A 1,153,433-nucleotide genomic window follows, 5' to 3' on the forward strand; every position below is an offset into this window, starting at 1 on the left:
TCCCAGGCTGCGGCTCCGCAGCAGGCACAGCCCCCTCCCCCGGAGCCCCCGCCTGCCCCCGGCTTCTCCCCGAGGCCCCGCCGGGCGCTCCAGCCCGTTACCGAGATGGGCCCGGGTGTGTGGGGCGCTCTCCACCGGGCGCCCCTCCTGTTAGTGACCCCGGGAGCCTGGAGGCCCCACTGCCGCTCCTGCTCCTGCCCGGGTCCCAGCTGAGTGCCTCTCCCTCCGGGAAGAATCCCAGGTGGAGTTTTAAAGCTCCCGCTTCTCCGGGGCTGGGCCTTCCTGACCTGGAGCGCCCCCCGCCCCCCTGCACCTTAGCCTGGCCTTAGCCTGGCTCCTCGCAGAAACCCTCCCCCACTGGATTCTTTTTTAGTTTTTTCTGCCTTCCTACCTAGTTAGAAGTGAAAACCCTTCTCTCTGCAGTGTTCCAGCTGTTCTCTCTTTAAATCTCAGGTCGAATTCGTAGGTTTTCAGGATGATTTGCAAGTTATCTAGGTAAGTTGGTGGGGACAGGTGACTTGGGGACCCTACTCCTCCGCCATCCTGCCCCGCCCCCCCTTAAGAAATGTATTGAGTATATGCAGAGAGAAGAAAGTCATGTGTGTATATAAGTATGACTTCATATTGTATAGATGATTTTTTAAATATAAAAGTATTAATTTTTCATCAACAGATGAATGGATAAAAAATTTGGTATATATACACAATGGAATATTGCTGAGCCATCAAAAAGGATGAAGTTGTATCATTTGCAATGACATGGATGGAGCTAAAGGGTATTATGCTAAGCAAAATAACTCAATCAGAGAAAGACAATTATCATACGTTTTCACTCATGAGGAATTTAAGGGAAAAAACAGGATTATAGGGGAAGGGAGAGAAAATAAAATAAGATTAAATCAGAGAGGGAGACAAACTATAAGAGGCTCTTAACTCTAGGAAACAAACAGGGTTGCTTGAGGGAAGGAGAGTGGGGGATGGGGTAACTGGGTGATGGGCATTAGGAGGGTATATGATATAATGAGCACTGGGTGTTATATGCAATTGATGAATAACTGAACTCTGCATCTAAAACTAAAGATATGCTATATGTTAATTAATTGAATTTAAATAAAATAAGATAAAAGAGAAAATAAAGTACTAATTTAAATTTTATTTAAATTAACAAAGGATAGTAAACTAAAGTCATTCTTAAATTTAAAACATGTGAAGCATTACCATAGAGATAGTTCCAAATTTATAGCTTAAAGCTAAGGAATAAAAGACAAAGGGGAGAAAAAGAGGTAAAAGCATAACGTGTCTCTTTAACATTCTGTTTCAATTTAATGTGTTATCATTTCGCTCCCCGGTGGAGGATGAGGGTAGCGGACTGCTCACCCATGCCTTACCTTTCCCTTTTCATGTTTTAAGTTACGTTATTATTTTCCACCCTCAGTTTTCTTCAGAAGGCTGTTTTGTGTGTCATTTGATATAGTTTCTGTATAAAACTTATTAACTGCCCACCATAAGTCATTTTCACAGTTTATCTGCTCCTAAGAGAGTTTTTACAATACCTTAAATCACAGGATTTGAACATTAGAATGTTTGAATTCAAGAAGGATTCATGGGTACTTTGTTCTCTGAGATATTTCATTTTTGAGACTACCTGCTTGTTGCCTTTGTATTTGGATATTCTTGGATCATTTCTTTTTGTCTTCAGAACATTGTTTCTGTAGAGAAATCTGAAGTGCACCTGATTTTTTTTTTTTTTTTTTTTTTTTACGTTTTTGATGTCAGACATATCTTTAGGGTTATTCCTGATGCTCAGGAGCCTAACTAGCAGCTTGTATGTTTTACAATCAGATTTCATAACACATTTTTTATAATCTTTCAATATTTAGATATAGTTCTCATTTTTTAAATTCATGATATATTTTATTTCAGGCACCCATGTTCTCTTTTTTATGTATATTACTGTTGCAATTAGTTTAAACCTACCCTTTCTTCCAATAATTTTCTATTTTTTACTTTTTGTTTCCATTCATTTTTTTAAGATTTATTTATTTATTTATTCATGAGAGACACAGAGAAACAGAGAGGCAGAGACACAGGCAGAGGGAGAAGCAGGCTCCACACAGGATCATGCCCTGGGCTGAAGGCAGATGCTAAACTGCTGAGCCACCAGGGATCCCTCCATTCATTTTCTTTTTTTTTTAATAATAAATTTGTTTTTATTGGTGTTCAATTTGCCAACATACAGAATAACAGCCAGTGCTCATCCTGTCAAGTGTCCCCCTCAGTGCCCATCACCCATTCACCCCCACCCCCAGCCCTTCTCCCCTTCCATCACCCCAGTCCATTCATGTTTTTATTTTGGCTATTATCATTCTGATTTCTACTCAGATCTGAAGCTTCTGTTCTATCTCCTTCTGTCTTCCTTTTCTCTGGTCTTTCAATCTTCACTTCACTGAATCAAAATTATGTTTATGTAGTGACATAAAATGAAGAAATTATAAATAGTTTCCCTATTTTCCTTGAAATATGTTTGTCATTTAGGTCTAGTTGTTTTTATTTTTTGTGATGTCTTTCGCTTCCTTTTTTCTTTTCCTTTCTTCATTAGTTTACTTTGATGAGGGAATCCTTGGACATGTATCAGATCTGCAGGCCAGTGTGTTGTATCACCCTGAAATATCAACATTTGTCATAGGCAGTCTGTTCCCTTTTTATCAGTTTGCAGTTCTCTTAAGTCAAAAGAGGTGAGAAACATAAATTTAAGGGTGCTTCTTTCCCAGTTAGATACATTAATAATAATTCTCAGAATTTTGTCATGACAAAGACTGTTTGGGGTGGTGGGTATCCATTTAAGAATCAGTGTCACTGTAGCTCCCTGATTCCTTCCAGAATCTTCTGTTTCTCTCCTGTACACCTGTTTTTGAAGACTATCAATTTCAGTTCTAAGTCCTAGATGCATATCAAACTCATTTGGGAATTGTTTTGAATGCAAATACCTAGTTCCTATCTCTTAAAAAATCTGCTTTAATGGGTCCAGGGTAGGATCAGGGCATCCTTATTTTTTTTAATTACCTACAAAATTCTAATAGGCAGACAAGTTTGAGAGCCACTGAATTTTATTTTGCCTCTCCCTTTGTTTGGTTGCTATTAATAATTTATTTCTCGGGGGTAAGGTTAAATTTTGTCCAGTTAATGAAGGGTGAGAGTCTGATATACAGCATCAATTTATATTCTCAACCTTGGAATAACAAAATAGACTATCTCTGTAGCAAATGATCCCCAAATAGGTCTCCAAGTCCTAGCACAATAAAGGTTTCTTTCTCTTATACTCTATGTGAAAAATCTAACATAGATGTTCCTGACTGTGAAATTCCCCTGAGTGGCTCAGAGATCACAGCTTTCTGGGTTATGGCCCCACCATGTTCAACACATGCTTTGGAAATTTCACTACGATCACACAACTGGAGAATGAGGGAACAGAGAGAAGATGGAGAAGCCACAGCCTAGAATTCACCCTGCATGATGTGAATCCCATGCCAGGACATTAGCCATAAAGATGAACTAGGTTTGATGAGCATCTAGCCAGTCTCTTTCATGTAGACTTGCTAAAGTTTTTATAGCTTTCTTCCAGAAATATCCATGTATTATTTGTTGTAACTATTAAGATAAAGGAGAAATTTAAAAATATACATTTGACAAAGAAATCTGGCAATGAAGAAATGAGGCTGCCCAGAGGAACGTATCCTAAACTGGATAGAATTGGCAACAAGAGCTATAAGTTTCTTGAGCAGGGACAGAAACATCACACATTGAGCCAATTTGAGTTTCACTGCAGAAAATTAGATGAGATCTTTGCCAAATTCCCCAAAGATATCAGAAAATGGTCCTATATATTTAGAAGCCATAGCTCTTCTTGTCCCAATTTGTTCTTGACTTTCTGACAGAACAGGTATAATAGAACTCTGTTTTCTGTGCTCCCAAATCTTTTCTTTGACCTTCAGGGACAAAATTAGGGAGGCAGGGATGTTTACAGGAACATGAAAAAGCATCCAGAAAGCAAACACCATATCCCAACAAAGAACATTTTTTAAAAGCTCTAATAAAACTAGAAAAATAAGGATCCATGTAATCTGAGGAAGGAAGAATGGCTTTGTTTTCTGCATGTGTTTGGAGCAGAACTGCCACTTGAAACAAAGTGCCCCTGACTTCTCTCCCAGACACATTGCCAGAGCCTCCTTAAGAAGAAGCTGGTGAAGCTTCTGCAGCAGAATAACCTCATAATCTCTGTTTCCATCCTTCCCTGCTCTATATTAATCTCACAGAAACTGTAAGTGGGATGGTCTGAAAAAGAGTGCTGTGTCCCATAGGCTGGGCCCACTAGGTGGTCCCTGTTCTGAGCAGAATTAGAACACTGCACAAAGCCTCCCTGGACACAGAGAACAGGGCTAAAATTTAGACAATGATTACTCTTCTTGCCAGGCCATCAGCCACTGTCCCTTACTTCCCAAGGTGGACACCGTGGGGATTTCTTCACACTAACGGGGCAATTGCTTTCCTACAAATGTGACCTTTTCTAATTTGCACCAAAGACTCCATTCAGGTGAGGTGTAAACCCTCCCAAATAGGAGCCGTTTCTGCCGATACTTCATCAGAGGGGACTCTGGTCTTCGAGATGCATGATAGACTTTTGCCAAAACTTTAACCTTTCACTGCTGAGGGGCTATCTCTCTTTGTGTGTGTAACTGAATACACTGTTTTCCCTACACAGTAAAAATCACCACCAACAACAAACCTGCTCAATTCAGAAAATGAGAAGTTACCTTTGACTCCTCCCTTTATTCATCCCCATTGCCAAGTTAGGCCTTGGCAAATTAGGGCCTCACTTTCCTAAATATTTCCCAAACATTTTCCATCTCCGATGTGGTAACTCTTCATCTTTTGCCATTTTCTCTGACAGCACTCTTGTCCATCTACACAGTTCTCCACCCTGAAGCCAGCAAGAGCCTTCTATCATGCAATTCTGACCCTGTCAAACTTTTGCTTTAGACCTTTCAATAGACTCTGATTATATTTATAATATAAATAATACATTATTTATAATAATGTTCAATATCTTAATGTCTTGCCTGTTATATCATGGACAGGGATTGTGTCTATCTTGCTCACAATTGTGTCCCCAAGGCCAAAGCACACTTCTAGGCACACAGTAGGGGTTAGCACCATGAATAAATGCATGTTTATCTACTTTGCCTTTCAGGAAGTATTCCAAAAAGAACTGCAAGATAGAAATACCTTGTAGCCCAGAGAACTGAGTCCTAATTTCTATTCTGCTGCCAATTTAAATTGCAACCTTGGATCACTGAGGATTTTTTAAGCTACAGAACCAGCTAGTCTCCCAGGTTCCTTAACATCTAACATTCTGTGCTTCTTTGTTTGTTAATCCTTTTATAGTCCGTGTCAGGGTTCACAGATAAACAAAAGAAGAAAATTAGGCAGAAAAAAGTCAAAGTTCACTTATAAACAATGTTTATAAAAATAAAATGGCTTTACCTAGTGCCTTTTTATTACATGAGCTTCTAGTGGTCATGTATTGAGAAAACAAAAATAATTTCCCACCCCACCTTCTCTACAAAATTGTGCAGATAGAGCACATACTCCCCTCCCCATTAACTGGGATGCCAAGTGTGAAATTAATTCACATCTTCCACATAAATCAAGGAAAAGAGAAAGAAAAGCTAATGTTTCAATATTTGTTAGCTTGCAAACATCAGAATACACTATTATAATTTCATGGAGTGGCCACGTTAACCCATCTGAAATTATCAGCCCTGCCAAAATAGTTCATCAAGATGGTAATACTAATGTTTTTTGTGTGACAACGTTAATCTAGAAAAAAAAGTGCTAATTGTCCTTAATCCATGCATAATCTCAAGATAATGCATATCAATTTCTAAAAGAAAAAAATCTCTGAGCAATGCTTGATAGTCAAATGATTCACCACTTGAGATTATAAAATCTTCTCTGAAAAGGAAAGCTCAATATGTTTTCAATGAAGCAAATTGGCTCTCCTACATTCATAATAGCTTTCTTTTCCTATCTGAGTAATGTTTAATGGCAAACTATGGAGTGTTTGCAGTGAAGTGGGAAGTTATATCTTAGTTATCACAATGAAAAACAACTTAGAAGAAAGTTTATCATTGATAGATCAATGTGAAAGATATTTGAGGCTGGGAGACTTCTTCAATGCATCATAAACATAGGAAAACTATTATGTCTTCATCGCTCTATTCCAAAGAAACATGCTGAAGATGGATCATGTCATCATATTTTCTATCATTTTGTTTATACACCCTGGATTCAGTGCATTTGGTTTCTGATCCCTTCTCACATTTCTAATAGATAAATGACCCAGAGCAAGTTACTTAAATTTCCTATGCTCTACGACCCAGCAATTGCACTGCTGGGGATTTACCCCAAAGATACAGATGCAGTCAAACCCCGGGACACCTGCACCCCGATGTTTATAGCAGCAATGTCCACAATAGCCAAACTGTGGAAGGAGCCTCGGTGTCCATCGAAAGATGAATGGATAAAGAAGATGTGGTTTATGTATACACTGGATACACAGCCATAAATGAGTGAAATCCTCCCACTTGTGAAACGTAGACCTGGAGGGTATTATGCCAAGTGTAATCAGTCAGAGAAAGACAGATGCTTATATGACTTCACTTACATGTGAAATCTAAAAAACAAAGCAAACAAACAAACAAAACAGAAATATATTCATAGATACAGGAAATAAAATGCTAGTTACCAGAGTGAAGAGGGTTTCGAGGGTGGTCAAAATAGTTGAAGGGGATTAAGAGGTACAAAGTTCTAGTTACAAAATAAGTAAGTGATGGGGATGTATTGTGCAGCTTAGGGAATATCGTCAATAATGTAATAACTTTGTATGGTGACAGATGAGTAATAGACTCATTGTGGGGATAATCTAGTAATGTATAAAAATACAGCATCATTAGAAGGCACAACTGAAACTAATAGGATATTGTATGTCAATTACACTTAAGTAATAATAATAATAATAAAATCCTCTGCTAAAATGATAACAGAGGGAAATATGGCTGCTGATTGAAGTTGCTGACCCTGCCCAAAGTCTTCCCCGCTATGGCTTTAGCAAGTAAAAATTTGAATTTGAAGAAAGGGTCACCTCAACAAAGGGTAGTCTTGTATTTCTCTGTGACTTAAATGATGCCATTACTGCCCAGAGAATGTAGAAAGAGAGGGGATTTACTGCTTGAAAGACTTCTTAATAAGTCATTGGCCTCAGCAAAGGTGCTTTTCCTTAATTTATAGAGGAAGTGATCAATCACTAGAAAATATGTCCTGCTCATTAAAGTGAGCTGTTGGCCTCCTGCCAGCTCATCCCACTGAACTGGAGGGTCTAGGTCAAGTTAACAGGGACAGCCACTGCCGTTGGTTTTCAGGAGATGGTTATGAATTTTGTCATTGCAATCAGAGCTCCCAAAACCTATAAAGGATCAGGGATTTGTAGAGAAGTTATACTGGATGAGCTATGAGGGAAAACAAGATTTATGCTTCATGAGGCTAAATGAAAAAGTTACCCTCTGAAAATATAAATGACCCTAATCCCATGGACAGTGATCATCTTTAAGATTTAGAAGCCTGAGGCTGATGGTCAAACCAGGGGATTGTGAGACGTACAATGAGCATTGAGTTATCAAACACCTAAGCTTCTCCTTTTTCAGAATACAGGAAAAGGGCAGGATGAAGATTGGAGGAAACAGGAAAGTAAGATTAAGGATAGCAGGAATGAATGAAAAAAATACACTTTGAGAAACACAAAGAGACAGAGGAAACTCAAATGTGGAGTCATAATGTGTCTCAATTGCTCAGCTTTCTGGAAAACTGGGCCCATATCTAATGTCACTCTTATTATCAAACAATGCTCAATATCTCTAAGAGATACCTGCTCCCTTTTCCTGTAATTTATGGAAATGAATAACCAGATGCCAGGAGGTTCAGCTCAGCAGACATTCCATGTCATACTGGCCTGGCCTCACTGGTTCTCCTGACCACAGAGCAGGAGCTTTGGGACTGCTGCTCCCTGACTCACAGGAACTATCCGTGAGCTCCTTGCCCTTCAAAGAAGAGAAAGGGTTTGGCCAAGAGAGAGAATTTTCTCCTGCTTTTACCATGGCATTTCCAAAAGGGCCATCACAGGCCAAATTATGAAGCAGCCTCCAAATATTTCTCTTTTCTTCAGTTAAAGCTCTCATGGGAGAATTCATCCACCTCTCTCCTCATACAATCTGTTCTCAGAAACACCATTTACACCAAGATGTCGTGAACATTCGTTCCATCTGTGTTTAAATTCCAGTCTAAAAGAATCAATTACTGAGTGGAATTTGGTTACTTTCTAGCCCTACAAGCAGGTTGTAATCTGTGGAGCCCACTGAAATCACCCTTGAGACCATATCTCTAAGATCCTAACCAATCTGGCCTCTTCCCAGGTCTCTGGCTTATATTTTATTACCTATGATTTTCCCCTTCCCTCTCATATCACCATTTCACCAGCCACAGAGACTTTGCACATGTTCTTCTCTCATCTGGAACTCTCTTCTACTCTTCATATAGTTAAATCCAGCCTACCGTCCATTTTTCAGCTCAAATGTTACTCCTTCATGGAAGTCTTCCCTGCCTCCCCAGACTGGGTCAGGCTTCCCACCTATTAGTGCTCATAGCACCATGTGCCACTCTCCTATAGCACATATGGTTTGTTTCTTATTGGTATCATTTCTTCAATGGCCATCACTTCCCCTGCACTGTAAATGACACGAGTCTGGAAGTTTGCATATTTTAATTTTTTTAATTCTTTAAAGATTTTATCTATTCATTTTAGAGAGAGAGAGAGAGAGTGCAAACACAGGTAGAGAGAGAGAGAAGGACAAGTAGATCCTATGCTGAGTGTGGAGCCCAACTTGGGACTCAATCTCACAACCCTGAGATTGTGATCTGAGCCAAAATCAAGAGTCAGACATTCAACCAATTGAGCCACCCGTACCTCACATGCTTTTTAAACATGGTTTTCCCAGTACTAAATGAAAATCTAAGAGGAAAAAATTCCAGACTGCAAGGGATAGCTCTCCTAAAGGCTACACAATAAAAACACACAATAAAAACAAGCTTGACATATTCCAGGTAACAAAGTAGGCTCAATATGATGAGCAGTGGGCAAGAGGGAGGAAGAGCAGATGAGATCAAGAAAGAAAACAGGTTCAGAACCTGTAGGAGCCTCAAGATTTACTTCCAGATTTACTGTGAGAAGATAAATCATTGGAAAGGAACTCTTATATGGATATTTATTTTAGTTGTTAGTTTACAATAACAGTATAGATTTCCCGTATACTTCTCAAGCAGCTTTCCACAATGAAAACACCTTTACAAGTACATTCTCGAAATTGACAATGATACAGTACTGCTAACTACAGAGTGGATTTCATCAATTTACATGCACTGTGTGTGTGGGTATGTGTGTCTTACTATGAAATCATATCACACATATAGATTCGGATAACTAGCACCACAATCAGGATATAGAATGATTGAATCACCACAAAGAAACTACCTCATGTTACCCTTTGATCGTCACAACTACTGATCTATTAGCTATCATTATAATTTTGTCATTTCTAGAGTGTCATATAAATGGAGTCATATACTAGGTAACTTTTATAGTTAGCTATTCTCACTCAACATAATGCCCTTCTTAGTGGTCATCTTGCAGAGATGAAAAGGACACTTGATCCAAAATATGGTCTGGAGTCATAATTTAGTTTAGATGCCACATACTTACCAACAGGGTATAAAATGTTTTTCTTTCATATAGAAGCATATATACAAATACATATTAGAATGTATTTCTTTTTTTCTTTAAGATTTATTTATTTGAGAGAGACAGAACACAAGCACCAGGGACAAAAGGAGAAGGAGAGAGCAACTCAAATAGACTCCCACATTCAGTGTGGAGCCTGACTCAGGACTTGATCTCAGGACCTGAGCCGAAATTAAGAGTCAGATGCTTAACCCATTGTGCCCCAGGCATCTCAAAAGTGTTAATTTCTAATATAACAAAGCTTTGTGGAGAAATCACAGTATCTCCACGAAGCAGGTTTAAAAGTATCTTGAGAGAGCAAGGAGGGGAAAGTACCTTTGTCTTTCACTGTGGTCAGGAAGTGGGACTGTGGTGAATGTTCCCAAAAAATCACCAGGGCTTGTGTGGTTTGAACTTTTCACCAGCACCGAAGGAAAGAGAATCCAAGCTTTCTTATCAGCTTGCCCACATATGAGACAAAAGGGGAAAAGGAAGTGTGGGTTGCAAAGAGGCAAATGTCAAACATCTAAAATGGTGTCAGACATTTTAATATACCTTGAGATCCATCTAATTGTCGCCTGTATCAATAGTTTATTTTTATTGCTGGGTAGTTTTCATTGTATGGTTATATCACTGTGCATTCATCCATTCAACCATTAAAGGATTTGTGAGGGACACCTGAGTGCCTCAGGGGTTGAGCATCTGCCTTCAGCTCAGGGTGTGATCTTGGAGTCCCAGAATCGAGTCCCACATCAGGCATCCGGCAGGGAGCCTGCTTCTCTCTCTGCCTATGTCTCTGCCTCTCTCTGTGTGTGTCTCTCATGAATAAATAAATAAAATCTTTTAAAAAATAAAAAAGGATTTCTCAATTGTTTCTAGCTATTAGCTATTGCAAATACAGCTCCTATGAACATTTGTATATAGGTATTTATGTGACTATATGTTTTCATTTCTCTATAATAAGTACTCAGGAGGGTCATTGCTCAGTCCTGTGGTAAGCATGTTTAACTACATAAGAAGCTGCCAAACCATATTCCAAAGTGGCTATGCCATTTTATATTCACTAACAATGCATGGGAAATTGCATTAGAGAGGCTAAGTATGAGAATGACATAAACTCATCTACACTTTTAAAATGATCACTTTAGCTGCCAAGTGAAAAATGGATAAGGAAGAAATGAAGGCAATGGTAGGATCAGAAGGACTAGTTAGGAGACTATTGTTAACACTCCACGTGGGAGATAATTATTTTATGTAGAATATTATAGTAGCAGAAGTAGAAGAAGAGTAGGTAAAGTCAGCATGGTAATTGAAAAAAAATCAATGAATTTGGTAATGTGTCTGTGGTGGTATTTGAGGGGGAAAAGAAATTCAAGAATCAAGATTTTTGGCTTGAGCAATTGCATAAAAAAGGTTAGCTTTTCTTATTGGCACAAGCACTGTAGGAGAAGAGTAGTTTATGGAAGGAACCACTTGTTACAGTTTGGTCATCTTAAACTTGTAGTGCCCTTCACTTAAATGGACATGCTAAGGAGGCAGGTGCTGTTGCTAGGGAAGGTCAGAACTGGAAATGGAGACTTTTACAGTAATTGACAAGAAGGTTTAACCAGACTTGAGTTTTTCCATTTGAGTACAATGGAGGTGAAAGGATTGAATAATTTGTTGTATTTGTAGGACAGAATAATCAAACGGATCATAGAACCTAGCAAGGTAAAAGTGGTGAGAAGGACAAGAAACAGTAAGAATAACAAAAAAATAAATCAAAGGATTAAATATTGCAGTGAGTTCTATATTGGTAAAACAGAAGTAGCAGGTAAATTATCTAGAAGGACAAAAGTCTAATTTTGTCTAGGCCATGGTACCAATGTTATATTATTATAGATGTTTCTGTTAAGGAAATTTTTAAATAAGATTAAAACTTAAGTCAGTTTATTTTTATTAAACTAGATTACCCTCTATAATTTGAGAGAGATTCATTCAATCTGTTGAGACCCTAATTTAATAAATAAATAAATAAATAAATAAATAAATAAACCCCTGACTACCTCCAAGAAAGAAAGAAATATGATAGCCAACTGTGTTTGAACTCAACTTACAACTTGGGGCCTCAAGATTACCAGCCCTCTTTCCAGATTTGGCACTTGCCAGCCTTCTTCATCACATGAGTCAATTCCTTAAAAGCAGACCACACACACACACACACACACACAATCACTTTTATTTCTCTAGAAAACAAAAACTGATGAATATACCTTTCTTTCTTTTAGGTATAATTTAATCCACATTTTTGAAGCTAAGTGTGAAACTGTAAACAACTTTATATTCTTGTGGGCTATGCACGTATTCACAAATTAAGGGAACTTGGGAAGACCCCAAAAATGTTTATGAAAATGTTGACAAAATAATTCCTGTTTGCTGCTGTCTTGCTTGGTTCCTGAACTGTATCCTCCAGATTCTTGGTTTCACCAAGAATTGGCTCCCTGCCTCCAATTTTGGATTCCCACCACAGTTAGCCCCTTAGACCTCAACTGCTGGCCAAGAGGAGAGGGCAGGTTAGCTGGAGCACAACGGCTGCCTTTACAAACTCAACACAGGAAGGCTTCTCTTCTTCCACATCTCTACCCTGTCTTCTCCCAATGCTTGCAAATATGTTCCACTATGACTACTCTGGTAATTGTATCTGTTTTATTTCATTTTAATATTTTGAAGAAATGCTGAAATATTTTGAAATATTTTGGTGAAACAATGAAATACTATTCAATCATTAACAAATGAAAATAAGTAAATCCTGCCATTTGTAACAGCATGGATGAAACTGGAACACATTACGCTAAGTGAAATAAGCCAGACACGGAATCACAAACACAGCATGTTCTCACTTTTTTTAAAAAGATACATTTTATTTATTTATTCATGAGAGACACAGATAGAAAGGTGGAGACATACACAGAGGGAGAAGCCAGTTCCCTTGTGGGGAGCCCAATGCGGGACTGGATCCCAGGATCCTGAGCTGAAGGTAGACACTCAACCATCAAGCTACCCAAGTGCCCGTGTTCTCTCACTTTTGTATGAAATCTAAAAAATGCCAAACACATAAAGACAGAGTATAGAATGATGTTACCAGGGGCTGGAGGGTGGGGGAAACAGGGAGATGTTGGTCATGAGGTACAAACTTACAGTCATAAGATGAATATGTTCTGAAGACCTAATGTACACCAGGGTGGCTACCAGTGAAGCATATATATTGTGTACTGGAAATTTGCTGGGAAAGTATCATGCTTTCTCCCCACAAAAGAAAGAAGTTGGTACATTTGTAACTTGATGGATGTGTTAATTAGTTTGATTTTGGTAATTATTTCATAATGTATACATTTATCACAACACTGCATACACCTTAAATAAGCAAAATATGTGTCTATTTATCTCAATAAATATGGAAAAAGCACAGTTACACATAAAAATGACATAGTGTTAGTTGATAAAAAATGACCAATATTTTTTCCTTTTCCATTCTCATGCCTTTATATTAATGTCTCTTGAGATATTTGTTTTTGATGGTCTGAAGCTTGTTTTTTAGTAGAATTCTGAAGAAGAACTCATGGGAACAATATTCTCTGAGTTAACGGTTGTTAGTGACAATTTATCCTTCCATCTTTATACTTGGAAATTTATTTGACTGGATATAACATCCTTGGATTCTATTTTCTTTCTTCACAAATATTTAAAGTGTCACTACATTTCCTTGTAAAATTAGTGTTGCGCTATACAATACTGATGATAAACTGACTTTCTTTCACTTATAGGTGTTATAATTTTGCTAGGGTACCCAGACTTCTTGTTGTTGTTGTTTTAAGTGAAGAAATTTTACTAAATACATCTCAAATTTGGATATTATGGATCAATGTTTTAAGGATGTAATGGACCTTTTTAAGATGTAATTTTAATTCTGTTTTTTTTTTTTTACTTTCAGAAAACTTACTTAGAATTTTTTGTATTCATTCTATTTCTACATTTTGTTATTCTTTGGAGATATCTTTTATATCATGCTATATCTTCTTACGTATATTTAGGTTTACCACCTCCTCTCAAGTCATTTGTTTCCTTTCTTTAAGATTGAATCTTCTGTTCATTCATAGTTAATTTTGATTTCTGAGCTAATTATAGTTAAATTTTATTTACAAATCTTTATTAAGAACTAATACATATGCAACTGTTTCTAGTTATGGTTTATATTATATTTCATATCTTGTGCCATTATATTTCTGTACTCATCTTTCTTTGAAGTATTTACAATTCTTATCTCTCTTGTAGTCATATTTTCTGGCATGTTTTCCTTGATGTGGGACTATCATTCCCCTCCTTATTCTATTTTTCTTATAAGACTGTATAAAATTTCATCTTAATCTTCTTGTTATTTGTAGCATAAGAAATTAAGGTTTTCTCCCCTCACTTCATGGCTCTTGAGTACCCTCTTCTGTTGTTTTGGTGTGATGTTAGAAATATATTTTCTTTTTGAAAGCTCCTTCCCCTGCTCCTCTCCTCCATTTGGATGTGGATTGTCTTCTGCCTATCTAGTACATCTCTTCAGGGTAAGGATTTTCCTGAAAGAGAGCTTCTCCTGACTGACTTAAGAGTTCATGAGATTCAAACTGCTCAGGCCTGTTAGAGCTCCTATCAACACCCTGTGTTCCCTCCCTTTTGGAGTTGGCAAAGCCTCTCCAGTTGGAGCAGCTGTTTTCAAGTTAGCTGTCTGAAGTTTCCAGTGAATGCACGTCGATTCATGCACTTTTTTTTGTTTGTTTGTGTTTTAGGGACTGTCAAGCCCACTAGGTGCCTAGTTATTCCCCTTTGCTTTACCCTGCAAAGTTTTTAGTAATATAATTACTGTGACTGATGGCAGTTTATCCACACATTCTATGTAATTCATGTTGAAGAAACATCTTAACTGGTGTTAACGGAGACAGACATTTTCCAATTTGGTTATGTTGTTTGCTTGCATATTTGTTGCTACATAGATAGTGTCTGTCTCTCAGGGCATCAGAAAGTGTTTTAAATTGTGCTATGATTTCTATTTTAGGAGTTTCCTTAGATTATCTTATTATTTTTCACAATCCCTGAAGCTATTTAACATTACTATTTTCATGTTATGGAAAAAGAGACAAAGCTTTAAATATTAAACAAGTTTTCCAAGGCCAAGCTTCTAGAAAAAGAAAGCACTGAGATATGAATCTGTCACTATTTCACAGAGTACCAACTATCAAACACCCTTATAGACTGCTTCTAAGTGTAAGTGAAGCTGACAATTGAAGCCTAAGTCAGAAATGAACAAGTGAAGAAAAGAGAGCAACTTGTGGCATGGGGAGGGGATGGAATTGTCAAAAGCCCCAATGCTCAGGTTTTGGGAGATTGAAAGGTCAATGTAGCCAGAGCCTTGTGGGCTAGGAGCAAATCATGAACTGACAGATAAGGAGTGAAGAGGGTGTATATGATTCAGAACAGTATAGAACAGAGCCAAGACTTTGGATTTTATGGGAGTCCATCAAGTATTTTAACATGTGTGCAAAATTGCATGAATGTTCAGAGGAATAAATTAGACATCAGGTGTCTTGGACTTTGAATCATTCAGAGAATACAGGTCTAAGAGCAAGGAGGATGGGACATGTATAGAGCATTCATGGATTGGTGGGATGTTAACCAAATCTGAAATTAAAGTGGTGTGAGGAGAAGTGTGAGGAGAAGCCACAGGAAGTGAACTAGAGGGTTGAAGTAGGTGAGGCTAGTCCTTGCCCAGGAGATCATGGGAATATGGCTTCACCATTAGTCATCACTGCTATCAGTTGTCAGGGAGACCATGAAGCCATGTTGCATAATCAGAACCTGAAGCAAACAACAGCTTTAGTCTGAAATAGGAAAACACATTAAAAAAACACATACACATTATCTTATCCACGTTATAGTATTCAGAACCCTGCAACAGAAGGTCCATGATACATACATGTGAAAATGTGGCAATAATCACTTCACTTCCTTGCTTTGTGTATCAGTTAGCTTCTATTACTGCCCCCAAGACTTTGTGAGTTGGTTTGTGATGTCTCTTAGTACACTGTAACATTCTGTACTTTGTCCATTCTTACTCAACAAATAAATGCATTAGGGAAAACAGTGGAAAGGAAAATGCCTGTGACTCAGGTATTATTTTTATATGCATCCAAATGACTAAGGATGTTGAAATGCTTATACTTCTGTTTAAATCAGACTTAATATCCAGTGTTACTGAAATATAAATTAAAATCATATGTAAATTAAAGCCACAGTTTCACATTCCATTATTACATTCCAATATCCCTTTAGTGTTAATAAAAGTCTTATACTTCTGTTTAAGCTTTGGCTTCTTCTATGTTTGAGGTATGTGGGAAGTGTTTGTGTAAAAACCACTGAATAATGTGATGTAGATAGGGGAATGTTATTACCTTCAAAGAGGTAGTTAGCAATATTTTTTAAGGAACTATTTTTAAAAATTCTTACATTGTTCCAAATTATGAGTCATCTTACCACTTCCAGTGAGTTGAATGATTGATTGTGTCTTATGTATCTTTACATGCCCAACTTTCTGAATACGGAATTATAAGACAGTTTCAAAAAAACACAAACATAACTGGACACCTACTCTGTACAAAGAACTGTACTTGATATTGGAGATTACAGAGTTGATGAAGATGTTATACTTGCCCTTAGTGAGAAGACAAATTTGTATGCTCAAATGTGGGCATTAGAAATAGCTTTTGATGGAACAAACAATGAATAAGCTAAGTGCCTGAAACTTAATGTATTTTTGTTAAAATATTCCTTGTGTTGGGAAGAAAAAGCAAAAATACCTGAAAAGTTTTTAACAATGTTACAAAAATACAATTAAAACAAAATAATTCAGGGATCCCTGGGTGGCGCAGCGGTTTAGCGCCTGCCTTTGACCCAGGGCACCATCCTAGAGACCCAGGATTGAATCCCACGTCGGGCTCCCGGTGCATGGGGCCTGCTTCTCCCTCTGCCTATGTCTCTGCCTCTCTCTCTTTCACTGTGTGCCTATCATAAAAAAATAATAATAATAATAATAATAATTCAGAAATGATAACAAATATTTATTTACCCGAATTCTATTGTTAAAGGCAATATAAGAAATACAATTGCTATTTCCCTTTTTTTTTCCTTCATGGACCTTGCAACTTTATGGGAAAGTAGCAAAAACAAGCACTGAAAAAGTTCTAGAATTTTTAGAAGGAAACATACAAATACATGGGAATACAAAATGCATGTGATAAGAAGCAAAGGAAATGCAGACCGTTCTTTCTTAAGGTATTTTGCAGTAGTTTAACTCATTCTTTGGGAAGCAAGCACCTCTGTATTATGGGTAAAAGAGGGAAAAGATGTGGTTGAGATTAGGCAACAGTGACATCCAAAAAGCAACAGGTGTTTGCATTGAATTTGTCATAAAATAGCCACAATATCTGGCCTAGTGGAGCATTTTTGAAAAGGTTCTACTCCTATCATTAAGAATCATAAAATCTTACTGGTCATCATAAAGCCATTCCTCTCTTACTTCATCCCTTCAGTTAAAATTGATAGTTTTTGCCTTCAGATTTCTCTCTTGTAGTACTTAGTGGTTTTAAACGCTGTTAGCTGTTCTCTTTGAAATGCATATTTCTTTTAAACAAAAAAGAAAAATATTTTCGCTCATGGCAACTGCTAGAGAGACAAGTCATTTAGATAGTGTGTTCTGCTCTATTGCCCATCTCAAATGTCTTCAGTGCCCCTACAATAGTAAATTGTCAGTTTTCTCTTCCATGGATTTTTAGCTTTTCTCCATCAAGTACTTTTACTGCTAACTCCCACCACGTGTTTAGGGTGTAATGGCCCTATTTTATTTCCTGCTAGTTCTAACATAATCCCTTTTTCCCAGAATTCTATCTTCTGTGCCTCTAACCATCTTTCATATCCAATGCGCAAAACAGTAATCCACCTGTGAGGCCCTGGGACCCTAGCAATAGCCATCTAGAGCAGTTTTCTTTTTCTATGATACTGCCCAAATAACCTCGGGGAAAATCTGGGTAGCCTGGCAGTAGAGAGGAAAACAGAGGGACATCCTCACTGAATTTTCAGAAAGGTTGAATTTAGGTTTAATGGAGCCTGAGCCAACAAAATATTGTGAACTCTTTTACAAAAAGTATCAATAATAATCGGATACAAAAGTCACTCTTTATTAAAAGAAGAAACTAGGGAGCTTCGTCTTAATGTGGTCCAGGAAGGTCTTCAGTTCTGCATTTCTTATAGGCACAAGTCCTAGGATGAAGAATCTTAGGGATGAGAATACTATTATTTACAAAATTTTTCTTAGGGGTATGATGTCTGGGTAGGAGGTAAAACCCCCAAGAGCAAACTCAAGTCACTGACAACTATAGTCACTGGAGTGTTGTGTTATATCAAGGAAGAAAACGTGTAGCTACGGACAGATATGGTAGAAGAGGGTAAATAGAGAAGAAGTAAAGACGCATGCTACAATATTTCAGGGTGTCCCATGGTGAGGCAGGGGTCAAAAATATCTTTGGGAGAATATAATTTCCAACAGGTGGGTTTTGGATCATCTTGCTGAAAAAAGACAATATAAAAACCACCACTGCTCTCAGCCCATCCTTATATCTGTGTGAGGTCTTCAGTATAGGCCTTTTTGCTCAATAGTAACTAAAATGGAACATTTTACATTCAGAAAGTCAACATCAATAGACACAAGCCAAGCATAGCTGCATCTGATGCTTTACAACCAGCATAAATGAGAAAGTGATGATGGAAATGAAGCAACTAAAGGGGAGAGATCCCTTTTTGTGTTAGCTTGATGCAGGAGCATTTTTGTTTTAGCTCTCATTATTCTCCATTTTACAGCTGACGGAACAAAACAAAAACCTAAGAGCCATGTGTTTTGTATAGGCAAGATTCTGTTTTTCCCGGAGCATCAACTCCCTTGATTCCAAGTCCAGCTGTCTATGTGTTGACCAAACCACACTTACTTGGACTGGCTTAGCGAGTCCCTTTTCTTTCCTCTTGAAGATAAAAGGGATGTCTTTAACCTGCACAAAGATCTGAGCATTGACATCTGCTGGGTTTCTGTAAACAGAGCCAGCAGAAGCCCCAGAGTATCACATTCTCAAAGTCTGCACATCAAATCAGTGAAGTGTTGGTGTGCAGACATGAGAGCCCCTTGTTGCCTGTTCTTTATACTCAAATTCCCTGTGGTCCTCAAGGCAGGCTTTTTAGTGGGGAATCTACTTGAAACATTAAGCATTTATAAGACCCTTCTTAATAACACAGTAAGTTTTAAATGTAATGATGATATAGGATAAAAAAGGCCATATTTGTTTTGCATTTTGTGGGCCAGAACTCATTATTTTATTTTTTTAATATAAATTTATTTTTTATTGGTGTTCAATTTGCCTACATATAGAATAACACCCAGTGCTCATCCCATCAAGTGCCCCCCTCAGTGCCTGTCACCCAGTCACCCCCACACCCCACCTACCTCCCCTTCCACCCCCCCAGTTCGTTTCCCAGAGTTATGCAGAACTCATTATTTTAAAGGTCTCCCTAGATATTCTGATAATTTTCATGAACACAATAAAATTCTGAGATTTTTAGTCTCCTGTGACCTAGAGCCATCTCCTTCTTGGCAGATTGTAGGTAACTCACCCCAGCTGCTCTCCACCTCACTGTGTTACCCTCTACTCAAGTCTAAGAGAGACGTGTCAGGCAAGGTGTGGGCTCTGACTGGGCAGTGTGGCCTCACACAATATACCCAGCCGTGTCTGTTAGTTCCCAGGATCAAGTCAAACATGAGACAGACACAGGGATGGGGAAAATTGGTTAAAGAACCAATAGATCTCACCTGAAATCCTTTGTTCAATTGCAATTTGAAGATGCTCTTTTTCTATCTTCAGGTAAGAAATGTAAGTCTGAGATTACTCTAAATATATACTTTTGAGTTCCAGAAAACATGAATGCCAAGAAGCCACATTCACAATTCTTTTCTGACATGTCTCACCCTGTCTCTAGAATCCAGAGTTAATTAAGGAAACTTATAGTTTATCAAGCTTCTATCAGATCATGCCTTTAATACTTCTAAGAATTCTTTTGTTCTGCTGAAAAGTTCCACTTAGATCACCTTAATCCTTCCAGAAATTCTTAACAAAGAATGTGACAACCACATCCTAGACTTCCTTTGCCTTTAGATTGCCTCCTAATGGCAGTGTCCAGTTTGGGACTTTGTCCTAAAGCTTTGTTTGAATACCCAAAACTTTGAAATAATTTAAAAGTTTTATTTTTTAACCTTTTTTAACCTTGTGAATCTTGGAATATGTGCGCCATATATATTTCCTCTCAATTACATTTACAAATCTTTTTTCCTGTTTCTCTTTTTGTGCTCATTTATTTTGTAATTAGAGCTTATCAAATTCACCTAGTAGTCACCAGCTCACATTTTCAATATTATGACTCACAACCACCTAGCTGAAGGCTTATTTATTAAGAATATCTCCTGTTTTCCACGTTGCCACAGGTGATTGATTTACCAAATATTTTGCCACTACATAAGATGAGTTACCACTTTTCCAGCATCCTCTAAATGTTTCCTTACTACTCATTCCCAGTACCAAAGCCTTCTGTTTTAGACTTCTGTTATGGTAACACATCATTTTCAAAGCCAATTTCTTTCTCAGTCAGCAATTGCACAGTAATATTGTAAAATATGCCATGCCAAATGTCAACAGCTTGCAACACCGGTATGATCTTATTATACGCGTCTGTACATTGGCTGTGGTTTGACTTACCTAGACTGGCTCTGTTCTAGGCTACATGTTTGATTTATGCCTGCACCACATACATTTATTCTGAAGTCTGTACTGAAGGAACAGCAGCTACCCAGAGCATGTTCTTCTAATGGCAGATCACTGGAGTGTAAAAAGACAACTTTCCGAACACAGTTAAAGCTTCTGCTTCCATTATATCAATTTAAATCCCATCAGCCAAAGCACATCACACACTGAAGCCCAAAGAGTAGTCTCTCCCCACTGTGAAGCCATGACAAGCGTAAGAATGTTATTTTTCTTCTACAGGGAAATAATGAATTAGGACCAATGATTTAATCTAGCACAGCACCTAACACATGAAAGTCAGGAAACTTTCTTTGACATGGAACAGTTATTTTTTTTTTATCATGAGTCAAATAACAGCCCTTTGTACCACGTAATTGAATGTGGGGGTAAGGGCAAAGCCAGTTTACAGAGAAGGAGAAGAATGAAGCAGAATGACTGCATAAAGCAGAAATGTGAGAGGCACAGAGGGCTCTATTGATTCTTGACATCTTTCCCTATCCTGCTTCTAGTTCCTTCTTGAGCCTCAAGAGCTTTTTTCTGTTTCTTTGAGACCCTTCCCTTATTCTTAAAATACATTTCAATTTTATTTTTACACTAAATCAAAAGTTTTCCCTGTAATTTGAAACTAGACATTACCAGAAAATACAGGAGGAAGTTAATGAGGGCAAAGTTCTATATTGTGTCCCTCACTGCACTCAACATCCCAGCCCTGGTGAATAGGAAGCTAGACTAGATCAGGTCACCTGTAGCTTAGAAATGATAGAGGAGACTCCTTTGAGGGATCTGGCTGTCAGGAGAGGTCCATGCTTTCATCACACTTGCAGATGTTACCAATGTCAGTGAAAAACACCCAAAAGTAGGTCAATAACTCATGTTATACAAACAACTCATGTATATATAGTCTCCTGGGAGAACATAACAATTATGTACACATTCACTGCACACCCTCTTTTGGAGTATAGAATAAGCACATTAACTCCAGGATTATTATTTTTCTTAATGTAAGAGTAGGGGGGGAAAGCAATAAGCCAAAAATGAACAGCGAGTGACAGAGGTTTACTTTATAGATGATTATCTTTGCAAATAGCAATGACCTGTACAAACAACACTGCTTAAGGATAGAAGAGTTTTGGGGTCTTTTGGGGTTTGTTTTTGTTTGTTTGTTTGTTTGTTTGTTTGTTTCAGGGCACAAGACTATTTATCAAATTTTTGTATATTTTTTATTGGGGTTTGATTTGCCAACGTGTAGTATACACCCAGTGCTCATCCTGTCCAGTGGCCCCCTCAGTGCCCGTCACCCAGTCACCATGTAATCTAATTAATCTACTTTCCATTTTCTCAGAAAACTGGTTTGCAAGTTGGAAGATCATGTCTTTGGGAATATTGTTGGTGAACATGGCAGAGATGCTGTCGCCTGAAAAAGGACAAGGAGAATTCCATCTTGCATCTGCCTGACATGAAGGAGACCTCTTAATTAGTCAAATCACACTGTTGACCGAACCACATAAACTCCAGATTTCTTCATATACCCTGGAATAAAATCTTCTATGATCTTCCCGTACACTGTTGAGGACTCTGGTGGAGTGCATCCAAGTATTAAATCCAGAAACTTGCTAAAGAATATGGCCCTGGTCTCCATCCTTCTCGGGTTGGCAGTGTTACTTACTTAAAGATTTGGGTTGGAATGTGATGCACACAATTTGTTAGTGATCTGACACAAAGCAAATTATTTGACCTCTTTAAGGATCATGTGTAATATGGAGACAATAATGCCTACCTATAGAGCTGTTGTATTATAAAAGCAGAGGGGATCCCTGGGTGGCTCAGCAGTTTAGTGCCTGCCTTTGGCCCAGGGCGTGATCCTGGAGTCCTGGGGTTGAGTCCCACATCAGGTTCCCTAAATGGGGCCTGCTTCTCCCTTTGCCTGTGCCTCTGCCTCTCTCTGTGTCTCTCATGAATAAATAAATAAATAAATAAATAAATAAATAAATAAATAAATAAGATACATGCAAATTGATCAGCACAATGGCTAGCAATTTGCATGTATCATCTTGTAAGATCTGTTTTTTATCACCCTGTATTTTTTCTTATCTTGCCTTACTGCATTAATGTTATAAATGGACACACTATGGATAATATACCATTTTTAGGAGAAAATAAAGGCATTGCCTCTTGACTTTTTAATATCCACTGATCTCTACTTCAGTCTTTAACCAAGTATCCAGTGGATTAAAGCAGTTGTGTCCCTCTCCACGGCTTTCTGGCTTCTGGGCTGTCTCTCCATAGTATATTAAAACCGAGACAGCATTGGAGTTATTCATTGTGCAAATGGGGAAGCAGACAACTGAAAAGATGAGGTGACTTGCTCGAGATCATTCAGTCAGGTAGTAACAAGGCTGAAATTACACTCTGTTCTTAGCCACCTTTCATTTCACCATCCAAACTAATAAAAGAAAATAAAGTAACGTACACATTTCTTTGGTTAGTTTCTTAGCTAAAACCACAACAAAAATTAAAAACAAGGATCATAAGGACAGAATGGAAAAAAGAATATATTCCTAACTTCTTAGTGTCAGATAATGTGCTTATATATTAAATCTGAAGTTTCACAAGCAGGAGACATAAACATAAATGACTGTGGGTGTATTTCAGAAATCAGTGTGAACTAAATAAGTCTGTAGAGCCCAAGTATCTCTAAAAACCAATAATCACCCACTACAGGATCCAACAAGAGAACAGAAGGGCCTTCCCAGAACCCCCACCAAGCTCTGGATCTGGGAACACTCAGCAGGGAGCCAAAAGTCTGATCCAGAAGCAAGCTTAATTAAAGCACATAGCAGTGTACAAAGTTGGACCACCTGTATCACTGACACCTGGAATTTGTTCAAAACAGATAGAATAAAAGAGAGAAAAGAAAAAAAAAATTCCAAAGCTTTAGTTAGCTCCAAGAGAGATATGTACTGGTTGCCATACATGGATGATGTAGAGGATGTCTACATGGAGTAGCCAGGACTGAACATTTACAGCTGTGTGGTTGGGGGTTCAGCATTCAGGACAAAATATGTAAAAAGAGTTGGCCTTGGTGGCTCAGCAGTTGAGCATCTGCCTTTGACTCAGGGCGTGATCCTGGGGTCTGGGAGCGAGTCCCACATCTGGCTACTGTAGGGAGCCTGCTTCTCCCTCTCTGTCTCTGCCTCTCTCTGTGTCTCTCATGATTAAATAAATAAAATCTTTAAAAAAAAGAGTTGGTAGAATGTTCCTGGTGATTGCTGGCACCATAGGTGAAATGATGCATGTGACTTAGATATAAAGAATGACTATTTTCAAACTTGAAGCATCTTCAGGCATCATGTTTTGTGCCAGGCACCGGGTAGCAAAGAGAATGACTAAAGGTGCTACATTTGAAGAGAATGACCACCACAAGCATCAAAATCTTATTGCCTTGTGAGCAAAACAGGCAATAAGTGCAGTAGAGACTAAGTGAAAAGAGACTACTAGGATGGGTTAATGGGTGAAGGAAGACCACACATAGGAAAGGAGCCTGGGCTCAGTTTCCCTCAGCCCCACAGATCCAGGCTCAGCTTGGTTCTCCCTTTCTGGTCACCCATCTTTGTGTCTTTGGATGCTGACCTTGGCAACTCAACTTAAGTGTGGTACAAATTTGTTGGAGTATCACCCTTTGCTAAATATCCAATTACAATTTAGAGATTTTCTAAACGTGATAACCATGAGACCCTGCTTATAAGATTGCCTCATGATGTTTTCAACTCTCAGTACCAATTTCTGTGGAATGCTCTTTACCAACCTATACTTGGTGCACTGATTGTTTTTATGCTTCTTTTTATATAATTTCTAAGCTTCTGTGTCGTCCTAGCAGAGGGCATCAAACACTGTTTATTCACTCTTATTCCTAAAAATATCCCTGCCCTTTCACCCCAGTAATAACTCTGGAATAGATTTCTTCTCCACATAACCAGCATTGTTTTGTGGGTTTTTTTTTTTAACCTTGACACCTGCTAATGCTGGATTTTAAATTTGCCAGTTTCCTTTTATTTGTATCTTGAATCGCTCAGCTTCTGAATAATTGAGGAATTGTTCCCACCAATTATAGGACCCTCCAGTCTTCTACGACAGTCCTTACCTGTACAGGAATTTGATTATCACAATTAGCTATTCACTGTTAGTGATCCACTAACTGTAGACTTCTCTGAGAACCTCTGAATTTTCTCAAAATACAGGCAATTATTATCTTTAACTGGTATTATAACCATTGTTTTTTATCTGGTAAATATTTAACAACCAATCCTCCATAGAAGACAGCCCTGATTTCTAGTGTTTGCTGATTTTCCTGGTGTAAATATTCCCACCATGTCTGGCTTCAAGCTACGTATTTGACATGATCAAATACAGAATTGGGAAGAGAAGTTCACAATCAGCTCTCACAAGCCAACATAAGCTGGCTCCAGCACACTACTAAATAAGTTATTACTTAACAATTCACTTTATGCCGTAACAAAATAAGATGTCATCACATTTTAGTAGATTTACAGTTTGAATCAGAAAAAAGTACACAAACACATAAACACACACACACACACACACACACACACATATATATATATATATTACATATATATATACATGTACAAACCATAAGGAAGATTTTTCAGAATCCCTAATGGAAATGTAACTATTAGTGAGGATGTTTCAAGTATTTAGTGAAGTAGTGTCTGTGCTATATTGTGTAAAACACTAGGCATCTATTATAAGGTGGTTGTACATGTTTAGGGATTGATTTGAGGACTCAAAAAGGCACCAAACAAGTTTCCACATGGAAAACGCTTTGCTTATTCAGTGCAGTTATTTTGAGCAGCCACCCAAAGGTCTCTGAAGTTGGGCAGTTGCTGTATGGTTATTCTCTGGATATTCTCAGTTAGGATTGTAACATACAAAGTTATTTACCCAACAGAAAGCTGTGTAATGTACACTGTACCAGGAAATAGACAAGGCCCCTCCCTGTCCTCATAGGGGTCCCTCATGCTAATGGGGGAGGATAGAGGGGAAAGACATACTTGCATATTTACCTATACAACAGTGTGATTTTACCTGCTGTAATAGATAATATGCAGGGCATTGTGAGAGCTCATGACAGGGAAATTGACTTAGTATGGGTGCTCAGAGAACTTTATTCTGAAGGTGTGACAATTAAATAATAATAGGAAAAGTGAGTAAACTTTGATGAGGGAAAGAGGCGAGTACTGGAGGATGCAGTAAAAGCCAAGGGAACTGTAGCATGTTGAAACCTCTGAGGCATGAAGGGCTGTGACTCATTTTAGAAAGTTAATCAATGGAGATAAAATGCAGGGTAGACGTGAGACTGAAAACACAAACTTCAGATCAGGCTGAGTCTAATGGATAGTGTTCAGGATTTTAAATTTTATTCCAAAAACTAGGTTAACCATTGGGCTGGAGGAAGAGGAGAGATAAACAGGACAGTGATATAATTAGAGGCATCCTGAGGGCTTGAAACTCTGACATTAAATGTATATAATGTAGAGCAGGTCTTGATTCCATTTAAAGAATTTCTATTTTGGAGTGACACTAAAGAAATACTTCTTTTAATATCATTCCCATTTCTGCAAATCTTTTTACAAAACAACTTGAAGAATATCATTAGATGCCTTTATCTTTGTGGCACTCATCTGGAAGGACTACCTTGGCAGGTGAGTGGGGAGAAACTAGTGCTTTTTTGTCTCTGGAGACAATAGAGACCCGCCAGCTTCTTGTTGTTAGTTGCAAGAATTGCATCCATGGAGAACGGAGTTCCAAGACCCATGGACAGGAGGATATCTTCTGGGATGGGAAAGGGGAGTAGAGGTTGTCTGTGGGAAAGGTAACAGGTAGGTGACAATATTAGAATCTGTAAGAGAGTTAATCTCTTCACCAGGATTTCCCAACTCCTCCAACACAAATGTTCAAACTATTGTTGTGCTGCTTTTTTAAATGGTTAAATATCAATCTGAAGTTAACAACCCAGAGACTCCAGCAAATCCACAGACATTACCAAAATCAGTACCTTGAGGTTCATTTCACACAGAGTGGGAAGAATCAGACAGGGGGCTTGCCATTGACTCTGGGCTGGGCTGTCTCCTCAGAGCCATTCTGAAGGGCCCGTTTTATTTTTGTGTCTCATCAACTTGTCTTTTCTTTTAGTGTGTCCTGGTACAGCCTGCTTCCTACCTCCTTCTATCCCTCTCCCACCCCATCAAAACAAAACAATACAAAACAGAACAAACATTCTCTTGCTCCAGTTCATCTCACTACCACTTTCTTCTCTTGCTTTTCTATGTGTATTCTTATTGATTTTCTTTACGGAGGTAAAATTGAGTAAAGGAAAATTCTTCCAGAATTCAGCAAAAGAATATCATATCAAGAACAGTCAGCTCCATTTGATGGTGGAATTGGATTCCAGGAGGAATAGTAAGAGGACAATCTTCTGAGTTATTTAAAACTCAACTGGACAAAGTCATGGAATATGTGCTACCAGGAATGTCACAGCTTGAGCCAAATGGGAATGAAGAAAATGAACATAAAAGATTTATTTCCATCCTTAGCCCAATTTTTCTCAAGGGTGAATTATGATGCTGCTGCTAAGATCAACTGTATCTGCAGACAAAAAGATTCCCTGTTTCCCTGTTTCCACATTCCTTAAACAAGGGAGGGGAAGATGATTCTCCCTTTGTTTATCAAGGAGTAGCATAGACTCATAAGCTAACAGGTAAAAAAATCTAGGACACAAGTTCTAATTTCAGATTTCTTTCAGATTCAATAGCAATTCTATGGAAATTATATGGGAAAAGGTCAGTATGTAACATTTCAGCAAATGTGCCTACTTATACATCACTTCCTACAATTTTTAAGTGTCATTTTTAATTACAGATGAGTAATACTTTCTTGTCACCAAAAAAGCACCTATTTTCTGACAGTAAGTTATTATAGCAATTCATCTGAAGTTTGTTTATTTATTTATTTATTTGTTTGTTTATTTATTTATTTATTTTTGTGGGTGGGGGTTGTTTGTTTTTTAAAACATATAGCACCTGAGAAGTCTGGCTCAAGGTCCAAATCCTATGTGATCTTCCAGGCCTGCCCAGGGGCTTTTTCTTTCCTTTTTTTTTTTTTTTTCTTTTCTTTTTTTTTTTTTTTTTTTCCCCAGGGGCTTTTTCAAGGGTTGCCAAGAAGGCTTCATGATCCACACTCTGGGCACTGCAGTTTTCTGGAGGAAGCTGCAGTTGAGGTCTCATGCTCAGGCAGCTGTATCCAGAAGCACTTCTGCCAAGACCTCCTGATCAGGGGCCATTGGCGATACCCAATATTTCACTATGACTCCATTTTCTCCACTCCTACCCCTCCTTCTCTCTTCCTCTGGTCCCTGGGTCCATGAAAAGGAATGAGCCTTTTCTGCAGGGCTTCTCAGCAGTGAGATGATTCCCCCACTTAGGCTACATGTCATCTGTCTACATATACTCCTTACAGCCAGGTACTGTTGTGAGGGGAAAAATAGATCACTGGGGAGTTGGCCCTTTTTCCTTTTGTCTCTTGCTTGTGCTGTCTCCTAAGAGAATAAAAGTTTCATTGCTTTCCAGAGTAGATGCACCAGCTTGCATTCCCAACAATGCAGGAGAGTTCCCCTTTTCCCACATCCTTGTCAACATTTGTTGTTTCCTGTCTTAATTTTCATCATTGTCAACAGTGTAAGGTGATATCTCATTGTGGTTTTGATTTGTATTTCCCTGATGGCCAGTGATGCGGAGCATTTTTTCATGTGCATCTTGGTCATGTGTAGGTCTTTGTAGAAATGTCTGTCCAGGGCAGCTGGGTTGTTCAGTGGTTTAAGCACTGCCTTCAGCCCAGGGCCTGATCCTGGAGACACGGGATTGAGTCCCACGTCAGGCTCCCTGCATGGAACCTGCTTGTCTCTCTGCCTGTGTTGTGTCTCTGCCTTTCTCTCTCATATGAATAAATAAATAAAATCTTTAAAAAAAAGAAATGTCTTCTGCCCATTTCATGACTGGATTGTTTGTTTCTTGGGTGTTGAGTTTGATAAGTTTTTTTATAAATCTTGTATACTAGCTGTCTACCAGGTATGTCATTTACAAATGTCTTCTCCCATTCTGTAGGTTGCCTTTTAGTTTTGTTGTTGACTGTTTCCTTTGCTCTGCAGATGCTTTTTATCTTGATCAAGTCCCAATAGTTCATGTTTGCTTTTGTCTCCTTGCCTTTGTGGAAGGGGAGGTGGATGGGGAGATGGGGTAACTTGGTGACGGGCATTAAGGAGGGCACGTGATGTCATGAGCACTGGATGTTATATTCTATGTTGGCAAACTGAATTTAAATAAATAAAAAAGCTTGATTGCTAACTTTGAATTTGACTCATTATCTCTTCACCTGGCAGCTTGACCACCAGTGTTATGTAGTATTACAATTTTTCTGATCCTATATATGTGACATAAATGCATCGAAGCATTGAGGTAAGTCAACACCCCTATCATCGAGCCCTCTAGGCCCAAGGAAAGGTGAAATGACTTTCCATGACAGTGGCGAAAGTGAGATAAATATAATCCCCACCCCTCCCCAGAATTTCAGTTACAAACCACAATGTTCTGATATGCCAATAATGTCATGAGCATAGATCTGCAGTTTATAAAGCTCTGTGGTAGACAGAATATTTCTCCCCAGAACTGTCCACAGCCTAATCCCTGGATCCTATGGATATGTTGTATTACACATCATAAAGGACTCTGTGAATGTGATTAAGTTAGGGATTTTTTATAAATATTTTATTTAGTCATGAGAGACAGAGAGAGAGAGAGGCAGAGACATAGTCATAGGGAAAAGCAGGTTCTATGCAGGGAGCCCCATGTGGGACTCGATCCTGGGATCCAGGATCATGCCCTGAACTGAAGGCAGATGCTTAACCGCTGAGCCACCCAGGAGTCCCTAAATTAGGGATTTTAAAATGGGGGAGATTATCTTGGATTATCAGGTGGGCCCAATGTAATCACTAGGGTTCTTAAAATGGGAGAGGGGCCAAGAAGAGGAAGTCAAAATGATGCAGTAGAGAAGGACTTGGCCCACCACTTGACTTTGAAGATGAAGAAGGGGACATGAACCAGGAAATATTGAGGGCCTCCAGTTGCCAGAAAGGGCAAGGAAATGGATTTTTCCCTAGAACCTCAGAAAGTAATGCCACTTTGCTACCTTGACTTTAGCTCACTGAGACCTGTGTTGGACATCTATCCTATAGAAGTGTAAGATAATAAATGTTTGTTCTTTTAAGCTTCCCCAAGTATATTGTCATTTTTTGTAGAAGCAATGATAAACTAATACAGGGTCTTCCACCAGTATTCTTTCACTTAATCCTGAAAAGTGCTTTGTTAAAGTAGGTGTAGGTATTGTTATTGCTATTAACTCTATTTGAAGTTATTTCCTATTTCTAAGTGTTAGGTTGTTCATTTTACCTAAAGCTCAGATGGGGGAAATAATTTTCTCAGTATTGCATGACCAATAAGAGGTAGAGCTGGAACTCAAACATAGATATGTATGAACCCAAGCTATGTGTCCTTTCTAGTATATCCCCGATCCCTCTAAAAGTGCTTTTGGGACCTTAACTCCAGAAAAACTCAGATGAGTTTCATTGCTAAATACTCACTGCCTCTTAACCCAGTCCTCTATATATGCCTGGCCAAATAACCACACACATAGATGCAATGTTTAAATCAGTATCCTAGAAGAAATTCCTGTTGGCTATTTGCAATCAGAAAAATTCTCATGAAAATTCCCTTGGATTTTATGTTACTAGGATGAGGAAATAAACATTATACCTTATCTCTGTGATGACTTTGCAAGGCTCTCTGTTCCCTGACTCCCTTATTAACTCAACCTCTACTACCATCAGGCCACAACACTTAAAGGCTTTTCCTTTGTGTGGATAGTAATAGCTTACTATTGACTAGAGTTAACAGAAGGGCCAAGCAATGCTTGACTACCCTACTGTTATAAGCAACAGTTTGTTGTCTCCTGAAGCTGATTGGTGCCTTTGGTAAGTCATGGATAACCACCAAAAGCCTCAAAGCCCTGGCCTAATGGATGACAGGTGTAAAAGTGGCAAAGTGGTGGACGTAGGATTGAATAGTTGGAATATTGGAAATATTGCTCAGGAGGAAATGTGCCTCAGTAAAAAAAAAAAAAAAAAAAATTAAGCAGATCTCCACTCAGTTGTCATTCAAGGATGAACTCTTCAGGTCTGCCTAACAGAGGATTATGTCATCGTCTCCTGTCCATAGGACCTATCGACAAAGTGTTGTTTATCTACTGTATATATCTTTTTTCCACTAAATAATAGCTGTAATATTGGGCTTTCTGGTTTTTAGTAAAGATTCATCTCAGAAAAAATAATAATTAAAATAATTACTTCTCTAGATTTTTGCCTTGTGGGTCCTTGCTCTCATGGTTGCCTCAGAAAAGACTTGCCTTTGTAAGAAACAGCTGCCTACACAGACAGCCAACAGAGCTGAGAGCCAGATGCCAGGGCAGGGTGAGTCAGCAGACAACACTCTTTGGATTCTCTAGAAGTTGCCAAGAAATGGAGTATTTGGAATTGATCCAGCTACTAAGGCCCATTGTAAATAGTGGTAGTGGTATACTTAATAAGCATAATAATAGCATTAAAATAATGATATAAACTTTTATTGAGTTTTTCCTATGCTAGAAGTAGTAAGGACATTAATTCTTATTTTCATTTAGCCCCTACAGCCCCTACATTAAATTCACTTTATCTTTTTAGATTTAAAAGGAAAAATTGAGGGCAGCCTGGGTGGCTCAGCGGTTTAGCGCCACCTTCAGCCCAGAGCCTGATCCTGGAGGTCCGGGATCGAGTCCCGAGTCGGGCTCCCTGCATGGAGCCTGCTTGTGTCTCTGCCCCAATCTCTCTCTTCTCTCTCTCTCTCTCTCTCTCTCTCTCATAATAAATAAAATCTTTTTAAAAATTGAGCTTAAAAAATTAAGTGTACTTTTGAAGATCACATGCACGCAGACCTGGGTTTGATTTATAACCAAATATTCTTTCTACTGCTGCTAGGCAGGGTGAAAATGCATAACTGGCTTTCTTAATGGTGACTCTTTTGAGCCATACGTCTCTGATTCTGTCTCATATTCTCTGCATGATGAACAAGGACTGGGCTCAGGAAAAGTGGATGAAGATCTATAGTCGAAGTGCTAAGGAGCCCATCAAAAAGGCCAGGCAGACTGCTAAACAGAGTGATGAGTCTAAAAGGTTTAAACAGAAGAAAGAATCTGGATTCAAAACTAATGGTAAATTAAGGAAGGCACTTGTGAAGAACAGTGGGTGTTACACGCAAGTGATGAATCACTAAATTCTACTCCTGAAACCAATATCACACTATATGTTAACTAACTTAAATTTATATAAAAACTTGGAAGAAAAAAAAACTGATGGTATAGAAATCAGCTCAATGAGGCAAGGCAAGGGCAGAAAGTAAATGGTAGAGCCTGGATTGATTCCCCAAGCTGAATGGTATCAGGATGGTATCTAATTATAGTGAAAACATGTCCCTAGGGCTTAGGGAGAAGGACAAAAATACATAAAATATTATTTAAAAAATAAAAAAGCTAGCTTATCTTCCATATGGACAAACCAGCTCTGGTAACTTGCAGGAAAAGTTGGGTGGTACAGAGATTTTTTTAAAATTATTTTCATTGTTAACAAGAAAAAATAAAGCTTAAGTAATATATTCAACTCATGCTTTCATGTTTTGTATGAGGCTAAGTAGATTCTATAGGTGATTTATAGGTAGGTAGGTAGGTAGGTAAGTAGATAGATAGATAGATAGATACATAGATAGGAGAAAGAATTTAAAGCCAATTTAAGGAAATACCACTAAGCAAATGATATAGGTGGTAAAGTTATGGCAAATTGGATAAGGTAGAAGCTATTAAGCTCTTATGAGTATATTGTTTAATTTTTTTTATTCTTTATTAATCAATATAATTGTACCATTCCCAACCAAAAGAGTCAGATGACTACACATTTTATTGACCAATATTTCTTGTGATTACCCTATAAGTTCACCAGTGTGTTTGTTTCTTTAGTGTTTGACAAAACAGGGGTAAGATAAAATATCTACTGTCTATTCTCAAGAAACACATAGTCTATCATGAGGAGATGTAAAACCCAGAGGAAATTTGCCAAAACCAAATTGAGTGTGAATCAGAGAAGACCTGATGATATATCAAAGGAGGAAATAAAGAGACATGAGTGTCCACAGAGGTTTCATGGAATGGAGGAGTATAGTCTGGTGCGTGAAGGATATATTGTATGTGCCAAGTACGGAAAAGGAACAATATAGGAGACTAAATGGTGTTATTCCAGTGGAATAAGTACATTGCATATTGATAGCAATGTGACATTTTGATAGGTGGATAGAAGTGGGCATTACAGAGGTAACTTGATATTTGATCCAGTAATCTTACCAAAATTAGTATGTCCAAGTACTTCAACCAACATAAAGACCTGGGATTAGTACCTACTTCCTCCTGGGCGGTCTTCTGGTAGTGACAAAGATTTTCCGTCTTGCAAACTTTTCCCTTTATGAATCATAGGGCTCAAAAGTTCATCTCTTTCAGTCTAGTATGAAGTTTATAGTGATGGAGGCAAAAATATTCATGAGTAAACCCACTAAAAAGTGACATAGCACATGCTAACATGTCAGGCACTATACTAGCAGATACCAGTGATACTGAAATGTACAAAACAGAATCCCTCTCAATCAAAAAACCTGATAATCTAGGGAGAGAAACAGACAAATGAACATCTGATTAATAATGTATTATGAAAATGGTATGGGAATAGTTAAGGACATATTTCCAAGTTTCATATAAAGTACTAACAATTCATCCTGGTGTGGGAAAAGAGGCCATTAAGAATGGTTAAGTCAGTAGTAACTTGAAAGATAAGTAGTGATTTACAAAGTCAATGAGACAGGAAAAGGTATCAAGGAAAGAGGGAATGCTATATGTAAAATCAGGGAAGTAAGACCAATATTCAGAGAATACTAAATATTTCAGTATACTAAATGCATTGAAGCAGCAGTTTTTAAAAAAATGAAGTTAGCAAGAGAAGCAGAGATTACAGTTTATGAATGTGTGGATTAATCTTCTCCTAGAAAAGAATTATAAATGCATGTACATAAATATATATGCATGTTTATGGTTATGGTTAGATGTTTGTATCTAAGAGTACCTGAGGGGCCTCAGTCTTTGGAGATAGGATAATACACAAAGTGAGGGATATATTATTCTTGATTTTTCTTGGGATATTTTCTGGTTGGCAGTGCAGGGAATAGAATCCCAAGGAATAAGTGTCAATTTTAGTGGACTGGGGAGTCTGAATAGTCAGAGACCAAGCTCCAGGCTATCAGATAGCATCAATATGAGGGACAAAGTTTGGGAGCAGAGAGAACCACAGAGTAACAATTCTCAAAACCTACAAACACATATTCTCAAGTCATGGAATAACATCCAACGTCTTTCTGGAAAACTCCATGAAATCTAGCTACAAAACAACCTTACTACAAAATATTAGGTAGTAAATGAAAGACCAGAGAAGAGGTGTCTGCTGTCACCCAGAGCAGGGGTGATGCAAGTTGGAGTTCAAACTTAAGGGGATTTCTGCTGAAACTCGAGAAGGATTTGGCCTTGGGAATTATGACCATTCCCTAGGATTAAACACAGAAACTAAACAAATCAATCAATAAAGCCTAAAACCATTCTTGAAGGATAAGCTTATTTGTTGCACAGCTACCTGCCTGATAAAATATAAATATCTTTGCAGAAAGAAAACATCATAATTCCTTTATTTTTTAATGTATAAGTCTAGCATCCAGTTAATTGATACATGGAAAAAAAGGAAGACCGAGTGGCATCAAATCAATAGTAAAATAGGAAAAATAACAAAGAAGAGACTAAATAAATTGGACTTTTCAGAAAATACTTTTAATTATTTTTTTAAGATTTTATTTATTTATTCATGAGAGACACAGAGAGAGAGAGGCAGAGATATAGCCAGAGGGAGAAGCAGGCTCCTCGCAGGGAGCCTGATCTAAGACTTGATCCTGGATCCTGGGATTGTGCCCTAAGCAGAAGGCAGATGCTCAATGGCTGAGCCACCCAGGCATCCCCAGAAAAATAATTCTGATTATAATGAATGCATTCAAAAAAATAGAAGAAATTTTGAGAAAAGACTTAAAACATGAAAATGCTCAAATCAAAAATTATAAAAATGAAAAATTCACTAAAATTAAGTATTGGGTATAATATCATATAAGAAATAGCAAAGGGGGGCCTGGGTGGCTCAGTCAGTTAAGCATCTGACTCTTGTTTTCGGCTCATGTCGTGATTTCAGGGTCATGAGTTGGAGCTGCTCCTCAGGCTCCACACTGGGCATTGAGCCTGCTTAAAATTGTCTCTCCTTCTCCTCTTCTGACCCACCCCCTATCTCTCTCCTCTCAAAAGAAAGAAAAAAAAGAGAGAAGAAAGAAAGAGAAAGAAAGAAAGAAAGAAAGAAAGAAAGAAAGAAAGAAAGAAAGAAGAAAGAAAGAAAGAAAGAAAGAGCAGAAAGCCCTAAATAAATGTAAAATATCCAAGTTGAAGGAGGAGACCAAAACTGATAGGAAATAGAAAAAAGGAAACTATAAAAAAACATATAATATATTTTTTAAAAATATACAAAGCATGAAATTAGTTTTAGGTGAAAAACAAAGTGGAGAAATACTAGCCTTTTTTTAAATCATAATAAATTTAACCATAATTTCAAACATAATTCAAGAAACTCCAGGAATCCTAAGAGGAAAAAGAATCTTAGAAAACTTCATCTAGACAAATCATACACAAACAATTAAAAACCAAAGACAATAACTTCACAGCATCCAGAGAGGAGAAAAAAAGATGAGTTACCTTCAAGAAAGCAATACGCTGATGGCTGTTTTAATTATGTGAATGATTAAAAACAGAAGTTAATTAAATGATGTATCTAAAGTACTGAAAGGGGATAAAGAATGTGCCATCTTAGAATTTTGTCCCAAGGAGAACATGTTCCACAGTTGAGAGCAATTTACAGACATTTTCAGATGAACAGAACTAGAAGAATCTGTTGCCCATATACTTGCTGTAAAATATACTAAAACCTGAAAAATAATGAACCCAGATAGAAATATGAAACTGCAAAGAAAATGAAAGACATAGGAAAGAGGAAAATGTGGGGATGCCACAAGTCAGGTTTTTGAGGAAGTACACACTATGTTCACTGGAGAGTCCTCTCAGAATCAACACCTTGGGGAAATAAAGATGTAGAATCGAGCAGAGGAATTTGGCTGCCATATAGGACCCAAAACGGCCTCAGCCAATCCTTCAGGCCCTACTAACCTTTTATCTTTCGTTCTCTGCATGAAGCCTTCTCCAGGAAGTGAGGAGTGATTCTTGGACAAGATGGCTCTGTTTAAAGTCAGGGGCAAATGCTGTGAAGGAAAACCAAGTTTCGTGCTGTTGGTTATTAACACTACCAGCAGCTGAGTGAATGAGTATCTCAGTCCCAGAGAAGTTAAATCTGGTCAGCACACACCGTGTCTATTGCAGAACACCTCTTGGGCGCTTGGATCTATTTATATCCTGTACCTTCTAGAAGCAACTTCTTCAGGATTCTAGTAGGCTCCCTGACCTCTTCCACTATGTGAGTTGCTGAGAATATTTGTGGTATTTCTTAGAGAAAACAGATACTTACCATCTTTTTAATCTACCTTGGATTTCAGATTCTTCCCATCCTACCCTCTTTGCTGGTAGAGGTTAGGTGACAGATCCTCAGTCCTGGCTGAATTGCCAAGGACTTTCTCTGGATGAGGTTGCTATGTTTATTCATTTACCATCAAAACCAAGAGATTCCCATGTGGGCCACTTAGGTGCCAAACATGTTTCCCTGCCCCATTTTATGACAGTAATCTTAGCTCCGTCCAATGATCAGAACCAATGACATATGCCATAATAGTGACTCCTTTCCTTGCCTGATGGTTTGAGGAGCTCAAAACATTTGGGTAATAGTTACTGTGTGCAAGTTAGTAGCATTACTGCTGTATGGAAGTCAAGACATCTAAACTTACAGAGTCCAGGACTGGGTTTTCTCAGCAGGTGCTAGACCATGTGGGGCTGAGGTCATGGCAAGAACTTGAGGATTCAGGACTGTCCAAAATCACTCACCCTCTATCTGCCACATGATAATGGAAGTACCAATTCTATCCTCCTCCCTGGAAGGTCTCCTCCCAGGAAACCAAGCTTTCTCATTCTTGTTTACCCATAAATGTTAAAGAAAACTATAGAACTACAGGCAGGAAGCTGTGGTACTTTGCAGTACTTGGAAGAATGCTGGAATCAGTTACCTTCTCTGACCTGAAGAACGGCCATAAGGGACTTGTGGACGTGACACATTTGCCACAACAGTCAGCCTCCCATTCCAGGCTTTATTTCTCCCCAGCGTTGCCAGGTTCCAGTGTGGCTCCCATGACACGATGTGCTATTTACTGATGTGCATCGTGACTAAAGTGAAAAGAAAATCAATAATCTGTCCATCCAACATCCGATGCTAATGATATTTGCCTTCTGGTCCACCCACCTCCTCCATACTGCAGGCTCCTGCTGTCTTGCTGCCAATGTCTATTATACGCTCACTGTCCTTCAGTATGTGGTAAAGAAAGTCAGGAATGCCACTAGAATGGTTTATTTTCTTCTGATTCACTATGCATTCTCACCCACCCACCCCCATCACCTAGAATTTGTATCTAAACTATCACTGGAAATAGTCAGAATAAGCAAGAGGGCAGAATTTGGTAACTAACGCTATGATCTTCCAACATCACTTTGGGCAATGTATTGTATACTCCAGGACATCAAGTTCCTCAGCTCCAAAAGGAAAGAATTTAATAGAAATATTATCAATTCCTGTTTCAACCAAATAATTCTGTGCCTCTATAACCAAAAGATGTTTCAGGGATTTTGAGTTTTCCAAAGACTTACCAAAGGGAATTGAAATCTTACATAATCTTAAAACTTTCTAAGGATGAGATAGGCCTGATTCATTGCTACTATTTCTGCCACGTGGCATCTATTTGACCAAGTCTGAGTTAATTATTCATGAATGGAATTGAGTTATTTAGCCAGCAAATTTCATGAATACGGTATAATGAAAAAGCATTTCATGAGGGTAACATAGGACCAAATATAAAGTCATTTAACAGGTGAATTGGTTCTAGTTAATAACTTCCTATCTATGAATTAGGGACCTAACCTCACAAGGTTTCCAGAAGATGACATAATTTAATATTTATAAATTGCATAGCACAGTGTCTATGTAAATATTAACTGTTTAACATACATTGCTGCTTTCCTTAGGTTTTGAACATAACCATGATTTCAGAGTCAGTAATCATATAAATAACAAGTAAAATCCATGTTGACAAAGATTAGAAAGAATGTCTCTCTTTCTCTTCTTCCTTTGACTAATAAACTGCATAAGCAGAGCCATGAAAATCCTGAGTTCCAAACCTCCATCTCTCCTACATATATGGTACCATATAAGCAAAGCGAAAGATGGGAAAATGGAATCCAAAATGTGTTCATCCCTATGGAAATATATAGTCACAGAAAGCATTAATAGCCTTGCAGAAGCCCCTACCTCCTGCTCCCTTACAGTCACAACACCCTACTAGGTAGCTACTCCCTCACTTCTAAGAGGATAGACTATGCTAATTTTTAAACTTTTTATAAAATACAAGTTCTTAAGGTTTGGGGCACCTGGATGGTTCAATCAGTTAAGCGTTTGCCTTCTGCTCAGGTCTTGATCTCAGGGACCTGGGATCCAGCCTCCACTGGGCTTTCTGCTCAGCAGAGAGGCTACTTCTTCCTCTCCCTCTGCTCTTCCTGCTCATTCTCTCTCTCTCTCTCTCTCTCTCTCTACCTCTCTCTCTCTCTCTCATGCTCATGCTCTCTTTCTCAAATGAGTAAATAAAATCTTTTTTTAAAAAGTCTTAATTTTCATGAAGCCCCATTTAATCAATTTTTTTTCTTTACAGTTCTTCCTTACTATAAGGTCCTCTCTAAGAAAATTGTGATTTCCCCACAGCCATAAAGATGACATTGTATGTTCTCATTCATTTGGGGACTATAAATAATAGTGAAAGGGAATATAAGGGAAGGGAGAAGAAATGTGTGGGAAATATCAGAAAGGGAGACAGAACATAAAGACTCCTAATTCTGGGAAACAAACTAGGGGTGGTGGAAGGGGAGGAGGGCGGGGGGTGGGGGTGAATGCGTGATGGGCACTGAGGGGGGCACTTGATGGGATGAGCACTGGGTGCTATTCTGTATGTTGGTAAATTGAACACCAATAAAAAATAAATTTATTATAAAGAAAAAGATTAAGTAATAATAACACAGGTTAAAAAAAAAAAAAAGGATGAGCTCCTGTAGGGGCTCAGTTGGTTGAGTGTCTGCATTTCAGGTTCTGGTCATTATGCGGAGTCCTCAAATACATTCCTACATCCAGCCCTCCTGCTCAGCAGGGAACCTACTTCTCTTCCACTATCCCTGCTTGTGCTCTCCCAAAGGAAAATTTTGAAAAAAAAAATTTGCTCCTGTATTTATTTCATATTGTGTGATTTTAGTTATATGATCCATTTTGAGTAAATTTTTGCATTTGGTGTGAGGTAAGGATCAAAGTATTTTGTTATAGTGTTTTGTTTTACTTTGTTTTCCAAATAGATACCCAGTTGTTCCAGCTTCATTTCATGAAGAGATTATTCTTTGACATCTGACATCTTTACTGAAAATCAAACTGAGTAAACAAACAAACTGCTTCTGGTCTCACTGATGTATTCAATTGATATGTATATATATTTTTAATGTAAATATGACAGTGTCTCAACTGCTGAAGTTCAGTGTGATTCCTGTGTTGTTTTCTTTTTCAAGATTATCTTCAGAGTGCCGGTGGCTTAGATGGTTAAGTGTCTGCCTTAGGCTCTGATCATGATCTCCAGGTCCTGGAATTAAGCCCTCACATCAGGTTCCCAGTGCAGCAGGGAGTCTGCTTCTCCCTCTCCCCTCCCTGCTTGTGCTCAGTCTCTCTCTCTCTCAAATGAATAAATAAAATCTTTTTTAAAAAGAATATTTTATATATTATAAAATTTTTGCAGTATCATAAAAAATTAGTATCAGATTATATTTGTTTTTTCTCTTTTTTTAATGCTGCTCATATTTTGACAGGTCTTGTGTTGAATCTACAGATAAATTTTGACAGAACTGACATTTTAACAATACTAAATATTCCAATCTACGACTATGGCACATTTCTCCATTTATTTAGGTATTTATTTATTTATTCATGAGATACACACGGAGAGAGAGAGGCAGAGACCCCGGCAGAGGGAGAAGCAGGCTCCATGCAGAGAACCCGATGTGGGATTCGATTCCGGGTCTCCAGGATCATGCTCTGGGCTGAAGGTGACGCTAAACCACTGAGCCACCCAGGTTGCCCAAGATTTTCTTTTTTGTAGTCTGTGGTTCAAGCACATATTTTACTGTACTCACATCTTAAGTATTTCATGTTTCGATGTTATTATAAATCCTATTATTTTTAATTTTTATTTTCAAGTATTTATTTTCAAGTATTTAATTTTTATTTTCAAGTATTTTTTACTATATATATATATATATATATACACGCACGCAATTCATTAGTAATTACAAAACTTGTATCAGGTTACTTTGCTATTTTATTTTACTCTAGTAGGGGTTTTTTTTTGGGGGGGGGGAGTTGGAGGGTTTTTTGTAAATTCCTTATCAGATAATCTATGAATTAAGGCAAATGAGAGTTAGGCAGATTCTTCCTCTCTAATGGTGTGCTTTTAGTTTATTCTTCTGAATCATTGATCACTAGGACCTCTAATATAATATACTGAGGAAAAGTGATGAGAGTATATAACCTTGTGTTATTCTCAATATTAAGGAGATTATATTCATTCTTTCATCTTTAAGTATGATTTTAGCTATTAAATTTTAATAATAAATGCCTTTTATCAATTTTATGAAGTCCTTTTCTATTCTTTGTTTATGTAATGAATTTGTGTTAATTTGTGTCAAAGGCTTTTTCAGCGTATATTGATATAATCCTATCATATCTCCTTTCATTTTGTGTAATATGGTCAATAGAATTAATTGTTACTCTGTTGTGAAAACAACCTTGCTTCTTGGTATAATTCTCCTCAGATGTTGTATATCATAAATTATATAATTATATTTGTTATAAATTTATCTTTAAATTTTTTTGTCTAAATTCATGAGAAAAATGGTTGTAATCATTTTTGTAATGTCTTTATCTGGTTTTGCTATCAGGATAACTTAGCCTTGCAAAATGTATTGGGGAAGTTTTCTTTGTATTCCATGTTCTGAAAGAATTAACGTAGAACTCAGAATTAACTTGAGAAGCCATCTTTACCAAAAGTTTGTTTTTTTGAAAGTTAATGTATTACTGATTTAGTTCATTTACTACCTTCTATATTGACTCTTTGGATTTCTTCTTCATCTAGTTTCAGTCATTTGTGTCTTTTATGAAATTTTTATCTTTAAACTAAGTTATCAAATTAATTGGTATACATTTCTTCATAATATTCCTGTATTCTCCCATTTAAACAACAGCTTTAATCAGGTATGCTTCATGTACCATACAATTCATCCCTGTGTAACATGCAATTTAATGTGGGTTTATGGGGAGGAGGTTTTTTTTTTTCTTTTTTTTCTTTTTTTTTTCATATCTGCAGAGTTCATCCACAAGGATTATAACTAGTTCTAGAACATTTCCTCAGCTTAGAAAGAAACCCACTACCCATTAGCAGTCATTGCTGATTTCTCCCCACCAACCCCAACCCTATACAACCACTAACATAAGTACTGTCTATGTATTTCCCTATTCAGGATGTGTCTATAAATGAAATCATGCAATATGTGATATTTTGTGACTGACTTATTTTACTTAATCATAATATTTATAAGGATTATTCGTGTGGTAGTATTGTGTTTGAGTCTTTTATGAATTTTGAATTTTTTTGTTTATGATGTAAGATAAGGGTCCAATTTCATTTTTTTGCATGTGGATATCCGGTTTTCCCAATGCCATTTGTTGAAGACACTCTCCTATCGCCATTATGTATTCTTGACATTTTTGTGAAAGATTAGTAGACCACATATACATAGGGTTATTCCTGAGTTCTCCATTTTGTTCCATTGGTCAGTATGTCTCTCTTTACGCCAGTACCATACTGTTTTAATTACTGCAGCTTTCCAATATATTTTGAAATCAGTTATACTTCTACCTTTGTCCTTTTTCAAGATTGTTTTGACTTTTAGCGTTGTTTTTCTTTTGTTGTTGTTGTTGTTAAATATGAATTTTAGAATTGTTTTTTCAACTTCTATAAAAAGTCCCCTGGGATTTTCATAGGGATTGTATTGAATCAGTAGATTGCTTTGAGTAGTATAGACATTTTGACAATATGAAGTCTCATATTACATGAACTGGGATTTCTTTCCTTTTTTAAAATCTAATTTCTTTCATCAATGTTTGGTGCTTTCAGTATACAAGTATTTCACTTTCTTAGGTTCATACCTTAGTATTTGATTCTTTTTGAGACTGTTATAAATTGAAATGTTTTTCCAATTCCTTTTTCAGATATTTCATTATCAGTGTATAGAAACATAAATGGCTTTAGTATTTGATTCTGTATCCTGCTACTTTACTATAGTAGATCTATTAGTTCTAACAGTTTGTTGGTAGAATCTGTAATGCTTTCTATATGAGATCAAGTCATCTACAAGCAAGGACAATTTTACTTCTCTCTTTCAGATTTTCTTTTTACTTCTCCTTCTTGGCTAATTTGCTCTACTTAGGAATTGACAGTATTATGTTGAAGAGACATGGCAAGAGTGGGCATTTTTGCCTTGTTCCTGATCGTAATAGAAAAACTTTTAGTTTTTCATTGTTAAAATGATGTTAGCTCTCATCAATATGTCCTCTCATATTCAGCTTTTATTATATTGAGGTAGTTTCCCACTATTCCTAATTTGATGAGAGTGTTTATGTTTAAAGGGTGTTGGGTTTTGTCAAATGTTTCTTCTGCATTTACTGAGATAATCATATGATTATTTTTATCCTTATTATTTTAATGTGGTGCATCACATTGATTGATTTTTCATTTGTTGATCCTCTTTGCATCCAAGGAATAAATCCCAATTAGTCATGGCATATGATCCTTTTAATGTGCTATTGAATTTGGTTTGCTAATACTTTGTTTAGTATTTTTGCATTTATATTCATCTGGGAAGTTGGCCCACAATTTCCTTGTCTTGTACTGTCTTTGGCTTTGGTTTTGGGGTAATGCTTGCCTCATAAAATGAGTTTTGAAGTGCTCCCTCTTTCTAAATTTTTTGGAAGACTGTCAGAAGGATTGCTTTTAATCTTCTTTAATTGTACAGTAGAATTTGCCAGTGAAGCCATCTGGTACTGGGCTTTACTTTGCTGGGAGATTTTGATTACTGATTCAATATTCTTACCAGTTATATATCTGTATATTTCTAGGAATGTATTCAACTCTTAGTTATCAAGTTCATTGTTGTATAATTTTTCATATATATTTTTGTGGCATCATTGGAATGTCTCCTCTTTCAATTGTTTATTTTTTAAAATTTGGATTCTAAAGTTTTCTTAGTTATTCTAATGGCTTGTTAATCTTATCTTCAAAAGAAGCCCAGTTTCATTGATATTTTTCTGTTTTTCTATTCTCTATTTCTGATATTATCCATTATTATTCTCTTCATTCTGATAACTTTTGGCTTAGTTCTTCTTTTTCTAATTCCTTCAGGTGTAAATTCTATGTTTTTTGGATCTTTCTTTAAGCATTTACCATTTAAACTTCTCTCTTAGTATGATTTTGCTTCATCCCATATATTTTACTATGTGTGTTTTCATTTTCATTCGCTTCAAGATATTGTCTAATTTCCTTTTTTCTATTTTTATTTTTATTTATTTTTTACTGGAGTTCAATTTGCCAACATATAGCATAACACGCAGTGTTCATCCCTTCAAGTGCCCCCCTCAGTGCCCATCACCCAGTCACCCCATCCCCCCGCCCACCTCTCTTTCCACTACCCCTTGTTCATTTCCCAGAGTTAGGAGTGTCTCACTTTCTGATATTTCCTACTCATTTTTTCTCCTTTCCTCTTTATTCCCTTTCACTATTTTTTATATTCCCGAAATTAATGAGACCATATAATGTTTGTCCTTCTCCGATTGACTTATTTCACTCAGCATAATACCCTCCAGTTCCAACCATGTGGAAGCAAATGGTGGGTATTTATCGTTTCTAATGGCTGGGTAATATTCCATTGTATCTATATCTATATCTATATCTATATCTATATCTATATCTATATATCTCACATCTTCTTTATCCATTCATCTTTCAATGGATATCAAATAAATCATCTTAAGATTTATGTGGAATCAGAAAAGACCCTGAATAGCCAGGGGAATTTTAAAATAGAAAATCATAGCTGGGGGCATCACAATGCCAGATTTCAGGTCATACTACAAAGCTGTGTTCATCAAGACAGTGTGGTACTGGCACAAAAACAGACACATAGATCAATGGAACAGAATAGAGAATCCAGAAGTGGACCCTCAACTTTATGGTCAACGAATATTCAACAAAGCAGGAAAGACTATCCATTGGAAAAAATACAGTCTCTTCAATAAATGGTGCTGGGATAATTGGACATCCACAGGCAGGAGAATGAAACTAGACCATTCTTTTACACCATACACAAAGATAAACTCAAAATGGATGAAAGATCTAAATGTGAGACAAGATTCCATCAAAATCCTAGAGGAGAACGCAGGCAACACCCTTTTTGAACTTGGCCACAGTAACTTCTTGCAAGATACATCCATGAAGGCAACAGAAACAAAAGCAAAAATGAACTACTGGGACTTCATCAAGATAAGAAGCTTTTGCACAGCAAAGGATACAGTCAACAAAACTAAAAGACAACCTACAGAATGGGAGAAGATATTTGCAAATGACATATCAGATAAAGGACTAGTATCCAAGATCTATAAAGAACTTATTAAACTCAACACCAAAGAAACAAACAATCCAATCATGAAATGGGCAAAAGACATGAACAGAAATCTCACAAAGGAAGACCTAGACATGACCAACAAACACATGAGAAAATGCTCCGCATCACTGGCCATCAGGGAAATACAAATTAAAACCACAATGAGAAAAAAAAAAAAAAACACAATGAGATACCACCTCACACCAGTGAGAAGGGGGAAAATTAACAAGGCAGGAAACCACAAATGTTGGAGAGGATGTGGAGAAAGGGGAACCCTCTTGCACTGTTGGTGGGAATGTGAAATGGTGCAGCCACTCTGGAAAACTGTGTGGAGGTTCCTCAAAGAGTTAAAAGTAGATCTGCCCTACGACCCAGCAATTGCACTGCTCGGTATTTACCCCAAAGATATAGATGCAGTGAAATGCCGGGACACCTGCACCCCGATGTTTATAGTAGCAATGTCCACAATAGCCAAACTGTGGAAGGAGCCTCGGTGTCCATCGAAAGATGAATGGATAAAGAAGATGTGGTTTATGTATACAATGGAATATTACTCTAATTTCCTTTTTTATTTTTTCCTTTAACCTATTAGTTGTTCAAAAGTGTGCTAATTTCCACTTATTTGTTTAGTTTCCAGTTTTCCTTCTTCTATTGATGTTAAAATTCCTTACATTGTGGTCAAAAAATAGTCTCGGTTGGATTTCAGTCTTTAAATTTGTTAATACTTGTTCTGTGACCTAACATGTGGTCTATCATGGAGAATGTTCCATATGCACTTGAGAAGAATGGCTTATTCTACTGTAGTTGGCTTAAATATTCTGTATATTTCTGTAAAGTCTATTTGCTCTATAGTGGTGTTATAATTTTTGCCTTCTTAAATTTTCTTTCTTGTTATTTAACTCATAATTGAAAGTGGGGGTATTATATTCTCCTACTATCAGTGTATCTTTGTCTATTTCTCCCTTTAGTTCTGTCAACATTTGATTTATATATTTAGGAATCCTGATATTAAGTTTATATATATTTATAATTGTTATATCTTCCTGGTAGATTGACTCCACTATCATTATGTACTGCCCTTTTTTTCTTGTAACAGTATTTAATTTAACATTTATTTTGTCTGATATATATATAACTATCTTGATCTCTTTTGGTTACTATTTATGGGGAATATTTTCCCCATCCCTTTTTTTCAGCACATATGTGTCATTAAATCTTTTTTTGACAGAATATAATCGGATCTTTTTTAATATCCATTGAGCTACCCTATGTCTTTTGGGGAGGTTAATCCATCTATAAGTAATTATTGGTTGGGAGGTATTTGCTCTATAGCATGTGTTAACTGTTTTCTGTTTGTCTTGTAGTTCATTTGTCCCTCTTTCCCTCTCTTTTTATCTTCCTTTGTGTTTCATGTTTTGTATTCATATGATATGACTTCTTCTTTTTCTTTTGTGTAACTTCTATAAGTTATAGAATATAGAATATAAGAATATCCCTTGTGGTTACCATGGGCTTACATATCATATGTTGTAAGTCTATTTTAAGCTGATAAGAACCTATTTCAAGCTCATACAAAAACCCTACACTTTTATTTCTCCTCACTTTGTTATTGATATCAGAACTTATGCACTTGATATTAATTGATATCACAATTTGTATCTATTTATACTATGCATCTGTAAAAAAAAATTTTTGTTATATTTATTTTACTAACTGTTTTTTTTTTTATTTTTTATTGGAGTTCGATTTGCCAACATATAGCATAACACCCAGTGTTCATCCCTTCAAGTGCCCCCTTCAGTGCCCATCACTCAGTCACCCCCACCCTCCACCCTCCCTTTCCACTTCTCCTTGTTCATTTCCCAGAGTTAGGAGTCTCTCACGTTCTGTCACCCTCTCTGATATTTCTCACTCATTTTCTCTCCTTTCCCCTTTATTTCCTTTCACTACTTTTTGTATTCCCCAAATGAATGAGACCATATAATGTTTGTCCTTCTCCAATTGACTTACTTCACTCAGCATAATACCCTCCAGTTCCATCCACATTGAAGCAAATGGTGGGTATTTGTCATTTCTAATGGCTGAGTAATATTCCATTGTATAGATAGATAAGTAGATAGATAGATAGATCTATCTATCTATCTATCTATCTATGTATCTCACATATTCTTTATCCATTCATCTTTCAATGGATACCAAATAAATCATCTTAAGATTTGTGTGGAATCAGAAAAGGCCCCAAATAGCCAGGGGAATTTTAAAAAAGAAAACCAGAGCTCGAGGCATCACAATGCTGGATTTCAAGTTGTACTAAAAAGCTGTGATCATCAAGACAGCATGGTACTGGCACAAAAACAGACACATAGATAAATGGAACAGAATAGAGAATCCAGAAGTGGACTCTCAACTTTATGGTCAACGAATATTCGATTAAGGAGGAAAGACTATCTACTGGAAGAAAGACAGTCTCTTCAATAAATGGTGCTGGGAAAATTGGACATTCACAGGCAGGAGAATGAAACTAGACCATTCTTTTACACCATACACAAAGATAAACTCAAAATGGATGAAAGATATAAATGTGAGACAAGATTCCATCAAAATCCTAGAGGAGGACACAAGCAACACCCTTTTTGAACTTGGCCACAGTAACTTCTTGCAAAATACATCTATCAAGGCAAGGGAAACAAAATAAAAAATGAACTATTGGGACTTCATCAAGATGAGAAGCTTTTGCACAGCAAAAGAAACAGTCAACAAAACTAAAGGACAAGCTACAGAATGGGAGAAGATATTTGCAAATGACGTATCAGATAAAGGGCTATTATCCAAGATCTATAAAGAACTTATTGAATTCAACAGCAAAGAAACAAATAATCCAATCATGAAATGGGCAAAAAACATGAACAGAAACTTCACCAAAGAAAACATAGACATGGCTAACAAGCACATGAGAAAATGCTCCGCATCACTTGCCATCAGGGAAATATTTTACTAACTTTGTCTTTTAACTTTTATGGTACAATTCAAGTCATTTAGCTACCACTGTTACACTAATAAAGCATTCATTTGTCTATATATTTAACTTTACCAAGTTTTATATATATATTGCTATCATATTACTATTCTATCATGTTTGCGTCCTTCATTTCAATTTGAAGAAATCCCTTTAACCTTCCTTTTGAAGTCAGATCTAGTGATGAACTCTTCCATTTATTTGTCTAGAAAGGCGTTTATCTCTGCTTCATCTTTGATGACAGTTTTGCTGGGTATAGTATTCTTGACTGGTTCTTGTTCTTCTTTCAGCACTTTGTATATATCACTCCACTCCTTTCTAGACTGCAAAAGTTTTGGCTAAAAACTTCACTGATAATCTGGGTATTCCCTCAAGTGTGGCACTTCTCAAGCTGCTTCAAAATTATTTTTATTTTTTACAATTGGATAATAGTAAGTCTCAGTGTTGACTTCTTTGTGTTCATCTAATTTGAGATGTCTAACTCATTCCCTCCCCAGAGACACATTGAGATCTAAGTTTTTCTACCTGTTTGCCTTTAATAAAGTTGGGAGAAACTATAACAACTACTTGCATGCTAGATCACATTATCATCTTTGTTCTCACTAGCTACCAGGAAGCAAGAGTATACTGATCATGTTAATTCTCTGAGATAGGCAAGATGGAATCCAGTATTTTGACAAGGCCACAGAAATTTTGGGGCTTTGGAAGCAGGACTGAACACCTTCCTTCCCCAGGGAGAAGCTGGGTCCTGAGGAATATTGCCATTCAGAGATTACAACTGTTGTGGAATGGATCTACGTGTCTCACACAAATACTCCAGAAGTGGAATAAGTCCACTTATCCTACAAATCTATATAGGATCTGTAATATCACACTTTTTTCAGCTTTTCATTTTAATATTGTGATTTGTGTGTTCTTTCTTTTTACTTCATTGGCCTACACAGGATTACTAATATTACTCTTTTCAAAAATCCAGATATTGATTTTATTGAATTTTCTCTAGTTCTTAAATCTATCCTATGTCATTGTTTTCTAGATTTCCATTATTCCCTTTTACTATTTCTTGTGGGTTTAATTTATTTTTTATCTTCACAAGTGATAGTCTCAATTACAGATTTTTTAGTTTTTTCTTATTTTCTAAAGCAAGCATTTAAAGCTATACATTTTTCCTATAAGCACTGATTTAGCAATGGGGCCAAAGCAGAGTCAGAAGGTAAAAACTGGAAAGGAAGAGGTAGTTACACATATTTTTTTTGTTACTCTCTTGGCCTGAGAGTAAGTAAAAGGAGATGATTTGGTGCCCCTAACCTACCAAGAGGAATATGGATACATCTAACTCTTTGAAGAGAGCAGAGAATTGATTAATGAGCTATAATATTTGAGTATGAGTTAAGATAGTAGGAAAGTGAACATATTTCCACAGCAAAAATATCCTCACCATCTGCCTGCCTAGCTTTTTCATTCAACCATTGTTTAATGTGCTTCTAGTCTGTGTCGAGTACTGGACTAGGTTCAGGGCACTGCACAATGAACAAGGCACTACTCTGAAAAAAAATTTCAAAACCTTAGACACTAACTAACTTTTTTTTTAAGTTAGTCAATGTCTTTTAACTTTTGTGGAAATTATTGAATTTCTTGGTAGGCAAACACTTAAGACTTGGTATAATAAAAAGTCTCAAGTTCCAAACCTAACTTTTCAGCTTACTGGCTGTGTAAAATTGAAACCAATTATTTACTTTCACTGTGTCTAGTTTCTTTATCTTTGGAAACAGATTAGAATGCTATATACCTCATATGGCTGTAGTGAAATTGCTAACTCTAAATCCTTAGTATAGTGTGTGCCATAACATGGGGTTTAGTTTATTTTCTCTTTCTGTTGTTATATCTTTGAAGATCTCTGTAAAGGATATTATAAAGGAGATGGACCTCTGTCAAGGAATTTTAGAGAAGCTGGAGGTAAAAGTGCATAGAAACCAGACCCAGGTGTGACTTCAAGTATGAAACATTGAATTTTCCAGACTGTGAAGGGATTTATTTTGCATATGAGAAATCTGCTATAGCATTGAAAGAATGACAAAGTAGTTCCTCAGAACTGGGGGCATTTGAAATTTCTAAGACCCTTGAGCATGGGGCTCATTTAGAGTACATATTTCCTGAAAGAAGCACTCAGGTGTCTGGGTGTTATTTCAAAGCTCATATTGTTTTATTATTATTATTAGTATTAGTATAGTATTAGTATTAGTATTATTAGTCTTATATTGCTCTGCGACGCTATACTGCCTGAGAGTATGTTCAGCCTGTGAAACTTGGAACTAAAATCATAATTTACATTTTCAGTAACCAGGGATGCATTTTTCTTCAGGAGTACATGTCAGTTATTTGTAAGAAATAAACCTCATGAAACATAGGAATGATGTGAATATTGTGGATGAAAGTCATAAACAGATAAATCCACAGAGAGGGCAATGTTTTAAGGAGTCTTTTTAGAGAAAGGCCTTTGTGTCCACCCATGACCGGTGTCAACAAAATGACTTCTTGAAAGAGAGATCTGACTATCCATATGTTCTCAGATTTTAACTCTCAACCTTCAAGTTGCCATATGTCTGTAGGAACTCATAGTACTTTTATTGCTTAGTTCATGCTCACATAGGAAAGGATAAGGAGATATAATGGGAAAAAGGGGGAGGCCAAAATTTTTTCGTTGAAAATAGTGGAGCCCAACATTTATCTAAGTCTGGCACCCATCAAGTAATTTCTGATAAGGAGTTGCTTAAAGTTTGAGAAATTATCTTTTACCAATTATCAGCTTATGTGTTTTGAAATGAGTTAGCATTAGTCAGATCTCCAGGGTTGGGTCGTATGAACTGGAATTTGCCAAATCAGGATTTATAGTGGAATTAGTAGGATACTTTCAAAAATAAATTCTTGGATCTCACTCCCAGATATTCTGACCTAATTTCTCTAGAGTAGTAAACCTACCAAAGTAATTAAATCTCCTAAGAGTTTCTAAAGTGTGTCCATCTAGATCTTAAAGCTTCTGGTATAAGATTATCAATAGATATAATCTCACTGGCCAGAATGATTGGTTCACAAATAGGAATGCAACCTAACAAAAGCCAGTGAGATACTAGCCTTACACAACTGTCAAGACCTACAGAAGGAGTTCTCTCTTTTAAGCTGGACCTCATGATAAAATGATGTAATCTGTGGAGCTTCTGTAGCTATCTTGCAACCCTCTTCAGAGGGTGTCATTTGAGAATAAAGCCAGAACACAAGAGTAACACTGTGTTGAGAGAGAGAGAAAAAGGGATCCTTGGTATGTTGTTCAAGCCACACCTGAAATCAGCCCTGTCTCTGGACTTGACAATTCTGGGAGTTATCACATTCCTTTTTGGCTTAAGATACGATGAGTTGGATTTCCTAGTATTTGGAACATAAAGTGTCCTAAGTGATACAATGGCATGGAACTTGGGCCAAAGTTAATTTTCAAGCTTGATTTCCAAATAATGATAAAAAAATAGAGTCACTGAAAGTGAGAGTTTCTTTTAGATTTTATTTATTTATTCATAAGAGACAGAGACAGAAAGAGAGTCAGAGACATAGGCAGAGGGAGAAGCAGGCTTCCCACAAGAAGCCCCATGGGGAACTCAATCCCAGACCCCAAGATGATGCCCTGAGCCAAGACAGACGCTCAACCCCTGAGCCACCCAGGCATCCCAAGTGAGAATTTTTAATCCAATGTTTTTAATTTAGAAATGAAAAGACTAAGGAGCACAGTGCCTAGTTTTATATTTCAAGATATATTTCAAATGTAAAGTTACTGACCAGAACACTAGTTCATTGACCTCCATCTTACTCTACTTTCATATTTGATTTCTTGAGATCCAATAATACACTTATCTCTATATGTTTTTAACAAAGTAGAAGAAGAAGAAATAAGCTTATTCCCTAGCACCAAGGCTTTGAATCAACATTTGGTAAAAGTCTTCTATATGAAAGGGAATTGCAAGATGTGGGGGGGCGGGGAATAATATATGAGGCATGGTTCCCACCCTCAATAAGTTGCATCCCACCTCAGAACAAGAGACATTAATTGGACATAAGCAAAATATTGTCTGGCTTACAGCAATATATAGCATTAATGATCAGACATCCAGATTTAACGTGAAGCACAGCCCCAATCATGCCACTTCCACCTACTAATTTTTGACTTTATACAAGCTGCTTACCCTATTTTAAAGCTTCCATTTTGTGGCCTTAAAATCAGAACCATGTATAACTTCTTAAAGATTAAATGAAATATTACAAATTCAGTGTTTAGCACAGTGCTTGATAAGTAATGCTCAGTAAAATACTATTTCGTTACATAAAAATAAAAAAATGTGTGGCTCAAATATCATTCTAACATGGCATGCAAAATAGATCAAAAAATAACAAATGCATGTTATTCAGAGACTATAATAGGTGGTTGGTTGAATGTGGTCAGCACATCATTTTGTTTGGTTTATATGGTATTTTTAAAGCTTTGTAATTATTTGTCAATATTTAAAAATAAGAATATTTCACATAAATATCTGGATTATTAATTCTCTTGGAAAATCAAAAGATCAGAGTATACTATGCCTCATATTCTCCACATACAGAATATGCCTCATATTCTGCTCAGCAGGAGCAGAGCAGTAACTGCCCATTTTTATGAATATAATCTTTCCTATTTGTCAAATCCCTACCTTGTCTCCTTACTCATTTACAGTATCTACGTGGTATTCACAGGCATTTAAATTAGGGGACACTGATAAATGTATACCAAAATATCATCAGTTCTATGATATATTAAATAGACATATGCATAGAATATATACACACACAAAGAATTACTCAAGTAAAATGATTGGAATTGGAAATGCTTTAAAATGTAACCTCTCCTTCCTGCAGTATCTCAATGACTTAAGTCTCCAAGAAATGCTTAAAGAAACCTGTCTTTAAATTAAACCAGTTTTTCCAACTGTTTTTCGCCAAAGAAGGTTTGCTAATAGTGCTTAGAAAAGGTGTTAGTGCAACACAATTGCAGTCCACTGGCACAGATGTAAATGTACCTGTGGATTTATAAGAAGAAAAAGTTCATAAAAGGTTTATGTCCTATATTTCTAATACTCAGGTACATTCTCTAAAACAGAGCCTCAGAATACAATTAATAAATAAAATTGAAAAAAATCACAAAAATTTTAAAGTAGATTTTAAAAAGTAATCTAAGAATAAGAAAATGTTGGGTATCGAGCAGGTGTATATAATTATGTGAGATGCATGTTGAACTCTCAGGAAAAGTGAGAACTGTGGGAAATTAACCCACCTAAATTACTGACACCATTCCTTGAGTTGAAGGGTCTCCATGGTAATAACGCAGCATTATAATGTCATCTTAATTTTGAACAAGTGTCAGCTTTGTGTGTTGCCCCTTCTTCCCCATATTTTACATGATGATCACCGTCTTAAAGAACAGCCTATTTTCTTCTTTATAATCAAAAGGATTGGAGGATGTGAGGGCTAACGATTTGCTTTCCTTCTCTGGCTTGAACCTAGGATGATCAGTAAACTTTCGCTTTACATCTTTTGTCAATTTGGTCTTAGTAGTCTCTCTTCCCTTTGTGGGATGTTACTCAGAGAAGCATGGTTTTGCTCTACACCATTGGCTTTACTTGGTAAGATTTGAACTATTAATAAATGTCAATAATCAATAAACTAAGAAGAAAACTAAGATATTCATTACAAATAGTATGCAATTTGCAATATGCAGATTAGGATAAAGACAATGAAAATTAAATGAACCAGCAGTGGTACTGGGTAATATTTTAACATGTTTTCTATGACCAACATGACCTTAATGTTCATTTCCCTAATGTTCATTCAGACAGGTTTTTTCCTGACTATAAACCCCTGCCCTCCATTTTCCTAGTACATTTACTTGAGAAAACTTGCAATTGTAAATTATTTCTATCCCCCTCTGAGATGTAAATCTTTTCCCAGGTCCTCCCTAGTTTTATATAGCCCAGGAATGTCTTCTCAAAGACCAGGAAACCAACCTTTTAAGTGTAATGATTAGGGGAAAATAGGGTAGGTGCCTACCTTCCAGTTCCACTGGGAGTAATAAGAGCCATACACAAACCTTTTCCATAATCTCTTCCAGTACTTTCTACTCCCCAGGGTTAAAAACTGTCCTGCCTCTGTTTTGTTTTCCTTATGAATCAACCAGGTTGAGTTCAATCTCTCTCACCTGTGGTGACAGTTTTAATTGAAGTCTTCCTCTGCCTACTTAATCCTGTATGATTTTTTGAAAGCCCTTTATTTGCTGCCATCACCCAAAGTACAGTTTTCTGTATACCATATAATATGTATTTTAACTGTAGGTTTATAAGAAGTTCATTCAAACACCATTTAAAATTAATCAAAGAAAACTACTCAAATGTACATCAACAATGGAAAATTGCACTGTCATGTATTTATAACATAGTATAATATACATGAAAAGAGTAAACCTCAACTGCATGCAGAAGTATGGATGAATCCCATAAACATAATGCTGAACAAACTAAAAAATACATAAAAGACATGAAAGGGTATATATTCTAAGATGTCATCTATATAAACTCAAAAAAAGTCAAAACTAGTTTATGTGAACATAACTAAAGTTAGACATTACCTTGAGGGTGATAAAGAATGGGAGAGGTCATATGGTGGGATTATAGAGTGGGGGTAATGAACTGAGTTTTGATCTGTAGTGCTTAACCTTACCCTTTGGTAATATGCAAGTTTTCCTAAACAATTGTTTAAAAAACTATGCATGTCACACATCATAAAATGTATAATACTATGATTCTATACCATACAAACTCCATCATTCATTTATATCAGAGCCGTTTGAGGACAACCACCTACAGATGAAGGAGACACTGCTTTCTCTTTTTGTAAATTTCAGAGTGTCTATTATTGTACTTGATAACATGATAGTAAGTTTTTTATAAGATCAGATATCACAGAATCTAAAACTTTTTAAAAGTCACTAAAAAGATTCCTTAGGTAAACAACAAGATGGGCATAAAAAAATCCCATGGGTAATATGTTATAGACAAAGAGCTGGTAATTTTAATAAATGTAAAAAGCTTTTACAGATCAGAATAAAGAATAAAATATCAACAAAATGTCAGAATAGGCAAGTTACAAAAGAAGAAATATAAATGGGCAAAAAATAAGAAAATGTTACCTAATGAGTAAACAAGCAACAAATTAAAATACCATTTTTCACCTACCAAATTGATAAAGATTTAAAAATTTGTTAATATTTGCTCTTGACAAGATACAGTAAAAAAAGGTACTCTCAGCTACTATTGACTGGAGTATAAACTAGTCCAACTTTTTTATGTATTTGTATTATTATGACCTATGATATTGACAATTTTTATTTTTTAATTATACCTCAATAAAGCTGAAAAGGTGGAGGAGACATTTGAGAGAAAGAAAGACATGCAGTACACTAACAGGTTTTTTTCTTCCAAAGCAAGTGAATTGTTCATTGATTTCTTCTCTTGCTCCTGTCTTCCTACCCTCTCTATTCAGTGTCCATCATCACATTTATCAAGTAATACTGAACACTGCTTCCTTCTGTTGGTTGTTTGTTCACTGGTAACATTTAATTGAGAAGTCCTTAGGTATATGTATATATACACACATTTACATATACTATGTATGTGTGTGAATACATATATAGCTATAGTTATTTTAAATAGAATCTCAGCCTGCGAGTGGAAGCAATTAGCTTCCACTTGAATGATCATCTCTGCATTTCTTTGCCATAAGAGAATTAATTTCTGATTCAAATTCATAAATAAAATTAAAAGTTCTATTTTCAAATATAACCAAGCAGCTATCACCCTACCTCAATCTAATTTAAACCTAGTGTTCTAGATTTATTGAAGTCCAGGGATAATTGATGCCCATTTCATGTTTTTACTTTCAATCGGCTCAAGGAAAAATATATTGTGTCTATTCTAAGAAGTCATTCCATTCAGTAAGGAAGATTCTATCTATATAGTTAGAAGTACTAGGTTAACAGCGACTCATAAATATGGGTTGCTCTTTGCTGTAGACTGAATGTTTGTGTTCCCCCAAATTTGTACTTTGAAACTTAACCCCAAAGTGATGGCATGTGGATATGGGGCATCTGGAGGTGATTAATGATGAGCGTGGAGCCCCCCTTCATGGGATCAGTGGCCCTATAAAGGGACCCTATCTGCCATGTGAGGACATAGCAAGAAGACAAGTGTCTGTGAATCAGAAATCAAGACCTCACTGGACACCAAATCTGCTGGCACTTTGTCCTTAAATTTCCCAACCTTCAGGATTGTGAAAAGTAAATTTCTATTGTTTATAAGTCCCACCCAGTCTGTGCTATTTTATTATGGCATCCTGAGTGGACTAAGACACTATTAGATGAGAAACAAGTGGACTTTGGAGATCTGTTTCAATATGTGTAATTATGACATGCTTTGTCAAATGTAAATTCAAGGATAACAATACTTTTTCCCCTTGAGATTTATTCCGATTTCTCATGTGAAATTGTTTATCTTAAAAGACAACATACTGATGGGGCATATGGGTGGCTCAGTTGGTTAAGCTCTTGGTTTTGGCTCAGGTCATGAAATCAGGGTTGTGAGGTCAAGCCCTGAGCTGGGCTCGGTCTGCTTAGTAGGGAGTCTCCTTGAAATTTTCTCTGTCTCCCTGCGGCCTCTACAGGGTAAACAACCCCCACTAAGCCCTGCACCAGGCAGGGGGAAGAGCAGCTCCCCCAAGTGCTAACACCTGAAAATCAGCACAACAGGCCCCTCCCCCAGAAGACCAGCTAGACGGACATGTTCCAGGGGAAGTCAAGGGACTTAAAGTACACAGAATCAGAAGATACTCCCCCATGTTTTTTTTTTTTTTTTTTTTGCTTTTTGCTTTTTGATTTCTGTTCGCTTCTCCCACCCTTTTCTTTTTCCTTTCTTTTTCTTTCTCTTTTCTCTTTTTATTTTTTCTTCCTTTTTTCTTTTTTCTTTTTCTCTTTTCTTTCCTTCTTTCTCTCCTCACTTTTTCTCCTTTCCCCAATACAACTTGTTTTTGGCCACTCTGCACTGAGCAAAATGACTAGAAGGAAAACCTCACCTCAAAAGAAAGAATCAGAAACAGTCCTCTCTCCCACAGAGTTACAAAATTTGGATTACAATTCAATGTCAGAAGCCAATTCAGAAGCACTATTATACAGCTACTGGTGGCTCTAGAAAAAAGCATAAAGGACTCAGGAGACTTCATGACTGCAGAATTTAGATCTAATCAGGCAGAAATTAAAAATCAATTGAATGAGATGTAATCCAAGCTAGAAGTCCTAACGACGAGGGTTAATGAGGTGGAAGAACGAGTCAGTGACATAGAAGACAAGTTGATGGCAAACAGGGAAACTGAGGAAAAAAGAGACAAAAAATGAAAAGACCGTGAGGAAAGGTTAAGGGAAATAAATGACAGCCTGAGGAAGAAAAACCTACATTTAATTGGGGTTCCCGAGGGCACCGAAAGGGACAGAGGGCCAGAATATGTATTTGAACAAATCATAACTGAAAACTTTCCTAATCTGGGAAGGGAAACAGGCATTCAGATCCAGGAAATAGAGAGATCCCCCCCCTAAAATCAATAAAAACCATTCAACACCTCGACATTTAATAGTGAAGCTTGCAAATTCCAAAGATAAAGAGAAGATCCTTAAAGCAGCAAGAGACAAGAAATCCCTGACTTTTAAGGGGAGGAATATTAGGGTAACAGCAGACCTCTCCACAGAGACCTGGCAGGCCAGAAAAGGGCTGGCAGGATATATTCAGGGTCCTAAATGAGAAAAACATGCAACCAAGAATACTTTATCCAGCAAGGCTCTCATTCAAAATGGAAGGAGAGATAAAGAGCTTCCAAGACAGGCAGGAACTGAAAGAATATGTGACCTCCAAACCAGCTCTGCAAGAAATTTTAAGGGGGACTCTTAAAAGTCCCCTTTGAGAAGAAGTCCAGTGGAACAATCCACAAGAACAAGGACTGAATAGATATCATGATGACACTAAACTCGCAGCTTTCAATAGTAACTCTGAATGTGAACGGCTTAATGACCCCATCAAAAGGTGCAGGGTGTCAGACTGGATAAAAAAGCAGGATCCATCTATTTGCTGTCTACAAGAGACCCATTTTAGACAGAAGGACACCTACAGCCTGAAAATAAAAGGTTGGAGAACCATTCACCATTCAAATGGTCCTCAAAAGAAAGCAGGGGTGGCCATCCTTATATCAGATAAACTAAAATTTACCCTGAAGACTGTAGTGAGAGATGAAGAGGAGGGACACCATATCATACTTAAAGGATCTATCCAACAAGAGGACTTAACAATCCTCAATATATATGCCCCAAATGTGGGAGCTCCCAAATGCATCAATCAATTAATAACCAAAGTTAAGACATACTTAGATAATAATACACTTATACTTGGTAGTGCTTTCTACACTCGATAGTATTCTAAGCACAACATCTCCAAAGAAATGAGAGCTTTAAATGATACACTGGACCAGATGGATTTCACAGATATCTACAGAACTTTACATCCAAACTCAACTGAATACACATTCTTCTCAAGTGCACATGGAACTTTCTCCAGAATAGACCACATACTGGGTCACAAATCAGGTCTGAACTGATACCAAAAGATTGGGATCGTCCCCTGCATATTCTCAGACCATAATGCCTTGAAATTAGAACTAAATCACAACAAGAAGTTTGGAAGGACTTCAAACACGTGGAGGTTAAGGACCATCCTACTAAAAGATGAAAGGGTCAACCAGGAAATTAAGGAAGAATTAAAAAGATTCAGGGAAACTAATGAGAATGAAGATACAACCATTCAAAATCTTTGGGATGCAGCAAAAGCAGTACTGAGGAGGAAATACATTGCAATACAAGCATCCATTCAAAAACTGGAAAGGACTCAAACACAAAAGCTAACCTTACACCTAAAGGAGCTAGAGAAAAAACAGCAAATAGATCCTACACCCAGCAGAAGAAGAGAGTTAATAAAGATTCGAGCAGAACTCAACGAAATCGAGACCAGAAGATCTGTGGAACAGATCAACAAAACCAGGAGTTGGTTCTTTGAAAGAATTAATAAGATAGATAAACCATTAGCCAGCCTTATTAAAAAGAAGAGAGAGAAGACTCAAATTAATAAAATCATGAATGAGAAAGGAGAGATCACTACCAACACCGAGGAAATACAAACTATTTTAAAAACATATTATGAACAGCTATACACCAATAAATTAGGCAATCTAGAAGAAATAGACGTATTTCTGGAAAGCAACAAACTACCAAAACTGGAACAGGAAGAAATAGAAAACCTGAACAGGCCAATAACCAGGGAGGAAATTGAAGCAGTCATCCAAGACCTCCCAAGACACAAAAGTCCAGGGCCAGATGGCTTCCCAGGGGAATTGTATCAAACGTTTAAAGAAGAAACCATACCTATTCTACTAAAGCTGTTTGGAAAGGTAGAAAGAGATGGAGTACTTCCAAATTCATTCTATGAGGCCAGCACCACCTTAACTCCAAAACCATAGAAAGACCCCACCAAAAAGGAGAATTATAGACCAATATCCCTGATGAACATGGATGCAAAAATTCTCAACAAGATACTAGCCAATAGGATCCAACAGTACATTAAGAAGATTATTCACCATAACCAAGTAGGATTTATTCCCAGGATGCAATGCTGGTTCAACACTTGTAAAATAATCAATGTGATTCATCATATGAGCAAGAGAAAAACCAAGAACCATATGATCCTCTCATGAGATGCAGAGAAAGCATTTGACAAAATACAGCATCCATTCCTGATCAAAACTCTTCAGAGTGTAGGGATAGAGGGAACATTCTTCAACATCTTAAAAGCCATCTATGAAAAGCCCACAGCAAATATCATTCTCAATGGGGAAGCACTGGGAGCCTTTCCCCTAAGATCAGGAACAAGACAGGGATGTCCACTCTCACCACTGCTATTCAACATAGTACTGGAAGTGCTCGCCTCAGCAATCAGACAACAAAAAGTCATAAAAGGCATTCAAACTGGCAAAGAAGTCAAACTCTCCCTCTTCGCCAATGACATGTTACTCTACATAGAAAACCCAAAAGACTCCACCCCAAGATGGCTAGAACTCATACAGCAATTTGGCAGTGTGGCAGGATACAAAATCAATGCCCAGAAGTCAGTGGCATTTCTATACACTAACAATGAGACTGAAGATAGAAAAATTAAGGAGTCAATCCCATTTACAACTGCACCCAAAAGCATAAGATACCTGGGAATAAACCTAACCAAAGAGGTAAAGGATCTATACCCTAAAAACTATAGAACACTTCTGAAAGAAATTGAGGAAGACACAAAGAGATGGAAAAATATTCCATGCTCATGGATTGGCAGAATTAATATTGTGAAAATGTCAATGTTACCCAGGGCAATTTACACGTTTAATGCAATCCCTATCAAAATACCATGGACTTTCTTCAGAGAGTTAGAACAAATTATTTTAATATTTGTGTGGAGTCAGAAAAGACCCCGAATAGCCAGGGGAATTTTAAAAAAGAAAACCATAGCTGGGGGCATCACAATGCCAGATTTCAGGTTGTCCTACAAAGCTGTGGTCATCAAGACAGTGTGGTACTGGCACAAAAACAGACACATAGATCAATGGAACAGAATAGAGAACCTAGAAGTGGACCCTCAACTATATGGTCAACGAATATTCGATTAAGGAGGAAAGACTATCCACTGGAAGAAAGACAGTCTCTTCAATAAATGGTTCTGGGAAAATTGGACATCCACATGCAGAAGAATGAAACTAGACCACTCTCTTTCACCATACACAAAGATAAACTCAAAATGGGTGAAAGATCTCAGTGTGAGACAAATTTCCATCAAAATCCTAGAGTAGAACACAGGCAACACCCTTTCTGGACTCGACCACAGTAACTTCTTGCGAGAAACATCCACGAAGGCAAAAGAAACAAAAGCAAAAATGAACTATTGGGACTTCATCAAGATAAGAGGCTTTTGCACAGCAAAGGATACAGTCAACAAAACTCAAAGACAACCTACAGAATGGGAGAAGATATTTGCAAGAGACGTATCAGATAAAGTGCTAGTTTCCAAGATCTATAAAGAACTTATTAAACTCAGCAGCAAAGAAACAAACAATCCAATCATGAAAAGGGCAAAAGACAGGAACAGAAATCTCACAGAGGAAGACCTAGACATGGCCAACAAGCACATTAGAAAATGCTCTGCATCACTTGCCATCAGGGAAATACAAATCAAAACCACAATGAGATCCCACCTCACACCAGTGAGAAGGAGGAAAATTAACAAAGCAGGAATCCACAAATGTTGGAGAGGATGCGGAGAAAAGGGAACCCTCCTGCACTGTTGGTGGGAATGTGAACTGGTGCAGCCACTCTGGAAAACTGTGTGGAGGTTCCTCAGAGTTAAAAATAGACCTGCCCTACGACCCAGCAATTGCACTGTTGGGGATTTACCCCAAAGATTCAGATGCAATGAAACGCCGGGACACCTGCACCCCGATGTTTATAGCAGCAATGTCCACAACAGCCAAACTGTGGAAGGAGCCTCGGTGTCCATCGAAAGATGAATGGATAAAGAAGATGTGGTCTATGTATACAATGGAATATTACTCAGCCATTAGAAACGACAAATACCCACCATTTGCTTCGATGTGGATGGAACTGGAGGGTATTATGCTGAGTGAAGTAAGTCAATCGGAGAAGGACAAATATTGTATGTTCTCATTCATTTGGGGACTATAAATAATAATGAAAGGGAATAGAAGGGAAGGGAGAAGAAATGGGTAGGAAATATCAGAAAGGGAGACAGAACATAAAGACTCCTAACTCTGGGAAACGAACAAGGGTTGGTGGAAGGGGAGGAGGGCGGGAGGGTGGGGGTGAATGGGTGACGGGCACTGAGGGGGGCACTTGACGGGATGAGCACTGGGTGTTATTCTGTATGTTGGCAAATTGAACACCAATAAAAAATAAAATTATTATTTAAAAAAAGACTTTTCTCTGTCTCTCTCTCTTTCCCCTTCCCCCATGCTCTCTCTCTCTCTCTCTCTCTCAAATAAAAAATAAATGAATATTTTTTAAAAAGACAACTTACTGATGATTAGTTGCTCTGGAACTGAAAAATTATTTTCTGCAGCATGCAGTTGTCACTTCTGATGACCAGGGGATGTGTCCTTGAGATGTCCTTCAAACTGAGGATTGTGTTCTTACTTTTAATAATTTTCAAGTAAATCCACCCACCTGGAGAGGGGGGCTCCTCCCTCCCTGTCCCAAGGGATTAAGATAGAGTTCTGATTTAAGATAACACTTAAGACAGCACTTTGACTTAAGCCCTCTGTAATTTTTTTTTTTCTCATTATGGAAGTATTCTCCCAAAGGCCACAACTTAGGGTGAATTTTATTTTGCCCCTGGTAGGATTAAATGGGCATGAGAGGGCAGAAGGAGGAAAGTTGACAAAGCATTTCCAGCAACTGTACGAATTGAATGTATTAAGTTTCTCTGTAATCTTGGTTCTTGTTGTCATTTCTTAATCCTCAGAAACTCAGGCATTCTTAAATAGAAAATAGAGTTGTTTACCACTGTTGAAGCAAATCTTGCCATTATACATCTAATTACTAAGAAAAATAAAACATGAAAATAATGAATAAAATGTCTAAATGAAGCTTTTCAATAGCTTGTCAGCAAGCAAGTGACCTCTCATAATGGCAAGAAATGACCGTGGCATGATTTTTTTAAAACTAGAGAAACAGGGATCCCTTGATGGCTCAGCGGTTTGGCATCTGCCTTCGGCTTAGGGTGTGATCCTGGAGTCCCGGGATCGAGTCCACATCTAGCTCCCTGTGTGGAGCCTGCCTGTGTGTCTGCCTCTCTCTCTCTCTCTCTCTCTATCTCTCTCTCTGTATCTCTCATGAATAAATAAAATATTTAAAAAAAATAAAACTAGAGAAACTTTTCAATGACTGATGTCAACCTAACTCAATCACACATTTTTGTGATGCTGGCTGACCAGAAAGGCATGAATTTCATCCATCAATAAATAAACTTATGAATTTTTTTAAACTTATGAATTTAAGATCTATTGAAGAAATACATATAAGTTTGCTGGCCCATAAGTTTCTAATCAAAGAACAATTTTCAGACTAGAATATATCATGGGATAGAAGAGAACTAATTGCCAATCTGTTATGGGGGTGAGGTAAGGAGGAGCTGCAGCAGGAAGAATTTTCTCCTTCAATTTAATGCCTTTGAGGATAATCTAACTCTGAGCTCACCAAATTTCAGGCTATGTGATGATAATGCAGAAGATATTGGAATTTAAATGTTGTGGCTGAGCTTTCCAGGGTGATTTCTGTGCACTTAAGTACCTTTGTAAACAAACATTATTTCATGTTAAAACAGAGATGTGCAATAAATTCAAATAAGCAATTTGAATAAATTTGAAAAATAAAAGTTAATATTGTAAGGATTTTTACTGACTTTTGTAAGTTTGGTAAGGATAAGTTAGATTTTTTTTATGTTCTTGATAAGTTGGTGAAGTAATAGCCTGAATGCTCACTACACCCAGATACCAGTGGTATTAATGAACATCGTTGTGATTCCCATACAGATCATGGTCACCTAGTTCAGAGATCACTATAACTTCTGGTATCTGTAGAGTGTTTTCATACACATCATTTTATATGATTCTTATAACAACTCTGTAAGATGGAAATACAAATACCATTATTCTCGTTGTTCAGAAGTAAAAACATATGCAATTAATATTTATTAAATTTCTACTCTGTCGTCAGTGCCATGAATGCTACAAACATAAAGTTGAGCAAAGAACCTTTCCTCCCCTCAAGAAATGAATAGTGTATTGCAGAAGAGGGATAGAAAAACAGAAACTTGAAGTACAAAATGATATAGGAACCCTAATAACATCATACCATTGTGTATGCATGAAAATAATAAAGGTCATGTCATTGTTATTATTATTATTCAATGATTGTTGGTAATCAACTCTACAGAGGAAAATCAGAGGGAATATCTATTATAGGTGAAACTTGAAGAAAGAAGAGGAATTCTCCAAGACCTTGGAGAAAGAAGGGAGGCATTTCCAACAGAGGTAACACCTTTTGCAGAGTCCAGGGGGGTTAATTATGTGATTTGCAGCATCACACCATGGTCATGCAACTATTTGAAAACAGAGCTTAAGTTCAAATTCATGCTTTTTCTATGTGATCTTTCTCCTCAATTACAAGTATTCAAAAACTGACCAACATACTACTTTGATCTCCCTAAGTCAAATACTACCTGACCAATTACCTCTAAAATGGGTGCTCAGAGAAAACCATCATTGACAGTCTTGATTTCAAGCCATGTTATTTTGGGGAAGAAATCACTCTGCACTGACAAATCATAACAGTTATGAACATAGTAATAACATAACAAGAATAATCAAATGCAATTGAAATGAAAATGCATCAATTCAAGCTGAGTTTCAGTTCTCGTAATGTTCATTCAAGTTTAATGTCCTTTATGATTTTCTGGAAGTTCAGATAAACTGGCTTCTGCAGTTTGGGCTTATTTGGCAATTTATGTGCACATCCACATTCTCAAACTTTTAAGAGCCGAAAACCAACCCCAGTACTGTCTTTAGGTCATATACAAGCTATTACAGCTAAGGTAAGAAGGGTTGGGTAATTTATTTTCATGTTCAATCTATTATCATAAGACTCAGATTGAACTAATATACATTTATGTGTAAGCAACATTTAAAAATCAATTTGCTCAAAACAGTTCTTATATTCTCAGAGACTGGTCAGAGATTATGGAATCTTGCCCAGTGTTGATGGTCTCATTCTGATTGCTCTAGTCATATTCATATTCTTGGTTGGTGACAGTTTTTGCCATTGATTTTCTATTTCAAAAAAAGGAAGGGGACTTCTGGTTGGAAGTGGGAGCTAGCAGATTTATTTTAAAGCCTTTGTTTTTTAAAAAGTGGAATTGAAAAGCAGGAGGAAAGATGAGGGAGTTTGGTGGCATAGCTGGAGGTCTCCCAGGTCACTCTTCAGTGCCATCAATGATTGGAGTTCAGGTTTCCCATTTCCCTCTCTTCCATTGTAATGGGGCAAGTTTTTTCCAATGGCTGATTGTATGTTGTAGTTAAGTCTGCTGTACACATATTCTGTAAATAACCCAGTGAAAGAAGACACCCCAGCTGTGGGACAACTCACATTGATAAAGAGTTAACGTTTCCTTTCCTGGCTTCTCTCTCATTATTTGCCTGTATAACAAAACCCAGTAAAACTCTCTATTCTAAAATTGGACTAAAATTGGAAGCTTGCCACAGTAACTGATTTCCTAACCAGCTATTTTCCCCACAAAGAAATACAAACTTAAAACACTAGATTGACAAGTTGCTAACATTAGTTATTGAATTGATTCACCTTGGCTACATGTTCTTCGATGGTCTTGCGATGTATGTCTTAGTAGCCTCTGTGCAAAGTGTTTTCCCTGGTATAACTAGGTTATCTCTGTGTGGGGAGAGAATGGCCTTCTTGAGAGTTTCGCCTGTCAGTTCTTGATGAAAACAATAGTGAATTCACTCATTCACCTACTCTATTGTAACCTTTAATGTTCTCTACAAACTATAGCCTGGGGATCAAATCCAGCCAACTGCTTCTTCTATTTATATGTGTGTGGTGTGTGTATGTTATTTTTCTGGCCTTTTAAAGCACATGAATAGAGTTTATTATAAGGATACCACGGTGTCTCATGGATGCTAGATGGAAAACACTTGAATGAGGCATCACTCAATGTTGAATTTCACTACCTCAATGTTTTCCTCTGGTTTTACTTTCTTCAGGTCTTTGCCTATTTCTGTAAATAAAGTTTTATTGGAACACAGTCAAGCCCATCCATTTATGGGTCCATGGCAGAGTTGGATAGTTACAACAGAGGTCATATGCTTCCTGCAAAATCCAAAATATTTACTATCGAGTCCTATCCAGGAAAAATTTGCTGATCCCTGCTCTATTCTAAACAGTTTTGAGTATAATCATCTCACTCCCTTTTATTTTCACAGAAATAAAACAATAACTAAATAAAACAATAATGAGAATTTAAGTATTAAAAGTTTATTTGGGCAGCCCAGGTGGCTCAGTGGTTTAGCGCCGCCTTCAGCCCAAGGCCTGATCCTGGGAGACCCAGGATGGAGTCCCACATTGGCTCTCTGCGTGAAGCCTGCTTCTTCCTCTGCCTGTGTCTCTGCCTCTGTGTGTGTGTGTGTGTGTGTGTGTGTGTGTGTCATGAATAAATAAATAAAATCTTTAAAACAAAAGTTTATTTTTCTTGCAGTTCAAATAGATCAAAGAAATAGTTGAGAATTACTATACTAAATTAACCCTGAGTCTGCAGTCATGAGAAATAGAATCCACTTATTTACATTAGCATTACTATTATTATTATTATTATTATTATTATTATTATTATCAACATGCATTACCTATGTGAATGTCACTATGAAGAGCACCTTCCAAATTTCTGTAATCTGTACACCAACACTGTGAGACAGGTAATGTTCTTATGTCCATTTTATAGATGAGGAGACTGGAATTCATCAGTACTGAATAACTTGCCCACAAAACGTATTTCAAGTATATGATAGCCAGAAACTAGCCTATGCCTTTCTGACCCAAAAGCTTACAATTTGAGGGCACCTGGGTGGCTCAGTTGGTTAAGCATCTGCCTTCAGCTCAGATCATGACCCCAGGGTCCTAGGATGAAGTCCCACATTGGGCTTCCTGCTCAGTGGAGGGAGAGTCTGCTTCTCCTTCTGCCTCTGCCTCTGCCACCCTCACTAGTGCACAAGTGCTCTCTCTCTCTCTCTCTCGCTCATTTGCTCTCTCTCTCTCTCTCAAATAAATAAATAAAATCTTTTTTAAAAAAACCAAAAGCTTATGAATTTAAGTACAGAAGGAGTATATTCCATAGAGTTCCATTTAGTGACTTTAATTCATTTGATTGCAGTAACAATTTGTGGCAAATACTAAGGGATACAGAAACATGAATGAGATACATATATGTCTTTAGGGAACTCAGTTTTGGTTAGAATGTGCTGTTCTTTAAAAAATAGATACTCCATAAATGATAAAACTTTATTTTTACCTTGCACTGAATCTCTGTTATGTATTTCCTTCTTCCAACCCTTAACTAAATAAACTGGTCTCAATGGAAGTGTAACTGATTAGCAACTGTAGCATTTTCTGATATAATTAGAGAATGTAAAATTGGATATTAGGAGAGTGAAGGGATGTGGTTTTGAGTCAGGGAATATCACAATATTTCACAAGAACTGAGTATGGGTCAGGCTGGGCTTACAGAAAACCCTGGGTATCTGTGTAAATGAGAAGATGAGAGGTGAGAAAAAAACAAGAAATTGGACCAGAAGGCCTTTAATAGTAAACATGCCTATTGAACAATTTCACCAAAGTCATGCTGAACAGGAGATTTGGTGAGAAGGTGACTGTGTACAATTCCAGTTTTATTTTCTTTTATTTTTGTTTTAAGATTTTATTTATTTATTCATGAGAGACACAGAGAGAGAGACATAGGCAGAGGGAGAAGCAGGCTCCTCACAGGGAGCCCGATGTGGGACTCAGTCTGGAACTCCACAATCACACCCTGAGCCAAAGGCAGACGCTCAACTACTGAGCCACCCAGGTGTCCCCAATTCCAGTTTTAAGTACATCTAGTCTATGTTGCTATATTTGGAGGATCCAGTTGATCAGAGTGCGGGGTCAGTTCCTGAATCCAGGTGGCACACTCTGTGATGTAACTTGGGCTGCTGAAACCATAAGAAGGATGAGCTATATGCCTGTAGGGATGCCCGTGGTAAAGAGTTGGGGAGGTGGCCACTTCTGTGAGTGATCTCATTCTGCTTGCTCCTTTGCCTCTCTGGTGGGAAGGGCCCTCCTCATCTATAGTCTATTTGATTTTATCTCAGGGCACAGTGACAGGCCTTGCATACCCCATCCCAGCAACAAAGAGGCCATTTCTGGGCCTGGATCTCTCCCAAGTTTCCAAATTAGAGAATGTCAAGTCAACAAAAGGGAAAATGCTTTCTTCTGCTTTTATGCTGCCAACCTTCATTTTTCTTGATGTCTTTGTCTCAGTATCCTGGATCTCATCTGAAGATGTCAATATGAAAATAAAGGCTTTGAATCCACCAAGACTCTCTTTAAAATTAATATTTTAAAAATCTTCTTAGTCAGAAATGGGTACAGTCCTAAGCCATCAGGAGAAATGAAGACTGACAGTTTAATTTTACTAAATACTGGAAGAGAAAGGATGTCAGCCACAATGACTGGTGGGCCTGCCCTGAGTGACAGCAATAGACTATGTTGAAGAGAATTAATAGTTATTTTTTTAATCTTTTCATGATTTTACATAGAAAAACCTGGAAGTAAATCCGCTGGGTGGGGACTTCAGATGATATTTTGCCTCACTTCCTTATTTCAATCTACTACATTGGTTGAATTGGGCTTATTTGTTTATGGATGCATAAAACAAAATCCAAAAATGCCTCTTCACGTTCATCTTGCTCACGCAGTGTGCCCTCTGTGCATCCCCAGCTGATGTAGTCTTTGAGGATGACATCTCAGTGGTGACAAGTACATTTACAAGGCTCAGGTCTTCTCCATTCAGATGCTTCTCAATTTAGAATCCGTCAGACACATCAGGTGCAAGAAGTTTGACATTATTGAAATAGGCAAATACATACCATGTTCTCACTTTCCCTTGGAGACAGAGATAGTAACCTTGGAATTAATTGCAGAGGGCAAGTTTACTCAAATGAAAAAGCAGAATTGGTACCACATAAAGAAAACAAGATTCCATGCAGTGGGGAGAATGAGAAAAATAGGAATCTCAGACAATTTAACCTGTATATAAATAAATAAGAGGATAAATAGGAGAGTGAGTTTTAAGGTAGGGATGGTGTGCCAATAGGACCTGCCAAAGATCAGGGCATCTAGGAAGCTGACTCTGCAAGAAATGTTTGAAGGAGCAAAGTCAGGTGAAAGAAGGAAATCAAGTGTGGAAGAAGTGAAGGGAGAGAATTTTCAGGAGAAACTGGATTACAATGAAATCATAATAAAGGACTCAGTTGATCTTATGGGGGAACCCGGATACTGAGAGGACCCTGCAGAGTTGTTACAATTTGTGGTAAGGGAGTGCTGGCCCTTTATACCTCCATTATACTCCAAGAAAAGAAGGTATTTATATTCAGCTTATGGCAGGATCTTGTAGATACTAAGTTACAGAACCTTAAGTCTCCAAAACCATTGGCAGCTGGAAGAATTAGGGTTTCAGTCTGAAGCAGGGGAATTGGAGGAGACCATGTGGCATCATGACAGCTCTCTTCATGAGACACTCCAATTTATTTCTTTCATTTGAGCTCTAGAAGCCATTTTTTCATGATTCTGGTGGCCTCTTTCCTTAGCGTAAACTTGCAAGAGGAAGGATGAGTTCAGTGACTCCCACTGCCGCAACTTGTCTTAAGGCCACAACACTTATCGCTTCCCTCTATGTTCCCTTTTGCTTGTCTAGGTGACTTACACTTGCACTTGTCAGGATGTGGCTATTGTACTTGTCTAATAATTACCAACATTGGTATCAAGAGACCCCTCTGTGGATCAATAGGGTGAAAATCATATTTCTCCCCACCTCCAAGAACATTCTCTCTACTTCCTCTCAATGGATAGGATCATGACCGCTATCATGATAGTGACTCTTTTCCTGCTGGTTTCTCAGTTCAAAGTGACCCAAAGTGACTGGCTATAAGCCAAAGGCTATTGTAAAATGATTAATAAATATACTGTGAATTACATGGTCTTGCTCAAAACCCCAGGGCAAAACATTGTGGAATCTACCACTGAATGCTTGCCAGAATTTACTGAGCATCTTTTTCTGCCAGTCACCTCAGATGGCCGATCCTATATACCGAGCAGCAGGGCTGCTTTCACCAGAGCTTGGTCCTGCTACAGGATCCTTTCCTGATGCCTTTTCTGTGACCTAATATGAGGGTCAGTACAGTACTCTTATTTTTTTAAAGATTTTATTTATTTATTCATGAGAGACAGAGAGAGAAAGACAGAGGCAGAGACACAGAAAGAGGGAGAAGCGGGCTCCATGCAGGGAGCCTGATGTGGGACTCGATCCCAGGTCTCCAGGATCAGGCCCTGGGCCACCTTGAAGGTGGAATGTACTGCCTCCAAAAGGTCAGTGGTCTACTAGGCATTGTGCTTCTTTCTTCATGGTAAGTATTGTGAGATGCAATATTTTGTCCTCTGGAGGTGATGGCCTGGCATGCCTCATTGGATCCTAAATAACTAATATAGCTAGATCCTGAATATTCATGGGCTTTATCTCCCATTCTTTGAAGTGCATGCCTTTTACCAAGTCCTCCAGTGAACTTGTCACTTCTTTCTTATCTGGCCAGATCAGCTAATGTCATAAATAAGTTCATCACTGTGATGCTCTGCAGGGTGTCCAGATGGCCTCGGTCTCTTCAGACTCTATAATAACACAGGATAAGAGAGGGTAATAGTCTCTGAGCTTCTCAGTGGAGCTGATTTCCTTCTTCCCAGCACATTCTTTACTGCTTTGGTAAGTGGATGGTCTTTCAAGTCTTCCTAAGGAAAAATACTCATCTTGTGGATTTTTAAGACTTACATGGTATATAATTCTAACAAATTCACTTTTCTGAGCCTTTTGAATCCTTCATCGTCCTTCTTCCACAAAAATACTGGCATTTCTATTTGATAAGGCAAGGACCATTGCTTTCTCTGACTCCTGAGAGAGTATACCCATATCAATAAACTCCAAAATCCCACTCCCCATTTTGTAACCCTTGATCCAACACCTTCAGAATCTTGTTCCATATGTACTGTCCCAATTCCTGCCTATATATGGTTAGTAGGTCTTACAGCTCTTTAAGAATATAGTTCATTCCTTCCTTTAACAATCATAGCATTTACTAACTGGCTTATGTTGTGTACTAACCCGATTTATCCACCTCGTAGGCAAAAGTGGAGGTTCTATCTAGCAAGGCAAAGGAGTCTACATAGTCTTCAAGTAAGGGGGTGGGGTCAGGGTTGCACTTCTATAGAAAGTGGGAAAAATGGCATACTTCCATCAGCATATATAATTTGAGGGAATCTAAGGAATCAACACTTTTTTAGTTCATCAACCCAATCCCATTTTCCAGGATTCTATTCCTTCCCAAATAAGACCCTGATCTTGGCTCGGGAAACCCAGCCCTCTTTAAAGTTCTGGAGGTCTAAGTTCTGAGAACTCTGCTCATCTTTGTCAGCAATCCAGCTTTAGGAGATATGAATCTCTTTATATGCCATCAGCAAGGTCCTCTGGCTTTCATTCTTTGCTTTTAATTGTTGGTTAATTGGTCTTCAGCCTTTTATAATTTTTCTTCAAAGCATCTACTGCTTCCAGGAACAGCATCCCTTTGTTTCCAGTTCCCAATGTTACTCAAATCCTGGATATCGTCCTCCTGCTAGTACATTTCCTTTTCCAGTATTATCTCAGTTTTTTGTCAAAATTTTAAAATTGTACTGCAGTCTTGCACCGGGTCTATCCATGTTCCACATAAACACCAGTAATGGGTTCTCATTGTCAGCCTCCAATTGATGCTTCAGCTCCCAAATCTGATTGTGAGACCTGATTTCTCAGATCACTCCTGGACCCAACTGTGACAGGTTTTATTCTTGGGAGCCAGATTCTGAGATGGAGATTGGGGGTAAAGGAAACGTATTAGGGAATGCTCTCAGAATCAACTCCTATGGAGGAAGTAAAGGAAGTAAAATTGGGGAAAGGGAGAAATTGGGCTATGAGACAGTCAAGCAAAAGGCCTGAGCCAGTCCAGCAAGAAACTCTGATGGTCCTTTAGAGTTATCTCTAAAGGACCATCTAATCCTCTAATCAGGGCAAGGATCTTTATATCTCACATTCTCCAGTCATTATTGCTGTATGTCCCCCAGGAAGAGCCACATGATCTGGACAAGAGAGCTGCCATTCATGAAGGGTAATTTCTGGAAGGGATGGAGCAAAAATCTGCCAGTAGTTCTCAGCCTCTGAGGAAAGGATTGCTCCAGGGCTTAACCAGGAGAATATAGACACAGCACAATATTCAACGTAAGAACAGAAACATCAATTATGCTGAGTGAAATAAGTCAATCGGAGAGGGACAAACAGTGTATGTTCTCATTCATTTGGGGAATATGAATAATGGTGAAAGGGAATATAAAGGAAGGGAAAAGAAATGTTGGGAAATATCAGGAAGGGAGACAGAACATAAAGACTCCTAACTCGGGGAAACGAACTAGGGGTGGTGGAAGGGGAGGAGGGCGGGTGTTGGAGGGGAAGGGGTGACGGGCACTGAGGTGGACACTTGACGGGATGAGCACTGGGTGTTTTTCTGTATGTTGGTAAATTGAACACCAATAAAAACTAATTAAAAAAAAAAAAGAACAGAAACATCAAAACATCAATACAATAATGAGAATATGGTCAGCACTGGGACGAGGCCAATGAGGCCTCCCAAGCAAAATTTAAGGGGGCACCAAAAAGTCAATAGTCAAAATAGATACTTTAACTCAATATTTTATAGCAAAAGGCAATGCAAAAACAGTGATGACAAGATAACAACATTTTAAATGAAGACAAAATCAGTATGACTTTTTTTTTTCCTTTGCCTCAGATTCTAATTTGGCTTGGCATGGCATGGATGTACTTGATTGGTTTTACTTGTTAAAAATAAATAATTCTTCAATACCCCTGGAAATAGCGCAAATAATAATAATAATAATAGTAATAGTAATAATAGCAAAAAAAATAACTAAGGGTCTTTCATGCAAGAGATTGAGCTAGGGACTTCAGTAAAGCACAAGTTCCACAGTCTGCAAGACAGGTCTTGTGTATCCTGTTTTACAGTGGAAGTGAGGATGAGTCAAGAGATTAACAAGTTTTATGCACGGAAATATTTACATGAATTAAGGTCTATGTTTTATTTATTTTTTAAATTTTTATTCAGTTTTTTAAATGAAACAAAAAAACCTAGTTTACCCATTTTTCTCCTCCTGGCCAACTCCTTGCCTCTTGCAACCAACCAATCTTCTGTCTATATCTACGAACTTGGTTTCTATTTCTGTTTCAGTTTATTTTTTTGTATTCCATGTATAAGTGAGATCATATGGTACTTACCTTTCTCTGATTTATTTCACTTAGCATAATGCCTTTGAGATCCACCCATGTTGTTGCAAATGACAAGATTTAATCTTTTTATTGATGGATGAATAATATTCATATATATACACACACACATATATATATACCACCATTTATCCATTTATTCATCAAAGGACACTTTTAGATTATTTCCATATATTGGCTATTATAAATAATGCTGCAATGAACATGGAGGTGCATATACCTATTTGAGATAGTGTTTTTATTTTCTTTAGAAAAATACCCACAAGTGGAATTGACGGATAGTATGATATTTCTATTTTTGTTTTTGGGGGAACCTCCATAGTGGCTGCACCACTTTGCATTCCCACCAGGGGTGCACAATGGTTCCTATTCTCCTCATCCTCACCAGAATTTCTTTCTTTTTTTTTTTTTCCTATGGGGTTTTTTGGTACTAGCCACTCTGACAGATATGAAGTGGTATCTCATTATGGTTTTGATTTGCATTTCTCTGATGATTAGTGATGTTGAGTGTAGTTTCATGTGTCTGTTTTATTTCCATTTTTCACACTTCTTCAATTAGTGCTGTCAATGAGATATGTTCAATATCTTTCAAATTTCAAAAAGAAGTTTAGCAAGATAAGCTACAGCACCTATTGTTGCAGTTAATCTCCAGGATATAACTGATATTCATACTCTCTGTCCCCCCAAATTAGCAGATCCATTTCACATTCCACTTAACCTTTCCTTGTACTTCTGTTGGTCTGGATGACTTATCATGTAGCATCATACCTACCTAATTACTGAGGCATCCACCCTCAGTAGTTAGTGTTCATATTTTTAGCTGTATCTACTGTACTTGCTTATTCAGGGGGAAACCTGGCTAAGGAAGCATCAAGAGACAGCAAATGGTGCCTGGGCGGCTCAGTGAGTTAAGCACCCCACTCTTGATTACAGCTCAGGTCATGATCTCAGGGTAGTGAGATAGAGTCCCATGTCAGGCTCCATACTGAGTGTGGAGCCTACTTGAGATTCTCTTTCTCTCTCTCCCTCTGCCCCTCCTCCCTGCTTACACTCTCCCTCTATCTCTTTCTCTTTCTGAAAAAAAAAAAGAGATACCAATGGCTCACTTGTGAAGCATATTCCCACTACCACCTTCTTGTAGCATAAAATACTCCTGTCTCCTCAAGAAGATGTTTATCAAAAAGTACCTCCCTTCTTTGTCTTCTGGTATACTGTCATGAGGAAACCAAACTTATCAGACAGTAGTAACAGTTTTAAGTTTAGTGAAACCCATGATGTGTCTACTAGGGTAAGTGTCCTCTTCATGGAATCAGGCCCTCTCCTACAACCATCCAATATGGTAGCGCCTAGTTACACATGTCTTCTGAGCACAGGAAATATGGTTAGTGCAACCTAGAAACAGCATTTTAAATTTTGCTTCAGTTTAGTGAACTTAAATTGGAAGTTAAATTTTAAAACTGATACAGCATGAATTTTGTAAGTGTGTGAAGCACCATCTTATCATTCTTTCTGGGACAGTAGCATTTTGCTTTAAGAGTGAAGCACATGGGGGGGAGGGGCGGAAGAGCAGGGTCCCCAAGTCACCTGTCCTCAACAAATTACCTAGAAAACCATCCAATCATCCTGAAAACCTACGAATTCGGCCTGAGATTTAAAGAGAGACCAGCTGGAACGCTACAGTGAGAAGAGTTTGCGCTTCTATCAAGGTAGGAAGACGGGGAAAAAGAAATAAAGACACAAAAGGCCTCCGAGGGGGAGGGGCCCCACGAGGAGCCGGGCCGAGGCCGGGGCGAGTGTCCCCAGGACAGGAGAGCCCCGTCCCGTAGGGGCAGGAGCTGCACCGACCTTCCCGGGGGAAAGGCCTCCCGGGGAATTGGAGCAGGATCCCCAGAAAGGCGGGGACGCCCTCGGGCTCCCTGGGGCAGTAACAGAGGAACTGCGCCCCGGGAGATGCCCCGAGCTTCCTAAGGGCTGCAGCGCGCACGGCGGGACCCGGAGCAGCTCGGAGGGGCTCGGGCGGCGGCTCCGCGGAGGGGGCTGCGGGGCGGGAGCGTGAATCCAACAGCGCAGGCCCCGGAGCACAGGGCCCGGGACACAGCCCAGGATCCGGCCTCCCCCGGGACAGGCAGAGGCCGGGAGGGCCCAGGACAGCAAGGACGCTCCTGCCTGGAACTGAGCAGATCAGCGGCCCCGCCCAGAGCCTCCAGGCCCTGCAGACCGAGAGCCCCGGAGCTACTGCGGGAGCTGACTCCAGGGTCACAGAGCTGCCCCCGCCACTGTGGCTTCCTCCCGGGGCCTCACGGGGTGAACAACCCCCACCGAGCCCTGCACCAGGCAGGGGCAGAGCAGCTCCCCCAAGTGCTAACACCTGAGATTCAGCACAGCAGGCCCCTCCCCCAGAAGACCAGCGACACGGACCAGTTCCAGGGGAAGTCAAGGGACTTAAAGTATACAGAATCGGAAGATACTCCCCGTGTTTTGTTGTTGTTGTTGTTGTTGTTTTGTTTTTGTTTTTGTTTGGTTTTGTGCTTTTTTTTCTTTCTTTCTTCTTGATTTCTGATTGCTTCCCCCACCCCACTCCCCTTTTTTTTTCTTTTTTCTCCTTTCTTTTTCTTTCTTTTTCTTCTCTTTTTCCCCTTTTTTTCTTCTTTCTCTTTTTTCTTTTTCTCTTTTCTTTCCTTCTCTCTCTTTTTCTCCTTTTCCCAATACAACTTGTTTTTGGCCACTCTGCACTGAGCAAAATGACTAGAAGGAAAACCTCACCTCAAAAAAAAGAATCAGAAACAGCCCTCTCTCCCACAGAGTTACAAAATATGGATTACAATTCAATGTCAGAAAGCCAATTCAGAAGCACTATTTTACAGCTACTGGTGGCTCTAGAAAAAACCATAAAGGACTCAAGAGACTTCATGACTGCAGAATTTAGATCCAATCAGGCAGAAATTAAAAATCAATTAAATGAGATGCAATCCAAGCTAGAAGTCCTAATGACAAGGGTTAACGAGGTGGAAGAACGAGTGAGTGACATAGAAGACAAGTTGATGGCAAAGAGGGAAACTGAGGAAAAAAGAGACAAGCAATGAAAAGATCATGAAGATAGATTAAGGGAAATAAATGACAGCCTAAGGAAGAAAAACCTACGTTTAATTGGGATTCCTGAGGGCGCGGAAAAGGACAGAGGGCCAGAATATGTATTTGAACAAATCATAGCTGAAAACTTTCCGAATCTGGGAAGGGAAACAGGCATTCAGATCCGGGAAATAGAGAGACCCCCCCTTAAAATCAACAAAAACCGTTCAACACCTCAACATTTAATAGTGAAGCTTGCAAATTCCAAAGATAAGGAGAAGATCCTTAAAGCAGCAAGAGAAAAAAAGTCCCTGACTTTTATGGGGAGGAATATTAGGGTAACAGCAGACCTCTCCACAGAGACCTGGCAGGCCAGAAAGGGCTGGCAGGATATATTCAGGGTCATAAATGAAAAGAACATGCAACCAAGAATACTTTATCCAGCAAGGCTTTCATTCAAAATGGAAGGAGAGAAAAAGAGCTTCCAAGACAGGCAGGAACTGAAAGAATATGTAACCTCCAAACCAGCTCTGCAAGAAATTTTAAGGGGGACTCTTAAAATCCCCCTTTAAGAAGAAGTTCAGTGGAACCATCCACAAAAACAAGGACTGAATAGATATGATGACACTAAACTCATATCTATCAATAGTAACTCTGAACGTGAACGGGCTTAATGACCCCATCAAAAGGCGCAGGGTTTCAGACTGGATAAAAAAGCAGGACCCATATATTTGCTGTCTACAAGAGACTCATTTTAGACAGAAGGACACCTACAGCCTGAAAATAAAAGGTTGGAGAACCATTTACCATTCAAATGGTCCTCAAAAGAAAGCAGGGGTTGCCATCCTTATATCAGATAAATTAAAATTTACCCTGAAGACTATAGTGAGAGATGAAGAGGGACACTATATCATACTTAAAGGATCTATCCAACAAGAGGACTTAACAATCCTCAATATATATGCCCCGAATGTGGGAGCTGCCAAATATATCAACCAATTAATAACCAAACTGAAGAAATACTTAGATAACAATACACTTATACTTGGTGACTTCAATCTAGCTCTTTCTATACTAGATAGGTCTTCTAAGCACAACATATCCAAAGAAACGAGAGCTTTAAATGATACACTGGACCAGATGGATTTCACAGATATCTACAGAACTTTACATCCAAACTCAACTGAATACACATTCTTCTCAAGTGCACATGGAACTTTCTCCAGAATAGACCACATACTGGGTCACAAATCGGGTCTGAACCGATACCAAAAGATCGGGATAGTGCCCTGTATATTCTCAGACCATAATGCCTTGAAATTAGAACTAAATCACAACAAGAAGTTTGGAAGGACCACAAACACGTGGAGGTTAAGGACCATCCTGCTAAAAGACGAAAAGGTCAACCAGGAAATTAAGGAAGAATTAAAAAGATTCATGGAAACTAATGAGAATGAAGATACAACTGTTCAAAATCTTTGGGATGCAGCAAAAGCAGTCCTGAGGGGGAAATACATCGCAATACAAGGATCCATTCAAAAACTGGAAAGAACTCAAATTCAAAAGCTCACCTTACACATAAAGGAACTAGAGAAAAAGCAACAAATAGACCCCACCCCCAGCAGAAGAAGAGAGTTAATTAAAATTCGAGCAGAACTAAATGATATCGAGACCAAAAGAACTGTGGAACAGATCAACAGAACCAGGAGTTGGTTCTTTGAAAGAATTTTTTTTTTTTTGAAAGAATTAATAAGATAGATAAACCATTAGCCAGCCTTATTAAAAAGAAGAGAGAGAAGACTCAAATTAATAAAATCATGAATGAGAGAGGAGAGATCACTACCAACACCAAGGAAATACAAACGATTTTAAAAACATATTATGAACAGCTGTACGCCAATAAATTAGGAAATCTAGAAGAAATGGACGCATTCCTGGAAAGCCACAAACTACCAAAACTGGAACAGGAAGAAATAGAAAACCTGAACAGGCCAATAACCAGGGAGGAAATTGAAGCAGTCATCAAAAACCTCCCAAGACACAAGAGTCCAGGGCCAGATGGCTTCCCAGGGGAATTCTATCAAACGTTTAAAGAAGAAATCATACCTATTCTACTAAAGCTGTTTGGAAAGATAGAAAGAGATGGAGTACTTCCAAATTCGTTCTATGAGGCCAGCATCACCTTAATTCCGAAACCAGACAAAGACCCCACCAAAAAGGAGAATTACAGGCCAATATCCCTGATGAACATGTATGCAAAAATTCTCAACATGATACTAGCCAATAGGATCCAACAACACATTAAGAAAATTATTCACCATGACCAAGTAGGATTTATCCCTGGGACACAAGGCTGGTTCAACACTCGTAAAACCATCAATGTGATTCATCATATCAGCAAGAGAAAAACCAAGAACCATATGATCCTCTCATGAGATGCAGATAAAGCATTTGACAAAATACAGCATCCATTCCTGATCAAAACCCTTCAGAGTGTTGGGATAGAGGGAACTTTCCTCGCCATCTTAAAAGCCATTTACGAAAAGCCCACAGCAAATATCATTCTCAATGGGGAAGCACTGGGAGCCTTTCCCCTAAGATCAGGAACAAGACAGAGATGTCCACTCTCACCAGTGCTGTTCAACATAGTTCTGGAAGTCCTCGCCTCAGCAATCAGACAACAAAAAGACATTAAAGGCATTCAAATTGGCAAAGAAGAAGTCAAACTCTCCCTCTTCGCTGATGACATGATACTCTACATAGAAAACCCAAAAGCCTCCACCCCAAGATTGCTAGAACTCATACAGCAATTTGGTAGCGTGGCAGGATACAAAATCAATGCCCAGAAACCAGTGGCATTTCTATACACTAACAATGAGACTGAAGAAAGAGAAATTAAGGAGTCAATCCCATTTACAATTGCACCCAAAAGCATAAGATACCTAGGAATAAACCTAACCAAAGAGGTAAAAGATCTATACCCTAAAAACTATAGAACACTTCTGAAAGAAATTGAGGAAGACACAAAGAGATGGAAAAATATTCCATGCTCATGGATTGGCAGAATTAATATTGTAAAAATGTCAATGTTACCCAGGGCAATTTACACCTTTAATGCTATCCCTATCAAAATACCATGGACTTTCTTCAGAGAGTTAGAACAAATTATTTTAAGATTTGTGTGGAATCAGAAAAGACCCCGAATAGCCAGGGGAATTTTAAAAAAGAAAACCATAGCTGGGGGCATCACAATGCCAGATTTCAGGTTGTACTACAAAGCTGTGCTCATCAAGACAGTGTGGTACTGGCACAAAAACAGACACATAGATCAATGGAACAGAATAGAGAACCCAGAAGTGGACCCTGAAATGTACGGTCATCTAATATTCGATAAAGGAGGAAAGACTATCCATTGGAAGAAAGACAGTCTCTTCAATAAATGGTGCTGGGAAAATTGGACATCCACATGCAGAAGAATGAAACTGGACCACTCTCTTTCACCCTACACAAAGATAAACTCAAAATGGATGAGAGATCTAAATGTTAACCAAGAGTCCATCAAAATCCTAGAAGAGAACACAGGCAACACCCTTTTTGAACTCGGCCACAGTAACTTCTTGCAAGATACATCCACAAAGGCAAAAGAAAGTAAAGCAAAAATGAACTATTGGGACTTCATCAAGATAAGAAGCTTTTGCACAGCAAAGGATACAGTCAACAAAACTCAAAGACAACCTACAGAATGGGAGAAGATATTTGCAAACGACATATCAGATAAAGGGCTAGTTTCCAAAATCTATAAAGAACTTATTAAACTCAACACCAAAGAAACAAACAATCCAATCATGAAATGGGCAAAAAACATGAAGAGAAATCTCACAGAGGAAGACATGGACATGGCCAACATGCACATGAGAAAATGCTCTGCATCACTTGCCATCAGGGAAATACAAATCAAAACCACAATGAGATACCACCTCACACCAGTGAGAATGGGGAAAATTAACAAGGCAGGAAACAACAAATGTTGGAGAGGATGCGGAGAAAAGGGAACCCTCTTACACTGTTCGTGGGAATGTGAACTGGTGCAGCCACTCTGGAAAACTGTGTGGAGGTTCCTCAAAGAGTTAAAAATAGACCTGCCCTACGACCCAGCAATTGCACTGTTGGGAATTTACCCCAAAGAATCAGATGCAATGAAACGTCGGGACACCTGCACCCCGATGTTTCTATCAGCAATGGCCACAATAGCCAAACTGCGGAAGGAGCCTCGGTGTCCATCGAAATATGAATGGATAAAGAAGATGTGGTTTATGTATACAATGGAATATTACTCAGCCATTAGAAACGACAAATACCCACCATTTGCTTCAACGTGGATGGAACTGGAGGGTATTATGCCGAGTGAAATAAGTCAATCGGAGAAGGACAAACATTGTATGTTCTCATTCATTTGGGCAATATGAATAATATTGAAAGGGAATATAAAGGAAGGGAAAAGAAATGTTGGGAAATATCAGGAAGGGAGACAGAACATAAAGACTCCTAACTCGGGGAAACGAACTAGGGGTGGTGGAAGGGGAGGAGGGCGGGTGTTGGAGGGGAATGGGTGACGGGCACTGAGGTGGACACTTGACGGGATGAGCACTGGGTGTTTTTCTGTATGTTGGTAAATTGAACACCAATAAAAATTAATTAAAAAAAAGAGTGAAGCACATAGATATTATTATTTTGTTATAGTGCTCATTTAATGTTTGTGTGTAATTTCCATTATTCCATAAACATACCACTAAGCAGTATCAGCAGTTTGATTTAATTAGAAGGATTTTTTTTCTATCCATCGATGTAACATAATATGCTTCTTTGAATGTTTTACAGATAGCACAAATTAAGAGATACCTATGTGAATTATAGTAGATGATTCAAGCACATGTTATATTTATTACACTGTAATTATTTTTCATGTTTAAAAATAAATATGAACAAAATTTAGTATTTAATTTGTAGATGTGGCACTAATGCAGAATATAGTGGGGGCAGAACGACACCAGCAGTTTTCTTTAAAAAAAAAAAAACTGGAAGAAAGTATGTCATAAATTTCATATTGAATGGCAGTTGTAATTTTCTGAAATGGAGTAAAATAAAAAGTCCATCTGTTCCTTGTATTAAAAAATTAAGGTAATAAAGTGAACAGTGTTAAGACACATTCTCAGAAAATAAATGGTGAATTTGGTAAGAAGTTTCTTCTCAAGTCATAAAAAAGTCAATCAAAATTAGTCAACTGAAATCAGAGTTAAACATCCAACAACAAATTTTTTAAATTACTTTTAAAGGAACTGAAATTGTAACTTCTACCTACTATAGAAAGGTATGGATGCTTGCAAGTGTGCACACACGCACACACACACACACACACACACATATTAGATGGAAAGGTTATCACTTCAATTACAAAATTTTGCTGATATTCTGTGAGAAACAGACTAGAAAAGATTTTTCACAAAAATTAAAGTTCTCCAATTGAATCACCAAGTAATAATTATAATATACCAGATCTTTCTAGCAATGTGAAAGATCAATTGATTCAAATTTGAAAAATTGCAAATACTTTCCTTTAGCTTTAGATGGTTAGTTTGATACAAGAAACATGGCCCAATTTATGTGTTAGATATATTTTACCTCAAAGGACTCCCAAATTTTCAAGTAAATATCAATTTAAGGCCTAAGAGAATAAACTCAGAGCACAGATATATCTTAATCTTTCACATCTGTCCAAGGAGAATTTTAGATTGATATTAAAAATTTTGTTTCTATCACAATAAGTAGTACTCCAGTTATGCTAGGTCAAAAGTCCAGATGTATTAGATTTTAAAATAAGACACTATTTTCCCTAAAAGAGAGACTGTTATTCCACTGAATAACAGATATTGAAATAATTTGTGCACAGTCTTGTTAAGCAGACAATATGAAAAATATCATGGATGTAGTTGTTAAAATGTTCCCACTGTATTAGTACAAAAGCCATAAATCATAACCAGTTTATAGGACCTTTCTAAGAATTAAAGAATAATTAATTTATTAATTTTATGTTGTATGTCAATATTAACTGGTTGAGTCATGAAGTAGTATTTCCAAGATGTACAATATTAATTCCAATCAAAGATTTTTTTAAAATAAAAATAATTGGGATCCCTGGGTGGCGCAGCGGTTTGGTGCCTGCCTTTGGCCCAGGGCGCGATCCTGGAGACCCAGGATCGAATCCCACATCGGGCTCCCGGTGCATGGAGCCTGCTTCTCCCTCTGCCTATGTCTCTGCCTCTCTCCCTCTCTCTCTGTGACTATCATAAATTAAAATAAATAAATAAATAAATAAATAAAATAAAATAAAATAAAAATAATTGTCTAGTTTGGGCTGCTATAATTCATACTATGGACTGGGTGATTTAAACAACAAACATGTCTTTCCTAAAATTCTGGAGACTAGAAGTTCAAGGTCAAGGGACCAGCACTGGGATACCCAGTAGAAACTATTTCCTGGCTTTTAAACAACTGACTCCTGGTATATGTATCCTCATATGGCAGGAAGAGATAGGAGAGAAAGAAAAAAAGGGGTGGGGCAGTGACCAAGAGCTATCTCTTTCTATACGAATATTAATTCCATCATGAGAGTCATACTCTTATGATCTAATCTCACCCTTATCATTTCACAAAGGTCCCACCTCCAAATACCATTACAATGTGGTTTAGTGTTTCAACATCTGAATTTGGATATATAAACATTTAGTCTATAGCAATAATATTTGCCAAATATTCTGTAATCAAAAACAAAAATGGCAATGCAGTATATGTTTTTCTCATTGATATTACACCACATATGAAAAAGTTAAATTTGAAGATCCAAGGGAGAGAAAAGCTTATTGGTGAACTACTTAGACAAATGTGATCATTTTTATTGAAATTAAAACTTTCATATAAACCAAAAAGCATTTTACACATTTTTCTTTTTTTTTTAATTTTTATTTATTTATGATAGTCACAGAGAGAGACAGAGAGACAGAGAGAGAGAGGCAGAGACACAGGCAGAGGGAGAAGCAGGCTCCATGCACCGGGAGCCCGACGTGGGATTCGATCCCGGGTCTCCAGGATCGCGCCCTGGACCAAAGGCAGGCGCCAAACCGCTATGCCACCCAGGGATCCCTTACACATTTTTCTAACTTGAATCCAGTGTACCACTTTAACTCTATAAATGGACTTCAAAAATTCCAAAATTATTAAGAATTATTTGTGGATAAGTTTGGAGTTGCTTTTCTTTTCTTTTTTTCTTTTTTGTTTTGTTTTTAATAATAAATTTATTTTTTATTGGTGTTCAATTTGCCAACATACAGAATAACACCCAGTGCTCATCCCGTCAAGTGCCCACCTCAGTGCCCACCACCCAGTCTCTCCCACCCCCCGCCCTCCTCCCCTTCCACCACCCCTAGTTCATTTCCCAGAGTTAGGAGTCTTCCATGTTCTGTCTCCCTTTCTGATATTTCTCACTTATTTTTTCTCCTTTCCCCTTTATTCCCTTTCACTATTATTTATATTCCCCAAGTGAATGAGACCATATAATTTTTGTCCTTCTCTGATTGACTTATTTCACTCAGCATAATACCCTCCAGTTACATCCATGTCAGAGCAAATAGTAGGTATTTGTCGTTTCTAATGGCTGAGTAATATTCCATTGTATACATAGACCACATCTTCTTTGTCCATTCATCTTTCAATGGACAACGAGGCTCCTTCCACAGTTTGGCTATTGTGGACATTGCTGCTATAAATATCGGGGTGCAGGTGTCCCGGCATTTCACTGCATCTATATCTTTGGGGTAAATCCCCAACAGTGCAATTGCTGGGTCGTAGGGCAGGTCTATTTTTAACTCTTTGAGGAACCTCCACACAGTTTTCCAGAGTGGCTGCACCAGTTCACATTCCCACCAACAGTGCAGGAGGGATCCCCTTTCTCCACATCCTCTCCAACATTTGTTGTTTCCTGCCTTGTTCATTTTCCCCATTCTCACTGGTGTGAGGTGGTACCTCATTGTGGTTTTGATTTGCATTTCCCTGATGGCAAGTGATGCAGAGCATTTTCTCATGTGCATGTTGGCCATATCTATGTCTTCCTCTGTGAGATTTATGTTCGTGTCTTTTGCCCATTTCATGATTGGATTGTTTGTTTCTTTGGTGTTGAGTTTAATAAGTTCTTTATAGATCTTGGAAACTAGCCCTTTATCTGATACGTCATTTGCAAATATCTTCTCCCATTCTGTAGCTTGTCTTTTAGTTTTGTTGACTGTATCCTTTCCTGTGCAAAAGCTTCTTATCCTGGTGAAGTCCCAATAGTTCATTTTTGCTTTTGTTTCTTTTGCCTTCATGGATGTATCTTGCAAGAAGTTACTGTGGCCAAGTTCAGAAAGGGTGTTGCCTGTGTTCTCCTCTAGGATTTTGAGGGAATCTTGTCTCACATTTAGATCTTTCATCCATTTTGAGTTTATCTTTGTGTATGGTGAAAGAGAGTGGTCTAGTTTCATTCTTCTGCACGTCATCTGTGAAGAGCGAGAGTTTAACTTCTTCTTTGCCAATTTGAATGCCTTTTATGTCTTTTTGTTGTCTGATTGCTGAGGCTAGGACTTCCAGTACTATGTTGAATAGCAGTGGTGAGAGTGGACATCCCTGTCTTGTTCCTGATCTTAGGGGAAAGGCTCCCAGTGCTTCCCCATTGAGAATGATATTTGCTGTGGGCTTTTCGTAGATGGTTTTTAAGATGTTGGGGAATGTTCCCTTTATCCCTACACTCTGAAGAGTTTTGATGAGGAATGGATGCTGTATTTTGTCAAATGCTTTCTCTGCATCTATTGAAGGATCATATGGTTCTTGTTTTTTCTCTTGCTGAAACCATACCTATTCTACTAAAGCTGTTTGGAAAGATAGAAAGAGATGGAGTACTTCCAAATTCGTTCTATGAGGCCAGCATCACCTTAATTCCAAAACCATACAAAGACCCCAACAAAAAGGAGAATTATAGACCAATATCCCTGATGAACATGGATGCAAAAATTCTCAACAAGATACTAGCAATAGGATCCAACAGTACATTAAGAAGATTATTCACCATAAGCATATTCCCGGGATGCAAGGCTGGTTCAACACTCATAAAACAATCAATGTGATTCATCATATCAGCAAGAAAAAAAACAGGAACCATATGATCCTCTCAATAGATGCACAGAAAGCATTTGACAAAATACAGCATCCATTCCTGATCAAAACTCTTCAGAGTGTAGGGATAGAGGGAACATTCCCCAACATCTTAAAAACCATCTACGAAAAGTCCACAGCAAATATCATTCTCAATGGGGAAGCACTGGGAGCCTTTCCCCTAAGATCAGGAACAAGACAGGGATGTCCACTCTCACCACTGCTATTCAGCATAGTACTGGAAGTCCTCGCCTCAGCGATCAGACAACAAAAAGACATAAAAGGCATTCAAATTGGCAAAGAAGAAGTCAAACCCTCCCTCTTCACCGATGACATGATACTCTACATAGAAAACCCAAAAGACTCCACCCCAAGATGGCTAGAACTCATACAGCAATTTGGCAGTGTGGCAGGATACAAAATCAATGCCCAGAAGTCAGCAGCATTTCTATACACTAACAATGAGACTGAAGAAAGAGAAATTAAGGAGTCAATCCCATTTACAATTGCACCCAAAAGCATAAGATACCTTGGAATTGCTTTTCAATGTTTATATCACACCCCTTTGAATTTTATGTTGTAAGGATACCCTGACACAAGAATTAGTAAATGTGTATAACACAGACAGATGTAGTATTGAAATGGATGCACTTTTGCCTCCAAGTCAAATCAATTTTTCTAAAAGAAGATGAATTAGTGTCATCAATGTGGATGCATACACTGAAGGATTTTTATTTTTACTTAATTCAGTTATTGGAAACTTTTAAAATATGTTTGGAATAACTTGAGTATGTGAATCTACTTTTCAGTTATAAATTGGATCAGGCAAGAAGCACCCATGGATGCAAAATCTAAGAGGAAATTTTGATGAGAACCAGAATATTTGCATTATCTTAAATCACCAAATGTTGATTACTTGCAATTGATAAAAAAAATTATACAGTGCAAATATCAGACAATACTATGGCTGACTGATCTAAATTTACACTCTTAACAAGGGAAATATGGCCATCATGTGCCTCAGCTGTGATACCTGGAGGAAAACATGGCTTCTCCATCCTGTATTGTAGCCTAGAATTTGTATCCGAATCGAATCTTGAGCGAACATCAGGCAAACACAAAATGAGTAATAGTTTATTAATAATGGGACAAGGTGACTCTATTATTTCAAAATGTTAATGTTATTTAAAAAAAAAAAACATGCTGTGTAAGTGTTGCAGATTAAAAGAAGCTAAAAATGTGACAACTGGGACACCTGGGTGGTGCAGTTTGTTGAGGATCAGACTTGGTTTCTGCTCAGGTCATGATCTGTGTCATGAGATCAAGCCCCACGTCAGCCTCCACACTTAATGCTAAAGACTCTCCCTTTGGCCTCCTCCCCCACTCTTTCTCTCTCTCTCTCTAAAATAAATAAATCTTTTTAAAAAGCGACAACTAAATGTGACACCTGACTGTAGACTAAATTCTGGTTTGGGGGTAAATAATGCTTTAAAGGATATATTGGGTCACCTGGTGAAACTGGAACACAGCGTTAGATCAAAGTATGGTACTAATGTGAAATTTACTGAGGCTTATAACTGTGTTGTGCTCATGTTAAAAATTATAATCATCATTAGTAGTAGTACAATTATTCTTATCATCATGGCCATTTGTTGAACACACTCTGCTAAAAGCTTTATTTGTGTTGTTTCCTTCAATCCTCACAAAATCCAGAGACAGTGACAATCCAGTGAAGCTTTGTCCTTGTAAACGTTTTCCAATATGGACATCTCTGGGATTACAGCCAGCTGATTAGCAAATCCAGACAAGTGAAAGCATCTCTGTTGTGAAATGTAGTTTAATTCTGCTTGAAAACAAATTCTGTCCCTCAAAGCTGAGCACATAAGAATAGACTTAGTGCAACCAAGGGGAAAGGCTGAGAAGGGAATACTTGCTCTCCTGTGAAGTGGGGGGGGGGGGTTGGAAGAGGGTTCAGAAAGCATTATGTGAGGTGTCTTGATAACGTGAAAAAAAAGGCAATTCAGGGTGGTCGTGATCAAAAGTACAATATTAACCATTAGATGCACGTGTGGTTCCAGAGCCTGTTGTGGCTTTAATCAGATTATTTTATGTCCCCTTGGGTAAGTTACCTGACTCTCAGAGCTGACTTTCTTATAATTTGAAGCATGAGAAAGTATCATCAGATCTGTGGTTCTTAACATGGGCTGCAGATTAGAATCACCAGGGGTGCTTGCTGAAGTTCAATAGCACTCAGGCCCATGACAAGGATGACCAAGTAAATCAGTCTCTGGAGGGTGGGGAGTCTGGAGCTACATATATAACCCCAGGTGCTTTTTGTTATTGTTGAGGTATCACTTATATGCAATGTAGTGAACTAATCTTAAGTGTACAGTTCAATGTATTTTTACTGTATATACACCTATGTAATTCCATTCTGCATCAAAAATACAATAGAACAATTCCACCACTAAAGAAGATTCCTTCAGGTTTTCTCTCAATCAATACCCTCCATACACATACCCTAAAAGTAACCATGTTGATTTCCAGCACCATAGATCATTTATCATTAATATAACTGGAATCAAGCAATATGTCTTATTCTGAATTGGTTTTTTACTTAGTATTAAATAGGTACAATTTATCCATAAATTTTTTGTACAGCTCATTCATTTATTACTGTTTCAAAGTAGTCCATTATTGGAATACATCACAAGTTTTAGCCCATGTTATGGTGGATGGATATTTGAGTTGTTTCCAAAATCATGCATATAATAAATGGTTCTACTATGAAAATATGTGTACAAATCATTTGGAAAATACACTGTTCTCAGGTGTATATCTAGCAGAGGAATTGTTGGCGTATAGGGTGGTAGCTCTGCATTTCCCTTTAATAGAAAGGACCGAAATATTTTTCAAAGTAGTTCAGCCAGTCTAACTCACACCAGCAATATATGGGTTGTCCAGCTATTCCCCATCCTTATAAATATTTTCCATTGTCAGTCATGGTGATCTTAGGGCTTCTAGAGCGTGTGTAGCATATGACTTTGCTTCGCAGTTTGTTTTTGCAGTCTATTTGTCTGTTTCAGTCTCACTTGTGGTAAGAATAGAATACCTTCATCTATGTTTACAGGCCCTATGGGTATTCTATTTGTAAAGTGTGTTTTTGAGTTTTCTCAGTTTTAATGCAATTGTCATCCTCTTATGAATTTGTAGAAGTTCTTCATTTACCCTAATGTGTGACAGTTTTTAGATGTATCCTTAGATGTATGTGTTGCGAATATCTTCTTGCAGTTAGTGACTCTTAACAATGTCTTTCGATGAATAGAATTTCTTAGTTTGAATGACTTCTAACAGTTTGAGTTCTCTAGACAGCAAGTTCTGAGAGAGCTGGTGTTCAGGATGTTTACAGACTGTCCTTTGGACCAACACCGATGGGAAAGAGAAAAGGAAATGTCTGTTGATGGTGTGCATGCCCAACAGTCTCAGCTGACCACAGCAGCTCTAGAACATATATAATTTCTTTGAGTTGTCTTGTGTTAGCGAAAATGGCAGAACTTTTGTGCCTCTGACTAGATCAGTTCACTGATCTGACCCTGGAAGAGCATGAACTTGGGCAAGGTAGTTCTCTGCACCTGAGGAAGTCCCTAAAGCTGATTGGTAGCTGAACACAGTCCACTGACAGCCCTCCCTGCAGTTGGGACAAGTCCTTCCTCATAGGGGGATCAAGTGTAACATCTCTGCGTCACCCCAACAACCAAATCATACATTTTTCATTTTATGGTTTATGCTTTTTGTGTTATTTGTAAGACATTTATGCTACCTTCAATATTATGAAGGTTTTCTCCAATATTTTCTTCTTGAAGCTTTTAAATTTTTCTTTCAGGGCAACTGGGTGGCTCAGTGGTTGAGCATCTGCCTTTGGCTCAGGTTGTGATCCTGGGGTCCTGGGATTGAATTCTGCATCAGGCTCCCTGCAGGGAGCCTGCTTCTCCCTCTGCCTATGTCTCTGCCTCTCTGTGTGTCTCTCATGAATAACTAAATAAAATATTTTAAAATAAATAAATACATACATACATACATAAATTTATCTTTCATATATAGCCCTTATATATAATTTTTGTGTATGTTATGAAGAGTCAAAGCTACTTTTTTTTTCAAATATGGATAGCTAACTGAAATCAGTTCTGCTTATATAAAAGACCACTGTTTGTCTGCTGTATTTCAATGGTACCTGTTGTATTTTAATGTGCAGTTGGAGTTGTAAATTATGCTAGAGATGAATTTTAAGATCTCTCAGGTCTGAGATGCTAGGTACTAGAGTATAATAAAGGGACGTTGACCATTGGTTAAACTGAAAGTGGTCAATGATAATGGGGTGTTACAAGTAGTAGTTATGAACACCTAATAAATTTAGTAAACCAAACCTTATGAAGTGATATTTGAGTTCAGATATATAAATTTGAAGTGGCAGTGGAAGATTTGTTGGCTATATGCAAGCTATGAAACATAGTGAAACATTTATAAGATAGGTATGGATACTTGCAAAGTCTTTTCAGTCTAGAGACAATTAGACACACAATAGAGACACCTATACATTTTTCCTGTAGGCATCAGAAAAGTTTCTTTGAATAAGCAGTATTTTTTAACTTTATTTATTTATTCATGAGACAGAAAGAGGCACAGACACAGGCAGAGAGAGAAGCAGGCTCCATGCAGGGAACCTGACATGGGACTCTATCCCGGGTCTCCAAGATCACGCCCTGGGCTGAAGGTGGCGCTAAACCGCTGAGCCACTGGGGCTGCTCAAATAAGTAGTATTTTAATCAAGAGTGGAGAGTAAAGAAGATGTACATGGGAGCTCAAGATTGAAAGTGGAAAAAAATTTGAGGCAGGAGAAACTACATAAACAAAGCTTAGCTTCCACACAGCAACATTGAACTCCCCATGTCATTAAAAATTTTTCCCAAGTCTTTTCATTCTTTAAGAGCTATTTAAGGATTATCTCCCCTAGGAAATCCTTCTCTTGTTCATCTGACTCCCTACCCATCACTTCTTTTTTTTTAAGATTTTATTTATTTATTTGAGAGAGAGAAAGAGAGGGAGAGAGAGAGCATGAGCAGGGTGAGGGGCAGAGGGAGAAGACTCTCTTCTCCCTGATGACTTCCTGATGTGAGGCTCGATCCCCGGACTCTGAGATGATGACCTGACCCAAAAGAAGATGCTTAACTGACTGAGCCACCCAGACACCCCCAAACTGATCAATTCTGGACACCATCATATTTATCATGTCAAATCCTCAACTAGGTTGTCAGCTCATCAAAGGCAAGGGCCATGAATGGTAAATTCCTTGATTGTCTTGCTCCCAGGACTTGTCCTATGGCCTAAATTACAATAGGCTATCAACAAATTTTTGTTAATCTGAACTTAAATTAACAAAGATAAATCAAATGGTATCATTTCCCTGCTCAAAATCCTGAAATGGAACTTGACACATAGTAAGTTCTCAGTATTTCTCTACTTAAGAGAAATGAATCCTCCTCAGTGTTCTAATTTTAATGTTTTGATGGTAATCATCTTACAATACATATCAAATAAACCATTGTACACCTCAATCTTGCACAATATGTCAGTTACATCTCAAAGCTGAAAAAATGAATTAATTTAATTTTTATTTTAAAAGACCTACCGCTAAAGAAAACTGAAGGTAAGAGTATAGGTGACTTACTTATGATGACTTTTTCCACTTGATTTACATGCTTGTTAATTAGAGAAGATAAAAAAACAACTTTTAGTGGTACTGAATCATAGGAGTTATTTGCTACTTGTCTCTATGAGCAAAAAATAATAACCTGATACATGAAGTGAGATAAACTCCTAGAAAGTTATGTGACTGACTTAATTTCTGGAAGTTGGCTTTTACAAAAATGATGTCTTTTTCACAAAATCACTCCTGGCTTGAAGAATAGGTTAGCTGTGGCTATGCATCTTGGCATTCCATGTTTCCAGTGCATAAGTCAGGTAGGTATTTTTTAAACAACACATTGACATTTAAGCCATATACTCAGAAGCTTTCGGTTTCTTTTAAACAGAGAAAATACACTTATAACCTGGAGAAAGTAGTAAGTATACCTTTCCTTGTCACCAAATCAATAAAGAGAGAACATTAACAAAAATGGTGGCTTTAGGAAGACATTTCTAATTGTTGTTTTCATTCTTCCCCTTATTATTTCTAATTATATCATTTTTCAATAGGCCCAAGTATAGAGGTTCCTAGAATTAAAGGCATAACAAGATGTAGAAAAGATATTGCATTTGCCTGAGTTTTATGAAGCTGGTATCAATCTTTTGTTTCATAAACTTCAGATGGGCTATTACCCTAAACACCAGCTTGGTGCATTAAAAGTGGTATTGACAGAATGAGAGAATTCCCAAGGATACAAGCTGGGCAGAGGATGCAGGGAGGAGAGGTGGGGGGGGGGGGGGGGGGATGGGCTTCCCTCCTACTCCCAGAGAATGGAATTCAGGAAAGGTCACACAGTGGCCAGACTGGAGATAAATTCGAGTGAAGTAGCTCAATAAATGACTCAGAGGCACAGTTTTCGCTCCTGTTTGTTTCCCAGAAAGAGGAGAAAGGACAAAGGATTGATTGAGCCTTAGGACTGAAGCAGAGGGCGGTGCATTTAAAAGTGCCCAGCCTCAAAGTCAGGAAGCTGGAGGGGTTTTTTTGATGCAGCTTCTTAGGGTCATGTGACCTTGGACAACTCATTAAACCTGCCTGGCCTCAGAGTATTTTTGGTTGGATGTTGGTCAGTTCCTTTTTTTTAATGTGAAATGACAGTATTTCTTTTATATGTGAAAGGAAAATTTTTAATATGTGAAATGACAATATTGAATACATAATTTCTAAAAGGTGTTTCTAGCTTGATATTTTTGTGGACCTACAGCTGCAATGCATGATGCTTGTGAAATACCTGGCCATACCAGCTGACCAGTCACAAATGAGAAGAATTTAAAGTAGATACTGTTATCCCAGTTTTACAACTGAGTAACTTGAAGCTATCCTAGGCAAATGGTTCACACCTGGCTACAAGTGGATGAATCTGGTTCTAGATGGCATGACTTCTAATCATGCTCCTTTTTGTACTCTTCCACACTGCTATTCAACAAAGAAAATACAAGTTCTGTCTTAATTGAGCATTCAGATAAAACTGGGAAATAGTTCATTTAGTCTCCTGGTGATATCCAAGTACAAGGAAGGCAGGAAAATGGTTTCATGCTGAACTAAACCTCTAATTTTATCTAAGAAGAGGAGATTGAATAATTAGGATATGACCCAAAAATCAGTGGAGAATGGCTAATTAGAGGTCAGCAAAAAATCAGCCAGAGAGACCATCAAAGGCTTCTAAGCAAATAGTGATGTAATTAAATTGTAGGAGAAAGGAATGTATATTATGTATATTTATAGAATCACCAAAGATATTTCAAAATACATTATATAACTACTTAAACTTTACTTTTTTTTCAAAAGAAGCCAGAGCCTGAAATAGTATATATAAAAAGTAAATGTTGCTACGTAAAATATATAATTCAGGCAATAAATGCTTTGAGTAATCAGGAAGCAGTGAGATTTGTATGAAGAAAGGCTATCACTGAAGGCTTCATAAAGGAGGTGGGACTAGAATATGATAGGTAGGATTGGGCTGGTGGATCAGAATGGCGAGAGCTCTTTAAGAAAGACACATGATGTTTTCCTTTACCAAAGGTAACCTTAGAAGGAACCAAGTAGCAGATTTCAAGTATAAGGTCATCTGGGTCAGTCTTAAGAAAGAGTAATTAGTTATAAGATGCAAATGACAAATGGATATACGACCACCAGGGGTTCCTCAACACAAGGGAGTCTTTCGGAGCATTGGAGTAAATATTTGCTACATATAAGAGATCATGCTATACCACTTCATATTGAATTTGCTTTTCACAATTTCATTCTGTTGAGTTTAATATCAGCCCTCCTGTGTAAATGAGGATATACTAGTTGATAAATGTGAAAGTAATTTTATTAGAGCCCTCACTTCTCATGATTCAATCCCTGGCACCTGAAACCTCAACCCCACCCACCCCCACCTCCACTGAGCAGAAGATCCAAGGAAGTTCTGGTGAGAAATGATAACTGTTACCTATTCCCTCTGTTACAGGCTACCGAATGATTGCCAAATACAAGTTCACATCTCCTTCTGAGATGCAGAGTACGTGGAGGCTCCGCCATATTCATTAACATTAACTCCGCCAATGTTACCTTCCAGGTCATTGTGGTAGTTTTGTGAATCCCACCCTGCCAGAGGGGGAACAACAGAGTAAGCATGAGAGTTCCTTATAAGGGTCATTTCTGGAAATGGTTTGATCCCACTGTTTACACTCCATGACTAAAACTCAGTCCTGGGCTACACCTAATGGCAGAGTATGGGTCACACTTCTTCTTTGCTATGATCTCCTATTTCCTGTCAAGATGGAGGGAGACACAAAGTACTGAAGAATTTCCTGAGAAATATATTTTTCACAGCCCAAGCATGCATGTAAATCCCTACTCTCACCGAACAGATAATTCTGCTCTGCTTTAGGAGGTTCATCCAGAAGTGAGATATTGGAAAGAGAAGTTGGAACCTGGTAGGTTTTCTCTCCTTAACAGCACCCTCAAGGAAATCAGAAGTGCTTGTTTTGACAGCAGTACAAGGGGATAAGAAAAGCAATTTATGTTACATGACTTGCAGTAATTTCTACTTTGCCCACAGAATAAAAAAACAAAATCCTGAATTTGGCTTTCAGGGTCTTCAATTGGCTTTTCTTGCTTGTTTTCCAATCTTACTCTCACAGCTGCATGTTTTCCTCTGTTCCTTCCCCATGATTTCCTAAAATCACATTTTTACTCATCTTATTTCCTTTTTCTGTAATGGTTTCACCCTTACCTCACATGCCATGTTTCTAAAAACCAGCCTCTAGTTCTTCCAACGGGGCATTCATATTCATTCTCTCTCTTGTTCCTTCTTTTTCTCCCTCCTTCTGTCCTTCCCTCCCTCCCCCACCCAAACCTTTGTAGCCACATTACTTCTTTCCTATATTATAATCTTTTCTGAACTTGCTTTATCACCTCTATTGAATGCTAAATTCCTTTAGAGGAATTTAGACTTCTACAGGACATGGAACTAGGAGTACAATGCAAACATCTATATCTCCAAGGGCCTGGGAAACCAAGCTACATGCTAAGAAGATATGCTTGACTAATGGGGGCACCTGGGTGGTTCAGTCAGTTAAGCCCCAATCTTGGTTTCAGCTCAGGTCTGATCTCAGAGTCATGAGAGTTTGTCACTCCATCCTTCTCTCTTTCTACCCCTCCCCCCTAAAATAAATAAATATTTTTTTAAAATAGGTATACGTGACTAATAAAAAAACCCTTGAGATAATAAGTATTCAAAAACATTTGTTGAGTTTTAATTGTTTGCTTGCTTGATTTTTGTAACAAAATTCTTTCATTTATTATTCATCCATTATTAATGTATTAATTAAAACTGATACCAAATAGATATCATTTGTTACTGTTTTAGTATCCTAGTTAGTGTCCTGTTTTAGTTATCTCTAAGTATCACAGACTTAATGGTTAAACAAAAAAAAATAATATCCTATATAGTTCTGCTGATCAGAAGTCTGAAAAGAGTCTCAGTGAACTAAAATCAAGGTTCTGGCAAGACTGCATTCTTCCTAGGGGCTCTAAAGTATCTTTTTCATTGCCTTTCCCAGCTTCTAGAGGTTGCCTGCATTCATTAGCTTGTGACTACTTCCTCCATTCTCAAGGAAGCAGCAGAGCATCTTCTAACTTGTCTCTCTAATTATGATCCCTGTTTCTGCCTCAAAGGCCACCTCAAGATTTTTAATCACATCTCCAAAATCTCCTTTGCCATATAAGGTAACATAACCACAACTCCAGGGTTTTGGATGTGGACATCTTTTCCATTATTTTGTAGACAGTAGTTATTGAAACAAATGTATGGCCTAGCTGAGGATTTGTAATTAGATTTTTTACATTTCCTCCTAGAATAGGAAAGCATTGCAAATCACAACTCACGACTCTCACTCTTGGTATCACCAGGAGAACGTTGGGCTGGGTCCTCATATGTAAGAAGTAAAATGAACATTGTGATGTATTCTCAAATAAAGACAAAAAAAAAAGCTTTTTCATTTTGATGCTGTAAAACGTTATTCAGTTGACTACTAAAACACACTTAATCATGATACATTTATAAAGCCATGAAATATTTACAATCCAATGCCTAAGGCGGATGTCATATACTATATTCCTTCCACAGTTGAGCAAATCATGGATACAAACACTCAAATTGATGCTTTCAAGCATGTGAGTGAAAACAAATCTTTCTTTAAAAGTTGAGATTTTTATTTGGACATTTTTTTTCATTCTGAAATAAACTGTTTTCTGGATACTTCTGAAATGACATAAATAAGCCTAGTTTGTAAAATTCTTTTTCAGCTATCATTCAGTCTTTTGGCTCTACTATTTCCATACAGATAAGATGATCTAACAGGTCTTTACCAGATATAGTGTGGTTATGCCATGCAATGACACATAATTTAAGTAGATACCTTTAGATGTATTTCCAAGCATGTATATTTATAGCTTTATATATCTATAAATATTTATAGTTATAATTATTTTCCCCAAGCTGAATTTTCTAGACCTCTAAAACACTCTTCACACTACTGTTTCAGTGCTTCTAGTTCTTGCTACACAAATGCACATGTAGTCCCTCTGAAGCCATAAGTTTATGACAACTGGCGCATGTGCACACACACACACGTCATACAAAAAACTTTCCTTTGTAGAATATTGAAATTGTTTTACTAACTTTTACTTTATAAAAAAGTTTATAGGGATCCCTGGGTAGTGCAGCGGTTTGGCTCCTGCCTTTGGCCCAGAGCGTGATCCTGGAGACCCGGGATCGAATCCCACGTCGGGCTCCCGGTGCATGGAGCCTGCTTCTCCCTCTGCCTATGTCTCTGCCTCTCTCTCTCTCTCTCTGTGTGTGACTATCATAAATAAATAAAATTTTTTTTAAAAATAAAAAAGTTTATATTTACTTTTTTATATTATAATGATATATTGCTTGATATATTCTACTTTACAGCCTATAATCATTACTCTTTCTTTACTTTTTTTCATTTTCAGCAGTTGTCACATGTATAGTTATATGGTATTTGATCAGCACTTATAAGATAAATAGAACGTTATTTATAAAAGCAAATAGAATGTGCTAAGTATTGTGCCGGTTTCTGTGATACAATATGAAGGAAAACAACATTGCCCCTACCCTCATTAGCTTATAGGAATCTAATAGAGAATACAGATATTAGGCAAATTATCACAGAAATGGAAACTCACAGCTGTGATGAGTGATAAGAAAGAGCAGCATGTGAAGATATGAGGGTTTATGAAAGCTCATCAGGAAGGTCAGGGAGAGCTCCCCTGAAAAAAAGTATTTAAACTGACACCCGAATAGCAAATGGGGCATGACCAGGTGAAGAAGAGAGGAGCTAAGCATTCCAAGCATGGGGAACAGCATGTGCAAATGCCCATGTGGAAAGCTACCAGCTGCTGAAAAGAAGGATTGTGAAACTGGAACAAATATATGTGGAGTCAATGTGATGAGAGGTAAGTCCATAGCAGAAGGATGACATCAGATGATGCAGCCCCTAACTGTACTATAGGGCCTTTATTCTAAGAGCTTTCAGAAGATATGGAAAGCATACAAGCAGAAGGGCAATATGGTCCAAAAATATTGGTTTGGATTTCAGAGCCAATATTGGGAAATTTAGAACTAATGTGGACATTTTTAGGACCATTTTTAGGTACAAAGGAAGGAAGACAGTAGAAATTCACAGAAGAGGAAAATATTAAGTAAAAGAGCAGAATAATATTCATAAAGCCTCACTGATTTCCCTTTTAACTGTTTGCCAGTCATTTTGTTAAATTGTCATATCTGATTCTAAAAGAAAAGTCCATTTCAAATCAATCCAAATATATTCTTGGCAGCCTAATCCCTCACTTGACTTTTACCCTGCAGAGGTATTATCTTTTTAGTGAAAATAACAAAGAAAAAATAATGTAGAAAAGGTCAGCATTATGTGACCAGTTATTTGAAAGCATGGTGCTTATGTCACTGGCCATTAGTTATTTCATTCAGCATGAACTGGAGACTAGAGCTCAGAGGCAATCTGGTAGGCAGAGTCCCATGGCTTCATGGGCTAACCAGTTTCATTCACATTGTTGCTAAATCCCAGACTCTTAGTATGATGGTCATTTTGTGAATATGGGTCTTTGTTATAGAGAACCAGTTGGCAGAGTGGCACCATCCCTGCAGAATCTCAGAGCATATGACTTATTGAGCATAAGATAATGGCATTATTTTTATAAAGAATAAAAAGTGCACTTGCTTATCATTTAGAGTATGATACCCAATACAGTTATGAACTTCTAGTTCTTGCTACAGACCTATCTGTTTTGATATGTAGCTTAATCGATAAAGATCTTATCCAATCATGATTTTAATAACCTTTACATGGTCCATGAGACGATGTTTGGATTATAACTTAACTATGAGTATTCTTTATGTGCCAAAGACATTATAATTAAATATTTGAGTCTATTAATCCTAAGTTCTATCCTCCCAATTAAATCAAACATACCATCTCTTGACAGTCTTATTATTTGCTGATTCTACCATGTTTGTGTACCAAACACAAATTATTAGGTTTTTCTTGTCCTTTTCTTCAGTTGAAACCCCTCCCAAACTTTGGGGTCATACTATTAACACCCACTGAGTTTTTGCCATACTGCTCTTTAGGTGGTTCTAAGTTGTCTCCTCTAAATCCTCAAATCTTTCTGCCTTTCAGATTAATCATGTCACATGATGCCTGATATAACACACTTTAGACATTAAGTTAGGCAGAGATTTCCTCCTAGAAGTACTTAGAGCAGGTTGTAGATGCTTAATATATTGAATTTAACTTTGACAGAATTAAGAATAGTCTCTGAGACCCCTAACTTGAGGCACATCTTCCCACATTGCCTTGATTCTACAGGAAAACATGCTTCTTAAAAGCTGGGCCAGGTCTCCTTGCTGCCAAGCTAATAATAAACATAAATCCAGGATTCTTAACTGAGAGCTTTTCCGCTGAAACGATTTCAATCCCAAGTGTTAAAATGTGTGAAAATAGCCAAAAATAACAATGAATGTCAATTACTGTATATAAGGGGCTTCTTTTCCATTTCTGTTTTTTTAGCAGTTAGTTTTGTGTTCTTCTCATAGAAACATACTACGAGAGGAGCAAGGCTAGCTTTATTTGTTGGTTTGTTATTTGTTTGTTTCATTACCTGCATAAGAAAATCTTTGACTCTCTAATATAATTATTCTAAAGAGCTAATATAAATATTGTGATATGGACTTTAAAAGTCCATAGTGTGAAGAAAAAATAAAGTACCTAAATCAATCAACCTATTAATAAGGAAGTAATGAACATCTATTTCCTATACCAGGCCCTGTGCCTCATTAAAAAAAATGTGAATATTTCCATAGCATTTACCATATGAAGAGCAATGTTCTAAGTACTTTACATCCATCACCCTCTTTGATTTTCCAACATTATGAATATGGTTCTGTCATTACTCCCATAACTCCCATTTTATAGACTGAACTGGCTTACGGAGAGGTTAGGCATCTTCCACAAGTCGCACAGGTAATAAATTGTGCAGCCAAGCTATGAGATCAAATAGATCTAAGGATTCTGCTACAGTTATGTGGTGGAGCATAAGAGCTTCCAAAATAAAGGTGATAAAAGCACTTCAGATACATTAGGACTATTGTTCCAAGGTATAAAATAGAGAATGTAATAAAATTGGATAGAAGACCGATTAGTGTGTTTTAAGCTGGGGAGTTGGGAAGGCACTTTAAGTGATGTCAATAATATGGACTTGAATTTGGCTTTGAAAATAAAAATTATTATTAGCCTTTGTGCCATCTTTTTGGAAACCTCTCCAAAAAGTCAAGTGGAATAAGAAGCAAATATACAGGCAGAAGTAGAAAAGAAGAAAGATGATGCAGAGGTCCAAATGAACTGTTAGCTTGGGCATCCATGGAAGCCACAGGAGCAGAAATAAGGAAAGCTAGAGGCCAGAGATGCTGGTATAAATTATTGGACCGCATGCTTACTTTCTACAACTTGAATCAATGGATCTAGACCATCCATTGCTGACTGATCATAATGACCACCTTTGAGAGACCTGCCTCGCTCATATGAAACAGTTCTTGTTGATCCTTCGCTCTGGACTTGTGACTTTTGGGACTTATTCCATTTTAATTTGTGGCTGAATGTAACACGTGTACAATAAATCATCTCTTCTGCTGTCTTAGCTGAAGGAAAAAATCATTTAAAAAATAGAAAAGAAACAAAATGAAAGAAAATGGAGTTAGCTCATCAGAGGGAAGAAAAAATCTATTGCAGGTAGAAAAAGAGAGAAATACAGAGGGAATTAGGAAAGGTAGGAGCAGGGCCAAGCCTAGTGTCTAGTGAAAATAATCCTGGGTCTGGAAACAGAGTGTATAGGACATCCTCCAGGAAGGCAGTGAAAGAAGGTTGGTTCAGGACTTATATCAGGCCAAACCCTGAGCTTACTTATTTTTTTAAATTTTCACTTTTAGTGTGCCAGAGGCTGCAGGGCCAGCCGAGGCTACAAAAACTAACCCCAGATTCTGCCTTGTTATTAAAAAGATTTTGAATGCTAAAAAAATAAAATAAAATAAAGAATAAGAAAAAAATAAATTTTCACTTTTATATAATTTCAAACTTAGCAAAGTTAAAAAAATATATTGCATGAAAAATATACCTTGAATCCAAAATCTCCAACCTGTAGACATATTGTCACATTTGATCTGTGTTATATATATGCATATATGCACACACACACACACACACACACACACACACACACTTTTCTCCTGAACTACTTGAGAGCAGATTGGAAACATTGTATTCTTTTATCTCAAATTCTGTGATGTATAATTCCTAAAAAGTTTATTCTCTGACATTACCATGGCACAATTTTTTAAAATCATGAGATCTACAATACAATATTATTAACTAATTCTCAGGCCATAATCAAATTATGTCAAATGCCCAAATAATATCTTTCATAGATATTTTTTCATCAGGTCCAGGATCTAATGAAGGATCAAGCATTGTATACATGTCATGTCTCTTTGGTCCTTTTTAATCTGAAAACCTTTTTCAGTATTTCTTTCTTTCTTTTTTGACCTTGACATTTTTTGAAGGTCAATTATTTGTTAGATTGCCCCATAATTTAGGATTATCTAGTGTTTCCTTATGATTAAGTGCAATTATATAATTTTGGCAGAAAATGGCAGGAAAAAAATTCTGTGTCTCTACCAGTACATCATATTAAGGGTTACAATATGTCATTTAGTTCCAATATTGATGGTGTTAGTTTTGATCACGTAGAAGTATCAGAAGACCATAAAATACTAGAAAGTTAAATAGGAGAAGTTTGACATAAAGAGTTATTAGCTGTGATAAAAGAGTAAATACTAGACTATAACTACAAAGAAAATCTATGTGGTATTTTAGGCAGAGGGAGAGTACCTATGAAAGTACAAACTTAGAAGAAGTTCAGACCTCTTTGAAGAAGGTGTGGTTCATCCCACAAGAAAGTAGATAAGTGTCCTGGTTTGGCCAGGTTGGAGCTGGTTTGGACTTACTGGGTAAACAATAAACCATTCTCCAGAGAGCAAGCAGAGACAGAAGGTCATCAAAGCATGCAGGCCATATGGAGGCTTACATATCTGTGGGGCCACTCAGGACACAGGTAGGTAGCTTCCAAACAGTTCCATAGGTGGCTTGGCTTGCACTTCTAGCTAGCCATTTAGTAATTGTCATAAAACTGAAGCTGCAGTGTCGTGGAAGGACTACATTCTGGCATTCTAGGCTCATGCAGGAGCACATTCTACTAAATATCTGTGTGGTCTATCTGTAGATATGTTTCTCGATACTGGTATTTTTCATTTCAATCTAACACAACATGGTATTAAAGTATTCTCCTCTTCCACATTGGTAACTACCTTTTCTAACAATGAAAATCCTTCCTCCCACTACTATCTATAAAGTTACTCAAATGCTCAATCTTAGAATACATGGAAGTAGTCACATAACAGCAAACATACCATCAACAAAAATAAACCTGATACAGTTATCTATTTATGATTCTTTTTGCCCACATTTTTTGTAGAATGTTTATGCTTATACAATGAGATTCACAAACATTAAGTGTGAAATTCAAGAATTTTTTAAATGCATAAATGTTTATCACCCCCAGAAAATTCATCTGTGCCCCTTATCACTCACTCAGTCATGCCTCTACCCAAATAAAATATTTCTTTGGATGTTAAGTTTGCCTGTTTTAGGATGTCATATGAATAAAATGATACTGCATGTGCTTTCTTGTGTCTGGCTTCCTTCACTTAATATAATGCTATAAGATTTATCATGTTGCTGTATATACCAGTAATATATGCTTTTTATTGCTGAGTATCATTCTATTATTTGAACACATGACAACCTGTTTATATAGTCTTCTGTTTATGTGTTTCTAGGTTGTTCCCATGTTTCCAGTTGTTAACTTTTATAAATAAGATCACTATATATATTCTTACACTTTTGTTTGGACACTTATTTTCATTTATCTTAGCCAAGTACCTAGGAGTATATTCATGTTTACCTTTATAAGGAACCTTTCTAACAATTTTCCATTGTCAGTACTACCATCAATGATTGAGAATGCCAGTTGCACCAGGTCAGTGCCAACATCTGGTGTTTTTTTGTTTTTGCCCTTTTGGTATATGTGACATACTGCATCTTTGAGGACTTGGTTTGCGATTACTGGCAAAAATTGTGTTCAGTATTATTTCATGAGATTATTTGTCTATTGAAACATTGTTACAGACTAAATGTTTATATCCTTATGAAATGTTTATGTTGAAGACCCAACCCCCATGTGACTATATTTGGAAATAAAGTCTCTAAGGAAGTGATTAACCAACTACCTAACTGCAACCCAAGAGGAGAGTCCTCACCAGATACTAACAACCCTGCTAGCACCTTGATTTAGAACCTCCAGTCTCCAGAATTGTGTGAGAAGGAATTTTTATTGTTACAGTCACCTAACCTGTGCTTTTTTTTTGTTATGGCAGCCCAAGGTGACTAATACAGTTATCTTTTTTTGTGGATTATCTGTTTGATTTGTTTGTCCATGTGTTTTATTTGGGTTGCTTGCCTTCTTATTGTTGGTTTATAAGAATTTCATCATAATTCTATCTCAGGGAAGTGGTATGGGATCATAGTGGCTGCCATACCAGATTCTTTAACATATGCTGAGTACTGAACTATGTGCTTTCTGTATTTTATTTCATTTAAACCTCAAAACAACACTTTGAGGGAAATTGCTGTTATATTTCCTTAAGGTCTGGCACAAGGTTCTATGTTACCCAAGTGGGCTAATCCCATTCCTGACTTCTACTAACCGAAGTTATGTTGGTTAATAAAAAGATGCTTTTGTATTTTTATATACCTTTTCATTTTTTTAGAATTTTTCATAATTTGTCTCCTATTGCATATTAATTGGTTATTATGTAGAAAAATTGTGTGTGTTGGTATGAATGTATATAGAAGGCACTTACTAACCCATACAATTTCATCACAAGTTGCTTTTGTGTTTCTCTTCTCTATTGCTATATAACAAACCACCTATAATTTAGTTAATTAAAACAATGATTTACTGTTATTCCCTACACTGTGGGTTTCCTGGGCAGTTCTTATGTTGACGTCACTTGTAGATCACTGGGCTCACTTATGCAGTTGAAATCAGATATGGCATGAAAGGCAGATGGTCTCACAGGACCTCACTCACTTGTCTGTCACTGTGTTGCCTATGGGCTGGCTTGCCTCAGTTCTCTATGATGTGTGTCATTTGCCAGTAGGAGACATCAGCTTCCATGTGGCATGAAGATCTCGGGACAACCTCACAACAGGGAACATGCTAATGCGCACTTGTCAAGACTGACTTTGCTGATAGCCCATTGCCCAAGGCAAGCCATATGATCAAGTTTGAGTAAATGTCTGAGGGGACTTGAGCACACCTCTTGATGAAAAATGTGGGTATTTCAAAGTGTACTTGTGGGGTTTTAATTTAAAGAAATGACCAAGTAGGAGTGCCTGGGTGGCTCAGTCACTTAAGCATCTGACTCTTGATTTTGGTTCAAGTCATGATCTCAGGGTTTTGAGATGGAACCCTGTATCTGGCTCTGTGCTGGATATGGAACCTGCTTAAGTTTCTCTTTTTCCCTCTGTCCTTTCCTCCCCCCACCCCCAGCTTATGTGCACTCTCTTTCTCTCTCTAAAAAATATTGAAAATAAAAACAAAAATGAAGTGACCAAGTGATGACATGGAGAGTCCAGTGTCATTGAAAGACAAATTTAATGTCACTTGTAGTTTCCCTAGAAATGAGGGGCAAGGCACACCACACAGGTCACAGAAGCAAAAACCAGTGTCAATCAGAGGCAGAAAAGAGCAAGGTAAATACATACATCACTGCCTTTATTGGGGTTTCTGCAAGAAAGACAAGGCAGGACAAGGTAAACATCTAAGGATTGGCCAGTTTGAATAATTCCTCTGGACTCTGGTGCGTGGAAGCTGTCCCTAATTATCTGGTATCTGCCCCTGCTTTGATTTAGGGCTGGAGAAATATCGGCTTAGTGTACAGAAGTCAGATAAAAAAGATGACTGAGGGTATGGACTTGGGGTTGGTTGGTTTCTATATGAGAGGCAGGCCACTGACAAGCTGTTTACTATCTTGAGGAAGTAGTTAGCTCTGGAAGGGACAATTTCTCCTTAGCCAGCAAGGCTCCCCCAAAATACCAAAATGCCATAAGATATAGAAAATTGAGAATATGATTAATACACTAGAGAAGATTTTGTGCCCGCTATTAATCTACTTTTAGTCGAAGAACTCCAAGCAGTGTTCTGCATGACCTGTGTCAGAAAAGTGTTAGGTAAAACTCCTTCTCTACAAATAATAATAGTGATAGCTAATGTTTATTGAGAGAGTTCTATGTACCAGGCATGACACATAGTACATCATGATTTAAAGGAATGATCACCATTAATTCTCACATAAATCTTATAATATAGGCACTATTATAATCTCTACTTTCCAGGTAAGTAAACCAGAGTTATAACAATAGATTATTTTTTTCTTTTGGATATCAGAAGAAGAAAGTTGAGTTAACCATTCTCTTTAGTGCAGAACACATTATAATGTTGACCCGTGCAGTAAAAACAAGTTTTTCAATGAGGGGACCTGCCTGGCATTGTTCCAGGGTAGGGCTTCTTCCTCTAACATCTTTTTATCAACATCTAAAGAGTTATCCTAACAAAATATAACCTTTAAAAAATGTTGAGGGGTGCCTGGGTAGCTCAATGGTTGAGCATCTACCTTGGGCTGAGGTCATGACCCTGGGGTCCTGGGATTAAGTCCTCCATCAGGCTTCCCATGGGGAGCCTGCTTCTCCCTTTACCTATGTCTCTGTCTCTCTCTCTCTCTCTCTGTCTCATGAATAAATAAATAAAATCTTTCTTCAAATGTTGAACAGGGAACATTTTTTGGAGAATTTGTACTGAATTTCTGATCTTTGTGTGACTCAAAACTTAAACATTTAATCCCAATCTCGACTATCCTAAATAATAAACTGTGGTGAACATTTCTTATCATTTCTCACTCTGTGTATTCTCTGGTTCAGAGAAGGTACACACTTCCATAGTTTAAGTCATTCCAATTCAACTTCAAACTTAACTCCCTTTGATTTTCTTTATTGTGCTGCATCAGTCAAACCTTCTCAGTCATAGACACATTTCCAACAAATTGAATGAAAAAATAAGTGTGTGTGAAAAGTGTATAAAATGATTCTTCTAGACTGCTTAGTTATCTGTTTCCATCTGGATTCCCCCATAACTCTCTCATCTCTCCTTGTTTTGTTTTTTTGTTTTGTTTTGTTTTGTTTTTTGTTTTGTTTTGTTTGTTTGGAAAGTAACATTTGTACACTTTACAAAATTATTTATTTTCTTTACTCCTTTAAGTGCCAATCTAGGGGCAATTCTGAATATCTGAAATTCTTTTCTTCAGATCATTTCACACTTTTTAAAATGGTAACTCCATGAAGCAGGTGGTCCCTATTGTCATAATTACATTCCATGAATTTTCTGAGCGCAGTTCTAAGAATTACTGCCAGAGCCTTTAGCGCTGGAGACAAGAGAAATGAATACAATTGCCTCCTCATCATGGAGGCTCAGGTCTGCAAGAAAGACCTGGGGAAATGCTATACCCCTACTGCTTTCATGGCTTTCAGTAGACAGCACCATCTCCACATTAGAAACAGGAAAGAGAATCTTGAGGGGAAAAAAGAGAAGTTGAAAGCCAGGAAACCAGGTATATCCTCATATTTTATGGATTATAGTACTGAAAGCACTAAACAAACAATAATACTAGCAATATTATACCACACGGATATGCCAAAATACCACCTGGAATTAATTTAAAAAAAATTTAACAGCAAGCAACTACTATCATCAACCCACAAAAATTGAAACATATTGAGGTTGTATAAAAATTAAGACCCTCTGAGAGGTATCTAAGACATAAAAAACAAATGCATTCATGATTACATTTTATTTTTCTAGCCTAAAAGCTATAAGGGGACAATTCAGATGATGAAAATATTATTATATTATTGTTTATTGGCTGAAAGAATTTGAAGTCACAGATACAAGAGAGAAAGGAGACCCAGTTGTGTCAAAATTCTAGAGAACAACTATTGAGATTTTTAAATTTAGGAATAGTTTAAAGGGACTTTATAGCAAAATATAGGATCAAATAAAAATGTAAATGAGCAAGCTGAGCCATTGTGGGATCATGAAATTATATATACAATACTGAAGATGTTAGATGAGAGAAATTGGTACATTCAATATCATTATTAGGTTTTTTTTTATTTTAACACTATGAATAGTGAATTGTCTCCTCTTGTTCTTTAGAAACATTTTTCTACTATGGTTTCTGAATGAGAAAGTTCAGTTCACAAACATATTTCCATTGAACTATCAGTCAAGTTCCAGTAAGGGGTTGGAACCAAGACCTTCTATTTTAACAGCAAGAATTTACATAATATATTGTTAACCAGGTATTAGAAAACTGAATAATTTTTTTTTAAAAAAGAGGAATCTGAGGTATGGCAGAGGCAGTGATTGAGGAAAGAGCTTCTGCCTTTGGAGGGCAGTGAAGAGATGAAGTTGGGATTATTAAACATACAGGTTTGGGGAAGTGACCAGAAGGAGCTAGATCTCAGGTCTGTTTTGTTTTGTTTTAAAGATTTTATTTATTTATTCATGAGAGACACAGAGAGAGGGGCAGAGACACAGGCAGAGGGAGAAGCAGGCTCCCCGCAAGGAGCCCGATGCAAGACTCAATCCTAGGACCCAAGGTCATACCCTGAGCCAAAGGTAGACACTCAACCACTGAGCCACCCAGTCCCAGATCTCAGGTCTTTGAGGAGGACCTACTACTGATTGATTACCACACGTACCTCAAAAGCTCAGAGTGTGTTCCTGCAGAGCTGGGACCAAGACCACTGATCCATGGCTGCTTCTAGACCAGTGGTCATAACATAAGAAGCTTGGAGGTCAACCCCAGTGGCTCTGCAACTCACAGTACTAAGGGGAAGGGGCTGGACAGCTGACATGTCTCTATCTTTGTGCATTTCTCAGAGTGGCATATGAAAATATGAATGATTGGCCAATAAGATATGAAAAGTTCTGCTAAGCACCATGCCTTCTATGTATTTGTATCAATGCATGATGAAGCAAGTTGTCTTTCACTTCAGAGGGCATAACTCAGCAGACTTCACTGGACCTGCAGATATTTCATAAAGATCATGTGAGGGCAGCCCAAGTGGCTCAGTGGTTTAGCGCTGCCTTCAACCCAGGGTGTGATCCTGGGCACCTGGGATGGAGTCCCGCGTCGGGCTCCCTGCATAGAGCCTGCTTCTCCCTCTGTCTGTGTCTCTGCCTCTGTGTGTGTGTGTGTGTGTGTGTGTGTGTGTGTCTCATGAATAAATAAATAAAATATTTTTAAAAAAGATCACATGATCCTTCATAAAGTTCATCTCCATCTGGATTGCATGCAATTTTCCAAAACAGCAGAAATAATTGCTATTATTTTTTCTGGTCTTATTGGCACAACATCATCAGTTAGTGGGCATTGTTAAGACCTTCGGGATTTCTGCGGACTAAAATATGAGTGATAGATAGTATGAGATTTAATGTTGCCATGAGGCAACCTTTTGAAGATTAATTGTGAGATAGAATAGAACTGCTTCCAATGGATGGATCTCTTACAAATGGGTATAGACTTATTTCACTCAGCATAATACCCTCCAGTTCCATCCACGTTGAAGCAAATGGTGGGTATTTGTCGTTTCTAATTGCTGAGTAATATTCCATTGTATACATAAACCACATATGTTCTCATTCATTTGGGGAATATAAATAATAGTGAAAGGGAATATAAAGGAAGGGAAAAGAAATGTTGGGAAATATCAGGAAGGGAGACAGAAAATAAAGACTCCTAACTCGGGGAAACGAACTAGGGGTGGTGGAAGGGGAGGAGGTTGGGTGTTGGAGGGGAATGGGTGACGGGCACTGAGGTGGACACTTGACGGGATGAGCACTGGGTGTTTTTCTGTATGTTGGTAAATTGAACACCAATAAAAATTAATTTAAAAAATAAAAAAATAAAAAAATAAAATAAATAAAAAAAAACAAATGGGTATAGAGGGGGAAGAAAAGTTTTGCTGGCTGCATTTTAGGTACCAGGAAATGTGTTCATTTGTTTCGAAAGTTACTTTACCTTATCTGGAAAGGCAGCTCTATTTGGAGTTGCCACTTAATGAAGTTTAAGATAATGACATTGGAGATCCTTATTCCTTTATCATGGGTTGAATAGGACTAATGAGGTATGGTTGGTATTAGGATTCATGAATATTTCAAGTATTTGATGGAAGCACTAAATTTGCAGTCTTCATAGGGGAATGGTATGATTCTTACTCTGGTAAGGGACGGGAAACTCTTGGGGCTCCCACTTAGTTTTCACTTTCACAATGGCCTTTAGTCAATGGTCAAAGAAATGCATAAATTCTTACATTTGCTGTGTCTGTCTATTACAGTTACTCAAGCAGTGGGAAAATATATTAGAGTGTATCAACAAAAATGCTGGGCCTATTTTAATTCAAATTTGACTTAAAATTTCATTTATTGCCTAAACTCCATTGTCCTCTAATTAACTTGTAGATCATAATCACATTTAGGATTCCCAGAAATTACTGTCAGATCAAATACAGTGTCTACTGATCTTGGTGAGTGCTAAGTAGTCCCATTTCCCTTTGTTGAAGGGCCTCATGCCCCTTTGAAGAAGGGTTGGAGGAATATTTACATATATATTTGTGGCAGTGTGGCAAGCCCTTTTCCTAAGAAGCAATGATGCCACTAGTCAAACAGCTCCGGGTTTGTGAGCTGGCTATGATCTAAAAATTGGGTGACTGGCCATGATGCTCCATGATGGAGGTTATTATTTTTATAAGATTTTATTTATTCATGACAGAGAGAGAGAGAGAAAGAGAGAGAGCACAAACAGTGGGAGGAGCAGAGAGAGAGGGAGAAGGAGGCTCCTTGCTGAACATAGAGCCCAAATCAGGGCTCAATCCCAGGACCCTGGGATCATGACCCAAGCTGAAGGCAGACGGTTAACCAACTGAGCCACCCAGGTGCCTCTCCATGATGGTAATTAAAAACCACCAGAACTAGAGTGTTTTTTTTCTTTTTAATGTGTATTAAGTAATATTTATTAGATCAACTATCTATTTTTCCTAAAGGCGTAATAATTAGTGAACTCAAAATTTCCCTATATGTAAAAATAGTCTGATTTCTACCATATCCTTACAGTTGATTATGGTAAATATTCTGAACTTGTCTGTGGTGATTATGTACTCCCAATTGTCCTTTGTTCCTCTGATCCTAGGATCTCCTTTGAAATCAGGGAGTTATTTCCTATTCTCATACCAATACTAATGCTTTCATCATTAAGGTATTCCTCAATGCGTAGGTCAATCTTTTACCTTCTGGGCACTCCTGGAGGAGGTAGTGGGGATGTGATGAAATGCATGCCTCCAATGTTAATTCTTGTCCACATTTCTACCTCTCTAAACTTCTGGATTCCTTCATTTACATTATTCCTTCATTTACATTATTTACATTATTCATGGAAGTTCTGGCATCTCAATCCCCTTAAATGAGAGAAACCATTAAGTTCAAAATTTAGTCTACCATCGAAATTGTTCTAAACTCTTCTAGATTGGTGAATAGTAAATCCAGAATTTCTGGTAAATACATCTATATAAACATATTTAATGTAATCAAGAGTTATACTAGGGCCTCCTTTATCTTGAAGGGGCTACCATAGAAGCTGTTAGAATCCATTCTCACATATAGCCCCTGATTTCTGCTGGTATAAATTAGCATGATCTTGATAATTTTTAGGAGTACAGCTATTTTCTGCAAAGCAAATTTTGAGCTTTTGTCTTAGAGGATTCTAAAATATTATCCTAGAATTCTAAGTTATGATTCTAGTGGTAATAATAGGTGGGCATATAGTAGAACTTAGGGATAATAGACAGTCCCCTGTAAGGCAACACCCCAGATGAAATTATAAGGTATTTAAGACAAAGATAACTAGACTCCTCAGACACAAGAAGGTAGGCTGTATCAGTTGGCAAAAGGGACTCAAAATAACTTGAGAATCAAGATTTTAGCTCCATCTGAATTCACCTATATAATCCTATTCCAAATGATGATCCCAATAGTTTCTGGTAAATGTCCTAACTTTCATGTGAGATATTTGGCAAAGCTCTGAATCCAGCGAAAGCTGTAATTCTGTGACTTGCACAATTAATGTTTGTGTCTGGATTTATTGAGCTTAACTCTGTGGCTATAAGAATAAGATTTACTCTTAGGGGCCACCAGAGAAGTTGTTGGTTGCTTAGTTGTGACCTTGTGACAGCACTCAACCAGTCTTTAAAGTTAACTTGCTTCAAGCTTATGCCCTCCTTGTTCACTGACCTCAGTCCCTTGATCTGTAGGAAAACTAATCTACTTTCCTTGAGATTTCTAAACCACTGGCCTCAAGTAATGAATAATCAAACCTTCCCAAAAAATAAGGCCTGACTACATTTGAAAACATCTACCACCCATGCCAGCAGGTCTTTTCAGGATCATGTCCACATATGACTAACTGCCAAAGCACCTGTTCAAATGCTGCACATATCCTCCCTTCCTTCCTCCATGCCTTCCCCCTTTAAAGCCCTCTGACTTCACCTAGATGGGGAAGATGGTCTTTGGGATGTTAGTCCACCATCTTCCCAGGTTGCCAGCTTCATGATTAAGGCAACCTTTCCTTTCCCGGCATAGCTTCTCTCAAGTATTGATTTTTAAGTGGTGAGCAGCTGAACATGAGTTCAGAACTGGTTCTCTGTCTGGTAGCTACCTCAATCTGTCATTTCTTTCTTTAAGCACTCCAAGACATTCAAAAGAAGTTACCCCACACCAAAGTTCATGCCATCATCTCTGTCATTATAGTCAGCATGCAGCAAGCATGCAGCAAGCATATGGGAGTAAGACATCTCCCATATGTCTTACTTCAGAGAGTACTTTATCAGAACCATAGGTGATAATTTAATTGCTTTATATTATACCACTAAATGCCGCAGATTACCAGCACTCCATTACTATCTCAAGGAGTACAGCACTGCATTCAAACCCAAAGACATAGCCAAGCCAATCCCAAAATGCCATCTTCAAGGGTTTGTTTCCTGGGACCACAAATCTCTGCATTATTTGGGTTCCAATGAGGATACAGAGCCGCCCACCAAACAGTAATGGAACAAATTTAACGTATCATGTTTGAGCAGATATTAGATAACCAAAAGGCAAAAGAGATCGCTGATGTACAGCTACCACCCCTAGGACCTGGGAGAACAAAAGGAAGAGGATGGAAGAGGAGAAGTCCCAACAAGCAGACACTCAGCTCTCTGAGGAGAAGGCACCAGGAGACTGGAAGCCATGTTTCAGAATCTTAGAGAAGCACACTCATCAAGATGGGACTCAGACCTCCAAGGAAGATGTGCTGATATTTCTGAAGGAGCTCTAGGGAGCAAATCAGAACTCACCACTGAGACAGAAATGACAGTCAGGATTGAACAGTTTCTGTGGTGGTTCATTTGTCATTCTTAACAGACTCCATCTACCTCCCCCTGCTGGTAGGGCCAATCAAGAAGCTGGCAGACAGAAGAGAAATGCAATTTGCATGCAGTGCCAGGTGCAGCATCCCCTAGAATAAAAGGGTGAGATTTAAAAGAAGAGACACTACTATGATAATCACCACATACCAAATGATTTGAATAATTCCAAAATCAAAACAAATTGCAGGCGTTACTTAAAAATGGGAATAAAAGATATTTGGCATTAGCTCAAAGCTTACTTAACGTGGGAATAGTTGCCCATATTAATGTGTTAGAAAAGATTGTTTCTCTTCATGGTAGCATAACTAAGAATAAAATAATTACGCGCTTTAAAAAATCTGTCCTAATTAAAATGAAATGATTTTTGCAGTAATAAAAATGGTGAGTTTCTGGAATTGGTGACTAAGAGTATTTGCTGAATCTCTGTGCATGAGATTTTTAAGAAAAGAATATACCATCTGGATAAGAAGGAGAATGAGTGGTGGAGGAAGAAGCAGGTTCTCTGGATAACCTTTAGAATTTCCTCCCCACTCTTAGTAGCATTTTTTAAAACCAATGTTCATTTCATATCCTTTTAGAATATCTATCTTTATCACCACCAGAGCCTGTAGTTGCACAGGGTTTTGAACTTTTAAAAATATTTACCTTATTATTAGCTTTCTGTGGCTGCCATAACAAATTACCACAAGTGTAGTGGCTTACCAATACAAATTTATTATCTGGAGGTGAAAAGTCTGGGTCCTGCTGGACTAAAATCAGGACATCACAGGATGGTGCTTCTTTCTGAAGGCTACGGGGAAAAAGCAGTTTCCTTGCCATCTTTAGCTCTAGAGACCTCCCACATTCCTTGGCTTGCAGCTCCGTTTATCTTTAAAGCCAGCAGCTTTGCATCTTTTTGATCATTCTTCTATGGTCATTGTCCCATCTAACTACAGCTGGGAATGGTTATCTGATTTTAAGGACCTGTGTTATTGCATTAGGCAGACCTGGATAATGTACTAATTTCTAGGTCTTTTCGTTAATCACATACACAAAATTCCTTTTCCCATGTAAATTGATAGAGTCATAGTTTCCAGGGATTAGGACATGGACATCTTTGGAGGGTGTCCAAATACTCTAAATACCAACATCTTTTGAATTTCTTGGCCACGTGTAGGAATGCAAGGCAGGCATTTTACAGGTAAAGGAATTACAGAGAAATCAAGAGACTTGCTAAAGATCTCATTTTGAGCTAATAGAAAAAGCTTAAACTAAATGTATATTTCACACCTTAATTTGTTTTCATGATGTCATGGAATCATAACTGCCAATATTTAAAATTATCTAACCAAGTCTTCTAGAACACCAATGAAGAACCTGAGACCTACAGAATTAGTGGTTTACTCTGTATCACATGCTAGGGAATGGCAGACTTAATATTTCAAGAAAGTACTGAAAACAGAAGCAGGAAATCTATATTTATTACACCACTTTGGCCCTACAAAATCACTCCATATCTTTATAAACTATTTTAAACATAAAACTCACAGTCAACATTTCTGTGGGCATCTGGGCACTTGCCCACATGTGGACTTGCTGTAGACGAGGCTTCACGTGCACAGAGCTGGCTCAGCTCTGGTTTTTTAGAATTTTTGGATATGAACCAAATTGTTTAAGGCTCAGTCTGTGTGTAACCAGTGTGTTGAGCAAGCACGACTCCTGACATAATCAAAACAAAACTTTATTTTTGTCTTTCACCATCTTTCCAAAATGTGTTCAGTTGTGATAATGTTTTTCTGCCCCTGGATGAAAACTTCAAGTCAATGATATTTTTGCTCACTTCTTTTAGTTAAAATATCCTGGAGTCACTTTAAGTAACAAACCAGCCCTAATTCAGGAAGTCAAATGTCCAGTTCAAGATATTAATGCAAACTTTGGACTTGATTTAGTATTAAAAAGCTCTCACCTTCTCAAACAGGCTTCTGCACCTTCTGGAAGATGAAACATGGTTGGAAAAGAAACCATGGTTGACTTCTTTTGTATTTCCTTACCTGTGCTTTCACTGCCCTCACCTCACTTTGCCAGGTTGTTTCAGACTTCTAGCAGTTGGACCAGAGGGAGAATAGAATGGAAAAGAGTAATCTTTTGTTTAAATGGTAATTTCAGGAGCTAGGTTTCTGCTCTCTGGGAAAATGTTTAGACCCGATTTTTCTCTTTGGAGGCTATCAGAGACTCAAGTTTCTTTATTCGTCCCCCTGTCTATAGATCTCATACTTTGGACATCATATTGTCGTTAATGGCTTGCCCTAACTTCAGCAATCCCTAGTATCCAGGGTGAGCCCTTAGTTTTTTGCTGCTAAGACCTGAAATTCATTCCTAAACTCTCTTGGTGGCACTACCAGATGACCTAAGGTGACTCTAGGCTGGACAATATTCTCCCACATGACCTGCCACTGGCCCAAGAGAAAGACTGCCTATCCTTTGTACTGACCAATTCTTAGAGTAATGCAGGTTTATTGCAAAGTAATCACAAAGCCAACCCTGTAACACCACCAAGATTTCATTAAAAAGAGTTAGACTATAATCTTTGACCACAGAAATCATATATTAGGTTTCCTATATTCCCAGGAATACACACAAACATGTACACACACACACTGTATATATTATCCAGCTGAAAGTTCCCAAAGTTGTAGAAGTAGTCTAAAGACTTTCCTTTGAATATTTGCATATATTAAATTGAAAAGTTACTTTGGAATTTTCCATCTCTTGTACCTTGGTGCTTAGTTGAAATATCACCTGTAATTAACTTTTCCATGTGATTCATTGCCAGCTTATTAAAATCCATATCGTAGAGCAGTGGTTCTTAAAGTTTTGTGTGCATTGAGATCCGCTGGAAAGTCTGTGAACTTTCTTTTTCTGATTCAGTGAGTTTCTATATTTCTAGCAAGTTCTCAAGTAATACTAATACTAATACTAATACTAATACTAATACTAATACTAATACTCCAGGGACCACAAACTGAGAACTACTACTGTAGGACACCAGAATGCCAGTGTATCCCTGCTCTGGAACGGAACTGTCTTGGAGTTAACATTTGGGAGATATACAAAATTCATACATGTGAACTTCTCATATAAAATTTTCAAATGAGGTGCCTGAGTGGCTCAGTCAGTTGGGTGTTTGCCTTTGACTCAGGTCATGATCCTGGTGGCCTGGGATGGAACCTTCATCAGACTCCATGCTCAGTGGGGACTCTGCTTCTCCCTCTACCCTTATCCCTTGATTGTGATCTTTCCCCTCTCAAATAAATAAAATCTTTTAAAAATAATTAATTAATTAACTAATTAAATAAAATGTAATAAATGTAATCCTTCCTCCCATCATCTCTGAGCCTAGTGTCATAAGGTTAGGACCTTTGTTTCCAAATTACAAGTGATTCTATCTAGCACTATGATTGATTTTATTTATCAATCCATCTATTTACTCAATTACTCAATAAGCATCTATATATGACAGATATTGTATTCTAGGACAGTGTTTCTCAAAATGTGGCCTCTGGTCCACCAGCATGAGTTATGTGTTTTTTGTTTTTTGTTTTTTGCATGAATCAGAATCACCTGGAGGGCTTGTTAAATACAGATGGCTGGGCTCCACCCCCAGGGTTTCTAATCTAGGAAGTCCAGAGTGGGGCATGAGAATTTACATCTCTAACAAGTTCCCAGTTGTTACTGCACAAGTGTCAGTAGACATTTCGAAACTGTCTTGAGGTGTTAGGCATTTCTGTTGCTCTTTCCAGTTTTTAGAAGTAAGGAAAAAACAATGCCTTTCTTTAAAAATTAAAGTCTCTAATAATTTTGGAATTATTTGCCAACCAAAGAAAAAAGCTTATTTTAAGCAGTACAAAACATACCATCTTTAATGATAAAAAACTACAACTACAGTTCATAGGTCATTTTATTTACAATCTTCTCATTTTTCTCATTATTCTCTTTTTCCAATTAGCTCTTTCAAAACCAAGGGCTGTTGGTGACAGCAACAGCCAAGAATTTTTATAATCTTGTCTATCAAAAAAAAAAAATCCCAGCATAAAAATGTCATAATCTTTTTGGCAATGACTAAAATCCAGTGATGTATTTTAAAGGGTCCAGTGGACACACAAAAACAAAAGAGCACTACAATATTTTAAAATTCTGATTATAACCAAGGTATAAGAACTTGAATCAGAATAATCCCCCTGTTGAAAACAACTGTAAAATTTAGGTGATAACATAAAATGACTATTTTAAAGGCCTTGGAAATAAACTATGCACAGAGGACTCAAGAGGCTACAACTCATACAATGAGCTTAGCACCATATTCCAAGGTTTTTACTCTGGAGTCCATTTATCAGTTCATGCTTGGGGGAATATTTTCCTTAACAAAGTAGCAGTCACATTGGGCCAAGGAGACAGAAGCTTAAATTTAGGATGGACAAAGGATTTAAGACTTAAAGGAAAGATACTACAGATATAGGAAACGAAGTAAAATAAAATGTATGTAATCTTCCCTTGGAAATTCATGATTTGCACATTTCAAGATAAAACATCAAGGAAAGCAGCAGAAAGTAGTAGCTGCTTTAAGATTAAAGAGCTGAGCTGCACAGTGATTTCAGTCATCACACAGTTCTGGGGAAACAAAAGTGGAAGTTCAAGACCCATCAAGGTGAGACATATGGGTGGCTCAGTGGTTAAGTATCTGCCTTTGGCTCAAGGCCTGATCCCAGGATCTGGGATCAAGTCCCACATTGGGCTCCTTACAGGGAGCCTGGTTCTCCCTCTGCCTAGTCTCTGCCTCTCTCTGTGTGTCTCTCATGAATAAATAAATAAAATCTTTTTTTAAAGAGCCATCAAGGTACAGTGGTCCTTTCCCTAGTTTTGTTTGAGGACCTAGAGCTGTCATATCATAGTAACAAGGACAAAACTGGCATAGAGCAGTTCTAACAAACTCTAAAAACAAATCTGACCCAGATAAAGTTTGTGTATTCTATCCATCATCAAAAAGAAATGTTTATACAGTATGATAAAGATAATTCACCCTGAGTATCTAAATAATTATATTGTGTCTGAGATGCAAATAAAGGTACACAGTATGCAACAAAATAGGACTAAAATACTGAGAGAAAGGCAGAGAAAGAGAGAATAGAAACAGACCCACAGATGAGTCACATAAACTGGCATGTCAAAATAATTATAATGAATATGTTCTAAAAAATAGAGGAAAAATGAATAATGTTCAAAAAATCCTGTAGGCTATAAAAAATACTCTACAACTGAAAAAAAAAGTTAATTTTGAACTAAGAATTCAATAAGGGGGTGTAATAAAAGAACAGACTATGCTTCACAGGGAATGATGTCAGAATAATATGGTCAGATTGATGCTTAGGGGGAAAAAAAGATAGGAACACAGAAAAGGGCACAGCAGTTTCAACACACTTCTAATTGCATTCTATAAAGAGGGAAGACTCACAGGCAATATTTGAAGAGATACTGGCCAATATAACTCTCCAAAACTGGCAAGAAAAAAAAAAAGAGTGAAATATAGCATCAAGAACAAAAGAATATCATGGGATACCATTACTTAATTAGAGCTTTGGGAGTCTTGGATTGGTTGCATGCCTTGCATTGATGACATGGAAGATAGCATGAGCATCTTTGATTTTTTTACTTTGGGCCCAGTCATGAAACTTGCTGACACTAATTAGATGATAGCATACAATACACAGAAGAGACTTGGCAAATACTTCCACACTTGGGCTTCTTCTCTCATTCTTCTGTTTTCATAATGGAAGAATATATCTCAGACAGCCTACTGACCCAAGGGGGATGGCAAACAATAAAGCCCTTATGCAGATGCCTCCTTTACATAGGCCCAGCCAAACTATCAAAGATCACCTTATCACAGCCAACCTGCAGATGCACGACTAAGAATTAAAGACTGTTGTTTATAATTCTTGCTTTAAGTTAATGATTTGAAGGATTTTTTTTATGCAGGACTATGTGGCAATAGCAAAAAATATAAAATATAAATGTACTAAATTCTCTATACATTAAAGAAAGTTGCTGAGAAGATGGGGTAGAAATACTTTTCCCTCTTCCTCTCAGTGATCCGTGTAAGGACACTGGGAATTAGATATTACACAAAGAAAATGATTTTCAAAAGTGGAAACAAGAAGGCAGATCAGCTGGGTACCTTGAGGCCCAGAGAACAATACGGTGGCAAGTTTCCTGGGTTTTCTTTTTGCCTTATGTATCACAGATTTCAAGTTGGAAAAGCTGGCAACCTAAAAATACCATTAGTCACAGAAAAAAAAAAAATCCTAACAAAAGACTGTTCTCTCTAGGCAAAGGACAAGGAAAGGTACAGACAAGCAAGACACAAACTTAGTCAATAACTGCACTACTTAAGCCAAACTTGACAGAAAAAAACCACATACAAAAACATCCCTACCTGTGGTCTCTCCCTCAACCATGTCAACAGAGGCCCAGTGGGGATCTTAGGCTTCCATTCTTTTTTTTTTAAAGAATTTAATTATTTATTTGACAGGGAGAAAGAGAGAGAGAGAGAGCAAGAAAAGAGAAAAGACTCCCCACTGAACAGGGCTCAGATGCTGGGCTTGATCCCAGGACTCTGGGATCACGACCTGACCCAAAGGCAGATGCTTAACTAACTGAGCCACCCAGGTGCCCCTTAGACTTCCATCCTTGCCAGGCTGTGACAAGGTATGTGAAATCCCACCCATCTGGGTGGTGTAGAGAAGACAAAATAGGGAGCAAAGATTTTCATCCCTGCCAGGCAATAATAAGGCACTCCTTCCCCACAGTGAAGACCACAGAAGCTTAGACTTCCACGTGTACTGAAGGTAATGAGGAGTCCCTCTCTTTGCCTTCTGAGGCAGTGTGTAGGAGGTCTAGTGGAGAAACAGAACATTCACAACTGTCCAGTGGTAACAAGGCAACTGTCACTGGGTATTGTTGAGGCTATGCAGCCAGCAGCCCTAAGAATTTACGTCTACTAGCCAGCAAGGTATTAGTGCTAACCCAGTGGAGAGCCAGAACTCTAACCCGGTCTGCTATTCATAAGGAAGAAGACACTCTTGTGACTTTCAAAGAGACTAAGGGTCAATGTGGAATTTTTCCTCTGCCCGGCAGTAATGAGGCAGCAGTCCCTTTTCTATGTTGGGAAGAAGCAACTAAGCCAGAAGTTTAATTAACATAATATCAGGCAGCCCGGTGGCTTAACGGTTTAGTGCCGCCTTTGGCTCACGGTGTGATCCTGGAGACCTGGGATCAAGTCCCCCGTAGTGCTCCTTGTGTGGAGCCTGCTTCTCCCTCTGCCTGTGTCTCTGCCTCTCTCCCTCTGTGTGTGTGTGTGTGTGTGTGTGTCTCATGAATAAATAAATAAGATCTTTTAAAAAAATTAACATAATATCATTAATGCCCAATTTTCAATTAAAAATTTCCTATCATATCTAGAACCAGGAAAATCACAATCTAAATGAAAAAAAGACAAGCAATAGGAGCAAAGACAGAAATATTAGAAGCAAAGATGGCAGAAATATTAGAATTACCTGACAGTTTTAAAGTACTCCTCAAAAAATGCCTCAAAATGGGGCAGCCCAGGGGGCTCAGCGGTTTAGTGCTGCCTTCGGCCCAGGGCCTGATCCTGGACACCTGGGATCGAGTCCCACGTCAGGGTCCCTGCATAGAGCCTACTTCTCCTTCTGCCTCTCTCTCTCTCTCTCTCTCTCTCTCTCTCTCTGTGTGTGTCTCTCATGAATAAATAAATAAAAATCTTTTTTAAAAATGCCTCAATGAACAATTATGAACACACTTGAAATAAATGTAAACATAGAAAATATCAATAAATAAATAGAAAACAAAGCAAATGGAAGATACAGAAGAACCAAATGAAAATTTTATAACTAAAAAATTTAATAACTAAAATGTAAAACTCAATAGATGGGTTTAGAAGAAGAATGGAGGAGACAGGAGAAAAATATAAATGCAGAAATTATCAACAAAATATTAAGAAGTCAAATCCCAAAAAAGCATAATAAGAATTATATGCCACAACCAATTGGGAATTATCTGAGTTGTACATAGCTCACTTACCATTTGAAAATCAATTAATGTAATCTATCATATCAACAGGGTATCAACGAAGATCACATGATCATATTAATAGATGTAGAAAGAGCATTTGACAAAATCCACCCATGACAAATATTTTGAGTAAACTGGGAATAGAGGGAAATTTTCTCAATGGGAAATTTTCTCAACTTTATAAAGCCTATCTACAAAAAAATCTCCAACTAACATCATACTTGATGAGAAATTCAATGTTTTGCCACTACAATTAGGTACAAGGCAAGGATGTCAACTCTCACTACTCCTTTTCAACATCACATGGAAGTCTCTACTAATTCAATAAAGCAAGAAAATGAAACAAAAGTTATACAGATCAAGAAAGAGGACATAAAACTGTCTTTGTTCACAGATGATATAATTATGTAGAAACTCTGAAAGAATTGACCATAACAAACAAACAAAGAAACAAACCTGGAACTAATAAGCAACTGTGGCAAGTTGCAAGAATCAAGGTTAATACACAGAAGGCAATTGCTTTCCTATATATTAACAATTAATAAGTGGAATTTGAAATATAAAACAATACCATTTGCATTTGCATCCCATCAAAATGAAATACTCAGATATAATTCTAAAATATGCAGAAGATCTGTATGAGAAAAAAGGAAAACTCAGATGAATGAAATAAACAACTAAAAAATGGAGAGATAAAAATAAATAAATAAATAAATAAATAAATAAAAAATACATAAATACATGGAGAGATATTTCATGTTCATGGACAGAAAGATTCATTATTGTCAAGATGTCAGTTCTTCCCAATTTGATATGTAGATTCAATGTAATCTCAATTGAACAGCTAGCACCTTCTTTTGTGGATATCAACAAATTGATGATAAAGTTTATATAGAGGGGCAAAACACCCAGAATAGCCAACACAATATTGAAGGAAAAGACCACAATTGGGAGATTAATGCTACCAAACCTCAAGACTTACTATAGTGCTACACTAATCAAGATAGTATGGGGGTGCCTGGTGGCTCAGTTAGTGCATCTGCCTTCAGCTCAGGTGGTAATCTCAGGGTCTTGAGACCAAGTCCCACATCAGGCTCTTTGCTCAGCAGGGAGTCTAATTCTCCCACACCACCTCCCATACATAACCCCACTCATACACTCTCTCTCTTAAATAGAAAAATACAATCTTAAAAAAAAAAAAAAGAAATGAAAAAGACAGGGATGCCTGGGTGGCTCAGCGGTTTAGCTCCTGCTTTTGACCCAGAGCGTGATCCTGGAGTCCTGGGATCGTGTCCTACATCAGGCTCCCTGCATGGAGCCTGCTTCTTTCTCCCTCTGCCTGTGTCTCTGCCTCTCTCTCTCTCTCTCTCTCTTTCATTGTGTGTTTCCTCATCAATATATTATCTTTTAGTGTTATATACATCTATAGTAATCAAGACTGTATGGAGGGTAGGCACACAAATCAATGGAACAGAACAGAGCTCAGAAATGAAAAATCAATATGCCCAACTAATTTTTGACAAAGGTGCAAAGTCTTATGGGGGAAAGATAGCCTTGTCAACTTAAGACTCACATCTTATGCAAAAAGTGCCTCAAAATATATCATAGACTTAAACATAAAGTGTAAACTATAATGCTTAAAAAATAGAAGAAACCTTAAGAATCTAGGGATAAGAAAGAATTCTTAAACTTGACACCAAAAGCATAACTCATAAAAGGAAAAATTGGTAAATTGGATATTCACAAAATTAAAATCTTTTATTTTTTTTTAAAGATCTTTACTCATTCATTTGAGAAAGAGAGAGACAGAGAGCACAAGCAGGGAGGAAAGGCAGAAGGAAATACACAGGGAGAATGAGAATCAGATTTCCCGCTAAACCAGGAAGCTGGTGACCTAGGGCTGGATCCCAGGACTCAGAGACCATGACCCAAGGCGAAAGCAGATGCTCAACCTTCTGAGCCACCCAGGTGCCCCCCAAAACTTTTATTCAGTGAAGGCTGCTATTAATAATGCAAGCTCTGTAGTGGGAGAAAATGGATGCAAACTATACATCTGTAAAAGGATGAGTATCTGAAATATATATATATACATATATATGAAATATATATATGTATATATATTTTAACTCTCAAATCTCAACCACAGAAGAAGAAAATCAAAGAACCCAAGTAGAATATAAGCAACAAACATTTCATCAACAAAGGTGCAAGAGCAATTCAATGGAAGGAGGATAGGCTTTCAATTGATGATGCTGGGGCAACTGAACATTCACAAAATAAAAAACTAAAGAACCTCCATCTAAGTCTCACACCTTATGCAAAAATTAACTTGAATATTTCATGGAATTAAATGTAAAGTTTAAAACTATAAGAAAAAAATAGGAGAAATCTTAAGGATGTTTCTTTTAAAAAAGCAAAGACAAGCAGAAAAAAAAAACCTATGTTGTTTTAAAAGACTTTAACTATCAGGAAGATTGAAAGTGAAAGGATGGAAAATGAATGCAATGCAACACTTTGTAAAAAAAAAAAAAAAAGCAAGCATGGTTGTATTAACAGCATACAAAGTCAATTGTAAGGCAAGATATAATACTAGAGACAGAGGAGCATTTCAAAATGATAAAAGGATGAATTTTAAAGGAAGATACGACATTTCAAAATTTATTTAATCCTAATAAAATACCTTCAAAGTATAACAACAAGTTTTTAAAAATCAAGAAGACATAAATGGAATTGGAAATTTTGGTATATCTCTCTTAGTAAGTAAAAACTAAGCAAAAAATTAAGATCATGGAATATTTGAAAACATGATTAGGAATCTTAATCTAAGTAACATATACAGAACACCAAATATAAATATTGCAGAACACATTCCTTCCTTCAAGTGTTCTTGGAACATTTATCATTATTGATTGCAGAGTAGACCATTAAGCAAATTTTAACAAATTTCAAATAATTGAAATCATATACAGTATTTTTTTCTGATCATAATGGAAGAAACGTAGCCATTTAAAACAAAACAGTGATTAGAGAAACACAAACATTTGAAAATTAAAGATGATACATGTTAATAGCTAATTTAAAAAATAAATTATAATGGAAATTGAGACATATTTTAAGGTGAATGATCATGAATAGGGTGTACCAAAACTTATCAGATGCTGTTAAAGCAGTGATTAGAAGGGAAGTGTAAAGTTTTAAGTTTACGAGTGTGTGTGAAAAAGGTTGGAAAAAATAATACAGGCTCCTACATCATGAGAACAAAAAAGTAATAGTATTAAGTCCAAAGTGAAAAAAGGAAAGAAAAATATAGAAAATGGGTATAGCCAGTTGTTTTTAACAATTAGTAAAATTGATAAGCTTCTTGAAAGACTGATGTATAAAAATGAAAGAAAACAAATATTACAGATATCAAGAATCAAAAGGGGAACATTAATATAAGTCTAATAGTAAAATAATAATAGTAGCATAAGAGGTAATAGAAACTAATTTATGAAACAGATTTGAAAGTTCAGATTCAATGTATAAGTTAGTTGAAAAAATACAATGTACCAAAATAAATGCAAAAAGAAATATATATTTTTTTATTTTAGATTATATTGTTTTAGATTGAAAATGTATAACTATTTATATTTTAATTTATTTTTATTTCTAAAATATGCATATTTATATATACAAAAGAAATTGTGTACATAAATAAAATTTTCCCCTACAGTAAACTCCAAGCCTTGGCCACTTTCAAGGTTATTTTCCCCAAACACATAAGAAAGAAAATACATCAATCTTACACAGATTATCCCAGAAAAAGTGAGAAAATTTATTTTGTTTTATGAAGCTAACATAACCTTGATTCCAAAATCTGGCAAAAATACTATATGAAATGAAAATTAAAAGACAAGATACCTTATTAATATACTTGCAAAGACCTTCAACAAAATATAAGCAAATCAGATTCACACTGTAATGGAATAATAGATTTTTTTCAAGTGGTTTGTTCCAGGAATGCAAGATTATTTTAACATTTGGTAATCAATTTATAACAACAGATCAAAGGAGGGAAATATATGACTATTTCAAAAGATTCAGAAAAAGCATGTAATAAAATTCAAAAACCTATTCATGGCTTTTAAAAAGGCAGTGAACTATGAATTAAGAAAATACTGTGATATTGTCATTTGCAAAAGAATCCCCGCCAAACATACTTAATACTGAAATAAGGAAATCTTCCCCCTGATTTTCTGAGCCCAATACCATCATATAAAATAGCCCATTGCCACCATTTCTATTCAACATATTTGGCTTCCTATCTGAAGCAATAAGCAATACATAAATAAATAAGTATGTGACAGAAATATTTGAAGGAAAAAAAGACATTCAATTTGCACATGATATCATTAGACACATAGAAATTCTAAAAGATTCTCAAAATTATTAGAATTAATAAGTAAAATTAATAAGGTAACTAGGTGCAAAATTAATATAAGAATCCCATTTATATAGACTAATAAATATCAATTGAAAATTAATATAAATATAATATTTATCAGTGTCACAAAACACCTCCAATACCTGGGAATAAATTTATTGAAAGGTGTGCAGGACTTCTATACTCAAAACTAATAAATATTGCTGAGACAATTGAAAGAACGTCTACATAAAGAGAGAAAAATAATATATTCACAGATTGGAGGCCTCACTATTCTTAAAATGTTAATTTATCCCTAATTGATCCATACATGCAATGTAATCCCATGAAATGTCTAGACTTTTCAAAATCGACAAGGTAGTTCTCAAATGATCTAGAAGAATGAAGCAGGGGACTTCACACTAGATATCAAGATTTATTATAAAACTACAGTAATTAATAAGTATTTTATCAGCACAAAATTTGACAAACTGATCAATTAACAGAAAACTCTGAAACAGACACATACACATACAGTTATCTGATTTATAGTAATTATGTCACAGCAGTGTAGTGAGAAAAGGATGGTCTTTTTAATTAATGGAATTGGGTTCATTGGTATCCATATGAATCAATGTGAAATGTCATCCTTACCTCATACCACACACAAAAATTAATTGTAGATGGATTATAGACAGAAATTGGTAAGTAAAACAGCACAGTTTATTGGAAAAATTAGATAGGAAAAATAAGATAATATATCCATGGATATGGGGGAAGAAAGGATTTCTTAAACTAAAAATAAAAAGCCTTACCATAAAGAAAAGTTTTGAAGTAGTTGATGAATTATATTGCATAAATATTAAGAATTTTTATTTATCAGAAAATAGAATATAGAAAAAGCAAACCACAGATTGGGACATTATATATGAATTATCACTACTGTCTGTAAATCATATGAGGAAAAGAGTTATATAAAAACTTCTACAAATCAATAAGAGAAACTGACCACCTAATATTTTTAAAAATTACTAACGTCTGGGAGCACTAGGGTGGCTCAATCGAGCATCTGCCTTCAGCTCAGGTCATGATCCTGGGGTCCTGGGATCAAGCTCCATGTCAGGCTCCCTGTTCAGTGGGGAGTCTACTTCTACCTCTGCCCCTTACTCTGCTCATTCACTCTCTCTCTCTCTCTCTCTCTACTGTCTCTGTCTGAAATAAATAAATAAAAATTTTAAAAAGTGACTAAAGCCTAAAAACAAGCACTCCTTTAGATAATAGGATATTCAAATGGCCAATAAATACTTTTAAAATATTCAGCATCATTATTCTTTAGGAAAATATAAAGTAAATGACCATGGAATACCTCTAAACTTTCACCAGAAGCGCTAAAAATTTTTTTAAATTAGGTGTTGGTGAGGTTGTAAAATTACTGGAACTTTCATTAATTGCTATTTGGAACAAACACTATGAAAAACCAGTACTATGTAGTACAGTAAACACATCTTCCTAGGACTTCTTGATTCTAGGCCCAAAAATGTATCCTAGAGAGTGAGTGCTTATGTCTACTTAATAACATAAACAGTGATGTACATAGCTACTGTATTCATAATAGCCAAAAAGGGGAAGGTACTTAAAGACCTGTCACCAGCAGAATGAAAAAATAAATGGTTGTATATTCGTACTGTTGGAATACTACACCACAATGGAATGGACCAATCACTAGTACACACTATATGGATGACAAGTCTCACAAATATAACATTGAATTATAACACCCAGATACAAGAATATATATTGTTTGGTTCTATTAAATATGTTCAAGAAGAGCAAAATTAATATTTGGTGACAGAAGTCAGAAAAGGCATTTCTTTGTCAAGTGGATGCACATTGGTGTTATTGACTGGTAACATTCAAGAAGCCTTTGTGATTCTGGAAAAGAATCCTATTTTTGTTTGTGTGTGTGCACATGCATGTGTGTCTGTAAGAGTAAAATCACTGAACAATATTGTTAAGATTTGGACATTCTTGTGGATGTAGGTTAAACTTTAAAATAATTTATTAAAATATATGTTAAATGCTAAAAAGCGTTGTCATTTTTAGGGGCCCGATTCCCTTCAAACAAGTTGTAGCTAATAGAGATAGGTTGGAAGACATTAACATTTCAGCTAATGATTTTTTAATTGCTTATTTATTGATTTAACTTTTGCCTTGGGTATAAATTTAGCTTTATGTGACATTTGTAGGTGGGTGGCTGTGATTCATCCTAGTGATGATTATCTGACAATATTAAGAAAAGCTATTGGGAGAAAAAAAAAAGAACGCCTATCAAAGGTAGGAGAACATCAGCTTTGTCATTCATTTATTCATTCAACAAACTTACTGAATGTCTACTCTGTGCCTGAATTGGGTGGGATACTAAGGCTAGGAGATAAATATAAGACATTCAGGACCCCTGGTCCACAGGAGTTTGCAGCCTGATGAAGAAGATGGATGGGAAAGACAGATGATTATAATAACAACAATATAATGTCAGAATAGATGCAGGATGACAGAAAATACAAAATAGATACTGGTTACCTATTTAGCACTAAAACAATAGCACCAAAATATGTATTTTAAGATAATCTCCATAATAAGAACCCTTAAAAGTGAATGGGTAAATTCCAAACATTTCCTAATGAAATGCTAGGGTTTTCGGGTAATGGCAGAGGCCATGATATACAAGGACCAAGGGTTAGGTTATAAAAAAAGATGACTGGTAGGTACCATGAGGCTATTGATTCAGAGTTGAGTCCATGGTCAGCGGATACCAAGGAAACAGAAGTAGATAACGTGAATCTAAGTAGGTAAGGTAAGGTAATTTCAAAACCTAGAAATACCAGGGAGTTAGACTAGGAGATGGAAAAATGGAATGAAAGACTTTGGTGCAGGACCTCTGAAAAAAAAAAAAGTCCAGCATCTAGATAGCAGACGCGTAGCACCAGATTAAACCAGTCGCCTTCTTAGATAGGAGTTCTTCACAGCACCATATCTAGGACCACATCCGATTTTAGAAAATGAATCAGCCTCTACCCACAATGTGACTCCAAGCCATACCTGGTAATAATAACTGATCAGATAAAGGTAGTTGGCTGAGTACTTCCTAGTAACATTGTGCAAGGCAAACAATTATGGACCTATGTCTAAGTGTTGATCTAAGCTTACTTACATCTTCAGACTCTAGGATATCTCTACATGATAAATTGCATGTATTTACTCCATGATGTATTAAATAAGGGATTCCCTCTGACCTTTCTTAAGTAAATTTTCCACATTGCAAAGAATAATTCAAGTACATAGTCAAACTTTCAGACTACCAATCTACTGTTTACATCCTAGAAGCTTGAGAAGTTCGAGGGCAGATTCCTTGTACAATGATTCATAGACAAGACAGGTCTGACAAGATGTAGGAAGGCAGTAGTTCATTTCATCTTTTTAATTTAATTACAACACAAAACGTCTGAGTTTCAACCCCTGTTTTCTACTTCTCTTATTATATTTTATCAGTATTGTGGCCTTTACATTTTATTTTATTTCTCACAGGAAATGAATTTATTTTTGTCTGTATTTTAACTTCTTATCTTTCATCTAGGGAGGCATGCTGGAGAACAGTGTCAAATGGAAGGTGACATTTGAACTATGAAATAACTCTAACAACAGCTAACATGTTTTGCTCTGATTTGTGTATTTCCTACATGCCATATAGAGCAGCCTTACCTGTAGAAGGTAATGGAATGTCCACTTTACAGATTAGGTAACAGAGATTCAGAAAGTCATATGATCTTGTACAGTTAGTAAGTGGCATATACTTGATTGAAAACTAGGATCTTGACTTCAAAATTTAGGAATTTAAGCCCCACACTGCACTACTTCCAAGCAGCAGAGGCTGATAGGCACAATAAACTCTGGGCTTTGATCATTTCTCTTCCCTTCCATTCCGTGCTCCGATTAGATATTAACATAGCGTTGGGGATATCTGAACTCTAGGGGGCTGGACTACTCTTTGTCCAGATCAAATAGAGAAATGGGAAGCAGCGTAAAGTGTTAATGTCTACCCAACCGTACTACTTATCCTTTGATTTGTTTCCTTCTTTTCTTTGCAAGCTACTCTTGTGCTCTGAGAGAGAAGTCCCAAAGATCTTATTTTTCAATGGCTACTGTACATTTTATGGAGTTGTATTTCTACTAGAATATTATGCTCTAGAAATCTACTGAATTTGGTTTCAATGTTAACCTCATTCATCCTTGGATCAGTTCTATGGAAAAGAGGCAGAAATAATCCAAGACTTCTTGTGATATGAGAGCTTTTGGTTGTCATCTCAGTGGCCCTTAATGACTTGGGGAGTCACTTTCTGCTTCTCTCTCTTCATTCCTCTACCTAGTACTCCCAAAGAAAAAAGAAACAAAATGTAGGTCCAACACAGTTCATTTCTTACTATTTGTACTCTCAAGGAGACTAGAATTAAAAAAAAAAAGTGTTATGAAGCTGGTTTTGTTATTTAATATGATAAAGCCTTTTTATGTCGGACTAACAGACAATTGGAGGACAGGGGAGAGATGATAGAAGTTATTTTTTATAGTTTCTAGATCATTTTAAGACTACAATAACTTTTAAATACATTCTCTAAGACTTTTTGGTAAAATTATATTTTTAAAATTCTAATAATACCACTCTAAATAAACTTACTTAGTCATAGTGCACACTTTATTTATTTCACATTAAGTAGGACTATTTAAATGGGAAAAATATATATGCACATATAAGTTCACACAATGACAATGATATTATTTCATGCTTTTTTCTTCTTATTTAATTATACAAACTCTTTTGAAATCTGAAATGATTGCATAGGTAATGTACTGTAGCTAAACAAAAACAATGTGGAATTTTAATTCATGTATATACAAACTGATTGCAAATTTTGACTAAATGGTACAGGTGAAATATAACAAAATTCAGTTTTAAGTTTTTTCTCAAATGACCTTGGATAAATTTCTTTTTGTTCTGTATGATGCAGGCAAAAACTGCCCCCTACCTACCTTTTGAAGCTGTTGCAAGATTTATTAAACTAGGGGGAAAAAACCCAAAAACTCTTTAGAGGTCTGATGACATAGGAGTTACATAAATACAAAGCTGTATTTTTATCTCCAAGAGGTATATGAAGTTGAATTAACTTTTACAACATCCTTATGAGTAAAGTAGATAATCTTAGACCTATTTTTACAGATAAGAGAGTTTAAGCCCTTCTTTAAAATGACTTAAATTGAATATGAGAAGAGATACAATTTCTGAATTCAGTCCCAGGCCAGTATTTGTTGACACCTGAAAGTATTTTAAAGGGCAGTTTTTTTTTTTTAAAGTCCCATCATCCCCTTGGTACATAATCAGAAGAGTCTGCATATTATTCTCCCTCACTTTCTTTCTATGGTTCCTCATGTAATTGATCTGAAGTGCAAGACACCTTGTCTCAATGGTATCCAAGGGGAGCCAAGTATTTTGAGAGCTATTAAAAGACATTGTTCTAATGACAAAGCATATAATGTGATTTAGTGCAGCTGAAGCCAAGTTATCCACTAGATATGGAAAGATCTAGGGAAAGGAGAAGACAGGAAACCAATGTGACAGCTCCTATAACTCATGCAGGAAGGTTATGTGTATAGTGAATACACCACTGTCTTTAACGTTAATCCCCACCCCCACCAAATAAAAGCAATATATAAATTGGAGAATACAAACTTTACCTTCAACCTGAACAACTGATTTTCAAAAGCGTTTCTTCAACATTACTAGAAATTATTCAAAGTGCTAATTGTAGTGCCTGACACAAAATAAATCACCAATAAACATCATCTGTTATTAGTTGGACTTGGAGAAAGAGTAGTATTGCATAAAATTGAGACCATATTAAGAGTAAGATCATTGAAGTTTTCCTCTTGCACCAAATTGCTATGTGACTGCATAGTTGTGTAGAGGGATCTGTGAAGCGGGAACAATGATAGGACTTAGCTGAGATGAGTTTTGTAGGAAAATAATCAATCAATTAATTAATGAGCTGATGATACATGTAAAATCCTTAGCAAGTTTTCTGGCACAGGTACACATCTATTGACCAAGGGTTAATACTGGAAGTTGTACAGATAAGGCTGCTACACCCATTGTGGTTCAGCCAGCCAAATACTATTTATCCAGTGCTCCCAATGCGTCAGGCACTGAAGGACGCTTTGGAGAAAGAACAGATGAATACGGGAGATGTGTTCCATGTCTACATATGGTCTTCTGGGGAGTTTTAGCAGAAAGTACTCAAATAGAAATGAAATGAAGACTATCCTGTATGCTAGGGAGAAAGTAATAGGGGACTGACACAGAAAATGTGGAAGGAATTTCCTCTTGGATAGGGAGTCAGGGAAAGTCTCTCCAAGGAAGTACATTTAAACGGAAGATGTCAAAGAAGAGGAGTCAGCCATGCGAAGTCGATGTGGTCATTGGAATTCCAGGCAGCATATGCAAAATTGAATGAGTTGAAAAAAACTTGGCACATAGGAGGAAGGGATGCCCAGAACGGCTGGAGCATATGGGTGAGGGGGGAGAGAGGTGCCAAATGTGGTAGCATTCACCTCTTGCAGGCCTAATTGGCCGTGCAAGGATCCCACCTGGATTTTATTCTGTTTGCAATGGTAAGTCGATAAAGATTTTCAAATAGTGGCAAGGAATAATATTTTCATATACATTTCAAAGATCACTTTTACGGTTTTGCAGGGCAAGTCATCTGAACTTTTCTGATCATGCCACACCAACTCGCATGTGAACTAGCTCCAAAATGTTCATATTCTTTCTGTGCATAGATAAAACATACATTTATATATGTTAATTGGTAATTAAATATTAACAAGGCTGTTTTCTTCCTACACACAATGAATTATCTTGTGGTACTATTTGGGTACTTGTGCCCCACTTTGGAGATGATAATTGCAGAGATGAGGTAGAGTAGAGCAGTTGCAGAATGGGGAGAGCAGTTAGGCTGTTGTGCTAGTCCAGGTGAGAAATGATGGCCACAGACGAGATGATGGCATCATATCTTTCATATGGACAGTGAAAAGACTCCTTATTGAAATTACAGATCTATGCTCTCTACTGGCATTTGATAGCAACTATTTTCCTAATAACCCATTTTTCATGCAGTACATTAATGAAATCTATTGGGTTCCTCGGTGAGTTGTTGCATTGGAAATACTTTGAAATAGGCTAGCCCACTTTCGCCCATGATTAGTCCATTTCTTGAAGTCTTTTGGAAAAAGAAAATAGGTTAGGGAATTACTGGTACCTTTCTTTTCTGCTTGTTGACAAGGGATCAGGGACATAAGAAATAAAATGAATTTATTAAAAAAAATTCTTGGAGCCAATTTCACCCACATCTGTGTAATATTTTTCTCAAATGAGTAATTAGAATCAGGCATTTAAAAAGCGCCTGCCCTCTATGAATTCTCAGCAAATGGATTGCAAATGATTTCATTTTAAACAGATTATTGTAATGGGTCTGTTTTAGAAGATGAGAGTTGTAAATGATTTGGGAAAGAAAAATCAGCTTTTTACCAATTCTTCAGGTGGAACTTCATTTTAAAATCAAACCAATCTAAATTTGGTAAGACAGTAATAGACTAAGCCCAGAAAATTTGAATTCACTATTTTTTTTTCCATTTTGCATTTTCCAGTCCTATATTTGGATGGGAATTTATTCAGGTTCTGACTCTTTCATCTGTCTTTTCCACTCTTGGAGGAATTCTCACACACTCATCCAGACTGGAAAGGAGGTTAGCAGGGCATAGAAAGAAGGCATTAAGCAAACAATCCTGTAAAGCTCTGAAAACCTTTCTTAGGAGAGGAAAACAGCTGCCCTGGGTTTTAACAAAGAGCACTTGCAGTTTTGGGAGGAGGGGGGCCTCTGGCTCTCCTCTCCACCTTGAAGCCTGCCAGACAGCGTTCCTTTTTTAGGAGGATCCAGGCTTGGGTGGTTAAGGTGCTTTTGGAAGAACAATCTGTGTTTCCCTTAAAAGCAAATAGGTCATCTTTGTCTTTACTCACATTTAATGACTAAGTAGTCTGCCCCCTTGTATTGCATATTTCTTGGATTGGGTGTAAGAACAAGAATTTAAGTTCTTGTTTGTGTAACACAGCTCTGGGTGAATTGATATAAGGGAAATTCCTCTTGAACAGTATCAGAAAGGGTATCATTAATTGAAGAATAATTATCACTGCTACTTTTAAGTTGGTCCCATCACGAACTCAGAATTCAGATTTTTCAGGGTGGTTACCTCTGCAAGTGTGAAAATGGAAAAAAAAAAGTAATTATAAACTGAAGATTGTACTATTCTGCGTGGCATTCATTTATCTAATCAGTAAACATGCACTGAATAATTTAATAGCTACCATGCCATAGGGAAGTGCTATTAGGCACATGAAGACTACAAAGAAATATGAAGGCATTTCAACCCTTAGAAGCAAACTTTCCATTTGAAAAAGGCTTGGATTTTGAGAAATTCTTTGTAATTTTCAAAGCCCATTCACCTACTATAAATCTTCATCTGAACTTTTGAACAGTAGCAGGGGAGCTGGGCTGGGCAGACATTATAATCATACAATTATAGAATTTTAGGAGTGGAAGGGATTTTTAAAGGTCATCTAATGCAACCGTTTAATTTTAAAGCGTAGGAAGCTGAGAGATTGCCACTTTGTCTGAGGGCCCACAGCAGACTAGCCGCGAGCATCCAGCACAGACTTGAAGTTTGCGGATGGGAATCCTCAGGCACGTGCTCACAGCTCTGGGCCAGGCACAAAAGACGCAAACTAAATGCAGCACCTTGCCTCTCCTCCTGTATCTACTTGCACACAGACCTATAACAGACTCCCAATATGTATTTATTGAATTAGCGACCGACAGATATTCCTACCGCATAGGACAGTGTGTCGAGCGGGGGATAAAAAAAAAAAAAAAAAAAAAAAAGGCAAACAAAATAAACCGGCCACTTGCTCCAAGTTGCTCCCAATTCCTGGCCTCCGCGAGTTAGTGGCCTCTTAGGGAAGCGGAGATAGACGCCCACCAAGACGCGGGAAGGTTGGGTTCAGGCACAGCGGGCGCTTCAGGAGGTCCGGGAAGGAGTCTAAGGGTAGTAATTGATGGGGGGATCCCCCAAACACCACACACACGCGCACACACGCGCACACACGCGCACACACGCACGGTCATTCAGTTGCATCATTCCCGGCCTTCCCTGCCCTTGCATTCCCGGGACCTCCCGGGCCGGGACCGCAGGCTCCGCTTCAGCTGAGGTCGCGCTGCCAACTCGCGGAGACTGAGCGGGGGAAGCCCCGGAGGCCGCCAGCCTCCTCGTCTAAACTGCTGGAAGAGACGGGGACGGAGGGGGCGAGGGCAGGCAGCGGCGGCGCGAGGAGGAAGCCCCCGCGCGGCGAGCGCCCCGGGCCCGGCCGCCCCCACGGGAGGGGCGCAGGGTGCAGGGCGCAGGGCGCAGGGCGGGGCGCGGAGCGGGCGGCGGCGAGCCCGGCGAGCCCGGGGGGGGGGTCGGCGGCGCCTCCAGTCCCCGCGGCCGCCCGCGCCGCGCAGCTCGGCAGCGGGACCGGCGCCCGGAGCCCCGGCAGCCCCCGCCTCCCGCCTCCCGCCTCCCGCCTCCCGCCTCCCGCCTCCCGCGCCCGCGCCGCCCGCGACTTCAGTTCGGCTCCACCCCCGCGCGGCGGCGGCTCGCTCGGTGCGAAGCGCGCTCGGCACCAGCCCGGCCCGGCGAGCGGCCGCCCCTGCCCCGCGCCGCCTGCGCCCCCGCGCCCGCGCCCGCGCCCCTGGATGGAGCTGGGGTCCTGAGCGCCCGCCGCCGCCGCCCGGCCCGCTCTCCGCCGCTCTCCGCTCCCGCCATGGGAAAAGTTGGCGCCGGCGGCGGCTCCCCAGCCCGGCTGAGCGCGCTCCTCGCGGGCGCGGGGCTCCTGGTCCTCTGCGCCCCGGGCGCCTGCGGCGGCGCCCCCCGCTGCCCCGACCCGCCCTCCGGCCCGGCCCCGGCCCCGGCCCCCGGGGACGCCCCTGGCCGGGGGCCGCGGGGCAGAGCGGCCGCCACGCCCCTGCCCCTCCTCGGGCGCCCCCTCTTCGCCGTGGCCCCCGGGGACCGAGCGCTGCCCCTGGCGCGGGCCCCCGGCTCCCGCGCGCCCGCCGAGGTCCCCCCGCGCCCGGGCCGGCGGAGGCGCAGGGAAGCGGCCCCGGGCAAGGCCGGCGGCGGGGAGCGCGCGAGCCGAGGCCCCCGGGGAGCGCTGCGGGACGGAGCGCGGCCCGAGCCCGAGCCCCAGCCCCAGCCCCAGCCCGGGACTCCGCGGCGGGACCCGGACAGAGCCACGCGCTTCCGGATGGAGGAGCTGAGGCTGAGCAGCACCACGTTCGCGCTGACGGGCGACTCCGCGCACAACCAAGCCATGGTCCACTGGTCGGGCCACAACAGCAGCGTGAGTTCCTGGGGCGGCAGATGCGAAGGGTTAACGCGGGCTGTGTGACCCGATGGGGAAATGGGGGGGGGGGATGGGGTTTCTGGGCTTGAGAGATGCTGCAAACTAAAGTCTTCCCTGCCCACCTCCCCTAGGAGCTACTGTCACCCATCAGGAGACCCGTGGCACCATCAGAGCCCTCTCCAACCCCCCTCCCTGAAAGCTTCCAACAGGACACGCAGATCCCCATTTCCAGGTCTCCCAGGCTGTAAAGAGCTGAAAACCAGGCAAACCTGGGGGGAGGTGGGGTGGGAAAGTGTTCTGAATGTGGAGGTGAATGGGTTAAATTTCCAGGCAGGATGACATTCCTTTAAGTGACTTTGCCTTTACTTGCTAGACTTAAGGGTGAGCACAGGCGAGATGGAGAGGACTTTATTTGTAAGCTTTTAATTTTTCTGCTGAGCTCTTCACCCCATCTTCCCCATAAGGAGGAGATATGCAGTGGACACTAAGGTGCCCTTAATGTATCCTCTGTTTCTGGGGCCCAAGTGGATGCAAGTTTCAGGAAGGGAACTCTCTAGCATCTTCTAACAGCACCAGCCAGTGTGTTTTGAGAGCTGGGGCTTTCCAGCCTGTGAATGAGTGGTTGTTCTCCGGCATGATCAGTCCCAGGAAGATCAGATATATCCCAGTGACAACAACCCCCTGTTCTTCCCCATTGCCTGACCTCCTCTAGAGAAGAGGAGTACAAAGAAAGACTTAGATGCCCCTTTTATGCGGGGACCAGAGGGATTGCTGGATCCCAGGAGGGTGACACTGGGGAGAGTGGCTGCAGGTCGGTGAGCTTTGGCCACGTCGCGGGAGGTTTTAGATTTTTAGAAAAGCCTGCGTGTCTGGAATCTGGGGTAGCTATTCCAGCTAAAAGCGCACCTGGGAAACTTGAATGAGCTGAAATAGTAAAGATCTAGCTTTGATGGTAATAACCGAAGATGATTTAAAAGTGTGGAAAGTTCTCTGAGCTGCCTTTAAGCAGACGAGAAGAACATGCAAACCAAGGATGGGTAAAATGGGGAGAAAAAAAAAATCAGAGTTTTCAGCTTCCGTCAGGTTATTGAGATTGTAGTATTTGTAATATGCACAGCCTGGTCATATTATGGTCATATTATGGGCAGCCTGGTCCCTTTCAAAATGTTTTTAGTTGTGATGTCATTGCCAGAAACCTTCCCCGGGAAGCGCCGCTTGAGTGAGTTGTGCTCATTGTCAGCTTTTTAATGAAAGTTGTGAACGTTTTAAAATCATAGTCTGTCATTATAGGTTCCTCGGGTCTATAGATATAAACTGCATTAAGGCAAACCATGATAAATAGTATTTTTGCATTGATGTCTCTGTCCTGAGAGCATCAGCAAGGTTTTCCCTACAATTCAGATCTCGGACGGAGGCTGTGGTTTTCTCTGGTTCTCAGGAATGGTTTAGTCAAATAATTGAAGCTGAAATTCTTTCCATTCACGTTCTGGAGACCCTTGCCCTCATTTCTTACCTTAACCATCATATCTCTCATATCATAACCACTAAAATTAATCCCCCAATTTGAACTTGAATCTTCTTAAACCGATTGAATAACTTTCACACTGCTTTATGTGATTAACTCAAAGCTTCTGGCTTTAAGGGAGATTTTAGACACATCAAACATATTATATCTTGTTGTATCAAGAAGTAAAGGACATTGGACTCAAAATATTTCTGGCTTTTAATGTAATTTGAACTGTAAAATATCACTCATCCATTAGACCTTTACTTTAGTTCTCATCTCTTGAAAGATCTTGGAAAGAGCTGGAAAAGGAGAGTACATCTTTGGCAAATTTTAAACTCCATTTAAGAAATGGCGCCAAGCACTGCCAGCCTTTTTTTTTTTTTAATGATGCTTATAAGCTCAGTTGGACTTATTAGGGTCAGGGCTTGGACCGGCAGTATGCAGGGAGGTCTGAGATAATGTAGCAGATAATCAAGGTAGTGCATGTTCAAGGTTTGAGCGCTCAAATCATGTCGCTAGTGAGTGAGATTTCTACCCTTTGAAGTATTTAATTCTTTAAAGAACCCCCCTGCTCCCCATCCCTGCCTGTTTACACACAAATTGCAGGGGTTTTAGTATATATATGCAGCTGCTAGAGGGAGAGCAATAGTCTTTATCCAGGTCCCACGAAACAAAGCTGGCTCAGATTCACAGGAGAGACAAAGTTTAACCGTTGTTTTTGAAGGAAGGAAGGCAGAAAAAGTTTTCTGGGCAACTTTGTGATGTGAAAAGCAGTGTGGGGACTTGAGTTCTAGTTCTGCTTGTTGTGTGGTGTGATCTAGGCAAGTTGATTGCACTCTGAGTCTGAATTTCCTCATCCCCAAGATAGGGCCCATGCCAGTTCATCACCTGCCAGGTTACACATGAGTGCGTCAGGACCGTCAAGTACTGGACACCTGTTTGGATCTCTCAACAGCACTTGGCTTCTCCCCAGGGCAAGAAATCCACTAACTTAAACCTGAGGAGAACATCTTGGGGCTCTCATTTTCTTCACATTTAGATGTCAGACCCCAGTCACTCCATCCGCCCCCAGCCCACTCAGGGCCACAGACAATACACATCCTCTGAACCTCTCTCACCTTTAGCTAAAAGCCTTGCTAAGTAGGGTTTCTGATTACAATAACACCTGCATTAAAGGTGTAAATGTATGGTAATTATAGGCTGCCTGTCAAACTTGTGAGGAATTCTGGATATTTCTCTCGCCTCCTTCCCTTCTCCTTCCTGCCCCCTCCGCTGTTGGACTTGTGCAGTTGTGTAAAGACATGACTGTTTTGCCTCATCCGTGGGAGTGATGTGATTCCTCTATACTGCAGTCTAGCTTGATGGAAAGTGTTGCTGGAGTTGGTGGAACACCTGGGGGGATCTTTTGGCATGAAAGGTGCTGGGTATGAATCATTTGTCATGAGCTTGGTGTCGTAAGCAAGAACATATTGTTCCTACCCTACTCATCCTAGGCATGCTGTGCCCTGATCTAAATTTATACCGTAATCCTCAGTTTGTTAAAATACATATTTGTCTATATATGCATGTGTGATGGGGCATGTGTTTATTCTTTATTTCCAAGAAATTTCAGAGTGCTACACTTATTAACCCTTATAGCATCCTTGGTAGTTTAATAAGTAAGTGGCAAGTGTTAACATCTATTTTTCATATTTTTATGCTGGAGTCAATTTGAATATTTAAGTTCATTTCTTTGTCCTTTTCTCACTGACAGTGGTGTTACAAGGTTTGTTAACAGAGGCTTTTACTTGTATTTTGCCATTATGATACTTGAATGCTGGATTTGCATGGACCGTGATGATGGCCTGGTTGATTTCCACCTACCTCTCTGCTTCCAGTTGTTCTGGCACTTGACGTTTACCATCCAACCTTAGTGAATAAACTGAGTCCCAACTTGAGTCAGGTTTGGGGTAGTTGCCCTACGTTTTATCATCTCACTTAATTTTCAAAAAAAAAATTGTCCTGAGTTGATATTTTTATTCTCATTACATAGAGAAGAAAGATGAGACTCTGGAAGCTAACTTAGATGTAACAAAGGTCAGTGGCAATTTGGGGCTGGCACCCTGAGTGATATGGCTTCTAAACATCACAGAGTGGCTGGCCCGTCTTTAAGGTTTTCAGGTAGGACAGAAAAACTCAAACCTCTTGGGAGTCGGTATTTTAAATAATCCTCTCTTGGGTGGATTTCAGATGATGGTGGAGGAGGGCACTTTCTTAGCTGGGAGCCCCATCTCCTTGTAGAAAGGCAAGGACTTTAACATGAGCCTGTCACATTGCACTCTTTACCTTAAGTAGTGATTTGGTTGTTCTCTTATCCGCCTACCTCTTCATCTTTAGTGAGACATGGAATCTGCACCTGGTGATTCATTGAGCACGAGGTAACCTGCCATCATTCAGCTCTCGGATCTGGTGTTCTTCAGGAATAGATTCCTTTTCTAAGTTACTTACAAATCTGATTTTATAAAGAGGTTGTATATAAACACTTGCTTTGTACATTTAAACATTTTTTTTTACCTTTTTTATGAAGTAAAATGATAAATGATTTTAGCTTTCTCTCACAAGCCCACATAATTCCTTCTGATCAGTGCTTTATGCTATTAATGAACGTTAATATGGTGTGACATGGAAGGCAGTGGGTTTGGAAGCAGACAAATTTGAGTTTGAATGTTAGCTCTCCTGCTTGCCACACTCTACCTTGAACAAGGCAATTAAATTCTTTGAGCTTCACTTTCTAGGATGTCTTTTGCAGACTTTTCCCGAAGATTTGACATCACATATATGAAGTGGCTGATATATAGTAAATGCTCAATAAATGCTACTTTTTCTTTTTGTTGCAGAAACAACTCTTTTGGCAGAGAAGAATACCGAGTTACAGTCTTGACTGTGTAAAAAAAAATAGATATGTAGTCATAATGTATCCTGTTAAAATTGTGTGGCCTCAGTTTCATCCTCTCTAAAAGGATGCAGACAGACCAGAGCACCACAGAAATCCCTTACAGATTAAAATTCATTTATTAGTTTGTTCAGCCTGCGGATATTTTTATCTACTACATTTAAGTAAAGTGCACTCGGAGTGTTGGGGATGCACAAATGACACAATGACCCATACCCATGACCTACAGAGAACAAGCCTTTCATCTCACATGATTCCTCCTTTTTCTAAGGTTTATGTGTATATCTATTTATAGGAAATCAAAACATTGGAGATCTAAGCAGGCATTCATTTCAATGCAGATTTGCAGCAAAACCTAAAAACATAATTTATTATGTTTACTGTATCACATCTTCCTGTTAAGGAACTTTCTATCTTTGAACAAAAAAAAAACAAAAAACAAAAAACAAAAAAAGCTTTGAATGAGACTGTGAAGTTAGCTTCTCTTAAGATAGCTAGTGGGGTTTTCTAGAGGAAATAATCTGAATGTTGACTCTGGGAACTCTAGCCACATTTCTTTTATAGAGAACTCCCCCCTCCCCCCAAAACTCATAGACTAAGGCACAAAAGCTGATGGAATTATTTATTTAATAATTCTTTGGTAATTTATTTAAAAGAAGAACAATTGCTCACCTCCAAGGAGAGATGGCCCTGTGGCAGCATTGTGCTAAGAAGCTTACACAAATTACCATATTTACTTTTAATTCTACAAATATGTATTGAGTCCTAATATTTGTTAGACACTGAGAATAGAGGTATGTGTGGAGTGGTGCACATAGATGTGCCCTCGGGCCCTTTCTATCTTGTACCCAAAGAGTCCCCTGAAGAGACAGAAGCTTGGTGTCCCTGAGGGCACAGCAAGCTATAGGAGTTCAGAAGAGGATCAGACATCAATAAACTGGGGTGGTCTTCAAACCTCACTGCAGAGCAGGTGCCTCAAGTGGACCTTGAGACAGTATATTTTGGTGAAGAGATGGAGATTATTACAAGGATATTTGGAGCTGAATGGATAGTGTAACTGAAGGGCAAGCATAGAGATGTCTAAACTATGTATTCCAAGAAATGAGCCTACATTAAATGTAAACTAGGTTTAACTGAAGTTTTAATATTAGTAATAGTTTTTAAAAATATTCCTTAAGCAAAAATATACACATTCATCTTCCAGTGACTCTGGGTAAAATCCAAGCCCCAAAAGAAAATAAAACCAGTATGTCCACTTCAAGATATGATTGCCTTTATTTGAACGTTAAATCTCAGCTGGAGACATTGTTGTTTCATTTTTACCTAAACATTTGCCACACACAGTTTTCCCCAAAGGGTCTTCCTTTGCTTATGCCCTTGGTCAGAAACATCAGTGGACAGGCTGCCCATAGGGCAGGTTAATCTGGCTCCCAGCCAGCTGATGCTAAGTCACTGAACATATGTAAAATATTTGTCCCTGTCTTTGTGGATGTCTCCATTACTGTTTTGTATCTCTGGCTAGAAAGGGTGGAGAATGCATCCATGTGTCCTAGAGAGGAAACTAGCCAAAATGGTGTGGCTGCAGCAGCCAACAGGGATGGCAGGGTATAGGCATGGTCAGTGTGAGGTGGAGCCGGACAGCATGCTGGTGGGATGGTTACTCTGGAGGGGCAGGGCTCTGCTCAGGTGGGATGAATGGAATTGTCAAATGGTTGGCAAGAAACAGAGGTGGGCTCATACTGAGCAATAAGACAAGAACAGAGCCTTTGTAAGTAGAGAGTAAAAGGACGTGAATGTTCTTAGGAAATCCCAAGTGAAATTTTCCATGTGTATAAAAGATACTGTGTCTGTTTCTATAGCACTCCTGGATGTTGTTATACCGCTTTAGACCACTTATAGCCATCTCCTTTGCAAAATGCCTCAGCTTTCAGAGATTGGAATATTATTTCCCCTACCTCAGTTTTTCTTTTTTCCCCCTCACCACAGGCCTATGAGATAGGAAAGACAAATATCATCTACATTTCTCAGGTAGGGAAGTCAAGGCACTGCTATTAAGCAGGTCAGTTAGTGGAAGAAGATTGCCAACAGCATTTTATCACACTATGACTGATTCTTGGTTCGGCCCACCGTTGGCTTTCCACAGGCAAGAGTTAGACCACAGCTGCATCCTAGCCTCTCTGTTTGCCTGAAGCTTGTGCACCTGTGTCTATAATGTTTGCCGATGTGGGAAGAAGTGTGGATATTTGCCATGGAGCTCCTGAGTTCTAGGCTCAGCTATTCAAATTATTTATGCTGGGCTTCAGAGCAAGTGGTCTCATAAGAAGTCATGCTCCTTGGCAGTGTTTAAACCTTTCAAAGGGGACCCCAAAGAGAGATGATGGGACTTTCTGCAAGCAAGGTGTCTGGCAAACACCCATTCTCCACATTCCACTGCTAATGGACTTCAGAGGTCATATTACTTATAACTGAGCTAGTTGTAGGGGTGGATTGGGGGATGAGAGGGGCATAGACACCTCTTCCCTTCCTTAAGTGTTGGATGTAGAGAACATGTAGTTTAAAATAATAGTAAGTGCGGTCTCAGGCAAGGGAACCTAGCATGTCAACATTTGTGAGCAGGAGTAGTCAAAATGAAAGATGCCTATTGAAACTCATGGATTTTATTTGCTCAAGGATTATAACTGAGTTACCAGCTATTGCCTTTTCTACTTCTTCTGACTTTGAGAGTGGGGATGGGGATGTGAGCAAAGGATAATTGATTGAACACCACGATAGCTCTCTAGAGCCAGATAAGGTATATTGATTATAATAGAAGCCCCTCTTCATAATAATATAAATAACCAACAATTTAGTGGGCAGCTTCCCTGTAAGTACATTCTAGAGTATCACATTATTTCAATCCATCCTCCCACTACCATAATACAAGCGAGGTATTATTGTCCTCTTTCTAAAGTTGTGGGAGTTGTGGTTTAAGGAACTTGCCCAAGGTCACCCAGCCAGAGGGTGGCACAGCTGAAATTTGATTTTTGCCCTTTCTGGCTCCAAAGCTTTTTCTTTGATCACATTGACCCTCTGTAAGGGTTCAGTTCTGAGTTTCTTTAGAGAAAACTTCACATGTCAGTGAAGAGGGGTGGTAGGGGAACTCCTGGCATAAGCACCCCACCTCGGGGTTTTCCCTGCCCTATCCTGATTTCAGAGCAGTAACCTGATACTTTTTACTTGGCAATAAACTGTTTCGTGATGCAGCTTGATCAAAGCCTTAAGGGCCATCCGTCCCCATGAGTGGCTCTCCTGGGGTTATTAATACATGTCTTCTGTTATTCTGGGAGGATGCGTGGGATGTGCTATTTGGTGTCTCCCTTCTGGCTAATGAACCTAGAGTGACAGTATGGACAACTTGAACACTTTCTAAAGAAAGTGCTGATAAGAATCATGTTATCAGACCACCAACTAATCATGTTGTGTCCTGAAGCCAATGGATTGAGCCTCTAGTCATCTTCCCTAACCTGAGTAGAAGAGACTATTGAGACACAAAATTATGGGCCATAGATCCTTTTGCTTTGGGGTCTTTGGGGGGGAGAGTTGAGGGGTTAAAAGCAAAAGGTCTTCCCCTTCCCAAAATGTGCTCATTTAAAAAATATTTTATTTGTCTATTTGAGAGAGAGAGTGCACACATGTGCCCTAGTTGGAGGAGGGACGGGGAGGAGAAGGAGAAGCAGACTCCCTGCTGAGTAGGGAGCCTGATGTGGGTCTCCATCTAAGGACCCAGGGATCATGACCTGAGCTGAAGGTAGATGCTTAATTAAATGAGCCACCCAGGCGCCCTCCAAAATACTCTTTTTAAAAAGATTTTACATATTTACTCATGAGAGACAGAGAGAGAGAGAGGCAGAGACATGGGCAGAGGGAGAAGCAGGCTTCCTACAGGGATCCCCGATGTGGGACTTGATCCTAGGATCTGGGATCATACCCTGAGCCGACCAGGTGTCCCTTGATATTGTTTCTGTTTCTGCAGTTACATTCATTCTTCCATTCCAGTTTTGTTTTCTTGTAATAAGTCCAGGACTCTTTATCACTCTTTTGTCATCCCTCTCAATGTCTCTGGCTGTTTGCACAGAATAGTTGTAATAAGGCTTTCCAGTGTGTTGGGGTGGGGGAGATTCCACACCAAGCAATTCTCTGACACCAGCAGGATGTGCTATAACCAGTTTTGGCACCATCTACTCAAATGGCATCAGATTTCACCAATTAAGAGCTCAGTCCCTCAGGACTGCCACCCTCCACCTCCCAAATTCAGGTGCCAGGGTGTCTGTCTCCCGTTGCTTTTGACCAGGCAGCTATAGTTCAGAAGTTCTGATGATTCTGTCCTTGGGTTTGATTAATTTGCTAGAGAAGTTTACAGAACTTAAGAGAAACATTTTATTTACTAAATTGCCAGTTTATTACAAAGGATATAACTCAGAAATAGCCAGGTGGAAGAGATACTTTGAGCAAGGTGTGGAGAAAGGGCCTGGAGTTTTTGTGCTCTCTCTGAGCATGCTGTTCTCCCTGAATCTCCACATGTTCACCAACCTAGGATCTTTTGGAACCCTGTCCTTTTGGTTTTTATGAAGGTTTTATTACATAGGCGTGGTTGATTACATCATCGGCCATGGGCCATCAGTTCAGCCTTCAGCCCCTCTCCTATTTCCAGAGGTTAGAGAGTAGGACTGAGAATTCCAGCCCTCCAATCAGGGGGTTGGTTGTTCTTTCAACCGGGCCCCATCCTTAGGTGTGGTCCCATAGTCCTCTCATTAACACATCTCTCTCACAACTTAGGAAATTTCAAGGGTCTTGGTGTCAGAGGTGAAATGAAGATAAAATATACATTTCTTATTAAAAGTCACAGTATCACAACTTGCTTACTAGATATTTGTTGTGGTGGTGGTGGGAAAATTTCCTCTGTCCTTCAAAGTTCTTCTAGTTAGGGACACCTGGGTGGCTCAATTGGTGAAGCATCTGCCTTTGGCTCAGGTCATCATCCCTGGATCCTGGGATCAAGCTCCGCCCCTGGGATCCCTGCTCAGAGAGGAATCTGATTCCTTTCCTTCTCGCCCTCCTCCTGTTCATACACATACGTGTGTAAATGCTCTAATAAGTAAATAAAATCTTTAAAAAAAAAAGTTCTTCTAGCTGATCCAAGGATTACATTGACATGAGACACAGCAACAGAAAATAAAATTTAATTCTTACATGTAGGGAATCCACATAAACATGAGATTCCAAAGATGGTGTATAAATAAATATGTCATTTCAACTAAGGAGAAAGGGGTATGAGACTTGAGGGCGGAGGACAATTCACAGGAAGATGAAAAAGAATAAATGTATGGTAAATAAAATGCTTTCTGCTCTATATGGAAACAAGAGGGCACAGAGAGCAATTTTAACAAAGACCTTGCTAGTTTCCTCCCTGTCTCCCACACCTAGTTCATATTATACTATGTTGTCTATGGTGATAGCTCCCTTCCTGGAGCAGGTCCTCCATCTCAATTTTTTTGGGCAGTTGGAAGAAGGTCAGAAATTCTTCCCTAAGTCTTTTGGGCTTTATTTTCAGCTTGAAATAATCTTTGCACCAAAGTGGCACATTTTAGGGACCAGACCTTAGCAACTATGGTGTTTTATTTGCTATTTCCATGGGGAAGATGGCTTTTCACTTAGAACTAACAACCCATGATGTTGTTCATGTATGTTGTAGAATATTCAGCCACCAAAAGATTGCTTGTGTAAATATATACATTGAATTGGGAAACCCCCACAAAATACTGGGAAGGGAAACATATAGGTTACAAAATAGTACAAATATAAACCATATGAAGTAGGGGTTTTTTGGTATGTGTTGTTCCGTCAAATATCTCAAGCCCCTAGAAATATACCTGCACATGGAAGGGGCTCAGTACTTTAAAAAATTTATTATATACTGTAAAATACCACTTCTGGTAAAAAAAAAATAAGAGGAAGGGTGTGATTCAAAATGTTCTGTGATTATAATGAATGTTGGGTTTATAGGTAATGTTTTTCACTTGTCCATAGTTTTGCTTTTGTTGTTTCTCAATAAACATGCATTGCTTGAGTTATTTTTTTAAAGTTATTTGAAAAATGGAAAAAAACAAAACAAAACAAGAGTGAGCAAGCGAGATTTTGAACTTGGCCTCATTAGAACTGAATTCCCAGCAACTGAACGAAACAAAGAGCCCACGTTCAAGTTTCCTGATTTGCTTCCAATCACTGATGTTGGGAGAGAGCGATTGCCCAGGGTTTTTGAAAAGCAGCAAGATCACTCTGTGTCTCTCTTCAGAGTGAGCAGCAGCAGGGGCTACCAGGCCTTTTGTTTACCCCCTTGCTGCTTCCAGAACGAGAGATCTGGAGGTAATTTCACCAACCTGACTGCCAACCCCTGCCAGAAATTCTAGTAGCCTCTCGTCTCCAATAAAAGAGCATGGATTTTATTTTATTTTTTTATGGATTTCATTTTAAATCTCAGTCTCCGTCTTGAGCTCAGTCTCCGTCTCTAAATCATATATGTACATACGAGCACAGATATAATAGATGTGTACATCCCCGTCTCCATATGTTCACTGAGGCTGAAGCACTGAACATGTACAACACTTACATCTCTGCTCTCAAAAGTGGAATATTAGACATTGCTGTAAAGATGTTCACTGATTGTGAGAGCTGAGTGGAAGAACATCCAGAGCACAAGGAGAAAGAGAAAGAAACCCAGGAAAGAGACAGACAGTAGAAGCAGAGAACTGGAGAGAATGAGAGAATAAGAGGGAGAGGGAGAGACATATGAGATCCTTACAAAAGCAGAGAGAAAGACAAAGAGCAAAACAGAGACATCAGAGATAGACCAAGAGGGAACAGGGTAAGGAGAAGATGAAGCAAGACACAGACAGACCAGAGACAGAAAGGCAGATAGACAAAGACAGAATTATAAGCAGAGGAACGGAAGCACTGGAATAAATCACAGAAAGAGAGAAAGAGATGAAATAGAGAGGAAAGTGTGTCAGTGGGTGGAGTGAATTCACTATCAACCCAAAGAGTGCGGAGTAGAACTGAGTCCTAGTCTGATGGCACCCTTGTCCTGTAGAGACGGCACTTCTCTGGCCTTCGCCCTGGGTGGGGGTTCCTACCCAGCCCTGTCATGTTGCCAGTGAAGCCAGCCACTCTTGCATATGTGGCAGCTCTGAGAGTCATGCATGTTGGTCAGCTGGGTGTGGGCTGGAAGGGGTGCATGTAGTATTTATCCATTTTTAAGCATGTCTTCAGAGTGATTTCCTGTAGGAAATGGAACTGATGGTCTAGATGCTGGGAAGGCAACTTTTAACCATTCCTTTTATACCAGTCTGTGCTGTTTTGAATTTTTAACATGGGCATGCATTTCTTTAATAATAAAAATACTAAAACATGCTTTAAGTGGCTGTTGTGTCAGCACTGTGCTGAGTGCTGAGAATACAAAGATGAATAAGACCTGACCTTTACCCTTGAGGGTGAATATTCTGGTGGAAATAGACAGACACATAAACAGATAGATTGCAATTTAGTATGATAAGTACATAATAGCTGTAATAGAGTTTTGTTCAAAGTGCTATGGGAGCAAAGATGAGCAGGGAACAACTAATTTTTCCTGAGAGTGGGAGGCAAGACTTTAAAGGGAGGTGACATTTAGGCTGGTCTTTATACAAGATGAGGAGTTTCGCAGACAGAATAGGACCAGGCAGGGGGAAAGACTAGTCCTGCCTATTTTAAACTCCCCAGATCTTAGGTCTTGGATTCATTTTAGGTTGTTAGCACAGTCGACATGCTGTGACAAGGATGGCACTCTCTTTCTTCGTCATCTCTGTGCCCAAGATATTTCAAACTAAGGCTTACAATATGTTTAAATATCAGATTAGAGTCCCTAGTTTAAAAAGTCCTATTAAGTTCTTGAACTCACACTAACAAAAGGAACCTGATTTTCCCAAGGGGTAAATTTTCCCCCCGAATCTTTGTGTACCCATGTATGCTAGTACATTCATGTGCACAGATGCACACACTCTCACACACAAACACAAACACAATCTTATGGCTATCTTCTCTATACACAGGAGAATTTGATTAGGCAGTGATGGGATTTTTTTCTGGCCTATTCTATATGTTTCTGCCTTTAAAGGGTTAAAAGTGGGTGTTTCTGTCATTTTATTGGGGATGCTTCCCAAATCTGTATGGGGAACTGGATGCATTAGGGTGAGTTGGATGATCAGCCCTTAGGATGGCACTATTATTCCAGGCAGTAAGAGAATGCATATCCGCGTTATCCATACTGAACTAGTATAACTTACAAATAGGAGGAAGAATATATATATAAATATATAGGAATAAGTTTAGCCTTTAATTGGTTGATCCCTTTTCTTCATTCTTGTACACAAAGAAGAAAAATGAAAAAAAGAACAGAAAAGGGTAGCAGGTAAGGAAAGGCATGGTCAGAGATAAAGGGCGATGTGCTCTCAGCATTGGCTCACCAGCCTATGAGTGGTTGAAGGGACATTTCTGTGGTCTTTGAGTTTTCCGTGCACATGACTCTAAATCAGACTGTGGTTTAAGATGATGTTACAAGGTCCAGATCTGGCTTTCGGACTTGTGACTTAGGAATTTTTGTCTAAAAAAAAAAAAAGGAATTTTTGCCTAGGCTTTTGAAGCTGCTGTAGTCAATTCAGTGACTCAGGAATTTCGCCATATTCAGACAGAAATGACTTGAAAATGTGCTTTTCAGCTAATAATAAATATGTCTTGAGACGTATAAATGACTATCCCCAAAGTGTAAGATGAACTCTACTGTGCTCTGAATGTGCCCCCCCACCACCACCCGGCAATTCATGTGTTGAAACCTAACCCTCAGTGAGGTAGGGCTTTTGGGAGGTGATTTGGTCGTGAAGATGGAACCCTCATGAATGGGATTAGTGCCTTTATAAAAGTGACCTAAGAAACTCCCTTGCCCTTTCTACCATGTGAGGACACAGCAAGAAGTTGCCAATTATGGAACAAGGAAGTGGGCCTTCACCAGACACTGGATTTTATTATGTCTTGATCTTAAACTCCCTGGGCTCCAGAACTGTGAGAAAGAAATGTCTGCTGTTAATAAGCCACCCAGTCAGTGGTATTTTGTTATAGCAGCCTAAATGGACAGAACAAGTTCTGTGAGTCACCTAAGCCTCATTTCCTGTAAGTGTCTCCTTGATACTTATTTAATTTAGATTAAAATCTTAGGAAAAGGAGAAGGAAAAATTGTATTTGCCTTAAAAGCTCATCAACTAAGGAAATACCAAAGTATCTCTTGCTCAACCTAAATGTAGGTCTTGTCATGAACAGACATTTCTCCAATGAAGGCATACAAATGGCTAACAGACACATGAAAAAATGCTCAGTATCACTCATCATCGGAGAAATACAAATCAAAATCACGGTGAGATGCCGTATCATGCATGTCAAAATTGGCTAAAATTAACAATTCAGGAAATAGCAGATGTTAGTAAGGATGCAGAGAAAGGAGAACTTTCTTACACTATTGGTAGGAATGAAAATTGGTGCAGCTGCCCTGGAAAACAGTATGGAGGTTTCTCAAAAAGTTAAAAATAGAACTACTCTATGACCCAGCAATTATTGCACTACTAGATATTTACCTAAAGAATACAAAAATAGTAATTTGAAGGGACACATACACCCCAATGTTTATAGCAGCACTATCAGCAATAGCCAAATTATGAAAAGAGCCCAAATGTCCATTGACTAATGAGTAGATAAAGATGTGTATAATGGAATATTACTCAGCCATCAAAAAGAATGAAATCTGGCAATGACGTGGATGGAAATAGAGCATATAATGCTAAGTGAAATTAGTCAGAGAAAGATAAATACCACATAATTTCACTCAGATGTAGAATTTTAGAAACAAAACAGATGAACATAGGGGAAGGGAAGGAAAGATAAGATTAAAACAGAGAGGAAGGCAAACCTTAAGAGACTCTCAATTATAGGGAACAAATTGAAGTTTGCTGGAGGGGAAGTGGGCAGTGAGATGCATTAAATGAGTGATAGGCATTAAGGAGAGCACTTGTTATGAGCATAGGGTGTTACATGTAAGTGAGGAATCACTAAATTTTACACCTGTAACCAATACTACACTATATGTTAACTAACTTGAATTTAAATAATATATTGGAAGAAAAAATGAATGAATGAATATAGGTCTTGAAAATATCTGTAAAGAAGCAACACTTATATTACCATTTGAGGGAGAGACATTAATTTATCTTCTTTTACATGTAAGATTTGAGGTAGTTTGTTTAAGGCAGGGTAAACAAACTGTGACCCATGGGCCAAATCTGGCCTGAACTTGTGTTTGCATGGCCCACGAGATAAGAATGGTTTTTACATTTGTAAATGGCTGAGAAAAATAAAAAGCAGATGAATAACTTGTGATACCTGAAAATTATTTGATATAACATTTTCTTGGACACAACCCTATGTATTTACTTACATATTGTGTATTGGGTGATTTTGTGCAAAAGTGAACAAAGTTGAAACATAAAATGACACAGTTGAATAGTTGTGACAGAGATCACATAGCTCATAACATCTAAAATATTTATGCTCTTTGCCTTTTTGGAAAAGGTTTGCCATCCCCTGTTTGAGGAGATTTGAGAGTATGTGAGTAGCAGAGCACAATGACGATACCAGAATTGTTACTGCATGTTACTTGAGGGTGGTCGCTTGACCCTGGTTCTCTTGCCTTACAGGCATACACACTATTAGCCACTGCAAATTCTCAATTCCAGCGTGGACCTTTGGTTTTCTGTTTCTTTCCCTAGGAAGAGAGGAAGTCACGCGATTTCCTCTGCTTAGAAACTTAATTAGTCATGCTTTTGCCCAGTTAAATCCATTTCGTTCTTTAAGTCTTTGCTTGGATATCAACTCCTTGGTGAGAGTTTCTTCAACACTTCCCAGAAGAGACACCTAAATCTTATGAGAAGAGATCTTATGTGCCAAGTTACTCTCTTCATGTCTCTCTCTAAGCACTGGCTTGTATTCCAATCAATGGACAAGGCTCTGTACCATTCATTTTTATGTACCAGTATTTGGCACATAGGAGGTGCTTGATAAATGTACTTTAAAATATCAGAACACTGGAGGCTCAGTCGGTTAAGAGTCTGACTCTTGATCTCCACTCAGGTTGTGATCTCAGGGTCTTGAGATTGAGTATTTTGTTGGCCTTTGCACTCAGTGGGCAGTCTGCTAGAGATTGTCTCTCTCCGTCTTCTACTCTCTCTCTCTCTCTCTCAAACAAATCTTTTGAAACTAAAATATCAGAACACTAAAGCAGTATAGGATCATTTTATTGGCCTTTTTTGGTAGGGAAGGTTACTGGTCAACATTGAGACACCTAATGATGGGCTACCTGGATATTTTTACTGTCTTTATTCATGAAGTGTAAATTATCTGAATTGGCTCATCCACAGAATTCAAGTAAAATGACCCAAAATTAGACAGACAGACAGACAGACACAGAGAGAGAGATCAAGAAAGAGAGCATAGATTCAAACCAAATAAATCAAATTGTGTTGGAGTCACAGCATCCTCATAGCAGGTGGGGTAGGGCTGTGTATTAATGAAGTCTGATGTTCTTGCTGCCAGGATGTGCTGATGGCTGGTAGGGGCTAGCATTGCCTCAGGCCTGAGGGAGAAAATAACTTCATGCTCCTAATTTAAGGAGCTGGATTGAGAACCAGCCCCCATGATACAGAAGTCTCAGCAAGGCCAGAGCATTTGAGAAATGGTGAGGGCATATTGCATTGTGAGAAATAAAATTGCATTGTAATAATAGACTGAACTGAGAGCACTGTGACAATGAGAAAAGAATTGTGGATTAACGGACATGTTTTCTCAGGCACAGTGACCCGAAGGTGTTAGTAGATTTCCCAAGTGAGTCTGGACATAGTGGGAATTCAATTAAAGGTAGGTAAGGACGGCTATGTATCGAGAACTTAGGCAAAAGTTGATAAAATAATAACCAACACGTACTGTTTACAGTGTGCCGGGCACTATTCCTGGTAAGACACATATCAACAAAAGGAAGTAGGCAATGTCATTACCCCATTTTAGAAATAAGAAACTGAAAAATGGGAGGTTAAATAACAACCCACTCAAGGTCATTAGGATAGCAAAAGGTAGAATTGGGATTTCAATCTAGACAGCTAATGGTTTAAAAAACTCAGCTCTTTGCCATTATATTCTACTGCATTGGGGACACTATGATATTTCATCTTCAAGTAGCTTCAACTTCTTCAAGTTGTAAATCATTTATCATGTGCCTAATGCATGTTAGGTGTATGCCAGGTTCTGGGAATTTGTTCATGATTAAATCAGTAATTGTCTTGACCCTTCATGTACTTAGAGCTTGGTGGTTCATCCATAGACTCTCTGTAGGATTTAAAAGATTATGACCCAGGACTCCTTTTGAGAGGTAGACTTTTCAGAACTCCTAAGGCTTACTCATTCCTTGGTAGTTAATTGAAAAGAAATGTGGGAGAAACGTTTTTTAATGATATGAACATTATTAGGCAACAGGTGGAGTTTTGGTTGTCATGGCTAAAATGTATTCACAGAAATCTTTGTCTAGAGAAATATAAACACTTAGGGGTTCTCTTTGTCATGGACTTTGGCATATTAGTGTTTGGGTGTGGGTGTGGGTATGAAGGACATTTATAAATACATACACATCTCTGCTTCTGCCTTCATATCTAAATCATCAGCCATACTTATACCAATAGCTGGACAATCTTGTTCAGTGTCTCTGCTTTGTTTTCTGAGTTTGAGGCAAATTCTATTATATAAGCATATAATAAACTATAGGGCTGCTTCTCAATGAAAACAAAACTACTTGCCTGAGTTATGTGATTAAGCAAACATTTTCTCTATAGATGGGAAAAAAATGATAAAACTGCTTCAAATGCAGCAGTAGCTATAGCACTGAATTAAAAGTAGAGCTGAGCCTGGGTGCCTCATTCAGTTAAGCATCTGCCTTCAGCTCAGGTCATGATCTCAGGGTCCTGGCATTGAGCCCCTGTCAGGCTCCCTGTTCAGTGGAGAACCTGATTCTCCCTCTTCCTCTGCTGCTCCCCCTGCTTGTGTGCTCACTATCTCTCAAATAAATAAATGTAATCTTTTTTTAAAGGTAGACCTAAAGTGACAGTTATTTAGCAAAAATTTTAAGGTTGTTTCTTCTTGAAGTAGTTTTCCTTGTTTTACTTGAAGAACGTTACTTTCTATTTAAGAAGGAGTCCTTAATTTCTTTCTCTAAATCAGGGACTGTTTAAACTAGATAGTGTTGTATGCAACTTCTGTATTTCATCCTAACAGCTAAGTGGCCCTAATTCAATCAGAACACATTTGAATTGTCTGACCTTGATCTATTATTAAAACTACCCTATAGCCAACTTTTTTGTGTCTTTAATGGACTTCCTTATTTTTAGGTCTGCTTACATTTTACTTATGCTAAATTGCTTGCAAAATCATGGGTTTCTAGTTAAGACCTATTCTTTTTCTTTGTTAAAACACTTGGTGCGTGCTACTTAATTTTCCTGCACAGTGATTTTTTGTTGGACAGAGTTTCTTAAAATGCAATATTTGGACTGCAGTCCAGACAGAAAACCAGGATAGTAAATGAGTTTCACATCCTTTAGACGAGACGATTTCTGCAATATGCCTGTCTGGGATGACTGACAAAATGTTTCCTTCCCATAAGTTGCTGGTTTCTGGCCTTTCTCCAGTCTCATTTTCTTGTAGGTGATTTAATTCAGCAACTTTCACTTCGCTATCCCTAGTAGTTCAAATATCTTGTACCAGCCAGAAATGCCTAATGTGTTTGCCCAAGATTTTCCTACCAAACAATCTGCTTTACTCATTGCTTGCCCGTGTTTTAACACCACCTCCCACTCACATCGGTATTTATCACATTGTTTGGTGATGGATATGAGTAGAGAAATCAGAATGCTTTCATACCTCCCCCTTTATCCATGGGAAGATAGAGATTATCACTACCTTGCTGAAGAGGGAGGTAGATTAAATAGCACCATGCACCCTGATAGCTTAATTCTTTAAAGGAGGCACTACAGAAAGTCTTGGCATATTGACGTAACCATTTATTTTTTTTCTCTTTTTCAAGAAGTGGTGTGATTATTTGTCACACATATATCCTTATAATCCTCCAGCTGAATGCAAAATGCCTTTCTCCCCTCTCTGAAGCTACTGTTTCTCAAAAAATGTGAACACAGCTAAGCAGGTTAGAGGAACGCTGTGCTGAATGGGGAGAGAAATAGGGAGGGATTCAGCAGGTGGAGCTGTTCCCTGTGAGGCAGTGCTGAACCTAGCTCTTGCTGTGGGCTTCAGCCACTCAATTGCTACATGCCCACCTGGGCAAGACCAAGGGCTCTTATTTGTTTGGGGGAGACAAGTTAACTGCTGCAGGATTATGTTCTCTTTAAACTCAGGCAATACTCCATGTGAGTATATCCCTTTATATGAAGAGATGGGGCCAACGTGTGTGCCTAGCTCTGTAGCTGACTATTCTGATACTCAGGAACATCATCTGTGGTTAATAAAAGCTTATAAGAGGAAGGAGAGAGTGATAGTTGAAAATATGGACTGGGTTACCTCCCGGTTTTGTTTTATATTTTCTAACTTTTTGCCTTTTGTTGTAGCATCACACAAACCTTACACGTGCTTAACTTTCTATTATGGCTGAGAATACAGAAGTAGTCCTCTTCTCAAGTGGCTCACAGTCTAAGGGGGGGGAAATACATAGTTAAAATACTTTTGGTAAGTGCCATATACAGGTATTTACAGGGGAGAAGAATCTAGCCAGAAAGGCGATGGGTGAGGTGATGACATCAGCAAAAACTTCCAAAAAGAGGTAACACATCATGTCCCTGGTAAATAAAAAGGATAAATGGGAATTTTCAGGTGAAGCAGCAAGAGTTGGTGCATGTGGCAGCTCAGAGGTCCCAGAGGGGACAGACCATGAAGGGTAGGGAGAGCCACTGGCATCGTGTAGGAGATGCAGGAAGGAGATGAGGCCAGAGAAGCAAGCTAGCATCATATCCTGAAGGGTCTTGCAAAGCAAACCATCATATCCTTAAGGGTCTTTCAAACAAAACCTAATATGTTCTTTTTTTTAATAATAAATTTATTTTTATTGGTGTTCAATTTGCCAACATACAGAATAACACCCAGTGCTCATCCCGTCAAGTGCGCCCCCCAGTGTCCGTCACCCATTCACCCCCACCCCCCGCCCTCCTCCCCTTCCACCACCCCTAGTTCGTTTCCCAGAGTTAGGAGTCTCTATGTTCTGTGTCCCTTTCTGATATTTCCCACACATTTCTTTTCCCTTCCCTTATATTCCCTTTCACTAACCTAATATGTTCTGAATGGGTACCACTCTGAACATATTAGGCAGTGCTATGATCAGCATTTCAGTTTGGAAGAAGAAACATGGTGATAATGAATTGGATGGAAGAAACATTGGAGAAAGTGGGCCTGGTTAGAAAGCTCCTTACAGAACTCACTAGTCCATTGAGCACATTTGTGAGGCACTGTGTGAACGGCTGAGTACCTGACTGTGGGTGCTAATATGTGCCTTATGACTTTTACACATACTTTTCAAGATAACACTACAGAGGGCAGGGCCAACACACACAGTGTGTCACAAAATGTGTGTGATCAATAGTGATACCTTTTGTCTGTTATTACTTCAGCCTTCATCTTTGGAAACATAACATGTATGACCTCAGCAATGCAAGAAGCCAGAAGCCAGCTAGAGAGAGACCTGTGGAGGACTTCAGGAAGCCCAGGTGTGACCCTACTTCCATCATAAATTTCTGGATACCTGATGTGACTCATTTTAGTTCTTTGGGCTTACTTTCTCCCTTCTGAAATGGAAATGTCAGACAGGGCAATAGCCAAGATCTTGTCCAATCTATAGACCTATAAATGTGATCCTACCTGTGATCTAATGGTAAGAAGGATTTGAAATGGTATTTAGGAAGACCTGGGAGAGGAGCCACAGGTGAAACTGGAATTTACTCTCAAGTACTAATGATTGAGAGGACTTTGTAGGGATAGAGAGTATGGATTTGAACCATGCTAAAACATTTTAATATAGCTCACTAAACAGGTAGTATATAAATATAGGCTATGGATAAATCTGCTGAGCATACAAGTGGTGTTTAGTAAATATTCAAGTTAATTTTAGGCAGCTCTAACAAACAGATGACATCTATATTCCTCTAGTCCCTGTGCCTAATGTAGTGCCCTTGTCACGGTAATGCTTGAGAAATGTCAGCTAATGAGATGATTTAAAATGCCTTCTTCTGAGCATGATTGGAAATTTTTGTAAGAATAGCACTAATGGCCTTAGCTGCTTCTTGCAGTGCAGGTTCTCTATGCCACAAAATTCAAGCTTCCCACACAACCTCCAGTAGGATTCATGATAGCAGTCCTCGGTGGGAGCTCTCCTAGAATCCTTATCTCCTGGGCTCACATTTTAATATCTTTCCTTCTCCCAAACTTCTGCTACATCAGAACACCACAAAACAATGGTGAACGTCCCTGGGAGGCAGCAAATGAGAGGGCTACCCCAGGATCCATTTTCCCAAAGTTGAATGGGAAAGCTTTGGAAGACTAAAGCAGGGGAGGATAATGCAAGGTGCCCGATCTCTCTTCCTCCTCCACCATCCTTTTTCTGTCTCCTTAGAATCAAGCTTTATTTAAGTGTGTTAAGTTGTCAAGGACTGTGTTGCAAGTCAGGGGGAAAGAATGGGGCTATTTTTCAGAAAGGTGAACACTGGAGTTTTTTATAGTGCTGTGTTCAGTGAAGCCAATGGGAGATTGTATTGAAGACAGAAAGTGACACTGCTGCCTCAGCATAGCTCCCTAAGTGCAGGACCTGCCACAGGGACTGTACTGGGGAAGCTCCTGTATTCAGCATGAAGCCAGGCATCTGGGGAGTTGTGATCAAAGGCAAAAACTCCTCTTTGCTACAGCCAGCCTCTAAAATAGACCCAATTAAGCCCGTAACTAGGAACCCAAGGGATTCCTCTGCCCTATACTCGTCACCACTTCATGCTACCTAGGACTTTTGCATGCACACAGACAAGAAACAGTAATAATAACCTCTTTGTGTGACATGATAAAGAGCCAGGAACAATTTTGAGTTAATGATCTGAGCCCTGCCCCAAAGCAAGTCTGCATTACATAACTACCACCTTCTTGAAAAAATAGTCCAATAATCCCTATTGGGCACACTGCATACCTTCTCAGCTTGTTCTGGCTTGGAGAATTGTAACAGTGTGAACAGCTGTCTCAAAGAGGAAATGTTGAAGTTTATGTTTTTACCTAAAGGTGACAGTAATAATTTTAATTTGTTCTAATGTTAAATAATATGGTTGAGCCTCTCCCCTCTATGATGTCCGTCTCTGGAAAAGTGGTCAAGATAAAAGTTTGCCCAAAGGGTTATCTGTACAGGTTCTTGGGAACTCAATTTGAGTGCCTGTGGATATTTTGCTAGATACTTCTATTCCTTCCTTTTCTACCAGTCTGATTTTGGTAATTGAGCGTTGTTAAGTGTTGGGTCCCTTATGAAGCAGAAAGATCTCTGAGGTCATTCCATCTGATGCCCTCATTTTACAGATGAGAAATCTGACGACTGTAGAAACTAAACTAAATTTTGCAGTGAAGGACTTCAGAGTGGATGCTTTTGATTTTTACAAAGAGTTCAAAATACTGATGATGTAATTTGGACTTGGTTTGGATTCTTGCTTCTGCCATTCTTTGGATTCTTGGTTCTGCCATTTCCTAGTTGGGCAACATTGGATAGGTCACTTACTCTCTCCAAGAGATTCTCTTCTTCACCATAAAATGAAACATCCACCTAGATTTCCCTGAGTCTTACCAGAGATAATACATGCAAAGCATTTTGAGCAATACTAGTCCAAACTAAGTACCGCACATGTTAGCTGTTGGGACATTGAAAGACCTTTGAGAGAATGTATCTATAGATGTCTTGATAATTTGTTACAGGAATATATAAACATATGTGCATATATATATATATATATTTATTTATTTATTTCCATATCACAAAGGTCGATGAGATAACAGACCTTTATAACAGAAGAGTTTCTACTTAAAGCAATTGTAGAATGCATTTTCCTTAAAAAGTAACATTATAAGCATTCACTGAGAACATTCAGAGCTTTAACTCAGTCTGTGACAACATGGTCTAAGAAAAATGAATATATGTTCATTTATTTGAAAACTCAACACTTAAAAGTCAGCCACAAAGAAGCAAACCACAAAAATGATAGTATGGAATTATTGATTAATTATTTAGTTTTACTAAACTGCATGTCATGAAATTAGAAGTTTGAATTTTAACAACTTTTAACATAGCACATTTTTTTATTTTCATTATTATTTATTGAGGTAAAAATGGTATATAACATTATAGTAGTTTTAGGGTACAACAAAATTCAATATTGCATAGCACCACATACAAAGTGTCACCACAGTAAGTCTGGTTAATTATATTCCATTGTGTGTGTGTGTGTGTGTGTGTGTATACTGGATGAATGAATCTTCTTTATTCATTCATCCAGGAACCTTCATACAATTTTCCAAAGTAGCTCTACCCATTTATGTTTCCACTAATAGTGTAAAAGGGTTCCTTTTCTCCACAATTTCTCCAATAATACATGTTATTTCTTGACTTTTTAATGATAAGCCATTATGACAGGTGTAGATGATACCTCATTGGGTTTTGATTTGTATTTCCCTAATGATGAGTGATATTGAACATCTTTTCATGTATCTGTTGGTCATTTCTGTGTCTTCTTTGGAAAAATATCTATTCAGACTCTCTGAATACTTTTTGATTGCATAGGTTTTGTACTTGTTATTGAGTTGTCTGAGTTCTTTATATATTTTATATATTTTGGATATTTGCTTCTTGGCAAATAACGTACTTGCAAATATCTTCTATTCAGAAAATTGCCTTTTTAATTTTGTTGATGGTTTCTTTCACTGTGCAGAAGGTTTTTAGTTTAATATGGTCCCATGTGTTTATTTTGCTTTCATTGCCATTGCCTTTGAAGTCGGATCCAAAAAAAATATATTACCCCTCAGTTTCTTCACATTCAAAATGGGGTTGATAATGGTGACCTCACAGAAGTGTTGTGAGAGATGAATGGGAGAATGCATATGAAGTACTTTGTGCTGGCTTAGGTGGGTGGAGATTCCAAATACCTGCCAGTTATAATTTTTAGCTTTATGTCTGGGCTATTATTATCATGTCTTGGTGACTCCAGATTTTTCAGAAAGGACTGTGCAATCACTAGAAATAGTTCAAAAAAATATCCTGCCAAAAGATTAGTCCATAAGGATTGATTACATTTTATGTTCTGGATGGCGATGGAAGAGCCTCATGCATACAGACTTTGCTAATTCTGAAGTCTTGGTGTATATGTGTGAAGGCCTCACTATGCCTTTAAAGGTATGCTTTCCATTTTTCCCTCTATCTTTCCTTTACTCTTTCTCTCTCTCTCCTCCTTGCCCTCTCATTTGTGTCTGCTAGGATTTACTGGGAGTTCACTGCTAAGTCACCAACTGATTTCAAGGGCAGACCACGGGGTCTAGGAGGGAGTGTCCTTATTTTATTTGGAAAGATTTTAGAAGGATAAACAACAATAATGGAAATTGTATTTTGTTTTGGTTCCCCCACCCCCAGGCTTTCCAGATAAGCTCATCTTACATCAGCAAGGCTAAGACTAAGTGTATACCTCTGCCTATTATCAGCTTGGAGTCTAATTTTAAAAATTATGTATGTATTTTTCTAAAACCAGCAACTTAAATGTCCTCCTTTCTACCTGCAATTTCTTTTCAAGAAAGAATATCCAGATGATTTAAGCAAATGAGAATTTAATTCATAAGATTTAATCTTATTTCTGTGCTTAGATTCATAGCTTTAATCTGTAAACAAGCACATCATTAGGGAGATAGGTAATTACACAAATTAGATTGGAGAAACTTTGCCAGGGGAGATGGATTTTGTTTACCCTCATGTGTTTGGCACCAAAGGAATTTCTCTCTCATGCAAAGCTATGTCTTGTGTGGCTTGAGAAAAGGAAAAGAGTGGGAAGTGTAGGGAAGGGACACTTTTGGCCCTAGGACTGAGTCTTGTAGCAATGAATGCTTGTCTGGCCTCTTCATGGGAGTTAGTCTTTTCAAAGACAGCACAGAGCATGGAGCAAATAGAGGCATTAAGGTTTCCACGTCTCAGGAGCCTGGCACGTTTGTTGCTTAAACTGTGGTCTTTGTTTTAAATGCAGAATCTGAAATTAAAGGATGTGTTTTTGCACATGCTGAAAGGTACCCATGAACCATCAATCAAATTTTCCTGGTAATCTTTAATGTTAAAAGTAATGTCTAAGATTTCAAAAAAGATACATGATTCTCAGAATGTGCCTGGTCTACTTGAGAAGTAAAATGTAATTATGAATTGATGTTTCTGTTTGCTCATCTTAAAAGGAGGGACTGGCAAAACTTGGTGAGTAGTGTAGACCATCAACCTTGGAAGGAGTTTATAGGCAGACATGGTGACTGAGGGGTGAGGCAGTCAGGGCAGGTTGGGAAGGAGAAAAGACATTCTCTGTGGAAAGATGGATCCTCATGAGGAATAATGAACAATAGATTTGCAAACCTAGTTTGGATCCTGGACACTAAGTGTTTTATCTTTCTCTCATGGGCATTAAAGATAAGTTAATACTTTAAATAAAAAGTGACCTAGAGACGCCTGGCTGGCTCAGTGGTTGAGCATCTGCCTTCAGCTCAGGGCCTGATCCTGGAGTTCCAGGATCGAGTCCCGCATTGGGCTTCCTGCATGGAGCCTGCTTCTCCCTCTGCCCATGTCTCTGCCTCTCTTAATAAATAAATAAAATATTTAAAAGTAAATAGATAAAAATGACCTAAAGACAGTTGCATTAAAATAAGAGTGATCAGGCATGAAGTTCAGAAAGAATTACTGAGGTGGAAAGATCGTTTAGGAGGTCAACCGTTCATTCTTTTATTTTAAAGAATATTGATTGGGTACCTACTATGCACTGGGGACCATACCAGGAACAGGAGATTCAACAGTAACAAAGCAAATAGGAATTTTGCCCTGAAACATTTCAAATATCAAGACCTTGGAGAGATGATTATAGCTTTGATTATTTTGTGATAATGAGAATTGAAAAGAAACTGTTTATCCATCTATTCCATATCTCATTCAACAGGCATATGAGAGAGCTCATTATATTCTAGGAACATAATAATAGGAGACAGAGGTCCTGTAATGAAATTGATGCTCATGGCCCCTGCCCTCATGGAAATCAGAGTTTAGTAGGTAGAGAAAGATATCAAATACAGAACAGTATTAATTTTTTTCTTGGTAAGAAATTATTGAAGTATGACACACGCAACTCATAAATGGTACATTCTCATAGAGTTAGCACATTTGTGTAACTAGCACTTAGATCGAGAAATGGAATATTATTAGTACCGTAAAATGCCCTGTGCTCTCTCTCAGTCACTGCCCGCCAGGGGTAATCACTATATTACTCTTAAAGGCAAAATAATAATAATAATAATAATAATAATAATAATAATAATGTTACCTGTTTTTGAACTTGATATAAATGGAACCAAACCATATACACTCTTTGTAACTGGCTGCTTTTATGACATTCATCCACATTACTCCATATTGTAGTAGTTTGTTCACTATTGTTGCTTTGTAGTATTCCACAGTGTGAATAAACCCCCATTTATCTATCCATTCTCCCCATAATATGTGCTCGAGTAGTTTCAACTTTGGGGCCAAATACTGCTGCCATGAACATTCTTGTAAAGAGCAATATTGCAACAAGTGTGATGCATTCTGTGAAAGCACATATAGAGGAGGTTTAACTTCATTTAGTGGGGCAGAAGAAACTTAGGAAGAAGTGAAATTCAGCTTAGGGGAATGCAGTCAGGCAGAATGAATGTAACTTCTAACATCCAGGGCAGGAAACAATTTCCAGAGCTCCTCCAGGGCAAGAATGACTAGGGATTGAGGGGAATCAGTGCAGTGGGCTTCACACCTCCTTCAGAACCTGCGTCATCTGCTACCCATGCAACAACCCAGGTCCACTCTGTCCTTTCTGCCAGTCCCACTTCCCAGCCCTCTCCTTTTGTACTTGGCTCCCAGGCTGGAGGAATGATGACTGAAGGGCCAGGCTGGTAACCACAGAATGCAAGGCTTCCCTGGCAGGAGACAACAGGAGCCCTGAGAACACAAAGCCCTAGATTCTTCCTTTGATTAACACTTACTTTTCAAAATGGAACACTGGACATGGTTTTGCATTAAGAGAGATGGCTAGACCATGGTCTTAGACCTGTCTAGTGGAGTGATTTGAAGGGAATTTGTTCTCAAATAGAATTAGATGGAACTGACTGGTTCTCCCAGATTTGTTCTGCAAATGGGAAGAAAGGAACGGGGAGGCTCAGTGGAGTATAGAGATAGGGAAGCAGCCAGGGTGCACTGGGCAAGTGGAAGTATGGAAAGGCCAAGAGAATATTACTGTTTTATTAGAAACTTGACCTCCTATCTATTTCTGTTTGGGTGCAGGGCAAGGACAAATGGAATGGCTGAGTGGCTTACTCAGCAAATAGCAGTTCCTGAGGAGAGGAAATGTTGCAAAGGGGCTAAGAGAAATGAACCCTGAGATCAGATGGCATGGACTTGAATCTCGACATGTCTGTTTAGTAGCTGGGTTGTCTTGAGCATGACACTTAATCGCCATGTCTGTTTGTTCATATATTACATGGACATCATAATAAAGGCAGACACAATGACTAAATGATTATAAGGCGTGTAGAACACTGTCTGCTATATCTCAGCATCTTGTGTTAGCATTAATTGAGCTCTAGCACGTACCAGTTATGACCTTGGACAAGTCACATTCCCTCTCTGAGACTCAGTTCTTTCACCTACACCCCAAGCTCTGAGACCTCTGTGTCTCCCTCTGATGGTAACACTTGTGATTTTTCTAGAACTAAAATGGTATGATCACATAGCCTGGTGCTGAAGTATATTTTTTATGCTTCCAAGGTTGACAGTCACAGCCCTAAATTTGTCTAATGAAACCCATGGCTTTCAAGCTTTGACTCAGTATGGACTTGATGCATTCTGTTTTCATTGAAAGCTGTCTGGAACTCTAAATTTGATCAGAAGAAATAAAGATTTGCTGTTTGTATTCTATTCTCTCATCCCCTTTTGATTTTTAAGATTCTAACAGATTATTTGCATGAAGACAAGGCAGGATTCTTTGCACTGTCCTTGCATATGGGTTTGCCGGCCACTCCTATGAAAAGGCGAATGAAAAATACTCCAGGAAGTTTTGCATAAACAAATTTCTGGCTTCCACTTTCTTGATCTCAAGTTGTTTGTTCCTTTCAGCCTTTCTGTATCTTTTTCTCTTTTCCCTTATGATTTCAGAATCCTTCCTACTAAACAGAGGCCACAGTTTACTTTTTTTTCCCTTTTGTCCTGATGAGCAGTTTAAAAGAAAAACCAGAGGTTATTTATCTGCAAACAGGATTGTGGCAAAGGGTGGGGGCCAATGAGGAGATCAGATATGCTTTCGGTTGCTATAACAACCATATGTAATATCTGTATTCTCTCTCTTTTTTGCTTTTAGTAGCGTATCTAACCTATCTTTTGGTTTCTGATTCTAAAACTCACCTGGGATCATTTTACAAAAGGACATGTGGTTTTTAACAATACTTGAAAAAGAAACACAAATGCAACAATGACTGTGGAGTGTCATGGATCCCCTACCTGCCAGGTACTTTACTGGATATGTTAATATATGTCGTCTCATGGTAATTTTCTGTTTATTCTAGAACAGCAGGAGATATATTGCTTTCTGGAGAATACAGTATTAATCTGATACACTTATAGCTGGAGCCATTAGGAAACTCCTAATGCATGTTCTGAGCTTCTTAGAAGGAGCACTTATGGATTGGCAGGTGTTGGATGGGGAGGCTAGTTTGATCAGTACTATTGCATGACTTCTGTTCATTTTATACAATTAAAGTTCTGTTTGGCCACGTAATCATCTGGATGTCTTTCTCCTTTGTTGAAGGGAATCCTGGTCGGGTGTATGACACTATTACTTCTTCAATGCTTAATTAGAAAAGATTAAACTACAGCTATGCTTCAGTGCATTCAATTTTTTACCTACTGTGCGCAAAGCACTGCAGTCAGTGCCAAGTTGGGTGAGTAGATATAGTCTGCAGCCCTCTGCAATTTGTATTCCAGTAGGAGAGAGTAGCATACACAAATAATATGGAAAATCTTATAATTGTGCTAAGTCCTAGGAGAGGCACGCCATGATTAAAGGAAGCAGAAGACCTCTCTTCAGAATAAATTTACTGTAACAAAGACTTACCTGTCACTGTATAATAGTTCTTTCTCATGGCCCCCCTTTTCACTCTTTGAAATCAACTTACAAATAGTCAAGGAGCACCCACAGTGTATTGGTCTCTCTGCTCAGTTCAGGGTTTACAGTGGTAAACAAGACAGGACCCTCAATCAAAGATACATTGTATCTTAAATATGTAAATTGTACATATTTACATGTGGGGGAACATGAGTGTGATTTCCAAAGCAACTCCATCTCCTTTCCAAATTTTCCACCATGAGCCAAAGTTCAGTTTTCAAAGATTTTATTTTGTCACTCCTCTTAAAATCCTTCACAGCTCCCCACAGGGAACAATCATGGAAACAATCATGGAAGCCCCTGCTGAGCTTCCCATAGCCCACTCCACCCTACCCCTCACATTGTTGTCCACCAGCGTGAAACTATTGTAGACTGATGGCATGTCATCTTCAATGATCCGCTCTAGTCAGAGATGGAGGGAGGGAAGACTGGGTGGTAAGAATTAATAGTATATCAGCGTGGATGAACTGGACGGTATTATGCTGAGTGAAGTAAGTCAATCAGAGAACAAACATTATATGGTTTCATTCATTTGGGGAATATAAAAAATAGTGAATGGGATTAAAGGGGTAGGGAGAGAAAATGAGTGGGAAATATCAGTGAGGGCAACAGAACATGAGAGACACCATAACTCTGGGAAACAAACAAGGGGTAGTGGAAGGGGTGGTGGGTGGGGGGATGGGGTGACTGGGCACTGAGGAGGGCACTTGATGGGATGAACACTGGATGATATGCTATATGTTGGCAAATTGAACTCCAATAAAAAATATACAAAAAAAATTAATAGTATAAAGTCTAAAAGTGATAAAACGTTGTAGTGAGATGATAGCTGTACTTCTTTGGGATGAATCATACACACACCATTTCCTCTCTTCCTTCCTCACATCTCGGCCCCACCACACACATCTCTCCTGTTAGGGTGAAAGGAGACCAGTTACTTTGCCCAGAAGCCACATGCCTCTGACCTCTTTATTATTTTTAGGAGTAGCAGCAGCAGCAGCAGCGCACAGGAACAGTAATCTCAATGACTCACACAGAAACTGTAGCGACCTGTGGCGAAGGTTGTGGAACTCCTTAGTTATCCCTTTCAGCAGCTCTCCCTCATGTAATGGAAGGATGTGGAGTAAGCTGCTCATGTTTGCTGCAGAGATAACAACAGACAGGGAATGGCAGTTATTCAACTGGAGCTGAAATCTGGGGATCCAGTAAGGATTTCCATTCTGTTCTCGACCCTTTCCTGGCTTTCAAATTCCTGGAGTTGGGATATTGGAGATTTTCAAAAGTTGTGGTCATGTTCAGATGCCAAGGGTAGCCAAAGAGGTGCAGAAAGAAGGATGTGAAGAAAGCAGCAGGGCTATGTTGAAGGACTCTTCCCACAAAGTCTGTCCTGCTGTCTAAATGTCTGGCCCCTTTAAAAACATCTTATATTCTTGACAAGGGAAAAACAAAACAAAACTGCTCTAAGGCTCTTCCAAAAGTGTGACTATTTTTTCAAAGCCAAGAAAAAGCTGGCATGTGTATGTGGAAGTAAGCTGTGCAAGGACTCATTTTCCTAGATTTTATTCTTAAAATATATGACAGAGAAGAAATAATAGCTGAAACGTGTTTGGATGCTTAGGGGAACAGCATGGGCTGTTGAAGATCGTAATCTTAGTGAATCTTGTTAATGCTTTAACCAACAGACAATAATCACAATCAGCACATTGATTCTTTGAATGGAAGCAGCCACGGAAGTGCTGCTTAAAATAGTGTGTTGATTTTCACATTAAAGTAGGCCAAACTCTCTCTGTTTACAGTATTAATTTGCTTAGCAAGCCCTTTATTTCATTGACAGTAAGGAGATAAGCTTCAGCCCAGCTGTGACTGAATTATCAATCAAGCAACAAGTATTTGTTGTCTACTGTCTGTGTGCTAAGGATTGCTAGGAACCATGGTGGATATGTAACATAAATAATATATAATGACTCCAGGTTTGAAGGAGATTGAGTCTACAACTAAGGACTTATGTTAACAAATTTAAAAGTTAAAAGCTACCTTGTGGAAATGAACATATAGCATGGGAAATGAGAACTGAGAGAGTGGGATAGTGCTTTGTAGAACACAGCAGATTCTCACTGGATGTTTTAGAATAGGTATGTTTGGGTCCAAAAAATTGGAAAGTTTCCCGTAAATGGGGAAAGGCCTGGTTATAGGAAGATGTAATGGGGGTTTCCTGGAGTTTACAGAAACTTGACCCTGGTAAGGTGATATGGAGGAGGGTTGGGGATGATGAAGGGGAGAAAGGGGGAGTATAAGAGGAGGAGAGAAGGTGGAGGAGCAGGAGATCAACATTGGAAGCCTTTCAATGTGAGGAAAAAGAGAATTACCATACATTCCAGCTCAGTTGAGTCTGAGAGAATTTCTGAGGTTTTATTTTACCACATTATTCTTCTTCAATAAAGAAACACAGATAGAAAACAAATTTTCTATTTTGGCTCAATGGCAGACCCATTGGAAAGAGGCTGGGGACAGGGGACAGGAAGGAGTGGACAAGGAAGATGAGGATTTTCTCATCTAGGATTGTGCCTCAACTGCCCAGTTTGTATAATGGATGGGAGATAACTCAGTCATAAAGTATCGTCATGGTGGTGTCCTTTGCATAGTATAGACTCTGCCTAGAAATATTCTAAATGATAAAAGCGTGAGGTGCCCTTTATAAGATACCACAACATCCCTGAGAGGGGTTGAAGCCAGACCATGGGGATCAGCAGTGTTTGAAAGAAGCTTTGCAGTGAGTAAATTAGTTATAGGAGAGGGAGGTGTAGGGGTCAGGGGAGCTGGAATTGGGAGAGGACCTAAGACAGAAAAGTGATCTTAAGATCTCAGTAATAGGCCTAAGGGAGGGGACGTGCCAGTCATGATGGCCATGCCAATGCCAGTGGACAGGCATGCATAAAGAGCTCAAGTGCAAGATAGCTCAGAGTTGGAATAAGTAGGGTAGGGAGCAGGAGAGAGTACCCAGGATCTGGCAACTTATGTGTGGTGTTTGCAACAAGGAGGCCTTGAAAAGTGATTTCAGCTTCTAGCCCTTTATACTTGTATGAAATACCGAGAATAGACCAATTCGTAGAGACAGAGAGTAAAACGGAGGTCACTGGGGTTAGGGGAGGGAAAAAAATGGGGAGTCACTGCTTTATTGGTCCAGGTTTCTGTTTGGGAGGATGATACCCTTTTGGAAGTAGTTAGTGGTGATGATTATAAGACATTGAGAATGCATTTAATGCCACTGAATTTCACCCCTAAAAATGCTAAAATGATAAATATTATGTATATTTTGGAATAATAATAATAAAAACTAGCCCTTTCGGGTTGACAGAAACAACCTTGAAAAAAATCTCTAGGCTCAAAGTCTGTAAGGAAATCTTTTCAACTTCATGTTGTACAAGGGCCAAATTAGAAGTAGAAAATGATATCAGACAGGTCCTAAATCTTAAGATCTTGGTATTTTTATGGTCATGTCAATGTTTCTGTATTGCACAAAAGGAATTCTCAGCCATGAGAGGCCACCACTATGATGTTGATTTACTCTTGCAACTCTATATTAATTATTTCCAGTCTTTGTTCTTCTGGGTAGACTTTGGAGGGTTTATGGTTAATTATTTAATAGTTTACCTTGAGGCACCTGGATGGCTCAGTCAGTTAAATATCTGCCTTCAGCTCAGGTCGTGATCCCAGGGTCCTGGGATTGAGCCCACATTGGGCTCCTTGCTCAGTGGGAGGTCTGCTTCTCCCTCTCCCCCTCCCCCTCCTCCCCACCCATGCTTTCTCTCTCACTCACTCTCAAATAAATAAATCTTAAAAAAATAAAATAAAATAAAATAAAAGGAAATACATTTTACCTTGGGGCACCTGGGTGGCTCAGTTGGTTGAATGGCCAACTTTTAATTTGGCTCAGGTCATGATTTCAGGGTTGTGAGATCAAACCTCCTTTTGAGTTCTGCGCTGAGATTCTTTCTTTCCCTTTCCCTCTGTCCCTCTACCTCCTCTCCCTTTCTCAAAAATTTAAATTAATTAATTTACCTCTTCAAGTTATTTAACTTTGTCAGTGCTTGAAGAGTTTTTTGCATTTTTCTTTTTTAAAAAATTTTTTAACGATTTGTTTTTGTTTATTTATGATAGAGAGAGAGGCAGAGACACAGGCGGAGGGAGAAGCAGGCTCCATGCAAGGAGCCTGACGCGGGACTCGATCCCGGGACTCCAGGATCACGCCATGGGCCAAAGGCAGGTGCGAAACCGCTGGCCACCCAGGGATCCCCTTGCATTTTTCATTTTAAAGATATTTGAAGTATCAAGCTTGATTTCAGGAAGTGCTGATTATTGGTTGCCATGTAGTCTAACTCTGTAGCAGTCAACTTGTTCCTTCTGCAAATAAAAGCAGCCATAAAATAAAGCATCCAACTTTTTTTGAAAAATTTACTCTGCCCCTAAGGGCTGTCAAATGACTAAGTTTCCCAGATTTCCTCACTGTTGGTAGTTCTGGTGAGAGAGTTTGCATTCTCTTGACTCACCATGTGAAGTCTCAGTTTCAGGATCATAAAACAGGGATTCCTTCTAATCAGTCCTATTTTGTGTGTGAAACTCATCGCTTCTTCCCTGATAGTTTGGTCTTTTCTTTTTAGAATACACAGAAATCTTGGCTATACCTGAAGATATTATTGTCTGCTATAGTTACAGGATATGGGATCATTGTAATGCAAAACAAGATAATTCCATCTCCAATAAATAAACTGACATTGACACCCACAGAAACTCCCACTTGAGCAGGCCAGAGCTTTTGTGAACTTCAGGAAATGATCAATGGTCTCTCATGTAGAACCCAACAATAGCAGTAGTGCTAGTGACCAGAAAACTAAAATCAATAAAGAAGAAAAATTACAGCCAAAGCATCAAAGAGGTTATTAGGGACTCTGAGAAAGGAGAATCAGAAGAGCAGTTGGAAAGGAGATCTCTCTTGGAGGGCTTATTCAGAGGAGCCTCTTGAATATAAGATGACAAATCTGCCCTCCCATTTTCAAATGAAATGGGAAAAGTGGATAAAATAGAAAAATGTGAATCATGTTTATGTGAAACATTTTCCTAATTAATAAGTTAATCCATCTCTACCTGGTTTCTCCCTAGTGAACAAGGGCAATTGTGTTATCATTCAGGATCGTGCGGAGCCTTCGATAACAGGGGTTGTTTGTACATTCTTTTTCCTCCCTCCTTTTAATGCCAGTGTCCAGTGGAGCCCAATCACTGTATTTCTCTTACCGTTGAAGGAAATGGCAGCTCTTGCTTGAGCCTGACTGATTTATTCCATGTTCTTTCATCCCACGGCAACTAAATTCTAGTTAAATTTATTTTTGAACAAAGGTAGTCGGCCGCCAAGAGATTCTCTTTTAAATGAATGACAGCAGACAGTTCCAAGACCATTCATTTGCTTATATCTATTTGCTGTATCTAGACAGCTATTATCATGCATGTGGTACTTCAGAACGATCTCACCCAGGCTGCTGTCAGTAGCAACCAGCCCAAGAGCCTGCTCAGCCGGACTTGTGCTTGGCATCTTGAATCAGAAAGAAAACTTTCACTCTCGCCTTGCTGTTTTACAAGTTCATGTTTGGAGACAGGTGATGGGAAGGAGCATCCTTACTTGCAAATAATTTATTGGCTTAAAGGGGCTTTAGAAAGTATGATCTGTTTTCAGCAACCATCTTCAGAACAAGTTTGTACAAATGAAATGAAACGTGTTCTGTCTGGGAGCGTGGTTACTAGAAATTGTAGCACCCCCTGAGAATAAAACTCAGGAAACTTTATCAACTACTGAGATGATAGCTAAAGGGCAGTATGGAGAAATGCCAGAGAACTAATGTTAATCCCCATTACGAAGCAAGGAGAAAACTATGAGAAATGCTCCATCTCCAAGTTAAAGGGATGTTAGAATTCATGAAATCTCAGCCAGGAAAATGTGTCCTAGAAAAATAATATTGGCAACTATTTACTAATCTCCTATGTTGTGGTTAAAATTTTTATGTGTCTGCTTCTTTTTGTTTGTTTGTTTTTGCTAAGCACATTATATGGATTTTTTGTTAGATTTAATCCTCACAAAGCACCCTTTTTACTTCCATTTTGCAGGAGAGATCACTGAGGTTCAACAAGCTTGAGATACTTGTCCAAAGCCAAACAACTGGTAGATGGCAGAGATAGAGTCAACCACTTACAAGCCCGGTGATTCCAAAATCTTAACTACCCTGTGCATATACCTTGTCCATGCAAGTAGAAGTTCATTCTTGCTTTTGGAAGGCTTTCCTAACTTTGAAAGGAGTATGGTACATATTCTCAGCCCTGTATCCTGTTTTCCCAGAGGACGCTTGAGGCTCTTGTTGCTTTTGTAGAAGTTCTTCCTTACATAGGGCATGATTTAACCTAGTTTATATTCATCTGAAAGAAGAAACTAATACCTCTGAGCAGAAATGCAAGTGTTGTGGAATTTTTCTGCTGCCTATGAAGATTTGTAAGACTATCCACTTACCCCGAAGAGCTTATAGTCTAGTAGAAATGATAGGAAGTAAAGTAGCATTGTTGAGAACTTCCCGAGTTCCACTCACTTTCCTAGCTCTTTTGCAGAACTATTTTTATTCAGTCTTTGAAACAGCTGAAGACATTCTTAGTGTCTCCATTTTACAGTGGGAAAAGGTGCCAAGATGACACCTTTTTGGCCCAAAGTCACACAGTTAGTAAATGAAAGAGGCAAAATTTAATCCCAGGTGTACCTACGTCCAAAACCAGTCTTTCTGGCCATATTTGCCCGCCTCCCTATCGTATAAGACAGTGTGCCATCAGACCCAGAGGAGGACCCACTCCAACCTACCAGTTGGAAGAAATCAAGCAATGTGTCAGGCTTTGAACCAAGCCATATTGGAAAGGCAGAGTTTGAGCATGAGGGCAGAGGGGAGATCACTTACACAGGAAGGTAGCATACGTGAAGTGAGAGAGAATCAGAAAGGCATGAGGTGCATACAGAAGACATGATCAGAGGTTGTTGTTGAATTGCCTCTGCCTCTACTGCCTTTGGGAAAATGATTCCATCTTCTCGCCACCTTGATACTTAATCAGATGGTAGGCAAAGCTATGCCATGTGGGAAAGTAAAATAAAGAAGATACCCAGAAATGACTTGTGGGCACTTAAGAAAATGAAAGGAAAGACATACTAGTTACAAAGAAATGCCTACAAATAACATGTTTTCTTAAAAAACCAAAGTAGTGATGGGGTTAGAACCTCTGCAGGGTCAAGCAGATACATCCTCAGGAATTTGAATTTGAATCATGGCACTAAAAGCAGAAGCTCTATCCAATGAAAGTACATTCATTGGTCCAAGAAATGTAAGGAAAAGAAATGCCCTAAATGGCAACATAGAATCGTGAACCAGGTAATTTTTCTTACCTGGCAAGATCTGGCTCATTATCAGCAAGCTTTCTTGAAGAGCCAATGTACCATGGGCAGTTTTTGCAATTACACATCTCCTCTGAATAATCGGCCTGTCATGAACAGGATTGAGGTTGGCATCTCATTTGCTGCCGAAGCCACCAAAGATCTGTAAATCATGTTAACCACTGTTGGGCTCAAATGAGAGGGTTGGGGAAGGAAAGGCTACTTGCCCATGGTGCTAAGTTGTATGCTGTTCCCTTGCTGTTGCTATTTATGGCAAGCAGAGTGCTTATAAATATTCTCCCATTTGCTCATTAGTTCCTAACAAATCTTTTAGACTTTTTTTCTGTCATGGACAAACTGTGTCCCTTCTGCTCGGAATTGATTCATTAATACAATTATCTTGAGGTCACAGATCCTCCCTCATAACTAGGATGCAGGGAAATGCCCACAATTAGAGGAGATTAAATTCCCATCCATCAAAAGAAGTACCCTGGTGATGAGCAGAAGAACTGTTGTGTCACTTCTCATTGGTGTTTCATAATGAGGCTCAAGACATGGACGCAGGCACTCCACACACATGCAGGGAAAAGGTCCTAAGGAAGATTTCTGATTTCATCCCAGAGGCTGAAAATGGTTTAGATCAAATTAGTGGAATGCAAAAGATCACAGGGGTCTTCTCTCTTAAACATCACAGGAGGTCAGATTATTTTTGTTTCTCATTAAAATTTTATTATAATCTAGAGTCTAAGAAATTTGATAAAGTAGAAACCTGTCTAAGATATTTCTTGTTTATGAACCATAGTATTCTGAGTGGTACAGGGAAATTTTTAAAGATGCTGACCACGAGTCCTAGAAGTCCTAGGATGTCAGCTTCTTCTAGGCTGATGACCTAAGTGTTTTATTTATTGCATTTTTTAAATTTAGAAGCAGGCATTGGAGCATTTGTTTGTTTTGTTTTAGACAGGGTCAAGTGATCATTGGTTTCCTTGGAGGAGGTCAGGCTTAAAGTGAGCTTAAAATGAAGAGGAATGTGGTGTGACTCAAGAGACTCTTCCAAAGCAATGGCATAGACCAGAAGGAAAGAAAAGGGACATGTAGGTCAAAGAGGAGATAATAAAGTCAAGCAGAGATAAATGTGACCTTAAATAGGTATTTAATCAGATTGGATCATGTTTAATCATGTGTTATAGACATTTGCTGACATGTTAGTTTATTGGCAAATCACCTTAGGGATGAAAGAAGGAAGAACATTCCAATTTAGAAGCATTGGTAGCCTTTCTTCTGGGACCTGAAGCATTTCCCATAATGATGGTTTAATACAATCTTGGTCAATTACCTTTCTGCGAGAGCTCGGGATGTATGCCACCTTGCTGGAAATGTTAAAATCCCATTAAACTTCGGTTATTAGCACAGAGGAGGAAAAAAAAAAAAAAAAAAAGAAACACACAACTGAGTGATTCAATTAAGACACAAGCAACCAGATGTCTGTGGCACTGAATTAGTTTTCCTGTTATGACCAAGAAATACTGATTTCCAAGGTAGCTTGAAGCCTATTTCCCCCCTTATTCACCATTATTATTAGCTTCCCAGCCTTCCCATGCTGTCCTAATTGCCAGATTTTCAGAGATTGAGCCCATTTCAAAACACATTAAGTCACTTCTTCTGAATAGAAAGACTATATAAGCCACCACCGGGAAGATAGGTGAGCAGTGACCAAGTGTCTACATCTCCTTCTTTGCTTTGTTTCCAGAGTGTAGCTGGGAAGATATTGCCAGGGTTTGACATACTGCTTCTTGGGACTAAGGGACTGAATGAAACTTCCTGATGCTTGTGTAGGGCACATTTGTATATATCTCACTAGCAATTTCTAAGAAACAAATTGCAGTATTTGTTGGGAAAAGGAAAAAAAAAAACACCTCCAAAGAATGTTGAATTTTAGGTCCAGCTTTGTTAATGTTCAGTGATATGTAAACTGCTTAGTACTTGAGAACACCTGTGTTTTGTTTTGTTTTGTTTTTCTTCCATAAACTGGAGAATGTTCTGTGATTTCCATGGATCCTTCTAGCAGCTCTGTTACATAATTTTGTGAAATGGTTCTACAAACACCAGGAAAGACCAAAGCAAACACATAAGTTAAACACACAAAAATCTTTGAATCTACATGTTAGATACCAGCAGATTTTCCTATAATGATAATTTCTATATTGAATTTCTTGTCATTGAATTTGTCTGTAGGTCCCTTAACTCTTAATTTTGGAGGAATTATAGCTTGATTTTAATTGTATTGTGATACTCAGGGCTTTGGGTGAATGGATTTATTTTGATTAGTCATTAGTTCATAATTGATTGATTTTACGTTGGTAACAAAATCAGACTGATCTAGGGAGTTTGAATGAAGCACAATATCAGTTGTCTGTGCCATTGATTAAGAGGGAGATCCAGAGAGGCAGGCTCTTCTGCTCTAATATTTCTAAGGAAGCCCTTCTATTGAGAGCATCCACAGCCAGGTGGATGCTGTAAGTCGGTCCCAACTTCCAGGGGCACAAAGCAATTTTCATGTTGAAATGGCCTAATATCACTATAATCCATGCAAATTTCTGGCTGAGAAAAATTGGCAAAGCTTCTGGACCTTTCTGGAAATAAAGAAAATGGGCATCTTTGTTTTGGGAAAACTGGGAACAGTGGGCAGTAAGAGAGAATTCAGCTCTCAACAGTTGCATTTAGCCGACCAAAAGGCGACAGTTTCCGTGATCAGGTCAGAGAACTGCTGTCTGCCCTGTGAGCTTCGTAAAGAGAAAATCACACTTTTTATACACTCTTTACCAGGTTTGCGTGTTTTCCTTTTTCCAGTTTTGTCCTAATGTAACTTTTCGAGTTGATGGATCACGGACTCTTAGTTTGGATTACCTTGTTGTCTTGTACTTCCCACTACCGGTAACTACACACACCAGTGCTCAGGTCAGACCAGCTACCAGTTGCCAAAACAAAGTAGACAGGGAGGAGTGGACACTATTAATGATACGCTTTCTTTCTTTGCAGTTTTCTGTACTCAGTTATGAACACTTTAGAGCTAGCTGAAGAAGTCCCCAGTTTGGGATAAAAATGTACATTTCAAAACTGGCCATCCTGGATTCTGTTTCATGTCAGCTGTTAGGCAGGTTTCCCACTGCATGCATGATCCTAACATTGGAATCAGACTTGCAGAGGGAGTAGGACTTAGGTGCATTTAATAGAGGCTCGTTTCCAGGGCAGACAGCGTTCAGACCTGGGAGCTGCAGCTTGGAGCATGCCATGCTTATTGAGACCACTGCACACATCTCCTCTCTTCGGAGTTTCAATGCTTGACAAAAAACAATGACACGTGTTTCATAAGCACACCGACACTAAAAGGCCTGGTTTAAAGCAATTTTCACACATTATATTATTGAATCCTCACTCCGTGGGTTTCAGTGCTGGGTCCACTTTGCAGAAGAGGAAACTAAATCTTTGAAAGGGTAAAGTGTTCAAGTCACCCAGCTCATAAAATGGTAAATCACAGACTTTAACATTTAAACATTAAGCTATATCTTATAGGTAGAAGGAGGTTGTCGCATTTTGAGTTACACATTCTAAAAATTATCCAGCAATAACATCATCTTTAACTCTGGACAAACCCCAGTCTTGTTTATAATCTTGGCATTAATTTGTGACCCATTGTATTTATTGGGTGTGCCTCCTGGGCTGGGTTCTGGGCTAATTGCTGGGGTATAAAATGAGTTTAGAACATGTTTTATATTGCTTGCTCTCAAAGTTCTGCCTGTGGCTTTTCATTTATTCATTTCAAGATTCTCTAGTTGGACCTACTTTCAAGAATCAACATTCACATAGTTCCAGCCCATTTATATTTCTTTTTTCCTGGTTGTTGAGCAGTATGGTTGCCTGCCATATTGCTTCGTGACCATATGTGCATTATTTCATCTGTTCTAAGCACTCCGCATCATTTGTGGGAAAACTGTGAATGTAAGGACCAATTATTTCACTTTTTAGTGGGGAGCTGCAACTTTTTTTAGAATCTTTCACCATGTACCCACTTCTAAGTTGGAAATTGCTTTGGCTCTTTAATTAAACATTCCGTTTGTTTGCTTGTTTTCTTTCTTATTTTATTTTATTTTATTTTATTTATTTATTTTATTTTTATTTTTATTTTTTTGCCAGTTTGTTTCTGCCCCATAATTTTTAGAAGTTAAAAAAAAAAGTGAAAAAGAGAGTGGGGAAATTGTGGATGTAAAGCACTATATTTTTCTCATCTTGGATATGAGGGAAAGCAGTAACAATGACCAGAAAGGGGCATGTCAAAATGACTAATACTGTCTGTGCATCTCTAACAATGTCTCAAATGACATCAACAACATTGAGGATTTACTTAGCATTATTCCAACTTGAATTTTCTCTCCTGTTTCTCTTCATGCCCAATTCAGAGCTTATCTCCAGCTGCAAATTCAGGCTGTAAGACAAGTGCTAAATCGGTTCCTCACTTTGGACCATGGAGACAGGATTTTTTCTCTCTTTGTTTTTAACCTGTAAAGAGATGATAGACATTTAGACTCTGAGGTTTTCCTGAAGCTGTATCATGCTATTGTGTCATCAATGTCAGTATCAATACTTTTGTTCAGTAAAAAAACCAGAATCTATAGCTATTCCTTTATGAATCATTTAATAGGGCTTTGTGTTCTTTCCTTCTTCAGTCTGTCTGTCTCTCTCTCTCTCTCTCTCTCTCTCCCCCTTTCTCCCTCCCTCCCCCTCTCTCTGGTACTCTCCCTCTCCCTCTCTCTCACACACACAGAGTCAAATGTCCTATTTTTATCTATAATTAATTTGAGTAGCTGCTTCTTCACCTTTCCTGGTTTAGTGATCAGAGAAGCAGAACCCTGACATTAGAGCAGAACTCCTGCTACTTTGTGCTCAGCAGTTCTCATTCTGAATAGTGAAAAAAAGGGAAGAAAATGAAAAACAGACTTCTGATGGTTTTACTTGAAGGGAAAAAAAAAAAAAAAAAACAACACATGGAAGAAATATCAGGATTGACCAAGGTCAGGAAAAGCAGGCACTTTGTTGTACTGGGCTTAGGGACCAGAACAGAGAGATGGAAACAAGGATGTAATTTGAAAGGATATTTTCCCTGATGAGATGACCTCTTTGTGCCCTCTGGAGCAGATGAGGCCAGAACCAGGCTCTGCAGCACTTGTCGAGCCTGGCACTTAGTGCAGCCCGGCACATCTGCATTCACGGAGGCATCCAGTTGTTGCTCTCTCCCCTCGGCACAGGCCTCATACACCAGCCAATGTCTGCATGTAGATGTGCTTGCCTTTAGTTCCTTATCTCCTTTTTTCTTTATAAAAATAATACATGAGCAAATTTTTGCTGTATAAGATTAAAAAACAATTGGATAAAAATATTGGTTTTCTCTGGTCTGTGCCCAAACTATGGTTCATTTGCCAAAGGGAACCGTCACGTATTATTTTCAGATAGTGTTTGTGTTGTGTATGGAAATGCACATAAAGGGAAATAAAATGCATTTTTTGTTGATTTTTAAATAACTAGTTTCATCCTGTATATGCCACTATACAGTTTTGTCTTTTCTTTAAATGATATTTCATTGGCATTTGCCATGGTGTTACTTAAAAAATATCATGAGGGGCAGCCCAGGTGGCTCAGCGGTTTAGTGCCGCCTTCGGCCCAGGAGGGCTTGATCCTGGAGACCCGGGATCGAGTCCCACGTTGGGCTCCCTGTATGGAGCCTGCTTCTCCCTCTGCCTGTGTCTGTTCCTCTCTGTGTGTGTCTTTCATGAATAAATAAATAAAATCTTTAAAAAAAAAAGAATAGCATGCGACTTTTACTATAGGATGGTGTTTTAGAATGTGGTTGAATCACAGCCATTTTACTATTAATATGTTAAACGATATAGTGATTACAGCCACCATCTAGTCTTTTCTGTTGTATTTTTCTTGAAACACCTGAAAAGCCAGATAGCATCAGCCCAAACGCATCATTGTATGGATCTTGCACTGTGAAAGCCTAATTCATGGAAAGCAGGGAGAATGCTTATGTTCTTGTGGTCAGCTCAGCTCTGAACTCCTGCTGCACTGAAATCTGGGCATTTTGTGGATCATCTCAACATGCCACACATGTTTGTTGAATCAAGAATGTCTGAGGAGAGCCAGAAAGGAGTTATATTTTACTTGCTCCTACTATATGCCAGACACACTTATGATTGACCTCATGTCATCCCATGGCAATTCTGAGAAACAGCCTCCAGTTTATAAGGGAAAATGAAGCTCAGGAAAATGAAGTAACCTGTCTGAGACTACACACACACACACACGTTCAGCAAGTGGCACATTATAAATTTAAATACTCTGGCTCCGAAGACATTTGTGATTTGCACTGTGCCATATTACCTTCTAATTTGAACTTCATTGTCAAAGTGCTGGTTATTTTGCTCTTCGTCCTGTTCATTTCTTCATATAGACCCTTAAACAAAGCTATCATATGCCAGGTTTCCTCCACCCCTCCACATAGATCAGTGCTTGCTGCTTTTTGCTCTGGAGCCTCACTGTGGTCTTCCCTACAAGGAGCATGTTACAGGAAGGGGTGTTCTATGGAAATTAAATGGGTTTTCTTGAATGTGGTTAGCCTGCTTTTCGTATTTTCAGTTGTAGCAATTTGGTGCCAGTGATGCATGGCTGGTTTAAGCAGTCGTGCTTTGCCTCTCAAGTTAGTCATCTCTGGTCTCATGGAAAGAATCCTCCCTTAGAGAAATAACAGGTGGGAAAGATCTATTAGGTTATCCTTTGCATTATGAGACTGCTTACTGCTGTGAATTTGCTGGGTCCTTGCTTTATCCCTATTTCAAGTGACCCATGTTATAAGTCTTTGGTCTCTTTCTATAAACTAATAAGGATCACTATTGTGATTTGCTTAGTCTGAATGGTCTCTTACTTACTTTGAATCTTCCAGTCTAAATCAGACTCTTACCATCAGAGAATAGAATAATATAGCACTATACAATCATCTCTCCCAGGCACTTGGCTATAAGCAGGAGAGTTTCTTTTATTTATTTATTTTTTATTTTTTTTGTTTTTTTTTTTTTGAGAGTTTCTTTTACTACTTTTTTCTTTATTCATGCATTTATTTATTCATTCAGCAAATACAAATTAAGTGCCTTCTATGTGTATAACACTATAAGAAATACCTAATGACCTACCAGTATGTGATGTGTTTTATTAGATATACCAGGATGCAAGGTAGTCAACATCCAACACCTACCCTCAAAGAGTTTGGCTGATTATTTGTTTCTGATACAAAATATATTCACTTGCAAAGGTAATGCCAATATGAAGCAGAATTAATAACAATGATAACAAGGAGATAGGTTATAAAGTAGGCCATGATTAAAAGCCTGGTATTTATCCTAGATGACATATGCTTTGTGCTCTGAAAAGTTAGGTAGAATGAACTGGAAGAGACCATAAAGAGCTCTGCTGAGTGGCAGGTTTTGGGGTAGCTGTGATCAGTCTTGGATCTCAATGGATAACTCCATACACAGATACTCTCCAGATTCCTTCATTTTCCCCAGCTACATTGTCTTGATGATCAATACATGTATTATGTTACCTGTCTAAAATTAATTTGGCTTAATTTGTTACAGATCTGCTTGTTTGGTCTCTAGGAAATATAAAAAGTACCCAGCACCTATAAGTAATTGTAAGACTTTTTTCTTAGCTATACTGACCAGTTCTGGGACATGGGCTACTAGGTTAATCTCTCTGCACATATGATTTTTCATATGTAGAGTAAAAAGTTTGAAGAGGCTTCTAACAATTCTTGAAGTTTTGTTTTGTTTTGTATTCTGGCCAAGGATTTATTTGGACTATTTTATTGTCCTAATAATGCTGTAAGACAGGCACAATGCTCTCTCCATTTTACTAATGAAACAAAAATCAAGGCCAAGCAAGGCTGGTAACGTTCTCAAGGCCTGATACATAGTAAGGTCTTCCTGCTGTATAATTCTCTGAATGGGTTTAATTGGATTTCTGCTAGTGACCATTCAAATACAAACCTTATATAAACCATATCCTTTCTCTAAAGCCAGATGTATATCTCAGCTGAGTATATGAGATGTACAAAGCCACACAAATCTACAGGTGGACAATAATAGCACCTCTCATGTTTGTTTGTATCTGTGTCCATCCTAGTAACTTTGGTCATACATCTCTGAACTCTTCCTAGTTCTTTTGCACAATTTCAAAAGCCACAATAAACTTTTGCTATTTTACCTTATTCTTTCACTTCCTATACTAGCAGATTCAGCTCCTTTGGAAGATTGTCTCCTGCTTTCATTTTACTGGCTGTATGCTACATTTCATTAAGGTATATAGCAGGACAGATTAGCTGATGCTGCAATAACAAGCAACTCTGAATTATCAGAAGCTTTGAACAGGCCATGTGTGTATCTTATTTATATTATGTGACAAGTGTAAGTCATTTGGGGACTCTCTTCTGCATAAGGGACCCAGACATTGAGAGGAGTTCACCACCTGTAACTTTGCTCATTTTGAGGCTAGGGAAGAAAACCACAGAGGATCTCACATTATAATTAAGTGTTCTGATCTGGAAACCATATATGTCACTTCTTATCACTACACATTGCCCACGTCTAGTCACATGTCTTTAGATGCCTAGAAACAATCAGTATGCTGATATGTGCTTACTATATGGTTATTATTACAAGAGAAGAATGTTGTTAGTATTGCAGATATCCTGAAAAACTAAAAGAAAGTGGACAAAGTCATAAAGATCTTACTTAATAAGGTCTTAATAACCTTATTTAAGGTAATTAATTAATAAGCATTGTGTACATACTTATCAGTTCACTTGTGTAGTCACCCATTGATCTGTTTATCCTTTTATATTATATACATTTTTATCAAGTCCCTTACAACCTTATGGAATAAGGGGTAATTTTTAAATCAAAGGACGGACCTTGGATATTAAGTAAGTCAGTGGAAGAAAATGATCAAGTCCTAGAACAAATCTGTCATGAGCATTTGTATACAGTATAGTTCTGTTCAACTCATGGATTATGCCCCTACATTCACTATAAACTTTCTAGTAGCTAAAACAAAACTATACACATGCATTTATAAGATTAACAATGTTCATTTGGTTAAAGAATTGTGGTTAAGGAGAACAGTCTTATTCCTTTATTTTAGATTTATTTAATTATTTTAGAGAGTGGGAAGAGGCAAAAGGAGAGGGAGAGAGAGAATCTCAAACAGACTCCCTGCTCAGTGTGGAACCCAATGCAGGCTGGATCTCAGGATCCCGAGATCATTACCTGAGCCCAAATCAAGAGTCAGATGCTTAACTGCCTGAACCACTCAGGTGCCTCAGAGTCTTTCTTATTCCTGATACTGTGAGCTGAGTGTGATTTTTCTTCAGAACTCTGCAGGAGCCATTTCCTTCAAGAGCTATAACAGCTTTGTCTTATAATGCATTCAATATTTAGATGGATGGCTGGTGGAAGAGTGGCTAAGTAAGTACAGAGTAAATAGGTAGTTCTCAGGTCTGGATTGATTCCAGTAAAATACCTTTTGTACTCATCTGCCCATAGTATCCATTCAATATATACTTACTGAGCTTGTAATATGCTGGGCAATGTGCCTGATTTGGGAAATACCAAGATTAGGGGCTCATTGTGTATCTGGATTGACCGATTGCATGCTCACTGTTGGGGAAAAGCATCTTGCTCTTGTCAAATGTGGAGTGATGTTTGAATTTGTCCAGCATAAAGCTGTCCTAGGAGTGAGTCTCATTTATATCATCTGAATGTACATGGTAACAGGAGAATGCATTTGGTGAGGAGATCCTAATCCTAACTTCTCATTATCTGCATCCAACAGCAGAGGCATAACCATTTTTTGATTTGATCTGACCCGGGGGTCAGAAGAATCCAAATTAAGCACAGCTTGTTTTTTTTTTTTTGTTGTTGTTGTTGTTTTTTTACCCTTCTATCCTTCTGAATACCTTATACTCTTTTCTCCCCTCTTTCTGCCCTTTTCATGTGGTGCTTTAGCCATGAAGAAGGACTCTTTCTTTCCTGATCTCTGCATTCTCTGGCTATCACAGGAGCTTTATATACTGTGTTAACTTTCTAGATCAATCTCCCTCTCACTCAGCCTTTTACAGTGTCCTTCACATCTTAACTGAGATATCACCTTCTGTCCTTACACTTCCTTGAGTCTCCAAATAGTTCATTGGGGCCACTCTTATGTTTATCTCCACAATTGGTTTCCTCATTAGGCTAGGTATGCTAAGCCTAGTGATTGATCCATAGTATTCACTCAATACACATTAATAGTTTGCTAGTATTAGTATTATTATACTTTGAAGATATATGTTGATTATTGAGAAATAAAATTGGGCTTTCTGTCCAGCATTTCTTTCCCTGGTTGGTTCTTTTGGATACACCGCTGATATTCGGGTCATCCTTGGCTTTTCTGGTTCTGCCCCTGATGAGTCTATCTCCCACATAACTAAGGTTGTTTCATGCTTGCCAGCTCCCTATTTCTTAGGTCTGGCCACTAACTCCTGACCTGTCCTTTCTTGAAACCTACACTCAAATATGACTTTTTAAAAGGTAACTAATACCTGTAAAAGGTAATTGATATCCCAAGGGAATTTCTCTGCATTCTTTAGAGGATTTTGTAAAGGGGTGGGATGGGAGGGAGTAAGCAAAAGAAAGGACTCTGCAGTCCTGTGATGAGATGAGGTTAAATCATTTTCCAAAATGCCAAGTGTTAGAATGTCTTTTAGGCTTTCCTTTCTGGAGTAGACACCTTTACTTTTGCTCTGTCTAAACATGCCTTCTACTGGAAATGTCACACTGGTGTTCCTTTCCCTACTCTCAGGCCATATGGTTCTAATAGAGTAGATCCCACACTCCAGATCCTGAGGGACACATGACTGAGTTCTGTCAATGTGGGCATAGCATCCTTCTTGGCTGGAAACACTGGCTCAAAAGAGAGAAGGTGACCAAAGCCAGAACTTTCAAGCCAAAGAAACTCAATTTCTATATTTTTGCTGGAACTAATGAATAATATGGCTGTGAAACAGGTCAGATATTAACCCAGGACAAAAGGACGGAAGCCTGATGAGAATTTGTTTGAGTATAATGTGACAGCAAGGAAAATTGAGCTAATAGATGGGAAAAGGCTATTTCCAGAACATTTGGGCACCAGGAGCAGTTAGACCTGAAGATTCTCTCCTTAAACTTCTCAGATTCATGGGCAATAATATAGCTTCTTTGTTGTTGAAGCTTAATAGAGTTAGATTTCTGTCATTTGTGTCTAAAGGGGTTCTAAGCTGCCACCCATTAAGGCAGAGGAAAAAACTCTGTGATTTTTTTTTCCAAACAAAGGAGTGGACTGTGAGTCAGCTCAGAATGAAATGATGGCATGTTTAGAACTTGAGTTTGTCCTGCTTTAAAATGGTGTGCATGGCAGTGGTCACAGGTGGTCAGGAGCATTTGGTCTTTGAATCATGCATGAAGGAGCACAAAGGGGGCATTATATGGCTAATGGATTACTCTTTGGGATTCCCCTCTTTGCTTCCTACTGAAATGTAGAAGCCTACACAATGCAGATGGCATATTTCATTAATACAAACAGAAGTCCAGGCAACAGATGCTTTGGGGACTGAGGGGAAAGGAGATTTCTATATTTCTCCAACAGCAACAACTCCGATGACAAATTTCTCCCACTGAGCATATTGAACCAAGAGCAAAGAAACATGTAGTTTTGAAGCCTTAGGCACTCTATGGTATTTAAAAGGAGGAAGATCAAAACCAGCATTTTTGGACAAAGAATGTTTATGTAGGGGAAGCTGTAGGGAAAAGGAAGGAACAGAAAAGTGAGGCATGCTCTGTGAATTTCCCAGGGCTTCAGGATGGGCAGGACTTACAGTGTTGTGTGTCTTTCTAGAAAGTATATATTAATTAACCTTAGGGCCACTGTCCTCTACAATGACAAAAGCCAAGCCAGGCCAATTATTTGCACATCAGGGTCTGGGTTAGAATGGTCTTTGTTTCTTGTATTGTTTTGTGGAAAACGTAATGCAGAAATGATTAATTACAGAGCAGACCCAATTCTCTTTCTGCTTATAATCAGGTTAAATCAAAATACCCGAGTTTAAATAATGCAACTCTGTCAAGGTATAGGGATTAAGGAATTATAATAATCATACAGTACCTTCTGATCATATTCTCCTGAGCTCATTGTGACATTGAACAACTGCCCAGTCAAGAGTATGGAAAGAGAGAGGTATGGGGACATACAATAGGCAGAGAGTGCTTCTACACCATTTTGATGCTGTTTCACCAAAGAGGGAAGATTGATAGCAAAAATTTGGAAGCAATGTTATGGCACTATGTGACTCTTCAGTAGGGTGGGCGTTATAATGACCATGACCACAGAACATCTTTATGTTCAGAAAATGTAAAGATTTGCACTACTCTTTAGTGTGTATGTATTCTTTCTTTGACCCTCTAATTGTGTATGCATTTTTAGCTTTTTCAGTTGTCAGAGTAGAAAAGGCAGAGTTAGGTAAAAGAACTCCAATCCCTAGCTTTGCATCTAATAGGTAGATGCTCAGACTCCTCTGGTTTTTCAAGACTTTTTCTTTCTTTCTTCTTTCTTTTTAGAACAGAAGTAAAACCCTAATGAAATGCCTGGTGAGATATAGGAAGCAAAATAAAAAAACCTTTAACAAATCCCAGTTAGATTCCCTTTTTATGTGTAATTCAAAAGAGGTGATACCATTAAAAGTATGAACAATTTGACACCATGCTGCTGCTGGAAACCAGGCTTCACTTGATACAACTTGCTTATTCTTGCTCTCCTGGCCCACATCCCTAATACCTTACTCATTCCCCTGACTTTTCAGAATTCATAGGTCTCTTCACGTCCAGCTCCAGAGAAGTAAGATATACAGGGTGGTTTGCAGGAGAAAGGCCACAAGTTTTTCCCTCTGAACTTTAAATTCTCTCATATCCACAGTGTTTGAAAAAATAATAAAATAATGAAGTGACATGTGTCTAAAATGCAGTGATTATTGTTAACCATTCATGTATTCATTGATTCTATACTTACTGATGTAACAAATACTTATTTGTGATGCATTCTCTAGTCATCAGGGCAAAATGGTGAGCAAGATATATGTGGTCTCTTAAGATCTATAAAGGAAAGCTTCCTGTCTGTTTTTATCCAATCCAGTTGAAGACATTGAATATTCCATATCAAGGAAAAAAGATAACAAATAGATCATGGTCAACTAAGACTTGCATATTCAAAAGTCTAAAAAGACTGAGTAGGTTACGTCTCTGTACAAAATGGGTCATCTTAAAGTTTATAGGGTGTAATGAGACTCGTAATTAACTGGACAATGTCATGCTTAGCGACATTCAGGTTATTTTTATTTTAAAGAAAATTGAATCAACTTTTCCCAAACATAAGCACACACACATTTAGTCCACAGAAGACTTGCTTCTAGAAATATTTTAACATTCTTAAATTTGAAGTTACTGCTTTCATTCAAGAATATATGTGCATTGTTTCTCAACAGAAAAAAAGTATTTTCTTAAGGAGGGATAATTTTAAAATAACATTAAGAATCTTGTCAGATAAACTTTTACTCTTATATGAGTATTTTCTTGATCTTACTCTTAAATCCTCTGTAGGAGTTAGATCTTAAAACAATGCCAAGAGGGAGTGATCAAGATTCAGCCCACAAACACCAAAGTCGTGGGTTAGAACTAATACTTGCTCCTCTGAGTAATATTTAGTTTGAATAGAAGAAATGTTCTTCTACTAAATAGGATGACTTAAGCCAACCTAATCAAAGGCCGATTTTCAGGCTTTTTTTTTTTTTTTTTTTTTTTTGAGATTCTCAATGCTCTCTTCTCTTGTATCTCTAGACACATCACTTTGATGCTATCATAAAGCCTGCCTAAGAGATCTTTTAGTTCCCTATTATTACAGATTATAAAATGTACCCATGTCCGAAAGACTCATATTTTAATCTATATGAGGTAAATAGACGTAAATGCTTCTTATTAAGGTCAAACCTCAATAACCTACAGAAATGTCTAGAAGAAGACTTCCCTTTAGTTAGTAGAGGGTTCTTTGTGGTTCAGAAAGATTGTAACCTCTCAAGAGACAAAAGAGTTTGTTCCCCTTTATACATGTAAACGTAATAGAGTTGTCATTTGTTGTGATTGCAACAAAGTTAGAGGGGCAGTAAGTAATCACGTTCTATTGAAAGTACATATTTTATTGTCTGTAAGATGAATGAGGTCAGGAATTAAATCTATTTTGCTAAATATATCTTCTACTACAAGTACAATGCCTGGCATATAGTAGGCACTTAATACTTAATTGTTAAATCCATACAGAACAAACGAATGAATGAATTTAGAACACTTTCATCTATAATGTCCTTATGGCTTTTTATTATGTGATTCTGTGGTTCTTTGGTTCAGTAGTTTCAAGGAAAATGTATTTCAAACATAGACTAGCACTGTTCAGTAGAATTTTCCACAATGACAGAAATGTTCCAAGCCTCCTCTGTTCAATATGGTATTAGCCACATGTAGTTGCAAAGACTTTAAGTGTAACTAGTGTGACTGAGAAACAACTTTTATCTTAAATTTACTTGTACTTAATTTAAACTTAAGCAGCCATATGTGGCAAGTGGTTGTAATAACTGTATGGCACATAGACCCTTTCTTAACTTTAGGGAATAATGTTTAACTATTGAGTAGGAGCTCAGTGGACCGGCTTATAGAAAGGGTCATGTTTTATTTTTTATTTTTTTATTTTTATTTCTTTAAATATTTTATTTATTTATTCATGAGAGACACACACAGAGAGAGAGGGAGAGACATAGGCAGAGGGAGAAGCAAACTCCATGCAGGGAGCCCGACATGGGACTCGATTCCGGATCTCCAGGATCAGGCCTTGGGCCAAAGACAGTGCTAAACTGCTGAGCCCCCCGGGCTGCCCTAGAAAGGGTCATGTTTTTGGATGTGGATACCTCTTGTATTTCCTAGTAGTTCCTCCCTCAAGAGGAGATGGAATTTGAGTCTAAATTAAAATACAGAGGATATATTATGTACCCTCTAAATGTTTTAAGAAAACATTTTGTATCAAACTTCCTTAATGGAATGGACATCATATCTTACTTATTTTTGTGCAAAAGCTATCCTGGGCCTAACTTAATATCTCACACATGGTTGGTCTTTCATGAATAGTTAGTGAAAAAGAATGAAATTTCGTGGCAGGAGATCTGACTTCTAGTCCTGTCTCTACCATGTTCTTAGGAATCTTGGGTCTAACAATACTTTTCAGTTTTCTTAATTGGAAAACAAAAATATTAATAAGTGCTTCCCAAGGGTAATGTGTGAGGATCTCATGGAAGAAAGTTTACATGTGTAAATGTTATCAATAAAAAAAATACATAAAAAATAAAATAACTGCGGAAAAAAAAAGAGTAGATCTAACTTTGGAGCTTCAGGTTGATATCTCAAAGGAACTAACTTCAATTCCAGGAAAAAGGCATTCAAAAGTGGGGAGTTATGCCATAAGGAATTAGTTAAACTCCCTCATTCCTTTTAAAATGATGTCATCTGCAAACAAGATGTTGGGTGAGCACAAGCAGAAAACAATACATTTTCTAAGTGGACATACTGTATGACATATGATACCCACTCATATGCCAGGTCCTTTATTCTTATAACTGATGAAGTTAGCCTAGAAACTTTATGGGGGGAAAAAAACAAAACATACGATTATTGATCTAGACCATAGGAAGAGCTAACCACACTACATTCAGAAAAAGGACTAGTTCTTTAGGGTGGCAAACAGATCCTGAGAAATGGTGGTTGTTTCTGAGCCCTCAGTATCTGCTAAGTGACACTCTAGATGTTCCAAGAAGAGCCATAGGATTGCCTAGGGGTGGAATGGATTGACTTGGGAGGAAAGATGGAAAGAAATATAGACAAGCTGGCAAAGAAAGGCCTAAGGAGATATATCATAACTGCCTGCCTAAAGTTGTCTAACTTGATGTGAAGAACAACTTGAGAAGTAGCCAGAAAATGCAGTTGTTACAAAAGCTGTTTGCTCTGCAGCTTACCTAATGATCATCTACATATGCCACAGGACCTGATCTGCACAGACAAAAGTCCTATCATGATACTGCTTGGCAGAAAATGTTTTCATACTTGGGACACCTGGGTGGCTCAGTCAGTTAAGTGTCTGCCTTCAGCTCAGGTCAGGATCCAGGGGTCCTGGGATCAAGCCCCTCATCGGGCTCCCTGGTCAGTGAGGAGTCTGCTTCTCCTTCTCCCTCATCTTCTCCCTCTCCCTTTCCCTTCTGTGTGCTCAGTTATGCTCTCTCTCTCTCTCTCTCTCTCTCTCTCTCTCTAATAAATAAATCTTAAGAAAAGAAGAGAAAATGCTTTCACAGTAGGATGTAACAGATATTCATTGATCACCTAACTGCAGCAGGCTCAGAATGGGGCGTTTTCCCTTGTTTCATGTCATTTTTACAGTGTCTCAATGATGTAGACTTTTTTATGTGTCAGTTGTGGCAGCAAAGAGATGGCACACTCAAATGCAAATAGAGGAACATTTAATGAAGGGACCATTCAAGACTTATTGTCAGGGTTAAAGAAAACTAATAAGCAATGAGGAAGCACATAGACACTAACAAGAGCGTGCAAATGTCACCTCTAGTCCTAAAGAGGCAAGGAGAGAATACAGTGGTCAGAATAGAGAGGGAGCCGGAGCAGTGGCAGAGGCAGAGAACAGGAGAGTTTTAAGCACAGAGGAACATGGCCACTGCTTATCAATGGCCTGAGAGAGAGGCAGATGGGAAGGAGAGAGGAACAAAAACTTTGGTCTCTCTCTCCAGCCTTGAGATTCCTGCCACTTCCTCCCCTTGGCCCAGCCAGAATCCACAGGACAAAGGAGCCCAGTTGATGCAGCCCCAATATCAGCATCTTTTGGCAGACAGCTTGAAGAGGGAAGGTAGCAAAGAATCTAGAGAAGCAAATGGAAATTATCCAGCCATTTTTTTGCCTTCATTTTGCAAATAGGGAACTTGAGGCCCAGAGTGAATAGATGATTTGCTTAATAGCATGCAATAAAGGGATACAATCAAACATCTCTGATTCCGGAAATTCTAAGTTCTCCATTTCTGGTTCACTTGTATAATATAAAGTGCTAGGTTAGACTTTATCAGCCTAGGTTCATGAAATCTATCCTCTGAGCACAGAGGGTTTTTAATTTAGTTCCTTGATTGAAGACTACATCCTAGCACTGACCAGTCATTTCCTAGAACTTTACATTCATCACAAGTGGATATGGTGAGAGTGGTGCATGCTTCTTTGTCTTTGGGCACAGATCTCAAAACCAAGAAAATGTTATTTCCTTTTAAAGTACATGAGTTGTTTAATAAAGTATGAGAGTTGGGGAAAATTAGTGTTGAGATAGCATGGAAAAGTGAATGGGGGAAAATCAGAGGGAAGATCAAAATGGGAATCGTGTGTGTGGGGGGGTGGGGAGTTCATGGAAAGAATCTTGGGTTAGGAGTGAATTTCTGATTGTAATTTGTTCTTTAAGGATATTGATGATTTTAGTAAATCTTCAGAGAGTATAACATGGTAAGCTGTGTTCTTTACATATATAAGCTGTGTATTCCCTAGCTATTTGAGCACTTATCCAGAGAAAATGAAGGCATTAAAGTAGCTGAAAATCATAGCAGTAATATGTGGCAGACCCGAATTGAATTGAATCTAGTAATCTGGTTTACCTCATGGCCAGTTCCTGCTACCTTGAAACATTTATTAAAGCAATGCACAAAGCCTTCAGGTTGTTATTCCTCCTTTCTTAAGTGGGGGTACAACATTAACTTAGCTATATATTATCCACATAGAAGGTGACCGCAAATACTGGGTAAGATGTAACTCATCTATTAGCAAACATAAGTAACTGTGTCAATTTAGTTTATTTTATAATGGTGATGGTTGTTTCTAGCCTGAGGGAAATAGAATCCACAGTGAGGGTTTCATAAATACAAGAGGGAAATTCCTGGGCAAGTTGTAAAGTGTGTTTTTTGGGTTTTTATGCATATTGAATCCCACACACCATTTGGAAATAACTATGTTGGGGTTATATGGTTTATTGTAAATAGGACACATAACTGTTTTTTTTCATATTTGTCTTTAAAATATTTTAGCTGAATCACTTTTATCATGCCTCCTTGTATGAGAAGTTTTTTTTTTTTAACTTTTATATTCCCCATTATTTCTGCCATTTGGTAACTTTCTAAAATTTTATTTTACTGTAAAACTCAGCACTGATAAATCACTAGCCCTTACATATAGAGTGGATTTAAAATTTATACACTGTGACTTAGGTGGGTAGAAATAGAACTTTATTTTTCCATAACTGAATATTGCTTGCTCACCAGCACCCATTTCTGCCTCAGGAAGGAATACTCATATGCCACTTGAATTTATCTCCCTTACTTTCAGTTTCAGTCTGCATCTTTTAGGTTAAATCCAATCCTCCAACGCTCTGGGGGAGATACTGTTTCAGAGTTTTTTTTTTTTTTTAATTTTTATTTATTTATGATAGTCACACAGAGAGAGAGAGAGAAGCAGAGACACAGGCAGAGGGAGAAGCAGGCTCCATGCGCTGGGAGCCCGATGTGGGATTCGATCCCGGGTCTCCAGGATCGCGCCCTGGGCCAAAGGCAGGCGCCAAACCGCTGCGCCACCCAGGGATCCCTGTTTCAGAGTTTTTAACTCATCCCCTCTCTTGCTCTTTCACCTGGGTTCAGGGAAACCAACCACTAGTTCAGGGGCCAAATGAGGCACCCTGACATGGGGAAGAGGTATCCTTCAGCCTTTGGTGGTTACACACTTCCATTGAAGAACATCACCCCTTGTCTTTAGTGTTGACTTTGACTCTGATGTAGTTTTAAATGAGAGCAATTGTTTTCTCTTTCCTTTCAGGGTGTTTTTTTTTTTTAAGTTATTTGAATCTTTTATTTATATATTTTTCTTTTCTTCAAAATAGCATAATTATAAATAAATAAAAAATCTTAAAAAAAAAGAGGGGGATCCCTGGGTGGCTCAGCGGTTTAGCGCCTGCCTTTGGCCCAGGGTGCAATCCTGGAGTCCCGGGATCGAGTCCCACATCAGGCTCCCGGCATGGAGCCTGCTTCTTCCTCTGCCTGTGTCTCTGCCTCTCTTTCTCTCTCTCTCTCTCTCTCTATCACAAATAAATAAATAAGTAAATAAAAAATCTTTACAAAATAACATAATTGAATGGCTTAGGTACTTGCAAATGTGTCATTGAGTTAATCAATGGCTAGGAATAACCTGCATTAGAAATGAATCCGAATATGGCCTAAAACAAGTGTTCCAAAATGTGGCAAAGTATCATAACCTCCAGGAAAATGTTTTCCTTTCTTTCTTTTTTTTTTTTTTTGGTATATTTCTTTACTGGAGTTTGATTTGCCAACATATAGTTTAACACCCAGTGCTCATCCTGTCAAGTGCCCCCCTCAGTGCCCGTCACCCAGTCTCCCCACCCCCTGCCCACCTCCCTTTCCACTACCCCTTGTTCATTTCCCAGAGTTAGGTCACCCTCTCTGATGTTTCCCACTCATTTTCTTTCCTTTTCCCTTTATTTCTTTTCACTGTTTTTTATATTCCCCAAATGAATGAGACCATATAATATTTGTCCTTCTCCAATTGACTTACTTCACTCAGCATAATACCCTCCAGTTCCATCCACATTGAAGCACATGGTGGGTATTTGTCGTTTCTAATAGCTGAGGAATATTCCATTGTATACATAGGCCACTGCTTCTTTATCCATTCATCTTTCGATGGACACTGAGGCTCCTTCCACAGGTTGGCTATTGTGGACATTGCTGCTATAAACATCGGGGTGCGGGTGTTCTGGGGTTTCACTGCATCTGTATCTTTGGGGTAAATCCCCAGCAGTGCAGTTGCTGGGTCCCAGGGTAGCTCTATTTTTAACTCTTTGAGGAACCTCTACACAGTTTTCCAGAGTGGCTGCACCAGTTCACATTCCCACCAACAGTGCAAGAGAGTTCCCCTTTCTCCACATCCTCTCCAACATTTGTTGTTTCCTGTGTTGTTAATTTTCCCCATTCTCACTGGTGTGAGGTGGTATCTCATTGTGGTTTTGATTTGTATTTCCCTGATGGCAAGTGATGCAGAGCATTTCCTCATGTGCTTGTTGGCCATGTCTATGTCTTCCTCTGTGAGATTTCTGTTCATGTCTTTTACGCATTTCATGATTGGATTGTTTGTTTCTTTGGTGTTGAGTTTAATAAGTTCTTTATAGATCTTGGAAACTAGCCCTTTATCTGATACGTCATTTGCAAATATCTTCTCCCATTCTGTGGGTTGTCTTTTGGTTTTGTTGACTGTTTCTTTTGCTGTGCAGAAGCTTTTTATCTTGATGAAGTCCCAGTAGTTCACTTTTGCTTTTGTTTCCCTTGCCTTCCTAGATGTATCTTGCAGGAAGTTGCTGTGGCCAAATTGAAAAAGGGTGTTGCCTGTGTTCTCCTCTAGGATTTTGATGGAATCTTGTCTCACATTTAGATCTTTCATCCATTTTGAGTTTATCTTGTGCATGGTGAAAGAGAGTGGTCCAGTTTCATTCTTCTGCACGTGGCTGTCCAATTTTCCCAGCACCATTTATTGAAGAGACTGTCCTTTTTCCAGTGGACTTTTTGTGTATTACATGTTGAGATCACTACTCTGGTGGAGGAGGCCTCCATCTCCATGCTTACTTATGTGATATTTTTCTTTTTCTTTTTTTTAAAGATTTTATTTTATTTATTAATGAGAGACATGCAGAGAGAGAGAGAGAGGCAGAGACACAGGCAGAGGAAGAAGCACGCTCCATGCAGGGAGCCCGACGTGGGACTCGATCCTGTGTCTCCAGGATCAGGCCCTGGGCTGAAGGCGGCGCTAAACTGCTGAGCCACCTGGGCTGCCCCTTATATGATATTTTTTCCCTAAGAGTGACTTTCGCTGCCATTTAATCCCTACTTTGGACTGTCTACCCTAATTCTTCTCCATGTTCACCTCTTGCCTGATGACCAGCCGGTGCCCTTAGGAAACATCTGTTTCCTACATGAGGCCAGGGGGTAAGTTTCCACATCCCTTCATGCAGGCACCCCACCTTGATGTGAGATACCCTTAAAGGCTGCCTTCTCCCATTCCCAGAAAGAAATGAATTTCCTACTACCCACAGATCACCAAACCTGTCTATGAGACTCCTGCTGTTTTCCTAACTGAAGATTTTCTCTCCAAGGGGGCAGGGCTGTGTCAGGGGACCATACCTAAATCTAACTGTGTTGCTTCTTTGATTCTCAGTATTCTTCCATCTGGGCCAAATGCTTCTCTCTCTCTCTCTCTTTAGCTGGCAAACTGCTCCTGCATTTTTTTTATGCTGAAAGCTTACCCTACTCTCTCATTCTACCAACCATTGATACATGGAGACTTATTTTTTAAAAGAAATAAAAACGGGGTGCCTAGGTGTCTCAGTGGTTGAGCATCTGCCTGCAGTTCAGGTCGTGATCCCAGGGTCCTGGGATGGAGTCCTGCTTCAGGCTCCCCACAGGGAGCCTACTTCTCCTTCTTGCTATTTCTCTGCCTCTGTGTGTGTGTGTGTTTCACAGATCTAAAAAATAAATCTTCTTAAAAAATTAAAAACAAAAACAACCTCTTTATTTTTTTGTATCTAAATATTGCCAATGAAATGCCTTGGGCTCTAAAACACTAGTATAGGCTATGGCTTTGGAAAAAAATAATTCTTTGGAATTTATGTTGAATAATGAAATTCTCTAGTCTGTTACTGGTGCCCTCTCTTGAGTTATATACCTTAACCTCCTGGTCAATTATTAAGGAAGAAGGACTGCTTAAGGGAAAAAAATTGCTAAAAAGAAATATAATTTAGGTAATATTTAAGAATATTAGCCAACTTTAGTAATAGATGGGAGCAAATGTCAATTTGGGAGAATACTTAATAGAAAAGATTTTCCAGTCACTAAAGATTCTCTATATGATTGACAGAAACCCCTTATGGTAAGCCTATGCGTTATGCATTCTACAACAAATATTTGACATGTGTCACTGTTTAGGGGCTAGGAATATAGCACCAAATAAAAGAAAAAAACCCTTCCCTCATAGAGTTGATATTCTAGAGAGGAAATAGAAAAGATATACTATATCAGCAATATATGAAGGACATTATATGGTCATCAGTATTATGGAGAAAAATAAAGCCAGAGGAATGGCAGGAAATCTGGCAAAAGCAGGGCTTTCTGTAATTTTAAATACAGTGATGAAAGTTGGCACATCTTGAGGAGGTTAGGAATGAGCCATGTCTCCATCTGGAGCAACACTGGTCTAGGCAAGGGCATGGCAATCGGACAGTTTCTGAGGCAGGAATCACCCTGGTGTGTTCAATACAGAGCAAGGAGACACAGTGGCTGGAACAGAACAAGTGAAGGGGAGAGTAGAAAGGGATGAGGAAGTGGTAGTGGTAGGCAAACAGTGTGAGGCCCTGAAGGCCATAGTAGGGAAAGTGGCTTTTATTCTGAGGGAGGTGGGGATCCTAGGGAAGATCTTTAACAAGGAGTGACACAAAAGGCTCACCTTTCAACAGAATTGTTCTAGTTGAGAGTAGACTGGAGTGAAAGGTAGAAGGAAGAGATTCCATTCAGGAATTTATTTCAGAAACTGAAGTAAGTGACAGCTGGTTCAGACCAGGTATGCAGCATGTAAATGAGGAAGGTGCTCACAGTGTTGGATATGTATATGGAAATCACTCATACATTTTGGGAGCCAGTACTGCATTATGGTTCAAAACAAAGGGGGAAAAATCAGAAGAAAGCACACAACACACACACACACACACACACACACACACACACACACAGGCTCTGCGGTCAGGCTGCTTGGGTCCAAGCTGTAGTTTAAGTACTTACTAACTATGGAATCCTAGAGAATTCCGCTAAAGCCTAAGCCACATGGGGATTTTAAAAGGTTTATATGAGAAATGACATGAAAAGCAACAAAAACAGTGCCTAGCTCATAAAAACTCAAACTGTCACCTGACATCATTATTGTCATGGTTACTTTTATCATTGAACTTGAGAAAAGCAAAGTTGGAATCACAGAGCATTTAGGGTTTTTTTTTTCTTCTTTCTTTTTCATGGTTTGTTTTCAGCCCATGCATCTGGGGTTATTTTCCAAAAAGCTTTCACTGCTTTCAGGATTTGTCTAGCGTAGGTGCTTAGAAGTAAAATACAGAGCCTCCTGTTTTTTGAGTCCTACACTCAGTTCTTAAGTTGAAAGGCACAAAGACACACGTTTGGCATCTTATGGTTACTGCAAAAACAGAGTGTAAAAAGAAAATTGCGATAGGTCTCTCACATCACCTAATTTAGTTCTCAAGCCAGTTCTTTGCTATTATGTAGTACGAATTTGGTTCCCAAGTGGTGATTCAGTAGGAAGAATGAGAGATCTGAGGAGCCATTTGCCTGGCAGACGTATTGGACTGCAGCCCTCTCCTATCCAAGGCAGGGAGGATGATACCATCATGAGTCAACATGAGTAGCTGTCCTGCATTCAATGCTTAGTGTGTACCAAGCCCCATGCTGCATCCATAACTCTCATCCTGCAATAGGGAGGATATTGTTCCTGCTTCCTAGATAAGTGAAGCCCAACACTACTCATTTCTATGGACATAAACAGCCATCTGCTGAAGGATCTTAGTCTAATATCCTGGCTTTTCACTGCAAAGTTAGCTTACCTCCATTTTGGACAACATCAACTCTTGAAGTGTTCTTGGCATCTTACAGTCTATCAGAGGATATGTCTAACAGTCAGTGAGTCTCTTTTATCTTGAGCTCACATTTTTTTTTTTAGTTACATTTAGCACGGCTTCCAATTCTTCTATGTAGGAGCATATCTGTACTTCAGATATGTGCATGTGCTTTACTACATTCCCACAGTTGGCTTAAGTGGGATAGTTTTTCATCTTCCTTCATAAATCAACTCTCAATACTTTAAATCATCCTTGCTGCTCTTTTCCTAATTCCCTTGGATTGACCAGCATCTTTGGGCCTTGTAGGTGCTCCCATGGGCAGTGAGGCTCAGAGAGTTGTGCATCATGATGGCATTACTGAGGGCTCACTTGAACACAAAGGCAGAATAATAAGAAAGTGAGTGATGGGTCATGAAACCATATGGCAGCTACTTGGCTATTGGGGGGATCCTTGGGTTTTTCCATTTCACCATCCGAAAAAGTAAAACGAATTGAAGAAAATATTTAGCCGTATGGACCATTTATGCTTTGAGGCAGCTGTTAGAAGCAGGTGGGGGTCTCCAGTGTTTACTAGATCTTTAACATTCAGATGCTTTTAGGCAGGGGTCTCTGAAGTGAGCATTATTGCTAAAGGTGTTTGAATCTCAGTGACTTATTCTCCACCTGGCACTTTAGCAGCAAATAAACTCAGTCAGTCTCTGGAATTTCAAGCCCATGCCCTTGCTTAAACTGTTAAAGATGACTTTAAAAGGACAATTCATTCATCTTCCTGAGTTTGCAGGATTGTCAGAAGACCAGAGGCACAGATTTAGAAACTTCAGAAGAATTATCTTGCCGGAAATGGAAATTGATGTTTCATCTTAACTTCTGACATCCCCCTCCTGTTTATAGAACCCCACTGAGTGATAAAACAATGGATTGTCATCATCACAAGGCTGATCCCATAAAAAAGGGAGTGTTCACTTGGAATTCTAAGACATCGGTATTATTAATGCCGGAGACTCATAAATAAGTGGTGAGGATTATGGAATTTATCAGAGAAAGCTCAGATGGGGCCACTCCCCAGCTCCACTGCACAGGCAGGGAAGGGATTAGTAGTGCAGTTAGGTAGGCAGCTACGGGACAAGATTTGTGACAACTGTGGTAAAGGATGGCTGTGTTAACTGCTTTGGTTGGTGTTTTCCCAAGCTGCACTATACGAGAAGGCTTGGGTCTCCCTTACTTTAACCTCTAGAAAAGGTTAAAAGGTTAAAAAAATGGAGGGAATACATTTTTCCCTTATGATCGCTCTCTTTTAGGTGTTGGCTATCTGTCCTTTTGTTCCACTCATCAGATTAGGGTGTGCATGTGAGTGTGCACATGCATGCTTGCAGGCTCGCATGCTCACTTATGTGTTTACCTTAGAATAAATTTCTGGCCATGTTGTTTTGGCCCATCAGTCCTATATTTAGGATTTCTCCTGACAGTGTTTCTTCATATAATTTCAGCTGTGAAATCTGGGTGTAGCAAAGGGCAGGAGAACATAGAATGAAAAGCTTGGCTTGTGTGTCTGACACACATGGGTTCTGTATCGCTGCTCAGAATGTCACTGGCCAACCTTTCCAGAACCTTGCTTCATCAGAATAAAGGCTTTGGTCCAAATTAAGTGTGTAGTCAATGAGGCTACTAATATTTATGATTTTACCTTCTCTCCCATGCCCAGAATTTCCCAACCCCACTAAGCATCCAGGTTTAGTGTTGGTTCTGCACAGTTGGAAAAGAATAACTAGCAGTCACCCACAGCTTTAAATTTTGTAAAGTAATTGCATAGTTTCTCTTAATATCATTAAAAGTATTGGAAGGTAGAAAGTATTTATATTGTTGTTAGTCCTCATCGTCACCTTCATCATCATTACTACTACTACCATGATTTTACACAGGAGAAAGGGAAGGTCAGCAAAGCACTGACCCAGCCCAAATTAAAAATCTACTCTGCTTTTACTCTTTCTATGGAGACAACACTAAAAACAACAACCAACAACAACAACAGAAGATTAGTCACGCCAGGGAAACCCATCATTTCTCTCCAACTTACATGGTCACTGGAAGCTGATGCTTTTCATTCCATTTTCTCTCTTCTCTACTTCCTCCCTCATAGTACCTGATTAGGCTTCCACAGGGTTCTCTCTAGAGGTGGATAGACTGTGACAGGTGGTTGATGAGAGAATGCCTTTGATGCTCTTCCTCCTCCCCTTAACAGGAATTGTGAGTGAGAGGGATGGAGATCAAGAAGACTTCTTCACCCCAGAGGCTCACTTGCTGAGCCTCTCTCCATGGAATGCATCAGGGCTCTTTACCTCTTTTCGATCTGTCATTGTTGGCTGAGTTAGGAAGTGAAGTAAACACAGACTTAAGGGATCTGGTGGTTCTATGGATGATTCATTTTTCCTAGTTTTCTGTTGAGGATTTTAAGTCTGAAAAAAGCCTTAGCAATCATAGAGCCCTTTTAAAGATCGTAAAGATGGATAGAATAAGTATTGCTAGATTTTGGTGGGTTTATTTTAAGGCTATAAGAACTTATAGTAACTTGAATTTAGTTTTGTGCCATTTTTCTGCATTCTGTGCCTTAGATGGATAAGAGATGGGTTTGGGAAGGTGTAGAGGTGACAGCACTGCATCCATTTTATACTTGGGAGAACTGGTTTGCTTTTTCCTGACAGCATCAGACTTGAATCCTGTTGTAATTTTGTTAGATTATTTTACCTCTTTACTTCATGCATTTATTCTCTCTTTAACTTAATTATATAATAACCAGTTTGAGCCCTTGCTCAAGGTTTGACTCTGCACTTAGTGATGGGAACAAGGCAGTAAGAAGGACACACAGTGAGTCCTCAGAGTAGGCAGGTTGTGTTAAAACAAGAGAGATTTTCATGTGCATGGATTAGTTTAGACTACTCTTTCCTGAAGCTCAGAGTACTAGACCATGTACAGTATTAATATTATTTGGGTAGAAATCACACAAAAACTAAGACATCTATGCCATTTTTTGAGAACTTCAATAAATATTCTGAGTTCACATCAAGTAACATCGGCCTATTTGTTCATTTATTCTGTGAAAACTTTGGCTTTATTCCTTATTTTACTCTTAACAAAGATGCCAATAAAATGAAATTAATGAGTAAAATGCTCAAAAAATGGCAAAGTTTGCCATATACTCACATGAAAAACATAGGGATGTGATTTTTAGGCGATCATACCTATTGATGCTTTAAAGATTAGCCATTGATTATTACAGACTACTTTTCATGAATGACTTTTGCACATCATGAGATTCTGAGTCTGCCTCCTATTGCAATTTGAGTGTGGTTAATAGCAGCAATTAATGTTAGTTGACAATAATAAATTGTAGTAACATTAATAGTAATTTTCTCCAATTAGTTAGATAAAGGGGGAACTAGTTAAAAGAGACACACATCTCCTTCCAGTAAACCAGGAAGAGCTGAACCAGAAAGTTCCAGGAAAAGCGGGAACCCTGGAAATTCCAGAGGCTATAGTAGAAGTTGTCCTGGAACTTTATTCTAAGACCTACCACTGGTGTGATGGCAACTCTGCATCTGCATTATACATGACTATGTCCAGAAGGTTAGAGGCAGAAGGCCACTGATCACCCAGGCCTGGCTGTAAGGGATGACTTTCTGAGAAAAGGAGACACATGACCTGCTTCATTACATCTCTGTGTCTGCCATATCCAGGTATACTATTTTCCCTATAGATCAAAGATAATGCAGCCTAGGACTATCCAGCTGTTATACAGACAACCAGAGTGCCATTCATGCCCTACCCAACCAGGAAAAAACCAAAGTCTCAAGCAGAGGCTGCCTCCAAATGCAGTGAGTGCAATAACCACTATAAAAAGCAGCTTGTCCATCACTGAGTTTCCTAGGTGATGTGCTTGCCTCTAATGTTTATCTTGATCTTGTCTCACAGTTCTGAGACTCATGGATAAAAAGGTGAATTTTACTATCACCAGTGCAATCTATGTATGGTATTTGGTGAAAAGATTAGGGAACTAAACAAGAACCCAGCCATTAAAAAAATAATAAGAAGAAATTCAATGGGCAAGTCAGTTACCTAAACTGTAGCCAACTGAGAAACTCTAGGAAGTAAAGAAAGAGATGGAGACTATAAGGGGCTGCTAATAAGATTTTTGGAGACAGGAATCTCTAATATTTATCTTTCCCCTCCTCCACTCTTCATTTTATTGTTGCCATGACTTCATGATGAATGAAATGTTTATTCTTCAAACATTTGACTCCTTGGTGGCCCTGCCTGTATAAGGTTCTAGTAATCTTACACTTCATATTTTTAACTTGTCATCATCTTCATCATCCCTACTACTATGTATTGAGCTCCCACCAGGCTCCAGGAATTAGGCTTGAATATATAGTTATATGTATAGTTATAGTTTTGTATATATGTCTATGAAAAATTCAGTTTTTACAATTTAAAAGATTATTATTTGGAGAAAATGTAGGGGCTATTCAGATATATTAAACATTTGCCCAATTTTACAGCTGGGAAGTAATAGAACCAATATACATGTCTTTCAGGTTATTTGCATTATACTATGTTATCTTTTTATTTATGAAATAAAAACATCTTTTTCTCCAAGAAAACTGAGTGTATGGAACAAGGATGAAGCTGCTTGATAAAATCAGCCTGGCTAGTGTCACTATGGAGTGCCATGTTTTATAGGGGGAAAAAAAAACTTGGTGGGAAAGGCTGTTCTAAATCCACTGATAATGCTCCAAATTTGAAGAACCAGCCAGCCAGCCACATGGTGGCAGATTAAGTGCACTGGGCTTCTTAAATTTTATAGAGGATAATTATTTGTCATTATCAAGAACAAGACCAAGCCTTAAAGTATAAGAGAAGCAGCCACAGAGGAATAAAAATGAAATCCAAATTTTGTGATTCTCAGTTACTGCTCTTCTGATTAAGGGAATTATTTTCTAGGTGGACTTAAATAGCATGACATGCTAGTAGTGCTCTATTTCCAAACCATGCTGGTAGGTCACTTAATCGACCCAAGAACAGTGATATACATGTTACTTCAATAATTTTGTTTCATTATGTTTTATTTTTTTTACAGTGTGAAACAAAAAACCCAAGAGATTGATTACTGCCTAAAGTCACACAGTTAGAAGAGACCAAGTCAAAATATTGAATCTAGACCTATCTGATTCCTAATTCATGGTCTTTCCACTCTGACATGTTATTTTTAATTTGATAAATTTATCTGAAGGGATAAATTTCAGAATACCTCAACATTTTAAACTACTTCATGTTAACTTCTCTTAGCTATTAAAACCTTTAGTCTCTTAATGAGTTTAGACACCCCTGACTCCCCCCAAATAATCCATCTGTGTTATTAAACACATCATTTACTCAGATTGGAGTTTTGAGGGTGGATTAATTTTGCATCTGTATATTCACATCTTGGACTTTTTGTGGTATTGGCTGGGTTTTACTACAAGACACAATGGATTAGGACTTCTTTATGAATAGTGAAGCTATTAAATGATTATATGTGTCTAGAAAGCAATGAGCCCTCAAGGTATTGTGCTTATATGAGATTACTCAGATGCTTCTCTGGTGCCTGAATTCTCTTCACTCTGAAAGCAAGCTTTGAAAATTCTTATTTTGACAGCATCTGTGGAAGTGGTTTAAACCCCAAGTCACTTCCAGGCTTTGAACTTCTTTATTCAATCACATTATTCTTTTGAACAATGCAGCTTAGAAATTTGTTTGGTAATGGGGAAAAGGCCTTGGTTTGTTTTATTGTCAAATTCCAATTGCTTTGTGAGTGATTGTAAAATGTAGAGCTAGTGTCTGTAATGCAATTGCCTCGGCATAAATACAAAATGCTTATTGTCAACTCCTCCTGAGAAAAACATTGTATAGCTGTTACAAAGGATTCTGCCCTTATTTCTACAATGTGCAGCCAAGTAGGATCTTTAAGATCCCTCTTCAGCACGTGACATACATTTGGGTGTCACCAAACTTGTGTATTTTCGGGGTTGGGAAATGGAGCAAATGCACTAGGGAACTTGATTTACTTGCCCTATTTCCCTTCAAAATAGCCCCTGGCATTTTTTTCACCCTCATTTCCCCATGGTCACATTATGTTGTCCTTACTGTAGTCTCTAATTAGGATGCTATTTGATAGTAAATAAATTATTTAAGAGTTTAATAAAATAAAACACGGCACGAATTATCCATAAAGGACAAACTATAAAATGAGCTTTAATCATGTTTCTGTGTTTTGGAATTAAATTTCACATTTATTCGCGGAAGACTAACAATTAAACTGCATGGTAAGTCACTCCAACTTGGGGAGGCCCATGTTGGGGAGCTCAGATATGGCATGTTGATATTCTGGCCAGCTTTTGTTTGTTGTTGTGTTTAAATGTGATTACCTATGGACAAATGGGACTTTCCTAAAATTCAGACAATGTGATTTTCAGAGTTATATAAGATATGATGATTTAGAAAAGCCCAGAGTCAGAGTGACCTTGAGTGGTATTTCTGTCTCTATCTCTCTCTCTCCCTGTTCTGTTCAAATGTGAATGGGTTAGAGGACTTGCCTCTTGTGTTTCTAAGATTTTATGTATCTGGAACCTGAGGTCTCTGCAATAAAACAGAAGCGTTGAGGGCTTCATGCTTCTCTAACCCCTCATTAAGACCCGATGCCGGTATTGAGAGATGAGCACACAGTTTCAGATGGAAAGATTTTGAAAATCTATATGCCCTTGAGTTTATATGAGGTGGATCATTAATGTTGTAATAAGCTTGTAATAAGCATCTCATGAACCATAGACCCAGTATTTTTTCAGGAAATGGCATAGATTAGAGCCCCCAAATAATTTTGGAAGCTGTGTTCTTTTTAGATGAAGTCACAATATCTTTTGAATAATTCGGCTTTGTGGTTTCATAGCATTTACTTGGTCTCATTATGGGGCAGGAAGTTCGTTGAGAAATCCATCAAAGAATGCATTATTGTACTTCTATTTATTTTTTAGATTAAGAAGCCAAAGAGTACATTTGATTAGCTTGCATTTGTAACTCTGCTGTAGACTATTACTGACCATTAATAGATGAAAATATATTTCAAATCTCCAAGTCTTCTTTTTCACACCAGAAAATTCAGTGTTATATTTTTATTCCCCCTTCCTCCCTTTCCTTCTATTCCCCTCTTTGCACCCCTTCTCTGTCCATACCTACACACACACACACACACACACACACTGATATCTGTGCTTATGCAAACTATGGCTTACAGGAAGATTTGGCTTCTGATAATAAAAAAATAGTATAGTTCTTGTTCATTTACAACTTTTTATTCCATTACTATAGAAATTTACATTAGCATTAGGAATACCAAATAGTTTTAGATGTATATACTTTTAAAAGTATCCTTAGCTAGAATGTGGGAGGATATATCATATTCATCCAGAGTATCCAACACCTCTCTTTCCAGTGGGCCCTGAATGGCAGGACAAAAGGCCAGGTGCTGGTGCTAGTGTCACCTCCAAACCCTTAATAGAATCCTTTTGCAGTCAGAATCTAAATGAATGCCAGGGTTGCCCAATTCCTATCAGTGTTCCCAGAAGGAGGCCTATTCAGCCTCTTTCTCATAAAGATGTAGATCCCTTGTCTAGACAAGAAAAGCTTTCACTGAAAGAGGTTGTGACTCATTTGGAAGCCTAAGGATAGGTTAGGAATCTTCTAAGAATGTGTCCCGTTTCCTAGAATTGGGGAAGTAATTGATTTGAAGGATTACTCAAATTTGCAAAAACAGTTATGGATACTGCTAAGCTTTCTGAGAGTAAGGATTTAAAAAATTTAAAAAAGTATGACCCATGACACTCTTGTCTTTAAATGGCTGGGTCTTAGGCAAGAAGAAGGGTGTTAATGAAAAAGCATGTGACAAGGGATTGGAATAAAAATAAGAGAAAAAATAAAACTGGCAAATGAAATAAAATCATTTGAAAGTCTAATGAAAAAAAAAAAAAAGAAACAAAACCAGAAGTCTGTTTTGAAATATATGTTATAAGATTAACAGTAGTCTGAGATTTTATGTCATAGGATGTTGCTTTAGATTTAAATATTCTTCTCTTCAAATATGCTCACCAAAATTCCAAGACCCCTTGGTGGGAATGAGCATCTCCTTTAAATTTTTTCTTTTAAATACTTAAGCATCTCACTCCCATTGTCATATCACCTTGTCATATCAGAAAATCCAGCTCTTGGATGATTTTTAAGGACCTTATTTATTTAAAAAATCTAGTTCCCTGTGTAGTAAAAAACAAAACAAAACAAAACAAAACAAAACAAAAACAAAAAACCAACCTCTTCATCTTTGAACAGAACTGTATCTAAAATGAAAAAGGGAAAAAATGTATACCTAAGAAATGTTTATAAAGTAAAAAAAATAATAATAATAAGTTAATTAGAATAAGCTTTTCTTAAAGAGTAGTGAAAGTAAAGTTTCAAACATTTGAGGCCATTTTAATTCTACCTCAGAGCCCCTGGGGGCAGATGAGGCTCTGTTCAGACAGCTGGGAAACTGGGCTTTGACAACAGGAAAATCTTTGCTCTGAGAGTTTCTGGGAGTGCAGGTGTGATTAAAAAACAAAGCCTGAAATTAAAATGAAGGATAATTGTGCAATTTCACAACAAATTTGACAATTTAGAAATTGCACTGTTACTTCAAACATGCCAAATGGGAAAGTGCTGCTGTCTCTTTGTGGGATCTCCTCTTATCAGTTTTAAAGGGAGTTTTTTTCTTCACTGACATAGAAACATAACCATGTATATTTGTTGTGAGTTGAAAGACTGAGAGGATCTTTTTCTAGTGCTTTCCTGTTGGTCCAGGTCGTTTATAGCAGTGTTTTGCTTTGGGAAGTCTTCTCAGTGGTTTTCTGGGTCATGTTTATCATCATGAGTTGGATAGCAACAGAAGGGGCCAATGATAGTTGCATAGCTCTTGATTTTTGTTTGTTGATGTCCTTCATATTGTTTCTTCTTAATCTGTTTTTCTTCCCATCATATATTGTCTTTTTTTTTTCTCTTTGTGTCATTATGTATTCACTAGGTCTGCTAATCTAGAAATGGACTAAGGGTAGCCATGGGCAGGCAATGTATAACATGTGATTAACTTGTTCTGAATGCAGCTGGAATCAATTGTTATAGAAGGCAAAGGGAGAAAGCAGCGTTGAAGGAAGTATCTTGTTGAGTCTTTCACCCACATAAGGCAGACATGGGGATGGGGTAGCTGAGAACAGCTCTCAAAATGGCAAACCTCGTGGGTCAATGCTACAGTGGTTTCATACAGTGGTAGCCATGTCTCCGAATTCACATTCTGTTCACATGATAGATGAGAAGCAATCAAATTGACTTTCTATTCTGATGACTTACTTAAGATTCCTGGTGAAGAAACATAAGCTACTTTCAACTTAGATAATTTTATTTGGGGTCAGACTGTGACTCAGTGACCTGGGACTTATTTCAGGAATTTCAGGGATTATTTCATAATCCTTTAAGTTGTAAAGTTATGGTAAGATGGGAGTCATGTAGAAGAGAGAGGGAATGATTAATGAGGTAGCTTGGCAAAGTGCTTTGGGGTACAGGCTCTGGAGTCAGAAGGACTTTGAACTGTGTCTGGAATACTTCCTAGCTTTGTGATCAGGTTGACTGACCTCTCCAAATGGCCCTGTGGATTCATTTATTGAATGGGAATATTGATAATACTTCATGAGGTTATAAGACTAAAATGAGATGAAAAAAGTAATGTGTTTAACATACTGTCTCCTAAGGAGAATATTAGCTGTAATGATGAAAGATGGATGGAGGGAATGAAGATAAGGCTCTAGGTGCATAATAGTACACTGGGGACTAACCATGCCTTTGAATTTTCTAAATAGGGTATTTTGTAAGCCATTGAGATCAGTCAGTATCTTCAGGTTACAGTTGATCTAGGATATTGTGTATTATTTTTACTGTTTTAATAATCAGGTTTTAAGGATGAATAAAGAGGAGAATTTGTTAGAATTTGCTTTTCTAATTGCTACATGGGGCAACTTTTAGCCCTTACATGCAAAAAGCACTTCTGATGGCAGTGTAGTAATTTCTTAACTCTTTGGTTACAGAACTGCCAAAAATTCTTCATGTGCAAAGCTCTTTATAAAATGATGTACGTTTGATTAAAGACAGTCTTCTATAAGTAAGTATCTTGTTACTTAGACACAGGGACGTGGAGAAAGGATTGTGGGTAGTTGCTCAGAGTATGTTTTTTTCAATCCATGGAAGCAAGTTGTCTTTAAATTGGAAGCATTATTGGTGTTCAGAATCCCTTCTGGCTAATGCTGAAATGACATGGGTTTAAGGGAGATCATCTCATTTTATGAGTTGCCTGTGGATTGCAAAAGGTATCTTGGAGGGAGAGATTTAGTACTGGGGAACCTGAGAGAAAATTCTTACTTGGCAGTGGGAAGACTGCGCACTGAAAAATAACATTATTGTTTAGTGTCAGCCACTCAAAAACACTACTGGGGGTTTTGTCATTCATTGGAAGACTTTGAGGGTGCTAATAAAATACATTAGAAGCAGGTTGTTCAAAATGGTTCTAAAAATGGAAAGGAACCCAAATGTTTATTGCAGCAATTTTATTGCTGGGAAACATGGTCTTTACGACCAGAGTGTTTGTAATATATTCAGTTGGGTCTCTGAGGAGTTTCAGGCTGGTGAGAATTATTTGGATTGCATGAGCATAATTATGTTACAATTTGAAAACTAAATCTCTCTTTGTTTTCATCATACATTTTATTTTATTAATCTTTTAGATGGGAGCAGCTCATGAGGAAAATTGTTAGCCAGCCAAAGGCAGGCACTGGGGTCCATCCAAGATACCTTCATTATTGGCCAGTAAATCCAGGTTTTATGACAACTCAGAGTTCTCCCCTTGGCAATGTTTGTGTGGCATCTGTGCTGACTTCTACTCAGCACTTAGTGGAATTGTCACTCCACCAAGGATGACAGTAGGATGGAATGAGTTTCTCACACAGGACCTTCCTGGTTTGTGTCTAGAAAATCTTCGCCTCAATTTTTTTCATTATCTGTTTTCCAGAATCAGGGGGAAAATTTTTGTTGGAGGGTTAATTAGTTGGTATCTTAGCACCTAGCAACCTTTCTCTTTCTTTGCTCTTTGCTTTACACTGAAAGATGGAGCAAAGAATCTTTAGTAATGGTGGCTGTTGGAACAAGTGACGATTTTTCACTTCCTTGATATTTCCTTCAGGATTAAGTGCTAAGAACACATAAAGCATCAAAGCCAACCCTCCATTCTAGCCAATGTTATAGAACATGGCTACTTTAATTATGTGTAGTTCTTAGCGACTCAACACCAGTGACCCAATTCCAGGTAGAATCTGTGTTGACACACCTGTGGAACTCTTCCAGAGAAGGGTGAAAACTCCGTATATAATGAAAGGTATTATCTCCTTCAGAGTAGTCCTTTAGGATTTCACCACCATTTATAACCAATTAACTCCCGAGAGGCTTTTATATATTTCACGGGGAATACTGTATAGTCAAATGTGGCAATTGGGCTCAATGAATTTAAGTCTTGTGGTCAATACTTTACATAAGTACCACCACTGTGAAACAGTGAATGATCTTACTGCTGTTTGGTGCTAAATTATGAGATAAGGGATGTTACAGCCCTGGAAGCTCAGAAGAGAAGGATCTTGGATAGTCAAAATCAGTGGTGGTCCTGGAAGAATGACCAAGTACAAAGGTTTAGGTAATTCAACTGGGAAGAAGTTTCCTAAACACAGTTGGAGAAAAATGCGGAGAGCAGCTTGTGTGAGAAGATCAGGTACTGGGGGAATCCTTGGGGACTGGGTTGAATGGAAGAGGTGTGTCCAGACCAAAGGCATTCATTATGTTTGTAATTGTTTTCACTGCCAGAGAACACTGTAGTCTGGGATCTGGACAAGACTGTTACACATAAGGAGTTCACATGCAAAGTCCCTGCCCCACGATTCGCTGTCAGATACAGGTTCCCCTCCCTTGGGTAATAAATTACACTCTTGTTTCTAATCTAATTTTGAATTCTCTGCAAGCTGAGCTAGAACTAGTTTGAATTGAATGAGTATTTTTTTTTATCCTAAACACTTCTACTACTCCAGGGTGGAACCCCATTTTCTGGCTGTAAGTTATCTAGCAGTGTGGCCTTCTAAGAAAAGTTAAAATTGTTACACTGGAAGACTCCATTGATAGGATTAATCAACTTGAACCACTGTCCTAAAACATTTTACAAGAGTATTTAATGCGCATCACATAGGAAGGAAAAACATTTCAAAACTAACATTGGGCTTCCTCTAAGTTTTTCTACTTCACTTTTACTCACATAACACTTTATATCGATTGTATGTGATCTAGGAATAGCCAGTTACATTGAACAGATGGGAGCCATAAGTTTCCCAGGCATTAAATGGTGTTTTGGAATTGCAAAATCATTGAAAATGAGTTTCCTGATGTCCCAAATTCTCACCCTCCTTCTCTTCCTAAATGTTTCCTTCTCCCCTAATTGCCATATTCTCATCTAAACCTCTCCCTTTCTTCTTGCTATAGGTAGAATAGAGAGGGCAGTTGTCATTTTCTAGAGGCATCAACGCATCATGGGAAAAAAGGAAGGCTCTGAAGTCAGAGATCTGAGTTTGAGATCTAGCTCTATGGTACACAACGATGTGGCCTTGACCTACTTATTCAACTCTTCTTCATTTCAGTTCTCTCAAGTGTAAAATGTATATAATAATGGTAGCTAAAAATAGATTATTGTGAGAATTAAGATGTGGCACTTACAATGCTTAATACAGTGCTTATATTTTAACAAATTCAACTTCAGTTATTAGTAAATGAATACATAAAGATCTCTATGTATGTTTCCCTTTTTCTTTTAGAGATTTTATTTATTTATTCGAGAGAGAGAGAGAGAGAGAGAGAGAGGCAGAGACATAGGCAGAGGGAGAAGGGAGCTCCCAAAGGGAGCCTAATGTGGGACTTGATCACCAGGACCCCAGGATCACACCCAGAGCTAAAGGTAAATGCCCAACCCCTGAGCCACTCAGGCATCCCTGTTTTCCTAAGTTTTATCCTATACTTCTTTTCATATAAGCACCCAGAAGCTACCACAGTAAAATTATGCCCATTGTTTGACAATAACTAGTGGTAGATAAATAGGAACAGTTTATAAGAATGGTATGATTTTAAAGTATGTATTTTTTAAATATTTGAGACTGAATTTAGAATTTATGCAGCAGGTAACATTCATTATGCCATCTGATTTGAGCTAAAAGTGTTTATAAGAATGGTATTCAGTTTTATGAATTTGATTACCTAATTAAATGTTTAAGTATTTTAAAAACTGGAAACACGGCTAAACCACATGCAAGACCACAGCGACCGTAGGGGAAAAAGTAATAAATCATCAGAGGAGAAAAATGAAACAGGAACACATGAAACTGTAGGTCATCAGAGACTGAAAGTCTGAGGGAAGAAAAGCATGATTAGAAATAAAAAAAAAATAGGGCAAATCCCTCTGAGGTAGAGTTATTAGAAGTAACAGATGTACATAATCAACATGCTGCTTTCATCTTGAAGAAGCACAACAGATAAAGGATGCATGTCAAATGAGAGTGCTCCAATAGAAGAATTTTCACAAAGGAGTTAAATATATTGGATAAACACACTAACTTCTCTCATGACGCAAATCTTTCATTTATACCAATGTCCCAGATACCTACAGTATTATGAGAAATGGCTCCAGACATATGAGTGGAATAACAACCTACCACAGTCAGAGCAATCAGAAAAATAAACTCTAGGGAACACCTAGCAGGAACACCTCCTTATCATGGTCTTCACCTCAGCAGGAACCAAAATAAAATACCGACCTTTTATTTCCTTTACAAATAACTCTATGGTGCTTTCTCAAAAGTCCTGTCACTGGGCTCATTAAGTGTTGACTCTGAAAAGGAAAGTGAATTATGCTCAGACTGAACCAGGGGAATAAACAACTTGCCTTTATATATTATTCATTATTGGCAAATGATTGTTGGATGAATGAATTAGACCTTGTTCAAACATGGACAGTATGCTGGGCACCAATAGTTTTGAACTCACTGGGGGTCCTGTGCTAATTGTTTAGAGGAGATTGCTACGAGGAATGTCAATGCTATAGGATATTAATATGTGTTAACAAAACTGTTAAAAAGGCTTCCATAGTCAAATATGTTTGGGATATGCTGGTTCATGCAATATTAAGTAGATGTCTTGACTGTAGGACTTCAGAGACTTCAATACGCTGGTGTGCACTGTGAATCACCAAGAAGGCTGTCTTACTTATTTCACTATGGCCTAAGTTTTTCAGAGTATCTCACCATCCTGGTGTTCTGCTAAACACAGTGCCAGAAACCCAACAACAGACTTAGATATTACAATATCACCAACTTGCAGCCACCCTTAGAAGCCTGTGGTATGAGATAGTTGTTAATTTTGTCCAAGTGAGTATTTGAGTTTCAGGCACTGTACAAGAAAATCATTTTAGTTAATCAGGAAGCCCAGCTGTTTTCTATATACTTAATTTCTTTTCTTGGTGGTGTGCCCCTTTTGAAGTAATAGAGCTTTGTTTCTTTTTGGGAAAAAAAAAAGTGAGAGGGCGGGCATCAGAAGAAAGTCAGCCAATATGGCTAGGAACAATGATAAAGTGAATGTGAAGCTAAGAAATGTTAGCCAGAAAACAGAAACTGTAGAGACGACTGAGGAGTAAAAAACTGAATTCAGCTGTGGTTGTTCTAGATAGAAACACATCTAACATGTGATTTGTATGGGAGCAAGAATGGTTCAAGAATAGATATTACTAAGTTCTCTAGCTAGGGCAAAAGGTGTCCTCTGTATAACAAAAAGAACTTTACTAAAAGGTAAAAAGCTAGATTATTTGCGTATAAAGCTATACATGGGAAGGGTGTGAATTTTAGAGACATGAATGGAGGAATTCAGGGGCCCAAAGAAGTATTCTGTATTTGTGAATTTAGGGATTTCTGGTCATCTTCATGGTTTATCATGTGAGAATTTTAACAGTCTCTCTTCTGTGTAGGTGGTAATGTTTATTGAGTTCTGTGTACCAAGAACATTTACTATAAAGAAGGCATTGACTCTACTTTGCAGATGTGTAAACTGAGGTCCAGAGGGATCAAGGCACCCCATCATGTAAGATTGGAGGTTCAAAGCAAAACCTGCCTACTTCCATACCATGTTGTTAACATACTGCTTTCTAAAACGGAAGTGGCTTCTTGAGTTGGGATTAATTGAGGAGTCACCATTATTGGTTTGTGGTATCAGAATGTCAAGCCCTCTATCTTAACATATAAAATTTATTATATTCTATTAGTTATAAAGATAAACTGTCCAGTTGATAAAATCTCTAATGATTATTTTGAAGATTTATTCAATAAGGCTGATTTTTTACAGATACATACTACCCCTTTTTGAATATTTATGCCTTGACTACTGCCTAACATTCAGCACACAAGAAATGTGAGTTATCACTATCAATGAAAACCATTATAGAATGTATGTTATTGAAGAGCCCCCCCAATCCCGATTAAATGTTATCCTCTCCATGCCATCTGACCTGGTCCTCAACTTCGAAGATATTTCTCCAGCCCCTAAGTGTCCAAAATGTTATATGACATTTTGCATTTCCTTGTTGTCATTGTAAGAGGCAGTATGGCCCAGGAAAGCACAGAGGATTTGGAGTCAGAATTCCTGGAATTAAATGCTGCTTCGAGCAATAATTGGCAGTTTGACTTGGGCAAAATGCTTCACCTTTCTGTGTTTCAGTTTCCTTATCTGTAAAATGGAAATACTAAGAATATCTGCCTTCTAAGGTGTGGTGAGTATTTCAGTGTATGTTCAGCACTTTCAACAGAGACTGGCAAGTATTAGTACTTAAAAAATGGGGTAGCCCAGGGGGCTCAGTGGTTTAGCGCCGCCTTTGGCCCAGGGCATGATCCTGGTAACCTGGGATCAAGTCCCACGTCGGGCTCCCTGCATGGAGCCTGCTTCTCCCTCTGCCTGTGTCTCTGCTTCTCTCTCTCTCTCGTCTCTCATGAATGAATAAATAAAATCTTTTTAAAAAATGGTGATTGCTGTTGAATTCATGTCCCTAGTCTCCATTGGATTGTAAGCTCCTTGAAGATAGTGGTCATACCTCATTCATCCCTGTATGGCAAATTATAGACACTGGATAAATATTTTTTATTGAATAGACGTGCTGAATGAATGCCTATGGAGTTTTTTTCCTCACGGTTTTGCTACAGTTTTCATGTATTTATAAAGAACTGTAAACGTCAGGTGAATGCTCCTTAGAAAATTAGTTGCATCTCTTTACCCTGTTATTCATGGCCTTTCCACCTTGGCTGATCCCATCTCTCCAAATCTTTTCCTCTGTTTAAAGTGGTATCCTTAGGGAAGAATTATATAAGAATATCTGTGCTACATGTAATTGAAGCAGTAGCACATTGTAATTAAAAGTAATTGAGACCATACAGTGAATGGGCCTTAGAAGGAGCACAGCAGGCATCAAGTAGACAGAGTGTCCCGGTGCTCTCCTAGCCCACTGAACTCTAGTAACCCTGCAGCACTGGGGCACAACGGGCCTTTGTGTCAATGCCACTGAATATCGCCGAGAGCCCTACTAGGGAAGTGGCCTTTTAAAGACAGAGATCTGGTGTGTCTCTTACTGGCTTTGAATAGTATTGTAGATGGAGCAGTTAAGAGCCTAGGGTTGAGGGTCAGGTCTGCCTGTGGCTTCTGGGGCAATTACTCAAACTTCCCTGGTCTTGCTAATTCCTTTTTGTTGTTATGTTTGATTCAGAAATGAGTATTATCTCTCTAGAATTGATCTGAATAATGCATGTGCTCTCATTTTCTTTCTCTCTCTTTTTTTTTTAAGATTTCATTATTTATGTGTGTATGTGTGAGGGAGAGGTGGAGGAAGAGGTGGGGCATGGAGCAGAAGGAGAAAGACAAACCCACTTCACACTGAGCGTGTGGAACCTGATGCCGGCACCATCTCACAACCCCAGGATTCATGACCTGAGCAGAAATTAAGAGTGAGAGGGCTGACTGAGCCACCCAGGCGGCCCCTCATTTCCTTTCTCTTTCTTTATGCAAGACTAAGTGCTCACTCTTTTTTTTTTTTCTGGTTTTGTCTATCTATATATGTGTGTCTATATTATATGTACTCAATATACATATATAAAGAGAGAAAGAAATTCAAGTTATAGAGATGAATGAAATAGTACGGATTAACTAAATTACACTCTGGCATCTGCAGGTGCTCAGTGCATGCTGTAGTGTGATTGGCATTCTAAGGCATCTGTATGGGTTAGGAAGATAGAAACTTATTTGCTGATTTGAAAATGAAAAAAAATCCTGAAGGCTCTCATTGGCAGAATGTGGCTTACCTGGTATTATTGGTTCCAAAGCTATCCCTCGGTGCTCCGTGGTTTGTGGGAAGAAGTGGGGCCTCCTCTAACTGCCCCTCTGCTTTCCCTGGGACTCCGTGTTCGGCTCTGCCCATAGAGGGCGCTAGAGCAACCGGGCAGGTGGGAAGGGAGGCCAACCCACTCCTTTGCTGCCTTTGGTTCCCCTGTCTTTGGGTTACCAGGAGCAATGCTGCTCACTTGAGGAGCCAGAGTGCTTGCCTTCCTGTAGTTGCAGCCGAACCCAGCTGCGATTTTTCCAGCACTTCAAGAGCCAACCTCATGGTGCCCCTTAGAGATGCCCCACAAGCTAAGCTTGTGCTTCTTGAGGGTATGAGTTTCTGAGCCTCTTCCCATCTTCCTCTCAGCTTGCTGCAGTTACTCACCTCATGATAGCTTTAAGTTCTCTTTAGCCATAGTCATTGTTACCTAGTTCACAGTTTTATACGTAGCTCACAGATCTTCGCTTGAAATTCTGCCTGTGGAGATAAGTGATGTGGCTTCCACCTGGTACACGGGCTGCCAGTGGGTCCATGCACCTGTGTTGGCAGTGCTGGAGTGAGGCCAGTTGGTAAATGCTAGTTGGGTGGTGGCTTGCTAAGTACCTGTATACTTCTTAGAGCCAAGGAAGCGTACCAATCTGGTTCTCCAGGGATGTGGTGCCTGCAGTGCTACTTAAATGAAAGAGGTCTCACTTTTCCATGGGAACCTTAGTCTCTGCCCATAGCCAGTACCATAGAGGTAAAATGACTCCCTCTAAGGCAGATGTCTCTGTGAAGGTTCATAGGTTGCAGGGGATTCACCTAATGTCTTGCAGTGGTGTGCAAAAATTGAGTGCAAGCTTTTTTTTTCAGTAGATTTTTCATGGAGCCCTGACCCATAAAAATTTAAGAAACACAGTTGCAATGGGGTTGTTTGGAAGCAAAATATAGGTGGATTTTTTTAAAGCCTTTAGAATTATTTTGGGAATGAACATAAATAAAAATAACCACATAAAAAGTCTAGCAGTATATTTCCTGCCCTTGAGGCTGATGTTGGGAAGAGCAACTCCTCTTCCCTGCCAAGGTCCGTGCTCCATCTTTTGGCAGCATGATTCTGAGCCAGATGGGCTGTGTTTCTGACTTGTGCTGGTCATTCTAGCATGCCTGACCTCAGACTGGATAGAGCCAAAGTAAATGTTTACATTTTGCATCTTTTGCATTATTCACTGTTAACACTTAGTAGATGCCAAGAAGGGGAAAAAGAAAAAAAACTTTCTGATAACTTAACTCAGGTCAATAGCAAAGCCTCGTTTATGACACTATCTTTTTTTAAAAATAATCATTGGAAGATTTATATTACTCTCCTTATGTAGCCTATATTCACAGGATAAATGCATTTATTTATAAATATATACCTTTATATATGTATATATATTCATATATAAATGTATATATGAATTAGATTATCCAAAATATTTATATCATCATTAAGTAATAATGATTAGAGGGTGTTTTTTTTAGAATTTTCCAACAATATGCAATCATGACAAACCATGTATTATTTTTCTGTATTACTCATGCCTTCTGAGAGTTGGTAGACTGGATTTAAAAAGAGAGATTTAAAAAAAAAAACGATGAGAGGAAAGTAAATTGTCTTTCTTGAGGCTGATTTTGTATCCATCATATCTGAGCACAGTAGGAAGCCTAGGAAAAGATGCTTTAAATGGAGAATAAGTACTCACAACTGAGTTTTCAATTCTGCAATTCTGCTCTCTTATTTTTCATTAATTCTTATTCTCTCAAAGTGAAGAAAGAGGCATTTAAGTGGGTGTGTAAAATGGTGCAGCTGCTGTAGAGAATAATCTGTCAGTTCCTCAAAAAGTTAAGTGTAGACTTTCCATATAACCCAGCAATTCCACTCCTAGGTAAATACACAAGAGAATAGTCATAGGCAAATGTATGTGAGTGTTCATAACAGCATTATTCCTACTAGCCAAAATGTAGAAATAACACAGTGTCAGTCAACTAATGAATGGATCAAGAAAAGGTAGCCAACCCATTATTTTGGAATATTATTCAGCCATAAAAAGGCATAAAGTACTGATAATGCTACAACATGGATGAACACAAAACATGCTAAGTGATAAAACCCAGACACAAAAAGTTGTACACTATATAATTTTATTTATATGAAATATCCAGATTAGGTAATTCTATAGAGAATAGAAACAAAATAAATTAGTGGCTTGGGGGAGGGGAGAAAAAGGAGTGACTCACCAGGGGCTTGGGATTTCTTTTGGAATAGTGGAAGTGGTCTAGAATTAGGTAGTGGTGACGACTGCACAACTTTGTGAATATACTGAAACTCGCTGAATTGTATGATTTAAAATGATGAATTTCAGGGTATGTGAATTACGTCTCATTAAACAAATTAAAAAGAATTTATAAAAATGAATGCTTTGCATAGAGAGAATCATTGCATAAGACATTAAATTGTGTACTCCTGCCTCTTTCAAATACGGACTGCTTATTTGAACTTATTTGTATAGGACTTGCCTAATACAAAAGAGATTTTTAGGGACAGACTATGATTTTTAAAATGTAATCTGCAATGGAATTCTGGAAACATCAACATGTCAGAGATACAGATGGAGTCAGCCTGGATATCTTGCAGTTTTTTGGTTGCATTCCCTTTCCCTGGTAAGATCCCTCCATGCTCACACTGGAGGATTTCCTCAGCTGGACCACGTTAGCTTCTCAGGAGGTGCTTATTCATCAGTAGCTATATCTACAGTGTCAAACTGAAGTCATGGACACTCTTTAAGAAATCAGTTTATAATCAGAAAGATGAGATAAACAGCAACAACAACAAAATATAAGCATGTGCCTTAGGCACTATTGGGAATCTGCTAGCAGTATGTTCTCTCACCAGCTAGGTCTCATACGTAATTAATTATTGTTGTATTTGGATAATGCCCACTCACTCTTCCCCACCACCAAAGATCATAGTAAGCTAAGAAGAAAAACAAAACATGAAACCTCAAGCTTTAGAGTCAGGCTGATTTGTGCCTAAAGTAATGATTGTTCAAATATTTACTAGTTACTTAACCTAAAAACAAAAAACACTAACCACTTAAGTAACCAGTTCTTCGTGGTTTATCATAAGATTTGGAAACTATAATGCATATATGACTCAATCATATTTTGAGGAATTAAACTATTGCTTCTTCTTATTACCTTGTACTGTTTCACCAAATTCAGACAGGTAGTGTGCTTGCTGCTCAATTGCCTCAGTGATGAAATTGGTAAGAAACATGATGAATGTGCTTTACAAATCTTCCAGGCCTTTCTTTACAAAAGCCCAAGCCCAGAGTAGACTCAGGATTTGTGGTAACAGGGTTCTCCAGAGTAGATAAGAAAAAGATTCCTCCACGCTAGAGAGGAGAGGGGAATTATAGTCACTAAAAAGCAAGGCAGCCCTTGTTTTGTTTCTCAGTAATACCGTTATGATGGAAGCAAGACCTTGGGGAGGAAATGAGAGATGGGGTCTTAAGAAAGCTAACAAAATCATTCTATATCTTGGCTTGCAATGGAGGCAGAAAAAAGCTGGATTTTTCTCTTTTTTCTTTCTTTTTTTTTTTTTCTCTTGACAGGTTTGTGTGATAGGGGCTTAGACTCACCATTGTCATCATTATCTTCATTGTCATCATAGCCAACACTCAAAGTAGTGCTCTAAATGTGCCAGATATTTTCTAAGCAATTTACACATATTGCTTTATTTAATCCTTATAACAACTTTATGAAGTAGGTGGTCTTTATTTTCTTCCTGTTACTAATCAGGAAACTGAGTGAGGACCACAGAGGTAGAGTGAGTTGTCCAGGGTAACACAGTTAATAATGGAAAGAACAGGCCTTTGAACTCAGTCAGTCTGATTCCAGTGGCTCTTAGGCACCATGTAATATGCCTCTCACAATGATGAATTAAATCTTGTATACAATAAGGGAACTAATAGTTCCTTAAAAGGTGTTATTTATGGACCAGATTTCACACCTCCTCTGCCTGAAAAGCACACAACATTGCATACATCTTGCTAATATAGTTATATAAATATCAAAAAATATACTAAGATGCTTTGGAGTGCTAGACTAATTGATACCCCATTTCAGAGGAAATGTTCTTGACTGTCACCTGGAAGAAAGGACAAGTGTAGGAGGCCAATGTGACCTTCTCTCAGACCATCAGAAGATGGTCACCCAGATGGGCAGCCAGGTAGCTGCTTTTCTCCCCAGGATTTGGACTTGGATCCAGGGAAACTGTGTCAGTCAGTGGTAGGAGAGAAAGCAGGCTACGTTTACAGAGCAGATGAATCCATGATTGGCAGAGCCCAGGGGGAATGGCCTCAAAATCCCACAGCTAAAATTCCTGTAACTGCCTCATCCCAAGAATGATCTTGAGTTTCAGCCCAGTTCCCATGAAGCCATGCTACCCTATCAATTCTTTAGAGTTTTACCAATGTAGTAGGTGTTAGAAATTTTCTGTATTAACCCCACATTTCTAATATTAGAGTTGGCTAATTAGGTAAGCAAGGTTATGTTACAGAGGGCCCAGCTGTGGCCAGAAACAGATTTTTTCATATCCCAGTGGCAACAAGTCAACAATCTGTCATTTTTTCTTTCCTCCACTTATATGGTTGGGGACACACTATTCTTCTTCCTTTTATCTCTCTTAATCTTATTAAAGGATCCAATCCTGTTTTGTGTTTTCCCCCTAGAAAAATTTCACTAGTGTTCAGAGAGTAGTGATAGAAATGATTAAATTATTATAACGAAGTAGGCATCTTGAATCTTATAAGAGTCAAAGCCTAATCAGCCTTAACAGAATGACTTTTGATCACTGAACTTCATTTCTCTCTAGCTGTGGGTGGGTCTCCAGTGTCTGGGCAATAGATTGATTTGTGGAGCCTGGTAGCAGATGGCTGGCTCTTCACTTTCAGATAACTATTATCTTTGAAAAGGAGGACTAAAGATACTGAGTAATATTTCCAGATTTCCTTGTGGTTTGCATAATACACTCTCATTTCACTCTAAAACATTTTTATTTGGTAAAGCGATTGATGGATAATGAACGTGGTAGCAACTCATAGTTTTCTGCCTGAAGGGATTTGAGGCTCTCAGAATACAGGGTATGGAGAAAACTCTAGAGTGAAATGTAGCAGGTATTTCATCCCTAAATGGTAATAGAAAGTGCTCGTGATGCTTGGAACTCTAGGGTGGACTCCAAGCTGCAGATGCCCTCTCAGTTTCATACAGAATGAGAAAATCAGCCATCTAGATTGATTTGAGATAACCTTAGGACTTGGGGGGAAAAGTCATAAAAATATTAATGACCATGAACATTTCTACTTCTCTTCAAAGGTACAGTCTCCCCTAGGAGTGAGAACTGGCTTTAAGAAGGCTGAGCGAAACTGTTTTCTTTATAAGGATGAGGTGTTGGTTAAGTTTTGGGTCCTAAAATCAACAGGTTGGATTTGAATCCTGTCTCTGCAACATTTTAAATTTGAGTTTGAGCCTCAGATTTTCTTATCTGTAAAATGAGGGAAATAATAGTACCTATTCTTAGAGTTTCTGACAAGACTAAATGAGATTATGTTATTAGAAACTTGAAGCACTCACTAAATGTTAACCATTGGTCTTTTTATTATTGTTTTTTTGGTATATTCTTATGGCCTAAAGTCAGAACATGCTAGTTAGGAATACTGAATGTATGCAGAGCTTCTTGTGATTCATGGTATTGGTAGGGAAAGAGAATACTCATTCAAATTACAGACAGTTCTAGGATTTCAAAACCAAGTGGTGCTGCCTTTATTTGGGTTCACTACTCTGCTTTGCCACCATTTAGATGTTGTCCTTAGGCAAGAACTCTGAGACTCGATTTCATCTTCTGTTAAATGGGAATCACAGTAAATGACAATTCATGATTGTCTGGAAGATGGTTGGAAGCTATTTGCAAAAATAGCACTATAGAATTACTACTTCCTTTTAATCTGTATCAAGACCACTGAGGGTGTATAGTGAAGTCTTGTGAACAGAGCTTACAGAGATGGTATGATTACACAGAAATATAACACAAAAGTGGCACAAAGAGAATCCTGGAGCAAAAAGTTGCACAGCGAAGTACAAAAAGATATCTAATTTGGAGACTCTTAAAATTTTTGCTATAGTCATAACGATGGCTTTTACATTGAAAGACTAATAGGAATTCTGCCATGTTCATTCTTTTATAAAATGTGACTCAAATCAGCGTACCTCCATTTTATTGCCTTACTTGAATCAGTCTGGTTTAGGTTGGTGATAGATTTTTTTAATCTACCCAAGTTTGACTTAAAAGCAAATTCTAGTTATTAAGCACTTTTAAAATGAAATCCAGAAGCACATTTTTCTGCACAAACATGTTACAAAATTCAAAAGTGTTTCTTACACAGTTGCTCTAAGTTTCGATTCTTAACTTTGTAGACCACATCAGAGAAACTTGGCACTTCTGCGTTACTGTGTGTGTGTGTGACTTGTTTTTGCTCTATTTTGGTTAAGAGAACAGTAGAAAAATATTTTCTGGCATTTTTGTGTACTTGGGTTACATTTGTATAAAGTTCTGATTGCCAGTTGCTGAGATAATAAGTGACCAGCCAGGATTCTTTAAAAGCATTAAAGTTCCTTAAACCTAAGGCTAAATCTCGAATACACTGAATTCTTTAATATCCTGATGGCTAGCAGATCGACAGCTGCACACTTGGCATGCTTTGTTTTTTGGGGGTTTTATTTTTCATTGCAGATTTATTTGGCAATGTACAGTAAATTTTGTAAACTTGCATCAAGTTTATGAATAAAAATTAAAAAAAAAAAAAAAAAGAAATATAACACATAACACAGTGCATCAACAATAAAAGATTGCTGTCAGTAAGAGAAGAGGGAGGAATCATGTCTGCCAAGGGATGGGTAGAATCAGGAAGGCAGATTCCACTTCTGGATAGATTTTCAATAAACACACCTTCAAAGAGATTAAGTATTAATAAAATTCCAGCATATAAAGTGCAGGCCAGTGTACGGCAGACTGTGTACATTACCTGGAGCTCAATGCGAGGCAGCCTGGAGGGAAGTCACTTTAGCGGTTATCCCTTCTTGCCCTATACCCTGTTTCCTTGGGAACAGCTGTTAACCATGAGCCAGAGTGGGGCTGCTTCTTCTATATGTCTCCCTCAGGTGCAAAAAAGTATAGCATTGAGCAACAGGCTGGTGAAGGCCTAAAATCAATCAAGACAAATATGTCAATTGATTGTGGTGGTTAGGGGAGGCAAGGGTAGGACAGATATGTCTAAATAATTTTTGGGCAGCCTGGGTGGCTCAGCGGTTTAACACTACCTTCAGCCCAGGGCGTGACCCCGGGGTCCCGGGATCGAGTACCACGTCGGGCTCCCTGCATGGAGCCTGCTTCTCCCTCTGCCTGTGTCTCTGCCTCTCTCTCTGTCTCTCTCTCTCTCTCTCTCACACACACACATAAATAAATAAATCTTTAAACGTAATAATAATAATAATTTTTAATGTCCTTTCCAGTTCCCAGTTTAGGAGTCTAAGATGGAAGCCCCAGCTGCTGGTGCCTTATTTAATCTCTTCCTTTATTAGCCAAGACAATTGTTTAAATGGTAGAAATGAGTAAACTACTCAGAAGGGGGGGATAGTTTAAAGCCACGGGTAGCTGCCTATAAGAATTTTAAACTTCTGTGAACAAGCACTATTAGTGAATGGAGTGAGAGTGAAGGGAGGATGTGATGAAGACTGTTAAATGTCTTTCAACTTGAGGTTTAGCAACTATTGAACTCTACTGAATATGTTAAGCTTGGTATATTTTCTTTTACTTTTTTACTTCAAGTGTTTTAAAATTCACTCAAATTTCATTGCAGCCAAAGAGTTACTGTTATGAACTTTTGCACATTTCCAGTGAGTTTCCATTTTTAAATGGGAATGTGGAGAACTGAGGAAGAAGTTGCAAGTTCATTTAGGTACTGGACTATGGACTATGATATGAGAAAAGTTAGTAAGGATTGATATCAAAATCTTGCCATCTACATTCGTATGTTTATAATATGGGGGCAATAAACATAAAACCAAATTCCTTTTATTAAGAATGCAAAACTGAGGGAGTGCCTGAGTGGCTCAGTGGGTTGAGCATCTGACTCTTGGTATCAGCTCAGGTCCTGAGATTGAGCCTCAGGGCAGCTCTGCAATCAGTGCAGTCTGCTTTCCTTCTTCCTTTGCTTCTCTCCCTCACCTCTCCACTCGCACTTGTATGCTGTCCCTCTCTCTCAGATAAATAAAGAAAATCTTTTAAAAAAATGCAAAATGAAAACTCATAGCCAGGCTTACTTTAGAGTCATGGTCAGTGAGGATTGGCTTGCTTTAGACTCACAGTCAATGAGGATTTATTTTTATTGTTATGACCATGAGGCACCATGAGATTTTGATTGCCTTTCAAATTATCACATGGATAGTAAATCATGTTAAAAATCTATGAGTCTCACACATCCTAGTGTTTGTGAATTGATTTTCTACATATGGTACACATGGTTACTTTTTATTAACCAGAATTGAAAAAGCCACCAGCTTTTAAATGGTCTTTTAAAAAAGATTTTATTTATTTATTTGAGAGAGGCGGGAGAGAAAGAGAGTGTCCACATGAATTAGAGGGTCCGGAGAAGACTCCCCACTGAGCAGGAGCCTGATGTGGGGCTCCATCCCAGGACCCTGAGATCATGACCTGAACCAAAGGCAGATACTTAACCAACTGAGCCACCCAGGCACCCCTAGGTTTTAGATGATCTTACATGGTTGGTTCTGGAGAACTTTCTCAGCTGCTGGTCACATTGGAATGTTCTCCTCTCCTCTCATAGAAATAATAATAGTGTTTAAGTATCTTGATTTTCTTTAAAAGTTTAATATGGCTTTATTTTAAAACCACTGTCTACTCATTTTAGAAAGTATGAAAATGGAGAATCATATAAAGAAGAACACAAAAGCTCCCATTTTTCTACTGATAAGAAATAACCCCTAATGTGTTGGTGCATTTCATTATATACACACACATTTACATAGATATATATAACAATATATGTATCCACACATAGGGATTTACATACACATACATACACAAACGTGAGAATGATTATGTACACATAGCGCTTCTAGCCATTTTCCTAGTGTCTAGCAGTCATTCAGGGAAAGGTCATTCACTTCTATTGTCTGATTGATTTTATGAAAGGATGTTCATTCCTTAATAATTTGAAACGGGCACTATGGAATTTTTCCCTTGGCCAGAATGAATTATTCGAAATAACAAAAGCAAACACCACTGAACTGCAGTAAGACTCTTAGGTCTCCAGACATTTCTTACCACTGACCTCACATTTCAGGGTGTGTTATCGCTGACCTTGTGAAATTCTTGGGAACTGGAGAAAGAAGAGGTACTAAGAAAAAATCCAAATGATTTGGAAATCAGTCCCCCTGCACTCCTAAGTGTGGCCACATTTCCTTTTGTGGTAGTCTCTGTGAAGTGTTTGAACAACTAACTTCTCTTCTCTTGACCCTGAAATCCAGACCTCATGTCTCTGCTGGGCTGTATTAATTATTCTGAGCTATTGCAGGCCGGTGATGAATAGTTTTAGCTTCCTGTGGTGTTTTAACATTACATCTCCTGTTTCTATGAGTATTTTAATGAAGACAGTGTTTTAAGTTAATTCTAATTATAACCCAAAGCGCCCCCTCCTCAAATTAATTTCACCTACCTCACTCATCTGTACTAGAAAACGATATCATGGAAGTATTAATCCATTTTAAAATGTTAATATTGATAAAACTATGGTGAGTATTTGAAGTGATATATGTGTGTCCTGCAGGGTGTGTGGTTTTGGACAGATTACTTTTCTGTGTCTCAATTAATTTTAAGGTGTTTTACACTATATGATAGGTAAAATGAAATAATAAGTTATATGAATAAAATAAGACAGCCACATTACTAAAAGGGTGAAAAAACAGTTACATCAGAACCCAGGTTAAGAAAGCTGTTATATTCAAGGCCTGGAGTTTGCTCTGCACTGCCCACAAAAAAAGGCAAAAAGGAAAACTGAATTATGGAGCTTTTACTGTCTTATAAGGAAACCATGTTGGTTTTTCAAAGTTTTTTTCTTGTACTGCAATCTAAATGAAATGTATTGCATCGGCCTTTACGTGAGGGATATTGAAAAACAGTGTGGATGGTGTCTTTATTAGCAGTTTTATTATAACAAAAATCATGAAAAATCTTAAAGTTTTATTCTTTGCCTTTTATTTTATTTTTTTAAAGACTTTATTCATGAGAGACAAACAGAGAGATAAAGAGAGAGAGGCAGAGACACAGGCAGAGGGAGAAGCAGGCTCCATGCAGGGAGCCTGACGTGGGACTCGATCCAGGATCTCCGGGATCAGGTCCTGGGCTGAAGGCGGCGCTAAACCACTGAGCCACCGGGGCTGCCCTATTCTCTGCCTTTTATAAGTTGGAAGTAAGCATTTTAATTAAATATGTAGTCTTTTGCTATGATGTTATAATGATATTTGCTTGGGAATTTACTTTTATTAAATTTATTTTCCATGTGATAAGCTCCATTATGGGTGTTTTTGAACAAGTTATTTTTCTTTTACCCTTTGGTTATTAAGTTGTATACCTAGCTCCCTGAAATAGATTAGGAAATATTTGGTGAAAATTTGGGCTGAGTATCATTAGATTACTTGGTAAAGAGTCTGAACTGGTTCATTTTTACATCTAATTTTCCTTAAAGTTGCCTTTTTCTTGATGGAATACATCACTAGCATAGCTCTTATACTTGTCAGGGAAGATTACTGTTATTTTTTACTCTCAGATGTATCTAGGTGGAATGGAGACAGAGGATACATTTTCTTGAGTTAACTTGGGAAGAAAAAGAAGGTATATTTGAAATGTGAGTACTTGATTCAGTAAACATTTTTAAGGCATTGATTTGGGTCTAGTGGTTATATAAAATTAAAATATGGTTTTTGAGAAGACTTTATTTATTTGACAGAGAGAGAAAAAAACACAAGCAGTGGGAGAGGGAGAAACAGGCTCCCCACTGAGCAGGGAGCCCAGAACCTCGGGATCATGACCTGAGCCCCACTGAGCAGGGAGCCCAGAACCCCGGGATCATGACCTGAGCCTAAGGCTTAACCAACTGAGCCACCCAGGCACCCCTAAAATATGATTTTAAGCCCCTTAAAAATCTAGTAAAAAAGGGAAGACAAACATGAGGCAATAAGAGAGGAATGAGATAAGTTACATTCAGTAATTTTTTTTTCATCTAAAAATGTATTGTCTAAGAGTAAACATAGTTGGAAGTGTCAGAGAGGGGAGAATTGTGAGCTGGGGCTTGAGGCCACAATTATGACAAAGTAAAGGAAAAGAGTTGTTGGCACAGATACTGAATTGGGCAGCTCCTTTCATGATACACAGGGATGCTTTTGATCAAAAGGGGATGCTCAAGGGCTGAGAGCCTGCTGGGGACTATAAGGCAGGAACAACCCTGTATGAACAGAGGACAGAGTAAGCCTAGCAGCCTGCATTTGCAGGTTGGAGCTTCTGAGACCTCACCAAGTACAGGACAATAAAAACTAGAGCAATGAAACCTGGTTCAGTGGACACTTTGTTATCTTTGAAGGCATTTCCCATGCGTTAATGAATTTTAACCTCACAGGAACCCTCCTCAGTACTATTATCCCAGTTTTACAGATGAGAAAAAAAAAATAAGGTGAATGGGTTAGAAATTACTGAGAGTCCTATAGATAAAAGCATGGAAGACAGGGGGTAGAACTTAGACTTTTTTGGTTTGTTTGTTTGTTTGTTTGCTTTTGACCTCAGACTTTCTAAATCCTTGTTGCCATTTCTATCCTACTCTCTACACTTTAATACTGCAGTGACCATGTGTACAAGTATAGTTGTGTGTGTGTATGCACGTGCATGGCAGGGTCTGGCAGGGCATTTTGAGTTACAGTAGAGCTGTGTTCCATCACTGGTAAGGATTCTGTGTATGAGGACAAATAATAAATTAAAGATCACTATGTTTGTCGGAAGCATTCTTTGACCCGCATGATAATCAAATCTCTGGTATTCTGATATACTTCATAATTGAATTTTATTTCATTTGATAGAACATCTACTCTGGAGTCTGAGTAGATTACTGAGGGTTTTTTTTTTGTTTGTTTGTTTGTTTTAATTTACTTTTTTTTTTTGACATCCAAAAACATTAAATAAAGTATTATCTCCATTGTCTGTGCTTTTGGAGCATAAGCCTGCTTGATAGCCGGAGGATGGGCCAGATGGACTTCTGAGGTCCCTTTCATTTTACAGAACTCATTATCGACTCATCCGACTGGTCCGAAGGTCCTTTCACAATAAAGCTCATAGTCAAAGCACTAAACAGGCCCATCTTTTATACAGAATCCCCTGGATTCTTTACAACAGCAGGACTGCAGGTCCTTGAATCTGACATCCACAGTGTTTCTGAGACTTTCGCTTCCATTGTCATTTATGACCTCGTGGGAAATCTGAGCTTCTTGTTTCACTGGGATTTTGAACATCTCTCCTACCATCTGAGCAGTTATCAGGCTGCATAGAGGCTGTGTCTCAACCAGAGATAATGCCTTTAAACAGTGTAAAACATAGCAAAGTAATTGCTTTTGTTTTAAGGTCCTTATCTTGGAAGAGAAAACACTGAAAAATAAGATTGTGTGGGAAACTATAGCCATATCATGTCACAGTTTCAGCAAAACTAGACTGTTTGCATTTGTCACTTTTGCTGAAAGAGTGTCTTTTTAATGTGTGCGTGGGATTTGCTTTCGCCCTCACGTTGTAGGAGCTAGCTCTGTGGAGTGCAGTCCCTTGTTTTGAGCTTATTGGCTGGCCTGCCTGTAACCCTAGGCTCCAATGAGAAAACCACAAAGACAGGTTTTATGTTCTGTGTTAGAGATGATTTAGATTATGCTAAGAAATTTTTATACAGGCATTAGTCATAGGAAATAAATTCAGATCAATGAAAATATAAAAATGGCATATTGGTTTTCTGTCATAAGACACGTGACAAGGAAGAGTTTCGACATGTGAAGGAAAAAAAACAGGTACCACTGTTAGCAGTGTGCTTTTACAGTTGGTGAGTTCCCTAGTTTTCACTGAAAAGTTGAAAAATTGTGCTTACTTCAATGCCATTTTGATATCAAACAGATTCAGATTTTTAGTGCTTTAACCTGTCCTACTTGAAAATCTTAGGCAACTGGAATTATAAACCAAAATTCTGTGTCATCCCACACTTGAATGTAACAATACTTAACATTTACAATTGCTAACATGTGATTGCTAACACTTGTTTTCTGGTTTCTCGTGTGTCATGCTTGGTTCTTTCTATACAAATTTATCACCCTACGAGGTATTATTATCTCCATTTAGCCATAAGAAAACTGAAGCATAGAGATGGTGAGCTGCTGATGCAAAAACCCCACTGGTAAGTCGCAGGGCTGGGATTCCAACTCAATCATTCTGAATTGGGAGCCCTTGTTCCCTGAGAAAGGACAGCAAACAACCTGAAGCCCTTTCTGAATCAGTGAAGAAAATTGCAGCCAAGATAATTTTATTGTTTCTTAATCTAACACATTCTATATTTTTGAATGACAATCCGTGTTGAATATTTAAATAAAAATCCATGTTGAATATTTAAATAGAAATGAAAATTAGCTAGAATATTTATTAACCGGCAATCTCTGTTTTTCTGTCTCATTGAATAAAAGTTGACTTTAGATGTCTCACTTTTGAATTAGGTCCAACCGACACATTCCACTATGGGAAGGTTGTTATTCCTGGGTCATAATAGCTGCATTGTAATGGATTCTGTGTCCTTTTTATCCATCAACAAGCAACAAAAATGTTCTGCAAATCAACTGTTTTTTTTTTTTCATTTGAAGTGCCATAGCCTGAATATTTTTATCCCCTCAAACTTCATACATTGAAACATAATGTATATGGAGGTGAAGCTTTTGGGAGGTGATTAGGTCATGAGGGTGGAGCCATCCTGGATGGGATTAGTGCCCTTATGAAAGAGGCTCCATGGAGTTCCCTTGCCTCTTCTGCCCTGTGAGGGTATAGCAGTCTATGGACAAGGGAGCTGGTGGAAGCATTGGTATTAATGTGTCAAGTGTAGTATACTTCTATTTTCATGTAACATTTAAGTGTGTAACTTAAAATTGGACTATGTGGAATGTGGAATTTCTAAACTGAGAACAAATCTCATCTAAAATGTAATATATTTTTCTCTTATTGCCCTTGTTAAATGCTAGAATCTATGAGCTAAATAAGATTCTGAAGCTTATTCTATCACACATTGTCAGAACCTGGATTTCGAGAGTGAGAGGGAGGGAGGAAGAGGTAGGGATAAAGAAAAGGAGAGACATCTACAGCTCATGGACAGAAATTCTATACCTAACTCTAGTTAAACCTGAGAACAAGATTACTTTGTTCAGGTTTAGGAGTTGAGAGCAGCTGGGCTCTCATTGCAGGAGGTGTGGATTGAGAAGGTGAGCCATGACTGGAGACATAGCCCAAGAGGCAGAGAAGTTTAATATTTTGTAATGCCTGTTATATAAAAGATAGCCCATTATCTTAATGGATTCCTTTTTCTAATTAAACTTACTTACCTAATTGTGTTTATGTGTGTGTAAGAAAGAATATGTTGACTGCCTTTATAATGATCACTTTAAGTTGAGACTTGTGTTCAAGAAACTCATGGGCAATTTTTTTATATCTGGAAGGATACATCTGTTTCACAAAATGATTCTACACACTTATTATTTGAGAATGGATGATTGGGATTTCAGCCTTTTTGTGTCCCTTGTGCTCTAGTGGTGTGCTTTTCTCTTTTCTTTTGTCTCAGTCATATTATTTGGAGTCTTAATGATGACATTTAGAACAGAGAGGTCAGTGGTCAAACATGAGGATTTAGGAAGTGAAGACTGGGTGCTGGAGCTGATAATTAAAGTTTTTGAGCATGGGGTGACAAGGAAGCCACCCAGCACACAGAGAAAGAGAAATAAATGGAAAAGGTATAAATAGAAAATAACAATAAACTGAACATATAATATATTCCTTTATGGGTCTATCAGTTAATTGTGGTTCTTAGTGACATGAACCTACCCTACATGATTGGGCCATAGATAGTCATTATAAGGAAACAGTAAGATTAGAAATACAGCCCCAGCTTTCTCTCTCTGGCCTGGAAAAAGTTTGGGTAAGGAGACAGTAAATTTCACCAGCGCATTAGCCAATGGAATCAATTTATTTCCCTTATTTCTTGCCCTCTTGCCCTTGGTCACTTACAAATGAGTTGAATGAAAAAGAGCAATTTATTCTGCTTTCTGTACATCTTTGAATTAGCTCTCAGAGGTTACGTGTTGAGTATATGATTGGAGATTGTTTTCTCCTGCCCTCATGAGCCATTTCCTTCTACAAACTCAAGTTTCTGTGCCACTGGAGTATATGGAACATCGTTCTATTTCCCACTAATAGGCAGAGAACAATTAAAATGAAAAGCTCAGTGGCAGAGGCAGGATATTTTATCTACGTCACCCAGACTGATGGTCCATAGCCCTTCTCCCGTGCACCCTGCAAGGTGGGGTGGTGGTCGTGCCCTGTGCTTTCCCAATGAGGCAAAAGAGTAGAGTATGGTAAATGCCTTGTTTTTCCAGGACATGGTGGTGGTTTGGAATCTCTTGAGTCCTAACCCACTGCTCAGCTCACTGAACCATACGAGTACATCACTTCATCTGGGCTCCTTTATGAGGTTCTTTCCCATTCCTGAGCACATTTTTTATAATGGTAGATGGGCTGTTTATCGTGATTAAAGTCCCCCAGACATCTGTACTCTGTAACAACCAGTGCCTATAAGGAGCTAGTTCTACAACTTCTGACATTCTTTTCTGCCAAATGTCATAAAGAAACTACTGGTTTCTGAAATTAAATAGCTTTGTTTCTCCATGGCTGGAGCACAAATTGTCGAAAGGGGGTGTGTAAAGTAGAGTAATCTCTCAAAGTAATCCCTCATGGATGACTTCAGCCTTCAGAAGAGAAAAGGGAGTTACGGATCGGCTCTGATAGCAGCTCCCTTGAAGGGAGTATTTCTCCTCGTTTCTGTCCTGATACAGCCCATGCTGAAGCAGGCTGGTGCCAGGCCTGTCTTGCTATCTTCTCTATTTCTGAAGCAACCACGAGGCAACTCCAGATGTTAATTAGATAATGTCTCGCTGTGTTATTTTCTCAGTCTCCTGTCACCCCTATGGATTTCTCTTCCCTTTGAGGCAAACTGTCATTGCTTCTGTCCAGTACGAAAATAAGCACAGAACTTTGTGTAGTAATGGACAAGTTTGTCACCAAGTCAGATGGAGCAGAGTGCACTTACAATAGCGCCAATAGGCTCATAGCAATATTCCCGGCCCACTGGTGGAGTGCAAAAAATGTAGGCAGATACTACTTTTAAAAAGTATTTTTTAAATGATTTTTGTATAGTTATAAAATTGATGTCAAAGTCATCTTCATTGTAAGTAACAGGAAATTTTTGGACATGTAACAAGTGCCCTCCTTTATTAAATCCTTCCTGTATACATTGAACTTACCAACTCTTCTTTTATGCCCATCTCTCTTTCCCCTGGGCCAGATCTCTGCTTCTCTCCTGCATCCTGGCTTAACATGAAAGGATACTACTGCTTTGCTCTTGTTTAGAACACAGAAGGTAACAGGGATGAAAGAGCTGGTGGTACAGGTGAAATAAACCAGAGGGGGTCAAGAAGATGATGCTCTTTGTTCTTCAAGGTTTCTCTCAGACATCTTCTCTCCCCATGAAGTCTTCTCTAGTCCCACAATTCAGAATCAGTGCCCTTTTCCTCTGTGCATTTTATTTCAGCTCCTCCGTGGTCCACAGTGCGTTCTCTGTTGGAGCCAAGGCGGCTGTGTTCACATCTGGTCTCCAACTACATGGCAGGCTTTTGTGAGTCTTAGTAAACATTGCTAACACTTATTGGGCTTGCCCTAGTGACGGGGGCTCAACAGGCGTGATCTCACTTGATCTTTCCTTAGTAGGCACTAGGAGGAGGCTCCACACTTTATGGTATTTTATGGATAAAACAAAGAGATGGTAAATTATTTGCTCATGTAAGATAGTATTTCCTAAGTGTTGGGATTGAGTTTGGCAACCCCAAACCCACCTTGGTCAATGCAGAGCTCCTGCCCAGCTGTTACCACTGGGACATTGATTAATAAACATCCGAAGGAGTAGAATTCTCGACACTTACCCAAACCATTTCACCCCCTGCCCTGAGTTATCATGTTATTCTTTTAGCAGAGTTGTGAATGTGACATTTCCCTGGTTATCCTTGACTCTCAATTCAAGTCTTTCTCTTACACTGAGTTCCAGCCAGACTTTCTTTCATTCTGTCCCTGGAATGGGCCTCCCTCTGTTTCTGTCACACAGGTAACATGTGACATGCTGGTCTCTCTGTCTAGAACCCTCCCCTCTTCACCTGACACATTTCTTCTTCTTTAGACCTCAGTCGACACTTCCTCAGGATATCCTCTAGCCAGAGCCCCCAAATGCACGCTCTCATAGTACCATGCATCTTTTCTTTTTCAAAATTTATTGCAGTTAGAGTTCTATGTGTCTCAGGGCCCTTGACTATATTTGCTCATCACTGTATCATCACCTCTATCACCCTGAAGATATAAAAATAAAAAAATATTCAAGTTGTTCACTTTTTTATTTTTTTATTTTTTTATGATAGTCACACACACAGAGAGAGAGAGAGAGAGAGAGAGGCAGAGACACAGGCAGAGGGAGAAGCAGGCTCCATGCACTGGGAGCCTGACGTGGGATTCGATCCTGGGTCTCGATCCTCGGTCTCCCTGGGCCAAAGGCAGGCGCCAAACCGCTGTGCCACCCAGGGATCCCAAGTTGTTCACTTTTCTACTTGCATCTTACCTGTTATGAAGGTTTCCACTTTCTGCTTTCTCTTTCTGCACCATAGTGCGTATTCTTCTGGGACCATTTTTTGAGGCATTTCAGAATATCACCTAAGTGAAAGGTCTTCAACATGTGATGGATATCAAGGTCACCTAGGGAGCTTTTAAGGATTCTGGTAGCCTCCTCTTGACCAATTATATTGGCATCTGTTTGGAGTAGGTTCCAGGTATCGACATTTGTATTCCCTTAAGGGCTTCTAAAGTGCAACGGGGATTGAGAACTACTCATCTGAATGGTGATTGTGCACCGTAGGGACTCTGTATAGACATGCTCTTTGACAAACAGGTGTGTGCATTTCATAAATGCAGACAAGTTATGTGCAGCAGGAGGTGAACTTGTGTGATTGAAGGGACTCTTGCAAACTCCTACAAGTGATGGTAAGACACCAAAATCTTTATAAGACACCAGGATTTCTGCTCAGTTTCACTTTTAATGAAACCTATTCAACTTCTGAATCATTTGATTTGCCTCCTCTTTTGCCCCAGGCAGATTTTTGCAAGCATTTTCAGTGAACTCTGTAGGAGGACTATCCATGTGTGCGTTTCAAATATTGTAGCTCTTCGAAGTTGCAAGTCAACCTTCTTTTCCATTTGGAGTCACTTGACTAAAAGTGCTTTTCTGATTCAAAAAGAAAATACACAAATGGTAAAGTATAAATATTCATATCTGGCTCACTCTGCAGTTCATATTCAACTACCAGCTTAACCTTTCCCTGTCCAACTTCATTTACCTGTAGTAAAATGTGTTCTGCAATTTTTTTAAGATGTTTAAAGGCTTCCAGTAATGGAAAAAAGACCACTAAAAGCTGTTCTTATTTTAATATAATAAATCATAAATGTGTAAAGTGGATTTCCCTAGAAGTATGCATTTTAAAATTTAAGTGAGGGTGGGGTACATATTTGAAGAGACTAATGCATCAGTACTCTGCTAGTGGAAATCACAATTAAGGAGTTTAAATAGGAGAATTTGGCTTGGGACAGGGTTTCTTAAGCATTTGAATGAATGATTGAATGGCTTTAAGTGGGAAAAAGTGATGGGTTTTGCGGGTAGGCTTTTAATGGACACAGAAAATGTACTCCCAAGTTAGGTGTGTCATTGCCTCAAGATTTCACCACACCTAGAAAATAGTTGATTCCTGCTTTGTACTGATTATGTCCTTAAAATAAAGTGAGCTGTATGGGTTGCAGTAAAAATGCTGAGAAGGGAGAGGCAAGAGTTCCTTTGTTTGCAATGAGTTTCCTATAGAGTTCAATGGGGAAGAAAATCATGTTCTGCAGATACGGATTTCAGACATTTTTCTATCACTGATGTTCTAAAAAGGCCTGTTCTACTACAATATGATCCACAAAATCAGATTTTAAAAAATTCTCATTGTAGGGTAGAAGTTTACAAATAGCTGAAAAATAATTCATGGGTGCAAGTGAAGGCAAATGAATCCATGGGATGCTAGAAGCAGATTTAGGATTTCTGTAATACTGTTGTTTTGAAAAGTGCTTCTGTGATTGCAGAGGCTGGAATTCAGTGTATGCCTTTGCATTATTAAGGAGGCGTTATTATCTATCTATATCTATACATGTGTTTATACATGCCAGTAGTGGGTGCTCAGTAAATGGTACTTGAATCTGAAGATACAGAGAACTAAGGTGAACATACATCTAGGAAAGTTGTCCTGGAGGATTACAGTTTACATCTGTTCTGGATGGTTTTTCATGGTGCCCCTTTCAAAAATATCATGGTTAATAGCTCATTTATATGGTCACTTTCCTAAGATGTAGTAAGTCCTACCTGGTGGACTTGATTAACTAAGATGCAGCTGACTGGACCGATCTTGAAATCTGAAAATGATCCTTGATTTGGACTAAAATATCATCCTCATGTCTGAGGTGGTCTGTAGATTCCCAACTGCTGCGAAATGAAAAATTAATCTGTCCTGTAACCAGCAGGTGTCTGCAGGGGTGGGTCAGGACCAGAGGTATTTAACAGCTCCATTAATGACCTGGAAGAGCTGTGATAAGCAGCTTGCTAATGAAACCTGCAGATGATACTAAATTTGTAGGTGTTAGGAGCAACAATTGAAGCATGAATAAAAAAGGATCCAAGCCAGGCAGAGGCTAGCACATAAAAGTCCATTTAGAGTGACTTTGCAAAGCAATTTTATGCAATATCAGTAGTCCATAAGACCAAAGTGAGGCAGAGCACAGAGGTGATTTATGTCTTTGAAAAGTCTGTGGCCACAGTTTCCTTCATCTCTAGGTCAGAGAAAGAATACTGGCAAGACATAGGATTAGTGTCAGAATAATTTGGTTCAAATTCCAGCCCTTTGATGGATTAACTAGTTTTTTTTATTATTATTATTTATTTATGATAGTCATACAGAGAGAGAGAGAGAGAGAGGCAGAGACACAGGCAGAGAGAGAAGCAGGCTCCATGCACCGGGAGCCTGACGTGGGATTCGATCCCGGGTCTCCAGGATCGCGCCCTGGGCCAAAGGCAGGCGCCAAACCACTGCGCCACCCAGGGATCCCCGATTAACTAGTTTTGAATGACTTTCTGCATCTCTGGGATTCTTAGTTCCTTTAGTAAATGTTAAAAATAATTATGTATCTGAAAATGTTTGTTGCACACATGTCGCTCAATACGGATTGGTTGAATCAAATTTTAAGAGCAGCGTCATAGCACTGAAAATGGTTCTTTCTTCTATATCAAGAGCCCATGAGCCCATGAGTCTCTAGTAAACATGTAGGTGGGCTTCAAACCCTCTGAGATAATATACTAAATACTTGGTGTGTGCCTGTGAGCTTGGCTGGGTGTTTTTCTGGGGAAAGTGTCTACAGGTCTCATCATGTATTTGATGGTGTTGACAAGTAAAGACACATTAGAACCTCGGCACGGGACTGTGAGCTTCTTGTAAGTTCCTTTTCAGTACTCTGGCCACACACTGCTCTTTCTCTACATTCAACATGCCAGAATGGCTTGCAGCTCAGAGCTTGGGCAATTGCTATTACTCTTGCCATCCCCTAGATATTTTCATGGATGAAAAAATGCCAGCTCCTTGGAAAGGTCTAAAGTACTATTCCATCTTCAGGTACTCTCTATCGCTGTGCCTTGTTTTGTTTTCCTCCTAACACAAGGCCAGCCCAAGTGTGAAAAGTTCTTGTTTATTATTTCATTCACTTTGTGCTGCCAGCCATCAAACTACCAGCTCTTTGAGAACAGTGTCTTTGATTTTCTCACTCACTGCCATATGCCTGATACCTAAAACTGATCCGTAATAGGTGCTCAGTGGCTATTTGTGGCAGGGAGAAATGAAAAAAACCTATCTTTATTTCACATGTGACCTGGCACATAGTATATGTTAAATGATGTAGTGACTACAGGACTGAAAGGATATATGAATAAATAAATACTACTCATTGAGGGCTGCCTGGGTGGCTCAGTCAGGTTAAGTGTCTGACTTTGGCTCAGATCATGTTCTCAGGGTGTTGGGATCAAGCCCGGTGTTGGGCTCCTGCTTAGCACAGAGCCTGCTTGACCCTCTCACTCTGCCCCTCTGCTTGCTCATGTGCTCTCGCTCTGTCTCTCTTTCTCTCTCTTAAATAAATAAAATCTTAAAAAAAAAAAAAGTACTACTCACTAAGATTCTAAAAATGCGGAGGGAAAGATGATGCCTGAGCAATGGCAAAATTCACCCTACTTTTCTTTGGCATAGTAGAGTTTTTGCTCTCTAGCCTTCAAAGCCTTTTATATTATCTAGTCCTTAGTGGATCTAGGTGGTACTTTTGGTTCTAAAAAGAAGATTCCTAGTCCCAATGGACTGAGCTATCCATTGATCCACTTCTTGGATATACACAGGATCTTTGGTTCAACTGCTGACAAGATGAACTCTTAGCATATTGAATTCTATCCAGAACTCAGTTTTGAGGAGAGGTTCCAATAAAAGCATTTTGTGCCTCCTTTTATTCAGCTGGACTAGAAGGTTCGAGAAATAAAGCCTAAATGGAGTGGCATTTTTATCACTGAGATTTCTGTTGAACTGCTCTGCAATCAAAATACATCCTTCAAAATCAGAAAGCAATGCCTTAGATTCTTCTCCTCACAGGAATCAACCTCTTCTGATTGTGGAAAAGGAATTTTTCTTATGGCCGAAGCCTATATTCCTGTTCTTATTTGATTGATTCATACCTCACATTGGATTTGCTCTGTCAAGTGTTTAAAAGTGACCATTTTCTCTGAAAGCCTGTCAGCCCTGGCTAGCAAGTTGCAGAATAAAAGGAAATATATGACCCTTAGATGTAAGCATCTGCGATTGAGCCAAATCTACCAATATCTAAGATTCAGAAAGATTAATTAACAAACATATTTGTTTTGACGAAATCTCTCCTTTAGGCTAGCTTTTAAAACTTACAGATTCTGGTTGCTTAGACCTCTTCCCACAGCAGCATGTGTTAACGGGCCAGGTTTCCTGAAACTCTTGGGATATATATGTGTACTTTGTGAACAACAAACCCGATTTCATACACTAATATCCCTTATTAAATGGGCTTCAAGCCAAAATCCTAAACTGGGGCATATTGCATTTGCATTTGTTTACTGATTAGTCTCTCATCATAGAAGCCATTAGTCAGAACTGGAACTTCAGTAATATCCTCTATAGGCCAGAAGTACTGGAAAAATCTTTTCCCTAAAAATCTAGATTCATTTCTAGACTCTTGTAATTTTTACTGCATAATTAACAATAATGTCTGACACTGTCATCCTCTTGACAGAATCTAACTTGGAGCATCTGGTGTTATTTAGCCAAGAGCCTATTCTATTCTCCCAGTACAAAAGGGTTCTGATTAATTAATCATTGCCCAACCTGAATAATACATTAAAGATATACTTCAATGCTTGGTAAAAAAAACAAAGGGGAAAGTTTTCTTATGTTATAGATGATGGAGTTTCCTATTAATAGAAATGTAAAAATGAGTATGGTTTTGAATTTATTCACCGCGGGTTTTTTTGTTTTTTGTTTTTGTTTTTTTTTTTTTTAAACCAGAGACACAGGCAGAAGGAGAAGCATGCTCCATGCAGGGAGCCTGACGTGGGACTCGATCCCGGGACTCCAGGATCACACCCTGGGCCGAAGGTGGCACTAAACCACTGAGCCACCCGGGCTGCCCACACTGCAGGTTTTCAGCCAGAAGTGAAATAGGTGTCTCCTTAGGTGATTGTAGTTTTGGGTTCAACCAGCTGACCACCTGCCCTAGCGTGTTTATCCCTGACTCTGCTCCCAGCCACCCTGCCTTGCCTGTAATGCCCCTGCCTCACGCCTAATATATCCTGTTGTCTCTGTGCCAGGAAGGACTCAAGGAGACAGTTTACTGGGAGGCTAGATTGTGAATTCTGTGTGAACTTTATGCCCAGTGGAGTCCCTGACACTGACAGACGCTCACCAGGTGTTTGTTCAGTTCGCGGATGGGGGTCCCTTGGCTGGACCAACTAGTGGTGTCATAGGTTCCCAACCTACTGGTGCCTTCCTCTTATCAAAGACTCGAAGCTGCTATAGTTTATCATTCCATCTATTTTTATCTGTATGAAGGCAGCTCTCTGACCTTCAGGTCATATCTGCAGACTTCTGAAATGCCTAAAGTGTGTGATCTTCTTGGGTTGGATAAGATTATAATGTGTTTATGATTTGTGTTGCCTTTTCACCTATTTTAAGAGTCCTTAATATAGGTTTTCAAACACAGAGTCTCTGTTACTGTTATAAAATGTGGCCTTGTGTGGCTTTGTCAAAATACCTCCTCCATAAAACCTGTCCTTCGTTTTGCTCATTACATCCCTTCCATGGCTTTTCATTCAAACCTAGTACAGATTACTTTTCTACTCTATCCAAAACATTGTCTCCCCTACATTTTGAATGGATGTGAAGTTGCACTTAAGTAAACTTACATAGAAGATATAGCTCAATTCCAGAGGTCATAAGACATTTTTCTACCTTCACATACCCCATAAAATATTTATTTTGAGCCTATTAGTTATAAGTTCATTCAAAAAACATTTACTTTGCAAACAGTATACCCCAGGCAGGGTCCCAGGCATTGGAGGTACAACAGTGAACAAAACACCAGGCTCCTTCTTTCATGGAGCTTACACCTCATTGAAAGACAATAAATAAATGCAGGCTGTACTATTTCAGATGGTGTTAAGTGCTATGAAGAAAAATAAGATAGAAAAAGCAGAAAGACAGTGAAATGGTAGGCAAAGGGTATTTGTGTTAGTAAGTGAAGAGCTTCTTGGGATGACTGAGCACCAATTAGATGCACTGCTTTGTATTAATAGCTCATTTCTTATCATGCACTTTCAGTGTGATGGTAGAGATAGGGAATCCTAAAAATAGTTAAAACAATATTGGAAATAAGCAAGCCAATAAGAGATGCAGGGTACAGTGTCAAAGGGCTTTGAAAAAGAGAAAGACCCAGAGCAAAGGGTAGGAAATGGGGCTCCATTTACAGGGAGCAACATGAGCAAGGACACGACGTTGGGAAAGTATAGGCAATGCACTACAGTAACGCATGACCCATTTCAGCTAGAGTGACGCAAAAGAGATGGGCAACTGTTGAAAGAGAGATGTCGAGTTTCCTTGTGGCCGAATTTTGAAGGGCTTTGTATGCCAAGTGAGAAATTTGAATATAAGAGCAACTTTAAAATCTGTATATTTAAAACATTTTTTTCTGATTATAAAAATAACACATTTTCATGACAAAATGCAGGCAGTTCTTAATGATGAAGTTTCAAACAGAAAGGTGGCTTAATCAGAGCCGTGGTAATAAAATAATCACCTGTCAGTGATATATAGACAAGCTTAGAGCAGAAGAATTGCAAAGTACCATGTACATTTACTGACGTCACCTACAATAGTTTTGATTTTTGGTTTTTAATTACTTGTTCTGGTGACATATGGGTTTTGTCTAAAATAACATTGAATGGGCCTTTTCCAGAAACCCTATGAAATTCAAATATGCAGCCACCATAATGGTTTATGGACTGTTTGACAGATGACCAAGCCAACTTTGCTGAATGCTCTTTCTTGCACTTTATACTATAAATGGTTGTCCAAAGTGTTATGAGGCGTCAAGGGAGACTGATCCTAATAAAAGATTGCATTTTTCTGCAAGGATTTTTAAATCCCAATAACTAATATAGGAATTTAGTAGAAAGGCAGATGATTGCTTCCCAAGAATCAAAGCTCTTCCACTTTTCAGATGTTTTGTTAAGACTTTTTCAACCTGTTGCATTTTCTCTCTCTCTCTCTTTCTGAGCTGCATATGGACTTTTATGGGCTCTAGTCACTTTGTCTATGGAGTCTGTTTCTCTTTAAAAATATATTAAAATTATACTTTATGACTGAAATAAAGACAAATCTATTTTACTTACTTAAAAATTTTATTTGAGCTAAAACTTGCTTTTTTCTTCTGATTTTAAAATAAGTTAAAACCTTGCCCTGGCCCTCTAAAACTAATGTGAGCCTTAGGAACTCTTGCTACTGTGCCTCTAGAGTTGGTTGATGTTTCTTCCTTTCTGTGGAGAATTGATGATAAGCCGAATTAAAAACCTGTGTGCACTGCTAGACCCAAAGTTGTTCATGCCCCATAAGACTACAAATATGGACTTCAAGTCAGATATTGCAGACTTTGAAAATACCTCCCACTTCTCCAGTAGGAACATGGGGAAAGGTCAGATGCATTTCACTGACCTTTTCATTCTGGTCAGTAGTGGCAGCTGTAGTCTCTTATTTGCAGCGGATTTGGGAAAAAAAAACAGAGCCCTTGCATGAGAACCACCAGCTTCCGAATATTTACACGAGAACCACCAGGGGCAGTTAACTAGGGCCCCTTTTAATGGACTTTCAGCTTCTTGGGCCCAGTTTAATGGCCTCGGGCATTTTGGATCCAAGTCACAGTGTGTGAGGCATAGAAATCTCATGTACACACATGGGCTTGTATCCACTGTCCTAACAAAAGGGTTCCTTTCCTTTAGTATTCAATCGTCCATTATAGGATAAAGCTGAACTCTTAACCTGACACCGACTGTCCTTCATAATATGGTCTGACACCTCTCAAAGCCTGGCATCTCATTCTGCAACCATGCTGAAGTACCTGATGTTACTCAAGTGCTCAGCCTTCTCTTTGGACCAAAATCTCCTTCTTTCAGAGACTTGTGCGTTTCCTTTGTCTCTCAAAGGCTCCTACCAAATGCCAGATGCTCTCCTGAGCTTGTGTTGACCCCTGGGTATAAAATCCTCTCCTTTCCCTGTGCCCTGCCCACATGACTGATATACCACCTGTGACACATTATTGCATTTGTTTAGTTGCGACTTTACCTTTAGGAGTAGAACATTTGTTTCTTTAGAGCAGTGCCTATTTCGTATCGTGTTATAACTTGCAATGCTCTTTCTCAAAAGTAGAGTACATTTCTTATTTATTTATGTTTGTTTGTGTGTGTGTACACAAGATTTGTTTATTTATTTATTTAAATCCTTAAGACTAAACACAGAATCTAGCTAGTGTTAGGCCAGCACTTTGATTTCTTCCTCTTCTCCTCCTCCTCCTTCTCCTCCTCCTCCTTCTCATGTACACACATGATATAAAATGCAGGCAGTTCTTAATGACAAAGTTTCAGACAGAAAGGTGGCTTAATCAGAGCTGTGGTAATAAAATAATCACCTGTCAGTGATATATAGACAAGTTTAGAGCAGAAGAGTTGCAAAATACCATGTACTTTTACCCCTGTTCCTCCTTCCTCCTCCCTCCCCCTCCCTTCCTCCTCCTCCTTCTTCCCTCCTCCTTCCCCTCCAACTCCTCCTCCTTCCCCTTCCTCTAATTCCTCCTCCCTCCTCCTCCTCCTCCTCCTCCCTTTTCCTCCTCCCTCCTCCTCCTTCTCCTCCTCTCTTCTCCTCCCCCTTCTTCCCTCCTCCTTCCCCTCCAACTCCTCCTCCTTCCCCTTCCTCTAATTCCTCCTCCCTCCTCCTCCTCCTCCCTTTTCCTCCTCCCTCCTCCTCCTTCTCCTCCTCCCTTCTCCTCCCTTCTTTTTTTTTTTAATAAATTAATTTTTATTGGTGTTCAATTTACCAACATACAGAAAAACACCCAGTGCTCATCCCATCAAGTGTCCCCCTCAGTGCCCGTCACCCATTCCCCCCCACCCCCCGCCCTCCTCCCCTTCCACCACCCCTAGTTCGTTTCCCAGAGTTAGGAGTCTTTATGTTCTGTCTCCCTTCCTGATATTTCCCACACATTTCTTCTCCCTTCCCTTATATTCCCTTTCACTATTATTTATATTCCCCAAATGAATGAGAACATACACTGTCCTTTTCCGATTGACTTACTTCACTCAGCATAATACCCTCCAGTTCCATCCACGTTGAAGCAAATGGTGGGTATTTGTCGTTTCTAATGGCTGAGGAATATTCCATTGTATACATAAACCACATCTTCCTTCCTTCTTTCTTCTTCTTTTTAAATGAGAAAATAGCTAGGCGTGTATTGGGTTAGATAAGTTTGAGATTAGGAAGCAAGGTAAAAATTATCGGAAAAATATTTAAAGAAAACAGTTAAAAATGAAGGCTCTTCTGACTTCATTTATAAACAATTCTCCATCATCAGGTTTTTTGTTTGTTTGTTTGTTTGTTTTTATTCATTTTCTCCAACAAGGGGGAGAAGAGAAAAACTAGAAAGGAACCAATGCTGTGAGATCTGCTGTTAGAGTGGGCAAAGGTTGGGAAGCCGATGTGGCAAAGTGTGAGTGCCTATCTGGGAGAATATAAAAAGGGACAAGCTGTGCACTCCTTACTTGTGGAACTTAAAATTGAATACAAATAGCACTATCAAAGCCCAGAGACAGGAACTAGCAAGGCTTTTGGAGAGATAGTTCAGCTCAATTCATTGAATATTTACTGAACCAAAGACACATATCATGGAGCTTTTTACACTAGTAGGTGGAAAGACATGAAACATCAAATCCTACAACTAAAAATATAATTGTCAATTCTTGTAAATGTCACAGACAGTTTGTTGTGGAAGGACAGGGGCAAAGGGGGCTCTGTATGAAACATGAGGCTGGAGGGATTAGATAGGGCCAGATCTTGGCAGTGAGGAGTGTGGCTTGATAGCAGTGAGAACTTAGAGCATTTTAAGGCAATAGAGAAAATATATATTTAGAAAGTTTTGGGGCCATGGAAGGAAGGGAAGAAGAGTGATAAGAAATACTCATTACCTTGTTAATGACTTTAAAGAAAGAAAGATACGATGCTTCATGTGTTTGGAGAGCTGTTCTTCCTGTAACCTCGATACACCTATTTCCTATTTCCCTTATGTCTTCACGGAAAGAGCATCATTTTGATGCAGGCTGGCTGAGTCTGAGGACCCAGACCAGGTCCCGCAGGACTAGCCAGGAGGGTCCTTGGCGTCAAGCAGGATAGAAATCAAACATAAGCTGAGAGGAAGTGAGAACAGTTTTTGAAGACAGTACAGATACAAACAGAGTGTCAGGGAGACTCAGAAAGGAAAGAAAAGTGAGTCTCAGCTTAGGGGCTATAGTTTCAATCAAGGATTGGCATCCAGTGCATGTGTCTTCTAAGGTAGCTGGGAACGAAGAGTGAGTGTTTAGGTGTCCTCTGTAAGTCACTTCCACCCTGGTGCAAGAAGTCTTGGAAAACATCGTGACAAGTGCACCCAGTCACTCTTAGATGTTGTCTACGTGCTAGAAGACACCAAAGAAATTATTAACTCCTTGCTGTTTACAAGGAAAACATGCATTATCTGTTCTACAAGGCATGTGTAAGGTGGAAGTGTCAGTCCTAGTGAGAATAGGAACAGCAAAAGGAGCAAAACCAGCATCCTTCATGGGGTCCTTTCAGTTTCTCTATCTCCTTTTCATCTAGCAAGAGAGAACAGAAACCTTTCAAATGCAAAGGCAATGTTGTAAGACATTTTCCAACATGAAACCCGCGGGTTGAATAGAAACTGTGATAGAAAGGACCTATGACACAAGTCCTCCTCCCTGGGTACATGCTAAAATGTTTTTTTTTTTTTTTCGTCTCCTTATATGCTTTCCAGATCTTTGCCTGGACCAGATTTTCATCATTAAGAATCCACAGGTCCCAATATTTCCCTGGAAAAAGATTTTCTTATCAAATCGGATTGTCTTGTAGATTCTTCTTCCTTTTTTTTTCTCCCTCTTCGCTTCCTTTGATTCTTGATTTGAAGGGTGACAGATGATGCAGAGGAACAAATTAGAAGCCGGGGGTTTGAGAAAATACTTGGGAAATCTAGCTCAAATATTTTAGCACATTGAATTTGGGATAGCCATAGCATCTGCAATGTGGAGCTCTTGCCCTCCCGCCACTGCATCACTGCGTAATGGTCAGTCCTCACTGTCCTACTAGTTTATTAAATTTTTTTTAAATTTATTTATGATAGTCACAGAGAGAGAAAGAGAGAGAGGCAGAGACATAGGCAGAGGGAGAAGCAGGCTCCATGCACCGGGAGCCCGATGTGGGATTCGATCCCGGTCTCCAGGATCGCGCCCTGGGCCAAAGGCAGGCGCCAAACCGCTGCGCCACCCAGGGATCCCATCACTGTCCTACTAGTACATGGACATCTGAGCTGGGTCAGAGCTTTCCCACACACAGCAGCATTCAGGGCTTGCTGAGGGCAGAGATTCCACAGCCCTAGGATGGCCTTGTTAAAATACTACCAAGAAAGTTGAGTTAGCACCAGAGAGAACACTTATTTGCCAGCATAGCTCTCGATGATTTACAAAGTTCTTTGGAAGTCTAGATTATGTGAATCTCCTGGAGGTGTGTGTCTTAGAATTCAGTATCAGGAGCTCTGTATTGTTATTATTCTGGTTCATCATTCTTGTTTTTGTTGAGTTACTGGGTAATTTTTCCCAGTAGAATGCCAGAAATGATTACACCAGACACAAAGACAGAGTGAAATTTATATGTAGAAGTTCTAAACCACACCGAGAGATCTGTGGCTATCTGGTTTGTCAGCACCTTCTTATTTAGTGTGGTTGTTACAGGCATAATTACAGAGGGTGTGCTCAAGAGTCTGCTGTACTTCAGAGTTGACAGTATTGGAAAGTTTTGGAAGCTATCATCCCTTTGCTGGAGAAGATGCATTTGAAGGTTAATGAATCTTTGTTATGGACTCAGATTTGAAACCTGAACAAGGATTTTAATTTTAAAAAGCTTTACAGTTTTCCAGAATGCCTTAAGAGCTGGTCTTTTCTTTTTTATCAAAACCTGAAAGGTAGATAGGAAACATATTACTATTCCCATTTGTGATAAAGAAATCGAGGCATTGGAAGGTTAATTGGCTTGTCAGGGGAAACACAGATATGTACTCTGAAAGTGCTGTTTGAAACACAGTCCCCCAGCCCTGCTGGCTAAGGCTTCTGAGGTCTGTGATCTCATTCCTCCTCACTTTTCACTGCATAGCTGGATTTACTGGGCTTTTATGTAAAATTCTATTTGAATGTAGAGCTAAAAATGTTTAAAAACCATGGGTGTGAAGGAAGGAAAATGAGCTCGAAGTCTAAGTGTATTTCATTTGCAAATGAATAACACAACTGGGACTCCCCTGACTCCAGAGCAGAGTGGGTTACCACACCTGTAACTACATCAGCTTTGGGCACCCTTGGAGCCTGGTGCTTTAGTCATCAGAAATCTCCCTTCCCAGCTTTCGTCTGGACATTTCTCCAAGTAGGTTTCATTCTTAGCCAGGATCTTTCAAAAGGTGGCCAAGATAGCCTACAGTCACGAAGGGCTTAAGCCACAGCAGAGGGAGAGAGGGTCTCTCCCAATGGCATTAACCACGGGTCTGTGGCTGCCTCTCATTGCATTAGACGGGACCACGTGCTCCTGGATGAATCATCAGATAGGAATATTTATAGTAAAATATGCTGCATTTTAGTAGAGTTTTTTCCTTTCCCTAAATACAAATTATGCCATACTACACACTTGTTCTGAACTTGCATTTTCCCTCCCACTTAGCAATACTTTATAGATGTTTGTGTGTATGTGAATACATGTAGATCTATCTTATTCTTTTCAACTGTTGCATGGTATTACATTGTACAAATAGAATATTGATTATTTAAGAATTTTACCAATAGTGGACATTTACGTTATGTGAGTTGTTTTTGTCTTTGCAAATAATATATCATATTAACAGCATTGGACTACATATGAGATTATTTCTCTAGATGTCAGGAGGTAGATCTGCTGGGTTAAAAGCTATGGGCTTTTCCACCTTTGATGAATGCCACTTGACCTCTAAAATTTTCATCAGTCTCATTAGTTTTTCACATTAAAATAATGTTGCTGCTGCTGCTGCTCATAACAATTCCGTATTAAATACATACTCTTTGTCAGGTACTCCTGTCAAGTGTTCTCACTTAATCCTTGTAACAGCTCAAGAAGGGTTACCCATATATGTGAGATACATGCTTATACTAGCATGATTGATTACAGAAGAGTCTGTTGGGGCTCAGAGAGTTCTAGTCACTTGGCTAAGTTTAGAAAGATGTTTGTATTGTCTTAATAAACAAAGGTGAACTTTATGTTCTAAAGGCAGAGGGTATATTTCTTGGACTAACCCAGCTGGTCAGGGAAGAAATTTGACCCCGAGCCTTGGGCCGTATATGCTAAAGAGCACATCCCCAAATGTTCTATCCCGGTGTACCACAGTACAGTATTTCTGCAGTTATTATCTGGCATAATGAAATGTGGAGTGAAACACAAAGTCAATACAAGAAAATTGCTACTGAGGTTCTTACTGATGTGAGAGCAACCCAGAGAGCATTAAGATGGCATGGAGAAAAGTGGGGGAAAAAAAGGGCCATTGGTTAAAGCAGCACACATTCCATAGAGTGGGTCATGTAGACAACAGTGCAATCATTGGCTGTTGTGCAACATGCTTAATGCAGGGATGATAGTGACCTAGGAATTCTTGAAAAGATGTAAGCCTTGTCACTTTGTTGCTGGCTTCCTGGACGTTCAAGCTCAACAATTAATCCTGGCCAGATGTCCTTAATCTTGTGAAGAAATGTGTTTATTTAACCCTCAGTTATTGTGGTCATATGTTTAGCTTATTTAACATAAATTGCAGTGGTGGAAGATTGTCTGGTCTCTTTAAAAGGTAGATCAGCTGCTGAGCTCTTAGGAGGTGGTAAATTGGAAGCTGCTGAGTCAAAAAAGCACCCCATGCCTCCCAGCTGAACCCAGAGGAGATCCAGAGAGGAGGGAAGGCTGCTTCCAACTCTTCCAGCAAGAATGAGCTGAGCTCAGTTATTCTGAGAACCAAGAAATAATCAGACCAGATAAATTTAAGATACTTTGGCTCATGCTAGAGAATATTAAAATATTCTTGATACATTGAAATTTTAGAAATTTCTATAGAACAAATAAGAAGGGCCAGAATTTTCAGTCCATTGATAAAGAGGCCTGGGATACTTTTTATTTTACACTTTTTGGATTACCTTCATACTGTTTAGCTTAAGTGTGTTTGGTAGTTTATCTCTGTTTTGATCTTGTAAATGATTCCTCTTTGTTTTGACATAAACCCTGGTGGCTTGTCTTCAGCATTTTTTTTTTTAAACATCTAGACGTATCATGTTTTAATATTGGTCTTTCTTTCTGTGGTCCTCAAGGTCCTCAAAAGAAGAACCCATTGGCGCTGACCTCTTGGCAGGGATTGGAAAGTAGAGCATTCTATCAAATACTATAAGTAGCTGACTGAGCCAGTGGGAGGCTGACTCTCCTCCCATAGATGGTAGATATTTATTTGGAGCATAAGAGTCTGTCATGCAAGTTTATGTTCCATTTCTAACAGAAGTACTAACAATTATGACCTTTATTGCCCTTGAAATGTGTGTCATGCACCTGGGAATGTTAAAAATTGCATTGTCATTTAATCCACACCACTGGCCCACCCTTCTCAGGGACATTATACTCTCACTCTCACCCTCATTTTACCAGTTAGAAACAAAAAGAATTTCAGCAGGCTCCATAGGGACCATAGTTATTGAGCCGCTAACTCGGAGGTGGAACTCACTCCTGTCTGAGTCCAGGATTCATTACCCTACCTTGCTAAATGCTCGCTTTCCTTTCCTTGCCTTTTCTCCCCTTTATGCATTTTCCACAGCTTTAGGAGAAACTTGTTTGTTTTCTGTTTTGTTTTTCCATTTAGAGAAGCATCTGAAGTCTCAACATGGTACTTTTTAACAAATTTCCTTTTTCCTCTATAGCTTTATTTGGTGACACCTGGCCATAAATAGCTAAGTAGAAGAATGAACCCATGAATAAAGTGTCCTCAAAACCAAGTGCAAAGTTCCTTCTTTTAAAATTTTATTTGGGACCTGATGAGCAAGCTTCTCCCATTAGCTTCTCCAGCTGAAGCAATTAGGACTAATGATCCTTTTCTGGTGTTTACCTCAAAGGGACGTTATAAGAATTAGAGGACTCATTTGCTGGAATAACAATATAATATTCAATATTTTGAGAATTGTACCAAGTTTCCCCATGGTTTGGCCTGGAAATGATTTTTATATGAGAAAGACACTGGATTTCCCTACTCCTGAAACTCATTTATAAAATATGCCAATATTTATTCAAGCTTCTTTGGGTCCAGAAGCCAGAGAGAAAATGCAAATGTATTATGGTCATTTAATCCTTGTTGAGCTACCACCTGGGCTGAATAGAGTCCCAAAATTAGCACAAAAACTCCTTCCTCCTTTCTAGGAGGTTGTGTACTAGTGTATCCTCATGCACTAAGGTTGGTTACATGACTTGTGTCACCATGGGAGCATAATTATAATCATCGAACCCATTGAATGACTGGCTTCATTTCTTTGGTTCCTAATTTTAAAAACATAAGTGACCAGATAGAAAACTAGCAAAAGTGGAGCCTTTTTTTTTAAATGGAACTCTGAACAATAAGGGAGGGTGAATATAACACCCAATTAAGGGATCCCTGGGTGGCGCAGCGGTTTGGCGCCTGCCTTTGACCCCGGGTGCGATCCTGGAGACCCTGGATTGAATCCCACATCGGGCTCCCGGTGCATGGAGCCTGCTTCTCTCTCTGCCTCTCTCTCTCTCTCTCTCTCTCTCTCTCTCTCTCTCTCTGTGTGACTATCATAAATAAATAAAAATTAAAAAAAAATAACACCCAATTAAATATTTTAGAACTTGAAGTTTTCCTAACCAAGAGATTTCCTTCACCTGAATGACAGTTGGGTGGTGCAGGTCTAGGTATTTTAGCAGGGAGTATTCAGGAGATGTAGAAAAGGAGGAAATGCTCCCTAAGGAGGTCTCCAATCACAGGTCTGAAGCTGTGGTTCACTAACATATAGTTCTCACTTGTGTTGAAATCACCATTATGAACAGTCATGTGGAACCAGCTCAGAGAGAAACAGTGAATCTCTAGGCCAAACAACCTAAATAACTTGATGAGGTCACCTACAGGTTTGATGGGCTAGAGAATGTAAGTTCATTTATGTATCAGTAACACCCTCCTCAACATAATTGTATGTGTGTGTGTACATGTGTGAATATGAAGTATCCTGGCTCTGGTTCAAGTTTCCCCATATGTACTTCCAAAGTACTCCAAGTGCTGTCTAAAATGAGGGAACCTGACTACGGCCATACTACTCTGAATGCTCCTGAACTTGTCTAAAATGAAGGAACCTAAAACCCAGACTTTCTTACTACCAAAACAGTAAACACTTTCACTTTATGCTGGCTACATTAAACAAAAATGCTTTCAGGGCAGGCTTTTAAAGTCACTCTATCCCTAGCAGGTACAGCATTTTGGCACAATATAAACATGTACTCTCAGGAATCACACTGTCTGGGTTCAAATCCTGATTGTGCCATTTACAGTAAGTATGACTTTGAGATATAAAGTATAAGATGGGAATAGTAATTATAATGTCAGTTTCATAGGAAATTTGTGAGGATAAAGTCAAGCCATCCACATAAAGCACTAAGAGTTCCAGAATTCTAGAAGGGTTATTCCTTTAACTGTCAGTCTGTTCAGTCACACATTAGAGATTTAATGATGCTCAAATGTGAAATAACTTTGACTTGAGATACCAATGACAGGCAAAAGCAAATTAAATGAGGAAAACCCCAAATTATGGGTGGTATTTGAAATCATTCAGTGAGCCCTGTGTGTAATCTGTGGAAAACCTCATTGGCAATGATAAAGCATCATACATAGTATCCTGATTGACTTTTAATCTGTTAATAATAATAAATATGAGGGGTTTACTTCATTCTTCTACCAAAGCATGGTTTTGCTATGGAGTTGCCCAAAAGATGGGGCTTTTAGTCACTGGGTTCACTTTGAAGGGGTTTTTTTGGGGGATTTTTTGGTATGTTTTTCTGGGGTTTTTTTGTTTTGTTTTGTTTTGTTTTGTTTTTATTACTGGGAAGAGACATTTTTGGTGGGAAGCAAAGCACCTCATTCCCTGTTCTTTTCCCTCAAAATGTTATATGTCAAGATTATTTTCTTCTGGAAGAATTCACCAAAACAAGATGTTCTAAGATGGCTTATAGGAACGTTGGAGCAGACTCTCAGCTTTGACATCTGTAAAGTTTCAGGGAACCCAGTGATTATGAATAGCAAAATCTTCCATTTATTGTAGAGAGTTGTTGGGGTCATAAAAGTGATAATAAATAGCCTAAGCTGCTTCTTTTTTTATATATTATAGATGCCCAATTGAAAGTCTATGTATATTTGTGGTCTTAATTACACACAATAGCTAAATCATTCAGCTTTTGGCAGGTATTCCTTTAATATGCTGAGGGTTACACTGAGTTTATAAAAATGATTCAGAAGTCAGGTTAACATTTTTATATATTTGATACAAATAGATAACTCACAATATGTTTATTTTTAAAATGGTAAAACTTGGTGTTTATGGGAGAACACCATGAATGGTGTTCTGGTAGGGAAAAAAAAAGATAGGAGTCAACATCCTGGTAATCCAACCCCCTCAGAGAGACAGGTATTTCTTCCATCCTTCAGGTTCTGAATGGATCTTGGAGAAAGGTTCCATTTTCTTCATTAGAATCATTATCGTTGTTTTACATCGAAGTACAAAGGAAGGAAAGGTAGTAGGCTCCTAAGTGTGGCTTCTCAGCCACACTTCCTCAAGCAGCCTCTGGGCTCCCCACTCTCCACTCTCCTCTGATCCTTGGAGGGAGGCCAACTGGACACATTGATTCAACCATCTCAAGCTCCTGTCTTGTCCCTTCTCACTGGTTCTGTTTATGAGACCTTCTTTACTACACAGACTAATTAAGACTTAGCCACGGTGCTTCCAGATGTGACAAATAAAGAGATTTTCCTGTTGAATTGATCTGCCTATCTCTCTTCTCTCCAAGCTGTCCCGTGGAACTCTCTTTCCAAATGTGTTTATGATGCTGATTATCAGTTTCCCCAACCCACTACCAATGAGCTGGGGGATTAACGGACTTATAATTGTATCTCACTTCTCCCAGAGCATCAGGAGTGATTAATGTGCCACATGCAGCTGGCTTTCCTAACTCTATTTCATTATCTGGGAGGCTTACCAGCTCCAGGCTTCTTCACTCCACATAGCTGAAAAGTTCTCCTGGAAGCAGAAAATCCACTTGTACTATAGACAGCAGAACTTAGAAAATAAGGAAGTGGGGGTAAAGATTTAAGAAAAGCAGCCAAAACTTCATATACCTCAAAGAGGGGAAGAAGCAACTGCTAAACCTAGAGGCTGTCTTTAGACTGTGAATAGGAGTATTTAATCTTGTTCACCTGTAGTTCTTCTGTTTGTAAAATGAGAGCTTTCCTACTATACTGAATTATTGCATGGTCATTTATTAATTAATTGAAGAGCTTAGCATAGCTCTTGGCACATAGACATTAGTGTTTACTTGTAGATAAGTTACTTTTTGTTTAAGGCCTTCACCATCACCTGTTGGCTACAGCAACCAAACACTTTGCACAGCCCATGCTGTGCCCTGGACAGGAGTCAAACCATTGCCATTTGTAGCAGTGAGACCGATCCTTGGTGGGAAACAAGAGAAGGGCATGTCATATTATATTGGTTCTTGGACTCAGGCCTCCCTTTAACAAGAAGACAATGAGCTTGTTGTGTTGGCAGGTTTTGTGACGGACAGGTTTGGTAGTGATTGTGACAAAAATCCTTCCAGTGGTTGATTTTTGTTTCCTTATTAATGGCTGCAGCAGTGAGTTAGAAGAAGTGATGTGGTGTAAAGTGTCCTGAGCGAGGGTGAGGGTCAGCAAGAGGCTTAAGTGTCGATTGCCTCTAACAGAACAATTTCAAGTAACAATAGTCCTGTTGCCATTTTACTTTGACATTGGAAATTGTGAAGAACCACCGAACTCATAAGACCTCTTTTTTCTGGAGACATCTCCACATGCCTGCAGGGCAACAAGAGGAGGTTCCTAGCAGGCTTGTTTATGGTAAGTGACTTACCTCTCATCATTTAAGGCTGGTTGAAATCAGTGTGATTTCCCACTCTAGGAAACTGGAATAGGGACTGAGGGAGACCAGCCATTTGTACAACTGATTTGTACAGCTAACAGAAAGTCTGATTGTTCTGGGGAGACCATTTTCCACACAGCATGTGGACTGAGAAGAAAGAGAGGGGAAAGCATTCACATAAGAAGAGAAATCAAGAAAAGATATGGACGAGGAGTCCTCATTGGATCTTTATGGTTTTCATGCCTGATTGCAGCCCCAAGGCTTTCAATACATGCTATGCCCCTTTGTGCATGTAATAACTTTTCCTTTATTTTCTCTTTTTTGCTTAATCTAGTTCCATCTGGTGTCTGTTAATTGTTGCAACCACAAGAGTCCTTACTAATAGATGTATGTCTTTGTGTCTTGAGTGTATTTATATGTCTGGAATGCAGCTCTGAGTAACAGATCCAATTCAGAATGCAATCCTTCAGAGGCTCGGTCCCACAGAGAAGCAATGAGGCTCTGCTCTTGGGTCTATCAAGACATTGCAAATGCTGCTGCCACTGATTCGGATGGGCTCTCCTTTCTCTCTGTTGGCACCACTGAATTGTGCCTAGGTCTGAGATTCTGAATGTGATCGAATAACATATGAGGAAGAATGACATATCAGAGTTAGTCCAGATTTCTGGCTTTGGAAAGCAGAGCTACATAGGATCCTGGTGCAGAAAAGTTGCGCAAGAGAACCAGAGGAAAGGAGAAGAGAGGCTGAGGCTAGTATGGAACACAAATATGCTTTCAGGTGTCAGAGAGAAGCCCCGAGAATGGTCTCTAAGCAGTTAAACATAATTACCTGAAAGCCGGGACTAAATGGAGATAGGGTGTCATTCACGTTTTGAGGCTGTTACTGCAGAGTTCTTCTTTCTGACCAGCATCACAGAAACCTTCCAAAAAAGTCAATCAGTTTCAATAAGAATGGAAATAAAGTCATTCAAGGCAGTTTGCCAAATTATATTACTCTGTGCCTCCAGGCCATAGGCATTGATTCCTAAAATGACTCTGGACATGATCAATTGCTTTCGGATTGCTAATTTGATGAGTATTATAGGCCATGGCTAGGAAAAAATGTGTTAAAAATGGGGGAAAAAATCTGGCAGGGGTTGGGAAGGATCACTAGAAAGTTACTTTTTAATGAAACCAAATGAGGTAGCTTAGCAATGAAAGAAAAGAGAAACTGTTGACATGCCGATCGTTCTCATGATCTCTCATGATCTCCTACCTCAAGGGTTAGGGAAAGCAGAGATTGTTATATCAATATTTTCAGCCAGAGGTGGAACACTTGTCACTTATGCTGTAATGCTGTAATTTTGTGTGTTCAGACATGTGCCTCAGCCTAGGTGATAATGCCCCCCCCCCCAGGTAGGCTTAGCTTTCCCAATAAGAAGCCACTTTCTGAGAAAAGAGGAGTTTGAAAACTGTGAGCAGTAGTTACCCTTCTAATTTTTTCTCTGAGGACAGCAATGAGTCAAGATTCTGGGATTCAGGTGAATTATATAGAGGATACTTATAAGACTCAGTGCCCCCTGTGTGTCTCCATGTTGTGGCCCTTCTCTTACTGGCATTTCTCTTGCGCCCTTTCCATGTTCATGATTCTCTCTGCCTTTCCCTTAGTTTTTTATCACTTTTTCTTTTCTCTTGTATTATCTTTCTCCCTTATGTTCATTTCTCTTTTTTATGTTTTTTTTAAAGATCTTTTTGGTATAATGTAAAAATGAATTTTGCCCTTAAAGTGATTATTGTATTAATTGAGCAAAGTTGTTTTTTCTTTTTTTTTTTTTTTTTTTTTTCTGCTCAAAATTGAGTTTGGCCATGAATATGCTTTTACTGCAAACTTTCACTATCCCTCCAAACAAAGAAAAATAGTGAGTAATGAAAGTTGCCATTTCACTTCTGTGAATTTGGACTTAAAAGAGTCTTATTGGGGCAGGTGGGTGGCTCAATTGGTTAGGCATCTGACTCTTGATTTTGGCTCAGGTCATGATCTCAGTGTCATGGGCTTGAGCCCCATGTCATGAGCCACTGCTCAGTGTAGAGTCTGCTTGTCCCTATCCCTCTGTTTCTCTCCCTACTCACACTCTCTCTCCCTCTCAACTAAATAAATAAAATCTTTAAAAAGTCTTATTAATATATGTCAATACCTTTATACTTGTGATTTCTCTTTGTTTGCGTAGCAGAGCTATAAGTATGGAGAGCCGAGACACAGAGAAGACATAGATAAAAGCACAGTGGACTTTGGAATGTACAGATTTTGGATTTAGATGTGGTTCAACTACTTAGTAATAGTTGTTGTATGTCTTCAAACAAGATATTTAATCCTTTTTTCTTATCAGTGACCTTTGGGATCAAAATATCACTTACCTCATGGTGTAGAGAGGAGGATAAAGTATCAGATGATGTAGGTAGAGGACTTCACCCAGGTTTATAGGCATTCACAATAAATGATCACCATTATTATTAATAATACTGTTATTAGACTTGTCTGAGTTCATCTGTAGTAATAAATGTGGGAACAGGCATTTGACCAATAAAGAGAAATTCTTATGACTAAAATCAGCATAGAGTTGATGTTCTTGATGTTCTTCATTTTTTCAAGTGGCAAAATGGTTCAGATAGTTTTAGAACTGTAAATTCTTACATGCCATGGTAATCCTCTCTGGACCTGTATACCTCTCCAAAGCTTATCTTCCATGACTCTATTTTTCACTAGCTGCACTCCAAACACACCTTCCTTCTATCAGCTCTTCCTTTGCTGTGATGTTCCTTCCTGCCTCAGAGACGTCACACAAGCTGTTCATCGTGCCTAGGATGTCACTTACGTTTTCAACACTAGTAATTCTCTGATACAAGAATAAAAAGCCCACCTACCAGCATAGAACTTGGATAAGAGTGAGAAAGAGACAGAATGAGTTTGTTTGTATATGTATACATGCAACTGTATGTGCTTCTATTTGACTGCTGTCTGTTTCCCACCCTTAATTGTATTATATCTGTCAAATCAAAGGCATACTTTCTTTACCTCATCCCATATCTCAAATACCTAGTTCTGGTCTGACAGAAAATAATAGTTCAGTGTGTATATTTATTGGATTAATTCAATGAACTGTTGAGCATTTAGGAAACAAGCTTAAAATGGAGACACTCTCCCCTCAATTGTGCGGTTCTGCTGGGAGTGAGTGAGCTAACATTCAGTGTCCATGTCTACCACATACTGTGGTTTGGGGGAATTGCAGGGAAAAGGAGATGCAGACTGATTTTTGCAGTTGAATGCCTGAGTAGTGTATGGTAAAGAGGCTGCGGGTGCCCAGGTGAATAGGTAGATTTAGTGTGACTTTTCCTGACTAAGGTGCTCCCAAACCAATCAACCCATCTCCCTGACTGTCGGAAGGGAATATTGACCAGAATGCACGTCTTTATGGCACTCTTCCAGTATTACACAAAGATGCCAATTTGTGTGAATGACCCAAACATTCTCTTATAAAAACAAAATTAAATTTCAAGCTTGCCTTAGGGAATCTGCTTTAATGAATAACAATTGATTGAAATCCCTTATGAGAATATCTAGCAGAATGTCTGTTCATCCTATGGGCTTAATATACATTAATCTTCTTCCCATTAGAGCAAAGTTAAGAAAATTATAGGACTTCATTTGGCTTAATATCTTTAACTGGGCTGACTTCTTGATTTGTTATCTAGCAACTATGAGTGTTCATTTCCTAGAATCACAGACCATTGAGCCGGAATGACTTTAGAGATTCTCTGGTCCAACTGATTCATTTTAACAAAGAGTAAAAAGAAGCCAAGGGAGGTTAAGTGACTTGGCAAAGGTCATACATGTGCTTCTTTGATTTAGAAGTAAGCGTATGTAATCTGTTATGTCCCTGCAGTGAAGAGAAGTGGAGAGAGACAGAAAAAGAATTGCTTGGAGATGAGAACCTTGGGGCTACACCAGTAGATGTAGCACGTGGTTAAGAGAGTTCTAGGGATGCCTGGGAGGCTCAGTGATTGAGTGTCTGCCTTCGGCTCCGATTGTGATCCCAGGGTGTCAGGATCGAGTCCTGCATGGGGCTTCCTGTAGGGAGCCTGCTTCTCCCTCTGCCTATGACTCTGGCTCTCTGTGTCTCCCAAGAATAAATAATTAAAATCTTAAAGAAAAAAAAAAGAAAGAAAAAAGAGAGAGACAGTTCACAGTGCTGTTCCCCACAGTTGGTTGGTTGGTTGGTTGGCTGGTTGCTATAACAATGGTTAGTTGAGTTGTAAAGGATTTCCTGAGGTTTTAGTCAATATAGCCAATCCTTCACACAAATCAGGTATTGTTAATCCCTCTCAAGAACACAGATTAACAGTGCTTTCTTAGACCCCAGGCAATATGTTCAAACCCTTACACTCAGCATGGTATTTCACTTAAAGTCAAGTAGGCACTACAATCACATGTGGTCTAGACAGATAAGGAAATTGAGGCTCCAGGACAATCAACACATTGTCATAATTACAGAGATAGGAAGTGGTGCAGATGGGAGCCTGCCTGAAATATGCCCCACTTTTTTTTTTTTCTGTTCCGTCTGCTGTTTCACCTGAGGAAAAGATGGGAAATTCAACATTAAGGATAGTCAGAAGACATTAATGCCACACCATCTAATATATGTTAGCCTAAACCTTGAAATTCCTTTTGAACTGAATAGTTTTACAAGGTAAAGGTATAGAGGCCCCCAGTCTACTTCGCAGGGGTCAGTTGATCTAGCAAACCCCTTGCCATCAAAACTTTCCAATTAGTTCAATTTGTGAGGGATAATTTTTTTTAAAGAGAGGAGTAAATTCAACTCCCAATTTTATATTTCCTTTGGTAAAATAACCTTAGCCTCCTTCGCCAACACTCATTTATTCATTATTTTATTTGCTCACTAAACATAGTTTAAGAACTTCCTTTACAAGACACCAGGTAGAGAACTGAGAATACAAAGAAGTCTCTGTTCTTTCCACCAGCGTTCACATTCTCACTGAGGGATGACGGACAGGCCAACAAATAATCGTGATGCAGTGGTTTTGGTACCTTGATAGAAATCCATTTGCCATGGAGCCGGTGGCTTGTGTTTGGGTCTCAGGTAATTCTGTACATAAGGACCTGCCAGAGGAGTTGAGGATGGAGCCTTTCCCTGCAGCAGTGGGTGATTGAAACTTCTGCAGTGCCCTTGCCGATCCTGCTAATAAATCAGGGAGGATCCACTGTGTGGCTTTCGTGGCCGTCCTTGAGGAAAGGTGTCATACGGCTGCTCGGGGATGAGCGTAATGGTTTATGACTTCAGCACCTGACGTCCTATCACACAGCAAGTTCCCTGGAGATGGTGATCATACAGAACGAATATTGCTTAGCTGGTGATAATGTCACGCTGCCATGCTGAGTTACACAGATTGCCTGATTCCTGCAGCTAAAAAACTCCTGGCTGATTAATCCCGATGCCATGTAAATAGAGTCAGTGTCAAGGAGATCGTCAATGAGAAAATGGATGCTCAGGTGGGGATATTAGTGAGGAATGGAGAGACACCATCACCCCGTTCATTCCTCAGTCAGCCCTTGACAACATCATTATCCAGGTGAGAGGAGGCACATCACTCAGCCAGGTCCTGGAAGGCTTCCAGATCTTCCTCCCCTACCCCATGCCCAGCCCTATTTTAAACAGTAAATATTTTACAAATCATGCAACCCAGCTTTCTCTTGCTTGCCATGTCTTCTGGGAGGAGTTACATGACCACCACAGTATGAGAGAACCTGATAGTCAAGCACCTTAATTGTCAACTAGACAAGCAGGGGCATGAGTTATTCCTATTGTTCAAGGACTCATTCGAGATTCCTCTAAGACATGCACTCACAGATGACTTATAGACATTTAATTGTGCATATAAGCTAGATTTCTGGTTTGCTGACATTCAGCTTTTTAATTCATTTCTACATCTTTCTGCCCAGAGATGTATGTGTCCAGCCATATCATTTGTCTTGTGTGTTGGTGACTTTACTACCAATGTGATGGGTCCTGGGGAAGTGACACTTCATACTGGGTACTGTCTCACCACCATGCTTGAGCTTCTCTTTTCTCTCTTTTCCTAATCTTTCCCTTTCCTCCCCTCCTCACTTCTTCTTTTCTCTTTCTCTGTGTCCCTTTTCCCATCTGGAAAAAAATATGTTTTAGGGGTAGCTAGCCTCTGTTTCAAATTTTATCAGGGTACTCCCTACAAACAAACCTGTTGCTCTTCCAAAGAAACCCATTGCTCTAGTCATCTGAAGAAATACTGTAAAAGAAATTTCATTGAATAACATTTTTCTCTATCGTGCGAAACTTTTCAGAAACATTTCAGTGTATAAATGAAGTTTAGCTCAGACTCATTTGAAAGTCTGTAGAGATTTGGAGTCATTTATTCTTCACCACAGTGCTCAAGATTTCCTTTTAATGTGGGTGGTCACATTCCTGCAGCAGATGGTAGATTTTTAGGTTGGCAACCATGGGGTCCTGGGTGGGAGAGAGGAAGGCTGTTAAGTTGTCTGAAGAGAGGCTGACGTAACTCTCAAGGCTGACATTCAGTTGACCTTCAGCCCTTCCAGGGCTTATCTCTTCATGCCTGGGTTATTTCAGCAATCCTTCCACTGGCCCTCCTACTTCTAGGATTTCCCTCTTGCTTACTGCTATTGTCAGATGCACCTCCCTCAGGGGCTCTCTTTATCCCATCAAAGACTCCCATGGCTTCCTACTGCCTGTGGCACTAAGTTCCACTTCTTACTCTTACCCATATCTAGGGTACTCCAGAAATTAACCTTCTTCTCCCAGAGTTTACCTTCCTGAAACATGCCATGCTTTTGAGATTCCCCCTGGGGTATTCCTTGAAACATAGAAATTAACCATTCTGGGGGCACCTAGGTCGCTCAGTCAGCTAAATGGCCATCTCATGATTTCAGCCCAGGTCATGATTTCGGGGGTTCTGGGGATCAAGCCTGGCATTAGGCTCTGTGCTCAGCAGGGAGTCTGCTTGAGATTCTTTTTTCCTCTCCCTTTATGCCTTCCCCCCCTCTGTTTCAAATAAATAAATTTTCTTAAAAGAAATTAACCATTTTGTTATACTCTATAATCAACTGGGTTTTGGAAGGTCTTGTTTATAATATACCTGATTTTCTTCATATTCTCTGTATTAAGATATACTGAGCATTGTGAAACTTATTACTGCCACACCTCTGTCTCACCTAAACCCCCCAAATAGTTCATGATCATTCATTTCATGGTTAGGCTTACATTGTAATTTCAGTTACCTGGTTCAATTGAGGGGAATGACTCTTGGAAGCTCCCTAAGTTTACAAGTCGTCCTACGAGAGACGCCTGGGTGGCCTAGTGGTTGGACATCTGTCTTCAGCTCAGGGCATGATCCTCCAGACCTGGGATCAAGTTCCACATCGGACTCCCCATGGGGAGCCTGCTTCTCCCTCTGCCTGTGTCTCTGCCTCTGTGTGTGTGTCTTTCATGAATAAATACAATTTAAAAATAGGGATCCCTGGGTGGCTCAGCAGTTTAGTGCATGCCTTCGGCCCAGGCCATGATCCTGGAGACCCGGGATCAAGTCCCATATCGGGCTTCCCCCTGGAGCCTGCTTCTCCCTCTGCCTGTGTCTCTGCTTCCTCTCTCTCTCTCTCTCTCTCTGTCTCTCTCTCTGTCTCTCATGATTAAATGAATAAAATCTTTAAAAAAAATTTAAAAATAGAAACAAAAACAAAACAAAAAAAAACAAGCCTTCCTACAACTCTTAGCCACATATCTGGGGTCTGCTTGAGCCTTCAAGAGTTATTTATACCCAAGCTGGCATTTCTTGGGTTTGATCCCTTCTTTTAGACAGACTACCATGACAGTGGTTCTAAATCTTTGTGTTTTATCTAGAATTTTTCACTGTGTTATTATAATATTAGTTTTAGTTTTTGATTTTTTGATTGTTTAGTTTTGTTTTTTTGTTTTGTTTTGTTTATTAGTTTTAACATTTTCAGTCCCTTCTGCTCCCTTGGTAAGCCATTATAACAATGTACCCCTCCTGACTTTTTAGATTCTGGTTTTGTTACCCTTTTCCTTACATAACACTTGGCAAAAAAGTCATTTGCCATAACTCGATACTAGTAGTGACATACTGTGCTTTGCATCAGGTAATTTTGTGGGCATTTTTCAGCTTCACAAGCTCTCCACTACAGAGAAGACTATCCCTCGGCTCCGAGCAGGCTAGGTTAATCTCTGCAGAATCTTCCAAAATAGAGTATCCTTTCTCTTCCTAACCCATTCAGATGCTTCCAGAATATTTAATGATATTCAGGAATTACTATATTTTTAGATGTGGCAAATGTCTTACAGTTATAAATGTCTTACAGTTATTATTCTTTGTAAGAGACCATGCCTTTTAAAAAATGTACCCTGTGAAATAATTACCAATGAAATGATAGGGCATACTGGGTTTCCTTTAAAATAATTCAGGAAGAAGGTGAGAAAGTAAGTCAAGGTACACATACAACAAGACAGCCTATGGGTGACTCTTGAACCTAGATGGTGGGTACTTGGGTGCTTTTTATACTCCAAACTCTCAAAACTGAATGCACAGAAGTCACTTGATGGTCTTGTTAAAATGCAGATTCTGACTTGAGAAATCCGGGGTTGGCATGGAATCCTGTATTCCTAGCAAACCTCCAGGTGACACTGATGTGCTGATCCTCTGACCGCTCTTTTGAAAGCTTTGAGAAGTAAGGTGTTATAATATTTTCTTCTCATTTGTAAATGTTTTGAATTTTCCCTACAACAACAAATTCCTGTCCGTCTTGGCTTAACTCAAGTTCCGTGACTTCCTTGAGGTTTTACTCCTCGTTTTATTTATTTTTTAGAAATATTTTATTTATTTATTCATGAGAGACACAGAGAGAAAGAGAGAGGCATAGACACAGACAGAGGGAAAAGCAGGCTTCCTGCAAGGAGCCGAATGTGGGACTCGATCCCAAACCCAGGGATCATGTCGTGAGCCAAAGGCAGATGCTCAACCAGTGAGCTACCCAGGCGTCCCTACTTCTTGTTTTAGAACAGATTTCTTTCTCCATGTTTTAAGCTTCACTAGACCTTCTAGTTTCTTGTATGCATTATCTATACTCTTACAGTATCCTGGCTTGTTAAATTTGTGTGTTACTGTTTTTCTGAGACTGCAAAAATTCTCATGTCCCAACTATGCTTTATGTTTTTTGTACCCTTATTCCTTCCTAACACGTGTTTCTAGAGTTAGGTTGTCCTCGGGGTGGAGGAGGAAAAGGTAGATAATTGCCTAGATTCTGAAATGCTATAATGCATCCAATTTAAACCCTGGAAAGGTCTTCTGGGGACAGAGTGTGGCGTAAAATGATGGAAAAGTTCATCTTAGAGCGAACAAGGGCCCTTGATCATCTCTCTTTGTAGCAGGAAGGCCAGAGTTTCTTGGGAAACTCTGGGTGTGTGGGTGAAAGAGTGTGCTATGGACACCAGAAGACCTGGATGGTGCCCTGACTCAGAGTGAGCGAGGTGCCTGGCCTGTAGCTCTCAGTGGAGCTCAGGAGATGGTAGCCACGAGTGCGCCGTGCTCTGGATACAGTGATTTACATAAATCATCCACTCACTATAACTCTCACAGTACCACTGCAGGTGGTTACTACTGCATTCCTTCTCCTGAAGACACAGCTCACGTGAACTTGGATAGGCCACTGGACCTCTCTGAGTCTGTGCCGTATCAGGGTTCAAACACAGACCTCAGGTTTTGGAGGCCATACCCTTCCTTATTAGGTTCTCACTTTGAAGAGAAGTGTCTCAAGTGTGGTCTCCTGAACCTGAGGGGAGCTTCCTGGGGTGTTTGTGCTCCTCTCTCCCCACTCCCTGAATCAGAATGCTGAGGGTGGGGCTTAGGAATCTGTATTTTTACCAAGTGGGTTTGGGCCCCCTGGAGTCTGATCCACTGCTGTGTTGTTCTGACTGGGTTGAATTACACACACATGTGCCCATGTGCATGCACAAACCCAGCCCTCAGCTTTAATCTAGACTGGTATTCTGCTACCTTACACATGCAACACATGCTCTCTGGGTCTGTTACCCATCTACTTCGTTTAATTGTGAGGTTTCCTTGAGATGTTGTATGTAAGACATTGGGCACACAGTAGACACTCGATAAATATAAGGATATTCTTCCCTTTTTTAATTTTAATGGAGAAGAGGGATCCCTGGATGGCTCAGCAGTTCAGCGCCTGCCTTTGGCCTAGGGCATGATCCTGGAGTCCCGGGATCGAGTCCCGCATCTGGCTCCCGCTGTGGAGCCTGCTTCTTCCTCTGCTGGTGTCTCTGCCCCTCTCTCTCTCTCCCTCTCTCTGTTTATCATCAATAAATAATAAATAAAATCTTTAAAAAAATTTTAATGGAGAAAAGAAAAAGCTTAGTTACCCAAATGAAAGTTCTATATCTTACAGTGTGTATTGTATGTATGCAGAGAGGGTCAAGTGGGGAGGGATAAAGTCCATTTAGTTGAGTTTAGTTCCCCAGGGGAAGGTAAAAAAAAAAGTCTTCTGCCTACCTAGGAAGTTTAGAGATGACTGCCCTCTGTTGTTCAGAATTCCTTAGAATTGCTTTCTCTGAATCAACCACCCCATCGAAAGTCTGAAATTTTGCACAGCTTCCGAATTCCATTAGAGAGGTTTGTCTCTAAATGTGCAGGGAAAAGACATGACACAGAGATTCAGTGCATTTGTTCTCTACACTGTCTGAGGGCTTAGGTACAAAAAAGAAGCCCTGGAACAGAATTTCCCTAAAGTGCCTTTTGAGGAACATTGATTCCATCAGTGTTAATTAATGGTGTTAATCACAAAAAGATGTAGGAATGCTAAGTCTAAACAGGTTTCCTCATAAAGAATTGTTTTGGGTCTTGGATATGCCACCATCTATAGGAACAAAAGTCAAAGGTCTCAACATCAGACATTTCCCACACCATCCTCCTTTTTCCCTCCACTCTCAGCATTGCCGAAGATAGATAATTTAGGCAACACATCAGGGCATCCGTTTTGAACAAAATCTTATAGGCCAGGTCATTTGGGGATTATTTTAATTCCATACTGCAGTCCATTTACTACATGTAATTCTAACCAAAAGAGTTTTTTTTTTTTTTTAAGCCCATTAGTGAAATTCTGAGATTTAGAGGCTGCACATTTGTTAGCTTAAAGGTAAAGGCATTTGTCCTATTCATGGCTCTTTTTAGTCATTCTTGTCTGGGCAGAGTGACTTAGATAATTTGAGATAAAAGCACTCATCCCAAATTGACTTCAACTCAGGGGTTATCACCATGGGGGACATGGGGTGACTCTCCATAGGAAGAGGGAACAGAATGGCCTTGGCTTATTGAATTTTGGGTCCATATCCTCAATGACTGCATGGCTTATAAAAAGCCTTCTTGGATTTTTTTTTCTTTTTCTGTAGTTTACAGTGATTGCTCCTTCTTGGAACCCCAGAGCACTCACTCTGTTTGTAGCTCTTGCTCTGGCATTTACTTTCCTTGTCAGTCCAACAGATTCCTGTGTTGGAGCTGCCTCCCTAAGTAGATCCTAAGTTCCAAAAGGGCAGAGTCACACCCCAGCGGGCTTGGTACAACATACCACACGTGGTGCATGGCTGACAGATCCTGCTGTTGGAACAGAAAGCACAGCCCATCTGTACTTGCCGTTGGCATTTGAGAAATGCTAGGGATACGTTTTGATTGAATGGCACTCCCCCCACTTGGGCTGTTAAGACTTTAAAAGGGATGACTTCTAGAAGGAGCCTGCAGAGACTGAAGTATATAGCACAGGAGAAGGGATTGGCAGAGTGAATGAGCAAGCTCCCCTTCAGCAGACCCTGACCAAACCCTAATTCAGTCTGGAATTCTGCAAACCGATTGCCTTTTCTGTTTTAGATGAGTTAAAACACAATCTTTATAATAATGGGTTTTGTGGTTCACAGACTCCTATTCCTATAATGACCAGTTTTGCAATAAAAATGAATGGTGGAGACTGTGGTGAGCCTGAGAATATATGGTCCATTGAAAGTGGAGCAGGTATTTCTCACGTACACTCTTTCCCTCAGGGATTTGAGCCCAGGGTTGCAAGTTATTCAGATTTTAAAACAACAACAATAGCAAACCAGTAGTCATAATGACAAATCTGAATGTTAAAAAGTCTGTTTATTAAAAGTTTCTATTTATAATCTAGATCTGTATTCTTAATCTACAATTTACCTGTTAGTCTATGTTGTATATTTATGTGCTGCTTCAGAGTTTATAGAACAGTTCACAGTGATCTCATTTAGTATTTACAACTACCCTGTGAGATGGGTAAGGATCCCCTTCACAGGTGCAGAAACCGAAGTTGAGATTGGTGAAGTGAGTTACCCAAATTTATACAGCTATTAAATAACAGAGCTGGGGCTAAAACTTGCAACTCCGGTTTTTTGTTTTTGTTTTTTTGGTTGGTGTTCTTTCTGCCAAACTGCTTTGTCCTAACCTGTGTTTTATTTCTTTCAGTTTTGAAAATCTATTTTCTTGTTCAAATATCACATATACACATAAAAAAGTACAAATCGTGAATTCAGTGCTCGATGAATATATCACGAAGGGAATGTGCCTATAAAACTATCTCCCCTGTAAACAGATGGAGCATTCCCAGCATGCCAGGAACCCGGGTCTGTCCCCGCCTTAATCTTCAAAGCAACTACTCTCTCGACTTCTGACTCAGTAGATTATTTTAGAATTTGCCTATTCTTGTTCTTTTTGTAAATTGAATTAGACACCTTGTATTATGTTCCATGTCTGGTTTCTTTGGATCAGAGTTGTGATTCTAAGATTTATTGCCATTTGTTTCATGTAGTGGGGGGTTTGCTCATCTCACTGATTGTAATATTCTATTGTATAAATATTCCACCATTAATTTATCAGTTTCACCGTTCATAGACATATGAATTGTTTCTAGTTTTTGGTTTCTACAAATAATGCTGAAATGAACATTCTTGTATCTGTCTTTTAGTATCCAAATATATGAATTTTTGTTGGATATGTGTAGCCGTGGGATTTCTGAGTTATAGAGTAAGCACTGTTAACTTTTATTTTTTTTAATTTATTTATTTATTTTAAAGAGAGACAGAGTGTACTCGAGAGAGAGCAGGAGAGAGTGTGAGTGGAGGAGAGGCAGAGAAAGTGAATCTCAGGCAGATTCCCTAGGGAGCAAGGGGCTCTGTGTGACGCTCCGTCTCACAGCCCATGAGATCATGCCTAAGCTGGAACCAAGAGTTGGATGCTTAGCCTATTGAGCTACCCAGGCACTCTAAACTCTTCACTTTTAGTATAAACACCGCCAGAGAGTTTTGCAAACTAATGAAATCAATAGTCATATTTGCACTGGTGGTGTAGGAGGGTTCCAGTGGCTCCACATTTCACCAACACTATATATTTTTATGTCTTTCTGCTCTTAACTGTTCTCAGGGGTATGTTTAGGTCTGTCATGATAGCCTTTATTTGCATTTCCCTGAAGAATAATAAAGTTAAGAATTTTTTTTAAACCTTTATTTTATTTATTTATTTATTTATTTATTTATTTTTTTTTTATTTATTTATGATAGTCATACAGAGAGAGAGAGAGAGAGGCAGAGACACAGGCAGAGGGAGAAGCAGGCTCCATACACCGGGAGCCTGACGTGGGATTCGATCCCGGGTCTCCAGGATCGCGCCCTGGGCCAAAGGCAGGCACCAAACTGCTGCGCCACCCAGGGATCCCAAGTTAAGAATTTTTTAAATGATTATTAGCCACCTAGCTCTCCTGTTTTGTAAACTCCTGATTCATGCCCTCTTTTTATTGTTAGGCAGTCTTTCCTTTTGACTGAGGGATTCTTTATATATTCTAGATATAAGTCCCTTATCAGTTACATATATTGCAACTGTCTTCTCCCACTTGACACCTTGTTTTCCTTTTCACTCTGTTCATGGTTTCTTTTGATAAGAGGAAGTTTCTCATTTTAAAGTAGTTTACCATTTATTGACTTTCTGGTTAGTGCTTTATGTGTCCTGTCTAAGAAATTGCTTGTCTACCCCAAGGTCAGATAGATACTCTCTTAAATTACTTTCTAGAAATTTTATTGTGTTGCCTTTCACATTTAGATCTACAGTCCACCTTGAATTGATTTCTGTGTATGATCCACGTTAAGGGTCAGGATTTATTTTTTTTTCCATATGGATATATCCAGTTGACCCAGCATCGTTTATTGAAAAGACCATCTCTTCCCCGCTACAGTGCACCGTTGCTACAAATCACATTTCTATCACTATGAGCCTCTTTCTGAATCCTCTGTTCTTTCCTGTTGATTTAGCCTTTCACTCTGTTTAATTTTTACAGATTTACAGAAAATCCTAATATCTGGTAGTGTAAGTCCTCTAAATTTTCCTTGCTATTTATGATATTCTTGGATCTTCTTGGGGCACTTGGGTGGCTTAGTTGATTGAGCATCTGACTCATGATTTTACTTCAGGTCATAATCACAGTGTTATGAGATGGAGTCCCTTGCCAGCCTTTGTGCTGGGTGTGGGCCCTGCTTAAGATTCTCTCTCTCCCTACCCTCTGCCCTTCCTCCCTCTCTCCCTCTCTCTCTAAAAAAAAGAAAAAAAAGAAAATAAAAAAAAGAAAAAATATATACACATATATACATATGTGTGTGTATATTATTATTTTATAATCATCTGTTATGACTTAGATATTTTCCAGTCAGGGTTATTTCTTTGAGACCTTCATCAATTTGTCACCTACAATCAGAAACAATAAGAATGAAATTCTTAACTCCTGCACATTTGCCTGATGATAGGGAAGATCCCATGCCAAGTATCTGTCCTCATTGTTTAAGACCATAGTTCATTCAGAGACCAGGGAGCCATGTATTATATGGTATTGTATTATTATGGTTATTATTTTAATATTATTTCAAAGTCTATATATTATTTTCAAATATAGCACGTCAGTTCTCTGTATTTTGATTCCAAGAGAACTATCCTTGTTCAAGTCAGGGGTGCTTCTGCCTCTCTCTGAGCCTTTGCACTGGTTGTACCTTAGGCCTAGAATGTTTTTCCCCCATTCCTGGCATGTCTAACTCCCTTACCTTTTTCCAAACCTTGCTTAAACACCACTTTCTCAATGAAACCTGATTGTAGCTCAATTTAGAACTACTAACTTCTTGCCCTGTCCTGTTTGTGTGTGGGTGTGTGTATGTGTGAGGATGGTGACACTTGTCACTTTCTGACCTAATCTAACATATTTCTGATTAAGGGTCATCTATATTGTCATTTTGTCCACCTCAGCAGAGGTGTTGGCTGTATTAACTATAATATTCCAAGAGAAGAGTAGTACCTTGCACATAGTAGATGCTCAGCAAGTATTAGTAGAATGAAGTGAATGAATGAAAAGTTTCTTTCTTAAGCCCAATCCATGTCTACCTGTGATTATATATATAACAGTCTAGCAAAAGAGTGTGGGAGTCTAGCAAAAGAGTGTGGCAACTCTAGAAAATCAGTTGGTGTGCATGAGATTCTGAGGACTTCCTGGAAAGAACCCATCCTAATCTTAAACATGGCATTTTAATCCAGCAATATATTGCTTCAGTGTTTGTAGGAAAGGATGATTCTGACCAAACTGGCAGTTTCTTTCCCTAGGAATTCACTGCTGTGTCCTAGAGGCAAGGAAGATGCAAGATAGAAGGAAAATGAAACTTTTATTCTTCTTTCTTTTTTTTTTTTTTTTGAAGATTTTATTTATTCGTGAGAGACTGAGAGAGAGAGAGAGAGAGGCAGAGACATAGGCAGAGAGAGAAGCAGGCTCCCCTTGGGGAGCCTGATGCAGGACTCAATCCCAGGACCCCAAGACACTCAACCACTGAGCCACTCAGGCATCCCAAAACTTTTTTTCTATATAGAAATTCTGTACAACACAGACTGCAGGGCTCCAACCCTCCTGTTCTGTTTTGTTGTCGACACTGGCCTAGGGCCAGACCATTTGTATTTCTAACAAGTTTCCAGATTGTGCAGGTGCTGCTGGTCCAGGCCCCACTCTTTGAGAACTAGTGTTACAGCGTATCAGAAAGCAAGTGCTCTGTGATGTGGGAAACAAAGGCAGAAGTAAATTTATTAAATTTCCTTACTACTCACAGCCCATGGACAAGTCCTCGAAACAGGTGGAGTGACATTTCTCTAGGGACTCAACTGCCTTGGTGTTAATACTTTGCCTAGGGCAAAAAGCAAACTTGGCCCAACCCTCAGAACCCTGTAAGTCTATTTTAACATGTAAAAATTCCTTTAGAAATTTCCTTTACCTCTAAATGCCCCAAGGTACATGTAGCACACAGCCCACCGATATACATCTATCATGACTCAGGTTTTAACAATAATTAGCCCCCCCAAGGTCCTGGAGACCTTACTTTCAGAATTCCTCAGAGACTTATATTCACTCTCTCTAACCCTCTCCCAACTTGAAAATGTGTAATGGGCCCCTCCTTGTGACCTCGATGCAGCTCCTTCTGCCCACGAATCCTGTCCCCATGCTTTAATAAAAATCACCTTTTGCACCAAAAACATCTCAAGAATTCTTTCTTGGCCATTGGCTTCAAACCCTAACATCTTTTCCTACATCATGCTGGACTTCAGCACCCCTTTGAATGTGACCCTAAGACAGAAAGAAGCATTTTGGCATTCCCTAGTCTCACAGTTTGCCACAGGAAAAACTTTCCAAACTTTGACACTTTGAAGCATTTTAACAGCTACGGAATATTTATTGAAATCAATGGTGGGACCCAATGCCCTGCAGCACTAAGCAAAAGCCAGAGAAAGGGTGGAAGAAAGTGGATGCTTCGGTGATGGAAATGTTTCCTTTTTCCTCCGCTCACCTGCCTTTTTTCTCTTTATGCTCTTCCTCCTCACCTCCTTCCCTTCTCCCCCTCCTCCCCTCCTTCCCTTCTTTTAATGAGCACATTCGAGTTGCCCCCCCGAGAACGAAGGGAAATAACCAAGTGGGCCTTCTTTGTGGGAATCTAGAGGTTCTGAATTAGCAAGAGCGGGAGTCAAGACTTACATGGGTTACACATTTTCCCAGACCTTTTCGCCCTGGTAAGCCGGTTGGAAACAAAATCTTCAACTTGGACCTACATCCTTGTAGCACCAGGAGGTCAGGAACATTGGCAGCAGGAGGCCGGGAGGAAATGTACTGTGTCATCATGGAGTCCATGTTTTAGTTAATGCTGTCTTCTTGACCACAAGCCAAGGGAGCCTACAGGCTGAGGTGGTTCTGCATTCTCATAAATAATCCTCAAGAGCCCTTCGGATTCCACCTAGGCTTAATTACAATGTGTAAATACCCAGACAGCCCATTATTGGTGTCAATCCCAGTGCTGGTGCCAGCTGAGGAGGCCAGCAGTGAAAGGAAGCCTGGATAAGGGCCTCTTCTTAGCCCCTTCAAAGTTAGAGTGAGTCAGTCTCCTGCTGGCTACTTGTGATTTCCAGTTACCTCAGAACTAATTGCCTTCCTCCTGGTGGCAGGTTTCATTTCAGTGCTCTGTGGAGTTCCTACCTAGTTTCATGCCATGTACTGTAACTTGTGCGAGGCTTCTGACTGAATTTCAGCAAGGCTTGGGCTCTGGCTTAAAAGCCACGTGAGTTACACAAGTTTTCTTACAGGTTCCACTCCTTGCCCTCCTCCAAACCTACTGGAGGCAGTCAGAGTTTAACATTTGTGAAGGGAGCCTCCCGAGTACCAGGGGACAGTACCTAGACTTCTTGTTCGTTGATTCAACATTAATGAGCTGCCTACTTTGTATCAGGTACTCTGCAAGCCCCTGGGATATGGAATGCTCCTTCCTTGCTCTTTAGGGGCCTGATAAAGGCACAGAATTAGATACATTGACAGATAATGGCAGAGACATGAACAAGTATTAAGAAATTATAGAGGAGGAATAAGCAACCCTGCTGGAAGGAGCAGGTGCAGGCTTCTTACTGCACATGGTGACTTGACATGCAACCTTACTGTTTTACAGGAGTTAGGCAGGGAAATGGGGAGAGAGAGGAGCTTGGGGAATAGATGTTATAAAATGTTCTAAGTAAAAACATAAACATGATGAGTCATAGAGTATCTTTGGAGAAGTGTAACATTAAGACAGGGATGGAGGAGAAAGGATCATGGGGAGTTAACAATCATTCCATTAATGGTCATTCAGTTTTCATGTTTAAAAGAGTGGTAGAGTACATGCACTTTGGAAATAGATTGTCTCGGTTCAAATTTTGATTCTTCCACAATGAACTGTGTGGCCCTAGGCAGGTAACTTTGTCTCTCTGTGCAGGGTGTTCAGTTAACTTCTTCAGGTCTTAGTTATCACGTGTAAAATAAGGATAACGATACTGTCTTTCTCACAAAGTTCTTGTGAAAAACAAGTTAATATGTGGAAAGTGCTTAGCATAGTAAGAACTAAATAAAAATTAGTGATTATTGTTCTTTATTATTAAACACCTCGTGTGTTTAATACTGTCATCATCTCCACTATTTCTCCTATGAGCTGTGAGTGTCCCTGCTTGGATTTTTTCCCCCAAACCTGTCCAACGTCAAGACTTTGGCTTTGGCATAATACTACACTGTAGTTTCACTATTGGTATGCCACACATATCCAGCCAAAAAGTCAGCAAGGGAGTGTGAGAAATGAAACTGGATCAATACTGCAGGTTATTCCCTGCAGCTAAACAATGATATGGGGTAAAGAAGGCAGGTGCACAAATGAAGCCAAGCAGGTATCCCCATTTAACTTTTAGGCAGGTTTGTGTAAGAATTCACAAAGTCCAAACCCCCTGCAGTAACAGCTCACTCACTCACTCTCTGTGGCCTGGCCGGATCCATGTGGGTGGGGCTCGCGTGGTCCTCAGACAACTGCCTCTGATGTTAAACATTGCCAAGAAAGCAGGTGAAACAATACACATATTTTGTGATTATTCTCCCTTTTAGAAATGAGTGTCCCCTTATCCTACTGGTCATCATAAAGTTGAAATAGTGAAATCAGTGAACACATTCGCCTTTTCAATCCAGTGTCTTCTGATCCAGAATACTCCAAGTATGGTAACTCAACTGGTTCTCTGTGTCATACATTGAAGAAGACTGGGGATTGAGAACCCCTCATGCAGACAATGATTTTTGGTGTTGAGGGAAGTCAGAAATAACTAGGTGGGAGCTATGCAGGGAAAAGATAGAACATTCTGTTATGTTCTCTGTTGTATTATGTTGCATCATCTGATCAATCTTTAAACACCTCCGTGGACCAGGTTTCTAAGAGGTGGAGAGTTGTCAGGATCTCCACAGAACTGGAATTCTGCAGGAGGTTGTGGCTAGCTGCAAGATAAACCTTGTGTCCATAGAGATTGGATGGGAGTCCACATAGCATTGAAAGGAGTGATCATCAGGTGGCTCGCAGGGCAAAAGCCCGGATACAGCATTTACAGAAGGGAAGGAGAATGATTGTTTGAGGCTTACAAGGATTTCTATTAAGAAAATATGAAGTTTCTTTTCTCTTTCATGGGGAAGGTCTTGTTTCTTATCATCTGTTCTTGGGGAATTTGATTCCTTATTCGCAGACTTCCAATGAGCACGTTCTTCCTGCAGGAGGTGGCATTTGAATAAGTGAAAAGTGGCTTGAGAAATAAGAATTGGAAGTTTCCGCCCCTGTGGACGATGATCTGTGAAAGGGAGAGTAGAACCAAAACCAACCCTAAAAAAGGAGACTTTGTTTTATCCACGGCCAAGAAGGTGGAGCCCTGAATATAAGGAGCTGCTATTTGTGTGGTACCTATCTGGATTACTTGATAATTGGGGCAGAATTATTTTTTTCTCCTCCCCTGCCTCCTTTCCTCTGTCCAGACCAGCGTGTAGGACTGGACTTTGTCATGTTGGGCAGATCTCACAGGGTGTCACAGAATAACAAGCCTCAGCTCCACATGGTTCGGTTGACTTACACATTTTCTGGTGGGGTATGTGCAACGTCATTGTGTGTCTGTCTCTGGTGAGAATATCTGATTTGAAAGCTCTGATGTGAAAAAAAGCTAAAACATTATCTGCAAGATGTGTTCCATACATTAGGAAAACTAAGATGCAAGACAACTGTGCCAATAGAAGCTTCCATGGCCCATTGTGGCAACCGGAACTTCAAGGTCTGCTTTAGAAAAGCAACATCTGACTTATTCAGAGATATGAGCCCTCCCTCAATGACCACAGCCCTGAGGTTAACTTTATTATTCCATCTGTTCCTACTAAATTCTCTAAGCTGGGCTGATTTTCCAAGCTTTGTGCTTGGCAGTAAGGGAAGAGCCTGATAGAAACTGACGCCACAGTACTTGACATCCAGAACTGTGGATAAACACATCTGCTGGAGAGATGAGTTGAGTGATGAATGTTCACCAACGCAGGATGAGTAGCTGAATGGCATTTTCTTTTCAAGAGTCATTCAGAGAAAACTGGGGGGAAAATGCTCAGCCTTGTGAGCAGGTAACTAGGCCTCAGATCAATGGAGCATGACCAAGTATGGCTAGAGTTTTCTTTTATATCCTGTTCTGCGGAGTAGCTGTTTGAAATGATTCTGGCTCGGTGGATTTTCAAACTTCTTTAGCTAGGAGCCCATTGTAATAATGAGACTTTTTGTGAAATCTTCCTTACTCTATCCTATAAAGAAATTTAAATAGTATTTCACGCAACTAATTTTTAAGTTCAGATTTACATGTACTTATAAAATCTGCAACTTAAACATTAAGGGTATTTTGATGAACAAAGATTTGAAGACAGATGTTATGGATGATTATTACTGCTTTTAGAAATATGTTCCATGCTGTAGTTGTTTATGCTAGTGCAGTTTTCCGGAAATGGGAATACACTAGCCCACACAGTTAAGTAGTTACATGACGTAACAATATTTTAACAGTGCAATCTCAATTTCAAAATGTACTTCTGCTTTCCTCCTGTTTTCTTTCTAGTTGAATCCACTGAATGCCAGGAATCACTGCGATCATTTAATAATTGTTTACGTCTCCAAAAAGATAAAATCCAATTGAAAGAAGTTAAAAAAAAAAAGGTTCCTCAGTGAATTTAAAGTCTTTTTGTTGCAAAATACTTGTGTGTATATTATGAGATTGTGATATTTTCAATCACTTTTTAATTGTGCATATTTTGGTAAGTTTCTCAGTGACTCAGCACTTCAAAACAGAAAATTTTATTTTGCTTTGCATGCTGACTACAAACTAAATTTCCATTTCATTCCAGTCCCTTTGTCCATAGTTTGTAAGCTCAAAAACATTATAGCCTGCATTGCCAAATTGAGCGTGTTCTACTTACTAAAAACTTCAACAAGATTCACAAGATTCTGTATTTGAGAGAAACAAAATAAAAAAACATTGTCTCATTTGAAGTATTCATACTTGAACCTTGCATCAGTCAGAAGAGCTGTAGAACTCCAATGAAAAAGTAAAAATTGGAACTCACTGCCCAAATAGTTTTAAAATGTCTGTAATTTAGTGAACAGTATACAATGCATCATCCAACAGAATTTTGATAGAAGATGGCATCGTAAAAGGTGGTGCTACTCCATGCAAGATACAAAGGCTACTTGAACATATTACGGGACTAGCTTTTACAAGGGTCATCATGTTTTACAGATTTTCCTATTGTTTTCTCAGCAACCCTACAGATGTGATTACATTTTTGCCATACCGCATTGTATGTTTAAAAATCTGACCCCGGGGCGCCTGCGTGGCTCAGTTGGCTAAGTATCCGAGTCTTGATTTCAGCTCAGGTCATGATTTCAGGTTCATGAGATTAAACTCCATTGTTCTCTATACGGAGTATGGAGTCTGCTTAAGGTTCTCTCTCTCTCTGTCTCTCTCTCTTTCTTAAGAAAACAAAACTGATCCAGACCCTTAAGAGTTCCAGTTGTATAACAGAATAATCAAAAAACAAATCCTTCTGATATCTCTTTGCCTGCTCACAACTTACCTAAATATGCAAAATGGAGAGAGGTCTATGATAACCATTTTCATTTACAGTTGGATTCTCACATTCCTAAATAACCTGAATTTGGACAGATTTATCTCTCTTTCTCAGCTCCATCTCTGCCCTGTTATCAAATAATGTTTCTGATTGTTTTTTAACATGATCTGTTTTCTCAGACTACATACTGCAAAGTCATGGTCAGGTATGAATACACTTTTTGTCTGTTGTGGGCACACCTTCTTTATATTTGATGAAGCAGTTCATATTGGACAATGCCACAACTGTGTTTTCATCAACATATTTGATTTTTTTTTGCATTCATCTCTTTAATTACATTTACACATTTAATGGGCTCTGAGAGAATCTAGGATGCACATTTGTATTTTGTGTAAAAATGACCTGTGACTTAGCTGAAATACTGAAATGCAAAATTGCACTGCATAAATTACAGTGAGGGTTGGGACTTTTGTCACCTTAAAAAGTGAAATTAATGATAAATGCTTATTGTACTATCATTTTATGAGTAACTTTATGAAATATTGGGGGCACTGTTATCTTATGTACTATTGAAGTTGTCATTGGCACTAGTCAAAGAATCATGTTAGTATAAATTGCTATCACATTTTGAAACTGATCAATGCTATTGCAGTCTATTCTAATTTTTAAAAATCCGTAAATGTAATGAAACATTTCTAATATAAGAAATTAACATGCAGTAACTAAAGAAAATATTCTTGGGGGTCCCTGGGTGGCGCAGTGGTTTGGCGCCTGCCTTTGGCCCAGGGTGCGGTCCTGGAGACCCGGGATCGAATCCCACGTCGGGCTCCCAGTGCATGGAGCCTGCTTCTCCCTCTGCCTGTGTCTCTGCCTCTCTCTGTCTCTCTCTGTGACTATCACAAATAAATTAAAAAAATAAATAAATCCTTTAAAAAAAAAGAAAATATTCTTGAAATTTATACAACGTACAAAAAATTTATAATAGTTATAGTAAGGCCTAAAACTTAAATAAGCACTGAAATTCTATAAGAATATTTTGTACAGTTGACCCTTGAGTACCATGGGTTCAAACTCCATGGGTCCAGTTATATGTGGAATTTTTACTATACAGTATTGTACGTGTATTTTCTGTTTCTTATGATTTTCTTAATAACATCTTTTTCTCTAGTTTTCTTCATTATAAAATGATAGTATTTAATACATGTAACATACAAAATGTGCTAATCAACTGTTTATGTTATTGGTAAGGCTTCTGGTCAGTAGTAGGCTGTTAGTAGTTAAGTTTTGGGGAGTCACAAATTGTACATGGATTTTCGACTACTTGGAGATCAGTGCCCCTAATCCTATGTTCAAGGGTCAACTGTGCATTCATTCACTTGTTATTGCTCACTTATCAGTTATGACAAGGGCCTGAGCCTTGAATGGTACTCAATTAGACACGGTACAGATGTGCTGAAGTGGGTCATTCACTTTATTATACTCCTGTGTAACGAACCAGCAAAGGTCTGATTTTTTAAATCTTTTTTAAAGAGTTATATAGAATATTCCACTTAGCTATTTCTGAGTTACTAACCACTATAAAACATTATGGCCTAAAACCCCAATATTACCTGTTTTGGCTATGGATCTTCATTTTGGGCATGGGTTGGCAATGGCATTGCCATGTAGTATCAACTGGTGACGCTCATCTGGGGCTGGAGAATCTGTCTTCAAATGGCTTACATGCATGACATGGCAAGACGGTGATGGCTATTGCCTGGGAACTCAGCCAGGGGCCTTCCTTCTTCATTGGTGCCTCTCTGCAGGGTTTCTTGGGCTTCCTCTTAGCATGCAGACTGGGTTTCAAAACAGAGTATTTCCAGAGACAGGAAATGGAAGCTGACAGGTTGTTAAGGCCTAGTTTGGAAGATGGCACAGCATCACTTCTGCTGCATTGTATTCTATTCAAAGCTGACAAAGACCTACATAGATTCACAGGGATGAGCCAAATACTCTCCTTCTTTTTGGAAGCAGTGTCAAAGAATTTGTGACCCATCTCTAATCAACAGAGTTACCGCCTTGAAAGTAAATGAATCTGTACAAGAAATTCCAAATAATTACACACGGAATACAGGAGATGTTTAGACTGAGGTTAACACAGGTAAATGGCTTAACCTGGAAGAAAAATGAACAACTTTGATTGCTTGTGGAATATTAGTATTTGCTGTAGAATACATTTGAGTACAGAAGTTTGTTTTTTAATTATAATCTGTAAAAATACTGAAAATATTTTAAAAGGAATGAGAGTAACAGAATAGTCTGGGGTTCCATGGAACATAATTTGAAACATATTTTCATGTATTCTTCTTTCAAAGTCGAATTCTTTGTCTTTCTGCAAAGATATTCTTCTGAGTTCTGCTTCTTACCCTCCTGGGCTTCTTAGTTTCTTCATTGTTTATATAGTGTGTCACTGTGTTGTCTCTTCTTTTGTTGCTCTAATTTAATATATTTTAATTAATTCATTCATTTAAGAAATGTCTGTTGAATATCTATTAAGTGTTAAGGACAGAGTGAGCTGGGATGCAAAGAAAAATAACATAAGTTAGACATTTCTGTCTCTTTTCCACCCACTGGTCTATCACCAGGACCGAGAACAGGGTCTGTGAGATAAGTTGTCAATAAGTGTTGAGTCCATGAATGAAAGTTCACAGTGTTCAGTGAACTGAAAACCTAATACGAGATACAAAAGTAAGTAATTAAAACTCATTGTAATATATATTCTAACAGGTATGCAATGTATAATGGACATATGAAGGGGGGACCCAGATCCAGGCTGAGATTACACACCCCAGCCAAAAACAAATTGCCACAAAATCAAGAATGGACAATTGATATAATTTTCAATCATAATGGTATACAAGTTGGAATATTTATTAATTCTAACTAATTCAAATCTTTACTGAGATAATTAGCATTAAGTATTAACAGATAGATAAAAGGGGACATAGCTTCAGTTTCAGTGTCAGAAGATACCCCGAGATCATATGCCTATTTTGCCATTCTCTTTCTTTTTATGATCTCATTAACATTTTTTCTCTGATTACCACAGCAAAACATTCTTATTGTAGAAAATACATAAGGTACAGAAAAGCACAAAAAGGAAAAAAATACTAAAAATTTACCTAGAATTCTAGCAAGAAATAACTATGTTAATACATATTATATGGAGTCATATATATTAGTCATATAAAAACAAAGCAAGGGTAAATACAATTTGGGGGTCATAATGCTTATGCAGTTTTAAAAATTCATATATATTTCAGTTAAAATTCTCTACTCAGCCTTTATTCATGAAGTACCTTTCAAAAAATCATAATTTCTGACATGAATTGTTATAACATTATATGAAATTTCTGCAATGTAATCATCCTCTATTTTCAAAGGTTGTATGGTGTTCAGCTTTTTCTCTTTTCTTTTTTTTAAGATTTTATTTATTTATTTGACAGAGCACAAGTGGGGGGAGCTGTAGGCAGAGGGAGAGGAAGAAGCAGGCTCCACCCTGAGCAGGGAGCCCAACTCGGGCTTGATCTCAGGACCTTAAGATCATGACCCGAGCAGAGGCAGATGCTTAACCACCCAGGCCCCCCTAGCTTTTTTTTCTATTATAAATAATACTGTGGTGAACTTTAACATGCCTATATTTGACCATATTTCAAATATTTGCTTAGAATTGTTTGCTGTATCTGTGATTTTTTTGGAATAGCTATGAATATTCTAGGATTTTTTTTTGTATGTGTAGACACATTCTTTTCTTGAAGTTTGCATGAAAGTATCACTCTCTCTCATACGTGTGTGGCACACACACACACACACACCAGCATACTTGGGATTTTATTGATTTCATCCTTTACAAATGCCTTGATTACAATGGGGGTGATATATTCTGCATTTTTACCTGCCCTGCCTGTAACCTGATGTATGGACCTGTAAAGGAGGAGTCTGAGGGGGACTTCCCAAAAAATCAGACACTTGAATTGAATTATGAAGAATAATTAGGAATTAACCAAAGAAGGAAACTGGAGAATGATTGTAGTGGCCTGTTTAAAATTCCATGTTTGTATATGGGAGTTTATTACACACAGAAGTAGTAGATTCTTAGCTTTAAAAAGGAATATGCCATGGATGTATTTTTTATTTATTTTGGAGGGAAGTTTTAAGAACCTCTTTATTAACTTTTGCTTTTAATGCAGAGTTATATAAAATACACTTAATGGTATTGAAAGTATCACCAGGTAAATCATTTACTAACACTTTTTTTGTTTGTTTACTAAGGAAAGACATTAAGGTTTATTGGTTTATTTATACAATGAAACATTATGGGGATTATGGTGTAAAGCTTGTGTATGTATTTATAATGGAAACTTACTGGTAAATTATACATTTAAAATAGATTAGGGAATAGAAAGTATAATTGAATCATAGGCCTTTTTGACAAATATAATTGTGTATATTAAAGCATACAATGTGATGATTTGATATACATAAATACTATGGAATGATTGCCAAGATCGATAATTAACATATCTATGACCTCAAATAGTTAATTCTTTTTGTGCATGTGGTAAGAATGCTTGAGATCTGCTCTTAGAAACTTTATACAATACAGAATTATTGATTACAGTTAGATGGGTTGCCTTTTAATTGTGAGTTTCTGTAGTTGTATTTTTCTTCCTACCTCTTTCCCTGTTCCTACTTCTTCCTTCCTCCCCCTCTCTTACTTTCCTTCCTCCAAAATTTTTAGGGCCATATTAATTACATACTGAGAGGCACAGTGGTCCTGGGTGAGAGGTGGGATCTTCTCTGTGATATGGCCTTCATCCTACACAGCCTCCCTCCTAGTCGGCCATCCTCCTTAGCTGGCCAGAAGCTCCACCCAGCATTTCACAGATACTGCAGATAATGTTCTTGACCCTGAGGAGTACAGGGTAGTGTGATGGCACCCTTTTATTAGCTAGGATTTTATATGTGGAAATGACACCAAGAAAACATCTAATATTCCCCCTTGGATATTTACTTAAATGATTAATAGATTAAGGAAACAAATTTATCAATATGTAGGTAGGTAATTGATAGATCTCTACTTGTACACCTGCTTTAGGTTTGCAAAGATATATGTGTTCTTCTATTGCTACTCCATTGAAAGAAAGCAAAGGGTAGATATTTTATTTATGCATGTAGGTAGCTTTTATAGAACAACTTTTTGTAGAAGTGGGTGGGCTGAGCAATACAACCCTATGCTGATTTCTGTTAGAATGCCAGTCTCCTAATGGACTCTCAGTGACAGCCGCCAACTGAATGATGCATGTCAGCAAATAGTGGGGCAGAAGCCAGATGGAACCTTTACACTTTAGTTTAAAAATAACCCATGTTATTTCTCCTAGGATTTAAAATCAGGTGTATTAAGTTATGAAGAGAGTATATTGGAACCTACTTGTTGAGCTCTTGATAGATATAGATGAGTTTCTCTGTACAGAATGTGGCCTGGATTTACTAAACATAATTGTCTTAGTTCATGTATAGGCAATGCCAGCATACATGCAATTCATGTGACCCAGCATATTCAGGAAAGTTGCACTGTGCCTTCTTAAATTCTCCCAGGTTTTTGTAGCTATGGAAATGAGGATTCATTAGCTACAGTTTCTGCTTCAGCCTGTGCTCTGTGGGCTGGAAGAAGGGGCAACTAGGGAGGGAGGCAGGGCATCCAGGGGTGCCAAAGAGTGCCTGTTCCTCATGGCTTCCTAAATTAGTCTTAGGTTAGAGCTTCCCAGGGCCTGGGTCTGACAGAGTAATTAAAGGAGATTGGGAAGGTTCACTCGGTCCATAATTATTTTTTTAGTTCCAATATAGTCTGACTTTACTAATTCAGAATTATTGAGAGAGATATTAGTTTGACTTAATGAGAAGCATGAAAAATGTAACATTTTAAATTGAATCACGTCTTTATTACTTGGGGCTGTATTCAAAACCACAAACTAGGAGCCTAACACCATTTGTGGTGATGCTCCTGGGCCTGCTTTAATGATGAGATGAAGATGATTTTTAGGGCAGCCGGGGTAGCTCAGCAGTTTAGCGCCCCCTTCAGCCCAGGGTGTGATCCTGGAGATTCGGGATCAAGTCCCATGTCAGGCTCCCTGCATGGAGCCTGCTTCTCCCTCTGCCCCCCACCCCCCTCTCTCCTTCTCTCTCTCTCTCTCTCTCATGAATAAATAAATAAAATTAAAAAAAAAAAGATGATTCTTAGTTTGCTCAGGGCCATTCTTTTTTCTGATTTGGCATACAAATCCAGTAGTCATTGCTGTGTTCATTTGCTATGTAACTCCCTTTTAAAAATTGGTATATTCTTGGAATTTTTTCCTTCAGAATCATAAAAGTGACACATTTACCACTGTCACAAGTCAAAGGAAAATAAATTATATGAGGAACAAGGTTAATAAATACCTTCTCTTTCAAGTCAAACCTCAAATATAACCACTAATAACAGTTTGACATGAATTCTTTTAGATCCAAATTTAACTGTTTCAGCCAGGGCACACAATAGATGCTTAATTAAAAGTTGTAAAGCTTACTTGAAGCCAGCCTGAGCTTATAAACAGCCAAATTCTGTGTCTATCTTGTTATCCCAACCCTAGTGTGACCCTCCATGGCTTGGCTTTTTTGTAGACTACTGAATTGGCTTTTCCTGGCCTGAAATGTGTTGGGAGGCTTCTGGGTGAAGGAAATATAGAGCACACTTCCCATTGCCTCAGAAAACAATGAAATTCTATTTAGACACCTCCAAATTTGGTCCTTGTCCACATAACCTCAGTTTTCTTGCACTTTTCCCCCTTACACATCTTAAATTCCAGACAAATTAGACTTCTGAAATGTCTTGTCTACACCTTGCTCTTTTTTGCATGTCTGCCTGTGTTTATGATCACCTTCATCCTGGGCTTCAATTCAACATTGATTTTAAGGAATTCCTATGTTTAAGACATGAGCTGGTCACTCCAGAGTGATCTACCTTATAGGGGTGAGACTTTTCTACTACTTTTAAATGTAATGTGAGAGATATTGAGATAATTAAGGAAGAAACTCAAATCAAATAACTTCTCCCTTACTTCCCACTAATTTTGTGCATACAAATAAAATCCTCTTTTCTGGGCAGCCCCGGTGGCTCAGCGGTTTAGCGCCACATTTGGCCCAGGGTGTGATCCTGGTGACCCTGGATCAAGTCCCACATCGGGCTCTCTGCATGGAGCCTACTTCTCCCTCTGCCTGTGTCTCTCATGAATATATAAATAAAATCTTTAAAAGAAAAAAAAATGCTCTTTTCTTATCTCTGACATCCTCCTTTCCTACCCTTCTCTTGGCGTAGTGTTCCCACTGGACTTCTTATTCTGCCTCAGATTATAGATTGTCCCACATTTATGATTTTTCAACTTTATGATGCATGCAAGTGATACACATTTAGTAGAAACTATACTTGGAATTATGATTTGGATCTCTCCCAGGGCCAGCAATGCATGGTGGGATCCTTGTGATGATGCTGGGTGAGGCGGCCACAGCTCTGTCAGCCACATGATCAGCAGGGTAAACAACTGATACACCTGCCACCATTTTATATCTGTACAGACGTTCTGTCCTTCTCTCTCAGTACAGAATTCAGTAAGTTATATGAGGTGTTCAATACTTTATTATAAAATAGGCTTGTGTTGGATGATTTTGTCCAAACAGAGGCTGTCAGTATTCTGAGCATATTTGAGGTAGGTAAGGCTAAGCTATGATGCTATGATGTTTTGTAAGTTAAATGTATCAGATGGATTGTTGACAGGATATTTTCAACTTACAATGGATTTATTGGGACATAATCCCATCTTAAGTTGAGAAAGATCTGTATAATTACTTAGGTCCATATCTTATCCCCCCACTAGGTAGTAACCCCCTCAAGCACAGGAACCAAATCATGTCATTCATTCCATGGGCAAATCATGTCATTCATTCCATGGGTCCTCTAAAGCAAACAAAGTACTGAGAAAAGGTCTTAAAAATAGGAGTATCATTTCTTAATTGATATGTATTTGTTCCATATTACCTGTAAAATCTAAACGCTCATAATGGGTAAGATAGGTATTAGCTTTAGGCTTACTAAAATTCAAGGTTTTAAAGATTTATTTTCTTTTTAGAGAAGAGGATAGTGGCAAAGGGAGAGGGAGAATCTTAAGCAGACTCCATGCCCAGCATGGAGCCTGATGCAGGACTTGATCTCACAACCCTGAGATCACAACCTGATGGGAAACCAAACATTGGATGCTTAACCAATTTTGCCACCCAGGTATCCCCTGAAATTTGAATTTTGAGGTGAAATTGACTCCTATAGTTAATGACGTCCCCAAGGTTTAAGCCAGTTAAGGGAGAAAGGTAGAAGTGTGTTCTCAGGACCACTTTGGCAGCCAGTTCCTGGGTGTGCACCACACACAGTAAAATACAAATCTTTCTACAGTAGAAATCTTTTTAAAAAAAAATCGGCAATTTCAAATTGTTGTGAGTTTTGTGGACTTATGTGAAGATTTGGGGGCGGGGAGTGGAAAGGGGGTACCCAGGAATATAGGTCTTCACCAAGACCTGGATTTTATTTCTTTCTTCCTTCTCCACGCCTCTCTCCTCCCTCCCTGCCCCTTTCTAGATTGCTCCCATAACTCCCAAGTGTCCCCACCAGCCATCATCTGCCGAGATCTTTTTCCAGAATAAACAAATAGAATAAAAGAAGACAGAAAACAAAACAAAAACCCAGGATCTGAATCCAAGAGGAATTCTGGCGTCAACAGTTAAGATAATACAACTTTCCCTATTGTTGCACCTGAGAAATTCTATTTTCATCATACATAAGTAAGATTTAGGCTGAGCCCTTGGCTGAATTTGTAAGGCCTGAATTAAGGAGGTGTATTCTTGAGGCTACTGCCCCATCTGGAAATAAGAATGGCTTAGAAGTCCCTGAAGCTGTTATCGTCTGAAAGAGCTGAGCTTCTGCTGGTACAAATAGAAACAGTTTGTCTCACAAGTCAAGTCTAAGTGATTCCTCTTCTGACAAAGTGAAGAGATGGGAGAATAAATATGTGCCCTGAACTCTAGAATCCCGTTTCTGCTGTGTAATTTAAGGCCAGGGACTAAGCACATTTTCTTAAATGAAACAAATGGTGCCATAAATGGTAATAGAAACAATGCATCTTCACTTTTTGATGTGGCTCTGATGAGCTCCTGTTAATGAAACAGGACACAGCAGATGCAAAATGATCAGAGTAGAAGACCAGGGATGGGATTCCATATGAAATATAGACCCTAGTGCCTGAAGATCTGATGTTAGAGAGGAAATACGATGTTTATCTGTTTATGTGTGCATGTATCAGTGTGTGTGTTTGGTAGTGGTGGTGGTGTGCGTGTGTTTGCACGTGTGTGTGCACATGTGTGGCTGCATGTGTGTTTGATGGTGTGTCTGTGAGGGTGGTTGTGTGTTTATGTATGTGTGATGGGATGTGTGTGGGGAGGCGTGATTCAGTGTGGAGGTGATGGTGGTGTGCATGTGTATGTTCAGCAGCATATGTGTGTATGATGTGGTGTGTGTGTGATGGGATGTGTGTGGGGATGTGTGTACCATCATGTGTGTTTGGCAGCATGTGTGTATGATGGATGTGTGTATCAGGGTTTGTGTTTGACAGTTTGTGTGTTTGATGGAATGTATGTATATATAAGTACATATTTAGTGGTCTAGAGGTGCTGGGCATTCTTCGTGTGTTTCTATTAAACCTGGAGAGCGTTAAATCTAAAGCTGTTGTTTGACACAGGCTTTTGGGAAGGCATTGGAAGACCTGCCTTTGTTTTACTAAATGAAGTTTTTTTTTTAATTTTATTTATTTATTCATGAGAGACAGAGAGAGAGAGAGGGAGAGAGAGAGAGAGAGAGAGAGAGAGAGAAGGCAGAGACACAAGCAGAGGGAGAAAGCAGGCTCCATGCAGAGAGCCCGACGTGGGACTCGATCCTGGGACCCCAGGATCACGCCCTGGGCTGAAGGCAGACTCTTAACCGCTGAGCCACCCAGGCATCCCCTGTTTTACCAAATGCAGTTTTATTACGAGTTATTTCTTAAGATTTTACTTAGAGTCATTCCTTGCCAACCTCAGCTCCCAGGAATTATTCAGCATCGAAGTTGTATAGTCAGTGACGAATGGAAGAACCAAGAAACAGTTTACAAGGAGCTACTCTTAATTGCTTGTTTATTGTCTTTACCGTCTGATTCTACTCAAGAGACATTTAGCTTTCCTAACCACAAAAATTAATTTTTGCAGAGTCCAAAACTTTAGGAGCTCAATGTATCAGAGAGGTCATTTTTAAAAGAGATGAAACCACTCCTTGTTCAAAATGAGGTAATGGTATGTGTGTAGAGGGAGGGAATTTGGAAACATTTAGTGCTAATGAATAATTCAATTTGATTTACTGGAGAAATGAAAGAGGATGGCATTCTGCCCTTCTTTTAATGTAAAAAAGATAATGGCCATTCCACTTTAACATTGTATCTGAAAGTATCTAATACAGCTTATTTTTATTCCAGGTCAAGTTATCAGCCTTTAAAAGTAGTTTAAGACTGGCTGTCATATTAAAGCACACTTTTAAAAAGAAAAGGAGTCTGAGATGAAATTGTGCTCAATTGCTCCTTTACCCCACCCCTACCCAGCTCTCCTTGCAAAAACAAAATGTGTTTCTTAATTGAACATTAAAGACATGAAAGAAGCCAGAGGTTGGGAATCCTGATGACAAGAAAGGCCAACGCGAGTGACTCCAGTAGTTCAGATAACCAGGCCAGCCTGCTGTTAAGCTAATGCTACAGAGGCATGGGTTTTCACAACCTCGGCTGCTTCTTGTTGCTGCTATTTTGCATCAAAAGCCCTAGGCCCCGTGGCTCAGGCACATCCTAATAAAAGGCAGAAAGTCCTGTGAAGGCAGTGACTATGAACATGCGTGAATGCGTGTGTTAGGATGTACTTATGGAATTGTGGGGGTTGACATTATCAGTACAAGGAGGTTTTGCACATTAGGCTTCTGTTCTTACTTACATTTGCCAGGCTGCTCATAGGTTCCATGCAGGGGAAGTCTTCTCCTAAATTAAAAGCAGACAGTGTAAGTATCTGCTGAATCTCTGAGAAGTGACCAGAATAAATGGTCTCTCTCCTTTCCTCACCCACGCAGCTAATGAACAAGGGAAGTGGGCAGCTAAGAGGTAGTGAGAAGGGGCACTGTTCAGTGTGGGGGAGACAGGTAGTTCACCAAGTAGAAGCGCATTTTCAAATTCACTTATGGTTTTTTACTGCAAAAATGGCCAAATCATATTCTTGAGCTTTTATGTAGACATTCAGGAAAAACCTTCAGTAGAAGTAGCACACATTCCCCTGACTTTTGATGCCCTATGGAAGGTTTCCTGAATAAGGGAAATCTCTCCGTGCTGGTTATAATTTCTCTTTAGAGGGCTTGGAACATGCCCCTCTTTGCATGAGTGTAAAGTGCTGGGACATGAGATGAATAGGGATAGTTATGTTACTGGGGGCTGGGGATTGCTCTGTGTCAGCATATCTATGAGAGTGTAGTCTAGCTATAGTCAAAGAGCAAAGCACTGGGTCAGATTCAGAGAATTTGTGCCAGCAGGGAAGTTCTAAGAACATGGCAAAGCTGTAAGTGTGGGAAAATGAGTCAGAAATTCAGAAGCAGTGACAATCAGGAACAGGACTGAGGAACAGAGGTGAGGATGGACCCACAGTGAGAGCTCAGGATGAAGGCTGAGTTCACCAATGATTTATAACACACCTACTGTGTGCCAGGCATTGTGCTGAGTATAAAGACAAATCATTCATAGCTCCTGCCCCCAGGTAGTTAAAATTACTGTGAACGAGAGTATCAGAGGATCATTTTATGTGGCACCAGCTCTGCAGCCATGACACTGTATCCCACACCTTAAAGGCACCAGGCTATTCTGGTGAAGCTTTCTTTATAAGGAAAAAAGGATGTGAAAAGGATTTTATGCATTCCTCCTACTCTTTCCTTTTTCCTAAATGAAAAACTCCAAGAAAAAAATAGCAATGGAAATGGAGTCCCATATGCTTCTCTTGTGATTTTAAATATATTTTTTTTTCATTTTTAGAAAATATCATAGATATTCCTTTATAACTGTCATATAGACACTGGGCAAGTTTCCCTGAGTGCTAGAGACATTGAATTTAAGTTCCTTACAAATTGGGTCTTATCATCTCTCCAGAGTGTCAGCACTAGTCATATTATGTAGGTGACACGCTCCGGTCAAATCATCCAGAATGATCACCACTTTGTCAGTCTGCTATTATACCATTGGGATGCCTCATTTGCAAATAGGAAAATTGTAGCTCTGAAAACAATAAGCTTTTGATTCCTTGATACCAAAAAAAGGCAGGTGGTAGTTGGGGTAATGCCTGAGATAAGTTATGCCTGTGATTTTAATGTGGAATTTACACTGATTTCTGAGGATCTTGCATTTCCAGTTTTAGCTCAGATAATTCAGTTTTGTTTTTTTGTGTGAAAAATTTGTGCTTCAGTGGAAAATTTTACATTGCCTATAGCACACCCTTCTGGTAGTTATCTGGTAGGTATTACTAATAGCCATTCTATTGACAAGGTTTCTATTTGAGTTTTAGGAGATGGACTGGTAGGTTTACTTTGCTTTCTGTGCTCAAAGGATGGAAAGGTGGCAAAACACATTTTGGTGCCTGCCTGTCTAGAATATTTGTCAACTCTTAGTCAGATTGCTATCAATGAGTTATGGCCTCGGGCACCTGGGTGACTTGGTTAAGCGTCCTTGGCCTTTGGCTCAGGTCATGATCCTGGGGTCTCAAGATTGAGTCCCACATCAGCCTCCTCCTCCTGCTTCTCCCTCTGCCTATGTTTCTGCCTCTTTCTGTGTGTCTCATGAATATAAATAAATAAAATCTTTTTTAAAAAATGAGTTATGGCCTCTTCATCTTACCCTTCTCCTCAGAAATACTCAGGACCATTACAAAATGTTATATACCGAGTTGTTCAAACTTTACTAGTATTTTCACATTTAAATAATGCTAAATAGCACGTTCGCCAGCAAAATTTAAATTGAATCTAAACTATTACTTTTACTTCAAGGCAAAAAGAGCTCACTGGCATATACTTCTGTCTAAAATAGTTTTAATCAACTGCTAAAGTCAAAATTGCCATTTAAATTGATAGCATTTTCATTAAAAAATGGTTTCAGAATCCTTTCCCAAAATATCTGTTGGCTTAAATAGAGTCAATTGCTGTAACTATATCTCTGTGATCTTTATTTGCTATTTATATGATATAATCCTATTTTTTTTAATTCTCTGATTACTTAGAATGGAATTACATACTGAATAGTAACATACTGGTAGAGAAATGGATACCTGATTATATATTTTTTTTGAGTTCTATTTTTTAAGACATTCAGCATATTTTCTAAGGATTGTTGTCATGCTGTGGTCATTTTCCATAAAGAGCTGACCTCAAAAAAACATCAATTCTGTAGGTAGAAGAATTTCAGTATCATGCAGTTCCCTGAAACTCCTTGGGACTATATTTAATTAGCGTTTTAATAGCCCCATATTATAGCAAAGTATATTTATTTTTCATATCAGAAACATGAATTAAGAATGTGTTTGTTTCTCATTTCCCCTTTTATATATCTTATTTCTCCTTCTTCATATCATATCCTTGGATGAATAAAATTTACTTGGTTGATTATTAATTTTGAAAAGAACATTTCCCCCCTCATCTATAGCACATTCAAGTAAAGTGCAGATAGCTTCAACTCTGAGTGCTGGGGCATGATACCATGCCAGCCTGATACTCATATTTGCTATAGAATAAACAAAATATTATCTAGTTTTTAGCTTTAAGAAATTATTTGTTTAAAAAGGGAAATCTTGTACACTCATCTAGGCGTCAAGCATTATAATCCAAAGTTCAGCCTCTGTCATTTCCCTTATGTCATTGACAGATCTTTTATTTCTTTGAGCCTCAATTTTTCTCATCTGTGAAATGGATGTGATAAATAGTAAGACAGATGCTTTGAGATTATATTAATCAAAAATACCATGTGAAGTTGGTGTCACAAATCAAAGCAAGTGCATAGTCTGCTTTTAGCACCCAGGCATGGGAAGAGTTGCCAGCTCCAAGGGGAACTGAGTATGTGCTTAGAACCTTGGCCCAGGGAGTAGCATCTTGACCCAACATGAAAACCCTGTGAGAAACCAGCAAGTTCTTAGTGTTGACAGGAAAGCATAGTAAAAGAATCTGGGATACAAATCATTAGAAACTGCTTTTTAGTTCTCCCATCTTGGAAATACTGTGATAAATGTATTATACTTTTCACTCTATTATAATCTGTTGCTAGTGAGTCCATAATCAGCCTCTGTTTTCCTGGTTTGAGCCTATACAGAAGACCACTCCAGCTCCTCATTATCATGACAATGAGAGGAGGAACACCGTGAATGTTGAGGGAGTCTATACAGAGCAGGGGCTCCTTTGTCAATGCCTGTGCTTCTTAAAGCCCACACAGACTATAGTTCTTTAGAGATGTACCAAGAACCAAATTACAAGCAGGCATCCTACAAGCTATCCATTGTGATCCTGTGTTGATTGCTCAGTCTTCACCTTTTTATTCTCTGTACCTTTCTTCACACTAAGTTATTGAGAGAGTATTCACACTGAGTCACATCATAACATATGATGTTTAATTGCATAAAATATTTCGTCTTTTTCAGATCTGTCACTGGTAGAAGTGGAGATAAAAAGACCCAAAAGACTAATTTACTTTTACCATCAGAATCAGATTCTAAATGTAGAAATTAATGAGACATTTTCATACTTTTAAAATGAAGTTACAAATAGAAAATGCAAAAGTGACTTTATACAACCTCAGTTTTGCTTTTTCCCTTCTCATCTCTCTCTTGTTCTTTCTCTCCTTCTTCCATTCTCCTTCTCTCTGTGTATTCTGTTTTCTTTCCCCCTTCTAGCATTTTCTATAGACTGCTTGGGATTTAAAATCCAGCTCTGCTGGAGTAATGATTTTTTAATCAAAGATAGATAATTATTAGTGATGTTCAAGGCTGAAAATCATGGATTCACCTTTCCTTGATTCTGTTGACTCTGTTCCAAAAGGCATAAGTACTTTTGTCAGTAAAGCTGGCAGGCATACGTTGAGGACTCACACAGAGATATGTTCTGAGAAAATCAATTTTCAAGTTTGAATTGCCCACTACAATTAAGATCTGTGCACTTTCAACCATTTCAGCCTAGCTCACCTGTTAAATCCAACTAAACATGTTCTCGTTGTTTCACGTTTTGATTTCATATACTTGAGGAATGAAAAGGACAGAATGAGGGTACCATCTCCCTATCCAGCTTGTCAAACACATCACTGTGGGGAGAATTACTGAGCCATTTGAGTCCTGTAACCAGGAAACGAGAAATCTGAAATAACACTCTTGCTTCTAGAACACATGCTGAGTAGGCATTGGTTTGGGTGGAAAGCTCTCTTGTATCCCAAGGGCCTTACATGTCAAATATAAAACGTAAGTCAAAGGCAATGGAACATAAAGTTCTATGCTGTACCTGGTATTTGACAAATGCCTAAACATAAGTCATATTAGTTAGGCTCATGGAATACTGAACAGGTGAAAAAGTGACAGCTTTCTTTTCACCATGATGTAGAACAACTGAGCTCCAGTAATCATTGGCTATGGATGAGACTTTCTTAAAGCAAACTTATTTTGTCAACAATTATACTATGAAAAGCACAAATTAAGAAGCCATTATTCATTTTGCAGAAGGGTAATTTGCCTCAATTAAAAGAGGTGTCCATAAATCTCTTTATTTTTTTAAAGATTTTATTCATTTATTCATGAGAGACGAGAGAGAGAGAGAGAGAGAGAGAGAGAGAGAGAGAAAGAGAGGCAAGGACACAGGCAGAGGGAGAAGCAGGCTCCATGCAGGGAGCCCAATGTGGGACTTGATCCAGGACTCCAGGATCATGCCCTGCGCCGAAGGCAAGCACCAAACTGCTGAGCCAACCAGGGATCCCCCATAAATCTCCTTAAATTACAAACTTTTGATAGAATTACAATCGTTTTTGCATTTTTAATTTCCTTTCTAAGGAATTAATTTACTCATACTCTTTTAGAAGTCAACCTATTGCGTTAACAATGTGCATGCATGCAAAATGGATAGGATATAGGTAGAAATGGAAAGTAGCAAATAAAGACTTAGGTTCTTGGGGGATCCCTGGGTGGCGCAGCGGTTTGGCGCCTGCCTTTGGCCCAGGGCGCGATCCTGGAGACCCGGGATCGAATCCCACGTCGGGCTCCCGGTGCATGGGGCCTGCTTCTCCTCCCTCTGCCTGTGTCTCTGCCTCTCTCTCTCTCTGTGTGTGACTATCATAAATAAAAATTAAAAAAAAAAAAGACTTAGGTTCTTTTCAATCTCCTGAAATCCTGTTATTCTTAATTGCAACTATTTGGTCTCCATTTACCCTTGTGATCTGTGCTACCATACACTAGACATTGGTAGCAAGCAGCATTCATTCTGAAGAAAGAGCAATTTGAAACATGTAGTAGACATCCTAAGCTGTGAGAAGGATTTCGATTTTCAGAGTAGTATGAATGTTTGCATCAGTCAGGCCTTGACTGGATAAGATGTGTTAGGTTTGAAGAGACCTAAGAAGACTGTCTCCTCCTAACTGCTGGCTTCTCAGCTAATGATCTTAAAAAGGAAACTATGTGCCATTTCAGAGCTGTCTTCATCACAAGAGGATTTTTTACAAGGTGACCCTTTCTGTACCTATTCAATAAATGATCCTTAATAGTAAGAGCAATTTAGATGAAGCTGAATTAAGGAAGGATGTGCACATAAAGAGAAGTTCTGACTTCGAATGGATTATGTCAGTGAAGGCCTACCCAGAGCCCATTGTTCAACTTGAGACATCCTCTGACATAAGAGAGAGAGGATTGTGATGGTGGATAATGGGGAGGGGCTCTGCTAGGGAAACTGCATTATGGTTGAGTTTTAAAATATCAGCAGTGTCCTGCTTCATAGAGACAAGAAACAGATGAGGCTTGGAGATGGGCAGTAGAGAAAAGAAGTGAGAAAGAGTTAACTCTCCATACATCAAGGTTATTGCTTACTATTAGTGAGCTTGACAGAATGAGGGTACTGCCAAGGGAGAAAGACAGCCTGAAGGGGAGTTTTAGGGAAGGCACTTGCAATATTCTAACATCATTTAAATCAGAAGGGGAAAAAGCCCCTCCTAGGGACATTTGATCCTTGTCTCATCAGTACAAGATTGTGCTTTATAGAATAGTCTCCTCCACTTTGCTCAGTATACTACAGTTTTACGTGATGGGACTTCTGGCTGTTTCCCCTGGGAGGTTATTACAAACTCTGAAGATATTTTTGTGTTACAATTGTGTTAAAAAGGCACATTTTGAGACCTGGTTTTATTTATTATAGAGCATTGCAAGCATTTATACTGCTATATGAGTGTTAAATATTAATGCATTTTTCCTGCTCTACTGATACCTAGGCATCACGCTAATGTATGATTCTGGAAAAGCAGTCAAAAGCTTCCTAGGAGCTGTCCTATTTTACACTTAAAAGGATGCCCTTTTGCAAAGGAGTCTTTTAAAAAAATTAAAATGATTACCCACTTTTTAACCCAAGTGGTTCCCTAGAAATGAGATTCTCTCCAGAAGTAGACAGATTTTCTTGGATACACGGAACTTGAGCTGAAGGCCTGGCACAGTTATCAACCCTCTAACTCTGTGTTAGGACTAAGTAGCCTTACCCTAATCAGCGGTAAACAGAGGTATTTCCCATCCACCACCCTTCCTGTCAGCTGAGACATGGATACTGCCCTTCCTGGGGCACCTCTCTGAATGAACAAGAACTTTGAACCCGCCACTACTTTAGACCATCAGTGCCTTTGTCCCACATGAATGTGGGGATGGCATGACTCACATTTTATAGAATAAAGGTACTTTCCAAAGTTGATGTGTGAGAAAGAAGTCCACGTCTGCCTTTCCCATTGCTTCCTTTGATGACTTAATTTGACATGATGCTGCAAACTCACCGAGCATGGAAAGAAATGGCAGATTGACGGCTTCCCATGTTCCTCTGTGATCCAGCAAGAGGAAAGGAGGATGAGTCTGCCAAAATGGCCTTGCTCTAACCATTTAGTGTGTTTTTGTTTCTATCACTTTTTTGTTAAAGGGGGCCCTGAAAACCACCTTGAACAAAATCAGAAAAGAATAAAAAGCTTTCTTGAACCTAAGCAAGGAACTGTTGTCAGCTTCCAAACGTTGTTTGAAATTGAGTTAAAAAAGGGAATGGCAGGGCACCTGGGTGGCTCAGGGGTTGAGCGTCTGCCTTCGGGTCAGGTCATGATCCTGGGGTCCTGGGATTGAGTCCTACGTCGGGCTCCCTACAGGAAGTGTGTTTCTCCCTCTGCCTGTGTCTCTGCCTTTCTGTCTGTGTTTCTCGTGAATAAATAAATAAAATCTTAAAAAAAAAAAAAATAAACTGCTTCATGCTGATAAAGTGTAAAGCTAAGCTTTCACAAGCTTCAGGTGACCGGTTAGTAATTTTTTAATAGCCTATTGAGGAAAAAAAAAAAAAAACCTTCATAAGAAGGTAACAATGTAATTCCCTGCAACATAGCATCTGGCATCAATGATGTTGTCTAAGCTCTTAAAAAGTTACTAGTCATACAAAAGTGGGAAATGTCACTTATGGTCAAGGGAAAAAGTTGTCAAGAGAAACCCACCTGAAGATGTCCTAGTTGTTAGGATTAACAACAAAGACTTTAAAGTAGCTTTTATAAATATGTTCAAGGACTTAAGCGAAAAGGTGGTCGTACTGAGAGAATAGATGGAGGTCTGAGAAGAAGAAAAATGGCAACTATCAAAAAAAGAGCCAAATGGAAAAAATATTATATAAAATGAAAACACATATTGGACAAGATTGGACAGAGTGTAAGGAAAGATTAATAAACTTCAAGACAGGTCTTTAGACATATATATATGACATGTATTATACATATAATATATATATATATATATATAATTTAAATCCCCAAATTTGACTAAAATATTTAAATATCTAAGAAGTTCAGCACACCCCAAGTATGATAGATACAAAGGAAACCACTTAGCCACATCATAGCCAAGTTGCTAAAAAACATTATTTGTGTTTCAAAACTCATTTTAGACAAAGCTGCTATCTAATATGGAGCTGATCCTTAAGAAACTTTTCATTGTTTTGTTATGATTGCCGTTAGAATACAAGGATGTGGAAGGAACATGCTAGATCTGTGAACAAAGACCCAGAATTTGAATTCTGGCTCTGATCCTTAATGACTGAACCCTTGGGGAAAGGGACACCCTGTGTCACGTTTCTTCATCGGTAAGATTGTCAGTAACCATAGAAACCCCAAAAGACTGTATGAAGCTTGAATGAAATAATAGGAGATGCAGACTTAACATAAGGCCCCGTGAGAGGCACTCTTTAAATGCTCACTTCTTTTCTTCTTTCCAGGCATTTAGAGTGCTTTTGAGTATACATGATTCTGGGTATTCTATGGAATGAATATACATAAGGGTATATTTTATGAGAGAGAAAAATCCACTTTCTAATTCTAAATCAAAGGCCTTTGATAATTTCACGTGGAATTTTAAACTATTTCATACAATGTTTCCACTTGCAAGACATGTTTCCACTTCTAAGGCTTTGGAAGACATGCATGGAAAACATAAAAGTCTGAAAATTTGCTCATCCATGTTTTTAAACAACTTTTTGTAAGAAGGTAGTTCACATTTGCTAATGTTTTCATTGTTTTCATGTGTCCATGAAGCTTCAGTATTGAAAGCATCTCTGAAATAAATTTTAAGTGTGTGCCCATGAAGATGAAATTCACTTCCATGTCTTTCTAGTACAACATGAACGATGGCAAGAATAGTAATTCTTATAATGAGGAATGCTGATCACTTTGTCATTTCTGTAAAGTCAAATTGGTTTAGCTATGCCTAAAGCTTTGCAAGGAAATCTGACAAATACTTGAGACATTGATTAGACAATTTACTTGTTAATAAATAAGCTTGTGTCATTGGAAGTATTTCTCAATTGATTAAAAACATAATCACTCTCAGATATAACTTATTCCATCCTCTGAAAATCTCACCTTTTGATTTTTGAAAAAATGCTTTAGTGGGAATTGTTTTAGGATTCTCTTATAATTGATTGCAATGCATCATCCTGGGGGCACCTGGGTGGCTCAGTCAGTTAAGTGTCTGGCTCTTGGGTTTCGGGTCAGGTTATGATCTCACTGTTGGGCTCTGCACTCAGCAGGGATCTACTTGAGGATTCTCTCTCTCTCTCTCTCTCTCTCTCTCTCTCTCTCTCCTTCTCCCTCCCTGTCTGTCCCCCTGCTCTGTCTCTCTGTGTCTCCCAAATAAATAAATCTTTAAAAACTGTATCATCCTGTTTAAATATGTAGTCCCTTATTCTACTCCAGTTTCATAAAATGCATTGGTAATTTCCATTAACCCAGACATTGGCAGAAATCATTAACTCTTGCATTTAAAATTTTTTAACAGCTGGTCTTTAACAAATCATCATCTTTCTTAGTAATTATCACCCTGCATATGAACACAAAGTTAGATGTAACCTTTGCAAGTTGTTATTAGGGCCTTGGACAACTCAGAGGTAACAGGTATCTTTCCGTTGGTTCCCCTACTGGGGTATTCCTCACAATTGCTGGTGTTTAGGTGACTTGTGCTTCTGTCTTGCTGTTGATGCTGTTTTGTATTGAGTTCTTCAATCAGAAAGTTTGTGGTGAAGTCAAGCACAGAGATGGCAAAGCACTGGACGAACCTGAATAAATGCCCACCAGTGGTTACTATTCGTAAGAATGGCTGCGAAAGTGGTCACAGTCTGGTTTCAAAGATGATGGGCAGTGTTGCTCATGGAACTCTAGAGGTGACAAAAAGGCAGTAGGAAATCCTTGGGAAGCAGGAAGCACTTTTTACTTGAATAGATAACCATATCCACCTCTTACATGACAGGAAAAAAAAAAAAAAAAGGAGTGCTGTTTTTGGCAGGTCCCCATCGACTTATGGAAAGAGAAAACACTGTCTCTGATTTCCAAGACTCTGCCCACTGCCTCAAGGATGGATTATATGAGAAAATAATATCAGACTTTAGCTAGATATATAATCATTCTGAGTTAGGCAATAAGCTGTATACTGTTGAATAAAAGTTAGCACAAGTTTGAATGTTCTTTTTTAGTAGCACCTTTGGTATTTCATTCATTTGACCAACAGTTATAATGATCCTGTTCCAGGAAGCTAGGCACTCATCGTGTAAAATAAACATAATAAGGCCTCTCCTATTAAAAAAAAATCTCCATAGACTGTCTTCAGGAATAATCAAATGTTCTTCATTTGGTTATTTTATGTCATTAAAAAAATTAAAACTGGGAGATCAACATATAGTGGGGAAATTTTAGGCAAACTCTGATAATGTTCCAATAATATTAAAATGCAGTTCTGGTAAGCTACAACCAGAACTTTGTCTTTTCTAGAATATTTGATTGTTGTCTTATGTCTATTTTACCTGTGGTACTGATCTCTTTAAGGGACTGGGAGCAAAATTACACCCATAAGAAACATACAACTGAGTGCCTTGAAAAGACATTTTTCTTAACTGTGAGTTCAGATAGATTTCTGAAATGGTAATAGTTTGATGAAAGAAAAGTTCCCCCCACTCCTCTTAAAATCTAAATTAGTTTTCTCATCCTTGAAACTGGGCACAGTTCTCTGTTTACATTTCCACATTCCATGGACTAACATACTGTGAAATTTCAAGCCTAGCTGTCTTGGCTAATGAATATACAGTATGTTGAAAAAGCATGATCCTTAGCTTGGAAGACAGAAGCACAATTTTGCCAGCAATGCCTCTATATCAATATTTATTTAGCTTTATGTTTATTTGGCACATATATATAAATATATATTTCCCCTAGTGTTTTATATATATTAATGTTCCTCTTACAAGTCAGCACTGTGAGAGTCTTAGGCATTAAGTCATGGTTGAATCTAAAGATTGCATTTTCCTTGATCAAATTTCAATAATGGCCTTTCTTGTAGTTAAGGAATCCAGTTTAGCCTCTTACACATAATCTAATCCAAGACTATGCTCTATCTCTTTTAATTATACCTGACCATTTACAGGTACAAAAATCCTTAGATAAATAATTACCATGTTTTGGCGAATGTATTGATGTCTGACTCTTGCCAACTTGGGATTTGAAGTCTACAAACATGATGAAAGCCAGTGGGCTTATATGGGTCTTGAGGTCAGAAGCTCAGTAACCCTCCATGAATGTTTGGTACTCATAGTGTTTCCTGAGCTTCTCAGAGGATATCCATGAGAGTTTCAAACCCTAATGGACACTGAAGAATCGAGCAATTGAGAATACATTTACAGAAAAGGAGATGACAGGAAAAATCAAACAGCAAAACAAGCAGGCTGCTAAATGCCCCTTTGAACTGTAATGAGGAGCCTTGTTCTACCTGTCTTCTCTTTGGATAACTGGTTATTTTTCCGAGCACTGCTTTTTTCGTATGCCCAGTCTAAAGTTAGAGATAGGAATAGAATTCTCAAAGATGAAAAATCAATTATTCCTTTGAATCCTCTGAGGTTATAAGTGTCCTAGGGAGGTGATTACATTGTCTGCCTCTATCTTCTGTTTTGAAGGTACATTGGTTGTATGAGAATATCTGCATTTCTAAAACCAATGACATTCTTTACCCAGAATTAAATAAATGAGCTTCAAAAAGTTGCCCCAGAATTTTGTTTATAGCCATTGTTCGTTGGAAGTGGTGTAACTAGTGTCCATAGCTTTTATGAGATACTCAAAGAAAATTTTACCCATCCACCCACCCACCCCCCCAAAAAAAACAGGTGCAATAACAGAACTCACAATCTCACTAGAATTCAGATTTATTTACTCTTCCTCATGAAGCATTTGGACATATTCCTGGCAGCCCACAGTTAGAGCAAATGCATTCTTGCAAACATTTTGAAACTCCTTTAGCTGCTAGTATTGGGTGCATTTCGGCAACATTTGTCTCCTAATTTATTTTATTTTTTGTTGTGGGGGAAAGGCCAGTGTTAAGCCTCTCATATATTGACAACATAAAGACATCTTCTGGATCACTGCATTCCCAGAAAAAAAAAAAGACTTTATGAATATCCTAGCCTAACCATGGTCTTTTGATTTGTTCAAATCCCTTGAAACTTAAGGAATTATTTACCATGAACCTCCCTGTTTTGTTTTTTTTTCCCCTCATAAACAAATGAAACCTTTAGTTCAAAGTTCAAGGAATCATGTTTTAATGAAACAAATTAAATCTCTCAAGAGAATGAACATTGAAGGAGAAGAATGAAGAATTGATGACCTATTAACAGTTGTAATTCTCCACCTTGAATTATTGACAGCATGTGACATTATAACCTTACAAATTGCAATCTATAAACAGCTTAGAAAATATGACCTTTGCATTACAATTGGTCTCACAAAGCCTTCAGCTTATTACAAACAGCTGTGACCAGCATATTTTCTTGTGGGCTGCAGAAAAGAGGGAATGCATATAACCAGAAAACTGGATGCCATTTAGAAAGAGCTCAGCAAGGCCACTTACAGGCAGAAGTGATGGATGGTGAGTGGCAGCAAACTTCTTGGCCAGGGCGAAAGTATTAGAAGTTTGCTTGTCATTGATTTACAGTCACCAAATAGAAAGAACTAATTAGCTGAAGTTGGTTGACTTAGCACTTTTTCTCCTCCACTTTTGAAACAGACAGGGACTTAGAATTTATAAGCAGGACAAAGTAGCTCCAGGGTATTTTTGCTCATCTTTCTACCGACAGTTGTTCTTTAGGATAGAACGCAGCTAAAAGTCACCAAACTTTGATTTGAGCTGTGGGTTGGTTTTTACTCTGCCACAAATGGTAGAATAAATGTTTAGAAATCCTTTATGTGGCTTTGGGGGGAGAAAAAGTAAGTTACAGACACACGTGTATTGTATGTTTGTTCCAGTATACTACATTTGTTGGATATTACCCGTGAAAATGGTTCATCATACTGGCCATCATCATATCTGACTTGTTCCTTTTACTTTTGCTTCTTGCTAGAGGGCGGGCATACCTTTGTTAGGTTTTTCAAACGTCCCAGTGGCACTTGTAGTGATACTTTTAGAGTATTGGAAATAGCCTTGAAGTCATGAGAATGAATTTTATTACTGGTTTTGTCACAAACTGAATGCAGACTTGGGCAATTCATGTGACCTCTCTGGGCTTCTATTTCCCCTCATCATAATAATCAGAATATCTAACATTTGAGGGACTGCTAGGTACCAGTGCTTTATATATAATATCTCACTTAATCCTCACAATAATTCTGAGAGCCTCTAAGGAGCTGAAATTACTCCACATTTCCTGATGAAGAAACTGGAGCTTACGGAAGTCAGGTTACCTCCCATAAGAAATTGGCCGAGCCAGAACACCACCTTGGCAGTTTGCCTCCAAAACCCAGACTTTGAAATCAGGACTCACTAGCGCCACATGAGTGGTGTCTGTGAGTAATGGCATTGATTTTGCTCTAGTGAGAGAAGAACTCATGTTTTATAAGGAGGAGCAACTGCTATATCCTGCTGGCTAATTTTGCTGTGTAGGAATGTGAACCTAGTATTGCTAGATTGTTCTGATTTTTTTTCAAGAGAAGTAAGAATTCCAGTTAAGCATATAAATTCCTGATATTTAAGTGCTGGCAGTTGGATCCACGTCATTTTTAGGACTTGGTAAGAGCCAGTATTGTGTAGGACAAATAAACCATGGTTTGGGGCTGCAATGGTTTTACTTTCCTCTGCTTAATGATCTCGAATTTAAATGCTTCCTCCCCTGCTATCCTATCAAATGGCATATTTGGACTAATTTAACAATTTTAGTAATCTTTAAGTACCCCCAGCACCAGAATTCTGTAGAATTTTTTGATGATCTCACATTTCTAGTTTCCATATATGCATCTTTTCACATTGCTTTCTTCCAAACTTTTGAGGATAGTTTTTCCCCAATGCTTAACACAGAAGACCCTGTTCTGTCAAAGATGCCTCTAGTCCTTTGGTCCTCTTTTCTCAAAACCTTAAAGAATTACTACCTTAGATTCTTGCTCATTTTTCCCTATAGCATCAGTTAGTCCCTTTATCCCCCCCAACCCACTATAATCTCTCTTCCTTTTGTTCTCTTCTTTCCATTCCTACTCCTACCACTCTGGCATAAGCCTCCAAAATTTTACGCATTTAAATAGACCCTTAAATGTCTCCTTGACTTTCAGCCACTTATTGCTCTAATCCAGGGGTTGGTGAACTATAGTCTGAGCCAAATTTGGCCCATCGGCTGATTTTTTAAATAAAGAGTTTTGGAACAGCCATTTGTAGACATACTGTCTATGGCTGCTTTCATGACACAACTGTGGACTTGAGTAGTTGTATCAAACATTTTGTGGTTCATAAGCCTAATACACTTATTCTTTAAGAAAAAGTTTGATGATACCTGCTAATACATTTCTTACATAGGTTTCAGCCTTAAAATACATAGCTTTGTAACTTCAGTATTATGTGTGTCATCTCTGTGCTCAAAATCTTAAATTGCTCTCCATATTTTACCATGTAGACACACACAGAGTTCTAGAGATTTCTCAACCTGGCATTAGAGACCATCGAAAAATTAGTTTATCTTTACAAACCGTATTTTTCTTTTTTTATATAAATTTATTTTTTATTGGTGTTCAATTTGCCAACATATAGAATAACACCCAGTGCTCATCCCGTCAAGTGCCCCCCTCAGTACCCATCACCCAGTCACCCCCCCCCCCCGCCCACCTCCCCTTCCACCACCCCTAGTTCATTTCCCAGAGTTAGGAGTCTTTCATGTTCTATCTCCCTTTCTGATATTTCCCACACATTTTTTCTCCTTTCCCCTTTATTCCCTTTCACTACTTTTTATATTCCCCAAATGAATGAGACCATAAAATGTTTGTCCTTCTCTGATTGACTTATTTCACTCAGCATAATACCCTCCAGTTCCATCCACATCGAAGCAAATGGTGGGTATTTGTCATTTCTAATGGCTGAGGAATATTCCATTGTATGCATAAACCACATCTTCTTTATCCCTTCATCTTTCGATGGACACCGAGGCTCCTTCCACAGTGTGGCTATTGTGGCCATTGCTGCTATAAACATCGGGGTGCAGGTGTCCCAGTGTTTCACTGCATCTGTATCTCTGTGGTAAATCCCCAGCAGTGCAATTGCTAGGTTGTAGGGCAGGTCTATTTTTAACTCTTTGAGGAGCCTCCACACAGTTTTCCAGAGTGGCTGCACCAGTTCACATTCCCACCAACAGTGCAGGAGGGTTCCCCTCTCTCCACATCCTCTCCAACATTTGTGGTTTCCTGCCTTGTTAATTTTCCCCATTCTCACTGGTGTGAGGTGGTATCTCATTGTGGTTTTGATTTGTATTTCCCTGATGGCAAGTGATGTGGAGCATTTTCTCATGTGCTTGTTGGCCATATTTTTCAACATCATTGTCATCTCTGGTCAGATTGGTTTAATTGATGAACCACAAATATACCATGCTCACCCCAAGTCTGAACTTTTGAGAATGTGCTGCCAGCAATATAATTTATAGTCCATCATTCTTCAAACTATGATATTCAGTGGGTGTTTGGTTCTCACCAAGCTAATTTTTATTGAGAATCTACTTTGTATCAAGGATGGCAGTGGGCTTCCACATGTAAATAATTTCATTTGTTCCAAATTGACTCACATTTTTAAGCATGTATGTCTGTACATTGTATAATTATTCATTGACCATGTACTGGGAGTTCTTTTATGTCATATTCCATCATAGCACAAGATATTATATTTTTATTAAAACTTTTAAAAATATTTTATTTATTTGAGAGAGAGAGAACAAGAGAGAGCACAAATGGTGTGAGAGAGGGATATGGAGAGGGGCAGAAGGAGAAGGAGAAGCACTGAGCAGGGAGCCGGGCCACGGGGCTTGATCCTAGAACTGGAGATCATGACCTGAGCCAAAGGCAGATGCTTAACTGACTGAGCCACCCAGGTGCCCCAAACACAAGAAATTATATTTAAAAATTCGACAACTAAATGATAACCTAATGGAAGAGACAGATAAACAAGTAATGAAAATGGTGTGCTCAGGCCGTAATTGAAACACATACACTAAAGAGGCACAGATGGAGTCACAGACTCTGCTCAGAGAGGCTGGGATGGCTTCATGGAGGAGATGGCATTTGAGCTGGGTATTGGAAATTGAGAAAGCCCCAGAAGCCTGAAAGTTCATGGTGGTTCAAAGAATAGCAGGGAGGTCAGGAAGGCAAGATTGCAAGGAGAAGTAGCAACAGATAAAAATAGAAAGAGGAAAAGAGTTACATAGAATGGACCTTCCACGTCCCGTGAAAGAAGAGAGAATTAATTTAGTCCTATTGAGGCAAGGGAACCTTGAATGTTTCTGAACAAGAGAGCGATAATCAGATTCTGCCTAGATCGTAAACTCCTGGGTGGCAGAAATTATGTTTTATATCCTTTTGTCTCCCATAGGGCCTACCAGTTCTGTCTTGAACATAGTGAACACTCAGTAGATGGTTGTTCATTGATTAGTTTCTTCCTGAGGGTGAAGCATTTCTGGTTGGCTAGTAGCCAACAACATTTTGAGTTTTGTCTGAGCTTGATAAAATGCTGACACCAAGATAGTTAAAAAAAAAAAAAAAAGCAGCAAATATCATTAAGGTGACAAGAAGCTTCAAATTCGTGACATTTCTCAGTTCCTGTCACCTTCACTCCAGTGGCCAGAAGTGTTGTTTTCAGCTTTCAGCAAATTTTTGGCAAAGTTGAAACTATCTAAAAGAGGCCGAAATTTTATTCTTTCTTAAACCACTTAAAGTAGGGCAGGGGAATACTGGTTTTCTAAATTCCCTGAGGGTGACATGCTATTAATTATTACTATTTAAGCCAGAGGGAAATGAGATGAAGGTTTTTGCCACAGAAGCCTTTGATGCAGTTGATAGAATGGAAGGCTTTTGCTCTTGCTTCAGATGTGTAAACATCAAGCTGTCAGCTTTCTGCACTAAAAGTGACAGGAATTACCAGCCTGTACTAATTGTCACAAGTTGCCAGAAGTCATGGAAGGCTATGGGCATCTCAGCTTTAAGCATCTGACCTCAGGTTATGTTTGTGACACTGTTTTGTTTTGTTTTTGTTTTTTTTCAAGAAAGACATTTCAAAATTTGTAATCTCGGTTTAGCCCTTTGGGAACTGCTTTGTTTCTGTCCTCAACAAAAACTAAGATTATTACTTCATTCTGAGAACTGCATAAAGCTGGGGCAGTAGAGCAGTTACACTTCCTGATTTGACTGGAAGGAGAGCCCCAGGATCATTCTTTTGGCCTGAACCAGTCGGCCTTGCTGTGGTTCCCGTACAGATAGATTTGGTAATTAATTAGCAAGACCAGTAAAGCGCAGCATTCACAGCCTTGCCTTGCAGGCTGACCCTGGTTTTTGATTGTGGTCTCCCAAGCCAATTTATCGAGAAGGCACAGTGTCTGCACAGGGTCTGTGAAGGTCATCCTGCATCCCTGCTGATCTCCTTCTCTCATTTCCTTCTCCAACCTCACCAAGTTGCACCACCTCAAGCACACCTTCTCCACCCAGATACCATGTGCATTTCATGCTTGCATGCCTCTCCTCCCACCTAACTCTCATAGTGTATTATTTTCCTTTTTTTCTAGCTCCCTTAGCTAGACCAAGTTCTGGATACAACGTTATAGCCCCTTCTTGGTGAAATCTTTTCAGATTCCCATCCCCCTACTGCAAATCCATTTTCTGTGCACCACTATCTTCACCACTGTCTTCATACTTACCATGTTGTTTGTGTAAAGTGGTCTGAAACCCCTCAGAGTAGATCAGCTCAAGGGCGTGGAACTCACTGTTTTTTTCAACAGTGTATCCCAGACAGTTAGGTTCTGTGCTTGGTCCATGGCATTAATAAAATAACAATAGCTCTGAAGTAATAATAAATTCTGCCCTGCTAATCATAATATCAGATTCATTAGCAGAAGTAGGTGCTCATTTAAACCTTGCGAATAAAGGGAAGGGTCTCCTTACTTAATCTCACTCACACCCAACCTCCTTCGAAGTCCCAAACAAAGTACAAGGACATCACCTTTATCTTTATGGTGCCTGCCTCCCGCCAGGCACTATCATTCAATAATTCTGCCAAGTGGTATCTTTTCCTCACGACAGAGTGCTAAACAGTGATTTATTGCTTGAATACACATTGCTTTCATGGAAGTGATTTGTTTAAAACAACAGTAAAGCACTAAATAAATTATTCATTCCATGCTAATTCCTCACTTTTATGTGCTGTAGTAAGCGTCAAAATAAGCAGCCTGTGGGGCATTTTATTTTTGCCACATTAATCTTGGACAGTTTAAAGAAAAAAAAAAAAGGAGGAAATCTAAAGAAGAGGTTTCCATTTTCAAGAAAATAGATTTCTTTTTTTTTTTTACTTCTAGCCTCCTACAGCAGCCAGGCGGTGAGGTCTTGCAGGTGCACTTCTTCCCCCAGAGCCTCTGAATCACCTCCTGAAGCCCACTGACAGGGCCGGAGAGCCCCTCACACTCCTAGTCAGCCTTGTGAACAACACACCCCCTTTGGGCCATTCACAGTGGCCCACTCTGCCACGGGGTGGGGGTGGGGGTACTGGGTTCTTTCCTGGGAGATTTGCATTTCTGAGGCAGACAGAGTATTGGGTTTCTAAATTTCACTAGTGTCTTGATTTAGGATTAAGGGATTAAAAAGAGAGAAGCAGCAGTGACATACTAATCCATTTTTGCAACTGAGCTCCCATGTGGGACAGAGATAAAATTCTTTTCTAGTCTTTTTTACCTTTTTTTACTGAAGCCTTGTTGCCCGTGATTGAACTGGGGACTTTTGAGTGACTCAGTTTCCTTCCTTAGCAGAGGGGGCAGAGAAATGATCTTGTATATTCTTGGGAAGTTTCTCTCCTCTTTTCTGACCATGACCCCTCCATGTTTTATACCTGCTGGTGGGTGAGGAGAGATGTGGGTCACTGGCCTGTGGAGTCCACTGAGGTCTCAGCAGGAGAGACGCAGAGATGACCCCTCAGCACAGGATGGTGGAAATGCTAACTCGGCCAGCCCCGTAAGCAAGCTCCAGATCAGAAGCCAAGATGATCTAAGTTTTCATGTGTGTGACCCATGCCCCAGGCCATCCCATTTCCTGTGTGGGAGTCGCAAATACTATCACCCACCATTGTGAAATGAATTAAATGACATACTGTGTTCGTTAAGCAGCTGGCTTATTGTAAGAACTTGAAAAGATAGCATTTATATCCAGCTAGGGATTGCTCCCTTCTCTTTATTCCCACAGTACTACCTTTCTAAAGCATTCAGCTCCATGAGTGCCTTCTCAGCTACAGTGCAAGGAGGGCAGGTTATCTGTTTTTTCTTTTTGCATTCCCAGTAGCATTTAGAAAAACAAATATGGATTGTGGACAGTGCCTGAGAAACAACCAAATAGATGATAGAGATAGATAGATAGATAGATAGATAGATAGATAGATAGATACATAGATACATAGAGCTTGGCAGCAGGCTGATTGAAAGCAAGAAGTATACTCTGAAACTCTATAAAGCTCTGTTTTTTTATTTTCCTAAGAGGCCATGTAGCATGGTGGTTAAGCACCTAAACTCTGGTGTAAGTTTATTTGGATTCAAATACCAACCTCACACTTATGTGCTAGCTGATGATATCGGACAAATTCCTTAAACTCTCTTTTGCCATCTGAAATGGCCAAAAAAAAAAAAAAAAGGCATTGCCTTCAGGCCTCATAGGATAGTTAAGAATGTACATAGACTGGGGTGCCTGAGTGGCTCAGTTGGTTAAGCAGCAGACTCTCAATTTTGACTCAGATCATGATCTCATTGTCCCTACGTCAGGCTCTGTGCTCAGAATCTGCTTGAAGACTCTCCCCACCCCGGCACCTCCCCCACTCAAGTGCATTCGTGCTTGCTCTTTCTCTCTAAAATAAATAAATCTGGGGCAGCCCAGGTGGTTCAGCGGTTTAGTGCCACCTTTGACCCAGCGCCTGATTCTGGAGACCGGGGATCGAGTCCCGGAGACGTCAGTCTCCCTGCATGGAGCCTGCTTCTCCCTCTGCCTGTGTCTCTGCCTCTCTCTCTCTCTCTCTCTGTGTGTGTGTGTGTGTGTCATGAATAAATAAATAGAATCAAAAAAAAAAAAGATTAACTTTAAAAAAATAAATAAAATAAAATAAATCTTTTTAAAAAGGATATACATAGGATTATATTATTCAAAATGCTTAGCAGAGTGACAAAAACATTTTTTAGGAGTATCCCATAAAGTAGACTGCTGTTGATAATCCAGTTAGAAATGGAATTCTAATGTTATCAATCGTATTCAATAGGAAAAGGGAGCAAAAGTGGTAGCCTGACTAAGCATACAAGTAATTAAAATTGGCTCTGTAACCAGAATCTAGCCCTCTCAATTTCTAACTTTAGGTCCCCATCCATACAGACTCGATTTGGCTTTGTCCCATGGTACGGAGGAAGCGATTTTAAGTGTCCTGTAGGAAATAGTTGAAAGATCTGGAATTTAGACTTTGATCCCAGATGTCCACCCTGATATATTTGTATTTATCCAGAGCTGTCCATTTCTGAATAGAAAAAACTCAGAATGGGAAGTAGGCCTCTATAGTTCCTGGCCAACTTTTAGGTATCGTGCACATCTGTGCATGAAAGCTAACACTTTTGAATGAAAGGAAAGAAAAATCAGTAAATCTTTGGATTGGTGCATAGGCACATTTTACAACTACCAAGCCCTCCCAAAAGACAGACGGCAGCGTTGAATTGTCTGTAGCCTTTAATCCCTTAATCAGCCTAAATTTCCAAGAGGAAATCCAAAGTGTTTGAAATATCATTCCTAAGACTAGAATTTCATAAAATAGCAATGCTCTTGTGTTACAATTACTCATATTTTTTTAAATATTTTTTTATTTATTCATGAGAGACAGAGAGAGGCAGAGACACAGGCAGAGGGAGAAGCAGGCTCCATGCAGGGAGTCCGACGTGGGACTCGATCCCGGGCCTCCAGGATCAGGCCCTGGGCTGAAGGCGGTGCTAAACCGCTGAGCCACCGGGGCTGCCCAGTTACTCAGATTTTTGATCCCACTCTATTCTACACACTTGCTACAATAATTGCTCATGTAACTGGAACATGTTGTTTATGCCTGGAAAAGTCCATCATCAATATAACTACAGTCAGTTAGACCATTAACAAGTATTGAAGATCTTTAGGTCAGCAAGAGAATGTTATGTCTGGGTTTACACGCAGTTGTGAGAATAAAGGAGTATTGGAAGGAGAGTGATTTGAATGTGCATGTAGGAGCCATGTCGCATGTGGCCTTATAGGTCAGATTATGAAATTTAAACTTAAAATCAATGGGAGGACATATAGATGTTTGTTTTGAAGAGTGGGGAAAAATAATATTGCTTTTTAAAAAGTATAGTGGTAGCTGTACAGAGCGTAGCTTGAGGGAAGCAAAACAAGAGGCTGGTGGCAATGTCAGAGGTAGTGCAGTAGGCCAGAACAGTTGGGATGAGATTAATGAAAAAGGTTTGTAAAGCTTAATGACTGATTAGGTTTGGGGAGAAAACCTGGGGGATAGAGTCAAGGAAGACTCAGAGCTCTAGCTTGAGCAATGACAATAGCATTTACTAAGCTTGTCAATACTGAAGATAGAGTAGATTGAAGTATTTGGCATTGGATGGTATCATAATGGGATGAGGCCTTACAAATGTGTAGTGTAACCACGGAGGAGACTGAGGCCCGAAGAGGTGCGTTGGCTTTCTCGGTGTCACAGAGTTCGGGTGTAGGTCTGTCTCTGAATTTATAGCCCAGGACTGCTGAAATGGATAGTTCCATTGAAAAGGGCTTAATGAGCATATAATTTAGAATCTCATTCAAAGGTGGCTTTATAGTGAAGCTGATGAAGCTCAGGATTGAGAGCTTGTCCAGGCATGGGCTGCAGCGCATGCTGGACATTTGGGGGAATCATAGATTGTTCCAGGTGCAGAGGAAAATCTAGGTTGCAATTAGAAAACATTTCTATCTTCTCATTTTTGCCACACTGCCTAAAGGTATCTTAGAAGAAAAGTATGAGAGTTTTTAAGGCACTAGTAACTTGTTGTGAGCTAATTTGTCATTCTCATAAATGTTCACTGTTAAGCCTCATTTTATTCATGATTTTTTTATTCTGTATCTTGAAGAGAGGCCCTAAAATTGTATGACTCTCATCCTCAAAAAACTGTAGTCTAGGCCTGATGCTACTGGTTGTAGTCCTCAGTTGACTTCTTGCAACTCTCACCCCCAGCCCCCACCGCAGTCCTTCCTTCTGTACATAGGAACTCCTGCTTCATGCTCCGAGTCAGCATATGGTATGTTAAGATTATTCCTTACTCTCAGTAGCTCCTTATTCAAGAACAGATTCTTCCAAAAGTATAACCTCTACCATTTGTCAGATGAAGTGGTTAGAGTTACATGATCTTTGCAGTCCTTTCCAATTTTGTCTTAAGGTTCCTTTAAAAGAGTGAAAAAATGCTAAATATTTTTATAAACCACCCACCAGTCATCTAGATGCCACTGTAGAGAATTAGAACTAGAGTCATATAGAAGCATTTGGGTTCTGTGATTAAATGACAAGAAATGCATAAGAATCATTTAACTTCTATAGGATTCTTTCCTCAGACAGAAACCTTTATTATTTATTAATAGATTTTACTTGGGATTTCAAGATGTTATTTAAATTTCACTTTCAAGCCAGCTTTTTTAAGCTTTGAATTTCCTCTTGGGCAAATTGTGTCCCATCACACCTTAACACTCAGACAAGGCGAACAAAAGATCTGTTAATAGAGGTCAGTTGTTATTGCTAATTTATTTATCATTTTAAAAGAGAGTAAAATGTTTCTCTTCCTCCCTGATTCATCTTATGATTTTCCCAAGGTAAAGGAAAATACTTGAACTTACCGTATTAACTGTCCCTGATTTTATATTCTTGTTTTTGTTAGTTTCACTATATGGCAAATGAGAAGAAAAAATGAAAAAAAAAAACCCTAAAGCCTGTATTATCATTTTTTAAATTCCATTTTTATTGAGGTTCATCTTCTGACACTTGGATCACCATAAGATGCATATCTTTATTTATTAGCTTCCTGTTGGTACGTTGTGTTAACCTTAGAAAAGAATATTTTTAAAAATTGAGTTAACCAAAAAAAAAAAAATTGAGTTAACCTCTTCAGATATACTAATAACAACATAAAAACCAATATGCAAAGGTAAAAAAGGAATGACTTGGTTCATTTCTTTGTATTGAAGCTTAATAGAAGAAAGCGTAAGAACAGAAGGGCCCCTCATCATTAACACACAGTTTGCTGCTTAATGGTGTGTTCATTTCGTGCATGGGTTCTCACATCAGGAGAGTTTAATATTTAGATAGTGTCTATAATTCAGACAGAGAATGATTTGAAAGCCTTGAGGTCTCTATTCCTCAGGTGAGTGTATCAGGGAAGTTGAAAGGGAACTTCTCCATTTCTTCTCCCTCTGTGGCCAACCTCAGGTTGTTCCCCTTTCACTTAGACATAGGAGTTTCCTCTCTTTGTTTTCTAGATTTCCAGAGAGAAGACAATGCAAGAAATATTTTCCTACTGTTTTACAACTCCTTATTTGTGTTTCTATAACTAAGTACCAAGTGACCTAATTCAAATTGGGATTAAGTCAGAGGGAGATGGTCCATCTGGTGCCTTCTAAGTAATATGGAGAGGAATGAGGAGAACATGTACGTGGTTTGTTTCTTTATGAAACAGTGGAATTGCACTGGGTATTCTATGTGGTTTCCTTGAACTATGTCTCTCCAAACAACTCACGGAGTTGTCTGATTCTCTCCCCATCCTCCCTAGCCTCATTTGCTTTCATATCTTGAAGCTCTACCATTAGGTCTCTCCAGGTCTGTTTATTTTATTTTTTTAAGATTTTATTTATTCATGAGAAAGAGAGAGAGAAAGAGTCAGAGACACAGGCAGAGGGAGAAGCAGGCTCCCTGCAGGGAGCCTGATGGAGGACTCAATCCCAGATCCTGGGATCACGCCCTGAGCTAAAGGCAGATGGTCAACTGCTGAGCCATCCAGGCATCCCTCCAGGTCTGTTTGATTTTTCTATCTTACTTTCCCTCTATAGAGAGGTTTTGTCTTAAATATGCATTTTCCTCAGATATCATTTTATCTTGGTTCTCTTTGGGGGTTATATTGATACTGGTATCAGGCTTTTTCTAGGAAAAAAAAAAAAGATCATTTAATTTAGCATCTTGCCAGCTGGTATAATGCACACGGTTAAAACAGAGTATAATTTAGGGCAAAGTAACTTAAATGGAGGAAGGAGGATATGAAATGGTTAACATCCACTAGATATGGATATATGCTTTGGGAATTATCTTCCTTTTTATTCAAAAAAAAAAAAGAAGAGGGGGAGGAGAAAGAAGGATCTGTAGGACTAAAGTGTTGAACATTGTGAAGTTAACAGATTTTGGGGAGAAGACTTTTTTTTTTTTTTGAAGTTAATACTGGCCCTCACCTTGAAGAATAGAAAAACAAGTTCTCTTTTCAAGACTTGCATCAAAGAACAACTTAGGTCCATTGGATTTTTTTTCTAAATATAATGACATGGCTCTAGAAAGAGAGTATAATAGGCTTTTATTACATGCATTTCTTTGCTAGTCACCACCAGGTAAGAACTTGACTTTCAGCAGACAAAGGGGAGAGAGATGTGAGTTGCCTTGAGAGGACAGTGCTCAACAGCTCATGTGCCATCAGTCACCACACATCTTAGCTGCAAATGACCTCTAGGGGGAAACAGAGTCAGGGGAGAATATAGCAAATCTTACTTAAAAACATTCTACTCTCCAAAAGGGCTGTTCCATATTCTACAGTTTGTGCCTCATATTGAGTCAGCCACCTATACCCCTGTGTCTGCATCACTGTTAGCTATCTGGTTTTTTAAGTTCCCAGTAGGTCCAGTAGGGGAGGTCCCGTAGCCATGTAACTCACACCATTTCAGTGTCATCCAGAGGATATTACATAAATAAACATTATATTAAATGATGTGTGGGCTCCTAGAAAACATGGAGGCCATTTGGGAATAAGGACTCTCCAGAGGCAAAAATCTGCTTATTGCTTTCTGGCTGGCATCACACCCCAAATTCATTCCACCTTTTCTTTTGGTTTTTCTTTTTCAGATTGTGTTTGTGTGTGCTAGATTACCTCTGCCTGATGACTTCAGATGCCCATGTGTGGTTGTTATACACACCATTATACCAACCTTTCAGCTCCCCTCTGGGGGTCTCTTAATCCGATTTAGCTATTATTGATTTTTCAGCCCTTTGATGACTCAGATGGAATGCAATTACACATTCACTTACATCTTCAGAAAATGAAGATTCTATATGCTATTCTGTTGAAATCTGCAGTTCGATGTGCATACATTCATTGTCTCTGATCTGTAAGCCACCTACTTCTGTGATTGAAATGGAAGGATCCAGAGGCCTGAGTGGCTCAGTGGTTGAGCATCTGCCTTTGGCTCAGGGTGTGATCCTGGAATCCCGGGTTGGGATCAAGTTACGGATGAGGCTCCTTCTCCTTCCGGGAGCCTGCTTCTCCCTCTGCCAGAGACATACTGCCTCTCTCTCTCTGTCTGTCATGAATCAATCAATAAATAAATCTTTAAAAAAAAAATAGAAGGATCATCTCCTAATGATGGATTTCACCAAGGTTCAAAAGTTTTTTTTTAAATGAATTAAAAATGACAAGTGAAAATGCCATTGACCTAAGGTCAATAAAAAATTAAAACTCAAAAAAAATTAAAACTCAAGTTTATCTCCTATAAGGAAGACATTTTCAAGGAATGTCTGAAACAAGGCAGAGTAAAGGAGGAGTCTGTGGCCAGTACCATGTCTGATGGATACAGGTCTACAGTACTTTTGAATTGGACGGAAAATAAGGATCCTTCACTAGTTCTGACTGGCCTTTGGTAGCAGAAATACTCAATTGGGACAACATATCTTGGGGATAATGAAGCACAGTGAGTTAAGAGTCTATGTATAATGTGAGTTAAACTTGTCCACCTCTTGCCAGCTGAATAATTTCAATTAGCCTCTGTGTGCCTCAATTTCCTCATTAGAAAGAGAGAGAGAGAGAGAGAGAGAGAGAGAGAATTACTTGAAATACCCTTAATAATGAAATTTGCCTGGCTCACAGGGTAGGCCTCCAGTAAATGCTAAATGTTATTAGTAATAACAACTACTTACATTTACAGAGTACTTTAACATTTCACAGAGTTTTTCAACTTTCTATTGTTTGCTTTTCGCATTTCTAAAAGACTAAGGAGAGAGATAACATTGTCTCCTTTTCTATGTTTATTTTTAATAAGTCTTTTCAGTATTTAAGTGACTTGAGGTCAGACAGTGGCAGATACTACAAGTTGTTGCTCAGCAGCCACTACCCACTTTTTCTTTACTGGCAGAGCCCATCTCTTACCATAGAAAACAGCAAGTCCATCTCTAGACTTCTGTCCTCCTTGTTTTTCCAACTTTCACTGAAGCCATGATGTGGGCATGTGCCTGAATAGTGGCCATTGAAGCCATAGAGATATTGGAAGGGCTTTGGGGCAAGTTTCCTTTCTAATTTAAAAACACAAAGCAGATGTACACTAAGGGTCCTTCTTTTTTGTGCTGAGTGTAGCTGTGTCTGCACATGCTACAGAGAAGTGCTATGGCCACCTTGCAAACATGAGGGTATGCAGAGCTAAGTATTAAACTCTCAGAGAGGAGATATGTACATCATGTGGATGCGTGATAGTGTTGTTAGGCTCTATTAGTCCTGGAACTGCATAGACTGTGGACCTTTTGTTATATGAGGCAATATGTCCCTTATTACTTGAGTTATCTTTAGTGTCCTGTTTCTTGCTGCCAAAGACATTCTAAAAGATAAGGTGGCTAAACCAAGACTCAAAGTCTGGTCTTCTTCTGATTTCAAAGCCTTTGTTTGTTTGCTTGTTTGTTTTGGCAGAGCATGCCACCATCCTATCATTAAGGCCTCCACAAATGTATTAGAGCCAAATGTATTTCTCTATCCTGATACTCTGTGTGTCCTTACCCATATTTTAAGCCGTAGCTAAACTCAGAGACTTTGTCTCTTCTGACTGCTCTGTGAGCTTTCACACCTCTGCACTATGATCCTCATGTTCCCTTCTCTTAGGAAACCAGCTCTATAGCTTTTTGTCACCATCAGAATCAGACATGTCTTCTGGGATTTGTCTCGATGGTCTTCTTTTGTAAGAATCTCTACCTGATTATACTTTTCTTTCATGCTCCCTAAGAGATTTAAACACTTTTCTCCGGCTTAAACCTTTGTCTTCCTTAGCGTAACCATCTGTGTACAGTGCTGCCTCTCTACTTGACTGTGAGCTTCCAGGGCCCAGTACCAAGTCTCATTCTCCCTTTGTGTCCTCACAGCACAGATTTTTTTTAAATCCCTGCCTCTTAAGAAGGCTTAATAAATGTTTATTGAATTAAATGTGTAGAATTTTATAGCTGCATGTTCTTTCTTCTGAAGAAAGCTCTCATTTTCTGGGAATTATAGGAGATTCTTATTCTTAGATTCATGACCCCCCTAGGATTCAGGAGATCAGTGATATCATTAAAGTTCTATTTATTGTTTTATGCTCATAGATTTTATTAGATCAAAATCTTAAAGAATTCATGGCTACTCTAAAGAATGAGAACTTCTATTTAAGTTAGAAAGTTGAATAAATGCTTTCTGAGCCAAAGACACAATCTGGAGTGTGTATATTTTTAGGAAAACCACTGTTGTAAGTTTGCTTCTTTTCCCTAAAACTGGAGTGCAAAGAAAACAACTCAAAACAAAACAAAAAAAATTGCTGGCTATTGAACACTCCTCTTACATTGTATCCAATTCTTCAGTCCCCTGAAAGATTGTTCCAGATCTCGTCAGACCTTATAATTTTTTGTGCCTTATCACTTCTATCCACATCTTTAAAAATATCTAACCAACTGGTCTCTTGCAAGCAACTATAGTAAGCAGAGAAGAGGCCATTTGAGATAGGGCAATGAGGAAACACCAGGGCATGCTGGAAGTTGGTGAGAAAAGATGGAGGTAGCCAAATTTAGCCCCTGAACCAACCTACTGGCATCATCATTGGGGCTTTGCCATTGCTCATTCAAGCTAGACTGTGGCCCACCCCAGGTAGGTAGAATTTATGAATGTTAGTATGGATGAGTTCAGTATTACAATGACAAAAACACCTGCCCAGGCCAGCCCTGAATCAATAATAACTGAGAGAAATACAGAAAAGAATGCCTTGTTTTATAGACTAGGGCCTGTGTCATCATCTGCATTGTTCAGGATTTGGAACTATAGACCTTCAGGAATAGAAGAGACTTTAGGATTTTATAGTCCAAACTGCTCAGTGTCGAAGAGCCCAAGGCCACACTTCTGTTTTCCTTGGGATTAGAATCTACTTCTACAATAGGACACAAAGAAAAAAATGAGGCAAATCATTAATAATTTAAAAATGAAAGGACAGGTCTTGTTTTTCTAAGATTTCTCAGAGAAGATGAGATGAGGTGAAGGGCAGTGGCCAGGCCAAGGGTTCTGGTAGAACTCAGGTCTCCCTAAATGTCCACAAGTTCTGCCACAGTTACCCTAACCTAAATTCATCATTTAAGAAGAATAGTAAGATTATTAGACAAGTTTCTCCTTTAAGAAAGATCCTCAGTAGCCCTCTACCAAGTTGCTACTAAAGAATTAGGAGAGACTACTCATGGGGGAGGGGGGATATGTGTATCCTCTTCAGGGAGTGGGTGAGGGGTGGGATGGGAGATATATTGCTGTCCATCAACCTTCCATCCCCCTTCCTCTGGGATACATTTTTTTAAATTAGCAAAGGAAAAGTCAGTATACTATGTTCTTTCCTTACGAAAAGGAAAGGAGAATTCCTATCCTTCTACTTGGGAAGTGTGGAATAAATGTTGGTCCAGTAATTAATACACGTTTTCAAAAATATATTGTGTCAAATCAGGTTTTAGGGGTTCCTTAAATGTTCAGGATTTGGTTTCTAAATCATATATATACATATATGTATATTATATATATGAAGGTTTTATTTATTTATTCATGAGAGACACAGAGAGGCAGAGACACAGGCAGAGGGAGAAGCAGGGAGCCCGATGTGGGACTCAATCCAGGGACTCCAGGATCACACCCTGAGCCAAAGGCAGACGCTCAACCACTGAGCCACCCACATGCCCCTCTAAATTATATTTTTATATTAATTAAGGAAAACATGCTGGCACCTTCAAAGGTGTCATATGTACAAATACTGGCCATAATGAAGATTGCCCACACGTAAACTTAGGTTGCTGTCATGTTAAGACCATCAAATGCACACTTGGAAATAAGGCTTGTCCTGATGTTTTGCTACAACAAAATATTTTTGGCTGGCTTTTTCTGTTTCGCAAGAGAGCACTGTTAATAGCCACTTGCATACTGGTGTCTCTGTTTACATCTATGAATGCTTTTGTTTGGTAACCCAGTGCAGAGGGAAGTTGGAGTTAGATGAGGGGAAAGATCGATCGACATTTTCCTTGCCTAGCGTCCATTGTGATACTTGCTTCCTGCCCTCCAACTTTACTGAGGAGTAATTGACAAATATAATTGTATATATTTAAAGTAGACAATATAGTGCTTTGAGATTATCTATCTATCCATCTATCTATCTAGATATCATGTGATGCTTGTAAAGATCGAGATAATTAACACATCCATCACCTTACATAGTTCTCTCTCTCTGTCTCTCTTGGGTTTTTTGTTTTTGTGGGTTTTTTTTGGGGGGGGGTTATTTACTTTTTTGGTGAGAATGCTTAATATCTTTTAGTGACTTTCAAGTGGACATTATTGTATTATTATAGTCACCTTGATGTATATCAGAGCCTCAGAACTTCTTATAACTGAAAGTTTTTACTTCAGATCCTTTGATCTGCATCTCCCCATAATCCCCTCCCAGTCCCTAACAACCACCATTACATTCTGTCTCTGTGAAATCAGTTTTTATTTGTTTTATATTCCGCATATAAGTGATACAAAATAGTACAAATTTTTTTCTATCTGGCTTATTTCACCTGGAAAAATGCCCTCCAGCTTCATCCATATTGACACAAATTGCAGGATTTTCTTTTTAGTGCCTAAATAACATCCCATTGTGCATATATATATATATATATATATATATATATATACACCACATTTTTCTAATGTGATGGCTTCTTAGCTCCTATGTATAGAGGGGTGGGTGAGAGGCTGGAGTTGGTGGAAATATTCAGTAGGAGCTTTGGAAGAATCTGGGAAAAGGGGTAATAGTTTTGTGAATCCAGATAGTGTAAATTTAGCTCAGTCCTAGGGAGGAAGCCTGTGATCACTTCCCTGAAGAACCTCATTCATCCCTGCACAGACCCTGGCACTGTTTCTGGCACACTCTTGCCATCTAAAGAATGGATGATTTGAAAATAACAACTTGGTGGGTTAGCTTCACCATGTTCTTTACACATATGGACAAAGCGGCATTCCCCCCAGTAGTTTTGTAAGCTGTGGATATGTCAGGAAGGAGCCACAACAAAAGAAGAGGACACATGGCATGTGGTGACAGTGGCTCCCAGACTAGTTGAGGAATCTGCAGACATGCCATGTGGAAAGTCTTAGAAATAATGGTGCTGAGGTCCTGGCACAGTGTAGGTAGAGGTTGTTAAGCCATTGATATTTGGATTACAGAAATTTAAAGAAAGTACCTAAGATCTAAAAGGGAATGTAAAAAAGCTATTACCGAGTGGTCATCAGTTACTGTTTGGAATCAGGGATATTTTGGTACTATGTAATGAAAATGAGGCATAGAAAGAAACAAGATGCTGATGAGTATTCCATTTTGTGTGTGTATGCATCAAAACAGCCTTGCTCTCATTGATTGGATTTATAATTAAATTCTATGCAGTTGGGCTCATAGAATTAAATCTATACATGGAAATTATTTACTGAATGAATAAAAATAAATTACTATTTATGTATTTTAAGTACATATAACATTTCACTCGATGAAAAAGTTTCACTTATATTTTAAATTTGAAAAATGCACAAAAATAGTAGACAGTGAGACCTGAATAGGGAGGCAATTGCATTCTCCCCTTTCTCTCATCTGATACTGGTAGTTTGGGTCATGGGCCTTTAACAGGTACTAATTCTATTATATAGTATTGCTAATTAACCAGGACAGAAAAGCCAAGAGATGACAACAAACCAGCTGTAATACGATGAGGCATCACTATCCAGGAGTGGGGGTAAATAATGCACATAGACAATGAAGGGAAAAAAGAGGGGGAGAGAGATTGCAAGGAATCGATTGGAGACATAACTAAAGGTTAGCGGTCCTCCCTTCTTTCTTGCTCTCATTCTGAAAACAGAAGATGAGATTGATTCAAGCAGATATACTTTGGAATGCCAGAAAGGACACCTCTTCTGGTGCAGTATTGATAAACTGCCTGAGTGTATCAGTGGCATTTTCGTTTTACTAGCCCCTGGAGAAGAGTCAGGGAGTGGATTTTTACCTCCCTGCCCACCTGCCTGAGAATTGCTTAAACAATGTGTGTGTGTGTGTGTGTGTGTGTGTGTGTGTGTGTGTGTGTACGCGCACGCGACGGGCTCCAAACCATTACCTACTGGGTTAATGGGTTCCTTCTCCTGGGCTCTTCTGAATTCCCTCATCAGATGGATGGGAGATGCCGCCTATGCCCAGCTGAACTTCATTATTGAGTTTACTGCTGTATTGTATCAAGAGAGCTACTACCGAGAAATGCTTTCTGCCCACACCCCCATTTTCTTGGTGGGGGATTTATAGGTCCATTTGGCAAAATCATACCAAGGTAGAGTGGCAACGTCACTTTGTGTCTTCCAACAAACAGCCACCCCGCTGTCACTGATCAGCGATCCTGGGATGGCGGTGATTGAAATTTAGCACTTAGAGTGACTTAATTGGCACGCAGACCTGTTAAGCATATGCGCCCACCACAGGTGCACCATCTGATGCACCTGTAGGGTGCCCAGTACCTCACACATGCTCACATTTTGCTAAAGAAGCAAGTTTTGAACAGGTCCTTGAGGAAGGCCTGCACGGTGTTTCAGGAGAGGGTTGGCCTTAGAACACAGGTCCTCAGATCTCTGCCTGTCTTTGGGTTACCTTAGCTCTTAATTCCTTTGAACTTTGGACAAACCTGAGGTTGTGCAGTTCCAGTTTGCTTGCTGTGAAAGAAGTGTTTGGAATTGGCTCATTGATGCTTGTGCCTTCAGTAAATCTAGCCCTGTGCTAGCAGAGTGGAACTTGGAAGGGCTCCGTACTCCTTGGCAGCTTGCTGCCTTGGAATTCAAGGTTACAATGTTCTGTGCTCACTGTGACTAGAACTGATCCCTTGGCTTTCAGGGAAAATCCTGGAAGTCGATGTCAACATTTTTCTGCTGAGTTGGAAACAGCAAGACTGGGCCTAATGTCCTCGGTTATGTGAGGCAGGAGAGAAATAGAAATCTCAACGGAAAACAGAGCAGACCCATTAAGTTCTTGTCCTTACATAAGAAGAGTGAGTGAGGGATGAGAACTCACTGGGTAGGAACATACTCCTCTGTGGAATCTTCCCAAGTGTCCTGGTGCTCATGCACTCCAGGGAACGGGGACCCTGGTCATCACTGCAATTGCTGGAGGAAGCAGCCTTTTCAAGCTGCCATGGTGGGCATGAGTGTCCGCGGGACTGAAGAGAGCTAGATCAGCTGTGCATCAGCCTAGATTTTCTTTGATGAGCTTGTCCTGTCCTAACTGGATCATAGACTACCAGGCCTCATCTGTAGTTATGTTCTCCTCGGGCATCAGGCGAAATCCTGGGTTCCCAGTAAATGTTCAAGGAGTGTTGAATGCTGAGAGAAGGAACTACATAGTTGGAGTTCCTCTGAGTGATCTTGAGAATAGCAATGGGGTCAAATCAGAAAAGGGTTTGCTGTGAAGCTAATGAAGCTGAAGTGTCAGTGTCCTGGGACCTGTCTTAAACATTTGAATTGGTGTGTTTATATTCTGTCCTTTACAGAGGGTTCCCCAAACTGTAAGCTTCAGGAACCCGTAAAACACAAATATGTTCCTGTTGAAATGTTCTTGCTGGGCCCTCCTGGAAGCCTCTGGATTCCATCCAGTGGCCTTCCCAGAAATTGGAGAATCAAAAGAAACTGATAAAGCCTACAAAGGAGAAGAAAGGGAAGGGACTGACATGTAAGAACCCCATGCAAAGAGCATTTATTACCTATTTTAACTACTTACAGCAAGACTTTCTGGGTGATAGCATTTACTGCCCCCGCCCTCTTAATAGGTGGGGATATTGAGGTTCAGGGAAGGTAAGCAACCTGCCCAGTGTGTCACAGCTACTAGGGCTGGGACCTACATCACTGACCTTCCTCTCTCCTGACCATCTGCTCAGGGGTTCCTTTACAGGGTGCATATTTGACAGCTCTGCTAGCCTTTGCCAAAAGCCGTAAACCTGCCAGGGTTAGGAATGCCTGGATAGGCAGGTAACTCTTCCTGGAGGACAGAGGGAGAAAGTTGGGGAGAGGATCAGGCCTGAGCATGCAGAGGAAGGCACTAGCAAACCCGTCTCCAGTCAGTGTAAGTGATGCCCTAACAATTCATTCAGTTGCGTTAAGCACCCATTAAAGGAGTCCTAAATCCTCCCTTGGGCCATTTCAGTTCTATGAGATTGTAATTGTTTGAGACTAACCATGATTTCTTCTTTTGCCTTCAGGTGATTCTCATTTTGACAAAGCTCTATGACTATAACCTGGGGAGCATCACTGAGAGCTCGCTTTGGAGGTATGTAGATAAAGTGAGCTAACGATTCCTGTGTTACTTAAACATGACACCCATGACTGCTGGTCCACACTCCCTTTTTCCTGAGGGCAAGGATTTTTGGGTCTGTGTTGCCATCACCTCATCTGTTTGCTGTTCCCCTTAGTCATGGGTTGGGGTTTATCTCCAGGCAGGCCAGATCCTTACTTCTCTTACAGACTCCTTGTTTGGGTCACAGGTCTTTTTGCTAAACTGTTCAAGTTGTCTTTATGCATTTTGGTACCTGCAGTTCTCACTGATCTGTGAACTTATTGGAGCAGAAGCAAAAGAATGAAGGTGTCTTTGCAGAAAGGATATCTACACCACCTCTGGGTTTATGGTGCCCAAGCAACCTACCCCTGTAGCTTTTCCACGGCTTCCCTTCCTGGCCCTCAGCTCACTAGCACACAGGTGTACAAACACACTTGCATACATGCCCTTGTCTCTGGGATTCACACTGTATTACCTCATACATTTAGGCTTTGCAATAAATTCTTTTTCAGATGAATGCTATAGATCCTTTAGGATCAGGCTAACTCATTGAACACCAGCACAAATGTGCAGTTGGGCTGAAACTAGGGACAGGAAGGTCCTCAGAAAACCAGGCAGCTATTCTCTCCTTTTGTTCTTGGGGACTATATGTTCCATTGTTTCTATTTCTGAACATCTGCTTATTGGTCTCATCCTGATGGGATCTTTGCCACCCTACATCATGTGTCCACACCCAAACCAACCTCAAGCACAGAAGGGGCTTGGTTGATGAGGCCAGGATCTTGTGACAATCCCTGAGCCAGGGAGAGGATGGAGATGACCCAATGGGTAATATTCAGTGATCACTGAGTTGGTATCCAGTCCAGAGTCTGATCGGTCAGTGCCCTGGTAATAGCAGTGGTTTAAATATGTTGAATATTGCTTCTGATCAATCACCCCACACTTGTGTGTGCAGACTAAGTGGGAGAGGTTATACTAATAACAGAGAAGCTGGGAGTAGTGTCTGGGCAGACACAAGCCAGCTGCTGTCCTCCTCATGAGATCAGGGGATCTTCCTCACCTGTCAGTTAATATGACCGGGAGAGATTAGCTGTGGGCCCTCAGGCTGATGTCTAGAGAGAAAGACCCCAGTCTGCCCTTTGTGTCAGAGGTATATCCCTGCTACAGAGAACAGTGACTGGTGGTAGGGGTGGGGGTGGAGGAGTAACTGCACTGGCTTTAGATAAGAGCAATTTGGTTGCAAAATAGTAGCAATTTGGTTGCAAGGCCATGTCCCCCTAGGGCCATGCACTTGTCACCCAGAGGAGGATCATGGACTCCACGCCCTAAAGGAATCTACCCTGCAAAAGGATTGTGCATTAAATTTTGTTTAACCTGATGGCACTTTTCCATTAGGCTTCCCACTGTGTATAAGAAGCCCCAAATAAATTGTTAATGTGCTTTAGGAAAACCCCAGCAGAACAAAGAAAAGGATGGAACCCTGTTCTGTGCCTGTTGGGAAGGTGTTTAGATTATTGAACTCCTCCCCCTACCAGAAGGTTAATTATGCAGAGTTTCTACCCCAAGGAAATGATGTAACTAAATTAAAGTGTGGGAAGTTTGGTAGGAGCCTCACAAAGTGCGATTCTTTAATGCATGAAGGGCTTGCCACTTGCTCTGTTTAAACTCAGGACCCCTTCATCAGATTCTCTGTGACTCTGAGTAAGCTTATGCTTTTTTGATAGATTTCTTTAATGTATGTACATACATGAAAGTCAAAGCCAGCTTTTATTCCGCAGCGCATCTGCTGTATAAAGTGTAGTCGGCATATTAGAAAATTAAAAGATAGGCAATTCTGTCTCAATGGGACAGAGGCTATTAGCAGCCCTAAGTCTCAGCCTGAGCAGCGGGAAGGGCGTGCCCCGGGGACCGAGGCGCAGCATGCCCTAGACTGCTCCTGTACCTCTCGTGGGACACTGTGATGGTGCCGCAGCCTAGGGAGAATGTTCTTTTCTCATCTTAAGGGGGAGAGTTAATAAACTAAAAATAGCATCACACTCCAGTAATACCAGGACTTTCTTCTGAAGGAGCAACATCCCTCGGCTATTAGGTTGAGGAGACTGTGGCAGGAATGATCTGAGGACCCTTCAGTCTTCAGATGGATTTCGATGGAGGATATATACACATATATATGCACACACACACACACACACACATACATGTATACACATATAATATACCTACATGTATTTAGTTCTTTGATATATCCACAATAGTGCTGTATATGTCCTATGTTACACATGTCATTTGTGGCAAATAACTACTGTGGGTGCTTTATATCATTAGAACTATCATTTTAATGCTTTGATAGAGGAACCCATGGCTTAATGAAAATATAATTTAGAAAAGAAAAGAGGGAAGGAGAAAGAGAAATATTCAGAATGCTTCATAAATGCTTTGATAGGGCTTGCATTTTACGGTGGCTCATGATGCCATGTTTGGTCTTTAGGGGATCTCTTTGGGGGGTGTTAATACAGAAGAGGAAAGGGAGAGGTCTGGGTTAGTCCTGCTTCGAGAAAACTAGTGCCAAGGGTAGACTCATTTTCTCCTGTATCAGCTCTTATTTTCTTCTCAGAAACCCTGCTAAAAATTGGGGACTAGCCAGGTTTCAGGTATTCTCATTACATCCCCAGCACAGAGCACTAGACTTAGCCCACAGAAGATGTTCGGTAAGCATCTGTTTTTGAACAGACCAGTGAATACTATAATGTCCTATTCTTTCTTACTCATTTCTTCAGCAAAGATGTATTGATGAACTCCTTTAGGTCTTAGATTGTTCTGGTCCAGGGAGGAGGATGTGGGGTGTACATAGATCAAGAGTGCATAAGCCCTAACTGTCCCTCGAGTGTTCATTGTCTAGAGAGGGCGAAGACCTGTGGACAGTTCAGGTGAGAGATAAGTGTACTTGTATGTAACATGCCTTCTATAATTGTTTGGGAGCGGGAGCTTTGCAGCCACCTGGAGCTGCTAGATCCCAGAAGAAGATAAATCCTACATAAACAGACAAACTGTCATACAGCCATAAGTGTAATAAAGACGCGAGATAAGTGTTGCTTCTTTACTTTGCTCATGTGTGTATTTTCTCTCCTCAACTAGACTTTTTAAATCCTTAAACCCGGCACCTTTCTGGTTTAATGATAACGGCGATGATTCTGCTGATAATGATGATGATGACAACATTAATAAAAACTAACTTTTATTGAGTGGTCACTATGTGCCAGGCACACAGTTAAGTGCCGCACGTATAGTAATGCATCCTCTTACTTCATTTTTATGGTGTGCTCAAGGTCATACAATTAGTAAATAATAGTCCGCACACTTATGGGGCTGTTAGTTAATAAACTTCAGCCATTTCACCACTTACCTGTCTTCTGGAGTCCCATCTGCCTTCCAGTGACTCTTTTTGGACCTGAGCAAATAAGCAAACAAAAAATTTTAAGACATTTTTTTAAAGATTTTCATTTATTTATTCAGAGAGACACAGAAAGAGGGGCAGAGAGATAGGCAGAGGGAGAAGCAGGCTGCATGCGGGGAGCCTGATGAGAGACTCTTGATCCCTGGACTCTGGAATCATGACCTGAGCTGAAGGCAGATGCTCAACCACTGAACCACCCAGGCGTCCCTAAGCAAACAAAACTTTAATCATAATTATACAAAATGAATAGAGTTTTCAAAGCACTGTGACATTCTGAGCAGCTTCTTACTATCCCAGAAAAATACTGGGTAACAGAGAAATGGCTTCTTGTCCAACAAATAGATGCAAACACTTTTTAAACGAGTCCTTATTCTTTCCAAGTTTTTCCCACTGAACAGTGAGAAGGGGTCAAGTGGCAAATGCCTCAGAGTGTCAGGATAGGAACCAGGCCAAGAGGCAGCTGACCTTGCAGTGATGTCCTAGGGCTTTACACCTTGCTGGATCAACAAGCCTTGGATGACAGGGTGAGATGCTGCTGCACTAAATTAATGAGCTTTTGCTCCCAGTTGGTCTTGTCATTGATTATACCTTTAATCTTGGAGCAAGTTGTTGATTTTGTTTTGTTTTGTGTGGTTGTTCACTCAGGAACTCAAACTGAGAGGAAAGGGGAATGGTCTGACACAGAACAATTAACTACAGCTCCGAGAATCTTCTCCACTTTACGGTGGATTAAGCTTTGAGGGTTGGGATTGCTGGTGGTTTTACCATATTGGAGCAAGATAAGCTTAAAGGTTGAGATAAATAAAATGTCAAAATCTAGATACAGTATCTCTGAGAAGAAATATATTCATTTTTTTTTCCCCTCTAGTTCTGGGGTAATCAGCACTTTGCTGAGGGAGGCTTAGCTGGTGAGAAAGCCCTAGGCAATTCTGGAAGGAACAGAAAGGATACTCTTAAAGGGACAGGCAGCCTGAAGTGCCTCGTCCTCTGAGAGCTTGGCTGATAGGGCTTTCTTCCCTTCAGATCCAGCATACCACCGTTTCAGATTGAGGTGAAACACAAGCAAGTGTCTGAGCACATCTCCAAATTACGAGCTTTTCAAACAGTAGTACCTGCTTTCTGGGGACAAGGAGCATGTGTAAGGTAGTGAGAATGGTTAGGCTTTCTGTTTGAGTCCACTCTGGGACCCAGCCTTGTCTCCTTGTCACAGGAGCAGCTTTATTTCTTCTTGGGTGTGACACATAGCAATTATCAAGAGAGGCTTTCCCGTGGAGTCTCTGTGGAGAGAATGTTCTTAGAGTGAGTGCCTAGAGGCAGTGTCTGTGTGGGGTTGGCAGCAGACAGTGCTCCCTGGAGAGCCTCCTGGGGTTCAGGCTGATAGAAGCTGACCTGAAGTCTGTGACCGCGCCAGCCCTGTGGTGGATACACCTTCGCTGGTCCCCTCTTGCCTTCCCCCTCTTCATCCAGGGGAATAGCAAAGAGCAGCTTGGGACAGGTTGTTAGTCCCTGCTTTGAAGGATGCATTGCTACAAAATTTAGCATTCAGTCACCTACAAAACTAAAGATATAAACAGGGATACCCACCCTACAAAAAAGAAAAAGAATCAAGCTAGAGTATGATAATTTCCCCACATAGGGACTCTTCATGTCACACAGCTCTGATGATGTTACTCATCCCTGTGCATGCAAATGTTTAGCGCCTTTCCAGGGGCCCCAAGGAGAGAGCCAAGCTCCCCAGCAGGATCAGGATGTGCTTGGGATTCTGGAGTCTGGATTCTTTTTAGCTTTCTAAGTCTCACGCCCTTCCCCATATTTGTGTCGCATGAAGTTGCTTGTCGCTCCTGGAGTTATGAGACTATTGTATTAAACCTTCTTGGTATTTTTTTTTAATTAGAAAAAAATGTAATATATGCTTATTATAATGAGCCAAACAATGCGGGGACAAATAAGAACGTTAATAGTCTCTTCCCACACAGATTTAGCTTTCTTGAGGTCAGTGATGCTAAAGAGTTTTCGGTGCTTCTGTCCATATTATTATGTCCCAACTCAAAAAGGTCAACAGAGATGTGTATATATATATGTATGTCGGGATCAGTTTTTTGTTCATTTAAGAAACTAGGAGAAACTATTTACAGAATCCGATAACCTGTTTCACTTAACAATGAGTCATGGATGTCTGTCCAGTTGAATATATTAAGAAGACAAAGTCAGGTTTATAAGAATCAGATTGTATGGATGTTGTATGCATCCTAACTTAAGTAGTGCTTTGTGTGTGCCCAGAAATGTTCTCAGTGCTTTTTACCCTCCTATCAACACTATAAACCAGGTACTATTAGTATCCCAAGTTTACAGATGAGAGGAGTGAGGCTTGGAAAGTTAAGTAATGTGCCCAGCATCGTGCAGCTGGGACATGGACCCTGGAAGGATCCTATTAATGCCTGTGCCGCACTGCCTCCCCATTACCCAGTGGATCTTTAGCTCATGTCCACTATATTTGCTATTACATGTAGCACTTCAATAAACATAGTTGTAATCATGTCCTTACATGGTGGTAATTTTCTTGCTATAATATACTCTAGAGTCCTAACGGTGATACTGTGGTATCAAAAATGTATGCATATACAATGGTAATAGATACCTGAGATGACTTTTTTTTAAAAAAAAATTGGAACAATTCACACACCTACAAGCAGTAATAGATTATATATTTCCCAGTGATTTCACCAACATTGGAGATTTTCTATTTAAAAATTGAATTTAAGATTTTAATTTTATTCACTTGAAAATTTTACTAGTCTTTTCAGTGAAAATGCTGTGTTGATCTTCATGTGGTTTACTGGGTATTTCTGTGACCACTAGTGTTGTTGAACATTTTTTCATGTTTATTGCTCTGTGGCTCTGTAGAACTCCTGTTGCCACTTGCCCCGCCCCCCCCCCGCCCCCCGCCCCAGGAAAGGTAAATTGTTCCTTCCTCATTAATCCTGCAGCTCATTATATGTCTTTGTCTTAGGATGGTTATCAGATAAATATTTATTTGGTTCAGTTTAAAAATATTGACTAGCCCCCTATTCTGTGCCAGGCCAGGCACTGTTCTAGGCAGACACTGGGGAAAAAAAAAGTCCAAGTAAGAAATTGTTTCTTCCCTACAAAGACTGCAAATCTAGTGAAGGGCAAGCACTCAGCGGGTGATTATAGAAGTGTGGTCAATGCAGCACACAAGTTATGCACGAGCTCTTATCAACATTCATCTATTTCCATACTGGCCTGGAAACTCAAAGACTGTGACTGTGTCTTAGTTATTTTTGTTTCCTTGACACCTAAAATAGAAATTGGCACATATTAAATATCATTACATGTTTTTTTGCTTAGAAGGAGTATATTAAGAAATGGTTTAGGGTTTCTGAAAACTGGGTCTGTGTCTTATGCTTGTTTATATCCTAAATAGTTAACCTCATGTCATCCACATGGGAGATACTGTTTTGAATAATGTGGTGCATGATCTTGTGAAATGCCATCACACTCGATCAAGGAGTAAGAACAGCCAGTGCCAAGTGGGAAAAGCCCAGATTCAACTTTGGAAACCTGGTTATGTCCATAAAGGACCATGAATGCTTGTTGGCCTCCTCAATTCTGACAAAATCTTCTGGAATACCCACATGGAGGCCGTTTCTGCAAGGATCAGGCTACATTCTGCCTATAGACTCTAGACCTCCCTGAGATCTCTGTGAGGGTCGGGCCTCGGGCTGGACCTCTGCACTCATCATTTGTCTCAATGGTTGGTTCTGTACTGAGTCCTTCATTTTTCTTTTTAGCAAGTAATGGATTGGATACACTGAAAGGCAATCATTGCCCCGATGTTCTCGTAACTTTCTCATTATGAGCCCAGGAAACAAGAAATTTTTACTAGAGAAAGCAGAGTAACTAACATTCCAATATCAAAGCTAGTTATAGACACAGTAAGTACTTAGAATGTTAATTCTCATTTTAGTCCAGTGTTTGAGTACGGAACTCTATTCTGGACACAAATAAGTTCAGAAGATGCACAGTTTAATTATCATATGTAGCAACCTATAGTCTCACTCAGGCAACACAACTCATATTTCAGATCTCAGCCTAAATACCACCTTATTTCTAATAAGCTATTTATATCCATCTTATTTAAAAAGAAGGCCCTTGTTTTTGTCTACCACACATCTTTGTGTATTTCTTTCAGTACACGTAGTGCCCTATAATGATTTTATTACTTGTCTATTATCTAATGCCCATTGCCAGAATATAAGCTCCCTGAGGGCAGAGACTTTATCTTTTCCACATTCTGTTTTATCTCAAGTGCTCAGGAAAGTGCCTGGCAAACTGCCATTTAAGAGAGATTTGTCAAATTAACTGAATGTATAAATAAGTACAAACCTGGAATCCTGCTAAATAGTGTGAATCCAGATATGAATGAGATCTGATTGTCACCCGTAAGCAACTCACAGTCTGGTGGACGAGACAGATAAATAAACGAGAGATTAATGTGTCAAGGACCATAATAGAGGCACCGCATACTCTGGGCTGGGGAAGGGAAAACTTCAGAAAGGGTACCTGATCTGACTCTCGATGAATAAGTAGTAATCGGGCTAGTAAAAGAGGCTAATTATTTATTTTTTGAGTGTGTACCATATCCCAGGCATCTTTACATGCTGGTGACAAGGCATCTTAAGTAGACTACACAAGATCACAGTATAGTCTGTGTATGGATGGAGTATTTGGAGATGATATTGGAAAAATAGAAATGGGTCATTTCAAATTCATCTGTGCTAGGTATTCTAACATTTATCCCAGAGGAAGTAATGCATCATTGAAAGTTTAAAGCAAGGGAAAGACTCGATGAAATGTGGCTTTTAGGAAAAAAAATTATCATAGTATCATATTAAGGATTCAGTTGGAAAGAGCAAGACTGGTGACCAATGAGGCTAGTAGTCAGTAAAGTAAGACACAAAAAGGACCTGTCTTTTGGCAGAAGGCATGAAGAAATAAGAGTATGGGATGTCGTGGGGGTGGTGATTCTAAGAAATCTTATAAAATGAAAATGAACAGGACCAGTTGGATGAGTGAGAAGGTGAAAGGAAGAGACATTTCTACAATGACTTTCCAGCTGTTGTCTTGGATAGATAGTAGATGATGAGGTCACGTACTGCATCCACCTGTTCTATTGATGTTTATTGAGCACTTATAACTGGTGAATGAGAAAAGGTTATGGAAACAACTCTTCCAAGGAAGAAGCTGTGAAGAGAAATAAAGAAGAAACATAATTTTCCATAAAGGAGGTCATAGACTAAAGAAATATCTTCCTTTCTTAGAGAGAGGGCACCTCTGGCTATGTTTTATGGGAGAATAAATCAGTGGAAAGATGTTGAAAACGTAAAAAAAAAAATCTCAGAATGAATCAAATTGGTAGAAGGTTGAGTGGCAGAAAAGATATGTGTTGGGAGCTTATAAGGGGGGATTATCTAGCTATGGTAGATCAGGATGGGCTGAGGGGTGAGCGCAGGGGGAGCATTTCTTTTCCTAAGCAAGGAGGCCAGAGTGGGACACACATAGATCAGTTTTCCTGGGAGACCAGGTTAACTCCTGGTTCCTGACATTTGGGTTTATGGCGAGTGAGAAACAGACTTGAGAAGAGGACCGAGACTTTGGAAGAGGTGCTGAGGAGGCATGAGGCAGGATGGCTCAGGGGCCTGCACATGCAATGCTGGGCGTGCTTAGATCCCCACTGTGGCTATAGGCTGTGCTTTCTCTGCAGTGAGCCCTGTGTAATACTCAAGAAGGCAGTTGGTTATGTAGTTCCTGAGAGATGCTGAAGAAAGACAACAGGGTGAGGGAGCTGAGGAGGTTACAGAGGTAGATGAAGCTGGGGGCTGGGAGGAGGACGAAGAGTGGAACAGCGGGACCCCCAATCCAAGAGTGTTAAAAGCTTACAGAACACTTAAGAAATAATATCCAGAGGAGTGTGACTTTTTATGTTATTAAACTTAGTACATATCTAGCCCCCAGGGGACTTTGTGAAAAGGAAGTAGAGCAGGAGGAGTTTATCAGAAAAGCCTTTTATTAAAGGTATTGTTGAGAAATCCACTCAGCGCTGTAGGAGAAGGAGCTGCTATTTTTCTGCGTGTGTTTGGAACAGCTGGATCTGCTTGTCAGGTCCCCCATGTTCCTAGGTATTTGTGAGTGGCAACTTACCTCCACATCTTTGGGCAACACTAAGCAGCCTCCTCTGATCTGGTTATGGTAGATATTTCTCCAGGCAGCTCTTACTGCTAAGACCTAAGGCTTGTGTACTAACCACATCTGGTGGACACTGTCATAACTTTGTTGAGAGAGAGAAAAAAGGAGACAGAGACAGACACCAGTTAAGATGTCATATTGAAATGATGTTGAGTTTCTTTTGTTCGCTTTTTTCTTCCTTCCCATAATTTGCTCCAGAGCCCATATCAATGATTTGTTCCTTTTATATTTAAAAGTCTAGCTTTGGGACTTTAATTTTCTGGATTCTAAATTGATGTTGTATTTGGCTTCTCCCATCTCTTTGGATAACCATATTCCTTGAGTTTGATCACTTCATTTACTAGGATTCTCAATAAAGGATGATCATTATATGGTCTAACCATGGTGATCTACAAGTATGTAGGTTCTTCCAGACAATGAGTGCTCTTGGAAGCCTGGTCCATATACAGGTCAGTGCTTGGGCTTGGACGTTGAAATGCCTAGGCATGAATCCAGGCTCTGTCCACTTACTAGCTCTGAGGTGGTGAGGAGGTCTCTTAATCTCTCTGTTCCACTTCCTCCTCAGAAAAAAAAGGAGTTGTAATAGTATTTATCTTATAGGATTATGGTGACAATTATGTTAAATGTGTATCACCTCCTAAACACTCAGCAAATAATGCAAAATAAGCAAAAACACTGGATTTTATATTTCTCTGGTTGTTTTTGCTTGAAATACTTTTTTCTGTATTCAATTTATCTTATATATAATAATGATAGCCCTTTAAACTGGCTATTTACCATGTGCCAAGAACTTCTGTAAGAGTGCTTTATACATATCGACTAAGTTAATTCTTCCAATAATGCTATAAGTTGGTATTATTATACCCATTTTATAGATGAGAAAGTTTGTACACAGAGTCATAAGGGTATGAATGAGAAGGGTATGAAGAGAAGAGATGAATCCAGGCATTCTGGGTCTAGGGCCCAGGCTTTGAACCCAATAGGGACTCTCTCTTCCCTGTGACCCCTTCCCTGACCACTCCCTTTCATACAGAGAAGAAATTACTGCTCCTGTGCCAACTCTTAACTGTCATACATGTTTTCCTTTTTGAACACATTACTTTGAATTGTAAGTACTTTCTGTATATTTATTCCCCTTACTGGAATATTTGGAAGGTTGCCTGTCATCTTATTCTCTTTTATATCCCCAGTGCCAAGCACAATTCTTTGCCTATAGTATGTGTTTCATTAAAAGGAGCACCAGGACAAATATTTTGGGGAAAGAAGATTTTTAAAAAATGCTATCACCTGTGGGCTTAATTAATTGGTATAAAGCTTGTCCCATACTGTATATCACAGATAATCAGAGGTTAACTACCCTCTGTCATTGAATTCAAATGTCTGTTCTTGCCATAATTTATTGACATTGCACATGAAGGAGGTGACAAATATTAATTTGATTTCAGCATGTAGTTTGACACTGTTATGTCACATGTCTATAGCAATGCTTCCATGAGTGTCAGGAGTTGGTATGATAGTAAAAGGAAGATAAATTATTCCCATTCGTGTCTCCTGGTTGCATTTCCTTCAGTTAGCATGAGTTGTTTCAAAACAAATATGTGTTAGGCCTGTTTGAATTCCTGATCCTGAGTGCTGCATGCTGTGCTGTCACCAGAGAATTAACTCTAGGTAGAAGGACATGGGGCAATCATGATAGAGCAGGCTCCCTGTGAGCAGAGACCAGGGGAGTTGTACATGTCAACAAAGCTGGTATCCAGGAGCAGGGGCTTGCCCTGCATGTCATAGGACAAGAGGAATGAACGCAGCATTATTGGAGAACTTTAGAAAACATTTTTTCTTGGTTCAGGTGAGGTTTCTGAAATACTGTTCATCCATAAATCAAGCTGGGCACTTTCGGCTCCATGCTCCTCTTTCCAAAGGGAAATGGTGTGCCGAATGAAGAGTTATTCCTCAGCACGGCTTTATTTCTTCCTCCTGCTGGGATGTATTAGCAAGGTCATCACCTTTGGTTTATTGGCTTCAAACAATCTGTGATTGCAGAGGATTATGACTTCTTAGCTTGCAGAAGCAGGAGATGCAATCAATTCATGAAAGGCACAGGACTTTTTTTTTTTCTTTTAAAAAAATGTATATTTATTTCTGCCAGCATTTCTGGGGACCAGGACTTAAAAGAGCTTTTTGAAAAGAATTTATCTTTGAGTGTCCTGCTTCTTCGCCCCTTTCAAATAAGAACATTAAATCAGGCCAGTGTGAACTTAGCTTTAACACTTTGAGTTTGAAAGAAGTAAGAGGACTTGACAAAAGTCTGTTTTCTCCATCCCAACTCTATACCACATTAATTGGGAAATTTATACTTGCTGCATTATGCATTATTCCATATGCTTGGAAATAATTGGGGACTTGGATTAGCCATGCCTATAAATAAGTTGATGCATAAATTCCTTTCCTTGGTGGAGCAAGATTTTTCCATCTGAAAATCCTTAGAACTTGATTAGATTTATTATGAAATTTGTTCTCTCAATTTCCCAACTTCCTAGATCACCCATTCTTGATTTATTATTGCCTACTCTCAATTGGGAATCTATCACTTCTGAGCTCAAGAGTATCAAATTTAAACCACCCTCTTCATTCTATATTGCATGGGACATTTCCTCTTATTGGGTTGCAGAAAGTAATCCCAACAACCTGTCTCTTCAAAACTTAAATGAATGTTATACCATGGACACTATACTTTTACAGGGTGACAGTGGGTCCCAGCCTATAGCGATCAGAGTTTTGCTGACATCAGGTGATTCTAGTTACTGCTGCATTCTTGATAGAGGTCTGGCCTCTAATTTCCCCTTCTTGGCAGCTCTGCAAAGAAGCTGATGCTCTTGATGCTGAGATGACATATGAATCTATGGGCTCTGCCTATATCTACTATATATATATATATATATATATATATATATATATATATATATTTTTTTTTTTTTTAAATTTAGGTCAGCTTCAGAGTATCTATAGAACTAAAACATCCTTACTCAAAAGGGCTCTGCTTACTTATTCATTGTTTAAAACCAACGTGATACAATTGCCCCTCCAATCACTAAGAAGCATTTGGGATTGGGGAGGGGGGTGACTGAAGTCTGTTACTGTCTGGACTCCAGTCAGCATGGAACAGCTAAGAATGCTGCCTCCATTATAGTCCTGGTTAGCTTAGCTTGGCAAGCCAGCATGGTACCCCAACGTACATCAGTTTGCCACCTTTGTTCTTGGGCACTAATTCATCTGTGTTCTTCATCTTTTCCAGATACAGCTCTGCAGGGTATATTCAGACTGAAACTTAGAGCAATTTCTCTTATTCCAGAGACCCATCGTAGTTGGGCAAAGGTCAAGGTACAGAATCCAATCTAGTTTATAGTGGCAGACATCAAACTGATGGATGTGGGGTGTGATAAGCCCTGAAATAGGCCTCAGAGGCTAGAGCAGATTTAGATTGTGGATTTTGGTTCCTCTTGCCTCTAGTTTGTGGGCTAGCCTTCTTCATTGATTTGACACTTTCTGTCACCAATAGTTTCTGTAGCCACTGGAAATAATGCTGCCCTTCCTTTCTTACGGATTCTTTATCCTCGTGGAGGAGATAGACTTAAGATGTGTAACTACCCTCTTGGGTCCTCATTCCTCTCAGGGAACACACATATGCTAATTTAAAATTAGATTGAGTTTTTTATTGTATTTAACCAAGGGCAGAGGTTTATGAAAAATAGAGTGATCACCAAGAACTGTTAGTGATTTTGCCTGGGTAAGATAGTCTGCTACCATATCTGAGAAGTCCAGTATTATGATTTTCCAAGATGCTTTTCGAGTTGAGGCTTACATTATATTCAACAACAACAGTCTTTGCACTTGATGCTTCCTTTTAAGTTTTCATTTTCCTCCAGGGCTAATGGCAAATCTATCATCATCCTGGCCACATCTGATCTATGGAAGAAATCGGGGTTCACTAAATCCCTGAACAATTGCTCTGCTTCCAGCTTCCCAATATCCATGAAAACCTCATTCCCTCTAAGTATATCTCATGTTAGTTTGCTATGAGGAACAATGTTTTTGAAGCTCCAGATGCATGGTAGGGCTCATTAAATGTAAGTTCCCTCTATCAACAGTATTTTTGTACTTTATTCTTTTCTTCTGGCTGAAGACATTATTTTCAAGCCTCTGAAAGTTGCACCAGGGCTAAGAGAAACCTGCTTTCAGATTTCACTCACCAAATCTAGTCTCCTGTCATGGACTTGAGTGTCTCCTCACTGCCTTCATCTCAGTTTTGTGCTCTTTTCTGGGCATAGGATCCTGGTGTTGTGAGTTAGTAGCCATCCTGTGGGTTTGCCTCAGAAAATCATGCAACTAGTAGCCCAATATATGACCCAGGATGCAAGTAGACATAGGAAGGAAAGAGCTGGGCAGCCCGGGTGGCTCAGCGGTTTAGCACCACCTTCAGCCCAGGGCATGATCCTGGAGACCTGGGATCAAGTCCCACATCAGGCTCCCCGCATGGAGCCTGCTTCTCCCTCTGCCTGTGTCTCTGCCTCTCTCTCCTTCTGTATCTCTCATGAATAAATAAATAAATACATAATCTTAATTTAAAAAAAAAAAGAAAGGAAAGAGCTTGGTGAAATGCCTATGTCACAGCTGATGCTTTGAGACCAAGCTGAAAGTTAGAAAAGAGGGGAGTTGATTTTTGGCAGGAAATCAGCATTTAAGAAGAGTTAACTTCCTGAATCATACTGCAAAGATCACTTTTGCAGATTTTCAGGAGGTAGAAAAGAATAGTTAACATTCAAATATGGTCCAATCAGAGGTGTGTATACAAAAGAACAGAACTTTAAAACAAAACAAACCAAAATAATAACAACAACAAACCTACAAAAAAAAAAAAACAAAACAAAAAAAACAGAGGTTACAGGCTGCCAGTTTTTAAATTTAATTCTTATGTTTCAGAGTATTTTTTAGAGATGTTAGAAATTCAGGACCCCTGGGTGACTCAGCAGTTAAGCATCTGCCTTCGGCTCAGGTCGTGATCCTGGAGTCCTGGGATTGAGTCCCATATCAGGCTCCCTGAATAAAGCCTGCTTCTCCCTCTGCCTGTGTCTCTGCCTCTCTATGTCTCTGATGAATAAATAAATAAAATCTTAAAAAAAAAGTTAGAAATTCTAAGTGAAAATTGAATAAGTTTTATGTCCTTAGATTTTCCTCAACCTTTTGCAGATACATCAAAATATTAAATCTGTTAAATCAATACTTTAGTCAGTCCCATGGAAAGTAAATAGTCTGTCCTGTGCATGTTTGAAAGTTGGTATGAACACATCCTGTGCTCTCATCTTAGCACTGTTCTTACTAATTAGGTGATCTTAGCCAAATCATTTTATTTCAGAGTCCCAGGCTCCTCCTTTACAAGAAGAAAAGTATGTACTACATGGACTCTGTTTTTCAGTATAGCGTTGGCATTCCATATCTCTGAGAATTGTTGCCCCAAATAGGCCTCATATATTTTGGACTGCTAATGAGGAAATATTAGTACCTTTATTCTAGGAATTTTTTTTTTTTTTAGGAATCTTTTTTCTTAAATGTCTCCATTATAGTTCATTGCTAGTTGATTAGAGGTAGAGGCTGGCAAACTCACTCTGGTTTTGCAGGTTGACTTTATGGCCATTAAATTAGAAAACCTATATCCCAAATTATTATAATAGAAAACAAAGAATTACCTTGCTTAAATCACCTTACATCTTTGACCCTTGATATCCATATCCTACTGAGGATAATAATAATTCTATCAATAAGGAGTTAATAAATTTTAAGAACTTGTCTGTTGGGGCACCTGGGTGGTTTAATGGTTGAGCCTCTGCGTTTGGCTCAGGTTGTGATCCCAGGGTCCAGGGATTGAGGCAGCAACATATACCTTTGCTCCCTTGCAGGGAGCCTGCTTCTCCCTCTGCCTATGTCTCTGTCTCTCTGTGTCTCTCATGAATAAATAAATAAAGTCTTGAAAAAAAAAAAGAACTTTTCTGTTACATTTTAAGAGGTAGAACAACTGAAACTCAGGTGTGATTGTAAAGGCAGAGGGGAAGAATTGGGAGCATTTACTGAAAAGCCTCTATGAGCCTCAATTTTATAAATTTGTAAAATGAGGATTTTAAAAATGCTTTCCTTAGTTAAGGGTTCTGTAAATATCTGGTAACCAGATATCATGATGGTCACCATGTTCTTCAAGTGTAAAGTGCTCTGTGGAGAAAGTTATCTGTAGTTAGTTGGATTGGAAAACTTGACCTTTGTGTTTCCTCCAGCTTGGCAGTTCCCCCACCCCCACCCCCACCCACCTCCCAACTTCCCCACCAGATGCAACTAAGTATCATTGTAATTCACTAGATCTGGGTCTCCTTGAGAATAAGTTTAGCTTGCAACTTTTTTTTTTTTTTTTTTTGCCTTATAGCACTGGACCAGAGAAAATTGTATGTCACATAGTACTCAATAAGTATCTCTATAATGAATCAATGAATTAATAAATCCCTGATTTTTATTTTAGTTTCTATTTTATTGATCATATGCCTGGCAATATGCTCAGTATATTTCATAGCCAGTTGCTTTTAATCCTGGGCATGTTAGAATCTCCTGGGGGAGCTTTTAAAAATATGTGTGTGGCCCCACCCAAAATTAATGGAATCAGAATCTTTAGGACTAAGCCCGGTACATAGGTAGTTTAAAATCTACCAAAGTGATTTTAATGTGTGAGAGACACACAGAATCAATGAACTCTTGATCCATTGTTTTCCTGGAATTTGCATGACTGGGCTGCTTGCTAATGTTGCCAATTACTTCTGGGCATCCAAGTTACAGTGAACATGTTCTCCCATCTTGGCATTTGTCATGGCTAAAATATTCTACTTTAACAAGGATGCAAATTTATCATCCACATTAAGAGTATAATCTTTTTTGCATCTAGTCCTAAAACAGAGCCGTGCTCTCCATGTAAATCATAAACGTAGATCCTTTTGTAGTGTGAAAGAAAACACGTAAATCAGGATGGAGAAAATTAATGTTGACAAAGATCACTGATATGTTGTAAATTGCAGAGGCCTGGGTTTCAGACTGGTTTCAGAATCCCAACTATCGGTAATTGTTCCATAACATTATGAAATGAGGAGGCAGCCCTGGAAAGCTAGTTTGAATTGGAGGTTAGTTCCTATTTAAGTGTTTGCTCCCCAACTGTATTGGCACAAACCAGCTAAATATTGCCATTGCTGCTACAGGGGAGTGCTCACCTTGAAGGTACTCCTGATTCTGTGGGTTGCAGAGCAAGCCGGCTCCTTCTGGGTGTGTGATGAGGATGTCCTTAGAGCAAAACCTTGTCTGGATTCTTCAAAACTATGTTGCTTTGTTTCTCTTAAACAGATAACACTTTGCTCCGCTTTGGTTCCTGAGTCCTACCAATGTGTCATTTTGCTTAAACAGCTAACTTAAGTCATCTAGTAGACAGTACGCGCACACATGTGCTGAGGACTAGAGGAAAAGATTGCTATCACTCCAAGGCAGCAACATATACCTTTGCTTTGTCACCCAGTGACAAAGTGAAATAACAACTCAGGTTTCTAGTAATAACACAGGGTGACAGGAGTGCTGTGAGGTGCTTCAAGGAAGGGTGATTAGATGCCAAATGAATGGTATCAGGGGAGTATCCGCAGCCACATGTGAAGTCATTTTTACTCAAGGCAGTGATTTCTACTCTGTTTTTAAAAACCCGGGGGTATCTCCAGATATTTCAAAAAATGTCACACACTTCTCAAAAATAATAATATACTTGTAGAATCTTTAGTATCATAGGATGCTTTTAAGTGAGCATGGGGGCGGGCACAAATTCACACAATGTGACTGCTCCAGAGATGAGGGATGAGATCAAGCTGATCTGCTTGACACATCATTTCCCCATGAGAACACCCCCAGACTATGACTCTTACTGTCCCCACACCCTGTATTTCTTGAGCCTCCTGAATTGGTGCAAGCCTCTGACTATTCCTGCTCTTTTGGAAGAATTTACATTTTCTCCCCAGACTTTTGTCCTATCTCACTAGCACATGCATTCTGGATTTGCAGTGCATTTATCTCTTATCACCCTTTTGTTTCTCTCTTTACTCTTACCTTTGATTCCAGAAATGTTTTTAAAATAATGGGTGGCAGTTAATAAACAGCATGGCAGGCAGGAAAAAATGAACCGCGGTGTGCTCATTTTGATAGACTATGCTGTCTGCAGATAATTTACCAGGGCAGAGTGCTGACATATACAGCCCCACAAAAAGGGCTTATCCCTGATCTTAAACCAAAATCATTCTTGAAAGTTTCCATTATTCATAAGGCATGATCCATGAAAACCGCAGGAGGCTGTCCCGTGATGATGCCTCTGAGCTGGTGGCTCTCCAGTTCAGGAGTTAGAAACAAGCAAACATCTGTATTTGTGCACTTGGGGAGATTGCCAAGTTTCAGAGAAAGAACTTCACGCTGGAGTCCAGCATGGTAAAACAGAGTTTTCTGCCTTTATTACCAAGTATCCCCTCCACCCCCTTCCATGCTCTCCCTGATGAGTTCTGAGACCTGACTCTTGCAGCTGCTTTGAGCTTTATCTCACTGGATGCATTTCATCACTTTTCTGTCTTGCCTCTACTGTAAACCCTTTGATGGTAGGACAACGTGGCTTTGTGTGTCCCTTGCTGACTAGAGTGCCTGCCACATAAAGTTGGCTTATTAAAATTAAATGACCAACTGAATGAATGAATAAAGATCCAAAAGGAAATTTCTGGAATTTTCTAAGTAGGATCTAAGTGAATCCACCCAAATATTAATTGTGCCTTCAGAGTTTGCCAGGAGACTAGTAGCAGAATAGGGAATTCTAGGTCTTCTCAGAAGTTGGAAAGAAATCTGTATTAATCTTCCCAGGATCCTACCCTACAACATGTGGCTTTTCCAGGATCATGCCCCTATAATTTGTGGAGATGTTAAGGCCACAGTATCTGCATTCGTATACCACCTAGCCCGTTTCACCACACTTCAACTCTAGGAAATTCTGATTGCAAAGCTCTGTTGAAATGGGTGGAGATTATCCTATCTTTGAAAGGCAGATTCCCTCACATCTGTCTGTGGTTACCAAGGCTTGGAGCAGATATGAATTGTGGAGGTCATGGGAAGCATCAGGACACTAGGCATCCTAAACTTTTGATAGAAATTTCACTTAGGAACCTTACCTGACTAACAGTGTGATTAAAGAACAAAATAAAACAAAACAGGAGTTCTTCCTCCTCTAAGAACCACCATGTCTTTAAGAAAAAGCAGAACACAAAACAAGCCACATCTGATCTAAGCACTTGGCATGTAGGTAGAGCTTTCCTATATATATATATATATATATGCCATGTGTGTGAGCTGTCCATTCTTTTTAATACAAAGACAGTGATTTGTAATGAGATGTGCAAATGTACACATGCATGCATAAACCTGCACATGCCAGCTTCTGCATATTCCCATGGCAAAATGAGGCAAGGCTAGCAGAGGGTTCGGCAAATCATTTGTATTCAGATATACAGCAGCCCTGCCACTTATTTTGCAGGGTAAGCTGATAACTGTTTACTCTGAGCATAATGACTCTGTTAAGAGTGACCTTTCCTGATAATTTTCTAACCAATCAGTCTTAACCCTTTAATTAATTAATTTGCCTAAGCAGAGGGAGCACTTCTACTCCTTCTCTCTTAGCAATCATTCATTTTGTACCATCCTCGAAATTATTAGTTTGGGAATTTTAATGACCGTACACCATTTATTTTCATCCTTCTGGCTGGAATCTCGGTAACTGAGTGTTCTGATTATTCTGTGTGTGTGTGTGTGTGTGTGCGCGCAGTGCACATATACCTTTGCAAGGGTATGTGGTCATTTGTTTATTATAGAAACCTTGCTTATTGCTCCAAAATCCAGCCGTGAACAGCAGCATAAGTGACAGAGTTTGATTTTCCATATACCAAGCATCCTAAAACAATGGAGGGAAAATGAACCAGAAAGACTGCAAAATAGCCTTTCTTAGGTGATCTACTTTTCCAGAAGCTGATTAGGGGTCTGATCTGTCTTGGTGTGGCTTCTTTATTAGAGAGAGGGAAAGAGGTAGAAAGAAACAGTGCCTTTTCTCTTCTAAAAAGGCCATTTTTATAGGGATAGAAAGTAAACACTCCATCATATCTCTGAGGATCTCAGTTTTCTCTAATGGGTCAATTCACATCTTTTTCTGTTCTAATATGCCAGGGTATTTTTCATTCTCTTTTATGATTTGAATTTTTCTATTAACTGTTACAAGGAGACATACATATAATGTATAGTGGGAAGGAGATGGAAAAAGGCAGAGCAATTTTAGAAGATTTTAGAAATCTTTTGTTCTGGAAAAATTCATTCTCTTCTGATTTTTGATATAATCGTAATCCCCTTCTAAGTCTCTCCTCTAAGGCTAAGCCACCCTTGAACATGAAGCGGCTCTTAACCACTGAAGCATATTCATGGATACAAAGCAGCACAGAAGGAGCCATTGATACCTCACCTGTGAGAGTCTGTGGCTTTCCTGTGGGTATTTTTTTTTTTTGTCCTGTGGGTATTTTGATGCTTCTCATCATCAGTATATTTTAGTTGTAGTCTTTAATTGGATGCAACTGCAAGTAAAAGAAAATGTTCTTATGTTCTTTTTTTCCCCTATAAAATGACACATACACACAATCACAGTCACTTTAGGAAAACATTTGAAGTGGGAAAAAGTAGAGATGGGGCAGGGGTGGGTAGGTGGAAGCTAGCACCTCCTTTCCTCTGTGTAGGGCAGCCTTCCTTTCCCTTACTCCTCTTAGCCTCTTCCCAGAAGAATGGAATACTTCTGTCCATGGACACTTGAAATGCCAGATCCTGGGACGCCTGGGTGTCTCAGTTGTTCAGTGTCTGCTTTCAGCTCAGGGCAAGATCCCGGGTTCCTGGGACGGAATCTCACATCAGGCTTTCTGCAGGGAGCCTGCTTCTCCCTCTGCCTGTGTCTCTGCCTCTCTGTGTCTCTGATGAATAAATAAATAAAATCTTAAAGCAACAACAACAAAAAGAAACGCCAGATCCCCTGCTCAGTTGGGGCCCTTGCTTCTGTGAGCCCAGGGCCCAGCCAGGACAGGCCCTTGCCTTCCCTCGTGCTCTGTCCTATCTCTGCCATCTACCTACCTAGCTCAGAAGAACCCTGGCTACAACCTTGTACCATATAGTATTTTAATTTTATGTTCTATTCCTAGTAATGCATGTTATGACTGACATAACCTTTAGTCATTGTCTCCTCAATAGACATATATATATATATCTTTGTGGAAAGAATGGTTATAGATTAAGACTTTTCATCTAAAAAAAAAAAAAGACTTTTCATCTAATATTAATTCAATAGCAGTACCATTCTTTAATAATTCTTTGACCTTAGAAGTAACTATCCAATGTGTACCTGCTTACGCTTCTGGGTGAGATTTCACAGTCTGCTTTTGTATCCTGTCTTCTCTACTATTCTTTTTAGTTTTAGCCATATGAGCTTGTGAATTTCTGACCAGTTTGTACTACAAATGGTTTGATCTTATGATAGCAGGAAGTGCTCCATAAAAGGTGACTTTATCATTTTCTGCATACTTCTGTGTACTTCCCATTCTCATTAAGTCCCAGAACAGTCCACTCAGGGTTGTTTTTAAATCCCCACATTTTAGATGAAATAATTGAGGCTCATAAAGGTAAAGTGGCTGTTTAGTATTAGATGTCAGACAAGAAGGGAAGCCAGTATTAAAATTCAATTCTCTTTGACTATTCAGTTTTTTATTTAAGGCACACATTATTTTTTAAAAATATATATTCTTTTTTTAAAAAAATACGTATTCTTAATGGCAACATAATAGCTCATTAGATGGATCTACCTTAGTATTTTTATTTTATTTTTATTTATTTATGATAGTCACAGAGAGAGAGAGGCAGAGACACAGGCAGAGGAAAAAGCAGGCCCCATGCACCGGGAGCCGGACGTGGGACTCGATCCCGGGTCTCCAGGATCGTGCCCTGGGCCAAAGGCAGGCGCCAAACCGCTGCGCCACCCAGGGATCCCACCTTAGTATTTTTAACTTTAAAATAAATAGTAAATCCCTGGATTAATATTTACATTGTTGCTATTTTTTCATTATTATGAAGAATGCTATGGTAAATAGAAGTCTTAGTATACATATCACCATATGTGTTAGAATGAATGTATTTTCTGTCTCCATATCTAATCCTGTGTTCTCCATAGATGGATAACATCATGAGCCTTGAGATATCAACAAGGAAGTTTACCTTTTTTTTAAGTCATTTTTTTACTTTGAAAGTGTTTTATTTCAGAATATTTTTAACAGCAGAGCCCAGGTAATGTGTTTATATAAAACATTAGATTTGTGCACAAATTTCCAGGGATACACCTATTTTTGAGAGCCTGATATACCTGTAATTGCATCTCCTTTCCATCATCAAGAAAATCTTAGCGCTGTCATTGGCTTTACTACTCCCTAGAACACACTGTCCCTTGGGCTTGAGTATTACCCCCAAAGATATAGGGCAATTGTTTTGTATTGTGTTGTTTTGCTGGGAAAGAACGATTTCATCATCAAAATACAGGAGTAGACTTGAGGCAATTATATGTGAAATGCTACATGAACAAATTTCAGGTTATCAAGACATAAAAGGAAACACTAATTGTCGGGGCTCAAACATTCTTCTTCTCTCAAGTAATTTCCAAATGACAGGAACAGTGAAGGGGAAATTGCTCTTCAGGGTTGGAAAGACCCTGGCTCTTGTCCTGGGGTCTCAACCAGTTACATATCAGTAAGCAAGCGTGAGGCCAACAACAGGGGCTGCTTATTAGCATCTGTATTTCAAGTCAATTTCATGCTAAGCGGGGAGCCAGTGTAATTTGGGTGTTCAGTTTGTGCTTCAGGGACAGCGGAGTTAAGTGTGGTGGTGGTCCCATCCAGGAGTCCAAAAGCAGAGAGTGAATGCTGTGCTTTGTGGAAAATGAATCATGCAGTATGTATAGCATGAGTAGTGGCCAGCAATAGGCCCTGGGGGACATCTGAGGCTGCTCTGGGTGCAGAGGAAGACAGGATTGGGGAGGGGACTTTTGTGGGATACAGCAGAAAACCATATAGAAGACAGTCGTTTATCCAGAATTATGAGGCTTTGTCTATTCCAAATTAGTCATTCTGCCAGAATTTTGATATTTTAATTTACAAGGACTTAGTGATTGCAAAATGACATTTTAGCACATACGATATGATACATGCCATAGGATTGAAGAGTAAAAGTATAATTTTCAAAATTTTGAAATTGATATGTTTTGGAAAGTGTGTATTTCTTTAGCATAAATATATGTCATGAGTGAGTAAAATAATTGTTATTTTGCATAAATCAAAGCATCTGAAGTTTGATGAAAGCAAAACAAAGATTGCAAAACCACAGATAGGAAAGTCACTCAAGGAATACATTCAGCTGGTCTGTTTTTGCAAAGAGAAAAGTCAATTCACTTTACAATCATGTTACCTTAAAATGAAAACAAGACAAAATATAGTTAAATGTAAAAGGAAAAAACGAGTAGAGGATTACTATGTTGCTAGTCACTCCAGGGGATATCAGGCAGCAGCATGAACATCTGTAGAAAGAGAGAGCATGGTGAGCAGCTGCTTTAACAGAGTTCTTCTGTGCTGCTTATCCTCTTGTTCTTATGCTTTCTTTTCAAATTTCTCTTTTGCCTTTTGCATACCTTTTCAAAAACAGCTCCTACATAGATGGTGTATAGTGAGCATGTTATATCTATCTAGTGAAATTTCTGGGATTTTCGTAATATTAACAAGTGTCAGAGCCTTTTTTTATTTGTTTTGATTTTGTTTTGCTTGTTTTATTTTTTACCATATGGGGTCTTATTATCATATCCAGTAGGCTAAAAGATCCCTTTCAATCATTGAGCGGTGAATCTGATATCTCTGTCCTCATGCATTTCTTACTGGAACATATGATTTTTTAATGAAAAAGTAGATGTTCACTTTAGAAGCCTTTTCCAAAGAATGAGAAGACAAGCCACAGACTGAAAGAAAATATTTGCAAAAGATGTATCTGATAGAGGCATGTTTTCCAAAGTTTCCGAAGGATGCTTAAAACTCACAACTAAGAATCCACTTAAAAAAGCCCAAAAGATGTGAACAGACATCTCACCGAAGAATATATGCAGATAGAGAACCATATGAAAAGGTGTTCAACATCCTCTATTATAAAGGAATTGCAAATTAAAACAACTGTATTCCACTTTATACTTTCTAGAATGGCTAAAATCCAAAATGCCACCAAAACTAAATGGTAGGGGGGATTTAGAGTAACAGGAACTCTTATTCATTGCTTTTGGAAATGCAAAATGGTATAGCCACTTTGGAAGACAGTCTAGCAGGTTTATGGAAAACTAAACATAATCTTACCATATGATCCAGCAGTCTTGCTCCTTAGTATTTACCCAAATAAATTGTTGTTTTGCTGGGAAGGAATGATTTCATCATCAAAATACAGAAATAGACTTGAAGCAATTATATGTGAAATGCTACATGAACAAATTTCAGTTTATCTAGACATCAAAGGAAACACAAACTGGGCTCAAACATTCTTCTTCTCTCAAGCAATTTCCAAACGATGGGAACAGTGAAGGGGAAATTGCTCTTCAGGGTTGGAAAGACCCTGGCTCCTGTCCTGGGGTCTCAACCAGTTACATATCAGTAAGCAAGCTTGGGGCCAACAAGAGGGAACCTGCGCAAGGATGTTTGTAGTAACTTCATAACTGCCAAGACTTGGATGCAACCAATATGTCCTTTAGTGGGTAAGTGGATAAATAAACTGTGGTTTATTCAGACAATGTATTTTTATTTAGCACCAAAAAGATGTGAGCTATCAAGCCATGTAAAGGCATAGAGTAACCTTAAGTGTATAATTCAGAGCAAAAGCAGGCAATCTGAAAAGGCTACATGATTCTCATTATATGCCATTCTGGAAAGGGTAAAACTATTGAGACTATAAAAGGATCAGTGATTACCAGGATTTGGGGAGGAGAGGAGGGATGAGTAGATGAAAAAGAGGGAGTATTTAGAGCATTGAAACTATTCTGTGAGATATTACAGTGGTGGTACTTGTCATTAGGTACATTCGCAAAACCCATAGAATATATAACAACAGGAGTTGAACCTTAATATAAACTATGGATTTTGAGTGTTGAAAAAAGTCAGTGCAGGTTTATCCATTGCAGCAAATTTACCACTTGCGTGCAGATGTTGATAGTGGGGAAGACCACATGTTGGAGGCCAGGATATAGGAAGTCGTTGTACTTTCCACTTAATTATGCTATGAATCTAAAATTGGTTTAAATAACATAATGCCGATTTTAAAAAAATAGAACTTAAAAAAGTATTTGATGAATTCTGTTACTTGATGGTTTCAAAGCTTTGACTTCTGATCAACAAACAGTTTTATCTGTTTGTAGTGTTTGTTTGCTCTTATAAGCCCTTCAAAGGGGATCTGGGGACCTTTCCAGATGACAGAACCTACTGGAGTCTTCATGTTGAGTTGAAGCTAAGGAGTTTCATCTTCCATGTCCCTTGTGAGGCAACCCTATAATTTCTTATTCTGTTGAGGTTCTCCGTTAGCGCTCAGGAGTGGTTGCATTTTGAGCACATGCCACATGGAAAGGATATAAAAACTTTGTCCTTGGCACAAAATTAAACTGCCCAAAGTAACTTATCCCTTTTTCTTTCTTAAGCCTTAAGTTCACCACCTGAGGAGACCTGTCTACTCAATACGACTGTCCATTTACAAGTGACATTTTCAGATTCTTGACCTTATTATATATTTCTTAGTGTTTTCTACTTCTGGGACTTCAAAAGTTCAGCAGATCAGAGGGGATTTCTCAACTCAGTATAAGATAGAGCACACAGGAAAGCAATTTCTTAGATTTCCCTTGTGGGAGTAAGGTGCTTGGATTGTATGAGGTAAGACCCTAGAGAGAGCTTTTCCAGAAACTCAGGCAACACAGAAAGAAATAAGCATTGTTCAGATTGAATTTGTAATGGGTAGAGAAGGGATGTCAGCCTGCTAACTTGGTTTTGTGTTCCTGGGCACTAAACCCTTCATGGTAATGCTCACAAAGAGTTTATCATTGCCAGACTCTGTATAATTTCTGCTGAAGTGCCAGTGTGATAGAGTTCATGGTTGAGGAGGCAGGGGTTGGGGCGGGGGGAGTCCACCTCACCCTTAACCTTGGGACCTTGTACTGACTTAAAAGACAAATGGTATTTGTAACCAGTTTCGGGACATTCACACCCTTTAGTCAAATAGAGAAGTGGAATAGAGAATATGCGAATAGGCGAGGAAGATGAGAGAATTTTGTCAGGTGGGTACCCTGAGCCCTATTTTGTAAATTTCGGAAGGTCAGTGCTGGTCACATCCATTGAGCCTGGTGAGGATCAGGAGGCAGAGGCGTTCAGTAGGACTCACGTGCGAGGAGGTGGGTGAAGAGGATTTCTTGAGAAAGAGTTGTCAGAGCACTGAGCTACTTCTTGTGGCCATGACAGGGTGATGGAGGAATGGACTCCCCAAACTGGGAGATAGGAAGACTGGCCCCTGACTCTTGGCTGAAATAAATGTTTTCTGGATTGAGGCATGACTCCTGCCCGGAGGGTCTAAATCAGGAAGCAGGAACCCCTGGCCTGTGAGATGGTGGGTCAGAGAGGGAGCTGCTGCTCTGGTGACCTGGGTCTGAGAAGGGGGAGTGTTTAGCAAGGACCATACAGGAGAGAGAGTCACTGGCATCCTTTTGGTTCTTGTTCAGGAGGCCTGTCCAAAGGGACAAGGAAACCCTGCTGATGGGAAAATGAAAAGCGGTGGAGTGGGGCTTCCAGATGACCACCCACTGGGCAGAGGGTCTCCAGTTATTACTTTGACTGGAGATGCGACTGTCCAGGCCCTGGGAATGTAGAGGGAGGGGCAGCTGGGTGCTGTGAAGCCCTCACCAAAGGGAGAGTCACTTTGACCATCTGCTGTGGCCAGAGTGCTGGAAACCACCCGGCAGATAGAATGGCCCTTACCTCCTCACCGCCTCCTCTCCTGCCCTTCTGGAAGGAGAGTTCAGTGAGCTCGGTTAGACTGCTCAGGGAGCTGAAGGGCTCCCTCCCACAATGCAGGTGTCAGCCTGAATGGTGGGGGAGTTCAGGGCAGGAAGAATGGGGCCTGGAGGTGCAGGTGGGAGGCAGGAAAGTAGGCAGAGGGGAAGAAGAAGAGAGAGGAATTAATACATCCAAATATAGCTTTTTGATTCACTTCACCTGGACGATTTATTTACTGAATTAAGACAGCATGTGGGATTTAAAGTGACTTTGGCGGTTATATTAAAATAAACAGAAAGCTCCGGGGTTTCATCCAGGGAAGATTGACCAAAGAATAAAATTTAAGGAGAGGAAGAAACAAAACCATGTTTTGAGACCCTAGTCATGATTGTTTAATGCTGTAGTTACAGATGTACGTGTGGATATGGATGTCCTCCCGAGTGTCAGTAAGTGGCTGGGGTGGGGTCTCTTTACGTCCTGCTTCATGTCTGCCTTTCTCTCTGCACTGGCCATTGTTCTGTGGCATGCAGTGGTGGGAGTACAAAACTTCTTGGCTGGGAAGTGAGACTTTAGCCTTTGAAGAGAAGGGAGGAACTTGTCACTTAGTCCCTAAACCTACCCAGTGTCATATACAACCTACAGGAGGAAGCATACAACTATTTAAAATGTGATAATACATGAAACTTAATAATATACTAACCTAGTTAGGTGCATTGTGAACCTGGAGCCATATCTAGCAGGATTATATAATTTAGCTTTGAAACTGCAACTCTTTCGAGAGGAGACACTATGAATAATCATGTGGAGACAACAGGAATAAATTGGGATAGTCCTGAGCAAGGCAGTACCTATGCTGTCATTCTACCCATTTTCTGCTGCTCCTGATGTATAGAAGAAAGAGGGTCTTTTTTCTTTCTTTCTTTTTCCTCTTTGCTCTAAGTGAGAGCTAAAATCTTACCCTGCTTTTTTGCAGCTTCATGACATTTACTATGTAACACCATTAAGCATCCCCTGAACCAAATAGCTCAGGGAATTTACTTTTTATTCACTTCATGCTCGATGGTATTATGAGTCTCACACACACACACACACACACACACACACACACACACACACACACACACCTCTATCAGAATCCAGCCAAGGCACTTAAACCGAGATTTCAAATTATAAAGCAATGTGTAATCTCTCCAGGAATCCATACATGCTCCTGTTAGAGGTCCCCACAGATACTCTTTTCCCAGGCAGACCATGTTCAAGGTATAGGGGGAAAAATGACCACAGCTGTCAGGATAGTACATGAGGAATTAGTAAAATTAGGCAGGGTCCTTATAAGAGTCAGTGAGATCATATTGGAAAGTATATAAGATTTAAAATCAAAAGTACCCAAAAAAGTAAAAAAAAAATAAATCAAAATAAAAAAAATTAAAAAATAAAACAAAAGTACCTCACACTGGTACTTACTGTATGAGATTTAGCAAATACATAACTTCTCCCCATGGAAAGAGCATTGCTCCCTTTCCATCCACTCTTTTTAAAGAGGTATTTAAGTGGCCAGTATTACAAAAGGCATTAAAATATGTACCATATTATACAATTTCCAAGGTAGTCACTGTTGGTTCTTTTCATTTGCCACTAAAATTAAGTATAAAACTTTCCAGCCTTGCCTCTTCCTCTCTTCGCGTCTGAGCCCAGATGTTGAAACTTCTGGTAGGGACTAACTACTTGTTTTTCACTCCTGGTCATAGCTTATAAACCACTGATTACCCTATTCATTTCTCTCTGTCCCTGTCTCTCTCTGTATCCCTCTCTCTGTGTATCTCTGTCTTTCAGCTGTTTGATGAGATAATATGCATGAGAATGCACAGCAAATGGCAAAGTTCAACCAAATCTTCATTATTAAGAAGCCACTTTGCTCAGGTGCTCTTGTATCTGGCAGAAGGCACTGCAATAAAACAGGTGCAGATTCTTACCTCTCAGGAGGACGTAGTGAACAGGAAGATAAAAAATACAAAAGGTAGTTACAATGATGAAAACTTAATTGGTGAGTTCGGGGAATAGTAAACAAGATATAAATTCACCTAGTGTTCCAAGGATGCTCAAAATGAACTGTATCTATTGAGAAAACAATTACTAAGGAAGAAGTTAGCATAGGTCTCCAGCCAATTTGGCTGCAGTCTCTAACCCTTGAAGTGAGCACCACTCATGGGAGCTGTCAGGTGTTTTTAGATATTTGTTGTATTTCTTGGCTAGAGTGGAACAGTTCCTCCAGACTTTGAGGGACCCTTTAGAACCTAGAGATTGCCAGGCTGCTTTGCAATCCATTAATCAACTTTGATTGAGTTAAACACTTAACCCAGTGGTTCCCAATGGGGTATTGAGGGTGGATTTCCCCCCCACATGATATCTGGCAATGTCTGGAGACATTTTTGGTTGGTATGGCTGAGGGTGGGAATTGCTACTAGCATCTGTAGTCTGAGGCTGAAAATTCTGATAAACTCCCTGCAGCCTCTGGGACAGCTCCTCATGACAAAGCATTAGTGGGCCCAGGGCAACAACAGTGCCAGAGTTGACAAACCCTGGCCTAACCCTTCATGTGAAGTTAGCACCATGGGAGGTACAAAATGGGGAGGAAATAGGACCTCTGCCCTCAAGAGATTTAGAGAACTAATGCAGAGGCCAGAATAATATGTCCTTAGTTGAAATACCGCTACATCCAGAAACATTTACTGAGCACTTACTGTCTGCCAGGGAATCTGCAAGGTTTTAGCATTACTAGCAGTCATGGTAATATCTGTACTGAGAAGCATAGAATGTACTGAGGAGGACACACAGTATAAAGGGAAACCTGCTGATCGTTCAGTGTATCATGAGATGGTTCATAATGGGAAGGCAAATCAGTGTTGTCCTTAGAATAGCAGGAAGATTAGGTTGGATGATCAGGGGAAGCTTCCCTGGAAAGATGGTATTTCAGCTGAGAAGGAGTTGGCCAGGTGAGAAGTGAAGACGGGGGGGAGGGAGGCAAGCAGAAGAGCAATGGGGCCCCAGGCCCTGAGGCAGGAAAAAACTCCTGGTTGTGAGTAATGCGGGCACTTTGTGCGAGAACATAGAGATTGGATGCAGCCAAGCCAGTTAGGACAGTCAGAACTCAGGGAAGAGAGGAATGAATACAGGGAAGGGTCACCAGGAAGGAAAGATCTAGAGGAAAAAATAGGAAGCTGTTTGGGGGCAGGGAGATCTATAGCCAATGATCTGGAGAGAGAAGTAAGCATATATGCAGACCCTTGTTTGTAAAAGGATTGGTACAGGGAACTTTTGTCGAAAAGCTCTCTAGCAGGGAAAAGTCATACAGTTAGATGAAGCAGAGATGTGGACCTGGGATTGACTGCTGGTGGGATGGGGGAAAAAAAAGATAAAACATTGCTATCAGGAACTATCCGCTTCATTCACTCAACAAATGTGTTTGAGTGTCTTTGATGCACTAGACCCTGGAATATTTGGGGAGCAAAATCAGAAATGGTTCTCAGCATTCAGGAAATGTGCAATTTAGTGGGAGAGACTCCACTAAAATAATAAAGTATTCACAAAGTTAAATACTGAAATGAATGTATACTTGTCCTCCAAAAAACCTATAATTATAGGATTCTATCTAGACAGCAATGACAGGGAAGACTCTTTTGAAAAAGTGGTGTCTGAGAGGCATATACAGGTTGGCCAGGTGAAGTGGGCTGGAAAGGAAGAGCAGAAAGACCTCAGCCAAGGTACTGGCATGTGGAGGGAAGAGTCATGGCCTGAAAGAAAAACTGAAGGAACTCCAGTGTGACTGGAATGGAAGGGGTATTGTAGAGTATGTAATGAGACCCACCTGTAGGGAAGGTGTGGAGAAAATGGGGTGGATTTCGGTGGGGATAGGGAGAAATGGACAACTATGCATTTTGGAAGCTCCAGGAGAAAGTACGGCCAACTCATGTAGGAAAATATTGCAGAAAACCAGGGAAGGAATAATGCACCCCTTAAAATGGTCTTGATGGTAGGAACATGCATTGGTTTGTTCATGTTCAAGAAATGTTCAGCAGGGGTTGGAGGCTGAAGTATAAAATTTGGGGATAAACCAATTGAAGGAGATGGGAGTGTCAAGGATGAAGGCTAGGTGTCTGAAGTGTGTAACAGCATAGATAGTGTACCAATCACTGAGGGAGGGAAGCTCTGCAGCCAGATCCATTTTGGGGAAGAAGGTCACAGGTTTAGTTTTAGAAAAGTTACTTTTGAGGTGTGTTTGCAGTATCCAAGAGGAGTGCTCACATGCAGGTGCTCACATACAGGAGTTCTCACATGGAGGAGCTCAGAGAAGAGGTTGGGAATGCAGATAAGCAGCCACCATGCTCCTGCTTAATTTTAAAAGCTGACAGTCTATCCTCTGCAGAGGCTATCACAGTTTTATTTATTTTTTTAAGAGGGCAGTCAGTGGGGGCAGAGAGAAAGAGAGACCCTTGGTGTGGAGCCTGACTCAGGGCTTTATCTCGTGACCCTGAGATCATGACCACTTAAGGGTTGGCCACTTAACCAACTGAGCCACCCAGGCACACAGCATTGCTATTCTGAAGCAAATCAAGGAGCCAAAGAGAGTTTAAAATCCAAGCTTAATTGTTGAACACATGCCTAGGGAGGAAAAAACGTGAGGGGTTGGAAATCAGATATGCCAGCATGAAGGGGAAGCACATCTACCACACATAATTTGGAGAGAAGAGAATTGAGATCTCACATTAGCCATTCATATAAGCCCTGAAGTAGCTGATTAATGCTGTGCTGGCTAATGAGCTAATTGGATGATAGGAGTGTATTTTGGAAAGGGATCTTCAAAGTTATCTAGACCAATCCATGCCTTTTGCAGTTGAAGAAATTTAGGTCCAGGGAGGATAAATGGCTTACCCCAGTTCATTCTGCATATTAATGACAGAGGATGGCTGCCATCTATCCCAATTTATTTCACTGCCCTACTTGGCTCTCCCCTGGAATTCTGGTAGTGAAAGGAGTAACGCAGAGTATTATTTCACGGCCTTACACTTCAAGTATAGATGTTGATCAAGTAGCCCTAGGCCTCCTTAGCTGAAAGGAAGTGTTTTGTTGCTTTTTGCTGGCATGTACTTCTGAATCCCCCCCCCAACTGAAATCCAGAATAGCTTAGATAATGGTATGAACCTTAGCTACGCATTTAGCAGTCCGTTATGGCAGCCAGCAATTTTGGTTTATTACTGTCCCAAGGGGAGAAAGGGGGAAAAACAGTATAAGAAACAAGCTAATAAATTTGTTTTTAAAACCCAGCATCCTCCTCCCTCTCCCCAGCAAATGTTGTAAATTCTGGGCATTTATGGTTTGCTTGAGGAAGCAAGCTCAGTGTCAAAAGTGTTTTAATAGCCTTTGATTTACTTTTTAAGTGCTTATTAGGATGATTGATGACAGTGTTTTGAAGCCAATCACAGACTTAGGAGAGACAGGAATTCATTGCTGCCTTCCCCTTGACTGGTGTGTGCATTGGTTTGTTAGGTTTGGGGAGGGACTCACAAGCAGAGCAGAAACTCCACCTGCATTTTCTTTTCTCTATGAGTGGCAGGTGGCTCTTCTTTTTCCCTTTTGTCACCCAAGGGAATATGGTTTGGGCACAAGAAGATTCCTTAAGCTTCTCTCCCTCAAATGTCCAGTTCTAGAAGCCATTCACTGACTAGAAACAGAGGGGCTCGCTCATTGGGCTTCATCCTGCCCTCAAGATTTAACCCTCTGTGTTATGCCATGAACCAGACAAGAACTGGCATTCCATCTTGCATGCTTCAAAGTCCTACTGAAAAGTAAACCAGGAGGTTGAAGCAGTAATTGGCTTGGGTTTTCATTTGTGCAGGCCCTAATAACTGCCTCGCCATGCACAGCCCAGGGGGTGAGCTGTGACACCCCTCTCTCCTTAATAGACAGAATTAAGTTGCATTTCATCCTGTGCTCATTCTCTGAATCCCCAATGGCCAGCCTAACTGTAAAGGCAATGGAAGTGGGCTTTTCAGATGTAAATACCATCGCCTCTGCATGAAAATCCATGAAGTCAGTTCCTGGATCTTTACTTACAAGACATTTAGATGAAGAATCAGTGTATTTCAGTTCCAGCAGCATTTTTCTTCCCTCTAAATCCAGCCACAGTGTTCATCAATTTGTTTAATAATGCCTGGGGAGCCTCTGGTTCCGGCATTGAATAATGGACATTCGGAGTGCTTGCTGCTTTAAATACTTTCTAAATTTGTGTTCCCTTCTGTGCAAAAGGCAAATTGACAGGAAGGAGATTTTCGTTTTTCTCATTCTAAAGAGAATTGACATAGAGGAGTGTGTTTTGGTAATGACACCTGGCCCCAGAAAAAGGCACTTTGGCAATGTAGTCGCTGCATTTCTTGTCATTTTCATTGCCCAGGGGTTTTGCCATTATAGCAGAGGCTCATAATCTGACTGCCTATTGGAATCCTGTATGAAGCCTTAAAAACTTGAGCAGTGTAGATCCCACGTCTGGATGCCTGGAGTAGACTTTAAAGCTCAAAGAGTTCAGTTCTGCTTGTGCAACCAGAATGGAGAACCCCAAAAGGATTACAGTGCCCAGAAGGGATTAAGCAGCTCTCTCATGTAATGGCATAGAGAGCAGTGATTCTAAACCTTTGTGGACTTAGCTGCTCTGGGGAGCTGCAGAAATGCAAATTCTCTGGCCCCCAGAGACTCTAATTTCCTGTAGGTTAGAGGTAGTACTACCAGGCACCTACAATTTAACAAGATATTCTTGTGCAAGAAATAAAAGGATCATCTCATGAGAAAAAGCAGTGCAGGCAGATTGGCACATGTCATTGCTCTTATGTTTTGCTTGTTTTTGTTCTGCTCTTGTTTGGCTATTCTGATTTCTAGGATTTGGCCAATGTAAGCACATTAATTGGGTTTCATTCCTACCTCTCTCCATGCTTGGTAGATGCAGCCTTACTGTCTAGCTATGGTTAATGTAAAGCAGTGGTTCCAAAGCAGTCTTCTTACTTGAGGAACTTTGTTTGTTTTTTTTTTTTATTTTTTTAAAGATTTTATTTATTTATTCATAGAGATGCAGAGAGAGAGAGAGAGGCAGAGACACAGGCAGAGGGAGAAGCAGGCTCCATGCAGAGAGCCTGACGTGGGACTCGATCCAGGGTCTCCAGGATCATGCCCTGGGCTGCAGGCAGCGCTAAACTGCTGCACCACCGGGGCTGCCCACTTGAGGAACTTTTAATATAGATAGATACCCGATCCCCTGCATCTACTTAAGAGATCCTAATTAAATCAGTTTGGGATGGTGCTGAGACCAGTACTTTAAAAATGATTTCCCCATGTGATTTCTAAGATGCAACCAAGATTGAGAATCACTATCCTAGAGAAATGAGCAAAGACCAAGAGTTGTTGGGTTGGTTGGGAAATGCAAAGAGCTTTACTGTGACTGCGGATACTGACAGTGCTGATAGGGTCAGCTTCTCCATCCTTCATCCTTCATCAGACCATAGTGCCTGATACTGAGGCCAGGATCCTGACTCCCTTATACTGATGTCATGACACTAATCTGTAGAGAGAATAGGGCCAAGACTTTGTGACTTAAAAAAAAAAGAAAAGTCAAGGTGCCCCTGGATGGCTCAGTCATTTGAGCTCCAGCTCTTGATTTTTGGTTTGGGTCATAACTTCAGGGTCTGGGATCAGACTCTATTTCTGGCTGTGTGCTCAGTGGGGAGTCTGCTTGAGGATTTCTATTCCTCTCCCTCTGTGCCATGCCTCCCCCACCCCACTTGTGGTGCTCTCCCTCTCTCTCTCCCAAATAAATAGGCCTTTTAAAAAATGTCAAGAGAAGAAAAAAAAAAAAGACATGTAGCTTTTATTACTGGACTACAAAGGTGATGTCAGTAATCAGCTATTGCAGTAGGGAATCCCAATGTGCCACTGGCAGGGGTGTACTTGTTCATGGGATCCCGAGTGAGATATAAAGCAGGGAGCTTATGGATGAAAGAAAAGATGGCTATTGATAAAAATCTACAGATATTATCAGTAACAAAAAGTAGTTCTTGGACAGCAACTGAAAACACCATGTACTTGTCCAGTGCTTTACGGCTTACAAAACCCTTTCACACACATTTTCTCCTTGACCTTTTTTTAAATGAAGATTTTATTTATTTATTCATGAGAGACACAGAGAGAGGCAGAGAGACAGGCAGAGGGAGAAACAGGCTCCCTGTGGGGAGCCTGATCTGGGACTTTATCCTGGGACTCCAGGATCATGCCCTGAGCTGAAAGCAGATGCTCAACCGCTGATCTACCCAGGAGTTCCTCTCCTTGACCTTTATAAGATACCTGGGAACTGGACCAAGTGAGGCAAGTGGGGTTCAGAGAATTTAAATTATTTACCCAAAGGCACAGGATGAGAATATACCAGATGCTTTTGGGGTACATAATTCTTGTGATGCTGCTTCCAAATGCAGACAGTTATAATAGTTGGGACGTGGATAGACATATTTAAAATCTTAGTTATTGCGACTTATTTTATGAATGTGAATCAATGATTCATAGCACATTGGACCTATGATGTCATGGTTGTCAGCTTAGATCAGGACTAAGAAAAATTGTTGAGCTTATTTAAAGAAGAAAAAAGAAAAGTGGAATGAATAATAGCACATGTGGTTCAACGATAGGGGTGGATCCCCAGTGGTGGCACACAGATGACCTGTCATCTGTGTGTGTGTGTATATGTTCAGTAGATAATAATCATTGGGTAAGTTAAATAGAGAGAAACTGTGCAGTCCAAAAACAACTTACTACAGCTTCCACTATAATTTCTTTTGCCTTTCATGAGAAAACAGTTGTAGTAACTGATGTCATAGGTAATATATGCTCCCTGCAGGAGAAGGAGTCAGGATGTGAACTCGTGCATGACCCTCTGTCTAGGGTGAACCCTTAAGAAGCTTTGCTCTGTGCCAGGTGTCTGACGAACACCTTTCCTGTGTCATCTCTTGTACGTCTCATGCAACCCTGTGGCTCAATATCCTTCCCCTACATAGATCCTTTTATTTTACCTCCATATCATTTTATATGTAGAGACTGGCACGAGTTGTCTAGTAGCCTACCCTGGTTTCACACTGTAGAAAACCAGGCTCCTGGCATCCAGAGCCCAGTACTCAACTACTTTCCTGCATCTCAACCAGTTATAGACTTTGCATATGCAAAGGGGAGCAGGGTCAGCTCAGTTTGCTGGCAGAGGCTGTGGAGAACAGAATTGTTCTGCATTATGTATTTAGCAAAGCTGTTTTACATTTGCTAAAGCAGGATGGTGTGGCTAAAAAAATGCCAGTAAGTAGGTATGAGTGAAAATTACTAAAGAACTTTTAAAGTCATTTTTCCTGCCATGATATGCAACATGATTTCCTTCCCACTGTGCCAAGCTCTGGAGACTTAACTGCCTGCAAATCAGCAACTGGCTTGTAGCAATAACTGCACATGTATAATGTGGATAGGTATTGTTTGGTCTGTGTGTGTGTGTGTGTGTGTGTGTGTTGTGCGTGTGTGCGTGTGTGTCTTTGAGAAATACCAAGCAAACAGGACTGGATTTCACAGATGCGATTTCACAGAGCAGCGACTAGAGTTAATAAGTGAGAGAGAGAGAGAGAAATCAGTTTGGAGTTGGAAGTAATTTTGAAAATGCAGTATTTTGAGAATGCATAAAAATCTCGAGAGAATGTAAAGAGATTAAACTGTTAACGGGATGGACAAGCACACTTTAACACCTCCAATTTATACAATAATGCGTAGTCACTAGAAAAGGCGTATCCGTGTGTTCTTGGCAGAGGTGTAGTAGAGACATGGGCATGTGGATTTCAGAGTTGACGTGATGCCATGGACTGGGAGCAAAGAATCTCTGTCTCTGTAACTGTGTGTACATGTGTGAGTCTGCATTTCTCCATTTCGATATTTATTCCTGAGTGTATTTTCTCTGCCCCTCTCTTACTGTGCTTTATATTCTACTCTGTACCTATAGCCACTTTGCAAGAAAAAGATGATGACTCATGACAAAAGGAAATACATTCTTTTCACCCCAGTGAAGTCAGCGAGGGTCCTCACTATGAGAGCTATGGACTGAGAGCAAGCAAGGCAGCCATGCAGCCAGCATAAAGTTGAATGCAGTCCTCAAAGACCATGTATTCTGTGGATTTTTAAAAGCCTGTGTCAGAGCCTTCTTCCCAAACATGAAGAGGGCTAGAATCCTATAGTCTGGGAGGGAAGAGGGTGGAGATAGCAAGATATTGTTTGCCTAGTGAATGTTATGTGATTAGCCGAGATGAGCATCTTAGGGAGATACTGACCGCTGAAGATGGGCACACATTTCCTCCAAAGCATCTGAAGGAACAAGGAAGACAGACGGGAAGGGTACAAGTACCATGAAGACAAAAACAAAAACCGGAGTGCATGGAATGTTTAAAGTTGGTTGAAGGGACAGGATTTGGGCAGCGGTAGAGCCTAAAGATTCCTAGTGTAGTGGTTTCCCTAGATGCAGTCTGGGATTATTTTTGAAGTTGTAAATGAACTTCCCAGGAGCTGACTAGGAGAAGCGGAGCAGTGCGCCTACCTACCTGGGATGGATTCTAGGGATACAAAGGGAGCAGTTCTGTCTCAAGGTCCCTCCAGTGTTCATCATGGCCTAGGGGGCCCTTGGGAAACAGTAGACTGCATATCCTACTTAGGATGCATCCAGCTTGACTCTCAGAGGGAACAGACTTCACTACACAGTGAACTTCTTCAGCTATACAGCTAAAGCAGAGAAGTCTTCCCCCTATCAACCATGCTAATCCATAGAAAGGACAAAATTGTTCAATGGAATAAAAGAGGATCAATGCTAGGGGTTCCTGGAAGCCTTCAGTGTTGATAGACAAGTTATATCAGCATCAGGCTTAACATCTGAATTCTGCGTATTGTATGCTCATGAAACTTCTTAGTACTACTCAGTGTAAAAGCATCTATTCTAAACATGTAACATTTCCAAGACTTTTGGGGAGTTAAGACAAGGAGTACTAGCATAGGCTCAGAAGTCCTCTGGAGCTGTTACCTGACCATGATGAGGGGGGTGCAAGTATTTGGTGTAACAGTAGATAAGCTGCCATGATAGGTTCAAGAGTTGGGGGGCAGGCTGGGACACCTGGGTGGCGCAGCGCTGCCTTCGGCCCAGGGTGCGATCCTGGAGTCCCGGGATCGAGTCCCACGTCGGGCTCCCCGCATGGAGCCTGCTTCTCCCTCTGCCTGTGTCTCTGCCTCTCTGTCTCTGTGTCTCTCATAAATAAATAAATAAATAAATAAATAAATAAATAAATAAATAAATAAATAAAATCTTTAAAAAATTAAAAAAGAGTCGGGGGGCAGAGACACAAGTGTGGAGACATGTAAATATATGCCTATAAATTATGATTGCTGACCACTGTAGGCTGACCTCTCCTTAGAGAAAGTGGTCGAATAAAAACTTAAGGCTGCATATTTTGAGAAAAAAATTATGGATACATTCAGTACTTCAGAGAAAGGACAGCAGTCTGTGGCTGTTAATTAAGCTTTCCTAGGAAATTTGGAACGAGGACTATACTTACAGTGAATTGAGTTTCTATACATGTGGCATTATTGTTTTTGACCCTATTCATAGATATTTCTATTTTATTTTTGTTATCAAAATGGAAATACTCTACTTTTCTGATTATCAGAGTAACATTTATTCCTTAAGTATTAGAAAAATAAGAGCATATAAAATCTGTCTCTCAGTACTCCAGGATAATACCTTTTGATATTTGTATATGTATGCTGCTTCATTTCTATATGAGTAGGTGTAAATAGGAAGCTAGTTTAATCATAATATAGTTGATTTATGTCCTTTATTTTCTTTGTCATTTTAGTGTGTACTAATCATGTTTCCATGTCAATAAATACCTATCTACCTCATTATTTTAATATATGATAATATTCATATTCATGTAATGGATTGATAAAATATGTTTGCCAGTGCCCTCATTGCTGGACATTAGGTTTTTTCTGATGTGTTACTCTAATTTGTAATACTGGGATAGAAACCCTTGACCTAGCAATTTCACTGCTAGGAAATAATGAAGAAATCTTGCAAAGATTCACACAAAATAATGTGAATCTTACTTGGGAAGATTGGGAAACAGTACAGTGTTTAACAGTACAGTACAGTACAGATTGGGAAAAAGTAACAGTGTTACTTTCTGTAACAGTTACACTGAATATACAACTACCTGCAAAATTATTTGAGTGCTTGTTTCCCTATATACTTGGCAAAAATGAGTATTATAATTCTTCTTCAGTTTTTGTCATTCTGCTAGCTTGGAAAGAAGGCTTGGTGAATATTTTTTTTTCTTTGTGTTTTGATTTGTTTTTGCCCATATGCCCTTCATCGTATCTGGAGGCTGATTCTTTTACATTATGGCAAGTTGGTCACTTGGCACATCCCTCAGTCGTGTGCTCAGCTATTGATTTAAAGAGGCTTTGGGATCCAAGCAGAATGTGGATTTCCCGACTCTGGACTCCCACGTTCATATTTAAAGCAGACTTACCTGTTATTACAAGTTTTAGTTGTTGAACCCAAATGTTTCCCCAAAGGAGAGAGAGGTGCTGATGTGAGATAGACGAAATTAGGTTACAAGAGAAATTGAGTTAGTTGTAACCTCAGAGACCATACAAAGAGTTTACAATAAATTATGAGAGGGTACTAATAACAAATTGTGAGGTTATTTTAAAGCATTCTGAAGCTTCATAACTCAAATTCTTCACAGTTGATAGTGGATTTGGCTGGCATTCACTATAAGTCCTTCTGACACAAAAACACATACACTCATGCATATGTGAACCAGTGCTTGTATTACAGGCAAAGAAAGTGAGAAGTAGAGTAATTTGATGGAAGTTAGTGAATTGTTGGAAAACCAGTCCTGAACCACTAAACTTGTTTTCAAATTTATTTCCTCTTCCATTGTAACTGACCATTTTAATTATAAAATGTGGAGTAAAAATTACATATATATTTTAATATATATTGCAAAATAATCTTACTCTGTAGCCTTTTTTGAAGAGGGGAAAGATATGGAAGGAGCACAAATAAGTTTTTACCTTTTAATAATTCTGCCCCATATAAGTCACACGGGTGAAAAGTACAGAATAGGGAATGTAGTCGATAATATTATATTGTAATAATATCATCTGGTGACAGATGATAACTACACTTATCATGGTGAGCATTTCATAATGCATGTAATTGTCAAATCACTATATTGTACACCTGAAACCAATATAACATTGTGTGTCAAATCAAGCATGCTACAATTAAAAAAATATATTGCCTCAAAGTTCTAGCTTTTCAAATTTTTCTTTATTACATTTTGACAATATCAATTTTCTTAGAAATGTATTTATTTGACCTTGGTTTTCAAATATATCAACATTACATTGAGTAAAGAAATTCATATGTTCTTTAAACATGGCATTGATCTTTTCCTTTTCCAGTTTTATCTATTTGCTTTTTTATTAATAAATTCACCAGATTCACCTATTAATGCTTAATATTCGTATGCTAATTATGTTTCCCAAGAAGCAACTCCTGGATTTATTGAGAAATTTTAATATTTTCCTCTTCTCTAAGTTATCCTTTCTCACCTTTATTTTTGTGATTTCCCTCTTGCATTTGTTTATAAAGATTATGGTCATTTTTTTACCCTCTTAAATTTAATAATTACCTTATTTTTTGCTTTCATTTAAACTACTTAATTATTAAAGCATTTGAGCTGAAGCATTTATTTAAATGCACAGTAGAGTTGTGGTATATCCCATGTTTTGATAATAGTGTTTGCATTTTCATTATTTTCTAATTAGTCTGTAGAGAAAAATTTATTTTCTCTTTCACTCAGTACTTCTCTTTGGAGAGTGTTTTTGGTTTCTTATTATAACATTGCTCTTTTTAAAAAAAATATTTAATAATCTACTTTTACTTCTTGAAGTTAGCAAATTATACAGCACAGTATAGAAGTCACAGGCCCCACCTTTCCTCCTTATTTTATACCAGATGTCTACATACAAATTGGCCAACAAGGGTTCCACTCTGTTGGACCCAACTGTGAGATGATTAGGTAGGCTTTTTCCAAGTTTCACAGTTTACTTATTAGCTTATTTTTCAACTTCTACGACTGTGGATCTTTCCATGATTTTATAGGTTTGTACAAAGGAGGGGAGAGAGAGATGGATGCCACTAACAGTTTTATCAAAAACAGTTAATGATCTATTGCAAGTATCATTGTAAGTACCCAGGATGCTTTACCATTACTTTTTTCTCAAGCCCCATGGTGTGATTTATCTCATCCCTAAACTACTGTGGTACTCAGATGTATTCCTCTCTGGCATATCTTGCTTCTCCTCTTTCTGGGGTTAAGCCATTGTTGAATATAAATATCCTCTTCTCCATTAGAAAGTAAGCTCTTAAAGGTCTTCTTAAATGTTTGGGGTTCTTTTATATGTCTTAAAATAGACCTGAGCGTATGTCATATACATAATAAGCCCTGAGTAAGAGTTTTTAAAACTTTAACTCTTAAGACCAAGTTTAAATCTTAAAGTTGATGTAAATCTACTTGATTTGGTAAATTACATCAAATTTCTTGGCTACCTGTGAGACTGGTGGGGATAGGCAGAGCTGTATATATGTATTTACTGGATCAACTATTGAAAATATTCCAAGAAGAAATTTAAAGGAGCTGGATGATATCCATGATTCCAAAAGCAAATATGTGAACTTTGGCAATGTTGATTCACTTCTCTCTGCTTTTTCCATAAGGAAAAAGAAGCTTTGTTTTCCTAGAGCTAAGACTTCTCATTCCTAGATTCTACATTAGGGCTGGGGGAAAAAGGCTGATTTTTCTAAGTTATTATATGGCAAGCAATGGCAATAATGCCAACCCCATCACCTGCCTTAGAGAAACCAGTCAGCTGGCAAATAAAACCATATAGTCTTTTGCATAACCATTGATGGAATTTATAAGATTTGCTGTATATCTATAGTCCAGTCCTTAAGACAAAACAGAACAAATGAAGAAAGGAAACCTTTTCCCAAGCTAATGAGGAATCTCATAGTAAGTAGGATTTGATTTCTTTGTCCCACTGAGAATGTTGTTATTAGTGTAATTTAAAGGTAATTAAAAATACATTTGGTTCAGTTGTTACTTTCTCTTCAAAATCTTCATTCTTTCTTGTCTCTAAGAAAGTCCTGCTGGGTCAATTTGATCTTCCAAAATAAACAATGTTCATTAATTTACAGAAATTTTAGGCAAAAGCACTAAGAGATGATGGTGTGGGAAATCACTATAGAGCCAAGTTGAAACAGGATTGTTTTGGATTGTATTTTTTATTTTCTAACAGTTGTTCTGTTGCAACTCCTAGAAATGACAAGAAGCAACTGGCATTCAGAGTGAACATCTTTTTTCTCAATTCAGGAAAACAGCTCATTATTAGATGCACAGCCTTCCGTGGTTTTGCTGTTTTTTATGCTTGTCAATCATCACCGTAATTGAAATTATAGAAACAAATGGTTTCATTGGGGTCCATGAGCCCTTAGGATTAGCACATACCCATTCACCACAAGACTCTCCAGTGGTGGACTTGAGGACTGAAAACGTTAAAACAGGAGAAAGGAGGCATGCACCACCCAAATTTGAAGAATGAATTAGACAAATGGAATGCTATGTAAATTATTTTATTTCACCTGCTAGTACTTGTTCTTGATTCAATGCCTGATATCCTGTTATGCAGGGATAACCATCCATAGATCTGCTTTCCAGGCGTAGCCAATCTATATTTTAAAATAACTTCACATAAGTATAATGCATGTGTATTACAGAAAGTTTGGAAATTTCTAAGTATTGATAAGAAAATAAGTCACCCATAATTCCATTGCCAGTTACAGTAATTATAAATCACTTGATGTTTTCTTCCTGTCTTTTTATCTAGGTTTATTAACATTAAAAAAGTAAGCTTATAGTGTTTATTAAATTATAAGCCCTACACCTGTTTAAGCTTTATATATTTTTTCTGTGCCATTCTGTAGCTTTCAAAACCTCAAATTGTAATGTTTAATTATTCTAACATATGGTTGAGTAGTTATTTGTTTTTCTTCTCTTCGTTGGCATTTAGGTGATTTTTAAAATTGGCTCTTATAAGTCATAATGTAATTTTTTAGGATATATTTTGTTACATCTGTAAGTTACATCTGTAACTTACATCTGTAAGGCAAATCTATAGGGGAAAATATTAAATGTTAGAGACTTTAAAATTACTGGTCACATTTCAAGATCTCTATTAAGGCTTCTATTACAAAATGCCAGATTAATTTTCAAATATGTTCTCCAGTTTATACTTCCACTGACATTATACCAAGTGCCTATTTTACTGAAGTCACACAAGCATTGCACATTATCTTATTTTAATCTTTGCTTATTTTGTAATAGAATAGTAAAGTCTCATTTTTAAAACTTTGTGTATCTTTGATTGAAGTTGAGTATTTAAATTTGTTCTCTTCATGTTGTAGGTAAATGTGTATCTATTACATAATTTTCCATCTTGTCTGGTTTTCATTTTAAAAATCTGTAGGTTCATGTACTGCATTGTGTACTATGTGTATTTTGGCATTTCATTGGGGTGCTTTCTAGTTATTGTGAATGCATCTCTTGTATCCTGGATAATCATTGTGATGGTGACACTGTTCCCAAGACTCTGAAAAGTGATCTTTGTGTTTGGCCCTATATTCTTTTAGGGAGAGAGTTCAGCTTGCCACTCTATAGGTGCTATGCTATAGACTTTATCTAGAGAGCAGCCTTTTGGTTGGAGGATACCATCAGCAACGGCTATGTAAGCTTTTTACTTAAAGATACTAGAAAGGCTAGTGAAAAAAAAAAAAACTGGCGGGGAAAAACCCGTGAAATCTTACTTAAGGTACATTGTCCTTTCAGTTACATGTTCTAAACTGAATGGAAGCTTAAACTGTCTATGCCTCAGTTTCTCTTATGTGTAATACTGATGATATTAGTTCCTACTTCATAGAGTTATAACTGTTTTTAAAGTTAAAAAAAAAAGTTGTATTGGAAACTATCTTAGATGAGTTCTCCCAGAAACATATTCTGAGAGTAGGATTCTACTACAAGATATTTATTGTGAGATAATTCCTAGAAACCAAATTTGGACAGTAGGAAAGTGAGACTGGCATAGAAAGGGTACAATAAAGCATACATTATCAAATCAGTCAACACTGTGGGTGATTAGAGCTTAATCTCACCAGGGAAGTCTGGGAGTCAGTGTAGAACTCACACCCCTGAGTTATTCTATATAAAGGGTGAGGGAATTAGATTATTTTTATACCAACTTTTATCAGTCTTTGAGGGCTGCTGTAGGGGGTGTTAATTCCCTGGCACCTCCTGCCTGCCTCTGCAATCGCTAGAATGGAGGGCTCCTGAAACCCTAGAAAAGCCACAGGCTGTTGGAAGTAGGGCTATGAAAACATTATAGTGGTGAGGCCAAGGAGTTATGGGTAGAGGACTGGCAGCTTAGCTGATATCCAGTACCAGAGAGACTACAGATCCCTGGATAGTCTGTACCTGAACATTGCTGTGATCAGCATGCCTTATGTCAAACACAAGCAATGTAATTTCTGATTTCAGTCCTAGTCAATAAACATTGTTGCCAGACACTGTGAAAGCTACTGGGGATATAATGACTAAGACATGGATTCTGGATTCAAGCAGCTCACAATCTAGTTATTATAAATGGTAGAGTAAGCCAACAGTGTGATAAATGTAGACAATTTCAAGTGCAAAATCAGGGTTTGATGAAAATTTTTGGGAGAGACGACTATGAGAACTTGCAAGGGGAAGTCACATCTATTTAGTGAGTGGTTTGGAGGGTGGATCCAGTAGTAGTGACCTCTGAGCTTCCTTTTGAGATGTGAGTGGGTGAAAGCCTTTTAAAGAAGAAGAAGATGGATAGCCCAGGGAGAAAATCTATTATATAGATTTATTATATTTATTTTACTCATTATGTTATATAATGAGTAAAAGCACGGGGTAATGAAATAAGATGGTTTGTCCAAGGATTTATAAGTACTTCCATATACCTGGAAAGAAGGATTCATTTGGTCAAGTTGTAGTTGTTGAGTCTAGAGGGCCATACTAGTTCTAAGCCATAGAGGACCTGGTGAAGGAAATGGTTAGAATCTTGGGAAAGTCTTAATGGGTCATGGAAAAACTTTACAAGAAGGCATTTTGAGTCCTATTTGGATGATACTTTGTACAGACGTGATCCTGGAAGCAAAGAGACCAGGTTTAGGGAAAACTGCAGAAATTATAGCAAAAAAAAGTAGTAAGCCCTAGCGGCAGAATAGATTTAAGTGGTGATATTGAGGGTGGAATCAAAAGGATGTGAGAATGAGTAGGGTATAGAATTGTTAAATCACTGTATTATACACCTGAAATTAACAGTAACATACTGTTAACTATTGTTAACATTATACATTATAACTTTAAAAAAAAATATTGACGGGATGAGCACTGGGTGTTATTCTGTATGTTGACAAATTGAACACCAATAAAAAATAAATTTATTAAAAAAAAAAAACTTAAAAAAAAGCTTATGAGCTAGGTTACGAGGGTTGGGGAGTCAAGTAAGTGAGGTAGAACAGCCCTGGATGATTTTCAAGATTTCTGAGTAGGCAACTGACTACATGCTTGTGCCACTCATCAAGTGGATGCTGGAGAGAGAATGATAATTAGGGGGATGGATGATATAATAGGGTGTTGCTTTCTTTCTTTGGTATCCACCGTTCTTTCCCTTCAATGCCTATTTGAATCATCATTGTCAGTGGAGCCAATTTCACTTTTCTTGCCAAACCCACTTTGTGAAATTCTCAGGGCTCAGGAGGGAATCCATACAGAGAACTTCATGGCTGCCATTTGGGTTCAAGCACAGCATGAAAAAGCAAATGAGTTGGAATAGGGTGGGTTTTTAACTACTGTAGAAGAAACAAACAAACCAACATGATTTAACCCTGGCTTCTCAATCCAACAGTCCTCTCACCTACCAATAGAACTTTGGAATGGGTCCCTTAGCACCTGGAGAGACTATTGTGAGAAATCAACAACATAAGGAGCAAAGGATATGTCTCCTTAAGGACTGTGTTAGCATAAAAGGAGTTAATCCACAAAATAAGGGACATAAATTAAGTAAAAAAATTAAAACAACACTATGACAAGAGTAGTTAAGACCATGCAGTATGTCCCTTACCTTTGAACTGGGTACAGAATATAAATAATTGTGCTTTAAGGTTTGTGGTAAAAGGTGATAATAAAGAAGAAGGCAGAAATATATGACTTATAACAGGGAAAGAAACCATCAGAATGGTAAATAAAATCAGGAACCATTTCTTAGGAGAAAAATAAGGAGGAGAAAACAAAGAGAGTGAGATGAATGATGTAATCAGGCTAGCAGCCCTACCTGTCTTTCACTCCCCGCAAGACTGGCCCTGGCTCTTGTAAAACACACCACCCACATCTTCTCACCTGAGTAACTCGGATCTGCACCCTGAGAGGCAACTCCCAGCACCCCACACAAAAAGTCATCTTCTGATTAGTGACAGTAGCCATTTGTTTGACACTGGGACTGTGGCTTCCCATGCCACACAAGTTTTGGGATGTTTCACATGGTGGTTCTTTTGTGAATAATCAGAGGAAGATTATGGATGTGGGCAGCTAACCAAATCTTAATCTACCTATAAAACTTCTGCATAGAAAGTCCAACAGAAGAACAGAAATCTTGCTGAAGAGTTTGGTTGTCAGACATCTAATTAGATGGGAGGTTGATTAACAACAGGCTCAGTGTTATAGGTGAGTTTAATAGTGTTTGGGACATTGGTAGGTAGAACCAGCTGGTCAGCATGAGTTCAAAGAAATCTGAAGAGCAAAATAACAAGACTGGAAATAGAAATATGGAGACATTTTCAAAACCTGGCCTTAAAAGAATCAAGGCGGGGGGTGGGAGAGGCTTTCCCAGAGCTCTAGTAGTTTGTTAAGATGTTGGCCACAACAATGCTCTTTTGAAGTTATTTGTGCAAATAAACATTGTCAAGTAGTATTTTCTGTTTGCAAGCAGCAAGAACTAACTCTGTCTAATTAATTGAAGGAGGGTTTACTTGTAGGATAACTGGTGCTCACAGAATCAATAGGGGTGATGTCCCAGCCTAGGAGTGGATGGTAGCCAAACCTGCACCAGAGGTCTGAAAAACAGGGACTTCGGTTCCATCAGGTCAGGATACTGATAGCAAATGTCCAAACTCAGTTGTTTCTTCCACCCATATGTTTCTTACTTAAAATTCGAAACCCTGTGCTAGTGTGTCCTACTGGCTAAATTTTGGCTACAGGATCACTCTATGGCTCTATAAAGTGGAAGGAAAAGGATTCCAACCCCTTTGAATTTTACAGAGAGAAGACACCTGCTTTCAACCATCCCTCTCAAGATTCTTCTCAGTGGTGCAGAGATAATTCCTATACAGGAATTTGAATGTTGGGAGGGAAGAATGGACTTGGAGTCAAACCAAGTGCTCACACACATACACACACGAAGGCAAATTTACAATGTGGAAGTGGTATGGAGGTGGTAGGACAGTCCAGCTACAAAAGTTGACTTTTTATGATGGGATTATCAAATACTAAGATTTCAAGCCAAGGAGAAATAAATCGGAAACAGGTACATTCCGTTTTCTACAGGCCATAGTGTAAGGGTAAACTGAAAGATAGAAAAAGGGTCAAGAAAAGCAAACAGCAGATCAATCATAGGGCAACCAAATATCCTCAAACCTCTCTGCCATTTCTGGGCCCAGGCTCACAAATAAAATGGTATGTGGGGCAGGAACAATGGAAATGGAGTGGGTAGACCCCAGAACACCAGAGCCTGTAACCTTGAGTTACTTCATCTTTTTCCTAAACTCTAGTAAACTGTGGTTCAGCTTTAATACTATGGATGGATGCTTTAATTTAGGGAAAGTTTCTAGAGAGCGTAGATCTGGTATGTTTGCTAAGTTTACTTTTATCTCCTTAAAAATACAATAAAATTGTATATAATATAATTTGCAATTAGAACAATATAAAATTAATCATCAACCATTTTTAAGTTTACAGTTCTGTTATAAAACAGAACTCTTTAATCTTGCATATCTGAAACTGTATACTCATTAAACAATAACTACCCTTTCTTCCCTCTCCATAAGCCCTGGTAACCACCCCTCTAGTTTCTGTTTTTGTGAATTTGACTACTTTAGAATGCTTAGTTAAGTAAGTGGAATCATACAGTATTTGTCTTTTTAAGACTAGCTCATTTGCCTAAGGGAAATGTCCTCAAGATTCATCCCTGTTGTAGCACAGGACAGAATTTTCTTTCTTTTCCAGTGTGTGTGTGTGTGTGTGTGTGTGTGTGTGTGTTGTGTGTTTACACATATCACATTTGTTTATCCACTCATCCATTGATGGACATTTGGGTTGCATTTTGCATTTTATATTTTGGCTATTGTGAATAATGCTACCATAAAAATGGGTATACAAAAATCTCATTGAAATTCTGCTTTCAATTATCTTAGATATATACCAGAAGTAGAATTAGGAGATAATTATAATCATCAATCATGGTGATCCTATATAATTCTTTTTCAGTGATCATGATAATTCTATTCTTAATTTTCTGATGAACTTCCATACTGTCTTCCATAGCGGTTGTACCATTTTAGAATATCACCCACAGTGAACACAGATTGCAATTTATCTACTTTTTCACCAACTTCACTTTATCTTTTATTTTTTTAAATATTATATTTATTTATTCATGAGAGAGAGAGAGAGAGAGGCAGAGATACAAGCAGAAGGAGAAGCAGGCTCCATGCAGGGAGCTGGATGTGGGACTAGATCACTGGTCTCCAGGATCACACCCTGGGCTGAAGGCAGTGCTAAACCACTGAGCCACCCAGGCTGCCCTCATTTTATCTTTGAAACAAAAACTACTCAAAAGTCACAGACCATGTACAGAATTTGTGTCTAGAGTAGATGGGGATCAGTAAAATGCTGTTTCTCATCATTTCTTCAGAGCTCCCAGTGATTTCAAAATACGTGCTTCAAAGGTATGTGAGATAAGACCAAGAGGGACTTGGGGAAGGTCAGGAAGTAAACATCTAACATTGGGATCTGAACTGGACTTTACTGGCAAATGAACTAAAATGGGTTCATTCTAAAGGCTCAAGTACATCAAGTTTACCTGGGGATCCCTATCAGGAAGGCTCCCAGATGATATCTGGATTGTATCTGTATGAGGACAGCTAATATGTTTAAAAAAAAAAAAAAGACTCACATAATCTCTCAATAGCTGTATGAAACACATTGTCAGATAATCCCTACTCTGTGGCTTGATAAACTGATGCCTGTGGAAAACAATTTGAGATTATACTACATGTTTCTGAATCCAGCCATAGCTCTTAGCTATTCTAGATTTGGGGATTCTTCATAATGTCAATAACGTGATGAAACAGCAATTCACTTTTGTTTTCCGTATCTAGAAAGCTTTGTTTTGTTACTTTCACACGTACCTAAAACTAGGTATAACTTTGTTTGAAACTCATGGGCAACTATTTTTCTTGGTGGGAAGGGTCAGATTGACAGCTCCCTCTACTAACTGCCTGCCTTGCTTTGCTTTCCTTCCTTCCTTCCTTCCTTCCTTCCTTCCTTCCTTCCTTCCTTCCTTCCTAGGTTTATTCCACAATCTCTGTAATCCCACCTTGGAGGGCTCTAGCATTGCTGCTGTCATTCCCAGGGTTTCTTTTCTTTTCTTTCTTTCTTTCTTTCTTTCCTTTCTTTCCTTTCTTTTCTTTCTTTTCTTCTTTTTTTTGTAAGTCCAATCCTTTAATGACCTGGCCAGAGATCACCATATGTCACTTAATAAGGATGGTCTTTCTTGCCAACATAATTGCTTTAGACTGGTTTCAACATGGATTGGAACTAATTGCTTTAAAATAAATGGCTTTTTATACAGACCATGTAAAACCAGCCTTCTTCTTCCCTTACCTTCACCATAAAAGCCTTCCTGCTCTTCATCTGTGCACACATGCACACACACATCCACACACATACATGCACGCACACACACACATGCCCCACTAACTCCCTTCATGCTGACAGATTTTCCCAGTTTGCTGTTCATTAAGTTATATTGACTGTGGAACTAAAATATATCACGTGATCAAATGTTATTAGATAAAAATGAATTTGCCACCTGCTGCTTTACCCCTGCCCCTCTGGAAAATAAAAGGAATTGAATTTGCTAAGAAATCCTCCTGACTTGTGTTTTTTTTTTCCATTTAAGAAGCTCCATATGTCAGGGAGAGAGCCACAGCTGTAGGGAGTAGTTGAAAGTCCATCGCTGTTAATAATGAAGAACTTCTATGCAAATAAAAAGCCCCATTTTATAAGATAAACTTCCTGTTTACTTGCAAACTCATGTTTTATATCAGAACTGATGATGTATTCAACCTCATGCTGCTGGCCTGAAGAGCTGGGAGATAATTACCCATTTTGGAAGACTGTGAAGTGTTGAATAAAAATGTTTAGTTTGTCTTTTGAGCTGAACACTCCCTTTACTCTTCCTTCTCCTCTTCTTCCCACTTCTTTTTTTTCCTGTGATTCTTTTAGAGGGAGGAGAAATTACCCTTCCTGGCCCTTTACAATTATGTGCATTGATTTTCTACTTATTTTTCCCCTAGACTTGATGCAGCATGTGATACCAGCATCTTTTAATTTGAAGACTATTTGGGGATATTCATAATTTTCTGTGTGTAAGGTTATATTGCATTAATTTATCTCATTCTTTAATTCATTGTATCCATTGCATAAATAATTAGTGAGAGCAGGATGTGTCAGGCACTGAACTAGGGGCAGATCACATGTTAATGATCACAAGTGCACATGGCCCTTGCACTCATGGAGTTTTTAGGCAAAAAGTGAAAAGAAGAACAGTAGGTAAGTAGCTTTAAGTTAATGTACCATTTTAAAATCTGAGCTAAGGTTAATATTTTAGATCAAAAGAGCTGTTCCTCATTCATTTTGTTGACTTTATGTATTATAATTTTTTAGAGTATTCATTGAATGTGAACATATTCGGTAACTGATGACAAAAATGCTGTCCTTGGATGAGGGTAGGAGAATGACAATTGATAAAATTTTTAAATGGGTTTTGTTTTTGTTTTTCCTGTGATTTTTATTGAGGAAGTTTTGCAAAGTATATAAAAAACACAGTAATTTTTAAAATTTGAAACCTGGAGTTCGATATATAATATATGGGGTTTCATTTATGTAAAGCCCTTTAGAATGTCAGTACTAGACACTGTGAACCCTAGAAGGATAGGGATAATCCTTATTTATATTTACATCCTTCCTGAAGGAAAGTCCTTGAAAGACTGGAATAATTGGAGTGGATGTATAAATGAATGGATGAACCATGGGCCTTGATGAAGTCCCAACACATATACCTACTACCTTTGTTACTCAAGTTTAAAGGCTTTGAACGAAGGGGCACTTTGTTAAATGCTGGTGTGGAATAGTGAATTGTGTCAGGTGTTCTGTAGAGCATAACAGTGACACAGACCCTGAGTTTTTCCAGCTATGGTATGGTTGAGGACATTGTCTATGGACTATTTTTTTAAAAGATTTATTTATTTATTTATTTATGATAGACACGAGAGAGAGAGAGAGAGAGAGAGAGAGAGAGAGAGAGAGAGAGAGGCAGAGACACAGGCAGAGGGAGAAGCAGGCTCCATGCCAGGAGTCTGACGCGGGACTTGATCCTGGGACTCCAGGATCACGCCCTGAGCCAAAGGCAGGCGCTAAACTGCTGAGCCACCCAGGGATCCCCCGTCTATGGACTATTTAAAATGCATAAACAATCACATCTATTTTTTAAAAAACTCTAGGTGATTTAGAGTAATATATTGTTTTTGAATCTGAGAAATAGCACACAGTTGCAATCCTGTTTGAACTGCTGCATAATTCTAGGGTCACCAAGAATTGTTGACCCTGGTTGACTTGACTACAGGGGAAATCTTGGTGCATTTCTTCAATTTCACATTTTCAGATTAGCCTAGTAGCAAACCTGCATATAGGGTACAAAACACCAGGAAGACTTGCCCACGGATGCAGAGAAGGTGTGGTGTCAAGCATATTCATATGTAAATGTAGTTCGGCACTGAGAGTTAAATTTGGAATGAGTTGGTCAGAATTAAGGCAGTGTTGATCCTTACCAAAGTGGGCAAGCTACCGTAGAAGAAATAGTTTATCTGTGGAACACAAGAAAAAGAAAGAACAATGCATCTGAAGCGAGTTAGGCTTGGAAGATTGTCAAAGCTAGAGGTCTTTTAATTCTCCTTTATGTCTTTACAAAAATAAAGGATAGTTGGATTGGTTTAATTGAAACTGTAAGACAAAAGTGTATGATGTGAGTCCTTTTTGGTCTGTTTTAATCTTTTATTTTGTATAATCATCAGAGAGGAAATCATTATATTCAATTTAAAGATTGAAATTGAAACTTATGATTTCTTTAGTGTATTGATATGGGTCAAAAGAACTATAAATTCAAATCTATTCACTCAGTTATGTATTTGGCACCTACTGTACACAGACATTATCATTTATTGTGATCACTCTGTCAACTTATGCTAACTTGTTTATTTCTCATCCCAAAATACTTTTTCTTTAAATTTCTATGGGGCCACTGGTTAATAGCACAATTTACCAGGTGCACTGTGTAAAAACAGCTTCTTACCCCCTCCAGACCAATCATCAGCTTGATTAATTAATTTAATCAAACACTCCAGTGTGACAGTTCATCCTAATTAGCTAATAATATTCTATTTCTCAGCACTCTTGGGACCTAGATATTTTTGTTGTGTAAAATAACACACTCACCACATTGCCTTTCTATCTAAAGGTGTGTCCTCTTCCCAAAAGTGGAAAAAGTTTAGATGTTTTCCACTGAGAGTAAGAGAAGAAAATGGATCATAAGTATTACTAAAAGAATTATCTTTGAATCTGGTGCACATGCTAAGTGCTTGCCTTTTTGCTCGAACAGTCATGGTTAATTACTATGACGTGGCATCGATGCTCTGAACTCTGTCCCATAGGACAGTTTATTTAGCTTCTGTTGAGATATGGACTCAAGATTCTACTTCTAACACAGTTGCAGGAAAAAAAAAAAAAAACAACAAAAACCTATCTATATCTATCAATATATTGATATATGTATCATATAACCAAAGTGGTGCCAATAACTGTCATTCTCCTTAATGCCCCAAACATGGCCAGAAACTACAGTAACGAGACTTTTCCCTCCTGAAGCCAAGAGTAGATTATGTTAATTTCAAAACTACTGGTGAGTTAAGAATTGAGGAAATTCCTTTCTGTTTCTGTTCAGCATTCTCCCCTAGGAGTAGCCCACTGATTTATTTGACCATCTTGTGTTCCTTTGTCTGCCTAAGATGCCATTTAGAAAAGTTTTCCCCATCATTAATGCCTCTCAGGGCTGATTTTACATACTCATCACCAGCGATCACATTTTAATTACATGGGCCTTTGTTTTGTTTTCTCCTTTTTAATAAGGCTCCACTGAGGAGATCTTCCCCTTTCTGGGTCTAATCAGGTTGTCAGATCAATTAAGGTAATTGACAGCAGGTTTATCACATTCCTTAATCAGGACTGTAGCCATTTTATTAGAGGAAAACAATCCCCAGATGATTTAGAGATTGAAAAAAGGTTCAATCTGTATAACTAGAAGGAAGAAGAAATACAACCTGAAATGTCAGAGTTCTGAATGAGAAAGGAAGATAGGACAGAAATATAGTAAGCAGTGGGTCTTCAGAACCAGTCTCCATCGATAAATAATGCAGTGATCCCCAGAATTGAACTTCAGAATCACTGGAGTGATTATTTGAAAATTAGATTGCTGCTGTTAAGAAATGTATCAAATGAACACATTGTTCATCTTAAGCATACACAGTGTTACATGTCAATCATATCACAAAAAATGAAAGAAATGGTAAAAAATATATATAGATAGATTTTTGTTTCCCACACAGCAATTTAAGTAGGTATTTGGGAGAACTCAGAAATCTGTATTTTTATAACTCCCCCCACCCGCAAGCCAAGATAATTCACCCTAGAAGGTGGTCCTTTGCATTGTGCACTTTGAGAAACAGTATAAAGATAGTGGAGGAGCAGGTTGTCCTAGTATAAAGTTAGGTCAAAGGCAGTGCTTCTTATGCTGTACTGTGGATACAAATCACCTGGGGTTCTCTTTCATTGGGTTTACGTGAAGTGTGAGACTCTGTGCTCCTCTAAGAAGCTCCAGGGAATGATGCCATTGCTCCTGGGCTGTGGCATGCACTTGGGGTGCACTGAAACTTGGTCTGTTTTTCTTGGTTCCCCAGTGCAGAGGACGAGTTGGCAGGGCCAGGGCCAGATTGTCTACCCATTAGAACTACCAAAAGTCATAAGGTAAGGAGGTCAGGCTTTCTGCCAATGTCTGGGGTTATGTAGGGAACCAGCGAATGGGGCTTAGTTCCAAGATGGATTCAGCCTGCTGTTGCAGAGTGACATCTTGACTTTTGCCAACATTCTCTGAAGCTATAGGATTATATCTAATCTCTGAATACATTACACCAAGAGAAGCATGTGGGGTTTTCTTTCTTAAAAAAAAAAAAAAAAAAAAAAAACTACCTCCCAGGGAGTTTATTGGAATGACCTTGATGTTTTGCAAGTAATTATTCTCCCATTGTTCTTGTTGCACATAGGCCTCTCCCTAAAAACAGCACCTTATAATTTTAAATCCTTTCAAGTTTTCCAGGTGCTTTCACATCTGTAGTTAATTTATTTTTTTAAAGATTCTATTTACTTATTAGTGAGAGACAGAGAGACAGAGGGAGAGAGAGAGAGGGGCAGAGACACAGGCAGAGGGAGAAGCAGGCTCCATGCAGGGAGCCTGACGTGGGACCTGATCCTGGGACTCCAGGATCACGCCCTGGGCTGAAGGCGGCGCTAAACCGCGGAGCCACCCGGGGTGCCCTGTAGTTAATTTATTGAATATGAGTTCTGTCTGTTCCTCCAGGGCCTGACACAATGCTTGGAGCAAGGTCTAGAATGGGTTCTTCTAACCTTAAGCTTATAATTTTATTGAGAAGAAGAGACATCATTCCATGGTTTGTATCACTGGCTGTATTTTCATTTTGTATGCAAAGAGGACCTTCATTCCAGTGGAGAATAGATTAGTTCTATCTGGGATCATCACTCAAGTGACACTTGCATTGGTCATGGAATAAAAATCTGTGAGGCCAACAAGAGAAAATATTACTCCCCTCAGTTTAAGTATGTAACCAAGGCTAATTGATTCCCCAGAGTGAGCAGGTAAGTCTGTGACAAACAGGTCAGTCTTGATTACTTCCTCTATGTTGCTCATAGCCTCCATCTTCTGACTTCTTTTCAGTGCCGTTTCTACCATAAGAGAGGAAAAAAAAGAGAAGGGGGAGAACTCTAACCTTCTTAGATACCTTCTGCAGATAACTTCTAATTGTCAACCAAGCTGTGATGATCTTGATTTTATTAGAAGATCAGAAGCTTTACCCCTTTATTAGGTCACTAACATTTTATTCTTCCCATACATTGAATAAATATATATACTGCCTCAGACCAGCTTCCAAAGAATGGAAAAGGATTTGTGTTTCCTGTGTTTTCTTCTAAGGAGCCAAAGAACATTCTCAGATTCTGTGTCACTTTGTGACACCATGGAAGGTGGGAATGAGCCAACACCATCCTCATTTATAGTTGATAAAATGAAGGCCCAAGAAGTTGGTCTGTGATATAGGAAACAATAGAAAACTGTGTTGGTGAGCACATAGTTTGTGGCTTTGTTTGCACAGCTCTTCCATCTTTGGGTATAGTGTATCTGTATGTGAGAGAAAGTACATAGAAATACAGGTTGTGCAGTAAATTGCCCCCACATTAGGAAACAAGACATTTGTAATGAGTATTATAGTCATTTAAACATTACAGGACATAACAAACCAAAAAACAGATGCTTAACTATAGAGAATAGATGATGATCAGAGGGGAGGTGGATGGATGGAAGATGGGTGAAATAGGTGATGGGGATTAAGAGGACACTTACCCTGATGAGCACTGAGATATATGTGGAATTGCTGAATCACTATATTGCTTACCTGAAATGAATATAACACTGTATATCAACTGCACTGTAATTAAAATGTTTAAAAAGGGGCGCCTGGGTGGCTCAGCCAGTTGAGTATCTGACTTCAGGTTGTGATCTTGGGGTCCTGGGATTGAGCCCCATGTTGGGCTCCCTCCCTCCCAAGCTCCCTGCTTGTCCCTCTCCCTCTGCCCTCCCTTTGCCCCTTTCCTTGCTCCTGCTTTGTCGTTCTTTCTCTCAAATAAGTAAAATCTTTTAAAAACAATTTTTTTTAAAGTAAAGACAATAGGGGCACCTGGGTGGCACAGTCAGTTAAGTGTCCAGCTCCTGGTTTCGGGTCAGATTATGATCTCAGGGTCCTGAGATTGAGCCCCACGTTGGGCTTCCTGCTCTGCATGCATTCTGCTTCAGTTTCTCTCTTCATTTCCCTCTGCCCCCTACCACCACATGTGCAGTCTTGCTCTCTAAAATAAAGATAAATAAATATTTTTAAAATAATAAAAAAAATAAAACAAGCCAGTCATGAAAAGATAAATACTGCTCAGTCACTTACATGATATATCTAAAATAGTGAAACTCGGAAAGTAGAATGTTGACTTCCAGAGTCTGGGAGAGGGAGAAACGGAGAGTTCTTTAACGGGTATGGAGTTTCAGTTTCACAAGATGATGAAGTTCTGGAAATCTGTTGCACACCAATGTGAATAGTCTTAAAACTATTGAGTATTACATTTAAAAATGGTTAAGATGGTAAATTTAGAATTTTTTTACCACATTAAAAAGTTTTAATTAAAAAAAAAGTAAATTTCTAAAGTGCTCAACACTAGATCCTTTTTTTTTTTTTTTAGATTGTGTAACTGTCACATGGGCAAGCATTTTGTAAGCTAATTATTTGTCCCACTAGTAAGAGTTACCACTTATTGAAAGCCTACTACATGCTAAGAACTTCACATCTGCTTTTTTATTGAGAGGTTTTATTCGAATTTAGTCTCATGAACTCTGTGCACAGTAATAACATTTTTCATTTTCCAATAACCCTTTAATCCATCTAACATTATTGCATGGCAGTTGTGATTTTGCCACCTTCATCTCTTTATTCTTTTTAACCCAGAATACTATAAAAAGTGATTATGTAAATAATTCCTGAATTAGTGATGTTATCCCCAAATAGCATAAATTAACACATTTCTGACTTCATTTTCATTTTACCTTGTCATTGTTCTGTAGTTTTAACAATATATTTAATTTTATTGGACTTACTGAAACATAATCAGGATTGTTGATCAATATTAATTGCTATTAGTATGAATTAGCATTAATACTCTCCTTTGCGACTAATATTGGTACTTTATTTGTGTTTATGAATCTATTTGTTACACCTGTTGTAAGTGATATTTCTATTTTATTTCAGAAGTCTTCGACTTGGTTCTCTACAGACCACTCTGTTTTCAAGGTCGTAAAGCTTTCCTGTGTCATCTCTTTCTAAACATTCTCTGATTAGTGTCTGGAATAGCCCTGGACACATGATGGCTTAATAAGTAACTGCTGGGGGATTGCTGGGGGTTCCCTGGGTGGCGCAGCGGTTTAGCGCCTGCCTTTGGCCCAGGGCGCGATCCTGGAGACCTGGGATCGAATCCCGCATCGGGCTCCCGGTGCATGGAGCCTGCTTCTCCCTCTGCCTGTGTCTCTGCCTCTCTCAATCTCTCTCCCTCTCTCTCTCTCTCTCTCTCTCTCTGTAACTATCATAAATAAAAAAAAAAAATAAGTAACTGCTGGGTTCTGATTCAACTTCTCTAATCCTGGCTTTGCTCATTTATTTGTATTGTCTACTGAAGCTGAGGTTCCACATCACACTTTGAGAGTAGGTGCTTCCACTTAAACCTGTCTGTGCTTTTGGATATTACAGGTTCTAGGTTCTGGAAGGGGAGTGGATCTGCTACATAATCTTTCTGCATGCTTGGAAGCAGTACATTTAGTTTACTTCTAATGAATGATACCTGCAGAGCAGCTACTCAGGATCTTTAATAACATCCATCCTTCTTCAATGACCAGTCTGGTAAGGTTGAGTTGCAATGAGCTGAACAGATCGATAGTAATCACAGGGTGCTTGGAAAAGACAGCCTCCTCTATAATCTTGGGACAGCTTAGTTAGTGTTGCCACTCAACACCAGAAGAGTGTGTGTGTGTGTGTAACAGTTGATTTTAAGGATTTCTAAGAACAAAACAACAATAAAAATTCACAGCTGCTACATCTTGTCTTCTTCTTTATCAGAAAATAAGCATGTAAACAGCACAACAAGCATGTCTGTTTACCCTACCCTGAGGCTGTCTTCTACGTTTCCCCCCAAATGGTGCTCAGAGATAGCATTATTGGGTAGCCCTGGTGGTGCAGCGGTTTAGTGCTGCCTGCAGCCCAGGGTGTGATCCTGGAGACCCCGGATCGAGTCCCACATCAGGCTCCCTGCATGGAGCCTGCTTCTCCCTCTGCCTGTGTCTCTGCCTCTCTCTCGCTCTCTCTGAATGAATAAATAAATAAATTTTTTTTTTTTTAAAAAGAGAGAGATAGCCTTATTAGTTGCTCATATTTGCTGGAACAATGAATGCAGTCTTTTTTGTAAGGCCTGCCAAATCTCAGCCTCTTGCTGCTGACCTCATGGACAAAAATCATCTTTAGATGTTTGGTCAGGAGTCCTTTCCTTTAGAGTAAATTATGAACTATTTAATAATCCAGGGCCAAAAAAAGCAGAGAAACCAGGATGTGCAGTCCTATTTGATATGAAACTGACCTGAGGAAAGTGGAAAAAAAAAAAAGATTCTTTTTGTTTTCTTTCTTTTTCTCCTCTCTAAAGTTTTCATTACATTTTTGATAAAATAATTGATGTATAAATTAGAAAACATTGAAAATCAAAAGAGAAAAAAAAACCATGTGATCACTTTGCACTGCCTGTCTGTGCCTGTTTATGATATCCTGTCTGTTCAATAAAGCTTTCCCAGAAATCCAAAACATAAGTTTTTTTGACTGTCCAAAAACTCTGTCTTCAGCATAACATGAGGACCATAATTTTAGCAAACCTTGCCCCTAATGATGATTACACATTAATTTCCAGTGGTTCATGTGCTTTTGTATCCCTAGTGAAATTCATAACCTTTAGTGAGAGTTTAAACCTCCTTCTACTTCTTCCCTCAATAATAGATGTTCAAGCGCTTGTGGCATTGAAATGATTTTAATTATCCAGTAAGGTGATGTTTTGTTTTGTTTTTCCATTATCATCTTGAGATAGCTTTTTGGTATGAAAAAAGATCTAACTCATGAATAAATAAATGAATAACCAGGTCTTAAAAAAATGTTCTCAGTCTCTGTTGTTTTGGGTGCTTTTCCTAATTGACAACCACTGGTGATACTCAGTATTGAAAGTGTTTGTGCTCCAGACAAGTGGAGGAAAATTTAATTTGTCTAGTATGGACTTTAACTGACAAATGTTAGAAATTGACCTTTTCAACAGAAATTTACTTGAAAGTCCTAAGTGAAGCTCTGCTTTAAGCTAAATTTGTCGCTAAGACATGATTAAATTCTTTTAAATGTAGATCAATTGCACATATTATTAATGGGAATTGAGATCTCCCTAAATGGTGTCCATAAATTTAAAAGACAAGGGGAAAAAAGGGATGTGAAGGTTAAGGTGCCTCACCTGCCAAGTGGATATTCTTGTATTGTCTTGGAACTCTGTTTGAGGGCAAGAAAGTTCTTCATTCCACGGTCAGTGTATTGGACTATTTGCAATCTTGTATGAGTGATGGAGTGCTAAGTTTTCGACATCACTGGAATCCAAGAGCCACACATCTCCTGGCCCATGGTAGCAGTCTCATAAATACGTTTCAAATGAGAGAAAGAAAGAGTGAGAGAGAAAGAGGAGGAATCAGGGAAGGAGGGGCAAGTTTTGACAATTTTCCTAGATCCTGTGTAGCTCACAGAATTAAGGCGAGGAACCAGTGTTCTAGAGATGTGGCCTGAGAAATGGCTGATGTGTTCAGCAGGGAATATAACAATCCATTGGCTCAGATCTCCAGCTATGGGTGTGCTGTGAAGTTTGAGCAAGAATTTGTGCCTTGATTAGAGATGCCAAAATATAAGAACAGTGAACACCCCAGATTTGTCTTGCTCTGACACTGAAGCGGGAAAGAGTCACCCTCCCTGTGCATGGTCAGAAATAATCATAATTTTCTTTCCTCCAAGTAAGAAAAGCTTAAGACAAACGAGTGGAGCTGGTAACAGAGATGCAACCAAGATCATTCATTGCTTAATAGACTTACTAATTATTTTTCATGATTGTCCACTTTAGCTCCTGTGTGTCCCATTCAATGTTTGAGCATGACAGAACCTGCTAGATAAAAGAGATCTGAAAACTCTTTCAAAGGGTAAAAGGAAAAAAAAAAAAACCTTGAAGGTGTTATTAATATTGCTGATAATATATTCTGAACTTAGGAACCTCGCCCCTCATTCAGAGGTACTCTTAGGGCTTATAACATGCTTATGTAGATCAGACACATATCTGAGATTGGTGGCAAGTGGCTCTTCTGAAATCAAATCAAATTGAAAGACATCTGCTTACTCTGAAATGTCAATGACTCTACAAATGGCAAAGGGAGCAGGCTGGCTAGGTATCTCCTCAGCGTGCTTAGAACACCTTATGTTGGACCACTTCTGAGACTTTCAGCCGTTATTTCTGCATATCATCTGGCTTTTGTGGGCAGAGTGATATGATTTTTAATGTATACGTAGTGACAGTTATTCACTATAATCACAATGGAATTTGAGTCCACGAAGATCTTGCTGTCTTTTGGATGTTGTTTGTTTGTTTTTTAATTGAATCATTCAACCACAGCAGTCATCAAGGGGTCATTTAGTACAGAGCTCCAAATTCAGCCCTGGGCTACATCTCCAGATAATGCAAATTGTTATTTATCCCATTCTTATTAAAATTCTTTAGGAAAACCTTCTATCAGGAGAACTGCTGTTTTTGGTTTTGTTTTGTCATTCCCTTCCTATCCCGAGAGAGAGAGAGAGAGAGAGAGAGAGAGAGAGAGACTGTAAAAAAAAAAAAAATCTCAGAATAAAAAGCTGAGTTGGTAACTAGGAATTCTAGTCTTAAAGAATCTAGAATCTAGGAATGCCTGGGTGGCTCAGTTAGTTAAGTGGCTGCCATTGGCTCAGGTCATGATCCCGGGGTCCTGGGACCCAGTCCCCCCACTTAGGAACCTGCCTCTCTCCCTCTGTCTGCCAGTCCCTCTGCTTGTGCACTCGCTTTATCTCTCTCTCTCTGATAAATAAATAAATAAAATATTTTTTAAAAAGAATCTAGAACAGAGTCATCAAGCTATGGCCAAATTCTGCCTACTGTGTATTTTCATAAGTAAAGGTTTATTGGACCACAGCTACCCCCTCTGTGTGTTGAATTGCAAGGGAGACTCTGGCCCACAAAGCTGAGTATATTTAGTGCCTGGCCATTTACAGAAAAAAAGTTTACTAAACCCTGATCTAGACAATTTCGTTAACAATATGCCCAGGGTCAGGTTGGTAGAACCAGATGAACTGCAAGCCATCTACAGGAATCTTGTTAAAGATGAGAATGATACACAGACAACCCAGGAGTAACTACGGTAAATCTATAGGCAGAGAATTTAGGCATTTACTACTTCTATTGAGTATCTGATAGTAACTTAGACTTCATTTACATGAGATTTCCCTTAGAAATCCTAAGGGAACTGCACTGATTCATATTCCTTTCTGTGTCCAAGGTATTTACAGGGCCTGTGGCAAATAATCAAATGTTCAGTACATGTGGTTGAATGAATACAGGCATATGAAAGGGCAGCTGGCACCATAATTATTCCCAATCCACTGGGGATTGATAGGCTACCAGGTAAGAAATATATGTAAGAATGGTAAATTCGTAGGGTGGCAACAGATTTTAATCTTCTCAGCTCTTGCTGTTAAGCCCATTGGTTTTTAACTACCTTTAGTTGTCTCAATTTAATTTTTCTCTTCTCCATGAGTACATGTTGTGGATAGAAAATAGGCTTGAGTTTTATGAGGTAGGATCTGAAGAAGGCATTCCTGGTATAAATGATGTTACTGGAACAAATGACCAAGAGATGTTAATGCATTTCCTTTTTTGGCCTTTAAAAAATAATGGGATGCAAGCTCTTCTCTCTGAAAAGGTTAAAGACCAGGGGTGGGGATTAGTCAACTTAAAATATATTTATCACCCTTGGAACTTTTGTTTCAAACAGGGAGCAGACAGAAGAAAAGATATTTCCTTAATAGCTACAGTGTGCCAAAAATCATAATAGTTCTTTTCCTTTTCAGCACCATCCTAAGGGTTAGACATCATTCTCATTTGCAGAGAAAGATACTAAAACTTGAAGAAGATGGAGAAAATACTTAGAGTCACCTTGTGAGGGAATCACTCGGGACATGAATAAAGGTCTAGCCATCTCCACAAACCTCAGTCTTTCCACTGGACCGTGATAGACTTTCTGTTCAAAAGTAATTGGGCCTTGCTCTCCTTTTTGAATAGATTTACTTTGTTTTGGTAAGTGGGGCTGCTGCTTGGTTCTTAGGGTAGCACTGATCTGTGCCCTCCCACAAAGAGGAATTTTGATACTTTTCTTCCACATTCTTTCTTCTAGTTGTTTGTTAGCCTCCTCTTTGTTTATACTATAGACTTTCAAACACTCTGAGCCTTTTCCCAAAATAGATTGTTCTAAATCTAGGAAACTTTTGAAGTTAAAGATTTTTGAGTAGTTTTAGGACCCGTTGGACTAGAAGCTCTGGGGAAGAGAACCCAGGGATCTGAATTTTTAACAGGCTTCCTTCTTCTACCCTACATCATAAATATCAAGCACACTGTCCTTTAGAGAGTTAACCTTTTAATACCCTTCAGTGACATAAGACTTAGGAACTCTTCAACTTAGAATACTTCCCAATTAAGTTTATAAATCTACTCTTCTTTTTCCTTTCCTTTTTCTTTTTTTCTTTTTTCTTTTTTTTTTTACATAAAAAGATTATTTTGTAGTTCTTTAGTTCTAAGGCTAGTCTAGTTAATATTTCAACTAGAATATGGCGGACTCTTTTAATAATTCTGTAAAAAGGAATAGAGCATAACAAAAGAAACGGAGCTCTTGCACTCAAAAACTTCATTTTGGACTGCATTGGAGCCTGATTAATATTTCTCCTAGGGTCCAAATAAGGATACAGATTGCACTTTGCATTCCAATCATTTTAGCCACCAAGTCCATCATTATCAATCTTATTAGAACTAATATCTCCAGGGTGTCTGGGTGGCTCAATCGGTTAAGTGTCTGACTCTTCATTTCCGCTTAGGTCATGATCTAGGATTGTGAGATCAAGCTCCACATCAGACTCCATGCTCAGAGAAGAGTGTTCTTGAGGATTGTCCCTCGCCCTCTGCCCCCTCATCCCCTTCTCTCCCTCCTTCTCTGAAAAAAAAAAAAAATCTCACATGCAACTGTATTAGATTTCTATTACTGCTAAAAAATTACCATAAATTTAGCAGTTTAACAAAGCACAGCTTTATAGATCAGAAAACCAGGTGAACTTGCTGCTTAGGTTTTTACAAGGTTGAAGTTAAGGTGGCAGTTGGCTGGGCTGCCCCCTGAGACTCTGGGATAGCATTCTCATCCAGGTTCATTCAGGTTATTGATCAATCCAGTTCCTGAAGCTGTAGGTCTGAGGCTGTAGGCCACTGCTGCTTTGCTGGCTATCATCTGGTCCTATTCTTTGTTCCTAGAGACCACACATCTCTTCTCACATGGCCTCTCCATTTTCAATCCAGCAATGGCACCTCGTATCCTTCTGATGCTTACTCTGGCTTACTCTTTTGCTTTTCTTTGTCCTAATTTTTTCCTGCCTTTAAGAGTGCATGTGATTAGATTGGGTCCATCCAGATAATCCAGGATAAACTCCCTACTTTAAGGTTAACTGATTAGTAACCTCAATTATATATGCAGTGTTCCTTTTATCATGCAATCTAACATATTCATCAGGAAAGACAACTTTGGAGGGGGAGACAAGAGTCTACCTACCACATCACCCACACACATCATTAAAATGTAACAAAAATAGATTGTCTATAATATAAAGGGTAAAAGTGTAATGTATAAGTGAGTATATTTTTTCTTTTATTTTAATATGTAAGAGTAGAGATCCTACACTATAAGAAGTCAAGTTGTCCAAAAGAAGAGTATTTTGAAGACAAAATACAAATGGGTAGGATTGGCAACACAGGTTCCATGAGCAGCAGGGTTGTCAATTATGTGATTTTAGAAATGGTGAGGGGCACCTAGGTGGATCAGTCAGTAGAGCATCTGACTCTTGGTTTCCTCTCAGATCATGATCTTAGGGTTCTGAGATCCCGTCCCGTGTCTGACTCCTCGCTCAGCACAGAGTCTCCTTGAGGTTCTCTCTGTCCCTCTGCCCTACGCCCATCTCTCTAAAATAAATAAATGGAATCTTTAAAAAAAAAAAAAAAGGAAAGAAATGGTCAACAGCTCTTGGAAAAGTTTTCAATAAAATTTTGAAAAAGAATATAATCTTCCCTTGAGATAAATGGGAGTTAGGGTCTGTAAAACTTAGCATATCTTAAAAATTCAAAGCCATATATGTTTATATGTAAAATGGAGTTTCACTCTAGAGATATTTTTCCAGCTATGGGAAAACCTAGTGTAATATTTGAAAATTATGTATAGTGATATCTAACATCTCATTATGACCATTTCAAATATCCCACAAATTTACAAAGGGTCCCCTGGGAGATGGTGGCACCCAAGATGAGACCTACTGGCAAAGTGACATCAAAAACAAATTCCCTAGGTCATTTACAACATTTAACTGTAGGGATCTGCACTGGTAAGGGGTGAGGGTCAGGGAGACCTGCAGTATTCAGTTTGTTCTTTGGTTGTATGTTGCAGAGTGTAAGGTAGAGGTCAGATTGACATTTGAAACAAGATTCTGCCCATTATCAGTTGTATTAGTATGGACATGTTCCCTCGATTCTTGGAGCCTTGTTTTCATCATCTGTAAAATCAGAAAGTATCTGTAAGAGTACCTTGCCAGGTGCTATGGAAGAAGCCTCTGCTTTTTTTAGGCATGCTCTCTCTGTTGGCTTCTCTTCCCTGCACCACAGCACCAGAGCAGGGTTCTGCATGAAGCAGATGAGTCCTCTTTCATGTGTAAGTGCTTCTTAAATCTGCAAGATGAGATTGGCTTTCCAGAGGAACTAGTTTCTTCCAGAATGTACATATTCCCTAGTCCTTCTCCAGAATTCTAGTCCATCAGGTCCCAGGAGTTTCTCATGATCAGTTGATAAGCTATTTATTTTCCACTCTTTACCAGACGTTGTCTGTGGGTTTTTTTTTTTTTCCTGAGGACTCTATCCATTTTTTTGTGTGAGAGTTGTCACCTCCTTAAAAATAGGCCAGTGTTTGAATTTTCTCCTAAAGCCCATTAGGCAACCTGAGTTTTATTCCCTGAATTTTTGGGAAGATTGGTTATTATTCATAATTTGTATAGAAACCCAGCTGTGGCAAAAAGAAAAGGTCTCTCTCAGGATATTCAAACACATTTTAAAGTAAACAAGAGCCGAAATGTCTTCAGAGATATGAAAATAGCAACAGATTCTCATTAGCCTCATCAGTATAAGAAAAAAATTAGATAAATACCTAATTACTGATGGCCTTATGCTGGGCACTGTGCAAAGTGTCTCTGTCCAGGGGAAGCTTGCTCTAGAAAACCCTCTTAATGAAGACACTGCATCTTTGGGTACAGGATAGAAGAACTGATTAAGTGGGTTCTGCTAGTGGTGATAATTTTCAAGAGACACAAGAAATTACATTGCAATGTGGGAGGGAAGTATAGCTCACAGCTAACCACATGAATGATACTCAATAAAGAACTGAAGATTTAACAAGTCCTGGAGACTTCTCTCCCAAGGCAATCTCTGAACAGAGTTTTGGGAGATCATCCTTCATTTTCTGAGAAGTAGGCTCATGCACCCTGATGTAGAAATGCCGGGGCATCCTGTCCATCATTTCTCTGCCACCCTTCTGTGTATCTTTGACACACAATCCACATTACTGACCATTTTTCTTCTGGGAAGCAGCCAGAGAGTGCATTCCCTTGAGCACTTTCTCTGGCATTAATCTCCAGCTATGTGCTTTCATTTTACTTCCTGTAAAATTCCATCTGTAGATCCTGTGCTTGACCTAAGGTTAGATGGCAGGGGAACAAAATACTGATTCTCATTTCGAATCACAATTGTTGCTATAAATAGCAAACTTTATAACCTGGTAGCTCCCTTGGATGCAAAGTGATGGATGAGCTTCTGCTGATTAAAAAAAAAAAAAAAAAGTCCATAACTCTCAAACTATAGTTCAAGTTGAAGTAAACGGTAATAATAGAGCACAACTAATACACTGCTGAATTATTCATGTTGATTATAAAAACTGCACCCTCAATGTCAAAGAAGCCACATCCCATACAGGGTATCTGTAATCAGACCTAACAGGAGTTGCCTAGTCCTACACGAAAAGGGAGGGTTCATGTACTGAATCAGGATTACACTAAAAAGCATAAACTTAAAAAGTTATGATAACTAGAAAATATAAATAACAAATAGAAAATATTAGAAATTGTTAATAGAAATAATTATGAGCTATTATGTTCTGGTGCATTTGATAAATTGATGATGGCCTACAAGTATTCCTCACTGAAAAATGAAGCCTAAGGATGGTTCATGATCTGGGTCCTCTGTGTAAGCCACCCTTATCTCCTAACTGACTCCCTGCTTTTTCTACTTCTGCCTTTCTCTAGTTTATTCTACACACAGCAGTCAAAATAACCATTTAAAAAATGTCTGTTTCTGTCATATCTTTGATCACATTCCTAGTGTGCCTTCCCATCTCACAAATGAGAAAACCCAACCTTCTTACACTATACTCCAAGGAAGGCTTTTTGCCTGATCCAGCCCCTGCCTGCCTCTCTCTACTCATCACCCCCTGAGCTGTAAGCCTGCAACTTTCTTTGGTCCCTTGAATATACCTTAAGGCCTTTGAACCTGTAATCTCTTCTGCTTCAGATGTAAACGCATTTCCCTGCCCAGCTTAAGTCATCCGCCCAGAGAAGTCTTCCAAAGCCATCCAAATTAAAGTAGCTGCCATGCTATCACTTGTTATAGCAATACCTCTTTTGTTTTCTTTTCTTTTTTTTAAGGGGAATAGGGAGAGAGTGAAAAAGAGAGCATGGGGTGGGTGGGGTGGGCAGAGGGAGAGAGAGAATCTTAAGCAGGCCACATAAGGGGCTTGATCCCATGACCCTGAGATCATGACCTGAGTCAAAAATCAAGAGTTGCACACATAACCGACTGAGCCACCCAGGCACCTCTAACCTGTTTTGTTTTCATCTGAGAACTTATATAAACAATAAGGTATCAAATAATATTATTGGTGGGATTGGTTGTCTCTTATGTTAAAAATCTATATGCTCCTTGAGACTAGGGTCCTTCTTGTTTTATTGAATATTTCATCCCCAGTCTCCAGCAGTGTCTGTCGTATATTGTCCCCAGTTCATCTGGTTTGTTAAGTGATAAGCTCAGTTGTACTCACACTTTATTATAGGAGTGTTAAATACTTTTCCCCTGCATATCATTTTACTGCTATAATAGGCTAGAATCACGGTTTTCTTTTTTTTTTTAAGATTTAATTTATTTATTCATGAGAGACACACACAGTGGGGGGGGGAGAGGGAGAGAGAGAGAGAGAGAGGCAGAGGCAGAGACACAGGCAGAGGGAGAAGCAGGCTCCATGCAGGGAGCCTGATGTGGGACTTGATCCCAGGTCTCCAGGACCTCACCCTGGGCTGAAGGCGGTGCTAAACCGCTGAGCCACCCGGGCTGCTTGAATCACTGTTTTCTTTGCTTAGTAGGTAACTAAAACTTCACTGATCAGATTCACTCCAATCACTTATGATAAGAAACCTAAACCACCCCAAAATGCTAGTAGACTTGTATTTAAGAGAAAAGAGCCATTTCAGGCACAATGTTGACTATTATTTCGGGGTCCAGATAGTGTGTTCTCTGATGATGCAAATTCTTTGGCTCTCAGATGCAATGAGCTCATTGTGTATTAGTAAATATTTATAAAGTGCTCTATTGACTAAGTGTTTCACAATCAGGTTGATTAGTGATTCCTCTCAGCAACCTTGTAAGGTCAATAAGCATTATTAAAGAACAGCCCAGAGATGTTGGGCAAGTTGCCCAAGGTCACTCAGCAGGTCATTGGCAAAGCCTGCATTGGCAACTTCAAAGCCCATTACTGTGACAAGCCCTGGCGTTGACTCCTCTTGGAAGGGCGACCCTTCATTGCTTTTCTTGTAAGGTAGACATATAAACACTGAATGTTCTGAAGTGAGAGAAGTATAAAGCCCTTGAGTTGAAGGAGTTATTGGTGCAATTAAAAACTGGAGCTAGCTATTGAAAATTGAAAATGGTACTTAATGGAGGTGAATTAGAGGACATTATTTTTGAGAGAAGGAGAGAATTACAGTTTGAAAAAGTAGGAATGTAAAAAGCAGAGATATCTGTAGAAAATTAATTTGAGTGGCTTTGGGGGTTGAGAAATAAGCTGTGGGACCAGAATATTTTAGGAAGAGTCTGGATCATGGAATCGGATCTAGGTTCTAATCAGAAATAAGCTGAGTTCTCTAAAATAATATGCTACCCACTCACCTCCATCAAGCAGTGTTTTTTAATATGTTCTGAGGGCGAGATCTGCTTTCAAGTATATAGCATTTCATTCCCTGAAGTCTGACATACAAATTACAAAGGCTCCATCATTATCAGTGTGTCCTTCTAAATACCTTCTAGGAATATTCTGTAAAGGAGAATGATCTGTAGAAATCATGCTACATATTACTTCCCTTTAAATTTTTTCTATTTCTTCCCTTCCTTTGGGATTTCAGATAAGTAGCTGTAAGTCAGTGATCTATTATGTTCTATATAATTTTCACCCCTTTGGACCTCCGGATTATATCTTCTAACTCTGTTCCTTGGAAACAAACTCTCTTAAACCAACTACCAACTACAATAAAACTGCTTACAAGGGGATCCCTGGGAGGCTCAGTGGTTTGGCACCTGCCTTCGGCCCAGGGCATAATCCTGGTGTCCTGGGATCGAGTCCTGCATCCGGCTCCCTACACACTGAGAACTTTCCAGGGAGCATCTCTTTTAAACCTTCCAACAATCCTATGAAAATGGATACCATTTTACCCTGTTTTACAGACAGGGAAGCTAAACTCCCAAATGTAAATCCAGGACCTTTGTGCTGGAAGATGCTACTAATATCATGCTTCCCCCACTCAGAACCTTCCAAAGGCTTAACATGGAGTGGGAGGCTCAGTGTGGTCTAGGTGCTGCTGTCGTCATAAAGTGGCCAAGTCTGTTATTGCTCTCTGCTTGTTTATAGCCTCCACACTAGGTGTGCTCATCTCTTGTCCAAGAATCATACACTCTGAGCTTGCACATAATTTAATGTCCTGGTACTTGCTTTCCTCACTGCCTGTATGTAATACTCTTTCTCACCATATATACCTGCCCACTTGATATCATTCCTGTTTTCCTAAAGTACCTGATCAAAGTGGCCTTTCTCTGACTATGCCATGTAAAGTAGCACACCCCATCTTCACTCTTTGTCCTCCTGCTCTTTGCTTTTCCTTCATGTCATTTATCATCACCTGAAAAATTATTTATGCATTTATGTATGTGTTTACGATCTGTCTCTCTCCCTGGAATTTAGGCTCCACAAAAATAGCAATTTTGTATTTTGTTTTCCTTTCTCCCTTTTGTTGCCAGGGCCCATAACAATGCCTGGAACCTGGAGACACAACATAATATAAATAATTGTTGAACGAGTGAATGAATGGACCATGGCGCAATTGGGCTACACTCTATTTCTAATAATTAGATTAACTTCACAGAAGCTGTGCATTATGCCTGGTTAGGAATTCTCAGGCCTGGAATTTCAGTGAACATTTAGTACCACCTGTTACCAAGTATTCAGGTACCACCTATGCCACAGAAATGTGTAAGCCAAGAAGGATCTGAGTGTTTTAATTTCTCCTGTGTTCATCTTGAAGCATGTAAGAATTCAGGGAAGAGCCTATTTTTTTTTCAAGGATTTTATTTTTTTATTTGAGAGCGAGAGAGCTCCTATGCACAAGCTAGGAGAAGGGGGTGAGGAGCAGGAGAGGGAGAAGCAGGCCTCCTGCCAAGCAGGGAGCCTCACACGGGACTAGGCCCCAGGACTCCAGGATCATGACCTGAGCAGAAGACAGATACTTAACTAACTGAACCACCCAGATCCCCCAAGGGAAGGGACTGTTTTAAGATTGTGGATGGCATTGCTAGTTTTTCCTAGATTACTTTGCTTTTAAATTGGAAAATCTGAGGACAGTGGGACCTGGCAGTTCTCCTGGGTACTTGTGATGAATCTTATTGTGGCCTAGAGTGATGGTATAGGTTACAACTCTGTCCCTAGTCGGCTGAACGATCCAGATTTTGAGGAAGGGACTTTGCCTGTAGGTCAGTTAGGTATCACTGCATGCAGACTGGAGAGGGTACGCATCAATGATACAAGTGTTTCTGGGCTTTTTTGGTTTATTTGTTTAATCTTTTCCATGAGGGATGCTGTAATACATTCTCTGTAAGGATTATATGTAATTTTTAAATTTTTAATATCCCCTTTGACTACCAGCTCTAGTCCTGGTCTCTTTCCCACATGTCACCATGATTTTCAGTTTGGTATGATTCCAAAGTACACTTGTAGAAGTTCCTTAAACATTTAAGCCTCTGTGGTTTTTTGTTTGTGTGTTTTATTTTGGAGGAGCATTGGCTTTTTCCCCATATTGTATCACATTCCTTTCTCATAGTATTAATCCATTCTAAGATGGATAGGCTTTATAAAGTTAATTTTCTTCTCTGAGGAGATGAAAGTAGTTTTTGCATATTTGATAACCTATAATTCTGAGAAGTGTCTTGGCACGAGAATCAGAAAACCTTGGTTCTCTTCATGACTCTGGTCTTAACCTAATGCTTGACTTGCTTTACCCCGACTCTCAGCGTCTCATCTGCAAATTATAAAGTTGGGCCTATTCCATTGTGTGGAAACTACTTTAGTGATCTGCAGAGGTCGTGTGAAAATTTTAGAGTTATTAAAAGAGGAAGACTAGGATATGTATGGGTGGGGACGTGGGTTGGAGCAGAGGACAGGTGTTTCAATGAGGATAGCTCCTATATGTTGAATGTATAGCTAGAGTAGGGCTTAAACTCTCTACTTCTTAAAAAAGAAAGAAAGAAAGAAAGAAAGAGAAAGAAAGAAAGAAAGAAAGAAAGAAAGAAAGAAGAAAGAAAGAGAAAGAAAGAAGAAAGAAAGAAGAAAACCATTGAATAAATATTAAATCATCTCTAAGACCTTATTGAAGTTCTAATGGTCTAGAATCTTTAGTTTTCCTGAAAGTAATTGGGACACAAAAATGGTGATAATTAGTTTAGTTTTCCTGAAAGTAATTGGGACACAATAAGATATTGCAGTGGTATGTAACAACGAACAAGCCATATTTTCTGGCCAGACTCAATCATTTCACTTTTAAATAAACGAAGAAGAAAATAGATAGGATGTAACAGGCAAAGGATATACCTCCATCTCAACACTTCAGCCCCTGGCTGTCTCCTACAATTTTGGCATGGTATTTTTCTCTAAGCTTTACTTCTCAGAAGTGTGTTATAGGCTTCCCTATAGATGTAGAGTTCCCTCAAACACCTCCAGCTACAGGAATTCTAGAATATTACAAACAAGGCTAAAGATCAGCTAGACCAGTCCACTCCAATTATATATGAGGAAGCATCTCACTCATTTTTCATTCACTTAACTTTTTGAAAACTGAAGGTAGCAAAAGCTCAGTTATGTACCATCGTATGGGGCTGAGGGTCCCTCCACCATGGGAAATAAACCCTAAAAATTTGGCCCTAGATCGTGATACCCAGAGAACTTCCACACCTGATGATAATTGGATCATTTAAAATCAGGGAACCAAGTAAAGCCTATTGTCACCACTAAATGTTTAAGTTGCTTATGATTCCAGAAAATGTTTTTCATCATTTTCATAAGCATGTTCTGATTGATAAGCTAAGAGGACTGACTGACATAGGCTTCATTCAATAAGTTTCACTAATGTTTGCGTATTCCCCAGGCAGGACAATTACAGTGCTTCTTTAGCCAAACATGGTGTCATGTAGGAGAGTGAAGTGCTCTGGCAGGAATCACATGTGACAATAACCAATTATAAGCTCAAATTCATTTTCTGACAAGGATGGTAAAACAGGCTATATATACATATTCCAGTTCCTGTCTGGCACTCTCCACAACCAGAAGGAATGTCCATAGTGCTCCCTAGTTCCATTAATACCTTTGAGTCTTGATTTATTAGATGCTTGGCCTGGGGGATCCTCATTCAAACACAGAATTGACTTTAGGATTATAACTGGCAGATACTATACATAGTGGTGGTTCATTGTTTGAAAGGCAGGTGATCTAAGTTCTGTGTGCTTGGCTGGGAAATTCCATCTTTTTATTCCTTTTTCCAGATATACTCTCGTTCTATAAAGAGCACAATTTCAATGCATGAGCCACTACATCTCTGTATTAAGCATCTGGGCTTCAGAGACTAACTGCCTGGGTGTGAATCGGACTCTACTCATTGTTGCCATGTAGCAGTGGGCAGCCATATAGCACTGGGCAAGTCAGACATCCTCTCAAAGTCTTGATCTCCTCATCCGGGAGATGTGAATCATACCAGTACTTAACTCATGGAATGCCATGAGAATTAAGTGAGCCAGTCCTTGTAAAGTGCTCAGCCAGAGTATGGTATGTTTTAAGTATTCAATAGATGTTCACTATTATTATTCATAAGTAATTTGGCAAGCAGTTCTGAATGGGGGGTAATGTAGCCTGTGAAGATGTGACCTCAGCATGAGGATGGACATGCTATGCAATGGATCCGAAATTCCAGGGGATTCAGATCATATCAGAAGAGAGAGCCCTTGGTAAAGCTGAATAGACATGCCCCCACAAATTTATCTTTGTGTAACTCATAAATGTTTATGTTTTCCATTGCTATAGTTATATAGAATACTTTAATAATGTATAATACATTTTACGTACATGTTTGTATGAGTTCTTCCTAAGTAAGCCCCTAAATTCTCTTGTATTTCTCATAATGACTCTTGCCTGGCATAAACTCAGCATAGGAGAGCCCTGAACTGTTCTTGCCCCCTCACCCTGCAAAAAAGAAATGCAATCACCCAATGTGAAATTTCTCCAATTATATTCTGTAATAACAGAGGAGAACATTTAAGAGAAGTGCTGTTCAATTCAATCAGCAACATGATTTGAGCCCCTTCTGGATGTCAAGAAGCAGCTATGATGTTGGAGAGAGAAGAGAAAGCATAAATGCACCATCCTCTCTAGTAGGTAGTAGCAGACACGGAGAGCAGCACCGGAAAAGGTCATACACAGAAGAGTATAGAAACAATGTAGGAGACATTCAGATGACTTTGAGCTCCATTCTGCAGAGGGGTGTGAGAAAGTTAGTGAAGGAAGGGATATTTGAGTCCAGCTTTGAAATAGAGAAGCAGGCAGAAAGAAGGGTGAAAGGATAAATATGAGCTAGTCCTGCCTTCAGAGAACATAGTCTGTTAACACAGAAAGCTGTGAGCATCGACAGCCTCAATACAACGTGCAGGGATCTGGGATGTTACTGAAGAAAGAGTGAAGACTGCTAGACATCTAGCATTGCCAGGAGAGGTGTCCCAGGGAAAGCGACTATGGAGTGAACTCTTGAAAGATACAAAGGAGGAAGTCCCCTCTTCCCTTGCCATTACCAACGTGTTCTGCTGAGCAGTGGATGTTGGACTTGTAAAGCCCTGGGGGCACAAAAGCAGCTGGCCCTGTGGGAAAGAGCGGGTGGTAGCTTGAGTTTGCTTCTGCAAGAAGTTCCAGCCGCAGCAGGATGGTGACTGCCTGCCCCAGCTTTGGAAGAGCACCGAGGTGGAGGGACAGATAGAGACGCTGGAGACAGACAAGCGTGTGTGTGTGTGAGAGAAGGAAGTCGTGGACATCATCTAGTTAAGGATAATACTCTTCCCTGTACCTGCTCCTGAAAAAGAAAACTTCCCTTAAAAAGGAGACCTATGGTCTCATTCATTTGGGAAATATAAAAAATAGTGAAAGGGAATAAAGGGAAAAGGAGAAAAAAATAAGTGAGAAATATCAGAAAGGGAGACAGAACATGGAAGACTCCTAACTCTGGGAAACGAACTAGGGGTGGTGGAAGGGGATGTGGGCAGGGGTGGGGGTGACTGGGTGGCGGGCACTGAGGTGGGCACTTGGCGGGATGAGCACTGGGTGTTATTCTGTATGTTGACAAATTGAACACCAATAAAAAATAAATTTATTTTAAAAAGATATTAAGAAAAGCCTCAAAAAAATAAATTATTTGCCCTCCCTTTCTTGGGCAAACGAGTTAGAGATCCAGGAATCAGTGCAGATTTTAGATATTTTTATACTTAATGAACAATCTTTCAGAGGTAAAAGTAACCCCCATCTTTGGTATTCTCTGTGTTCTAGATGAACAGTCTTACCTCCAGTGGAAATGCGCGGCACGCGTGGCAGTGTGTTGTGGACTACAATGCCACCTTTTCCGTGGAGTAGTACATAGTCACAGTCAGATGCATTCAAGGTTCTTATCTCAGCTACCCTGTGTGACTAGAGAGAAACATCAGGAACACAACATGATAATCCAACAAAGAAAAGAAGACAGAGGCTCATCAGAGATGAGCGGGAACTTTTACAACCTGTGGACACATAGGCACCCATAGCTTACATTTAAAAAATACTTTAAAAAATTACAAAACAACTTAAATTGGAAATGCTGTGACCTGTGGCAGAGTAGGAATACCTTTCTATCACATCGATTTGCCTCTCCCTAAAACCACTATTTAACCCCCTTCTCTCTAATTCTGCAAATTAACCTGAAAAGCTCAGGGTATCCAAGAAACAGAGGGAAGCTTGTTCAGCTCAGGATGCACCATAACGTCTCAGCAGCACGTTTAAATTATATGTTTAGGCTGACAGGCAAACGTATTTCACAGCAAAATCCTTAGAAAGCAGGAGACAATTTCCTTCAGCTCCACGTCATCGTTTGATGTAGATTGCCTATTATATTCTTGAGGTATTATGAAAAATGGATTTGGAGATATTTTCTTGACAGTGGGTAGACTAATGGAATCTGGTGACTGTATTTAAAATGTGCAGGGGTTTGTTATAACATGGTAATAGAAATATCAATTGCACTGACAGGTTAAAAAAAAATCTGTCAATGAATGATAATGAAGTTATTTAAATGTCGACTCACTCGCAAACATTTTCCAAACCCTAAATTATTCTCACTGCTTTAACCTCATGCATCCTAAGTTATTAAGGAGCAGTGTCTGCGATGCAGCTAATGCGCCTTTGGCTTTGGAAGCTATTTTTATGCTGCCAAATGCACTAGGAGCAATGAAAGTGGGTGCTCTTAATGATTTTAGGAAAGATACAAAACACAGAAGCCACAGCTGCTTGATTTAGAGGAGAACGTTGTCCTGCTTTCGGGACCTCTCATTGGCACTGATTTAAGTAATGCCCCAGTGCTTCCTTGCTTCCTTTCCTCAAGCTTCCTTCCCTTTTGCAGCTCAGGTCTTTGTTCTCTGATCTTGGCAGTATGGCTTGGTGTGTATGGGAAAGGGTATGTTACCTCTCTGGGGTCCTAAGGTAGAGGAAGAGGAGGTCAAATTACTGGATACTTTCTAAAGCCTTTTTGAAGAAGTGGCCTAGCTCATTCTTGATTGAAAGAGTGTCCATTAGGCTTCTGCATTCATTCACCTTCCATATGGAGAAGACACCTGATGTGTCCTGAGACCTGGGGGTTTGGGGGTGACCAAACATATGTCCACTACCCTTCTGGCACTTAGAATAGTCTAAGATGCTAGGCAGGGGTTTCTTGATTAAAAAGTAGAGGAGCGTAGAACATGTTCCCCGCTCTAGTCCCACTTCACCCCACATGGCTGATTGAATCTGCTAGTAGCAGGGACTGTAGTAATCCTTGCCAGATTATGCAGGCTTCTTAATTTTGATTTAGTAGAAGTCCAGCTGGCCATACAAGAAGAGCAAGCTTCCAGCAGGTTAGCCAGTCAGTGAAGAGCAGAGTATGAGTGCCTGCTATGTCTGAAGCACTCTTCTGAGAGCTAGGAAGACAGTGGTGGGCAAAACAGATATCTTTTCTAGTCTATTCTCATGGAGCTTTCATTCTGGAGGGGGGAAGACAGAAAATAAGTAGAAATCTATCAGATGGGGGTAAATACTATGCATAGAGGAAATAGAAGAGGCTAAAGAGAATTGAGTGTGCTGGAGGTGTGGGAAAGATGCTGTTTCATACAGGATGACCAATGTTCAGAAAGAAACAGGGAGACCATTTTAGGAAAGAGCTTTCCAGACACGGATTAGCACAGCTAGAGTGGGCTGGGGTGGGGGCAGGCAGAAAAGGCAGAGGGATTATGAGTTGGGCATCTATCATGTTACCAATTTATTAGATAAAAAACAAATCATTGATATGATTTGTCCAAAGCACATCTGAAGTTTATTTGTTGAGGGACCCAGGGGACTGACTGGCTACCTTGCATGTGAGTGTCTGTGTCTGGTTCTCTTTGACCTCAAGTACTGACTCTTTCTGTGAAGCTGTGACATCTTGATAATCTTCATGAGGCATCATCAGATAATTAACGAGTTAACCCACTTACTTTTTCCATATTTCTAGCCTTCTTAGGAGCTATGGTAGACCAGATGAAAGACCTACCTTCTCTTCTTCTTACCACATTGTGACAGTTTCTGCTGATGGTTCTCTTATGACAGATTCTCTCTGGCAGGCCCTCTGTCCTTTTCCCTGATATTCAGAAAAGCCAGGTTTTGGTCTACACCATGTAAAACTTCAAACAGTTTGACTTCATATTCCTTTGACAAAGAAACGCTAAACTAGATTTTGTAAATATATTTCCTTTTTTTCATGTGGCTTTTGAAAGAGGCAGCGCAGCATGAGGTTAAGGATGAAAGCTCTCAAGTGGCAGCTTGCTTGAGGGCTGCATCTTCTGAATTCTGTGGCCTGGGTGATACTCCTGGTTCCTCCTTGTCTGTAACCTGTAACTAATATCAGTGTCCATCTCACGGGCTTCTGCTTGTGAAGGGCTTAGATCACATTGGAAGGACCTGGATAAACATTAATTTTTATTATAAGTTAGGTTTCCTAAGCATAATAGTGCATTCAGGAAATCCTAGCACACTTATTATAGAAGCAAAATGTGGAATTGTTCACTCTCAAATTCCAGTTCTTACCCTTACCTCTCCAGTTCAAGGCCCACACAAAGCTACTAGGACACATATCCTTTAAAATGTGATAGACTAGGGGAACCTGGGTGGGTCAAGGTTGAGCATCTGCCTTTGGCTCAGGTTGTGATCCCAGGATCCTGGGATCGAGTCTCAAATCGGGCTCCCTGCAGGGAGCCTAGTTCTCCTTCTGCCTATGTCTCTGCCTCTCTCTCTCTCTGTCTCTCAAGAATAAATAAATAAAATCTTTTGAAAAATATGTGATACACTAGATTTCGTTACATTTAAAAATGGTAGCAACTTCACGAATATTTTCTCTTCTAAAAAAGCCAAATCTAAATTATTTTTTGTGGGTTCATGTTGTGGGTTTCAGTAAGTGCTGGGTAAGGATACCAAAAATAATCAAGACAAAAATTAGTGATAAACAAAAGCTATCATTTAAAGATTGCCTATTACATGCCAGTCATTGTGTTTAGTACTCTTTATGGATTAATTTAGTTTACAAAGGATTCTGTGCTTATCTATTATCTCATTTGATGGTATATGACTATAGCAGTGGAAACAAAATTACATTTTTATTTCTGCCACTCCCTGTGGAAAGTAGTCATGCTCTGTATTGATCCCTTCTTTGAGTGTGATGGGACACTGCCATCTGAAAGAGAGCCCAAGGTCTTGGAAGGTAGGTGGTGCCATGCAGTGGATGTGGTTTCTCCATTCATCAGGGCAACTTGTTTCAGCTGTATGAATATAGTAAATACTTAAATAAAGATATAAATGTTCTAAAAGTCACTATTTAAGATATGTTTGCAAAAAGGTAGTGTAAAAAAAAAAAAAAGGTAGTGTAAGGGGATGCCTGGGTGGCTCAGTGGTTGAGCATCTGCCTTTGGCTCAGGTCATGATCCTGGGGTCCAAGGATTGATCCTTGGGGTCCCCGCAGGGAGCCTATTTCTCTGCCCATGTCTCTGCCCCTCTCTCTCTCTCTCTTCGTCTCTCATGAATAAATAAATAAAATCTTTAAAAAAAGAAAAAAAGAAAAAAAAGGAGGGATGCCTGGGTGGCTCAGTGGTTGAGCATCTGCCTTCGGCTCAGGGTGTGATCGTGGGGTCCCGGGATAGAGTCCCGCATGGGACTCCCTGCAGGGAGCCTGCTTCTCCCTCTGCCTATGTCTCTGCCTCTCTCTCTCTGTGTCTCTCATGAATAAATAAGTAAAATCTTTAAAAAAATTAAAAAGGTAATGTAAGGATTAAGGATCGAAAGCAAAAACATGAATGCCATAATTTAGTCACTTGCATATTTATTCTCCTGGAAATGCTTATTTTTTTAAGCTCTTGGTGTTTTCTTGCACAGCATAGATGTTGACAGAAACCCTGTTTTCCATCTGTATATAAGTCAACCTGTAAATAAAACCTGAAAAAATGTTTGTTTCAGAATGATATAAAAAATGGTGCAAGTTGAGAATTCAAGGCTGTTTATATTGCATCTTAAATGCATCTTAAATACATTTTTGTGTGTGACATATCTTTTTAAGAATCCTTTTTTTTGTCTTGACAAAAGCAATCACTTTATGGTTAGCATAGGCTGGCATCTCTCTTTGCAAATTTGATTTGTTTTAAATATTTTTTTGTTCCCCTATTCTTATAAAACCAAGATTCATAATCTGTCTTTTACCTTTTTTTTTTTTTTTTTTGGTCTTTGATATGCTTTTCCAAAGTATGTTGCTCAGAACACTAATTTAATTAGATATCCCTCAAGAATGAATCCTGTAATCAAATATGTTTGGAAAATGCTTCATGGAATATGCATGGAATATATTCACAGCATATATTAAAATAATAAAATTTGTGTATGTATATGCAAATAATAAAATGTATAAGTTCTGAAGTAGAGGAACATTAAATTTTGCCTTATCAAGCATTTCCTAACATTTTTTGATCTTGGATAACACTCTTCTCCCCTATACCTAGGGATGATACTTAAAATATTTAACAGCCAGTACATTGGCTCACCAGTCAGCCTGCTGCTCAACTGTCTGTCTCTCATCCGTTCTTTCCGAGCCCAGATCCCTAGGGGGCTGCAGTTCCCACCGTTGACCATGCAAGGATAACTGGAAGCATCTGTTATCTGGGAAGGGGAGTTTGCAGATGGGCACTAGGAATTGCTTTCCAGGGTGAGGTAACTTCTCCAAGGTCACTGTCTCCTCCACTGGGGCTTAGGCTGATTGGCAAAAGCACTAACCAATCAGAGCAGGTGATCCTCTTAGTGCTGAGCAAATTTCTTAAGGCCCTCAGCTGTGCCAACCTTCAATCTTTTGGTTGCTAGACTGTGAGGAAATCTAGGAGTTCTCCAAGAGAGAGGCCATGTGGTAAGACTGGCAGAAGTGCTCTTCAGAGAACTTAGTGCAGTAACTATTTACTAGCTGGTTTGCAGATATTAAATATTTTCACTTCTCTACCCTTGAATCAATATATCCTGGCTGACTGTTAGTTTTACCCATGATGCATGTAGCCTTCTATCTAATTATAGTTTTGTGGGACAACTTTGGACAACTGCTAATCTGTGCCATTTGGGGCATGTGGAAATCCATCCTTTTTTCCTCTGTTAATTATTATATTGCCATAATGTTTAAACACTTAGCTCTTCTGGAATTGAGAATTAACAAGCTTTGATTCAGTTTCTGAGCTTTGAAAAATCAAGGGGCGAGAGTTGGCTTTAAACAATGGTGCCAGACAGCTTGAAGGATCTGGGCTCGTGATATTACAATATGGGGAAAGTATCCAGTTAACATATCAGAAGCTCTCTGAGAACAAAGTTCCTAATGTATGTCTGATCTAATCACTCTGTTATCATCTTGTCATAATGAGCTACACACACACACACACACACACACACACAAGCATGAAAGTGATTCCATATAAAACCCTTATGGAGTCATCCTCATTTGCCCTTGTAGAGTATACATTTTGAATGTAAATGTATTCATTGAATAGCTCAAGGATCACATTGATAGAAATGATAAGAAACTCATTATTGCTTCCCCCCCCGCCCCCACCATGGGCTGGTTTCTCTTTCTCCATCCTTCTTGCCCATTATCCTACTAAGAGAATTAAACCGTTCTCTCATAATCCAACACAGTCCTGCTGATGTCCACCTATGGTTGAAAGCATCTGTCAATGTGGCAGTATTTGCACACTCTGTCCTCTTCCCATTGCCACCCGCCCCCCATAGATTTTTGCATCTCTTTGTTCCTGAACTTGTAAGTATTGTTTAGAATCAAGATTAGAAAAAGTTATCAAATGAAAGGAGCTAGAGAAAGGCTAGTGAAGTTTCAGAGACTTGCAAGTTAGGAAGGAGAGAAAGTTGACCTAGTGAGGCCAGGGTAGGAGTGAGGGAAAAATAAGTAAAACACCAGGATTGGACTGAGTGAAGAAAGAAGTCTCAGATATTTCTTAGGGGAAATTTCACATCTGCATGAGTTTGAGGGGTAAAAGATGAACATGGAAGGAGGATCTAAAGAAGTCTGTTGTAGTTCATGGATAAGATCTCCTGTGGAAGTTTTGAATGCTCTTCAAATATCCTTGGCTATTAAGCCAAAGTGTGTTTGATTGTGATAGAGCACAGGCTGGTCCAGAAGAAAGCCAGCTAATATTTGGGTAACACGTGGTGCCCTCTAGTTCATGATGCTCTGGTTACTTCCCTTTCCTAAAGCCCTACCCATTTTCCATTTTCAAGTGTAGTAGTTCTTCAAGAAATTTTACCCAACACTCCAATGTTTACTGATTTGGAGCATCACTTTAATTCTATAAAGTGTTGACAATTATAAAATTATATATAATTTATTACATAATTTATTATATAGTTATGTATTATCTATAAATACAAATTTTAGGGGGAAAATACCTGGATCTCCAGCCAGATTAAATTCTTAATCCCTTAATTGCAGGATCACATGTTATTTATGCAGCTTTCCTGCTCCCCTGCCTGGTCCGGGATAGATTCTTAATGCATGGTGATGAGGTTGTTAACACAAACTTCTTCTGCGTAGTCTTTATGGCCTGTAGGAATTTGTACTTTTATCAATATCAGAAATGAATTAAAATGGTTACATTTTTGTGCTTGTATTTAAACCAACTGTATTTTCTAAGCCTTGTTAATTCTTATCTATAGCGTTGAACTTTAACACGTTATAGCCTTTTATTTCTGCCCTTCAAATAAACTGTTAGGTTTTTGAGAGTGGCAGCAATGTGTTGTATCCTGGTACATAGCATAGGGTCTGGTACATTTTAGGAGTTCTACGTTGTAAATGAATGAATAAATGAATTGGGATCTCCCATATCTAAAAGAAAGGCTAAGAGGAAATTGTATGTTTCCTTTAAATTAAACAAAACATAAACAAGAGAAATACTGGGGTATAATATAAGCAACACAGAGTTTAGGGCCAGAACACCTGGATTCAAATGCTAGCTGGCAGTTTTCCAGCTGTTTTCTTTGAATGGGTCACTTATGTTCTGTCAACTACTTTCTTCAAATACAGGCACTATTTCCTCCTGCACATACATAGTTGTGATGATGATCTAATGAGATTACAATTTTGAAATATGAAATGAACTTTGATAGAAATGGTGATTAAAGCCCATTGATTCAGTCAGAATTAATAAGTTATTGACCAAGGACTAGACTAAGATGAAACTCAAAAAAAAAAAAAAAAATTGGGTCAGTTCCAAGAAGTAACATCCTCTTATCTCCAGGTTAGTTAATACCAGAAAAGGCCACTGAGTAAGATAGTGAAATTTCATGTATTATTAAGATGTTTTCTTACTCTTAAATAATAAGAAAAGACTAAATGACCTTTGAAGGGACTGGCCTGCCATCTATTCTATGACTCATGAAAGGAAACATAATTTGTACATAAATTAGGAGAACCTGCTTTTCCACTGTGTCAAAGATAAAGCAAAAGTTTGAAAATGTCAGATCTATGTAAAAACTCTTTATTTCTGTGGTCAGTTCAAGAGACACCCTCATCTCTTAATCTTTTAGAATTAAGCACATCCTGTATGCCATGTACGTACATTAAGGAGCAGTAAAGAGATGGAGTTTTAATTTTTACCAATTCAATTTAAATGCAAATGTTAACCACTCACATGATGCTACTGTGTACATAATGAAGCATCATTATATACTACATGAATCATCTAGAAACCTCCTGAGAGCCATTCTACTATGTACAACATGTATTATGCTGACAAGCAGCCAAATGACGTATACTTCTATCCTCATTAATGCTCCTTTTGAATTGTAGGTCAACTGATTACGGAACAACTTATGAGAAGCTGAATGATAAAGTTGGGTTGAAAACAATTTTAAGCTATCTCTACGTGTGTCCTACCAACAAGCGTAAGGTAAGGCCTGTATATTCAATGTGCTGCTTATTCTTGACGTGACTCCTGTCTTGGTTGGCTAGCCTCTCTAGCTACAAAAAAATCTGTTATGGTTACACCGGGATTAGAGGTGTGAAGATAAGTTGATGGATGTTAAGGTGGTGAGATGCCTGACACCTCCTAATTTTCAGAGCAACAGCTGTGAATGTAGGAGGGTGAGAGGCAGGCACATCATTATCATTTCTGAAAGGTAGCTCCAAGGAATGGGTCTCTGTGAGTGGATGTCAGAGCTCTGACTAGTCAGTCACGAGAATCAGAATGAGCCTTGACAAGATGGAGGAGAAGGTGGGGTTTTCATCTGAAGTCCCCTCTTTTCCCTTGACATGAGTAAATAGATGAACTAGAATTGTGGTGAATGTGTCCTCCGGTAGCATGTTGGATATTTGCTTTCTGAAGTTTATTCAGCCTGCACACAAATGTCAGGAAGGAAGCATATGGAAAGAACCTTGGAGATTATCATATACTGCACCCTAATTTTAGAGATGAGAAAATTAAGGTTCAGTGAAAGGTAATGGTTTGCCCCATTGCAGAGTTATAAGTGCAACTGGAGCTAGAATTCAGGCTTCTTGGCTGGCAGTTGTATTGTTTCTTCTGCATTATACTGCTTCTGGTATAAGAGTTTACCTCCTCTTCAGAGAGAGATGTCATTTTCTCAAGGAAGACAATATTTGTTGCTTTTTAAATTTTTTTATTTATATATTCATGAGAAACATAGAGGTAGAGGGAGAAGCAGGCTCCCCATGGAGAGCCTGATGTGGGACTCGATCCCAGGACCACGAGGATCAGGACCTGAGCCAAAGGCAGATGCTCAACCACTGAGCCACACAGGTACTCGACAGTATTTGCTTTTAAATGAGAAAGACTTATACTTGTCTCAGGAGGAGAATGGCACTACATCCATTCTTTGGTTTTATCAACTTGCATCGTCAGATTCTGAATTATGACATAGAGTTTCTAACTATTGTGTGAATTACATGAAATAACAGTATCCATCAGGAAAGACAGAAGTGTTCATATGTCCTAAGCTGTTGTTCTTTTATGATGGTAGCAGTGATATCTAGGTTCTCATTTCAGATCTTTCAGTAGTTACTGTTAGTGACCTTTGGTAGGTATTTCATTTTGTTATCTGACCTACGGGAGGTGGATGAGAACATCTCTGAGTGGTCATTCCTTAACTCTGGCTGCACATCCAAAGCACTGTTAGGTGATTCCCAAATGTGCAAGCCCTGGTCTCACCCCCCATTGCTCTGGATTAGAGCTCAGGCAACTGTACCTTGAGCAAGCTCCCCAGTTGTTTCTTGTATGCATCTAGGATTGAGAATTGCTTATGCAAAGTGTAACATTGCCTCTGGCCCTAACCGTTTCAAGTTCTTCATAGAAGCAGCATAACTTAGCAGCTGTGCATAGGCTCTGATGTCAGATGGCATGAGTGAAAACCCAGCTAAACCAGTTAATAGGTGTATAACTATGGTGATTTACTTAATCTCTCCAAGCGGTGTCATCAAATTTAAACTAGGGATAATTATAATTCCTACCCCACGTGAAAAATTGTAACTATTACATGAAATAAGGCATTTCAAGTGTTTAGCACAGAACAGCTAAGGCTCATCAGTGTTTTCTCTTTATTTTTTTCTCATCTGCCTCCTCTTCCTTCTTCATATAATTATTAGAAGTAATAGTTGTGATCATCTTCCCTAAATAGCAATGTTCCGTAGAATTTTCTGTAATGATAGAAATATTCGTTTAAACTGCCCAGTACCTTAGACATTAGCCACTTATGGCTTTTGAGTATTTGAAATATAGCTAGTGTGACTGAAGAACTGGATTTTAAATCTAATTTAACTTTAATTAACTTAAATGTAAATAACCACCTGTGGCTGATGTCTTCAGTATTGGACAGCATAGCTCGATAATGTCAACCTCACAAATGTGGAGATACACACCAAATGTTCCTTCTTCCTCTTACTGGATAATTATTGGTCCATTATCAGTAGTTACATCTGAACAATTTGACCTGCTGTATATAGTCCTAAACTGAGGACTTACACCCGTAAGTTTTGTAATACGATTCAGTTATGTTTGTTAGCTTTGACTCAATTTTTCAATTCCCTATTGATGTTTCCTCTGGTTTCACATTTTTAAATAAACTTCATTTAACAATCAACAATCTGTAAGTATCATAGGATACAAAGAGAAATAAGTCAGCATTGTACCCTGAAAGGTCTTGTATTCTAGTAATAAATGCAATATGCCTTTTTGTCATTGAAAGGCCCTTTGACTCTGCTTCCACCTAACAGAAGACTTTGTGTGAGACATTTACATTTTCCTATTTGTAAAGTGATAGAGGCAAAAATAAAGGAATTCCAGCTGGGAGAGACCTTAAAAATCGTTCTTAGAATTACTCTAATGTAGTGATAGTCTTTGTTTTATTGATGCTATTAGAAAGGAATATAATAGGAACACCTGGGTGGCTCAGCAGTTGAGTGCCTTTGGCACAGGGCATGATCCCGGGGTCCAGGGAACCTGCTTCTCCCTCTGCCTATGTCTCTACCTCTCTTTCTCTGTGTCTCTCATGAATAAATAAATAATAATTTGTTTTTTAAAAAAGGAATATGTTTTTTAAAAAGATTGTTTGCTGGAGCAGTGCTTGAAACTTGAGATGCTCAAGTCCAGATGCAGCTCCTAAGATGGGAAGGAAAGCTTAGAAGGAGTATAGCAAGGAGCCCGAAATTCTAACCCATTCACTTTCCTGTGCCAGCATCACCCAGGCTACATTTTTAGTCCAGTTATCTGCAAGGCTTTGAAAAGTCACTGGCCGTGGAATTTAGCTAAAATTAAAACTTGGCAGACCCTATTTCGCGAGAAAGAGAAGTCCTTGCCCATGACTATGAGAGAACAGCTTTCTCTGTGCCTTTTACCTTCCAGAAGCAGAGGTGGGCCTGAGCTGTTTAAATCACAATGTTTATGGGTGAACCTAAGCGAAGGGATCTTTTCCTGTACAGATAAATGAGGCTTCAGGGTCACTTTCTGAGATGCTGATAGATTTAAGAAATATTGGAGGACGATGAAGGTCTTTACAATGGTGCAAAAATCAATAAAGTTGACATAGCAGTATATTTGTGTACAGTTTTTCTACTTATGAGGTGAATTTATCATCATGAAATATGTACTCCCCCCTCAACGGGACCTACTTGAACCAAAGAGATAGTACCTGTACAACATTTTAAAGTGTGAACATATTTCCCCCCAATCAATGAGAGTTTATGTAAAAGAAAGAAAGAAAGAAAGAAAGAGAGAAAGAAAGAAAGAAAGGCAAAAACGAAGAAGAAAAAAGAAAGAAGTATCAGGCTCTATTAATTATGCAGGACAAAGGCACTCAAGTTCATGTCCGCTGCAATTCTCCTAGGACTTGTGCGTCCTCCAGTGAAAAGGCAGGCTCCTTTCTGGGGTTGTATTAATTCTTTTCCGTCCCTAGGGTGCTATCTAGCAAGTTAACATCTTTTGTACCAGATATGTCTCTCTGCTTTTCACATCAGTGGGAGCAACTGGAATAAAAGTGACATCGGGGAAACTGCCTTGCTTTCCCAGAAACCTGTTTTGCCTTCACATGCTTACTGCTATTTTTAGCTGCTTGTGAGGAGAAGCCCAGTTCTTCAATCAACGTGTCTCCAACAGCGGGCATCATGCCCTGGCTTTGCAGACAGCTTGTTAGGGGCATGACTGGGATCAGAGTCCAGAACAAAACAGGCCCTTATTTACAGTTTAAATTAATGATCATCCATTGGCTATTTCTCTACAAGCTGCTGTAAATGACAGTGGCTTTCCTTGGATACGTCTGTTACAGTAAAAACTGTCATCTCATCATAGGCCAGTCTAGGAAATTTTGACTAAGAGACAAAGAAAGCCTACTCTGGATATAATCCTAGCTCATGCAGCCCCTTTTTCATCAGAATCATACACACAGCCTCTGATAGATGAGGTGGGCCAAAAGAACAAGGATAAGAGGATCCTAGTGCCAGAGGAGAGGAAGGCTAGCTGTCTGTCACTGTGTCTCCAAAGGACAGCGTTCTTCACCTGGTTCCCTGATAAATCCCAAGGCTTATTGGTGTCAGTATGTGGTTTATTGTCCCCATACATATAATCTTCCATGAGAAGGGATGATTTAACCTGAAAATGAGCAGCTGGGATTGGGACAGTGATGGACAGAACTAATACAAATATAACAAAGACAAATAAAATCAGTGCTGAAGTCTTAGTCTCAATATTAAAGTCTCACTGAGTTTATTTTTATTCTGCCTCAAGAAAACTTGAATACTTTGGGTGTGTCTGTCAGCAATACCTTTCCTGTTACCCCCAACTGACTGTAGCTGGCCTCTCTTCCCAAGGTGACATATAACATCCTCAAGGATTAAAGAATGCAAAACCTCAACTGGAATTCACCCAAGTGGAATTCACTGGGGGAGAAAAGTTGGGAAAAAAGTGTTTTGTATTTTAAAAACTTGGACCATCCAGTTCATGTCAGTGTTCTCTCCTTGTGCTCTCCATGCAGTATGTTCTCAGCAAAGAAGAAACCTAGAGAGTATTTGCTCTTTATTTTTCCTGTGCCCCTTCGTACCCCAATTTCATCTCCTTTCCTTGTTATTGCCACTTAATTAATACTTTTCCTGCTGAGAGAGCCTTCCAAGACTTTCATCCTATAAATAGGACCCCAGCTTCTCAGACACATTGATCATTATTGCGGGTCTCTTGGTACAGGCCAGCGTTAAACACTGTTTGCATTTTCTCCAGATGTTTAGGTTTTAATTACCTTACTGTATGTGGCACTTTCTAAGTAAGCTTTTGATTACTGACTCTTTGCCTCTTCTCTTTATATCCAGGTCATGCCTAATTCCTCTTGTCATTTCCTTAGGAGGTGTGTGTGTGTGTGTGTGCGTGCGTGTGTGCGTGCGCACACACGCGCATTTAAAGTGGATGACTTTGGGGAACAGGGAAAAGGTGTGGTTGATAGCATCTGCCAACTTCTCTTAGGAAAAATATGGAATCATTGAATCAGAAATGAAACGATGTCACAGGTATTCAGATTCTTCTTTTTCAGCTAACAGACATGGAAACTGAGTCCTTAGAGTTTAGTGACTTGCCTGATATTACAGACAACTGGTGAAAGAAAAGCTAAGGTCATTAGACTTTTAAGGTGAACCGTTTGTTGGTCCACTAACTCTAATCAATTCCATTAGTCAGATGTTCTCCCTCCGATCTTCCAGGTATCTGCTTCTCTTTTCTAGCACTTTTCTTTCACTCATGATGAGTTGGCTTTGAGCCTGTCTAATGCCTCATTTAGAATGAGAGGTCACAGGGGGATAAGGCCCCCCTTCACCAGCTTCCTCGGCTGTAACAGGCCAAGCACCCTGTCGCGGAGTATAGTAGGTGTCCAACACATGGCCGAGGATTTAACCTGAACTTGATTGAGTTTGGGGCTCCTAGGCTATACTCGAAAAGCAAAGTACATTGTAAAACCAGCTTTGACTCATTTATTTTCTCTAATTATGAAATTAATTCTTTCAAGTGAATAAATAAGGATAGTAAAAATCCCTGTAGATTTTAGTCATTTCTAGGCCAAAATGTATAATTTTATCTTTTCTAGCCAAGAAGAGCATGATTAATATTTAAAATGCCAGGACTTTGCATAGCACTCACTCGACATTATCTGGCGAGGCCAAGGGGAACTAGCGTATTGTATAATACATCAAAGGGGGTACATGACATTTCCCCTGGCAGACATTCCGCAGTTGCTCATTCCATCCTAACTCTTTCATCTGTCCCTTTGTACACAAGATCATGCATTTGCCTCTCATCTTTTAAAAATAACATGTATTTCATTCATAAAGAAGTGCAATGCATGAACTCAGAGACATAGAGGAAGTGGCATTTTCCAAAGTTGCCTACACTTAACCTGGGCAATGATGGCTAAAGGGAAAGACCATCTCCTTTGATCCTTCCTGGGTACAGTTGAGTGTGTATACTGTTTGAGTCCATCAGGCTCTGTTCTGTTCTCTTCTTGAGCATTCAAAAAGAAAATCAAATCCAAGAAAACATGCTGCATGTACTTTTTTTTTCCTCTGGGTAATTTTCCAACAGTCATCCTAGCCATTGGGTTTCAAACAAGTTACAGAATAATAAGTGCAAAGCACTCTGCTTGAAATGGGCCGAGTGCCAGGACAATGCCCACTAGCAAAGTCGCTCATCACCCACAACATGGACTTGGAGAGCCCTCTGGGACTCCTGGGCTCCACAGGGCACAGTTGGGGAAAAAATACTGATGTAGTCCATCCTGATCATCTGTATATTAAACTATACCTGGAATGCCATGCACCTTGTACAGTATTATATTAAGTCAAAGCAACTGAGATAACATTCATAAGTATATGTGAATAAAACCACAAGCTTTTTGATTTGGGGGCATTATGATAGTTTAGTAGATACCTAGTTGATTTTTATTGAATCTTATCTGTTTAACACTGATGTAAAAAAAATAGGTTTATAATACAAACTATTTACATATTAATAAATATATGAAATAATATATCAGTTCTCAGAACTGATCCAGTTTTGTAACAGATTACAGTTTTATTTCATGTAGAATTAAGTAGTGCTAAGTACTTTTTTGTTAGGAAGAAGCTTCTTGCATAATTAACATTACATATTTGTTATTCCTTATTTGTAAGATGTTGTGTCTATTACATATCAGCATCTAATACATTAAATATTAATCATGAGATGCTGTTTAAAAAGTTATATCTGATGAAGATCAAGTTTATAGGATGTTACTCTTAAAATTCAGAGTTTATTAGTCACAGTTATGTTTTAAAAATATGCAGGTAGCTAGGTAGACAAATAGGTAGGTAGAATGGTGACAGACCCATAGATCAACCTTTCTAAGTTTTGATAATGCTTTCTGGTTGGCATCTGGTAGTATTTCTTTGACACAGTGGGGGAAAATTTAGAACTCTGTCTTTTGGTTTTGTTCTTTTTAAACAAATGAAGCTAATCAGGATAAATATATCTGAATTGTTATAGTAAGTAATAAATATAGTCTGAATTCTTCTCCAAATATTATGAGGTAAGACCAGTCCAGAAACTGCATGTTTCTTCTACCACTGGCTGTGTCTGAAAAGGCAGGTTGCCTCTGTGGCCACATGAACAGAAGTTTTCAAAAAGGAAAGGAAGCCTGTATCAGAGGCTGATCGTTCTTCAAATACGCACAATAGACTATCTGTTTAACCTTCTATGGGGAACAGTTTTTTGTTGTTTTTTTTTTTTCGTTTTCTGTCTGCCTATTTTAAAATTTATTTTTGCCTCATCATCTGTCCTTATTAGAAGTTGTATTCTCTGAAGTCTGGCTGGCCTAATGTTAAATGCCCATCCATTACCCTTTTATGAAGGTCAAATGCATTATTTCAGGTTGGTTCCAAGTTACGCTCTGCTGTGGAAAATGGTCAGAGGTCTTTTCAACATTCTGGTCTGTTTGCTTCCAGCATACTCCCTGTGGCTTCTCAGAGGTTTCCATCATCCGGTGTTTGACATACTGTATCTAGAACATTTGTTTCTAGTGAATAGCCCGAGCTGCTCTCATGATGGATGGAGATGAATGCCGGCCGCTACAGGAAATTGCCATATTTACTAGGGTGGGGATGTCTCACTCCAATATATCAGATCTGCCTCAAGCTTTCTCTTGGTGCTGTCAGGAAAAACAAAGTCAATATCGATGAATCTTTAATAAAACCACTTTTTTTTTTTAACCCCTGGAGAAATTAAGAGAACACCACAAGCCTGGGGACTAACTTGCTTTCATTTAAACATTCCTTCTGCTGACCTGACCTTTCTGTTGACCAAATCTTCTTTTGATGGTTTTGCCCCTCTGTTCCTCTAAGCAACCGCCTCCCATTTTATTGGGTCCCTAACTATTAACTTACTTCTCATTCCATAACCTCCTAAGTCAGCTACTTAACATAAATTTTGCAGAACAAAATGCTAATATTTGTAGATAATAAGATGGGTTTAGATCTTCATAGGTGGAAAGGCCTGCTGTATGGGATATACATTTTGATGACTGCAAAAGAGAAATCTCTTCTGGCTGCTTGGGGCTGTGTGTGTGTGTGTGTGTGTGTGTGTGTGTGTGTGTGTGTGTCTGTGTGTGTTTGGGGACTAGAATACTAAGTATTGCCTTGATTGACAGCATTTGCCATCCAGAATGAGCATGCTTGTAGTGGAGAAGAGGGTAATGTGGAGGATTCCAAAAAATAAAGAATAGGGAAGGGGAAACATCTGAAATATGCAACCTCACTGATAAGAAGGGATGTATAGGAGGAGAGGCACAGATATTGAACCAAGAGAGAAGATGACAGAGATAACTACAAAGCATTTAAAGTAACAAAATAGTGATTAGAGAAAGCTAATACAAAGAGCAGGGTAAAGACATAAGGTAGAAGAAAAATAATCAAATCATAAATATTTTCAACAGTAGATTAAGAATCTCTTGAGATCTCTCAGGGAGAGGAGGGCTAATTTACTGGGAACTTATTAAGACTTTCAGAGGGAGCACAATTTACCCTTATCTCTCTGTTCTTCCTCGGTGTTTGCAGAGGGGTAAAGGATGTTGATGGCTGTGGCCGAAATTGGTTTTGCCAGAAAGGAAAACACAATTATGACTCAAGTATGGGGGAGTAACAGGCCTCCATCAAGGCTCTCCAGCTCCCCAGAGGCAGATTCAAATATCACTGCTGCTGCCCACAACTTAATGAACTTTTGTCCTTTTAATGCCATCTTTCCTAGCTACTCCCTATCCCTATGTGTAATGGCCTCTCCTATTTGAGTGTACACCTTGTAATTTCTACACTTGGCAGGTGTACCCACTCAGCACCTACTTGCAGTCACTGTGGAGCTACACTTTGTTATTTGAAGATGGTCATTGTAAATTTTTGCCTGGTGGAGTCATTAGTTGTGGTGTAGTGGTTCATATAATGGATCCTGGAGCCAGGCTGCCTGGCTTTAAATTCCAGCCAAGCCACATACTAGTTGTATGCCCTTAGACAGCTTTTATTTGTTGGTTTGTGTGTTATTAACCTCTGTGTGATACAGCTTCTTTGTGTCTAAAATAAAATAGAATGATTGTGTCAATATCATAAGGTAGTTAGGAGAAGAATCACAATAAGCAGAGAACAGTGCCTGATACATAGCAAACATTCGATAAATGTTAGTCTCATCGTTACCACTATTATCCCTTTCCAATGGCATGCTGTCATTTGTCAAACCAACCAAAATTATTAAATGTCTGTTTTGTGCCAGATCTTTTTAAGAAGTAGGAAGTAGAATAAAAATATAAGACATTGTCCTTTCTTTTAAAGATTGTGCAGCCTGGTAGAGGAGATGAATGTATAAACAGTCAACTACAGTACAGAACTTATGTATCATAATAGCTGTGTACATAGAACTCTATCTTTGGGGATTCAATGAAGGCTTCACAGAGAAGCAAATATTTGTCAAAGGAGAAGGGAAAAGAAAGATGAAAACTGTCTTTCAGTGCATGTGTAGTGAGAAACCAGTGTTCATAGACCACAGTGCATACATAACTTTGATTGATTTGCAAATATTAAATGAATAAGCATGTGCCTATTTTGACTCTTAAAATATGCTAATTTCCATTTATATCTGGCTATACTAATTAGACCAAAAAAATGCCTTCATGCCCCATTTGAATTGTAATTCTAAAATAATAACACCATGTCTTTTCAATTGTTAAAACTTTTTTTCTGTCTTATAAAATCAACAAATGGGCAGTAGTGACATTATTAAAATTGAATTAATAAAAGAAAATGTTACCTTATTATAGTTGATTGCTATTGATAAATTCAGCATTTATCTTAAGTTAACTACTGATCATTCAGAACTACTGATGAGATTTGGAGGTGCAATTTTTAGAAACCAGTTGACCCATTTTATTGAACACTTGGCTTGTGCCCAGTTCTTTGCGAGCACATTGGTGAAAGATTAAAAAAAAAAAAAAGTGTGGACCTTAACATAGCCCTTACAGAGTTTACTATCTTGCTGCAGGGACGCAATTAAAGAATAGTGCAAGACAGAAGATGATGGATTGCATAGTACAAATGACAAAGGCTTTAAGAGGTTAGAGAGGAATGTAATCTGAGGTAGTCAGGAAAACAACATGAGAGGGGCTTAAGTCGCTTAGTGAAGCAGACTGGTATGACACAAGGTCGTGGCATTCACAACAGAAGAGTATAATTTAGTTGAACCAACATTTAGTACTAGGTTGTAGAGATACAAACATGCATAAAACAGGGTGCTGCCTATAAAAATGGAAAGTGAAGGGAGAGGTGTGTAGGTAGAGATGAGCATGGGTTTACACTAGTGCAGATACTACACCTTTCATGTCCTGAAATCTTAATAATTTCATAATATATATTACACATCTTTCTCTTTTGCATTATAAAAGTGCTCCCTAAAGTGCTCCTTTGCTTATCCTAATTGTTGATTTCAAAAATATAGTTCCTTTAAAGTTATTGAATGCTTAGGAGAGAGCCCAGATTAGGGCAGTAGGTGAATTTGGGGGATGACAGGGGAATGAGAAGTATAGAGTGAAACCAGGCAACAAGAGAAACAGGGTAGCATTTGCAGGAGGTCAGGAGGGGCTTCTGGTGTTCCAGTGACTAGCAATTCATCCTTCCCCTATGGCTACTTTCTAAAACGGATCCACATTCTCTTGAGACAGAAAATAACCAGAGCTTCTGAGAAACTACTGATGTTCTCTCCACTGGCATGCACCGCGTGGCCTCCTTGTCAGGCCCACCAACTCCAAGGCCAAGGGGGCCACCGGCAGCTTCAAATTGGTTCCCAAGCATAAAAGGAAAGTTCAACCCAGGAAGACCTCCACCATGACTGCCCCCAGGAGACCCAGCGAGGGCAAGGAGAAGGTCCCCAAGAAGCCAAAGGAGGCAAAGAAGGACCCTCCCAATCCAGACAAGGTGAAAAGGGGACCCAGGAAGCCAGGAGAGGCGAGGACTGCTCCTCCCAAACCAGGTGGTGAGACCCACAGGAAAACAAAAGCTGGGAGTCGGAATTCAAAATACACCATCCGCAAGGGCAAGAATGGTGCTGCTTCTCCAGCCAAGAAGGAAAACCATGTCCCTAAAGAAGTCATTGCCCATGCAGCCAAGGAGGGACCTAAAGCCAAGGCTGCTCTCCTCCGAATGGTGGCAGGTCTAAGACGCTGCCTGAACACCTGGCCAGGAATACAGAGGCCCCCAGGGGCCCTAGGAGGGCTGTCATGCCCACTAAGGCCTCCTCATCCAAACTGGCCAGTAGGAAGGCATCGACTGAGAGCTAGAGCTGGGGTGGAGACACTGAGGTCCTGCCTCTGTTTTTATTCCCCAACAAACGGTCACTATTTATTTCATTGTAAACTATTTATCAATAAAGGCTTTTTTCCCCCTCAAAAAAAAAAATTCACTAGGATGGATGTAGCTTTAGGAGCTGAACCCATCCAGCTTGACTCCGGTAAGTGTGGTGTTTGAATTCCAGAGGATGTCCAGGAAAAATAAAAACAGAAAACGAACTCGTGCTGAGGAAAAAGATGTTGGATCATAGGAAGGCACTTGTCTGATATGGGAAGCAATCTACTTTATTTTGAATTTATTTTATTGGCATGTTTGTGTGTCTCCCCACCCCCTTATGCTTTATGAATGCATTACTTAACCAACAGACTTACGTATTTTCTCCACCAGCTAATGCTGTCATTGTTCCTTGGGCCCAAGCCCTTTGTGCTTCCATTTGGAAGTGTGTTGCTGACATTTACAAACTCCCACGGAGGATTCAGTCAGTTACCACCATAGATGCCCATTGTTCTAAGAGAGCTGACCTTTACCCCCAGGCACCAATTAAAATCTATTGCTATTCACTCCTGCAGTGCTTCCTGTAATTCTGGCTCCCTGCCCAGCGTAACTGGTAGGATGCCTTCTTCCTAGTGTCAACTTCTTATTTTTTTCCCCAAACAAGAAGAGAGTGACCTGTGCATGCATGCTTCTGGAAGAAGACGCAGACCATCAGAGTGGACAAGAGTTTTCAGTTACATCACCTTTTGTGTCAACACAAAGGAGGACCTTAAATAAATAGTATGACTTGGCAAAATTTGGGACATTCCCTACAGGTTTCTTTCTGATTTATGTATCAGCAGAGCTCTCCAGTTATTCTTGGGTGGTGATTTGTTGCTAATTACAGGGTCATTCTGCCCTAAAAAGAGCTGGGCCTGCTCCATGGCTAGCTGACAGAGACCAAAGCCCCAGCTTGAGGGAAGTTAGGTGCCAGGCCCTCTACATGTCACATTATATGTGTTACCAGCATAATGCTAGGACAATAGCCTTTTATGTAAACTTAAGTTCCTTTCTGTAATGAATTATGAGATCAGGGTGTTTAGAGTTGGAAGTAGTTTGTGAGAGATCACAGATGATCATCATAAAAAGATTGCTCTTTCTGGCAGACCAGCAAATTAAGATGTGCTAATTTGGGGAAACAAACATGGCAGTGTATTCAGAGGTATAGCACCTCTTTTCTAACTTACTCTACTCTTCTATATCCCCACCTTCTGTGTGCTGGGGGTATGATGATGCTGACATTTTAATGGTGTTTGAAGACAAATTCTAGTGAACCAGTTATTTTAGGAGAAATGGCTATAGGGTAAACATAGGAACAAGTGGCCCAAGAACAAGTCTCTGTTCTCAGATTGAGACAAGAAGTCCCGATTTGCTTAAAGTAAATGGAGCTTGAAATTTGCCTTTCCCTGTTTAATTTAAAATTCCAGAGCTAAGCAAGTGAAAGCTTGAAGAAAAGCACTGTCCTCTTCTTGTAGAAACAGCCTCTCCCTCCCACCTTGTCCCTGCACTGCTAGTGTGAGCCAGACTGCGAGAATGCAATTAATTCTTTGATCTGCAGAAAGGATGGTTCCTAAAGTTATATTATACTCCCTCTTTTCTCCTCTCTTTACTATTTGAAATTTTATAGACTTGTGAAGATTATACTTATATGAGGGCTTAAAATTTCCCAAGAGCCACCAACATTTCACTTTTCCCACCCTGCAGGCCTTGGTAGAGTCTGGGAGGGTAACACGGCAAATGGGAAGCCATCTGGCTCCCTGGAGATCCTTGTCAGCATTCCATTACCCAGAAACCAGTGGAACCTGGTTAAACTCATAGGACAAAGCCCACAAGATTATCAAACCCAAACCATTTGGCTCCATTTATTACAAATACAAAGTTTTCATCCATGGTTCATTATGGTCCTCCGATGCAAACCCACCTTGGGGGAATTACAAAGAACTCTCAAATAAATATGTAGGGGAGAGCGTGTTGAAACTGGATATTACCTATCTCCCACTGCTTAGCTTGTTTCTACTTTCATTTCCCTCACTCCTCCCGTTCAACTTTTCCCCTTCCTTCCATATTTTCTCTCTCTTGGTCTCTTTCTTTCCAAAGCTATTTGTATGGAAGAGAGAGTAAAAGAGTAACAAGACCACCTTATGTATTTCACACAGAATATATTTTCAGCATGATTACAAAACTGTGTGTGTGTGTGTGTGTGTGTGTGTGTCATGCATACAAAAACACTGGATGGAGAGGAGAGGTTTAGTGTTTTATATCTGAGACCTTGTTAGTGACTGGTGACCTTTAACTAGAACCCATGACTTCCATTTTTGGTCTGTGTTCTTTCCATCATAGTTCACCATTTCCTAAATATTGCCCCAGTTGTCTTGTCTGGGAGGTTACTTTGTAATAGTATATATCCTTGAGACTAAGTGCTGATTCCTCTGCAGACCTTTAATAAATTTCATGTTTAAAATATGAATTATATAATCTCAGATAAAATGCAAAGTGCACTGAAAATGTAAAGGCAAACCATATGTCACATTTGAAGTCAGCTTGTATAAAATCATTCAGCTTCCTGCTTATCATTTCATGATAATAGCCTGACAGCTTTATAGGATAAACCTGATACTTTTAGAAATCTGAAAAGGACTCCATATATACATTCCCAAGGAAACTTCCTTTTTTTTTTTTTAGAAGGAAACTTCCTTTTAACCCCAATTGAATCAAACTAGATTTGCTCTGACAGGAGGATGGACAGAGTAATGCTCACAGTGCTTTTCTTTTTTTTTTTTTTTTCAATTTTTTTTTGCTCACAGTGCTTTTCCACGATGCAATGCCATCCTGTCACTGGCCCTATTCCTCATGCTGGCTCTGAGCTTTCCTGGTGGCCCAGTAGGCTGCCTTGGTTGACTCGCAATGTGTATTTGTTGACCTTGGGTTGTTATTTTCCACTAGAGGGAATGCATATCAGAAACACACCTATCCTGTGTGTTCTGCCATCACACCTCTGGCCAGGGACCTGAAGAGCAAACCAACTAGTTAATGTTTGGTGCAAGGATCTACTGAGAAGTAGACTCCATTATCCTAAAGGGTGCTCCTTGAAGAAATGACATCTGAGAAATGGTTCTAACATTATTGCCCGGACACACTGGGATGGACTTGCTCTTCCCCTTGTATAGCTTTAATCATGGGCTCTGATTAGGCCTTGTTGTTGTTGTTGTTGTTGTTTAAGATTTTATTTATTTATTCATGAGAAACACAGAGAGAGAGAGGCAAAGACAGAGACAGAGGCAGAGGGAGAAGCAGGCTCCATGCAGGGAGCCCAATGTGGGACTCGATCCTGGGACCACGGGATCACGCCCTGAGCCAAAGGCAGATGCTCAACTGCTGAGCCACCCAGGCATCCTGGATTAGACCTTGTGACTCCATCATTGCATTTAAACTTTGAAGTATACCATCACTAAATCTCTAGACACAAGCTGTTTCTGCAGTGGCTACTACTCCTCTCAATTCCTTAGAGATCTTGTTTCAAGCAATTTCCTCTATAGTAGCCACGCCAAAGCAAAACAAAACAAAACCCTGTTAAGATTTGACACATGGGCCCAAGTGAAAAAGCTGACTATCCCCTACTTATTTTTTCACTTTTTTTCTATATCAAATGTATAAAAGAAAATATACACATTATGAAAGAGATGTAAAAGGAAGTATCAAAAAGAAAGTTGTTTCAACGAGACCTGAATTGGAACCTGAAATCTTCCTTTGCCTCTGGAGCTCTAAGTTGTGTTTGAAGTAACCCAGACTCTCACACTTGTCAAAGAAGTAATAGAAATGTATGGTTCCTGCTTCTCAAACCAGTGAGTACAGCAAACTGTCAGCTGTAGGATATGCATAGACGTACTGAGAACATCCCCATGTATGAGGATAGTTGATGCAGAAACAGAACCAACAAAACAAAACTCTGAAATCAGCAGGAAAAGGACCATAAAATCCATTTTAACTTTGAGAAAAGTAAGTCTCAAAAAGTGGATTTTCCGGGGGTACCTAGGTGGGTCAGTTGGTTAAGTATCTGACTCTGGATTTTGGCTCAGACATGATCTTAGGGTCATGAGATCGAGTCCTGCATCAGGCTCCACATGGGGCACAGAGCCTGCTTGGGATTCTTTCTCTCCTTCTGTCTCTGCCCATCCCCCCAACCCCTGTTCATGTGTGATCTCCCTTAAAAACAAAAAAAGTGAGTTGTCCAGGTCATGTAGCTGGTAACTGCACATGGACTTGGCAGCATGTGTGCAGATTTTCCTGAGCTTTTAAGTTAATATTCACCTTCCCTACATACTAACTAAAGAGTATCTTCTCCCTAGAGCCACAGTTTATTTCCTATAAGGGCATATGCAGGACCATAGCATCTGCTCAAGAAGTGAGCAGTAGCAGTGATTCTGGTTTTAAGCCATTTGTACAGAATGCTATAGCTTAAACGTTTTGCTGTCTGTTACCTGATATACATAAAAATCCTTTAAAAATGTCCACCTGCCTTTCAGGAATCTGTGGAATGAAGTGGCCAGACTAGTTCTGAGGTTCCTCAGCCTCTGCATATACTAGATGTTAGGATCATCTAGAGAGAAAGATAGTTAAGTATAGATTCTGGGTCACAAGCCCTGAGAATCTGCATGTTAACCAGCAGGTACCGCCTCTCTGTGTCCCTGTGTTGCTGCGCACAGACCCAGGGCTACATTTTGTCCAACAGGGAATAGCTGTACTAACAGTAAGGCATCATTTTTCAGTGACTCTCTCAGTTTCATTTTTCTTTAAAAAAGTAAAATAAGTAGGTATGGCTCTTGGTGTTGGTGGCACAAGTATATTCAAGTTTTGTGTTTGGAACCAGCCGCCCTCTGCTGGACAGTGGAAGATTTGATGTGAAATTAGACTATTTTCTCTGCATTTGTCCCTTTGACATTAAAACTGGGTTCATCATTGCCCTCACAGAAAGACAAGTGTTTATGCATTTAATTGCTGGGCGGGATAAAGGTCAAAAGCACGTAGACACACACCCAGGGCAGTTTTAAGACCCAAGGACATGGGTTTAGGAATCTTTAGTGGTAAATTAGGAAAGCACAAGATGCAGGTAGTAAGTTGGCCTTCTGTTCTTCCACGTCAATGAAGTAAGTAGGGCTTGGAATAAATAATTCTCAGTCACTTTAGGGCAGAGAGCTGCTTACTAGTTAAATAACTAGAGCTGTGGGAGGCTCCTGTTATGGTGTTTCAGAGATATTTGTTTAGCTCAGGGAGGGGGCTTCTTGAAATTTTACTTTTTGAGAGTTCTGCTCCATTATTCCAGGGTTCTGACTTCATTCCTTTGCACAGCAAGTGGCTCTGTGTTAGTATGAAACACAGGCAGCCCACACAGGGTGATTAGATAAAAAGTGCTGTTCAAAGAGCCCAAGAGAGAGGAACATTTAAAAAAAATGGCAGGTATTTTTTGAAAAACAGATTTTGTAATAAATTCTAACATGTGTCATTGTCAGCAAAATGAGTGACGGGGGGGTTATTGTTGCTTTATGTCGGGGTCAACAGAAGCGTAGTTTTAAGGAAGCATGCATGTGTGAACCCTCACCTATCACTGAACTTAAACTCCCCCCAGATCCTAAAAGAAAGAAGGATGGTAGTGAACATGAGTACTTCTTTTTTCATGTCTCCAATAATGCCTCCCCTTCTGCACCCACAAACATGAGATAAGTGAAATAAAAAACAGGAAGAAAAGGACCAATGTGAGTTGGAAAAAGAGACAGACACAAATGCACAGATGCTCATATCATCCCACCATACAGATTCTGGAGATCTCGTTAATACTGAAGGAGAATCTCTGAAGGCCACAGAATGAATGGAAGAATAAATGGTTTAGATACCACCCAGTGCCCCCTTTCCAGTCCTTTCCTTTGTACTTGGCAGCTCAGCTTTCTCTGCCTCAGCATTGCCAAAGCTTAGCTGTCAATCATCTCCATTTTGCAGTTTGGCTGTCATGTCTTTCAAGTTCTTGCAGTGACAATTGGGGCTGAGCAGGGCTGGGAGGGAGTTCCTGGCACAAGAGGGCCTTTCTGGGAGACCAGTGCAGATCGGATCCTGCTGTCTTCTCCAAAGGGCAGCGTGGCTGCAGAGCATATCAGCAGGGGAAGAGTAAGTTCCTTCATCCTTGGCACCTGCTGTCTCTGTGCCAAGCCCCCTGGTCAGGATTCATTTCTGATGTCCAAGAACTTGGAGTAGACTTTTAGTCTGGGAGGTATTTGTCTGTTTTTTATTGTATACCTGCATAGTCTCTCCCTAGTCTCCCACACCCAGCCCCAAAAGCAAGCAAGCTAGCAGGCAACAAAGAAAGAAAGGGAGAAAATTTGCCTTGGCTAGGAAAAAAAAAAAAATATGCAAAGATTGAATCTGAGTCTGATGACTTGGCTCAAATCCCATATCTTGTTTTCTTTACAACTGGCAGTAAAATGGACAACTGCTTCAAAACCATCTCAGCTTTTCTCTGAACAAGTTCAATATCCTTTTCATTTCCTTTTGCTCTTCTGGGTTAGCTCTTAAGTCCTGTAGGAAAACAAGAAGCAGTGTGATTACTGGGTGTGACAGTGAAAATGGGCAGAATAAATCAGGGGAAGTGGTACCTTTGTCCCACAGACATTTAGGCGATGTTGACTGGATAGTTAAGAGTGTGGCTCCTAGGGGTGTCTGAGTGGCTCAGTTAGTTAAGCATCTGCCTTCAGCTCAGGTCATGATCTCAGGGTCTGGTCAGGGAGGAGTCTGCTACTCCCTCTCCCTCTGTTCCTCACCCTGCTGGTGTTCTCTCTCTCAAAGAATACATAAAACTTAAAAAAAAAAAAAAAAGAAGAAGAAGAAGTATGAGGTTAGCCTGAGTGGCTTAGTTGGTTAAGTGCCTGCCTTCAGCTCCGATCATGGTCTCAGGGTCCTGGGATCAAGCCCATTGTCTGGTTCCCTGCTCAGCCAGGAGTCAGTTTCTCCTTCTGCTCCTTAGCCCACTGGTGCTCTCTCTCCCTTTCTTTCTCTCTCAAATAAATGAATAAATAAAATCTTAAGAAAACAAAGTGTGGCTCCTCAAAGCAACCGACCTCCACCCTATATCCCAGCTTTGGCGATACTAGTGTGTGTGCTTAAGGATATACTTCTCTGTGCAATAGGAAAGATGACATGGATGAAGGGGTGTGGTGACAAAGTATATGGTGAATATTCCAGAGTACTGTGTTCAAGATCTGTATCCTTTTCTTTCAAAGTACCAGCTTTGCTTTTTGTGAAGTCAGAAGCCATTGGACATTTCATTCTGATGCACCTTTTGTAGGAAAAACTAAAAGTGCAATTGCAAAGGAGAATTCATTCCAGTGTGTGTGTGTGTGTGTGTGTGTGTGTGTCTGTGTAAGACACACTATACTTGCTATTTCAGGGCACTTTTGCTGCAAGGTGCAGATGGTCCTGTTTTAGACACATATGGACTAGTAGCACCAGTCTTGGGGAAAGAGAAGCCCAGAGAGATTATAATCATTCATTCTGTGTTGTATAGTAGGTTCATTTCAGAACCAGTAATAGAATCCCAAACATCTTCTATCTGGAAAATGGAGAAAGTACCAATTCTTCTGCCTCAAGATTATTAAAAGAGTAAAATGCAGTCATATATGAAAAGATAGTTTGATATTTCAGAACTGAGGTTCAGGTGTACAAGATCAATGTTTTTATAGTTACTCCCAAGTCAGTGTTTTAGAAAAATGATGGGGAAGGAAACTGTGCATTAAGTGAAGAAGGCATCACTTGAGGTATGGAGAAAAATGTACATGAGAAAAAAAAAAGTAGCAAGCAGATTGCTCTGTGATCACAACTGGCAGGGGTGCTTTGGTTTTTGCAAAATTGTGAAAGTGCCACCTACAGAGTAGAGGGAATTTCAGAAAGAGAACAAAGATCTCCAAGTGGGTTGGAGACAGAGACGCTTCTGATTTTAATTACCACTCCATCTAACAAAAGACATCCTCTCATCACTTTGCCTTAAATATTCTCTCATCTGATGTATATGCAAAGCCACATACTTTTGGGTGCTACTGTTTCTTTATCTGTGAATTGAGATAATAGCACATATCCTCTTAGCTCATTGCACAGGGGCAAGGATCAGGAAATTACAAACACAAAGGGATGCATGTTTATTGAACTAAATCCAGCATTTTCACACTGTATTAATACCACAGGGAAGAAACTTGGGGGTGGGTATGATTAATCCCAACAGGCAGGGTTTTGAAGGACTCTTGGGAAGAGAAAAATTTTGAGCCTGGAACTTGGCAAATGGGAAAATTTAAAGAATGCTCTGACATTGTCAACTAATGAGGGAATCACGGCAGATGACAGAGGAGCTGTGGTGATTGGGCACACCGTACATATTCTCTGCATCACTTACGAGCTCCAGAAACTGCTTTGTCCCAAAAGTAGTTGGAGCCCAGCAGTTGGTATTTTATTGGCAGAGGAGCCCAAGAAGACTGCATGGGGAGAGGCTTTTGTTACAAAGTGCCTGGTGGAACACAATTAGTTGGAATGGAATCTGGCCAGGGCAATTGCTATTGATATCACTTACCCTTGCAGAAAGTTTCTGGGGAGCCTCCATGGCTCTGAGTGGTCAGGACCTCTGTTTTCCATCTCATTAAAGAGCCTATAAAACCACACAGCCAGAAATCACTGTTCTTTAAAAAAAAAAAAAAAAAAAGATTTTATTTATTTATTCATGAGAGACACACAGAGAGAGGCAGAGACACAGGCAGAGGGAGAAGCAGGCTCCATGCAGGGAGCCAGATGTGGGACTCAATCCCAGGACTCCAGGACTCCAGGATTATACCCTGGGCCGAAGGCAGGCACCAAACCGCTGAGTTACCCAGGGATCCCCCAGAGAAACACTGTTCTTACAAACATCTGCAAATTCCACATCTGGGCCCACAGGTGAGGAGCAGGCTGTCAAAACCATCCCAGTGCTAAGTCCGTGAAACAGTTTATTATATCAAGTCTTCAGGGCCATTTCTAGAGAAGTTTACATTTTCAAGAGGGGCACCGTCTCATTCAGTGCTGCTATTTGGTCTCTATCCTGACCACAAACATTAGGAAGAGAAAGTTTTGTTGTTGTTTGTTTTAATCCAGACCCGCATTCTTTTTACTGATGGAATCCCTCTCTCCCTTGCCTCCTTTCTTTTCATCTTTCTTGCTCCAAAGCGGATCATGGTGTTAGTGGAATGCCTTTTGAGAGTGTCATTGACCTACATTACAGTACAAGCTAAACGGCTACGGGAGTAATCTAAAGAGAAAGATGGGAAAGAAAGGGAAACCAAGTTGGGGTCCCTTGAGTTAATCTCATTGTGCTGAATTTCCAAGGAAAGAAGGATGGTAAACATATGTGCTTTTCTCCCATGGCTTTATTGATATTCTGTTCAGGACTATGAAAATTAAAATACAGTTTCTCAGCTCCACTTATAGCATGATGGTAAGTGAGTGGGACACGATGTTGAAAAGAGCCAAGCAATTATGCATTTGTCATGGGTAATGGGGAAGGTGGAGTTGTCCGCTTTATTTAAAGGGCTTCCTCTACCATCAGATGGGCTCTAGTCCCACAGGATTTTGCTTACTTTAAATTTGTAGTTTCAGTGTTGTTCTGAATACCCTAGTGTAGAAACACTCTTTTCTCTATTTCCTTTAGATTACTATGATATGTGAATTATATATATTATATAAACTATTAAAATATGTATATAATAATAATCGATATCTCTATATATCTCTCCAGGAAAAGAAAAAGCTAATAAATGCTATACCCAGATGTCACATGGGCATATAAATCAGTTTCTGATGGCATGAGTTCACTATTGAGAACTCTGACTGACAAGCCAGTCAATAGGCTGAGTGGCCTTGGGCAACTTTTCTTATCTTCCTGGCATGTGGGAATAAAATAGCATCATAAGATTTTTTTTAAATGAGTTAAATGGATAGTAACGTTAAGATCTCATATAAATGCCATGGGGTCCTTTCTACTTAACATATTCTAGTTCCTTTGATGTCTACTACAATCTGTTCTCTTTACCTGACCTTTACTTTGTAAGACTAAGTAGTAATTTGTAGCTTCTGGCCTCTGCATGGGGTTCCTGAAGGTAATAGATTCCAAGCCTTACCTCTTCCAGTAGTAAGTTAATCCTTTAAAATCTCCACAGTTAGTGCCTTGTCATCCTTATCAGGCTTTCTGAAACTTGCTAGATAATATCCTTTAATCTAACCAATTGATTTGTTATCTCTAAACACCATTGTAGTCTAATTTGCAGCAATGATGTCCATTAGCAAGTGATTACAGTGAATAAACTTAAATGCTATATATTGAGATAAAAAAAAAAAAAAACTTTTTTAAATCCTTCGGAAGGCCTGGGGAGAGATAAATCTGTAGTTCTGAGGAAGGCTGTAAAGGTTATGACAATTGGATCTTGCGGTTGATACAAATGGTTTTAAAATTCAATTTTGTATATTTATAGTTTGCACATTAGTCCTAGGGCATCAGTGAAAGGTCATTCTGAAAATACTGAATAACTGGAGCTAGTTTGCATAAGTAAATATAAATGAATTCTCTTTTCTTAGTGCATTCATATTCCATAGAATGGATTATCTATCTTCAGAACAATGATGTTCTTTCCTAGAGCATCTCCTTTAATTCTGAGTATACCTCTGTACTTGGGTCTGCTATAATGTGATATGTTCAGGAAGAGATCCAGATATTTCAGTATTATTTGTGGGTGCACCATGCTAGGGGATTTCAGTGGTCTAGTGAAGTGGATTTTCTAGGTAACTATAGCTTATCTTTTAGAAGACAGTAGTGCCTAAGGCACCTGGGTGGCTCAGTTAGTTCAGCATCTGACTCTTGATTTCACTCAGGTCATGATCTCAGGGTGAGATCAAGCCCCAGGTGAGGCTCTGTACTAGGTGTGGAGCCTGCTTGAGATTTTCCCTTTGCCCCTCCCCCACCATGTGCTCACACACAAGCTTTCTCTCTAAATCTCTAAAAAAAAAAGACAATAGTGCCTTTTTAATTTTACTTAAAAATATTTCAAAATTGTTTTCTCACCTTATTAAAGAAAATATTCTAAATTTGTTATTTCCTTCATTATATGAACTTTATTTTTTTAAAGACTTTATTTATTCGTTCATTCATTCATTCATTCATTCATTCATAGAGACACACAGAGAGAGAGAGAGGGAGAGACACAGGCAGAGGGAGAAACAGGCACCATGCAGAGAGCCTGACGTGGGACTTGATCCAGGGTCTCCAGGATCACGCCCTGGGCTGCAGGCGGCGCTAAACCACTGCGCCACCAGGGCTGCCCCATTATATGAACTTTAAATATGCTTTTCTTCTTTATGATACTTGTGATATATAAATTTCCTCTATTGATTGAATTTTTTTTCTTTATTTTTTGTCGTGGTTAGCTTGCTTTGCTTGCCTCTCTTTACCATATGGAAAAAATCCATCCTTGGATAAATAATTTCCTATAGCTACACTGTTAAGGTTTTCATTTTGCTACTTTTCATAAGGAATTTTCAAATCTGAAATGGGAAAGAGATGAAAATTTTATAAAGGCTTAAATTGAAACAATAATATTTTGATAAGCTTCTTATGAAAGTGAAGGACTTTTGTGTCCCTCTTAACTAGTACTGAGGAATGGATAAAGAAGATGTGAAATATATATATTTCATTTACATTTACATATGTAAATATGAAATATTACTCAGCCATCAAAAAGAATGAAATCTTAACATTTGCAACAACATGGATGGAACCATAGGGTTTTATACTAAGTGAAATAAATCAATCAGAGAAAGACAAATGCCATATTATTTCACTCATATATAGAATTTAAGGAACAGGGACACCTGGGTGGCTCAGCGGTTGAGTGTCTGCCTTTGGCTCAGGGTGTGATCCCGTGGTCCTGGGATCGAGTCCCACATCAGGCTCCCTGCATGGAGTCTGCTTCTCCCTCTGCTTATGTCTCTGCCTCTCTGTGTCTCACATGAATAAATAAATAAAATATTTAAAAAAAAAGAATTTAAAGAACAAAACAGATGAACATAGGGGAAGAAAAAAAAAGAGGGAGGCAAACCATAAGAGACTCTTAAATATAGACAACAAACTGAGGGTTGCTGGAGGGGAGGCAGGTGGGGGACGGGCTAGAGGAGTGATGGGGATTCAGGACAGCACTTGTGATGAGCACTGGATGTTATACATAAGTGATGTATCACTAAATGCTACTAATTCTTATTCTACTCCTGAAACCAATATTACACTATATGTTGTCTAACTAGAATTTAAATAAGACTTGACATACAAAGGAAAGAAAGAAAGAAAGAAAGACCTAATGCTTTGCTTACCTGTAATAGCTCTCTAGGAACGAGGTGCATTTTTCCAAATGACATAAATTTTCTCTGCCTGGCTTTTCATTCCTGTCCCATAACACTTTCAGACAATGCTGTTTGCTTATCACTGACACATCAGGATGAAATCCTAGCTTGATTCACCCAAACTTCTAGGATGTAGCTTTGCTAGAGTGGTATCTATAATTGAAGGTCCATATAGGATCTTCAGAGTACAGTCACCTGTGTACTTGAAGCAGAGAAGAAATGGGTACCTTCTGAGTGAAAAAAAAAAAAAAAAAAGAAAGAAACAACAGTCTTCCTGCATGTACTTCATCCTCCTTTGACCTCCAGAATGAAAATGTCAGAGCACCACCATCTGAGGGAAGCAACTTCCATCAGTACAGCATTCCTAGGCTGGGTAAGAGCCTTCTGTTGAAAATGGGTTATGACCCAAATCACACCTCCTTCCTCTACTGGTGACACTGGGCTAGATGACTTGATGTGGTTCCCACTCTGATGTGGGGATGTCCATGATAGGCTTAAAAGCGCATTAGAAAATATTTCTGGAAGAAGGCAGACAAATTCTATCACAGGTCTTCTAATGGCATTCGGACCACTCAGCTATACTTGTCAAGGTTTTATGGGCATGTGTCAAGCTTCTAGCTCTGTCACAGACAAGGCCATGCTCTTTAATTGATTCAGCCATCACTTACTGAACATCTGTATGTGAGGCAACAGTCAAAAGTATAGGATAAGATGGGCAGATACATCCTCTCCATTGTTTGCATTCGAGTGAAAAAAAATATACATGTTATATAGTAAATATTTAACTTCTAAGAGTTTTGCCACGTACAGGTCAGGGTTCCTTAAATAAAAGCCCATGGAGAGTACTGATCTGGATTTGAGGTAGGCAGAAGGTCAGGAGAGGTATTCCAAGGGTAGAGATGCCCATATGCAATTAAGAAAATAAAGAATTAGGGGAAGTGAGAAAGTATGTCCAGCTAAAAGTATGTATGTCAAACACCAGTGAGAAAGAACACACACAGGCTCAAAGACAGTTTGTGACAAGAATTTTGAGTTTATGGCAGAAATAGTTATTCAAGGCTAAAGAGAGAGGCAGGATTAAGATCATAAAAGGTTTTGTGGGATCCCTGGGTGGCGCAGCGGTTTGGCGCCTGCCTTTGGCCCAGGGCGCGATCCTGGAGACCCGGGATCGAATCCCACATCAGGCTCCCGGTGCATGGAGCCTGCTTCTCCCTCTGCCTGTGTCTCTGCCTCTCTCTCTCTCTCTGTGACTATCATAAATAAATAAAGATTTTAAAAAAAAAGGAAAAAAAAATAAAAGGTTTTGTGTACAAAATTGAGTTTAAATATCATGCTGAAAGGGATGGAAATACATTGAAAATTTCAGGTAGAAAATGGACATGATCAGATATGTATTTTTGGAGAGTCAGGGCAGGAGTGAAGACAGCACAGGTTTAGGAGCCCAAGGCAGCAACCTCTGAAAAAGAGGATGCATTTCTATCTCCCAGGCAGCTGAGTCTGAGAGAAATTAGCTAATGTAACCTACTACCTAGTAGAAACACTGGTCTACAGTGTGCAGTTTGCAGGAGACAGAGAGAAGTACGTATGTGGACTAAAACCAGGCACTTGATCAAAGAGTCAAAGTCCAAGCATACTGAGATATGAAAACTTGAGATTCGAGAACACCAGGAATAAAATTACTGTTTTATTCGGTGAAGTCCTAGTTGAAAAAGCAGAAGGCAGGTGGAATCTGCACCCTCCTGAATTTCAAGAATTCCCACATTCATACATTGTCCTTCAGAGATTCTGAGGTTTTTCCTACTGATAAAACTTTTTAAATACCTAAGGTTTACTTAGAGACTTCTGGGAAAGGATTTTGCCCTGGTGATTTAAACAGGAAGTCCTCTGAATTTGAGAACAGTAGTACCTGACCTTAGATTTCAGTGGGATTTCAAGGCTATCTGTGGATGTTTTGCTTTCCTAAAACAGAATTCTTTTCGGGTTTTTGTGTCTGTAGCTAGCATACCCTTCTTTCATTTCTTGTCTCAGAAGGCATCCAAGAAGCGTGCAGGCATATCCCCGACATCACTGGTCTCAAAGTCTCTCCTCCTCCAGCATTGCTTCCAGATGTCCAGATTCCAAAACATCATCCTCTGTTGTCTCTACTGAAAGACAACATTTCACCATACATTTTCCCCAAGAGCATGGGATTAATTATTTCCATACACACAGTTGCTAATTATGTTTCCAAACTCCTGCTGATATGGCATCTAGTGGAATTAGTCTCTGGGCACAGTGTCCTCTTTTTGTGAATAAGACATTTTCTTTGATGCAGCAATTATGACAAGTACTTTCTCGCTCTTTCTCTCCCCTCCATTTGTTTGACATACCTGTGCCTTGCCCAACAGACTTTCTTCTTTCTTTCTTTCTTTCTTTCTTTCTTTTTCTTTCTTTTTAAATATTTAGTTTATTTATTCGTGAAAGACACACAGAGAGAGGTGGAGACACAGGCAGAGGGAGAAACAGGCTCCTCACAGGGAGCCTGGTGTGGGACTCGATCCCCGGACTCCGGGATCCCATCCTGAGCCGAAGGCAGAGGCTCAACTGCTGAGCCACACAGGCATCGCAGACTTCTTTCTAATGAAATACCAGGTTTCTAAATACCCTCGTTTTTTTGACAGTCTCCACAAATGGGCCCCATATCCTCCTCAAATTTAACCTGTAAGATAGGCTGATTGTTCAATGGTTGCATGTCAGTTTCATTCACACAAATCATCCATACAGTAGAAGTTTGGAGATTTTGATATGAAAAATGTCCTTGTAGAAATCAACTGTAATAGGAAACCTTCTCTAGCCACTCTCTGCTGCAGGCTTAGATTGGGAGCCCAGGAGAAGATGCACAGTAATTTATCTCATTGCATCCCTTGGCTCTTACGATTCTACAGATACTGCATTCAGAACTTCTTTTATCAGTTGTTCATAACTTTCAGGGAATGTTCTACTCTCCTTGCCTTATTCACATCAATCAATAAACAATATACTAGCTGGAGATAAGCCAAGATGTGTCACTGAGATAACGAGGCCTAAAGAGCTGATAGATGTTGGAGGAGAGATACTGAGTGTTACCAGTAGCTAGAACAGCTTAGATTCTGACTAGCAACCTTTGGCCATGCTATCAAGAGGACAGAATCTAACCACTAAAACATACTAATTATTAGGAGAATGTAGATCACTGCCAGGTGTCAGGGTTGTGTGTGTTTCTGTGTGTGCACATGTAGGTCAATGAGTATATAGCCTCCTGTAATACATATACTTGTAAGTTCAGTGCCCCATCTTGCATATTTCACCACTGTTCAATATTCTCTACCCAGGTGTGTGCTCCTTTTATAATGTAAAATATACTTCCTTGTAAAGGCAGAACAGTAGAAATGATTGTGTCATTACATCTGTTTCATCAAGGGGCACCTTGGCAACTCAGTGGTTGAGTGTCTACCTTTGGCTCAAGTTGTGATCCCAGGGTCCTGGGATTGAGTTCTGCATTGGCTCCCTGCAGGGGGCCTGCTCCTCCCTCTGCCTTTGTCTCTGCCTCTCTCTCTATCTGTGTCTTTCATGAATAAATGAATAAAAATCTTTAAAAACAAATCTGGTTCATCAAGAAGACTATGTCTCATTCTCAAACCATAGTTTTTATCTACTGGCACATTGGTTAAGCATCTCCTTTTAAGTCTTGCAAACTAGATGACTTTGCTCTAGTGAACAAAGGTATGAGCCCAATATTTGTGCTCTAGGTTGCTTTCAACTCATGTTGCAGACAGGCCCATGGGCATGATCAGGTAAAAAGGGAAGTGGCCCAGTCCTTATCAGAAGGAATAAGATTATCCCCGAATGAATAATCAATAGATGGTTCTTTCCTTCCTATCTCATCTGCATTTAAACCAGCATTTTCCTACAGCTTCTTTCTTTTTTAATTGTTTAAAGTCAAATTTTATCGAGCACCTCTTCCATTCTACATGCTTTTCTTTATCTTCTCTCCAGGCAAATCCCCCTGAGGCCAAACCTACCTTACCTGCCTCATGATGCTTTCTATGACTAGTCAATCTTTAAACATTTCTTCCAACACTTTTCTTCTGCAGTATCTACACCCCATTTTAGAATTTGTCTTTAATCTCAGATTGCTACTTTCTATTTTAAAAATATGATATATACTCAGCAAAGGAACTGAAGGTAAAAGGTGTTAGGAGACAGTGACTTAGACATTATCTACCCCTCATGTGCCTGACTGAGTTGATCTTTGAGTGTGCTTGGTAAATGCTTATAAATTCACAGTGAGACTGTATAGCATAATAGGTGGAAACTTTACTCTGGAGCTAGATGTTTACATTAAATCTGGCTTTGGACACCTATTATGTATGGTTTGGGGCTAGTCACTTAACCTCTCTGTGCTTCAGTATATTAATTGGTAAAATGATAAAACTAATAGGAGCTGCTTCCTAGAATTATTGGCTTACATGAGTTAATATATATAAAGCCCTTAGAACAAATTGTAGAACAATTGTACTAAGGGCTATTGATATTTAATTATTAATATGATTATTCGTAAATTAGTAAAAACATCAAAATTACAGTCTACTTACAGTTAATACATAACACATGTACAGAGATTTAGTTCAATGCCTCAAACAATTCTGTTTAGAGATGTTATTGCTATTCCTCTTCTCTCCCTTTCTTCCCTATTCTGTTTCCCTCCTCATTTCCTTCTTTTCCTTTCTTCCTTTGTCCCAGCTGCTATTTTTAAAATTAGAAACAATGCCACATATATTAAGGAGTGTAATAATATGTGAATATAAAGTGCTCATTTAAACACTTACGAGTTAAGTAGTGAATAAATTATCCTAAAATACGAAAAAAATTCTGTTCCTGTCCATTCTATCACCAAATATTAACAACTTACTGTGCAGAAGGCGCTAGAGGAAGATGAAAGATTCTGAGTCTACTGCAGATACCCCAGTCTGGTAAAGAAGACACACAAGTGGGATGCCTGGGTGGCTCAGTGGTTAAGCGTCTGCCTTCTGCCCAGGGTGTGGTTCTGGAGTCCCAGGATCGAGTCCCACATCGGTCTCCCTGAATGGAGCCTGCTTCTCTCTCTGCCTATGCGTCTGCCTTTCTCTCTCTCTGTGTGTCTCTCATGAATAAATAAATAAAATCTTAAAAAGAAAAAGACATACAAGTAAAGCAACAACAATGAGCAATTGGTTTGGGGATAGCATCACATCTAGTGTGGTTCCAAAGCACAGAGGAACGTCACCCATCCCCACCTGCTGAGACCGTAGGGGATTCTCTTCTCAATGTTGACAACTGGTTTATTTTTTGGCCTCTCAGTCTGTGGTGTTAGTAGTTTGTTGGTGAACTAGAACATGTAGACACAGTAACCCCTTACATATGATTCTGCTTATAGTCCTAGAAATGTTCTGGAAAACAGAGATACCAACCTTTAGGGAGCTTTGCAGTCATATACTGGCTTTATAGCTTTATATAGGCATTATTTAGGGAATATGTTTTTATTTTTAAAATGATTCATGGAAATGAGCCATTAGTTTCCATGGTATGTGAGTCCTATCTGTGCATTTAATTGTTCACTAACAGAATCATTTCTTGCTTGAGAGATTGGAGCCTTAGCTTAGAGCTAAAGTGCTGGGAGACACAACTCACTGTAGGTCGATTACAAATGAGATAATGCATCCAGTTGCAGCAGGGTGTCACCATCAGAAGCTTGGTCCGTGTTAAGTTGCAGCAAAATAGAGTTGGCAGTTGATTCTCATGCTCTGTGCTAAGGCCTGCTTGATCCCTATTGCAAATGTGACATTTGAGGAAATGTGTGTAATGGTTTTGCCTTGAGTCATATAGATCTTTGCCTGAATCTAGGAATTGTAAGCTTCCATGCAGGAAATGGAAAAATAAAGTGACCAAAGGCAATTCTCCTTTTATCACTCTTAAGAAATGGTACCTCATATTTTAAAGAAAGGTTAAATAAACTTTTTGTGTCGGGCAGCTTTACTTCTTGGCCAATCTATGACTACTATACCTTAAAAAAAAAAGTGTGTGTGTGTTCTGGAGGATTGTGTGACTGCTTTACTTTCTACATCCTTTTTTTTTTTTTTAAGATTATTTATTCATGAGAGACAGGGAAGAGAGAGAGAGAGAGAGAGGCGGAGACACAGGCAGGGGAAGAAGCAGGCCCCATGCAGGGAGCCCAATGTGGGACCTGATTCCAGGTCTCCAGGATCAGGCCCCGGGCCAAAGGCAGTGCCAAACCGCTGAGCCACCTGGGCTGCCCTCTTTCTACATCCTTGTACCACTCTGGGGATGTTCCATTTTCCTGGGTGTCCAAACTGCTCAGTCAGATCCCCAGCCTGCAAAAGCCATCAGTTGGGACTTGAAGGTGGTAAAAGCAATTTGGCCATCTGTCTGGGGCTGGTGTAGACACATAACAGAATGATACTGGATAATATTCGGATTGATGTTTTACCCCAAGGGTGGTTGGAGGGGTTTTGTTTTGCATGTTTTCCAACAGACCTGGTTTAAAAAATTCATGGATGCACCTGGTTGTTTGTTCCTATCCTCTGTTTTTCAGATATTCTGGTACAGCCAAAAACCTCCCCAGCAAGAGACTAAATTGGAAAAGGGTCGTATTCAGAGCTTAGAAGCAAATCTATGCAGTTTTCATGAAAATCACCTAAGTAGAGTGCTGTAAACTGAAAAGATGGGGTATTTTTCAGGTCAAGATTCCCAAGAGTTAGCAGCATCATGCAGTTTACTTTTCAATCAGTCTTAGAGCAAAACATCCTTTAGCCAAATGCTATATTTGAAAAATGGAAATTTAGGTTGGATCCTATTGCCTGTGAATTCCAAAATGCTCAGAGGTGTTTAATGCACTAGATGCAGACAAAAAAAGCCAGAACAAAATGGCACTGTTTTTCCCAGTAGGTAATCTTACTGAATCTCTTAGAGCAAAGGTGATATATCAGTGAGAAAAGTGGTTATCAGATCAAAGAAAGGTGCTATCTCTTATATGTAAGATTTATTCTTGGTTCAAAGCAAAAATTCTGGTTCAAGTGTGCATGAGCCAAATTAAATTTGGTTAGAATCCAGGGAACTCAGTTTCAGATCAATTAATCAGTAAAAGTTTCTAGTCCCCATGCTTCTTTGTCTCTCTGTCTCTCGCTCCTTCCTTTACCCCAGGAAAAGTGAAGAAAAATATTTAGCCTCAAGGCTGAGCTTTAATAAACAGAGTGACCTTTACATTTTAGCTCAAAGAAGTAAATATAATCTTATAGGTATCATTGGCAACTGAGCCTGAGTGGGATGGGACTTATGGGGAGAAGGCAGCACTAGAATTTACCTTCAGGGAGAAAACAAATTTGATAAAGGGACTGGTGAGAAATGCTGTATGTCAAGAAGATATACATCTTCTTAAAAAATTGTGATCTTAGATTTAGAAACTTGCTGAACTTCCCACAATTTAAAGCTTCTATTTAGCACACACTTCTTTCGGCTGTTTTTGGTACCATAGGTTTACCTTGATTTCAGAAAACCTGAACTGCCAATGTGTAAATTAAGCAATTCTTCACTTAACACAAAGAAACAGCACAGGTTTCTTTGAAATAACAGGCAATCCTTATACATTCTACTAAATAAGGGGAAAAATTAAGACTCCAATGCCAAGATCTAGTGCCAAAAAGATCAATTAAAGATGAAGAATGATATTTTTGGAAAAGGTAATACCATTTATAGGTATAGAGGATTTGACTCACTAGAATTTGATATGCCCATAATCTCACTAGAATGTACCTTTTACCCTAGAAAAATTACATACAAAATTACATACCTCTTTGAACCAAAAGAGATACTAGAAACTATCTTTCCATTCCAACCCCAGCATTTTAAGAGGATGTATTTGGGCTCAGAGACATTAAGTGACTTTTCCAATGCCTAAGAACTAGATAGTGACAGAAACGGAACTCAGTTCCCCATCCAGCCCTATGCTGCCTTTCCGCATGATCTTTTCTGCAGCTCCACTACCTTAACAGAGCATCCTAGTTGGGAACAGTGGACCTCTTTCCTTGTCCCATAATTGTAGCAGTTTTTTTTTTTTTTAACTTCCTCATGTTGGGTAACTCAAGTGCATTTAGCAAACAGCTTGTTCCCACAAATGCTGAAGATAACAGAAAAGTCCATTATTCTAAGGACTCCAAATAGATGCAGATTTGATCATCTTTCCAGAACGAAGGGTCACCAAAGCCATTGCTTCTTTCCACATCTATAGCCAGAGGCATCCCCTGATCTGTTCCTCTGTGTTCCCATCCTGATTACTTTGGGTTTTGTTCTCACAGATAAATTTGAAAGGAGTGAGAGTGATCTAAAGCCACAGAAGTGAGAGAGAGTTGTAAGAGGGGACTAACAACTGTGACATGTCTTCTCTGAGCCAATAATGTAGATGGTGGACCAGTACTTCCCAAAGTGCATCCCCAGAGCCCTATTTCTTGAGAAGCTCCATGAACAAGAACACATTCTGTCTTCTCATCCATTTGGCAGATGTTACAAATGATCTCCCACATTTTGCTTCATGATGTGCTCTCCAGAGACTTTAGTAAACCAAAAGAATTGTTTTTTTTTTCTTTATGCTAGTATTCTTCAGACTTACAGAACAGTTTTTTTAAGTATTTAAAACAATTTTGCTAAGAAAATGCTGTGTTCATTGCTTTGGCCCTCTTTAATCATCATAAATACCTACTCTGTGAAGTGGGCATTTTTAGCCCTTTTTCATAGCCATGGAAGTAAAGGATTAGACATAAGAAGTGGTTTCCCAAGGTCACACAACTCATAAGAAGCCTAACTGAGACCTCAGGTAAGCCTGGGTTCCCAGTTCCTACGGGAGGCTCAATTTGAATACCTGTTAGCTTGAACAGTTAATTGCTGATAAGTTAAATGACAAGGGACTTTTTGAGCACAGTCACTGTATTTCAAGAAAGAAAAATGAGAGAGAGCATATGAATTGGGGGAAGTGAGGAATATCCTCAGTCTAATGAGCTCCCTGTCCTCCCAATCTGTTGTTTGTTGTCCCATTTTGAGCAGCAACAAAGATGCGGTACTTCTTTTTTTAATTTTAGCTCTGAGTTTATGCTGTTTTTTTTTTCCCTCTCATATTAATGACAAGTACCAACAGAGGCCAACTTTTGGTGTTGAGAAGGCAACCAAGGATGATGTGGGCTGTGTTAAACTGGAAAATGTATGACCCCTGCCGGGGATGGCAGCTCTAAAGCTCTTGTTGATTATGACCATATGGGAATAGGGTCTCTGTAAATCTGCATGTGATTGGAAAATTGGCTGATCAACAGTATTCTTTGGGCTAATATTTTCTATACCAAACAGAACGTGGGTGCTTGTCAGAGTTATCCTTGCACCGGGGGGTTTTAACCTCTGCATTTCATTGTGCTACTTGCCAAAGAAAAAAAAGTCTCTCACTGAAATGATCCTTTTTATCCTGATGGTTTCCTTTGTGGCAATTCCACATTCTGTGGGATTGAGGAATTTGTTGAACGCTAAAAAGGCACATGTGCTCATTTACATTGGCAAGCATTAAATTGGGGAGACATATGTTTATTCTCCCCTCCTGTTAGATCTTTGAAGAGTGTTGCTTGTCAGCCTTTGCTGTAATTTCCCAAGTGGTGTGCTTCTAAAAAATCTTTTTTCAGGATCTCCAATACTTATAAATTTGGCTGGAAATAACTATAAAGTATGATTGGAATCCCAGTGGATTAGGATCCCTGTGGAAGTGGCCAGCTTTAGGGGTAATCTTATTAGGTCTAAGATTGTCTGAGTATGTTCCTGACAAACTTTTCTTAGATGAACCATTGCAATAACCTCTTAAGTGAGTTCCTTGACTCTCTATTTTCTTCTCTTTAATCCAACCTCTTTATTACTTCCAAGGTGAACATCCTAAATGAGCCATAGTTTTTTCTTTTGAACCTGAGTGGACTGCTCAGAATAAATAGGTTCTCTCGCTGTTGAAGTCAAAATCCCTTTCCATGACTACCAAAGCTCTTTCACCATGGCTGCTGACTGCTTTATGTAACTTCCGCCATACTGAGGAACTTGCTATGACCTGCACATGTAGCGCTTGTTCACATCTCTCTGTCCTTGCAGGCTGACTTATCTGCCACGAAATGTTTCCTGCCCCTTCTCTGAAATACCTACACGGCCTTGAAAACCACTTTTAGTGCCAGGTGTTCTGTAGCCCCTCCCCTCACTCCAAGAACAGGAACAGAAGTGCTCCTCTTTGTTTCCACATTACTTTGTGTCTACCAGTACCTATGCACCTATACCGTTCCCACTGAATTTTGCCCGTTATATCTGTATCAGAGCTGGTTCCAGAAGAATTCAGTCTAGTACAGCATTCAGTGTCTAATTCATCATTTACTTCCTAGTCTTAAGTACAGTAGCAGCTATCACTTGGTACCTAAAATTGGCATCTGGCCATCCCAAAAAGAGTGACAATTTTCTCTCTCTCAAAAAAGAAAATTCTATATCCTAAAAGTCCTATTTTTCTATTATCAAAATGCCTGAAAAGAGATTGTAAGAATTTTAATTATTGAGAGTATTTTTATTGAAATATCCCATAGGGATACCTGAGCAGCTCAGCCGGTTAAGTGTCTGCCCTCGGCTCAGGTTATGGGTCCTGGGATCAAGCCCCACATTGGGCTTCCTGCTCAGCAGGGAGTCTGCTTCTCCCTCTGCCTTGCTTATATGCGCTCTCTCTCAAATAAATAAATAAAATCTTTAAAAAAGACATATCGTATAAATAAGACAGATCATAATTCCATTTAGTGTTTCACTTATGACTTGAATGTAAATTGTATCAAAGAGGAAAAATTGTTAATTTATATTTTCTCATATGCTTGAGACAGAGTTGGTTAATACTCAACCCAGCTTGGACCAGTTTACTCACTGGTTCAGAGGTCTGCTTATCCTGTGGTCTAAATGTTTAGGTTGCAACCTGAGAACTAAGTCCTTAGGTGTGAGCCATGGAAATGCCAAAAATGATCTGTAATTATCTTAGTGACATCATCATACCGTTCGTTCCCTGCCTAAATTCACTCCCTTGAAGTTTGCTTCAGGTTCCAGGTGGAATACCTCAATTCACATTTGTAAATGCTGTACCATGCTTAAATGAAAATTTCATGTATGTATAAAGTCTCCTTAAATAGTAGTTTACCAGATTTGAATTTCTTTGTGAGTAAACTACTTTTTAACATCTTACAATTTACAATAAATAGATGAGGAGAAAGGTTTGCCTGTGAATTGATGGGAGAGTGAAAAATGGAAAGATAATGTTTTCCTGCAGCTTCTTTATTCAGGGAACACAATTAGGGAAATGTTGTGCAGTGTCGAGTTTCTAATCTCTTAGGAACTTGTCTTCAAACTTGAAATATTCACTTGAGGTCACCCGTGTTTATGTGTGTATAATATATGCATAATAATACTCCATTGTTTTTTCCAGAAACTTAGACAAGGACAGGAAACGTGTATAAATGTGTATAAAACACATTAGGCACTGTTATAAATAGACAATGAGGTCGGAATGTCAATTTATACAAATCAATAAGAAAAAGAGACAGAATCATGATTTAAAATAGAGAAAAAAATATGAACTGGCAGTCGACCAAATGAGGATATTCAAATGACTAGACACAGATGACCAAAGGAAGAAAGGGAGGAAGGAAGGATTCAGTATCATTAATAATGTGTATTGATGCAAAATATGCCATTTTCCCAGTCAGCTTTGGAAACATTATAAGAAGAGAGAAAAAAAAAAAAAAAAACCTCATGTTGGTGATCAGTGCGTCCCAAGCCCTGCCAAGGAACGATGAATTACTACTCTCTTTTTCAGGAAGATATTTGGTAATATGAGTCAAAAGGATTTACAGAATTCACATTCTTTGATACATAAATTCTACTTGGAGGAAATTACCTGAAAGATTAATAATCGATGTACAGAAATATTAATATACATTGGTTTATAAGATTATATCAGTGAAGTTTGGACACCTTCTAATAAAGGATTAATTACATAGTCACATATCCATACAATCAAATTCTGTGCAGCCAATAAAACGTGGGCTATCACAGGGTATGTAATAGCCTGGAAAATGTCTGCAACATAGTTTTTTTTTTAATTAATTTTTTAAAAAATATTTTATTTATTTATTCATGAGAGACAGAGAGAAAGAGAGAGAGGCAGAGACACAGGCAGAGGGAGAAGCAGGCTCCATGCAGGAAGCCCGATGTGGGACTCGATCCCAGGACTCCAGGATCATACCCTGGGCCGAAGGCAGGCACTAAACCGCTGAGTCACCCAGGGATCCCTTGCAGCATATTTTTAAAGTGAGGAAAGCAGCCTAAAAAACAAGCCTACTCTCCTGCTATATAAATCTCTTTTCTCTCTCTCCCTCTCTCCTTTCCTCCCTTCTTCCCCCCTCCCTTTTATATATGTGTGTGTGTCTGTATACACATAGGAACAAAGATTGGGAAAGGAAATATCAAAACATGGGTGAAATTATCTCTGCATAGTGAGGATTGAATGATTTTTCTTTTCCCTAAGCACTTTTTGGGGTCATTTTTCAAAGTTTACTATAATAAATACATGTTAATTCTTGCTTATATTTGAAAAAAATGCTAAATTTTAAAGCAAGATGAGTAATTTAAAAAAATTATTATATCATCGGCACATTCATATTTAGCAAAAACTAGAAACCTGCCACATAGCTTAAACACCTGTACCCCTACCACTAGGAGAGCTCTTTGTCTTCGTCCTTTTACTCTGAATTAAAGGAATTAGGTCCAGGACCAGTTGTTTGTGAATTGAGGAAGGTTTGAGGGGCTCTCCAGTAGCAAGACTGAGTTGCAGCCTGACAGTTGTAAGTGTGGCCGTTGGAGGAAAAGACCATGATAGGTGAAGAACTGCTCAGTCTCACAGGCTGCTCCACACAAGCGTAAGTCGCTAATATCTAAGAACTGTGAAGTAGCCAATCACTGTTTCACAGGTGAGGCTTCACTTGATGATCTACATGTTTGAGTAAGAATTCTAGAAAAACATATATAATTTTTTAAAAGATTTATCTGTTTATTTGGGGGGGGGGGGGAAGGCCAAAGGTAAAAGGAGAATCTCAAGCAGGCTCCCTGCTGAGTGTGAAGCCTGACACAGGGCTTCATCTCATGACCCCAAGATCATGACCTGAGCTGAAATCAAGAGCCTGATGCTTTACCAACTGTACCACCCAGGTGCCCCAAATTGATTTTAAGACAGGTTTTACTTTGGACATGTGTTCCTAATTTAATAAAATCTGTCTTTGGAAGAATTATTTAGATTGAAGGTGGAAGAGAGATTTCTATTAAATTAGCAGGAGCCTGTTTGACAGCGGAAAGGCTGGGAATGGGATAAAAAGAATGATCTGACCTCAGAGAACTATTTCATGTTCAGTGGAGAGCTTAGCACACCTCGTAGTTCCAGAAAGTGTTACTATATTATAGTAACATGAATTAATTGAGATATATTTTCATGATCCTTGAGGTTCAGAGAAAGGTCAATGATACTCCATATATTCTGTTAAAGAGGATGTGGGTTTATCTGTGAATATGAAGATTTTTTTCTTTCATTAAATGTAATCACTGATTTTTTTTGTTTTGTTTGTTTTTAATTTGCTCAGCTACCTGCTTTTAGAATAACTTTTCTGACGGTTTCAGATAAAGAAGTGACTTCAGGTCAAGGTTGACTTATAATTTACTGCCCAAACCATACATTTTTGAGTGTCAGGAATAATATTTATGACGATACAACATGACTAAACCAGGACTGTCCTGGACAAAATCTGACATATGTTCACCCTATCTGGGATTCATTCAGAGAAAGCCAAACTAGCTGTGAACTGTCATATTGTCAAAGCACCTCCTAAATCAACATCAGCCAACTTTGTAAGTGATGGTATCTTTATAGGTGCATTCAAGTCATCGTATATATGAATCTCAGTCTAAAAATGCTTTTGTACAGTCACAACATAGAATGGCACTTTTATAGTTGGATTGTGGGATGCACCTTGATTAAGAATCAATCTAATTGTTAAGGGTGCTAACTTTTGAGCAATTGTGATGACAAGACTCATAAACGATATTAGCTTAGACACACAAAAGATCATGTTGTTTACAGAGGTTCTATGAAGACAAAATTTTGGTTCTTTTTGAACTCTTTTTTTAAAAAAATTTCATTTATTTATTTGAGAGAAAGAGCAAGTACATGCGTGGATGGGGGGAATAGAGGAAGAGAGAGAAACAGATTCCCTGCTGAGCACGGAGCCCAACCTGAGGATTTATTCAAGGACCCAGAGATCATGACCTAAACCGATGTCAGACGCTTAACTCACTCAGCCACCCAGGCACCCCTAAACACATTTTTTAGAATCAGGGTACTAAGAAATACCACCAAAGTCAAGAGAGCTGATTTTGTGGTTATTTTCTTAAAGTGTAGATTCTCTGTTGGTAGTACCTTGGAGCAGATGAGTGTTTTATAGGGTTGACATAGTATTGATAGGAATTGAGTTATGTAGCAGGACGAATATAAAATAAAAAACATAAAATAAAATTTTGGATTATTTTACACGGACCTGTGCCATGATAAAAATGGAAATTTCTATATGTTTCTGGGACACATTTCCCATATGACCATTCACCCTCAGACCCAAATTCCCTTTTGTTGTTTTTGTTGGTACAAGGTTACCTAAAACTCAGTTGTTGTTGTCGATGTTGCTTTTGTTTTAAGGCCCAAGAGAACAGTAGGTATCCTGTTTTCAATTGCTAGGTTATATTGTAATTGATAGCGATGCTTTTGTTGAGAACATAGAGAGACAAGACTTGCTCTTAAGAAACCTTTTTTAAAAAGTACCAGATCCTTAATCAAATGATGACATTGTAATACCTAGATATAGGCTCCCTTAATAAAGACTTAGTTATATACACTTTAATGGACAGATTAATTAAACAGATTTATCCTTCTGTAATTTAATCTGAGTATTTTATGTACCCTAAAATTCCACAGCCTGGAATTTCTTGACCTTGGGTCTCTTGGTTGTGACTGATGAACAATAAAAATCATTTAGTTATCAATCAATATTCACCTTGAATTGATATCAGATTAGACTGTACAGCCTTCAAAAAGTTTAAGGTAGCTGAAACCCAATGAAAAATCTGACAACTTCATCATCTCTATGTCAGGTATACAATGATCACAACACCTTGCTATTCATACTGAATATAATGAAAATAACAAACTTTTGATCATACTCTCCTTCTTTTAATTGTAAGTGGCAAATTGCACAATAAATAATTGTCATTATGTATCTCCAAAATGGCTGCCACCAATTCTTGCCACCCTTTTGTATGCATATATATTTGTTTTTCCTCCCCTAAGAAAAAGGGTTTTTCCCCTCCCTTTACATCTAGCTGAGAATTGGTGACTTGTTTTTATCAAAGAATGTGGCAAAATGGATGTCCTGGGACTTCTGCAGCCAGGTCAAAAGGAGCATTGCAGCTTCCATATGAGTTTCTTGAAATACTTGCCCTTAGGACACTCACATTTTAAGGAAGCTACCAATTAAGAAATCCAGAATCAGAAAAATGCAATGTTTTGTGAAGTTCAGACCATGGAGAGAATGTCCTTCTATGTAGGAAGGGAAAGAGAGACTGAGGCCAAATACAGCAGTGAAGAAGCCATTTTGCAAGTGGAACCTCTGGTTCCAGCCCCACATTTGACATCACATGGATTTGAAAGTAACTACCCAGCTGAGCTCTTCCAGAATTCCTGACCCACAAAACCACCAGCAAAATAAATAGTTGTCTTAAGCCACTTTTATGAGGGAGTTTGTTACACAGCAATAAGTGGGACCGAGGTCCTTTCCTCTTAAATACATTGTATCAGTTCTGTTATTTATGATATATGAATTTGAGGTGGAATTAACCCAAGATATAGAACTTCATGGAAAATGCAATCATGAAAAAGATCCTCTTCTTAAAATACTACACTATTATATCACCTGCTCTGACCAAAGGAAAGAAGAAAGTATAGAGGAAAAGCAGCAGATAATGTAATTATACTCAGGGGTGTGTCAATTAAGCACACACTCACTCTTTTCTGCCTCTTGAAAGCAACTTGAAATGATCAGTGTCTGTCATTAAATAATTGAAGAACTAAGAAAAACAATTTTATATGAAACAGAGCTCCTTGTTAACAGGAGGCACTTCTCCCTGGATGTTCCCCTTCAGCGCCATCTTCCTGGGAGCTTTGCAGTGGAGCTGCAGAGGCGATTCTCACTTCACTAATCTGCAAATCCTGTTTGAGAGAAACCCCTGGTGGTCTCCACAGTCTTCTCAGGAAAGCTTTAATAGCCAAACGCATTAGCAAGGTCTCATGTGGCTGAGACTTCATTAATCTTCCCTGATCCACCCTGGTATATTTGCCCATTTACCATGAAGCATTAATATAAGTAAGTAGAACTAAAACATACTTGTCAGGATGATGGTACAAGTAAAGCAAGGAATGAAGAATGTGGGTACATTCTGTTCACTAATTTTTAGAATAGATTCATTCCTATGGGTTCTTCTTTTCATTCTCTTGACTTTCAACTTGACATTTATTCAAACTCTAAAATCAAATGCTCAACTTAGAGATTTAACCAAAAATGGTGTGTCCCTCACCTAAATCAATGTTAAAATATACCGATGGATTCTCTTTCTTGCTCTCTCTTCCTCCCCACCTCTTCTCCTTTATCATTTCTGGTGGAATAAAGAGATTTCTTATCATTAAATGAACTTCATTTCTTGTAAAGTTTCCCATGAGCAAAGAAGATGAATGTCCGCCTCTCCCAGCATTGCTGCTCCTTCTGATAGCAGCTAACATTTTAAAATGATGTAACCTTTTGGCATTTATAGATCTTTGGGGATTTAAGAGAGAAGTTACTCTGGGACTTGTACTGCCTATGGATGTGTGTTCTGATTGAGTTTGAGCAGAGGCTATGGGATAATGCTGGGATTTTTAAGGAAGCTCAGATATTCTCAAGGTATCTAATCAGTCTCCATAGTGGCTACAGGAATAAAAATATTTCTCAATTTTGTCTATCATTCTCTTCCTCTAAAATGCCATTTTTAAAAACCAGATGATACAATGCTAAGCATTAATGAATATTCCATATTCTCTACTATCCCCTTAGTATGACAATAGCTATTTCCCTGGCCTAAGTGACTTCAGTTTTTAGATGCCAGTTAGTCATATGATCTGTGTCCTAGAAAACCAGCACTGGAATGATTCTTATTGGTTTTAGCATAAATTTCTTGGAGAATTCTGTTGTGAGAAATGTTTGTTTCCCTACCTGGGCTATTATTAAGTCAGTGCTTTTTGCTCACTCCTGTCATTTTTTTTTTTATAACCCATAAAACCAGTCTTATGGAGAAGAGATACTAGAAGGGTAAGGAAAAGAAGGCCAGGATCATTGTGAAAAATCTGAGTGTAAAAGCAGGTTTGGGTATTTTGATTTCATAGATTTATATTTAAAGGTAAAAAAAAAAAAAAAAAAAAAAAGGAAAACCCAAAACTGTCTTTATTTCTTCAGGACTATCATACCAGCCATTTTGTTCTTGAAAGTCTCTATTACCTAGCTCCTAATTCCTCACTGCCAACCTACTTTTCCCATCTAGGCAATATTTTTATGAAGTATTTGCAATGTGGTCTCTCTCTCTCTCTCTCTCTCTGTCCCTCCCTCTCTCCCCTTCCTCCCTCTTAAACTCAACTATCACATTTTTGCAAACCATAAAGCACTAAATGTGCCATTCTTTGTGAAGTAAAAATAGTAACATGAGCACAAAACTTAGTATTGCTTTCACACAGGTGATCTTTAATCTACATTATAAACCCATGTAGTGCACGCCATAGATAGCTTTAGCACTAACAAGCTGAATGACCTTGAACTGATCACCTCATTTCCTCACCTGCCAAATGGACGTAATATCTACCTGAAGTATTTTTAAGCAATTTAATGAAGTAATATTTTAAAGGTTTAGTAGAGTGTTTGTTACACAACAGATGCTCAATAAATGTAAACTTTTTTATAGTATCACTACTCTCAACAAGAAAACAGGCTTATGAGAAGATTCGGTGAGCTATGAGCTCTTCAAAGTGGCATAAATGATATATAGCAGAGATGAAACTCATATCCATCTTTGGAGTTAGGCCCTGTGTTATTTTCTATGATGATAGTACATATTTATGGTGTGTTTTTCCTTCTTCTCATGACATGAATGACCTTCGCCAAACATACATTCTTTCTTTGTCTTTTCTGAAAACGTACAGACATTCACAGCAATACATACCTGAGCATAGGTTTCCTTTGTGGGAGGGTCAGTTTCATCTATGGTAATGTTGAATAGTTTTACCGTGAAATGGTGTTTTTTAGTTTGAGATTCTCAAACTTGAGTCAAAGGAGAGGATTATGTTCATTAGTTCTAAGAGAAATAAGAGGGGCAGCCCAGGTGGCTCAGCGATTTAGTGCCACCTTCAGCCCAGGGCCTGATCCTGGAGACCCGGAATCAAGTCCCATGTTTGGCTCCCTGCATGGAGCTTGCTTCTCCCTCTGCCTGTGTCTCTGCCTCTCTCTCTCTCTCTCATGAATAAATAAAATCTTAAAAAAAAAAGAAATAAAACTTTTTTTTTAGGGGAGGGACAGAGGGAGGGAGAAAGAGAACCTTAAGCAGGCTCCTTACTCAGCACTCAGTCCCCAGATCCTGAGATGGTGACCTGAGCCAAAACCAAGAGTTGTATGCTTATCTGACTGAGCCACCCAGGCACCCTAAGAAGAAAGATTTTTAAAACTTTCTTTCTTGAACTGTTTTCCAAGGAGTGTAACCCATACAATGTCATTCCTGGTGAACCTTATTCTTCTTCTGTGTTCTCTATAGGGTTGGGCAAAATGAGTGTAGCTTATTGTTATGTAATAATAAATAGGTAGAGTTTTCTGACAAGGCTTTAGTAAGAGATGTGAAGGACTGAAATTGTATATACTTCTGGAAATTCTTTTTTCCCCATAAAAAGTCAAAACCTTTGGGTCTGCATTAAGAAGGGAAAAAAAGTTTAAACTCAGAAAATAAGCTCTTTAGAATATGATGCCAAAGTTTCCCAGCAATTTCCTTGACTCAGCTTTCAGGTCATGAGTAGATGGTCTGTTGCCCAAACGTTCTCTTGGTCTCTTAGTATTGAATGACCTGATTTTGTGTTAATTAACATGGATTGTGCATTAGATGAGCCTCACTGAGTTTGGGGGGGTGGGTAAGAGTGGGATTTAGGGCAAGTGATTGCACACTAGGTATACCTTTCCACAGATTCTATCAGTGTTTACTTATTTGAACTTTTTTTTTGTTCTATTTAATCACTTCCCTGTTCCTTTCTTGCTATTGTTTATAGTTCAGTGATTTCCTTTTCATGGGTCGTTCTAGGATCCTGTATAACTTTCCCTAATACTGTCCTCCAAATAGTAGTCAATTAATAAGCGCTTATAGCTCTCACCCTCTGCTTGTCTGATAAATAGCTCACATTGGTAATAAGCAGCTTTTGCACCTACATTGATCAGCAAATTATTTGCTTGCTCTGATTCAATTTTACTTAATTTGTTTTTAATATTGAAGCCAGAGGTTTGCAAATAGCCTGATACGATGTTTATAGATAGACTCTTGTTTGAATATAGTGGTGTTAGACAACTGGAGTGCCCAATTGCTGCAATCGCTATTTTTCTCTGTCATTGTAATTATCATTATGGAAAGTATTTGCTATATACCTGTGATACAGGCATCTGGATCTGAGTTACACCTTAAGCAAAGCGCGAGAGAGATATCCCCAGTATATTGCCACTTCGTGATCACAGTCCGTGAATGACAAGGGGTAGACAAATGAGCAAACAAGTAATGAGCCACACATAAATAAATACTCTGTGCTTTAGGACCAAAGGAATGGTAGGACAGGTATATTCCTGCAGGTGGTGAAGCCGCTCCTGATTATCTCCCACCTCATCTAAAGAGGTTAAATGACAGAACTCCAAAAACAATACAACTAGGAAAAGAATCTGGAAAAGTAAACCATGGCAGTATTCCTTAGGGAGGAGTGTCCTCAGGAGGCATCCGGAAGGATCAGAAGACTGCCAGGCAGCCTTTTGTAGAATTACGTCATGTAGCCATATGTTGAATCTGGAGCAAGTCAAAGAGAGTAAAGATGCATTTAATTTCTGATGACACTGAGTTGTCAGAAGGACTAATACCAAAAAAAGGGAGAAGTGACATATTTTAAATCCATAAATTGCATTTCATGTTCATTTGTCACCTCTAGGAAAAGCAAATAAAGTTTCTTTCCTCTCCCAAAGTGGATGATGAATGATTGCTTAGGGTTGGGTGGCGGGAGCCTGTGTCGCCATTATTGACTTTCTATGGAAAACAATTCATCTGCAGATGCAGTCAGTGCAGTGTCTGCACACCCTGCAAGGCATAAGCAAACTGGTTCTAATCACTCATGGGCTGATCTGAACAGAGAATAATTACTTTCCTCTTAAAGACACACTTCCCCTTGCCTCTTCCCACCCCCCCCCCCTTGCCTCCAAGTATGACAGCAGGGATTTATTCCAGAGAACTTAGGCTCTCAGTGTCACAGGGATCCATGGGCTGCTTTCAACCAAAGTCATGTATGAAGAGGACTTAGTCACTCACTGATTTTTTCATTCATTCATTAATTTATTTACAAAGGTGGATGGACCTACTGTGGACCAAGCTTTATGACAGGTAAACAAAGATCCCTCTTAGAGAGTTCACTGGAGGAACTGCACGAAGTTTTGGTTCATGCCTTTTACCTGGTCCTCCTAAAATTCACTTTCTGATCATATTCTAGAAAGCAAAGGATTAAACATGAAAAACCAGAAGGGGGCAGAGAGCCAAGGCAAACCAGCAAAACCAGGGATCATTGAACATTTCTGAGAAATGTAATCTGTTATTTTCTTACGAGTATTCACTAACTTGAAGGTACTATTTTGATAATATCTCCCAAGAGAACACCTACTGCAGAAGATAGGACTTTATTTATAAATACATCATTTATGTCTAAAGATTGGATCACATTTATGTTTACATTGTTACTTTTTTTCTCAAATAGGTTAAACATTTTCTGTTTAGAACTTGCTTAAATTCCTTATTATTAACTTGATTTACTTTTAATAACCTTCAAAAGGACACAACAAACCCAATTTATGTAGGAATAAATTACTGAAGAATTTGAATTTAAAGACTGAAATAATAAAATTTCATTTATTCAGTTAATAATTTAAGTACTTATTGCCATTCAGCCACTGCACTGATTATAACCTAATTATGTTGAAGGCTGTGATTAAGTAATTGAAATACATTGTACACAGTGGTACATACTCATGTGTGTACAGGCACTTGTGTGTTTATGGTTCAGTTGCAAATGAACGTAGGTCATAACATTAAATGGAAAAAAAAAAACATTACATCCATAATATTAAATAGATGTGAATACAGAAGTAGAGGGAAGCACACATATAGTTTGACTTGTTGAAGGAATAGGGTCATGAACAATTTATTTTTCTTGTATTTTGAATTCTGCTGGCAGTCTTACAAAGTTTGTGTAATAAAAAATGGCTAAATAAAAATGGATCCAGATTGACCTGTTTGTTTTGCGTGGATTTGAGCAGAGATTTGAGAGAGGAACCACTGGAAAGCTTATATAATACAGACACATCTATAAATTTTACAGGGGGAATCTCCTGACATCCTCCACAGATTTTCAGAGAAAGGGTTTCAGGTGAGGACGGTAGAGTGAAGTTGAGATTTTGGTCTATATATTTTCAGCACTCAGAATAAAAATAAAGGAAGCCATGAGTTTTGTTTATTCAATATTAAGTATCCGTATGTTTAAAAATACTTGTGTTATTCTATCTTCCCTCATCCAGTATTATCTGGAAGCAGAATATCTCATATAGTCTGATGATTTAGAGCATACATGAGTATCAGAGATATTTATTTATTATTTTTAAAGATTTTATTTATTTGAGAAAGAGAGCGAGCATATGAGAGAGAGAGAGAGAGAGCGTCAGCAGGGAGTAGGGGAGAGGCAGAGAAACAGAGAGGGAGAAGCAGACTCCCCGCTGAGCAGGGAGCCCGATGCAGGGCTCGATCCCAGGACCCTGAGATCATGACTTGAGCCAAAGGCAGATGCTTAACCAACTGAGCCACCAGGGGCCCCAAAAAGATTTTAGATGACACATGAAAATCAGCTTGATTTGAGGATATTCTGTAGGCCTACTGTTTTTATTTTGATGAAATACTCTGCCAGAAGAAGCAGGTGGTGAAATCTGCACTCATGGGAAGAAAGGAAAACATATTTTGGTTAACAGGGAGCTAGAATATCAGAGGAGGAAAAAAAAATCACCTTGCCTGAGACAATGGGTGCTCTCTAAAATTGAACCGCTTCACATTATCATGGAAATTACTTTTGGGCAGTAGTGGCAAAAGGTTGTTATATATTATTGTTAATTGTGGTTGGAGACACAAAGCAATGTGATCATTTGATGGCTTATTTGTTATTTTGAAAATGGCAGCTTTTATGTGCCAATAAATATGAAATCACCTGGAAGTATTCTTGTAAATTTAGGAGCCATCTGAACATCCTTGCTTAATGCATACACTAGATTTTAAGGAAGGTATGTGACTTTGTACTTAGTAGATTAGCTGGTGGTTCTGTCTCGGCCATCTGATGAGAGAACACTGTCTGCTGGTGAATGTGAGACAGAGAAACCTATATAACTTTGTCAGAATTTCTGGTTGGTAGACAGTGGCTTCCCTGGAACACAGAATGAGGCAATTAGACTCCGGTTTCATGTGTGCCTTTCATCTTGTCTGGAGTGTGGCTGACAGCCAGTGTTCCCCTCATCCCAGCACATCCCTTTCCCCTCTTCAAGAAGGGGCAGGTTGAAGGAATGGCAAGGAACCTTGAATTCCTCCTGGGTTACACAAACACAGTTCATTCGGAGAGTGTCTGGTATGCGCTCTTCATGTGCCATTTGCAATGACAGGACACCACTTTCAAAGATGACACTAACTATTCTGAGGTTCTAATCCGATTGCCTCCAAATGCTTGAGGAAGCTCCGTGTGTTTGTCTGGCATGTGGATCTTTTGTGACGTGGCTCTATTTTTTTTTTTTCTTTCCTCTCTCTTCTTTTCCTGGAATTACTACATCCTTAGCTGGCAATCTTTAAACCCTGGGCTGCAGTGATTTCTCTTCATATGGCCACACATTAAGCACATCTTTCATGCCTCTCTGAACCAAACTCAGAAAGTGCCAATTAATAAGTTGATGGGGAAGAAGTCAGTGGGTAGCATTAAGGCCACCTGTCTGGAGGCATTAGGTGTGCACTTTGAGTGAGTGAAAGCAGACCTGCAGAGAGTCGGGAATGAGGTACTTTATCACACGTTCCTAGAGGCATAAAATGAGAGAATAAAAAGCAGTCAGGGCAGCTCCTCCATCTTGTTCCTTTTGTGGATTGTTCACACCACTCTGGCCATGGTTAACTGTCCTAACAAGAAAGTGCAAAGCCTCTGAAGCTGTGAATGTGTACACATGTAAAGCATATTCTTTGGTAAGTAGGCTAAAGATTGAGAAGGCCATCCTGCTCCTCTTTCCATGGCGCTCCCATTCGTACCTACTCAGACTGTTCTGGGTGTCTTTCTAGTTCCATGTGACTACTCTGAGAGCTCTTTTTGTTCATTCATTTGTTTACTTATTCATTCATTTGGAAAATATTTATTGAGTCTATAAAATATGCTGGGCGTTACTCTAGCTGCTGAGAATATACCTGTGGGGGAGAAAAAGAAAGAAATGTCCAATCCTGCTATTCTCATGGAGTTTTATGTACTACTAGGGAGTATGTAGATGATAAGCAAAATAAATAAGGAAATTATAAAATAGGTTAAAAAGTTTAAAGTGGCCTTTGTACAATTTCCAGAGAAGGCTTTAGGAAGCCCAGCCTTTGAGTCAAGATTCAGAAAATCAGACCAAAGATAGAATGACATGAGAGAATTACTGATCTGAATAAGAGGGCTCATAGTAAAAGAGAGAAACTGGTGGACCCCATCCTATTTCTGTTTCTTTCCACCTTAATCACAACAGACTGTGACAAGTCTTGCTCTTTTATTCTCCCAAAATGAAAAGTATACAAGACACAATAAAAAAGAAGGCTAAGGTTAGGGGGAAGACTGGGATATATTTTAGATTAAGGAAATGACCTTGGGGAAAAAACAAGGAGCCCCATAGAGGAAAATAAAATGCACTCCTCTATGAACTCTTCCTTCCTTCCACCTGTTTCTGCCTCTGAGGTTTTTTTAGAGAAAATAGTTTCATGGCATTTGTCCAGGAGAACAAACCGGCAGAGTCAAGGTCCTTGTTTGACTGAACATTCTTTGCTATTTTTTCCCTCTCTTTCCAAAATTTTAGCTTGTTTCTAAGTTTTGTAGAATGTAAACTTAACTTTCTGTTGTTTTCTTTCCCCAACAATTCTTGGCTGCAGATTATGTTACTCACAGACCCGGAGATTGAGAGCAGTTTATTGATCAGCTCAGATGAAGGGGCCACCTATCAAAAGTACCGGCTGAACTTTTATATCCAAAGCTTACTTTTCCACCCCAAGCAAGAGGACTGGATTCTGGCATACAGCCAAGACCAAAAGGTGAGCATGATTACCTTGTTTGAGACAACAGTACACGGCTTTCTGGAGAACAGACCACTAGCTAATGATCTCTACATTTCTTCTCAGTGGTGACTTTTGTTCTGTGTGGTAGCCTGAACTCTGAGCCAAGGGGTCAGGGGCAGTGGGGAGGATCTCAGGGTGCTTGCTGGAGCTGTGTCCAACATCTGAAACAGGATATAAGGGAAAAGCCTGACACTAAGGAAGGCATTGTGGAGAAGCAGTTCTCAACCTAGATGCTGCAGACCATGAGGAGCTCCCAACCCCCCTGGATTTTTAGACTGTTTTGTACATGTGGAAATGTGATCATCTTTCTGGATGAAGGACCCATTGCTTTTCTCAGAGCCTTCTACGGAACGACAAGGGAAGGTGAAGAGCACTAACTTAGGGGTTTGCTAAAACAGTGAGAGAAATGGCCAGAGGAGTAGTAATAATGTCCATAGATGATATTATTCAGAATCAAGTAGTTTCAAGATTTGTCTGCTCTTGATGATTGGATAGAAGGATAAGTCTACTTTTTAAGAAAGCATTGAATGAAGTCGTGTGTGTGTCTGTGTGATATGTGTATATATTTTATGGGATATGTACTATTAAATATATTATGTACTCTATACTACAGATACACTATAAAATACCTTTCACTCCTGCCTTTAAGAAATGTAAATTTTCAGGTGGAACATAAGACTAGCAACAGCAAATATAATTAAAGACATAAAATATTCACAGGCAAATAACAGACTATAGCTGACCGGAAGTAGGTGCAGTGTTTGAATGCTCTTTGTGAAGTGCATGAATCCTGCAAATTATTTTTATAGGAATCTTGTGCTAGAAATTATATACATTAAATTCTTTTTTTAAAGGTTTTTATTTATTTATTAATGAGAGAGAGAGAGAGAGAGAGAGAGACAGGCAGAGACACAGGCAGAGGGAGAAACAGGCTCCATGCAGGGAGCCCAATGCAGGACTCCATCCCAGGTCCCCGGGATCACACCCTGGGCTGAAGGTGGCGCTAAACCGCTGAGCCACTGGGGCTGCTTGAAATTACTTACATTAAAAGAAATACTAGATTTCTGTGAGTGAGGAGGGTATTAAAGGTTTTTTTGTTTGTTTGTTTGTTTCTGTTGGGAAGATGTTAGATGTGCAGGGTTCTTCCTGAAAGGAGGGGAATGATGGAAGCAACCTTTCAAGGTCTCTACACTGATATGAACGTTTTGGAGGGACCAAATTCAAATACTTAGGATTGGAATTTTATTCATGCTCTCCTTACTGCCAAGTAAAATGCACATTGGGCCTAAAAATAGAAAAGATTTACAATTAGTGTTTTTTTCCTCTTAAGCAGCCTGCCTCCCCTTTCAGCAGAATGTACAATTCCACTTCTGGAGTCAAGCCACAGTGCATCTGTCCAGGATGGTGCAGTTACCAGAGGCAAGGCTGAGCAGCTCAGGACACAGCATATTAGTCATTTAATCCACTGGGTTATTATATTTTATTTGACAGTTGGTTAATTTTCCCCAGAGGCATGATGAGGGCCAGATTTACCTGCCTAAGTGAAAACTCTGCATCTCTGCAGTTGTGCTAGAGGAGATGCCCAGAAGTGTAACCCTTCATGTCCCAGCACTTCAAACAGTGCCCTCCACAATCACTGTGGCAGAGTGGATAACCTTGGAGGAGTGAGGACATCCGAGTTGTGGCCCCAACTCAGCCACAGTACTTGGTGAACAGTACTTGGCATTGGCTCTCTTTGCTTTGAAATGGATGTGTACAGATCCACATCTGTTTTAGGTGCTCATCGTGGTGAACTGTTGGTCTGAAATAACTTTATCAAGGAGCATTCTGTCCACGTGGGAAGAGAAGATAAACGTACATGAGTTCACCAGTAGTCTAAGAGAGGCCAAAAAGGCAGTGCCCTCATTCACACATAATAGATACCCAGTTGAAGTAGCTGGATGGATTATATGAAATTGGCAGCCCAAAGTTCAGGAGATGGAGATCTTATGAAATGATTTCACTTTGATCTTAAAGAATATATGTCATAATTCTGTTTGGAGGGTCATACTTAACACAAGAAGAATGTCATGAACCATAATAAAAGTTAGAAGAACCATGCTTACATGGTTGGGAATATGTCCATTTGGCTAAAACTGAACTCTAGTAATATTAATTCCGTGTATATATTCGGAATCTGATCTTGTTTTTTATTGGTTTGACTGTTTGACTACAAGACAGAATAAGTTTGGGGTTTTTGTTTTGTTTGGTTTTGTTTTTGTATTTAGGAGACTTGTAAAAATTTTGGTCAGTGGAAAGGTGTGTTCAGAGGTATAGATTACAAAGGGTAATCTGGTAGCGATTTTAGGATGAACTGTGGTAATATGAGGTCAAAAGCAAGAAGACAGGCAGCCCCGGTGGCGCAGCGGTTTAGCGCCGCCTGCAGCCCGGGGTGTGATCCTGCAGACCCAGGATCAAGTACCACATCGGGCTCCCTGTGTGGAGCCTACTTCTCCCTCTGCCTGTGACTCTGCCTCTCTCTTTGCTCTCTCTGAATGAATAAATAAATAAATCTTTAAAAAAAAAAAAAAAAGCAAGAAGACCAGTTAGGATGGTATCATTGTAGTCCTGGTGTGGACCAAAAAGTATCCTCTGTGACCACAGAACCAATGAATTCTGTCATCATAGAGCTAGAGGAACTCTTAACAGTCCTTGTAGGTATGTAGCTAGCAAACCACGCACCTGAGAAGTTAATGAGTTTCCCCAAAGGGAAATACCACTCATTGGTATTGAGTGGTCATGTCAAAGTTCAGTGAATAGAATGAAGGCTTACATGAAATTTGACGTGTGACATCTTGAGATTAGCAGATAGGCAGAAACCAGCCTTTCCGCTGAGCTTTCTTTTTCCAGGAAAGAATGAAGGTGAAATCACCCTGGGAAAAAAAAAAAATTGTGAATAACCTTCTAATATAAATCGGGGTTAAAGTACTCCCTGGTTCAGGGCTTAAATCACAGAATGAAGGAGAGGGGCATTTGCTGGGAGGGGAATGGGCTGCAGCCATCAGATAAGCCATTGGCTGGTGCTTTTGGCTGGAAGTCAAGTTGAGAGGGTCTGTGACCACTCAGGTGGGTCAGTGATCTGGAAATAATAGGTGGCAATCACCCATGAATCATGGCGTGTTTACCACTGACGAGATGCAGCAGTGAGCACCGAGGAAGGTCGGCAGGCCAGCAACTGTATTTGCCCGGGAAAAATGAACTTTTATTCTTTCATGTAAGGATTGCTCATCAGGTTTTCTGTGACACAGCAATTGCTACTGCGGCAGAACTCCTGGCTAAGACCCTTGCCTCAGCGCTTGTACTCGCTCGCTGGATGCTTTTCTGTACCGACCTATGGCAAACAGAATTCTCAAGCAAAAGGTTTTGTCTCTTAGAATCTTCTTCAGGTGGCAACTTGTTCCGACTCGCCTGTGAACAGAGGGGTCTTCCTCTCTTCCCTGTTTCCTTGTGTCCCATCCACATTGTCTTCTCAGACATACATTCCCTCTTTTGCATCCATATTACCCTCTTTTGCATACATACTCTCCCTCTTTTGCATAATACTCTTCCTCATTTGCATACTCTCCCTCTTTTGCATACACACCCTCCTTCTTTTGCATACACACTCTCCTTCTATGCATACACACTCTCCTTTTATTGCATATACACTCCTTCTGTTGCATACACACTCCTTCTTTTGCATACACACTCTCCTTCTGTTGCATACACACCCTCCTTCTTTTGCATACACACTCTCCTTCTTTGCATACACTCTCTCCTTCTGTTGCATACACACTCTCCTTCTATTGCATACACACTCTCCTTCTGTTGCATACACACTCCTTCTTTTGCATACACACTCTCCTTCTGTTGCATACACACTCTCCTTCTATTGCATACACACTCCTTCTGTTGCATACACACTCTCCTTCTTTTGTGTATACACTCTCCCTTTTTTGCCAACTGTGTTTTCCCCTTATTTCCCTGCCATGGCTTTTTCTCTCCTTCAATGCAGGAGACTTTTAAGGCCCTGAGGACAGAGTCTGGATCTCTGGCTTGCGGGATGGAGCCCATATGGGCTGTGGTGTTCTGCTCTGCCTGCATTTCATCTTGAATGCCTCGATACCCAGTGGAGGCTTTTTGATGTAAGCATTCTAAAGGACTCAAAGAGTTTTGTTGAGCAGATTGTCCTTTCTGGCCCAAGATAGAGTTTTACTGGCCATCAATTCCATAGGAAATCAGACTTTTTTAGAAAAATAACTTCTAATCAGCAAGAAATGCATATGGATGAATGCCATCAGAATTCAAAAAAATCAGGATTTTTTTTTTTGATTTAGTCTTTTTTTTTTTCCTGAGAGAAATCTGTCTGATATGCAATGTCGAGGCGGTTGCCAAGAGGTAAAAGCTTTCTTGAATGGGCATGGAGATTAGGAGCCCTCATTCCTCTGAAGTCAGAAAGAAGTACTCTGGCTACATAGGAAGCTCCTGTCTGGGGCCTTATACAGTATAGACATAGGAGCTAGCCTCCTTGGCTTCTAAAGGGTCCGTGTGAGGCTGTGCCTTTGGAAAGCTTCGGGATTTCCAGAAAAAAAATAAACATTGTAGACATTATGGAAATTGTGTGTCAGATGGACCAAGTGATACTGGTCCCATAAAGTCCCACTGCTTAGAATTCTTACAGAACAGCAGTCAGTCACTGTGGGCACTATGAAGGACTCACGGCATTTAGCATAGGAGCACCAAAATCTCTCTTTCCTTTATTTATTTTTTATTTCTGTAATTAAGCAGTAGGCGAAGCAAGCATTCTGTGCCTCCTTTTTGTTTCTTTGCCGGTGGATATCGAGCAGGTATGGAAACCAGAGAGAGTTCCTCTCACTTTCTTGCCTCCGTGTAGGAAACCACCCAAGGAAAGCTTAGCAGCAGGCTGAGCCTGCCAGATTACATCTTTATTTTAATTTGGCAATAAACTAGTGTACAAACTGTGCTATAAAACATTGCCTCCAACGGCATCTCTCATTCTGCCTTAAACACCTCACTAAACATGATGTGTTGGGAAACATTGGAAATGAGAGAAAACAAAACGCAGATGTGACTGAAAGGGAAAAAGAGGAGAAAAGTATAAGGATATGCACACACCTCCGCTTTGCAGGCCACCATGGCCTGGCACTGGGCTCAGGCCTCTCCACTGGGGGCATGCCTGGGGAACAATTGATGAAGGGGAGGGTCTGCAATGTCATGAAAGGGACAGGAAGTTTCCTGAGCATCTGGGGAGGAGATGCCCCCTCGTTCTGCTTATCCAGGTTTGCCAAGCTCTGCCAGGGGGCCTGCCGCCCTTGACCCCTTTTTCCTGGTCCTGTGCATTATACTTCCTGTCGTCAGGCTTGTGGATGTCCATCCAGGTCCTGCGAGGCCATGAATGTTAATTCCCCCTCCCACAAGCAAGAAATCAGACTGAACAAAGCGGTGGGGTCTGAGCTGTGGGGAAGTGGAGAGCAGGTGTTTGTGTAGACATTCAGAAGGGCGGGGGCGGAGAGGTGTTGGGAAGCTCCAGCCTGCTGTTCAACCAAGGATGGCTCACCCAGTGTCACCAGACTTTCATATTTTTTCAAGAGAAGGAATCCTGCTTCATGTGAAATGTGATATTTTCTTTTTTTCAAGTATTTATAACTCACTCAAAAATGTAAAACAGCAAACTGTGCAGGGCAGATAAACCTCACCTGCTGCCTTGCATGGGTCCCCAGTCACTTTTGTATCCCTTCTGCCTTTCCATTGTCTTTGTTTTTCTCCTGTTCATGGATCTCCCTGTCTGCTTTATTTTAAGAAATGCTAAATTGTTTTGTGAATCAAAAAAAAAAAATGCATCCAAATTGGGTGATCAGTTCTGTGGAGAGAAGAAAAAAACCTTTGAGATAGTTTGGTGGGCCCCCCTTACTTTGTGGCAGTTCTGAGATATTCACCAGTGTGTGTTGTTTCATTTATTTTGGAGCTCTGTGATTTGGCAGTACAAGTGGTATCACCTGAGGACCTGTGTGATTCCTCTGCATTCCAAATCACGGTTTACAAAAGAAATAAGAGATCCTAAGGCTTGCATGTTAGCCTCACCTTCAATATTTTGGCACTTATGTGTATGTGTAAGATACACACAAAACCAAAACGTGACTTTAAAGGGGGAGCACACATTTTGATAAGGAGTCTCTTTTTCAGATTCTTGAAACTCTAAATACTAACAGTTGGCATTCTCTATGGGACTGAAGACCAACTTTGAGTTAAAATGATATATTGATAGAATAGGAAAATTATACTGCCAGTGTGTTTGATAGCATACCATAGAATTTTAGTAACTTGCATGAAAGTAAATTAAAAAAATACTTTTAGTTTCATGTCCATTCTTAGGAGGGGAAAAAAAAAAAAAACAACTTCCCTTCGTTCCTTTTTCATCTTTTGCACTTCTCCTGACTGGGTCCTAACAGAAGGCTATTACTGATCATGGCACCTTTGGATGCTGGGAATTCCCTGGGAGATTTTGACTGCTTGAGAAAAGGAATGTCAGCATTTTCCAAAACTCAGTCATATTGGTTTCTCACCGGTGGTAGGTGATACAGCAAGGCAGGTAAGAGCTTGAGCTCTCTCCTCTGTCAGGCCCTGTCAGTGGCTAGGGGGACCTCTGGCAGGCCACTGACATTTTGTTGGTTCTCCAACGATGAAGTGTACAATACCTGCATTACAAAATGGTGTGAGGATGCAGACATGGCATACATGAAACACTTAACACAGAGCCTGGTACAGAGCAAGCATCGTGGAGATGCCAGCTAATGCATTATTTCAAAGGCCTGAGGGATAGCTGACCTGGTGTGGCATAGCTGAATTTAGGCACAATGCTGCCTTAGTGGTAGTGTCGTCCCCACCCGAAGTCCTAGACGTTTTAGTCAATGTCAAATCCCCTCTTAGCGTTCAATTACTAAAAGGTACCATGGAACCAAAATGAATGAAGCAAAGGAAAAACCAATACACAGTACTCAGAAAATATTGATTATAATAACAGTAAACTATTAAATATTAAAGCATTTGTCTTCACAGTAACTCTGTTTGTCTCTGAATAGACCTAGCAGCCCCTTAATGTCAAAAGGGCAAGATTTAAATAAAAAATAAATAGATCCTTGAAATTCAGCCCCCTGGAGATACTCAAATAATTTCTGCACAAGCACACACACTTAGGAAACTGATATCTACCTAATGCCATCCTGTTTCCCCAAGGCACTACATTAGGTAAAAAAGCCCTCAGTTATTTATAAGAAATATGTGGAGCATTATATTCCATGCTGATTTGGTAGGATTTCCATGTGCTTGAAATTTTCCAAAGTCAGAACTGATTTCTAATCTCATGAATATGTAAATAATTTAAGTATCCAAGTACAAAACTGGCAATTAGAGTGGAAACCAGGGAGCTTGCTAAATGTCATCCCCAATGCTTGTTTATAAAACACTCTCAAGCTGAAATGCCATCATATGTAAACAAGAGAAGCCTCTGTTCACCTTAGATACTTTGTTTCATCAGGTTGTATCATTATTTTTCACTTGCAACCTAGGACACCTTGATCTATCTGTTCCTAACAGTTTGAAGGGAATGGGCTACAAGAATAAGGAAAAGTGGACATTTTATAAAGAAGTCAATGGGATTAAGGTTTGAACAGGCACAATTATGTTATTTGGTAGCTATTTAAGCTTTGAAAGAGGGTTATATTTTTGCTTACAACTCTTTAGCCAGCTCTTTTGATCTGCTCTACTAGCACTTGTCTGAGTGGATTATGAAACCTTTTTAATCCAGGCACTAATCTGGGAGAGTTTGAAGGACATTTGATCTCATAAGAGAACACGAATCTCCTTCTTAAAAAGCTCATGGGATACCTGGAAAGACCTGCCTCTAAGGGGAGTAGGGGGCTTTTAGAAATCGAATAATGCTAGGATTTCTGAGTTCCTCCATGACAAGAGTGGTAGCAAGCAATGGTGTTGCCAAAAAGGAGAGTGATTTTGGGAGGAAGAAGGCTTGGCCTTGTGAGTAAATACGTTTTGCGAATTTATGACTTGATGGTTTTCATGTTTTAAAAAATAAAACTAAAAATGTTTTCTTGTCCAGTCTCCTACCAGGATATTGTAAATACAAATTACAAATGGCACAGCCATTGCCCCAAGGGACCCAGAGGCCAAGATCACATAGCTGGTGAGCAAAAAAACCAGAAGTCACATTTCCTCCTAAAATTTCCAGGTTCCTTTACTGAATTACATTCTTAATATAAAATATTACCAAAGGAAAAGGCACCAATACAGACCTTCGAGGCTCTCACTCTCCTGACTTGCTCAACCCGAACACCTCCCTGGCTGATCCAACTACAGGCATGATGAGGAAATAACCCAGGACTAGAAGACTTGAGATTCAAAGCCAAACAGCTTCAGTTGCTCTAGGAAAGACCATGATAAAAAATATTTAGCCTTAGAGGTTGGGAAATTGGAAGCTCTGTCTAGGACCCTCCCTTGCTTCCAGGAAGTCTGGAAGAAGAGGGCAGTGTCGTTGTTTACTTCTGCCTGTCATTTCTTCCTTCCTCCCTCAAGGTCTGAGGTCAGTGAATGCCAAAGGCAATAATACATAACAGAAATGAGTGAGAGAGTACTAGAATTGACCACTGTAGCAAGCATTCTGCAAGGCATTTTACATCGATTGCTCAACTTTATTTTTTTAAGATTTTATTTATTTATTTATTTATTTGAGAGAGAGAGGGAGTACAAGCAAGGGGAGCGACAGAGGAAGAGGGAGAAGCAGAATCCTCACAGAGCAGGGAGCCTGACTTGGGGCTCAATCCCAGGAATTTGAGGTCATGATGTGAGCCAAAGGCAGATTCTTTACTGACTGAGCCACCCAGGTGCCCCTCAACTTCATTCTTAGAGCACACATTAGAGATAGTATTATGCCCCTTTAGCATTTGGGGCTGAGGCTTCAAGGAATTAAGACAATTTTCTCAGATGGCCTGTAAAGAGATTGCTAGAGCCATATTATAGCCTATGTCTGAATGTCTTCACAGTCCATCCTCATTGTACCATAAATCCAAAAACCAAAAAGCAAAAAAGCCATTTGCCTCTCTAGGAAAATCAGTGTGATTTTTAAATTTTCTGTAATTGTCTTTTTTTTTTTTTTTCATTTTTCTGTAACAATCTCTTCCCTGTCCCACCTACCACTCTTCCCTCTGACAGATGCTGCAGTACCCATTTCAGGAGCTGATTTCACAGCAGAGGGAGGACTGTTGTTTGAAGATCACAAGAGAGAGGAAGCAAGGGGTGGGGGATCTGTGAGCCAGAGGAAAAGCACCCCTGTCTGGCTCCTAGGCACCCCCACATCCCAGGTGATAGAATGGAGTCTGCATGTAAAATTTCACCCTGCCTAGGAGAAGGGACCCACTTCTGGTCAGATGTCTTTTTTATTTTTATAAAGATTTATTTGTTTGTTTAGTTATTTATGATAGAGAGAGAGAGAGAGAGGCAGAGACACAGGCAGAGGGAGAAGCAGGCTCCATGCCGGGGGCTGATGTGGGATCTGATCCCGGGACTCCAGGATCACACCCTGGGCCAAAGGCAGGCGCCAAACCGCTGAGCCACCCAGGGATCCCCTCTTTTTTATTTTTAAATATAAAATTTATATATATATATATATATATGTATATATATATATATATATATATATTCATGAGAGACACAGAGAGAGAAGCAGTGACATAGGCAGAGGGAGTAGCAGGTTCCCAGTAGGGAGCCTGATGTGGGACTCAGTCCCCAGACCCTAGGATCATGACCTGAGCCAAAGGCAGATGCTCAAACACTGACCCACCCAGGCATCCCTGTTTGTTTATATTTTTTAATGATGTCCCCTTCCCTCCTCCTCATACCCAGCAGCTCTAGCTAATTCAGGCACTCGCCTCTCCTCCACACTGTTGTGGCACCTTCCCACCAGTCTGTCTCTCCTCCCTCCCATCTTCACAGTCCTGATGCGTCCATCTTACAGAGGCATGGTTCCAGTTATCTTCCAGGTCTGTTTCAGAGCTGCTGAGCTTTATCATCTGTGCATTTACATAATGATATGATCATATGGCTATTGAGGGCTACTCATTGATATGGAGAGATTGGTAACATACATCCGATTTCAGCTTCCAATTATTTTATTTATCTTGTATTTATTTCTCCATCTATATTAGATAATCTTTAAGACCAGGATCCATCTGATAATTTTTTATACGTACCTCCAGATCTGAGTGCATGGGAAGTATCCACAGATGAAAGTGGCCCTTGGTCACATGTGGACCCTTCTTCCCAGATAGCCCTAGTTCCATATGTCTAATCCCCCAAGCCTGCCTCAAAGTGCCAGACCCAACTGTGGGGCATGTGACAGACTTCAGTGACAGCTGGGGAATGGCCAGTGACAGATTTGACAAATCCAGCCACAGGAGAAATTGATGAAGCCAGCGATGTGTCATCATTCCTGCTTACTGTCCATCAGCGAAGGCTGAATACGCAGCCTTGATGCTTGTCTTTGGACCTTGGTGACATTTGGATCCAGTCTCTATTAGCTCCCCATAAGTTCTGGTAGGATTGCATCTGTCCTGCCTGGATGCAGGCTCTGTTTATAGCCTCTGCTCCCGCTTCACTTTTCTGCATGCAGGCCAGTTAAGCTGGGTCTCTTGCCATTCACAAAAGAAGAAAAACATTACCCTAAGCTTTGTTGCTCTGTTTATTTGCTCAGACCGACCCATTCATTCTGGCACACATCTTTTTCCACATAGTTATCTTAAGGAATTTTAAGTATACTCCTAGGTCTACCTTGAACGCTCTGTTGGATACCCACCTTTTCCTCTCCTACATAGGCCACCATAGGACTCTGAACAAAATGTGACACATTATTATTATATATTGTCTGTGATGTTCCCTGATAAGCTAGCCTTTTCTTTGAGGAATTTTATTTCTTTTTTTCTTGTTTTTTTTTTTTTTCTTTGAGGAATTTTCTTCTGTTTGGGATGGGAGAGCTGGTCTGTGATGGCCATCATGGTTCTCTCACCTTCTATCCCTGTACCTACCAGCCAAGGAAAAGAAAAGTGCTCAGGCCAGCACTTCATGAAGTTTTATTAAATTGTTTTAGGTACAACAGGATGTGTTTTTCCCTTAGAGTGAGTTCAGGCCTTCTCCTGTACTATAGAACCAGAGCATCAGAGCATACTTCTGAAGACCGTGGATTTCTGTGGACGGATTCTCTTTCTTCTTGTTGAAGCTGGTGGAGGAAAGAGCTTGATATTTGCAGTGTTTCCAGCCTGGTGTTAGGGATTCATTTGAAGTCCTCGAGGTAGCATCTCTTTCTTCCTTAAAAGAATCAGTAACAGCAGTGAGAACTAGAGAATCAGGAGGTAGATGAGTGCTTTGTACCCAGGCCATCCTCCAGGGCAGTATTAGGATGAGCAAGTAAAATAAAACTGGCAAGGTTTTCTGTCAGCCTTCTCAAGAAGTGCAATTTGCAGGCCTCCTGCCTCTAAAATGTTAAGGGCAAAGAAGCAAAGAGGAGAGAGCAGGCAATCCTGAAAAGTGCCCACGGCAGGACGTGTTGTCAATATGGCAGCCTCGAAGGAGTCAGTGTGGCAGAAACCCAGGGACCTGCCTCCTGACTGAGAAAGTCTCCATGAGAAGCTTTGTGGGGAAAGCATTCAGTCCCATCAAACAAAGGTTTAAAAGGTGTTATCACTCTTCTTTTTACCAAATTGTGTCCTTGTACCAACTTCCTAGCCAAGAACAAAATCCCTAATGTGTACCTGTCTGATGTTAAAAGAGGGGCTACATTGATCTGATTTAGAAACATTAAGATGACTTTGCAGGGACAGTGATGAGTATGAGCTCTTGCCATCAGCACAAGGAAGCTGAATTTCTCTTCAAAGAAAGTTGCTACTCTGCTAGGGTTTCAACGACCAACCGACCGACCGACCGTGTGAATGAGAAGAAGATGGAAAATGGGCATTAGCAACAGCTGCTCTCGTGCCTCCCTTCTCCCACCCAGTCCTAGTTGGCTGTGGATCAGGAATGCTGAGCAAGGCTGATGAATCTCAGTCTTTCCCACCCCCAAGCTCTTTGTCTCCCAGTGGCATCCCAATTTCCCCTCCCTCGGAGCCAGTGCTCCTGATCCAGCTTGCAGCTCTGCAGCCTCCTGAGGATGGTACCAGGGACGGCTGAACAACTGGTTAAAAGCTCATAACAAAACTAACCCTTGCCATTGCATCCTTTGCAATTAACTGTATTTTTATCTGTACTCTTCTTAGAGCAGACAAAGGCAGATGGCAAGAACACAAGCCAATGTGAGAGATGTCTCAAGGAGGAAAAAAATATAAGTAATGAAAGAAAGAGGGAGCGAGGGAGGGAGGGAGGGAGGGAGGGAGGAGAAGGAGGAAACAGAGAGACCATTCAGGAGAAGAGCCTGGCAGGAGGGAGAAGTATTGACAGTCGGGGACTAGCATAATGACAGAGTGGAGGGTCAGGCCCTGAGGCTGACAGTAGATCTTGAGCATAGATGAGCATTGGGTTTGTGCTCATTATGTTCTATTTACTGAGGCAGGGAAGTGGTCTCCAATAGTTTAGGATGATTTGAGACAGGAAGGACTTTCTGCCTTGCATTCTTAGGCAACGAGTCCTTTCCCTGTTCCCTTTCTGAAATTTCTACTCCTTCAAAAATGTTCCCCAATATTTTGTATCACAGTCCAATAAAAACAATACCAAAAACCCTTCAAGAATGGTATTTTGGGGTTTATGGCAGAGGTTAGTAGATGAATGCTGCCCTCCTAAGACTAATTCATATCTTCTATCTTCCTCTCCCTGATCTCTCTCTCTCTCTCTCTCTCTCTCTCTCTCTCTCTCCCCCTTCCCCCCTCTTTAGCATTGCTGGAGAAAGCTGCTCTGCTTTCTCTGATGTGACATACAGTAATGATAGTTCTCAGGTCTGTGTTCTGACAGTCAAAAGAAACCTTAGAGCCAGAGACAGAAAGGGAAATAAATCTTATTTAGGTGCTGCCAACTCTGTGATTTTTATTAAAGGACATTGACTCATTTTGCAAGAAAAGCCTTCTACTGGCGGCTGAGACAGTGTCATTGGGTAAAAGGCTTTGATCCTTTTCTCTTCTTTGTGGAGAACTTTGCTGTCAGACTCTGAAGGTTTAATTAACACATTAGCTTGAGTGACTGTGAGTTCCTGTTTTCTCCTTTAGGTATGACCCTAGGCTGGACAATAAGGGGAAAATATTTGAAATAGTAGGTGGTGTAAACAGAGCAACTTTGGCCAAGGGTAGATATGGGGGACCCTGCTTCCAAATGTTTGGAAGTTTCAAATGTACTGATATTTATCAAAGTATCAAAGCTCTTGTTTGTTCATTTGTTTCTTAGGAATAGGCTTCTACTATGGACCCATGGAAATAAAACATAATCCTCTGATAAGTTACCGTTGTCCACCCATTGGGAAACCTGGATACTTTACTAGACAGAATCATCACTAGGGAATTTGTATGTCACAAAATTGATACTTTTTCCCCCTTGCCCATCTATTATGTTCTAGCTTCTTTCTAGAAGGAAATAATTCGCCATCCCTGTAAGCTTTATAGTCTCATTAAAGGGGCAGGGAGTAGTCTCAGATATTTTCGAGTGACTTTAGATAGGAAGAAATATCTGCCTTGCATTCATAGATGGCTCTCTTGGAAAGTTACTAAGAAAATTAAGTATAAATATGTGGCCTGCAGTTTGATACCATCTGTTGAACCATAGATCTTCTAAAATGAGGCCACTGGGAATTTTAGCATGTAGAAGATTCATAGAAAAGGCATATTTTGTTCTGGACCTAAAAAAAAAGAAGACTGGCAAGTCTTGAAGCCACCTCAGCCAGAGTGGGTAATACCAGTGCAGACAGCACAGGAAGTCTGCTCAGGTGTGAATGAGAAAGTGAGGTGAGTTCACCAGCACCAAGAGATACCTTTTAAGAGAGAAAACTGAAAAGAATGTCACCGAGTAGAATGAGAGAGGCTTGGTTTATTGGATTGTTTGATACACCTACTGCTTGAGGGCCCTCTGGATGCTCACAAATAACAAAGCAGCCCCTTGAAGAGGATAAAAACAAATATCATGGGACATACTTGACTGGTCCAGAGATTCTGAATCCAAGCCTAGGGGGATCAATTAAAAAAGACATTGAGAAAACACACACACACACACACACACACACACACACACACACACACATGCTGGCACCTAGTAATTCCTCCCAAAGATAAATGCTGTGTGGGGGCAGGGATTGAGTTCCTTGATGTCACCATATGAGCCCTCAGAGTTAATATTTGATTTTCAAGATATATGAGTCCAGCCTCATGCACAGAATTGTTATTATATCAAGCCATCCTGATTCTGTTACATTTGCATAAATCTTCATATATAAATATAGATATTAACATACATTTATATATAGACATAGGCACACAGAATGGTGTGAACTCTATTCTCTTTAAACTCATGGGAAGAAGTACAGCTCTGGGCTTAAAAAAAGTTAGAGCAAGGGGAGAGTTTCGAGAAGCCGACCCTCCCAGACTGGGTGCTTGCTGTTGTTCTACAAGTCTCTGTATTCAAATGCCAGGAGTTTAGGACATGCTAGTGAATAAGAAGCAAGATGTGCATGCTCTGGATGCTTGGGTTCTGAGTTAAGAGGGAGTGAGTTGTCTCATCCTCTGTTATCTCTGTGAGAGGAACTGCCTCCCCATCTCTCCTTGGCACTCTTAAGAGGAATCAAGCATAAAATGTACCCAGGCATGATGAAGAAGACAAAAATAGTAAGACTTGAAAGAAAAAGCCATGAATTCTCCTTGACCAAATGCCCAAATACTGTGTAGTTAGAGCCAATTAAGCTGCTTGCTTAGTAATCACATATTTCAGCTTTGAAAAAAAAAATTGGCTTCAGAACATGTTTTAATCCAATTGGACACAATGTTGTTAGGTAGCATCTTTCAAGGATTGGTAAATACTCACTTGAGCTGACCTGTTCCTATGCCCAGCACATCTGCAACCTTGGCGAATCACTTGGTGAGTCATTTGACCCTTTACTGAGTGCTGGAGCTGGAGAGAGGACAAGGCTGGGTAATCATGGTACTCAGTACGGTATGACTCATTATCCATTCACTGTGGGATTTGGTGAATGCACTGGGGGAAGATTGGAGGCGTCAGTGGGCTATAGACCAGGCACATAGAAAGGAGATGTTCCAAATGATATTTATCAAATCAGTAGCCAGTAGCCCATGGGAACCAGAATACCTGGAGCCCCAGGAATCTCCAGGCTGCCATCAGAGGACACTTCCATGGAGTTGTAAAGATTATTGGAGAACAGCAGAGATGTGGAATGAGCCATGATAAAGAGCAGGATGTAAAAGAAGAATCATGTTTGGACGGTACTGGATTGTTTGATACACCTACTGCTTGAGGGCCTTCTGGATGCTCACAAATAACAAAGCAGCCCCTTGAAGAGGATAAAAACAAATATCATGGGACATACTTGACTGGTCCAGAGATTCTGAATCCAAGCCTAGGGGGATCAATTAAAAAAGACATTGAGAAAACACACACACACACACATACACACACACACACACACACACACATGCTCCACATGTGGAGCATTAAACCCTGTCTCATGACCATTGCCCTTGGAGAGTACCAAAGCAATGTCACATGTGGATTTAACTCTTAACAGCTGTAGAGCCCTCTGTAAAATAACTTCAGATATCATCATGGGGATGGGGTGTGGATGAGATGAAATAACGCATAAGAAGCACTTGGATCACAGAGAAGGTGTAGTCCATGTGGGCTGCTGGAATGGCCTGAAGCTTCTCTGGCTGTTGTTGGAACGACCAACACTGGCTCCTCTGGACTGCAGGATCAGTTCTGTCTCCCTAACTTGTTTTTGAAAGCCTTTTTCCAAGCTGCCTCCCACATTTCCAATCTACACTTCTTTAGATGAGCCAGGATTATTTGTATACCATCCCTGTGTATCTAACCCCTCGGGCCCACGTTGCTCCTCTTGTAATGCCTGTCCCATTTTTGTTGGTGTGAATGCTGCCATTCATTCAGATCTCAGCTGAATCTGCACACATCTGTGAAGCATCCCTCTCTGACTTCTGATTCTCCTTCCTTGGCATTCCTCTGTCACTTGTGGCCACGTGCATTTCTCATTATTTTAGTTCAGGTTATACTGTCTACTCCTCGAGAGCCACATCTCCAGTTTGCACTTCTTTATATTCTGCACAATGATCTGCATATGATAGGTCAAGTGGTGCTGATGACTTTGTTACCAAGTAGAAAAGGGGATGAATCCCCACTCATTCTAATGTTTAGAGGGTATATGATTTCCAGCAAATCACATCTTCCTGAACTTCAGCTTTCTCAGCTGTAAAGTGGAGATACTAACATCTACCTTGCAAAATGGATGTGAGGAGTAGTGATGATATTTGGATCATTCTCTTGGCATATGGCAGGTGCTCAACAAATGATAGATACTATTGCTGTTGTTATTTGTTGTTATTGATCCAGTGAACTAATATTTGTATATTTGGTGTGCCATGGGGTCATGATGCTAAGTAACTTCTCTTCTCTACAGTTATACAGCTCTGCTGAATTTGGGAGAAGGTGGCAGCTTATCCAGGAAGGGGTCGTACCAAACAGGTTCTACTGGTAAGTCTCATTTTATTTTGTACCCCACTAAGAGATCACCTAGTAAATGAGCATTGGGGTCTTTTCCTCACCCAGATGTGTCATGTGAGGTCTGTCCTTATTGAGATACGCCCACATTGCCCTAGGGCAGGATGTGATATTGGAATAGTCAGTATTTCAAGGAAATGTTAAAGCTGTGCCACAGATTACTCAGTAAACCCAAAATAGATCCTGTAGAACAGTGAACAACAAGGGCTTTGTAACAAGGGCTTTGTTTTGTTATATTTTGATGGGACTTGTAAAACAGACACTGTTACATATCTTACAAGTTAAAATAAGGGTTTTCAGTGTAGATAAGTAGATCTTACTAGTCTAAAAGTAGATCTTCCCCCCATTCCTTGATTTCACGTCTCCTCATTGGGGCACAACCAGCATTCTTAGTTTCTTATTTCTTTCCATAAATGTTCTATGTATTACCAAACATATTTTTTTCCTTAGGTTGGATTGCTATATCACAATACCATAGAGTTGGCAGCATAAACGACACATTTATTTTTCATGGTTCTTGAGGCCAAGGAAGTCCAAGGTCAGGGTGCTGGCAGATTCAGTTCCTGGTGAAGACCAGGATATTTCAAAGGATATTGCAAGATGTTTCAGAGGATAGTACAGGATATTGCAGAGGGCTGCCTTCTTGCTGTGTCTGCACATGGGAGAGAGCAACAGAGGAGCAGCAAAAGAAAGAAAGAAGCAAAGAAAGTAATATTCTTTCTTTTCTTTACCACCTGGGCCCACCCCCCCATTTAAACTAGACGTGGCTTCCTTCCATGGGAACCCATAGCCACAGCTGAAAAGAAAGGGAATAATATAAGTTCCTTTGGGTTTTTGAGTTTCCAAAGGCCTAGATCCTGGGACAGTAAGAACAAAGTAAGAAGCATTCTAGTGTAATTTTGACTGTACCTATCATTCCCTTTTGAATTTAGAGCCTAACCCTTACCGAAACATATGACTCTACCTTCCTTGACCTAATCTGCCCATGGAAAGGACATTAGGTTGTTTCTAGACTTTTGCTGGTGTAAACAGTACTATAAGAACTAGCTCCAACAAAGGTTTCAATATCTCATGTCCATATCATTCAGAATCATTGGAACCCTGAGTTTTTAGGGGCCAGTAGGCTCCCCGCAACTCTGAAAAGTGTCTCCCCTTTACTCCTCCTGAAATCACATCGCCTCTTATGTGCCTTTGGACTTACAGGCCCCTGATAGCTTCCCACACCTATCCCAATTCTCTCACTTCTAAGAGGAATGCATTTTCATATTTCTTATTTTCAAGCGCTGCCCTAAAAACCCCCATGGGAGTAGAAAGCCAGAGAAACTGCATTAGAAGAGTGTCTTAAAATGCTGGTGAAACTGCCCAAAAAAGTAAAGGACAAGTCATTTGCAAACAAATGGGCTCAAAGATAACACACAGAGAATTCTATATGGAAAGATGCCTTATTTTCTCCCATCAGAAAGAGACATTTATAACTCAAGAAGGCTTTTGTTGCACAGAAGCTGTTCACCTCTTTCCTACTGCTGTTTTTGCTCAGCGTTGGCTTGAGCCTTTCTCCCGGGGTTTAGCCTGTTCCTTCTCTAGGAATTCCACTCTAGCTGTCACTGAATCTCCCATCTTTGGTCAACATTTCTTCTCTTTCTCTCTTGCTCATCCTGTCACTTATTCATGTGACACCTTGCATCTCTGTATATTTTGCCCATAAATTATAAAGTCACTCTTTGGAAAGAGGGGCCATGTTTTTTGTTTCTGTTTTTGTTTTCTCATTCTGTCTTTACTTGGTGCAATGTGTGCAAAGAAAGGCTTCAGAAAATAAACAAATGAAGGGCTAAAATAAATGAATGAGGTCCACCTTCTTTAACCTGGAAATGGAGTGGATAGTTTGCCAGTGAGAAAGTGTAAGGGGCCAGTCTTTCAAGTTCTGCTTCCAAGTGACTTGAAATTGCCTGTGGACACAGCCAAGGAAAGTAGAAAATTCCACTTCACAGAGGACTAGATGGACATGTGCTCTTCCCAACAGAAACAAAGAAAAATGTTAACTAAAAAGATGGACCAAAAAAAAAAAAAAAAACAAAAAACAAAATTGAGATGAGAATATTTTCCCTGTAAGTGTACATGGTACACAATATTTTGTAGCTCACTAATGGTCTTATTTATACACAGCATTATGAAGTGAACAGACCTCATCCTTGCTTTGGCCAATGCTAATTGCTTCCATTCTTATCTATTCTTTGAGTAGGGGTCTTTTATCTGAAAGCCTGATTAGCAAAGCCCTTGTAACCAAATGTCCTAATATCTTTATCTTTATAAAAATGATTGTGGATGAATTCTGATTAATCTGTCTGTTAAATAAAATAAATAATGCCCCTCCTTCTACCTTTGGGAACAGAGAGACACATCTTCCCCCATTCAAGCCCCTGACATTGTGATAAGCATGATTCAAACTTAAGCCATTTAATTCCCCTAACAATTTAATGAAGTAAGCCTTGCATTATCATCATTCACAGATGGGAAACTTATGGCATGGAGAGGTTAACTAATTTAGCCAAGGTCACACAGCCGGAAAATAGCAGAGCCAGGATTCAAATGCAGGCAGTCTGGCTCCAAGGTCCATGCTCTGCTAAATCAATGGACTCCATTGCCTCTGCCTCTTGGCCTTTATTTCTGGGCTGGAGTTGTGAGCCACTGGAAATCCAACCCATTCAGGCAGATGAGTAGAGAAAACCCGAAGCTCTTTTGGCCACCAAGCCTGCATGAGTCTCTCTCCAACTGGGCTTGGCAGATGGCCCCCGTGGGTTCTTTAAGCTCTGTTAGTTTTTCCAGAGAGGCATGAGACCTTGTAAATTGCACAGTACACATAACTGTTGATAAAAATCTCTTGATCTCTGGCCACATGGTCTGTATTTCTGACTGAGCAACTTCCTGAGGCTGGCAGCAAAGATGTCAGTCAAAGCAATATTTATTAGACTCACTCCTGGAAACCAATTGCTTCAAATTACACAGGAACTATGGGGCTATCTAGGATTACTCAGCAAGCTTAATTAAAAGAGGCCCCCTTTAATAATTTTTGCTTGGAGCCTGGTTGTGGGGGTGTGGAAGGATGGAGGCAACTTTTCTAGTGATAAATTTTCTGGTGTAAGTGACTCTGGGTAATAACATAGCATTTTCCATAGAGAAAAATGAAGAAGAATTCCTGTCTTTTCCTTATCACCTAGTCCACTTGAGAAATACCTACTTGGGTGGCAATAGCAATGCCATCTCTGAAAGTAGTCGATGGCAATTGGAAAATAACTATGGAACATAAGAGCTTATTCTTATTATCACAGTGGTTGCTGTTAGCACTGCCACAATTAACATAAATATGAACTTTCCTCCAAGGAGTTCATATTGTCTTTAAAACCGATTTACATGTCTATATAGCAGTTTATAAAACACATCTTAGTACAATATTACACTTAATAGAGTAGGTGTCCTTTTTATTTGACTGTGATAGCAGTCTTGTTCTTTATTATGTCAGAGATCAGTTACACTGGAATTAAAGCCTGGAGATTAAGGGGCTCAGAGATACTGAGGTGTGAGTCCAGCTTTACCATTTACTCAGTAAGGGATCACAGAGAAGTTACTCCTATGTACCTCAGTTGTTGTTTTTCTCGCTTCTGTGATGTGAAGATAATTAATACCTACTTCATTAAATGAGATGTTTCTCGTGAAGTGTTTACATGACTGGAACCTAAGAATTGTATTAAATGCCCATTGACTAATAGTAATAATATTCTTAATAGTGGCTGACCTTCTATATCTATTAGTTTTGTTTTCCCACTTCTTGGCTTTGTCCTCAGGTTGGTTTTCTCATTTGTGGCAATGATGGACATTATCAGCTTTAGTCCACTTTCTAACAGTTTAGAAGCCCCATAAAACCAACCTGCCTCTTTCCTTATATTTCCAGAGATTGAATCCGAGTGGTCAAGGCTGTAGAAGGTGGTAGACTACTCATGTAGGTCAAGGAATTGAAATAGGAGATGAGGTTGAGTCCTAGTCCAACCGCATGGTTCAAGGTTAGGGGAGAGATGATTACTGAGAAGGAGAAAACAGGATTCTGTTATCATAAAAAGGGAGAATAGATTTTCATTAGGGAAAAAAAGTACAGATGGGAGAACCAAGTGTCAGCAAAATAAAATTCCATAATGGGGATTTCTATTAAGTTATAGAATGATCTGGGCACCTGATAAATCATGTCCTTTGATCCTTATAACAAGATTGTGAGATAGGGATTCTTAGCCTCAATCTGATAAAATAGAAAAGTGAAGTATTTTATCCAACATAACATACATAATGCATGATACAGCCAAGTTTTGAAACTTGGTCTGTCTGGGCCCATGGCCCTTGCTTGCAATAGTAAAAATCAGCTCTATATTTAAGATTTATTTTTGACCTGCATCTCCCAATAATAGCTGTTAGTTTAACAGTTCAATAGATAAGAGCCAAGGTGTTGCTTTGACTTTGACAAGGGCATAGAGTTGGATGATCAGTGGTATCCAAAATATTTGAATAAGGGAAGGTCCTGCCAAAAACCAAATTCACTATTAGCAGTTGCTGAATGTGGCCTTTTTGGGATCTGTTTCAACTTTTGAACAAAGCAATGGAAGGCAGTTTTCATTATAAACCTCTCAGCAATCTATTATCTATGCAAAAGACAAGGCAACCTTAGAGCTGTTTCACTTAATTAAAAATAGGTTCAGACTTACCTTATTGATTATGTTGTTCTGACATATAGGGGGACTGGCTGGAAGTAGGGACAACTGAATGGTGATTATATATTTTCTGTGACTAATTCACACACAGAAAATTAAGAGTTGACTCAACAATGAACTGTTGTATTGTAGAATGCCAGTCTTGTTTCAGGCATGTGACAGCTGTATTGTGCAGTGGAGAGGTACAAGAATACTTGCAAGTCCATACTCAGTGCTTCTGAGCATGTTTACACATTATCATTCATTCCCATGATTCAGTGCCAGCCAATATGAATAACTCTCCCTTCCGTATCTTTGAGAGGTCCCATTTATTGAACACTTACTGTGTGCCAACCCCTATGCTAAGCGCCTTGCATTCGCTGTTTTAGTCAATCCTCAAATCAATGACCTGAAGTAATTTAGTCATCAAAACTTTTTATCTGTAATAGAAAAATGCAACCTGGTTAACAAAAAAGAAAAAGGTTTTTTAAAAGAGGTATTAACTCATGTATCTAGAAAGTCAAAAGGTCCAACTTTATCCAGTCTCCACTCATTTCGGTTGCTCAGTGAGTTGATCTGTCTTGATATGTCAACTCTGCCCTCCTTGGTGGTAGCTTTACCCTCAGGCAGGCTTTCTTCCTGGTGATCTCTAACAGCAGGTCTTTTCCCAGGTTTACTCCAGAAGAAGAAGATCAGTAAGAAAGTAAAATCCTGAGAGGTTAAATAATCCTGACTAATGCTATGTGCTCATCAGCTATGGTGATGGAATTTAAACCCGGATATGACTAGCTGAAGAGACTGTGTTGTTTAATTACACCATAGTGCCTCCGTGTACCTTCACAAGCCCCACTGTGCTAGGGACCAAGAAAGCCTGGCTTGAGCACCAGCTTTCTTGAAGCTCTGCTGAGGACCCTGCTCCACAGAGCTTTCTTCTTCCTCAGAACTGTTATGTTAGCAGGCATTTATTTCCTTTGGCCTCACTCCCATTGGGCCCTATGCCCAGTCATTAAAGTCCCATTTGTCTCTATACCTGGCCTGTCATCCCTCTCCCGTGTTTTCTCACCTAACCTCAGGCAGAAGACACAGATCTATAAACTTTGGCTGGTGTTATCTGACCATGCCAGAAAACACTTCAGAACTTAAGGCAATTTCTCTCTCTGTTTCTGACTCATACTGCTACCACTGCTCCTCAAGTCCTCGTTGAATATTGCTGCTGGGCCAGTGAGAGGTGTTTGTTTTGTTCTGTTTTTTTTTCCTTGTTGTTTGGTAGTTTGTTGTATATACAACAGGTCTGTGACCTTTCTTCTTCCTCCTTCAGATGTGCTGGCCATTGAGCATGGCACCTTCAAGACTTCTAAGCCATTCACACCAAAGGGACATAGAGGGTGTGGTGTGAACTATCTGTAATTCTTTTCTCTTCCCCCAGATAGTTGTAATGGATTCCACAAGGGAATCTTCTGCACTTTTCCTTCCCCATGTTTCCTTCCTTGGAAAAGGGTTGGAGTCTAATGATATTACAAAAATAAAATAAATAGAATAGAATAAACTAGTGAAGTAGAATAAAAATGTAAAATTCTACATTACCAAAATAACTAGAAAATTAGGTGTACTGTAATTGGAAGGGAGTAAGGCTGTTTTTTTGAATTTTGAAGATACTCTGCTTCATTCTTCACTTAAAGCTCTAAAGCAGGTATTCCCTTTATTTGCAGTGAACTTCTCAACAAACACCATCACTAGCTTTCGATTTTATGCTGAGCTGGGAGTAGAATATCTCACACTCTTCAGAATCAGATTTTTATTTATAGGCTTCTGTATTTCTGTATACCCTGTGTCCCACCCTTAGCACTTGAACCATATTCATCTCTGTTCTCTTACTTCATCTCAAATGTCATGTTTCTAATCCCCATCACTCCTACCTCTGTGAAGTTACACCTGCCCACTTCCTCTTCTGTTCTCCTTCGCATTACCCTGGCTCATTAGGGATAGTGAAAAAGCCCTCCTCTCCTCATATACCACTGCCTCAGGAGTCTTGTAAGCATTTCCCTGATCAAACATTTCCCTGATCAAACATTGCAATGAGATTCCTCATTGCTTACAGCATAACGAGTCAGAACATAACTAGATTCTTGCCACCTGACTTTGAGTGCACAGTTTTTTGACCTCTCCCACCCCATACTCCTAATTCTATATGCTAAATCCCCAAAAGACCAGATAAATGTTTTTTAAGGCCAGGTAAATAATTCGAAGCACTGGTCTATGAACCAGTCTATACATCTCTATGATTATTGATAAATACTCCTACCTGGGAATAAACTGTCCTTATTTTGTTTTTTAGCAGAGATTAAATTTTAGCAATTACTATGTGTTAGGATAGTTTTGGTTTTGACCACAAAGACAATGGATGAGGATCTTTGCCATTATTAGGATCCCAGTAGTGGATCTTTATGGCCTTTACCCTTGGAACCTTCTTCAATTCATGCTTCTTGTTTTTGTAGGCAAAAAGAATCTCTTTCTTTGAATTTAAATGTGCTTATGTCACAAATAAAACTCAGTGCATCAAAACCTACATGTGTTATACTGTAAGTCTATATATATGATTGGTGGAAAGAGCACAGGCTGAGAGTCAGCATGTTGAGTTTCAGATTCCAGCTTTGCTCTTTACTAATTGGGTAATCTTGAGAAACTAATTCACCTGCCTGAGCTTCAGTTTCTTTCTTACAAGGCACTTTTTGAGAATGAAAAAATGACATATTATCATAATTATTATTAGATAACTTAGCACTTAGTATGTTCTGCATATCTTTTTATTTCCTCACTTCCTCTCTCGCTAATAGATAATTCCTTAAGGACCTGTCTTTAATATCTTTCTATCATCTGTATGACAGTAAATGGAACAGTAGACACTTGGTGTATGCACACACACACACACACAGTACTGAAATTCATCGCATATGCACATGTATGTACATGCACACACATAAGCCCACATACACATTCAGAGTGAAACACATCTTGAATGGACTTTGCTTGTCACATCAGAGAGCCATTAGTAGATGACCTATCTTTCTTTCAAGTATGAAAAAGGTTAGACTCCCAGCCCATCTAAGGGTATATTGAAGGGGAAGAACTCTACATCAGTAAAAGGAACACTTTTTTATGCAGTAGGCAGTTGATTAACCCAAGAGGCTGTCCTAATGGTAATGAGATCCATGTAAGCAAGGACAAAGTGACTGCTGCCCAGAGTGTCCCAACTGGCAGATCCTTTACACAGCTAAGAGCATGGAGTTCAGGGGAAGAACCCTGGACCTGCCTTTCTTCAGAGTATTGACTTGATTGCCTGTTCTCTTAACACTCTCCCTCTTTCTCCCAGACAGTCTTCTCTTGTTCCTGGCCCCCTATCCTGTGAGCTGAACTCATGCCTGTGGTTGGGGTCAGAAGCAGGGAGAAGTGGTGGGAACTCATTCCTCAGATCACATCCCTGGAGCTGCACCGGGGCATTTCTTGTCCCTGTGCTGCGCATGCTAGATAAGAGAATTTTCATTATCCTTGAGAGGCCTGATGTTTTATACTTTTTTTCTTTCTGTTAATGATCTCCCCGTGAGCGCGATTTTCTAATCCGCTTGCACTTTCCTCCACTTAGTAATCTCTCCCTATGATGATCGAATTTTCCCTACAAATTAAGTTAAATTCCCCGTGCTACAGCGTGTGAGCCCATCGCTTTTCCCATAGCCTTCATTCACTAATGGCCATCATTGATCCCTGTCCTCCTTATCTTGATGATTTCCTGTCTCCATGGGCTGCAGCTCCTCCATCTGCGAGCGGCTGAGACTCAGTCACTTCTCCAGGTTCCCACTAACAACTGCTGTGATAGCAGAGTGCAGGGAATGGCAGTGAAGGAGCACAAGAGAGACAGGAAAAAAAATCCTCCTCGTCATGGTTTCCTAATTTAGAAGAATATTAAGAGAAATTGACTTATGCCCTAGATCAGACCTCACTTAGCCTTCAAGTTCAGGAGCCTGTGGGTTTATACAGCACCTGAGTATGTTATTTCTCTTGCTCATTTAGTCATAGGTCACCTTTGTGTGTTGCTTCAAGCCAGTAAGAGATGGTGTTTAGTGTTCAACAGTGAAAGCTCTGGAGTCAGAATGACTTTGTTAGAATCCTGTTTTCAAGGGGTGTGACAATAAGCTATTTAATTAGCATCTTTAAACCTTACTGTCTTCATCTGTGTATCAGTCATCGTGTGGTCTTCCTTATCTTTTTTTTTTAAAGATTTTATTTATTTATTCATGAGAGAGACACACACACACAGAGAGGCAGAGACACAGGCAGAGGGAGAAGCAGGCTCCACGCAGGGAGCCCGACGCAAGACTCGATCCCAGGTCTCCAGGATCACACCCTGGGCCAAAGGCAGGGGCCAAACCGCTGAGCCACCCAGAGATCCCCTGGTCTTCCTTATCTACTTGTCAGGATTAAAATGGGAACTCGGGTTCAACTCTAGACACGTGCAGTACATGATGAAGATATAGTCCTTTTTAAGTGACAGTTAATAAGGAAGAATTGGGCATTCATTTCAGGAATATGGAAATCATCTCATTCTGATATCCCATGTCACAATTTATATTTTCAATGGGAATTTTTTTTTGAGAGAGAGCACATGCAAGTGGTGGGGGGAAGGGCAGATGGCGAGAGAATATCAAGCAGTCTTCATGCCCAGTAAGGAGCCCCACACAGGGCTCCATCTCACGACCCTGAAATCCTGACCTGAGCTGAAATCAAGAGTCGGGTGCTTAGCCAACTGAGCCACCCAGCTGCCCCTCAGATGGGAATTTTTAATGCAAACACATATTTTACCTTTCTACTGCCCCAGAATCAGGAACAATGAATAAATCAATGCAGTGTTTAATTTTATAGCTTCTTGATTACCTAAAAGCCCTTCTTACTCAGTTCATTTAATCTATATCAATTGAGTAATTTTTAGATCTAACTCCTGGCTGTAAGAACATACTGGAAACAGTATGCGTTAAGAGAAGCCCTTACCCTCAAGGGGTTTGCAGCTGCTGAGATGGGACTACAGTGGAACCCCGCCTCCCCCCATCTGAGTTTGCAGCCCTCCATCTGGCTTGCAGCCTGAGGGCACAAGACTGCAGCCTGGAAGAGGAGGCAGACACAGAGTTGGGAAGGGAAGAGCAAAGACAGAGATCTGCCAGCACTTTGTCACTGCCTCTCGACACCTTGCCTTCAGAGTGAACTGGCTGCTGTTCCTCTCCTGTCTTCCACTCCTCACATGTATTTCTTTTTGGTCAGTTCTACTTTGAAACAAATGGAGACTCTACTTTGAAACAAATACAATTGTAGGTTGTCCAAGCTGATCCAGTACAAGATCACTACAGTCTACCCTTTGAAAACTTGGTACCTGGTGCACCTTGTAAAACCATATATAATCTCCAAATAAAAACAAAAACACAATTATGCTTCAACCTACAATAATGGGATTGTCTCCCAAATAATTTAAAACAGGATTAATGCCTCCCCAAAAAGATGAATAAAATTTGCATATGTCACATGGTTTCTAAGTGGTAATCCTCTTCTAGCTGAGCCATGCTTCCCCTTTTTATATTCAGAACACTGAGATGTAAGGTCAACCTCTATTAACACATGCTGAAACACTGAGAAGTGGAAGGAGGAGAAGGAAAAAGAAGATCGTTGCACAAATACATATCCATATTAAATTATGATAGCAGTGTTCCTGGGGAATGGTTTCTAAGGAGAGGGACTTGTCTGTTGATAGGACAAAGATGAAAAAAAAATTGATCAAAGAGCTAGTACAGTGAAATACCTAGAACACTGCCTGGCACATACCATATATCATCAACTCTAAAATCCCATTGAATGAAGATACACCTTTATTTTGTGTATTCTCCAAAAAAACCCTGCCAGTTAAACTTTATTTATTTTTTTTTTTTTTAGATTTTTTTTTTTATTATTTATTTATGATAGTCACACACACACACACAGAGAGAGAGAGAGAGAGAGAGAGAGAGAGAGGCAGAGACACAGGCAGAGGGAGAAGCAGGCTCCATGTACCGGGAGCCCGACGTGGGGTTCGATCCCGGGTCTCCAGGATCGCGCCCTGGGCCAAAGGCAAGCGCTAAACCGCTGCGCCACCCAGGGATCCCTAAACTTTATTATTTTGATGATTATACTGATTTAAGAAATGTTCAAATAGAAAAAAAAAATGAACATTTTGAAATTGACTAGGTGCTCAGTAAATATCTATTGAATATGTGAAAATTGGAAAATGAATATGGGGATTGAGGTAACCATAGATATCTACTTTTCAAATCAAAGATTAGATAAGGTTGTCTTAGTAGGTAACTGATGAGATATGGGATGATAAATTCTAAACAGTGGTAGAGAAGACCCAGAAATTGGCTTATTTGACTAGATAAGAAGGAGAGGCGGAGTGGGCAGAGGAAGATCCTAACACCAACTCTGAGACTAGTGAATCCATATATATGACCAGCCCAGATGTTTTCATGAATGTGTTAAAAATGTTATCAGGATTCTTAGAAAACTTTAAGGCTATCACATCTGACCTCCTATGAGTTGCAGGAATCCCTTCTACATAATTCTAGATAAATGGCTGAAAATAACCTTTTGGATTGAGAATGAACTTTGTCTTCTATCTGTCTGTCAGGATCTCTCATTCTCTAAAGAAAATAACCAGAGGGAATGGATCTGTCCCACTGTTTTTTATTGTTTGGCTCTGGCACTTTAAACATGAACATCCCTAAACAAAGCAATTCCATAATTTAGAGAAAGCTGTCAAGGTTTTCACAGGCATGGCAAGATGTACCCTGAGGTATAGGACAGAACCTGCTGCAGCACTGATGAAATTTATGGTAAAGGGTTTTCCATGAGTGCCCAAAGTTTAAGGCAGATAAATACCAGAAGACAAATTCTACCAATAATTGAATTACAGAGCCATTATCATGTGCTGAACAGAGCAATTTTGTGACTCTCTTGTGACAGGATGAAACTTGTTAGAATATTTATGTGCCTGGGATAGCTTCTGCATCACTAACCCAGGGAACAAACTAGCTCTTCTAGAATGTGCCTCTTATGAGCAGTTAGCCTTCCTGAGTAATTCAGTAGCCAAGGAAAATAAGTTGCCTAAGAGAGAGGAACCCAAGGCAGATGGAGCGTACAGCCACATCAGCCACACCTTCCCATTCACCCTCACACTGCATCAGTTCCTAGGCCAACATATTTATGTTGTCAGCTGCAATCAGGCTCTTCCTATAGTGACCAGGGCAGCCTAGAATTAGTAAAATTCCTGGCTGTCCACATTGTTTTCTATTTCTACACAAATAGTGAGAATATCTCAATAATAAGAGCCACTTTTCCAATATTATCTATTTTAGAATAGCTTTCTTTGTTGTGATTATTGAAACCTATGAATCACAAACTTACAGCAACTGAAATGCTACAGTAGTTTTAAACCTGCTTTTACATGATAAAATGACGTGATCCATCCATTCCATGTAGTGACAATGATTTAGGAAAAATTGAAAGAAAAGGTCACTTTCCTACTTGTAGTACTTTTGGTGTAATTGAGTATAACCTTAAAAGATTTGGCTATAATTTTTTTCTCCCTAATTTTTTATTTCAAAGTAATTTTACAATTAAGAATTGCAAAAATAAGACAGAATTTTCATGTGATCTTCAGTCAGCTTCTCCTAAGTTAACATGTTTTAATGACTGTGGAGCCCTATTTACAACTAAGAAATTAATAGTACTAAAAGGCTGTCAACTAAACTAGAGACTTTATTTGGATTCCCCCAGATTTTTAAATAATGTCCCTTTTTTTCTGATCCAGAATCCAATTCAGAACCCCACATGGCACTTATTTCTCATATCTTTAAGTCTCTTCAGATCTGTGGCAGCTCATCAGTTGTTCCTGTTCTTTGATGACCTGGACAATTTTGAAGTGTGCTAGTCAGATATTTTTTAGAATGTCCCTCAAATTGGGTTAGTCTGATAGTTTCTCATGTTTACAGGATTATAGGTTGTTGGGGAGAATATCACAGAAATGATGTGCCCATCTCATGACATCATATCAAACAGTGCAAAATATCAATATGTCTTTTTACCAGTGATGCTAACTAACCTTGATCACTTGATTAGGTGGGATCTGCTAGGTTTCTCCAATGCAGTTACTGTTTTTCCTGTTCTGTACTCCATTGGTTAAAAGCAAGCTACTAAGTCCAGTACATACTCAAAGGAAGGAGAATTAATCTCCAACTCCTGGCAGGAAGAGTATCAAAAATTGTATGAACATATGCTAAAAGCACTACAATAATTAATAAATATTTTGGGAGGGATACTGTAAAGCTATGCATTTCACTCACTAATTTCAATATTCATCAGTGAATTTTGCCTTCAGCAATGATTTCTCTGGTGTCCTAATAGAAATTTTCTATTTCTATCATTTCTTATATATGTATTAATTGGAATTCTGTAAGGAATAATTGTCCCATTTGACCATTTATTTATGTATGCCATCGGTTAGTTGCTCAGCTAACAAAGTGACCAGAAAAAATGGTGAGTAAGCCCAATTCTGGATTATGTTTGTTGTCTCTTCTTCACCTCAGGGACCTCTCTGCTCTCACTCTGAGCTCATAGGCACACAATCCCTGTTAGATGCCAGTATGCCATTAAGGCACCACCTGCTAATTAAGGGCAAGATATTGCTGTCTAATAAAATTATTTTTAGAGGAACATTTTAGGGTCTGACCTGAGATGAAGATCTCAGAACAAAATGGATTTTCCTAATGATGCAGTCCCTTTATTTGTCCTAGAGCAGAAGATTCCTTACCCCTGAACCTATAGTTATGGGTTTGTTCAGTTGGGTACCTCACACCACCTTCACCCTCAGGAGGGCGACTTGGAGGTACTCACCATTACATACATACACACACACTAATCCCCCTTTCCCCATCTTCTTTGTCCTAACCAAAGAAAAAAGCAAGGTTTTCTGCTCCCCATCAAAAAACAAACCTCTGTGAAACAGGACTGACCTCAGTTGTTTAACAGCGATTTTAATTCCCCAAACAGGGGTGCCTGGCTGGCTCAGTTAGAAGAGCATGTGATTCTTAATCTCAGGGTTGTGAGTTTAAGCCCTATTTGAGTGTAAAGATTACTTAAAAATTTTTTTACATAAAATAAAATCATTAAATCCCCCAACAATTCAGGTTCCAAATGAACTAATTAAAAATATATATGAAAAAGACAGCCCAAGAAGTGGATAAATATCCTAAACATTTCGATCATTCTTATAAATGAAAACTTGACTAAAAACATCTCTGTAGATATAAGACCCATGAATATGAACAGGAAATCTATAAAAGAAAAAAATAACATAAGAAGGTTGAATCTCACAAATAGGAAATTAAAATTAAAAGGATATAAAAATTAAAAAGGCTATGCCATTGGGCAACCTGGGTGGCTCAGCAGTTTAGCGCCACCTTCGGCTCAGTGGGTGGTCCTGGAGACCCGGGATTGAATCCCATGTCGGGCTCCCTGCATGGAGCCTGCTTCTCTCTCTGCCTGTGTCTCTGCCAATCTCTCTCTCTGTGTCTCTCATGAATAAATAAATTAAATTTTAAAAAGGCTATGCCATTAATTAATCTATTAAAGGGATAGGTTTTTTGAGAAGATAATACTTAGCCTTGTGAAGGCTTGGGAAATGGACACTCATGTGCTCTTCTGAGTGTAACTTATGTAAACTTTCTGGAGGACAGTTGGACAGTTTATCAGGAGTCTTAAACAAATGTTCATTCACTTTGAATTAGCAAAATTCCCTCTTTTAATAATTCTGCCTATTGAAAAACTGAGAGATAAGAGAGACATGCAAATATTTACCTACAAAGATAACCAGCACAGTATTATGGATAGACACGAGTGATAGTCCATGGTCAGCCTATCAGTTAGGTAAATTACAGAATATTGTACAGCTGCAAAATAGTCTGCTCCAATATTATAGTATGTTATGCTGTGCTGTGCTGATGGTATGATACAAAAGTTGTTTTTTTTTTTAAAAAAAAAAAAAGGGAATGCCTACAGAAACATAAAAAAGTACTCTGAAGGATCAATGACAAAATGTTAAAGGTGACTGCTTCCAGATGGAAGGACAGTGTGAATGCTTTATTCTCCTTTTTTATACTTTGGTCCACTTTCCATTGTGTTTTAAATGAAAATGCATTATTTTCCAATTATATTCCTGAAAGCAGTGTTTTTTAAAGAAATTATGCCAATTATAAGAATAATATATGCCTATTTCCCAGCTGGTGGAATTTGGGGTGGGTGGTGGGGGAAGACCAACAGGAATGTGACCTGCAGCATGGCTAGCTAGAAGGGAATCTCTTCTGTCCTCTCCCTCTTGTCATCCTCATCACATCTCTACCCTGCCATCTACCCCCCTTTTCTTCAAGTCTTCTCTTCCTCATCTCCTCTTTCATAGCCTCTCCCTCCTCTTCCTCTCCTTTCCTTTCATTCCAACTTCCCCTCCCTATCTCCCTCTCTTCTCTTTCTGTTGCTGTAAGATGTTTTTGACTAGAACTGTAGAATTTGCATCACTAGCAGAGTATGAATTTTTTAAAAAATTAGGTGTCTCTCATTTTCCATCATCACATTTGTTTCCTTGGCCACGCAGTTTAATATGAGTTCCAAGGCCACTAGCACGGCCTTCAAAGTATTTTCACAGGTTTTATCATCACGATATTTGCCCAGTTCCAAATCTCTGCATACCTAGTACTCAAAACTCTAGAAATTCCTTGTAAATACGCAGAGTACTGAGGAGAGTAGCTGCCATTTGACACCCCAGGAACTTGGGCCCGTGCTGTGAGGATGAATCTGATTTCTTCATTATCCAACCAGATTCTGTCCTTGTTCCTTTACTAGCTCTACTGTGACTGGGTCACTTTCCCTTCTACATTGAGGGGCTTGTGAGCTAGAGCCTCTTGGGGTATTTTTTTCTGCAGTATCTATAATACAACAAAACGAAAGAATGTGTTTGTTTCATAACAGGCTCAAAAAGTAGAGCAGAGATGGGGCACCTGGGTGGCTCAATGCTTGAGCATCTGCCTTCAGCTCAGGTCATGATCACGGAGTCCTGGGATCGAGTTCACATCAGGCTCTCTCTCTGGTGTCTCCATGAATAAATAAATAAAAGAAAGAAAGAAAGAGAGAGAGAGAGAGAGAGAGAGAGAAAGAAAGAAAGAGAGAGAGAGAGAGAGAAAGAAAGAAAGAAAGAAAGAAAGAAAGAAAGAAAGAAAGAGAAAAGAAAGAAGAAAGAAAAGAAAGAAAGAAAGAAAGAAAGAAAGAAAGAAAGAAAGAAAGAAAGAAAGAAAGAAAGAAAGAAAAAGTAGAGCAGAGCTATTCGAGGATGGTTAAACAAGCCTTTGGTGAGGGCTGAGGACCTGGCAGTCTAGTGTGGAGACTAACATTGTGTTTCTCACAAGGGTCTAAATCTATTAGTTATTTTCAAGTAACTGCAGAGAAGCCTCCTTCACACTTAGAGGCTCTGATATTTGAGGATCTAAACTAAACTTATTTGCAAGCTATTTCCAGACTCCAAGACATGGCACCCTCTCAAATACGCGTAGGCCCATGCAAACCTAATGCCCACCACACATGTCTCAGTTCGTGTGGGTGGCTCTAACGAAATACCACAGACTGACTGGATGGCTTATAGACAACAGAAGTTTCTCTCTCACAGTTTGAGGGACCAGAAGTCCAAGATCAGACTGCCAGCATGATGGGGGTCTGATGAAGGCCCTCTTCTGGGTTGCAGATGGTTAGTTACCTTCTTGCCATGTTCTTCCATGCTAGAATGGGCAAGGGAGCCCTCTCTGGCCTCTTGCACTTGGGCACTCATCACCTCCTAAGGGCTCAGGTCCTAATGCCGTCTCCTTGGAAATTAGGTTTTAGCATATGAATTTGGGGGAGACACAAACAACCAAGCCATAGCAGCCCATGACCCTTGTAGGATGTCAAATTATCTGAATTATTCCCATCATCTCTCCTTGTATTTCCAGTATAAGACATACACATTGTCTTTTGAGTCAACAGTGTCTTTTTGGAGACACTAAGGAGTTAAGAGAAATGAATTATTTTTCATGAGAAAGATCATCGGAGAGAGTCATGAACCTGGCTTAGTATTTCTTTCTTTCTTTTTTTAAAGATTTTATTTATTTATTCATGAGAGAGACACACACACACACAGAGGCAAAGACACAGGCAGAGGGAGAAGCAGGCTCCATGCAGGGAGCCCGACGTGGGACTCAGTCCCAGGACTTGGGGATCATGCCCTGAGTCAAAGGCAGACACTCAACTGCTGAGCAACCCAGGTGTCCCTGGCTTAGTATTTCTAGCCTTGATGCTGTTTGAGTGGTGTAACCTCAGACATGATATTTATTGTCTTGAAGCCTTGACTTCCTTAATTGTGACATGTGCTGTTTGGACTACTTCATCTCTAAGAGACTTTTCATCTCTAAAGGACCGTTTAATTCATACTGTTGACAATAGTGATGCTGCACCTACTCTTTTCTTGTACCCTTCACAACAATCTTATTTATTTTATCCTTTTTACAGATGATACATGGAGCTGTAGAAAAATTAGAGAGCCTAGGTTCCAATCTGATTATATCATTTATTAGCTACATGCCCTTCGGCAAGTGACTTGCTTTTAGAGCTACCACCACCTTTGTTATCTAGTCATTATTTTTCCTCAGTTTGTGTCATGTGTGAATTTTGTAGGCACACAATAGATATTCTTATCCAAGTTGTTGACAGTTGATGAGCAGGATGCCAACAGGGGCACAGCCTTGCAAGCCCTGTATGATATCGATTCTACACTTAACAGATGGACACCAGCCTTTGATCAACACCATATGACAGTAGTGTTTTTGATGTAGTTAAACCGTCTTATAGTTTGTATATTTTTTTCTACACAACTTTCAATAAATGTTGTTATCACCACCTGATATATATTTATGTTTTTTTATACCTTCCCTACCTTCTGTATGGAAATGGAAGCTTCATGAAGTACAGGCATTATCCTCTATTTAATTTACTCCCAAGCCCTCAGCACCTTAGAATTGCCTTTGCATATTATTAGTAGTCATAAATATTTGTTGAATTCATTCATCCATTCATTAAAAAACTTAATTGAGAATCAGTTGTCTGCACTTCTGGGTGATAAATATTAAGGATAACCCATGAACCCACAGTCTAGAGCAATAGTCTCCATGGTGAGGTAGCTGCAGCAGTGCCCCAGGGGTGTACAAAATGATTCATTGAGATGTAGGGAGAAGATACTATAATTCCTGTGGGGTTTGGCTTTTTTTTTTTTTTGGCTATTTTTACTTTCTATTTTGTGTATATTTTCTTACATTAAAGCATAAGCACACTCGTACATTTCCTCAACTTACACCCAACAAGTCATCATATATTGGCATGTCTCATTCTTGTTTTTCTTCCTTGGTATGTTCAAACTAAAACTTTGGATATTACTGTTTTTGGAATTCCCTAATAGAGAATAATTTCTCTGGGCCAAATTCTCTCCAGCAGCAAAATGTTCAGTTTTCAATCCTTTTATGCAGGTTTGTTCTACCTTCTAGTCTGAAGACTTTTGTCCTTGACAGAAAGGGAAAGAAAGGGGAAGTGGTAATGTTCTTTCCTCTCCTGTCTTCTCTTAACATGGTCTCTCTGGTCCTAAGCCTGATGTGGGTCCACACATTTTCCCTTTCACTCCAAATTTAAGAACAACACAAACACACACTTCCTGGTATCCTTAGCATTGTTTTCTCCCTGCCATAGCTCTCCCACACCACTAGCTTTCTACGTACTCATAGGAAGATAGTGGCAGAGTTGTGAGTAGTCTGAGATTAGAGAATATTTCAGGTCTCCTCTCCATCCTAACTTCACTCGTTCCTTCTCTCTATCCTTTTGTGACTGCACACATTGATGATATGTCTCCTCAGACTTTGTTTTCCAAACTGAAGAAACTTTCTTGTTGTTCTTAATAGTACAGATTTGTTAATATTAATTATAAGAGTAATGCATAAATATGTTGTAAAAATTTTTAAATTACTGATAAGGATAATGATCTCTTTGTCACCCTCAATTCCAAAACCTCTCAGAGATGGCTATTATTATGAATTTTGTCTGTGTGTTTCCAGGGTTTTTTTTTTTCATTTATTATGCATTTTTGCTCTGGGTCAATCAATAGACAATAGATAGACAAATTGGATATTTTAATTTAATAAATTGCAATAAAGTAGTTAGAGATCTAGCCCATTAATCTTATGTTCTGGCATAGAACAGTCTCTAAAATGGATTAGAGTAAAATTAACAAGTTGCTAAAAAATGCATAGAGTATGATAACACCACAGTTTGAAAAGATAAAAAGAAACCTTATTTTTAAAAATATTGTGAGCTACTCTTTTACCTCAATCCCAAACTGTTTGATCATTTTCAGTATATTTCTCTGTATCTCACTGGCACTGTGATTTCTGTTTGAGGACTGGACTGGTGATCTGGTCATCTTCCCTGGTGCCTCTCTAGATCCCCTCATCTGTATTCAGGGAACAATGAAAGCAAGGAGATGGGTCCAAACAGTGAGGAAATAAGAAAATGGGAAATGAATCGATGGTTTTGGGAGTGAAGCCATTAAAATAAAGGGAAAGTGGGGGAGGGGCAGTACTGCAGCAGAATGGCTTGTCCAGCTGACTTAGATCTGGTCTTCTGATGTCTGAAGAAGCATGTTGCTTGTTGCTCAGTATCGCTCTTGCAACTTTCACTTTTGTTTTCCACCATCCACTTGGTTCAACAAACATCCTTTTCCCCTTACTACCTTCCTGAGCTTTATGTATGCCTTCATCCTGAGTCAGATACCCCATTCCTCACCTTGCTCCTATAACCACACACACACACACACACACAACCACACATATGCACACTCACATACACTTTGTTGCAGACATCATATAATTCAACAGTTAGGCTTCTAGTTTGAGGGAGTAAAGATGGCAAAATGCAGAATTTGTTGTTCCTGTGGATATTGGCCCTGCTGATTCTCAGTAGCCATTATGCATTTAAGAAACAAAGCATCTCTTTGTTTGTTTTTGGTCGTTCTATTTATTTATTTGTAGCAGCTATCTTTGTTCTGGGAAACCACTGTGACAGTGTGGATCCCAGAAGAAATCAAGCAAGCCTATGTCTTAGGATTAAGAGAGAGGCTAAAATGACACATTTAGGCAGCTTTTTAAAAATATTTATTTTTATTTTTATTTTTAAAGATTTTATTTATTTATTCAGGAGAGACACGGGGCAGGAGGGCAGAGACACAGGCAGAGGGAGAAGCAGGCTCCATGCAGAGAGCCAGACGCAAGACTCGATTCCGGGACTCCAGGATCACGCCCTGGGCCGAAGGCAGGAGCCAAACCGCTGAGCCACCCAGGGATTCCACTAGGCAGCTTTTTATTATTTTTTTTCTAGCCCATTTTCCCTAGATGGGGAGGAAATGAGACCTCAGGATAAGCTGCTTCGTTCCAGAATAAGAGTTCTTACGTTCACTAGGACTTTCCTGATGATCTTTCTCTTGACAGCCTATGATGCCAGGGGAAGAGGAAACTCTTGGCTACAGAAGAGGAAATCTAGAGAGCCAGCCACTAATACTTGGACAGGTTTTGCTTCTCTCTGGGGCAGATATAACCACTTGCTTCTTTGGGCTTCATTTATGGACAGAGCTTGTGAGAATATCATGCTCCTTTGAAACAAAAAGAAGGCAGGTGTCTCCAGCTTCCCAGCCTCCGCTAGTCTGCAGATCCCTGTTCCTTCTTCCGTATACCATTAACTGCAATTCTAAATCTGAATAAATAGGTGCTATCCCGTCACGGTGTTTATTTTTTAATACTTGCTCTGCGGTTATCTATATCAGGACATTTTGTGGCTCTGCAGCATTTATTGAGCACTATATTAAACTGGTATAAACTCAGATAAAATGCCAAGAGAATGATTAACTAGTGACATTTCTGAGTTCCTCTGTAGAAAACGTCTACAAAGGCTGCATTTGGCTGATTGCATTTCAGAAGGCTGATGTTGCACTGCTAATATCACGGTGCACTATATCAGGGAGTGATTGTTTTATTTGCATTCTTAACTCTAGGAGTCCTTAGATTTTATTCAAAAGTGGCTCCTCTGTGGGAACAGCAACTTAAGATACTGGAAACATAGATGTGTGAGGCTGGTTTTGTCTTGTTTTCAACAGAGCTGGATCTAGCATGGCCTGAGGGCCTTCACCTAATGCTTTAGGTGCAGAGGAGGCCTACACTTATATGAGGCCAGTTCTTCCTTTTAGCTATATATAGTCTTGCCCATTTAACTTATACTTTAGTAATATTTCATGGCTTGTAGGATAAAATAAAAAACCTTAGAATGATGCACAAGATGCTTTGTGATTGGACCTCTGCCTAATGTTTATTTTCTACTGCTGCTCTGAAAACATTAGATCTGTTGACTTGCTAGTAGATGCCTTTATGCGCCATCCTCTCTTTGACCTGCAGATTCATCTTTACTTGCTATTCATCTCTAAGGAGAATGTTTTTCCACTCCTTCTGTCCATTGATCATATTATTGCATATTCTTGAAGATGGAATTCATTTACTGTAAAGGAGTCCTGGCCCTTCCTTCTCCCACAGGTTTCTATCTGCAAGTGAAAGATGATTCCTCCTAGGTCTTCAAAGAGCACCTTGATTATGAAAACTCTTGTTTCATGGGTGACTATGGAGCTCCTCCTTAGCTCAAAAGTTCGTAGGAACAGGGAATCCATAGCCTTATTCTTACCATATATTAGGGGCTTAGAATGTTTCACTGAATAAAAAAAGTGATTTTATTCATATAGTTGCTCTCTGGGTGGTTGACTCTTTTTTTATCTTTTGATTTATGATCATAAATCATGTTGATAAATCATATTTGCTAACGGGGGACCCGTGAAATCCCAAAAAATTTTTATTACCAACATTAGCTTTAATTTTCAAGTGAGTAAAAAAAAAATAATTAAAAATAAATAAATAAATAATTTTCAAGTGAATATTTACATTCCCTATCTACCTCCTAAAATAAGAAAGGAAAAAAAGAAAAGAAAGAAATCTGCTACATTTCTGAACCCTTGCTATCTACAAAGGATCTGCTAAGTGCTTTAAGATATATATTCTAGGAAGACTTATTTTAGCTTTGTTTTATTGATTAAAACAATAAAAAAAAAGCACAGAGATATTAAGTAACTTGCCAAATTTCACATATACAAATACATTGATAAATGCTTGCGTGTTGGTTGTATACTTCTCCTTTTTCCAAAAGCATTCAGTAAACATTTATTGAATGGGTATACATGCCATACATGGTGCCTGGCACGGAAATACAGAAATGTTTGAGCTCATCAGTCAATAAGGTAGGCGTAGACAGATGAGTCATTAATTGAAAATCTATGCTATGCAAAAGTATGTGCTTGATTCTGGGAGTCTCAGGAGGAGTAACCAACTTAGTGTAAGTGGCATCTTCACTGGAAAGTCTGTTTTCAACTTCATATATCTGCTGCTGAGCCTATAAGAGTTAAGAAGGCATGGGGTGCATATATCCTTTAAAATTAATGTTTTCTTTTTCTTGGGGTAAATACCCATTAATAGAATACTGGATCACATCTATTTTTTAATTTTTTGAGGAACCTTCACTCTGTTTTCCACAGTGGCTATACCAGCCTGCCTTCCCACCAACAGTACATAAGGATTTCTTTTTTTCTACATCCTTGCCGACACTTGGTATTTCTTATGCTTTTTATTTTAGCCACTCTGATAGTTAAAAATTAATTGCAGCATTACTCATAATAGCCAAGGTATGAATGCAACCCAAGTTACCATTGGTAGGCGAATGGATAAATATGTGGTATATGTATACTATGGAATTTTACTCAGCCTTAAAAAAAAAAGAGGAAATGAAATCTTGCTATTTGCAACATCATGGATGAATCTAGAGGTCAGTCAGAGAAAGATGAATACCATATGATTTCACTCATATGTAGAACTTCAGAAACAAATGTCAAAGAAAAAAAAAGAAACAAAAAAAACTTTTTTAAAAAAGATCTTATTTATTTATTTGAAAGAGAGAAAGAGAGAGAGCACAAGCAGGAGGAGTGGCAAAGGGAGAAGCAGATTCCCCGCTAAGCAGAGAGCACAATTGGGGCTCAATCCTAGGACCCTGGGATCAGTCCTAGGACTCTGAGGTCATAACTGAGCTGAAAACAGCTGCCTAACCAACTGAACCACCTAGGTGCCCCCAAAAGTAACACCCTTACATACAGAGAAGAAACTAGTGTTTGCCAGAGGGACGGTGGGCTGTTGGATAGGTGAAATAAAGGGATCTAAGAATATACTTATCTTGATGAGCACTGAGAGATGTATAGGATTATTAAATTATTTTATTGTATACATGAAAATTTAAAAAACAGAATAACAAAAACATTTTTTAAAAAGGGTTAAGAAGGTAGAATAAGGGTAGAAGGGAATTCCAGAGACCCCAAATACACACACACACTTGCTAAGACATGAAGACTTCCCTGCCCTTCTGTGAAATTTAGTTCAAAAAGGGAAATCATTTTCTCAAATAGACACACAGGCAATATAAAGATATATTAGATACAGCCACCTATTGCCTTCTTATATAATTAAAGGACCCTGGATCAAAATTTTTCATCTCATACTGCAGAGAGGTTCTTTTTGAGTCCCAGAATTGAATAACCCAATATATCAGATATTACAGTAGATACTAACCAGTGTAAAAATGTTGTCTATATGTTTACTGAGGAAACATTCATCTCTATGCTCTAGTAAGCACAGAGAATTTGGTGATAATAAAACAGCACCTGCATTGTGGGAGCTCAATAAAGTAAAAGGGGCATTTATGCAAAGAGATCGAGCAAACCATTATGAACCATGACAGGAATACATATATACAGGGCAATCTAAAAGCATAAAGCAAGGGTGTCCAACCCTTTGTGCTTAATACCAAAAGTCAGACTTACTGTCATGATGGATACAGATACTTGAAGACATTCTTAAGCTCTCACTGTGAAAAGAAGATATCAAGGGATCATTTTGGATTAAATTTTATGTTTATGCACTTTTAATTTGCTGTTATTTTTGAGCCTTATTGAGGTGTAATTGACAAATAAAGTTATATTTAAAGTATACCATGTGCTGATTTCAGAAACATATCCAGTGTGAATGGATTTCCACAACTGAGTTAACAGATCCATCATCTCACATATTTACCTTTTTTCTTTCTCTTTTCTTTCTTCTTTCTTTCTTTCTTTCTTTCTTTCTTTCTTTCTTTCTTTCTTTCTTTCTTTCTTCTTTCTTTCTCTTTCTTTCTTTCTTTCTTTCTTTCTTTCTTTCTTTCTTTCTTTCTTTCATCTTTCAAAGCTAAAGTTATACTTTCCTAACTAATTTCAGTTATACAATACAGTATTATCAATTATACTTACCTAGCTGTACATTACATCCTCAGGTCCTATTCATCTTATAACTGAAAGTTTGTATCCTTTAACCATCCTGCCCCATTTTCTCCTCCTGCCAATCCATGGCAAACCACCTGTTACCATTATTGTCACCATAAGTGAGCAAAGCACAATAATTGGTCATAATATACACAGATAACCGCTGAACGCCAGGGCCACAAGTAGAATGTATAAATAGGCTAGAGGATGATACTTCGTGGTCAACTGCGGTGATGTGCTTCTGCAAGGTGTCTGGTCAATGACAGGACCATTAAAACCAGCACCTCTGCAGACATTTAGCATTGTTTGGCTTCAGCTTTTGAGAATTTACCAGGGCCATGAAGTAAAAGCAGTAATAATTCTTTATGATCTGTGACTGCAGATCTAGAGGTCCTCCCAGACTACTAGGAAAAGGGGTGAGCCTAGTAGCAAATAAAAGTTGTTGGAAACATTGTAGTTTGACTTTAAAATTTTATTTTGTTGTAGTTATTTTACTCCAGATGGGGAAAAAAAAATGGCCAGGGTAAGGGGATTTGGTTAGCCATAGTAGACTCCAGAGAAACAAGGGACTCGGTTTTGTTCCTGTTTCTTTTTGTGAATTGATAAGAGCGGAAACATCACATGAAACAACAGATCCTGTCTTTAGAAATAACAAAAGATCTTACGAGCCAACTGCTATTATTGATTCAGGGCCATGAGCACATGGAAAGATGCAACTGGATGCAGAGTAATTGTTTTGTCTCCCATTGACACTCACCATTAGCCCAGCAGAAGGTCTGCCTGCTAGTTTTTAACATGTGCCTCTGGGATGCTAGCCTTCTCCTGGGCATCATAGGTGCTAGTCATTTCAAGGAAGAAACTCAGGGCAACAGGCATGGTGAGAGGTGAGCAGTATGTAACTACCCATTAATAATTCACAAAAAAACAGTTAGCTGCTGCAATTTCTAGTTTGAAGGTTTTTAGGGAGCTTGTTTTCTTTCTTAATATCACGAATGTGGCTTTGTCAGAAGAGGTCGCCTATGGATCCAGTCAATGCTTCCGTGTGGGAAATGGAGAACCACCATCCCTAGACCAACAGGTGCTCTAGTACTTGACTGAAGTGATGGTCAGAAAGTCACCAACTGCCCACATTCAGATTCCAATGATGTGAAGTGGCCACGGGCTGGGCCCCTGTCTCCTTGAGGAAAATTATTAAACCCTTATTAGGTTTATTATTAAATCCTTATTAGGCCATTTCTGCTGCCTGGAAAAAGAAAGCAGGGTGTAATGTTTCAAGCACAGACTCTGAAATTCAGGCCATGCATCAATCAGAGAAAAGTTACTGACAGTGATAATAGGGCCTTTAGGAGTCTTCTTTCTTAAGATGAGGGGAAACTAAGCTAGCTATGCTTCAGACTCTTTGAGCTAAGAAAATGAGTTCAAATAAGAAGAGTGCTAGGAATGCCCTTAGGACAATGATTAATTTACTTATTTCAAAGAGCTCACAGACCATTATATACCCCCTCCTTCTGTTCATTTCCTTCCTTCTTTCATTCAACATTTGACTATTATAGCTCAGGTAACAGAATAATTATTTTCTACTTAATATGGCTCACTGCAAGATTACACTAAATAATAAGTGCCTCCAAGGCATTCAAAATAGACTCTTATTTTGCTTTTTATTTTATTTTACTTACACATATAGTTTCAGGCATGTATCATTAAGTGAGGTGCATCTGCATTTCCTCACACTGGTTCAACAATACAGAGAATGATCACCCTGTGCCACACTGCCCACTGCATTGGTGGGGTCACATGGATTGTTTAGTTTGTAGGAAAGAGGGACATAGTACTGCTCATTTCTTTTTTTTTTTCTTAAAGATTTTATTTATTTATTCATGACAGACACACAGGGAGAGAGAGAGAGGCAGAGACACAGGCAGAGGGAGAAGCAGGCTCTATGCCGGGAGCCTGATGTAAGACTCGATCCCAGACCTCCAGGATCACACCCTGGGCTGATGGCGGTGCTAAACCACTGGGCCACAGGGGCTGCCCTCATTTCAAATGGAAAAATTAATTAGATTAGCTTGCTATGTAAATCACTGTTCAAGTCACCCAGCTAAAGCAGCCTGCCTGGAATTTGCCTGATAAGTCTTGAAAGTTTAATATACTGTCAGTGAGATTGTCACAGGAGGACACACATGCCATGTGTCGGACTTATTTGCAAGTCTGAGCTAATAACACAACATCCTTGTCAGAGTTAAGGCTGGCCTTCATCAAATAAAGGTTCCATTATAGTTTTTATTTGAAGTGGAAATTTTACTGTCAGACCATATAAATAAATACAGTAGATGTATTCCAAGGATTGTGGTGTTTGAATTCTGTGAATGTTAGTAGGCCAGGGGCTCAGCTGAGTTTCTCTGAGGCACATGGTGAAGTCATTAATGTTGGTATTCGTTTTCCTGTTTCTCCATTTTTTAGGTCCGTAATGGGGTCAAATAAGGAACCAGACCTTGTGCATCTCGAGGCCAGAACTGTAGATGGTCGTAAGTAATTCAACTTCCCCATGATTTTCATAGTGATGCTAGTTTTACCAGTTTGCCATGAGCTGTGTCTGTGTCTAGGAAAATCACAACAGTAATAATCCAAGTCCTTAGTCATCCAGACTTGTAATGATTTCTAACATTACTTATCCAATCAAGGTGTTTTTCTTTTCCAGGTAAGGGGGAAACACCCCAATTTCTTACTACTGAAGTGTTTTTGTAGCTATTGTTATTATTATGTTATTGTTGCCATTTTGTTTGGATTTGTTTTTCTAGTTTCCTTATTTTATCAGATACGGTCTAGGCAGTGTCTCCATGTTTTGTCTGGAAAGTCACAAAGCACTTGGAAAGGACAGGGACAAGAGAACCATCCCTCATCATTACCAGGTAGAGGGAAGCATCCGTTGAGTAGGTTCAGTGGCATCTCAGTAGTTCTTAGCCAGAGCTGCTGTAGGGCCTGCACTTTGTATGGAGATTGCAGCTTTTGGGGACATGATACAGAAAAAATGTGGTCCCGGATCCAAACCCATGTCAGTGGACTCAAAAGTTCACTTACTAATTGTGAAAAATTAGTCACTTAAAAAGGCTACTTAAACTCTTCATGCCTCTGCTTCTCCATCTGTAAATGAAATAAGTTAATCAGAGTGATTCCTGTCCTAGCTAAATATTGGCTGAGCACTTCCCTATATGCAGAATTATGCTAATCACTTTATATATTTTATCACAATCCCCACAACAACTTGTAGGTTATTTTTCTGATTTTACAGAAGAGGAAACCAAAGCATAGAAAGTTTAATATATTTAAACAACAGCAGCAACTTCATATGTTTCCTTCTCCTTCTTTGATCCAGAGGATCTCTAGAAGGGCCAGGGAGGGGAGGAATCCGCCAGACCTAAGATAAGGCACCGCAGGTGAAAGGGTTCAAAGAAAGAGAAAAGGGGAACCATGTAGAAGAAAAAGAGGTGAGATGAGGAAAGGCTGGAGGGATGGCATTTGGGAGGAAGAAGTTGTCTCAAGTGTAGAGGAAAGAAGGAGAATTGACAATCTGCAGGTAGCCCAGACCAATGAGGGGGTCCAGCACTGAGCCAGAAGGTGATAATCTAATTTTGAGACATTACATTTCACAAATATCCCTCACAGTCCAATAACTTCATTGTCACTGTCTCTTGTTCCTGTCCACTTGCCCTCAGCTCATCTGAATGCAAAAGCGGAAGATACCTATCCCTTACCAGCTTACTGCATGAAGAAGCAGGTCACCTCTGTGCTCCAAACTCTCTAGAAACCACATCTACTTCATTACTATGCACAGGGCATGAAAATTTTCATCTCCAGAGGTTTTGCTCCCCCTTTGGGGAATGAATATATTCTTTGGCAGAATCAGTGAGGGGACAGATCAGGGTCCAAGCTGACCTCACCTTTTCCATTTTAAACTCAGGTGGGAAAAAAATAAAAATAAACGCAGGTGGGACTGCCATATGTACTATGCACAGCACTGTGCCTGACACAGAATGTGCTGAAAGTTTAGAGCCACCCCTTCAGTGGGTTCTTTCTGGTGGCAACCCTTTCAGCTCTAGAACTGACGATGCTATCTTGGATTCCAGAATTCAGTTTTCACTACACAAGATCCAGAGCAATCTTTTCCTTAGGCAGAACGATTCATGACATTTGGTCAAAGTTCTCACCTTGACCTGTAGCTCCGGCATAATCAGTACCTGCCTGTTTCCTGGCTCATCTCATTCTGTCTTCTCCTCACTCCTTGTCTACAGGCCTGTAGGCTTGTTCTCATTGGAACATGCAGGGCCCTCTGTCTCACCACAAGATTCTGATACCTGCTGGTTCTTCCACATGGACTGTCCTCTTCTCTTCTCCCTTCCCAGACCAGTTCATTGTAATTAATCACTATGGGTGGCTCAGGTGTAAACATCCATTTCTATTTTTTTAACTTATTATTTTGAAATAATTTTTGGCTCACAGGAAAGTTGAAAAAAACTGTAGAATAATATCAAAACCAGAAAAGACATCCATTTCTCAGGACAATCCATTTCTTGAACTCTCAGTCTAAAACAATTCATATTTTGCTTGCTTTCATTCTATGGTTATACGGGATGCTACCTTTGGGGGTAGCCAGGAGAACAGTAGAGGGGAACTCTCTATACTAGTTCTTGCAGCCTTTATGTGAGACTAAAATTATTTCACATAACCAGTTAAACAAAAAATAGAAATGGGTGTTTATATCTGGACCATCTGTAGTGATTAATTACAATGACTTGGCCTCCAGGTTCTAGGAGAGAAGGGACCGTGTGTATCTTTGTTCATAATCATGTCTCCAGCATGTGCCACAGGGTTGTAGATGGAGCTTAATAAATATTTGTTGAGTGAGTGAATACATAGTTGGCCAATTGAACAAGTCACTTATTAAGTTGTTGGAAATTTTTAGGGCATTGCGCCTCACATCTGAACATAACATGGCTCAACAAGGGATCGTGTTAAAATGTGGATTCTGGTTCAATAGAGGCCCAAGAGTCTGCATTCCTAATAAGTCCCCAGGCGAAGCCCATGCTGCTGGTCAGCAGAACATGTTTAAGAGTAACCAAGTCCCATAACAAAAAAACTAATGAAAGAGCTTTAGGGTCTGTCTCCCATGACTGCACCTCTTGTTTAGGAAGCTCCAGATGGAATTGGTAACATCCCAGATTGCTTTCATTTTTAAACTTTTGGGGATAAAACTGCTCTGGCTTGTGGCATCTAATCACATAACCCCACATCCTGAAAACAATAAGTCCCTCACTTACTCTGATGTGCACGTTTTCTTTCACCCGACATTATTCCTATGCTCCCTGCAGCCATGAAGGTTGATAATGGCAAACTGTCATCTTGGGCTCAGCTTTCACATGGCATGAAATAGATCAGTTCTAATTTTATTTATTTTATTTTACTTTTTTTGCAAAGGCAGCATCTTCAGAAACTACCCAAGAGTGAAAATTCAATAAAGGGATTTAATTTGAAAAGTTATCCCTGTCAAAACAAAACAGAAAAAAAAAATTACCTACCAATTGAAATAAAGGATCTAGGCATAATGCCTGACCTGACTGGGTATTAAAAAAAAAAAAGATATATTTTTTTTCAGTATCATATCCAGTCCCTCTCTTTGTCTTTCTCCCCCTCCCTCTCTCTCTTCCTTCCTCTTCCTCTTCCTCAAGGTACTTGATAACCAGGACACCAGTCAAAGAAACAGAGAGGAAGAGGAAAGAAGGAAAGAGCAGATTGATCAGAGTAGTAAGGTATTAGTGTATGTAGAGGAGACCGTATTTATTAAACTCAGGTTCCAGGCTGGTCAGTTGCTGCAGGAAATTCCAATGTCTGTGTGCTACTTCTTTCTCTATTTTCTGATTGAGATCCTTCTTGTATTTCTATCCTTGCAGTATTATTTAGGACAAAATTTAAGTCTGTGCAGCCCATTGTTTATATTCTAGGTCATACATCTTATAGGGTATATGTCAAAATACAATATTTCTGACATTGAATAAGTAATTTCTTTCTGATTTTAATGGATTCCGGAATTCTGTTATTTTGACACAGGAAAAATCCCTCTCTCTCTTATTTGGCTCATCCTCATAGGGTGGCTTACAAATATCTGGGCTTGTTATTCAAAGTTCAGTTTTAGTCTCATTTCAGATTTCCCTAGATTACACTTTATAATTGATTTCTGTCTCCACTGAAGTCTCCATAGCAGAGGGCAGGTAAGCTCTGGAAAGAGCTTTTGTCCTGCTCTGTGACAGTCTATGACTGCCACAGACATTTCTACCCCTGTGCTCTGGGATCTGACTGTCTAGTAGTTTACAGTGTGCCAAGGATGTTACTCTTCCTTGCATTACCTCTCTGCCTTGGGAGGTGGGCTGGGGAGAGCAACCTCAATTGCAGTCAATCACAGGAATTGTTATTAGAAAATTTCGAACATGTTTATTGGATGTGGCATTTGTTATTGGCCCCTGCTTTTAACTGAGGACAAATTGACAGGTCCTCATCCTGGAGACAAAGATTTTATTGTTTAGATAGTGTGTGTGTGTGTGTGTGTGTGTGTGTGTGTGTGTGTATGAATGTGCATGCACTCAGGCATCATCTGTACCTAGTACATTAAAACTGCTACCCATTGCATTAAAACTGTAAAAAGGAAACCTATATCCTATCGATTCACCTAAAACAGGTATATTTGTGTATATGTACATAATGTATGTAGTTAGAAAATGTTGATCAACCGTTGGGTTAAAAGCTTTGTGAAAAGCCATATCTCATTTTATTTTGGTTCTTTGTACAAACAAAGCTCAGAGACTGACCCATTTGTTGACCTAATACATAACCTTATCTGTGTAGCATGTATTCTTAAAGAAGGACTTTCACCATAGGGTCTGCAGAGTCCTGAAGGGCCGATGGAGAAGTTAAGAACCTCACTAACTCACTGATATCGTGTCCTACATGTTACATATATGTGATTTTGGAGGAAAGGAATGTAACTTTAATCAGAATTCTTCACATGGCAATTACACAGGGATGCATAGTTCTATATTTATGCGCATCTGTAAATATCATCTTGCAAGAAAACCTGCAGTACCACATTTGACCTTTATCGCTCCTCCCTTTCACCTCTGAAATGAAAGGGCTAGCCAGTGACATGACTGTTTCCATACTGGTGGTGATCCGTGCTGGCATGGAGAGGGGACAGGGGACAATTACTGAGCTCATTGTCTATTTGCATGAGTAAGTAACCTTGTAACCACTTGCACAAAGACTAATCTCTTTCACTGGGGAAAAACAACCTTGGCCCTTTAACCAACTGTGAAAATGACTGCCCAAAAACTCTTGCTTAAATGAACCACAGACTAGCATTTTGCAAGCTGAAATAAAAATCAAAGGAGATTCACAGCTTTATATAACCACCGTCCTGCAAATTCTGATCTTGGGTGAGAACTGCACATCCCGTTCTGCTTCCCATTTTCCAGCGCTCCGGTTAACTTCCATATTGAGTGCAGCCCTGGGCTTGGGGGAGTGTGACTGCATTGCCGAGGGGCTGTGATGGAGACTCAGTTCTCATCAGGCCTCAATATGTTACCTGTAGGGGGCTTTCAGTTCTTCCTATAAAAATAGATCACTTTTATAACATCAAAAGTAGCAGTGATGCCACTTAAAAGGATAAGCCATGCTCAGGTGCATCAAGTGAAAAGTCACATCCACTTCCTGACCTCCATTCCCATTTCCCAGAGGTAGTTATGTTTTTTAAAATATTTCTTCTGCATTTTTTCCAAAATTGTTTGGGCTTATCCAGGTGAATATGTATGCATGTACACATATGTACACACTCAACAAACATTCATGTTATAAAACTGTTAGGCCAAATTCATTGTTGGTGAACATAACAGCAAATTAAAATTTTTCTATATCAGCACATATAAGTGTGGCCACTTCATGACTGATCACTACAAAAAAACCCCACTGTGCTGTCACCTATGCTCTCGTTAGCCCTTCTCTCATTAATAGACCTCTAAAGGTTTGGCTCTCTCACACAGTGCTAATACATCCATACACATACACACAGATTACTTCTTGGGCTAGGAAGCATTCAAATTTGTGCAGGCAGTGAGCACAAAAGAGCTGAAAAGAGAAATTTTTGAAGGCAAATCCCCGGGTCTGAGAGTGTATGTGATTGAAAATTTTAGTAGATCTTGTTACGTTGTCCTCTGAGATGACTGTATCATTGCACACTGTCAGTATGAGGATGCTCCTCTTTGCAAGCCATAAATAGTCCAAGACATTATCAAAGATTTTTTTGGCATGACCCATTTGATGAGCAAAGAACTATATCCTTATTGTTTTCATTCGGGTTTACTTAATTGTGAATGATGTTAAGAAGTTTTATTTATTTTTCTTGGCTATTTGTATTTCTTTATCAGTGCACCTTCAAAAGATATTAAGTCTCTTTCATATTCCAGAGAAGATGCACACTTTGGCATTTCTATTCAAATCTAAAAAATATCAAACTGGCTGCTCCCATGCCAGTGAAGGTCCCAACACTAGCCAACCAACTGGCATTATTAGACTCCACATCTTGTGACTCTCATTTACCTTCTTTTCAGCCAGTTTATTTATGAATAGTTTGTGGGGTGGGGCCTGGGCAGAGGCTAGAAGTTTGGGGCAGCTGCAGATTCTGATCTCTCTCTACTACTCCCCAACATGCTGAACAAGCACCTTTCCCCTGTCAACTGTCCCTGCAGCTGGCACCTGGCACTCGGCTTTTTTCCCTGGCCATCACGTTCTGACCCCATTTTTCATATTGCAAAAGCCATTTGATTTCAACTATTAGTGATTTCAGCTTGGCCTCTCTTAATTTAGCAGTCTTAAAGACAGCCCTGAAAACCAACCAGAAAAGCATGAAACACGGTAATACAGGCCTCCCCACACAGCAATGAAAACCTGACAGGGACATGCAGCCACGGGCTCACCTGGGCAACTTTCAGAGTGGGTTTTTTGCCCTGCATGCTGTGTGCCCAGCCAGCGGTGAGAAGGACTGTGTCCTTTCCTCCCAGGCTGCAGAAGAGAGGACAGAGGTGTGCAAGAGAAATCTGTTTTTCCCGGGCCTTCTCTCTATGACAGAGATCTGCATTCCTCTGGGGATTCCAGGATCCCCCAGGACACAGTAGCACTAGTCCGTATAACATGTGTGGCAATTTCCAAGCATCTGGAAAATTCTTCATGCTTCTCACTCCTGCTTTAAAAAAAAAAAAAGAAAAGAAAAGAAAAAAAAAAGGGGCCCTAAAGATCTTGGCACTTAGGCATACATTTCCTTCCTTTGTTCTCTATTTTCTTAAGCAACAGTGATGCTAGTATCACACATTATTTTCCTATCATCCCTACTCACTAGGTACTTTTCAGCTGCACTACTTATACTGGTTTTTGTTAATAGGCTCTATTGTCATTTTTCTCATTGTAACTTTGAGGAAAACATGGCTTTTAGTGATTAAATGTTCTTGCCATTGCCTCAGGGCTGGAATTTGAAGCCTGGTCTGGTTCACCCCAAACCTAATCATCATTCCTTCAACAGATATTGTTGGACCTGTGTGCTATGCCAGGTGTTCTAGACATGAATGAGAGATTGTAGGGAACATTGCAAAGGCCCCACTCCCATGTCCTAGACATGAGTGAGAGATTGTAGGGAACATTGCAAAGGCCCCACTCCCATGGAGCTTATCTCGTAGTTAGGGAAGACGTTACACGCGAGTGTATCGTGCCAAGTGGTAGTAAGTTCCAGGAAGTAGAACAGAGTAGAGCAAGGGGAGTAGTAACGGAGGTGGAGGGGATGTCAAGGAAGAATCTCTGATAAGGTGGCATTTGATGTTTGAGCCCTATGGAAGTAAGGGAGACAGCCTGATGGAATAGCATTCTGGACAGATGGAACAGCACATGCAAATGATACGGAATATTGCCATGCTTGGCATGGGTCGGGGTACAACAAAAAAGTCAGGAATACAGAGAAGCTGAAATATAGAGAGGACAGGTCAGTGTGTCATCTTTTTTTATTCCACCATGAGAGGCAGAAATTGTACCTTATTGGTCTTAGTTCAGCATCTACCATGTTCCAAGTATGATGTTTGGTGTTGAGGATGATAAAAATAGAAAGTTATTGGAGCAACTGGGTGGTTCAGTGTCTGCCTTTGTCTCAGGTCGTGATCCCTGGGTCCTGGGATCCAGCCCCATGTTGGGCTCCCTGCTCAGTGGGGAGCCTGCTCCTCCATCCAGCCTGTGCTCTCTCTCGCTCACTCTCTCTCAAATGAACAAATAAAATCTTTAAAAATGAAAAGTTATTAAGTGAAGAAACAGTGGATTGAACATACCCACCTGCTTCAGAGAAAATCCCTTAATCTGACTCTTTGTCCTGAAATTGACCATATAACATGTGAACACATCGAAATAAATACTGTACACCCTTCCCCCAAAAACACCCTGGAAAAATTTCTGTGTGTTTTCTCCCCCATGCACCAAACTGCTTTCATTTCTTCCCTTCCTCTCCCTGTCCTTCCCACTTTTTTTTTAATTTTTTAATTTATTTTATGATAGTCACAGAGAGAGAGAGAGAGGCAGAGACATAGGCAGAGGGAGAAGCAGGCTCCATGCAGGGAGCCCGATGTGGGATTCGATCCCGGGTCCCGGGTTTGGCAGGCGCCAAACCACTGCGCCACCCAGGGATCCCAGTCCTTCCCACTTTTATTCCTGCTTTCTTTCCTACCATTTGCTCTCCACCTCCTACCTATGCCTCCCTCCTGTACCCTCCCCCCATCCCTTCCTGTCTTTGTTAACTCAATTTGGAAAGTTGTCCAAACAAATGTGCTTCTCAGTTCTTCATGGCGCTCAGTATGATCCTCTAGATAACTTTATGTCTGTTCTCAACTTAAACTGGATTTGCGGTGTGGCTCTCTCACAGAACAGACAGGGAGTATTCCCCAAACACATCTTACACCCTCCCCCTCATCACTCTGTGCTCTCACCACTGTTCTTTCTTTCTGGACTCATCCTTATCACTTACCCTGTCACTGTTCCAAGTTTTCCAGGCTTTTCTCAGCTCCTTCATGAAGCCTTCCATGGGTGCTGTACCCCAACACAGGTGCATTAGAGTGAGTTGTAAAGTGGTCTCTATCCTCAAAAATACTGTAGGCCAGGAAGGCATACCAGGCCCACAATTCTGTGTGATACAAAATAAAATAGATGCAGTCACAGGAGAAGTCCTGGCACAAGGTAGACCATCTGTGGAGAGGTATAAATTTGGGTGTCCCTCACCTGTGAGCTCACAGCACCTGCTCCTTCCTGAAGACAATCATCACACTGCATTGTAGTTGGCAAGTGATGTTTCTGTATTTCTATTATTATGTCCTTCTGTTCTCCCTTGTGTCCCTAATTTCTAACCCCATGCTTAGCAAAAAATTTAAGATCTCAGACATTTTCCTGTAGTAATCATGGCCTCCTGAATGTCAGAAGGCTAACCACAAAAGACAACATTTAGAAAGTTATACAGGACCAGAATCAAGAGATTACATAGAAGAAAGCAATGCTATGATCTCATTATGTCAAGGGAGAACATTTGATCTTAAGTTTATAATTTCTACAGAAATTTATTGAACTTAATCTCTTCAGGGGCCACAGCTGGAATTTAAGCTTTGCAGATGTCAATTTGTAACTGGTACATGCCACAGATTCAAAAACCCTGATGGTAATGAAGTGTATGTGAGCACAAGCATACCAACACATGCATGTGTGTGTTGGGTAGGAACATTTAATATGAAGGTTCTGAAACAAATAATAGAACAACGTAAAGACCAAAGGAAGATATATATACAGATACATGGGCTTTAAAAACTGCCCTGTTAAAAAAATTAAAAATTAAAAAAAAACTGCCCTGTTTTAAAGTTGAAAATTAGTGGAGGATGAGGAGAGTTTTAAAGTTCTTGTGACTGCCTACAGAGCTTATGGTTTTGTTTAAAATGAAACTTTTACAATACTAAGGTACGTGAAAGGATTTGGTGCTAAATAAATATTTGTTGAAGGATAGACACAGTGGTAGAGTCCTAGAGATCTATGATGCGTTTCTTGCTGTGTCATTTACTAGCATATGAGCTTATACAAATCTCATCCATAAATCTGGAGTTCTTCATCTGTGAAAAGTACCACTTTCTGGATTTTTTTTTTTACAAAGTTTAAAAGAAAAAAAGCATGCAATCCATTTAGCATGGCTCCTAGCCCAGAGGAGAGGTTGTTCTGGTTATTCTGGAGGTTAATGCTGTTGCTGCTGTCATTGGAGAGATTCTGGGAAGGGAGAGGTCAGTCTGAGCCTCAGGAAAAACTCTGCAGAAGAAAGCCCAGGAAGTATTTGGACAGGGTGGCAGGCAAGGAAAGGGCAGTTCAAACCAGAGTAACCATCTGAATGCACATAGGGTGTCAGCCAGGAATGAACGTGCTGTTTAGAAATAGCAGACACCCTGAAGATACAGACTCACCAACCACATCACAGAGGTTTGTTGGTTGGGGCAGAGGTGGGAAGCAGACAGGTTTCAATGGGGTATAGTAAAGACCTGTCAGATAGTAAAGTAATGTCTGATTTTTAGCATCCTTTTTGAGTTCTAAAGTTCTAATAACCCTTATTACATGGAGAAAAAAATCAGAAGCCGAGCTTGGTAAGTGACCTTCTCTGAGTCACATGGTGTGGTGGAGATAGACCTAGGACCCGAATGTCACTCCCAACAGAGGGGCATGCTTGCAAAGTGGTATGGGCACTGCTGGCTGGCCCTGAGTGCTGGGCACCCGCACACCCCCCGGGTCCTCCCCATAGCCCTCCTTATGTTCCGGTTCTGCCTACTGACTGTGACCTCACACCATTGGCTATTTATTATGCTAGGAGAATATTTTTTCATGGTGTTTTAAAAAAAATTACTTTAAAAGTCTTTGACCCAAACCAAACATTGATGAAGAGAGATACTGAGTCAGATGGAAGCGTCTGGGAGCGCATTGCAGTCTTTTCCCATGAGACACAGTGGGCAGTACTGCTGATCAAAGAGCCTGCGCTTCAGTAGCAGCCAGAGCTGCCGTTACCGGAGCACTGACTAACCCAGCCCTGGACTCTGTGGGTTTCAGGATTTCAGTCTCCTGTTGTCACAACTGCTGGCAGGATGCCTTGCACCTGTTCCCATTTTACAGATCAGCCTTCACAGACGTGTAGTGACTGCTTAGGTTTACCAAGCTAGCAGGCCTTGAACCTGCATTTAAAGCCCTGTCCCTCTGCTCAAAGCCTAGCCTTTGAACGGCAGCCTTACCCTAGATCACAGATTTTGCAGGGGTGGGAGCTGCCTTACGCCAAGCAGCAGCTGTTGCATAGAGAGAGAATGCCTGGGAAGAGCAGCACAGGGCCCTAATTACCTATGGCAAGGAAAACATCTGTGTGGGAAAAGTAATGAAATTAATTCTAGAGTCTAGCAGTTGCATGCATTAATTGACGTTAATTAATGCCAAATTACAAGATACTTCCTATGGAATCGCATCATACACTCACTAGAATTGAATATGGAAAGAGTTCATCATACTTAATGCTATTACAGCAAGCCCCAAGGGGCCTAAGAGTGATTGGTCCCTCATTATGAAGTGCAGCCAATTTCTTTCTATTTCCATTAGAAGGAGAAAGAGAACAAACCAGGAGCTCTTTACCAGGGACAGGCAGCTCAAAATTGTGCATTTCCCCTTCAGCTTGCAAATTTCACTTTGAGCCACTCTAAGCAAGAAATGGTTTTAAGACCTCTTTCTGAGGCTTTCCTTGTGTCACCCAGCTGAACCCTTCTGTATTTTGCCTAAGAACAGGCTCATTGCACATATTGCTCATGGTGCTCCACCTCAATATGAGTCATGGTGAGTGGAGGAAGATAAAAAGTCAATGAGTTAGAGATGATTCTCTAATTCTTGTGAAACTGATCTCACAAGCCCACTGTAGACCAAGCCCCCTCCAGGCTCTGGCTGAGAGATGGTGACCAGGGATTTGCACACAGGTTGTCTCCCTCCCTCACATCACTGCGTGTAGACTATGGTTGACATCTCATATATATCTTTTATTCATTTTTCCAGTGCAAACATACATATGTAGATATCTATATATACAACTTTCACAAAATCAGGTTGATACGCACATATTTTGGTAACCTACTTTTTAAAAACTTTTATTTTGGAATAATTTTAGGTAAACAGAAAAGTTACCAAGACAGTACAGCTTTACCTAGCTTCTCCTAATGTTTACATCTTGAACAATTAAAATCTGTTTTTTAAAACTAAGAAATTAACACTGATACAATATTAATTGTTAACCTATTTTTACTATGTGAAATATATTAAGCACTTCCCTAAATACTAGTATGCTCTTTAATAGCAAACTGTGCATGTTCTGAAGTTTTCAAAAATCATTCCTCCACTTTTGGCCATTTGCTTTTATTTCTTTATTATAAATAACACTAATGAATATTGAAATAGCTAAATCTTTTTTTGCATAGAATTTTCAAAAATGAACATGAGGTCAAAAGATACCATTTTCAAGGATTTCTGATCCATATTCCCAAATTACTCCACAAAAAAATATAAATTCGCTGATCTTTTTTTTTTTTTTGGTATCTAGGTATATGCATTGATGCTTATTAGATCAAAGACAAAATATAATTAATAAAAATTGACCCTAACTCACTGACATTTTTCACACAACATAGAGTACTAGAAATAAAAGCCTTGGGGCCAACCAAGTTTGAAATCCATAATGCCATTTCTATAAATCATAATCCATTTAAGCTTCATTCTCTTTATCTAAAAAATTAGTCAATATATTATATTTATGTACTGTGAAGATTAAATGTATGAAAGAAAGGTGAACATGCTTCAGAGTACCTGGTACATATATGCTCAACAAATGTTAGTTTCCCCATTCTTTTACTGTCTTCCCAAATCCTTTAGATTCATAATTTCTGAATAGTTGAGTTATATAAAGTGGATCTTTATATTTTCCATCTTATGCTTCTTCAAGAACCTTTGAAAAGGAGGTTAAAGTCTTAAGAAAGAAACTCTTAGACTCCATTACAAATAAAATAAGCACTGTGTATTTATTAGGAAGTCTTCATTAGGTGGCAGTCTAAGAAATCCTGATTGGAAGTTGTATTTGTAATTTGAAGACCAAGACCTCTTAATCAAGAACCTTTGATTCAGTTTGGTTAATCATTGTTTTTATTCATTATCTCACATAAAACGCACAGAGAAAGAGCAGCTCTGGGCTCAGTACAATCAGTAACTCAGTGTCATCAGGAAATAGGTCCTTTTCATCTCTTTGCAATCTCATTATGTAAGCTCTTACAGTTGTAAGATTGGCTCCTCTATATAAAAAGAAGGCTAGAGCATCCCTAGCATCACATTGGGTGCAGTGTCTAGAGAGGCAGAAGAGAGTCTTCTCCTGCAGCTCTTGGTCCCTCCCCTTTAACCCCTTAAAAGACCTCCCTCCCCCTCTTATTTACTACAACAAGATTTTAATGCCCTTCCCTGAAATAACCAGTGACAAGGGCAGTTGGAAGACCTTGAATGGGTGTAGACCTAAAAGGATTAATCTTTGCATATGAGCGCTTGCCAGTCACACAGAAGGAAGGACAGGCCAACAAATCCAGTACTGGCTTTTCCATCAAAGAGGCTGGGAGGAATGGATATTGGGCAGGTCACCAATGAAACATAACTGATACAGAAACACAACTGGAGTACTCAAATCCAATTTAACTAGCCTTTTAAAGGACCTACTATGAACCCCAACCTGATCTAATCATTGTGAAAGGAATAGAAATATTACCACTATTGATAACAACTAACATTTGTACACATTTGAGTTTTAGAACATTTTGCATATACATTAATTCAGTTAATTCTTAGAGCCAAACTATAAGAAAGTTGACATTAACTGGCATCTCCATTTAATGGATGAGGGTGGCAAGACAGGAAGATGAGATTATTTCTTTTGAACTATACAGCTAGTAAGTGACCAATCCAGAACTCAAGACAAGGTCTCCCAGCTGCCAGTGTCCATTGTTTCTATGACCCCAAGCTACCTTTAGAAAAATGGAAGTCCATTAAAAGTTGTAGAAGGATCTGATGGAGTGTGAAATTGTGAGGTAATGATTTTGTGTGCTATAGTGATAGGGAAGGACTGAATCACAGAAGTTGTCTTCAAGGAGAAAGATCTTGAGTTATGCCCAAAAATAAAACTATAAGAATGTTTGAAAACAGAGGTAAGTAAGAGTGAGTACATGGCTCTTCTTTAGTTTACCTCTGGAGATGGTTTCACTGGGACTAGACATCTTAAAGTATTTCAGAGCCATCCCATCCCCACAGATGGCAGTGGGATGAAGAAATATTGTAGGTAAAGCTCTCCTCTAGTCTCCTAAGACCTTATCAGCAATTACAGCAGTCATTGGTCAGATGGAGCAAATGTGCATACTGCTCCCTAGTGGTCCTCCTTCTAGAATGTAGGTTTACCCAAGTTCCTTAGGTAAAGATGGTCCAGGAAATTTCCCCAAGGGAAGTCATTTGTGAATCCTTCCTTGTATCCAATGCAATACTATTGCCTACCCCATTTCATGTAAGTCTTCATCTCCTGATTTCCTTTAATTTGGAAAAGTGGATTTCTGTATATATCGTTATGTTCTAAAATCAAACTCATCCATTCACTCAGCATCAAATAAAAAAAGAGTAAAACAGCTTTATTTTCATTCAAAATATGTATTTCAATCAAGAGGCACAATCCAATGAGTATTTACTTATTGACCCATTACTGTCTTCAAGGAGATTATATTCTAATGGAGAAAGACAGAAATAAATAAGGAGGAGATAATTTTATATTGTGATAAATTCCATGAAGGGAATTAATAAAATTGTATGTGGTAGTAATTAAGAAAATACTAATCATGGAAGACCCTCAAAAGTAATAGTGGGCTGAAATCTAGAACTTTCTTTGTGAGCAACCTGGAGACAAGCATTTCAGACAGAGGGAGTACAAATAAAAAGTCTCTTACGTAGTAGGAAGTCTGGCACCATTTCCAAACATAGAGGAGGCCAGATTAGAAGAATCACAGATAGAAGAAGAGATTGGCATGTGGAGAAATTGGAGTGGTGGTCCTGTAGGGTTTGAATTTATTTTAAATGCAATGAGGCAAAAGGAGTTTTAAGTAAGGAAGTGACAGCTAGACAGGTCAGAATAGTTGTAGTCGAAAAACCAAGGTAGCCTCCCTGATACAATGTATTTCCACCAATAGATATCAAATCTACATAAGAGTTATTATAACTGATAGCTTACCATCTGCTGTCGAGTCTCTGGTGGCATTCAGGGTCTTAGTCTACTCATCTATAAAATGAGAACAGAGTTTTGGGCTCAGGAATCTCCTCTCTATTCTGTCTCGCTTGCAATTATTAGTAGAAGAAAAGCCTTTATCTTATATGGAATCTTCCTGTTTATAACAGTGCATTTCTTTCATGAGATGACTGGGTGATTGCATGTATGTCCATGTTTTCCTGCCTGTTGGTCAAAGGTCAGAGTGTGGAAGAAGAGCCTACAAATGCAAAATAATAATCACAAAAATCACAAGTATTAATGCCAGTTTTTAAAAATGTTTTCATTTAGGTTTGGGAGGGGAGAATTAATTAATGAGAATTTAGTATTCCAGGATGGCAAGATTTGGTGGAGGCACTGGGGCATGGTGGTGATGGTGTTGCTAGAAAGTGAGTAAAATAATAATGACACTACTTTTAACAATAATAATGGTAAGAATAATGCATTTAAAGAATGTGGGGTTGGTTTAAAGACTTGGAGATGACAAGGGAAATGGAAAATGTCCACTCCGAGTCCAATACTGGGTGTATACATCCCCCCTACCCATTTTTTTTTTCAGATTCACAGTACCTAACTTGCCGAATGCAGAACTGCACAGAGGCCAACAGAAATAAGCCTTTCCCAGGCTACATTGACCCAGACTCTTTGATTGTCCAGGATGATTACGTGTTTGTTCAGGTATGAAAGATCCACTTCTGCTGATTGTCTCAGACATTTCTCTTTCCCGCTTCGGTCTCTAATGCAGCCTCCTTTGCCTGCTTACACCCCTTACGAGTAAAAAAAAAAAAAAAAAAAGGAGGAAAAAAATCATCTCTTTGACAAAAGGAACATTACTGAGTGTCAAAGCTTCTATGCTCACGGAATACTAATTAGCTCCTTTGGGCAACGTCTGGAGGACTTTATCAACACGAGGTCATGGAAACACTGCGAATGGTCCAGAGGTTGTCTCAGAATGATGCACACTTCTGTTCACCCCCTCCTCTGCGTTCATGGGACTGAGCAGATGCATTAGTCTCTTCCTATCCGAACAGTCAGCCAATCAGCCTGTTCCCCAATACTCACCTTAAAAATAGAAAAATAGATGGGAACAGGAAGCTGTGGGGTAGCTGGAGGTGGTGGGAGGCAGAGGCGAGGTGGAGAGTAATCAGCCATTATTGTCATGCTCTGACTGTGATTAGGATAAGAAATAGAGGAGATGAGATGTAGTCAGGTGGCTTTTTCACCCCTGAAGAGAGTGGGAAACCTTTTGAGGTTGAGTGGTTAGAAGAGACAGGGAGCAAGGATGCTTTGCTTCTTTTCAGCATTTAAGGAAAATTCTAGGTTTGTTTGGATAATGCTTCAGTTATTAGTTAAGTTTGGACAGACTTCACTTATTGCTTCCCATAATAAGAGTAACAAAAGTACAATTGCTAAATAGTTTATATAGTTTGTATATTTATATATGTATTTACTTATCTATATATTTATACACATGTGTACTATATATACACACACAATTTCAATATGATTGAGACATATTCTAAACACTATTATATTTATTTGGACAAGAAATCATAATTCAGAATATTCAGTCTCATGTTTTGAGGAAACAGATGTTCAAAATGCCCAACGTCAGCTTATGTTCTCTTAAAATGTTTCACAAATGATTATACAGACCCATACACACACATATTTCAATTTTCTTTAGGGAAATGAATAATGAGTACTCTGATAACTTCAGCACCCAATTATCAAGTGACATTAAAATGGAAGCACGTTTTGCTTCTATCTATAATTCATTTTTCTATCACTGTTTCTCCCAGGAACCTTTTCTGTTTTCTAATAATGGTTTATAATCCACAGATATGACTTACAAATGGGAATCAATTCTGCAATGAGAGTGTCATATATTTTCTACCCATGCCACTGTGAATGTGGTCCTGTAACCCATCACAGAGACTAGGAGGTTATCTGACCCCATATCGGTGAATATTATAACTTCTGGTCACCTTTTTATGAATCTGATGGACATTAGCCCAGAACATTTATTGACACAATCTAAGTATGTGAACTCTGGCTGATACTCTAACTCCAGATACTTACATGGATTAAGAATAGCTACACCAACTCATAGAAATAGATAGTAGATAGGGATTGGGAAGTGGAGAGATGTGGGCAAAGGAGACAAATTTCTAGCTATTAGATGAATAACTTCTGGGGATCTGATGTAAAGCATAGTGACTATAATTAACAGCACTGTATTATATATTTGACAGTTGTTAAGATGGTAGATTTTAAATGTTATCACCATGCACAAAATATCATATTAAATGAGGAGAAAGAGGTGTTAACTAAGTTTATGGTGATAAGCATTTTGCAGTATGTATGTGTATCAAATCATATGTACATCTTAAAACTTAAATATATGTGAATAATATCTCAATGAAGCTGGAAGAAAAGAATGGCTACAAAGAGGAGAGGTGGGCAGTGCAGCCCTTGACACTACCTGCACTAAACAGTGCTCATGTTGAGATGGAGACCACACTCCTTCTTGCCCTCCCTGGCACCCACGGGGTTTGTTGGGCTATATGTGCTGGGCAGACTTGGAGGAGGTGGCTCACAGCTCTCCTCTGGGAGATAGAGCTCTTATAATGATTGTGGACCACGATCCTGGCTGGCTTTCCATCTAATGTGTCAGCAGCAGTGCCGTGTCTGAGACATACTTATGGTCATTAGTGTGACAGCATCAAATGGCATTCAATGTTCAGAGATGAGAGGCTCCAGCTCTGGGCCATTTCCTTCCTATATGGCATGGGGACCTGTTTGCACGTCCATAGTCTTGGGCTAGACAGCTAGGGACTTCTGATGGACATTAAGTTAATATCCTCTGAGGCATTAAAAAAGAAGAAGAAAAAGAAAAGACACTGAAAATATTGCCTGGCTTCTGAGCCACAGTGCAAACTGAAGAATTATATTTTCATGTTACGGGTTTAGCTGGGGCCTCAGACCAACTCACATACACCGTATGAGTTGTTTTTGAATGGAACTCTAGTTCTTTACACTTGTCCACAATAGTCAGTCACACTGTTGGGTTGGCAGCTAGCCCCTGCCATTCATGGCTGTTTTTTCTATGGCCTGTAACTGTTAGAGTAGCTCCTCTTACTTTTGTGTTTATGATCCAGCTGACATCAGGAGGACGGCCACATTACTACGTGTCCTACCGAAGGAATGCGTTTGCCCAAATGAAGCTGCCCAAATATGCTTTGCCTAAGGTATGACCTAAATGGATTTCTTCATTTCCATATTTTCTCCAATTCCCATATTCTTGCCTTCACCCCTTTCCCAAGGACCCTTTCAGTTTCTCATAATCATTTATCTCTTCTCATCTCCTATGACTATTTTTCAGCTTCTCTCTCTCTCTCTCTCTCTCTCTCTCTCTCTCTCTCTCTAATTCTTGCCATAAAGGCATCTGAATAGATTAACTGATTTGCTTTTACTTTTCAGTAGTAAAGATTTTCAAGTAGAAGGTATGGGTATTCTATCAAGGCAGAAAATAGGCTTTGGATACACATTATATCAGTAAAACAGGTGTAATACATTTCTATTTCATTTTATTGTTGTTAATTATTGAGAGGTGGTGCATCTATGTGGCATCCAACTTTTGCCTTTTCTCTCAGTAGGATTTATGAGACTCTTTGACTTAGTTCTGAGGCACAGCTAATTTTTTGGACTTCCCCAAAGACCTACTCCTTTGAAAATAATGACAGACGAAAGTTAAAGACCCTCTCAACCGCTGGCATCCCTGGGCTGTCTTTCCAGAAACACTGAAGAACTGCGTTAATACGGAGCGCCACCTAGTGGAGGTCAAACTGACTTGGTAGCTCAAAGCTGTGTATTTGTGGTCTGAAATAGTTAATATATTGTGCCTTATCTTAGAACAAGGGAGGTATATATGGCTGTAGGAGAGGGACAGTGTAGGCTTAAATATAGCTGTAGCTCAGCTTTGAAACCTTTGGGTTGGACAAAGAGCATAGAGAACTTTTTTTTTTGTGATTGAATGTTCATGACTCCTTATCTTGTATATTTATCCATAACTTCGTAGTATGCTGTCCTGGACCAACACCAGCTAGCTGCCTGAAAATCATGTGATAGATATAAAACAAGGGCTTCACAGGTCTCCTCTTCCAGGAGAGCCAATGGTCACCAGTTGCTCTGGCCTCGCCAGGCAGAGTTCTCTTTCTTGGCCATCACTCTGCCCCTAAGCCTAGCAGTAGTAAGGTGGGCTGAGATGCCAGCTCATTCAAGATAGTAACACACATTAAATTGCACTGTTGACTCCAAAGGAGGATATCCATGATAGAAGTTACTATTTTCAGCCACTAAGAGATTAATGACAGTGGCAATTGCCCAGAACTACATGTCTATGATTGTATACATTTAAATGCTCCCTGTTCTTGATTCAGTTTAAAATGTTTTCCAAAAAGACAAGCACTTACAACTTTGGAGTTGTGCCTTAGATGATAATTGGGTAAAGTCCATATGTAAAGCTAAATTTGAGTGTTGTTAAAATTACCCTGGATAATCTTTTAGGAAAGCCCATGAGGGACATGATCATGCCTTCTCAGTAAGTCCAACAGAGCCATTTTGTCCCCCCCCCCCTTGAGTGCTGAAATAAATTACTATTTCTTTGATTGATCAGTAAATGCAGTAGTTTAGCTTGCAAGATTTATACCTTTAAAAACAAGAATTAAAGTCAATGCAGGGAGATGCTCTTGCTCAAGAGGCATGTGGGAATTGAGACCCAATCAGGAAGCAGCAGATCTGAGTCACTCTTCTTGTGCTCTCTCCTGGGAATATACTCTTTGTGTGGAATAAGTCCCAGCTAAACCAAATGCTGTTCATAACCTAACTGAGGCTAACACTCAAGTCTCCTGAGCTCCTAAACTGGCATCCTTTGTATTATACTTTTCTTCTCTTGAAATAAATTAATAGCTTAATTAAGATAGCAGATTCCCCCCCCCCCCCATACACACACACACACACAGATTTTGATATACTGCAGGGCCGTCAAAAAGTCCCATGGACTTAAGGAGCCCTGGAAATGGCCATTTAAAACCAAAGAAACATCTTTGGATCTGTTACTGGAGTGTTAGGAAACACATACTTTGCATTGCTTGTTCATAACCATCACGCAGATCACTGTCGACATTTGCCCTCAGTAACATCCAGCCAGTCTGGAAGGAAAAGTTGTACTTTGAGCCTGAATCAGCTGTCTGTACCCTCCCCTTTCTATACCAGATGAGCATCCTCCATTACTAGTCTCATCCCAGGTATGAGGGTAGAATGCAATGATTAATTTCGCTTGTCCCCAGAAAAATAGGAGCCAGTAGAGCAAATGAATGTATTATGTGATCCAAACAAGTGTTTATTATTTAAGGCAATGAGATGCCTTATTACAATGCCATTACACCTTCAAAGAATAGCCCCAGCTTGGGTGGAGTTATCTGCCAGAAAGGTGCCTGTAGTTCCATGGCCTTCTATCAAAGCCAGGACTGCCTTAGCTGGAAAGCTTCGTGCCCACCAAAGGAATTAAGACAAACCACAGTTTCATCTTCAAATTTTCTGTAATCATCCACTGCCATTGTATCAACTCTTGAAAGACCATGGTTACCTTGAGCTGTGTTTAAAAAAAAAATAATGATAATGATAATATGGTACCGCTGCCTAGAGAGGGGGATGGGGAGACTTTAATGCCGCTGCTGCTGTTAAAAGCACGAGGCCCCCAGACTGGGAGTCCTGGTGACAGTTTCCTTCCCTTAACTTATTTGGAGCTTGTTCTGAGCTACTCAAGGGAGATGAATGAGGCAATACATATGAAAGTGCTTTGAGCATTTTGGAGGACAGATACTCTATAAAAGCAAGGTAATATTATTATCAGTATGGATCTAGTTGTCTGTGTGGTGGGGGATCGATGGGAACAGGGGCGTGGGTGGTGCAGAGGCTGACAGCAGGAGGCCCAGATTCCAGCCCTGCATCTGTCGCTAACCTGCTTTGAAGCCTTAGACTGGCTTATCAATTTCTCTTTCTCTGTTTTTTGTCTGTTTGTTGTTTTGGTTTTGGTTTTTACATTTTTTAAATTAAAGTAAACATTACTCTGAATATAATTTCCTTGGAGATGCCTCACAAAAGTTTGGTTCTATGATCAAATAAGCTTAAGAAAAAAATAAGCCCCATTCTATGTCTCTTGCCTCAAGAGTATCGGTAGGTCACTGGTGTCAAAAGCTCTAGGATGTCCTGTGAGCAAGAAAACTATATAATTCAGCATTAATCAAAGCTTTTTACAAAGGGATCCATTAAAAAAAAAAAAGTCTATTAGAATCCATCAATGCTGGTGTCCTATGGAACAGATTTTGGAAAGCACTCTAGTAAAAGATTCCAAAGGTCACTTCTCATTTTAAAATTTTGTGTCTTAGTAAAAATATTCAACATAAAGTGTCACTCTGTGTAGAAAGAGCACATTTTCCTGATGGAGAACAATGTAGACAAGAAGAAGAAAGAAAGATGACATTTAAACATGTCAGATCTTTCAATTAAGATATCTGAGACCAACATTTTTTAAGTCTCTACAATGTAATTAGATTATATGGAGAGAGAGATCTGATCTTGGCCCTTATCTAGAAATGGCCATTTGAATCTGTTATTGTTACTCAACTAGTTCTCTAAGTGACCTTGAAGCCCTGTGTTTTGGTTCCAAAACTACAAAATAAAGATTTATATGAGTTGGGATAATACAGTTGATGCACTCTTGTCCCTAGCATTTATTAAGATATCTGTGATGACCTGGACTTCAAAGGTTCACCAGTGCACAAACTCATTCCAAAGGCACAGAGGTGGGCAATAGGTATGTTGTCCATGATCTGTGGTTAAATATGGGGGCCAGATCTGTGCTTAAATATTTTAACTTGAATTCAGGGAAGATACTGCATCCTACTGGTGGGGGAATGTGAATTAAAAGCAGTTATTTAAGGATTTTAAATGCCAGAATAAGGATTTGGGTCTTTGTCCTTTAGGAAGTGGGGACCCATAGAAAGTTTGGCCCTCAGTTGAATGGCCCTTGGGCTAATTTCTATAGCTAATTCCCTCTGTTAGAAAGAAGCAAAATACTTGCATGAACTATTTCTTATTAGGTATACTAGCCAGTCCCCCAACATTTGCAGTGAACAGAAAGGCCATATGACTCTTGCTTAATCAACAAAGGGGATTTAAGGGCTTATGTAACTGAAAATAAGTAGCGTGGATGGAACAGATACTCTGTGCCAGGCACTATTATAATGCTTAATCACTTACACCTAGTAAGTGATTTAATCCTCACAACTCCATGGAGGGCATACTGCTATCCATTTTGCAGGTAGAAATTCTGAGGCACAGAGTTTAGTTCACATAGCTATGTTGCAGAGGTAGTTTGACTTCAAGGTCCATTCTTTTAACCATTGTGTTCTACTGTTCTCTCTAACTGAAAGGTTTACAGGTGCGGCAGGCTTCTTAGTTGTCCACAAAGACCCAAAAGCATTCACAGAATGTGGCCTATCTCCCTTTTGAGCCTATTTTCTTCAGGACAATGCATCCCTTGCCTCCCCTGCCTCCCCTCCAAGATATGTCTCCATCAGATCTGGACTTTTTTTTTTTTTTTTAACTTTTTGATAATATTGGTATCATTCTAGAATTATGTCTTCTTGACTTTATGTTGCATACCCAACACTGATCCAACCAGTGTGGTCAAGGATATTGAATATCCTGAATGCTAGGCCAACAAGCTTTTCTGGTGCTGAGGATAGAAAAAAGTAGCAAAGACTAAGTACAGGGAGGAAATTTGTCTGAGAGTCATAAGGTGTTTTTCAAAGAACATCAACTACCATTATTAGAAGAAATGGAAATAGATATTTGGCTGATATAAGCAATGGCCAACTTCCATACCAAACATAAGTTTACATTATTGATCCACATTGAATTAATGGGAAGGATTCATTTTTGGCCTCCCACTCTGTATTCCTTTTATAAAATTATTACCAAACACTAAAGTATGGCACATAAGACCCAAGTAGGGGTGAGGAATATAAAACTCTTTGGATAAAGACTTCTTCCTTCTGGGATCATAGGAGTTCACTGTGATCATGGTAAAGGAGGAAAAGACTTGTTCCTGTGTGTTTAGAGCAGGTTCCAACCTGAATTGCTGATTGTTTGGTTGAGAGAACACGGACATGTATTACAATGAGAAATTAAGTTAGAAGTTAGGTAGAACTTTCTAGCACTGAAATTCTTGCCAAAGAAGATTGAAAGATCTCTTGAAGCTTTTCAAGGTGGAGGATGATCCATCTGTGAAGATTTGAGTACTAAGCTACACATGGGCTAAGAATCTTTCCTTATTGCTCTTCTTTCTTTGTGTTTACATGTAATTCTGTTGTATGTTTTGTTTTGATTTCTGGTTTTTGAAAGTTATACCAGTGTCTACTGCCTTGAGCAAAGGCAGTAGACGGCTGCCAAAGCATATGCACAGAAGACAACAAGCCTTGGTCTGTGTTATCCTCCCTGCCAGACATCCACTTCTCTGGAGTTTTGATGGGGAAGAAAGGATTTGGACTCATCCCCTGCCTCCTCCACTCCCCCACACCTGCTCACTGCCTCCACGTTACCTTTGCCTTGTTTTTATCTCCAGGACTACCAGAGTCTGAAAGCAGGCTACTTTTTCCCTCTCTCACAGGTTTCCTGCTAAACTTCTCAGAGTAAAGGTTTAGATAAACCACTAAGTCCTTGAACACTTATTGACCTGAAAGATTAGTGCTTTGGGGTTCTCAGGTGTTTTCCTCAAGGGCTTCTGGGAGGTGCTGAGCCTGGGGGAATGGTTTGGAAACTTTAATGTGCATATGAATCACACAAAGATTGTATTTAAATGCAGATTTTTGATTCAATAAGTGAGGCCTGAGATTCTGTGTATCTGACAAGCTTGCAGGGCCACAGGTGATTGCAGGTGATTCAATAAGTGAGGCCTGAGATTCTGTGTATCTGACAAGCTTGCAGGGCCACATTGGTGGCCCATGGACCACACTGAGAGATGCAGGACTTGTTGGTTTTCTCTCTCTCTTTCTCCAACTTTTCCTCATTTCTGCCCCACATAAGCTTTCTGAACATGTACCATGTTTGTGCCTGGCAAGTCTATGAGGATGACTGATTCTCCAAAGTCATACACACTTGAAAGTATTCTTCAGTTATCTAATGAGGTAACTAAATTATAAGTGAGCTACCAAGCATCTCTCTGCCCTATTTTCTCATGATCTTACTGCCTAACCCTACATATAACAAAGGAAATATATGATTAATACTTTCCTTATTAATTATTATTTCACAAATATGCAAAAGGAAAATTTTCACCTTCCGTGACAGTGCCTTAAGAGCCTTGTCTGGTATTCTTCACGAGATTCTGCTCTCTTTGGACATATGCCATGTTAATGTACGAACCTCATCATCCTTTTCACTTCTCTTTGTCCTCAGGACATGCATGTCATCAGCACAGATGAGAATCAAGTGTTTGCAGCGGTTCAAGAATGGAACCAGAATGACACATACAACCTCTATATCTCAGACACCCGTGGGGTCTATTTCACGCTGGCCTTGGAGAATGTTCAGAGCAGCAGAGGTCCAGAGGGCAACATCATGATCGACCTCTATGAGGTATGTCACGAAGTGTGTGTGGTCCTGAGCCACTGCAATGTCTGGGCTGGCAGGTGAAGGCCTGCCTTTGGCCATTGCCTCCATCATTTTAAGTCCAATTCCTTATGTGGCCTCATTTCATTTGGGGGAGGCGAGGATTCATAGAACATTTTTATTGGTTAAGTTACAATCCACACACCACCTTTGGGAGGCATCCTTTTTTGATGAAATCCACAGGCCATGATGTCTCGGGACCTGGAGAGAGTGAGCAAACAGGGTGTCATAGTGTGAGCAAAGGGCCAGTGAGCATGAGGGAGACATCTTTGCATTGCACTAGAAGATGCTCCCATTGGACCTTTCTTTTCTTTTCTTTTTTTTTTTTTTTAGGGAATTTAACTTGTCTATCACTTAATGTTCTCACATAATTATTTTCCTAAGCCATTGGACCTTTCTAACCTGATAACTTTCACTGATTAATTATCATCTCCTCAGATGGCCAGTGAGTGAGAGCCAAGTGTTAGGTCTTTCTATCCTAAATGGGAAGGGGGGAGGCAGAGACAAAAAACCAACTTCCCTAAACAACTGCGGACCTTTGTTTCTCAAAATGACCAGGATACAAAATAAAATCATTTATGTTAGAACAGTTAGCTTTCATAACAAATGCCATTTAAAGCACAGCTAGGGAGAAAGAAAGCTGCTGTTTGAGGATGGATTTTAGCCATTTGTCAGTCTTATCTTGCACTCTGAAGGATTTATAATGGGTTATAATGAGCCATTACAAAATGTATTCAGAATTTGGGAAATGCAGTCATTTACTTATATCCTATCTGGAAAAAAAAACATCTAAAACCGATTCAAATATGTACAGTCCTAAGGATACTATCTTTTGGTTGATTATAAGTTCATAAAGTCAGGAAGTTGTTTATATAACTAGAAGCAAGGGAATTATATTGAAGAAAGGAACCAATTTAATTTAATAATTTAAACCTCTTATTGTAATTCCATTTAATGTTATCAACTCCCCCCTTCTCCTTTAGGAGCTCTTGGGGATTATCTTCTAGTATCTAAACTTCTTTGTATATATAAAGTTATATTAACAAACTTATATGCTCCATTCAAAGCCCAAACTAGCATTAGACATAGTCTGTATGTATGTATTTAGAAAAATCTACTGCAAACTTTTTTTACACATTCACAAGGTTTTTCCACTCTTTTTCTGTCCAGGTTCTAGATAAATATAGTAGTATCATATATCTCAGCCTCAAACTGAACATGTATTCTGGAAAACATTTACATATTCTGGTGATTTAGTTTCAAATTTATGTTGGATAAAATTGTGATTTACAGTATAAATTTTGGAGTCAGGCTGCCTGGATTTAAATCCTTGCTACACCAGATGTATGTGTTCTAGAGACAAAGCCAAGAATTTCCAAGCCTCAGTTTCCTTGTTTAAAATATGGAGCTATACATGGTATCTACTTGATAGAATTTCTGAGGATTACTTGTTAATCTTCTACCGTATGTATTATGAACAGTGCCAGAAATGCATCAATGCTCAACAAATTATAGATAGCATAATTAATATTATATTCCAATAAGGTTAAGCCCCAATATAATGTTCTATTCTTATAGTCTTAAAATCTACCCACATTGTTTAAATATCCAACACACTTCCAATATTTTGGATCTCTGTTTCTTCCTGTATTGCACTTAGCATGGCCATAGGACATCGTTTAATGCCAACTAGTCATCTTGTTATAAACAAGTGTAAATTGCCATGCTTCTTTCCTCATTTGTAAATGTCATACAAACATTTAAATTTTAAGCATTCTGTTGAAATTCCATGTGTTTTTGCGCCATATCCCAGCACTTAGAATGGAAATATCTTGCTTCAAGAGTCTGATAAGTCAAAGCAGCTGCCCCAGATCAATCACCTGGTTTGCTACCTTGGCCTTGACTCTGTCCTTGTTCTCCCAAAAACATTTTCTGATTTTCAGGTTGCATTTTTCTTTTTGGGAGATAAACTTTGTTTTCTGCCAAAACAAAGACCATTCTAATTAGTCCCTTGATGGTAAAAGAGATGACATATTTGGGCAGGAACGATTTTGCAATGTTCTGTTATATACACCTGTTTCCATGAATGGTTTTCTGAATTCAGACATTGCTAACAGGTATGGAATGAGAAGAGGAAAAAGGGTGACTTCTGGACATGGCAAATCATTCCTTGGTTAATCCTTGTGTTTTTCCTTTTATGTCTCTCTTGCAGTTGAGTATCTGTAGGGAAACTGTTGGCTCTTATTATCATCACTATAAGCAGTGGTGTGACTGCATTATGTAAAGGTGTTCTGCATCCCAGGACCCCGGAAGAAGAGTCTTTGGTTTTATTAGCCTGACAGTTCACAGCAACTTGAATTGAAATTGATGTGATCAGAACGGCGGTGCCGTATCTGCTGATTACCTAGATAGAAAGAGTATTGGCTGACATGGAACCTGGCACAAATGTTCCTTAAATCTGATTGTTCTGGCTAGCAGGAATCTGAAAGCCATCCAGCATGAATTTCCCAGTAGAATTGCAATGAATGATGAGTGCTTGAGATAAATGAAAAGTAAGAAAATCCATAAATGAATTAATAAGGAGCATAGATGAGCAACATATGAGGTAGGAGTGACAAAGATAGAATATATGGAGTGCATGTCTGCTCATATTTAGGGATGACTGAGGGGGGATGGTGTGAGTTCTTTGCTTGTATGCTTCTGCATGCCAATTACCTGTCATTCTTGTGTGTTCTTTAAGCTGTTGTGGTAGAGGCAGACTGTGTAATATAATACATAATGGTGTGAGTCTGTATATCAAGGATATGTATTGTTGATGAGTCTTTGTGGGAAAGCCCAAAGGAAGCACATTTCTCATTAAATTCAATAATTTTGTTCACATCACACTTTGGAACTTTACAACAAATATGGCTCTCTCTGCCCTAGAAGTACTTGTATGTATGTAATAACATAGGGAATGTTGGGGACAAAGTGTTTAGTGACCATCTTACATGGTTTAATTATTGAAATACCAGAGTACTTTGTTCAGTGTCATTTGGTCACTGAACATGGACCACATTGAAAGAGTTAAGAAATGTGAGCCAAGAAAGGTGGCCAAAGAGCAAAAATGCTGGATAGTGATTTTTGTTGATGAGAGATTATAATAACAATATATAAAATTGTGGGTGCCAGTATGTGCTAGGCATTGTGTAAAGAGCCTTCCATAATTATCTCATTCAATCCTATAATAACTTTATGATACTGGGACTCTAATTACTTCCACTTTAAACATAAGTAAATGGACTCAGAAAATGCTACCATTTTTTCAAGATTATAAAGCTAGTAAGTGGCAGATTTAGTATCTAAATACTAGAGTATGCAAACTCTTAACAACAAACTATTGGTGTCTCTGGAAAGATTTGGGCTTGTATTTGATCGTGGTCCAGTAATAGCCCTAAGACTGAAGGCCATTGAAGGACAGGATAAATAGTATTAGACTTTACCTAAAAGTAGAAGAAACCAGACAAGAAAAAGAAAACAGTCTTGGCAAAAAGCCAACATAAACATAATCCACAAATGATAGTTCTGGACCTAATCACCACCTTCTGACCCAAGTCCTAAGTCTGCATTTACAGCTAAATTCAGGCAGTGCTATCATTGTGCCTCCCAATTTTGTCTGGTGGATGTGTTTTCATAAGAGAAGCCTAGAAACAAGCATCCTAAAATTCTGTCATTCCTGAATAGCACAAATGCTCCAATGGCATCACGTGGGATGGGTAACAGAAGACAGCACGCCTGATGGTACCCAGAGAAAAGGAGACAATGATGAGTGTGTCTGAGACGTGTGATTCCTAGTGTTTTTGTCTGGTGTGGATGATGAGAGGGGGTCTGACAGCTTTGGACAATATCCTCCCTCCTCTGGGAAGGGAATATTAATTAATGATGATGAATAGCACTTTGGCTTAATGGACAATGACAGTTCACCCCAGCCAAGTGGAGGGTTGTGTTGGGAGTGAAGCCACTTGGCTGGAAAATTCGGAATGCACAGAATGTGCACATACATGAATAAGCACAGTGGGCATCATGGAAGACATAACCAATGAGCAGTGCATGTTTAGTTACACACATCGTGTCTTCTGCATGTTATGAGTTCCCCCTCTTTAAAAGATAAAGCTCAACAGTTGTGATGATGTACTTACACCTTGATTTCTTGGGGGAAGGTGCCTCTTACAATCCCACCATAGGAGGTAGAGAAGAAAAATGCTCTCCATTCCAGGGCATGTTTCTTATAGGATGTAGAATGTACCATCGAATTACATTTAAGTTTATTCTCTCTGTAGGAGAGGAATGCAAGGGAAGAAATAGGGAAGAAAATAACACCTGGACGTTTTAGAGGGAGTGGTCTCCTTGACTGCAGAGGCACCCCTGGCCCCTCTCCCTCTGAGTATGTGTCTCTTCTGGCTGCGATCCTCTCTTTAGAACAGAAAAATATCCTATGCCCAGTACCGAAAGAAATTATGGTCACAGATATATTCTCTTTCTTGCCATACTTATTGATTCATAATTTTTATTATCTTCAAATTTTGACACTTTGGATTTGTAATTGAAGTCTGAGTAATATTCCATTGTATACATAAACCACATCTTCTTTATCCATTCATCTTTCGATGGACACCGAGGTCTGAGATCAAGAGGGTAAGAGGGATCATCTGTCAATTAGCAGTAGAGTCAGAAACAAGCAGAAACTCTTGTTCAGGGGTCTTCCCAGCTTAGCCTCTGCATGGAGGATACGAAAGAAAGATTGGGACAGATGAGCACCCTCTAGAGATGCATATAAAAAAAAGGAAGTGAATAGGTAGAGACATATCAGCATGTTATCCAAGGGAATGGGAGATAGCCCATGTGAACAAGGGGAGTAAAATAAAAGAGAAGAGGGTGACACTCTGAAGCTATCATCCTAGGGCACAGTAAATGTGCTGATGTGCTTTGTGTTGGCCTGAGCTCTGAGCTGTAACACTTCATGTTTAACATCTAACCAAAATGTTATTTTGGCTCATATGAGATTAGAGAATAAGAAATAATAACTAATTAGCTTTGAGGCTTCTGGAATCAAACTCCCCATAAGAGAGGCAAAGAAAAATAAGTGGCTTCTTAACACCCTCAGCATTTTTCTGAAGAATTCAGAAAGGTAAAAATGGTAACAGGTCTTTCCCCCAAAAGAAGACAAACTCGCAACAGTAAGATGTGTTATTCCCATAGAAGTACCTTCCTCAAAATCTGTGTCACTGTGAATATCTTCCTGAGGACTATTACTTTTTTCAGTCCTGTGCCATCTCTTAGCCCCCCCTCCATTCCACACAAATATGCACATAGAGTGAATACCGAGGGAGGTTATCTGGTAACATAAACGTCCCCCATCCTCAATGGAACCCCAGACCTTATACCTATGTATACACATATATGTGCACACACATTCCACATATGGGGCACTGATGCTGCTCCTTGATTTCCAAAGTTACATACAAAGTAAGAAGCTAGAAGTTTCAAGACATATCAGGTGAGACCTCACAAAAAAAAAAAAAAAAACCCTTGAGGGAAGTGCCTTGTGCATAGAGGTGCACCATGACACAAAGATGGGCTTCTCAGGCCTGGAGCAAAAGGAGCAGCTGATGGCACAGAAAACTTAGGAGCAGGGGTGACCATCTTTGCAGACCAGACCAAAAAAAGCAAGAAAAATAAAAAGCCACCACAAATGGGATTTTCACAGATAAAGTGCCTTGGCCGCAAAAGGAAAATAAGCAGACCCATGCCAGCTCATCCCCTATTGTCACACATTGCCTCCTCAGCTTTGGCAAGTTTTTATTCCCCAAGATAAACCTGAAGGCCAAGCTGCCAAAGATGAATTACAAAGCGCAGCTCTATGCTCAAGTGGCATTTGATAATGCCAAGCAGCCAGGGCCAGTAAAGTCACAGCTTCTGCAAATCAAATGAACCAGCTCCTAAACACATATAACCCTGCTCTGACACACTTGCCAAAAGAGGGAGAGGGCAGGAAGGAAAATGGGCAACAGAACTACTGGAATAGGTAATAATTTCATTCTTTCTGTACTTATTGTAACCTAGAGTGTTGAATGGTTAAGACAGCGTTGTTTCTCATGGACGAGTATGCTGCAGAGGGAAAAATGAGTATGACTTTGTGAAAATTATGATTTATGAAATTTCGTTTTTAAAGAACTGGCAGTTTAATCATATTTAAATATGTAACAGCCTCTGGAACATATGTAAAAGCAATATGGGGTTCCCTGGTGAGCAGTCCTTATGGAGCTGGTATAGTGAATAAGTAAATACTATTCCTAATTATCGTTCCATCCTTGGGAGGTACAGTGCTCCTGGAATTTATGTCTTCCACATTTGTCGAGGATCAACAATGCATAAGAAACTGTCGGCTTGCTGTCGATGGCCCAGAAAGAGGCTTGTTTTCCTAAGTAGTTTAAAGTATTCCTCCCAGCTACTCGTTTATACCATTTATTTGCTTAACAAACGTGTCATTCCAAAGGAATGCAAAGTTGGCCCAACTCTAAATTATCCCATATGCCAGATCAGCAGGTACAAACTAATGAGGTTTGACTGTGTCAAAAGCCAAGGTAAAATGTACATATTCTGTTGATCGAAACGCAACCTCTGAGTTGAGAAATTCAGAGCTGTGTTTGTTAAAAGAACACTGGAAATCAGACAGATTTGAATGTGAACCCCAACTCTCTCTATCATAAGCAATTAAATTTTGTCTAGACCTCAGTTTCTTCATTCATAGAATCTGGGCTGTAGCTGTCAGGCAGCTTTGTAGTGAATGCCAGAGGCCCTGGGCATAGTGCTGGGTGAATGGCATTGACTCATGCTATTTTTTCATCCTTTTGCTTAAAAACTTTCATATTCTCCTCTAAAGGGCTGAGATAAGTGGGTTCAAATATACTTGTTAGCTTATCCACTTACTCCCAATCTGTGCTCTACAAAGCCACTCATTCTAAGTTCACCTGTTTCCTTATCCTTAAATGTGGCAGCTGGTAACTATCTCATGGTTACTAAGAATTGAATGAGATGGCCTGTACTACACTGTTGCATGCATTCAAATCCTTCTTTCCCTGGCCCCCAGTCTTTCTGGGCTGTCATAATTCCAAGTAGAGTAAAATAGGTATGAAGTATTTAATACACTCAAAGACTCTTGAAAAATATGGTACACAACTAACGATTTGTTATCACACGGTTTTATCAAGTTACCAATTTTACCTCTTTCCTCAAGTATGGAAGAGAGAAGGCAATCATATTGTCAGAGCCAAGTAATTAATAAGGACTCTTGACAGTGGGAACATCGAACAAGTGTTACAGGAATGGAAGAGGGAATGATTTGACAATTTAGGGAAACCACTGCTTCTTACCTTTAAAAGCTGTTCTCTTTTGTTCAGTGTATTTCCATGGCTTAATAGAGCCATCTTTTTACAGAAGAAAAAGAGGGGAAAAAGCAATAGCAATTGGATCATGAGCTTTAAACTGACCTTTCTCAATTGCCCAAGGCTGTAAATAGCTCAACGATTTAGATAGTTATTAAGAGCATAGTCTATGAAGCCATCAGTTCTGGGTTAAAATTCCAGGTCTGCCACTTACTCTCTGTGTGACCTTCGGTAGCATGACCTTGGAGAAGTCACTTTACCTGGATGAGCCTCAGTTTCCTCATATGTAAAAACAAAATAAGTCATACTTAGGAGAATTGTTACAAAGATTAAAGAAAATAAAGTATTTAAGTCCATGGGTGCTATGCCTAACATAAAATTAAAGTAGCCCTGTTTATGCATCATTTGCCAGGCAGCAGAACTGAAAGCACCAGATTTTTAACTCCAGGCAACTGCAAACTATCACAAACCTACCTTAGACGAAGTAAGAAGCTTCCATCAAACTTAGAATACAACTGCCATATTGTAAGGGGCATAGATCTATTGCTTTTGTGTCCCACAGTTCAGGGAGTCATTATACTTCAGCATTACCCCTCTTCCCCCAGCCTCACCCTCTCTTTCTGCTAAGATGAGTCCTTACAGCTTAATTTGACAGTATGCTTATTTTTTAAGTAAACAAATGTATCCTATCTCAAATTGATGTATTTTTCAGCCATGTCAATTTTTCCCAGGTAGCAGGGATAAAGGGAATGTTCTTGGCTAACAAGAAGATTGACAACCAAGTGAAGACTTTCATCACATATAACAAAGGACGAGACTGGCGTTTGCTGCAGGCGCCGGACACGGATCTAAGGGGGGACCCTGTGCACTGCTTACTGGTGAGTTTTCACCTTGGAGAAGAATGTTGCACACACTGGAGGCCGAAAGTGGATACTAAACAAGCAGATGAAGGTGGTTCCAAGGCTTGTTGTTTAACTGGTGAACAAAAGGGGACAGAGCTGAGCATGAAGGCAGAGTGTGTGCAAGAGTCACTATGCTGCCTTTTGTGATGTACTGGAAAGATAAGAGGGCATGACGGGGTTAAGGAAGGCATCACATCAAGGATTCTGAGTTTGCAGCCAAGTTCTGTTGAGGACCTCAAGTTATAGTTTAAGGGAGAATGTGATAGTTTCCATCTATATTGGGGATATACACCCTTACTTTCCCATGAATGACTTGTTATATATCCACTGATACATAAATTCAGCTGTAGAATTGATGAACTGAAAGCAAATGTAAATTTTGTGGATGTGTTTTCCAGAAAAGGTGTTTAATCATATTTTCAGAGACGTTTATGCCTCAAACAAGAATAAGAACTAATCCAAACCCTCATATATACTCTTTGTAATATGTTCTGTTCATCTGTGTCTTATTCTGTATAGCTGGGGTTGGTAAACCATATGACCTGGGAGGCAAATATGGCCTACCACTTGTTTTTCTAAATACAGTTTTACTGGAACATGGTCATGTTTGTTTATATATGGACTGTGGATGCTTTTGCCCACATGGCAGAACTGAATAGACATGGCAAGGAATGTATGGTCCATAAAGCCTATAGTATTTATTACCTGGCCCTTAAAAAAAGAAAATCTTACTGACCATTGCTTTGAAGTATGGTCTTCTTTTATTATATGAAGGTGTCCAGGAAGGGGATCAGAGTTGAGTCTTGCCTTCAAGGAGTTTTCAGTCCTCTTGAAAGAGACTAGATTAATAAATGAGAGATAATAGGGCCACATCTCACTCCTCATAGTAGCTCTGGTGCTGCCCCAAGCTTGATGTGTGAATAGATACTGAGTGAACACAGAAGGAGGGGAGGAAGAGATTAATTGCAAAACAAAGTATACCTAAGTGCTAATTTCTGTGAAACAGTTTATCTAAAGGAGAGATCTGTATGTAAACCTTGAGGGGAGATGTCTTAGTTTTAGTTTGAAGGGTTTGGTTGTGGACACACACACAAAAATATGTATCAGCGTTCACAGTCTTCATACAGTTCCAACGTTGATGTTATCCACACTCAGCTTGCTTTGTCCCATGAAGTCTGAACAGTCACTTTGCAGGTTCATCTCACACAGCTGTAGGCAGGTCACCCTCCTACTCGAGAAGATGCCAGCAGCCATGGCTTGACCTTATTAGTTGCAAAGGATATCACAGTTGTCACTGTGTATCAGGGAAGCAGTCTAAAATTCAGCCTCCCACTCAGCTTCCATCCTTATTACTGGTGATGTACTGGGGGAAAAAAGCCAGTTGTAATAGTAAGTGCACAAAGCCAGTGACAGAGCAAGTAAATGTAACAGTTATTTACTGAATACCTACTCTATAGAAGGCATTGTTCGGTAGCATTTTAAAAAACAGAGCGACCTTCCTAGTTTAGCTATTCCAAGTTAAGGCAACATGGTATTTAGCCAAAGAAGCATGAGATGCACCAGTGCTTCAATGTGGTCCTCCATCCCACCATGCACTTGGAGATTAAATGCCCATGAGAGAGAATTAACCATAGCACCCAAACCGGCTTGCCTGTGATCACTCTGGCATCATAAATGGATCAGTAGAAATGCCTCAGACACAAAGCACTTAGTGAAGTGCTTCCTGCTTTACCTCCAGCCCGGTTTTAAGAAGGCTTCTTATTGCGTTTAAAGATTTTATTTGTTTGAGATAGAGAGAGCATGAGAGAGAAGCATAAGCCAGGGGAGGGGTGGAGGGAGAGGGAGAAGCAGACTCCTTGCTGAGCAAGAACACCCCCCCCCATGTGGGGCTGGATCTTGGGACCCTGAGATCATGACCCAAGCTCATGGCAGATGCTTAACCAACTGAGCCACCCAGGTGCTTAGGAAGTCTTACTGCCATGCCTCCAAAATTAAATGCAGTAGCAGCTTGCTTACCTATCTCCCCTGAGACTGTCCTAATCCAAGCCACCGTCATTCCCACCTGCCCTACAGTGACAGACTCCCAACTGGTCCTCTTGTCTCTACCTGGCAATCTCTTCTCTAGACAGCAGCCAATGAGATCTTTTCTTTTGTAATCCAAGTCTACTGAGGTAAAACCGAAAAACTATATCAAAAAAGTACTCGTCTTAAGAGTATAGTTTGACGAATCTTGACAAATGTAGATACCTATGTGCCCACTACCATGGTTAAGATAGAACATTTTCATCACCCTCAAAAATTCCTTTGCTCCCCTTTGCAGTCAGTTTCTATACCCCCTGCTGTAGACAACCACAAATCTGCTTTCCTTACTGTAGGTTGGATTTCTCTTTTCTCATATTTTATGTAAACGAGATCAACTTGAGCTTTAAAAAATCAGATTTTATCCCTCCTTTACTTAAAGTTTCTAATGACTTTCTTACTAAGGTAAAATAAAATTCCGGTACTATACTGTGGCCTTCGAGGTCTCATATGGTCCGTCTTCAGCCTGCTTCTCCAGCCTCTCTCCCTCCTCCCTTACATAAGCCACTGTATGGGAGGACACCACCTCTTTCCATTCCTTGAGCTCACTGCACTCCTTTATGTCTTAGGCTCTGCATTCACCATTATTTCTCTTAAAATGTCATTTCCTTAGTCTGGCTTTTTCTTGGCATTCAGATCCTTGCCTGATTACCTTAATCTCAGAGACTTTCTTAAGCTTCCTCTACGGTGGTATTAGCCTGATTCTTTTTTATCCATGACCCTCCTAGTTCTCTGGAATCAGCACATATGTTTGTTGACTGTCTTGTCTCCCTCCTCCTGCTAAAATGTGAGTTCTGTTGAGGTACTGTGGCCGTCTTTCTGGCCACTGCAAAGAATCAGCTCAAGAATCACTCATGCCGTGGGGCAGGTGTTCAGCGTGTGTTGATGTTATGAGTATTGTTTGTCTAAAGTCCATGCTCCATTGACAGGTGTAGTTTCAGTTTCACATTTGGACCTCAGTGGAAACTTTCCCTTGCCACTGACAGCCACACTGAGGGATCTGTCATAATATCCACTTCCGAAGTTCAGAGGCTCAGGTTGACCCTTCAGTTAACAAAATCAGTAGGCTCATTAAGATCCAGGAAAGATGAATTAATGGGCTCTAGATGTATGGTACCCAGGAGTCTTTTGGCCTGCCTCCCTCATTAACCCTGTTTGATGTACTTTCAATCTGAGTTTTACAAAACAGGCTGAAGAAAGGAAATGGCAAAAGGAGTGGGGGGCAGAGGGAGGGGCAGGGACCGAAATCACTTATAAAAATCTGCCAAAGACACAAAATAGGAAAGTAAATCTTTGAGCTACAGGAGACCCGGACCATTAAAAACCTTCTTTAGGCTTGGGAGCTGGTGGCAGAGAAGAGATAAAAAGTGATTTTAGATTGTGAGCACTTGGAAAGGGACAGTGTCACTGAAAGCCCAGCCTAGTGATTAGAAAGCAGTTTCTCCAGCAGGGCTGTTACAACTGTGGAACAGGTTCAGAATTACAGCCCCAAACAGAATGTCCCTGGTACAATGTATTCTAGAGAAATAAGACATCCAGAGTAATTTGCGGCTGTATTTTTAGGACTTTTAGACTGATTGCCTGGAGGGTTCAGCTAGGATTTCTTTTCTCAGAAGAGTACATTGTACACTTAGATGGGGTATTACAGGTCATGGTCCACCTGCCTCCAAAGCCTCTGGTTCGGGCTCCCAAGAGGCAAGATGCGAGCTGAGCCTGTGTCAAATCCTTTGGGTCCCTAGGGAAAACATAGTGTTTTGTGGAGAGAGGCAGTGACTTCTTTGTGGATTCAGTTGACAGTTCTCTGTTGGAGCTAGGCAGCCCGATTCCCCAGGAGATTCCTGACTGTGTTTTCCACTCGCTTGCACAGGCTGTGACTCTGCATGTATGTTGGATTGGAGTGGAGCTGAATGCCCCAGACTCATCCTGTTGGCCTGGAGCCCTCTCTCTTCTTTGCCATTGACTCTTTACTATAAATTGAATGGGTTTCTAGCTCCAGTTCAGGGCCATAAACAGCACAAATGTGTGTGTGCAGGGAGTGGTTTTGGAGGATACTATTTAAGACTTTAGCTGCTGCCTTGTTATTTAGAAAAGGTTCGGTTTGGCTTTTCAGTGTAATACTCAGATTAGGAGCCCTAGGGATAAGGGTACCATGAAGACTTAAAGGCTGTTAGCAGGAGGTTGGGAAAAAGAAGAAGAAGAATGAGAAGCTGATTCTCAAATAATCTAACAATTTGTTGTTGTTTATTTTTTAATTTATTTTATGTTTAATTCATGTTGGGAGGCACATCTCCTGTCATTTGGTAATTCTCTGTTGGCCATCCACAGTGCTAGGAAAGCAGTAGCTGGTTAATGAATGGATCAATTAAATCCAACAGACATTTAGTGAGCACTAGCAATGGCCAAAGGATTTTGCTGGTTAAATATGAGAAAGAAAAGAATAAGGCAAGAGAAAGGTAATTAGGACCTAGAGATCCATGCTGGGCTTCAGGAAGTCTGCGAACTCCCTGAAATTGAATAAGCACTTGGAAAGGGACAAGTGTATTTTTTTTCTTGGGATAGAGTCCTTAATTTGCCTCAGATCCTCAAACTCAAAACCTGATGGTGAAAAGATTAAAGACAAAGATCTAGTTGCTCCTGATATTGAAGAGTTGATGATGTGCCAAGCCCCGTGACTGGGTTTGAGCAGTTGCCAAACACGCATGCTGCTCCCTCCATTCTCTGTAAGTCAGCTGCTGGGTCCTGGTGGTTTCCGTGGACAGTTCTGCATTTTCTCAATGTGGAAAGATAAGGGACATAGCTGCCTTTGCGACAAGCTGTACTTTGACTCTCCTAAATTGGAGATAACTCTGGAAAGATAATCAGATATTTATGACATGGTTGGTGATGGGAGAAAAGAGGGCAAGAGGCTGGAGAGAAGAAAGGAAAGGAGAGGTAGGTGGAGTGCCCCCTGCCTGGGCAATGTATGTATGTATAACAATTAGAGAGCCTTGTCAGCAGTGGTGTCCCACAGGAATTTGCAGTGGCTTGATAGCCATTATAATTTTTGGTGACTTGATTTTGACAGATCTCCAAAACTGGTCAAGTACAAAAGTTTAACTCAAAAAAGTAAAGATGAATCACTTAACATTGTTTTTCTTTGAGCATTGATGTAGACTATCTGCCTTGAAAAAAATGGAAGGAAAAAAAAGTCAGGGAATATTCTCCTCATACCAGCTGGGGGCAATCCAGTACTGCAAATGTGAGAGTGCAGGAAAAAAGTGCACCAAAAAGAGCATTTCTAATGTTTTTGCTATGGCCTGAATTGGTATATTTTTTCTCAAATTAATTTATCTCGGGCCCCTGAAAGCCATAGCCACAGAGCAGTGCTGAGATGGCCAATTGAAAATGCCGTCTTTCCTTTGTAATGGCAAGCACCCTATATCGAATAATCCTTGATCCCGTCAGGTGGCAACTGAGCTTCACAATCTTCTAAACTGTTAAGTGATGAAGTATGTGGCAAGCATCTGGCTCAAGATTGCAAACTGGGAGCTCCCTTAGCTGAGGATATTCTGCTCTGTTGTGTTACAAAAGGCCCTCCAGGAAGCCCATGTGACAAGGCTAATCCTCTAGGAGTTATGTACTTCTTGGAATACCATGGAAATACTCAACATTAATCTGATTATGTGGTTTATAAATTAGCCCAACTTACCTCTAGCACTGTTCTGAATAAAATAGTCAACAAAGGTCTTTCAGGTCCTGCATAAAGTATTGCTTGATATTTCAAGCGTTTATTGGCTGTCTTTTTTAGATTTGATGCTAGGTTCCACAGATAATTCATATTAGTACTTGATGTTTTCTCTTTAATTGTAGAGCTTATCTCTTAGGGAGATAAAAGTATTCATACCTCAAATAGGTAATATGAGATTGCACATGTTCAGATAAATCAGGGAAGGGGAGATTCTGATAGGCTGCAGCTGTGAGGAAAACTTTCACGGAGAAATGGCTTGACATCTCCACTTTCTCCTGCCTTAGTGTCTGTCCGTAGAACAGCACTGTCCTAGAACCCCCACAAACATAACAGTGCCCATTCCCGTCTTCCTCTTGGGCAAAAGGAAGCCAAGCATTTAGGTCCAACTGAGTCTTTCATAGTAGCAGTCTTCCCTACTTTTATGAAACATTATAAGTAAAAATTCCTTTTTGGAAAGCTTTCCATGAAATTTTCAGGCAAAACCCATCATTTATTACTCTCATTATCCCTTGAGAGTTTACTCTCTACGTTGGCAGTGGGGAAGGGCCCTGTTGCGATCTACTGTTTCATTTCACCAGTATTTTGGCTGCTCTTATTCCTGAGCTTCATTTTTAGTTTGTCATTTACTCTATCCCATATAAATTTAATCATCGTATCTCTGTAGCTCTCTGAATATCTGCCGGCTGAGACCTACAGAACAGAATGAAAGTAATAACAGAGATACATTGGTGATTCCAAAAACTCAAGCCGATAAGATTAGAAAATAATCTTTTTGAGAGATGAAAAGAGATGTGGATTCAGACACAAACTTGTAGTTTTTGACAACTCAGTACCAGAACTATCTTAAATGAAATTGATATAAGATTTATTATCCTGTGTTTGAAAACTGTTGATATCTTAATCAGAGAATTTGATCGAGATTTTTGCACACAGATAACAAGTCCCTTAAATTTTCATTTAAATTGTTATTACTAGTGCATTTTGTCTACAAGCTTGACTTTTATACTGAATAATACTGATTCTGATAATACCCTGACATGGATACTGTGTTGATTGCCTGGTAGATGTTAAGAGAGTTTCACATGCCATACAGCTTCTTCTGTACAATTGAGATCAAGGTCTCCAATGGACAGTGGCCAAGAGGTGCCTGCTGACTTCTTCAGAGCCCTCCCAGCCTGACCAAAACTTTTTTTCTGACTTGATATCCCATTTTTCCTCCTCAGTCTTACATGTCTAAACTCTTCTGCTTCTTTCCTTTGTTGTTGATATCGCTCAGGCCTAAAATATTATTTATCTTCCTGAACATCTCACAGGCAGTTGGTCTTTGCCTCAGGCACCATTTTCTCCTTGAAGCCTTCCCCGATCCAAAGTTGGACATAGTCATGTCAGCCTGTAGAACTTCATATTTCATCTTTACTGACCTTATGGCTGTTGCAATAGTCTCTTTTTATGATATTCAGTGGAAAAATCTTAAATACTTAATGACAGCAGAGACCAAATTTTAGTCAATGTAAGTCTTTCATAATCCTGTTTTACACGTAGAGTACTAAAATACTTGTTGAATAACCAAATGGCAATCAAGGCAGTAGATCAGACTCAAAATGAAGATACTCCCTCCTTCCCCAATTTGGTACCTGTCTTAGACTTAGCAGACACCAGTTATCTGCTGAATGGAAGATGAGTGCATAGATGGATAGCTAGATGGGATGGTTGGATGAATGACTGGATCCTCTGAATCTGGACTTTAAATAACCATTGAGATTATAAGCTTTTATGACCTTCATTTCTCCTCTTCTCAGCCCTATTGCTCACTACACCTCCACCTTAAGGTCTCCGAGAATCCCTACACGTCAGGGATCATTGCCAGCCGAGACACAGCTCCCAGCATCATAGTGGCTTCAGGTAAGCTTGCCTGCTTGGCTTGCTGTTGGAAATTGTATTTCTTTTAATAAGCTAGATATCTGTGCTGGGAACTTAACAAGCAAGCAAAAATATCTTGCAAGTCGCCTCAACTATTGACTGAAGCAACTATACTGAAAAACCCTGCTCGTATATAATATTTACAGTCTCAGCCCATCTCAGGGCAGCATAGATTGCCAGTATAGCCCATTGTTAGCTTTTGCAAAAATCTCCTCCCACTAATGGTGATGTGCTTTCTCTAGGTAATATTGGTTCTGAATTATCAGACAATGACATCAGCATGTTTGTCTCTTCAGATGCAGGGAACACCTGGAGGCAGGTAAGAAAGCATCCCAGGCAGAGGTGTTTAAATGACATAAACATTGTTTAACTTGGTTAAGTTCTGGGAACTCATTCGACCCTACGTAAATTCTAAGGCTCATCGATGTGTTTATTTTCCTATTTTGTTTTATGAGAGTCTTAAAGAAGTCTTTGAGTTTAGCAGATATTTATGCAACGTGATTGTTTTTTGTCATTCAATAAAAATGACCCTTTTTCAGAGCCTGTATCTAAGAAAGTTTATAAGTGACAATGAAACCAAATTGAATCTAACTGATTTTTTTCCCAAGAAAATCAGGATTCCAGAGAGGTTATTATGTAGGGAACATGGGGCCTGGGGGGTAGATTATATACCCAACACTGGGTTGTCTCCATAAATTTCCCTTGCCTTAGAGTCAGAGTAGAGAGGAATGCAGTGACACAGAAACAGCCATTACCCAGGTGGTATCCTAAAATGTTTAAATTTCATGTGCAGAAGACAGAGTAATAACCATCAGGGTGCATATGTTAGGAAAGGTGGAAATGGAATCACTTTAAACCAATGTGTTTAGCTTAAATGCTTCCTCTCTTTCTTCTAAATGAAAATTAGATACCCATAGCTTATAAAACAGGCATTTAATGAGGTTTAGCAATCATAACAAGATATGTGCCTAATGCATGGTTGTTACACTTCAATAAATATATTTTAATAACCTACTGACGTTTAATTATCATACAATAACTAGCACCATAAATTGAAATCTAATCACACAGAAATGAGAACACTCTGCTTTAAATTTTAGACAGAGATGTCCGTGTTATGGCCAGTTACCATTTCCTAGCTTCAGAACCTTCATAGGTCCTCGGTGTGATTCACATGATTTTATGAGAGAGAGAAGCAGGGAAGAAATTTGCTTAAGAAACCTGAGGGCTGGGGATCCCTGGGTGTCTCAGCAGTTTAGCACCTGCCTTCAGCCCAGGGCATGATCCTGGAGTCCTGGGATCGAGTCCCGCATCAGACTCCCTGCATGGAGCCTGCTTCTCTCTCTGCCTCTCTCTCTCTCTCTCATGAATAAATAGATAAAATCTTAAAAAAAAAAAAAGAAAAAAGAAACCTCAGGGCTATTGATCTTGGAGGTATGTAGGTACATGCACTATTAACCTGCCTCTGAGGAATAGTTCAAGAGCCAGGATCCCATTTTGTTTCCCCCAGCACCCTAAACCAAGTAAAGAACTCTCTACATCTGTAGTCCTGAGATAACACCTTAGGTGTAAGAGGTAAACAACGGGAAAAATAATTATGTCTGTAGTGTAGCCACAGACAAGCCAATACCAACAGTGCAATTATGAGGAAAGAGCACACATCCTTTATGGAGAGGACACAGAAATTGTTTGCAGCCCGTTTCCACTTGACTTCAAATTGATTTCTCCACATTTGGAGAAAAACCTAAATGACACATCTACCCAAAGTTGATTCCACTTTGATCAGAATTACTTTTTGGCTTGGTTGAGAATCTATGAATTAGACAAGAACAACTTTCCTCTGTAACACTTGGAAACTCTGAAACAATTACTTCTGGGAAGGACATTGTAATTCTGCAAGTCCCAGCTCTCTGTGTTACTATATGTATGGCCTTAGGCAAGTCACATCTTCCTAAACCTTAGTTTTCTCATCTGTAAAATTGAGAATGTTGGAGTAAAGTGTCTCTAAGATTTCTTCCTTCTACAGATGCTACACAATATTATGGCTACCCAGTATTCTGACATGGTCATCAGTGGGAATCAACAAAACTTACTGCAAAAAAAAAAAAAAGATGGGAATATAAACATGAATACATAACTATTAATTCTTAAGATTTCTTTTGTGGCACACCTAAAGTCATTTTATATAACTCCAGTGGTATGTGCGGCCCACCTTAGGAAACATTGTGTGCAACCATCTTTCCAAAGATTTTGGGAGACCCTGTTCTATTGTGGGAGGGATTTTTCTGTTCTAACAAAGACTAATTCTGAGTGTGTGCGGATGTGGATATGTGTCCATCTGTATGTGTTTTCCTCTTGCAGATCTTTGAAGAAGAACACAGTGTTTTGTATCTGGATCAGGGTGGAGTTCTGGTTGCTATGAAGCACACATCTCTCCCAATTCGACATCTCTGGTAAGGACACCTGTTGCCCATGAGTCATGCACTGGATGGCTCCATCTTGCTAAGACCAGTTGAGTACTCAGGCTATCAGATAGGGACTGTGTTTGTAGTAAAACGTCAATGGCTACTAGAACGTAATTTATACCTTTGCCTTTATTAAAATAAGATTATATTGCCTGAAGTTTCACAAAAGAAGGAAGAAAGGAGATAGGAAGATGAAAAGGAGAAAGGAGGGGAGGGAGGAGGGAGAGAGAGAGGGAGGGAGGGAGGGGGGGGGAGAGAGAGAGAGAGAGAGAGAGAGAGAGAGAGAGATTCTGCCCCTGAGAGAGTTGCTGTGTGATGTTTTTCAAATATGTCAAGACCCTCCCCAGTACCTTCCTTATTCCTTCAGGTATATTCACAGGGACAGCGGTGTGTCAGGTATACAATGGGTAGAAGTTAAGAGTAGCTTAACATGTGTTCATTATATGTGTTCTGCACAGAGATCAGTAGTTCAGGGCATGTCTATTCCTGTCTCCTTTCCCCTGATCCTACTTCCTTAGCTTCCTTTAGAAGGTGGGGTGACAATCTACAACTCTACCTGTAGGTCTCACACAGATGGACGTGCAAGGCCTAACTTCCAGAATGGTTTCTAGTAGCCTCCTTCATCTGTGTTTTTGAAAGGGTCTCTCTCCACATGCAAGCTTGTTCAAAACCAAAAGCATGATTTTCCCTCTGGTGTTAGTTACTTTGGAGACTGACAGGAAAGCTGCAGAAATAAGAGAAATGGAAACTTAGCATGGGGGAAGAAATCCACCGAGAAAGGCAGAGCAAAGGAAACATCCTGTGTGACCAGCAGAGTTTCAGACCTCTCTTACTCTCGAGAGCCAGTCCTCTGTACCCACTCCCTCAATGAGTCAGCTAGGATTCCTAACAGTGTAGGAGGGAAGCCACTAAGGGTTTGCTTGCTTAGAGGCAGCTGGTTCAAGTCCATCTAAGTAGATCTCATAAGGCCATTGCTCTTCAGAATTACCAGTAAGGCTTGCTGCTAGATTGCAGTGTTTTGGAAAGGGTGACATTGAGATCTGAGATCTAATAAAATATCCAAATTAAAAAAAATTCTATCAAAGACTTATTATTATTCCCATTACATGCAGCTCTCCCCTTACGGCTGTTATAACACATCTGGGTCCCAAATCACTTGGCTAACTGTATTTCTACCTTCTGATGTAATTAAGAATACTTATTCATATAAAAGGCCTACTTTGACAGTGCCCCGGGTGCTTTTAAAATGTATTCTCTCCTGGCTGATAGTATCTTTCCTCTGAAAGGATTTTTTTTTTTCTTTTGAGATCTGATGCCTGTTATTTCTTCTTTCATTAGGTTGAGTTTTGATGAAGGGAGATCTTGGAGCAAGTATAGTTTCACATCTATTCCACTTTTTGTGGATGGAGTTCTGGGTGAGCCTGGGGAAGAGACTCTAATCATGACGTAAGTGGAAAAGTATGATGTCTTATAATTTTAATATAAATCCAGAAACATGTTGTTTCTTCTTTTCTCTTTAAAGATTTTATTTATTTATTTATTTGAGAAAGAGAGAGAGAGCACGCATGAGCAGGGGGAAGGGCAGAGGCAGAGAGAATCTCAAGCAGACTCCATGCTATACACAGAGCCTCATGTGGGGCTCAATCTCACAACCCTGAGAACTCAGCCTAAGTCAAAACCAAGATTTGGACACCTAATCAACTGAGCCACCCACATGCCCCCAGAAACGTGTTGCTTTTAGCAAAGCCTGGTTAGATTTGAAATTGCTACCAAGGTCAGTACAACTGACTTCATGGTTTCTCAGCAAAGGGGAGAGAAAAATGTGGGTGACTATTTTCTTGGCTCTTTACTAATTAGGACACCCACATTGAGGGTTGGCAGCAGAAGGACACAGCTAATTTCTTCCTATACTGAGTGGGCTTAGGGAAATTAGAATTGATTATTTCAATAGAAAATAAAACTATACATTTAAAACTTTAATAGTAAACTCAATATACAGAAAATCACAGGCATATAAGAATTATCTCACTTTAAGGCAGAACATAGAGCTTGATCAAAACCCCACAAAGGATTTTCTTTTTCCCTGGCTCTTTACCTAACCCACTTGTGAGGCATATTAGAAAAACTGTGAGAACAGTCTGTTCTTGTGAAATTGTATTTGCACTCATTCTTGTCTGGAAAGTGATGATCATTAATTTGTGAAAGACTTGATTAATGAGTTGCCTGCTTAAGGGTTTCAAAACATGAGCTTTGAATGTGAAATTTGAAACTATGAGGGTTTTTTTTTCCTTCCCCTGGAAAATTGGACATGGAAAGGAGAGAGAAGGTTTTAAGGTAGCCAACCCTGTCATCAATGAAAATTTTAGAATCATAGTGAATTAGTTGGTACATTTTCTAATTTTTTCTTCCCTCCTTTTAATGATAGAAAAGATCCACAAAAATTTAATAAGCCTAATTAGCTCCACTTTTGCCCACAGTACACACAGCCAGATTAGCTATTTTTTCCATAATTTGTCTTTAATCAGTTTTCATATTTGTAGAACACAGATGAAAAAAAGCTGCTTGCAAAGGCTACTTTGTGGCTTTTATCCATAGATGGCTCTGACTGGTGATTCAGACACCTGATTAGATACCCGAGTTTGAGTGGTAAGGAGAGTAGAATGCGAGTTCAGGACATAGTACTCACTACCGAGCTCAATGCCTACTCTCCTCAGGGACTGACAGGAAGGTGAAATTGGAGGGAAACTAGGAACCATGGGCATTAACCAAAGGACATAAAAGTATAATCCTGGACCACATAAAAGGCAGCATTTGTGATTGTTTTGTGATTGTTTTCTTTTTTTTTTTTTTTTTTTTTTTTTTGCAACCATTCTTGTGGTACAACATGCAGAAGTGGGTTTGTAGTCAGACTCTACCTGGATTCTGGGTTCTGACTCTACTGGTTCTTAGTGAGTTGGCTTTGGTGTTTTGCATGAAGGCAAAATTCTCTGAGCCTCAAATTACTCATATGTGGTACAGAGTCAATAATAGTCACCCTCCTCGTAAATGTGTTTTAAGGATGAAGTGACCTGATCACTGTAATGTGTTCAGCATTGTGCTAAGCTCGTGGTAAACACCCAGCAAACGTTAGCTATTGGAGTTGTTTCCATTGTGATTATTTTTCTCATTGTGAACTCTGTAGAGTGTTTGGACACTTCAGCCACCGCTCTGAATGGCAGCTGGTCAAAGTGGACTACAAGTCCATTTTCGACAGACGGTGTGCCGAGGAGGACTACAGACCCTGGCAGCTGCACAGCCAGGTAGGAAGGGGGAGGGCTGAGGTAGGGTCCTGGGTGGAAGGCATGAGGCATGCTGGGGGAAAGGCAGTCAGTCACGTGAGTGTAGGAATTGGGGTTCCTCACAGCTACGGTTTACCTCTCCGGCTACATCTAAAGTTACATCTGCTGCTTTCTTATACGTTTTGTGTTCCACAGCAGTGAACAAACTCAACATTTATGACTTGTTGTGAAGTAATTTCTTTTTTTATTGTACTAGGATATAATGAGATAAAATTCAAATGTGCTTGGCTTAGACTTACAACGCAAAATGAAATACCAACTCAGCACGTAGATCCAAATAGAATTTATCTGAGCATGTCATGTGGTTGGAGGATAGGGGCAGGGGTGAGGAAAGATCTTCAGTTTTATCTAGCAATGCAAACAGAGACATAAAATAATAAAATTACACTTGATGAGCGGTGCCAGTAAAATCCTTCCTTGTCACCCTGTGATTCTCTGGGATTAGGTAGGGCTTCTTGCCTCCTTCCAAGGTACAAAGGGTGCAGAATTATTAATAGGAAGCTTCCCTTCATTCTGGCCCCTCAGCTGATCAGCTTGTATCAGAATGTTTAGCTGAAAGCATCTCTCCTTCAGTTTCCCGGGGTGGAAGTTATTCTGCAAGTCTCACCAAGGACACAGCAGACATTCCCACTGCACAGCCATCAGCATATTCAGACAGTGACACATCATATCCTTAAAGCTAGACTAAGTGCACTTGACCCTTGAACAACGTGGGTTTGAACTATGCCGGTCCACGTGCATGCATATTTTTTTTCAGTAAATATAATTCAGTACTGTAAACATATTTTCTCTTCCTTATGATTTTCTTTTCTCTGGCTTACTTTATTGAATACAGCATATAGTACATATCCAAAATATGTGTTCATGGACTGTTTATGTGATCAGTTAGGCTTCCAGTCAGTGATAAGCTATTAGCAGTAAAGTTTTGAGGGAGTTAAAAGTTTCACGTGGATTTTGGACTGTGTGCGAGGGTCAGCACATCTAACTCTTGTGTTGCTCAGGGGTCAACTGTAATATATTTATATAGAGATGTGTATATGTGATGGAGCTGATCAAAGTGAATTTGCTCAAGAAATCTAGTTTTATACTAGCCCACACAGAACTCTTCTCTGCCCTCAGACACAAAGCTGTGTTTGACAGTTGGGGCTGCATCAGCTAGAATCATATAGTCTTTTTGAAGACTCAACAATAAAATTATTGCTCATTTACGTTGCTGCTATTTCCCCTTTTGGGATACACAGGCACTGTGATATTCAAAGCTTTTGTTTATTTTGTGGAGAAACACTGAGTTTAGTTCTCTCAGTTGTCTGGTAGGTGGACATAAAATAAGTGCTATAAAGTTGTGTGGGCAGAGGCATAATAAATCGAAGCAAAATGGATCTTTATATTTCTTAGCAATACTCTTCTTTCAGATGCTCATAAATGATTACATGCATAAATCTTTTATTATAGATGAAGTGAACTTAATTACTATAGATTTGTTGGCAATGCATTTGTTATAGCTCAAGTCTTAGGCATCTGTATGTCCATCGTAGCATGGTGCCTCATACCTTGCCAAGTAAATGTTTGCCGAATACATAAAGATTTCAGGATGTTTCTGACACACCCTCAATACTTCTTAGGATTGTCTTCATAGTTGCATTCCATACCAGGGTTCTAGACCTCAAAAAGAAAATGCCATTAGCACAAAGCAGGCTACCTGTGTCCAGATTACACTAAAGCTAGAAAACATCTCCCTGAATGTCCCAATGTGGATCAGAGAAGGTCCAAACTCTGTGCCCAACTGCATGAGATGCTTGTCTCCTTACAGGGGGAAGCGTGCATCATGGGAGCAAAAAGGATATATAAGAAGCGAAAATCAGAGCGTAAGTGTATGCAAGGCAAATATGCAGGAGCTATGGAATCTGAACCCTGTGTCTGCACAGAGGCCGATTTTGACTGGTAAGCTTGTGCCGGGACTCCATGGAATCATTCATTCCATGTATCAGATCCACATGGGCCTTAACGAAAGCTAAGGTTTGAAATAATAGTAGCATATACATATGAGTGAAGTGACAAGCCTCATATTCTTATCGAATTACCTCTTGAAGACAGCATAGTGTATTAGCCGTATGTATGCATACATATATGGAAACACTAGAAATTTCTTTGGGCTGAAAGAGAATTCACAAGATCGCTGGTAATTAGCTTCACATATCTAGTAGCACCCAGGACCAAAAAAAAAAAAAAAAAAGACCACATCTACCAAGTTGCTTTAGACAACAACACTGAAAACAGGAAGTTGACTTTTCAGACAGTAAATGCATTTGTGCTCAAGGTAAAAACTTCCTAGATTCTAGGTTCCTAGTATGGAACAATGATCTCAGAAGGCAGGATACTTGCTGTCCCTGGAGGTTCTCAGCCAGTGGTTGATTGGCTGATGATGACTCCTGCAAGGTATGGAAGATTTTTCTGATCTCAATGCAAGGATTGATTCAGTGGCAGTTGGAAATCTATGGTTCTGTGGACCTGATGGTATGGAAGACTTCTCCCTTTTCCAGGATTAAGCTAGTATAAACTAGAAAGGACTGAAATATTTGTGTGCCACAGCATCCTTTCTGAAGCATCTGGTAAGCAGAAAGCTCGCCAGAGGGGCAGTGCTACCCTTGTTCTATTCTAGGTCAGAGTTTGGCTGTCAAATGAGGTTGGAAATTATTAAGGATGAGTAGGTGGTAATTCCCTTCATCATATCCATCTCATTTAATGCCTTTCTTCTTTCTTCTTTTCTTTCCTTTTCTTAAAATTTAGTTATATATTTTGGTTTAGAGAAAGCAATTGCTAAATATATACATCAGTGTTAGGTGATGGAAACTTGACCTGCATGAGGCACCAAAGTCATTCCTCTCGTATTGGATATCTACCTGTATAGCATTCACAGATCACCTATCTAACCATTAAATATCAGTGACTGGGCTGAGATACTGTGTGCATACACATCATATAGCTTAGAAAAAGTAAGTCTTCTCCCATGGTAGACCTCTGGAGACATTCTCTGAATAAATAGTCCTGAACAGGCCTTCCAGAATTGGCCGCCAGCCCTCAGTCTGATAACCCAAGGCTTTTTCCCCTCTTGTTGGTAGACAAGGCAAGCCAAGAGCCAGTGCTGTATCTCTTGGGTTCAGCCAGAGGTCAGTTGAACTTGAGTTACACTGGAGCTCACAAGGAATTCTACAGGGGTCTCCCCACCTGTAACTTCTGTTTTGGCCAATGTACCATTATTACAATGATAAAAATATCCTATCCTCTCCCTACCTTTCAGGATTGACACCCCAAAATGCAGTCACAGGGAGAACATCCATGGAATTTTAAGGTCCTTCATCCCATCCCTCTTTCTGACTGCTTCTCCTTTATCCCCTCTCCTCAAGGAAGAGTTGTAAAGGAAGTTAACATTTTATCTTAGTCATTTAACGTCAGCCTTACCAAATAGTCGTCCTTTTGTAAAGGGCAATGTTTTTCTGTAGAAAACCAAAGAGAAAAAGTGAGGTGAGATGTCCTGATTCCTTGATTTTTCCTAGAGATATTTTGGGGTTTGGGGGCAACTTTTCTACAAGGTTCCAAAATAAGCTAGTCTTAAAAAATAATACAAATAATAAAAATAAAAAAATAAGCTAGTCTTTTGTTGTTGTCATTGTCATGTGTTATTTTTCTTTTTCAGTTTTAAGTTAGTCTAGAGTGAAAGGAACACAGGGTAAGGAAGGCAGTCAGTCTTCTCCCTTTCTTTATCTCTCAACTCTCCTCCGATCTTGGCTCAATTCTTGTATTTATTTGTGATTGGAATCTGCTACTCATGCCACTAACTCAAATCTATTCTGATAAGTGGGCAGTGAATTATAAATTAGGTCATTTTAAGGTTTTCTGGTCAAATGCGATTTTTGTTTACTGCATAATTTCTAAAAATATTTTTGGAAAACTCACCATGACCTTGTTGAGTCTCTATACTAGTAGCTAGAGCTTTGGTGATTCCACTTGACTGCAGTGTAATAAAAGGTGGTTGTCGCTAAATGCTCCCTCTTAGCTTGGCTCTCCCCTGGACAGTCTCCCACATGACCTTGCCTGCCATTCTTTGACATTTGTAAAGTAATCCCCAGCAATGAACATCGGGTGTCCTGTAGGCAGCATTTCTGAAGTCTTCTATCCATGCTGTGTTGAACCAGCACCAGACCCAGCTGATCTGTGCAGAATTCTAAGTGCCAGCTGCCTGGTGACAGGCCCCTTGGCCAAGCCTGTTTCTTCCTTCCTGACCCTTGTATACCAGCATCTCACCTCCATTACACAGATGGGCCAATTCATACTAATGCTTGCTGGTTACTGTCTGTGATTTGTCTGTGCATGTGGAGATGCAATTTGTTGTCATCCTCTGTGCCCAAGTTCATATTCCAGAAGCCAAGAATATCAGGCCATGCAGAGGCCCCTGGAGGCAAGAAAGAGAGGATACAGAGAGAAAGGTCTTTGACTATTTCCAAAGTCGAGAGACAATTTAGAGCAGTTAGTCCCAACTGACAATGCTACCTGATGAGGACAAAACTTCCTTGGGGGAGTGCTCGTGACAGTCCTCAAGGACATTTTCCTTTTCTGCCGTGACTTTGAAGCATATGGAGTGTGCATGGAGAGAACTGGCTCAGTTCTATGTGGTAGATCCAGATGTCTTGGAAGAGCACCCCAAAGACATCACCAGGAATGAGAATTGTGCCACATGTGGCTGTGTTTGTTTCAGTGATGTTTACACTGAGGGTTGAGCTTCACCAATGTCTCTTTTCCAATTGCAGCTTTCTTGGGGCCCAACCACCGTCAATACTGTGTATTCTCTTAATGAGAACATAGTCTACTCTCTCAACCTAAAGCCATTTCCTTGGAATTATTGGTCATTGAGCCTCTGTCTACACAGGCTTCTGTGTTGCTTTCAATTTTGCTTTTCTAAAAATGGGTTTTGTAGGATATTGTCATGGGTAATTAGTTGACAGATATTCCACAGGGGAAAAAAACAGATCCATTTTGGGAAAGATATTGATTCAGTGAATTCTTACTTTTCGACTAATTGGCTAGATTGGAAGTTGGCTGTGGGCTACCATGAAACTGTTCCCAGTAATTTTGCCACCTACTGAAAAGTCTCTCTTGGCTCTTTCCCCCACAGTGACTATGGGTATGAGCGACACAGCAATGGTCAGTGTCTGCCGGCATTTTGGTTCAATCCATCTTCTCTGTCAAAGGACTGCAGCTTAGGACAGAGTTATCTCAACAGTACTGGGTGAGTGTCTGAGGTGGCGACCTGAGCGGTCAACCTGTATGGTTTCTCAGCCTGTGTTAAACTTCCAGAATTATGTTTGATTGACAACCAGGCCTTTTTCATTATAACACAATGTATTTTTTTTTTTGTTCATGTTAGTAATCCAGCACAGATTTGTATTAATAGTACGATTTTCATCTGAGAGTAAGACCTCAGTTGTAAATAAAGAAACAAAACAGGTTCCTTGGATGCAGATGATAATGATAATCTATAAATTCCTTCACTTTTTGCTACTTTATTTCAGAAATGTTTCTGGGAGGCTATCTTTCCTCCTCACTGCATCTCTGTGAGGAAGACTAAGTAAATATTTCATAGATGCATTTCTTATTTTACAGATGTGAAAGCTAGAGTGAACAAAGAAGCTCATTGACTTTTTTAGAGTATACTGCTATTAGTTGAAATGTATTTTATTTTCTCCCTGTGTCCAATCTTGATGCATTTAAGGCACATACTCTTATCTTTATAAATATGGAATCAGATTCTAAAAGCTTGTGTTTAATGTTCTGTGTTGTAGGGCTTATCCAATATTATTTGAGAAATACAATAAAAAAAATTTCATTTCACAAGTATAGTTGATATTTATAGACTTTAAAAATAGTGTATGGAACTTATTTAGATTCTGATTCAAATGATATATAAAAAGACATCTTTGAGCCATATGGAAAAATGGAATATGATCTGGTGATTAGTTGATGTATTAATCTGGAGTCTCCAGAGAAAGAGAATCAATAGGAGATTCTATACACACACACATATATTATAAGGAATTGGATCACATGATCATGGAAGTGGCAAGTCCAAGTTTGCAAGCTGGACACCAAAGAGAGCCGACAATTTGTTTCTAGTCCAAGTCTGAAAGTGTGAGAACCAGGAAAGCTGATGATGTAGTTCTGTCTGAAATTCAGAAGGCTCAAAACCCAGGAGGAGCCAGTTTCTCAGTGTGAGTGTGAAGGCAGAAAAAAAGATGAATTTCCAGTTTGAAAGCAGTCAGGCAAGAAGAATACCCTCTTGCTCAGGAAAGGATAAGCCTTTTGGTCTATTCTGGCCTTCAGCATATTAGACAAGGCTCATCCACATTGGGAGAGCAATCTGCTTTACTCTGCCTCTTATTGTAAATGCCAGCCTCACGAGAAACAACCTTCACAGAATGACTCAGCATAGTGGTTAACTGAATATCTGGGCACCCACGGGCAAGTCACATTGACACGTAAGTTAACTATCACAGGTGATATTAGGCTTTATCTAAATATAAACATTCATATTATATTTATTATATTAGTAAAATACAGTTATATATTGGGCATGATAATGGTTTTTTGGTTTGACTAGAAAAGAAGAAACTTAATCTTTTAAGGATACATGTGTGACATTTGTTTTAAAATGTTAAAAAAAAACAGACAAATATTGAAAATGTTTGAAAGTAAATTAATAAGGGGCCAGGAGTATTTATTTTAACTATTTCCTCTCATTTGTGCATATTTGAAAATCCTGATCTTAAAATGTGAAAACAGAGGAACTGAGGAAGAGGGGAGGGAAGAGAGGGTGGGGGATGCCTAACCAAGCAGGCCTTTTCCACTGGAAAATTGTTCTTCTCAGTCTCATGCCACCTGCAGCACAGGGGTGAGGACTTCCACATTTCCATTTCTGTGCATCTGTATTTGAAATGTTTACCAATTTTCTTAAGAATAAAATGAGCAAAATAGCATATAATAATCTTGTAAAGGAGGGAAACAGCACAGACCTGTGCCCTCAAATGTTCTTATCTCTGATATTGGAGATTCGTAGAACTTTTGAATCCAGGAATAAGCTGTGGTTTATTTGCACTATAACATAAAACCTAAGGAAAGTACAAATGACCTTTTGATAGCAGTGGGTTGGTGAGGCCTTCACCATGCAGAACCATGGGAAAACCAGAAAGGGGGCTGCCAAAATGAGTACGCTTAATGGTGAAGGAGCGCCAGAGAACCAAGTTTTATTACTTGCATGCACCAGCATGTTTAGACATTGTAAAGGACATTGGGAACCTCTCCTGCTAGTTTCTGAATTGATTTTTTTTTTCCACTAACTCAATCAGTCAAGGAAGTTATAACATTTTCTCTTTGGTATTGATGAGGGGAGTACAGAGGGGTCCAAATTCTTCGACATGCTACTCAAGTCACTGGAATAGGGCAGAGTGTAGGCAGCGACCCTCACTCTTCAGTTTATTGAGAGTACACATACACACGCACACATACATACACACTCACACATTTTAAGCTACCCCTAAATAGATTTCCCCATTCTTTTGGTAAACTTAGTATGTGAAATTCACATAAACTCTTAACTCCTCTAAAATAAAATATCAGCGATGATTAAATCACAATAAATAATCTACTCAAAGGAATTTTTCATCTCTGCCCCATAAAACTAAGATTTCAATTAAAACTGTGATTCAGCAATAAGTGTCCAAGTATATACATGTTTATCAATACAGTGATGTTTATTAATCACAGACCTTACTCCCTAGGGAGCAGTGTTCATATAAGTGGGTATTATGATATGCTAGTGTCTGACCCCCCAAAATTTTTGTTAAGTGACTACATCTCCTGATTTCATCTATTCCATTCGGACTTTGTCCAGAATAGTACCCCCATCAGTGAGCAAGCTTGTGTAAAGGGGAGACATAATAAATTCCAGCCATCAGCAGGTAGGATAAGTGCCCTGCTCTCAAGGGCAAAGGACTCATGGGTGGAAGACTGACCACTCTCACAGGGCCCCAAGGGCTAAAGGCAGGGGGATGGATATGAAGATGATGGGCATATTGCCTCTCTAAATATTCTGCATTAAGAGTAAGGAGACCCTTTGCTGGTACAGATACCTAAAATCATCTTCAAGAAGGCCTCATCCCATCAAATTCCTATTTACTGTATCTGTAGCCAACTTAAAAGTTGGCAAGAGGTAGTGTATAGATAAAAATTGAAAAACAATGCAATGTCCCTCTAGCCCTTCACCCTAAAAGCCCTTTGGCTATGTGTTGACTTGGTGGCATTTCATAAGCACAGACTCAGTATTTAATGTTGTAACCAGTATACTGTTGCCATCAAACACCTAGCTTTTCACTTAAAAACATTTAATTACAAAAAAAATGTATGCATGTTTTCTGCTTTAAAAACAAATTTAGTTCATCACTCCTATCCTGCCCCCTTTGCTCACATAACTGAGGTCACTTTGCTGTGTATGCTTCCAGACACTTTGCATTTGCCATCAAATAATCTTGCCAAGAAAAAATAATAGAAAATTAATATGGGATGTTGCTCTTGTATGTCATTTCCCATTAGATATATTATTATTTTTTCCTCTTCATTCAGAAATATACCTTAAACAACTTTCCAAGACAGAGTATATAGGGCTACCTTCCATCTAAATTCTTGTATTTATTTTTTTAAAGATTTTATTTATTCACTCATGAAAGACACACAAAGAGAGAGAGAAGCAGAAAAAGCAGGCTCCACACAGGGAGCCCGACACAGGACTTGATCCCGGGACCCCAGGATCACACCCTGGGCCAAAGGCAGGTGCCTAACTACCGAGCCACCCAAGGGATCCCCTAATTTCTTTTAATTTGAGAGTATTAAAGTACCTGGTATTGCTCGGTCATCTCCTGTCATTAATATTTGGGTTATTTTCTGTTTTCTGCCGCTATAAACAATGTTGCAATTAACATCCTCGTATCATAATAATTGTTGGGTGGCGCAGCGGTTTGGCGCCTGCCTTTGGCCCAGGGCGCGATCCTGGAGACCCGGGATCGAATCCCACATCGGGCTCCCGGTGCATGGAGCCTGCTTCTCCCTCTGCCTGTGTCTCTGCCTCTCTCTCTCTCTCTGTGACTATCATAAATAAATAAATAAATAAATAAAAATTAAAAAAAAAAAACACAAAGATAATTGGATTCTCTTTTGGCAATTAGAAGTGTTTTTGCTAACTTGTAAGGCAAATCCCCCCTAGCCAACTTCTTACTTCCTAGACTTGAGGATCCAGGCACTGCCAAATATTTCCCCATAAGGATTAAAACTCTAGCTTCTGGCTCACACACTTCCAGGAGCCCCACACATTACAGATTCATTTGTAGTAATCACCATCCTCCTTTAAAATACAAATTCCAATGGATTCTATAAGGGAAAGCTGAGCGAGATTTCCCAAGGTAACAAAGTGAGGAAGATCACATCAGGCAATAGGAGTAAGAGATGACCAGGCTGAAAAGATCACCTAATGCCAGTCCCTGGAACTGGATGATAGACCAAGGTGCCACCCTGCACCCCCAGGTCTCTCCCATGTCAGTTTGAGCTATCTGTAGGCATCCTGTGCTCTGTCAGAATGGATCCTGTATCAGTGTCAGGCCGGGATGAAATAGGGATCACAAGGGCAAGGTCAGCCCGCAAATGAGAGCATTCGCCAGTGGTACCCCCCAAGTACCTCTCTTGCTTCACTTCACCCCTTCTAGCAGAGCACATGGTGTAGACAGGCAGTCAGATCTTGAACTGAAAGGGTCTATTGAACCACCGCCCCTTGTCAGTGAAGTTTAACAAGCAAATCTCCCAGCAGCTCCCTCTGAGAATTGGGTTCAAAGCACACAGGTAAACCTTCCTTCTCCTTTTGTTTTTTGTTAATATCTCACTTTATAAATGGTTATAGTTGCCTTCACAGTCACCTTATTACCCTGTAAACATAGCAGTGTCTGTGGGTTTGCTTACTTCACCACAATGGAAAAAGCCTAGCATCGGTTATTATTATGCCTAATAGAAATGCTGTTTTTAGGAGATGCCAAAATGTATATTAGCTTCACTGTATAGACATGAACAGTTGTGCAACTTTTGTTTTAGTTCTTGGCTAGGTTTTAGAAAAGAGAGTTGGAATGAGGGCTAAAATGAGTGTAAAATGTCCCTCCAGGTGGCTGGCACTACCTGTCCTTAGTCCTTGGAGCAGTGGCATCTGGTTTCTAAGGTTCACAGCACGGAACCACATGTGAGCAAATTTCTGCCATGTTCTCCACTGTAAGCTCCTGCCTCTTTTCACCCTTTGCCCTGACACTTTCCCCCACGCCGTTCTATGGAAAACCAGAAGACTGATACAGGGCAAGGCCACAGCCTGTTATGGGCAGGAAGTGAAGTATAATTGGGATATTTTGTCTGGTGAAAAAGAGAAATATTTTAGAATGAAACAGGTAGGGGTTTAAAGTGACTTCTGCCATTTACTGTTATCTTAGCAAATAGCTTCACCTCTTAACCTATAAAATTTTGCTCTCTGCTCTTGGGGTTTGACTTAAATGCAGCCCTGTCTATAAAGCAGATAGCCCAGTGCCCAGTGAATGGTAGTCACTCTGCAAAATGGAGATGCCATCACCAATAGTCATCATCTAACAGCTGCTCTGGAGTGAAGGAAAAAAGAAAGGGGAGACATTGTTTTTTTGTATATCTCTGGTCTCGACATTAATAGTCACTGCAGTACTGAGATCTAGGACATATTTAAGCCCCTGTTTTTTTCATCTATAAAACAAATAATCACCAGCCTACACTCTAGAGTCACATGATCAGAGACTACTAGGCAGCAAAACACACGTGTGTCCCTCTCTACCACTCAAGGCAGATACCACATTTACCTGATTAGTTGAATAAGTTCCTTTTGTCCAAATAGAATGAAATCGGTATTCATTTGTGTATTTTCTTGTATTTTAGTGCTGAAATTACCCTAAATTTGTTTCTCTTTGTTTCTCCATCTGTGTCTATAAATATCTCAGTTTGCACATACACAAGTACAATCTCTAGTTGTACTTATATTTGGTTAAATCTTGTTTATACGGTTTGGATCCAGAGAACATGCTGCAAATTTAAGTTGCTAAATTAACTAGGACATTGCTTGTTTCATGCCAACCGTAAAAGATTGTGTAAATATAAAATAAAGTGGGCATTGGGCTGGTGTATTATAAGAAACCAAGATAATCTTCTCAGGGGACAGATTTCTTCTTGCTATTAAGCTAGAGATATTTCTAGATGTGTTAAAAAAAATGTCTGTGTATAGAAATTTCCGTCTGTGGAGTTTCTTTTGAGAAGCCATTAATCCCTCCTAAAAGAACGTACAATGACAGCTCTTATTGTTCCTCAGGGTTAGTTTCTTAATATACTACAAAGATATTTACTCAGAAGGCTTACAGATTTTTAGCATTAATTTTGCATTAAATTTTAACATTATTTCAGTATTTGTGTAAGAATATTTAGTGGGTCTGGGAAAAAATATATAAATACACATAAATTCTAGCAAAACAGTAATCTCCATACTACCAACACACATTTGGAATGTTTTAAAAATGCTTTCTAGAAACATACTCCTTTCTGTGTGAGCCATGAGAACACATAGACCCTGGCTGGCCTGCCATCGCCCTGGAGTTGCCATTTCCAGGGGCTTTGAGGGCAATGGGCTTTTCCCAGATGACCGTACTCCCATGCCCGGAGGAGATTTTGATGTTCAGTCTGAGCTGCTCAGCAAGATTTGTCAGTGTGCATCATGGAGAATAATTGGTTCTAAAAGCGGCACATGTGTTTAAAGTACACAGAAAGGAAACCACTTGCATAATTTACAGACTCAACATGACAGGGGCCTATTGTAGAGGTTTTCTAGCAAAGAACCATTTGGTGTCACAGCAGACACCCAATAATTGTTTCCATGAAGTTGACTCTTCAGAGCACCTTGCTTAGATGTGGTTTTCCATATTCTCATGGGATGACACTGGGTTGGGAAATGAAAAAAGAATGTGAATATCACTGTGTGGAGACCTAGTTCCTCATATAGCTTTTCTTACCCACATCAGTGGTATTGGCATTAATGATTCTCATCCAGGTGGCAAGAGACACCAAACTCTCCAGAGGCCCAGAGCTTTTAATTGCTCCCATGTAACCTTGGGAAACTCTAAAATCTGATTTTACATATATGAAAAATGGAAGGGTTGTATTGGATGATCTCTGCTATCCCTTCAGACTCTGACATATCCATGACCAATTTGAAGTGATTCAGTATTGATTCCTAGGACTACAGGTGCTCAGGAAAACAAAGAAAATTTCTTTACATAAATTAGTTGTACAACTCGTTGTCTGAAAGTGTGGATTCCATGAGTCATTCTCATGATTCTTGATTTTAAGTCATTTAGTTGAACATGGCCATATGTTTCATCAAGTTGGCATCCAAAATAATGTCACATTCCGTTTACTAGTCAAAATAAATGACTTGTGCTTCCACCCTGCTTATTACAGGGAAAATTTCCCCCTCATTTAATCTCCTCCTGGTCTCCTAATCCCAAGGTTGCTTACTCACTTTAAAGGAAGTCCTGAGAACTGTTCCTTTGAAGAGAGAAACTGGGAGAACCCTCTCAGTCAGCCATGGAACCTCATTCATTCTGCATGTTGGTGTTATGGTTCCTACACAGGTCTTTTGTTGAAACATGGGCATATTGGGTCCAGGAAGATATTAAGTCTTAGTCATACATTGTATCCACAGCTAGTCCCCTTCTCTTTCTGTAAGGCTTGCTTCATTTTGTTTTGTTTTGTTTTGTTTTGTTTTATTGAGTGTCGTGACATGGCACTTTATCCTTGAAAGCAGAGGCACATAGCACGATCCAAGAAAATAACCATTTAAATTCTTCACATTGTGAGCACAAAGGAGGGATAACATAGCTCAGTGACAGTAATCTCTGCCTCTCACTACAAGAAGACCTATGGTCATGACGTTGATAACTACTCTTAAGAAGGCAAGAGGCAACTTCATACAGAACCAGGAATTCTAAGCTGATTTTTAAAGAATGAGTAAAAGCTTGACAGGAGGAAAGAGCATTCTAGAAAGAATGAATCAAAGGAAGAAAGAAAGCCTGTGGACTTGAGCATGGCCTGGGTTCAGGAAGCATGTTGGGAAGGAGCTGAAGCTGGACAAATGCACTGAGGATAAATTGAGGGCTGTACTTAAAACTTCAACTTGACCCTTTTTTATAAGCCCCCAGGAAGTTGCGAATGAGTCTAAGAAAAAAATTGACATGGTCCGATGACTTGATCTTAAAATAATCTTGGCAGTAAGAAGGCCACATTTTTTTTCCTGGGAACTAGCTGTGTAATAGCAAGTTTGTGTTTAATACTTTAAATGCTAACTTTTAAACTAATTACTGATATTTTAATATTTATTAAGTTTCTAATAATGCACCAGACTCTATGTGAAGTCCTTTTGAATGCAGTATCTCTTTTAATCCTCTTAAGGTTATTGAAAAGATTCTGTAATTATCCCTATTTGACAGGCAGAGAACCAAAGCATTAGAGAAAGGTTGGGTAACTGCCCAGGTTCATACAGTAAGTGCCTGAATTTAAACTCTGACAGTTTGGTTCCACACACTATAGCTGTAACCACCAGGGCAGTGGTCTTTAATTGTGGATGCACACAAGAATCACCAGGGGAACTTAGAACAAAAACAAAAACACACTAATGCCCAGGATTCTCAATTAAATCATAATTTAATTAATTCTCAATTAAATCAAGACCCCTGGGAGGAGGATCTTGGCATCCATTTACTTGAAAAGTGCCGGCAACTGATTGTAAAGGACAGACTGGATTGCACTGAGCTAGGCTAGACTGTCACCTTAACATACAGTGAATGGTCATAAACATCCATATTCCGCCACCTGCACCAAATCACAAGAAAAACAAAACTACTAAATACTAAAATCACAGAATATGAAGACTTTCATGGCTTTTTTTTCCAGTTTTAACACTCAGGAAGAGAAACTATGGCCTTCATCTGTCTTAATACTGACAGACAACACAGAAGAAAAATCAAAGAAGGTGGGGTGAAAAAGGAAAAGGTGACAAAGGGGTTTCAAGATGGAAAGGAAGAGAATGGCTGAAATTGGGGCTGTTGAAGTATTAAGACACTATCTACTGATAAGCGGTCGGTAATATCAAAGGCACATTTGCAGAATGTTTCCTTTTCAGTAATTGTACAAAGACTCCCTGGCCATTACAAAGCACTTTTCTTCTTGGCGGATTGAAGAATGCTTTACCAACTAAATGCATCCCAGTAATATTCAGAGCTTAGGTCCAACATAATCATAAGTTGCCTTGTTATTATGGAGGTAGCAGCCCCATTTAATAACATATTAAATGCATTATTCATTTATGTAACTCAGACCCAGGGACAGCTGCTGGGATGAAAATAGAACCATTCTGTAATGCAAAAAGCAGGTGTGTGCTTACTTGAGTAAATGAACTCTGTATTTCTGCACAATTTTCTTCTAAAATTCAGGGACAGGTCTGGTAGGGCTAATGTGATGCCATTTTCATCCAGGAAATAAAATGGTTTCAGAATGCTTTTTAATAAGCATTTTAAAAAAAATTACCAACAGTCTTCTCTGTGGCAGAAGGGGGAATGGATTCGTGCTTAGGATTTAAGCAGAACTGTTGCTGCAGGATGGGGGGGGGGGGTGGAAAGCCTGGGGCAATGATTGGTGGGAACAGCGCCAAACAAAAGGAATGTGCTCAGTTCATGATGCCAGTGGTGATGGCGAGCCCATGCCTCTAGAGCAGCGTCAAGACAGTCACAGGTGTGCTTGGATGCTAAGTGATTAAAAATCATAACCTGCCTTTGGTTTGCATGGTGCCTTGCCTCTGAAACACGCAGGGAGTTTCTGATGCACAGACTCCGTGGGAATCCATAATTGTTGTGTGACATTACTGGTCATTTTCTTGCTACCTACTATTGCTGGTGCCAGAATGTCAGCATTCTCTAGTGCGGGTATCCTTTTTTTTTTTTTTTCCTTTTCTTTTCTCTCCCACCTGTGATTATTTTCTCTTTTAATCGGCATGCACTCATAAGCACCTACAGTGGATTTTCTTAAATAGTAGAGTGATATTAAAAATGCTCAGACTTGATATTGACCAACTGAAATGGGTAGAGATCCTAGTGCAGGGGGAGAGTTCAAAGCTATCTGATGTGCTGGATGTTAACCCCTTAGTGTGAGGAGAAGCAGGGGCTCTGAAGATGAGGATTAGTTGCCTCTGGTTCTAGTGAGGCGTTTGAAGGGTTTGAGGGCAGTGGTAATAACCACCTGCCGTGCAGATATTTCAGCATTTCTATGTGGCACAGTGATCCCAGTATGGACCTCCTGATTATCAGCTTTGCATATCCCTAGGGGCAAGAGTACCCTCAAGGAACTTAAAGTTCATAGTCACACACAGGGAGACAATCCTACAAGACATAAGGGGGTTCCTATTAATAAATCTAAAGGATCCCTTAAGAGTTTAAGAGAGGGGCGTTTAAGAGATCTCCTTCCATTTAAAGATATGGTACAGTAGTGCCTAGAGACAAGGATATGCTTGAGGCAAATTGTCCGGGGTTCTGACTAGGTGATCTTGAGAAAACTGGTTAACTTCTACGAATCTTAATTTCTTCATCTGTAAATTGAAAATCATAATACCTTCCTTAAACAGAACCCTCTGGGATATTTTGAAGATAATTGACAAAAGTCATGCTAAGAACTTAACACAGTGCAAATATAGTAAGTACTCTCTAAATGTGAACTTCTTTTTATTTCACTATTATTTTACTATCACAGTCAGGAAAAGACAGAGGAGAGAAGCTGTAACTTAGAGTGGAAGTTTTAGGCAGCTGATAGAGCATGAGAGAAGATACAGAAGCAGAAAGAGCAAAAGAAAATAAGTACTTTCAAGAGGTTTGAAAGAGAGGTTTGAAGGGAAGATGAGCTTTTTGGTAAGGATTCAGAGATAAAGTACAGTTAGCCTGTGGAGGGTTTCATGGACAAGATTATGAGATTTATGACCTATCCTAAGGACGTTTGGAAACCATGAAGGTTATGAATAGGTAGGAGAAATAATATTAAATAAAAATAACTGGCAGCATTTCATAGGCACTTGCTAATCATCAGGGCGGTTTTAAATACTCTGTGTACATTAATCCATTTAATTTATACAACTACCCTATGAGGTGAATTAAATATTAATAATTGACCTTGTAGTGATCCATAGCATCCAAAGTACCTTCCCAGACAATATTTAATTTGACTTTCTCAACCATGATCTTTGGTAGCCAATCGTAAGACTCAGAAACAGAGGAAAAGGCATTGGCCAGATTTGAAAGTGTTAGAAGACTATATAGCCTGCAGGCCAAATATGGCACACTGCCAATATCTATAAATAAAGCCTTACCGAAACCCAGCTGTCTCCATTCTTTTGTGCATTATCTGTCCACTTTCACGCTACAATCAGAGTTGAGTACTTGTGACAAAGGCCATATAGCTGGCAAAGCTAGAACATTTCCTACCTAGCCCTTGATATTAAAAATTTCAACTTCGGGTCTGGAAGAGTGGAAAGACCTGAGATTTTACTTTGACTTTGAGCTTAAACACTCACTCTAGTAAGTAGGCTTGGGAAGTCTGATATATGAGTACACAGAGTGGTTACTGTGGACCCCACACAAAAAGATGATGAACGACAACACTGAAGCTCAAAGTCTTAAAGATTAATTGTCCTAAAACCACAATTCCAATTTTTTTATGAATCTGATAAATTACATAGGACAAATTTGTAGAATAATCCTTTTTTTTCCCTAGTAAAGCTAAAATAAGAAATGAAAGGAGGAGGCAAGATTTATTCAATCTGCAGACTGGTCTCCTTAATATGAGTTTTCAGTACTTAGCCATTACAGTCCCTCATAATATATTGAGGAGAAACTATCAAATATAGCCAACTTTCTGTGCTACACCATGACCATAGCACCCTCTATGGAATCTAATGTTAAATCACATAATCCATAGCAATCTATTCTTTGTCTGAATTTCAAATTCCCTTGCAATATATGTTACTCATTCTAACTCTCAGTTATATAACCTTTAAAATAACTCCTGGGTTATCCGTGTATATCACTTCAAGATTATAAACATAGTAAGGGCAAGGACCATGTCTTCTACTGCTGTGCATTTCCCATGGCTCTGAAGTGAAATGATTCATTGATGGACTAAATAAGAGTTATATTAAAATGCTAACAATAGGTCCAATATGTTACTTTGATGATTTGTCTTTCTGTTGGGTACTTTATAGGAATTAGCTCTAATCCTCAGAGCACCATGAAGTGTAGTTACCAGTATCCCTCCGGGCTACACAGTAGTAGGTCTAGCCTTAAAAAAAGTGGGAGTAGTCCAAATGGTAATGAGCTGGATTACAACTTGAGCTTTTCTCCATTTAGGTACAGGAAAGTGGTTTCCAATAACTGCACGGATGGAGTAAGAGAACAGTACACTGCCAAACCGCAGAAGTGTCCTGGGAAGGCCCCACGGGGGCTGAGGATTGTCACCGCTGATGGAAAGTTGACAGCAGAGCAAGGTCACAATGTTACCCTCATGGTGCAGTTGGAAGAGGTAGGACCAGATCCCAAACCATTTTTATCTTCTAGGGCAGAAAATCAGATTTGGTCTACGTATGTCTTTGTTTTAATTTTTTTTTTCATTTTAAATATTGTTGACTTTTTTTTTTCTTTCTGCTTTTGGTTCCTTGGTTTGTTGTCATTGCTCTTGTTTCTCCTTCCCTGCCACATTTCCTCAATTATTCTCAGTTCACTGCAACTCCTTCTTCACTCTCAATATATCACTTCTTATCTTGGAAGTTTTTTTGGATTTAATTGTGCCTTATTGGCACTTCCAGCCAAAAGTTTTCTCAGAATACATCAATAGTATTCCAAAAATAGTTGAACATACATGTTCAACCTAACGGCTACTAATGCTGTCTTTCTCTGTCACCCTGACGTCTTAGCTTTTCTTTTCCCAAGGCAGCATGCTGGTCATACATATAACACCAAAGCTAATATAAATGTAATTGAGTATGCTTTCTTTGGGAATTGAGAGTTTGTAATTTTGTAACACTTCAGCAATATCATTATGAGCATCAATGACTGACAAATTGTGATTTTCTGAGATTTCTGAATATTCAGATAGTGTATAAGATAAAATTTATACCATATGTTTTAAAATATGCATAGGCATCTTTATCATCTTAGAAAGGAAGATGATGTTCTCTAAAGGATCAACAATTTCATTAAATGATCTCAGTTATCAAGCCAGACAGTCTTGCTTTCAGCCATGTCTTCTGAGTACTTAAATATGGGCAGCACTATGCTAGGCCTCATGAACAGAAAGGGATTTAAAAAGTTAATACTGATACCAGGATTAAGATCTACATCATTGACTTCCAGCTTCTCCTGATAGCTCAGTGGTTTTCAATCTTTAGCATGAATAAAAGTTACCTGGTGAATATGTTAAAACAGTTTTCTGGGGACCCATCACCAAAGATTCTGATTCAGTAGGTTGGGTGGGGCCCAAGAATTTGCATTTATAACAAGATTATAGGTCATGCTTGTGCGTCAAGAATAAACAGAACAAAACAAGGGCAAAGCCAAGGGGGAGAGAGTAGCCTTCAGAGGCTCCAGAGTATGACTTGAAGGGGAGAAGATGAAACATTTAGGATTACTTTGTCAGGATTGATCAACATTATGGGTATTTTAATTCCTGTAGCAGGAACAACTGTGAAATAATGAGTTTGAAATTACAGCTCAGATGATGCTGATACTTCTGGACCAACGACCACTTTGAGAACCATCCCTCTAACCTAATACCCCTTTCTGTTATCTCCTTGATAAGTTCCTCTCTACCACACACATTCTTCTAAATACAAGGTTCCCAAAAATTTTGCAGTTGGAACTAGAAAGATAGAGACCAATTTAAGCAAATTGGAGTTGCTCAAATTTTACAGAAATAAAATCTTTAGACTTCTGCCTGAGGCTATGACATATTAGCTTGCAGAAAATCAAATATATATGTATATATTTAGAGCAGGAGTGAGGTTCTGAGACAGAAGGAGAGAGGGGGGAAGGAGAGAGAGAGGAAGAAGAGCATGCGAGAATTATCAAAAAGATTTGGGCAAAATTCTTTTCTTCAGAGATTGGAAATTCATTATAGCAAGTCCAGCAATTCATGCTGTATTTCCCCTCAAGTACTTTGCCAATTCATACATCATACTGTGGAAGAGGTCAGATTTCAGACTCCTAGTTAGAAGGCCATATAGAAAGTCTTGGCTAAACAACTAGCAGAAGGCTCTCAAGGCTAGGAAGATAAAAATGGACGTCAGATAAAATCCCAGAGAGAAGAGAAGCATAAAGAAGTCGCACAATATTCTGTGCATTTTTTTCTCTCTGAGTTGTTTGACAATATCCAAGCAGAATGGAAAGTAGTTACTATAAGGATAAAAAGTCATGCATAGTTTTTAGAAGTACTACATTTTGAGGGGAAAAAAAAATTAGAGCTCAGAGACTATCAAGAAGGAAATCCCTGATAAATAATACAACACGAGATTCTTGAAACTCCTGGAAGGCTCCATCCTAGGAGTAAGGACACATGACAACCAGATCATGTTCTCTAAATGCTGAAACCCAATCTGGAATTATATTTCAGTATCTGAAAGCTTTAGTGATTCCCACCCCCCCACCCTAAATATCTTCCAGAAGCTAAAATGAATCCTCTTTAGAGGAAAATAACATAAATCAGAAGTCTTACCTATATTTTTCACATCAAATATTGGGCATTTAATTTAAAATACTACATATATATCAAGAAACAGGACCCAAGAAGAGGAAAAAAAAGCATCAAAAAAGAGAACAGTTGTCTGAGATATGATTAGTATGTTCATGAATATAGGTCAAGACAGAAAAATGCAATCCCCAGCAGTCATCAGTAAGAGGGAGTAACAAATGGATGTTGTAGAAATAAAGATATAATAACCAATATTAAGTGACACCTGAGTGGCTCAGTCAGTTGAGCATTGGAGCCTTCGTTTTGGCTCAGGTCATGATCTCCTGGGTCATGGGATGGAGACCCAAATCAGCTCCACATTCAGCAGGGAATCTGCTTGAGGATTCTCTCTCTCTCCCTCAGCCCCTACCTCCACTCACATGTGCACAAACACTCTCTCTCTAAAATAAATAAATAAATATTTTTTTAAAAAATAACTGATACTAAGAAGTTAGATGGATTGACAGTCAACCAAACCCAGACAGATAGAAGATAAGTTAAATGGAAGAAAGGACAGTCGCAAGTATAATATTTGGAGCATAAGAGAGGAAGGATATAAAATAGAGAAAAGAGTAATAAGAGACACACGGGAAAGAGGGAAATGGCTAACATAGATATAATTAGAGTCCTAGAGTGGAGAAGGATGATAAGAAGTCAGAATCCATTTTGAGGGGATAATATCTAAGAATTTTCCTAAACTGACAGGAGGTATCAGAGTATCAATGTAGACTGGAGAGAATGCACAACCCCTAGCAGGATACATACAAGGGGGAAAAGGCACTTAGATATTATATTCAAATTACCAAAATCAAAAAATAAAGAGAAAAATTTAAAAGCAGCACAGAAGAAACTGGAATGACATCTTTGAAGTGCTAGAGAAAAAAATACAAACGTGGAGGTAAAACAGAGACATTTCTCAAACAGAAACCGAGATGAGTCATATAAGATGATTTTTATAAAAAGAAACACTAAAGGTAACTCTTCAGGCATAAAGAAAAAGAAACCCAGACAAAAACACAATAGTGGAAAGAATGAAGAGCAAGAAAGAGGGCATATATGTGGGTAAATTGAAATTAATAACTTTGTAGACCAATAATGATAATCCACTGTGGGTTTAAATATGTGTAGAATTAAAATACATGACAACTATAATTCGGTATGTATTAAACGGAGCCAAGGTGTTTTAAGTTCCATGAAATGTCTGTGAAGAAGTAGAAGTACTAATTTATATTAGATGCCAGCATGTCCAGAATATGTACTTTAATATCTAGAGAAACAGCTAAAAGAATAGTCAGAGAACATTTAACTATCAAACTATTGGCAGGAAACTGGAATAATATTAAATGTGCCTCATTAATCCAAGAAAAAGCAGGAAAGAGGAAAAAGGAACATACTTATATTCAAGACTAATAGAATAAGTACTGAAATGGTATATATGAACCCAAATATTATCATTAATTGCATAAAATAGTGATTTTTGTAGCTTGCTTAAGAAGGCTGTATCTAACCCAAGATTGTGAAGAAATAACACCACAAGGTTTTTTCTTTAAGTCTATAATCTGTTTTGAATAAATCCAAGGTTTTATATGTTTTTCTCTTTGCATATTCAATTGACCCAGCACCCTTGAAGGACAATTCTTTTCACCCTGAATTGCTATGAATCTTTGTCCTAAATCAACTTAACATATCTGTGTGGATCTATTTCTATATATTTTATTTTGTCCTGTTGGTTTTGATTCTCAAACCTGTGTTAAGTGATCATTTAAAACACTTTTAAAAAAAATTTTGAGAGAGAGCATGGGAACAGGAGGAGGGGTAGGGGAGGGGACAGAGGGGCTGAGGGAGAGGGAAAGAAAATCTTAAGCAGGCTCCACTACCAGCATGGAGCCCAACACAGGTCTCCATCTCATGACCTTGAGATCATGACCTGAACTGAAACCAAGAGTTGGACTTTTAACCAACCGAGCCACCCCAAGTGCCCCTAAAATACATTTTAATTACTCTAGATTTAAAGTAAGTCTATATATCTGGATGTATAAATCCTCTGAACCAACCAATATATATATATATATAACACACATAGGTCTATACACCATATATGTTGTATATTATATACAATTATATATAATATGCTTTATAATAGCATAAAAACAATGCTTACCTAAAGACAAAACTACCAACTTATTTTCAATATCTCTACCCAGAAAACTCAACACTTTTGGAAAACATTTTGAAAAACATAAATATATGGAGAGATATATGATAATTGCGAATTGGAAGATGCAATATTATGAAAAGATGCCAGTTTTCCCCCACATTGATCTTACATTCAAGGCAATTTCAGTAAAGTCTCTAGAATATATTTGTGGGTTAAAATTGACATGTTCATAAAGCATATGAAAAAGCAAGGGCTCAAGAATAGCAAAGATAATCTTAAAAATGACTCCCAACACCAAACCCAATGAATGGCTTACATTACAGATATCAAGATTTATTATAAAGCTATAGTAATAAAGAGGGTGTGGTGATATATATATATATATATATATATATATATATATATATCCAACATACTCAAGCTGATGAAGAAAGGGAATAGTGAGTCAAGAAACACACACAGATATGCACACATACTCTTTATGACAAATGAGACACTTTAGTACAGTAGATCAATTATAATCTTTTCAATAGGTGTGTAATGACATCAAAATCCAAGTGGAAATATATGAATCTTGATCTCTCTTAACACAAGTGATTGTAACTGGTTTGTCAATCTAATTATGAAAGATAAAACGTAAGTGTTTAAAGGAAAATGCAGAAGAGCATCTTCATGACATTGGGTTAGGCAGAGATTATTTTAAAATAGGAAACAAAATCCACTAAATAGATAGAAGAATATGGTTTAATTAGACTACATTAAAATTAGGAATTTCTTTTCTTTAAAATACACAATTTAGAAAATAAAAAGGTAAACCCTGGAGGGTAAGAAGTTGTTTGTAATACATAATTTCAATAAGTACTCATAACCAGAAAATTAGAAATGATTTCTACAGATCAGTAAGAAAAATTCTGGCCACTCAATAGAAAACACACAAATGACTTAAATGGGCTTTTCAAAGATGGGAACCAAATTAGCTGATAAAGGTATGAAAACTTCTCAGCATCACTGCTCATCACAGGAATGCAACTTAACACTAAAATAAGATACTACTTTCTACCCATCAGAAGACTTATATTTTAAAGGACCAATAATATCACGTGTTGTTGTTGGAGCAAACAGTCATTTTTACAATGGTGTTTGGAGTGTAGATTATTACCGCCATTTTGGAAATCTGTTTGACATCGACTACTAACTACTGTACTCTTCTCTGAATATATGCACAACCCATGATCCCGAATTTCTACACTTAAGTATACACTCATCAGAGTGAATACAAATATGCACCAGATGTGTGTAAAATAATATACATAGCAGACTTACTCATGAGATCAAAACTGGTTACACACATTTATCAACTGTACAATTGAGAAATAAGTTACAGTATATTTATAAAATGGAATGTGACGGAACAATGAAAAAGAACAAACTATTGCTACCTACAAAAACTTGGATGAATATCATATCCACTACTATGCTAAAGAAATGACTGAAAAATATGTATTGTATGATTCTATTTAAACTGCAAACGTAGTTTATGGTGATAGAAGTGAGAGTGTTACCTTTAGAGGGGAAGTGGCAGGGAGTTTAAGGGTGTACTGGAAATTTTTAATTTTTTGTTGATTAATGGATGCATTCATTTTGTAAAAAATCAAGCTGTATATTCAATTTACATATTTTTCTTTATGTCTTTTATGCCCAGCCAAAAGCTTACTTAAAACTCATTTGGGAAATTCAAATAGCATTTATTTATACATTTTGTATTTGAATCTTTAGAGAAATAAGAAAAAAGAAAGAAAACTTTGGGGACATTTAGGGAAAGATTTATTTTCTGAGCCAATCCTATACCCTGTGTTTCCCTGTATAGTGAAGTCCCTTTCCCAGAGATAAAAGGAACCTGATTATGATAACTTAGAAGAACATGATCTTTTGAAGCAGCAGATGTTTGTGCTGGAGCAGGCTTCAGAATTCAGATTTTTGTTCCATTTCTAAGAACACAATAGGGCAAGATCTGAAACAGGAACTCACACCTGGTCACTTCTGACCTTTGTCCACCCTCCAGAGACAGAGGCCAGGCTCTCCTCCATTCAGCTTTCCTTTCTGTGTAACAAAGATCATCAGGCATCTCAGATTTGGCTGAGTGATGTGAGAACAGATTGGGGAATCTGGTTTAAGATGTGTAAATTCATGCCTTCTGGGCACAAGAAGGGAAAAAAAAAATCACAAGTTACTTCATTCCACTTGAGTGGGCAAAGCTACAACAGCAGAGAGGAAATCTGCTGTCTTCAGCTGTCAGACCTGGCCCCTTGATGCTCATCTCCTAGGGCAGAGTAGAAGCCAAAAAGATTGTCCCCCCATCAAGAGGCCCTGGGGACCTCACATTCAGCTGTGGGATTCTGTGCTGATTCACAAGATCTCCTTACAGAAACAACCTGTTTCTCTATTAACCTCTGGGGATTCTACACATAGGCATGGGGGATGCATGTAATGAGTGATACAAAACAAAGGAAAGCAGAGTGGCTCTGAGAAGCTGAGGAGCATTGAAATTTGACACAGTGATAACAATCTGGATATCCAACACTTATTGAGCACTAACTGTAGTCCAGTTTGAGAATGCTTTTCTCGGATTGTCTCATTTAAATGTCATAGCAACTCTATGTGAGTAGGTGTTATTGTCCTCATTGCAGTTTACAAATGGCACAGCCAAAGCACAGAAAGGCAAAAGAACTTGCCTAAGATTACACAGCAACTGAAGTATCAAGTCAGGAGTCAAATCCAGGCTCTACAGTATCCTACCTTTTTATTACTTCTCTTTGGTGGAAAGAACCATTTTCTGGGAAATAATTTCATGTAGTTCCTAAACTCCCTAGTAACACTTCACTGGGGACAGATAGTAACAAAGGCCAAGGATAGAAAGAATCGGCAAAATTATCTATGCCCTAGCCAATCTGGCCTATACTATGGCTGCTGCTATATTCTTAGACATTAGTCAATATATAAAACATGATTTTCCTCCTGGATTTTCTTAGAGTATTCATGGCTTGCGATCAGTTCATTAAAAGCCATTTCAGCAAAGAGAGATTCCAAATCCTCTCTAGGTTTCCTTCTCTTTGCAAAATTACATCTTTATTGAATGGCTTCTGTGTATCTGGTATTACTTTATCCATTCTAAAGGATACTGTAAAACATAGGATATGAATGCAACACTCAAGGACTTTGTCATTCTTGTATACCAAACCTCTCCAGTATGGTATGAATTAGTACCATATGAATGGTATGAATTAGGCTATCAAATCCAAAACAAAAGCAAATACCCCTGACATATACCATTGGCAATATGTGGGGTCTGTACTATCCCCCTCAAATCTCTGAATCCACTTCTCATTTGGGTTTGATGGTCCTAAATTTACTTTGAATATAACATTTGGCTCTTGCCACCGTACCTAGTGCCAATTTTTCATATCAGTAGTGACATTAATGCCAAGCTTCTGATACTCCTTGAGCAGTAAGTCCTCAAGGTGACAAGGGAACCAAGAGGTACCCACTACATTCTGATTGGCAGAAGACTCTCCAGGTCAGTATCATATTTTGTCATTTGGGCAAGAATTATGCCTCTGTGTCTCATGGCTTAGTCATAATTCCACTCTCTCCCATAGACTTGTCTTCTCTCTGTGGGGTTGGGTTGAGTTAGTTTAGGAACTGAAGCATCACCCTTTTTTGTCCCCAGGTATGTGCATACGAACCCCTCTGTGTAGGCTCCATCTCATGTGCATACCAACTGAGTGTGAGAAGTGTGAGTGACCTGAGCAATGAACTGTTCCACCATGTAGTTAGGCGTATGTGTTTATTTGTTCTTCAACACATATTTTACCAAGTTTCAATTTTATATCATGTACTTTTCCTTCAAGACATATTCATTTTGTGGAATTATGTATTTAGATTAACTAGGCCCTCCTCTCTATCAAGTTTTAAATAAAAATCTAACTGCATGAAATAGAAAATAGTAAATATTTTATATTCATTCAAAACAAAAATAAAATTTAATTTATTGCATTAGATTGTAAAAAATATTTTTGGCAGCCCCCATAACATTATAAATATCATTAAGGTAGGAATCATGCCGTGCCTGGTCACAGCTCTAGCATCTCTTCTCACTGTGACTAATGCGTTGATAGGAACTCAATAAATGTGTGTGGATTTGGATAGACTTCCCCAAGAAGAGTGGAGATAAAGCCCAAACTTAAAAGGGAAAGACTCTTAAAATGTGAATAAGATCCAAAACATGTTAAAGTCTTCATTTGAAATCTAAACCCCTTCCTTTATTCAGTACTAATGCATGTCCTACTTCTAACATAAGAGTATCGATGAAAACCATGCTAAAATCAGAGCAAAAGAGAACTTCTTATTGACAGAAGATTATCAAAGGCTAGGTACACTGATGCTAGCTTGCAACTCCATGCACAGTAACCAAGTCACAATTTTGCAGATTTGACATATGCAAGCTATAGAATCCCTTCCTGCATATAGCACGAGAGGCCACCCTCCACATCTAGGTAACAGAAATGGCTCTATAACATGACTCCATCAAAATCCCAAAGCTTGGCTCACACCCATTACCCAGAGAACCACATAATTCAATGGAAGTTGATGAAAAGCCCCATTGTTGAGAAGTATATCCCTGCCCTTTTCAGGGTTCTCTCCTGCACTGTAATGAAGGAACCTTGATCAGAAGCAATAAGTCAAAGGAGACAATATTTCTTCCATCCCAGACTCCTTCAGGATGGCTAATCCAAGAACACGGATACACACACGTTCACATACACTCTGTATGTATGCATCACTGTTTCCTTGAGGGCAAAGAACAGTTGATCCAGAAATCAACAAAGAGAGGAGAGGAAGGGTCCATAGAGATGTATCTAACTAGCCAAACATTTTCCAAGTACGCCTGCATTTGAGGAAGCTAATCAAAGGTATTTTGCACTGAGATCCAGGTATCCAATGAGAGGTGGCATCTGTCTCTGGAGACTTGCTTAAGACGGATGTTCTCTGGACCACTAATGAGCACCTAATGAGCCTATAGACTTTCAATGCGATAACTCCGCTTCCTGGAGAAATCCAATGCGAGAACCTGAAGGCACAGGATGGATGGCAAAGGGCCTAATCAGTCTTAAGAACTCAACAAAACCGATTTGGAAGGCATTCATTTGAGAGGACTGCTAGGCAGAAGTAGTGTCTGCGTGTTACAGAAGATAATTAAATCTGTTTTAAACAGCTGTAAGAATAAAGAGATGCAATTCGCTGCATAATTTAAGACTTTTAAATTAAATCTGAGGCAAGGGACTAAAATTAAAACTTTGATCTGTATCTCATTGTCTTAATACTTCAATTTACATACAAAGACTGGAACTTAATAAGGAAAATTCATGATTATAACTTCTTCTGTGAGATTTAACTCTAAAACGTGAAGGCTGTGTCCTCATTAAATGAATTTCAATGATCTGTAATTTCACATACATTGAAAGACTTATGGCAGCATAAAAGTAACCACAATGTAATAACACTTCATAAATATTGCAGGATGCTACCAGCCGTCGGATGGTAGAGAAGATGACTCTTGATAAAATTTGCTGTGAGACCCTCATTTGTTGAATTCATAAAAGAATTTGACCTACTTTTTCATCTGGGAGAAAATCAGGGCTTTTAGAAACTACACAAAGAGTCCGCAAGCACTGTTCATCTAGGCAGGTATGAGTTTTCTAAGCCGGCCCAGATCTGACTCAGAAGCCTCGGTCTTCCACACAAAGGAACGGGAGATGATTTCAATGAGCCGTGGAGACTTAAGAGCCTTTCTCATGTATTATTCCTTACTCCATTCAGCTTTATTCTCTTTGAGTCGAGCAAGGTAATTGAGCCACTTCATTTCTTCTCCCTGGCTGCTTCGGCTTACAAAGGAAAGAGGGAAATGAGGCGGGCAGTATAGGTTGTCTTTAGCCAGAGGCCTAGCAGCTGAAGTTCAGGTTGGCTTGGTGAGCAACTCTTCCTAAGGCTCTGCTTTTCCTTCCTCAGTTCTGGTCCACAAACATTGGCATTTTGCTCTTCTTTACAGTTTTAGGGAATGTGTGTTTGCGAAGGACTTCATTCTCCCTCCCTTGGTAAGCAAGGAGCGATACATGGCTTATTTCTGAGAGTTTCAGTTCAGTGCACATTCCAAGGACTGGGGGTCATCGTCTTCATATAGGAAATTAGTTTCAGATGGATTTGCAGTCTCTCGGCCTGTCTGTGTTAGGCCAGCAGCACTGGTGCCCCCCTTCCATCCATACGGGTGGCCACCACCCCAGAATGATAACTTCACCCAAACAAAACAATTTTTGCCCAAGTATGTGACTTCCTCAGATTTCTGGCTTTGCACTTTGCCCTTTGTTATCCTGTGACTCTGGGCCGTATCAGTTCATCCTTAGTGTGATCCACCATTTATGGGTGATAGAAAATTTCTGCCATCCACCCAACAGCATTTAAATGAGCTCTCCATCTTCACCTGAGAGCTGAGATTATTTTAACTGCCTTTATTCCATGCTGGAATATGAGTGTATCTTCAATAATACCCATAACACGGATAGTAGAATTATAAAAACAGATGGTCACCTACACTAGATTTGATGATTAGGATCATGATCATTCTGCCTATCTTTATAAGTAAAGAAATTGAGGTTTAAATATAAATTGAATTTCAAAGGGCACATAACTCCCAGCTTACTACCTGACTTCCGGAGGGCACTGCCATGTACAATACCTCTGTAGAGCTCTGTAAAGTCACTGAGACCTCTCAAGAACCTAATAATTTGGAAAAGTGATGAAGTAACATCCAGGGTAAGATGTCATATGTCCATTTCATAGATAAGATCTTATGACTTGGTTAAGTCTAGAAAGTGATGCTAGATATAAAAGTTCTGAGAGCTGTTTAGAAATTTTGAAAGCATGACATGACAGTGTTGTTTGTGTGTGTGTGCATGTTCATATGCTTCTCATCTGTTAATGTGGTATTTACCAATCTAACGGTGATCTCTCTGGGTGGTAGGCTTATGAGTACTTTGAATTTCCTTTTTCCTCATTTTATGTGTTTCTTATATTCTCTTTATAAATTCTCCATGGCTTTCTCTTTTTTCTTCTTTCTTCTAATTGACCTTACATATTTCCATTACATATCTTACTAGTAGGAAAAACTTATTGCATAGGTTTATTCCTAAAGCAATCTTCCTTCTTTTCTTTTTTTTAAAAAAGCATAATCTTATTCTTATTACACACCTGAATGCTTTACCTTTACAGTGATTTTTGAAGACATTCAAAAACATCTTTATAGTTTTTATTATTTGGTGGCACCATAGTTTTCCTACCAAATCCTGCTGAGCTAATTCATAAAGTCACTATGTAGTGGTAACAGTATAGTAATGTCCTTTATTACCTAAAAAGTGTCTTCAAAACATAATGGGTCAAAGTTCTGACCTCTCTCTACCACACTGTCTAGATAGAGTAAAGAGACCTCAGCTTACAATTATTTATCTGCTTCACAAGCCAAATGTTCCTCCAGCCTTATGGGTTCTGTCCCATTCTAAGCCAGACACCTAGTACGGAAGACATAAAAAAGGCATGTGGAAATTTGCTCTTCATTCAAACACATGGTGGTGTGGCTCATTTGCAAGTGAAGGATTAAACCATTTTGTGATGATTCTTCAGTTGGAAATTCTTGGTCTGAGCATTAGATGCAGAAGTTTTTGGATATTTAATGAGGCAAGTCTCAAGGCTCAGAGTCCTCAAGGAAGGGCTGAGCCATCTGCATTTCATCCTAGAGAAAGTAAAATACAGAACCAGGCAAGTGGTTTGGTAGATCCATAGTCTGGTCTTCTGACATTGCTGACCTTGTCAGACATGAATTCTCTGGTGAAATCTAAAACCCCATGTATGCCTAATTCTGGGAAATGAACAAGGGGTAGTGGAAGGGGAAGTGGGCGAGGGGTTGGGGTGACTGGGTGATGGGCACTGAGAGGGGCACTTGGCGGGATGAGCACTGGGTCTTATGCTATATGTTGGCAAATTGAACTCCAATAAAAAAATTAAAAAATAAATAAAAAATAAAACCCCATGTATGCACTGCCATCCTCACTGTTGTGAATATTCTTCCTCCCAGTCAGAGCATCCAAGCCCACTGCTGCCTTTTTTTGTAAGAGGCAGGGGGGTCGGCATCTTCAGAGAGGCACCTATGCTATAGATAACTGTCTCTGAATAGACAAGGAGAGAGACTGACTCTTTAATTTGTAATTATGCCAATATCTAAGTATCTTGGGACTCTGTCCAGAGCTCAGTTTTGAAGCTGAAGAGAAGCCCATCGAGCATGAATTGAACCAAATATTCAGGAAATACTTTCCCAGCTTATCTAGTGAGGCAGCCTTAGCTTTCAACAATGGTAGCACCTCTTGAAAAGGATACCAGAGAGACCCAGGACTTGCTTAGGAACAGAAGATAGGGCATTTGCAGCTACTTTTTGTCATAGACTGGTGTTGGCTATGCTGGAAGCACTCAGTTTACCATTGTAAAAGGACAGGCTTGGCACAGTTACAGCAGTTGATTCTTGGTTATAGTCCTCTCACTCTGTTGAGCATTCACATGGGCAGGGTCTTTACAAACAAGTTTTGCAGCTAACAGTATTTTATAGAGCCTGGCATATTACACTGGGCTCCTCTTTTATCGCTACTTAATGAAGAATTTAATCCATGTTGGCATTCCTCTAAAGGGTTTTGGTTACTGAAGCTTATAAAAGTTTTCTGGTTTCACATATGAGTGAATCCATTCTTTAAGAGCTCCCACTGGGAATGAGGACAATAAAATAGGAGTGCTGAACTTGGAGTTAGGGAGAACTTGGTTCAAACTAATCTTGTGACTGGGCAAATTTTAGCAATCTTTTAGGGTTAAGATTAAATGAGATACTATCTAGAGAGCAGTTAATATTTCTGCCACAGTCAACTTTCAGGAAATGTTCTCTATCTTTTCCCGTAGTGACCACCAGGGGATGTTCTAGAACAATCCTACTTGCATACTTTATATCAGAAGTCATATGCCGTAGGTCGGCCTTACTGAAAAGCACAAGGTGGATAGCACTTCTCCCCCTGAACTTATTTCTACCAGCTGATGAAATCTCTTCTTTGAAAGCCAGGGCTCATTGTACTGTAGTGATCTCCTTTCCTCTTTCTTGTCAAGACTCCACTAACCTGAGTCTAAACTAAGTAAATGTACCTGGAGTAGGGTATGCAAAGCATAGGTGGGTTATTTTCACTTCATGCTCCCCACTCTGCTAAATATTTTTACTCTTAAGAAAGAAAGTGCTGAGGCACACCTGGGTGGCTCAGCAGTTGAGCCTCTGCCTGTGGCTCAGAGTGTGATCCCAGGGTTTGGGATCGAGTCCCACATTGGACTCCCTGCATGGAGCCTCCTTCTCCCTCTGCCTGTGTCTCTGCTTCTCTCTCTGTGTGTCTCATGAATAAATAAATAAAATCTTTAAAAAAAGAAAAAAGAAAGGGCTGAAATATCTGATTTTTGTGTCTGTCATTCAATGCTGCTTAATCTTTTTTTTTTAAATCTTACTTTGTGGTCAAAAAAGCATTAAAAAGAAAAATCTAAAACCAAAGTTGGTTGTATTCCCTCATCAATCTGCTATCAATCTGTGTTACTTCTGGTTATTTCTCGTATACTTAATCAATATTTAAATATTGACAGTAATGGTAGAAATAGAATGTGTTTTGCAATGTTCCTTGCATCTTATCGTATTCCACCCAACACCACCCCCTCCTTTTAAAATTGGTGAACTCTCTAGTTCCCCTCATTTCCCCCCTCCCTCTTTTAATCCTACATGCTGTCTCTCACTGCCCCTCACTTCACTTCACCCCCCATCCCGGGGGAGTCAGTGTTAACAAACTAGGTTACATTTGCCAGCACTTTTAGGCTCATACAAACACACACACACAGTGCATATGTTGTTATCTGTTGTGGTTTTGTTTTTGACAAAAAAAAAAATGGATTTCCACAATGTAGTTTTTGCTACGTGAACTTTAAGATCACTTTCAAGACTGAATTCCAGTGAAGTCTGAGGCAAGCCTGAGCTTTGCCAGACCCAGACTCTGACGTTCCTATCTGCAGTGAGTCTATAATGCCTTCAGGAATGTCTCGGAGTCTCATTTTTGGATGAGGCTGCCAGTGTTGAGTTACTGTAGCATTTGTTTTCCCATTTTTCTCCCAAGCCACATTGCAAGAACTGATAGGTTCACACACCTTCCATTCCTCAGGTTAATCTTGGCTCCTTAGTGGCCACTTGATATATTTGTTTTTCTATTACCGAAGTCAGTGCTGCCCTTGGAGAATCCCCATATGGATTTCATGTGGCTTTTGTGCTTTTCTTGGGCACATCTTTTGAGCTAATATTCTCAGTTCTATATCTATATCAGGGCAGGTGACAAAAGGGCAGTAGGTCTAAAAAATTTTATATGACAGTTTAGATATTTGCCAGCCTAGGTGCCATTTTGGGAATGATAACTTGTGATTTATTAAATTAATGTAACTCTCAATTATACAGCACGTTTTCCTGACTACTGAATTATGAATACCTGTTGTTCCCCATATTCTCTGTCTTCCTTATGGCTTGAACACAATACTGCTTCACTAGAGGGAAGACCTCAGAATGCAGTATGGCGTTCATGCCAATCCATCTTTCCACTTCTAAACAAAGCTGTTGTGAGAGGTGGAAAGAGTCAAAACCAGGGATGGAGTCTAACAAGAAAAGAAAGTGATACTTTGCTTTTGTTCTCACCTTTAACTCTGAAAGGTATTACAAGTAACTTTTAATTAAAGAAGCTCACCAAGGACCGAGCTGCATGGATAAAGTTAAACCACAGATCATCTTAAACTTTTCCTTCAGCCTCACAGGATGCCTCAGCGGACTGCTGGCATCCTGCTTAACCTGCCTTTGTCCCAGTTCTCCTGGGGGAGCAACCAAAAGCACATCTGCTCTTGCTATCTCCCTGGAGTCCTAACAGCCAACTGAGATAATATATAAGAAATATAAGAAAGCACTTGGATGAACAAGCAGACATACTTATTCAAAATCTACTGAATGGGAAAGAGTGACCTGCAGGCACCGTGTTAGGAACTGAGGATACACCTAGGAAGGACACATCTCAGCACCCAGGAGTTTATACAAACTACTCGGGTACTAGTCAGCAACTTGTTTTCCTGCAGAAGTTAACGAACCTTGACTACATGCATTGTGGAACTTTTGTTTGTAGTTATGCACCAGTCACTTAAAAACGAGTTTAGTTCTTTCATTCTTTCTTCATTAATGCCCCTTCACACTTAGCATCCTAAAACATCCTACAGAAGTGTTGCCCCCACATCAAAATGGAATGTGGTCACATCAGCCTGTGTTGAGTGGTCTTCATCTTCAGATGGATTAAATGATGAGAAAACCTAATATTTTACAATCTGATCCCAAGGGGCAAAACCTGTGGTGCAACCCAGCATCTGCTGTGGACCTTCTCAGACCACAGCAGGACCAACCCGAGATCTTCCCCAGAGGCCCTGAGGAAAAGGGGCGTCTTGGGTGGTAGCTGGGCATCAGTACGTTTTCTTTTAATTTCTATAAGAGGTGCTGATATCAAATCCTGAGATTCATTGGTTTCAAAACCAATAAACTATGGGAGTTAATTTTGACAGGAAGGTACGTATAATTTCCTATTGCAACTCATATTTCAATCTACCGTCATCTACCCTGAACTACCCCTAATTAGCTTCCCAGAATACTTGGGCCTCCTTCCAATTCACCCTCCATATTGTAACCAGAGTGATCTTTTTGAATTAAAAACATCATCATGGCCATCTTCTGCTAAATCTCTGCTTAAAATACTTTAATGGCTTCCTACTGCTCTTAGGAAGAGAATGAAAATCAGAAACTCAGCCACGATTCCTAAAATGTCATTTTCTCCCCTTCAGTCTGATTTCATAACCTGTTCCCACAGTGTCTTTATCTTCAGCTTCCTATGACTGTACTATCCCCCTTTTGCCATAGGTCCTTTGCACATCTGATTCCCTCTGTCACCATTGCCTGAACTCCTTACGTTCATCTCACTCACTTGTGTCCTTTGTTTGATTAAGTTATTTCTTTCCTTAAGATCATCTCAGCTCAGATATAACTTCTGGGAATCTTTCCTTGAAGTTCTCAATCAGATCATGTTTTTAGCTCTCTGCCTTTCCCTACTGTGCAACTTATAATACCGTGTTCTTTCTTTCATATCATCCCCTGTAAAAACATTTTATTTATCTGCGATTATTTCATCTGTCTCACTTAGTAGTCTAGAAGCTCATGAAAGCCCAGACCATATCTGTTTTGCTTGGTTTGTTATAATTTACTTGCCATCATTTTCCCATGTCATGCCTGACATAAGATAGACACTCAATAAATATCTGCCAGTTGGCTGATTGGTTGGTTGGTTGGTTGGTTGGTTGGATGAATGAATGACCAGAAATCCATGGTGATCTAGGACTTAGGCTCTCTTGCCTTTGCTCTCCTTCCTATTCTCTGAAAGGAGTTGCCATCCCTGTTTCAGATGATAATTACAGCCCAAGGAAGTCAGAGGCTGATGACTGATGAGCCCAAAAAAGATGCATTGACAGCCGTGTTAGGCTTGTGAAGCACCTGAGAGCTTCTGAAGGCAAAAGCATGACATCTAGTTTGTTTCACTTGAGTGGGCAAAGCTGCAACAGCAGGGATGAAATCCTCTGCCTTGGCCCCTTGATGCTTTTGTCTCCTGTGCAGAGTAGCAAGCCCAGGGGCCTGTATTCACATCAACAGAGCTTCCTAATACCTGACCGACTCTAAAAGCATGACTCCTCTGAAGGCAGCTCTACTGCTAGAGCAGTCCCAACATTGTGACTGCTACATACACGGGGAACCTTGTCAGGATGGATAATGAGGAATACTGTCAGGCCAGAGAGAATAGCATGACACACAGTGGACATCCAGACAGAGCTTGGGAGGAGTTTTAGGTAGTGGAAAGAGATCGAAGTCCAGGCCCACCAAAGCAGACTGGTGAATACCATACAGAAAAAGCCAGGCAGGGAGACTTGAGGGCAGCCCCAGCCAGACTTTCCCCAGGTGTGTGGGTAGCTGCTGTCACTCGTGGGGACTGACCTGTGAGCCTCCCCTCTGTGCTCTTGCCCATGGTGACCCTTATGTCATGTCTGCTCTCTATTTCTCAGTATCTCTCTCTTTGCCCCTCCCTGCCTCCTTCCCTCCCTCTTTCCCCTTCCTCCTCCCTCCCTTTCTCCCTCTCCCTCCCCCTCTCTCCTCCCTATCCTCTCTCCCTCCCTCACTGCCTCCCTTTCTCCCTCTCCCTCTCTCCCTTTTTCTCCTTCCCTCTTCACTACCCGCCCCTCTCTCAGAAATTATATTGCTTGTTTTATTCCATGGCTAACCCAAGTAGTTATTCCTGTATTTTGCTCAGATACTCATCCCAAAACATGCGAGTAGATTTTAAGGTGGTTTCTTCCTCTGTGCCTGTACCTGGGTTTGGCTGGCAGCAGCTCTGTGGACAATCTAGAAAACAGGGGAGAACTGACCAGACATGGCACCGAGAAATTGACCAGTCTGATTTGTGCAAATGAAGGACAAGTCAGAAAGAATGGTTGACATTTATGTTTATTGGTGAAGGGAATTCAAATAATTACACAAAGTCTGGGCTTGTGGATCATTGCTCTTGTAGTTCTGAATGGAGTTTCTTTGTCCACCGGACACGTCCTCCCAGAGAGTTGGCCCCTGAGTACACTCCCCTAACCCCCCCCCCACACACACACACACAATGCTTGGCTGGGCATAGATCAGAAGAGTAGGTCACAGAGATTCATAGAATTTGAACTGCTTTTCCTTTCCCTGTGAATTAATCTTTTAAATGTCAGCATTTTAAACTTGGCCTTTTCAAAAAATATGATACCATATGAACCTTACTTAATCGAAAATACTTTTTTTACTTCAAAGGGTTTTTTTTTTGTATGTGTGTATATATGTATGTTTTTAGGGCTTTTTCCTCCTAAGAATGGGAAAAGCTAATAAAACAAGAGGAACTTGATAAAGGATGGGCTGCATGAGAAGGAAGCTGGTTTCTTTAGGAATCTCTGTTATTCCAAAAGTGTTCTTCTTACAGGTGTGGGATTTTGGAAAGCCGACTTTTATCCTTCTTCTCCTTACCTCCCATGGGAGGCAATTTAGAATTGTATGATTCCAGTCCCACTGTAAAAGGAATATGGCACGCCTTTTATACAGTTGCATGGTTTTGACAGTCATTTTTTTGATCCAGATTTTTACAGATGACTAATTAACTCACATGTTGTATAACAAACCTTTGAGTTAAGACATCTATGCCCATTTCATAGATGAGGTAACTGAGACCCAAGGAGTCTGCATGAAGTCATATGGCTTGTTAATGGCACCCTGGAATTCAAGCCTGGAGGAGCCATCTGTGCTTTATCCATCTATAATGAATGAAATGCATGTCCAGAGAGATGGATTCACATCTAGGTCTGCTGCTAACTAGCTGTATTAACTTTGATAATTAAATCTCTCCATACTAAAAAGATAAATAAATACATAAATCTTTCCATACTTCAGTTTCTCTACCTATAAAATGGGCAAGCATTGCCTATTTTTCTCTCCCCACTAAGATTCCATGAAGAATAGAATGATAACATTTTGATTGCACAAAATACCGAAGTATAAAAGAATTAACCATCATTGTCTTAAATAATGATAGGGTTGAGTCCAATGTCATATCAGGTGTGAGGCAAGGTGTCTTTTATATTTCCTCTAACATGGTTAGGGAACCAGAAATAAGAATGGGATTCAGGGGTCCTGAACATATGGGAAGGGGTCTATGACCATGTAAGGGAGGCTTAATCTCTAAAGCTGTGTGTGGACACCTTTTATTCATGTGAATGATAACAGTATAAACAGATGCCTCAGGGAAGTTGAATATCAAATTGGAGCTGATTATCAAACACTTAGTTTTCCAAACCTTGAAACTTTCGGATGTCGGTGCCCTTCACGTTTGGAGAACATCCATCTTGGTGAGCTCCTGTCTGCCAGGGACTGTCACAGAGATTCTGTCAGAGGCAGACAGATGCTCCCAGCTGTCAGAGGGAGCCAGAGTCTGCCATTAGCCCTGAGCCAGGGAGCAGAACAAGCCCCAGCCTCTGGAGGGAGGCAGCCAGCACCAACTCCCCTTCTCTGATGGTGGGCTGTTTTTCAGGGTGACGTCCAGAGGACACTCATCCAAGTGGACTTTGGTGATGGCATCGCAGTGTCTTATGTCAACCTCAGCTCCATGGAAGACGGGATCAAACACGTCTATCACAACGTGGGCATTTTCCGAGTGACCGTGCAGGTGGACAACAGTCTGGGCTCTGACAGCGCCGTCCTGTACTTACATGTAACTTGTATGTTATTACTGTTGTTGGTTTATGACATATTTAAAATATTGCGTCCTTTTAAAGTATAACCCAAAGTTTCATGTCTAGAAGCAGCTCACCAGTTATCTCTAAGGAGATGGGGAAGGAGAAAAAGAGAGCCACGTGGGGAGAAAGTACAAAGAAAGTCAGGGAGTGGAACTTGAATAATCCTAGAATTTGTGTTGCTTGAAATTATGCACGCTGTACGTACTGTGCCTTTTCCTGGGGGCCTCTGAGACTGCATACCTGGGTCTGCGGGCTGGGCCAGAGCAGCTTGCTGAGCTCTCTGATTGCATGTGAATTTGTCTTTTCTTTTTTTTCTTAGTCAAAACCATTTGAAAACAATTTTCACATATGGCTCAATCTAATACAATGAGAATTAGCGCAAGCAATGGAATTTCTACCCATTTAGTTATTCTTCTCTTTTCATGATATATCTCACTGTTTATAACACTTCTAAAGACCTTTGCTCCTTTTTGTAAAGTATTTCCTGTTTGTTTGTTTTTTTCAATCTGTAATGTTTGGTGTTAGAGGCAAGGTGATATTGAGAGAGGGAAAGAGCTGCATTTAGACGTAATTCCAAGAAGTGTTGAAGTGTTTGTCCCATCAAGGAATGTAAAGATGTACTAAATATGGGGAGATTGTGACAGCTTCTAAGTTCTGTGTAGTACAACTGTGTGCCACAAATGCCTCTTGTGGCAGGTGTGTGAATGTCCCCAAACAGGCTTAGGACTTGTTTCAGTTGCTACAGAAATGCTTTGCTTTGAAATAAAAGTAGCTATGTGAAGCGCCAGTGACCTAATGGATAGGGTGCTGGCCTTCTAAAATGAAAGTAACTCCTTTTATGAATGGCCTTGTCCAAATTAATTCTAAATTCTAGACCAAGAGCATTAAGGCTGGGCCATATTCCATGCCTCTTACCTGCATCTTGCACACTGAACTGACTATCAACTAGAATCTTTTTTTGTTAAGCTACTGTGGTCCAGTGGGAGGACAAGACTATTTAGGGAGTCCCTGAGCAATTGTTCATTACCGACAATTCCGGCAGTATTAGTGATTCTTGGTCTTTCTCTCCCACACATTCATGACAAAGGTGCTTTGAAGAAACACATCCTCCCTTCTTTAGGTTTAAACAAACCCTTACAAGATTCCCAACCTGCATGGTTCCTCCTACGTCTTTTCAGCTAATGTTTATTAAGCAATTACTATGTGCCGGGCCTTAAGCTAAGCAAGCTCTTTACCTGTATGATTTCACTTTTCAAAATAACCTGATGAAGAAGGCACTATTAGAAACCCTCCTTTACCCAGAACAGTGGGCATCAGAGGGCTTGAATAATATATTTGAAATTGCAGCCTACAAAGCCAGGCTTTAGATTTAGGTTTGCCTGTCTCTTGATCACTAAGGTTGTTGTCAGTGATGGCACTTGTCTCCAGCAGCCTTGTCCCCTCCACTTTGCAGATTGTCCTAAAGGAGCATGAGCAACTTGCTATACAACTACATAGGTTCAGGGCACATTTCATAGGCTCCCTTCCTGCTGACACCATGGCTACCCTCACCTCCAGGCTGACCTGTATGGACTTTCTGGAGTTGTCTCTTCCTAAGAAATAATCTTCCTTACTAAGTAACGGTCAGCAAATCTCTCAGAAATACATCACAAACATTGGTTATTGGTAGCAAAACTAACATAAACGCCAGTACATTTGCTGAGAATGGCCACCTACCTAGCAGCCTGTCATATCCTGACTTATTCTACAAGGGGGATTTTTGTTTGAGAGCTGCTCTCCTGAAGAATTACGGCGATTTTGCTCCATATCTTGCATATGTATGAAACATCTTCCACACTCTAACTGTATGTGAATACTGATTTCAAATTCAGCAGCTTTTTGGTCTCTGTTTCTCAGGCTCTCCCATAGATCATCCACACCTTGCCCTCCTGGTCACCCTTTGGATTCTTCCTCACCTGGAAAAATGATCATATCCCTTGAGGGCTAACTCTCTACCCTGGCCCTCTGCTAGGTTTGCTCACCCCTGGGAAGGAAAACAGCACAAAGATCAGAGGTTGCTGAAGCCAGGACTTCTAAAAGAAATAAAGCTCTTTGTTCTTGTTTTTTTTTTTCCTCATTAGCCTAGTTGAGTGGCTCGGCAGTTTGACTTTCACCCTAGTAGCAGATGATCTATAATGGAAAGTTTTGTGTTCCGATTTAATTTTGTTAGCCTCATCTTGGGTTAAGTGTTTGGATAAGCATACTTCATATAATGGAACCCCTTCCTAAGCCTAACTTTGGGCCTAAGAATTAACTCTTTCGTACTAACTGTATCAAAGCAGGACTCCTTTGCCTCACCTGACACCTCTACCATGACAAGCATGTCTTTCAGATGGAGAAAGCAAAGATTGGAGAAGTACTTTCTCTTTGACACTGTTTTACACTTACAGGAAGTCAGAACAAGACTATAATTGATCAACATTCTCCCAGACCTCAAACCTGAAGATCATGGCAACTTTTGGTGCCACAGTGTGGGGGGAGAGGGGTTTGGGTGGTCTTTTTTAGAAAAAAACAAACACTCGATTGAATTGGCAGTTGTTAGGTACAGATGCTGGCCTGGACTTCCAGCCAACTCACTCCATTTCTCTGAGCCTAGGTTTTCTCCCCTGGCATGTGAGGAACACACATCTTGTTTCTCAAAGGTTCTTTCCAGCAAAATATGCTGTGGTCTGTCAACTAGTAAAGCTTTCTTTTCCACCATCACAAAATAACATGTGTGTTTCTATTTAGTGGGTTCTGAGCATCAGTTCTTGGTTCCCTTTGTCAAGCCTGCCCTCTGCCTCTCTCACCAGTACCCCCTCCCTTTTGCTGCAATTCACCCCCAATGCCTGACTTGATGGCATGCTCTCTCTGTACTCTCCAGGTCAGAAAAGTGACTTCGTTCCAAATCAGAGGGTTTTTTAGTTTTGGTTTTGTTTTTTAATATGGGTTTGCAAAGGTTATCAGAAACAAATGGAGATGATGTGCCAGCTCTAATGTTTCCAAGAGTGGGCCAGCCTTTCTCACTGGGAGGCTGGGTAATCTGTTGTAGCCTGACATTTGGAAAGTCCTTGGGGATAGGATTTACTGTGCTCTGCTAGTTTGCAAACTAAGGAGACATGTGGTGCAGCCAGTGTTGCCTTTAGCTGGCGGGGCAGGGGGTAGAATTTAGAGGACATGCAGATTTCTGCTCAGAAAGCCACCCCACCTCAGCAAGTCTTGCAGAAAAAAGTCACTGAAAACTATGCAAATTTGCAGAATGGGAGATTTAAAAAAAAAAAAAAAAAAGATGATACGGATTTTCTAGTTCTTCCCATCTCTTCTCTCCAACTACCTCCCTACATAGGTAGATGTCTTTCTGTTCCTATCTTACGGTAAATGGATCATTTTCTTGATCAATTTTTGTGGCTTTACAACTTTTCATATGATTATTATATTGGCCAGAGAATGTCAGACTTGAGTTTTGTAAAATGTGGCTTAATGAGTCCCCTGCCCCAGAATCACATGATAAAAATGTAGTGTCCTATGCCTTCTCCCAGACCTGCTGAATTGGAATTCCTAGTAGTATGCATCATAATCTGCCTTGAACAGATTAGTATAATCCTTATGTATGTTGAAGTTTAAGGAACTCTGCTTTAGGACCTCATCTTTATTCTTTGAACTACTTTTATTTCTTCTAGACGCTCTTGAACATTTCAGACAATCAGCAATATAATGCATACACAATATTTAATTTGGTGGTCAAAGGAAGTCTCCAAAACAAATGGCAGAGCAGTCATTACAGTCCAGAGCAATCATTACGTGTGTGCATACACATGCGTGCACACACGCACAGACACACACACACACACACACACACACAATGTTCAGCCTCACAAACATCAGCTGCATCCTGTAACACATTAAGGCTAAACAAGAAAAGAGGAGGGAGACCCAATTCACACAAGTATTTTCCCAGTTCCCTCACCCACCTAGTCAGGAAGATTCATATGGAGTGATGCAGCGCCACCTGCCGTCCCTTTTGTGCATCACAGGCACCTGTCTGATGGAGCCACATCTGCTGGCTTGTTCGGCTCTGGATTTAGTGCATCCAGCCAGCTGAGGGCCTCCAGGGGCTGGAGTTCCACTTCCACAACTCACTTAGTGCAGACTGCACCTTCTGCATATAGAAGAGATGCTTAAAAGATAGGCTTTTGGGCATCAGGAACTAGATGTGTTAAACACATGAAAATTAAATGACTACAAGAGGACAAGGTGGGAATATGAAAAGTAAATCGCACATATTTGAATGAACATGTAATGTACAAACATGCAAGAATGAATTCATACGAGCACACATATGCATCCTTCAGGGCCTACAAGCCGATATGCTGTATGTCCTGAATCCTTCTTAGATCTCATTGGCTTCCACTCTTTCCCTCCATTTCTCCCCTGCAGCCACTTGGGCTTTCTTGCTGTTCAAACTTCCTCTGCAAGATCTTTGCACTTGCTCTACCCTCATCCTGGAGCATCACAGATAGTATGTGGTGGACTCCTTCAGTTTATTCAGGTCACTGCTCAAATGTCATTCCTTCTGAGAGACAAAAATAGCACCTACCTCTGCTCTATGTGTTTAGTGCCTGCCTCCCTCCCTCAATAATACATAACCTCCACCAAGTACCAGGTGTCTCGAGCACCTAGAGTGCTGCCCGACATGTGGCAACACTCCAAAACTATTGAATGAATTAATGACCACATTTCACTGAAAAGATCCCATTTTTGTTATTAACAGGACACACTGGCACCACTCTTATTTTGATGTTCTGACTTTAAAAAATATTAAATACTCATGTGAGAGAGACAAAAATGCTGAACCCCTTTAGAATGGAACTGGCATGTCTAAGAGAGCTTATCTAGTCCTTGCATTCTAGCGGAGTCATTCACTCAGATCAGGGGAGACAGGAAGGACATTCCAGAAGCCTGGTCACTGGAGCGGAGACTGAAGGCTGGCAGGTGCCCTCAGAGAGGTGTCTAAGCCAAGACTGCAGGGGAGAACAGGGCATAGCCTGCTGGAGCAGACTGAGTGATAGGGAACAGCAAGAGCCATGTAAGAAATGAGAGCATGTGTAAAGTGCATTTGCTAATGCCTGGCATGTATTTAAGTGATCGGTAGATACTGACTCTCAATAGCTCTTTTGTGAAGATGGGAAAGATCTTTTTGAGCATTTGTCTGCTGGCCAGAGCATGGGCTTTAAAATCAAACTACTTGGGCTCACACCCTGGAATTGATGTTTCCTAGTTTCATGACCTTGGGAAAGTCATTTTCCTCTGTTTGTTCATCTCTAAATGGAAGCGATAGTAGTGCCTACTTCACGAGGTTGTTGTGAGGAGCAAATGAGAGTAAAAAGAGTCATTAGCAGAATATGTGGTACATGGTCATCACTCAGTAAATGCTGCCCTTTTATTAGTACATTGAACCATTCTGACTTATGAACAACTACTTCTTATCATATGGCTTATAAGCCAGAAAATCAATTCTGTTCTGTATGCTGGTCACCAAGCCTCTAATTCTAGGAAGAGAGAGAAGCACAGACAAAAGCAGAAATGAGAAATTGTATCATCTACCCAACAAACATTCGATTGTCTGCTACATCTCAGGAACTCTTCTAATCTTTTTATATTCAAAGATAGGAGAAACTCTTACCCTCCAAAAGTTTGCAGCCTGTGTTCTCTGTCTCACAAATTTTAGATCAATATGTGTTAACTATCATCATCATTATTAGGTAGTGGGAATTTTAATTTTGAACACCTGAGTAGTATGATCAACTTGGCTTTCTAGAAACATCACGCTCACAACACTTTGTTGTGTGAAAAGGTACATAGTCATCGCCATATATTGTATGAATGTATAATGTGTCTACATGTAAGAATGGACTCAGACAAACACACATATGCATACTTCAGAGCCTACAAAACAACATGCTCTGTGTCCTGAATCCCTCTTAGATCTCATTGGCTCCCTCTGTTTCCCTCCATCTCTCTACTGCAGTCACTTAGGCTCTCTTTTCTTCTGCAAACATGGAGAACCATCTCCCCCTCAAGATCTTTGCACTTGCTCTACTCTCACCCTGGAGTGTATGTTTTATTCCAGGTGCTGAGGACCCTGGAAGTTGGTGCAGCTTATCTACTACTTAGGAATGCAGGCACTGAACACGTAGCCAGAGGTTGGATTATTAGTGTGGGGGCAGGTTGGAGGCAGGAAGATCTGTGCGGGTCATGACAGCCCAGCTGTATGAGCCAGGGAAGGAGTGGAGATGGTGAGGGGAACTCTAACTGAGAGATATTTATGAAACCAAGTAATTGATACCCAACATAGACTGGATGACAAGGAATAAGGAATCCAGATTGACTTTTTGCTTCTGGGTTGGTCCCCTGGATAAATATTGGTTTCATGCATCAAGATATGGAGAATACAGAATGCAGGGGAAATAATGAATTTCTTATTCATTATTCAACATCTGGCTTCTAATTGAGTCCCGAGTAAGTAGGTGGTTTTTGAGTTCTAAGCACGTCCTTTATAGTTGAAGGCCAGGGTGTGGATGATATTACTCAGCAGAATGCTGAGTATATGGTGGGAAAAAAAGGCCAACGTATATACCCTTGGAAACACATTAAGTGGTGATTAAATCAGATGGAAAGCTATCACTTTCTTCTCCACTTCATGGAATAATGATGGGATGACAGAATTTTGCCACATTCACCTCAAAGGAAACTGCATTTTGCCTGGGAGAAGTAGCTCAAAGGGAAGACCAGGGGTCAGAGGAAGAGCCCTACTGGTTTTCTATGAAGAGGGTACTCATAGCTTTGTGGGTTTGGGCATCTGATTAAGGCTTCTGTCTAATGGGCCTCCATAAGTAGAATCATCCCCTTTTTTAGTTGAATACATCTGAGAACCACAGGGCTGTCTCTACTTGCTCACACATATGTGGTCCTGGACAAGCTGAACTCAACACCAAACAGTTTGAACCAGGTAGTGTTACATATACTCATGCAGAGGGACACTCACACATGCTCTCATACATAAAAATACAGATTTACACATATATATTGATCTTTACAATGCCAACAAAGCCTCAAGAATAATTATATCTAAAATGGTTTGGGGATTTGTTGCTGTAACCACCACTACCACCAGCTCCTGCTGTCACCACATCCAGTCCATGAGGTTTTCATCATCCTGGTTTACCACCATGGGTTTGACCTCTTGGAAACACTTCACATCTTCCTTTGAATTCTCATATTATGCCTGTTCATTTGAGGACTTCATAAATTACTTGTATTTTTTTTTAAGTTTCACACATAAATAACTCAAGTTTTAGGCCTAGAAGAAAGATCAGTAAATAGAAAATATTGAGACACAGTGGGTCACATTATATCTTTTTTCTAAGGTAGGGAAAGCCCCTTGGCACCTTCCTTAGGGAGTATGACTGATGTTTTGGAGACTTCCAGAATGAATATGTATTCTCTTCAGAGCAGGAAAGGTGAAGCAGAGAAAGCTCTTCCTTCTCTATGCCTCGTCTTTTCTCTTATGCCTCAGGTCCCCTGGAGCATGTACACCTGTCTCTTCCCTTTGTCACCACAAAGAACAAAGAGGTCAACGCGACGGCAGTGCTGTGGCCCAGCCAAGTGGGCACCCTCACTTACGTGTGGTGGTACGGAAACAACACCGAGGTAGGTCAGCCTTCCACACAGGATCCCTTGGCACCTCAGCTCAAACTGGCTGAGGAAATAAAGGAAGTGAAGGGGATTATGGAGCTCAGGAGTCTAGGGGTAGTCCTAGCTTCGGGGACAGCAGGCTCATAGTGCTCCAGTAGTCTCATCCGTGTGTTCCTTTTATCCCTCTGTCCCTGTCTCACCACGCCACTTCTACACCTCATCTCTGCTTCCTCTATGTTAGCCTTCTTCTCCAGTTGGACTTCCCTTTGCAAAGAGCCTTAGCAGCAGCCTGAGCTTTATACTCTCACAACTGAGCAGAGAACATAAACTGGCTTTAACAGAAGTTTGAAAAGAAGTCCCAGAATGGAGCATTAGTGATCTCGCCTTCCCAGGGCTGGGTGGAAGAAGAGGTGTTGAAGTCAGCCTCCTTGGAACCACATGGACTAAGAAATGGTCCTCAAAAGGAAAAAAAAACAGTGGATACCAGATGGTCAAAAGCAACAAAGACTTATTTATTACACCCCAGCCCCCATGCGGCCCTCCTCATGTGGCCTCTCCTTTCTCTCAACTTCACCCTTTATGTTTTCCCGAAACATGCCCCATGAGCAAAAGTCAGCAGCAACTCTAAAACCAGCAGAGGCCTTAAATCTTATTTACTCTAAGTCCCTCATTGTGCAGATAAAAAAGTCAGGCGGACACACATGAAGTGGTTTCCTCCTGCCTCATTCGACTGCTTCATGTGGAGGCCAGATCCGAGGCCTTCCCATACCTATGGGGATTTTTCTTGCCCTCCTACCAGGCTGCAAGCTCTGTTTTGAATTTCCTCCATTCTCAGGGATTAGTTTGCTTCTATATATCAATTCAGGCGGTCCAGTCTAAGGCCCCCAGAAAGGGCACTTACAAGAGTTGCTCAGGATTAGAAGGCTTCATCTTTCTCCAGCAGAGCTGCTCTCTTGAACTTGGTGACTTTGCTCTTCAAATACAGTGCATCTTCTTCTGATACAAATCTTTTTCTACCCCAGAGCTGAATGTTGGCTTTAACTAGAGACATGATTTTGCACAGGCCCAGAGAGGAAATCTCTTCTGATGCCAAACCTGCTACATGCCTGGCAGAGGAAGGAAACTCTTCACCTCTACTGCTAATTTAACTCCTCTGAAAAGAAGGCTTTTTTTAATTATTTCTTCTGAAATTATGCATATAAATTTGGCCCACATTGGGCCCACTACCCACAGTGACAGAAGAGAAATCTAAGTTATTTGCCTAAAATCTAGTGCTAGGAGGTGAATGTACTAAAGAACTTTCTCCTGTGTCTCCTTTTTAAATGTTTTTTGACCTTATAGCAGAAAACCAAATTCTCAACAGATTATGTTGAGTAGACTTCTTATGTCATGTGCTGGGCTTTAGTCTTCCCTCTGCCATATAGGGAGTTACATGAATTTGGATTTTAAAATTAATTAAGAAAAGAGAGGAAAGAAATGTTTATGGGGAATGAGTTGAGGGAGGTCAATAGGCTAATTATCTTTTCCTGCAGGACCCCGGTGTCCGATTATATTACAGGCACTACTCCAAATTGTTGTGGTTTTTCTTTTTTTTCCAGCCCTCAAACCACTATCCAATTAGTACTTGTTTCCATAGCAGCTACTTCCAGAAACTGCTGATAGGGCTTCTCAGAGGGGCCAAGCCACACAAGGCCACTCCAGTCCAACTAGAACATTCTTGGTGTGCATGGTTGCTGTGTTCCATTGTCATTTTCTATGAATAGTAAACCCTGGAGATGAATGACTGGAAGCCTATAGATTTTCTTAAATCTTAAGATTTGCTTAAATCTTGGTTAATATGAACTACCTGTTTTCATCTGATTTGAGTATTTCTTTGTATTAAGAGATCCACCTGTTATGAGTAGGTTACAATAGAGAGATCTATCCCACCAGTGAGCAAGACCTATCAATCTCACCAGCCCTGAATCAGGATGACACCAGAAGAAAGGTGTCACATTCACAAGGGATGGGCAGAGTCATGTGGGGTCATGGCTCTCATAGCTCCTTTCTGGCCTGGATGGAGTTGATGGGGAAGCCCAGATGGAGCCAGTTGCACTGAGACATGCCAGGAAAATCTGTGCCAATTTAACTGGCTTGTTGGTGGCTCCGAGCTAGTGGCTGTCTCTTTTGGAACTGAACAGTTGTCCACTCACTCTGTATACCCTCACCTATTTTAGCCTCTGATCACCCTGGAAGGAAGCATATCATTCAAGTTTACTTCTGAAGGGATGAACACCATCACAGTGCAGGTGTCCGCTGGGAATGCCATCCTGCAAGACACAAAGACCATCGCAGTGTATGGTGAGTGCCCCTGTGCATCAAGCCCTGGTTGGTCCCAAGCTCAAATGAGGCGATGTGCTTTAGGGTACCAGAAGCCACCAGGCCTCTACCCAGAGAACGGTGAATAGTAGTGGAGAAAGAACCAAGTCAGGTCTGGTCTCGCCCTCTAGGAGAGATGTGGTTCACCAGCACAATTATGGTCACAAGACCCCGAGAGCATTTATAAGTTTGTTTTCTGCAAATGGCTCAGGTGCACATAGGGCAACTCTACCCTCACTCACCTGAAGTGGAGCAGAATGAGTTTCATTACGGGTAAAGCTACTTCATTCTATTAGTATTTTTTTGGTGTTCAAATAACTAAAACCCATTATTAAAAAAAAGAGTTAATATTGAGGCTTTTTTTTTAAGTTCAACTTTTAAGAGTCTTGATTATTAAGAAGAATCTATCAGTATCTAAATATTCTGAAAATCTCTTCCTCAAATATGTATCTCACACACACACACACACACACACACACACACACACACACAAACAGACAAACAAACCCTGCTGGATTAAAAGCGATGGAGGCCCCAAATAAGCAGATGTCACATATTGCCAGAGATGGGATATGAGTTTGAAAGAACAACTACACAGAAATCTTCTAATCAGTGGGGGAAGTTAAATATAGTCAGTATTGCACAAAATGAAAATTTACCAAAGTGGAAAGGTAGGATCCCCAGCTGAAAATGAGGGATTAAGAGCAGTTTATACAAATTGGATCTCATTTTGGTAATTTTTCCCTGCCCAGGAAGATAAGTTTGCACTGAGTATTATTAGTGGATAGTAAGAATGTAAAATTACGCATCATGGAAAAGTTAAAAAACAACAACAACAACAACAAGAATTTAATATAAGATAAGAAAGATGAATGCTGTGCAGAGAAAGAGTAAAAGGAGGAATGAAAGGAGGAAGGGTGAGACAGAGACAAACTAGCCAGTGGTCCAAATAATCAGTTGCCCCAGTCGTAGAATCCTTGATGCAGGTTCTGCTTTTTCATTTTTCATTCTGCCAACATGACCTTCAAATTCAAAATGTAATTTGTAAGCAACTTTGAACAAGTTTGAGGACAATGTTCCTCCCATGCCAGGTGTTACATTCATAATATCTCCTCCCTCCTACCTCCTCCTGCCCCCATCCCCCACCCGGGCCCCCTACAAGAGGCTTGATAAGCCCAAACAGTAAGTGAAAGCAAACCAGGGCTCTGGTTTTCCTCACAAGGTCCCATCAGTGAGGAGACCTCTCAGCCAGGTGGCCAGAATGGAAGAGAGCTTTCACTTCTCTTTCCTTCCCCATCTCCTTTCTGTGCTTTGGGAATGCACCGAATCCTCTCAGCAACCCTAGCATAGGGTAGGTGATGTTATTCCTCTCCTTACTTCGGTGAGGCAGGCAACTTGCCCCAGCTCATATATGGTGGAGCTGGGCTCCTCACACGGTCCGTCTAGACATAGGGCCCATGCTCTGAAATTGCCCCACTAACCAGCTCTCATGTCCGTTCCATGTGAGGCTCTCCTTCCTGCATATCCTGGGTGTCACTGACAGGCACTGACCCGTGATTCCCAACACATGCCCTCTTGATTAAATCTATCAGTCACCTCATCAGAACCACGGAGAGAACGTTAAACCCAGAAGGTTTTGGGGCTTATCTGGCCCATCCCATCATTTCACAGATAGGAGATTGTAGCCCAGAAGTGGGAAATTGCTGCTTTCAAGTCATTCTGCTCTTCAGTGACAGCTCTGGTAATAACAGTGATGGTAGTGGTAGAAATTAACATTGACAAAGGCCTTATCAGCATCTGTTCTAAACACTTGATAAATAGGACGTCTTATTGAATCCTCTGAGCAGACTTATACAAGAAATATGCTATATTTACTCTTATTTTACAAATGAGAAAATATGAGATAACTGTAATAAACAAATAGAGCCTTAGAATTGAATCCAGAGGAAATATTTCTAACCACCTTGCTCCCTCACCAGGCTTAGTTACTGCTCTTCCTAAAATGTCTTGAAAGGTGTCCTCCAAGAGTGGATCAGTCTCCATCAGATGAGTTACCTTCACTAAAAACAGTTTCTTCATCCAAAGCTTAAGCAAGGAAGTGGTCTTCCCTCCTAAAACCAAATTTCTGAGCAAACAATGTCAATTTGTCTTCAGTCAGATGAAGTGTCAGAGTTTCCTATGTATTAGTGGAAAATCTTAATGACATGTGTGACCTATTAAAGACAAATTATATCGCACAGAGTTAAACAGGCAAGATTGATCTCAACTAAAACAAAAGTCAGGAATAGTTTTCTAAAGATTTTATTTATTTATTCATGATGCAGAGGGAGAGGCAGAGACATAGACAGAGGGAGAAGCAGGCTCCTGCAGGGAGCCTGATGCTGGAGTCGATCCCTGGACCAGAATCACGCACTGAGCCAAAGGCAGACTCTCAACCACTGAGCCACCCAGGATTCCCAAAGTCAGGAATATTTTTAAATCCTGGGATGACCTAGTGGAAAAGTACTGGAGGAATATGGGGGTGAGGGGATTATCAATGTGATTAGATATCTGTGTTTGTTAATTGGTGCTTATGGAAATTAGGCACCTACCCTCTAGGAGACAGAGGTCCTATCTCCTTCCCCTCCACTCCCCTTTCTAGCATACATGACAGTAGTATCAATCTTACTCTTTTGTTGAAATACAATTAACATATAACATTATATTAATCTCAAGTGTACAACATAATGATTCAGTATTTGTAGATATTGTGAAATAATCACAAGTCTAGTGAACCTCCAGCACCATATGTAGTTACAATTCTTTTATTCCTTATAATGATAAGTTTTAAGATCTACTCTCTTAACAATTCCAAATATACAATCCAGCCTTAATAATTATAGTCACCATGCTGTATATTATATCCCCATGACTTATTATTTTATATCCAGAGGTTTGTACCTTTTGATCCCTTCACCCATTTTGCCCACCTTCCACCCCCACCTCTAGCAACCATCAGTCCTCTGTATCTGAGGTTTTGGTTTTGCTTTTGTTTTTAGATTCCACATGTAAGTGAGATCATACAGTATTTGTCTTTCTCTGTCTGATTTATTCCACTTTGCACAGTACCCTTAGGGTTCCTCCATGTTGTCACCCAATGGCAGGATTTCTTTTCATTATGGCTAAATAATATTCCACTCTACGTATATACCATACTTTCTTTATCCATTCATCTGTCTATGGATAATTAGGTTATTTCCATATATTGACTATTGTAAATAATGCTGAAATGAACATGGGGTGAAGATATCTTTTCAAGTTAGCTTTTTTGTTTATTTTTAGTAAATACTCAGAAATGGGAGTTCTTAAATCATAGGTAGTTCTATTTACAATTTTTTGAGGAACCTCCACACTAATTTTCTCTCTTTCTTAATGGTTACATTTCTTTTTTGTTGGAGAGGGGAAGATTTTATTTATTTGAGAGAGAGAAAGGGGAGGAACACAGAGGCAGAGGGAGAGGGAGAAGCAGACTCCCTGCTGAGCAGAGAGCTCTACATGGGGCTCTGTCCCAAGACACCAAGATCATGACTAGAGTGGAAGGCAGACACTTAACCCACTGAGCCACCCAGGAGCCCTCAATGGTACTTTTCAAAAAGGTGGCTCCCAGGTCCCTGAGAAAGATGTTCCTGAGTTGGAGAAGATGTGTATCTCAAAAGAACAGGGAAGGAATTTACAATTCCAGGTTTTCTAAAGTAAATGCTATAAGTAAAGGGAGGTAAGAGACCTGCAGTCAGGAAGAAACTTGTCTAAAATTTAGTTAAGCTGAGGGGAACAGTGAGGCCATCACAGTCAGGGGAAACATTGTCCACTCAAACCCACAAAACAGACTGTAGGAAAGAAAATCTAGTTTGTATCATTTTCTTTCGTTTGCTTTACGGCAAAGTTTGCTCTTAAATACAAAAAAGAAAATGTAAATGTGAGAATTCATCTGCCTCAGCAGTTGCAAACACACACACAGAGTTGGCCCTTGAATAACACAGGTTTGAACTTTAAGGATCTGTTTATACATGGATTTTTTTTGGTAAGTATATATATACACATATATAAAATATATATTTTAAAATATATATTATATATAAATTATAAATTATAATTATAAATTATATTATATGTAATTATATGTAATTATAAATTATACATAAATATATTTTTTGGTACAGTACTATAAATGTATTTTCTCTTCCTTATGGTTTTCTTAATAACATTTTATTTTCTCTAGCTAAGTGTACTGTAAGAATACTGTATATGAAGCATAACATAGAAAATATGTGTTAATTGACTGTTTATGTTATCATTATGTCTCCTGGTCAACAGTATGGTATTGGTAGGTAAGCTTTTGGGGAGTCAAAAGTTCAATGTGGATTTTCAACTACTGGGGTGAGGGATGGCATCCTAACCCCTACATTGTTCAAGGCTCATCTCTTCGTGTGTGTGTATTTATGTATTTATTTATCACTGGTGTTTACCTTTTTCAGGGTTCCCACATGTATCCCCTGTTTGTTGAGTAAACATAGGTGTAGCACACCTGTGTCCTGTTATTGAGCATACTAAGTTATTACAGAGAGAGCTGCATGATTTTTCTCTTTGTTTTTTTTTTTTAATTAAGATAAACAGCTTCCCTTGTAGGTGAAGTTTCTATGATTTAGTAAGAGGTTCAGGGAAAGGGAAAGTGACATTGGTTTATATCTTTAAAGTGAAAAGTTAGGGCTGAGTGGGTGATACCTTTGTGCTCCCATTGACCATGCTGCTAAGTAAGATGCATTTCATTATTCTCCACCAGAACCAAAGTGGTGATATTCACACAGGTGACCAGTATCTCATAAAATAGTCAAGCTTCGAAAAATACACCTTTGAAATAGGCTAACTGCCATAATACGCTCCTTATAATTTAAGAGTCTTCAAAGCCTGTGTCTGATACGTCTTTAGCGTCGTTAGGAAATGCGCAAGTGGGCTATTATGTTTCCCGAATGTATAATCAGCACTGCCGATGTCACTGAGCCCCTACTGAAGCATGAGGAGATGCTTAAAACAAGAAAGAAATGTTTGTTGAATAAGTAAATGCATAAATTACAGAGAGCGTCCAGTGTAATTTGTGTATTTATTTATTTAACAAACTTCTTAATTAAATGACTAGATAATGATCAAAAACCTACCATGTGCTGGGCACCATCTCACAGGGCCAGGAACATGGTCTTCCTGGCCTCATTGACCTTTTATTCCCGTGTGGGAGACAGACAGTAAAGACAAAATCAGTTAAGTGGCAAGAAGTATGAGGATAACAGATAGGGTCATATGATGAGGGGTCTGATGTAGCAGAAGGGAGGATAACTCAGGTTGCTAGTGGCAGAGGTTTCTCCTGGGAGAGACTGAATGATGATGAGAAGGAGCTGACCGTGCTGTATCTGGCAAAGTGGAAATGCACTAACACGGGAAGGAACACGGCAGCGTGGAAGAGCATGGGGATGGATATGGTCCTGCTACACCCAGGAACCTCAAGATGTAAGGCAGCAGAGAAAGTCTGGCCCAGCTTATGTGGACTAGGAAAGCTGTGGTTAGGAAGCTGAGCTTTTATTCTGAAAGCCATGTGGAGCCACTAGCAGATTTTAGGGCAGTGACATGACCTGACTGGTACTGGGCTGGGCTCTGAAACCCATCACTCTGCTTGGGCCAAGGCCACACCTCCCATGTGCTGATCCCAGCTAATGACCTGAATGCTACAGGGACATGAAAGCAGACTCATTCCTGATGCTCAGGGGACTCCTCCGTCACTGATGTGGGCACAGAGACCCCCTGCCAGTCCTGCTGAGCCTTCCTGACACCACAGCGTGGTTACCAAGCCTTCCTCCCTGTCTTCCATAAGTGTCATGAATGCTTCTCCGTGCTGCAGTGTTCCGTGCTCCTCAGGCTTCCCATATTCTCCTCATAGGACCTTTGCTTTGACAATCCCATCCTACTTTCAGGATGACCAAGACGGACTCAGAGGCTACAGAGACAATGAACAAATTCTTTGAGGGAAGGAGTTTAAAATTCCATGAAATAAAACTCCATTCAAACAAAACATAGCAGTAGAATGACTCTCATCATAATTATAATCATGTAATCATATAATAATAATGGTACAATCATACAACGATAATGGGAGTATGTGCACACACAGTGGTACCATAACAAGGAACACTGCATCATGGCAGGAGAGAGTATGCCGTGGGGAAGTGCTCCAACTAGAGCTTGAATACTGTGTGCAGGGCAGGTAGGAAGGATGGGTGTTGTACAGGGGGACAGTGTGTGCAGAGGCCAAGGTCACAAACCTGCAGTGCATTCAGGGCATTCCGAGGCTCTTGTGTCCTGGAGTGCTCAGTCTAGAACTAGGACCAGTGGGGAAAGGCTACAGAGCGAGGCCTGGGCCAGACCTAGGGCTTTGTTTAGAAAATGAGGGCTGGGACAGACAGCAGATTTCAAATGGGATATCCAGTTTGCCTTCTGGAAGGTTATCTTTGGCGAGTGTGGAGGGAAAGGGCCCTTTAGTAAGGCTTTGCATAAAATATAACACACTTTTGAGAAAACCATTGAACTCTCCATAATCACCCTCCTATTGTATCCCCAGAGGAATTTCGATCCCTTCGCCTCTCCTTCTCTCCGAACTTGGACGACTACAACCCTGATATCCCTGAGTGGAGGAGGGACATCAGCCGAGTCATCAAAAAATCCCTGGTAGAGGTGAGTGCAGGCAGGTTCTTCTCTCGCCGGAGCACATCTTCTCTCTATCCTCCAAGAGCTGCATGGTGAGGGAGCCTTGTGCAAAGACTGCTGGGAAGGGCTGGAGCCCACCGGAGGTCTGGCTGACCACCTGCTGTCTGCATGGCCAATCCTGCATGGGCAGATGCAGCCGAGATGCTCTGGGTGGAGGGATGAAACTGGGATCAAACACATGGCCCTTGTGCCTTGTGAAACTTTCCCTCTGCCTCGAGAAGAAAGACAGTCATCTTCACAAGGCAGGGTTCTGGATCAGGTCACTAGCAAGTGTACAATCCGCCACTGTGCCCAGGACTTATGGGACGCAGCGTGAGTATACCTAGTGAGAGCAGCCCTGGGCTCCAGCCTGGCCGGCAGTGAGCACTCAGCCCTGGATGGTCAGTCATCTCTCTCTGTCCTAGTTGTTTCAAAGGCATGTCTCTCCTGCCACAGCCCCAAGAGGAAGGTATTATTGTCCTCATGTTGCAGGCAAAGCAACTGAGGTTCAAAGAGGTTAAATAACTTGCTTAGGTCTCACAGCCGATGAGTGATGAAGGTATTGAATTGAAGCGAAGGGTCTGAGTCCAGTGACTGGGATTGAACACATAAAACACGGTCCCCTGTGGTTTCTGGGAGAACACCAAGGCGGTGAAGCTTAGCCCTGTCTGAGTAAGTATCGCTGACAGTTTGAGAAAACACTTTCTTTTAGGCACATCACCCCCTGCATACTCCACTTTCATGAGTGAGCAGAGAAACAGAATATCTGCTCATGGAGCTGCTCAGATTTATTGTACAAACCCAGAAAATCAGAGATGAGCTCTCTCTCCCCAGGGCATCTTCTTAGCCTAACAGGAAAATCAATTTAGGGTGTTTTATACATTGTTTCCTGTACCCAGCACATGATGCCTTGTGACACAAAGCGCTGATGGGATAAAAGCGTTCAGATAATGCCTGCTCAGAAAACAGATCTCTACATCCAGCCCGTTGGCAAAGGGCTAGCCTTCCCCATTCTCACGCCATGCTCTTTGTTGATATTTATTTCACACTTAGAGTATTCCTAAACCTCTCCTCGGTGCTTTGCATTATTCAGCACATTTAATCACAGAAGTAGCTTATGATGCAGCTACTGTAATCATTCCCATTTTGCAGATGAGGAAAGTGAACATAGAGACTTCGGCTGTTCTGTCCACAACCACACTGTTAAAGGTCAAACCCGGGAGTCAGACTACCCTCATGGTTTCCTAACCTCTCCAGTCTTTGGCCATCATTTGGTTTCTCACATGGAGAAACAGGGATACGTGGAACTGTGGGGTGGAGAAGGGCTGTCTTCATGCACCTCTGCAGAAAGGCCACCTCACCTTTGTCTTCGTGCCTCGGCATCCACCACCTCCATGTGGCTAAACACCATGGCCCCCAAGGGACACAGCTACTAGACTACAGGCCCCCCCAGAATAAATCCTTCTGCCCTTGGAGCTGTTTGTCCCTGGTGTGACAACTGGTTTCTCTCCTGTGCTGTCCAAGAGAGATGACTGACACCCCTTGATGAGTCCACAGTCCCCTTCCTTCCATCTGTAGTGTTCTAGGCATCCATGTCCCCACAGACCTCCCAGGTAGCTGCCCCATTCTCCCGGGTGACTTATCCACCAGGCATTAGCTCAGCAGTGACCCGTCTTCCAGGCTGCTTTCTCTTCACATTTATAGCCTAGGGAACACATCCCCTGGGCCTCTACCTTTCCACCAGCTGTCCAGAGGGCTGGAAATTACTGCTCATCAATATTTCCAGGCTGCTGTGTAGCATAATCAGATAAAGGCAAAATAAACAGTTTGGCTCAACATCTCTCAGGACAGTGTATAATAGGGTAGAGCGAGTCGATTCCTTCCAGCTTCAAAGGCTCCCTGTTTACCCCATCTCAGGAGGCAGCTGACCCAGCCCCTAGTTCCTAGCGTCCCACCCTGTCTTTGAGATGAGTATTTATATTTGGCTACTTCCTTAAGCCCTGAGGTACCATACTGTCAAGAGGACTCCAATAAACCCCACAAGAGGTACAGCTTAGGGCCAATTTATTTGCAGTTTTCTTCCTTTTTACTGTGTAACAGAATTGGATGTAAAATCAGTTCCCTTTACCTCATCCAATGGGGTTTTTCTGCTGATGTTTCACAATGAAATCCTTAATCAGATGTCATTGAGTCAACAGGTTTGCATATAATGAGGATGATTCAGATACAATCTCTGAGTTTAAAATCTGGAAGGGCCATAAAACAGAATGTTAGCTGTGATAGGGGCTCCTGCATGCAAAGTGTCAGGCGAAGGGAGGCAGTAGAGCACTGCTTAAGAAGAAAAGCTTCGTGGTCAGACCAAAGTTCCAAACTCAGCATCACCACACGCTACCTGGATGGCCTTGAGCCACTGTTTAACCTTCTTGCATCTGCCATCTGTGCTGCGGCAGAAACAGAGATGCAGCACCCACATCCCTGAGGGAGAAATCAGTATCCTAGCCCCTGGTGGTGCCCTTGGCACAGGCTTCCGCTGCCTCGCCCCACGACATGGCCCAATCCTGGAGGCTCACATCCTGCCTGCCTGCCTACCTGCACACCCCACCCCTGGTGTCTCTGTGCCGCCCTCCTGCCCACTGAGTACTCCATGCATTCTCACCAGCTCTTCCTGTGGGACTTACATGAGCTTCTGTTTCTCCCTCAGGCCACAGGGGTCCCAGGCCAGCACATCTTGGTGGCGGTGCTCCCTGGCTTACCCACCGCCGCTGAGCTCTTTGTCTTACCCTATCAGGATCCGACTGGAGAAAACAAAAGGTCAGCTGAAGATCTGGAGCAGGTGAGTCCCCCCCCAGGTGACATTCAGCTTCCACAGCCAGCTGAGCCACACCCCCTGTGGGGCCTCACCACCCGCAAAGCAACTCTGAGCCGCTCTGAAGGATCTGGCCTTGAGGGTGAGGGTGCTGGCTATTTGTGGAGTCCTCAACTCTGTTGTCCTCTGTTTCTCATCCACAGTCTGCTGATACTAACTACGGCTTCACCACAAAACACGTGCAAGAGTGGTTATTGTAGGCAGTGGCTAACCTACTCAGAATATATCTCCACACTGTAGAGCATTTACAATGAATTCGATAAATCTATAGGACAAACTGCCCAAGATACTAACTGGGGAGAAAGGCAAGTTGCTGAATAATACATGGAAGTTGAACCCATTTATTCCTTCTCTCACTTCCATCACGAGTGTCATTAGAATCCAATGATGTGCTATGCATATTGTTTTTAAAAGGTACGACTTTTGTACAAATCATGAATCCTCTTTATTATCATCATGCTAAGATGACCTGATTTGTGTTTATAATAAATGAAGTAATATTGGCTCCAGACCACCTCTCCTGGCTATGTAGGGTCCATCTTTTCTCCATGTCCACCACCTTCTGGAGTAGTAGACTATGTGTGTATGTGCGCACGTGTGTGCTCGTGTGTGTGTGCACATGCACGCTTGTGTCTCCTGCCTCCTTCCATCTCTGTTTCCCCCTCTCCTCCTTCAAAGGAGTCTTTAATCTGTATAGTGAGGATGATTATTATATCCTTCCTCTTTCTCTTCTTCCTCTTCCCATTCTCCTTCCCCTTCCTCTTCATCATCCATTCAGTTAAAATCATCAGTCCTGCTCTGGTTACCCTGTTAGAAACGGCATGATTTTGGTTTCTCAGTGCTTTCTGGCAGAACGATTAAAAATAAGATTCTTCTCAGACACTGAATAAATACTGGCTTTTTCCCCTCCAGTATGTGGAGTTTTTAATTTGCTTAGAATGAGCCCATAATCTAGTCCCATGATCACCAGTCTTCAAGGATGGCTTGAGATCCTCCCATGACAACCTTATTAACAACAACCCCAAATTACAGCATGGCCCACCTCCCAGCACACACCCTCCTTTCAACTGAGCTTTCTCACTTGGCAGAAGGTTCACCCCTGTAATTTTCTCCACATGCAAGTAATGAAGAACAAAGCTGCCCTGGAAAGCCCTGTTGAACTCCGTTTCTAGTGAACAGCAATTGAAGAGCCAGCAGCAGGTAGTTCCTCGGATTTGCATGTGACTCTGCTCAGCTCTGGCACTCAGCTTCCCATTGTTTTCCACAAATTATTATCTGCACCTGCAACTTTGTGGGAGAATGAGATGGATTGCCTTTTATCCCAGCACTGCTGAGAAACTGGAGGGGAGGTGGATGAGTATCCAAGACCTTTAGATTTGAGCGTGTACAATTGTTGCTCCTCTAGAAATCGTATGGATCTTCCATGAATTCCAGATTATCATCTTTTCAAGGATGGAAGAGAGTCCAGACTTAGAGCCAGCCAATATGTGAGGCATCACATCATCTGTGCATCTCTGTTTCTCACACTTTCCATTTTTTTCTAGAAGTATCATATTTCCTAGGGGTGTTTTTTTTTTTTCCCTTGAGACATGTGGAAAGAAGGGTGTGTCCTGTAAAGACATTCTGAGAGTTGAGTGACAGTCCCTGAGGCAGCCTGATGTCATTGATGAACCTCTGAAGGCAGCTGGCTTGTTTGAAGGCTATATGACTTAGCATTTGGCACACATTATTGAAGACCAGCCATTTTACTAGAAAGAAGACGGGAGTGGGGTGCCTGGGTGAGTCAGACAGTTAAGCGTCTGCCTTCAGCTCAGGTCATAATCTCAGGGTCCTGGGATCAACTCCCACATCAGGCTTCACACTCAGTGGGGAGTCTGCTTCTCCTCCCTCTGCTCCTCCTCCCAGTAATCCTCCCCCCCCCCCAAATAAATAAAACCCTTCAGAAAAAGGAACACGGTAGTGGAGAAATCTACTACTACAAGTTTCTAGTTTCACCTCTGATATCCACTGTATCTATTATTTATAGATAAAGTAATTTAGGACTAGTAAAGTCATATAAGTTCACCAAATTGACACAATCTATAGTTCCCATTTACTAGGGTGTTTGAGAGAATATTAAAGAAATGATATGCAAAGTACTTGGCTCCTTATATATGTTGAGTAAGTGGTGAATAAATTCTGGAGATATATGTGGCCATCTCATGATAGGAACACAATATCTGGAAATGCAAAAGGGAAGGTGAAGCTTGTGAAAGGGACTATTTGGTAGAGTTAAGGGCAGATACTGGAAGAGAGAGGCTGGCAGGAGATGACCGCATGAAATGATACAAAATCGAGAAGAGAACAAGGACAGCAAGAAACTGAAGGAGTGTGCCTGAGTGACTACACAGGAGCCAGGGGGACCCCTCTGACCTTTCACGAGGATTTGCAGCATGAAGGAAAGCAAGCTACCAGGCTAGCATTGCACATCTGTTTAAGGAAACCCAAGTCCAACAGCCTTATATAGGACTCTACCCAAACAAATACAGAACCCGGCACATAAGAAATGAGTGTCCTTGTTGTGGCGAATATTCTCACCCTGATATAAAATGTGCAATAACAAAGTTGACATATAAAAGTGAGCCATGTGTGGAGATGCTATGAAACAGCGGCTGCCTTTGGGAACCTGCAGTTTTCAACTGAAGGGGGTTCTTTGACTCTTCTCTCTGATTCAGCACCTTTAAAGTAAAGGAATTCAGGTCCAGACATGGAGAAGTGATTGCCTGAGGTGACATGGCTCTTCCAGAGAATGATAGGCTAGCTGTGTTTCTGCAAGGAACTCAAGCCCGTGGCCGCCCCACTCCTCCCTGCTGCAGATGTGGACTGGATGCTACTTTGCTTCCATGGGCCTGAAAATACCAAGGCTGTTGCACCGGGAAGCAAAGGACAAATGCTTCGGCTTTGTTTGTTTGTTTTGTTTTTTTAAATATTTTATTTATTTATTCATAGAGACACAGAGAGAGAGAGAGGCAGAGACACAGGCAGAGGGAGAAGCAGGCTCCATGCAGAGAGCCTGACGTGGGACTCGATCCAGGGTCTCCAGGATCACGCCCTGGGCTGCAGGCGGCGCTAAACCTCTGTGCCACCGGGGCTGCCCGGACAAATGCTTTGTTATGAGTTTTTGTATCTTTTTCTTAAAGTTCTGATGCAATTGATAGGCAATTCAAACCAGTTTAAGCAAAAACAGTGAAGCTGTGGGCGAACCTAATAGGGGAGTCCAGGGATACAGTTCAAGCATGGATTCATTCAGGGAATTCAGAGCCACTCAAAAATACCACCAAATACCCCCTTCTCTCCCTCTTTCCCCATCTCTTTTCTTTATTACCGCGTGAAGGATATGCCTGAGGATGAAGCCAGTGTGGAGGAGGGCAAGGATGGCCACATAGGGCCCTGGGCTTTGTCTACTCCACCTCCAGCCCCATCCGAAAAGCAGTGCCTCTCCCCTGAGAGCACCCCAAGAGCTCCAGGTGGATGGTTCTCACTGGCCCAACCTGGGTGAAGTGGGCAGCCCTTACCCTGTCCTGTAGTCAGAGGGATGGAGGGCTGGCTCTAACCACTCAGATGTTTTATATGCTGCCTGGGTCAGGGGGCTCAGGAAGCCTCTTCAGAATTAAGGGAATGGAGAAGACATGGTTCCTCCAGAGAATGGAGAAGGATATGGCTCCTCAAAGAGATATGGGGAGAGAGAGAGGTAACAGCAGGCAGACAAAAGCAGCTGCCTCCTTCAGTAATAAATTCCACAGAAATTTTAAATGAATGCAAAGCAGAACCAAACAACAGAAGGAAATGTTCCCCGCAGCCCCCTCAAGGTCTGCACTCCAAATCCCAGATGGAATTTGGGAAGGGCTGACCTTATCCCTCTCTTAATGCTCTGGCTCCTTTCTTGTAAGCTTTCCACACAGAACCCCCAGCAGAGAAAGAAGAGGGACCCCAGCCAGATGGGCCTGGAAGCCTGCAAGAATGAGGCCTCTACAAAGGGCTCTGGGCTCTCCTCCCTTTAGCTTCCCCAGGGGAGAAGCCATGCTGGCTCAGATCAAGCTATCTTGTCTGTGAAATAAATTGAAAATTCCTCACAGTGAGAAGTACTTGACCTTGTTATCAGGATAACGTGGGCAGGGTTAATCAAGTGACCTCTGTCTGGAAGGGTTCCACCAGTCTTTATTTCAGATCTCTGGGGAGTGAGAAAAGGCTCACTTGCCCTTAGCTGACCTCATCAGGGTTAGTGCATCCTGCTGCCCCAGCTGCTCAGGTATGGAGCAACCTCCCCCTCCCCCAGGCCTGTACTGCTGTGCATCTCTCTGAGTCCTCAGAGGTGAGCAGATTTGTATCTGGCTCTCCTGGAGGGAGGAAAGACCATCATGTTCTGTCAAGATTATTTGCGATACTGTGCTGGAGAGATATGGAGCCTGCATGTTGTCTTGCAGAATTCTTAAAGGGCATGAAAACATTTAAAAGAAACAAAAAGATCATGAAAAAAATTGTCAACCATTAACATTGAATTTCCTCCTTGGCTCTTTCTGTTACCATATGCTTTGACCAATGGACAACCAAAATCCAGAGAAAAGGAAAGGTGCCTATGAAAATGGAACAGTCTAATTGACATTTTAAGGAATTAAAGATTCATTATGAACTATAATTGATAATCTCAGACTATTACCCACGTAATCTGTCCTGTTCATATTTTTTTAACATGGGAAATTGAATCATAGAAATACTCTGGAGTTAATGAGGAAGATCATTAAAGCAGGAAACTATCATTGAAAGTAGATTTGGTGGGGATCCCGGGGTGGCTCAGCAGTTTAGCACCTGCCTTCGGCCCAGGGCGTGATCCTGGAGTCACAGGATCGAGTCCCACATCAGGCTCCCTGCATGGAGCCTTCTTCTCCCTCTGCCTGTGTCTCTGCCTCTCTCTCTCTCTCTCTCTCTCTCTCTCTCTCTCATGAATAAATTAATAAAAATCTTTAAAACAAGAAAGAGAGTCGATTAGGTTAAGAGTTGGACTGGAAGGAATATGGCAAAGGGAGACAGAAATTTAGAGCAGGTGATGGAGAATACAGGAAATATGTATAGCCAATGTGTTTCTTCAGTATATCACCCAGGCAACTTCTTAGTCACTTTAATCAAGATGATTCTTTTGTGCTAAGAACGAAGGGATCTGGGTAAGCTAGTGTTAACTAGAATTAGTGTTTATTCCATTGGCCGCCACCCCCCTATGATTTAATCCAAAAATTAGGCTGTATGATTGATTTGGGAAAGTTCTTTCTTTGTTGAATCCAAAAGGAAGATTCTTCAACTGCTATTTCAAAGGAGCTTAATAATGTAACAGGATCAGGAATGATCCAGTGGGTCAGCTCCAAGGTCATTACAGGCAAGTATCTCTGAACGTGGCACCAGAATGCTGTTTATGTTCAGCAGGGTTTGCATCCTCCTGCCCACCTCAGAGATAAATGTTAGTATTTTGGCCCAGTATAGCTCTATCATTGATAAACCTGCCAAAGACCATTTTGCACCTAGAGTTTCACCTTGTACCACTTATTTGGCTTATATGTTCCATAAATTTACCAACTTCTCTGTTCTTAAACTTCTCTTTTTTCACGTTTCAGTGTTTGACACTTCATTCGAATAATCTGAGAGTGTGTTTTCTCCTATTGGTTTCATTAAACATTGTTAAGGTGTCAAATGTGTTCTTTGTGTGGCAACCATCACTGCTGTTGGCTATTTCCAGCTCATTTCCTTCTGGATACATGGTAGGGTGGCACCAGGCACCTCTTCTGTGGCAGAACCATGTGACCAGTTCTGGCTTTAACACTGTTACCCCAGCCTAACCTAGCCTGTTCTGATTGCCATACCTAAATTTTATACATTGTGAAGAGGATACAGAAGGGAATTGGTGTCTTTCCTGTAGGAGATCCCTCCTGCTACACCCTGCGGATAGTGGCTTTCCAAGTGTTTTTATTGCATCCCACTGCATTTTTAACCGGTACTTTAATTGCAGTAGGAACTGGTTGTACTGGACTCCCAGGCAGAGTCTACCAGTAGGCGGATACCAAGAATAACATGTTTCTTTGGTCATGATTATTTAGCTGAAGGAGAGTAGAAAATGGACTCTGTCGGTGAGCAGCAGGAGAGGGATCACAGCACAAAGGATACGTAAAATTTGCTAAGACAACACACTTTCCCCGGATGGAGAGAGAAAAATAAATATATTGAACTGGCTTTAGCAGTTCAATGTCCCAGCAGTCACACATTATCCCACTTAGTTTCTATCATGCAAGGTTTTGTTCTTCCTACTTAGGCTGCTGCCACCTGTCTGACAGATTCCAGTTTATTCCACTTCTTTCATAGCCAAAGTCTCTCCCAGATGTTGCAAATTATATTGACTGGTGAACAGAATGTGGCAGTCCAGAGGATAGGGTTGGCAATTGCCTGGTCACGGAGCTCATACTGGTCAGCTGACATGGGACTGGTGTTGCAAGTTGTGCATCTCACAGATGAATAAGAGATGGCAGCATAATTAGTGAAATGCTGCAGGTTTTTTTCTGTTTTTTTTTTTTTTTTTTTTTAATATCCTAAGCCTGGTCAGCCAGTCCTCTTCCCCATATCTTTTGCTCTCTCTTTTTTGCCAGCTGGTTCAAGGAAAATATTTCTAATGAAAATGCCCCAGGATTAGGAGTCAAACATAACTGAAGTTTGGTGTCAACTCTTCAAATATTAACTGAGTAAACTTAGGTATATCCTGTAAGCTCCATGGGCCTTTACGTAGAGATACCAGCCCTAATACCTAAGACATGCTATGTTAGAAAGACAGAAATGTACAACTTTGCAAATATAACGTGTTCAATATATATGTATGAAATATGTGGCATATATAAGATTTATGTATATTATATATAAAATATATAACAGCTCATGATCTAATGGAAAAATACAGAATAAACAATTCTGCAAGTGGTTTGAAAAACATTTAAAATTATGAAAATCTGTCAACAGTTTCCTACTTGTTTATTTGAGTAGAGAATTACATGGTTCTAATTGAGATTATTGTATGCAACGTACATTTCATTTAGTTTTGTTTTTGTGCATAATTTCTTTCCCACAGATACGGGTTCTTTACTGCATGTCCTTTGATGCAAGTTAAATACATGAAACGTACCAGATTATTTTGGCATAGCCTGCTTAATTTTGTAAATGATACAGATAAATCCATTGAACCAATTCTATAAACCAAAACAAATCCAAGAAGTTAATTATTTTTCACAAGGAACTCTCATGGAGATTATAAATTAGAAATAGGCTGTTCTGACGAACCCTACTTTCTGGTTTAGTTATTTGTACCTCTCACTTGAGGAAAAAACATCCTCAGGAATAAGAAATAAATATCACTTCAACTAGTTGAGAGATCTTTCTCTTGCGAATACATATTTCCCTTTTGGCCACATGATGGACTCAGCAAAACAGAGCAATTCTTTAATTACTTCTGACAAGTCTTTCCCATTTGAATAAAAATATTTTTCTGCAAATATAAATGTACATATGCATACACACATATGTATTTGTATGTAAACGTGTATATTTTACACACACACATATATACACACACACACATTTCTGGCTGTGTGTCTGTGTGTGTCTGTTTCATTAGCCAAAACCTTTCTGATTAATCTCTACCAAATATCCTGTCGGATTCCTGTAAAGACCTTACCAATTGAATTATAAGATAGAGTAAGAACCTATATATTGCAATACTTTAGAGATCACAAAGGAAAAACTTTCTACATAGTCTGTGCTAGAAATCTGTCCCTATAAAGCTGGAGCATTCCAGAAGATTCCCAGGGCCCAGGAAAAAAGAGTAATATAGAGCCAAACATATAGGATAAAGTTGTTTTCAACATAATTGTATCACAACCTTGTTTTTCTGCATGGTTTGCCAAATGAAAGCATTTGAGATGCTGAGCTTGCACTGGATCCCAGGTGCTCAACCACGGGTCACCACCCATCATCCCAAGTTCCTGTTGTTAAGCAAAGAAGTTCATCTGTAGGGCAGTTCAGTTCCATTACCCATCGGAGGGTCTGCCAGCGACTCTCTGCATCCAAACCAAGCCGTCAGGCCCTGCTTAATTGATAAAAGGATCAATCAAAGGTGTTGTTTTGGCAACTCACTGCGCTAAATGAATCTCAACAAATTTTTATAAAAGGGGAAAAAATGGTGCTCAAAAAGCATCTAATTAGACCTCAATAGCATGTTAAATAAAATATTAAAAATAAAGAGTCTAGAAAAATAATAGGAGTGTAGTTTTCCCTAATAGTTTTTCAGAAATTGTCCAGAAGGATAAGAAAATTGAGCTGAATTTTCTACTTTAGGCAAGTGAACAGAACAGAGTTTTACCTTTTCTATAAAACCTGTCCTTATGCTGTTATTACCCAAACATGGCTCTTTGCCCTCTGTTGGGGTTAAATATTTCATGGCCCGGAATGCCAGAGGTCTGTCCAGTACACATGTGTCAGCGGACAGCGGCTCAGCTAATGTCCATAAGCAGGAAACCAGGATCAGCCCATGCATTACTTAGACTGTGCTTACAGTTTTTTCCAACTGTATAATTTATTATTTTAGTGGAACTATATTTACTGTTCAATAAATATTCATAAAGTATCTATTCTGTGAAAACCACAGAGTACAGTTAGGGGAAGGGGAAGCAAGCATAGAGAGGAATAAGATGGAGTCTGCTCTCAAAAAGTAAAATAAATGCATACAAATCTTACCATAATGTATAAATTGTACATAATTACTTCTTTTAAGTGTCCATGTATAACAAATGCTCTTTCAAAAAACTGGGTGAGGGCAGCCCTGGTGGCTTAGCGGTTTAGTGCCTCCTTCAGCCCAGGGTGTGATCCTGGAGACCCGGGATCGAGTCCCACATCGGGCTCCCAGCATGGAGCCTGCTTCTCTCTCTCTCTGAATCTCTAATAAATGAAAAATAATAAAAAAAGAAAAAAAACAACTGGGTGACTTCTGTAGGATAACACAGGATGACTTTTTAAGAGCAGAAATGTTTGTGTTTACTAAGAGTTTGTCCCATTTTGTAGCAATGAGGATGTAAACTCAGATGATGGTTTAAAAATCATTATGCATGCATATTCTGGAATAAAACTCAAAATCAGAGATGCCTGGGTGGCTCAGTGGTTGAGCATCTGCCTTCAGTTCAGTGTGATCCTGGGACAGAATCCCACATCAGGTTCCCCATGGGAAATCTGCTTCTCCCTCTGCCCATGTCTCTGCCTCTCTGTGTTTCTTATGAATGAATGAATGAATGAATGAATGAATAAATAAATAAATAAATAAATATCTTTTTAAAAATAAAAATAAATAAAAACTCAAAATCATACAAGACTCATTTATATAATTCACAGGTATAATATTAGAATGCCTTGGTAACTACAGTCAATATTTCTGAGCATTTTTGTTTATACTTGATATGGCGATTTTGGTGGCACTCACTGTAACACTTCTTCTTTCAGATATCAGAACTGCTGATCCACAAGCTCAACCAAAACTCGGTGCACTTTGAGCTGAAGCCCGGGGTCCAAATCCTTGTCCACGCAGCCCACTTAACAGCAGGTCAGTTTCCAGGTCCCTGGCTTCTGGCTGGTGGCTCTAGCACAGAGGGATCCCAGTCTCCCTTTTCAGCACAGATGAAATGATGGCACCGCTCATGACAAATAAGAGCACCAGTCTTTGGAGGTTCCCTTGCTTGGCATTTTTGCCCTAATAGGGACTCGTAAGACAGCAGAATAAGGTGACTTTCTTACCTAGTCGCTGGCAAAAACTGTCAGGGAATCAACTAGATACTTAATCCTGAAATGATGGCATGCTGCATCTCAACAGAAGTCTCAAAAATAAAGTTAACCTTACAAATAATTTTTTTTCCGATCTTGCTGCACGACCTTATTTTCAGTTGTTTACGTTATGAAGAATTTTCTTTCTTTAAGTTTTGGGATAATGAGTAGGATTAAGTAGGACTTACGAGTTGCACAGGGCCCTAACCAAGATTAATCCTGAATGAGCCATGCATGATCTTAGTAGCATTAAGCTTCTGTCTCTTCACCTGGAAAAGGTTGGGGTAGGGAGGAGATCCTCCTGTTAAGGCTCTTTAGAAATCTCAGTGATAATTCAGGTAATTGCGAGTGTATAGAAATAGATGTTATTGTATTATGTTAATAATAAATTAACAATATTTATTGAGTACTTATTTTTCAGAGTACAGTGCTGGTGCTGCATGGAATACAAAGGCCAATAGGAAATAGTCTTTATCCTCAAAAAACATATAATCTGATTGTGGTGTGATATAGTTTGATGGTAATGGTCATGGTGGTGTGGTGTGGTGCAGAAAGTGGGCAATAGCAGGGTATCTTGATGAGCAAAATGAATAAATGCTTATATAGAGAGGCAATATACTTAAGCACTTAGATTCTACAATTTTGCAGCCAGATCATTGGTCTTATCTCCCTCACATACTTGCCATGTAGATCTTAAGAAGAGACCTAACTTCTTGGAGGCTTAGAAATGGCATGAGCATCTATGTCCATGAGATTGCATGAGGATGAGGTTAATTCAGGTAATGCACTCAGAGTAGTGCTTGGCACATAGTAAGCTATTATTTTCCTTCTTTTTTTTATTATTAACAATCAAAGTTGTATAGAAAACTTAAAGCAGAAAGAAAGTGTGTGTAGTCAGAATGATACAGCAAAGCTTCACGGAGAAGGTGGCCTTTGGGAAAGGATGGAAAGGATTGACCTCAGGAGACCATTTCAGGCACCAAAACCCCAAGGAAGGAGTATGAAAGTCTCCAGGGCTTTGGGGATGCTGGATAAGTGGAAATAGCAGCAGTTCCCACCTCCATTCTTTGGATTTCTAGAGATTTCTGGAGATTCTCCATTCTTTGTATTTCTGGAGTGCCTAGGCCTAGAAGAAAGCCAAGCAGGTTAGCTGCTGACCTCTTTTCTGTTTGGATCATATCTTTTTTGTTTGTTTGTTTATTAGGGTTTCATGAAATACTTTGTTTAGAAAAAAAATCCCACTGCCTTAAAAACATAAAACAAATATTTAAAAGTCACTGTTGTGAGCATGGAATATGGAAGGGGAGTGTGGACTATGCCAGGCTGAAGTTTGTACTTACTTTGGTGTGCTCTGGGAAGCTGTCAAGATGTTTGAATGAGGTGTGACCAATTCAGAGTATCCCTTGAGAAGGATGACTCTTAAGAGCTAGGAAGATTGAGGAGGGCCAATTTTGTATTCTTCAGCCTGCCATCCTAATTCATCCAGTGAACAGGCATTTACTGAGCACCTGCTAACTCTGAACCAAGCAATGTCTTCAGCATAGTATAGTCTGTGCCTTCATGAAGCTTCCATCACTGGGGAAAGGAAGCCATGCAGGGAACAAATTAACAAATGCCACTTTCTGAATTGTATTGCTGATGAAAATGCCATGAAGAAAATGAGAAAGTGTTACACCAGTCAGGATGGCTAAAATTAACAAGACAGGAAACAACAAATGTTGGAGAGGATGTGGAGAAAGGGGAACCCTCTTGCACTGTTGGTGGGAATGTGAACTGGTACAGCTACTCTGGAAAACTGTGTGGAGGTTCCTCAAGAAGTTAAAAATAACGCTACTCTATGATCCAGCAATTGTACTACTGGGCATTTACCCCAAAGATACTGATATAGTAAAACGATGGGACACCTGCACTCCAGTGTTCATAGCAGCATTGCCCACAACAGCTAAACTGTGGAAGGAGCCACAATGTCCTTCAACAGATGAATGGATAAAGAAGATGTGGCTTATATATACAGTGGAATATTACTCAACCATTAGAAAGGACGAATACCTACCATTTACATCTACATAGATGGAACTGAAGGGTATTATGCTGAGTGAAATAAGTCAGTCAGAGTAAGACAATTATCATATGGTTTCACTCACATGTGGATTATAAGAAATAGTGAAAGGGACCATAAGGGAAGGGGATCAAACTGAGTGGGGAAAAATTAGAGAGGAAGACAAACCATAAGAGACTCTTAACTCTGGAAAACAAACTAAGGTTGCTGAAGGGGAGGTAGATGGGAGGATGGGGAAATGGGTGACAGGCATTAAGGAGGGCACATGATAAGATAAGCACTGGGTATTATATGTTGGCAAATTGGATTTAAATTTTAAAATTTTTTTTTAAAAATTAGAAGGTGTGAGAGCATAGAAAACAATTTAGCAAAACCTAGGGCAGCACCCTTTAACCCTAAGGCATGAAATAAAGCTGCCAATTTCTCTCAAGGCATTTGAAAATATAGATTAGCTGTTTCTACCAAAAGGTTGACCTTTGGTCTTTGGTGAATGATGGTGACACATGGCAATGACATATGGCTGGCTATCCCAGGAAGCAGAGTTCAAAAACATCAGTGGTAGTCATCCTGATAGTCAAGCCACTGACACATTTTTCAAATGAATGCAAAGTAACAACTTGAGGTTTTTTTAAATATTAAATAGACTTACTGATTAATCTAATTAATCTAATTAGACAGCCCAGCCTGTTTAGGTGGCACCTGTTTAGGTGGCAGACTGAATCTATCATCCTCTCCTATAATAGCTAGAGCTACTTGCTCCCTTTCAGTTTAGAGGTAAAAAAGAACTGAGCCTGATATTCCATAATGAATTCTGGAGTTGAAGGGATGTGGCCAACTAGACCATCCCTTGTAGTACAACATTTGGTTTACAGCTAGTCAGTTTCTAAATGAATGCTATCTTCAGACAACATATTTTGCTGTGGAGTAACTTGATTTTATTAGAAAGAAGTCCCCTACTGTTTACCAGGGGCCTCTGGTGGAAAGGGGACCATCTTAGGTTAAATTAGGCAGAGAACTAAGCTCACCCCTATAGCTCTGAAGGCCACCTACATTTCACACATTTGTTTCCTCCCATACTTCTCTTCCATCAGTTATTTTATGTGCTTGATTTTTATTTAACTGGCTTTCACATCACACACTATAGATGGTTCTGAATATCTTGCTGAATTTGAAACCTTATTTCAGATGTTACTTAAGGAAGCTTCCCTATAATGGCCATTGGTAGAGCTGAGATCAGGCTGAAAAATAGGGATCAAAAAAGTGGTAATTAGCTGAAGCTGATTTAGCCAGGGCCTGGCCAGGGAAACCAACACAGAAAAGGCACGCAAAGGCATCCATGTGGAATTCATAGTTTCATGTGGGAAAGAAAGTCCATTCCCGATAACCATGAAGGCTTAATTCCACTAATGTAAGTTCCAGATAGCAAAGTTGGAAAGATCTGGAAAACTTCTCCAATTAATGTTCATGCTTCATTCCATCACTGGGAACTTGGGAAGCAGTACTCTGATCTATGGGAAGAAGAAGGTGGCCAAAGGAAGCTATGTTACTGGGAGCTCATGTAAACACCCTAAGATTTGAAGACACCTGGCAACAGAGATCAGTATGATGCAGGATTACCAAGAGACTAAAATAAAAATGCAGTTGAGGCCAAACCCCAGTGTTAGACTAGGCAATTGAGAGAAAGTGAGAAAAGTCCTTGACTTCCAACCATTATGGGTTGTTCAGGGTTCTTCTCTATTGGAATAGTTAGTAGAACCTTTTGGCAGGATAATTCAAAGCCTCAATAACTGGCCTTATTGATCTTCCTATGATGACTGGCTCAGTGCCTGCAGTAGAGGTAGCCTTATATGTGAATAATCAGCTCCAGTTTGAAGAATATGGGGAGAAGACATCAAAGGCGGACAGGATAATGGAATTGGAAACTTTGGCTACGTTGAGTGTTGCCAGGTTCCTCAAAAGAATGGTAGAATTGGCCCCACACACAGGTGCAGTGTCACTCTCAGGCTGACTTTCACCACAAAAGACAAGGTTTATGTGAAGATGGGCCCTCCTCAATGCCCCTGGTGAGGAAGTGAAACATGTGAGGGATCAGTCTCCGACTGGAGAGTGCCCCTACGTTAGCCCTGGCCCATCTGGATTGTCGTAAACTATTTGAACAGAGTAGTAGATTATGTCTATTAAGACATAGGAGGAGAATACTCTCCTTTTATACCTAGAAAAAGGGGGACACTGAGGTGGGAGACCAGAGGATAGAGACACTTGCCTCAATTTCTGTACGTGAAAATCAGCACACTCTTATTTGGATGGCTAGGAAGAGGAGGAGGAAGATACCAGGGGAAAAGAGGACACAGTGAGGAAGAATATATGATGCCAAACTTCTACCTCACTCCCTTTCCCTTCTTTTCATCCCTCCTGCAGGCAGGAGGACATAAAAATTGGGGGAAAAAAAGAGAGAGAGAGTGAAAGAGAGAGAGAGAGAAAGGACCACTGTTTGCAACATTTCATGTCTCATAAGCAGGATTGCTAATACCTTCCCAGGGACTATTACAGCACGCTGCTGCATTCCATTAATTGCCCAGCAGATGTTCAGCAGCCTTCTTTTAAAAATGTTTGAGCCAGAGTGTGTTGCTAGTGAGAGAGGCAGTGCATAATTTGGTTTGTCTCCAAGGAAAAAGAACTGTCTCCTTTCAGGAATTTACTGGCCTTATTTTATTATTTTTTTTAAATTCAGTTCCCTGTTTGCTTTTATGGGAACACCAGGTAAGCACTTCTAGGTCTGGATGTCATTAGAGACTGGCTTTAGGCTGTTTCCTCCCATGGTCTACCTGGAATTCATTAGCTTTGGTGTCTACACTGAGGTAAACATAGAATGCTGTCCTTGTTTGGTTCTTATCAATTCTTGTGCTTCTCCCTTTCTCTTCAATTCCTCTTGAGAGCCCAGCCACTCATGATAACTGTGTTTCTGAAATTTTCTTTGAGGGAAAAAGGGATTTGAAATTGCATGTGAAGAGGGTGAGAATGAGAAGCTGTTCAGGAGAAGTTGAGGGAGGGCTATGAGCGGAATAGCTCTCTTTGGCTTTGGGGACCTAAAAGCAGCTGTGTTGAGTGGACACAGGCCATGATGTTACACAGCCCAGGAAGAGATATCGATCAAGCTGGGTCCAGGACTAGAAACACTGGTATTTTGACTGAAGGATACCTTTGCTCATGCTGTTCCCAAGTGGAATATTTCTCCAACATTAGCCACCTCTTTCCATCTCCTAAGTCTCTTTGTATTTTAAGGCTCAACTCACCAACATTTGCCTGGTGTCTTTCTAGAGACTCTTACCTGGATATCATCTATCCCTTCTCTTAACTCACATGGATTTTTTTTTTAATTTTTATTTATTTATGATAGTCACAGAGAGAGAGAGGCAGAGACACAGGCAGAGGGAGAAGCAGGCTCCATGCACCGGGAGCCCGACGTGGGATTCGATCCCAGGTCTCCAGGATTGCGCCCTGGGCCAAAGGCAGGCGCCAAACCGCTGCGCCACCCAGGGATCCCCCTCACATGGATTTTTAAAACTTATTTTGTCTGATGATGATGATGGTAACTATTGTACCTTGCAGAGAACTTGCACATATTAAGTGTTCAGTAACTATTACTTTTATAAATAATTAGGTATGTAATCAGTTTATAACCACTAGAGAGAGATATTAAAAATCCCCTTTCCTCAGTTCATCTTTAGTTTATTCAGTTGTAAATTGTGCCATTTATTCAATTGTGAACCTGTTCCATGACATGCTCTTTCTTACCAAATAGCCTGTGAGGGGAGCCTTGCCTTCATTTACCCGACAAGCATCTGAGGAAAATGCATCTTGGTGTTTTTCTTATGTCAGGTATCCCTTCAGGAGGTATCATAATCATTTATATACACATTGTGAGAAATGACTAGGTTGAAGAAAAATTAGAGTACTGTGTCTTGGAACAAGAGAACCTAGAGATGGAGAGAGAAGGACCTGCAGGAGGGCTATTCCTGAAGGAGACTGCAGCAAGTCTACCTATCAGCCTTGGTCTGGCAGGAGTGTTTCCCCTGTCAGAGAGCAGCCTCACGTCATGGCAGAGCTCAGGATCAATACCTTTGATTGCACTCTCCTGACCCCATCAGATTAGACCCTTCTTCACATCTTCTGTGACATCTCCCCAGAGCTCTCCCTCATCCGTGATTTTACCCTGGCCTTCAACTATTTGTTTATTTAGATTACTTTTATGAATCTTGACTCTCCTACATTTTAAGAGCTATGATGTCATACCAGGGAGAGTTTTTCCAGTAAGACTCACTAGAAGGCTTCAGATCTGATGCAGAGCATTTCATCTCTGCAGGTCCTTATGGAAGAACAAGCCTGAGCTATTAAGAAAATACCCTTGAAATGCCAATAGTTTCCTCATTGCCCCTAGTAACTTGGAATTTACTGAAGGACAAGGTCCATTGTCTTATGCCTCACATGACTCTGTGCCTCACTTTGCAGTGATTCCTTTAAAAAAAAAAATCTGGTTCGTCTGAGGATGTGAGATGAGCTAGGACCCTCACTCAATCCACACTGGCTTGACCTGAGGCACAAAAATGATTTGCATGAAGCTTTACTAATTCTAAATAAAGAAGATGAAGAATATCCCATGCAGAAGGTTCAATAAAGATGAGCCTCAATGTTGATATGAGTTCAAAAAAAAAGAAAAGAGAGAGAGAGAGAAAGAGAAAATAAGCATACCAGGTTGAGGGACTGTGTTGAGCAGAGGCAGAGCAAGGTCACATGTGGTTTCTGTACAAAGTGATGCATAGTTTGACATGGTTTGGAATATCTAGATATATATCCTTAGATATCCTAATTGGTATACTATTGAATGGAAAATTATGAGCAGAGGATAGAGAGAGGGATAAATTCAGGGAAATCAAATCTGCCATTATTTGATACTTCATTTATATTATAAACTTTGTCATTCATCATCCACACAGACCAGTGAGACAACTCTCATTAATGCATCTTTGAAATTACAAAGTATGATGAATATGGAAAAAGAAAGAAGGGGCAGATGGAAGGATTTTTTAAATAAAAAGTTTGGGCATCAGTCAATAATCATTTCTCTTTTTATCAAAGTATGTACGCATTTTACAAGACATTTTTAACCTAAGAGGCAAGAGATGATAATTTATCTGATAGAAATAGAGACCTAGAAGTAGGAGCCTCTTTTTGCGTTGCCAAAGATTCATGTTGGGTTTGATGTCATAAAGCCTAAGAGTGGAAAACCCCACTTCAAGGCTGGGGAATAAGAGGATGAAACTCAGGTGAGCCCAGGAGCAGACTGCACATTCAACTCAGAGCTTTGATTTACCACCTTTTAGCAAGTTCCTGAGTGGGAGGGGTAGGCTGGCAGTGGATAGATCAAAGCCCTAATTGCTGGTACAAATCTTTCAAGCTACTTCACACCCTGTTTATCTTTGTTGCTGTGAGGACCTGTGGTCATGAATAAATTCAATGATGATATTTGAGAGTGGGAATGGGGGAAAGTAACTTAAAAATGTGTTGATTCTTTCAAGGTAGAAGAGGAGAGATTCTGTACAAGAATGGAACTTGCTCATCCAGCAAGCAAGGGGTAACACTGGCATCTTATTTGAGAACACAAAACCTAACTAGATTGATTCACACTAAATTACAAACAACAGCATTGTGAGGATGATTTGAATTTCACAGGAGTGATTTATTGGACAGATAAACTAAAACTTAAGTGTAGGGGCTGCTCCACAGAGGACCTAGAAGAGCTAGAAGGGCTGGAACTGATCATTCCCTCAAAAGAGATATGGTTGGAAAGACTCCATACAAACCAGCGTAGATGATTCCAGCGATAAAACAACTGTTCTTGCCCCCCCCCCCCGCCCCCCAGTCTACTTTGTGGTTATTTTGGCAGATTTGCAAAAACAGAGATTTTTCAGGTTTCCCTGCACACACCCTGAATCTGAATCCCAATGAATAATACCTGGAAATCTGTGTTTTTAACAAGTGCCTCTGATGATGCATAAACAGCTAGGCCTATCCCCAGGTTTACCAACCACTCCATTGGAACATTCCAGAGACACACCTCCATCTGCATAACAAGGGGAGGTGCAAGTCTCTCACCAGCAATAAATCTGATTTACAGCTCAGGGCATTGACTAAAAGAGAGGCATACATTGAAAAAGAAGGGTCTGTGATATTAGGTGTAGGAGGAAATTAGTAATAAACATTAAAATCTAATTTTTCTGCATATCTGGAGCCAACCTAATTGGCAGAATGGGTAGATGACAGTGGGAGGAAGGGGAAAAAAATGGAACATGTCTCTGAATCTGAGATCTACTATATCCATAACTTAGATGAATGGCAAAGGGCAGCCAAGAGCTGTGGCTGTGAGGCAGTTGAAAAATGATTAAAGAGTGAACTAGAATCTTAGTGGCAGATGTAATTGAATAGCCATGAGTTTTATGAAAGTTGAACAAATTATATTATCTAGATGCTATTAATGTGCTAGTGTGAGCAGAAAATGATACATCTGCATCTCCCTGTAATTTTGCATGTGTTAGAGAATCTGGGTGCCCTTCCACCCTCAGCTTTCCGGTGGGGTCTCTGCTCTTCTTGAGTTTTGGATACATATCATAAAAAATGAGAAAGGTTAATATTTCTCAAAGGAAGAGCCTCAAATTCCAGGTTGAATTAAAAAAAAATTTAATACATACACAGTAACTGCTCCTACCCCCTCCTGTCTGTCTGGCAGTCACCTGATGTAAGCTTTTAGGTTTAGGAAAGCTGTCCTTTGTCAAGGGTATGTGTGGGTTTTTAATAAAACTGTTATCTTGTGTGATCTTGGCCCTCCGTGGTTGCTGCTGACTGGTTCAATTTCTTTTCTTTTCTTTTCTTTTTTTTTTTTGGTGTAATAAAAAGATATTATCACAGAGATATTAGAGAATTAATATTTCTGGGCTTCAGTTGCTTCCCTTGGATATGTTATGAGTAAACGTGGGAGGGGATAAGGAAAAAGAATTTCAACCTAGATCAGGAAACAGCATGATTTCTGCCTGACAGTTTCACATTGCGAAGGATCCTTTCCACTTGAAGGCAGAATTAGCATTAGTTGAGAAGCTTAGAAAAATACAATATAATGTAAGCCACATCATTATGGATGCAGATGCCACTTTGTGGAGTTGTGAGGCTCTGAACTGTAAAGTGAAATAAATTGTTGCAATAACATTTTCCATTTAGGGGTGAAATTAGTGCTAGTGAAATTCTTCCACAGCCAATAAATTCATCCATCCCTTTAGTCTCTGGCTTCCTTGTTATCTACACAGTTATTTACAAGTCTTTGTGAGTAAAGTCATTCTAGTAGTATTTTTCCTTTCTTCTACTTTTTTGTCCCCCAGATAAATATATATATTTTTTTCCTCCACAAATATTTAGACTTTTTCACAACATGTGGACCCAGTGGCTTTTGACAACTGCTAAGCCATTATGGTGTTATGGCAAGAAAGAATAGGTACCAAAATACCTAAACATCCCCCTTTCCCCAGTGCAGTTACATGAATGTGATGCTTTCATAAATATACTAGGGGCCAGCACTGAGGTTGCTTTTTAGTTTCTAATAGATTCTTTTTCGTTGTTTTTTTTTTTTTTCCTAAGATTTTTCTGGACCCATAAAAAAGCCTGAAATATCTACTTGGTAACTGTCTTGAGTTGGCCCAGCCTGAGGATGCTTCTAGAAATTCTTGGGTGGGAAATGGTCAAGAGGGAATGATCAGATGAACAATTCAGAGACAGGGTACAAAAATGTATCACATTGGAAATAAGTAGAAGTAATAAGTAATTTGGATGCAGGAGACACAGTTCCCCAAGGGAAAGGCAAGGCATATTGTCTGGAGAAATTGGCAGGAAACAGAAGGCAGGAGAACACATATAAAAGACAAAGAAGACACCAAAACCTATGAGGACCTACTTTTAGACACTGAGTTTCTTATATCTAGAATGACCAGAACTGTCCTGGATTATATCTGTAATGTGTGCATAAATTTCAGTAGCCTTCCTTTTCATTAGTTAATGTGTTGTGGTTTAGAAGAGAATAGTTAGGATTATCTTACTTATATCCTGCCACCCTGCCAATGAGGGCAGAGATCCATAGCAAGAATTGAGTAATGTAGAGCCCAAACATAAGAATTGGTTAATTGAATGTTTAACCAGTCGAAAGGGAAGAGTTTTGAACAGAGACAGTATTAGTAAGCTATTGCTGTGTAACAAAGACCATCCAGAAATTCAGTGGCTTGACAGGGAGCATTTATTTATTGCTGTTGAGTCTATGGATTAATCCGATTGTCCTGGTTTTATCTGTGCTCACTATGTGTCTACAGTCAGCTATTGATCATTAGGTAGGGAGTTCTCCTGGTCTTAGCGGGGCTGCCCCAGGTGATGGGCAGCTGTTGGCTCTACACTGCTCTAGAACAAGATTGATTAGGAGAAAGTTCTCCTACACATGGTATGTCATACTTTATCAGGCTACTCTGGACATGTTCATACATGATAATGATAGGATTCCAAGAGAGAGAGAGAGCAAAAGTGCAGAAGCCTCGCTTACAATCAGCACACCCTCATTCCCATTTCATTCCATGGCCACAGGATATCATAATACTAGCCCAGATTCAAGGGATGAGGAAACAGATTTCACCTCTTGGTGCAAAAAAACCTTCAAAATCAAATTGCAGAAGGTTTGGACATAGAGAAGGGTAGAAAATTGACCCAGCAATGTGATCACTTTCCACACTCTCTTAGGGGAGACTTCACATGCTTTTAGGTAGTCTCACAGGCTCTCCTGAAGTCATAACCAGATTAAGCGACTGTTAATAATCAAGGGGTATGTTTTTATTTGTTCATTTTGTGTTAGTGACCCAGAGAACATAAAGGTCAGGCACACCCTAAAAATAAGGACTGGATGCTTTATGAATAATAGTAGGTGGGACCTAACATGTAGTACTTTCAAACTAGTATGCATAACAATAACATTTGTAGTGTGTTACATATACAGATTTCTGGTATTGATTCTCAGATAGATAGATTTTTTTTTTCTTAACTGAAGCCTAAGAGACTGCATTTTCACACATTCTCCAGGTAATTCTGATTCAGGTAGTCTGTAAACTTATACTTTGAGAAACACTACAAAGTAAACAGGATTTCTTGTTGACTTTCAACCCTAGAAAACTAAAATGCATCTTTCTCTTCCTGTCAATTACAATTAAGTTTGGTATTCGAGGTGCCCATAGTTGTCATTACTTGACCAAGTGACCTAAACTCTATGACTGGATGTTCTTGAAGACTCATCTTCAGTTTAAAACCAGCAGCAATGCTTCACTGGTCATTAGATTCTTCTCTGGAATCCTCACACTGGCCGTTAGGCCTCCAGGATCATGGTTTCATCCCAAAAGGGTATGACAGGCCTTAAGACTGTCATGATTAGGGAATCCCTGGGTGGCTCAGTGGTTTGGCACCTGCCTTTGGCCCAGGGCGCGATTCTGGAGTCCTGGAATCGAGTCCCATGTCGGGCTCCTGGCATGAAGCCTGCTTATCCCTCCTCCTGTGTCTCTGATAAATCTTTAAAAAAAAAATAAAGACTGTCATGATTGGGTTTGGATTTGAACTGACAGAAAGGCCTGTTGGCCAAGAAAGAATGCTTTGTAAATTAAAACCTTTTGCTCTTTCTGTTTTCTAAATAAACTTTGTGCCATTCCCATATCACTTTAATTTCTGAAAAAGAGATTTCAGACCACATGGATTGTGATATTCAAGGCATGTTACTAAAGCCCAGCGTAGTTCTGCCTTGGAGGCAGGAGAGCCAAAAAGAAAATCAAGATTTGGCAAACTTGCTTTTGTAAATTCTTGACCACACTAACTTTTGGATTAGAAATGTAGAAATGGATTAAAAATGTAGTTCAGGGTTTCTGAGTCAGAATGCAGGTAGAAGTTCTCCAAGAAAGTCCCTTTGATAGAATGGGAGTGAATACAAAGAGCTATAGGGTTTTTTAGCATGGTTTCACCAGCTAATGCCACCACATTATTGATGCTACAACTTGGAAATAAACTCAACAAAGGGGCAGGGCTGCAGCAAAGGGGAAAGTGGTACCGCAGGTAAAACTTTTCCTCAAGCATGTTGTGTGGCACCTTGGTCTGCAAAGGGGCTGTGGCCATATGAGTTTCAGAAACACTGTGGTATAGAGTTCAATGAGTTTCTTTACTGCAGGACTACTGTGAACTTTTTTTTTTAAGGTATATTTAGTTATTTTAGAGGCAGGGGTGGTGGGCAAAGGGAAAGAGAGAGAGAATCCCAAGTAGACTCCACATCCAGTACAGAGCCCAACATGGGGCTCGATCCCACAACCCTGAGATCATGGCCTGAGCCGAAACCAAGAGTCAGGCACTGAACTGACTGAGTCACCCAGGTGCCCCCTAGGACAGCTGTGAACTTTTAATTACTGATGAGGATTGCAAATCCTCAGGAATGCTGTATATACCACTTTCCAAAATTATTTCACCATAGAACTTTCACCATCTTTTGGGACTAACAATGATATGACAATGTTACAAATACTGAGTATGTACTATGTCCTGGACACTATGCCAAGTGCTATAAAAATTCCATCTTGTTTTATTCTCACAACTTTCTAAAACTAGCACTTAGTTTTATCTCCATTATGCAGATGATGGGACTGAGGTTCTATTTAAATCACTTAAGCCCACAAGTGGCAGACTCAGAATCTGATTCCAAAATGAGACCATATCAATTTCTTCACCCCAGACATGACGTTTTGAGATTGCTGCTGTTCACACAGGCTGTGAGCATTTATTTAGCACTCACTATATCTTTCAGTCACTTTTCACAGGAAGACTATTGTCATTTCTGTAGCAGTGCTGCTGTTATAATCACCCTAGGTCCTCATGAATAGAACATAATTCATTGCATTTCTAAGTTCTCCCAGGATTTCAGAAACTGTGTGTGCCAGGGCCCAGACTTAGAAATGTGAAGTTAGTGGTGCCTGGGTGGCTTGGTCAGTAAACTCTCTCACTCTTGACTTCAGCTGCAGGATCTCAGGGTTGTAAGGATCGATCCCCACATCCAGCTCCGTGCTGGGTGTGGAACCTGTTTAAGATTCTCTCTCTCCACCCCTTCCCCACTCCCTCTCTTTAAAAAAAAAAAAAAAGGAAATGTGGAGTCACCTACAGTACTGATGTGCCCATGCTTTACTCTGTGTGTGGATGATGGCAAATAAACTGCTCAGCACTTTCCTTAACGCTTCTACCTTGTTTAGGCTGCAACTGGAGAGGGATTAATTTATGCTAATTCCACACAACAAGCTAAAGCCCATTTATCACAAGTTTCCATTCCTCAGCAGAATACACACAAACTCACCTAAACGTCGGGCACACTAAGATAATGCAGCTGCTGTTGTGTGCGGCAGTAATAGGCCCGCTTATGTTCAGGTGCAGGTGAGCGAGCAGCACCGAGCAGCACCGCAGAACACAGGACAGCGGCGTCGGGCCTGCCCCTGCTCTGCCGGCTGCTGCCTGCCTGCCTCTGAGGCTACGTGAGGGGGGTGCAGCCGCCTTAGAGCTCAGAATACAGAAGCTCATTTTCCCGAAATACTATGCTAATTACTTACTAGTGCTAATGTTCCTTGTTTTTGGATGATGTTTTATGTAGGAATGATTTAAAATTGAATGACAGAAGCTTGTGATATGGAGAAAGAGGATGAAGGGAAGAAAAGGGAAAGATAGTGTGTGTGTGTGTGTGTGTGTGTGTGTGTGTGTGTGTGTGTGTGTGTTTGCTTTCTCTGGTAGCAAGAGCCTGGCCAAAGCAATTTCCTCTCTTTACTTTTCCATTTATTTCAAATGCCAACCCTTTCAAGCAGGCTTAGTATCCCTCCTGGTTACTCCATAGCACTGCTCTCTGCTTATTCTGAAAGAGCATGCAGCTAGGAATTAGAAGTTTAGCTTAATAAAGCTAACCTGCCTCCAACCGTCCTAAACAGAGAGGCCCCTCCCTGAACCCATATATGTTCCCCGTCAAGCTAAGGGTTTGCCTTAGAAGATTACTTATAAAATATCTTCCCATTTTTATTTCCTTGTGTGTGATAACAGTATTGTGATAATGTCAAGAGAAAGACCTTATCTTTTGCAGTTAGGGATGGAATTACATGATGGCTAAGATTTGCTTCAGAATAATCCAACCGTTGAGGTTGTGGGGACTGGATGGGGATAAAAATAGAATAATACTGTCTGTGGGTCGATGTTTGTTGCAGCCAGGTTCTGGGTACATTTCTCCCTGCACCTGGAGCATGCGTGTGTATACACATACGCTTATGTATGTACATACATCACCTACGCATAGGAGTGTATACTTTAGGATTCTAATTAGTCCTTTTAAGACTTGATAATATTTTAACTTGGGTCACTTAATTTGCTTCTCACACTATAGTTTGAGCCCTAATTCCCTGTCTCAGAAATATATTCTTAAATTTCTAGTATCTTCACTGAAATTAGCTCTGTGTGGGTGTGTATTTGTGATAGGACTCAGGTTCAGGTCTTAGTTCTTCCATTTCCTACTTCTGAGTGCTCTGGAAGGACATAAACCAGTGAGAGCCTCCCTATTCTTATCTGTTCAGTGGAGGTCACAGCCCTTGCCTTCCATTTGTGGAAGTCGATTGCAATATATCTATGAAAAACCGATGGTGTCCCTTTCTCCAGTGACATCCTACCCATTGTGGTGTGAGTTCTGAAGTATTTCTGGACTCCTTTGCTGATGGTGCCATATTTGCCTAAGTAAATAAAAGACACTTCTGTTTTCTCATTTTGACCTAGAAGCACATGTGCCTTGGGTGTCTGCCTGCGGCCTCCTCACACACAGACTCACTCACCCACGAGCCCTGCACAGCATAAGCTCTGCTTGACTTAGGAGAGAGAGAGAATCAAGGGGTTGCATAATTTTCCTGCTTCTTAAAAGTTCAGTCTACTAAAACAACTAAACTTGTTTTCTGAGAAAGAGGGCTTGACCTCATTCCCACCAAAACTGTTTGGTATCTGGAACATGCTCTCCAGTTGCACTGATTGGAGCCTCGAGTCTTTTTGGAGTCCATCAGTATACAGGCACCTCTTCTTGAACTTTTGTACCCAGGTGACCAGAGCATTGCCTTCTTGGTTCTCAATAGAAAAAAAGCAACAGAAAATGGTGCTTGGAGGTCACCTATATTTCTAAACATCAGACTTTACTAAATGGTGGAAGGTCAAGTTCAGCATCCGGGCCTTCTAATTGTACATGTGGCTTGTCTTTTATGCTTGAGCTATGCTGTTTTTGCAAAATGTCAGTTTTTGAGAGGGTGAAAATTAATTGCAAACAGAGTCCTTAAAGCACAACAGATTTGACTCTAAGACTAGGGAGGATTTGCAGGTGGAAAGAGAAGCTCCCGAGAGCTACGATCTAAGGGTAAACTCAGGGAGAGAGAATCTTTAATGGATGCAAAGACATCTGTTTGGTCCAAGAGGAGAACTTAGGGCATCTGAGAGGCTGGCGCTTCCTGGCATGGCTGTCAGGGCTTTGGAAAGTTGTAGAGACAATATTGGACTGCACACCCCTCTGCCTGCACCACCATGGCTGCTCTTGTGAAATACTCACTGAGCCATCAGTTTCCTGCGTGCAGGAAGATAAGCGTGCTCCATTACTCTCCAGGTCTTTGTCTCACATGACAGGTGTAAGGACAGGAGTGAGAGCAGATAATTCATAAAAATCTTCCTGTTGGTTTTTCTGGTGATGTGTGTTGCTTAGTGTGAGAAAAGCTTACATTCCAGGACAGGAAAATGTGATAATTATAGTCTCATCAATATTGATTAGAAGGAATAGCAGCAGCAATAGTAATAAAAGCTAATACTTATGAAAGACTTAATGTGTGTCCCACGTTGTTAGCAGTGCTTTACGTACATGAACTCACCTGGTTCTCACGCAAACCCGATGAGATACGTGCTGTTATTCTCTCACCACATAAGCCCATTGAGGTGAAATAACTTGCCTGGAAGCACAGGGCCAGGATGCTGTAGAGCAGGCCTGGCTCCAGGGTCTTTGCTTCTGGTGAATAGGCCAGCTGGAGCGTTCTGGGGGCTTGGACAGGCTCAAATGCACCCCCAAGTCTGCCGGGTGACCCGCATCAGTGTATGTAGGCCCCACGTGCTTTCCTGGGACTCACAATGCCTCTGCATGAAGAGTGTGAGCATCTTACAGGGTCAGGCATGCCCACATCTCTGCCCATGACCGTGCCTGTGTTCTCCCCTAGCCCCACTGGTGGACCTCACTCCGACCCACAGTGGATCTGCCATGCTGATGCTGCTCTCAGTGGTGTTTGTGGGGCTGGCCGTGTTCGTCATCTACAAGTTTAAAAGGTACGTGGGCCCCCAGCCACATCTCCCCTCGCCCTTCCCTCTCCCTGACAGGTTCAGAAGCATGTGCTGCCGTGATGTACAGCTCCCGTGCATAGCAATGATGCTGTCTGTTAATGTTTTAGGAAGATCCCGGGGATTAATGTTTATGCCCAGATGCAGAATGAGAAAGAACGAGAGATGGTCAGTCGGGTCATTCACCCTGAAAGCAGGGCCCATATCCCTCAGACTGAACTAAGGAGGCCTGGCCAACTGATAGATGAGAAGGTGGAATCACAGCTCATAGGTAAATGATTCCTAGTAGCCATCAGCTGTTCAGCCTGGGTAGTCTGCGGCTGACTCTATCTAACCCCTTTCTGGCTTCACGTAACCACTTTCTCCTGCTCTAACATTCCTGAGACAAACAGCTAAGATGTCTCTCCCCCTGCTTCCTGCCATTGGAATAAGGAGGGGGAAAAAAAGCCTTCTTGCTCCTATGTAGTGATTTGTTTTCTCTTTCTCGTGACTTTATTCCTCCTTTTGCAAAAACTCTTGCTCTAAAATACGGGGCTTCAGAATGTTCGTGGGCAAAGAGCAGAGCATTTGCTCTAACAATGTACAAGAAGGACAGGCCTCAGAGGCTGGCTCTGGGGATCTGGAGGGCCAGGCAGGGTAGGGAAGGACAGGATAGGACAGAGCAGCCTGGGCCCAAGACAACTCTTTGGAGGGCAAATTGCTCTAGAATACTTGTAGAGAAGTGACATCATGAGACAGAATAGAGGAGGGCCAAGCTGATCACCCTGGGATTTTTTTTTTTAATTCGCTGGAATCTAAAAACTACACCCAGGAATGGAAATATGGAAATATGAAACCTGAGAATTTTGAGGACAAGAGGTATAAAATTTGCAGAACATCCCAGGAGAGAGGTTTCCTAAGGGAAACCACTGGAAGAGTTAGACTGTTAGAGAGCACATGGGGAGATTTCTTCCTCCTGTTTGCCTACCCCTATCCTGAAGTCTTACAGTGGACTTACCATATATCACTAGAGCGAGCTCTCTCTCTCTCTGCCTATGAAGTAAGCTGGGAACCCAACAGCTAGGTCTAGAGTCTCAGGCGTAATTGCTAAGTCTACTATCTATGGCAGAGAAAATTTTCCAGGAAAGTAGAGAAAGCTGTGAAGCCACCACTGTGATCCATGGCTGCCCTTGTTTCCTCCTGTCTGTTGGTGCCAGGACTTGAAGCTGTCATCTTGCCACCTCAAGTCCTGCATTGCTGACCAAGATGGATAAATCCTTAGATAACCATTCGTGCCTCGCTCTAATGTCTGAATACCAAATAATGTCTAGAAGGCCACTACCTCAGATTTTTAATCTGTTACTTAGAAGGGGAAATGAGCACCTAAATGGAAACATGACCCTCTCTTTCAATGGCTGTGGAAGAGTACTGTGGCGGCACTGGGCGAAATTTCAGGGCAGGCTTGTATCGGAGGTAATAATAGCAGCTGGAGCCACATCTGGGGTCCAGTGTTCACAGCGTGCTTGCTTTTATTTGGGGAGACAGGGTGATAAATGTGTAATTGCTCTAGGTTCAAAAGAAAAGGCTTCTCTGTCTTCAAGTCCAGAGAAGCGTTTACCCTATTTACTTCTAAAGCTTCTAAGTGCATTTTTGTGGGTCATTTGGTTTTCAATCCCATTTCCACGGGGTATGAAGCACAGTGCTGTTGACTTTATGAGAGTAGCAATCCCTCCCTCACCAGGAGAGGAGCATCCCGCAGCACATTGCACAGTCTCTGACACCTTTCCATTGTCAGTGTCATTAAATGAGTAAGTGTTACACGTTTTCTCTTAGGAGAGTAGCTTTACCCTCCCCTCCCTCCCCTTCTACTCAACCTGGTGACTCATCTCTCCGATTGCAAAGAGCAAGACACGCCACTCCACCTTCAACGCCAAAGCGGGGATCTGCTGGGGCACAATTTGCAATTTAAGGAAAACCCCCAAAGGCTACAGGCGACCTGCTGATCAGGAAAGAATTTCGCTCTTGTCAAGTGCACCATCCTTCATGACCACTAACTTTATGTTTTTTTCTTTCCTTTGTTGTTCTGTTTCCTATTTTGCCAGGAAGTATTTCCATAGTTGCTGAGAATCAAAGCACAAAAGAAATCCCTACCTATGTAAATGTTTGAATGGAGGACGCCAGTAAAAACAAAAACAAACAAAAATAAAATAAAAACAATCAAAAATCCAAACAAACAGACAAACAAACACTCACTGCATCGGGACTTTTTAATTCTTCAGACACAGACAACAAGGGTTTTTAGCTTTAAGCCTGTGCATGTGGACAATACCTTGAGAACATGCTGGAGGGGCAGTGTACAGGTGCTCTATTTTAATGGAAAAAAACACTCCCCTCCCCCTTTCCTCTTCTCTCTCTTTTTTCTGATCGGTCGTGTTTGTAGAAAATTCATAACATATAGAGGCCAAGGAAATCTGCATGTGTTTTTGGAAATATTCTTGGCTCTAGATTTAACAGCTATTTTAGCACTAGAGGCTGATGGGGGGGAGTAGCCGCCCCAGCCCCTTTCATAAGACACAAAGACATGCACAGGAGTGTGAAACCCTGAGCTGTTTCTCTGTCCCACTTTCCTCATTGCCAATTTCTTTTCTAAGTTTTCTCCGGTAGCTCTGGCGGCCAGCAGTGGCCACAAGGCTGCTTGCGTGTTGCATTCTGTGTGGCCACAGGGAAGAAGGAGCCAGGTGAAGTTCCATGTACGCAGGCAGAGTAGGGAAGGCAGGCAGGAGGGGCAAACATGTCAGACGTGGACCTCTGTTTCCTGTTCACCCCTTTCTGTCACCAAGGCTTCCCCTGGTAGCTTTTATACTCTCATCCCAAGTTAACATAGAAAATAGAATCCCAGTTCCAGCATCTGGCCTCCCCATTTGTTTGCTACCCAGGTGTGGTCATGATTCTGTTGATGTCTTTGTACCTCTTCCTTCCAAACTCCAAGTTGTCTTTCAACTCCTCCTCCTTTTTCTTCCCAAACATGTTACTGAATTCTAGACATTAACCTTGGTGTTCCCTAAATACTGGCCTAGCCTCTGCCAGACTTGCCCGCCGCCCCCCCAACCCTCACAACTTTATGATCTGTCAGCATGCCCGCTTTCCTGCACACTGACCAGGCTGCATCCTGCCCTGCAGGGTTCGGCTCCATGTTTCCTTTGTCTTCTCCTATAGAACCTGCCTCTTCCAAATAGCCTTGCCTTGTCCCACCTGGAAACATGCAAAGTGTGTGAAAGAGTCTGATGTATGCAAAGCAATTCAGACCTGGCCATGTACACTGGGAAAGAAAGCAGACAGATGAATGGTGGTATTCTCACACCTTAACAAAAATCTCATGTGCAGATTCCAGAATATGCTTGTGAGAAATGTTTCAAACATGTTACTATGTGGCAGGGCAATCTCCTTCTGTAATGGTTGCTATTACCCAGTATTTGTTCTCTCACAGTACAGTAAAAATATTTGTAAAATAAAACTGATTTTAACCAGAAGAAGAAGCAGGTTAATGGATTTAATATTTAAGAGTGTCAAAAAATATGAGAGTATATGGAAGTCTTATCTTACATTAGGATAAGATTTTGATTATGTAGGATGATCCCAGACGTTTCACAGGTGTGCTCTCTTATCTCTGAGTATCATAGTATTGGCAAAGGAAAAATTAGTAAGCTTCAAAGGGAGGAGGTAGATGTCTAAACAAAGCAGATTGGCTCAGAGTATAAACAATCCCCATTTGCCCAGGGCAATAATCAAAGAAGGCCCAGAGAAAGAAGGAAACAAAAGTCTGTTGAGCAGAAGTCCTTGGAGGATTATGAATGGGGCAAAGCCCACTCTAAAATATAGGAGGAAGCGGTTTTGAAAACCATTCACAGAGAGCAGCCTCCTTCTGGGCCATGTTCCCAAGCCAATCACAGTCTATGACAGGGTCCTGGTGATCATGGGGGTGTCCCAAAGATCCTGACGATCCCTGCCCTTATGTAGCTCAGGCAGGGGAAGAGTAGCAAAGCTGCAGTCAGAAGTTAAACAGAAGTTTTTGTGGCTGAGGATGCCCAGTATGAATCTGGGAAATGGATTATGCCTGAGGCAGCCATCTGTTTGTAGAACTCAATTGATCCCCAACCTGCCAGGCTTCCTATCCCATAGGAAACATCCTCATCGATCCGCTTCAGTTGGAGCCTTCCAAGTTTAATCTGGAAGACAAAATGTTTGGAAACCAAGAGGCTCACTCAAAACAGCACAGGGAGTCCTCAGAGTTGCAATTCAATTAATTTTAATTGGAAAATTATGAAAAAGGGAATAACCCTCTTAATCTCGCACAGTGCCTTGCCTAGAATAGGTATTAAGAAAATTACTTGTGGAAGGAATAAATGGAAGAATACATGAGAAAACATAAGAAAAAATGGGTATATAAATCCTAATTAAGAATAGAGGTAGACATGAGATGCCTGGCATTTTGGAACATGATTACAGATGGCCAGCTCTTTATTCAGCATCTCCAGCATCCTCGTGTGCCTCTCATCAAAGCTCCCTCCCACCTGTAGGAGATGAGCAAGGCAAGGTACTGCTCAGAGGGGACCTCATTGTTCTTATGATCTAGCTCTGTGATTCTCAAAGTGTGGTACCTGGACCCAGCAGAATCAGCATCACCTCAGACTTATTAGAAAATGCAAATTTGGGGTTCCCTTACTGCAGACCTACTGAATCAGAAACTCCAGGGCGTAGGGCCCAGCAGTCTTTTTTCACCAGATCTTCAGTTTATTGTGATATACACAGAAGTTTGGGAACTGCTGCACTCTGCCACTCCAGCTCAGTCCCAAAGAGAAGGTAGTAATGAGAGCCTACAAATGGGAGGGACCCAAGTGCCTACTGACTCGCTAACAGCAGGTGCAAACAGTACAAAGAGGAGTGTGGTGGGCTTCTGGCCAGAGGAGTGGCGGGGGAGGGATGGATGTGGATTCAGGGCAAGCTAAAAATCTGATATTAAAACATTTTCCGAAAATCCCAGAAGGCAAATTGTGCGCGCTCTACCTTGAACTACCCAACCGACATTTTCTCCTTTGCCTTATTCCTAATTGGATTCACTGTCCAAAATGTAGAGGTTTGCTTTGCTTTTTTTCAGAAGTTCCAAACAGCAACTTTGAGAGCAATGGGGTGTTTGGCAGCTGTTCTGTGTTTTCCAGGATTCCAACTGAGCATTGAAATCCCTCATTTGCCAACTTATTTTTATAGGAAGCCAATTTAAAAAAAAAAAAGAGAGAAAGTTTTCTTATAGTATTGGAACTACTTCTAATTTTAAAATGACTTTTTTGATGTATTTTTTTGTTAAATACTATGTAGTGTAATGTATACTTGCTCTTGTTTATTGCTTTTACAATCATATTTATTAAACAGATAATGTCTCTAAAGTCTTGGCCTCCAGGAGTTTATTTTATCTCAAACCAAACCATGACGGGCAGTCTTCATACAGAAGTGATACAACTGTAGGATTTTTTAAAGGCTAATTGTGTGAGAATGTAGTAAATACCAGTCTCGAAGGTTTATTTTTGTTTGCTTGCTTGCTTGGTTTTTGGTTTTGTTAACAAAGGAGAATATATTCTACTACCTGAATTCTACCTGCATTTTAGTTGACTACATAATGTCTGTTGCTTTATTAAATTACTTTATTCTACTTTAAAAACCACCCCAAATGGGTTACTTTGGAATGAGTAACATGCTTATTATGTTTAGCTCAAAATTAGAAATTATTAACATGTGATCAACCCATTCAAATTTGTTTAGAATCTTGTAGTTACAGAAGGAGCAAACTTGCATGTAATGTAATGAGCCAAAACTGGAGGAGAGGTAAAGGCTCCAGTGACATCATCAAAAAGGCTTTGCCCCTGAAATTAGAGTGGAGTTCTCCTTCCAGCTATGCCAGCTGTGTGACCTTGAGCAAAGCACTTTCCCATACAACCGCTTTAGTGTCCTCATGCATATAATCTGAAGGAAGAAGACAACTTCCAGTTTTGGTGTTCTGAGTGAGTGAGTCATTCCCGAGAGCCCCTTATAGCAGATTTAAACTCCATAGAAAACAAAGAGGTGGACTGCATCCAAAATCCTCCAGCCTTGTGGCTTACCTACGTAGGTGGCATCCCTTCTTGGGCAACATTTCGCCCTGATATTTTTGTAGAAAGAGAACCTTCCTTAGCCTTCCAAAGACCCACCAGGATCAGGATGGTTTTGCCTCAACAACTTGGTCTCCGCATGTCTGAGAATCCCTGCTTTTAGGTAGCCTTGAACTTCTCCTTTCCTGTGGGCTAAACCTTCCTCCTGGACCCTCATTCTTTTCCAGACAAGAGCCTGTGTGGTACTTCCCCATCAGGAATTTATCTCCTATTTCACCGAGATTGTAGGCAATCACACAAAAATCATCCCTGGATATCTCAGAGGAGATTTAATTAATACAGGGAATTTTTTTGCTTGAGTAACTGAAGAGCCAAGATGCCAAATCAAAGCAAGTGAGGCAACACCAAAATGAGCATCAGTAGAGGGGAGCCTGTGCCTTCCCTGGGCTAAAAGGACACAGATACTCTCAGAGCCCAGGACCAGGAGCATCAACTTGACACTGAAATCATGGAGGACATGGCTGGTACTTTCTGGAACCACAGAGAAGTCACAGCTACAATCTGCTGTGTGCTGCCCAAGCAAAGGAGATAGAGAGAGGGAGCTTATTCTTCCCCTTGCTCTGGCCCTCCCATCTTCAGCCAAAGCTTCCCACCGGACAAACCCATCTACAAGACAGTGGGCACTGGACCCTGGGACCCTGGGAAATAAATATAGGTTCCTGAAATACAAAGCATAGCAGGGAGGAGTGGGGAATGGCTTGAGAGGACACAGGCAGGTGACTGGCATGGCCCCTCTTTCAGGTTCAGCCCACATCAAATCCAGTCTCCCCCCAGTCCAAAGGCAATTCGTTAAACAGTAGTTAAATAGTATTTCCTTTTGAACAATATGTATTTCAAATGGGAATCTGTTTACGTGGGCCCCTTTATACACCTTTCTCACCGAATTCTACATTCATGTAGCAAAGGATGTTTATTTTATTTTTCATTTTACTCCTTCAGCCTCTAACACTGGACATTGCCATTAGGGGGCACTAGATAAATGTTTGCTGAAACTCATTTTCAGCTTTGTGTCAGGAGCAAGTCTCTAAGTTGCCTTTGGCCCAACTCCCCTTACCCAGCCAGCACGTCTAATTACATGTTCAGTTGGTGTTTGTCAAGAGCCAACAACATCCTTGCCCTTCCTTTCTCTTACTACTCAAGCTGCTGAATTCAGGGGCCTATTCTTAGATATTAACTTAAGTGAAATAATTGTAGTTTAGAAAAAGAAGAAAAACTGGTTAGAAAACAGTATGATAAACAAAGGCCTAAGTTTGGCTTCTGAATCATTATGTGTTTACTTATTTCTTAGAAGTTAATAGTGTGAAAATGCATGTAAGCCTGACACTTTCATAACAGGGAAAATCCCAAAATAATTCTGGATGGACCTATACAAGGAAATAGGCATTACAGTTTTCATGTTAAACACCAGAAAAGGAATCTTTGGTTGACAAAATACAAACATGTGTTAATCCCCATGTGTTTGCAGACTTCTTTAGGTGGTGATAATACAACTATAAACAAGGCAGATAAGCTGTCTGCCTTTATGAGTGTATATTCTAGTAGGAACAATAAACAGGTAACATGTAACGTAACATATACAATGTTATCATACATTAAGATAATTTTGATAAGTAAAAATCAAAACACAGCAGAGAGCAGAGTGACTAGGGATGGGGCCAGGAGAGGGGGAGTTGGTCCCCAGCTTCTTGGAGATCTGAAAGCTGAAAAAGAGCCAGCCATTGGGAGACATACATTGTCCCAACTTGTTCCGTGTCAGTCTTAGATCCACCTCAAAGAAAACAAACAGTTTTGGACCTCTCAGCACAGCAATTGGAAATGCTTCTGAGTTTAAGGAAAATTAGCTTTCACAATGGTCCTGTACAGGCATTTCTCCAAGGAATTGTATATATGATTAGTTTTGTTATGTGGTATGCATGCTCCTAAAAACTGACGTCACAGCGCAGAATAGCACAATAAAAACACAAGGCTTAGGAAGAGAAATGGGACCAAGACACAACATACAATATACACAAACTTTCTTATGTGTTAACTTCACACGTAATGTGTCACATATGTAATGCGTCATACTAAGACACATTAAAAAAAGATACAAACCTGTCTTAGCTCATTCTGCTGTTATAATACGAGAGACAGTGTGGCTTCAAAATAACAGGCATTTATTTCTCATGGTTATGGAGGCTTGGAAGTCTGAGAACAAGGACTTGCTTTCCATCTCATACACAGAATTTCTTCCCTGGGTCCTCACAGGGTAGAAAGAGTAAGGGAGCTCTCTGGCATCTTTTCTGTAAAGGCTATAATCACCCCCCCCCAAAGGCCCCACCCCTGAATACTTTCACTCTGGGCATGAAATTTTGGACATAAGAGTTTGGGAGGAGACACAAACATTTAGACTATAGCAAAACATAACAAAAATGGTAACACATTTCCATGGTGTAAAATGCTTACAAAATACACAGATAAAACACCTCGAAAAAGACCCAGTGTTGGTTTATGAAAGTGGGCATTAGAGTGCTTATAGCATTGTAAAGTGAGTTATTGTGGCATGGGTTATTGTGAAGTGAGTTATTACAAAGAAGGAGAGTTACCTGAAATCCAAAAGAAAGCAGTAACACCAAATGGATGGTATGGACTGGAACACGCGAGGCAAATAGAGGTAGCTGGTAGATGTTAGAAGGGTATGTGTGTGTGTGGTTATGTAGCTGAATCCAGCAGAGTTCAGTTTCATCTGATTAAGGTTTCTTACTGGCAGAATCACACATACACACAAATTTTACATTATCTTCGAATTCTCTATCAATCCCATTAAAATAAATGTCCATCTTCAGAAAAGTTTTGTCACACGCCTAAGAGTAATTCAGATGTTAGTTTAAAAGTAATTTGGATATACTGATAGAAGGAAGAGTCTAACTTGACCTCGGAGGGAAAAAAAGAATAGAGCACCGATCCTCATTATCATCACACCAACCTGAGTATTTTTGCTGTGAGGCCAGCAGCCTGACCACTTACACAGACCTCAGAGCATCACTTAGCTTCTGTGTACTATAGCTACTTGTGTTTAGAAATGTCTTTGGCTCAAAGAATGTTAAATTGTGGTCAAAACTTTGTTAGAATAGTATGAAAAAGACATTTATATAAATGTTCTATGAAGAATGAAAGAGGGAAAATGTTGAAATATTTAAAAATAAACTATCTAGGTCATAAAAACACTTTATGGGCAATCCTGAGTAAGATATTTCAATGTATGCACATACAGATAGCATCATGAAATTTCCCTGCCAATGGAAGCATGAATACAGCTTGCACGTAGAGAAAAGGGATGCAGTAAATAAACAGTATTTATAAACTAATTAGTGATAAATTTTTATATGTCCATATAATAAAATAGAATGCTTCCACTAACACTATTTTTCTAAAGAATACTTAATGGCACGAGAACATTTTCCTGCGATATTAGAAGCATGCAGAATTTAAGACTTTACATAGTATAAAAGCAATTTATACAGAAAATATATAGGGACAGGCTGAGAGCTTGAAATATAGTAACATTGCTTCCTTTTTTAAAAGATTTATTTGTTGGGAACCCTGGGTGGCGCAGCGGTTTAGCGCCTGCCTTTGGCCCACGGCACGATCCTGGAGACCCAGGATCAAATCCCACGTCGGGCACCGACGTCGGTGCATGGAGCCTGCTTCTCCCTCTGCCTATGTCTCTGCCTCTCTCTCTCTCTCTCTGTGTGTGTGTGACTATCATAAATAAATTTTTAAAAAAATAAAATAAATTTAAAAAAAGATTTGTTTATTTTAGAGAGAGAGAGAGAGTATGAGTGAGTATGAGTGAGTATGAGTGAGAGGGGCAGGGTGGGGAAGGAGAGACAATCTCAAGTAGACTCTGTGCTGAGCTCAGAGCCCAACACAGGGATTGATCTTACCACCCTGAGGTCATGACCTGAACTAAGACCAAGAGTGGTACACTTAACCAATTGTGCCACTCAGACACCCCAACACTGCTTATTTCTAATGCATAAAATTCTAGGTTTTGAAAATTCTGTTCCTTTTTGCATATTTTCTAAATTTTTCTAAAATGACCATATATTAGTTGTAAGGTTGAAAAAGTTTTTTATTCTAACCAAAAATTACAAGAAATATACTGTGAAGTTAATCTATATTATATTTGCTTATTTTATTATGCAACTACTTTTTTATGAATAATATATTTAACCTACTATGTAGTTTATAGAAAAGTTCAAGATTGTTCAATTAAATTCCTTTAATAAATTAAAAATAGTTCCTATACATAAAAAGACAAATTTTATCCCATTTTTCAATTTAAGTTCATATTGAGATGAAAACGTTATTTTGCTACTCTCATACTTGCAATTTAATCCATGAAATTTCAAAGTTTAAAATCTTTAAGCTGTGTAAGTTACCAGGCATGTGTATATAGGTATTACATACATACATACATACATACATATATATTTACATGATTAACAAAAGTTTAAAGTATAAATACAATGTAAATATACATACATATTTACATATATGTACATACCTGTGGAAATGAACCTCCACACATAGACATACACAATAATGAAGTAACAGTAATGAATTACAGGCCATACACGTACAGAAACATGTCCTATTAGTGAGTCTAGACCTGTTGGTTAGGCTGCATATTGGGTATTGCAAGCCAGCGCTCTCTGAAGAATATTTCGCACTCTTACGTATTCATGGTCAGTACCTTAACTATTTTGAGGAAGGTATGCATAAGCAGAAGAGTTACTTCTAGAGGAAAAAAAATGTGGACGCTTCTGGAGGATACCCTGAGTTAATTTCTGTAGTAGTATTGTTAATTGTTCAATCAGCAGGTATTCACTCTCCCCACCATCTTCTGGCCACAAGAAGGTGCCAACCCTACCTCCTAATAGCACCAGCATGTAATATATAATACTACACACAGGCGCGTGTGTGCGCGCACACACACACACACACACACACACATGCATGCACATGACAAATGGCTGGGACTGGCTTAACCACATGTTCACAAAATAACTAGGCAGGATGTTCTCATTGTCCAGGCCAGAACACAGAGGCCACACTGACAGCCAGAGGTAGAAGCAAACCAAATTCAAAGTGTAAAGTCTAGGTCCAAGCACTGGTATGAATATATTTGAACACTAAGCCCAAAGAGCCAAAGGCTATCATGGCTTTAATTCCTAAGCCAAGAGTTCAGCGTTACATAAAAGATGTGAATGAAGCAAAAGCATAAAAACGAGGAAGTTGTGCGTGGAAAACATATTAACGACAATAACAAAGCAGCTAGCCTTTTGTAACATTATTAATATGTCATTGTCTCATTTAATCCACACAAGTTCCCAAAGTAAGAATGGGTTTCTTCTTTTACATTTGGTGAAAAGAGGGCTCAGAGAAGTAACATGACTCACTCATGATCACAGGGTAGCAGATCTGTATGACATCAAAAAGTTCACTTTTCCTTCTGTGCTGTGCTTCCTACAAGATGAGCAATATTTTAAACTCATCGCTGTGGTTAGTAGGTGGCTGGGTAATTGGTGGTGTGGGCTGACCCAAAGGGTGGGTGGAGACTCAAAGACCAGACAGGCCTGGGGCTTGGACAGCTTAGAAATGCTCCTGGATCTCTTCTAAATCAAAGCCTCTCATGCGCTGGACTAAAGAAAAGAAGGCTGCTCGATAGGAGGACTGTTTTCTGAATCCTGCAGTGTGCCGCATTTCAGATGGCTCAAAACAAAGACACAGTCATCCTCAGTGACATGCCTCGCCAAACTGCTGTCTGGAAAAATGCCCAGAAAAGATTCAGTTCTTCCTTCTAGCTCTGCAGAGCTTTCCCCCTGGTTGGGATTGGATAGATGTCCCTGGGGCTTTGTGGAATTAAATCTCTGGGCATCTAGGGAGGGAGGGTGGACATAAACTGGTAAAATGCATCTCTCTCGCACATTTGCATTTGATTTTGGGAGGGAGGTAAATTGCTGGACTAGCAAGGATGAAGAAAAAACATGAGATTTTTCCCCAAGAAATAATCTGGAAATGCTCCCAGGATCTAGAAGGGTGGGGAACTATTACCGGTTTCTGTTTTTAATTATGGCAGAGAAACAAATCAGTTCATTGGTCTGCCCAGTATATCATTCCTAATTTTTAGATGTATTTACAAATGTGTTATATGCATTATTTCTTCTTTTTAGCCTCTTAACTCCATGCATTATATACAAGTGTGTTGGGGCTATGGGACAGGTGGATATGGCAATTTTTTTGTGTGTGTAACAAGGGGAAAATAAGGCAAAAAAGGAGAAGAGAATAAGTTGGTGGTTGATGTGTGGTACATCTGCTATGTTATAAGGAATAAATGATTTAAAACCTGCAGATGCTTTAAGGTAGTAAGTTCATTTAATAATGCAGAAATCTGTGTCTGGAAAGTTTAAGGTGCATGTCCAAGGTCATCTAGCTGGTAAAATAATAAAGTCTGAATTTTAACCCAGGACTCCTAAAGGACGTACCCACTCCTCCTTCCACTTTACCCTCTCTTCCCTCCCAGTCCTTCTACAGGTAAGCCACAAACAGGAGACGGTTTAAAATGAGAAATTGTACCTTTACTCAGTTCCCTGCGCCACATGTGGTTGTGGGAAAGAGTTTACACCAGGAAGAGTTACCATTCTTTCGACAGCACACATCAAATCTCATCTCAGCCTTTGCTGCTGAGTTACACAAATGAAGACTTATTCCTTTGACCTTACTTGATGTGGTACACAGGGAAGATAGGCCGTCTAAGCTCTCCCAGAGGAAAGAAGTGATATTTGCTACTAACTTTGGCAAACAAGTGGATATAGAGGAAGTGTTTTCCAAATACCAACACTAAGATATCTGAAACCCAGGAGCTCATACATCACCCAGAGTACACCATAGAAACAGACATGGCTTAGCTCATTGGAGTTTAGACTATTTACTGTGATCCTCATGCCTCTGCAGGGCATGACCTTTCCCCATGGAGTAAGAAATTTCTTGTAATAACTCACAATGAAGCCTTGTGCTCTATTATGTATGAGCATATTTGAGGAAACAGGGTTTTGTTTTTGTGTTTTAACTGATGAGAATCCAGTATTAGTATAAATAGGAAAAAAACCTACTTGGTTGGGGATGTCCTGCTGAGTCAGCATGAGATATAGGTGGGAAGGACAAAGACAGCAAGACTGGAAAGGACACTGGTAAGACAGGACTGACCCAGCTGAATGGCTGTTTCTTGAATGTAGTAGCCATAGAGGCATAAAAATCTTAGGTTGTGTTAGGCGTAATCCCATAGGTGAAACATGTCCTTGAAGATTCTGGTCAGTGATTACCCTAGAAGCCAGGCTGGTGGCTATGATCCCAGGGGCCTCTGCGTGTCCTCAGCCATCAGTATAAGTCTATTATGAATAAAACTCTACTGAAGCACCCGTGTTTGGGAGGTGGGTGAGGTCTGACCCTGAAAGACAAGATGACAGGAACAAATCAGAGCATCTAGGTTCCATTTCAAGTGGGCGTTAGCAGGACAGAGCAGGGTCTGGAATCTAAGCAAAATGCTGAGGCAAAGGCCAAATACCTAGGCCTGAGCCATGTGGTAGAGACAAGAGACTAGTGGGGATTCAGTAAAAACAAGCATTAAGAGCTAATCCCAGGCATGTGGGAACCAGAGCTAAGAGCATCACAATTTCTCCTGGACTAAAGAAGTGAGCTGGAGACTTCTACTATATTCTTCAACCCTGATAGTCTTGGTTCTGGGATAAAATGGATTCCACTTTCTCCAAACCCTCTGGGAATGGATTCTCTGGTTATGTCTGAATCTCTTTGACAATCTCCCAAAAAGTGACATGAAGAAAGAACCAAGCAAATGAGAGTAACTGCTCATCTGTTAGTAGGCCCAAATAGATTTTGTCTGCACTTCCTTTTCCCCCCTGTTCTCCGTACCATTTGTCTCTCTTTGCCATCAGCATTGATCTGGGGCCTACCTCTGTGTAGTTTTAGAGGGTAACAAATAAAGCCAGTAAACATGTCACCAACTCACCTTCGACTCTTTTTCAGGGAAAGCTTTTTAGTGAACAAGCACTTTTGTTTACTCTGTATATGCAGATGCACTCTTTTTGGTACAATGTGTGGTAGGCAGTTTTTAGGAACAAAACAAAAGCAACACCAGGATAGTTTATTAACCATATTACCGTGCCCATTCTGTGTAATTTCAGAGACCTTTCAGATGGGACCACCATCCATCCACTCATGGGAAGCAGAGGCAGAAAACTCAGCCTGAATCCAAAATTCTCAGCACTCAGAGGATATCTCTATTAAGAGTCATGTCTGCCACAACTGCTTTGCTAGAATCATAGGTTCAGAATTCTAGAACTAGAAGGGAAGTTAAAAAATCATTCTTTAAGTATTTCTTGAGCACTGATTAAGTGCTATGTATCATGTTAGACTATCAAGTTGGCCAATCACCTCATCTGATAGAGATCCAGCTGTTTTCTCATGGACACATAGCAAGCTATCAACAGAGCAAAGACTCCTGCATCCAGATTAAACCCTCTTTCTGATATCACATTGCTAGTCTCTGTTCCTTTCTCTGTGATACCTTCTTCCACCCTCATTTGTATAGAACACAGCCAAGATCCTTGGAGTGAAGAGAAGAGGATCCAGGATAGGTGAGAAAAACGACTGCCCTCAAACCCAGGCTTTGAGGATGGGGCGTGGCCCCCAATCCGTGAAAAATAGAGCATTTGTGTACCCATTCATTTCTTCGACAAACAATCTAACTACTGAACCACAAGACAGTCTCTGAGGTATGTAGCTTCCAAAGCAGCAGCCTTGTTATCAACTAGCAATTTTTTAAAAAGCAATTCTAACCTTTGCTTGCATCTTTCAAGGACCATTATTGGGGAAATGATTCATAACCCTAACAACAATTTTCAAAAGCATTTTGACATGTCCCAATTTCTCCTTCTCCTGATTATTTTGGCATCTCTTGCAGCAAAATCCAAGCTCCTGGTAACTCTTTTTGTATGCTCCATTCTGGCTTGTACCAACCACCCAGGACTCTTGATTGTGGATGTCAACTCCGACTGCTTAAACCCTGCTTCTGGACAGACTCTTCCTATTCACTTGATTCTGCTTTCCAAATGATCTCTTTAACACATGGATGAAAGGAAGGGAGGGAACATTTATGCTCCCATAAATCTTGCCTGAGAATGATATGTATTAATAGGAGGAAGTAGATCCAGTATGATTTGGCAATATGTCAAACATGAGAAACAAGAAATAAAAAGGAGTTAAACAGTAATGCCAGATTTGGAGTTTGGAGAATAATGATGCTATTTGCAAAAGAGGATCTTGGCAAAGATACTGATTTCAGATTTAGATACATTGCATGCAAGAGGCAGTAAGGACCCTCTGACAGCTATGGCGAGCAGTTCCAGCAGATAGTATAAGGAAATTGAAACATAAGAAGTAGACAAAAATATAAAATCCTAGACACCTGGGGCTTTTTAGTGCCGAGGAAAAAATTCTAAGTACGTCATTACTTAGTTCTGGAAGGTGTCTCTATGAACAAAGATATATAGTCATAATGATGATCTACATCAGAAAGATGCATTTGTATTATTCAGAGTCTCTTTATGGAGGAAGGGGATGGCAAGTGTAGTGTATTTTCGAAAAACCCATTGACAATAATTTAAAAAATATTTTGGCATTTACAATGATATAGTTTAGTTATTTTAAAATGAAAACTAATAAAACTTCACGTATGTAAAACTCCTGATGCCCCAAAGTTGCCACATAAATAAACTAAGTGGAGTGTGAACCTACTATATTTCAATTATTCTAAAGAAACCTACAAATCTGGAGGTTTGAGTTATGAATTATCTTTTGGTGAAGACTGTTCATCTTTTTTTTTTTTCTTTTCAGTTCAGGTGTAACCCATTTTCACAAGGGCCAGCTACTTAGAAATTGCAGTCGTAATGCTGGTAAATAGGATTACTAAACTGGATTTCTGTTGATGTGCTTGGAGTTCCTAATATCAGAGCATCAATTCACAAGTTACTAATGGATTTTCCTGCCTCTAAATTCAGTGTACTGGTATCAATGTGAATTTAGAGTTAATCTGGATTTATGTACTGGATCTTCCTCTTAAATGACTGTGGCATAGGCAAATGTTTCATTTCTTTCCTTGCCCTTCCTCTACTCTCATTTCTTTTTTCTCTTTAAATCCAAATGTACAAAATAAGGTATACAACAACTTCAAATGAGTCATGTATGGTTTAAAAATATAATCTATGGAAAATACTTAGTGCACAGTCTGGTATATAGTAAGAACTCAATAAATGCTGGCCAGGAAATCTAGTAATAGCAGTATTGGTAGCAATACAGTGTGCCAAATGTTCCTTTACCTGATTATTTCAGGTCATGGATGATACGCATGGCGTTAGTGCAGTATTGTCATATATTAATCAGAGTTCTCCAGAGAAATAGAACCAATGAGATATGTACATAGAGAGATTTTAAATTGGCTCATGCAGTTGTTGGGGCTGGCAAGTCTGATATTTGCAAGACATACCAGCAGGCTAGAAATTCTGGTGAGTTGATGTTATAGTTTTGATTCATCAGGCAATCTGGAGGCACAATTTCTTTTTCCTCTGAGGAGCTCAGTCTTTTCTCTTAATGCTTTCAACTGTTTGGATGAGGCCCACTGACATTATGAAGAATAATCTGCTTTACTCAAAGTCTACTGATTTCATTGTTAATCATGACTAAAAAATAACTTTCACAGTGCAATTAGAACTGTCTTTGACCAAATAATTGGGCACGAGAGCCAAACTGACACATAAAATTAATTAATCATCACATGTCATCAGTGTAACTCCCTGGACTCTGAACTGGTATGACAATTGGGTAAACTCTTGTTTGTCCCTTTGATTCTCCTTTCTTCTTGGTCTCCTTGGCAAGCCACTTGACCCTCAGTTGTCTGAAGGAAACTTTCTAGGAATTATCTTCATATAGGAAAGTTGCCCCTTTCTAGGAATTATCTTCATATAGGAAAGTTGTTCATTGTGTAAGAAATATAACACAAATATGTAACCAGTTTGAAGAACCAAATATAACCTTTCTTTTTCCTCTTCCAGATATAAAATTAGCAGAGTCTGATACTTCAGGGGGTGAGAAGGATTGACAAGGCATGGCCCGCCTTAAAGGTATAGCTGGATGGCTGGCTCACCTGACAGCTCTGTTCTCATGAGAGAATTGAGTAAAAATATGCCTTAATTTATTCATATGAGTAAATCAAGATGGCTCAAGGGGCAGTGCACATCAGGACTGGAGATATCCCCTTTGCGAACCCAAAGATACCAAGCAGGAGAAGTAAAAAATCAGCCCTTGCAACAGCAGCTGCTCATCCACAAGGATTGAACTCCTGTTCTATCATTTTCACTAAATTTAAAAATATTAACTGGCTTTTTTTTTTCCAGAAGCACATTTTCCACAGGTGAAAGCATGAAGAATGGCACTTAAGCAAGAGAGATAAAGATTTACAAATTGAAAGCAAGAACAAGATAAAAGAGCAGGGGAGAAAGGGAGGGAGTAGGGAGAAATGTTTCTAGGCAGATGGTACATGCAATAATCATCACCAACTCCAGGAAGTCATTGCTCCATATGTGGGGAGAAGCTTCCAGAAGGGTGGAGGGGAAACTCACCGCTTTTATATTGTTTCTCAAACCTCCAGGCAGGGTGAAGGTGTCTGGGAGACCCTCTGAGAAGGAGGGAGTGTGTGTTGGATACTTTGTTTTTATGAAACTAAGATGCTGAACTGAATTTAATTATAAGTCTAAGTAGAAGAGCTATAGAATTAGAAATTGGCTATTGAAGAAAACAAAAACTAGTCATTCCTACTGTCAAACTGGGAATAGAGTAATTCTCTAATATTTGGGAGGTTGGAACAAAGTGTCATGATCAAGTAGGAGTCAAGGCAATGGATATTTAGACAGGGTACTCCAAAAAGTAGCAGCTCCTGAGAGATCGACCCAAGCCATAGGCAGTAAAGGGTAAGAGCAGTGAAAGAGGACAGAGTCACACTCCTGACCAAGTAAAACAGAATGATTCCAGTGTCTTCAACTGCAAAAGGACAGATAGCCTGAAGTACATTCTAGTCCTCATCTTCCTTCAAAGTTCTATCCTTCTGCTATACTTAAGCATTAGTATCTGGATTTCCTCAATGAGGAAGCTTTAAAAAGATGGTGAAGCTAAAAGTCTCTGTAATTATCCTAACAAAGCCATTACATCCCTCTGTAGGAATAGGAATGTGATAGGAAATACAGGGCCTATTATACAGAGAGGATGATCTTCCAGATATGCTGAAATATGGACTCCAGTAGTCAGTTTTCTGGGATATACAGCTTAAAGTATTGGTGATGTATTGTAGAAGCCTTTGAATACCAGACAAAAAAGACAGGACTTGTGTCTAGTAGAAAGTTCATGTCTAAAGCTTTGGAAATTTTCAACAATAATATGGCATAGTCAGAATTCTACTTTTAAGCATGCAGTAAATTCCAAAGTTTGCTTTGGAATAGAGTGATAGACAGACGGTCTCTTAGGTATCTACTGCTGCATAAGACATTACCCCCAAATTTACCAGTTTAAAATGACAAACATTTATTGTCTCACAATCTTCAAGGGGCAAGAATCCAGGAATAGTTAGTGAGGCAGTCATGAGGTAGCAATCAGGCTGTTGGCCAGGACTTCAGTGGGCTGGAGGATACAGAAATCCTTAGATTCTTGTCACATGGAATTCTCTACAAGGCTTCCTAAATAACTTCTCTGTATGACATAGAGGCTGACTTCCTTTAGCATGGATGATCCAGGATAAAATGAGTGAGGAGGAAGCCTGGAACTTCTAATGAGTGGTCCCCAAAGTCTCATACTACTCCTTTTGCTCTAGTCCATTCATTAGAAGTAGGTCACTGTGTCCAGCCTATACTCAGGGGGAGTATAATTAGGTCCCATCTCTTGAAGAGAAAGATAGTAATTTAAGGACCCAAATTAAAACCAATATAAGTAGTTGAGCATCAGAATGTCCAAAGATTTTCTACTTTATACCTGGTGTCTCCCATCCCAACAGGTGTCTGGGACAGGAAAACAAATCAGAAAGCTAGTGCAGTAGTGAAAGGGACCAAACAAGCAGATCTTAGCTAACACAATGTGGTAGTAAAAGAAATGTTAGAGGCAACACATGCAAGATACATTTTGAAGAAAGATTTCAGGAAAGCATGCAATAAATTATACAAGCAGGAAGGAAGAAAGATATTCAATTTATTTATTTATAAATTACATGTGATCATCAGATATTGTAAACTGGATTGGTCTGATGATGATGTTGGATAAATAAAAAAGTCTAAGAATGAGCAGAAGAAAGATGGGGAGATAGTGTGTTTGTTTTTGGAAAGGCTGAGTGTGCATTATCAGCAGGTCGCCCATGTGCAAACATCAACAGGTTGTTGAAATACCGGGAACTAATCAGTGAGCCTGAGATAGAGGGGTGAATGTGGCCATGATCTGCACTGAGGAGGAACATAAACCAGGTAATGAATGAGTTGACCAAGGAAGAGAGAATGCAGACGGTTAAGTTCAGACTCATGAGGAATGAGTCTGGGAAGGAAAGAAGAAAGAAAGCTGTTGAAACTAAGAAGTTCAGAACTGCATGGGACCCAAGAGATAACAGTATTGTGGGAAGAAAGGTAGGCGGAGTCAGATTATACTCTCAAATGCTGAGAAGTCAGGAAGGATGTGGACTGTATGGGACATTGTACTTGAAAGTTATGTCTTCTGTGATATCTAAAGGAGGATTATAAATGGGAATGGAAAGGGAGGCAAACCCACATGTTATGGAGTCAAGTAATGAGTGCAAGACTTCAGTGCTGTGATGAAAAAGGTTTCATCTGGCTCTCTGTGTAGGTGAGGGCAGTCCCTGATTTGTAGCATTTGCTGACTTCACAATGTCAATAAATCCATCATAGCCAATTATAAGCTATCAGTGGTTTAAGAGTTGACTCACAAAACTTCTGAAAATTTGACAGTTGATTCTCATGAATCTGTATGAGCTGCTTGCAGCATATCATTGGAGGGAACTAAGAGGTGAATGGGTATATATAAGACATTCTTTTAGACTTTTGGAAATAGATATGGTAACTTACACTTAATGGCTTCTAACTGTGGAAAGGCACAGCGTACTCTGAGAAAGCCTCTAGTACTCTTCACAATATCCAGAAGGACAGAGGAAAGCTTTTTCCCCCCTGTACTCTCTGTGTCCCTTTCTGTTGGTGTCACATATCCACCTGCAGCTCACTTTCTTTTAGTGTCTCTCCCTCCTTCCTTCCATCATTCCTTCACCAGGGCTGACTTCACCTCACAGCAGCCATATTTCTCCAGGATGAACCTTTTGCCTTGAACACTCACATTCTTCATGGAGGAAGGAAGGCAGGAGGCAGGAAGGCAGGAAAGAAGAAGGAAGGAAGGAAGGAAGGAAGGAAGGAAGGAAGGAAGGAAGGAAGGAAGGAAAGAGGGAAGAAGAAGAAGAAGAAGAAGAAGAAGAAGAAGAAGAAGAAGAAGAAGAAGAAAGAAAGAAAGAAAGAAAGAAGAAAGAAAGAAAGAAGAAAGAAAGAAGAAAGAAAGAAAGAAAGAAAGAAAGAAGAAAGAAAGAAAGAAAAAAGAACTTTCTAATACCTGTCATCTAGTAGTAGATTATCAACCAGGGATAAGAACAGTGAGGGATAAAAGGACAAAGAAGGTAGAAGCATGTCCTCCCACACTCAGAATATGTAAAATGAGGTTTCATAGTGAAAGACTAGCTACCCACTACCTCTTTATGCTAGAACACTCCTATTTCTCACATCATGGTGATTTGGGTCAATGGCATTCTTGGTCCTGAGCCACCACCTCTCTACAAAGGAATCCCAACAAAAGCAATACAAAGAAAGAGTACTCTTCTAAACTGTAAATATTTCTTCTGTGCTTATTGGGGATAACGTGCTTATTGGGAAATTTTGAAGAAACTCAGTGCCAACATTATTCACGATGCATGTTCTCCCAAGCCTAAAATTACAGGACTTGAAAGCTGTGTGAGTTTAAAGCAAATTGATCAAGACCACAACTGTTAATAAAATGCATGACTACAGTCTGTATATTAACTATGATCTCAGAGGAAATACCCTTGGGAATCTCACACCAGTGTTTACACTTGAGCCTAGAATCCTCATTTTTAAAATGAAACTTTATTGTGATTATTAACCTGCAGAAATTTTAATTATCCTTTCAATGCTTGAAGGTTCATAATGGAGAGGTGCCAGAAAAATCCCGCTGCTAATTAAATCCAACTGAATATTTCCTTTACCTGAAGATATAGAAGTGCTTCTTGTTTGTCAAATCCCTTTTAGCCAAATAGCCACTTAACTAATCTCAAATTGAATATCTTATTTAAGATTTTGAATTATCCTTGCTCTCCAGGGACCTGCTGTTGAATATTGTAATAGCATCATCCAGGGAAATATTTCTTACCTTCCTGTCTAGAGGAAAGGGGAAAAACATGTTTCTTTATATCACTAAGTAGATTGAAATCTGGGAAAATGAACAAGCTGACATTTTTAAGCAAAGAACATTAGTAGAAGGTAGGAATGGTTTCCATAACAGCATATAAATCCTAGTCTGGAGCTCACAAAAAAGGGAAAGAAGATATGGATTGTTTCAAATTTGGACTAATTTGATTCTCCTTTCCGAGAATTCGAAATTATAGATCTAATAATCATTACCCCAAATGACCAAATAATGACCTGGAGGCCCTGCAGGTCATTAAAAGGTACAGAACGACCTGGACATCAGCATATTATGAGAAAGAAAAGAAAATCAGAACTGGCTGTCACTTGCTACCTTTGTGACCTTTAATAGTTCACTTAAATGCTTTGAACTTCAGTTCAAATGACATCTGAGACATGTCTGAAATAGTGCCTACCTTTCTGCCATTTAGGACTACTTTCATTGAAATAATATCAATAAAATCATAATATAAAATTATATTATTTCTCTGCTCCTACCATGGAACGGCTTGCTATTTCACTCAAATCAAAATCTCATGTCCTTTCAATGGTCTGTGATCTGACTCTGCATCTGCCACTCTGACCCCACTTCACTTTTCTGTGTTCTTGCTGCTCCAGCCACACTAGCCTATTCCCTGTTCCTTGAGAAATAAACTCCAACAATGTTTATAATGTTCTTCCCTTAATTTTCTATAGGACTTGCCTCACTTAAATCTCAATGGGGTTTTCTGAAATTTCAACACTACTGCTGGGACTTCCTATCCTTCTTGTTAAAAGATAATTTATTTGAAAACCTTTCGGTTCATATAAATATTTGTGATGGTTAAAAGATAATTTATTTGAAAATCTTTCAGCTTCATATGAATATCCATGATGCTTCATTTTAATGTGTGACTTGGGAGATGTTTCTGGAGAGATTATCATTTAAATTGGTGAACTTCAAGTTAGCAGATTGCCTTCCATGGTGTGGGTGGGCCTCATCCAATCAGTTGAAGTTTTGACTAGCATAAAAAGAAGCTGCCTTCTTTTAAAATGGGACTGAACCATCAGTTCTAGATCTCCAGGTTGTGTCCTTCAAACTAGAACTGCACCAACAGCTCTCCTGAGTCCAACCTGTTGGCCCACCCTCCAGGTTTTGGACATGCCAGCCTTCCTAACTTTATGAGTTGATTCCTTATAATCTCTCTGTCTCTCCATTTCTTAGTCTCTCTCTCTGGCTCTGTCTCTCTCTTTCTCTCTCTCAATCTGTGTGTGTGTGTGTGTGTGTGTGTGTGTGTGTCTATGTATCCTATTGATTCTGTTTCTTTGAATAGCCTGGAGCAATACAACATCAAATTAACAGATATCAAATATTTCATTTAATTCATCAATTAATGATTGAACCAGTAAAATGTGAAGGCAGGTTCTAACATAAATCATACTTACAGTGTCTATGAGTCAGTTACATAAAACCCAGTTTTCCATCGGAAGGATACCCAATAATCAACATATTTGTCTAAAATCCTCCCTGCTTTATTTTTCTTATGACATAACTCTCTAAACAACACCAATAAAAACACAAATAAGGCAAATAAATTACATCATTTATCTCCTTCATTAGAATGTGAGCCCCTTTGCAGAAATCCTTGGCTGTTTTGTTCACTGCTATAGAAGAGCATTGAGAATACTGGTGGACACTAGGTATGCAGGAACATTTGTTGATGGAACAAATGCATAATTAGCCTGTTTTGCAAAAGGTATTGAGGAAGATGAAAGTGTGTTGCAAAGAACACTGGCCTCGAACCCTGAAACCTGAGTGTGCAAATTGCTCTGGATTGATTACGAGGCTACCAGCTGCCCTGGTCAAAACTATTTTCCTTGTAGGAAATGGGGAAGTAGGAATGGGGAAAACTGCATCAAAGGGCTTTTCTAAGAATGAAGTAAATGAAATACAGACATCTGGTTTTAGCTCTGACCTGTAAAGAGATTTGAAGTTGTCACTGCCATCCATACAACAGCAACAGAAACCTGAACAAACTGAAACGAAGGCTTTTCAACAAACTGAAACAAAGGTTTTTCTTTGACCTATCAGAGAACGGAAGTCAAAGGCAAACTACCACCCCCAAACGTGTTGAGACAGATGAACAGATGAACCCCAAAAGTCATAGCCAAAACACGCTTACTTGGAGCAGAATCCACGAGAGCCATAACATGGTAAAAACATTTTGATGGTAATTTTGATGAATCATTGAAGAGACTCCTGGGGTGCTGAGTTGGGGCTCCCCCAATTTTTTGAGTTTGACTTCCAGGTTCTCGTGGTTAAGAACCAAGAAAGATACTCTCGTGACTTTGCCAGAGGTAGGATAAGTAATCCTTGTGGAAACCCCCAGAATCTTCATAACAATGGCTGGCTCTCAGGAGCAAAGTACTTTATCAGAACCTTCAGTGAGCTGGATTTGGGGGCTTTCCCCCACTCCAAACATCTCTAGCTTTCCTATTCACCTAATGGGGAAAATGCTAAGCAGCCCTGTGGAGGTCACAGCTTAGGAACATAGATCCACTAAAAGTCTGGGACAAAGAATGTTTCCCACTCCCCACACTTAACCCCCATACCAACAAGGCTGCAGGATGATAATAGGGGATTGCAGCTAAGAGAACTGCAAATATAGACTCTAAGGAAAACTTTGTAACCCAAAGATGACAAAAGCACAAAAATAGGGACCCTAGCCTTCAAGTGACCTCTCATCAAAGAATGTACACAAATGGGAAATAAGCATATGAGATGTTTAACATCAGACGTCATTAGGAAATTGCAAAGTCAGTAATGAAATATGGCTTTATACCTATTAGAATGCCTAAATTTCAAAACATTTGACCATGCCAAACATTGGCAAAAATGCAAAGCAACAGGAATGCCCATTCATTGCTGATGAAAATGCAAAAGAGTACAGACATTTGGAAGACAGTTTGTCGGTTTTTTACAAAGCTCAACATAGCCGTACCATATGTCCAATAATCAGGCTCTTAGGTATTTACCCAAATGAGTTAAAAACTTATGTCCACACAAAAACCTGTACACAAATGTTTATAGCAGCTTGATTCATAATCATCAAAAACTGGGTGCAAAGGATTCTAGGGAAGAGGAAGGAGGGTTGAATAGAAAGGTGATACTATTCTGTCCAATACTGCAATTGTGAATATATACATTGTACATCTTTCAAAACCATTGAACTTTAATGAATGAAAGTGAACTTAATGTATGCCAATTTTTAAAAAAAAATCATGTAGGAATTCAAGAGAATCCTAGCCATTGATTTTGAAGTAGATAACTCCTATGTCTCTTTCTTTCTCCCTCCTATCGATGATTCTTATGTTGGGATATGAACTGAAATCTCAATGACTTGGAAGAAATGTTGTTTGTGTGTGTGTCTTTAAAGGTTAAATTTGAATACAACTACTCTACACAATGCTGTCTCCTAGAAAAACCTTAAATTCCTTCTCCATCATTTTTTATAGTCTTATAAAAAAGACTTTTTTTAGTCTTATAGTCTCCCCCCAATAAAATAGAAAAGGAAACAATAGAGAAAGGAAATGCAAGCCCTGGCTTTGTAAATAAGCAGTAAAGCAGCAAAGTGTAAATTTGAGGATAAATGAATAAGGCAATGCAGTTATTGGGCTCAGTTCAGAAAGGGGCAAAGATTGACTCTTTGGTAGTAAATTGGAGGATGAGTTCCAGCAGCTAAGCCCCACTTCTACAAATTACCAGTCAGTGCCCATGATTGGGCAAAGTGAAGTAGCAAAGGGGCACAGGGTTAGCTTGCTAGTCAACTGGCAGGCATGTCCTCTCAATGACCTCTTCCAACACACAGGGACACCATGGGGGTGTCCCTGCCCAAATGGGTTACCTATTTTTCTACCTGTTCCACTAGTCCATTGCACTCAAATTAAAAAACGAATCTTTAGCCTCTAGTGAATAGCATGTTACTACCAAAACAATGAGAAAAATGTACACAGTTTCTATCAATATTGACTTTTACCATTCTTTTAAGATACCAACAGAGAAAATAAACATGGCACATCAAGATAGACGTGAAATGATATTCCCCAATCTGGGGCATTGGCATTGAAGTTCTTAGCAACTAGGGAAGATTGTAGGAGTTACCCATATAAACGTATCTCTTGCTTATTTGTTTTCAGAAATGTCTTGCCTTTTTCCACCCACTAAGGGAAAGAAAGGAAGAACACTCTGGAGAAAATGAGAGGATTTTTTTTTTTTTTTTTGCTTTTGTTTGTTCTATTTGTTTTTTTTTTTTTTTCCTTGTTTTAATCATCTTTCACTGAGGAGGATTTTCTTTCCCTACGCAAAGAGCCTTTACTCATCCTTACATTCCTCTGTAATATAAAGCTGGCATGTATTGAAAGCCTACTTTGTGCACTGTTTTACCAGTTTTATGTGTATTGGATTGCTTGATGTTCATAATAACCCATTGAGGTAGATTCTAAGATGAATGCATTTTACAGAGGAGAAAATAAAGTCACAGTGAGGTGACTATTCTACTCCAAGTGATAGAGCTAATTAGTGATGATTCAAACCCCAGCAGCTTACAATCTAACACTCTCAATCACATCACCAGAATAGGACCAGACAAACCCTTTCTGCCCCCACTACCATGATATTGCTTAAATCACTAAGACAACTACCATGTCTTTTGTAATTTCTTTCTTTCTTTTCTTTTTTCTTTTCTTTTTTTATTTCTCTCTTTCCTTCTTTCTTTCTCTTTACTTTTTTCTTTCCTTCCTTTCTTCCATCCTCTCTTTCTCCCTTCCTCACCCTCCCTCTCTCTCTCTCTCTCTCTCTTTTTTTTTTTTTTTTTCAAAAAACCTGTTGTAGCCAATAGGTAAACTGAAGTTATGATTCAAGCAATCTGCTTGTTCGAGGCCCTCTTTCCTTTTGATATTAAAATATCCATTTATCACTTCCTACTTATTCCTAGAGATATAAGAAAATGAAGCATGTTAATCTTAAATATTCAAAGCATTTAATGGAAACATACAGCATGTTTAAAGACTTGGTATACTCATGGTTAGGAATCTTTAAATCCCTAACATGGAAAGCAATGTTTAGGTTGTGTCTGCAATAGAAGTTCTAAAACATATCATCTAGGTTTTGGCAGAGAGACGGTGTACTGAGATATAAAGATGTCTAAAGAGATCGATTTTTATTCTTGTGCCCGTTTGCTTGTTTGTTTTTCCTGGGGGACTTGGTTTTGATACAAAAGAAAAACCTAATACATTTTCTAAAGACACACACTAGAGTTTCACTTTCATGAGAAAGAAAACAAAGAAAAAAATAAATAAAACACCCAGAGGGGCCCCTGGGTGGCTCAATCGGTTAAGTGTCTGCCTTTAGCGCAGGTCACGATCCTAGGATGCTGGGGTTGAGACCCAAGTTGGACTCCCCCTCAGTGAGGAGTCTGCTTCTCCCTATCCCTCTTCCCTTTTCTCTACTTGAGCTCTCTCTCTCTCTTTCTCAAATAAATGAAAAATAAAGTCTTAAAAAAGAAAAACATTGAACTTCCAAACTCAGGAATAATGCAATTAATGTGGGGATGGTGAGGGAAATAGAAGTTAATCATCAATTATTTATTGAGTATCTATTATGTTTCAGGGACTGTGATATGCATTATGATAAATAACAAAGGAGAGCAAGGCCTTCTGTTGGAGCTCTAGGAATTTATGAACTAATTTGGGGCATGAGTTACAAACATATGGAATGAGTAGAAACATCTATGGAATAATCTCACTTGGTGTAGTACTATTTTCAAATCACTCTTTATTGTAAAGGACAGAATACCAGCTCAGACTTACTTAGGCACAAAAGGGAATTTGAAACCCCTGGACTTGGCCCAGCCAAATCCAGAAGTCCAAAAGTGTCACCTGGAACTTACCTGTCCCTTGGTTCCACTTCACTCTCTGTCTCTCCAATGGCTTCTAGAACCTTATCTTCTTTTAGCTTAGTAACTGTAGCTGAAGAAATATATTTTTTCAGTAATTTCAGAAAATTTGAGTCTTATAGTCATTGTTTAGATTATGTGCAATCCCTGAATCTATCTCTACAGCCAGAAATTCACTTATTGACAAGGCCCAGGTTGTCTGTCTAGTTGAGTATCGGAGTAGGTCAGCATCATCCATATACTAAGATTGGGAGTTTCCAAAATGAAAATCAGATGCTCAAACTAGATGAGAGAGAAGTGGATGCTGCATGGACAGAACAACAGAATCTTCTCAAAAGACCACAGAACCATGGTGTGCAGTGTCATGTGGCCCGACTCAGTGACGAGGCTTGTCACAGTAAGAGCTCAAAGGTAAACTCACTTTGTGGATGACACAGATGCTTTCCTTGGTCTGAATCTAGTGTGCAGCTTATTCCAGAGCTAGCTGGCTGACTACCAGCCCACAACATTAACTTTATATATATTTTTAAAGATTTTATTTATTTATTTATTTGAGACAGAGAGAGCATGAACAGGGGAAGGGGCAGAGGGGCAAACAGACTCCCCACTGAGCACAGAGCCCAATGCGGGGTTCAATTTCAGGACCTGAAATCATGAACTGAACCGAAATCAAGAGTCTGTAGTTAAAAAAAAAAAAAAAAAAAGTCTGTAGCTTAACCAACTGAGCCACCCAGAAGCCCAGACATTAATGTTTTAATTTACACTGACTCTGTTAGCTTCTAAGTTGAAGTCAAAATGTTGATTTTTATCTACTATAAAAACCCCTAAATCCCTGGTCAGTATAGTAGCAACAGTAGAGCTTGCAATTTTGGTTCTGAAGACCTACCTGCCTTAACTGATTCCCTCATTCTTGGACCCCCTGCCATGATCCAAATTCCCTTTTCTTTTCTGTTGCCGATTCAAAAGATCTCTAAAACAAAGTTTGATTTGACAATGTCCATTGATAAGATCTACCGTCTATGCCTATAGAATGAAAACATCACCATGAGCTTTGGAAGAGATCTCTATTTTTGCTTATTTCTTTAACTGCTTTTATTACATGGATCCATTGTAATTTTTTTTTTATTTTGGCAAAAAATATATAACATATTTCCCATCTTAATCATTTTTCAGTGCACAGTACAGTAGAATAACAGTTCTCTATAACTTTTTTATCTTGCAAAACTAAAACTCTATATTCACTGAATATAAAGTTGATATGAAATATGAATCTGTTTCTCATTTTCCCCCTTCTCCAAGCCTTTGGCAACCACCATTCTACTCTCCATTGTCTCTTATAAAGGCTCTATTTCCTATTCATATGAGAAATAATTGAGGGACCAGGAATACTTAATTTGGGCTAGAGTATGCCTAAGGGACCTGAGAGCTATTCTTAACCATCAAATATCTGCCATGCGTATCTTCTAAATATACTGCTTCAAATCTGATTTGGAAGCAGGTACGATATCAATGATTTTTTTAAAAATTACATTCCAGATGATTCCAGTGTCTGGCAAAAAGGTCAGATATTGGAAAGTACAAGAGGAAAGAAGTTAGGCTCACTTAAGAAGGCATTTTATAACACTGTCTTACCATGGGATATGATTCCTCTGAAAGAATGGAGTTCCACACCATTACAGATGTTCAGATATAAGCTCCTAATAAGACAGAAGAATTCTGTAGAAGGTCATCCAGATATCATGCAAGGATTAACTTAAATGTTCCTTTTATTCTCTTTTAACAATGGAATTTCTCTATGGCTTTGGAAAAGATAAAGACTATGGTTTATTAGCTACTTGGCATGACATAAATACAAAATTCAGTGTTTTATATGAGATTCAGAAAGTTGAAAATTCAGACTATCTTGTGAACATACTCAACTTCATCAAAATTTAAAATACATATGGGAAGTTAAGGGATTCCTTTCATTCTTGGCCATAATGAAGTATCAAAAACCTCCACAAACAACTATAAAACTGGGCAAAATATATTAACTGACTTCATTCATACACTGGGCACTAGGAAATGCTGTAATATAATGCCTGAGAGATGGTAAATAAATGAAGTGAGTTCTACAATTTCCCTGGATAAATTTCTTGGGGCAATTTTTGAACAATACTACAGGGAAGAGTGAATGAACAGGGGCTGGTAAACTTGCTGAATGGAGGGCATAGAGATCAAAATTCAAGGAGGGTGAGGCCTCTGGAAGTGTACATAGAACTCTGAAACAGAGCAATGTAAAAAATGAACTCTAGAAATCTATATAAGGATCTTCTTAAATAATTATTTTTTTATTTTATTTTATTTTTTTTTAAAGATTTTGTTCATTTATTCATGAGACACACACACAGAGAGAGAGAGAGAGAGAGAGAGAGAGGCAGAGATACAGGCAGAGGGAGAAGCAGGCTCCATGCAGGGAGCTGGACGTGGGACTCAATCCTGGGACTCCAGGATCAGCTATGGGCCGAAGGCAGGCGCCAAACCGCTGAGCCACCCAGACATCCCTTCTTGAGTAATTATTAAGTAATAAGCTACCCTTCTACAGCATGAAACCAAAGAGATAAACAAATAAGGATCGCAGAAGATTAAGGTGAACCAGACTCAAATGTCACAGAGGGTAAAGAGATGTTCAAGCTTCAACCATCCAGAATGGAGAGTCCTTTGTGATGCCCACAGCAATGAGTGAATTCCAAATATCTTACATTCTAGGAGGAAGGCTGAACTACCCTGGAGTGAAAGCTACTGTAGTTCTAGCCCCACCTAAACAAAAAAAAAAAAAAAAAACGAACTTAAATCACACCCATGAAGGGATCATATGGATCAACAAGTAATAACCGCCTGACAGAATAAATCCCAGTGCTCTTTTAATTCTAGACATTCAGCAATATAATTTCCACAAAATCAAGCTATAACCAGGCAAGTCAAAAAGCAGGTAAAGGCAATCTGTAACCAGGAGAAAGACCAGTAATTAAAAACAGATTCATCAAAGAAGAACTAAATAAATGAAGATATATCCCATGTTCAATATTATCAAGATGTCTGTCCTTCCCAAATTGACCTATAGATTCACAGCAATCACAATAAAAATCTCAGCAAGTTCTTTTGTGGATATTGACAAAGTTATTCTAAAGTTTATATGGAAAGGCAAAAGACCCAGAATAGACAACACAATTTTGATAAAACAAAGTAGGAAGATTGACAGTACCTGATTTCAAGACTTACTATAAAGCCACAATAATCAAGAGAGTGTAATGTTAGTAAAACAGTGGGCAAATGGATCAATAAAAGAGAATAGAAAATTCACATAGTGGGGATCCCTGGGTGGCTCAGCCGTTTGGCGCCTGCCTTTGGCCCAGGGCGCGATCCTGGAGTCCCGGGATCGAGTCCCGCGTCAGGGGGACTGGAATGGAGCCTGCTTCTCCCTCCTCCTGTGTCTCTGCCTCTCTCTCTCTCTCTATGTCTATCATAAATAAATAAATAAATAAATAAATAAATAAATAAATCTTAAGAAAAAAAGAAAAGAAAATTCACATAGTCATAAATATAATCGTAACATAAATATACTCCACTGATCTTTGACAAAGGAACAAGGACAAGAAAATAGAGCAAGAATAGTCTTTTCAACAAATTGTTCTAAAACAACTAGATGAGTATGCAAAAACATGAATCTAGACACAGACCATACACCTTTCACAAAATTAATTCACAGTAGACATAGGCCTAAACATAAAACACAAAACCCCATAAAACTCCTAGAAGATAACTTTAGAGAAAACCTAGTTGGGCACAGCAGTGCATTTTTTGATATAACACCAAAGACATGATCCATTAAAGAATTGATAAGGTGGACTTACTTCATTAATATTAAAAACTTGTGCTCTGTGAAAGAAAGACAATGTCCAGAGAATGAAAACAGAAGCCACAGAATGGGAGAGAATATCTGATGAAGGACTGATTTCACAATATGTAAAACAGGCTTAAAACTCAAGAATAAGAAAGCAAAAAGCCCTATTTTAAAATGGACCAGAGATCCAAACAGACACTTCACCAAAGAAGATACCCAAATGACAAATAAGCATACGAAAAGATGTTCCACATCTTTGTTATCAGAAAAATGCAAATTAAAATAACAGTGAGATTTCACTACACATTTATTAGAATGGCCAAAATATGGAAGAATGTCAACCTCAAATGCTGGAGAAGATGTGGAGCAATAGGCACTCTCATTAATCACTGATCGGCATGCAAAATGGTACAGCCACTTTGGAAGACAATTTGGCAGTTTCTTATAGAACTAAACATACTCTTACCACGTGATTGAGCAATCACACTCCTTGTTGTTTATCTAAAAGAGTTTAAAACCTATATCTGCACAAAAATCATGCACAAGATGTTTATAGCAACTTTATGCATCATTGTCAAAACCAGAAAGCAACCAAGATGTCCTTCAATAGGTGAATGGATAAATAAACTATGGTACATCCAAGCAATGAAATATTCAATGCTAAAAAAGAAATGAGCTGTTAAAGCCAGGAGGAATGTAAAAACACGGAGGAATCTTAAATGCATATTACTAAGGGAAAGAAGTCAATCTGAAAATGCTGCCTACTACATAATTGAAACTATATGGGGTTCTGGAAATGGCAAACTACAAAGAAAGTAAAATGATCAGTAGTTTCCAAAGTTTGGGGATAGGGAAGGATGAATAGATTGAGCACAGAGGATTTTTAGGGGAATGAAAATATTTAGTATGTTTCAGTAATGGTAGATACATGCCAGCCATCACTTATTTGTCTAAACTTATAGAATATACAATGCTGAGTGAACTATAATGTAAACTATAAACTGTAGGTAATAATGATGTGTCAGTGTAGGTTCACCAGTTGTAACAAGTGTTCCACTCTGATGCAGGATATTGATGATAGAGGTCACGTATGTGTGGGGGCAGGAAATATATGGAAAATCTTTGTGCCTTCCTCTCAATTTTGCTGTGAATCTAAAGCTGTTATAAAAACTTAAGTCTGCATTAAAAAAAATCCAGAAAGGACAATGATAATACAACTAGCTCAGTAGGATGTAAAAACAACTTTTATGGCTATGCAAAAATTTTTAAAGACTAGCATGATAAAAAGAAATGACATATAGGGATGCCTGGATGGCTTAGCAGTTGGGCATCTGCCTTTAGCTCAAGGAGTCCTGGCATTGGGTCCCACGTTGGGTTCCCTGCGTGGAGCCTGCTTCTCCCTCTGCCTGTGTCTCTGTCTCTCTCTGTCTCTCTGTGTCTCTCACGAATAAATAAATGAAATCTTTAAAAAAAAAAAAAAAGAAATGACATATAAAAGAACCAATGGTACATCTAGAAATAAAAAATATCTGAATTGAAAAATTCACAGCATGGAATTAATACAAGATTAGAGATTACAAAAGAAATTATGATCTAACCTCAACAAAGAATACTAGAAGTTACCCCAACTGTAACATAGAGACAAAAAGAAAATCTACAAGAAGAACATTGCCTCAGTGACCTATGGAATAATACCACTTGGTACAACATACACAGAATTTGAGTCTCAGAAAACAAAGGAGAGGGGCAGAAAAATATTTGAAGAAATAATGACCAAATTTTTCCAGATTTGATGCAAACTCTAACACACAGATTATATGAAACCATACCAAGGGACATCATAATCAAATGGATAAAAAAACAGTGAAAAAGGAAAAATAACATGAAAGCACCAGGATATTAACAGACATTTGAAATATGGAGGAATAAAGATCAGAATTACCACAGAGAAAACAGACATAGGAAATGCAGAACAAGGGTAAGAATAACTGAAGATGTCTTACAGAGTATGCACATCAGAAGATCTTGGAGCCAAACTGGCAAGTGTCTGTGAGGATAATCTGGTAACCTAGAATTCTATATCCAACCAAGAAAAGAAAATTAAGAAATTCAAAAATTAAGAAATTAATTAAAATTAAATTAAAAATAAATTAAAAATTAAGAAATTCAAAAATTAAGGTGAAGTGAAAAATTTTCAGACAACAAATGCTGAAGGAATTTCATGCCCACAGATTCATACCATGGAGGGTATTTTAAAAGTTCTTCAGGTGGAGGGAAATAACCCCAGAGGGACACCTGAGTTTATATAAATGAATGAAGACCACCACAAATCATAAATATAATAATTATTTTCCATCATTTTTAGGTGTCTTTAAAAGACAACCATTTAAAACAACAATAGCAATGCATTGTGGGGTTTATAATATATGTAGAAAAATGTATGACAAGAATATCTCAAAGAACAAGAAGAGGAAAATTAAAGAATATTCCAGTAAGGCTTATACATTTTTACATTTTGGATGCATATTATAAACTCTGAAGCACCAACTAAACTGACAGAGGAGGTGGAATAGAATAATTCAATCCAATAAAATGCAAGGGAAAAGAGAGGGGGGGAAAAACAGAGACATGATAAATAGGAGACAAAAGATTATGGATTTAATCCTATTCATATTTGAAAATCATAAATTTAAATGATATAGATATTATAGTTGAAAGCATAGATTTTTTTCAAATTGGACAAAGGGAGTGCCAACTGTAAACTGTCTACAATAAAACCATTTAAAATATAAATCCACAGAGAAGTGTTGATAGGAAGATAAAGTTGGTGTGATTGATATTTTTTATCTTGATTGCAATGTTAGTTTCACAAGTACATAGCTCAGACCCTTCTGGTTATACACTTAAATGAGTGCATTTTGTTGCATATAATTTATGTTACATTATAGATAATACATTATAATGAAGATGATAACAATATTTCTTTGAATTTTAAAAGAGTAAAGTTGAATTTTAAAAATCAAAACAAATCCATTTTAAAATATAGTCATGATCAGAAATATTCTGCTTTCATGTAGCCAAATGCCATCCAAGTCTTTGTAGTAAAATTTGTTGTATGGACTAATGGCTTTAGCACTTTCAGGAATATTCTTCTGTTTCCTCATTGACCCTAGAGCAAGCATACAGACTTTTCCCAGGATTAAAGCTGAGTTGGACCAAGCCATCTACATTCTGCCTCTGCTCTGCTTGTGACGTAAAGCTCCCATTTACACAAGACTTCTTATGATATGTGCTAATAGAGCATGACCAAGCTACTTGCCTACACAGCACTTTGATCTCACTCCAAGCTCAGTAAGCACAATTAGCAGGGTAAATGGCTAGAGTTCAGGAGTTCCTAAAGACCAAGAGAGCCACCGTACCCAATACATGATGCTCAGTAAAATCAGGGCCTCATCCTTTCTGTTCTACCTTTAATTCTGAGCAAGGTCTGTGCCTATAAGCCAAGCCTGTTCCACCGTGAAAAATCTAAGTGAATTAATTAAATGAATTCAATATAGTGTGGTTTAGAAAGTCATTTATAACCAATTTTGATCCAAGACTCATTTGCAATACTGCTGATAACTTTAGGCCTCTCACTTTCTCCCAAAGGTAAAAGAACTACTGTTGAGCTAATTTCTCTCAATAGCCTAAAATCCTTCATTGGTAACACTCACTGCTCTGTGTTGGTATATTGCCTTTCCAATCATAAACCATTTTCTTTTGGATTAACTAATGTACTCTAGGAGTCTTATCTATTAAAGTTTCTCAGCTGGATTTTAAGTCTCTAGAGGCCCCTTGCAAGTCTGAATTCTGCAACATAATCCCAGCAGTGTTCCATTTGGTTACTTGGTCTTAGTAGTACAACAGGCAAAAACACTCATCAAGAACTTTGCTTTTTTGTAGTACTCTGACCTTTAATGTCACTGATGGTGAATCTTCTAGAGCAATTTCCCAGAGTGTGGTAAACAATTTACTAATGAGAAATACATGATTTCAGATGCCACACAGATCATTTTTAAAAAACTTCTAGTAGTTCTGTGTTTATTTTGTATACATTATAAAATATATAGGCAGAACATAAATTTCTTAATTTCACAGTTGATATTTTTAAAGACAAGACTTGAAGCAGATATTGAGTTGAAAATAGAAATATAAATAAGAATTTTAATTAATACATTGGGAATACAGATGTGGCAAAGACCATATGGAGAGGTGATATGGGAAGGCTTGGAGTTTATGGGTCAGGAAACTAGTTTAAGACACAGGCTAGGGTGATTCATTACGTACTCTGATATTTAGTGTTATTATGTAACTACCCTCTGCATTGCCCTTACTTCCTCTGTGCTGAAAGCACAAACAACCCTCCTCCTTGGCCACAACCATGCACATACACTTCTAATGCTAAACATTCCAGTTGGCCAGTGTTTAATGACAGAAATGACTTACTTCTCAACCTAATAGCCTCTCCGAGTCAAACCCAGATCTCTGAGCAGGCTTCTTGACCTCTCCTATGTAGGTACCTAACTCTGGTTTATCAAGTAGAGGCTCCAGCAATGAATTTCAGAGTGCTCACAGTGATTTATGAGCTTACAAACTAGGTCATGAGTAAGAAATAAGTGCCATTTATCAGCTTTCTGGAATCAATGGCAGACAGAGTAAGAGCTGGCTCCTAAGCCTAATAAGAAAATAGCTCCCACCTACCCAGGCGGGAACACAGCTCACCTGTAGCCAGAAGCAGGGACTTCACACTTCTTACCAGATACTTCTTTCGCCAAGTGATTTTTTTCAGTTCCAGTTGGAATCTTAAAAAGAAAAAAAAAAAAAAAAGGACATGTCAAAATTAATGTTGAGAATTGGTGTTATGAATAAAAAATTGTGCCAAATTAGCACTTCAAATTTAATTTTATGTGCAGCATACTGCCAAGCAACTTGGAACATTTGCAGGTTGTTGGGAAATAGTTACAAATGGAAAATAGCTTCCTTCACTGCCTTATCCTCCCCTCTTCCCTATAGCATCTCCTTTGGAAGAGACAGGGATACTGGGTCTGTGTGGGTGTTGGAGCAGGTGAGGAGAATGATGGGTATCAAAGGGTCCTGGGATGACTATAGAAAATTGTTAGATTGTTCCTATCTGAATTTCACATGAAGAATTTTCAGCTCCCAGATTTTAAACAATAGGAACTGTTTAAATTCAGATACCTACCCTTGAATTCACATTCCTTGGGATAGCAATGATTAAAAAAAAAAAAAAAAAAAAAAAAGCCTGTTTCCATTACCTACTCTACCCAAAAACCTATAAGAACAATATTGTACACTGTTTCTCTAAGTTCAATAGAAATTTTAACTTTTTAAACTTTTTTGAAAAAAAAAGTTATCTTTTGCACTATTTCAAAATGGGCTCTAATTTGTCTCACTTGGGACCTAACATCTTTTCCTCTGTCCCTTATATTCTGACTCCAAATCAAGTGACTCTTTGATAATGTTAAATCTTGACTGAATTGTATGAACTTGATCCATTGAAATGGGGCTTTTATTTTTCTAAAGTGGACTTCAAAACACTTTTCCTATTTTTCTTAAAGATTTTATTTTTAAGTAATCTCTATACCCAATGTGGGTCTTGAACTCACAACCCTGAGATCAAGAGTTGCATGCCCTACCAATTGAACCAGCGAGGCACTCCTACTTCTCCTATTTTTAACCACTTCTTTCTTCATGCTGGTCTGGCTTATTATGTTATTCATTATTATATGTGTTATACATTTTATATTCACACAACTGTACATTTTGGAATGAATCTGAGAGGACATCTGGTTTACTCTCCTTTGCACAAGGGAAACTGTGCAGCAGAGAGGAGTCATTTCCCCAAGCTCACAGAAAGCCATTCAGGAATTCCAGTCTTTCCTGCTTTCACTCTCAGGTCAGGATGATTTCCATGACATGTCTCTGTCTCAGCAGGGGCAGGATCTGTATACAAGAGAAGACTGCTTTGTTCCCTCTAGAAAGAATATCTTGAGTGTTTGGTAACTACATTATTTTGCACACTTGCCTCAAAGTTATTCTTAAAATGTTAATGTATCTTCTTGTCAATCCACCAAATGTCCTGACTCCTGTCTGCTGTGTGTCCTGGAGTCTTAACTGCCTGAGCACTGCCAGTGTGAGTTTTGTCCTTTCTTAATGGGCCGCAATGGGCTGAGAGCTGAATCCTGGCTGAGTAGTTCATGCAGTGGAATATGAAAAGGGAAGGAACTGTTCACAGGCTGGGAGATAATCCAAATTTCAGACTCTTATGGGGGCAGAAGAACCAACAAGTAAAATATTTAGATGAAGCTTTGCCATAGGCTATACTCCAGGAGCCAAGTATTTCACCTATTTATTCATTTATTCATACAAAAAAATATTACCGAGCACCTCTTATATGAATGCACTCTACTAGATACTATAGAGAATACAAAAATGAATAGCTCATATATTTTTATCCTTAAAATTGAATTAGAGAGCCACACCTAAAAAAATTCTAGACGTGCTGTCAAAAATAGAACAAGTTAATGTGTCAAGCACTGTGCTAAATACATTTACCTATGTTAGCTTGTTTAAATTCTCACAGTGGACTATATATTTCTCATTTTAGGAATAAAGATACCTTACTACGTTTTATTTTTAATTTTTTTAATTTTTTTAATTTAATTTTTTTTATTTATTTATTATTTATTTATTTATTTTTTTAATTTATGATAGTCATACAGAAAGAGAGAGAGAGGCAGAGACACAGGCAGAGGGAGAAGCAGGCTCCATGCACCGGGAGCCTGATGTGGGATTCGATCCTGAGTCTCCAGGATTGCGCCCTGGGCCAAAGGCAGTTGCCAAACTGCTGCGCCACCCAGGGATCCCCCCTTACTACATTTTTTTTTTTTAATTTTTTTTTTTTAATTTTTATTTATTTATGATAGTCACAGAGAGAGAGAGAGAGAGAGGCAGAGACATAGGCAGAGGGAGAAGCAGGCTCCATGCACCGGGAGCCTGATGTGGGATTCGATCCCAGGTCTCCAGGATCGCGCCCTGGGCCAAAGGCAAGCGCCAAACCACTGCGCCACCCAGGGATCCCCCCTTACTACATTTTAAATAACTAGCCCAGGGGTGCCTACTAAGTAGCTTGGTTGATTGAGCATCTGACTGGATTTTGGCTCAGGTGGTGATCTCATGAGTCATGGGATATAGCCCCACCTCAGGCTCTTGTGCTCAGAGGGGACTCTGCTTCTCTCCTTCTACCTCTTCCTCTGTCCATCCCCCTTTTGGCTCTCTCACTCACAGATAGATAGATGATAGATAGATGATAGATAGATAGATAGATAGATAGATAGATAGATAGATGATAGATCTCTAAGTAACCAGCCTAAACTTACAGCAGCTATGAAGTATTAGAGTCAAAAGTCAGCTTCAGAGATTTTCATTAACAGTCAAACTCCGGCCAACGAAGGCAGCATGGGAGGCAAGAAGTGAACAAGAGGTTGGTTGTGAAGAGGTTGGATGTGAAAGAGAAGGGTAAATCACTGGAGGGAAGAAGAAGGAAAGGGAGAGCTCAATGATTCAGGAAGCTTATAATTTATGCCAAAGTCAAATCTACTGGGATCATATCCTTGGCATGCTGGTCCTGCATTGTAGCAGGGCCCACCAGGGCAGGTGTTCAGAATACCAGAAAGGCAAGCACGGAAATAGATTACATCCCATATCAGGACAGATGATGTGCATAGTTACTCTCTATTTGTTACCTCTATAAGAATAAAAGAAGCATGGGCCTGTTGAATCATCCTGTTATTTGTCTTTTATGGCACCATTTTCTCTGCCCTGGCTTGTGGGTAATATTTCTGATGTGACCCTCTCTGCTTAAGGAACATGAGCCTGGAAAGAAAAAATAGACAAAAAAAAAAAAAATCTTTCCTTCACCTAGAAAGTAACACAAAACAATTCAGCATTCCAGCTTTTTAAAAGCAATTCTTGTCCCCTACAAGAGAAGACAGAGATGAAATGAACAGTGTGTCCCTGAACCTAGAGATAATATCATTCCATAATTGGATCACGTTTTATTCTTTTCCTAAGTGGTTTTTAGTATGTTTGGGGTATTTTTGTTGGTTTTTGTTTTTGTTTTAATTTGATCAGTAATTCCTCTTCACAGTTGAGGAATCTGGGCCAAGAGTCAAAGATTTTGCCAAGGTAATGCTGATGTGAGTGACAGGGCTAACCAGGGCTGCATGTCTAGATACTGCCTCATCGAACTAGATGGTGTATGCCTTTGTCTTAACTTTCTTCTATTTACATTATTGGCTATCTCTTATTTTAAGGAAAAAAATAAATTTTCTTCAAAATCACCAATTTCATTTCTTACAAACAAAACATATATTTGTTAAGTATTCCTGTTTTCTTACATTAGGAGTTTCTTGAGCACTTGGGCCATGTCTTAACCATCTTGGTATTTTTCATAGCCTCTGGCATATACCAGAGCCCTACACAAGGATGTCCTGCGTTATGTGTTGAATGAATAATTAAATGTACATGTGCCCCTGTAGCAGAGAGGCACCATGATGTAGTTATTCACATCAGGGTTAAAAGGTAAACAGACCTGGCTCTGTTGCTTACAATTTGTAGAATTTTGAGCAAGTTGCTTCACCTTCCTGATTTTGAGATTTTTAAAAATCCTTTGTAAAATAGAGATACTAATAGAACTTAATCTCATAAGATTCTTTGAGAATTGAAATGGATTAATAATGCATGTGAAATGCTTAGCACCATCTGTGGTATTGGTAGGTTTTTGGTTAATCGTAGCTATAATTATCTCATGTTTGGGAAAACAGGGGTCAAAAAGATTTGGATTGCCATAGTTGGCTATTAAGTCTGAATATGTAATGTTTTCATTGAATCAAACACCTACTCCTCTTGAAAACAGCCATTTGAACTCAGCAAAAAAACCAAAAGGTGAGAATTAACTTATAAAGATATACGCTGTGTTCATTGAAAACACCACCTTGAGTGTTCCGTAGTGTGTGAGATAATTTAATAATTGATTCTCCTGTTATTAATGCAGGAGAGATGGTTCCTGTAACTTCTGTCCTTTTTACATGGTAACTTAGATTCAGGGGAATGATGGTAGGCTGTCATAATGAACTCGAATTGATGACAACTACTAACTTTTCTCCTTGTGGCTCTGAGTGTCTGTTTTGTGTTCAGATCAGTAAGTAGAAAGCTTCACTTCTCTTCAGAATGACATATACATTGCCAGTAATTACTTTCCTAAAATGGAAAAAGAATTAAAATAAAAGCCTGAATGCAGAAGGGGGTGGCAGGTTTTTGGAAAGTGTATTGGCAATTTGAAGCATGAATAATTAATTTTGTCTTGAGATTAAGTTCAGTCTGTGTTTATGATCTGTTGAAAAAAAGAAAAAAAACCTAATGGGTTCTAAATAAATTCAGTATCAATTTAAACTATTAGAGGAAGTTAAATCAAAATAATTAGGATATTAAAATACTTTGTGCATTTCCAATCACTGCCTTATTGAGGCTCTGGATCTTTTCCAAGGAACAATAATAGCATGAATATATTAGGATGTTTGCTTCCCTTAGAATGTGACTGTTTGCTCATGTAAAGATGATTGAAAACTTGCAGGAGACAGAAAACCAGATTGATGTGTTGACATATTCAAGGGAGAAGGTGCTATATAAATGATAAATTATTTTGTACATATAGATTAAAAACAGCATTATGACAATTTATTGTTAAAATAGTTGAACTTGATTATTCCTTATTTACAGTAATTGCTTAATCTCACACTATAGTAAGGGAGGAATTATTTTTGTGACATTTTCAATTACTGTAGAATGAGTTAGCAAAATCAGAGTAAGAGTCAGGTAAATTCCAATAGAACTCAGAGCTTAGTCACTTGTTTACTTTGCTTATGGCTATCAATTCTCATTGTCATTTAAATAGAGATCAAGGGATTCTTCCTCTGTGTTACTTATTAGGGTTTTCCTTCCTTTTACGCCTGCTCAGAGCATAGCAAGCATGGAAATTTGAACAAGTATAAAGAATTTTGATATATATAGTTTTCCTGTTTTCTGAAGCAAAAGCTCATTTATTTGTAAATAATTTGGGTGAATTTATTTAGTGCCTGCCATGGTGGAATGCCCATCAACATTCAAGAGGTCATGAACTCTTTGAATTTAATTATTCTGGAGCTTGCAGGAATTGGTCTCTAAGTGATTTCCCTGCAATATTTCAATATTTCTTTTTTTTTTTTAAGATTTTATTTATTTATTCATGAGAGACAGAGAAAGAGAGACAGAGACATAGGCAGAAAGAGAAGCAGGCTCCCTCTGGGGAGCCTAATGTGCGACTCCATCCCAGGGTGGAGATTATGACTTGAGCCAAAGGCAGATGCTCAACCACTGAGCCACCCAGGTGTCCCATCCCTGCAATATTTCAATATTTTGTTTGTTTCTTTTCTCCTAAACATTATCCAGCTCATCTACATATAATGTTATCTTTTGAAAATATTATTAATTAATCCAGCATAAATATGATTTGATAACTGGACATCAGAGCAGCCATACAATTGTTGTGGCAATTCATAGCTTGCTTTCCTTTTTATCCAGAGAGAGAAGTAGAGAAAACAACTTCAGGGCACCTCGAGTAATTGATTCTGAAACTAAAGCATGGTGTTGAATACTTTGCTTCTTGGAGAATCAGAAAAGGTAGTCAGGATTTGTAGAAAATGGTTCCTCTCTCTCCAACAGACATAAAGTATAATTTCTAGTAATATTACAAATGATCCAGCAAAACAATAATAGTTTGAGCTCCAAAGAGCTCAATAAAGCTGTAAACAAAAATTAACCAGCAACTGAAAATTATTCTTGGTAAAATTATGAAAATGTTTGTTATGTATCCTAATGAGAATGAATAATGGATAACTAATTCACTATACATGTAGTGAGTTTTCCCTTACTTGAAATACCCATCCCAGTTTGTAATGTTAATGGAAATACATTGTTTCTTGCCTCATTAGAAATGAGTTGTTATGCTTTCAAAACAGAAGTTTTATATTTTCTAAAATAGGGCTGAGCATTAGCAATTGGAAAATTATGTCTTTAAAGGTTTTTGTCTCAATTGGAAGAGGAATCAATTGGAAGAGGCTCTACTATGGATAATGGCAAAATCTTTTTCTGAGTTAATTTTCATAGTTTTTCTGTTTTTTTTTTTTTTTAAGATTTTATTTATTTATTAGAGAGAGACAGGGAGAGAGAGAGAGAGAGAGACAGGCAGAGGAAGAAGCAGGCTCCATCCAGGGAGCTCGATGCCCAGGATCACGCCCTGTGCTGAATGCGGCGTTAAACCACTAAGCTACCGGGGCTGCCCTACATAGTACTTCTAATAGAGAAACCAGTTCTGCATTTGTCCCACGGCAATGCTGACTTATTTCTGTCTCTTTCTTCCTTAGGGGTCAGTCTATGCTTTAATTCCTCATATGTACAATAAAGCTAAAATTAACCTCTTTTGGTCTTCCTCGGTATGTAGATAAATATTGTGGGAGAGGACCAGAAAGATTGACAAGAGGAAGATAGGTGAATATGATGGAAAAGGATTGAGTTTGGAGCTTGGTAGTCTTGTGCTTCCTTGCTGACAACATCATTGACCTTGGGCAAGTGGTTATATTTTACTGAGCTTCCTTCCATTTCCTCAATTATAAAATAAGTAAATTAATGATACCTACCTTGCAAGTTTCTCATGAGTAGCAGACATGATTTATGTAAAGCATCTATTACAGTGCCTGGTAAATAATGTGTACTCAGTATACATGGAGCAGCAATGGTAGAGACAGTCAAGGTCATAGTTATTACAACAGTAACATTAACATCCAGGGCTTGTCATTTTGTAGAAGTGATTATCAGTCATATATTCCCAAATTATTTATTATTATTATTATTATTATTATTATTATTATTATTTATTTTTAAATTTCAGTCTTTTAAATCCAGTGCCCACATGTTCCAGCTAGATAGCGTAAAAAAGTCTCAGAATAGGTGTGATGTGAGGAATGGCATGTGGTGTTTAGGATCCTGGGTAGGGAATCACAAGCAGCTGTGAAGCCTAGAATGCTAGAAAACACTTGTACTGCCTACACAGAACAGAGATTACATGCTTCCAGCTGAATTTTTTCCATTTAGTAAACAAAGGTTTCAATGTTAACCAAGCCTTCCATGATTTCCCAAGGAAATCCAGAAATCTAGGTTTAATGTAAAATATCCTATTTAAGTGTTGGCAACAAACTAAAAATTATTGTGTTTAACAACAGTGTTATGTAAAACACAGCATGGTTGAAGGACAGATCTAGCCTGTGGATGTCTGTGGATGAGACTTTGAAATCTTCATCCATACAATAGATAGCAATGCAGTTAATGCTTATATAGCACATACCACATGCTGGGTGAGCACACTTCTAAGTACTTTATATGTAACAATGTATTTACACCTTCTGATGGCCCTATAAGATTGGTGTTAATAATCAGTTTTATTATTATCAAGTTCACTTCACAGATGAGGAAACCAAGGAAAAGAGAAGTAACTTGTTCAGACAAGGAACTGGGATTTGATATGGGTAATCTGACAGCCAAGTTTTTGCATTTGACCCCAGGTTTGCAGAACAAAATAAGGAATTCCTCTTGTTTATAGGAACCATTTTTTTTTTTTTAATGGAGTCTTGAAGGACAGAATTCTATAGGACTTCAATTTTATTTTAGATATATATCACTGGGTAACATTGATTGAATGTGTTCAAAATGCAGAGCTCTGAATAAGGAGCAATGATGAGGATAAAGACATATAAATCAAGGATGCCATCCTCAAGGTCCTTTTAGTCAGTAAGAGAAAGTGCATGACTAGTGATGTATCATATAGAGGAGTTCCATGGGATGTTTCTAAAGGTTTTGGTATTAGAATGGAAAATTTGACTAACAGTTAATGGATGACTTGACAGACATGGTGTCATTTTTACCTACACCCCCCAAATATAGGTTATTTCAGTGGACAGATATTGAAAGTACTAGAGGTCTGGGCAAGCAAGAGTTTTGTGGCAGAAGAGACTATCTTGTAGCGAATACCAGGAATAGCCCAGTTATTTTGTAAGTAGGATCTGCAGAGGAATAGAAGATATCTGAGGGCTAGGCTGGGATGCTAACATGTTCTGTTTTCTCCCTGTTGTAATTATAACTCCACTCACTAATCATCACACGCACACACATACACACACACACTTCCACAAAAATAATAACAACACCAAACAGGAACTTTCCAGAAGGGCCAGAATATCTCAAACAAGTAAGCAGGGTCAGTTTTTGAAATGATTTGCTATTAGTGCCCACAACAGAATTGTGAATAATCAAAGACTGAGCCATAAAGAATCTCCTTTCCTTGCTATTTATAAAATAAGAATCACAGGAGATAGAGATATTTCCGAATGAGACCATAGAAAGGAAGATGTATTTTAGCAAAAGGGAAGGGGATTATGAATGGCCATGAGTGTGAGCTGAGAATTACTGGCCCACTACCTAGACTGAATTATAATTCTCAGTCTTCTGCCAGAGTAACACACACTCACTACAATCTATTGCCAAGCACGTACTGTGAGGTGGTCATAGAGATTCCATAACTTCTTATAAGTAAGTGTTAGCTTCTAGAATAAAATGCTCTTGCTTCATGATTACCACTGCATAGATAGAGGTGGTTGTTTTCCCATTTCTTATATTTAAAAAAACTTTATTTTAAAAATATAAATGCAATTTCAAGTCTAACTGATGTGAAGCTATTATGACCCAATACACAATACTCAACAGAAATAAACTAGGACTACAAAGCCAGGTTCTCCTTACTTTTCGGCTCTTCAATCTCCTTGTTAAATCATGTCTTCAAGTAAACATGCTTTATGTATATAAAACGTTCAGCACAGTATGTGGCATAGAAAACTGCTCTGTGCATTTGGCTATGATAACAATATTACTTGTTATTATTTCTATCATCCTCAGCGGAAGATCTCCTCCCAGGCTCGGCTTGATTGGAAAGCCCATACCCTAAATTTATTTTGATCATTAACCTCGCCCGAGATGCTGCTGGATTCATGAAGTCTGACAAGGCAGAGTTTGGACAATATCCTGTGGAAGGCCATCGAATTTCAGCACCAATCATTGTGAATCTATTTATTTGCTGCCAAACCCTTTAATTTGCTGTGTTAAATCACAACTGTAAAAATTGTCACCCGAAATTTTCCCCATCAAATAAAAAGCCTTAAAACACAAATTACATTTTTAAAGCCTACATTTCTTATTCTTTCTTATTTCTTTTCTTACTGTGTCATTTTCCCCAGGGGGTAGGAAAAGTGGTTCAAGAGGGGCCTGTCTTTGAAGTTATTTTAATCTTTATTCTAGACAGTCCTTTCTGGACTCATTTAATCTGCTTGATTTTTAAGTTGTGCTTATATCCTCCAGATACCAATTCATGACATCCTTCCAAAGAATTGTTCATTAAAATCTAATTTTTACCTTCTAATGCTGGCTTTTTAGCTAATGAAATCTGCAGTAATTATAAATATCCATCTTGCAAAACCTCAGAATTATTGGCATTTACATATAAAGTCAAGCAATGAGAGAGTGATATTAACACTGAAGTTAGCTCTTTCCTTTTCATTTCAATCAAGTGAAGTTAGTACATATATAGTTATGTATATTTAAATAAAAGAATCTCGTTTAGCTTCTTTCAATATTTTTACACTGTCATTAGAACTCTTTTGAATGGTACCCAGGGGAGACCACATCTAATTTAAACTTCATGGCAGAAAAGACATCGGGAAACTTCAGATCCATTATTTAGCTTGATGATCTAAAAAGATTGGAGAAAAGTTTCTGTGATATTAGGCTCTGATCTACCCAAGGTGCCCTGCGGTGATGGCTTTTCCTCATTTTTTATGAATTATCAGATGAAATTTTATCAAAAAGACAAATCATTTATGAAAAGCTGGAACAATGCCCTAGCCCATGAGTCTAAGCTTTACATAAGCAGAACAATAAGCTCTAAATCCCCTTGGCACTAACAGTGTAAGAGCAAGGTTATGCATCCTGACGTGATGAGAATAAATCCAGAGAGCTCAGTGCAGGTCTGTACCCACTCCATGGAGATCAAAGTAAAGATCGGGTGGTAGATGTGGAAGGTTCACAAAATAGGAGTTCCATGGAAGTCAATTGTCTTTTGGAGGGAAAAAATGAACTTATTACGGAGTAGCGGAGAGAGGACAGACTTACCCAAGGATACAGGGTTAGAATATGGCAAAGCTATGATTCAAATCCAGGTCTGTTGGATGTCAAATGTATATAATACACCTGAGCTTCCATCTCATTATCTATGAAATGAGAATAAAGCCTACTTCAATAGGACTGATCTAAAGGTTAGATAAGAAGTTATCCACCATTTATTGAATGCTTTCTATATGCCAGTTTACTGTTTTCACTTAATACCAAGTGTGCCCTGGGGACTGGAAGGGAAAATTAGCTACTGTTCTTCAGCGATTGAATAAAGTCCATTGTCTGCTAGAACAAAGCATGAAATGCAGCCCATTGTTCACAAGCAGATAGGCTTCAGTTCCTTTCCCTGAGGCTGGTTTCAGACTCATGCAAATATATGCTTCATATATCTTCCTTGGAGATAATTGAATGGGAAATATAAACTTCGCACCCCCCCACCTCCCCAACCCCCACACTGAACTTTTGCTTTGGGAGGGCAACTGAACTGCCATCAACATCAAAGGATACTTTTGATAAAAGTAATTTTTATTCTTCTAGCATAAAATAAGAGAAGACTTAACCAGGTTAATGTACTTCCTCCTATTTCCACACAGGACTTCATTTCAAATACCTTGGCTAAATCTGATAGTTTTCTGTCCAACATTTCATGAGTGTTGTGCCAAATCCGAGAAACCACCGAGGAGCCGACACCACCGATGCAAACACACGAGGGTTTATTTACAAGCTCGAGCTTGGGTCCAAGTATATCCAACACAACGGAGCAGGGACTTGGACCCCGAGGTGGGTTTCAGCTTAGTTTTAAGGGCTGGTCTAGGGGACCTCCAGAAGGGGTGGAGGGATTCCTCAAGTTCTGTTTATATTTTGATAAGAGGCCTTCAAGGGCATTGAGCTCTGTTCTTATTCTAATAGGGGCTTCCTGCCCTTGGCTTGGGCTCTGTTTTTATTCTAATATGGGGCTTTCTAGGATGTTAAACTGTAAGCTGTCTTCTTCCTGTAACTGAAGTAAGGTAAAGTTCAGCTCTTATTCACAGGGGCCTGGGATGGCTGTACTTGTGCTAACGCTGAACTTAAAGTGGAATGGCCTTAATTTTCTTGGCCTCCACAATGAGAGGTTCTACTAGCTAGCTTCTTTGAATTCTATATTAAGGGATTCCTGGGTGGCGCAGTGTTTTGGCGCCTGCCTTTGGCCCAGGGCGCGATCCTGGAGACCCGGGATCGAATCACACGTCGGGCTCCCGGTGCATGGAGCCTGCTTCTCCCTCTGCCTATGTCTCTGCCTCTCTCTCTCTCTCTCTGTGTGTGTGACTATCATAAATAAATAAAAAATTAAAAAAAAAAAGAATTTTATATCAAAAAGCCCCCAGTCTTTGCAGATTGAGAAAATAGTTCATATCAGTTTTTGTTATTTATCCCTGTTTTGGCTTTAATTGGAAAAAAAAATGAATTTTTTTAGGGCTTTCTATATCATTTATAAGATTCATAGCTAATCAAAATCTATGATTTTAGGACCATCAACTCAGAAGATTTTTGAGTTTTGGTGTTACTTATTGATCATTTCTTTATGAGGAGGGTCCACAGCAAGCACTATATTCACTCATATATAGATAGTTTAACTTAACATATATTTACTATTAATTGCTGTGCATCAAGAAATCTGCAAAGCAAAAATAATAAAGATATGATTTGTTGTTTTTCTTGCTTTCTAAGCTCTTAGAAATGATCCAGTAAGGCATGACTAGTGGGTAAAACTAAGTTACTAAGGAATAAAGTAAAATTATAGACATAAAAACTGCAATGTATTGGGATCCCTGGGTGGCGCAGCGGTTTGGCGCCTGCCTTTGGCCCAGGGCGCGATCCTGGAGACCCGGGATCGAATCCCACATCGGGCTCCCGGTGCATGGAGCCCGCTTCTCCCTCTGCCTATGTCTCTGCCTCTCTCTCTCTCTCTCTCTCTCTCTCTGTGACTATCATAAATAAAAAAAAAAAAAAATTAAAGACATTTAAAAAAAAAACAAACTGCAATGTATTATTAAAAACAGTAGTTATCACTTAATAAATGATAGCTATGTGCTGGGTACTGTGTATTTATTATCACATATAAAAATCACATGTGCTCTTAGCCAAAATTCAACAGGAAGATGCAGCTAGTTTCTTTCTAAGGGAAAGAAATGGAGATTATAAGTGATCACATGACTTGGTAAGCCCACTTGCCAAGTTAATGGTAGAGGTAAAATGGGAAGTCCAGGGTCTATCCACTTTTTTAGAAAATCTCTTACACGTACAGAAAGTCAAGCTGAAAGCCAACGGGAAATCAGTATGGAATGAGATTAGTTGAAAAATAGTCCATGGTAGAGATGTGTGTTTTCTCTCTACCTCAATATGTGTTCCTGTTCTAGGGTGCAAGCTCCTATAATGCTGTATCCCTCTGAAAAAGTAAGCTATTTAATAATTTGTTTATAATGAGACTGAAATGATGCATTTTTAGGAAATATTAAGGTCCTTAGAGCTCTATCGATTAGGAATAAGAATTTTTTTCCCTGGGGAAAGTAAGAATACATCTTCACTTAGAGGACATAAAGCTGAGAGGCCGTTGAAATTGTAAGGTTTAACCCTTTGTTTTATAATAAGAAAACCCCTGAAATTCAGCACTGTATTCAGTTCTGTGTACACATTTTAGGAAGGCAATTGAAAAACGGAAATGTATTTTAAAAAACCCAAACACATTCTGTAGAAACATGATAGTGTTTCTATTCAGTGTATTCTCTGCATTCACCTGTTCCTTCCACACACATTTAGTTTGTGACTAGGCTAGCTGTGTGTGCATACGTTGTAGAAAAAGACAGCAGGGAGCTACAGTGTGCTCAGTAGTGAAAAACCCCTGAGACCTGAGTCAAAAGACTTGGATTCCAGTTAGAGCTCTGCAAATTAATAGCCATGTGACTCTGGGCAGCCAGTTTAACTTTCTAAATTAATTGTGACTGGCAACATTTTTTTACTTCCTCTAAAGCCATCTTCCTCCTCCTTTCCCTGATAACAGAGGACTGATTTGGTTCCCATGTCAAACTGAGCATGGTGCTTGGGGAATGTGCACCCCTTGTGTGGCTCCAGAGGATGAACCATTTTTATGCCAGTCATGATATTCCCACTGTTCTCAATCATTGGTGTAGGGGAGGACATGTGACTCATTGCTGCCTGACCAGAAATAGGGGGAGGCTGGCTGAGTGAATTCTGGGAAACATCCCATGCAACAGAAAGATTCAGGAAAAGATCCACCCATCCCCCCTCTATTCTTACAGTTCCTCTATTAAAAGCTATCACATGGGCAGCCCGGGTGGCTCAGTGATTTAGTGCCACCTTCAGCCCAGGGCCTGATCCTGTAGACCTGGGATCGAGTCCTATATCGGGGTCCCTGCATGGAGCCTGCTTCTCCCTCTGCCTGTGTCTCTGCCTCTCTCTCTCTTTCTCTCTGTGTCTTTCATAAATAAATAAATAAATAAAATATTAAAAAAAAAAAAGCTATCACATGAGTGAATGATACTGCTGTAGTCATCCTGTGAATATGAATCGAGATATTGCTGACTAATATGGAGGAGTAGAAAGTTAGAAATGCCAAACTATCTTATCTTGCTTTATTGTTCTTTTTTTTTTTTTTAATTTATTCATGAGAGACACAGAGAGAGGCAGTGACATAGGCAGAGGGAGAAGCAGGCTCCCTGCAGGGACCCCATATGGAATTTGATCCCAGGACTCCTAGATCATGACTTGAGCCAAAGGGAGACACTCAACCACTGAGCCACCCAGATGACATTGCTTTATCGTTCTTAATTGTTATCACTACCTGCTCTAATATGCATGTGTATGCTTATGTGTATATATTTATACACACATGTCTTTCTACATTTCTTTATCTCTCATCTCTCTTTGAAAATATAAGAATTTCAAAACTTGGACCTGCATTATACTAGTATTTGCATCTCTCTTCTGTCATCTAACCACCTGTCTACCTATCTATCTATTTCCACTTGTCTCTTACTTCCAAACCCCAATATAGCTAGAATAAACGTTCAAGAGAATAACAATGATTGTGTTCACTGCTGAATCCCCAGTGGGATGAATGAATGAATGACTCTCTGACAGAATTATTGAGGTGCTATACATGCCTCTAGATTTCTTATAAACCCTTAGTATTTAAATGGCTTCTACCCAGGTGGCTTTTGACTTACTGTGTCTCCCAGGTACAATGTAGATGTTATTTACCAACAAATATCGTATGATTTATGTAATATATAACCCAGAATATTCTAAAGCTATAAAATTTTGTATCAAATGATAACCCATTAATTTATCTTACAAAACTTTAATAATTTGTGAGTATCTTTCTATACTTGTAGTTTCTAGTTTTATTCTCCTTGTATGAATTATCTGCTTATTCTCCTTGTATAAATCAAAGGATTTTTAAAAGAGAACATATTGAAGAATGATGCCAAAAAATAATAGTTTCATTTGTCAATTTGTTTATTTCTATAAATCTAGGTAACCACAGGGAGAAAAGAAAAATCAACAAGTAAGAATCCCTATGCTAAGCAGTGGGAAGAACATACAAACAGTACAATCAGTCATTGTTTTTGTCCTCAAGCTGCATGTCCTGAAAACCATACTGAACGCATATACAACATCAAAAGACAACAAGGCAATAAATATACAATGTGTTCTCAAGTATGTGAAAGACATTTAAGAATTGTAAATGTGCTCCTGTAGCCATCTGTATATATTCAGATTTGTTCTTATCTATCTACATTGTAATCACTTATTTACATGTTCATCTTTCCCACTAAAATATAAGAATTTCGAAACTTGGACCTACATTATACTAGTATTTGCATCCCTGGCAGCTGGTAACTTTATATCTCAACACATAGTAAATGAGCAGTGAATGACTGAAAGGTTAAAGAGATATCAATGAGTTTGAAAAGACTTCGTAGAAGCCCTGAATCTAAGTATTGAACACTGATTAGCATTTGAAAGGACAGAAAGGAACAGAGTATTTGTAACAATGGAGAGCTTTACGATATAAATTACAGAGATAGGAGTGGTTGTTGAATGGCCATGGATCAGTAAGGCATGAACACTAAGACAAGGAAAGGATAAAGTCATTGGAAAGAGAAGGATGGGAAATGGGGTACAATAGGCCACAAATCATAGACATCCAGAAAAGTCAAGAAAAGGAATTGAAATTCACAGCTATTGCAATAGGGAATGAGGAGCTTTGGTCAGATGAGTGAAATGGCGGAGACAATGACAAAGCATGGGATTTGGACAGACAGGTAGGTGCAGAATGAACAAGAAAACCAACCAGATAAATCCCAAGTGACTGGTGCCAGGAATCAAGCAGTGACGTAATGACTACCAGTCATCTGACTCCATCCTCTATGGTCCATCTTAGAGAGGCTATTTAGTCTAATGAAACTAGGCACTTGCAACTCTCCTGCACTCTCAAAATTGAAGGATTTATTCATTCATTTATTCAATATACATTTCTTGAAAATCTGTTATGTGTCAGGTAATATGCAATTTGTGGGGATTCAAATGTTCAGAAACTGATTAAAGATACGGAGCTGATGCACTCTGCCTTAAAATGTTCAGCTCAAATCCCTAACTAATTTTACCTATACAATTTTCAAACAAAGGACTCTTCCTTTTATAATGCCTTGGCATTGATGTCTTTTATACCACAATACCAAACTCAATTGTGTTATATTGTTGTGGTGCAATTTTTAGGGACGTGTCTGATGACATTGCAGACATGAACATTTGTTGGAGCAACAATAAATGAAGGCAATATCATCCCAGACATTCAGTTTTCTGAGAAAATGACAAAACTTGACTTATAATGGCATATTAAAAATCATAGAAATGGGGCTGAGCAGAGAAGCTTAAAAAATGCATCACTTTGCTACTGCTGTTGGTTTCACTCTGCTAATGACATGAAATTATACCCCAAGGGTCAGTATTAATCACTATGTTGACTTTTTCTGGAGGAGGTAGGCTGCTGTAGTATGTATTAAAGAAATTCAAGGGGGAAAAAAGTAAGCCAAGAATCATCAGCGCTCAACTAAGAACAAATACATCTGAGACTGTCTAGATACTGTGTTGGCCTCATGATTCATGTTTCTAGGATGCCACTGCCTATATTTGCAGATAGAGACATGACAGGAAAAGCTGACTTCTAAGTAATTAGGGAGAAATGGTTTATTCAAGGAATAAGTCAATGACTGCAATAAGAAATGTATTTAGGGTAATTACAGTATGCTAAGGTAAACATATGAAATTAACGAGATTATCCCAGTTAAGAGTAAACATGAGATCACTATATCAGCAATAAGATTTTGTTGTGGTTATTGTTTGTTGTATTCACCTACAAGAACTGCATTTTCCTCTAATTCTTCCTGATTTTCGTAAGGTCAGAAGTTAATTATATTTTCTCTAATATGTGTCTTTTCTATTCATTTTCCTATACTGTTTGTATATTATAAAATCAGAGGGAGAAAAGTTGCAAACATGTAGTTCAACCCAAATAGACATCACATTTTCAATTAGCAATAATCGCGCCTTGGATAAACCTCATTGGCTACAATACTGCCACTGTGCAAAGCTGACATCACATTTTCCAGGGGCATCTTATATGCCTTTTACTGTTTTGTTTGTTTGTTTGTTTCTGCTCTGTTCCATTGTCTTCTCTAAAGGTCACCAAAAATTTATTGATGTTCTATATTCTTTCCTGCTTTCTCTGGTCTATATCTTCACTCACATGAACTTTCATATTTCACATCCACGTATATAAGACCAAGAGAGATGATAGCCATTCCCCTACTTTTGACTTACTGTGTTTCCCAGGTACAATGTAGAACTACTTCAATTCTTTAATATTTTCACAAAGTTCAGTATAACAGCTATTTTTTAGTGATTTAAAAAAAAATTCTAACCAATCTACTCAACTGTCAGACATAAATTCATGAAGATTGGATTATAAAACTGTAAGTGATCAATACTCTTCTCTACTCAAGACCACTCTTCTTCTTTGGCATTATTTTATTGTTCTTGGACCAGCTTAATGCTGCTCAACTCTCTTTTCTCTTGAGATTAGATATTTCTCAGAAGGCTATTGGATCCATTATATGAATAGACTTCTGGAGGACCTTCCTTACCCATTTCAGACATGATCAGATAAATCTGAAACCTTGAAATAATTTAGCTTCCAACTTGGAAGTACCCGCTTTAATATAGAGGTGCTCTATTATTAGTTGTATGTTTTACATTCAAGATATTTCTTCATTGTTGACAAGTATCCACGTGTAAAATAGATTTCAATTGCCATACTATCACAGAGGCCCTGAATAACATTTTTTCACATATTATGCTTTAAATAGTTAATTACGAACAGAAAGAAGATCAGTTTTGGATCATTGTTACTCTCAATTTTAATATCTTAAAAATTAAACACTTAGTAGTTGAATGTGTTATGACTTGAGTCCAGTTTTCTTGATATATACCTCTATTGAGGATAGTATGGTTAATACCTTTTTACCTAAACAGGCAATAAATGGAACACAGGGGATGCCCCGGTGGCTCAGCGGTTTGGCACCTGCTTTCAGCCCGGGGCGTGATCCTGGGGACCCGGGATCGAGTCCCACATCGGGCTCTCTGCATGGAGCCTGCTTCTCCCTTTGCCCGTGTCTCTGCCTTTCTCTCTCTCTCCGTGTCTCTCATGAATAAATAAATAAACTCTTAAAAAAAAAAAAAAGCGGAACACAGAGTGATATAAGCAAAAACATCCTATTGTTGATACTTGAGTCTGGACTGTGAAAGAATTTTATATCTATGATACCCTAATACAGTATTCAATCTCAAAAGTAGCTATATGAGTCTTTGTATAGTAGGTCAAACCCTAAACCGTGTAATGGATAGAATTATTTACTTTGGCATCACATAGCTGCATTGTTCATATTAAAATAGTTCACATGTTCTTGAATACCCATTTGCAATTCAATAATTGTGGAAACTTTGTATCCCTTTAAAATTATTTTAATTTGAAAATTGAGAGCTAGGTTGAAGGTACAACTTCTTAGATGCTGTAACTAACACTCAGTGACCCACAGAGTGGGTCTGATTTATTATGCAAATACAGAGGCAGAACAATATATTCTGTTTAATCATGCAGAATTTTTTTGTTTGTTTGATGGAGTGTCCAGGCACACAAATGAATATTCTATGAATCCAAAATCTACTTCAGAAAGGAAGGTATTTATATGGGGTTATAAGAGCAAGGTGCCAGAACTGCGATTTATAGAATATGCTTGGTCGATTTTAGAAAAACAGTTTGTCTTTAAACAACTGAATTTTATAATGAGAAAATTACCAAAAGCTTTTAGCTACTCAGGTTATTTAAGTGAAAGTTGAATTTATCCATTATGAGCTATAAAACCCATTGATTACTTGACTTGATTACTTAAATCTTATGGCCTGAGAATCCTGTCTGACGGATATATCCCCCTTCACTCAGAATGTATTATTGAAGAATGATTTTATGATAACTGCAGCATTTCAGGTAAGCACTGTTCTCTCAACAAACATGAGGAGATAATTCACATGGGTAAACGATTATATATTTAGAGGCCAGCAGCATTTCTTGGCAGCCATTAACCATTACCACTCCAGGGTCAAAACTCACATCTCAAGCCTAAAACCTGAACTCAGTGGGAGAACCATAAATAATTTGGTTTCTAGCATTTTTCAGCAATGAAAATACCTTTCAGCAAAATTATCTCCTTTTTCCATGAGAACTGATACACATATCAGAGAAGAATAGTTGGGAAAATGCTGAAATATATGAATTACTGTGAAGATTGGTTTGATGTGGGCTGCTTGGAGAAGTGAGAATATTATAAAATTTCTTTATTCCTTATGCTAACCTTTAAGGTAGGTACTATCATTCTTATTTTATAGATGAGAAATCTTCAGAGAAGTTAAGTCACTTTTCCAAAGACATTCAGCTGAGAAATAGCAGCGTTAGGATTCCAAAATAGATTTTTTTTTTTTTACATTTCTGTGTGCTCTTAGAGAAGGAGCATTGGTGATTTCAGACTTGATTTTTAAAAACTGTAAATAGAATGTCATGATAAAAGTCATAAAGGGAAACATACATAAAAGGAAACAACCACTAAAACCAAAATTGCACTAATATATTGTTAACATGCCGAAGTACTGTGGGCCTATATAATTTGATGGTTGTCTTCTAGTTCTTTTCAAAAATCAGATCAATGTTTATGACTAAGTTAGTGAAGATTACAGTGTTCAGTGCAATTACCCAAACTGAGCAGACCTCTTCCAGATTCCGTGCTTGCTCCACAATCCGTGAGAGATTGATTAATTCCTTCAAGAAGAAAACTTTAGAGCTTATTAAAAAAAAAAAAAAAAGAACATAAAAGATACAATTTGCACTCTAACTGGCAGATTTTAAAGTTGCGTGATTTGTAATGTTTGAAGGAAGCCACGGCCAAGATTAACTCATGATGTTCTTAAAATTATGATGACCATCTGCCTTCCAGTATGTTAATGTAGAACCAATCTCTGAAAAGTGCTTCTCATTACTAAAATAATAATAATTCAGAGTGTTGTGCAAATTGTGTTTATTTGATTGCTGCATCATTAAAGGAGTCTTCGATGCTTCAGGGCCATCTCTAAAAAAATGTTCAGTAGTAATTTGAAACGATTCTGGCTATTTACTATCTTCAGTCTTGTTCATATTCATTATTTATTTACTTTCTAGTTTTAGCTAATTCTTCTCTAAGACAGTTGAATAGAGAAATAATTTTTGCTTTTAAAAGTTTATTAAATTCTAGTACTCTATTCCTACTTGAAGTTCTAATTTTTTTTCTTTGTTTTTCTCATTAGTTGCCATGAGGATGAATGAGTTGCTTTGTTCCATCTGATGGGTAGTTTTCTTGTTCTGTGATCTGGCTGTTGGACCCTGGCTCAGGGGTGCCAACGTGTCCCGGCGGACGCCCCAGAGACTCAGACCCCAGACAGGCAGATGCAATTAGCAAGAGGGTTTATTGGACGTTTGCGCAAACGGGCTCTCCGCCTCCGAAGAGGAAGAGAGCCCTGATTAGTAATTACAGGTATCTTTTAAAGGCAAAAGGGAAAAAAAAACCGCTTAAAGACAAAAGAACCTCGGGAGTTGCATAGCATTCAGGTTATTGATTTCACAGAGGGTCACCATGAACCTATTCAGGGACATTCCAATCAGGGTGTGGGGGGAAATGGTTTTCTTATTGTAAACAGAATGCTTTTAGTTGCTAAAATTTCAGGAAGACGCCTGGATGGGCTGCCTCTGGATTAGGGCTGGCCCTACTTACAAGGGGGGGAGGTTTCTTCATTCCCTCCTCTTGTTTGGGCTGATTTTAACCTTAAAATCTTAGGGAACATTTATTTCTTCAGTCTGGAGGGTCCGACATTGCTGAGTTAATACCAGAGCTTGGGTAATAAACAATCTTTCTCGGATGAACTGGAGCGGCCAGTTGAGGACTCAGGGGCCAAAAGTTAGCAGCAGGAGCAGGATAACTAGAGGGCCCATAATGGTAGAGATTAGGGTGGTTAACCAGGGAGACTGATTAAACCAGCTTTCAAACCAGCCCTGCTGGGCCTCCTGGTCCCTTTGTCTTTTATGTAACCTTTCCCTGAGTTTGGCCATGGAGTCTCTGATGACTCCAGAATGGCCTGCATAGAAACAGCATTTTTCTCCTAGGGCTGCACACAGTCCTCCCTCTTTTAGGAGTAGTAAATCCAAGCCTCTCCTGTTTTGAAGTCCTACTTCTGAAAGTGAGGTGAGGGACTGTTCTAACTTAGAAACGGACTGCTCTAGTGTCCGCAGATCCTCATCTACAGCTGCCTGGAGTTCTAAATAACGTCGTGAGCCCTGGATCAGAGCAGCTGCGCCAGTACCCACCCCAGTAGCGACCCCTAGTCCCAACATAACGGCTAGGGTTAGGGAGACAGGTTCGCGCCCAAAACGGGTGGGGTGTTCATCATACTGATTTTCTAGAGTTTCACCAGGGTGATAGAACACCCTGGGTATGATCTGCACCATGACACAGAAGTCGTTTGAGCTATTTAGAACCTTAGCTGACACACAGGGGGTGAGGACTTTGTTGCATGCCCACCAAGTTCCCGGCTGGGGCTCCAGGTAAGAGTCAGTCCCTAAAATCGGGGCGGTAGTATTGCAGAGTTCCTGGTAACCCCGGGTGAGTATAGTTAGCTTTAACAGTGATGTAATCCCAGGAGGAGGAGGGCCTCTCATCCTGTGTCTCCCTAGTCTTGCACCCCCAATTTTTACAATAGAAGTATTCCCCTCCACAGGTGGGATTTAGCCTGCGATCTCTGTGGTACCCGGGACAGACATAAAAGGGAAGAGTGCTGAGCATGGCCCTTCTGTCAGGCGTGCCACATCCTCCCCATGGGTCTAATCCCAGTCGCCTTGGAGGGCTTTCTCGGTTAGAGGCTCTAGAGGTGTCGAAGTATCCCTCTAGGTCCCATGGGCTAGGGGCCCCTATGGTTAGCTTGCATAGGTCAGGATATAGGTTAGGCCACCAGGTTCCCACAGGGGCGGTCTTAGTTATAGACCAGACCTCGTCACCCCCAGACGTTAGTACCTGCCAGGTTAACCTTTTGAGGGCATGAGGGTCACCTTTGGCGGAGGTAAAGAGCGCTAGGAGAGGTAGGAATATAACAACTGTCATTGAACAATTTTTTGAAAGTCTTATCTTGAGCGGGTTTTGGGTGCAGTGGAGCTTCCATTGGAGTGGCTCGCCCGGTCCGTCCTGGCTGGCGTCAGCGGTGCTCGTTGATGGGGCGCGCTTGACGTGTGAGGCGTGGACCCAAGCAGCAATGCCGTCTACCTTTAAGGCGGTTGGGGTGGTCAGTAGTACAGTGTATGGGCCCTTCCAGCGGGGCTCAAGCGTCCTGGACTGATGTCTCCTGACATAGACGGAGTCACCGATCTGGAACAGGTTGTGTCTCCGGGGCGGTAGACAGCCCCGCAAGGGGTTTCCAGATCTGGCGCTGGATAATCTGGAGCGCCTTTAGCCTGTCCTGTAAACCGGGAGTGTTAGCAAGAGGGTCAATAGCAGAATCTAGTAAGTCTGTCACTGGTGGGGGACCTCCATAGACAATCTCGTAAGGAGTTAGCCCATGGCGCGCGGGAGTGTTCCGGACTCGGAACAGAACCATAGGGAGGAGTTGGACCCAGTCTCTAGTGCCAGTCTCCAGTGTCAATTTGGTTAGGGCCTCTTTAATTGTTCTATTCATTCTTTCTACCTGCCCTGAGCTCTGGGGTCTGTATGCACAATGTAATTTTTAATTTATCCCCAGTAATCTGGCCACCAACTGACTTACCTGGGAGACGAAGGCGGGGCCGTTGTCCGACCCTATTACCTTGGGCAGTCCAAACCAGGGGAAAATTTCTTCTAGGATTTTCTTGACAACCACCTGGGCAGTTTCTCGTTTGGTGGGGAAGGCTTCTGTCCATCCTCCTGTGGGCCTAGTGCAGCGGCCCGTGCCGTTTCATCGGCCATCCTGTTCCCCTCTGCTACTGGGTCGTTGCCTCGCTGATGCCCCGGACAGTGAATTATCTACCACGGCCGCCCCGGCTTTACGTTCACCATTTCGTAGAAAGCTACTCCCCTCGGTGTACCAGGTTGCTTCAGCACCTGGCAAAGGCTGGTCTGTCAAGTCCCCTCTGGTGCCATGGACCTCAGCTAGGATCTGGTGGCAATCATGCATTACCAGGGAGGGGGACTCGGCTTCTGGAAGCAAGGTGGCCGGGTTTAGGGATGTAGCCGTTCCGAACCGTATCCGCTCGGAATTCAGTAACATGGCCTGATAATGGGTGACCTGGCGTTTGAGAGCCATCGATCAGGTGGCTGGCGGATGACTGTCTCTATGGCATGGGGGGGCCACCACAGTGAGGGGTTGGCTGAAGGCCAACTTATCTGAGTCTTTTACCAGGACTGCCACAGCCACTATTATTCGGAGACATGGGGGCCATCCTGACGCCACGCTGTCTAATTTTCTTTTGAAAAGTATGCCACGGGCCTTTTCCAGGGTCCCAGTTTCTGAGTTAGGACCCCTTTGGGTATTCCTTGGTGTTCATCAGCATATAGCGCAAATGGCTTGGTTACATCTGGGAGGCTCAGGGCAGGGGCGGTCAATAAGGCCCTTTTTATTTTGTCAAAAGCCAATTGTTGCTCCTTTCCCCAGTGGTAGGGGGTGTTGGATTTCGTGAGAGGATATAGGGGAGCCGCCAGCTCTGCAAACCCGGGTACCCAGAGGCGGCAGAACCCAGCACTGCCGAGGAACTCTCGTAGCCCTCTGGCACTAGTGGGTGCTGGGATCAGGGCTACAGCCTTTTTGCGGCTCTCTGTCAGCCACCTCTGGCCTCCTTCCAGGAGATATCCCAGATAGGTCACTCGTCTCTGGCCTATTTGGGCCTTTTTGGCGGAGGCCCTATACCCCAGTCCTCCCAGTCTCTCGAGCAGGGCCCCCGTACCTTTTACACAATCCTGTTCTGTCTTAGCCGCTATGAGCAGATCAAACACGTACTGCAGGAGAATGAGGTCCGGATGGCCAACTCGGAAGTCTGCCAAGTCCTGATGCAAGGCTTCGTTGAACAAGGTGGGGGAGTTTTTGAATCCCTGTGGTAGCTTTGTCCAAGTGAGTTGTCCTGAGAATCCCGTCTCAGGATCTTTCCATTTAAAGGCAAAAATAGGCTGGCTTTGAGAGCTTAACTTTAGGCAAAAGAATGCATCTTCTAGATAGAGCTCAAGGGTCCTTCTGCCTCAGTTAAAACTGAATGTTGAGGTCCCGTAGCAACCAGGAAGGTCACTGGTTGACCCCCCCACTTTAAGGGTTATCTGAGGCTCGGGGGGGGGGGGGGCTCCTGGCCCTGACACCCCCAATCTTTATCCTCTAGGGACAGTACGGGAATGGGCTTCTTAGGTCCCTGCGTTTGGCCCTTCTTTGGACAATCTTTAACCCAATGTCCTTTTTCCTTGCAGTAGGCACACTGGTCTCGTTCAACCCGTGGTCTTCTTTTGTCTCCCAGGTCCTTACTCTGTCCTGACTTACTCTGCCCTGAGCTCTGTACTACGGTGGCCAGTATCCCAGTCAGTTCTTTATTGCGTTTCCTCTCTCTCTCTCTCTAAGTATACATACGGTAGCCCTCCATTAATCTTTCCAGAAAACCTGCCGGCGTCTCATCTTTTCCCTGCACTATAGCACGTACCTTTGCCAAATTGGTGGGGCATCGCCCTGCCCCTTTGAGACCCGCTAGGAGTACCTGGCGATAGAGACGGAGCTGCTCCCTCCCAGCAGCAGTGTCGTAGTCCCAGGTCGGGCGAACCAAGGGGGAAACGTCCTCAATTTCATTAGGCAGCTGGGTCGGCCTCCCATCCGCCCCGGGGACGTTTTTCTGTAGACGCGCGGTCTCTCCTCCGTGGTGAGGAGAGTCTGCAGGAGCTGATCAGGGTGCCCATGGGGTCCTGGCTGAAAGACCGGGGCCTTCACCTGCAAGATAATATCAATATTAAAAGTTCCATTCGTGGGCCACCCGACGTTGAGAGTCGGCCACTCTGAGGAGCAGAAGGTGACCCATCTTCGTCTTCTGACTTCGACCGAAAGGTTGTGTGCTCGGCCGGCGACTTCTTTCCAGTGATCTAGAGCGAGGCTTAAAGGGGTGGTTACAGTTTGCCCCGCGGGTGTAGAGAAGAGGTGAGTGGGGAGGAAGAGGACAGGAAGAAAGACACAGAACAGACAGATGCACACAGACGACAGGACCGGCTCGGCGGATTCAGACGGGAGCGGTCGCCAACAACGACCCTCCCCGAAGAGGAGGGAGTGCCGGGCTCCCTCCCTCTTCCAGACCACTCCGGAGTCCAACTCCGGAGCGGGACCAGAAAGACACAGAAGGAACAGACGCACACGAATGACAGGACTGGCGCGGCGGATTCAGATGGGAGCGGTCGCCAACAACCACCGTCCCTGAAGAGGAGGGAGTGCCGGGGCTCCGTTCCTCTTCCAGACCACTCCGGAGTCCGACTCCGGAGGGGGACCAGGGGTCTCAGGGCACGTCTGCCTCCCCCGCTGGTCCAAATACAGAATACAGAGTACAGCGTCCTGCAGGCACAATACAGACCCGGCACAGACCCGGCCAGTCAGACAAACGGACGAGACAGATATGACATTTAGCGAGCTCGGTCTTACCTCCTACCGGTCTTAGGATTGAGCCTGGGGCGTCTCGGATCCCGGACGAGCCCCCAAATGTTGGACCCTGGCTCAGGGGTGCCAACGTGTCCCGGTGGACGCCCCAGAGACTCAGACCCCAGACAGGCAGATGCAATTAGCAAGAGGGTTTATTGGACGTTTGCGCAAACGGGCTCTCCGCCTCCGAAGAGGAAGAGAGCCCTGATTAGTAATTACAGGTATCTTTTAAAGGCAAAAGGGAAAAAAAAACCGCTTAAAGACAAAAGAACCTCGGGAGTTGCATAGCATTCAGGTTATTGATTTCACAGAGGGTCACCATGAACCTATTCAGGGACATTCCAATCAGGGTGTGGGGGGAAATGGTTTTCTTATTGTAAACAGAATGCTTTTAGTTGCTAAAATTTCAGGAAGACGCCTGGATGGGCTGCCTCTGGATTAGGGCTGGCCCTACTTACAAGGGGGGGAGGTTTCTTCATGGCAAAGAAGAGGAACAGATTCCACAAAATCCCCTTCACATCCTTACTTAGAATAAAGCAAAGATGAGGAACGAGAAATAGAACTCCCATTATAGTTCCCCAAATGGCTTTTGCTCTTGCCTTTCTTCTCTGCAGCTGTACTATTATATCAGCATATTATTCTTCTCAAGGTACCACATGCACCATCATGGGGCAGCACAGAACAGGGAAACAAAAGCACAAGATGGGACTTGTATAAGATCCAATGATTGGTCAAGATAACATACCATTAAACTTTAAGCATTGGACATGATGTCTCTGAAAGTAGAGACAGCAGATGTGTTGCTTCTGTATCTCCAGTGCCTGGCACATGGTAGAAAAAGTCAATAACTTATTTAAAGAATGAAACTGGCAGTCCCATTATATTCCACTTTCTACATCTAGGTGTATTCTTAAAAGCAGTTCGTGACTCCTCATGCTTAGTTAAGGGACTGAGAACTTCTCTGGAATAATAATCAATGCATATTGTCAAAAGAAATAAGTTTGCTGGAGGTGTGGCAGAGGGATAGGCAGAGGGAGAAATAAGTTGCTGTAGATTCTTCAGCAGATGTATGAGTGCATTGACAAGGGATAGCCAGACTTTCAAAAATGATTTGAAACAAGTCCTATTTGAGTGACCTCATAGGATTATTATAAAGAACTTGTGCCCTGAATCATGGGAAGAATAGTAAACACCTCAAATGGTATTGTTGGGGGTTTGAAACTGCTAGTTAATTACATGCATTTCCACTCCAAATTCTGAATCAGTGGGCCAGTTTTATTTCTGCCTCTTTTGGTTCAAAAGCATAGCTGGAACATGAATCTAGGTTTCCTAACAGATCCTCTCTCCTCTCTAAACCTAAAATTTGGGTAGGGAAGGGGTCTCCATCTGCAGAGCACACATTCACCTAACTGGATCTGTGGAAGGTGGTGGCCAGCCTCACACCTTATCAAGCACAAAAAGGGCAAGATTCTGAGACTTAGGTGACACAGTCAGCGTTTAACACATCAGTGCTGCCTGAGAGAGAAGTAAGGACCAGTGACTGCAGTCCTTCTGTGGTCTCACCAATCGAATAAATGATCCCTCTTCCAACAGAGAGAGAGGGAAGAAGGGTATATTATTTCTTCCCTTGACCTCTGAGCAGTAGAAGTTCCTTGCATATGAAGAAACCTCCCCCCTTGTAAGTAGGGCCAGCCCTAATCCAGAGGCAGCCCATCCAGGCGCCTTCCTGAAATTTTAGCAACTAAAAGCATTCTGTTTACAATAAGAAAACCATTTCCCCCCACACCCTGATTGGAATGTCCCTGAATAGGTTCATGTTGACCCTCTGTGAAATCAATAACCTGAATGCTATGCGACTCCCGAGGTTCTTTTGTCTTTAAGCGGTTTTTTTTTCCTTTTGCCTTTAAAAGATGCCTGTAATTGGTAATCGGGGCTCTCTTCCTCTTCGGAGGCGGAGAGCCCGTTTGCGCAAACGTCCAATAAACCCTCTTGCTAATTGCATCTGCCTGTCTGGGGTCTGAGTCTCTGGGGCGTCCGCCGGGACACGTTGGCACCCGTGAGCCAGGGTCCAACACATACAGGTTGTGGGGGGGTGGGGGCGGTGGGGGGAATTAAGGGGAAGGAAATGATTTCTGTTAATATTATCATCTCCATTATCATTGTGGCCTCCCCTCTCTTTCAGTGACACAGGATCCAACTCTCTGTGACGATCTTAGGGGCACAGGTCTTAGTGGTGAGCAGGACTGTAAATACTTTCACAGTGAATAGGGAAGCTTTTGGCATGATTTCTCTCTGGCTACCATAACTCATTCTAATGACACTGGATAGTAAATTCTAGACTCTGGTTGTGTTGTACTCTGAATATCCTTCCTACTAGTTTACATTTCTATGAACTCCCTAAACTCTGTGGGAAGTATTGGGGTGAGATACCAATATTGGGAGTATTGGGAGTATCTGTTAGGAGATGAGTGAGTATGGAAACTCTAGAGAAATTCTCTTCACAGATTGATTCCATTTTGGATCTCTTTTTGTAATTCACAGGGTCTACCACATTTCTATAAAATTAGGACACAAGCTATAGAATATCGTAATAGTGTTGTTAGGTGATTCTCTCTCACCTACACACGTATACCCCTCCACATACTCACAGCCAAAAAAATTGTGATTGCGTGACGTATAAACCTTTCTGTATAAATAGGGACTGGAGGGTGAGTGTGTTTTTGTGTGTGTGTGTGTGTGTGTGTGTGTGTGTTTGTGTGTAGGGGGCCTATTCTTTATAAAGAATTATTCTTCATTATGTTATAAATATGACAACAGTAGCTACAATTATAAGCCGATTAGGTAGATGATCAATAATACAAGTGCACTGAAGTAGAGTTCCTCTTGTTTCAATTGTGTTTAATGTGAATGGCATTCTGTACTGTTCACAGAGTAAGACTTCTAATCAAGACATAAATGATCTTCTAATTAACTGCCTTTGTCTGATCCTCTGAAATAAAATGTAGTTTTGTTTAGGGAAATCAAGTAGGTGTTAGACTCATCCCAGACTTTATTATGGGGCTCCTCTCTCTGCTTTCCAGTGGCTTTATCATCAGGGCCAGAAAATTAGTGCTTATACATTGCGAGTTTCACGCAATCACTGAGTAAATCATACCAGTATCTTTACCAACCAGGCATATTACAAAATTCTGAATTGGGACTTGGTCATATTTTCTAATTTTGTCTCCAGTGGTTTTGATTGTTATCACAATCAGCTTGTAAAAGCATTTCCTAGCCAGTGATTCTTAAGCCTGACTGCACATTAGAATCACCTGAAAGGTTTTTAAAAACCATAAATGCCCACATTCCCATTCCAGAGCAATGTAATGAGTCTCTAGAGGTAGGAGAACCCGATGGTAGGTGATTCTAATATGCAACAGAGTTGAGAATCACTGACAGAGACCAAAGGTCAGCATTTTTTTTTTCCTGTAAAGGCCCAGATGGGAAATATTTTAGGCCCTGTCACAACTGTACAGCTCTGTAATAACTAAGCAACTGCCCATGAAAGCAGCCATAAACAATATGTAAACGAAGGGGTCTGGCTGCATCCCTGTAAAACTTTATATACAACCGTGAAATTGTGATTTATAATAAGAAGTAGATATCTGGTCCTCATTTCTGGCACGGAGCTGAAACTTGTGGCATTTTCTAAATGATGAGCAGACCCGTGTCTTTTGTTATGTGAATGAGGTGATTTTTGGAATGCACCAAAGGATGCCAGACCTCTGAGGAGGGGCGAGGGGCTGGAGTTTGAATCAATCTCCAATGGCCTATGCTTTAATCGATTGTGCCTAAGTAATGAAGCCTCCATAAAATCCAAAAAGGACAGGGTTTGGAGAGCTTCTGGGTTAATGAAAATGAGACCTGGGTAGTGCCATGCTCAGGAGAGGCGCGGAAACTGCCCTTCCTCCACATCTTGCCCTAGGCTTTTCTCCCATCTGGCTGTTTCTGAGTTATATCCTTTTATAAGAAACCATTATCCAGTAAATAAAATGTTATTCTGAGTCCTGAGCCCCTCTAGCAAATTAATCAAACCCAAGGAGGGGGGCGTTGGAAGCTCAATCTATAGCTGGTGGGTCAGAAGCACAGTTAAGGACCTGAGATTGTGACTGGCATCTAAAGCGGGGAGGGTGAGGCAGTCCTGTGGGACTGGAGCCCATAATCCACAGAATCGGAGGCTGTCTCTGGGCGGTGTCAGAATTGAGTTGAATTATAGGACGTCCAGCTGAGGTCAGAAAATTGGGAAAGGCTATATTAAAATTCAACTGACTAAATTTCAAAGATCTGATTGGCTTTAATGATTGACTCATGAATCAGGCAACATCCCATCTATCAAGTAGAGGGGAACTCCAAGGAGTTGTGTGGAATGGGAGGTTTTTATAGGAAGGAAGGTGAGGCAAGGAAATAACAAAAAAAAAAAAAAAAAAGGGAGGATTGTTTGAGACAAGGTCATGTCCCTTAGGGGAAAAGAGCAAGGGGTGTCACCATGCAGATGACCTCATCTGTCAGGTCTGCCAGCTGTTGGGGGGTCAGGGTGGGGGTCAGGAATGTGACAGGTTACCTCACTGGTGTTGAAAAGAAAATTCCTGGCCAGTTAAGACCGCCCTTCTGGGGGAGGTTGAAATTTTGATTAGGTATTAAACCCCAGTTTGGGGACTTGGCTTAAATGACTCATTTCAGGCCTGTGCTTTTCTTTTTAGCATTAACAAGCCACACTTGGCCTGATACTAAGGATTTGGATCAGCAACCCTTAATCCTACTTTTAGCCTCAGAATCCATAATTAACTTAATACATGAGCACTAACCTAACCGATATGTGTTGTCAGACAGCAAAATACACGAAGAGAGCATTGGTTTTGTAAATGAACCAATGTGAGCTGGCCCCTTGGTAAGTCACAGACACACCAGGTGGAGTTGTGGCCCTAAGGAAACTTTCTCTGCAGACAATGAGGAGAACAAAGGGAATGATTTCCAAAGCTGGAACTCTCTGAGCAAGGTGGAATGGGTTCCTTTTATTGAGGGTTAGGGTGAATGTTTAGAAAGGGGAACTTAGTCACGGTAGGTGAGGTGGGCATAAGGCCTTGTGTGCCCCTTGAGGAAACGTGCCTATATGTACCTTGTATGTTATGTAAGTGAGGTTTGTGCTCCTCCTTGGGCAGAGATTTTAGTATTAGAATGAGGTGAAGGTAATTGTTGGTCATTCTAGAGGTCACTTCATGGTCTGTCTGCACAGGTGTGAGTCTGGGGTTACATTCCAACTAGTCTGAGTGGCCTGGACCACCAGAGCTCTTCCTGCCTGCTGGAGTCCTTACTGCTTGAGGGATGCTTTCCATTTCCATCCTGGGGTGTTATGCCCACAGGGTTCTTGCCTGAATGAAGAGATAATCTGGAAAGAAGAGTTTAAGGAACGACATGGGACAAATGTCAGTGAGTACAGGCAGGTGAGCAGTAAAAAAAGGTCAGGTCTTGGGTGTGGAGCCACTTTCAGGCAAATGGCCTTGAGCAATGGAATGTAGAAAGGGCTCATCACGCGCCCCTCCTCAAAATACCCATGGATTCATGGGCTACGGACAACCAGGCACAGGTGCCCAAAAAAGGAGAATTTCATACAGCACCCCACCTCCTCATCTTCCCCCTTTAAAAGCCTACAAGGGGCATCAGGGTGGCTCAGTTGGTTAAGCATCTGATTCTTGATCTCAACTCACGACCTCTGCTGCTGCCCTGCCCTCAGCTCCCTTGCGGTGTATTCAATAAACTTCTATCTCCTTTGTTCTTCTCCAGGTGGATTCTTCCACTTTCTCCCCCACCAGCATCCACTGGATCATCGCTCCACATTTGGGGGCCCCTATCTGATTGAGAGACATCCCATTTAGGCACCACAGCGGGGTCTAGCTAGAGACAGCTTTAAAGTAAAAAATATCTTGGTTCAAAACCTTGCTTGCACTGCCACTGTGTGCTGTGTAAAATGTGAGAACCCCATTTAGTCTGTGTGACCTACAGATTCTTCACTTCTAAAATGGGAATAGCCATATGTAAGTCAATGTGTAACTGACCTAATGTGAGTTCACACCTTGGTGAGTCAGAAACTGCACCAGGTGTTGTTGCACAAAGAAAATCTGATTTGCAGTAAATGAGATCACAGAGACAGGCTTCCAAAGCTGTGACTCCCCCAGAAAGGGTAAAAGGGGGTTCCTTTTTTTTAGGGTTAGGATGAATATTTAGATAGGGAAGCCCTGTTATCAAATGTAGGGACAGGCATAAAGGCCCTGCATGTGTCTTAAGGAAACCTGTCTATACTGACTGTTATGTTATGCAAATGAGGCTGAAATCTTTATCTGGAATGGAGATTTTAGTATTATAATGAGCTAAAGGTAGCTGGTGGTCATTCTAGGTCACTCCATGGTTCATCTTCACAGATGTGAGTCAGGAAATAAGCTCAAATTGGTCTGGGTGGTCTGGCCCATCTGAAAGTCTTGTTTGAGCACTGCTAGCCCTCAGGGACAGTTTTGGTTTTCATTTGCCTGAGTGAAGAGATAAGCTGGAAATCAGAGCTTAAGGAAAAATGTGGGACAAACGTCAGTGAGTACAAGCAGGTAGGCAGTAAACATCAGGTTTTGGGATCTTGCTGGTGACAAAGGGACCATGGTGCTGCTGAATTTCTCATGAAAATTCAGTAGTTTCTCTAGCTAATAATACCTCACTATATTGAGCATTTACCATATAGTAGGTGCAGTTCTAATCATTTATACTCAGCTTATTTCATTTGTGGAGGTCGAGAAAAATCAAGGCCATTCTACCTCAAGTTTAGCATTAGCACAAATACAGCCATCTTAGGCCCCTGTGAATAAGAGCTGAACTTTATGAGGAAAACTGCAGAATGTCCTCAATGTCAGGTAATCCCATATCAGAAAGACAACAGAGCCCACACCGTGGTAGAAAGTCCCATATTAGAATGAGAACAGAGCTCAATGCCCTTGAAAGCCCCATATCAAAATGTAAACAGAACTTGAGAAATTCCTCCACCCCTTCTGAAAATCCCCTAGACCAGCCTATAAAAAAAACCAGCTGTAACCACTTGGGGGTCCAAGTCCCTGCTCTCCTGGGTCAGGTATACTTGGACCCAAGCTCGAGCTTGCTAATAAACCCTCGTGCGCTTGCATCGGTGTCAGCTCCTTGGTGGCTTCTCAGATTCGAAATCTTGGGCACAACACATTGTCCTGGGGGGGAGCGGGGGGAGATTAAAAAAAAATGGCACAGACTTGTCTTCAATGAGTTTCCACCACAATGGAGAAAAAGAATTCATAAATTGCTATATTTCAGAAGGGAACATGGTAAAGTGATCAATGCTAATATATATTAGGTATTGAGGAAGGAGAATCACATAGAAACGTGTTAATTAAAATCTTCAGAAAAACAACTGGTAGAAAAAAATGGTGGATAAAGGCTGAATGTAATTTCATTTTGCAGATTTGGGAGTAGTGGAAGGAAGTTGGAAAAAGGTGTGGAAGTGGGGAAGCAGGAGATGTGTTTATGGAAGGAGGCCTTGATGTGGCCTTGTGCTGGTGGAGTAGAAGGTGATAAGGCAGCTTAGAGTCAGAACATCCAGGGCTCAGATTTCCACGTTAGGCAGTTAAACTTATAAATCAACAGAGAAATATTTAAGGTTTAAGGTGATGGTATATTTTGAGCTACAATTTAGAAAGATTAATCTGACAGTGGAAGAAGGGAACTATGGTATTGTTTCTTTATTCTACTCATTTCATAGAGTTGTAATGATTAAATGAGTTAATTTAGTAAGGCTTTTAGAGCATTGTCTGGCAAAGGGTTAGGATTGTGTAGGAATTATTACTGTTCCATAAATAATATGAAACCATTATCTAGCCTTTAACAAGTTTTGGTTTATTCGTTTGTCTAGTGCAACACAGCTCTAGAAGACAATTATAGATGCATGTACATCAGGCATTCTTTACCGGTTTTTAGGGGATAAAATGCTAAAACATGGAAATAAGGCAAAGGTGGTGCCAAGCCTGTCAGTTTCATAACAGTGTACTAATAATTCTGTCCACAGATTATTTTATTTAGGCCTAATGCCTTCGCAAATGAAGTCATAGGAAGTTTTGAACTAAGGTGGGACCCATGTTCCTGGAAGCAGAGCCGTGGAATGTTGGGTAGATTCAAACGGGAGAGAGGAAACCAGAGCTCAGTGAAGCTTTCCAGCTAAGAAGCTATGAGAATCTTATCGTGAATGTATCAGAAATATAAAGGGGAACACAGATTTAAGAGTCTTGATAAGTTTAACATCATTATTAAGGAGAATTTGGTTGAATGGCAAGAAATATAAAAAGTCTAAATCAGTGTTTTCTAAATAGTGGAGTCATTAGCAAACCTAGGGAAGTCTTGAGGAGGTGATTTGCAGTGAAGTTGTAGTCGATTTGTGGTTGATTTCATTTGACCATGTTCTGTTGGAGGTATTCAGAGCGGAGCTATCTTGCAGACACATGGAAATGTGAAAATTAATCAAAACCAAATGGGAACCCCATAATTCCGTAAATTGGATAACTATGAAAAACTATGGGTAAGTTTTCCAGTGGAGCATACTACTACTTCATTCTTTCCTGTTAACTCAAGATTTTGGTCAGGGCAAGGAAATGATAAAGGATAGACTTGATTATGCAAGAAGCCTAATTCACTCTTGCAAATCATTAATGTATTCTAACTGTATGCATAGGGTAAGGTGTTTTTCTCAACCTGTCTCCATTAAGGGGAGAGTTTTACTTAATAGTTCTTAGATCAGATCTGTGTGTGACAGTAAGCTAGTTAATTTTGTTTTTGTTTTCTCATTTTAAGTTGATACATTTGATATACTTATCTCAAGGAGAATGGACACCAAAAATGTGAATAAATCAAATATTCTTTAAAAGATTCATCTATTTATTTTAGAGAGTCACCGAGATTGAGAGAGAGGAGAGGGAGGGAGGATCTTTAAGCAGACTCCCCATTGAGTGTGGAGCTCAATGTGGGGCTATTCTAGGACTCTGAGACCCTGACCTGTTTGAAGAAAGCTGCATTTATTTTTATTTTATCTTTATTTTTTGCTAAGCTTCGTTCTATGCCCACAAGTAGCCTACGAAATGAGATGGATGCTGACAATAGATTGTGGTGAAATGATCTGTAAGATGGTCCTCCTCATGGTGACCTTTTACCTAGGATGGCAGAACTAAATCTTCCACTGTTCCATGACCACAACCTGACAACTGCTACCCTCAAAAAAAAATAAAAAATAAAAAATAAAAAATAAAATAAAATAAAAAGCAAAAAAGACAAAAGAGACAAAAGCAAAACATAAAAGAGCAGCTGAACTCATGAATTCCTTGACACCCAGTTTTACAAAACTAGTTAGTAATCACTTGTTGGAATAAATTCAGAAGTTCTTACTTGGCATTTTGGTAGCCTTTATTTACAATGAACACATTGTGGGATTGTGTTAATGAAGCTGATGCTGGTATAATCATTTTTTTTTCTGCAGCTCTATTCAATTTTGTTTCATTTTCTAGCCCTTTTGAAAAACCATCAGTAAGTAATGTCAGCATAATTGTCCCCATAATCTACCACAACCATGGCTTGCTCCAGTGTCCCATTAATAGTGGCTGTTGAGGTAGTTACTTTTATATTTTTTAAAGATTTATTTATTTATTCATGAGAGACACAGAGAGGCAGAGACATAGGCAGTGAGAGAAGCAGGCTCCTCCTAGGGAGCCTTTTTAAATAACCAGTTGTTTCATTGAACTAACCAGATTGTGTTGACGGCTAAAGGTACCTTTAGACTTCCCAGTGGGGATTTACAATCAGATTAAAGAAAGACACTGCATTTGATAGTGACAAATACCTTTTATTATCTTTACTCATTCCCCCTGGTATTATTAGTGCTGAATAGTTTTCCAGCTCAGGAACAATTTCTAGTTCTCTACTCAATGAAAGCATGCAAATCCTTACTGCATCTTTATCCTGTTCCCTTAAAAAAAAAAAAAAAAGAAAAGAAAGAAAGAAAGAAAGGTACTTCCAGGTTCTATAATGAGACAAATAGCCTCCTGAAAAGGGAGATTAAGTAAAACTCATTTCTATTTTGTTGGAACTGGCGACTCTACAACCAGGCACCCTCTCACCAGTAATTATTATGTGGCAGCTTTCATTTCAGGAGGTGCCAATGAGTGGAATCACACCAATCTGTCTCTCATACCGCTGGCGTGTCAATGAAAATAAGAGAAATTGCACAGAGAAAAAAATTCTGTGTCTGAAACCAAACAAACAAAGGAAAGTCTCTAAGAGGATTTTTATCAGCACAAACAGTATCAGTTTAGTGGTGATGTTTCACAGAATGAGGAATAGAGTTTCTTGTGATTGGTGGGTATGTTTGAAAGCAAAATACACAATCACATGCCAGGTGTTGCTGGTCATAGTATCTTAAAACTACAGGCTCTCTCAGAAAATTTCTTTCTTTGTTCATTTGAGCTAATGTGTAGTTTTTGGTTTTTTGACTCTTCATTCAGAATAACCTGCTCCTCATTAATTCCTTATAACACTCAACATTTTCTCCTCTTTGCTGAATGGAAAACTCAAAGGGTGGGGGGCGTTAAGCAAAAGGGACTTTCTTGCACACCTTCTCTTCTCAAAATCATGCCCCTGAGAAGCCCATGTTGGAGTTTGCTTTCTTCACAACTATATTCAGGACCTTATGTAATGTCATTAGAACTTAGTCCATTTGTCTCCATATATCAGTTTGTCCTTCTCTTGGGCTGTATTCTTAAGCAGGTTTACACTTTGTGAAAGTATATGCAGCTCCAGGCTTTGTCTCATCAGCTGAGCATAATCAGCAATTCCCACACCTGCCTTTCATTGGCTTGGCTCCCAGGCCCATCTCTGAATCTATTACTCCAACTAGGTGTCATGGAGTGCATCTAATTGACCAGGCATGGGTCATTTGTCAAAACTTGGGATAGAAGTAGAAGAAGGATCGTTCCTCGCTGGAAAACAAACAAATGAAAAAACACACACAACAACATTTATTTCAGTTATTAGTATACAAGCGTAGTTATTGATATATGGGTGAATGGATGCCAGACACATACAATGTCAAAAATCTACTAGCCTTTGAAATGCTTTAATCAGTGGCTTTCCTATCAGTTGTTGGGCAGAGCAAATCTCTCATCTCCTGGTATTTTCATGGCACTCAAATGTGTTTTGACCATAGCCTTTATTATATTGCCACATAATTATTGTTGACATTACTATTTCCATAGCTTTCTCTTCCATAGAAACATGAGATTCGTGAGAGCAAAGACAAAGTACTTCTTTTTTGTCTTATGTAACCTCCAAATGTGGCACAAATGATTCCATAGTTGGTTCTGACCTATTCAAACTATTGGACTTATTTGCCCTTTTTTCTCCCCCTCACAGTGAATTCTGGCTTTTCTTCCTCTGAGAAGATTGTACAAATGATTCTTACTTTTACTGTTTATTTTCTAAAATTTCCCTTTTTTTCTCCCCCTCACAGTGAATTCTGGTTTTTCTTCCTCTGAAAAGATTGCATAAATGATTCTTATTTTTACTATTTTCTAAAATTTCATTGATTTATTAGATCAATAAGGGAAACCTCATGTCATCTCCTCCATGAAATCTTTCTTAGGTACCCTGGTCTTTATAATCATTGCCTGTTTCTTAAATGTGTTAATAACATCCTTTCTTACTATTTTAACACCACTTTATGTGCTTTTATATCCTGTCTAGTCAACTATACTAAAATGCCATAACTTACCCCCTATTCCTCTACAGGTTTTTTGTTTTGTTTTGTTTTGTTTTGTTTTTAAGATTTTATTTATTTACTCATGAGAGATACACAGAGAGAGCAGAGACACAGGCAGAGGGAGAAGTAGGCTTCCTATGGGGAGCCTGATGTGGGACTCAGTCCCAGGACCCTGATATCATGCCCTGAGCTGAAGGCAAATGCTCAACCACTGAGCCACACAGGTACCGTTCCTCTGCTGTTCTTGAGAGCAATTACATGAACACTTGGTTAGCATATGACATAAGGAAAAGAGTGAAACACAAGAAATCAAAGAGAAAAATATATCTTGAAGTTAGAGATGGCTGAAAAGAACTCAGCTAAATATACATATTAATGATGTCAACTGAAATACCAATAGTCCAATCTATCTGAAGGTGAAAAGAGGTGACAATTCTTAATTTCCTAATTTTCTGCCACAGATATGTTTTCTTGTGTAGTTAGATCAAAAGCAGGTTTTAGGAAAATCCAAAGGGAGTAATTTGGTTTTGTATTATTCATATTTACTCTAATATTATAATTTTGTCAATATCAATTATCCTATTGAATGTGTATATAGGTATGTGTGTTTATGTCTATGTGTGTGATTACATAATGTTTGTAAAGATAAACTACAAATTAATTTCTGGTCATGGCTATTTCAAATTCTGAAAAAAATTAGAAGTAGTGGTATTTCAAATTAATAAGGACTTCATATTATTGGAAATATTATTGGATTAATTTCCATACAAAATCCTATAGGTAATAATCTTTTTGTCTAGAGCTTTCAAAAGATCAAGGAATAGTTTTTAAATATTATAGTAATTACCTTATAGTAATTACCTCAGTGGATAAATAGGAGACCTAAAAATTGGATAATAATTCCCTAAACTCTGCATTAAATGTTGCAAAGAAAGGATCACAGTCAGTTTGTGATACATATGTCTGATGAGTGTGTTAAGAGCCCTATATTCTTTAATTTTGATAAGGAGAGATCCACATGTTTTAGAATATCATGTTTAGATAGAATAAGTTTATATTCTGCATATGTATTCCATTTATGTTCTTGATGACCTAAATAAAGAGAGAATCAAAAGGATACATTAAAATTTTTCTGGGTAAATATTTAGTTGAGACTCTCAGAGTTTTGTGGTATTTGAGTTAGGATAGATAGTTTATACATGACAATGTTAATGGTATGTATTTCAAGTTAGATGCCTCAACTCTATGAATGTATTTTCAGGGGGCTTCTATAATCATTGAAAAAAATTACTGATAGTTTATAAGTTGCTCACCTCTGATTAGAATGGTTGAGGCAGGTGATAGATAATATATAGTAACTGTCATCAGTGACCTGAAAATATGCTATAGGGTGCTATATTATACATAACAGAGAAATATATTATATAGGGTACATATTATACAGAGGCTATATTAGACATAATATTATACAGGGAGCTCTATTATATCATAATAGAGTGTGTCATGTGCAGTGATGATGGTGGTTTCAAGAGACTCTGGTGGCTGTGTTGGGGTTCAGTGGACAACTGACTCTAGATTTAAGTCAAGGGGACCTATAAAAGGCAAAGGCCAGGTGGAGGATAAGTGGGCAAAGGCCAGGTGGAGGATAGGTGAGGGGCAAAGGCCAGGTGGAGGATAGGTGAAGGGGTCTTTATGGTTTCCAGTAGAACATCTGATGTTTAGAACTCTGAATTACGGTGTGCCTATTAGCAAGATGTTGATCACAATTATTTCTTTATAGTAAAGTAAAATTAAAATTATTTGGCATTGGTCAATTGCTTTTTGGAGAATATCTACTAAATATGTTTTTTTCTTAAATTTTGATTTAGCAAGTATTAAATAAAGTCTTCTGTTCCATTATAATTTATCAATAAACTCGACATCTTAGGGTATCTTCAAACTTCTTAATTTTACAATTATAAAATCACTATCATCATTAAACTATTCTTAACTTTTATTTGCCATAGCAGAAAAACATGATTTTAAATGATAACAATTAGCTCATTGTTTAAGTACAATTTTATATTTTGGGGTGAGCATTTAAGATACAGATGGGCATTTTGTATTATAATGTAACCTATAATGTAATGTTTGTCCAGTTTTTTAAATAGGCAGACTTTGAGACACATTACCAGTTTATTGTTTGTTTTGAGATTATAAACCTTGACTTTGTTGGTATCTGTAGAATCTAAGGCTGACAACAGATCAGGTAATAGTATGAACAATCTCTCTTTATTCTTGAAATCTAGTTAAAGAAATACAGGAAATGGAAAAGTTGTACTTCAAGTCTAATTGTTCTCTGAGTGTCATTAGATTAAAAATTTTAATCTAACATTTTGGAAAAAAAAAAAGGAATGTTGGCATTAAAATTTAAAGTGTTGTCTTGAATATTAACGCGCTCTAGACTTTTTAAATTTCTTCTCTTCATGCCATATTTCCTATCAGGGTCAGCCCCTGACCAAGGAGAGAGGTAGGAGAAGCCCTGTCCATGGCTACCTGAGACTGAGGAAATAGCTAGTTAGTTCTGAAGGTCGTTGCTATCCAAGTTGATATGGTACCAGCTAGAGATCTTGAAGCCAAGCAGAACTAGATTAAAAATCTAGCTATACTATTGAATATTGTCTCTGCTCAAGTTACTTGATGTCTTTGACCTTTCAGTTTCCAACCTAGATAATGGAGACTATATTAAACCCAAGAGATCTGACAATTCAATGAAGTAATGCAAATACAGCACCAGCAGGGAGCCTGGCATGTGGTAGACAGTCAGCAAAACATTAATTTCCAGTGCCATGAGGAAATGGAGTATTAGAAAAGTAAACTTTTAAGAATCATACAAGTATTAAGTGTTGGAGATAAAATTAAATCCAGATCATGACACTAAATACGATAGTCATTCCACAACACTAGACATTGATGGAAATCTTTGCCTGTGTTTTTGATCTTCTAGGAGCTATTCTGTTGTTGACTATAATTACTGTCCCTAAAGCATGAAACCAAGACCTTCCATTAAGCTCTATTATAATCTAATTTATATTTCAGAAGTTTAAATTGATAATTAAGTGACTTCAACACAAGCTTTATATTTGAATCTTAACTTTGTCTGAAATGCTATTCTGTTGTAAGTATCTGGTAATAGAGCTGGCATATATTTACCCCATCAATAATACTTAAATTTTATTAAAATGATGAAGCTAGGATTTGGGCTCTGAAACTAGACAGATGGGGTTTGGATCCTAATCTACCATTTACTAGCTGCATTTGTGCCTCAGTATCCTCATTTATAGAATACGGATTACTTTCACCACAATTGCTATAAAGATCAAATCAGTGAATACATAGCAAATGTTCAAAACAGTGCCTGTTTCCATAGTGAAGACTCAACAAATGTTATTATTTGGGAGAAAAGCTTCATAACAAAATGTTGTGTGATACCATAAAATTAATCCATTAATTAAGGTGAAGTTAGGAGTTTTGGCTAGGAATTTTTTAAGTCCCAGCAATAGTCATTAAGGAGAAAGGAATAAGGAAATGATCAGGACCCAGAGATGAATCTAATAGTCAAGAGAAAGCCATGTAGACAGAGACTCAAATGGAAATTACAGCCAAAAGAATTTAGGACTCACTTCCTGGCACATTTCTAGAAACTGTAAGTAAAGAATGGGCTGATTGGCACAATTATTTAGTGGCCAGAAAACTCCTTGAAAAATGAAAACAAAAGCAGGTAACTGAATGGGTACATAAGAGGTGATATCAAATGTGACAGAGAGCAGAAACAACTGCCTTTTGTGACAAATCTGATAATATATTTACTGCCTTCTCCCCCAAAACAGTATATGTTGTAAATGAAAGTTAGTCCTCAGAAAGAGAGAATCACATCTTCATAAGATATTTGTCCAGGGGCCTCAACTGATAGAAGCAGAGTCTGGGTTAAAGATATGGTAAGGGTGCCTGGGTGGCTCAGCCGTCTGCCTTCAACTCAGGTCAGGATTCCAGGGTCCTGGGATGGATTCCTACATCAGGCTCCCCATTCCCTGGGGAGTCTGCTTCTCCCTCTCCTTCTGCCGCCCTCACTTCCATTGCTTGTGCTCTCTCTGTGTCAAATAAATAAATAAAATCTTAAGAAAAAAAAAAAGAGAGTCTCACACCATTTTTGGAATCACTATCCCCTTCTGTCCTTGTGATTTAACCTGTTCATTTCTGCAGCATCACTGTTTATACACATGGGGAATTTTCTTTGTTTCTCTCCTTCAAGACTAGACTTTTTTAGTGTGCCCAGCCCATCCTGGAACTTAACTCCACTTTTGGATGAAATTCTTTCTCATGTATGTTCACTGACACCAAGAGCCAAAGGTGGAAATGAATCCATCAAGAGTGTTTGGAGAACTTCATAGTGACCACAGAATGTTCAAAGACAGTGCCAGCTGGCAGGCTACCACACCTTGCAGGACTCAGAGAAACTCTGAAGACAGTTGTCTAATTTTAGAAGCCAGCTTGAAAGTGTCTTATCTTCAAATCTCTTGTGCTATTCTATGAACTGAATTAATTATAATGTGTGGTTGTTACCAGGAAACACAGAGGATGCTTTGAGAGTTTATCATGAGGCCATACGATCTGTGTTAGTCCAGGAAGGGACATTTAAACTGACTTGCATAAATAGGACTAAAGTATAAAGAACAGTCCAGAGATGAAACTCTAAACAGAAAAGGTTCTTTTGGCATTTGAGGGATTGAACTTTGTTTATGGGGTCAATCTGCAGGTAAGTCTATCAGTCCGACTGCCAGAGATTAGAGATAAATAGACCTCTGTAGGTAAGGCTAAACACAAATTCTGTATTCTTATTTCTCCCTTGATTTGCATAAATTCATTCTGTCCTCTAAAGCAGCACTTCCAAAAGCATCTTATTGGTGGGATGAATCTTGCATGCCTAAATGAATAGGTAAGAGGGCACCAAGATGATACGAAGACCTCTAAATCCAAGCTGGATCATCTGCTAGCTCTTTAAGGGCTGACTTGTTCTTAAATGGTGGTAAAATTATCTTGATGTTTTTGTTAGTTCACAATGAAATCTACCTTATTGAATAAATGGCATTGTTTTATAATTCTGATGATCTAATACCTCTTCCTGAATAATACTATCTTTTGTCTGTTTTATGTAATGCCAGTTTATTGTGGGAGTCAGAAGAGTTAATTATAAAATGATCAAAATGAAATCGTGGGTTTAAATTGTACTTCTCTGTGGTTGTAGATAAAAATTCAATGGCAGTAGGAAAGCTTAAATGAGGATGAGAAGAAAGAAGCTACTTAATGTCAGGATTTGGCCTTATGCGTTGTAATGGGGATAGTAGCTCTACAGGAGGGACCCACACCTGTAACTCTCTATTGAAACACTAGCACACAGAATACTGCTGTAGCTCTAGAGTTTTTGGATCTTTACACCTTTTTGTCTAGTAATGTGGCTTACATGATAGGAATTTAAACCTTGATAAGCTAAAGGGTTATCAGCAGTTATTATTTAATCTAATTATGGGGTAAAGTCAAGAATAGCCACATACCCATGAAGTAACCAACAGCATGTAGAAATGTTACGTTTGGAGGAAACACTCTGTTCCACTGAATTAGCTTCTCTATAAAGGAAAGGTCTATTTCTTTCATCTCCGGCCAACCTATGGGGTCATAATGTTCATGCACAAAATCTCAGGGCAGAGGATTTAAGCCCTGAATATGTTCTTTTGCAGTTGTAATGAAGTGATCAAGAATAGAAAGTATTTTGGATGGATTCCAAGCAAATTCAATAAAACAAAAACAGGGAAGTATTTATGATACAGTTGAACTAATATAATTACATTTGATGATTATAGTCAACAGAAACAGTCAAAGCTGTGGCAATTTTGGGAAGGAAAAAAGTGTGTTTTATCTCTTATATTTCAATAATTTTCTAACATTTTTGTCCTGGAGCTGAGGCGTGGACCATGTTGTTCAGAGTCAGCTATGTTTGGGAAAATCATTCCATCAGGATCAGTATAATCAGAAGATGTGGGGCACCTGGGTGGCTCAGCAGTTGAGCTTCTGCCTTCGGCTCAGGGCGTGATCCCGGAGTCCGGGATTGAGTCCCGCATTGGGCTCCTTGTGGAGAGCCTGCTTCTCTCTCTGCCTGTGTCTCTGCCTCTCTGTGTGTCTTTCATGAATAAATAAATAAAATTTTAAAAATCAGAAGATGTATAATCTGTGCCTTGGAGAACAGAAGAATTCAAGACCCAATTTGCACACTCTTTTTGTCCCAAAATCTGATTGTAATTTGGTTATTACAAACTCTTAATACTTTTTTTTCAGATTGATGGGTTGTATATATATATTTTTTTGTCAAAGCAGACCTCCAAACTGATTTATCTTATAGTGCAATTCAATCTGCATAATAGTGGCTTGGTTTTTGAACCTTTGGGTGAAAGAATCAAGGCAGGGAAAGAAGAGAAGGAGAGCAGAGGATGAGTTGAAAGTGAAGGAGAAAGAAGGTAGAAAGCAAATAAACAAAAAGCACACGAAGGCAGAGATTATAAAAAGAAAGGAGTACAACTTCTCTCCAATTCCAGAGCAGATGGCTGACCCCAGGCAAACTAAGAAGAGCTGTTCTGGAAGCATCCTGTGTCTCTATAGTTCTTTGTCCTTCTATTTTTCACCTCAGGCTTTTATGTCTCTAAACCTGTGCCTACTTTCCTCTTCAAGGTACTTTATGCTCCAGGAGTATATATCCCTCTCATGTTCTGTCTCCTCAGTATTTTTGGTCTAACCTATTTGTGAAGGAAAATAAACAACGAATTTACACTAAAGTCAGAGCTGCTACTGGAATGACAACACTCCTTGAAGCACTTCTATTAAAAAATGATTTAACCCAAAGTATGCAATGATGGTTTGAGAAAAAATGCACAAGTACAGGTAGTATGGGGGTTGGATTTAAGGCTCCGAGGCCCAGAAAGCATGCAGACCCACCGTTCTCAGGGGTCTGTTCATGAGCCAGCTGTGTTTGCCCTTCATTGCTTTATCCAAAGAATCTCTGAAAACTCATGTTTTTCAAAATGATCGCTTTCTAAAATCTTCTCTCTCTTCTCTCTCTCTCTCTCTCTCTCTCTCTCTCTCTCTCTTTTTCCCTACTGGACTATTACTGTTAGTGTAGGTGGGGAAGTATGGAGTCCTCTCTGTGCTCCTTTTACTCTTCCTTTCATCTTCCAGTCTTACTTGGCATTAAGTGTTCAATAATAATGAAAGTAGATTCAAACATGGGGACATGCTTTTAGATTCTGGGCCCTTGCTCTAGAGGTGGAGTTGAGACAACTTGAAATCCACTCCCAAATCGAAACCAAATTTACCTCCTCTCCAAAATAATGGGAACTTTGTGCACAAGGTCTCTGTTAAATAACCAAAGACACCGCATTTTCAGAGAGCTCACTGTCATCCCCATGACATTTCCTATAGGGGAGGCTGGGATGAGAAGGGAGACTTGCAGTCATCTGGAAGACTGAAATGATATTGGAGGGATTCAGTAAGGGGAAAATAAGAAGTCCATGACATTGAAACACTGAAGGGTTTTGATTATTTCGGCATGTGGTCTAATAGGCAACAAAGTCAGCAAGATGAGGATTAGCATAATGTAATGAGACCAGAATTAAGGGAGCAAAAAACCAGAAAGAAGAGTAGTGAAGATCCTTCACTTAGGCCACAACAAATCAATGTAGGGATGAATGGAAGGCCAATCGGATACCATATTCTCTGAGAATTGGTCCCCAGCTTTAAAAAGAGAATGCCTCTGAGAATGCCTCTTGGCATAAAAGCCAAGATACTTCATAGATATTTCTCTGGGTGTCAGGATATTTTCTTTTCTTATATAACTCACACTTCTTAGGGAAAATGGGACTTTTTAAAAAAGACAAATTAAATTCCATTTGCAAATGGATCAGTAATGCCAAGTTGTCAGAATTTTAAAACCTGTGAGAAAAGATGGAAGACATTTGCTTCACAATTACCGGAATTTGGGTGACATCACTGGGTGCTAATTGCTTCTTCAGAATTGAAGAAGGGGCTTGTTAAAATTGATTTAGTTGGATTTAACACACAGTCCAAGAGCAGATAAATGGAAATGATGTGTCTATAAAGGAGGTGCTATTAAGAGAAGCGGATTGTTGTTCATGATGGAACTTCATAGAACAGGCATAAAGAGGTTAAAATAGGCATAAAGAGGTGATGAACACTTACAAGCCAGGAATAATTAAGTCATGTCCTAGGGGACAAATGGGAATTTACAACGTACTTTTGAGATTTTGATGAGGCATTTATAGGTATTTTAAGCCAAGTGTGATTATTTCCCTTTCCTTTAAAAAACATGTTGATGTTGTATGGTTCTTTGAATATTATTAACAAGTTTTCTCTTCCCTGATCAATTACCATCTACAATGGTGGTCAAAGCAGTAGTGATGAGATTTTCATATTCTCACTTTTTCCGAGAAGATACTATATTGTGATATGCTTTATTGCAAGAAAGGGGATATGTTAAATTGTTCTTCATTTTCTTTCTAGAGTGATTATGGATCATCATGCAATGGGCCCACCAGATTTTCTGAAGGATTATTTTAGCATGCAATCCTATTTAGAATGATACTGAAAAATTTACAATATCCTCTCTGCAAGGCTTGGCAGCAGACTAGGAAATGAACTCAAGAGGAAAGGTCTTTTTATTATCAAAGTATCTCACACTTCATGTCCTTTCTTTTCATATTCTGGAGGATGAGGCATTTGGGGAAATTCATTACATCATGTGTGTGTAGTTCTTACACCAGAATGCATATGCAAGGCAAACTTTTGGCAGTTTTTTTCTGGGATGCACTAAAGAGATGGTCAGAATGTCCCCAAAGATTTCTCAGGCTAGATAAAGCATGTAAAGTAGTAATCTGGGTCTCTGCTAGCCTTTGCAGGTTTGCATATTTTTAAGATTGTGAGTAATATACTGAAGAACCGCCGCCCCCCTTGTGAGTAGGACCAGCCCTAATCCAGAGGCAGCCCATCCCTGCACCTCCCTGGAATTTAAGCAACAAAAAAATATTCTGGTTGTCCGAGATAAGAAAACCATTCCCCCCCACGCCCTGACTGAAATGTCTCTGAACAGGTTCATGTTGAGAAATCAATAACTTGGATGCTATGCTACTCCCCCGGTTTCTTTGCCTTTAAGCGGTCTTTTTGCCTTTAAAAGATGCCTGTAATTGCTAATCGGGGCTCTCTTCCTCCTCGGAGGTGGAGAGCCCGTTTGCGCAAACGTCCAATAAACCCTCTTGCTAATTGCATCTGCCTGTCTGGGGTCTGAGTCCCTGGGACGTCCGCCGGGACACGTTGGCACCCGTGAGCCAGGGTCCAACAATACCCTTTTATGAGTCCAGGGTAAAGTCATTCTCTTCAGCTTGCATCATGTGGTTAAAGTTAGCATGCTTGTCTTCCTTCCCTCTTCCCTTCCTCCCTCCCTCCTTCCTTCCTTTTTTCCTTCCTCCCTTCTATCTTTCCTGCACCAGGCATAAGTTGACATAAGAAATTAATGGCAACTCTAGATCAAATAATCTGGAAATTAACATAGTGCATTATTTTCTACTCTTTTGTTGCAGGCAATGGAAACTAACAATACTGAATTTCACAGGACTTCTGCAGTTCTGGAAAACACTGACTTTTAGGAAATCCTCTGATCCTTTTATGTTCTGGGAAACAGTTTAAAGAGTGACCCATCCCCATAGAACTTAAATAGACTCACAGATACCCCTCTTGTTTACTTATGAGAAGACCAGATAAAGACATTCCAAATTCCTATTCTTTTTGCCTCCTAAAGGATGAGCTGAAATGCTCATCCCCACTGATCATCTGGAACAAAATGGGTCATTCATCAAATTTGATTAAGTTTCTTTCCTTCCCCAGGTCCCTGAACTTTGGCCCATCCTCAGCTTGAACCTTCAACCAACTTCTGCTTGACAGCCCTCATGGAATAGATTACTCTTAGGGTAAAATATTCTCTAACCTCCTATCCATCAAACCAGCCTTTCCCCTCACTTTTCTATGCCTGATTCTTTCTAAATTTGTTTACTCCTCTCTATAAAAGAAAATGTTTTTGCCCAACCTTTGAGAACACTTGGATATTTTATGGTCTGAGCGTTCTCCTTATTGAAACAATCCCTTCCCATTCCTTTTGAATAGCCTGTCCTTACTAAGTCCTGATTTTTAGTTTTAAATTTCTTTTAAATTTGACAAAAGCTTGTAGAGAAAATCAAAAGAAGATGTGAACACTTCAAGGACAGAAAATAGTTAAATGAATAAATAGATCTTAAAAAGGACAAGTTCTAAATAGTAATAACCAGACTTAACGGAAAGTTGGTTTAGATCTCCAAGAGTTTAGAGCGATCGGCTCCATCCGTTTCTTGTCCTTACATTATTCCTCTCAAGAGATAAATTCTGGGGACAGAGAATCAGCCCTGCCTGATTCAAATTACCAAAAAGTATGTTGGGTTTCCTGATGAGAAGTCCCACCAATAACATATATAAAGGAGGAAAGATGATTCCTCAGATAAAAGCTGTGATCTTGGTCCAAAAATTGAAGTAAAATATTAAGTAGGTAGAGACAACAGTGGTTTACTCTGTGTATGATACTTACCTAGAAAACTTAGCACACTACAAAACAAAGTGTATGAGAATATTACAGATTTGGATATCCCCATAAGTGCAGTTCTATGCCAAAAATTCTCATGGCCAATCTGCAAAGTAGCCACTTGGTGTCACTTTGATATATATTTTTCATTCTTTGTCAAGCAGAAATATTAATAGTTATATAACATAATTCTTCCCTTATACTTAGGTAACGTATTTCTCAGGAGCCCAGCCTGGGATGCAGTAGCAGGGGAAGTCAGGAAGGTCCTGCTGACTCTTTGTAACTAACCTAATCCATGCGTTTACATAAAAGAGAGACAATGTCCTCTAAGAAGACTTCCTGGCAATCTTCAACTTTATGAGCAACTCTGCAGAAATATTTCTCTCTAGCCTTATATTTTCTCTCATTTGTTCTGGCAAGGGAACAGGCAGGGGTTAAGTATGAGAGACTTCCCCTCAACAAAAAGGAGGTTATATTTCAGATGTTTAGTAACAAAGCTAAAGTGTGATCTATAGGATTAAGCCTAAATCTTTTAGTCAAAAAGCAATTCACTTCAAGAAATTTGCTGAGTGTGTGTGTGTGTGTGTGTGTGTGCATGTGTCGGAGAGAGAGCAAGAGAGAGAAAAAGAGGAAAAGAAATAGGAGACACAGAGAAGGAAAGAGGGAGAGGTATTTTAAAAAAACTAAATGTGGTTTTAGCAAGGGCAGGTTGTCACTAGACTTGCATAGAAATCACAATGTATTTTTAATCTAGGGAAGCTACTAGCTTAGCCTGGTGATTAATTTCATGTTGACTGAAAGGTCCTTCATTTCTAAGGTATTTGTGGCATGAAAAGTCAGGGTTCAGTGTGGTTGATTCACAGACAATGTGAATCAGCTCATGTTCAGTTGATCCATGAATCAGCTCGTTTACCGTTCAGATATAATACTCAGCAAACTGATTGACAGAGCCATGAGGAAAATAAAACACACTAAAATAAAACAACAAAATAAAACAAATTCATCACCACCAAATTTCTATAGACGACCTAGAGGAGAAAGAGTGAATAGCCTGAGAAAAAGGTCACATTTCCTTATGGGACTTCCAAAAAGTACAAAGCACTATTCTACCTTTCATAATAGACACCCGGTAAACTCTTACAAATTGATTAAAAGCAGATCTTGGATATCTGTAAAAACAATACTACTGTCATTTTGTTCAGCAAGTAGAGACTTTGAATGTAAACTTCTTGGTTCAAATACTGGCCCCACCTTTTGCTAATTGTATAACCTTAGAAAAGTGACTTAAAATCTCTGAGACTCTGCATCTGGAAAATGGAGATAATAACAGTAGCTACTTCGTAGTTTGTTTCTGAGAAGATTAATTTTGGTACTATAATATAGAAGGCTTAAGAATGTCTGCACATTAGTAAATTTCCACTAAGTGCTAGCAATTTTAAAAATTATTATTGCTATCTGATAAGTATGCACAGATAACAATAAATATTTGCTTTGGAAAAGTCAGTTTCTCTGTATCCTATTTGCCTCTCCTATAAATGCAAACTTTTAACCATCGATCTCTATATGTGATTATTTCTAGTTTACAGGGCCATTTCCAAATATGACATCATGCAACCTTCACAACAATACTAGGAAGTAGAGAAGGCAGGTAAAAAGACAGTTTTCCATTTTATGGATGAGACATTAGAGCCTCAGAGAGATTAACTGATTGCCTAAAGCCATTGTAACACCACGCCGTCAATGCAATATATATGGCGGCATTAACTCCTGTATACTTTGTAGCATGATTTCTAGAATCTCCAACATAAAGATGCTTATAGAGTTTCTGTCCTTTTAAAACTTTGAAGTTAGTGGGCAGGCAGTCACTCATTAAATCCGTCTTTCTCTCTCTCTCTGATTCCATAGTAGCTGCAGGCCTATATAATGTTATCATATTACACTATACGTAAGTCAATCTGAACATGTAACCTTGATGTATTGCTGTGAACGTTGCACACATGTGATTCTGCTCTTCTGGTTTAAGGAGAGCCACTCATTTTCATATGCATCTATCAAAGCAATTATTGTGCCAATACCTCTGGTGTCAGCTGATGTGGTGATGAAGGCAGAGCATGACTCAGTCACCTGCTGAGGCATAAAATAGCTGGAGGTCTTTAAGAAACATGTTCAGCTTAACTTCTAATGTCATGGTTCTTCCTAATAGCATGGATTACAATGCCAAAGCCTTTTGCAATGGTTTATTAACCTGTCAGAGGCATATCTATGAATAATAATGAAGTCAGGAGATGAGATTACCTTGCTGCATTAAAGGAGTGCTGAAGAGCTTTTCCCGCCCTCACTTCCATCCTGTAGGATGTAATCAAATACAGCACTCACACTCTTCCCAACCCCTGTGCTTCCTTCCTTGCTGCCTTGCCTCAACAACTCAATATCAGTGTCCAACAAACAAATAGTAGCATAAGATTATCACCAATAACTTGTTACAAGAAAGAATTTCTTTAATTCCTCAACAGTACAGTTGTGCTCCCTACCAGTGGGGATTTCAATAACAGTGTCAGTTACTCTGACAGAACAAGCTCAGAATGGCAGGAAATGTCACATATCAGCTTTTTAAGGCTCTATGAAAGCTTTTATGTATCATTATTCACCTTTAAATGAAATACAGCTAAAGCTGACACTCATGTTTGTAATGAGATGAACACCATTGATGTTTTCTGTATAGTAAGGCAGGGAACAGATTCTGAAAATTCCCAGAGAAGAGCCATCATTTTTACTGTGAAATAGCAGTCATCAGAAACATACTGGATATCTACTTTTTTATTCAGCCCTTGGCTAGACACTGTGCGGGAGCCTTAGAATAAGCAAATGAAGCAGAGTTGCCTTTTAGGAATTCGTCACTTCTCTGGGGAGGTGAAACATATATATGGGAAATAATTTTTAAAATCATAAATGAACTGAATGCTTAACAGAACATAGGCAAGTGTATGTAAGTGTATAATAAAGGGAATGCATGTTTTGAGTGATCAGGAAGGGAGCAGATATGGAGAAAAGAACTGTGCTCACAAGGAGAGATTAAGTCAATTCCTTCCTGACCACCTAACATAACAGAAGGTTATGTGTTAAATATTTTATTTATATTGGTTGGGGGAAGAATAAAGGTATTATCATGAGGAATACCTAGATAAATCAAATGGAAGTTTCCAATTTTTCATTTTCCTATAATAGAATTCTACATCTACACTCATAACTGGCATGTGGTGGTGTATATACTTTCTTTCCCTTTGGTGGTGGCTATGTGACTTCCTGTGGCAAATGAGTTGTTAATGGATGTGATGGAAGCAGAAGAATGGCATGCGTGGGTATTGTCAAACTCACTCTTGTGTCTTTAGATCTGCCACATAAAGCAAGTTGCTGGAATACTTCCCCCTCTGCCTAGACCTGAGATGAACATACACGGAGCAGATCCATGCCCAGCACCAGACTGTATCCTAGAACAGCTGGGCCCCATTATGCAAAAGCACAACTCCCCAGCAGAGCTCATTTGAGATCAGCTAATTTATTTTTAACCTGATAAAGAGCAGGAGAATAAATGTTTTAAGCCACTAAGATATTGGAGTTTTTGCTACACAGCAAAAGGTGACTGAGAAAAAGAGAAAATAGGAATTCAGGTTGCCCTCATATATATTTGAATCTAGAGGGGGAAATAATGGTTTGTTTAAATAACTATACTATTAAATGACTGTCCTATTCAGTAAATAAGTGTCTTGAAAGTAGTATTAAGTGTGCTGGGGAGGGGCACCTAGGTGAGTCAGTGGTTGAGCATCTGCCTTCTGCTCAGGGCGTGACCCTGGGGTCCTGGGATCAAGTCTGACACCAGCCTGCTTCTCCCTCTGCCTATGTCTCTGCCTCTCTCTGTGTCTCTCATGAATGAATAAATAAAATCTTAAAAAAAAAAAAGTATGCTGGGGAAGTGATGTCACAGAGGCAGCGAGAGGCCTCATGTTTACAAAGACTTCATGAGTAGGATAGCAGTACTCTTGAAGGGAGGGTAAGATTTGATCCGATTGTGGGGAGACAAGGGAAGCAAGGAGAAAGTATCTGGTGTAAGCAACTGACAGTTGCTTTTTATTTATTTTTGGTAACACAAGTGCCTGATATTAAGCTTTTGATTGCTTAGAGGAAGCATCCACTTCCAACACAGCTATCCCCAATACACACTTTGCCAGATATAGGCCTAGAAAAACAGCCAGGCTTCCTCCGCTGACGTTTCTCTGTTTTAGAGATCTCTGGTTGATGCAGTAACTGACCATTTGATTGCTTGTTTTCCCTTCCCACTCATATGTTTTACATTCACCAATAAAGAGTGCACTTGAGAAACCTTGAGGCAACCGGCCTCCCATAAAAGCAGAATGCTGGCCTGCATGCTGTATGCGCGTGCGAAGGCTCCCTCTCCCTTCCACCCTGCTATGGGGCCCCGAGTATACAGCGTACCCTCCAGGACTTCTGTGTAATAAGATTTGTTTGTTTGTTTGTTTTTCATTTATTTGATAGTTATGGCTGAGGTGTGTCTTGTAATCATAATAAGAAGCACAAGGGCTGGTCCAGCTGCAACATTGACTGTGAAGAGGGAAATCTATATGGGGGTGCTTGGGCGTAGGTGAGTGGCCCGAGGCATTTCTAGACAATAATGTGGCAGTGGAAAGGCTGTGACTAGGCCACAGAGCAGTATCTCAGTTTAGAAAGTAGAATCCACTGCAGAAAGAAAGCAATGTATGCAGGGGGTGATGTATTTGATTTCTATCTCAAATGATTTATCCCAAATTTAGTGGTTTAAAACCATGCCCACCTACCATCTAGTTGTGTAGGTCGAAGTCTAGGTGCAGTCTCATGTAGCTGGCTTTCTGCTTGGAATCTCACAAGGCTGTAGTAAGGGAAGACAGAGCTGTGTCCTTTTCTGGAGGTCCTGGACATGGATCCACATCCAGGTTCAGTTAATGCGTTGGCCAGATTTGATTCCTTGTAATCTTAGGTCCCCTTTCCTTGCTGGCTGTCAGCTGTGGACTAGCCTCCTCTCAGGCTGCCTTTGGCCTCCCTTGTCTCCTGCTGTGGCAGTTGGGTTAGTGAGTGACTTGTCTCCTCATCCTTCCTATCTCCCCACCTGACTCTTTTACTTTCCCATTCTGCTTTTAAGGGCTCCTGTGATTACATTGTACCCAACTGGATAATGAAACATAAGCACCCTAGTTTCAAATCAGCTGATTCATATTTACTGATTAGTAATTCATCTGCAAAGTTTTCCTGCAGTATCGAGATAAGTGGGTAACCAGAGGATAGAAATCTGGGGTGGGAGGACTCTTTAGAATTTGACCTACCACAGGGGATGCATTAGAAAATTAGTCCTTTTTTAATAAAAATAAGGCAATAGATAAGGAAGAATTTAGAAGTGGGGAAGCTCTTCTTTTTTGCATTCTCATTAGAAACAGTTGCAAAGGTGGACTGAATCTTTTCCACTGGGAAGACTGACTTTTTATACTTATTGTCGGGTAAATATACAGCAGCATTCCAGTTGCTCGTGCCTCTCCAGACCCAGAAGATTTCGCATTAACTGGGGATGCAGTTGGAACCTGGAGCTACAAGTCCCAAGATGAAGGATCTATAGCAATTATGCTTGAAATTTTTATATGAATTATTTTGTCATCGTACCCTCTCCCTCCAAAACAAAAATTAGAAGGTTATTTTAATACTTTAGATTCTTCCCTCTTTTTGAGAAATAAAGTTCTTATGAAAAAAACAACAGTAGAGAGAGACAGATGGACAGATATAATAGTTGTTGGAAAGATTTATATGCCAGGGATGAAAGTAATAGGGAACTTGTGCAGAGCAGTAATGAAATCAGAATTCTACACTTCTGGGGCACCTGGGTGGCTCAGCAGGTTGAGAATCTGCCTTTGGCTCAGAAAGTGATCTTGGGGTCCTGAGATCGAGTCCTGTGTTGTGTTCCCCACAGGGAGCCTGCTTCTCCCTCTGCCTATGTCTCTGCCTCTCTCTGTGTGTCTCTCATGAATATATAAGTAAAATCTTAAAAAAAAAAGAGAGAGAAGTCTGTGCTTCTATACATTACACAACAGGCAGTTGTTGCCTAATAGGCACTTGTATAATGTATACAAATGTGGAATTCTGCAGAACATCAGCCCATTTTGTTTGGGAGAAGGTACAGGAAATATGGGTTCCAGTTGTGACAGGTTATTGTAACTGTCATGGTCATTTTAATAAGATATAATCTTGTTTTTAGTAGTAAATATATCTAGAGGGACAACTATGAAATCCTACTGGGATCAAATGTAAAAGATTTGGCTCCTGAGTATTTAGGCAGGAAAATGAATGAGCAGGGATGGGTCAGGAATGGCTGGGATTCTGGGATTCCCAGCCCAGGTGGTTAGGAACAAGGTAGTGCTATAACTGAAACAGGGAGCATAATGCATGTGAAGGAGGTTGAGGTTTGTTTGCATGGTTTCCGAAAAGAGTTGTCTAACAGGTAGGTGGGGATGTAATGTGGCTAGAGACCATTGCAGCTATCCACAGTGAGGTGATGCCAAAGTATGGGGACACATGAGACCAGTGAGAGACTGGGGAGGAGATGGGGAGGGAACACAAGGAGAGGTTGAAAATAAAACTTTGAAAAATGTCTGCATCTTGTGAGTAGAAATAACAGTGTCCAGTGATCGAAACTGAGAAAGAACAGCCAAAGTCCTAGAAGAGGGAGAAGGAAAATTCAGTGCCAAAGAGGTGGAGAGATTTTACAAAGGAAATGATCAGTGATGTAAACTGCAGAAAAATTAGTTTATTTCTGTCTTTGGCAAGCATGAGAAGTTGACCAGAAACCAGTTTGCTCTAACAGATGGGAACAAGATCTCAAGCAAATGATGATCTCAATATTGTGGCAAATACATGTAGCTGTGTTTTTAACTATGCCTTTCATTTGGGAAAAAAAAATCTCCCGACTGGTGTCCACTAAAAGTCCCCAATAAACAAAAATTTCTTGGCTTTAAAATACCTAGATAATTCAGGAAATGGCAAGGAAAGGAAATCTAGTCTCCTTTTCATTGGCTTTTTTTGAGAGTTTTCCCTAAAAAATATTCTTTGAGTTGCCAGAAAAAGGGAGGCAATAGTAATCTTTTATCTGGAAAGAACACTTTCACAGTGGAGTGGCCTGTTTTCAGAATGTCACAGGTTAGTGTCTGGCGATTAATTCTGATGTTGAAAAAAAAATCAAAATGAATATTATTTGTGCTATTCCTGAATAAAGAGAAAGCACAGAACCTTTCTTCTAAATTGCATGAAGCACCCCCCCAATCAAATGTGCTCTTGAATAAAAATAAAAAATGAAGAGACATAGCTATTGATTTAATAAGGGGAAAAATACCCAGACTCTTATTTACATCTAATTTAAACATTTTTTTAATTGTAGAATTGTTCAATTGAAATATCTTGCATTGTCTCAAGAGATGCTATGAATTGATGTAAAAATATTTACATGTGTAAATATTTATGGCAGGACCTCAGCTTCCCATACTTGGATCTTTTATGCTTCCTTATTTTTGTAGGGACAGTTAGACATCTTAGCAGTTAAATAAACATTTCTCTAGTCAACATTGGAGACACTTGGCCAATACAGGAAGAACTCCTATTCTTCTCACTTTGCTGGAGTTTGAGAGGGCTCCTTAGAGGAATGATGTTCATACTGGTTAAACTTCCCTAGGACTTGCTAAATTTAAGTGAAACTGACACAAACTTGGCTCCATCTTGTCATTTCATGTCTCCATAGGACCTTCAGCTCCTAGAAAATCTTGTGGGCATGTGTTCACAAGCCCATCGGTTAGTTGCACATGCCATGGAGCATCTAGTTTCGTTCTTCTCCTGTGTCGATAACTCTCTCCCTCAAATGATGCCTGATGGCCAATAACGCACTGGAATGTGACACAGGAGTGCCACTCTTTCCACATTCTCCTGTGAGACAGCAACAGATCTGCCTCCAGAGCTGCCTCCTGATAGTTTGAGCTGTTGAATCCATGCAGAAAGGGGAGGATAGCTCTTCTCCAGAGGCTGTCTTGCTTGTGTCCGCATGTCTCAAAACGTGTCAACAGTTATGAAAGCTGGTACCTGTAATTATTTTCACAGGGGTCAGAAACTGGGTTCATTCAGCTAAAAATAGCTTCCACATCATGTTGTTAATTGGTTTACCATATAGCTCCCAGTTAACTGTAAACGCCCTCCCTTTTTCAGGCTAAACCAAAACTTATCACACAAATACATAATTTTCAGCCCATTAACCTATTTGCGGGGTATGTTTCAATTTCATTTTTTTGGATCAAGGTATCTCCAATAGCAAGATATGATCATGCAAGTGTGAAATATGCATCTATATCCATGTCTTCAAAATGGGGAAATAACATAATATTGACTGCTTCAAAAGGATAAAGTTTTTTGCATAAATTATGATAAAATTGTGATAAAATTGAAAGACAAATGAAATATCAAATCAAAAATTAAATTTGCTAATATTTACAAGGCAAAGTATTAGTACACTAATACTACGTTGAGTTCCTATATAAACAACCCAAAAGAAAATGATTTTAAATAACAATAAATCAAAGAATAAATATAGTTCATAAGCTTATGGAAACATATCCAAATATGCCAATAATTAAAGTACTTTAAATTAAAATACCAAAACATTTGTCATCAAATATGCAAAATTACATTATATGTTATAGACAAGGTTACAGTGAAAAGAGAACATCAGGGATCCCTGGGTGGCGCAGCGGTTCGGCGCCTGCCTTTGGCCCAGGGCGCGATCCTGGAGACCCGGGATCGAATCCCACATCGGGCTCCCGGTGCATGGAGCCTGCTTCTCCCTCTGCCTGTGTCTCTGCCTCTCTCTCTCTCTCTCTCTCTCTCTCTCTCGCTCTCTGTGTGACTATCATAAAAAAAAAAAAAGTAAATTGCCGACTTTAAAAATCGATTTCACCTTTAAAAAAAAAAAAAAGAAAAGAGAACATCATCTATGACTTTTGGGAGTACATTTTGTTGTAAGTACAACTTCCCTGGAAATGATCTTACCCTGTTCATACCCTTTTCATATACTCTCATCTAGCAGTTACAATCTAGTGCAAAATCAGATGAACGTAAACTATAGTGTTATTTATAGTTTTACGATTGAAACTAGTGTAAACATTGAACAATATTAGGTTAGCCATTGTACTTGTTGGATATGGGTACTGTAACAAATTACTACAAGCATGGGGATTTAGAAGAACAGAACTCTCTCAATCTGGAGGCTAGAAGTCTGAAATCAGTGTGGGCAAGGCTGTAGGGGAGAATTTGAGTTTTGCATCTTCTATCTTCCAATGGCTGATGGAAATCCTTGAATTGTGGCTGTATCATTCCATTCTCTGCCTCCATGGTCATGTTACCTCCTTTTTTTCTGTATGTGTCCTTCTAAGGACACTTGTTACTAGATTTAGGGACTACCTATGTAATCCAGGATGATATCCCAAATTTAATAACATCTACCAAAAGATCCTTTTTCCAGATAAGGTAATATTTTCAGGTTTCAGAGTTTCTGATCGGACTATACTATATCTTTTTGAGGACCACAATTCAACTCACTTACTTACTGCTATTAAGTTTTGCTATATCCATTCATTGAAATATATAGTCATTGAAAACACATTGAAATGGCATGAGGAAATGACCTGAAGAATATTGAGCAAACATGGGAAGATAGAATTGTATATGCTATAGAATTCCAATTTTGCAGAAAGAAATTAAAAAAATATATCCCATGAAGACACAGAAAAAAGAAGTGGAAAGAAAATTTGTATCATGATATATCAAAATACTTTTCTTTTTTCTTTTTTTTTTAATTTTTTTTTAATTTATTTATGATAGTCACAGAGAGAGAGAGAGAGAGAGAGAGGCAGAGACACAGGCAGAGGGAGAAGCAGGCTCCATGCTCCGGGAGCCTGATGTGGGATTCGATCCCGGGTCTCCAGGATCGCGCCCTGGGCCAAAGGCAGGCGCCAAACCGCTGTGCCACCCAGGGATCCCTCAAAATACTTTTCAAGTTTATCTTTCCATGAATGGTAACTTGAATGGAACTACCATGAATGGGATTTAAATTTTTCTTATTTGCTTTTAGCATTTTTCATTGATACTAAGCATAAATTTATTTTACAATAAATTGGTCTTGTTCTGTTAAAGAATAGAATAAAAGCAAGGTGTACAAAATTAAAACTGATAAGAATAAGCAGATGTTTCATTAAAGTAACCAACTACAAGTAAAAACACATTTTCCACATATTTGTAATAAATTGGAAAATACAGGAGGAAGAGAATATAATACTCTTTTAAAACTTCAGATAGGGGTACCTGGGTGGCTCAGTGGTTGAGCTGCTGCCTTTGGCTGGGGTTGTGATCCTGGGTTCCAGGGATCAAGTCCTGTATCAGGCTCCCTGCAGGGAGTCTGCTTCTCCCTCTGCCTGTGTCTCTGCCTCTCTCTCTGTGTCTCATGAATAAATAAATGAATCCTTTTTAAAAAGTCAAATAAAAAATGTAATTACATGGGAAAAAAAAAACTACTGAGAGACAAAAAACATTGAGAAGTGGAGACCCGGTCTGCATTATTTAATGGGGAGATGATATTGGAAAATGCCATTTCCCTCAATTGCATGACAACTTAGCAAACAAGAGAGAGCTAGATCATCAGAGAGATACTGGCACCCAGACCAGGGGAAGGGCTGTACACAGTCTCTGCCATCACAGTGAGGTTCAGGGAGCATCTTTGATGTTCTAAATGTGTTGCCATGGCAAAATGCTTAGCCCTGCTTTCCATGTACAAATGTTAAGGCTTGAGTAAATTATTATTATTATTTTTTTTAGCTGAGTCAAATTTACTTACTTGTAAAATGGGAAACATGAACCATTTACTTTACAGGCTTATTTTGAGAGTCTATCAGTGCAACAGGCATGGAAGAACTTGGTAAAACTATAAAAGAACTCTGTAGAAGTTACTGCTCTATCTGCCTGAAGTACAGGTGTGCAAATGACCATAGTCTCTGAGGTCTCCTAGAATGTCAGCTAAGGAAACCTTCCTGAAGACATTTTTGATAATGTCCTTTATCCTCACTGTTCTGAAATATTTCCATGACTGTTTGTAAAACCAATTTTTGATTAGTTTGGCAGATACAGTTATTGTTCATTTTATTTGTTTATTTATTGAAAGATTTTATTTAAAGATTTTATTTATTTATTTATTCATGAGAGACACAGAGAGAGGCAGAGACATACGCAGTGGGAGAAGCAGGCTCCCGAGAAGAGCCTGATGCAGGACTCAATCACAGGACCCTAGGATCATGCCCTGAGCCAGAGGCAGCAGCTCAACCACTGAGCTACCCAGGTGTCCCAGTTATCATTCATTTAACTATCAAATTTTCAAGGTGGAAGAAGCTTTTGATATAGAGCAGCTCTCTCATTGTATAGATGAAGAAATAGGCCCAAGTTTGCCCAGCTGCTGGCTCTGAGGGTAGACATAAGTGATAAACAGTAATGGCTAAGTAAATGACTCTTTTGAGACTCCTGACCTCTTGTTGGAACATTAATTCCTCTAGGACCTTAAACTGAGTGAAGTCACTCTGTACACCAACAACACTCAGTAATACCCCCAGTGGATCACCTTTGCATCGTGTGACTAGAGCTAGAAGATACCCAAGGAACTAATTAATTTGGTTGGTTTAATTAAAACAGTTGGGCAGCATTTATCTGGCATTTGATAATGGATTTTGTGGGTTGGTTTCCAAAATAAAAAGGGTCTCTGGTTGTATCTAATAAGGTTGTAACAGTTAAGAGATTCAATGATATAGAGATTTAGCTGAAAATTTCACTTTTAGGGAGGATTTAGAAATAGAGTCAAGTTTAATAGAATTGAGAAATGGACTAAGTTCCTCAGAGCTGCCTTCTTGCTCTAAGAATCTGTTGGGAAAGCAAAAAAAGTTCTGGTTTAGCAAACAGTAGGAAAATCAATAATACTTAGGATGTTAATGATATTTGAAATTTAAAAATGTACTGTTATGAGCTAGTCTTCAGTGTGCCTGGGAATGATTAATAGCAGAAATTAAGGGTTCTTTTGGTTTAGCTCAAACTCTTCCCTTAAACAGGACTTTGAACCCTGTGAATAAATAGACTTAAGTTTGAACTGAACCCTGTGAGTAAATGGACTTAAGTTTGAATTGCAAAAGGATTTGTCAACTTGAGCTAGGTGGCTTATGATCCACTAAGACCCCTAGATATTAAAAAATACTACTCTTGAATTAAAAAAAGATTTGACCTCCTACATTTGCTCTTTTAACTCACACATTCTTTCAAGAAATTCTTTTCCCAGTAAGTCAGAAGACAAATTGACAGGGGGTGAAAGCTAAGAGAAGGCTCTTGTTGTGTAACAGATCATTAGATTATTGACTATCTCTTGTACACAAGGAGAATTACATTAAGGGGAAAAGTGGATATTTGCACTACTTCATTTTCTCAGAATCCCTTGGCTGATGGCAGCCTTAGGCATAACCATAAAACCAGTAGTATTAGGTATCTACACAGTACATAGGTGTGATACTGGTCTGTAACTAAATGGGATGATAGTCAGATTTATACTTTAATTTTTCATCATTATAAAAACTGTACACTGTTGAAAAACTAATAATCCCAATACAGCAAGCATTTCCTAGATGTTTCCACAATATTTATGAAAACCACATTTTCTCCCTTGTACTTTAGTATTACATTAAAAAGTATGTTGCAAATTTATTATATTCAGGATCAGGGCACATTAAAATGTACATAGAGATAAAGAGTGAGGTTCAGTTCTCAACTTGATACTGCTTATGTTTGAAGATGCCTTCTTTGCATTTTTTTAGAAATCTGGAGTCCCTGATGGTCGGGATTTGGGGAGCTGTGTTTGCCCTGGAGAAGACTTGCAGTGCCCCTTGGATCACAGTTAAGCTGCTGTGTGCTGCTTCTTTCTTAGAGCTGTTCTGGATGTTTGGCATATTTCTTCAGATTTGACTTACAAAGCATTAGGAAAATATGACTATAACCATGCCATATTTGAAATGAATTCATTGCCCTACCTTCTTTAGACTGGCCTAATCTTCTACTAGTTACTCTGAATGATTTAAGAAATTGTACATTTTTTTTTCAGTGTATTTTGGTGTGTTTTTGCTGAGTTTGCAATTGGACATGAATTCTGAGCTACTGAGTAAAAGCACAATAACTGCCTTTATCCTTCTACACTTCAATGGACATGTAGATATGGCCAGTTGCCTCTCCAGTAGGTTCTAATAAAACAATGCTTTTTCTTGTGAATTCACTCTTCTAAGTGTGGTTCTATATCCAACTAAGCCATTCCCAGTAATTTCCTCTTTCCTTCCCTGTGTTTGGAAATAATTACATGATAGAATTCTGACCAATGGCAGGCAAGGAAAAGGCTTCTGGGAAAGTTTGCCCTACTTGAAATAACAGACACAAAGACCATTGTCCTCCTGTTGAAAATTTTTATATCTGAAAGCTGTATCTAGAATTGTGGAACCCATTTGATGACTGTCAAGACAGCCAACAGACTGAAATGGCTAAGGGGAAAAGGGAGGTTACATGTGTCCTTGATGTTATTGTGTTAATGAGTGAGCTACATTGGAGCTGCCCCAGCTTGGTGTTTCTTAGGAGTTATTTTCCTTAATATTGAGGAATTCAACTCAAAATGAGTTGGATTTTGTGTGATCATATAAGATGTAACAACTGAACATCTGCCTTCCCAGTTTCTCCAAGAAGATGAGAGTGTGCTTAAGTAGTCAGTAAGATAGAATAGGAAGAAAATCTGAAAGCCTAGATCATGGGATCGTTTCAGCAATGCTCTAGGGAATAGTCTGCCTTTCTAGAGAACTAAACACAGAGGGGGCAAAAAGTCCTGTCAATTCTTGTTGACATATGTTCTTACGTCCAATTTGTAAATGAGGAAGTGTAGAAAGAAACTTGTTGAAAACTAAAGCACAGTAGGACCGCTAACTGGTATTATTCAAATCACATATCTGGAATTGAATCAAGCAACATCTTAAATGTTGTCATTGTTTCAAAACAGAAGGCTCTGGGCATAGACCTCAGAAAAGAGAGCAGAGCAGAAAACATAGGCAAAATTCATAATAACAAATGATGAAACCACACAGATCTAGAAAGTTCTAGCAAATTTATTGAACTGTGTTTTGACTACAAACTGGAGATCTTAGCACGAGCTTCTCACATACTTAATTGGAGTAAAACATAGTTTAGCACACACATGCACATATTAATTCTTCTGAAGATTGCTTTCACCTGAACAAGCAGTGCAAATTAGAAATTGTCACAAAAAGATGTGCCATTTTGATGCAAACTGAATCAGATAGTTTGATGTATATGTGGTGTGTTGATATACACACACACACGGGTTAAAGTATAGTTCCAAAGGAACTATAGTCCTGATGAACTTTCAAGACTTGAGTTGTCAAGAGAGTATGTATTCTTAGACATAAAGCTAGTAGAAAAAAGCATATTTGATTTATGTTGGAAATTTCACAAAAGAAACCAACCACACATATTCCTTTTGCTAGGGAAAAGAAAGCACAAACAAAAACCAATACAGCATTAACATCAGGATGCAAGTTAAGAGCATTAATAACCAATCCTTAGAGCAGCTTGATGAATGGTTGGAGAGAATTTTACATTGCTTCCATTTAATTTTCTTTCAATTTGACAATTGTTGTATTGAGGTTCAGAACTTGTATGATAATCTCTTTCCCTTTAAAAGTTGAGTTAATCTGTTAATGAAACAGGGAGTAAAGAAATTGAATATGTGATGTGTGTGTGTGCACATGCACTGCTAAATGTCAGGGAAAAGTGGAGTTCTTATGGTTTTGGTTCAAATAGGTATTCAGCTTTGGCCAGTACATCTTACTCACATCCAGGAGTTGTGGCTACTATATTGGACAATAGAAGTTTAGAGGGAATATCAGTTAGGATGCTTTTGATGGGTCACAGAAGAAACCACTCAAAATGGATGAGAATTACAGAGGTAGAGGGTCCTAGGGTAGGTTCCATGATATTATTTGAGATTCAAGTTCTTTCCACATTTAGGTTGTGCATTCCTTGGGAAATTGGCTTTGCATCTGAGGCTAATCTACCAAACAATAGAATTCCACTGAGCATGATTTGAAGACCTCTGAACTAGATTCATTTCCATATTTCTTTAGGTTATAAAATTCTGATTTATCCTATCTGAATTTATTGTAGAGAAAAGCCTATATGTCTTTCAATCTGGAAACTTCCTGAGAACATCTGCTGAACCAAACTATAATGCTGAAGGGTTTCTTTCTGTCTGAGAAATTCTGGTATGAAGAAAGATATGTTTGGCAGAAATAGTAGGCTACACATGAATTTAATAGCACTTTAATGTTGTGAGCAAAGAATTCACCAAAATTATAATAGGGGGAAAAGTTAATTAAGTTCATTCAAATAATTATAAAATACACATTGAACATGAATTTAAGATAACTGAAGATCATAATTTGAAACACAGATGCAGTATTGGCAAGCTTGGGATTTCATTTACCCATTAACACAAAGGCCAGAAAAACCTTTTAACTCTATAGTCAAATCTCTATGCCAGATTGTCAAAGGAGACCATTAGAATTTAATAAACCATCCATCTGGAACATCTGGAATATAGAGGTATTAGCACTTTCTGGTTCACATGATGATGACAAATATTCACCGTTGTTTGTATTATATATTAAAAAATTCACTAGCTACTATTAGTGCTTGGGATGGCCTCGAGGTGCATTGTAATTCAAGAAAACCAATTTAAAAGCCTAGAAATCTGTCATCCACATATATCACACTAGTAAATTTTGATCAACTGTCTTTGGTGATTTTAAGCAACAAACAGCCTCCATTTTCAATGCTTACGAACAAATAGGGTTTACTCAATGTCTCGTGGTTCCAGTCAATCTAGAAATGCTTCAAGAACAGCTGCTCCAACAGAATTTTGGCTCATTGGGTATCTGTCAAAACTCAGAACTACAAATACTGCTCTGAAGATAGGCGAGGGAAAACTTCAAGAGTGAAAATTATTTTAAAGCTCAAAATAGCTCACATTGACTTTGGCAGAGGAGTTTTAAAATCTATTCCTAACTCAAGCCCTATTCAGGGTCCTTTGTAAATGAAATAGTTTGCAATTTCTATAAAATCTCATCTTCATGAAGACTAACTTTTCTTTCTTTTACTATGAAGGAGTTGGGGATACCGGGGCACTCATGAGAGGTAGGCAGAGGCACTATACACAGTGGTTAAGTATTTGGGCTTGAAAATCAGGCCTACCGGGTTGAATTTCTGTTCTGCTACTACTGGTAGTATGATCTTGGGCAGGTTGCTCAACCCCTAGTACCTCTGAGCAAAGTCAGATGGAATAATCCTACTTCCTAGAGTGTCAGGAGTGTGAAGAAAGTTGATACATAAAAAGAACAGTTCTTGACACATAATATTCAATATCTTTAAACGGCTCTAATTTAGTTTATTACTAAGAAGTCCCTTTGCATGCTATACTCTGCTAACTTGTATTTTTCTCTTTTTTACAAAATAGGTAACATTGAATTCTTCAGAACTGTTCAAATCAAGGTATAAATCTTAAGTGTCTTGATGACATTTCAATCTTAAGTGGATAGGGGTCCACAAATCCACTCTGGAGAGCTCTCCAGCATTCTGTATCAAGAGATTAAACACACTTCTTGGAAAGTGAGAAGGGCCAGCTTGTTGTGGTATAGACGGGCAAAAGTTCTTGAAGTAGTTGTGGAGTGTTTGGGTATGGAGCCAACATGTTCTCTTGATAGGCTTTAATCTTCCACCAGGGTTATATTTATTCCTAAAGTCATTTTCAGTTCCTGAAAGATGATTCATTTTACTTTGGGTGTATAGCCAGAGAGGTTGTTAGAGTTCCTAATTCTCTTAAATCTCTGGATGTGAAATTCCTTTTAGATAATATCGCTGACCTGGAGTAAGTACTAAGTGATTTGTTAATGTGATAAAACTAGTAAACCACAAGAGACAGGGGAACCCTCTGGGGCCTGTGATTTCTCACAGCATTTGTACTTTATGGCAGCAGCATCTTTCATCCAGGGAATAGATTTGATTATTTTAACACCCCTTAAAGATAGAGAATTTGTAGGGTGTTTGAGAGGTGGAAGCTTGGATAGTTTGCCAACACAGGGTCAGATTTCTTTTTCTTTTCTTTTCTTTTCTTTTCTTTTCTTTTCTTTTCTTTTCTTTTCTTTTCTTTTCTTTTCTTTTCTTTTCTTTTCTTTTCTTTCTTTTCTTTTCTTTTCATTTCTTTTCTTTTCTTTCTTTCTTTTTTTTTTTTTTGAGATGGAACTATTTGAACAAACGCCCTCATATCTGTGTTTATGGTTCTTTTCTATTGAGACCAGGAATAAATTTACATTAAAAAATTCTAATTATGATCATCTTTAAGAAAGATACTTTTATACTGCTTTTTAGAAATGGGAGGTAGTTTCCTGCATTCATTACCTGATTTTTTTACAAACTCATGTCTTTAGCTACAATTCTTCTTTATTTCAAGACAACTTAATAAAATGTCTTTGGATGAATTTCTCAATCAGAGCCCCCATGACATGTAATTAAGTAATGAAGCTCAGGTTTTCAGGAAGGGCTTTGTGTTGAATTAGAAGTAGGAGGAATGACTTAGCCAGGCTTTGCACAAAGGAAAGTGGAGATGTGTGACAAGGAGAAAATCATGCAGCTAGAATGACTAATGAATCTGCTCTTGTTTTAAATTATAACATTATGCCTTGAAAAGGAATAAAAGAAGAAAAGGGGGGGCAATAGTTGTGTTGCTTTTTTTTTTTTTTGTTATCAACTCACTATAAGGCCTACAGCAATTATTCTGAGTTTAGTGCTTATAATAGTCACTCCTGATGCCTATTAAAATGGCAAATGTCTTTGTCTCACCTAAGAACTCCTAAAAGAAGACTCTGAAGCATATGCACAATGAAGTTAGAAAGTAGCTGGCATGAATTCTCTCCTCATTTTTCTTTTTTCTCTAATTTGCCTTTGCTAAATATTTCTTCCTTCCTTCCTCCTTCCTTCCTTCCTTCCTTCCTTCCTTTTCTTTCTTTTCTTTCTTTCTTTCTTTCTTTCTTTCTTTCTTTCTTTCTTTCTTTCTTTCTTTCTTTCTTTCTGTCCTTCCTCTCCCTCCTCCTCCTCCTCCTCCTTCTTCTTCTTCTGAGAGAGAGAGAGAGAGAGAGAGAGAGAGAGTATGCACTGTGTAGGAAGGGAGGGAGGGGCAGAGGGAGAGGAAGAGAGAATCTGAAGCACACTCCACACCCAGTGCAGAGCCCAGCACAAGATCTCATGACCTTGGGATCATGACCTGAGCCAAAATCAAGAGACACTTAACCAATTGAGCCACCCAGGTGCCCCTAAAATTTTTATTACTGAAACAGTTGACATACAATGTTGTCTTAGTTTCAGGTGTACAACATAATGATTCAACAATTCTATACATTATTTGATTCTTATAAATATAGTCACCATATGTAATCATACAATGTTATTGCAATATTGTTAACTATATTCTTTGTCCTATCTTTATCTCTGTGACTGTTTTATATGTATACTTCTTTAGAGATGGTGCAAATGAGGTGGGGGAGGAGCAGAAGCAGAGGGAGAGAATCTTAAGCATGCTCTCTGCCCAGCACAGAGCCCAGTGTGGTGCTCAATCTCATGATTCTGAGATCATGACTTGAGCCAAAATCAAGAGCTAGTTGCTTAACAGACTGAGCCACCCAGGCGCCCTATCTCTGTGACTATATTATAATTGGAAGTTTGTATTTCTTAATCTCCTTCACCTATTTTGCCCTTCCCCCAACCCACCTCCCCTCTGGCAAGCACCAGTTTTTTTCTGCATTTATAAGTCTTTTGTTGTGGTGGTTGTTCATTTTTTAGATTCTGCATATAAATGAAATGATGTGGTATTTTTCTCTCTTTGACTTATTTCATTTAGCTTAATACTTTCTAGTTCCATGCATGTTCTCACAAATGACAAGAGGCAAGATCTTACTCTTTTTTTTTTTTTTTTTTTTTGGCTGAGTAATATTACATTATCTATAATCTGTCATCTCACATTTTTATCCATTATCCTTTGACAGATTCTTAGGTTGTGTCCATATCTTGGCTATTGTAAATAATGCTGCAATAAAAGTGGGTGTACAGGTGTCTCTTCAAGATCCTGACTTTAGTTCCTTTGGATATATCTAAAAGTGAGATTACTGGATCATCTGGCAGTTCTATTTTTAATTTCTTAGGAAGTTCCATACTGTTTTCCATAATGACTGTACCAATTTACATTCCCATTCAACAATGTACAAGACTTCCCTTTTCTTTTTATCCTCATTGATATTTTCTATCTGTTGTTTTTCTTGAATAAAGCCATCCTAAGAAGTGTGAACTGACATCTCATTGTGGTTTTGATTTGCATACGCCTGATAATTTGAGATATTAAGCACATTTTTATGCATCTGTTTGCCATTTGTTTTTCTTTTTTTTTTTCCTGTTTGCCATTTGTATATAATCTTTGGAAAAATTTTTATTCTGGTCCTTTGTTCAACTTTCATTCAGATCATTTAATTTTTGTTTTTGTTTGCTATTAAGTTGTATGACTTCCATACATATTTTGGATATTAACCGCTTATCAGAGGCTTGTGAATGTTTTCTCTCATTCTGTAGGTTGCCTTTTTATTTTGTTGATTGTTCTCTTTGCTGTGTAGAAGCTTTTTAATATGATGTAGTCTTATTTTGTTTTTGTTGACTATACTTTTGGGGTCACATTCAAAAAATTATTGCTAAGACCAATGTCAAAAAGCTTTCCTCCTATGTTTACTTCTAGGAATTTTAGTTTTACATCTGAAATTTTATTCATTTCAAATTAATTTCTGTAAGTGGTGTAAAATGTGGGTCCAGTTTAATTCTTAAAACTGGATATTAGATATCTGGTTTTCCCAACACCATTATTGATGATGTTTTCACTTTTTTTTTTTTTTTACATCTTTCCCCATTGTGTTGTTGTCGTTGTTTTGTTTTTTCACACCTTTGCTCAAAGACTACTTGACTGTATATGTGTGAATCCATTTCTCAGCTCTGTATTCTGTACCACTGGCCTATGCCAATACCATGCTGCTCTGGTTACTTTAGCTTTGTAAAATAATTTGAAATCAGGAAGTGTGGTGCCTGTAGTTTCATTCTTCTGGTTCAAGATTGCTTTGGCTATTCAAGGTGTTCTGTGGTTCCATATAAATTTTTAGGATTATTCTATTACTATGAAAAATGACATTGGAATTTTGACAGAGATTGCACTGAAACTGTAGATTACATTGGTTAATACAGGTATTTTAACTATTCTTTCAATCCATGAACACCAGTTACCTTGCCATTAATTTCTCTTCAATTTCTTTCATCAATGTCATGTAATTTTCAATATACTTTTGCTACTAGTGATATTTTTTACCTTTTTGAAAATAAACTTATTCTTGGGTGTTCAGAGCTGCTTCAGTTAATAGGAACTTGAGCCTAGTTTTTATAACATTTATTTAGTAGTGACCCCCTGTCAAGTTAGAATATCCGGTCCTGAAGTCATGGATCCAGTCTTTCAGATGCTCATGGTCAAGTAAAAGATACAGACAAGCTAATAAATACCTATTTCTGGTCAGTAATCTGTGAGATATACTCAAAGTAGGCCCTGTGGCAGATCATCTAGCCTAGCATCAGGGATGTTGGGGGTGAGGGGTTGGAGGTGGTCAAGAAATACATTCTGAAGGAGATAAAAAGAGATGTGATTCTGAAGTGATGAGCAGCCTTTTGGACATTGAGGTATTTGAGAGGAAGGGAAAGCAGGATGGGGTAGGGAAAGTTCTTTCTGGCAAAGTCATGTTTTTGGAGATAACACATATTAGGTGATTCTGAAGATAAGTCTAGAGAAAAAAAAGCAAACTTCAAATTTCATATTTAGAACTATGGATTTTGTCCTGAAAACAAAGGAAAGGTTGACAAAAGGATTTGTTTTAGACATACTCATGCTAGAGCTGGCACAAAATTAACATGTAATAGTATTAAGTGGTAAAAGTTTTTGCCCATCAAAGCAGTTTGCAGTTTAGGAATAAGGCATAATTTTTTCTTCTCTTTGGCAGTAGTCACTCAGAATTTCATCTCTGAAATAAACAGATAAAATTAATGGGTGATATTACGTGAACTGAATTATGTTTTTGGAATAAAGATACCCTCGCATGCACAGGTGATGCTATATTAGAGAATATATATTAGCCCAGCTAAGTCTACACAAGAGGAAACTATTATATGTAGAGACAATAGTGCATGGTGACTGGGGACTCAGGATGTAGATTCATGTGCCCTGGGTAAGTCTGAGCCCTACTATGTTCTGTATGACCTTTGGTAAATTACTAATCCTCCTAAGTCTCAGTATACTGTGTTTTTTTTTGTTTGTTTGTTTGTTTGTTTGTTTTTGGGTTTTGCTTTTGTTTTTTTAGTGTGGATGATAATACACCTACTTCTCAAGAGTAGTTAAAATTTGATAATACACTTTTTTAAAAGATTTTATTTATTTATTCATGAGAGACACACAGACACACACACACAGAGGCAGAGACACAGGCAGAGGCAGAAGCAGTTTCCATGCAAGGAGCCCGATGTGGGACTCGATCCTGGGTCTCCAGGATCACACCCCGGGCTGCAGGCAGTGCTAAACCGCTGCGCCACCAGGGCTGCCCTGATAATACATTGTTATGAGTTGAATTGTGTCCCCCCCGCCCCCCCAAAAAACATATTGAAGTCTTAACCCCTAAGAAGGTATGACCTTAGATCATGACCTGATTTGGAAATAGTCTGGATAGAGATAATCAAGTTTAAATAATTCTTTAGGGCACTTATCCACTATGATTAGTGTTCTAATGCAAGGGGAGAATTGGATGTAGAGATAGGCGCACAGAAAGCCTCTGAACACGAAGGCAGAGATTAGGGTCATGCATCTTCAAGCTAAGAAACACCAAAGTTTGCCAGCAAGTCAGCAGATGCTAAGAGAGGCATGGAACTGATTGTCCCTTACAGTCCTGAAAAGGAACCAATCATGCTAACAGTTTGATCTTAGATTTCTAGCCTTCCAAACTCTGAGATCATGCATTTCAAGTCTTTTTTGCCTTTAGTTTGTGGCATTTCAGTACAGCAGCCTCAGCAAACTAATACATACACATAGTTGGCCATAATAAATTCTCAATTATTATTAGTTTTTCTTACTGTTAATACTATTTCCTCACAGTCCTAGTTTCCTACTCATTCTGCCAATCCGACATTGGTCATTTGGTGAGTGGGTATTATTCTAGGAGTCAAAGACAGGAAAACCAGAGGTATGATGCAATGTGTGGTGCACAGTTACTCATAGCTATGAGTATTGGCAGGTTCATTTTGGAACTACTACAACCAGTCCCATGTAGAGTTGGATGCTGACAGGACAGACCAGCAGAGAAGAGCAAGAGCTTCAGAGATGAAGAAACAACATCTGACATCTTCAGAAAAGCAAATTAACATGTGAAATAAAACACAAAAGTCAAAACAACTTAGTGATTTGATTGCGGACAAAATGGAAATTGAGCATCTTACTGATAAGAAAGAGATCTGCATTCATGGTTGTGTATCTTTATTTCCTTCTGAATCAAAAGTATCTACTTTTTATATGGGATTGACCATAACTAAAGATAATTAGAACAAAAAGATGGGGGAGGAGGGAGGAGAATGCAGGGAGATGAGCTCTAGGTGGTGATTTCTTCCACTAAGAATAAGGCACATAGCAGAATTTCTTGGGAAGGTGTGATGGAATTTATATCAATGCAATTCATTCTTGAGGGGCTCTTTTAAGGTTTGGAAGCCCATTCACTCTGGACTTAACTGAGCTTTGCCCACACACCTGGCCAACCATAAGAGAATAACTGGTAATATGTGTGCATGATAGAGGAGTAGGGAGGAGTGATGGAAAAAGCAAGAAAGAGAGGAGAGAGAAAATAAACAGGGTGCCTACTCAGACATCATGATTAAGTACATAGATTTTATATATTACCTCTGTGACTTGGGATAAGTTATTCATCTTTCAAGATTATTTCTTCATCCATATATTGAAATTAATAGCATCTATCTCACTGTGTTATTATGAGGATTAAATTAGCTAATATGTTTTTAAAAAGTTGTTTTTATTCTATTTTTATTGTGCTGGGCATCTATCAAGATGAAATGGTACATCTAATCTATGATGCCATTGAAAAGAGTCTGATAGAGCTTCATGTGCCAAAAAGGCAGGATGTTAAAAATCAGCAGTTAATTATAAACAATCTGTAAAATGTAATGCACAGTGTCTGCCCATTTGCATGAAAAATATATTTTCTTGCATATTTCTGGAAGAATAAAAAATTGGTTGTAATCATTCCACTATGGAAGTTGCCTGGGACACCATAGATCATAAGTAAAAAGAATCACATTTTACTGTATTTTTCTTTGTTCTGTTAAAAATTTTATCATTTACTGGAGGGTATTATGCTGAGTGAAATAAATCAGTCAGAGAAGGACAAACATTATATGGTCTCATTCATTTGGGGAATATGAAAAATAGTGAAAGGGAATAAAGGGGAAAGGAGAAAAAATGAGTGGGAAATATCAGAAAGGGAGACAGAACATGAAAGACTCCTAACTCTGGGAAACGAACTAGGGGTGGTGGAAGGGGAGGTGGGCAGCAGGTGGGGGTGACTGGGTGACAGGCACTGAGGTGGGCACTTGACGGGATGAGCACTGGGTGTTATTCTATATGTTGACAAATTGAACACCAATAAAATATATATATGCATATATAATCATTTGTGTACTCTTTTCAATTCAAAATAAAAATAAAATGAAGGAAAGCATGAGGATGTGAAGAGCTCCTGTCCTATAAATTGAGAAGATTAAATGATATTATAGGTATGTTAACATTTTGCTTAGTAGTTAAAAAGCCCTCTAAAACACTGCCTATGACAATATTAATAAAATTTCCTTTGGATTTCAATAGAATTATATAGAATGGATGAAAAATGAGTGACTATGGAAGGATGGGGCATTAGAATTATGAATAATCTACCATTTGTATCACTTAGCTGCCTCCATTTTGAGGGGAAGATAAATCATGTTTTGCATGGTGTGGTTTATGTGCATGGTTATTGTTGGTTTCTCCCCATGATTTCCTAATTTACTAATGATCTGTAGTTATGCGAGGGCACTCATTTTCATGTTATCAGGCTAGAAAGAGTTTAGAGAATGGGTCTCCAGGTGTTCCTGAGATTCTTCACCAAAATGAGATTTCCTGGCCCTATGCTTTCCTTTGGGGAGCTATAATCCTATTATGTGCTTGATTTAAAATTTTCACTTGAAGGGGGGACATCACAGGAGAGGAATGTGTGCCTTAGAGCTAAGAGTATACAAGTTAATTTTGGTCCTCCAAACTATAATTTAAAAAAGAAAAGTCTGATTCCCTTATGCCATTAAGCAACCATCAAACAAAACCAGAATCATTATAGTGAGTTTGAAAATGTTTTAACTATGCACTGGATAAAGTTACATGTTTTTCTAGTGTTAAATTAGGGCAGAAAAATTAGAGTCTTGAAGAGGCAATCGTCAGCTAGATGACTTAGGCCATTTTTCTCATCTTGATCTTCTTTAGACATTATTTATGGATTTTTTTTTATAGAAGCTACCATGAGTCAATCTATACCCCACTTAATTTCAGCAGACTGGTACTAGGGAAGCTTGTTTTATTTTCTTCTGCTGTACCTAGACCAATGAGAGGCTACCTTTAATTGGTGATTTGTGGGAAAGCAGCTAGACTATAGCTCATTAGTGTCTGAGCTGGTGACTCTGAGGCCATCCATTGGAAATGAGCTTAGAAAGTGGCTCTCCATTGAAAACTTGCTCTCCTAGTACAATCTAACCTCATACCATGTAAAACAAACAAACAAACAAAAAAACAAACCAAAAAACCCCCACCTTTTAACACTAGGAAAAATACTTTTTCTTAAATGTCTGTACTGTATACAGTTAAGTGTACTACTTTAGTATATATGTATGTGGCTGTAACATTTATTTCACCTTGGTAGGAAAATCTCTCTCCATCTTGGCCAGGTAGCATACTCTAAAAGCATAAGGGGCCTATGGTAGAGTAACAGTTTGGAGTTTCTCTCCCCAGTATCTTTGGTTCTTCTTTTATTACCCTATATTTGTTAGTTGGTTAATTGTATTTTCCAGTCTGCATTTCATGGCAAATAGGAAACCCATCTGGTGTAAAAGCATGTTAGTTGCTGTTGGTAAAACACCCGAGACATTAGTAATCTTGGAACCAGAAGAAAAGAATAATGGGTTTGGTTGTTTCCTTCAGTTGCTTTGGGAAATAGATGCCATGACAAGATAACTACTAGATTTTATTTTATCAAGGTCCTAGAACTCCAATAATCTGATCTGTTTCCTAGGTAATTCTATGTTGTTAAGTGTCAACTAGAAATTGGAGCTCTAGTTCCTAAAATTGCAGCTTCAGGCTTGCTTAGTCCAATGATTCTTTCAGAATCGTATTTTCATGCTTGCATCTATGCATGCATATTTATTTTCAACCAACACTTATTGAATACTTACCATGTCCTAGGTGTTGTTTGAGAAGCTGAAGGTAAAACTATGAATGACAAATAGTGCAAAATCTGATACGGAGGACTCTCGGCTTAAGAAACAGACAAGTACATAGATGATTTGTACATCTCAGTACAAACACAGTGTCTCGGTGGTAAATACAGCGTGTTCCAGGAATATGGAGGAGGGCTACCTAATTCAGTGGGAGATAGGGGACGTTTTAGGGGGGAAATTGACATCTGAAATGAGTCTCAAAAGATAGGTGGATGTTGGCTAGGTAAAGAAGGGCTGTTCAAATATACTTTTTTTGAGGCTTAGAATTCTTACTATTGATAGAAATGTGGTGAAATCAAGATCCATTGAAAAAACTCCGGAAAAAAAATCTATGTAAAGAAAATGTTGAACCCAGAATATCTCGCAGAAAAGAATCCGTAGTGAGCTGGGTAGAAAGAGAAGGTAATGAAGGTGATACTTCTGGGTTGTAACTTCCTCTCAAGTTAAGGATCAATATTGAATGATCTGGAGACTCATTGGGATGTTTTTAAAAAATTGTTTCTGGGTTTTCTTATTCATGCATTCAGACTTAGTAGGTCTGGAGGGAGGGCCAGTAATAGGAATTTTTAACAAGCCCCCCAAGTAGGTACTGGGTTTTCCATCCCTTAACTTTTACTTTTGTTACCATCACTATACCCAGCCTCTCTTAGCCTTCTAATAGTGCATCCATGAGAGATTACCATTTTCAAAAAGAATTATTTTAAATATTAAGCAACAATAGGAAGGACATAAAATGAGAGCCCTACAGTTAGTGAGGCTTACACAACACAGGGTCCTGCTGCTCCTCTAAAGATAATCTATGGTTCAGATTTAGAGCAGTTTTATAAGGCCATATTTGGATTTCTTCCCCTCCTAGCAATTTCTCTGTGAGACAGCTCACCACTTATTTCCTGCACCTAAAAGTTTATCAACTGTTCATTTTATCTGTAATTCACTTGAGTGCAAACGTTTACTTTCACCTTTATGCCCTACCCAGAGTCTGTTATTCCCACTTGGCTTTCCTACTCAGAGGAACGCCCTCATCCTTAGTTGATTTGAAAGGATATATTAATATTTTAGATCTTCTGATGCTGTATTTACTCGAAGCAGTAAAAGGCCTTTGTTGAATCCTTACTAAGGATAGTGCCATGGGTTAGAGATGCCTTTACCATGAAATGATAATGCCCATGACAAAGCATTTGCACATATTCCATCAAAGCATATAGATAGTGCTTTTAATTGATATTTGTTCAAGAATGGAAAATTAAGGCAATTGTGAGCCATTCAGAGGCACTTGTGTCTCAGGATATAGATAGCTAGGAAGACACATGATATCTTATTCATCTTCCATCTGATATCAGGAAAAGTGGTTTTTGTCAAGGCACAATTTCAAGAACTCATTGAAATAAGTAGTCCTCATGCCCACCTGTCTCAAGTTGTTAGCTTTGTTCTTGTAATCTCATCAGAGATGCTTGATTAACTAGGGATTATTGGATAATGCTAACTGGACTCCTCTCTTGGAGAAATCAGAACTGCCAAAGTGAAATTATGATACAGCTAGTTTAAGCCTACATTCATTTGACAGACATTTTAAGAATGCTTTGCCGTGAGATTCAGGGGTAAACGAATAAAATACTGTTCACTAAGAGCTTATAAGTGGACCAAAATCAGTAACCACATTTGATTAAAAACAAAAAAAGCTTGTGCTTCTGCTGCTATGTATAAGCTAGTAGAACTTTAGACTAAGTCTCCGGCTCTGAATGGGGACCTTTCTTCAAAGTGAGTAGGCCTGGGCAAGTAATTCAATCTTGAGGTCTGAACTGGAAATGCAGTTACTAAATACAAGTCCTGATTATGCTGAGAATTGCTCAGCTGCACAAGAAAATTTACAGACAAGGGCAAGGAGATTTATCATTGTACTCTGATTTCAAAATCTTCAAGACAGCACTTTTATTTTGGAAATTTTAAATCTCTGATATGTACAATGCAATAGGCTACAACAGGGCTTTGTGCTGCCTTGTCTCTTTTATTTTTCCTTTTGATGCCTCTCAGGCTGTATTCTAATGATGAGTCAGATGGGCTCATTCTCCAGAGAAGGCTGCTCAATTAGGAGGATACGATAACCTTTGAAAAAAGATGAAATGCTGATGAGCCAACATAAGAATTAACATTTTAAAATTGCTTCTGTACCAGCTCACAACATTGGTAACAACAACAGTAATTACCATTGTTATTTCAGAAAGCTGTTAGTTTTGAAGTGGGTGTGGAAAGTCAAACAGGAGAATAAACTTCCTCTGTTTGATTGACATTTTGGAGGCAATTCTTTTTTACCCTAATCATCAACCTAGATTTATAGAAACCATTTCTTCTGAACAGTAAGCAAGGCCTAAGAATATATGAATTCTGTTAAAATAAAATGAAATTAAGGGAAAAAACCTTAGCTACTGCAGAATTATTCTTTCTGGCTCTACAGACATATTTTCTCTACATACATATTTTCTATATGGAAAATATATTTACAGGATTTTTAAAAAGCAAAATAAAAAATAAATTGTATATATTTTTATTGGCACAAAATATTAATGTATTTTCAAATAATTCAACATTCATTGAGGATATTTTTGTGTAGACACTGAAATGTTAGGTTTTTGTCAGGGGAGAGGGTGCAGAGAGAGAACCTGAAGCAGGCTCCACACCCAAGCACCGAGATGGATATGGGGCTTGATCTCACAACCCTGAGATCATGACCTGAGCTGAAATTAAGAGTCAGATCCTTAACGAACTGAGCCACCCCAGTGCCCTGAAAATGATGATAGGTTTTAAGGGCATAAGACAGATAAGATCTCTGCCCTCTTGAAGCTTGTGTTCCATTGTCCTCTCACCTCTTCACACCTCCTGATTTGGCACTCCCTAGTCAATTTCCTCAGACTTATGGCTTTAATGTCATGTATAAAGAGTTGGCTCACAAATGATCTTTCCTGTGGACCTGTTCCTTGAACTTCAGGTGTATATCTCCTTGATGACCTCTTCACTGGGGGGATGACTTGGTACTTAAATTAACTGCAACAATGGAACTTTTTTCCCTCTCATCATCCATATATCTTCCAGTCTATTATTCCTCTTCCCTTCTCCATCCACAGAATACTAACTTCATTCTGGTTGATCTGGCTAAAAATCTTGCACTCCTCTGTAATCATTCTCCCTCCTTCTTTCCCTCATTCCATCTCACTGCATTTCCCTAAATCCAGTCTAGGATATATTCTATTAATGGCAAACCTGAAATAGATTTCCTGTTCCATGGCTTCTAAATATTGTCTCTCCTCTTAGGCTACATTAAACCATCAAATTTTCTTATTTGGCATATTGTACTTACTCCCAATTGGTCTCAGTTTCCAATGTTGACCCTTAGACTCTATTTTCCATTGAGCAGCCAGCAAGGACATTTAAAAAATTTTAGAACTTGATATAACTGGTCAAAACTCTCGGGATTTTCCCATCTTGTTCTAGGTAACAGAGGCCCAATCGTGACCTCATACATGGTTTGCTTTCACCATTCCCCCACCCCTTGCCCCAAACTATTATTCCTTGTCCACCTCCAACTCTAAGCACATCTTCCCCAGATTTTGCACTTGGTCTTCCCTTTGTTTGGCATATTCTCCCCCACAAATACCTGCACAATTTGTCTTTCATTTTAAGTGACTATTGAAATTTTACTTCCTTTGGGTGATCTTCCCTGACCAAGACACCTGGACTAATGCGTTCATTCTCCTTTTTCTGCCTTTAAATTTTTCTTAGTATTTCTCATCTTTGCAATCATCTGTAATTATAGTTGATCTTCCATTATTCATAGATTACATATTTGTGAATTCTCCCCCTGATAAAATGGGTTTGTAATTCCCAAATCAATACTTGCAGCATTTTCATGGCCATTCACAGACATGTGCAAAGTGGTGAAAAATTGGAGTGCATGATGCATGCATGTCCTAGCTGAGGTCAGACAACCTGATGCTCTGATTTCTTACTTCAGTTCTCAAACTGTAAACAACTGTCTTTGTAGTTGATTAGTGCCAGATTTTTCTCATTTTTGTCTGTTGTTGGTGAGTTCACAGTTTAAAATCACTTAAGTGGCTCTACTATTCCTTAAAGAGAAAATACCTGTATTAGATAAGCTTAGTTTAGTTGCTTGCTATGAGTTCACTGTTAATGAATGGATAATATATATTAAATAAGGTGTTTCTAAACAGAAACGCACATAAAACAAGGTATGTATTGATTGCTTGATGAAAATGTAATCAGAGGCTTGGAGGTATCTAACCTCTTTTCCCTTAGGAACAATGGTTAAGTATTCATTAATTCAGTGTTTGTGGTGACTTTATAGAATGTAACTACTGCTTAATAATGAGAATTGATTGCATTTTGTCCACCAACCCCTGCCCCCATAGTATAAACTTAGGAGCAAGGACTTTGTGTCTACTCCTACATGTCCAACACTTAGAACAGTGCCTGACACATAATAGGTGCTCAGTACATACTTAATGATATAATCAAAGAGAATCCTATTATGAGAGAAATGCAATGTTAGTATGGTGAGAATTGCAGTAAGCTAGGAAAAAAGCCTAATAGACATTGTGATACAGTCTCTGAAGGCAGTAACAGTAACCAGGGTGGTAAGGTAGAGCTATCGTTAGGCATGCTTGATCTGAGACCTACCAGGGGAAGACTAAGCCTGAGAAGCAATGAGGAAAGAATATTCTAGGCAGAGAGAATAAGAAGTGAAGATAGACAGTGGAAGAAATGGCTGCAGAGACTAAACAACAAAATGAGGACAGTGTGAGCAGTGGACAGAATGGTGAAGATAAAGTTGAAAAGGTAGAATGATGCTAGGTCAGGAAGACATTTTGTATTTTAGACATTCTAAGAAAACAGGCAATACACAGGAATGTTTTAAGCAATGTGAATTGATAAATTTGATATACACCCCAAAGAAAAGAAAGATGAAGGAGAAACTGATTAGTCAACTGATAGGCCCAGTTCTTAATTGCCATACATTCTGTAATTGCCAAATAACTATTCAGAGGTGGTGTCTTAAGCTAATTCAAGTACTTCTACAGGCTGCCACGGCTGCTTCTTTAATTTCTTACAAATGGACTCGAGGAAACCATATGGGAATTTCTGGTGGATAGCATGTAGCTCTGACTGCAGAGTATCCTCTATTTGGTAAGGCCCTCTTCAAATACTTGTACTGATTTTGAAGAATCTATAAAGAGACAAACTGGGGAAGAAGGGAACACTTTTGTGCTCGTAGTGATCTGTCAAATGAACCCTGCTGATCTAGGCAGGAAAGAACAGCAAATGTTAACCAGACTTAATTAGGGATGATATATTTTAAAAGTCTGGTCCAGTGCTCAGCCCTTAAAATGTGCTGAGTAATAGTGATTATTGTAAATTCTCATAATGAGTTTTGTAGTGAACTAGTTTTGAAGTGTGTATAAAAAAAAAAAATTGCCTCCATAATAGATTTCTCCAGATGTCCTTGTTTAAAAAGTGTTACTTAAGAATAAATGAGTTTGAATTTTCATTAGGTTAGCTGGTTGTTGTTGATGTTGACATAGTTTCTAGGCCAGAGAATCTCAGCAATCACAGTGCTCATTTCATTTCTGCTAAAAAAGTCACCGGCATTAGGAATTTTCCATAAGCTTAATACACAATAAACTCTTATTATATTCTTGGTGCTGTTTTTTTTCAAGATTCATTTATTTATTTGAGTGAGAGAGTGTGTGTGTGAGAGTGGGAAGAGGGACAGAGGGAGAAAATCTGCAAGCTCCACTCATTGTGGAGCCTGGGGTGGGGCTTGATCCCACAACCCATGAGATCATGACTAGAGCTGAAACCAAGAGCTGAACACTGAACTGACTGAGCCACTCAGGTGCCCCAAGAACTCTTATTTTTAGTGGCCTCTCCTAGATCTGCTGATGCAGAATCTGAACTCAGAGTACTATTATCAGCTATTAATGCCTACTATACAAAGTTACCTCCTCCTAATCTTAATGTGCCACAATTTAGTCATGTCTTAAAGTAAGCTATCCTGGAAAAATAACCTCTGCTAGATCAATGTGATGTACTGAAAAGAGCATAGAATTAACATCAGACAGAACTGGTTTCAAAACCTTGTTACATCGTTTCTAACAACATGTGCTTTATTTTTTTTTAAAAGATTTTATTTACTTATTCATGAGACACACACACACACACACACAGATAGATAGAGAGAGAGAGAGAGATAGGCAGAGGGAGAAGCAGGCTCCATGCAGGGAGCCCGACGTGGGACTTGATCCTGGGTCTCCAGGATCAGGCTCTGGGCTGAAGGCAGCGCTAAACCACTGAGCCACCCAGGCTGCCCAAATAGCATGTGCTTTAAAAAGTATATCAATATCACTTCTTGTCTCTATATAAGGAGGGTAGTGATATCTATATTCCATGGAGATCAAATAAAATAATGGATATAAGTACATAGCTTATGGTTGGAACTTGGTAAACATTAGCTTTCTTTAAATTCCCATTTCCTACTATCTGGGGAAGATTATTTGTTTCAAATGCACAACTGCCATTTTTAGTATACTCCCTTTATGGGCCATTCTTAAAGGCTTAATTCTGCTATTATTTTCCTTCATGGGTTATCATTTTATCGCTCTCTAGCCCTCCTTACTCATTTTATATAATATCTGTTTATTATTGTACACCACACCTCTCATTAGTGTCAAAGCCAAGACACCTTTGTCTTCAGGACTTCACTTTATGAGTTCAGATCCCCTTCATATACCTCTAAAGAGCTCTTCTATGAAGGGACACAATTTTTATCAAAAACAGAAATCTGATAAATAAAGAATATCAGGAAATCTTTTTCTTCTCCCAGTGGGATCTGTACTTTAAAATGGGTTTTCTGTGAGAGAAAATTTGTTAAAACAAAGACATAATTATTAAATCTAAGTATTTTATGTGTTAGGAGGGAAATATGTATTGTAAATCTAGATATATCATGGCTGATTTTATATTCTCTCTTTCCACATGTTTTTACTGAATACTTCTGTGTACCAGAAATAGACTAAGCATCCCTAGATTTAGAAAGGAGACCAGGACCTTTGTAATCATTAAGGGATAGAAAATGGGCAATACTTTTGTTCTGTTAGATGTTTGACCAGTAGTTATCACAGAACTTAAATAGAAAATATTATGTAAGTAATAAGACCTAGAAGATCACCTTTATCTGTGAAATGATGAGAGAAGGCTTCATGGGGGAAGGTGCATTTGAAATTTGCCTTAATGAATGGAAGCATTTAAGTAGATATGATTAAATTAGAAGGGAGAGAACTTTATATCAGTAACTTATGAAGATGAATCTAATATGTTCAGGAAATGAAAAATAGTTCAGTGTGGCTGAGTGTAGAGTATGTTTGTGTGTATAGGACAGACTTTGGCCAGATTACAGAGGGTTTTGAATGTATGCATTGGTGTTGATTGATTAAAAGAGTAATAAAGAACCACTAATTTGAAGAGGGAAAACTATTAATAGAACAGTGTTTAAAAAAAATCCAGGGTGACTAGGTCGCTCAGTCAGTTAAGTATCTGCCTTCTGCTTGGGCCAAGATCCTGGAGTTTTGGGATTCATGTGAGGTTGGGCTCCCTATCTTTCAAATAAATAAATAAAATCTTTTAAAACAATCCAGCATAGCATTGGAGTTGGGAAAGAAGACTGGGAACAACTCTTAAGGGACTTGTATTAGGATAAAACAGGAGCATGTAGGACATGAGTTAAGATAGCAAGGGATGGAATGTAAAGGGCATAATAAATGTGAGTTCTATTGTAAAGGGAGATTGTATAAGGGTTTGTGAATTATTCTTACTTGCAGATATATTTTGGATCTATACTTGCATGTTGAAGTAAATCCAAGAGTGAATGTGTGGGGATGTTCTACTTGGATGTGGGACAACCACATGGGAGATGCGTTACTATTACCAGAGAAAACCAGCAATGACAAAACTTGTTGACATTTAATATTTTCAATGTGGTTGAATTGTGAGTGAAAAAAATTGCTTCCCATATCAGAAATAGTACATTAAATTTATGTTACAGAGAAGGAGTGAAAAAAGCCATCAGTCATCCAAGTAAAATATGCGCATCAAGAGAGTGTGGATTGGGTGCCATTTTATCACCTCTTCTCTACACGTTTTTCAGTCAAGTGAAATGATTTATCAGCTCGTGCTAAATTGCCAATTCTCAGATAATGTATACCTCCAACTAGATCCTTTGAAAGGATTTATCTCCTTTAGAACACTACATCCAAAGTGGCATTGTTTTTCTTCTGTGACTCTGCTTGCAGAGGAGACATTAAATACACAAAACTATCGATTTTCTTGTTTCACAAATGCTTCCAAAGCTCTTAACTTGACCTTATCCAACCAAGGGCAACCATTTTACATCTGTCAGTGATCACAAGAAGTTGCAGAATACTTTATGGAGGCTTCCTTTTCTCTTGCCTTTTTTTATGATTAGGACTTGAATTTGGACAGAAGGTAGAAAGGAGAATATGAGAAACTGAATTTAAGATATCTAGACCTATTTGTAGATTTCTGCCAGATTCTGAACTTCCTTGAATCTTCAAATCTACCAGCATAGTATATCCTTTTATTTATTTGGATCATTTGATTTCTTTTATCAGCATTTTGAAGTTTTCAGCATGTAGATCCTTTAGATGTTTTCTTATATTCATAACCAAAGATTTTGCAACTATTTTAAGTGAGATCATTTACTATCAGTATATAATCATACATTAATAGTGTATAGAAATATGATTAATTGTCATATTGCATCTTGTGACCTTGGTAAACCCAGATTAGTTCTGGAAATTTCTTTTTGATAGATTTGTTGAAATTTTCTAGGTAGACATGTCATCTATGAATAGGGATACCTATTTCTTCCAATTTGTATTCCTTTATTTTTTTTCTCTTGACTTACTGTTAGGCTGGAACTTCTCATAAAAAGTTGATTAGTAACAATGAAAATGGACAACCCTGCCTTGACACTGATAATAGAAGAAAAATATTAAGTCTTTTATAGCAAAGGTTGATGCTAGCTGTAGGCTTCTTTTTTTGCATAAATGCTCTTGATCATTTTTTTAGAAATTATGGTTTGTTGAAAATTTTATCACAAATATTGAATTGTCAAAAGTTTTATCATGAGCTGACATGATTACATAGTTTTTCTCCTTTTAGACTATTAATGTGGTAGATTACATCGATTTTTTAATTTAAATTCAATTAGTCAACATATAATACATTATTAGTTTCAGATGTAGAGTTCAGTAACTCATCAGTTGCATGTAACACCAGTGCTCATTACATTACATGCCCTCCTTTATGCCCATCACCCAATTATCCCATTCCCTCTCTACACCCCCCTCCAGCAACCCTCAGTTTGTTTCTTATAGTTAAAGGTCTCTCAAGGTTTCTCTCCCTTTCTGATTTCTTTCCATTCCATTCTCCCTCCCTTCCCCTATGATTCTCTGTGCTGTTTCTTATATTCCACATATAAGTGAAACTATGTGATAATTGTCTTTCTATGACTGACTTGTTTTGCTCAGCATAAAACCCTCCAGTTCCATCCACATCAATGTAAATAGTAAGTTTTCTTCCTTTCTGGTGGCTGAATAATATTCCATTAGGTTACATTGATTTTTGAATGTTGTATCAGTTTTGCATTCTTAAATGAACTCTATTTGGTCATCATGTATTATTTTTATATGATGCTAAATTTGATTCACTTATATTAGTGAATATAAGGACTTTGGGATCTTTTCATAAGATAAATTTACCTGTAGCATTATTTTGTTGTACCCTTTGGTTTTGGTATCATTAATTTTGGCCTTATGTTATGAGTAGGGAATATTCTCTTGTTTGAGACTTGTTGGAAAAGTTCATGTAGAATTGACATATCATATTTAGTTATTGGTAGAATTAACCAGTGAAATTGTCTGGGCCTGAGGATTCCTATTTTAGAAGGACTTTAACTGTCATTTCAATATATTAACAATTACAGGAAAAGTCAGGTTATCTAATATATCTTGAGTGAGTTTGGGTGATTTGTGGCTTTCAAGGCATTGGACAACTTCATCTAATTCATCAAATGTACAGAGTTATTTTAGTATTCTTTCATTATGGTTTTAATATTTTCAGAGTCTCTAGTAATAGTCTGCCTTCAGTCTTAATAGGAGTAATTTGTTTGTTTGTTTGTTTGTTTTCTTTAGTTAGTCTTGTCTTGTTTGAGGTTTATCAATTTTACTGGTCTTTTCAAGAATCTATTTTTCAATTTCATTAGTTTCTATACTTCATTGTTTTATTCTCCTTGCTTTGGATTCATGTTGTTCTACTTTCTCTTATTTCTTAAGATAAAATCTGAGATGATTGTTTTGATAGGCACAGAGACATCTGCAAAGGGTGGCTAACCCAGACACTGCTGTTTAGCCTGCTTTGCTCCAAATTCCACACCTTTGTGCTCTGGCATGACTGCCCTTCTGGGTCAAACCTGCATCATTCCCAGTATGATGAGACCTTCCCCCAGAAGACAAGCACAGGTCCTTGCCATACGAGGTCACTAAAATTTGGAGTTTTAAAACCCAACCAGCCTGGCTAAGATAGAGCCCAAAGTGTACTGTGCTGCTCTAAGTAGGCAAACAACATGGAGACATACAATGTAAAAACAGCATCTGAAAAATACCTAAGATGCACAAAGAGGAATTATTTTCTTTTCTGAGAGGGTTCCCTGAGAGGAGCAAGCATGGATTCCTCTCTCTGGGGACAAAAGAGATGGCTGGTGCCATTTCCATCCCCCACCTCTCAGCATAAACCAACTTCAGGAAACGGCACAGTGCCAACACTGGCTGCCTAACCTGCTCACACCAAGTCCTGCCCCCTGTGCTCCATTGGTACTGCTTTTCTTGGGCAAGTACCAGCACCTTTCCCTAGACCAGCACAAACACCCTCATGCACCATGTCTACTGACCATAGCCTCTGCGAAGCTTCGATTCTAGTGGAAATAGCATCAGGTGTCATTTAACAAGCAGACCAGAACACATATGGTTCAAACTCACCACACTCTAGCCAAGGTCCAAACACTGACTACTGCAGGCAAGGAAAACCTCTGCAGAGGACTGACCTAAGGGATAGAGCAGTCAAAACACAGAAACAGAATGCATGGAGCACACATGAGACACTATGAAGCCCTAGGCCTGGATACTATATGACCACTTTTTCATAAAGCAGGAAACATAACAGGATTTTCTAACATACTGAAGAAGAAAGAGACCTAGACAAAATACCAAGATGGAGGAAGTCATACCAAAAAAAGAACAAATAAAAGGTCATGGCCAAATATCTAATCAAAACAGGTAGAAGTAATATGCCTGCTGCAGATTTTTTTTAATTGTATTAATTTATTTGGGAGGGAGAGAAAGAGTGAGAGAGCCAGAGTAAGCATGAGCAGAGGAGAAGGGCGGAGTGAGAGGCAGAAGCAGACTCCCCACTGAGCAGGGAGCCTGATGTGGGGCTTGATCCCAGGACCCTGAGATAATGATTTGAGCCAAAGGCAGACATTCAACCAATTGAGCCACCCAGGTGCTCCTGATACAGATCTTAAAGCAACAATCCTAAGGATACCTACCAGGTTGAGAAAAGTATGGAAGACATGAGGGAGACCCTTACTGCAGAGATAAAAGAGCTAAAAAAAAAAAAATCACGCAGAAATGAAAAATGCAATAACTGAGATCCAAAGCTGACTGGATGTAATGAATACAAGGATAGAAGAAGCTGAGGAACAAATAAATGATACAGAAAACAGAATTATGGACAATAATAAAATTGAGCAAAAAAGAAAGAATGATGGATCATAAAAGTAGACTTAGGGAACTCAACAACTTCTTAAAATATAATAAATATCAGATCATAGGAATCCCAGAAGAAGAAGAAGAGACAAAAGTGGGCAGAAGGCTTATTTGAGGAAATAAGAGCTGAAAATTTCCCTAATCTGGGGAAGCAAATAGAGATCCAAATCCAGGAGGCACAGAGAACTCCCATTAAAATTAACAAAAGCAGGCCAACACCAAGATATAATGTAGTTAAATTTACAAAATTTAGTGATAAAAAAAGAAGTCCTAAAAGCAGTCTCTAACTTACAAGGGAAGACCCGTAAGGGTAGCAGCAGTTCTCTCCACAGGAATTTGGTAAGCCAGAAAGGAGTAGCATAATATATTCAATGTGCTGAATGGGAAAAATCTGTAGCCAAGAATACTCTATCCAGAAAAGTTATTATTCAGAATAGGAGAGATAAACTTTCCTAGACAAACAAAAACTAAAGGATTTTATGACCACTAAACCAACCCTGCAAGAAATATTAAAGGGACCCTTTGAGTGAAAAGGAAAGACCAAAAGTGACAAGGACTAGAAGGAACAGAGAAAAACTCCAGAAATAATGGCAAAACACATAACAAAATGGCACTAAATACATAACTATCAATCATTTTCTGAATATGAATGTCCTAAACACTCCAAAGATATAGGGTGTCAGATGGATAAAATATCCCATCCATATGCTATCTACACTTTAGACCTAATGATACCTGCAGATTGAAAGCGGAGTGATGATGAAACATTTATCATGCCAATGGACATGAAAAGAAAGCTAGAATAGCAATACTTAGATGAACTAGATTTTATTTATTCATTTATTCATGAGAGACATAGAGAGAGAGAGGCAGAGACATAGGCAGAGGGACAAGCAGGCTGCCTGCGGGATCCCAGTGCAGAACTGAGTCCCAGGACCCTGGGATCACACTCTGAGCTGAAGACAGATGCTCAACCACTGAGCCACCCAAGTCCCCCAACAAACTTGATTTTAAACCAAAGACTATAACAAGAGATGAAGAAGGTCACTATATCATAATAAAGGGGACTATCCAACAAGAAGACCTAACAATTATAAATATTTATGCCCCAAAATGGGAGCACCCAAATATAAAAATAATATAAAGGAACTCATTGATAAGAATACAATAATAGTAGGGGACTTTAGCCCCTACTTACAGCAATGGACATATCATCTAAGCAGAAAATCAATAAGAAACAGTGACTTTGAATGACACACTGGACCAGATGGACTTAACTGATATATTGAGAACATTTCATCCTAAAGCAGCAGGATATATATTCTTTTCAAGTGTGCATGGGACATTGTCCAGAATAGATCTCATACTGGGTCACAAATCAAGGCTCACCAAGTACAAAAAGATTGAGATCATCCCGTGTTTATTTTCCAACCACAGTGCTATCAAACTTGAAGTCAAACACAAGAAAAAAATACATGGAAGTTAAAGAATATCCTACTAAAGAATGAATGAGTCAAGTAAGAAATTAAAGAAGAAATAAAAAATATACATGGTAGCAAATGAAAATGAAAGCACGATAGTCCAAAACCTTTGGGATGCAGCAAAAGTGGTCACAAGAGGGAAATATATAGCAATACAGACCTACCTCAAGAAGCCAGAAGAATCTCAAAGAGTTTAACCTATGGGAGAATCTAAAGGAGCTAAAAAAAGAACAAATGAAGCCTAAAGCCAGCAGGATAATGGAAATAATAAATATCAGAGCAGAAATAAATGATAAACAAATAAAAACAACATTAAAAAAACAGAACTGATCAATGTAATCAGGAGCTGGTTCTTTTTTTTTTTTAAGACTTTATTTATTTATTAATGAGAAATATATATAGAGAGAGGCAGAGATATAGGTAGAGGGAGAAGCAGGCTCCCCATGGGGAGCCCAATGCAGAACTCGATCCCAGGAACCTGGGATCATACCCTGAGCCAAAGGCACATGCTTGACCACTGAGCCCCCCACCCCCCCGGTGCCCCAGGAGCTGGTTCTTTGAAAAAATTAATGAAATTGATAAACCCCAAGCCAGACTTATCAAAAAGAAAGAAGAAAGGACCCAAGTAAATAAAATCACAAATGTGAGAGGAGAAAAAACAACTAGCACCACAGAAATACAAACAGTTATAAGAGAGTATTATGAAAGATTATATGCCAACAAACTGGACAATCTGAAGGAAGTGGATAAATTCCTAGAAATATATAAACGATTGATTTCTATGTTTTAATAGAAAACTTAGACCAATAACAGCAAAGAAATTGAATTCGTAATAAAAAATCTCCCAACAAACAAGAGTTCAGGGAAAATGGCTTCATAGGGGAATTATCAGACATTTAAAAAAGAGTTAATACCTATTCTTCTCAAACTGCTCCAAAAAACAGAAGCGGGAGGAGAACTCCCAAACTCATTCTATGAGGCCAGCAGTATCCTGAATCCAAAACTTGAAAAAGACCCTGTTAAAAAAGAATGACAGGCCAATACCCCTAATGAACGTGGATACAAAAATTCTCAACAAAGTACTAGAAATCAAGTCCAGGAGTACATTAAAAGAATCCTTCATCACGATCAGGTGGGATTTATTCCTGGGCTGCAGGGGTGGTTCAATATTCAGAAATCAATCATTGTGATTCATCACATTCATGAAAGAAAGGATAAGAACCACATGAGCCTCTCAACAGATTCAGAAAAAGCATTGATGTTGTACAGCATCCTCTCTTGATAAAAGCCTTCAGCAAAGTAGTGATAGAAAGAAAATACCTCAACATCATAAAGGCCATTTATGGAAGACCCACAGCTAATATTACCCTCAGTGGGGAAGAACAGAAAGCTTTTCCTCTATGGTAGAAACAAGACAGGGATGTCCACTCTCACCAGTATTATTTAACATAGAAGGGGAAGTGCTAGTCTCGGCAGACAACAAAAAGAAATAAAAGACCTCCAAATCAGCAAGGAGGAAGTCAAACTTTCACTATTGGCAGATGACATGACACTGTACATAGAAAACCCAAAAGACTCCACCAAAAAATTGCTAGAACTGATACATGAATTCAGTAAAGTCACAGACTACAAATCAATGTACAGAAACCTACTGTGCTTCTATAATGAAGCAGCAGAAATATTGATTGTAAAGAGGAATCAATCCTATCTATAGCTGTACCCAAATCAATAAGATGCCCCGGAATAAACCTAATGAAAAAGGTAAAATGTCTATATTCTGAACACTGTATAAACACTTATGAAAGAAAATGAAGAAGACATAAAGAAATAGAAAAAACATTCCATGCTCATGGATTGGAAGAACAAATATTGGTAAAATGTCTATATGACCTAAAGCAATCTACACATTTAATGCAGTTCCTATCAAAATACCACCAGTGTTTTTCACAGAGCTAGAACAAACAATAAAAAAAAATTGTACAGAGCCACAAAAGATCCCAAATAGTCAAAGCAATCTTGAAAAAGCAAAGCCAAACCAGAGGCATCACAAGTCTGTACTTCAAGTTATGTTCCAAAACTGTAGTGATCAAGACAGTATGGTACTGGCACAAAAACAGACACATAGATCAATGGTACAGAAGAGAAAACCCAGAAAGGGACCCCATTAGTTACGGCCAACTAATCTTTGAGAAAGTAGGAAAGAATATCCAGTGGAAAAAAGATAGTCATTTCAACAAATGGTGCTGGGAAAACTAGACAGCAAAATGCAAGCGTGAAAGTGGACCTCTTTGTTACATCACACACAAAAATCAAATTCAAAATTGATGAAAGTCCTAAATGTGAAACAGGAAACCATAAAAATGCTAGAGGAGAACATAGACAGTAACCTCTTTGACATTGGCTGTAGCAACTTATTAATATATATGTCTCCTGAGGCCAGGGAAACAGAAGCAAAAATAAACCATTGGAACTTCATAAAAATAGAAAGCTCCTAAACAAAGAAACAATCAAAAGAAACAATCAACAAAACTGAAAAGCAACCTTTGGAGTGGGAGAAGATATTTGCAAATGACATATCTGATAAAGGGTTAGTATCCAAGATATATAAAGAATTTATCGGGCAGCCTGGGTGGCTCAGTGGTTTAGCACCACCTTCAGCTCAGGGCCGGATCCTGGAGACCCAGGATCCAGTCCCATGTCTCGCTGCCTGCATGGAGCCTGCTTCTCCGCCTGTGCCTCTGTCTGTCTGTCTGTCTGTCTCTCATTAATAAATAAATAAAATCTTAAAAAAAAATATCAAACTGAACATGTAAAAAAGAAATAATCCAAATAAAAATTGAGTAGAAGACATGAATAGATATTTTTCCAAAGAAGACATACAGATGGCTAACAGCTACATGAAAAGATACTCAACAGCACTCATCATCAGGGAAATACAAATCAAAACTACAATGAGCTATCATCTTACACCCATCAGAATGGCTAAAATTAACATCACAGGAATCAATAGCTATTGGTGAGGATGCAGAGAAAGGGGAACTGTTGGTGGGATATAGCCACTGTAGAAAACAGTATGGAGGTTCCCCCAGAAAGTTAAAAATAGAGCTACTCTACAACCAGCAATTATGCTACCAGGTATTTACCCAAAGGATACAAAGATACTGATTCTAAGGGGAACATACACCCTGATGTTTGCAGAAACATTAACAATAGCCAAATTATGAAGAGAACCTAAATGTCCATTGACTGATGAATGGATAAAGAAGATGTGGTGTGCGTGTGTGTGTACATGCAGTTATGCATATGTATAGAATGGAATATTACGTAGCCATCAAAAAATGAAATCTTGCCATTTGCAATGATGGAGATGGAGCTAGAGAGTATTATGCTAAATGAAATAAGTCAGTCTGAGAAAGAAAAATACTATATGATTTCATTCATATACGGAAGCTACAAAACAAAACAGATGAACCTTGGTGGGGGGAGAAAGAGAGGCAAACCAGGAAATAGACTCTTTTTAAATTTGTTAATTTAGGAGAAAAAGGGCGGGGGAGCTGGAGATGGGTGGAGGGGCTCAAGGAGAGGGAGAAGCAGACTCCCCACTGAGCAGAGAGCCTGATGGGGGGCTTGATTCCAGAACCCCAGGATCATGACCTGAACCAAAAGCGGCTGTTTAATGACTGAGCCACCCAGGTGCCTCCAGGAGATAGTCTCTTAACTATAGAGAACAAACCAATGGTTATTGGAGGGGAGGTGGGTGAGAGAATGGGTTAAATAGGTGATGGGTATTAAGGAGGGCACTTGATGATGAATCACTACATTCTACACTTGAAACTGATATTGCACTATATGTTAGTGAACTGGAATTTAAATAAAAACTCTGAAAGAAAAAAAGAAGATTATTGCTTTGAAAACTCCCCCCTTCCTCAGCTTTATATTTTAGTTGTACAACTGGATATTTTGATAAATGTATACATTGTGAAACGATTACCACTATTAAGCTAGTTAAAATATCTATCACCTTAGTTACTTCTTTTTCTTGTAGTGAGATTACTTAATATCAGTAGTCCTGTCAAACTGCAAGTATATAATATTGCTAACTATAATCACTGTGCTGTAAAATAGATCTCTAGAATTTATTCATCTTGGGTAACTGAAACTTTGTACCCTTTGGCCAATATATTCCCATTTCCTCTACCCCCTTCTTTTCTAATATAAGCTTTGTTGCTATCAAACTCTTCCTATTTATTGCTTTAGTAGCATTCCACAAATTTTGACATGCTGTACTTCCATATTTGTTTAATTGAAAATATTTTCTAAAACCCATGAGACTCACACAGGTCCATAGATTATGGGTATATATTCCTTAATTTCCAAATATTTCAGATCGTTGTTATCTTTTTGTAATTAATTTCTAGGTTAATTCCATATACTCAGAAAACATACTTTGTATGATGTCAAATACTGTATACCTGTTAAAGTTTATGGCCCCAAATATGATTTATTTTGGTAGATGTCTCATGTGCAATTGGAAAAAAAATGTGTGTTCTGCTGTTAGTTGAGTGTCCTATAAATGTCAATTAAATCTTATTAGTTGATGTTGCTCAGTTTTATATTTTTGCTAATTTTCAATCTACTTTTGATTATGGGGAGAGGAGTGTTAAAGTCTCCAACTATAATTATACATTTGTCCATTTCTCCCTTCAGTTCTTTCAATTTCTGCTTCATGTATTTTGAAACTCTGTTATTAGGTGGATACACATTTGACATTGTTACCTATTTTTGAAGAGCAGATTTTTTTTTTTTTACCATTATGCAGTGTTTTTCCTTATCCTATTTAATTTCCCATCTTATAAAATCTACTTTTCTGCTATTAATATAGCCAGTCCAGCTGTCTCTTTGCTTTAAATGTTACTATTTAATTTTTTCTTGTCACTTTCTATTTACAATGTAAATATTAAAAGCTATAATTTTTTTATTGATCTGTACCTTAACTGCTCAGAGATAGGTTTTCATTATTGCAATTATAATTTTTATTTATTCTTAAAATTGGAGATTTTGTTTCCTATCATTTGAGATTAAGTTTTAATTGTATTGAATATAACTGATAGAGTACTACTTTTATTTTGGAGAATCTATTTTATTTTAGTCAATTTTAGTATATGTGTGATAGATAGTTGAAAAAATATTTTCTCTTATTTCAGGATTTATATATGTCATATGTTACTATCTAACCATTCATCTCTTCTATAACTTTTTTTAAAAAAAGGTTTTATTTATTTATTTGAGAGAGAGAGAATGCATAAGAGAGAACATGAGTGGGTGGCGAGGGGCTGAGGGAGAGAGAAAAGCAGTCTCCCTGCTGAAGGTTCAATCTCAGGACCCCAGGAACATTACCTGAGCTGAATGCAGATGCTTAAGTGACTGAACCACCCAGGTACCCCTATAATCTAACTTTTTGACAGGCCATTATCTCTTAGAATAAAGACAATAAGTTCTACCTCCATGCAGCTATATGGAATATAAGCATATCCTCTATCAATCTTGAGGAAATTCTTAAGAGATAGATGTGAGGCATTATTGGCCTGTTTTCCTCATTTTTTCCCACTCTGTATCTTCGAATATAATAATACTGCTTATCATTTTATCATCCAAATTCTATCTTGGCTCATAAGAATGTGGATCATTCCTTTTTGACAGTGCAGTAGAATACCAAAGGAAATGTGGATCTCTGGGAACTTTGTAGAACAAAGTAGCACATCAGCCCTGGACTGATCAACCAGATTTAAAAATATATGTATATATAATACAGATTTTTATTTTGCTTAAAGTACCATTGTTTTAGAATTTCTGTTACCTACCTAAACATAATTCTAGTTACAGCCTTATGGCATTTTGTTTTTCTATATCTTCATTTTTAGTATATATGATGTGTCATGGTGGTAAACATCACTACTTTATGAACTTATGTCTGCAGGTCTTATTGAGCATCTGTAGATGTTTTCTTCAGTTCTTTTCACTTAACCTATTGATGAATGGTGATCTTATGTCTTGTCCACAACAATTAAATTTTTATCACAGGTCACTTTAAAATAGATTCCTTGAGGGGTGCCTGAGTGGCTCAGTTGGTTGTGTCCGATTTGATTTTGGCTTAGGTCATGATCTGAGAGTCAGGAGATCAAGCCCAGTGTTTGGCTCTGTGCTGTGTGTGGAGTCTACTTATGATTCTCTCACTCCCTTTCTCTGCCCCTCCTGCCCTGCCTCATAGATAGATAGATAGATAGATAGATAGATAGATAGATAGATTTATTTCTTGTTTTCTCATTGAGATCTTCCATCTCCCCTTTCAAGTCCATTATCCATCTGGAAGTTTCCTTGTGCCTTTGCCATCACTGCATGTTAAAATTTTTGTTTTTTAAAATATTCTATACTAGTTTCAACATGGTTTTCTAGATTCTCACACATACATGAGAAGAGAAAACTATTGCTCAAAGAAAGTGCCTTGGCTTGGAAACCAGTTAGATGACTTCACCTGTTTTAAAGTCCTAGAAAAATAGTTTTGGATGAGTTACTTTATTACTTTGCAGTAAAACACATGCAACTTAGGATCTATGAATACTTTAGTTTCTTTATAGAGCAATGATATTCAACTGAGACCTTCATTTTTTCCTCCATAGAATAATTTTTAAAGTTTTGCAAGTATTCATTTGTAGTCAATCTCTCTTAAAGTCTATGGGGTAAGGATCAGAATTGTGACAATACCTAGTAAGGGCAACAAATAGCTGAACACTCAAATCCCTCACTAATCCTATTTTTCTATGGATAAAGTAGTGGACACTGAGCACAAATAATGTTAGCCAAGTCTGGGGAAAGATCCACCTTTCCAATTTACCCTCAAGGTGAGTTTGTTGGATTGTAGGTAAAAAGATAGGCCTCTGGGGGAAAAAAAAAAAGAAATTAAGAACTCTTACCAAGAAGTATCAGCTTTATAAAAATTCTAGTTAAAAAATAACCTCATGCTTTTACTTGAACATAAATTGATTAAAAATAGATTTGTAAGGCAGCCCTGGTGGCGCAGCGGTTTAGCGCAGCTTGCAGCCCAGGGTCTGATCCTGGAGACCTGGGATAGAGTCCCTCGTCGGGCTCCTTGCATGGAGACTGCTTCTCCCTCTGCCTCTGTCTCTGTCTCTCTCTCTGTGTTTCGATGAATAAATAAATAAAATCTTTTAAAAAAATATATTTGTATATTTAGATATTATTACACTTGATCTGAGCCAAAAGGCTGAGAAGCGATTGTATATTTAAATATTATTGACCACAGTTTTATCATTTCTTCCCAAAGGATATGTAGCCATTTCCTATGGCTGTTGTAAGAATTTACCTCAAAATGGTTAGCTTAAAGAGAACAGAAATATATTCTCTTCATGTTTTGGAGGCTAGAAGTTCAGGATCAAAGTATTGGCAGGATTAGTTCTTTCTGGAGGCTCAGAAAGAATATTATTCCATGTCTCTCTGCCAGCTTTTGGTGACCAGCAACTCTTGGCATTCCTTGATTTATAGTGACACACTTAATCCCTTCTTCAGTCCCCATGTGATCTTGCCCTCTGTATTCCTGTCTCAGGTCTGCTTCCCCCACCTTTCTTTCTCTTATATGGATTCTTAAATTAGAATCTCATCCTGAGAGCCTTACCTTAATACTATCTGCAAAGAACCATTTTCCAATCACTTCACAGATTTTGGAGGTAAAGTTGTAAGCTTCTGTCTTTTGCGGATTGCTATCTAGCCTAGTAAAATTTCCTTTTATTTTTTGGATAAATGTGATTTATTTTCAAATTCAGACTAAAGATGTTTTGCTGGCATAATCGGATATCTTCCATACAACCAAGAGGGAAAAGTGTAAGTTGGACTACTCATAGTCAGGGAGGAGATATTCTCTAAATACAAACCACAAACTATTTGTTATAAGCCTACCTATGTTATCTATCCTCAGAATACAGGCACTCTTATTGTACAGTACAAATACAAGAATTCTATTTCATACCAAGAAATTACTTTACACAAAATCATTATTCTTACTCTAAGATTTCAATATAACATAATACTTTCAAAAATAGCTGTTGATTAAAAACAGGTAAGGGTACACTTGGGCAAAATAAGCGTGCAAGGTCTGAATGATCTACTAGCTAAGGTGTTAATAGATTTTGTTGAAAACTTACTGAACCACTGCTGATGGTTATTTATGAAAATTTACTGAGAACTGGGAAATGACAAAATTGAATGCCAACATTGTATCAATTTTCCAGGGTAGAAAGAACTGCTATCATGGTAATTATGGTTCAGTGAATGTAACTTAAATCCTTCAATAATGGGATAACTATTAAAAAGAAGAACCTGTAAAAACCTCTCAAAGGTAACAAAATCATGAACAATAAATAGAATTGGTTTATAAAAAAAATTTTTGACAGATGGAATTTAATAGCTTTTTGATAGGATTACTAAATTAATAGACTATGGAAAGGAAGTGATTGTAATATGTTTTTATTTTATTATATGTGATAGTCTCTAGTGAAATTTATATCAATTCAAATTTTCTGGAAAATGAGTAGTGCCTGTGGGTGGAAAACTACTTAAGGTCTCAAACAGTAAAATATCAACAGCAAAGTATCTAGTTTGGAAAAGAGTAAGCTATTCTGATTCATTTGGGTTTAAAGCGAAACTAATTTTTTTCCCCCACTTTGGAGAGAAACTGAATTTTAATACCTCATTTGAGGTCTCAAAGAGACAATTTTATGGCTAGAAACTCTTACCAGTTTAGAAGAATGAAAAATTTAACACATTAGTGACGCCAGTGAGACCTCTACACAGTGGCCATTTCTTCCTTTCCTTCCTTCATATATACGTATATATATATATATATATAACATATATATATATATATGATATATATATATAAAGCATATATATATATATATGAATTTTTCTTGAGAAAAGTCATAAAATTGGGGGACTTAAAAGCAAGCAATTTTTAAGTATTATGTGTTAAAAATGTGATGGGAACTATATATATATATATATATATATATATATATATATATATATATAATTTCCTTTCATCTTTAAGATAATCCCTTGAGATAGATGTCAATTTTAATTGTCCTTTTATAATATGGCTTTGGGTTTGGGGTAATACATTGATGGAAAGATGTCAAATGAATAAATCAGAGGCAGTTTAGAAAAGAGAAGAATGATGAAAGAGCTTCAGGTGGTGATTTATGATGTGAAACACTTTAGAGGAGGTTCTGTCAGGCAAAAATGTGGTCCAAAAGAGATAAAGTGAGGACATAACATGACACAATTATTTAAAGAGTAGAGCAAGTAAAATTGGTGGAAGGTATTGAATTGCCATGGGATAGTGGGCCATGGGAAAAAAAAAATCCCATTAGGGGGTTATATCTGAATCCAATGAGTGTCCTATAGTTTGAAAACAAATTTTTGGGGATGCCTGGGTGGCTCAGCGGTTGAGTGTCTGCCTTTGGCCCAGGGCATGATCCTGGGGTCCCAGGATCAAGTCCCACATTGGGCTGCCTGCATGGAGCCTGTTTCTCCATCTGCCTATGTCTCTCTGCCTCTCTCTCTGTGTGTCTCTCAGGAATAAATAAATAAAATCTTAAAAAAATATATAATAAATTTTTGTTATTTTAAAATTAATACTTGTCAGCAAAGTTGACAAGAAGTTGAACAAATACTAAGAGGTGGAAAATACTGAAGTCAGAATAATTTCCATTGGGACACTGGTCTAAAATGGGAGACAACTGTTAATAATAGATCAAGGCATTTACAAAATAAACTGATAAGGACTATAATAAATGATGCATCAGAATGACTATACCTAAGTTTATTGATCTAGCTTAAGGTCACTAAAAGAGTCAACCAAAAACTATATGTGACCATTTTGGTTGCAATAGATAACATATTAAACAATCTATAAAGTGTTTTTGCCAAAAAGTAAAATGTAAATCTGATAATACTCCAAGATTTAATATTCAATTCCAAACAATATAAGGGACAGAAAAATATGGGGATGCAAATCATAAAAATCCATAAAATAGCAGAGAAGAAAAATCCAGTTTCTTTAACATATTAATCGCAAGAAAAGAAAGAAGGAAGAACATATTGAGTAAATGAGAATTAAAAAGGAAAATAACAAACATTTTGCTAGCAAAAATGTGAAGCAACTGGAACTCTAATTCATTTCTGGTGGAATTCAAAAATTTACAACCATGTTGGAAGACAGTTTGTCAGTTTCTTTCAAAACTAAATAAAGTCTTATAACATGGTGCAGAGATTGTGCTCCTATGTATTTACACAACTGATTTGAAAACTTACATTTGCCACAAAGCTTATGTATGCACATAACAACTTTATTCATAATCACCAAAAACTGAAAGCAATCAAGATGTCCTTCAATAGGTGAATGCATAAGCAAACTGGTATATCCTTACAATGGAATAGTCAGTGATAAAAATGGATGAGCTATCAAGTAATGAATTGACATGGATGGATATTAGATGGATATTCCTAAATAAAAGAAGACCACAAGAAAGGTTAGATATCATATGATTCTAAATAGCTAATGTCCTGGTAAAAGCAAACCTGAAGACAGTTTAAAAAAATTTATGGTTGTCACGAATTTGGAAGGAGGGAGTAGGATTAAGTATATGACACATAGAGGACTTTTTAGGGTGCTTCAACTATTCTGTGTGATACTAAGTGCAGATTTATGATTGTATGCAATTGTCAAAAGTGAGCTTTATAACAAAGCATAAACCTTACTGTATACAAATTTTAAAAATCATATAGAAAGTGGAGGGATTTCATGATGGAATGCGGAATGTACCAAAACAATCTGTATTACAAAAATATGAAGCAGTTCCCTGAGGCAGTAGGGGAAAGTGCTAGCACAAATAACGTTGGAAATGAAGTTTGTAAAAAACAACTGAAAGAAACTGTATGCAAGTACTGTATGCCATTGAGAAAGTTTCTCAGAAGGATATAAGTTAACAAGTCTGATACTACAATACATATACAACAGAATTGAACAATTAAGTAAATGGATGACCTCATGCAAACTAGGTTTCTCACTGCTGGAATGGGAATTTACAGATGAGAAGAGGTGGCAGGAATGATTCCTGTGGTAATGAGTTAGAGTTGGAGACATTGATATGAACTTAGGTTTAGTTTTAAATAGAGATGGTTACATAGAAACACATCTATATAGGTAGATGAATGCACATGGACTAATACCTACCTGAACAATTCTTTGCTCTGTCAGCTGAGAAGGCCTAAAAGAAATGATACCTCAGGAACAATGATGAGCACCCCTAGTATGCAGAATTTGGTTTCTAATACCATTCTCCACTAAAAGGAACTTAGATCCTTAGAGAAATGGCTGATTCTAGGACTGCTGTGGAGAAACATACAGGATGAGACTGGAGTGCCTGAAAGTAAGAAAGTGCTTAAAAACACTTATATATATATATTTATATATAAAACATCTGAGCCCAAATCAGTAGTCGGACATTTAACCAACTGAGCCACCCAGGTGCCCCACTTTTTTCCCTGAAAATTATCACTGTGGTAAGCAATCATTTAATCTGCATTTATATTTATATGAAACATCTTTTTATATCTATACATAGAATAAAAGTTCTCTCTCTGTAAAGGAACCCTTAGACACTGTTAGTGGGAATGCAAATTGGTGTAGCCATTGTGGAAAACGGCATGGAGATTCCTCAAAAAAATTAAAAATAGAGTCACTATATATATGATCCACTAATTCCACTACTGGATATTTACCCAAGAATACAAAGCCAATAATTTGAAAGGATATATGCATCCCTATGTTTATTGAAGCATTATTTCCAAATTATGGAAGAAGCCCAAGTGTCCTAGATAAATGAATGGATAAAGAAGTAATATGTGTATGAGTGTGGAATAGAATATTACTTAGCCACAAAAGAGAGAAAAAAGAATGAAATCTTGTTGTTTGCAACAACATGGGTGCATCTGGAGGGTATAATGCTAAGTCAGATAAGTCAGTCAGAGAAAGACAACTACCATATGATTTCACTCATGTGGAATTTAAGAAAGCAAAAAAATGAGACAAAAGAGACTTAAATATAGAGAACAAACTGATGGCTATCAGAGTGTGGGAGGGGTGAACTAGGTGATGGATTAAAGAGTACATTTACCATGATGAGCACTGAGTAATATATAGAACTGTTGAATCATTATATCATTATATCAACATACACAACACTGTATGTTAATTATGATGCAATTTAAAAAATAGTTCCCTGAATTTTTTCTTTCTTTATTTTTTTGAGAGGGAGAGAAATGGTGGGAAGTGCAGAGGGAAAGGGAGAGAGAGAATCGGAATCGGAATTAAACAGGTTCCATGCCCAGCACAGAGCCCAACATGGGACTCAATCTCACAACCCTGAGATCATGATCTGAGCCCAAATCAGTAGTCGGACATTTAACCAACTGAGCCACCCAGGTGCCCCACTTTTTTCCCTGAAAATTATCACTGTGGTAAGCAATCATTTAATCTGCTTTATGCAATTTTTGAAAGATAGTAACAGCTGCTTTTCAATCCATGGTAAATATATAGAAGTCTTTAAATGTAGTGAAAATAGCTTGGTTTTAATTTGGAAATAGGATGAGGCTGCTCTACAGATGTGCTATGATCAATTATGACCAGTTGGTATTTATTTTTTCCTTCTTTTTTTTTTTTTTTTTTTTTTTTTTGCACCTGTATATGTTTTTCAGAGTTTTAGATTGTGGTCATTGTGAGGGAAAAGTCTGAATTTTGGCAAACTGCGAATAACCATGTTGTCAGCCAATTGATCTCAAATGTATTCTAATAACTCGCTTGAAAATAGATGTTTGATGATCTTACTGTTAGCAGGAAGGTAAGGTTTATTCATTGAAGAGTATCTAGGTACATCCACTAAGGCATAAAACATTTATGCCATATAATCCTGGAAATATTAAAGACTTTCTCTTTCTCACCTCCCTTTCACCACTGTCTCCCTCTCCTACTTCCCCCCCACCTCTGTGTGCATATGTAGAAATTTACTATTTGAATTGGAAGCAATCTTCCTAAGATGACACTGCTAAGTGCTACTAGAATGAAACTAAAATCCCCAAAGCTACAATTTTGAATATTTTTATTGTGCCCTCTTGGCATGATACTTTTTAGAGGACAAGCAACATGTAGAAAGAATTTATTTTTTCACCTCACATTGAATTATGCATGTGTTCACGTGTATGTATACTTGCTTTGCAAAAATATGACAAGAAGCAGATGGAAAAAGCTAGTACATAGACAATATGGATGCTGAATAAATGTCCAATTGACTCACACAAAGTCTATAGATATTCATCTCATCTTTGGCTAATATGTCTATCAATAATTAGTCACAAAATGTGCCTGTTTGTGGTTATTTGTTATTGTCCACTTTAATAAATGTGAATACGTTCTCATAAACTTAAACCATGATCTGTTGCCTCTAGGATATAAACCCTAAATGCTGGCATTCAATCATCTCTTGGGCTCTATTTTCAGTATTTTCTAACCCTATGGCTCAGCATAACATGTTTACCATTTCCCAAAGTACCTTAATCTTTTATCTCTCTGTTTTTATTCTGTAAACACCTCTCTGTATACTTCTTTCATTAGTACCTCTAATCTTAGCTTCCTCTTATGTGTACTCCTTATGTGGGATTTATCTAACTTCACTAGCTCCCCATGGGGGAGCAATAACTCATACTGATGAAGTTTTGGAATATAGATGAGGTCTGGAGCCAATGACCAAGAAAGAATTTTTGAGACATCTTTGGTCCAAAATGGTGGTTTTATTAAAGCATGGGGACAAGATCCATGGGCAGGAAGAAATGCTGCCCCAAGCCTGTGAGGAGTGGCTGATTATATACCTGGGAGATGGGAGGGGTTTGAGGATAGGCATTTTGGAAGCAAAGTTTCCAGGTCCTTGAGGGGGCTAGCTATTGTTGGGTAAAGGTCACTTATTACCATCTAATAAAACCTGAGTCATGAGACCCTTCCGATGTATATCAGTGGGCCATGTGCTTGGAGGATGATTGCCAACACGTTTCTTGGGGGGTTTAGAGATAAAGGAAATTTCAAGGAATTTTTATATGTTAAAGTAGACTTACAGGACCCTGGAGGTCAGGCTAAGATTGCCTTTCGCCCTTAGCAAAGTATTAACATAGAGGTAGTTGAGTCCATAGAGAAATGTCACTCTGCCTGTTTCGAGGATTTGTCAATATGCTTTGTCCTGAGCTAGTCCTCGATTCCCCCATCAATACCACTAAATAAGAGGCTTCCCAGATTGCTGGCAACCAAGTATTATGCATCTTTTTATATGTAAGCCCAAAATTGATAGGACATAAATGTTAGTGAGTCTAGTAAATAACAATTTTTCCAAGACAATGTTTTATCCTAAACCCCAAATGGTTATTGGTTAATAAGAAAAAAACAGGATCATCAGCCTAGAGCAGTGGTTTCTAAAAGCCTATGAATCATAGATCAGTCAAGAGGATTGCATCATAATTTTGAAAGCTCAAAAAAATTATTCTGAGCACCACCTCAGAGAACTTGGTGATGATTTGTGGATGTGCCCCAGCATTTGCAAGTGTAGCCCAAGAGAATTAGCACAGAGGAAGGCATGTGTGTTCGTACAAAATTGATATTTTCTAGCTTGAAGCAGAGGTTTTTCCACCATAGCTGCACATTATAATCACCTGGGATGCTTTCAAATCAAGCTTATACCAGGGCCTCACCTTTCGAGATGCTGGTATAATTAGTCTAGATTAGGCCCTGGTATTAGCATTTTTAAAAGGTCCCCAGGTAGTTCTCATGTGCAGCCAGGATTGAGAACTACCGAATTGACATCTTTTAAAATGCAATTCATTAAAAACACTGGAAATATATTATTGTGCCTCTAAGCCATTTACCATCCTTTTACATCCCCCTCTCTCATTTCACTCTACCTCCCGCCCAAACCAGGAGGTACTTTCTTCTCTGGAGTTATCTCACCTCTCCCCACACCCACAAGCTTGTGTTTGATGAAAATATTGAGCAGATGAGTTCACCTCTGAAGGCTGCTTGCAGGGGGAGGGAAGTGGGTTTTGTGATGTATAGAGAACAATTTTACCATCCTTTTTATTTTCTTAATGAGCAAGGGAGGTTAAAAAAAAAAAAGAAAATATTTTAAAATGCTTTATATTAACAAGATAATGACCTGTGCTTAAATGCCAGTGGGGACTAATTCTTTGTTTCAAATAGGTCAGCCTGGAAAGTTAGTTTCAAGAATTACAAAGGAAAACAAATACCTGTGAATACGTTGGGTGTTTCCTGGAAACCAAAGCTGCCCTGCCCCCTCAGTCCACAACTGTATTTTTCCCACCTGAGACCTTCATGCTTTTTTTCCCTAAGAATTTATCACTTTTGCCAGAACTGAGATTTGCTTTGGAAATGATTCACTGCTAGGTCAAAGCAGCAATGAATGCTTGCTTTTGAATCAACCTGTCATCAATTCGAGACCTGAGTCTGATGCATAATTTAGTCCCTCAAAATGAAAGAAGACAAAGCATATATAAATATTGTTAAAGCAAGACAAGCACCTGGGTGGCTTTCTGGACTTTCGCCTTCTTAGAGGTGTACAGGTGACAGGTGTGGTTCCACTCATCCCTAGGATACCACAGGTGCATGTGTTTTCAGCTTCAGGTAATTGCAGTTGAAAAAAAAAAAGTGAGAGAGAATGTTCTATTTTGGCCTTCAATTAATTGGGTCCTCAAGGCACCAAGAGCTGAGCCTACTAGTTTTAGAAGCAAAAGGAAGTTATGCCCAGAATACAAAGGCATAAGGATACACACATCATCCTCCCATGGGAGATTACACTGCAGCTTGTGGTTGCTATCTTTTAAATTGATCTCTATTTAGGAGTGGTATTTGTATTCCTATCACTGGAGTTTTGATGCGAGGTTCATGGATATAACCAATAGCGGTGTTGATGAGGAAATTAGTGTTTCAGCATGTCGGTACCAATTAACTGGTTGTTATTGCAGTGGTATTCCTGAAGGAAGTAATGCCTATTAGTTATTGAAGCATAAAATGAGTCCCAGAAATGTCTGCCTTATTTTGAGGATAGATTTTTTTTAACTTCTAGGTCTTTGGAATAAGTTTTCAAGTTTTGAAGTAGCCAAAGAGCAGTGTGGTAGGCAGACTATAGAGTTATACTCAACCATCCCTATCTTCTGACGTATATAGGCTTGTGTGTCCCCTTGAGTGTAGGCAGAACTTGTGTTTTTTTCCCCTATGAATATGAAAAAGGTGTGAGGTCTCACTCCCCTAATTAGTTTATGTTATATGGAAAAGATCATGAGATGTTATATTTTATTATGAGATTCCATTTTAGCAGTTTGAGACTCTATGGTTTTTAAGAAGTAAGTAGCATGTTGGAGAAGTCTGTGTGGTAAGATACTATAGGGGACATTAGGAACCATGCATGGCTTCCAGGGGTCGAGGATAGTTTCTAGTCCGTAAGCAAAAAGTTTGGACTCAAGTCATACAACCTTAAGAAAGAAATTTGCCAACAACCTGATTGAGTTTGAAACTAATTATTTCCCAATCAAGCCTTCAGATGAGAATGTAGTCCAAGTGAATTGTTAATTATAGTATTTTTAAGACCCAGAGCAGAGGACTAAGCTAAGCCATATCCAGACTTTTGACCTATAGAAACTATGAAAAAAGGTTTTGTCTTAAGGCACTAAATTTGTGGTAATTAATTATGCAGTGATATAAGACTAAAATAAGCAAAGACCTCAGGGGGGCTTTTAAACTAATAAATAATCCTAGCTGACATTTGTTTACCTGAACCATGTAATTAAGAAATAGCAATTTAAGTTTGCAACATCATCTTAATCTTCTGGGTTGGCCGTGGGCTTTATGGAAACGAACTTTCACTTTTTCCCTCCAGACAGCATACTTTGGGGAGAAAAGACTTTTCTGTTTAACACATTGGCATTATGCAATTCCTTTTTTGCCATTCTCATAAATTTTCATCAGAGGAAAGAGAATAATCTTCATTTCTCATCAATAAAAGTACTGTTTCCCATTCTACATATCCCAAGGATTACTTTTGAAAAATAACAAAGGACTTCATTACAGAAGCCAGGCTTCTGGGGCTTGATAATTTATTTGCCTTGTTATTCACTGTTCAGTTGTTATAGCTCAAGGCAGGTGTCTCGATCTTTAAAGTAGGACAATAATATAATATATTTCCAATCAGTGGCTAGAAGGAAAGTTGTAGCCACATAATGTAGAAGTCAATTAGGCACATTGGTTGGTAAAGAAGAAGGTCTGCATTATTGCATACAGATAAAGATTGTCCAATTATCAGAAAGATTACTGCATTGCTTTCTCTGTCCAATCATATTTATTTTGCCTCTCTTAAAAAGATAATTTAACTTTTTCTTTATGTATTTACTAGGATAGTGCTAACTTTATTTTCTACACTTATTTGGGATATAACTGCAGAAAAGTTAATAAAGCCTATTTAGAACTATCAGATGATATTAAGAAAAAACATAATTTCATAAGTCTATTTGGATCAACATCTAGGTTGATTTTTAAAAAAATTTATTTACTTATTCATGAGAGACAGAGAGAGGCAGAGACACAGGCAGAGGGAGAAGCAGGCAACCCTGGGGAAGCCTGATATGGGACTCAATCCTAAGACCCAGGGATCACACAACCCCAGCCAAAAGCAGAGGCTCAACCACTGTGCTACCCAGTAGTCCCTACATCTAGGTTGATTTTTATCAATTGCATGGAAGCACTTACATTCTTTGGCAGGGCTGATTTCTTTATATATAAAATGACTCTATTGAAATTTACGTATACTTTTACCTGGTGGACATTGTTTTGCAGTCATAGCCTCAACCTATATTTCAAGGATAATACAGTAGTAGATCCTTGAACAACACAGGTTTGAACCACACAGGTCTACATATCCATCAACTTTTTTTTTTTTTGATAAATACAGTACTGCAAATTTATTTTCTCATGATTTTCTTAACATTTTTTACTAGCCTTGTTGTAAGAATATAGTACATAATGTGGTTTAAGAAATATGTGTCAATCAAGTATTTACATTATTGATAAGGCTATTAGCTAAGTTTGGGGGGAATAAAAGTTTAATATGGATTTTCAGCTGTCTGCAGAGTCAGCACCCCTAACCTCTGAATTGTTCAAGGGTCAACTGTATCCTGACAGCACTATACATTATTAACACACACACATATATATAAATGGTTCTGTGAGATCATGGGCATGTGGATATCCATCTGTCTCATTATCTGCCTATCTACCAGTCTATCAACTCTCAATTTTATTCCATTGATCTATACGTCTGTTCTTATGCCAGTACTATTGTTATCTGGATTATGTAGCTTTGTAGTACCTTTTGAAATTGGGTAGAGAGAGTCCTCCAATTTTATTCTTTTTCAAGTTTTGGCTATTTTGGGTCCATTGCACTTCAAAATGAATTTTAGGATCAGTTAGTTCCTGCAAAAAAGCAATTAAAAAGTGAAAAAAGAAACATTGAAAAAAATTTTAAAGGCAATTGAAATTTTGATAGTGAATTTGAGATATATTGCAATTTTAACAACATTAAGTCTTTCCATTTATCGAGGACTTCATTATTTTTTTTTTCAACAGCATTTCACAGTTTTCAGTGTATGTCTTAAACTACTCTTATTTTGTAGGAATGAGTTGATAAATTTATTCATAAGTATTTTATTGCTGATGCTATTTCAGAAAGAATTATTTTTCAAATTTCATTTTTGGATTCATCACTTCTAATATATAGAAGAACAATTGAATTTTGTATCTTTTATCCTTCAACTTATATACTTTTTTATTGTTCTAATAGCTTTTTTGATGGGTTCCTTAGAATTTTCTACATGTAAGTTCACATCATTTGCAAATAGCAATAATTTTCCTTTCCAAAATAGCAAAATATCTTGTGTGTTTTTTTTTTTTCTTGCCTAATTTTTCAACCTTCAGTACAATGTTGAATAAAAGTGGTGAGAATGGACATCTATGGCTTGTTCCTGATCTTGGAAAGTTTTCAGTCTGTCAACATGTAGTATATAGTTATTATGGGTTTTCTTAGATAACTTTATCATGTGGAGGAAGTTCTATTCCCAGTCTGTGGAAAGTTTTTCTGATTCAAGTGTATTGGACTTTATCAAATGATTTTTCTGTATTTTTTTTTTTTTTGTATTGAGTTTTCTCCATTATTAATCATGTAGGTTTTTCTTTATTAATTGATCGCATGTTGAGTTAGTCTGGGATTCCTGAGATACATTCCACATGGTCATGGTGTATGTTTTTGATGTGTTTCTGGGTTTCTAGGTTTGTTATTTTTATTGAGAATTTTTGTGGCAATATTCATAAGGAAAGTTGGTGTTTAGTGTTTTGTTTTTGCTTTCCTTTTAAATTTTTGTCTGGTATTGTTATCAGGGTAACATTGGCCTCATTACATGACTTGGTTTCTCCTTGTGTAATCTTGACAGTTCGTTTCTGTCTTGTCACTCAATACATTATTGAATTGTAGTACTAAAGTCTGCAAATATCATTACTGAATTGTTTATTTCTCCCTTCACTTCACAATTCTGTCAGCACAATTCGTGTCACATAATACACGAAGCACAATTCTGCTTCTATGGGACTCTTATGTTAGAGGCTTGCATATTTTCTAAGCAGGTTGCTAGGCTTATCATAAAATGCCTTTCTTTGTCCCTACAAAACAATTTTGTCTTAATGTCCATTTGTCCAATACTGGTATAACCATTCCAAGTTTTCTTCTGTTGATGTTTCATGGTATGTATATGTTTTCATCTTTTTACCTTCAACCTATTTGTGTATTTGAATCAGTATATAATTGGATCATTTAAAACACCTATGTACCAATCTCTTTATTATAATTGTAATAATTAATTCATTTGAATTTAATATAATTATATCTGCTACTGGTTATTTTCTATTTTTTTCACATATCTATTTCTCCACTACTACTTTATTTTGTATTAAATGTATATATTCTAGCATCCTATTTTAATTCCCTTTTCATTTCCTTTACTATATTATGAAAAAATTATTTTATAGTGGCTTCTCTGAGGATTATGATTAATGATAATGATATGGCAAAATTTTTCCTTTTGATAGCCCCCATTCCCTACTTTCTTTGTGTTATTGTCTTATAAATTGCATATTTGTACATTGTATATACATCATTCCAGATATAATTTGTACTTTATGCAGTTATCTTTTTAAATTAAATAGAAAAAACTTGTTACAATCAAAGAGATATTTATTGTCTTTTATATTTACCTAAATCATCATTTTAATAGTGTTGTTAATTGTTTATGGGGATTTATTATAGTGTCTTTGTTTCTCTCCACTCTTAAGAATTTCCTTAGATTTCCTAAGAATCTGCCTCTTTATGGCAGATCTGCTATGGACAAATTTTCTTAGCTTTATTTATTTGAGAATGTTTTCTTCATTTTACTTTCATATTTAAAGGGTAATTAGGTTTTACATAGAATTCTAGGTTGACAGCTTTTTTTTTTTTAACCAATTTGAATGTCACCTCACATTCTTCTGGTCTCCATGATTTCTGATGTTAAATCAGGTGTTGATTATCGACACACCCTTGTACATGGAAAGATGTCCCTCCTTTACTGTTTTTAAGGTTCTTCGTCTTCAACAGTTTGATTATGTTATGTCTAGGTATAGACATCTTTGAATTTCTCTACTTGGAATTTGTTGAGTTCTTGGAAACATGGTTTAATGTTATTAAATTTGGCATATCTTAGCCATTATTTCTTAAGTTCTCTTTCAGATCCTTTCTTTCTCCTGTGCTCTGAGATTCCTACAGAGTGTGTATGCATATATTGGTATTTGATGGTATCTCACAGATTTCTAACACTCTGTTCATTTTTCTCATTCACTTTGGTTTTCACTCTGGATCATCTCAACTGACTTGTCTTTATTTTGCTGATTTTTTCTTCTGCTTGTTAAAATCTGTTATGCCCTTGTGGTGATTATTTTTTCATTTCAGTTATTATCTTTTTGAACTCCACAATCCATATTTTTTAAATGACTTCCATATATTTTTTGGTATTCTCTATTTGGTTAGATAACATTTTTGTAGTTCCCTTATTTCTTTAGACACACTTTTCTTTAGGACTTTAAAGATGCTTAATACACCCGATTTAAAGTCGTTTTCTAGTTAATCCAATGTCTAGGCTTCTTGAGCCTCAAGATTAGCCAGAAGTGGGAGTTCAGGGCCTTCTTAGGTCTTTACTGAGCATATTCACTGCCCAATACATATGCACGACCTAGTTTCCCAGAAATATTTTTGAGCTTTTCAAATCCACTTATGGACATTTCATTCCTCAGCTTTTCCTACTAAGAATTTTGGCTAGCCAATTACTTACCCTGTTAAAGAATTTTAGGCAGCCTTAATGTTTAACAATTACATACAGTTTTCAATAAATACCTTGGGACAAAAGGCTTTTTGTATTGTGTATGCTGAGTCCAGTAAAATAAAGTCCTTTTGGCAAAAGTGATATTCCAGGAAGCCAAAAGACAGGTCAAATAATAAGAAACCCATGGAAATTGGGCTTTGAAGTAGCTCTAACACTGTTCTATCTTTTCCTGGTTGTTTTTTACTGTGACTATGGACTTTCGGTTTTCAAGGATACTGCCCATCTGGGGAGGGTAGACCTGGGAATAGTGCATGTTAAATTGCCACAAATCTTGGAGTTCTTCCTGAGAGTCAGCTGTTTTTCTGTACTAAGCATTCCCCAGATTGCTGCATACCTTTGGTTAATCTCCAGAGTTCTAAAAAGTTTTGATTCTGTTTTTGACGGTGTTCTTGTTGCTTTTATAGGGGAGATGATTTGATTTGAATTTGATCTTTACTCTATCCTTTTTGCTGACTGCAAAAATATGCTTCATGGTATGAGTCTTTTTGTGTATGCTTCCACAAGCTTATTATGGCCTTTCCACAAATTGTATAAGTAATTATAGTATATTTAGAGATAATAATTTTGAGAAAGAGTGAGAGATGTATAAATGTTATTAGCTTTCACTAAATCCTTGAATGACAACTGTGAGCTCTTGATTTTCAGTTGGTGACAATATCATAACAGTCTTGGACTGTCAATACTTCAATATTTGATCAAAAGATCTCTAAGAAAGATGAACCATGAACCAAGTCAGCCAATAGGTTTGAACTGTTGGATATTTTACCCCAAATAATGAGAAAGTAGATACATGACTTCTTTAACAAAGCCATCAGTTGTCTTTAGCAAGTCTGTAAAGAACAAAGAACAAAGCTCAGACTCAGATCTTTGTATTTCTCCTCCCTTAGAGAAAAAGCATTCCTATTATACTTAGGCAAACTCTTCCTACTTAAAAACTACAATAATATGCCACAAAGATCATTGAACAAAAGTTAAGCCTTTTATCCCAGAAGTTACCTCTTTTATCTTTTTTGTTCCTTTTAAAAGGAAGGAGGGGAGAAGAGCTGCTCATACATGTATCCTTCTCTATAGGTATCGGTGGAGGGGAAAACCAGTGGCACAGGTGCTTTCTCCTACAGTCTGGAAGAAACCTAATAATGTGAGACCCAAGCAGAGCTAAAAGGGGGTAGGGGGATGTCCATAGGGAGAACAGAATGAATTTAATAATCTGCAATTGTGAGCTTCCCTAGGTCTCCAAATATTTGAATAGAGTTGAGAGTCACCTCAGTGCTTATCATGCTCATCACAGTAGTAGTGATGGTCCAGGCTAGAGAGGAGAAAGAGAATGTGGCAGACTCCAGAAGTTCTTGGTGGTAGATTCAGCAGAGAGAAGGTTGCTTGAGTAGGTAGAGTCTACCAGGTTAGGGAAGGCCTCCTGAGAAAGAATAGACCATATGTTCCTCAGTTATTACTTGCGCCAAGCTGCCATATTTCTCATGCAGATCATTACAGTAGACTCCTAACTTGGCTCCCTGTTTCCACTTTTATCTGGTTAGCCTATGCCTCCATCAGCCATTATTTATTAACCCTATACTCAAAACCTTCAAAACCAGATGGCTTTTCATCTTAGAGAAAAAGTCAAAGTCTTATGACCTAACCCCTAGCATCTATCCTACCTCATGCCCTGCCACTTGCCCTCTCAGTCATTCCTCTTCAGCTACCTTGGTCTCCATTATTTTCCTCTAACATGCTAATCACACTCCCAGTTCAGGGAGTGTGCTTTGCACTTGTATTTTTCTTTTCTATAATGCTCTTCTTCCAGACATCTTCATGATTCACTCTTCCATTGGCTTCCAAACTCTATTCAAATAGCACTTTAGTAGAGAGTTCTCTCCCCATGACTGTATATAAAATAGCACCCACATGGTGCCTTATTCTCTGTGTCCCTTCTCCTGCTTTATTTTCCTTCTCATGTGCCACCCCTAGACATGCTATATGTTTTCTATTTTTTTGTCATTGTTGTTCTCTTCTTACTAGAATATCTTCTTACTAGAATATAGAATACAATGTTTGGGACATGGCAAAGACTCAATACCCATTTGATGATTTTAAAAATCAGCCATGGACAATACAATAGTAGAGTAGTGAGGATATGTCTTTTCTTGAATGAATTATGAAGTGCAGTCATTTTGGATACCTAGGTTTTTTAATTACAGTTCTTCTTGTTCACTTAAAATGAGAGCTACATTTGTATATTTCCAAACTATTGCCTTAGACTCAATATGTAGGCAATAGTATGCTATTAATGAAAAAGGTAAAAAGGACAAATTGTAAGTTCGACTTTCACCTCAGAAGTTCTGGGTAAAATTTAAATGAAAGAGGTCAAAGAGAAAAGAGCTCTATTGCTTTTATAGAGCAGAAATTTTCATGTCATCTTGTGATTATTAAAAATCTTCAGTAGGCTTCTTAAAAGAGTAGTACATAACTGATTACTTCTCACATTATACAATTTTGTGCTTCTACCACAATTAAAATATTGCATGAAAATGAGTAGGAATGGTGAAATTCATTTTTCTGAAGAAAACCACATAGGCCTGTGAATATTTACATGTCATAGTATACATGATCCTATCCACTACCCCACCCTCCCTGTCCAAATATGCTGATATGTCACACAGACTACTTAACTATTCTTTGGTATGTTGGAAAATTCATAATGACTCCTTTTAAAATGTGTTTATGCTGTAAGTCATGTAAATAAATGATGCCATGAAGGATGTGGCTATATAAAGATTATTCGTCCTGGGTTCTCAGAATCCCAAGTCATTGACAGGACCCAGAGGATCACCAGACAATTAATTTCTAAAAATTATTTATAACTGTATTTGAATCTGATGGTGATAGAAAAAAACAAACAAACAAACAAACAAGTTTTAGGAGAATGCCAGATTAGACATTAAGGTGAAATTACTTAATCTATTTCTATCTTATTGGCTTATGAAAATCTCTTGAAACAGCATAGTTTCTCAATATCATTTCAAATTTGTGGATAGGCAATGTGTAATGGAAGTTTCAGCATGGAATTTTAAAATCTGGGCTAGCTCAAGCTAGCAAGCTTGTGTACTGGAGTAGAAAGAGTCCTAGTCTAAGAATAATGGAACGAAATCTTTCCTTTTACTTAGATCACTTTGACTTTTCAAATATCTATGGGTTTCAGGTTCCTTATGAACAAAACAGTGGAGTCGACTAAAGGACATTGAGGGGCCATTTGTGATGCTACCTTATCACAAGATTGATGAAATTCCTGACATAGTCACCCTCTGATTAACTCATTTTAAAATAATTTTGCTGTTTGGATTAACAAACTTTCATTTAAAGAGGGGAGGGTTTTGAGGCCTGGAAGGGCTCCACTAATTTGGGTTACTTTCTTATCTTTAGCAATTGTAAGAGAATGTGGCAATTTGCCAAAGTGGACATGTAGAACCATCCTTTGGGTTCTACTACATGTGGCTTCTAAAGAGAACCTAAAATTCTCGTGTTTTTGAGCAACTTTTTGAGATTAAAAAGAGGGTAAATATTCTACATGATGCCAAAACTTTAACAAACTGAATCCTAGCCTTCAAGATAGACTCCATAATTTAAAATCTACCCAAAACAGCATTTAAAAACTATTTGCCAATATTTTCTATTTTTTTCTTATTAAAATAGTAAATATGTAAACAAAGATACTATTTTTCATTTTTTTTTCTTTTTAACTTCATCAAATGCCTAGTTTGAGATGAAGTTCAAAGTCTGGGTATCAAATAGCTCATATTATAGCAGTGAATAATGTACCCTGTAAGATCAAGTTCTTGCTGCTTTTACTCTGCTAATAGCAGATTCCTGAAGTTCTATGAATTAAATTCAAGTTTATTTCTGGGAATTTGATAAAATGAAAGAATAATGATCACTGACTGATGAATTTATTGGAGGTGGTTTGTTCCACTTAGTTTTAGATTGTCAGCATCTACTCTGTTAAAAGCATTGGATTTCTATTTGCAATAGATTTATCCTTAAAACAAATGAGATGGGAGACTATCAATGTCTTAGATGAGCTCCTGCATGCTAGCATTCATATCACATTTTGCCTACAATTTATTTCTTCTCCGAAATATTTAAACAAGTTTCTGAACTCCAGATGATGCAGATCATGACTTTCTTGAGCCATAAAAGTGTTGGCCCTAGCACATAATGTACTCCTGCAACCAAAGAGAGCCAGGAATATTCTGCAGTGTTCCATATCTAATTCCAGGAAAGAGTCTTTTCAGTTGTCCAGAATGTTATATGGTCCAAGAGAATTCAATGAAGATTATTTTATGCTTACATGATATTGCTTTAGAACAAAGATAGATGGTCCATCTGTGTATAAAAGTTACTTTTCCAAGGGCACACTTCATTCTAATACTAATTTTAAAGCACCCTTTGAGAAGCCCCTGAAACTGAAGAAACAATAAATCAAAGACCCTCAAATACATAAGGTTTATCTAGCTGCTCTGCAGAAATTTTCCCGACAAGTTAAGTCTGAATGCTCAAGAAATGGTATTTCAGAAGAGAGCTCTGTAAATCTAGGAAGGATATGTCATGAAAAGGCACATACAGGCCAGGAATTAGCTGGCTGAAATATGAATAAGGGTTATGCATTACCACTTAATATACATATATGTGTGTGTATGTATGTAAATATATATGTGTATAAATGCATATATATACATATATAAATATATATATTAGGGAGCTACTATATATATATACACAGACATATATAGTAGCTCCCTAATATATATATTTATATATGTATATACACATATACACAGACATAATTATATATAATATATATTTATATATATACTATATATATTACATATATATATAGTATGTATACACACACACTCACTGTCTTACTGTATTCCTAGCACCTGGTGTAGTATTTCACAAATAGGAAAACATTAAATATTTTTGGTTAAAAAATTAAAAGGAAAGCAAAGCTTTCTTCACTTGTGAAAGGTATAGTTACTGATGCTAATTAAAATGATCTAAACATTATGCAATATTAATAGATAATAATTTATTTTGGAAGACAACTGATCCAAAAGAAAAAAAATGAACAAGGACATGGAGGGAAAATTTACAAAAGGAAACTGCTTCCAGATTATTTATTTTGTTTCAGACAGGCTTTCCCGCTAAGAACAAATATTAAACTAAATCAAGTATTAAATAGGAATTTCTTTGAAGGAACGAGAGAGGTATCAAAGACACTGTTAATTTGCTGAGCCAATTTAGAAGACAAAGGAATTTTTTTAAAAAAGTTGACTTTGTCTGGTGCTGTTTTTCCCTTTGAGATAATTTCTAAACATTGGTTATCCCTGTGATTTCTGAAAGTAAAAATCATGGCTGAGAAATAAAGCAGAGCTTTAAATAATTTTACAGTATCTAGGAGAACAAAATATTAGAATTCATTGCCCACCAAGTAGAAAGGACACTAATAGGCAACCTAAGCTTTGAACCTGGATGTGCTACTTCCTGCAAATAGAAGCAAACTGGACATTGAAATCCCTCTTAAAGGAATAAAACAAAGCTTTGAATAATTTCAAACACTGAGTTAAGACAATGGCTCTCTGGCCTCACTATATATCCAAAAACAAATTAATTTCTCTTACTCACAGAGTCAAAATTATCCTTCAAACTGCTTTTAAGAGACTATTTAAGAGCATTTTTATGTAGAGAGATTACCCATATACATCCACCCTCACAAATGAATATTTTTTTTCCTATTAACAGCATCGTCCATCAGACTTATACAATTGTTACAATCATTGAAACTATGCTGACACGTCATGATCCTCCAAAGTCCATAGTTTACATTAGAGTTCACTCTTGGTGTTGTATGTTCTATGGGTTTGGATATATAATGATATGTGTCTATCATTATAGTATCATAAGATTTCACTGCCCTAAAATAACTTCATGCTCTTCCTAATCTTTGCTTCCTCACTCTTCCAAATATTGGCAACTACTCATTTTTGTATTGTACCCATAGTTTTTCTTTTTCCAGAATGTTATGTAGTTCGAATCATAAAGTATGTGGCCTTTTCAGATGGCTTCTTTCATTTAATAATAGGCATTTAAGGTTCCCCCATGTCTTTTCATGATGTGACAATTCATTTGAATTTAGGACTGAATAATAATCCATTGTCTAGATGTACCATAGTTTATTTCTCCATTCACCTATTGAAGGACATCTGGGTTGCCTCCAAATTTTGATGATTATTGATAAAGCTGTTATAAATATGAAGAGCAGATTTTTGTGTAGACATGAGTAATCAACTCTTTTGGGTAATTACCAAGGAGCACACCTGCTGGAACTTAATGTAATAGTAGGTTTGGTTTTTTAAGAAGCTGCCCAACAGTCTGTCAGTGGGGCTGTACCATTTTCCAATCCCATTCTCTTCAGTAATGAAGAGATTTCCTCTAGTTCCAAGTCCTCACCAGTGTTTTCAGTATTCCAGATTTGGGCCATTATAATAGGTATGTACTAGTATCTCATTGTTATTTTAATTTGTATTTCTTTTGATATATAATGTGGAGCATCTTTTCATATGCTTGTCATCTGTCTATCTTTGATGAAGTATGTGTTAAGGTCTTTGGCCTATTACTTAATCTAGTTTGTTTTCTTATTGCTGAGCTTTGTTTTTTTGTCTATTTTGTTTAGCAGTCCTTTATTAGATGTGTCTTTCACAAATACTTTCTCCCATTCTGTGGCTTGTATTCTCATTCTCTTGACAGTGTCTTTCACAGAGCAAAAGTTTCTCATTTTAATGAAATTCAGCTTCTCGGTTATTTCTTTCATAGATCTTGCCATTGATGCTATACCTAAAAAATCTTTAAAAAAAAAGATATTACTTATTTATTTGAGAGAGAGAAAGAGAGAGAGAGAGAGAGAGAGTGAGAGCGAGCACAAGCAGGGGGAGTGGCAAAGGGAGAGGGAGAAGCAGACGAGGAGGCAGGGAGCCAGACATGGGGCTCCATCCCAGAACCCTGGGATCACGCCTGAGCTGAAGACAGACACTTCACTGACAGAGCTACCCAGGCACCATTATACCTTATTGTGTTAGGTATTTGTACTCCAGCACAGTGTTGAAAATAAGCGGTGTAAGGGGACATCCTTACCTTGTTTCTGATCTTAGCTGGAAAGTGCAAATTTCTTACAAGCAAGTTTGATTTTAACCATATGATTTTAAAATGTTCTTTATCAAGTTGAGGATTGTCCCTTTATTCCTAGTTTACCTAGTTTTTAATATTTGTTTGTATTTTGTTTTTTGTTTTTTTGATGCATCACTGTTGGATTTTGTTGAATTCTCTTACTGTGTTTTTGGACAAGATTATGTGATTTTTCTTTCAGTTTCTATATATGATGATTATAGTAATTGATTTTCAGATGTTGAAACAGCCTTATATACAGGGATTAAAGCTCACTTAATCATAATGTATAATTCATTTTACCCATTATTGGACTTGATTTGTTAATATTTTGTTGAGGAGTTTTGCATTAATGTTCATGAGAAATATTAGCATGTAGTTTTCTTGTAATTTCTTGTCTGGTTTTAGTATTAAAATAATACTGTCCTCAGAAGTTTAGGAAGTATTCTTTCTGCTACTGTTCTCCTTAAGAGATTTTAGAAAGTTGGTATAATTTCTTCCTTAAATGTTTGGTAGAATTCACCAGTGAACCCATCAAAGTCTGGTGTTTCCTGTTTTGGAAAGTTATTAATTAGTGATTAAATTTGTTTGAATTTGCTCTTTCTAGTTTCCCAATGTGGAAACTTATATGCTTAGCTTTAGATCTTTCTTCCTTCCTAAAATATACCCCCAAAGCTATAAATTTCCCTCCACACACTGCTTTTGCTGCATCCCACTAATTTTGATAAGTTGCATTTTCATTTCCATTTAATTAAAAAATGTTTAATTTCTCTTGAGATTTCTTCTTTGACTCCTGTGTTATTTAGATTTATGTTTTTAAATCTCTGCATATTTTGACATTTTCCAGTCATCTTTCTGTTACTGGCTTGTAGTTTAATTCCATTGTTGTCTGAAAGAAGACATTGCTTGATTTCTTTTAAATATGTTAAATATGTTATGGTATGTTCTATGGCCCAGAGTCTTTCTTGGTGGATATTTAGTATTAGCTTGAGAAGAATGTGTATTCTGCTATTGTTAGATTAATTAGCCTATAGATATTGATTATATCCAAATGACTGTTTTTATGGTTGTGTTCAAGTATATCTTTGCTGACTTTTTGCTTGCTGTGTGTGTGCATACGTATGTGTATATTCTATATAATTATTTGTATGTTTTATATGAATTTGGGGAAAATATGAAGGAACTCATCAAGCTGCTAACTTTAGTTTTAAGGAGGAAGAACAAAGAGAATAAGGGTATTGAAGTGTGAGGACAAAAAGGAAAATATTTAAGAAAATAAGAGAAAAAAAAAGAAAAGAAAATAAGAGAAAGAGAAGGAATGATGAAGAATAAAGAGGTCAAAATAAATCTACATATATGTAATAACTGTCTAAAATTAACAGATGATACCATGCTGATGGGATTTTAGGTCACTTTAAATTTATTGCTCTACTTTATTCTTTCATTTCTTATTTTAGAATGAACATGCAGTGTTTACATAAAGAGGAAAACAAATCTGATTTCAGTGGATCAAAAAAGTTTTTAAAATAAAACATTTATGGTTGAAATCTAAAAATGTTCTTTTTTAATTTGAAACAAAACTCTTGCACCTGAAGAATCTGTGAATTTCAAAAGGTGATCAGCCTAAAGAAAAAAAAATTTACATGATTAAAAAAAAAAAAAGTTGCTGTTGCTATTTAAACCATAGACTACTTTGGGAGGTATTTATTCAGGAAAATCACTTGGAGGAAAAATATAACCGCCAAAGCACATTTATCTAAAGCTTTCTATTTTGAATATATGCATTATCTGTCCAAAGAGCCATCCCAACATTAAGTATAGAATGCCTTTGCTATTTTTCTTCCTCCCAGCAATAAAGCTGTTAGAAGCCACAATAAAGACTATGCATAATGCCTGGTGAAATGGTGAGCTGTGAGTTAAAGAACACTCATAATTTGCTAATTTTTCTAAAATGCATTTAAAAATCCTTTCACATTAATCTCTGTGATTCATAAAGAAGGGAGGCAGGCTGGCAAAGTTTAAATGATTGAAAATGATGCCGGTGGCCTTCTGCAAAATCTGATTACAGCTTTGATGATTGATAGCTTGCCATTAACACAGAGAGGGAAAAAGCCTAGAAATTGAACTGAGTAAATCAAGCAAAATCTTTCTAGTTTATAGGGAACACTTAGACATGATTCAAAAATGTTTTAACCAAGATTTCATTTTCTGTAAATATATGTTGCCTTCGAATATGAAGTATTCATTTCAGTGACTTTTCCCTGAACTGCACTTTAATCTTGTCTTCAAGAAAGTCCAGCTTGCCCTACTACCTTCCCCAGCCTTCAAGGCTGGTGTGATTTACTGAAGTGACAGTATACCGCTCTATTTGTATTCCTCTTTCCATTTGGCAGCTTCTATGGAGTGCGTGCATGTTGCTGTTGCTGGGAAGACTTGAACATTGGAAAAATTTGGAGGTGAGTAAAGTAAGGATCTCCCTTTTGCTTAGAAATTTCCTTGAATTTGCTAACTGCCTCATGTCAATTTGACATATAAGACAAGCTGTTACAGCTCATTAATTTGAGCATTAGTGCACATTGATAATACATTCATACTTCTGCATAACATCATGGACCAGAAAAGACAATTCATGGTATGCTACAACTACAAAGGAATTTTTCATTTTTTAAGCCAAGAATAACTATTATAGTAGGATTTACTATCACCATGACACAGACCATATTGTAGTAAATTTTCAATAATTAGATGAGTTATGTGTAGTCATGGAGAAAATATTCATACACTCTTACAGTATCCTTGCATGTGTTTAAGATACTTCATACTGTGTAAAATTATTGAGTGACCCACCATGTCTTTATTAGCTAAATGTATATTTACCAACAATGCTGGTAAATATTTACTGACATTTACTATCTCCAACATCATAAAAACTTGGCTAAATGTCATCATTATAAGTACTTACTATATGCTAACACTGTAGGGCCAATATTGATAGAACATCTGCAATGTGTAAGACTGTGAGGTCCTTGATGTAGAGGCCCTGACTGTATTGTTTAAGAAAATGTCTAGTACAGAGTAGTTATATTTCTTATGTACACATTTTTAAGATGAACATATTAAGTTATACAGTTCTTGCTTTCAGTCTCCCTTTCCCCTAGAAAAATCTTGAAGTGGGTGCTTTTACTAAACTTGTTTTAAAGAAATTGAAATTGAAATCTAGAGAGGATTATTACTTTTTTCATAAACACGCAACTGATTAGTGCCTTGGAGTATTGTTTTCAAGATGGTTTGAATACTTGAAACATAGCTAATCATTGGGAAATTTTAAGAATAATGGCCAGAAAAGAGATGTTTTAAGAATATAATCTTGGAGCAAGTCAATGAACCTCTTTGACTTCAAGATTTTCTCTCTAGTAAAAGATCTTTCAAGTTAGACATTGAGATTGTTCTGTATTAGTCTCTTATTGCTGCTACAACAAATTACTACATGTTTGGTGGCTTAAAACAACACACACACATTTTTTTTTTTAATTGTAGGGCTCTGAAGATCAGAACAAAATGAGTTTCTCAGTAGACTAACATGTAAGTGTTGACAGGGCCTTGTTTCTTCTGGAAACTAGAAGAGAATCTATTGCCTTTCCTTTTTCAGCTTTTAGAGGCTGTTCACCTTCCTCGGCTTGTAATCTCCCTGCCATCTTCCAGAAGTAGCCAATGGAGTTCTTCTCAGTTGGAATAAATGTGGCTCTAGCTTTCAATCTCACCTCTCTCTCTGACTATTCCTCCCTCTTTCACTTGGAAAGGCTCTTTTTTATATTTTTTAAAATTTTTAAAAGATTTTATTTATCTATTCATGAGAGACAAACACACACACACACACACACACACACACACAGAGAGAGAGAGAGAGAGAGAGAGAGGCAGAGACACAGGCAGAGAGAGAAACAGGCTCCATGCAGGGAGCCCGACGTGAGACTCGATCCCACGACTCCAGGATCACTCCCTGGGCCAAAGGCAGGCGCTCAACCACTGAGCCACCCAGGCATCCCTGGAAGGGCTCTTATAATTGCATTGGGCCTCTCAGATAATCCAGAACCATCTCCTAACTAAAGATTTTTAGCTTAATCACAACAGAAAATTTTCCTTTTGTTATGTGAAGTCGCCTATTCAAAGGCTCCAGGGATTAGAACATGGACATCTATCAGTGCTCATTATTCTACCTACTACATGGTCCATACAGAGAATAACAATAAGTTGGGAAAATACCTCAGAGGTTTTATTTGAATTCCTTAAGAGATAAACCAATCAGCACTATCAATCTAAAAGCAACAGATTATTAGCATTGTTCAATGAGAAATGTTTTGAATAAAATCAAATGCTACTTTACTGAGTGCAATTTTGCCTGTATTTGAGATTCTGGATTTATGGATAAAGATAGAAACTACTGAGGGAGGTTCACATTGTCGTGGATCTGAGAAATTATTATGGAAGAATGGTTTCATGTGTTTGATTTCATACACAAAAGTGTTCATTCACACTTCAAAAGTGGAGAGAAAATAGTAGGAGGGCTCCATTTTCCTTTTTGAAGAAGACACTTAGAGCTTTATGCAAATTTGTGGTTGGATCCTTATTACAACTCAGACCTTCTTGATTTCCCTCCATGAATCTTAGGGTGCTTTAAGACTAGATTGTAGTAAAATCCATTTAATCACCTTGCAGGCAACATTTTAGTTCCCCAAGTCAGACTGTTCATCTAAGTCAGGTTATTTTTCTTCAACATGACTTTCATTATACTATTTTCCTGTTCAAATTTTCCATTCAATTCTATTGTGTACAAGCTTACTCAGACTTGCACTCAATTCTCCTTAGGCTGTTCCTAGATGAATTTTTAAACTTTGATGACTCTCTTAAGGGAGATTTTGTTTTTCTTTACTTTACATTTTATTCTAAAAAGTGCTAAGGAATCTTCATAGATGTCCTGGAGCTAAAGACATGCTCCTGGAAAGATCTTTGGACTTTTCCCTCTGACTTCAATTAGAATACCTCAACCTTATCTGGTTTATGCATTGGGTTTCACTACAAGGTTATTGTTAAAAATACATTTCCATAGGAGTGTTGGGGGAATTCATTATACTGGTTGTCCTCTATGAGCTGTTTTTTTTTTTTTTAGCCAAATGATGTCCCTTTAATGACAAGCAAGTACCTCACACATTCAGGCTTTTAATTTATTTTTTTTGTCCTTACCCCCTACCCTAGACTATTATTCTCTATCCAGGTCTTTCATCCTCAAGGGCAAACTCTTATGTGTGAGACTGTCCCTGATCGCTTCAGCACAGAGTGATCTCTCCCTCTGGAACACTAAGTGTGGCACTTAATCATATGTTTATTGTCTGTTATATCCTTGGTCCTATGCACAAGGCACGGTATGCATTGGTTATATAGTACATGGAGTGGGTAGACAACACAATGAAGGAAGGAAGACGGGCAGAAGGAAAGACAGAAGGAAGAAATTTGAAACTGCATGTATTATGTTAAGGTATCCCTAAACTTCCATTGTTTGGTTTAACTTTTCAGATATAGTTACAAATCAACCCAACTAGTTTACAAGAAAGAGAGATGACAGCAGGCTTAACGTTTATCACACACTCTATGATATGCTGGGTGTCTTATGTGATTATCCTCTTTAATTTAGTCTTCATAGCAATGCTATGAAGTTTCACCAAAGAAGAAATTGAAGCTGAAGAAGTTAAGCAACATTCCCCATGTCCCACAGCACCAGCAGAGCTTGAATTCAAATCCCAGTGCATGTATGCAATATGGATATCCTCAGGCTAATGTGAACAGTCACTGCTGTCTAAATGTCACAGAGTATCTGACAGGAAGAAAATACTTATTTTATATTTTAGGAATAAATGAATGAATTATTAAATGTATTATTAAAATAAGATGATATTAATTCTTTTTAATAAACTACTACTCTTCTATAGATCTACTGGTGTTATTTCCATGCCCTAGCTGTTAGGAGCCTAGATACTAGAGCCATCTGGCCTTGCTTTCAGTTTCACTAGACTACATGTAAGCCAGAGATCCACAGTTAAGTTAATTTAGGTTTTTGTGCCTCAGTCTCTTACTGTGCTACAGGCGGAAAATGACTGCATTTATCTCACAAGGTTATTAGGAGGATTAAATGCATTTAGTCCAGTTCCTAGACCAGCACCACATTTATTGAACATGGACTACTACCACCACTTCCACCAACCTTTATTGGGTTTTTAATAAATGCCTGGTATTGTGCTTGCATTGTCATTACAAACCACCTAACAGCTCCATAAACTGGGTATTGTTACCATTCCCCTTTATAGATGAGGAAACTGAAACGTAGAATTTGCTTGGCCAAGGTCATTCAACTAGTAAACGAAAGAGCTGGACTCAAGCCCAGGTCTTTCTCACTCCCATAATTTAAAAGACTGAGACTTCATTGAAAACATTGGCCTCGGGATCCCTGGGTGGCGCAGCGGTTTGGTGCCTGCCTTTGGCCCAAGGCGGGATCCTGGAGACCTGGGATTGAATCCCACGTCGGGCTCCCGGTGCATGGAGCCTGCTTCTCCTTCTGCCTATGTCTCTGCCTCTCTCTCTCTCTCTCTCTGTGTGACTATCATAAATAAATAAAAATTAAAAAAAAAAAGAAAACATTGGCCTCTATCTTGTCTACTCTTGTTGTCTTTTGGTGTCATATCCTCTGTCAATAGAACCTCTCCCAATATGTTTGGTGTGGCAAGTCCCTATGTTATGTTGATTATTGCCCTGACTCATTGCTTATTTAATTATACCAGTGTCCCTATGACTCCCCTGCTTTGTTGGCAGATCTGAGCTTCTTCCAGATTGGGAGGTCAGTTGAATTTTGTCATTGTCATACTTGATTCTCATTCTTTTAGTTAGTATGAACTGTTACACACACACACACACACACACACACACACACACACACACAGTCTTTCTGGGTGGGTTCCCTGAGAAAAGTATATGTTATCAATATGGAATGACATCAGTTAGTGACAGTACCATAGATTTCTCTAAGTATCCTCATAGCACAAGGGATATTTTTATCCAAAATAGTGCTCCCAGGGAGAGTTCCCTTTAATTTTCCCTGGTAAAAGCAACTTAGTATAATCAATGTCAGTAAGGCCATGTGCCAAGTATGCTAATCTACTCCTTGGAAAATGCTTCAGTGTCACATGGACTGATCTCTACTACTCTTACACACCTGAGATCTTCTTACAAAGCCCCCAGTGATGGGGTGCAAAGCAAAATACCTGGATAAGGAGGCTCTACTTTCACAGTTAAATGATATGTTTTTATTTAAATGAAGTGAGTCATGTGGAAGCTGGGAGGAATGTGCACAGCCATCTTGCCTTTGTGACTTTGTGACACATTTGCTCAAAGAGAAAATAGTATTCCAATAATAATTCCAATTCCTAAGGAGTTTGAATGAGTATAGGGGGCAATTCTGACTTTTTTTCCTTTAGTGATTCATAAATAGAACTTCTGACTTGGAGACTGGATATGGAGTACACCTACTTTTTCACTACTTTAGCAAATATTTTTTGAACTCTTTGCTGTAGTCTCTTCCATCATGTGGAAATTATACTCTTTGCCCTTCATTCAGTATGAGTCACATGCTTATGATACATACCTGAGTAACAAACAGTTATATAGTGTATTATTACAGTTCTACAAAAAAATATAAAGGTATGTGAAAAAAGATAGTAAAGGACAATACAAAAAGTTGTAACTATTTTGTCCTGTTGAGGTGTATAGGGAATTTTCAGTGTGTGTGTGTGTATATCTTCCATCATTTATGTTAAACCTCTTAGATCATAACTTTATCAATGCCCAAACTCCTAAAGTCATTTTTGACTGGGCTCTGTTTTACATATATGATGTCATTTAATCTTAGTTACTCATTATTCTTTATTTTCATTCTATACTCACTCCAGAAGTGATTTAATTCAGTCTTAGGACTTTCAATGTCATGCATTTGCTGATGACTCTCCAGTTTATTTCTAGCTCTGACCTCTCTCTTGAGCTCCATGCATGAGTATCCAGTTGCAGATTCAACATCTTCTACTGAATATCTTGATAATAACATGTCCCAAGCAGAACTTCTGATACATCCTTGACAAACATACCTTACTAATTTTCTCACAAATTTTCCTTTCTATAGAATTTTAAGTTCTATTTTTAAATGACTTGTTCAAGTAAAAAGCCAGCATGTCATTCTAGATTCTTCACATACATCTCCAATCAACAAGCTTCATGAGCATTATTCTCAAAACCTATCCCAAGTCTGACCACTTCTCCTATTAACACCCTAATCCAAACAGACATTCTCTCTGAGCTAGCTGGTTATGTTGATCTCTAACCTGGCCTCCCAGTTTTATTCCTGGCCCTCTTCACATCAATTTTCCAAGCAATATCTAAGGTGACATTTAAAAAAAATCACATCATGTTACTAATTTCTCAGAGCCATTCAGTGGTTTCCCATCACACTCAGAATAAAATTCTGTGACTAAAAACTCTCTTTTTGGTCCTGGTTTACCACCTTGACCACTGTTCCTGCCCTATTCCCCATTCATATTGCTTTAGCCACACTGGCCATTTCATGGTTTCCCAAGCACATTGACTTGATTGTACTTTAGCAGCATGGTATTCTATTGTCTGGAACACTATTCCACTACATCTTCAAATGGCTCACCCCCTCACTTCATTTGCATCTTTTAAAAATGTTACCTTTTCAGAATTCTCATCTGACTGACCATGCTAGAATATCCACCTCCTCTTCCTGTTACCTATCTATTTGTAACCATTCTTTATCTTCACCTGAAATTATACACACATGTACGTGTAAACATATATCTATATACTAATTTATTATGTGACTTATGTAGTATATTTCCTTAATATATATTTCCTTATAAAACTCTTTCCCTTCAAGATTATGAACACCTCAAGATCTGGGAACATTTCACAGTCTGTACCTATTGCACAGATCAGCATATAATAATTACTCAATAAATGTTTGTCAAATTGAATTGAATCAATTCAGTGCCCTTCACATTTATTACTCATTTGCTTGTATAGATTTTTAAATTGACTAAAAGATTAAGTAGTCCATCTTTGCAGGCTCATACGAAACATTAAAATAGTTAAAATAGAAATACAGGTTTAGTTCTCTGCTTTCAATTAAATACCAATCTTTGCTTTAAAGATTCACTCTGGTAGCTTACATAGAAGCAAACCTTTAAGGTAGATATTGAGTAAATATTTTTATTGCCAGCTTTGAGTTGAGTAAATTGAAAGTCTGCATTGATTGTAATAAATTGTAAAAGCACAAATGACTACTAGAGATTAACTAAGTCTACTTAGAGATTTAAAAAAAAAAAAAAAAAAAAAACAACTGCAAATGAGAAAAACTAACAAAATTCCCAAAGTTCTTGCAGACTCCATGGATGAAATCCAAAACAACGGAGTACTGGCAATGTTAAAATGAAAAACTTCTGTTTTCCTGACATTTGTTTTTGGAGTTTGTTCATGAGTCTGTCTTGTCTTTGTTCTTGATTAGAAAGATGACATGAGAGGCATAGGGAGACCTGGTAGGGAAAATATGGTGGATTCCTATGCATTTCCCAAGGCATCCATACTGACATCAAAGAGCAAGTTTCAGTTAATAGCAGATTTTGGCAGCAATGGCAATTACCTCGGACCTTTTTCTCCCATGTCTCTTCCAAGATGCCAGGATTCATCTCAATATTTAATTGCAATACAACTCATAATGCATCTAAAATGATATGTGTGGTTAAATATTTCTTTTCCAGATACACTGCTTATCTTATTTTATCCACTCTGACCATAAGAATCATATCTATGAAAAAGCCATTCCATTGAGTTGTCTTTAACATTTTCTAGAAAAGATTTCAGTGTTTAGAACTTCAAGAAAACAACAGAAAGATTGAGACTGCATGAATCCACATAGTTGAATAAATATATATATTGTGCTACATTTTCTATATTAGCTTGATTAAGGCAACTTTGATTTTATAGAGAGGAATATTGCGTTTTTATTGTTCCTAATTAAGTAGCAGATGAAATCTCTCAGCTGAGTATGGCTGAGAAAAGAGTCCTGTTTTGATAGAACCTGAATTTCTACTTATGTTCTTCTCTATGTCCTGTGACTAAGCACGTCGGAGTCCACACTGAGCTTTTATTTCCTCATCATATCTTATGATTTTTGGGAGAGTCTCATTATTGCTGATGTACTTAAAGTTCAATTTTAGCCTTATCTCTTTGTTACAAATTACAAAAACCTACTCAAAATGCTTAACCACGGAATAAACTTGATCATAAGAATGTAGGACTTCCTCCCAGAACCCTGGTTTAGGGAGTGAAATCAAGTCTGAGGAGGCCTGAAACTTGGGGCTATAAAGCTCTCAAGAACAAAAACATATTGAAAGAATGAGTTTCCTACCTAGAAACAGTTTCATGACTGCTTTTTTATCAGCATTTCTCCTTTTCTCTTTAGGTCCTGAGTTTGCAAGTCTAGCCCAAATGATGAGCCAATGATAAGCAGTAATTAATCCTGATTCACATAACCAAGACAGAGAAGCCTTGGTGGCTCAGTAGTTGAGCATCTGCCTTTGGCTCAGGTCATGATCTCAGGTCCTGGGATTAAGTCCCACATCGGGCTTCCTGTGAGGAGCCTGCTTCTCACTCTGACTATATCTCTGCCTCTCTCTCTCTCTCTCTGTGTGTCATAAATAAATAAATAAATAAATAAATAAATAAATAAATAAAATCTTCAAATAACAAAGACAAAGTGGATTGACCAATTTGGATGAGATATCCATCTCTGCGTGAATTGGCAAGGACCATGGAGAAAAGATCATTAGGGCAAATAGGCTGCAGGATCCCATCCCTTGAGTTGAGCAGGGGAAAATACCACAGACAGAAGTTGTGGGCTAGGCAATCACTACAAAAAGTACACACTGCTAGTATGGTTGTCATTTCTTAGTAGATGCAAGAAGCTTCACTCTCCTTTAATATATTAATCTTCAGTCCTGCGTGTTGCTTGTTACTTTCTGGGAAATTTACTCTTTGTGTACAATGCAGCCTCCTACCTTTCACTCTGCTCTGAAAGTTCAGTGTTCCCTTATCAGTATCTTCTGGCTCTGGATGGTCAATATTTACAACTTTTTGTCCTTTATTGAGAAAACATTCCTTGGTTTTTCTTTCTTTTTTTTTAAGGTTTTATTTATTTATTATAGACATAGAGAGAGAGAGAGAGAGAGAGAGAGAGAGGCAGAGACACAGTTAGAGGGAGAGGCAGGCTCCATGCCGGGAGCCTGACGTTGGACTCCATCCCGGGACTCCAGGATCACGCCCTGGGCCAAAAGCAGGTGCTAAACCGCTGAGCCACCCAGGGATCTGCATTCCTTGGTTTTTCGTGGCTTATATCTCTGTTACAGAAATAATGGAGTTACTTCAAAACATTACTTTCTTTCTTGCTTATAGGGGGATGGCAAGGGTTGGTGAAGAATAATTAAACATACTGATTTTGTTTACTCTATTCATTTTCTATCTTAAACACAAACATAGTATTCTCCAGGCATCCTATTATACATGTCAACTATGTATATTTTCCCACTCTCCAAACAACTATATATGACCTTATTGGCTCTCCTCAAGTGTCCTCCATTTTAATAATTCTTTACCTTCAGCTGATAACTTCCCTCATAATTTATTGAGCTTATAAATCAATAGACACTTCCTCATCTTTCCACCATCTCATTTACCAATGACCTACCTGAGTTTCCACTCATTCTGAAACTCTCATCTTACAATGACTGGTATTGTTCTGTTCTTAGACAAGGCTGACCCTTCCATTTGGACCCCTGAATCTATACCCTTGTGCTCAAGGGCCTCATTCCTGCTTTATACACATATTCCTGAGCACCAATTTCTCCCTTCCATGGTTAGTTACCCATATCATTACAAAACCATTTTCAAATATTTCCTCTTTTAAAATGCATTCTGTGTGGCATCCCTGGGTGGCGCAGCGGTTTGGCGCCTGCCTTTGGCCCAGGGCGCGATCCTGGAGACCCGGGATCGAATCCCATGTCGGGCTCCCGGTGCATGGAGCCTGCTTCTCCCTCTGCCTGTATCTCTGCCTCTCTCTCTCTCTCTCTCTCTCTCTCTCTCTGTGACTATCATAAATAAATAAAAATTAAAAAAAAATAAATAAAATGCATTCTGTGGACTCTACCAGACTTCCTGTTACCAATACCTATTTTAAAATTTTTCCTTTTTTTGTGAGATTCTTAATAGTGTGGCATGTGGTTGCTATTTCCACATGATCATCTTGCATTCTTTTATCAACCTGCTATGATTGTTCTCTTATCCCTGCCACTCCACTGAGACCATTTTCCCAAAGCTATCAAAGACATCTATGTTGCTAATTCAATAATTAATTCTCTGTCTTTATCTTAAACTTACCTAAACACTAACCATGGCTGGTGATTCCACTACTCCTCAAAATCTCTCCCCTTGCCTTCTGTGACAGAACATTCTCCTGGTTTTCTTCTACTTTGAAGGCCTCTTGTTCTTGACCCACTTTATTAACTACTCCTCTTTTCAACTTTCAAATGTTGCATTGTCCCAGGTTCAGTGATAAACCATGGGGTAATTTTCTTTTTTAACTACTCCTTCTTCCTAGATAAACTTGGCCTCTTATTTACAAATGGCATCTATTTTCCCTGAACCTTCAAATTTACTAGTCACAGCATGATCTATCCTCTCAGTGCTACACCAGTATATGTAAGTACCTACTTATCACACTGCTTAGATACTGTCTTAGATCTCAAGCTTAAAAGATTATGAACTAGAATTCTCGATTGTTGCCTAGACTTACTCTACTTATCTTGTATTCTTTTCCATTCAAGTAAACATTAAAATCACCCACTCAGTTGTTTATGTCAATAATTTTCAGCCTTACATTTTCCTCCTTTTACCATATGAGATCCACTACCAAAGTTTTTTTTTTTTAATTTTACTCCTGTATCAAGTATTCATCCACTTCTGCCTCTCTCTCTCTCTCTCTTTTTAAAAAGATTGCATTTATTTATTCATGAGAGACACACACAGAGAAAGAGAGAGAGAGGCAGAGACCTAGGCAGAGGGAGAAGTAGGCTCCATGCAGGGAGCCCAAAGTGGGACTGGATCCCCGGGCTCCAGGATCACATCCTGGGCCAAAGGCAGACGCTCAACCACTGAGCCACCCCGGCATCCCTACTTTTGTCTCTCTATTGTGATAGCTCTCATCCAAATAATCATCCTATCCTGCTTACTTATCTTGAATGAATATTTGGCTTTCAATTTCTTCTACTATAACCCTTTCTCTATATACTTTCTATGATAAGTCTTTTAAAAAAACTTACAGATAATCTGACTTCTATTGCTGCATATAAAACCCTCAGATGGAATTTCAAATTTTAATCTAACCCCTTATTCTTATTTACAGAATTCTACAAGACCGGGCCTCTGACCAGTCTCAGAACTCATTTCATTCTAGTCTTCCCTGAGTATAATGTAATCAAGAAAAAACCCCAAAACAACAATCACACACACGCACACGCGCACACACACACACACACACACACACATTACTTCTTTTATTTTCAACACATCGACCTTGGTCACATTTCAAGGTGTTAGTCAGTTCCAGCTATTATAACAAAATACCAGAAACTGGATAGCTTATATAATATTTATTTCTCAGAAAACTGGAGGCTAAAAAAATCAAAATCAAGGTGACAGCAGATAAGGTGTCTGGAGAGAGCCTACTTCCGGGTTTATAGATAACTGAATTCTTGCTATGTTCTCACGTGATGGAAAGGGAGCTTGCGTTCTGTCCTCTTACGGAGGTACTAAACTAAACTCTTGTTCATGAGAGCCCAATCTCTCATATAGTGTCATGGTGGGCCACCTCCAAATACCATTACAATAGGGATTCAACATTAATTTGGGGAGCACAGAAATATTCAGTGTCTTTGCACTAATTTCTCTGGAATGCTTTTTCCCTTTATTCAGCCTTGTCTACCTTTCTTGACATTGATATTTCAACATTACTATAGCCTTTTGAAAAAAAAATTCCTTTGACTATGACATCCTTTCTACCATATTGCCCTGTTTTCATTCCCTGCAGAGCCCTTATCTTTTGAGACTAAAACAGTATCTGCTTTATGGTATATTCTCAGTAAATATTAGCTGTTGCTCTTTTTCTACAACATTGCTGACATTTTGTAGGGCATGGGTTTATTTTCTTTTTTTGAAGAAATAAGAACAACATCTAATTTGATTTGAATTAGAGTAAATAAATCACAATACAAAAGTGTGACTGAAAATAGAGTGAGAAAACTGGACCCTAAATTGAATATTTTCAGAGGCAGCATGTAATTAACGAAAATGGAAATCTGTTTTGAGAATATGGGGTGGAGATGAGAATTCATAATGACTGTGGTTCTTAGCATCCTGTTTTTACAGGATGCTTAGTGGAAAGAAAAATAATTTCATAGTGGAAGACTATTTTTTTTACTGTTCGTGATCTTCCAGAGCTCTGTGGTATATTCTGTGTGGGAAGATTGAAATCATACTGGTAGTTTGTCCTTTGATCTCCTCTCTGGCCTAATCATAGCCCAGGCAGATGGACTTTAGGAATTCCAGTCATACCACTGAATGATCTGGGGAAATCAATAGGTCACATAATGGGGAAAACTCAGTGAACCGTGGCTCTTCAAAGAATTGTTCTTAACTTTATACAATGTACTCATGGATGTTTTCTTCAGGAATTAAAAAAGAAAGTACAAGGTGGGAGACTTAGAGGGTTTCCATATCTACAGATTTAAATATTAACCAAGTAAATGGGCATCTGTAGCAGAGACCTGTATTGTATTATATTACCCAGAAGTGTTCACTCTTCTTCTAACAGTGCTTCAGCTTTCCTGAGGAGAACCATCTTGTTATCCCACTTTCAGGTTGTAGGTTTTCTGTAGAGTCTAAGTTGACAGCCCTAGGGTGGGTATATTTCTTAGTCTAGCCAAAGAGAATATCACATGCCCCTGGCTGAAGTAATTGGTTCAATGACATGCATGTAATCAGTGTCAATAAGATGAATAAGGCTTTTGTTAGGATTGCTGGGAGAAAAGTTTTCCTTTCTGTTTTTTCCATCTTCCTCAAGATGGGCTGGGGGCCTGGATCTCTATACCATAGTAGTACCTCAAAGACAGTGAGAATTCAGCTAAACAGGCCCAGTAGACAGACAGGGACCAGGTTGTGTTATTCTGCTGTCCCTATTCCTGGCATTTAGTTATGGGAACTTGTAAATTGCAACCAAGGAAAACAGATTTAATATCCTGTTCATTTTTATGCTTACAATATGAGTTAACTTGTATTGGTTTTTAAGTTGTATTTATGGCTGTCTTTGTGGTGAGAAAATATTTATTAAATGTAGATATATAATTGAGAATTATCTTTTTACACTACTTTGTGGATCTCATGGCATTAGGACTTGAATAACAAAGAGATTTAAAAATCAGGTCAGATCATTAGGTTGTACACCTGAAACTAATGTAATATTGTGTGGCAACTCTACTCAAAAAGCAAACAAACAAAAACAACAGCACAATACACAAAACATTTTATCATCTCAAACATTCATTTCTGGTTTGCTCAGTTGAAGCAGTTGAATAGGGCAAACTGGTTTATACAATTGTCAAAATGAGAAGAATCATTGAATTTGATGGTTCAGAAAAGTGAGAAATCAATATGTTTTGGGTATGCAGAAGATACATGGAGGATTGGAGACTTGAATTAGATCTTAAAACTTAGGTAGACAGTGTGTAGTTGGAGAAGATTCAAGGCACTCTTTTTGGTGAGAATCAAAAAGCAAAACCTTGATGCCTTTGGAGAACAATAATGCAGTGTGATTCAAGCTGAGGATGTCCCTTAATAATAAGAGCTATTCTTATTCTAATGTGTCTAATCAGTCATTTGAGGAATGTGGTTTTGTCAAATCTCAAAACAAATTTACATTAGAAGGCTTTATTTCTAGTTTACAATCCAGAAAGTTAGGTTTTCTGCAGTTCTTTAACATGCCGGAATTATTACCTAGTTTAAAGGGTAATTCTGTAAATTACCTGTGATAAGTAAAAATGCACCTCGTGTTTAAACACAGAGCTTGCACAGGTCCAGTGGAGGCAGTCAGAGAGTTGAGTATTCCAGTGAGAATTCTATGGAAGAGTCTCTAAGAAGTTTTTTAGTGGCCTAGAGAGTGAAGTTTTTAAGTTGAGTTAGGATTTTGGTGCAATTTGCAACATAAATAATGAGACATCCTCTGGTCCTTGATGTGACTCTGATAAGGAAGTATTTCTCAGTTGGTGAAGGCTTTATTTGCCTCTGTTTCATCCCAGTTTCCCTGAGAACATCCTATCTTCATCCCTGGATCAGTTCTCCAGCTTGTTTCCAAAGGTTAGAGTGAAATTAGAATTGGAACAGGAAGGTTAAAGCCTGTTCTCCATTAGATGTATTTAAAGTCTATTTGTAAATTTTTCTAACAGCTGCAAAGTGGTTTTTTTAACGTGTCCAGTAATTGAAATGATTTTGTAATGCAAGTCTTGTCATACATCATTAAGATCATCTTCCTACCTCTAGGCCGATTTAGGAGTGGCTCAGACATTTGGACTGCCCTGCTGAATAATTCTAGTTTGTTTATAGCTATCAGAAATGCAACATTAGGCTTGGTGATTCCAGAGTGACTGCTACATTCAGATGTTCAAAGTCTTACCAGCTTTAGAGTTATTTTGCAGAACCTGTCCTTGTCTTGGTTACCAGGGTATGGGAATGCCAGTCTCTTGTTATTTATTATAGGATATAATCTTTTCTATGGAGATCTATGTCTCTGTCTCTCACCATTAAATTTAGAAATGGGTATCTGCCCACAGCGCTGTCCTGTGGGCACCCGTTCCTTTGCCTCTAAAGCTCCTTTCCAGTCTTGCTTTGGTTTTTCTGATTATTTCCATTATCTGTTGCTGCTGTCATAGCAGCAATTTTGCTCTTTTGCTTTCATACTGGCACTGAGGAATCAGTAAGCTGCAAACACAGTGTTTCGTTTTAGTTGATTTTTATTAAGAATACTGGTTACATAAACCCTTATGCATATTAGAACTAAGGCTGAGGTGGAATCAAGGGATATAGCAGCCATGTTGTGAGCCAGTGACAGGCACCAAAATTCTCATTTAAAGAGGAGTCCAAAGCTGGAGAGAATAGAGACAGGTGTTAGCCATTACAGGGAAATAGAAATGAAGCCAAGGTAAAGCTAGAACTGAAGAGCAAGAATAATTCAGGGCAATGTAGAAGCAGAAGGTAGAAAGCCAATGTGGGTCAAACCCAGCACACATTGGATGCTTCATCAGTGCAAAGAAACACTACTCTATTGGGCTGGTTCCTGATGCTGCTGGATTTTATTTTTTTTTAAAACCTGTTCCACATTCAGAAGCTTCTACTTCCAGAAATTCTTTAAGATGCCAAGTGATTTATACGACCCTTGATTTAAAACTCATGCATAGTACTTTGCATATATTATCTTTAATCCTCATAAGAACCCTCGAGGTAGGTATTTTTACTTCGGTTTTACTGATGAGGAATTTCTAACTCACAGTGATTTGGAAAATATATCTGGGGTTATACGGTTGTGTGGCAGAGCCATGATTCAGAGCCAGTTGTGCTTGAATCCAGATCTGGTTTAGTTTTCTCTGAACTCCCTTATCCTGCTTTCCCTTTATCTAATGAGATACCAAGTCAGCATGTCACCTCTCCAGTTGGAATTGAAACTATACATAGGCAGAACACAAAGAGATAAAAGAAAATATAGAATTCAAGTATTTTAATTCATTGTCTTTTCAGATTAGCTCAGAGAAGTTAGGTAACTGTCCCAGGTAATCCATTCCATTGTTGCTAAAACCATTATGGAAGGTGGGTCTCTAGATTCCTAAGTCAGTACTATGCTCCTAGATCTTAGATCCTTTGGACCAGGCCACTGAGTGTTGAGGCTTTGAGAATTTGGAGTCTTAGTCATTACATTCTTTCCCCTGTCTTCTCTGAGAGCCTATACTATATTGAAGTATATACTATATTGAATCCAGAAATATATTCACTGATCAAACACTTTGACCTTATTAAGGTTCAGGAAAAGTTGTCATCGAAATGAATATCCCTGGAGGAATGCTTTCACATTAGAGAGGTCATAGGTGAGTGCCTGGTGTCAGAATTGATCCATCATACATGAACAGGCAGCATGTGATTACATTTTTCAGTTGGTGTTGATGCTAGGTAATAATAAATTCCTTTAGCCTCAAGGGATTTGTTACAGCTTGAGTTCTGCTATGGAAAATTTCATCAGTTTAGTAGCAATGAAGTACTACTCCGAAAGAGGTGTGCAAATGATTTCTGATACCGAGAGAACAACCCACAGATCTAGTCATTTGCATGGAAATTAGATGAAGCCCTGGAGCTTGGGACTTGCTTTTGTTTTGGACATCACTGAAAAAGAGAAACACTTAGATGATGCCAGATACCAAATAACATTTTCATTGAATCAGTTGTAATTTTAAAACTGATAAGAAGAATAAAGGTAATATAATCCTCTGTCCTCCTGGCTGAAATTATTCCATCCACCAAACTACTACCTAAATGATCTCTCTGAAACAGTAGCTCTCAAAATGTAGTTCCTGGATCACCAGCCTTGGGTGCTTTAGCATCACCTGTGAATTTGTCACAAATGAAATTCTCAAGAATTTCCCTAAATCTATGGAACCAGAAATTTCGAGGACAGGAGCCAGGAATCCGTCTCTCCTTTTTTTTTTTTTTTTTTTTTCGTTTTAAATCAAGCCTTCCAGGTAATACTGAAGTTCACTAAAGTTTAAGAACCAATGCCTTAAAATTGACACCTATTTGTGTCATCCTGGGTATATATATGAGGACTATGCTGTTTACAAGTGTCAAGAAAGAGGTGTGCAAATGGTTTCTGATACTGAGAAAACAACCCACAGATCTAGTCATTTGCATGGAAATTAGATGAAGCCCTGGAGCTTGGGACTTGGTTTTGTTTTGGACATCATTGAAAAAAAGAAACACTAGAGTATTAATTTAAGCCTAGAGTATTTTTGTTGGTTCCCCTATTTGGAAGTCAAAGGTATACCTCACCGTACTGGAGTTCAAATGTTATCATTATAGCAGTGCTTTTCTTGAGCAATTGGAGTTGTTTTACTCAAGGTTATTTCTTTTATAGACAAGTTCTTTACATACAATGAGGGGCACTGGCAGCTCTAGGCTTTGATAGTTCTCGGACCTTTACTTTTTTTTCTGGTTGCTTTAGAGTTTGAGGGGGGATTCCTCTCACTGGTCTCTCCGGAGTCAGTTGCCATCCCTGAACTAATGATCAATTTAGCCCAGCAGATGGAATGTTCTGAATAATCATATTTGGGTCATTGTTCTACATGGAGTCAGTAAGTGGTATCAGCACCACTTGAACCACATTTACTAAGATAATTTTCCCAAAGGAAGAAATGAAAAATAAGAGCAACAACATTGAAACAGAAGTTCATTTCCCTTACAGGGATGTTGTGGATTGAATTGTGAGCCCCCAAAATTTATATATTTAAGTCCTAACCTCTCTCACCTCGGAATTTAGCCTTATTTGGAAATAGTGTCGTTGCAGATAGTATTAGTTTAGGTGAGGCCATACTAGAGAAGGGTGGGCCCCTAATGCAGTATGTGTGGTGCCCTAATGAAAAAGGAAAACTTGGGATGTCTGGGTGGCTCAGCAGTTTAGTGCCTGCCTTCAGCCCAGGGTGTGATCCTAGAATCTTGGGATTGAGTCCCATATCAGGCTCCCTGCATGGAGCCTGCTTCTCCCTCTGCCTGTGTCTCTGCCTCTCTCTCTCTCTCTCTCTCCTCTCTCTCTCTGTCTGTCTCGCAGGGTCTCTCATGAATAAATAAATAAAATCTTAAAAAAAAAAAAAAAAGAAAAAGAAAAAGGAAAACTTGAACAGAGATCCAAGAGTCCTCATGTGAAAATAGGATGTATGTTGCTACCAGCCAAGAAGCTACCAGAGGCTAGGGAAAGAGGTATGGATCAGATCCTTCCCTAGCAGCTTCAGATGGAGCATGGCCCTGCCAACATCTTGGTTTATGGACTCTTAGCCATCAAAGTTTTGACACAGTAAATTCATGCTGTTACTACTGCCCAGTTTATGAAACCTTGTTATGGGAGATGTGGGAAACAAATGCAAAGGTCAAGTGCTTATGCTTTCTAATGGCACATAAGTTTTCCATCAGTACTGCTCAACACTGCACACTGGAACTGTTCTGGTAGTGTATCATTTAGATTCTCAGGATACATGGCATGCTCTATGGGAATAACTGAAAAGAATTTAATAAAGTTATTATTTACAGAGGTGTGGGCAGGATTATGAGAACCACCAAATGATAGTGAAGCCTCTAGCAGTATCAGCAGCAACATGCCGTCAGGAGCTCCCTTGAGCTGAGAGAGGGAGAGCTGAACTGCCAAGTGTTGGAGTATCCAATTAAAGGAACAAGCCAAGAATGAGAGTTAAGCCTCAGTCAGTTGACTGAGATGGTAAGACAAGCAAAAATCTAAAACCAGAAAAAGTCTAGACTCTTAGTGTTCCATTGTTCTACATGAAATGGCACTCCAGTCAAGAGTCAAATAGGTTAGCCTGGATGTGAAGGTCATCTCAATGTTGAGGGAGCCCCAAATAAAAGCCTGTGGCAGTTTAATAGACGCTTGAGTTGGGGAGAAATGGGGAGAGAGTGGGTAAGTGAGAAGAGCTAGGAATGAAAAGTGTTAGGTATTGAGATAGGGTGGGCAAACATCTCAGGGTTTCTCTGTTCTCCCCCAAGAAGTCTCAGTGGAAGCACCTGAAGAAGACCTATGCCCCAGGCCTCAGATAGAGACCTGGGAATGAAGTCACAAGGCATAGGAATACAAATGTGTTAAGAACATGTCCAACCAGAGAGGTCTGAACCTTTGCCTTCAACTCTCTCCAGGGCATGGAATGTATTAGTTGTATATGACGTCAAGTGTGGGCAGGGCAACTTTCCCCCATGAGGCCCATCCAGGTAAAAGCACTTGTGATTGCCTATGGTCAGGCCTGAAAATTCACAAATAGGTTTTTTTACAAGAGTCAGTTTTCTCAGATGCCATTATTACACCTAGACCAATGAAGCAAAGGAAAGGAAGAGTATAATTTGAGCCCAGTAAAAGTCACTGTCGTGGTCACTGGAGGAAACACTGCCATACCCAGAATCACAGTCAATCAGGAGGACAGCATGGCGGAAGGAACAAATCCTATAATATCCTTCTTCTTCTCCAGATTTCTACTATTCCCAAATCCATTGGGGGGTGGGTAAGACAGTGGGTAAGGGGGCTGGGTAAGGCAGTTCTTAGCTGTAAGCCTCCCACAGTACAAATCCAAGAATGGCCAGGAGTGGGGAAGCAAATAAAGCATAATCAGCACTCTGAGCTTTGAAAAATTACCAGTGCTTGGGCTCAATCTCTAGAGATTCTGATTTAATTGGTTGGAAGTAGGCTTAGGCATTTGTGTATATTAAATTTTGTAATGAAATCTAACCTTCACAAAAAGTTCACAAATTATAAATGAAAGGTTTTGTGAATTATTATGAAAAAAACACACCCATGTAACCACCACAAAAATCAAGAGACAGAACATTATTGCATTCTAGAAACCACTCCCAATCATCCTTTTCTAACTTCTCCCCAAAGGCAACCAACCACCATCCTGATTTCTGGCACCATAGAATAGTTTAGTTTTTTTTTTTTTTTAATTTTATATACATAGAAGCATAGAGTTTATATTCTTTTGTGTCATTATTTCACTCAAATAGAATCCATCACATCTAAGTTTCTATCCATTTCTGATAGAACTTGGAGCAGGGCATCCATGTGACTTATGATGTCAATACTTACCAATGAGAGAGTTTTCTTGACTCTTTGAAGGGAAAAGTCACTTCATATTTGGGACCTTAACATTAAACATATACCATTTTGCAATTTTCCAGTAGTTAGATAGCTTATTATCTTACAGTAATAATTAGGTGTATTTTTGCCAAACTGATTTTCATACTCATTTAAGCCAAATACGTTATAGTGTATATCAGAGATTCAAAGAAGTCTAAGTTGATGCCCTTAAGATGACATGGTTTGGAATGATGCATGAAAAACAGCTCACTCTGTCAGACAATATATCATGCATGTGATTATAGAGACACTATACATGCTTGAAAAGATGTTATTTGTGGGAGAGAAGTAGGATCTCTTCGTTTCTGAGTAGAGGTTCCCAGGGCTTTTCTGTTTAGTGTTATGGGATAAGTTGTTTAAGTGAGTTGAGTACCAGATGTGGGGGCTAATGATTACTAGTTAATTATGTTAGCAGGTTGAAATGAAGTAATGTGATTTTTGAGGGAAACAAAATGTGCCGTATAAATATAGAATTGGGATGATCATTCATACTCATACAAGGTAAATATTTAGACCATAACAGATTATAGAATCCATTTTTATATAAAAATGTAGCAAGGGATACAGAAGGTCTATTATAAGGAATGATGGCTCATTACCACACATATACACTGAGCATGAAGGATGGAAATGTGTAACTCAATCAAATCTTATGTAATTTCAAGTGAACAGTCATTTCAAGTTTTAAATTCAAATGAGACTTAGTTGACCGCCTTTACCAAGACAGTGCTGTGTAACTAGGTCCTTATGTACTGCTCAGTGGCTAAACTCCAGTTAGTCTCTTTTTGCAGATAGCAAATATATTTAGAACTTAGGTTGAAAAGAATAATATATGACATGGGGCTTCTCTATGGGAGACCCCTATATTTTTTCAAGAAGAATACTTATGAAATGAGATCTGCTCTTCCTATATAATTCTGCATAAATACTAGCCCTGCAGTGGCATCAACATTGAATGAACCCTGGCAATTCTTTCCTAGGAGAGATCTTTAATGTAATAAAGGATTACCAGTCCCTTTTTTAAGTGGTTGTTCATAAGCTAACTTATTACACATAAAGTGTAATAAGCTTCTAATTATAAGTAAAATCATGCTTTTGAAGTGAATTCCCAACTGATGCTCAGACCAGAAAACAAATTAAGCTAGTACTTTGGAGATAGTGGATCTAGAGAGCCTTCCTTCGGATTATGCAATTTGCTACAATTCTTTCTTTCTTTTTTATTTTTTTAAAGATTTTATTTTATTTATTCATGAGAGATACAGAGGGGCAGAAACAGGCCCCATGCATGCAAGGGGCTGGACGTGGGACTCGATCCCGGGTCTCCAGGATCACACCCTGGATGAAAGCAGCGCTAAACCGCTGAGTCACCCAGGCTGCCCACTACAATTCTTTCTTAAACTCTTTTTCTTTCCTTTCCCACCGACAACCATCCCCTCCAAAATTATTCTTATTTTGACAGCTCTATGCCATCTACTTACAACATAAAGCTTTTTCTGACTTTTAAAACTATTTTCAGTTTCATTAGTCTGGGCAAAACTCCTAATTCTGTAGCTAATGTAACATTTGCCATTCTCTTACCATAGAAAACATTTCAACACTGATAATAAAAATAATCTCTAATAACTGAAATAGTTCTAAGGGGTTTTGAAGGGAGGCATAATCTCATTTCCTTCAGATACTAAGTGAATGCCTTTGCCTGCCAACCATGTCACTCACTTTGAGGACTGGGCAAGCAAGGTTTGAAGAGATTTAGGAAATTTGTATGAGGGGAGGTAAATCTTTCAATTCAAGAATTGTTTCAAGTATACATAATGTGATTGACAGTCGTGACTTTTAATGAATGGTTCCTTCTGTCAAAGAAAGAATGATATGCTAAGGTCTTCTATGTCCAGTATGGTAAGATATGATTTCCAAAACATTTAAGATGATTGTTCTAGACAGTATGATTTTGAGTAGGGGGGTATTAAGATTATAGAGCATTTTTCCCAGTGCTACTTTTACTGGTTTATAGCAAAGTGAGAACGTTGTCAATTCTTAATGCTATTGCCATTAATTTTAAATGGTTCTTTAATATTTCCCTTTCCTACTTTTTTGATTTTGAAATTATTTCTTTTATGACATATCATGATGGTACTTGTTCATGTCATAATAGTTGCTAATTTGTTTTCGTTTGTTTGTTTTATCAACACTCTTACCTGAAGACTTTTTAAAAGCCCATGGCTAAAAAAAAATAAAATAAAAAAAATAAAAGCCCATGGCTTTCTGTTCGATCTGATCTGATGTTATCTGGTAGTGACAGCAAGTTCTTTTGCCAGCACATACATTTTATTGGCATTACCCAGGAACTCAGGATATCATAGTGTATTTTCATTTCTATAATAAGCATTGCTAACAATAAAGTTTAATTTTTTTCCCCCCAGCACATCTGTTTGCCTTACAAAGGCATTCTTTATATGTTTAGTCCCATGTGGATCATTTTTTCAAAAACAAAGCCTCAGTATACAGGGTGATTGATTTCTCTTTTTAGTGTCTGTAAATAGCTATAGTACACTTCCTAAATGTACTGAAACTAAAGGGAAGAAATCTGGACATGGTTACCTTTTTGTCATCAAGAACTATAGCTTTACTTATGCAGAATAGGATGCAGTAGGTCTTTTAATTTTTTTTAAAGATTATTTATTTATTCATTCAGAGAGAGAGAGACAGGCAGAGAGACAGGCAGAGGGAGAAGCGGGCTCCATGCAGGGAGCCCGACGTGGGACTCTATCCTGGACCTCCAGGATCACGCCCTGCGCTGCAGACGGCGCTAAACCGCTGCGCCACCAGGGCTGCCCAGGTCTTTTAATTTTTGATAGTTTGTTTTGTTTCTGCTATATTTGTTAGCTCAATAATTTGTAAGTTATTGAAATGTAAATAATTGCTTGAGACAATCATCCCTATTGTGGCTGTATGTGCATGTTTTAAATGAATCAGCCCTTTATCTTCCTAGAAACTCATTGGGTTCCTGCTTTCCTGTAAGCCATATGTGAACTACTTACAGTTAACGTTCTGTGGCCTATTTTCTTGGCCTACAAAAGAAGATTTCAACTAAAATTTTCTCCAACCCTAATACACTATGAATTTGTGAAGATTTACTATGTTTCTTTTTCTAGGATTCCATCTAGTTAATTTAAGATTCTGATAATTTTATGTATTGTAGTCATAATCTCAGGCTTATGTCACTGCAAATTTGATAAATAGGGTCTCCGACACCTTCAGCAGGATCACTGATTAAAATATTGATCGAGATAAGCCCAATTAGGAGTCATTTCTTTAGGTGCTACTCTTTAAATAGGGAACTTTAATCAATTATGAATCTCCTAAATTTTCCTTGTTTCAAACTCATTTTTATATACTACACATAGATATCAATAAAAGATTTCCAAATTTACTGCAACCCAGCTATCCCATGTGTACAATGTTTAACTTAACTATCTCTCAATTCTACAAAAAATGGAATGTGATTAGTATGAGACTGCTCATTTTCAATTACTCATGTATTTAACAAATCCATTTCTGCCTCCCAATGCTCACACACCACTCCATTAAAACATCTTTCTTGAATTTTTCCTGGAAATGACATAAAGTTTGCCTGTGAGAAGTTTGAAACTCTACCTGTTTCCTTCTGAGTCTTGAAAAGACATCAGCCCATTTCCAGTTTCTTTGCATCATTCCCATTCTATATGATTCTTCCAAGAGCCCGATTGTAGACTGGAAAACTCACTTGGGTCCCTCAGCATCCCAGGATGCAGTCCTTCAGACTGTAATTGCTATAATATTGTTTAGTCTCCTCACCCATTTCAGACCTTCCCTAACCATTTACCACAATTACTTGCATGTAATTTTCTTTATCAGAAAAGGCAGAAAATGTAGGTGTTGAATAGCTCAAGTGTATCTTTCTCAGTCACTGACATTAAAACAATTGATGTTTTCTCATTTCTTAATCCTTTTTACAAAGTAGTTTTGGTTTTGCTGACAATAGTCATCATGGCTTGTCATGATATCATTTTTTATATTGTCTCTATATTTCCTCATTCATTTGATCTTTTTACAGGTTTTGTTACACAACCACCCTGGTTTCCTTTTTCTATATCACTGAGGTGCTTTACAATTGCATGGTTAGAATTATGTGTTTTCCTTTTTTAAAAAAAATGAAGTATGATTGATACACATTGTGTTAGTTTCAGGTGTACAACAGTGATTCAATGACTCAATACAGTAGTCTATGCTCACCACAAGTGGAGCTGCCACCTTTCACCATACAATGCTCTTATACCATTAAATTACATTCCCTGTGTTGGTACCTTTTATACCTGTGACTTCAAATTATGTTTCTTAGAACATCACAATCTCCTCAAGCCAACATCCTTCCAGTGTGAAATGTTATGGACTCACTCCTATGACCTAAATATAGAAAAAGTTGGCTCCTTGAAAATCCATGTTAGACATTTGATAGCCACATATATTAGAGCTGAACAAGGAAATTGTTAATTTTATTCACAGTTAACTGTTATTTCAAAGCCCATTGTGAAATTATGCCACTTTTATTTCACCAATCAATACTCCTTTTCAGGCCAAAGTCAGTTTAAATCTCTCAACTTGGGATCCCTGAGTGGCTCAGCTGGTTTAGCGCCTGCCTTCAGCCCGGGGCATGATCCTGGAGTCCTAGGATCGGGTCCTAGGATCGGGTCCCACGTCAGGCTCCCTGCATGGAGCCTGCTTCTCCCTCTGCCTGTGTCTCTGCCTCTCTTTCTCTCTGTGTCTCTCATGAATAAATAAATAAATAAAATCTTAAAAAAAAAATCTCTCAACTTCAACATTATTGAATTTTAGGCTGGATAAGTTTTTGTTGTGAGGTGCCATCCTATGTATTGCATGCTGTTTTGCAATATCCTGGTTTCTGTCCATCAGATGACAGTAGCACCTTCCTCTAGTAATAATGTCTCCAGACATTGTCACGTGTCTTGTTAGCAGTTATATTACACTGGTTGAGAACTACTGCTCTCCTAGATTGCTTTGTTCTCTAGGAGATGGAATTTCCAGTCAAGGTCTTTGTCATTTGCTTTACCATTTCTCAAGCACACTTCCCCTCTTTGACTAGAGCATTATGTAACAGTAATTCATCATCCCTTCCCCCTTTTGGTTAAGTAGCTGTCATAAAATATTTTTTCTCTCATCTTTATCTTTAAATACCTCTTTTTTTTTTATTAGACTTCAGCCTCCAGGTGAATGGATTTTATAGCAAATGTTTATAGTATTTAAATACAGAGCTACTCTATCTCCCTTTGGGGCATAATTGGGATTTTAAATTGTTATGAGATAGAATTTGCCTTTTAAAGAATATTTTTTAAGAGTTAAATACTGACAAAAGTACCAACAATATAAGCTTATAAAAAAAGTGAATTTAATGGTGAATACAGTGCTATGAAAATTTAAATAACATACATAGCATTTAATGTAATATGAGCGAGGTTAATAAAGTAGGACTTTGGAATTTAAAGGAAATGTAGGATCAAATGGAGAGGCAAAGAGTGTGGGGAAACCACAAATGGTTAAACTATTTGTGAACAAAAGTTGCAAAACTTCAGAAAGCAAAGTATTTGGAGGAGGTATTCACTCTTTGTTTACCAGTCAGCTGAAGAAGTTTCAAGGGAAATGGTGAGCATTTTATTGGGTGATAAATTGTTGTTGTTTAGCTGCTATAACAAATTACCTCAAACTTATAGGCTTAAGATGACACAAATGACAACACATTTTGTGTTTATAATTGTAAGTTAAAAGTCCTCATTGGGCTAAAATAAAGCAATTGGCAGGTCTACATTTTTCCTTGGGGCTGTAGAAGAGAATCTGTTTCCTCACCTATTCTAGCTTCTGGAGATCTTGGATTCCTTGACTCATGGCCCTCTTCCTTCTTTCTCAAACCCAATAATAGCAAGTGAGGTCTTTCTTAGGCTGCCATTTCTCTGGTTCTCTAATTATAGCAAAAGTTCTCCAACTTTAAAGATGCATGAGATTAGATTCAGCCTACCCAGGTAATCCACTAAAATCTTTTTATCCCAGGGTCTTTAACTTAATCATATCTACAAAGTCCCTTTTGCATATTAAGTAACATTTACAGCTTCTAAGATTATGATGAAGGGGGGCATATTTGGGGAAGGGTATTATTCTACCTACCAAATAAAATGTCTAAATGCAAAAACCCTTTGCATTTGCTAAAGGGTAATGCCTGAAGTGTGTAGAGAAGCAGAAGCTATTGAAGGGGAATCAAGTTTCATAAACTCAGATCATCATTCCATATATGAAAGTATGTTTCCATCACTTTAGTAGGTTTCAAGTTTATTTCCATTTTTCCTTTTGTTCTAACATTTCTTATTGCCCATTTGATCCCCCCCATACCTATGCCACAGGTACAATGCAACCCAGATCCTATGAACGCCAAATTATATAGTGGGAGTTTTGGCATCCTCTTTGTATATGTGCTGTGAATCAAAGTGGAAAGCAAATAAACTAGGGCTGGAAGTGACAAGGAACTTGTAGCCAAGGAATAAAACAGAAGGTAAGATGAAGTATTTCTTCAGAAAAATGATGATGACTGACCGGAAGTTAAGGTTTTGAAATGGATTGTCTTAGTCCTTAGAGGCAGCTGTAACAGATTACCATAGACTGGGTGGCTTATTAAACAACAGAAATGAGCTTTTCACAGTTCTGGAGGCTGCGAAGTCAAAGATCAATGTACCAGCAGATTTAGTGTCTGGTGAGTGCTCACTTCCAAGTTTGTAGACAACCATCTTTTGTGCTGTGTCCTCACACAGAGGAGAGGACAAGGGAGCTCTCTGGAGTCTCTTTTATAAATGCATTAATTAATCCCATTCATAAGGGCTCCACCCTCATGATTTAAGCACTTCCAAAGACCAAACCTCCAAATAACATTACATTGAAGATTAGGTTTCAGCATAGGAATTTTGGGGGGACACAAATAGTCTATGGTGTGGGTAAATAAAGGAGAGTAATCACAACCTAAAATAAATAACAAGAGTTTAAAATGGAGGCAAATTCTGATCAGCCAGAAATCCTCTCATTATTCTTACAATAAGAACCAATAATTTAGTTTTCTAAATCAAGTCAACCTTAGGGTTCACACTTTCATGATTAGCATTTCTCCCTAAGACCTGTAAGACCTGGTAGTCTGTTGATAGGAGAATCACAAAGTATTGATTATAAAGTATACTTAATGATCAGCAGTTTCCAAACCTACATTATAATCTCCTGGGGAAAAATTAAAAAAAAATACATATTCTCAGATCAGCCCATCCTGCTGTCTCAATTTCTAGCGGAGAGATTGGTGAGTCAGTATTTTTAAATAAGCTTCCCAGACATTGCCTTTATTTTGTATTTTATTATCTTTTAAAGATCTGTTTATTTGGAAGAGAGAATGTGTGTGCGTGCACGTGTGTGCTAGCAGGGGGAGGGAGAGAGAGAATCTTGAGCAGACTCCTTCCTGAGCAAGGAGTCCTATATCCTCGTTTTATAGAGCGATACTGGGTTTCAAAGGAGGTAAACTACTTTTCCTAAGTCATATTTAATAGAGTAAATGTTATCAACCTAGTATCTGCAGTACAGTCTCTCTACCATGACAGTTTAGAGTCTAGGAAGACCAGCAGCTCATATCTTCTGACCAATGAAAGTTTTAAGTTTTACACAGAGAGCTTCTCCTTTGCCCCAGACAATTTTTGAATTGGCACTACAAATAGCAAAACTAAAATGTGTCATTCAAAGAGTTGTTCTATTCCTGCACAGATATATGCTTTCACTTGCTCCAAAACATATATGGACAATTTCCTGCCTCTATCATAACAAATATGAAGGCACCTGATCTAAAACCCCTAACCTCTTAGTTTTATCTCTAACTTTTTTTCCAGGTTTGTCTATTGTGCTTGAAACGTTAGGCATTTGGAACATTCCTTAGGTCTGTAATACATTCTCTGAAATCAATCTGGAGGATGAGTATTTGATTAGGGTGATGCATTTGAGATGTCAGAAGTCTTTTTACCTCATCTGATAGAAACAGGGTATTTTGACAGATGTGCTCAGAGAAAACGGGTACAGAAGCAGATCTTCAGAAATCCTTATAAACTATCTTAGTCATTGTATTTTGCATTTTTTCCCTTTGAATTAAACAGTGTACATAATATAGATAAATGCATGAGGGAATAGAATATTTTAAACCGATCAAACCAAAGTTCTAATTACATGTTTTAATTAATGTCTCCATCCTCTCCCCAATCTTCACTTCCCTAACTTTGCATGTAATGTCTAAAACCCTTCCTACCCCCATTTTGATCTTGCATTTGAGGACTAACTGAGGCAGAGTTCTTTGGGGGGGGGGCACTGGTTCACTTCAACAAATATTTGCTCTGCCCCTATGTGGCAGACCGAAATTAAGGTGGTCCTTACTTCCTGTTGGTCATGCTATCACATGATTTCCTTTGCTTGAATGTGGGAAGAACCTGTGACTTGCTTCAACAATAGGACATAGCAAAGATGGGATGTAAATAATTATACCTGATAAAATAGTAGTCCATCTTGCTGGAATCTTTCTTAGCTCACTGTGAGGAAGCAAGTGGTTGTTTTGGGAATTCTCACATAACAAGAAATTGTGGGCAGCTCCTAAAAGTAAGCGTGGCTTCCAGCCAACAGCCAGCAAGAAACTGAAGCCCTTTTCTGGCTGTTGCAAAGAACTGAATTCTTCCAACAAAGTGAGTGTTGCCTCACATACTGAAGGTGCAGTGAGTACTAGTAGTGTGCTGCCAGTCCTTCCTGGAGAATGGATGCAGAAGCTCTAAATAACAAGGTTCCCCTAAGGAGAATAATTGTTTCTATCATATATAACATGCAATCTATTGACCTCGATTGATAGCATTGATTTAAAGATTGCTCACAAGTTTGATAAAGATAGATTGAACATACCTCAATATCACTGGTGAAAATGAGCTTTTCATTTTTTTGAAAAAAATATTATCTACAGGGGCACCTGGGTGGCTCAGTGGTTCAACATCTGCCTTTGGCTCAGTTTATAATCCTGGGGTCCTGGGATCGAATCCCACATCAGGCTCCCCCTAGGGAGCCTGCTTCTCCCTCTGCCTATGTCTCTGCCTTTCTCTCTGTGTCTCTCATGAATAAATAAATAAAATCTTTAAAAAATTATCTACAGTGATATTTTAAAGAATAGGTTTATAATAGAGATAAATGCAGAGAATGATGTACCTCTAATTGCTTAAATTTGTAACTGTTTTTTATTGGATGATTAGTTCTTTATGATGAGAGGAGTATTTTCTTCAAGTGTTAACTTTTGAAATATTCTGGTTAAAAAATAAAGGAAAGAAGTGCCTGGGGTGGCTGAGTTGGTTGAGCATCTTGATTTCAACTTAGGTCATGATCTCAGGATCTTAAGATCAAGCCCTGAGTTGGGCTTGGATCCTGCTTGGGATTCTCTCTCTCTTCCTCCTTCTGCCCCTTCTCTGCTTGCTCTCACTCCCTCTCTAAAATAATAATAATAATAATAATAATAATAATAATAAAAACCAAGGGATGTACATCAGCATAATAAAGGCCATAAATGGCAAGCCCACAGATACCATCATACTCAATGGTTAAAAGCTAAACACTTTTCCTTTAGGATCAGTAAAATAACAAGTATTGCCACTCTCACCACTTCTACTCATCATAGTCCTGGAAATTCTAGCAAGGATAATTAATCAAGAAAATTAAATAAAAGACAGCTAAATCAGAAAAGTAAAATTGTCTCCACAGATGACATCTTGTATATAAAATATCATACAGACTTCACCAAAAAAAAAAACAAACAAACCTGTTAGAACTAATAAATGAAATAAACTTGCAGTACATAAAGTCAATATACAAACATTGGTTGCATTTTTATGATTTAGAACAGACTATGCAAAAAAGATACTAAGTACAATCCGATTTACAATAGTATTAAAAAGAATAAAATATTTAGGGATAAACTTAACCAAGGAGGTGAAAGATTTGTACACCAAAATCTATGAAAGAAGTTGATAAAGACAAATGGCAAGATATCCCATGTTCACAGATTGGGAGGATTCATATTATTAAAATGTCAATACTACCAAAAGTGATCTAAAGATTCAATACAACTGCTGTCAAAATCCCAGTGGCATTTTCCACAGAAATAGAGAGGAAAATAATCCTAGAATTTATATGGAACTACAAAGACTCAGAATACCCAAAGCAAACTTTAATAAAAAGAACAAATTTGGCGTCATCACTATTCCTGTTTGAAACTCTATTTCAAAGGTATAGTAATCAAAACAGTATGGTACTGACATAAAAACAGACAGATAGACCTTTAGAAAAGAATAGGAAACCCAGAAATAAACCCAAGTGTATATGACCAATTAATTTATGACAAAGGAGGCAAGAATATATAATGGAGAATTGTGTTTCTCTCTGGATCTGTGACAGCTGTTTCTCTGATGCTAGATTAGCATAAAACTGTTTATTATGCAAATCAGTTTATAAATTTTGCCTTCCAAATGCTTACACAATAAAAATTGCCCTTTCACCCCTTCTCATGCTTGATTTCCCCTGTTAACTCTTTTTCAAAACGTGCTTCTGGAGAGCTCAAGCTACATTCCTGTAGTATGTAAGTAGTATCAGAATATTGAAGGACATTGATTAGCAATTGCAAATATGCCTTTGTAATAAACAATGATCATATTAAGAGTAGATAGGTGCTGTTTAATTAATGGAAACAAACTTTCAAGCCATGGGTCTCATGAAAAAAATTATTGCCATTTTTTTAATTAAAAAATTGTTTGGCAAGCTGAACTGGCGGTTAAGTCAGTACTGATGAGACTAAAGTGAAAAGTTTAACCACATTTGACTTTATCTTCTTAACTTTCACTATACTTTAGATGTGACCCAGCTATATTGTCAGAATACTCCTGGAAAAAAAAAAAGGGGTATAAGCTAAGGAGTGAATATTTCTGTGTAACATCATGCATACACATCTACACTCTCTGTGGCTTTTTATTAAATGTATTTTCTGCCATAAGTTTTCAGCGTGAGGATGCATATAATAAGTGAAAACTGTGGCCAATTATTATATATACCTCCCAAGACACTTAAATGATAATAACTTACAAAAAGTCCAATCTATGCAAATTCATTTTGCTATTAATGTTAAGTGAGTTCTCACCCAGATTTTCTTTCCTCTTAGGGGTCAAATGTTGTGGAAGTGGAGATTTGACTGAACTGCTTTAAAAAATTTTTTAATCAAGTGTTATATCAGCAGGCAACAGATGGAGGGAAAGCCATTTGATATCACATCAGTAGCAATGTGCCCAGCACACGATATGAAGCACAGATGTTTATCTGGAATGGCCATGAAGTTGGAAACCGAAAACTTGGAAGGGAGCTATTGAGTTTTCAAACCTCTCCAATACCATATTGTAAACAGGCAGGACAGCCTCCAAGGGGTAGCATTAATACCTGATACTCTTGCATTCTTCTAGTAATAGAGGATGCACAAAAGCACATGTGCTTAGCACTAAAACCCCAAGTCAGACATGTCTTTTTCATCTCTGAACAGTATATCTAATTAATGTGTTTTTTGAGATATTTTTCTCCAGTATCTCTTTTGAGTTTTATATTCAATATTTTATTGTATCTCTTATGCTTTATATGATAAGAGTCTAAATTAATTCTCATATATCCTTTCACTTCCTTAAAAAAAATGCATGGTATAAAACATTTAAGTATCAGTTACCTTATGGGAATTATTTTTCCCCTGAACAGTTGTGAGGTTTTGTTTGTTTGTTTTCATGTGTTTGCTTTTATTGATGAGATAGCATTTTTATTCCAACTCCTCACGAGACCATTCTTCACTCACCATAGAGTGAAAATATTTGAGTCGGCTGTCACTTCACACCATAAGCGTGAATAAAATTACCTGGTCAAAGTGGGATTTCTGTTTTCTATATGTAAACAGGCCCACTGATAACAGGGAAAGAGAACAAATGGAGAGTCCTTCATCTAATGTTTATAGTTTCAATTCTTTCCCCTCATTCCAGGTGGTACTGTAGAGATCCAGGAGCATGTTTGTGGAGACCTCAGACCATAAGTCCCAGTCCTGTCAGCCAGTGCCTTCTTGAAAAGAGCCACCTCTTGACTAACTCTCGGGATTTAAAGGTATGTACATCATTAGGGTGCTCTCGGTTTGGAGTGCAGACTGAGGAAAAGGACTACATGCTATAGGAAGCAGGCCTGGTGCTATTCAGCTAGGGAGTTCTGGAGACTCAAGTACCTAGAGAGCAGCATAAAACAGATATGTGAGCTCAAGTTGGGTTTATTTCTTTGGCCCCACACGTCCCCCTTCCTATATGGAGGGACAGAACTAGAGAGTGCCGTAAGAGGGGATTCAACATCATACATAAGACCCAGGACAGTGTCCAGTTGCCTGAGTCTAAGGTTGTTACTGTGTGTAAATTTTATTCTTTTATAAACACAGAAAGAAAATGAATTACCATAGTCCATACTTGTTCAAATAGAAGTGCCCAGTTGTGCCTTTAGGTCGATATCATTGTTATTTCCATTTGTGGGATTGGGCATACTGTAAGGCGATGCCCCAGTGATCCATACCCTTGTATAAACCCTTCTCCTTAAGTATGAATGGGATCTGTAATTTATTTCTAACCAGCAAAATATTGCAAAGGTAGTTAGATGTCATTGGTTATGTTAAATGTCAAAGATGATGGAATGCTTATCTAAGACTCTATCTTGGCAGGCTGGAGAGAGAGACTCTCCTGCTAGTCTTGAAGAAGCAAACTGCTGTGTTGTGAATTGCCTATGGAGATGTGCACATGGCAAGGGACTGAGTAAGCCCTTGCAAAGTCCTTAGTCCTACAACCATAAGGAACTAAATTTTGCCCAAAAGCACAGGAACTTGAAAGATGACCATTAGCTCTACAAAAGATCACAGATACAGTGATGGTTGATACCATCACTGTAGGCTTGTAATACCGTGAGCTAAAAACCCATTTATACTGAACCCAGATTTCTAACACTGTAAAAAAAATGCATATGTGTTATTTGAAGCTACTAGGTTTGTGATAACTTGTTAAACAGCATAAGGAAACTAGTGTACCAGTTCTTTGGAGTTTGGACATTTGTTCTTTTTTGTCTTTCTCATGCTTAGTCTTTCCTACAGCTGTTAAAAGTAATCACTCTATTCTTGTTAGCACTGGATAGCAAGCTTTAAGAATACTAAATTCATTCTTTATTTGAGTAAAGTCTTTTGTTAAAAAATTACTTATTTGATTTACTATAACTGAATGAAGATGATCACATTCAAAGATGCTCAGATTTTTTGAATACCTTGCTCATGATGTGTCCCCTTTTCTTCCTAATTTATTCTTCACAGGTACACTTACTTCTCTGAAGTCTTTCTGATATCTTACTTTGCCATTTGACTCTGCAGAAATACTCTCTCCCTCTTTTAATACATAAACCGTTTTTGTTGATCTGATTTTAAATTTCTTTTTCCTTCATCCTTTACTTAGCATTTGTATATGTACCCTTCCTTTCCTAATAAAATTGTATTCTTTTAAAATATAGGCTGGAGGCAGGGACAGAAATAAAGTCATGTATGTCCTTTTTTAAAAAGAGTTTATTTTTTTAGTAACCTCTACACCCAACATAGGGCTCAAACTTATAACGCTGAAATCAAAAGTTACATGCTCTGCCAGCTGAACCATCCAGGCACCCCCATGTATGTCTTTATAGCCTGTTCTCATATCTAACTGCCTCCACATTTTGGGCAGGATGTGCTCTTCTTAGCTACTTGGATGTAGAAATGGAAGTGATGTTGAACTATGTACTTTTCAAGCCCACATATCCCACATCCCACAGTCACATATTTTGCAATCTAGCAAAACAGGTCCATTGATGCATTTCTTGTTAAGGTTTCAGTGATACTTTCCTTTTTTTTTTTTTTTAATTGTCTTTGGTGGGTAGTAAGAAATTTTTTTATAATAAATTTATTTTTTATTGGTGTTCAATTTACCAACATACAGAATAACACCCAGTGCTCATCCCGTCAAGTGCCCCCCTCAGTGCCCATCACCCAGTCACCCCCACCCCCCACCCTCCTCCCTCCTCCCCTTCCACCACCCCTAGTTCGTTTCCCAAAGTTAGGAGTCTTTATGTTCTGTCTCCCTTTCTGATATTTCCCACACATTTCTTCTCCCTTCCCTTCTATTCCCTTTCACTATTATTTATATTCCCCAAATGAATGAGAACATACACTGTTTGTCCTTCTCCGATTGACTTACTTCACTCAGCATAATACCCTCCTCAGTGATACTTTCCATCCTGAAACTGCCAACACCTTATTGATAGACTTGGGAACTTTGATTCAGTAAATTCTCATTTACTTGGAAATTTGGGTGCTATTTAAAATAGCTGCCTTAGAGGACAGTTGACGTGAATTATGTGATTTGACCTATAATATACATTTGAAAAATACCTACGGTTATTTTTAGAAGGATAGATAAAGGCTGAAATCAACTGGGAAAGTCTAATGAGTAGCTCATATTTCTGCTCCAGTTCTCTCCTTGGCTGGCAAGAGCTAAATGGAGCCTCCTGTGGGTTTTTGTCATTCTTGGTTGAAACCCTGAATGTTGGCAGACTGTCCCCATAGGCAAAGTAAAAGGAAGAATTGAGACAATAATCAGGGTAATTCAGGCACTGTGTGTGCTAATAGAGAAAACAGGTGCTTGGGGCTTGGTTGACCCAGTGTGGAACAAATGCTCCGAATAAATGGCCTTCACACTTCTTTCTGTTGTAACTAGAGGCAGCCTGAAAGCTCTGCCCTATTGATCTCTCTGAAGATAAATCCTCTGTTTCCTTATGAAAAGTGTCTAGATTTCTTAAAAGCTCAACCTACTTACAAAGAGATTAAAAACCTTAGACATAATTGCAACATTTCCCATTAAAATCTAGGCATTCACTTCAAATAATATTGATAATAGAAGATTTGAACAATGACATAAAAAATGGTTTGGGGACTCAAATGTCTTGTTACAATGGGGGAAATTTAGCAGAGATGCTATGTGTAGAGAAAATAATGTTAAAATCAATTTGAAGTTTTAAGAACCTTCTTTCTTTGGATTAAGTGTACCATTAATGCTTTGGGGAAAAGTGTGTCTTGCTCTAGTTTTCTGTGCAGCAGAAGTAGGAGAAAAGGGTAGCTGATTCCAGACACTGTTGCTTCCTTTTATATAGCAGATGTGTTTACTCTTTGTGATTTTGATTGCAACATCCATCCTGGGTTTAATGGAGATAGTTTAACCAAATTTTCTCTACAGAAATTTCTTAGAGGTTAAAGGAGATATCCAAAAAGACCCATGTGATGTACTCATTTGATTTTAACACATATTTGCTTAAGTCTGGTCAACAAAACAATTTGCAATTGCAGAACCCATGTAGTTCACTTATAGAGCTAGCAAATGGGAAACTAGGCTGAAATAGTTATTATAGAATGTAGGAGGGAGTGGCTATCCGAGATCTGTATACAATCAGCATTTATTCTAAGATTTAAATCTCCATGTCAAGACTGGCATGAAATAACAATGGGTAAATCATGCAGACTCATCTCAGAATCACTGTGAATTTCTTTCTTCTGATTTTGAATGTAATTGCTGATTAAATAGGAGATCATGATACAAAACTTTTAATTTCTTTTTACTTTTAAAATTTCCTTTTAATATAAAAAGTGGATTCTCTTTAGATATTTAACTTCTATGAGGACTGCTTCCTATATTTAGTTTTCAGGAAATTTATTTCTTAAAAAATAGGTTTTGCTACTTTACTACAATTCAAAAAATTCAGGAGAAAACAAAGACTTTAACAAGAGCCCCCCCCCCCCACCCCAATTCCAAAAGTTCTTTCTTGCAAGCTACAGAAGATAAAAGATTGGGCCCTACTTTCCCATGATGAAATTGATACCAGAAATTCCAGTATCTTCTTCCTTCCATATTACCTTCTTCTTTCAAGAAGCTTAATGCCGAATCGTCATTGAAAATAGACCCCCCCCAAAAAAAATTCTTAAGTACTTGTAATTTCAAGGTTTTAATCACATCCCTTTATTCTCCAAAACAAAACAAAACAAAAACCCACATCCTGTTTACATATTAAAAATGGGTTAGGGGATCCCTGGGTGGCTCAGTGGTTTGGCTCCTGCCTTTGGCCCAGGGCACAGTCCTGGAGTCCCAAGATCGAGTACCACATCGGGCTGCCGGCATGGAGCCTGCTTCTCCCTCTGCCTGTGTCTCTGCCTTTCTCTCTCTCTCTCTCTATCATGAATAAATAAATAAAATCTTAAAAAAAAAAAATAAAGTTCTTAAAAAAAAGAAAAGTTTATGGGGCAGCCCTGGTAGCCCAGTGGTTTAGCACCGCCTGCAGCCCAGGGCGTGATCCTGGAGACCCAGGATCGAGTCCCACGTCAGGCTCCCTGCATGGAGCCTGCTTCTCCCTCGCCTGTGTCTCTGCCTCTCTCTCTCTCTCTGTCTCTCATGAATAAAATAAATAAAATCTTAAAAAATAATAATAATAAAAATGGGTTATGGTTTACTTCTAAAAGTACATAGAGGGGCACCTGGGTGTCTCAGTTGGTTAAGGGTCTGCCTTCAGCTCAGGTCATGATCTTGGGGTCCTGGGATTGAGCCCCACCTGGGCTCCCTAATCAGTGGGCAATCTGCTTCTCCCTCTTTTCCTCCCCCTGCTCATGTTCTCTCTCTCAAAGAAATAAGTAATATCTTTTTTTAAAAAAAAATTATTTATTTATTCATGAGAGACACACAGAGCAAGGCAGACATATAGGCCGAGGGAGAAGCAAGCTCCATGCAGGGTGCCTGATGTGGGACTTGATCCCAGGTCTCCAGGATCACACCCTGAGCTGAAGGCAGATGCTCAATGGCAGAGCCACCCAGGTGTCCCTCAAAGAAATAAATAATATCTTAAAAAAATAAAAGTACATAGAAAAATCAATGATTCCAATGGGGCAAAAAATAGAGATTGAATTAAGAGATGGGAAGGGGTAAAAGCATTGGTAATCACTGATAGATTGGTCAGTTGGTTGGTTGATTCATCTATGAACATATTTACTGATCATGTATGTCTTGAGTACAATGCTTGCACTAAGGATACAGTAATGTACATTACTAGACTTGATGAATCCTGCCTTTACCAACTTTTGCTCTAATGGCTTGGAAGGCATTTATCAAACCATGCATCTTACTTATTTAAAACCATACTTTTAAATAAGTACATACTTATGAGCTGAGATAAATTCTATAAAGGAAAGGAACATCACTCTTAAACAAGGAACTAACAAAATAACTTGCCTTTACTGAGAAAAGCCTACTTGCAATATTAGTAAGTGATAAATTAACAGGAGAGCAATGAAGGAGCATTCATTGCTGCCCAAGTGATATATACCAAGGGTGTAGGTTATATGAGAAGCCAACAGTGTTGAGGTAAGAGTATGGGGAGAGTTCTGGAAAGGATGAACAGAAATCAGATTACACTTCTTTGCAGCACTATTAGGGATTTTCTATTTTATATGCAACAGAAAGCCTTTGGACAATTTTAAGCAGCATTACCATAATTAGATCTAAGCTTTGATAGTAAAACCTTGAGATGAAAAAACCTCTCGTAAGTATTGCAGAATCTACTTTTGAGTTTTTGGCCACTTATTAACTAGAAGCAATGCTTTCATGTCCAGTGAATGTATGTGTAATTGTATGAAATTTGTACAAAAATTAAACTGTATCTTTATACTTTATAAGAGTTTTAAGAGAGCTACAACAAATTATAAATTCCCAATTTTCTTTAAGATACCATGTCAATATATATTTAGAACTTTGTACATGTTTAATTTCCTGTTTTCTTCATTTCAATTTAAACTATAGCACTTGGCAGACTTAATATTTTTTTTTCAGACTTAATATTTATATAACAGTTTCTAGCTTTGTACGGAATTGTTATATTTAATAGTTGTTATCAGTAACATCAGCACACTTAAATTTTTTCTAACCTTTTCATAAGGGCAAAAATACAATGAATAACTCATATCATTGGATAAGTTGATAACGATTGTGGCAAATGTGCTTTTAGGGTAGCCCTAGAGATTCTGGGTTCCTGGTATTCATACTGTTATGTGATCCTCTACCCATGAGTGTGGACCACACATATGATTTTCTTCTAGTAGAATATGATAAATGAGAGGATGTGCATGATTATTTGTATGTGATTATATGATTTACACAAGATTGTAGTGCTCTTCTTGCTAGAATTTCTCCCTCCTTTGCTAGTTTGAGGAAGCAAGTGGCCCTGTTGGAGAATTCCATATTGCAGGGAACCATAGATGACCTCTAGGAACTGAGAATGGCCTCTGGTCAATAGTCAGGAAGAAATTGAAGTCCTCAGTTCTACAACTGCAAAAGGTTAAATTCTTCCAATGGCATGAGTGAGCTTACAAAGCAGAAGCTTCCCCAGTTGATCCTCTGGTAAAACTGCAAGCCCAGACAAATTAGCCTTTATTGCAGCCTTATGAGACCGTAGGCAGAAGATCCAGGTTAATCATATTCAGATTTTTGACCTACAGACCCTGTGAGATAGTGAATGTGTGTCATTTTATGCTGCTATGTTTGTGGTAATATTGTTATGTAGCACTAGTGATGAGGCCAGAAGTATACTGTATATGGCAGAAAGTATCTCTGTTGAAACAGATAAAATGTTACTAGTCAGTAAATGTATGGAAGACTGACTAACCTGAGAGACTTGATTTAGCAGTATCTACGGATTTTCTCTGAAAGGGTTTGTTCTCACAAAGTTAATTGTCTGAATGCAGAGAATAGCTGCCTGTCAACTTGGGCAAATCACTACTTCTCTGGTTTGTTTTCTTAACTCTGGAAAGATAATATTTGCCCTTCTTACATAAAGGATTATTATAAGATTAAATTGAAATTATTTATTTAAATAATTATCACATAGAACACATGGAAGCCAATGGCAACTATAGAATGCTAGCTATTTAAGTGGAAGTATGAACAGTGTTAATGAGTTCTCCTCTACTTCCTGTGAGCTACTATTAATTATACATTTACCTTGGGAAGATTTTTTACTTAGAATTTTTTTGTTTTGTTTTGTTTTTCTTTGAGTTAAGAAGAGATCAATTGTTAATATCCTTAATAACACTCAGGGTAGCCCTCCATTTTAAGCAAGGGCAGCTGCATTACTGCAGGCCTAATTTATAGAAATTCACCTGGATGAGTTACCTGCTTACCCTTAAATTCTGTTCTTGGGTGCATTGCTACTTGAAATTTTCTTTTGTGAAAATTCAGTGTTTTCCACTCGTCCATGCTTTGCCATTAATATTCCCCTTCACATTTGCAAGCTTGTCACAAAAAATGAATTTATTTTCAGTCCTCTACCATTTGTGCAAATGCTGCTGTCACCGAAGGGTGAAGATACAGACAGAATTTAAATGCATAATATCACAAATGTTTTTTAAACTCTTTTATTAATACAGTTCACAGCACAATTAACATAAATAATACTGTTTTTCGTCCATTGGTTCCCCAAAGCGGTAAGATGCAAAAGCATATCTTGGGGAGAAAGGATTCTCAATATGGTTAGAAAAAAGTGTCAGCAATTGGGTGCAGACTGTGGTTCAGCTGCTTCTGTAAAGTTAATAATATTTTTAAAAGATCTAAATGGTGAGGGATATTTTTATTGTTGTTGTATATTTTCTCTATTGGCTGATTTTTCAGCTCATAGACTATTTTTGCTGCTGGCTGAACCATTTGTGATAGCTCCATTTGGGTTAATTTTCTTTCTGTATTGGTGGCCAGCCTACATCAGAAGTATTTTTTTTAATTTTTTTAATTGTTTATTTATTTATGATAGAGAGAGAGAGAGAGAGAGAGAGAGAGAGGCAGAGACATAGGCAGAGGGAGAAGCAGGCTCCATGCAGGGAGCCCGACGTGGGATTCGATCCTGGGTCTCCAGGATCGCGCCCTGGGTCAAAGGCAGGCGCCAAACTGCTGCGCCACCCAGGGATCCCTACATCAGAAGTATTAAGCATCATAGACATGAGTTCAACTTGATGGGTGTCATCATTTCATCAAAGCAAAGAAAATTAGAAAGCCTTTTATTTAAATTAAGATATGTCTCTTAAAATCCTGGTACTCAGAAAATTGGTTATTTTACATTTTATATTCGCTGAATACAAAATATATCATCTTTGTGGCTACAAAGGTCAGGAGCAGGAATCAATATAATGGCACAAACGTTGGGTTGAACATTCTAACTATACTTTCAAGACTTAGCTGTCCCAATAAGGGAAAATTTATTACAAAAGAAATACATATTTGTTTAATATAAATATCTTACTTCCTTACAGGTAAAAAGCTTTAACAGAACAATGAGATAGAGATAATTATTGAGAAGTGATATAAAGGAAAATGTAATCTTGGCTAACATTTCTTGTGTGCTTACTATACAGTTTCTATTCTGTAGTTTCTACACAGGTTATACAGTTTCTTTCTTATTACTACTCTTATCAGCTATGCACTACTATTATCTCCATTTTACACATGAGGAATGTGAGATAATGAGAGATGAAACAATTTAGCCAAAAGCCAGAAATTTGGGATCTAAATCTCAACTAGTGAAGGAGCTGGAATCAAATATTGATAGGTATATTCCCACCTGAGCTAACCATAATTTTTAATGTAGTGGAAGTAGGGAAGCCTTTGTAACCAATGAGGAGTAAAACTGGGATTCCACCCCCCAGCAAATGTTTCATTTTGCTTCTTTAATTCTTCTCATAGATGCAGTAGATTTCAAAATAAAACAATCTAAAAACCAAGGGCAACATGAACATGACTCAAGTTCTTTCCTTGGGTTTTGGAGCACCATGAGATAGAATGTGTTACTGCAACAATAATTTCCCTAAGGCCCTCCAGAAGTCTCTTGTCTTCTTCCCAATCCCATTCTTGAAATGTAGGGTTGGGGGCAGGGAAAAGGATATTGAGAGTCAAGCCAAAATTACTCTTAATGGGCAAAGGGAGGTAGAACTTGAAGCACTCATGTGGTACTAGCTTTTGTTTGATTACATTATTGTTACACGTTTAAAGGCATTGATGATGGCATATATTTTGGAGACTCCAGAGTTTGAAAATGTTCATTATTAGAGCTTGTCCAGATGGTATTGGAAACAAAAGTACACAGACTCATAATAACTCTCTGAATTTTTTCCATATTACACAATCCTTTCAAACTGAAATAAAGCTGTTATAATTACCCATGTGGGTAAGCAGAGATGATGGTAAATAAGGACAAGATTTCCATTACATTAATTGTAGCTTGTCTGCCCAACTACCGAGGTGGGCTAGCTGATTTAAACAAGAAACCTTCTCTATTTTATTGAGGTTTATATGGAGATGGTTTGTAATAGGTTCTGTGTAGGAAATATTAATTACTAACACCATTTTACTGGGTGATAGTGCTTCAATAAGTTTGGAATTGATGTACAATTCCATATTTACTCTTAAGTGACTCAAATGAACATTCCACGAGCAGGCATTTTCATTTTATCTGTAGGCCACATGATATCATCACTTTAAGTCACAAACATTGACAAAGCACAGCCAGTAGCCAAGATCTAGGAGATGGCTTGACTTTGTGCCTCATCCAAGAGAAATTCAACTTCCAGTCAACTTCTCCCTTAAACCAACAAGAAATTCATATTTAGCTAAATTCACATTAGAAACAGTTTGGAAAGCCCAGCTTTCAAATCACAATTATTTTTTATATTATTCTCTTTTCCTACAAATTAATTGGCTTCTCTAGGTATGAAAATATATTCACAAAGACAGAAGAAAAGAAACATTTAAAAGTTCCAGAATCATTAAGGGCATTATGTTAGAATTTAGCTGGTAGACCCTTCATATATGTTAATTTATTAATCCTTACCACTGTCTTCTAGACTAGGGATCATCTAAATTCTTGCCCATCACATATAAAGAAGTTCTGGAACTGTATTTAGACTCAGACTTAAACATCTGCTTTACTTGTATAGTATACTTCTTATTTTACAATAATAGGTAATTGATATTTCTGACATACCCCACACCAAAGATTCCACCATTATTAACATTTCACATTACTAAGTTGTATTCACTATTAATCAGTATTGAAACATTACTGTTAATTATATCCTTTTTCCCTCCAGATTTCCTAAGGTTTTCTTTAATGTTACTTATAGAATGGGTAGTTAAGCTAAACCCCCTTAAAAGTGGATACATTATTTGGATAAATTATCCAAATTTGGATAATTACCTAGATAAATTACTTGGAATTCTTTTGCATGGGAAATTTGTAATTTCTCTCTTGTTGTTTCCCCCATGTATTTATTTATATTAGTGTGTACTCATGGATATTTATTTTACACTATGGGGTTATAATACATTTCTACTTTGTTGCTACAAGACTGAAATCCAGATGTTGATCAGACCATACTCCCTCCAAAACCTCTAGGAGAGGGATCCTTTCTTGTCTCTCCAGCTTTGTTTTTTTTTTTTTTTTTAAGATTTCATTTATTTATTTGAGAAAGAGAGAATGAGAGAGAGAGAGAGAGAGAGAGAGAGAGAGTATGCATACAAGCAGGAGGGACAGGGGGAGAAGGAGAAGCTGACTCCCTGCTAAGTAGGGAGCCTGATGCAGGGCTCAATCCCAGGATCCTGGGATTATGATCTGAGCCGAAGGCAGACACTTAACTGACTGAGCCATCCAGGTGCCCCATCTCTCCAGCTTCTAATAATCTTAGGTATTCCTTGGTTTGAGATAGCATAACTCCAATCTCTGCTTCTGTCTTCATGTGACTGTCTTCCCTCTGTCCCTATCTCTGCATCTCATCTCTTCTTATAGGTACGCAGGTCATACTGGATTAGGGCCCTTCCAGATGACCTCATCTTTTTTTTTTTTTTTAATTATTTTTAGATGACCTCATCTTAACTTGATTACATCTGCAAAAGCTGTGTTTCCACATAAAGTCACACGCACGGATACTGGGGGTTACAACATCAACATAATTCCTTGGAAGGGACACAATTCAACCCATTAACAATAGGTAGAGTGGTTTCAGAATTGTTAGCCCATATTTCCATGGGAAACAACTTTTTCAGCTGGAGTATAGTTCTTAAATACAGTTTCTTTTGCCTTTAGTCTTATAGAGTCCACTCCTTCCCTTAGTTCTATCAACACCTTTCATCCATCCTCTTCAATGAGATTGTTTCATACATTTCAATACATTTAGATTTTTCATATTTTGCATTCTGCACTCAGATGCCCCGACTTCTTAAATGATTTTTTAAAATCTTTCTTTCTTTTTTTAAAAAGATTTTATTTATTCATGAGAGACAGAAAGAGAGAGACAGAGAGAGGCAGAGGGAGAAGTAGGCTCCATGCAGGGAGCCCAATGTGGGACTTGTTCCTGGGTCTCCAGGATCACACTCCGGGGCTGAAGGTGGCGCTGAACCGCTGAGCCACTGGGGCTGCCCTCTTAAATGATTTTTAAGAATTTGCATAAATTAAGTTTCACTCTTTGTGCTGTAAAGTTCTGTAGGTGTTGGTGAATGTACCATGTATCATGTACCACCATTACACTATTCTCTAGAATAGTTACACTGTTGGGACTCCTGGGTGGCTCAGTGGTTGAATATTTGCCTTCAGCTCAGGGTGTGATTCCGGGATGTGGGATTGAGTGCCATATTGGGCTCCATGCATGAGCCTTCTTCGCCCTCTGCCTATGTCTCTGCCTCTCTCTCTCTGTGTCTCTCATGAATAAATAAATGATATCTTAAAAAAAAAAAAAGAATAGTTACACTACCCCGAGAAACAACCTGTGCATCACTTCTTCAAACTTCTCCTATCTAACATCTGCCAACCACTGATCTGATTGTTGTCTCTATAGTTTTGCCTTTTCTAGAATGTCATCTAAATGAAATCAGATAATGTAGCCCTTTCAGAACAGTTTCTTCTACTTAGCAATATGCTTTTGAATGTCATCCATGTGTTTGGTGACTTAAGAGCTTTTTTTTTTTAAATCAGTTTAATGATATTCCTTTGGGTAGATGTGCGGCAATTTGCTTATCCATTCACTTATTGAAGGAATCTTGTGGTTGCTTCCACTTTTAGGTGATTTTGAATTAAGCTTTTTGTAAATACTCAAGTTACACAGTTATGTGTGAAACAGGTTAAAATTAGGTAAATAACTAGAAGTACATTTGTTGGATTGTAGGTAAGACCATGTTTAGCTTTGTAAGATACTGCCTGCCGAAAGCTGTTCTTCACAGTGGATGTACCATTTTGCATTCCCACAATTGATAAAAGGTCCCCACTGCTCTGTATCCTCATCGGCAGTTGATGTTGTCAGGTTTTTTTGTTTGTTTGTTTCTTTATTTTTTGTTTTGGATTTGAGTCATTCTATAGGTCTATAGGGATATCTCATCATTTTAATTTGATTTCCCTAATGACGAGTAATGTTAAGTATTTTCTCATATGCTTATTTCCCATTTGTGTATCTTTTTTGGCAAGATACATGTTTAGATGTCTTGCCTATTTTAAAAATTGGGTGATTTGTGTTGTTATTTGGGAGTGAACATCTGTTTTTTAATGTAGAATTTGAAACTATAGTGTAGGAAGGACTATCTGTATGAGCCTAGCACCCTGGCATGTATTATTTCATTTCAACCTAAACTTATTCTAATGAAACAAGTATCATGAGTCCTTTTTTGCATATAAAAATCTGTGATAGCATTCAAATTTAATATTTGAACACACAATCACTAAACCAACAGCCAGTAAGAGGTAAGATGGCCTTCTTATTTTTTTTAAGATTTTATTTATTTATTCATGAGAGACACAGAGAGAGAGAGAGAGGAAAAGACACAGGCAGAGGGAGAAGCAGGCTCCATGCAGGGAGCCTGATGCAGGACTCCATCCTAGATCCTGGGATCATGCCCTGGGCCAAAGGCAAACACTCAACCACTGAGCTACCCAGGCATCCAAGATGACCTTTTTCTAATAGACTCTAAAAGTGGTTTTCAGACCTATCAGACCCAACTACTCTATTTTTTTGTTATAAATGTTTTTATATTTTATTTACTGTCACAAAATGATACTCGTAAATAATATAACCCACTTAAACACATAATAAAATAATATAAAACCCTGTAGTATGAAGGAGAAATAAGAGGAAAGAGAAAAATACAAATTTACAGGTATAAAAATACTTATGCATGATCATATTAGATTATAATAGTAGCACCACTTATAATTAACTAATTTAGATGTAAAAGATCAGAAGCTTTTCCATAGGAGACAGTCAGGAATTTAAAATAAAATTATATGAGTACAGGTTAGAATAAAACTATCAGTTTAAGTATCCATCAACTAGATTTGAGTATAGTACAAGAAGGAAAGATAATGCTTATGTGAAATAGGGAAAATATGCCGGGAGAAATTGTGAAATCTTGAAGTGGAGAAGTGAGGAAGAATTAAAGTCTTTGCAAATAAGTTATATTCAAAAGTCATGAAGGATTTAGAATAATACTTTATTGGATGATGCAGTCATGCACTGCAGGATATTTAGCATCCCGGCACTCATCTAGTAGATTCTAGTCATAACCTCATTCACTGTGATAAACCAAAACATACTCAAAATTTCCTTGGATGCACTCTTATTCTAAATCCATACAGTAATTATTCTTATTTGTGATAAGTAATTTGAGGATTATCATGACTCAAGTCAGGTTGTAAAACCTTATAACATTTTGGAATATTTTGGAAACTTTGATGGCAATAAAAGTGTTTAAGGTCTTAAATTGTTCCAGCTCATGTCCTTGAATCAAGTGGATTGAATCTTGGTTAGCACATAAGCCTTATGAAAATTAGTAACATACATTATATAAAATAGAATAAAATAGATTTGGGCCAAAACTGGGCACAAAAGCCTTAAAATTGTTCCCATAGTCTTGCCTCATGCACCTTTAAGCCACAGAATTAGAATATTTCTCCATTAGTAACACTGAAGAATGGGCTGTGAAAAATCATTGATTTCTTCTCAATGAGCATCCATTAAGCATTATTATTAAGAATTGTACTAGGGGGCAGCCCTGGTGGCTCCCCGGTTTAGCGCCGTCTTCGGCCCAGGGCGTGATCCTGGAGACCCGGGATCGAGTCCCACGTCGGGCTCCCTGCATGGAGCCTGCTTCTCCCTCTGCCTGTGTCTCTGCTTCTCTCTCTCTCTCTCTCTCTCTCTCTCTCTCTCTGTGTGTGTCTCCCATTAATAAATGAATAAAATCTTAAAAAAAAAAAAGAATTGTACTAGGTAGATATGGAAAATACCTATATAATTAAAAAGTCACAGTCTTAAGTCAGAATGGTCTTGTCATCTTTTCATACATCTTGACATAAATTTGTATTTTCATTGTGGGTCACCTCTTACGATAATACATTTTATAGATTTGTTCATTTATCTCTCAAATAAGTGTTGCTTTTGTCACTCCACAATTTCACTTTTGACTTTTAAGGGGAACTTTTATCATACTAGCCAGAGGGACTGGAAGCGTAGTCAAGCTAGAGAACAGAGGGTGTGACATTGAGGGATTGGGAACGGAGCCCCAAAAATATATGGCCACGAGGTGGCAGTAGCACACACAAGGTTTGTTTTGGTGACCCTCTGACAGGTTTGCAGGTGCAGAAATCTCTTACAGCCTAAGATTACATAGAGGGCAGCCTGGGTGGCTCAGCGGTTTAGTGCCGCCTTCAGCCCAGGTGGTGATCCTGGAGACCCTGGATCGAGTCTCACGTCGGGCTCCCTGCATGGAGCCTGCTTCTCCCTCTGCCTGTGTCTCTGCCTCTCTCTCTCTCTCTCTCTCCTCTCTGTCTCTCATGAATGAATAAATAGAATCTTAAAAAAATTTCCTTATTAAAAAAAAAGACTACATAGAGACTTTAGGAGGAGGAACTCCACTCGGAAGGGAAACAGGGCAAGGCACTCCCAGGAGAGGTGGATAAGAGAGGAGGCTTAATATCTATCTAGGTAATGGGTGACATTGCTCAGCAGCATGGTGGAAAGTCTCTGAGTTAGAAATATGCAAAAGGTGGCAGCAGCTTGGGGTATGCACAGCCATAGGGTTTATCTATAGCAGCATATGTTGGGTAAAGTTTCATGGGTATGCAAAGTAGGCAGACTCTAAGTGGATAAAGATCTGCTTATTTAGGTAATGTCTAAAATAACAATGTGTTTAAAAGAAGTTGATGCCAGTAGGCTTTTGATCTATTGAGTCTCAGTCTCTTATGAGAAACTAAACTACCAATGGATGAATATGTGAAAATCAACCTTGGCTCATTTATATAACAGGGAGACTCTGTTAATGGTGGAAAGAAGGTGAGTTTGGAATCAGAGAAATGATTTAAAGTCCTTATTTTATCTCTAATTAGCTGTGTGACCTCTGCAAATCCCATTACTTTTGAGAATCTCAGCTATCTCATGAGAAGCAAGGGAGTCCTAATACCAACCAATAAGACTGGGAAGATTAAATGACATAACACATGTTGAACATCCCATACATAGTATATTCTCAGTAGATAGTTGTCTTCCATATCCTCTCTCATACTTTGGGGTATGTCTTAATTTGAGGACTCTTGGATAACAAGGCTTCACCAAGAGCTTTCATGTTGTAGTTTATTTTGGGAAGTGATTTCAGGAAACATAAATGGAAGGCAGGAGAGAGGGAATCAGGAAAAAGGAGAAAGTTTTTGTATAGATGTGGACTAAGGAACACATTGAATATGCTTCAGGATTACTCATCGGAGGAAAAGAAGAAAGGGAAATTTATCTTTGGGCACTTCCCTCCACCCACCTAATTGGGATGTTAACTCCTTTTCCCTTCTAGTCTGCATGTGCGTGAGTGCTGGTTGGTTTCCAAAGCTATCCAATAATACCAACATTGCAAAGCCAAAGAGGCAAAAGGGCAAAGAGCCAGAGCAGTGGCACTCCTGGGTGAGATGCTTTGTAGTTACACCTGAAGAGGCTGATTGCTACAGCAGTGATTAGAATACACGGTGGGCCGAAAGGATGGTGAGGGGGGAGCACATGGTTTGTCCAGTAGAGTATGCTAAGTGAAATGGAAGAGAAGTGACTATCCAATAATGGGCAAATCCATCTTAGAAATAAGGGGTTATTTTTAATAAAACCACAAGCTAGTTTATTGATTTTTCATCTCAGAAGTATAGCATTTTTTTAGGCTACATACTTTCCAATTCTACTTGATGATTTAAGAACAGGGCTAATTTTAGATATTTGATTGTCTATTTCTCTGTAAGAAGATAAAGTGATAAAACACATGATTTTTCCCATTCTATTAGATTCTTTTGGTTGCGAGGGACTGAGGCTTTCTCATTTTACTTAAAGCACCAGGATTATTTAGGAAGCTACACATGTATGATAACCCAGGGCACATCTTGAGGTAGGCATTGTCAATTTGTGCAAATTCCACTGTACTTGCTTTTCTCAGAGGGGAGAGAAGTGGAACATTCAGAATGTGTGGGGCATTCTTGTGACTGCTCCATTTAAAAAATAGACACCCAGGAGTGAGAATGAGCTGGAAGATGGGAATCTTCTGTTTCCTTGGTCATTCTCTCTCATAGCAAGAATATCACGTAAAACCCTGAGGAGATTATAATGTTTAAAAAAGCATATTTTTCACATACAATTTCTTCTGAAAGATAGTCACTTCATCTGGTACTCAATGGAAGAAACTATGATGTGCTCCAAAGCTAGAAGAAAAAGAAGGGGGAAAAAAGAGATACTTTAGTATCTGTAGTGGCATTTCTCCCAATGAATTTTCAGGGGAAAAGATGACTGTCTTCAGTGTATATTGTATGCACTCACTATAGAATCTAAATTCTGAGTAAAATATGATGCGACTGACAAGACAGACCAACAGGAGGGAAAGAAATTCAGTAACACTGGGACGACTGAAATGTCTAAGTTCTCTCCTTTTCTGATAGCTTTCCCTTGCCATATACTGTTGATCTTTCCTTCATGCTGCTGCTTGTAACTGGTTCATTCACAGCTTTGGCATATGAGAACTGTCATGGATCAAATTCTGTTTTAAGGTATTCTTTGATTATCCTTCAATCTGCTAATAGTTTAATTTTCTGCTTTTTTGATTTTCTGCTGCTTTGATTTTAGCTTGAATTCTTGAGACTCTATTTGACTCAGAACATTATATTTTTTGGGGGGCTCTAACACTTCACCTGATAACCTGAAAGTTTACTGTTTGGGGTATTATTGTCTTAGAACCCCATCATCCTTGGGGATAAGACAAGGTCATAGAGTCTTTAGGGGGTTTTGCAAAGAATAAATAGGAGCTGTGGGTGAGATAGTTTACACAGAAGGGGGCTGTGGCTCTGGTAGGCAATCTGAAAATGGGTCTATTTACCATCAATTGTTTAGTTCCAGAAAAAAAAAAAAAGAGTATTCTCCACTTCACTATACAATAGTCAGCTAATATCCTGTACATCATTCAGATAAAACTGCAGCCAGAACCAAAGCTACTTTAGCAAGAATTGTTTCCAAGGATCCTTGCATTTTTCTCTCTTATGGTTTTGAACTTTTCCAATTGTCTTCAACATGAAAGATCCATGACTTTTTTATACTCTGACTTTCTCACTTTAACTCTCTCTTGATTGGGACACCTGGGTGGCTCAGTGGTTGAGCATCTGCCTTCGGCTCAGGGCATGGCATGATCCTGGGATCTGGGATCTAGTCCCACATTTGCTCCCTATGGGGAGCCTGCTTCTCCCTCTGCCTGTGTCTCTGCTTCTCTTTCTTGTGTCTCTCATGAATAAATACATAAAAAATCTTTAGAAAAAAACCCCAAACTCTCTCTTGATTAATAATAAATGACAAAACTCTTGCTTTAAACTTCCTTGGGGACAGGTGGATTCAGAGTAATTTACAAGTTGTGGGCATTAACATTTAAATTCCTTCTCATATGAAGAATAATCTGATGAGACATGGGTTTAGCTTCAATCAAGGGCAAGACAGAAATACTATGTAGTGACATGGCCACTGAAATCTACATGAAACCCAGCCAATGTAGACAATATTTGGTTGGCTTTAATAAAAATGCATGAGTTCTATTAGATCAAATATTAAAAATATTATCTTCAGAACATTGTTCCCAAATAATGAAACAATATTATTTATTACTATAAATTTGCCAATTTCTTGAGGAATTTGAGTATATTTAAAATGGACCATATATAAAAGAAAAAGGAGTAAATGAGATGATATGTTGTGTGAATGGAGAGAGATAAAATTCTTCAAAATTTAATCTTTTTTAGTTATTAGTCATGACTGAGTACATTTTTTTATAGAATATAAAATATATTCTAGGGTTAAATTAGTTTTGGGATTTTTATAATTTCTTTTATTTTATAAGTGTCTTGGGACATGGCTCATTCTCTGAGAGAGGTGGTCTTTTTTATTTTAAAGATTTTATTTATTTCAGGGGGGCCAAGGGGAAGAGAGAATTCTAAGAAGACTCCCTGCTAAGTATGGCATCTGATGTGGGGCTTGATCTTACAACCCTGAGGTCATGACCTGAGCCAAAACCAAGTGTCAGATGTTTAACTGACTGAAACATCCAGGTGCCCCACAAGGAGTTGTCTTATTGTGTTCTCAAATGATAGAGTAGGTTTAGGCATTTAAAAAAATAAATGTAAAATTAAATTTCACATCTCTTTCTAACATATACAAGAGATGTTCTCAATGTCATTATGAAGAGTAATAATGCAAAATTTGAATCCTGAGGCAAAATTTAAAATGTATTTATCCAACTATCCTTTCATCCTTAAACTATTTATAATTATCTATAGTAGGGGGAAGCTGTTTGTGTTTGAATAAGATGCAGAGGTGCATAAAATAAAAATCTTGAAGGATCCATATAAACAATTACAATACAAAACAGTGTGTGTTAAATTTGTAACAAATATAGTATTAATGTGATTTCTGAGTTAAATATGGAAGAAGTTGGCTGGATGAATAACATTAGCCGGGTGGATCAAGAATGATCCCATGATAAAATAGACATTTGGAAGATCCTCCAGAAAGGGCAAAAGTTTAAGAGATATTGGACAGGGAGGAAGTGAATTAACACATCGAAAAGCAGTTTGGTAAATATAGAATTGGTAAAAAAAAAAATAAAAAAAAAAATAAAAATAAAAACTGCAGACAATAGAACTGAAAAGAAAGACTAAAGTAAGCATGTTGGTTACCTTGAATGCCAAGTTAATGAGTTTTGGTCATTTCCTCTGTTCAATAGATGAAACATAAGTAGGTTATCAGAAGTATCAGCAATTAATCTGCTGATGCTTATGTCCTCTTTGGCCCCAAAGACTGCAAAACAGAGTTCAGCTATTTATTCAATTATGTCTTAAAGACAAAGTTTTCCTTTATACATCTCTACCTGACTTTAAGAAAGGCAATGTACCCACAAAGATGGAAAAGGTGGTTTACTCTAAACTGTCACATTCTTTTATTTATTCAAGAATAATTAGCATACAGTATTATGTTGCTTTCAGGTTTATAATATAATGATTCAACAATGCTGTACATTACTCAGTGCTCATCACTGTAAGTATGCTCTTAATCCTCTTCACTTATTTCATCCACCCCCCCCCCCCACTTACCTCCCTTCTGGTGACCACCACTTTGTTCTCTACATTTAAGAATCTATCTTGGGGCAAGGCATCTGGGTAGCTCAGATGGTTAAGTGGTTGACTCTTAGTTTTGGCTCAGGTCATGATCTCAGGGTCCTGGGATCAAGTCCAAGCTGAGGAGTCTGCTTGTAGATTTTCTCTCTCCCTTTCCTTCTGCCCCTCCCCCACCACTCTCTCTTTCTCAGATAAATAAGCCTTTAAAGATCTATATTTTATTTGTATCTTTTATCTTTTAAAAAATTAATTTATTTAAATTCAATTTGCCAACCTATAGCATAACACCCAGTGCTCATCTCATCACGTGCCCTCCTTAATACCTGTCACCCAGTTACCCCATCCCCCCACCCACGTCCCCTTCTGCAGCCTTTGTTTGTTTCCCAGAGTCAGGAGTCTCTCATGGTTTGTCTTCCTTTCTAATTTTTTGCATCTTTTTTCTTGTTTATTAGTTTTGTTTCTTAAGTTCCACATGTGAGTGAAATCATGGTATTTGTCATTCTCTGATTGATTTCACTTAACGTTATACACTCCAGATCCATCCATCTTGTTGCAAATGGCAGGATTTCATTCTTTTTGATGGCTAAATAATATTACATTGTGTATCTATAACATATCTTCATCTATCGATGGGCACTTGGGTTGCTTTCATATCTTGAATATTGTAAATAATTTTGCAGTAAACATAGGAGTGCATATATCTTTTCAAATTAGTGATTTTGTTGTGTTTGGGTAAATATCCAGTAGTGGAATTATTAGGTCATTTGGTAATTCTGTTTTTAATTTTTTGAGGAATCGCCATACTGTTTTCCACAGTGGCTGCACCAGTTTGCATTCCTACCAATAGTGCATGAGGGTCTCTTTTTCTCCACATTCTCACCAATACTCATTATTTCTTGTGTTGTTGATTTTAGCCATTCTGACAGGCGTGAGGTGGTATCTCATTGTAGTTTTGATTTGCATTTCCCCGCTGATGAGCTGAACATCTTTTCATGTGTCTGCTAGCTATCTGTATGTTGTCTCTGTCACATTCTTTTATATATTCACTTTCCCCCACAAATTAGCCAGGATAGAAATATTTCCTTATTATTTGATACAGCTAATCACTGAAGAGCAAAACTACACTTCATCACTCTTTGTCAAGTGTTCTTGAGTGGAGCATGCACCTGGAAGATTATTGTGTTTTCAGATGTTGATTCTCAGAATAGACATGGGCCAGAGCAATGAAATAGATGGTTGTTCCCTGGCTAGTGCAAACATCTCTGTCTTGTAGATGCTCAGATGGAGATGTTTGATGCTTGATATGAGTAGAAAATATTGACAGCTATGAGCTAGGAGATTTGACATCATTAACAGGCCACTATCATTGGTTTTCTGAATCCTTTAATAAAGTAGAGGTAAAGAGATTCAAAGAATGTTAGAGACTTCAATATAAGAAAATTAAACAAATTTCAAACTTGCATACTGAAAATTGATGAAATTTGAAGGGGTTTTGAATATCTTTGGCAAGAAAATAGAACAACAACAACAACAACAAAACAGTACAGTGAATATAACCTAGCTAAAGGGACACTTGACAAGCCAAAGGCAAGGAACAGAACTTTGCATTCAGGAGGATATTCAAAAAATGTTCATTGACAATGATGAAACTCAGAGGACAATTTAGGACTTAGGAAATCAGGCATATGTGTTTTTATTATTTTATATTTTTTAGATCTCTACTATCTCATCCATTGTTTTTAGTTTCAATGGAAGAATAAACTGTGGTCCTTGAGCCTCAGTGCATGTATCCTTTCAAATTAGTGATTCACTAATTCACAAATTAGTGATTTGAAAATCAGTCTTCCCACTTGTAAAATGAAAGGTTTGGACAAGGATCAGAAAATTATAGCCCAAAAGCCAAATCTGGCTTGTTGCAAGTCTTTGTAAATAAAGTGTTACTAAATGCAGACATTCCTATTTGTTTATGTGCTGTCTGTGGCAGCTTTGGGGGTGATGACAGGTGAATTATGTAGGTACAACAGAGATTAGATGTCCTGTAAAGTGAAAACTATTTACTATCCATCTCTTATAAAACAAATTTGCCTACCCTGAGCTGGATTTCTCAAGCAATTAAAATAACCCACAAGTCTAGAAGTGGATTCTGATTTTTATTAGAGCCGTGTTCTATAGAGTTCATCAGTGAAAGTCTTCCAAACTATGATACATTTGTCTTCCTGACAAATACTGGATTGAGGGTTTTGCATGTGCACATGCTTAGTTGCTTAGCAAGTATCTTGAAAGCCACAGCATACTCTTCTAAAATCAAATAAAGCCTAAATGACCATTCTTCTTTCTCTCACTGGGACTGCACAATTATTGCTGCATTAAACTTGATTAGTTCAGACTTCATTAACTCAATATTTGTTATAATTCAGGCAGACTGAGCTGTAATGCACCATTATTGCTTGTTTTTTCCTCTAAGGATTTATTGGAAGATGTACATAACAAAAGAGTTTTGGGGGGAATATTTTATCTTATAAACTGAACCCTCTTAAATAATAAAGTTAATTACAACATTCCTCCTACCTTTTTTTTGTTTGCTGTTGAAACTGATACCCCAAAATGTCCTCCATGAAAACCTTAGGTTGCCATGTGAGTAAAAGACCAATGGCCTGTGCATTGAATTTAAAAGAACTAGGCCCCAATTCCATGTCTGAGACATGTCATATTCCTTAACTCCTTGATGTCCAATAGTTTTCAAAGCCTTTGATCTTCCTCCCCTCAGGTAGTGGGGGCTATGAACCTTTCCTTGGAGTATGGGTAGCTTATGATTCTCCAACCAAAAGCAATGGCTCTATATGGCTCACGAAGCGTGGTCATTAAAGATGATGCAGCTTATACCTTGCTTTCTGGAATATTTGCTCTTAGAGCCCTGAGCCACCAGGTGAGAAGTCTGCCAAAACCAAGGTGACATATTTTGAGGAAGACAAGCCTATTGGTTTGTAAGTCATCATGGAGCCTGACATGAGAATGAAAGACTTCAGAGCATTTCATCTTCCAATTCTCGAATCACCCAGCTTTTGAACTTCCCAAAAGAGATCTGAGATATCATGAAGCCATGAAAAACCATTCTCATAAATAATAAAATGTAAAATGAATGATAAAATGATTACAGTTTGTTTAGCAACAAAATGATTACAGTTTGTTTAGCAATAAAATGATTACAGTTTGTTTAGCAACAACAAAACTGTTCCATCATCTGCAGAATGGAAACACTAGTCATAAATGGAAGACAATTGTGTGGGAAGACTAAATGAAATAATAAAATACTAAAATGTCTGATCTATAATAAGCAAAATAATGTAATTTTTAATAATTCCTGAAAATTGTTCCTGAGAACAATTATTTAATTCTGACATTTTTTCATTTATGACTGGGTTTTATATTCCCCTTCTCTGCAGCACCCCATGCACCCAGCCTTACTGCCTCTCAAATAGAAACTATAGATTTAAGAATACCAAGCTCAGACATCGTATAAAGCAGGTGGTTAGTAACACTTAATGTTCACTATTCAAGAAACTAAAATCCAAATGAGAACCTACTATTAATTATGTGTATATTTTCCCACGTATCCAAATAAACATCAAATGCCTCCTATGTACTGGGACCTGGGATGCACCTCATGATAATCAGCCATGGGGAAAATGTCTGCTTTGCCTTTGGCCTCAGCAAAATAGTTACTGCAGTTTCTGATTTAGTAGCACTACCCTTTCTAGCAAGAAGTTTGTGGTAGAACTTGCATCTTCCCAATCAAATAGGCACTTGGATACAGGTGAGATGACAGCCCCAAGTCTTAAGTTTTTCTCACACTGAGAAGGTAGATCCAAGTTTAAGTTTATTCTGCTGTTTTGGTTTGTCAGTAAACAAGGAGCAGTAGAATTCATGTGGCAGAGACGATGAAAGAACAGTGTGAAATTTAAATGTGTAGCGAATTGATGTTTTTTACCCAAAGCAATTCCTTTCAAAGCCACATCATTGGAGAAGGGCACAGTACTGATAGAGCAACCGTGCATTGAGACCACTCTGTGTAGACAAATTGTCCTGCACTTAAGCCTGAAAACAAGCATGGGGGTAAACAGTTCTTTGATTCAGGATCATAATGCAACTCTCTATTTGTGCTTTTGAAGACATTTATACCGGCTTTGTTAACTTACACAGTAATTCTTCGATTATGTGGTGTCATCTTAATGGTTATGATCTTTTGCAGAACTCTTAACAGGTTCCAATGGGATGGGAGTGCAGAGATGTACTAGAGACTCCAGGGAAGGTTGAATTCTATAGCGATTTGTTGGCTTGAAGGCTTCTGTCTTCTTTCTGTAGACAGCAGCAGAGGTCGGAGAGCATGTTGGATCAGGGGTAGTGCTAATGTTTTGGAGTTGATTGAGTGACAAGTATTGTTACAGACACTCCATGTATATTTTCTCAGTTAATCCTCATGATCACTCTGAAAGGGATGTGTTTATCTTAGATCACCCAGGAAGGGAAAGGGAGACATAAATAACTTGCTTACTGTCAAACAGCTTGAAACCTCTTTGAAGTTTGAAGATGTCCCTGTGTCTCAGGCGGAGCTGTTTAAGCCCATAAATCAAGTGGGGGAATACTGGTAGAAATCTACCATATTATAATACAGTATTTGTATGTGGTTTTAAATACTTTAAAAATAATTTTAAAAAGATGCACACTCAACTAGAAAATTTAGAAAACAGTTGCTGATAAAGAACAAAATGAACACATCTTTAATCCTGTCATCTAGAAATAGGCATTAAGACATTTTGATTAATTCTAGTCTTTTTGTTATGACTTTTATTGATTTAAAGTCTCCCTCATAAACTAGAAGTAATGCAGACTTATTTGTGAAAGGCAGGAATTTATAAAGAAAAAAGTTAAAATCACCAGTAATTCCATAATACAGATATGTTAACATTTGAGTGAAATTTTATACAAATGCATACATATACATATTTGTAAGAGTGTGTAAATTTTAGATATTTTGTAATAATTTTACATATCTTATGTATAACTTCATATCCTCATAAATTCATTATTATTGTTTTGCTAGGGAAGTCATCCATTTAAATCAGATAAAAGAATGGAGGGATGTGGAAGAGAGAGAGGATATGAGGGGAAGGAGAGATTGGGGGAACCAAGACACAGAGAATGTAGTCAAATTAGTCCTAGGACTTCTGTCTCTATCAGCCTTAATTACAACTGCAATCATTCATCTCCATCTAGAATTTTTTTTTAAATTTAAGTCTTTGCAGAACATCACTATAAAAGATTATCTCCACACTGGGAAGAAATTTATGTTATGGTTAGCAGCATAAAAACAGACTTAAAAGCCTTGTAATTATAGGATGACACATCTCAATGTCACCATCCTCCTCACCATTGTTGTCAACATCCTCACATCACCATTTGCCACATGTTGAGTGGCAGTTCTTCAGAATTTGTGTGAGATATCTCATTTAACCCTTACCACCCTCTGATGTAGGGATGATTTTTGATTTCACTTTACAAATCAGAAATCGGGGATTTAGAACTGTTAAGGAAATTCTCCAAGTTCTCATAATTAGGAAATGGTGCTCAGTTTGGAACCTAGAGTCTGGGGTCCTTAGACCATGACTAGAGTCCCAGAAATCATACTCTACTGATTTTATTGCTCAAAGTTGAGATCATAGCTGAGGCATTTGCTACATAAATTGACATTAGCATCATAGGCCACAGAAACAGAAGTGTCACATTTTGGAAATGGTAAGAGTCTTCATTAACAGCACAATGTCCTCATCTTAAACAAGAAGTAAATGGAACACAGAAAGACTAATTGACTTATCTAAGATCACCTACCAGGTGAGGATTTATGCCACATGACCTCCTGGCAGGCACTAGTGTCCTTTAAACTAAAGCCATAACATCAAGTGACTGGAAGGATAGTGTTCTGAATTAATAGCACTAATTTCCATTCCACTTCCATCATGAACTTGTCATATGACCTTAGTCAATTACGTAATGTTTCAAAATATTATTTTTGAAAAGAAAAAAATCTTTCCTAGGGGAAGGAGTAGGGGTTAGACTAAGTGATACCCAAAGACAAAAGCTAAAAGTAGAGGCTTTAAAGCCTCAAAAGGAAGTTCAATTCCACTAGTCATAGATCTTTTCTTGCATAAATCACTTGACCTCACCAAACCTTGTATATTGTATCTTTAAAATAGAAATAATAATAGTCTTCAGGGACTTGGGGGTTGATGTGAGGATAAAATGAAATAATCTAAATAAAATGCCTAGCTCATCATCTGTGCTTGATAAATGATAATTATCTAAAGTCCCTCCAGGTTCTAAAATTAAGCATTACAAATCAGGAAATCCTGAATACCATATCCCCAAGGTCATCTACCAAAGTTAACTCCGAAATACATACTGCTTACATACCGCTTACAGAAACTCTTCAGTGCAGCTTCTCTGAATGTTAGGCCTTTAATTTGAGAAAGTAATTTTTAGTTCATAGTTTTGTAAAATCATGGATAGAGAGATAGAAAGAGAGAGAGAGAGAGAGAGAGAAAGAATAAGAATGAGCACACATAGAAACCATGTTAGTGTATGACCTTCACAAAGTTAAATCCCTCGATTAAGTCTGTCCTAGCTTTTTTCCCTCCTTAGTACCTCTATGTGAAACCTCTTCATTGTAAATGTTGTATCCAGACTTATGAATTACTTTATGTTTCTGGATCTTTAATAGTTCAACTCTTACTTTTCTTGAGGTAAAAAGAAAGCAGGTATGCTATTGTCATCATACCATTATCAAGGACAAGAATTACAATGTGGTGCTCTTATTTGATGGTATTATGACATTCTGCAGTTTGGGTACATTTTATAATATGGTACTGCCTTCAAATATATTGGGCTGCTTTTCTCAATTATAGGAATTATTGGCATATGATGATGTATTGACCATAACTAATTATTGCTTTCAGCTCTGTCCACAAATAGTGAAAGAAAAAAGAACCCACACAGCAGCCATTTCTAAGTATATCCTTAAAGGACCAGTCAATTCATAAAGTCTTGAGTTTTCAACTTTCTTAGACCTTGAGTTTTCTCTCAAAATATTCTTTGGTTATTCAGACAAACTGGAAGAGTGGCAGGTACATGAGGTTATAATGCCTACTTTCATAAGTTATACTCCTGAATTTTAGACATTTATGAAGAGAAAGACATTTACTTCCATCAAAGTGATTAACATGTTCACTAAACAAGGTTAAGGGGTAGAAAGTTGAGAGTGCAGTAATACTCCCTCTTCCCAAGCATATTCAATGTCTTCTCTGACATAATGTATTCAAGATACCTCACTGGTAGCTTCTTCTACAGAATTAGGCTCTATCAGATGGTGAAGACAGAGATTGTCTAGGGGGAGGAACTTTGAGTAATGAAGTCCAGAAGCTCAGGAAGTGACCTCAGTAACTCGTCAGTGATACCTTACAGAAAAATAGCTTTCATCCAGAACATCTCTGTAACCCAAAAGCAGTTTCTAACAATGTGTCATTCTCATCCCTCAGCTTGTCTTCTCCCATGTTGACCTGGACTTAGGGGTTGATGTGAAAATAAAATGAAATAATCTAAAAAAAACACCTGTACCAACTTGGAATATTAGTTTTATTTATTAATATTCACTCTGTATCAGCAACTGTGCCATCTTGACTTCAGATGACCTAATATGGAGCTTCTGGTTGGGTTAAGTGCTCAATCTGCAGTCCTGAATGCCCTTTTGGGATGATCCTAACCCAAGAGATTTCATAAATTAATGTCCTTTCTCTAGATCACTTCCTTCAGCTCAGGATATGAATCAATGTATGACTGCATAATTGTGTGACAAAGTATAAAACATTTCACCCTTTAGGACAAGGATCCTTATCAGCTGCTTCATTGCACAGGATCCATAAAGCAAGTAGATATGTCAAAACTTCTTTCTGTTTGGGGCAAAATGGAAAGCATAGCCACAATTCCTGGCAGTATTAGTGTCATTATTACTGTAATTACTAACAGTAGGGATTATATCAGTCACCTCCACTTATGTTAAAACTTTTCTCCTTTACGTAGATAGAACCTGTTGATGTACATTTATGTCACTTTTTGTCTTCACCAGAAAATAATGTTTTTTTGTTCAACATCCCTTTGGGTGTTACTTGCTTTATATATGTAAGTTTATGCTTGCTTTGTACATGTAAATACAGAGCTGGAGGCTTTAGGAACTACCCTGGTGGTTTACTGTAAGTAACCTGTCCTAGTTTCAGGAGAGCAGAAGGCAGGAATATCTAAAACTGCATTTGAAGATAAAATATTAGTTGGAGTAAAATGTCCCTAGGTTTTTATTTTGCAATTTGTTCATTCTGGTTTAGCACAAAAATCTTTCTTTCCAAAAATAATATATATGTGTGTTTTTTAAATACATAGAATTATTTTTCTTGTTTCTTTATGTTTTGAAAGCTTCTATTCCTTTGGATGTCAAATGCATCTAATTAGTATAAATTAATATGTGACTCTTATTCAGTTTCTTGAGACAAGAGGAAGGAAATCTTAGTTGCATGAGACTTAGAGTTGTAATTTTTAAAGTACAGTGAAAAAATAAACCATCATGCATCTTAATTCAACTAGAAATTTATTTGCAAAATGATAGAATTGAAGGGATTTTTAAAAATACAACTATCTATGTGATATAATGGAAAATAGCTTAGATATTAATCAGGATATCTAGTTGCTGGTTCAGACTTTGCCACTGGTTCTGTGATATTAGGCAAATTATTTAACATTTCATATTTTTATTTAAGTTAATTATTGGCAAAATAAGGTATTTTGATAATATGATTTCTGGTTTCTCCAAAAATATTTGTGAACATATATATCAGAAGTATATAAATATATATAATATAGATATAACATATCTATAATTATATATTATATATAAATATATCTGAATATATATGTTATATATATTTCCTCTCCTCTTATCATCACAAAAATGCTATAAGAAACTGTTAAAAATTATTGAACGCACTTAGATTCCTAATCAAGAATATTTAACTTATGATTGTATATATTCAGACATGCATAGGGATTTGAAGATACATTGAGCCCCAGTTACATATTAGTGTCTTTCTGGCACTTCAAATTTCTTTCCAGTGGGCCTTCTTTCTTTATTTTTTAAAAAGATTTTATTTTTAAGTAAACTCTGTGCTGAATGTGGGGCTCAAACTCACAATCTTGAGATCAAGAATCATATCCTCCACTGACTGAGTCAGCCAGCCACCCCAGTACACCCTCTTTAAATACTGGGCTTTTATCTGAATTTTGAAGTAAGTGAAGATACCCTTCAGTCCACTGCATCAAGAAATAAAAGTATCCCCTACAAATCCTATCCCAAGTTCATTTATGACCTTTCTATCCTAATTTCACAACTGCGCTCACACAGCTCACAAATGTATAAGAGGCTTTGTAGCAACATTAAATGCTGAAGATCAGTTCTCATAGGGCAAAGTTTCAAACATTTTGCAAATTTCATCCAGAAGGTAAAAAAAAAAAATGCAAAACTTTAGCAATTGCTGTGATCCCTTAGGGGTGAATATGACAGCTGTTTTAACATCTGGGAAATCACATCTCTCATCAACTCAGCAAAAGAGCTGTAGACTGCTGAACATATCAGAAAGTGTTCATGAGCCAACTGTCTTAGAACTTCCACAAGACAAATTGATCTAACAGCTTTGCTTCTCTGAATAGTTTGTAACTGTAAGCCATCAGCAGGTTGAATCTAAGACCTGGAAAGGTGTCCAGCTTTCCATTATTCTGAACTCTCTGCAAGGATCTCAGATTGGGAATGCTTTAGGGAATGAAAGATCCTGCCTGATAATTAGTAATAGTGGTCTGGGAAAAAAAAGTTACAAAATCTCAGATGGGTATTTTGAAAGCTGATTGATATACTATATGGCAGGGGAAGGGAAAGGAACTTTTATAAGATTTTACAGAAAAAAAAATATAAACTAGGAAACAACAGTATACATATAACCATTGGTAAGAGCAATATGAATGGTTTTGCCCCATTTCCACTACGATGTATCTTGAACAAATGTCTAAATAGATCTTCTAGAATATCATTCATTCATTCAATTATTCATGACTTACATATATTTATTGAGGACCTATTATATCAGCGATCTATTTTATGTCAGCCCTGGGTCAAGTGCTGAAATATTCATTACCACTCTTCCCCTCATGGAGCCTGGTGGGGAGATCATTACTTACCAATGAAGTCTAGGCAAAGTGAACCATGTGTGCAAATGTCTTTAAGCAAAAGGATCATGATGAGTTGAAAGAATACAGTGCTCAAGAGGACAGGCAAGATCAAGCTAAGACTTTGCAAGCCACCTTAACATACAATTTTACCCTGAACATAGTTGGAAGCTTTGGAATGTTTAAACAGGAGACAGAAGATATGATAAGATTTTCATTTATCACAGATCATTCTGGCAACTGAATGGAGAATTGCCAGGGACTTGTGGAACAAAATGGATAACTGACTTCAGGGATAGAAGTTAGGAAACTGTTTCTGTGGTCAAGAAAGGAGATGATGCTGATGACGTGAGCCACTGTAGGGATACAGAGGAGTGAACAGATCTGAATGATTGTGGAAGTAGACTTTATGGGAGTTGGCTGTGCATTTTTGAGTTATTGTGCATAAGGAGTGATCTAAATTATTTTAAAAATCTGCAATAACTTTAAAGCAATACTTTTACTGTGTGTTAGCACAAATGGCTACAAAGTATTACTAATTGCTTTGATACCTGCTTTCATATATATATGAAATATTACTATGAAATATCATTTAATATCTGGCCCTTTCTGAAGCTTGTATAAAAGCTAATGGCTTCAATATGATAAAATCGCCTTTATAACATATTTAATATAAACCATCTCTTATTCCTATATAGGAGAATTTGGTAAACTTTAGCCCATGGGTCAAATTCACCTCATCTCCTATTTTTGTAAATAAAGTTTTATTAAAACACAAACACACCCCTTTTCCTATTATCTATGGCTGCTTTTGAACTATAAAAGCAGCACTGAATAGTTATGATAGAGACTGTATGGCCCACAATGTCTACAATATTTACTATTTGGCCAATTATAGAATATTTGCCAATTCCTGCTCTATTAGGGCATGAATAGATCTTACGATATTTCTTTACTTAGTTGATTAATACACTTCTTACAGGGTATTTTGCAGCATAGAATATGAATCACATTGTGGAATTGTGAATTTTTTAATGTTCATCACAATCCTCATTGCATTAAAGGATTTAAAATGATCTATTTGTCATTGAAAGTAGTTGCTACAAAGGGAAGAATAATTACATTAGCTGGATCAAGTTTTAAAAATACAATTCCCTTCCGATATCTCAAGAAGTAGAGAATTTGTATAGAATTTGATATTACTTTTGGATGCCAAATTCTGTAAAGAGGTTCATCTATCTCACATTTAAGGATTCAAAGACTGTCTTAAATGTAGTAAATTGAAATTTTCAAATACATAAGTTAAATCAAATGAATGTTTACAGATGTTCTGCTTGTGGAACAGTGAATAAGGTTAAATAAATATACAGGCTTTTCCCCACACCCATCTAGCCAAGATTGAATTATATGTTTTTCTATCTTATTGATATCAGTGAAATTCTTTCTGATACTACCGAGACATCACATAAGCAAAAGAGATTTTCACAAAGTGTTATTTATTTATTTATTTATTTATTTATTTATTTATTTATTATTTATTTATTTATTTATTCATGAGAGACACAGAGAGAGACAAGATGAGGGAGAAGCAGGGCTCCACACAGGGAGCCCCATCCTGGATCCCGGGATCACGTCCTGAGCCAAAATCAGACACTCAATCGCTGAGCCACCCAGGTGTCTCTTACAGTTTTTATTTAAATTCCAGATAGTTAACATACTATATAATATAGTTTCAGGTATACAACGTAATGATTCAACACCCCCATACAACATCTGGTGCTCATCACAACAAATGCCCTTCTTAATCCTATCACCTATTTAACCCATTCCCCCACCCACCTCCCCTCTGGTAATCATCAGTTTTTTCTCTATTAAGAGTCAAATGATCATAGGAGAAAAAAAGGAGATAAGCAAACCAAGAAAAAGAGGGATTTAAAAAATTTTCCCTAAAGGCCTCTCATCTTGATTGCTTGTTAAAAAACCATTAGCCAATGTCAAATCAATTTCACTGAATTCCTACAAAAATAAAGTTTAGACTTGAATTAACTTTTCACCAAATGGTTTTCACAAAGCATGAAATTATCTCAGTGCTGAAAACCACCAATTGAAATTATACCCTTGTCAAAATTTTCCTAATTAGTCATTATTCATGGCAACTGGCTCCTTTTCCCTTTGCACAATTGGAGTTCTCTGCACTGAGAAAGTGTGATGCTTCTGCTCACCAGTTGTTCTGGAAATTTGCTCTATGAGGTTCCATCTTGTAGTTAGGGAATTCCTTGTGAAATGTGTTAAGGATATCCTTAACAATAACAGCAGTGATGGATACATTCCCATTGGTGGTAAGTACCATGACAGCATCATTAGAAGTGAGGGATCCCTGTGTGGGGATTAGGGATTAGGGATCCCTGTGTGGCGCAGCGGTTTGGCGCCTGCCTTTGGCCCAGGGCACGATCCTGGAGACCCGGGATCGAATCCCACATCGGGCTCCCGGTGCATGGAGCCTGCTTCTCCCTCTGCCTGTGTCTCTCTCTCTCTCTCTCTCTCTGTGACTATCATAAATAAATAAAAATTAAAAAAAAAAGAAGTGTATCATTAGATTGTAACATGCATCCTATAGACTATATAATAACCAATGACCCATTCATAATTAAAACAATAATCATCTTCATGAAGTAGAGACAGGCTGAGTGTTCACTGGGATTGTATCTGCTTTGGTGTTCTTCAATATCCTTGGTGACCTAATGCAAAAGTGTTCATTTTTTTCACATTATAAAACTGAAATATACCTATGTTTATATATATTTTTTCAAAAGTGGTGGGATAAATCAAGACCAAAATATTGATTTTAAAATACTGAGTGTGCAAAAGGTAAGGAATTAGACTTTGCTAATTCAAAAGTAAAGAGTATATATATATATATATATATGTATATACATAGTATGTATATTTCTTTTTTTTTATTTTTTTATTTTTTTATTTTTTTTAGTATGTATATTTCTTAAAGAGGGCAGGTGTATTCCTTCCTCAAACTTGAGTTAATTCCCTCCTATTTCATCAGATTTTAATATTATTTGCTATGTTCTCACTAAAGTTCAGAAGAGATTTTTCTACAGTGTATTCAAGGTCTTATTAAGCAAGAGGATGATCGCCATATTTCCATTCTTCAATTACGGAACAGAATAATATAAGCAAGCCCTGAAGATGCAAAAGTGAATTCATACCTGGTCTCTCATATCAGTGACTAACAGCAGGTGAAGACAGGAGAGGGAGACTAGGTCAGGCAGAGGGGACCATATGTGCAAAATCTCAGTATGAGAAAGAATACAGTGCATATTATTTTATGCCTTGTTGTTAGTAGGGACATACAAAGATCTGTTTTGTTGAGCTCACCCCTCCCTCCTAATATTACTTTTTAAAAAAAATATTACAATAAACTAATTTCTATTTCATGACCTTTATATTAACAGTTCCCTAAGACTGGAAAGATGTTTTTCAGGCTTTTAGCAAGGTAAGTTCCTTCTTAAGCTTCAGATCTCTGTTTAAGTATTGCTTACGTAGTAAGTCCAATTCCTATCCCTGGACTAACTCCCACTTTATTTCATCACACCTCCTATATAACATAATTTTATTTAGGTATTAACTTGCTTATTGTCTTTCTCCCCCACTAGACTTTAGATGCCATGTAGCAGTATGTCTCTTTGATTCACAATTGCGCTCTCAGTGCCTAACACAATTCTTAGTTCATGGTAGAAGCATAATAAATACTTATTAATGCATATTCTAAAAACATAGTGGATAAAAATCCAGTGATAATGTGGAACAAATCATGAGAAGACAAATCCTGTAGACCCTAAATACTTTACTAATAGGTGTTAAAGTTAGTTTTGAGAGCAATAAGAATCCATGGATGGCTTTAATCTAGAGAGTTAAACTATTAAGCTTCACAGATCCTCCTTCTCTTCTTCAACTTGTAAATACATACAGCGATTGATTGTCTGTTGAAGTGTTCCATGGATTTTCAATAAGGAATTGACTACTCACTTATGTGTGCTTCTACATAACAGGGTTTTTTTTTTTTTTTTAATACCACAGTTGTTTTCCTTAGACATGTTACCATGAGATTCTGAGCAACTAGGGGTTATTCTCTGTGTTTCACATAGTGTCTGCTAAAGTGTAGGTGCACAACAGATATTTATAAGATGATTGAATATAATAAAATTTGTAGACATTATTCTACAGGAGTGGGTTGTAGGAGGACCACAAGTTAGGGCTAAGTTGCCTTGAATAATATATTTTAGAACCTCTAATACTGGCATGACATTTTTACCTGTTTGTATTAGCTGCACACACAGGTGGATATAATAGAAAACAAAACCATTTCCTTTAGCATTCCTGTGTCAATAGTTCTTCCCTAACTCTCATCCATATATGTTGATATTTCCAAGATCATTAGGTGAGGTAGGGCCAGTTCACTCTAATCCTTTGATGATATTAGACTCTGGTTTCTCACCTCTTTTTTAAAGACGACAAAGGCTTCTTTATTTCCATAGGTATCTATGACTTAGCCTATTTTTGTGCCACCATAGTATAACCAGAAACCAGCCCAATTTTGAGTGGGTCGTAGTTGCTCAGATTCATGAAGATGGTCTCATAAGAAGAGAGTGGGAACTGGATTCTACGGAGCTAGCCAAATAGCTCTATACCATAGAGCTATCTATGATAAACCTATATCTATCATAGGTTTCTATCATACAGTCTACAAAGACAAGCTTTGTTGATGATTTATGATACATATATACATGCATAAAGCCTTAGCAAAAGGGAATCTTTGGATATGTGTTAAAACTTTTTATTTTTATTTATTTATTTTTGATATGGATTAAATCTTAAATATCGCAGAAAACATATTAGGACCTCATTACTTCAATTTTCCTTCTCTGATAAACACTTTAAAAATCCACTGCATTATCTATTTTCAATTTTTATTTTATTTAAAAGGAGACCATTAGATTTCCATATTTCTGTTTAGGAGAAGTCCTTCTAATGAGCTATTCTGTTTAGCAATCTAAAGAGGAATGTGCTTCTAAAAAAGAAATCCTCCCCCCTCATAGTCAGAAGGCATAATCATTTGAGAAGTGAGGCTAATTCTATTTATTTTGTTTTGTTTTGCTTTATAGATTGTATTTACAACATTCAGCCCCAGGGTAATTACAGTTCATGCAAACTTTAAAAACAATTTCAACATGACTTTTAAGGACAAATTCTACTCACTTGCATTATTGAAACTGAATAGTATTCTTCCTCCTTTAAATTGGTCTTGGGAAAGAAAAAAACCCATGTTTCTATGGTGATTTTCGTGACAAAATTTGCAAAATGTTGGCATTTTGGACTGAGGAGACAATTATTTCTTGTCCTTGATTATGTTAAAGCCATCTCTGTGTAACTGTATTCACAGAGCTATGATTACTAATATAATGAAATAATGTACATTTTATCTTTATTTATATAAAGATTTTAAGTCATCAAAGTCCCCTTTTCCCTAAATAAACACACCATTTCTGGTTCTAGAGATGAACAATAATCGGCTAAATTATATATATATATATGTATATATTGAATGCCTCTGGGCACAAAGCATCAGGCTTTGATAATGTGGTTGATGTACAGCTAAAGGAAAGGTGATTTCTGCCATCCTGGAGGTTAGTATCAGTTTAGAAAATAGTAAAGACAGTGAATTCTGAAATAAGTCCTGCCGTGATCTGTTCTTTACTAGACTTGCAAATATGTGTCTATGTGTTAGGGTATGAGTTTGAAAGGGTAATGTTATCTATATGAATCTGTGGTACTGGTTGCATGAAGACTTTTTCAGAAAGGTACCAAGTGTGGTTTAAATATCTCCCTTTACACCTGGACATCATGAGATGCCTCTGGCTGCCAAAATGATAGAATGTGTCATGCATCCATCTGATTCAGTGGCCTTGGAAGATTGACAAACTTTCTGACACTCTCTCTTTCTCTAAAAGAGTAGGTAGGCTCTATCACAGAATATCTGGTAATAGCTGGGAGATCTGTGGGGAGAGACAATTTTCTTCTTGCCCTTTACAACTTTATTATTCATGTGACTCCATAATGAAAAGGAATACAAATATGCAAAAGATGTCCATTTATGCAAATAAAGTTATTTCTTGGTCAGTAGTAATTATGTGGTATATTTTCCTCTCACCCACAATTGACAGGGATTTAAAGTGTGCAAATTGCCCCTCTAGTTAGGAATTTAAGTAATGTAACCAAAGGCTAAAATGTACTATGAAATATTTAAAGGGCCACTATATTATTTTTTTAGATTATTTATTTTTTTATAAATTTATTTTTTATGGTGTTCAATTTGCCAACATATAGAATAACACCCAGTGCTCATCCCATCAAGTGCCCCCCTCAGTGCCCGTAACCCAGTCACTCCCACCCCCTGCCCACCTCCCCTTCCACCACCCCTAGTTCGTTTCCCAGAGTTAGGAGTCTCTCATGTTCTGTCTTCCTTTCTGATACGTCCCACTCATTTTTCTCCTTTCCCCTTTATCATTCTTTTTTGTTGTTGTTGTTTATTTTCTTATTGGAGTTCAATTTGCCAACATATAACACCCAGTACTCATCCAGTCAAGTGCCCTCCTCAGTACCCGTCACCCAGTCACCCCCCCCCCCCCCCCCCGCCCACCTCCCCTTCCACCACCGCTAGTTCGTTTCCCAGAGTTAGGAGTCTCTCATGTTCTGTCTCCCTCTCTGACATTTCCCTCTCATTTTTTCTCTTTTCCCCTTTATTAAGGGCCACTATATTAATATAATGATTTGAAGCAAGCTTTCTTTTCTGAAGCTTGGTTTTCCTTATGGGAATATAGCAAGAAGGAAAATGCCTGTGTTTATACCCAGTAAAAATCAAGAATTGGTTAAAAATACATTTTCCTTAGCCAAGCCCTGAAATAAGTGATCTAAATGAAGGATAAAAAATGTTGGTGATTTTTAGAGCACCTGAGTATTCATCAGTAATATTTATGGATGAATGATCCATAAGATGGAGTGGGATTTTATACAATAAGAAAAACTTTTCAAGAGTATCACATTTCATATCTGATATCTAAAACCCTTACTTGAGTAGGAGTGTGATAAGAATAAAAATAACTAACACTGAAACATTTACTCTGAGATAGGCAATTTTGTACACGTTTTATACATCTTGATATCTAACAACAGTCTTATGAGGTATCACACTCCCATTTTACTGATGAATGAAGAATAGAGGTGCTTTCTACATAGAATTGGTCAAAGTCCTACAGCCAGTAAATGGTACAGTTTGTCTTTAGTGCTCATGCTCTTAACCACCCTGGTGTACTGCTTATGTGGTTTACTTAAAATACACATTCAACATTTTGTTTTCCTTGTAAGGCTTGTTGAGGTTTATGGGTAAGAAAGGCTTACCTTCATTTAAAGAAAAAAATTCTTCTGATACTTATTAGAGCAGTAAGGAAGACTTTGTTCAAAGCTATCATAATAGGGGAGATAGATAAGGCTCAAATCCAAGTACAGTGAAGACAGTTGGGAATTTGTAGACAAGGAGCAGAGCGAGAAGCCCAGTGGATGGAAAATCACTAAGAGAAGACCTCGATCTTAAGAGGATTCTTTCTGAATCAAACAAGATTCTTGCTAAAAGTAGGCCAAAGACTTAGACATCAAAGGTGAGGGTGAGACAAAAACATTAATTTTGAAGAAATATATGTTTATCAGCATTATCTACAATAGCTCAACTATGAGAGTAGCCCGAGTTTCCATTTACTGATGAATGAAGAATGTGTAGAAATAATTTAGCACGATGTCTCACAGGTAGTAAGACTTTCATAACCCTTACCTATCACCATTAACATTCTCATTATGACCTCTAAGCAACATATTAGTGCTATATGGTAGGTGTTCCTCAGATAGTTGTCAGTCTTCAAACTGTCGCTAGTCCATGATAAGTACCAAAATTGAGCATAAGCGTTTAAATAGTTTTATGGCAATTTGCCAGGGCAATTTTATGCCTTTTGAATCTAATAATGAAAAAGGGCTGAGTTTAACACATTTTTGGCATTTTATTTCATTTTTCTAGTAATCTATGAATTTACTGTGTTTTACAAAAACATCCATCAGTGGCGGATTTGAAAGGGAAGAAAAAGGAACAATTTTCCTTTACCATAAATGGTTTGATAAATGCTGGTCTAGACTAGCGGTAGAAATTAGGGACCCACGTACATACTAATTTTCTAATAGACCAAGAATGTGGTGGCCTGTGGTTAAAAACCACATGGCACAGCTAAAGCCTAACATTCCTTTGTCCATCATAGATTTTTTCTTCTCTCTTTACAGTGTTTTATCTTTATATGGATGTCTGTATATTCACAAGGTGGACTGTTAGCAGTGTTCCTCAATTTTTAAAAATTATTTATTCAAAAACTTAAATGCTTGCTGAACACATGATGATAACAGTAATCACGTACTATTGGGTGAGGTAGGACTGGATATTTTTTAGTACTGACCTGACTAATGCTGTAGAGTATTTCACAAGCTTATATTCACTTGGTAGGATACATTTCTGGCAAAGAAATTATAGCTTGTTATATCTTAGGCAAATGAGTGAAGATAATTGAGAAATGATTTAAATTCTACCTACACACAGTCATTAAAAATAAAATTCTGAGTCAAGTCACTGTTATTTCTTCTCCAGAGCACTAACAGTGAGTTTGCCTTTTCTCCCGCCTTTACTTAACTAACTGGTAGTTATGGTATCCTGTAAGCACTGTCTTAATAACTTGTTCACAAGTATAAGTAATCTGAACTGCATGTTGATTAAATTTCAATTATAATAAAATGAGATTTTAAGAAATCTAAGGGGAGGGTACTCTGAATTATACCAATTAAGAATTTTATTGAATCTAGGGGATTTAAGACATTCTGCTCTACTGCTTTTCTCCAGTGACTGATATTACTTGTAATTTAGAAACAAAACAAAGGGGGATATACTTTTTTAATGTGCAATAAATGACAATTTTACTTGTACTGAATATCTCCTGTCAAGAAAGGCTTTTTTTAAAAAAAAAATTTCCCTTCCCACTGTGAGCTTATGGTTTTTCCTGTGTGGTTCTTTAATGTCTTCACAGTTTGCTTTTTTTTTTTTTTTAACATATCTTTTCTGACACAAACCTGAAAACACCTTTTGATCTTAGATTCTTAGATTCATAATTATCCATTGGAGCTTTTCAGTCCCCTTTTCAGAGCTCAGCAGTTCTAACAGAAAACAGTAAGGAGCAATATATTTAGTAGAAAGATTCAAAGTCCTTGATGGATTTAGTATGATCTTAAACATTTAACAAAGCTTTTGTGTTTGACTGTCCTTTGATGTCATATGGGAATAAAGTTGGTCCTATTGATTTTACTAGTGACTTTGTGTGAAGATCACATGAGATAATGGATATAAAATCATTTTAGACATGCATTAAATGTATTCAAAATGCAGAATATTACTATTATCTTATCAAAGAGACTCTGGGGAGGTAATTTTTTTCTTGTATGGAATATCTAAATCAATGCCGAGTAAGCAATATAAGTTTTGATGACCTTGTGACCTGTGAGCCATCCATTAGTAAGGAGTAAGTTTGGATCTTTGCTTTCATTACAGTTTTATAGCCTTGAAACTTCTGCCCTCCTTTGCTTCAATCCTTGTACTCAAGACTGTGATGTGGGACTTCTTTTAAAATCAACCCTTTCTCTGCCTCTCCCTTACCCACCTCCATATTTGGGAAGGTAAGGGGAATAATCTTATTTAATACAAAAATTTAATTTAACAAAAGGAAAAAAAATCCATTTAGGAACATATGATTTAATGAAAATTTACTTATATTTTCCCAGGTGGGTACCAATTCCTACCTTCTCAGGAGCATTTGTGGTGCACTTGGGGTAAGGATATTATTTCAGATACTTATTTGAGGAAGAATGGAAACATTTGGGGCAGGAAATAGAATCATTTGGAAGTTTCTTTGAAATGCGAATATCCTCTTTATTTTGGTCCTGAATGCACTTTAATTCATTGATTCATTCAGTGTGTGTTAGTTAGGTCATGTTCTGGGCCCTGGGGAATATAGCAGCTACAAAATCCCCTGCCCTCGATCTTTGTTCCAGGTGGAGATATAGACATTAAATAACATAAGATATATTGATATAACATTGTGATGAATTCAATGTGGGGGAAAAAAAGCAAAGTAAAGGGCATAGGATGTGGGAGTCTGGCAGTGGAGGAGGATTACAATTTCTAAATAAGGTGCAGTAAACTTTGAGCACAGGGAGCTGAAGGTTATGACAGAGGAGTAAGGTATTTCTGCAGTATTCCCGGCAAAAGTAAGCATGAGTGGAGATGCTCTGAGGTAAGGCTGTGCCTTGTACCTCCCAGAAACGACCAGCAGACCAGTAGGTTGGAGCAGGAGTGAGGGAGAGAGTAAAGGAAAAGAAGCAAGGGAGTAGAAGGAAAGCAAATTGTGCAGGGATTTGCAGGCAGAGATGAACAGGGAGGTCGACAGGGGAGTGCTCTCTGGAAGAAAACCTGAAGGAAGTGAGGGAAGTGGGATTTTGCAAAGAGAGAAGTTGAACCATGATGTAATTGCAGTAGAACCTCCAAAAATCATATGAGGAAGTTTAGAGCTAAGTGGATCCTTCAGTTCCAAATTGAGGCAAAAGAGTCTGGACCTTTGTATACATGCATTAACCAGCCATTAGATGGGAGCTGCTTCTGGGAAGGGAGTCCAGGCTTGGGTGAGGCTACTTGCTTTGGCCAAAGACAATTACTGGAAAGAGACTCAGATGTAAGTTCTTAGCAGCCCACGCTCCCAGCAGCTGGGAAAATAAATGTGCTTTTACTGCATTAGATAGATGTCTGAGTGACACCATGGCATTCAGTTCAGGGAGGTATTGGGGATTTTTTAAGTAAAGTATTGAAATTAACTTATTTTTCTCATAATTCTGGATCTGTTTTAACATATAAAATATTAAGAATAGAAATAGAGGGACCCCTGTGGAGGTCATTTCAAGAACCAAGGCAAGAGAGATGGTGGTTTGGAAGAAATGTACAAGTAATAGAAGTGCTAAGAAATGCTAAGAACCTGAGCATATTTTGATTTAGAGCTGCTACAATTTGAAAATAGGGGCAAATGAACAAAAGTGTGGTAAATGATTCCAAGGTTTGTAAAGCAACTAAAAAAATGGGATTGCCATTATTTGAAAATGAGAAGACTAAAGGAGAAGCACACCTTAGTAGGGAGTCCAGGAACCCTATCTGGGACGTTTAGAGGTAGAACATGCAAGTACAGATGTAAAGAATACAGCTCTTTATGTGAGTTCAAAAAATAGGTCAGGGCTGATCATAATTATTTGCAGGAAATGAAAACTTTCTGCTGCTAAGCTGAGGAAATTGGGATCTTTATTTAGCTACTCTATGATTTAAGAACCTTCATGGACTTCTCATTAAGCAGTTCAAATTAAAATATTTTAGCCTAGAAATTCTTAATAATTTTGACTCAACCTCTTAAGTAATTTTAGTGAATTATTTCAAATATAAGGGAAAGTTTGGAGAATGTTACCAGCACCTGTGCCTATCACCCAATTTTAACACATCTTATATTTTTCCATTTTAAATATAGCTTGCACATTTGCTTTCTATTCTTGTTCTCTCTTTATAGGTATGGTTGGTCCTGTCTTTGTATGTTTTTCCAATATTTTCTTTTTTACTCCTTAGGTAATCTCTTTTTTGGACTTGTTTATCTTCCTCATAAACATTTCTATAATTTGAAAACAAAATATATAGACATTTTAACATATATTTTATAAAATATGTAGTATAGTCATATATTCTCCATTGTTACATTTTATATGAATAGTATATTTCCAATCTATAACTTTCTTTATTTACTTAAAATTACTTTTGGAGATTTACCTAGGCCAATAGGTAATGATATAGGTGTAGGTATAAATAGAGATATTGGTCATTTGCATTAATGTTTATGTGGTACTCCATTATGAAGTTTTACCATAATATATTTATCCTCTCTCCTGTGATAAATATTTGGGCTCTTTTTTCACTATTGAAAACAATGGTATGAAAAATATTCTTCATATGTCTCCCTGAACATTCCTTAAAATTTTTCAGGAAAGGAATTACCTGTAGATGGAACTTCTATTATCTTCTGCTTTACACAATATTGCTAGAATACTTTTTAATAATAGTTTTAGAACACTTTACACTCCCTTCAATAGAGTATAAGAATTCTAGTTCCTCTGTGATTTTGGCAACATGTGGCATTTTGAGATTTAAGACAAAAAGAAAGACTTATGGTCATGATATATTATTGTTTTTATTTTCGTTTCTTAGACTTCCAGTGAAATTGAGCATATTTTCATTTTTTTCCTGGCCATTAGTGCTTTCTCCTATGTAAATTGTCTATTCATATTCCTTGTTTATTTTATTTATTTTTTATTGATTTATAAGGTATGAGGGAGAAAAAGATTTATATATCCTAAACACAAAACATTGTCAGTTTTGTGTGCTGCTGATACCATCTCAAAATTGTTTGCAGGGTTTTATTTATTATAAAAATGTTTTATCTTTACATAATTATTTTAATGTATCAATCTTTACCCTTAAAGTTCACACTTTTTTTTCTGTCTTTCTAAGTTTTTCTCAATGTCCTGGTCATTAAGTGTGTTCCTACAGTTTCTTTTCAAAAATCTTTTTTTTTTGTTTTTATATAGAGATGTTTAATATGTCTGGAAATTATTTTTGTGTACCATTTAAAGTACAGATCCATATGAGTAATTATCTCAGCATCATTATTAAGTAATAATACCTCTAAATAATATATAATTTGATATTTGTAAAATGATATAATAAAGAAGATATCAAATGAAATATTCATGAGTTTTTTTTTTCTTTCTGTAATTGCTTGTCTAGTTACTGGTCAATTTGTCTATCTCTCTGCTAACACTATCCTGTATTTTAATTACAATGATGTTATAAATGTTGATATATAGTAGAGTAAGTTTTCTCTCTCTACCCTTATTTTTTAAGGTTATCTTTATTATTCTTGGTGTTGTGTTGCTAGGTAGCAAGCCAAATAGAAAGGTAGATGGAGATAGATTCATGGTTTCATGAAATACTCTATTTAGATTTTAATATAATTTGCATTGGTTTAATTAATTTAATTAAGAAAGTAACTTTAAATTTTGCACTTTTCTCTATAAAGACATATGCATTTATTTTTTATTGGGTTTATTCCTGAGTATTTCATTTTTATTATTTTTGGTGGTAATGTGAATGTATTTTTTTTATTAGGAGCCATGCCACAGCCCTAGTTAATAACCACACTTCCAAAAATCTTTCTTATGTAATTAGATGTTTACACATCTGTCTTCCAGTAGATTATAAACTCTCTGGGTGACATATATTGCACGTTTTCAATAAATGTCAGGTGTTTGGAGGAGTGACTAAATGACTGTTTCAATTCCTATTGTTGTATATCATTAAAAAGTCCTTTGTGGACCATTTCTCTCTGCTGTTACCTGATCTATCAAATGAGATTGGTAGAAATTAAAGAGATTCTTTTGCTTCTGGACCGTGGACTTGACTGGCAGAACTAAATGGTCATAGATGGGTCCCTTTGCAACATTTACAATCTACTGCTTGAAACTTATTCAGGTCTCCAGCTCTGCATCTCCAGCTCTGCATCCATCTGAAGCCTTGATGGATTCCTTATACCTACTTATCCTTTCCTGAGATGAAAACTGTTTAGAGGTAGCTACACTACCAATCAAGGACAAGCTTTGAAATGGCAATGATCTGAACTTGACCATGAAAACACTAAATCTTTAAATGTTTCTCCAAAATTTTTCCAGACGTGGATTGATTCCAGATTTATTCTGCCCTGACTCTTGCAAGTAACCTCTGGAGACGTTTGTCTACCCATCAGGTAGAGCATTTGGACTCATGAATTCTCCTAGAGCAAGGATAACATTAACAAATAAAAGAAAAACCCTGTACTGAAGAGATATTTGAATTTGCAATTTAAATAAAATTGCAAGAATAGGAATTGATTTATTCTTAATGTCCTTTCAAGGTTGGACAAAGACCTTCTCAAGTCCGAGGACTTTTGATTTTTATGGTGCCTTTGGAATATGAATAAAATATTTTTTTGAGTACTAAAAGAAATTCACTAAGTCTGTAAAGAGTCTACTTATGGAGATCGCACAGAACTTTTTTCAAAAAGAGCCTTTTGTTTTTTCTCTTAATGGTTCCTGTCTCAGGAAGGTCAAGTTGCCACTCACACGTTTGCAGTTGTATCACTTGGTCTGAGTGTTTTCCACTAATCCTCTCCCTGATAAATATAATTTGAATATTCCTTATTTTATTTTCCATTTTACTGTAAGATATATTTAAAAGTGTTCTAATGCAGATAAGGAAAGGCAGTCATAGTACAGAAATTCCTTCCCCAAATACCAATATTCCTTTTTTAAACCAACATGGAGGGGAAAATATTAAGATAGTTATAGTATGTGAACCTGAAGATAAGGATGTCTCTATTTTCTTTACATAGTATAATATACTTTCCCTAGGGAGTATGTGGGTTATGTAAATAATTTTCAACAGTAAAAAATCTTACTATCAATAGCAGAATGACGACGGGCAGTCGGGTGGCTCAGCGGTTTAACGCCGCCTTCCGTCCAGGGCATCATCCTGGAGACCCAGATCGAGTCCCGCATAGGGCTCCCTACATAGAGCCTGCTCCTCCCTCTGCCTGTGTTTCTGCCTCTCTCTGTGTGTCTCTCATGAGTAAATGAATAAAATCTTAAAAAAAAAAAAAAAAAAAACAGAATGAGAATTATATGTAACATTGAACCTACCCATTTCAGGAACCATCTACATTATCTCACTTAAGACCCACAATTAATTAAAAAAATTTTTAGATCACTATTATTATTATCATTTTAAGGGTGAGAAAACTGAGGCATGAAAAGCCAAATTACCTTCCTAAGATTCCATAGCTAGAAAAAAGGGATTTGGACATGAAACTGATGCTTTTCTGACTTTCAAACCAATACTTTACGTTATTGCATTGCATTTCCCCTCCTCATTAAAGTAGGGGTAAGACTTTGTAGAAAGGAACACAAAGAATATGACACAAAATATCATAAAATAATACTTTTTCTATAAAATAATTAGAACAATTCAGGCTCACTTTAATTCTTTCTTTCTTTTCTTTTCTTTTCTTTTTTTTTTTCAGAACCTGAGATCTAAATATATACTGAGCACAAGTTAAAATATTTTTGGGTGCTACTATGGTCAGATTGGAATTTCCCATTGAGAGTGTCCTAAAACCCTCTAAAGAAGAATTTTCTGTACGTTAATCATTCAATTTTTTTTTAACCAGTGTGACTTCTTGGGAATCTTTTCCTTCCCTCCCTCCCTCTCTCTCTCTCCCTCTCTTTGTCTCTTCCTCTTTTCCTCCCGTTCTTTCTTCCTTTCTCCTTTCTTTCTCTCTCTCTCTCCCCTTCCCTTCCCTTCCCTTTCCTTTCCTTTCCTTTCCTTTCCTTTCCTTTCCTTTCCTTTCCTTTCCTTTCCTTTCCTTTCCTTTCCTCTCTTTTCTTTTTTTTCTTTTGCTTTTCTTTCATAACTAGGGCTATTGTAGATGTCCCTTCCAAACAATGATTATTCTGGTTATAGTCTGTTCCTAAAGGCATGTGATTCTACTCTTGTTCTACCACAAGCAAATTCATCAGGGTGTCCTGAATTCAGAATTTAATTTCCTCCCAATTGTTGTTTTCTAGATTTATTATTTTTAAAGCTTTTTATTTTTGGTACTTACAAAGCTTTTAAATTACTGAGCTGACTAGATTGTGTACTGAGCAGGTTGCTCCTGTTACCCTGGCTCAAGAGAGCTTAAATGAAGTGCACAGTCAGAAGCAGCCATGCAAGAAGGACCAGTGTGTCTGGAGTTCAGAAACCTTCCTGTAAGATGTTCCTCTCTTTCTATTTCTGTTTTCCCTCTCTCTGGGAAGATTGTTTACTGTGGCTGAGAAGGATGTTGTAAGCAGACATGTGATTTAATGAAAAGGTTTCAACATATCTTCCCTTTGGTAAGATTAGTTGCACTTGTAATATTGGCAGAAAAGTCACCCTGAACTAACCATGCTAATGGTACAAAGGCCCAGAGAAGGGGAGGGAAACTCATTATTTCAGGTAAGTATCTGAAAAGAGAACCTCCAGTTTAATTCATGCTTAGAATCAATCTCAACACAATTTTAGTAAGTGTTTCAAGGTAGAAACTGGTCCTTAACTCCAATTACAACCTTAATCCCTGGGACATTGATAACTCAAAGCCATCTTTTTCTATTTGTTTGCCTTCACTTGTTTTGGTAAGTGTCATTTTCAGAAATTAACAATCATCACATCTAACGTAAAATATTAAAGAAAGAGAATGAAAATTGGAATGTATATAAATATGCTACTTTGTAGTTAGAACTTCCGTGAGTTACTAATTATTTAATTCAAGTTCTTGATTTCTAAAGCCTTTATTTGGGCAGTCTGGGTGGCTCAGTGGTTTAGCGCTGCCTTCGGCCCAGGGTGTGATCCTAGAGTCCCAGGATCGAGTCCCACGTCAGACTTCCTGCATAGAGCCTGCTTCTCCCTCTGCCTGTGTCTGCCGCTCTCTCTCTCTCTCTCTGTCTCTCATGAATAAATAAATAATTTTTTAAAAAGCCTTTTTTATAGTGCTTTGAAAGACCGGCCTCTTTTTTAATCCAGCAAAATTCAGGATGTTGGCTAATACTTCCAAGGTTAGACCAAATTCTTATTCTGTATCTTTGTTTTGCTGTGGGAACTTTTCTTTTTAAAAAAAGTATATTTATTTATTTAGTAATCACTACACCTGACATGGGCATGAACTCATAACCCTGAGATCAAGATTTGCATGTTCTTGCCACTGAGCCAGCCAGGTATTCCACGATGTATTCTTAATACCAGATTCTCTATTTATTAGAAACATTTCATAAAGAATGAAGAATCACTACTCCATTTCCAGGGTCTTATTTTATTCAATATATGATTAACAAAAAAAGTAAGATTTTTTAAAAAGCCCTGATAATTAAAGAATAAAATCATCGTCTTCTGAAAATTGCTTGTTAGAATAAAGCAAAATAAAACAAACTACAGAGTGAGGAACTGCTTCACACTGTCAGGGATAAAAAAGTACATGATACAAAGCAATATGACACTCTCCCCAAATGTTTCTTTCAACATCTCACTTAGAAAAAAATCCTTGCCTGATTGAAAATTCTAAAACAGCTATTTCTATAACTATGTTGATTACCTTTCCCCGTCCCCCAAAATTTCCATTTGCTTCCAAATGCTCTGATTTTTCTTAGGGTTGAGTTATAATGATGTGGCCTAGGACCCTGGTTTGGAGAGGTTGTGCCTTTGTGGGGTCCTTTGGATTGAGAAAGATAGATAGAGAGAGCCTTCACTTGCTATTCCTTCCATTTCAAGTCTTTGGGTAAGAAGGAGTTTTTTGACTACCAAGATCTGTTATTTCCCCTTTCACTCTGAGTTCTTGATCTTCTTTGGCTCATAGATCTTTAATATCTAATTCAATAGCAAAAGAATTTCTGTGGGCATTATTGACAACTTGCTTTAATAACTAAGATCTCTTCTACAAGACCTTGCTGATATTTATCCTGATTATTTTTTATTTTGTATACTCATAGATTTGTCATTTTATTTTCTTATAGAATATTTTTTAAAAGTCCTACACACTTAAAAATAGCAAATACAATAGTCATTTGACAAGAACATAAGAAAGCCTTGAAGAGTTTGATGGCACTAGCTTTATCAAGATTCTTTTTTCACTTTCAAAAACATCATCAGTTATTTAACCTTGAAGCATTTTGCAGTGTTGAGCTGTTAAACAATCCTATTTTATATGCTGCAGACAATTCTTTAGAAGACCAGTGAATTTTTAATTATATATACTATGTTACAAACACACTCATCACAAATCAAATATATACATTTGAATTACGGTCTCTGTTAATCTTTAATGTGCTCTTACAACAGATATAATAACCCAAATAATTTTTTTTACAGTTATTGGCACTGAGCATTAAAATGTTCAATTATTTACAGTATTGTAGACTGGTTGGGTGATCAGTAAGTATGCATTTTTAATTGCTCTAAAAAAGGTTTATTAAATGTGAAAGAAGTGGCTAGCTTGTCATGCATCATGCAGTCTATTTCAGCCTCATTACCTAGGCGATTAGATTGTAAGTAAAGAATATTTAAATACCTATTTATTATCTAATTGCAAAATAAGCCTGATAAATTTAAGTTAGCGGCACAGTGAAAAAATAAGATAAATTGAGAAGTAACTGGATGATTGATTCATCTCCTCCAGGGGAAAAAAATAAAACAGAAATGTGTCAAATCCAGTTACAGAGAATTGATGTTTTATGTAACTCCTTTTGAAGTAGAAATTAAATTTCCTTAAAAGGTTATATTAAGAAGGAGATGGGATGGAACCATGAACCAATACACCATTACTCTAATAAATCTGGGGGAAAATACATTTTGAAAACTTTTCTGAAGTGTGGTATTAAATTGATTTATTCAGTCCTAAGCAGTAATTATGGAATGTGCTTATCTAGAAACCTTCTGCTTCTATTGATCCTCATGTCTTCTGATGAAAAGCTCATAATTCATTACATTCTTGAAGTTTAGAATTGTTAGAATTATTTATGATCCATGGTCTTAGGTGCTGGTAACTAGGCAGTGGGAGTGATAGTTTTATACTATAGCACACTGACACTGACTGTTTCTCTGAGCCAAATAGGTAGCTGATGGAGCCAGGCAGCACATACACAGAAAGTGCTGGTTTCTTGTGGGAATTTAAAGAGCTGTTATCATGTCCAGAAAACTAAGGAATCTGCAAAGATGCTCAACTTTTATGATCTACATTTCCTCTAGGGTACTTTGTCAGTTAAGGAAGGATAGCTCTCACTGTATTTGTTTACTTCAATTTGTAAAATGCCATAGTCTTTTGGAAATACAATTCTTTAGGTTTCTGTTCCTGTGGGCAGAAATTATAATAAAGAGGCCACAGTAGTGTTACAGCATTTACATAATCAAATTCATATTTCCAGTGGCCATACCCTACGCCTTATATCTAGCCTAGGTTTTGTTCTTTATTTTAGAATTCATATTGCATTTAGATTTCTCCCAGATCTGTTTCTTTTTTACCATTTGCAGTTTCTAATAGCATGCATGTCTACCTGGTTGCCTAGCTCTGAACTATGGCATCTTCTTTGACTTTGTCCTCCCATTTCTTCTATCTAGTTTGTCACAAGGTCCTGTCAAGTTTGACTCCATAAGTATCTGATCTTTGCTTTCTGTTCTTTCCTTTCTACTCCCGTGGTCACTATCAGTTTCAGGACTTCATTACTTTTCATTTGGACCATCTTATCCTAAATGATACCCCACTTCCAGTCTCTTACTCACCCATCCTCGCTGCTGCCAAATTTATCACCCTGAAGCACAGCTCTAATTATATTATTCTCTAATGCAAAAATTTAATGCCTTCCCCTTTGACTTACAAATTAAATTTAAAAATTTCCACTTGACTGTCATGATTCTGGATAATTTGAATACACCAAACTCACCTTTGAACTTTACTAACTATTGTATTTCTTGGACACTCTAGTCTTGCCAACCAGACCAGTAGTTTCCAGACTTCAGGATTTCATGAGTTTTTATATTATTGTTATGATTATTAATTATAATTTTGATTTTGGGCTTTGGACATATGCTTAATATCGAAGATTATAATACATAAGACTAACAGAAAAAAATAGAAATAAAAATGCCATCTCCTATAATTATATCATCATTATTTCATAAAATGAAGACTTTTAACTTTAAAAAATTATAAAGATTACAAATTTGGAATAAATGGCTGTTTTTAAATTGGGCCAACCTGTCTTCATAAAACACTAACAATTCTGTGCTTATTTTCCTACTTTGGCCAACAACCTATAAAAAATTCCCATAATGGCATACAAACTGTAGAATCAGTTTATTACCCAGACACCTACTGTGATTTCTTACCTTAGGTGTTCTTCTATATGTTGTAAGTTTTTTTGAGGGTAGAAACTGTCCCATTCTTTGGATTAAGTCCTATACACGAGAGAATGTGGATGATTTTCTAAACACAGCTGTTAAATGAATTGACTCACAGATCATTCCTATGGGTGTTTTACTATGAATGATTCCCAGTCATTTGGTGTTAGATAAAAATGGGTCAAAATTTGGACTCTTCTCTAGGGTGTTAGTGTGAAAGAGGGCTCACTGAGTATATAACAAATTCCTGTTCTTGGTGCCTGCTTAATGTCACAAACTTGATTATTTTGAGAGTCGAGTCATTTTATAACATACAGATAAAGATTTAGAGTTAGCACACGTTTTATCCAACAATTAGGACACATGCATTCACAAAAGAAGATAACTTTGAAAATTAGTTCTGTTCCAGAAAATCAGAATTGTAGATCAAAGATCAACAACATTTTTCTGTAAGGGATCAGATAGTGACTATATTAGGCTACGTGGGTCATACATTCTTTGTTATAACTACTCAGTTTGGCTGTTATAGAGTGAAGTAATCATGCATAATACATAAATGAATGAGAACTCTTTCAATAAAACTTTATTTAGGTATACTCTTTGAATTTCACATAATTTTTTCATGCTGTGAAATACTGTTTGTTTTCAATGTTTTTCAATGGTTTAAAGATGTAAAAACCATCCTCCATTCATAGGCCATCCAAAAGTAGTCAGCAGGCCAGATCTGGCCCATGGGTTATAGTTTGCCAGTTGTGGATGTACCATGAGCTCAGAAAGCCAAATAAAACAGTGTCAATGAAAAGGACTTAAATAAGAATTATGTCAGTTTTGGTATATTCTATTTTAAATGAAGAGGTTATCCTTATTCTTAGATGCCAGGGTTCTAATTGCTTTCTCTATCTGAAGCTATTTCTAAAATGGTTATTAACTATAAGAACTCTATGCAGAAACCAACTATCTCCAGGGTAGAGTTGGCCTGCAGGGGATTGATTTTTTTCTTGTGAATCAGTATTTAGACATCTGTTTTGTTATTTATGGACTGGGGAATTAGGTTAAGTTGGAGGCCTGGGAAGACTAACTTGGGCTATAGGGGAAAACTTTACCTTTTAAACTATTCTCTGGATTTGCTTGGTTCTGTGTGTGATATTCAAAGACTCTCAAAAAAAAAAAAAAAGACTCTCAAGCAATTTGATAGTCTACCTCCAAAAGGAATATACTGCATTTAGATTTTAAATATTTACCTCAGGCAAAAGGGACCTGGACAGGAATTTCTGTTACGTTTTCTCAGGAAAAAGTTGGCAGCATTTTCCTTTCTTGTCGAAGCTTCCCATACTTTTTTAAAAGTACATTTTCAGACCGTATCTTGTCTTTTTATACACCCTCCTCCCAACAGTGTTTTCCTTGGGGTCTTCTGTTCCATCTTTGGTGAACAGATCTAATTCAGCCTTGAAATATTAATTATAGTCTCTGGTGAAAGGATAAATTCTCATGCCTTAAGGATATCTGTAAAAATACATGCACAAAATGTGAAGCTCATTACTTTCCTATAGGGTTTGGCTTTCACTGCTTCTAAATTCTTAGAAATGAAAGGAACCATTCTCTTTGGTTTTAGTTATAGCTTAGGTTAACAGTTCTCTGTCATTAAATGTTTAAATCTTTGGGCTATTTAAAAACTTTTGTGAGCTGCTTCATACTGTAGAACACACACATTTAATAAGACAAGCAGTAGTTTGCATAAGGAAAAGAAGCTACCTCATTCCTATTTCCTGAAGTATCCTTCTTTTTTCATTATGCTTTTCCTTCTACCACTACCCACCTCTAAATGTCCCTTTGAGAATTATTTAGAATTTGAGATGCCTGGGTGACTCACTGGGTTAGGCAAATGCCTTCAGCTCAGGTCATGATCCTTGAGTCCTGGGATCAAGCCCCACATTGGCTCCCTGCTCAGCATGGCACATGCTTCTCCTTCTCCCTCTGCCCCTCCTCCCCACTCATGCTCTGTATCTCTTTCTCAAATAAATAAATACAATCATTAAAAAAATTAAAAAATAAAAGTAAATTATTTGAGAAGCTTTTTGGAGGAGGTGATACATAAGTTGGTTCCTAATTTATAGGGCTTCAGACAAGTCACTGAGAAACTTCACCCATTACAAGGGCATGGAGTCCCACCTGGCCATAGATTGTACAAAGCAATGGCCATTCCTCTGTCTCCCCTTCATCCTCATAATGATTTTAATAAGTATGCACCATACCTGTACATGTGTGTCCACTTTGCTAGTTAGATTCTAAAAGTGCTTTCATTAAGCTTCTTGTGTAGTCATTTAGAATGCAGGGCTGAAATGGAAATGTCAGAATAAATGGGAAATGAAACTTCTTACAAAACCAATAATCTATTTTCAAGTTTGAATACTGTTCAGCAATTTTGAGGTCTCAGGAAGATTAATAGCCTAGGGAGGCAAAGGTGTAGTTTTTGATAACAGAATGCAGGGTATAATAGGTCTTGATAGCTATCGTGTGCATATTACCCAAAAGGAAGTTCTAAAAATCAAACATTCATTATGCATTTTTCCATCTGGACACAGCTCTGGGCAAGGCACAAGGTTCTCAGATGTCCATAGAGATCAACTGTGTAATTGAGCATATTTGATTCCTTATTCATATTGGCAAATGTTATTTTTGTCTGGTGAAAATGACAGAAGGATATTTCCTACTGGGAGAGGTGAGATGAGTCTAAATGAAACCTGTAATTCATATGATTATAGCCAAAGCAAATGAAAGAATCTGATTTGCCAGGAAACTTAATAATAGGTAGGACCATAGGGGCAAAATAGCAATCAGAGATTAGTCAAACATTTTCTACATTTATGGAGAAAAATCTGTGTTTCTTTTATTTCTGCTCAGAGCCATGCAGAGAAGCTAATGTTTCTACTCAATCTATAATGCCCACCACCCTTACTCAGCCTCATATTTGCATAGATATGGTTCTGACTTCTAAAGGCTGATTGTGTTAATAATTGTGACAGTTCCTTCTATTCTCAGCTTTGTCTTTGATTCAAATTTGTTTTCTTGAATTTGATTAGCAATTACTTTGCTTCTCTCTCTCTCTCTCTCTCTCTTTTTCTAAGTACCCATATTGGAAGACAATTTATCTCTTTGGGCCTCAATAACCTCATCTGCAAAACTCAGGTGGCCAAAATCTCTTTTACGTTAACATCCTATGTTTGTCTTCTGTAATTCCCCAAGCGGCATTGGACACTGGTTTCATTTTTATACCAGAAGCCACCTGGTTCCAAAAAAATAATTTCGTATTCTAAATTTAAATATTTTTTTTTTCTATTACAGAACAGTCGGTACAAGGGCATATGCTGGTTCTCAAAATAATAACTGTCAGTAGTTTGTTTAATGTGAGGTAATAGAAGCTATTTTTGGAGAACTCATTCTAAATGATTCATTGTGAGATTAAAAATAACAATAATATATTATTTTCATTACTAACAACTTATTAAAAAATGTGTAAGGAGTAAAATCCCACCAATTCTAAATTGTAGAGTAGCTTGGAAAAGCTCCCAGAAATTTGGGTAAATATTTGTTATTGTTTTAACTCACAAGTCACCTTTTAATGTTTGATAAAAACTGATTTTTAGGTATACCATTTACTGTTATTCTGCTATTCTTCTTCTCTGTCTACTTCTTTTTTTAAAAAATAAGTTGTTTAGTTTTATTTCTCTGCTTCGTTCTTCAAACTTTTACTGAAATTCTCCTGGCCATTGCCCAAATGAGTTCGCTTTCTCCAAAACTTATCACAAGTGGAACCTTTTTAAAATTGATTATTGGGGGCATAAAACTCCACATAAATATTTAGTTTATTCTTTTTCCTTGGTGCTTAAAAAATGTCAACAACAACAAAAAACAAAACATAACTGCCATCATTGGTTTTCCCAAATAGTTTTTCCTGTATCATCATTAGTGTCTCTGATCCAAATAGGTATTCTTAAAACCAACAGATATATTTTTAGTCCACAAGAGTTGTTTAAAATGCAATCTTAGGGAACACATTTAGCTGTTGGAAAGTGGCAGGAGATTTTTCTAGGTGGACAGAGTTACATTTGCTGTCACATTGTCACTGGGGCACAGGGGTGCAAGAGTGCCTGGCTCCAGGGCAGACTCACTGCTAACAAAATCCAAAGGCAGAGGGACAGGTGGTGGCGAAACAAGAATGGGATTTGTTCCAGTGAGGCCAACCCTGGGAAGACAGCAGACTGGAGTGGTCTCAAAGACTATCTCTGAAGTGCAAAAAATGCTACTCGGTGTATATAAGGAAAATGTGGGACAAAGGTCAGTGGGTACAGCAGGTGGGAAGTGAAGGTCAAGTTTATCCTTATCTTGAAGTCAATAATGGGAGGGGACTTTCAGGCTCAAGTCCTTATTGTTTAAGGGGGTGGTTTTGGTTCCCATCAGGGGATGCTTTGCCCACAGGGTCTTTTGCCTGAGTTAAGAGATAAATTGGAAAGAGGAATTTAATTAGAAGTACAAGCTGAGGTCAAAATGAAAGTAGTTGGAGGTGTCTTTTAACGTGTCTGATGACATGTTTTTGAGGAAGGTGTTGTTATCTTCATTTTATGGAAAGGTAATAAGATAATAGAAGTTTGATCCTGATGTTTCAGGATTTCTTTTCCTTTAGTGCCCTCTGTTTTTGGTCACACCACTTCAAAGAATGAAGAGGTAGACCAGATGAAGAATGGTGAGCAGCAAATCAACATTTATTGGGCTGCAGTACAAAACTCCCAAAGAGGGAGGAGACCTGGGACGGTTGCCTTTGGAGTTTCTAAGTCTAGGGGTTTCTATGCAAATGTTGGTGGGCTGTTTTAGGCTGCTTAGCCCTCCATGTGCCTGTCACCTCGTCAAGTTTTTGTCCATGTGCTCATCTAACGATCTAGTAGTTGTTTATGTGGGAAAGTGTGGAGGGCTATTTTCAGAGTGGTGTAGAATAACAGATGGTTTTTTGGGGTTCTTTTTCCTTTCACAGGTGGTTTCTTCTTAGGACAGGAGCCCTTTGCCCCAACCTGCCTTTCTTCCGACTACCCTCCATTACTAACGAGCTCAAGCACACCAATGCAGCAGGGAAGGCTTTCTTCAATTCTAAAGCAAAACATCTACAGTGACTAAAAGTCACTCTCAGGCCATCTAAAAATTACTTTCAGTTCTACTTATTTTTGTCATGAGTGATTCATTAATGGAGCAAAGAACTGTCAACTAATGTGCTAAAGCATCACAAGAAGCTGGTGGCATAGGTGATACACTGAGTGTGCATCCTAATTTAATGGTAGGGTCCTGAGACTATAGCCTCACAAGACAAATATTAGTAGTTTCTTGAGGCTTGCACACTTATTTTGGACTACTACACTGCAAACAAATATTATTTTTCTGCTCTCTGCCTTGTAATGGGATTATTTGGTTAATCCAATCTATCTCAACACCAAAAAAAAAAAAAAAAAACACCTACTTTCCTCCAGATTATGATATGGCCATCCACCATCTACCATCTACTTTGGAAAACAAAAACCTGCCTCTTTCCCCAGCCACACAGATTTTGTTAAATTTTACTTTCTGTAATTTGTGCAATAAACACCACTGTTGTCTTTTTAATACATACATAAAATTACATTTTTATGTTTGATTATTTGCTTTCTAAAACTTTCTCCCTTAATCCCTCCAGAAGCAAGGGGACTAATTGCTACACTTGCATCTGCATAGACCCAAATTGTTTTGGAAGATACATAAGATTTTTTATTGCTAAGATTCTGAAGAAGAAAAACAATAGAGGAAACAGTTTAAGACTTCTCAAGAAAGTACTTAGCCAGTTGTTTGTAGGCAAGCCAGGAATGAAGTTGTGATTGACATATCTTTTGTTGACTTTAAGATTATGCCCTGGAATTATCTGAGGCACCCCACTACGTGTCCTGCAACTGAGCTCTCTCATTTGTCGTCTTTACCCCAAGGCATAGGAAACCTATTTACCTCAGAGTTATATGGAGCAAGACTCAATCACTGAGTTACATTTTTACATCCTGTATTTTGAAGAGAGATGATTTCATCACAATCTCAGGCTGATTATATTGTGACTTTTCCTTCAAAGCAATTAATAGTCTCTTGCATAAGTTGGTGAAATGGATATACAGGTCTGTATTATTAAGGTCTGTGTTATTAGGTCTGGCTAAGATCTAGATATTTGCTAGGAGCAGAGGTCGATAGCCATGTACATAAAGTAGATTTAATGAAGTTACCTTCATTTTAATGGCTTACCTCTTGGCTTGCTACCCTCACCCCATCCTGATTTGTACTACTGGTTACTCAGATCCAGATTATTACAGACTAGGAACCCCTACATTGTATGAATAGGGGGAACAGACATTTGTAACATCATCTTGCTTACTGACCAAAGTATGTGTTGACCCTAGATCAATTAAATAATAAAATTATAAAATGCTTCATGGAAAGATCAGGTACAGCTCAGAGCTTCAAGTGCATATATATATATAGGTAGTATATATATATTATATATATATAGGTAGTATATATATTATATAATATTATATATTTATTATATTTTATATATTTATATACCATTATATATTTATTTATATTCATTATATATATTTATTATATTTATAATATAAATATAATATATAATATACATTTTTATGTTGCTGTGCAAAGTGGTTCCACAAAACTGCAGGCAACTTCAACTCTAGCTACAGAAAAATAGTAGCTCAGCTGCTAATTCAGAATGGCTAATGTCAAGTAGAGGATTATCAAAATCAGTGCGATTTCCTTTTTGGAAGGAGAAAATTTTTTTCACAAAAGAGAAAAAAATCCCCCTAATTCTTCTGAACTAAAAGAAAAAATTACCCAAATAGCAAAGGAGATAATGTTATTAGAGTAATATTGTAAAAAAAAAAAAAAAAATCAGATAAAGTGAATCACCATATTATTTTCTGTGAACAAAAAGTAGTTCTTGGAATTTAAAAAATTTGAACTGAGAAGCAAAAAAATTATATTTTTGAGAGATATGTATGTCTCCATGTAAATCTATATATCTAATACTCTTAAAAATATTACTTTGTAGATAAGTGGGTCTCAGTGAAATTAAATAACATGCCTTGCTTTGCATAGTTAAAAAGATAAAGAGATTGAAAATTTAAAATTAAAGTCAGAATTTGAATTCAGGTCTATAAAATTCCACTTTCCGTCATGTCATGTCTTCCTAAGACACAAGTGGTCTGTCAGAGTTTTCCAGACAAAGACGTTAGGCATAAAGGGCCATGTTGTAGTCACTTCAAAAAATAATTTAAAAAATACATTTTAGATGAGCCAAAAAGAATGGTGTAAAAAAAGGACATTCTGAAATATCAAATGCTTAAGCTATTTTGCCAAAATTAAAATGCAGTCAGATTTGCTTTTCCTTAAAATTGAATGTTCTTAATTGGTATCCTTTTATGTTATTTAATTTCATGCTATTAAAATTAATAATAATCATAAATTATAATACTTTGACCCTCTATGGATTGGGGTGGAAAAAATATGTAAGGTAGTCAGAAATGATTGGAAATGGATTTGGGCACAAAAAACAGTCTCCAATACACTCTAGGAACAGATGGTAATAATAAAATCAGTCTTCTGAATTGTTTGCATCTAATTTCAGATCAGAAATCATTACTGTTCAGAGGGCAATAGGAAAGATATTTTGTAAGTTTTGCATATTAGACTTAAAAGTCAGTACTGCAATTTGTACGTCATTGTTCCACCTCACCAACATTCATGGGTAATCTAAATAAAACTGGCTTGTTTTGCTCTCATCACAGAAATGGCCTGGTCTCAACACAGTGATACAAACAAATGGCCACATAACAACTCCAAAAGATTTGAAACAATCATGTACATCTTTACAGAAGATTTTCTTAAGGGAGTATCAAAGGGAAGTTACACAACAAGCATAAAACAAAATGTCTTTAAAATCCTTCTATATGCAGTAACATCTCTAGAATTATGTCCACCAAGAAACAACCACTTTGTAAGTAAGGGGCAGTTTACTAACTACAGTCCGCTGTCTACAGACCAGGCTCTGCTAATCACACTATTTAGAGATGGCAGGTCCTTCAATACTTCCATATTTCACTAAAAGAGCACCAATTAATTACTGATGAGGCATGGGAAGATTTTCCTCATTGCATTTCATTTTAAATCTCATGATAGTGTACTTATAGTAGTTTATTTTTAATTAGAGTAGATTGCCTGACCACAAAACATTTTTCATATTTTGTGTGTGTGTGATTCTAACCCCTTATTCCTCACTTTGCTCAATGTCATAACATCTCAGATCATTAACTTGATTTGTTGAGATACATGTATATGACCGTTAACTTTTTAACACTGCAACACAGACAATCAAGGTCTGTTAATCATAGCCTCAGCAAGGAGAAATTCATTTAATGACCTGTGTGGGAACTATACTTTCAATCACATGGACATTCCAAGCAATAGAAATTGAAGGCTGTATCTAGGTATGGGACAAGAAGATGCAAAGTTTTAGATATCCCTGTTGAACTGAAGCCATTGCACTCTAGAATACAAATATATACAAAAACAATACACAGTATGTGGTCCTGTTCCTAGACAGCATTGGCCATTATCCTAGCCAGATATCAAATATCATGGGATAATTTCATTTTCTTTTAACTTGACTCAATAATGTCTAGCATTTCAAGGCAAGATAGTAAAAATATTTATGAGGTCATTAACAGGAAATGTCATTACCATTGCTACATTTATTCCTAGAGATGAGGGAGGACTCTCACAGGACACACCACAGTAAGAGAAACTTCTCTAGTTCACATTCCTCTTCCCCTTCTGTTTTCCCCATAATTGTGTTTTTGTCTTAGAGTTGACACAAGCATAGTCTTCTCTGAGAGAAATACTTCTCTCTTAATAGAGAGAAAAGAAGGTATAAATCCATGGGATATAGAGCTAAAGAGGACCTTTGAGAGCCTCCCAAGCCCTAGAGAGCAGAAGAGAGAGCACAAGTTAGAGAAGTGTTATGGCTCAACCAGAGTCAAACACTGGGGCAGACACTTGGGTCTTTCCCTCTCACTATCATTCCCTAGATATGGAACAAATATCTGGTATGTAGCCACAAATGTGACCTTGGGGAATGAACTGATAAATGAATGTGGTAATGGCATAGCTGTAGTTTCCCTGTTCCAGCTCACTGCAGCTATTTCTCTTGGATTGTGGTTTTCTTTCAATCCTTCCTGCTAATGAAGGGGATGGCTCTGAGAACAAATGGACAGGAAGTCAAACCATTTATAATGGGGGCTCAGTGATTGACTATGAGGTACAAGTGTAGAGAAAACTGTCCAAGATGAATGACCAGGAACTATCTGAGATTTAAAGACTTGCTAGATTAGAAAAGTTTAGGGAAGAGTTTAGAAAATAGTGAGTTGGTGACACAGTGGAGAGCAGTGCTGGACACAGCTGCTTCAGCAATATGCTCGAATCAAAAGGCCGATGTGCTGTGACCATGTGTGTGAGCTTCCTCAGGAGATTGGAGGAATATGTCCTAGGATGTGACCTCTGAAATCAGAGAATATAGTGAGATACAAAGTATCAGATAACTAAATTCCTAATAGCTTGATATATAATCAACATACCAGACTACAAAATGTGTATGCATTCATTATTTTATTTTTATGAGTGTTTTCATTACACATGCAAAATATATTCAATTTTTATAAGTTAGTATGCTTGAAATACATGAACATGTTAAAGGAACCATTAGAAATTCTACCCTCTAGATAAAACTACCATTAACATTTTCGTTTATATACATCCAAATTTTCCTATGTCAAAATACGTATCTGTGTTATTACTTTTTAAAAATTAAAATGAGAAAATATTAAGTTGGTTTTTACCCTCTCTTGCTTGAGGCCTTTCTCTTTACTGTCTAATTTCTGCGAACTTGTGAACTTGTGGTTTGATGATAGCCAATTGATGTGAGAATGTTAATGTAGCAATCATTTTTATTCTGAAAAAAGGCACAGATATTCTGAACTGAATCATGACGTCATAAAAAATACTCTGCGTGTGTGTGTGGCTGATCCATACTTTTATTTCCAATTACACATTTTAATGAGGTGGATATTAAAATGTTTTTGCATGTGCAACATGTGAAAAAGGAAGGTCAAGATTCAGAGTGAAAAGAGAGTTGAGAGTTAAATAGTTTCTCAAAAATCATCTACATAGTGAAAAATATAAAGCTGAATGTAGTAGAATCTTTGTGACAAATTAAGACTTGCTCCCAAACTGCTGAGTGAGGTGGAAGCAAGGCAGCTTTCAAGTAAGGAAAAGGATTCACTAATAAGTGATATCAGATTTTCAGTTTGGGGGACACTGAGGCATGGGTTGTAACGGAGTGAGGCTTTTCTTGTTTTGGAAGGAAAGGAGTAAAAATTAACACTTACTATATAAAGAAGACCATATCAGATGTTTTAGAGTCAGGGTATCTAATATGATAGGTACTGAGCATATGAACCTGTTTCCATTGAAATTACTTAAAACTAAATAAAATCTCAGTTGCACTAATGATTTTTCAAGTGCTCAGGAAGTCACCTATGCCCAATGTTCACCACGTAGGACAGTGCAGATATAAAACATTTCCTCATTGCATAGTTTTATTGGACAGAAAGTCCTTTAATGGGGAACACAAAACTCATATACTCCATCACAACTGGAGAAAGAAGATGCAAAAACTCATTGTTAAGTAACAGTAGAATAACTATCATAAGGCCCTGCCTATTTAATCATCAAAGGAACATGACTGGCAGTTTAGGCTCTGAGTTCAGCTAAGGTGGTGTCAATCCATGGAAGTCTGTAATCAGAAGTTTAGGTATGATGGATAGAATGGAATTTGAAGGGAGTTGTCAAAGAAAATTTTAATTTGGAATAATAGAGATTTAGGTAAAGTATTTTAGACATCAGGTACAGGGTAAAAAGTGGAGAGGAGGGGACTTAAATTAGTTCTGAGAAGTGTCCTTTGCTATTTTCTTGTTGTTTGCTTGTGCTTACATTATAAGTATTTTATTTAATCCCCAATGACTTTCTATGTATTTTTCAAGCCACACAGATACTTTGTGAGAGTTAGTAAAATCAGTTAATTTCCCTATTATTTGTCTTAACTGGAAAGCCATAAATGAATTAAGTTGCAAAACATTGAAAATAAACAAGGATTTTAGAATGCCTTTACTAAATCCTTTGACTTAAAAAAGAATTCCAGTACATGTAACATGCAGTGTTATATTCAAGTATATAATATAGTGATTCAACAATTCTATTACTCAGTGTTGATCAAAATTAGTGTGCTTTTTATTCCCCTTCAACTATTTCACTCAACACCACCCCCCCCCTCTTGTAACCAGAGAACCATTTGTTTCCTGTGGTTAAGAGTTTGGTTTTTGGTTTGACTCTTTCTTTGTTTGTTTTGTATCTTTAATGCCACATATGATTGAAATTATATGGTATTTGTTTTTCTCTTTTTTCACTTAGCATTATACTCTCTAGATCCACCCATGTTGTTGTAAGTGGTACAATTTCATTCTTTTTTCACTTAGCATTATACTCTCTAGATCCACCCATGTTGTTGTAAGTGGCACAATTTCATTCTTTTTTTATGGCTGTGTAATATTCTGCTGTGTATGTATATGTTCATACATACATAAATATAAACCTTTCATCACCTATCAGTGGGCACTGGAGCTGCTTCCATAATTTGGTTATTGTAAATAATGCTGCAATTAACATAGGGGTGCATATATCTTTTAGAATTTGTGTTTTTAATAGTCTTTGGGTAAATGCTTAATAGTTTAAATCTTTTCACTTTTTAAGTCACCTTTTCTTTCAGGACATCTTTTATCACATATGCTGGGTAAGTGCACCAGTAACCATAACAACAACTATAGAAGCAATATAAATACTAGTAAAACTTACTTTTTTAATTTTTTGATTTTAAATAAATACAAACATACGTTAATATTTTCTTGTTTATCCGAGTGAATTATCTGGTGCAACATAGGTTGAGGACGACTCCTAGAGAGGTAAAATTGGATACCCTGTCCACATATATAAGTCAGGTAAACGTGTGCTGCAATAAAATGGTGCTTGTCATCCATACCACAGTGAGATCTAATTACCCTTCATGATAGCAAGGAAACTTGACATTGAAAGGGTTTTCTAAGAGCTCAGAGAAGCAAATGGAACATAGAATGAAATTATTGCATATGAAACCTTTCTTTCAAGAGAATCAATCACTATAATTGAAACATCTCACAATATTTGATTTGCTTTGGCCCTTAAACCAAATGGTTCAATTAAACCCATTTGTATTAGCATGGCTAAGATCATTTCCAATGCTTTGTCTAAATTACTGCAGACCTCAGCCTGGAGTCTCACCCTCAAACTTCAGAGGACATAGCCCAGGCTTTGGGCAGCCTAAGGACCAAATGTAATAGGGATCTTTATCATTCCCATATGGAAGTACTCATTAGTGACAATAAGCATTTTTCTTCTTATACTTGAAACAAAAATTCTTCCGCAGAGAGCTAATCAGTATCCACAGCCAGCAAACAGAATTCCAAAGTAGTTTTTCTATTTAAAGAGGTATCTGGTTTCGCACATGGTAATGGAAGATGAAAATACTCTTTGTGCTTGCATTTTGGATCTATTCAAAATATTGAAATGTTGTATATGTAGAGATGAAGTTGAAGGTCAGCTCTCCCTTGGAGATCTCTTATCTATGGTTCCCCTAAAGAAATAATGAAGACTAAGTTCTAATATATTGATCCCAGTATTCTGACATCTAGAATTTTACCCATTAACATTACTTAAAATTTAATCACCCGGGAATATTGTGTAACACAAGGGGATCCTAAATTGTATCTAAACTGTGAAGGAATAGTCCACCTCCTGCAAGCAACACTAATATGGGAAAAGCAGTAAATCAATGGCACGAAAAGGCCTTAACAAGATATGATAGCCTGGATATTGACTGATATTCATGATCCTCTGGCACAATGTATCACAGACTTTTAGAATTCAAAGAATGTAAAAATGTAATCTCTATCTCCCTAGGTGACCATCTTAGTCTAAGGAAGAGAAATGCCTTGGCTCAGGGTCACACAGCCCTTTTAGAATGGAGCCTAGATGAAAGTCAAGATCTTAGGGATCTCAATCTTGTTCTCAGTCAATACATCTCAAAACCAGTTTGTATCCTTACATTTGGAATTAGCACCTGTCATAGGTAGAGACTTTGTTGGTTAAAAAAATAGTGATTTTTCCCACCTATACCCCAATTAATGTAAATAATTTAAATATAAAACAACTGACCATAAAAAAACACAACTGACCATGAATGAATTTTTGCCTTTATTTCAGTAGAGGTTTACAAAAGTCATACCTGTGTATATGTGCTTCCTCTAAAGGATCACAAAGCTTTATGACATCAGAGATGAGTTCTTCATTTCATATGTTTCTTCCCAGACAGTACAAGGCTTTCTTCACTATAGGTGATCAGACATTGCTATTCAGTGAGGAAGAACATCAGTTCCTGAAGATTGGAGTGTCTACCACCCTCCCTTATGACACCTGCCTATAAAATAATGTGAAAGAAATTATAGTGCTTGGCATAGAATATCTGAGTGGTAGAGTTTAAATCTACTTTTTAAGAGATTATTTTAATTTTTCCTCTCCCCTTTACTCTTCCTTTCCCCATCTGTGCTGTGAAATGTCAGAGAAGATTTTGGACCTCTTATTCACTTTGTTTCTCTAAGTGGAGGAAGGTTTGAGGACTTAACCCTCATCTCCAGTGCTGCAAAACCAAACAAGCAAGGATCAGTCTCGTCTTTAAAGTTTATAAAAACTTTTTGAGCCAGAACCTTTGGTCTTTAGTCAGTAAGAGCTCTGCAGGAGAGTAGTACTTAGATATTAAGAGCTGGTTACCTAATTGGCAACAATTAAAAAAAAAAAATGGACAGGACCTCCAGTCTGGCCTCTTTCCTTGTAAATATTAATTTTGCTCTGCTGGAGTATCTGGTCAATACTTCTCCAATTCCAGAGAGTTAATTAATTACCTTCACCACACAACCATGATGATTTAAAAGAAGAGAAATGTAGGAGTATATGATTGGCCATTTAAAGTAATTTAATCACCATAATAAGCAAAATATCTATAGTTGAAGATTGTCAGACATGGTAGGGAGAACTGTTAGCTAAAATAATCTTAGGTCATGATAAAAAATCAAAAGAGGATATTTTATTTTATCTATTTTAAGAGATTTATTTAGGGGCACCTGGGTGGCTCAGTTGGTTCTGTCTGACTTCACCTCAGGTCATGATCCTAGGTTCCTGGGACCAAGCCCAATGTGTTGGACACTTACCCAACTGAGCCCCCCAGGTGGCCCTCAAATGAGGATATTTCAAAAGGTAACTCTAATTTCTGTATTGGTATTTTTCTTTAAGTGAATACAGATCACCCCACCCCAATCCTGTTTGGAATAACTTTAACATTAAAATTAATCTTATCAGGGCATCTGGGTAGCTCAACTGATTAAGGGTCTACCTTTAGCTCAGGTCATGATTCCAGATCCTTGGATCAAGCCCCATGTTGGGCTCCTTGTTCAGTGAGGAGTCTGCTTCTTCTTCTCCCTCTGCTGCTCTCTTTTGCTCAAATAGGTAAATAGAAATTTAAAAATAAATAAAACTAATCACACCCATCAAATTTAAGTTGTATTAGGGTTTTATGGATCTTGTTACAGCCTCAAACTAACATTAAAAAAATATTCTTCATTCTCTGAAAGCAAAAATAACTAGTTGGCTTGATTAGGGACCCTTGTTTCTTAAAGTGTGAAAACAAAGCAGGGATTACAAGCACTGCTTGTAATCTTCCTTGCAAGTCAGACACTTAATTTGTGAAGAAAAATTCTATCTAGAATTCTGGTGAGAAAAGCAGTAATGACTATTAGTTTGTAATTTTGGTTGAATAGATGTTAATGGAAGGGAAATTAAGTTGCTGGGATTTTTAGAATTACTGTTTTCTAAAGTGCAAGAAAATCTAAGGCATTCTGGCTTTGTTAGCAAAGTACAAAATTGATAAGGGGCTAACAGGGAAAATTGAGAAAAAATAATTTTCCCCAATTCTTTTCTGATTGACTAGATATAGTAATTGCTATATCTCTGCAAATGGCTATGGAGAATAGAAGAAAGAAATCATGTTCTAGGAACATAGTAGATAGAAAAAAGCTAGTTAACCCTCATATGTATATAGCATTCTCCCATCTGTTTTCTCATCTGATATTCTGCATTATATGGAAAGTCGGAAATACCTATCATCATTTTACAGACTAGAAACTACAGTTTCAGAGACGTTAAGGACATTTATTGAATGGAGGTTGTAGCCAAGAGCAAGAATGTCAATAACCAAAATAAAAAATTCTTTCATTCTGATGCAATCCAGTATCAACTCTTCTAATTCCAATTCCAATTAAATTCTAATTCACTGATTTTCAGTTAACTTCAATCAAACTTATCGGGAACCTCACATGGGCTGGTACAATATTAGGGACTAGAAATATAATGAAAGATACTCCCTTTTTAGTGACCATAGAGTTCAGTGAGGGCAGTAGACAAGAAAAACAATGCATGAAAACTATGGCATTATAGACCCTCAAGAAAACAGTGCCATTTAAGTACCTGAGGTACTCTAAATTTAAGATCATCCTACATGTCTTGGTCTGTTGGGATAATTCTGGTTTACTTCTGTTATTTTCAAATAATTATTGATGGCACCTAATTTCACCCTGAAAAGCATCCTCTGAGATCATAAGTCGTATGACAACCTATATTGGGAGATAGTAAAAAGCATTTTAGGTGAAGTTGCCCTAAAATAATTACACCCCATATATATATATATATATATATATATATATATATATATATATATACTAATAAATATATATTTTAATAATTTATATAAATAATTATTTATATTAATAAATTTATATAAATCTATAAAATAATATAAATGTTGAAAATATAATATCAATAAATGTAATATTATTAAATAATAATATTATTTAATAAATAATATATATTTAATAAAAATATATTTTAATTTAGGTTCAGTTGACACACTATGTTCCATTAGTTTTAGGGATACAACATAGTGATTTGACAAGTTTCTACATTATGCTATGTTTACCCATAGTTTTGTAACTAATTTCTCAAACTCCTGTCTAACCCACCTCCTATGTATATTTAGTTACCATATGATCTTTCTAAAACCTAAATCTAGCAGTATCTTGGCCCAGCTTGGGAAATCTTCAATGGTTCCTCATTTTCTCTAGGGTAAACTCCAAATTCTGTATGTAAAAAGTTCTGTGTCCTGGCATCTATCTGTTCATCTTCATCAGAAACAAACAAAACATGCCTCTCAGTTCTTCAGCCATAGTAAACCACTTAGAATCCTCAAATGCACCATGCTATCATGCCTCTGTGCCCTGACACATGCTGTCTCCTGTGATTGCAGTGCCTTTGCCCCAAAATTGATCTGCCTGCTGGGTACTTGCCCCTTTCTTCTAAGAAACCTTCCCTGAGCCACACAGGCTGGGCTTTCCCTCTTCATTTTGCTGCTGTACCATCTCTAGAGTGGTGTGCATCCTACCACCTTACACATTTTATTTAACATGTCTGTTTCCCCGATGTAGTTGCAGATTCTGTGAGGGTTACAATCAGGTCTTATCTGTGTCTTACCCTACCTTTGCTCATTTCATGAATATTGTTGAGCCGAATTCATGAAAAATTAGGTGCGTATTTTAATTTTTTAAAAGATTTTATTTATTTATTCATAGAGATGCAGAGAGAGAGGCAGAGACACAGGCAGAGGGAGAAGCAGGCTCCATACAGAGAGCCTGACGTGGGACTCAATCCAGGGTCTCCAGGATCACGCCCTGGGCTGCAGGCGGCGTTAAACCGCTGCGCCACCGGGGCTGGACTATTATTTTGCTAGAAAGTATTGCATGTTTAAAATGGTGCCAACTGTCTAAAAGATTCATTCATATTTCTTCAATAGATAACAATGGAGTAACCACCATGTAACAGGCATCGTGCAAAGCTGTACCATGTATTCTGGATATAAGGATAGCCATCAACACCGGTTCCTTACTAGTCTCTCTTGGCATTCTAATTAGAGATTCCCAGAAGTAGAAAGATCTCAGTTAGGGATGTGGGAGGAGATGAACTTTTAATAAGTATCTACTCTATGCATTTCTTATTTTATGCAAAACGAAATCAAGGATAATGTCACTAGAATATTGGTAAGAACCAGCTCAATTCGCAGTGCTCTCAGGCGTGACCCTGGTCCTAGAGGACCCTGGGCTCAGCTTGCTTGGAAAGCAGTAGTAAAATCATTTTCACTGGCTATTGAAAAACACCCACCGACTATAACCTGGATATGCAAATGTCTGCACCATTTCCAGCACTGATGCAATTTTAGTGAATGTCAGAAAGGAATCAAAGAATTAAGATGTTAAAACAAACAACGGATGAACTTCCCACACAGACTTCAAACATAGTCAACTTTATTTATTTTTAAAAGATTCTATTTTATTTATTTATTCATGAGAGACAGAGAGAGAGAGGCAGAGACACAGGCAGAGGGAGAAGCAGGCTCCATGCAGGGAGCCCAACAGGGTCTGGATCCCGGGACTCCAGGATCACAACCCGTCGTGAAGGCAACGCTAAACCGCTGAGCCACCCAGGCTGTCCAAACATAGTAAACTTTAAATGATCCCTCACCAGTCCCCTGTAGAGGGATCCATAGCATTAGGTTCTTTACATTTCTGGAGCTATTATTGTCTAATGGATATAAAATTTGTGAAGTTTGGGGAGTGGGGTTCTAGTATTGAAGAAGTCTACATGCTAATGAAATATATATATATATATATATATATATATATATATATATATATATATATATTTTTTTTTTTTTTTCCTGGCTTATTTCCCTAGGAAATTTACTGGGACTTGGGTGAGGTTGGGAGATTAAGTTAAAATATTTTCAAGGAGCTCCAGAAGTTACAGCAGAGATCTCTAGATGTCTTCAAGCTAATTCTATGTGAAATACAACAATAGACTAAGTCCAAAGACTTTTCTAACCACTAACCTTGCAGATACAAGTCTGGGGTTTAGGAGAATTTTGCTTACTTCTTGGTGGTGATTTATTTTAAGTCTTAATCTTTCTTTCTTAGAAGGTACATTGCCAATCACAACTAATCCTGTATAGTATTTTTGCATTTCATCCTTCCATAGGAATTTGGGGAGTAGGGGAGACATGTATGTCTGCCTATGGTGAGACATAGTAAGGTATATCTTGATTTTGTCTCATAATGAGCTTATAAGAGCATTTTGTAGTTGTGCAAGGGCAATATATATACATATGTATGTATATATATTCACATCTATATATATTTACAATCTATGAAAAGATATATTTAAAAATAACATATATCACATATATATCTCATATATACTTCTGAATGAGATTTTGAATATTATAGAAAAACTTTTTTAAAAGTATTTACTTTACAATTAAGATGCATAGACTCTGGGATTATTGAAGATAATAGTAATATTGCATCCTACCGTGACTGATCATTTAAAACAACCCCAGCAAAAAGTTCTGATGGAGGGGGAATACTTTTAAAGCAATTATCTTAGAATTAAAGTTTCGATGGAGAGGTTCTTTGAATGCTTTAGGAACTAACTCATCAACCCTCATTGTGTAGACAACTATATCCAGTATCTTGTCTGAGATACCTTGGGAACTCATCTCCTCACTACTAATGTCAGAAATTAACTTGTGTGATACAAGGCGAGAGTATATCTGAGATAGATGGTTTTCTTTCTAGCTGGAGTTCACGCCTCAGCAAGTCCATGGCACATAGATACATGATGATATGCTCTGAGTTGTGTTCAATGGTAATTATGACATGAAAATGGGAGGATTTCAAGAGTCACATGGTGCTTAGTGGCAGCAAGCAATTGCTTATTCATAGATTTACAAGGGCATGTTTCATGGTTTATTCTAATTCGAAAGGCTGTCACATGTGTGGTGCCATATAGTGATCTGAAGTAATATTAATCTCTGTAACCTGTCTGCATAATACCGCTAATTCTGACATTGCAAAAATACTCAGCATAGCATTATTGTGGTCTGCAAGATTTTATGTCCTTTTGCCTTTCCCAGTTTTATTTCACTGTCCCTCCAATTCTTCTGCTTCAGACTGATAGGTTTCTTTGCACCCTGTTTTTCCCTGTATTGGGGCCTTTTATATCTGACATTCTTTTTACTAAAAGCACCCATCGTCTAGATTTTCCTGTCTTGCTTCTTCATTATTTACCTCATCAATCATCTCTTGAGGGAGATTTTCCATGATTAGCTCTATTAACCCTCCCTCCCCACAAACACATGCCAGTTACTCTCTGTCACATTTCTCTGTCATTTTTCTGTAACATTTACCACGATTTAAAATTCCTAATTTTTATTTGTGTTTTTATACATTTATTTAGTAGGCTCCATACACAGCAAGGAACCCTATGTGAGGCCTGAACTCATAACCCTGAGATCAAAACCTGAGCTGAGATCAAGAGTCGAACACTTAACTGACTGAGCCTCCAGGCACTGCATTATTTTTTTAAGCTATCATATCTCCATCTGCTACAATTTAAGCTTTATTAAAACATAGGTCCATGTGTCTTATTCATTGTCATATCCCTAGAACTCAAAACAGTACCTGGCATACAGTAGATGATGAAAGTTTGAATGATTATATGTCTAATAAAATATCATTACCACATATGGCCTAAATTAGGAATTTCTGGGAACAGTTAGAGCCATCTACTAGGCATTATGCTTTCTCCTTGAACTTGTCCTTTATTTCCTACCCATTGGATATAATAGTTGAACATATCCAGATTTTGGAAAGAGCTAAACTTAATTAAGGTGCAATCATGAAAATGTCATTCTTCCTTGCCTTTTCCCACTAACTTGCCTTATGGTTCCCCATTTTCTCAGTCTCTGGATTAATCTCAGGCAGACCTCTTGGCTATTTCAGTTATTTTGAGACAATAAAAAGAACTTTGTTCATGTTCAAGCATTAATGACGTGATGTCACAACTCTAAAATTTTTCAAAGCTAAAACTTTTCCCCTCCCATGATCCAGCCTGCTTCAAGGTTGGAAGACTGCAGTGGAGAAGAGGGTCTTGGTTGGCTTCATTCCTCTTTTCATTCACTACCTATCCCATTAGCTTGCTGCTGATCTGTACCCCTCCAGGGTTGGGTCTAGGGGAGGGGAGTTTAGGGAGAGAAGGGTAAAGCTTTACATGGCTAGTACAGATGCAGTCTAGTGTCAGTGTCCGCTTGGCATGAGTTGACCAAAGATGACTTTTCTTCAGAGACATTTTTGCAAGTTCTTTAAATATCTTCAAGGCTCGGGTCCTTTCCTCCTCCTGATTATTGTACCTCCTTTGTCTGATCAGTTATGACCCACTTTCCACTTGCTGTAAGTGGAGCCCCTTTATCTTTTTCTGTGTTCTTTTGTAGGAATTGAAGAAGAACTCAGTCCACTTCACTTTCTGGGGTTCCACATCAAATTTCCAGAAAATATGCAGGTTTTTACTTTACAAAATGTGAAAGAAAAGGCAGCTTGATCTTCAACACAGCCCTCCATACTCCATAGTTCCGGAGTCATAAACTCTCAACTTTAAACACCCAAGTGTGGGGCAAACACAAGTCACCATGGTCCTAATATTCCAGATGGTATCTTTCAGGGTCACTGAACAGTCTTCTGCAATCCTTCTGTCTTAATTTGAATTGAGGAAGTCTGCCTCTACTTTCCCTCATGGTTGGCAATATAAATAGCACAGTACCTGCTCTCTCTAAATAAATCCTCTCTCTCTTTGCTCTGTCAGTCGTGGCCAGGCTGTCACTTCCATTTTTTCTCAGGAGTGCATCAGAAGCCAAGTCACAAATCCCCACACTTGAGAGGAAATGCAGTGAACACTCCAGACTCCCTTGAAGCCTATCTGGTTGGGCACAGGGTGATTGAAAAGTCCTCCAATCTCCTCTTCTCTGGAGAGAAAGAACACACAGCAAGTAACATTGACATCTTTCTTCAAACACTGCCCTTTCCCTTCTAGCCTTCCCACCTAAAGCCTTTTATATTCTTGAGGCGGGGTGTAAGGTAAAGGCAGTATGGACATTTTTACAATCTCTTTCCACGTCCTGACTAGTAGGCCTAGTGCCTAATTTCTCTACACAATTTACTGTATTAGTCTAGGCCTTTGGGGAATCAGTGAAAGATGAGACACAGTCTCATTTTAAATTGCTGTTGCATTAAAAAGTATATTATTTAATAATATTAGATCAGCAGTTGCCTCTCCCATACTGACATATATCTGCTCTCATTTGAGTTTGCAACATTGACTGGCTGGGGTCTTTCTTGAATGAGCATTGCTTAATTGGAGGTAGAGTCTATTACTAGAGAAAAGAAATGAACCATTGTTAATTACTAGATATCATACAAATGCATAGATTCAGGGAATATATACAGGTGAACACAACCTTGTGGAGAATGAAACAAAATAGTGAGGAAACTGCTGAATGTTTTACATTCATTGATGATAGAAACTATATACAGAGTTACACATTCACCAGATAGAACACAAGTTCTCAGCAAAAGCCAAACCTGACGTTTACCATTCTGTCACTGGGGCTCTTTGATTGTCTTGGATATAGTTTGAAGGGTGGCAGCAGCAACTTTGCACTCTGGTGCTTTGGAAATCTCTTCATTTAAGTTCATGGTACCTCCTATCTGTACCTCTCACTGGGCTCTGACCTTTCAGTTCAAGGAGGCATCACCATTTATATAATCCACATTTGTATGTTTTGTTTCCACAATTATTTTTCATTCAAAGTGTCAAAGAATATGTCTTTGTATTCTCCTGTAAAGTCCTTAAATTTAAGCTTACAAATTTTAAGTGCTCAATTAGTGACTACTGACTGATAACCAGCTTTCCTTTCTTTGTTTATTCATTGCGTTCCTATTATGAGAAAAATATTTTTATAGTAAGTAGCAAGAGTCAAGTCACAACCAGCCAGGAGTCAACTTTAAGAGGCTCCCACTCAAACGCCTGAATGGCTCAGTTGGTTAGGTGTCTGACTCATGATTTTGACTCAGGTCATGATCTCAGGTTGGTGGGATCAAGCCCTGCATCAAGGTCCACACTCAGCAGGAGTCTGCTTGAGGATTCTTTTTCCCCCTCCCCCTCCTCATCTTCCTGTGTCCCTCCCCCTGCTTGTGCTCTCTCTCTTTTTCTCTAAAAACAAACAAATCTTTTTAATAAAAAAAAAGGCCAAAAAAATTGGCCAATGATGTGAGAATTTGATCCTCTATAAAGACAACAACAGGAAACAATTAAAGCATATCAAATGTATTTAAATCTGATTTTAATTGAATTATAGTTGACATACTATATTATTTTCAGGTATACAATACAGTGATTTGATAGTTCTGTACATGATGCTGTGCTTACTGTGATAAGTATAGATACCATCTGTCACTGTACCATGTTATTACAATATGACTGACTATACTATGCTGTACTTTTTTTTTTTTTTTTTCTATGCTGTACTTTTCATCCTCATGGCTTACTTATTTTATAACTGGAAATACGTACCTTTTTATTCTCTTTACTTATTTTGCTCATCCCCTGAACCCCACCCCCCCCTACTCTGGGAACCACCAGGTCTCTGTATTTATGATTCTGTCTTGTTTATTTGCTTGTTAATTTGTTTTATTAGATACATAGATACATATGTAAGTGAAATCATATGGTGTTTGTTTTTCTCTGACTTAGTTCACTTAATATAGGTCCATCTATATTGTCACAAATGGCAGGATCTCATTCTTTTTTTATATCTGAGTAATATTCTATTGTATACATATGCCACATATTTATCCATTCACCTATCAGGGGAAAGTCATGCTGCTTCGATATTCTGCCTATTGTAAATAAAGCTGCAATAGATATAGAAGTGTATATATCTTTTTCAATTACTGTTTTTGCTTTCTTTGGGTAAATACCCAATAGTGGAATTACTGATTCATATGTTTTTTGTTTGTTTGTTTGTTTGTTTAGAAAGGGTGGGGAGAGGGGAGACAGATGGAGAGGGAGAGTGAATATCTTGAGGACACTCCATGTCTAGTGTAGAGCCCAACACAAGACTCCATCTCACAACTCTAAGATCATGACCTAAGCCGAAATTGAGAGTCAGATGCTTACCCAACTGATCCACTCAGGCACCCCTCATATAATATTTTTAGTTTTAGTTTTTTGAGGAAAAATCTGTTTTCCATAGTGGTTGCATCAATTTATATTACCACCAACTGTAGATGAGGGTTCCCGTTTTTTCATATCTCAGCAACACTTGTTATTTCTTATCTTTTTGATACTAGCTGTTCTGACAGGTGTAAGGCAGTATCTTCTTGTGATTTTAATTTGCATTTTCCTGCTGATTAAATAGTAGATCTTAATGAAATAATGTTTATCATTAAAATATAGTAGAAATCAGTTCATCATTTGGAAAGTGCTAAATAAAGGAAGAGTCCAGAATTTATGCTGCTTTGCTATGCCATTGTCTAATTGAGTACCCAAATAGATGAAGGGAAATAATGAATAAAAATGAATGTTAATGTTAAAATACTAAACATTTTCAATCTCTAATCAAGAAATGAGTCTAAACATTCAACATCAAAGACTGCCTATATTAAAAAAGAGAGAGGGGGCACCTGGGTGGCTCAGTCAATTAAGTGTCTGACTCTTGATTTTGGCTCAGGTTGTGATCTCAGGGTTCTGAGATCAAGCTATGCATTGGGCTCTGTGCTCAGTGCAGAGTCTGCTTGTCCCTCTCCCTCCCCCTCTGCTCTTCTCCCCTTTAAATAAAAAAATAAAATAAAATAAAACTCTTAAAAGAAAAAAGAGAGAGCAACAATTAGATATTTTCTGCTTTCTAATGGAAAAACACATCATTTATAAAACATTCTTAAAAAATACTTAAAATCTGATAAAATTTGATCAAGCTTCTAGATCCAAATTCTAATTTACAAGAAATATAGATAACAAAGAAGCATGTTAAACTCTACCATGGAGTATAGTCAGCAAAATCTTGATTTTATAATACTCCACACAAAAAATGACCTAGTTTGACTAATAAATTGTAGGACAGAGACAGAGGAAAGGGAGAGAGAAAATATAGAGTAAAAAAAGATTTGAAGCACGTGTCAATTAATCCCAGTGTGAGGGTATTATTTGAATCCTGATTCTAATAAATGGCAAAAATAAGATTTCTTTAAGACAGCTAAATTTGAAAACAGCTGTAATTTGATTATATTAAGAAATAAAGTATTTTTGGTATAAAGAGGTATTGTTCTTAGATCTGAAAATGGTCCTTATGTTTTAGAGATACATACTAAAATATTTGTGAATGAAATTATATGGTAGATGAGATTTACTTCAAAATAATATGGATGATGAGATAGTAGATGGGGCATAGATTCAACATAGTTCACCATGAGTTCATAATTGTTGAAGCTAGGAGATAGGTGTATGGGAGTTCATATATACTATTCTATCTATATTGTATTTGTTTCACAGCCTTCATAAAAATACTTTGAAAAATACTAGAGGGAAAGACAATATATTAATCAATATAAACATTTCTTCATAAAACCTAATATATTAATTTTCAGAGAGAGAAATTTGTGCATTTCATTGTATTTGTGTTTTCTACAGAAACTATGCACTACTGAGTAGCAATCTACAGACTTTTAACCTGGTGTATTGATCCACTAGTGATTCAGGGAACCCATAACTATCCAGAAGTATGCAAAATTCATTTTGGTTGTATGTGTTTCTGCATTTTGAAGGTCAAAGGACTCCATAAACCAAAAGATTGTAAGAACAAAAAATTCTTAGACATTATTTTTTTAAGAGACTCCAGAGAAATATTGATTTCTTAGTATGATGTAGAAAATAAAAAAAAGGTGTTTTCAAAATAACTTATTAGATCAAGAACATGTTTTCATTTTGTCAAATCCAAGCATACCAATGTATAATTTAAGGCAAAGCTGCTGTTTGAGCAGAAACAGTGATGTATCCTATGTACCTGAGGTTTTCATTATCTGGGCTTTGTTCAAATTCTTAGACTCAAACGCCTCTTCTCTAGACCATGTCGCCTCACTCATTTAAGGCAATCTCCCTTCTGGGCCACAGCCTCCTCCAACTCACCCTGAGCAATGTTGAACTCTAAGAACTCTTTTGAGCAACTTTCAGATTTCTATATGTACACTTATATAAGTTCTCTCTGCAAGTAGAGGATAAGTTCTCTGCTGGCAGAGACCATGTTTTTGCTGCCTGTGTATTCTTCCCACAGCCGATGAGGAAGAAAACATCAATGTTCATTTGCTCCCACTCTTTGTTCTGTTTACCCTTGATCTAGAAGTAAAAGTGCCCAAATTAGATATTGTAAAGGAAACTGAGTAAACACTGTTGTTGAAGCAACTATTTGCATGATCCTCATTTGTTTGAGTCTCTAAATTTACTCATCTGCTTTTATTCTAGTTCAACCGGAAAAGTCAGACACACATGGAAATATACAATGCCATATCTCTAGGCAAAATTATTTCTTTGGCAGTTATTTTTTTTACTTGTTCTTATTTAATTCTAATAATTGGCCATTTAAAGCCTGAAGGATAAATTCTAAGATACAATTACAAGAAAACCTTTCTTCCACATATAAGTTTTTCTTGTAAGGTCATTTTGAATGTGATCTTTTTTTTTTTTTTTTTTTTAATCTTCACGGCCTCACTTACATTTAAAAAATATATATACATTCACAGCATTACTAGGTTATCACTATTTCTTATTCTCACATTTAAAACTAATTTTAGGAAAATACATTATCTAGGAAGGTTCTCATGAGTTTTCCCATCAGCAGAGTTACCATTTTTCTGCGATATAACAGCTTGGGAACACAAAGGCATTTGAAATAGGCATCCTTGATACAAATTGCAGATTACTTTCTCACTACTCTTGGCTGTGTACTCCCAAATCAATAGAAATTCATGGGATCTGAAAATTAAATCTTGCAGTGCATTTTTTTTTTCATTCTGACTTTATTGATAAGGTTATAATCCTCCTGCACCATTTTAGCAAGTTCAGGTGGAAAAGTATTAACGTTGACATTTGAAAATGAATGTGTTAGGAGGAGAGGTGGAGGAGATGTTAGGACTCCACGGCCCAATTACTTAGGTCCTCTTTAGATTTCATAGACTGCACTAAGCACACCAGTGCTGTTTTGCTAAAAAGCCATGCTAATTTCAGTTTGTTCCTTCTGCATTACTCACATGCAAGGGAATAGGCTCATGACAAAAAAATTGGAGAAAGAGTAAAACCATGGCTTTCCTTAAGGAATTGCTGATCAAATCATCAAGATTCAGAGTTCTTCCACAAAATCCAAGATAGTTTTGTAAGTACAGTGGGCACAGATTCATTTCTGCAGGGCTAACATAGGATGATTTACTAAAAACGAATTCTGAATGTAGACAGAAGCCTTAGTACCTCACATGTTCTTCCTGGCTATCATATATCATTTAATAAGAAACAAGGTGTTTCCTTAGCTCTTCTTTTTCTTGGTAAGCCACTAACCCATGTCATGACACAAAGACTATGATTTATTATCTCAGGTAATCTCTAGGAGAGGATATCATTAGAATATTTCCATCTTTCTCTGGTAAAATATTTGGAAAGAACCATTTTTATATTCTTGTTTACCTCCATCACTGTGGGAAGTCTAAAATTCCATATTTCTATGTATAGATAGATGGCTTATTTCCCATATGAATATGTATATACCCCAATTTTATTCCATTCTACACTTTAACTCACTCCCCTCAAAGACTCAAAACCCTCAGAATCTCATAATCTGTCAGCATGTAAATCCTCCATGTCTTTAATTTCTTCAGTTACTGGTATCTTTCTTTCTTTTTTTTTTTTTTAGGGTGATTATATTTTATTGCTGCTTTGTTTAGTATAAGTTACTGGTATCTTTCTTGTGAATACTGACTCCATCCTGAATCCATGGCTTCACTTGCAGCTCTATGAAGTTGTATTGTATTTTCACTTGTATACTTCTTATACCACAAATTCCAGAACCAGGATTACTTCTTGATTCTAATAGTAATTTCTAGATCTTTCTTCCTCAAAAACTCCTGTTCCTATAAAGGGCTTGTCATTGCTCTTGACTACCTACTCCTCCTTCTTATTGCTATCATCTACCAATCCTGCAATTTTAGCACCTGGTTCACTGATTTTCTTTTGACTCATAATTTGAAATAATTCTTGGTGATATTGGCAGTAATGGGCTTTTCTCTAGTACACCCTGGGCTCTCATATTTTTACCATCCTTCCTTGGCTATCTAGTCCTAAATTCATTGCTTACACACCACTAGTAATAATGATACCATCTCCAAAATTTCAAATGTCTCTGGCCACCACCTCCTGTATTTCTGCTCATTTATTTTACCACCTCCATGACAACAGCTCAACTGCATGTGAACTTTTCATCCATTTTCCCCCATCATTTTCCACTCTCTCCTGGTGTAGGCACACAGTCCCTCTTACTGAGCTTAGTTTCCATAGTGCACCATCATTGTCATTTATTTTTAATTTACTTTCAATTCCCTTGCACGCTTCCTACCACCATGAATCTCACGAAAGTTCAATATTTCCTAAACCTAACTCTCCCTACTCTGTTTTTGTTTCCATAAAGCAGTGTCTAGAGAAATCATATAACCTTACTGCCAGGATTCAATTTAAATTTTTAACAACAAATCTAAAGTGTGGACTCAGAACTTATCAGAAGTGCCCAAATACTCTTCTAAATTTCCCCAGCCAGATCGCTTTCCCTCTTCCCAGAATGTTTTACTTGTCTTCTTTCTTTAAACCTCATATCTTCCACCAGATCCCTGAACTTTTGATGATATCGTAAAGAAAAGCATCATCATCCACCACTGAATCTGCCAACCTTTATACAACTGCACTCACATTCTTGGTATTTCTTCTAATTGCTCTGTATGTGTGACCAGCCAGATCTGGCACTCAGTTTCTAAGTTCCATTGTTTCTTGTTTACTCAAGGACTTCTCTCCTGCTACTGTTCCTTGACTTTCTTGTATCATCACTTTTTCCATGACTCTCTCTCTCTCTCTCTGGTAACCTACAATCTTGCTGAATTCATTTAATAGATTCAATACCTTCTTTTGTGTGTGGATTCTTCAGGATTTTTCATATACAATATCACATCATCTCTGATTAGACACATTTTTACTTCTTTCTTCTGTACTTGGATGCTACTAGTGCTCCACTACAATGTTGAACTAAAATGGCTCATGAGTGTTGACATTCTTATCTTATTCCTGATCTTAGAGGAAAATGTTTTAGTCTTTCACTATTAAATATGATGTTAGCTATGAATTTGTTCAGACATATTCTTTATCGTGTTGAGGAAGTTCTCTTCTACTTCTAGTTTGTTGGGTGTATTTATAATGAAAGAATATTAATTTTTGTGAAATGATTTTTTTACATCTGTTGAGATCATTGTGAGTTTTTCTCCTTTATTAAATATGCTCCGTTACATTGATTGATTTCCATATATTGAACCAACCTCACCTAGGATAAATCGTATGTGGTCATACTATATAATCATTGTATATATAGCTAGATTTATTTCGCTCATACTTGTTGAGGATTTTTGCATTTATATTCATAAGGGATTATGCTACTCAAGGTTCTTCAGAAAAAGGGATAATCAGATAAATACAGATACAAACATGTTTATCTATGTTAATATGTTTCTGTGTGTATGTATATGCATGTATGTTATATATTTATTTATTTATATCCTGTTGTGTGTGTGTGTGTGTGTGTGTATATATATATATATATATATTATTATTATTTTTTTTTTTGTGAATGTGAGAGAAAAAAACAGACAGAAATTGATTTAAGGATTTGGTTCACATAGTTGGGAGGCTGGTAAGTCCAAATACTTGACCTCAGAAAATGAATAGAGGGCAGCCCCGGTGGCTCAGAGGTTTAGTGCCACCTTCAGTCCAGGGCGTGATCCTGGAGACTCGGGATCGAGTCCCACGTCGGGCTCCCTGCGTGGAGCCTGCTTTCCCCTCTGCTTGTGTCTTTGCCTCTCTCTCTCTCTGTCTCTCATGAATAAATAAATAAAATCTTTAAAAAAATGAATAGAGAAGAATTCCCTATTTTGCTTTATGGAGGAATTTGTACAGTGTTGGTGTTAATTCTCTCCCTTTTTTTTAAACGTGTGATAGAATTTGCCAATGACACTATTTCTGGGTTTTTCTTTAAAGAATTTTTTTTATTATTATTTACTAACTTAGGCACTTTTTCTTTCTTTCTTTCTTTCTTTCTTTCTTTCTTTCTTTCTTTCTTTCTTTCTTTCTTTCTTCTTTCTTTCAGAGATTTTATTTATTTATTTGAGAGAGAAAGGGAGAGAGAGAGCACTAGCAGAAGGAGGGAGAGGGGGCAGAGTGAGAGTGAGAGGCTGACTCCCTGCTGAGCAGGGAGCTTGGCTCAGGACTGGATCCTAGGACCCTGGGATCATGACCTGAGCCAAACGCAAATGCTTAAGTGACAGCCACTCAGGTGCTCCTAAGCATTTTATATCTTATAGGTCTATTCAGATTTCCTCTTTCCTGAAGTTTGTTTAAGTAGTTTGAGTCTTTCTAATAATTTGTCCATTTTATCTAAATGTTCTATGTATTGTGAATGTACAGATAATTTATTATTGATACATTTATATTATTGTACATGCATCGTCTCTATCTAGTTTTTGAGGAGTTTCATTACACAAATGAGTTCCCTCTAGTGTATTCAGGTCATTTCTCCACCTAATCCCAGCCCCAAGAAAAAACTACTGTGCTTTCTGTTTGTATAGTTTTGTGTTTATAAATAAATTTCACATAAATGGAATCATGCACCATATCATCTGTTGTATCTGGCTTCTTCTGTTTCATGGAACATTTTTGCAGGCATACATATATATATATTTTTTTTTGCTTGTAAAAATAATGAGTTTTTTTCATTACTGAGTAGTTTTCCATTGTGTTGCTATCCTAAATTTCATTAATTCATTCATTGACAAACATTTTTTTAGCAATTATGAATAATTGCTGCAATGAACATTTGTGCATACATATGTCTTCATATCTCTGAAAAGAGATGTAGGAGTGGAATTGCAGGCATGCAGTATGGGAAGTACATGTTTATTTTTTTGAGGAACTACTAAATTTTTTCCAAAATTGCAGTATAAGAGAATTTTGTGTTCTCCATATTCTCACTGACATTTAGTACTATCAGTATCTTAAAAATGCAAATTAAAACTAAAATGAGCTACTATCATCGTCTCCACTCTAGTGGTGTCTCATTATGTTTTTTTTTAAAAGATTTATTTATTTGAGAGAGAGAGAGAGAGAGAGAGAGAGAGAGAGTGGGGGAGGGGAAGGCAGAGGGAGATGAAGAGGGAAAATCTTAAGCAGACTTCCTACTGAGCATGGAGCCAGACAGCGAAGCTTGATCATAGGACCCCAAGATCAGGACCTGAGCTGAAATCAAGAGTTAAATGCTTAACCAGCTGAGCCACCTAGTCCCCCATTGTCTCATTAATGTTTTAATTTGCATTTCCCTAGTGACTGACAATGCTGAGCTTCCCTTCTTGTGCTTATTAGCCATTGGTAGATCTTTGGTGAAATGCCTATTTAAATCTTGTGTCAATATTTTTAAAATTTTAATATTTAAAATGTAATTAACCCTTATTTTTATTTTTTAAAGATATTTATTTATTTATTCATGAGAGACACAGAGAGAGGCAAAGCCATAGGCAGAGGGAGGAGGAGCTGGCTCCACACAGAAAGCCTGATGCAGGACTTGATCCTGGAACTCCAGGATCACGCCCTGAGCTGAAGGCAGAAGCTCAACCACTAAGTCACCCAGGTGTCCCAAAATGTAACTCTTAAGACCCCCCAGAAAGTAAATGACTATCTGATGTGCCTAGACAAATGGAGCTTAGGCAGTTTTGCAGATATTTCCAGGGCATAGCAAGGCCCTGAAGTGTCAGGAAGATTCCTTTGTACCCATGAATGGCACAAAGTTAATAGAAAAAGCTGGTTAATATAAAGGGGTTTTGTGGACGGTTACAAAGGATGACTTAACAATGACAAGCTGAACTAACAGCATGATGAGGCCTCATGACTTGGTATTCAGAGTCAGTGTAGAGAGAAAAAGCTGTGAAGGGCAGATAAATTGAAATAGATCTGGTATTCCTATACCTTGGCAGAGGAAGGGTTGAAATAGAAATTTAGCGCAATACAAAAAATTAAAGAATGTTCTATTTTTTGCACCTCTGTTTGTGGTCTAAGACTCATTCTCATAGTTGAATTTTCTACAGCTATTTATTCAATTTGTCTCCTGTAACCATGTTTATTATACTAGAGTGTTAGGTCAGGGGAAAACCTGCTTTTATGTGGCAAACACCAAAAACTGCATTATTTTCTTATCTTTTTTTTTTTTTTTTTTTTTTTTTGTGGGGAGGAGGGGAGATTTCTTTTCCGAAATTCTACTGCCTTTGGCAATGCTCATAGTTTAGAGCTCTTTCATGTCCAGCAGCTAGGCCAGTGATTTCACTGAATCTCTTATGAATTACGTGTAGGTGAGAGCATTCTGGGGCCTGCTGGTGGGGGCTGAGTGACAGCCTGTTTAATGAACTCTTTGGAATCATATTCTACCTATTTTGGTGTTTAATAATTTTATTTATTAATTTTTATTTCCTGCTCTCTTTTCTTCTTCCCTACAGCCTGTTCTAAATTTTAGTTTCCTTCCTTCCTTCCTTCCTTCCTTCCTTCCTTCCTTCCTTCCTTCCTTCCTTTCTCTCCTTTTTACTCTTACTCTCATTTTTTAATTGCACTGGTAGCTTTGGGAACAGAAGCTGTAGAGCCCAAACTAAATGATCAGATTTAACATTGTTTAAAAAAGATTGTCCTTCATATTACATGGCAAAGATATTTAAATATTAATATCATTCATTTATTTGGAATATAAAAATTTACTTAATATACATTGAAGTTGCTTTCAAGTTTTTGCCATTATAGATTGAATACTATCATCTTAGTGTATGTCACTAATTATGTATTTACTGGATAAGTAAATACAGTTAAAAATCTTGTTTCATAAATATTGCTAAATTGCTCACCATTAATAAGAATGTCTCTCTAATGGGAGTAAGGGTACTCTTTAATGCTGAAACCTCTCTGAAGGCTGCGAGGAATAGCAGTGCCAAGTCAGGCAGGCTCTGAAGATAATCCTGTTAAAAGCCACTCTGGAGGGCAGCCTGGGTGGCTCAGTGGTTTAGCGCCACCTTCAGCCCAGGGCATGATCCTGGAGACCTGGGATCGAGTCCCACGTCTGGCTCCCTGCACAGAGCCTGCTTCTCCCTCTGCTTGTGTCTCTGCCCCTCTCTCTCTCTCTGTGTGTGTCTCTCATGAATAAATAAATAAAATATTTTAAAAAAAGAGCCCCTCTGGATTGTGGCCTGGGCACTGCGAGGATAGACCTGAAACTCATAGGGTAGTTTTTGTATCAATGATGCACTTGAAAACATAGGGTGGAAAATATATCAGGAAAATATATCTAAACAAGCAATTTCAAGATACAGAAATTAAGGAAATGATATCAGGCGATAAAAAAATTCGGAAAGATGCAGGGCGTGAATGGCCAGATTCAGAAGAGGGACAATCCAATAGTTTTTCAGGGATAAATCCTCCCTGCAAGTTCTGCGGCAGTGGATCTCCAACATTAGGATGTCTAATATCCCCCCAGGCCTGGGTGCCTGGGTCGGGGCCTTCCTTCTGGACTCTACCCCAGGGATTGTAATTTGTATAGCTGAATTAAAGTCCAAGTGAGGGATCCCTGGGTGGCACAGCGGTTTAGTGCCTGCCTTTGGCCCAGGGCGAGATCCTGGAGACCCGGGATCGAATCCCACGTCCGGCTCCCGGTGCATGGAGCCTGCTTCTCCCTCTGCCTCTCTCTCTCTCTTTGTGTGATTATCATAAATAAATAAATAAATAAATAAATAAATAAAATAAAGTCCAACTGATTCTGGTGGAGATGTTCATCTGGCAGCATGCATTTCAAACATACTGATTTTAAAAGCAGCGGAATTAAGTAATCTCTGCAATCCTTCAACAAACACTAAAGACTTTAATTCAGATCCTTTCAAATACAGTTGATCCTTGGACAACATGGCAGGGCTGGGGCACTGACACCCCACATGATCACAAATCCACATACAACTTTTGACTCCCCTGAAACTTAATTACTAAGAGCCTACTGCTGACTTTACTAAAACAGTGAATTAACATTTTTTGTATGTTATATGTATTATATGTATTATATGCTGTATTCACACAATAAAGTAAGCTAGAGAAAAGAAAACATTATTAAGAAAATCATAAGAGGGGCACGTGGGTGTCTCAGTGGTTGAGTGTCTGCCTTCAGCTCAAGTAGTGATCCTGGGGTCCTGGGATCGAGTCCTGCATCAGGCTGTCTGAGGGAAGCCTGCTTCTCCCTCTGTCTATGTCTCTGCCTTTCTCTTTGTGTCTCTCATGAATAAATAAATAAAAATCTTAAAATACCCACTGTGTTTAAAAAATCATAAGAGAAAATATATTTACAATACTGTATTATATTAACTGAATAAAAACCACATATAAGTGGACCTGTCTTTTTCAAACCCATACTGTTCAAGGATTAGCTGTATTTGTTTGAGGGTCTTTTACCTGTCAGTGATGTCTTGGGGTTAAAGAAGTATCTTCCCTCTTCAGGGACTTATCCCAGTGAGCAGTTGCCTGTCCTCTCTACTTTTCAAACCTCATTTGACCACAGGCAGATGTTGTATACTGAGCCTGAAAGCTCACTTTTCATTCATCAGTTTGCATCTCTTTCTACCCCCTCTCCTTACCTCCTTCCTTTATCACCTCTGCGAGTGTATTCATTTAATGACACTGCAGCAGAGCAGATAAAGCCGGATTTCTCTGAGCTGAAAGCCGCTTCCCTTCTATGGGAACATGTTCTGAGACATTGTACACAGACAAGAAGCATTAGCATCTGATCTGCTTTATCCTGAAGCAGTAGGAGCCCTAGTGCTTTATGCCTGAAAGCTAGTCTGTGGGGTAGGCATAGAGATAGGGAGCCTCTCCTTGCTCAGCTTGTCGGAGGATCAGCGGGTAAGCTCTGTTTCCAGTGGTGCTGTCTGTGACAAATGCCTCTCGAAAGCCAGAAAGCATCTCTTGATTCATGCAGCCCCTCTCCTCAAGATTTCAATGAGCATGTACCTTTTAGTGACCCTCTAATAGAAACATTTGTTGCAAGCTTTCTTTAGAAGTACCAAATAATATGTGTGATATTATGCAGATTTGGTCTTTTTCCAGCATCTGGGTTCTGTGACAGGCCAAAAGAAGGAAAACAGAGAATTTTGCTGTTTTTACTGCTTGCTTGTGAGTTGACTGAGGAGATTTTTGTATTAGCTAATTGCAAGGCAGCCAGAGAAGTCTGTAACCCTGGCTTGAGCTTCCTGTGGTCACTCAGAAGCAGGGACGCTTGGATACATCCCTATCTCTGCCAAATGGAACAGCTGGATGTAATCTTGTTCAAACAGGGTCCTCAGAGGATACATTGTGCTGTACATGAGCAGCCTTCATATCCTTATGAAAATGGATAATACGCAGAGTCACCTAAATTTGAGTTCGCCAAGGCACTGTTAAGTGTGTCCCTGCATTTGATCCTGGAACTGACACATAATAGTTCTTCAGTTCTTCCTCTTATCAGCCCTGTTTCTACCTCACTAACTTAAGAATGAACATGAATCTTTTAGCCAGTCATGTTCGAAAAGCTGAGATATTGGTATTAGAAAAGAATTTTATTCACAAACGAGAAAAACATTAACAGAAAGTACAAACAGAGCCGATACAAGTTTGCAAAGGATATGTACAAATCCTACAATCAGCATCTCACGGTCTATATAAACCAAGGTATAGGTGTCCCATTTTCTGAGTTTTTCACATTATAAGATGAGAAAATGTTATGAAAATTGAGTTAATTTAAAATTTCCCACTTAATACATTGGTGCTTTAAAATCTCCATTGAAACAATTTTCCATTTGAAAAGTTGACACTATTTATAAATTTTCAGTGTCTTAGGAAGATAGGACCAAAAACCTGAATCTGAGAAGGGCTTTAGTGACAGTGAAGCTCAGGCCAGTTCCCTTGCCTTCTACCACACTTTTTGCTACCAAATGGCTGGTACATCTGATATCTTCCTGGACTCCCTCTTGGCCTATCAAATATTTCCATGAGGGGATTCACCATATTATTTCATACCAGGTGAAGGAGTTTCCCCATATTGAGACCCACTTGAAGTTCCCAAGCAAAAAGGAGATTAGGTTCAAGTCATCCAGGTACCTTAGGTTGGGTTTTCTGGGTTGAATGTACACAGGAGTGATCTCTGTCTTCAGATGAGACACTCTCTTCCCCCTCCCTCACTTTACTGTATACAGAAAAGAGGCCAAACACAGAAAGGAGTCCTAGCGCTGGGAAACTACCATTTAAATCCTGGACTCATGTGTATGAACTACCTGCATAGCCAGCAGGGGGAGTCAGTCCCTCACTGGTGAGAACTACCTGCAGCATTTCCCTTCATATATGCATCTGGATTCCTATAACAGGTGGATTAATTTTGTGCATTTCTTCAGGTTACAGGTGGGCTGACAGCCAATCCTCTGTTTTTGCTATCTGTAACGTTCACCATATCACAACATGGGTACAGAAATTCCCTTTTTAGGGTTTTGTCTACTTCTCTGAATCATCAACAGAGCAGAATACCAAACAACAGATTTTTTTTTTTTCATGCAATAGTTGTCTTTTACTAACAATGACAATGTTTTCAACTCAGGGTCAGACTCATGTTTCCGAATTACCCCAAGTGGAATGGGGTATACACACACACACACACACACACACACACACAAATATTTTGTTTCATGTAAAGTTACTTAAGCTTTCATTTTTCAAAACTCTTAACAAGGCATTGCAAACACCAAGTGGTTATATGACCATTAGCTCACTCCCTTTAACTGGATTAGAATGTAGAAGAGTTGGAGGGCTTTAGTATGGGAGCTCCTAGAGATAATTTCTCTTGTTCCCTCTTCTGTATGCAGCCTGCTGCCACCAACATAGCCATTTTGGAATTTTTAGATGGAATAAAAAAGGCTTGTTTGCTTAGAATTTCAAACTGACTTCCTTATCATCATCAAAGGAGAGGGGTCCAAGTTTAGCTATTGTAGTTTAACTTCACATTGGATGAGGTAGAAGTAAAATATAACATGATGGAATCCTATCATGATTTGATTTTAGATTAGTTTATGATTTTAGAATTTGAAAGCCCAAATATCACATTGCATGTCTTTCAGCTGAATGGGCACTTGATTTCATTTTGGGAGAGGTAATACTCTTCTTGGGATACTGGCTCTCACAGGGATACTGTGAAATTAGTATTGCCAATCTTCTTCCTGGATGAGTTAGATGGGCATGTTCAGTCCTGTGACTGAGTTGGGTTGTGCCATTCTGTTCTGTGAGTGGGCTCTGATAGCCTCAGCTGTGTGGGTTATGCTAGTCTCACCGGGGTTGGGTTGTACCAGCTGATGCTGGGAATAGCCATGTGATCCTATGCTGGGATGGATTATGCTATTTTTTTTTCTGAGAAATGGTGTCTCATTTTTCTAGGACAAATGTGCAATGCAGTAATAGCATCCTCCTTGGGATAAAAAAAACATTTTATAGCTACCATTGTTTCTAGGTAAATGGGGGAGGTATAGTTTGATTCCAAGAAAGAAAGGTATGGATTGATGATTGGTAATTATGGGCAATTTATCACTACAGTTTAAAAATTTAACAACTAATAGTGGCTTGAGGGTTTGTGGAAAGTACTATTACACTATATTATCATTCATTGTTCATTGAATCCCTTGATTTGTTTTCAGTTAAATTATTTTTCAGTGACTCAGATGGTTGATTTTTCTATAGCCTTCTCAGAATTCACCCTGGGGTCATTGCAGAGCATGTAATAGTTACCCATTATTTTTCCAACAAATACTTGTTGAACATTTGTAACATATAATACATCTATACTGAGAGATGTGGAGATAGAAATAAAAATACATAATGGTTTGAATCCTAAAGCATGTACGTTCTATTAAGATTTTAGTTAAATGTACTAAGTTTGTAGGTGAAATTCAATGTATCACCCTGAAATCTTAACTTTGCTACCTATTAGTTACCAGACATGGGCAAGTTTTTTAACATATTTAAGCCCTCATGATTTTTTTATAATTATAAAAGGCAATGATAATAGTGTCTATTCAATGAAAATAGGTTAGGTGAAAGAATTGCATGGCATACTTTTTGTAAAGAACTTAATTTATAGGTGATGTTGCAAAAAGTTGGCAATTATTAATAATAATCCCAATGTTATAAGCGGTGTTATAATCCCTTGTTATAATACAAAGAATATGTATTCTTTTCTCACCTAAATTTTAAAAATTAACTACATATCGAATCATGAACATAAAAGAATAAGAATTTCTTGAAGATAGACGTGCTGCCTTCATTGTTTTTAAGTCTTTAACATTCTGCTTTCAGAGTATGTGGCTCTTAAAATGCTTGTTGATTTTGTAGACTGATTGACAGATTAAATGAGGAATTCTTCCGTTAAGTTTGGACAACATTTCCAAAGAAGCTGAAGATTGTAAGAAATCAAAGATAGTGATAAGTTCAATGCCTTCAGAACCTAAAACTGTATTAGAAGTCCTCATACTTGTTCTGGGGACCTGAGGCAAACACCTGAGCATGTTTACACATTAACTTCCTTATCTATAAAATGAGATTAATACTATTTTATTTCAAAATGCTGCTTCTAAGACTAAGTATAACTATATGAAAGTTTTAACTCTGTGCAGAACATATGCTAAACATGCAATACTGGGTTATTCTGCTATGCATCTGGCAGGATCCATCAAAACACTGAGGAGTAAGTCACACACATAAACATGACTTAAGCATCTTAAGTACTGGCTGTCATGTTATTGAGAAGGATGTGGAGGTGGAGTTGGGCAAATTGACCCATGGGAATGGAAGATGGCATATGATAGAAGCTCTTTCCTTCTCTTGAAATTTTTAAGAGTGACGAGAACACCATTATTTCTGGCTTGATGTGTGTACTCTTTCCTAGTGTCAGATAACAGAACAGTTGTTAGCATCTGTTGATCCTTTCTTTTGCAGCAGGCACTATGCTAAACCCTTTACAAGAGCTACATCATTTGAACCATATGGCCACCTTTAATGAGATACTGTTATTACCCTAATTTTACATGGGCTTAGGAGATGCGAACATTCTGCCCAGTGTCTCAACTAATTAAGTCCAATGAGTAGGACTTGAAATCAGGTTGAATCTGATCCTGGGACCTGACATTCTCACCATTACTCTGTACTGTCTTAACCAAAACAAAAGCAACAGTCTTGATTTTTGTTCTCAAAGTATTTGACCCCTTAACCTATCCTGTATTTAATTTATGAAATTCAGAAAAATTCTAGCCAAGTTTAAGAAGAAAAAATTCTACTTTCCTTATTATTATTCTCATAAACGCTTAGTAGTTTAAACATAGTTTGGGACATAATTATTAACATAGATCATAACTGGTAAATTTAAATTTATAATCCCTTGGTTCTATGTACCATGTTGATGGGTGATGACCTGGTAAAGAGAATATTCAGATAGTTTGTTATTCATGCTTTTGAGGTATCTGTGTATAGTCACCTCTTTCCCTTTCAGACCTGTAGTTACCAATAGCCTTTGGCCTGAATTTGAAAGATATATATATATATATATATATATATATATATATATATATATATTATGGATATGAGTAAGGAGCACAAAAAAACCCCACAGATGAATAAAAGCAAAATATGCCTGTATCTCTAAAAGAAGCTTTTCTACAAAACAGTCTCAAATGCCACTGTAACTTTGACCTTCTCAATAGCAACCACTTATATTGTAGACAGAAGATGAGGTTTGTGGAGTTATTGCAAGCCTTTTATGCAGAGCTGAAAAGCACACACAAAAAAATGAGCATGGGTTTTAAAAATAGCTCTTATAAAATCTACCCTGTAACACTTCTGCCAAGTGATTTTTAATAAATTATTATTCATAGCATAGTCTTTCAAGGAGCAATTATGTGTTGCCCTCCTTCACAAGTTAAAGTAGGAACTGGAAAAGATGGGCAGGTATTCTGAGTTTGTCCTGTGAGAAAGATGCTCACAATTATTTTTATGCATGTCAGAATATTGGTCTATATCTTGTTATTTAATAAACTAAACATGTTAATACTTCTCAGAAATTGTGTGTGAATGTTTGGCCATGTTTGATCACAGTGTCCTAGTATAGTCAGTATATGAAAAGATCTGAACTTAAGTACAAACTTGAAGCAATTTTATTCCCATCATTTTCTGTAGCCATGTTCCCTAGAATCTTTCAATATTTTGGAAAGATCCCATGGGTTTCCTGTCATGTTTGCTTATGGAAAATTCCAGTTGCATTTAATCTAAATAGAAAAGTAATGCCTTTTCAAATGAAAACCTTCCTCTTTCTTGGTTCAGAGACTTGTCTGAGGACAAGACCGGTCAGTCTTTTACTCATCCTCCACCTCATTTTTAAAAAAGGTTTTATTTATTTACTCATGGGAGATACAGAGAGAGAGGCAGAGACATAGGCAGAGGGAGAAGCAGCTCCTTACAGGGAGCCTGATGTGGGACTCTATCCCTGGACCTGGGATCACTCCATGAGCCAAAGGAAGATGCTCAACCTCTAGGCTATGCAGGCATCCCTCATTCTTCACCTTAAATTTAAGTCCTCACTTCAGCACTAACTAAATGGTTAAGCATTGTGTGTATTTGTGGCAAATATGTTTGGGTTTGTACTAGAGACAGAAACATGAATCAGACCTGTCCTTTATTCTCAAAACAATCAGAGTGATGGAAAAAAAATAGACATCAAAACAATTCCATTATAATACTATGTGATATGAGCAACAGTGAAGAATAAATAAAAGTAAAACAACAATAAAAGGAGTGTCTGGGCGGCTCAGTTGTTTAAGCATTCAACTTTTAGTTTCAGCTCAGGTCATGATCTCAGGGTTGTGAGATGGAGCCCCATGTTGGGCTTTGTGCTCAGCATGGAGTCTGCTTGGGGCTCTTTCCCTCTCCGTCTGCTCCTCCCCCTGCTTGGGCTCTGTCTCTCTCAAATAAATAAATGAATAAAATAATTAAAAAAAGAACCATCAATGAACATAGCTGAATCTCACATGTTATTGTATTTAGTATGAGATCTTTGGGAAATTCAGAAGAAAGGCCCATAGCATAGGAATTCTTTAAAGGAGACTTGAGAATTTATTGAGGTAAACATATATCCATGCACTCATTCTCATGCTTTTATTGTTGCTAACTAAGTGTAATCTCCTACATGTGAGAATTCAAAGATTAATGGCATAGTCATTCCTGTCAAGAAGATTCAGATATGTGGAGGCTATAAAAAATGTGAGAACTTCTTTAAGAGAGGGATAGAATGCATGGATTTCAGAGTACGGGATCATCATTCCCAAGTAAGAGGTCAAGTGGATGGTTTCCTTTGTGTTTTAGTACACAGCATTTGACAGAAGTCTCACAACGTAAACATAATGTCAATAGGTTAGGGTAGGGCCTTAAGCAAAAACATAGAGGCCGGACAATATAGGCACATTTGGGCAACAGTGAGAAATCTGGCCCACATGGACAAAAGGTGGAAATGAAAGTGGGAAGTATGTTGTGCCTAGAGAATAGATGGCCCTGAATGTCATTTTCATTAGGTGGGAATCAGTGGAGAATCGCTGTCTCTGGAATATAAGAATAATAGGAATAGAGCATGTGCCAGGACATTTACTATGGTAACATTGTAATGGATCAATTGCAAGAGTAGTTGCAAAGGAACAGTTGGAAGTCTATAGCCACAGTGCAGGTGAGAAGCTATGAAGGTGTCAGAAAATCACACATCTATATGTGGTTATAGAATAGAAATAATTTGGGAAGTGATATGTGCTGGGGATGGATGGTAAAAGATGACACTAAGAGAAATCAGAGGGAGAACTGGTTGTGAGTTAAGGAAGAGGTGAGAGCTGTCTACCTTAAGCTCTGTCCTACAACCATGTCTAAGCACTGTGACACATAGATCCACATCACATAGCTTCATTCGATGGGTTGACAATCAAAAGAACAAACTCCATGCAACTACCTGGTGACCCATTGGTCCTACAATTGTGGACAGTGTATTATTTAAGAAATCAATAATTCAGAAAGATAAGACCTCAAGTAACTACTTTTGCCTCTGGACAGGTGAATCTGCTCATTAAGAGCAGATTCCGATGCAAAGGTTCTGGCATTCACACACTGCACGTAGGAAGTTTGATGATGAGGAATTTTGCTTTACCCAAGATGTTAACTCTTCAAACTAAGGAACATTTATCCCAAATTAGTCATTCATCATTCTATTGACAGAGAATTCTGTCTCTTGATGGGGAGAAAAGAGCTACTGTTATCTTCACACGTTAGATTGAACCATAAGAGAATACTGTCATGGAGATAAAAAATAGTCAAATATCACAATGGTTCAACCTCTACATGCCCAGTGGAGCTTGAGTAAAGCACAAAGAGAATCTGAGTTCTGGTTCTGATTCTCCCATTTACTAGGTGTATGATCACTATCAGTAAATTCACTTTCAAAGCTTGGAACAAGTAAAGGACCACAGAATTGTAGCATCAGGAGATACCTATGAAAAAAACTTATTTTATCAGAACTGGCAGGCATTATTAATTATAATGTTGTCAATCGGGGCAGCCTGGGTGGCTCAGAGGTTTAGCACCACCTTCAGCCCAGGGCATGATCCTGGAGACCTGGGATCGAGTCCTATGTCAGGTTTCCTGCATGGGACCTGCTTCTCCCTCTGCCTGTGTCTCTGCCTCTCTCTCTCTATCTGTCTCTCATGAATGAATAAATAAATAGAAATCTTAAAAAAAAATAATGTCACTCATTCAATATCAACTATGGGAGCTGTAGATTCCACTGGTAAAGGACAGAATTTCTAAGGCCAGATTACTTTGGTTTATATCCTGGCTCCCTCACTTAGTGTATCTATGAATCAGGCAGTTAACCTCTTTATATTATAGTTTCCTTACTGGAAAAATGAGGATAATAAGAGTAATTCCTTATTGGATTGTTGTGTGAATTAAAACAGTTAACACATATAAAGTTCATAGAATAATGTTTTACTACATTATGAACATTTTACTCATGGATGCTACTTTTAGCACTATTACAAGGAAGTTCTTTCCCAGAAGCTTCTTACTGTCTTCACTTTTCATTCAGCTTTTTTCTTTCTTTTTTTTTTCCATTTAGATTTAATGGACTGGTGCTAAACTGTCAGTGGTCAACTTTGAAGCCATGTACAAATCCCTGGGGTTGGGGATCAATAGTGACAGCAGCTAATTGTGGTGCTTGAACATGGGGAATCTTATTTGAAATAAATCAATCGTATCAAGGAATTGAATAAAGACCCAATTGGAGTTTACAATGGAAAATAACAAGGGCTAAATTACTCTTTGAAACTTTCAATCAAGTCATCAGCTGGTAGAGAACAGAGTGTTTTATTACAGAAAAGTAACCAAGCAACTACTGTTCAGAAAGGCAGCCATGTTTCAGGAGTTGTTGTCGATGTTGGAAGCGCTTAGCCAACATTAAGCCCAATTAGTGACAAGATATACTCTCCATCCGCTCTAGCCAAGGGGAAGTGAAAAGCAGCTATTGAATTCTGAGAATACAGGCGTAAGGGAGAAATCAGCTTCAAGGTCAACTGCCAGCAATGAAGAAGTTCAGTTTTGCTTCTCAGTTCTGTGCCTTTTATTTGCTGCCTGCTCTTTTCCTCTGCCCTTAGCTCACAGAGTAACTTCTAGCTCTCCCAGCCACAAATGCTCTCTAGATTGCTGCGAAATAGAAATTGTTCATGGTTTTTGGGTGCAAAGCAGACAATAAGGACAACATTGAATATAGATTTTTCTCTCCGCAAAGAAAGCTTGCACGAAAAGTGTTGGACAAGATATCACAAATACGAACAACAAATTTTATTCTAAATTTTTGAAGATCAGATTTGCTTACCCAAATAACTCTTGTCATTGGGGTTTCTGCCATTGGTTGTAGCATCAAGGTCAACAATCAATAAACTCATTAGGACTTACAAGAATCTTTGATTAATATTCCTTGTCTAATTTCCTGAGAAATGTACTATATCTTCTAGCTTAATGAAGACAAGGCTGAGTTATTTAGGTGTTTGTTAGTGAGGCTTATTTGCATATAATTAACTAGATTCTCTGTGTTTATAGCAAGCAGTAAAAACTTTGTACCAATAGATGTACTTTCTACCAAGTTCTATATGATTAACCAAATGTTTTTGTTCCACTAGAAACTCTTTGATTGAAAAGGCTAATTTTTCTGTCCATCAATTAAAATCAGACATACCCATATAAAAATTGCTTGGACTCTTTGAGAGTAGTTTCCATTTTTCCTCTCTTAAAATTAATAACCTTTTTTTTTTAGATCCACAGAAAAACTGAGTGGAAAGTATAGTGTTGCCATATATCCTCTATTCCCACACAAATACAACCTCCCTCACTATCAACATCCCACATTAGATGGTACATTTGCTAAAACTGATGAAGCTACATTGATGCATTATTATCACCCAAAGTCCGTAGTTTAGAGTTCATTCTTGGTGTTATGCATTCTACGGGTTTGGACAAATGTATAATGACATGTATTCACTCTGATAGTATGGTGCACAATAGTTTCACTGCCTTAAAATCCTTTTTGTTCTGCCTATTTATCCCTCCATCCCTCAAATCTGGCAACTACTGACCTTCTTATTGTCTCCATAATTTTGCCTTTTCCAGATGCCATATACTTGTAATCATACAGTATGTAGCCTTTTCAGATTGGCTTCTTCCACTTAATAAATATTCATTTGAGATCCCTCTGTATATTTTCATGGCTTTATAGCTCATTTATTTTTAGCACTGAATAATATTCCATAGTCAGATTACCACCATTTATTTATCCATTCACCTAGTGAAGGAAAACTTGGTTGCTTCCCAGTTTTGGCAAATTCGAATAAAACTGCTATAAACATCTATGTTTAGGTTTTTGTGTGAACATGCTTTCAGTTCAACTGAGTAAATACCAAGCAGTAATTGTTGAGTCTTAGTGTAAGACTATGTTTATTTTTGTGAGAAATAGCCAAACTGTCTTCCAAAGGGCTATACTATTTTGTATTCCTACCAACAATAAGTGAGAGTTCCTATTGCTCCCACATCCTTGCCAGTATTTGAAGTTGTCAGTGTTTTGGATTTTGGCCATTCTAATAGCTGTGTAGTGATATTTTGTTGTTGTTTTAATTTGTAATTCCCTGATGACACATGATGTTGAACATATTTTCATATGCTTATTTTCCATCTCTACATCTTTGATGAGATACCTATTCAGGTCTATTGGCCATGTTTTAAGTTGGGTAATTTGTTTTCTTATTATTTTTAAGAATTCTTTGTATATTTTGGATAACAGTCCCTTATCAGATGTATCTTTGCAAATATTTTCTCCCAATTAGTGGCTTGTCTTCTTACTCTCTTAACCTTGTCTTTTGAAGAGCAGAAGTTTTTAATTGCAGTCAAGTGCAGCTTATCGATTTTTTTTTTCATGGATCTTGCCTTTGGTGGTAGATCTAAAAAGTCATCACCATACACAGGGTTATATAGGTTTTCTCCCATGTCATCTTCTAGTTTTATAGTTTTGTGTTTTATATTTAGGTCTGTGATCTATTTTGAGTTATTTTTTGTGGAGGGTGGAAAATCTATATCTAGGCTCTCTTCCCTCCTCCCTCCTTCCTGCTTTCTCTCTTTCTTTCTTCCTTTTTCTCTTTCTTCCTTCCTCCTTTCCTTTCTTCTCCTTTCTTTTCTTTTTTGCATATGGATGTTTGGTTGTTCCAGCATCATTTGGTGAAAAGATTACCTTTGCTGTATTGTGTTGCCTTTGTCAAAGATCAGTTGACTATACTTATGTAAATCTGTTTCTGGGATTTTTATGCTGTTCCACTGATCTGTTTATCTCTTCTTTCACTAATACCACACCATATTAACTAGTATAGGTTTACATAAGTCTTAAAGTTGGGCAGTGTCAGTCCTTTGATGTTGTTCTTCTTTAATATTGAGTTTGTTATTCTTGATCTTTTGTCTCTCCCTGTAACTTCAGAATCAAGTTTAAGATATATACAGAGTAACTGGAGGGAATTTTGATTGGGATTGTATTGAATCTAAACCAAGCTGGGAAGGATTAATGTCTTGACAATATTGTTTTCTTAAGCATGAACATGGACTATCTCTTTATTTATTCAGTTCTTTTTTTTATTATTTTTTTATTTTTTATTTTTTATTTTTTTAATTTTTTATTTATTTATGATAGTCACAGAGAGAGAGAGAGAGGCAGAGACACAGGAGGAGGGAGAAGCAGGCTCCATGCACCGGGAGCCTGATGTGGGATTCGATCCCGGGTCTCCAGGATCGCGCCCTGGGCCAAAGGCAGGCGCCAAACCGCTGCGCCACCCAGGGATCCCTATTTATTCAGTTCTTTCATTTCATTTAACCGAGTATTACAATTTTCCTCATATAGATCTTGTGCATACTTTTTAAGATTTATACCAAGTATTTCATTTTTTGGCTGCTAATGTAAATGATAATGGGTTAGTATCTAGTAATACAGCATTTTGTTGTTGTTTTGTCTTGTATTTTGTCTTTCTTGTTGAGGGCATGTCTGGTTAGAAAAACAGAATACTATGGCATATTACAAAACGATTTCTTCCCCAACCCCCCTTGCCAGAAGCATAAGGGGATTTGTGTCAGATTATGCTCTTAGGACCTGGTAAAGCTCCTGGAAACAAAACTAACAGAACTGTGGGGCCCTCCATGTGACTGGATCCTCCTGGAGTTCCTACCCTCAGAATTGTCCACATTGAGTGTCCAGCAATTTGTCAATTATAGTCAGGGTTTCCTGTCTCAGCACTTATTCCCAGAAAGATTTCTATCCATGAATTTTTACTGTGGTTGTATTGTAATTCTCTGTGTGCACCTGTGTCTTCTCAGTTTTAAGGGCATTGGTTTGCCCTGTGATCTCACTTCTTGGGGGGATCTATGAAGAGCTATTGATTCTTCAGTTTGTTAAGTTCTTGTTAGGATGGAGTGGTGACTCCTTTCATGCTAGGATGGAAGTCTTCCTCTCTTTCTAATATCATGTATATTTTGATTTATTAGGTTAGAGGAATGGACAACCAAAAGAACATAAATTAAGAAATTACAAATTCCAGTAAATAGAGGAAATAGCATGTCTCAGGCCTTATTAGGTTACAAAGCAGTAAAAATTGATCAGGTTTTGTCTTTTGATTATTTTTAATTACTGTTAGGTGAGGACAGTTATTTACAGACTTAATATTCTTTGTATGCTTGCTCCAAGGAAATGATGTGTCTAGATTAGAATATTAACTTCAAGAAGGCAAACACTTTGTATGTTTGTGCCTGACATCTACTCAAGGGTTGAATGATGAAAGTAAGGACAGAATAAAGGAACAGAAATGCCCTGTAAACTGTAGGATGCTAATAAATGTAAGGTGGACCTTTTCAAAAGCTTTCATCAAACTACTGTAGAGGAACACAAAAGCTGGAAGTATTGAGAGTATAGCCAAGAATTGTACCCCTCCCTGGTACATAAAATGTTTTTCATCTTAAGTGTCATCTTACAAATAAGTTTAAATAATACATAATCAACTTAACTTTGTTCTACTATAAAATACAAGTTTACAATTCCTGAGTAGAATGGATGCTACCCAAAGGTGTGTTCTATTTGTTCTGTGGCCTCAAGGAATCTGCAGCCAGCTGGCAAGTACCACAGAGGTCTGTGATTTCTCATTTAAAAAGCACAGAACATCACTGTTATAAATTCATATCACAGAACTATGGGATCAAACTACAAAAAATGGTATTCACTTAAAAAGATGAATATTTATCGTGCTGCCAGGGAAAGATGCCACATGGCTATTTTACCAAATAATATTATGTGTCATCTAAAAAATTGGCAAAATTTGACAAAATTTGACAAAAGCTTTTCTTTAAAGTCTGCCTAAGGTGAATAGTATTTCTTATCATATTTTAGTTCTTAGATTCTTTTGAGAATGTGATGAAAGCTCTGAACGCTCTCCTGAGGAAAAACAGATATAAGCAGATACACTCATTTTTTTTTCACTTAGTTTTCATGAATCCTCTGTTGGCCTGCACTCTAGGCTGAAGACTCCTCCTATGTAGAATGTAAGATGGATTAATCATGACAGCAAACATTAGACATTCTAAAAGGAAGTGTGATGTATGGCCCTCCTTTCTTCTCTTCCTTTTTGTTTTGAGAGGGGATATACATGTTGGTGTCTAAATTGGGTGGGCTATTTTTCTTAATAAAAGTAATTACAAAAGGTTATACACTGAAAATGTTCTTTCTCTCAGAGGTTACAGTTTGTCCATGTCTTTTGCATCTGCCAAGAGATACCACGCATACATAGATATGTTTATATGTATATAATACCCACAGGTATATGCTAAAAATACAAAAATACTTGCACATTTTGTGGAATGTTCTATGCCTTCCTTTTTCTCTCAGTAACAGCATATCACAAATTTATTCAATGATTTTTAATATTACAGATTATTCCATTTATGTACCATTGTTTATTTATCCTATCTCCTACTGAAAGACATTTAGGTTGTTTGTGATCCTTTGCTACTAAAACCAATAAAACAATAAACATCCTCATACATATGTTTTTGTGCACATGGGAGTTACTCTATTTTAAACATAATAAGAGAGCTGGGGCGGCTGTGGAATGACTGGCATTTGTTCACAGGCTCACCACATTCAGCATGGCACGTTTAGTCATAAGAATGCTGTAGGGAAATTAATTCATTATATTCATGCCACCTCAGGGTACCAATCATCCTTTCTATTCTTGCTTCTATGTCTCTCATTGTAGCTTGATTCTGTGAGGGAACAGAAATGAGGCTGAACCTTAATTATGTTTCAGCATCTAGTTTGCCTGAATTATAGAAGGACAGAAATGTTTTTCAAGGCTCTATTCTATTCTGACTGCACCGCCTTCGTAAAGCAGCAGTCCAACATGTTCCTTTACACTGACTATTGTCTGCAGTAGCAGTTGGCACTGGCTCACACTGAGAGTCTCTGTGGGTACGGTGGGAATGGAGTGGGGCCTCTCTGGATTTCTGGTACATGGTTTTTCTCATTGTGAAAAGAAAATAAAAAAAATTAAAAGAACAAAAAGGCATAACCATCAGGCTTTTCTACTTGATTGAGTTAAGGTCCTGGAGCCATACATCCAGCCCAACAAATTGCTACATGATAAGAGATTTTTCCTGTTCTGGAAGAATCAAGCTTTCAAGACACTTTCAGACTTAGGCTGTAAGTTATTTTGGTATCCATTCCCCTTTGTTACTCATGTAGGCTCTCCTGACAACTTTGCACATGGCAGGTAAAAGCTAATTTTCATTTCAATTGAAATTAGTTTGTTTTCTCTGGATATGATTATTTCTTATTTTAAAACTTATCATATGTCCAACTTCCTTAACTTGCACATTGGCACTGGTTTACTTCTTATTGACACACTACTCAATATGCCCCTATTGGGAGTTCTAGACTGCAGACTCTTCTGGAAACTTCTGACCCACACCACTGAGACACACTTAGATGTGTCTCCAAGTCCAATTGTCCTATCTTCTTTGGGTGAGTTTTATTCTTGTTCTGACTTTCATAGTGCTCTGTGTATTCACAGCTAAAGGGGGGTGGTATCAGAACAGAAGTCAGAACTGCAAAACAAGAATCAGCATGCAGAGAAATGACACAGGTTTCAGGGGTCAGAGTAGAACGTGAGTCAAGTAAAGCAGGTGAAATAGGGTCAGGAAAAGCAGTGGGTCAGATTCAGTTAGATGACTTACAAAGAAGACCCAAAAATCAAACTCAGGTAAGGTGAGAGAGCTAAAAGCCAAGCAAATTGACTTAGACCAAGAGAGCTTTAGGTGTTGAAGGAGAAGACAAAGGAATGAGAATAAGTAGGACCAATGGCAAGACGACCTTACAATGCATTCAATAAATATGACACACCTACAATGTGTCAAAAATTCCATTAAACATTAAAGATACAATGATAGAGAAAGAAGAAAAAAACCAAAAATCTCTGTTATGATGGAGCTTATTTGAAGACAAAGTTTCTATATAATTTGAGGGAAGGTAGGTTCAAATGTCCTTGCATGAATAACGTGAGACTGGTATATAGAAATTACGTATAATACTTGCATTGTATGAGATAATATTTTTTCAGCTATCTGTGGTAGAAAATAATTCTATAGGCTTTTTTAAAAAGCTCTGTGTTCAAATACATTTTATAAGTGGTAGCAAAAGCTAAACAGAAATTTAAAAAACCCTCTAGAATTCTCAGTACCTTTAATAGGCTAGAGTATCATGTGTATTTACAAGAGAACTATATATTTTGAGTATTCTCCATATTTATGAATTCAGTTAAACCTTTTCTAATTGAGTATCTTCTGGAATTATTATTTCATAAAACTGCTTTTCACAAACATTAATGTTGGAAATCAATGACTAAGATAAAAAAATGTAACTCTGTTTATCTTATGCCTGTTATGACTCCATTGGCCCCCCTGGTCTTCCACTGTCAGTACTTCTTAGGATGACATCAACTTTGTGTGGGGACAACTTCAGCTGTTTAACTTCCCTCTATCAGTCTAGAAAGCCACTGGGCCACATAAAGAGAGTCTGTGAATTCTTTTCTGCAGCATATGGAGAAGTCAGTGTTAGATGCTAGTAGAAAAATGGCAGGTGCCTCCCTTCTAGCAGGAGTGGCTGATGACTTTATACATGAAGGAAGTGTTACCATCTGTACAAAAAATCAGCTGTCACCCCAAATGGGAAAATGTGTGAAGTGGCTCTCTCAGATTGCCATTCTGTTTTGACAGGTGGAATAGTGGCAATTTTTCCCCCTAAATCTGCATTATAAGGCATCCTTTCTGATGCAAGTCAATCCCATCTCATTGCTTCCAAGTAATATCCATTTTATCCGTAACTAATACATAGCCTCAACTCGGAGTCCTTAATTTTGAGGGAATCTCATAATTGGCTACGGTTATCCACTGTATACCTATTTTCTTTGGAATGTTTTGGTTTATGGGGTAAAATGTGTATACTTAAATAACAAATTGAATTGCACTTATTAGGTTATTGAGAAAAAGAAAACAACATGTTCAGAGAGTCATACTGTTTTCTTTTATAAAAAAGTTGTTTTAGGGATGCCTGGGTGGCTCAGTGGTTGAGCGTCTGCCTTTGGCTTAGGTCATGATCGTGGGGTCCTGGGATGGAGTATTAGGCTCCCCGCAGGAAGCCTGCTTCTCATTCTATATCTCTGCCTCTCTCTCTCTGGGTCTCTCATGAATAAATAAATACAATATTTTTTTAAAAAGTTGTTTTATAGCTGCTAGCGAAGTGTACTTTTTCACTGCTTTCATAATTCTGAGAATAATTCATCCATCTAATGACTTGATATATAATAGAATCTAGAGCTCTTCTAGATAATTAGAACAACAGAGAAGTTCTTCAATAAAATACCCAGAGCCCTGAAAGATAAGTCTATGAACTGTGTCTGATGTGAAGGGGAAAGACGGTATCGCCCCATTGCTAGTTTGATTGAGGCGTACATGTTTTTGGAAACAATGAAGAAGTAAGAATGCCTTTCTTTAGAATACAAGATGACAGGTTCAATAGCTACATTAAATTGGTACATTTCTCAATCTAGTAAGTTTTAATGGAACATAGTTAACCTCATTGTTCAATAGATCGAGAGTAAAATAAGGTGTTGATTAGCCTCAGCATCTGTGCAATTCATCTGGGTATTTTGACAATTTGTATCCAGTCTGGCACTAATTAATGTATGATTCACAGGGATGGGAAGTTTGGTGGCTAAATGTCCTAATTGTCACAAAACTTTTCTACTTCTGATGACAAGAAGCAGAAACATGAGCAAATAGCTTGTCTGTGAGGATAAGCATCATGGTGAATTAAAGGGTAAAGGTCAAAAAGTGTATAAAGGGATTTAACTCAAATAGACAGCATTCTTCCCTAATACCCTTTCCTTCTTCTTAAAGATGGTTGGGAAAAAGGCAAAGGGAAAGTGCAGGGACATAAAGTACTGAAGGTAACTGATATATGTTGTGGAATGCAGCACAGTAGGAGAGGAAAGTTCTCACCTTGGACATCAGATGGGCTCAAGAGGTTCGAATCTCAGATCTAACAATATGTATTAGAATAGTTCTGTGACCTTAGGCACATCTCAGAATCATCTACAAGTATATATTTGTTGGAGAATAAAATGTGATACTGTATAAAACACATCAGGCATAGTGATTTGGTGAATTATCAAGTGGTGCTTAAATGCTTAATAAAAATTGTTTTTCTCTCTATCCTTCACAGCACATTTGTATTTAACACACAAGCTTGTTCTATACCTCCAGTTTTCTTCTTGGTTGTTAGAATCTTACTTCCATATGACCCAAATTCAACTGTGATTTCATGTGCCATGAAATATTGTGTGTGTATATATATATATGTATATATATGCAGCTAAATATACATATGTAGGGTTAATGTTATCTAAAATGCATAAAAACATGAATTTTTTGTATTTTTTTTACATGCAATAGCACTCTATTAGAATAGAGTTTTATGGAAATGAAAGGACAACAAACATCTTGTTTAATGATTGAAAATGGTAGCTAACAAACAGATGTTCTACAAACGCTTAAAATCAACTAATTTGTGATCGCATCCCTCTTTTTTTTTTTTTTTTAATCACAGTGACTCCTTTCTACTGTTGGACTTTTAGCTATAATGAGCACTATTTTAATGCTTCTCTGTCTGCTGTTCTTATTCCCTTTCCCAACAGACATGTATCTAAGCCTGACCTCGCCCAGAGAGCAAAGATTGGGTTAAAACAGGTTTCAAAATGTCATGATTAGTTTATAAATGTCTATGGCCTTAAAAAATAATTTGAAACACTTTTATATTTATTTCTCACTATGTCTTTCATGAGAACCTCTTTTCTTACGAATATGATTGCCATTATTTCCTTCAACACAGGACACAGAAGCCTAGACAGAGTAAGTAAATTCCTTTGTTCACCAAGCAGCAAGAAGCAGGTAGAAGCCAGTCTCTGTGATTCACAGGTGTTGCTTTCACCACTCTGCCTTTCCTTGTAAAGTCCAAAGTCCAATTCAGAATTCTAATAGAATTCTAGAGCTGGAAACACTGGAGTGAGAGAGCATGATGAAATTCCTACATGTGTGTTTCTTTGTATCTGCTGAATTTAAAAACGTACAATTGAGTTGGTTGACAGATCAATTAAAATATAATTAGACTTAGTCCCTAGCAAATCCCACATTTGAGACTAGTTTATTGAGAGCAACTAATCAATAATCCTCCTTTTCAATCCAATGAGGTAGACTGCTTTAGGATGAAGTCCATTTTTTTCCATAACTTACACAGAGATTCTTGTAATTGACAGAATGGCTTAGGAATGGGCACTTGACTTTGATATGATACAGCACTGCAGACTTTTTATTTATTCATTATATAGATTTTAGGAATAAAAGGAGGATGATGATCTAATTGTAATCTCTCATTTCACAGAGGGAACTTGATGCAGAAAGTGAATTGCGTTCCCTTAGAAAAGTCAAAAGCTAGTGGTTGTTTTCTGACTATAATTTAGTTTGACTCTTTTGACCCTTGTGTTCAATATCTTTTTGTCTTTTCACTCTATCTGTGTGTCAGTGTAACCTATTGGCCTTTTTTAAAACCTATGTAATATTATATAGCACCTCACAACTTACAAGTTCTAATGTGATAATCTCATGAGGTACTAAATTCCACAAAGTGTACTATACTTCTGACCACTTGTAATCATTTTAAAAAACGTTAATGTCTGAACTTACCTTTACAGGCAGTCATATGCTTTTATTATAATTTTTCAGCTTAATTGAATTATACTTAAAATAAGGAATTTACACCCAGTCAATATTCACATTTTGATGAGGTTGCTCATTTTGATTTTGAGGAGTTATACATGCATATGCCTGTGACACCATCACCATAATCAAGGAAATAAATATATTCATCACCTCCAGAAGATTGCTGTGTCCATTTGTGTGTGTGTATGTGTGTGTGTGTGTGTGTGTGTGTGAAAAGAACCCTTACCATGAGATCTGCCCTCTTAACAAGTTTTTAAATTGTCCAACTGACATCTTTAGAAAGATCTACCAGAAAGTGGGAAGTCTCTAATTAACAATACTGTATAGTATACTTAAAAAGTGCTAAAGTGGTAGGTCTTATGTTAAATATTTAAATAAATAAATAAATAAATAAATAATAAGGCAAGAGGAAACTTTTTGTGGTGATGGATATATTTATGACACAGTTTAAGGTGAAGATTTCATGGATGCATACTTATTTTCATGCTCATCAGTTTTATAAATTAAATAGATACAACTTTTCGTGTGGTAGTCATACCTCCATAAAGTGGTTTTATAAAGAACAGTATATGAGATTTTAAATATATATATAAATTATCTATCTATCTATCTATCTATCTATATTTCTATCAGAACCACTGAATCAAAATTTTCAGACATAATGTCAAAATCAGGTACCAATGAATAAATAAAACACCTTAGGTTATTCTGTTACACTACATAGAGGAGCTGCTTCACTAAGTTACCTCACGGGCAATAAAATAAAAGCTAAATGATTTTGGAGAGAATTCCTCTCAGAGTTGGTGACTAAAATGATACTAGAGAAACCTGGGATGAGTAATACCCTTATTTCTGAGGTACTGGGCCCTTAAAAACCAGGCTTTATAGGGTCTGTTTTTGCCCTTCCCTAGCTGCACCCCTCTACCTTCTCTGAGAGGAGTTCAGAGAACTAATAGGATATGTCTGCCAATGGTGTTTGCATGTATGTTCCTATCTAGACCATGTTCAATGTACCTGGAATCCAGAAATTTCCAAATGGAAACTGTCTCTCGTCTGTTTCACGGTTTATGAGGACCTGTTTCTAAGTCCATCTTATTGTGGGTGCAGTCCTCAATTAGTGATCATAACAGCAGATCCTAGGGCCTAGCGCATGTGGGGAATGGATCCAGGACATGTAGATGGGTCTCTCTACATGTCAGCCAAGTCTGGGGTGGAAAAGGACAGTGAGAATCATTCTTTTATACTTTTTTTTTTTCTTTTTAACACTCCCCAAATGTCTAGAGCTTTTTATTTGGAATTATCTGAGATCTTAAAGTATGTAAGTCTATAAAGACTTAGTTTCTCAGATATTATGCTTTTGTTTTATTTTTTTATTTTTTAAAAGATATTATTTAATATTAATTATTTATTATTTTAAAAGATATTATTTATTAACTAAGTCTATAAAGACTTAGTTTCTCAGATATTATGCTTTTGTTTTATTTTTTTATTTTTTATTTTTTAAAAGATATTATTTATTAATTATTCCACCCCAAGTCTGGGGTGGAAAAGGACAGTGAGAATCATTCTTTTATACTTTTTTTTTTTAACACTCCCCAAATGTCTAGAGCTTTTTATTTGGAATTATCTGAGATCTTAAAGTATGTAAGTCTATAAAGACTTAGTTTCTTAGATATTATGCTTTTGTTTTATTTTTTTATTTTTTATTTTTTAAAAGATATTATTTATTAATTAATGAGAGAGAGAGAGAGAGAGAGCAGCAGAGACACAGGCAGAGGGAGAAGCAGGCTCCATGCAGGGAGCCTGATGTGGGACTCGATCCCCGGGCTCCAGGATTAGGCCCTGGGCTGAAGGTGACACTAAACCGCTGAGCCACTGGGCTGCCCTATGCTTTGGTTTTAATGATATGTTTAAAGTATAATGAGAAACTAGTATGTTGATCATGGAAAAACATGAAGTAGGTGAAGTTTTATGGTGCTGCCCAAACTCAAAATGCCTCGCATAGCCACTGCCTTCGTGGGCAGTGCCCTAGGTTTAAAGAAACAAGTACAGTCATCAGTATATTTTTGCTGTGTGTGGCAAGTGCCTATGCTCTTCTTTTAGAAGCTAGACAGTCAATCCATATTACCAGCTAACATATGACCCTGGGCATCCAACCTTATTTGCATGTGTATCACTGTGCATGAATCAATTTCTCTTCTTTGATTGACCAAAAAGTCTTATGAGGTAGGTATATGAATAAAATGTTACACTTTACAAATGAGGATACTCAGTCTGGCACATTTAGTTTCTTGTCCAAATTCCCACGCCTAATAAGGCCAAGCCTAATGGCAAGGAGATACAATTCAACACATAACAGATCATGTTTTACTAAAGTTCTATACTGTGGTTGTGGGAGAGGATATTAGGGATAAAGGGACTAGAGGAGAGAGTATGTTAGATTTATGGTTATGATTACAATTTGGAAGCAGAAATATTCTTGAGCTTAGGATATTAATAAGGGGATACCTGGGTGGCTCAGTGGTTGAGCATCTGCTTTTGGCTCAGGATGTGATCCTGGGTCTGCGGATCGAGTTCTACATCGGATCCCTGTGGGGAGCCTGCTTCTTCATTTTGTCTATGTCTCTGCCTCTTTCTCTGTGACTCTCATGAATAAATAAATAAAATCTTTAAAAAGGGATATTAATAGGGAATATTTCTTTCATTTATGAGGAACCCCCTAAAGAATAAAAATTAAAGAGTAACTTTTATATCTACAGAAAAAAATTTACATCTATTTTTAAAAGGCAGAAAAGGAGATGATTCGGGAAGTTACAAAAGGACAATGCAAGTAGAAAATACAAAATAAGACACAGAAATAAATCAAATATATCAGTGATTGTAAATAGGCTCAACTCATTAGTCACATGATAGATTGCTAAATGAATAAAAATTGAGATACACTAATGTTGTTATACAAAAAATTTATTTAAACATTTTTTAATTTACTTGAAAATAATGTGTAAACCCAAAGAAATTCAGGCTAGGAATTTTAAGAGCCAACCAAATTTAACATAAGAGTAGATGAAAAAGAAAATACAAATAGAAACATAAAAATAATTAATGTATATGTATTCAATACTATTTTAAAATTCATAGATAATAGATGACAGAACTATATTAGAAAAAAGTAAGTGAATGATTATAGTTCAATAATTTAAAATATCCTTTTCTAAAAGTAATAGATCAAGCAAACACAAATAAGCAAATACATAGAAGATTAAAAAACCATGTTCTAGATAAAACACTATAGTCAACAATATATTCCTTCACTAATTTCTTTTTTAAAAATTGTTTTAAAGATTTTATTTATTTTAAATATTTTATTTAGAGATATATTTTATCTCTAAATTTATTTTAGAGAGAGAGAGAGAGAGAGAGCAAGAGGGGGAGGAGGGGTAGAGGGGGAAGGAGAGGGAGGAACAGACTCCTTCACCAACCTAAAAAAATTGTTTAAAGATTTTATTTATTTTAAATATTTTATTTAGAGATAAATTTTATCTCTAAATTTATTTTAGAGAGAGAGAGAGAGAGAGAGCAAGAGGGGGAGGAGGGGTAGAGGGGGAAGGAGAGGGAGGAACAGACTCCCTTCTGAGCAGGGAGCTTGAACCAGGGCTTCATCCCAGGGTACTGGGATTATGACCTGACCTGAAGGCAGGCACTTAACCAACTGAGCCACCCAGGTGCCCCATTCCTTTATTAATTTCTTCTTTCTTTTCTATTTATTCACATTTTTCTCTGTTCTTAAATTACATGTATTATAGATTTAAAAATTAAGACATTTATCAATTTACATATCAATAAACATTGAAATTTAGATGAATTTGATATGTTTCATGAAACACAAAATACCAAAATTGGCTAAATATAATATAAAAATGTGAATCACATAATAAAAACAACAAAAACTTTAATTACTAATGAAAGCTCTGATACCATTTTAATCAAAAAGACCAAATCTGGTTTAGAGGTGAGTTATGCTAAATTTTCAAGAAACAAATAATCCCAATCTTAATAAGAGGTTATGAAAAGAAAAATAAGGAAGTAATTTTATTTTTTCATGAAATTAATAATAATCTCAGTACCCAAATAAGTTAAAAGTACTACAAGAAGAGAAATCATAGGCCAATTTTACTTTTAAATATAGGTATAAAAGTTCTAAATTAATTTAACCGAAGAAATAATATGTTAAACTAATACATCAGGAACCAGTAGATTTTTCCAGAAATATAATTATGTTTTAAAATTAGAAAAATAGAACTGTAGTTAATAATGAACTACAGGTGAGAAATACACATAAAACATGCAGGAATCTCACAATCTGAAGAAATATGATCATGTTCTATATAACTATGATAAAATAATTTTGAGCAAAGATAATTTAACTCTAGAAATGACAAAATTACAAAGTTGTCAAATATAACGTATTATGTAATTTTACTTATTTACAATTTACATAATTACAATATTATGTTAATGTAATATTAATGCTGAGACTATTATGATATAAATATGAACCCAATATATAAATTAAGTAAAAATAACTATATATGTGGATATAATGTAAATGTAATAAATTATTATGTAATATTTACATAATTACAATATTATATAATATTACATTAATATAATATTAATACTGAGACTATTATAAGCTCTTGTGAATTGCTGGTGGCTGATTAAACTGTCCATTCATTCTGAAGAAGAGACTGGCTGTATATATAAAATAATTTCATTAAATCTAATAACTTATTCCCTAGTTTATATCCAAAATAAGCCTGTGTAAATTCATAAAAAGACATGTACAAAATTTCTTTATAACAACTTCTTTTCTTTTGATGGCGATTGTGAGTACTTGGAAGCAACCTACATGCCCATTCCCAGGGGAATGATTAAATAAAATATGTTATACACATAAAATAAAATATGATGCAGAGTCAGAAGCAAAGAACCAGATTTATTGCAGTTAGGCTACATCTCACAAACATGTTAATAAGAAAAGAAAGCAAGAATAAGATTTATAGCACCATTTATGCAAATTAAAACTGCACGTTAGCACCATATATTTTTCAAGGGTACGCATATATCTAAATAGGTACACAGAAGGGAAATTGGAAAGATATATTTTAAAAACACTAGTGTGAGTACCTTTGAAAAGGAGGGGAAGAGCAGGAGGAATGAGAAACAGAGAAAATAATGCAATGAAATAGAAGGACACTGCCAGGGCTAGTGATGAGTGGTAATAATTTAATAAATTTAATTTAATTATTTAATTCTGTACACCTAAGGTGCAGATGAAATTAAAAGATAGAAGCAAAATTGACCATATGATACATATATAAAAATTTTTACTTTCATGCGTTCCTTGCAAGTCTTTCTTAAATAGCAAGTTCTCCAAGTACTTTTGAAATGGGATTCAAATTATATACTATTTTTCCCTTGAATGCATCTGTAACATAAAGTATTTTCACCTGTCGTGCTCTGAAAAGTAGTTACTTTGCAAGGAATCATAACTTTTCTGTTTTTCCTTGGCTGTGAGAAACAGGATTGAAAAGTGTGCATATTTCCTTTGTCTGTTCGGGCAGTAAGGATAAAACGAAGTCTGCGGTTTTTAGACAGCCTCTGAGTTGACAGGCTGACACCTTGAATCTGAATCAGATTCTTCAAGGGTCAAGCTGACAAAGTGAGCTAGTCTCCGAATTTTCTTTCCTGATGTTGAATTGGCTTGGATGAGAACCCAGGTGTAATGCAGCCCCAGCATCTATTTGCCAAAATGTACAAACAAGCAAATAAAAATCAAATTAAAAAGACAACTACTCTTTTAAGAGCACGTATTATTTCATTTTTCTGGTAAAGGAAACTGAGTTACAGGAAGATTTAGTGACATTATTATTCCAAATCGCACCATGAATCAGATAAAAGTCAAGTCGGAACTGGAACCACATTTTCTGATTCCTAGCAAGTACAGCTTCCACTAATGTGCTGCCTCCATTAGGTACTCAAGTACATATGATTCAAGGTACAATAACAAAATGCATCATCAATATTTAAGATTCCTCATATGAAACATTCTATAGAGTTTGGTGGTTTATGGGAAGATGCAAAGTAGCATTTTGTGTTTGTGGTACAGACATTTTAAATGACTGAGGTTTTAATTAACCGCTAATTTTTTTCTTCCCGCGGTGTGCACAGTAAACTTATCTGTTTGCTGTCTGAAGCTCTGTGTTTGCAAATTAGGAGCTCCTGCTTCTTTCCATTTTAATTAAAACCTGTGAGCTTGACATAATCAACTTCCTTCCTTTTTTGGTTGTTTAATGAACATTAATGAAACAAAATTAAAGTGCTATTTAACATTCATCCAATTTATTAATGGTTAGGCAGGATAACTTTGTTTTCAGGGACAGGAGTTGAACTTGAATAATTTAGGGAAATTAACTTTCTTAGTAGCATTTAATAAAACCATAGCAGGGCATGGGGCCTGCAAAATCAGGTCAATGCACTGTTGATGTTGTTTATACTGAGAAGGCATCTTAAAATCAGAGAGACCATCAGAAATTTAATCAACTTGATTAAAATTCTGGCATTTCAGGTGAGGACAGAGTGCCATTTTCTCATGATCGTGCTATTGTCTGTTTCACCCATGTATTTTTTCTATGAGTGCACGTACTTAATTCCTATCTTTCTTTTTCTGTGAGCTGTTTGCCTACATACCAAATATCTTCTCTATCTGGCCCTATCAGATATTTTATACATTTCTGAGCATTTATTATGCTCAGAAGTTCACCTTTACAAGCCTATAAGAAGCAATATAATGGAGTGTTTTATGGTAAGCCTTCAAACTTTAACAACAAAAAAACTTTACTTTGAATCCTGGATCTGCTCCTTACCAGCTGCATGATCTGGGACAAGTTATCTTCTTTGATCCTCAAGTTAATCTCATCTGTGTCAGCTCATAGAATTTATCATTCAATTATGAAATATTTTTTGTGCCAGGTGTTGTGCTAGGCTTAGGTTCATAAGAATGAACACCATGAATGGGGGCTTGTGCTCTCACGGAATTTGCCATTTAGCAGAGGAGACTTAAAACATTAAATCACATATAATGGTTTCCTAACTTTTTATCAGGTTTGATGAACTGCTCAGCTGTCTGGAAATCATGAGAGTCTTTCCTAAGGAAAAATGAAACATTAAACTAGAACTTGAAAGTGAGTTGAAGTTAGTTGGCCAACAGAAAAGAAGAGGGATAAGTGTTCCAGGGAAAGGAAATAGCATTGCCAAAGCTTGAGAGGAAAGGAGCCTGGTTTTCATGAGCATCTGAGGAAGGCCAGAGCAGAGACAGAAAGGGGAGTTGACTGGCATTGGGCACAGGGTAGATCATGCAAAATCCTGGATGCCAAATTGGATGTTAGACTTTGCCTACGTGCCATGGTAGCCACTGAAGGGCTTTAAGCAGTGCAGAAAGAAGAGAGTGTTCATTTTCTATTGATGTTGTAACAAATGACCACAAACTTAGTGGCTTGAAACAACACAAATACTTTATTTTAAACTTCTCACATCGGAAATACAACACAGGTCTCACTGGCCAAAATCAAAGTGTTGTCAGGACTGTCTCTCCTGCTGGAGGCTTAGAGAAGATTCTGTTTCCTTGCCTTTTTTTGAGCTGAGAGGCTGTCCACATCATTGCCTGGTATAGGGAGGAGTCCAAACGAAGGTGTGATCTCAGAAAATGTCCTGCAGTAAACAAAGGAATATAAATATACTTCCTTTTGTTTGTTTGTTTGTTTGTCTCAAGCTTTTATTTAAATTCTAGTTAGTTAACATACATTGTAATACTTGTTTCTGGAGTAGAATTTAGTAATTAACCACTTACATATAACACCCCGTGCTCATTATAAGTGTCCTCTTTAATACCCATCACCCATTTAGCCTACCCTTCTGCCCACCTCCCCTCTAGCAACCCTCAGTTTGTTCTCTATAATTAAGAATCTCTTATGGTTTGCCTCCCTCTCTCTTTTTTCCCTTCCCCTATGTTCATCTCTGTTCTTAAATTCCACATCTGAGTGAAATCATATGGTATTTGTCTTTCTCTAACTGACTTATTTCACTTAGCATCATACACTGTAGCTCCATACATTCATTTCAAATGGCAAGATTCCATTCTTTTGATGGCTGAGTAATATTATATATATACCACATCATCCTTATCCATTCATCAGTCAATGGACATTTGGGGTCTTTCTATAATTTTGCTATTGTTGATAGTGCTGCTACAAACATCGGGGTGCATGTGCCCCTTTCAAATCTGTATTTTTTATCTTCTTCGGTAAACACCTAGTGTTTGTACCTAGTGGTACAATTGCTGAATCATAGGGTAGTTCTATTTTTAGTTTTTTAAGGAACCTCCATAGTGTTTTCTAGAGTGACTGCACCAGGTTGTATTCCCACCAAGAGTATAAGAGGGTTTCCATTTCTCTACATCCTTACAACTTCCGTGTTTCCTGTGACAAGTGTGAGGTAGTATCTCATCATAGTGTTGTTTCTGTTTGGCAGATGATAAGTGATGTTGAACATCTTTTCATAGGTCTGTTAGTTATCTGTATGTCTTCTTTGGAAAAAAAATTCATGTCTTCTGCCCATTTGGTAACTGGATTTTTTGTGTTTTGGATATTGATCTTTATAAGTTCTCTTTGGATTTTGGATACTAACTCTTTATCAGATATGCCATTTCCAAATATCTTCCCCCATTCTATAGGTTGCCTTCTACATTTGTTGTTTCCTTCACTTCAAGTTTTTTATCTTGATGAAGTCCCACTAGTTCATGTTTGCTTTTGCTTCCCTTGCCTACGGTGTTGTGTCTAGTAAGAAGTTGCTATGGTTAAGGTCAAAGAGGTTGCTCTAGGATTTTGTGTATGTTTTCCTCTAGGATTTTGATGGTTTCCTGTATCACACTTCTGTCTTTCATCCATTTTGAATTTATTTTTTGTGTATGTTGCAAAAAAAAATGGTCCAGTTTCATTCTTCTGCATGTTGCTATACAGTTTTCCCAAAACCCATTTTTTGAAGAGACTGTCTTTTTTCCAATGGATATTCTTACCTGTTTTGTCAAAGATTAGTTGACCATATAGTTGTGAGTACATTTCTGAGTTTTCTATTCTGTTCCATTGATCTATGTGTTTATCTTTTTTATTTTTATTTTTTACCATACTGTCTTGATGATTACAGCTTTGTAATATAGCTTGATATCTGGAATTATGAGACCATCAACTTTGCTTTTGTTTTTCCAGATTGCTTTTGTGGTTCCAAATAAATATTAGGATGGTTCTAGTTCTGTGAAAAACACTGATGGTATTTTGATACGGATTACATTAAATGTGTAGATTGCTTTGGGAGGTATAGACATTTTAACAATATTTGTTAAAGATTTAACAATATTTATTCTTCCAATCCAGGAAGATAGAATGTGTTCCCATTTCTTTGTGTCATCTTCATTTTATTTCATATGTATTCTATATTTTTCAGAGTATATATTTTACTTCTTCCATTAGGTTTATTCCTGGGTATCTTATGGGTTTTGGTCCAATTGTAAATGGGATAGATTCCTTGATTTCTCTTTCTGCTGCTTCATTATCAATGTATGGAAAAATACAATAGATTTATGTATGTTGATTTTGTATCCTATGACTTTGCTGAATTTGTGTTTTAGTACTCATATTTTTTGGTGGAGTCTTTCAAGTTTTATACATAGAGTATCGTGTCATCTGCAAATAGAGAAAGTTTGACTTAATCCTTGCCAATTTTGATGCCTTTTATTTTTTTTTTTTGTTGTCTGATTGCCAAGGCTACACTTCCTTTACTATCTTAAATAACATTGGTAAGGAGAGACATCCCCATTTTGTTCCTGACAATAGAGGAAAAGCTATCAGTTTTCTGCCATTAAGGATGATGTTAGCTGTGGGTCTTTTGTATATGGTTTTTATGATTTTGAGTTATGTTCCCCCTATCCCTACTTTGTTGAGGGTTTTTATCAAGAATGGATGCTGTACTTTGTCAAATGCTTTTTCTGCATCTTTTGAGAGAATCATATGGTCCTTATCCTTTCTTTTATTAATGTGGTTTATGATTTATTTGCAAATAATGAACCACCCTTGCAACTTGGGAATAGATCCCACGTGATGATGGTAAATAACTCTTTTAATGTACTGTTGGATTCAATTTGCTAGTATCTTGTTGAGAATTTTTGCATCCATGTTCATCAGGGATATTGGCTATAATTCATCTTTCTAAGTGGGGTCTTTCGTTTTGGAATCGATGTAACACTAGCCTTATAGAATTAGTTTTGAAGTTTTCCTGCCATTTCTATTTTTTGGAACAGTTTGGAAAGAATAGGTATTAGTTCTTCATTAAATGTTTGGTAGAATTCCCCGGGGAAGCCAACTGACCCTGGACTTTTATTTGTTGGGAGATTTTTGGCTACTGACTCAATTTCTTTGCTGGTTATGAGTCTGTTCAAATTTTCTATTTTTTCCTGCTTTAGTTTTGGTAGTTGATATGTTTCTAGGAATTTATCCATTTCTTCCAGATTGCCCAGTTTGTTGGCATATAATTTTTCATTATATGCTCTTATAATTATATTGTTGTTGGTTGTGACCTCTTTAATTTATGATTTTATTTATTTGGGTCCTTTCTCTTTTCTTTTTGATAACTCTGGATAGGAGTTTAAAAATTTTATTAATTCTTTCAAAGAACTAGCTTCTGGTTTCATTAACCTGTTCTATGGTAGTTTTTGTTTATCTGTTCCTATATCATTTATCTCTGCTCTTATTCTTTATTATTTCCCTTCTTCTGCTGGCCTTAGGCTTTATTTATTGTTCCTTTTCTAGATTCCTTAGGTATAATTTTAGGTTTTGTATTTGATATTTTACTTGCTTCTTGAAGTAGGCCTATATTGCTATATACTTTCCTCTTATGACCACTTTTGCTGCATCTGAAAGGTATCAGATTGTTGTGTTTTCATTTTCATTTGCTTCCATGTATTTTTAAAATCTCTTCTTTAATTTCCTGGTTAACCCATTCATTCTCTAATAAGATGTTCTTTAACCTCCATGTATTTGTCTTTCTAAATTTTTTTCTTGTGGTTAACTTCGAGTTTCATAGTGTTGGGATCAGAATATACGCATGGTATGATCTTAATCTTTTTGTATTTGTTAAGGTGGATTTGTTACCTAGTATGAAATCTATTTTAGAGAATGTTCCATGTGCACTAAAAAAAAAAAAAAAAAAAAAGCGTATTCTGCTGCTTTAGGATGAAATGTTCTGAATATATCTGTTAAGTCTGTCTCATCCAGTGTGTAATTCAAAGCCATTTCCTTGTTGTTTTTCTGCTTAGATGATTTGTCCATTTCTGTGAGTGGCGTGTTAAAGTCCCCTAATATTATTGTATTATTATCAACGAGTTTCTTTATGTTTGTTATTAACTGATTTATATATTTGGGTGCTCCCAAGTTGGGGACATAAATATTTACAGTTGTTAGATCTTCTTGTTGGATAGATCCCTTTTGATGACATAGTGTCCTTCTTCATCTTTGGTTTAAAAGCTAGTTTGTCTGATATAGGAATTACTACTCTGGCTTCCTTTTGAAATCATTAGCATGATAGACAGTTCTTTGTCCCCTTACTTTCAGTCTGTAGATGTCTCTAGTTTTAAAGCAAGTCTCTTGTAGGCAGCCTATATATGGATCTTGTATTTTTATCCATTCTGATACCCTATGTCTTTTGACTGAAGCATTTAGTCCATTTATATTTAGAATGATTATTGATAGATATGAATTTAGCTCCATTGTATCACTTGTTAAGTCATTGTTTCTGGAGCTTTTTCTCCATTCCTTTCTAGTCTTTGTCACTTTTGGTCTTCCTATCCCACTCCAAGAGTCCCCTTTAATATTTCTTGTAGGGCTGGGTAGGTGTTCACAAACTCCTTTAGTTTTTGTTTGTCTGGGAAACTCTTTATCTTTCCTTCTATTCTGAGTAACAGCCTTGCTGGATAAAGTATTCTTGGCTGCATATTTTTCCCATTCAGCTTTTGAATACATCATGCCATTCTCTTCTGGCCTGCAAAGTTTCTGTGGATAAGTCTGCTGCTAACTTTATTTGTCTTCCCTTGTAAGTTATGGATTTCTTTTCCATTGTTTCTTTTAGGATTTTTTCCTTATGTCTGCATTTTGCAAATTTTACTATGAGATGCATTGGTGTTGGCATGCTTTTGCTAATTTTGATGGGAGCTCTCTGTGCCTCCTGGATTTGGATGTCAGTTTCCTTCCCTGGATTAGGGAAGCTTTCAGCTATAATTAGCTCAAATAAACCTTTTGGCCCTTTTCCCCTCTTTTTTTCTTCTGGGACTTCTATGATGCAAATGTTTGTTTCTTTTTAAGATTGTATTTATTTATTTATTCATGAGAGACACAGAAAGAGAGAGACAGAGACACAGGCAGAGAGAGAAAAAGCTCCAAGCAGGGAGCCCAATGTGGGACTGGATCCCGGGTCTCCAGGATCACACTCTGCGCTGAAGGTGGCGCTAAACCACTGAGCTACCCGGGCTGCCCCTATGATACAAATGTTATTATGCTTTATGGAGTTGCTGAGTTCCCTAAGTCTCATTCCTGATTGATTATCTTTCTTTCCCTCTTTTATTTCAGGTTCATTATTTTCCATAATTTTGTCCTCTGTATCACATATTTGTTCCTCTGCTTCTTTCATCCTTGTGGTCATTACATCTAGTCAGTTTCACATCTCAGTTATAGCATTTTTTATTTTAGGCTGACTAGTTTTTAGAGCTTTTATCCCTATGGTTAGGGATCCCTTGGTGTCTTGTATGTTTTTCTGAAGGCAAACTAGTATCCTTAGGATTGTTGTTTTACATTCTGGATCAAGCATATTGCTTATATATTTTTTGATTAGTTCCCTGAGCATGGCCTTTTCTTTTTCTTTCTTTTGGCATGAATTTCTCTGTCTTGGTATTTTGTCTAGGTCTCTGTCTTCTGTGTTAGGAAAGCTCATTATGTTTCCTGCTCCTGAGAGTAATGACTTTATTAAGAAGAAGTCATATACTGTGCAGTGCTTGGTGCTTTAAGAAGTGGTTCTGGTGTATGCATGTACTCTACTATTGTGCTTTGGATGCTCTTTCCCTCCTGTCAGCCCTCTACATGTCACTCGCTCTATGGAAGCGTTTGGACTTTGTCCAATGTGAAGTGAGTTTTAACAAGCTTTGGTCTGCTTGTTAAAATAAGCTGGATCCTATATTCAGGAGAGCTGAAACTTGGCAACACTCTATGCTCAGTAGACTTGGTATATGCATGAAGTTTGTGCTGGTCTTCTGGGGAGAGGGGGCCTGCTGCTGCTCTGGCTCTCAGGCACACTTGTCCTAGGAAAAAAGCACCTACATAGTGTAAAGGAGGGAGGGCTTGGTGTAAGCAGCTCCGACCTATACTACAGACGCTGTGCTGCCCACTGAAGTCTGTGCTGATAGGTATGGCATAAAAATGGTGCCAACCTGCTCTCTTGTACCTAGAATGAGGAGTTTGTGCCCACTGTTGTCTAGTGAACAATCTCCCCTCCTGTCCTCCACACATCCCTCAGATCCCTACCTTCATCCTGTCTGTGTCTTAGCCATCTGCTCACCTGGTAGCACAGTGCACCTGTGTTTTACCTCAGGCACACTGGCTGAGTTTCAAAACTCCAAATTTTAAGGATCCAACACAGCATAGACTCAGGCTGATTGTCTGGAGGAGAATCTCACTGCTCTAGGGCTGGTGCAGGTTTGTCCCAGAAGGCAGCTGCACAAATGCATAGGTGCTTGAAGTTTGGAGTAAAGTGCAGCAAAAAGCTGGTTTCCAGGTTAGCTGGATGTCTCTGCCCCTAGGCTGATGAATGGAGCAGCACACTGGTGGCCACTGACTCTTTTGTCCCTTGAGGGGCAGGGCCACCTCTCCCAAATGCACTCCAAGAAGGGGAACTGTCTCTCCCAATGTGGTCCAGGGGATCTTCAGATCATGTTGTCCACTCCCTTGCCTCTGCCCTCCTTCTCTACAGGAGCACTACTGCACCTGCTGGGATCCATGTGCAGACTTCTAAAACTTCAGTTTTTGAGCTCTGCTGGTTGTAAAAACTCGATAATCAGCTCCTCTCCTCTTCCCAGTCAGTAGTTTGGGGGAAGTGTTTTCTTGTGCAATCCTTTCTCTCTCTCTTTCTCTCCCTCCCGCCTCCACTTCTCTCTGGGATCAGGGATCCCTCCCTTCCACAGCACTTAGAATTCTTTTCTCCCCCAAATCATGTCTCTGCACTTCCTACCTTCCATGATGTTGTGTATTTTCTCCCTCTAGTTGTGCAATTTGTTCTCTTAGTCGTCCAATCAAGTTCTTGGGTGTTCAGAATGATTTGATATTTATACAGCTGTATTGGAGGGATGAGGAAAACATAGGATTCTCCCTACTACTCTGACATCTTAATTCCTCCTACATAAATTCATTTTCAAGTCATTCATTAAGGGTCACTCCAGGGAGAATTTTATAGGAACCAGAGCCTAAGTGGATGATGGTGGCTGTTAAAAGAGAAAGTAAATCAGGTACAATGCATTATGATTTTATGTAGCAATAGGAACAAATATTACAGTAATTAAACTACAAGGGTTCATCAATTGTAGGATGTTTCCTAATTTTAATAGTGTTAGATTTGAAAAAAATGTGTCTTACAATGAAACCAGAAAATATTAAACTTTTATAAAGCACTTACTCTAATTACCATATCACATTTTTAAAAATATTATTTATATATATCAATATAGAATATGTTTTCAAGTTGTCTCCCCATATTGTTTATTTCCTTGGTTCTTCTTATTCTTCTAGCTAAACAAAGTATTTTTATCTGGCTCATCCATTAACATGGACATGACAAACACAAGGTACATATGCTATGCTGCCAACTTTCTTAGCTTTTTAAACTACTTTTAACCCTAGGGAGATATCATGATTTGATCAGTGGACTTTAAGAAGACTCAACTCCTTCCTCGTAGATATGGTGAAAACATAATTGATTGTTAAAACCAGGATTCTTATGAGAGTCAAAGTTATAGCTCTTAATAAACATGCTTGAATAAAAAAACATGAAATAGGAATGTCCAAACAAAATGGGATACAGTGTTTCTCTGCTCCTAAAAGTTCTGTAATTCATTACTAGTTAATTAGAATTTAACATGCAGCTTGAAACGTACTTGCCAACCCTATATCAACATAAGATTCTGATATAACTGGAAATGATAAAGAAGCTATTGGCTAGACTGGAAGCAGCTGTGGCTTCAGGATCCTCTGAGGAATCCTGACTATCTCCAATCAGCTCTGCAGTCTGTCCCCATCTCCTGACTTTCTCTTTCTCTGGCCTTCCTTAGCTGTGTGTACCTTAAATCCAGCCTTGTCACCCTGAGATCCTGAGCAGTGGTTTATGAGGTTGCTACTTTTACTTTTCTTCATGCATGTTTCCTTCATTGTCAGTGTTGCCCTGCTGACTATGATAGTGTGGGAGTTGTCTACATCATAGCCTGATTTTGGATGTAGGCTGTGTCAGATAAACATGGAAGAGAGAAGTCAAAAGATAGTGAACCATAAAATAGACACCATTTGCTAGAGTGATGCCGTGCAGTGAGGAAAGACTAAAAATGTGAATATCCCTAATGTATAAAGTATCTAAATATCTTATTTCTGACTAGAGATTTATGAAAAATTTGAAGGAACTACAAACACTCAAAGAGATGCACCTCATATTGAAGTGAGGTGAGAAAAATGATCCTATTAAATAGTTTGATGTTTTGGCTATGCTATAGATAATCCAAACAAGTTAAAAAATATGTAAAAATGCAAAGTGTCTGATTACCTTGCATTCTTTGATTCAAAGTATGCAAACATATACTTTTACATTAAAAAAAAGTCAAAAGAATCAGTGCCATGACATTCCTTTCTCATTTATTTTTTTAATTTTTTTTTAATTTAAAAAAAAATTATTTATGATAGTCACACACACAGAGAGAGAGAGAGGCAGAGACATAGGCAGAGGGAGAAGCAAGCTCCATGCACCGGGAGCCCAACGTGGGATTCGATCCCGGGTCTCCAGGATCGTGCCCTGGGCCAAAGGCAGGCACTAAACCACTGCGCCACCCAGGGATCCCTCCTTTCTCATTTAATGAGATGTTAAGCCCTAATGACTTTTTCCACATATTCCATAAAACAGCATTATTTAAATTATTCAAGTCATTTTGCCATCTATGCTTTCACTATGATTAGCTACTTTCTGGGTCATCTCAGGAGCTTGTCTTTACGTCTCTCTGAATTAATCACAATATGGCATATTTGAATCATTCCATGAGGCTGCCCCTAAAAGTTGTATTCTTAGACTTGGAACCGAATCATTAGATATTATAACAATTTTCTTTTTAAAAAATCTATTTGAAATTAAATAGATAAGTTTGGCTGAGTTGTGAAGCTACTTACTGTCTTGTTTTTAAAGTAGTCTTCAACAGGTTTGCTTATCAAAAAGTATCCACTCACAATTGAAAATCATGATCAATAACCTATCTTAAATTCATTTGTATCCTTTTAAAATTGTTTCTGCTATAGGAATTTATAGTTATCAAAACTAATTCCGTCTCTTCAATCTAATATGTATTCTCCAGACAGACCTTCAGTGTAAAAAGTGAATTAAGAAACCACCTCAGCATATGAGATTGATAAAACAATCTTCTTTCTTTCTTTCTTTCTTTCTTTCTTTCTTTCTTTCTTTCTTTCTTTCTTTCTTTCTTTCTTTCTTTCTTGACTAAGGTGTAACCAAGGCCTATATTATGTACCTGACATTTCCTACTTTAGAGGAAAATACTAAAAATCCAACAGACTTTTAAAAAACTTTTCATGTCAGCGATTCAGAACTGTGTACACACTTCCAAAATGGGATTGTTACTTAAAATCACGCCTTTGTGCATTGAGCTGACTGGACTACATAGATCCAAATCATCCTCTGACCTTTCTCCCTATTCTGAGGTTCTGATTAAAGCAGAATGGCTTTAGGGAAACTTTACAGTAGCAAATAAAAGTCTCCCCATTTTTGTGGAAATGAAATGATGTCTGACAACGGGTCAGAGATAAAATGAGATGAGAAAGCTCATGTTCCCTGAAGTGGTTGGGTCCAGTGTATGCTCCTCTGCAATAGCTAGAGATAAATCTGTCAGCAGGATTTTATTTTCCTTGTCTCTAAGTCCATACAGCTCCCTTTGCAAATATTTTTTTTCTCATTCACAGAGCTGCAAATCAATATTTACTTTTGTTGGAGAAATGTATGTGGTGGATGTGACTTAGTTCCCTAACTCAAGTATGCAAGAGAACACGGGTGGGGAATTCTATCTCACTCATCCATGGAAGGTTTATGTGCTTCTGGGAAAATCCAGCAAGTTCTAATCTCCAGTCTGTCATGCTTGTTGCTGTTGGCCTTATCGTTCAAGCCCACAAGCTTCATGGAATAACACTGGCTCGTGGATCCCATGCCACATGCTGACATGTGATGCTTTACCACGTCTTGAAGAACAAGGGGCCAGGGATTAGCCTCCTTAAGTTTGCCAAACGTTACCTTTCAGGTGTTTCACCATCACACTGGATTGATGTCCAGAATCAGACATGAAAACCCCAGAGACCCCTAACTCCTACTTGGCTGAGGGAAAATCTCCCTTTCTCCTCTTACATCTTCAAAGGTTGAGCTCTCCCCCTTCCTCTGCAGTACCCCGAGTACATTCTCTGCCCTGAGTTTAAAGAATGGAAGGAAACATTTAACGTTGAAGCTTTTACTTTATACTTATAAAATTCTAGAAACAAGAAAACACTAAAACTTGCATAGCCTGTAGTAGGGGTGAAGATAGGGATAAAGGGGAAAATACCCTAAGTAAAACAAAACTAATATCTTAAAAATTGTCTTGATGTCACTGAGCAAATAATAATCAACTGCAGGTCTGGTCAGGTGAATATCAGAAAAACATATTACAATTGACTCTTAAGGGAAAAGTAAGTACTATTTTGTTACAGTAATAGAAATCTGATTATTTGCATGCAGAGAGGCAAAAGTTCTATAAGGTATGTATTCATTTCCATATATCATCACATTTGTTTATCTCAGATGCTAACTTCTCCCGGTTAAAAGGGACCCCCTCCCCATTCTAGGAACTCCCTAAATGCAAATCTGTGTGTTCCATTTACTTTGCTCTTTCTAGCTCGCATATATGTACTCATGCTTCTTTTCCAAGCCGAGTGCAAACTCCCTGAAGTTATGATCCATGCTTGCTGCATATCTATAATGGTCTCAGTACTGAGCATAGACCAGGACACACAAAATAAACTTAATTAATTCACTAGAATTAAACTTAATGAGCATTTAGCATTTACAAATGCATTTATACTGATAGGATAATAATAATAGGAAATTAACAATAATACATAAATTGAAGCTATTTATCCCGCCATTTCACTTTCTGAATGTTGAGACTTATTTGCTCTCAGTTCCTTGCAGATTTTAACCTTCTGTGCCCTGACTATGGTAGTAATTATTGAAAAAAAAAAACCTTGTGACTAAAGATACAAGTGCAGAACTAGAACCCAAGAGTTTGCTTTGTAAAATTGACTGAAGTAAATCTGACTGTATTGAATTTATAAAGTGATAATACCATGGGGAAACTTATGTCATTCTCAAGGGTAATGTTGTTTATGGACAATGTTCATATCATACCATGATTGTTGAACCTAGTTATCATGTGTCGTAGTATCATGATTGTTGAACCTAGTATCATGTGTTGTATCGAGTGTGTCAGTCTCCTTTCTACCTATTTTATCTTTGGAGAGCCTAGAAAATTTGAAACCACCATTCCCAGACTCTTGCAGGCTGATCTGGATATGAATCAGTTTCTGTGAGTAGAGCATGTGCAGACCCAGAATCTATATGTGAATAGTTCGGACAGAAGTCCTTATCCTTCTGTAGGATCACTGGAACTCTTCGCAGCAGGTGTTGAGATTTCATTTCTCAGATTGTGGTGGTAAGACCTTTAAGACTCAAGGTCATTGCTACAAGAAAACATTCTTAAATTTCACAAGCCAGAGGTAATTCCTTAACTTGTGCCACTCTCTTTTCTAGCTGTTCTATATGCATCTAACTCTGCCTTTCAAATGGGTAGAAGTTTTCCAAGAGCCTGCCTATTTCTCTGCACCAGGAGGCAGTTTAAAGTGTTGACAAAGAAAAATAACTAAGACATATTTGTAAGTGAATGTGTGTGTGTATGGCATAAGTATCCATGTGTGTATTTGCTGATTCTGCATCATACAGTACCAGAGGAATAAGGAACCTTAAAAAATATATGACCAATGCCACCCTTCTTTCAATTACAGAATGAAAAAACTGAAGTCCAAAAATCTGGCTTGTCCAGATTTAAACAATGATGACCTACAGCCAGAGAGCTACTTCAAGTCTTCTGGCCACACGTTCAGGGCCTTTCCACTTTATGACTCTGCTTCCAAAAGATTTAAGAAGATACTTAAATTCATTGCTAATTGCTGTTGTCTATTCTCTCTTTCTCTCTCTCCCTCCCTTCCCTCCAATGATATCTTCCCTCTCATCTCTTTGTCTTTCCTGAGTACTCATTATGACAGAGTCCAAATAAATAAAACTCAAATTTGGTGCTTAAACCTACAGCACAAAAAATGTTTGTATATGTGTAAGTGTACCTCCCCACGTGATATATCATCAAGAATATGGTTTGAGTTTAAAAGTGATTTTAACTCAGTAATACTATTCAGATGCCATTTGGAGAGTACCAATCACTTGGAGGTATTATCTAGGTTCTAACACTTTATTAACTTTGTGACTTGGGAAAATTTCTTTACCTCTGGTTCAATCATCTGTAAAGTGGAGTTAATACAAGAGCAATTAAATGGGGCTTTCCTGAGTATTAGGTTGATTATACTCATACATTACAGAGCAACCCATTTGCAGGGGACCCAGTATTGAGCTGGTGACACTGGGATTGCAAGCTCTGGGAACATAGAAATACAGCACTCTCAGCAGAGACATTGGTTTTCTCATGATTAGTAGAAGCAGCTGTGGGGCATCTTGGAGCAGCCATATTAGTGATTAGAATTTTGAAGAAAGGAAGAAGGACAGAGAAAATTCCTCCTGGTAACTGTAGGTAAAAGAAAGGTTGATAGGCACTGAAAAACATCCATGAAGGACCCCCAGATATGTCCGGGAGTACTTTGGGAGGTTTCCTCCTTTGCTTAGAAGGACAAGTGCTATCAAGATATCACATACAGTATTTGCATTATAAGCTTAAAACATTGATAACAAAGTGTTTGGTATGTAATCTCCACTAAATAATTGGTATCTCATTTGTAAACAGCTACTATATTTTGTGTGACATAGAGGAGATTTTTTGCCTGTTCCCCATGGGGGACAATTCTTTGCACAACCAGTTTCTTTAGTGAGTAGAGTTTCAGCAATGACCAGATTAAGAGGCATTATCATCCCAAGATGATTAAAGACCTAAAGGAAGTCATTTGCATCACTCACTGAAAGACAATGTTAGGGGCTATATATTTTATAAAAGATCCAGACACAGACATTGATTTTGCAGTGGACCACCAGAGTCCATATTCTGTCCTGGGGAAGCAAAATTTAGTGCCATTTTTTAAAAAGTTAATTAAACCCACTGACGTATGACCAGTAAAAAAGTGAGCATGTCAGAATGCTCGTATTGCAAGAAGGCACTCCAAGAGAGTAGACTTCGTGACTGAAAGGGTGTCTACGAATGGTGCCAACCAACACCTGCCCTCATCTCTCCAGAGAAGCCCAGAGAAAAGAATATAACCAGAAAATAGCTACGGGAAGTCAAATGGCATAATGTAATAGAAACACCACCGGATAATGAACTGAGAGGTCTGGAGTCTTTCCTCCCCCCATTCATTTATTTGAAAACATTTACAAAGCACCTGGTACTGTATGATCTGTGACATAGACATACAGCCCTCAGGAAGAAAAATAAGGCCTTTAATTTCAATGAGTGCATATTCTACTCACTATGTGTTCTCCAACAGATTGGTTCTCTCTGAGCCTGTTTCCTCTATGATTCCACTTGTGTCAGAATCCTGAGAAATGGGTCATGCAAAAGGATGTACAGATTTGGAGGAAGGCAATGGAGAGATGATAGGTTTAATTTGGGGTATATTGAGTGTGAAGTTCATTGGATGACCCTGGCTTAGAACTAGGGATGGAGGACTGCCTGAATGGCTCAATTGGTTAAGTGCTTTCGGCTCATGATCCCGGGGTCCTGGGATCAAGCCCCTTGTCAGGCTCCTGGTTCAGCGGGAAGTCTGCTTCTCCCTCTCCCCCCACTTGTGTTCTTTGTTGCTATTTCTGTCTCTCTCTCAAATAAATAAATAAATAAATAAATAAATAAATAAATATCTTTAATAATAAAAAAAAAAAACTAAGAATAGAGACACAGATTGAACATGGAGAGGAGCTGGATCCACAGGGTAAGCTTCAACAACTCTTTTCCAGAAGGAGGCTTTACATGGGAAGGGGTGGTGGGGAAGAACTCAGAAGGACAGTTAGGCTAGCACTCTGGCCATATTACAGTGCTCATTCCTCACAGCAACTCTGGAAGACTGGGAGCTTCCCTTATTCCCATTGTAAAGATGAGGAAACACAAACGAAGCAAGACTGAAATGTCAAAGATGACATGCTCAGTAGCTTGCGAAGTCCATTCCACTCCAGTTTAATTCTATATCCTGTATTTTTCTTTCTCCATCCTGTGGACTCTCCTAGAGCAAATGAAGGAAGGAGCAAAGAGGAAAACATGCTTCTTGCTGGAGGAAATCTTGTGGTCTATGGAAGAGGTAGCATTTGGGCTGAGCCAGCTTCGCACTTAGGCAGAAGAACTGAATATTATAGGCCAAAATGCAGTATCAATGGAATGAAAAGCTAAAAATTATAGAAAAAAGAGTAGAGCTGGAGCTTACAGTAGTAAAGAGAAGAACATTAAGAGTAGGAAGGTAGTTTGGAACAGTTTGTTCAAGGCCTGGGATGTCAAGCCAAGTATTTGATTAATGGTCAAATGGCTGAGTCAGCGCTGAAGGTTTCTGAACAAAGCAGTGATATATTCAGTTTTACTCTGTAAAGATTAAATTTCCAGGATTTTCAGGTTGACTGAAGTTCTTGGCTGACATCACTAAAAGACCTGGAAATCTGGGGGAAAGAATTTCTAATTGTGATGCCTGGATCATTTTCAAATTTGACTTTTCTAGATTTTTCTAGACCAATCCTATTGGTTTATATTTTGCTCCTTCATTCTCACCCTCCCCCTACACATCTCCTAAGGTACATTAGACTTCTCCATTCCTTCAGTTAAGCCGTAGCACCCAGGTCTGCACATCCCTGAGCTGTGATAAACATTGCTTCCTATATTACTGCATTGCACTCTGTATATCACCTGGATAAGCCTGTGTCCCTCTGGCAGAGCAGCTGAGATGCTGCCTCTTAGATGTAAGAAAATATTCTTTAAACTTGCATTTTGCCTTCTCCCTACCCTCAAGCCCACCCCAGCAAAACATAAGCTCTCTCTTTTGATATAGAAAAATCCCTGGGGGTGGTGGGATCTGAGCAAATGGCTCCAACAGTGAATTTGAGGATATGGTTTTTCCCACCTATTTTCACTTTTGTTTGAAGGTTTCAGAAAATACAGGGGGGAAAAATAACAGCTCCTCATTTCTGTGTCTTTCTGGAGCTATTCCATCACAATGATATCCAAATGCCAATGGGTCCTGAATACTTTTGAAAGGAGAGACAATGTCTTTGATCTCTGATAACATGTTTACGGATCTAGAAGAAGAAAAACCGCTCTATGGTAAGCATTTATCTCTACAACAGTGGCATAATAAGGTTTACAATGGGTCTCAGAATTGGTCTCTCTCCAAACGAATGAGATATTTTCCTCCTGGTATCCAGGCCCACAGCACTCACCTCCTAATTTGGAAGACTATATCGTTCCTTGAATTGCTTTTTCCTGGTAAATATTGGAAAGAATCACCTTATGTCTTTTACTAGGATACTAAATAAGGTTCTGTGGGTTCACTTAAAAACAAACAAAAATGAATATACAGAATAGTGTTTATTCTTCCTCACTTATATGGCAACTATGAAGGTGGATCGTAATTGCCTTACTGACAGCTGGGCACTAGATTTGGTGGCTCTCTAGTTAGATACATTTTATTGGAAGTCTAACTATGAGCTATTAGTGGTTCTCTTCCTGTTATGCTTTAAACAATAATCAAGAGGTTGGGTATGCTTGAATATATCCTTCAGGGCTACTCACTGGTAAATTTGGAGATGATCTAAATTTTATAAGTATTGTAACAGAATATACCAAAAATGTAGGCTATACAAAATGTTTAATTTACTGTAAAAGATACTACCTCTCAATATTTTAAAAAATAGCATATTATGGCTTTGGCCAGCTGTCACTTTCATTAGGATATTCAATTTAAAAATACTGTCTTTGTTAAGACTCTTCAAAACTCAAATTATTAGAATTAATTTTCTGTTAAAATGTACATCTAAGATTTATTCTGTCTATGGACAATTATTTTTTATTAGAAGTTTGCTAGAACACATGATGCCTTTTATGGGTTAGTTATTAGCCTATAAACAGTGCATAGTATGTCACTTTGGGGTCAGGAAAGATACATATAAATTATGGATGGTGAACATAAGGTGAAACACAGTTTTTTAACAACAAAATCTGCTTGACCCCGTTACATATTGTAAATCAACCTGGTGTTTAGCATTTCCCTAAATAACTCTAGAAATATTTTCTTCACTGGTGAAATCTGAAGTCTCATTCATTTTAGACAGACTCACGGCATCCTGAGTGAAAGAATTCCATTCTGAATAGACTATATACACAGGATCCTAAGAGAGACTGCTCACATGTAGAGTCCAGAGAAAGTCAGCAACTTCAGGAATTGCATTAATTCTTTCCCCCACTTATCTGTAAACCCAAATGGCAACTACTCCCAAGGATTTTATATCAAGTTGCTTTTATTATGCCCATAATATGTCCCTCCTGGGTTTGCTGGTAGCTCATCCTCATTTTATTTCCTTTGATTATTTAATCATTCATGAAAGCCTCTCTTCCCTCTGGTACTCTCTGATTCTATAGAACCTGATAATAGAAAGATGTATTTTACAACATCCAATGAGAGACTTCATAAATTCCATCTGCTCTCAAGACAGCACCTATTTTAAGATGATCATGATGTTTTGGCAGCATATACAAGACTCTAATTCTTGCTCTTCAGAAGGTCATTTAATTGAAAGTGATCCCACATGTCTTTGGTTTGCCTTAATCCTAATTCTTCCCAGATTTTTTTTTTTAAATCAGATTTCAGCCAGTATTCAGATTCTGCAATCAATCAGTGAAAACCCCTTGTTAGCAGGAAGCACAAAAATCCAGGGATCATTGCTTGCATTTGAGCATGGTTTTCACATTTCATTTTTGTTACAATTTTGACTTTAATGCTCCCAGATTTATTTTAGGACTAGGTCTATTCTCTGTAAAACCAAAACTAATTTTCAAATGTTCTGTTATTTATAAGCACCCACTTCTACCTCTACATTTCTCTTTTCTTCTTCTCTCGCTTCTTCCTCCCTTTCTTCCCCACTCTGTGCTGTCTTTGCAATGACCATAGTTACCAAAAATTTTGTATGAAAATGCCAGAAAACATTAGCATGCAATTTTAGTGGAGAACAAAAGTTAAACCTCATAGCTGCTGAAATATTACTATTAATGATTGATATTTTAAAAATCATGTAGGCAAAATTAATGAAATCCATAAATAAATGGATATAAAATAAACGGCCATTTTCTTACCTGTATGTACATTTTTTTTTTTTTAATGCATAGGGAGGCTGTTTGCAATTCCTTCCCTAAAGCATATTCCTCCTAATCTGGTCACTGCCTTCCTTCAAGAATGCCAAAGGGGATCAAGAAACTTCTCCATGACTACTCTCTCAGGTTGGGCATTATATGAGGTTATGCTGAGCTCTAAATCTGTGCCCATTTCCTGAGATGCAATCCTAGAATTGTTGACATTGTTGATCAGATTAGACAGAAATGTGGCTTACAGCAACAGCACGTTAGTGACAGATAAAGCCTTTTTATGCAGCAGTTTCAGCATTGAGTCCTTTATAAAACAAGGTGTCTGTACACTGTGATAGGGAGTAATTAAAAATGAAAGGGCTGTCTATGATGAATGTCCTATACATTTTTCATTTTTCAGAAATGAAGCTCTATGTCAATAAATAACCATGCAGCTGTGATGGTAGCTTTTTTGCAGCACATGCATGTGTGTGTATGAGCATGTGGGTGTATGAAGGAAGGGGAACAACCCGAGAAATTGAAAGAGGGAAGTTGAGGGGCAGAGCATGAAAGGGAGAGAAGGAGAGAGGTAAAAGCTACTAATAAAATATAACAACAGCAGCAAAAAATAATGTGTAATACTTATTTAGTGTTTAATATACCTAAGGCAGGGTAAGGCAGGGTTGAGACTAGAGTGAGGCAAGTACAATACTAATTCAGAAGCAAAATTTAAGAAAACGACAAAAAAGTAAGTCACCAGGATACATAATATTTTCAAACAAGATTTTAAAAAATCAAAATTGATGCAAAAAATCCATTTTGAAAAAATATCCAAATCATAAATACAGACAAGTTTGGTAGTAAGGTGCGAAACTCTTTGCCTACTTTGTCTGGTTTAATACCCGAACAACCATATGAAGTTGATATTATTGTTATACGTATTTTACTGATAAGAAATGACCTTAAAGTAGTGAAGAGGTAAAGGAGGAAGAAAGATGGGACAGCTTGCAGTTCCCAGGTTAGGATTAGTGTTTGCTGAGAAATGAGTTCAAAGGCAGACAAAGGTATGTGTCACTCACTATCCATTGTGCCCTGGGCAGTGTACAGGGATCTAGGCAGGACTGGGTGTCACATGCAGGGAGGAGCGGTGGCCACAGATTGTGGAGCTTTTCAGCTGCTGAAGAGGAAGAGGTGGTCTTGTTATGATGTAGTAGATCTGTGGTCTCCAAAGCCCTATTCCTGCATCCCAGATTGCAGATTGTTCCTGGCCCCTCCCCACGCATGTCTAGGAGCAGAAGTCAAAGCATTGCTTGCAGCTGTGTGGTCACAGTCTCCCTTTCCCTGGTTCTTGGTGGAGACTCCCATCCCTTCCCTGTGTGAGTTGGCTCCCGCATGATGCACTGCCTCACAGCCGTGGCCATGATTGTATGTCCAACGCTCCCAGCAGTGGCCAGCTTCCATGGAGCAGGTTTCAGTTCTCAAATGGTCCTTCCCTGTAGGATACCAGCTCCTTCTCTGGGAGACCATCTTTCAGGGAACCCATCATTCCCTTAGCCTTTACCTCTAAGTGTTAAATGTATTTGTCCAAGCCCACACGTGCTATACATTTGCAAAGTTGGAACTCAAATCCAGGTCTTTGAGGTTCCACAGCTCAAACATTTAGCCACTACGTAGTATTCACATCATTCATTTATTCCTCCAGAGTGTATTGATTGCAGTTTTAACTTATGCAAGATCATTTTATGAGTTCTGGGGATAAAATAGTCAACACAACATTGACTACCTTTGTCTTCATAAGGCATCCTATTAGTTAAAGGATGAGGAAAATAAACCTTTATGATTTTGGAGCACAGGAATTCTTGCACTGGGTCACCTCAGGTTTATGTCCTGTGAAATGCTATAATGGTTTACAAAAAAAAAAAAACAAAAAACTACCTAGATTGAAGTCCAGATGAGACCCTGGCTCATGGGGCTGTGTATTGGAGGGCCTCTCTCTCTCTCTCTCTCTCTCTCTCTCATTATCATTTTATATCAGAGTCTCCAGTGCTTATTCTTTTCCAGCCACTATAATGGTCTTACTTTAGTTCCTCAAACATAGAAAGTTACTTCCTGCCTTGGGAAATGCTCTTCTCTCCAAGAGTAATGTTTCTCTCCAGGCTTTTCTCCCCACATTTCTTATCTTTTGGGTCTCACTTTAAATCTATGTGCCCAGAGCAGCCTTCTGACCATCCTAGAGAGAGCAGATGATCACCCCCATCATTTGAATTCTCTCTCAATTCCTTATTGTTTCTTTTTTTTTTTCTGATTATGATTTGTAATCATTGTATTTATTTATTTATTTATTTGATTTTCCCCAGCCCCCTTTACAGAAACAAGGGCAGGAAATGGGTTTGTCTTGTTTACTGTAAATTTCCCCAGAAATTTACAGAATGCCTTGTGTAGCAGTGCTCAGTAAGTATATTCTAAATGCATAATTATAACACCAATAAGTATAGTAATAATGGCTACCATTTAACAAAGATTTAGTATATGCTAAGCCCCTCTATATGTACAAAAATTCTTGAGGTAGAAGCTATTTTTTTAAAAGTATATTATTTTTTAATTATAAAACAATCAATCTTCAATGGGAAGAAATGCAAATTGTACAGAAAACGTCCTTCCATCTAAATCCACTCCCCAAACGTATAACCTCTGTTTATAAAGTGCTGTATATCCTTGCCAATATATTCCATGACTATAAATATTCTGACTCCACTGTGGCTGTAAGAGTCAATAACTTCACATTTCAAAGTGAGTCTCTCAATGAACAATGGAGAACTTGGAAGAACTAGCTGATTATGAAGCTTCAACAGTTGAGCACCCATCTCCATCCTCTAAGACTTTGAAAAGGCCAAGAAAGGAAATACTGGAGTTTAGAGAAAGGATTCCTTTGGAGAAAATTGTGAGTTCCCTCTTTCCATGCCTTGAAGGATGGAAGAATTAATTTGCTTTCACCTCAAGCCTCCTCTCGAGGAGAAATTCAAAAGTGGCCCTTGCAGAGATTTGGGGAGCCTGTGTTTGAGAAGCAATCACATTTTTTAAGTGGCAGAACAAATGTGTACGTTTTCACTTGATGAGATAAGAACTATGAGTGAGAGAGAGCAGGCCTGGCAAAGTCTGAGAGAGTCACAGGGAGGACTCAGGAGACCTTAGCCTGAAGAACGAGGCTGTGCACCCCCCTCACCCCAAGCAACACAATTCCACCATTGGAGGTATATTTCTGTGAGTCTACAGAGCTGTAGTTACAAGATCTTCAGTGGAAGATATTTCTTAAGAAGGTACAGAGGACCCCAGAGAGGAATGAATTGACTTTAGTTATATACCTGGTTTAGAGAAAACAAATGGCACTTGCATTAATAGTGGTTAGTAAGACTTTTCCTTATTGCTTTCTTGTCTCCTTCTAGAAGTGGAGGCAGAAGAGAGGAGGGTCTCCAATAAAGAGAGAAGATAATACCTATGCCAGCATTTCTCAGTGAAGGCTTCCTCACGGGGTGAGTTCCATTTACAGAGGGGAGAGGTACCAACTTAAATGAATTTCAAAATTTTGACCACTACATGACACTGAACATTTTAATTACATAAATGAGATTTTTCTGGCAATAAGAAAGTAATATTTTCTGAGAGTGACTGGATAAGCTATAGAGTCTATTCAATATTACATTTTGATTTAGGGGTATAACCAGCCTCAAGGGGGGTGGGTGTTCAAATAGGAGAGAGGAATGCAGTATTTTCTTATTGCACCTAGAGTCCCATTTAATCTATGAGATTATACACACTTAAAAAAAAACAGAATTAAGATCATGCCATGCCTCCTGTTCGTCATGCACATCCTTCCATGTCAATACACAATCAGGTATATGTAAGTGTTCCTACCATCATTTACACAGCCTAAGCTGCTTTGTTCCAGCATACCACTAGGAGTGCATGCCAGGCAAGTGCATAAGGCTGACAAATGACATTTTGTGGTCTAATGTAACAAAAAAGAAAAACCACTTTCTATAGAAGGTGGAAATTCCTAATGTTTGAAACTTTTATAATTGAGAATGCTATTTATTTATCTATATCTATGTCTATCTATTTATCTATTTATTTTTTAAATGACCTCTATACTTGACATGGGGCTTGACCTCAAGACCCCAAGATTAAGAGTTGCATCTTCTTTTGACTGTGCCAGGTGCCCCTACAATTAAGTAATTTAAGTTAGGTAAAGGGTCAAGGTCACAAAAGAGGTCAGTAGGGCAGGAGGAATTCAAACAATACTTTCCTATTTCCTAGGCCTCACTCTTTCCATGGCTCAGTTTGGGTAAGCTGTATGTGTTCCAAAGTTAGCAGGTATAAAGGGAGAGGACTACGGTTGATCAGGAGTGTGGGGAGGTGCTATAGGATGGACACTATGGTCAGTGTAAAACACATTAGCCTACAAGAGAGGATCCTGCCATAGGATTCAAACCCTGCCAATCTGCTGTGATAGGACCATGGGTTAAATACTTAGACTCTTACAGCCTCTTCTGTTAGATATAAACTAGAACAAGCAGTTTTTAACAGGCACACAAGGATTGTGAGAGGCAAGTGAGATTATGTTGAGGTACTCCATAAGCTATACAATAATATGTACACATAAAATATGCTTATATATTGTTTAATCAGGATAGGCAAGAACTTGTTTCACAGCCTGCATATATAGTTGTGATCATATCAAGTCTACGAGAACTTTGCTAACATTTGCTGCATTGAGTGATTTCAGAAGCAAAACCCCAATGATGTGTACAGTATGTGCCACTACACTAGCTCGGAATCAAGATTTTGAGATGTATCAAGGTTTGCACTTGGCTCCAAACTTACTTATCTTGTGGTTTTGGACAAGTTGCTCAAACCTCTAAGTCTCATTTTCTTCATTTCTAAGACTGGATTAATAAGACCTACTTCCTAGTTTTGTCCTCAGGATTCAAGGCAATGATGTTTTGAAACATCTAGTGGCATTCATCAAAGGCTGTTATTACTATCCTATTTCTCTCATTTTCTATTCCAGTTGGGTGTGGTTTAGGAAAATAATTCTCTGTTTCAATATGTGTAGGAGGCATCATCCTAGCTCTGCAAGGACCACAGTAAATGGGGCTCAGACAATAAATCACTTCTTGGTTGATAGAATGACAACGGCATGCCAGACCTTTCTGATCTATGAGGCTTTTACAATGTTGATATTGTTGCTGATGATCCAACAGGGCCTTTCTTGGAATTTATAGAAAGAAAAACTATGACCTTACAATCCTTACCACAAGAGGAAAATAAACTGACAAAAGAATTTTGTGGATTTTGTTTGAGTGTATCCAAGGTTCTTTTCTTTGGATTGAACCCTGACCTTCATGTCAAGCATGAACAGCTAATAAGTCGTCCTCTTTGTTTACCTATTTCTAACAATGATGAGGCTTTTGGGGAATATTAGCATAAAGTACAGAAGACTGTGTTGGTTTCTCCATTACTGTGACCCCTTCCCCTATCTGAGCTCTACGTTGCAGTCAGAGGCATATTTTACAAGTAGAAGGTAAGACCACCCAGCCCACGTGTTATGGACTTACTTGGGTCCCCCAACAAAATTCATATGTTGAAACTCTAACTCTTACTATTTGAATATAGAGCCTGTGAGGGGGGATTTAAAGTTAAATAGGGTCTTGAGAGCCCTAATCCAACAGGACTGGTGTCCTTATAAGAAGAGGTAGAGATACCAGGAGTATGTGCGCACAGAAGAAAGGGTATGTGAGGACACAGCAAGGAAGAGGCCATTTGGAAGTCTGGAAAGGAAAATATGCCAGCAACCGAGCCTACTGGCACTCTGATCTTGGAATTCCAGCCTCCAAAACTGTGAGAAAATAAATTTCTGCTGTTTAAGCCGCCAGTCTGTGGTATTCAGTTATGACAGCCCAGGCTGACTCATGTCCCCCGCTCCAAAGTCTCCTGTTGCTCACCATTTAGTTCAGCATAAAATCAATCTTTTTAACATAATGTCTGAAACTCTGTATCTGGCTTTATCCACTTGTCCGAGCTTATCTCCTGCTGTTCTCCCCACTAAATTCCATCCACACCGTCTTGTCTTCTTTTGACATTCTGAATTTGGAGGGGAAAAATCGTCACTTGAGGTTTATCTGACTGAAACTCTCTTTCCCTGGTAGTTTTTAAGTTAAGAGTGGCTCATTCTCTTCCTTTAAATTTCAACTCAAATGCCCCTTCACCAAAAAGGTTATATCTGGTCGTTTCAAGGGGAGTGATCCCTCCTGCCTTACCCCCAGAATGCTCCACAATATTCTTCTCTTACTTTTCTCCCAGCGTTTCTCACTCTCTGACATTATCTCATTTACTTACTATTTGTTTGTTTCCTTTCATTGAATGAAAGCTCAGTAAGGACAGGGGCCTATCTACTTGTTGAGTGTCCATCCTCTGTATCAGCGTCCAGGGGGAACACCTGCCACACAAGCAGCTCAGCACATGTACACTGAACATGGAATAGATGAATGTTTTTCTTCTGCTTCCTATTCCCCATTCCCCTTTCTGCTGACTCTCCCCCCCATTGCCTATCTTATAGTCCATGCTCTAGGCTGCATGCTTTTAGATATCTGCTCCAATCAAAGGAAAGCTCTTACAATATTGAGATAATTCTCATCACAGGGCAGTTGCAATCCCTCTGGAATTAGGCTTCTTACATTGGAAGTTTAGTCAAATTGGCAAATATTGAGGGATACAATGACCAGTCCAATGCCCCTCAACTTGAGATAGCTATCAGTACCTTTAATTCCACTCAGTCAAAGGGCCTTGCCAGCCTCAGCCTGCATGTAAGCTATCCAAGGGAAGATTGGTGCTCATAAAAGGAAAATATGTTTTTAATAAAGTGATCTTATGAGAGATTAGATATTGGCTGGTTTTAAAGGTCTTTTATTGCACTAAGTCTTAAACACACACACACACACACACATTTTCCTCTTCCCTGGAGGTGTGAGAGGGAGATAATGTGAGGATGGAGTGGTCACAAATCTAGGAAAGCATTCACAGCCCAATGACATTGAAATTCAGTCCTGAATGGTATAAACCACCAAACATGTTGTTTAATTTGCAACCATCCTACTTCACATGCCAACAAGGCAGGAAAGTAAGATGCCAAACAGAACCTCTTTTCACTATTTTCCCTGTTTTAAGAGATCCCCAATCTATTATCAAGCCTTTATCTTCCTCTATTGCTGCAAGTTGCACAAACTGAAGCCTGCTAATTCTAATGCCAGCATGATGTTACTTGTCATTTTTCATTTCAAGTGTTTATATAGAAAATACCATCCAGCTTTCATGGAAGAAGACTTGACGTTCTTCTCTTCCTTTACTTCATTACCCAGAGCCTAAACTAAGTTTCACTATCAAATACAGAGAGAATGATCTGAATCTAATAGAGTAGAGATTGGTCACGGAGAAGCATTAGCCAGGCCCCTATGAGCAAACATGGTTTCTAAATTAATATCCTGCTAACAGCTTCTTCCTCCTGTTTTATTAAAGTAGCATTATGACTTGGAATAGTTCTAGATTTTTTTTTTCCAACAGCTCTCAATATCTAATTTTAGTACTTTGCAGAGGAAGATTCTATTAGGTTGTATTATATAGTTAGCATTGAATATATAGTTATTTTTCCCCACTTGAGCATAATAGGAAAAGGCTACTTTAGTTCACAGGATGCTTAGCACACAAATAGCTTACCAGTTCATTGAGCAGCCCTATAAAAACCAGTCTCTGTAAGTTTAAATGCTACCTTCAATCTATTCCATTCTGCTTATCCCCATTGCCTATGCATGTAGAACATTGTCCCTATTTTACCTTAAACTTGATCTGATTAAAGAGAGGCTGCTTGAATTATCTTTACCAAAACATAAAGAACAAAAGCAAATATCCTAGAAACATCCCTCACCTTTAACAGGAGAGAATAATAGCGATGACATCTGATCAATGCAGAAGAGCTGGTGAGAAAACAGGCAGCTGGAAAAAAGAAGCGTGAAGAAGAAAAAAAAATCATAAAACCATTAAAATTGTAATAGACTGGGAGATGAAATATATTACCTTTTCACCCTGGCAATGATTTCTGGTGAGAAGACTATGATTTCTCTCCCTCTCTCTCTCTCTCTCTCTCTTTCTGTCTTTTTTCTTCTTTACCGCTGACGAAACAATTCTCTAGGAATAGGAAGGTTGTGGGGTTTTTCCCCCTATTAAATGGAAAAATCATTGAATTTTTGCAGTAATACTAAAAACCTAATAATAGAAAATATTCTGTTTGTAGATATGTAATCCTTTTGGCAGACCTACAGAAACAAACCAGCACTTTTGTCTTGCATTTCTTTCTACTTTTAGGAAATTTCCCTTTAGTAAGATGTTGATAACATTCAATCCAACTTTTAAAAATAGACGGCAAGACTTTTAAAGGACTTGCATAATTATCTTTGCTTATAAGGAATCAAAAATTCTAATAAATTAAAATTCTAATATTTATACCATCATACATTATGAGCCACCCCCTTAAATATACTGAATATGAGTGCATGAATCGTGATTATCTGCATTTTCATGGTCATTTGTTATTTCTTCTACCAATAATAGTGTTACCTTTCATTGCATTCACTTTCCTCCAGTTTTTAAAGAAAGATGCAAACCTCTGCAACCACTTACTTCCGCAATCCTTTCTTTTGATACGTTCTCTAAGGTAAATTGGCATAATTGTCATCATGTGGTAAATCCACATTTCAGACCTACTCTGGATTTATGTTTTTCCTCTAAGATCTTTGCGAAGTTATATAACTGAGTATACAAGAGTGTTTGTCAGTGTAGTTAAAAAAAATTAACCCTACTCCAGTGTGCCTATTTTCAAAAAGAATTTAGAATAACATTTTTCAAAGTGGTTCTTTGTTTATGTTTTTGTTACTCATGTATTTTGTTTTATTGGAATAAAAGAATGTAGTGTTTTAAAACTTTAACTATAACAAACTACTTATTCTTTTTCACTCAGAAATTCTCATTTACTGCATATCTCAATCTTCATGGCTTGCCTGCTTTTTACAAGCAGCAATCATGCTGGCACTGCTTCTAGAATGAAGTAGTCCTTCTGCTCCTGTTCAGTCTTGAATTATAATCTTACTCTTTGTCCTTGTGATGATTTTTCAATTTATAAGAATAGACGCCACTGTGTTTCTCTAATAAAAGGTAACATTTATTTAATATTGACTGCATGATGGACATCCTTCTTAAGTGTATGTTGCTCTGGGATCCATCAGGAAAGAGACAGCAGACCAAAAAGGAATTATTAGAGAGTTTAATGAAGGACTATTTACAAAAACATGAGCAGAATTAAGGGGATACAGCAGGGGAGGGTAAAGTACTCCAGAGTGAGCAACAGAAGGAAGCTGTTAGACTCATAAGCCGTAAGATTTGGGTGAGGTTACTGGAACCTGGCCAACAGTGGCTGTGGAAGGGGGCCACTCAGTACCAACTTGGCTTTTGGTAGAGGACTGCACTGTGACCTATCTGTGGCCTGGCAGGGGGCTGCTGCAGGGGTATATACATAGATCTCACTTCTCCTGTGACTTCTACCCTCCTGCAGAGCTGTCTTCTGGACCACAAACCTAATTGGAAGCCAGAGGACGAGGCTGGCTGCCCAGAGCACAAAGATTTGCCAGGCACCAAGGCAGGAGGACAAAAATGGAGTAAGTAAGTGTTCTCTAGTACTGTAGTGACCCTGTAGATAACGAGTCCTCTCAGTGATCATATCACATGGGTAAGTAGTATTAGCCCTGTCTTACATGTGAGGCAACTGACTTAGGTGGTTTGTATACGGAGCCGCAGAGCCAGGTTTTGAACCTAGAGTCTTTCCCCACAAGCTGTGTGCTGATTGATTACAACATGCTTTCTTATCTCTCCATGGAAACCAAGACACAAATAGGGCTCTTTTCCCAAAGCTATTTTCCCCTTTCCTTGACTCTCATGTTTATGTCTTTGTATGGTTTAATTTGAGAATGACAGTATCTACAGAACTAGTGTGATCCTTTCATCTACCTTAGGTTGTAAATTCCTCATTGAGGGACTTTATGTTTAGTGAATCTATAAACATTTTAAGAGTTAATTCTGTCTTGTTCTTAGCCTTTTGAACCATCATTCTGAACATCTAAATATAATTATACAGAAGTTTTTACGCTTACGATTAGTGAGTCAGAGAGAGAAACATATTCTGAGGGAAAGTATAGTGTGTAAATGTGAGATGTGTGCTAAAATTTAAGGAATTAGTAGAAAGATTTTCAAAATTTCTAACTTCTTTCATACTGGAGATCATACTTGGTTAGATTTCTGCTATCCTGGAGTAAAGTGAAATTCTTTGATGTCAGAGAATTTAGTGGAATGCATATTTAAAGTATATTCTTGTCCCATCAATACTCTTTCAGTTGCAATGAACAGAAACCCAATTCATGGTAGCTTAATGAAGAAAGGGCTCATAAAGTTGAGAAAGATACTGAGAAATTAGTAGAATGAAGAAGGATCTGTAGGAATTAGGCTTTAAAGGATTGCAATCTGGGACACCATTCCAGAAGACTCTCTCTTTGTCTCTTTGACTCTATTCATATTTCATCTCTCCTTTTTCCAACTTCTCGATGTGTTGATGTCATTTCCTTTTACTTAGAGCAATACTTTCGTAACATTATAGATGTATAACCATTGTCAGCTCCAGTTTAGCAGCTCCAGCAGAAGGAGTTTCTTTCCATAGGGCCCATGTGTCAATCCAGGAGATAAATTCTGATTGATTCTTCTAGACTTGAATGACTGTCCCATTCACTGTATGATTCCACAGACCTGACTCACCTGCCAATCTATGTGATCAAAGGTAACTCTGTGAGTTACCAAAGAACAGAAACAGAAAAATGTGTTGGGCAAGGGGAAAAAAAAAAGGATCTGTTACCATGGTCCAATAAAGCCAGCGAGCTACTTAGTGATTTAATAGATTCTGAGCTTGCCTCCTTCTTTCATTTTCTTCTTCCTCTACCATTCAAAAGATAATGATATTTTAATTTACTACTTTGTTTTGAGGTGCTATAAATCTCACGTACATGAAAAACAGTTTGAAACTTTCTAATTAAAAATTGTTATTTAATAAAAAAAATTGTTATTTAAGAACACTTTTGTATATCTTACAACCTGATGAGGAACATGAAAAATGTTTAACCACAAATGTTCCATGAGATATTCAAAATTTGCCTTTGCTATATGATTCATTTTTCTTCTCAAATGAAAAGTAGGAGGTTGGTGGTAATATACTTCTTAATCAAGTGCTCACTATTCACTGTCTTATCTATCTGGAATATTGGCATTTTATTCTATTTTCAGTCAATACAATAAAGCCTATTTCTATTATCTCCATCATCAATCTTTAAAAATCTATGGCAATTTTTCAATTTCTATATTAATATTACATCAGTTTATTGCTCTCCCTATCCTCCATTTTCCATGGACCTCTAAAAAATAGTGGGAGGTCCAACTGTATTCATGTTTGTTAAGGCTTTTGGTTCAGAGCTCAGAAATTTTTAAGGCAAACAAATGAATAAAACCCAAATGGGGTAGTTATTCTCTTCACCTATAATTTAGGCATTTAAATATTTCCTTGATATACTGAATAAGTGTTTTCTTCGACTACATTGAACATAAAATTATGTCAGGAAGCCATTTCCATTTTTTTTTAATTACACGTGGTATTTGGGAGAATAACATACACATCATAGACACTTACTCTGTACTGGAATATAGGCATTTATAGTTTCCAGGTGAAATGGAAGGAGAAATTTAAACACTATACTTAATTCTCCAAACAATTTGAAAATTTGGACATACCATTTTTCTAGATTTTAGTGGGGTTACATGTTCAGAGGATGTTTGATTGAACACCTTTTTTATTTAGTCTCTTACAACTTTATGGCATACCAGGACCTTCTGGAAGAATTATCTCTAAACATTAAGGTAGGAATGACACACAGGAAAGGGTGATAAAAGTATATAGAAAAAGGAACTGAATATCACATTCATGATATGCTATATATTATCTAGATACGTTAGATAACATTTATTGAACATTTGCTATATAGAACAGCCTAGACTCAGTGCTTTCCTGCATTATGTCATGTAGTCTTCATAACAATTGGAGAGGGTAGGAATTAAAATGTCCATGTTACACACCACAAGTTGACAGTGTGGTTAAGGCAATCACTCATGGACACAGACTCAACAAAAGTTAGAACTTTACATCAAATGCAGGATTGCCTGATGTCAAAAGTCCTGGTCTTGATCAGTATATAACCTCTCTTTCAAGCCTTGTCACAAGAGCATAATTTAAAAATTGTCACCAAAAAATAAATTAATTAAAAAACAAATACAAAAATAAAAACTGTTAACATTAAATGGGTGTGTTAAAGGAATTATATGGTTCACTCAGTTTCCCTTAGTTAGTGAAGGACAAAGCTACATCAGTGGGACTTCAGCCTAAATTCTAATAAGAAGCACACAAAGGCTGTGATTGTGTTACTACACCTTCTGATGAAACAAAGTCTTCTGTGCCTGGGTGACTCAGCAGTTGAGTGTCTGCCTTCCACCCAAGGCATGATCCTGGAGTCCCTGGATCGAATCCCACATCAGGCTCCCTGCATGGAGCCTGCTTCTCTCTCTGCCTATGTGTCTGCTTCTCTTTGTCTCTCTGTGTCTCTCTTGAGTAAATAAAATCTAAAAAAAAAAAAAAAAAAGTCCTCTAGAAAAAAGATCACCTATTCTTTCCCTTGTGCTCAGTTTAAGAAGTCATAAAGGTTTAAGACATATCTCCTGGAACATTCTTACTTCTGACAAATTGAAAGTGACACCATTGGTATCACCTGAGTGGACACTTACCTGGACAGTTTGATCCTTTTGCATCTTTTGTCACTGATATTATTTGCAAAACATCTAAACAGGCCTGGTGATTTGGTTTTAAAATTGGTTATTGATCCACACTCTAGGAAGAGTAAGGTGTTTGTTTGCTTGTTTGTTTGTTTCTTTTTAAAAATATCACACTTGTTTGGGGCACCTGGGTGGTTCAGTTGGTTAGGTGTCTGCCTTCAGCTCAGATCATGATGCTAGCTAGAGCCTCAGGACCAAGCCCTGTGTTGAGCTTCCTGCTCAGCAGAGAGTCTGCTTCTCCTTTTCTTTCTACTCCTCCCTCTACTTGTGCACACTGTCTCACTCACTTTCTCTCTTAAAATAAATAAATAAAATCTTAAAAAAAATAAATTTCACACTTGTTCAAGTGAGTCCATAGGAGAAAAGTGTAAGAGTCATGATGAGCAAATATCTTCTTCTTTAAGAACTTCACTGTGGCTCTGAATCCCAACCTTGAAGAGATGGCATCTGGAATTAACCATAAGGAGTGACTTAAGGAGACATAGTAAGTTAGATCCTTGACTCTAATACTCTTTTTCATATTCCTCTCCAATGACCCAGGTCACAGTTATATTCTGATAGTATGGTTTCAATAATTAGTCTATTCTTGTATATAATAATTTCCTATTGCTGTGTGACAAATTATCAATACATAGAAGTTTAATACAGCAAATATAAAGTATCTCACAGTTCTTCGGGTTAGGAGTCTTGGTATAGCTTAGCAAGGTTCTTAGTGTCTCATAAAACTATAATCAAGAGGTACTCATGCTGCATTCTCGTCTGGAGTTTAGACTTGAGAAGAAATAACCTCCAAGTCTACTCAGGTTGTGAGCAAGATTCATTTCCTTGCAGTTGACGGATGTAAGTCCCAGACTTCTTGCTGACTTTGGACCAGTGCCTGCTTTCACAACTAGAGACCAATTATATTCTTTGTCACACGGTTCTCACCATAGGCCCTCTTAGAACATGGCAACATTTTCTTTCAAGGCCAAAAAGGGAGAATTAGACACTCTAGCAAAATAGGTACTAGATCCTTATATAATTACCCTTACCTATGCCACATTTCATTGATTAGAAGCAAGTTCCAGGTTAAACATCTACACAAGTGAGGGGATCTCACCAAGGTGCAGATACTAGAAGGCAGGAATCATGGAGGTCAACTTAAAATCTGCCCTATGTCGTACAAAAATGGAAACAAGCCAACTCCCAAAAAAAGGTGCATAAAATAATTTCAAACACTTAATTCTTTCACCTGTCCTCATTCGCCAGTATCCTATAGAGAGCCAAGGTTTGGAGTTTTCTGGGAGACAAACTTTAGCCATGAATAGAAAATAGTTGCTTAGGGCTTTTTCCCTCTTGTATCAGATTCTCATTAAAGTTATCTCAAGCAACGAAGTATAATTCCTTGACAGAAAACTGGTTATCTTGTAGTTTCTGGACTCTAGAGATTAGGTTATAAGGAAAAAGCATTCCTCTGTCTCTATCTTTTGTCTTTGCTTCACTCTGAGCTTCTGCTGTATTCTTTCTAACCATAGACCACATTTTATTTTTGTATTAGAACACAAGTAGGAAAAGGGTTGGAGTGAAAGAGAGGTTTTGAGGAAGTCTGTCAATGATATATTATAGGTCAAGAATTCAACTATAACCATACCACTCAGGTCAAGGGGCAGAATTTTCTTACGCAAACCTGACTCTATAACACATTCTCATATTGTTCCTTCCTTGCTTCCTACCTCAATTTTGTCTCCCTCAATCCTGCTCCCTGGAATAGAACTCTGGATAAAATGATAGCTTAAACCTCTTCACATTAGACCCTGCATTGTGTGAGAGGGCAGACTAGTGGAATTTGGAATTAGGGGTGGCTCTAGAAAGGAGATGGGAATTTGGTGTTAGATTTACTCCCTGATCTGATGACAACAAGGATCTCATGACTAGTGACAATGGTGTCATTATCATTGGGACTTTCGCTGTGAGTAATCAGAATGAAGTGCAGGTGGAATGTAAGGCACTGGCTATGCAGTAGCCGAGGGCTTGAATGATGTGGAGGAAATGATAATTTTAAAGAATGTGAATTCATTTGGTTCTTTATTGGAAAACTTGAACAAAGAAGATGATAGCTTTAGGGCAGCCAACTGCTCTCTCAAAGCATACTAAAGCCAGAGAGCCTCTGGGGCAGCTATTAAGGAGATTTTCATTTTCTGAAGCCACAGCACAGACTGCACTGAAAATTAGGCCCATTGTAAGGATGATCCCTCCATATGGCATAATTCCTCCAGAAAACCAGTTATCCACATGGTGGTAGGTCAGTTCAATTGGATTCCTTCCACTCAGCAAGGGAAAGAATTGACTTCTACTGCATTTATGGATTTTCCTTCCCTATCAGCAGTGCATCTACCATTACCACTTAGGAACTTAAAAAATACCTAACTCATTATCATAGTAGCCTACATACCATTGTTCCAGAACAACGGACCCTTTTACAACAAAGGGACTATGAACAATGAGTTCATGAAAACAGATACATTGGTCATACCATAAATCCCTTCATCCAGACAGAACAGTAGAATGCATTATTAAAAGTTCAGCTAAGGGGGCACCTGGGTGGCTCAATGGTTGAGTGTCTGCCTTGGGTTTAGGTTGTAATCCTGCGGTCCTGGGATGGAGTCCAACATCGGGCTCCCCGCAATGAACCTACTTCTCCCTCTGCCTATGTCTCTGCTTCTCTTTCTGTGTCTCTCATGAATAAATAATATCTTTAAAAAAAACAAAAATAAAATAAAAATTCAGCTAAGGAGACAGTTCAAGAGCAATATCCTGGAGATTCGGACGCTGACCACCAAAATACAGTCTGTTCAATGGATCAACATTGTCCATAATAGCTAATATGTATGGGTCTGGGAACAAAGAAGTGGAAGTAGGATTGGGTCTTCTCATTTTACTCCTGATGATGTGTTTATGGAATTAATGCTTTCTGTCCTCCAGACTTTAGGCTTTGCCAAATTATTGACTGTAGATCTTTGAGAAAGAATGCTTCTTTTAGAAACGTCAAGAGTTCTATTGAATTTTAAATTATAACTTCTTTCTAGTGGCTTTGGATTTCTTATGCCAGAAGAACAGGCATAAGAAAGGGTCACTATACTGATGGAAGTAGCAGATCTGGGTTATAATGATAAGTTGGGGTTGGATCTACATAGTAGTAGGTGTTGGAAGGAATGTCCTGAACTAGGGAGTTCACTGTGGCATTTATGCTTCTGTGCCCAGGGATAAGAGTGAATGAACATTTGCAAAACCTTGACTTTACAAGAGTGAATTAAGGGTAAAAACATATCAGGGATAAGTGCCTGGCTCATCCCACCAGGCAAACTATTATGATAAGTTGATGTGCTGGACAAGACAGAGGGAAACCTAGAATAAATGGTAGAGATTTAAAATTGGTGTTTGCAAGCATACATAGAGTGACCAAGTGACAGAGGGATGAGATGACCTTTAGAGTCTTTTCCCATCTAAGACTCAATGCTGCAAAATGTCCAAATATTCATTTATTTTCTTACTCTATTAACTATTTGCCTGTTTTGTGTTCATCCCCTAAGTCCATCTGGATAATGTTCTTTATTATCTTGATAAATATATGGCAAATGCATACTCAATGCCCTTATACAAGCTTGTTCTCTGTGATAAATCAGGTGTAGAGAAAATAGGAAAAACAAATTCTCAAGTAACGCCAAAGATGATAATTGGGTGATGATTAACTCTCAGGTTCGAAAATACATGCACTTCACATACAGCAAGCTGGGGTTTAAGCGAAAGATTTTTTCACAAGAAATGCAAATAAGGAGCTGGTTATTATTTCTTTAGGGTAAGAGAAAAAAAAAAACCACCTTAATTAGTGAAAGTGAGCAGCCAACTCGATAGGCTAATGAGATGTTGGGCTTCGATAAAGGAAGATTCGGGAAAGAATTATTGCCAATATCAGGTTTTCCTGAATGCCTGGTTAGAAAGTACGTCAGCAAAGACTAAAGGAAAAAGAGCTGATCTTCGCACTCCAGGCCTGAATTATTGGAGGTATGATATGGAGACTTCTTGGAAGGCTTTCTCCTCCATACACTGCTCTGCTCAAGCATGATTTTTTTTTTTTTAATTGGAGTGAGTTTCAAGGCTTGCTACGTGGCCTTGGATTAATCACTTACCTTTTTAGAACTGAGATACCATAAAATAAGAGACAATGGTTATTTCCTTTACAATTTTATTCAGCTAATCTCTTTTGAACACCTGGGATAGGCTAAATTTTGGGGATGGACTTGAGAACAAGATTGGAAACTCTTTAAAAGCAATGCAGGTGACTTTTCACTACTCAAAGAAACAATCCTCCCATGAGGCTCTTCTTTGAGCCTGTTTCTGGCTTATATGCTGAGAAGTAATACTTGAAATGAACTATTATCTTCTCAGATGAAAATTTGAAGAGACCATTTGATAGAAGCCCTACCTTCAGGCTTACTTTGAAATGGAGCTTGTCTCTTTTACTCTGGAAGATTTTCAGTGTTCATCAGTCCCTCATTACTGTTTTTTATCCCAGGCAAATAAGACGTTCTTCCTAATGTTCTACCAAAATCCACTCTGATTTATAGTGACTTCGTTTTCTCTGATTTGTCTCCAAAACAATGGCTGAGGAGCCTTGTCAAAGTTACTTGAAAATAGTCATTGAAGCCCAGGAAAAAGTCTCAGACATATACCAACATTGCTGGAGATGTCATATAAAGTATGGCATAGTGAAAATGGCTATTTGTCAAAATAATACCATGAGTGGGATCTGGGTAAGTGAGGTCAGGCTTTGCCTGACAGATGCAGATTTCCTCAGGGTCCTTCTGGTGGCTCATACCAGCAATTGACTTTGTTTGGTTTTTATCTTTGGGTCTCAACACCCAACAGCAAAAAGATTTTTCTGGGTAAATTTGAGGGAATTAGGGATGTGAGGCTAGTGATGGTAGGTGTGAGCTGCATGTAAGCTGCATGCATTGCTACTCTAAGAACCCAATGAAATGTTAGCCTTGAGCATTTGCTAGATCTGCTAAAATACATCTTTGATTACTTTGAAATTGCAATTCTTTTGCTAATAGTACTTATAAAACAGCTTGTAAGAAAAGTGATGAACTTTTCCTTCCCATTTGGAAACAATTCCTTGAGATTAGCGGAAGGAATTAGAGAAATAACAGATTCTTTTATATCTAATCCTGCAAAGACAGGATGGCTGGTTGTTTAGACAATCTCATCAAAATAATTACAGCTCTCTCTGAAGAGTTGGACTTATTTGGATGTTCTGAGCCAATTATAGGGGGTCCCCTGTTTTTCTTTGTGATACTACAAAAAAAGAGGCAAAATTCCATCTGAAAAATGCAGATGAATTTTATATCTGGCAATAATAATAAGATGATAAATAAATTATATATCTGAAAGCATGTTCTTAAACATAAAATCTAATTTCATTGTTATTTTTACCCATTCACTTATTTTTTAAGTGAGAAAAATCATTGGCAAAAAATTTTGGTTTCCTTGAAATTGGTGAAGAAGCATTCCTTATTGTCAAAACTTCGATTTGTTAAGCCATATTTAGGATTATTATGTTACAACTGATCCTTATATATGCCTGGGGGTGCTGGAGTTAATGTCTGGTACAGCACTGTTGAATAAGAAAAGAGAATGCATAGAATTTTCCACATAGTACCCCTAAACCAGAAATGTTTATTCTTTGATTAACTTGTTTTATTCACTCACAGAGTTCCAGACGTTTCCCCCTGCCCCCCAGTATAGCTGCCAATTACTTTGCAGATCCTTTTGGATTTTTTTATGTTATCTAAAAAAGACTTTTTGAATCTTAAATACATTTAGAAATTAAAATTTTATAGAAAAAAATTGAATCCAAGAAAACTGGGGTGTAGTCACTAGCTAGTCCCATGAGATGTTACTTAACTTACCTAGCATAGTTTCCACCCTTGAGTGTATAAGGGCTATGAATCAGATTGTGCTCAATAATCTTTCCATCTTAGTTCCTGAGGTTTTAGTTGTCTGTGAGATTATCTGGTCCAACCATCTCTCTTCTATCATTATTATTACTAATTGTAGCATGATAACAGTATTTTAATCGAGGAGGAAATGAAGAGCCAGGAAGCTGAAGTTATTTACTCAAAGATATACAGATTTTTGGTGGCAAAGCCAGAAATAGTACTTAGATTTAGTTTTGTGCTAAGTATGCTAGGAACATTTTTCTATTTGTTCCATCTCTCAATAAGTAAATACATGAGAATATGTATCTCCCTGTTAGTTCATCAGGAAGCTGATAAAAATAGATAATTGGTCCTTATGTGAGGGGTAATAGTTGATCACCAAACCAAACACAGCAGAATAGACCATGAAAGTCGCCTTCAAGCACAGAGCAGCATATGATGGAGTTACCTCACTTCCTAGCACCATCTCCCTGCAACCCTTCCTCTCTTTAGGTCAGACCCTTCACAATGAAATTTCTCTTTAAAATGTTTTATTATTTCTCAAGAACGGCTAAACACGACTCCCTTAGCCTAGAGGCCTGAAACCCCTGAATTAGATCCCTGAAATGATGCCACAAAACTGAACCCATTTAATTTTGTCTGGTTCTAGTCATTTGCATAATGAATATTGAGCTCATTTACAGCTCTAAGAGAACACTCCGTATTAGCTAGTGGCAAAATAAAATGCTTTTTATAACCAGGATTTCTAAGTAGCATTCACTCAAAATAACTTGGGAAAATATTAAAATTGTGAATTGAATTACAGATTAATTTGTCTGCATAACTTCAAACTTACACAAAAATTCAAAGATAAAAAGCATACATTATAATTTAGTCATAAACTAAAATGGAGGGGAATCAGGAAAGATGACCAATTAAATAGGTATTCCTTATGAGTCCTTTTGGTAACCCGCTTTCACTCTGACTGGTAAAGTAATGAGTACTGACCACAGGTACATATGGAGAGCCACATATATAGGCCAGTGTTCCCATAAAAACAAAGACAGGGATGTCTGGGTGGCTCAGCAGTTGAGCATCTGCCTTTGGCTCAGGGCATGATCCCGGGGTCGGGTATCAAGTCCCACATTCGGCTTCTTGCAGGGAGCCTGCTTCTTCCTCTGCCTATGTCTCTGTCTCTCTCTCTCTCTGTGTTTCTCGTGAATAAATACAATATTAAAAAACAAGGAGAAAATGCAGATAAAATCTAATGTTTATATATATGTTAAAGCACCAAAGAACTGCAGAAGCAACATAACACTGAGCAAATGAAGCCAAATACAAATGACCACACACTAAATCACTAAATTAAATTATAGATATAAAATTCTAATCACACAAAACTATGGTGATATTATTCAGAATAGGGATATATATATAAAATCACTACATAACAAATTCCCACAAATTTAGAGAACCAAAACAATGCATGTTGATTATTTCAAATTTTCTGTGTGTTCAGAGCTCAAGTGACCTAGCTGGATCCTCTGCTTAAGTATTACAAAGAAGGAATCAAGGTATCTACTCAGTTTATTGTCTTCTGGTGCTGTCTGGGGAAGAATCTGCTTCCAAAGTGGTTCAGTTTGCAGACAGAATTTATTTCCTTTTAGGAATGAGAGATATGGCTTCTGTCTGTCAACTGACAGCCACCCTCTGGTCCTAGAGACTTCCGCAGTTCTTAGAGGTTGCCCTTCTTAATTCCTGGCCTGTGGGTTTTCCCAACATAGTCACTTTGTCAAGCCAGCAAAGAGTCTGTGGAGCTAACTCACTAGCAAGACGAAGTCACATATAATATACCTAGTAGATGGTGACATCTCATCACTTTTACCATTTCTTTTGGTTAGAAGTAAATCAAGATCATTGGTTTAGAGAGTAGAAGATGGGGGGAAGGGCACCTTACAGTCTGCTTGCCAAGTACCTACATAAAGATGTTTATTTAAAGGGAAATAACTGGAACCAGAAACAAGGTCTGTTTAGTTTTTTTGGACACTGGAAATACTGTATTTCTTAATCTTGCTGGAGGTTACAGAAGTATAGTAACTCCATAAGAGTTTTTAGCAAGCTGTGCCCTTATGATTTGGAGCTTTTAGGAATGTTAGGTTTTGATGAAAAGTTAACTTAAAATAATAATGTTGAACATATTTCCATATGCCTGTTAGCCATTTGTATGTTTTGTTTGGTGAAACATCTGTCGAGCCCTTTGCCACTTTATGAGTTATCTAAAATAGTCCAGTTTAAAGAAGCAGAGAATACAAGAGTGGTTGCCAAGAGCTGACGAGTGGGGGAATTGAGAATGTTATTCTAATAGTATAAAGTTTCACTTATGCTAGATGAATAAATTCTAGAGATCTGCTATACTACACAATGGCTACAGTAACAACACAGTATCATGGACTCCAAAATTTATAAAAGAATAGATCTCATGCTGTGTTCTTGACATGAACAAAAAAGAAAGAGGCACAAGGAAACTCTGGAAGGTGTCATATGCATTTATTATCTTTATCAGGGTGATGTTATCACAAGTGTTTGCATATGTACTAACTCACCAGATTGCATACATTAAGTGTGTGTAGTTGTTTAGCAATATATCTCAATAAAATGTTGAAAAATTTATTTAAAATCAACACATGGGGGATCCCTGGGTGGCGCAGCGGTTTGGCGCCTGCCTTTGGCCCAGGGCGCGATCCTGGAGACCCAGGATCGAATCCCACATCGGGCTTCCGGTGCATGGAGCCTGCTTCTCCCTCTGCCTGTGTCTCTGCCTCTCTCTCTCTCTCCCTGTGTGACTATCATAAATAAATAAAAATTAAAAAAAAAATAAATAAAATCAACACATGCCTACAGACAAACATATATATCTAATATATACCTTGTACTTACTGTAGCTATGTACTGTAAATGTAAAGGAGAAATTGGCTTTATTAATATCAATTCTTTATTTAATACTAACTACATTAAGTTAAAGAAAAAGACAAACACACAAAAAAAAAGGAAAAAAAGAAAAAGACACAACTTTCTATCTTAAAGGTAAAAAAAATCTATGGTAATATAGTGGTCATTACTGTCTTGTACCAAATCTTATAGCAGCAAAATACATAAAGGGAGTTATTTATGTGTCTTTTACAGAAATTGATAAATCCAGTAGGCAAACATAAATTTGAATAATCAAGTATTTTCAAAGAAATCACATACATACATATTCTTTTCTTAAGTCAATGGACTATTTACAGAAAAATTCACTAATATAGTATAGTTAGGAACACAGAAAATCTAAATTTCTAAATTATTAAGATTTTGCATAGGCCAAATTATTTTATCACAGTCCAATAAGACTACATACCAAAATGAAAAAATAAACACACAACTTCTAAACATTAATAAAAGAGAACAAATTTTACCCTAAAAAATTAAGAAACAATTTTCTGAGTATTTCCTAATCACAGAGATGATAAACTCAGCATTAAAAATTATCTAGAAATTAATGAAGGTAACAAATCATAGTAAAACATGAGCTTAACTTAAAGCTAGACTCAGAAGAATACTTTTGCTTTAAGTATTTTTTAATTAAAAAAAGAAAGTTTTGAGCAAGTTATTACTAATAAGAAACTAGTAAAATGAAACTAAAACTAAGCCCCCCAAATTGAACAAGACTTTTTAATAAAGACAGAAAGAGAAATTAATGAAATAAGAAAGCAGTAAGATTATATACAATGAATCGCTAGCTACTCTTTGAGATGCTGGTTGGTTTGGGTAAAGAAAGAAAGAAAAACACAACATTAAGAATAAAATTTAACCTGATTTATGTAAAATTACAGAAAATTAAAGGTCATATTGTGAATGACCCTTTAATAATATATTTAAACTTTGATAAAAATGGGTGATTTTGTCACTTTGATTAAGGAAAATGACAGACAAATCAGCATAAGGAAATTTCAAAACCTTTTTTAAGATATTACAACTTGAAAGGTGCCAAATTCAGATGGGCTTAGGAGTCGTAAGTTTCTTAAGAGTCACATAAGAATTTATTTTATTTATTTATTTTTTAAAAAATTATTTATTTATTTGTGAAAGACACAGGGAGTGGCAGAGACACAGGCAGAGGGAGAAGCAGACTCCTGCAGGGAGCCCAATGCAGAACTTGATCCCAAGACCCCAGGATCATGCCCTGAGCTGAAGGCAGACCAGACGCTCAATCACTGAGCCACCCAGGCATCCCTTAAGAATTGATTTTAAGATGATTTATACTTCTGATAGTTCCATACCAAAGAAAAATCTAGAGATTTCCCCAGGTAATTTTATACGTAATCACAAATTGTTTTAGTCAAACCTAGGAAATGCAGTACAAAAACTACAGACAAAATTAATTTATAAATACAGGTGTGAACATGCTAAATAAATATTAATAAATTATATATTGAAGGAATAGGATGCTATGAGAAAGTTGGGATTATTCTAGGAATGCCAACATTGATCAATCTGAGGTAAGATATGAATAATATCAAAATATTAATAATATATTTAAATTAAAGTAAAAAGAACACCTACAACTTATTAAATAATTATATCAATAAGTTGAAGGAGAACAAAAATTCATTGTAAAAAATAATTATTTTGAATAAAACACAAATAATAGGAGACCACCTATATCTAATCTAAGTTCTTCACCCAAAACTAATAGCAAACATCACCTTTAAAGATGAAATAATAAGCCATTCTCATTGAAATCTGGATGAGAAGAGAGATGGCTACTATACCACCACTAATCACCATCATACTAAATGTTTTATATAATTAATATAATTGAAAATAGTCAATACATGAGTAAAAGAAAATCAATTTGAAACATAGATAACATACCTGTGCTTTTAAAATACTCAGGTGAACCTAATATACGGAATTAATGTCATTTGATTACAAGATAAATCTATAAATCCCAATAGTTTTCTTTATTCAAACAATATGTCAAGAATAAAAATGGGAAAAAAATATGATCAAAAAGTATGAAATACCTAGAAGTGAACTTAATAAGAATTATGTAACATGTAACATAAAGAAATTTATAAAATGATACAGAAGAACATTAAACAAGATCTTGATAAGTGGAGTAACAAATCATTTCACCAAAGGGTATAAATTAGCAATTTAAAAATTCCATTTCCTTCCAAATGTATATATAAAATTTGTTACCAGATTTTTTAAATATGCTTTGATTCAGATTACCAAATGATATTTTTGGGAGAAGAAAATACTAGGCCAATTTCAGTTTTACATAAACTAATATATATTTTATGTGTATTCTATATATATATGTATATATACATATATATACGGAAATTGGTAAGAATCAAGGAAGAAAAAAAAGAAAGTGAGGAAGCATTTGTATCTCCTTCAATTAGAATTTTCTAGAGAACGTTTTAAATCTTAACATTATGTTATTAGAATAGAGATAGGCAAACGGATAAGGGATCAGCGAAACAGAATACAGAGTTCAAGAACAAATTTTAAAGGAAATTTAATATATGTGAGGAATAGCACTTGCATTTTGTGGAAGAGACAGATTTTTTATAAGAATAATTGGGTTTTCTCCATTTATTTGTCTATATCATTGCTGTAAGTCACATACATAATTTTAAAATAGGAGCTATATTGAAAAAGAAAACAACAGATCAAATTAATTTTAACATATTTCATTTAATTCAATATATTACCATTTCAATATGCAATGGTTATTAATTACGCATTCTCTTTTGCTTGTTTTTCCTACTAATTCTTTGACATCAGTATCTATTGTATACATGGCATCTTTTTCGACTAGTGTATTTTAAGTACTCAGGAGTGGCCTGTAAGTACTAGCTGCCATGCTGGATCCTCTCTCCATACTTCTCTAATTGATGAAATAGATCAATGCTGTGAACCCATGTGCACCCAATGTGCACCCATCAGACCACCCCTTGTTCTATGAATTCTTATAGAGTTTAGCCAAAGAAAAGCACCAAGGAGAGAAATATAGAGTGGAAGGAATACTTATTGGAGTATTGGTGTATTTATTCCTCCATGTATCTCCCTGCTGGGCTGTGATTTGGCTTCATCCCTGTCCTGCAGGGTTCTGGTAACCCATTCTGTCCTCCTGACTTTCCTGTCCTTCCTGCTCTAGGTAGAAGAAAGGAAAGGTGCTTCACTATTGGTTTCCTGCAATTTCACCTCACCTTTATCGGTAGTTTCTTTATTAAGCTTTCTAGTCTTTTTGAATGCACCATCTTTTTCATGACAGGCAGGATCCTAATTGATATAATTATTCAATTTGAAGGATGTAAAAGTATACCTAATCACATATCACAGGCAACACACACACACCACCCAAAATGTATTACAGCTTTAAATATAAAGTATATGAATGTATATAAGAAAATATTTGAATACTTTTGTGGAGAGAAGCACAAACTTGAGTAGCCATAAAGTATAAAGCAAAGCAAGAAAACAAACCTGAAAGATTAGATAGCATTTATAATTAGGCAGTTTATGTGGCTAAATTAATCAAAAACAGTAAAAAGATTTTTTTAAATAGAAAAAATATGGATATCATAAAATAGACAAAATACTAATATCTTTAATATATGAAGGCCTACAGATCTTAAGAGAAAAAATGGACAATAAATTTTGGACAATAAATAAATAAATGAACGTAAAATTCACAAGAAATTAAATGCACATGTGAAATAAGCATATGGAAAGTTGTGCCATTTCACTAGTTTCTGGTCAATCACAAATTAAAATAATATGTTGTATTTTCCCCCCAGTGGCAATATGAGCGATTGTGTCATTTTTCCCCCCAGTGGCAAAATGGAGAAGATTAATTTCATGCAGTGATGAAAAAGTGTAGTGACAAAAGCACTATCATAGATTACTGGTGTGAGTATGATTTTCTACAACCACATTCTTGGATGGTAAAATGGCCTTATCTATAATCTTAATGCCTTTGCTTTGCTTCCACAATCCCCTAATTAGTCATCTACCATGGTGAGATAAAAATATCAGTATCTAAGGACATGTTTATGAGAATTCTTACTGTACTGTGACATCAAATACTTGTGGAAAAAAATGTCCATCATAGGGGAAATATTTGAAGAAGTTGTAGGGATTTATTTTATGAAACAGTATGCAACTAATAAAAACAGGTTATGTCTGCCTGTGTTGATCTGTTAACAAGGAGAAAATATACAGAATATATATATATACATATATATATATAGTATAATTTTAGTTCATAAAAAACAAGAAAAAGACTAGCACACTTATGCATGTATATGTACATAGAAAACTACTGTGGAAGGATATGCATTAGGCAATTAATATTAATTATATCTATATGTTGGGAAGGAAGAGGGGAATTAGAACATAATACAGAGTTATACAGATAAAATATATATAACAATTGATTCATTAAAAGATCAAATACCTTGAAATAAGAATAAAGAACACAGAAACCTACACAAAATATCATTTAATATTTATATGTTATTTAATATTCTCTCTATACACACATACACACACACACACACACACACACACAGCTGGTCTTTGTTAACACCTCGGAATCAAAGTCTGGGTAGTCTAAATATCTGAAATTTGCAGAGAGGGTTCCTGCTCACATAGAACCAGCTTCCTAGAATATTGTCCTGTTACACTTTCTACTGTGCATTAAGATCAGTTACTGATTTAGAGCCTTCTGATATTGTGTACTTATGCATTCGTTAACTGACATAATTATGTTAAGAACTTAATTGATGGTTTTGGTTGTAGATTGGTCCAATTTTAATTCAGAAAAAAAAAAAAAAAAACCCTGAGTTGGGAATTGTGCTTCCCTGAGCTCTATCTCAAGGAACTGATTTCTAAATTAGGAGTGCTTACTATACTCCATGTCTCAATCTAAAATGGTATGACAGGGATCCCTGGGTGGCGCAGCGGTTTGGCGCCTGCCTTTGGCCTAGGGCGCGATCCTGGAGACCCGGGATCCAATCCCACGTCGGGTTCCCGGTGCATGGAGCCTGCTTCTCCCTCTGCCTATGTCTCTGCCTCTCTCTCTTTCTCTCTCTGTGTGACTATCATAAATAAATTTTAAAAATAAAATAAAATAAAATGGTATGACACAAAAGAGTAAGTTGAGTGAAATCTTTGTCACAAGTTATGAGGTTTTAATAGTTAATAATTCTTTTTTTTTAATTAACTTTTATTGGTGTTCAATTTACCTTTTTTTCTATTCTTAAGTGAAGATTTCACTATTTTATTATAAATAAGAATATATTTTTAGTTTTGGTTTTAGATGTTTATGTATCTAATCTAATTTTGTAGCGTAATTGGCATAGTATATGGAGGGCAAGAAAGCAGTGATATTTCCCTGCTCTTCTGAGATAAATGTCATTCAAAAGATAAACAAAGAGCCCTGCCAAACAAGACGCACACTCTAAATGCAAAACTAGAAGATAATTGGTCTATTGCCAATTTTGACTATCTGATATTTGAGGACCTACCTAGTTTATCTGAATTCATTTTGCTAGGAATCCACAAAAATGTTTCACAGTTAACAAGATAGCATCTTACTCCTGCCATCTGCATTGCCTGGCAAGTCTTCCTCAACTTCAATCATACTATTTTTTCTACTCACTCATAATTCAAATTTCACCTCTTTCCCAATGATTTCCTTAACGACAGTGATTGGAAATTGAATTTCTTATCTCTTATCCAATACTGTCATGCATTTTTGATAATGGTGTACATGTTTTAGCACTCTTAATGCATTATAAATTTCCAGTGGCAATTAGTAGAGCTTTGCACAAATTAGTTACCCACTATGATTTTTTAATAAGAAATAAGTTGAATATGAAAAGATTTGCTATCATTTTGTACCATATTTGAGTAATTGCTTAAAAATATTTAAATCTGGATGTTTTGGGGAATTGCAGATACAGCCCAAAATTCATAACAGAAACTAGTTTATATAAGTCAGAAAATTGGAAAAGAGAAGACAGTCCGCTGATTCTATGTCTATTTTATAATACTTTGGAGACCGGAAAATGTTGGAATCAAGAGATTTATAAAACAGTATCCCGGCAGCTTTCCTGTGTTTGATTTTCCAGATGGTACATTGCATATTGTGGGTATTCATACAATACAGAGAAGATTAATCAAAAGAGCAAAACATGTAAATGTCTTTTTTAATCATAATTTTAATTCTCTCCTTTCTTCACTTCCAAAGATTTGGATAAAATATTTCCCTGCCTTGGCAGTATTTTTCTTTGGAATGCAAATTCCTAATGTGGACCAATCACATATCATTCCAGACCAGACATCTCTAAAATGGTTAGCATATGCTAAAGATTCACCTATGAATTAGTGTTATGTATTCAGAACCTCTGAAAATTTTAGGCAAACAGAAGTAGAGAATCCAAACAAAAGTGTTTACTTACCTTAGGAAAATAAAGACTTATATCAACTTTAATTCCATAATATAAAACTTGCTCATCCCTGCCTCCAACCATTTCCAAACATCTTCCTGTAATAATCCCTTTCTCTCCTCTTATATTAGTCCATATCAAATAGATACTTTAAATTCTGTCTCAAAACTGGTTTTTTCTAAGTTACCTTCCAAGATTTTCCTATTCTGATAATTCTATTTATCCAGATTTCCATATAGTGCCTGTCTAGTCATCATAATATATTTATTCTGTCATGTATATATGTTCTACCTTGTTAGTGTGTTACTTTGCCATTATTCTTAGACTAGATTCCATCTTTCTTAGAGGATAAGCTTCTAAATATGAGAAACTTTGTACTCTCAGAGTTCTATTTACTTAGGGCTTGAAGAATGAAGGCAGAAAATATATAATTAATAAAGTATATGACAGAGCTGGGATAAAAAAATTAATGTCGGAGTAAGCTGTCTCATCTGATGAGGTGAAATTGAATTTTAATCATTGTGAGGTACCATCTTTTAGTCTGCAGAAACTGTAGACAAGTGCATAATGTAATTTTCTTGTAGAATAGAAATATTTGTGAAAATAGAATACAAAATATATGTGGAAAAAGCTAGTATTGTATTGGACTGTAAACTACGGCATTAAGAGAAAATATGCATGTGATAGACATTATGCAACATTGAAAATGATTGGAATTTGGGATACAAGAACTAAAAGATATATATAGATCAGTTTATGAAAGCCCTCAATGATATTATTTTTAAGTCAAGATTTCATTGAGCACTGAATATATGCCAGACATTGAAACTAATCAGTTTACATATAATAAATCTCATTGAATCTTTGCAGTATCCCTAGAGAAAGGGATTTCTATCCACATATTATAAATGTAGAAACTAAGCCTTAAAGTAGAATAGCTAAGGATAAGTGGGGAAGGAAAGTTTGAATTAACTGGCTAAGAAGCTGCAAATAACCACAAAGAGAAAGTATCAATGAAACAATTGCAACAGAAGAGTGATAAGTGTCAGATCTAGATTATAAAACAGATGGAAACTTCTTTGGTTTTTAATCAAGAGTAACTGTGAGGGGTGACAGAGGTGTATAAAATCTCCCGAGGGATTTTTGGTAACCTCTCTCCTACTCAATTGAGAATCACTGCCCAACAAATATGGGTTGGCAGCAACATGAAGAGTCAAATTCCCTAATATATGCTTCAATCCACTGTTCCAAGAAAGAGACTACAGCATCTGTTTGCAAAGTACTAATTAAGAAAACATGATAAAGCTCCAAGTATTCAGGGTCAAGCAATTAGGATGGTGAGGGCATTCAAAATCATTTTATGGTGGAAAAGAAATCTGGATGTTTACTTAGAAAGAGAGGGTAGCATCAGATGTATCTTCAAATGTTTAAAGTGTTGTTTCTTGTTGGAGGAAATCAGGTGTTTTAGGTTGTTGTAAATATAACTTTTCTCTGGCTTCAGCTCAATATAAGAAGGGCATTTCTAATAATCGTCTTTGGGATGTTGGAATGGAGTGTCATTGGAGTAGGTGAATTTCTGACCACTAGAGGTTTGAAAATATAGGTTGAGCAACCTTTCATCAAAGGTATTATCTTTTTCTGATTTTTCCCTTGGATGGAAGAGATACCTTAAATGCCAGGATTTTCTATGTTTCAAAGAAGAGGTGATCCATTGCAAATGAGCTCAACGTATAAAGGAACACATTAGCATATGTGAATGGAAGTCAGGAGATAGAGCATGCTTCAGAAGTAGTTAATATCCAAAAGTTCATCTACACCTATCACCAGGGATACAGTTTGAGTTTTCAATCTGGCTTCACTCACATTGGCTGCAAATTGCATGTACCTTGATTTGTATTCAGACAAGAGAGATCTCAGCTGCAATAAAGTGTACCGTTTCAGTCTCATTCTTATCCCTGAATGTGCTCATCGTGTAGGTCTGAGTCATAAGCCCATCTCTGATCCATAATCTGTGGAAAATAGATTATGAGCATACTATAAATTTGGTATTTTCCCCTGAGCAAAGGTTTTCAATGTTTAGCCTACGTTAGAATCACCTATAGTACTTGTTAAAACACAGATATTGAGTCTCTCTTCCAGAGTTTCTAATTCAGTAGGTATGGAGCCCCTCAAAATTGTATTTTTTTTAAAGATTGATTGATTGATTGATTGATTTAATAGAAAGAGGCAGGTGGGAGAGGAGCAGAGGGAGAGGGACGAGCAGACTCCGCACTCAGTGGGAAGCCCCACGTGGGACTTGATCTTACACCCCCTAGGATCATGACCTGAGCAGAAATCAAGTCAGATGCTCAACCAACTAATCCACCCAGATGCCCCGATAATTTGTATTTTTCACATTCTCCCAAGTGATGATGATAATGCTTTTCTAGGGACCACATTATAAGCACCACTGTCCTGACCCCATTTCAAAATGATGACACATGACCCAAAAATGTGCATTTCTGTATGTGAATACAAATCATTTGTAATCTTGTTAAAATGCAGATTCTGATTTGGCAGGTCTGGGCCAGGGCTTGAGTTTCTGTCTGGGCTAGGGCTTGAGTTTCTGCATTTCTGTAAGCTCTCAGGTGATGCTGATGCTCCTGGTTCATGGGCCTCACTTTGAATAACAAGCATCTAGACTAGATCCTAAAAAAGGAAAACAACAACAACAAAAAAAGGTCTGTGATGTCAAGGGTGAAAATACCAGGAAAATCCAAGTCAGGGGTCTGAAAGTCTCAAGTCTCTGCTATAATCCACACTCATAAAAACTAATAGGAGCTGTTGATGGATTTTGTCCATTATCAAGAGAAAATGGCCTTGATAATAAATTGTTGAGATACACACTCTGTTTTGCCCAATGTTAACCACTAGACCTTGATGGTATTTGTGTGAGGCTACTTTAAGAGAATCTTAAACCATGAATAAGGGCAAGAAGAGAGCAGGGGTAAAGGAGTCCTCTTTCTATGGATGTTTGTATTGTCACTGGTACTCATTCTCTGTGATTCTGAAGCATGGCTGGTGGAGTGGAGCTGGGCTTGTTAGGGGCGTATTTTAAACCTCAGGTAGCAGTTTCTCCAGTTATCCACTATCTATCTGTGGCATATTTTATAGTTAGGATCTGCAGGGTAAGCCTCATAAAAATTACAAATTTTATCACCCCACATTAAAGTGACTGGTAAGATTATTTGGATGACTTAAGAGCATAGCTAATTACCCATTTCTTACCATTTGCAAGGTCACAGTATCAACTGCTGAGAAGACCAGTACTGGATGAAGGGTTGACATGAATTTGAGAGGCTTCCTGAAAAGATCAATGACCTTCAGCTGTGGGAGGAGGCAAAACGGGCTTTAGTTCCAATAGAGGGCAGCAATTGGCACATATGTTTGTCCTGATGTCAGGCGCCAGGCCCAGAAGGAAATGATGGTAGTAGCGTAACAATTACCAGCTGTGTCATTACTCAGTCAAGCATTATATATTCTTTCATTTAATTTTCAAAACAAATGCAGGGTTTTTGTTATCTCCATTTTACTAATGAAGGAACAAACTTGGAATTTAATATACCAGAATGACTTGACCAACTCCATGTATATCAGAAGCAAGACTGAATCCAGGCCTTGTGGACACATTGATAGATATCGTTGAAAATTGTCAGGACTACAACTACCATCCTATTTTTCTTCAATTTTAGCCTTACTAATAGGACACTCATAATACTTTCTTAGGTCAGAGATGAAGGAAGATTTTCTTAGTATTTAAAATATGTATACAATATAATTATTTAAATGCATTGGGGTTTTATCTAGGAAATTGATGCACATAATTACTATATCTAATTACTACATCTGAACCTTTTCCCTGTTGGCTTTTCTGTAAGTCTATTACTTGAGCTGTAGTTTACTTAGGGAAATGGCTCACAACATTTACTAGACTTGCTTTTTCCCCTCTGCAAAGGATTTGAGGTGACTTACAGCAAGATAGATAGATATTTGGATATATATAAGAAAAGAAAGCCAAAAAAAAGTCAGGCTTATTGGTGAATCTAATGGATCAAGGCAAAAGAGAAAGTAATAATGCAGATTGTCAGCCTGAAAGAGTGTATCATTACTGAAGTTGAACCCCAACTTGTCTTACTTCCCGGTAGCTAAGGCAGGCTCAAATTGAAGTTTCCAACCCAGCCACCTTGCCTCATCATTGGGTTTTGCAGTTGTCTGAGCAGGAAAACAGAACCAAAGAATGGGGGAAAATAAGAATATTATTAGAGAAAGAAGAGAAGAAACTGCAGAAGTTTAGAGATTAGGGGACAGAAGTGGAATATTCTATCTGCTTGATTTAAAATATTTTAACTCCAGTGTCTGGAGACCTCCCTCCAAGACTGTGCCTATGCAACTGACACACTTGGATAGGGATTGTAAGCATAAAAATTTATATGACAATCTGTGTTTTTACCCTGCCAACTAAAACATGTAGAATATAAAAACAAAAAATTAACGTGTGTGTTTGCAATGACTCTTATATCAATAGAACATACTGAGCACATGGCTAAAATAAGAATTTACTTTGGAGGTGGAGTAAACACCATATCACCAAAAGAAAAGTAGTCTTTAGGAATTGAAAGACCTCATATCTGGCATCTTTTCTATTGAAATAAGAAATCCCTTTTGTTGGATAAGATATTGCCTCCACTATTTTGTGAGCTCTACAGAATTTACTTGAACTGTAAGTACCTGAATTGATAGAATAATTAGACTTAGCTTTAAGCAAGTTGTTTAAGTCAAAAGTTTTGGAGCCAAAAAAAAAGTGGAGCCTTGAGGGGTCCTACCGATTAAATTAAGGAGACTGGGTCCTACTAAGGAGACTTAACATTCTCAAAGCAGGTTGATGACAGAGTCAGGGTTTTAGATTGCTGTTACTCAATATGGAGCCTTTTGAGAGACTGTCCACATGTAATTTTATATCTTATCTTGAAAGCTACAGTGTATTTTGTAACTCAGAAGGCTTCAGAGCTAATTAGAAGTCAAAATAAGAAGACATTCAATGAACATACAAAAGAAAACGGATTTCAAGTGGGTACAGAAGGAAAAGAACTGCCTGAGTTTCTGCTTTAAAAAATGTTTGGGGAATGAGGCGAAGCACTTAGAGTGAGTTAATATTTACCATGATGTGTAATTACAGGAATTTGAGCTGATGCTCTTGGGTAAAAATGGTCCCCATCTTTCCAGAAAGCAATTTCTGTTCAGCTATGGGGAGGGAACAAACAAGACCACTGAGAGACGGGACTGAATTATTAAAAGCTTGGTTGGCTTATAAGGATTAATTGTGAGTCCTGAATCAATATTTTATCATTTTAGCTGGTGAAAAATGTATGAGACAGCCCCCCTTTTTTTGCAACTATCCCAGTATAATTAAAAAAGATCTAACCCTCGGGACACCTGGGTGGCTCAGTAGTTGAGTGTCTGCCTTTGGCTCAGGGTGTGATTCCGGGATCCTGGGATCGAGTCCCACATCGGGCTCCCCACAGGGACCCTGCTTCTCCCTCTGCCTATGTCTCTGCCTCTCTATATATATCATGAATAAATGAATAAAATCTTTAAAAAGAAAAAAAGATGCAGCCTTCTAATTGGCATCTCCTTCTCCTTATACACGTATTATGTTGATTAGGTTCTGATTGAACTAGGAATTATCTCTCTGACCTTCTGTGCCCAGCATCAATGTACCCGAAACCACCACATGCACACAAAAGCTTAGCTTATTAACTTACAGAGAAAACCTTTATTGAGCCACTGATTGAGGAATGGGTGTTGTGAGGTATATGATGATGAGAGATACATAGTCCAGGCCCACCAACAAAATACAGACATGACTTACATGAAATCCAACTTTCCTTAGACTACATCATGGTGTGAATGTGTGTGATGTGTGTGTATGCACACACACATTCACAGGTCCAATGAATGTAGCTACTGATTCACAATAAGAAAGCAGAAAGTCTGAGCAGCTCAATCTGTTATCAGATTTATATCCTCTTTGTAAAGTCTTTCCCAGACTCTAAGTTATTGGAAGCTCTCAAGAAGTGTTTCATGTAGGGGATCCCTGGGTGGCTCAGCGGTTTAGTGCCTGCCTTAGGCCCAGGGCATGATCCTGAAGTCCTGGGATCGAGTCCCACATTGGGCTTCCTGCGTGGAGCCTGCTTCTGCCTCTGCCTGTGTCTCTGCCTTTCTCTTTCTCTCTCTCTCTTTCCCTCTCAGTCTGTCTGTCTTTCATGAATAAATAAATAAAATCTTTTTTAAAAGTGTCTCATGTAGAAGTAGTGTAAACAGATGAATGGGAGTATGAATTTGGAATCTGCATTCTGCCCACACCACTTAATAGTTTGGTAACCTTGGGCAAGTTATTTAACCTCACTTTCATCCTCTGAAAAATGGAAATAAAGCACTTACTCTCCCTCAGATTTGCTGTAAAGATCAATTAATGTAAAAGCTCTTGGTGTGTAGTGCCTGATATAAACCCTCAACGGTTATTTATTATAAATCTGTATATGTAGTTAGATATATATTACATGTTTCATTGACTCTAAGATGCATTTTTCTATTTTAGATCTCTGAAATTAGAATATGAATTAGATATATAGTGTCTTGGGGAGTCTGGGTGGCTCAGTTGGTTGGGTGTCTTTCAGCTCAAGTCATAATCTCAGGGTCCTGGAATTGAGTCCTGCTCAAACTCCCTGATCAGTAAGGAGTCTGCTTCTCCTCTATTCCTCCCCTGCTTGTAGCTCATGCTTTCTCTCTCTCTCAAATGAGTTAATAAAACCTTTAAAAATATACAGTGTCTTAAATTTAATGAAGGAGAATTCTGTAAAATGCATATTTATATACCATGCATATATACATTTATAATGTATTCAGATAACATATTTATGATATGTATTATCATTAGTTCATGAACAACCCTTATCAGCTGTGTATTCCTATTTGTTTTTTCCTTATTGATCCAGTTCAAATTGATGATCTGACATTTAGATCTGGTTCAAGTAATTATGTGGACATTACAGCTGGAATCTAATAAAACTGCTTGTGTTGATGATATTGCTGGTACCTGCCCTGGGGTGTCTAGCAGTCAAGGTCTGGGGCATTAGGGTATCCATGGAGAGAAGTAATTTCTTTTACTACAAGAATGATTAGTGTTTATTATGCCCCAAATCACTCTAATTTCTGCCAACATGGAGCTAATCTCACAGATGTACCTTGTGTCACATTGTTACTCATAGCTCACACCAGCACGGCTTGAAACTCTTAATACTTTACAGATGTAATTAGTCAACTCTTCCAGGTTTGGTTTGTAGACTGGCCTTCCTAAGGCTCAGACTTCTGTCCTGGAGCTAAGCTCAGGCTGGGAGAAGCTGAATGTCTGGCAGTGTGCAGTCCTCACAGATCATTCTTCTCCTTCAGCGGGTATGTGTATCTGACTCTTGTTTGCTGATGAATTGTTTCCTAGGTACCTGTTCTCCTTCCAAGGAGCCTATGTGTGCTGAATGCTCAGGTTGTGATGTGTACTATATAGTGTGGCAGCCCTGGGATCTGTCCTCTGCTGTCTGTTGGTTTGTTCCCAAAGTGCTTTACTTATCTATCCTTTGCTCCACCCCATATCACAGGAGATGGAACTCTACAAACTATTTCCCAGGCTACTTTTCTTCCACCTGGCCTCCAGCTAGCTTTAGCCAACAGCAAACACTGACAAGAGCCTGAACTTGAGAAAAGGAGAGCCTCAGATATGTTTGACTCTGTGACTTGGCACTGTTCCTAGTAGGGACTATAGTCTGCTGTTGCTGGATGCCTCCTCTCCTTGGCCCCTCCTCCCACCACTTCTGCCCCTTGAGGGTAACCAATCTCTGGGCTCTAGTGATTCTATTTCCTCCCATGATCCCTCCAGCCCAAGGGTTATGGTGACTTTCTGCTTTTGCTTATTTCTGACTTGGGCTACTGTTTGATATTTTGACTTCTCCCACATCTTTGTAATGAGTTTTCTGTATAAAAAATCCTACTAATTCAGCCATTATAAATGACAAATACCCACCATTTGTTTCAACGTGGATGGAACTGGAGGGTATTATGCTGAGTGAAGTAAGTCAATTGGAGAAGGATAAACATTATATGGTCTCATTCATTTGGGGAATATAAAAAATAGTAAAAGGGAATAAAGGGGAAAGGAGAGAACATGAGTGGGAAATATCAGTAAGGGTGACAGAACATGAGAGACACCTAACTCTGGGAAACAAACAAGGGGTGGTGGAAGGGGAGGTGGGTGGGGGGTTGGGGTGACTGGGTGACAGGCACTGAGCGGGGCACTTGACAGGATGAGCACTGGGTATCATACTATATGTTGGCAAATTGAACTCCAATAAAAAAAATATATATACAAAAAAAAAAAAGAGAACATGAGAAAGCGGAACACTTGTGTACTACTGGTGAAAATGTAAAATGATGCAGTCATTGTGGAAAACAATATGGTGAAACCTCAAAAATTAAACCAAGGGTTACCACATGTTACAACAATTCTACTTTTGGATATTTTCATGAAAGAATTGAAAGTAGGGACTCAAACAGGCATTGTACACAAAAGTTCTTAGCAGCATTATTCACAATAGCCAAAAGGTGGAAACAACCAAAATGTCCATCAATAGATAAATGAATAAACAAGATATGGCAAATACATACAATAGAATATTATTCAGCCCTGAAAATGAATGAAATTCAGAAACATGCTATAACATGGATAGACTGTGCCTATTACACTAAATGAAACATGCCAGACACAAGAGGACAAACAGTGTATGATTCTACTTATATGTACCTGAAACAGTGAGACTCATAGAGTCAGGAAGCAGTATAGTGGTTACCTGGGGCTATGGGGACAGGAGAGAATGGAGAGTTACGTATTGTTGAGTTGGTAGGAGATTTCAGTTTGGGATGATGAAAAAGTTCTGGAGATGGATGGTGGTGATGATTGTACAATTATGTGAATGTGCTCAATAACAGTTAAAAATAGTTAAAATGGTAAATTCTATCGAAGTACATTTTTCTATAATAATAAAAAATATTTAACACTGAAAAAAAATAAAATAAAAATCCTACTACTTACCTGGAATGGGCATTACCTTCCTAACCAAGTCCCATGCAAAAAGACCTTGGGAGCCCTGACCACATAGAACCTTGAGATGCACCCTGATGTGCCTAACATTGATAAGACAATATGAATTTAAACTGAGATCTGTAATATACCTCATCATTGGTTCATGAAGCAATGCTGACATCAGCATGATTGTCAGATGCTAAGAGAGCCATCCAAGAGCCATCAAAAATGATAGAACTTGGGAGCAGGATGGTAGAAAAGATGGCAAGATGGCAGTGGGGAGTGTTTTGTGTATGGCATTCAGGATGAAGGATGGCATATTAGAAAAATAGCACATTTAGAGAATATAATGATTCGCTTTGGAGTGTAGGATACTATAGAAGACAAGGAAAGATATTACAAATTAATAACAATGTCAGAGACAATGCCATTTATTTTTATCCTTATATTTGCTAAGCACTAAGTGGTCAATTTACATTCTGAAACCTAACTTTATAAAACCTTGTAAGGGAAGTATTATTAACCACATATAATGATGTAGAATCTGGAGGTGAGGTATGTGAAATGATTCTTTTAAATTCACACAGCTGGTAAGTGGCAGAGCTAGGCTGTCAAATATGATGCTAGTCCCATCTGCTCAGCTCATGTTATTTGCCATTCTTGACTATGCCACACTGGCTCCCACCTTAGGGCCTTTTTATATTCTTTTATAGTCCTGAAATATTCTGCCCCCAGTTCTTCACATTTCTCTTTTTCATCTTCTAGAAATAGTACATGTATTTGGTTTTGATCACTTTTTCCTATTCCTCCTACCCCAGATAATCCATCAGCTTCATGAGAGCAAGGAATGGGACTATCTTTTCATTCTTGCATTCCTGGTACCTAGAACACTGCTTGACACCTAGTAGCTACGTCATAACCATGCACTGAAGGGAATAACAGTACATAGTAGACCTATAATGAATATCATTGCTGTTTCCTTTCTCAGTTCCCCAGGTGGTCCAAAGCCCAGACCCTAAGCCACTTTAAAAGGATATATACCATATACACATCAAAGTCATTTGGTCTGGTCCTAGAAAAAGTAAATAAGGAAACCTACAAGTAGCAGGCTTTGGAATCCTATCTCCCAGCCATTGTCCGCATGTAGGCTGAGAAATAAGATTCTTACCCTGCCAAACTATTTATATATAATTTTTTAGGTAATTAAAGTAATGAAGATGTCTGGGAGCACAACACATTGGATGCCGTCCCCTCAGGCCCTATTCATCTGCTTTAGCTTCTGACACTAGTTAACAGTTTTATGGAGGAAAATCACATAGGAGAGTGGGAAGTCATGCAGAGAGCCTCATGGAAGAACAAGCTATTTGCTATTTCCAAGAGAGAAATGAGTGAGGAAAAGAATGAAGGTATGAGCCTGCCTTCTTATTGCAAGCAAGAGTTGTGTATTTTAAACAGGCCTCTTAAGAGGCATGGGGAGCTTCAGCCAGCACCGTGGCTTCTATTCGGACATTAGAAAACACCTTGCACTATTGGAACTATATCTACATAGAAGGCAAACACATAGAAACATACTCTGTTTCACCAGGAATCTGTGTGGCACAGAAGGGTGTGTGTCTCCAGGGAAGTAGTTTCAAACAGGAAGTAAAATGCTATTTATAAGACATGGCCTTGAGGGGAGGCAGTAGGGGGCAGTAGGAATTTGCCTCTGGGAAGGACAGCTTGAGCTTCTGCCCATCCTTAACAGCTTCTTCCTTACTGCAAGTTCAGCTTGAGAGACAGAAGTCTCAAGGGAGACTTTCTGGGCCTTTTCCAAGATCACCTTTCACCCAGCTCAGATACTCAGCCCATGCATGCTGGAATGAACACATCTGTAATTGAAAAACAAAACAAATATAAACAAAATATTTCCATACTGTTTGGTAAAACAGCCATGTCCTCAGCCCTTGAGTTTCCTCAGCTGCCCCAACCACTTTGGCTCCTTCCTGCAACCCACAGATTTTTCATGATCCAAGCTGGCATCCAGCCTGGCAGGTGGTCTACAGACCTCCGTCTGAGCATGTGGGTGGTGGTAGCTGTGCCCGTTCCACACTTCTGCCTGACAACATGTTGAAGATGATGCATCATGCAGCTGCTTCTAATCCAAAGAGGATACATCCTTCAGTGTCCTTCAGTCTCCTCTAACTTGTGAAATCTCTCTGATTCCTCCCGAGGCCTCTGACACAGGGCTGGGTACAGCGTGAGCAGGCACAGCTGCACAACTAAGTGCAGGCCTGGGAGTCAGCCTGAGCAGTGTTCAAATCCTCACTAGTTGAGTGAATGTCTATGGTTGTCCCCTCCACATCTTGCCATCACAGTTTTATAACTGCATCTCCCTGGCCTCACTTGTGAATTGGAGAGTAGTAATTTGAATGTGAATGCAAGAGACAAGAATCAAACTTTATATTGGAAAAATAGGTTATTTTTAATAAGATATTCCCCAAAATCAAAGGGAGGACTGAGCCACTAAGCATTGTTGGAAAGTGCAAGAACTACAGCAGAGCTAGGTGTTTCTGAACAGATGCCTGGACTCCAAATATCATCCCTCTCCAGGTGTATGTTGTTCTCATTTCTGGAGGAGAGAACCTGGCTGTGCTAGATTGAGCCTCATACCTGCCTTTGTATCAAGGAGAGCAAGTATCTTTTATTGGCAGCCCCACAAGAACCTCATAGATTAGGGAAGAGGAAGTGCCCCAAAGAAAAGAAAAACAATCAAACAACCAAACAAGTGGGTCCAGTAGAGCGGAGTCCAAGGGTCACTTCAAAGTTAAAAAAATAAATACATCTCACATATCAATTGCTTAGCTTAACACATAATGCAAACACTCAACAAATAGATGCTAAGTATGAAATAAATGATAATGATACAGTGAACAGTGTAAATATAGCATCAGTACTATTAGCAGTAGTACTAGGAGAATGTGGTCTTTGGTTGTAGATAGGCTGGCTGTAAGGTCAGTGGCAAATCCAGGATTCATTTCCTTCATCAGAGAATGAAGGGTATGATAATTTCCTTCAGTTGCTAAATTAAATGACACGATATACATAAAACACTTACCGCATCTTTTTGACTTATGGCTAAGTACTCAATTTTATGTTTGTACATAGGGTTGTAGCTCTATGTCTACATCTATATATATCTTTATCTGACATACATAGGATTACATATTAGGACTCTAAGAGAATCATAAAATCCATTATTAAGATAAGTTTGAGGTTGTGTCTTTCTTTAACCTTTTTTTGACCCCCTTCCATCTATAAATATGCTTCTTGAGCATCCACATGCAGATAGAACTGAAATTTTATTCCACCAAAAAAAAATCTTCTGATGGCAAACTCGGGAAAATATATTAATTATTAGGTTTCCATCGTCATTTTTAAAGATATTATTTATTAGAGCATGAGCCACGAGGTGGGGGAGGGGAGAGGGAGAGGGAGAAGCAGAAGCAGAAGCAGACTCCCTGCTAAGTAGGGAGTCCAATACAGGGCTTAATCCCAGAACCCGGGGATCCTGACCTGAGCCAAAGGCAGATGCTTAACTGACTAAGTCACCCAGGCATCCCTTCCTCATCAATTTTAAAGGTAAATTTATTATTATTAATTTACAAATCCCACACTGGTTAGTCAAAGTGGATATTAACAGGTGTACTTTAATGAATGACACCCAGATGTAGATAAAGGAACCTGCTCATGGACTAGTATGTGCTCCTTTCTGAACAAGAGAACCTCAGAGAAGGAAACGTGTCAATGGGAACAAATTTTCACTTTTCCAGTGACTTCTTCGGCAGCTGCTCCTTTACCTTCCTATCTCTGGCCCATCTTGGAAAAGCCACTGGTGCTTAATAGGGAAATAAGGTACACTTTCTCTTCAGGGAGATCTTTGCTTTGGGTTGGTTGTCTTTGAAGGTAATTGAATGAACAGCTGATTTCACTACGGAAGAACACACACCCCATCAACGTAGGTTCTCATCATATGTCTTCTTTGGTTATATTTCCAGAATACAAAAGGAGAAAAATCAGGCAGAAATATTCTCCATGATATTAACTTATTTTGAGGTAAATTTGAGCTGAGTCTAAGTAGTCATAATCATAGTTTTTCCCCTGACAACTGAGTTCCGTTTAATTCAATTTAGAAATTGCAACAGATTGTTTGCCCCTTGCTGAAAACCCAGAAGTAATTAAGTCATCCCAATCAATTGGTTAAATAAGTTATGGTGCACAGTATAGTACATAGACCCAGCACCCTGGAACCATTATTTATTTATTCTCTATCTAATAAGCATGGGAAAAATCTTCCCAATATATTACTAGGTAAGAAAAGACAGGGTTCAAACAACATTATATAACACAATCTCAAATAATCAAAGATTTTTAAAAATTCTATATAGATAATTCTTTGTTTCCCAAAGTTTCTACAAGAGTATGTGCTTCCTTGTAAACATAAGGAAAATCACTGCTCTGTTTTTAAAAAGGGCTTCATTGGCCCTTCTATCCAGTCTCTGAATCCTGGTAGGGAGTGTCACTGGATCTGCTCATTCCTCATCCCCTTCCATCAAATACACTGCTCTACTTCTATGTAATTACCTGGGATCACTCCAGTCCATGGACCAGATCTCTGCAGTAAGACCCCCAAAATCTTGCTATTTCCTTAATGAACTCACACTTAAGCAATTCTATTAGCTTTCTCAATTCCCTTTTATGCGTTATGCTATTAAGTGCACACGTGATACACTTTCTCTATGTGGGCTCTGTGGAGGTTATGGTGTCAAGTCCTGCAACACATCCTTGGTGTTAGCACAGTGCCCATCACGCTATGACCAAGAGTAAAAAAAACACAAGCAAACAGACAAAATTGTACAATGCTGCCAGTTGACCTCAGCAAGATGCTATACCAACTGTTTTCTGGTCTGCGTAGATTACTATAATCCGCATATTTTCCTTTAAGGAGAGAACAAGGTGAGATTGATAAGGTGTTCATGTGATAAGAACACAGATAACTCCTACATAGGACGGGAAGTGTATGTTTAGTTGTCATAAACAAAGGTTCGAAGATTCAGAGGAGGTAGCAGTCCCATGGTATAGTGAGTTTCTGGGGATGATTTATGTCAACTTTATCCCTCAAGGTGGGACTTGAAGGAGGTATAATTTCGTAAGCAGATGGGTATTTCAAACAAAATGAAAGCCATGATTAATTTGAAAGTGTGAATAATCCAAAATCTGAAATATGTTTGGGTGCCAGGGGAAATTGGATTTGACTGTCTCATGAGGAATCATGTAGATGGTGCAGGATATTTAGGTCATGGTCCTACAGCAGAGAGTACTCACTGTGGGAGAGGTTATTCTCAATTTGGTAGGAACAAGAAACCACAAGTGCCTTGGTATTATCAGACTGAGTGGAGGTTTCATTATGTAGAAAAAATCCTGGGAGTAGGGAGACCAATTAAGTGGTTTTTCTAACATTTCATTCAAGACACAAAGAAGGACTTTAGAATGATAGTGTTGGAAACACACTGGGGTGGACAGAATCCATGGGTTGAATTAAAGTATTTTGTAAGGTAAATAAGGCTCTTTATAACCTGTATTTAATTTCTCCTGGAGTAGTATATTACAAGGCTCACCTGTCTGCATGTATTTCTTCCATTCAAATGTACAATTCTTTAAATAATTCTGGATCACTTTGTTCTTTTGTTTTGTAGATGCCACCTGTCTCAGAATGTCCTTCTCTCCCAGCTCAGATATCCTCTCTGAGTATTTCTGGGCTCAGTCACATAGTTTCTCCATCCTAAATTCCCCTGCAGTATTTTTTCATATCTCTAGTACTTGATTACACATAAGTTAATTGAATGCATACTGTCTCCATCACTAGACTATGAGTTCTCATTCCCAACCTAAAGATATCTGCAAACTTGAAAAGCTTTTCTTCTTGGCCTTCTAAGTTATTTCCCCAAATATTCAACAGGACAAGAACAAGGCCTTGCCATACTCCAAATTCATTCTATTTAAAATATTTGTGGAACACTGGCTGTGCTCAGTCCTGTGATGGATGCTGTGCAGGATTTGGAAAAAAATAAAATACAGGATCCCTGTTCTCAAGTTGGTCACCGGTTAGCAGGAGATCAAGATCAACACTTGTAAAACAATAAGAGGGCAAAACATGATGTTATGTAATTAGGAGTTTAATGGTGTGATAAAGATGTATAGAAATTTAAAGGGATGGAAATTGATGAATTCTAAAGAAATCAAGGACCGCTTCATGGAGGAGACAGAAAGATACAAAGGAGAAATGGTAATGACATTGGAAAATGTTTCCTAACTAAACTCCCTTCTCTGACTCCTTCCCTTGTGACATGTACCTGTGAGACTTGGCCAGGACAGGTGGAGACATGGATGTACAATGGCTCAGAGTTAGGATATTTGGGAAGAGAGGACACCAAGTGTGCACACTTCAAAGATACATAAGCAGTTTTTTTTTTTTTAATGAGACAGATCAGCCTAATACATCTCCAGATGTTTTTTATCTGAGGCTAGAATAGAGTTCAGCTGACTTACCTACTATCTTTTTAATCAGAATCCATAAAATAGTTGGTAAATAAGGAAGAAACTGATTTCTTTGTTACAATTACTAACAAGTCCTTGTATTCAATTTTTTTGAAGAGCTCAAAGCAGTCAAATATTTAGAATTGAACTTAAGATATCAAAAAAGTACAAACAGCTATAGACATACAGTAATACTAACATTTCTTTGAAAGGATTTGGCTATATTTGACATCTTTCCAGTTTATCGTTCTAGAATCAAAGACAGTATAGTCTTTGCAGATTATAAAAATCCGGATCAAATCAGTTATCCCCAGAATTGTGATGTGTTTGTTTTTAGCATTAAAGCTGCATAATGTTAACAAGATGTATTGAATGAGAGGTTGCCACCAATGGAAAACCACCACAGTACTGTATTTTCTTTCCTTTATAACATTATTCTTTAATAAAAAGAAGGCAATGTTTATGCTGTTTTACAATTGAAGTACCTGAGAATTAATAATTATGTGGGATTGAGGATGAGCTGAGTGATCAAAATGTGAAGGTAGAGGTAAATTTAGTACTTAAATCTTAAATAAGATTTGCTGACTTTGTTTCTGTGTGTTTGACAAACCACCAAAGTGACATTTTGTATAAATACATGTGCACCTGTGATTCCTTTTTAATGTAATGCACTATATTTTTCCTTATATAATAACCACATAATAACAAAACAGAGGGGATGGTTTACGTATAATATTTAGGTTGATTTGAACCACTTTTTCATAGATTATAGTCTCTGTGTGTGATTGAAGAACTATTTGTATTGTTGAGGTTAATATAAAACAGCAATTAGGAACAGTTAAGATTTACACATCCTGTGTGAGCTTTTCTCCACCTACCTCTACTGCCTTTTGTCCACAAGGTGGCACTCTCTAGATATGTCTAAATTCAAGCCTTTTTAATAAAGATGCATCAAAATAGAAATCTTCTGCAACCAACCTCCATTGTTAAAAGCCTTTTCTAAAAGCCAAGTAAATCCACTAATGCCTTTTTAAAAAATAGCATAGTTAAATGCATCACATAGATCAGTAACAAGGTGGCATTCTTTATACTGTTGATGTGTAAAGTCTTTAATTCTGGATCAGTCAATTTAGGTCTGATTTTTTTCCCAGGTATGAACAGGAAAGCAGATTGTGCCTACCAAATCTGATTAGTCCTGAAGTCTCTCTATTCCAACTTGCTTCTTAGGAAGACCACAGACACATTCCATTGGGTGGGAGTTTATGGAAAGAGAAGGGGCTTGTCCACTTTGATTGCAGTGACCGTATATCCCATATTTGCTAGGACAAAAATAACTTTAAATAGTTTATCTTGGTTACTCCATATGGATATTTATATTTCTAGAGTTTGTTCCTAGATTTGAAAATAGATTATTTTAAAGGCAATCTTAATTTACTTTTCAAACACAGATACCTGGCGTGGTCAAGAGCATGAAAACAGATATTCAGTCTCTATTTAAATTTAGTATTTGCTGTGGGAAATGTTTTGTTCGTCAGCTAGAGTATGGTGCAAAGATGTGGCTTTGGCCTCTGGATTTTAGGAACAAGTCATCCCTATTAGTTTTCACTGCCTCTTATATATCCATCTCAGGAAAGAGATACACTCTCGTCCTTGGCTTGAGATACCTTGAAATTAAAATCTAAAAAATTAGAGCACCCACCATGTCATTACTCTACAGTGTGGTTCTTCTAGTCAGAATTTCATTGTCTCTTCTCTTACCATTGAATAATCATGAAATAAACAGACTTCCAGTAGAGAAAACAATATATTTTCTATATTGTGGTCATGCAACTGCAAAGCAGACACTAGGTAGTGCTTACAAATAAAGAATGACAGGGGCCTTCTAGCCCTTCCCTCTTTCTGTTCTGTATATGAAAGGAAACAGATCTAGTGAGAACCAATGATTAGTTGAAAGTTACACTGTAACTGTTGTCCCTAAGACAGACAGTGTAATAGAACAGGTAATATAATGTAATAGGTTAGTTATAATCTGTTTTTGTATTTTTTGCCTGTCATTTAGGTACAGATAAACCAGTGACAGATCCTATATTTTGTCAGTGTGGGTGATGAGGGCTGTTTATGCTTCAAAACATTTTTTTTTTTGGTACATGGAGCAGGTGATTAAAATGTCTATGAGAATCTCATGTCTGAAATGAACTAAACGTAAATTAAAGGAGAAGGCTATAGAAATTCTCAAATACCAAATAATGTGGAGTGGGTGGTGATTACCAGGGACTGTGAGAAAAAAATAAACTGATTAACTAAAAAAATGGCCTTAGATTGAGAGGCGTCTTGTGAAATCTTCATATCTTCAGTGTTCTCCTGGCCCTATTATGGAAATGACAACTGGGAGGAGTTATAGTCTTACAAAATTGAGTAGTTGTAATAAAATGGGAAAGAGTTTTGCTCTGGGAAGCCTCTTTGATGCATATGATGTTGTGAAATGCATTACAGCCCCAGCATAAATAACCAGGTATAAGTGTACCTGATAGACATTTGTGGGTGGTAATGTAAGTGGAAAGTAAACAGAAGGACTTGATTTGATTTAAAATGAGGAGGAAATTTGATAAAACAGGGACCATGATGGAGAGGTCAAATTGAAGAACAAGAGTTACGGAGCAGAAACAAATCAGCATGAAGAAATGGAGATGTGTGCGGAGATGAGTGAATTAATCAGCTGAACACTAAATATATTACACACTGGGCTCTCACTGTGCAGGAAGACTATGTGCTACGGGACCTTCAGAGCGACAAGAGGAATGGCATGAGATAGGTTACTTTTTACCGGTAATCTTATAATCTTACTGGGGAGGAAAGATGTCAGCACCAAGGAAAGTTAGATTTTAATACAAATACGGCAAAAAGGGCACAACATAATATATGAAGAATTACAGGCAGACAAATCACACAACCGTATCTGAAGATCCTCGCTAATGTGAAAGGGACAGATTAAATTAAATCCATTTCTTGGACAAATTTCTATCCTATACAACTATGTGAATTCTGATAGTAATTATTAATCATTAACTATTAATGTGATGATGGGGCATGCTTATATTTAAAAACATTTTCTTGGTTCATGGGACATTGAAATGTTGAATTAACACCATGTAAGGTAAAATGATGGAGACATATGGATGCCTTTGCTTCCATATCAATGACTTTCCAAAATTCCTGTTCCAGCCTTTAATCTTGGGGATTATTAGCTCAGAAGAATAAGCTTTCTAAATCCTTTACTTTTAAATGTTTATGTTATTAAAACAAGAAGACTGCTAAAATAGGAAAACCATTCCTACACTTAAAAGATTCACTTTGAATATCAGTATTTTTTTATACTAACTTTTAGATTCCTGGGGAGAATCACACTTTAAATTTGTTTTTGATTGTCGATAGTTGTTAATCATTTGTGACATTCAGAATGTTTTAAAAGCTGTAATTCACTTTGTGATTTGGGCTGAAATTATATTTTTCAAGGAAGCAGTTTTTTAAAAACCCATTTTATTCATTCATTCATTCATTCATTCAGAGCACATGCATGAGCAGGGTGGGGCAGAGGGAAAGGGAGACAGAGAATCTTAAGCAGGCTCTATGCTGGGCTCCGTTCCACAACCCCTGAGATCATGATCTGAGCCAAAACTGAGAGTTGGCCGCTTAACACACTGAGCCACCCAGAAACCCCTCAAATCCTCTATTTTAAATGATTGCTAAAATGCCCACTCAATCAACAGTAATTGCTATTGTTTCTATTATCATTATTCCTCTATTTAAGTGCCTAGATCAGGCTCTGTATATACATCAACCCTAGCCAACAGATTTGCAGTTTCAACAAATCACTCAAAAGACGGGAAAAGTCAAGTTCAGGGATGTAGCAACTTGTCAGTTAGAAAATGACTCAGCTGAGGTTCACTCCAAAATCTCCCTGATTTCCAAATCACTGCTCTTTCCACCAGGTTATGCTGCCTCCTTAGGGAGTATCATATTAAGAAATTGTCACATGACAGGGTTGTGTGTGTGAGTGCATACATGTACAGGCTTATGTAAAATCTTCAATTCCTTACACAAGTCCCTGATCAGCTTCAAGATTTGGGGAAAAAAATAAGATACAGGTTAGAATTAGATGATTTATTGTTCTTTGTTGATCTCAATCTATAGTACCCTCATCCCATCCAGAAGAAAAAATGATTGCATGCAATTTGTTGCCATCAACTCTTGGACATCTTTTTATCCCCATTTACTTTTTTAAAAGATTTTATTTATTTATTCACGAGAGACAGAGAGGGGCAGAGACATAGGCAGAGGGAGAAACAGGATCCCTGTGGAACTTGATCTCAGGACCCTGGGATCATGACCTGAACCAAAGGCAGATGCTCAACCACTGAGCCACCCAGGTGACTTCCCTCCCATTTACTTCTAATGACTATATAGTTTCTGACCCAAATCAGGTAGTCCAATATCCTTGAAAGACTAAATGCTATTAATCTCTGTTTATATCTGATAGTTCCACAAATAACACTTATTTTCATTCTGGCCCCAGAAAACCCAAAGTACATTGAATTTTATGTATTAAAAATATATTCTCAGGTGTACTTACATGTAGACAATAGTTTAAAACTCACTTATACTAAATTTTTAAATGCGTATGTCAGACAATTATATAATCTAAGATTTATGAGGGTCCTTAAAGATAACATAGTCTTTTTCATATTATCAAAAAGTAAAATAAAATTTTGAGAAATTAGGACATTTTTAGTTTAAAATTTAATAATATATTAAATTTGCCAAAGAAATCTAGAGAATTGACATAAACATTTTTTTCACTAATGAGAGTATTTATGTTGTCTGTCCCCTCCCTTATGTGTTGTGGCTGAGTATAATGCAGTCTTGCATGGTCAGTGGAGTCAGGAAGATCTGAATTTGAGATCTACTTCTGGTGTGTTCAACATGTAGCTTGGAGTATATTGTACAATTTTCTCTACCCAAATTTCTTTTTCTATATATTGGGTGCTAACGCTATCTCAAGAGACTCATTCATTCACTTATTCAGTCATTTTAGAGATGTCTGATTTTTAAGTTTAATTATTGATGTATAACTGATGTACAATGTTATATTCGTTTCAGGTGTAAAATTGATATTGATTCCATAACTTTATACATTACTCAGTGCTCCCCAGGATAAGTGCAGTCATCACCTGACACCATACATTAATACAATATTATTGACTGTGTTACTTATGCTGTATTTATCATCTCCATAACTTATTTACAACTGGGAGCTTGTCCCTCTTAATCCCTTTCATCTATTTCACCCAACCCCCTACCTACCTCTCCTCTGGCAAACATTAGTTTGTTCTCTGTATTTATGAATCTGTTTAGTTTTTAGACTCCACATATAAGAAAAATCATATGGTATATGTCTTCCTCTGACTGACTTCATTTAGCATAATGCCCTTTAGATCCATCCATGTCATCACAAATGGCAAGATTTCATTCTTTTCATGGTTGCATAAGTTTCCTCTGTGTGTGTGTGTCTGTACCACGTCTTTATCCATTTACCTATTGACGGATATCCAAGTTGCTTCCATATCTTGGCTATTATAAATAATACTGCAATAAACAGAGGGGGGCATATATCTTTGTGAATGAGTGTTTTTGTTTTCTTTGGGTTGTTGATATTGGAATTGCTGGATCACCTGTAGATCTATCTTTAATTTTTTTATTAAACTCCCCCTATACTGTTTTTCATAGTTTGGTACCAATTTATATCCCTACCAACAGTGCACAAGGGTTCCCTTTCCTCAAGAAACTATTTTGAATATTAAATGACATAATACATGAAAAGAACATAACACACAGTCTGGTTTGTAAAATTTGAATAAATATCAGTTTTCAGTGCTGTTGTGTCACAATCCCTGCTTATTAGTTCTTTGACTTTGAAGATATAATATAATCCCACTACAAAAATTGATAGTAATTTCTGATCTAAATCAGCATGTGCTCTTTCTTTCCTATTTTCTTCACTCCATTCTTTGCTTAAAATCCATCCCTTCAATCCACTCCTGATGTCAGTATAGCTGTTGGGGACAGGTCAGTGCACTGGATGACACATAACCTGAAGTCACTGCAAAGTCTCTGCTTTTCTGCCCCAAGACTTTCCTGCCACTGGAAACCATTCAACCTGGCCTCAAGTGTAACCTGAAAGTGCAGGGGTGTTAACACTAACTCTCAATCAGTGGGATGTGGGTGTGGTGAATAAATGTGCAGCCTCCTGTCCTTCAGAGGAACAATGAAGCACTTTTTACATTGATCCCTTAGGATCCCCAGGATTTTAATCCCAATTGCCCACAGCATGGATGAACTTCTCTTACTAGCTTTTATCCTTCTTTGCCTTTCTCTCTCTACTATCTCTCTCTTATCACCCTACTTAGAACTTTAACTTAAATAGACTACCTGTACCTAAGTCCTTGCTTCAGGCTCTGTTTTAGGGAAATTCATAAAAAATCTCTCTCCTTCTTTATCACATTGCTTTCAGTTAACAAATTAAAACTGATTGGGACAATAAGAGTTTTACTGATTCAGACGAGTAAAACACCCAGAAGAAGGATTAGTTTCAAGTTCATCATAAACCCTGCTATTTTAATTTAATATTTAATTTAATTTAATTTAATATTTATTTTATTTTATTATTTTATTTTATTTATTTTATTTTATTACCATATTCCAAAGACTGTTCTCTCTCCATTATTTTTCTTGGCCCCCCAAAATATCTTCTCCATCCTATGGTAGCTTTTCTTCATAGTCTCAAAATGGGTTTCACTGGCTTCCAGGGCCAGGTATTTTTCCATTTACGTGTTGTATGAAAGAGGTAAAATTTTCAACCCAGGATTCTTAGAAAATGCCAGCATGGGTTTTTATGTCCACACTAGCACCAATCACTATGACCAGGAAAGCTATGTATGCTGACTGGCTTAGTTTAATTGATGGGTTTTACCCTAGATCTAGGAAAGGAAACAGCTTCTTGGAAGTAAAAGGAAGTAAAACTTCTGCAGAGGGTAAATAACTAAGTGGATGCTGAGGAGGTAACCAAAACTGTCTAGTATTTTACCCCACATCATGGTGTTGAAATTAAAATGATATGATACCTGTGAATATTCATTCATACAGCTATAAGGTGCATTACAAATATCAGTGGTTGTTATTGGCATCTGATTTTCCTTGAAAGGGGCTTCTCATGAGGTTCTATCCCTTTATCTTTAATCCAGAACAAGGATTTTGCATGCAAAAATGTCCCAAAACCACTCCCTTGGTGTTCAGTAAGGGTTGTCATCTTTGTAAACCATGATACTCCAGCAGATGTGCATAGGTAGGGAATCAAGAGAAATATCTGTATATACAGGAGGAGCAAGGCATGTGTTCCTCTGGGCAAAATTTTATGTTCACTGAAGCAGCTGTTATGTCTCAGCTGCTGCACATATAGGTGAAAGGGAATAGGATAAAGTTAGTATAGGCTCCAGCAGTTTTTGTTTTAGCAATAGCACCGTACCACACATGGGCCAATCTGCCATCTAGGAGACCATTCAATTTTGTTCCTCACAAGAGGCAAGAAACAAATTGATTCCACAGGAAATAGTATAGTCTACCCTAAACAAAATATGCATCCTGTTCTTCATATCTTACAGCCATTTAAAGCACCAGTTTGGGAAGTAACTTTTATTTTTTTGACCATAAACTATAATTTGTTTGAAAATACTATTGTTCGAGAATACAACTTCTAAATCCGAGATCCAATACCATACAAATTAATAAATAAAACAAAATTTTAAGTATATGTTAGTGTTTAGACCAAGGATATCCCAAATGGAGTAGAAAATGTCTTATTAAAAATATGATGGCCATTTCAGATATAAACAAATGTTCGTCAGAGGACGGATAGAATCTGGAATAAATGACATTGAGCAACACACCATGAAGTTGGCCAATAAATGTTTTTGTAAACATTTTTCTTCTTTCCTTAATAAAAGAACATAGGTTTCGTGTGCTAAGGCACAAATAGGAGAAAAAATGCACTAATCCAGGGAAAAGAAATAGGTCAGCATTAATCCTAGCCTTGCTTTATAGCGATAAATGTGTTTTTTAAAATGACTAATTGAATACATGACAAGAAATGACATTCCTGGAAAATAACTAGCAATTGAAAACGTATCGCTACCTTGCAGAAAGCCAGACTCATAGTAACTCATTCTGAAACACAGAGTAAGGATTGGTAAACCACAGTAATAACTCAGGTTGTTGTGAAATGGCTAAGAAAATTGTCTTTACTCTGCAAACTTTTGGCACCATGCTTCTTCTTTGATCCTGCTTTTGCAGGGAATCCCATATGATGGTTCTAGGAGGAAGAAGTCATGAATATTTCAGAGTACAGTAGTCAGTTATGTACACAAGGCAGGAAAAGTAAAGAAGTGAGAAAATACCTTGAATTAAATGTTGACAATGTCTGTTACTTGGTGGTTCTATGTGAAAACCCCCAAAGAACCACTTGGTTTCATAACTTCCACCATATCATCCAGATAGGATGTAGCAGCATGACCAAGTCTGGATCAATGGTAGGAGAGAAACATTGCAGGGAGGTGTTCAAAATGCTACAACATAAGACATGCCACGTGCAAAATGAAGAGCAAGTACAGTAAGAACTCAGAGATGAAGGCTTTATTAATTTATTCCACATTGTTCTGGAGGGCACATTCATGTGGAAAAATGATGAGGTAGTTGATTTCTGCACAGTACAAAGAATGACTTATTACCAATGAGAACAATCCGAGAGTGGAAGACCTAATCAGATCCTTGTGAATGAATGTGGTCAGAGACTCTATTCCCCCCAAATGCTTTTGAGGATCAAGCTCGGATTTCAACTAAGTAATTAGGTAAAGCTTCAAAAGTTCTAGAAAAAAATACTTTATTCCTTAGCTACTGTAAATATTTTTATTTCTTTGGGATTTTGGAAATGAGGGATTTTGGAAATATTTGAGAAACATGTCTGATATGGGAGACCCGAAAGTAAGGGAAATTTCACTAAGGTTTTCAGAATTTCTGAATTACAGGATAAGTTTATTGGCTTTTATTAATTTGAAAGTAGATTTTCCCTAATTGATGCTTTCGACTCTTTTTGGTTGTTGTTATACCTAATATTTTTGGCCTTTTTATAGGCTTGCTTTTATTCCTGTTTATGAGTTGTGCCTTGTTTTCCTTTCATGATTTATCATTTTTCCTTAAAAACTGGATATTTTAGGTAATATATGCCAGTGACTCTGGACCCTTATTTCCTCTACCTTTTGGGACTTATTGTTTGCATATTTAGTTACTTGATAATTTGACTAGTTTAGGATATTTGATTACTCCAGTAGTGTGAAGTCTCTAATGTTTCTTCTGAGGGTATGCTGCCTTGGGCATATACAGTCCCCCTGAGCACCTGAGATGGTCAGCCTCGATTAATATCAGACCAATTTGCTTTCACTAATTGCTAGCTGATTGCTGTATTTTTTGCAACACTATCCTGAGACATAAATAGTTCCACAGTCTGATCCAATTAAAGTAAGGGCCCTTTAGAAGGACACAGTCTTGTCACTCTCCTGGTTGTTCTGATCCCCTGAAGACTCGCCTTCATTGTCTCTTTCACTGGTTCTCTCAATTAAAAATCTTTCCTGTTTTCAGTTTTGATTTTTGTGATCAGGGTAAATGAGCTACCAATCCCCCCTTAATTGCTTATTTGGTGATCTCAGTTGTGTTCAGAAATGCCCATAATCTCTTCCAAATTAAGTGAGGCTTAATTAGGAAAAGCTGTGAACTCTGTGCTGTCTGCCTCTCCTACTAGACAGAACCACTGTGCCACACTGCATCTGGACTGAGGGCGGAAGACAATCCCCCTCTTCTCCTAGAGTGACTCCTGTTAAGCAAATGGGGCTCTGGGCAGGAAAGTAGCCTCTGTACTTCTGGATTTGCCCTTTTTGGGATGGAACCTCTGTTCTATAAGTTAGTTGGGCGGGGGTATTTGGGATGAGGCTTTCATAGCTATTGTGCTTGAAGTAGAACTTCAGTCCCTAGTGGGCACTAGGTAAAGGAAGAGATCAGTGTTCTTGGCAACAGTTCCCAGAATAGGGTTTCTGAGAGTTGGGGTGGGATGTGGGTGCCCTCTTAGATCCTACTGTAGTCCTAGACTGAGAGCTAATAGGCAGAGACACCTATCTGCTTTGCTTCACATGCCTGAAGTAGACCTTCCATCACATTGAGCTGAAGGTGGAGAGGAACAGGATAAGGAATTATATTGAGTCATGGTTTAAATACCACCAATTCTTGCTGCTTTACCTAGATGTAGTAGTTTGTTTTGAATAGGTGGATGTCCATTTACTATATACACTTAGGACATGGTTATTTTCTAAATTTTTCATTAGTTCAGAGTCTTCATATTGCCATTTTAAAAGTCAATCTCACTAGTTACTTTTAAGATAATAGTTTGTCTTGATATTCTATAATTTCACCACAATGTGTAAACTGGATTTGCTGGCATTTATTATGTTAGATCATTTTCTTTGCCAATCTTTAAAGCTCAGTCACCTGATTTAAAATAGTGCATCTTTTTTTTTTTTTATTCTATTCCTTTCCCCCTAAAATATTTAAGGTATGTTGAAGAACTTCTATGTCTCTATATCTCCAAATCTATTTTTCATCTTCTAGTTCACGTATTCTCAAATATAGCAAAAATATGAATTACCTGGAGAATAAAAGATAGATTGCTGGTCTACACCTCCAGAATCTCTGATTCCATAAGTCTAGTGTAGGACTCAAAAATTTTATTTCTGGAATGCCTGGGTGGCTCAGTGGTTGAGCATCTGCCTTTGGCCCAGGGCGTGATCCTGGAGTCCCAGGATCGAGTTCCATGTTGGGCTCCCTGCATGGAGCCTGCTTCTCCCTCTGCTTATGTCTGTGCCTCTCTCTCTGTCTCTTATGAATAAATAAATAAAATCTTTTAAAAAATTATTTCCAACAAATATTCAGGTGATGCTGATACTTCTGATCCAGAGACTACACTTCGAGATCTACTATTCTAGTTCTTTTATCTCTTTACTGAATTTCAAATGATTTCCTCAAATTTATCTTTCCATTCACAAATCTCTCTTTAGCAGTGTTAGATTCACTATTTAACTCATTCTCTATCATTTAAATTTCAAGGAATAGTCTTTATTTTTAAAAATTCTATTTTTTATTAAACTCCTAGCTGTTTAATTGTAGCCTCTTGTTCTTTCTATGTGGTTTCCTTTCTTTATTTTACTTGCAATCCTTTTTTATCTCATTTTAACATATTTATTTTAAACTTTTTTTTTAGACTACCCCATCACATCAAGTTCTCAGAAATTTTTTGGCATTGTGCCAATAGACTGTCCATTAGGTAGGATCACTTCCTCATTTGTTTGCTAATTTTTGATGTGAGATTACCCTTGAAATAAAATATTTGCTTATGGGAATTTTATTCATGCTCATCATAGTCATTGTGGGTTTTGTATAACGAGTGAACTCTGGAGTTTTACTTTTGCTAAGAGCTTGTAAAGCTTAATAAACCTGGACCCATTTCAGCAACAATTGCCATTATACAATTCACAATGTGTGTGGTATAAATTTGGATCCCAATTCTAAATTCAAAGGGGTGGTATTTTAATATTATGTTTAAGTCTGTGTGTGTGTACATTAGTGGGGATGTCTCTTTTCTAGTTCTCCTACCATGTTAAGTCAAGATTTCAGGACTAGCACACTAGAGATTTACATGCGGAAGTGACCACTACCAGCACATTAAACTAGATTGCCATGGTGCCATATTAAAGGATTATTGCCCTTTTTCAGAGGTTGTTCTTTGTTTCTGGTCTTAAGATTTTACTGCCATTCACCTTTTATATTTTAAGTATGGAGTTAATTATCTTCAAATGTATATTATCAATTTCTATGTATGATATTGGGTGTTGACTCACATCAGCTGAGTCTTACCACTCACTATCAGAAGTTTATAATCAGAAAATAAATTAACTAAAATAAGGTGCTAATCATCATAGGATGTACACATATCATCTGTGCACATATTCTATATAGTTCTTAAAATTTTTTATTTATTTATTTATTTATTTATTTATTTATTTATTTATTTATGATAGTCACAGAGAGAGAGAGAGAGAGAGAGAGAGGCAGAGACACAGGCAGAGGGAGAAGCAGGCTCCATGCCAGGAGTCTGACGTGGGATTCGATGCCCAGTCTCCAGGATTGCGCCCTGGGCCAAAGGCAGGTGCCAAACTGCTGTGCCACCCAGGGATCCCCATATTCTATATTTTTAAATAATGTTTTAAATTGCCAGCATTGTGAATATTTACAAGCAAGAATGTGCTGTACTTAAACACTACCTCTCCTGATTATCTTAACTTCCTTTCTTGTCCATTTGTTACAGCAATCATTGTTGGAATGGAAATGACCAATTTCAAACTTTTCCTATTTCCTGAACATGAAACAGGAGTTGAATTCACTATTGCTTTTGAGGAGCAATAAAACTGACAAGTAATTGGACTGATAAATCCAATGCCATTTTAATGGACAGTTTTCCAGTTCCACAAAAACAGTCACAGTGTGTAGGCTAGTTGTTTTATTTACTAGTATATTCTAGCCCATAGAATAGTGCCTGGCATGGAGTGAATGTTCAATAAATGTTGAATAACTGCATAAAACTGCTAAACTGATCTTAAACAAGGAATTGATTGTGGCCTCTGGAATCAAGCTAAAATTCCAAATCCTGATTCCTAGTCAGAGCCCTGGCCCCTAATTCTCTTTCCTTATGGATTCCTGGAGATTAAATTTAGATCTGTAAATGTGAGGTGATGGTACGAGTAGGGGGTGCTCTATTAGATTATGACTTTCTGGAACTCACTACAGCTCAAGCTTTGTCTTTGCTATGATTTATGGTGTTTCTAATGAAACAAGAGTCCTTTACATTAAAAATAACATCCCATTGTTTAAGGGTCAAGTAGTTAGATTACTATTTTCCCAAATCCATAAAGAGGAAAGGTGAACTCACATACATAGATTGTTTAATTTGCTAATTACTAAGATCATGACCTGAGCAGAAGATAGAAGTAAAGCCAGCACTATTAGAAAGATCTACTAAGGGCCACAAACGTATCCAGTCTCCTGTCTTTCTTTTATGAATAGAGATCTTGTCACTGGGATAGGAGCAGATAAGTGATGTTAAAAAAAAAAAAAATCAGGGATGCCTGGGTGGCTCAGTGGTTTGGAATCTGCCTTTGGCTCAGGGCATGATCCCAGAATCCGAGATCGAGTCCCATATTGGGCTCCCTGTGAGGAGCTTGCTTCTCCTTCTGCCTATGTCTCTGCTTCTCTCTCTGTGTGTCTCTCATGAGTAAATAAATAAATCCTTAAAAACAAAATCTACCTTTTCCCAGTGTTCCCTACATATTTGGCCATAAGACTGTATCTAGGCTTTGATTAATGAAAATACCAATAGTATATAACAAGTTTTTTATGAGTATTTTCACTTTGTAATTATTTGTATGATTTTAATACCTGTTAAATGGAAAGTGAGGTGAAGCTGGATCAGATTTTACCAAGTATCTAGTAACAGAAAATCAGAGCTTCTAAACCCCTACTTTAATTTAAAGAGTTGCTCCTTCCCAAACAATGTGTCCATCGAGTCAGTTCCTCAGTGTTATGTCTTTCTTTTTAGCTCCATGTGATTTAGGGACCACTTTTAAGATTAATACAGTATATAGGGCTTACATGTAGCCTTACATTTACTGCCACTTTTTTAAAATAATTAATGTGTTAGGATCTTCTACAAGACCATAGGCTTCTTGAGAACAAGGTCCAAGTCTTATTTTCATATACTTGATAGCTGATATGGTACCTGGCACAGTACCCACTCAATATACAGATGTTAAATGAAGACATGATATACCATCCTCACTTTACTTGATTATCAGCAAATGCTTCGGAGGTTCCTTAGGTATGAAAAATCCCTTTCCTCATGAGATCACTCCTTCACCATTCTATGGGAGGCTCTTGGGATATCCCTCTGATTGAGCTAAATGAATTTAAATTTATATAAATAGGATAATGTTATAGTATAACTAATCAAAAGCTAAAATTAAAGGGAAACTAGATCCTAATTTTAAAACACTCATGCTCTTTCTTAAAATACTAAAATCATCTCTTTAAGATATATTATTGGAATACTTAACATTTAATTGACCAGTAGTATTGTTTCTTCTTCCTCAAATTTTTCTCCAAGAAGTGGTAGAGAGAAAAGGAAATGCTCCATTAGAATTTGCTTCGTTTAATCAGTTAATGACCTAGAATCATCCTCTTCTTGCAAAGTGAGTCCTATGGTTGGTGAATTTCTTCTCTTCTACTTTCTGGTTGACATTACTAAAGTTACTAGAGAGATGGGGTGGTGCAGGAACAGGGTTTATAAAGAGAGGCAGGACCCAAGGATTTCAGTGAATCCAGACTTGAGTCAGACATGCTACTTCTGTGGCTCATGTCTTTATTAGGTATATGTCTTGATCTAGTATATTTCTTTCAGTTTGAATGTTCTGTCCTTGAATTCTGAGACTCTATCCACGACTCTCCCCCCTCATAATATCACCACTACAGACATAGAGAAATCCCATAACTGCAACAAATCTACTGGGATACAGAAATGCAGTTAGCAGACAGATGTTGAGCTACTGTAGCTGCACACAGCTTCCAGTGCCTTGGGCATCCTCCATGCCCATACTCTTCATGACAATGTAGGATTCTCAAATACCAGCATGTTTTCAGAGTATGTTTATGTAAGGTAATAGGGGAAAGGTGTGGGGGAGTGGTATGTGGTGGGGGAAGAGAGAGGGAAAGGCAGGGTACAGTTTGATTATCACTCTGCTTTAACTTAGTAGTTTTTAAATGCTCACAGTGTACCAGGCATTGTGCTGTGAGCTTCTGTTTCTAAATTTCACTATTAGAATAAAACTTTGTATTAGGCATTATTTTACATTCATTATATGGATGAAGAAAAAGGCTCAGGGAGTTGAAATAAGTTGCCAAGTTCACAAAGATTTTAAGTGGTGTGAATTGTAGACCCAGGCTATCTGACTCTAGGGTTAAGCTCATAATCATTGATCTATAGAGAAAGGGTTTCTTACTTTTGCTATTTATGAGTAAACAGGCAAGCAAAACTCAGTGGGAAAAGAGGATCTGATAAGTTTCCAAAGCCTCAATGTGAGCAGCAAGACTTGCTCCAAAGAAGAATGCTGGTCTCCTTGGATTTCAGGACAATGCCGTCCTCACCTGAGGAATACCCTGGGTGTGAGATCATGCAGGACTAGCTCTGAGCTAGTTCAGAGACTAAAACAACAAAACAACCAACAATAAGAATATGATTTTTGATATTCTGGTTAAAAATATATATTAGTATAATTGAAGTAAAAGAGAATTTTACAGAAGCCTAATTTTGAATCATAGTTTTCTAAAGGTCGCATTCATGTACAAATGGCTCCTTTCCTCTATTGTGAATAGGGATTTTCAAATCCTTTCTCTATAATTTGATGCCTTTATTAAATTTAGTTTGATGGCACATTGATATATTCATATCTATTCATTTATTGAACAGACATCATTGAATGCTTTCTATGTATCAATAGGTGTAGTTAATGTGATCTATAGGTAAATACCTGGCATTGTAGGTGACATATAGAATATGTTAATTTAATAATAACCATTACATTGACTAGATATCCACCACTTTTCATTTAGGATTTAGGTTCAAATGAACCAAAAGTATGATTTCAGCAATGCAAACTAGAAGTGGAATGTACTGTATATGAAAAGTTTTTCTACCAGTGGGGTCTGATAACATCCTTAATCGGACAGTGTCCAACTGTAAGAACGTATGAAAGTTTGGATCACTCCAATCCCTGCTTCCATTGCTACATGTCCTTCTTCTATATCCATGTGTCTCTGTTTCTTCACATGATCTTTGTAAAGGATAAGAGTCATTGGACTTAGAGCGTACCATAACCCAGCACAGCCTCTTCCTGCCGATTCATATCTGCAAAGACTTTATTCCCAGATATGGCCACATTTATAGGAACTGGGTGTTAGGATTTCAACTTAACATTTTGGGATACACAGTTTAACCCACAACATTACTATCTCATTTTCCTTTTTAGCCATGGTTCTTTAAGAAGTTATGTTTGGATTAGCTCTCTTGATGTAGGATGCATAAGAGGCCAAAGCGTTTTAAATAAATCAATGGGTAAGACAAAATCCTCTGTTGTCTTACATTCCTCAGGCTGGTCCTTTGGGAAAATGTGTCCTGTGCTCATACAAAGAAATGGGCAGCGGAGAGAGGTTCACTGTGTATAACTATACTCCATTGTTGAAGAGAGAAAGGAAAAGAAATTATACACTTTTAAGAGGGTGATATGGTGTTATCATCCCTAATTCAGTGGCTAGTGCTAATACTTAATAATTGTCAGATGAGCAAGTCCCATTCTGTTTTTGGTAAATCTCAGTGTGATTTGAGGAAGCCTGAGAAATATCCTGGCTTCTTAACTATTCATTTATATTTTTCTATTCACTTATTTATAAACTGCCTTGTTCCAACAAAGATTTAAAATGATATAAAAATGTAGGCAAGTAGCTATAACAAATATAAAGTACAGAAGACAATGAGGGAATTTAGACTATAACATTTTGGATACTAGATCCTCCAAAACAAATGTTGTTTTCTCCACTTAATCATTGTGCTGTCGTACAAAGTAGTTGAAATTTGTGTATTTTAAAAATACAGCGAACTGATAAAACTTGAATTATCATGTAGCTATTTAATTTCAGGTGCAAGTGGGAATGCCTTAAAGGGAAGTGATGTATTTTAAAAGGATTGCAGTTGACTTTTTCTTATATGTTCTAGGTCCTAAATGCTTGGCTATTTGGGAGGAGAGCTAGTCCTTAAAAAAGTGAGCTCTCTTTTGTCATCTCTCCAGAATAATCTGAGCCAAGAGGATGGGGTAGGCACCTCCTGGTCTAGACAGGCACCTGTCTGGTCTATAGAGTTGTCATCCTTCTAGTGAACCCTGCCATTCCTCTTGTGATGGGACAAGTCAAGATCTGGCTTCTTTAGTAACCAAGAAGTAGAAAACCATTAATCTTCCTCTTTGAGCATCCAACATTTGCCATACCTATACTAGAATAGTGAACATATGTTCATTGATCCTTCCCTTTCTTCTCACCTGGCTTAGGGAAAATAAGCATTAGAGTGTTTTGCTTTTTTCTTTTCCCTGAGATTATTGGAAAGGTGTTCATTGTTTAAATCTTCATCATTTAGAGGAAAAATGGTGCTTAGAAGGGCATTATTAGTCACTGTGCCAGGAACACAGGCATAAACTAGGATTGTCCCAAGCAAACCAGAGCACATAGCAGCACTATTTGTAAGTATCATCAATTAATGTTTATAACATTATAGCAAAGTATAATTCAATAAAAGCAATTCTATGGTGAGCAGGTGAGAGGGTTGGGGTGGACAATAAAATGCACATTAGAACTCTGTTTCTCTGCTGGTCTGGCTTAATGAAAAGATAGATTTTAAAGAATCCTGTCTAATCCACAGGCAGTATATCCTTCAGGCAGTCCTCCAATATTTTTCTCTGCTGAGTTTTGAAAGCTGAGCTTCTGGGAATTTAAAATGATATTTCTCGAAAACTACTTGGACTGAGGCTGTTTAAGATTCACAGTTAAAAGCAATATCTTAAATAATCAAATATAAAGTGCAAATTGACTTTTTAAAAAAGAAATGTGAGGATACTAACGCACATTTGTATAGGAGACTATGCTTCATATGTTCTGAGGTAAACCATACTTCTGCTTTGCAAGCAATTAAATATTTTGGCTTACTGGCAGTGCATTTGTTTACTTCTTTGAGTGCTGAACAGACTCTCCCTATAATCTATAGCACGTATGCTATAAGGTACTCCAACATCTTGCTGTAATTGTCATTAATTGTAATTGTCTCTGGCAACTTAATTTTCAATGCCAGAAGATCTGCCTAATGGAACACCTCCATTCTTGACTGTCATTGGCGGTTCCTGCAGTGACTTTCTACTATTGGTGATATTCTCAATGAGGCCATTTCTTCCAGAATACCAGCAACTTTTCTAATTTGGAATAATTTCAAAGTTCACTGAGTTCACATATTTTTTAGAGTTGGAGTAATTGAAGTGTACAGGTCACATGTGCTCTTAGTACCAAAACTAGTAATAGAATCCAGACATCTTGACTTCTAGTTTAATCTGTGTTCTGCTTTCATGAATTTCAGGTGAGTCCCATGAAAAGGATGTTACGACATTTGAGTTAAGCATCCCTTTTGTTCAAACCTCTTTTTATGGGTTAATTTCTGGCTTTTTGGTTGTTTTGTTTTAAATCCTTTGTCTGCCTGAATGTATCAACTACAAGCAAATTCAGGTGTTTTCACTTGGGTTTTTAATGATTAACATAAATGGGATTTATTCACAAGGCTTGATGTCACCTGAGATACCATAGCATTCAAGAATTTGGGCGTACTTGATTTTAATCATTAGTGGTAAGCACCCTGAGCTTTAATATGAGTATTTCCTAGAATAGTGTCTGCAAACTAAAACTCTAGATCCAAACCTAATCTACTGTCTGCTTTTGTAAATAAAGTGTTATCAGGCACACTCATTTGTTGGCATAGGCTGCTTTCTCTCTACTCTTGCAGAGTTTGAGTAGTTGTAGCTGAGAATGTTTGCCCTACACAGTTGAAATATTTACAGTCTGATCCTTTGCAGGAAAAGTTTGCCGAATGTTGCTTTGGAAACTATAAACATCACTTCTTGTAGTCAAGAGTTTGTTGGTTAGGTTCTATTTTTTAATGGTCTATAGGAAAAGCTTTAGATAATTTTAGATCTATTCTAAGGGTTATCAATAGACCACTTACTCAGTGCCTTCCAGAACAATCAGTGAAGTTGTGGGTTTTGTTGTAATGATTCTTCCTGTGTCTTGAATATTCATTTGTCCTTAAAAGTTGACAGGTAATTATAAATTGAGATGACATATCCTACATAAACATGAATGCATTTCTCCTTTTAAATGTGAGAACCTGAAGATACAAATGTGTCTTTGATTTGTGAATTGACATTTGCAAGCTTTTAATGAATTATCTATGAGAAGAATATGAGAGAAATCAACATCTTTGAAATTACTGTTCAAGTTTTTGTGCCTACTCTTGTTCTTAGTGAAGATGCTGAGGCAATAGATTTGTTCTTTTGTGGATCAAGTTATAGAATTAGATTTGTAGTAAGGTGGCCAAGTCTTAAATTATTTTTTTGAGAAATTTCCAAACAAATCCAATAAACATCCTGGCACCATTTATAAGGTTGACTTAATTTTGTTAGGTGCCTCTCAACACTTTACCTAATCATGTTTTAAACAAAAAATAAGTATCTGCAAATTGTACTGTGAATCGTTCCCATTCAATTTGCTCTAGGAACATCCATCAGTATTTCAATGACTTTTGTTATTATTTTGTTGCATTGTAGTCTTTCTGTTATAAATAACTGCAGTGATTAATCATTGATCACTATGAAACTAGCCTTCTTCCATCACACTTATGACAAAACAATATAATCATTTATTTAATAATCACTTTCACTTGACTGTGAATTCCACAAAGTTAGGCTCCAAGTATATAATATGACTCATTGTATCCCCATAGTAATATTTATTCAGCATATATTATTGAGTGGTTACCTACACCAGAAGCTGTGCTAATCCTGAAGAAAATAAAAGTACAAAACAATAATGTCCCAATCCTCCTGGACTTTACAGTTGAGTTTCTAGAGCAAGACTAAGCATAAAAAAATTTCTTAGGGATGCTCCTCCAAAGAATCAGTTAGTTAAAAGTACTAGTACTCCATAATAAATCAGTAAGAATCATGGTTAACTTTCTTTTATGTCATTGTTGTAGGACTCTACTCTCAAGACCATAGCCAATAAAAAGGATAATATGAGAAATATGCTTCAACTCAGCCATTACTAGAAAAATAACACCTAACAAACTTAACTACAGGCCATGCTATTACCATTGAATTTGATGTAGAAGTTGTTGAAATTGTGGATGGAAACAAATATGGCATCCATTTGTGAATACATTTTTTTAGTCTTATGTTTAGTCTTGTGCAAAGATTGAAGCTAATCTTATTATCTGGATGATTTTTCTACCAGTCTTCTGTAATTCTGCTTCTAAAGCTCAGAAATATGCCAGACACAGCTCCAAAGTCCCATGTCTACAACGGAGGACTGAAGCACCAGGAAATAGCAGGTTAACTCAAACTGCCATGAGTGAAACAAATGCCATCTCCTTGATTTCTCATATATGCTGCATTCTAAAACAGTAAGACAGTTCTCATACAGTTACCAAAATCAGAAGTGTCATTCTGAGCAAGAAGCACTCCTGCAGGAATAGGATAGCATAGCCATAAGATCAGCAAAGTAAGGTTTGTAGTATATCCCAGGGCAGTGGGGGTTTTTTTGCTTCTCTAGAAAATAGGATCAGTGCAGAACCACCAGCATTTTACTTCCAGTTCGGTTACTGTCCACCACACATTCTTCAGCTATTTGAGTAGATTATCACCATTGGAAAAATATGAAAATATGGTCTTGATCCAAATTGTAGGCACCATGGGAAACTCTGGATTTGTGTGGAATGTGGTTCCTTTGTGTGTATGTGGTTATATGAATTATTTGTATCACTGTTGGCTCATGTATATTTAATACTTTGGCTGGAAACTCAGTACTATTTTACTAATGTTGCTCTCTCAAATTGCTTCTCTTTTGGCCACTGGGAGCTCTTACATTGGTTCTTGTGTTGCTTTGACATTCCCCCATCAATGTTCTTCCTCAGTCTCCATCTCTCTGTGGTTGTTGCCTTTGCCCTAGTCTGAGTATATGTGAGTTTGATCTTTCTTAATATCCTAGTATAAGGTATAATTGGTAGGTTTGAGAAGTCTCAGAGAAGAGCAGTTCTCAAGCTTGTTCTATTTCACCTCAACTCTTAAACCAAGCTACTTTAGAAAAAACAAATTTACTAGCTTGCCTAGTCCAGTTCAGAAAAGACATTTTCCTTTGGTATTTGAAATCTAAGCCACAGATTTTTTAAAAATGAAGATACAAAATAAATGTAATCTCATTTTACAAACACAAACACATGCATACATAGACTTTTTTGGAACCTTGTGTGAAGGGAACTTCATATCTTCAGAATTCAGAATTTCATCCTAATTTTTTTTAACATCAAGCACTAAAAAAGTTTAGTCTTTCTTGTGATCTGATTGCAGAAAATTCAAACATGATCATATTTATGTGTTAAGGTTTAATAAATATCCTACAGCTACCTCATCAAGGATGGTCTCCTACCTAACAGGAAATTAGCAGAATTTGGATAAGTAGTGTGGGCAAATTTGGTTAAGGATGTGGGATTTCAGACTCTATTTTACTGTGATTCTGTAACACCTAACTCTATACTTCATTCTTTTGTTTATCAACACATTGAATATAGATAAAAGGATGAATTCACTGCCTTCAACCTATATAAGACACAGCTAAAATTAGAAGTAGGAAGAATAAAACACTTTGGTATTAATGCAGAAAGTTTGAAAGGGAATAATTTGAATTGAGAGCTGGGAAACATATTCTAGAGTCTCATAATGTCATGCACAATACAATCCTTAGATATAATAGAAGGCAAATACCTTCATAGATAAGTGTTGCTTGACATCCTTGGGAAAACAGGACTACAGAACAAAAAAATAATCTAGGAAGAAAAGATTGTTTATGTAATGTAATATGCCTGCTCTGTTCTTTCATTTACCTCTCAGGGTCAATGGTTACATATTTAATCTCAGATAGTAATCAGAGATTCTTGAAAATTTTAAAAGACCTCAAAGTGGTGAACCAATAACAACTGTGAAGTTTTCCTGTAAAGAGCCAGATCAAGACAAGTGAGTAGATTTAAAGGAAATGAAAGCATTAAGGAATCAATATACAGTTGCAAGAGCTTCTTACTGAGTCCACTAACTGAAGAATGAAACATTTTCTACAACCATTATATCAATATGGCAAACAATATCTCAAAATTTATGAATAGGTTCTTCTCACTTGATCTGTAGTCTGTTCTTTGAAATGATGCTTTAAAGAGCTGATTTTTCAGTGTAATACTAACCCCAATTCTTGTATTTTTATTTTCAAAGGAGTCATTAGTAAATACATGAATAAAGATGAAAATAATTATTGATTATTAACTGTGTAGAAAATACATATATACTTCGAATTTTAATTAACTTTATTTACATCAGTAATGTATGAATAGTTGTTTTGTGAAAGACGATGTCTGAAAAATGGCTTAAAAACAAAAGTGTTCTGTGAGCCAATGAGTTTTGGAAACATTTAGTTTCTCTAATGAGGAATATTAAAGTGATTTAGATTTGGGGATAGTGGAATTGTAGTCATGGCTCTCTTTGGGTTGAGAGATGTATGGGTGAAGGCCAAAGATATATTTTTAAATACAATACCTTGAAAAAAAAAGTTAAAGGACCAACAGAATAGGTCCCAGAATGGATAGCTAGAGAAGTGGTTTAGGGATCACTATAAGTCCTGTTTAATTTGAATTATATAAGAATGTAATATATGATTTTAAAAAAGATCATGAAAGGAAAGTTACAAATTATTTAACGCATATTGTGAGGAAAACTGGCTTAATGTTAATAAATAAACAGCAAACTAACACAACAAATGAACATCAGTATACTCCAAAATGATTTATTTTTTTAAAAGTTTTTATTTATTTATTCCTGACAGACACAGAGAGAGGCAGAGACACAGGCAGAGGAAGAAGCAGGCTCCACGCAGGGACCCCCACATGGGACTCGATCCAGGGTCTCCAGGATCACACCCCAGGGCTAAAGGCGGCACCGCTGGGCCACCGGGACTGCCCCTCCAAAATGATTTAGATACAGATTTAACAGCACATCACCCACCAAAAACAAACAAAAAAGGATGCACTACAAAAATCATTTATTTTACTATATTTAAAAAACTTTTATATAGACTATTTTTTAGAACAGTTTAAAAATTATTAGAAAATTTGAGAAGCTAGTAAAGAGTTTCCATATACCCTTGTACCCAGCTTCCCCTATTATTAACAACTGACATTAATTAGCATGATATATTTGTTACAGCTAATGAAATGATATTGACACATTGTTAGTATGTATCATTTATAATTCTTTAGTTTTTAACCCAATGGCTATTTCTGGTTACAGGATTCCATCAAATATATCACAGTATATTTAGCTGTCCTAGCTCCTTAGCCACCTCTTAGCTGTGATAGCTTCTCAGATTGTCCATGTTTTTGATGACTTTAATAGTTTTGAGGAGCACCAGACAGATATTCTGTAAAATAGCCCACCTTGGAATTTTTGTGATGTTTTGTCTCATGATTAGACTATGGTTATGGTTTTCTGTTCTTGTTTTGGGAGGAAAAACACAGAGGTTACTCTCATTTTGTAACATGTCAAAAGTAAATAGTATCAAGATCACTTTGATGTTGATCTGGATCACTTGGTTGAGGTAATATTATTTCAGCTTTCTCCACTCTAAATCTCCCTTCTTTATCGCTTTTCTATACTAAAGTTTTTGCGAAGATGTCTTTATGCACAGCCCATACTTAAGGAGTGGAAAAGTATCTTCTCTTTGAGGGTGGAGTATCTTCATAAATTATCTGATTTTATTCTGTATAAAAGATTTGTCCCCATTGATTTACTTATTCAGTCATTTACTTGGTCATAGTCCTATATCACTACAGATTCAAACATATTTATTATACTTTGGGTAGTAATCTAATACTACCTTATTTTGTTGTTCAAATAGTTCTAGTTTTATTAATTGCTCTTTTAGTTGGCTCTTGTGCCTCTTTGACTTATCCTCACCAAAGTGGGATTTTTTTTTAGCACTTCTTTACTTTCTGTTACATTAAGATGCTCTAGCTCATCTTATATATTTCCTTCTCCAGTGTAAGAATCAGCCAATTCCTTTTATTAGAGCATGGTATTGAAGAAACCGAGATCTGAATGCTATGTGTGCTCTATATTTGTTAATCTGATAGCAAGAGATGCAAAGAAATCTGAAAGGACCAAATTCCAAGAGAGTGCTATCTCTTTCTAGATATAAGGAGCCCCATACACTTTCCTACTGTAGGCACTTGTCTATTTTTGGCGGAGATGGGCAAAGTTTTTTCCTGAGGCAAAAAAGAAATGAGCAGAGCTGTTATTGGCTGCTTTTGGGCTACCCTACAGAATTGAACCTGTAGAATTAAGTACAAAGCCAGCTAAGTTGATTCTCTCAAAGACACTTATGCTGAATTTTGGACAGTACAGGAGAGTGGGGACATCTCTCTAGATCCGACAGTTATTAAAAGAATTGTGACGATATTATAAACTGCATGCCAATAAATTCAACAACTTTGATGAAGCTGATATTGTGTTTTGCAAAAGAAAAAAATTTAAAAGAATTGTCCTATATCTGTTTAAAAGTAATGAATCTTAGTGAAAAACCATCCAAGCTCCAAAGACTTTGTGATGAACAGAACACTTAAAGCAGGAATAGGTGCTTTCAGAGAAAAATAAAAAGTAAACTTTTCTCATTTTATAAGGCTATCATAATTCATCACAACAGTATCTAAATAATAGTAAGGAAAAAAAATGATCTCTCTCAAGCATGAACACAAAATATTAAAATATTAGCAAATTGAATCATACTATATATAACATGACCAAATGAGGCTTATTCCATTTAATACAATTTAATTTAATATTTAAAAAATTGATTCTAAAGAATTAAACACACATGATAAATATTTGCAACATATTTGGAGTAGAAGGAAACTTTACTTTGATAAAGGGTTTTAATGCAAAGACATCAGATAACATGTTTCTTCCTGGTTAAATAAATATCAAACACTGTCCCTTGAGTTTGGGGCAAAAACAAGGTACTTTTTTGTGCCTGGCCTCTTTCATTTAGCATAGGCCTTTTCAGATTCATACATGTATCAAGAGTATTTCTTTTATTGGTAAATGCTGGTTTATTGGGTGGATATGGCATAATTTGATTATGTATTCATCACTGGTAGGCATTTGGATTGTTTCTAGTTTTGTTTTTTGTTTTTTGTTTTTTTTTTTTTGCTATTATGAATCCAGCTGCAATATACATTTTCAAGTGTTCGTTGTGTGGAAATGTTTCATTTCTCTGCAGTAAATTTCTAGGAGAAAAATTGTTGGGCAGTGTAGTGTTTAACTTCATAGAAAACTGACAAACTCTTTTTCCAAAATGGCTCTACTATTTTTATTTGAGGCCTTTTTACTGATTAGCAGCATCCCACAAGTTTTGATACATTGTATTTTCATTTTCATTCCATTAAAATACATCCAATTTCCCTTAAGAATTTCTCTTTGACCCATAGATTATTTAGAAGCATTTTGTCTAATTTCTAAGTGTTTGGAGATTTACCTATTATCTTTATGTCATTGTTTTATAGTTTAATTCCATTATAGTCAGAAAACTTGTTTTTTATAATTTTAATTCTTTTATACTGTTAAAGTTTGTTTTATGAACCAGAATGTGGTTATTTTGGTTCATGTATACACACTGGGAAACAATGTGCATTTTGCTCTTTGGGGTCGGATATTCTGTAAATATCAGTTAGAACCCACTGGTTGATGGCATTGTTCAATTCTTTTATATCTTTGTTGAATTTTTTGTCTACTAGTTCTATTTATGGTTGATACATCCATAGCTATATTTGGGAATTTTTTTCCTCTGCCTCATTCCTGCTTCATATTCTTAAATTTTCTTCTTATGTTCATATATATCTAAGGCTATCTTGGTTTCTTGGTAGATTTACCCTTTTGTTATTATGTAATGCCCCATTTAATTTCTCGTAATTTTCTTTACTCTGAAGTCTGCTTTAAAATTACTATATCATGGATCCCTGGGTGGCGCAGCGGTTTGGCGCCTGCCTTTGGCCCAGGGCGCGATCCTGGAGACCCCGGATCGAATCCCACATCAGGCTCCCGGTACATGGAGCCTGCTTCTTCCTCCGCCTGTGTCTCTGCCTCTCTCTCTCTCTCTCTGTGACTATCATAAATAAATAAAAATTTAAAAAAAATAAAAAATAAAAATAAAATTACTATATCCACTCCAGATTTCTCTGTCTTAATGTTTGTGTGGTAAATATTTTTCCATCCATTTAATTTTAACCAAACTATATCCTGGCATTAGACATTAGTTTCTTGTAGATAGCATGCAGTTGAGTCAGTTTTTTAAACCTACTTTGCTGATCTCTTTTTGTTAGTGTATTTAGGTCATTTAGAGTCCATTAGTTCATAACAACTAAATGCACTTGCATTCTTGACCTCCACCCTCTCCAAATTTTCTCTGATGCTTTACAGTACTCTGATATTCCCCTCTTCTGTGCTCTGGCCAGAAATATGGAACTTGAGCTACCCTACATACTATGTACTTCCTGTGACTTTGTCAGCATCAGAGACACAGCAGAATAGAATAACTAAAGCTTTTTGGCCAACAAGAAGACAAGGAAAAAAAACACACACATGCAATTTGGGTTTTCTTCACCTTCTTGGACTATGGATCCCCTAATTTTTTGTGCTCCTAGGTGGATGTACATTTGTACAGCCATTGTGGTGTGCAATATACAAAACAGCATCTAGCAAACTTGAAAATGAGCAGGCCTAGAATCCTGTTTTTCATCACATAACCCTAAAGAAACTTTTTTTCTGTGCTAAGGGAGACAAAATTAATTGATCATTTCATTATTTTTTTTGTTATTAGCAAAAAATGTAAATTATCCTAAATTTTTATCAACAGAGAAGCAAGTGGTTTCCTTCTTCATTCTTTTCATGTCTCTGCTAAGGCAGCCTCTTGAGAAATACCTTTCTCGATCACCCTATTAAAATGATTTATCTCTTTCAATGCCAATCCCCCTATCTCCTTATTCTATTGTATTCCTTTAATTATTCTTAATATTATCTGACATTATATTGCACTACTGGTTTGTCTACTGTTAGTCTTTCCCCTTATGACTCCACAAGGATGTGGATTATTTATTGTTTATGTCACTACCTCACATTATATATTTATTTGTTAAAAAATTCCTTTGTTCTCTGTCTGCCTCCAGACTACAAGTTCTCTGAGGGGTAGGAAATTTATCTTAGCCACTACTGTATCCCCAATAGCTGGAAAAGTATGTGTTATGAAATAACTGCTCAAAATATTTATAGAATATATGAACATATGAATTATTTAAATCGATAAAAATTTCATGACATTTTTAAATTCCCTGTATTTTTCTCTACTTTTATGTTTTATAAAGGACTTTGGTTAAATTATAGGTAATTTTTTTCTCCTTTTTATGTTTAATTTTCAAATTTATTTGAATATGTTTTATTTTTAAAGTAGAATGATAATTATTTTTATTGTTAATATTATACTTTAAAATTTAGCAGCAACTAACTCCTTTGCTTAGGATGCAGGCCTATTTTATTTTATACCCATTCCTCTGGCAACCTTTTTTTTTCTAGCCAAACAATTTAGTACTCATGAGTATTTGGCATGGAAAACTGAGAGTTTCCATATTATGCTCTATGCTTACGTCTCTAGCTCCTAACTCTGCACACATGCTGTTCTTTTCATCTGGAATCGATTCCATGATAAGATTCCATGATAACTAAATTTGGGGGATGACTGTTTAGGAAAAGCAAAATAGATTCTTTTAATTGCACACCTATGACCATTTCATTTGTTAACCTGCATTATGCATCTCCATGAAGGATCTATAATTAGCAAAGATTCAACTTGTTTGCCCATAGAGTTCCTTTTTAAATTTTAATCGTTTTCCACTAAACATTTCTTTGAATATTTCACAGTGTGGAACATTATATCTTGTTATATTTCATACTTTGTTCGGGCAAATAATCTTTTTATCTTGAAAATTCCCTCACTACAATTGATTCACATATTAGATAAATGTATGATCACTAAAAAAGCATGTAAGTGTTAAGGATCAGAAATTTCTATAGAGAACTCAGCACTCTGTCTAGTGTGATTCTTTAAGGACAATCCTCTTTGTTCTAAACCTCCAGACAATGAAATCCAGCCTGTTAAATTGACCCCCATCCCACACCGTCCTCTATTCCCTGAAGTGTGCAGTGAGTTAAGGCATCTGTGAAGAATTTGTTACCTCTTGTTACTGTTGAATGGTTCACTGGGTGAACTTGTTCTGTACATATGAGTCAAAATCAGTTTGACGGGTGGAAGTTGCCTTCACATTTTTCATGAGAACGAGAAAAGAGAATGTACCCTGAATTGTATGCTGCTGGTTCAATGTTGGTCGACAATGAAATTTTTAAGGATTACAGAGTCAAAGCTGGTGGTTTTGGAGAAGGAATGGGTTGGAATTTCACTTGGTTTCATGATCAAACAAACTAGATTAAGCCTGAGTTCTGAATGTAGGCTTAGTTTACTCTTGTAGAATTCCAATGTTGTATCCACTTCAAAATGTATTCAGAGAATGAACCATTGTCACTCAATATGTTTTATATTTGACAAAGGTAATCCTTTTAGAAAGGTTTCAGCTGAAATCACTTATGAACTAGAAAAGCCCATGGTGATAAGAGTGAATTTGGGAAATTCATTAGTCCCTTTAAAATTATTAATTTAGTAAGATAGTGGGAAGATCCACTAAAAAAGTTCTAGTTTGAGTTTCATGACTCATATCATGGATGAATTTTGAAATTATTATTTTTTTTTTGTGATTCTCTTTGCCAGTTGACACCCATTATTCAATGATTGAGTAAAGTTTTCAAATTATGCAGCAGTATTATTGTGTTCTTGTTGTGGTTTAAACCTCTAGTGTCCTAAGTATTTACTGAGTACCAGGGGAAATTCTATATATTTTACATATATTGTTTCATCTAATCCTCACCACAGCTCTATGAAGTTAATGGGACTAGTATTCCCTTTACTGATCCTCTGCCACAAAGAGGGCTGACATGACAAGAAGATAGGGTATTTGTCTAAGGGGCCAAGCTGGGATTCAAACTCACATAGTGTTTGTTTAAAACCTGATTGTCTAATTATGGCTATACAGTATGCAAGGGCACTTAAAAGTATATAAAACTGCAGAGTTTACTGCATATTGTATGACTTTGAATAAATTGCTCAATCTAGTTAAGCTTCAGTGTCCTCATCTGTGAATTAAGGATAAGAAAGGTACACATTTAATAGGCTATTTTTAAAGATTAAAGGTGTTTATGCATGTGCATGGTGGAGCTGAGTAAACAATCAGTAATTATCTGTTATTCTGATGTTATTCTGATTATGACAGAAAAGTCTCTCCATATAAACTGGTTGATTCCACTATGGAAAAGTCTGTCAAAGGCTTATCTGGAAAAAAAAAATGTAGTGAAACAGTAAAAGTTTAGTGTGTTTTGAACCACAGATAAGATTTCCTGCAAGAACACATTATTTTAAATGACTCTTGAATTAATCTTTCCTTTTCAAAAGGATAATAGTTCAATACTATCATCATAAACTTCACTATCAAATTCATGATTAATAATGGCATGAAATAAAAAAAGATAATGGCATGAAATATGTTTTGGAATGTATTCTCCATTAGCAATCCCTGCCCTCTCAGTGTTGTCACAGAGGAAGTCTTACTACTACATTCTTCAGTTTTCTACCTGAGTCCAATCAGCTTCACAATCCGTAATATCAAATCAAGAGTTTTACTTTTGGAATTGACTGATGATTTGCAGAAAGAGAATGCATGTATTGACTTAAAATTCGTTTACAGACACAAAGCAGATTTACTCTCCTAAAAGACCCAGGGAATAATAAATGTCTAATGCGTAATGAATATTCCTTAGTTTTAAATCCTTGGATTATACCTACTCTATGAAAAATGGTTCTCCACTCTAAACCAGTTTATAAATTCAGTTCATTTTTCACGTATTTTTGTAATCCAGGTACTTTTCAAGTAAATAAACAGACTCTTCTCTCTAGAATTCATATTTAGCAATAATCTGCTTAATGGTTCAACTCAAATGGCTGTCTTCTGCAGATCATTTGCTGGCTTCACCCACGAATCTCCCTTGACAGACTCCAGCAGGGTAAATTGCATTACTGTACATTATAGTTATTGTCAACAATTCCTTTTATCCTTCAGTACTTTGTTGCAGAACCTTAATCCATCAGTTTGTACCCTTTTGAATTGCCTTCTTTTGACCCTCACACTCACAAAGTCTGGCTCTAGTCTAACTGAATCCTTATGTACTAGGGATAGGGATTTTGCTTTAAAAAGGTAAAGTATCTTGCCTTCACAACCGAAAGTCTGATTTTAGGGACTTTCTCCAGTCAAGCCCTACATTGGTACTCCAACAAAATAATGTAGAAAAAGTTTGAGCACATAACTTTGAGATTTAACACTCTTACTTATATATCTTATATTCATTTGAACAAAGACTTTATTCTTTTTTAAGATTTTATTTATTTATTCATGAGAAACACAGAGAGAGGCAGAGACATAGACAGAGAGAGAAGCAGGGTCCATGCAGGCAGCCCGATGTAGGACTCAATCCAGGGTCTCCAGGATCACACCCTGGGCTGCAGGCAGACACTCAACCGCTGAGCCACCCAGGTGTCCCTGAACAAAGACTTTAAAAAAATATTCCTTTAATAAATTTTGTCCTTCACAATTTTTCTGTTGAATGCAACATGATAGTATCTCATCATAGATTCAGGATTGACTATACAGTTATAAGCAGCTCTCCATGAATGGCAACCACAAAGGGTGCTTTGGATAAACTATCAGCTAGGTGTCTCATGTTTGCAAGCAGGAAAAGTTCACATGACCATGTCATGTCCTACTGTAACATACTGTCCTCCCTTTAACGTCCTCCCAAGAAGGCTTTGGTGGCTCCAGACACCATTAAGAGGCCTTAATAACAATTGAAATAATCAGCTGCATCATTTATAGCTTGCATTGTTCTTTGCTTGTTTGCTTATTTACTTTTTAGGATGAGAGGGGATCTGAATTAATCACATTGATGCTACAAAAAATGGCCTACAAAAAAAAATTTAACATATCCATATACTTTATGTCTCATCCTCTTTCCTATCAACTATGTTCCCACCCCAACTAAACTGCTCTTTCAAGTGCTTAAATAGAGGCACCTTTTCTTTTTACTGGCCTTGCTTTACATCTGAGCAGCAGCATTTAGCACATGGTTTTGTGGCATTCAGACATGTCTCTCTCACCCTCTCATCACAGATCTCCCTTGGATTGTGGGATCATGTAAAGTAGTCTTGGATATTGCTTCCTTCTATGTCTACCTTGAAAGCTATTCCTTTTCTGCCTGCTATTGGATACTAGAAAGTTAAGTGTTCTTAGATACGCTGCATATATGTGTGTATATGACATATATATACCTACACATATATATAACCCTGTTTAGTTCCAAAGCTTTAAATACTGTGTTCTGATCGTTTTCAAATTTGAATCAAGAGTGGTGCATTTTCCCTTGAGCGGACTTGGACACCAAAATGGAGACTAAAGTACTAACATAGGCATTTAAATGTCTCAGAGTTGATAGGTCTTCCAGTTTTCCACAGAAATGTTGTTTCTCCACCCTTCCACATTTCTTCCCTGCATGCCTCTCCATGGTTCACTTCACAACATAGGTAGTTATTTTTAATTCTTTCTATATCTTAGAGAATACAGAGAGTTAATTTTAACTAGACAGTGAGATTTCTATAGGAGAATATTAGTGGGAGACTGTAATATTCCTCTGTCTGACTCAATCTCGTGTATCTTCTTAGTTTTTTGTCTCCTTTATCATGCTACCAAAGAGGCTTCTGGATTCTTAATTTTTATTACATTTTTATATTGCATATTTAATGATAGGACTACAGAAGATGATATTAAAATTTTTGTCTAAAATATAAAAGAAAGGAAAGGAAATTTCCAGACTTAAGATGTTTTGACCTGCAACATCCCTCCTCTCTAATAATACTAGTGGCTTGTGATTTTTATTTATAAACAGTTGACAGCTGACTCCATTGGACCAAAATCCCTTGGCAACCCTCATAAGAGGGTGAGGTGAAAGGGAACATGACTGATTCTGAACATAGAATCAGAGGAAAGACATGTTCATCACAAGCCTCTCATCTTTGGATATTTTTTTTCAAACTTAGAAATTGATGTAATCTTACATAATAAAATTAAACAATGATGCATAGGATGTCAAATAGATCTGTATATGAAGTATATTTTGAGTCAACGAAATTCTTGCATGAAAGTGAGCTAGCCTCAAGTCATAATTTTCACTCCACACACAATTTTGAACTTAGAAAAAAATAGAATGTTTTTGAAAAGCAGGAGTTTCATGTGAATTGAACACTTCAGAAGGAAAACCTTGGCATACCTGAAATCCCTACACCCCTGGATCAAAAAATGAATTCTGGCAAAGATAGTGTCTGCCTCTCTAGAGGTTAACAAGTTCAGAGGGTAAAGTGAGGAAGTGTTTTTGACAAACAGCACATGACTCCAGAGGAGACCCCTGTTAGAACTTGACAGGAATACGTGGTAAGTACTGGTGTAAAGCAAAGACTTCCCATAAACATTCACTTCAATACTTGTAGAGGAAAGCTATTTTCTGTGGTAAGTGTAAAGACTTTCCAGAAATTTAAATATTTGCCAAGTTACATTGGCAAGAAAAAAAATTTATAAGGGAGCCAAGGAAAGCCTGTTTTTCCTTCTCCTTCTCCCATTCTGTCAGAGGTCCCTTGCTCTTCCGTGTCCCTCTGCCCTGAGAAACATGAGAGGATGATAAGCAAAAGTATTCTATTCTCCAGCATATTATCTGAAGACTTTGGTGGCATTTATAGATACTCAAAAGAAAATGATACTTTTGGAGGCAAATGCACAAATTTTGAATGAAGTGATTTAAACCAGGGGCTGACACTTCTTTCTGGAAAGGGCTAGATAATGTAAATATTTTCAACTGTGTGCATGATTTCTCTTTCATCTGTGCAACTCTTCCGATACAGGGCAAAAGCATTCCTAAACTATATGTAATCAAATAGGTATGGCCATGTTCCAATAAGCCTTTTTCTACAGAAGCAGGTGGACAGCCAGATTTGATCTGTAGACTTTTTGTTGCCAGTCACTACTTTCAACTATTGAAGAGTGCTTACTAAAGGAATCTTTTACTAGAGAAAAAAAGGATAAAGATTCAGTGCAAAGGTGATTAAATCCAGGGGTCCAAAAGCCTCATCAGGGCATTCAGCTCCTATTAAAAACTTCACAAAAAAAGAATATTTGGGGATCCCTGGGTGGCGCAGCAGTTTGGCGCCTGCCTTTGGCCCAGGGTGCGATCCTGGAGACCCGGGATCGAATCCTACATCAGGCTCCCGGTGCATGGAGCCTGCTTCTCCCTCCGCCTGTGTCTCTGCCTCTCTCTCTCTCTGTGACTATCATAAATAAATAAAAATTAAAAAAATTATCTTTAAAAAAAAAGAATATTTGTAACATTCTTTTAGTTTTCAGTTTTAAATTAATATAGAAAAACACTCATTAAAATACATAATACTGTTATTTACATAATTTGAGAAGATAATAAACAGACTTCCAAGATCTGAACCTTAATATTTAGAGCTGCACTGGAAGCAAATAAAAAGCCTACTTAAATGGTGGTTTGTTATCTTTTAGGAACAAATCAAATCACAAATCTGGCATTTTTCCTGTCGGTCTTCTTTTAGAACAATATAAGCTTATCTCCAAACCTGGTGAGAAGTCGTAGGTCATGTCTAAAATCTTAGCAAGCTTGAAAAGAATTATTACTGTGCTTTGACTCTAAACCAGTTGAAGTAGGGGTACAACTGTAGCCTTTGATAGTTTACTCACTATTCTTTTGATTATAGTTTTGCATAGAACTATCACCAGATTCGAAAATATCCTTCACCAAAGAATCTGCTTTGTAGCCACTATAGGGAGGAAAGTGAAAGATGTGTAAATCAGGCTTCTTAAGAAATGTGCAACATTTTGATACGGTATCAGGCATATAGTAACAAGCATGCAGTTTGGGAGAAATACAACCAAAGATCCATTGCTGTGAAATTGAAATAAGAACTTAATACCTACCATGGAACTGAGATCCACCTTCAGGAGCTGCTTAGATTTTAATTCAAAAAACAGTGATTTATGAGCTGTGGGTGGAATCAAGGAAGTACCAGCATCATCAGCTACTAGTGAAAGAGGGAATGGATCTTAATTGTAAGCAAGAGAATTAAATCAAATCATCCTAAGATTTATGGAAACGGTGCGGGATTTTTTAAGAACCTGAAAATTGGAGGATTTAAAACTATTTTCCTTACATGTGGACAAAAACACACTTTGGCTTTAGGAAGCACAGCCTTCTTCTTCTTCTTCTTTTTTTTAATCTCTGCAGTTTACACAATGAAAGCATCCAGAAAGCCATAGATCCACTATTAAGGCAAAGTCCCAGTGATTTGCAAAGATACTTTAAAGAGATTGGTTTTGTTTGAAAGTTTTTTTTCCCCCAGGGAAGCTGGAACATGGCTGATTCCTGAAAGAAAACGTGATCTTAAAAATGTAAAAATACCTAATTATCCTGTCATTATGGTTTGAAGAAAGGAAGGGGAAGCAGGCAAACATTTTTTGTTATTTTTTTTTCCAGTTGGAGTAGTGCAGCTTTTCATGTTCACCTGGAGCTTATAGAATTTCTTCAATTCGTCACTGAAGCCTCACACCAGCCCTCCTACCAACTGTCTAATACATACACATGCAACCCACACGGCCGTGGAGCAGCTGTGTATTGTTTTAAATTATGCACTGTGGCTTTAACCTCCTTAGTTTCTTGCTTTTTATGGCAACATTAGTGAGGATGAAAAAGTACATTTTTATAACACATATGATGATGCACATAATGTTTCCTCTCCGGTCCCTGTATCCTAGGTATATTTTCAGTGACATATAGCATACAATGTAAATGAGATGTGGAGTAACAAAAAGCTTTTATAGAAACCTCTAATTACTATTTATGGCTCCCCTGGTATTACCTAAACTGGCTACTACTCAAATAACTACAAGTTCCCCAATGAGTGTGGGGGTGTGCATTGTTGACTAACAACATATGTAGTGAGCAATGTGATTTATTATTAAGGGAAAGCCATAAGTAGTTGTTTTTTTGTTTTGTTTTGTTTTGTTTTGTTTGTTTTGTTTTATCAATGATACTCTGCCTATGCATTGCTAGGCAGACAATGAGAAAGGGCATTTTTTAAAATGGTGATATTTTTCTGCCCTGCAGTGCTGTTCTTCTTGGGTGAGAACTCCTTAACCCCATCACTTTTCTTTAGTACATGATATCAGTAGCATAATAAAAGAGACAGATATGCTTACCTAGTCATACAGTAATTTAAGCATCATGAAAACTTATATTGCATTTGTAGTTACATAATTAATAAATTTATTGAGACCTACCTATAGGCAAAGTACTGTGCTGTTGTTGCCTTATTAAAACCACAAAAAAATAGTGCTTGACATAAAGGGAAGTATGATCTAGTACATGATTCTTTATTTAGTATATGACATTATTTCCTGAAATGACAAACGGGACAAATTTTATTATTCCAACATTTATTGAATACCTACTATCTATCAGCTATTGGTTAGACTCTGAAACTTAGATATTAATGTCTTGGCTTCTAGATGCTCATGATCTAGTGAAGGACAGAGAAAGCTAAATAAATGGCACTGCTAGATGGTGGAGAGGGTAAGTGATCAGATTTCCAAGGAATATATTAAAGGAGTTGGAGGAAGGAGCTTAAAACTCTGAGTGGAGCTGATGGGAAGACATCTGGGATAAGGTAGAAAAACAACTTGCTTAAAAGAAAATGTAAGACTTATCTCTGTTATGAAGGGACTTTCCAGGTAAAATAATGGCTTGATAAGAAAAAAATATATATTCATAAGGATAAAACTGGAAGAAATGCAGTTGATATAAGACTGGAAATCAGCCATAATTATTGTGTAGACATCCGTCTGATGCAATGATATCATAGTTGAATTAAAAGAAAAAAAAGATAATTATTATTTTCATGATGCTTACAATCTAGAGTGGGAGCATCTATTCTGCAGGATCAGATTTGTTTACACGTAGTTTGTTGTAATGACAGAAACTTGGGTTTTGAAGTATTGTACCTAGACTAACTCTTAGAGATTGTGTGAGTATAGAAAATATGCTTGGAATTGCTTTTCTAATTCTGAAACTTCAAAGAAATGTCAATGTTCTGACTTGACTTAGGGGATATATAGTTATTACGTCTCCCCAAATATCACACAATTGACTTCCTTGCAACTCAAAAGCCTTCATTGGACGGAACAGATAATACTGGATTTTTGTACTTGACTAGTGGTGACAAAATGCGGCCAAAAATGATTCTACCTCTTTGGAAGGCAGATGGCATCATGTTTCAACACATCGAGAACCTTGTCTTTGCAAATGACAATCAAGAAGTCCAGAAAGGAAGTTGCTGTCTCTTCTTAAATGTCAGTATAAGAGTCTTGGCCGCTCAGGTTGGGATTCCAGCTCTGTCTCCAACAGCAAGGTGGGAGAAATTAGGATGAGCCAGCATACTCATCAGCAGTGGAACCACGTTAGCAGCAACAGCACTAATGGCCAAGAATCTCATGCTTGTGTAGATTGCTGATAGGATCTTATGTCATTTTTTACTTGAAGCACAGACTTTTGGTGGTGGCTGTCGTGTTCTCTGGTACTGGTGTGTATCCTCATTTGGGTGAGTCCATGCTGAGCAAGGCTAGTCAGTAAACCCTCTGAAATGTGGTATTATAAAGGGAAGGATGATCCCAGGACGTCAAGAAAAGAAAGTAAAAATTTGCAGAGGAGAATTTGAAGTCAATCTTAGCTGATTACGTGAAAGCCTGGTCCTCCTTGTGCAATGCTGGCTGGTGCCCCAAATACTTTTCCCACTCACCATTCATATTTTATCTTTAAGAAAATTTCTTGTACTTTTTTGTATGACTCATATTAATATTGAATAATTTTATATAACCTTTATCCTTCACACAAGTCTGAGAAGTGGATGAGTACTATATTCGGTCTCTTGGGCACTTCACATTATTTCCATGACTAGTCTTAGACTCTAAGTATTTTGAACATTTCCTTTTTTTTTTTTTTTTCTGAATGCCACAATGTGGCTTTTCTCAGTTCCCTAGACTTTCACACCCATCCTTTTCCCTGTCCTTTCATCTTTGGACAGATAGACCCAATGCTGGTATCTCATTATATAGCATTTCTAAAATAATTATAATTCTCATTGACATTTACTCTAGCTGACCTCTTTATTGACGGTTGTCATAGCCTGAGAAACATGTTGAGGTATGAGAAGTACACTGTTCTCTTGTACTTACAGCTCATCCAAAGCCCCATGGAAATTCATGGACAATTGTTAGGGTATCTGTGTGCACTGCCATCTTTTTCTAATCTTCAGACAGAATTGAATTAAATGTATGCATTAATGTCCAAAGAAGATAAATAAAAGATCCCAATGAAGTAGGCACACATAACTCATTTACCCATTGTATAATACTGGAAACCTAGTGAATATTATAATTGACCCCTTGAACTGGGTTAGGGTCATTGAAACCACTGCCTTCCAGATGCATATAGTAAAAAAACTGTATAAAACTTTTGACTTCCCCAAAATTTATCTAGTAGCCTACTGTTGACCAGAAGTCTAGGTAATGATATGAACAGTTGATTAACACATATCTAATGTGTATTGTATACTGTTATTTATACAATAACTAGAGAAAACAAAATGGCATTAAGATCATAAGAGAAAATTTATTTATGGTACTTTACTGTATTTATTAAAAAAAAAAAAATCCTGTAAGTGGATCAGTTAAAATCCATGTTGTTCAAGGATCAGCTGTATTTCAAACTTTATCCAAATGCCTTTACACCAAATTTATTTTTTAAATTTTATTTATTTATTTTTTAAAGATTTTATTTATTTATTCATGAGAGACACAGAGAGAGGGGCAGAGACAGAGGCAGAGGGAGAAGCCGGCTCCATGCAAGGAGCCCGATGTGGGACTCCATCCTGGGACTCCAGGATCCATACCCTGGGCCAAAGGCAGGCACTAAACTGCTGAGCCACCAAGGTGTCCCAACCCTAAATTTAAAATAACTGGTAGATATTCATGTAATAGGCAATTCTAAAAATTCCAGTTAGATGTATGCTCAGTACAAGGTCTTTAAAACCTAACAAAAATCTATTTATGCATGTTAAAAGATTCTGCATTTCCCACATTCTATGATGGTGTGTGCATTTTAAATACTAAGGGATTAAGAAGCTTAAAAAAAAGATTGTCAAGGGCTGACCTGCATAGATAAATAAAAGTGTTAATCTGAGAGAAGAGAGTTTGAATTAGAAATGAGATAATTAAAAGTGAAGATATGGTGGAACAAATAAGTAGATAAGGATGGAAGATTTAGGTCCACCAACAGGAAGTCTTAATAAGTTTGCCATACTATCTCATTGATCAACTGGGTGCCTACAAACTGTGTATTTTTAGTGGAACCAGTAGAAAGTCTTTCAGTATGTGGTTTAAAACAGAAGAGCAAACCAGCACTTTACTTGATACAGTATAATGGGGCCAATGACCAATGAACCATAACAGTAGAAACCACATTTTTTAATTAATTAATGAATGAATTGTATGCCCTTTAAATGACCCTAATGTCTTTGTTATTACTTCATGACTCTTTATATCCAAGCTCTTGATCTTTTTTCACACAGTTTTCATAACGAGTCTACTTAATTATCATGCAGAGGAGGAAATACTTGAAGCAAAGCAAAATGGGAAACAATTGCTATTCTTTGATGTGGCAGCTTTTGCATAAGGTCCTAGGAGCATATTGGACACTATAATTTCTTTAGAATGGATGTAATAATATTTTAGCATCTATTACTTTCAAATGCTGAATATGATTATTCGATCTAGTAGGAATGAGATATTCTTGGCTTTATGAATTAATATAGTTCATGTTGAAATGCATATCAAATTATTAAAAAAATGACTAGTACACTAAAAATATCTCATTCTGTCTCACTGAGAGATTTTTTTTCTCTTGACCGCTTTCAGTTCCACTTTTTTCTTATAAGCTACTTAGAGACCCTAATAGTGAGCTCTTTCTTGTCTTTGTCAGAATAGTGTGAAATTTTTTATTAATATTTTATCTCTAAAAACCTTGATAAACAAGTGCTTTTCCAAAAATACCTATATGCTTCTCAAGGGTTTTGAGTGGTTTCTGGTTAGACCAGAGAACTTTCTGTTTTTTGACTGTCAGAGACACAAAATTTCACTTCAATTTGGATGTGTGCTTTATTATTCTGTTTTCAATGATTTGAAGCAAGTTACTGAAATGTTGATCCAAAAATAACCATTAAAAAAATTCTGTACCACCTGGTTGATTCAATAGTGGTGAAAAGACACTATCCCTGCCAGGGTCTGGCCTATTGTGTCCTATCCTAGGTGACTTGTCCCATGAACACAAAGTATAGATGGCATGCTCTGCCTGGTTCCTTACACCGGATGGTGGTAAGGCAATAAGAATGAAACATCTGTGACCTGTTTGAGATAGCCAGGTAAAAAGAAATCTGCAAGTGAAAGCCATCCTTGTTATTTATAAGTGGAAATATCAAGGATCCTGGGGAGGTAATTCTAGAATTCAGATCATTTCCCACAACCTGGCAGTGCCCTTTACCTCCTACCACCCACAACCAGAGAGAAAACTCTCCTTTGAACCACCCAAGTGGGTGTACGGAAAACTCAAACATTTGTGCTTTGGATATTATATTATTACAGAAGTCAATAGATATCCTTAACTGACTATATATAAGTGAATATTTACTTTGACAAGTTATTCAATACGCTCCATGCTGTCCTGCCAACATACAGTATGAAATGAAATTAGCAGGAAACTTTTGTCAGCAGGAATATATAATTACAATGTATTTACCAAGTGTGTACCTGGGAGCTCTATGAAATGACTACCTAATTAAAAGGCAGTTTGTTTTTTACTCAAGCTGCTAGTTAGAGGATGTGGAGTGTTAGAGGAAGACCGAAAGTTCGCAGAGCAATTCCAAACATTCATGGATAGCTCCAAAGTCATTGGATGCAGGGTGTTTTCATTAACCCTTCACTGGTTTCCAATTAATTTCCATTTATTTTTGTTTCACTATTTCAGACAAATGATTTTCTCTCTTCCTGGTGGCCACTTAAAATTGGATAAGCTAAGGAATAGTTTATCATATTGATGAAACTGATACCACCACCCTTGAATTTTTTCATTGGTTAGAAAGAATGCACTACCTTTTGAAAAACTTGCTCCTGAAATCCTAGGCCCATGGTATATGGGGGATCCTGTTCAACTTCAGAGATTCCAGCTCAGTGGTAAAAACATAATGGCAAATTGTCAGATTTTTTCTGTATTTAAATAAACAGATATTAATGAGAGAAATGGCACATAGTGACAAAAGGACATTTAGCAACGAAATCATATACACACACATATTTGCTTACAATTATAAGGCAGGGATTATGAAGATCTTGTTGACTGTGTTTCAAGGTACTTACGACTAAGGACAACGAATTTCAACTGGAAGTATCTAAATAGTCCCAATTTTAAGCCACTCTAAAAAATATTAGGGGAAACAAATGGTTGCAGCAGAAATTTGCAATTCAAATAGCACCGGTTTCTCTTCCTTGCAGAAAACTGTTTGCTTCCATTCAGAAAACAACAACAAAAAAGCCCTCTCAAGCGTCTACTCATGCTGTGAACACCTACTATACAGAGTTGAAATAGGCATTAATTGTCCTGTTATATCACTGCTGTTTTTCATGTATTGTATTGATGCTTCTCAGGGTGTTGTTAATGTTTTAAAATACTTTGCATTTAATCATAATTATCTGAACCTCTCTCACACTCTTTTGCAATTCTAGCCTTTAAGGTCCCATATGTAATGAAATAAGTTTGTCTTAACATTTTTTCAGTACTGTTTCTTTTTGTCTTTTCTGAACTCATAATTGGGCCTTCAGTAAAGGAATCGAGAGGAGAGCAAGGTGCAGTTTCCTCTTGGAGACTTTTTCCTTTGGATAAGCTTGAAGATTTGTATTGTTTCTTTTCCCGTCAAAACATATTGCTGCAATACCCCTAACCAGATGAGTGGTGAATTCAGTCACCTAAAGGACACCTATAGATGAATGTGCAGATGGAGGAAATGGCTGAGAATAATTTTACATGAAAGAGGAAATGGTTGAGAATAATTTTACATGAATGAGAACCACAGAGTATCCAGGAATTCTGTACATGAGGTGAAATTTATTTTCCAGCATCTTCCAGGATTCACCCTGTGATGAAAATCGATTTATCGGGTGCAAAGAAAGTTTGATAGAAAAATAAGTGCTATTGGAAGATGAAAATAGAGAACAGAGAATCTGTCTATATCACTCTAAAATAAGTTTGGGTATTACGGAACATGGTTACTTTTTTGAATCAACAGGCTGGTTTGAGACTGTATGGACCAGGTTGAGTAGATTATAAATGAAAGGCATTCCACATTTCTCTCCCAACAGAGACACACAGCTCTTGCCTAACCAGAATATAATTTGTATTTGGAATAGTGACTGAAAAGTTTGAGAAAATAGCAAATAATTACGATTTTTCTTTTCTATATGATTAGGTTTCAATGAGGACTCAACAAATAAAAATAGTAATGAGTGCTTCATACACATTCTTTTAGATTTAATCTATGTTTTTATGTATTTTCTCTCCTAGAATTCCTCACACCCTTTCTTATTGTTCTGTATTTATTGACTCAGAGGAAACTTGGTCCATCTGTGCAGACCAATGACTTAAAAAAATAACAGTCTTTATTTGCCAATGCCTTAGCACTATGAATCTCTCCCAGCAACTTGACATAACACCAGAAGAACTCTGAAAAGCCTGTTCAATTTTCCTGTCAACTTCCATTTCCCCCATCCCAGTAGATAGAGGCTTGAGATGGAAACAACTTTGTGTTTGTAGAGCTCAATAAAATGCTCACGACATACCTGAGGTTGTACTGTACTGTCTTTGAGTTTAGCGGGTTCAATTTACAAATGATGGGTTTTGTTAGATTGGCTTCCTATGAAAGGAAAAATCTGAGACAAGACATGCTTGCAGGCAGTTTATTTGGGAGATCATCCCAGAAAACCAGGAAAAGAGAGGAAGAAGAGTGAGACTGAAAAGGAGAGAAAATCCCAAAACACAATATAAAAGTGTACAATTGTGATTATTGATGTGGCTATTGAGGACTGGATTCTTCTAGGGTCTGAATAGCCTGATAAAAGCCTCCAGAAGTGTTCAGTGGCTCACCAGCCCCTTTCACTGGTTGAGGGTGGTTCTGAGAGCATTAACTCTTGTATCTGTACTACATTTTTATGTGGGCTGACTGGAATCCTATCACTTTGGGGAAGGTCCTGAAGCAGAAAACCATAAAAACACACAGCATGCATTTAAGTTGGGGTGCTGTCTGCATGGAAATATTCATTACTGCTGTATTAGAAATCAGATTTGGTCCAAGCAAAAAAAAAATATATATATATTTTTTAAAAGTATCTGGTATAGTCTTTCCTTTGTATGACTCAGATCCACTTTTGCTCAATATTATGTCCCTCTCTTACTGATTCTTACAGTTGGGAGCCAGACAAAATCTCTTTGAAAAGCTTATATTAGGGAAGAGTTCACTGAATATGCTAGTCTCTACTGATGCATATATGGTGCTGAGATCAGGTAAAAAAGTCATTTTCCTTCACCACTGATTCTATATTCCTACATCTTTTGTCAGCCCTTCAGTGTTCTATAATTCTTGCCTGCTGATACGACTCAGCCTGTGTTCCTGAGGATTGTTGCTCTTGTTAGGCTGTAGTGGAAGACACAAATCTCCAGGAAAAGCTCCCATTGAATCTGTTGATTCCAGAGACTGTCTCACCACCCTTCCCCTGACAATCCTATATCTTTTACTAAAGAAAAATAACAATGTGAATAGTCCAGAGTGATCAGGTTGTGGTTGTAATTCAAGGTGTGAGGTGGAAGTACTGGTGGAAGTACACCTCCCCAGCTGGGAACCAAGACTTCTTATCTAAAAGAGCATGAGGAACACAACTTTTCCAAGCGGCTTACTAAGAGATGGTGGGAGATATCAGTTCCTCTACAACTTGGCTCCCAGACCTGTGTATTCTGGCTATGGGAGACTCAGCATATGTAGGCTATTATTAGTTTATTATATATATATTGAATTCTGGAGGACAGAATGTTATTCTGGAATGTTAGTGGGGCTTTTAATGGGTCACTCCAACATTTTGTTAGCTTGATCCATTCCATATGATTCACTGTATGGTAAGGCCAATGAGTTATGTGATAATGCAATAATTGGTACTCCTGAACTGCAAACTTGGGCAGTTGGTCTGGGGTGATGTTATACAATAGTCTATGCCAGGATTCGAGACATTCTATAAGTACTCCCATAGCCCTGCTATAAGAAACACTTTGAGAAGGGAAGGGAAACGTATCGAGATAGGTTTCAAATCTAATAAGGATATACAATTGCCCTCTACAGTGTAAAGGGGATCCAATGTCTTCAACTAGACAGAAAACAACAAACTAATCTCCCCAAGGGATTTTACTCTATTGGGGTCACGGTGTCTGCTATTCAGCTGCTTAAGTAACTAAATCAGCTTTACTTAGGGGGGCTCTTCTGGTTGGGGTCATATATGGACACCGTCCAAAACGGGATAGACCTTTTATGAGCCAATTGCACAGAGATCGATAGAATGTAGAAGCTAGATAATATCCATTGGATGAGCCATTCTATCCCCTTGTGATTTCGTGCTTCTTTTGCAGTGGGTCTTCTTTTACATTCACTGATAGGATACACAAATATTTGTGTCCTTAGTACCCACTAGCATGGATTCATGGATATGTGTCTACTTCACAGCTTCTTCATTTTGAGTTCCCAATTTTTTCTAATCCCCTGACCAGCCAGCCAAGATATTTGTAATTTTTTATGAGTCATGTATATTTTTACTTCAGACCGTGTCTCTCACTCAAAAAGATAAACAAGTCTATTGATATATTGTTTGATAATTTTTTAAAGATAGATTTATTTATTTATTCGTTCATTCATGAGAGACGGAGAGAGAGAGAGGCAGAGACACAGGCAGAGGGAGAAGCAGGCTCCATGCAGGGAGCCCGATGTGGGACTCGATCCAGAGTCTCCAGGATCACCACCTGGGCTGAAGGCGGCACTAAACCGCTGAGCCACTGGGGCTGCCCTTGGGCACAATTTTAAATGTATTGTTTCCATCATATCATAGATTGCTGCTGATAAGCTTGATGTCATCAATTAAAAGTTCAGGCTTGAATATAAATGTGATTTAACATTTCTGTGGGCTGTATCATGACAGAAATCAGGAAAGTTAACTCTGGGTTGAGACACTGAATGTCTATTGCTTTATTTTGCATATGAAAGCAAACTGAATTAAATTCTCATTATTGATGGGGTTTGAAAAGAACACATTTTTCATACAAATAGCTCCACACCCGTTCCAAGAGACTGTATTGACCTATTCCAGAAAACAGTCCTCATCTGTCAGAACAGTTAGGGTTCTGGATATCACTTAGTTAAATTTATAATTATTAGTTATCCAAAACAACTTTGACTTTTGTAAATTCCTTAAATATTTGAGGGTGATATTAATATCTGCAAAGGATTATGAGGAACTATAATGCTTCAAAATTCTCTTTTTGTCAGAATGAAGATAGTTTAGGGGAGTTATATATATAATCTTTCAAGGGCTCCATAGACTCTCCACGTGACTGGCATCCAATCAATAATTCTGACACACAATTATATTTTTAAAAAAGGATTAGTTCATAGTTGTTTCTTAAACAACAGAGAGAAGTAACTTCATCACAGTACATACAGATATTAGAGACAAGATTTTAGAATAAATATTTGAAAGTGTTAAGATAGAAGAAAAGATGGTTAAAAGTAGAAGGAAACCTGTAGAATTCCAATAGAGAATTAGTACTTGTAAAATTAATAAATTAGCTGTTTTATAACAAGATACAGTGTATAATATTAAAAACACCCATTGTATGAATATAAAAAGAATCTAGATAGTGTATAAACAAGATTAATGGATTCAATGACAAGTCAACAGGAAAAGCATTTAAATTGAAGCACAGGGCAGCCTGGGTAGCTCAGCAGTTTTGCGCTGCCTTCAGCCCAGGGTGTGATCCTGGAGACCTGGGATAGAGTCCCATGTCAGGCTCCCTACATGGAGCCTGCTTCAGCCTCTGCCTGTGTCTCTGCCTCTCTCTCTCTCTCTCTCTCTGTTTCTCTCATGAATAAATAAATAAAATCTTTTTAAAAAAATAAAAATAAATAAATAAATTGAAGCACAGATAGGAATGAGAAAATGGAATAGAATAGAACAGTGTGAAAGACATGTGATACATGATTAAATCTTTCAGTGCCTTGGGAATTGGAGTCCCCAAAAAAGGAGAGAATGAGAAACAAAATTTGAAGACATAAAAAAAAAAAAAAAAAATTGAAGACATAATACCTGATAATTCCGCCAACCTGATAAAGGATTCCAACCCGCTAATTCAAGAAGATCAGTGACACCTACACATGAGAAATGCAAAGAAAGTAACCGTTAGATGCCTTCTAGTAAGATTGCTGGAAATTAAAGAAGAAAATCTTAAGGCAGCTAGAGAAAACAGAAACTATCTCCAAGAGTGACAATAAAATTGATGTCTGACTTTTAACAGAAATGATGGAATCCAGAAAACAATAAAATGGCATTTTTGTAAAGCACTGGAAAAAAAAATTCCAGTCTTGAATCCTATACCTAGTGAAAATATTCATCAACAGTGAAAGCAAAATGAAGACTCTTTCAGATAAACAAAAGCTGAAAGAATTTATTACTAGAGACTCATACTGCATGAAATCCAAAAGGAAGTTATTTTTAGGCTGAAGAAAAATGATTTCAACTGAAAGCTTTGAACTACATGAAAGAATAAAGGATTACAGACAAGATAAATGTGGGGGTAAAGAGGAAAGAATACCGAGTGTGAAAAACAGCAAGCATGTCTCACATAACATGTGGAAGGAAAGTATATGATGGCAAAAACACAGAAGAGTTAAATAATTTTTTTAGACTTCCTTGTATTATTCCAGATGTAGTAAATATACCAATTCAGGCTGGACAATAATAAGACAAGTATGCACATCTAGGATATCCACTAAAAAAAAACCCAGAAAGGTGCAATAACCATCTAATAGAAATACGTAGTTCTGGCTTTTTTCTGGTGCAAGGAATATATCACTGAACTAGCAAAAGTCCTGCTTTTTTTTTAAAAAAGAAAATAATCTTACATATATGACAAGTCAGGAAATGGAAGCTATTGGTAAAAATAAATATCAAAAATTGTTATTTCCTGACCATCTTGTAGATTTAGGCATTGACCTAAGAGTTCAACATGTATAGCTGGATTATTTTTTCTTCACACTAATCTTATGAAGGAGATATCACTATCTAAATTTTATATAAAGTAGGGTTTATAGAATTGGAGTGATTTACTGAAGGCTATAAATGAATAAGTGACATAAACAAGTTTCTAGCATTTTTTTAAACATCATAGTAGAAGCATTTTCCCCATATTATCAGTTTTTTTAACCTTATTTTAAATTTCTACATAATTTTTTTCATGGATATTCAAGGCACAATCTATCAGGCAATATTTTAAAAAGAAATTCCTCCCTTGTGGGTTATGGCAGATTTGTAGTGCTCTGATATTTACTAGATTTCCTTTAATTTGGTTAGGAGACAGGTGGCTAGTTAGGCTAGTCCTAGTTTAGGTCTGTGAGTAAAAGATATGGAAATAATTAAGATATGATTTTGTTCAATTACCTTGCCCTGACACAGTGCACATTTTGAGATAGCTGAATTACAAGATGGAGTGTGTCTGGATCTCTGACCAGTGAGTAGATAGAGAAGGTACCCCTTGACCTGCATCTTTGTGTGAGGGAGAGATAAACTTCTGTTTGTGCAAAATCAATGTATTGTTTATTTCATAGCATGGCTTAGAGTTTGTTATCTGGACTGATGCATAAGCTATTTAGCTTGGGTGCATTATTTTGGACTATACATATAATTGTGGGTTAAATATTTTCTATTTGGGGGATTATTTTCTTGGTATGGATGATCAGACATGGAATGAATGGTTCAGTGTCCGAGGCTTATCTCCAAGTTGCTTATCCAAGGGTTGTTTCTATAGTTAAGTCCATTCCATTGAGTTGAATGCCATGTTTTACCAGACTATCAGGATCATTAGTCATTAACATCAAATCATATATTCAGACACATGAAACAGGAAAGAACCTGAGCTGTTTTGACTCATATTTATGTGATTATTGGTGAAGGTGAAAAAACATGATTTTATACATTTGTTTTTTAAAGAGTTTTATTCCACTCAAACTGACCCTATGATAACTGTACATATTTAATTTCTAACATTTGGGAAATTTTGACATTTATACATACCAATGGAACCATTGCTACAATAGAGATAATGAACACATCCATCACCCTCAGAACTTTCCTTACACTGCTTTATAATCCCACCCTATCCTCAAATTAAAAGATACTGCTCTACTATCTCTGTATTTATGCTAAGATAACCAGTGCCATCTTTATCTTTATTCCTTTGTGTATATCTTTAGTCATTTTTAAGATTTTCTCTTTATTAATGGTTTTGGGCAATTTGATTATGGTAGGTCTTAAAGTTTTTTTCATGTTTCTTGTTCTTAGGGTTCATCAAGTCTACTGGATCTGTAGATTTGTAGTTTTCATCAGATTTGAGAATCTTTGGGCATTATTTCTCCAAATATATTTCTAATTACATGTACATTAAGCTGATTGAAGTTGTATGACATTTTCATGGGCGTTCTGTTCATTTTTTTGTTGCTGTCTTTTTCTCTGTATTTCATTTTGGGTGATTCTTATTGCTGTGTCATCTAGTTCACCAATCTTGTTCTCTATGGTTTTAGTCTATTAATCTTATCCAGTTGTATTTTTCTCACGATAATTATAGTTTTCATCAATGGAAATTAGATTTGGTACTTTTTCATACTTTCCATGTCTATAATCAATTTTGTGCACACGTATTATAATTCCTGTTTCCATGTTCTCATCTGCTAGTCCAAATGTCTGTGCCAGATCTAGTCTAGTTTTTTATTTAATTGAGATATAATTACCATAAACATTATATTAGCTTCAGGTGTACAAAAATATTTATTTATTTTTTACAAAAATATTTAATATTATATACATTACAAAATGATCATTGCCATAAGTCTAGTTAACATTTACTATCATACACAGGTGCAACTTTTTTCTTGCAATAAGAAGTTTTAAAATCTTTCTCACAAACTTTCAAATATGGAGTATAGTATTAACCATAGTCAGCATGATGTATGTTACATTCTCATGACTTATTTATTTTATAACTGGAAGCTTTATGTTATAACTTGTAGCTTTTGACTTCCTTCATCCACCCACCAACCTCTGCTTTTGGCAACCACCAATCTGTTGTCTAGATCTATGAACTTGGGTTTATTCATTTTTTTAAAAATTCTACATATACGTGATATTGTACAGTATCTGTCTTTGTCTGACCTATTTCTCTTTGCATAACACCCTCAAGATCCATCCATGTTGTTACAAATGGTAAGATTTCATTCATTTTTGTGGTAAATAATATTCCATTATATATGTAATATAATGTACATACACCATATTTTCTCTATCCTTTCACCCATCAATGGACACTTAGCTTGATTCTGTATCTTGGCCATTGTAAGTAATGCTGTGATGAATATGGGGATGCATATATTTTTTTTAGTTAATGTTTTCTTTTTGTTTGGATAAATAACTATGGTGGAATTGCTGGATCATATGATAGTTCTGATATTATTTTTTTTTGAGGAAATTCCATACTGTATGCCATAGTGTCTGTGCTCGTTTGCATTTCCAACAAGAGTGTACAAGCGTTCTCTATTTTCCACCCGTGTCATCACTTATTATTTTCTTTCTTTTTGACAATAGCCATTCTAACAGGTAGGAGGTAATATCTCATGGTGTTTTGAAAAAAAAAATTCAAGTATAGTTGACACATAATGTTACATTAGTTTTAGGTGTACAAGGATGTGATTCAACTCCTTTATACCTTATGCTATGTTCATTGCAAGAATAGCTACCATCTGTCACTATACAAAGTTGTTAAAATGTTGTTGACTATATTCTCTATGCTGTGCTTTTATTCCCATGACTTACTCAAGCAATAACTGGAAGCCTGTATCCCTCATATTTGGAATCCACAAAACAAAACAAACAAAAAGCTGAATCATATCTATAAATACTGAGAACAAATTAATCATTGTGATTTTGATTTGCATTTCTCTGATGATTAGTGATGTTGAGAACATTTTCATGTACCTTGTTGATCTGTATGTCTTCCTTGGAAAAATATCTATTCAGATCCTCTGCTGATTTTTTTTTGGGGGGGGGGGGATTGGGTCATTTTTGTTTTGTGTTGCTATTAAGTTAAGTTTTTTGTATATTTTTTATACTAACCTCTTCTCAGACACCCGATTTGCAAATATCTTCTCCCATTCAGTATTTTGCCTTTTCATTTTGTTGATGAACATTTGTTGTGCAGAAGCTTTTCCATTTAATATAGTCCCACTTATTTTCCTTCTGTTGCCTTTACTTTGATGTCAAATCCAAAAAATCATTGCCAAGACCAAATGTCAGTGGCTTACCTCCTATGTTTTCTTCTAGGACTTTTTGTGGTTTCCAATCTTACATTTAAGTTTTAATCCAGTTTGAGGTAATTTATGTATATGGTATAAGATCATTTCTTTCTTTTTTTTTTTTTTGTATGTAGCTATCCAATTATTTATTGAAGAGACTGTCCTGTTGCCATTATATAATCTTAACTCCTTTGTCATAAATGAATTCACCATATATGTGTGGGTTTATTCCTTGGTTCCCTATTCTGTTCCACTGGTATACATGTCTGTTTTTGTTTGTTTGTTTTGCTTTCACAAAATAACTAAGACTTTATTTTACAAGATTTCAGAGTGTTCCTCAGGGTGATTATAAATAATAATTATTTTTATTTTTCTATAAATTTTCTGAATTTTCTTTGTGACTGGTAGCTATTACGAAAATTTTGACTAAAATACTTTTTTTCTATAATTCAGCATAAAACTTATGGATGTGTATTTTTTCTATTCAGATAATTTAGAGGATAAAAAGGAGATGGTGAGATACTTAGGGAAAGCACATTTGAAAATATATACAATAAATTATCTACATGATATGTTCCCACCGAGTAAACTAATTTTTTTAAAAGTCAGAATCTCCTTATGTTCCAGTCTTGTAAACTATATGGGAGAGCACAGTAATTTATGGAATAAGGAAAAACTTTGACTTAAGTTCCACATTTAGCAGCTGCTATTTCTAGGTTGTCTAGGAGTTTCCTATTTTTTTAATTCTAGTGTAAACATAGTAACTCCTTATTTTAAGAATATCTTCTGCACAATATTATTCTATAAAGTGAGTTTCTGCCAAGAAACAAATCACTTGGGCAGCCCGGGTGGCTCAGTGGTTTAGCACCACCTTTAGCCCAGGGCCTGATCCTGGAGACCCTGGATAGAGTCCCACGTGGGACTACCTGTGTGGAGCCTGCTTCTCCCCCTGCCCGTGTCTCTACGTCTCTCTCTCTCTGTGTCTCTCATGAATAAATAAATGAATCTTTTCTAAAAAAAAAAGAAATGAATCATTTAACATTCAATCAACAAATATTTTAAATTATATACAAATTCATACTATTTAGAGTCAAAGACATATTTCCTACCAATAAGCGGTAACAGTTTTAGTAGATGGAGGCAATCTCAGGGAAGAACATACCATATTTCAAATCAGAGTATAAAAAACCAACCTGAAAATGAATTTACTAACAGAATTTTCTGTTTATAATTTTCAGATTATTTCTGAAAATATAATTATTTCAAAATAATTTTTAAAAATTTAAACACAGTATCTATGTCAATCTACTGCATCATGACCATTTAATAAACAAAACTTCTAGGATGATATAAAATATTTGATTTTGATAATACTTGAATATCAGTCCCATAAAATGTCTGCCAAAATTTGATATGAAAAGTAAATTAGATTACTATATCTAATTTGTATATAAAAATACCATATTCTTACATAAGTAAAATTTTGATTTTTTCTAAAAAAAATTCCCAAACTCATGTTCTCAAACCCTTCTTTTAATTCTATTTTAAAACAATTTGTTCAGTAAGTAACATTTTTATTAGTATATTTTCATTCATATTCTACAACAGTCTACACTCACATTTGATTAAGTTACTAGAAGACTAAAGAAATTTTAAAAAATAAGATGATAATAGGAAAACATAACACATGTATTTGGCCTTATTAGACAAAAAATCAGCTCTAAGGTAGATTTTGAATTTTATCTAGAAAAAAATTTAAACATACCTTTTATGAAATATGTACATTTGTGGATTTGTTAATTAAATTTCCATTTTTAAGACAAGACAATGAAGGGAAATGTTCAGTTAAGCATTGGAGAAGGAACATTTTCTCTTGGCAAACTGATACCAGTGATTTTCTAAGTTGAATAGTAGTATGTGGCTTATTGTAGTCATGACATGAGCTTTAAACTAATTTCTTAAATGTTAATAAGTCAATTATAATGTTCTTTGAATTTTCTGAAATGTTGGGTGCATAAGTATTTACAGTTGTCATATCTTCTTGTTGGATTGTCCACTTTATGATTGTATAATGCCATTCTTTGTCTCTTTTCAGAGTCTTCGTTTCTAGTTTGCCTGATGTAAACATTGCTATTCTAGCTTTCTTTTGACATCCATTTGCATGATAAATGTTTCGCCATCCTCTCACTTTAAATCTCCAGGTGTCTTTTGGTCTAAAATGAGTCTCTTGGAGGCAACATATAGCTTTTTTTATTTTTTTTTTTAATTCATTCTGACACTATAAGCCTTTTAATTGGAGCACTTAATCCATGTACAGTCAAATTAATTTGTCTCCATTTTATTACTTGTTTTGTTATTGTTTCTGGAGATTTTCTCTGATCCTTTCCCGTCTTTGTCACTTTTGGTCTTTCCTTTGATCCAAAGAATCCTATTTAATATTTCTTGCAGGGCTGGTTCAGTGATGACAAGCTCCTTTAGTTTTTGTTTGTCTAGAAAACTTCTCTTCTGAATAACAGCCCTGCTGGAGAGTGTTCTTGGTGGCAGGTGTTTCCCATTCAACACTTTGAATATATCATGCAACTCCCTTCTGGCTTGCCACATTTCTGTTGAGTAATCTGCAACCAGCCTTCTTGGTTTTCCCTTCGAAATTAATGGTTTCTTTTGTCTTTCTGGTTTTAAGATTTTTTTTTTCTTTATCATTATATCTTGCAAGTTCAATTACAATGTGTCTTGGTGTTGGCCTGATTTATCAATTTTGATGGGAGGAGATCTCTGTGCCTCCTGGATCTGGATTTCTGTTTCCTTTGTCAGATTAAGGAAGTTTTCTGCTATTGTTTACTGAAATAAATTTTCTACCCCCACCCTTTCTCCTCTCATCTTCTTTTGGGACTCCTCTAATATTAATGTTATTACATTTGATGGAGTCATTGGGTTCCCAGAGTCTAGTCTTGTGTTCCATAATTATTCTTCCTCTTTTTCAGCTTCATTATTTCCTATTATTTTGTCTTCTAGGTCACTAATTTATTCCTGTGCTTCTTCTAGCCTGTTCTTTATTGCATTATGCCTGTTTCCAATCTTGTTTGTTGCATTTTTCATCTCTGATAGATTCTTTAACTCTTTTATCTCTGTGGGAAGAATCTCATTGATATCTTGTATTCTTTTTGCAAACCCAGTTAGTATCCTTATGATTGTTGCTTTAAATTCTCCATCAGGCATGTTACTTAATCTGTTCGGTTTAGCTTTCATTTGGGTTGAAATCCCCCATCTTGGCATTTTTGTCTAAGTTTCTGACCTTTTTTCTGTGTTAGAAAAGCCATTTAGGTCTCCTACTTCTGAACATAATGGGCTTATGAAGAAGAGGTCAAATAATGCCCAGGGCCTCGTGCTTCAGGGGGTGTCTCCATTGTGAGCCACATGTGCTCTGCTATTGTGTTTTGGCTGCTCTGTTAAATCAGTTGATTGCAGAGGCTCTCCTTGACTGCTGTGGATAGTGTTTGATTCCTGTCCTAAATGTGTTGAGTTTTAACTAGGTGTGCTCTCATCTGGTTGTGAAATGAGTCCTGACACCAACTTCACTAGAATTGAGGCCCTACAGTACTCTCTAGTTGGGAGATGTGGTGTAGACAGGGTTTTGTGCTGGTCTTTGGGGAAGGGGCTCACCATGCTGGGCCTGAGGCAAGCTTGGCTGAGAAGAGCAGGTCCCCCAGAGAACAGGGGTGGGGGTGGGGGAAGGTAGAGCTTGGTTAGGCAGCCAGTATCAGTGTTGCTCTGCTTCCCACAGGTGACTGTGTTTATGCTGAGGGGTAGGAGAAGGAAATGGTGCCAGTCACCTCCTTTGTTCCAGAGAAGCATCTCTATGAACACTGACTCTGTGAGAAGAGTGAACAACCTCTACCTGTGTGCTTCAGGTATTCCAGATTGCCATTTCCATTCTTTTTTTCTTCTAAATATTGTATTTAAATTCAATTTGCTGGGGATCCCTGGGTGGCTCAGCAGTTTGGCACCTGCCTTTGGCCCAGGGTGTGATCCTGGAGTCCCGGGATCGAGTTCTACATCAGGCTCCCAGCATGGAGCCTGCTTCTCCCTCTGCCTGTGTCTCTGCCTCTCTCTCTCTCTCTCCCTCTCTCTGTCTTTCATGAATAAATAAATAAAATTAAAAAAAATTAAATTAAATTTGCCAGCACATAGTATAATACTCAGTGGCTATCCTATCACATGCCTTTCTTAGTTCCCATCACCCAGGTACCCCATCCCCCCACTCACCTCCCCTCTGCAATGCTTTGTTTCCCAGAGTTAGGGGTCTCTTTTGGTTTGTCTTCCTGTCTAATTTATCCTCACTCAGTTTCCCTCCTTTCCCTTATGATCCCTTTCACTATTTCTTATATTCCACGTATGAGTGAAACCATTTCCATTTTATCTGTTTCCTTGATTTTCCTCTGTCTGAGAGCAGCTGAGCTTGCAGATCTTTAAAATTCCAGGCTTTAGTCCTACTGGTTGCAAGAACTCATGACATTCAGCCTGTCTCATTTCCTAAGCCAATGGCTTTGGGAAACATTCTTTTTGTGTACTCCCCTATGTGTTTTTCTTTATTGTCCTTCTCTGCGACCATGGCTCCTTTACCTCTACAGAACCCATGATCTCTTTCTCCCCTAAAGCGTGTCTCTGCACTTCCTACCTTCCCTGATGAGGTCTCTTTTCTCCCTTTAGTTGTGGAATTGGTTTTGTCAGTCTTCAGGTCACTTTCTAGGGTATTTAGAATGACTTTATAGTTATCTAGTTGTGTTCATGGAATAAGGCAACCCTAGCATTTTCTTACTCTGCTGCCATCTGGCAATGTCTCTATGTGTCTGTTCTTACACCAATTCCATACTATGTTGACTGCTATGCATTATAATATAGTTTGAAATCAGAGAATATGATGCCTCCAGAATTGTTCCTTTTTTCAATATTGCTTTGGCTTTTTGGGGTCTTTTGTGGTTTCCATAGAAATTTTAGAATTGTTTGTTCTAATTTTGTGAAAAATGCCATTGGGATTTTTTAATCAAAATTGCATTGAGTCTGCTTTGGATAGTATGGATGTTTTATTTTTTTGTTAAAGATTTTATTTATTTATCCATGAGAGACACACAGAGATTGAGAGAGAGAGGCAGAGACACAGGCAGAGGGAGAAGCAGGCTCCATGCAGGGAGCCTGACATGGGACTCAATCCCGGGTCTCCAGAATCACACCCTGGGCTGAAGGCAAGCGCCAAACGGCTGAGCCACCCAGGGATCCACCCATCCATTTTTTTTTTAAGATTTTATTTATAGTATGGACATATTAATATTCATTCTTCCAGTCCATGAACATAAAATATCATTCCACTTATTTGTCTCATGATATTTTTCATCAATGCTTTAGTTTTCAGTAGACAGATCTTTAACCTCCTTTGGTTAAGTTTATTCCTTAATGTTTTATTCTTGTTGATGCAATTGTAAATGGGATTGTTTTCTTAATTTCTTTCTGATAGTTTGTTACTAGTGTATGGAAACGACAGATTTTTGTATATTGATTTTGTGTCCTGAAACTTTAATGAATTTATAGAATGGTTTTCTGGTGGTCTTTAGAGTTTTCCATAGATCATATACTATTTGCAAATAGTGACAGTTTTACTTCTTTCTTTTTGATTTGAATGCCTTTTATTTATTTTTCTCACCTAATTATTCTAGCAAGGACTTCCAATATACTATGTTGGAGCAAAGTGGCAAGAATCTGGTTCCTGATCTTAGAAGAAAAGCTTTCAGATTTTCATAGTTGATATTAGCTGTGGGTTTGTCATATGGCATTTATCATGTTGAGGTATCTTGTACTGTCTATGCCCACTTTGTTGAATGTTTTTATCATAAATGAATGTGAAATTTCTTTCTAAATTTGAAGTCAAATATGGAAGAATAACCATAGGGATATCTGAGGGCCTATTTCCTCTATTTGGAAGTGTGTTTGGGGGCCTATGAAGAGCAAGTGACAAAGAAGATGTCCACGGTGGTATTTTGAGTTCTCTGTCATCAATGCCAGCTCAGACCTTTTTAGTATCCTCATAAGCTCTCACTAGTATACTAGTTATAGGATACTGGCTAAAAGTCTCTTTGGAGAAGGATTGATTTGATGTTTACTGTATTTATTTTCAATGACATTTCAGGGGCCCTACTCAAGTAGGAATTGGCTTCCCATTCAGTTGGTTGGAACTGCATCTGAAAACCGGGGAGAGAAATACTTTTAAGATTTCTATCAGCCTTCTTAAAAAATCATTTTTCTGCTTATAAGAATAAGGCAGTATCCTTATCAACTGCTTTACTGTCTTACCCAAGAAACCCATTTGTTTATTAGTCATTGTCACCAGATCTGTAGGCCGAAGGACAGCCTGGTTGCTGCTCTGTCATTAGTTTCTAGTAAGGAAAAAAAAAAAAAAGTCAGTGTGCCTGATATTACCACCTGACCTCTTGTCTGCCCATTGTCACTAGAAGCTCAGTTCAATGGCAGCATCCCCTAATGCCAATTTTAGCCTACGAAGGATAGTTATCACTAAACCAGGATGGGGTAGAGGTGTGCTTCAGCCAAACTGGAAGGCTCCCAGGAATCTACTCAGTCATTTATATGCTGATTACAAATCCTGTGGTCCTACAGAAGTCCCTGACTTTACCCTGGGCTACCTGCCAAGATAGTACATGATCTCCTTTGCTGCTCTGCTAACAATTAAACTCTAAGCTTCACTTTTAGCACAGCACTGCTTCAGTGAAGGGTCTCTTTATGCCATAATCTTAAGGCTTTTATGTCATGCTCTGCTGGTTGACAGACCTAAGCATGTCATCCATCTTCTTTCTTCAAGTCTTCTAAGAAATTTAACAAAAGCCAGCTACCTCCTAATCTTTATAATTACCATTGCCTCATGCCATTCAAGTGCCAGAACTAATGCATACATTATGTTTCCTCTTCTCATTGTACCTCATTTCAGTCCATCACAGGTAAAATTATTGGTAATTATGGTATTTCATCACACATCACAGGTTTTCAGCAATCTATACAGTGTCATCAATACTATATATCTGCGCAGCAGGGAATCTAGTTCCAAAATTCCATCCTAAGGATTTGTTTTCTAAGAGCACTTCTGGGAAAAAAACAAAAAAACAAAAAAACAAAACAAAACAAAAAAAACTGTGTAGGCCTTGCCAATTGTAGAACGTGGAAGAAGAGAATTTTTGAAGGCAGTTTATTTGAAAGGTTATTCCATGAAATAAGATTGGTGTAATAAGTGTAAGGGAAAAAAGAAAATTTTGAACTAAAGGTGAGATTTAAGTTGTTGAGGGCTAGATTTTACTGGTACTTCTGTGAAGCAAAGTGAATGCCTCCCTGTGTTAAATGTCCAATAAGCACGGGGAGCTTCTACCATTTGAGAGTTATCCCTGTGGGGTATTAACTCCAACACTCTTTATAGCTTTGCAAAAATATATTAACTAAGCCCATTCTCCCATGATTAGAAAGTGCCCTGAGGCTGAAAAGGAGAGATAAATAAGAATCTTTCAGTATGCATGAAACTTTGAACCTTAGTTGAGGCTGAAATAAACTGGGCCACGAAACCTAAATTGTGCAAAAAACAGATTTATCTGTTATGTAGAAGATCATCTGTCTCAGCTAGGGCCCTCTTGAAAATAGAAGTAAAGTTACATATCAATAGTGTGGCAGGGGAAGGAGGGAGTGGGTAGGGTGATATAATCCTAGTACTTAGGAATAAAGAATTAAAGATGGCCACAGTTGTATTTTTTATTTTTTAAAGATTTTATTTATTCATGAAAGACACACAAAGAGAGTCAGAGATATAGGCAGAGGAAGAAGCTGGCTCCCCATAGAGAGGCTGATGTGGAACTTGATCCTGGGACCCCCAACATTACACCCTGACCCAAAGGCAGATGCTCAACTACTTAGCTACCTAGGCATGTCAAAATGGTCACAGTTTTAAACAAAACCACAATGACTTCTTAGTCACATGGGACGACTTGGAACACCACCTACCACTCACCTTTGGAAGAATCTGTTGAGAAGCAGGATGTTTTTTCTTTCAGATATCTTCTCTAATCAACATTTGTCTACAGTGGTTTTTTCTTTTTCTTTTTTTTTTTCATTTTTTAATAGTTTTATTGAGATGGAACTTACACACTATGTAATTCACCTATTTACAGCATACAATTCAATGGTTTGGGGGTACATTACATTGATTTTTTTTAAATTGTGGTAAAATATATGACATAGATTTGCCATTTTAATAATTTTAAGTGTACAATTCAGTGGCATTAGCTACATTCACAATGCTGTGCAACCATGCCCACTGTTTCCAAAAATTTTCATCATCTCAAATAGAAACTTTGGAAAGAGTTGTAACTCCTCAGTTTTTCCTCTCCCCCTTCCTCCAAGCCTCCAAGCCCCTCTGCTCTAATCTTGTCTTACCTTTTCAAGGTAACTCATATAAGTAGAATCATAAAATATTTTTGTACTTTTGTATCTGCCTTATTTAGCATATATTTTCAAAATTTATCCATGTTGTAGCAAGTTTCAGTATTGCATTGTTTGTTAAGGCTGAATGATACTCCATTGTGTGGATATATTAATGTATCCATTCATTCATTGATAGATATTTGTGTTTCCACTTTTTGGATATTTTTGGATATTGTGAATAATGCCGCCATGAACATTACTTACGAGTAATCTGAGTCCAAGCCTTTGAGTTCATTCTAATTTTTGAAAGGTATAGAATTCTATGTTATTTTTTTTTAAGATTTTATTTATTTATTCATGAGAGACACAGAAAGAGAGAGGCAGAGACATAGAGAGAGAAGCAGGCTCCATGCAGGGAGCCCAATGTGGGACTCAATCCCGGGACTCCAGGATCATGCCCTGGGCCAAAGGCAGACGCTCAACTGCTGAGCCACCCAGGTGTCCCTAGAATTCTATGTTAAATTTTTCTTTCTGTGCTTTCAATATCTTGTTCCATTTTCCTTCAGGTCTCCATCATTTCTGATGTCAGCCTTGATTTTTATTGTTCTTTATGTGATATGTCATTTTTGTTTTCTGGTTGTTTTTAAGACTTTGTCTTTTTTTCAAGTTTTATTGAAATATAATTGACATGTAACATTTTCTATGTTTAAGATGTACAATGTAATCATTTGGTACACCTGCATTGTTCGATGATTGCCACAATAAGGTTAGTGAACATACTCATCACCTCAGATAATTACCTTTTGTGTGTGTGTGTGTGTGTGTGTGTGTGTGTGTGTGGTGAGACCATTTAAGACCAACTCTCTTAGTAATTTTTAAATATATAATTCAGTGTTATTTCCCAACACAATTTATTGAAATGACCATCTTTTCCTCATTGTATGTTATCGTCTTTCTTCTAAATTATATATTTATGCATGGGTTTATTTCCGGGCTCTCAATTTTGTTCTATTTACTATGTGATGTTATGCCAATACCATACCATTTTGACTGGTATAGGATTGTAATATATTTTGATCAGGAAGTATGAGGTCTCGGGATCCCTGGGTGGCGCAGCGGTTTGGCGCCTGCCTTTGGCCCAGGGCGCGATCCTGGAGACCCGGGATCGAATCCCACATCAGGCTCCCGGTGCATGGAGCCTGCTTCTCCCTCCGCCTGTGTCTCTGCCTCTCTCTCTCTCTGTGACTATCATAAATAAATAAAAAATTAAAAAAAAAAAAAGGAAGTATGAGGTCTCTAAATTTATTGCTCTGTAATAATATTGCTTTGGCTATGCAGGGTCTGTTGTGGTTCCATAAAATTTTAGGATTATTCTATTTCTGTGAAAAATGCCATTGGAATTTTGATAGGGATGTGCATCGAATGTATAGATTGCTTGGGTAGATGTATATTTTAACAATACTAATTTTTCTAACACATGAGCATAGAATATCTTTCCATATATTTATATCCTCTTCAATTTCTTTAACCAGTATCTTAGTTGTCAATGTATTTCTAAATATGTTATTCCTTTTGATGCTAATATAAATAAAATCCTTTTATTAAATTATCTTATAGTTCACCGATGCTGTAGAGAAATGCAAATTAAGTTTATATATTGATTACGTATCTTGCAACTTTACTGAATTTATTAGTCCTACAGATTTTAAAAAAATTATATTCAATTTAATTAGCATGTACTGTATTATTAATTTCAGAGGTAGAATTCAATGATTCAAAAGTTGCATACATTACCCAGTGCTCATTACTTCAAGTGCCCTTCTTACTGCCTGCCCATCACCCAGTTACTCCATCCCCCTACACACTTTCCCCTCCAGCAACCCTATAGTTGCTCCCCATAGTAGAGTCTCTTACGGTTTACCTCTCTTTGTGTTTCACTTATTTTTCCTTCCCTTCCCCTATGTTCATCTGTTTTGTTTCTTAAATTCCTCATATGAGTGAAATCATATGGCATTTGTCTTTTCTGATTCCCACAGTTTTTTTGATAGAGTCTTTACGGATTTTTATATATAGTACTATATCATCTGCAAATATAGACAATTTTATTTCTCCCTTTCCAATTTGGATGCCTTTCTTTTCTTTTTTCTTTTCTTTTCTTTTCTTTTCTTTTCTTTCTTTTCTTTTCTTTTCTTTTCTTTCTTTTCTTTTCTTTCTTTCTTTCTTCTTTCTCTTTCTTTCTTCTTTCTTTCTTTCTTTCTTTCTTTCTTTCTTTTCCTTCCTTCCTTCTTTTTTCTTTCTTTCTTTCTTTCTTTCTTTCTTTCTTTCTTTCTTCTTTCTTTCTTTCTTCTTTCTTTCTTTCTTTCTTTCTTTCTTTCTTTCTTCTTTTCTTTCTTTCTTTTTCTTTCTTTCCTCTTTTTCTTTCTATTTCCTTTTCACTTTCCTTTCTTCTTGTCTCTCTGCTCTGGCTGGGTCTTCTGATACTATATTGAAAAAAACAGTGAAGGACGCAGGGGTGGCTCAGCGGTTAAGCAGCTGCCTTTGGCTCAGGGCATGATCCTGGAGTCCTGGGATCAAGTCCTACATTGGGCTCCCTGCATGGAGCCTGCTTCTCCCTCTGCCTGTGACTCTGCCTCTCTCTCTCTCTCTCTCTCTCTCTCTCTCTGTCTCTCATGAACAAATAAATAAAATCTTAAAAACATAGTGAATGTAGGCATTCTTCTCTTGTTCCTGATTTTGGGGGAAAGGTTTCAGCTCTTCAACACTCAGTATGATGTTAGCTGTGGGCTTGTGGTAAATAGGTTTTATTATATTGAAGTATATTCCTTCTATTCCTAGTTTGTTGGCAGTTTTTATCATGAAATTAAGCTGAACTTTATGTTTTTTTCTGCATCTATTGAGATGACCATATGATTTTTATCCTTCACATGTTAATGTGGTTAATCTGAGATCAATAAATCCCACTTGCTCATGGTGTTTTATCATTTTAACATACTGTATAATTCAATTTACTATTATTTTATTGATGATTTTTGCATTTATGTTCATCAGAAATTGGCATGTAATTTTCTTTTATTATCCTTATCTGGTTTTAGTATCTGGGTAATCCTGGTGTCATAAAATGAATTTAGAGTGTTCCTCCTTTTCTAGTTTTTAGAGATTCAGAGGGTTTAGCATTCTTCTTTACATGTATAGTAGAAGATGTCAGTGAGGCAATTTTATCCTGGACTTCTCTTGTTGGGACTTTTTAGAGTACTGATTTAATGTCTTTATTAGTAACTGTTTGGGTTTGGATTTTCTGTATCTTCATTATTCCCTCTTGGTAGGTTGTAGATTAATGGGGATCTATTATTTTCTTCTAGGATATCCAATCTGTTTGCATATTATGGTTTGTAGTAGTTTCTTATGATTGTATTTGAGTGGTAACCACTGTAATATCTTCTCTTTCATTAATAATTTTAAGTTTTTCATCTTTTTTCTAACTAAAGATTTGTGTATTTTGCTATAATTTCAGAAATCTAGCTGTTAGTTTTTTTGATCTTCTCTACTGACTTTTCAGTCTCTATTTCATTTATTTCCTCTCTGATCCTTTATATTTTCTTCATTATACTAACTCTGGGTTTACTTTGTTCTTTCTTATTCTTTGAGGGGCAAAGTTAGCTTTCTTATTAGAGATGCCTTTTTTTTTTTTCTGAATGTAGCCATTATTTTTATGAACTTCCCTCTTAGAACTACTTTTGCTGCATCCGGTGAGATTTGGTATGTTGTATTTCCATTTTGATTTGTCCCAAATTTTTTTTATTTCTTCTTTGAGCCATTCTTTGCTTTTCCAGATTATGGTTTAATCGTCATGTTTTATAAATTTTCTAACTTCTTTCTTGCAATTAATTTCTAGTTTCATACCATTGTCATCAGTGAAAGATGCATCATATGATTTTAATATAATTTTTTAACACTATTTTTGTGGCCTAACTTGTGAACTATCTTGGAGAATGTTCCATGTATACCTGAGAAGAATGTGTATTCTGCTGCTGGTGAGTGAAATATTCCATAAACGTCTGTTAGGTCCATCTGTTCTAATATGTCCTTTAAGTCCAGTGCTTCCTTATTGATTTTCTGTCTGGATGATCTATCCATTGTTGAAAGTGGTGTATTAAACCCTCTAATATTATTGCTGTTTTTGTCTCCTATTAGGCCTGTTTGTATTCACTTCATGTATGTCAATGCTGAGTACGTTAGGTGAATATTTACAAATGTGATATTCTCTTTTGTGGATTGACACCTTTATCATTATATAATGACCTTATTTATTATAACATTTGGCTTAAAGTCTATTTTGTTGGATTCAAGTATAGATAGTTATTCCTGTTTTCTTTTGGTATCCATTTGTATGAAATGTCTTTTTTCATCACTTCACTTTCAGTGTATCCCTAAAGTGAAATGAGTCCTTTGTAGGCATTGTATAGTGGGTATATTTATTGTTTTATCCATTCAGCTACTTGCTGTCTTTTTATTGGAGAATGTCTATTTATATTTAAAGAAATGATTGGTAGGTGTGGTCATTTTGTTGTTTTTCATTTGTTCTGTAAATCTCTTATTCATTCTTTTGCTCTCTTCCTTTTTGATTTAATAGTTTTCTGTAGTGGTATGCTTTGATTTTTCTCTTTTATGTATCTACTATAGGCTTTTCCTTTGTGGTTAGAATAGAGCTTATATAAAACATGTTTACAATAGTCTTTTAAGTTGATGATAACTTCAAACACACATAAAAGCTCTACATTTTTATACTCCCTCCCCAATGTTTTGTTTTTGATGTTGCAATTTGCTTCTTTTTATAATGTTTGTTATATCAATTAACAAATCATTGTAGTTATTTTTAATATTTTTGTCACTTAACCTTTCGGCTAGAGTAAAAAGTGATTTATTTTCCAACATTACAATTTTACATTATTCTGAAATTATATATTTACTTTTACAAGTACTTTTTATATTTTCATGATTTTCTATAACTAATCAGCCTTATTTCATTTCATCTTAAACTCTCTTTAACATTTCTCATATAAAAAAAAACATTTCTCATATGGATGATATAGTGGTAATAAGCTCCTTCAGCTTCTTATACTTTGTAATATTAAGCTCTCTCCATGGTTTTTTATTTTTCTTTCTTTTTTTTTTTTTGGTTTTTTTTTTTTTTTTTGGCTTGATAGCTCATATTTTTTAGCACTGAATAATACTCCATTGTCTAGATTTAGTTTATTTCTGCATTCACCTACTGAAGGATATATTGGTTTCTTCCATGTTTGGGCAATTATGAATAAGCCTTCTATAAATATCCATTTACAGGTGTGTGTTGTGTGTGTGTGTGTGTGTGTGTGTATACATAAGCTTCCCACTCCTTTGGATAAATACCAATGACCAACTGCTGGATTATATGCTGAATGATGGTGACTTTCATAAGAAACTGCCCAACTGCCTTCCAACATGGCTATTCCATTTTTCATTCCTATGGCAATATGTGTTTCCATTGTTCTACATCCTTGTCAACATTTGGTGTTCTCAGTAGCCCAGGTTTTGGCTATTCTAGTAGATGTGTAGCTGTATCTCATTGTTTTACTTTGTACTTCCATGATAATACATGATATGGAACATGTTTTCATATGCTTGTCATTTGTATATCTTCTTTTGTGAATATCTTAAAGGTTTTGAACCATTTTCGAATTGGGTTTTTTTCTTCTTGAGTTTTAAGAGGTCTTTCATGTTTTGGATAATAGTCCTTTAACGAATGTGTTTCTCTCTGTCCCCAAGGCATGTAGGCTTTTTCCTACATTTATCTTTTAAGAATTTTATATATTTTTTAAAATTTTATATTTAAGTCCAGGATCCATTTTGTGGATCCATTTTGTGTTAACTTTTGTGATGGGTATAAGGTCTGTGTCTAGGTTCAGACTGACTGATTGATTGATTTGCATGTGGCTGTCCATTTGTTCCAGTGTCATTTGTTGAAGAGATTATCTTTGCTCCACTGTATGACTTTTTCTCCTTTGTCAAAAATGAATTGATGGTATTTATTGGTGTAGATTTCTGGGCTCTTTCGTTCCATTGATCTATTTGTCTATTCTTTCAAGAATACCACATTGTGCTGATTACTGTAGCTTTACAGTAAGTCTTGAAGTTAGGTAATTTCTTGAACTGTGTTCTTTTCTGTCTTTTTAAAAATTATTATTAATATGTGGTTAGATGTAATGCATCTGAACTGAAAATTTAAAAAAATACTCTCTTTGTGATATTATAATTAGATGTGTTCCTTCAAATACAGTTTACTCAATCTAAAGCCTCCTGAAAATCATATTGAAATGTTTGTCAAGGTCCATGCTAAATAAAGGTGGTACTTAGTGTGATTATTTCTTCAAGTGTGTACACTTCTGAGTGGAACTTTTTATGTATGTCCAATCCTGTTTTGAATTTTACATTAGGTCTATCTAGGTTCTATCTGAGCTGAAGACTCCTATTTTTGATGCAGTGAATACTTAGACCTTAAGCTGGCCCCAAAATAATCTTTTCTTGTTGCAACATATTGCAATTCAAATTCAGCCTGGCATTTAATCAGGTTGTTTAATTTTAGAAATATGTTATGTGATCTTTCTGATGATTCCTTCTTCAAAATCTTCCCTGATTTTTTCCCTCTTAAAAAAATCATTAGACAGAGACTCAGTCTTTTTCTTAATAAAAAGAACACAATTATAGGTAGAAATGAGAGATGAGACATTCAAACAAGCTGGTTATAGATATTGCCAACCTTGAGCTTTGCTATACTTACCTCTTAGGTTCGTTAACAACAGATGACTTGAAGTAGGAGTAGATGAATTCTAAGAAATTAGTACTGCTACCATGTTGATATTTGTATTAATTTATGCACAGAATTTAACACAGTTCCTGAAGCATGGGAATTATTAAATGAAGAGTTCATCTAGTTTTATCTCATTTACTAATCACAGGAACACTAATGAATAACTATTATTTTATTTTAAAAATAAACTGAGGTACAGAGAAGAAAGTTGGCAAGTCCCATAACCAGGGACCCTGAGCTGAGATTCAAACTTAGGTTCTCTGCATATACATACAAACATGCACATATATACAAACATGTACTTCTCCTTTTAACTATTGTGCTCTCTTGCCTCGTAATTACTATCCAATGCCAAATACTTATTTTGTGATGGTGGAAAGTGAGAGGATAATATTTAACATATATTAAGTATTTATCATGTACCGGAATTAAAATGACTTTATATATATTATCATATTAGATATAAATAATATTCAATATTTTCTGTCAATAGTACCATTCTTCTCCTAGTCAAATATTATGTGTATTATCATTCACATTATATAGTATTTTGTGCAGTTCAAGGCACAGAGATTTGTGATACAATTTAAAATTTTTGACTATGATATCCTAAATTTGTTTTGAAATATTCAATAGATATATAGGAACATATTTATAAGGTAAAGAGGATAATCAAATGGCCACATGCATACTCACCACAGCTTAAAAAACAGAACACTGTTGATACACTGTGTCTCTCCCTGATCATATTCTTCTTTCCTCACAGGGATAACCACTATTTTGATAATGTGTTTATCATTCTCTTACTTAAAAACATAGTTATAAAATAGTGACAAGTATTCCCATATGAAATATAGTAGTGTTTATTGTTTTTGAACTTTATATAAATGGTGTTAGACTCTGTGTATTCTATTGTGCCTTAATTTTATCAAGCAGCATTGTTGACACAATTTATTCATGTTGATGCATGTAGCTATATACTTCCTTTATTCCCAAAGCTTTATCAAAATATACTTAGCTTATTACACATTCTCCTTTCAGTGGAAATTTGGTTTCTAGATTTTGCTTTTATAAACAGTGTACTGCAAACATTTGTTTCCATGTCATTGGTGGTGCACTGATGAAAGTTTATCCAGAGTATAGATGCAAACATGCAAATAATCCCAAATTCTTTTCCAAATCTTTTGGACCAATTTACATTTCTTCCTATACTAGTTTTCAAAATATCATATCCTTATCATCACTTGGTATTATTTAATTATCTGACATGTTTCTTTCCATCTGTAAGATTTACATATAATTATATATCATCTGTCTATACCATCTATATCGAGAAAGTCTGAGTAATCCTATATTAAGATTTTTGGTGTATGAGCTAGAGATTCATTCAGGAAATAGAAAGAGAGAAGAAGAACTTGAAGGTTTATGTAAAGTTAAGAAATTTGAGCACCATGATCTCATCATATAGGAATATAGAGAATTCTTTAATGTCAGGAAAAGCAAAGATCAAAAGACTCTGAGAGCCAGAAATATCTCTTGGGATCTGGATGATCATTCAGAATTAGGCACTGCTCTTGAGAATTGGTACTCTTACTGTCTTTGTAGTAGGAGTAAGTCATCAGTCTCTGCAAGTGGGGACTTTCCATTTTTATAACTCTCTGAATACTGAGATCAAAACCAAAAAGATTGAGAAAAAATAAATGCTTAAATTTCTCTATATATTTCTTGTTCAATAAGGAGAGGTACATATTCATCTAATTTTTATTCTACTTGATCAAAGGTCTCCTGACATTTTCCTTTATATGTTTATACAAATACCAATAACTGTATTTTTACTTATATCAGTTTTTTTACTCACTACATTTTTATTACAAGCCCAGATTATTAGATATTCTATAACATGATTTTACTGCCTACAAAATTCTACATTTTGCTTCTATGCAATGTTAATTTCATCTTTTCATGTTCTTTCTTGGCACCTTTTTCAATATACCCTGGCTTATCAGTGCCTTGCTTTCCTTGTGCTGTAACACAGATAACATGCCTGCCCTCCTCTAGCCTCTGGATATCAGTGTTTACTTAACCTTGGTAACAAGGGATGGGAGCAGTGAGAAAGGATGATTTATTTGATTAATCTGACTCTATAAACTGAGTGTGTGAATTTGGATGTTTTGAGAATTTAGGAACCAAAAAGAAGTTCATTATGGGCATCACTATTGGGTTGTTATGGTCATACACTGAGTGGGGTTTAGGGTAAACTATCCAACAATGAGGAGGATTGCCAGCTTTGGCTAATGTTTGAGAAATCCTAAACCTTCCCATACATGAGAGGTTGTAAACGATATAAAAATGAGAAAAAGGAATAACATTCATAATGTATAAGGTATTAGTAGTTCATAGGTTATTTGATACTTATCACAGATTACCCTTTTCTACTCTCTGATATTTTCTTAGTGTGTAGGCAACCTGTGGATTCTTTTTTTTTTTTAATTTCATCACCGATGTTTTATTTTTTATTATTTTTTAATTGAAGTTCAATTTGCCAACATACAGTTTAACACTCAGTGCTCATCCCATCAAGTGCTCTCCTCAGGGCCCATCACCCAGTTACCCTGCCCCCTTCCCCCCTTCTACTACCTTTTGTTCCTTTCCCAGAGTTAGGGGTCTCTCATGTTTTGTCACCCTCTCTAAATTTTCCCACTCATTTTCCCTCATTTCCCTTATAATCCCTTTCACTATATCTTATATTCCCTATATGAGAAGCACCTGTGGATTCTTATGGAACCAGCCTAACTTGAGTGTGGTGAATCCTTGGCTTAACATCCTTCAGTTTTACCTAAGAATGGGCAGTCAGCAGCATCTGATAAGGTCCTGTTCAATGGGGTTGGAGTTGATTCTCTGGGTGCTTATTCTTCTAGATCTTCAATAATATCTAGTCTCCAGGGCACATCCATGAATACATCAAACTGCAGGAAGCAAACTTTATACATAGAGAATTCCCAAAGATTAAATGTACCTGATAGTATCCAGTTTCCTAATTTGAGCCTGATGAACCCCTATGTCATGAAAAGAGTATCAAAAGGGTTGTACATATGACAGTCCATAAAAATTTAAGCTACATCTGCTTCTAAGGGGCCAGTCTTAACCAAAGCAGGGCAACCTGGAGGGCTTTTTTTCCAAGTTAAGCTGGTTCTTTGGAAAATTTTAAGTGTATGGTTTAAGTGTATGGTTTAAGTGTTCAGTTCTTCTGTTTTCCCTGTTGATTAGGGTTTTCAGGAAGTATATAATTTCCACTGAAAGCCTAAAGCATTGGATACTGCTTATATTCAAATTTGGTGGAAGGTACACAATTGTTTTTTAGTAGTGGGAATGCTTTATTCCTGTCAGAGAGCAGATGAGGCCAAAGGCAGGTGAGGCCAAATTCCAAGAAGGCAGAGAGAATGGGCTGAATGTTCCTTTTAGGTTGCTCCTTTAAGGAATACAATCTGGGGTTTGGAATCCTAACCCCATCATGAAGTATAAAATGTATGACAATTGCTGATTTTGCTCGTCTGGGCTCCTCATCTACCCACACATCTTACCCTTCTTTATTTTTTTCAAAAAATTTTTAAAAGATTTTATTTGAGAGAGAGAGTGTGCATGATTGCAGGGAGAAACAAAGCCTTCTATCTTACCTTTTAGATGATATCTTCAGGCAGCTCTCACAGGACTTTCTACCTTGATGGAGCAGCATTGCTTGAAAGGTTCAAGCTTGCTGTGATGGTCCCTTTATATCCACCTATCCAGGTTGAACAGTAATTTTATAAGGCATGACCCAGTGAAGGGCTAGGGCATTCAGGAACATACAGAAAATTGTGTTTAAGTTGTTTGGCCTATGTGGCAGTCACATAGTCATAGGAAGATTTCAGTCAACAATTACAGCCAGAGTGTGTGATTTGAAAGCTGAGAGCCAGGCACTTAGTACTGAATAGGTACTGAGTATCAATCCAAAAATCTATGAGCTTATTTGCCCATGTAACCTGGAGTTCCTTGTGGGTAATGATGGCAGGTTCTGCAAGGTATATAGGAATGGCTGGGTCCCGTCATTGTTCACCAATGTTAGCATCTGGGGGGTGGGGGGAGTTTAGGGCTCTATCTCCTCAAGACACCTCATGAGCTTGGGCATTCTCTTTTTTGATGGGCCTCTTCTTTACTATAGGCACTTGGATGAGATCCCAAATTTCTTACCTGTGTTGACTTCATCCTTGTAGAGGTACTTGACCTGGTCTTGGACTCCCTTGAGTTAGGGCAGCAGCTAACAAAATAGCCTATTGTTTTATATTCTGGTGCCCTTTTCTTTTTTGAACTTGGTTTCTGCTGTTAAAAACTGCAAAGGCAATTTTAACTAACTATAACCTAGGCTTTTCCAATGCACCCTCTAGCTTTTGGAGTTTATCAGGCAAAGTGCCATGGACATTCAAGAGAAACATCATATTGACCATTTTCCAATTTTCTGGAGTCTCAAAACCAGTCTCATTTTTTTTTCAAGAAATTCTGAAGGGTTCTCATTCATGAGACTTCATGAAAATTAATTTTTTTTCTTAGTGGCTCCTTACTAAAAATCCAACTAAAATATAATCCTAATAGTGATTGAGCTTACCTTAGTCTCCACAGTTGAGATCCATGGTAGAAAGAACCCAATATAGCATTGGCATTAGGGAGTCATTGGGCGGTTTTAGCATATAGCTGATTAGGTTTATCCTCAGCCTTTTTAGCACCATGTAGTGTTCCTCAGAGGTGAGGAAGTGACTAATTTTGTGCATCTGTCCAACTGGGGTTATAAGTGGCACAAAGAGATAAGAACACATTTCTTACCTTCTTGGGGCCATCTCTTGGGGTCATAGTGTTTATCCAATAAACAGGTGGAAGGTAGAAAATGGAAAAGGAACCTAAATCTTTCCTGCAGTTTGTCCCCTGGCATCTAAGCTCCAATTGCCTTAGTAGAGATTGCCCTCCTTGGGGATGAGTGGTACCCTGACCACATTGAGTACCACGTAGGGAATAAGAAGGAAAGAGCATTCCTTCTTCTTGGCACCCCCAAGGTAGGAGGTCCTGCTTCAGAGCCCTGTTGCAGCTCAGGTTTTTGGGACTACTGCTGTAAAGGAGTTTAATTCAATAATTAATAAAATATCCTATTTTCCCTGGTTAGAACTGGGTAGCACATACTTTATAATTGGAGTAAAGTTGTACATTTTCTCTGAGCCAGCTTATTCTGATAATCTGAAAGCATAAAAGATGGAACATAAGGTATTTCATTCTATTTTTTCCCTTTTACAAAACAAATTTAATTGTAATGTGGTATTCTAATTTATGGATGTGTTAATTGGCTATTTTTCTCCAGAGTCGAACAAATATTGTGGCCAAGTAGTATTGCAAAAATACCTATTTTTTTTTCTTTTTATAGGTTTGTAATTAAGCATTGCTCAGTTTTGGAGGATACAGTCAAAAGAGCTGCATTTGGGGACTGAATGGTCATTTCACTTTTCCAATTAGAATGTGGCTGCTTTTAACTGGAGATACCAAAACTACAGCAACAAACCCAAACCAGAGTGCCTATGTGAGTTTCTTCCTAAATTTTGGGCTTCACTGACTGAGCCACAAGGCTTCCTAATTTCTAGTTTTTCTTTAAGCCAGGACTTTTAGAGATGAACTAAGGGCTTCCCAGTCAACCTGTCTTTTACTATAGCAAGAAAACAGCTAAGAAACTCCCTAGCTGGAGACAACTGAAAGGAAGGAAGAAATCATAGAGCCAACCAAACAGTAGTAAGAAATAAGCTCATGTGCTATCACGTACAAAGTACTCATCAATAGACATTTGTCCAAACTGAAACTAAATACCATTTCCCTGCCATAAGAATTAAGTTAAATGCTGAAGGTTGGTGGCACCCATTTGGGGTAGGGCCCTGGGGACTGTCTCCAAGACAAAGAATCTAGGTAGCTGCTTGGACTTCTGCTCCAATTCCCATTATTGGATGGGGGCCAATGAACCATGGGCAGTGAACTTCTGGCAGCCTGACCAAATTGTTAACCAAACTGAAGTTTGTTTGGTGAAAAGCCAGTCACTAAGACATGAAGGATGCAGCAAGAAAAGGGTTTATTTGAGAGGAAGCCAAACAATGAGACAGGAAAACAAGCTTTCAACACAATTCCTAAAAAGGGGAGAGTCCAGGATACCTAAAAGAAAAAAGGATCCGGGTATAGGGGAAAGGAGGAAAGGAGCTAATGTGACTTTAAAATTAGATAAAGTTAGAAAGTAAGGTAAGGTTCAAGTCATTTAGTCTGTACCTGTGAGGATCTTCGACTTATATTTTCATGTGATCCGTGACCGGGGAATGGTGTCCTTAGCATGATTCGTGGGTGGATTTTTAGGCCCCTCTATGTCAAAGTTTAACCATCAGACATTTATGCATGCTTAAAGAGAAGGTTGGTGGTACTCACTGGTTTGGGCCAGTTTTGTCTGCAAAACAAATCAACAGTTTGTTATCAAGGTGTACCAGGCAAGAATTTTATCTTATAGAAACACAGTGGCAAGACTGCCTTCTGAGAACAAGCAGATTTGGGTAAAAAGTTACAAGTTATACTTATTACTCCATTAACTCATTGGTTACTAGTTTCGTAGATGGGGTTTTATTTTTGAACAGTAAATTAAAGAAATATTACCTATAGGTAGATTCAAATAAAATGTGCATTATGAAAAACTCATAACTAATGAAAAACTTTAAAACAAAACAAAACAAACAACCCTTTCTTTACGTGAGTCTGAGTAACATTGCCGGAAAGTAGGAGCTGATGACTTACTTATAGGCCTTTTAACTTTCTTAGGCCAAGTTTAGGTGAACTCCCTGTCTTATTTTAATTTCTTTATTGAGGGGAAGTAAACCCATGCTATGAAGAATAACCTTAAATGTCATCAACATGGTTTTGATAAAACAGTAATACAATATAGGGCTATCGGTTTTTGTGTAGTAGTGAATACAAAGTAGCTATATTTCAAGGTTTAAAATACCCTTTCTCCTTTCTCATTTTGCTTTTATTAAAAATGATTCTTATGCAGAAAAAACAATATAAAAACTGCATAAATTAAATGTTTTTAAATGATCTGATAATTATATGAAGGTTGATAATATGTAAGTAAAAGAGAAAACTCAGTTATAAATGTCCTCTTCCAGCAACAGCTGAATAAATACTAAGTTCGGTTTGAAGCCAAACATAAAGGTTTCCTAGTAACTCTACAGATTTTTAAGCTTCATTCTGTTACCATTTCTGGAACTTCTGGTTTTGCTTTATTGATCTTGCTATTCATGCCCTGCAAAGCTCATAAACGCTGCTCAGACCAAACATACCTACTGATGATCTCCAAATGACTTGGGTTTTATTTCGTAATACTAAAATCAGTTTCATGCACCAGCTGCTGCCTCCCCCCCCCCCCCCGCCCACACACACAATTTATCTCTATTAAGGAGTTTTCCTTTCTATAAGTCATTTAGTTCCATGTTTTATTTCTCACATCCTATGATATTTTGCATTTCATGACCTGTACTTAAAACCAAGAGAATAAACTACCTGAAATAACTGTGTGCAAGGGGCCTCGCTAGTACTATCAAAGCCTTGTGGGTGAAAGGTGAATTTCAGGAAATAAGCTCCTCCCACTTCTGCTACTAGTTCTGGTTAGTGACTGCCTCGAGACCCACTGCCTTTGGCAGGTAACTGAAGGATGGTTCTAGGGGAGTGGATGGAGAGAAAATAGCTGAAATGTCACTCTTATTCTGTCTTTGGAGGTGCCTCTAGGGTTAGGAACAGAAATTTGCAACCACAGCACATGAAGGTAAAAGAGATCCAAGGACCCTTTAACCGTTCTGTGGTTCCTTTTATCTGTTCACACTCAAAACTAATCTCTCACCTGAGGACATATCTAATTTTAATTTCACCACATTCTGGAGACTTCTGCTAGACACTGGTGATCTCTTATGCTGACTAAATACCATCACTTATCAACAGATCTAAGATTATTTAGTTTTAAGAACCAAGTTATCAATCCTTAAACCTCTCAATAGCTCTCAAGCTCTCCTAAATATAACTTTTCAATAATTTTAGAGTCAGATTTAATAAAAAACTATCAGTGGCAAGTAATTGAATACACCTGATTTGGCATGGGGAGTATTGTGATTTTTTTTTTTTAGATGATCAGTAAGAAACCTTAAGTTAACCTTTATATTCTCTACAGAAACATTTTTCAAAGTATAGCCCTTGAGCCTTTGTATTGCATTGTCCAATGTGATTACTAAATATCCAACTTCCTGGGCTGCATCCCATGCTCCTAGAATGAGAATCTCAGGAGCACAGTGAAGAAATCTACACTTTAACCTGCATTTTTCTTTCATGATTATTTTACTGATTGGCTTTGGCAAAGCAGTTATCTGAAGCTAATAAAAAGTCATACTTTAGCTCCCTTTCTTCTGAAGGTAAGATGACACTGACTATTAAATCATTTTTTGGCTTTGCCAGTGCTCTCAATTCTGTCGTTGCTTTGCTGGTATAATTTTGACCAGGACACTTCTGGTACATTAGAAGGAGCTTGGAAACTGAACTTAGTCTTGCAAGTGCTGACTCTGTCACTTACTAGCTCAGTAAGTGCACAAGCCAGATACTAAAGCCTTTCAAATCTATTAGCTACCTTATCTGAAAATGAGGTTATTAATAGCATCTTTCATTTAAATGTCTCATGGCATTTTTGATGCTGGGACTTCTTGGAGGTGTTTTATAGGCTATAGTGATGGAAATATATAGGAAAAGCAAATGTTCAATCCAAATTTTCTTTAAAATACTTAATTTTTCCCTAACATGGAAGCAAGAAACATTAAAACTATGACTACTATGTGAAGCTTTTTAATAAAGGTACTCCCTTTCACAATGAAGACTAACTGGCAGAATCACTTCTGTCAAATAGCCCTGAGTTGTCTTTATTGTGTCTCCAGTTGTTGAAGATATAGTATAGAAGGATAAGGTGGCTAATATATGGTGACATTTTAATTTGTGGGTGAAAAAGATGTATGCAAATCTCTATGGTTCCCTGGAGCTCTATATAAACCTTTTGAGAATATAAATATGTAAGTACAGTGCTACTTGTGAGTATGGCAGGGTGTGGGGGTTTCAAAAAAGAAATATCATTAAAATATTGAAATATACAATGTATAAAATATTTGAGTTTATTCATTAGTGAAGATTATACTAATGGAATTTATTTGATTCTTAACTGAGAATCAGAAACCATGTTTAGAGAATTGAGAACACTGCTTGGATGCTTTGCTTTCAGTGTCTTTCTCGAGTGGGTAGTAATAATGCATATTTTACTCTGAAGGCATCTTTAGTAGATGCTCAATGAGCACTATGCAGTTAACAAAATGTTATAATAGCTACCAGTGATTAATGAAAGGAACCTCGTAGTGACTGGCCAAGAAGATAGGTCTTCTCTAACAGTATGCTTGGTTTTTGAAGTTTAGTTTCACTCTAGGTAGCAAATAAGGTCAACATAGGTCAAAGAGTTTTGAAAGATCTATCATATTTACATTTGTATCAGTGTTACTCCATTCATATTTCTTTGAGTTATAGCTAAAGGGCCGGACTACCATAGTCAAGGAAAGAAATAGGACATTTTGTCACTCATTTCCTGATGGAAGCTCCTGAAAGAGAATTATCTATCCATCTCTATTTCAGGAAAAGCTGTTCTTGGCTGCAGCATGGGTGACCCACAAGAGAATCTATGGCCTGTTGCAAATTATGGGTTACTACTAACAAAGTTTGAAAGTACTGTTTTTAAAAACATCACACTATATCAAGGTTCTACCTATGACAACCGTATTCTCAAACACTTGTTTTAAGATAGGCTTTCTTAGGTAGAGAAAGGCAAGATCTTATCTTGTGCATAGGTCTGAACTGAACCTATGAATATTTTGTGGTATATGGCCTGTGGCATGAGAAAAATGGTTGCAAATCACTTGCCCATAAATTACATTTTTGCTTTCTACTAATGGGAAAGGGAAGAGAAATAGAATAGTGACAATGACCCTTTCCTGAGAAATGTATTGTTGACCTTAAATGAAAATCAAGAAATTTTGCACTTTTTTGAGATTGTTTAAATAAATTCTTTGTTTTTTTCCTTCTGGGACCAATCTTGATAATCATTCTACAGAGTTCTAAAGTTACAATAATTTTTATAGAGTTGGGGATATGGCTAATTAAACCACACACACAAAAATGGTTATGCACACAGAGACTAGCAAAAGAGGAAAACCATTATCATTTCTGGCATGGTGGAGGGAAAGAGAGATGCTGCATAACAAGAGCCTTTAAAAAATGTTGAGCCCTGAAAGAAAATCCTCCCATAGGACCAATATACATGGAGTGCATCCACCAAAAACTGTAGACAGAGATTAGAAGAGATAAATCTTCTGCCTTCTACTTCCTAACAGTGCCTCCTATTGGCCAACTCAGCTGGAAGCCAGAGGGTGAAATATCCCAGGGTACAAAGCCAGAAAAGAAGCCCAGAGGGTGAGTCTGAGAGGAAAAAAGAGTGTAAACATCCAAAGCAGTACTTGGTTAGATGTGAAGGAAAAGTAAAATGAGAAAAACTTGATTCTTCCTCTTTCTTCCAGGTGTCTTTGCCAACTACCAATTTCTATAGAGTCAGGAAAGACGTGAGCAGAAACATCACGCTGAGAAAATCTGGAGCTAACATATTATCTATTTCAAATAGATCTGTGACATGCTTTTGAGAGTGATGACTCCTGGTAAGTGAAACTTTTACTTTAGATATTCCAACTTTAATCAATGGGGTCCAGACTAAGTCAGCTATATGTTATTTCTGCATTAAAACCCAGATGGGAATGATGCTTTCCTTTGATGGCAGGTCTGCCTTTGTTCGTGCCATGGAAGATAGAGAATGCATCAAATGATACATTACTTTATCTGCTGCTGACAAGTGTGATACTCTATTTCAGTGTGTGTTATGACTTCTGTTCCTAGAAACAAAGGAAGAAAAATTATTAAGCCGTTAAAAAACCTTTTGAATATTCATAACAATATGCCCATGCATGATTATTTAGAACAGGAAGTCACTACCAGATAAATAAGTTAAAAATGAATCATTTTTCTTCCTTTAGCCGTATTCAGTCAGTTTCAAGGCAACTACTTACAGTTAATCTTCATTATTGCTAAATTATTTTTGCTTTGGTGTCTCTACTAGCGAAAGTGTATAGACTATGGGGAGCCGTCCACATCAAAGTTAGTACTTGAACAAATAAAGTGGTTTACTTGTTATGTATTAATCACGGATTAATGAGGAAAGGAAATAAAGTTGGCTCAGAAAATGCTTGAGTTTTTCTTAATCTGAAATGTGCTTAGGAACACTTTTGAGGGGATGACAGATTAATGATAGATTTCCTAAACAAAATGAAAGAAAGATAATATTAAAAGGTTTCTTAAAATTTTATGGGTTTATAATATGAAGACTTGGACAATAAAAGTTATAGATATAATTTTCTTGACTCCTGTTATTGGTAACATATATATTACTGGCTTATGTGATCAATAAAAAATAATAGATTATATGTAGAAAATTTAATTATGTATTTAATATAAATGTAAGGAGGAATACTCTTGCATTGGTAGAGACAATGAGGTCAAGATTTGGTGATAGTAATTTACAAATTAAAACTATAAATACTGTATATATGCATATGTATATATGTCAATCTATCAATAATCACTATGCCAGTGTTTTATTTTTTTATTTTTATTTTTTATGCCAGTGTTTTAAAGTTTTTTTTATTTTTTTTTTTTAATTTATTTATGATAGTCACACAGAGAGAGAGAGAGAGGCAGAGACACAGGCAGAGGGAGAAGCAGGCTCCAGGCACTGGGAGCCCGACGTGGGATTCGATTCCGGGTCTCCAGGATCGCGCCCTGGGCCAAAGACAGGCGCCAAACCGCTGCACCACCCAGGGATCCCTAAAGTTTATTTTTTGAAAAATTATTGATAAATTTTTTTTTCTAAATATTGTAATTAAGGGACACCTGGGTGGCTCAGTGGTTAAACATCTGCCTTTGGCTTATGTCATGATCCTGGGGTCCTAGGATTGAATCCCACATTGGGCTCCCCACAGGGAGCCTGCTTTTCCCTCTGTGTCTCTGTCTCTCTCTGTGTCTTTCATGAATAAACAAATATTAATAAATAAATAAATATTGTAATTAATATTCAAATATATTATTATCAATGCATTTATATATCTCACGATTCCTCACTAGCTTGTGCCCCTTGACTGGAATAATAAATCTCCAGCATATATTATGGGTTCTGGATCACAGAAAATATAATAATATACAAGTGTACCTCATTTTATTGTGCTTCACTTTAGTGCACTTCACAGATACTGCTTCCCACCCCCACAAACTGAAGATGTGTGGCAACTTTTCTGAGCAAGTCTGTCAGCACCACTTTTCCAGCAGCTGCCAAGCCTCTGTTCATCCATCCTTCTCCCTCTCCTCAGGCTTCCCTATGCCCTGAGGCGGAATATTGAGATTAGGCCAGTTAACAATCCTACAATGGCCTCTAAGTGTTCAAGTGAAAGGAAAAGTCATACATCTCTCACTTTAAATCAAAAAGTAGAAATGATTAAGCTTAGGGAGGAAGCCAGGCCTCTTGTATCAATTAGCCAAGCTGTAAATGCAAAGAATAAGTTCTTGAAGGAAATTAAAAGTGCTATTCCAGTGAACCCTTGAATGATAGGTCAATGAAACAAAGTTCTGGCCAATACAGTGAAAGTTTTAGTGCTCTGGATAGATCAACCCAGTCACAACATTCTCTTTAGTTTAAGCTTCATACAGAGCAGGACTCTAACTCTCATAAATTCTCTGATGGCTGAGAGAGGTGAGAAAGCTGCATAGCAAGAGTTTGAAACTAGCAGAGTGGGTTCATTAAGTTTAAGAAAGAAGCCATCTCCATAGCATAAAAGTATAAGGTGAAGGAGCAAGTACTGATGTAAAAGCTTCATTAGGAGATATAGCTAAGATAACTCATAAATAACAGATTTTCAACATCGACCAAACAGCCTTATATTGGAGGAAGATGCCATCTAGTACTTTCGAGAGAGAAGCCAATGCCTGGTTTCAAAGGTAGGCTGACTCTCTTGTGAGGAGCTGATGCAGCTGGTGACTAACTTAAAGCCAGTGCTCATTTACCAATCCAAAAATCTTAGGGCCCTTAATAATTACAGTAAATCTTCTCCTCCTGTGCTCTATAGAGCAACAAGTCTTGGGGAGACAGCACCTCTGTTGACAACATGGTTTACTGAATATCTTAAGCCCACTCTTGAGACCTATTGTGCAGGAAAAAAAAAAAAATCCTTTCAAAATAGTACTACTCACTGACAAGACACCTGGTCACCCAAGAGTTCTGACATAGACGTACTGACATTACTGGTGGTTTTTGTTTTTAGATTTATTTTTTAAAGATTTTGTTTATTTTTAAAATAAATATATTTTTAAAGATTTTATTTATTTATTTATGAGAGATTCGCACAAAGAGAGGCAGAGACATAGGCAGAGGGAGAAGCAGTCTCCATGCTGGAAGCCCTATGTGGGACTCGATCCCAGGACTCCAGGATCATGCCCTGAGCCAAAGGCAGATGCTCAACCGCTGAGCCACCCAGGCATCCCTAATGGTGTTTTCATGCCTGTTAATGCATCATCTGTTCTGCAACATAAGGGTCAAGGAGTAATTTCAGCTTTCAAGTCTTAATATTTAAGAACTATAATTCACAAGGTTATAGCTTCCATGGATGGTAATCTGGGCAAAGTCAATTGAAAACATGCTGGAATAGATACACCATTCTAGATGCCATTAAGAACATTCATGATTTGTGGGAAAAGGTAAAAAATTAACATTACCAGAAGTTTGCAAACCTCATGGATGTTTTGGGGAGATCCATGATTTCAGTGGAGGACATAACTGCAGATAGGGTGGAAACAGCAAGGAAATTAGAAGTAGAGACTGAAGATAGGACTTAATTACTGCAATCTCATGATAAAACTTAAATAATTTTTTTTAAAATCTCCTCATTTGTTAAAGATTTATTTTAGTGAGAAAGATAGGGAGAAGAAGACCAGCAGACTGCCCACTGAGCGGGAAGCCAATCAGGAGGCTCAATCCCAGGACCTGAGCTCAAATCAAGAGTCAGATGCTCAACTGACTGAGCCACCCACAAGCCCCAAGGAGCTACTTCTTATGAATGAGAAAATAAAGTGGTTTCTTGAGATAGAAACTACCCCTGGTAAAGGTGCTCTGCAGATTCTTGAGATAACAACAAAGGATTTGGAATTGCATAAATTTAGCTGATAAAGCAGCATCAAGGTTTGAGAGGCTTGACTCTAAATTTCAAAGAACATCTACTGATAAAATGCTATGTAACAGCATTGTATGCTACAGAGAAATAGATCATGAAAGGAAGAGTCACTACAGCCACATCAGCCTTCAGCAACCACCACCCTGATCAGTCAACAGCCATCAACATTGAGGCAAGACGCTCCACCAGTGAAAAGTTCTAACTCACTGAAATCTAAGGTAATAGTTAGCATTTTTTAGCAATGAGGTATTTTTACATTAAGGCATATACCTATATTTTTAAATATGGTCTATTAAGTATGCAATCTTATTCTAAAATATATTCTAAAATTATATAAAATAAAATATACGTACTTTTAAGTATACTAGGAAACAAAAATTCATTCGACTTGCTTTATTGCAATATTCACTTAATTGCAGTAGTCTGCAATGTCTCTGAAGTATGTCTGTACATATTTTCTTATAAAGACCTCATTAGTACTAGAGGCATTGATAACCAAAGAACATCCTCAATTAGAATTTTTTTACCTGTCAGTTGGAAATATATTAGGTTCCAAATAACAACAACAAAATCTTGGATCATTGCAGTTAAAAAGGGAGAATCATTTACTTACTTAAGTCTGTAATCTCAATGATCAAGACATGTTCTCTTGCACTGTGCTTGTCAAGGTGCCATGTTGCCTCACATTCACAAGAAACCTGAAAAAGGAATGAAGCGCTATAACCCCCACTTATAACAGATGAAAGTGTAATTGCTTTGGTTTATTTGTTGAGATTCCATGAATGTTTTATTTGATAAAATTCCTATAAAATGTTTTATTTATTTATTTATTTATTGAAATTTTGTATACAATGTTTTTAAAAAACACTAGGCCAAAGCTTTCTTAGATCTTTCATATCAACAAAATGCTCAGTAGGCTATGCTTTAATATATAAATTAAAAGAAAAGCAAAGGTATTGTCTGTCTTCCACATGTAAAGCCTTATCCCATTCTAATTTTGATATAAAATCATCCCAGAAAATAATAAAACTGTACCATATGTCATTTGGATATGAGTTCACTTATTTTTAGAAATTTACTGTTATAGTGTCAGTGGATTCTGAGGGAACTTCTGTAATTGTGATATAACTTAAGGTTCACTTCCATACCAGAGTAGAAGAGAAAAAATATCCAAAATAATGGAATACATTCCACACAAGATAAAGTGGTTAAGATGTCCAAGGCATCATATATGTAAGTATATATGAATATTACATATAATGTTTGAGCCAAGAAGAGATAAGAGTAAAAATTAGCCAAAGAGCTCAGAGAAAGAACACAAAATATAGGCATAGGGGAACCTAGGCAAATAAAGGCCTACTTTATGCAAAGAGGTAGAAATTAATCCAACATGAATGCCTTTAAGTTTTGAAATATTGCAGAAGTGCTAATAGTCCAAATTCTCCATAAGTTTATGATACACCTATAACAGACAACAAAAGGAAATTGGTATTTTTGGCATTACCTTAAAAATGTTAATTCAGGGACTACTGGATGGCTCAGTGGTTGAGCATCTGACTTTGACTCAGATTGTGATCCTGGAGTTGCAGGATCAAGTTTCATATCAGGCTCCCCATAGGGAGCCTGCTTCTCCCTCTGCCTATGTCTTTCTGGTCTCTCATGAATAAATAAATAAAACTTTTTAAAAAAATGTTAATTCATGGTATATGTTGTTAGTTACTAACCTCTTCTAGTAAAAATCCCTTAGTGTTACTGTCCCCCGCCCCCCAAACCCCAAACTAGTTAAGACACCACAAGACTGACCCAAATAAATATTTTTAAAATTTTAGTGAATTCAAATATATTTAAGGCTCTCTGTGTGTACAATTCTCCATGCTAAGCAGAGAAAAGTTTACAAAAAATATAAAGTATAGTGCTTATTTCTTTGAATTCTTAAAATTAAGTTAGGAAATTAAAATATAGAAATATAAATGAAAATGCATTTTAAGCTATCAGTATATAACCTGAAATATTGGAAGTACTCCTATTTAATTCTTACCATATAACAGTATTATCCCTCTTCTGCAAATTGCTTGGGTTTGGGGAGTATCTTGCTCAGTGTTGCACAACAAATAAGCAGTGTCAGTGTTGAGAGAGTATCTCTTTTTCTTCACTTATTGGGATGTTCATGTTCTAAACTGTTGGACTATAATACATTTTAAATAATAAAGTTATGTTAAACCTTTCTGTTTCATCAAGTCTTTTCTCTGCCCCCCGCCCCCCTGCAGCCAATGACATTGTCTCTTCTTAACAAAGGAGATCAGAAAGTTTGCTTTAAAACTCTAGGATCCACATTTTTTTTCCACCCTCAAGACAAGAAGGAAGGAAATAGATTCAAACAGATGCAAATAAAAGTTCTGTCAAATAATTCCATCAGTGTTGTCCTTGAGGTCAGTTCTTCTTCCCCTTTGCCTTCACTTTTCCCTCTGTTACCGCAACTTGAAATTGTGAACACTTGCTCTCTCCTTCTAAATAAACGTAGTACATCAAAATCACTCAAAGCCTAAAGACACACAACTTTCTTTTTACGTTTTGGTCAACAATTTTTCCTTCATGATCACATTCAGTAAAGGATGCCAATGGCCTTTAAACTGCTCTAAAATGTAATGGAAAAATCTAGAGTTCTTACCTATATATTAACATGCTAGTGGATACTATTAATGACATTGTGTTTTTTTTCCTTGAAATTCTCTTTCACTAGAAAGTGAATGCTTTCACGTTATCTCACTCTGTAAGAATACACTGCATTTCTGTCTCCAATTTCCTTCTTGTGTTCCCAAATGGTGGTAGTGCTCTCCTGGAATCTTTCGTTCCCTGCCTTTTCCTTTTCTGAGTCATTCCATACATAGCTCTATGATATAGCCTCTGTAACAATGACTTTATATCTTTGGTCCTGACTGTTCTCTTGAGCTCAACTTATACTTTTTTTGAACCTGAAAATCAACATGTTCCTTACTACACTCCTATCTTTTCATTCCAATCCTCTTTAGTTTCTTCTTTTGTTCTGAGACACTCTTCACACTCAACTATTTTCCCCTTACAATCTAAACTCTGCCCATATCAGCAATATTTCTAGTCCTGAGCTGTCCTAGCTCTTCTTGTTCCATCTTTCTGGAGATCTCTCTATGTGCATGATCCTTGAATACATCACGCTTTAAAAAAGTTTCTGTTGTTTTCATTTTTACAAATGTTCTACCATCTAGAAGTGATGTCAAAAATGGCAACATCTGTAATTCCTGACTTTGATCCACCTCAAAAGAATAACTACTATTCATGGATGAGACACTACTGAGGGAATCCTAGCATACAGGGTGAAGCAAATGTGCAAACCCATGCACGACATAGACCAAGAGAGACTACATCAGAAGGCTAGGAGGAGCTACTATACATTGACCACATTGCCCATTACCCCTGGCTAGCAAAGTACCCTGCCAATAGGTGTCCTTAGGGTGCACCATTTCCCACAGTGGGAAAAGAGAGCCCAGGGTTCACATCCAGATCTCCAGAAGGGGGGCCACTTTGTGGGAGTCCCCACACTGGTCTTGCTCCATAGGAATTACAGGAGAATCTGTAGAGCTTGACCACTAGAAAACTGTGACAGAGAAAGGGAGAGGGATTTCCAACTACCAGTACTTGGCAAATCAAATTCCTAAATAGTGGTCCTGACCAGCAGTTTTACTTATTGTAGAATCAGTGGCACAGCCTGACTAGAAAATGTGGTAGGGTGAAGGTCTGTATCATTTGGGTTCTCACACAAAGACATTTGTGTCTCACACAAAGACATTTGCAGTGGAGTTAAGTCATAGTGCCACCCATTGCTGAGTAAAGTTCCCATTCTCACCTGACTAGAAATCCTGACCAGAATAACTAAAGAATCGTATAGCCCAAAACCACTGAGCAGAGAGAATGGCAGCAGAGGTGATAGCCAGTGGAGCAAAGCCAATGACTCTGCTTGGCTAAGGAAATTGGGGTAAAGGTTGCCTTGAGTCCATAACACTGACAAAACCCTTACCTGCCTTGAAGTAAGTTCTTGTATTGCTCTTGGGCATAGAAACCAATTTGTAGCCCCACCCGTTGTTGAAAAATCTTTCAGCCTGCCTGACCAGAGTACCTAATCAAAGTACATAGGAAGCTGCACTTCCCATCCAACAGCCATACATACAGTGGCACTTAAACACAGAGAAAGCCTGTATCTCTTTCCATTTGCACAGCAAAGCCAGTGGCTATATCTGGCCAAAATTTCATTGCACAACCTTGCATGTGTCAGGTCCTGCACAACAAATCATGCAGTCCCTGGGACCTTTCATGCTGCCTTGCCAAGACAGAGAAGCTAATTCATAGCCTACTGTTGAATACAGTATCCAGTCTTGACTGACTAGTAAACCTGACCAGAAAATCCAGGTGAATGCAGAATCTCTACAGTAGATTTGCTTAGGCAAACTAGAGGAAAGAACAGTTAAAGAACAGTTAAAATTATCCAGAGGAGCAAAAATAAATGAATACAAGAACTCTGTAAGACTTATGGGATACAACCAAAAGAAACAATATCCACATCATGCAAATTCCAGCAGAGTAAGAGACTGAAAAATATTTTAAACAACAGTGACTGAAAAATTTTGAAACCTGGGGAGAAAAATGGACACCTAAATCCATGAGGACTCAAAAAACCCCAAATAGGTTGAACTTGAATAGGGCTACACTTGAGACACATTCAAGTGTCAAAAGTAAAAGAATTTTTAAAACAACAAGAGGAAAGAGAGATATTGTCTATAAGAGAACCTCTATGAGACTATAAGTGGGTTTCTCAATAGAAATGTTTCAGGCCAGGAGAAGATGAGAGAATATTTTTAGAATATTCAAAGTAAAACCATCAAACAATAATTCTACACTTGGAAAGCCATCTTTCATTTTTGAAGGAGAGATAAAGATGGAAAAAAAATGATGCTAACTAACATTATAAAAACATAAGGTAGTATAAAGCTCACTAATATTGGTGAATATGTAAAAATATTTAGATTTTATAATAGGATAACTATAGTGTATAATTTACCTACAATTCCAGGTTAAAATTTACCAGAAATACAATTATCTGATACTAGTGACACAATAGAAAACTATATAGATTGACATTAATAGTCTAAAATGTGAGGTAAAAGTAAAAATGTAAAGTTTATGAATTCTATTGAAGTGACATTGTTATCAGTTTAACTAGGTTGTTATAATTTTAAGAGATTTTATATAAACCTCATAATAACTATAAGGGAAAACATATAGTAGTTATGCAAATCAACATAACAAAAAAAATCAAAGCACAGTGATACCAAAAATATCAATACAGACACACCCAACAGTAAGATATAAACAATAAACAATTGATCTACAAAGCAGTGAGATAAAAAATAGCAATAGTAAGTCCATTCCTACAAATAATTACTTTAAACATAAATGGATTAAATTCTCCAGTCAAAAGCTATGGAATAGCTAAATGGTAAAACAACAAAACAACAAATTCGAATGCTGCTTATTAGAGAATCACTTTGGCCTTAAAAACATAGGGTGAGAGAAAGGCGATGGAAAAAGATATTTCAAGAAAATGGTATCAATAGAAAAAGTAGTGAAGTTATACTTATATTAGAAAAAAATAGACCTTAAGATAACAATAGTAAAACAAGATAAAGAAGCTTATTAAATAATGATAAGGAGGTCAATCCATCAAGAGCATAACAATTATAAGTGTTTATATACCCAACATCAGAGCACACAAATATATAAAGTAAACAATACATAAATAAAAGGGGAAATAAACAGCAATATAATAGTTGGGGATTTTAGTATCCTATTCTCAGTAATGGCTAGATCATACAGAGAATCAGGAAAGAAATAGTAGATTTGAAAAACACTACAGACAAAATAGACTTAACAGACATATGCATAACATTCTATCAGACAACAGGAGAATACACAATTTTCTCAACTGCACATGGAATATTTTCTAGCATATACCATATGTTAGGCAACACAACACTTCTTAGCAAATTCAAAAAGATTGGAGTATCTTCTCTGACCATGTGGTAGAAAACTAGAAAGCAACAACAGGAAGAAAACTGGAACATCCATAAATGCATGAATATTAAACAACATTCTTAACAGCTAGTGGACAAAAAAGGAAAACTACAGGAGAAATAAAAAAATGCCTTGAGAAAAATGAAATTGGAAACCCAACATACCAAAATTTATGAGATGTAGCAATAGGAGGGGGTTTTATAGCAACAAGCGGCTACCAAAAAAAAGTTATAATAAGCAACTGAACTCTATACCGTAAGAAGCAAAAGAATAAAACAGAGCCTGAAGCTAGTAATATAATGAATAGAGCAGAAATAAATGAAAAAGAGCACTGGAAAACAATAGAACCAATTAACACAAGTAAGAGTTAGTTGATTTAAAAGATAAACAAAAATTACAAAACTTTATGTAGACCAAGCAAGAAAAAAAAGAGGACCCGAATCAACAAAATTATAAATGTAAACAGAGACACTTCAATGGATATCACAGAAATAAAAAGAATCACTGGAGGTTACTATGAACAACTATACATCAACAAAGTGGATAACCTAGAAGAAATGGAAAAATTGTTGGAAACATACAACCTACCAATACTGAATCAGGAAGAAATAAGAAATCTGAATCTTACCAGTTACTGGTAAGCAGGTTGAAGAAGTAATTGAAAATCTCCCAATGAAGCCCAGAACTACATGTTTTAGCAAACAATTAAACAAGAATTAATGGCAGTTCTTCTTACTCTTACAGAAAAACTGAAGAGGAGGGAACACTACCAAACAAACTTATTTTATGGGGCCAGCGTTATCTGATACTACAGTCAGAAAAGAGCACTACTAGAAAAGAAGACTATAGGTTAATATCTCTGATGAATATAGATACAAAAAAATCTCAATAAAATACTAACAAAATTAATCAGCATATTGAAAAGATTATTCACATGATCAAGTGGTATTTATCCATGGGTTTCAAAGATAGTTCAACATATAAAAATCAATCAACATGATAAATCATATTAACAGAATGAAAGGAAAAAAAAATAAATTATCATCACAATGGATACTGAATTTTGTCAAATGCTTTTTCTGGATCTATTAAAGATAAAAACTTCTAACAAAGTAGGTACAGAGTGAACATACCTTAACATAATAAAGGCCGACTATGCTCAACGTGGAGTTAGTTTCAAGATTGTCTCTCTTCCTCTCCTTCTGACCCTCCCTCCACTCATTCTCTCTCTCTTTATCCCTATTTCAAATAAATGAATAATCTTAAATCTTCTTAAATTTATGGAGACTTGTTCTAGGGTCTAACATATGATCTATCCTGGAGAATTTTTCGTGCACACTTGAGAAGAATGTATAGACTGCCTTAATATATATGTATTTTATGTATATCTCTAAGTCCATCTGATCTAATGTGCTGTTTAAGGCCTGACATATTCATTGATATAAGTAGGGTATTAAATTTTCCTACTATTGTTATGTTACTGTCATTTTCTCCTTTTTGTATCTATTAATAATTGCTTTATATATTTAGATGCCCCCATAATGGATGCATAAAATTTACAAATGTTACATCCTTTTGTTGGATTGATCTCCTTTATCATTCTGTAATGCCCTTCATTATCTCTAATTATAGTCTTTGTTTTAAAGTTTATTTGGTCTGATTGAAGTAGCAACCCAAGCTTTCTCTTGCTTTTATTTGCATGAAATATCTTTTTTATTCCTTCACTTTCAGTCTGTGAGTGTTTTTAGGTTTGAAATCGTATTTGATAAGAGGTTAATAAAAAAGTATTTTTTAAAATTCATATAACTCAATAACAACAAAAATGTGATTAAAAAATAGGCAGAAAATTTGAATAGATGTTTTTCCAAAAAAGGCATATAGATGGTCAACAGACACTTGAAAAGATGCTCAACATCCCTAATCATCAAGCAAAATGCAAATAAAAAACAATGATGTATATACGTAACCATATTCTTTGTAGTTGGTGACGTTGATGATGACCCATGCTGTGTTCTAGCAAATCCTATCATTTTAGCTGACACAGCTGAGGTGGGATACAATAATGTAGATGTCACCTTAAATTATCAGCCCAAAGGATTTTTCCAATGTCTTATCCCATTCAGTAGGTTGCCTCTTAATTTTGTTGGTTTCTTTTCTTTACTGTGCAGAAGCTTTTTAAGTTAGGTATAGTCTTAACTGTTTTTATTTAGGTTCCTTTTGGTTTGGTATTTTTGTTTTAGGTTTGGAGTCTCTTAGGTAGGATTTTGAAGAGATTGTCTTTTTCCATTGCATATTCTTCCCTGTTTTGCTAAAAATTTATTGATCATACAATCATGAGTTTATTTCTGAGCTATTCTATTCTATTGATCCATGTGTATATTTTTGTGACAGTGCCAAACTGTTTTGATTACTATAGCTTTGTATATCTTGAAATTATTTAGCCTCCATGTATTTGTGTTCTTTCTAGATTTTTTCTTAAGCTTATTTCTAGTTTGATAGCATTGTGGTAAGAAAAGATGCATGGTATGACTTTAGTTTTTTTGGGGGAGGGGAATTTATTGAGACTTGTTTTGCAAGTGATCTATGTGATCTATTCTGGAGACTTAATATGAGATCTATTCATTTACACTTGCAAAGAATATGTATTCTGCTGTTTTAGGATAGAAATTTTGAATACATCTATTAGATCTATTTGGTCCAGTGTGTCATTCACAACCACTGTTTCCTTGTTGATTTTGTTTGGATAATCTATCCATTGTTATAATTGAGGTGTTACAGCCCCTTACTATTTTTTTTTCCTAATGGGAACTAGAGAAGCTGATGTTTCAGTGCCTAAGACACACAACCAAGCATGTTCTCGTCAGTGAAATGAAATGTCACAAAGTAATGCATTCACACCTGTTAGAATGGCAATTACCAAAAAGACAAGATAGGGACACCTGGGTGGCTCAGGGCATAATCCTGGGGTCTGGGATCGAAGTTCCATTTCGGGCTCCTTGTAGGGAGCCTGCTTCTCCCTCTGCCTATGCCTCTGGCTCTTCCTCTCTCTGTGTCTCCCATAAATAAATAAATAAAATATTAAAAAGAAAAGATATATCAAATATCGGTGAGGATGTGAACAACAGGGAACACTTGTGCCCTGTTGGTAGGAATGTAAATTGGTGTAACTACTATGGAAAACAGTATGGCAGTTCCTCAAAAAAGTGAAAATAGAACTACCACATGATCTGATAATTTGACTTCGAGTTATTTATCTGAAGAAAATTAGAACACAAATTCAAAAGATATATATGCCCCTATGTTTGTTGCAGCACTATTCACATTAGCCAAAATATAGAAATAGCAAAAGTGAATAGTGATGGGTGATTGGATAGAAGATATGAGATATATAACTGTATAGCCTTATATATATATATAGATATGTATATTCATACAAACACACATATATATGTATGTATACACACACACACTAGAATACTACTCAGCTTTAAAAAAATAATTAAATCTTGACATTTGGAGCAATGTAGATGGACATCATTGTGGGCATTATGCTAAATGAAATCAGACAGAGATGGCAAACTCTATATGATTTCACTTGTACGTGGAACCTAACAAATCAAGCAAATGAAATAAAACTCATATAGAGGCAGAGAATAGATTGGTGGTTACCAGAGGGGAGGGAAGGTGGACAAATTTGGAGGAGGAGGTCAAGAAGTGCAAACTTCCATTCATAAAATAAAAGTCATGGAGATGTAATATGCAGCAATGATGAATACAGTTATTAATATTGTGTTGTATATTATGTAACTTTATATGGTGATGGGGAAAACTAGACTCATTGTGGTGATCATTTCACAGTATATACAAATATCAGATCATTATGTTGTATACGTGGAATTAACACAATGTTATACTGTCAATTATACTTTAATAAAAAAACCAGTGAGAAATTTGTGTTGCGATATAAAGGATGAAAAATGCATTTCCCCTAATAGACTTTAAATGTGTGCAAAGGTTTTATATCTGTTTTTCTCCTATAACTGCCATCTCTGCTCTTTTTGAACAGCAAATAAGTATTTTCTGAATAAAGGCATCTAAATATTGCCCCAGCACATATCCTACCATTCTAAAGACAATCATTTTGGAGGAGCACTATGAGGGATGGCCCAGTATGAGAATATGGCTGCCATTCCTTGCAAATAAGACACTCTGCTTACTAAGACAACTGCACCTGTTTCTAATTAACCATGGCATATTCTTTGTAGTTGGTGGGGTTGATGATGACCCATGCTGTGTTCTAGCAAATCCCATCATTTTAATTGACACAACAGAGGTGGGATACAATAATGTAGGTGTCACCTTAAATTATCAACCCAAAGGATTCTTCCTCATGGAAACTAGAGAGGCTGCTGTTTTAGTGCCTAAGACACACAACCAAGCATGTTCTTGTCAGTGAAATGAAATGTTGTCACACAGTAATACATTCATGCTTCTCCCTAAATGCCATGGTCTTGATTTTCACTCATCTCATAGTGGTATTGTTTTCTCTCATATAAGGAAGTTGATGCAGATATAATCACTCAAGTTCTTAAATGTCATTACCTGACATCCATTGCTAAGAAATGATTCATTTGAGATATTGTCATCCAAGGCAAGAGACTTTACCACCCAATTGTCTAAATAAAAAAATGGAAACCAAATAATTTTTCATCTCAAATGCACACTTGTATCAATTAGTAATGGCTATCTGGAGTATGCTTTGGAGGATTTTAAGTCTATGCCAGACTTCCCTGCTAAAATGAGGATTTTTTAACCCTTTCCCAGGCACCTCCACTTTTTAAAATGTAATCTAGACCATTTTTCCCACCTTCCATTTTTTTTCAATATCATTCCAAAATCTCAATCCTCACTTCACTTACCCACATTCAGCACAGACTCTGGATAGTCCTGACCCAAATTGTTTTCTTATTCCCATTTCCTGTACCACTGTATCTTACCATCATCCCTGTTCACCAAAAAGCCCCAAAAAGACACACACTGTCCTCTCTCTGGCTTAACTGTAGTCATGTGAATCACATCTAGGGTGAGACTAGAATCCCATGACTCCCACAAAGTTAAAAAAAAAAAGACTTTAAATCAGTTATGACAAGAGACCTGTATCAAGTTTCTATGATGTATAAGGCAACATTCTATACTCGTCCTGAAAGATATACAAATAAAGCTGTGTAAGTGCTCAGAAACCATGCTAACTGATGTTCAAATGAATTGTCTTACTGTGTTTAGTAATTGTGGTACTAATGAGTCAATATGATATGAATTCTACTCATATTCTAAATTCATCAGGAAAATCTTGCTGGGGGTAGTATATCATTATGTGAAGTTTTAAGAGACAATATTTAAATAGAATTTCCTAACTTGGGAACTTTCCTAGAACATTTGGATCTATATACCTAAACTATTCTAATTTGGGTTACTCAGGACAAAACAGTAAATAATATGTATTTTTAATTAGCTCTTGCCTTGGTTTTAATGTGTCCTGTGATTTTATTTCCAGGGGTTGATAGACCTCTCCATTTGAAGCTGTGTGTGTGTATGTGTGTGTGAAAGAGAGACAGAGACAGGGAGAGAAATGTATGCTGACCCAAGAGAAATTTATTAAATGAATTCTTATTGGTTATGTCTTTTTGCAAAGAAATTTGCTTTAAATAAGAGTTGTCATAATTTTCCAGTAGTTTCCCTTCAGGTGCTGCTTAATCTAATATCATTCAACTTACTATAACTTTTATTTGATATTATACGAATGCCTTAAATGGAAATGACTCATTTTTTAAAATATCACTATATTAAGGACATTGGATGAGTCTTCTAGTTCTATCACTTTTCATTTTATCTGTTCATGGAATTTTATAATATTTTTTCAACTTAGAGATAAATAAACATTTTAACTGGTTGCTCAGTGTTTTAAAGTTGTATTTTATTTTATTTATTTTTTTAAATTTTTACTTATTTATTTATTCATGAGAGAGAGAGACAGAGAGAGAGAGAGAGAGGCAGAGACACAGGCAGAGGGAGAAGCAGGCTCCATGCAGGGAGCCCGACGTGGGACTCAATCCTGGGGCCCCAGGATCACACCCTGGGCTGAAGGCGACACCAAACCACTGAGCCACCTGGGCTGCCCTAAAGTTGTATTTTAAAGATACACATGCATATGCAAAATCATTCTAACTTGGGATACAGATATTACCGTCTGGCTTATTTTTGAAAGGATGAAGCAGCATTGAGAAAGAAAATTTTGATGAGGACCCATGATCAAAATTAGTCCATGTTATTAAATTTGCAAGATCATTAAAGCAACTAAAATAATGAAATGGAGTGTAGTAAAGAACCTAACTGAATTGTCCCAGGGCTTTCAATCTGAAAATGCATCTCTTTAATAAGAACAAAATGAAAGACCTGAATTTGACCAGATTCTGCTATACAAACAGTTATATCCATATCTTCTCATGACATTTTGGCTACGACGCTTCATTTAGGCCAGTAAAGTTAAATTGACAATTCACTCTCAGAACTCTGAAGATTCTGAATTTAGGAGACTGGAATACTTTAAATACTTTACTACTATCCTCTCCTTAATCTGAATTGTACCAGGTTTCAGGCATTACAATGTAAAAACACCTACAAGGGATGTTAAACGACAAATTTTACCTCCTTCCATCATTTCATGAGAGTTAAAAAGCATGGTAGTATGTAAGTACAAAATGTTTAGAGAATTTCAGTATAATTCTTCAGCAGAAGTACAAATAATTGCCTGCTAAAAATGGCTTAAGGGGGTACCGGTAATTCCTGATCAAATTTAGGCTACTTCCATCACTAAAAGAATGAGATTTTACATTTTTACAGTACCCTTTATTTACACATATTGAAAATTTCCACAACCTCTATTTTCTCAGCCTCCTAGTGATTTTTTTTTTTTTAATTTCACAAATGGGGAAACTAGGGGAGGTTAATTGGCTTTTCACTGCAATGAAGGGTGAGTCAGTGACACAGCCAGAAATAGATACCAAGGTTTCATCTCCTCTCCTGGTTCTCATCATGAGAAAGATCTTTCTGCTTGTAAATACATTTAATGACATGGTTTCTGGAACTGTTAATTAGGGTAGTTTTTAAAACCCACCTGGTTTCAGAGCTATATAGAAACTTCCAAAGGTATCATGTTTTGATTTAAAAAACAAATAAAAAAATAAAGCTTGGGAGTTTTGTGTCAATTTTGTGAGACTGGGAACTTTGTAATGGATCTAGGATAACTTAAAAATAATAGTTAAATTTGGGGATAGTTACCTCCACATATGTCTATTAAGTATGTCTAACCTTGTTCTGAGGGAGTTCCAAAAGTTGTTTACAACTTTTATACTAGGCAAAGCCACATTGATTTCACTGGGAGCATGCACCCAAGTACATGTAAAATGGTTAAAAAAAAAAAAAAAAAACTATACAAAAGGGATTATACTCAGGATTAGGCCTCATCTGTCTTGGTTGGATATTTGACACAGTTAAGAGTTTCTGTCAACGATGACTTTATAGGAACAGTGAGCTGATAAACATTACAGATGAGTGGCTGCCAATAATAATAAAAATAATAATAATAAACCTTAGCTTTTATTAAATGCACATATGAAGAAAGTAATGTTCTTTCAATTCTACTGGGTAGAACATATTTATAGAACTGGTTTAGTTTGTGGTGTCCAGTTTTTAAGACAGAAAACAATTGCCCATGTTTTTAAACTAATAGCCAGAGCAGAGAGAAGACCTTTGAGAATTATTGATTAATATTAATATGAGAAATATTTAACTTGGATAATAAAAGACTGTGAGAATATTAAATATTGTATGGGATATTGTATGGAAAGGGCATTAGACTCACCCCATACAGCATCAAAAAACAACCAAAAACAATGGGTGGAAGCTATAGAGGTGCAATATTTTAACTCCAGATAGGAGATTTCTAATAGAGATGTGCAAAAATAGGATGGGCTCCAGACATTTCTGGGGGTGAATAAGCCGATGCTCTATTGTTGAGGGGATTCATGCACCAGATGAATTGTTGATTTAGTTGGAATTGAAGGTCCTTACAAGCACAGAGGGTCCATTATTCTTATTGACAGAATGTGTAGTGAAGCATTAATTTCTATGGGGAATTCAGAACAAAGAAAAGGAGAAACCACTGTGGAGAGATTGGGAGGACAGGAACTAAAAGGGATATTAGAGTTTTCATGGATGAAAAGGAACATTGAGGCCATTTTAAGGATCAAAAGAGAAATGAGGAAAAAACAGCCTGTTTTTATAAGAAATTGTCCAAAGAATAGCCTTGATAGAGTTGAATATACATACATATTCAGATTGGTAAGAAAGAAATAAGACTTAAAGGCCAAGAATATGTTTTGACATAGTTTGACAAATAACACATTGTAAAGGACAAAGAACACGGACCTTGGAATCAGAAAGATTCAAATTCATATTCTGATTAAATAATCTCCATCTCTGAAGCAGTCACATTTATAGAAACTGAATAGTGGTTACCAGGGGATAAGGGAGAGAGAATAAAGGAGTTTGTTTAACTGGTATAGTGTTTCAAGTTTGTTATAAAAAAAAAAAAAGTCATGTTTCTCAACAATGTAAATTTTTTATTTTTTAAGATTTTATTTATTCATTCATGAGACACACAGAGAGAGAGAGAGAGTCAGAGACACAGGCAGAGGGAGAAGCAGGCTCCATGCAGGGAGCCCGATGTGGGACTCAATCCCGGATCTTGAGATCACGCCCTGAGTCGAAGGCAGACGCTCAACCGCTGAGCCACCCATTTGTCCCAGAATGTGAATATACTTAACACAATTGTGCATTTTAAATGATTCGGATAGTAAATGTTATGTGATTTTTAGCATAATACAAAAAAAAAAAAAACCCTCTAAAATCTGTGTGTAAGATCTCTGAATACTAAGTTTTCCCCTGTGTAACAACAATTTTGCATACTTGCTGGGAGTACTAGTCAGTTCTATTAAGTGACTATATAGAGTAGCACGTGAATGAAAATGTCAAAAATGTTTTCATTTTTTCCCATTTTCTCTCTCTTCCTAACCTGTTGTGAATTTCATGCAAAAAACAAAGAAAGTAGTTACATGAAATTACATTTTCCATGGATGATTGTGGTACATTTTAAAGTCATTTTCCAAGGCAAAATTTCCTTGGAAATTCTTTTAATTTTGGATAGAATACTGAACATTACCTTTTCTAAGTATATATGGTTATTTTCTTCTCTAACATTTAACACGTTGTTACTTTGAATACTTTTCAAAATAGTTGGCTTATGTGTAACAGCCATGTGTTGCATGAAAAATATAAAATTCATCTTCAGATTCAGCCTTTTACTCAGCTCACAAGGACAGAACAAGACAACGAAGAGAGAGGCAACAGTAGATTTATTTCTTCAATCTTATGCTTACTGCAAGTCAGTGGTTCTCAGACTCTTTGCAGCAGAATCATCTGGAGGGCTTGTTAAAACCCAGATTGCTGGGCCTTAACCCCTAGAGTGTCTGATTCAGTGAGTATAAGGTGGGTCCTGAGAATGAGTTTCTAACACATCCCAGGTGAATGCTGGTGCTGCTGGTCAGCACACCACACTTAGCACTCAGTACTCGTATACAGTGGGTGAAACAGCATAAGGTATCTCTCAAACTGTTAAAATCTCTGAATCTCATAAATGAAATCGCACATGTGAGGTAAATGTCTTCATGTATAAAACACACATACAACAAGCACCTCCTTTTTTTTTTTAAAGAGATCACAGCTTTATTTATTTATTTTTGATTTTTATTTATTTATGATAGTCACACACACAGAGAGAGAGGCAGAGGGAGAAGCAGGCTCCATGCACCAGGAGCTGGACGTGGGATTTGATCCTGGGTCTCCAGGATCGCGCCCTGGGCCAAAGGCAGGCGCCAAACCGCTGCGCCACCCAGGGATCCCCAACAAGCACCTCCTTGATGAGGTTTCTTGTCCACTTATGAAGAAACCCACCAATTCCACATTCTGCTCCCATTCGCCAACACACTGTCTAGTCAAAGTCAGTGTAACTCACCATTAAGTTTCAATCAGGACCAGCTCTGGTACCAATCACTGAGAAGAACACTCATGTGACAGCTGTGCTAGGACCGAGGGCGACAAGAGCCTCTACTTGAACTACAGTTTTGCTATGGATCCTTCTGACATTAAATGCCTTCTAACATCATAATGTAGATGAGTTTAAAAGATAGCTGCTTCCTTTAATGACCACACTATTTAAACAAATAAAATCAAGGTACCGCCCCTCCTTCCCTCACAGTGAGCTGAGGGGATAAAACAAAGTCACAGCTCATCTCTGTAAGCAATAGATCAAAAATTGAAACCACATGTGACAAGCCTGATTTATCTGTGGCAATATACATTTTTTTTCTGAACACAATATCCATTTTTCTAACTACGTTATTCAATTTGCTTCCATAAAATTCAGTTAAAGCTCTTGTTTTAAATTGCTTTTAGCATACATTGCCCCGAATTGTTTATTCAGTTGTGTCTGATTCAAAGCTTTGCTTTTACTTTCAGGTCTCTCCATTTCTCTGCCCATTATGCATACTCTCCCTAAAAGATTCTTCTCCTGGGAGAGTTATTATCATGTCTTTTGTAATGGTGTAGTTAAGGTTGTGTCAAAGGATACTTGCACAGTTGGATTAACTATTCTTTTGTAGGATTTGCTGAAATCAAAGTAATTATTTCCAGTTACAGTGGTATCATAGTGAATCTACTCTAAGCAGAAACTTGGAACATTTAAACTTACTGGTGGAATGAACTCAGCGTAGGCAAGGAACAACCTTTTATCTTAAAGTTAGTTACACTCCAAAAAGTAATGGGAGAAAATTGGCTTCTAGATTTGCAGAAAAATAGATGGTCTTTCTTGCATTTCATGTCTGTGCATTAAAAGGAGCAATAAATAATTTCAATAGATTCAGGAGATCAAATTAAGGAAAGAAAGTGGGATGGAGGAGGGATGACTTTTTCAGGCTTTCAAGAGGAGCTGTAGACCCTAAATATAGGTATCCTCAAATTTTTATCCAGTGTATTAAGGATATCTCTAGCTTGAGGAAAACATAGTGAGAAGAGTCATATCTTCAAGATTTCAGCACTACCATCAGTTTCTGAATTACAGTATGAGACACAGCTCCCTGTGAGGAGAGCAATAGTAGGAGCCTTATTGTACTACTTTCATAGCCAAAGAATATAAAACAATCTTTTTAACGTCAAGGGCACAGGAGAGAAATTGACTCATATAATAATGTGCTTACTATTAGATACACACAAATACTTCCTAAGTCCTGATTTTGCTGAATGAGAGAAAATATAGAATAATTGCTTCTGGGGTTCATGCAGATGGTAGTGATAATAAAACCTAGGTAAGACAAGAGTGATATCTATTTCTCAATAAAGGAAAATTTATTAGATTGTCAAGAATTCAGTTTTAACAGCTTATGTTCCCACAATAAAAGTTGTCTATCAGAGAATTAAAAGAAACTCAAGTTGGTGTAAAACTCTACATAAAACATGATCCTTTGTCTATTTACACATAGTTTCCTTATTTTAACAGGAATATCCAGGTTTTCCAACCTTGGGACAAAAATAAAATTATGAGCACAACTGTATTTGGAATAACTACTTTGGGAATCTTTTTAAAAATCACTACACTAGTAACTCCTGCTTAGTGGACACAACTAGCAATGAGGTGAAAGATATCAAAATAGAGTCCCTGCTATTTAGAGTTGTTTCATACATCCAAAATAATTCTGTGGATATGGTAAGTCCAGTTCAAGTCAAACACTTCTGGAGTGCCCGTGATTATAAGGATACAATGCTAGGCACTGTATTGAACATTAGGGATTATAGCAAATCCTTGTCTTCATTGAGCACACAATCCAGTAGCCAAGTCAAGTACGGCTCAGGCTCTTTATAATGATTAGTGGTATATAAGATAATTAATTTGGAGTTCTGTCAAGAGTGCTAGGCAGTTATAGGAAAAGAAAGATTGAGTATAACTAAGAAGCATTCAAAAAGATGTCTCTGAAAGGTTTGGTATTTGAGCTTGACCTTAAATGATAGATAGCTCATTGCTATAGTCTTTGACTTCACTGGGATGCCATATATCATATTTTCACACGTCAAAGGCATACAAGAAGGTTCTGATTTGCATGTAGGCAACAGGGATGAGTAGTCTGTTGCAATGAGAAGGTGTGTGACAGAGTATAATTGGGGATGTGCTTGAAAAAGCAGGCTGAGTGATTAAGAATGTGGCTTAATTTAATTTTTGAAAACACCTTATGAATCAGCATAGACACCACTATCCTATTTCATCCCTATAATAAAGCAGAAGATTTAAAAGTTTAGACATAACTCCCTTGTGGGAGTTGATTAAATAATTGTTATAAGTCTGTTTTCTCTGGGGCCAAAGTCAGCAAGGTTAGCAGTCAGGAAGGGTAGATGGGAATGAAGTGGGGAATGCCAGAGAAAATATGAATCTAAGAAGAATATCTATGAACTCCCCAATCTCACTGATGATGATAGTCTCTAGGAGAAACTGGCACCTTTCACCACAGGTGTGTACATACCTGCCCCAGGATTCAGAGAAGGTAAATCTGGTTGCAGCTGGATTTGAACTTTGAGCCCATATACTGCCTCACTCTACAAGGTGAGTGCATGACAACATGCATGAGTTGCAACAACTACCTTCCCTACAGTGGCCTGCAGAGAATAAAATAGTTACTGCTTTACTTATGCCTCCCAAATCTCATAAAATTTCTCAGTGGCAGATACTAAATTAGAACCACATAGGGAAAAGAATTCTGGGAAGGTAATCCCAGTTTATCTAAGCTGACTTGAACAAAGCTACTGCAGTTGCAGAAATTCTGGATACTATTATATTCCTCTAAAGAGTGGTTTTTTGTTCTATCAGGTAATTTATATCATGTGACTTCAACTCCATACTCTGTGTCCTAGGCTTGGGCTGCAGTGGAAACCTCCATTCAGTTTTTCAACTGACTTCCTGGGTTCTTTCTAATACTTGAATTGTTCAGCAGTCAGATTTGGGAAGATTTTATATGTATTCCTCCTGTGTCTCCTTTGCTTCTGGGATCTCCCCAATTAACTTTTAGTTTGTCATATCAGCAATAAACTGTCCTCTAACATCACAGGCCACTTAAGGTGTTGCTTTCTGCTGCTTCAAGCCACCTTCAATTTGAGAGATGTCCTCAGAAAAAGCAACAGACAACTCTCACCAGGTATGACTTCTGTATTCCAAGGGTAGTGTTATAGACTGAGTGTTAATGTTCCCCCCCACCAATTTTTATTTGAAGACCTAACCCTCAATATGATGGTACTTAGAGGTGGGGCCCTTGGAAATTTATTTATTTTTTTAAAGATTTTATTTATTTATTTATTCATGAGAGACACATAGAGAGAGGCAGAGACAGGCAGAAGGAGAAGCAAGCAGGTTCCCTGTGGGGAGCCTGATGCAGTGCTCGATTCCAGGACCCTGGGATCATGCCTGAACCAAAGGCAGACACTCAACTCCTGAGCCACCCAGGTGTCCCCGAGCCTTGGGAATTATTCAGTTTTGGATGAAGTCATAAGATGTGCCCCCACAATGGGATTAGTATTCCTTACAAGAAGAGAGAGACCAAAGCTTGTTCTCTCTGAGCACACACAAAGAAGAGGTCATGTGAGCACACAGAAAAATAGCAACTACTTAAGAACCAAGAGAAGAGGACTCAGAATGAACTTTACCTCGCTGACACCTTAATCTAAGACTTCCCAGCCTACAAAACTGTGATAGATAAACTCTTACTGTTCAAGCCACCTAATCTTTTTTTTAGGGGGTTGGGGGGTAGTCAAAGGAGACTAAGACAGGGTTTGGTACCAAGAAGTGGGATATGATTGTAACAAATATTTGAAACTGTGAGAACAGCTTTGGAACTAGAAAAAGGGTAGAGGCTGAATGAATTTGGGAGTGAATGCTAGAGCTCTGGCCAGTAAGCATAATTCTGGTGATGTCTCAGATAGGATGAAGAAATACATTATTAGAAACTGAGGGAAAGAAAATCCTTATTATAAAGAGGCAAAACTGTGTTCTGGTGTTTTGTGAGTGATGAAAATGGTTATTTGGTTGAAGTTTTCTGAGTACAGTGGTTGAAGGAGAGACTTGGCTCCTTTTGACTGCTTATAAGAAAAATGCAAGGAGAGAGAGAAAAAAATTGAAGAAAACATTTTAAACAAAAGGGACCCAGAACTTAAAGATTTCAAAAATGCTCAACCTCTCTGTACTGCAAAAGACATAAGAAACATATTTGGTAGAGAATATCAAGAGTGTAGCTGGGCTACCATTGAATAAAGAGCTCCTGGTATGATTCATGGACTTAATGAGCTATCTTAATAGAAACCAGGAAGAGAGATGTGATCCTGTTAACAGAAGCACTGACATTTGGGACTAAAGGAGACAGAGTCACATGGACAGACCCCTGGCAGAGAGTCACAAAGGCTGAGAGGATGAGCCAGCTCTGCCAAGCCATAGGGTCATACTGCCACTCCAGTAGGCCAGGGCACACTGTTGGACCAAAGAGGACTATTCTTGAATCTTAAGTTCCAACGGAACTTGCCTTGCCAAGTTTTGAACTTAATGAAAACCTGTCATCGCTTCTTTCTTATTTCTCCTTTTTGGAAAAGGAATGATTATCCTATGCCTGTCCCATCTTAAATGTCTAGTGTCAAAGCCATTCAGTCTATGGTATTTTGTTATGGCAGCCCAGGTAGACTAAGACAGGTAGTCTCCACTCCATCTTCTACCTTCAAACGTGTGCTGTGTTTTTTTTTTTTTTTTTGCTAGATTTTATAATTGTTACCTGTGGGAGAGTGTGATTAAGCTACTCCATCATTATAAAAAATCAGTGACATATTTCTCGATAGTGATATATTGTTAAAAACCATGTTTCAAAAGTGTTCAATGTATAATGCCTTCTAAACTTTCTGGATATATTTATTCATATGTGCATAGAAACAAAGACTTGGAGGGCTTTTAGCAAAATATTGAGTGGTTGCATTATGGTGTGAGTGAATTCATGTTTTTTTTTTTTCATTTGCCTATCACATTTTCTATGTTTCTTACATTGATCATGCAATACTGTGTAGTTTTTTTTTTAATAACAATTTTATTTATTTGACAAAGGGAATGAGAGAGAGCACAAGTAGGGAGAGGGGCACAGAAGAAGAGAGAGAAGCAGGCTCTCTGCAGAGCATGGAGCCTAATGTGCAGCTCCATCTCAGGACTCTGAGATCATGACCTGAGCCAAAGGCATACACTCAACTGGCTGAATCACCCAGGTGCCCCAATATTGTGTAGTTTTAAAAATAAACATAGAATAAATTGGAAAAAAGAAAAAAAGCCCATAATGCTATTGTGTCAATTCATATTTGTAATATTTTTGCCTTGATTTAGGATAACCCCAAAACAAATTAAGAATGTTGTTTGTATTGCTAGTTTATATGCACCCAGTCATCTCATGCACTATTAAAAAGTTAATAATTAAATCTAGAGTCAGTAATTCTGGCAGTACTCACTGGATATTAGTAAGTGTTAGAATTAGCCTGAATACTTTGTCATCATGAAAACATGTATTTACATATTAAATCATCCTTCTCAAATTAAGGCAGTGTATTTTTAATTTGCTTCTAAAAAATTTGAATTTCCATTCTTTATTTTTTATTTTTTTGAATCTCCATCCTTTAGATAATAATTTTCTCTCTCCTTCTGTCTCTTTCCTTTTCCCCTTCCCTTCGTCTCTTTTTTTTCTTCCCTTTCTCACAATATTTACCAAGTTTATACACTATGCTAAATACTGTGCTAGGCCTGGAGATCCAGAGTTCAACGAACTGTAGTCTCCTAAGGAACCTACCTGGGAGGACAGATAAGTGCAGGTGCTATTACAACATGACTTGACCATATCTGAGATGCAGGTACACATGAGAGGGCTGATGAAAACAGAGTAGAGACACTGAGAGTCTCTAGAGAAACCAGAGAGCAAGACTCTGCTTCTGAATGGCTTTTACAAGAAAAGATATGAAAAACACATGCAGGTAGTACATAGCCATTCTCTCCCTTACAGATTCATATTTAAATTACAATTTTTCATTTTAAGTTCTTTTTTAGCAGGTAGAGACAATAGAGAGCTGTTTTATATAAAGTGACATCAAGAGATTGCTTTTCAGCAATCATAGTTTACATTTCGGAACTCTTTCTTTCTATTTTAAAAATACTGAAAAAATTCTTAAATATTCTGAAAGAGGGATCCCTGGGTGGCGCAGCGGTTTGGCGCCTGCCTTTGGCCCAGGGCGCGATCCTGGAGACCTGGGATCGAATCCCACATCAGGCTCCCGGTGCATGGAGCCTGCTTCTCCCTCTGCCTGTGTCTCTGCCTCTCTCTCTTTCTCTCTGTATGACTATCATAAATAAAATTAAAAAAAAAAATATTCTGAAAGACTTGGATCAGTCATGTTTAGGACAATAGTGATGGAATCATCTTTCCCGTATAGTCTAAATCACGTACATAGAAGTTGAAAAAAATTGGTGGTTTTTAGCTGATTAGAAATTCGTAGTATTAAAATAACTTCAGTATTAACATGTGGACTGAGCCTCATTTACAGAGACATAAAAATAAAGTTTTTCCACAGTAATTTTAAATGCCTTATGGTGAAGTTGATTGATCTCCTACATTAGGCAGAAAAAACTAAAATCCCCCAAGGAAACACTTAACATGAATAAAAAACCAAGGAATATTAATACACTGTGTCTGTGAGTCCTGCATATTTTATTTCTTTCATAGTTCATATAATGATCATTGAAAACATAGTGCCTTCATGCATATTTGAAGTAAAACTCCCCTCTGACTTCACTGGGTAAAGTGTGCAAGATAACAAATGCATTTAGCCTTTAAATGAACTCAACTCATCAAAAGTGATAGGTGCTTTACAACTAGTGATGGGCACAAGTTAGAAATTCGAGGAGGTAGATACAAGTTGGAATATTTTATCTGAAGCTATTTGATTCAGCATTATGGGGTTAATAGCCTTACAGGAACAGAAATTAGCACATTCAGCAACATTGCAATAATACAGAAGTTAACGTTTGTTGGGCAAATGAATTTTTGGTGTCAAACATAAAAGTAGGTTTTTTTCTTGCAACCCACTGTAGAGACCCATGAGGAACCATAAATTTGAAATATTGTGGATTTTGAAAAGTGAATGTCAAAGATTAATTACTTCTAAGAGAACAGCACAGAGCTTTTGCATGATTCACACTGACAGAGAGGATATTATTCCCTGTAATTTGAAAGGGGGAAAATGGTATTTCATTGCCTGTAGTCAGGAGAAAAATCTTGAAAAACAAAGTTATCTCATTTGATATACAAATTTTTAAAGATATTTATCTTTTGGATGCAGAAAGAGAGAGACAGATGCCTTTTATTCCCACATGCATTCTTTAAACTGAAATGTGAGGAATTAAACCAATTTAGGTTTCTTTTTTTAATATATATATATTATATAAATTTATTTTTTATTAGTGTTCAATTTGCCAACATATAGAATAACACCCAGTGCACATCCCGTCAAGTGCCCACCTCAGTGCCCGTCACCCAGTCACCCCCATCCCCCCACCCACCTCCCCTTCCACCACCCCTAGTTTGTTTCCCAGAGTTAGGAGTCTTTCATGTTCTGCCAATTTAGGTTTCATTCGTGAAATGTGTAAATTCAGTAAATACTAGTTTCTTTTGAATACCACCTTCCATACTGCCAACCACCGCAAAATGAAAACCAGGCAAAGTGTCATTCTGATACATTTCTGGAACAACAGAAAAAGGTTACATTCTCTCAGCCTCCCAGTGCCCCATTGCTCCTCAAGGACTATAAATTAGCCAAAGTGGGGAAGTGAACAGGATATTAAATAAGAAGCTGAGCTGAGTCCCAGTCAAGAGAATTTATTCTCATAGTAATGCTTACCACAACGTTGGTGATTTTCCAGGCATGAGGGAAAGTTTGCCATGATGACACCAAGCTCCTGGTCTTGGCTCATCTCTAATGTTTATCGTTACATTATGATCTGGCTTTTAGGGAGATCCGAGGCTGTACTAGCTCCAAGGAAAGTGGCAACATGAGAGCCACTGGAGGAAGGCAGAAGATTCCTGCACCCCACAGCATAGTGCCGATGAACCATGCAGTCCATTCAGAAAATGGACTGCCTTTCCAAGGTTCACTGAACCCCAGCAGTGAGAAGGGTAGAAGGAAATTAAGGCAGGGAAGGCCATCAGTTTTGGCTTCCGTGCTGCTCAGGAATGATTTTTTTGGAGGGCTTGTGAGGACACACAAGGGAAGAAAAAATAAAGCAGGAGAGAAGGAAACAGGTGGAGGGATTAAGAGCTTAGATTTTGGAGGAATGCAGCCTAAGCTTCACAGCCTGCTTCACTACTCATTTGGTTTGGTCACATCCCACAGCCCTTATAACTTCCAGGATTTTATTTTCCATTTATGTACTTGGCACATTTATAGTGTCTTTTTTCATATGCTCATTATGAGGTTTAAAGTAAAATAACAATGGTAATAATAAAACTAGATCACAGTATTTAACAATTATATTTTTAACATGGTTAGCACAGTCCCTGACAAATATTATGATCTTTAACATCCTTATTTTTATTAGGGCGCTCTGATTATATTAGCTCTGCTTTTATCTTTGCAGTGCCTCTTAGGTGAGTCTCCCTTATTGTCCAGACCTTTGATTCTCATCTCAGAAAATGGTAGAGATTGGTCAGTTTATCTCGAAGGGCCCCCATCTAACTAAAAATCTGTGACTTGGTATATTTTTACAGATTGCTCTTCTGAGAGTGAACAACAATTTACACATACATATTCACATGGAATTCTTAAATAGGAGACTTTATGTGATGAATAGAAATAGAAAGAAAAACAAAGAAAATAACTAGAGAGAGAACATAATGATAGAAAGGGCCCATAAAAACCCCTGCCTATTTCCAAAATCTGTTTTTACATGTATGCATTCCCCATGAGACTGCCCCAAATACAATTTACAGAGACACTGAATTGGATTCAGAAAGTTGAGTGTTTTATGAATTTTTGTCTCTAAGTGACATATGCCTTTCTGCAAAATCAGAAAATGGATTTGTTCAGTTCAGGGAGTGGAGTATTACTGATATAATTGGGTAAGGCTGGCAAAATATGTTCAGTTTTAGTTGATGACACTGAATAAATCTCCTGTCAGAAATAAATTGAGTATTCATGGAAGCTTCGATGTACCCATGAACATAGACCAGCATAGAAATCTGAGAGCTTGATCAGATTTTCTTATATGGATTCAAAAACATTACAAAAATTGACTCACATGTAGAGGAAAATGCAGCTGTTGAAACCCAGCAATTTAAAAGACAACAGGTTCCTTCTAGAAATGAAAACGGAATGCATTGTAACTGTGCATGCATGGGCTTCTGTGCAATGTTATGACACCCAAGTTTACCACTAAGTGTCACTTCCTTTGGATCTCATATTAAACCTCGTTTGAGAAATTTTAAACTAGAATAGAAGATGCTACCTCCCAGGAGGTCGGAGGAGCTTTAAAATCTATAAATCTATAAATCCCCTGGCTGTAACCAATAGGACTAACTAGTTACTAGGGTTGAGTGGTTGACAGAACAGTTGAAACAATGATCACCATTTTCTGAATTCTACAAACAGCCTACAGCTCAGAAAGCAAGAGTATTAAATCAACTAAAATATTAGGGATATTTCTGGTATTTCTTGGCCAAAGTGACATAAATCCCAATGTATTTGCTTTGAGTACATTTACAGAGGATAGTATGATTTGGTCAAAATTTCATTTTCACAGACTCCCAGCAAAGAAAACTGAGGATGAACTGAGACTTGTGATTGACAAACTATAGTGATAGTACTTAAAAGGGGATTTTAATATGCAAGGAAAGATCCAAACTGATAACACAGGACATAAACAGTGATCCCTGGGTTATGATGAAGCAGCAATAACTCTTCAGAAGGTTTATGAATCCATGCTAAGCATTTTCATTCCAATACACAAGCATAATCACTGTCATTGGAACAGAGGAAAAAGTCAGGATGCTTTTCACTCCTTAGAAGAATTTCTGTTTATATTGGTCACTGTACTGGAGAAGCAGCTTTGGAGCTTGTGTCCAATTTTCTCAGGGTAGGGACCACTGCTTCTACAGAATACACCTTGACAGATACATTAATATCTGAGTTTAGTGAAACAATAGGCTTTTTCTCTCTAACTTCCAGTATCTCAAATGGAAAGAATGATGGCTGTGAGGTACAATGACATTGATTTATATCAGGCTGTATCATTTACCAAGTGATTGACTTTGAGCTAATCAATTTGCCTCATTTGGCTTTAGTTAATTTATCTATAAAGAGTAAAATTCAAATATATTAAACAAGGTCCATGAAAGCCTGTTATAGGCATAACATATAAAGGGCAGCAAAGTATAGTGTTTAATTGCTTAAGACCTAGCATCCAGCCACATGAGTTTAAATCCAAACTCCACTGCATAAAAGAAATATGACATGAGCATTTTTTTTTCAGTTTCCCAGATGTACATGATAAAAATAACAGTCCACATCTCTTAGCACTATGGGATGTCTTCAAGAAAATGTGTAACAAAAATGTTCATAAAATGTGTGGCAGACGGTAAGTGCTCAGTAAATTCTAATTATTATTTTTATGTGGATAATTATACAGATGTGATTGTTCTTTTGGTTTTTTTTCCCCCTTTTAATCTGCTTGTTTCCTTTATCTTTTCCTTATTTAATATGTTGTGTGGATGTGTGGCATTCTCTTTCTTCCATACTTTTCTTACTCCCTGATTTCTCTCAACGGAATATCTTGATATTAGGGCCTTCTAAGACAAGATCTGTCCATTCCTCAGAATATTCCAAAGACTCTTGGGACAATGGAGATACCTGACTGCAGGGTGATGTGCTTAATGCCACCTTGGTCTTAGCAAATAAACATATTCCTACAGAAACTTACCTAATTGAGTGTTGATAATATTTTACCACACATATCTACTTTTGTATCCATTCAAAAAATATGCATTAAGCAGCCACTGTGCCAGTCACAGGGAATGCAGAGATGACCAAGGCAGACAGGTTCACTGTATTCATGAAGCTTACATCCTGTTGTAAGAAGTGCCAGAGGATGAAATCCCAGCTACCTTACTCAAATTAAATTATGAGGGGGTCTACTGCCTGAAATGTGCCTCTCCTTGCTTCTTCCCCTTTCCTATTCAGCTTCCTCCACCCTTACTTTTTCCTCTTGACAATTCCTTCTCATCTAATAAGGCATATATGCAGATGTTCTCATTTCAGTGTCTATTTCTGGGGAACTTAACATAAGAAAGTGTCCAAGAGGAGATAGCGAATAAGCTTATGGATATAATTTTGTGGATTCCTGAGTCAACAAGTGTCACCAAATGGCTTATCTTCGTGATTTGTGAAAATTTCCTTTTGGTTCTGTATTTTTTTTAAATTCAAGTAGATGGTTAAATTTAGCTCTAGGATGAGAGTTAAGAGTCTCAGAAATTCACAGGAGGCAGAACAGCAGCACAGGTATAGGGAAAAGAGTATTCGGTTGGTGGCAATGGAATAAGTCCCTCTTTCAGGACTGATTTTTCATTGCAGAAAACAGTGATGTTTTAATATTAAGAATATTAACAATGGTCATGGCAAGTATGATAGCACTTATAATTGCAGAATTTTTTCCTAAGTACTTTCTAAGTCTCAATTCTCATAGACCCCAAGAACTCACCATCAAACTCTCATTTTACAAATGAAGAAACAGACATAAAAGAAAGTTACGTGCCCTAAATCACACAGCTAGTAAATGACAAAGCCGAGATTTGAACAAAGACACTTTGGCTCCAGAGAATGTGCTCCTACTCACACAAAATACAGCCTTTCATAATAATGTGGAGGCCAAGAAAATTAAGGCCATTCCACCTTAAGTTCAGCGTTAGCACAAGTACAGCCATCTCAGGCCCCTGTAAGAGCTGAACTTTACCTTACTTCAGTTAAACCCCATATTAGAATGAGAATAGAGCTCAAGCCAGTGGCAGAAAGTCCCCTATCAGAATGAGAACAGAGCTCAATGCCCTTGAAAGCCCCATATCAGAATGTAAACAGAACTTGAGAAATTCCTCCACCCCTTCTGGAGATCCCCTAGACCAGCCCATAAAACTAAGCTGGAACCCACGTTGGGGTCCAAGTCCCTGATCGCTGTGTCGGGTACATTGGACCCAAGCTCGAGCTGGTTAATGAACCCTGGTGCGCTTGCATGGGTTTCAGCTCCTTGGTGTTTTCTCGGATTCATAATCTTGGGCACAACAAATAAGAGGAATGATAATAGTAGCAGCAGCATCAACAAAACAACAGCAGTAGCATTGAATGTATATTATGTCAACAAGACCAGGCACTGTTCTATATGGGCTTCACATATATTATCTTGTCTAAACCTCATAAAGAATTAGATGATAATACCATGTACAGTTTAAGAGTTAGGAAACTGAACCAGAAAGAGGTCATATAATTTACTCAAAATCACAGAGGCAGAATCAGGTTCAAAGGAAAATGTATTGCACTCTCAACAGAGAAATACAGGATATTGTGATGTAGAACCACTCATCTTATTCTTTATTTTATAGTAGCTGAATCATCCTACAGTCAAGAAGGGAAAGGAAATTTTTGAAGTTTTACTTAGGCATAAATTATACTATCTAAAACTATTTTTGTTTACTACAAAAGACAAAAAATTTAAAAATCATTTTTATTGCAAAGATGTTTATAGTTTCCTCAACATTTTGTATTTTTTAATATTTAATCTGATGGATTTTAAATAGTTTTTGATGTTGTGAGGCGGAAATGGAATTTCATTTTTTTTTCTTTTCTTCTGGCATGGATATTCGGTAATCTAGTACTATTTACTGCAAGTTTATGTTTCCCCATTGAATTTCTTTAACTATATATATATATATATATATATATATATAGGCTAACTATATATATATATATATATATAGGCTTATTTTTGAATTCCCTGTCTCAACACCATCCTGTCTTTATTATGGTAGCTTTATAGTAAGTCATGAAATTTGCAGTGTATCTTCTCCAAATATGTTCTTGATTTTCAAAATTGTTTTGGCTACTCTAGGCTTTTTGCATTTTCATATACATTTTAAAAGTAGCACGTCAATCTCCTACAAAAGACCTTCTCTGATTATGAGTGGTATTGTCTTGGAGCTATAGATCAATTTAGGGAGAATGGAAATCTTTTATTTATTTATTTTTTTGAGAATGGAAATCTTAACATTGTTTTCCTACCCATGAATATTTTATACGGTCATAGCTTGTATTATTGCGCCTTGCTTTATTGCACTTTGTAGTTATTGCGTTTTTTTACAAATTGAAGGTTTTTGGCAATCTTGTATGAAACATTTATCAATGCTATTTTTCTAACAGTTCACTTTGTATCTTTGAGTTACGTTTTGGTAATTCTCAAAATATTTCAAGTTTTCCCATTATTACACTAATCTGATTACTGATTATGAAAGCTCAGATGATGGTGTTTTTAAGCAATAAAGTATTTAAAATATATACTTTTATAAAGATATAATAATGCTATTTCACACTTAATAGACTACAGTATAGTGTAACATAACTTTTATATGAACTGGAAACCCAAAATAATCATTTGATTCACTTTATTGCAGTGGTCCAGAACTGAACTTGCTGTAGCTCTGAGATATATACGTATCATTCTATCTAAGTTAGCTTTGTAAGGGCCTTTTGTGGTTCCATAAAATCTTAGATTGCTTTTTAAAAAAATTTCTGTGAAACATATCATTGGAATTTTGATAAAGATTGCACTGAATCTATATAGTTTTGGATAGTATGGGTATTTTAACATTATTTATTCTCCCAATCCATAAACACAAGATATCTTCCATTTGTTTGTGTCTTCTTCAATTTCTTTCTACAGAATCTTGAGTTTTCAGTGTATAGATATTTTGCCTTGGCTAAATTTATTCCTAAGCATTTTATTGTTTTTGATGCTAGTATGAATGGGATTGTTTTTATTTTTTTAGACATTTCATTGTTAGTGTATAGAAACAACTAATTTCGGTGTATTGATTTTGTATCCTGCAAATTTGCTTGAATTTGTTGATTAGTCATAGTAGATTTTAGATGAAGTCTAGGATGTTCTATATATAAGATCATATGCTCTGCAAAAAGGCACCTTTACTTCTTCCTCTCTGACTTGAATGTATTTTATCTTGTGAACTTGCCTGATTGCTCTAGCAAGGATTTCCAGTACTATGATGAGTAATAGTGGTAAGAATGGACATCCCTGACTTGTGCCTAACCACAGAGGAAAGCTTTCAATTTTTCACCATTTAGTATGATAATTGTGGGCTTGTATCCTGCCTTTACTATGTTGAGGTATATTCTTTCTATGCCTAATTTGTTGAAAGTTTTTATCATAAAATATGTTGTATTTTGTCAAATGCTTTTTCTGCATCTATTAAGATGATCATATGATTTTTAATCTTTCACTTTACTGATATGGCATATTACATTAATTTATTTGTGAATATTTAACCATCCTTATATCCCAGGGATAAATCCCACTTGCTCATGGTGTTCATACACCTTTTAATGTGCTGTTGAATTAAATTTAGTGATATTTTGTTGAAAACTTTTACATGAATATCCCTCAGGAATACTGATTCTGTCTTCCGGTACTGTCTTTACCTGGCTTTGGTAACAAGAAAATTCTGGCCTTACAAAATGAGTTTGGGAGTGTTCTTGCTTCTTTAAATTTTTAAAAAGACTTTAAGAATGATTGGCATTAATTCATTTTTAAATGTTTAGTAGAATTCCCCAGTGAAACTGAATGGTCCTGGACTTTTCTTTGTTGGGAGCTTCTTGGTTACCAATTCAATCTCTATACTCAATCTGTTCAGATTTTCTATTTCTTCTTTTCTATTTCTTCCTGATTTGATCAAATTGGTAATTTTTATATTTCTAGGAATTAACTCATTTCTGAGCTATCCAATTTATTGACATTTAACTGTTCATAGTAGTCTAGTAGTCTCTTCTAATCCTGTGTGTTTCTGTACCAGTTGTAAGGTCTCTTTCATTTCTAATTTTATGTAGTTGAGTCATCTCTCTCCTTCATTTAAAGGCTTGTCATTTAAAAAAATCTTTTCAAATGGGCAGCCCTGGTGGTGCGAGGTTTAGTGCCACCTTCAGCCCACAGCATAATCCTGGAGACCCAGGATCGAGTCCCACGTCGGGCTCTCTGCATGGGGCCTGCTTCTCCCTCTGCCTGTCTCTCTCTCTCTCTCTCTGTCTCTATGAATAAATAAATAAAATCTTTAAAAAATAACATTTTCAAATAAGCAACTAATAGTTTCATTGAATTTTTCTATTGTTTTTCAGGTTTGTATTTCTGCCCTGATTTTTGTTATTTCCTTCTTTCTGCTAATTTTGGGCTTTACTTTTTCTTTTTTTTTCTAGTTCCTTGAGGTGTGAAGTTAGGTTGCTTATTTGAGATGTAGGTTTTTTGTTTTGTTTTGTTTTGTTTTTGTTTTTGTTTTTGTTTTTTTTTAGCATAGTTACTTCTTGCTATAAACTTACTTCTTGGAACACATCCTATTTTTTTTGCCACATCCTATTAGTTCTGATATCTTGTGTTTCTATTTTCATTTGTTTTGATTATTAGTCCTTCTGCTTTCTTCAATTCATTCATTGTATAGGAGCATATTGTTTAAATGCCAGAATTTTTCAAGTTTCTTTTTGTTGTGGATTTCTATTTTCAAACCATTATATTTGGTACAGATATTTGGTATGATTTCAGCCTTTCAAAGTTTGCCAAGACATGTCCTACAGCCTAATATGTTAGCCATCCTGGAGAATGTCCTGTGCATGCTGGAGAAAAAACAAAACAAAACTGTGTATTCTGCTTCTGTTGTAATTGAATGTATTATACATTTGTTAGGTCCATTTTGGGTAAAGTATGGTTCAAATATAAAATTTCCTTCTTTATTTTCTGTCTGTATAATGTATTTGTTGTTGAATGTGTGATATTGAAGTTCTGTGGCATTATTGTATTGTTTATTTCTACAAATCTGTGTTACTTTAATATATTTAAGTGCTCCAATTTGGGTGACTGTATATCTATGATTGTTCTGTCTTCTTGAGGAGTTGATTCTCTTATTGTATACTGAACTTCTTTGTCTCTTGTTACCATTTTTTTGATTTATGGTACATTTTGTCTGATAGAAGTATAACTACTCCTGCTATCTTTTGGTTTCCCCTTATTCAGAATATCTTTACCCATCCCTTGACTTTGAGCTTCCCTGAAGCTGAAGTGAGTCTCTTTTAAGCAGTATATAGTTGGCTTTTTTGTTTTGTTGTGAGCCTGCCATTCTGGGCTTTCGGTATAGAGAATTCAATCTATTTTTATTTAGAGTAATTATTGATACATAAGGACTTACTAATGCCATCTTATTGTTTTCTGGCTGTTTTATAGTTCCATTGTTCCTTTTTTCTTCTCTTGCTGTCTTCCATTGTGTATTGGTGATTTACTATGATTGTATGCTCTGATACTCATCATTTTTGTTTTGTTTTGTTTTGTTTCTGTGAATCTACTATACGTCTTTCCTTTGTGGTTGCCATGAAAGTTACTTACAACATCTTAGAGATGTAACAGTCTATTTTACACTGGTAATAACTTTGATTTAAAAAAGAAATACTATTCTTTTACTCTCCCCTTTTAAAATGTTATTGGTGTCATAATTTTCCTCTTTTATATGATGTATTCATTTAGTATCATAATTTACCTTTTTATATTATGTATTCATTAACTATTCATTAGCTGTAGTTATTTTTGATACTCTAGTCTTTTAACCTTTATGCTATAGTTAATTGTTTAACACACTCTCATATTATTGTGTTAGAATTTTCTGAATTTGACTATTACATTTATCCTTATTAGTGCATTGTTTATTTTCTTGTTTTTATGTTACTAATTAGCATCCTTCCATTCCAGCTTGAAAAACTGATTTCAATGTTTATTATAATTCAGGTAATTATAATTCAGGTAACTTCCCTGAGCTTTTGTTTTTGTAAAACAAAGTCTTTATTTCTCTTTCATTTCTGAAGGATAACTTTGATAGATAGAATATTCTTGTTTTGTTTTGTTTTGTTTTCTTTCAGCACTTTGAATATATCATCCTACTCTCTCCAGGTCTATAAAGTTTCTTCTGAGAAATCTGCTGATAGCTTAACAAGGGTTCCTTTGTAGGTTACAATATTCTTTTCTCTTGCTGTGTATGATTCTCTTTATCTTTGATTTTTGAAAGTTTTATTATGCTGTGTTTTAGAGAATTTTGGATTGAAAAAATGGGGTGATCTATTAAATTCATGAACTTGGATGTTCAAATCTCTTCCCCAAGTTTGGGAAGTTCTTAGTCATTATTTCTTTAAATAAGCTTTATTTTCCACTCTCCCTCTCTTCTCTTTCTGTAACTAATTATTCAGATTTTTTTAAACAGTGTCTCACAAATCAGAAAGGCTTTTTAAAAACATTTTGGTTCTTTTTCTTTGTTCTCTTTGGAGTGTGTTATTTAAGGTTCCTATTTTCTATCTCATGTATTCTTTCTTCTGCTTGGTTTGTTCTGTTGTTGGTGTTCTCTATGGTATTCTTCACTTCATTTATTGAATACCTCAGCTCTGGAATTTGACTTTTTATGATTTTTCTATCTTTGTTAAATTCTTGATTTTGATTAAGACTTTTGATTAAGTCTTTTTTTTTTTTTATTAAGTCTTAATTTTGATTAAGCTCTGTGTTTTCTTGTAGCTCATTGAATTTCCCTAAAACAGTTATTTGGATTCTCCATGCCTTTGAATTCTGTTATTGGAATTGTTGTGCTCTGTTGATTTTTCATTTCTTGGGTATTTACGTTGCTGGTTCATTTTTTGTATCGTGTGTATTTGAAGCAGTAATTACCTCCTCCAATCTTTGATACCTAGCTTCAGGGTGAAAGTACCTTTCATTGGTCCTGCTATAGATTCTGAGGCTTTCTCAGACCTCATATGGATACCACTGCTCCAAGCTTCTTGCTCTCTTTCATAGTAAAATCCTCAGGCTTGGATATCTTATCCTGGAATGCACCAGGCTGGCTGCTGATAGCTTCTCTCTTTTTTTCCTAAAGGTGGCACTATAGCTCAAGTTTGTGGATCTTCCTTTGCCCACAGGCCCTACCTGCTTTTTGCTTAAACTTCTTATCCTACCAAATCTCACTCTGGTCACAACTCATGAGTGGACATAGAGATTCTGCCATAGTTTGGGAGTCTGGTGGGTTTGTCACACAGTATGCTGAAGGTGCCTGTGGCCCAGTTGGGTGGATCCATAGGTAAGGTTTTCCTTAAAGTTTGTGGGTGGGCTTCCTGATGGAGCCCAAATTGCAGTTAGCAGGAATCACATTCCTTTAATGCCTTCTGGTAAATTTATATGCTGCTGTCCCAATCTGCTTTCTCTCCCCAGTCATGTAGCTTGTGATTTAACACTATGGATATTATGAAACACAAATGAACTTCTCTGGCAGCATCCCACATATCTGGGGAAGCAAGGCATTTATCCACTTGTTCTTCTTTTCCCTTATGGGAGAAATCATGGGTTGTCTCAATTAGCCCTAACCTGTGTCACGTTGGAGGACAGGAGATGCTGACAAAGGTATATATTTGCTAGAATTCACTAGTGACAATAGCTGAACCTGCAGTTTTCTTAGTGAAGATTATTATTATAAATTCAATGTTTCTGATAAAGTATTCAAATTTCCTATATCTTGTGAAGTTAGTTTTAGTTATTTCTCAAGAAATGTATCTACTTATTTTTATTGATATAAAGTTATTTAAAAAGAACATTTTATCTTTTTAATATCTCAGATTTGAAGAGTTATCAACTCTTATTTTGATAGTGTAATTTTGAGTTTTCTATTTCTCCTTGAAAATATAGAATGTCAATTTAATTTTTAATATTTTCAAAGAGTCAGTAACATATAGACTTTCTCTACTCTGTTTCTTTTTATTTTATTGATTTATGATCTTTATTATTCCTTGCATTCTACTTGTCTTGGACTTAATTTGCTCCTCTTTTTTTATGTGTCCTATAGAGAAAATAGAGATCATTGATTTTAAACTGTCCTTTTAAATATATCTTTAGGACTGTGAATTTCCCTTTCAACTCTATTCTAGGTTCAGTTATAATTTTGATATTCCTGTGTTATATTATCATCCACATTTTTCTCTTTATCCATTGTTTAGAAACCTATTTATTAATTTGAAAATATTGAGCTATTTTATAGTATCTTATTTGTTACTGATTTATAACTTTATACAGCTTTATTTAGAGAAGATACCTCATATTGTTTAATTTTTTTGAATTTATGGAGATTTTTTTAATGGTTCATTAAAGGGACTATCTAAAGTATGCTACAAAAAAAAATAAAAGAGAAAGAAATGTGTCTCTAATAGACATATCTGTTTTTTGTCTTGTCTTTTCACTCTTATATGGTTCAATAAACTCTAACCTCTAACTAAAATTATTAAATAATTATTTTTCTTTCATTAACATTTAATATAATTATTGACATGGTTGGGTTTAATCTACATCTTATTTTTTTTCTTTTGTTTCATTTTGCTTTGTTTCTTTTTTGTGATTACTCTAGAGTTAAAAATATCCTCTTTAACTTAACGCCTACTTAGACTCAGTATTTTATCTTAAACATTATATCTCACAGTTCCTAATCATATTTCACAGTGCTTTCTTCACAAAAAAATGAACACCATTAAGGAATTGAAAAAGCAAGTTACATCAGGAAAATAAAAAAAACCATTTATCTGACAAAGAAGTTATATCTAGGATATATAAGAAAATCTGAGACTCAATAAGAAGACAGTCCAAGGGAAATCTGTGCAAATAATTTAAACAGATACTTCAAAGACAATATACAGAAGGCAAATAAGCACATGAAAAGAAGATACTCAACATAAATAGTCATTAGAGAAATACATATTGAAACTGTGAGATACAACTATAAGTCAATTATACTGGTTAAAATTAAAAGAATGCAAAAACAAGCATTGGTGAAGATGTGGAGCAACAGAAGCCCTCAGACACTGCTGTATGATGTTAAAATGGGGTACCACCCTGTAACCTAGCCCTCGTGAAGCCCAATCATCTTGGATCAGCCTCCTAGACCCTCCACTCTCAATTAAAAAGTTACTTGCTGAAAACTCTTTTATCTCGAATCCACTTTAGTGTTCCCAATCTCATCCTTTGGCCCAAGAGACCCACTTTCTTCTATTCTTCTAAAATTGGCTCATTTGGACCAGAACCTGAATCATTAGTGATTATTTTTTTTGTTTCATTTTAGAATTAGGAAGAACTTGGTCTTTAAAATACAATGCCTTATTTCAGTCTTCTTGAAGGAAAGGAAACTGGGTATCTTGGTTGCAGAGGCAGGCAGACCTTCTCATTCGTATCCTGAGGGTGCTTTCTTTTTCTTTTTCTAGTGTGGACAATAACCACAGTAATTACAAAATCAAAATGTTGCTACATTAATATTTATGTTTTTCTATGGAAACGTTTATATTTTAAATTAATGTGATTTTTCTTAGACACAATTTAAGAAGGAAGGTGGAAAGCATCACTTGTGGAGATCTAGTTCACTTTTGGACTTAAGGCATCTGAATGCTTTAATACAGTTCCACGGAGAATAAAGGAAATATACTAGATAACTTATACATTTATTTCAAATATAAAAGTTCTAAGATACAGATTTAATTTATTAGACTGTTTTAAGGACTGACCTATAGGAAACATTTTTTATATCTCAGTAACTAGGAGCTTGATAAAATAATTTTTTAAAAGATTATATTTATTTATTTATTTAAAGATTTTTATTTAATTATTCAGGAGAGACACACACACAGAGAGAGAGAGAGAGAGGCAGAGACACAGGCAGAGGGAGAAGCAGGCTCCATTCAGGGAGCCCGACATGGGACTCAGTCCTGGGTCTCTAGGATCACCCTGGGCTGAAGGCAGTGCTAAATTGCTGAGCCACAGGGGCTGCCCTGTATTTATTTACTTGAGAGAGACAGAGAGAGAGAGAATGAAAGACCAAAAGTAGGGAGGTCATATGAAGAAGCATACTCCCCACTGAGCAGGGAGCCTGATGTAGGGCTTGATCCTAGGACCCCAAGTAATGACCTGAGTTCAAAGCAGACACTTAACCCACTGAGCCAAACAGCACCTGAGGAGAATAACTATTTCTGATCTAAGTTAAAGTTCCCTAAAACTCATCTTGGAGCAGAATCTAATCTTAGTACATGAGTACTATAGCACCCCATGGCAACCTGAATAGAATCCAGTCTTGGGGAAGCAAGGAGACAGGTGTCAGTATGCTGTCAGTGATGAATGAAACCATGAATAAGAGCACCCCTGTATAAGACCTTTGTGGGAGCTCTACTTAAAGAAAAAGATTGAAAACATCTCCCTGAAGAGGTTCAAGTGAAGAACTTGATGAGATGTAAAAATAAATTTAAAAGGAGAAATATGTCATTATTTTGTATCAACTGTTACATAGGTGTCTTAGCATAGATTCCTCCAGAGTAGAGCATGAAACAATGATATATGAGTAAGCATATTTATCCCTTTGGGAGAATAGGCTTGATACCAAGGAGCAGGATCAGGGAATAAAAGCTTCATTGGGAAGATGGAAAGTCATGGAGAATAGTTATATATGAAGTTCCTTCATTATACCTTTTTTTTGTGAAAAAGATATATTTATTAATTTTCCCTTCTGGACAATGTAGGAATTTTTATATTTCAGTGCCCCATTGGAAAGGAGTTTTATTTCTTGGTGTACTACATAATTGTTGCTTTGTCCAGCCTAAATTGCAACACATTTCCTCTTCTCTAAAAGTTTGGATATATCTAAAAGTATATTTAGGTTAGTTTTGGAATTTCTCAACTGACAAAAGCTTCCCAATAACATTATCTGTATTAACAATTTTTTTCCTTGTAAGCATCCTTCATATTAGTCCATTTGATGCTCTGCAAATGTATCTTATTTTGTCAGGGAATTTGGGCTTCAGTTTTTATAAAACATAATAATTTATATATGCAACATATTTCATATCCTTATAGCCAGCAAGTAAACCTGTCACCATTCAATTGAAAATAGGTCCCTGATTGATATAGTACTTTGCCAAGTAGCGTCCATGATGTGACTGACCCTCCTGTGACTTAAAAATCTGCAATGATTATTCATCTGTACATGCATCCTTTTTATATGACATTATTGTTTTTGTGTTTGATTTAATTCAACAAGCCTATAGTGAATAGTGAATACATTCTGTGCATCAGAAACTTTGCTTTCCCGTGGGGATAAAAGATTAAGAAGACACTATACCTGTCCTTGCAGACCTCACAATCTAATGAAAAAAAATAGAGGTTTGTACATTCCTATAATACAAGCAAAGCTCTAATATAGCCAAATAATAGATTCCAGCAAAGCTAACTGAGGTGAAAACCAAGTTTGCCTGAAGATGAGGAAGAATGGGATATTTTATATAGGAAGAAAGATAGGAGATAATACTGAACTGGGTATCAAAGATTAAGTTGCACTTTGCCAGATGAACATGTGACAGATATAGGGATTCAGATTTTTCTGAGATAGAACAGGATAGGCATAAATACACTGGGAAGTCAAATGACCTATTGTGTTTGGGAAATGCCAAGTGTATATACTAAGAATGGATGTGAAAAAATGACTAAGGATGAAAAGGAAAGAATAAACCTAGTTATAAGGGCACTAAATTCCATGATCAAGGATTTGGGATTTTTCATGAGGCATACTAGAAGATGTTAGAAATGACAATCTGCCAAGCACACAACTAGAATCAGATGCTTTCCTCATACAGCCTGCAAAGCCTTTTTCATGACAGCCCTCAGTCTTCCAAAAATTCAGGACTAGGTCACAAAATCTTGAGTAAAAAGAGTAAAAAAAAAAAAAAATACTCTTGGGAAGAAGAGAGAAACCACTGCGGTAGCAGTAGGCTTGTGAATTCCAAACTGCCCCATTGACTAGAATCATCTTTAGCATTGGGAGGAAAATAGGTAACTGGCCTTGTCCAGTAAAGTAAAATAGTTACCGTATAGCAGCAAACACTGTCATTATTCATTCCATATACTTATTTAAATGAAAATAAATGGAAATAAAGGAATTCCAGTACTTGTAAGTTTGTACATACACATGGCCTAATTCTAGTTCTTAGAAAAAGAAAGCTTGTAAGCAGATTTACCCAGAAGGGGTAGAAGAAAGAGAAAATAAAGACATAAAATCAGTAAACAAATGCATGAGCTCTATCAAGGGAGTCTGTTTCCCCTTGAATGCTGTATCTGCATTAAATGCACATTGATGACAAATGGAATACCTCCATTTACTGGCAGGTCGATCCAGAGGACCCACAATTTCTGATGTATAGTTCCAATTTCTGCACACTAGAAAGCTTTCCTTTCCTTATGAAGCTCTTTAGAACTCTCCCTTGGGGTTTTGTTGCCTACAATGATGAAAATACAGGCAAAAAGAAAAAATCAGATAGAACCAAAATGATGAGAATAAACATAAAGAGAGTTTCCAAAGGCTATTTGTTGCTAAATGAGTGCAGTCATGTACTATTGTGCATATGCCATGCGATCCCGGTTGAGCCTAGTCCTGGAGATCAATATGCATTACTAAACAAAATGGCATGAGAATTACAATGCTACAACCCCCTCAGTGATACCAGGTGGCTTTTATTGTAATCTCAACATTGACAGGCAGATATTCTATTAAAATACTTCAAGGGTAGGAATTCTAAAATACCGTTGGAAGTCTTATTAACTAAACTAATGCTTCCACGTGCAAGCACTGCCCAGGAGCAGCACACATGGCCTCGCACTCCACATTTACTCACTTGGCATATCACTACCCATTGTGGGTGAAAACTGGGGCACTTTTCTAGATAAGAAAAAGTTAATCTTTTACCAAGAAGTAAGCACTGAAGAGTGTCTCTTTTCTTCCCTGAATCACTGACAGAGAGAGACTCAGAATCTGCTGGGCAGAACTCATACCTTTCCTCATGTGAGGTGTTCCAAAGATAGATTGGTTAATGGGTAAGACAATGGTATAGTGAGAAGAGAATTGTAGGGCAGTATATTTTGTGGAAAAAGCTGGGTTAGACCTATATCAGAAACCAAATAGACACTTAAATGAGGATGCCTGTGTGGCTCAGCAGTTGAGCATCTGTCTTCGGCTCATGGCGTGATCCCAGATCAGGGGATCGAGTCCCACATCAAACTCCCTGCAAGGAGCCTGCTTCTCCCTCTGTGCATGTCTCTGCCTCTCTCTGTGTGTCTCTCATGAATAAATAAATAAAATCCTTTTTTTAAAAAAATTAAAAGACACTTAAATGGACTTTTACATGCCTAGACTTTCCCGGTGAAGTGAACACATGAGAAGGTTTTAAAGGCCAAACAGCCTCAGGTTGTATCCTAGCTTTAGTGTTTATGAGTTACATCTTTGGACAAGTCACTTTATTTTCTCTAACTAAGTTTTCATATCCATAAATTGACCATATCAATGGTCTCTAAATCATCAACATATTGTGAGGAAAAATTGAGCTAGTCAATATGAAGATCTGTGCTCATATTCAGCCTTTGACAAATGTATGCTAGAGTAATTGTTACCTTGGACATGAAAAGCTGTGTTATGAGTAGAGGCATTTTTTAACTTGTGTAGTTAACTTTGAAGAACAGACACCATTCCTTAATCATTGGAAATCAAACTAAATGATTTACATGCAAGCTTCTGTATAATGTGTAACCTGGCCACTTCAGTCTTTCCACAATTCTGCCCAGATATTTTGTCTGTTCTAAAGATCACATTTATAGCATTAATTATTTTTGTGTATGAGTAGAGTAGGAACCAATTGGCATATCACAAGAATTAAAGATGACTTCATGACTGAGTAGATTATAAGCTCATTTCAAAGCCTGATCAGCAGACGTGGAGGGAGTTATGACTAGAAGTTCTCCACTCTTCCTCTCCAAATTAGAGGTGAGGTATTAGAGGTGATTTGTCTGAATCTAGAACTAATAGAAACCTCTAATACCCTAGGTAAGTTCTAACTAGAAACTTACATCTTTATATATCTATAGATATATATTATATCTATATAATAAGATATATAGATTCATGCTATATATATAGCATGAATATATTCATGAATAAGATATAAAGATATAAATATATAAATATATCTATATTTTTATATATATATAAAATCTCACCCCCCCCCCCCACATACACACCAGAGTAATAAGAGGTCTTATCAGATCAGCTGATACCCATAGTCAATCAGCTATTGAGACCTTGGTCCAATATGTAGGCCTCCATTGAATTTGTTGGAAATTCTTTAAATATTGTGACATTCAGCAGTTGTCTATTATATATTTATAAATATATAAATATATTTATAAATATATTTATAAAGATATAAATAAAGATATAAAAATAAAATTTAGGTATCTAAGATATTTGTATTCTACAGATCAGTACTCCCAACTGTCAGTCAACTCTATTGTGTCAAATGCTGAGACAAAAGGGCCTCTACTAGCTCCATTATAATCATGTTAATTATCACCTGTATGCTGGACCCTTATCCTGTGTTGGATTATGTTTAAGGTTCTTTCTTACTGTGGAAGTGTTTAGGGCTTCTTCAGTGATCTGAGGCCTACTATGAAGACTGTCTCCCAACTCCATAGTCGTTGGTGACTCTTTCCTATAATGTTATCTAAAAATGTAAATAAAGAAAAGATGCTATTGATTACATTGGATAGAACTGCAGTACAAACTGATGACAATTTCAAGTGTGAAAATTTGTGAAGTGTTTAATAGAGGGACTATTTATAAAGTCATGAGCAGAGTTTGAGGAAGCTAATGAGGGATATCACAGTGTCCCAGTGCCAGTATCAGCTGGGTAAACATTCATGTTCTTTTACCTGATGGGGCAAGTGAAAAGATCAAAAAATTAATTCCTATTGCTTAGCTGTGATGTAAAGGACTGTTTAAAAACAACTGGGCAGAGAAAGTGTGGAGGAGTAGATGCCCCAAATTCAATTTCTTCTAGCCCTACTCCTTAATTTTCTTATGTTTTTTTTTTTTTTTCCTGTTGATTAAAGTTTGAGGTCATGGAAGAATGTTGATGTAGGCAAACTTATAGCACAGAGTAGTACGAAAAAGATGGAGGAGGGGATCTGGAGGGACAGATGGAAGATATCCTTCACACTGATCAGGGGAACTTCCCAGAGGGGGGAAAAAAAAAAGAGAAAGAAGTATTCAGATAAGCACTTCTTTTTGCAGAAATGCTGGGTTGAACTGATTAGACAATAAATTTTATTTACTGTCTAAAAAGGTAATGTATCAGGTATAGCTGTTAAAAATAGAGCACCTGACTCTATTTGAAGAGTAGGCACTAATTTCAAGACAGACATATCTAGCGACAGACAAGATAAGGAGAGGCATGATATGAAGTGTTCACACTCCCATGAGTACAAAAACAAGGCAAGGCAAGTGTATGTATGGCACTTAAACAAGTGGAGTAGAAGGTTCAGCCAAGACCCAGATATAATTGCCAAGTGTTTGTTATGAAAACTGCCTTATGTTAATTGTGTTATAATGAGATATAAAACAAATGAAATGAACTGAAATTGGAGAGAAATAATACATGGTATATGGAACTTGCTACTCGAAATGCTGTCTACAAAACAACACTGTTGGCATTATCTGGAAATTAGAAATTAAAAAGTTTGGGCCCCAGCCTAGGAATTATTGAGTCATAATCTGTATTTTAACCAATCTCCATAAGCCTTATATGCATTAAAGTTTCAGAAGCACTGATCTAGTTATTTCTTCTTTGGTGAACTGGAGGATGTGGTTGTATAATGAATAAGTGAGGAGATGAGATTGCAGTGAGAGGTCCTGTGCTATGAGTTGAGGTGGTTTTATTGAGTCTATGAGCTCAGGAGATTTGACGCACTAAAGATTTCTATTATAACCCACTGACTAGCTGAAGGCAAAGTAATTAGATCAGGAGTTTGTGGATATACTTTGTCTCACTTTGTCCAACTGACTGCCACTGAGTCAAGGAAGGAAACTTCAGGACAAGGATGTGATTATGATCATCCCCCTCTGCCTTGATCAATTACTCTGCATCTTGTTGCCATTTAAGAGAGATGAAGTCTCTCCAAAGAAATCAGAGTAGACAGGAAGAATAGCAGTGGTCGATGTCTAGAGTATTTGTGAATCTATCCATGCTGCCAAATTATTCCTGATATCAGGATCCACTTTTCAGAAATTGGGACCGTTGGAAGATAACATAAGGAATATTTCATTGATGTCATATCTTTATAACTATGAAAAATCAGATTGCAAAGGGTTTTTATCTAGTCCAAAAGGATATATTTTGACCAAAGCTTATAAACTATAAGCTCCATGATAGTAGAGAGTTATATCCTTTTTTTTTTTAATGCTGTATCTCCAGCACCTAGGACAAAGCCTGGCAGGCTAGGAGCTTAGTAATATCAGTTGAATTTCTTGAATGATTTAAAATATTTTTCAAAACTCACTCAAATCTTAAGACTAAATCTCACCCCCCCCCCCCACATACACACCAGAGTAATAAGAGGTCTTATCAGATCTGCTGATACCCATAGTCAATCAGCTATTGAGACCTTGGTCCAATATGTAGGCCTCCATTGAATTTGTTGGAAATTCTTTAAATATTGTGACATTCAGCAGTTGTCTATTACAACTTATAGATTCAAGCTTTAGTTAATATCTTGGCCACAGGGATATTACTAGTTTCCTCCTCCAAGAAATTAATTTAAAAAAAAACAAGAAAAATATCAACCATGAATGGATCTATCATTATCAACTAAGAGAAAGAGAGAAATTTTTAAATAAAAGGAACAACAGATCATTATAATGACAATCCAGGGAAGAAAAAACAATCAGTGCTGATTTGACTGTAGGACATTTTAAGTTCTTAAAGAGGGTTGTTTAGGATATGATTTTGGGACTGAAGCCACTATTAACAGGGAAACATAGTAACTTGCACATAGCGAATCTTAGTAATGTCTGAATAATTACATAGAGTTAAGAGAAAGTTGAATTGGAGGGAAGATATATACTTTCCCTAGGATGGGTATAAAGGATCATGGGTGGGAGAAGTTGCAGCTGGTGCAAAACCAAAAACCAAAAACCAAAAATAAAAAATCAATCAAACAAACAAAAACAAAGAAAAACCAATAAAGGCAAAAAGGCATACATACCTGGTGATTATTAGAACAAGTATCCCACAAGGTAGCTACAGCAGGAATCCTACAAGTGTGATCCACATACCAGCAGCATCAACATTACTTAAGAACTTGTTAAAAGTTGCAGTTATTGGGTCCCAACCCAGACCTGCTGAATCAGACAGTCTGCAGTTAGGTGTCAGAAAGCTGTGCTGCTACAAACCCTCCAGCTGACTATGATACATGGTAAAGTTTGAGAACCCCTAGTATAGAGTATTATCAGTTTGGGAAATAAAGCCAAATGAAGAGATCAGGTTGTGGACAGACTTTAAACAGTCCAAAAAACCTCGACTTCACTATAGACAATTGTGTAGGGCGGTACTCAGGATGGAATTATCTCAAGTTGGGGAGACTGTTGTGCAGTGTAGACTTAGGGGAGTCTCCTAATTAAACTATGTTTGAAATGTTTTTATAATTTGGTATTCTCTCTGTAATAAACCTCAGTTTTATGTTAACTTTATTTTTTTAAGATTACAGCTTTGTTATAGATCTTTGCTTTTTTAAATTTGAACTTGGTAAAATTCCAAGATATTACTGATAATAACATTCATCTTAGTTAACTTTAGAGAAATAATCTAATATTTCTGTCCTTAAAATAAGTAAAAAGTGTTTTTGTTGAATTAAAATCCTATTTTCCCACATTTCTGTGAGCTGCACTCTTCTGCAATTTAGATTGATTCATCATATCTTTTTCTCCAGAAATGGACTTCCTCAAATTGTTCCTAAAAGGACACTATCCAGACAATATCCACATGAACTTTATTAGTTTCTTATTGGAATTCATATTTTGAATGCAGTTCAATTCACATTTCAGTATACAACAGCTAAAGCCCAATCCCCCAATGATAGAATGAAGTACAGTAATGAGATCCTCTGGACAGTTCCTGAGGTTGGACAATGAAGAAAAAATAATAAAGTGCCCCAAGAGGTCTATTTTATTTTATTCTATTTTTTTTATTTTTTTAAGATTTTATTTATTTATTCATGAGAGACACACAGAGAGAGAGAGAGAGAGAGAGAGAGACAGAGACACAGGCAGAGGGAGAAGCAGGCTCCATGCAGGGAGCCTGATGTGGGCCTCAATCCCATGCCTCAGGATCACACCCTGGGCTGAAGGCAGAGTTAGACCCCTGAGCCACCTGGGCTGCCCAAGAGGTTCTTTTTAAAGAGAAAACACCTGCTTTCCCAAATAAGAGAGTTTTTTTAAATCAGTGTATATTTATTTTCTCAGTATATTTTGACCACTATTTTAAGAAGTATCAGGTAACTGTTATAACAACTCTATGAATCCTTTTCCCCTCCTCATCTCCCTCCATTCTACTTCCAGGAGGGGGGGGGGGGAATAAAACTGTTCTTAGAGAAACCTACCTACTTGAAAGAGACTTGTTTTGTTGAGTGTGCTTTAGGAATGTGAGGGCTGTTTTCTCTGTCTAGAACCAATATAGTTCTCTCTTGTATGTATATATGCATTTATCTTTTTGATTATTTATTTGTGTGGTCATGCATTTGTTTAGATAGCATTTATAATGAGTGAGGTGCATTTTCTGATCTCTCTTTTTCTGCTTTCTCCTCTATTCTTTAATATCCAGTCTCTCCTCCCAAGGGGAAATATCCACTACGAGGGTTTTATTGACAAACAAGAGGTATATAATCAGTGTTGGGGAAATATAATTAGAAACAAAATGTCCTCCAAACCCAGAAAACCTCTCCTCAAAGAGATGTACAAAAGGAAGAATGCAATTTTATTATTGGATAAGCATTAAGCCAGACAAGCATCACAGGCAATCCACTAAAGAGTTTTGCAAACACAGAAAAATAATCTCACCCTTTTATATAGCCAAGCAGATACAACCCATTACATACATCTTCTCAAAATAAACATAACTAGGGACCCCTGGGTGGTTCAGCAGTTCAACATCTGTCTTTGGCTCAGGGCGTGATTGCAGAGTCCTGGGATCAAGTCCCTCATCAGGCTCCCCGCATGGAGCCTGTTTCTCCCTCTGCCTATGTTTCTGCCTCTTTCTGTGTGTCTCTCATGAATAAATAAATAAAATATTTTTAAATAAGATAAAATAACTTGTTTCAACTAAGAAGTCTTACAATACCATTTGTCACACATCATAGTTCATTGTAAATCCACTTGGTAGTTGGGGTGGTCACCTGTGTTAGTAAATGACTTTCTCCAAAAATAAAAAGATAAACAGACAAATCTCTCATATCTTTATGACAAAGAGTAGTTTTAGAGCAAGGCATCAGCATTGCTATATGTAGGTTACTATCTTCACTCAGAAACTGGGAGGTAAGTGTATTATTTTTCCTTTATGATTACATATGAAAGAAATAGTCCCCAGGTCCTTGAGAAAGAAAGACTTCTTTGGCCTAAAGTTGGTGAGAAGCTTATTTAGTTTTTACAATTTAGCAATTCTATTAATTCTAAGGCATAGTCTCCTAACCACGACCACCATCAACACATAAAACATTCCTATTATTCTTAAAAGTCCCCTCATTTCCCTTCATACTTAATCTTCTACTTCCAGCTCCAGCCCTAACAATGATTAATAGGTTTTCTGTCTCTATTGTTTTGCTTTTTGAATTGTCATATACATGGAATCATGTAGTATGTAGATATTTGCATCCAGCTTCCTTCACTTAGTCTAATGCATTTGATAATCACCCATGTATATTGTTTAATTATCATGTATTTATGAATTTTTCAATTATCCTCCCATTACTGACTTCTAGTTTTATACCTTAATGGTCAGAAAAGATATGTGATATATTTCAAACTCTTTAAGTTTGTTTTGTGTGTTAAATTTTCTTGTTTTGTGTTATGACACATTATCTATTCTGGAAAATGTTTCATGTTTATTTGAGAAAAATACATGTTCTGTCGCTGCAGAATGGAATATCCTATATATGTCTGTTATGTCCATTCAGCCTATAATGTTGTTCAAGTCTACTGTTTCCTTATTGATTTTCTGTCAGCATAATCCATCCAATGATGAAAGTGGAGTACTGAAGTCCCCTACTATTATTGTATTGCTATCTATTTCTCCCCTCAGTTGAAAAGGAAGGAACACTTACAGATTCATTTTATGAGGCTAATTTTACCCTGAGAGAAAGGCAAGAAAGAACACTACAAGAAAATTACAAGCCAATGCACCTTTAGAAATAGATGAAAGATTCTCAAAACAATACTAGCAAACTGAATTTAATAGCACATTAAAAGGATCATACAACATAATTAACTGGGAATTATCCCTGGGAAGCAAGGATGGTTCAATATAAGTAAGTCAATAAGTATGATATGTCACATTAACAAAATGAAGAATAAAAATCATATGATTCTCTCAAAAGATACAAAATCAGCTTAAAAATTCAACGTTTTTTCATAATAAAAACTCTTCACAAATTAGGTATAGAAGGAATAAACCTCATATAATATAGGCCACAAATAAGAAGCCCACAGCTAACATCATATTGAATGATGAAAAGTTCAAACTTTTTCTTCTAAGATAAGCAACAAATCAAGAATGCCTAATTTCACCAGTTCTCTCCAATATAGAAATGAAAGTCCTACTCAGAGCAATTAGGCAAGAAAAACAAATAAAAGGCATTCAAGTCATAAAAGAAGAAGTTAAATGACTTCTAATTGTAGATATCTTATATCTACCCACAATCTTATATTTAGAAAATCCTAAAGACTCCACCCAAAAGCTATTGCAATTGATAAACAAGTTCAATTGTATACAAAAATCAGTGTATAAAAATCAGTGTGTTTCTATACACAATCAACTACCAAAAAAAAAAAAAAAGAAAGAAAGAAATTAAGAAAATATCCCAATTGAAAATAAAATGACATCAAAAAGAATAAAAAAATACTTAGGAACGAATTTAACCAGGGAAGTAAAGGATCTATACACTGAAAAGAATAAAATATTGATGAAAGAAATGGGAAAAAACACACAAATAAATGGAGAAATGTCTGTGTTCCTGGATTGGAAGAATATGGTTTAAAATGTCTAAACTGCCCATGCAATCTACATACTTAAGTAATTCCTATGAAAATGTCAATGGCATTTTCATAGAGATAGGAGAAAACACCCTAAAATTCACATGGAACCACAAAGAACCCAAACAGCCAAAGTAATTTTAGACAAAGCCATAGTCATCACACTTCCTTATTTCAAATTATATTAAAAAGCTATCATAATCAAAATAGGGTATACAATGTTGAAAAACCCCAGTGGCCATTTGTGGCAAATCTATCAGCAAACTGGAAATAGAAGGGAATGACTTCAACCTGATTTTAAAAATCTAAAAAAAAAAAAACAACAAAAAAACAAAAAAACAAAACCCTACAACTAAAGTTGTACTTAATGATGTGTTCCAACTGAGATCAGGAACTAGGCAAGGATATCCATTCTCACCATTTCCATTCAACATTGTATTGGAAGTTCTAGCTCATGCAATAGGACAAGAAAAATAAATAAAAGGTATACCGAAAAGGAATGGAGAAATAAAGCATTTTTTGCTTACAGGTATCCTGACTGTCTATATACAAAGTCCTAAAGAATCAAAAGTTAAAAACAAAAACAAAAACAAAACAAAAACCAAAAAAAAAAAACTCTCTGGGAATAGTGATTATATTATAGATAGTTGCAGGATATAAGGCATATACACAAAAGTTGATTGCCATCCTATATACCAGCAATGCACAATTGGAATTTGAAATTTAAAATGCTGTATTTATATTACCCCCTGCTAAAAACTATTTAGGTATACAGATAACCCTTAAACAACATGAGTTTGAACTGAAGGGGTTCACATCTACATAGAATGTCTTAGAGTACGGTACTTGAAGTGTATTTTCTCTTCCTTAAAATTTCCTTAATGTTTTCTTTTCTCTAGTTTACTTTGTCATAAGAATATAGTATGTATAACATACAATATATGTGTTGACTGTTTATGTTTTAGTAAGGCTTCTAATTAACAATAGACTATTGGAAGTTTTGCAACTCAAAAATTATACATGATTAATGACCATATAGGGGTTAACACCCCTAATTCCTGAATTATCAACTATATGTAGGTTTATATCCAACAAAATAAGTATACTATTTATATGCAGGAAGTTATAAGATTCAGGTGAAATAAATCAAAAACATAAATTGAGATATGTCATGTTCTTATATAAGAATGCTTAGTATTTTTAGAATGTCAGTTCTTCCCAACTTGATCTATGGATTCATTATAATGTCAGTAAAATCTGTAATTATAAAGGTGCTTGGATGTCTCAGTTGTTTAAGCATCTACCTTTGGCTCAGGTCATGATCCAGGGTCCCGGGATCAAGCCGTGCATTAGGCTCCCTGCTCATCTGGGAGCCTTTTTCTCCCTCTCCCTCTTCCCCAACCCCTGCTCATTCTCTCTCTCCCTTTCTCTCTCCCTCTCTTTCAAATAAATAAAACCTTTAAAAAAAATCTGCAATTAGGGGCGTCTGGGTGGCTCAGTTGGTTAGGCACCTGCCTTCTGCTCCAATGATCCTCGGGTGCTAGGATTGAGCCCCATATCAGCTCTCTGCTCAGTGAGGAGCCTGCTTCTCTCTCTCTCTGTGCCTGCCACTACCCTGCTTTTGCTATCTCTTTCTCTCTCTGTTGAATAAAAAAATAAATAAAATCTTTAAAAAAATCTGTAATTATATCCCCACTTTCATTTCTGATAGTAATAATTTGTGTTCTCTTAAAAAAAATCTGTAATTATATCCCCACTTTCATTTCTGTAGTCTTATCTAAGTATGACTAGATGCTTATTAATTATATTGGCCCTTCCCAAAAAACAGCTTTTAGTTTCAAAGTATTTTTAATTTGTTTTCTGTTCATTAGTTTTTTTGCTTTTACCTTTATTATCTCTGAGCTTCTGTTTGCTTCAACTTTTGTTGTTGTTGTTTACCAGTCTCTTCTAAATTTTTTTTCTGCTCAAGTCTCTCCTCTATTTGGAGTTCTAATCACACATATGTTAAAATGTTTTATAGTATTCATCATCTTGGATGCTGTGTTCTGTGCACTCTCTCTCTCTCTCTCTCTCCCTAGTATATCTTTTACTTTTCTTGATGGGATTTTTGTTTGACTTTAGTTTCCATTTCTTTGATGAAATTCCCTGCATCTCTGTGCTGGTGGTTCACTTTTTCCACCAGATATTTAAAAACTACTTATAGGGATCCCTGGGTGGTGCAGAGGTTTGGCGCCTGCCTTTGGCCCAGGGCGCGATCCTGGAGACCCGGGATCAAATCCCACATCGGGCTCCCGGTGCATGGAGCCTGCTTCTCCCTCTGCCTGTGTCTCTGCCTCCCTCTCTCTCTCTCTCTCTCTCTCTCTCTCTCTGTGACTATCATAAATAAATAAAAATTAAAAAAAAATAAAAAAAATAAAAACTACTTATAGTAAAAGTGCATATGGCTCTAAGGACTATGTCATCTCTAAATCAAGTCCTTCCTTTTTTATTGCATTTCCTCCTGACAATGGATTTTTTTTTGCCTTTTTTATTCAATGCCAGACATTGTAATATCCCATGAAGTATATTAGAAAATAAGATATGCAATATCAATGTGTAAAAATACATGTTTCTCTTCTTATTATGGAGGATTAAGCCAATCTCATCAGGAATTTAGCTGGGTAAATTTTATTGTTGTTCAAGTTACCCTTCAATGCACCACAAACTTCAAATTCCCTTAAGTAGGCCTGGGGTTTATAAGGTGGCTGTGATTGTTGAGTTCTTCTCAGTGGTTTTGCCCCACCCTTGCCTTTCAGCCGTCACTGTACATGTGTTTCAGGAGGATGTCCTTCCATGCTCTTTACCATTACTGAGAAGTAATGGCATATTACTTGCTCTGCAATGCTTGCTAAGCTGATGGTGGGAGACAAGAGCAGTTGTGTTCTGGTCCAGCCTGAGTGTTAGGTATGTTGTGTGTTTCTGAGCCACAGAGATGGCATTTTCTCAACTTTCTTGCCACCTCTTTCATAGCAGAAAGCTAATTTCTGCCTTGAATCTGTAGTGAATCTTGTGCAGTTTATTACTCATTTCCCCTGAGGTATGAGAACTCACACAATATTGGTATGGAATCCTGTGCTCTGTACATTTTCCTGTGATTTTAATAAAGAAGAATTTATTAATACCAATGGACTCCATTTCATATTGCACATGTTTTTGCACATAAATCTTCATCCAGTTCTTTTTACTTTTGAGATTTCTTGGAAAGCACGTTGGGTGAAATTTCAGAAATACAGAGATGCAAACTATTTGAACCAAATACACATTTTCCTTTGTATATTATGGACGATAGCATTTTCTTTTTTGTTTTCTCCTATTTCTCATTTTACAATTTCCCTAGAACAACTTTTCTGGATGGAGCCTCAACATCATTTTTAAATTTTAGTTGGAAGGTAGCTTTGCTTAATTGAATCCCACTCTGCCTGAGAGTGGTTAATTATCAGAACAACCACTGTGACATGCAATTCCCTGGAGTATTTTTGATGTTTTCCAAATCACATATGTGAATGGCTTGTTCTTTGTGTGAAAAAGAAGTCAATCAGGCAGAACAATGTATGAGGATAATTTAGAAGTTTTATATGAGAAAGGGGGATCTATACATAACTGCATTTCAAGGTCTTTCTGTCAAGGGTGCTAGTCTAATCAATCATTACTTCTAAATTCACATAGTCTATTTATCTCTTGTGTTGAAGTGTTGAAAGCCAAGATTAATGATGGCAATGGGGAGTGCAGCTTTTGCAGCTATGCAGCTTTTGCAAAAGATAGTGACAAGATATCCTTGGAGAATCTTTTCTGTGTTATCCAAAGTTTTTTAATAAACAAGTATGAAAGTAGAAATATTTTGGTTATTCAACTTTCTAATTTGGGTGTAAATGTTAAAATTACATAAGTTATCCAGACAGATTATGCCTAGTGTTGTTTTCCCATTAGTTGAATAGTTCATTAATTTATATCCAATCTGTTGTGTTTTTTTTTTTTTTTTCCCTGACACTATTACATTCACTATAACAAATCCAATTGACTTTTCCTGGCTATTTTCACAATGTTTCATAGCGATTTGCTTCATCTTGTTTGGAATAAAAAATTTAGATGACATTAAATGCTAAGAGAGTCAGAAACAATGACCATGTTAACATAGTAGTGTTAGTACAATTTTGGCAAGTCTGATTTATTTAAAGAATGTTGATAGTAAATTAGACTCATCAATATGAGCAATGTATATTATACATGGAGAATACAAAGAGAAATATATCCCCCCCCAATTCTGTTTATCTTTTATATGCTTCTACACAAATATATATAAAATAGTGTTATAGATAATATTTTAAAAAGTATTTTCCAATACACCACTATCTGCGGGATGCCCAGCTTCTTAGCATGCCAGCCATAGAAAATGCTCATGTAAATTTTACCCCAGTTTATCTCTCTATCCTCACTTGATGTTTTTACCTAAAAATATAGTGCTGTGGAAATTCCAAATTTATGACCAATCTCAAACATTTAATGACCTCACAGATCTCTGTACTTAGGTATCTGCCACTTTTCCTGGGTATCCATTCTACTTCTGCTCACTAATCAGCTTTAATATCCAGTTGAAATGTTATTTGTGCTTGTGCCTTTTATTTTTGTATTCAGAGTAATAAATGCATTCTTTCATTATAGAATCTATCCTACTATATTTTAATTTTCTGTTTATATTTTATAAATAGTTTATTCTATATTTCTCCCTTATAGGTTGACTATTAGAGGAACAGAACTATACTATGACTGAATTCTGTTTGATGACAGACTGAGTAAATAGAAGAATGAATTTGGGTTATTAGTAATTAGTTGATCCTAATGGAAAATATGTCAGGATCAGCACAGTCCCATTCTTACCTGCAGAAAAGCTTAAAATATATTATCTTTTGGCAACAACCCAATTGCTTATTTTAAGAGGATTTTCTGAAAAATTTAAGAAAACAGGTACAAGGAGATACCAAAGACTACCTTCATTTGTCTCCCTCACCTCAATGCAGAGAACACTTTTCTTTCACCAAGTTCAAGCATTTCATAATTTTGCTATTACTATTATTAAGCAGTATGCATTTACTGCTATGTACTTTATTCTGTGTTTTGGAATACTTAGTTCTTATAATAACTTATGACCAGAGTTCTGTGAATCTTCATAGTCAATAAGAGGCTCATCACCAGTTGTTCTCAAACCCAGCTCTCTCTACTGATACCATCAGAGTCACAGAATTGCTTGGATTCAGAGATGCTGGCTCATGGTAACAAGACAAAAATCAGTGTGTGAAAGCCAGAATGACAGTTTGCTAATTTTCCATGAGACATGTAAATTTTTGGATCAGCCAACAGTACTTTCACTCTGACCAGAATTAACTCCCTGTAGGTTAGTTATTTAGAAGCCAAAGTATCAGAAGTGTATTTGGTGATCAAAATTTGATAAAAGGAAAACAGAAGTTTTCATGCAGGCTGTATAATTAATGGCATTGAGTTTGATGGGCCTGCCAGGCAACCCAGATATTAAATTTGGTCTAATGGGGCACTGTCTCCTGTTGGCCAGTTTGAATATTCATTGCTGATCTTTTTTCTTGTCACTCACTCTTTCTATATTTATCCTTTCACTATTGATCTCTTCACCTTTTGATCAACAGTCTTTTTCTTGGTATGTTCCTGTCTTCAGTGAGGTTACCTCACATTTTGCTACACAAGAGTCTCCTCCAGAGGGTCAATTCTGACCATCTCTACTGTAAACCATCACAGCAACAGTGGGTTCATATTTCAATAATGAACCAAGCACTGTTCCAATTATTTTCCTTTATAAAATTTAATTTTCACAACCACCTTTTAAATAGTTACTTTTTATTTCTGCTATACAAATGAGGAAACATCTTAAGGAATTTGAAAACATTCCTCAAGAATACCAAGTATTAGGTGGGGGAGTCAGGATGAAAATCAAGCTGTATGTGTTTTCAGTGTCTGAGTACATAGCATTTGGGGCATTATGAGTTGATTTCATTATTTAGCTCTCAGAGGGAAAGTGTACTTTCATTTCCATAATCTTAAGGGCATGCCATTATTGCCACCATGTGCTTCCTAAAGCAGCTATTATTAGTCCTTTAAAAAAAAAATGAGGCAAGTGACTGCTAAATAGATTAGGTGAGGTATTCAAAGTCACACAGCTATAGAAGTGGCATAACAAACTTTAGAATCCAAGTTTTCTGGCTTCAGCATCATTGATCTTTCTACCCCATGATGTCAGGAAAAAGCTTGCTTTCCTACTCAAATTAACTAGGGAAATAGAAATGATTTTAGCCCTCAGTTAAAGAGGGGTTGTCTTCCAGTGGCCAAGTTGGATGGGGTTACCCTATCCTAAACTCTTAGAAGAGGTATTTGACACTGTGTGACTTGGGTTTCTCATATACCTTAGATACTGACATTTAAGAACTTAAAAATCTTCAGGGATAGTAATGAGTTAGTTCTTCATAAATAGGGTAGACCAGGAAAATATTTTTTGGACAACTTAGTATGATACAATATGACTCACTGTTCTGTAGAAATATAACCAACCTTGAAATAGAATGAAATTTTATACTTTCTGACAAAACTCCACATTTCTCTCCATAGGTAACACATTTCTAGACTAGACTTTTCTATGCATAACATATACACAAATTAGATTATGCTTCTTGTACCCTAAATTTCCTACAACTAATATTCTCAAGTATTTAATGTTCTCAAGTTTTCACCTTAAATGAAATAACTTCATTGGTTGGGAAAAAAAAAACACGAACAAGCTTCCCTGCCTGTATTGTTTTTCACCGACCTTTCAAATAATAACATGGCTGGGACTGTCTTGACTCTTTAGACCCAACCATGTTGTGGCAGGAGGGAAAACACACCAGAGACTTAAGTGTTAATTTTCATTCTAGTGACAATAGCATATATAACTCACAAACATTAACACTATCATAATAACAGTCATCTAACAGTTGTGAGCTATTAAGTTCCAATTATATATCAGAGAAAGTTATCTCTCATCTTCACAGTAGTACCATAGGCAACTATTATTAGTTCCATTTATAAAGTGAGAAGAAGAAAAAAAAGCCAAAAAAACTGAGCTATAATCTCCTTTAGTAACTGGCTCCTACTCATGCAGTTAGTATATCATGCATAGAAAAATAGAAACTGAGATAATTTATAACACAAGGAATAGATCATACAGGTAGCAAAAGTTCAGAAATGGGGCAATGAGGCAGACTAGACACTATCATCAGGAAGGAAGCCATTCACTCTTGGGCTGGAGGGACAAATGAAGGAAGCAGTTACTGAGTGTCACTGTAAGGACTTCCTTGGCATCAATCTACCTCTTTGGCCTTAAGAGGACTAATGTTTGTTTTATATTTTAATCAAAACCATTTTCTTCCCACTGCATCAGTTTCTTGCTTGAAGAGTACCTTGTAATATGGACAGTAGACTTGTACAAAATTTCTAAAAACATTTACATTTAGAGGTTGAAAATTTTAAACAGCTTGTTACTCTTAAAAGACTGGCAGATCAGTCAGAGCTAATCCTCAAAAACAAACAAACAGAGGCATCTAGGTGGACCAGATGGTTTCAGCTTTGGTTCAGGACTTGATCTCCAGGTCTTGGGATGGAGCTCCAAGTCAGGCTCCCAGCTCAGCAGGGAGTCTGCTTCTACCTTTCCTCTGTCTCTGCCTCTCCCTGTGCTGTGCGCTCTCTCTCTCTCAAATGAATAAATAAAATCTTTAAAACAAACAAAAAACAAAACAAAACCTGTGGCATTGGGATTACATTTATTAGGGACTGAGACTTAAGAATAGAATGGTGACATCATAGCTTATGAAACCAGTAAAGATCATGAGAACTTTGGTAGCTAGACAAACAATCCAAACATATGGTTATATTCCAGAACAAGCAAGATTTGGATGATCTGCTAACAACTATTTCCAAGAATTCTATTGGACTATAGCTAACCAGCAATCTCAGGAGTATCATGTATGGGTAGGTGGAATGAAGGTAGGAGGAACAAACCATAGATATCTTTCTACCAATCCTAGCTCAAGTGAAACCTTTAAGCACTAAGTTAACTTAAATACCTGGGTACAGGAGGATTCAGAGAATGGAGATCCATTGTGATCCTAATCTTTATTCTGAGCCTAGCTTTCTTTACACAGTAAAGATGACCAGCAACAGCTTCTTGACATCAGACTTGCTAAAATAAGTAATGATGAAAAACAGATCTGTGCAAACTTGATGGCAGGCAATTGATATTCAAGGAGACACCAGCAGCTGTTTGGTTGTCCATTCCACACTGAATCCAGAGATCTCTTCCTATTGCAGGCACTCTAGAGAAACCCAGCTGTTCCAAAGAGCAAAGCAGACTAGGCCCCAGGATATATTTTTCCCCTCTTGGTGAGAAATAGGGCAGAAACTGGGATATGGAATTTGGAGAACTCAGAGAAAAAAAAGAGGAAAATCATGCAATGCAATCATCTTCTTATGTTATTAATGCATCAGGACATAAGGAATACAGGTCATTGATGAGATATGATAATATCAAAAGGGATAAGAAGGAACAATATGCTGGATTCATTTGAGAATTTATCAGCAATGCACATTTGTCATTGATGAATATCTAATACAGAATTTATGTAAGTCATCTTGATAACTCACTTCCAAAGAAGTTTTGCCATGATAACATAATGCCTCATCCTGTGACTTTGTTCTCCTGATGTATAGTTAGGAAGATTGGACCTATGACAAGTTGGAGATTTTGACTGTACAGTAAGTGGAGAAATGGGAAGTAGCTGTCTAGTGCCTTTGCAGGAATACATCAAAGGATTCTGTTCTTACTATGCTGTTTAGTTTTCTTTATAGGACCTGAGCCCTATACATTCTCTGTCTGCACTAAAAAGGAAATTAGAATAAAGGATAGCTAGCTCTTGAGTATAGCTTTAATATCAATGTTCTTTATAGGCCTTTCCTCTTCATAACTCTCTTTTTAATTTTATTTGATGCCAGATGCATAAACTATGGACATTCTATTTGAAAATGTTAAAGCAAAGGCAGTTAAAGGAACTATTTTGAAAGATTGTTATGTTTTATATATATATATATATATATATATATATATAGGGCAATATATATATAAATATAATATATATATTTATATATAGGGCAATATATATATAAATATATATATTGAAAAACTACTGAATAATTTAGGAGGGAGATTTTCTTAATGCCATCTTAAAATAATTGAACTTCATTCAATAATTTTTGAGCATCTGTAAAAAGTTTGCTTATCTAGGAGTAAATGTACTTTTGAAATTCATGGTCTTTTAAGTCCTACATTTTTTATATATTAAACAAATCTGTTTCCAGAATGTCAGAAGCTTAACTGACCTTGGCAATCTAGTCTAATTCCATCATTTTCTGATAAGTAGAAAGTAGGTTCCTTCCCCGAAGTTATCTAGCAACTAGGGATCAATAAGATTTCCACATGCCCATGAGTTTTGAAATGTTGTTCCAGCAGACATTTTATCAGGAATAATGCCTATAATCTCCAGAAATATTAATATAAGAAAATAAGAACTAGTAATCCCACTAGAATACAAAAAATATTGGACAGCTTCCTAAAATCAGGGATTAGTGGCCATTCAGCTGCTTAATACACAGAGAGAATAACTGGTCCACTAATATGCATAAGGTACTACCATGTCCAGCCTTCCATCATCCTCCATGAGTATCTGGAATACTATTTCTTTTTTCAGCTCAACTTTTTTCAGTCTCAAATTCTTCAGCTATGACTCTAAATTTCTTCCTTTGATTTCCATGTTTCTGACAACTGATTCTTCTCAGAGCCCAATTTGTGTAACATTGAACTCAGATCTCTTCAGCTGGTAGTTTGGTCAGGATCAAAAAGTTGTACAAAACTATTCAGCTCATCCCTTGGATTAGCAGGTAGTTAAAGACTACTAGCCAATTGTCTTTACAGGTTTACTAAACCCTTCCCATGGCCTGTGAAGAATTCTGCAATATGCCTCTGTGAAACTTGGTTTGAGAAAAGCATTGTGTTTGGAGACAATTGATAGGATTTCCAAATGGCAGTTCTGAGTATCCAGAATAATGTTCAATGCTTGGTCCCTTCTAATCCTAATTAGGCAGCCAGTCAGATGAACTGCATAACACCATTCATTATCCAGCCTTTTGAGCCTCCAAAATAAAATCCCAGATTAATCGCTGGCCAAAAATAAAGCTTCCCTCTCCCAACAGCCAACTATTATGTTTATATTTCAAAATGGAAATGATACTTCAGCTATCCATCAACTGAAAGCCAAACGTGAAGTTCACCCAAAAGCAAAACAGGCAGTTAGCTAGGCAATTGCTTCATTTTCAAAAGTTCTACATTAAATTCAAATGTTATTCGAGGTTCACTGCCATTCAGATTAAATTGACATTTAGAAAGAAAATATGCATTCTTTCCTAACCTTTAGAAATAACATAGAATTTAGACATTTCAATCTTGTTTCTTTCCCCCTTACTTGTGTTCCTTATCAGTTTATTCAGTGCCCAAACAATTATTTCTTAACCTTTGATAGGAAGTGATGAGCTGGCCTAAGAAAAGAACTAGGAGAGGCACTTCAGTATTGCAAAGAGCTGAGAACATTTTATTTCAACTTTTGAAAATCAATTAAAATGGAAAACAATCAAATTTTTTTGTTGTTGTTTCTTGTTTTGGGGGGTGAGGTTTAACATTCTCTTCAATGGAACAGAAATACTGAGGAAGGAAAAATAAAGCACAAGGTTTTACCATGTCTATTATCAGATTACTGTTTCCTGTCTTTAAACCAAGAATAAAATCAGAGCCAACTTCTACCTGAAATGTTAAAATTGGTCAGAATATTTTCTATGCAAAAAGGTGAGACTATAAAATTAATAGTGGAGAATATTGGTCAAGCATTTCTTCCAGAATGAGCATGGAATACAGAGAGGGTCAGGAGTCAGATCTTATATGAAGTTCATTCATAGATTATTCATGCACAAGAATGGGAACACTGCAATTTGATGGCCAAGGAAATTTAAAGGAAAAGAATGCTTGATCTTTAAGAGTTAGTGGTAAGGTAATTGTGCAACTACAGAGCTGAGCAAGATATATATAGTGATCAAAACTCATTTCTGTCATTATATGTGATTTAAAAGCATAAAAGCATATGATTTAAGGCATAATTTAAAAGTGGTGGAGTAGATTGATGTGAAAATTCTCCAGAGGGTATAAATTCAGGTATATATAGACCAATTATCTGACCACATGTATGAAGATGAGGTGGCCATATTAGCACAATATTCGGCAATGGAGGTTCAGGGTACCAGAGTTATGATTCTCACTGTGTCATTGGTTGAGCCCTAGTCCTGGAGGAAATCATTTGTTTAAAAAGTTGCTATACCCCAGTGCTCAGTCCCCAATGGTTTCTATCATAGTTTTCCAATAAAGAGAACCAGGGCTCTTTGGAAAAAAAAATGGCTGATCCTAGGTTCAAAATATAGAACATACAATAGGAGCTTGAAACATCACATTGTGCCAAGCATAGGAAGTGCTCAAAAAACCAAAATGATGGCATAAATCAAAGAGATGCAAGAACCAATTGGAAGAGCTCCCAGTTGCTAAAGTGGAACAATATGAGCAACAAAACAAAATAGTAAGGTATTATAACTACAGTGTAAAGAAAACTTCCATGTGTCCATGTTTATAAAAATAATTGAATAAATTTTAAAATGGGAGACAAGGGACAAACCTTCCTAACAGAAGGATTGCAAATAATGTATGTAGATATTCTTCCCTCAAGAAACATGACTCATCTTTTCAGTGTGGACTATGCTTTATGATTTGCTCCTGAAGAAAAGTGTGACAGCTCGGTAAGGGGGAAATAATGTTACATTGAGGCAACCTGACAACAGATGTATTTGTACTATGTTCCTACAAGAAACTGGGTACTAAGTATTCAGGAACTTTGCACTATCATTGCTATCTTTTTATATTTTATTTTTAAATAAAAAATACATACTTAGGAAAGTTTTAAATAACTCAAACCCACAATTCTAAAGCTGAATTTTATTTTCAATTTTTGTATGTAAATGTATTTTCATTCCATCAATAGTATAATATGTGCTCATGCTTCAAGAATCTTTCATACTATAATTTTAATGATGGAAGCTCAGTATATGAAAACTTAGTTTATTTACAAGTTTTTTTAGGTGCTACCTCAATAAATACTACAGTTAATATACATTTTTATTCTATGCAAGTAAGTTATTTCCATAGAAGGGAAATGGTTGGGTCAATATATAAGAGTATCTTAATGGCTTTTGCTATGCATTTATTTTTTTTCTAAAGAATTTGTATTACTTTTCAAGATTGATACTGAATGTATCAAGACATTACACCAAAAAAATTTCCAGTGTTAAATTTTATCTTATAAAAAGAAATAGTATCACCAAACAAAATGGTGAGTGTTGAGTTTTATCTTATAAAAGAAATATTAATAAACACAACTGCAAGTTTTAATTATGGCTTGAATATTCACTTGCATTCATTCTAGCTTTCAGCCATCCTTTTCCTAGTTAAAAAAAATGTACTCTTAGCTTTTTCACAAATAGAAATATGTAAGAATACAGGATCCTCTTTGTCAGTCTAATTGCTTTCTCATTGAAAGTTGGTTTCAAAAGATAAATACTAGATAAGTAACTTCCAGGATTCTCTTAACCTCTGAAATTATAATAAAAACAAATAAACAAATAAAAAACTGCCCAAATGGTTTTGATCTCATGGGACCAAATCACTACTGTCATACATGGATTTAGTTAGTAGCTTTATCCTGGATTTTTAATTAGGATTCATTAAGAAACTGTAAGTGTAAAATTAATCCACACTTTCTCATTTTCTCCTTCTAGTTCTTAAGTAGATATATCAAAACCTACAAACTAGGGATCACATATTTTTAAAAAAATATTAAACTATCTACAAATTCCCTCAGGTCTCCTTATTTTAAATTAGGTGCTGTGTACAAGTTTCATATATATATATGAAATTTATATTTATATATATATAAAGGAGTATAAGGCAACTTCACATAAAAAGAACACCACCATACAATATATTTGACACAGTCTTCAGAGAGAAATGATTAAATAAAAGTTATAAAAACATACATAAAGCTGCTGGCTTGATGATTTAACTGGCATTGGAGTCTCTACTCATTTTCTTTATAGCTCAAATCATGCCAACTGCTCATATGAGAAATACCTTAATTATCAGGGCCAGGCTAAGGCTTGAAGCCTTTAAAAACAACAAGGGCTACGAATAAAGTTTGAGTCATTTACTGACACCATTTCACCTTTAACTTTCTGGTTCTGAGCCATGCTTAGCTCCCTCTGACCATGTGTCTATGTAATAGATCCTTGTGGATAACACAATTTCTGCCATAAACCAGGGGATCCTCTTTATGAAGAATTGTTTTCAGATGATTATAATAAACTTCAGATCACAGACAATGAATGTGGCAATATAGAAAATCACCGGATACAATGACTAACTTCCATGTGGTGGGGGAAATGCTTCCTCTTATGGTCATACAGATGAATAAAATATTCCCTGTTATTGATGAAAGTCGAATAAAGATGGAGAGATGCCAGGGCAAACCATGAGTTTACAGAATGTAATTTATAACTTAATATACTGATGTGCAAACTGACATGAGCATATAAGAAATCATAATAACCATTCATGGAACAATTCAAGGTTTCATGGGGAAGGGATAGCTGGTATCAGAAAGAGAGTGGAAGTTGCACAGAAGGAGAAAAAGACAAGAGAGAGTTAAGAGTCTGAGAAAAATGCCTGGAGGCCTGAATATTCAGAAAATTTTGGGGTCCCCGTCAGTAATTCTGTATGAAATGGGGAAGAACAAAGATGTAGCTCAGATGTTAGCTTGGTAATGGATTATGAAGAGTTGTGCATATATGTAAAGATTAGGATTATGGCAATGAGTTAGTGATGGTTTTTGTCTAGAAAGGAGGATTTTTAAAATGATTTTAGAGATAAACTGTTGGATAGATTGTGAAGGGTAGATTATAAAAGAAAAAAGATCAGGCTATTAAGGGAGGTTGTCTCGATCATCCAGACTAGAAACGACGGTGAACTGAACCTTGGCGGTGAGGATAGAGAAGAGAGAACCACATTTTTAAGAAAATATTCAGGAAATCAATTTTCTGGGCTTACACTATGATTTATTGTCAGGAAGGTAGGAAGAAAGATTTTGAGCTGGAATAATGATGCAGAGGAAACCAGAGGAGAAATGGATGAAAGATAGTTCTGTTGCAGCAGAATTGTATTTGAAATTCTACAGGAATGTCTACAGAAAAAAAATTTAAAAATATATAAAATATATATATATATAATATATAAAAGTATATAAATATATAAATATATGTATATAAATATTCATTCATTCATTCATTCATTCATTCATTCCAGGCAGTAAAAAGTGTGGATATGGAACTCTGGAGAAGGCTGGGACATAGAGTCACTAGTTTTAGTGTTATTGGTTTATAGGGGCCCAGTGAAGGGAAGGGAGTTCCCAGGGAGAATAGAAAGAAACAGTATTATCAACATGACTTGAATCAGAAAGCCTGAGTCTGGCTGAGTGCTGAGTCCTGCCCTTAATTAGCTCTGTGGCCTTGGCCTTGCAGTTTTCAACAGACAGAGTCAACAATAGTCAACCTCTTGACAACTGAGTTACTTAAATAAAATGGGAATGTACTTTGGAGATCCTTAGTGTATTTTCTATACTTTTGATTATGATGTACTTCCAGAATCATCTATCTGTTAAGATGCTCCCTGCAGGACTTCAATGAAAAATTGGAAATGAACTAAATAACTGTAGCCTGATCACTTATGTAAAAAAAATAGCACAACAATTTACATGCAATTATTATTATACTGCCAGTAATTTGTGTTGCTACTGAGGTTGCAAAACCACAGTAATTGTTTACACTTCTCATCAAGTGGGAAAAGGTACAAAGTTGTATCTATAGCATATTCATTACTATCTAAAAACCTATCCAGAGAAGAAAGAAGCAGGAAATATTTCTAAAATCTTAACAATTGTTGCTTTGGGGAGAGATGATACTATGGGCAGTATCTTTCAGTTTTGGTGCTTCTATAATTATTGGGGGGGGGGAGCTTGAATGTCTCTTTAAATAATTAATTTACCTGATATATAAAAAGTAAGTTTATGGTTGGCATGTAAAACCTTAATTACATTTAGTAGCATATAAAATAGCTCTGAAAATAAATTTGAAACAATTATACTCGGCCAATCACTCTTACACATCAATTACAGAAAGAGAATTTAAAGCCTCAAGAAAGGACATATTCCTTGAATCACAGATTTCATGGCAGAGCTAAGCTATGACCCCAGGACTCTTACTGCAGAACCAAAACAGCTTAAGTTAGAAACTCCAAAATAAGTCTCACTGTGCTGCAGCTGATTTCTGCCTAGACAGGACCAATGCAACTGTGGGATGTGCCACAAGGTGTGAATCAGGAGTTGATTTCCACATAAAAGTTGCTGAAGTGGGCAACAGATCAGAGGGAAGTAGTAAGACACACATAACAGAGAACTTTTCCCAAAGTGCCACTTTCTATCTGGGTCACTTTGCAGAAAGATACATTGTCTCCTGCAGTCTTCCTGGTTCTGAAAGGTTAATTCCAATTAGGAACTCTGGAAAGGATTTGAACAGCTCAAGAAAATAATATTTTGCTGTCAGAAGGCCTGGTTCTGTTACTTAACTTTCTGTGTGGACTTGGACCAGTGATTGAACATACTTCTGCTTTTGGTTCTTCATTTCATTTTCAAAATGGTGATAATACCACTTGTGATTTTAGAGGTCATGTCTTTAAAGCCCACAGTGATTATTGTGGCTGTTCTGGTGGCAATGATGACAAAGAAGAGGAGGAAGATAATACCAATCATGTAAATAACAATGATGATGAAGATGACAGCAAAAATAATGGGATTGAGGAAGAGGATGGGGAGGACAATCATAGTGATGTCAACAGTGATGATGAGGAGGAAGAACCTTTTCTCTTGAATTTTTAAAGAGGTTCTCAGAGATAACCCTGCCTTTTTTTGTGTAACGATGGCTCTCATGCCCTGCTTGACTGCAAACTTCAGTAGTACAGTCCTTTTTTCTAGATTCTTCTTTTGTGCTTACTGACAAAAGAACGGGCTGCAGTAACTCACAAGTGCTTGTATGTATTACAGCCGATAAGAAAGCAAGCTGCTTTCTGCAAGAGGCCATTTCACTTTTTCCTGTAGGGGACAGATGGAGAAAACACTGCATTTAATTTAGCTGGCTGGTTCTGATTTTTTTTCATGGATTTTTTTTTTCTTGAGGGGAAAATGGTTTTCTTTTACATTTCTTTGATGGATTTGTTCTGATGTTCTCTTTAAGGTTTTTAAACTTGGGTTTTGGTACAGTTGAATTGCCCTCCAGACCCTTGAAGGCGGTTGACTGGCAAGGTTTGGGAAGAGCTATCATTCTGTATCTTAACAAAAACTGACTGATCTTCAGTAAATATGATGGGCAGTGGTCAGAAGATTAATTTTCAAGTACATATTTCAGGTACTCTTGGCAACATGCATGATGTATGTTACTACAGCTTTGGTGCTAAGAGTGTGTTGTGGAACTTAAATTATGTGGAGGTAGAGAATATCTGTCCTCACATTCACAGATCCATAAGAAAATAGAAACCATAAAAACTGCATCTATAATTATTGTATAATTTATTATTATGACTATAGTGCCAGAGAGATTGGCATTCAAGGAAGTAAAATTTACTGGAAGAATAATTCTCATCCTACTGCTGCTATAACATGGATGTGTGAAAAGCAAAAAGGCACCTGCATTGCAGAATTTCTGCATTAGCGCCCGTGAGGGAGATGGGTTTACTGTGGTATAACGAGTCTGTGGCAGAGTCCTGTGTGTCCAAGCAACACTTTTACTATAGTAGCTTTTGGCTTATAGGAGTTAAGTCCCACTATGAAATAGAAAACAAAATAACAGAACATCAGTTTTCAAATCTTATGCTCTAAACATTTATAGATGACAACTTTAGGGTAGGTCAACTTCAATATCAGTCCCCAAACAAATCATATTTTTCTCTAACATCTCTTTAACAGAACACAACAGCAACTCCCATTTGCAGGTAAACAAAGCCAAGGTATTCAATCCATTTTGATAATTTATAGAAATTTGTCATCAGAAGATCAATTCTCAGGTCCCATGATCCAGACTAATTTAAAAGTTTGATCCATTATCTCAGAATTCTGCAGGATATTGTCTCTTATTTTAGTCTTTCATTCCAGTCAAACAAGTAAGTATTGAGATCTTGCTATGTGCAAATTACTTTGCCTTCTAGCAGAGTTGGAAATTAGGGGAGTTGGAAATTTATAATCTTACTGGTAGTCTAATTTACAAACCTCATTATTGTTTTACATTGAAATCTTGTAGTTGAAATAGTATATGTTTGTTGTAAAAAAATTCAAGTACTACATTATTATAAAATTAAAAATAGCCCTCCTCTTATGTCTATTCCAATAAGTAATCTTTATTAGAATGTTTGTATAATTATCTTGATACTAATGATAACAAAGGATACATATTACTTTGCATCTTGCTTTTCTTCTCTTAATAGTAAAAGATGAATTTCTTTGCATGTCAGTAAATGCAGACAGAATCATCTTGCTATTTTTAATGGCTGACTAGTGTTTCTTCCTATTATAGTAACTACATGTATTTTTCAAGTCCCTTATTAATAGACTCTTGTCTTTTTTACATTTTAATGCTTCTAGATTTAGTCCCCTACATTTGTCCCTTAGTTCAGACTAACATTACTTCATGATCAGATGGTCTTTCTCCTCTGATCTCTGACATCTTACTTTCCATCCTATCTGCACCTGGCTACCAAGATCATCATTTTAGAGCTCTGTGCTAATTACAGATTTCTATCATTAAATGAAGTGCACACCCCAGTGTAAAATTCAGTGCCATTTCAACCCCATAAAACTTAACAGAAAAAAAACTTAACAGAAAAAATAAAATCTGATTAAAAATTGAGATGAACTAAATAGATATTTTTCCCACAGAAGACGTATACATGGCCAGCAGATATATAAAAGGTACTCAAATATCACTAATCACTAGGGAAATACAAACTAAAATGAGATTATCACCTTACTATAATAATTATTAGGATCAAAAAGACAAGACATAGCAAGTGATGGGCAAGGATGTGGAGAAAAGGAACACTGGCGCACTGCTGGTGGGAATATAAATTGATGTGGCCAAAATGGGAAACAGAATGAAAGTTCCTCAAAAAAGTAAAACTACCATAAATTATAGTAATTCTACTTTTGTGTATTTATATATAAAAAAACTATCTCAAAAAGATGTCTGCACAGCCATGTTTGTTGCAGCATTATTTACAATAACCAAGACACAGAAATACTTAAATGTCTATCAACAGATGAATGGAAAAAGAAGAAAATTCTACCATTTTCAATAACAGGAGAAGAACTTGAAGGCATTACGCTAAGTGAAATAAGTCAAACAGAGAATAAAACATGATACCATCTCACTTATATGTGGAATCAAAAAAAAAAAAAGTGAACATATAGGTAGAAAAAAAAGAAAAAAACAAATTGGTGGTTACCGGAGGTGGAGTGGGGGTGGGCAAATAGAGTGAAAGTGATCAAAAGGTACCATCTTCCAGTTATAAAATAAATAAGTCCTTTAAAAAATTCTTGCTTTCTTAAATCTGTAAATTTGGTGTGCCATTCACTTCCCACCTAAGAACATTGTACATTTTAGTCAAACCAAACCCTATCCCAACTTTAACAACATTATAGTTCTGCTCCTTCCTATTCTCTTTATCTTGAACATTCTCTTCAGTCTTGGAAATCTTTACTGTCTTTTAATCACAGTTCAAATGCTAGACCACCCCACCCCTTTTTAAAGATTTTTAAAATTTATTCATGAGAGACACAGAGAGAGAGGCAAAGACACAGGCAGAGGGAGAAGCAGGCTCCTCACCAGAAGCCTGACAAAGGACTTGATCTCAGGTCCCCGGGATCACACCCTGAGCCAAAGGCAAACACTCAACCACTGAGCCACCCAGGAGCTCCGCTAGACCCTTTTGGAACTCCTTCTTCCCTTATCTTTATTAACAATACACAAAAAACTTAGTCTTTACCTTTCAGGGCTATCTAGCAAACTGTTTGGTGCCACATACTCTTGGTCAGCTACACAGGAATATAAAAATTAGGAAAGGATAGCTATACTACATGTATCTATACATACAGTCCTTGGAATGAGATACAGTTTCTCTCATCTCTCATCCACTTTGAAATCTGCCCCCCAAGTAATAAATATTATAGTAATAATTACATTTTAGTGAATATTTATTACCTATACTAGACATCAGACCCACTACTTTAACCATCTTATTTAAATGTCACAAGAATTCCACAAGACAGATGGTCATTATTCTTATTTTCCAGATGAGAAAGGAGCCTGTGAAGATTCAGCTATTTATCCAAGGCCACAGACCTTGGATAAGGTCTCTACTATTTGGAAAAGTCAGGATTCAAATCCAAGTTGTCAGAATTCCTAAACCTTACATTTCTTTCCTTAAAATTTGTAAATTGAAACAATTAAATCATCTTTAGAAAAATTAAATTGGTAGTCTGTAACCCAAGGTCTGTGACACAAGGGGATATACAAGAGCTCCATTACAGTCAAGCCATGGGAAACATTATCCCTTAGGGACTGATTATTAACTAATAATGACATGCCATTGCTTAATAGCCAATTAAAAGAATTATATTCTTAAAAGATCAGGTAAATTGCCCACCAATTTGATTAAAAGGCATTTTCCTGCTAGGGTTCAAGTCTAAACAGCTTGTCATTTTTTTCTTTTTCCTGCCAACCCATTCATTCTAGATCCTAAAGGAACATTGCTCTTCATTGAAAGATATTGACCGCAAATGGGTAATTTATCTTTGTTCAAAGCAAATTATGTTTCACGTCCCTCTGGAAAATTTAATCATTAGGACAAATTCTGCTTGTATTTACTCTTTCTGGGGAAACCTTACATTTGTCAAAATGAATGACCATTTTCCATGAAGTATGTTCTTTGATATGGATTATAGTAGCTTCCTCATTTATCTCTCTGCCAGAAGTTTCACCATCAGTATTAGTTGTCTATGGCTGCTGTAACAAATTACCACAAACTAAAGTGCTTAAAACAACACATATTTATTTTCCTACACTCTAGGTTAAAAGTCTAATCTGGGTCCGGAGAGCTAAAGTCAACTTGTAAAGTGTCAGCAGGGATGCTTCCTTTCTAGAAACTCTAGGGGAGAATCTATGTCCTTGCCTTTTCCACTCTCTAGAAGCCATATGCATTATTTGGTTAATGGTTCTTTGGTTCCAACCTACAATACAGCAACAGTGGGTTGAATTCTCAAATTATATCACTCTGACTTCCTCTTTCATCCACCTGGATAGTCCACATTAATTTTCCCACCTCAAGGTCCTTAACATCCGCAAAGTCCCTTTTCCCATGTAAGGTAACATAATCACAGATTAAGATTAGGCTGTAGACATCTTTTGTCAGCCATTATTCTACCTATTATACTATCCCTCACTCTTTTCTATTCTCCAAACTATTAGCTAAGTAGACTTTCTTAAATATATATATAAACATTTATGTCTATGTGCAAAATTTCAGTATCTTATCCTAGCATACACCATATACAAGAACTTTGTAATTTGGCTTTTGTTTACTTGGCAACCTCATAGTTCACTACTCTTACCAAATTGTTTTGTTCCACGTTTATTCACTTCTACCACTGTGCTTTTCATAGGCTGCCAAGAATCTCTTCCTCTTGACCACTTCAAACTCTCTACTCTATTTTCAATTTTTAGCTCAAGGTTTACCTTTTCCATAAATCTTTCTCTGACTCTTTGCAGAGAGTATTAGCTTCCTTTTCTCCATGATCTATCAGAAGTGCTTAGTACATGTAATGTCTAGGAGATCAATAAGTGGTTTCTACTGCTGTACCGGTATTAGCAAGTACTGATAGCTGGATCACAGCAGTCTTGGGCAAACTTACAGGGGAGATGTAATCTCATGCGGTATCCAATGATTTGTTGTGACTACATGAGGAATTTTTATTGACAATTATAGCATTTAATCACAGCCATATATAGTAAGGTCACCTTGGTTTATCTACTGCTGCTCCTGTCCTAACATGACTGCTTCAGTACCTAGCCAAAAGCATTCAACCTCATTCACAAGACAACCGACTGCAGCACTGGGTATAGGATTCAGAATTGAGGTCTGGGTATGTTTATGTGGTGTCAGAATCCGAAGCAACTGCCCTCTGTTTACCTTTCCTGATGACCTGGGATCTCTTCTCTTTGGATTCTTTTTTTTTAATTAATTAATTTTAAAAATATTTTTTATTGGAGTTTGATTTGCTGCACCTCAATGTTTATAGCAGCGATGTCCATAATAGCCAAACTGTGAAAGGAGCCTCGGTGTCCATCAAAAGATGAATGGATAAAAAAGATGTGGTCTATGTGTACAATGGAATATTCCTCAGCCATTAGAAATGACAAATACCCACCATTTGCTTCAACATGGATGGAACTGGAGGGTATTATGCTGAGTGAAGTAAGTCAATCAGAGGAGGACAAACATTATATGGTCTCATTCATTTGGGGAATATAAAAAATAGTGAAAGGGAGTAAAGGGGAAAGGAGAGAAAATGAGTGGGAAGTATCAGTGAGGGTGACAGAAGATGAGAGACACCTAACTGGGAAATGAACAAAGGGTGGTGGAAAGGGAGGTGGATGGGGGGTTGGGGTAACTGGGTGACGGGCACTAAGGGGGGGCAATATATATATATATATATATTGCTTTTTAAATACTTTTGGAATTGAGTCCCTTCTAACATACGGGCCAAAATATACCAAGTAGGTCACCGTTTTGGTCCACTCTGTGAAATTATATTCTCTCCTTTCCCATTTCCCACACCCTTTTTCTTTCTTTTCCTTATTATTTGTTTTTCTTTGTCTTTTTCCTTTTATTTTCTGGTTCCTGACATCTTCAGAATTGTCTAGTATGTATTTTGCTTGGGTTGTGATTGATATTTTGACCCTACTCCCTTGTACAGCCATTTTGCACTGGAAATGACTAGAAGGAAGAATTCGCACAGAAGAACTAGAGGTAGTACCCTCTGCCACAGATCTAATGGATATGGATTTAAATAAAATGTCAGAGCTAGGGATCCCTGGGTGGCGCAGCGGTTTGGCGCCTGCCTTTGGCCCAGGGCGCGATCCTGGAGACTCGGGATCGAATCCCACGTCGGGCTCCCGGTGCATGGAGCCTGCTTCTCCCTCTGCCTGTGTCTCTGCCTCTCTCTCTCCCTCTCTCTGCGTGACTATCATAAAAAAAAAAAAAATGTCAGAGCTAGAATTCAGGATTATAATTATAAAGTTACTAGTTAGATTCTTTGGATTCTTAAATACTAAGAACAGTTGTCATAGTACCTTCAGTCTGAATGTTTCCCTTTCTTAAATGTTCAAAGTGAAAGAGATGGTTAGATTTTATATTCTGGACAATAAAGTCATTTACCTACCCTCCTATTAGCAGTTAGTCTCATAGTTTTCTGACAACATTATAGCATCAAGACCATCACTCATTGCTAGGGCTGGAAGTTATGATTGTGTTTCCCAAGTATCTGGTAACAGTTTGGCTACAGCAAAAAATAAAACACAAAAACATCAATTTCAATCTCCTTCTCACTACAATTCACATACTGGTTCACCAGCATCTAGTAGACTGTGAGCTCTTAAGGTAATATAACTTACTTTCTTTGTTAAGAATCTTTAGACCCAGGGAATCTCTGGGTGGCTCAGCGGTTTAGCACCTGCCTTCAGCCTAGGGCCTGATCCTGGAGTCCCAGGATCGAGTACCACAGCGGGCTCCCTGCATGGAGCATGCTTCTCCTTCTGCCTGTGTCTCTGCCTCTCTCTCTCTCTCTCTCTCTCTCTCATTAATAAATAAATAAAATCTTAAAAAAAAAAAAGAATCTTTAGACCGTAACAGCATATCTGCAACAAAGATTTTGTTAAAAGAAAAAAGGAGAAGAAATATAAGTCAATCATTTTGAAGTAGGTAATTAAGTAATGGACAGAGACCGTAATTCTCTCCCTAGGTGATCTTTATCACTTCTTTTAGAAAGATCTATCCTATAACAGGTTTATAATGCATAACCTTCTTGAATGAAAAATATCCCCATTTGTTTAATTTCATTATTTACAGTAGATTTGTATTCTAGCCAACTATAAATTATAATGGCATCTCAGCCTAAGCAGTAGAAAAATATGGATAATCAAAGTATGTGTTAGAAAAAAAGAGGCACAAAATATCCAAGATAGTACTCATGAAGAATAAGGTGGAATGATTTGTCCTATTTGATAACAAAACTTATTATAAATGTCTAAGTACCAAGACATTGTTATTATAGAGATAGAACACATGTTCATAGAAACTTTACAAATTTTAGAATGTCATTACAGACAAGTGAGGAAGGGATTATCAATCTGTTCAATAAATGATGTTGAAACAATTGATTATCTGAATAACTGGAAAAAATTGAGTACCTACCATGCAGCATACGTAAAACTTATGACCAGGTTAATTAAAAGCACATGTATAAGAAAACTATAAAACTTTTAGAATAAAATGTCTATTAACTTGTCTTATCACACATAAAATCACACAAAACTAAAACAGAAATATCAATTATTAATTATTAAGAATTTTTATATATAAGAATAAATTGAGTGAAAAGCAGCAATAAATTGGGAGCACAAAGAATTAGAATTCAGTGTAAATGAAGTGCTTCTGAAAATCCATAAGGAAATGACATCTAGGGGATCCCTGGTGGCTCAGCAGTTTAGCGCTTGCCTTTGGCCCAGGGTGTGATCCTGGAGTCCCAGAATCGAGTCCCACATCGGGCTCCCTCCATGGAGCCTGCTTCTGCCTCTGTCTGTGTCTCTGCCTCTTTCTGTGTCTCTCATGAATAAATAAATAAATAAATAAATTTTTTTTAAAAAAGGAAATGACATCTAATAAAAAAATGGCAAATATCTACCATTCTTGTTTGGCAAAAAAGAATAAGCATTTATTTCTCATATGTCTATGCTCAGCTGGGCAACTCCATACCATGGGTCTCATGCTAGGGCCCACGCTGGGAAGTGGTCAGCAATGGCTACCTGCAGTTTTCTCTCATGGAATGGCTAAGTGCTCAAGTGGGACAACCCCCACACATAAACACATTTCAAGTCATTATTCACATTATTTTCTCTCCTATCCTATTTCAATTATTGGCCAAAATGAGTGAAATGATCAAGCCCAAAACCAAGAGGAAGGAAAATGCAGCCCTTCCACCAGGAGGCTGTTTATACATAACAAGGATATAAATGCAGAACTGTATTACAGGAGAGTGAAACACTGGAGCAAAAAATTAGTTAACTAAATATGTGAACAGGACTTTGCAGAATAGCTTATTTACAGAAACATACATACAAATGATGAGTAAATGAAGGAAAAGTTGCTTAAACTTATTAGCATCAGGAATAATGAATTCAAAATCAAGACAATTTTACATCAATCTGGCTAAAATGAAAAATTAAACACCAAGTGCTGACAAGGATGGAAAATAGAATTTCTTAGGTACTGCCCTGGGCAATATATGTTTCTCTATGTTTTGGGAAAATAATTTGGCATTACCTACTGAAGTCTAGGGTGCACATATTGCAGATTCCAGTAGTTCTACCTCTGGGTATATATGCTAGAAAAAATCTTGGCATGTATCCCTGGAAATGTTATATAAGGAACTTTACAGTTAATGTGTTCTAAACAGAAACACACTAAAAACAAAACAAGGCTAAAAACTGATTGTTCATCGTGCAAAAATAGGTAAACAAACTATGACATATTCACACAAAATTCTACTCAGAAAGCAAAAATGGACAATTATGCAATAGTATAGATAAAACTCATTAATATAATGCTTAATAAAATAAAGTAATAAAAATGATTCCCTCTAAAGTTTAAAAAAATGGAAACTAAAGAAACTATCATTTAGGAGTATACAAAGTAAATTATTTCATGTATATGTATTGCATGTAGAAAGTAAAATATAGTAAGATAGGATATCAAATACATAGAGCAATTCTTAAGCTAGGGAATAATCAACACAAATATCATGTGGAGATGGAGACAAAAATTGGGGACAGGCACATGGTAGATGTTTTGGTGATATTCCTTTTCATTAGTTGGTAGGGGGCAGATGGACTAATTTTTATTATTATTGTAGTTATTGTATCTTGCATGCTATAAACATTCATTTGTAATTAATCTTATTTGAAATACATGTGTGTGTATATATGTATATATAGAAATATATATGTGCTCCCAATATGTATATATAGAAATCTATATCTATATCTATATCTATCTATCTATCTATCTATCTATATATATATAGATAGAGAGAGATGTGAGGTGTTAATTTAGGATGTTTAATTTGTCCCTTTAAAGGAAATTTAAAAGTTACTTTTAAAGAGTTCTTTTGAATTTATTTTTACTGACTTTTCCATGTAAGATCAAACAAAAGGTGATTGAAAGATAAACATGTATCCAGTATATTAATATAATCAGGGAGTTAGAGTCTTCATTCCTATTAAAAATAATCAAAAACAGGGGCACCTGTATGGTTTAGTTGGTTAAACAACCAACTCTTGATTTCAGCTCGGGTCATGATCTCAGGGTTGTGAGATCCAGCCCTGCATCGGGCTCCACACTGGATGTGGAGCCTGCTTAAGATTCGATCCCTTTCCCTCCCTCGTCCTGTGCCCCTCCCTCTCTAAAATAAAATAATAATAATAATAATAATAATAATAATAATAATAATAATAAACCTAAATACAAATATCTGCTTAGTTTGTTACATGTTTCAAGTGATGTATAGCAACTCTTTAGGGAGTCCCTGTTCCTTCCTTGTGCTTCATCACACCATCCCTGCTTACCTAGCTCTTTCTATTCTTTAATGGTCTTTGAGATTTTAGTTCAAACGTGTCCTTCTACCTTTTCCCGGCAGATCTATCAGGTCCATGGGTAAGTTGCCTCTACTGTGCGAACTACATTTTCAGAGGCCTAATGCTCCTTAACGGGCTGCAGAACCAGCCATTTCATAGGAGGGCATCAAGCTCATTAGGGAAGGAGAACTGTTCTTACTGTGGTATTGATGGCCAGAATTTATAGAGTCTGCTTTGCAGGTCACAGATCCATCATCTCATATACACACTATCCTCTCTCCCAGAGTTTTATTATCCTCCAGGGCATTTTGCAGATAGCTTTATTCTTCCAAAGTGTATTTGTCACATCAGGTCTTGCTGTTGGAGTGTAAGTTTCAAACCATATAGAATGTGACACTTTTCTGGAGTCCCCTTTTTATTCTGAGTAATCACCATATATAAAATTTCATGTGGAAAAGAAAACAATTAAATGTAAAGTTTTCATTGGTAAGGCAGAAAAAAACAATCTTCAAACAATGTATATGCTTATAGATGAATAGAGTTGAATCAGAGACCAAAAGGAACATTGCTCCAGAAAATTTCCTTCAGCAGTTTTATTTTTTAGCACAGATTTATAACAAAAAGGTTTAGCAACACAAGAATGCATCTTATTTTGCTACGCTCTAACTTATTTTGAAGATTCACTATCCTATAAACAAGCTTGAAGTTCTTGAATGTCTAAAGCTTCATGAAAATACACTGACGTTTGTACATATTTTTTAAAAAAATAAGAGTCACATCACAAATCTCTAATTTGATGTTTTAGGTCGACTTTTTCATTAAACCAACAATTGTACCTTGAGAGCTAGTCTGAAAGGCTAGCAGAGGAATGAATTAAATCTGCATCCTTATAAAAAGTTGTTCACTTATTAGGAATATTCATCTCTAAGTGACCAATAAGCATATAAGCCACTTTACCATATTTATATTGCTAGTGATGGACAGATCAATTACAGCCCAAGAACCTCCACCGGTTTTTGTTCTAATCAGTGAAAATGACTACATTCTCCCACACAAGTTCTAGGAAAGTCAATCAGAGTTTTTCTCCTATGATTCAATCAAGCAGTGAAAAAGCTCCATGCTTTTCCAGCATAGTTATGAGCATTTTGGCTATAGAATGTTTAAAAGCATAGCAGGAGCACTAAACTCTAAAGTGTAGATCATTTGTCAGAGGTCTAGATTCAAGCTCTGGCTCACATTTCAATCATGAGACCTCAGACAACTCACCAAACCTTACAGGCTTCTCTTTTCTCAATCTTTAGAATCATCATCACTGTGTTCTCAACTAAAGGGTCCCATTTGTAACCAATGGAAACCTTCCTGATGTTTATACATCCCTCCATATCTACTCATTCAATAATTATTAAGACATTCATTATCTGCAAAAATGTTATTTTCGAGAAGGATGATAATGCTGCCCTGAAAAAACATGAGCATGCATCACACATCTACCTTCAAACAATTAGGTGACTTGACTTAGACTTCTCTAGTATGGTTCTATCTTTTTCTTCCTGGGTAATCAATAGTGCTTTGAATGCTGTTCTATCATTTGCAAAAACAAACAAATATAAAACACAAACAAAACCCCCCCAAAATAAAAAAAAACAAAACAAAAGAATATCACATCCTTTCAAAGATGTAATAAGCTGATATCATGCCTTTATCTAGGAAATGGAGCCATGCATTCAACATAAATTCCCTTTTGGATGTGATTTTAGATATTCATCACCCTTACTTAAATTAGTTAGAATGTCTAAACATCTTTTGTAGCTTCAAATAGACACGTGAAACTCAATATGAAGGTTTCTGAAGGTGAAACCACGGTTTATATTTTTTCCAGTTAAAAATACTGTCACCAATAGCTCTATTTCTCCCTTAAGAATTCTAAGTGTTTTGGATCCCTGGGTGGCGCAGCGGTTTGCCGCCTGCCTTTGGCCCAGGGCGCGATCCTGGAGACCCGGGATCGAATCCCACATCGGGCTCCTGGTGCATGGAGCCTGCTTCTCCCTCTGCCTGTGTCTCTGCCTCTCTCTCTCTCTCTCTCTCTCTCTCTGTGACTATCATAAAAAAAAATTAAAAAAAAAGAATTCTAAGTGTTTTCTCTCTAAAAAACTGTAGAATAATTATAAGGAGGGAAGGTTCAATTATCCTCCTGAAGTTAAGGCTCTCCAGCCAACAGTAAGCCTAAGTTCTGGTGCTTTTGTAGAGGGTAGTCACCTTATATCTAGACATAGCATGACTTAATTTCCTTCTTCTGGAACGTGGGGGGTACCATGGATCCAATAATCACAATGGCAATGTTAGAAAGTGTTAGATTTATGAAAATTAGAATATGTAAGCACAGTAGATAATGTTTGTTTTTGATTTTGAGGTAAAGGTAATTGGCTTTAATTATTACAGTAAATGTTCTTGCTACTTCAGATAATTATAGGTGGACCTTTCCAGATAAAGGATTTATTATAGCATTTAACATGCTCAGCTAACGCTATGGTTCAGGGAGCAATTTCATTATGTCTCTTGTTATTAGGGGGTGTATATCCCCCCCACACTTTTTTTTTAAGTAATGCTGCAATCTGAAACATCATGTTTTGTTTTAAATCTGGAGCTGAAAGTTGGCAATTCTCCTTTTGAGAATGCATAAGTAAGAGCTTTGAAAAGGGTAGATCAAGTTCCTGAGATTCAAGATTGTCAAAGGCTATCTCTTAAACTTCAGAGATTCTAACCTTTCTATATGACATTCGAATCTGTGGCTGCTTTGGTTTTCATTGGTTTGTTGTTCCACTGGAAGAAAGCAACTTACTATCAAACCATTTCTTTCCTGCTTGCATTTTTACTTTAAAAATACCATGAGAGGGGCAGCCCGGGTGGCTCAGTGGTTTAGCACCTGCCTTTGGCCCTCGGAGTGCTGATGGAGTCCCACATCCGGCTCCCTGCATGGAGCCTGCTTCTCCCTCTGCCTGTGTCTCTGCCCCTCCCCCCTCCCTCTATGTCTATCATGAATAAATAAATAAATAAAATCTTAGAAAAAAAATTTAAAAATCTTAAGAAAAATACGAGAAATACCGAAAATCTTTACAAAATTAACATTCTGATTATAGTACTTAGAGGTTTTCACTTTTAATTGCTGTGAGGCAAAGTCAGGTGACATATGAGATAATTTGGGTGGATAAATAAAGTATTTTAGCCTTAGTACTTATTTTTTTTTAGTTAAGCTAGCTCATCAAACCCATATTTTCATAGATATTATCAAAGGTAAGTTTAAATAGTATTTTAGATCTTTTATTCAAGGGAGCTAGTTTAGAGATTAGTATTAAGCAAACATAGTACATGACTATACACAGCTATAGCGAAAATAGTGAAAGTAGTTTGATCATGACACCATTTTCTGAAGCAACACTGTAAGGAAACTAAATGATCGTTTTGGTCTATCCCATTATTTTGTAATGAGAAATAGTTTGTAATGAGACACTCCAAGACGTGAGACAGATGTGCAAGTCACAGGCAATGGGTGGATGATGGAATGCATGGCCAGTCAGCCTGAATATCCACAATACACCAAGGGTCATACATACACAAGAACAAACAAAGACAAAAGGTCTCTGTTCTTTAGAGAAACTGTTTTATTTGCTGATCTCACAAGACTTCCCACACAACATATATATATCTTTGCCTAAATAAACAATCGAAGGATTTCCTATTTTTATTGTCCCTCCTGTACAGTAGCAGCTTATTCATCAACAGGTTAGAACCTTTGCTTTATAGATAGGTTTCCCATGATTTAGTATTTTCTCCTTTCCCTTTGTAGAATGTCCTTTTGATAAGTTTAACCTGCTCATATGTAATCTTAAATAAGGCAATACTTCCATGAAGTTCAATGTATTTGTATTGCGAGGAAATCCTTTAATTTCCTCTTATCAAGGAATGCTGGATTTTCCTCGCTAGTCTAAAAATGTAAATGAATGCTTGCTCAAGGCCAGAAGGACACTGGAAGCTGGTTTCTGTTTGCAGCTCTGAATGTGAACTTGTCTGGAAACACTTTAATCACACAGTGTAATACAGCATGTTTTGGGGAGACTGAACTCCCCAGACTCGTATAAAGTTACAAAGCCAGTAAAGCAAGTTGTTGCAACTCAGTCTCCTATGTGTAGAGAAAATCCCTCTGGAAAAGAGGTTATTGCTTTCAATTAGGCCTCACAAATTGGGAGAGTGGGAAAATGTGGACTAGCAAAGAGGTTCAATATCAGTGATTATAGACTACTTCTGTGCTGGGTACTGAACAAGTTCCAAAGTAAAAGAAAAAAATATCTCACAGATTTAAAGACATTTTAGAATCCTGGCCTGACTGATCCCAGGCACAGATATTTCTGAGCCATGACTAGCAGTCTTTTTCTGTAATAGAACCTCTCTTTGTTATGACCAAAGAGATTCCTGTACCTGTTTCTGTCTCTATATATGATTTCCAAGGCTCCTCTAAGACCACAAGCATGACTTAAGGACAGGAACCAACCCTTCGTCCACCCACCACAGAGGCCTCTATTTTCTCCAAGATCACAAACATGGATTTCAAACATCACTGGATACTTCTCGAAGTATGAGCCTCCCTCTCTACAGACTGGTCCTCTCACTCACCAGGATAGGAGAGAGGGAAGGGCTATGAAGAAGGACATCCTGTGCTCATCACATGACACATGAACCAGCATTCATATCTTGATCTCTGGGCTGTATCACAGGGAGGAGGGGGCCCACCTGGTCTCTGGGCTGACCTTCTGCAGGAGTCAGAGCAAGACTGAGTACTGCCCAGCAAGAGCAAGGAAAACAACTGTGTCAGAGAATGCTCATTCGCTAGTGCTGGACTGAATTCACAAGGTCTGAATTCTGATCCTTTGAACCATGGAGTTAGTTGTCTTAAACTTATTACTGACAAATACAAACTTTTTTTTTTTAACATTCTCACTTAAGGGATGTCTGGGTGGCTCAGTAGGTTAAGTGCCCAACTCCTGATTTCAGCTCTTCATGATCTCAGGGTCATGATACTGATGGCCACATCTGGCTCTATGATCAGCTTAGAGTCTGCTTGAGATTCTCTCTCCAGCCACCTCTGCCCCCTCCCCACTCTCAATAAATAAATAAAATCTTTTTTAAAAATAGTACTCAAACCAACTATTGTCTTTCTCCCCATGTGGATTGAGGATGGCTTAAGGATCATAATCTTTTATTTTTTAACTATTTGTTTTTAATTTTTACATGATTTTTAAAAATGATATCTTTAAGCAATTATTAGGTGAAAATGTGCAAGAGTATATGAACTCTCCAGAAGCACATTAAAACTAAGTTTAGGAGCAGGAGGTAGATATCCTACACTGTTTGACCCATCTCTTCTCACTCTCTCTCTTGTTCTCACTTTGATCTCAGAGAGACATTTTTTGGTCTCTGTATTCCTATGTTTCAGTGTATCGATAAATAAAGTTTAAAGGCTGAACAGTAGGTCTCATGTGACAGATAAGATACATCTGGGAAACTGTTTGTCCAAACTGGTTTAGACCATCTCTAAATGCCATGAAATTGTACCTCAGATATTACAGTGGAGAGTGGACTGACATCCCCATTCTTGCAAGGTAAGCATTTTTAGCAAAACTCTCCTAACCTTCTTGGGATTCTGTTGACCTTCCCAGCTAAGACCGATGAAGTTATTAGCCTAATTAAGTCTGTAGACACTCAGAGGATCACCCTGTTAAGCATGGGTCTGCCCACCTCCTTAAGACATTTATTTTATGTCATATTGTCAAATCTTATTGTCCAGGTAGGTTTGGGAGCTGCATTCACTGTGATTAGGGAAGAACACTCCAGAAGATTGATAGAAATCGACAAGGGAAAGTCTGTTAGCATGTTAAACTTGAGCCACAGTGGAATTCCACTTCTCCTGGGCTTTCTAGGGAGTCTAAGGTAGTTTCTTCCCTCCATCATCTAATCTTTTAATCTCTACTCTTTTCTTGGGTCATTCGAAGAGGGAAAAAAATATCTGCTAGATTTCATTTGGAGTACCATCCTTAGAAAATAATTCCCCCCTCACCAGAAACCCTTAGAGCCTAGGAGCAATAGGTACTGTTCAAGAAACTCTGTAAACCCAACTGATTTGGAACAGGAATCAAACAACTATCATCTACAGGCCAAATCCAGCACACCACCTGATACTATAAATAAAGTTTTCCTGGAATACGGCAATGTCCACTTGTTTACATACTGTCTATGGCTGTTTTTGCACTCCAACAGCAGAGTTGAATGATTGACAGAGACCCTCTGTCTCTAGAAGCCAAAATATGTACTATTCTGGCCCATTTCAGGTGAAGTTTGCAAACCTCTGATTTAGGAATTTGATTCAAGTTTCTAAGTCAGTAAGCTGTCTAAATACAGAGAAGTTATATTGAGGTGAAATTTGGGGAGTATAAAAATATAGACATTGCAGTGTTTGCTGGAATAAGCTCTTACTAGATTAGGAAAAGCAATTACATTTGGGAATTTTGCAATCCATTGTTTAACCATTGACAATGTGAAATTTGCCACAGTTGGAGCATTTGCACCATGGAAATCAGCAAACACTACTAATTACAGACATCGTGTATGTATTTCTGGAGAGCTAGTTTAGTAATATGCTGCAATACACAAACTTCATGCTTCTTGTGAGGAATAAAGAGAAAGGGTAATAACAATAGGTTTAGAGATGAATCAGAATGAAGACAATCCAGCCCCATGCATCTTCCTTATGTATTGGCTATGTCTGTCTGTCATACTATTCAGGGAGGATATGACTAACATTACCATCAACAATATCACACTTACCTGATATCCAGAAAAGTCATGCAGTCTTTACCAGAAATCATGACTGACAGGGCCTATATGTCTTGTAAAGGAGCCCATATATTTACTATTTCTCAGGGTCAGAGGTATGGGGAAGAGTTAGATCAACTTCTCAGGGAGAGATATTCTGCAGAAGACACTCTACCTGATTTTCCTTCTACCTTCCTGACTATATAATTTTGTCCAAAGTGGAGATTCTCATATTTTGACGATCACTAAAAGTACCCACTGTCTTTGTTTAAAAAAATTATTTCCAGTCTTATCATGAAAGAAGTTCCATTTAGAGGATTTGGGTGGGGCCTGGGAACTGACATTTTTAAGAAGTACCTCAGGATATTTGGTCACAGTGATCCACAAAGGGAACCCTAAAGTCCTTTAACCAATTCTGAAAATTATTAAATAATCATAAATCCCCAATACATAAAAGACCTAAGATGGTCTAAGGATATATTAAACACTGTTTCCATTTTTTCCCTCTTCCTTCTTACTAAGAATTGTGCCGTAGAATCCGAGACCTTGGAAATCTGTCCCTCCAGAGCTTTGGGAGTTTTTCCCCTCGTACTACATACAGTCTGTAATCTTTGTCAATCCTGGTCTAGGCTCTGCCACTGTTTGTGAACAGTGAAATAAGACTGTGAACATCAGGAAATAAGACTTTTCACAGTCAATATACACCAAGAAATACATTTGTGTTGTTAGAAAAAAACATGCAGCTTTCCTTCCTTATAGTAATTGATGCTGGCTTGCAATACCCAGATCCCACCCCTTATAGATAGACTCATATTCTAGCAACTGGGAATAGCGTTGCCAACTCACAGTTGAGTCTAAGTCACTGGGCTGATCTAGCAAAGCTGCCCTTCCCAGAGTTCCACCTATCCCTTGTGGTCAGTCTACATTCATTAAAAAGAGAGTACTAAGGCATCCTTTAAATTTAATTCAAGAAAACTCTAAAAGACTATAGCAACTCTAAGGTTTCTGGTGGGATTAGTCAAGACCTTTGTTATGACTGTACTGTGTAACTTCTTCCCTTGCCCAGTTCTGCTTCTCTGACCCCTGACACCCCCAGGTGCTATTGCTGAAAGCATTCTTCAATAAACTATATTCATGCAAATTTATATCTCATAGCCTGCTTTCCCTGGGAACTGAGTCTAAGATATTATCCTGTAGCCTTGCGCTCTTAAGGACCAATTTCAGTCCTATTTGAGTTGAATGCTGGATTTTAGAATCAGCTATTTCCCAAGATTTCCCTCATCCATTTAAAATATATCCAGGATAGGGGATGTCTGGGTGGCTCAGCAGTTTACTGTCTGCCTTTGGCCCGGGGAGTGATTCTGGGGTTCCGGGATCGAGTCCCATATCAGGCTCCCTGTGTGGAGCCTGCTTCTCCCTCTGCCTGTGTCTCTGCCTCTCTCTCTCTCTCTCATGAATAAATAAATAAAATATTTATAAATAAATGAATAAATAAAAAATATCCAGGATGGTACACCAGGCTGACTTAGTCAGTAGAACATGTGACTCTTGATCTCAGAATCATGAGTTCAAATTCCACATTGGACATTGAGTCTACCCTAAAAAAAAAAAAAAAAAGTAATAATAAATATCCTGGATGGAATGAGGAAGTAAAGGAGAAGTATGTAAAAGAAAAGTTCCATCCCAGGACTAAATCATAAATTCACTTAAAATATTAGTCTTTATAAAACACTGCATTGATTCCTTTTGAGAATAGAGTTGATCCTTAAACAACAATGGTTTGAACAGCCCAAGTCCACTTATTGACAGATTTTTTTTCGATAAACTGTACTGTAAATGCATTTTATCTTATGATTTTATTAAATAATCTTTTCTCTAGGTTTTTTTTTATTAGAGGACTATAGTATGTAATATATAACATTTAAGAATGTGTTAATTGACTATGTTGTTGGTAAGGATTCTAGTCAAGAGTAATCTATTAATAGTTAAGTTTTGGGAGATTTTAAAGTTCTATTCAGATTTTTACTGCAAGGTAGGGAGAGGGTAGCAATTCCCCTAACTCCAACCTATTCAAGGGTCAACTGTATAAGGATTTATTTTAATATAAAGATAGAGACAACTGTAATGTAAAACATAACTGATAGGGACTAACATGACATAATAGACTCAGTACCCACAGAACAACTAGAAAAGAGGACGCGAGGACATTGAACAGGTCCTTAAGAGATGAGAGAACATTTTGGATATTGAGAGGTAGGATAAGGCATGCTACTTCAGGCTGGGATAGTATGAACAAAGACCTAATGATAGAAAAGCACATGCTTTTTTCTTCTGTAACAGAAAACAAAAATACCTATTTAAGAAGACCTCCCGAAAACAGAGTTCAGCATCCCCACTGTGCTAGATACAGAATTTTCTCCCCAAACAGAATTCCAATCTACAAAGACCTCAGTGAATGAATCCACATAGATAGAACTGAATATTCTTCTAAAATGTTCTTTATTTTTTTTAACGCAAACTAGGTTTCCTAGATTAGCCATTAATAATTGTCCCCCTGTGTGATTTGATTTAGGAACCATAGTAAGAGCAGGCTTGTCCTGTTCCATAAGGGAATTGGAAATCAAATAGGGATTAGGAGTTAGCAAAACCATTGGCACTGTCATAACACTTGCCACTGTATGGAAACTCCACAGGGCATTAGAATGACAGAATGACAGAACACTAGGACAGGAGAAAGCTCTTAGGTATCTATTTCTTTACCTTTCGTATATGTGGTATTTGTAGTATAATTTTGGATTCGGATTGATCAGGATTCCAATTTGCCGTTCATTCCATGTAATCTTGGAAAATTGCCTAGCCTCTCTGAACCTCAAACCTTTCATCTATATCATGGACATAATAATGTATCACTAAAAATCTTAGCAGCAGAGAATATTAGTAAAATTTGTTGTAGAAAATAGGTACTTAATTCATAGACTTGTCCCCTTCTCTCCAACATTACATATGTAAAAATATAGACATAATGAGCCAGGCTAAGAAACTCCTATCAACTAATAAAGCTAATTAGTACTGAAAACACAAGAAGAATCGGGTTTTCTTGTCCTGAGATAGAATTCTCTCTCATGTGACACTTCTCTAAACCAAACTTTCAGCAAACCTTTCCTTTCAGCATGTCAAAGACAAATGCAGTTCATTATACATGTGTCTGCAGAAACATTAGGAAAGAAAAATCTTCACCAATGATATCCAAGTAAAAGACAAGTTCTTTAGGAGCTTTTTGTTATTTTAAATAAAAGTAAAACCACAGTGGCCTAGTCTCCTTATCCCACACCTCAATATTTTTTTATTGATCATTAATATGGATATGATAAGGACACGTCTGTATGTGTGGACTTAGCTTATTGTAGATCAGATGCCTTCCCTCTCATTTGCAAATTTCAGACTAGAAACTGGGTGCGTGACACCTGATTTTTCTTTCCATGAGACTGCTTCTGAAGTGCCAATCTTAGACACAAAGGAAAACTGCAAAGATCCACATGGAACAAGGATAACCAGGGTTAACAGCAACTCAGAGCATCAATCACATTTATTGCCCCCAAGGCAGTGTTTCCATTATTTATGCTGCTGGGTGATCTCCTATATTTATGATACAGCTAGTTGTCATGGCTTTAAAAATATGATGGATTCCTAAATTAATCCCATATTCCTTGTCTTGTGCTTGAAGCATGGACAGTCATAAGGAGTAGAGGTATCTGTAATCACAAAGTTAAATGCCCATGGGTCATGATGAAGGACTGACCATTATGTCCAGGATACGTTTATGTCAATAATGCTAAAGCTCCCTATCTATGCTTACAGATTGAGTGCTAAAATTTATTCTATCAATATTTAACAGTGCAATGATGTTTTCTAGTTCTCTGAGGGAATGAAAACATGAGTAAGACACAGATTTGACTCTTGATGTGTTTTGAGTCCACTTACAATTAATAATTGAAAACCCAGAATCTGTCTTAGGATTAGTAAAAATAAAGTGCTGGGAATTTTGTAAAAGTGAGAAACCACTTGTTGCTGTGATTAGGGGTGATGATAAAGAATATGGCATTTAAGGAGACATGAAGAATGGAAAAAGTGTTGATAAAATAGCAAACAATCCATGTTTATAAAATGACATAGGCAGAGGGTTCAAAATCAGAACAAACAACTGAATGGCCCACAGAAAACTATTAAGTTGAAGAATACATAGGAGCCAGCTCCTGCAAGGTTAAGAAAAATTTTCACTTAATTCTAGAAGCAATGAGAAGTCTAAGTGAGTTTTTCTTGCAAGGAAAAACTCCCTTGACCTTAGGAAAACAAATTTGCCCACAAAGTTAGTATGAATTGGAAGGAAGAGATACATAAATCAGTATACAGATTTGTAGCAATACAGGTTGTAAGAAAGAACACAGTAGAAACTGGGCTGAAAAATTTTAAGTTATATTAAAAAGAAATCCTAAGAGGAAGAATGGTGAAAATGGAGACTAAAATTGCTGCTGAAATTTGACCCTACATAAAAAATCCTTAATATAGTTTATGATGACCTACATGATGAGTCTTTTATGTACTAACAAAGCTCTGTCCGAGAACTTTTCCCAACTGCCCACTTTATGCTAAACACACAGGCTTTCTTGTAGGCCTCCAAATGTAGCAGGTACATTCTAGCATTAGGGCTCTGTACTACGGAAGAGGAAGTTATTCCCCCAAATTGTTTCATGGCTCATTCTTTTTTTTTTATTTTTATTTTTTTTTCAATTTTTATTTATTTATGATAGTCACAGAGAGAGAGAGAGAGAGAGAGGCAGAGACACAGGCAGAGGGAGAAGCGGGCTCCATGCACCGGCAGCCCGACGTGGGATTCGATCCCGGGTCTCCAGGATCGCGCCCTAGGCCAAAGGCAGGCGCTAAACCACTGCGCCACCCAGGAATCCCGCATGGCTCATTCTCTTGTTGTTCCTGTCTGTTCAAAAGTGAGATCCTGACACCTTTACTTAAAACTGTAACACCTCATGCTCATCCCACCTCAGAGCTCTCCCCTTGTTATCCATAGCACTTATTTTCACACACATAAAAATATAATGCACCTATATGATATACCATTTATTATCTTTTCCGTTTGCATACAAATTTTAGGATTATTTGTTCCAACTCTGTGAAATAAATTGATGGAATTATGATACAGATTGCACTGAATGTGTAGATTGCTCTGGGTAGCTTGGACATTATAACAATAATTTTTCTTCCAATCCATGAGCACGCAACTTTTTTTCTATTTCTTTCATGAGCGCCCTACAGTTTTCTGAGTACAGATCCTTTGCCTCTTCAGTTAGGTTTATTCCTAGGTATCTTGTAGTTTGGGGTGCAATTGTAAATGGAATTGACTCCTAAATTTTCTTTCTTCTGTCTCATTGTTAATGTATAGAAATACAATTGATTTCTGTGCATTGATTTTATATGCTGCCAATGTGCTGAAATCCTGTATGAGTTCTAGCAATTATGGGGTGGTGTCTTTTGAGTTTTCCACATAGAGTACCACATCACCTAGAAAGAGTTGCAGTTTGACTTCTTCTTTGCCGATTAGAGTATCTTTTATTTCTCTTTGTTGTCTGATTGCTGAGGCTAGGACTTCTTGTCCTATGGATAAAAGACTGAAATCTGAGACAGGAATCCATCAAAATCCTAAAGGAGAACACTGGTAGCAACTTTTGTAACCTTGGCTGCAGCAACTTCCTGCTAGACATCTCCAAAGGAAAGGGAAACAAAGACAAAAATGAACTATTGGGACTTCATTAAAATAAAAAGCTTTTGCACAGCAAAGGAAAACAGTTGACAAAACCAAAGGACAACTGACAGAATGGGAGAAGATATTTGCAAATGTCTTATCAGATAAAGGGCTGGTATCCAAAATCTATAAAGAACTTACAGACTCAACACCCAAAGAACAAATAATCCAATCAAGAAATGAACAGTCGTTTCTCCAAAGAAGACATACAAAAGGCCAACAGACACATGAAATAAATGCTCAAGATCACTCAGCATCAGAAAAATACAAATCAAGACCACAAAAAGATACCACCACAGAGGTCACTGAGGATGCGGAGAAAGGGGAACGCTCTTACGCTGTTGGTGGCAACGTAAACTGGAGCAGCCACTCTGGAAAACAGTATGGGGGTTTCTTCAAAAAGTTGAAAATAGAGCTCTCCTATG

At 38.1% G+C, this 1,153,433-nt stretch overlaps 1 protein-coding gene and 1 pseudogene across 5 annotated transcripts; one reads left to right on the forward strand and one right to left on the reverse strand.

Annotated features, from left to right (window-relative positions):
• Window positions 1-134,624: 134,624 nt before the first annotated feature.
• SORCS1 (sortilin related VPS10 domain containing receptor 1) lies at window positions 134,625-630,121 on the forward strand. 5 transcript variants are annotated; one of them, XM_041746197.1, is made up of 27 exons: window positions 134,625-135,467; window positions 318,609-318,676; window positions 401,838-401,937; window positions 450,558-450,716; window positions 467,452-467,525; window positions 494,361-494,425; window positions 509,909-510,027; window positions 512,511-512,600; window positions 518,875-519,054; window positions 527,243-527,389; window positions 535,019-535,121; window positions 535,382-535,458; window positions 537,501-537,592; window positions 538,943-539,050; window positions 540,786-540,903; window positions 542,753-542,883; window positions 546,113-546,226; window positions 558,531-558,702; window positions 578,401-578,587; window positions 586,200-586,333; window positions 588,535-588,658; window positions 595,320-595,432; window positions 598,146-598,277; window positions 607,866-607,965; window positions 624,606-624,711; window positions 624,834-624,994; window positions 626,805-630,121. In XM_041746197.1, exons 1-27 carry the CDS (start codon window positions 134,892-134,894, stop codon window positions 626,867-626,869), a joined length of 3,615 nt encoding a protein of 1,204 aa, XP_041602131.1. In that variant the 5' UTR covers window positions 134,625-134,891; the 3' UTR covers window positions 626,870-630,121. The 5 variants fall into 5 exon arrangements, with proteins under 5 accessions (XP_041602131.1, XP_041602132.1, XP_041602134.1 ...); XM_041746200.1 differs by having other exon boundaries at window positions 134,820-135,467; window positions 629,858-630,121; XM_041746195.1 differs by lacking the exon at window positions 626,805-630,121 and adding an exon at window positions 626,536-626,664 and having other exon boundaries at window positions 134,820-135,467.
• A 48,090-nt stretch (window positions 630,122-678,211) lies between these two features.
• On the reverse strand, window positions 678,212-678,370 carry LOC121486053 (annotated as a pseudogene).
• Between the last annotated feature and the right edge of the window lie 475,063 nt (window positions 678,371-1,153,433).

The sequence above is a fragment of the Vulpes lagopus genome, chromosome 2 (genome assembly GCF_018345385.1).
Source record: "Vulpes lagopus strain Blue_001 chromosome 2, ASM1834538v1, whole genome shotgun sequence".
Classification (NCBI taxonomy): Eukaryota; Metazoa; Chordata; class Mammalia; order Carnivora; family Canidae; genus Vulpes; species Vulpes lagopus.

What these genes read in the sequence shown, in the direction of transcription:
- SORCS1 (XM_041746200.1), top strand. Translation starts at nt 134,892, where the DNA reads ATGGGAAAAGTTGGCGCCGGCGGCGGCTCCCCAGCCCGGCTGAGCGCG. An exon ending in CAGCATCATAGTGGCTTCAG is followed by an intron (nt 535,122 to 535,381) that starts GTAAGCTTGCCT and finishes TGCTTTCTCTAG; the next exon opens with GTAATATTGGTTCTGAATTA. An exon ending in GTCATCTACAAGTTTAAAAG is followed by an intron (nt 624,712 to 624,833) that starts GTACGTGGGCCC and finishes TTAATGTTTTAG; the next exon opens with GAAGATCCCGGGGATTAATG.